Below are 1,128,409 nucleotides of genomic sequence, written 5' to 3'. Positions count from 1 at the left end.
AGACACAACTGACTATTCTGCTACTTGATGTGAACCTCTCCTTCTGTGGCAAATTTTTACATTGACCATTATGTCACATAATTAAAGCATCAGAGAGTCATTCACCAACTCAATAGCTCTTAATACTGTCTGCATTTAAAGTGCTTAAGTCTCAATGTAAATTTACCTGAAGGACAATTAAGCCTCCTTATAAATATTCTTCTTATATTTTTTTAATATAGTGGCACATAATAATTTTCTACATTTCTTCCCTGGACACATCAGTGAGCTGTAGGGAACTGGCCGTAATGGATGTAAAAAAAGCAAGAAAAAACAGTTTAAACAGAATGTGGAACTTAGAACTTAGAAGATGGTGGTGAGAGGAAACCATTCATGCAAAACAGGCCATCCCCATCAAAAATGGGAGCTATGAGGGACATACCAGGTGGACAGGCTACGGGAAGTTAGGCTTAGAAAAATAGAGAAACCACAACTGTTCCAATGTTTGGAACCATTATTCTGTTATCTCACTTTTTAACCAATTTTTGCCTCCTTTGTAAGAAGATACTGCTCAGGATCAATGCCAGCTTATTGCACCTGCAGAGCTGAGAGGCTTTTTCCCCTGCTGCTGTGCTACAGGCCAATTTAGCAGCATTGCCTGACATGGAGATACACAGAGGCACCAAAAGCAATTGGCTTTGTGCCACTTGATCTCAAAGGTCAAAACTTTCAGCGGACACAGATGGAAGAGACTCGTGCACTCCCTGTTTGCTGGCTTGACACACGCCTGGCCGGCACGGCTTTCCCTGATGGAGAATAAGGGGCAGCTCCCTGGCACCCATGCAGCCCAGAGATCTGCAGGGCTCCGTCGGCACCTGGCTTCATGAGTGCCCACGTCTGCTGGATGGAAGGCAACCACCAAATCCTCGCTGACTTCAGTGGCAGCAGCAGCAGTGCCTGCATCGGATCCCTAAGTCTGGGGCTGGGCTGGACAAAGGACGCACACGGCACACTGCCCCTGAAGGACGTGACTTTGGAAACAACCACCTGCCACTGTCTCCTGTTGTTTGCAGTAGCGTCACACCAGCCTGAGGCACCGGGCAGCCCTCAGTGCCACCTGGGACTGCAGATGACAGGACCTGGCCTCTGGGACAAAGCACGCATGGGAACTCACTCTCCAAACTGAGCTTCCAGACTGAAAAGGCTGCCATGAGCAGCCACCTCAAAGGGCAGACAAATGGGGCTCTCCCCCACTACAGCTGTGCCAGCTACACAGGCCTGGGTAGCAGCCGCCGAGCACAGGGACAACAGAAGGCACACAAACAGGGACAAACCCAGCCAAGCACAGAAATTTTTCATGATTGCTGAGCCCCAGACGGCCCCCAAGCATGGCGTCACCCACCAGTCCTCCTCTGTTGACAAAGAGCAGGTCCAGCGGGTTCCTTCCCTCGTCGGCTCCCTCACCAGCTGTGTCAGGAAGTTCTCTGCCACACACTCCAGGGACCTCCTGTAATAAATGAGGGCCAGTTCTCCACAGAGATGATTAACTGGTAATTTATTAAAAGAAAAGAGAACAAAACAAAAAGACCAGGTGGAAGAACCAGGAGGGGGAGTAGCCCTCTCCTCCTCACCCAGAGGTGGGAGGACCTCGCTGTGGCAGGCTCCAGTTACAGGAGAGCTTCCCTGTGAGAGCCTCGAAGGCACAGGAGGACGTGTTCTCAGGGGAACACTGCCTTTTATGCTCTTTGTTGGGGTTTTAGTTTAGTCCTAGGTTTTTTTTTTTTCTGTTAGAGGAATTTTCTCCCATATGCATGTTGCTAGGGCACAAATGACTGTACTTAAGAAAGACAAAAGGGGCCTGTCCAAGCTTTTTGTTCTCACCTGGCTGGCAGTTCAGTTCGTTCTCAGCGTCTGGAGGGAGAAGATGCAGAGAAAGGAGCTGCTGGTTCCCGTTTTCGGCGTCTTTCCTTTCTGCTGGACACAACACCGGGGATCCCAAGGCTGCTTTCCCTGCCCTGCTGGAGGCTGGGGCTGGGGCCGCCCTGCACCGCTGCTGCTTCGAGCCTTCGTTACGCTGTAGCCGTGCTCACCCTGCCTGCCTGGAGCCCCGGGGGGTTCCCCCCTTTTGGATACATCTCGTCTGCCACCCGGGATTTGTGTTTGTGCCTGCCGCTTCAGCCTACCAGTCCAGCCTGCTGTTTCCGGGAACCCGGGACCAGCTGCCCACCGGTTTGTGAAGCTCCTTTGTTCCATCCTTCCCCGGGATCCCAGGGCATCAGAGCAGCTGCGTGCTCCCCGAGCTCGCTCCGGAGCGCCCCCTGCAGCCGCGGGGGAACCATCGCACCTGCCCTGCTCACCGGGAGCCGCCAGCGATCCCTGCTGGCTGCGAGCGGAACTGCACCCGAGGGGAAAGGGCCTGACAGCCGGGAAGGCTGGGACTGGGTTTGTGTTTGCTGTTACTGCCACAGTTACTGTTGTTTTGTTTGACTAGTTATATATATATATATATATATATATATATATATAGTAAAGAACTGTTATTCCTATTTCCCACATCTTTGCCTAAAGACCCTTGATTTCAAAATTATAATAACTCAGAGGGAAAGGGGTTACATCTGCCACTTCAAGGGGGGCTTCTGCCTTCCTTAGCAGACACCTGTCTTTCAAACCGAGACACTCTTTCAGTCTAATTGGTTAGTCCATGGGGTTGCTGCTTAGCAACTTAGTTCACTGGCTTAGATTTCCCGCTTCTCAGGTGATGATTGGCTCGCCCCTAGGTCTCTCCCTCTCCCCTCACCGTGCATCGAGTGATCGGTGCAAGGTCCGGCTTGGAGGGAGGCTGGTGATTGGTGGGTGCAGCTGTCTCTCCCAAAGCTGATGTCATCCCCATGGGGCTTAGGCACCTTCCATACTCTGTATCACCACTTCCTGGCCTCTTTATATCAACTGCAGTCCTTTTAAATGAAAGGGCTTCCAACTCCATTCAACACTCCAAACCGCACAACTCCATACAATCCAAATCACAACATTCAACCACCCTACCTAACACCCGTTCAACCCCAATTAGAACGCATCAAACTGCCTAAAGTAGAATAACTCCTGTAACATTCCCAGGCTGCTTGCTCTCCGCTCTCCTGAACTGCCAGCAGACGTGTCCACCTTCTTTGGTTCCACTTGCAGAGCTCGTACCTATTACCCGTGGCCACCTGGGAAGTGGGAGCAGTCCCAAAGGAGACGTGCCGGCTGCACTGGGCAGGAACCAAAAGCCTCCACGTGCACAGCTGAAAGTCTATATCCCCACAGGATGGTTTGGGTGCCCCACTCTTCTGCTCTTGGGTTTTGGCTGGAAAGGCAGTTGCACTTTCTTCCTCACGCAGAAGCCCACGGCTGGGCAAAATTTGGTGGTATTCCAAAGGCAGTGTGGGTTGGAGTTGGTAAAGGAAGGAGACCGTTCCCAATTCCAAAGCACACCAGAATGGCCATAGGAGGGACTTTGCATCCTGCTCCCTCGCTACCTCTGCCAGAAGTTTTCCCGTTGCGCCAGCAGCCGCTGCACCTCCCAACGCTGCCCTTCCAACTCACTTGCCTGACGAGTGGAAGAAAACATAAAGTCCCAGCCAAACTTCCCAAATAAACAGTGGAAGCTTCATGCCTCGCACAAAGCCCCACCTGAAGAGTGCACAGCAGTGGCTTTGTGCCCTCCAGCAACCCCGGCCTAACCAGAAATGTAGAAGGAGGCTCAGCAGGTGGAAGGAAAGGAGATGCCACCTTCCTTCCCCGCTCTGATGGCTGCCTGTTTCCTGGCCCCTCTCTCCTCAGCATTTCTGCCTCTTCTCAGAGGCTCTCTTCTCAAAGTGCTGAAGGTGGTCCTTGTCATCTCCTCTGCTTCCTGCAGTACTTTGCTGCAGGGATGACAGCAGTCAGGCTGTCAGAAGAGGCTGAGCAGAGGCTCTGCTGATCTGAGAAATGGATGCTGCCCCAAGGAAAAAAGAAACCAATCAGACCAAATTAAAAGACACAAAAAAACAAGGAAGCATTCTTTTCCAAACTGAGTTCCTAATGGGCTCAAGCTGGATTCCTCGAGCTCCCAGAAATGCACAGACATAGGACTGGGGGCACCATCAGCACATCTGCCTTCATGACCAAGATACTGGTGGCACAGGCAAACACGGCCCATAACCACACTAGTCCATTCGTCAAGGTGTCAGCGCTTGCTGGGATTTTTGTCCCGGCAGCACTGCGGGATTGCTGCTTGCTGTCCAAAGGATTTGTTCCTCTCAGGAAACTCAAGAGACTTATTCAAGTTCCTCTTCTCTACAGACATGGGTTATTTGAATGTCCAAACGAGATGTGGGGCATAAGCCATTCCTCAAGAGACTCCCAAGAGCTCTGAAAAATATTGATCCCATGTGTTGTTCTCAGGACCACTGGACATACAGGTTTTTAGCAGCAAGCCGGGACCAGGGACAGAAGCGGCAGAGCGCAGATGGACTCAGCTCTGGCTCGCAGGGAGACCAGTGTCTACCCTGGCATCCCCTGCCCCTCCTGTGCTGGCTGGCATCTTCCTTTGCCGCAGGGACAGCCAAGGAAGCGTCCCGGTCGGCAGCTCCCTGTCTGCCACAAAACCTGGCAGCAAGCCTGCAGCGGTTCTCATCTACTTGACCGGGCCAGGCAGCAAATGGGGCTGGCACCAATCCTGCTCAGCTGGCCCCGTTTGGCAGGCAGAAACCTCTAAGCGTGGGGCAGGAGGGACAAGCTGGGTGCCCTGGGATGCTCACAGTCAGCCCCCACAGCCCCTGCCTTTCCAAAGACCAGGCTAGAACCACTTGGCAGGGACTGCTTTCATTGTGTTCTCAAGCCCCATTGCAGGCCTCTGTCCCCAGCATTGCAACATTGCTTCAGTTCCTTTGCTCCCAGGTAAACCTGAATACACCACCCAAGAGTAAAAGAGGGCCACAGCAATGAGCAGAAGCTGCAAGCTCGCCTCGGGGGAATGGCTGTGAGAATTGGGCTTGTTTAGCCTGGAGAAAGGCGAGCCCTGATGAGACCTTTCAGTATTTGAAGGGGCCTACGGAAAGATGGGGACACATTGTTTTGCAGGGCCAATTGCAGAGGACAAGGGGGAATGAATTGGTTCAGATTGGCTCTAAGGAAGAAACTGTTTACGAGGGGAGTGCTGAAACACTGGCACAGGTTGCCCAGAGAGCTGGGAGATGCCCCACCCCCGGCAACATTCAAGGTCAGGTTGGATGGGGCTCTGAGCAACCTGATCGACTTGAAGATGTCCCTGATCACTGCAGGGATGGTTGGAGCTGGTGACCTATCAAGTTGCCTTCCTGTGGGAAATGAAGTTGCAGGGAGCTCTCTCACAGAGAGCCCACAGGTGCTGACAGAATACATAAACGACATTGTGCTTGAGCAGATAGAAATGGATACATGTTTCGATTTGTGGCCTTGGCGAAGACTGCCTGACTTAGAGCAATAAGCTTTCGCAAAATCAAAGCAAATGCAGTTTTGTAGTTTGGAAATAAATATGCCTTATCAGAGTATAAATGTAGTAAAAATATACTTTCTACAAGAAATAATAGTGATAAATAAAAGAGTAAAGATTTTTGAGTTTAATAATGCCTTTTATACTAAAGTTTCTCAGAAAGTTAAGATGTATTAGTATATGCTTGTGCAATAGGCTATAATAGCAAAATGTTTATTGGATAAGTACGCATTGCGGCAAAATTATACAGTGTTGATTGGTACAAATGTGTAGCAAGCTTTGTGGCATTTGCTTATTGGCTCAAAAAGTTATAAAATGCCTTGTAGACAGATAGGCAGGCAGGCTGCTGCTTTTCCATCAAGCTGTTGTTACCTCACTGAGTTGCTGCTACCTGGCATCTGTACCTGCTGCAGCTGCCAGGCCTACTGCTTCTGCTATTGTTACTGCAACTACTGCCTTTGATATTAGAGATGCTGTTGGTAATGACTCTTCTGTCTCATCCTTCAATAAACATGAGATTGATTCAGCAATAAATCATCTCAGTGACATCTCGTGGTTATTTTAATCCCGGGACAATCCTGGAAATCCTGACACCTTCCAACCTAAACCGTTGTATGATTCTACTTAGTTTTCATTTGAGAAGTTCTGAGGTTGGAGATGAATATGAGTGGGGGCCATCTGATGCTTTGGAGTTTAGTGGGTGAGAAACCTGTTACACTCGTCCGTTGTTTTAGTTGCAGCCACTTTGCATTCTGCCTCCAGAAGATCCCTGGCAGACGCTCACCTATCCTTGTCCATGTGCAAACACCAGTTCAGAAAGTCATGGAACACAAGGAACTGCTTCTGCATCATTGCTATTTCTTCCGTAGCCTTGAGACTCAGTGCATAGAGAAAAAGGAAACCTGAGTTTCTGCCTGTTTCTTTCATATCTGTATCTGCTCACTTAGACCCCATTTTTTAAGCTCCAGTCTGCAGTGTCAGTATCTTCCCTCGCAGAGACCTAGAGGGGATTTTTCTACACCAAAAACTGACCCCAATGCAGCCACAGCTATTCAACATCCAAAGGATCGTGTCTGATTTTATTGGCTGACCTAGTTAGTAGGAACTACGTCATCAAAAGCACATTTTGCTTCTTTGAGGATTGGCACCAGCTTAACAGCTATTTTAAAGACTGAGCTTGGTTTAACTATGCTATTTCCAATGATTGATATTTAAAATGCATCTCTGCAGTGCTCACTGGCCCCTGAAGTACAGTTTTCATATTTTAGCACAAAGCTCATCAAAAATATCTTCCTCATATCTTTGTCTTTCTCATAAAAAATAGTAACCAGATGAAAAATAGGGAAATCCATCAGCTGGTCTCTTGGATGAAGAAACAAAGATACTTGGAACTTCATGTCTGACACAGACACACTCAGTTTTAAGCACAAATATAATGAGATGAAAATGCACAACTGGGCAGACTGGAGTCACCTGCAACTATGTGTTTCAGCGGTCTCCAAACTCTTGATCAGCCTGACTTACGTGGACTTTGTCCTCACCTATTATTTTTGTTTGACACTAAGCTACAATGCTTTCAAACAGATTTGTGATTACAAGGTTTTTTGTTCAAATATGTAATTGTTTCAAAACCCAATCTTTTTTGTTAAGATAATGCAGAGTATAGTCTCTTAGTAATTTTTGGCATGGTTAACTTTAAATGAAATACCTGGGAAATATATTCTGTTCCTAGTCTGCAGCAGTTTGCCAAACTATGTGACTGCCCCTGTGCCAGAGCACTTTAAAGAAATTTTAAGGCTAGAGAATCTTTCTAGCTTAGCTGAAGTGAAAAAAGAGCAAATAAGAGCTGAAGTGTCAAGGTCTCACATAAGTAAATTATATGGCTCCCTCTGCTGACTACAGAAAGACAAGTCAGATTTTTACAAGGTAAACAAAAAAAAAAAAAAAAAACGAAAGAAAAGAGAGTTGTGGAACAAAAATATGAATAAAATCCAGCAACTGAGAAACGTCATAAATATATTAGGACAATAGAAGAGTTTGTAAATATTTATTGAATCAGCACTTTCATCAGCTGAATTACTGTTGACTCGCTTTATACATGTAAGCAAGATTTTTAAAGTTGACAGAATAATGCAAGGGTGAGAAGGAAGAGCATTTCTGGCGTGGCACCTTTGGATCCAGTCTGCAGCCCTTGGCAATTCGGTAAAATGGCTTTTGACACAGTGAAGGGGACTATGATCCTACAGCCATCTCTGTTCCTAGAGGCATTCACTTTTGGTTGTAACAGTCACTACTTTTCCAAACGTACACTAGGGCACGAGCACTTGAACTCTTTTTGGTGGAAAATGTAACATCTTTTTTATCATCACAGATGAGTGCATCTATCTCTGGAGGAAAAAAAAGGTTTAACCTCTGACTGAGGTAGACTGAATTCAAGTGATAAATCCCTCACTCCAGAGGAGAGGAATGACACAGAGGTGACTGCAATGCGGTCATTCCCTACACAGTCATTCCAGGCAGCGCATAGACCTGTCCACAAGAAATTCAAGGTAAGATTAAGCATAGTGTGGGCAGCACTAAACATTTGGATTCATGTCCAAAGCAGTCCAGGGATGAGGGATTGACTAATTAATGAACACGGGTATAAAGCCATGTTAAGAGCTACCAGGGTGTTTCTACTACAAGACATGAGCAAATGTGATTTTGAGCTGAGAGGCTGAGTTAGCAGAACTAGACACGTGGTAAATGAGAGGCTGTGGGAACCCCCCCCGCCAATATGACAGTGAAATTATCCAGATTAGTTATGTATATATTTTGCTTCCATACGGAGAAAATGAAGAGATATGTGTGCATCTGTATTATACAGATAATCTAGAAAAGGTTTAATTTCAGGATACTAGTTCCTAGCTGCCTTGCAATCAATTACAAGAATCTAATTGTCTTATTATTTATTTTTCTCCTTTTACCACAGATCACAGGTTCTCTTCAGTTTTCATTTTTCAACAAATAATTATACTGCCTGACATCTTAATGAATAAGCATTGCTAGAGGAACAAAGCTAATGAGATCTATGCTCCTCATTTCCTGTCATGGTCTTTGAAAATGCTCTATGTTCCACACATAAACATATATTCTGCTTAGGATTATCTCCTCCTCTCTTTGCCCTCATTGAGTGCTCCAGAAGGGAACCAGTTGAGTGTACCAGAGCCAATACCTCCTGCCTGTGGATGATTTTCTTGGGCAAAATGACACCATTTTCTATGACTTCTTTTCTTGTTTTTTCCCAAAACAAGTACCAGAGGAGGCCGTTACTAACAAATCCCCACAAATGCACACACAAAATCCCCAACAACAGCCCCAAAAAGCAAAGAAGAAATTAAACCCCAGAATAGAATAAAATATGAGGCACTTCATACTACTCTAGGAACTAATTTCTCCTCATGAATTTCTTTCTGTCCATCAGTCACAGAATTAGTTTTCTCGTTAAAGCCAGCAAGTGGAGTATGTTGCATTTCACTTGGAAAGAGAACAGATTTTTCCATCGCATAACTAAAAAGACATAAAGAGTGATTACACAACAACCTTAAGGAATGGGAGTGCCAGTGCCATTTCTAACATGATTATTCCTTGCCACTGTTTTACTCTGAACAGAATTTTAGTAATTCACATTTAGGGACCTGGGTTTGAAATCCAAGAAAAAGGCTTAGTGACTTTAGCCTACAGAGAGAAAAAGACAAAAGGATTTGGACATTTCCTGAGTTTTTTTTGCTTCCCCCTAGAGTTAGGACAGAAAGCCAAAGGCAGAGCAGCAGAGATGCTTAAGAAAACAAAACAAAACCAAACCAAGCAACCCAACCAACCAACCAAAAAAAAAAAAAAAAATACAACCAAAAAACCACAACCTGAAGAGCTTAAAGTCTGTACAGTAAAACAACTATAGAAGAGACAGTCTTGTTTTCCTTTATTTTAATAAAAAAAGTACATGGGTAACGGCTGATATTTTTACTTTTACATAGGAACTAGAAGAGTAAAAGTAAAAATACTGTTTCAGAGTTTGGACTTGAAAATATTTAATCAGTAACAGTTTCAAGCTCTTTCACTAAGAAAAGTTAAATACCATATCTCTGTTTATCGTCTTTTATTCTTTTATTGGTTGAAACGAAGACCTTTCTCCTTCACTTACTCGTGCTGTGGGTTTCTCTGCTCTGTATATCTCTCTTTCCTTTTGAAAAAAGGACAATGTCCTCTTCTGCTATAAAAGGGGGAGTCGGGGAGGATTGTTTTTGGGGTAGATTTCTCAGAAGAAAATAAAGCGCAAACACAGCAATATTATAGCTGAGAACCGTTTATTGATTAAAAAAAAAAAAAAAAAAAAAAAGTAAGTGTTCCTACTAAACGGGGATAGAAAAAGGAGCAGAGAGGGGAAAAGAGAGATAGAGAAAGAAACAGAAGACAGGGACAGCGTTACCACAAAAAACTGGCTCTCTGCCAGCGTCAGCTTGGCAGACCGAGTGTGCGTGCTGGGAACCGCGGTGCGCCCGTGGCGGGCTGGGCGCGATTTCCAAGCAGTAGCAGGCTGCGTGTCCCTTCCGTCGGCGAAGAACCGGCTGCTGTAGCTACGGGGGCAGTCCTGGAGCCAGCTGCGGGTCTCAGGGTTGGGCTGCTGTGGCTGCGGGCGCGATTAAGTGCAGGCGGCGGCGGTGGCTGCGGCTGCAGCGCGGGGAGCTCGGCGACAGCGGCGGTCGCGGCTGGGTGCAGGCGGCAGCGACAGCTGGTGGCCATGGGCTAGTGCTACAGCAGGCTGGTGTGGCGGGCGGCGCAGGAAACGCAGCGGCGACGGCAGTCAGGGTTGGGTGCAAGCCGGCTGGTGCTGCGGACGCTGGCTGCGGCTGCGGGCTCGGCCGGGTGCGGGTGGCGGCGGGGCCGGCTGTGCCGGGAAGCACGGCGGGGCCGGCTGTGCCGGGAAGCACGGCGGGGCCCGCTCGTCCGGGAGGCAGCGGAGCACCAGGTCGTCCTGGTGGTGAGCTGGTTCACGGAAAAAGTGAAGCGGGGCAAAGCAGGTACGGGTAGGGAAGCAGGACCGCAGGGAGGAAAAGGCGAAGGGGGGTGCGGAGAAGGGCCAAGATGACCGAGCAAGGCCGTGATCCAGCCAAGAAACCCAAAGCAAAGACGGCTGGCGTTGTGTTGCAGCTAGCTGCTTTTGTGTGCTAAGGGTCTTCCCACAGCCCAGCTTCCCGGGCATTTTTGGTGGACATTTTTGGCGGGCATCCTTCGGGGGCATCCAGGCATTTGCCCCACAGCAGGGGCGGGGAGTTGCTCGCCGCCCGATTGTGGAAGCTTCCTCTGCCCTGATCGGCTGTCAGGCGAAGCCTCCCCAGGGACAGGGCTCCCAGCACGTGTACAGTCCCTATAGGAATCCTTCACCTCACGTGTTACATATATTGAGGCATAAGTAAAAATCAGATTGTTCCCTCTCAGAGAAGTGTTTTTCATCCTTTTGTATACGGCGCATAACTGTGCTAGCTGGATCAACTAATGAGCCTTTGGCTGTGCCACAGATGCGGGAAGTGACCAACCTGTTACAGCAACTGTTTTGAATGAACGCATTCGGTCCACCTTGAATCCTGCAAAACCACCTCGAAACTAAGAACAGGAAATGGCAGTGAAGTTCAGTCCCATTTGTCATTCCAATCAGTGAATGAGTGAACAGTTCTAAGAAGGTCTTTATACCACTTGCTTTATAGAGGTCAATTTTTCAGCCATGTGTTTGACCTCAGGTGTGAGTTTTGAGTTTTGTTATGTTCCCATTACAGTAGTTTGATCACTTTTCAGAGACCAGTTTGGATAATGGCAATTTTTGGAAATGCAAGAGCTCACAAATCAAAAGCAACAAAATAAAGACATTTTTTTTCCCCAGCACCTGAAGTGGCAGTGTGAGAAACAACCCTGACAGTACAGGCTGGCCTTCAACATTACACTCAAGGCCTGCAGAGTAAGTCCATCAGCTTGTTTAGTTGTTTTGCTCTTTTTTTCTCTGCCGTACTTTGTATTTTGGAATAGTTTTTTTCCAATGGGCTGGCATAAAGGATGATTTATGTAGGCCCATTTAATGAAATCAGCTTGTGAAATGCTGATTAATAGCAACAGAACGCTATGTCAAACTAAGGTAGTAATTTGTCACAGTTCCTGCTTCTCTGCAGGACCATTCAGGTTATTTGAGATGGAAACCCTGGCAGACACTCAGACTATCATATAGCAGTTAAATTCAATTTTCTGTGTGTTATTTGGAACAGATATTTTGAGGGTCAGACATACATGACAAAGCTCAGGATCAAGCACTGGTGATACTAAAAGTTGATTTTTTTGAGTCAACTCACACTGTTCTTTTAGTTCAACCTTCCTCCCATTTTTATAACTATATGGCATGTCCAAGTAACTCTGAGGCAGAAACACAGACTGGGCAAGTCTGATTTCATTGCCATGGATGATCATCTTAGAAGAAATTTATCAGCAGATTGGCTGATCAAAGGGCTCCAAACACCACTACTGAAACAAAACAGTACTCTTTGTGCAATTTCCTTTTTTTCCTACTGATTTTTTTTCTGCTAGGAAAATCTAGCGCAGGAATGCTTAATGAAGCATGTCCTGTCAGTGAGATCTGCGTGTTTAAGGAAATCAGCTCTCCTTCCCAGGCACATGCACTCCCTCAGAAATTTATTGACAAAATAATAGAACCATAGAATGGTTTGGGTTGGAAGGAACCATCAATGTCACCTAGTTCCAACCCCCCTGCCATGGGCAGGGATACCTCCCTCTAGAGCAGGTTGCTCAGAGCTCCATAGTCTCTCCTTGAACAACACACCTGGGCAACCAGTGCCTCAGCAAGCTCACAGAACCTGCCCTCTTTTAGCTGAAAGTTATTATTCCTTTTCCTATCACTACAAGTCTTTCTCAAAAGTTTTCTTGTAGGTCCTGTTTAGGTATTGCATACTACCCAGCTTGAGAAGGACAAATGCATTATATTAGATTATTAGGAGTTTGGGGGTTTAAAGAGTATTTCAACTAGTAAATATCATTTGTCTCTTCACATTTGATCATGTTGTAGCTCCGTAAAAATTCGGCAATCAAGTAGGTAGATTAATTTGCCATAGAATTGGTATGGGTGGGAGTGGCAACTGGGAGATCAGGTGGCTTAATGCTTGGACTTACCTCTGCAGGTCTTACCTTTGTGTGTCCCTGAAGCTACTGGTAATTATGAGAGGTTTTAGGCTGCACTGTTAGCTTATTTCTCTGATGATTTTCTAAGATAAAACCTCAGAAAGTTTAAACAGGTGGTAGAATAGTTTTCTTTATTTTGTTAATATAGTGCAAAGTGCACATACATTTAGTTTACTAAACACTTGTCTTCTGGGAGCACAATGGAACAGTTTGTAGAAACATCTGATTTTTACAGCTTGAGACTTGGGGAGGCTTAAAGACAGAGACCATGAGTAAAGTGCACTCCAGCACAGCATGGTGAGACAAGGCTTGGATAATCACAGCTGACTTTAGGTCTATCTGCAGACTCAGGAAGTCTTCCAAACCCGGGCCAGAATTCTGTTACTATCACTGCATCCACTGATTCTCTTTTTCCTAATGAGCACTGATGCCAGCATGTAGAAAGCAAAGTGACAATTTGTCTAAGGTGACAGCACCGCTGAGCCAGACACTACCAGCAATAGAGGATGCGGCTTTGTTCAGTGTGTTCCCAGCCATTTTGATGTTTTGCTGATCCATCCACATAAAGCTAGGTGTGTTCAGCAAGCTCCTTCCTTCATTTGGTGAAAGTGATGTCCACTTTTTAGAAGCCAGTCTCTTGCCTTGGGACTTTTCAAGTACATGAACTGGTGGCTGTTGCCCATTGTAAGTCAGAAAGTAACATGAAACGTGCTTAACACTGAACAAAAAAAACAAGAAGTGTCCTGATTTGCAGAGCTGACTAGCCTGACAAGATTTTGTGGTGCTCTAGGAGTACTCTGTGACACAGTTGATATATTATAAATGCCAAATTTCCTAATTGGTCTGGTTTTGCTTTTGTGTTGTTGTAGGGTTTTTTTTTACTTTTTGATGGATAGAATGTGATTACACCAAGGGAGCACTACTGTTTATGCACCTCCCCTCCTAACTACTGCTACCCTTTGTACCATATTTATTATTGAACGGTCAGTAATTACCTATAGTATGGCTTTTAGGGGTGTGAGTAATGTGTGGTTTTTACTCTGCCAGAATGGCTCCACTTCCCAAAATGCGTGCACCAGGTGGCTGACACCTTCAGATGACCTGTCAATTTACTTGAACTGCTCTAATTGCCATGACATATTAAACACAATCTAAGGTTTCAAACCATGAGTGCCATCTGTTCTGTGTCAGATCTATTTTTTTTTTAAATCAGGAAGATCTGCTTGTTTTTCACCCCATTGCCTGCTGGGTTTGCCTCACTGTTATTTTATGCTGTCTACAAGGGCTGTGAAGAGCATTTTAGAATAGTAAAGGGAGGCTGAATCCTGCTTTGCCATCATATTGAGCAGCAGCAGGAGAATATCATTCCAGTTAATGACACAGCAGGTGCAGCAAGGCATCTGGGCTGCAATAGCCAGTATCACTTCTGCTCAGCTCCTTTGCTTCTTGGCTGATGCAGGGAGGTGCCTTCCACTTGTACGGAATCAGGACAGGGAAAATGAGGGAGGCATGCAACAATGTTGTATAGGAAAGGGTTTCCTACAGTGCTTTCCCCAGACAGAATAGGTTTCTTCTGGCCTTGAGAAGGGAATTGTCAACAGCAGACTGAAGAGCCTCATCACTGCTGGACAGCCTAGACAGGCTGCTATGGTCGTAGGCCCACCGCACCACTGGATTGGAGGCACTGCTGGCGGTCCCTAGTCCAATGCCACACTCAGAGCAGGGTCACTTTGAATAGGTTTTTCATGTGTTTAACAGGAGTTTCCTGTACTTTGTGTCCAATTGCTGTGATTGGATACCACTAAGAAGAGTCTGATTGTCTTATTTGCTCACCTCATCAAAAGTTTATACATAGGGATAACATCCCCCATTGGCCTTCTACAGGATAAACAGTCCCATCTCTTTCAGCTTCTCCTTGTGTGGGAGATGCCCTGGTCCACTCCTCATCCTTGTGGCCCTTTTCTGCATTCCTCCAGTCTGTACTGTCTCTTGTATTGATGAGCCCAGGAGTGGACTTAGCACTCCAGGCATGTCTCACCAGGGCTGATCACACCTTGAACTGCTGGTAACATTCCTCTTAATGCAGTCCAGGAGGCTATTTGACATATTTGTCATGAGGGCAGATTACTGGGTTGCACTCAGTTTGGTGTCCACTGGGGCCCTGGGTCCTTCCCTGCTGTCATACAGTTTGAATATGTTCTGAAGGTGTGGTATGATTTTTTTTCCCCCTCTTTCTTCTTTTAGGTCTGTTAATAAACTTCTTTATATTCTTTCAAGTTTTGTGCCTGCTTTGCGTTTCTCCGAATTCTTATCTCACAGAAGGTAAACAGTAATGAGTATTTTGGACCAAACCACTACACCGGCCAAACTACTTTCCAGCGGGGTTGCCCTGGCATATACAGGCTGAGTCTGGTCCTCTCAACTGCAGGACTTTCCATTTCCCTTTATTCAACTTCATGAGCTTTTTCTTGGCATTTTTCTACAAACTTTGGAGGGCCCTCTGAATGGTGGCACAGTCCTCTGGTATACAGAGATGCACATGCTACCCTGCAAAACTTCCTGTTACCCTTGCCATTGAGTTTCTTTCAGCTTGTCAAGTTCCTCAGCTTCACTCGGCAGCTGTTTTCCAGTTACTCCGTTAGTCCCAGCATCTCTAATCTTCAGATCCTCCCTATGTCAGAGAGAGACACCCAAAGTCCAGCATCAGCTTTCCTACTGGGTGTTGTCTCTACAATGCCATTCTTAACCCCAATGCTCCTGCTCCCCTCGAGCTCCATACCTGACTCGTATTAGGTATAGTAGCTTTACAAGCAATTATGCACATATATGTGGTTATCTGTGCTTTAGGAATAAGGACAAAAGAGAACAATGCAGTGAGCTCCCAAGTGTGTATGCCGGAGATAGTTTCTCTTGCCCACTTAGACCTCTTTAACCTAAAGAGGCAGCCAAATTCTAACCAAGGCTCTTTAGTTTTGTTTTTAGGAGACAAAACTTTAACTGGCTTGGTGCTACTTACACGTCACTCCTGGACACTCCTTGGAGTGTCTCATCAGGAGTCAGCTGAAGGACATGATGAAGCCTGTGAGTTACCCAAGCTCAAAGATTTGACAGGCAAAAATGAGCAGGCCAGCTTGAATAAGGAATGGCTACTCACATGCCTTGTCTGATCCCATGGTGTTGGTGAGAGGTGGGCCAGTTTGTATTAGCATGACATTAGGTCAATTTTTCTTGGTGTCACACTGGTGACAGTAGGACTGTGAAGCTGGTGCATTGGCAGTGATGGATATCACTCACCTCTGAGTCCTGGGAGCCTGCCAGGGAATTCGACTCTGTGGTATGAAAACCATAGGCATTTTTGTTGCTGAAGAGTTATATGCCAAATTACTTCACAACACTTCTGCATTATTATGTTTATTTTATTTATATTTGTATTCCACTGCTTCATCCATTATGATTGGTTTGGAAAGTAAACTTTCCTTTTCTTTTAATGACTACAATGGCTGATGTTGGTCTCTCTTCCCATATAGTTGAACAATTAATAACAAACAGAACTAAAAAAGTCAGACAAACGTGACATCATTAAAAAAAAATAAGACACCAAACAGAGCTGTTGCATGGAGGAAGAGAAGGAATCAACCACTTATTTCTTAGAAAGAGGCATTCCCCTTAAAAATTACCAAAATTTTAAAAATGTATTTTATGGGAAAGAGCAGGGAGTGTACACATGCATATGCTGATGCTTCCACATCCATATCCCCAAACAGACACACACACATATATATGCATATATATGTGCACATGCAGATACACAGACATGCATGTATTAGATTGGACAAGTAATTTATTTTTTTCCCTGTGAGAAAATTATTATACCTTTTAATTATATTAATTACATCTGTCTTTAAAACAGGAAAGCTTACTAGAATACAGAACAGAAGCTACTTTAAGAGCTCTTACATATTTGGCTAAACCTTGGAAATCACTAACTATTTAGCATAAAATACATGAAAAAATCAACTTAGATACTTTTTTATTTAAATGTACACCACCACCAGGTTCTTAGTGCTGATTTGGCTTGCACTGCCTTTGGAATAATCTCTATAATTATTAAAAATGCCTTTAATTAAAAATTTCTTCCAAGATACAGGAAAAAATGTCTAAATACTGACCACTTGTCTATACTGGGTGCCCCAGTGTTATCCCCTTTCTAAAGCCCATAGAGCGTGCTTTACTGTAGCAATCATATTCCTGTTTTACATGCAGTGACTCCTGTTTTGCTGCTCTTGCAGGTACCTCCTGCTCTCTTGCTTCTGTTCTTCTGAAGAGATGATAAACAGCCAGCCCTCGATGGTCTCTCTTCAGATGGCATAGGTGAGAGGTAGCCCTTCTGGAGGCACATAAGGAGGCGAGAAACCTACCTTTTGTAACAGCACTGTCTTTGGGGAAGCAAAAGGAGCACTGAAAGGCTGGCTCGGAGACCTCACACACAGAAAATGAGAAACCTCAAGAACATGCAGAAAAGGTAAAAAGTGACATGAAGGAGTGAGGAGCCCTTTTTGTGAGAGGGCTCCAAAATGTGTAATTTATTTAACCCAAAGGTGCTAAAAGATCCTTTTAGTCTGTTGTTAACAGAGACTAGACAAGAGTGGCTTCCCAACTACAGAGAGTATCATTCTCTGTATTCTCTCCACAGACCAGGGATTTGTGATCACTGAGGACAGTGTTCACCCATTAAGTTTATGCACATCTTGAGTTGTTGTCTGTAGGTCCCTGTAGATTTACATGTTTTACTCCTCTTTCCCTGCCTTGTTCGTAATGAATCCATACATCAGGAGAATCAAGTAACTTGCCCAGTGTAAGTTTTGCTTCTTAGAGCCTGAGTTCTTGGAGAAAAATAGTAAGTTTCGTAAGTCCCCAACTTCTCTCAACTCTGATAGAAATCATCAATTTTGCTGCTGTGGATTAGTGAAAAAACCCCCACTCTTCAAAAGACCCTGGGACTCCATTGTTCATTAAACCTAAGGGAGGCTACTACAGAGACAGTCAATGAAAGCTCTTGTCATAGGTTAGCAAGCATAGTCCCGGAAGGGATGTCCTTGCTAAGGGGTGCTTACAGCTTCCTCTGGGACCTGACAGAACCTATCAGCTGGCCAGTTTGAATCTGGACAATTCTTTAAGCCACTTAAAGTTGTGACCGCCTCTGTGATCCACACTTAAGAATAGACAAACTCCCCCCCCAAGCTCTCTCTCGTTTCTGGCGCTGGCACAGGTGGCTGCAGGCCCCGTGCGGGGGCCAGACTGGGGCAGGCCACGGCTCCAGGATGACCCCCCCCAGCAGGGCTGTGGGCAGCCAGTGGCACCTCTGTCCGGCAGAGGTCAGGTGACCAACAGCGATAAGCCACATTCCAGCTGCAAGGCCGAGGTGAGATTAACCCTTTTATTGCTGTGAAGAGCTGGAAACCTGAGGGAAGAGAGAGAGGAGATGCTTAAAGCTGAAAGTCTGTTGTGAAGCTATGATATATCAGAGTGTCCCGTTGTAATTTCATGAAGATATGGGGGGTGGAGTGTTCACCTCGTGAGCAATAGGCAGGTGCTGACGCAGCTGTAATTTCATGAGAAGTTTGGACAGGGAGAGATGGACCAGATGAGGACTTTTGCTCCAAATGGGAAAGGAGAAAACCTCAATTCCTAGAGATGCTCCCAGAGATAGTCCTAACGATGAAGATGAGGAAGACCCTTTGCTCCCAGGGAAGGAGAAGGGCCTCTGTTTTTTTGTTTCTGAACGGCTCAACCTTAAAATTGTACCCCAAAAAACTTCAAGAGTGGACCCTCGAAAGCAGTTGCAGGAAAAGCTGCAAGTCGGGGGAAGGGACTCACATTGCGAGCAGAGAGACTCCTCTTCCTGAATGGACTGAACAATATTTGGAAGTGGGTGGCTGTCTCGTTGTGATACTGTTTTCATAGCACGAGCAAAAAGAGACTTCTCTTTCTAAATGGACCGAACAAAGTTATTATGGAAGTGGTAAACAGACTGAACATCTTAAGGGTTGTCTTTTTACATTGTCAGTGGGAGAAGGGAGGAAGGTGGGGGGAGGAGGAGAGTTCTGAAGGTGGTATAATTTTTTTTTTTCCTTCTTTTAGGTCTGTTAATAAACTTCTTTATATTCTTTCAAGTTTGGTGCCTGCTTTGCATTTCTCCTAATTCTTATCTCACAGAAGATAAACAGTAATGAGTATTTTAGACCAAACCACTACACTAAATTGGTGTTTCCGCCTGGGAACAAACCCAACCTGTGACAGCTCTTAAGTCTTAAACCACTGAAGACAAGTTTGGTATCATAGGAACTTTTCACACTCTGAAGTAATGCTGAATTTTCAGTCAGTTGAAATGATTCCTGTATAAAGGCACTATAAAGTGCCTTGAAGCTTAACACAACAGCATCTCTAAAGGTAAGTATCAGGGAAAAAAAATTAGGCAAGAAAAACACAACCTGATTGAAGAACTAGAAAGGTAATTAAAAAACCACAACAAAACAAAAATCCAAAAAATAACCTTTCCTCCCTCTCCTCTCCCCACCTTTCCCAATCCCAGAACAATATGGAATGCTGGCATTATTAGGAACATACATAATAATAAGATCAGGTAGAAAAAGCATTAACAGCCAAAACACGATTCTGTTTGTGGCCCTGAGCTAATTACTGATGAAACTGGAATCCTTGATCACAAGATTCAAGAGGAAGCTACACTTCTCTCTCTATGACAAGGGGTAAAATGATACTTTTATGTAGTGATGCCACATTCCAAACATTCATATTTGCTTGTCAGCTACCACAGAGTGGAACAGGAGAAACGGCCCATGGCATGAGATGGCCAGGTGATGGCTGAATAGCTGTGCGGCAGAAGCAAGAGTAACTGTTGGGAGATACTCAGCAGAAGGCCACACCTTGTCTTGGAGGAAGGAAACTCCATGTTCTTCCTAGAAGAATAAGCAACCAAAACAAGTACACTTTTCTCTCCTTCGCAGCTGGTTCATCTCCTGCATAATAATGGGCTTTTCCCATTACAGGGATTTTGGCCAGGTCAAACACAAATCCTCTAGGGTTCAACTCTGCATTTCAGTCTTTTCCCTCATATAGTGTCCCATACAAGAAAATGAAACATATGGGTTTGTGGGAAAAAACAGTTTAAAACAAAAGGAAAACACTCCAACAGATAAGTTTTGCATTCACAAAATGAATACATTCATGAAAAGGTAACTGAGAAAAAATTCTGCTTAATCTACAGACTGAGCTGCAGTGAATAGTCTCAAAACAGCATATGGTAAGTAGTGTAAAAAAATGAAGAATAAATTATGCATAAAATACCACATTTTTCAATTTGTGTAGTGACTTTGATCTTTATACACAAAACTCCCCACACTGGCATCTTCATGTTAATCTTTCATGTACAGTGCTGCCCAGACTGAGAACACCACATGGCAATTGTCCACGGTGGCAGTGGAATTCAAGAGCACTGCATCGGCTACAGATCCATCTCAAACAGTGCCACAGCCCACGCATTTTGGAGGAGTTCAAGAAACCCTTTATAAGCAATTGAAGTTGTAATTCCAGGCAGTTGCCAGCTACATGAACCACCCCAAAGATGTCACATTTTTCATCTTTAAAATGAGGCAAGCTCAGGAGTAGCTGTGGCAATGAACTCCAGAAGCTAGTTATATCCTGCAGAAGTGCCAGCAGGACAGAAATAATCTGTGTGCACATTCCAATCCCCGAAGAATTAACCTGATTGCAAAGACTACCAAAGGAGGTAGGAACACTTAGGTCCATCCCCTTGAAAGCAAAGGATAATGCTGCTTGTGTAGTTCCCAGCAAGAATGTGATCACTGACATTTTACAAGCCCTGATTTAAGCAAGCAGGCAAGTAAATCAGAATGTGCTACAACATTGAGCTAGAAAATATTTGCTGTTATTCTTTTGTGTCTGCTACCCCTCTATTTCAAATGTTCCAATCACTGGATACTCCTTGAGATTTTCTTCTATTGCTGTCTCAGAAGATGTAAACATACCTAACTTAATCGAGGAGAAGGCAGCAACAGAGTTCAGCACTTACTCAGGGAAAAGTAACTTTTTGCAATAACACAAATGTGCAAAATTCATTACAAGGCACAGAATATATAGATGCGTTCCACTTGATTCCCAATTATTCAGAAGTATTTCTCTTGTGATACCTCTGTTAAGTATCACTTCATTTTGTTACTTTCCCCCCCCCCCCCCAGAAGAAAGCCTCAGGGTGTATTTGGCATAGAAGACTATTTACTGCAATGGATCCTTCCAGGCTGTCCATACATGTGTTAATTAAGTTGGATTAAGTTCTGGAAATTAATATTTTGTTAGCCCAGTGTATAAAGCAAGTCACATTGCTGGGCACTGTTTGGCTGCAACAGAGACCTTCAATTAGTCCATCCTGCTCTAACCTTTTTTACTACTCATCTTTAGCGTATCTTCCTGCAAGTTACTCAAATTAAATTTCTTCTTCTCTGAAAGGATGAAACTTTGGGGTGATTGAGAGGATCCTTTTCCTAAGGGGATAGAAGGATATAAAATTACATGACAGATTGGTGTACTTCGTAGGGTACTTCAGGAAAATTATGACTGTAGCTGGTTTTTTTATGTAATATAGAGATGCTGAGAACATTTGCTGTCAGTCACAGTATGAATTCAAGGAAAGTACCTCAGCACTGCAGAGCTATATCTGGATCCCTGTCCATGTAGTTGAGATCAGAAACCCTCCCACTGTCATTAAATTACGAGTCACAATGAAGAATAAACTGCCTGTTCAGCTGAAGGACATGGCTGTCTTCCCGGAAATACAAGGCTTGCTGGCATTTGGGAATGGTGGCCAAGCCTTGGGTGGCCTGGAGCAGGGTAGGGGGCATTAAAGGCTAAGTCTTTGATTCCAGAACCTCTTAATAGTCTGTTTCAGTTAGGAATGAAAGCACATACCAAGAAACAAAAGAAAAAGAAAGCAAGATTGCAGATTTCATTTCAAAACAACTAGTCTGGAGGTCAGCCCAGAGACCTGAATTTCAGTAAAGCTTTAGCAGCAGGAGCACTGTCTGCCATTGTTTGTGGCTGAAGAGGTTCTTATCCCTAATAAAGGAGCTAGAACTAATATGATTCTTCTTTTTCTTAATAATCCATGTTGCTCAGATGAAGTTCGTAGCAGCATATTTAGGGTTAACAACATTGACACTTGGAGAGAAGCATTTGTGACAGTAACTGTGGTTCCCAACTTTCCTGCTTTCAGGGAGGTAGGCTCAGTCCATGAGGGCTGTCACGTTCTTGAACTCTGCAGTAGGAAGGAAATGGGACTTTGCTTTTCTTCAGTGGGTAGTTTTTAATGACACATCCTGGTTGTCATCTCTTTCTGTAAAACAAGAAGGGGAAATAAAAAAGCAAATGGCATTTGTGATAAAGGGTGCACAGGTCACTTCACTGTTAATATTTCTGCAACTCTGCAAATCCATGTGGTTTTATATGGCACCGTGTTTCTGCCCCTCTCTGTCACTTTCAAGGACAATGAACATAACTGGCAAGGAAAATACAGCATTTTGTCACTTTTGACAGCTTTAATAACCTAATAAATCCCTAGCCATGTCAGGTAAATGGTGCTACATCTTCCTGCCTAAAGAAATAAATCAACTGTAAATGCCAGAAACCTTTAATGTAAGAAAAAGGATTAAAATCATTTTCATTGAACCTGCAGCCAACAGGAGTCCTAGATATACCTTCTCTGCCTAGTTATTTCTGCCTACCCACAGGCACAAAGGGCACAGGAACACAAACCTTAAGGACTTGACCAGAGCTGTGGCATTCGTCTCTAGGACTGGATTTTGGACCATTCACAGACTCCATTAGGAGCTGGGGTTTGGGATCCACATAGGATTCTATTTGATCTGATTTACAAGCACTCTGAGAGAAACTCTCCGCTGGCTGCCCCATTCTATAAAACTTCATATTTGTCAGCAGATTTTCTGGAATGGCAGTATCTGATCAACAGCCACCCACATACACCAGACCACACAGCATTTACCTTGGAAAATCAATTGAGTTTTAACAAGTTATCAGAAGTCTCTGAAAAATCTCTTAGCTTGCTTGAATAATTTGTTTTAATTTATAAGGTCATTAAGATCTAATGCAAACAGCTTCATGACAATTTTGAAACTGTATCTTGCTCTGTGTTTCACAGATTACTTTTCCACCTAAAATCCTACATATAATCATGTGACTTTTTCCTCCCTTTCCAGACCTTTAACTAGTTTTTCTTTCTTGTATATTCATCTTGCATTACTTGTTATTTTGTTGCCATGCATGTAACAGAAGGGAATGTTGTCATTTGTTACAAAGACAATGGTAATTAGTACCGGAATTTATACAGTAATATGTGATGTCCACAGTGATCTATACAGTAAGCTGAACTAATAGTGGCTTCTCCTCTAATTTATTAAAGGTGACAAAGGTTCATTGAAAAATCTGTCTCCTTCTCTCCTTAAATTAGGGGGGTTTTTGGGTTGTTTTGTTTTTTTCTTAAATAGCTGTGATTAGCTTTATTTCATTAGAGCAACAAACACCCAATGCAGAACTAAATATAATTCAACACAGTGTTAGACAGCTTCCTACTGAAGATTAAGTATGTGTTAATGCATTTTAAGGCAGTTTTTATCTTTGCTGGCCCTTAACTTTACACATACTCGGTGTCTGCATGTTCCTAATGTACTCCCTGTAATCAAGGCTGATGTATCTGTGAGGTAAAACACTACAACTTCCTTCTGCAACTGCTGCTGAACAGTGATTTTCAGTCAGACTGTATCATCTTACGCTGTTATAAAAGCAGTCCGGGGAGTAATGTGGACCATATCAGAGCCATTTTAAACTGGGCCACCCTCCTTCAGGCACAGTGGGAGGCAAACTGCAATAGCATCAGGAGTCTAGATATGGATAAATGTGTCCATGAAAAGGACAGAGTAGGAACTTAGATGATTATGCATAAAATGTAAACTAGAGGGCTTTAAACCAGTTTGCCATGACAGCCATGAAGCATATACCTGTCAAGCCATTTCTAACTTCTCTGTAAAGGCAGAATTTATTTTTATAGTAATACAGGTTCTCCCCAAGCCTCTCTCTCCCTTAATTTCTAATGGTGTTTTTTTTTGTTATACAGTTACATCCACAGTCTTCTCCCTACATCCTATTTCCCCACCCTATCAGGAGAACATTGCTGCAAATGGCTCTGTAACTTTCTCCCTGCAAGGCCTTCTGTCCCAACAGCTGCTTGGGTATAGTTTTGGAAATCTCACCAAAGTTGTAAGTCAGAAAAACATTTACCTTAAAAAACATCGACATCTCTGATGCACAGAAACATTCTCTGTATTGATCTGTATTTTTACTGGTAAATGAAGGACACATAAGTACAGTCACATTGCATTCCTGTACATATGTGCTTGAGCTTTTACTGATTTCACCCAATGACAGTGAATTAGATGTGCTTCAAAAAAAGAAAAAGCCCATGATTCCTGTGATAGTGAATTGGTACCGGCTTTGTGGGACTGACCCACTTCTACTTGTTATTTTCTTAGAGGAATTTACAATAGAGAAGAAAAACAACCAGGAAATGGTTTCTCAAAGAGACTGATATAATTATGATGCTGGCAAAGGAAAAGTGAGCGTCACTCAAAATGCTGGTGAGAAGGAAGAAGGGTCATATCTGCAGTGTCCAGTCTTGGCTGGGTGGCAGCACAAGGCATACTGTGTGCTGCAGAGCAAGCTGCTCCTCCTTGCCAGAATGTCCCCTCTGACATACTTACCTTTAAAAATTAACCACCCACTCTTCACAGAGCCTGCTGGAATATCTCTCTCTGATTCTGATGGGCACCAGAGAACTCAGCACACAGTCCCCCCTCCATCGAAGTCTGCAGAAGAGTCCGCCTCAAACCTCACAAAAGATCTGATCCTTAGTTACTCTGCTGCTGGAGCACTGTCTTTAAAAAAAAGCTGAATCTTCTTCAGTGTTTCCTGAGTCTTCTTGGGTTTGTGCTTCTCTGAAACTTCACTGCTCATTTTAAATTGGAAAAGGTGTAGAGGTATGTTCTTGACTAACAATTATCAATTAAAATCACATAAGGGTATTTCCTGAACACAGCAAATGACAACTAGGTGTCAACTGACTCTTCCAAGAAGGCAGAAAGACTGGAAACACTGACTCTTTGGCTTAAGATACTGTGATACCCAGCTCCAGCTGGGTATTGAATGAAATATAAAGGCCAGACAGACAAGGGAAATCAGAAAATCAAACACAGAGACACAAATAGGCACACATGAGCACTTGAAAACGTATTTAAAACTTTCAAAGTCTTTCTGTGCTCGTTAACAGAAACTCTCCATACCACAGCTTTTGATAGCAGATGTACTTCCTCTTGAAAATTAGTCACAAGACACTCCAGAGCATTATTCTGTATTGCTACATTCAGACTTGTTCCTGCTCTCAATTCTGGATTACACAGTTAACTCAAAAAAAAATGAAGGCAGAAATAAACACTGTTTTTGAAATCCAAAATCCAAACCAGAAGCCTGGACCCAATCTATGTGTTGAATATGCCCAAAACCAGTAACTGAGGAAAATTTAACACAGGACTCACTTCTAAGGAACATAAAGGGAAATATTTGCTATTCTTTGTCAAGTCCTTGAAGTATTTACTTACCAGCTGGAGTTAATGCTGATAAGCCACTCTGTAAGCATCAGGAATCTATCTGTTTTGTTAGTATTTGTGATTTCAGGGAAGGACACATTCCTGAATACTTTTCAGGAAGTACCAACTTGATTTCACAGATGAAGAGAAAAAAGAAACATTTAAAAAGGTAATAAATATTTATATCTGAAGAATGTCTGGTCCTCACCCCTCCATAATGCTCCAACATGAATTTCAGATACATGCAGCACATAAATCTACACCTGACTATTTTAATTTTTATTCCTCAGTTCACCTTTAAATGCAGCAGGAGAAGAATGGAAAAAAATGCAACATAGCCAGGAGTAGTTGAGGAAATCTCTTTTTAACATAGCACATTTACCTATGGTAAGGTGTTGATTGCATCTGAATGGGTTACAAGAAGAATGGGTTCCTCATAAACAATTATATTCTTCTAAGAAAATTGTGTTTCTGTGCTTATGCGAGTAAAATATGGAGCTGGCAAAACACAAGGCAAAAACCCTTCAAACAAACATCACCTTTGTACCAGTATATAAAAGCCAGAGGCCTGTCCTGTGCAAAAGCTGATGAGAAAGTGAATAAACAGTATAAATAATAGTATTCCATAATAATACCAGAAAAAATAATAAATGCCATTATGAGCTTCACTAAAACCAGTGTTGTTTTAAAGACTCATATCCTCCTTCAGTGACTGGGTCCCATCCTCACTTCCAGTTCTCCAAATTGAAGCAAAGCATGGCTTGACATTCCCTCTCAGCTCCTTCTTCAAGTTTGCAAGCCTAAGGATGACGTGGAAACATCTTGTTTTAACCCTTTTACAACTGTTTTAAACATAGTGAGGTTTTTAAAATGTATATACAAGTGTGTCAGCAGAAAAGTGGATAGAGAAGAGTATATCCCTGCTGACAGGCAGGGATACCTTGCCTGGAGGCACCCATCAGTGTGGAAGATCTGGCCAAGTGGCCAAGAGCAAGGACATGCCAGCAGCAGGCACCATGCCAAATCCACTTACTGACTTACAGAAAACAACCTTCCACAGGGAGCCACTCATGTCTCCAAATACTGCAACCAAAAAAAACCCCATCGCCCAACATTAACCACATTCCTACAGGTAAAGAACTTAGAATCTATTTGTCTTGGGGTGACTTTGTGATGTGTATCCCATATCACTGTCCTATGCCCAGGAATTAATTTTGTGCCTTTCTGTGCCCTTAAACTGAGCCTGAGAGGGGGGAGGAAGACCTGAGCAAAACTTCTTCAAAGCAGTTTGCAGCTTGTTCAAGGTCACACAGAGATAGAGACTTTTTTTTCAGCTGTGGCAAGAGAGCGAGAGCAGAGGGAAGCACCTGGCTTGCTGCTTTCCAGCCAGCTTTCAGCCAGTTTTTCAGCTTCTTTTTCTCCAGAGAGAGACTGAGAGTTGAACTTCTGTTTTTTCTGGAATTTCAGATTTTTTCCCTTTTTCTGCTGGACTGCTTCAATATCAGAGCACATCGGGAGGACTTTCCACCGACAAAGGGCCTGGCCCTGGGCCAGGTCCCAGCTCCGAGAAGACCAAAGGGAGAACCCTGATACTTTCCCAGGTTTTTCCTCCACAGCAAGAGGTTTTCTTATTTAGCATCATTATCCTTTTCCTGTGTGTTTGTTAAATAAATAGCTTTTATCTCTTTCACTTTCCTTTGAGGAAAAAGTTTCTTTTTTCCCAAATGTGGTAGGGGAGGGGTGGTTGTGACCTGCCTTCTCTCAGAGGATGTATTTCTAAATTTGGCCAAACTGGCACACTATTCAACCATCCTGTGAAGTAATACACAGTGTTGGGCAGAAAGGTGATACACAAACAGCTCTTCTGATCTGAGGTTCACGACTAGAAGGTTCTGCTGAGCAGACACAGGCATCACAGACACAGGCATCACACCTTTCTCCTCCCTACTCTCATGGACAGAAAAGCAAGCCACAGCCACAGGGAATGCTATATATACACAGAGAGGCCCAGTGATGCACCAGTGCAGCCAGTTCACAGTCATTCCATAGTTCAAATCACAACTGCAGAATAACCAGATGAAGAAGAGAAAGATCTGTTCTTCAGAGCACAAATGACATCTATAAAAAATGACAAATGACATAGCTAAAAAGCTATGACATCTGCAGCTTTATCTTGCTGCTTTCTTCACAAACCTTTCAATAGTTTACAAATAATTAACATGTGGACAAAGCTCTCTGTATCCTGATGACAAAAGAGGCTGTTTACAATGGAATAGCACCAATCATGAAGTCTGTGATCCTGTGCGGCACAACTAATCTGTATTCAGACAGCTAATTGATCAGGATAGGAAGGCTGACAACAGAATTGTAGCAGTAAAGTCATCTACAAAACTCCTTTTTTTTTTTTAATGGAACTTTTAGTTAGAACCATGCCCTGAATATTCATTTAGAAACTGTACTCTCCAAAGTTAGTAAAAAAAATTCCTCTACTTCTTCAGTTGCCCCTCTCTCTGTATCCTGACTGAAAAAAACCCCAACAGACTAGTAATTGCTGTCCAGTGGGTATATTGATCATTCAGGTATTTCCTTTGTTAGGTTTCAGGATGTCTTCCACTTGAATGAGTCTCAATTATCACGATGCACAGCATTAAATTAATCTCTCAGACAATCTATTTGGCTTCAGGGTAGTTATTTTGAAGCTAAGGACAGCCTGACAGTAATTCTGTATGTTTCCTCCTGAATTTGTTTGGCGATGTTTGCAGGACACAGATAAAACTCCTGTCTGTAAATGTAACCCCTTATCACTAATGACCAAGGTATTTTATCAACTGACTGCAAGCAGGAACAGGATCAGAAAATTACCCAGCCAAATACACCTGTGAGTAGGGTTAGACTCAGCTAGTTACAAAGAACATGCATTTGGATGACTGACTTGCTTAAAATCGTTGTATTCCATGGAGGTATTTTCATCTTCTGCACGTTTTTATCTTCTGTAACTATAAAATAAAAGTTGGGTTTAGTGTATCTTACCCTATTAAATGGACTTGAAACATGGTGCTTTTCACACTGAAGTAATGCAGAACAAATAACCAAACACTAAAACTATCTTTAGCATAAAATTTTGCAGAACATTTATCAGGAGACATGTTAGTTCACTACTATGAGCTACAATTTTGTTGCGTATAGTAGGTATTTTGCATAAATGTTTTTATACACCAACAGATCTAATTAAATGGGACAATAAATGCATCCTTCCTCCTTTCTTTTTTGTTTTGCAGAACTTCTAAGTTCATGAGATATGAGAAGTTTTTTCCTTTGACAAAGTGGACTTGCTGTTTCTCAGTTTTCTGGTTCTTGTGGGTTTAGAGAGAATAGTAACAGTCCAACGCAGCACTCAATAAAACTAATAGAGTCACTTGACAAGTACTGTTCAAATTAAAAAAACACATACTCCTAGTTAAGTAAAGTAGCTTTTCTGAAATTTCTTCTTAATACTGTCTTCACAATTGCCTTGTGACAGCTAAACTAATGAAGTGAGCTGTTAAGTGCTAAAGATAGGAAATCATAGGCATATTTTGAACAGTTAACCAAAATCTCACTAGGAAAGTCCTTCTGTCTTGAGTTCAGTGCAAGCAAAGCAGCTGATGCCATAAAAATAGTCACTAAAAATATGTGTGCCAGAAATTATATACTCACAAAATCCAGCACAACAGTGCACCTTAAGGCTCTGCTTTCTTCAAGCATCAGAGTTGAGAGTTCTATTTTTCAGCAATATTAAGTCCTAGAGTTCTCAATTTCCTTCTAATTTCCTGCAGGACATGGAAAAGGTGGCATTTACCTAAACTGGTTTCTTCTTCAGTTAGTGATCAGATCCGTTTCTTGAGAAATTCTCACTGCTTGTACAATGTAAAGAAAATCCTGCTTGATATTATGACCAAAACTGGACTGGGGGCAGGAAGTGCTAGGTTGTTGGGGTTTGTTGGTTGGTTGGTTGGTTTTTTGTGCTTCTGAAAGAAAAAAATATTGTTTTCTAGTTGGCAGCAGTGACTGAACAAGTCTGAACAAGACTAAATGTTACAGGTTCCCTGCCCAAAGCTTAAGCCATCCAGGCAGCACACACAACACACTGGGAAGTCTGGAAGGATAAAGAGCTGGAAGTATCTTTAAAACAATGTGCTAATATTACTGTTGTCCTGCTTCTTCTAAGTGCTGTAACACAGTACAGTTGAGAGCATCTGAACAGCTGTACTTTGATGGCGATGAGCAGCAGTATAAAAGTAAAACTGGGTAGCTATAAAGGATAGTGATAACAAGAACACAGTAACTACAATGAAATTAGTTCTCCTTTACTCTTGAGCTCAAACTGTCCTCTGATGACGGGCAAATAATTTGTATTTCAGACTACTGATTTGTGGATACCTTCACTGATTTCATGAAGATTTTAAGTGGGCATATGAAGAATATGGACTGGAAAAGTGAAAATTCTAGTTTTCACCATAAACATAAAAAAACAACTAAGCAGACAAAGCAATATTTTGGGAAAAACTCCAGTGAATTAAAAAAGGTATAATTTTATTTTAAAATATATGCTTGAAAATTTTGTCTGCATAAAAAGTCTCATTTAATCATCCTGTTTCACTCAGCTGTGCTTCATCTGAGTGCGCCAGTGTCAAAATACCAGTATTTTGCCATGCTTTGCTAAACCTGCTACAGCTGAGTTTTCCACTGTGAGTACTGAATGGAGCTAGTGCCTGAAGTGTTATGTTTATAGTATTTCTATTACATCTATGGCATTTCTGGCAATGAATTTCCTGGTGAGCAAACATTTTTTTGTGGTATAGACAAAAACGTGGCAAAGCTGCTAATTATTTGGTGAAAAGACATAAATTAGATGTGTAGCAGTAGCTACTTTGGCCTCATGCACAGAGGCAGAGTTACAGAGTTACAGAGTTGGGGGACTGATATTTATCAGGGCTGTAACCCTGGAAAAACAAAAAGCATAAAAGAGAAATTCTAAAGTGTTCACCTGAGCACTCTATGACTACAGTACCATTAGTTAGCCCATCCTGAAACAGATGCGACTTGGAGGAAGTCATGTGAAACAGAGACTTCTCAATCTGGTATCTTGACTTCCACGTTAGAATTACTTTTAAGCAGCTCCAAATATTAGGTGAAAATGTTTTCAGAAACCAGTCATGCTATATAACCAATGGAAATCTTTACACTGAGAATAATGAGGCAAGAAAATCCTAATGTCCTTGTTCATTCTGCAGATGAAATGCATGCTCATGGAGGCAATTACCAGCTTCACCATTTTTATAAATTCAGCTCCAGTGATGGTTACCACTTCCAGCCCCAAATCTAGCCAGTTGCTACCGTGGCTGATAGTCTCTGCATCTAAATGAAATCAACATTTCAACAGTAAGCAGAACAGTGTACGTAAGCAATATCCTTCTCTGCTTTTTGTCATTCAAGTGTAATTATTACTTTCTGGTTTTATGTTTATAAAAATTACTTTGAGAAAAAGCTCAATGTTTACACAGGATGTGATTTATAAAAAAAACAAACCAACAACTTGAGAAGAATAAGCGAAGCAGGTGATTATATTGTGCTGTCTATTTTCCCTGACCTCAGAAGAAAATTTCGCTACCATCAACAGTTCCCAGTTATTTAGGAATCTGTTGGGAAACTAACTGATTTGCACTGATATCAAATTGGTAGGAGTGGAATGGACTGAGGTTCCCCTCCCACTGGCACCTTTAGTTTAAAGGCCTCCTCACCAGCTTGGCAAGCCAAAGATGCGCTTCCCCTCCTGTGACAGATCAGCCCCCAGCAGACCAGGTTCCTCAAAGCTTGCTCACTTCCCATTTCCACCAGTGTTAACTCCTAGAGCAACAGCAAACACCAAGTTAAGGAACACCAAAAGCTTTGGTCTTCCCATTTCTTTTGTATGTGGCAAGGATCCAGTTTGCTGCTGAAGGCAGGGGGTAGAACTAGGAGCAAGCTCTTCTATTGGTACAACTCTTATTTTGTGGCACCAGAGTACTTTGCAAACACTGTTAAATTCAGGCTCACAAGACTTCTGTCAAATGCTAAATATTTTTATATTTCACATAAGAAGAATGATGAAGAGACCTATTAGCCAGAGATAGGCAACAAAATTGGAAACAGATAAGTCTTTAACCAACAGATCACATAAAACTTACTTAGAAGAGGATGCTTTGTACTGGGCCTTACTGGAAGGGTTTTGGTGGCAGGGGGCTAGTGGGGTGGATTATTTTGGCAGGAGGTCATGTACTGTCCCGTGCCAGCCAGCTACTTCCATCTGCCCCTAGGACCACAGCAATAAGCCCACCGTGTGCCAAAATTTCTACTAGAGAAGCACATGATGCCTCTGCTCACAGGTATTTAGGAAAGCAGCAGCTGTTAAGAGGACAGAACAAACGGTGGCACTGTTGGGATGCGGTTGGAGACATACTCTTGGAAGGAAGGGCCTTGTGCCAGAGCAAGCACAGCCCTGAAGGGACTGTGGATCAAGGGGTGCACACCGAGCAGGGACACTGTGGAGAGACTGTGTCCCACAGTAAACCCATGCTGGGGTGGAGGAAGACACGTAAGAAGCAAGAAGCAACAGACACCTCCCCAGCCTCCTGCATTGCCCCTCACTTCACCGAAGGGATTAGGAGTATCTGAACATAATGTAGGAAACTCAAGGTGAGTGGAGACCTGCAAGCAGGGAGAAGTTTTTTACTGAATTAGAGCCTGGGGAAGAAAGGTGTTTCTTTGCCAACTGTTTTGTCTAATTGTCTTTTTTCTCCTCAATACACAGATCAGTTTTGTTAACTGGCAATAAATTAAGTAAATTCCATGAACCAAGATTGTTTTGCTCATGATGTGTTTATGAAGTTATATGGGATATTTCTTAAGTCCTACATACTGTAAAATATATTGTCAGAGAAAAGGGATCACAGGGAGGAAGTAGAGGGGCTATACTTGCTGTAGCTGTGCTAATATTTGGACAACAAATTCATGTGCTGAGGCAGCTGCATAAAGATTCTCACTAAAAATTATGTTTAGATTCTGTGTTCAAAGTTTGACAAGCTGTCACCTATAAAGGCTGAGGGTGGGATGGAGGTAATAGGCACCCCTATGCATATGGTGTTTTGGCCATGGGAAGAGGCTCAGAAGTGAATTAAGGTGAACTACTGACAGTGGGAAATAAAGCTGGTCACACAGGGAGACAGCACAAAACAAATAACACATCTTAAATATGTTTCCCCATAGCCTCCCCATGGAGGCACACTTTAAAGGTCTTCTGAGAACTCTCATGGTGCTGCCTTTTCTGTCTGTTGGCTGCAGAAACGAAATAATACGCTTTCAGACTTCTTTTCCCTAAATTAACCAGCTGCACATGTGTTTTTTCCCTAGGATTCCCTGTGGGGTCAGTGACCATGTCAGTTTCCTTTTCTGTCCCCATATAAAACATATATATGAAAGACTCAGGAATCTGTCAAATTAACCTACTGATGGGTATGGGAAAATGACATGTAGCATTTTAAACTATAACCACCTCTTTGATTGCAGAAAGAACAAGTTACGCTACTCCCAGGTGGGAGGGAAAACCCCGTTTGAATTATTTGCTTCACTTGATTTTATAACTGCTGCACTGGGTTGCAAAAGGCTGATAAAACCTATTTTAAACATAGAGCGTAAGTCCTGCAGACTAATATTATGATTCATCTACTGCCAACTTCCCCAATTATTCTCCCTTCCTAAAGCTGTGTTGATAAATCAGTTGTCTTCCCATTTATTAAAGCATGTGGCGGTCTGTTTATTTAATCATCTCTTGGCCCATTTTCTCATTAAGGGAGATAATGCAGGCTCATTTCCTGTCATGGTGAACCTGGCAGTCCACAGGTTGTCCTCAACTACACATTAAAATTCAAGACTATTTATAATGCCTGCTTTGTTTGGCAACTCCTTCCCTTCTCCTTGCTCAGCTGAAGAGAAAAATACAGGCATGTTTTTTTTCCACACTGCTGACACCCACCCAAATCAAGGAAGAGGGAAGCAGCTTAAACATTTATTTGGGAGATGGTGAATCCCAGCAAAGTTAATAATCATACAATGATCCCAAGAATAATTCTGTGAAGGGAGGAATACAAAAGGAAAGCACACACTAATTGGAGCACATTCCTATCTTGCTCTGCTGCTGGACTTGAGTAACCTCCTGCACCACTCTGGCCTCAAACCTTCATGGGTCAGCTTTGTGCAGGGGTACTGGCACCCACTAACTGCAGCATGAAATCATTTTTGTGCCTTCCGTATTCTAAAGCTCTTGTAACTGACTTAAGATCACCTCTATTCCTGTCTCTGAGATATTCTGATTTGTATCTTGCTTAAGATTCAACTTCAGCATTTAATAGCTACAAGCTAACCTAGCATGACTGGCCTGGCAGAAAAATTCTCTTTTGCAGGGCTGCCTTCTATCCCTTAGGACATATTTATATAGCATATTAAATTGTCCCATGCAGAAAAAACCATAAATACATTTCAACTGATCCATACATGCCAAATGAAGTGCCTTTCAATGGGCCTTGCAAACTGCTGAAAACAAGGTGATACATTTTGTCTTACTTTACAGACTCTCCTCCAATCAGTGTAAGTATGTACAAGAACCACACCTGCAACACTCCAATTCCTTCAGAAACGCAGGCAAACTCGCTTTGCCACACTTTCAGAATTGTTTCTATCAACTATACATGGCCTTGCAATGTGCCTTTATGTGAAACAACTAAAACATGATGTGGTCTTGGGTACCCTTTCTAGGTGACACAGGGATTTGGACTACATGATCCAGAGGTGCCAGCCAATACCTCAACTGTGCTGTGATTCTGTGTAAAGAAAAAAAAAAAAAACCAACAAAAAAACCCCCAGTAATTCCAACACTTCCTAATAGACTTCATGATACAATATATTCCAAACTCTGACTTACGGAGAAATGTCTCCCTGATCCCTTTTAAAGTTGGCTAAACACCCACAGTGAGGATTTGAACTGCTTTCTGAATTGTCCCTTACTTTTCCTTCTCTGCTTATACTGTTTTTTATTTGCATTTGCAAGGAATAGCAAAAACATTTCCATTTCTGGGCCCTTGCTTCTGGAAACAATGAATTTAATTTTAATCTATTTCAGTCCACAAAGAAGTGTCTGGTTTTGTTAAATTGCTAATTATCTGAACCTCTATCTCACCTCATCTATCTCACTTAGATTCAGAGTGTGGTCTGGATCTAACACACTCAATACCTTCACAAACACCTACTTAAAGACTTAAAAAACCTCACAATTCACCTTTATATAGATAACTGTTCCCTTTACGTGCATTTAAATGACTGCTATGAGTTACTGCCATGCTGGTTTTGACCAATGAAAACAGACAGAATAAAATTATATACTAAATATATAGTAGAGGAGGAAGCAGAAGACAAATGAACTTCTATTTTCAAATGCCACGATTTTTCCATACAAAATACATTGCACTTTTCTCTTTCTATAGAGCCTATTGAGAATTTCACAAATACTGCAGCAGAAGGAATGGGTCTATGCAGAGAGGCAGAATTCATCTCTTTAAATCGTCTGTGTTGAATGACAGACCTTGTTCCTAAAGGAAGCTCACTGCAACAAGGATGAGAAAGACTTGGTGAAGGGAGGAAGAAAATTTCCTAGAGCTTTTGCCCAGACTCCACACTTACCAAAGGCTCTAGCTCTTTGCGGTCTATGAGGTTGAGCTCTGTCACAAAATAATAAAAATGCTTGTAACAGGTGTTGACGTGCGCCTCAGCCCCCATAAGGATGATACGGTCGAAGTGATGGATGTAGACATGAACAAACACCCGAAAAAGCCGACAGAGTATCTTCTTGCAGATCTGGAGGAAGTTCTTTGGAAAGGGAACACCTGTGAATAGAGAAGGCAAGGTTGTCATAACTATCCTGTCACCCAAGACAAAAGCTTTACGGCAAAGTGTGAGATTGTAACTGCAAACTAGGTTACGACTTCCTAGGCTTCCTTTCCAAATCTGACAGCTAACACCAAAGATACCCAAATACTTAAACAACTTTAATGGATCAAGACTGACAGGAACAAGTTCCTTTTCCCCCCTGTATAATTTAATGAATACATCCAGTACTGTAACATTCAGAAAGGTGATTTTCACTGCAGTGCACACCAATCCATTAGCATAAATGGATTTACATCATGCAGTAACTGTTACCCAAAGTGATACATACAGAGCTCTTCTTAGAAGTAACAGAGACTCTTCCTGCTCATGTTACGCAACAGCGGCACTTCACAGCATCAAATTTAACAACAAATTTGAAATAACTGACAGAAGGGCCCCTTTGCTTTCAACTTCCTCCCAGTTATATGTACCAATCTGATTGCTTCTTTAATAGAAAATCTCTTGAAGAGATACAGGAACGGCTCTTTCAAAACATTTTTAAAGTTACACTGCTTTGTAGCTGGAGACTCCAAAGCAGCTGCAAAAGCACCATTTGCTAATAAACTGTCAGGCATCAATAATGGGGCACCAATAATTTCTTCAGAACTGCTCTCTATTAAAGACTGATCTTGCATGGAGTTAAGCTGTCCCCAAAAATCTTAAAGTCTCATCTCCTTCTATGATTCTCTCTCAGACATGCTTGAAACTTTACTGCTACTCTGCTTTGTTGCACAGTCTCCTAATTTTTTTGTTATCTAAGTCATGTTTTAATTGGATTTGAACCATGTAAATGCAGCTATTGCTTCTTAAAAAATAAAAAACAATCACAGCCAACCAGTTCCATACTTTCTAAAAGCCCAGTTCATGCTCTGAACAAGAAAAACATTTATTTTTGGCAGAAGGAAGGTGGAGATACTAAATTAAAACTGTTACAAGCTTTCTAGTTTTCAAGTTTTAGTCTCCTGTTAAATATTGCTCATCACTCATAAGAGTGGTGAATTAATGGACAAATTGCCCAGTTTCACTGAGGATGATATGAGGACATACAGAGAATTTCCATACCAAAACCACATTTTTGATTACAGATTATATAAATTATCAACCGTGGCTGTAACCAGTCTGCTTTTGATCAACATAAACATGCACCTTATTTTGGAGTCCCTGGACAAGGAGGTACCAGGATATATCCACTGTGGATATGAACATTGGTGTGTCCATCAGCACATGAGTATGGAAGCACATCAGCCTGCAGAAGTATTCCTGAACTGCTTCTACATTTGCCATTGCTGAGGTGCAGATATGTTGGGAAATGTACTGAGTTTTTTTGGCCTCTAGTGGGCTCAGCAGAGTCAAATCCTTCAGAAATAATTTAAAGTAGCTTGTAGAGATGCAGTGCTGCCCTTCTTATTCCTGATGTATAAACCAGGGATCAGAAAACCAGCTGCATCTATCAAAGCACGGCTTCTTTATCTTCTTAAGAAATGTTTGCTTTTTGTTGTCAAATGCATTCATTTAAATCCTAAAGCTATTATGGAAGGTCACAGAGGAGAAGGCTTGAATACTCAAGACATGAACTGAGACACGGTTAAATTACAGAAATGACAGTATGTACAGATGTCTTGGCAATGTTTAAATCGCAACTCCACACAATCAGCCAATCACCTGGATTATAACAATTTTTGTTATTTCCAAGGGCACAATAAACATAATCTATCAAAAACATAATAGAAACCACAAGTAGTTGCTTATTAACCAGGGGGATCACATTCACATTCCAGCCATCAGAGCACGGCTAAATTCAGGAATGATGACAGCAGCAACCTGCTTTACATTTCTGTAAAATCTACCAAAACCAGAAATTAAACAACATACCCAAGAAAATGTCAAGTCTTGAAAAAGGGGAAAGGGAATAGCTGACACTTTTCACTGCAAGCTGGTTTGCTGAACTGAGAGATGAATTCTTGAAAGCACTGTATTTTCTAAACCAGAACAGGTATGTTCCAAAATGGAGAATAATCAGTTTAATCTTCCAAGGGCTGGCATATAATTGTTACTGAAGAATGTTGCTGTAATAAAGACATTCCTACTTCTGCATTAACTGACTAAAAAAATCTGAATAAACCAAGCTGACAAATCCTTTAACTTCTCTTCAGGCCATGTTCCCACTTCACATTTACAGGCAGTAAGTGCAAAAGACACAGAGCGCTGTTTCTGCTGTGAGAGAAGACTTCATCTGACAGCTTTTTAGATGCATTACACAGTCAATTTGAGAACATGCAAACAACACATTAAAAAAAAAAGCTGGTATAGAACAGCCTAGGATTCATAATAAACTTTCAGTGTTTCTCCCTGCTCCTTACATGAATCAAGATTTCAGACAAATTGCATAGCTTCAGTTGTTGTTGCAGAATTTCTCCAATTTTGTGGAGTTGTATCTGATTCATTTACTCTTCAATAAACAGTGAAACATTGCTGCTATCACAGATATATCATTTGGCCACAGCAGAATTGGTAATGGCTCTCCAACTTCCCTCCCATTCTGGCAAAACTAATTTATAAACTGACACAATGTCCTAAAGGGTTAAAAAGCATCTCCTAGTATCACTGAAAGCAACTGCTAACTGTGTAGTGACCTACCTAGACTCCCGAGCCTTGGAGAGCCTGTCAGTCTGTCTGTCTGTCCCTGGCATACAGAAGAGGCTCAAAATCTGGTCAGCCTCCAGGTACAAACGAGCATATTGAGGTGGCTGCAGCCATGTTTTGAACATACACCCTGCTCCTCTGTGCTCAAAAATTAGATAAAAGAGAACAGATTCTGACCTCAATTACAATAGAATGAACTCAAAGTAATGCCATCAAAATTGAAAAATCAGAGCAAAATTACTCTAGATTTATATTCTGAGGTCAGAATTTGGCCTAATGTTTTGTTCCCATTGCAACTCTATAGTTATAAATAAATCAGCCACAGAACAGAGTAATTACAAGTGGCTCTGGGGACTGGATTAAGTTAGATTTAGATCATTTGATTTGTTAAGAAGCCTGGTTGTATGTCCTTCACCTCAGCCACAGCAGTCTTTGCCTTAGAATCACATAATCATCAAAGTTGGAAGAGACCTACAAGATCATCGAGTCCAACTGTCCACCCAGAACTATGACTGTAGTCCCTAAAACTCTAAACCACATCACCAGCACCAGACCCAGATGTCTCTTGAACACTTCCAGGGATGGCAACTCCACCACCTACCCCAGGCAACCTATTCCAGTGCCTGACCACCTGACAGTGAAAATTTTATCTAATTACTAATCTGAATCTTCCCTATCTCAGTTTAAAGTAATTTCCTTCTGTCCTCTCACTGCAGGCACAGCAGGAGAGACCAATTCTCACCTCCAGTCAGCTGGAACTTCTCCAGTTAACCAGGACTGCTGGTAGATGATTGAGAATGGTTTGGCAAGTTCTTCTGCCAGTTCCCTCATTACTACGGGGTGGATCCTATCAGGTCCCATAGACTTGCATCTTAACTGGCATAGCAGGTCACTGACCAACTCCTTCTGGATTATTTGGGCTTCACTCAGCTCCCTGTCCCTAACTTCAGGCTCTGGGGGCTGCATATCCTGAGGACAACTGATTTTGATATGAAAGACTGAGACAAAAAAGGCATTAATTACATCAGCCTTTTCCTCATCCTCATTACACTACCCTTTGCATTCAACAAGTGATGGAGAATCCTCTTGGCCCTCCTTTTGCTGCCAATGTATTTATAGAAAGTTTTTTCATTGTCCTTAACTGAAGGCCAAATCAAGTTCTGACTGGGCTTTGGCCCTTCTAATCTTCTCCCTCTATGGCCTCGCTGCATCCTGATAGTCCTCTGAAGTTACCCGGTCCTCCTTCCTGAGACAGTAAGTTTCTTTTTTTCCCTGAATTCCAGCCGAAGTTCTCTGTTTAGCCAGGTCAGTCTTATTCCTGACAACTTCTCTTTCTACATGTGGGGACAGCCTGCTTCTGAATATTTAACAATTCCTTTCTAAAGCACATCCAGCCTTCCCGGACTCCTTTGCTCTTCAGGGCCAAGTCCCAAGAGACTCTTTGTCACTCAATCTCTTAGACATGCCAAAGTTTGCCTGCTGGAAGAGTAAGGTGAAAGTTCTGCTGGTGCCACTCCTTATTTCACTCAGTATTGAAAACTAACACTTCATGGTCACTATGCCTAGGACAGCCACTGACCATCACATCACCCACCAGTCCTTCTCTGTTCACAGTCAACTGGTCTAGCAGGGCACCTCCTCTAGTAGGCTCATTTACCAGTTGTGTAAGGAAGTAGTCTTCCACACACTTCAGGAATCTCCTAGACTGCTTTCTCTCCATTGTGTTGTATTTCCAGCAGACACCTGGCAAGTTGAAGTTGCCCACAAGTATTAGGGTTGGAGACCGTGAGACTTCTGCCAGTGCTTGTAGAATGCCTCATCAGTCTGTTCATCCTGGTTGGGTGGTTTAACAGACTACCACCACTGGCCCTGCTGATCTTTTCCCTGATCTTCACCCATAGGCACTCAACCATGTCATCTTCATCATAATAATTTTCAATACAATCAAAACACTCCCTAATGTACAGTGCTACCTCACCCCCTCTGCTGCTTTGCCAGTCCCTTCTGAAGAGCTTATAGAGATATATTGGAGTACTCCAGTCATGAGAGTCATCCCACCATGTTTCTGTGATGGCAAACACATCATTGCTTTCCTGATGCACAATGCTTTCCAGCTCCTCCTGTTTGTTATCCACGTGCATTGGTGTAGGCGCACTTCAGCTGCGCTGTCCATTGCACCAACTCTGGCACGTCACCCCAGGCTCATCTCTGGGGAGCCTGGCCTTATCCCCTTCCCCCTTCTAACCCAGTTAAAAGACTGACTGTATTACTATCTGCAATGTGATATTGTAAAGAGACAGAATGTAAACCCACCAAACTAGACTGCTCAGTTATGGTTATTAAAAGACAAACAAAGATGTTACTGAAATTTTTGAGCTAGCTGATTCTTTCTGAAAGAAGTATTTCTAAATGACTGAAATAGCAGCCTTGATTCATACATAGGCTGAGCCCCAGTGGTGCCATAATTGAAGAAAGTATCAAAAAGATCCTTTTGGTTAAGCTGGTGTTTGAAACCCTAGTGTTCCCCAGTATGTCCCAAGAATGTGCAAGCAGCTTTCAAATGTTTCAGTCACACAACAGAAGCACTTTTTAACTCAGAATTACATATGCATTTGGGAAATAATACAGTTGGGCTTCAATAGGCATGGTATAATGTGTAACAAGAACAGTGAATATGACTGTACCCATAGCTCTCGGAGTGCGGGCCATACATGCCACTGCTGTATCAAGGGATGATGTATTCCTGCAGAAAAGCTGCACCCATATACTCTGGTGACAGATCACAGAATCACAGAATTGTTAGGGTTGGCTGCCCCCAGCTATTACGTTTTCAACTGGTACCTCCTTGTTTGTTAGTACAAGGTCCAGCAACACACCTTTCCTCACTGTCTCCTCCACCACTTGCATCAAAAAGTTATCTTCAGTAAACTGCAGGAACTTCCTGGACTGTGTGTGCTGGGCTGTGCTGTCCCTCCAGCAAATACCATGGTGGTTGAAGTCCTCTAGGAGAACCAGAGCCTGTGACCACAAGGTTATTTCTAACCTTGTTATTCACAGAAAGCCTCATCAACGTCTTCTCTCTGATCACATAGCCTATGGTGAACAACCACAACAGTGCTACCCAAACTCGCCTGTACCTTAATTCTTACCCATAAACTCTAAGCTGGGTTGAGCTTGATACATTCCAGCTGCTCTCTCACATAAAGAGCAACTCTACCACTTCACCTCTCTGACCTGTCCTTACTATAAAGCAGATTCCCATCATACCCACCATCCACGGCAATATTCCAGTCGCATGCAATCTCACCACATCTCAGCAACTGCAGTGAGATAATGGCCCTGTGAACACATACATTTCCAGTTCTTCTTATTTATTCCCCATGCTGCATCCATTTGTATGCAGTCACTAACATAGACGCTTATTACATATATAAAATAATCAAGCAACCACGTTCCCCAGGAGGGGTGTAAGAGGATTCACGTAACCATAAGCGCCCATGACGTGTTTTGTCCTTTGATCCTCAACTTCAGGGGTAGCCAAGGTACATCTTGAGGAGGAACCAATGGCACAATCATTGCCACCTTGGACCCCACTCCTCGAGTCCTTCAGTTTAAAGCCCATCGGACCACACTGGCCAGCATGCTGCCAAAGATTCTGGTGCCCTGTTTTGGCCAGGGGGATGCATTGCCCCATAACAGGCTACAATCACAAAAACACAGCCCACTGTTATAAAAGCCAAAACCTTCTCAACAGCACCCGCCATGAAGGCAGCCACTGGTATGCACAATGTGTCTGCCTCTGGCTGTCCCGATTTCTCTAACAGGGAGGACAGATGAGGAGATGGGCATGGGGATGTTTTTGGGATGGGACTTGGGATGTTTTTCACCTGCCTCACCAGGGCTTTATAATCTTCCTTGGTCCCACCTATTTTTTGGCTTGTACCTATATGAAAAAGTGATGGGGTAGTGGTCTATGACAGGTCAGGGTATCCTCTTGGCAACACCATGGATCCCAGCTCCTGGGTGGCAGGATACCCCTCGTGACTGTCTATCAGGCTGGCAGTTGTGTGACACAGTGCCCCTTAACAGAGAGTCACCCACTACAATTCTGTGTTTCTTTTCACAGTAAGGTGCTGCTGGTGAGGTTCTCCATATTGGCCTTGCTCATGGACATCTAAAGCCTTTAAAGCACCATATCTGTTTTTGCACCACATGAGCATAGTAGAACAACCATGTTGTCTCCCCTGTGCTCCAATCTCCCCGTGCTCCTTTGATGTTTTTGCTTCTGTTGACCTGCTGGAAAGGCTACTTCTCACATAAACAGGGCTCTCTACAACTTCCAAAACTCAACTTGCCTGATAGATTTATGAAGTTCTAAGGTCATCAGAAAAGAGAGGGATTTTCCCTTTCTATTTGAAATCAGCCATATACCCATGGCTCTCTGTGGCTATCAACTTCATTCCTTACATGTTCTTAATTTGCTGTCAGGTGATCTATTCCTGTTCTGGAGTGAGGATCCAGATCTAATCTATCCATCATCAAACAGACTTACAACACAGTGCTAGCAACGTGAATCATGACATTGATATCTTGTCTATTTCTCTGCATATTCCATATACATAACTGCAGAGAGTGTCATGGCCTTCCTGTCCCCAGAGGCACAATTACAACTGCTATCTGCTCAAAAAGCTGGTCACAATCACATGGAAATATATGCAGAGTGTCTTGTGCCATGATTACTAGTAAGCTAATGGTCTGCTGGTTTAAAACACAGATGTTTTAATGCCATTGTGAAGGTCCTAATTTAAATCCTGCTGATACAGAAACTGTTCTTTGTATAATGGAAAAAAAAATGGGATAAGAAAGAGAGATTAAAAGTTAAAGAAATTAAATTAGGTGGGGATAAAGGAGGGTAACTAAAGGTCTGAGATGAATGCCACAGGCAAAAAGCTTATCTCATTTGACATATGACAGTTTTGAATCTTCTTACTTCAATATGCATCACAACATCCCTGAAGTAGGTCAATTGCACAGGTTAGAGAGGAAACAGAAGAAAAGTCATTTTACAGCTGGTCTTTGTTGCCTGATTTTCTCTAGGCATGAATCAGAAAGTGTAAGGTCACAGAAACAACGCTGAGGAACCAGAGAGAACAACCTGGCCTTTTGTCTGCCATGTTATCTGCAGTTCTCAACTGGCTCCTGTCTGTAACATGCAAGGAAAATGACTCCCTAATTAAATCTTCAGTGACCCCGATGCATGACCAGTTTTACCTTCTGTATTTGTGTGGTTTGAAGTCTTGCTTTACTCAAGGGCAGCTGTTAAGTCCTTTGGCAATAGTGCACAGAAATTTTGATGCACATTTGAAAATCCTTTTACAGGCCACAATCATAATTCATTCTTTTTTAAAAATACATGTTGGGGGGACAAAAGGATTGCATTCTCCATTGTCAAAAGCATTGACACTATTCTATTTCAAACACAGCTTAAAAATGTAACAACCTGGTAAAGTAAGAATAGTTTCCAATTTTTTAATATGTAGCAAGAAAACAATGTTACCAGAATCTAACAATTTTGAGAAGTTAGCTGAGCCAAACCCTTCCGCTCCTCCCCCTGCATGTACCCAAAGCACAAAAATTTGCAAAAGATGCCCTTTGCTGCAAAAGCATCTATCCTGATCTAAGCCAATGTGTAATGTTATTGCAGTGTGTTAGTCAAGAAAGTGTATGTCTCAAAGGCCAATGAAAACAATGTTAGTTTTGCTGGACTTTGTTCCTCACATAAATAAGCAGATAGATGCAAAATATTAGGGATAATCTTCACTACCATGTACCTCCATCATCATGATACTGTCCTCCCTTTTCCTGTCAAATCAGAGGGAGAAGAAGAAAGGAAAACACTCTTGAGATTATATGGCTTTCTAAGCAAAGTGGTGTACTCTTTTCTTTTTAAATGGGAATACCCCTAACAGTGTTACTCTTGGTAACATAAATCAGCAGGCAGGTCCACTGTCAGTTCTTCAAAAAAAAAAAAAAAAAATCATGTGCTGTCCTGGAGAAACCTCTAAAGGCAACAGGTTACAAATCAGAAAACTGATGGAAGTATTGCAGTATTTGAACATCCGTAACAGCTCTCTGCTGCTCTATTTCAAGAAATGGCTGATAACACTAAAATTTGCCATTTAATTGTCAATTTCACCACAAGACAAGTCTTATAATGCAAATACTGTGAAACAGTATGCAAAGTGTCTGAATTAAACTCTCCCTGAAATCAGCGGACAGGGACCTAAATTCCTGCACTGCATAAGACAGATCCCTTAGACTTTAAGCAAACTTAAAATGGTTGTTACTTGTCTGCAATCTTACCTCCTCCCCTCTACTGATTACTTCTGCTGGTGCTGCTTCAGAGGAATAGAAGAGAAACTCTGCAATGCCACAGAGCAGAACACTCTTGCTGCCTGTTCCAAGCAAAGCTAGTTTTACTCCAGACAATAATCAGCCTGATAAACCCATTAGAATAGCTCTGTAACTCTTCAAGGCAAAGAGAACACTGCCATAAAAAGCTACAGAGTCATGATGATGTGTCAGTATAATTTATCTGCCCTGGAAGATCCATTTTCACCACAGTAACAAAATGTTAGATCGCTGTGTTTGAGCAAGTCTGTATGGCATTTACATATATATATATATATATTCTAAATTACCTTGGAAAACTATTAGAATACTTCAGAGAGCAGAAACTATAGTGCAGGTGAACAAAATGCAGCCTCTTCTGGGACAGAAAATAGAACAGCCATTTGGCAGTGTAACAGCTTAGGAAGGGAAAAGAGAGTTTATTAACCCATTGAATGAACATAAGGAAAAAGTATGTATGTTTGTACAACACTGGAGCCTGGCCAAGTTGTCAATGGAAAAACATTCCTCCCTACTTGTTAATAGACTTGTTCATACAATACTTACCATGAACTGACAATTTCTGGGCAACGATGTGGTTTTGGCTTTCCATACTGAGTATACCACAGCACAGCTTTTATTTTCCTTAACTCCTGATGTCTTCCAGGAAACAAACATCCTGGTTGCCCATAATTTCACAGGGACACTGGAAGACACATACTGTTCTAAGGGCCCTTCTTCAGTGGGGCTGCAAGAGGCAGCAAGATGAAACATTATCAGAAGTAGCAAGCAGCACAGTCTTGGTGATGCACTCAGAACCAGACCTCCTGTCCGCAGGACACTGATATTCCAGCAGTTAACTGAAAAACACCGGCCCCACATCTGACAAAATTCAGCATGACATAAGCAAGCAGCTGTAGTTGACAAGTTAATATCACAAAAGAAAATTTTGTTCTCAAGATGATTACTGTGATAAATTCATTTTCAGTGGGCCATTAGAAGAAATAGTCAGGCAGTTTAACTCCTCACATCGCAGCCCTTATGTCCTCTAATGCAAGGTGTTTTCTGACCCTTTGTGCTGACTTAGGAAGCTTGTACATGTATGAGAATATTCTCAGTGGATATCAAGAGATGATTCATGAATGGAAAGCCATTTCAAATCATTCTGGAAAAGGAAACAGAGTACACAGGACTTCACTCTCACAGGTGACAGCAATTTCCAAGAAATTTTATCAGCAGGCACATGCACACACATGCATATACACAAATCCACACACAGGTATACAGGGAAGGCTGCAGAAAAGCGATCGTTGACTGATAGGTTTTGGATCCAGCATAATTCCAAACCAGGAACAAAAACTATATAAAGAGAATTTGAATATTTTGATTGCATATGCCCCATAAGACTTACATTTAAAGTATATTAAAGTATAGGCCAAAGATGCTTGAATTACAAGGCACTCAAAACCTACTATTGTCTGTGCAATAGGAGCTACTATCATTTAAACAGATTGTTGTTGGGGTCTTCCCCCCTGCCACGGAGCCCTGGGAGATGGGCCCTGGGGGGGGAGACACGGGTTTCCCTGCCCCTGGTCAGCCTCATTCCCAATTGGTTGGTTTGTGTTCCCCTGTGTGGGAAGGACCCTCGGGTCCTGTGACTGGACGAGTTCCTGAGCAGAGCCCCGGCCATGTGGCTGGAGAAATAAACATCCCTGAAACATCTACCAAGAATCCGTCCATATATATATTTCCTTTCCATTGGACTCCTGGTTTGATATATGTGTTACAGTAATCCCCGCTGTAACAAACTGGTGGAGGAATGCGGGCACGACACCGATCCCTGAGGAAAATTCGTGAGTAAAAAACCACTCTAGGCCTCTCTCTTCTCATCTTGGTTTGGATATTCTCTCTGGACTATGGAAGAATCGTGGGAAATGGGGCTCTTTGAGCGACAGAAAAAAATGTATCTAGAAGTAAAAGGAATCCTTGAACAACAAAACAAAAAAGTAATGCAACCGGGAGATCTAGAACATTTTTTTATCTGGCTTTTCAAAAGGTTCCCCTATATTTCTCGAGACTTACTTTTTGATATCGAACCTCCTGGATCTTGTGAGGGGTGTTTCTGGGATGAGATCTGGGATAAGGTAAGGGATCAAAGAGAAGCTTTCCATGCATCCCTTATAATCAGGGAAGCTCTTGAAGAGCATTTGTATGGTGCCATCACCCCTAAAGCAGAAGATCATACTTATTCGGTGGCTGAGACCACGCAGCCGCCATCCCAGGAGCGCATGACTGCAGCTGTGCCGGTGGAGGTGCCTGTGCTGGATGCGCCCGGCCCCCTCGGGAGCGCGCGCCTTATCGCGGACCCCATCCCTGTCTCGGGGTCCCCGGCCACGCGGCTGCGAGTGAGGGAGTGATGCCGCAGGCGCCGTGGGTGTCGTGGGCCACGAGCAGCCAGGAACCGAGCATCGGCGTGGCAGCCCGCTCTGAGCGACCGGCTCGGAGAGCCCTGTGGAGGGAGTAGCAGTGGATTCCACAGCGACACAGGAAGCCGCGCAGCGCCAAGCCGAAACGAGGCCGCTCTAAAAGCAGCGTGGAGTTTGCGGAGCGGAACCACTCGCAGGGCACGGAGCCAGCGGCGATGGCAGCGCGGGGCCGCGCAGAGCCCAGACACGCACCGGAGCAGCGCTGCTCGGAGGGCATGGAGCAGCTGCAATGCGGGGGCCTGGCCAAGGCATCGGAGTCGGTGAGGCAGCAGCCACGTGGGACCGGCACCCACGACGAACACGCAAGCACGTGATAGGAGAAGTTATAGCCACGAAAATCACAGGAACTGTGAAATGGTACAATGTAAAAAACAACTATGGATTTATAACACGAGATGATACGGGGGAAGATTTATTCATCCATATAACTGCCATTAAAAGGAATAACCCTAAAAATTACCTGCAAAGTGTAGGAGATGGAGAAGCTGTACAGTTTGATATAGTGCAAGGAAAGAAGGGTTTACAAGCAGCGAATGTTACTGGGCCTGGAGGTATTCCAGTCAAAGGCAGCCGTTATGCACAAAATTATAAACAATATCCATCCCAGCAATTTTCCTACCCACAACCTACTTTCCCCTTTTACCCCATACCCAATATGAACCCTTTCCAAAGTTTACCCCATCCCCAGTTTATTCCTAATCCGTTTTTCACCCCATGGCTTCCCTATACAATTCCCTTTCCCTACAAATCCTCTCCGATGCCAAGGGGGGGATGAAAAGGGGGAGGGAAGAAATTCAACCCTCTCCTGCCTCAGTTTCCCCACAAAACATGCCCGGAGAGTTCTGTCTCCCTTCTGTCAGCCCTAAGATGTTCCACAGAATCTGTTTGGACATTTAAAGACTCAGGAGGGTGGCTTGTTTTGTCTTGAAACTGTCCTTGTTACGTTTATCCAGTTGTTTCCATTCTCCTTTTATTAAAATAAAATGGGTGAGATGTTGGGGTCTTCCCCCCTGCCATGGAGCCCTGGGAGAGGGGCCCTAGGGGAGAGACATGGGGTTTCCCTGCCCCTGGTCAGCCTCATTCCCGATTGGTTGGTTTGTGTTCCCCTGTGTGGGAAGGACGCTCAGGTCCTGTGACTGGACGAGTTCCTGAGCAGAGCCCGGCCATGCGGCTGGAGAAATAAACATCCCTGAAACATCTACCAAGAATCCGTCCATATATATATTTCCTTTCCATTGGACTCCTGGTTTGATATATGCATGTTACAGTAATCCCCGCTGTAACAGATTATTCCAGTATGACATTAATAGATAAGATCTGACTCTTTAGATGCCCACGGGGTCCATCTGGTACCTGGAAATCGAAGAAAGCTTTGCCACTAATTTCATTGAAAATGAGTCTGCAAAATCCATAAGCAAGAGTATCCTACCTCTTTTAAAGAAAAAACTTAGCATAATAATAATAATATATTAATGTCATTAGCAATGGACAGTTACAGAAACAACTTCAAAAGATGCAATAACTTGACCTACACCAATGGCTTTTGCAAGATTCAGCAAGATTCATGGGCTAAGTAAAATTCTGAACAAAAATAAGCCAATAAACATCAAATACACAACTGGATGAAAAGTTTTGGAAGAGAACAAATAAAAGGGTTATTTTAAGACATAACTAGCCAAAAATAAGTTGATTTGCTCTATCATCAAATTCAGCTGAAAAAGGGAGGCACCCTGATTTCACCAGAGTAAAATTTTCTCTTTTACAGATTAATTACAGGGTTAATACAAACTGAGTCCTTCTCTAAGTTGGTTTCCATCATCCAATGCTAAAGTAAGGCAACAGAAAGAAAGTTAATTGTTCCATTCCCTGCAGTAGTACCTCATAAACACAAATGCTTAGATTATTCTTGGATGACCAATTTCAATGGCTATTGAAGCTGAGCACAATCAATTTCAGCATTCTCTGGGTTCTTACTCTTTATTCTTTTAGCTCACCCACTCTTAACACCTTGGCCTGTTTGACTTTCTTTGGCAGTTACTCATTTGGCAGTTTAGCCATTTTCTGCTATTTCAAATTAGTGCTCAGGTGTATTGCATCACCAAGAATAATCTGGTGCTTTCAGTGTGTGAGACTTTTGTAAACATCTCCTCCCACCTTAAAGATCACAGAAAACTCTTAAAACTTCCCTCCTGTCCTTTATTTTATTCCTTCGGGCAGTAAATAATGCTGCATATGGCCTTAGATTGAGATTGTCCATTGCCCTGAATCATGTGCTGCCTCTTATACATTCCCAGCATCCAGTGCAAGGCTTATTGAAAGAACCTTGTGTTTCTGTCATGCACATAGTCACATGATTAAATCATTAATAATTTCTGAGAATTTAAAAGCTACTCCAAGCTTTTCCGTTTCCTTTGAGACCACCAACATTAAAAGTAAACACTAAGAGAGTTTCATGCTTCTGCTAAAAAAAAAAAAAAAAAAGGAAAACCCCAATTCAAAATTTGGATGATGTTATGTCATGGGTGAGGCATAGCTGCGGAAGTGATTTTCTTGCAAAGAGATGCTTACAGCTTCCTCTATGACCTGACAGAACCTATCAACTGGCTAGTTTGAATATTGAGTATTTTTTAAGCCACTTAAAATTTTGACTCCCTCTGTGGTCCACATTTAAGAATGGACAAACCCCAGGAAGCTCTCTTGCTTCTGGCCTTGGGACAGGTAACTGGGCTCAACCCATGCAGCCCAGTGGGGCCAGGCCGGGCCCTGCTCAGCCCGGGCCAGGCCAGGACACAGCCATCCTGGAGCCGTGCGGCCCTGTTCCACCCACGGCCCCCCACTGCCCTGTTACGTGCAGACGGCATGAGCTGGTTCCCCCCCCCCCCCAGTGTGGCCGAAGATTCAGCTGAAGCTGCCCCGCTGCCCAGCAAAGATCATGTGACCAACAGCGATAAGCGAAATTCCAGCTGCAAGGCCCGGTGAGACTAACCCTTTTAGTGCTGTATTTCCTTCAGAATGGATGAAGCCTGCAGACATTAAGTAAAGAAAGAAGATCTGAAAACCTGAGGGAGGAGAAAGAAGAGATGATTAGAAGCTGAAATTCTGTTGTAAAGCTATGGTGGTGATAGACTATGATATATCAGAGTACCTGTTGTAATTTCATGAAAGCATGGGGGGGTGGAGCGTTCAAACTGTACTTGTGAGAAAAAGCACCTGTGCTGGAATAAGCAAACGCTGAAGCAGCTGTAATTTGATGAGAAGTTTGAACAGGGAGAGATGGAAGCGATGAGGACTCTTGCTCCAATTGGAAGGAGAAGACCTCTGTTCCTAGAGATTCTCCCAGAGATAGTCCTAGAGATGAAGATGATGGGGACCCTTTTTGCTCCCAGGAAAGGGGGAGGGCCTCTCTTTCTAGAGATGAAGATGCTCCCAGAGATGGGTGAAGAGAACCTTTGTTTTTGAACAGCTCAACCTTAAAATGGTACCCCAGTAGCTCAAGATTGAACCCTTGAAAGCAGTTGTGGGGAAAGCTGTAACTCAGGGGAAGGGACTCACATTGCGAGCAGAGAACCAACCCAGGTGGCTGTCTCGCTGTGACATTGAAGCCATAAAGAGAACTTCTTGTGGAGATGTTTCCATAGCATGAGCAAGAGAGACTCCTCTCCCTAAGTGAACAAGGTTATTATGGAAGAGGTAAACTGACTGAAAATCTCAAAGGCTGTCTTTTTACATTGTCAGTGGGAGAAGGGAGAAAGGTAGGGGGAGGAGAAGTGTTCTGAAGGTGTGGTCTGATTTTTTTTTCCTTTCTTTTTGGTCTGTTAATTATTAACTTCTTTATATTCTTTTAAGTTTTGTGCCTGCTTTGCTTTCTCCTAGTTCTTGTCTCACAGAGGGTAAATGGGTGAGTGGTGAGTATTTTGGACCAAACCACTACACTTTAATTGGTGCTTCTGCCCAGTTACAAACTGAACCCGCTACATGTTAAAAAGCAAGTGAAATACAAACTGGGAGCTTTGTGGCTATCTCTCTTGTAATAATCACATTAGAAAAAAAGTACTGTGTGCAGTTCAAATGTGGTATGCAGATGATAAGTTTAGTAAGTATCTTTAAGTACTGTTAGGTAATTTTACAGCTTGTCCCTGGCCAACAAGGGGAAAGGGACCATTAAAGATGCAGTACTAACAAAGATCCATCTGCCAAAGTCTGCAGAGGCTGGTTGGTTGAGTTAGTGGCTGGGGTCTGCAGCTGAGAGGCCTCACACTCATTTCTTTGTCTATCTCAGTCAACAGGTATTAACAATAGGAAGTTTAAAAAAGAAAGCAGTGTACATTTTGCTCTTAAAAGAGTATTGAAGTTCCCCCAGGAAGACAAACTACTTGCCTTTTTGGGATCATATTCTGACAAACAGGTTGTTAATCAAAACTTTAGTCATCGGGTAACAGAATTGGTGGTGGAAGATAACAGCTTTAAATTCCTATCTGGCTGAATAAATGTTGACCAGGTGAATATATACATTATAAAGGAGAATGCTGGGAACATATAGCAGCCAAGAAGACAGAAAATATAAACAAGATACTATTTGTTTTATTCAAGAAGAAAATACTATAAAGAAAAAGAAAAGCAAAAATAATCTGAAACTAGTAAGTCTGATTGTCAATATTCTAGTTTTTGTAGTCAGCCACACTACGGTGAAGGTAATTTTCAGTTTTAAATAATTTAAAATTTATCTGTGATTTGATTCATAACCTGTATTTCCATCCTTTTTTTCTTTGCCTACAAGACATATCATCCAAATGTATTTTCTGAACAAGTAAGTGTGTATAAGTAGCTACACTCAGAGGTTTTACAGAAGGGGATTTTGCTTGCCACACCTTCTGTTATCCCTTCCCAGAGCCACCCGCCTTTGTCTCCCAGCAACTGTCAGTTATGCTGCCTCAAGGGGTTTTGGAAAAAGGGGGCTGACATCCACCAGATACAGCAGAGAACATTTTGGCAGGGTCAGATTCAGGGTTATACCACAAAATGCCATTTAAAATGCAGTTACACGTACATCAGAAATTTTAACACTTGTTCTAAGTGACCACATTATAAACATTGATGGAATGGTTATCAGACTGCAATGAAGGGATGCAGGCTTTTAAGGAAGGAGAGGCAGGCACGGTGATATGGGGAGTGACCTGCTGCATGAGTGCATTTGAAATGCACGCTGCTCTGCCTTGGGACAGGACAGGAGTCAGTGAAGAGCTTCTCATCGAGATTAGTGGGCAGACCAACATGGGCACTGTTACGGTGGGAAGGTACTACAGTTTGCCCGCTCAGGAAAAAGTAGATAACACCTTCAGCAAACAAGCAGAAGTTTAGAAGTCACAACTTCTGGTCCTCAAAGGGAGCCTTAACTCCCTTGAGATCTCCTGGAAGGACAGTCCAGCAGGACTCAAGTAATCTAGGATACTTCTTGAGTGCATTGCAACCTCCCGGAACGCATAGTGGAGGAGCCAAGAAGGAAAGGTGCTCAGCCAAGTCTGATACTTAAAGAAGGTGGAAGAACTGTTGGGAAACATGAAAGTTAGAGGCTGCCTTGGCTGCAGTGACTATAAAGTGGTGGAGGGCAGATTCTAAAAGGAGATAGGAAGGCAGAAATCAAGACCACAGCCTTGGATTACACAAAAAGCCATTTCCATCTCTTTGAGGCTCTGCTTGGAAGAATGCCCTGGGATAAAATCCTGTGGAGAAGAAGGCTTCAGTAGGGCTAGCTGATATGCAAGGATCACCTCCCAGAGCTCAAGAAAGGTCTGTCCAGCTAAGTATGAAATCAAGCAGGAAAATCTTCCAGGAGGCCTGCATGGATGTGCAATGAGCATATTGCTCCTAACAGAAGCTGAATCTTGGAAGGTAAGTGAACAGCAACAATAAAGGATTTTACAAGTATACAAACAGCAAAAGAAAAACAAAGGAAAATATGGGTCTGCTGCTGAATGGAGCATGGGAACTGGTGACAAATGACACAGAAAAGTCAGAGACCTCCTAGGCTCAGTATTTACTAATAAGATTAGCCTTTAGAAATTGAAGGCCTGTAAGACCAGAGGGAAAGCATGGAAAAAAGAATAATTACCCTCAGTGGAGAACTGACTGAGGGGAAGGTTAAGCATATCTGACATGCATAAATCCATGGGGCCTGAAGGGATGTGCCCAAAAGGGCTGAGGGAACTGTTACTTCAAGGCCACTCTTTATTACCTTTGAAAGGTCACGGTGATTGAGGGAGAAAGCAAAGATCACTTCTGTCTTCAAGATGGGTGAATCGGAAATGTGGAGAACTCCAGGACACACAGCCTCACCTCAGTCTCTGGGAAGCTGTTGGGAAAAAATCTTCCTGAAACACGTCTTCAAATACATGAAGGACAAGAAGTTTATTGAGAGTAGTCAGCATGTATTTATGAGGGGAAAACACACTTGCCCAACCTGGTGGCTTTTACAATGCGGTCACTAGCTAGGCAGATAAAATGGGGAGAGCAGCTGATGTTCTTAAATTTCATTCCAGTGAAGTCATTGTATCTCTGCCATCACAGACAAGCTGACAAAGTGCAGGTTAGAAAAGTGGACAGTGACATGGATTGAAAACAGGCTGAGCTGCTGGGACCAAAGAGTTACTACCAGTGGCTTGAAATCCAGTTGGAGGCAAGTCAGTACCTGTGTATGTCAAAGCTCAAGAGTGGGAACAGTACAGTTTAACCTTTCCACTGATGACCTGGGATACTGGGTCAGAGTACACTCTCAGGAAGTTTGCAGATGACACAAAGTTGGGAGGAGTGACTGATAAATCATATGGTTGCAGTGCTGTTCAGAGGGACCTAAATAGGTTGGAAAAATAGGCAGAGAAATCTTATCAAGTTCAGCGCAGGTAAGTGCACAGTATTGCTCCTGGGGAGGAACAACTAAGGCATGAGTACATTCTGGCAGCTGAGTGGCTGGAAAGCAGCTTTGCTGAGGAGGACATTTGGGTTCTGGCAGACAAGATGACCACCGGTGAACAGTATGCTCTCAGGGTGAAAAATGCCAACAGCATCCTTGGCTGCATTAAGAAGAACACTAGCAGCAGGTCAAAGGAGGTGATCTGTCCTTCTACTCAGCCCTGGTGAGGCTGTACCTGAGTGCTCGGTCCAGTTCTGGGCTCCTCAGTAGAAGAAAGGCATGGATTTAACTGAACTGTGCCAAGTGCAGGGCCCCAAAGATAATGGATGAAGGGATTAGAACACCTCTCATATGTAGAGAGGCTCAGAGGCAGGACTCTTCACTTTGGAAATAGACAACTCTGGGGATCTTATCTATGTGTATGAATACCTGATGAGACAGAATGAAGATGAGGGGGCAGATTCTTCTCCATAGACCAGCTCGCAGGACAAGAGACAACCGGCACAGATTAAGACATGAAATACTACCTGACCACAACAAAACAATTTTCTGCTCTCAAGATGGTTGAGGACTGCAACAGGTTGCCCAGAAAGGTTGTGGAGTCTCCATCCCTGGACTGGACAACCTGCTCTACATGGCCCTACTTTGAGCAGGGAAGTTGGACCAGATGATCTCAAGAGGTCTTTTCCAGCCTAAATTATTCTGTGACTCTCTAATTTTGTCCAGTACAGCTCCAAATGCGAGGATCAGTTCCAGAGAGCTCACTGTCTTACCATGCTGCATTCACAGCCTTTAAGGAGCATGTTTACACCAGAGCTGCTAGGGTGTGATTTAAACGCGATCACTTTAGGAGGTGAGGAGGCCTGTTCCCATCAACCAACCTGGAGCTGTACTGTGCAACTCCCATCTGGAGTTGTACAGCTGTAGGAGTACTTTGACAGAGTAACTTAGGTACCAGACCTAGACCAAACACTACAGATTACAGGTACCTTGACAGGTTCACAGAGCAATTCCTTCCCCAACAGAGAGAGAGGAATGCACATACACTTGCACTTCCGTCCAACAGCACAGCCTAGAGACTGGAAATAAATTCAGGGATGCAGATAACTTAGGTACATGCTCAGCCAGGTACCTTGGTGAAGGCAGAATATGACTTTGACACTGGACAGTTTGTTTCCTCATTGCTGGAAGACTGAAAGCTAGTTATCAGAGGAAACATTTGTAAATATCCATCTTGTAGTCTGGGGCCAGAAATTTAACAGGTGACAGTTTACATTATCACAATATGTAACATGCAGTAAGACTGAAAAGATCTTGTTCAGTTCAAAACTGTAATATTCCAAAAGTCAAACTATTAAAAGAAATGGGGACTCTGAATTCTCTAAAGGAACAGTACTTTAATAAGACATTTAAATCCTTTTGTGGCCTCCATAGCTATATATACCCATGATGCTGAAAGGAGGTATAGTTCAAATGTTGCTATTTCCAGTGAGCTTTTATGGGTTTAACTGCAGGATAAAGCAAGAGTCGAAACAGCTTTCAGAGGTGGCTGTAATTTTTTTTTCCATAATTTCTGCAGCTGCCTGACACAATACTTTTTGCCAAAGCAGAAATTCAGTTTTGTTGTCCCATGCTACACATCCCATAAACAGGGTTTGGTGCACTACAATAGTACTGGTGTATGTCTGAGGATCCCATTTGTTCAAGAAATTTTCTGTGACCTTTAGGACAGTTTTGTCTAAGCAGTGAATACAAACTGCAGCTGTGAAAAGAACTGTTTGGGTTTTTTCATCTATTTCTTTGTTTTGGCCTACACACTCCAAAATACTTCCAATGACAGAAATCATTAGTTTAATTCTCCCAGTTACAACACATAGAATCAGCCTGTCTCAGAAAGGTTTTAAAAAAGATTCAGACTTTAGATTCAAAAATCTCACTGAAAGTCAATGATGTTTAGAGCCTGACTCTGTTTTCCCGACATTTATGAAACCTAGCCTGATTGATGCCATGAAGATTTTTTGCCTTTTCTTTTATACCCCTGTTATACCCTTTTTACAATTTCTGTATTCTTAGTGCTTTTTGCCTACATTCTTGGACTTGTTTGTCAAGCTGAGAGACTAAACATTTTAGAAGCTTCACAGTTAGGGATCAGTGTGCCCCAGACCCCAAGGTCCTCTCCAGAACACATTCTGTAAACTAAGATAGAACCATCCAGGGGAAGGTTCCTTGGGGAGGGGGGCTCACTTGAGCCTCTCATTGGGGAATCTTTGATAGATATGCTAATTAGTAAAACCTATAATGTTATATCCGATCTTTTGGGATGGGCATTTTTTGGCGGGGTGCATTTTGATGCACATGACCTGGACGTGTGCACCTAAGGATCCTTAAAATAAATAGCAAGGTAAAATCCATTTTTCCCCATCTAACTGTGTATGACTCTTGATTTTAAGACCAGGAAAAAAGGCATCATGATAATAAAAAATGTCAGGGGATATCGCACTACCAACAAAACAGGATCCTGATTCAACAAATATAACTTTTGTTAATTAGCCCTATAAAACCACACATACAGAAAACCCTGCTCAAAAAAAATCAAGGAAGGTCCTGTTGTCACCAGCATTCACTTTGAGAATTAAAAGATTTTTAAAGTTTATTTAAAGAGGAACTGTTGTACATATTGTAAATGGAATGAAAAGAAGTTTTGTGTGCTTTAGCAGCTGAGGCCTTATAATGGGAGACATGCTAGGGTAAACTTGGGCAGATGACAGGAGAGATTAACAAAGAAAACCTTCATTTTAACTAAAGCTATATTCCACGTGATAATTTTTTCATCTTGAATATATACATCATTGCTTGCCTTACTGTAAAACTTCTCAGTTCACATGCAAGCAGCTGAATCTTTAGAAAGACATCCTCAGTGTCCTGCAACCCAATTATCTGAGGGAGGCACAAACTATGCAAAACTAAAACTTTGTCACAATGCTGGTGGCAAATGTCCACAAGTGAATAACCCTAGTTTCTTTGAGTCAACAAGCTTCAGTTGTGTTTGGGTTTTTTTCCTTTTTTTTTCTCTTTTTCTGCTGTTGGTTTCTCAGAACTCAATATGATTGTACCTCTTTTTTTTTTTTCAAGTTTCTTGACACCTTTTGCCATGCCTTGGGACATTACAAATGTCTTCAATCTCTGTGGCAAAAATGTTTCTTGTTAGTTAACTGATACTCAACCAGCTCCAGTTACAACACAACATGAAATGTTGCATTGTTTTTTACTCAAAAATTTTGGGTCTGGGTGTGACTGCTACTGTGACATATGCCTGTCCAAAGACAATTTATAAAGTATTTAAAGAAATTGCAAGTGTCAATTAAAAAAAAAAAATCTTAGATCTCTTGCTTTCACTTTAAAGAAGAAAAGAAAGATTCATCTTCAGTCCAAACTTTCAACTGCTCTTTTCTTTGTCAGGAAAATTCATGGGCAGAAATTCTCAATGCAGCCCAAACCAGTAGAAAATTGAAAAGCATAGAACAGGGAGTCACCATGGAGATAAAACAGTAAGATTGTCATTTGTGAGATTTTCATTCTTACCAGAATCTCCCAGGTCAGAGAATATTCTGACTCCTCTTAGACAATCTCTGTCATTTGGATTGCTGGAAACTGGGAAATAGCATCTTTCCCTTTTCTTACATTCTTCTCCAATGAACATCCCCTGTTTGGCTGAATGGACCCTTGCTTTGACCTTTACAGCCTTAATCCTGCAGATTGTGTGTTTAAAAGCCAGGGATCTGGAACCAAACATTCAAGGAAGTGTAATCTTGTAGGTACTGAGTAAACAAACAGCTAGGCAAAAACCCTCTGCTTGATCTACAACTTTAATTCCCCCAGAAACTTCATAAGCATTCTCTTGGATGGCTAGGAATGCAAGGGATTGGGAGTCTTTCTAAAACCTTTCCATTTTCATTCTCTTTATTCTAAATGCATATAGAGACCTAGGAGTTTAGGAACAGATCAAGAGTACACTTGGAATCACTGACATTACCATGTGTTTGTGACTTTTTTCTGGATCCATAAACGAACCACTGTACAATTCAAGAAAAACAATTTTTACTCAGAATTTCCTACCTGAACAGCTACTTGTAATGTATGTAGACTACTTTGAGTACCTGAGATTTGGTCTTCAATTTGACAAGTGAAATAGTAACATTTACCATGCCTTATAAGGCTCTTGAACAACTACATCTCATTAAAAAAACCCAAGCCCTAAAAATCCAAAAGAAAGGCAGTCATGGTATGCAACTAATTTTAAAGTATATAAATTCTAAACAGATGTATTGTTATAATATTGACTAAATATTCATTGGCACTTTTCTAAAAGATATTATGTCATCCAGCATGTGGTTTGGACATGTTTCTGCTGCTGAGTGCTATAGCCAGCTTTAGGGATTTGCCTATTAGGGGACTGAGTTTTTTCTGTTAAGGCTGGTTAGAGTCAATGCTGTACAAACAACAATCACCATTATTTCACCATGCTAATGTTGACAGTATATATTTATTGCTAAACTATAATATTTCTCAGTTCACCTGAACATCAGCTTTTTAAAAGAAAAGATACTTCCTTCCATATCCAGATGAGAGGATAGTCTTTCAAAGACATGCTGTTCATTTCCTCCCTTTTCCCTTCCAACTATTAGTTGACTTTGATTATTCCCTTTTTGATTATCTCTGATTCTTGCTGATTTCTCAGCAACCATGCTTTTGTTTCTAAATGAGTCGAAGTGCCACTGATTCACATTATGAGAAGGAAATACAAGTTTCCACTGTATATTTTCAAGCATATGAAATGGCACTGCCTGCCTGAAATCCCTAGACATGATTCAATATGAGATGGAAAGAAATAAAAAATCCCCTGTGTCAGCACTGTTGGTAAAGCCTGTTTCACTCCATACTGTTGCTGAGATGCTCTGAGCATTTGTGAGGTCTTTTCTAATCTTTGCATTTCCTGCAAGTGTTTTTTTCTGCTTAGTCATACAAAACAGTCACGGAACAGGTATCATATATACGCCCTATTCCAAGGATTCTAAGCATGACTCAGAGGATTTTCCAAGTGAAGCAAACTTCTGGAAAGGGAGACACATGAAACACTACAGACATCTGTGTTCCTAGGAAATTCCTATATCCATTTGCACATCGAGGAACAAATTGCTGTGGTAAATCATCTTCTGGACAGCATCTTGTTCTAGTCTTCAGGGAAAAGGGAACAATTTAGGCCTTTGATTTTGTGGTTTTTCTCTACTTGTAAACAATTCTTTTAGGTTTAATGTGTAACCCAAAATTGTGTAATGAGTCAGGGTTTCATATAAACAGTGTCAGGTACTGAAAATTATTTTATATTTCCACAGTCCATAAGATACACATGTAAGTTTTGTGGCAGTATAACTGAAGAATTTGTACTATAAGGGTTGTTCATCCCAGTGACACAGAACTGCAGCCTAAGAATGACTGTCAGGCTACAGAGCCTTTCTCTGGGGAGCCTGTCACTGTTGTGAGTTACAGCATAACAACAGTTGCCTGGCATCTCTCAGTCACTGCTTAGGCACACAGAGCCTACACTGAACATCAGTGTAGGAGAAGGCAAGTTTGCTGCTTCAAGACAGCTTATGCAGACCTATCTATGTGGCTTGCAGAAGGTAACAGAGAAGGTAACAATTCACATTATTTCTTTTACTCAGCAGATCTGTTTGCAGTTCAAGCACTTGCCCTGTCACAGATACATTTATAAGATTGGCCTTCATCTTCTGGCTTTGAATGCCAAAAGGCATATGCAGGATGCACATTTTGTTTCCTGTTTCACTGCAAGCAGTTTCTGGAATGTGTTTGCTGATGGGTTTCAGTCAAAACTGCTCAGCTTACAGTCGCAGTTACAGTGTCAAAAAGAGAATGAAAGAGAATGATTAAATTCCAGATTCTATTGTATATCTATGCAATTCCAACAGTCAAATAGAAAGTAGATTTCCATGGGGCTAACAGCTCTGCATAAAGGTAACTTATGGGCAGATTGGAGACTGTAGATGAAGTTCTACACGGCTTAAAAACCACGAATCTGTAAAATTGTACACCTCCCATGAGCAGCCACAGGATGGTTGTTTAAGGAGCAAGCAAACAAGTCACATAGAAAGGGCTGCAGCAGTGGACTGAGAAACACAACTCACAATTATCAAGGACTCACCACTAACTAACACTCACCACCTACAGACATGCCTTATATTGGTCGTATTTACAGAAGTGTTTGCATTGCAGCTCTGAAAATCCAAGGCTTCTGCTTTGATTTTTCCAGGGCATTAAAAAGGTGTAAGAGAACATTTTACACTTTCTTGCATAGACCCATAGAAACATAGGAGGAATAACCTACCAAAGCTTCTAAGTTTTGTTTAGGTTTTCTGAAGTCAGGCAGTCCCCCAGCACAAAACAGATTTCCATGCTAGAATCAGAGCACACATTTGCCCTATTGAAGTGTGGAGCATAAGCTGGCGAGTTTCCATTTTTGTTGAGTTGTTCTTGTGGTTTCAGTTACTTTATTTTCTACCATTCAGTGTGGACCTAAGCATACTTCAAAAACTTTTGTGCTATTTATTTTCTGAAGTTTCCATTAGCAAACATATTACAGAAAACATGCCGTGGGAGTATTACAGTACAACCAGCTAATATGAACAATTCTATGCTCAAACCCCGTTTTTGACAGGAAAACAATTATTCATTTAAACATGCCTTGTTCATTACTGGAACATTAAATGAAGAAACACGTTTTACAGAGGTGTCACTAGAATTTGCATACACAGCACCAGCTGTGAATCCTGTGTGGTGCTAATAGTTCGGCAGCTATGACAAAGGCATGAACAAGCTCTTCTCCTGTAGCATGCCAATGATGACGTGAACCTGCTTTCAAGAGTTATTCAACTTTTCCTGAATGTAGCACATAAGCTTAAATCTGTTCTATTTTACTGAATGCCTGAATTACTCTATCACTGTCTTTCAGAACATATATGGCAAGCCTTGGGTCCCTTTGCTGAGGACAAAGGGACAGTGAATAAGCAGGAAGATTGTGTGTACTGTAAAAAAGTTGTTCTAACAAAATGAATATTGTCCGTAACAGTCCAAAGACTGGCAATGGTGCAAGACTGACTTCTGCTTTTTTCTTCTCCTCTACCTCCCAAGGAACCTTATATGTATTCAGTGTTGCATCCACTTACATTTTTCCAAAAAAAGGACACCGTTGTCCTTCCTACTTAGTTATCTGTTAAGGTTCCAGGCCTCTCACAACCTTTAATAATCAATACACTAGAAGAAATACAGCTATCATTTTCAAGATCACATCATAGTCAAGATTTCAAGTTGTTTACCCCAAAGTACTGAGTATCTAAGGAACGGAGTATTGAAAATCTTCTGCATGAGGGACTACAGTGGCCCACATACGACAAAAATAGTGAATTCAACAACCACAGAGCTATAGGGAAGACACTCAGAGTCTTTGAAATAAACTCCCTTCAGAACGACCACCACCATCCCCACCTTTATCTTTTTTGGTATGGCCTTAACACATGCAAACACTCTCATGAAGAAAAGAAATATGTAAGATGCAGTCATGTGGACAAGGATTAGTCATGTCATGTGCAGCACTACCCCAGTGAGTGTTCAGCTGGAAACACTGGCCAAACTAATACAGTGGAGAAAAATCTATTCTAGCAGGAGCCATACTAAACAGCTTTTCACTGGAGATAGTTTTTCTTCCACTAATCTCTTGCTGACTTTTTTTTCTATGAGCACATAAAGCTCCTCAAAGCAGAGAACTTCTGCAGCACTAGGCACAAAAATTTACTAATACAGTTGTCTTTTACTGGTAAACACACAAGTGGCTTAATCACACTTATAAATAATCATGTTAAAAAAAATTGATAGCTTTCTCTGTGGAATTATCAGAATGAACACTGTGCTGACAAATGATTCAGGTTATGAGTATATAATTATTGATTTTGTGTTTAAAGATAACAGAATCATGGAATTCTTTAGGTTTGAAAAGACCCGTAAGATTGAGTTGTACCGTAACTGCCAAGTCCATCATTAAGACATGTGCCTAAAGTGCCTTCTACATGACATCTACATACCTTTTAAATATCTCCAGATGACTCAACCACTTCTCTAGGCAGCCTGTTCCAATGCTTAACAACGCTTTTCATGGAGAAATTTTTCCCAATATTCAATCAAAACTCCTCCTGGCAAAACAGGAGGCTATTTCCTCTTGTCCAGTCGCTGATCACCTGGGAGGAGAGGCTGACCCCCACCTGGCTACAATCTCCTGCCAAGTGGCTGCAGACAGCAATGCCCCTCTCAGCCTCTTTTTCTCCAGACTAAACATGACCAGCTCCCTTCAGCCACTCTATACAAGACCTATACTCCAGACCCTTCACCAGCCTTGTTGCCCTTCTCTGGAGTCACTCCAACCCTTCAATGTCCTTGTAGAGAGGAGCCCAGAACTGGGCACAGGATTCAAAGTGGGCCTCACCAGTGCCAAGCATGGAGGGAAGATCACTGCCCTGGTTCTACTGGCCACAGCATTTTTGACACAAAGGCTCACATATGGCTTTTATCCACACAACATTTTTTTTAACCATGTATTTTCTACATAAATATTTGACTTTCCTCAAAAAAATACCTATGAAAGACATGAGAACCTTATTTAAAAACAACTGCTAAGTTTCCCCCCTCCTAAAGTTTCTGATTTTGCACTATTTACATACTCTACATGAATTTAGAAGGCCCAAGTTCTATTTGAAAGAGGATGGACAAACTTAAAGATAGCATTGATGTTTCTGGCTGAAGCAAAGATCTCCTGGATTTAGGCCTTCCAGAAGCTCCCTTAGAACCACACTAAGTGGCACTCCAGCCACTCAACAGTGAAGTCAAATTGAGATTATACTTTAAACAAATTAGGACTAAATTATTTTATTTTCATGCCTCTAAGACCACGCTTCATTCTGATGATTGTTGCCATATATCTGGGGCAGCTGATAACCCCCTGACATACATCTCTTCCCTTGGCCAGATTCTGCATAAAACATGCCCCAAAGTACCAGTATTGTCCTCAGAAGACTGAGCTTAAGGATGAAAACACATTTCTCAAAGTAGGGACTACCATGAATTTTCTACATCTCTGAGCTGAAACAACTTCCACATAACAAAAAAAATATGAAAAAAGTTGTCACTAAGAAAACTGATTCCTGTGAATTTTATTTTGTGGTTCAAACAATGAACCAGCAAAGTCATTAAGGTATGTAAATTCTTCTCCTACACACATTCTGCCTTGCAGCCTGTGACACAAAGTCTCTTTTATAAGGTTTCACAGAAGGTGCTATTCTCCTTGTTCATCAGGGGAAGGAATTCACACACCACTGCAGAATGCAGAGTACTCAGTTCACAAAAATCCACTTTCCAAGGCAAAGCATGTTCAAGGTTATCACATTTCCCACACTTTTTCAGTTGGTCAGAAGCTCAACCCCGGCATGCCATAGACTTGAACACTGTAGACATCAGCTGTGCTGTGAAGGTGGGGCAAAGAGAAGAGGTCACAAGTTCAGTTAGGGTAGAAATTGTGTTTCTCTGAGAATCTCGTTGCTGATTCTCTGAGAGACTGATTTAAGTAGTGTCCCACAATGTATGTAATGATAATGTGCTGGAAAGCTGAATTCCTCAAGAACAAGGGAGATGGTAGCTACTGGACAGACCACCCCAGTTCCCACATGCCAATGCCACTTCTAACAGGTGTTCTGTATTTCTTTCTTCCTCCAAAACCAGCATCAGAGTGAGTCGAGATCCTGAAACCTTTGCACAGCCAGCTAACACACCCCTCTCCTCACAAGTTTTCCCTCTACCACCATTCATTCAGCCTCTTAAGTTGATTTCTTTTTTTTCCCCCTCGAGTTTGAGAAATGAAGAATGGAGGCAGAAAGCCACTGAGACCTGCTTTTTAGTCTGTTAGCAAAAGTGCTTTTTAGCCCTTAATGACTGTCATAATACTGAAAACACATTACACAAGGCATAAGACTCCTAGTCACATTCTCCAGGTGAGACAGCATTCCTTCATACCAGCAGTGCCAAACCCTTCTCATGGAAAAGCAGAGAATATATATATATTTGCACTTACTTTCTACTGCACATATTTTCTTTCATCATCAGAACTAGACTCAAGAATGGGTTAACTCATATGTCTGAGCTGGCAGTGGACCTTTACGTACCTCAAATGGTACATCTAGCAACAGACCAAGGGGGTACACTGAGGAAGGCATGTGGAAAAGGATAACAATGAAACAGCTTGAGGACTGTCTAGACTATTCTCAAGCTTCAGTCCCTATTCTTGTATAAGTAGAATACCTAAACTAATCAAGGCATTTTAGATATCAGACACAAATGGGGAATCAAATTTCACCAAGATATAATCAGTCAGCAAGAAAGTAATGCAATGCTAAGAAGACCAGATAGCTAGCTTCTAGTAAACTGCATCACTCACCATCCAGATGGACTTAATGCAATTTTCATCAATCTTCTGTGATTATACTCTTGAAGTATGCTAGGTTTTCTGCCAGTATAGCTTACTTAGAGTCACCTGTTAGATCCTGAGCCACAGGGGCAGGAAAAAGGTGTGAGAAGGAGGAAGCTCAGATGTGTAATCTACTAGTAAAATATCTACCTGATATTTTCCAAGGACTTATATTTTAAGACACTAAACTCTCTAAGAGGATAACTGTGCTGCTGCTGTAACATATATATATGCACAGAATTCATAAAGTTTAATGACTGGAAAAAAGCTATAGCTATAGTGTGTGTCTTGCAGAATTTTCTTTAATTCATTGACACAAAGATTAATTCAAAGCTATTGGCAAGCACATCCATAGCACCACACTAAGTGGCACTCCAGCCACTCACCAGCAAAGTCAAATTGAGATTAAACAAATTAGGACTAAATTATTTTATTTTCATGCCTTTAAGACCACACTTCATTCTGATGATTTTCACCATATATCTGGGGCAGCTGATGACCCCCTGACATACATCAAGAAAGGGCAGCAACAGGGGCAAGCAGATAAGCTTTACAAAACAAAACCCTTCTATAGACCAAATTCATCAATAGTGTGACAGGCGTAAGCATCAAGCAGAAAGGATTGTTTGGAGTTTACATTAGTCTTCAGGTGGCAGCCTACAGCTATATACATCCAGCACTGGGTGACTGAATTACCAGTTAACAGCCAGCAATCCGACCCCTCCCTTTGGTCCTTGGCAAAGCTTTGTCTTAAAAAGAAGGAAACATACCAGCTATAAAGATTGTATATTTTTTATTGTGGGATGGGTGTGCATGAAACAATGGCAGTTCCTAGGATAATGCAATTGCAACACCTGCAGAAAAATGAAGAAAAAGTATATGCAGGCAATGCCAGCAAACTCGACTGTGCCCACACCATGGATACCTCCTCATACTTTGGGACAGGAATAAGACAGAGATAACTGTAAGAAAAGGTCAGTGATGTCAAACACTCTCCCCACATTTCTACAGGCTGTATTGTGAAGAAAGCTTTGCTCAGTAAAAGTAGTTGAGCAGAGTCTATTCACATCCACCAGTCTCATCTGCTCTCCTGCTGCTGCAGAAACGTGCCCCAAGCAGTAACCAGTATTACTGGATAGAAATACAGAAAAACCATACCACAATAGTATAGGAAACCACAGAGAAACTTGAATCATATCCACAAGGGCCCTCCAGAATCTTGGTCTGCTTTTGTAGGTGCATTGTGGTGACATAGTGGGCTCCTCTTTTGGAAGCAGCATTACACACATGCTTTGTGCAAAAACTGAAGCTGCTAGCTACCCAAATTTACTAATCAAACATGGAATAGCCAGTGTATTTATAAAGATACATCAATTTTTCAGCTGAAGTCCTAGGCTTTAAATATTTTTAAGTATTTTTAAAATTTTGATCAGCCATAACCAGGCCATTTGACTACATGAATAACTTTTTTAATCCTTCTATATAAAAGCTCTCAAAGCTTAACAGTGATTTTGTACTTCCTTCAAATGCCAAACTGTGGTTTCTTAAACTGCTTAATCAGGTTTTAATCAATTTAGCTCTTCTAGTTCGTTAGGCAGCCTGGCAGTGCTGAAATTAGAATTAAGAATCACAGGATAATTAAGGGTAGCAGTGATTTTGGGAAGTCAACATCCTGTCAGATCATATTGCTCAGGGCTTTATTCTGCCTGGTCTCGGAAGCCCTGAAGGATGAAGATGGCACAGTGTCTCTGGATTCTCTCTCAACTGCTTTATTTTCTTCACTGGGAAAAAATTTTCATTATGTCAAGACAGAAAAGAAATTAATTTTCTGTTAATTTCAGCAAAATTTTCTGCTGTTTGGCCATCTCCTCATTTCAATCTGTGGACCTGATGAAGAAATCACACAGTGACGTTCTTTGGCCTGTGTTATGCTGGAGGTCAGATTAGAATAAGTGACATAATCCCCTGTGGCCTTAAATTTCTGTATATCTTTTCCAGTGATTCTTACAACAGAAAAAACTCAGCATTCCATTCACTGAAAATCCAAACGAGACATAATTACTCCCAATTTAAGGCTACAATGAGTACAGGAAACTGAATTTATCATGTTTGAGAATCAGGATTTAAAGGGAGCACAGAAGAATAGAGCTGCTTTCTTTCTTAGCTCCTTTTTTGACACTGCCAAAAATCATGGTGAAAGCTGACGACTACAGTTCAACAAAAACTGTGTCTGTTCCAAGGATCTACTGCTTTCCACTCCAAATTATTTCTTCAGACTACCAAAAGCTGGGAAATATGTTCCTTGAAAAGCATTAAACAGTGAGACTGCTAGGTGCCCTAAAGAGCAACCAGTATTTACCAGAGAAAAAGAATTTACCCTAAAGATAAATAAACCACAAGCACAAAAATTAATGTTGGGGATGGATAGCTTCACTGGAGTGGCTGAGCAGGCATACAGACTCTCCTCTGTTCTATTACTGCATTTTCACTCACTGAGGACTGAGAGAGATCTGTATATGGGTATCTACAGAGCTTGTTTCCAGAGCTGTCAGCCTCTTACACGCCTTAAATCCACTTAAATGGATAAAGAAGTTGATAATAATGGAAATGATAACAAGAACATAATGATGTCTGCAATCCTCTACAGACTGTGAGGCTACCTTAAAAAATAGTCCTTAAAGTTTTGCTGTATGAAGAAGTGGTCCTGATACTCAGCACCTGCTTTTATGTTGACAGTTCTTCTGTTTCCGTGCAACCAGCCCTCTGTAAGCAGGAGAGTGGTTGAGGGAAGTGGCTCTTTACCAGAAAATGAATAAACCAGGACTGGGGAAAGCAGAGAGGAAACATCAGAGCACAGGTTGACTGGTAAGAGGCCAGAGGCCATTGTGTCAGTATAAACACTGACAAGGTTAAATATAACATTTATAACAATTTATAACTCAACTGCATTTTTTTTTAAACCACAGAGGAACACCACCACCACAAAATGAAAGATCCCACCAAACCTGGCTATCCTGAAAATTCTAGTAAATATCTGAAATTATTTTCCTTGAAACTAGCTCCTCAGTGAAAGCTGCACCTAATTACAGTTCTTGAAACCCCTTTTTAGATAGTTTGCATGCGATATGCCAAATGTAAGAGGAAAAGTTTAATAAGATTATGCTGAGAAAAGTGTGTTCAGGGTTTCTGTGAACAGCTCTTATTAATCCAACTCTGGATCTCTTTACCAAAATTATTTGCTAATAGAAAAGTCAACCCAAATACCATCTACTGGACACACTTTTTTTTTTCCAGAACAATTATCTGCAGACTAGAAAGACTCAAAGCAATAAAGTAATCTCTTAAGTTACAGCCACTCAACACTTTAAAACTGTTGTTCTATTAGTGAGGGCATACAAAAGCTTGTTTTGTTTTCTGAGTATATCATCTTTCAAGATCTGTTGCAGCTGCTTTGAAGAATGAACAATTGTCATATTCATCACCATTAATTTATATTAATGAAAACAGACATTTTAATTAGTACTATGCCTATGGTGCATCCAACCAAAGGCTACTGCAGAACAGGTAGGAACAAACAGTGCCCAACACAGCAACAAAGGTTCCCTCTCTGATCACTTGTGAAGTGCAGAACAGAATGCACATGCTCAGTGACTGCATTTCTTTCAACAGCTTTACAAGCAGTACTCAGGTTGGCAGGTAGTATCACATCCAAATATGGGACAGATGCAAAAATCAATCAGAAAGACTCTTTTGAAAGGCCACTTACTCCAGGAACAGATCAAAACTTCCCTGTGACTGTTTTGAGTGCCTAAGTAGGGACTTGCTGACATAAGAGATAGTCAGAATACCAAATTCAACACAGCACGTATCTGTTGCTGAGTTGAAAGATCTAAGGCCTGCCAAACAATTTTATCAACAGTTTCATATGAAAAGTGGTAAACAAAAAAGATAATGAGAAGTATGCAGGGGCCAGTACGGTACCTGCAACAAAGGCTGAGGAGGAGGCAAGGAAGGAATAGGAGTACATGTGCTGCTCCAGTAATGCTCTAAAGGTATCTATAGAATCTCTTTATGGGACTGTCCAATCATCTCAGTCTGTAATATGAATACGGCACAGTCCAATACAAGCTGACTTGTCCCTTTCCTTTGGGTCAATTCAGAGTGAGACAAAGATTTTCATGAACATTAAGCTTTCCTGTTTTGACTTTTATCAGAGTCCAGCCCCATTTTAGAGACCAGATGCCTTTCCCCTTCTTCAGTTTCTTCATGTTTGATTTAATTGACAACAGCAGAAGCTGCTGGAAGGAGAAAACCTGTAGACTGAGAGTATTTACTGATTTCATTCTCAGCTTACAACAGGTAAGCCATCAGGATAAAAATTCCTTCAGAAGTATCTTACTACAAATATAATAGGGGAGCATCTAGGGCTGAATACTTGTGTGTTAGACATCATTAGTTGGTTCAGTAAAACCCATTAGCACACCAGTGTGCTACCTGCTCCCCATATCTGCTGACAGACAACAGTTTCTAAATGTGCAAACCACAAGAAAGCAGAACAATATTGGAATACTCCAAGGTAGAAACTCGGTATAACAAAAGCCTGCAGACATGCCAGTGGAAGCAAAATTACCTATTTCTCTGCACCTTTAACCAGCCTTCAACTCCAAAAATAATTTATCCTGAAGAAACAAAAACCAACAAATGCTTGAGAAATCAAACCCATTTTTCATTATGCAAAGTATATGATACTGCTTCCTCTGATATCCTCCTTCTTCTTGCCATGTTTTCAAAGTCCAGATTAAAAATTTAGTTAATGCATCCTTTCTACCTATTAGAGTAGAACAGAAAAGTGACAGAAACTAAGAAACAAACCACAGGTTTGTCCAGATAAATAGCCATCAAGTCCAAGAATGAGGTATTTCAAAGGTCTGGAAACACTGATAGACACAGCCTCTTGATGCATCCTACCTATCCTATAATTAGTTGCAGGCCCTAGCTGCCTATAAACTCCAAAATATTGGGTTGAACTAATATGAACATACGGCATTCTTCTTGTTTGTTACTCATCTGGGCCAACTAATACACAACAGCTTACATCTCTTACAGCAAGCTCCCTGCTTTTCCATTCAAAAGAAGTAAATCAGGACCCATTAACTAAAACTGCTAAAAATCATGCAAGTACACTGACATTTCTAAGGTATAACATTTTTTTTGTTGTTGCATGCAGCCACAGCTAAATATTTATGCTATCTATATTACACAATACACTCTTCCGCTAAGTTGACCTTATCCAGAGAGAACTATTTCAGCAAAAATACTTCAACTGACTTGTGCCACTCTTCAGAGAGAATATTATAAAAGGAAATTTGTGAAGCTCTTAACAGCTCTCTCATCTGGGCTGTCTGTTTAAATAACAGCAATGCTTATTAGTTATATATAGTACTGAAACAATACTTTGGAGAATAATTCACTTCCCAACTTGTGAGTTTTGGATGAGAAATCAAGAGAGGGTCAAGGGCAAAGTTCACTGCATTCCTGACTCTCCACTATCTTGTACACAGATGTACACACTAGGAGAGCACTCTTACTAGTTTTGCTTTCCATCCATTCTGTATCTGTCTAAGTAGCCAGACAAAATGCAAAGCCATACAAATTTGATTGGCTTTCAAGAAGGTATTAATGCAATGCTGATCACCCTCAGTGATTAACCTGAGAGGCTCATCAGGGAAAAACATTTAAGGCTAACAAACACTACCATACCTAGCAACCACAGCTCACATTTCACACACTGCACGCTATTTCTGATCCCTCCTCCTCCTCACCTGCTGTTCAACAGCTTTAATGTCCGTAAAAATGAAGGTGGGAAGAGAACATGCTTAGTACACGAATGAAACGCACTTTATGCTTTAGGACTTCTTCCTTACACTTACCTACACTTGTAGGAAATATATCCTCATTGTTGATTTGCACCTCGATCCAGTCCATGAGAAGATTCATATATTGGGGTGCTGGCAAAGCTGTGGGCTTCTTGTACTTCAAGTCATCCTGCCACCGGTACTCATACTTAGGGCCTCCAGACATCACTGGGCAGGTCCTCTCTGTGCAGAACTCACAGATAGTTCCATAAATGAGGTTAATCCTGTTGAAGAAGTCAACAACATGAACAGCCACCCAGTCATTCTGGTCTTCTCCACTGGGCAACTGCACAGCTGCTTTCAAGTCCACGCCTGAGTTGAGAGATGCTTGCGCTCGTTTGTGAAGTTCAAACCTCTGGGTTCCAGGTTCAAACTTGCGTTTTGGGCGGAAAGTCTTATCTTTATTAAAGACTTGCTTCAGTGCTATGGACATATCTGCTAATCTTCTGCACTGCACCAGCTGGCAGGAGAGCACGTCTGAGATTTAATGCAGGTATCTGAAAACAGCTGCTCTCTATCACAGGCTTTCCAGGCCCTGCTCTTTTTCCCAGAGAAGATTGTATCAACTTCAGAGCAATTTATTAGCTCTTCCTCTTGAAAGCCTCCCTGAACGGCTTCATATCCCTAAGGATATAGAAACAATACACATCAATGGCAAGCTCAGGTCTGGTCCTGCCAGTTTGCTACTCTTTTACCAGAATTTTCTAGCAGTTATAAGATGAAAACAATATATAACAAGCTATCCTTAAAAACTGCCCAATCCCTAACTCGATGAAGATTTAAAATTTAAAAAGAAGTGCCTCATTTTTTGAAGGATTAAAGAATTAACTTCTCTGTTCTTTTTAAGTATCTACCTAAATAGAGGGTCTTAAGTTATAAAGATGGGAATTCATAAATCTTGTATGATCTTCAACTTTTAAAACCAATTTTTTCACTTTGCTACATTTTACAGTCACTGCATAACATACAAAATGTGCATAAAAGTTCAGTAGAAAAAATACGATGTGACAATTTAGAATCTTTATCAAACTGGTCCTAGAGCTACCAATGGGGCCTCTAAGCATTTGTCATAGCTTCTGTGCTTTTCTCTGTGGGAAAAATATTTCAGAAAGCAAAACTTACCCATATTTGTTCTCTGTTTTAAATTATTGAGGTGTTTGCTTTTGCAAACCATATAGAACCTAGTAAGAGGGACAACTACACTATGGCACGGAAATAATTTCTGCTTCCCACAAAACTGCATGGAGATTGTTACTTTTACTGACCCACCTTCAGAAATTCAGTAGTGGACTTAGTTTTCTATTGGATTGTGTAGAACTATAAGCAATTGTGATGCTGCCACATTTTTACAGCTCTATTCATCTTCTTTATAGGGTAATACTTGGCATTGTTTTTACAAAACAAGGAGTACAGACTTTGTGTTGTTCCATCTAACCTGTTCTGGCAATGGAATGATTTCAACAGCGAGCTTGACTGAAAAAATGTATTACTTCATTACAGATTTGTTTGCTCTCACAGATATACATGAAAAAGAGTATATCATCACTAAATGTATGCAATTAGGAGTGACAGGATAGATAGGTGCTGTTTCAATTAGATGTCTGTTTTACTACTGAAGATTTTATGAATAAAGCTAGAGAATAAGCATTTCCTTCTATGCAATATTTAAATTAAATAACACAATATGTGTTAAACTTGCAGAGCAAGACAAAAACCCTCCCCTATCAGTGGCCAATTCTTATGGAATTATCTGTGTTCCACTGTTTCCCTTAACAGAAATCATGTGCATGAAAATTTTACTAGGTGGTGTGTCCCTAGCACTAAATTCTTCTGAAGACAGTTGCTGAAGGGCAAAAAGGAAGAGAAGAAGGTGTTACTTTTTTCTTAATAACAGCAAGAAAGCAACACCTACCTTAGCAAAGAGAAATTTGGTGTGCTAGATCCTGTGTCCACACAGCAGGATGTAAATGCCATAAAAAATCCTCTTCCAAATATGTGAAAGATAAGCATGCAAGCTAATTTTCTGGCAAGCAGCAGTTGGATAGAATCAGCATAGAAGAACTTGTTTTAACTTTTCCTGATGGCATGATGGAGGGATACTCCAATCATGACCTTATAAACAGTCATTTTTTCCATATCTGCAAAATCCAAGAAGTTTTGGAATGAACTCCAGAGAGATTATTGTCATATCTGACATGCCCCCTGGGTAATATTCAAAGACTGAGATCCTGAATATTCCAATCAAGTGATTCTGAAACCTGACAAAGGTCAGAGAAAGAAGACTTTAAACAAAAGTAGCCTTGGAACAGTTAAGTGTCACTGGCAGGAAATGAAGGTACTTTTAAAAAGTCAACTTTGCCCTGCAATTTGTTGTTTGTTACTAATACCCATAACTTCCAGTTCTCAAATACTCTGTGGCAGCCAGCTGTTTATTTAAAAGCCCTTCAAAAAATAGGCGAGAACTGCCGCATCGACTGACACAATTGGAGATGGCATAGAGCCAATGTTCCAGTTTGTAATAATAAGCAGGTTAAGTCCAGAACTTTACAGCTCAGGTAACTACTTTATTCCCCACTTTAATTCACCTGGTACTCTTATGTGGTTACTTTGACTCCCTTCATCACCTGCAAATATTCACCAGAACATGTAAGGAGTTTTATTTAAAATAACAAGCTGAGCACCAAATAAAACTCATCTTCAAAAGAGACATTTTGAAGCACAGTAGTCACTGCAATTAAAGCTCCTTCAAGGAAAAAAACACAACACACTGTCTTTTATAAGTTATTTTCTACTAAATATGCAAACATAATAATATTATTAAATACTGTTTCCCACTCCCTTCCATACATTCAGGAAGTCTGCATAAAATCAATTAATGCAGAGAAAATTCAACCGAAACAGCAAACAATTCAGCAAACAACTCCTTATCTCAAGTCTTATGTTGATGTTGAAGGTCTCTGTGGAAGCACACACACATCCTGGTCAAATTCACCTCAAAGACTCATCCAAAAGATTACTGTGCAGCCAGATGAAACTGTTCTTTAACTCACCAGGGCAGAATCAGAACAAGCAAGAATTTCCTACCATTTCCTGTCTGGAGAATCTCCTGTTTGGTATCTTGCAATAAAAGCCAAGGCTCTTCCTCTTTCATCTCTCCCTAACTTTACACAATACAAAAATACATAGCTGGCTTGTATCTCATTGCTTAACTTGTCTTAAGAGATACAGCTCTACTAAGAGCTTATTTTTTTCCTCTTTCTCTGTCTGAAAATGTGACTGAAGGCTGTGCAATGCCAGGGGATTAACAGACTTGCTTTCTTATGTATTTTCACATTCAAGAATGTAAAATAGAAAATTGTAAGGCCCAAACTTCACAAAAATACTGCAGTGAATCAACCTTATTAAATACTTTTTTGCATCCTGGTTCTTGATGATATTTGCTATCTAATTAACCATTGTCTTTACTCAAAATCTAACAGAAATGAACATAGAAATAAGAATTTAGGCTTTTCTGAACTTTTACAAGCAACATCACCATTACTTCTTTGGAATAAAGAAGCTTTCCCTTTACTCGCAGGAGACAAAAGAACAGGCTCACCTTATTTTCAGTAGAGATCAAACACAGACATTTTAGGTTCGGATCCTGCAGAGGCTGACACTAATGGGAAAGCTCTAACCAAAGTCGTTGAGCTCTAAGAGCATCTTTTCTGCTCAGGCAATAAAGTGGCAGAAGTTAATGGTAGGATGGCCACTCCTTTACTTGGGACTGAATCACTAAACTGTTGCAGGAACTCAATTGCCTTTAGACTTCCAAAACTTCCTGTACTGTGTTTAAATCAACAATCAGGACAAGAGGTTTGTCATTTCATCCTAAATCACATACTGTCTATTAAAACTTTGTATGGGGGAACTTACAAATCAAAGCTATTCCTTCAAAATTGCATAACATTAGCAAAATGAAAACTCATCAGATAGCTTCAAAAACTACTGATGAACAAAATCACACCATTTTTAAAACACTGAGAATGTAACTTGCCTTGCCAGTCACCACATTCACTTCTATGACAGTTTTCACCTCGTAAGAATGAAAAATGCTTCCAGTTTCATTATCTCAACTAGACTTGGGAGAACTGCTTCAGAGCTGAAACACTGTAAACAATGTTGTGGTATAGGTCAGACTGAATCACAGCTCCTTGAAACCTGTGGTAGGGTAGCATCCATCCTCATTCCACATAAAACTAAATCTGTCTCTTGAAAAGAGATATTTTGCAGTTCATTGTTATAGTAATCCAGCAGAACTGCTTCTGGCTTATAAGTGTGTCAAAAGTGATAGAAACTGGCTTCTAATCTTTTATGACAGGTTCTAACTATACAATGAGGCATAAAGAATAACATTATCACTCACAGTATTTGTCTTAATGGTATACTGGGACAATGTCCTGCATGTCCCTCTGAACTAAATGACTGTCCTGGCATGGTCAGCTCAGCGAGGAAACTCCTCCCAATGATTCAGTTTATCTTCTTTTTTTTTCAGAGCAATGTATTTCTGTGACAGTCACCAACATCTTTTCCTGATTCCACAGCATATAAAATGCAGCTGGGTGAATTCCCTTGCTGGCAGAGACATGCCTTAGAATGGTAACCACAGATTTGGAGATGATCTCAGGACAACCAGACCTCATAAGCTTCATCCATGGCATCAGCACCACAGTGACCAATGCTGTCCCTCAGCTCATGCACAGACAGACAGCAACTTGGCCCAAAATCAGGTATGCCATCATCTGGAAATAATAAACCAGTCCTACCCATGCAGATACCACTAAAAAACCACTCACAGCAAACTACACATTGTGACCAGCATCATAGCAGAGTCACTAATGAATTAAAAGCATACTATATCATTTCCCTGTGTATTTTCTATTAAATCACAGGTGACAAGAATGTTAAATGACACACTGTTTATAGACACATACCTTTCATCATGATATTCTTGGGAGAGTTACACAAGCTTTAGAGGTCTGCTGGGAACGTAGCTGATATAATCCTGCTTCATTAATGCAGACAGTGAGGAAACATCCAGCAAAAAACCACACAGTGAGATGTCTATCCAGTGATACATAATATGAAAACCAACTCTGCATCAGCTGACTTCTACATTTTTTACATTTTTCTTTCCAAAATCTGAGCCTCCGTTACTCATTCCTTCAGGGATGATACTGGCTGAGTGGAAATTTTCTTTCCTCTGAAGATGCTGGGATTACCTTATGCTAGTAACCACAATAACAACACTACAGACTCAAGATACTCAGGTGGAAAGTGTGGATTAGAAAGAAGCCTTCTCACAGTCAGAAACATTTCTGACATATAACAATATCCATTCATTTGACATGCAATAACTAGCCTTTGCTTTGTCTGGGCATGAGGAAAAAAAAAAGGAGCAAGTGATTTTGTAAGACTAACAAAAACCTCCAAGTGTAAACAATCACAGAAATCAGCATAGTGTTTTCATAATCAAAGTGTTAAGGATCAATGGAGTAAATATAAGTAACCTTTGATACTTTTCTAAGGTAAAAGACTGGAAAAGGAAAGCAAGATACAATGGATTGCTGTCTATAAAAACTGTGTACTTTAAAAATGAATGCATCTATGTAACAAGAGATAAACAGTTACTAAATTGGATCAGCCTGAAATAAATGATGATTTATGGATTTATGATTCTGCAAAAATACTGCGGTTTCCATAAGGATAAAACTGAAAAACAGTAATTGGCTAAAGAACATCGTCACTCTGTCATGACTGAGTAGGAATTGCTTGGCCTTACATCAGGGCATAATACATGATGTTTGTAGTCCTTTTTAGACTAATGCCCTTAAACATAGCATCATATTTTCCATGAGCATGTTAGGTGATGTTAGGAAGAACTATTGCATTTATGTATCCCAATACTTTATTGACAAATATTTAATTTCAGTTCTTTCAACAAAGCTCCCTTCTACATAGATGGAGAAGCCCCTCTTTCCTTTTAGGAAAACTGGTTGTACAAAACAATTAGAAGTTGACTTAAACAGCAGTCATTTGTATGATGAAGTGCATCAGCTGTTCAACAGCAGCAGAATCAGGTATGAGTGCTCGAATCTTAGATGATAAGTGGTATTTAATAATGCAAATGAAGCATGTTTTTTCTTGATGGGGATAAATGTTTATGTTGTAACAGAGGACTGGCCTCTCAACTAGTATCATTCTAGTGCCTTTTACAAGTCTTAAATCCAATTACACCTCGTGAAGTGCTGTAAAAGAACACTGATCACCATGAAGGTACTGAAAATACTCTGACACTTCTTCACTACAAGTTCATATGGGTTACAGCATCCATGGCATTCTAGTTAGGAATGTGGACTTCCGGTAGCATACAATTCAAGGTGAAATGAAATAAGTATCTCTCAGAACTACAATAAAGAAACTACAAAAAACCATGATTTAGATTACACTGAAATTCAGCTTATGTTCCCCTGTTATCCAGAAATATGAGGTCTTGACCCATTACAGACTGATAGTCATGCAGGGGTGTGTATGGCTACATCATTTCTCAGAAGACTCGGTCCTGCTTCTTCTTCTCTCCTTTCATGATCCTACCTTCTTCATATCTCCCCTATGATACCTGGCCCAGGCATTTACACATCCTCTTGCAGGGAGCTGTATGATACTCACACAAAAAACTGCAATAATTAAAAAAAACATGGATTTTTGATCCCAATCAACTTCTTTGCTCCCTTTTGGCCACACAGAGCAGGGTAAAGGACAACATAAGGAAAGGTGTGTGGAAGGCAGAGGATGAGACAGACTAAAACCCCATGGGAGTAGTTATTTAACCATGGCCACTTAAGTGAATCAGTGTTTGCCATGACAATTTCAGACCTCCCAAACTTTAAAGCAGATTGGGAACTCCCTTTAGCTCAGGCAGCTACTGAGGCTGAAGTCTGACAGTGACAGATCACAGTGAAGCATGCAGTTCTGACAGTCCCTTTGAATGTTTTTTTTATTACACACTCAGGTTTTTCCAGTTCTCTCTTGGGTTTACAGGCTCTTACTGGTCTGAGCTGTTGGTAACACATGTGCAAGCACAGTGAATCCTGTGCCACTAATCCTGAATCACAAAGCCATATTCTTTAGGTATACAAACAGCCTCTGCTTTCAGTTATCAAGCCCCTATTACCTGCTACGTCCTTCCACCACCAATAAAGTGAAATCTTCACAGCTGCATGTGGCTTGTTTCACTGGCTGCTGTTACAATCACTGCTCTTGTGTATAGCTGACCATACTGGTAGACTGGGTAGGTCAGCTTACTAATGGTGGTATGAAGACCAATAGAACCAGCTCACTAACCCCACTTCTGCCAAAATCTCTCGGTCTCTGTGGACAGAAACCTCACCACAACAGTGGATGGTGGTTAAGCTTTTGTAGTGCCCATATTGCAGCATTTGCAGCAACAGACAACAGTTACCCTTCATTCCTTTAAAAACAATATACAGAGATCAGGTGAAAGGAGTAGGAGTATTTTAATAGCCTTGAAGGAGAAAAGGACACAAATTAAATTACATTTTGATTCTCTTTGATAATATACATGTTTCCCCCAGCTTGTTTAATTTCTGATTCCAAGCCATTCCTGAAGATGAAATGTTGACTAAGCTACATTCAGTGGGAGCTGTGATAATGAATTCAGAAAACAGAGCTAAAATTTTACTGTTACACTCTGAAAACTCTCCTTTACAAAACTGTAAGATGTCCTTATCAAACTGTGGTTGAACTTCAAAAATCTCTTTGTTCTGTTCAGCTTAAATCCTAAATCTACATTTTGGCTTTTAAAAGCACTGGCACAATTGAGTAGACTCTGAGAGAGCTAAAATATTTCCTGCCCTCTCCAACACTATCAGATCACCCACGCAATTCCCATATGAAAGCCTAAAACCAGGTCCACTCAATTCTGTTGAAAAAATGCTAGTCAGTTCATATGAGTGACAGGGAACAGAAAAATGTGCACACACAAAAACGTAGTCTGAGACCTCATGTAGGGCCTTTCTGTACAAGGCAATAAAATGGTCTATCTGCTAGAAGCCAGTAGTTTATGCCCTAGAACCTCAGGTGCCCTGCTCTGCATGCACTGGCCAAATTTAGTTTTACATTTGGTCTAAATTGTAGCTTTAGGAAACCATGTATGTGTACTGCTTTAAAAAAAAAGTCTAAATCATATGTTCCATCTCAGTGACATTTCAAATAAAACCACTCATTTTCTTGTCCAAGGAAAGCATGCAAAAAACCAGGGATACAATGGCAGAGTCAGGTTACAAACACTATGCTGGCAGAGACAAATAGCTAACGCTCCATGGTGAAAACAGGACTTGCTGCAAACAAACACACTGAAAACAAGACGTAAAAAGTTCAGCTGACACCCATTCAGACCCATGAGCCTTAGTCTGGCTTCTCCTACCAAAGCTCAGGTTAATGTGGCAGGATGGACAGCAGAGACACACTGTTGGTGACACAGTGCCCTCAGCAACTGTCCTAAGAAGTTCATGGTATCAGAGGTATTTTCCAAAGCAAAGATCTGCAAGGAGGCTATGACATCCTTAGTTAGTGCACTGCACCCTTTCTAACAAAAGCTGATAAATCTGAACATGAACATGATGACCTTCAGTTACAAAAAAATTACCCTCAACTCCATGTTGCTAAGAAACAAAACTCACCTAAAATCATGTGGCAGTCAGTGCACCCCTCAAATTAACTGCAAATAACTCAAAAGTGATAATTTAATTGTTAATATCTTCCAATTATTTATACCATAAATCTGAAATCTTGTCTTGAAATGGACCTCCAGCAGCTGTAGGACCCAATCCATTAACTTTAAAATACAGCTCTGTATGATGTCTTAGGTTTTTACTTTCATATTTTTCAAATCCTGTACTGCCTAGTGTGTAACTCTGAAGTTTCTTGTAGCCTGTTAACGTCTGCTCTCTTGTGCTAGGTAGACACAACAAAGCCTCTCCAAGCCTGCTGTCCAAGGACACTCAGACCGTCCTAGGCCCAAAAAGTATAAACCAAAAGCCTCAAAAGGGGGGCAAGCTTGGGGAAATTTCATCATTAACTGAAGCTTTAATTGGAGAATTAACCCTGGTATGCAAATAAACCAAACCTATAAAAGTGTGAAGAACTCATGACCCGCTGTCCATCTTCAGGTCCATCTTGGCAGTAGCGTCTGGACTCCCCAGGGTGTACCTTTGAAGGCCCTCCAAATAAATACCTACCTTTATTCCCTTATTCTTGTCTAGTCTCTGTTTTTTAGGGGGCCACTTCAGGCATTATGCATGGTTATCAGAAAAGCTACATGTATGAAATAACAGCAGAAGTCTACTTCTCATGATTTGGATGAGAGCACTCAATACAGCAATATGAACAGTGGCAGCAACTACAGTTATCACAGAATCACCTGAGCTGGAAGGGACCCATCATGATCATCAAGCCCAGCTCCTGGCTCTGCACAGGACATCCCCAAGAGTCACAGCATGACCCTGAGAGTATTGTGCAAACACTTCTTGACCTCTGTCAGGCTTGGTGCTGTGATCACTTCCCTGGGGAGCCTGTCCCAGTACCCAGCCACTCTCTGGGTGAAGAACCTTTTCCTGACATCCAACCTAAATCTTCCCTGATACAACTTCAGGCCATTCCATTGGGTGCTGTCACTGGTCACTACAGAGAAAAGATCAGTGCCTGCTCCTCTATTTCCCCACGCAAGGAAGTTGTAACTGCAGTGAGGTCTTCCCTCAGTGTCCTCTTCTCCAGGCTGAACTGACCAAGTGACCTCAGCCACTTCTCACAAGGCTTCCCCTCAAGGCCCTTCACCATCCTTGTGCCCTCCTTTGGACACTCTCTAACAGCTCCATGGCTTTTCTGTGTTGTGGCACCCAGACCTGCCCCCAGCACTCGAGGTGAGGCCACCCCAGTGCAGAGAAGAGCAGGACAATCCCCTCTCTCACCCTGTTGGCAATGCTCTGCCTGATGCACCCCAGGAAGGACATTTCCAAACTTATACCAAGGATACAAAGGCAAGGTATTTGTACAGATGTCTTTTGAAGAATGCAGAAGATTTCACAGATTGATGATTTCACAATTTTATATATCAAGGGCATGGTGTAATCATAGCCTGCAACTTGCAAATGATAAAATGCTTCAGCAGCATGCAGTCACATGGCGTAGCCTCTGCAAGTGGTGGTGGGGTCACAAGTGCCTAGTTGCGGGATCTGTGATTTCAAAATTCAAAGAAATAAATCATCCGTAGAGTTGATTTCTACATCGGTCTTAACTTGCAGGACTAAACTGATGTGATGACTGAGGAGATTTGTCTCTGGAGAGTAATTTTGATCCCCACCATGTAACTTTAGCATGTTCAAACTTACCATTTGGCCAAAAAGACCTACTACCATGCACAGAGGAAAAAAAAGAGAATCTGCTAGATAGAAACAGAATACCTGGGGTGGGGCAACCACCCACACTCCAGAGCTCTAAATCAGCAGTCTTGAAGGACTCTTGTTTTCCTTGACATCTGTGATAACCGAAACATGAAAGCAAGTAAAGGAAGTCAGAGACATTATATATCAAACAATATTAGAAAGAACACTTAAGCATTATAACTACCTCCTCTGAGGAATGCCAGCCTCCTCTCCAGTTGACAATACAACTAACTGTTGCTGTAACAAGGATTTTTCACATGGGGAGAGTTTAGAATAGCAAAAATGTGCTGCCCTTTAATAAAATTTAGCAGATAGTAACTAGCCAGGACTGTATTGACTGCATAGCTCCGCACAGAACATTAAGTACCATCACTGGAGAAGCAGTCACCTAGCAGTATGCTCCAGGGAACAGCTGTGGAACTGCCTTGCTCCCCCTGTACACTGAAAAGTAACTTCCCAGTTTATGACTCTGCTTTACCTTTCTAGAGAACTAAACTACGTTGAAAGCCTTTTCTGCATACTGCTTAACCCATGGTGTGCTTCCGAGAGAATTTAACAAAGCAAACAAAACTACTCACAAACTGATCTGGAAGAAGGGTTGGGGTAGTTTTTAACATAAATTTATCCCTGTGGTAAAGCGCTTTATAGGCAGAAGTACAGTATTTGATTACTCTTTACAGTTTGTGGTCAGAGCAACTCTCACACAGCACTAGCTCTCCTTCTAACCATGCACACAAAAAATTTACTGTAACAGAGCTGTAGGACCAAGCTCTTAAAAGCTACAAATAGAGGGAAACTACCTTCACTGCAAGTTGAGGATCTTGCTTTTCAAACCAAGCTGCCCACAGCTGTGGCTAATAAATACCCAATACTACAAAAAAAGGAGCAAAACTCATTTTCCATACAGCATACGAACATAACCAGCAAGAAGGGTTGAGTTCTTTCCCCTACGACCATAGCAAGCAGTTTACTCTGAAGCAAAATAAATGAGTGCTCCTTGTCACCTGTGGCCACAGCTGCCAGCACACAGGAAAAGCACAGCTGACAGACTCTGGGGGGTGCCATGTGCACTGCACTAGAGTGGTTCCCCACAGCCTGGCACTGCTCAGTTTAGCTCTAAACAAAAACCAATTGCTGATTTTTATCAAAAATTGACTGCAAAGGTGGCACAGTTTGAATGCAGGAGTTGTCAGGTTGCTAAGCTTCCTCCTACAGAACTCATTTATGCAGCATGTATCCCATACTATGTCCCCAACAATTTCTGACCAAGAAAAAGGATAAGCCTGGTCATTTCTTGTTTCTACTTGTATATTTGTGTGTAGCACATCCTGTGACTCAACAGGAAGGTCTTTGACTCAGATCCCAATCAGAGCACACTGTTATAAATTTTTATTTGCTGCTCTAATTAAAAGGTCATTAGGGGGGTTCTGTGGTGATGTTTCTTCAGGAACACTTGAAACTTTACGGACACTTTCCACCATAGGTCATCCCATGGCTTCAGAGAAGAATTTTAGTGGGAACTGTCAAAAGCATCAAAATCTTGGCACTTTCTAAGACAGTGTAGATGCTGGGAAAATATACTGCACAACAGGCTGTCTTATCAAAGGCACATCCAAACCAAAAGGTGGTTACTGTGATTACAGCAGTGGAGGAATTCACAACATCTTCAGTGTATCACTAAACCACGCATATAACCAATGCACCAGTAAGATTCCTATTCCCTCAAAGTAAGATTTCATAAGACTGGCACACTCACATGACTGTTAAAGACATCAGGAGCAGAGGTTGGCTCAAAGTAATTATAGCAAAAAAACCCCAAAACCCCAAACCAACACCACTAAAACCAACAAAAAGCACCAAAACCAAACCGACAAACAAAGCCATCCACCCATGACATTGTCTCCCCACATCCTCTCCACCCAAAAAAAACCCAAACAAAAAAACCCAACCCAGAAAAAGCCCAAAAACCAGAAGATCACTGAAGAGAGAAAACATGTGAGATCATCAGGAAAAGCCACCAAAATTGTGGAGAAGTCATTGGGATAAACAGCCCTGTACTATCTGCACTACCTGCACTCCATCTGAGTCTTCTATCTAATTCTAACAGGTCAGCCCCAATTTGAGAATCTGAATATATGGCACTTTATTATGAGTTAATATTCCATTGGTGAAACATTGACTTAAAAGAAAAGCCAGGAAGGCTTCAAATACAACCTTTGCAGATAATTTGGAGAACCTTACACAAATAATAATTCATACATTCAATTCAATTGTATTTAACTGTAGAAAAACAACAACAAAGAATATCCTCCCAAAACATCACTTACTGCTTGATTAGTGCCTGAGGTTTCTATCCTACTGAAATCCTCTCCTCACTTCTGTGCATTATTCCAAATGGGTAGCACTTGGATTGGCAACAGGTTTTTCACCCATTCATCCAGACTATGACCTAGATACCATGCCCTCTCACATCGTAACAGAAACAACAGTATTTGTTGTATTTTTGAATGTCCCCATGCCCAGGTTCTTTTATCTCCTTTCCTCTCCCGCTTCCTGGCAGAAACACACATTCTTCAACACATAAAAATAATGGTGCTAGATCTTTTTTTCACTATATATTTAGCACGTCTGTTACATACCTGTATTATATTTATTCAAACATTTTATTTTATCCATTAGAATTTGGTGCAATCTTTAACAACATTGAGGATACTGATTAAATACACACAGATTTTAGCACTTTTAATTTATTCCTGAATTGGGACAAACCCAAAACAACCTTAGACCTACTTCCCTCTAGGATGCTTTCATCATTCTAATTGCTACTTAGCAAATGGTTAGGAAATTGCATTGCTACCTTGCTATTCTTTATCCCATTTCAATTACATCTTTTGCCACTCATGCATTCCATATGTTTATGGTTTTGATCCAGTCCCAAATTATTTGAGTATACCCAGCTGTATCACACACAATATCTGCTATTAGAGAGGCGGATGCCGTCAGAATTTTTGAGGCAGCAATCACCACAGATCCCAAGAGTACTCCCAAATAATAATACATCTGTGCTCTGAGAAGAATGCCACCCAGGTGACTGAGAAGACTGAATCCCCATTCTAGCATAGCAGGGAACAATGTCCAAATTTTCTTTAGAAAAATTAGTGAGAATCCAGAATAACAAGCCACAAAACCAAGTTTCTGAGCAACCAGTTTTTTGAATCACTGTCACTGTCTTGAAGACCATCACTCTGATGTCAGCAAGACTGGAAACTTAAACTATGTGTATTTCTTTAGGAGCCACCAATAACATCTGAGTACCAAGCTGCAAAACACGGGATTACATGATTACATGCCAATTGGATGGTAATGAATAAACACACTGCTCTACACACAGAAAACACACATCTCACTGATGCTGTAAAATCAGGACAAATTTTGAAATGTTTTCCTCTATTGTTCTTTGTGAAGAATTTCTATACCTTCTATTCTTGTCTTCATTTCAAAACATGCTCTTCAACGCCTTACACTTTTTTGGTTTTCTTCTCTTCTTCACTCATCCAGGAACTGCATCAGGCTTTGGTTTAAGTGTCAGCCAAATGGCAATTCAGAAGGATGACAGGCAGACACTAAAGCAAAGGCTGCTGGCCACACCCCATTTTGTCTCTACTGAGTTTCTAACCCTAGGTTCAACTATGGATAACAATCAGGCAATATACAGAGATAGTGTAAAACACCTACATTTGCTGCCCTTAACATAATTATGTTCAAACAGGTTCAATTATTAAATTATTGCATGTGTGTGGGAGTACATGCAATTAGAGGATTATTCTTCTTGTGGACTTCCTGTTTTAACAACAGGACAATGTACTACAAGTTAGATAGCGTGTAAGACCAGAACCTACCAGGCAATTTTTTACCTGCCTGCTCTAAAATAGAAGGACATTAGCTCCATTTAGGTCAGAGCCATACTGATGTGGCACACCTGGGAATTCAAGATAAAAACCACTACTCATTCTGTTACTCGTTCTTTAATACATCCGCTTAAACTGGCATGAAAAGTGTGGTGTAAGTGATATATTAACTTAGAGAACATGGTAACTATAAAGGAACATGATAAAATACAGGAGAAACTTCAAATACTGAATATACCTGTTATAATTGCAACGGAAAATCTACTACTGCCAGAAGAACAGGATCATTCTTCTGTTTCTTCAAGCTCCAACTTCTTTATTATAAAACAAATATGGACACTGGCACTGTATTTTCCACTACTTACTGAAACAAACAAAACTTGTTCTAAATATGGAAAAATAAAGACCTAATTTGCAATGCAACCATATATTCAGATTCAAATATATTTCAATCACTGTATTGAACAGAAGCAGACAAGGCTTGCAGCAGTAAAATGGTCATGTCTATATTTCAACATAAATAATTTTCAGAAGTGCATCCAGACCTGCCTAACAGGTTAACCGAGATTTGCTTTATTATAAACACAGTGATAAATCTTGTGAATACAATAAAAATGTAAAGTAAGGGTGGTTCTGAAAACATGTAGGCCCAATGCAAACCAAATCATTCCAATGTAATTTAGTGAAGCAGATTCTGTCTACAGTCACACAGATGTAGCATGTAGCTGCCCCACAGAGATATGGCAGGTGCCCTTCAATTCTGTCAATTTCATTCAAAGCTTGTACATTTGGTGTAATCTCCAGTTTTTCAGAAGAGGCACCTGTGTAGGTAGAATATAAACCTTAACACAGGTACCCATCCAACACCCCTAAAGCCAAGTGACACAATACCCTGCAAAACTCCACAGAACAGATGTCATCTATAGTAGGTTGGAGACATAAAACGTATCTGTTGACAGCAGTCTTTGGATAAACTGACTCATATTTCATCTCTGTGGCAGAGATACTGTACCTAGACTGTGAAACTGCATACTCCATGCCTGAATTGTGCCTTGCACAAAAGAGATTTCAACATACGGCTGCTAAAGGGTAGGAGGTAACCTTATATGCTCGCTTCGGATCTCTCATATCCCTTTGTCATTAGAACTGTTAGATTAATTGCATGGTTTATTCCAGCATCAGGCCGATGTCACAGAACAGCTCCACTGAAAAAATGTAGGAAACATTATGTCAAGCTTTATGCTTCTTGTCTGCTTAAGACTTTGTAATGTTTTGGTTTCTAAGACATTAGCAGATGAATTAGTCTTCGTGCAGATGGTGCACTGCTGTACTACTGTTCACAGGAGCATTAAAAGATGAGACTTTGATGGAACATATTCCAGAGTGCAGGCAGCAAGCCAAACAAGTGAATTGGTTCAATTGCACTTCTTTTTTTGTGTGAGGGTATAATGAAATGGACCGAGGAAAGGGGACATCTATGAGGAATACAAGGAATCATCGTACTAATCCAGGCCCCAGTGTCCCAGAAAATGAAAATGATCCCTACTATTATCCTTCTCTCTACTTTGAGTTGAAACACTGGCACACACACAGAAAGATCTTCAGAAATAAACTTTGAGTATAAGGACAATTTCTCTTTAAGTTGTAAGTGCTCTAAGAAGAGAATAAGAACTGAGACAAGCTTTTTTTCCTCAAGACAGAGGTAAAGAGAAGCACAGAATAGCACAAAACTGTCTGGTGAAGACTTAAATTTATGACCCAGTTAATACCTTCTTAAAAGTAAAGCAGATGTCTCTTTATTGGTAAACATGTTCCCACATTAGGTAAAATTTCAAATCCATTTTCTGTGTCTGTTTTTGCAGACTGTATCAGTCTTCTCTGCTATCATACCCATACACATTCTGTCATGTTTACAGATCTGCAAAAAATATTTGCTAGCAGTGGAACATTAGTTCCAGAGGAAAACCTGATGACCCTGTGGAATGTAAGCAGTAACAGTCCCTTACCTATTTCTATTTAAGGAAAAAAACAACTTTGGAAATGCTTTACCTGTCAACCTTGAGATGCAATAGGATGTTAAGGACCTCGTAACTATGACTAATGTTTATATAATTTAGGTCAAAGTAACAAAGTGTTTATATAGCTTGGGTTATAAGATATCTATGTCACCTAATATCAATATAACCTAAATCATTACTTTTTGTCAATATAACCTGAAGAATATCAATATAACCTGATGCATAGTCTTCTATATTATATAGCCTGAATTATAGCTTTTACTTATGTAGCCTGAATCATAACTTTTATACCTATATAACCTGATGCTTATATAACCTGAATCATAACTTTTGATACCCATATAATCCAATATGAATAACTTCTTATACAATGTAATGGCTAATATATAGTTAACTAGTTGCTTATATGCAGAATAGAGAAAAAGAGAAAAAAAAAAAAACAAACAAAAAACCCAAAACGTACCAGGTGTATAGTTTTAGAGTGTAGTACTAATGAGAAATTGTCAGGCCAAAGCCAATTAGCCACAAAACAAATAATTTAGGCCAGTTAAGACAAGATGGACCAAAGAGCACCATAACTATGCATGCCCCGAAGACAAAGCTGGAAAGTTCAAAAGCAAAGAAGACTTTAGAAGCCTTCATCAAAGACCCCCAAAGACCCCAGAATTGGGGAAGTGTATGCGCAGTGCAAAGAATTATCTAATAACCATGAGATCATGCTATATAAATTAGTTCCGGTGCATATGTGATGATGCTGTAATGACACAGAAACATTAAGCAAAATTTACTGTATAAATATACCACAGCACTTGACAAAGGCGGGTGAGTTAGGAGGAAAAATCCCCCTCACCACCAGTGCTGCACTAAACTAATACCTGCTCTATAGACATCGGTCTATGGGGATTTATTTCCAGCCTCTCTTTTGGGCATCATGACACCTTAAGAAACAGTTCTCAAAGAGGATTCAGCATTTCAGAATTGCTCACAATTGCTTCTTTTTATAATAACATTCTAAACCAGTCCACTAATGGTAATTCTATGTTGGGGTTTTAAGAGTTCTCCTTTTGCTTTTTCCTCTTAAGGAATTTTCCCCATATGTGTTGCTAGGAGACAGTAACAACTGGATAATTAAGAGAGACAAAAGACCTGGCCACAGCTCAGGAGAAGGGTCCAGGTGGCTACTCTCTCTTACCTGGGGTTTTCTGGTGTAGAGCCATGAGATTCGTGCTGGGAAAAAGGGGCTGTGTGGAGCCCCTAGCTCTCCTGTGCTCTCGGCATTCGGAGGGGAGAGAGGCTGTGTCGCTGTGGGGAGGATTCATCACCACTGAGGGGTTCTGCCTTCTGCTGCCTTCCTTCTACCGTGAGTGGAGCTCTGCTTGCTGGAGCAGTCGTTGCACTGGGACCCTATTTAACACCCTACCTCACTAAAAGAGGGACTTTTTACCATCTGCTCCGGTGCCTCAGGGGAAAAACCCCAGGATATGGAGCCGGCTTTTCCCTACCCTGCTGGGAGCCGGGCTGCTGCTGCCCCACCTCCACTGCTTCCTTGCCACTGCCCTGAGCCTTCGCTACACTGCAGCTCCTCACTCCCTGCCTGCCGAGACATCCCGGGGTTCCTGCTGCAGCTCCACAGTTTGATACATCTCATCTACCACCTGGGATTTGGTGCTCATTCCTGCTGTTCCAGCCTGTTGCTCCCACGGGCCCTGCTGGGGCACTGGGATCGGCTGCCCAGGGGGTTTGTGAACCTTTTCTTCCATCCCTTCCTGGCTTGGCCAGGCCGCCATTGCCGCGTGCTCCCCGAGCTCGCTCCAGAGCGCCCCCTGCAGCCGCGGGGGAACCATCGCACCTGCCCTGCTCACCGGGAGCCGCCAGCGCCCCTGCTGGCTGCGAGCGGAACTGCACCCGAGGGGAAAGGGCCCGCGGCCGAGAGAGGCTGGGACCGGGTTCCTGGTTCTGCTTGCTGTTACTGACACTGCTATTGTTTGTTTGCCTTGTTATATATACATATATATATATATAGGTAAAGAACAGTTATTCCTGTTTCTTGTATCTTTGCCTGAAAGCCCCTTCATTTCAAAATTATAATTTGGAGGGAAGGGGGTTGCATTTTCCATTCCAAGGGAGGCTCCTGCCTCCCTTAGCAGACACCTGTTTTTCAAGCCAAGATATTCTACCATCTTCTTTCTACTGAACATAAGGTAAGAGAGTAGTCTGCAGGGTAAACAAAGATTTGGCCTTCCAATATGAAAAATCATGGCAAAAACGTACTTTAGGGGATCTGATTTTTTTTGTGTGCTTCCCATGAAGTGCTTTTGAAATAGATCTTGGAATTCAAGAGTCTGAGACATGTTTAAAAAACATTCTTCTCATAGATGAAATATACCGAACCCCTGCACGTTCCTTCCTCTAGTTTAACTAATAAAACAAGTCTGACCTGTCTAAAGAGAAAATTAGCTTTGATCGTGAAAAAACAGTGAGTTTGGTGAATGTAGAATGAATGCCTGGTAGTATTACTGCAGCTATATAAAAACAATCATTAGGACATAATTAAATCCCACAATTTACAAATGACAGGGCAATATGAACAACACAACAATGTAGAATCCATCAGCTTAACTTACTGCATTGCTGAGCTCAAGTCCATATTATGAGCAGCTAATGGCCCTGCCTTAGAAATACAATGATTACAAAGAATAACTCAGCAACTGCACTTTTCTGGACTATATGTCAAGCTGCATGGCATAATAAACAATCTGCATACTACAACAAATAAATGCATGAACAAAGTTCCTAACAAGCAACCCCAGAAACTCTCAATTATCTGTCAGTCTCTTAATTCAGTAGGAATCCATTCATGAAGAACAGAAAGTAAGACAACCATGCCTCTGGACTGACATGGTCTAAAACAGACTAAATTCTGACAAGGCATAGGACTGAACAAATTTTGACTGTATGATTTAAAGGGGCATTACCAGCCAGGGAGACAATTCCACTGAGCACAGCCTGATCACCTAAGCCAAGTGACCTATCCAGCACTGATGCTTCATCACCACACCCTCAGGACATAAAAGTGTACTGGCTTTCTGGTTACCAGCCCAGCCCAGTCCTTCAAGTGTCACTACATTATGCTCCTCAAAGCCTGAAAACCAGGAAAGGCTTCTGGCCCTTTGGATCACACTGGTCCAGCAGCATGTTCAGGCTAATCAATGCTTCAATAATGTACAACACTGGTGGCTCTGGCACAAAGAAATACAGTAGTCCAGGAGGACAAAGTGCAGCTGCCATTGACATGCTAAAACATGGCAAAAGCTAAAGCTTTTGTGTAAGCTATGTGGGTTATTTTCATAGCAAAGTACATAAAGCTGGAGTATTTATTTCTTCTTGGATGAGGCATCAGATAGTGGTAAGATACAGGTGATTACAGTTAGAATCAAGGAACTTAGCAGCTTGAAACAATCTTGTGTGGCTTCCACTCATGCCATTATAGGCTACCTTATTTTATTTTCACTGTATTGAATATGTTGCCATGAGGCACTAGGCATGAAAAGGTTTTAACCAGTTGAATTCAGACTCTCAAGGCTAAATCCTCATCTAATAAATCATATTGAATCCCTATTATGGTGTGAAGCTTTCTACTACGGTGTAAATTAACTTCTTATACTTACCTTACTTTCTCTTAGAAGACATTGAGTTATGACCATCTGTATTGGATTTGCATGGCCTGGTTTTGGAAATGAGGGTGGGGGGAGGGGCAAAGGGGAGGGGGGGATTCTGGCGTGGCTTCTGTGAGAAGATGCTGGACACTTCTTCCATGTCTTGCAGAGCCAGTTCCTGGTGGCTCCAAAGACAGACATGTCTCTGGCCAAGGCTGGACCAATTAGAAATGGTGGTAATGCCTCTATGTTAACATATTTAAGAGAAAGGAAAAACAAAAAGGGGTTGTGCAATTGTAATTGTGCTCAGAGAAGAGCAGAGTGAGAACATGTGAGAGGAACAATGTTGCAGACACCAAGGTCAGTGAAGAAGGAGGGGAAGGAGGTACTCCAGGCACTGGAGCTGAGATTCCCCTGCAGCCCGTGGTGCAGCCCGTGGTGAAGCAGCTGTGCCCCTGCAGCCCATGGAGATCCATGGGGATACAAAGATACACCTGCACCCCGTGGAGGAGCCCCATGTATGGAGCAGGTGTGTTGCTGTGACCCAGCCCACTGCGGGGCTGGGGCAGCGTGATGCCAATCAATCCCAGCCCCTCCCCTGGATCGAGTTCCCCAAAGAGGCAGGCTCAGAGGGTGGGTTGAGGGGCGGCTCAGAAGCCTAAGCCGCACCCCCTGGGCAGTGCCAGGGTACAAGCCTAAGCCGCACCCGGTTCGGTAAAATTCTCGGTTCCTCCGTTGTTCACTGGTTCTCTGTTGTAACCCCCACCTCTCCGTTTCCCCCAGTGGTTCTTGTTACATTGTATCCTCACCCTGGCTTGTAACTCATTGGTTGTTTTCCCCTTTCACCAGGGTCTTCAAATTCCCTACAAAACTGAGGGCAAGGCTCCGAGGAGCCATCCCATCACAAGCCCACCAATCACATCACATCAGATTCCAGCTTTCCGAGCTCGTTCGGGTTGCGAAACTTCTGACATTAAACCTGTTAAGCCAGACCTGAACAGCCTCTCTCTTCCTTTGTCTCCGAGCAAACGTGAGCCGATCCCATCGGCTCCTGCCGTGTTCCCTCTGCCAAGAAGCCAGCCAGCGAGCTCAGCCAGCAGCTCTTTTCCTGATGCCAAAGTCGCTTCAGCGACACATGGAAGTAACGCAGCTGGACTCCCTCTCCCCTGGGGCATGCCAGAGTTGGTGCCTCAAGCACCAAACGCTGCGTTACAGGTGTATGCCTGAGAGGAGGCTCTGATCCCATGGGAGACCTGAGGAGAGAGGGGCCCTGCTCCCAAGCTGCAGCAGCCTGTCCTTGGCAGACTGCACCCCATGGAAGTGACCCACGCTGCTGCAGTTAGAGGGCGACTGGTGCCTGTGGGAGGGATTCACATGCAGCAGGTCACAGGAAACTGCTGCTCGTGAGATAGAGCCATGTTGAAGAAGTTCATAGAGAACTGTCTCCTGTGGGAGGCCCGCCATGGTGCAGCAAGGGAACAACTCCTCTCCCTGACCAGCAGGGGAAGGGTGATGAACAGACCATAACCCCCATTCCCTGTCTCCTTGTGCCACCGGGTAGGAGGTAGAGCTGGAAAGAGGGAGGGGTGGGGGGAAGGTGTTGCTAAGGGCTCATTTTACTTCTCATTATCCTGCTCCAATATCATTAGTAATAAATTCAATGCATATCTCTACACTGAGCCTGTTTTGCATATGACAGTATTTGGTGAGTGATGTCTCTCCTGGTCCTTATCTCAACTCATGAACCCTTTGTTAAATTTTCTCTGCTATGTCCATCTGCAGAAGGGAGTGGAGTGAGTAGCTTTGGTGAGTGCCTGGCATCTGGCCAGGGCCAACCCGTGACACTGTTTTATAATCCTAACTAGTTCCTAGATAAAAACAGGAGTAGGACAGACTTTGAAAAACAGAAGCCGTATTAGTGATGCACAGTTCTCTCTCAGGCCCTTATTTACTTGGTAAGTTCTATTTTGTTAACATGTTAGTTTACAGTATGATGCAGAATATAGTACCTGGAAAAGAGGTTATCAGTTACTGAGGTTATCACAGCAGATTCTGATGCCTCATACCATGTGGATTCTGCAGTGGGTCTCAATGGAAAAGCCTTGAGAATTTTGGAGACTCTGGAGACCTATCTGGTTGAGTGGGAGAGTTGGGTTACACAGGCATCTCCCAGCTTGTGGTCCACTTGTACTGCTAGGAGATTGATTATTAATAAGTTGCAATTTTGGCTAGAAAACTGACCGGGGGATTGCATTTGGGTGGCTGTACTTTGTAAAGCAGCACACACCAGAATTCAAGATTGTCTGAAGCAAAAAAAAGAAAAGAAAGTCCTGCACCCTCCAGACTCCTCATAAAAGAGAGAGAAGCTGCTTAGATACGTAGTTAGGAAGCAGTAGAAAATCCCTTTACTTGCAAAGGATTTTGCAAGTAAAAAACACTGAAGAAGAACATTGAAGGAGTTAAATCATATAGTCCCTGTGCTGTACCCTACAGATATCAGCCAGGAGTTGAACTTTGACAATCCTTGTGGGTCTCTTCCAACTCGGGATACTCTGTGATTATGTTTTAGCAGCTTATCCTATTCTTTTTCCTCCATTCCAGGGGACAAAATGCTTCAGCAGATGGCTTTTCAACCTAAGCACTTTCATTGCAAGACAAGATCTCTTACAGGTAGTGTGAAATCAAGATTTTGTTCAGGGATTACAGTAGAATGCCAGCAATAGATTACATAATGTATGTTTCACTTCTGGATTCTCTCAATCTCTGCATCCCAATGGAAGCACACTGCCCCTGCAATCTGCCACACTGTAGAAATCAATACATTACTAATGCAAAGCACTAGAAAAATGTAGCAGTTAAGAATATACACCTGAAAGCATAATGAGATATACAATCTAAGAGAAATTTTCCTTCTTTATAATTCTATAAAGGTCATTAATGTAACTAAGTTGTGTTTGGTGTTTTATCAGTACAATAAACAAAATAGATTATGAAACCAACTTTATTTTAGTAGTGAAAGATCTGGTTTTCAAATGACTGCTCTCTTTGCTGTAAGATATAACCACAAAATTCTTATCAAAACCACTGTCTTGAGTAAAAAATATGTCTCCTCAAGTGCTTTGAGAACAGCAGATGAAAGCAAGAAATATGAGAGCAAGTAATTTGTCCAAGGTCACACACCAGGCCAATAGCAGACCAAGGAAGAAAAACACAGTTGCCTCATTTGGAGCTGCCATCTGTTCATAAAGCTATACTCCAAACACATTCTTTAAACAAATCTGGCCCCTCTGTTTAACTCAGCTTGAACCTGCTCAACAAAACAACATATATCCCAATTTCCACTGGATAATGGAGTCCTTTGGATCTAATAAATTCACAGTGAAAATGAAGTATCTGAACTTTACGGTGCCAGAAAAATGCATAGCACAAACTTGACATCTTCTACACATACATTCTTTATTCATCAAGGATTTTAAAGCTGTCCTTCCAATAGACTTCGAAATAAGGATTACAGTGAACTGGCTTCAGCACATCAAAAGTTCCTGTGCTCAGAAGCTGCCCAAAACACTGATCTGTCATATGCAATCCTCTTCAGTTGCCTATCACGTGTGCTAAGCAATTTCAAAATAAGCATGGGTGCCAATGACCAGTTACCAATAGCACAGAATTAAAAGCCTTGTGCCAATTCACCAATTCCAGGAGTGATCTTCTCCCATATAGTCCAACTGTTTACTTATCAAAGACTAAGAAAGGGCTTAGGAACCCACCTAAGTTGTAGGTTCTGTGCTAGTTCTTTCACAGACAGACTTCTGCAAAATTCTAAGAAGCAAACAAGTAGTTTTCACTCTAGTCACAATCTATCCAGCAAATGAACTGAATATCACTGGATTCACTGGGGGTCTTCAAGCAGGAAATCCAAACTGTTTCTGATATAGTGTGAAGGGGAAGTTGGACCAGATGTGGGACCCACCGTGGTCCCTTCCAGCCTTACCCATTCTGTGATTCTGTGAGAATGGATGGTACTGCAGGTACTTCTCTGAACATGGGAGAACAGACACAGTCATATTTTCATGGGGCTACTCAAGCTATTCCCAACCTGGAATCCATCTTGTTACAGGAACCTGTCTGATCACAAATTCCTGGCAAGATTTATGACAGACTTGGGAACAACTTTTGTACTTGGTAATACATCAACCACAGAGAGAAGTGTTTCTGCAACCATTTAGCATTTAATCCTTTAGCCAAGATCATTAGCAAGGCAGACTTTTAGAATTGCTGGTAATGTCCATTTTCATATGTGAGCAGCTCCCCAGGGGAAACAAAGGTAATCTGAAACACTAACATTTGAGGGAGGGGCAGGACACAGACGCAAATAACACAACGAGAAGGGTACACAAGAAAGAAAAACAACCAAACACAAAAGTCCCAAATAAACAAAACAACTAAAAAACCCTAATAAAAAAGCATTATTTGGCACAGTTATTATGCCTGTTGTCAAACCAAGCCGATGTAAATATTCTTGGTTCTCACCTTATTTTGCAGTTGTTCACAAAAAGTCCATAGCCATGACACTTGACAGTAATTGCTTAGACTTTCTTAGTTCTCTATGTGCGTTATTAACTTTTAAGAACATTTAAGGGAAAGTATTTAATTCTCTCTCTATTACATTTCTCAACTGATTTCTTAGAAACAAGACTCTACACAGTCCACAGTGTCTGTCTTGCTAACAATAATTTTACAAACCATCATCTTCTTCAATGATGTTTGAAAGAGCCATTCAAACCTCAAAATAAAACCTCAAAATAAACTCAGTCCTCCAGACTACACAAAATTAGCAGCTGAATGAGGATGAAAACAAGCCTACTAACCACACAAAGGAAAAGCCTAACCACTCAGCACACAGAACAGTAGAATAGTTTGGGTTGGAAGGGACCTTACAGACCCTTCAGTTCCAATGCTCCTGCTGTGGGCAGGAAACCTTCCACTAGACCATCATAGCCCCATCCAGCCTGGTCTTGAACATCTCTAAGGATGGAAAGTCCACAGCCTCACTGGGCAACCTGTTCTACCTTCACAGTGAAGAATTTTTTCCCAATATCTAGCATAAACAGATCATTATTTAGCTTAAGGCCATTCCCCCTTGTCCTCACCACATACTTTTGTGTAAAGCCCCTTTCCAGCCTTCTTATAAGGCCCTCTAGGTACTGGAAAGCATTGTAAGGTCTCCCTGGAACCTTCTCCACTCCAGGCTGAACAGCCCCAACTCTCTCAGCCTGTCTTCCTAGGAGAGGTGCTCAAGCCCTCTGATCAACTTAGTGGCTCCTCTCCTCGCTTGCTCCAACAGGTCCACATCTTTCTTGCGTTGAGGACCCCAGAGCTGGATACAGTGTTCCAAGTGGGGTCTCACCAGAGCAGAACAGAACAGAGCAGAGGGGCAGAACCCCTTCCCTGACCCTACTGGCTATGCTGCTCTGGATGCGGCACAGGACACATTTAGCTTTAGGGATGTGAGCGCACAGTGCCAGGTCATGTTGAGCTTTTCACACACAAACACCCTTTAGTCCTTCTCTGTAGGGAGCCTCAATCTTGTATTTGTGCTTGGGACTGCCCTGATCCAGGTGCAGGACCTTGCATCTGGCCTTGTTGAACCTCACAAGGTTCAAACAGGCCCTCCCTCTGAAGCAGTCAAGGTCCCTCTGGATGACATTCCTTCCCTCCAGTGTGCCAACTGCACCACCCAGCTTGGTGTCATCAGAAAAGATGCTGAGGGTGGCCTTGATCCCACTGTCTTGAGTAACCAACAAAAATACTAAAAAGTGGTTGTCCCAATACCAGCCTCTGAGGAATGCTACTCATCACTGCTTTCCACTTGGACCATGAGTTGTTGACCACAACTCTTTGAGAGAAACCACACAGCCAATTTTTTATCCACTGAGTGGTCCATCCATGAAATCACAGAATCTCAGGATATTTTGAAATGGAAGGGACCCACAAGGATCATCAAATACAACTCTTAAGTGAATGACCCACAGGGATTGAACCGCGACCTTGGAGTTACTAGCGTCATGCTCTACTCAGCTGAGCTAATGTCAGGGTCAAATCCATGTCTCTCCAGTTTACAGACAAGCATGGCTGTATAAAATGCTCTGCACAGTCCAGGGAGGTGATGTCCATTGCTCTTCCTTCGTCCATCACTCCTGTAATACCACAGAAGGATGCTGAGTTGGAAATTAGTTACACTATATCCTCTGCCCTACCTTCTTTGACAAGATACAAGGAAAAGGTGTTGGGAGAATCAAGTAAAAGAGGTCCGGAACAAGACTTCATTGGTTCATAAAATAAAATTTTAAAATTTATAAACACAACTGGCACATATAATTAAGTCTCTACCTCACTATGGCAGGGCAATTCTGCATCACTAGTTAATGGTCTCCTTACAGCCATACTGTATTGTTAAGACATTTGTCACAAGCAAACTACCATGCTGACATAAAAAGGATTTGTCAGCAATACAAAGATGTTCTCATCTCAGAATAGTACTTGTCCTCCACCCAACCTGAGTGATGAGAAATACTCTGTTATTTGTTATTATGAGGATGATACAAGATAGCCTACAGAATCACTGCATACATATATTGTGGAATAAAGTTATTTTAATGATGTTAATATGGAATAAAATATCATTGAAAAATATTGATGCACACTTGTAGCCTCTAAGAGTCATACAGACGAACATACAACACAAACTGACTTGTATCTGCCATCAACCCTTTAAGAAAGACATCTGTAGTACACATACAGTAGCCAGCAATCTCAGGTGAAACTGTTACACTTTTTAGCTGTTCTTTAGTCTGATTTTAAAAGTTTTTGATCTGTTCTACATTCTGTAGCCAGTCTCACATCCAAGTACTAGAGATGAAGCGCTGAGACACTTTGCAATGTAGCTAACACTTCCCTCTGTGGACGTCACGATGAGACAAGATCACATGATTACTTCAGGTTGCCTTCTACAGAGCACAGGCTCCTAAACTCAGAATTCCAGGTTTCCAGCCTCTTACTGTTAGGTCTCCTTTTAAAAACAGATCCTGCTCCCATACTAACAGACATGTTCTTCTGGTCATCCCCACGTGCCACCATGAGCTTTACTCTGATTAGCCCTTTCAAGGTAGAAAAACGGGCAAAAAATTGTTGTCATCACCATCATTCCTGCTCAGAGAAAGGAAAGGTGATTGGCTTTCCAGGAACACTATTTTTCCAAGATGAATCAGTCTTAAGGCCAAGCAGGAGAGAAAAAGGATCAGCTCTTTGGGTGGGAGTTAACCACTAGATCAATTTGGCTGTGTGCAGTAAAACTTCACCTTAAGCTTGGTATTGTTCATGTCCTGTTAGAGGCCTGCTCCCAGGAGTAATTTGGCTGATGAAGATCTCTAAAAATACATTCAGTGTGAAACATTTCCCCTTCAGTTGGGGGTAAACAAGTCACTGGGGCTTTCCCTATCATGTTTATTGGATTCTGTGATTCAGGCATAAGGGTTTTCCAGAGGCAAAATAAAGTGATGCATGTACTCTTCCCAGAAACAAAAACACTATTCAGCAGGAAAACCAAGCAAATGAAGTATGGCATTTTGATTTCTTATTTAACCACACAAAACCTCAACTTTAACTAGACCAGCAGTAACTTGTACAAGCATTAGGAACTTTGCATCTCCTATTACTGGGGTAGTGTTTTATAACCACTCTTTCACTAGCTGCCAAGATGACCTTCTTACAGAAGGATGAACAATAACATTAGTCTGTTTATTACAATTGATTACAAGCAGATGAGAACACTAGTCACAGAAGTCTAACTCAAAGAGTCTGACAATGCAGCCAGATGGAAATTCCTTTGGAAAGTCATACAGTCCCTCATCCGAGAAAATACTTAGAAATTGAGTTTATTGGGAGGGCATAAAGCTCTTCAGGTCACAGTAGAGCAGTGTTTTGACCAGCTGCTGTTTAAACATGACCAGTCCTTTTCATCTCTCTATTTTCACATGCTTTTTCCTTCCCAAACAATTCAGTTCTATCCCTTTCCCTGCCTTTGGTTTCTCCCCTAAACATTCCATAATAAGTCCTGTGTAATCCTGAAACAGTCTTCCTCTGTATGCTGCAATGTGTCCTCTATCTTCAGGCAGCAAAACCAGGAAGTCTGTGAGGTGCTCCAGCATTGACTCATCTTGATGCATTTCTCTCCCACATCATGGGGGTGAGGCTGCCCCAGGACAACGGTGGAAGGGCCTTTCCTCAGAATCCTTACACTGGGTCTCTGCCTGTCACTGTCCCTTGTGCTCCTCTGGGCTTGAGGAGATAGGCTCTGGTGATGGGGCTGGGAGCAGCTGGGGAAAGGGTTACTAACGCTTCTCCACCTGCCAATGATTCTCTGTCCTACCTTGTGGAGCACAGGCAAGTTTTTATCACATAAACTAACAGTTTATCACTTTTACTTGTTAAGCAAGAAAAGAGGGCAATGCTGAGGGAAACAAAGACAGTATAGAAGCTAAAGTAGCATCCCTCAGAATTTAGGGCTGTCCAAAATCAAAACAGATTTTCAGGCCTCAGCCTTTTTTTTTTTTTTTCCGCTTTTTTCAGCATTTCTCACAATGCTTTCACTAGACAATCTTGACAAACAGCCTGGGTAAAACTGTGTAACACAAGACATGTACTAACTAGATATATCTACTTTGTAAAGATGTAGTTAGAACAGAGGAAAACTAAGAAACTTTGAACCTAGGTATCATTTAGGTGAATACAGATCTGGGATCTCAGTTCCATTCAGTTGACTCCTAGTCCTTTGTACTAGACCTTCAGATTTATCCTCTGGATTTTGTTTTCAGCTGCCGCCTGAGCCACAAAATTTTCCTATCCTCATCTGCTTTGGCACAAAGTGGGATCCTCAGACCAAAAGTTCTTTAGCCTTCACTGAAGCATGACAGCCAGTGTGAGAGCACAACAGCAGGACATTTTGATGCTCACATTTGTTACAGACATACAAAACCTGTGACAGAGAGATTTTAAAAATTACTATTATTGTTGTTGTTGACAAAAGCAAACCACAAAAGCAAGCAACCAAAAAACTGAAACCCAAAAACCATATTCTATCTCACTAGACAAAAAACCAGTTCTTTCAGCAACTCTTGGTCCGTCGACCAGACCTCAGAGAAGCTTTTAGGAGGCAAGAACACAATAAAATGCAAAATCCTGAAGCACTGAAACCAAAGCATAGATGCATAGCTTCTGATTTATTCATTCAAGCCACTCTTGTCATTCCCACAGGAAAAGCATTTGTTTATTTACAGAAAGAGGTAAGGAGAGAACCCGTGTAAGGTACTTGGTCACAGGGTGGATGGTTTGCACTACAAGGTAGAATGTGTGTATGTCCTTTCTCTGCTTTCAGGGAAGAAGAGTTCTGATTTACAAGGTGGTAATCTCCATGTGGGTTCTCAGATGTCCCCAAATTAGGGGGGTTATATATAATATTAGGTAGAGACAACACAGCTACTCTGAGAAGCAATTGTCCTGACCTGTCCTTAGATAAGCTGCACAAAGCCAACAGGTGTCTGATCCCCAACCCTGAACTGAAGGTTTTTACACAGTATACTCTCTCCTTCATCACTTACAACCACTTCATACTGCCTAATCTCCCCTTGAAATTTTAATTTTTTTCCACAACAATCAAATATTTCATGGGTCTCCTATGAAATGACAATGGAAAGAAAAGAGGGGTGACAGTGTATAAACAGAATACAAACACTGAACAGCGAATCAGATCCACCTTTGTCATGGAGCACTAAGCTGTTTCTCATGTTGCTTTAGTACCTCAAACTACTGGTCCTTGCTTGATTTAAATCAATGTTCCATTTAATGCAGAAGATCCATACACATGTATACCAAATTAAAACCAAAAAGACATCTGTGGCAAATCAATGTACTAAATCTACCATAGCCCTCCTGAGTCCAGTCTTTCAAACACATCCCTTCCACAAATTTCATTCATAAATTAACTTCTCTGAAGACCCCTGGGTAGACAATTTGTGCCAATACCACAGTATAAGCACAAAGTTAGCATCAGCAGAAGTAGAACAAGAATAACTGTGGGAGAGTTACTATATTACTAGGATACTACTGTGTAACTGCTGAAGTCACCCGCTGGTTTGCTAAAGAAACTGCTTATCCACAGCAATCTTGCACTCTGTCAGACTGTAACGGGTCCTCCCAACCATCAACAGGATTTATTTTTCTTTTAACAAAACACTTTCTAATCTCAAGATCATCATGGAATTCCTTCACTGCTTGCATCTGTCATGGTTTAACCCCAGCTGGCAATCAAGAACCACACAGCCACTCACTCATTCCTTCCCCAGGGGGAAGGAAAATCTGAAAGAAAAATGAAATGTGTAGGTTCAAATAATAACCGTTTAATAAGTGACACAAAATACAACATCATCATCATCATCATAATGATAAACAACAACAACCACAAAAATAGTGATAAAGAGGAATAAAACCCAAGAAAGGTAAGTGATCACAATACAATTGCTCATCACCCACTGGCCAGTGACAGATCTGCAGCTCCTGTACAACTCCCCCCAGTTTATATACTGGGCATGATGTTCTATGGTGTGGAATACCCCTTTGACCAGTTCAGATCAGCTGTCCTGGCTGATCTTCCAGCTGGGCTGGGGTCCCTTCCAGTCTCTTGTGAACCTGCTCACTGGCAGAGCACAGGAAACAACAGTACTGATGGCAACAGCCAAATCATTAGTGTTTTATCAACATTATTGTCCTGTTGAATCTAAAATATAGCACTGTACCTGCAATTAGGAAAAAAACTAACCCCATCCCACACAAAATCAGGACAACATCAAATATTTCTGAGCTTATACATTTTCCATATTCTTTTTCAAATATTCCTGTAATTATGCAGGCTGAATAACATAAAGATGAATCACTTTGGTTCACTTTTAGAATTAGCAATCCATAACAATTCCCGCAAGAAGAAAAGCAAATCTGCCTGCTAAATACTTTGTAATTTTTGCTTATCTTAATGTTCAACTCAGTCTTCCTTTTCAACCACCAGTGACTTCCTACATTGTGATTACAGGAACCAGTTCAAAAGGCTGGTACTGCACTAGAGGAGATGAGTGATATATAGAAACATGGCACTTTGCTAATGCACATTCAGGAACCAACCAAGCACTTCCATTTCAAGCCACAGTGCTTATGTGGCACTTTCTTAGAACTGTCATTATCAAAGGCTCAGATTGATTCAGATGCTTACAATTCATCCAGTGGTGGCTACCTGCAGTCCTACCATAACCTGACCCAAAGACTTGATAGTCAGAGAAGTACATTAGCCAGACAATGGAAGACAAATTCCAGCATTACCCCAGCTGGAGTGGTCTTGAAGATGGGACATTTTGCTGCCAACACAAGTGAATTCAGCCTCCTTGAGAGCTTGTTTTCATGGGAGTGATATCTAGGTATTAGAAAGATGAATTACTTGTCTGTAGAATAGCCTTGTTAAAGTTAATAATAAGTCGTGTTAATAGTCATGCTTCGGCGAACACAAACCTAGCAGGAGGTTAGCAGAGCTGAGGGAGAAGGATGCACCACTGAGAGTGGACACAAAGAATGCAGAATTTATAGGCCACAAGGTCATTTGGCAGAACTCCCAAGATAAAGAAGTAAAAAAGCCGACACTCCAACTGGGTAAAAGGTAATTCTGGCAAGGGAAAAAGACTCAATAAACCCACTGACTGAAAGAAGAGAAAGACTGAGCATGCAGACTAATTAGCAAAAGAAGCAAGGGAATCATTTAACCAAGAGAAGACAGAATACTAATTAATATTAGTTTTAATAAGAGAACTATGTAACTTGTAATGAATGAACATTAATGTCTTTGTTTGCTAAAATGTAGAAATAGTAAAAAGTTTGATAGTCTATGTGCTGGGTTTGTGGATTTGCCACCCAGCACCCCTTCCTGTGCAGAACTGTAAATAAATCAAATACCTCAGCTCTGTAAATGGATCAGCCTCTTGCATTAACAGGTGAAAGAATCCATTTTGGGACAACAGTCTTGGTGAGCCAAATGGGAGAGCTAAAAAGTCTTGCCTGGATCATCTTCTTGTCCCCAGCTAGGGAGAAACAGATCAGAAAGGATTTGGACCAGTTTGACTGGAGACTCCATCAAATCCTCTCCAGTATTGAGGCAGTGAGCAGCTCAAAGGTGCAACACTCCAGAGGTATTTGAGCAAGGGAAAGTGGTGTGAATTTCTGGACTGGTGAGTATCAAATTTTATTTTGTTGTAATTGACCAGCGGGGTTGGTACTTGAAAACTTCAAGCTCTGTGTAAATTGGATAAGGAAGGTTTGGAACAGTAACTGTCACTACACAACAAAAACAATGTGTGAAAGAGGGGAGGGGTCCTCCTATCTTTGCTGCCATGAGGTCAGAGCAGCGTGTAACTAACAACAGGGGATCAGAACTGAGAAATAAATAAATAAATGCCTAGGCTTTAAAATTGTTACACACAAAACTGCATGATAGGAGACAGTGCTTGTCCTTTCTCTGATGACAAGGAGTCAGAGCAGGGAGTAAAAAATTATTTGTGTTGGAGGTCTGGACCTAAGGATAAAGAAACTGGGCATCTGGGTATTGGCAAACCAGACAGCAATACCACCCTGTAGCCCTTGGGGTTTTATTTTGGAAAACTGGAGTAAGGTGGGAAAGATCCAATAACTAAAGATAAAGTGAATAAATACTGTAATCAGTGGTGGACGCCTTATAAGTCAGAGAATGAGGAAAATGGTTTGTTGCAGTTTTATCTTGGAGTTGATGTTGTACTGCTGACTTGGTAAATGGGACCAGTTTTGGTTTATGTTGAGGGTTTTATGACATTGTGTAGAGACCCAGGTATTCAGAAAAGGTGTATGTTGGAATGAGACATGCTGATACCAAGTACTAAGGAGAAATAGAAAAAGGCAAAGATTGTATGTTCCAGAGGGAATGAGGCAGAAGATGTGTGAATGTTAGTTCCCTCCTTTTCATACCATATAACATTAGAGTTGGGATGGATAAAGAGAATATGGATCAAAATAAAGAGCATATGGGAAGTAAGGATTTTAGTCCTGTTGCTGGCCAGACTCAGGGAAATAATCAACCAGTGATACAGGCATTTAAAACAAGCAACAGGGGTCGGCCAGGTTTTATACATATCCTTTTTTATATTTTGTACTTGTTGAATCGGAAGTGATCTGTTGGTTGTACTGAGAGAATCTTGAAGGAATGTATCAGCCTTTGGAAAGTGTTAACCGATAACCCCAACTGGGGGCATACTCAGGCTAGATTGATTACCATGTTGCTGTGGAAAGAAAAGAGACTGGCATTACAAAGGTGAAATAAACAGAACAAGCAGGGCGCTTGGGGCCTGAAAGGCCCCTACTTTCCCTGAACAAACACACACACACTTTTGGCCTGAATCAATGTGGTATTTGTAGGCAGTAAGGGTCATTGAAAAGATGCAAACATTATGATACTGGAGAATTTTTTACAATGAATGAGGGGACCAGGGAAAATATCAAGGAATCCCCAAGAGACCCTCTAGTTCCAGTAAAACCAGAGAAACAATGAACTTTTGATAAATAGCAGAGCCACATATTCAGTAAAAACTATCTGTAAGGGCTAAGTAAAGTTACAGCACTGATTTTTGGGGCAGTTCTATGGCCATTCCTACAACTCACAGAGTGGACAACTGGAGACACTAAACTGACTCATGAGTTTCTATATGCCAGAATGTCCCCATCCTTTGTAGGATGAGATTTATTATGCAAGTTAAATGCTTGAGTCAGAAAGCTCTATATATCTCATAAGAAAAGGCACAGAAGGCTCAAATCTGTTTACTAATGACCCAGACCTCAGAGGAACAAGAGAGTCAGAAGGAACAGGATTTAAAAGCAATAAACCAAATAACTGTGGACAAATACTTATTTGACTGGTTTGGATTTAAAAGATGCTTTCTTTTGCATTTCAGTGGATGAGTAGAGCCAGACTCTCTCTCACACACCAGGTGAAAGAATCCACTTCGGACAACAGGAGGAAGCTTCGGAACCACAGTTTTCTTACTCTGAAACGTAAGGAATTCCTCTTTTTTTACAGAAAAGCATGCTTTCCTTAATGCATCTAAAAATTGAGACTGATTCATCAAGTGATGAAGTAGAACAAAGCTACTCTGAACAGTGAACTATCAGAGATTTTGGAGAAAAAGGCATCTGTCTTACGAGTTGTATGTACTTATTTTTTTTGCCAACATAGTCATAGCAACATATGCCCCTAGTGAGCCAATGTTGTGTCAACAACAAGGTTATTCTGCTAATAAAATTTAAGCCATTCCCCAAACAAAACAATTTATCGTACTAAAAAGATATTTGTTCTTAAATCAACAAAATTACATCTTGCTTTGATTGCATATATGTTAGCTAGGGATGTGATTCTTTTCCACTGTCATTTCCAACTTAAGAATAAAAGGAAAATTTCTCAAGCAGGACTGCCTCTTCTAGTAAGAATGTGAGCAGATGTAATGCTCTTACCAGATTCTAGCCTGTTAATCTGCCAATATCCTCTGAATCCCTAGATTGACTGATTTACTCATTTTTCAATTAAATACAGTCAAAGCAGAAATGAGCAAAACCTTTGAAACTGTGTGAAACTGAAAACCTTGGCAGGACCATAGTTGATAGAAAGAGCAATTCCTACACAGTGAGTAATACCCAGCATGTCATACAGACAAAATAAATTCAGAGATGTGAAAGAGAAGCATGTGAGCAAGACAAGACAACCAAGAAACTGCAAGCTGACAGATCTGCAAAAAGGAAAGGACAATAGTGCTGACTGCTTCATCAGGATGACCACCATGGCTCAGAGAACTTTAGTGCAAATTTGCATTATACTGGCATTGTACATCAAAATCTCATGTTCAGTTTGTCTTTTCCAAGGAACCAAAGTGAACTACCATATAATGAACTTTCTGTGGAAAACGGGTGGTTATTTTCCTCAGCAATGCCTCAGCGAAACAACTGAATTCAGATTCCCCATGGAGATGACCAGGGTCACACAGAAGAACATCATAAGGATCATCTACGAGTTCCTTCAACAGATCTTCCAACTATTTAGCAAAAATCTTCCTGTTGATGCTTGGAATACAAGCAAGATTGAGAAATTCCAAAATGGAATTCATCATCAAATTGAAGAACTGGAAACATGTATGTCAGAAGAACAATCAAAGGCAAGAAACACTTTTCAAACATGGATCCTAAAAAGCTCGACATACAGCATAAAAAAGTACTTTCAAAGAATCACCAATTTCCTAAAAGATAAGCAATACAGCCATTGTTCCTGGGAAGCAGTTCAAATGGAATTGAGAACATGTATTATAATTTTTGACAGTCTTTTGAAAAAAAAACCTACATAAAGAGGTAAAATCTTCTGTTTTGTTTCTCTTTAATAATACAATAATTTCCCCCTTCTTGATAGGTTTTTCATTTCCACATTTTAATAATTTTCAAATTGATAGCTGGGGCTTGTTTTCAAAAAATATTCAGTGCTCTAAGTTAAACATGCAGAGTACTCAAATGAAAGGGTACTTGAAATCACTGGTTCTGTAGTAGATAAGCTCTTTAAGAATACAAGTGGATATTGCTCCTGTATTGTCTCTTTGCACTATAAGAAAAGGTTTTGTGGTCTTTACACATAATATAACAGTTATTTTACAACCTGAAATATCTACATGCGGACACTGCATAGATTTTATTTTTGCATTATTTCACTAATTCAGGAAAAAGGTACACGATGCAGACATGCATAAAGTAGACAGACCTTCCTGTAGTCTTGTACACCATGAAGATCCTAAATTGCAAAACAGGAATTTAAGATGATCAAGACATCTTTAAACTAAAAAAATAATCCTCCCAAACAAGAAAAGTCAATTACCAGCTTTGATTCTTATTTTGCAAGTATAATTGTCTTCATAGCCTATGGAGATACATTTCTATTTCTCCAAATAGATTTATATGGAGAAATTATTATATTTATATATAATAAGAAATATATATTTTTATATATATGATATATATAGATAGCTTTATATACAGCTTTCTATACAGCATATTGAATAACTACAGCATAGATTTTCAGGACATGATTCACAACACTATGTAAAATATGTACATATTCGATGTGCTTCAAGTTCATAAGCAGACAAAATTAATTTTAAAAGAACTACTGTACGAACACAGATATTAACAAATTTCTTCCATTCCTCTCCCATCTTTCTTTCCTTCATTCAGGCAGAACCAAGCAGTACAAGTTATCATCTTCATCAGTTTAACTGTTACTCAAGACACCTTGAATACCCTATGATCTCTGTACCACTCCCTATATATATCTTAGAAAACTGGATGACTTCTGACATGGATTTTTTCCACCTCAGGTTTCATATATCTTCAAGCATATCTCATTCCTTATATATTTTTATCATAAATGGAATGTGTCAAATTGGAATGTAAGAATAAAAGAGTTAATATATTTCTGTGTCTTCTGGAACTGGGGAAGAAAAAGGGACTATTTTGACAAAAAATTCCAATGTACTGTTACTGTTAGCTGAGGACAGAATGTCGACATTTTGCTAAGAAGTTTGAGGGCTGGACTGTAACTCGGGTTGCCTTCCTTTCCTTTATTAAAATGAAATATGCATCTTAAAATCCCTCCCAACTTTGGGTGGAAAAAAAGAAAGGGAAACTTATTCTGTGTGCAGTTATTGTAATGGAATGGTATCATTCCTTATTCCAGGAATGCAACAACAGGGTATTTACAACTGCACAATTTTAGGCACCCAAATTAGACACTGGGCTAGGGAGATCAGGCCCACCCGCTTTCCTCTCACATGCTCCCACTTTACAGAGATAGGGAGGAAAGAATGGGTTTCAGACTCCTGAATACAATTCTGTTTTCAATCACCAACAGAAGAGCTTAGTTCTTAACTGGTTGTATAGGGGACAAAAGATCAGTTTGGCATGTAGATAATGTTCCCAACTTCAATAATCAGCCTCTTTTATTAATTTAAACACTTGGCAACTATGTTGACACTTAAGTGAGGTTTGATGTCTGCAAAATATGTTCAAGTACACTTAATTCTGATTTTTTTTTTAAATTGCTGCTTTTAATGTGTGGTTACTGTGGGGAATTAACATAAACCAACTTTGGATACTAAACTCAAGGAAGTTGATGAACTGAAGCCCACGACCTTGAGGTTTCCCTATGCATAATGTATCAGGCAAGATGAGGTAAGGTTGTATCAATGTACCTATATTTATATTGTGCTTTCTGTGCTCTGTTCTGCACTTGGATTCCAGTCTCTAAAATGTCAGGAGTCAGCACGAGCTTCCGCAGATACCACTGGTAACAACCTTGCAGAGTCTACTGGATTCCAACTGGATTCTATCAGTTCTTCATGGGATCACAGCACGTTTTGGTTAGGTAATGACAGCACCATGACCTAAAAAAAGCCCATCCTTGGACAGTGCGGAAACATTCACTTCCTTCATCTGCTCTTCTGGGAAGGTACTTCCATCAATATAAAATAGATAATGCCTATTAACTCATGCATTCCCTATTGTCAGTTGTGACTCACACTCCCAAAATGCACGCTAGTTGGGTTTTTTTGAAAGGGGGAAATAGAGACCTCATTAGATGCAAATTTGGGGTATCCAGGTAAGCTTACCTAACTGATATCAGCTAAGCATTTATAGGGAACACAGTTGTTTAAGAACTGCCTGTGCTAGCTCTCTGTAAAAAAACCTGTGCTTTTACAAGTTAAAGTTAACTGTGTCTTATAGAAGAAAAAAGAATAACTGTAACCAATACTTTTTTCACATTTCTTACCTGGAATTCAGTCTTAAACCTCCATGACAAAACAATATGCAACTCTCTACTCATGTGGAAAGAGTTGCATTTTCTGAAAGTGAATATGGTCTTCTACCATTTGAAGTCAAATAACTAAGTCTTGACTTTTTTTCCTTACATGAGTACTTAAAAATTAAGTACTGAATGTTTCTATGAAAAATTCTAGACTACTGTTTTACATGTAACTCTTACGATCAAACTTTTTTGTAACTTTTTATGACTGCAATAACTGGAGACCGAAAGAAACAAAACCACATCAGTTTGTTCAGGTTTTTTTTAGTGTATTGGCTTTGATATCCCTGTGAATAGACATCACTTCAATGTCTACCTTAATCAAGCACTCTAATACCATGCCAGTGGGTATAAGAACAAAGGGGGGCAGGGAGGGAGAAAGACACTAAAATGGGAAAGTGAAAATAGTATTCTATCATTCTTAGAATTAGTAACAATTTCACAGCCACTTAAAATTTCTTTTAAGAAAAACAATTGACTACATTTCAAGATCCTCTTGATTTTTTTCCTGGCTAAAAGCAGAAAAAGTGAAAGTTCATATTCTGCAGGGAAGTACCAGCTGAAATGATCACTGCTAACATTTGTACCATATTGTACTGATCAATGAAAGGCTGTATTACTTTGAAATACAGACAGTTGTGAGCTGGAAAAGATAAATTGCAATTCTCCCAAGATGAAGAGCTGAAGTAAGGAATGAATTACCAAAGGGCAGGAAATCAGCCCCCAGTCACACTTTTCCAGTTTCAGCACACTGGAAGTACCACCCAGTCAAGGCCTCGTATCAGGGCCCATGAAGCTGCTTTAAACACCTGTTCATCACCCTCTCCAGTCACTGATTCAGAGACTGCACTCATCTAACTGCTAGAATTTGCTTTAAAACTTTAGACCTGCATAATTTTTTTTGGTTTTGTATACCCCAATGGTAGTAAGTACTAAATCACAAAAACAAAAATCCAAGACTATTGCTCATTACAGTTGAAAGAGAGTTATTTTTAAGATGGAAGTGGTCATCTACTACCAAGCACCTGGATATACTGCATGATACTATCCACAGAATTTACTAAAATCTTTCGGGATTAAAAACATGCATTTCTGTCAGCATAAGGATATGTGGAATCTTCAGAATAAAAAATAAAAGATCTTTTTTTATTTGATTGTATTGGTGTGGTAAGAAAATGCCCTCAACAGCAGAAGCAGCACATGTCTTAAATTAAAACTGTCGACAGATTTCCTAGATCGAACAGATCTTACAAACTCTTGGCCAAAGAGCCCCCTGCCTGCTCTTAAAAAGTGTGTTCCCATTAACCTACTTGATTAGCCTAAGTCCCCTTTTATCTTTCCAGGGTAAATCAAACAACAGTGATGGTACACAAGACAGGATGACCCAGTTTTGCATCCTTTCTTCCTCCCTTTCCCTCTTTCCAATCTCACATCCTTGTCCTGCTTTAATACTTTTTGAATCTTTTCCTGAGCCCATCAGACCAACAGAAAATTATCCAAAATACCTAAACAAGTTAAATCCATACTTTTGTTCAAAGGTAAAGATTTAAAGTCAGGGAAGAACACCCACTGCATTTGAGAACCAGCACAAAAGAGAAAGGGGAGTGTGGCAGCAAAACTGGGTAACAAGAACAGTGACCAAAACCTCCTCTGCTTTCCTTGTCTGGTCCAAATGCCTTTAAAAGAACCTCTCAGTTACTCTGTGCATAACTGATTAACTGATCTTCAGCCATACCTGCAGTTCATTGTAAGTATTTCTCCTTTAATATACTAATATACTAATTACCCATCACCAGAACACTTTAGTGGAATAGTATGGTGTAAATTTCTCTGGAAATAAATTTACTTCTAGAGTACACAGTTTAAAATTCCAGTTATATTTTACTCATTTTAGGTTTCTCTGTCTATCTTATCTGGACAGTCCTTGCCTAAGTCCCTGGCTCAGAAGAGGCTCACAAGACACTCAACTATCTGTCAAAGGTACTACTGAAGTATCTAATCCTGAGATAATACCCTAAAACAGAAGAATGAAAATAACATTGTGTTTTGACTAAAACATATTCCATCTGAAATCTGTTTACCTAATGAGTGATAAAGACTAAATATTAAACAAAGACCAGTACCATGTTTTCCTGTAACACTTTTAAACAACTGCTATTCCAAATGACTCTGTGATCCTCGTTCCCAGGGCACTTGGACCTCTCTGCTCCTCTCTGTTTCTATTACAAAGCACAAGTACCGTCCCCAGGGACCTAAAAATGCCAAGTATTTTGCTGGCAGTTAATAAAGAATATTTTTCAGGAGAGAAACACCAGCAAAGAACCTGAAGTGATCTGGTCCGTCCCAAGTCTCACATCACTCACTAAAGCGTTCTAAGCAGCACCAGCTACTACACCAACACACCAGCAAACTGCATAAAATCATCATTCCAAGAGGCTTGATGCCAAGCAACATCATGCTATTCTGCACCCACCTCCTTTTCTCTTTAGCACTTTCTGGAATACAGTATTGCTTGACTGTACTCTACCTTGTGCTCCTTTTCTTTCTTTCTTTCTACCCTACACCCCTCTTTCAGATGTGCATATTCTCTGTTAAAAAAAAAAAACAAAAAAACCCAAAACCATAACAAAACAGTTTCCTCCTTCTGACTTTTTTTTTGTTTGTTTGTTTTTTTGTTATGTGTTTGGTTTTTTTTTTGTTCCAGGAATGTTCTTTTCTGTGTCCCATGGAGCAGAGAAGCAAAATTGTCACAACTATCGGTCCACTCAGAGAAGTCTGCAAATCTTGAATAACATGCTTTGCTGTGGAAAAGAGGGAAAACAGGCTCTTCTCTATCTACTGCAGTGCAACCACCCCATAAACTTTCAAGTTAGGTATGTCCAGAAGATTGTCTCACAAGTATCGCCCATTAAATACATATTATATCTGTGTGTAAAATACAGATGGCTTGGAGAATAGAAGTAATCCTTCTGCCTATTCAAGAAATTACTGAAATCTAATCAGGGGTGGGAAGGGTCCTCAAACACCTTTGTCCTTTTGATAATCATACATGAATAAAATACTCAATCAGAATATTTTATTTATGAAAGCTGTCCACAACCAGCCCCAGAACAGGCTGATTTGACCATCAAATGGGAGCAAGAAGGCCTCTACATCTTCAAATGCCACCTGGCAGCAGTCTTGCCAGAAGACAGATGATCTGCAGGGTCAATCAGCTTCAAGCAGGACTCTGTCTGCTAACCAGGGCCGCTCTGTATTTGCACCACAGTTCTTCTCTTTTAACTCAACAGGGAGGTACCTCTAGGGCTTGCGAGTCCTTGCACCGGCAAGTACTCATTTCTCCATGACAAACCCTGGGTCAGTCTCTGAGAAGCCAGCTTTCAGGCTGTCACACTGCGATTGCAAAGACTTGCAGGGATTTCAAACACTGTGTTCGACTAGGGAACAAGGAGTTTAACACAAACCATTTTTCCTTGAGTAACCTTGCAAACTAAAAGTAAAATCCAGCACCCTGAACCACTGCTTCCACAACTAAAAGACCTGGCAGATCAGCTGCACGGCAGGTTTCTTGAAACACTAACTTCGCTCACAGCATTAAAGAAAGTGCAACAAAATTGCCATTTCCAAGAGGCTGTGTCTCAGCGTTTGCTGAGAAGACAAGCTCCCGGCTGAATCTCCCATCCCGTTGCTCAACACGGTTACAAAAGGAGCAGCACGCAGGGCTCCGGACCTCGCCTCCCTGCGCCGGAGCACGGTGCAGCGAGGCGGCGAGAGCGCTGCACCCAGCCGAGCCCAGCTCGTCCCTCCCTCTCGGGCACCCGCCGTGGGCAACAGGTCCAAGACAGCCCGCGGTTCCCGCGCAGCACCGAGCCGGCTCCTGAAGCTCTGGAGGAAGCACGCAGCGACCTACCTCTGAGACGGGACGGGGAGAGGGAAACGAACAAATAAACAAACAAAAACCCCACAAAAAATAAAAGGAAAGATGAGCACTTGGGAAAGCGCACCTTCGTGCGGGCTGTGGCCCAGCGGCTGCTGCTCGGAGCGAAGCGCGCTCACCAGCACCGTCCCGTCCTCTCAGGCAGCGCCCAGCACCTGTCGTTCCGGCCGGGACCAGGGGCAGGTTCCGCCCCCCGCTCGCGCCTGCCGAAGGACGAGGCTCGGGGGCGCCACGGCAGTGCGGCTGCGGGAGCAGAGCTCCTCCCGGCGGGGGGGCACCGGCCGAGCCCCCGAGCACGGCAGTCCCCGCGGGATAGGGAGGAACTGGGCAGGGCTGTCACCTCCGCTCGGACCGAGCGCGACGGAGAGCGTGCGGCCAGCTGCCGCGCCGCAAACGCGTCCCGCTCACGGCGGGAAGTTTGTAGGCGGTGGCACCGACCCTACCCTCGCGTGCACCGCCCTGACACATCGCAACCGCCCCCGCCTTACCTCGCACCCCTCTGGGCGCCGCCACCGCCCTTCCAGGTGCCTTCCTCGACTGAGGGCCGGGAAAAGAACGCCACAGCCTGGCTTGGCTTTCCCTCGTACCGTCGGCTCGGCTCGGCTCGGCTCGGCTCGGCTCGGCTCGGCTCGGCCCGCCTCCCCGGGCGCCACCCCCGTCAGCCCCGGGTCCCCGCGCTCCGCGCGGCCCTCCCGCGGCGGAGGACGCCCCCTCGCGGGCGCTGTGCCCCTGCCCGTACTCGGGGGATCCCGGGTCCAGCGCGCCCCGCGGCCCCAGCACACAGTGCCCGGCCCCAGCACACAGTGCCCGGCCCCAGCACACACTGTCGGGCCCCAGCACACAGTGCCCGGCCCCAGCACACACTGTCGGGCCCCAGCACACAGTGCCCGGCCCCAGCACACAGCGCCCGGCCCCAGCACACAGCGCCCGGCCCCAGCACACAGTGTCGGGCCCCAGCACACAGTGTCGGGCCCCAGCACACAGTGCCCGGCCCCAGCACACACTGTCGGGCCCTAGCACACAGTGCCCGGCCCCAGCACACACTGTCGGGCCCCAGCACACAGTGCCCGGCCCCAGCACACAGTGCCCGGGCCCAGCACACACGGTCCTGCCCGAGGATAAGCTCGTGCCCCATGGAATCACAGAGCATCCTCAGCTGGGAGGGACCCATCAGGATCATGAAGTCCAGCTCCCGGTCCTGCAAAGGATGTCCCCAAGAGTCACAGCATGTACCTGAGAGCTTTGTCCAAATGCTTCTGGCAGGCTCGGTGCTGTGACCACTTCCCTGGGGAGCCTGTTTCCAGGGCCCAACCACCTTCTCTGGGTGAAGAACCTTTTCCTGATATCCAACTTAAACTTTCCCTGACACAATTTCAAGCCATTCCTTCGGGTCCTGTCACTGTCACCACAGAGAAGAGATCAGTGCCTGCCCCTCCTCTTCCTCTCACAAGGAAGCTGTAACTGCAATGAGGTCGCCCCTCAGTCTCCTCCAGGCTGAACAGACCACATGACCTCAGCCACTCCTCACACAGCTTCCCCTCAAGGCTCTTCACCATCTTCATGACCCTGCTTTACACCCTCTCTAATGGATCTATATCTTCTATCATGGCACCCAGAACTGCAAACAAGGACTCAAGATGAGGCTGCCCCAGTGCAGAGGAGAGCAGGACAATTACTTCCCACAGCTTCTGGGAAGAGGCCTAATCCCATCCCATACTGCGCAGAGTTGGGAGAAAACTTAAACTCAGTTTAGGCAACAAATGTGAAACTTTGACCTATTGTGGAACCTGTAGCAATAACAGGAAAGCCTCAGCCCCATGACCTTCCTTCACAGGGCACACAGTGCTCTGGAGGAGTTTGCCTTCCACAGCACCATCCCAGCTGATGTTGTAGTCATCAGCATAGACCATGGACCACCGTCCCTTATCTCAGGGTTGCTGGATAGAATAAATAACAGTATCCATGTTACTGTTGTATCAGCTAATGAGATTTTTGGTTTTTCTAACCCATGGCATTTGTGGGAGTAGTTTGATACACAGCCATCTGTATAGCAATACCCACCTTCGCAGTTATGTTGAATTGATTGTCTCAGTAGGGAAAAACCCCAACGATAACACACATTCTCCCAGCTCACTATATATATACAGCCTGGACAAAAAGTTCTTTCTTTTTCATGCCTACAAAGATTTCTTACACCTTCCCATCTGACCCATCTTTTCCACAGACAAAAAGAGGCAGGAGGTGGGAGGAAAGAGACAGAATAACAGCAGAGACCCATTTCACTGACACCCAACTAAAAATAAGGTGGTTATATGCCAAACTCTTTGTTCTTAAGTGGAAAAATTTCAAACCCAACAGCAATGCTGAATGAGTTTGGGAAATCCTGTTTTCACTGAGTGAACAAAACCCAAATTCCCCTCTTTTCAAGCAGTAGAGAGCCACAAGGATACAGCCTGACAAAGATGCAAGACAGTCATGCAAAACTGAAGGTATTCTGCGAACAGAAGCAGTGTGGCAGACATTGACAAAGGACTGCCCACTTTACAGGTTTGCAGAAAATAACAGCAAATCAAGGTTTGTTGAAGAATATTGTGCCTCCTTTCCCACTGTCAAAGGCAAAGAAGGTGGCCTCTTGCCCTGCTGTACTGTCACAGAAGGGCCCAACTTCTGTCTCTCCAAATGGGAGACAGCGAGGCAGCAGCTTCCATGTGGCAAAGCAGAACCTAAGGTGGTCTGAGGGCAGGACTGAATCTGTGGCCTGTAATGTGAGAGCTTGGATTAGGTACTACTGGCTGCCAAACCAGAGAAGAAAAGCTGAATGGGTACCTAAGAAGCTGCCAGCATGTTGTGACTGGGGTGGGAGTTTGGGTTGCTTGGAAGGAAATACTCTGTTGTGACTGATTAACTTCTATTTCCACACACGTGCAAATAAAGGTAGTGGAAGTAACCCTTGCACCTTCACAAACACAGTAAGAAAAGCCTGAAAAGTGACCCTTTTGGAAGCAATTTTTTAGGTTTTTTGTGGCAGCCATTAGGTGTTTCTCACAAAGATATCTGAACAAATAGCAGTAGAAATAATCTTTCTGATAGCACTAATGTTTAAGCAGGTTTAAGCCACTGGTAGAACTGCTTTTTTATATCATTACCGATTCCCTGCTTTCAGGCAGTGAGTCAATTTTTTTTCCTGCCCTACAGCCAGGTTTGACACTGATGTTACTGTGTTCCATATCCCTCTGTACAAAATTAAAGACAATAAAACATACATACAGAGAGTTTGTGAGATCACAGCCCGAAGAAGGAGTAGGTTAAAAAAAGGAAAATGCCAAACCCAAAATTTCCTAAGTCATTTGGAAAGACCTAAACATAATACTAGGACAATCCCAGGTCAAAAAACAGTAACACAGTAAAATAATTTTCAGACAAGTTCCCTGGGAAAACAACTGGACAACCAAAACAAGTTACTGTCTTCCCATTATCCCCAAAAGTTAAAAGTTTGCATCCCTCTAAATGCTCCATGGAAAGATGTTTCAAAAATGCGGTAGGTATAGTTGACAAGATCCATTTGGTCATATACACTCAAACAGGGACAGACAGTGCCTTTGAGGACAGTGTTCTGTTTTCTGTGATTTATAATCATTAAAACATATCAAGAACCTGCCATCTTTGCTTAGAAAGAACCTATTTTTGGTGACAGAAGAAGAGCCCAGAAAGGACAAACTACAGACACAATTCTTTTCCTGAACTTCAGTTCACAACTGCCTTATTTTCTAGCCATCACAAATGACTGGAGTGCTTAAAAGCACATCAAGGACAGCTGACTTTCTGTACAGAAAGACGCCTGCCTCTCCCTTCTCTGTAATCGTGTTGGGCTCTGGATCATTGCCATCGCTACATTCACCAGTGTGCTTGATGGAAGTTGCTCCTTTGCTGCTGGGAGAGAAGCCAGAAACCAGGACTGCAAACCCAATCAGTCAATTTACTTCAGCTGAGTTAAACCAGGAATCAATTCAGTCATCTATGCCTTATTATTCTAAGCTCATGCAGCAAAGACATTAAAGTCAAGGCTCTTTCCTCTTCCTACCACACAAAATACACAGCTCAAAAAAAGAAGAAAAGAAAAAAGGTAGGTCTTCAGATTAATTGTTGTCAGTACAAGCAAACTGAAATGCAATTTAATACAGCATCAAATGGTTGAGGACTGCTTAGTCTTCCACTGTTGGGAATACAGAATGGAGAATTACACAGATTGGACAAATCACATTGGTATTAAAATTTGAACAACATCACGTTGTGATGTTGCTGTTTGGTGCTAGGTGTGTTTGGATGCTCTGAAAGAATCAAAATTTTGTAAGTGGAGCTTACAAGGGTTATTTTCACTTGGCTCTTCTCTGCTTGTTTTTTATATTGTTTTGGGGTCTTGTGCCTGGTAGGACTAAATTCACATTGTCTCCTTGGGAGATCACAAACTTTGTGTACAGCTCTTTGTCTACCCTGACATAAATATGCATAGGATTTGCTGGAACATAATTTTTTTAATATCTTTATCCCTTAACTGATTTTACAAAAATGGCTAGAAAAATCAAAGTTGAAATGGGGTCAATGGGAAGAATACAAACATATATGTTACCAAGATGCTATCATAAACTCTGTTTTCTTGGGAAAGCAGGATAAAGTTAGAGCCTACCTCATCCTCCTTCCTTTTTCAAATGGCCAGCTTATGGTTTTGATTTGAGTTTACAAAAAATTGCTGTGGCTTTGTTAAACCCAATATAAACTTGAAGATAATTTTTGCTACAAACTTTAAAGTACAGAAATTTTACCCCATTCTACATCAAACTTACTGGTTTAATTTTATGTCAAAGCCCTGAATCAGCTGTTCAGTCCAGGTGGTGGCACCAGACTGACCTCTGCCTGTTGCAATACCCACCTGGACTCAAGCAGGGCCAGATACACAAGCACAAAGTACACAACAATGGTTAGAAGGCATTTTCTACCTCAGCCCTTTAGGTACCCTTTGTATCTGTAGAGATCTTCTTCTATATTCATCTCTAAGATTAGTGTTTTCCTTTTTCAACACCAGCATGATGTAGCTTCCCTGTGTTATTTGTAGAAAAATGATAAACCTAAAAAATTGAAAGCAGAAAAAAACCCCAACACATACAGACAACCAATGAAATTCTAAATAGGTTCAAGCCACAATGTATGCAAAGCTAAATACACTTTCTATAGGATTTTACCTTCCTACGCTCCTTTCAGTTGGAGGGTACTTCATGTCAGTATCCATCACAGTTGACTCAAGATTTTAACAGCTCTTCACTGTTCACAGAATGACCACGCTGTACATGCTGCTGAGTTCTGACTTAACTCCACCTTACTACATGGTGAAAGCCTGTTGTCATAAAGACATATTCAACACCCTAGTGCTCCTTCACACTATATTATATCCTTCACACCATACTGTAATCTTGAAATTCCTGTGTATGGCACAGATCTAGCATTGTTGCTTCTCAGATAGTTCTAGAAACATGCAGAGTGTTGACCAGCCCAGGCAAGGTAGTCATTTGGGCTGCAAACAGCTGTGGCTGCACTGCTGACATGGGCTGAAGGCAAGATGATGCTGGTATTGCTGAGGGAGTGCCTGAAGTACAGTGATGAAAGAACTATTCTCTTGGGAGCCAGTACCAACACAATATGGCATGCACCTGCTCCAAAAAAAAAAAGTCTCTCTTCCACACATTCATCACTAGCTCTATTTCTAGCCCCTAGCCACCCTCTAGGGATGGCCAGATCAACTTAAACCCAAAAGCGTGGTGTCCAACTCCCATTCATGTGGGACAGATAGACAATTTACCTTCCCTACCACATATATGCTCTGTGATTACACACTTATGGGTCACTTATGGAGCATCCAGAGATGGCTCATTATTTATAATGGCTTCTCCTTGCAACCTGAATTCATCATTCTCAGAACTGCCAAGAGGCAGGTAATGAATAGGGAAGGTAAAGAATTCTGAATAAAGCTATTTGATGACCCCCACAACAGCTTTATTAGGTTTGGAATCCTTTTTTTGTTGGTATTGGCCAGAGCTTATGATAATCCTGTCAAAAGCCTATTTTTTGGTTCAGTTATTCAGAAAGACAGCTATTCCCTCTACTGATTGTTCTGATAATTCTAGTTGCCCATAGAAAAATTCATTTCTAGCAACTAAATGGCATTAGCAACAACTTTTGGTGGCCTCGTTGTGGTGGTGCCAGAGGCCTAAGCATGTTTTGCTGCACATGTGCTGTTGGTTGCCTGCCTTTATTCCAGCTCTGTCACAACTGCTTTGAGAACTGATTATGTGTCTGGGCTGAAAATTTGATGAGGAGAGAAGAAAAACATTTATCCGAGGTTGGACACTGGCACTAACCTGTGGGTTGGGTGGTCAGAGGCAGTTATTGCTGTCAAGACCCATGGCAGTGTCTCATGGAAGGAGTCATGTTTTTTTGGAAAAGCAGGTGAACACCAGTGGACTAAATTTGCTAGTGGTTTCTCGAGTGAAAGAGAAATCCTGCTGAGGTCAAAAGACTAGCAAGAATCATCTTGTTTCCCTTGCTAATTGCCTGTTTCTGCTAATCTGTGGGATATTTTCACGGTGTTCTGTGGCTGAAAACTGAAGGAGAGAGGCAGAGATCTGTATATCTCTACACTGATGGAATCTCTTTGATGTTTGCTAAGCAGTGTGAGTGATGCTAAAATTAAGGAGAAAACACCTAGGAGTACCTAGAGGGAAAAGTCAACATGTGCCCAAATCAGTAACCTTGCTTTTGCATTAAGATAACTTTCCTAGAACTCTCCAAAGCAAAATATAACCCGTCTGCTGGCAATAGGTATCACCCTCCTGATTTTATTGTGAAGTGCATGGAAACAAGTTTTACCCAATTTTAGCAGCGTGAACTAGGAAAATCTTCTGCTTCTAGAATGAAAATATTATATGTTTTATATGAAGGTGACCAAGAGTGGAACTCAGTGCCCTTTGTCCCTCTGAGATCAGAGAATTGTTTGCCGTTCCTACCTGAAAAAAGTAAACAGCAAAATTCAGTCACTGTTTCCTCTGACTCAAACACGGCTCAAGGTTTCTCTCAGGACAATGGTTATATTCAAGATGCTCTCTGAACTTACTTCTGCTTTCCTAATGACAACATCTCTTTAGGATTTTTTTTCCAAAAATGTGTGGATCAGAAAGTGCTATAATCTTAGTGTATTCTGATAAAATGCAAGTCTCCTCCTTACAGTTTTTGGGGGTTTGTTTGGTTGATTTGGTTCTGTGGGGGTTTTTTTGGTGTTTTTTTTAATCTTTGCTTCCTCTCGCCTATCAATAGCAGGAAGAATGCTTTTCTGGAACTAAAGCCAGAATTTTATCTCCTCCTGGGATTGCTATAACTATTATTGTAACACGAAGGCTTGGGACTCTGTCAGGTCCACAAAGCACACGCTGATTCAGTTTCTGCTCCACTAAGAGCTGTTTGATGAAAGATTTTGTTTTCAACCACTCAAGGCACATTACAGAAAAGGAACAGCCAAAACCAGCTTGCCCCAATGATTCCATATAGTTGAAGGATATCTCTCCAACAGGTGAAAATCATTATAGCCTTTAGAGCACCAGACAGAACAGCCTGGATGCTTGGTTAGCCTGAGGAGATCAGCTGAACTGAGCCCTGCACAGAGGAAACGTCTCCTTCAGCCATTGCTCCAATGTTTTGCAAGAGGACACCAACGCGCAACGACCTCCTCAGGAGAGGAAGCAGGTTTCATCAAATATCAAACAAGCTTATATACTCACCTAGGCCCAGCCTACTCACCAGCATTTGCTACAGTAGGAAATGAGTAAGAGAAATGCTCTGCTTAACGTAGGATGCACATAGGTAAAAGAAAGATACAGCTACAATGCTGTGGAGAGGCAGGAGGAGTATCACTCAGAATCTAGCCTAGTTCCTTCCAGCTGTACAAGAGCTACTTAAAATACATTGCTAAGCAGGGCACCTACTAGATCTGCCTTCAAGTTTTCTCCTGATCTATTTTCCCTCCACTCTTAGAAGCCCCCCATGGAACTTCTCATCTCCTGCTTAAAGCTACCATGATCCTTCCTCCATCTGTGCTTACAGCCGATCATCAAAGGATCATATGCAGAGTCCTGCAAACTGCCCTCTTTTCCCCAGTTCCCAGTGATCCCAGTATTTATTAGAGAAGCTATATCCCTTTTTGAACACACTCTGAATTATTTTTCATGAAAAATCCATTCAGTCCATGTTGTATTAGCCTGGCCTGCCATTATGGGGCAAATACCTTAGGAAAGGAAGAAAAATATGAGAACAGTACAGAATTTCACTACTCCTTAAATATTGCAACCACATTTTGAAGGGAGACCCACCATGAACCAATGTCTGCCATGCTTTGTCACTAAATACTTGACAACAAATAGGGGGTACAGGAAAGTTCATAGTGTTTCTTGCATGATGTGTTATGAATGACACATCAGAACAGTTTGGGTATGAACATACACTTTAAAATATACCCCTCCCCACAATGATAAATACTTTTGCTTAGCACTTAACCTTACCTGATGAGTGTTGACATAGCATTTTAAAACTTTACAGAAAGATGTACCTGCAACTGGAAAAGCTGTGGATTAATGCTGTTTCATATTCTGGCTGGCCTATTCCCTATGTAGCCTTAATCTCTCCTTCTATTTAATGACACCATTTGGACACCAAAACTAATTTGGACCCTGGTAGCTCACTTAAGTGGGACTGTGTGACAGGAGAGCATTACACTGCTGCTCAGACAGCTGCACTGGCTGCCTGGAAGTCCCCAAGGAAAATTCAAAGCTTTCAAGGCCCTAATTGTTTTGGATCTGGTTATTTTATGATCAGAAGAGGCACTCAGCATTGAGAAGCCTTGATACAGAAGTGGATGGCAAGAGCACTTGAATATTCAGGTCTGTTCATCCCCAGATTGAACTCCCACACATGTTATTAAAACTTATTTTCCAGTCTGACGACTGGGAGAGGGAAGGCTTGCAGGAGCTTTTTGCAGCATATAATTAGTTTAGGAGCTCAGTGCAATAGCATCAGCTAGAAGAATATATAGATGATGAAATCTTGTAATTTTGAACATTATTATTAATTAGGAAGACTATACAGTCCTTGAAAAGACATTTCTGGTGTTTGCATCTTGTAAAACATACCTGAATAAAATATACTCTCAGAAGTTATTCTTTGAAGACTCCACAAATCCAGAATGCTATGTTACAGTGCAGATACTGCAACACACGTGTATTAAACCAGGAGGCAGTGGAAAAGAAATATATACGGACAGATTCTTGGTAGATGTTTCAGAGATGTTTATTTCTCCAGCCGCATGGCCGGGCTCTGCCGAGGAACTCTCACAGTCTGGACCGAGGGTCCTTGCCCACGCAGGGAAACACAGAACAACCAATGGCGAATGAGGCTGACCAGGGACTAGGAAAACCCTGTCTCTGTCCCCTCAGGGCCCCTCTCCCAGGGCTACATGGCGGAGGGGAGGAGACCCCGACCATGCGAAATTAAATTTGAATTCAGAATATTACGACAAGAGAGACCATGGAGCACAATGTAATGTGTTTCTCTTAAAAAAAAAAAAAGGGAAAGAAAAAAGAGTTATTTAAGAGTTCACTCTCTTATCCAAAGATAACTGTACTGTCTTCCATACAAGGAAAGGTTGTGTTACAGGCCAAAGCACGGAAAAGTATTGACTCAGTGAAAGACATGCACTGGCTTGAACAGCCCACAAAGATGAGTGGGCTCATGTCCCCAAGAAGGGCTCAGACCCAGATGAGTGGGCTCATGTCCCCAAGAAGGGCTCAGACCCATACATACTGCAATCGGAGAAGAAAATATTAAAGATCTTTCTTTACCTGCCACCTAGTTCTTTCTTTGGCCCCAGAGGCTGCAGCCTCAGTGCACTTCAGTTTTCAGCAGGGATGTGCTGACTAACCTTACATGCACTGTCTACCAGGGCAGAGTAATTATTTTCTCTCCACACTCTGTTTCACTGAGTGGATTTATAGGAACATCCAGATGAACACAGTAACTCTTCCTTCACAAACACCAATATCACCTGGGTCCTAGAAGTTTTGCAATGTTATTCCAACCACAGCAATTGAAGGAAAGGCAAGGGCCCAGTACTGCCTTTAAAAGTATACAATATGTTCTTCATAAATTAAAGGATTCAGCTAAATACAACTTCAAAACACATTAAGCCACAAGGCTAACATATTTCAAGGTGACTGTCTCCTTCAAATAACACTAAAGACTCACTTGGTAATAGAGGCAGCTTTATAGTCTAAAATCTCATCTTAAAGCATGACTCCTTTTTTTAAATTAATATGCTAGCTCTAGTAAGAGTCCCATCTGTTAGAGTACCAATTTCTTGACCACTGGTAAAATATGATGTACTTACTCATTAAAGAGCTGGTAGCAACACATCTCATCCCCCCCTGAGCTGTGGAAATGTGAACTAATTAATCATAAGATAAAACTGTGCATTACAGCTGGTCAAAAAGACTAATGTAAGGGAGTGGGGAATGCATTTCAAAATACAGAACTAGTCTAAATATCCCTGTGGATTATCTGCAGTGGTACAGTTTGCCTAGGAAACAATTCTCTATTAAAAACCAGAGGGTTCAAATAAATGAAAAAAAAAGAGCATAAGTGGGTCCTGCCTACATGCAGAAATCTTGGTGTAACTGCAGTGAGATTCTACAGTCTGAGCATGAAGCCATGTCCAGACACTTTCATTTGTTTTCAGGGTGACTATGTTCTGAATACTTATGTAAATGCATTCCCAGACTACATAAACTAACCAATGTTTGATATCCAGACAGCTGAAAAACCTTTACAGCAGTCTAATGGGAAGGACTTCAAATCACATTGAACATAAAAGGAAAATGAAGAATAAAACTCAAATTTCAGCTTCCAGTGCCTTTTTGCACTTCACCTGAGAAATCTCTGTCCACACTATTCTGTCCTTGCTGATGGTGCAATACCTGTACAGTAAGATAGAGGTTGCAATAATGCCTTAATTCCTTCTATCCATAGGTAGATGACATGAAAAGACAGTTCTTTCAGGCACTGAAAGCTCTCAGGGTCTCTGAGTCAGATTTTAGAAAAAAGGATTTGAAACTGAAGAGAAAAAAAATCAGTGTCTGCCATGAACTGTCCTTGTGTTTAAATTCCCTATGCATCTTTAATCACACATACATGTTTTGGGTTTTTACTAAACTGATGTAAGATGTTTCTGTTCCTGTTATCATGGACTAGAATCTCACAGTTTTAGATTCCAGTATGGGACCACTGGTTTTGGTCTCCAAGTTCCATCATAATTTTCAGATTTAGGCATGGTCCCCTGAGCCTATCTGAACATGCTACCTTCAAAGAGATGTGTCCTTTTAATCCAATCAAACCATGCATTCAGTGAGGTTTTCATGGTCCAGTGAAGATCTTGTCATGGGCTAGCTCATGACAAAACATTCTTTACAGGTATCTCCAAATAAAAGAGACAGAAGAGATACCTGAACCACCCTGAAAGTGATGTCCATTCACAAACAGGACCAAGACTGTAAAACCCCATCTCCAACTCCTACAGGAGAAACCAAATGAAGAGCTGAATCCTTGAGTGAAAATATTGGAATTACTCTTGAATTACACCAGAGAGAAATTTTTCCTTGTATATTTTTCCAGGTGTATGGACTTCTGGGGTGTTTCTGATTATATAGTCACTAAATAACTTTTATGAATTACTTGAAGTGGGAAATGATTCCATCAGGACTGCTCCACTCCAACTAGTTCTGTGATCATTGTTTCTGAATGGGGTTCAAAAAGGTTATGTTAAACTGCACGCAAAAACATGCAAGCATCCAGAACGCCTGAGATTAAAGAAGAGAGAAATTTTAGTTTGTCGGTTTGTCTCTCTAGCGAGACTGCCATTTATATGGGATGTAACACACTTTGTACATAACAAATAACAAAGTATGTCAAAAATGTCCTTGCAAGCCTTGAAATGAAACAGTAAAAAGCATACAAGAAATTAATTCCATTACACCTTTCATGTTTCAGCACTTACTGTATAGACAATGACAAATGTCTCAAATCTCAAATGAGCCAGCATTTATGCAACTGAATCACTCAAAAGAAATCAGAAATCTGTTGCATTTGAGTTATTGTTTGGGGTTTTTCTTTCTGTTTTTCTCTCATGATGAGTTTGGTTTTTTGCTTGTAGTTGTTTTACAAAAACTGTTACAAAAGTTTTACAGTTCTCATCTCACTCTAAGTACCTTATTGAAAACTAGTCATATGGCAGATTTCTGGGAAGGTAATTAGTAAAACCTTCTTTACTTTCTCCTTTGCTTTTTGCTTCCACTTCTGCTTCCATTTCCCCTTCCCTTCCTCCTGAAAATCATTATGTCCAGAAAAGGGAGCAGAGAAGCTTGCCATCAGAAATACATGTCACCTCCCACCAGGAAGACTCAAGAGTGACTGAGTGAGAAATTTTGCTACACAGCCAGCAAGAAAAGCTCTGTGCCTAACAGAGAGACTAAATTGCACGAGAAAAAAACAGGGAAATACTTAGGCTAGGGGATGGTTTTTTTTGCCTTCCCTAACTGAGTAAAGATCAGCATTATGGAAGCACCACCGTGGTTCATTGTGTGTTTGGGGCATCCAGCTGAGCAATCCTGTCAGAAGCTGATCATGAATGTCTGCATCACCAAGGCTGTGGGATACTGCAGACAAACATTACAGAGCAAAGCCCAGCTTTCTGACAAGCCATAATTTGGTGCAAATTGACTTTGGGACATGTCTCTGCTTGGGGCAAAACCTAGCTCTTTCATTAAGTAAAATTTTTTACTTTCATGATTTTTCTGCCACCCTTTAACCCAGAACAGTTTTCATACAGTCCCCAAAAAATTTAACAGCAAATATAATGTCTCCTTCAGACAATTTGCTTAATAAAGCAAACCAGTACTAAAACCTAGCGACCCTGAATAATTCCTGTTCTGGACTATTTTTATCCGGCTTCAAGTTGCTCACCACAATCACTTAGCACTGATTAATGAGGTATAAACTTCATCACCTTTTATTTCTGCAGCTGCCTATCTGTAATGTCATTTGTATTCATCAGAGCAGTCGTAACAAGAGAAGTAAAGCTAACTACTCAGAACATCAAAAAGCTGCCTAAACCTCACACTATCCAGATAACTGTACAATCACTGGAGCTTTTTTTTACAGGTGCGTTCAGCAGACCAAGCTGAAACCCTGAGATGCTGCCACAATATAAGCCACTTGCGGTTATACAACCAGCTTGTGGTAGATGACGTTTAGCTTTCTCCTGTCTAAAACATCATAGAAAAACATAGATTCTGCCCTTGGTTGTCTTTTTCCCCTCACCTACAGCCTCCTCCTGCCCGGAGTCAAGCAGATTTCAAACATGAAACTCTAAAAATATCCTGGTTCCGAAGTCTGTCCTAAGTCAGCAAAATCTGCATTGCTTAACACAGTCTCAAACACTATAAGAACCAGATGGGTTTTGCTTTCGTTGGAAAAAGTAACAATGCTGTTTTAAACAATGGCTTTATTTTTCTCCAGCAGTTGGCAAGATCTGACATGCAGAATAGTCAGCATTCCACAATTTCTGCCCACAAGCGTGAGATGGCTCCAAGATGCCTTGTTTCTCTCTACTGTAGGAGTTTTTTAATGAGAAGCCAAACTCCTGATAATTGGAGATGCTGCAACACAAAAAGCCCTGGGAGAGGAACCTTGTGAAAACTAGAAGGGAATTAAATTGGGCTACATTGGAAACACAGAAACCTATGGCAATGAATGTAGTGATAATTTTCTTTCGGTATACTCAGATAGTGAAACAAATGGTGAAAAACTTAAAACATACTAAGTTTCTCCACAACCTCATCCCATGGCTGACATCAATAGATGTATTTCAGTCCACTTCAACTCCCTCTGAACAGGTCACATGTCTTCACAAGCATTTCAATGTATGATAATAGTTTTAAAAATTCACCTTATAATAAAGCATGTACTGAAATATTTGCTGAAGCATGTTCCTGCTTGCTTTTTTTGATGCATACTGCTTGAATTTTCTGCTAAAAATAAAAATGCTGCCTACGTTTAGTGATTAGTTGAAAGGGAGGAGAAAAGAGGAAGGAATTGGATAAATGCATTTCAAAGTCTTTCACAACAAGAAAGAAAAGTACAGTAATCCAGACCAAATGTGGTGAAAAAAATTAAAGCACTACATATGGTCATTCTAATATCTATTTGGTTTCCACCATTCAGATTTATTTTTAGTGCTGAACATTCAAATGCATTTGTGATAAAAACAGACCATTTTTCTGAGACACTGATCTTGAAGCAGATTAATTTCTGCCCCATGCCATGCTGCCTTTGAAGATAAATATCCATAGGTAGTTCTTTCCACCTCTCCTTTTGGAACTTTCTGGATAATTAACCCTTTCCTTTACCTCCTTTTCACACTTTCTCCTTTCTGTTATTCTTCTTCCCTCTAGTTTCATTTAAACACTCCTACCCAGTATTTGTGATCAGTGACTTGGTCAGAGAGTACATCTGTGGTAGTGTTTCTGTTCACACCAGGAATGCTCTCCTAAAATCATTCACCTGATCATCATCTTTCCTCACTGTGGTTTGCCTCACCTAATGGTCTGCATGAAATGGATTGTGTCCCATTAAACTGAATGGGAAGAGACAGTCCAGCCAGTGGGCAGTCAGAGTACAGGATGGAACTAAAGCTTGTTGGAAGCACTGTACTGCTGAAACATGCACATGGACCTCAGGTCCTTAGCACCAATTAATTTGCTCTATGAATCCACTCCCACAACATTGCAGCAAGTGCTAACATGATGTAGCAAAGCAAATTGCATGCATTTGAATAACCACACACACACACTGAGGCTGTGTCCTGTGAGTGCTTATGCTGGCTTTCATCTCAGTGCTGTGGTTGTCACACACAGCTTTGACAGTCTCCCTTTGCACCTCTTGACCACTGGGCTCCCCAACACACCACGGATGGTCTCTTGATGCTCTGCTCTTGCCAGCATCTTTCTGTTCCCCTTTCTTTCCTCTCAAGAAGGCTTAACTCAGTTTCCCTGATCTCTGTAGATGGATTTCTTTCCTCCCCACTCGGGAAGAATTTCCCAAGAGCTTAACCACTCCAAGACCTCCTCCTTCCACCCAAATCCTTAGTATGCATGGGCATAAATGCTACCCTTTCAGCACAGTCATAAGCATGCAGTGTTTTTTTGCTGTGTCATTGGGCTGTTCTCAGCTTCTTCCTCAAAATATTCTGCGAATTCTTTGCAAACAGAGAGCATTTGAAATCCCACTGGCTGCTCCTTGATTGGTTCAGTCACAGGCTCCACTCACCACAGCAAAGCTGTTTCCAGCAGCTGCCTGCGGATAGACAGGAGGTCTCTGTGCACTGACCAGTGCAGAGGATGGCTTTGTGCCCTCTGTTACCCAAGTTATCTAAAAGCCTTCTTTTCACAACCCAAAGAATTGATCTTTCATTGCACAGCAGAGTAACACTAGCTTGTTTTGAAGGAAAGTAGTAGCCCCGTTTGTGTTTAAAAGCAAAAATGTTTTCAATCTCTGCACAATCAGGCTCTTTGGTGTTTAGACAAATGGTCTCAAGTGAAAAATTCTTAATTCTTTCACATTTAAACTGTTTTAAGGCCATAGTGAGATTTCTCCCTTTGTAATAAAAAGCTCTCTTTACCTCACAGAGCTGTAAAAGGCAGAATTCAAATAACAGGGACTGGTGGGAGGTGACCGGAGTTCCCATCCTGCTCCTCTCCCTTGGGTAAGCCACATTCAGTCTGGGACTCAGAGCACCAAACTGTTGCCTCTTGGATTCTCTCTTCAGTCTCCTCCAAAATAACTTATATGTCTTCCTCTCTATCAGTCTCTAGCACTCTTTTTCATTTTTTTTTTTTTAAGAGCATTTCATAGTCTTTCATAGTGTGTGAAAATCAGAGCAGGCATGGGAAGCTCAGCAAACAGCTGAGACCACCAGGAGCACCTGACCTGCCTATCCCTACACAGGGCAACCCCAGATTTCCAAAATGGGGCTGAAACTCTGTTTCAAAACTGTTACTCTCAGGTTTCTATGTGGTTGCAGCCTGTGGTTTCAGCATCGCTCTGGTAGCTCTTAGCTGTCCAAGTCCTGCCTCAAAATGGCTGCAGTTTCTAAACATTAGCTTTTGTGAAAGGGTTGTGCTTGATCCAAAACATACCTTTTGGCATTTATCCCAATGAATTTTTTCTGTAGTATGTCAGATTACTAAGCATCAGAAATTAACAAAACCAAGGGACAGTTTGGTATTCAGTTTCTGAATTTGCACTCCCAGGCAAAATTGCCCGCAGAGAAAGCCACAAACAAGCCACATTAAAAAAACCTGGAACATTAAATGCAGCCTCCACCAACATAACTCTTCACTCAAACACTGTATAATTTATGTGTACACTCTCTCTATTAAGAAAACCCCATAATTAAAAAGTAGATATATTCTGACACTAGTGTGTCATGCCATAGATTTGGCTACCTTTTTTTGGTAATAAGCACATTTACAAGCTGACACTTCTCTGGAACTAATTAAAGACATCACACTGTCACCACATCCATGAGAACACACAGACATTTATTTTCACATGTGACAGAGTAGTAGGTTTGCTGATAAATGGACAAAGGAATCTACCGATATATGTGAAGATGTGAATGAAAATTCAGTGATTAGTTTGAAAAGAGACATGCTGAAAGTTAACGGAGTCTATTAGCTAAGAATGTTTTTTTAATGTGATTTTTTTTTCTTAAATGCATTATTAGAAAGAAGACTGGAATGCTTTTTTTTATTTTTGTCCCATCTTCACAGGTTACACTTTATTTGTGTATGTTTTATATCTATGTGAAAATATTTCCTGAAATACAGATAGCTCTAAATACAGTTCAGCCCAATGCTCAGTCATGCTACAACTATCCTAGAAAATGTTCAGAAATATAGTTTTTTTGTGGAGAACTTGAGAGAAGGTGAAAGGATCTGAAGTACAATTCACAATTTATATAGCTACCATGGCAACTATTAGCTGGCATCAAAGAGTAACTTTATTTGGTGGAGTCACAGGAAGTCAAACATCCATGAGTGCACTGCAGTCAAGACATGAACCATAACCAAAACCTTGTTTTGTGAAGTGCCGTGCCACTAACTCATACTCTTGTGCCCCATAAGGATCCTTGTTAGTGACTATGCTTCCCCATCCTGGAGGTCTTGGCACTGAAAGCTCGGCTTCCTGCACATTCTGGAGCTCACAACCCTTTCGGCCTTGGCCAAAACGGTCCAAAGGTCCTGTGGGATATGTGGCCCCACAGCAGCCAAGGCTCCATGGGAGACCTGGGACAGACCACAGCAGATGTGTGAAAAACAAGTTACTCTGCTTCTCTAGTATGTAAACTGTTGGTGTGTACACTGAGAACTTGCTCAAGCTCAGTATGAACTAGCCAGGGGCACGGAGGACAAAGTCAAGCAATTACGTCTAGGAATAAGTCCAACCACACTGAAGTGAACTATGGCAGGAGAGCTTTGAGTGCAAAGCCACTGTCTTGGGGTGACCTTATGATGTGTATCCCATATTGCTGCCTATGCCCAGAAATTAATTTCTGTGTCTTTCTATGCCTCTAAACTGAGCCTGAGAGGGGGAAGGAAAAACTGAGCAAAACTTTTTCAAAGCAGTTTGCCGCTTGTTCAAGGTCACACACAGATAGCAATTGGTTTTCCCCACTGCAGCAGGGGAGGGAGGAAGCACCCGGCTTGCTGCGCCCAGGACAGTTTTTTTTTTGGCCAGTGGTTCAGCTGCTTTGTTCTCCGGAGAGAGACTGAGAGTTGAATTTTTCCTTCCCTGGAATTTCGGATTTTCTCCCTTTTCTACTGGACTGCTTGATTGCTTTAACATCAGAGCACATCGGGAGGACTTTCCACCGGGCACAGAGGGCCTGGCCCTGGGCCAAGCCCCAGCTCCGAGGAGACCAAAGGGAGGACTCTGACACTTTCCCAGGTTTTTCAGCCACAGCAAAAGATTATATTATTTAGTATTATTTTCCTTTCCCGTGTGTTTGTTAAATAGATAGTTTTATCTCCTTCACTTTCCTTAGAGGAAAATCTATCTTTTCCCGAACCTGGTGGGGGAGGGGTGGTTGTGCCTTCTCTCAGGATATGTTTTTAAATTTGGCCAAACGGGAACAGCCACTCACACTCACTTTACTGTTGGTAAAAAACACATGCCCAATATTGCCAAAAAGCCGTGTATGCCCAATGTTGCCTAAGTGACTGTATCAGAAATACCACATTTGTGTGTGCACGTAGCAAAACTAGGAACAATGGCAAAAAATAATCAGGTGTGGGGTGCAGAAAGGAGCTTGGTGGAGTAAGATGCAAGGATGGAAAAATGTCAGCGTAATATAAAAAAAAAAGGAGGAGTAAAGTATGAAGTCAGGTAGAGAAAAAAGGAAGGTGGATCACCTAGCAACAGCAGCACAAATGTCTGCAGATAGCAGTGATGTTGACCTGCATGCCACAGCCTACCGGGATACCAAATGGACCCTCCTTGGACAACCCATCATCTGGATGATGCCCATTAGATTTGGTGTGGGAGGAAATCACTTTGCACCTCCACACTAACAAAAATGTAATTTGACAGCAGTTGCATGCTTGTATGTTTCACTGGACTTCAAACCTATAATTAACAGTGTCAAAGTCAAGCCTAACACCCTGCATTGTTATTTAATTACAAGCTGGTATATTTGATTGCCTAGATCACTGAGAACTTTGCTGTCCTACACATTTCCTTCTAGCACGATCATTATTCAAAAACATATTAATCAACTTTGCATCAGCTACCTCTCAAGTCTCCAACCTGAAGCGAAATTGTCTGACTTGGGCAGTTAGGATGCTGAAAGCAGACTGAACCCAACATGTTCTTCGGCCTGCCAGCACCCAGTTCTCTGCCAAAACCTGGTATGAAGTTAATTAGTCATTACTTATTATCCAGGTCCCTTGTGCTCTCTGTGCTTTGTCTGTGAAGCTGCCTTTGGCTACTAAAAAAAACCCAAATGCCAGAAGGTCTCCTTCCTCCAGATTCTAGGTTATCAGAAACTATTTTCAAATAGTGCTGTTACAGAGGCAGGGCAGAGAACGCAATCAAGGGATGCAGGATTAATCTCCAGTGAAGAGGCAGCCTGAGACAGACAGAAATCTCAGCAAGGACAAACTGCTTTGCATTTCTATGGATGAATGCTGAAGGCCAAAACTGCAGTTTCATCAGTCAGCTACACTACTAAACACTTCAGCAAAAAATATTGAATTTATGTGTAGGTTGCAGTACTAAATTTCAGTATTCCCTGACCTCTAATTTCTTATATTCCTGCTTCTACTGAAAACAAAAAGTCTGAACATTAGTCATATTTAATTGAAGCTGGAAGATACTCTCTTGTACTAAAATGAGGCCATTTTATAAATGGAAGAGAAACTGGCATTGAACTCAAAGTTTCATCCATTAGCTTTTGGCTGTTGTACATCTTCAAACATTTTGGCTTTTTGTTAGATACAGATTAGGGATGAAGCTTCAGATATTTGCCTTTGAGAATCACACTCTTACTTTGAAACTCAGCCAAAAATATCTTAATTGATTTTACTAACTCACCGTTGCTTATATGTGTACATTTCCCTATCTTAAGTCTTTGTTTCCTTGCTATAGAGAGATGTTTCTACAGAAAGTCCTGATTAGCCCCCATCTTTCAATTATAGGACATGCTGCCTGTTAATTTTAACATGTGCAGATAAAGTACAGATAAAGTATTCCTGATACCTATACTTTCCTTTTTTTGGATTCATATGCTAGCATACCCCCAGTTTTACTGGTGAACCCAGGGCCACCTTGAAGCTTTTGGAACGAAGTTCTGGTCAGAACAGACTGGACAATTCAATGAGCAACATTAACAGGAGTTGGCCTAGTCCAAGCAGGGGGTTGGACCCTCATCCTCCAGAGGTCACTGCTCACCTCAGTTTTCTCTGGCCTAAGGAACAATGGCTGCAGCCTGCCCACCACACCACAGCACCACAGGACACTTCATGCTGGTAAGGACATCAGAGGGTCTCCATTCCTATTCCTTCTCAGAGCAGGCTCAGCCCTGCAGTCAGACCGGGGCTCAGGATGTTATCCTGTGGAGCCTGGAAACCCTCCAGGTAGAGAAACTGCACCACATCTCCGAGTGCATCCCCACTGCCCAGCTGGGCAATAAGCTTTCCTTATCTCCAGCCCCTCTGGTTCTGCTCAGCTCATCAAGACCCTAGGGCCTTCTCCCCAGAGCTGCCCATGGTCTCAAAGGCATGGCTTCCAGAGCTCTGCCTGCCCAGGGCAGGGCTGCCCTTTTCTCCTGCCCCAAGGAATTGGGGAACCCATCTTTTCATCCCACTCATCCTGGTCCCTCTGGACAGCTGCCCTGCCCTCGTGCATACTGAAGTGATCCCGTACCTGGCACCACCTGCAAACCTGAAGGACTTGATCACCTCCTCAGGTCATGGATAGAGACACTGCACAAGACAAACCCCAGGGGAGACCCTTTGGGATCCCACAGGGCACCACCCTCCAGTCAGATATGACCCAGTGGACATCACATCTGAGCCCAACCACCCAACCAGGTATGTACCGCTCTTGTGGTGCACCCACCCCCACCCTAACACCAGCTTGGCTAGAGGGACATTGCTGGAGGGTGCTGGAAGCCTTGCTGAAGTCAGCCTGTTACATCCCATTCTTCACGTCCTCAAATTCAACCATTTTATCACAAAATATAATGAGGTGGATGAAGCATTATTCACTTTGTCAGTCTGTGCTGCTAACTCCCAAACAGCTTCTCCTCCCTCATGTGGTAAGACACAAGGTCTAAGAGGACACATGGCATGATTTTGTTTGACACCTGAGTAAAACTGGTCAAGCTGCATTTCCTCAGCCTGTCTTTTGGCTCTTTTCCAGTTGTCAAAGGCCTCCTCCATCTATGTGACAATAAAGACAGAAATATCTAAGAGAAACAATTACCATTTGCCATTCCGTATTAAGTAGAAATTTCTCCTTCCTCTGATCTTTTGCTTTTAAAAGCTGCCCAATGCTAATCAAGTATTAAAAATTCTTGCAGAGTAGCTCTATTATTTTATTTAGAACTGAAGTCAGACTTACTCGATGGCCATTGTCAGGAATGTATCCTTTATTTCATACTTCTGAACTTCAATTGAACGTCTTCTGTGTTCGACACTTTTGGACATGCCTACAACAGCATGGCTTTGAGAAGTGAGATAATTACTTCCTATAACTGAAATATTATTATTTACAACCTTGTAAATAACAACATGCTGCTCTGGAGTTCCCTTAGTGTTTCACTCACATAGGAAGTGTAACAGGAGCTCTATGTCAGGACACAGGTAAACAAGAAGACCATGCTCTACTCTTGTGCAAAAGCCTACTCCGCATACTAATGTGTATGGTTTGTGCCTCCTCGCTGCTGAAGAGGACAAAGTACTTGCTTTGTAGGCTCCAATTAGACAACAGAGGTGGGCAACGTGCCTGTTTGTCCCAAATACTCTGGACCACATTCCTGTGTGCTCACAGGTCTGAAAATAGGAAGAGAAAGCTTTCTAACATTTTTTGCCAGTACAGATCCGAGTGCAGAAGTCCCGGAACTCTGCACTGGTGTATCATACTTCCGGCTTGGAGATAAGAACATTACCAAAATGCCTATTTTGCTCTGGAATAAAACTGACATTACAACATACTGGTTTTCAGACAGGGAATATCCTCTGTGGTCCTAACAAGTAAGACATTCCAGTGGATATCTTTCTGTGCTATCTTTATAGGTGTGCAAAGACCAGGAATAATGTGCTACTAAAAATGCTTGAAAACACGACTTCCATTTAAAATCCAGCTGGAAGAAATAAATTTGCCATTTTCTTTTAAATGTAAGGAAATAAAATCCTGAAGAAAGGTATTCACTGACCGCTAGATAAAGCATTTCAAAATTCTCACCTCTAGGATTAAAGCTTTTTAAAATTCACATTTGAGTACATCAGAGGCATAGCAAGTCCCACTGGTCTCAGCTTGAAATGAGTAAGTCCTCAACAGAAATGAAGGAACTAAATAACGTGACTTTTATCAGTGACAGCAACAACCAAGCATAACTTTTAATTTCACAAGAAGGAAGAAAAGACTCTTCTTTAATTCAAAGCATAAAAGATAATGATGCTGTCAGATACAGAACAGAAATTCTGCAAAAAAACCCCAGCAACAATTAAAGTCCAAAAATTGGGCATGAATTTTATTAGAATACTTTGTTTCCTGAGCTAGATTTACAACACAACATGCAGATGCATTTAACAACGTACTTCACTATACATTTTGCACTTGTGACAGCTGTGCAACAGAAGTAGCAACTGAATTTCCAGTTTTTAGTAACCTCAAAAAGAGAATCTTCAGTAAACAAACAGCTTGACTGTTAGTAGTGTCAGTGTTCAGTTTCCAATACTTATCAAGCTGAAAGGATTAATTTCAGCAGCAGATTTAAAGCTCTTGTATTTTGACACACCTTCTACATTAGAAGTTTCACCAGTGTTTATTACATTTCTTTCACTACCTTAGACATGAGAGTAACAACTTAAGCACATTCAGGCTCTAATGCCTCGACTGAAAACACAGAAGGGAACAGCATTGGTAGAATGACAAACAGAATCTCAGCACAAGTAACTGATGTCAGCATAATTCTGACAAGCTTTTTTGGTGAATGACCAAGCTTACTGCAAGAGTTCTACATGCATGTACAGCAAAAAGATGGCTCCAGAAATGTCAATTCTTTTGCAACCAGGTAACACTGATGATGCTAAGTCACAAAAATGGTGTGCAGATGTGGCTCAATTTCACATCTATTAGAAGCCTTAAACATTTGATTGAGAATCTTTGTCTTTCAGGAAATGTAAGGGTATTTTGGGCATCTAAATAAAGGACAGCATTTCTTTTAAAATCTGAATATTAGACATTTCAGGAAAAGTTGTGAATCTAAGTTTTGTCTAACTTTTCTGCCTCATGGCATGCAAGTAACACTAAAAAGTTATCTTGAAAACAGAAATGTATTTACAAAGGAGAGTTATAAACAAGGGAAGCAATAAAGCAGCCATGGCTTCTCCAATCAGTGCAGCTCTTTCACTTTTCCAATGAATATCGAGTTATTTCCTATACTTGTCCAAAAAGAGAACAGATACAACAACATGAAGTACAGATGTACTGGGTAAAAAAAACCAGTCTGGATTCACCTGATACCACACTGCTCTACATGCTACAGAGAAAGAAAGGTTGAGGCATACCAATAGAAAACGTGTTTTGATTTTCAATCTAAATTGGAGATATGCTCAGCTGAACTAAGAAGACAGGTAAGCTTAATGACTAGACCTAACTTACTAAAATGCTAATTATATTAGTTCATAGCTATGCACATCTCTGAATTAAGGATTACTAAATATATTAATGGTGATGTAAATGAAAAAAAAATTAATCTTTTAGTTTGGCTATCACCTTGATGTTCTTTGGAAGAATCTAATACTTTAATTTGAGTATTTTGTTAAGCATTGGAACAACCTGCCCAGGAAGTGGTAGAATCACTGGTCCTGGTAGAGTTCAAAAGATGTGGCACTTAGGAACATGGTTTATTAGTGGAACTGGCAATTCTGGGTTAATGGTTGGACTCCATGATCTTGAAGGACTTTTCCATTCTAAATGATTCTATGAACCTCATTGAAACTGACAGTGGAACTACCAGTAGCAGTTTACACAACAGAAAGACTGGCAACTGCTCTGGAATGACACAAGTCTTCTGTTTTGTGTTTTGAAAGACCTCAGTTAGCTGATCACTGAACACCCCACTGCAGAACAGCCCAGAAATACGTGATAGAGTATCCTGGTTGGCACTTACATGCACAAAGTTGCTTGAGTAATGACCTAGTTGCCATGTGCAACGTACTGCTATTTAAGCTGCTAATAGTCAACAATCTGCACTCAGGAGTAGCATTTCATAATATATTAAAAATTCCAAATATGTTTAAATGCTCTAAAGGGAGGAGCAAGTAGTGTTAAGGGAGGCAGATGAGGAAAGTCGTATTTCAGATTTGCACCACATATATAAGAACAACAGTTTTAAAAACTGAAACTCTTGGAAGGTGCCTTTTTTGCAACCTCCATGGTTAGAGAGGATGTATGTACTGTTTTCTGTAGAAACATTGAAAATACTGACACAGCAGAACAGGGAAAATTTGACACACACCTGAAAGAAGTCTCTGGGGAATAAAAATTAAAATGCTTCTTTTATCATACACCAAAACATGTCCATGTTTATCTACTAAGCCAATATGGCCAAGGAACCTCTGACAACATTTATTTTTACAATTAAAAAAACACACAGAAGACACAAATTAATTAAAATCATGCTTATCTAGCTAAGCTGAAATTTCATCTAACAAGACCCCTACTGCTTGGGGCACACCTCAGTGTTACTGTGCTCCTGATGCTTCACCCTCAGTCGTCGATGCTTGTCCCCAGTGTGGAGGTCACACGGACAGATTTCGTGCTCTGCAGGACTGCAATATCAGATGCAGAGAAGACCTTAAAAAGTCATGAGCATGTCACGTTCTTGTACACTAGTGTAGAACGGCCTCCCAAAGATAAAGGAGTGTAGACCCGGTTTAATCTTCTCAGCCAAAGCCATTATTATGTTAAGATCGCCCTCTGCTGTCAAGTCAAGATCTATCTTTAAGCTACGAAGAGACTTGAAAGGTTTTTTTCCTTTTTGCCTGCAACAAAATAAAAACACATGTGTTTTAAAAAAGAACAAAATAAGTTTCTCTAAACCTGCTTTCTATTATCTATTCACTTACGTGTCATCCTCTATGTACTTTATTAAAGTTAAAGCTTTTCTGTGAAGGACTAGCAGAAATTGTGCAAGGAAAGTACTCCTTAGAGACAAGCCAGGCTTCAGGTGAAAGATCTGTTAAAAATTAAGAATATTAGGTAGACATGGAAATTCAAGAACCATTTCAAGAATGTGGAAAATAAAGAAACATGGCATACACATGTAACATACCCTTAATTATCGCAAAGCAGGCAAATAACAGCAGATTTGTATATATAATTAGCATGCTTTCTACATTTTCTATCCGCTCAGATACAACAAATGAAGCTGTATTACAATTCTGTCTGGATAATGATCTGAAATTATTCCCAGTCAGGCAGTTTTTTCAATACTTTAACTGTAGACACTATTGCACAGCAATAGAAAATATCCCTTGTTTTTCACATCTAAGCAGGAGTTTCAGTTTTATATTAATATTTTCTTTCTACTTATGTAGAGAAGAATCATAGCAGTAGTATGAAAAAAAACTACCAAAACATTAAATCATCTGTTTGTGTTAAATTATCTATTACTAGGGGTCAAAGTACTGAACTGTATTTCTTTTTTCTGAAAAAGCAACAATTACCTGATCCAGGAAGGCTTTTACTAATGTATCTCTATGCAGGATATCTTGAAAGACATTTCTATAGAAAAGAAAACAAACCAACATGAGTTTATGCCAGTATGGGATATTAACCGTCTAGGAGTTGCGCACGGCAGTAGCATTACTGTTGACAGTCTGGCTGAAATTAGAAGTGAATTTAAAACTGTACTGGATTTTAACTCTGATATTTTTGAAGGTAACACAGAATTTTAAACCACTCAGATGAAATGAGCTAAAAGTCCAGGAAAGCCACTGGGCCCTGTCAAATACACTTAGGTCTATTATACCCATAATTAAAACAGGCAATAAAATTAACATGGTCAGAATTATCACTGAAAAATAATTTCAATAATATTTGATGTAACCAAACTACGGAAAGACCTGGTAAACTCTGCCAAAACAAATGTAACTACCAGAGCTGAAGAAGTTTTTTTGCTTTTAAGAAGCTCCATGTACTTTATTAGCAAGTAGGCTCTGTACTCTACACTCCTGTCCCAAATCAAGTAGCTTTGTGAGACGTGAGAAGACTACGTACAGATCAGGTGTGAAACTCTCATCTGTGTGGATAATACGATCCTGAGACATTTCTTCATCTGAATTAGCTCTCCAAAATGCTGTCAGCTCAGATCTCATGTATCGTCGTTGGTTATAGATGTGCTCATGACAAGGGGGCATCTGCTTTACTGTATTGACATCCACATCTATATGTGTAGTAGGGTATGGGGCATACATTACTTGACGAAAGGGCAACACAAAGCTTCCCGTTGCATCCTGTTTCAGTGAAAAAAGAATACTATTTTAGTTAAAAATGCAAAGCTGTATTGGGACAAAACAGTATTAAAGCATCATACCTAAATTTTATAGCCCAGTTGTTTAGACGTATTTTATTTGGGACAACCGGTGGTTGTAGTCCAGTAGTAAGTCCTTAATACTGGATGATTTCCTTAACAAAACAGTGAAAACAGGTACTAAGGTGACCTGTGTATTACGGTATTGTATTACCTGGTTCATGAGCCCATGAGCACTACAGTATTATAGTTATCTTGTAAGTTCAGACTGCTTACTAGAGCAAGAAGCATTCTTTTTCTATTCATCTTCACCCATTGCTACAGACTGTTTAAAATACTTGGAAACTCCAGGCCTGATGTGACTGTTCTTCCTTGGTTTTGTTAAAACACGAAAACTTTAATGCCTTTTGGGATTCTAGCCCCAAGCAGACAAAAGAGTATTATTATTGTACCTCAAAGGACACAAGCAATCCTGAACAATCCTCAAGAAACAGATGTATCATAGAAAAGACTGGCTTGGAATTTTAACACGAAGATAATTACAAGGAAAGTTACAGCGACAGAGAAGATGACATCAAGGGAAGATGACACATTTTTGAATATGAATGTGTGCATGTGTGTGCATATCACATGCACAAACATACAATGAATAATGTTCTTAAAACTACAGAAGAACAGAACTTTCCTGAGCATACTTACTTTGAGTAAGCCTTGAACAAAAAGTCCTGACTCATATCTGAAAGAGGACTCACTTCTACAGAGTCTGGAACACTTCCGCTCAGAAGGTGTCAGAAACAAACACAATGTTCTCACAATCTGCATTAAAAAGAACAGTTTTGAAAAACATGAAAAGGTAAGGAAATAAGTCTGACTAGACTGTGTTAGGCATTTAAAATGATGAACAAAAGAGTTCACCACGCTTATTAGAAAAGCCAAAACTTTATAAAAAGCCACAAAACAGTGACATGCTTACTCTTACTTATTTTTTAATTACTGTGGCTGTAAGCTATACTATTTCAACTTCTTGTCAAACAATGAAAAAATCCAACACTTTTTTGCAACCAAGTTTGCTTTTTATCCAATTATGTAGAAAAAATCATTTTTGTCTTCTACATCTTTCTTTTCATAAACATGAGCTACTGTGATTACTTTCCTAGCCTTTTAAGCCTCTTAATTTATTCACGCCATACTGAAATAGCAGTTAATTGTCTCAAAACAGGGACAGTCAATTTTGTAAATAAGCATCCATGCTTATTTCCTCAGTAATTTCCTTAAACTCTCTCTTAAAATGAACACTGGTACTTCATCATCCATCTTCAAACTTCTGGGCTGAAATAGCTACCAGTAATCACTCCAAACACAACATGTATTCCATTCTGCTCGTTTTCCAGTCTTAACGTGTGGTGTCCTATCCATGTCTATAAGATATTTGAAAAGGCTCTGTCCTTGCACAACGTGTTTCTACAGTACCTGAAGCAATGACAACATAATTTCTGACTAGCGCTTTTTGTCACAATGTGCCACAAGTGTTTCTTTTACTTGGAGGCAAGCTGAAGTATGCTATTAAGAAAGCAGTTACTTCTGAACAGTTGTACTGGGACACAAGAATGCTGCTGATAAGAACACGAGTAGAATTAATTTATGAAATTTACCCTGGATGGATCTTGAGGGTCACATTCTTTTACACTGTTTTTTTCTATACTGTCTAGCTTATCGATATATTATTTTACAAATTCATAAGCATTTTGATATTAAAGCTTATTTATTAACTATTTAATAATCCATAAGCTTTTTATAGCTACTTAAGCTTCTAACATTTCCTCTCGTATTATATATAGCATAGTGTGTACATATAAAACACTTCTCTTAAACATGTAACATTTCCAATAACTCAAATGTGTTTAAATCTTACATCTCTGAAACAATATATATTAACTGCAGTTAGCTGATTTCAGCTAAGATCTGAGAATTTTCTTTTCTCTGGTTTGCCTGTTGCTTGTGGGCATCAGCATGTTGATTTAATCAGAAGTCCTTTACCACTGATGGCAATACACATGAAACAGTGCATTCCCTCTGCCCCAACTTTTATAAAGCATAACAAACTGTTTATTTCAAAACATAGGTTTACTAAAGGTGCCTTTAATTTTTTTTAAAAACTGTTGTATTTCATTAAGGCAAGAAGCCCTATATACTATAAAATACATAATATATAGTAAGCATAGTCTACAAGTAATATATAATATATTCAGCAGGCCCACTGTTCATCATTTTTATTTCACAGCAGCTCATGACACAGAAGTATGTTTACTCCCCAGTGCAGGAGAAATTACGGACACACTACTTGCTTAAGAGCATACAGGCAATACCCAGTGACATGGGTATTGTCTGTGTACTCACTACTACCAGGGCTCCCCAAAGCTCAGTTCTGGGCTTGGTCCTGTTCAACATCTTTATTGATGATCTGGATGTGGGGATTGAATGCACCCTCAGTCAGTTTGCAGAAGACACCAAGCTGGGCAGGAGTGTTTTATCTGCTCAAGAGTGGAAGGCTCTGCAGAGAGACCTGGACAGACTTGATCAATGGGCCAAGGACAAACTGCCAGAGGTACAAAAGGCCAAATGCTGGGTTCTGCCCTTGGGTCACAACAAACCCATGCAGTGCTACAGGCTGTGGGCAGAGTGGCTTGAGAGCTGTTCAGGAGAAAGGAATCTGGGGGTGGTGGCTGACAGACAGCTTAATATGAGCCAGCAGTGCGCCCAGGTAGCCAAGAAGGCCAATGGCATCCTGGCCTGTATCAGCAAGTGTGGCCAGCAGGACCAGGGAAGTGACTGTCCCCCTGTACTTGGCTCTGGTGAGGCCACAGCTCAAATGCTGTCTTCAATTCTGGGCCTCTCGCTTCATAAAAGACATTGAAGTGCTGGAGTGTGTCCAGAGAAGGGCAACAAAGCTCATGAAAGGACTAGAAAACATGTCTTACAAGGAATGGCTGTTTAGTCTCCAGAAGAGGAGGCTCAGAGGTGACCTCATCACCCTCTACAACTCCTGAAAGGAAGGTATAGTGAGGTGTGGGTCAGTCTCTCCTGCTGTGCCTGCAGTGAGAGGACAAGAGGAAATGGCCTTAAAATGAGACAGGGGAGATTCAGGTTACTTATTATAAAACAAATTTTTGCAGTTAGGGTGGTCAAACACTGGAATAGGTTGCCCAGGGAGGTGGTGGAGTCCCCATTCCTGGAAGTGGTTTAAGAGATGTCTGGATTTGGCACTGGGTGATGTGGTTGAGTGGATAAGGGGTTACAGTGGCAGTACCTGGTGGATGGTTGGACTGGGTGACCTTAAAAGTCTCCTCCAACTTTGATACTTCTGTGATTGACATAACTGAAATGGGCAAGGGCAGTCAGTCTCTTCAATCTGTGTATTTTAGCTAACAAACCTAATTTTCAAAGCTCAGACTCATTTACTACTCACTTCTATACTGTATCATTAAATACACTGGTTTTCTTATCGTTGTCAGAATACAACTGAAAGGCAATTTTCAGGCAGAATTATCTTCTGCTAGACCAGGCAGCTGAAGACAGCTAGACAACAGTACTCCTTTCCTCTTCAGCCTCAAGTATGTTTATAGATTAACTTTGTTCCAAGTAACACACTAACACTCCTGATAACCAGCATTTAAGTTTGGTTTATTAGAAAGTATGTTACCTTATTAACTTTTTCTGCACTGCTTCCTACGACTACAGAACAACCACAGGTCTGCAGATGTGAACTAATTGCACTGCAAGTAAAAACAGACATAGATTAATATATTTGAACCAGATCTTTCAATTCCCACCTTCACAAGCAGGAAAAAGTGCTTCACATATGAAAATAGCCTATATGCCCATAACCACAGGACTTTAAACAGCAGAGTAGGTTACTGCTGAAATACAAGTTCAACAGTTTCTTCAGTACTGAAAGCACACATGATGGTGTATAAATAGATGTCACCAAGCACTACACACACATATGAATGCAGTTATGCAGGAGATACTATGAAAGGTAACAGAACACCAGTTAAAACCTATGAAATACACCCTTTCCCACAGGAAGAGACCAAGTTGCTCTCAAGTTCAACTATTTCCACTTAAAAACAGGGGGTAAAAAAAATACACAACTCAACAATAAGCATGACACATGCCATACCATTAATGACTCTTATTTAGAGTTTATGCACAACCCAGGTTTTTAGCTATTTCAAAAAAAAAAAAAAAAACCCACCAAGATTTTTACTTAAAATTAATTGTAGGTATCAAAGAAAAATTTGTATTTGATAGGAATTCTATTATCAAACAAATGATCCTGTGACAACACAATCTAAAGATTGTGGCCCAGAACCATTTTTCTAAAATGACAGAAACCTTTATAACATTTTAATGACAAAAATCTCAAAAAGCCAAATACCTGTCATTGCTCCCCCTCCTATAAAAAAAATCTATTCCAATCCAAGTTCACATGCAGATAGATACATTTGGATGCGTACAAAAGTTTAAATCATTTTACTACAGCATAAATCAAAACTGAATTTCATACTTGAGGAGAAAGCCTTCATGGCAACTATCCCCAATGTCATCATCATTTAGCACTGTGTCACTTATCTGAAATGCAAGTAAATATAAACAAAAGTTAGACAAGGACCTGATCACCTTCAAATTAATAGATTTTTTGCTTTGATAGGTGGGAACTGTTTGGGAACTATTTAAGTTGTAATACTTCCCCAAAAAGGACAATCTTAAAAAGACCCGACTTGAGACAAAGCATTTTGCAAAAGAGAAAGTCACTTGATTATTAAGTCTTCACCAGTCACGTCAGGTTCCTCCTAGTGCGTTTTTTTTCTGTAAAAAATGTCCAGACTACTTTAAATTAGTGCATGTCAGATCACTTCTCCTTCCACAAGAACACTGTAACATGCTGAAACAGGTATCAACATCAAATCCATTAATCTGCCCATTCATTTCGGTTCGCCTCAAACTGCCTTTCCACTCGTAAAATGACATCATCCTATGCAGTCAATTTTGCTAACTGAGCACCATAAAAAATATCGCCATTCCTTAAAGCACTTAGGAGAACTTGATGTGAAGCAACTGAAGTATGTAAGAATTTAGGAAAATGGGCATTTTCTATGGCAAAGTGAGTGACCAAACTAAAGGGTCAGAACTACGTTTTACCCAGAGGGCAAAGCCACTTGTAAAAAATACAGAATACAAATAAAACAAGAACTTACATCTATTTCCTCTGGAACACTGTGTGATTTCATAGATGAAAGGAGTTCCATTACAGGAATGACTTCTCCTGTCAGCATTGGAATGATGCTCTGACCCTGCACAATAAATAAAATGCTTGAAGTAAAAGCACATTGGGTAGTATTAGAAGTTACTACTAACATGAACTTGCAATATTACACGCAAAACATCCTTAACTTCCTATTGTTTGGAAGGGTAGTATGAGCAGAAATTGATGCATTTTGATGAGCAATTTGTTCATCAGTAATTATGAACTGGAAACATATATTTGGCTTCTCAACATCATGCCTAAAATGTATTTCCGGGTCTTATGCTAATTTTCAACATCAGTTTTGATTGGCCTGGACAAGAAGTATTTGAAGTGAGATAATTTGATCATACTATGCTATACGCAATCACTGTTACGCATTTTACGTTCAAGTCTGATGTTTTAACAATGACTGGAAACCAAAACCAGGCATATTACTTATTAACATACAAAAAGTCTTTCCTGACTTATCTATCACAAGAAAATGAAGCCACAATTTTACATTTAGAGTTTCAGAAATCAAATTCTTTTCACAGTCTTATCCATTAAGTCTCCAAGCACATTCCAACGTGACAGACTCTGTATGTCTCTGTAATTCAAAAAGGTGACCTAACCTAATGAAAAAACAACCTTGACAGGAGGCTGGGATTACTCTATGGAAGCTGCCACCTTTACAGAGCTTCCAGTTCAAGTTAATGAATTTCCTTTCCTGAAAGGTAATATTCTTCACAGATTTCTACTTTACCCCTAAAGTGATGAAATATATTTTCCTTTGATTTGATCACAGCTTCCATCATCCTACCTCCAGAAACTTTGCCTACTGTGCAGGTCACATTATTAGCCAGTCCAATGCATCTTCCTGGATCCCAAAAATAAGAAGCAGCACCAACTTCTACAGTCACCTGATGCAGTCAAATGGTTTTGCAATGGTGGGCCATATGCATCCACCTGAAGGCCCTTACCTGATCCTCCATTCTTTCCGTGCCTTCCAAGACAATCTTCTGGAAATGTTCTTGCCTCTCCTGAGCAAGAGAAGCAGTTAAATATAAATGCTCTGGCATTTGTTCATGTATGTATGCACACAACAGTCACACAGTACAGTTCCTTCCCTGTGGAGTCATGCTTCTTAGATTCAAATTTTAATGTTCAAGTCTTTTTTCTTTTACAGAGTTGACTTTAGGAGGAAGTGATGCCATGCAACACAGATCAACGCTCCCTGCTCTGCCCTCCACCAAACATCTCACAGATTTGGGCAGGAGCAGCTGGAAAGGGAGGGTTTGATGAAAATGTCAAAACATTCTTCATTACAGATCAAGAAAATGTCATATGATCAGATTATGGTGAAGAATTCCATTCTATGTATGGATTTTTATTTTCAAATGGATACAGTATAGATTGAGGATTCCTGGTGCAACAAGAGAAAAATAAGATCTTCAGAGCAAGAAAAATTATTTGACTGGGGAGGATAGGAAACAAAAGACTTTTTTTTCCCCACTCTTGAGGCACTCACAAGTCTTCAAAGCATTGTCCTATAACCAAGTACAGGAGACATGAAACCTCAAAGTACACAAAACACAACGTACAAGAGACTGAACAAAGCTCTGAAAACAGACTCATCAGCAGCTGAGTAGCAAACTGCATTTAAAATGAACTTACAATGGAATAAAGTTATTATTCACAAAGAGAATTTGGCGTCAATCACTGGAGCATCAACACAAGTCACTAAAAATAGCAGATGCTGGGAGAACTAATGATACCTTTTGCTAGATGCTGACAGGTTGTTGCATTTTTATTGGTTACTCATTAGTTTCCTGTGACTGATCTAGCCAGAGTTAATCAACTTCAAGTGTGAAAAGAGTTTGCAAGAGGTTTTTTTGAGCAGATGAATAAGGAATAATAGAGTAGTTCGCCCTAAAACTAAGAAAGTAATAAAACTTTTCTAACCGTCTAAAAGATGCATCAGTGAAAAATAATACTGGAACAACACAGATTCATTCAGGACACCTCCACCCTTAAGTCAGAGGAGGAAGACATCCTTGACCATGATTTTAAAAAACTTCAGTCTTCTTGAAGATAAGGCTGAAAAAATGGTGTAAGCCACTTCTTTTCAGAAACCTAACTGTTCAAAATTATTAGACAAACATATAGAGCATAAACTGGAGTAGGTGAAAGGGGTTTCTAATCCCATATGGATGACTTGCTCAGAGTTGCTTCTTTCTTTGCCAGTCTGAACACTGCTCCATGCTTCTCCTAATTCTCGAGTTCAGAAGGCTTCTTCTCATCTCAAGTCTAGCTGGAAATGTTGTTTGGCTTTCCACAGAACTAATGAGAGCTAATAATCACAATTATTAGAACGCCCAGAACAGATACACAATACCTTTCAGACAGGACTTGAACACTTTTTGTTTTGCTGTACGTAACCACAGCTGCTAAACTGCCTCAAAATGCAAACTACAGAATGAACCACTTAAAATTCATTATTGTTGTTATGCTTATTCGACAACAATTAAATTTTAATCTTCACTTTTCAAGCAGTTTTCTCTTTTCTAAACAAGACTGAAGAACTGCAGGTATATGCAGGGATCTGTGATCTCCCACCAAAAAAAGAAAAAAAAAGGAAAAGATAATAAATGTCTACTTCAGAATGTATCACTGTCTCAGCTAATTCAACTGACCTACCTGCTTCAAGAACATCTGAAAAAGAACGAAGAACTTAATGACTAATTTCTGAGAAAGAAAAAATTGGTAAAAAACTTTTTTTTGTCATTCTCGATGCTGCTTGAAGATTACTGCTACAGCGGAAACATACTGGTATGGAGCAATATCTGAAAACTGAGAAAATGTATCATAGCTAAAAATAATGGATAATTCTTATTTGACCACTCACATTAGAAGTCAGTACAGATGACAGAAAATGAGAGAAGCAATGTCATCAGGAACATGAGATAGCATTCACTTACATCAAAACCACTAACTTCTAGCAGGGTTTTAGAAGACTAGATAAGAAATTAAATATTTGTGTTTCTACTATATTGAAAAAGAACTTTATGTAGTATCCTTCCTCTGAAAAGTAAACCCCAGAAAGTGTGAAAAGCCAGTGTTTCAGAAAGCACTAGCAGACATCATCAGGCAATACAGCAAAAAGGACACACCACCACAAAAATAACATCAGCTTGTTATTTCTGTAATGAGATCAGATAAAAGCACCCAAAGAGTGAGTTTGAAGTATGTTGACTACAGGTATCAGAAGAGAGGATTATCAAGCAAATGTGCATCACCATATATACTACAGCTGATGTGCACTCTACTGTTCTAAGACAGCTTGGACTCCATGAAGATGACAAAAATTTTAATTTTTACCATTCGACTGTTATTTATTTTCAAGAAAAATACATAAAAGTTTTCACTTAATAAGGAAATATCCGTGATTTCCCAAAGGTAAGAGTTCCAATGCTTAAGAAAACTTCAGCAAGTATTTCTTTTTGAGTTTCAGAAGTAGAAATATTTGGACTAAAGCAGATGTATTTTTGTAACTCCCTTTAGTTCTACACAGTTTAAGTCCTGACAAACTCTTTGTTAACACCCTCTTTTAAAAAAGTAAAACTGTACCAGCACCGAGAAAATTAATCGCATCAATTCCTTTTTCTGGACCTCAACAAGGAAAACCATGATTTGAAACACAGTAAATTTACAATTATACCTTTTAATAGTTTAAATAGTTTAAATACAGAGATTAACACAATTAAAAGTAACAATTTATATGAAATTCAGAGAGATGAAAAACGCTACAGGAACCCTCTTTCAACTACACAGTCTCATAGAAGTTATACCACCAGAATAAATCCTGTGGCTAAAAATCCCAGCCTTTAATTTGTTGACATAGTAATTTGATAACCTTTAACCTTCAAAACTGTGTAGAGACCAACCTTTTCTGACTTTGTGTGTCCAGATTGCTACAGAACAGACATCACAGCATCTCATTTGCTTCTGCAAAAGACAATCTAACACTTAAGTAATAAACAATAAACTTACCTTATGCATCCATATCCTTCCTTTCCTTATAATATGTGTTAACCTATCCACGCACACTCTGTGAAGTGGCAGGTAGAAGCCAAGTTCACTTTGCGGAAGTATAATTGATAGTCCATATGTGCTTCTGTCTCCATTCCAGTTTCCATCAAAGATTAATGACACAATGATTACTCTTTTTTCCGCCAAAACAAAGAACTTCACATCTATTGCACCACTTTCTGCATTCCGAAGTATTTCTCCATTCAGGGTGTGGTTAGCAAGAAAAGTTATTTCACCATCACTGAGAAGTACCTGTTCTGTCTTTGGAGCCCAGATATGCCGCACTCGGGGGCCAAGAATATTGTCCCAGTAAGCAAAAGTGGCAGCTAATAATGGTGACTCGCCACTCAAAGAGATCTCTGTCTTAGCAACTGCAGGAGATGGTGGTGGACAAAGAGCTGACATGACTGTTTCCTCTCTCTTGCGTAACCGAAATGCTTACATTGCCTAAAAAAAGAAGGTTTTGCAGGAAAAGAAAGTTAGAATGGCCCTCATAATTATCTCATCCTCTTTTTACATGGGCAGGTAGTGAGAGGACTTGTTTTAAACCAAGACAGGAAATATTTAGACTAGATGTTAGGAAGAAATTCTTTACCATGATGGTGGTGATGCACTGGAACAAGTTGCCCAGAGAAGAGAATGCCCAGTCCCTGAAAATGCTCAAGGCCAGGCTGGATGGAGCACTGAGCAACTTGATTTAGTGGAGGGCATGCCTGCCCAGAGCAGGAGGCACTGTAACTACATCTTCTTTATGGTCCCTTCCAACCAAAGCCTTTCCACAATTCTTTTGTTTCCAAACAAGAAGCAACCTGACTTCTTCACTTGACATTTCATCACACACTTCATTTATTCAGGAAGTGTGTATGTATACATATATATGTTCCACATAACAAAGTGGCATGCTTTACAATCATTAGTCAGACCTCAAATGCCCTTTACTCACTACAGAAGTATGATGAACCTGCACAACATACAGCTTGTGTAAGAAAACCGACATGATAAATACATCCTTTACATCACACACAAAGCGTTATGATACAAGACAAGTGCTCAGCACTTTATAGAATGTATTGAGGGTAACTTTTTATCTTGTCTGGACACAGTCCCTGAACATTCTCCCTAGCAGTTTTCATCAACTCTACAGCTTCCCCATTCTGATGAGGCTGAAGAAGATAACAGGAAGTTCCATCTTCCCAAAAAGTTATGCTAGTTACAAGAAGATATGAAATAAAAAAGGTTTGCAAACAAATTCAGCCAAGGACAGAAAACTGCAACAGCTAAAACCCACTCATCTTGAGGAAAACCTCACATGAGCAGAAGGCAACCTTCCTCTCCTCTCTGCCTGCAGCACTCCACATGACAGCAGCAAGGAATCCCACTCGGGACCAAAGGAACAGGAAAAGACACCTCACTACCGCAGCTCTAACTCACCACAGCTCTGTATCTGAACCTCTTTTTTCCTTTTTTATTTATTCCCTCACAGCAGAAGGGTAAAGCCTCTTTCGGTCCGGCTCCTTCTCAGGCGGCAGCCGGTGCCCCGCCCGAACGGGGAAGCCCAGGCCACCTGACTTGGCCATCTAACACCGTGACTTTAGGATTTTCAGGGAAGACAGGGCGCCAGCTACCCCCACTGACTCCTTGCACCCACGGGCTGAGGCTCGCTCTCACCACCACCTTTCCAAACGCGCGGCCGCTGCCACCTCGGCGGCTGCGGCACCTCCGCGCTCCCGGCCCGGATCAGGCCCGTGTCGCACTGTCCGCGTCTGGCCCGAACCTTCAGGGAAGGCGGCGGGGGGGCAGCTGCAGAAGGGCCCCGCTCGTTTCCCCGCAGAGCAGAAGGGCCGCCAATACCGCTCCCGTCACTAACCCAGTCCCACCGCCCCAGTCCCACCGCCCCAGCCCCGCGCCCGCCTCACCTCTGCTCCGGTCAACGCCCCGCGCCTGCGCCGCCCCACCCCTGCCGCACATGGCGGGCTCCGCAGGCGCGGCACCGCCCCGGGCGGGGAGCCGTGCCAGAGTGACCTCCCTGGGCGGGGAGCCGTGTGGGTTGTGGCCGCCCCGGGCGGGGAGCCGTGTTGGTGTGACCTCCCTGGGCGGGGAGCCGTGTGGGTTGTGGCCGCCCCGGGCGGGGAGCCGTGCCAGTGTCACCTCGCTGGGCGGGAGCTGCTGTGCCGGCGTGTCCCTGGTCGGGGGGAGCGGGTCGCGTCTGGCGGGTCACGGTGGAAAGAAACAGGGCCAACCCAGTGCAGTTTGTGGAGGAAGCCAAAAGACGAAACTTGTTTCGGGAGCATCCAGCACAATTTATGGAGGGGCTTTTAGGCCTAAAAGAGGAAGTTGGTAATAACTGGATTGGGTTGGTGAGGTGCTCGTGAGCGAGGTTGGTTTAGTGTTGCAGCTACGTCGTGAGTACCTTTAGTCCTCTTAGTTAAGCAGTCTGTCTGGGTCCTTCAGGGACTCCAGAGGGGAACTCATCATTAGGAATTGCAGTGATAGAACAAGGAGGAATGGGTGCAAATTGAAAGAGGGGAAATTTAGATTAGATATTGGGAAGAAATGCTTTACTGTGAGGGTGGTGAGACACAGGAACAAGTTGCCTAGAGAAGCTGTGGATGCCCCATCCCTGGCAGTGCTCAAAGTCAGGTTGGACAAGGCCTTGAGCAACCTGGTGTAATGGGAAGGTTGGAACTGGATGGTCTCTAAGGTCCCTTCCAACCCCTTAACGTTCTGTGATTAAAATCACCACAATCACTTACATGTTAGAAGCATTTATTTATTTATAGCCTAGAAAAGAAGCCAGAGGAGTCTCCTGAAGTACCCTGAGGACTTGTGTCTTTGGCAGCTTGAACAGGCCCACACAGGAAGTCACAAGAGACCTGAATGTGATTTTTTTTTTTTGAGTCATACCTTCCAAATTTAATCACAAAAATCAGTCTCCTCAAAATTCACAGAATCATTGTGGTTGGAAGGGTCCTCTGGAGATGACCCCATCCAACCTCCCTGGCAAGGCACAGTCACCTAGAGCAGGTTATACAGGAACATGTCCAGGTGGGCCTTGAATGTCACCAGAGACACTCCATGACCTTGCTGGACAGCCCGTAAAAATTCCTTTAATGATAGACGATTGAATAGCATCACATTGAAAAATGCAGTCTTCTGCCAGCTAAAATTTGCCTTTTAGATTACTTTAATTAACGTTTTCAAAAGCAAATACTGAACATGAAATGACTTATGTCTGTGTGTTGGATTGTAATTTTAATTTCTGAGAAGCAAAGCTCCAATAAAAGTAAAAAAGAGACAAAATTTGTGTAACCATTACAGAAAAGCTTGGAGAAATAATGGAATTAAACTCTAGTTTGAAAAGTTATTGCTATTTAATTTGTTTAATACAAGAATTAGGCATCAAACTATGGAATTTCACTACTTACCTCTTGTCTAAATGGTAATCTATGCAGTTCATTAAAAAAGGGTTTGTGTCTTTAGTAATACAGTATAAATTGATTATCATGCAGTTGTAGACACCAAGCTCTACAGTAAAAAAATGCAGTTGGTATTAGGTCAGTAATGATATTGAATAAGTGGACTTTAGAAATGAAGATGTAAGGTTTGTCTTCATTGTGTAACTGGATTGTCATGTAGCCTTGCATAAGACACTTGGTACTGCTGTATCAGTTTTCCCATTATAAACTGCCTTGCGAATTCTACATTTAAAGTGAAACCATCATGTTCTGTGCAAAGAAACATAATCATGAATTACAAATCCTTTACTTTTTCTTGAAGTTATAGATGAGTCTCTGTAAGTGTTGTGGTGGTAGTGTTGGCAGAGTGAAATTTCTGCCAGTTGTAGCAGTATGGTTGTTGTCTTTCCCTTCACTGTTGCATACTTTCTTCTTACAGAGAAGAGAGTAACATTTTCATTGCATATAATCTGAAGAGACTTAGTGATATTTCTGCAGGTGCCTTTTATGGACACATCAGACAAGTGATGAGCTGCAGTGAAAGCAGATAGTTTTCCCCTGACAAGGAATATATCTGGCTATGAAACCTAATGCTACACATCTGCACAGAAATTAGAGTATGCAACAGAGATGATGAAAATGAACTCAGACACTGAGCTCAAGTGAAAACATATCACAATTTTATTTATGTTTTTAGTATGGCATTCTGAATCATCATCATGACTGATGTCATGCTTTAGAGTAAGGGACTCCATAGGGAAAAAGGAAAAGAAGTAAAATATAGTGGAATTCAGTTGCTCAGCTTGGTGGAGTAAAGCCAGGGAAGCATATGGTATTACCCAGCTGCCCTGCTTCAGTGAAACCATGCATGAATTCGGGAAACACAAGCTTGCATCACTGCATAAAACTGACATTGAAGAAAGCTAATTTCACAGTAATGAAATTCTTTTTCAGACAGAGCAGATTGTCACAAAATTAATGTCCAAGGTAAAAGAGAGCAAATGGAAAGGGTTGGTTGAGGTTGCAAGAAGCAGGGGCACTCAGTGGTAGAACAGGTATCAGTGCTGAGATTACGCTTTATGTCCACATAAGCAGCATGAAGGAAGGTTTAGAGAAAACGAAGCTTGCACTCCCCTATCCCCAGCTTTTCATTCTTATAAGAGGTGAACGATGGGCCTTTCCTCAGTACTTCTGGTTGATGGTTCTTATTGGGGAAGACTCTGACTTGTAGTGATGAAAATCTTTGGGAGCATGCTGTTAAAGGTGGTAGATGGCCCCTGCAGTTTGCCATGGATATGCTGATTGCTTGCCAGCAGCAAGGAGTTTTAAGGAGGAAATCTTGTCCTTTCCTCCAAAGCTTATGAAAATAACCCAGTACTAGTCCATTAGGATAATCATATTTGGGAAATGTTTTAAAATCTTCTGCATGAGTGCATTGGCCTTTATGTACCATTGAGTAGGGGAGTGTGAAGTACTATCATGGACCTTTCAGCTGCCATAAAAGGCTCTTGAATTCTGGGTAGCAAAATAGACCAAGTACATGCCATCATCGAGCAGACTGGCTAAAGGATTGCATATCCTTCATAATCAGGTATGGCTATAGAGGATTCATCAGGAAGTGTGATGTTTGATGGACACTTTTCTATTCTACTGTTTGTTCATATACTAGTGCTTTTATTCAGTGAAGAAGGGAAGTCAGGAAAGCCAGAAAAGACGGGGTTTTTTTTAAGTCCAAATGTTTTCATACTAAAACTGAAAATAGAGACTTTAGTTCATTCATGTTTTGAATCTAATTTTAGATTCAAAACATGAAACTTTTGCAATAGCTTGCACAGCTATTTTCCTGGATACACAGCATTTTCATAAGCTCCAATATAAAGACTTTTGAGATGTAGCATTTCTGTAGTTAAAGGTCTTTTTCCACTTTCAACAGAATATTGAAATACACACTTTTAAAAACACTGATTTTATACTTCATTATTTCCAGTGTCATTCCCCATTGAAAGGAGGTCACTGCTTTTAAAGGCATGTCCCTTACTGCTGCCAGAGGAGTTACTGTACCATGCTGCATACAAGGAATACTTCTTGTTTCTGGAGGAAGAATGTAATGTATTACAAAATTACCATCATGTTCTTTCAAAATACATTACTGTACACTCTTAAATAGCATGTCAAGATCCTGGTTCTATTTTATCTGTGGAATGGGTCAGACAGTTGCTGGATAATCAGCAGAAGCTGTTTGGTAGCTGAGTAACAAGCCCAACAGATGTAAAAGGTCTTCCAATGTAGTATCTTTGGTCAGTACTCAGAGGTTTTTCCAGAGGAAATGGTAGGTGGTTTCTGAAGTCAATATGTGTGCTGATAGAAAGCAGTAGGGTTCTGGTCTCACTGCTGTTCTGGTCCAGCCTTACCAGGTCTTCTTGGTGTCACCAAAGGACATTGCTTCATAATCTGAAGCAATTTCTGTAAGACTACATGTAAGCTAGAGGTCAAGGAAGGACAGGCAGGTTTTCTCAGGGGTCATTGAAGGTCAGTACCAAACTTGGAAGCAGCTAGTAGGTTTCTCCTAGTGTAGTCCAATTTGAGACCTGGTGCTAAAATTTGCTTGGATGTCAGCCAAGGTCGCAACTGTCACCAAAAGCAGAAAATTCTGCTGAATTTTCCATAATTACAATTTTCTCTAGTCAGTCAACCTGGTTAAATCGCCAACTGTTACACATCCCCTTTTCAGTGTTTTTGCAATAAGAAGCCATTTGCTTTTCAGTTGTTACTGTGGCTACACCTATATATTTTTAGTATCACAACACATCAAAGCAATGTACAGAGCTGGCACAACAATCTTTGGCAGCATGATACGTGCTTCACACAGGATGACCACACTTACGGGATAATGAACCCTAGGATGCAGCTTGACTCAAAATGCTCAAAAGCAAATAATGCTGCAGGTAGGCAGTGGAATCAGCTATATCACAACTGCTCTTGAAGGATTTTTCACCAGTCTGATCAACCATGAAAATATGTTCCTTGTTTAACATTGCAAAGGAGAATTACAATGAGAAACTACAGAGGTGTTGAGAGGGCTTGGGACCATGGCAGAAGGCATATGTCTACATAAAAGTTGCAAAAGCCTCCTAACACGGATGGGGTCTCACCTCACTGCAAGAAACATTTTGGTCTATTTGAAAGTACTGTTTCAAACATAAGCTGCTGGATTTCTTTTTCTCATCATCCACTGCTCTGGCACTGTAGAAATGTTCAAATCTCTTTTGTCAAAACAGGATCAAAGTGTTCCATCATATTTAGTGACCTGAAATTAATTGGCAATTGATCCTATGCATTCAGGATCAGTGTCAGCAATATAATAGATAAACTGATACTAAGTGCTTTCAAAACACTGAAAGCCACTTAAAAAATTTTGTAGACCCATTTATAATCCCCAAACGTTATGATGACATCTATGTATGCTGCCCCACTCTTCTTTCCCACCTAAATGGATGATGTGGTATGAAGGTCATAAGCTCATGTCCCCTCTCCTGAGTATCACTGTGTGGGACAGAGTGCTCCAGCTGTGCCTTCACCTGTTTCACCCCTGCAGCCCAGACCCACAAGCCACAGAGGAACCCCCCTGCAAGGTCCCATAGGCACATGCCAATGGGGGTTCCCTCCCCTATGTCCTTCACAGAAATGGAGTGCAAATGCCCAGCAATGCCCTGCAGGGCGGCTGCTTTGTCTGCCCCAGCACCAGCAGCTGCCTTCCCCACTGCTGCAAATGTTTCTGCTGCTTTTATACTGCTTTTCAGGGGGATTTTTTTTCCACTAAAGTCTCCGTTAATTGCCTGATTACCGTTTAATCCATCTGATTGTTATCTTAATCTTTAGCATTATCAGTCTTGGACAAAACTCCCCTGAGACAGTATTGGTTGTCCCATTCACATTCACCATTACACTGATCTTCCTATCTGATCCTTTCTTGTTATCGAGCTGTTGGAACAAGAAGAGCGGCCTCACAGGCATCCCAGCAATCGCTCTCACACTTTAGGTCTTTGATATCTGATAACGGAATTGACATTAGAAAGATGGGTTTGTAACTGAAAGGATGAGGATCTGGAAGAGCCAAATTCTGTCCTGTCTAATTGCATATTTATGATTGCCATACATTTAAATGTATTTCAATTTATAATGAAGAAGACATTATAAGAGTAAAAACCAAAGCATGAAACCTTAGAACCGGGACAGGATTACACTTTGGATAAAATACATTGTTGCTTTGATTTCCAGATGAAAAACACTTCCACACGTACTTAGAGTTCTGGACACTCCTCCTTTTCAGGTGTGTGTGACAGAGCATTCTGTATTAAAACCCCAAAAACTGATTTGAGATAGCTTTACTGCTACCCATGCTTTATGGCCAAGTCAGGTTGTCTGTCTCTGACACTGATTTCAGTGGTCCTACTTCTAGAACAAAACAAACTGTAACCAGAATTTCCTGTTCAAAATGTTAGGGGACAATTCCACAAGCTAGATAATGTCTTTTTTGTTGCTCTGATAGTGTTTTGAGCATGTAGTTCTTTGGTTAAAATACTTTGAAAGAGTCTCAGTGATGCTGGTGTGTTCTGTGCCTGAAATGGCACCAGGGGAAGGGTGATCACAAGTTTATGAAGCGGTAAATGTTAAGCTAGGCTATCAAACTATTTATCTGGCTTTATTGTCTCACTGATAGCTCATTTTAATCTCCACAATTCTTTTGTCATTACTGAGACTTTTACAGGCGTTGAAGAATCTGATTTTTGATTCCGACAAAAGTATGGTAACCAAAATTCATGTGTTGTTAGAGCAGCATGCTTATCTCTCTGCTGCTTTTCCATCCATGTATGACAGAAGACTCTTCAGCTGGATTTCATGCTGAACATTTATATGGACTCTTAGATATGTAAACTTCTTTCTTCCTTCTCTTGAGCAAAACAAAGTTATTACACCTGTTCTCCTACAGCTCCAAGGCCAAAGAAATATATCCCACTACACTTATCCACACTAAAGGTGCATATCCAAGTCTTCCTAGATCCACAAGACACATAGCACCTACTCCTAAGCAGAGGCCCTGGCAGTTATTTGTAAGCAGAAAATGGCAGCAGTTCTTCACTGAGGGATAGTTGTATATTCAGCTGGACAGCAAGGCAGTGAAGAACTGCCACCTTTGGCATTCCCTGTGGCTCACTTGCTCTCATAGTTGATCATCCAGCAATCCTGTCCTATCACCTTGCTGCCATCATGTGCAATTCCAGCACAAATACTGTATTTGAATTTCCCAGATCTGCATGTGACCCAGGATCCAGTCCTACAAACACTTGAACTGAGCAATGAAGAGACATTATGGTTTCTTAGGATCATGATAGTTGCCAAGTCACATAGCCTTTTCATATGGGAAAGTAGTTAAAATCCAAATACAGCTCAGCAATTTATTGTAATCATCTGGAAGGACAGTCTCTCTTTCTGTATGGTAGTTTCGAGCCAAGTTCTAACCACACTCGATGAAGTGTCTGAGGCTGCATAGATTCAAAGACAATTGAAGGTGACTAAGTTTCTTCAAGCACCCACAGAACTGGCTAGCAATCACATCAAATGCATTTAGCAAGCCCTCTGAGCTACACATAAAGACTTCTGAGCAGTGTGTGGTGTCACTTTAGAAATACAAATAGGATTTCATGATACTTAAATGATTACAGATACTCATTCATCTAGTGCAGTTAAAACAAACAGTGACACAATATGCAGGCAAACCGTGAACAGCAATGAGGGCTGCAGAAATATATCGGTGGTGGAGATGTTTTAATTTTGTTGTGTCTTTTTTTGTTGTCTGCATTTGCTTTTACTTCCACTGGGATCAGTGGCAAAATTTCCTTTAGATTTGCAGGGGAGGAGAACCTTGCCTTGAGGCAGTGCAGGATGTTGACTGCAGCTGTCAATGGCAGCTTTATCTTAGAACAACAATGTGGGTACAATTCAACTCTATCTCATAATGTGTACAATTATTTTCACTGGAGAAAAGATTTGGTAACTTTCTGTACCTCATTTAATTTATCCTGCTCTGAAGTGTTGCTAGCCAAGCTTGGTAACAGACCACATCTGTGGCATTCCGTCTTGACTTCAATATTTGTTTTGTCTGTCCTTATCTTTCAGGCCTGATTATCTTGTTTGGTATGTTCAAATATTAGAGAGTCTTTCTAAGTGAGACTGAAAAAATGTGTTGTGATTCACCAAATATTTGTTTTAATTGTTGGTCAACTGGTTAAGCTTTGAGTGGTTTACAGTAGGTTTGTGTCTTACAGAAGCTTCTGCCTACATAACCTAGTTATGCATTTTTATTAGATGTTTTATTTCTACTTTACTTTCATGTATTACTGTCATGAGCATGATGAAAAAAACAGTGTGTGTTGGGATACTGAGGTTTTTAAAAACTGGTGGTGGTATCAGCATTATTGTCCTTAATAACTTTGCATACACACTCATTCCCAACATAACGTTCACCCAGTCTTGACTTTCTTCTCATTGGGAAGATTGCTGTTGATCCTGGAGAGCTGGGGGAAAAGTGTTGATTTTATGCTTTTCTGGTGCTTGCAGTTACTGATCTTGAGTGTCAGTGGCCAAATCCCCAAGCACCTCTGGGCGCTTTTTTGGGTTAATTTTCAAGGAATTTCCCCTTTTTCCTATTTTATAAACCTGCTTTTCTTCATCTAAATATATGTAGAAATACATATGATCTGCCTCCTAATTAAGGGGTTTTTCTTATGGTATGGCACGTGTCTTTCTTCATTGCAGGATTTGGTCCTTCCACTTCTGTTTAATCCAGGGTGTTTCTGTGTTTTACAACAAGCTCATACAGGTTCTAGCTAGCAAATAGCAGACCTGTGCTTGATAATTCAGAAGCTTAGTTTTGGACATTCACTCCTTATATCTATGGTTATCTCCTGCCTGTTGATGTTAACAATCTAAGCTATTGTCCATGACAGTTAAAAATACCAACATTTAAAAGGTCTAAAGAACACAAATTATTCTGTGGCCTGCTTTCGCTTTTTTTTTGTTTTAAACTGAAGAATCTTATCCTTACTTTCTTGTTCATTTTTCTGTTAACATGCCTTTAATTTTCCGCTTGGATTATTAAATTCTGATCAGGCATTTTAAAGCTACTCTGCTACGTGTCCTGTTGAAAGGGGACTGATGTGGCCTTTTGTCATTGCCTCATGACAAAAAGCAGTTGTACTTTCAGATGATGCTGAAAACAATCAACAGACTAAGCTCTTATTTTTTTTTTAAAGACTGGTTCTAGCAGGGAGGTACCACATCAAGTATAACAGATGTGTTTACATTTAGGAAATAAAGAAAATACTCAGATAGAAACAACAAAGAATATATAGTATTGCTTCCTCTTCAAAAACAAAGAGGAAAGCACCTCAAAACAGGGTCTCTATTCTCTCTATTTGGCAGAATTGTGAAACTTCCAGAGGGAGTTTTGCCTGAGAGAGTAGCTGGGATTAATAGCTAAAAATAGTAATGCATCCAGGGAGCAAAAAAATTGGTGGGCTAGAAATATGGCACTAAGAGCACTTAGTGACATGAATTTGTCGTTTCTGTAACACTTAACTCCACAGGAATTTGTCCCATAAATCTCTTAAATCTTCAAGCAAAGGGTAAGATCTGTACACTTTCACTGATGAGGTTAGTAATTGCTTTCTTTCGAAAATGCCGGACAAAGTAGCCGGCGTCCTGGGCAGAAATGGGTAAGAGAAATATGAAATATTAGAATTAAAACTCAGGTACTGAAGAATAAGCTCTTTCCAGAGAAGTAGTGAGGGAAAACTGAGTAATTTTTATTCTGATAATACTAAAACCTAAAAATACCAAAAGAAACATTGAATTTGTTGAAGGCAAAAGGCAACACATTTTCCCCACTATTGTTTTTTTTTTTTTTCAGAATTTATTAATGGCAGAGAAAGTAAACTCAAATATTGGAAGCAAGGATTAAATTTTCAAATTTTTATTCAAAATCAGCATGTAAGATTAGAAATTTTGCTTAAAAAATAATTTAGAAATCTTGAAAGTTGTTTCCCTGTTCACAGACAGATATAAGGAATTTATCAGTCATCATGGCTACTGCAGCAGGAGAATTGCCCTGTGTTTATTGTCCTGTTATAATAATGCACTTTACAAGAAACCTAACACACTGCAGCGCTGGATCTGCAATCTTCACACTATTCTAATACTTGTGAAAGATATCTTTTCGTATGTTTTACTGTGTTCTATCAGGAAACATAACAAAAGTGGCAAGGAACAAGCTCATCTCTTACTAAAATATATATCTGAGGTCAATCTTTGCAAATAACATGCCTGTCACTGAAGAATTCAAAGCAGTGGTGCTTCTAAGAGGAAGTGAGGGAGGTGAGTAAGCAACAGCTCTTTAGGACAGTTTGTGTTGGGTTTGCACTGCAAGTGTTTGGTGCCACGGGGGCTGCAGGGGTGGTGGCTGTGGGAAGAGTCCTCTGTAGCCCATCATGAAGACCATGGTGAGGCAGCTGCCTGCAGCCCGTGGAGGGCCATGGTGGAGCAGAGATCCATCTGTGGCCCAGGGAGACCTCCAGGCCTGGAGCAGGTGGATGTCCAAAGAAGACTGTGACGCAGTAGAGACCCCATGCTGGAGCAGGCTCCTGGCAGGACTTGTGACCCCGTGGGGGATCCAGGCTGGAGCAGTCTTCCTGAGGGACTGCACCCCATAGAAGGGATCCATGATAGAGCAGTTCATGAAGAACTGCAGCCTGTGGGAAGGTCTCATACTGGGGACATTCATACAGTTTTCACTCCCATGGGAGGGACCCCATGCTGGAGCAGGGGAACAGTGTGAGGAGACCTCTCCCTGAGGAAGAAGGAGTGGCAGAGACAACATGCGATGAACTGACTGCAGACCCCATTCCCCATCTCCCTGTGCTGCTGATGAGCAGGAAATAGAGAAAAAGGGGAGTGAAATGAAGAAGGGAGAGCTGGGGTAAATGGTTTTAGGATTTACTTTTACTTCTCGTTACCCTACTCTGTTACCCTACAGGTTCAATTAGTTGCCCCAAGTTGAGTCTGTTTTGCCTGTAACACTAACTGGTGAGTAATCTCTCCCTGTCCTTAGCTCCACCAAGCCTTTTGTTTATTTTCTATCCTCTGTCCAGCTGAAGAGGGCAGTGATAGAGCAGCTTTGATGGGCACTTGGTGTCCAGCCAGGGTCAACCCACCACACAGTTGCTAGCTGACATTCAAGGTCTTGTTTCAAAGTTTATTTTTTCAAGATTTTCAATTTGAATGCACTCTCTTTTGTGCCACAGTGCAGCTGAAGAAACAGGAAACAGTATGTTGTGACCTGTTGGTTGCAGTGTGCTTTTCACCTAGCGAAGGAAAAAACACCATGCTTTTGGATTCTTCTTTTTGCTAACAAGCCCCAGAGCACTTCCATCTCTTCTTGCTGCTAAAAAAGAGACATTTTTCAATTTTAGTGGCTTTTTCGAATTCACAGAAGTGAAAACACTCATTGGCTATAGATATATTCAGTAATATTGCCACTGTCAGTTGTTTAAATCTGTCCTTGTAATTACTGTTCAGATGCCATGGGAGCTTATACACAGCAGAAGAAATTACTTCAGAGGACTAGCACCTCTGCCACAGAAGTCCATATGTGAGCCAAAGACTTGGCATTCACTGATGTCATTATATGAAGTGAACTAGCATATTAGGAGCCCCCATGTGCTTGAAATGTCTAAGACAAGAAGGTCATTTAGAAGAAACACAGTGGTTTCATTTGATATCCCCTTTACAGAAGGATCACCATAATCTGAGGAGCAGAGATTTCCAATTTCTGGTGGAGTACTGCCGACCTTCAGGGCTTTCAGCAAAAAGGCCATCAGTCTTCCATTTGCTCTCATCTGCTCCTTTGGTCCTGTCTGGGGAGTCATTTTCATGTCCTAGCATGTGACAAAGCATGATTTTCCAATGCCTAGATGTCAAACATCAGCACCCATGGCCACTAGAGGAACCCTGCTGACAACTAAAAAATACATGACAAGTTTCATGCTTTCACTCTGAGATGATATTTCAAACAATGTTTAGACGTGCTTATTGCTAAACCTTTTCTGAAGATAAAAGTTCAGTTTCCAGGGCATTTTTTGGAATGTATATCCAAAATAAAGACCAAGAATCTCCCCACTATATTACCTAGCTTCCGCTTGTCTGAGAGGGAATAAAAGAACAGTTATTTTAGTGTGTCCAAAAGATCCAAGAATTTCTGTGACACAATACCATTTAGAACATCGTTGAATAAAGTGAGGTAGGTCCTTCTTGGCCTGTTTTCCCATGTGTTACAGCTAAAATCTGTCAAAATGTCTTTGGGGATGAAGACACCAGTTCATTGATTGCCACTTGCAACTTCAAACATAAATTTTTGTCCTGAATGTGGGTTCATTACCCAGTGCCAATTAACACACTGAGTTGAGGTTTCTCTATTTTTTTTATCCTAGTGTGCTCAAAGGAGGGAGATGGGTGGTAGCACACAAAAGGCTGGCACCTACATCATCTAAACTTTACACTACTTTTTTACACTACTTATACATTTTAAGAAACAAAGGCGTCAGCATTCATTGTTTACAGTTTCCATAGCTTTTTCGTCAATTAATACTCAACTCCCTATTTGCTCATTGTATCTCTCACTTCTCATGCTAAATTGGTCTGCAGGCACAATTCTTCCCTCCATTTGAGTCTGCAGTCCATTTTGAGTAGGTGGTCATTGAGCTGGTGGTCAGGATCTCCCACTGCTGGAATTACCTTTCCCCCAGTTATTGATCAGTCCTGACTTCACTCCTGGTGCCTTTCATTCATCTTGTAATTGTCTTCACTTTCTCTTGAAATAAAATGTTAGCCAAGAATACAAATTCACTGTTCAATTGCTTAACCATAACTATCCAGCTACAGCTACTGATAAATAACAAAAAAAAAAAAAAAAAAAATTCAAGGTTTGATTCAAATCTTGAGGGTCTCAAATCTCGAAGGGCTTGATATCAAATGAGTTTGGTGTGCTATAGTTCTGAAGATCACTCTGACAAACTTGCTCCGTAAGTTCTAACCAATGAGCAGTTTTCCAGATATTTTTATGTAAAGCATGAATCCAGTCTTGATAAGCATATCTGAGAAAACTAACTTGTACAAAGAGGACACTTTATTCAAAAAGCCAGTTAAGCTATTTGGCTGATAGAATATAAATAAATAAATATATATATATATATATACATATATATATATATATATATGTAGTAAAAATTGTATACAATGCTAAAGATGGAGAGCACAAATGAAGAAGCCACACCATGCTGTTTTCTACATTTGGCAATTGTTGAGCTTTCTCAAGGACTGTGGAGGAGATCAGTCACATGAAGCATAATGTCACCCTGCAGTGACTAATTATGGTCATGTCTGGTTTCACTCCAGAGCTGGTAATGAGCCACTTTCATTTTCCCATTCAAATATTTCTGTTGAGCATTTTGTCAGTGTGTGAAGTATTTTAAATATTTTGCTTAACAGGTGACGACACTTCAGTCTGCAAAAGCATCACCCTTAGTCACAGGTGGGAGGAAGAAGTTGTATGTGACATAAGTTGCATAGGCAGATGGAGTGGAGGTCTTGTGGTCCAATCACAGGACGTTTCCATGCCCAAAGAAACTAATAAAGCCGCTTATGGGCAGCAAACTCTTCCATCAGGAGATTTTCTGTAATGCCTGCAGCCCAAAACATAAGGAATCTAAGTGTGTTCTGCCCTAACAACCTCCTGCCCAAGCTCCACTTGCTTACTTTATTAAGAAAATTTGTAATTATGCTATTAGAAGTTATGATGCTACTTTGCCTTTCACTGAAAGCTGGCTTGTTTGAAGGATGTTTTTAAATGAGCTATCTACAAGGAGAAGCATTTCATATAATGGGGGAGTGGTGCGGTCAATATGTAAACTGAAAAAATGAGCCATCTTAGCAATGTATATAAGCCCCAGAAAATGTAGTGGGTAGTAGAACAGGTGTGGTATCCAAGACCTGGTATCCCTAGGATCAGAAAAAGAAGTACCTAGGATGGTCTCAGTTGCCTACCCTGGCATGCGATGAGATATGAAGGACATATGTGAATCCTTAGGGATTTAAATGATGTAGTGTTATTGCCTAGGGTTTCTCTTGCATGTTACATTACACAGGATTGTCCAAAAAAGGAGAGGAGGCTTTAGCAAGCCAGTAGGCAGGAATCCTAATCAGTCCTTATCTCCCACTGAGACCAAGGGCCAGAAAAAATGTCAAGTGTCTCTCAAAATCATAAGTTTTAGATCCACAAACACCTACCAAGTCTCTCAGAAATTATGATCAATGCATGATCAGAGATGCTAAGTGTATTCTTAATGGAACATATATTAATATGTTATTGTAGGAATTGAGAATTCACTGCACTATCAGTGGAGTTTGAAATGGGACAACCACAGCCCTTTAGTCTAAACAAGGAAGAAGTAACCAGTTTATAAACTCAAACAATCTCTCTTTTGCCTACTATTACTTAACTGGTTCTAATCCCCACAAAAACCTTATTTTGGGATCTTTTATAACATCATTCTATTTTAGCTTGCCAAGTCACAGGTGTACTTTTAATTGAAACTTGAGTGCATTATTAAGTATTTTAAGATATTGTCAACTTCCTAATACCTAGTAGAGTATAATTTTTATTTTTAGATTTTTAAAATGAAAATGAAAAAAGCCATCAACTGTATGCAGTGTTAGAGGCATGCTTGAGCAATTTTTCAGGTAAACACACAAAAATGGTAAGCCTAACATTCAGGCAGACAGGGCTTTCAGTTACAGCATCAGCCCACAAATGTAATAACAATGGCATCTGATGCGTACTAGCTGGATTATATCCTTCTGGTGTCATGTTGAAGATGTGGCATCTGATGAAAGAATATGCAAGTCAAATGCTTAGGGCTTACGGACAGCACTGCTGATTAAACACAAGGCTCCTGTAATCAATCACTACTATTTCTGTTTGAAGTTTATGAACAGAAGTCAAAAGAAAAATGTCTTCAGACAAATCACAGTGGAATGGGAAGAGGAGGTGAAATTCTAGTTACTGAAGGACAGTGAGATGCGCACATTTCCTAATATGCCAAAGAATTTGGTTTTGCAAAATGAGAGCTGATTAAAAATAGAGCGTATGTTGACAGCAGCTGGAGGTTCCATACTAGATATGTAAGAAGTGACACCTTAAAAATGGCAGACAGAAAGTTAGTTGCTAGGGTTTTCAGTGAGTACATTTTGCTAGCAAGTATTTGAGAGGTGACCAAACTGCAAAATGTTAACTTTCATGCGTGGGATCAGTGCCTCATCTGGGTCTGACGGACTGCCATGGAGCTTGGCCACTTACACCAGTGAAGGACATGTCCTGCAAACAGCTTTCCACTTTCTGGTCATTAAAATGCTTGCACTGCTATACGAATTACCTCTACTTAACAATTTTCACTGAGTAAGAGGCACATGTCCTGACAGGATTCAGGCACACTACCCTCACAGCAATGATGAGTTAAATTTAATTTGACTACCCTAGCATGCAGAAAAGATAACTGTTCATATTCTTACTTTGTGATCATTAAAGCTAAAAAGAGCGTAATCTTGCAACTAAATATGTGTTTACATGTAGGGAATTAGAGATCATTATGATTGGAGTTTTTAGCAGACTGATAAAGCAAGCCAATTTTAAACTCAAAAGCCTTTATTAAATACATTAATTAACAACTCATTTTGTGCTAATGGTTAATACTTAAACAATATTAATCATCTTTACTATGTATGCCAAACTATTTGTCTTTAGCACAGATACCTCAAATCACTGCTGTGCATTGTGGTGCCATGAAGTCTGATGGCTAAGTCCTTGGTAGTCTTGGTATGGAGTTGGAGGCAATAAGGCTAGGTAGCTCTTCCATAAGGGAAGTCTGGTCATAATGTGGGCCTGTCCTCTTCCTTTTCTGTTGTTTCTCTTGCTGCCTGATGTTAAGATGCTCTTTGCCTGCCTCCTGAAAAAGGGATCTCATCTATTTTGCTTACTGTTTATCTTGGTTCTGGTCAGTCATTCTTCATTTGTATGCATCAAGATGCCCTACCCCCTGCAACCTTTTGTATCTATCTCTTTTGTATCTGTCTTTGTATTTATCAATTTTTTCTTGATTGGATGCTTCCTGTGTGTTGCTGTATGTGTACTTGTTTCCCCTGCTGGTGGTCACATTACTCAGATGCATACATAAAATGTTTATGTTTTGTGTATGTCTGGGCTATCACAGTGGCACAAAATACTTAGGAGTTTCTATTGGTTACACTTTCAATTACATTTATATTGGATTCAAGGCAATTTAATGTTAGTTATACCCTAAATAGTGTGCACTCAGTTTCTAGGTGTCACAAACCTCTGCTTTGGCTACAACGAGCTTAATCATTCTCTGCAACAGGAGTAATACAACATGCCCACTGATTTTGTCATAAGGAAAGCCGCTTTGATTTCATGCTTGTCAGTCCATACAGGAGAAAAGAGGCTTTAAAAGCAATGCTCTTGAAAAGGTACTCTGGAATCGAGGGGTGGTCCTTGCCTGCCTTGAGGCCAAATCCTGGTTTTGTTAATATTGAGATTTCTTGAAGCAAAGTGGGGAAGCCAGCTAAAAATATAGCATAGTTCTCATATGTTCAACCCTTGGTATGACTGAAATACCTAAGGAAGACAGAGTGAAAGATGATGCAAAAGCTACACATTCATGCAAATCAGAGCCAGGTATGTCTCATCCAAGATCAGATCAATAATCCCCCAAACAGTTAAGAGAATGAAAAGACAAAAAAAACCAAAATGTGGATGAAATTTTGTATTTTTCAAAAGGTATTAGATTTAATGCAATTCAGTCATCCTTGGATATTGTTTTAAAATACTATTTTATGTGGACAAAATCCCATCTGAGGTCACACTGTCATTATATAGTTGCATTGGTTTTGTGCCTAATTCAGGCAAGATCTGGATGCATGTCATAGGTTAGCAAGCATAGTCCCGGAAGGGATATCCTTGCTAAGGGGTGCTTACAGTTTCCTCTGGCACCTGACAGAACCTATCAGCTGGCCAGTTTGAATATGGACAATTCTTTAAGCCACTTAAAGTTGTGACCGCCTCTGTGATCCACACTTAAGAATAGACAAACTCCCCCCCCAAGCTCTCTCTCGTTTCCAGTGCTGGGACAGGTGGCTGCAGGCCCCGTGCAGGGGCCAGTGGGCCCAGCCAGGCCCTGCTTGGGCCAGGCCGGGCCGGGCCACGGCCAGCCTGGAGCCATGGGCCTGTTCCAGCCGTGGAACCCCCCCCACTGCCTTGCCGTGGGCAGCCGGAGCGGCTCGGAACCCCCCCCTCTCCACTGCGGCCAAGATTCAGCAAAGCGGCACCTCTGTCCGGCAGAGGTCAGGGGACCAACAGCGATAAGCCACATTCCAGCTGCAAGGCCGAGGTGAGATTAACCCTTTTATTGCTGTGAAGAGCTGAAAACCTGAGGGAAGAGAAAGAGGAGATGCTTAAAGCTGAAAGTCTGTTGTGAAGCTATGATATATCAGAGTGTCCCGTTGTAATTTCATGAAGATATGGGGGGTGGAGTGTTCAACTCATAAGCAATAGGCAGGTGCTGCCGCAGCTGTAATGTCATGAGAAGTTTGGACAGAGAGAGATGAACCAGATGAGGACTTTTGCTCCAAAGAGGAAAGGAGAAAAACCTCAATTCCTAGAGATGCTTCCAGAGATAGTCTTAAAGATGAAGATGACCCTTTGCTCCCAGGGAAGGAGAAGGGCCTCGTTTTTTTTTGTTTCTGAACAGCTCAACCTTAAAATTGTACCCCAGAAAACTTTCAAGAGTGGACCCTCGAAAGCAGTTGCGGGAAAAGCTGCAAGTCGGGGGAAGGGACTCACATCACAAGCAGAGAGACTCCTCTTCCTGAATGGACTGAACAATATTTGGAAGTGGGCGGCTGTCTCGTTGTGATACTGTTTTCATAGCATGAGCAAAAAGAGACTTCTCTTTCTAAATGGACTGAACAAGGTTATTATGGAAGTGGTAAACAGACTGAACATCTTAAGGGTTGTCTTTACATTGTCAGTGGGAGAAGGGAGGAAGGTGGGGGGAGGAGGAGAGTTCTAAAGGTGGTATAATTTTTTTTTCTTTTCTTCTTTTAGGTCTGTTAATAAACTTCTTTATATTCATTCAAGTTGGTGCCTGCTTTGCATTTCTCCTAATTCTTATCTCACAGAAGATAAACAGTAATGAGTATTTTAGACCAAACCACTACAATGCATTACTTATTTATTTCTATGTATTTATACCAAAGGCATGGCACTGAGTACCAGTGCTATTCAGAACTATTCCTATACTGCACTCTCTTTTTAATGCAGACCCCTCCATAGCTGGAAAATGCACGTCCTTTCCCTTCAGAAAGCTCTGGAGGAGAACTCAGCACCTGTACGTCTGGAAACTTACAGTCATGGAGATTGTGATTCACAGTTCATGCAACTTGCAATGACTTAGGTTTTAATTTTAGCTAGTTCTAAAAAATGAACATTACTCTTCTAAAGATTGTTGGAAGAACTTTAAGTGATAGGACCTCCTGAGTATCTAATTGGGCATAAATGCTCTGGATTAGCAACATGTGAAACTAAACATCACGTTAAATGAAATATGTAACTTTAATCTTCTTGTACCATAATATAATAGAAGAAAAACATGTGGATGCTTTCCAGAGTGATGTGACTGAAGGCAGTATCACAGTATGGTGCAGAGAAATAACCAGTTTCTCAGGATGGCAGTAAAAAAAGAAATATTTTGCTTTCTCAAAGACTAAGCAAAAGTCTTCTTAATAGATCTGACTAGAGGTATAGAAAGAATACAGGAGCTGCTAGTGTTATCCATCTCACAGGTGTTGTAAGAGAAGGTTATGAGTGCTATATATATTCTCTGGAAACTCCCTAGAGAAAACAAAAATGAAGGGAAACAAAATCTTCTCTGCTATGTCAGCACAACTAAAATTAAAACAGATGCCAAAGCATGTCATTAAGGGAGACATTTTCCAAGACAGCAGTAGTTCAGTACCCAAGTTGCACCAAAAGTCATCCTTTTAGAGGCTTTTGCAGCTCTTGCAGTAACTCTTGTCCCCTCACTCAACGGGAAAAAAGGTCTTTAGAAAAAGTACCCTAGTAGCTGCGGGGACTAGTAGGTGGAAATAAAACAGCAATTCTAGGCCATAACTTTTAAAAAGCTGAGTTTTTGTGTCACAAACTAATACCTAATTTACTCAGAGGGAAAAAAAAATACCCATTTAAGGAAAGGCTACAGAGACACTACTATCAAAAAATCACAGTATGGTCTGATCTATAAAATATGCTCTATCAGTAGGGAAACATTGTCATGACACAGTCAGCTGGAGGCTTCAGGATGAAGCAGGCAGTAATATACTATGTGGAAAGCAGAGAATTTTAAGTAGTGAGGGTGGTGGCTGGAGAGTTACATGTCATTGCCTAGGGGATTACTTTACTCCATCTATAGGCACCCAAGTCAGCCAGTCTGTCTGTCTCTAAGTGATCAGCATCAGAGTGCTTCCTTTATCCCTACTGAGCAGCGGTTGTAGTGAAATCACAGCTTCATTCTTTAAAATCCTTATTCCTTAAGTGCTTGCACATACAGGCTATGAGTTAGTAGCTCGCTAACCAGCTTGCTCGCTGACCCAACTGACCTTTTTCTTGGATTGGATGTGTATATTGCCTCAATGGCATAAATGGCAGCAACCATTTCAAAATAAAGCTCATGGCCTTTCTTTTGAAATCAAAGAGATCAGACAACTGAGAAAAAAATCTCTGCAGCAGAAAATGGTTATTTCTACAGTGAAGTTTTCCCTTACTGCTCTCATAACGGAACCACAGTGAATGGTGTTAAAAAATTATATCATGTATGTGTGCTAAATTGAACAGAATAAAGAAAGGATAGCTGTGAAAGGGTTACATTTATATTTTTAAAAGATATTCAGTGGAAAGATTTTAATGAAACCAGTAATTTTTTAATGAAACTAGTAATGAAACCAGATACAACTTGAGGATTCAACACTGTGTTGAAGAGGCAAGGTACAATTTTTTTATTATACCTTCCATTTTACAATGAAGAAAGAGAAATACGGTATAGCCAACTGTGTTCTTTTGTGCATTCTGTCTTCTGCATTAGATACTTGCCTTTTTCTCAGCAATGTTTGTGGACCTTAACAACAAACAAACAACTGCATTTTTTTAAAAAACTAAAGCTGTTTAATATGCTTCCTGTCCTCTCTGCTGTGATGCCTTTTGTTTCGTAGCAGCAAGCAGGGGAGCATCTTTCAGAAGCCTAGGTAGGCTGTGATGGATCACAAAACAAGCCAAGAAAGAAGGTTATTGCTGACTGAGATGTGGAGGGGAGAACATCCGTGGGAGCTGCTTCCCCTACCTGTGTCTTCAGAGCCAGGAAGAAATGTGGCTACATTCCTTACTCCTGTTTCCCAGAAAAGTGATCCTCCTTCAGTCAGCTCCAAGTGAGCTCTAAGTGCTGCCATTCTGGGAGCACTGTTGAGGGTGAAGAACCCTCTACAAAGTCATTTTACGATGCTGATGTGCCTTTTAATGTCCTCTTTCTCCTTGTTTGATTTATCCAATGGTTTCAAATGATGCTGTTGGAGGTGAACTACTCCAAGTGAGTAGTTCAAGCTTACAGGCTCAGCCAATGCCTTGGGGTTTAAGGATGCTCTAAACCTATGATTTTGCATATGCTGGAGGACCAGTTTGTCCTGGGGTGATGTTACGAAGCCGCTTTATTCCTTACCCATCCGCTCAGTGCCCAAGGCGCTGTTTCTTTACGATGGACCCGGGGCCACAGGACCGAGTGCGGGGCCGATGAACGGCCGGGCCCAGCGGCTCGGGGGCTCTGCGGGCTCGGGAGGGAGTGTGCCGGGAGCGCTGTGCTGCTCTTTGGGTTTCCTTTGTGTTCCGGCTAGTGGGAAAAGGTTCTGCTGGGTTTTTTTTCTTGTTCTTTTTTTCCCTTCCCTTCCCTTTGCCTCACTGCCTCCCTTCCCTCCTCGCCAGCCCGGGGAGCCTGCAGGTGGCCCCGGCGGGCCCGCAGGGTGGCCCAGCTGGTCCGAGCCCGCGTGTCTGTTCCCTCTCCGGGAATTTGTTGTATTTTGAGGGTTTTTTTTTATGCTGTTCTGCCCTGTTTTGTTTGTGTGTTCATAAACAGTTTGGTTTCTTTTTCCCACTTTCAGTTCTTGTGACCCATTTGTCTCATTGATAGAGGGAAAGGGGAGGCCCTTTTCCCTTTGGAGGAGACACTCACTCCAGAGTGTTTCCTCCTGAAGGTCTGTCTCCAAAACCGAGACACAATTACACAACCCTTTTAAAAGACATTCCTGTCAAGGAACATGTACAAATCATTAAAGTTGTTTTTTCATGAAGTTTTAGGTTATATCTCCTCTTCAACACAATTAAAAAATACCACTTTAGTTGACAGAATGTATTTTCTCATCCAATTTTTTTAACACAGTGTGCTGTACCTGATCTAGCTGTGAAGGAGGTATCCCTTAATTTAAAAAAATCAGTATTGGATTGTTGAACGGTGGATGCTCAGCCATGGCTATAGTTCTGTGCAATCAGACATGCAAATGTCTTCAGCCTGAGTTCTTGTTCTTTGTGAAGGTACAAGTACCCTCCTTTCACTAGTTGTTGCAGTCTAGACCTAAACTTAGAGAGGAATAATAATGACTAGCTAGAGGTCCACTGGCATGCACTTCACCTGCGTATTAAAACTGAGCACAATCTCTTAATGTCACTAATATCAGCCAGCGAGTGATGAGGGTGCTGGTGCTTGGGGATGGCAGGGCTGGCCCTTGTCATGAGTAGGTTGCTGCCACGTGCCCCAGTCAGGGCCTCAAGCTCACCTTTCCATCAGAGCCATGTATGACAGCACACTGACAACCTGAAATGCATTTACAAGGGCAGTTCATGCTCTACTTGCAACATTCTTCAGAAAGGGAAAATATGCATCATCTTTTTCTAAGAAAAGACAGAAAAAAACATCAGTGAAGACACATTTCAGCTGATTACAAAGTTCCAATAATATGTGGAACATAAAGAAAATTAGTAGGCTTAGGAACACCATATATTCTGCTTTCATTCTCAGCAATTGTTCCCTTTATTATTCTTGTTAAGCTGAAAAAAACCAGTCAGAGTTGATAAAAGATATATAATTTTCTGTAAGAATGAAGTCTAATCTATGGCAGAAGATGTGAAGATGTCTGTAAATCAATACACAAAAGTTTAATAATTTCCTTAGGAAACTAATGGAAAAGGGAATTTTTTTTAAATTTAGTGTTGGAAGGCACAGCTGACGAAGAGAAAGAGGGAGGCAGGGTGGGCTGTTTTCATGCTGCCAGATCTGAACGCACATTGGGCTAACAGTGGCTTGAATCACCCCAAACCAGGCCAAGAGACACTTGAGACAGAGTCAGAGAAGCAGGTGTTTGCTTTATTTGGTGCCAGGTGTGTGGGGTATCACTCCTCCTAATACACACGCACAGCTGTCCATACAGCCCAGTATTATGGGTCAAATTTATGAATATTCATCACATTCCTTGGGATAGGAGTGGTTATAGAAATTACTTCTCAGAAGTCATTAATATCATTAGCATACGTGCCATGCATGGGCTGTGTGCCCTGGTGGTCGGACTGAAGAAGGCTCCTCTTCTTCCTCGGGGGTCTTTCTGATGAAGATTAGTAGTCTTTGTCACAGTGCACTTTTTACCTTTCTTTCTGGAGCATATGCAGTCCTTTATTGGATGATTCAGTGGTCCTGTGCTGGTTTTCAACAGAAAATCTTATCTTGACAAGATTAAGGCAAATCCTGCTTCTCAGGTTTCGTGATTAACATTTGCTGTCTTAATAGTTAACTCATGCTTGCATGAGTTAACTATTGATGAACCCCTTTCTCAGTCTGGAATTGGGAGAGGGAAAGTTTCATAATACATGCTGAAGCTAATGAGGCATTAATTAAGAACAAACTGAGTTATTTTTGATAAACACAACAAGGCTCAGTTTTTAAACTCTAAAGTACTAACAACTGTTGGCTGGTATCTGAAATAGTGTTTTGTACCTGAACAGATATGAAAACATCACTTTTCCAAAGTCCAGTTTGTGATACCGACCAAACAAAACTGAACCCCCAAACAGTCTTAATGGAACCTATGTATCCAGATGGTGTTCTGCTGGTTTTCCTCATCAAGGGGTAAATAAGCTTCAAGGTAGTATTTAATCTATATGTAAATTAGGTATTAGTATATCATCTGTAGCAAAAATCAGCAAACAAGTAAAGACAGGGGACTTTTGCACAGAAACAATACAAAAAGAAGACAAATTCTTGTACAACAATTAAACATTAATGGAGAAGGTAGATTTTATTTGTTTAAAGGACTATTCTGAGTTAGCAATGAACACTTACTGTTCTTGCTTAACAGGAGGGTGCCTTTTCTCTGCTCTGAGACTCATATTGTCGATGTGTAGGTAAATATCTATGGTTGTGTTCTTAATGTTGTCTGTTTCTGTGTAACATCCTGGGTGATAAGCCCAGGAGCCACCCTCATCATGACCACAGAAAGCAGTGAATATGCCATGGTGCACTGCAGAGATCTAGGAACTGCCCTTGGCTCTGTTCCAGCATGGTCCTGGTCAAGCCACCCTGTTGCCCACAGGAGGGCTTGGTGGCATCAGATGTCAGACAGAATGGGAGTTCCTGTGTATGGCACCATTTATGTGAGGGTGGCTGTTCAGTTCAGATGTAAATGAAGCACTTTCTCTCTTCAATCCTACTATGACTGAGTGATTTAAAAAGTACTCAGAAGGTTTTGATTGTTTGACAGTGATACTGGTTAATGGGCAGTTATATGAGTAACAGTATTTTCTAAATACTGTAAAGTTTGGGGGAGGAATGTGATGCCCATCCTGGAATATCATATGAAAAACGAGAACTGGGCTGGCAGAATGACAAATGAGCAAGCTTCACCAGGCAAAAGTGGACCGTCAGGGCCGCTGCAGACAGCACTCAGCTTGATTCAGTCTCTCTGCAAACCAAGCTCCATCCTATACTGCAGGGTGGCAATGAGAGCCATCATAAACAGCTGTTGTCTTCTATCTGTGAGTTATTCTGAAGTTTATTTCCCTCTGGGTTACCTGGCCTGTAGCTCTCTGTCATACTAAGACTTTGGTATGAAGCACAAGGGCAGCATGGCTTCCAAGGGGCACAACAACAATGGGATAATAAGCACTGGTGACATAAGTGTGTTACAAAATTTCATGGGCTGAAAAGATCTACACATCTGATTTGCAAAATGACTTAATCATTCTCTTAATTCTGCAGTTGTTCATTTGCTGCATTGCCCACCTGCTACAAAACTGTGTAGAGTACTGTAATCTTCCATTTGAGAAAAAGAAACAAAAGGAGGGGGGATGATTTGTTACACCGTGCTGACAAAGAAATCCTTCCAAAAGGGAAGGAATTACTGGGATCTATCAGGATGATTTTCCCTAAGTCTGCAAACAGACTGTCACAGTAATTTGCATTGTCATTCATTAGTTAAATAGTCCTTATCCTTCCCTACTGTTTACTATGTTATATTCAGAGAAAACCACATCCTTTTTTTGAAGCCATTTTTTGGCAGTTGAGACAAGCTGAGCTTATTAGTTCTGTGGCATAAAGTTAGTTCTCCATCACCAGGCTTAGAAGGTGTTAGTACAAGTTATAAAAGTGCAAGGGAGAGCTATGAAGATGAAAAACGCATGGAACAAATAGTGGAAGAAAACTATGGCTTCTGAAGTAATGGATTTGGTAACACTCTTTCAGACTTTTTTGGAAGGAACAGCCCTCCTCTGAAGGGCTCCATGTGACAGAGGGTCACAGTATTTCTCAAAGAGCAGCATGGTTTCTCTTTACAACTTCTGGCATAGTTCTATCCAAGACTTCTTGGTTTTATACAGGGAGGCAGGTGGGTTCAGTCTTACATACACATCCAATTAAATCTGAAATCATCTCCATGGAATGGCTTCTATGCTATCAGTTTGTACTGTGACCCCTGCCAGGCTGCACAAGGTGAGGAAAGTGGAGCTGGAGGCTTGGTGGAGCAGTGTCAGGGTGCAGATGCAATGCCTCAGGGACCCATGGTTGTATGCACTCTGGAGTGTTAATGCCAGGCAGGTGTGGGGAGAGAGGGCTTTTCAGAATGTTCAGAAGACTGCATACAGGTCATAAGAAAGAAACATGCTACGACATGCAACAACACCGACAACTACACTATTAAGGCTGGAAAAATACTAGTAATGTTGCCAGCTACCTTTTGTTGAGGGAAAAAAAATACCCCGAATGCTTTAAACATGGATAAAAAATATTTATGTGGGAATGTAGGGAGCATGGCAGCTTGGAGACCAGGTCTTAAGCACTGAATCAGCAAATGGCTCTTCATGATATCAGTTAAGAATGTAACAAACTTTGAAAAGTTTTCCATTCCGCCCAAACTTCAGTTGATGGACAATTTCCACTGTGTCTGAGTACACACTTAAAACCTGATTCAGCAAAGTACTTCAGTGACTTATTGTTCAATGATTTTCCTCCTTGACTCAAGTTACTCTGCTCTTATCAATTTAAGAATAATACAGCTGTGACAAGTCAGCCTCCCTCTCCTGCAAGCTCTGTAAGTACCTTCTTCACCTTAGGTACCTTGATTAAACAGATTCATTTGTGAAATTGCTGGCTGCCACTGACTGGTCAGCCAACTAGAAAGATTCTTGACAGGTTCACTGTGTTCTGATGCAGACTGATGCAGAAAAAGGAATCAAAGAGCAAGAACTATAATACATCTGATAACAGAGAAAAAATTCGAAAAAGGGGAGAAAAGATCTTAACTTGTAATATCTTAAACATGAGGCTCCTTTGGAAGGGTTCATGTAAGTGGAAACACCTCTGCACCTATTCACTGCATAAGTGCTTACTTTGTATTGGGAAGAGTGTCAGAGTGCTGGTGAAATACATTTTTATCATGTCACCTGTGTTTCAGCCCTCATTTAGTTGAGTGTTTCTGGAACTGGGCACTGGAAATTTTGTAGTCTGTACATTTAAGAAACATTTTTTTCACATTTGCAGATCACCTTGACCTTCCAGATGTTGTGGTCATCTGGGTACCTGTGTCCTCTGTGTTCTGTGTACTGCAGAATCAGGGGCACTGAAATGTAAGAGTGAAAAAAAAAATCTGTACGGTATTAATGCTGTTTGGTTTTTAATTTTTGTGTATCTTTGATTAAAAATTATTCGCTGTCAGAGAACCTGAAGAAAAAGATGTGGAAAGCTAACTCTAGATCCAAATTTTCATGTATGCGTTCACCCATTTTTATATTTTTTTTTTGTGAGTATACTTCAGTATGAAAATGCTCTGGCAGTGATTGTTCTTTAGGGATTTTCCATTAAAAATTTTTATGCTCCATAGTCTAATGCAGTGACTTTGATAAGGAGACAGAACAAGGAAATCTTCATATAGCTAGCAATAAAACCCAGGAAAAATATTACAAGTAATTTTTATTTTGTATTTTTGATTGTATTCAAACTGTTCTTCTGCCTTATTGATTTAATTTTTTTTTAATAAATTGTTCGACTGCCCTTTTGAAAGAAAGCAATGAAAAATAATGAGATCTGAACCCTAGAAGCCAGTGGACCTTAAAACCAGGAAAGGACACTTTGAAACAGTGCTCTTGGTGCTCTGGAGGTACTATAAACATCATCAATAATGCTACAAGGAGCATTGCTATCCTTTCCAAACCTCAGCATACTTCACAATTTGGGAGGATTGTGGCAGAGTTACATGGCCTACTGATAATAAAAAGAATACACATCAGGGGATTTACCAGTATTAAATATGGTAAAAACCATCCATCCCACATTCTTTTTGTCATGAAATAAACTTCAGTGGATGGCAAAGAGGCTGTGAGGTTCTATCATGCATGAGTAAGCCGTGTAATAGTCTTTGGAAGCAAGAGAATGTTTTTAACAGGATCCTCAGGAGATGCTGCTCTTCCTCTTTCCCAGCAGAAGAATTAGATACTGAAAGAAAGAGCCTGGGTAAAAGCTAATCCTGCAGTAGCTGAGAAACAGAGAACAAGTAATCCTCATCTTCATACTCTCTTTTCCATGGTGAATGTAATCAGTAAGCCATGAACAGCCAGTTTACAACAGTTTACAGCAAGCCAGTCTGATGGGGTTTCAGTGAGGAGTATCAACAGCTCTGCCTTTCCCTTCTGTCCCATCTAGTCCCATCACTTGTCTCATGGAGCATCATTTCAGGTTTTTCTGGCCCAGCCATAGCTCTCCCAGTTCTCTGGTCTCATCTTAGTCTCAGCCATGGCAACACCTTCTGTTAAAGGCCTTACACAGTGTTCCCCATTAGCATCTTTCTCCCCTGCCTCAGTTAAAAGGTCTATCCCATCCGGCTTGTCCTCACTGCTCATTGCTTCCTGGCCCATCCTGGCCTCCCAAAAAGCTGCAATAACTTTCAGCTTCCACTGAAATCACTTGTCTGGGCTTCTAGCCTTTGCTCATAGCTGTCAGCAAAGAGCAACCTTGTAGACCTCAGAGACAGGGTCTGATATCCACAACAGGAAAGTGGGAAAAGAAGCAAGTGGGAAAACATACAACTTAGGAGAGACAGAGACCAAAATATGAAAGAAGCAGAGTTCAAGGAGGGTGACAAACATTCATCCTTCATGTGAAATGGAAGATAACTCTTTCTAGGGAAACACTGTCACAGCTCTTTCTGTAACAGCCAACTCACCTCAGCTGACAGGAGGTAGCGGTTCCACCCATCCCTCTACTGGATTGCTCATGTGTCTCACATGTGCTTTGCTGGCTGTCTCTCTGTCTCCCAACCAGGGGTGTTTCCCTGGTTGTGATTCCCAGAGATCAAGCTTGAGATGCAGTGATGACTATGAGGAAACTACAGTCATATGAGACACATGAACCCAAGTCACTTAAAAGGTAAATGCCTCTTTTCTTCATCCATGAAGGGTAAACTGACAGCATAGCAGTGTTAAATAACAGTAAGGGAGAATCTGCTTGGAAATCAGGAGTAGTTAATGGTGTTATCCAAGCCCCAGAAGAAACCATCTTGGGGGTGGTGGGCTCCTCCCTATAGGTCTGTGGAAGCAAGTTGGATGTCTACCTGGCTATAGTGACTGTGGTGGTGCTGCTTCAGCTTCAGGGCAGGGGAATAATTAAATTGATTGCAGCTCCTGGTAGGTTTTATGATTTTACAAGTGTATTGCAGTGTGTAGAACTAAAAAGAAGCTCTACAATATCACAAGCTATAAAGTGTTCTCAGTGGAACCACATCTAATTAGATCAGCCCCTCCACCCCTTGCCAAAAAAACCCCACTCAAGCTAGAAAAAAATGGAACAAAATGCTAGAAGAACACCGAGGAAGCAAAGCTGTACTGATGAGGAAATATTGTCACTTCACAGAGGAATGTGACAGAATTTCTTGTGCCAATCCAGAAGAAACAACAATTTTTTCATATAGAAAGGCACAAATTTTAGAGGCTTATCAAGTGAAATGAAATGGTGCCATGCCTAGTGGACAAGCTAGCAGTCTTCAAAAATGAAGACTGCAGCAAGTATGAATCTGCTCAATATTTTTATTTCTGACTATGTTGTATATTATATGTATTTGAAACTTCATTGCAGTACTGGGATTATAACCCTTCTGAATAAAAAGTACAGGCCCCTGCCTGATAAATAGATGAAGACTGTTTCAGAGCCAGAGAAGAGACTAAAAGCTCTACAGCACCGATCATTACAGTCAAATGGTCTTGAAAGGCGAATCTGAAATGGCATTAGGGCTCTTCAGAAAGAAAGAAGCAAAAGAGAGGGAGGAATGGATTTGCAAGAATGAAAATTCCAGTATTTCACCCTCAGAAAGAAAATTAGTTGTTTGACAGGTGTTATTGCCTGAGACCCCTACTTATAGTCTTTTCTATGTTTAGCACCGGACTGAACATTGATTCCTGTTCTCTAAGTAATGCAGCTCTGCTAAGAGGCATTGATCTTTGTTAAATGACATTTCATGTTAAAAAAAAAAATCGAGAGTGCTCGGAGATGTCTTAATAACACAGGGTCAGAAAGGAAGTGAGGCCTTTATGGCAGATTCTTTTTTTTCTACTTATGCTCCTCAAAAAGACGACGGAAAAGTAATAATTTTTATAAGCAAAGTATTTTATACTAGAAATGACGGTATCGGGGCAGTCTGTGCCGCATGGAGACTCTCCCTGCTCGCACCAGAAGGGGTCACTGTTGAAAGCTAAATCGTCTTCCCCAAAACTGCATCAACGAAGTACAAATACCTGAGCCTGCACCTACAGAGCAATAAAAATCCACGTAACTGCTTTTCTCCATTTTCCTGATGTATAATGCCCTGTCATGAAATAGCTCTAAAATGTCCAGGCTTAACTAAAACTTACACTAGCAATATTAAGGGCACTAAATATGTGTTTAAAGAATCTAGATGAACCAAACACCCCATCTCTGCACTGATCTGGAATGATTGTTTAGGGCTTAGAAAATTTATACAAAGCTTATAAATTATGAAGCTGCACACATGCTGAGTGTTAAGACATCAAACACATGCAGCGATCTTGCAGCCTTGCATAAGTACATGCAAATGTACAAATGCGTACATGCACACGTATATGATCCTTGGCTGCAAAGTAGTCAGGCAATTTTGGGAGATTATTCATCAGCCCCAAATAAATGTGAAATGTTCACTCCAGGAAACACCTTTTGACAGCACACAACATATATTTCTGCAAGACTGTAGAACAGAGTGAAGAGAAAGAGCCTTAATAAGAACCTTATTAAATAGAGTTTCTTTGGAAACGCTGTGCTTTGCAGATTTTAGTTTCCTTTAAGTCACCATAGCTACTTGACATAGACTCATAGAATATTCTGAGTTGGAAGGAACCCACACAGATCACCGAGTCCAACTCCTGGCCCTGCACAGGATGTCCCCAGGAGTCACAGTATGTAGTTGAGAGCATTGTCCAAATGCTTCTCAAGCTCTGTCATGCTCAGTGCTGTGACCACCTCCCTGGGGAGCCTGTTTCCAGTGCCCAGCTACCCTCTGGGTGAAGAACCATTTCCTAATATCCAGCCTAAACTGCGCCTGACACAACTTCAGGCCATTCCCTTGGGTGCTGTCACTGCTCACCACAGAGAAGAGATCAGTGCCTGCCCCTCCTCTTCCCCTCAAAAGGAAGTTGTAACTGCAGTGAGGTTTCTCTTCAGTCTCCTCCAGGCTGAACAGACCAAGTGACCTCTTATTTGACTTTAGCAACAATCTGTTGAGGATAACCAGCTCTTTAAAAATCAATGGTTGAATAAAATGCTATAAAAGCCTTCAAGAATTTCCCCAGAGATTATATATTCAGAACCCTGAATTATCTCATCTCTGAACATAACATATTGGAAGGGGAAAAAATATCTCTAATACACAATTTAAATTTCAGCGATTGAATGTCCAACAGTCAAGTAGGTAGTTTCTCTAGGAAGAGATAAGAAAATGTGGACAGTTTTTTGACATTTTTGGTCTTATGGAGTTAGCAGCAAGCAGTCCAAGGCCATCAGAAGCCTGGGACAATGTGTTTCCTCTGCTGTGGGCCTGTCCCACTTGCATGGGTACATGGCAAGGAAGGTCTGTGTTGTGCTCTGGCTGGAGGAGGAACACACTCAGTAGCAGCTCTGTTGTCTAGAGGTTGGGAAATGGGATGCTGGGACAGAAGGAGTTCAAGTTTGAAATAACAGAGTTGCAAAAGCAGGAAAAGTGAGAATTTAGAAGGACAAGTGAATCTGGAGGAAAGAAGAACTTCAGCATGAGTGTCTTAAAGGAGAAAGGGTGCTTTTCCTCATTCATTTTCTGAGAAGATGGGCTCAAATTTTGTGCAAGTTGCCTATTCCTTTAATTCTACAGTTTGTACAGTGGCATTGGTTGCTTGTTTAGCAGCCTCACAAACCATTTGTGGAACACGAAAATCACTACTCACATCTTCAGACATGGAGATATCAGCTGGAGTTTATCTCAGATACAGAATAAGAGAGTTTAGCAAACCTGCCTGTTTTCATTGCATTATTATTGTTATTACTACCAATTTTTCTAATTCTGTCTCTGATCGGAACTGCCTTGTTCTGCATATAAGTCTAGTCCCTGTATGAAGAGCCTGCCCTTAGGAATTACTTCTACCATCAGCACTCACTGTAATTGTGATATATTTGTGTTCATAAAGTAACCCATGGCTACAATGAAGTAAACAGAAAACAGATTTTTTTTTTTTTTTTTAAATAAAAAGGATTCATATTTAAGTTTCCAGTTAGCATTGTTTGGTAATCATCTGCATGACTAGTTTTGTGCTTGTGTGTTGGTGCCAGTTCCTTCATCTTGGCACATTTTAAATTTCTATAGCACCATGTGCTGCTTGCCTCATTACACAGGAGTGATCTATGACAAGCAGACGTGTTTATACACGCAACCATTTCTAGGGCCCTGGAACTGACAGCAAAAAATAGCATCTTGTGCACAGTCTGTTTCTCCAATTCTTGTGCTCTAGCTTGATCAATCCAGTTGTTTCCCTTGGATTTTTCAGATACAGAAATAGATTGTTACAATCTGATCTGAAGATATGCTGAGCTCCCTGCGTAAAAGAGCAGGGTTCGTTTCACATTTTATATCATACTCATGATAGTGCTCAGCAAATAATTGCATATCATTTGACATTTTGAAATCGAGAGTGTCTCTCCCAGAGAGATGCTGCAGCACAAAGGTTATGAGTCTGGTACAGAAATTGTTAGGTAAAGAGCTGTGATGTGTGTTAGGTAGAAAAGCACATTATATAGACCCTTACTTGCCTTAAAATTTAAGTAAAAAATTGTGTTCAAGACGTCCTGAAAGTACAGAAAAGGAGAGACTGAATATTAGAGAAAAACTGGCAGCAGACCATACCTCCATCTGTAGAGCACTAGAAGATATGTGGTCTGGTAGCACTTCAAGCTATTGCAGTTTAGGGGTACAAACATCTTCAGACCATCATGACCTGGCTACAACCTGAGGCCAAGATGAGGCTTCTAAAATGAGCATACAGAAGCACAAGTAAATATTTTCAAATGTATTCAGGAAAAAAGCATTATATGTATTAAAATAGTAAGTTATTCTATGTGTCTTCCTAAGGGAAAACACCCTACTTACTCCAAAATGTGTACACAGGTGTTATACTATGGCTGTTGCATATTTACTGTATATCCTTTTTTAAATTTATTTGTGCTTGCAATACTGCCTTTTGCAAAGCTGGCCAGTTTTGAAACTGAACCTGTCATTTCATTTTTCTTGACTCTCATTACACATTAATGTTAAAAACAACCAAATGTCCAGATTTCTGGAAGCATGCTTTCATTAAGATGCCTTCTTAACTCTTTGTCAGTGTTCACCTGTAATTCAGTGTATATTTTTTGTATTTACCATACTTGTGTAGATATATGTGTGCATGTGCTGATATATTTATATTTATATTTATATTTATATTTATTTTTATTTTTATTTTTATTTTTATTTTTATTTTTATTTTTATTTTTATTTTTATTTTTTTATATATTTATATATTTATATATTTATATATTTATATATTTATATATTTATATATTTATATTTATATTGAACAAATGCCTGATTATCTGAATAGTGATGGGAGATTTCTTTGCAGATTTTTTCAGTTCTTATTCAGAATTTTTTGCCACCAGTTTTCCAAAAATTGAAATGATCCAATATATTTCTGGGTATTAGCTTCTGGTCTCTTCCTGGGAGTGGTTAGGAGCACGAGAAGCATTTTTGGATGTCAGTGCCCGTGTCAGCATGTTAAGCTGATCTGGCCTGAGGTCACCTTGGCAAGCAGCCTATTGCTCTTCTCTGTCATGGCATTGCAGGACATGCCATGAAACAAGCACCCACAGGAACATGCCGTCTCCGCTATCCTGACACACACAAATGGAGTATGTGCTGTGACAGCAGCATGATATGTGCTTGCCTGACATCATAGAGGGACAGATACCAAAAATGGCAAAACTTTTCACCTGGGACATGGCACGTGCCTTAGCACTTCTCTTTGCAGAACTGCTCTGAAGCAAATAAATCTGTTCGAGAAAGATTTTACTTTGCTGCAAAGCCTCAGGCATGACTATGGTGAGGGAAAATTTCTTTCTGTGCATTCATTCTGCATCAATATCAGATGTTTTAACAGAGCTAGAGGATGATGGTCCAACACATCTTCCTACTCCGAGCCAAATAAAGCTGCAGTTCTCTCCCAGTGCAGATGTAAGGCATTCAGTATTCCTGCCTCCTTGGGCGGGCATCCAGTGGGACAAGCTGTGTGCTGGAATGCACTCCTGCCATTTCTCCAGGTCCAACTAACTTCAATCAACGAAAGCAGATTTACCAGTTTAACTGTGGATTGCATCAGATTATGAATACATCTGCACTGCATTGCATGTTAGGGACACTGTGCATTAGTAGACTTTGTATCTTCTTGCTGAGACAGACTTCACATATATTTAACACGACGCTTTGATCTTTTCTCTTTTGTAGAAAAAAATTAATCCCATCAGAAAGTACTCAATATCCCTGAAAGAAACCTCCCCTGACTGGGTAACTATTCCTGCCTGTGGGCAGAAAAAGATTTCCTTTTCATTTTCACAGCAGATTTTATGTCAGTAAAGGCAAGCAATAACTTTTTTTCTCCACTACCAAAAAGAGTACCTTTAAAGAAACATACAGACCTGCTCTTTGAAATCTCTCTTCTGTCATGGTTATGCTTTCTATCCATTCTCAAAAGTGAGTCACTGTTTTAACATACATATGTGCATATTACTGAATAAGAGAATACCAGGAGTCTCCCATTTTCAATTGGCAATGTGTCATAGCTGCATCCTTCATTGCAAAGCGGGCACTCCCTGAACTTTCTGAAAATAGCTGCAGAGAGGAACTCCTTCAAAATGCATTAAAACTTGAGTACTAACAATGCTTTTTCTCCCAGTTAGTTAAGTGCTTCTAGCTGGATCTTCAGGCTTGTTAGCAAGATGGCAATGCAAGATGTTCCCAAGAGAAAAAAGATGTCTTTTTGCTCATAGTCATGCCATTTGTATAGTTTATGCTATGTTATATATCTGAAATTCAGTTAGGATCAAGCTCATTTAAGAGGTAATGAGACAGCTAAGTATCAGCCAGCCCTATATGTAAAACTGTCAAGATCTCCTTGTCAAAAATAGCCAAACATCTGCTCACCTAAGTTACACAAAGAACTCATTTTTGTTCTGGTTAGCCCCTAGTTGAGGAATTAAGTGGCAAAGAATTAGTACTTGTTCTGCCAGAACACCTTGTAATTATCAATGTAAGACATCAGATGTACATGAGTAGTTTTAGGCAATGCCTGATATCTGTGGTCTTTATGGTTAAAAGAAGGCTTTTATTAAACTGCTGCTTTTTTTTTTGTGAGTTTGGCTTTTTTTTTTTTTTTATTTCTCTTCCACAGAGCTCTGTTATTTCAAGAAACACTTTAATAAGGCATGGAGGACTTGTATATATGGGCCTCACTCATGCAAAACTCTTCTTAGTACATCCCATATAAAACTCAAGATGAAAAGTTCTAGGCAGGTTTATGAGGCACTTAAGTGACCATCCACACTCTTGACCTGGACCTATGCATACAAAGGGGATAGGGTTTGCAGCAGACAAGAGATTTTATTGTGCAAAGAGCTATCAAAACCTAGTTTATTCCTCCCAGCAAGCCCACCTGCTTGTGAAGTGAGTCTCTTGGCTCTCTATACAAGTAAGTATAAATAAACCTGGTTTTCTGTGCTCCTTACCAGTGTGAAATGGAGCACAGCCCATAAAACCTCTGATGTGTTATGTTCAGTGACAACTCAGTTGACATCCATATGGTGCACAGTGGTTTTGCACGAGTGGGCAGAAAGAACAGAGAAAAAACAGTGGGAGCACGTAAGAATGGAAATAAATTCTGGTGTGTTCTCCTTGCACCAAAGGTAAAACAAGAGATTAGGGCAGGTCACTGAAAGTACCAACCTCTCATCTGCAACAGTGGTTTTACATTTTTCACCCGCCATTTGATAGAAAGCAGGAAACTAGTGGTTTTAGGACATGCCATGTGAATTGAATGCAATTCTTTCCTTTGTAGATAACATCTGTTTCTGAACAGACCTTTCTAAAAAGGATAAAAGAACATGATCTATTTGGGACCACAAGCTAAGGACAAATCCTAAGTGTTCATATGCCTGACAAGACATGTCTGGAAAAACAAGACATAAGAAATTTTCCAAGGAAAGGCCAGAGGAAGACAGGCAATAAAATAGTTACCTGTCAGGATTTTAGTGCTTATGCTAATTCTAGAAGGTTTTTAGAGAGCTGTCATGCTGTGAGCGAGTATCCCGTAGTAACTCCTTAGTATCCTGGTATCACAGAAGAGTTTGCCTTGGAAGGGACCTTAAAGATCATCTATTTCCATGCCTGCTGCCCTAGGCAGGGACACCTTCCACTCGACCTGGTTGCTCGAAGTCCCATCCAACTTGCCCTTGGGTTCCCTACCAGAGATGAGGCATCCACAGCTTCTTTGGGCAACCTGTGCCAGTGTCTCACCATCTCAGCAAAGAAGCTCCTCCCAGCATCTAATTTAAATCTCTCCTCTCTTTGTTTTAAATGGCTCCCCCTTGTCCCATCACTATCTGCCTGTGTAAAAAGCCATTCTCCATCTCTTTTGCAAGCCATCTTTAAGTACTGGAAGCCTGTAACAAGGCCTCCCCAGAGCCTTCTCTTCTCCAGGCTGAACAACGCCTGCTCTCTCAACCTCTCTTCAAGCCTCAGATAGAACACCAGCAGCACAGGATGAGTTGGAAAGGGCTGGATGACAGAAAATGAGCAAAAATTCTGCTTTGAAATTAAAGGTTGAAAAATATCGCACATGGGATAGAGCCCAAACACTCATCATTATCAACATGAGGTATTATGGTTTTTGTTCAGTGCTGTGTGCTAACCCATTTTGCACCCACTGTCCTGTCTCTCATTCTGGTTGGGAAACTGCATCTTGTCCAAAGTTTGGGTCTCCACATTGTCATACCGTGCTGTTGCACTTGATCAAGAAAACACATTGCTGTATGTTCAACTCCAACAGACAAACATTAACCAGCAATCTTCTTCCTACATGAACCTTGTTGCTCAGCAGTTTGCACTATCTTTTACTGGACTCTTCCTAATAAAGAGGTGTTTCACAGTTTTTTGCTCTTCATGGCATTTTGTTATCAGTTATGACTTTTATTTTATTACCCAGTGTCACAATTTCTGCTATTGCTAATAAACATTATGTTCACATGTATATAGGCATTATTTTCTTTGCTACCTCCTTACTTTCAGCAGTCAGAGCAAACTGGGCACATCTGAGGATGTAGTGTTGCAATTGCATACCATAATTGTTTTCAGGAGTTCCCAACACTGTATTTCATCTGTCTCACAGTGACAGCACTGATTCAAAACAAAAAAAAGAAGCATGATGACTGTTTTCTTATTTAGCAAATGGTCTATAGTTGTTATACTGTAAATAGCTCCACATGACTTCATATCATAAATGCTCCCCCCTTTGCCCACCCAAAGGAACTCTGAAAGCAAAGTATAAATACATTTGACTTATTCAAAAGTCGGTTTATACTTTAGACACATGTTCTGTCCAGTTAGAGGCTGTTTTCTCTGACTGCCTGTAATATGACAAACAGGTTGGAAGGGATCTCTGGACATCTTTAGAGCTCAGCCTCTTACTCAAAGCAAGGATATCTTCAGAGTTGCTCAGAAATATTGTGATACTGTGTTTTAGGATAAAGTGAACACAAGATTACAGGGATAACAAGTTAGATATGAAGCAGATATTGTGCTCTGGTGTAGGGCTTAGATCACAATGTCCTAGAATTGGCCTAGAACTGACTAGGGGAAAGTTCTCAGATAAAACTGAGAAACCTGAGTATCTGACTTGTGAAAAAACCACAACATTTCTGGATATGATCTAAAAAAAATGTAAATATGGAAATACTTAAGTTACAATTAGGTTGGGAATTTTATATGAAATAAGACTATAAGAAATGAGTTTTCAAAAAAAATAGGCAAACTGTTATCAAGAAGGAATAGCTACAAAGGCCAGGTAAATTTTAGGTCCATTCTTTAGAAAGAGATTAGAGGTCTCATGACAACGACAATGTAAAAGGCACCTATGGAGAGACAATGACTTACAGTTCCTTGGTTACTCCTGTTCTTGCCCTGCGGATGTCAATAGCAGCACTGAGCACTGTGAAGGAAAAAAAATAGGGTGCTAAAGTAAGAAAGTTTTTTTCATGGTTACACTGAGAAAGCATCATTTGCTCTAAGAAATCTTGCTCTAAGATGGTAAGTTGTAAGTTAGGCAAGGTCAGTTCTCTTTGATACAGTCCATGTGTTCATCTTAGTCATGCAAAAAAGAAGAAGAACGATAAAAGCAAGAAAGGAGGTGTAAATCACAAACCCAAATTATTTCCAGCAGGGTGAGACCCTTAAATATCTGTCAGGAGCATAAGAATGCTTCTTTAGCTTAATGTAACAGAGCTGCTGCCTGCACCTCAAGAATGCTTTGATTTTCATCCACGAGTTAGAGCCAGTGCACCTGCACAGGTACATCAAATCTCACTATTACATACCTGCACGTGTGAAATTGCATTAGACTTTTCAGATGATCTGAGAACCATTGGCATATAGAAATAATGAAAATCTGGAAGGAGGGTGGAAGTATCCCGTAAAATGTTCTTCTTGGCTTGCAGTCTACTCAAGCTTCCATTCTACTCAGAAACAATCTTAAAAGCTTTCTAGCATGCACAGACACTTTTATTTAACAACTACAATGAACCAATTACATGAATTTACCTGATGGCTTGCACCCAGAGGTTCTGTTCCTAGTGCTTTTATACTATCTGAAGGGAAAACAGGCCTCAGGTGGCCACCTTTAGAAGTCAGAGATATAATAAGGCTAATAATGTCAGAAAGGAGACTAAAGTGATGAGACAGGCAGTAAGGCAGGTGATGGTTACTGAGGCAGGTGTGGAAGCTGATGTTCCTGAAGGTGTTGAAGCTGATGCTGGAAGACAGGGGAGACAGCTCATTTATAACTGATATAAGATTTGTGGAATCATAGTGCCTGACTATTAAAAAATTTAGCAACAAACACACATAAAATGTGGTGTTTCACTGCTTGACCCCTCAGGCTGGGGTCACTACACATCCCTTCTCCAAGTCTAAACTTCATGATCAAATACAGCAAAACCTGCAAAAAACCCCAAAACAGCTATGTTGTGGTTTTGGGGAATGCTAAGGTTTAGGAATCCACTCTCCCAGTTTTTATTCACATTAACATTCTTCTAAGTGTATGTCTGAACTTATCTGTGCCAAACATGAGAAACAGCATGAGACAGACTTGAAAGTAGCACTGCCACTTGAACATCTCCTTCCTGAACTATAAGTTGAGGGAGTGGTTGCAGAACTATTTCTCATAAACCTGACTGATACAGACTACTGGAAAAACAACTCTGTACCAATTCACTGAGATCACAAGATATTGTCCAAACAGTCCCAAGGTCAAACCTCCTTGGTTTCAGAAGGGTAAAAAGTTATTATACTTTCCTAGAAGTATAATTCTGCTTATTGCCCAAGAAACTGGAAATAAATGGCTTTGGGGAAGAATAAAGAACCTGCATGTGGTGCAGTAATTGTGAAAAAATGTGAGTAAAATCTATTGTGGAGATGGAAAAAGAAAATAACGCCAGTACTGTTGAACATAGGGATAGTATGAACCAGTTAGGAGGCTACAATTCCAAAAGAACACCTCTGATTTTTCTTGCACTGTTCATATCAGTTTGCATAAACATACAAAGCCAAAATGTCTTCTCCAAGCAGAGAGGACCCTCCCTGTTAACTCTCAGTCACAGAGCATCCAGCCAGAAATACCCAAATGTCTCTTCATGTTTACACTCATCACAACCAAACACACACTGATTAGCAAAGCTTACTGCCCTGCAGCATCTCAGCTTCAAAGTGAGGTTCCTGTGGTGGAAACACAGGGTATGGTTTTAGATTAACAAAATGAAAAGACAGAGACCATGGTGCAGTGGTTCTTCACTCCCCTTCACACACTGCTGCATGACATGAGGTCCTTGCCATGAGGATATCTTACTGACAACCTGCTTGGGGATGCCCCAGCCCCAAAACCCTGTCTGTGTTCCTTAGAGGAGCAAGTCCTAGGACAGCAGGTTCAGCAGAGCTGGGCATCATGACACTTTCTCAACAGAAGGGAGAGCCTGGAGACAGCTTGAGACTTCTCCTGCCCACTTAGTTTCTGGCCTAATAAACTGTAATCCCTTCTCTGTCCATTCCCAGAAAGAGAAGGAAAACAAGAGCAAAAAAGAAAAAGAGAAAAAGAAGAAAAAAAGTAGCAACAAGGTAGGAGAGGTGAGCCAGCCCACCCTGCATGCACCTGAAACTCATGGATCTGAAGTGATTCTAGTGAAATAGCAGTTTACAAAAGGGACACCACTGGATATTCACAGCAACAGATAAATGGCTGATCTGATCTCTTGGACCACTGTGCATTTTTGAAACTGATTTGCTTTGAATGCCTGATTTGTAAAACTCTGTGGGACCACAGAGTCCTAACTATAGGCTGAAGAAGAAAGCAAAGTATGAGGAAACTACCTGTGTGTTGAGAGTGCTCATATTCAAATACTCAGGGTAGCCAGCCATACATGGTATCTGTCTATACTGACTGTACTTGGAGGCCATCAAAGACTCCTAGAGGCTGCAGGACAGCTTTCCACTGTGCATGAAAAGCATCCCTGGCTGTCATCCTACATCTAGGAACACTCAACTTTGTTCCCTTGAAGTACTTTTATGCTTACCATTTCAGCGCTTGCCCAGAGCTTAAACATTACAGGACATTTCTTTTCTGATGGATATTTTGATAAAGACATTCTTAACAGAAGAGCTCTTTGATTTTAATAACTATATCAAAGACTCTTTTTTCTGATTAGGAGACAGAGTATTTTCTTGCACGGGCCTTTTCAGACGAGGCTTTCTGTTTTAGTTACTTTCACAAATTCACCTTCTTGTCATACAGCTTCTTCAGGTCTCATTCATTTTATTCTATACTTGCTGACAGCATCTGGGCTTCTCATTTCAGCATCGCTCTTCAGAAATGCAATTGACTTTAAGTACTAGTCTATTCTTCAGGTCATTTAATTGCAGTGCATTGAGCCCTTTTGAAGGTGACAGCTCTGCAAATTCAAAGAGTTCTGATCAGTTCAGAAAAATTGCTTTCAAATGTAACTTTTCCTGACATTACAGAGCCTTCTGTTAAAACTTTTTCCATTTTCCAGACTATCATTTTGTTTCTGAACAGAGATTTCTTTTCTTTGAGTTCCAGCAACAACTTCCAGCTTCCCTATTTTTCACCCATCTTTCCTCATCTTTCAAACTGCTTCACTAAATTTCATATCATTATAAGCACACTTTTCTGTCTTCCTCCCCATTTCAACCCTGTGCAGTGATATGGTCTTTTGTAATGCCTTTTCTGCAGTGCTTTGCACAGAGGAAGGCTCTACCTTTCACCCAAAGCTATAACAAAAATCTGCTATCAGAAATCAGGAGTCCATCCCTGTGTGGTGCAAAACCTGGTCAGAGCTCCGTGCAGAAGAAGGATCCAGCTTGGACGCTGCTGCTGCACAGCACTCAGCCCCCCTCCATGCTGGCCACTCACCATCCCTGAAGGGCAAGGGTCTCTGAGCAGAGCTATGACCCCTCCCCGCAGCAACCTGTGGGGGCTTTGCCCTACTCAGTGTCTGCCTGACTCCTGCTCTTCCTGCAGGAAGGGCAGCCAGCAGGTTGCTCCTGAAATGGGCCATCCGCCCCTGCTGTTCTCTCCTCTTTTGTCATCTGCCTGTGAAAAGATAGGACTGGGAGGCCAGGAATGGCTTCAAGAGTGAGAAGTGAAGTGGCTTAGCAGTGACTGCTTCTCATACGGATGAAAAGATCTGGAGAACAGGATTTGCTTTACTAATGAAAAATTGTGTAAGATTTTTCTTCTATTGTTGCTTCTCTATTATCAATATTCACAGCTACAGATTTCCTGCTCCTCTGAGCTCTTCTTGCTAACTCAAAAAAAAAAGAAAGGTGCAGAATACAAGTGAGGACTCACAGCTTTGGCAGTAGCTGGATGTTTGTGGTTCCCAGAAGTGCAGCATCTAGCATCTTGAAAGGCATATGCATATGATGTAATGTAATCACAGCAACAGCAGCATTTTGAAATAGACAATTTCTATTCTTCTGTCATGTTCTTCCCCATTCCCTTTCTGTACTCTTTCAGATCTAGATTTTTAAATTTGCTTTCAGATTTTTGTTCATTCTAGTATTTACTAACACAGTTATTGGTGTGTTTTTTCCCCAGTGGTGTTTGCAGTTGGATGGGTAATAAGAAATATCATGATTAGCAAACCAGTCTGCATTAAACCTGACTTATCTCTTTACATGCAAGATCTCACCTACACATCAGGAGAGCCTTGGGGAATTGAGACCCAGACAATATGTTTTTAAAATGCTCCTGCCATACAACTGCAATTGGACTAGGAAACTTCCTAGTACATCTAGGGAGTCAAACTGCAAAACCTTTCTTAAAGGAAGGTTGTCTTCAGTTCTGGTTTCTTAAGTCACACTCTGAACTGCTTTTGCCCTCCACAGTCAATCTCTGCCATTTTGTGTGGCTTTGCACCTTCGACTTTGCCTTTACAGAATGCAACCTCAGTTGGTATCTCACGACTCTTCAGAGCACAGTAAAAAAATATACTTCACTTTATGCCACAAACAAAGGCCACAAACTCCTTTTTCTTGCAACTGAAAAAATTACCAATAATAGAAACAGTGCATCTGAAAGGGTTACTGAAACTAATGTGTTTCAAAAGCTGTGAAAAAAATATAAATCAAAGCCCAGCACTACTGAGTAATTAGCAAAGGTGCTAAGTCAACTTGCTAAGCAATTTTCACTATCAGGCACAGCTGACATGGGAAGAAATGGAAAGAACACTAATTAGTAATTAAGTAGGGCTGCTTGAATCCAAAATCGGGGGAATCCTCTGTAGCAGAGCAGGGAAGAACTATTCTTTCTTTAGAGAATCTGGTGTTCACTCAGGTGACTGAATCCAAGTTACATAGGAAAAATAGAAAAGAATTGAAGAGCAATAAAGGCAGTTCTTTGCTGCATTTCTGTATTTTTAAATCTGACATGAACAATAGATGATACCATTCTACAAAAGCAGGTACCAAGCAACAGCAAATACCAGAACACAGGGCAGCTCAGTAACTGTAGCTCCAACTTCTTGGGATGATTACCAGTGATGCTCCTCACAGCCACATTCTGTTGATGCTTCACAAATTTCCATGTGCTTGGCATAAGTTAAAGAGGAAAAATCATATTGTCTTTTTAAATCATGGCCCCTAAAACAATGATCTCTACAAATATGGTTTTGTAAAATAAAGTAAAAGCCAAATATAAACCAGTAATTTTTGTTTCACTTTTGCTACAGTCTCTGGGCTAGAGTAGTCAAGCGAGTTAGCAGATGTATGAGTGAAAATGTAGAAAGGTATATTAGAGTTTCAGAGGGGTGTCAGGAATCAGGCCGACTGTCCCCTGCTGGCTCGTTTACACATACGAGTCCAGATCTGCAGACGTGGTAGATGTGTGTTCTGAATACGGTGAGCAGGGCATGCAACTCCTCTGGAGTGGAATCTGCATGGCAACAGTATAATCACAGCTTCCTTAAGTACCTTGAGCACAATGTTATGCATTTCAGTGGGGGTATGGGATATGCCAGATGTAGGTTATGGTAGCCAAACACAGGGAGCAACCTGACCATTTCAGTAATAATAAGAATTGAGGGGATTCTCTCTATTTTTTTTTTTTTTTTTTGGTTGTTGTTGTCTGTTTGGGTTTTTTTGTTGTTTGTTTGTTTGGGTTTTTTTGTCATGTTCTGCACTGCACATACAACCTGGTATGTGAACCATGTTAATGTCTAAAACAAAATCTGGGGGAAAACTGTGCACACACACTTGCTTAAATAAATAATATGTACTGCAGAAGTGCCTATTCCCTGAGTTGCATGCATTCATTAAATGAAAGGTGACTCACAGAAGAGGTCACTGTAAAGCAATATTATTTGAGCTTTTATTAGAACCTGGTGCTCTACTACTAGACAACAGCATCATTCACAAGGGAATAAAAGCTTGTGGGCATATGAATTGGGAGTGTTGTACAATTACAGAAACACCTGTGCTAAATAACCTTGCACTCATCCCCTAGGAAAATCTGCATGCTCAACAGTCCCAAAAAATCTCTTGTGTATATTAAGTTACAGCATAAAAGCATGGTATGATAACACATGTTCTTCAAGGGCATATATATAAAATTTGTGGGTTTACCTTTTTTTTTGTTTCTTTTTTTTTGTTTTTTTTTTCCTCCTAAACACTGTCTGCAGTGTTAAGCCACATTTTACTTCTGAGACAGCAGAGACCTTCCTCTATAAAGAAACATTGCTTTTCACCATGCCGTGGTGGAAAGGATATCCTTTCTGATTTTTAGCAGCTTAGGCTCTAGTCTTCTTGTTCTGAAAGCCTGTTCAAAGCTTGCCAGAACAATGGCAGTCCTGATACCTCTTTCTTCAGATAAAAAAGGTGTTTCTTCACCTCCTAATTTTCCATGGCCTCCTGCATTTGTGAGCTTCTGGACTACTACCTGCCAGAATGAGTAATACTGCAGAGAGCTTACTGGCAGCCCCCAAGGCAAAAGACTTTTGATTAGGGATCTGACAATCTTTCAGGCACTCATGTATCATCATACAGACACAGGTATTTCAGTCTTAAGTGATGCTTCGCATTAGCAATTAGCTTAGCTTGTGCTCACACACATTCAAGTGTGCACATAAAGACTGTGTTGCAGGTTTCTTTGTAACAGGGCAGATACAGCTTGGTTGGATGCCAAATTAAAGCAAGACAGAACATCCTTCACGGGTCACTATTTGGCCTAGAGGATGTTATAAATCTCACACTGGCTACAAGTTGTACTATTTAAGCACAGGAGATTGCTATAGGGGTGATAATTTATAAAGGAAGGGCTTCTGTTTCTAAAATCTTCTAATCTGTGTCAGTCCTGTTTCAAACATAGACTGACGCTCCCTCAAATGTACAGAAAGTGCAGAAGGAGATTTGCTGTCACTCTTCCACAAATCAGTTTAATTGACAACTTGCATTCCCCTCTTTTACCCCTTCTCCTTCAAACCAAAGAAAAATTAGTCCTTAGCACAGGGTTGGAGCAGTTAGAGAGCAGAAAGATCAGATCAGTAAGTCTACTCGGCTGGCAGGGCAGAAAATAAACTCTTGAAAAATAGAAACATAGCCTGAGTTGAGTTGGACAGGACTTTAAATGTCGTCTAGATGCAACTCCCTTGCAATGGGAAAGGACACCTTCCCCATGACCAGGTTGCTAAGAGCCCCATCCAGCCTGGACCTGAACACTTCCAGGAATGGAGTTTTCATAAATTCTTTGGGCAATATATTCTAGCATCTTACCACTCTCACCAAAGGTGAATAATTTCTTCTGAATATCTAACCTAAATCCACCTGATACAGGACTTTATACACAGTAAAAAGGTAGGAAATTGGGCTGATCCACAAACACAGCTACAATAGTACTAAACTTGCAGTCATATCTGTAGCAAGAACCAGTGTTAGAGGGGAACGGACAATCCTAGTGACATCTGCTATACCAAATGACAGGAGAGAGTCTCTTCTGTGTTCTGAAGTGTGGAAGAAAGAGAAAGGGTACCATGGTTGTGAAGCTGTCCCAGTTAAGCTGCTCTGAGGCCAAGAAGCTTGCCCTAATTATGACTTGGAGCAGCTCACTTGGTCTTCATTTGCCCACCTTAATTTCTCAACTCTAAATGTCACTATTGTCTGTGTCAGGAGGTTTTATGAATAGGTATGTCCTTTATCAAATGATGCACCGACTTTGCAGTTCTGTGGCCATGCTGAGGATCACAGGCTTTGGCAATGCTAACAAGCTAACTGAAAATTTGTTGTTAGACTCTTGGGATAACTACTGGAGCAACACTTCCACTAATTTTACCAAATGAGTTGTGACACAAGGAGCCTGAATTCTCACTATACACCTTTGAGTAGCCCATGCTAACCTTTACCCATTACTTTCCAGGACCCCAGGCTAAAATGCAGTGGTAGTTAAAGGATGAACAAAGTTTAAATAGCCACCTGAATCAATATTAGATGCTCTTAGAAATTATTCAAAAAATAATTAGCACCCCTGAAGCAAAAATCAAGCTGAAAAATGGAGCAAGTATTACCATCAAGTCAATTTAAACATCAAGTCAGCACTTTACTTAATATGAACTTTATGAACCATCTTGATGTTCAAACCCAAATCTTCCAGATGGATATCACCTTCCGGAGGAAGTCAGGAGAGAACTGCAATTTACAGTTTCACTTTGCAATGGACAAGCACCAAGTGAACACTTGGATAGCCCATCTACTATTACAGCAATTTGGCCTGCCCATACAAAAAGTAAACCTTGCAAAGACACCTTTTTTCCTTTTTCTCTTTCACACTCAAAATCAAATACCCAGCTTCTGCAAGGAATAGAAAGGCAACAGATTGCTGAGGTAACAGGAAAACTATAATGGATTTCTATTTACAGTAAACTAAAGGGAGGACAACACAGCTCATCTGGCAGCTTTTCTACCTTCACTTTTGTCTTAGGTTACAATGTAAGATGTAACCAAAAGTATATATTCTATGACCATCTATTAAAACCAGGCAGGGCAGTGTTCTTTATCTCTTCCATAACACATCCCTGATAACTCCCTCCAGGAGATATCTTCTGTTAATGGGCCATCCAGCCTCACTTTGTGACTCATAAATTACATCATCCCATCGTGAGATGCTCTGCCCAGGGGGAGGAACCAAGCATTCCTACCTGGATATAATCTGAGATTCTGAACACCACAGTCAGCCTTACCTACTGGATTCCCAGAGGACAAGAGCTACTTAACCACTACTGGACCTTCAGAGAAAGACCAGACGCCTCTACAGAATCACTGCTTCAACAGAACCACTTCAAAGAGGACTGCAGCCGCCACCCTGCCTGGCAGGGTGTCAGGTTGTATTCTGACTGTCAGGTTAAGCCAATGTTTCTGTATTATTGCCTTGTTATCTAAGCTAGTAAAGAACTGTTATTCCTATTTCTTACATCTTTGCCTGAAAGCCCCTTAATTTCAAAATTATAATAATTCAGAGGGAAAGGGGTTACATTCTCCATTCCAAGGGAGGCTCCTGCCTTCCTTAGCAGACACCTGTCTTTCAAACCAAGACAACTTTCATTAAACAAAAAGATTGTAGGAGGAAAAATTTGAAGTGTAGGCACAAATAATGGATCCAGATTCTAGTTGGAATGTAAGGGCAGGTAGGTTTTTTTGTGTGGAAGATTTAAGAGAGAAGAAGCTGCATGTCATATTATTCAAACAAACATGTTCTTTACTCTGGTACATTAGGAAACAGAGTCAGAAGCAGGCTTGCAGAAAAAGCAAAGACAAGGCAATCTGTGATCACACATGTCCTCAGTCGGACTTTTAATCAGGCTTAAACTTCCATCAACTTTCTTCTCCCATAAGCCAAAGGGAGTGCATGATATGTATGTCTATAAAGCCACCCCCTTCTCCCTACCCCCACCAAATGATTGACCAAAGTGAGTCTGCTTTGAGTCCCTGCTGCACTTACAGCTTGAGGCTTCAGCTCCAGAGCATCTCTCCAGCATTGCTGTCATGCAACAAGCAGGGCTATTATAAGGATGCATCCTGCTATTCCGTCTGTAATTGTCACTCTCCACTAAAGTGTTATCTCATGCAGAGCTTCAGAAGGTGTAAGAAAACAACCATTAACTGTATTAAATCAAGGACATAACCTAATAAAAACTTTTGGGTTTTTTTTTCAGGGAGAGGGAACTGAAAATATTCCCTACTGAATCTTGAGACTGTATGGCCAGGCTTACAAAATATTCTGATTAAGGAGAAAATGCTGATTCATTTCTATTATCTGTCAGGTTTATTATTTCCAGGGAGTGGTTTATAACACAGCTGGCACCAATACTCACGATCATATACAACACATCAACACAATGGCTGTATCATTTTGACTGGCCCTTGCTTGAGTTATAGTAATGCCTGCTGGCATTGTCTTGTTACAGGAGGCTTGTGTCAGCAGCTCTGCCTCTGTAGAAACCCATTTGTTTAGGGGATTATAATAACTTAGCCATAAACACTTTTCTGGGTTTGAATTATTATTATTAGCAGAAGTAATGCTAATAATATCTTAAATTTATATTTTGTCTTTCATCTCAAGAATACCCAGGCACTTCCAGGAATGCAGGGAGTACCATTACTTTAGTAAACCCTCAGCACTGGTACTTTTCAGGATAAAACAAAACATACTGGATTCATATCAGAATTTTTTCATGGGGGAGGAAATGTGTTTGACACTTTCTTATAAGCAAGAAGTCAGGTGCATTTATCTGTACACCCATCCCCTCTACACATGCAGTGAGACCAAGATTGCACATTACCATTTTATGGAGAGGTGAAATTAAACAAGAAATACTTATTTGCCTGCCTGAATGGATAGCCAGGTGAGAAACTGAGTGAGGGAGACTTGTGAAGTGGGCTTAAACAAGTCTGTCTAAATGAGCAGAAGAATTGAAAATCAAACAAGCATCCACACTTCTGCTGTGAACTCTCTAAGGAGCCAAGTCAGATAGCCCCGATACATAAACTACTTTCTCTATACATGATCTGACTTAAAGCCATTAAGATTAATTAAGCAATTCCTGCAAAACCCCAAAGGACTGAAAGTCTCACATTGAAGATTGTCTGCCTAGAATAGCTGTGATCCATTGAAGGCAAGGGGGAATGTTTAACATCTAAACACATACCACCAGTAAGCTGAGAAGTTAGGACAAGACTGGCAATGGAGAAGATTTTAGCAGGGAAGATTGTCGCAGTGAGTTGTTGCTGGACTTTTCCTTGAACAAGACAGGTACAGTATTCTCCAGGCATGACAGTCTGCCTGGATACACAGTGGAGATCGAGGAAGCAGAGCTCTAGCAATGAAGGGTCACACTATGTTTTAGTCTGCAGGGACCAACTACAATTCCAGTTTTTGCAAAAGTGAGCATACTAAACCGTGTAACAGTCAGGAAAAGTTCACTTCAACCTGTTACAGAATACAATGTGAGAAGTGTAGGTCACTTTTTTCTAGCACATGTTGAATAATGTCCTGTTTTTGCTGTGTCTAAATAAAGCAGAATGAGTTTGGACATGTGGTGCCACTGGAGCTGTAGGACATTGAATCACAACCTGTGATGAAGATATGACCTCATAAGGCCACAAAATCATAAAAATCAAAGTGGCGTGGGTTGGAAGTGACCTTAAAGGTCATCAAGTTCCAAACCCCCATGACCCATGAACATTTTCTCTGAGAATTCATGAGCTGAATGAACCTCTGCCTCATGGAGTAGCAGACTCTGTCCAAACTGCCATAGGGAGCACTTCATCCACACAGTACTCCTCTGGGATCCAAGAGAACATCCTATTAACAGGATCCTTGAGACAGATATCTTGTTCCTGAATACTGTCCCCCACAATGAGAAATATACAAATCCAGACTTAAAATGTCCAGAATAATCTGAAATCATATCCATTATGGAAAACTGGTTGATTTTCATGATTAAAATAATTAGAGAAGATTTAGGAGGTAGAATTGTTAGCCTAGCTTAAATCTATAGTCTAGCTTCCCTTTTTGATACTAAAAATCTCTGGGTCTAATTTCAGGGCTGATGATAGTCAAGAAATTAAACTAGATAACCATAATGAATCTTTCTGGTATTGAGCTGTGTTAGTCAATTTTAAAAGCATACAGAATTCCTCTGAGTACAGTGCTGAATTATTCAATGCACATGCACAAATTATTTGCTGCCATCTGGTTAGCACTTGAACCCAGTGTTAACATAAGGTTCAAAAAACTTCCTTGCTCCAAAAGTTTGTGTGGTTTCTAAAATTTGAATTATTATTAGCAGAATAATAAAATGAAAGAAGGAAAGTAAGGATACGATTCCCATATTGTCAGTTTCACATACCACTTTTAAATCCACAGATGGGACGCTTAGCAGCCATGGCATATAAAAGGTCAAACACAGACCATGGGTAACCTCAGTCTAACAGCAGCCAATATTCTCTTTTAAGGTGTAAAATATTTAAGACAGTCCACCACACAAATGTAGATCTTTATTTCATATCCTTCTGTCAGTTACTATAAAGTCCAGGATGTACCCAAAACAGGACAGAAGAAGGAAGTCTAATCCCTAGGAAGGCATGCTCAGTCAGAGCAAATGCTTTATGCAGCTCAGCATTGCGGGGTCAGAGTTCAAACACCAGACCATTAGGAGGTCACATTTCAGGGTCTTTAAACACATAAGATACACAGAAAAACACCCAATTTCTGCTGAGAGTCCATGGGCCTAATTTTATTATTCCTGAATATGCAGGAATACTTTAATTCCTTTGTATTTGACCCAAAAAGATTAGAAGAAGGTAGATCAAATGTTGGCAACTATTAGCTGTATTTTTTTTTTCTTTCTTTTGGACTACTAAGGAAGTCGTGTTAGTGTTTGGCCATCTTTTTCACACTCTTTTACACAGTAAACTTACCCAGCTTCTCAGCAGTTCTAATTAGGATGGCTGTTTTCTTCAGAATCCCAAATGTAGGAAGTTTCTTTAAAACAGAAGCTTGTTTGAAATATGTTTCAGACCAGAATTTTTACAAATGAAAACTGGATTTTGTATCTCTTTTCCGACGAGTTTCATGAGATAATCCAAAGTGATCAGACAACCAAGTGTTAACTTTGTAGTTCCTGTTTTATGCGATAAACTTGTTCTGGGCTTCACAACAGGCTCATCTTAAACATCTGTTTCCATGGAATTACCAGCCATTTGAAAGTAATGCGCAGGATCTCTTACCAACAGAGGGCAACAAAGCTTATTAAAAGTCGTTTGCCAGACTAAGACAGTGGTGTTTTCTCAAGGCACACATCACCATCCCCTTGTCACCACCAAACCTCAGTTTCAGTGCATTGGTCTACTCACTCAGACTAATGAACTTGTCTTGCCAAGTATTACAATGCATCAGCACCATATGGCTGGTGGCAAATAAACTAGCTATTATTTGCACATCTGCTGAGTAATATTACGTTAAAACATTACATGAGCAATTATGTTCAATTATATTAAACAAATCTATTTCACGTAATGCTGAATCTCCAGGGCTTGCACATCTTTAGTTACAGGAAGTTTAGTGCAGGGTAGCAGATGTTGCCGATTTATTAATTGGATATAATATGTTTAAAATGTCAAGTGCACAACAGTAATTTCATTATGGATATTCATTTTAGGCAAATAAATAAAAGTCAAAAGTTTTTTAAAGATATCAGAGGAGTTGCACAAAATTTATCATGCCAGCATCTAGTCTTCAACATATGAAGAAACACGGCATTTTTCATACTGCAGAAAAGAAAGCAATGTTTACACTTCCACTTTGGAACTATTCCCAAACTCATTTGCAATATGACTTGAATATGCTAAGTTCCTTTCTCACCTTTACCCTCTAACGTTGTTTTATCTGTTTTTGCTTTTTACTTTGTTTGGAGCTTCCTTCGTCACAGATTTTAATTACACATTTTCTTTTGCCCAGTCTGTTTATGGAGAGAAGTTTGTCCAGACTACAGATTAACACCAACAGTGGGACTGGGTCAGTAGAACACACACTTTGTGAAGTGCAAATTTCTTTCCTTTATCTTCTCCCAGTCCTCACCCCCACCTTGCTAATACTATCCTGGCTGGCCACATTGTTTCAATAGCCTGGTCAACACAATACACAGCATTAAACCCGAAAGTTTTCATCAGAAAGAATGTCATATGTAGATAATGGTATGCTAGGCCTCAATAAGGGATCTGTGGTTAGTGAATTATGGTATTTCTTTAGGATTTAATCCTACCAGGTATTTTAAAGTCCTATTTCATCAGCTGCTATAGACGCACAACAGTATATTTCACAATTCAACTCTCTCATACCAGCTACTAGAAAGCACTATCACTACCCAGTTCCATACACTTACAATCCTTGCCACACCTCTGCGGTATTTTCTCCTAGCTTTTCCTTCTAAGCGACAGATAGGAGTTTGTGACAATGCTGAAGGTTTTATTCTGGCCCAGTTACAAGAGAACCCAGATTGGACCTGGACATGTTTATATCCATATTTCCATCTGATATTGCCCAATATATTTGTGAATAATATGTATGTATGGAAGCAAAAGTTCTTTTTCAGGAAAACAGGAAAATACTGGCTTTTTTTGAATATACCCATTTCAGAGTACAATGGTCGTCTGTGGCCTTCAGTACCTCTGGGGTGGAGAAAGCCCAAGTGGGAGGAAAGACATCCTCTGCAAGACTGTAGGCTGTCTGGAAGTAAAGGCAAAGATGTCCAAGAAAGACCTCTTTCAGTCCACAAAGGATCAAAAGCCAGATGGAGAAATTCAAAATGAAGGCCCTTATCCTTTCCTACCTCAATAAAGCATTAATCCAGTAAATGATAAACACCTGAGTCACAGGAGATGAAAGATGGTGCACTCTTGTGCTACAAAAAATTTCTCGGCCAAAAAAATACTCAAAGAGCAGAGACCAAGGATTTACTTTTTTTGTTCTTCAGGTGGCAGAGAAAAGATGTTTTCTTTTGAGGTTGCCAGTGCAAGGTAGGGCTTTGCAAACTGTAATATGTCTTTTCTGGATGGTCTCTCTTACATAATGTTTTGCCATACTTCTTGAAAAAACATAAGACAATAAAGCATTCTAAGAAATTTTCTGCACTTGAATCTGGCCACTTGAGTAAGCATCTGGCAAACAGCTGACAGAAGGATTCCCAACCCTCCCATCCCCATCTTCCAATAGATTTACAGATTTAATCTTCTAATAGATTTATTTCAGTTTGCTCCAACTCTATGAGATTAACCACAGAAATTCTCTGTTTACTGTTCAGGCTGTTTTTGGCTTTCCTGAACTGGAAATGTGCCAGGGGGTATACTGGCTGAATACCAAAAGATAGCCTTAGCAAAAGGATAAATGAATGCATATGGAGGGTTAATTGTGGAAATGCCACTATGATGTGAAAAAATCCTCTGTTCCCATCCTGTTCATGGTCCAACATCCACCAGACACAAAAAGGTTCATGGCTAAATTCTGTTGAGTCTAAGCCTAAATAATGTTAAACACTCCTAGGGCTAGACCACACAAAGCTAACAAAACATTGACTTGATTTGCCCTCTGAAGTTGTACCTGTTGCCTCTGAGTTGGTTCGGAGGTGCCTGGTGATGAGTTATAAATAACAGGACAACACACACACACCTTTCCCATAAATCTCCTTATATGTGTCCTGCTCCACTGCTTTTGAGGCTCTGTTGTCCTCCCTGTGTCTCTGGCTGCCACCCTGCTCCAGAGGAGACCAGCCACTGCAACAGCCACTCCCCATCTCACCTCCTGCTGCAGATGTGTGATTCCACATCAGTAGTGAAGGGATTTCCAGGAGAAATACAGCTCAGTACAGCGACTCCCTGTAAAACTGTTTTTCTCCTTTTAATTACACTAGGTTTTCGTACTTACAAACCCAACCTATTCCCTGCAACTGGTAAACAACATACATTCCTTTACTTCTGCATTTAGTGAAAACTAGGTTGTGTCTTATAGGGTGTCTCCCCATCCCTGAATTGCAAAAGCAAAAGCCAACAGTTTGTAGCAGGGATCAAGCCTCTGAATTTCAGTACTGTGAATAAATCTCATTTATCTTTCTCACTTGGGGAGCCAGCAAGCAGAAATACACATTTGAGAAGGGAGACCAGCTTTCTCTGTACCTTAGGAACGGTAGCTAGGGAAAAGGAAGACAGACAGCTATTGGGGGAGATGATTGACCTAGATTATTTCTAGTGATAAACTGAAGTATCTTCCTTCCAAAACTTTGCAAGCACCAACTGCATTTTGATGAGGAGGAATTCTACTCATCACCAATAAAATTTTTTAACTGTACGTTGACACCTGAGTCTTAAAGAGCAAGGTTTTCATGCGATATTTTCATGAGCATAAACAATATTTGAAGTCTTGGACTGCTCTTCTTCAATGAGTAATTAACCCCAGGATTCATTAAGAGATTGAAAGAATAATTTGTTTTTATAGTGTGGGAGCACACTTTATTTCTGATCTAGTTCTTTCAGTTGAAAAGAGAGTTTGCAGTAATTTGACGACTGACTAATATCAAAGTATCCTTCATCTCAAAGCCCTGAAGCTACAGAACAAAATTTGGTAAGTGCTCAAGAGCAGCGGAAAGATCAAGATGGAACTCCTGAGTGAGTGTAGTATACCAGTGGAAGTGTCCTGGAAGGAGTCATGTAGTTGAGAATCTTTTCACATGGAGCTTTGGTGTCAGGCACTTCATGTTGTAGAGTTGTTATGAATGCAGCATGGAGGATGGGTACTCAGTTGACTGGGTTGGCACTTATGTAAATGCTGCAGAATTTCAAGGCAAATGCAAACCTTCCCCTTCCCCCACCTCCCCCTTAATCCATCTGGGGCTAGGGAGAGAGAGAGAGAATTACTAACAGACTGAGTGTGATTCTGCCACTTTGCATCAGATTATAGTAGTATACAGCTGGGAAGAACAAGTCTTTATCTGTATGTGAGCACAGCATAGATTTCCTTCTGCAAAGGAATGATTCTTTTTTAAAGTGCACCATTAGTGGGAAGAAAGCACAATGCACAACCACCACCATGACTAGTTCCCTCATGTGAAGGCACTGTGGAGATATTTACCTTAGGGAAGTAAATATGAAAGCCTTGAGATTCTTCCTTATTAAATAAGAAACAGTACCAAGCCCCACTGACCTCTTGCTCAAGAAAACCTGGAGCTTTGTCATAATGAACAAACAAGGAAGCTGAATAGATTTATGCTTTGTTGAACAATGCAGGAAAAACTATCATGATAACCCCAAACCCTGAACTTCTCTGCTGAAGCAGAATGCCAATATTGTTTAAACTAAATTCTACCTGCTCCACATAAGCATTCTGTAGGAACTCTCTATATGAGTTTTAAACTGTTTTCCTCAGTGATTCCTCATTAATAAAGACTAGTTCATAGGCCAGCTGAAGCCCAAGTATACCTTTCAGCTTTGTGACCTCTTTGTGGATGATCATGGGTCTCCAATGTGTTGCAGAAATGAATCACTTGTCTGCATGCAGGATAAGTCTCCACGTGTTGGATGAATTTTGCCAGCCATACAGTGTACACAAAAGCCAGCCATAGCCATATGCTTTTGTGCCCATGGATAATCCCCAGAATGCAAATAAAGTCACTTCCTGCCCACAAGTCACACATCAATCTATAAAGATAGACTAAACCTAAAAAAATACTTGGGCTTTACAAAGTGCAATCCTGTCTCCATACGTCCTTGTCTCTGAGGCAGGACTTCAGAAGTACTAAACACTGGATTTTCCTCCCCACTCTTCTGGCTTTGCACAGTGCAATGCATAGCTCACTGGCTCACTGTGAAGATCATGGAACCAAATACAGACACCTGGAGTGAAGGTGTAGATCTGACCCTACAGCCTGCCTTTGAAGCACTCAAGACGAGACCTCTAAGTAGTGGAAGAGGAAAAATGAAAACAGTGTTGCAGGAGACAGTCACCAGGGGAAGTATGAAATAAATGGGTCCATAGTATACAAAAGCTAATAACTATCCAAGACTGCAAAAGGGAAAACTGGGAAAACAAAAACATGGAAAGAGAGTAAATAGTAAGAGAAAGTGACCTGGCTGTTCTAAAGAGATGCCGTAGGTAGGGAAGCACATGAAAAAGGAGTGGAGGCAAGCCTTCATCCCTTCTCCAAAAATTCTGCTAATCATTTTATGCAGGAAACTAAGCCATGTCTACCCCTAAATGCTTAGCTCTTCCTTCAGCTGTCCAAATCTCAGCCAGCTGCACCATGGCCATGTTTCATAAGCCCAGGGGTGGGCAGGGCTTGCCTCAAAATCAGAAGGGTGTAGGAGGGTCCAAGCTTAGGCAAAAAATCCTTTTTTTTATGGGTTAAAGATGTGCTACTCCCAGGCTGAGGCATGGTAGCTGCAGGAGGCACTGCCCCAGGACATTTGGACAGCAATGGTGCTGCTCTGCTGGGAGGCACCAGCTCTTTGTGCAGCAGCACAGAGAGGAGAAACCTTCATTTCAAACACACAATAAAGAGAATTATGGATGCATGTCGAAAACTTGAGAGAAAGAACAAGGCACTATGTCAGTCAGAAACCCACACTACATGGCAAAAACTTAGCTTGGGTGACCTTGACATCCAAGACATATATGACAAGAACAAAAATTAGAAGGGGGAGGGTGAAAATGCTGGGTTTGCAGCTGTTTGCATAGTGAAATAACTGGACAAAATGCAGGGATTGAAGGCACAGAGTAAGGCATACTACAGCCACATATCTTAGCACCTGAAAAATTATTGGTTTAATATGCTCTAAAGAGCTTGTGAAATCACTCCAAACATTAATTCAGTTTACTGTGCTCTTTTTATACACAGGAGAGAAAACATCTTCCCTTCCTCTTCACTCCCCTTTCCCCACGAGATTTAGAATTTCCCAGGGCAGCACAGATTACTGTACCAGATTAAACAGCAGAGAAAATTATACCATCATGTTACTGCTGTTAGGGTTTAAGATGGCATCAGCATTTCTTTTATACATTTTTATTCATATAGGGTTTATGAGGTTGACACAGCCATAAAAGTTCACTGTAACATGACCTACAGACCAAGGACCATGCCCTAAGACCAAGAGGTCTCTTTACTTCATTGTCTCCCCTCAGTTATTATTGAAAGCTCTTGTTTCATTTTTATGAAAGTCATACATAGAGAGATAACTCATGTGTCCCTATTTTTCAGAAAAATGACCCCAATACTAATGTTTTAAAAGATTCATGTACTGAAATTATGTTCAGTAACTCTTTCAAAATTAAAAGGTCATAAAACTTTGGAGTGCCTTGTCTTAATGATACTACATGACTATTGGACTAATGGAGTACACAGATAGCTCTTACTGAGCCTACAGTGTGTGTTTCATCCGCTAAAAGAAAGCTTTACGATAGAAAGCTCTTTCATCAAAGAGTTATTAAGTCCTTTTTAACCAGTTCATTTGCTTGGCTATGGGTCAGAGAAGCAGTTTACCTCTTCTTCATATCTCTGTTCATCTGGTTGTGCAATGCTGGAGTGATCAATACTACTGGACTTGCCAGAGTTTCCCAAATGTGATCAGGCCATATGACACTTGCTCTGGCCCCTCCTTGATCCTTGAACCTGAACAGTCAGATTAGAGGTGAAAGAAAAACCTTATTGTAGGGTCATGGAGATGGAGAGAAGCCTGGGTCTATGCTGTCAGTGCATTTTTTGCTTGTGCAGTAGCAGCATAGTAACAGGGATTCCCAAGGATGAAGTATGACATCTGACAGGCCCAGTCCCAAGAAAATCCTCAGGCAAGGGCCATGGGTTGGATTTGTATCTGCTGCCAGCTGCTACAGTTTTTTTATTTGTGTGCCAGTAAAAGCTGAGTGAGGGAGCTTTTGCTGAAGTGCTGACCCATCTTGTGAAGCGATGATAGATAGGTTCTCTGCTCATATCCGATGTTTTAAAAACATACTTGGACTCACCTGCCTCTGCTTGCACAGAAGGTGGCTGGCACTTTTCTCCACTGATTTTAATCTACAGATCCAAGTTCCTTCTGGGACTCTTTCTTTGCTGTAGTAAAACCGAATCATATCTCCAGGCCAGACAGCACCTTCATCAGCTGTTGAGGGGGTACTTCTAAAGAATGGCAGGAGCTGGTCTCCCACCCCTTGCTTCAAGATCTGCTGCAAGAGTCTGTCTTCTCTGGAACTGTCTTCACGTCTTTCAAAAGGAGTGTGTGGGAATGTCCCACATGGGGATCTAGTTTCATTCTTGGTGTTGCCCAACACTGAATCAGTGGGTAATAAAGAAGAGGATGACTTTCTTTTCCTATCTATTTTCCATAGAAAAATCTCTAACAAATATTACATTTCTCTAATTCTTGTTCTAATTTCAGCAAACATATACCCATAGATACCCTCCTGGCTACTGCTTAAAATTAAGGAGATACATATATCTGAAGGTTATTTGGGTTATACACCATCCAGCACATGACACTAGTGCCACATCCTTCACTTAAATTACCATATAACTAGACTTCCATCTAAGAATACCCATTTTCAAATTTATTTGCATAATTTAAGTTATTTTAGTGTGATCAGGCACTGATAGTTTGCTCGGTACACACCAAATACAACCAACCTGTATCCTAGTCCCAAGGAAGCACTTATGTGGTTTGCTTCATGGTAACTCATAACTCAGCTTCATGCACTGGTACTTAATTGTCAATGTGTTTCTTTTGAACTGGGACAATTAAGAAAGACAGAAAAGAAGACTTTGTTTGCTGGCAGTGGTATCCTTTGAAAGAACTGTGTTGTTCATATTGTGACTGATGTGTGAAAACATTCCTGTTGAGATCCAAGGCAATTAGTGCACAAGAAATTCAATTCTGGAAGACAGGCATCTCTCTCTTTCACAATCTTCAGATAAATATCAAAAAATCTTGCTTAAGACAATGTCTCAAAAAAATTCTGTAACTCTGTAGTTTCAGTAAAACTGAAACCTTTGTGCAGATAAGAAGCCTGAAGAGGTGATGCAGGAGGAACAGGCAAATACTGATGAGTTTCAGTTCTCCTCATATGGTTATTGCACCAGATGATACAATGTCTCATGACAGAAAAGAGAGAGGAAAATGCCGTCCCCAGTGAAAAACTCCATGTGTTTGGAAAAAGTTGCAATATAATGTGTTACTTAGAAAAATAGAATCATATCCCAATTCTTCGCACAGATCTGTCAAAGGTATGGCTCTACAGATTAATGAGAACAAAAGAAAAGGCACTGTGGTTCACAGAGCCCTCTCCAGATTAACTTCTCAATTGCCAGCTTCTGTTTTACAGGTCAGGATCCTCCCTTTACATGCTACATGCCCTTACCTATGAATGGGGAACATTACTTGCTGAAGGAGTGTTACTGCACTAGTTTATGACGCTTACTCCCTCTCTGACACTTAAATTAATGGTTTAAAACATTACATTCAGATGGGACCCCAAAGAGGGTTTTTCGCTCTGGAAATTAGCCCCATTTATTTAATTTCTTAAATTGCTTAAATTGCCCTTGCAATGTATTTCCACAATTTTACAACAGTTGAGCATCACCAGAAAACTAGTCTTTTTTTTTCCCCACAACAAGCATGCTGTTGACCAGAACTTCACATCCTATAAACTCATTCAGTCTTAAAAAAATGCCAGCCCCAATGGAACACTTTTAGTTCATCAATTCTTCAGAATACAGTACTGCAATACAGTAGTATAGAAATGTGAAAAAACTTTCTGCATTCACAGGAAACTGTGTAATAAGTGTCAGAGATTCTATCTTTCTTGGTACATTTCTAGGCATCAATTGTGCGTGCATTCAGGCATTTACCACAGCTGTTTAACTGCCAAGAAATAAAGATCTTCTTTAATAAAAGAACTTGGGGTTCATCTTGCAGTTTTTACCTCAGGTTTTCCATGTACTGAAAGCAAGGAGATGATAAGGTTGCTCTGCTTTAGCATTGTATTTTGAGCAGAGTGATGAGTTGCTGGATGCTGTGCCAATAGGCTAAATGCTCATAAACAGGTTGGACCTTGGAAATAAGTTACCATGAGTACGTGGGCATATTGGAGCTAGAGTTAACCTGGCCATAAAGCTCACAGTAGTGGCAATAAGGCAGCAGGAAACACTGGTCTAAGACATGCTGGGTAGCAAACCCTGCAGTGACCCATCATCAGTAGGCTGCAGTCCTGGACCACTGTGCCTTCACTGCTCTCACATGCCCTTGCCCTCATCCCTAAATAAGGCCTCCAGAAATGCAAGTTATACAGACATACTGTACTTTCAACAACTTTAATTTCTCCAGTTGCATTCAATGGTATCATGTTTAATATGCTTTGTGTCTGTTTTGCCTTGCAGCGACTCCTGCCTCTAATAAAGCTCTGAATTGTGTTGGGTTCTTTCTTTTTTTTCATTTTTTTTCTTTTCTTTTCTTTTTTTTTTTTTTTTTCATTTTTCCTTAAGGTTTCAGGTAAGAGTTCTATTTGGATTTAATATCATGATTATTGTACATCAAAATGAACACTGTGTGTTACTTACACATAACATTGCCTTTCTCCATTATGTAAGATTCATAATTTCATTTCTTATTGCAAATGAATAGCTTTTGTTATTTAAAAGCTAATACATGCTGTGGCCTAATAATATTTGGAAATTAGGAAAATGTAATTACAAAGGCTATGCTCCCCATTAACTTGTTTGTACACTAGACTATGTCCAGTCTTAGCAGTAATATCATCATAATTTTCCAATGAACTGAAGATAGATGGAGAAATGAGCACAGTGCCAATTTTAGCCTTAGCTGCAGGAAGGGATTAGCCTTTAATCCACAAAGATATGAACCCATCCCTGCTGTTTGAAGTATTTGGTTTCTCGATGTTCAGACACTCTATCACTCAGCAGTATTTACAGGTGCCTCTCTCAGTAGAGCAAATCTCACCTCACACATTACAGAAATGCGGGAAAGGACCAGTGCTTAAACAGGGGTTAGCTAAACTTTTAGTTAATATAACTAGCATACATACTACTTCATATTTATTTATTGGTAGCATAGACTGATCACTCCAGAGAAACCATCACCTTTCTCAGGAGTTGTGGCAATTTTTCCACCTGAGCCTTCAACTCAGGATTGCTGGGGCATGCAGGACAGTGATGGATTTCTTTATCTTCTGCTAAAGATGTCTGAGACAAGAGAGCAGAGCTGCCCTCTCACTGATCTCCTCTTGCCTTTCAACTGTTAGAACAAGGAGGGTCATAACAGCAGAAGGGAGCAGGGCTTCCAGCAACCTCACGAACTCTTCTAAATATAGAAACCAGAAGAGAAGCAGCAGAGAGAAGCAGCAGAACGGCTTGCACTGCTAATAGCTCCCCTCTCTGAGAAGTGGACATTCACACATCCGCTGTGAATCCCTGGAGACCAGAGCTAGAAGAAGGGGTCATACAGATTTTTCTATACTTAATAAAGTCTTTCGGATTCTAAACACTTGGTCTGTGGCAGAAATGGGCAGCTTTGGATACACTCACAACTCTGAAGCCATCAAGATATCATCCAAATAAATAAGCACTTTCACTCCCAGGGACCTTAGGAAATTAATAACTTATCCCATAAACATGACTATTCTCGGAGCAATGCACAGGCCATACACCCTTGTATACTGCTGACGTGTAGTGCCTGTCTCCAAAGACCTTCAAAGTTGCTCTAAGTGAGTTCAATACAAAAGGGTCAGGATGCTAAATGAGGTTTTACCGGAAATCTACTTATACCAGAAAAGGTCTGTTCTTGAGATGTGGGTTTTATGTCTGAAAATTGACATGAGCAACCTATCTGTAGTCGCAGAACAGTCCGATGTGAAGAGTTTAGCAGGATGAAACAATATTAATGCTGTACAAACAAGCAATTCCCTTTGACATGTAACACTGGGTTAGATAGCTCTACATTTTGTACAGGATGGATTAAATTCAGATGTGAATTCCAGACTTTCAGGCTGATCCAGATCTGACTTTTACCTTTTTTTTTGGTGAAAAAGGATGAAAATTTTTATCAGTATTAATACAGCATGTATGGTAGAACTGTCAAATCAAGGTACACCCTTATCCTTCTTTTCTGTTGTGCTTGCCACTCACATAGTCATGAAGTGACTGGTTTTGTAGAACTAGAGATGCATGTACAATTCGCAAACTAGCTACTGTTCATTTGAACTAATGTATGTTTGCTGAAAGAGGAACTGCATCTGACCAAAAGACACATTACACTGAAAACAAGTACATAAAAAGCATAAAAGTGAAAATACCAGTTTTTCTTAAGGTTAGGATATATTTTGATGACCTGAATCTAACCTTAATTGTATATTTAACAATATTTTCTAAGCACTGAAATTTAGCTTAGCCTCACATTAATGAGGATATGCTAAGTAATATCAGCTGTGAATCCACATTGAAAAATTTGAGCTGAAGAAAGCAGAAAATGACCTTTGAAAGCTGGAAGGTAAATGTGAAAATGAAGCTGCTTTTGTGTAGGAGAATTGGCAGCTTAACCTAATGCAGCTGGGCCTGCGAATTTTTGCTGTAGGCTAGAAGAGCACAAGATGAGCAGCTTCTTCTTAGAAGGCTGAAAATACATGGTTACAAAATCCAGTCGGTCTGTATTGGCTTTGCTATTTTCTCTGTTTCTTCAGCATCTTGTCTCAAGACCTCTCCTTGTTGTGCAAACAGATACACAAATTGGTAAATGGCAGTCATTAGCTAGAATAACTTTTGCAGGAAATTAATCTTATACAAGAAAACAATTTAAATAATCAGGAAAAACACTAACCAGGTTTTTCTGCAGGCTTCCAAACTACCCTAGGCACCTTTTCTAAAGATGTACTTCCCTCTCACTGAAAAACTGAAATAAACACTATCTCCAATAGGTGATAAAAATATTTTTAAGGAAAGCCAACTATTATTATATTATTTGCTTAGTTCAGAGTTCTGAAGGTTTGTCTTGTAACACAATAGTTAACACGTTTAGCTGCAAGGAAAACTTGCTGCTACTCCGGGATTCTTTTGGTATACAACTTACAAAGGATTTCAGAATATGAATCTGCAAAGCCCCTTCTGAGGTACTAGATGTTGCATCAAATAATAATGTTTCATTATGCAAATAATAATGTTTCATTATACTAGATGGGTTCTGTCTCTTCTTATCTCATGGTTGCTCTGCATGGGTTTTTGCTCCTCCTTCACTTAAACCACTCTTTCTAGAAGCTGATTTCTTAAGAATTTAATTTTCTACCTGCACAGCAGAAGCTGAATTGTCTGTCCTAATAGTAAAGACAGTTAAGGGTTAAAGTAACTTCGAAGTTCTGTTCTGTAGTGTTAAAACTCTGAAGAATAAAAGCTTTAAACACATGGGAGTGCACTGGAGTCTTATGAGCAGTGCCGCTGGAATTTTTTTTTTTTTCCTGAGCATAGTCCTTTCCACTGTGTTAGAACTATTTTCTCTCTCCAAATATAGCAAGAAAATGAAGTTGTCTGTTTATGTGATACATTGAACTGTTATTGTCAAGAATGCTTATACTCAGAACTGGGTTAGGTACAGCTTATTTTTCATCTAAAACCCATGTACATCTGTCTTTTTATTACAAACCTCTTTGCATTACACAGAAAACACATGATCAGTTCTGGTGGCAGAGGACATGTACTTTTTTTTTTAAATTATTTTCATCTCATTATTTCTTTTCTGAAGAAGAGATATGAGGCTGCTGAAGAATTCTCAGATTTCTTACAGCTAATAAAAGATGTATTCTACTTCTGTTGGGCTTTTATATTAGTAATTAAGACAAATGCAATAGTAAGTCCCCTAGTAGGAACACTTGTCAAATAGTTTCATATTATCTATTCTGAAGCTTTCAGTTGAATCCAATTAATACTGGAGTGTGACAGTGGAGGACCTTCAGCTGATGCTTTTCAAATTCATCAAAAATTGTAATGAGTACTTGTATCCATATTCTGTCTAAGCCAAGTCCATCTTTCAGAAATGAAGGAGAATAGGAACTTTGCCAGTCATAAAAAGCCACCATTTACATTTAAGTTGTTAATCCTGTGCTATCATTCATTACATGTAATTGGTTTCTTAATTGCATCTCCTCAAAAATCCTATCTGTTCAAAGTTCAGCAACCTCCTGCTGTTGAGACCAGCAGAGTCCAATCTTCACTTAAATGTGTTCGCCTTTTCCAGGTGTTATCAGAATTTCAGTAATGAACTCACTGAGACATACCTAACACAGTGTCACTGAGTGAAGAATGTGACGGTTCATTTTGTGGAACATTAAGCATGTTTCAAGAAAGCATGTTTCAAGAAAACCAGTGACACTTAATTCACAATAACAAAATTTTATTGACTTAGATAAGTAGTTTTCAAAGTCTTTTTCAGCCTTCTGGAGATGATATACATCCCTTTATAGTGAACAGGCAGATTGGCAATACTCTGTACTTCCTTAGTTACTTTTTAAGAATCCCTGTGTCTGTTTCCTTCTTACATCAGAGATATGTTAGTTGAAATCCATTGACTTAGTAAATAAGTTAAGGCGGGACATTTGATTAGAAATGCTGTAAGGAAAAAGAATGTATATAATGGCTAATGAATTTATTTCAGGCTTGTTGTTCTGCTGCAGGACTGTACCCAAGTCAGCAAACCCCAAATGCATGAGCATATGTAGAGATAAAGCTGCAAATAGATGAAGACTTTTCAATGCCTTGAAAAACTGTCAATCTCTGCAATTGTAGTTTTTGGAAAGAAAAATAACTAATCCCTTAAAAAAAAAAAAAAAAAAAAAAAAGAAGGAAAGAGGTGAATATAGTGTGAATCAAGGTATGAAACTCATGGATAATAGAACGATAGGTTTCAGTTCATGCATGTGGTGCAAATTCACCTGGATACCTTGCTTGCCATGAAGTAAGATCTGCCATGGAAATTACTTTCTTGTATCCAGCCATTACTAGCTAACCTAGTCACTTGAAAGTCAGTGAGCTTTGCCACTTCCCTCAGAAGTTGGTTATTGTAGTTCATATGAAAATCAATGCTATTTAATTGATTTATGCTAAAATCAGGTTATTTAAAATTACTCTAAAACATGTTGTGTTTAGAACAGTAGCTTAGTCTTTGTATGATTTTGTTTTTCTGTATGCTTCTAAAACACAGTTTTTCCAATACAAGTAACTATGAATGCTGTTTGGGTGTTTTGCTCTTACATGACACATTGCATGCAATTTGCAAATACAGCTGTTCAGAAAGCAATGGTAGGTGATCAATTTTCCTACTGTTAAAGTGCAGTTGCATTTAAATACATAGATGTGTCTAAATGTGTAGTTGTGTTATAGATGCCTGTCATTTTAAAATTTTATCAAGATGGATCCTCAGTTCATCATCTGTCCACTCAGTTGCCTCAGCTGGTTATCAAAGGAGTTGATATATGACAGTAAAACTTATGTTACTTTGGAGGAAGGAGAGGGACAAAGAAAGAAGATTGTTTAGGGAAGAACAATGCAGAGTAAAATGATTTATGTAATATCCTGGGTGCTAAGTAAACACAAGAAAATTACCTCATTTAATAGGCATATTATAGTTTTCAATAGTTTTCTTGATCAAAACATGTCTTGTCTATGTGTAATATTTGTGTGTATTCCTTAGTATGATTTATAGCAGAGTTTTCATTCCTGCTGCACTCCTATATCAACAGACAATTGCTCACATGCTGATCTATCATTTTAATGCAATGGAAAATCATCATCTTGCAGAACTGGTGAGTGAAGATTTTGAGGAGAGTGCCTCAGCTGAGCTGAGAAGCAGGCACCTCAGTGAACGGTAACTTGCAGTTCTATTTGAGGTACCTCGGTAGCTTTGAAAACATCTTCTTAATGATGGCGACTGAATGAAAGCAAAAAGTTCGAAGAGCCACTCCCAGGACTTGTCTGTGAATGACATAGTAAAACCCTGTTAAAACTGGAACTGGAGGCCCAGCTCAGGTCCAAGCTGGGATGACATGCCCCTCCCAGAGCAGACACACAGTCATCTTCTTAGGAATCAGAAATGGGACTGGAAGTACACAGAGTGTTTGTTCAATCAAGATATGGAAAGAGATAAAAGGTCTGTAATTCCAGTTTTTGTGGACAGAAATATGTGCTGCAAGTTTGGAGAAAGTCTCCATTGGACAGCATTTTGAAGACCTTTCTAAAGGACATTTTCTTCTGTGGCATGCAATATGTTTTGTAAAAATATTAATTAATTTCTCTAATTCTGTCAAATTTGTATCTCAAATTATTTTATTCTTCTCACTTTTTATGTGACAGCAACAACTTCATTTTTGACATGACTTAAAAAACATTATAAGACCTTTCAAACAGGTCTATCATTTTCTTATTTCTGTAACGAAATGCAATTCCAACAATAGCATTTAGGTACATCTTTTACTGCTCTTTTTATACTTCTGTTGGCTAACAGTAGGATAAATTGGACATAATTGGACAAATTACATTTTCTAAAGCATCATACTATTCTTTCTGTCATCCCTTTCCCTAGTAAGCATAAAATATAATTTCTGGTTGTCTCAAAGATTTAAAGGAACATTGTGAGTTGTGATGGTTAAATGCAAAATTTCACAAATTAATTTCAGTGTTTGCTGTTCTCATGTATTTTAACAACTCTTGGTTACTTATAAGCACTGCTCTACAAAAATTATGTTATCAAATTATTGTAAAAGTAATGCAAATATAGAAATTTCCTACTTTTTCATTTTATTTGCAAGAAAAGAGAAAAAACAAGCAGATATGCAGTATTAATTTAAAAAAGCTCAACAAAACTTTTTTAACAGAAACATAATGTGGCAGGGAATAGAAGATATCCTTAGGAAAAAAATCAAACCTGTACTAGGACTGATCTGCTTTTAGAAGCTCTTGTGCACCAATATATGGGGTGACACTCTGTTTTGTAGTTTAGTGAACACCAACAGATTTCAATATTAAGCAAAATAGTAAATCAAGAAAAAGGTCTCAGGAACACCTTGAGTTAAAAAAATGGTTGTCGTGCTTGAACAGCCCATACTGTTGTTTGTCTTGGGATGATTTGATGTTGTATTCCCTATCGCTGCTCTATGCCTTTCTATGCCTTTAAAATGAGCCTGAGAGGGGGGAGAGAAAAAAACCCAACAAAACTTTCGAAACAGTTTTGTAGTTTGTTTTCATGTTTTTCGAGGACACAGAGATAGAGACGGCTCTCGGAATTCAGCTGCGGCAGGAGAGCAAGAGCGGAGGGAAGCACCCGGCTTGCTGCTTTCCAGCCAGCTTTCGGCCATTTTTTAGCTCCTTTTCTTCTGGAGAGTTGAACTTTGTTTTCCTGGGACTCTGATTTTTTTTTTTTTCCTTCTTCTCTGCTGGACTGCTTCAATATCAGAACACATGGGGAGGACTTTCCACCGGACACAAAGGGCCTGGCCCTGGGCCAGGTCCCAGCTCCAAGGAGACCAAAGGGAGGACTCTGACACTTTCCCAGGTTTTTCTTCACAGCGAGAGATTTTATTATTTAGCATCATTATCCTTTTCCCGTGTGCTAAATAAATAGTTTTTATCTCTTTCACTTTCCTTTGAGGAAAAGTTTTTTTCCCAAACCTGGTGGGGGAGGGATGGTTTGTGGCCTGCCTTCTCTTGGAGGATATATTCCTAAATTGGCCAAACCAGCATGAGGTGTTCTTAGGTTCCAAGGTGTTCTTAGTCAAAGTTCCTAGGGGTTACAATTATGAATTCTTACCCTATTTCCCTGCAGGTAAGTATTATTCCTCCCTAGGCTAAAGGCTTTTAATCTACAGTGCAATTTCAGTCAAAAATTTATGAGTACAGAGAATGAAACAATTTGGGGTAACATGGCAAGAATCATGCTTTACTATTTCTCTTTCTTACTTAATGGTTTGTGCTTTTCTGTCAAGGAAATTAGGAATTTGCTTTTCACTTCAGCCAGTCTGGATGGCATTTTCTGTCACTCAGTTCGTCTGATATCAGCCCTCTTACTGATGCAACATAGTAAGTCCTTCACTTGCTGAATTTAGCATATTATGTAGCCACATAACCCACCTACAATATCTTATCAGATAGTTTGCTTTGCTTTGCATCTTTGTTCTACAGGTGTAAATTGCTTTCCAGAACACACAGGACTACTAGACAAAATGAATATATATCAAAGATGTACAGCATCATAGTGTAAAGAACAGAACTCATGCAACAAACATCCATTTAAGTCAAGAATATGAAAATGTGTGCAAGACATTTCTGTTTCACTGAAGTCCTGAAGAAATTCTGGCTTTGAAGAATTAAGAGGCTGTTATTAAATATTCCCTGCATCATTTTAGTTCTGGTCCTCTGAAGCAATAGTTAAGATTTCTACCGAGTACAAGGATGTTAGCAGGGGATATTAGAATGCTGAAAACGCAAGCTAGAAAATCATGTCAGCATATGAAGGACTGCTGAGATGGCTAAAAATAAGGCCTAATTCTCCATAAACCAAGAAGTTTCAGTGGACAGTGAATGACGTCCCTCAGTTCCCTGCAGCAGAGCCTTTTATGGACTTCCAGAATTTTGCTGACACTTTCTAGATGGAAGTTTAACAATGAATTATATAAAAATAACATTATTTAACTCAGTGTTGGAAATGGTTAGTTAGCTCTATGATCTAGGTAAAAAGAGAATTGTAAAGAGTTCAAAATCAAGAATCAACATGTAAATTATTGAAAGAATCAACATGTAAATTTACTGAAATTCTTCTGAAACTTCAACTGGAACTCCTTGTCTTTGACTTGAGGGGGTTTGAGTTCACAGAGTAGAATTCTGAGCATTTTTTCAAATTTTACTTCTGAGTTGGGTGTGAGATACTGAAATTTTAATGGTTAATGCATCAAGCAATTAGCCTTTTGCAAAGGCAGAGACTGCTTTGCTGATGATGTGTAGGGGCACAGCCCAGGGGCAGAAGGCGTGAGCACTAGAGGATGACCATGACAAATCAACCTTTTTTAGCAACAAGCTAGGGTTTAAGCCAGATAAGGGAGAAGGCTGAGAGGAAGCAGATAGTGGGATAGTGCTTTTTATTATGTCAATATCCTCCCTTGCACAACCTGATCAGGTGTGAAACTCCCCCTTCCCGATTAGGGGTGATTGCGAAAGTTACGGTGGAATGAAGGTATCTGGCCCTTCTGATGGGCCATAACCGGCTCAACTGCACTGACATGAGGGGCAGCTGTCATGTCTTAGAAGGTGCTATAGACCACCAAAGAACCCCAAAGTGCCCCCAGATTCACTTCTGGGGCCTTCCATCAGAGGGCTGTGCATGATCCACAGCGTTCCATCAGATGGTGTAAAACTTCCATGCCCCCAGAGGAGGTGCCTGGGTGTTCCTGTAAACCTGAACATATATTGACCCACTGAACTCTCTGTTTCCTGGGCTTCCCTGGCCCTGATGGATCCAGACTGTGATCATCACTTCAACCAGCAGACATTGAAATTGCAATAATCAGATCTCATCACTGATCCAAGGTGGTGATATCTTTCTACTCTTTTTCTTTCTCCTCCTTTCTTTCTCTCTTTCTTCTCTTAACTTCTCAAAATATATTGTAAGCCAGACTAAAAAATTCCAGTCAGTACCTTAGTAAGTGCCTTGTGTCTGGATAAGTTAAAGTTGGCTGAGTTTAAGTCTGCTAAGATAAAGTTTGTGAAGTGCCTTACTTTGTCTAGATGTTTTAAATTTGCCAAGTACATCATTCAAACTTAATGTTCTGAAGTTTGCAAATAAAATTTGCCACTGAACGTCCTGAGAATTTTGTTGTTTCTCCAGTGTACTGTGAATCAAACAACCTTCCCCAAAACCCTCTGAGCAGACCAGAGCATAACACTGAAAAACTTGAAAATTATTGTCTCGGTTCGAGACAAGTTTAGAGGGAAATGCTCTAGAAAGAACATCTCCTCTACAGAAGGCAGATTTCTGCACTCCCTCCCATCCCTACTACTGATGCAAATGGAATTTTTTGGAGGAAAGTGAAACAGCTATTTATTTAACAAACAAAGTGCCTGCAGGGCACAGGAAAGAAAGAGTAACCATTAAATATGGAACCCCCTTGCTGCGGAGAAAGCTGGTGGATTCGGAGTTCTTTTCTGTAGCTGGCTTGGCCCCTCCCAAGGTCTGAGGCCAGGATGCAGCGTTCCTGCAGCCTCCCTCCTGGTCCACAGGGTCTGATGATCTGGTTCTTGGATCACAGCTGGGCTGAACAGGTCCAGAAGAAGAAGAGGAAATTACTGGAGGATTTTGGTATGCTGGTATGCAGTCCTGGGAAAACTTTTTGCCTCAGCTCACAAACTGGCTAGCAGCAGGAATCCACTCTCTCCCACTGCAAGCAGAGCCGAGCAATACAGGGTAGTGGTGAGTCCTTGAACACAAACCGCACTGAAGAATTCTCCTGGCTTCCCCCCTCCAGCCTTTCCTTGGACCCAGCTTAAAGCTGCGGAACCTATTTCTGGGCATTAAGCAGATGATAGGGGAATACAGTATTACCATAAAATCACCCCAAGACAATCATTAAAGAAGAACTCCTCTTGCTGTGTTGAGTCTAGCACAGAGGTATAAAAATAAACAAACAAAAGGAATTGTAAGTCTAAACATTGCAAGTATTGTAGAGCTGACAAGACCAAAGAAGTCTTTCTGTGACATTGCAGACCTTTACTTCTTATGATTTTTGTATGTCTTCATCTTCAATAGGCCATTGTTGGTAAACTTCTCAGATGTGGTGTGTCCTTGTGCACCTGCAGTATCACTTTGAGCCTGCCATCAAAGAGTCTAAGTGTGTGTTGTGGCTGCTTTTTCTCTGCAGAGGAGGGCTGCTCAGGAGACATGGTCTTTGAACCTTCAAAAATTTAGTGAAGGCAGCAATAGGAACCATTTGGAATTTGATTGGCACTATCCTTTTTTCCCCTCACTAAAATTACATAGATTGAATATCAAAGAATTTAGAAACTCCACAGGTAGGAATGTCAGAGTTTGTCCAAATACCAAGGCCTGGGGTTAGTATCTTGATTCCTATGCAACTGAATAAAACTGCCAGGATGAGATTCTTACATCATCAAGGGTGGGCTTGACCACTGTCTTGCTCAGAGGAGACAGGCTTGTCCTATTTTGTGGTAATTGCAGGGAGAGAAGGGAAAAAAAGAGGGAAATATGGAGGACTGTTAAGTACAAAAGAAGGACAAAGTAGTGCCATTTCGTCTGGATGATTAAACTCAAAATATGGATGAGACTAACAGAAGCTAGCACCTCTACCAGCCCCTTTTCTTTCCAGATTCAAGTTCAGCCCTTTGTCAATAAACCATATGAAGCAATTTCTAGTTACAACATGGCTGTACAAGCCTAAGGTTGTTGCTAGGAACACCTTTCCATTCTTTCAACTCCAAATATATCCTCATCCACTCAAAGAATTTGTGATGTTAGAGAGATTCTGGCTCCAGAAAGGGCATCAAATGGCAGGAGCAGATGAGTTTTTGTGACAAATATAAAACTGTTTTCATGAAAATGCATTCAGAAAGAAGGCAAGAGTAGTGCTCACACTATATCTCACTGTCCCATGCATATTCTTGAGAGACAAATGGCAAGGTGGCTTAGAGGAAACTTTTCAGCGGTAACAGACAAGTTAACCTGTATTTATACATGAAGTAATTTAAGAGTTTTTATCATCTTTAAAATGCCAAAGCACCTCTGTTCTTACTTTGTCTGCATCAAAGATCCCAAATGCTTGTTCATGTAGGTTTGAATACATTGGTATCCATGGACCCTTCTCATTGCCACTCTATTTTGATCTTTCAGCAGTCAAAGGGTATTTAAATATGAAAGCATTTTCTCACACATGCTATGGAATAGTCATTTATTTGTACTAATTTTTAGCAATCTGTCCCTTCAAAATCAGATTTTTAGTTAAAAAAATAGCTCAACCCAGCCTGATGCCAGTAAAACTGCACCTGTTTTTGCTTTGGATTCTTGTGCTTAGATAAAGAAGGAAAGAACAGAATTATAATGTATTCCATCCCTGGTTATGTAGGTGATGAGGGCCTGAAACAGTCAGTTAGAGAAGTGGCTACTGTACCAAAGCTGTGGGACCTGTCTATGGATGTGGATCAGATGGAGTAATGAACATAACATCAAAGCTGTTTCACAAACATTTCGTAATTCAGCACAGTTTAGGCCATGTCTGAAACTTAAGAGTCCTGCCAGGACTAAATTTCATCAAATATCTGGACATTTCATCCACTGCAAGCGATGTCTTAAGTTTTCTCTCTAATTCTGTGGTTAAAATGCTGTTAAATTAAACCATGGTATTCCAGGGGAAAGTGATTGTCTAAGACCATCTTCCAGGATTTTCCTCCATAGTACGTGTATCTGTATGCCTTTTATGGAGAAGGATGACACAATATTGATAAGTATGGAGGTTTTACAAAGCTGGGGTTTAAGAGAAATTAAAGCCAACCAACCTACAAATTTCTCCAAATCTTCATAACAACTAAACGTGGTAACATGAGTATGTTCCAAGAAAAAGCATATAAATCAATCATAATTCATTATTATGAATGAATGAAATGTCAGTAAATTCTTCTACATTATTTTGGTAGTATTCACCTGGGATAATCCTCACAGAGGTCCAGTGGATCTTTGTTTTTCTGAGTTAAACGCTGGCAATCAAAACACTGTGTACTCTCACCTCAGAAACAAACAACAATATGCTGAAAATAAAGTGATAGGCACAGTTCACCCTTCAACACAAATCAGTGCCTAGGCTTTTGTGGAGATCAAGAGACAAGATTGGACATCTCATGCCTAATAAATATCATGCCACAGAAATCTGCCTGAAATGCAGTTGTGGCAGATGCTGAAGGTGTCTTCCAGGTCAAAGTTTATGTTGAGTCCAGTCTATTTTCTTATTTGAGAAGATCAGGGGAATCTTCACAAAGCCTTTTTAATGCACTCATAGTTACAAGCTGTGCTTTTTGGCTCACGTAACTCATTAATGACATGAAAGGAACAGCGAGCCAGCTCTTCTTTGAGGAAATTATGTGGTAATGATAAGCTGCCTAATTCTTCAGGAGAACAGTCCATTTTGCAGAGCGGATAATTTACACATAGTTGAAAGAACACCATGAAAGCCCCTTGAAGACTGGCAGCTGACTGCCTTACAGAGGGATAGGTTTTTGTTTGTGTTTGCCAGCCAGTCCAGGCTATCAGCCTAATAACTATCTCAGAGCCGTATAACAGCTCTATGTAGACCCATTCAGAGCCTCACACCAAAAAGAGAATAAAGAGGCCTCCATACTCATGCAAGGAGGAAAGAAACCAAAGCATCTGCTTCTGTGAAAGCAAATCTGGGTAGCTGCTAACCACTCTTTACAGCAGCACCAGTGATCACATGAATAACAGAAGTTTGAATACCATTTCTGATCTCGATGCCTTTTTTCATTACACAGCAATGGAATAGCGTCATGTAAGCTGCAGCTGTTTTGGGTTGGGGAAAAGTGTAGATAGCTGTCGAACTGCTGAAGTCCACAGTGGGCTAAAAAGCTCAGAAAAATGCAACATTCATGTGAATCTGTTGAGAAATTAGGTTTGTTCCAATCCAGCCACACAATTAGGTTTATTAGATTTCTTTTGTAAAAGGTGCATGCATTAAAATAGTGATAATGAAGAGTAAGCCAGCTTCATCCCAAACTGGGATTTCCATTCCAGGAAAGGGAAGATTGAGCAGTGAAAATCATCTCTGAATAGCACAGAGAAAAAAGAAAGCTGTGACATAACCTTCCACAACTTCTTATGCACCCACATGGCTGTACTGGCAAAGCTTGTGCATGGAGACCACAAGTAAAGGGTCTGTGGCCATTCTACCCCAAGAAAATGCAGACAATAGTCTATGAGTTCAGACCTAAGTTTTCAAATAAATTCTATATAATTTTGTGTATCATTCACACCAACAAATCCGTCATACATGGTGAGGAAATCTGACTCCACTGAAAAATCTCTTTGCAGCAAAGGCACTAATACAGACAGGAATACTACTATACAGAGAGCTTAGGCTTGCTGATAAAACTGTAAAATTAAGTGTAAATGAATCAATAAGCACATGATGGTTGCATTTCAGGTGACAGACAGATGCATGTCCTTTACTGCTTAGTTTGGATGGGTGGAAGCAAGGGATTGGGCTGAACTCTGATGAGCAGAAACATGGCCTTGTGCCATGCTGTATATTGCAGAAGAGCACACAGTTTCACACTGCGTTGAGAGTGAGGAAAGCTTAGCATAAGTTAAACTTCCTTAAGCTTTCCAGCATCTAATCTAAGAATGAATGTCAAAAGCAATAGGAAAACAGTAGGCATTATTTTCCAGAGAGTGAACAGTTTCTTGGTGGATTGTGTTTTTGCCATGAAGATGATTCTATTTTTTTCCTTCTAGTCAATATATCACTTTATGAAAGAACCTCTGAAAATCAGAGGTGAATGACCCTTTAGCTGTTTCTCTTGCACCCTTACTAAGCATGTCTTATTTTGTGGATGGTGGATGAGATAAAATTTTCTGTGCCTTGTGCAAGATGTGTAAGAGTGTGCACAGCATTGCAGGGGTAAATGTGAAAATGTACACAATTTCTGCAGCACAGGGACAGAAAACCTGGTGAGAGCAGTGTTTTGGTAAAGGTTTTAAAAGGGCTGTTTTGTGAAGGGAAGTTCCTGTGCATACTGATCAGGAACGAGTGAATCAGAGAAGTACCCTGGTGTTGCTACTGTGTTGGGGATGTTGCTACTAATGATGCAGTTTCTGCAAAATCATGGCATTATGCTTGGAGAACTTGCATCTTACACCTCACATCTCTTTCCAGTGCATGACTGTGATGTCAGCTGGCCAGAAAAGGACTACTGAAAGATGGGAAATAACCTAGGAGATTAGCCTGATGGCTGTGATGCTTAGCCCAAGGGACTCGGACTAGACAAGACTCCTCTTGAGTTTAAGGCCCCAGTTTGTGATTGCCAAACCTGTACTGATTTATTTTTCTTTTTTTTTTTCTACTTAGGTTTTCCATCTTTGCTGTCTCTAGGCACCAAAAATTATGTGTACTGTGGTTCAGATTAGAAGGATTATATACAAGTCCCATAACCAGTCTTTTGAATTTGGAAAACATACATAATGGAATTAAACAGAAAAAGAATATTTAAGCAGTGACAGAAATGGAAAGAGAGAAGGTTCTTAGTGGATATTTTCCAAATGACTCTTTGGGAGATTCATTCTGATGTTGCAAATTCCCTGTGAATGTACCATTTGCTACAGAACTCAGTCTTTCCATGACACAGAAAAATAAGCGGCATTGCTGTAAAAATAAAAATAAGCCGTTCTGTTGTGGCCATGATGCCTATAGTATTAGGGTTTAAATGGAACATAGTACATTTGAATCTACTATTTATAGATCCCCATGGGATTTTGGCACATAGTTTACTTGCACTGCTTTGCTATAGACAGGAGACCAACTGTGGTTTTTTTATGTGTTGTGCCTGCTTTAACTCATAATTGAGAATAAAAGCAAACTAACATGACTAAATTGAAAGGACTCGGTGAGATCAGAGAAGTAATGGAAGCAATGCTTGCCTAGTAGCATTATCTCTAAGGTGCAATACCGTGCAAGACTTGTGGTTCACTAGAGCACTCTCCATCATTTACTTTCATTCCTGGAGAACTGGGGAGGTCTCACATGATTGGGTTGGTTGGCCAGTGTGACACCAATCCACAAGAAGGGCCAGATGGAGGATCCAGGGAACTACAGACCTCTCAGCCTGACCTTGGTGCCCATCAAGGTTATGGAGCAGATCATCTTGAGTGTGACCACATGGCATATGACAAGCAGGGGATCAGGCCCAGGCAGCAGGGGTTTAGGAAGAGCAGGTCCTGCCTGACTAACTTCCTGATCTCCCTTTACTTTTTTTTTATTATTATTTCACAGAACATTCTGAGTCAGAAGGGACCCACAAGTATCATCGAATCCAACTCTTTTTATGACCAGGTGACCCACCTAGTGAATGAGGGGAAGGCTGTGGATGTTGTCTACCTTGACTTCAGCAAAGCCTTTGACACTGTCTCCCATGGCATTCTCCTGGAAAAGTTGGCAGCCCATGGCCTGGACAGGTGCACTCTTTGCTGGGTTAAGAACTCACTGGATGGCCAGGCCCAGAGAGTGGAGGTGAATGGTGCTGCATCCAGTTGGTGGCCAGTCACTACTGGTGTTCCACAGGGATTTGTGTTGGGCCCAGTCATGTTTAACATATTTACTCACGGTCTGGATGAGGGGGTTGAATCTACCATTAGCAAATTTGTGGATGACACTAAGTTGGGGGAAAGTGCTTATCTGCTGGAGGGCAGGAAGGCTCTGCAGAGGGGTCTGGACAGGCTGGATCGATGGGACGAGGCCACCTGTATGAGGTTCAATAAGGCCAAGTGCCAGGTCCTGCCCTTGGGTCAAAACAACCCCATGCAGAGATACAGGCTGGGGGAAGAGTGGCTGGAAAGCTGCCCAGCAGAGAAGGACCTGAGGGTGCTGGTCAACTACAGCTGACCATGAGCTGGTGTGTGCCCAGGTAGCCAAGAAGGCCAATGGCATCCTAGCCTGTGTTACGATCCAGTTTAAGCCCAGAAAAGCGAAGAAATTTAAGTCTCTGTGCATAAACCAGAAAGAATTTAGAAGGTTCAAAATATTCCCAGAAATGAGATTAAAACCAAGCAAGATTAAATGTTGATGCCAAAAAATTGATGTATTTTATTTAATAGTAGAGAGGCAAAGAGAAAGAAAGAGAAAAGTAGAGAAAAGTTAGAAAATGCCAAGGTTACTTATAAAGAAAAGCACAGGATAAGTCACCACCACACTGTGCTACCTTTAGTGCTGCTGAGATGGAGTGGGGGGAGCAAAGTAGTTTTTGCCCTTTTTTCTTCTGTCATTTGAAGCGTCTTATCTGCCTTCTCTGATCTCGGGAGCAGTTGGGCTGGAATGTGGCCGCTGCTCGTCTTCCGAGTTGCAGGGGCCTGGTTGCTGCAGCCAAACCTCGATCCACTCACGGTGCTCTCACCATGGGATGCAGGAGCAGGGCAGGGGTTCTACCACTCGTGATTCCGGTCCAAGGGTGCAGGTTTGGGGGGTTCTCCTCGGGCAGGCAGCATCAGCTCCAGGAGGCCTCAGAGTGTCTCGCTGCAGGTGATGGTGGTGGTGGGGGGGAAAGGCCAAGGTCAGGGACTCTGCTCCTCGCTTTTCCCTCCGACTTGCACCAGTTTCGCCTTCCTTTTTATGGGCCTCAAGGCGGGCTACCCGCCGTCCAAACGGCCCATATAATGATAAGCAGACAAAATGACGAGGCATTTTTTGAGCTTTTCAAGCTTTGAGCAGTCATAATGACAAAGCACTTTTTGGAGCCTTTCTCTTATTATTAGGCTCTTACAGCCTGTATCTGAAATTATAAGGCCAGCAGGATCAGGGAAGTGGTTCTTCCCTTGTGCGCTGCACTGGTGAGGCCACAGCTCAAGTTCTATATCCAGTTCTGGGCCCCTGAATTAAGGAACGACTTTTATACTGAATGATGGTTCTAAATGAAACAAACCTCAAGCATACAGCAAACCATGAAAGCATCAGTTCCCACATCAGATACCTTGGTGCAAGAAGGAATGCAGATCAAAATGAAGAACTAATAGATATATGAAAGAATAGATGAGAATAGAATTTGAGCAGTGGTGATTTCAGTAGCCACTGACTGGTGAATTTCCCCAGGGTACTGAAACATTTAAGTACTAACCATTTGACTGTTCCAGAATCTGAAAATCAACTGATCTTGGGGCAAAAATTCTACAGGATAGTGTAGCACTGAACAGAAGTAAAATGACATCCAGGAGCTTAAACGACAGACCTCTGTAATACATTTTGTCTTCAAAGCACCCTACAAATCTAGCATGTCTGATTTGGAAATCAATAGTTCTTTGCCTTAATCGCTTCAGTAACACAGAGTAATTACAATCTATTACTTCTAAAGGAACATTAAAAATACCAAAGCAATTAAAGGAAGCGTGAAATAAGCAAACAGTACAGAAAAGCAGCCATTCTTATTTACTTACTAGTTATGTAGGTGTTCAGGGAACACCTGCTATTCTGAATTACATGCTGATTTTTAATTTTCAGTTACATTTTGCAATGTGTTTTGTTTTTAGGGGAAAACAAAGACTGAATTGAAAGGAAAGAAATATGCAACACTATGTTGCTGAACCAGAAATTAAGCCTTTTTAACAGGAATTTCTAGAAGAGGCACTTCTAGAAATTCCGAAGCCCTAGCTGAAGACATGGATACAGACACAAGTTAGTGACAGAATGGTCAGGCAGCAGAATTAAAGTTCCAGCCCTTCAATACTTTTGTTTCAGACCACTGAAAAGAAGATGCAGGCTTAAATGATTCAATACATGAGAAACTATGTTTATCCTTAACAAAGAATGTTTTACAAAATGTTCTATGTCTTGTATTTCATACACTTTTGACAAATTCTAGATTTTTCCATTTTGCAATGAAATCATCGATGATTGATCAGATCAGTCAGATGGAACACTGAGTGAACATGAGGTAATAATGCATGCACAGAAGAAAGAGCTCAGCAATTCTGGTCAGTGAATGGTTCAATGTGGGCCTGGAAAGTGTTTCATCCATAGACTGGTTTGCTTGTTCAATACTTTTGCTCTAGTAAAACACTGGAATGAGGGCAGTTCAGGAAAGAAGAGTATGGAAAATAATAATCAGAAGATGGTTTGAATAGGAAGATGGTTTAATTTCAAGTTACTGCTCCCCTGTCCTCATAACACAGAGAGAATCTTTCAAGCTATTTAACTGTAACAAAGTGCTAAATAATATCCAAAGAGCTCTTTTTCATTTACCACGTTGTCAGGCTGTGGAAATCATTGTCCAAGAAGTTATTAATGATGAGAGCATACCAAGATTAAAAAATTCCAAAACATCTATGTTTGGTATATTTTGGCAGACCTCATGTACAAGATACGCCTTACAATGCTTCCCTCTCCTCAGTCATTCACTTGAGTTGCTCTAAAAAGACCAGGCACCTGGCAGACTAAACTAAATGTATCTGCTCTGTTTCTATAGGCTGGAACAGAAGTAAGAATTAAAGGATCAGAAACTCTAATGATTGAATCAGAAGGTGTTTCGGGGGATCCCAATTCTCAGTAGCCTCATGCTATTTATTACACAATTGTTTCTTTATACAATTTTCCTCTCAGACCTCTGATTGGTCTAATCATCATTTTCTGCACCTTTTGGATTTTTTCAGGTCTTTTGTGAGTGTGAATAATTTGAATTGGATACCACTTTCTAGGTGTGATTTGGTATAATATCTTTGATATTCCACTCCATCTGCTGGAATCATCCTCTCTTCTTTCATTAGTGCTTAAAAGCACATTCACCACTGCCTGTGAATGAGATTGCAGGAGAAGATTTGATAGAATTTATGCTTTATAAAGTAGTGATCCTTTGACGTGGCAAGAGTGCCATTGCTGGTGTAGTCCTGGGTACATTAAGGTCAATGTTGTTCTATGTACATTGGGCAAACTGACCTCATCTGTTTTCAGAGCCACTAAATCAGACTCATAAAGAAGAAATGAACAGGGACTAGAGTTTAAAATTTACTTGTTTTCCCCTGCTTACTGTTACCCAGAGAAAGACTGAATTTCCTTGGGAATTGCTGATGACTTCTCTAGTAAATTTCAACTTCAGTGTTTACTTCAGTGCTCAAGACTGGAAATATAATAAGAAAGATCCATCAAGCCTGGAAATGCTGAACTCCAAGCAACATTAATTTGTAAGCATAGGCTTCACAGTTCAGAATGACTGCCCATGTAGCAGTCATTATTTTTATTGGGACAGAGAGATGGGTGAAACAAAGATTACAGAGTTGAATTTTAATCTCTGTACCCCAAAACCAACTTCTTGCAATACAGAAGTAGTCCATGTTAGTGTTGTTTCTGCATCTATTGACAATCAAAGAACCACTTCTTAAAGTTCTTCCAACATTCATTTTTTGCCCTCAGATTCATCATTTCCCCTCAGCCCTACATGGTATGCAGTTTTGGAACAGTCCAAAGAAATAATCACAGAGAAAGAGACCAGTTTTGCAAAAGGATTCCATTTTCCTCTGGTAGTGGTTTTTAGAACTTGAATAAATGGTCAGTCACCAAAGTGTGAACAAAAAGGTTTTTTTACACATCTGTGACTGAACTTGCAACCAAAAAGTTGTAGGGATAACCAAAGCCTTGTAAAGCATGCCAGTTTGACTTGATGAGAACATGGTTGAGTCCCCATGCCTGAAATTCCCACTTAGTCCAACAATGCCCCAACTCTCAGCTTCGCTGGCAGAGATGCATCCAAAGCTACAAGGACTAAAAGGAGGGTTTGCCCAGCTGCACCTGAGGGTGACCTGGGCAGCAGCTGTTAGCAGTAAAGATCAGATGGACATGATCACCAATCTCAAATGCTTCTGTGCTAAATGGACCCTCCCATGACAACTCAGGGATCGCAACACTTTGATGACTGCAGGATGGCAATGTATGATCCTGCAATCTCCTTCCAGACATGATAATTCCATTTCCTAACATGGTCATCTCTAATTTTTAGATAACCCTATTCTGGGTGGGATTTCCAAGATAATGGGTTTCCAGAACCTCTTTTTTTTTTTTCCAAGAAGAAGAAGCCTCCCACCCCTCCCCTGACAGGCCAGGACTAACAGCAACCCTTTAGTGTTTGCTGATACTATGCCTAATAGGGGTTCTGGGTTAAAAGCCTCTTTTTGTTAACACATGTAAATTTTAAAAGGTTCTGCAAGAATCAGTGTAAGCTTTTAATGCAAGTATGGGGTCTTGCATCCAGCAACAGCAGAGAGAAGTAGAGGAAAAGAAGAAAGGAAGGAAAGCAAGCAGGCCCAAACCCAACACCAGGGTCCTGCTAACTGTTAAACTTAAGGACAAGCCCAATCCTCCTCATTTCACTTGTGTGAGAAAGTGAAATGGTTTCTCACATGCACTTGCATGCTCTTTCAGACTCCCCTTTTCCTAATGCTATCAGAGACATCTATCCTTAGTCCTCCTTCTTTAAATTGTTTCAATTAAAATTTGATAATTTTTCAGATCTGGAAATTAGTGTGTATGTGCACTTTTTCAGATTAATTCCTGGTTAATACAGCCCCATTTGCTGAAAAGTTGCTGTATTAGCAAATGAATAAGACAAGGTTCTTCATTTATAATAAAAGTCCTTTTTTACCAACAACTGGCTTTAAGCAGCCATATAACAAATAATTTATGCTTGTATACTCACGTTCCCATGTTTTATTTTCTGTCAAGTTAAATTCTGAATTTATGAATATTATGATTCTTGTGTTTTTTTCATTGGGAATTTGGCCATTAGCCTGTGCACGTGCTTCCCTCAATCCTAGAGATCCCAAAGTATAGGCACCTTTTGATCTAATTTCCCCAAATGAGTTTCAGTTTTGTCCTTTCTCTGAGTGTACATGTGGCCTTTAGGCACATGGAAAAGTCATATGTGTAACTCACGGGTTTATTAAGATGCATTGGGGTGCTTGCCCTCAGAAGAGTAGGAGAGAAACCTACCACTATCATGAGTCGTAAAGATTATTTTCTCTTAGTTTAAAAAGGGTGTGGCAGAAGGGAAGGAAATGCCATCCCCATAAGTACCACTGCTGAAGCAGTCAACAAAATTCATTTGTTGGTGAGATGTGGGCTAGCAACAGTCCTAGCTGGCCAGAGGAGAATCAGGGCAAGTGTGCATAAAATAGACTGTAGTAACATGATGCTCTTTTCTAGATAATTTTAAAAGATGACTCTGGGCTGGGAAAAAAAACCTGTCTTTATATTTTTGATAAGGGACATGACATGATTCTTTTCTTCTTCAGAAATTTCCTGAGGACTTTTTACTCCGTTTAATTCTCAGAGTACTGTGTTTTATTAAATTAGTGAGTGTCTGGGGTTTTAATATAGTCTTTGTTCAGACATAGGCAGCCCAGTTAAGTATTCATTACTTTCACTACCTCTGGGAATATTTGCTGTTCCTCTTCTGTATGGTAGCAGAAAGAAGTGCTTAATACACATTCCAGAAACTACAAAAACCATTGTATTACCTACATTTGAGAATATAAAATTAAACTACTATTTGTAGTATCTTTCTCAAAAGACAGCAGATCTCTTGAAAAGTCCTCCCTCTTTCAATGTTCTTATGGCAATATAAGCATTCTTCTCTTTCAAGGTTTCAGGGCCATTTCAGAGTGTCTGGTCTGGGGACACAGTTTATGCTCCACAGATTTCACTTAAACTCGGCCAACGAGTTTGGTATAGTTCTCATTTTCCAGTATGAACATAAAAGTTTTCTTTTTGTAGCATGAACACTGATAAAGCCACCTCTATGTCAAAAATACTCTGCCTAGATGAAAAGGATTTGTTTTCACAGTTAACAGGTACTGAATTAGGGTAATGCAGCCTAGTGAAGCTCACCAACCCAGGACCCATGCAAAGATGCACAGGTCATACTCTCTAATCCTCTGCATAATGATTTGCACCATTGTATCACATGCCCTGAGCCCAGACAAACTTGCATAAACACAAATCCACAGAGTGTAAATAGTATTTGTTTCCTTGTTTGCTATCATCACCATTACAGATCCAAAGAGCAAAAATTCAATCTATAAGTCCATGTTTGAACTTCCTGGTAAAGACACTCTACAGATCCCAAAGGACAAATCCAGAATCTGAATTTATATTGGGGATTACAGGTTTTTCTACTTTATTATATCAGAGAAAAAAGTATTAGAGGAGAGATATGGATTCAGAACTACTGCTAGGTGTTCATTCTAAAGGATAATGTTAGATATAACTCACAGAAGAAGGGAAACAACTGATTAAATTGTAAATTATATAAACAGGAAAGAGAATGCTATCAGCATTTAATCTCTGATAATCTATGACCACGTACCTTCAGAATACTATTAATCACACCAACTGTGCAAAAGGAAGACCTTCAAATCTATCAGGCAGCTGTCCCTGGACAGCTTATAAGTGCCTTGCAGATAACAGGCAATCATTCATACTATAGCCCTGATCATTATCTCAAATACTTGAGAAATTATAGAATGATTAAAACAGTGAAAAATCCCATTACTCATTTCACAGACTCCCACTTATTTAATTCTTCCCTCTACCGCTGAACTTTAGTCCTGCATGTTAAATTTCCCTTGCTCTGGTTAGTATTCATCCTGTCTTCACTTGGGTTTCAAAATTTTCCATAGGCTAGTAGTACTCTTTCTAAACTAAGAAATACAGGTATGCTTTGGAGGCAGCCATCATGACTGCTGCTAACTGAAATTTTTTGGTAGCCAGAACTTCATTCTGTTTTTCAGGAATTAAGTGGGTGATGCTGTATTTCCAATTGTAAAAGCTTTTTAATCTAGAAAAGAAAGAACAAAATATATGACACCAAGCTGCTGTATTTAAACTGGAATTGAGAAACACTTCATATAAACTCCCACTCATGCAGATGCTGTGCTTCCAAAGACATATCATTATATCCCCTTTGTCTACCTTTGGACTGTTTGCTGAATTTTGTACTTTTTCAATGGCTTGTTCCAGTTGTGTAAAAAACAGAATTTTCCTAAGCACAGGTATAGTGGTTTTTGCACAATGCATTTGTGTAGAGAGTTCTCTTCCAGCTCAAAAGCACCAGAAATTCCTCCACAGGTTACTGTTATTTCGGTCCTTGTTGAGGGCCCCCATTACATCTTCTAATAAATCTAGAACTAGAAGCCTAATACTAGAGTGAAATGCTTATGCATAGGATGTGAAATGCTGAGTGTGAACAATTTAATAATTTGAGTTCAGATATGGTACAAAAATGTGCCTTTTTTTGGAGGGCGTGGTGGAGCGTGGGTTTGGGGAGAGAGAAGGTAACGGTCTCAGCAGGGAATATGACAGATTCTCAGTTTACGATAACGTGAAAAGTATCATTAACAGTGCATGCTAATTTAAAAATTATGAGATCTTTAGCTTGGCCTGATCAGTGGAAGAGTTACACCACCAGCTGTAGCACTAATACTTGTAGCCCCAACAACCTCTTCAGGATTATTTGATTTGTACTCATTCTTAATCCTTAACGGCTGGCATAAGAGTGTTCTGTGTATCCTTGAACCAAAAAAGCAAATCAACACTGGTAAGAAGAACACATCTGACAGCATATTAATTATATTTTGCAATACAGAGCCAAATCATCATGTGCAAGTTTTTATGGCCATTGTTTCTGCTGAGCACTGAACTACCACATGGAAGCAGTACTGGGCCAAATCCTTCAGTGAGGCCAGCAGAGTCCTCACTGACAACTTCTCCTTCAAAATTAGCTAGTTCCTTGTAATATGGAGGAAAAAATGAACAAGCTAGTAAAAATAGTAATGGGGGTGAAGGGGAGTTGAAGGAAAATAAGACATACCAGAAATTTAGTTTGCACTTCTAACACAGAACTTTCTGGTTACTCACAAACAGACGTGTATTACAGAAAGATGCTACACTTGGACTTCTCCTGGTGCTCTGACTAGATGAGCCATCTGCTTTGCAGCATCTGCTAGCAAGCAATTGAAATAAAGTCCCAAGTGCTTATACAAGCAATGAAATTACCGCTTTTAAAAATGTAATTTGTTAATAGATATGATGTATTTTATATTACTGAGGTTAAGTTTTATACAACCATCTTGTGACTGAATGGATTGTTGTTTACCTCTGGAACAGTCATTACTCTAATTGATGAAGTTATGGATGTATAGTGTTTCATGTAATAAATGTTCCAGCATGATGTGCAATGTGAACATGAATTCACCCTCGTCTTCACCAGGAGTGTTTCTGTAGGCTCAGCTGATGTCATTTAGATCTGACTAAACGGCATCAGCCATTAGAATAGGAATGTAGAATGTAGAATGGGAAAGTAAGGGATGATATGATGAAATATTTCCAAACTTCCCAATTTGAAATACAAGAATTGTTGGTGTTTGTGGGATGAGGTTTTAACCTTAAGTTCCTCTATATATATTAGTGTAGTAAAACCAATGAAGATACAATTTACCAGTTCTGTTTTGAAAGTATATTCATTTGGTTTTGGAATTCTATTTAGAGCTGACACTGATATGAACACTACCAAATTAAAATCTTAAAGGACTAGAACATCTGAAAGTTTGCTCCTTTTTTTCCCAGTGATATCAGTTGCTCAAATAAAAGGTTTTATTTTCCATGGGGAAGACCCTCACAGAAATTCACATATTATTCATGTAATTAAACAGCAATGCTCTCTAAAGAAATACTTTAGGTCACACCAAACTAATCTGCAGGTTTGGAAGGGCAGGTTCCAGAAAAGCTGCTGAGGTTTTTAGAGTAGACATGCATACATTTTTGGAGATTTCATTGGAAATCATTGACAGAAGGAATGGGACACCAACTGCTGTGTAACTTATATGATATTTTCAAACTTTTCTGCATGCATGTTTGCTAGAACCAAAGACTGCATTATAGAGATTATTTGGATTATGGCAAAGAGGCAAACAATATTCTATTACTGAAGCTGAGGACTGCATCTTCAGCACTGTAAACCAGAGAGGTCTGGAAAAGACAAGGGATCAGGCTGGGGATACTTTCCTGAATCTCTGTTATGTAGGACTGTATTTTTCGAGACCAACTCTCTTTTCATTCTTCTGGTAAAATATTGCATTTATATGACTCCTTTGTTTGCAAGCATAGTGTTTTATATAGATGCATGAAAGAGATGCTTTGGGTCACTGAAATTTGACTTTACTGTGTGCTCTGACTCATGCCTGCTATGTCCTTTGAAAACCATGGTCATTTTTCCACTCTGAGATTAAGTAAATTATGAGTTCTTTATCACCCTTTCTGTACCAGAGAAAAACATACAGTATCATTATCTGAATGTTAAAACATTGATAATGAAGCTCTGATGAGGAGCAGCAGGCAACATTAGTCAAAGAATTGCTGGTGTGTTTTATTCTTGGTCTTCTGTTAGTAAAGCATTTAGACTTGAAAGTTGTTAAACTTGGAAGACTGGATTAGTGTGGGCTAATATTCAAGGCCAGTAAACAAAAATTATACGTGTCTATCAGGTTTGAGCTGATGTTCTAGCAGTGATCTATTTCAGGTCATTGGAACTGTCTCATGCATTAGAAAATACAGCATTTTTTGTATAAACTTCTTCTCTTACTGTGCTATGGCCACTTACCATCATATCACACTAACCGGATTCTAAATTTCAGGAGAAGTACAGGATAGAAACTCTGCCGTGACGAGACCTCAGTAAACAGTCTATCTAATCTTCCTTTAGTTAAGATTGAATTAGTGCCTTTCTATCCTAAATTGTTTTAAAGAACTTGGCTGTGAAATTATAAAAAAGCCTGAGCATTAGAAAATCACTACACAAGTGCCAGCTATTTGCACGTATACTGATAGTATTACTACTGTGTGTTGATTTGATCACTCAGTTTCTCAAATAATCAAAGTGTGCATTCAAGATTGACAGATTTTGACTGCGCACTATCTAGGACTAAAAAATGTATGAAGTATGCTCCCTTTATATTCTTAAGTATTTCCATATCTTTGTTGACTAGACTAGTAAACTGCTTTTAAGTGATAGTGAGGGAAGGATTAGGTCTTCAGCAGGACTTATATATTTCTATAAATAACTAGAATTTTATGTTTTTTCTAAAGTGCCTCTTTCATATTATGACCACCAATTATATTAAGAAATTTTGGAAAAATATACAATTTTTTTGCTCACAAGGACTTGTGTGGGTATCTGTCAAAGAAAAAATTGATAATTTACAGGTGAATGATCCGTTTAATATTTTGAAAGTTGTAGCCTCCTCAAGCCCTTATCTTTAAGCCTTAAGCTAGTTCAGTAATATATAGTTTATATACTGATTTTGACGTTGACTAGATTGCAAGTTTTCTGTGCAGATCCTGCAGTTGTTTGGAGAGTCCTTCATTACTGTCTTCATTATTGATCCATTAGACTGGGAAGAAAAACCAGAAAACATTGCATGAGGCCTATGCAGAGATATTATCACAGCATCACCACTCACCACTTTGCAAAGTGGCATCTTGAATATCATTCTGTAGCAAATGCTGAATTTGGAAATTCACTCATTTATAACCTTGAATGTTTGACTCTTTCCACGATAACTTTACCTCATCTTTAAGTGGTCCTAATTCTTTCCTGAAACTTTTTTTTCCAGTCCTTTGAAACTCAGTATTTTCTGTTTCCTGCAACGTGACAATTCTGTGTGTCTGGGGTCAAGGGAAATACAGATGAAGTATCCAGTTACTAGGTAGGGAGAAAAAGGAAAAGTTGAGGATTTGGCCAGGATATATCTTCATATTACAGTTTTTCTCATCATACCCCTGAAAGAGATTATTTTAAGAAAAGTACAGTTTTGATTGTAAAAAGAAAATCAATAGATGTGCCTAAATTAAAACAAAACAAAACGAAGCAAAGTAAAAATGCCCCCCTTGCCCTGAAATGTGGAAATGACATCTGTATACCTGTCTTCCAGAAACAACTTTTCAAAATGCTTAAATCTCCTCTCTATTATTATCTGAGACAGCTGCTGACATTCTTTATCCAGGCTGAATTTTGCTTTCTGGTATAATTCAGACTGGTGCTCTGAACTAAAGCAGGAGCCTGAATAAATTTCTGTGGCTTCCTCCCACACACAGATTTTACTAACTTGCAGATACATGTTGAGTCTTATGTTCTCTTTGCAGTGATTCTCATCTTCAGTAGCAGCACACCACTTTGATTACTTGAGAATGAAATTTACTGAGATATTTAAACATGGTATTTATGTACAGCTTAAATTTCCAGTAAAAAAGAATAATTTAAGAGATATAATTTTGAAAGGTGTTTAACACTGCTTGTCAGGGTACATTTTGATGAGTTTGATTAATATTTTATATAATTTACTCTATGTTAGAAATGGACTGCTTTCCGGAGATCCTAAACCCTCATTTTGCATTTACCTGTTGCAGATTACATACGATGAGTGCTGTGCTTATATAGGTGTACACTAGGATTTGCCCTACATGTTTGATGGTTACAGTTATTCTACCTGACTTACTAATTTTTTTTCTCTCAGCATACAGGCAAATTTTTGTGCCTTGGGAGATGTGCAGCATATAACAAACTTCCAACATGCAGAAGCATGGGAAGAAGTGAAGGAGACATGAAGAAGAAAATTGGTTTGATTCCTTTGAACTGTGTTTATCAAGTTGTGTTTTGAGACAGAGGCTTTTGGATGTTGGCACTGTTTTACCATCTACATCATTTAAAGTCTAGTAAATAGCAGTCAGCTCAGTACACCTGAAAACCTTCTAACTTTCTCAGCTGCATCATTCGTTGGAGGAAAAGCATGTCACAAGGGAACTGTTCTCAAATTTTTTTTGACTCTTAAATAAACATATCCAAGGTGCACATATCTAAGGAGAATGTCCCTAGAAAAAAAAAATACTTAATTTATGTTCAATTTTGTTTTCTGGATGACACATTGCCTTATGTAACCAAAAGTAATTTGTTTCCAGTCAGAAGGTGGAAATGGAAAATCTGGAGACAAATGTGGCCAATGTTCTGTGGAAACACAGTGACACCATATCAAAATGGCAAAATGTCATGCTTCCTTTGGACCATGACTAAAATAGTTTTGGCATGCAAATGCTTCTGTGTTTATTAGGGGCAACTTCATCATGGATTTGGGCATATATGATAATTTAGATGACATTTATTCTTCTTAGAAGGGGATGCACTGTACAAACTCTTAATTACCATGTTAATATCACCACTACATCTAGCAAGATCTTACCCATTCTCTTTTTTAACTAAAGTGGCTAGAAACTAAGCCAGCTACTTGGCATACTTCTTTTGCTTGTAATACAAGAGCCTGTGAAAATCTTACAGCCTTTGCTACTCATAAGGTCAAAGAAATTGGCTAATGAAGTTTTATCTGGCCTTCAAGCATCAGTTCATCAGATACTGTGTAGAGAAACCGTGGTCCTAATTTAGACCAGATGATGTTCCCACCTTGTAAGTATGTAAGTTAGGAGGATGATACATGTATTTAATGTGTGAACAAGGCAGTAAGGAAAAAGATCTGAGAAGAAGGGATTAATTGACTGTCTTAAGGAGCTCACAGTTGGGTGATGGCATGACTAGGCCATACCATTCTTCAAAAGTAGAATGCACAGTGTTTTTCAGGAAAACACATTATTGTAACTCAGAGGATTAAAACTGCTGTAATTAACGAGCAGGTAACATCTGTGGTGCTTTTCGTATTCCAGAAGTGCCTGCAAGTCCAATGACCATTGCAAATGCAGGGAAGAATTTAGCCTAGAAAGCTTTCTTTCCAAAAGGCTTACAGAAATGGTTTGGATCTTTTAAACCTGAGTGTTATTTTTGAACTCAGATATTCTTCTAATTTTGAGAAACCCATGATGAACAAGTTTGGTCCTGCATGGGAGAGTGGAGTGGTGCTTATGACATGAAGAGAGTTGAGAGCTTTATTTGGTAATCAGGTTTTCAGACTCATTTCACAAAGAATTGCTAAGGGTGTAAGGAAAATATCTGATGCCTTCTGAGTTCTCCTCACAAGATTGTAACAGAAATGTTTTAACAGAAAGCTTTTAACTTTTCCACAGAGTGTTGCTCTCTTCATTTTCTAAGACACCACACAGCCACATTGTACAGCAGTGCCCATGTACATGACAGTGTGTTAGTCCAGCTCAGCAGGGGTGCACAGGGAGACCATGGCAAAGCAAGAGACTGAGTTATTTTTTGTAGATCTCCTTTAGCAAGATAAAGCTGCAGTTAGTGATTTTAGTTCTCATTACACAGAAAGGATGGAGATGGTGAAGGGCCTTGAGGGGAAGCCGTGTGAGGAGTAGCTGAGGTCACTTGGTCTGTTCAGCCTGGAGGAGACTGAGGGGAGACCTCACTGCAGTTACAACTTCCTTGTGAGGGGAAGAGGAGGGGCAGGCACTGATCTCTTCTCTGTGGTGAGCAGTGACAGCACCCACAGGAATGGCCTGAAGTTGTGTCAGGGAGGTTTAGGCTGGATATCAGGAAAAGATTTTTCACCCAGAGGGTGTTTGGGCACTGGAACAGGCTCCCCAGGGAAGTGGTCACAGGACCAAGCCTGACAGAGGTCAAGAAGTGTTTGGACAATACTCTCAGGCACATGGTGTGATTCTTTGGGGTGTCCTATGCGAGGGTAAGAGTTGGAGTCAGTCAGTGATCCTTTTCAGGTAATCACCATGGAATTGTACTGGACTCCATTCTAGTGACTGCAGACATGTACTGGAACTATTCCAGCCCTTTCTTCTGCAGCCATAGCCCATTTTCAATATAACATATGTCTGTACATAAATTGGACCCCTGAATTTACATTCAACCCTGTCTTCCCATGTATCTTTTTGTCACAGCTGTCCAAGTCTGCTGTGACTCCCAGTCATCTATGCCCAAACTCCCTCCTGTATGGAGCAACTTGATGGACCCCAAAAGGATTAAAATGAAACTACTATTGTGCAGAAGCAGTATTATTAGAATGTAAGCTAGGATTCTCAACTTAGCAAGTGTAAGAAAGTCTAGTTAATGTGCTGTGACAGGCTAGAAATATAAGGGGTACACATGCACTTTTTTGAATTCACTGTGTCCCTTTAGAAGAAACATCTTGCATTTAGGCATGGCTCCTGACAGCTCAGAGTCTTTCTGGCTTGCAGCAAAGTGCTTAGCTAGTTCCAGACCCTAGTAAGTGCCTTTCCTTTCTCCTCTGAGACCTGCCTTCTTCATCGTCCTCTCAGCAGTTCCTCTACATGCACCACAACCCCTCAACAGCAAGCAGCAGATCTTCTCCCTGTTTTATCCTGTTTCATGGTTCTTTCTCATGAGCAGATTTGTTTTCCCTTCAGAGTACTCCCACACTGTGTGGAAGCAATGAGGGAGAATTAAACACTTAAAAAACCACAACCAAATCCCTCATTCTTTGTGTTGTACCCTTTTTCATTGTTGAAAGTCAGATGTAACTTTATTTATTTAGCAGTTTTCCTTTTAAAAGCATACATTGTTCCACTGTTTCTCACGCCGTTCCTCTTCAGGTGGAGGAAGAGGAAATCCACTATCCTTGCTCCATTTAATCCCATGTCCAGAGAGTGCTGCTGTAGGTGGCATGTTGGTTTTAACAATGCACTTCCCTGGCTGACAGATGAAGAGAAATTTGATCTAACTTCATTTAAAGAGTTAGAAATACAGTTTTATGCAGGCATTCAAGAATACTGTTCTTTTCACAGTGTCCTTTGTCAAAGAGAATTCACAGATGGTAAATAAAAGTCTCTGCATTGTTATGCAGTGGACTTTTCAGGTGACCTTTACATCTGCCACATTATCATAGAATCATAAAATCATTGAGTGATTTGGTTTAGAAGGGACCTTAAATATCACCTAGTCCCAACTGCCCTTCTTTGAGGAGGGATATCTCCCACTAGACCAGACTGCCCCACCCAACCTGGCTTTGAACATTTCCAGGGATGGGCCATCTGCAGCTTCTCTGGGCAACCTGTTCCAGTCTCTCATCACTCACAGTAAAGAATTCTATCTGTATATCTAACCTAAACATGCCCTCTTTCAGTTTGTATCCATTACTCCTTGTCCTACCCCTACAGTTCCTGATGAAAAGTCCCTGTAGGACCCTTCAGATACTGGAAGGTTGCTATGAGATCTCCACACAGCTTTCTCTTCTCCAGGCCAAATAGTCCAACTCCCTCACCCTTTCTCCATACTGGAGGTGCCCTAGCCCCCTTGTCAACTTTGTGGCCTGCCTCTGGACTTGCTCCAACAGCTTCACATCCTTTTGTTGGTGCCACCAGAAGTGTACGCAGTACTCCAGGTGGGATTTCCTGAGAACAGAGTATATGGTAAGAATTTTGTTCTACAGTGTCTAACAGTAATGTTCACATTGTTGTTAAACTGAATGATCAGCTAGTGCAATGGTTGTTACTTGACATTTGGGGTTTTTTCCAGAGAAGCAGGAGGTAGTCTCAGCTCTGAGACTCTACACCATAACTGCTGTGTGAAACACCCACAAAGCACCAGTTGTTTTGATCTAGAATATGTTTTCCTTGATGTAAGATTATAGTTATTCATTCGACCAAAACACTTTCAAATTTAGAATAAGTTGTTTATAATTGCCTCCAACAAGAATTGATTAATAGGCCCCACTAATAACCATTCCAAGAAATAAATTCAGGCTGAAATTCAGGAGCCATGCATTTTGACAAAGAATGGTGCTGTTCTTGTTCAAAACAAATGAGATTATTGAGTTAAATTCAGTGAGAAGACAACTAAGAGCTAAGTACTAAGAAATGGAGACATCTGCCAAGTGCAACTGTGCAAAGTGAGGCAACAGCAGCTTTCAATGACTGCACCAGACAATGACTGACAAAAACTGCTTTGAGCAAGCACTGCAAGTCTTATGCCAAAAGCAGTGTGTCTGCTGATAGAAAAACAAAAATATTAAAATTAGTAGTTTTGGCACACAGGAACCCAATGTTTACAAAACTAATAAAGCCCTAGAACATCTGGCTTGCTTTCTAGCCCCTGTATTGCTATTAGTTTTGATGCAAACTCTGAGTATCCTTTTAAAAAAGGGAGGCAGTAACTAAGAGCTGAGAAAAAGCACTCAGCTGACAGACTTGGAAATGGAAGGCTTTCTTGATGCTGTAATGAAAAAAAAGAACTTTGGTAGCTGCTGGACTTGTAGTTGCCAACAAGTCTCAGTTATTATGAAGTACAGTCTAAAAATGAGAGGGTCCAGCCAGTCCAGGACTGTAATTTCTTCACTGTATCAGTTGACAGAGCATAGGTAATACACCTGTATAAGAGTTTCCCTTTTCCTGTAGTGAAAAAGTCAACAGAATGGGAGTGTTATTGTGTGACTGCTCTTGAGCTGGGAAGCCAGATTTGTTGCATGACACTCTAGGTATGAGGCTTTAGTAACTCAGTTAGGTGTTGAATCCCAGCTGGTCTGGGTGTAGTTTAAATCTAAATGCAAGAAAAAAGTAATTAACTTTCAGCACTGGAAATGGGTCAGGCACATACTAACTGAGGTTTCTGAAAAGCAGCATTTCCTTGCTCTGTACCAGGTCACTGGAGTTGCTGGTATCTAGGAGGAAGACAAAGTCAGGTTTCACAGCTCTTATCATGCTCTTCATTTAACAATCACAATTTTAGTATGGTTAAATATTTGAAATGGTACCGTCTTTGCTTAATTACGAAATAAAACCTACAGTTGTTTTGCTTGTTTTCTGTTTTTGCCCCTACACTACATACAAACACAGCCTTTGCAAGTTATAACTGGATTTGTCACCATATCTATTTACTTATGCCAGATTTGTCAAGGTTGAAGGTTAATCTGCATCAAATGCTGTACAAACATATATAGAGTGAACTCTAAGGTAATATGTCAGCTAAATTAAAAAGAGCACAGGAACTCCTTTTTACCTCTCAAGTGTGAAGTGCCTCCCAGCAGATATGCACCTTTGATTTTTTTATCCTTTTCAGACAGAACCATAAGTAATGTGCTCTTGAGACTATGGATTTAATTTGTGTTTGGAATTAGTCATGCTGTTGAAGTTCTATAGGACAGAATAGAGAACTGCATCTCTTACAGCTCTTCAACTATTTCTGTGCTATGTATCTTTACAGCTATGGACATCCCTGCTGGTGCTGGACACAACATGGACTTGACTACTAGCCTGCACACTGCAAGAGATGCTTGCACATCTCCAACCCCATTATGGCTGTCCAGACAATTACAGTCCTATCAGAATCTGCTTCCTGTGAATTAGTACTACTGTCTCTGTCCGGCTCCATGGGGTCACACGTGTACATGCACACACAAACGCACGGCTAGCTTCAGTATAAAGTCAGTGGAAAAGAGATGGGAACGGTCTTTGTGTGTATTCCAACAGGAGCATTTACAGCTTCAGCATTGTCGAAGATTACAGAGGTAAAAGCAAGAACAATGGTGAACTCAGAGGTTTTATCCGGGGGTGGGGAAAAGGCGGGACTGGGGAATGGGACCAATGGGGAAGCTCTGGGGGAGTGACAAAGGGTAGAGTCTGACAGGCAGCTGGGGAAGCCAAACTGGGGTAGATTACCATAACAGACCAATGCACCCTGGGAGAAGCCTTTCTGGTCACCTGAACCTAAAGTTGTTCTTTTGGTACTAGAGACTTGTCTTACTGAGAACTCTCTGTGCCTTGTAACGTAGGTTCACTGGCCACCACAAATTAGATGCTGCAGTTTATGTTAGATACTGCCTGATACCTTCCTTTGACAGAAGTGCTGTGTCATTTCTGCTTGAGAAAACCTCTGAAATTATTTCAACATCCTTCATTTTCAGCAAGAGATGCTCTTTCTCCCTGGAAGGCATTCATGTGAAGGCTTCCATTTCCCATGTTTCCTTCCTCACCTTGCATTGTCTCCTGCAATACCGAACTGAATGTTTAAGGAGCGCCCGTGATTAAATACCGAGAGCTTATATTATTTGGTTTGTTGTCTCTCATCTGTATTTACCTTAAGTGTAGTGGAATGTTAAAGTTATCTTATCCTGGCAGATTCTGAGATTTTATGCAAAAAGATGCCGATCCTTTTCAAGCTCTCCGCAGAAAGAATACTTTTCCCCAAAAAGTGTGGGAAAGTACAGTTTAGATTTTTCGATGTTTATTCAATGAAATCTCATGATTCAGCTGGGGACTTCCGGTCTAGCAGCCTTCTTCTCTTTTCATGAAAATTTTCCAAGATATTTTTCTGAAGGGTACTTTGTGTAGTTCTGTTTTCAAATTCTATTCCTCTTGTAGTGTGATGAGCACTAGCACTTCCACTCAGAACTGTTTCTTCATGTGTCACATTGCTGTTATCTGATATACAGTGCAGCTGGAAAGGTGTTCAGTGGGATTTTTAAAACAAACATTTTGGAATAAACAATTGAAATAATTGCTTCTATGTCTCAACTATATTCTGTGCCATTCTAAACTAATGGATTATACAGTAAAATGTTCAGCAGGGCTGAAATGGGTGCCTGGGAATGTTAGGCCCTGGTAGTCTTGCACATAGTGTGTTGCCATTGGCAGAGAATGCCTCGTGCCTGTGCTTTTCCAGGGCAGAGCTGTCTCCAGCTCTTGGAATTATGGGTCTAAGGACTCTGTGACCAGAGTTAGACTCTCACTCAGTTCTCCCACTGGGTTTACAATTGTTATGCATGTGTGAGATTGTAGACCGATGAAGCTCTGATAAAGCCTGTTACATATCCGTGCTTCATCAGATTCTGCCCAGCTGGCTGTTAGGCACTTCTTTTTCCAGCTTTCTCTCTTCAAAATCCCAGAAGTTTGAGGGTGCTACGTACACAGACCTGGGACAGAGTGTAACCATGTAGGAGGAAAAAATTAGTAAATAAATCAGACAGAAAATCTACAGGAGTCACGTATTTTCCCAGATTCTTTTTTTCTTCTTCTTTCTTTCTAGTTGATGCCATTATTCCCATCTCTAGGAAAAATCACTTTTAATGAAATGCTGCCAGTTACAGTTAACCACCAGTTAATATTTTAATCACTGCAACACTATTCATTCTACTCAGAGCATCTCACTCAATGTTAGCTCAAACTGTTTTCATGTCTTAGCACCCAGCATACACTTTTAATTTATGGAAAGCTTGTCTCTGCCCTCAACCAAATTGCAATTTTTCTTTCCTCTTATCTATGTTAGTTATTATAATGCATTTTGCATTGAAAGGTTTCTTTTTGTATGTTTTTTTCTTCATTCACTGAACATACAATCAACTATCACTAGTGAGTATCTTGAAAAAAACTTTTACCAAACTGCAGTGCAGCAATTATGCAAATAAGTGGACTTACAGATTTTAACATTACAAAATTAGCATACTGTATTTAAAAATAAATAAAAAGTTATAATGGATTTTAAATATTTATTATAAGTTGTTTATCACTGAAAATCATCACAGCACCAATTTTTTAATGTTATTTTCTCTACCAATTTTCTCTTGGCTTACAACATGCTGTTATGACTAAGATTTGAGACACAATCCTCAGCTGGTTTAAATTAGAGAACCCTACTGTTTTTGATGAAGTTCTGTGAATTTATATCAGTCACAATTCTGCACCTCTTCTGTGACACACTGAGAAAGCTGGTCAGCCGTCTGGAATTTATGAAATATGTTGTGCTTATTCTTTAACTGAAATAGTTTCATTGACTTACATTTTGTCAGTCTGCATTTGAGGACAAATTAGCATTCTACATTTTTGTCACTCTGGAGCTGTATAACATAGTGTCTGCTCAGATGCTCCACCAAGTCCTATCACTCCTTTGAGCAGGCATGCACTTGATTCTTTTTTAGGCTTACTCTGTTACACTGGAAGAAATCCCACCAACCAAACATTCTTGCAATCAGAATGAGGCCTTCAGTTGCTGCTTAAAGAAATAATGTCTGAAGCGTTAAAAAAATCATTACTTTGCAGTGATTAGCCTCCAATGTCTGCCTCTTGGACTGGGCTCTTTCAGGGAAGCAACACCACTCAAATACTGTTCAGCTGCACCAGGTAAAAAAATTCAGCATGTCTCTGGAAAGCATTTTCAGGGAACCTCATCCTTGAGGTCAGCAGATGCTCCTTTCTTGTCATTAGAGTCAGTTTAGAAGAGGAAAAACAGGCAAGGTTACCAGCTGCTGTGTGGCACATGCTTGCTGGGGCCTAGACAGGTGAACACAGTCTGCCCCATTCTGGATTAATGCAGCTGATGTGTACCCCAATCATCACCCCAATTCGAATTTAAAATACTAGCTAGTGTCACTGTGTAAATACTGCATATTTCTGGATATTTTTTGTTGGGGTCCCTCCCCCGCGCCCTGTAGCCCTGAGGGGAGGCACGGGGTTTCCCTGCCCCTGCTCAGCCTCGTTCCCCTTTGGTTGGTTTGTGTTCCCCTGCGCAGGCAAAGCAGCTCGGGTCCTGTGACTGTGGCAGAGTCTCTCGGCAGATCCCGGCCATGCAGCTGGGGAAATAAACATCTCTGAAACATCTAGCAAGAATCCGTCCGTATATATTTCTTTTCCACGGGACTCCTGGTTTGATATAGGCGTGTTGCAGTATCCCCACTGCAACATAATGGTGGAGATTTGAGGGCAGAACGATCCCCGATCCCTAAGCGACTTTGTGTGAGTAAACCCTGGAAACTTTGGATTCTTCTTCTTGGTTTTGTTTTGCTATTCCATATCTAAACAATGGAGGAACCGTGGGAAGACTCTTGGCTTTCAGAGCCGCATATGGACATTTATCTTAAACTTAAAATGATTCTTGAACAACGGTTTGTAAATTTTAGCTTGATTCAAGCTCAGAAAGAACTGAAACACTTCCTGGCATGGTTGTTTAAGAACTTTTTCTATGTTTCTTGGGATCTAATTCTTACCAAGAGCTTTTGGAAGACCGTTTGGACCCAGTTAATATTTGAGTCAAAATATATGCCGATGGAAGAATATTTTCATGAATATTATTTAATAACCGAGACTGTTGAGCAATGTCAGCTGTGTTCTGGCGAAGGGAAGCCTGCCTCAGGGACCGTGCGGCCTCGGCCACGTGCACCGAGCGCTCTGCGAGCCGCAGCGAGACGGTTCCCGTGCGCGGGCGGAGCCACGCGAGCCGCAGTGTCGGTGGCGGAGCGGGGAGCGGTGGGAGCGGCGGGACCCAGCCGTGCCCGCCCGGCCCCGCGCAGCGCGTGGTGGAGCGAGCCCTGTGAGCGCCCGAACGAGAGGGGCGGCGCGCGGGCGGCGGCTGGCGGCGACGGAGCGGAGCCGTGCCCAGCCGAAACGCGCGCTGGAACAGGGCACGGGGGGGTCACGCTCGGGGGCCTGGCTGAGATGCAGCGCCTGGCAGTGGCAACGCAGCTGCGACCAGAGGAGGCGACGCACGGAGAATGGAGCGGCGCGGCCCGGCCCGGCCCGGCCCGTGCGGCCCCGAACGCGACCCTGGGAAAAGAGCGCCGATAATTCCAACACGGGAGCGACTGAAAGAGAGAGCAAAGACACAGCGGGACAGAAAACAGCAGCCACTTGGAAAAAGGAAAAGACCATAGTAGCTAAGATCTTAGGGACAGTGAAATGGTATAATGTTAAACAAAACTATGGTTTTATAACAAGATGTGATAACCAGCAAGACATATTCGTGCATAGAACTGCTATTAAAAAGAATAACCCTGAAAAATGCATCCCAAGCTTGGGAGATGGAGAGGTGGTGGAATTCAAAATCATACAAGGTAGAAAAGGGTTACAAGCATCGCAGGTCACTGGGCCTGATGGCGTTCCTGTGAAAGGCAGTATATATGCAAAAAATCGTAGTCATGTTAGACAATATCTCCATTGTAAACCCCCCCTACAGTCTCCTAATCCCACCTTTCCCTTTTACCCTATGTCCTATTACCCCTAGTGTATTCCCAATCCGTTTTTTCATCCATGGTTCCCCTCACAAAACCCTGCCTTTGCCAATTGTTTCCCCAAAAATCCCTTTCCGATGCCGATGGGGGGATGAAAAGGGGGAGGAAAGAAATTAAACCCTCTCCTGCCTCAGTTTCCCCACAGGCATGTCCAGAGAGTTCTGTCTCCCTTCTGTCAGCCCTGAGATGTTCCACAGAATCTGTTTGGACATTTAAAGACTCAGGAGGGTGGCTTGTTTTGTTTTGAACCAGTTCTTGTTATGTTTATCCAGTTGTCTTCATTCTCCTTTTATTAAAATAAAACGGGTGAGATGTTGGGGTCCCTCCCCCGCGCCCTGTAGCCCTGAGGGAGGCACGGGGTTTCCCTGCCCCTGCTCAGCCTCGTTCCCCATTGGTTGGTTTGTGTTCCCCTGCGCGGGCAAAGCAGCTCGGGTGCGGACTGTAGGAGTCTCTCAGCAGATCCCGGCCATGCAGCTGGGGAAATAAACATCTCTGAAACATCTAGCAAGAATCCGTCCGTATATATTTCTTTTCCTCGGGACTCCTGGTTTGATATAGGCGTGTTGCAGTATCCCCACTGCAACAATTTTTGAACTCTCCATTTTAAAAGGATAAGATGGAAAACCAGTGGTATATTTAGAGCTAGAGCTTACACCAAAGACAAGTGTCATCCAGATTTTGTTATATTTATGAGAGTCTAAACCATTTCTTCCAGAGAAAAACAGCTATGACTTTTCCTTTCCCCACATTTGGAAATCTTTTCTGCACTTTAGCAGCATAGTAGCTCTTGGGGGCATTTTCCCCTGAAATCTTGTATTGGCTAATCTCACGCCCTGCAACTGAGTTTCCTGCTTTTCCTTGTTTGTGCCTAAACAGACTACGAAGCCCAAGCTTACTGGGAAAGCAATGGTTTTTAGTTAAACTTAAAAAGTAGCCTCAAAATAAAATATAGAAAGCAAAAGCCTGGGACTCAGGACCCTCACTTAATGGGAACATGGACACCCATTTTTATACCTCCCAGTCCTGTTATGTGATAGAGAACACAGTACTTGCCATTGAAAATGTGGTGGGGTAGCCCCAGCTGAAACTGTGGGAAACTTCAAACAGGACTTAGTGTCAGGCCTTTCTTAGGCAATTCTCTGGAAAACACTTGGTCATAAACACTGCCCTTGTCTCCCTCTTTGTCTCTTCGGACATTTTTATTCCTTTGCTCTGAATCTTGTATCTAGTCTGTTAGCTTATTTTATAGTTTTCAGTTCAGGCTATTTATGAACAACCATGCTTGCTATTTCTTTAGACTCCAGATGATTTAATTTTGAACAAGAATCAGATGAAATCTCAGCTTGGGTCCCTAGAGAGGGTCGCAGTGTTCATGATGGAGCCTTAAGAAAAAACTGGTCATAGAAGGAACCCTTGAATTATACAGATTTTGGAAAGGTTTTTTCCAATGTAATTCCCCACCCCAATGTATCCTGATAACAATGGGGGAAACTGATGGCAAACAGTTCTGCACTGAGCAGTGGTCTAAGAGAGTGATACCTCTATTGTAGCCAGTTTATTTGTTACATGTCTGGGATACAAAGAGTAATGAAGTTTTAGAGCAAAGATTTTATGAGGCAGCATCCATACAGCAATGCACTGGCAGCAAAAGCAGGAGCATAAGTGATACCATCACTGCTAGTGACACCAGGTGATCTGGAAGGAACAGGCCACCATTCAAATACTATGGTAGCCAAGAGCCTTGTCATCCCTTGGCTGCACTGATGGTAGTGTGATTTGCGAGAATCATAGCTTGCACGGAAGGTGGGCAGCATTCTGCCTGTACAGCCAGTATTGGTGGTCTTAGGGCAAAGTGTCAACACATTTATTTTAAGAGAGAATCTTCAGGTTGGGGTCGTAAGAATTAAGGTTTTGCCTTTATTTTTATCTCTAGATTATTGCAAAATGACAGATTTTAACATTTCAGGGAGGTGCAATTTGATTTTTTGCTCTTTCATGATGGTGGGATTCACTTGGGAGCAGGGCAGAAACATATTTTACACAGAAATCCACAAAGTTGGACTATTTGTTAAGTAAACAGAAAATTTTCCTATCACCTCCTGGGAGCTGAATATGAACTACTTAACTAAGAATGCCTTCTTTTTTTTTGCTTGTATTCCTGAAAAATACAATAAAAGAGCGATAAGGTATCATCAGACTGCAGGAGAAGAACAAGTGCTACACACTATTCAAACCCAAGAAAATATCTTGGTAATATTCAAATGATTTAATGCGCATAAATACTGACTGTAGCTATTCCCATATATTTAGAAGCCTGAGCTTGCTGATCACAGAATCACAGAATTACAGAATATTCTGTGTTGGAAGGAACCCTCAGGGATCATTGAGTTCAACTCCTGGCCCTGCACTGTCCTAAAATCCCTAAAATCACACCTTGGGAACGTTATCCAAACACTTCTTAAACTCTGTCAGGCTTGGTGCTGTAACCACTTCCCTGGTGTCAAGGTTTAGCATAGTTTGGGTTTTTAGTTAAAGAGGGCTCCATCAGCCACGGAAGTGATTCTTTGCAAAGAGGTGCTTACAGCTTCCTCCAGACCCAATAGAACCAATCAACTGGCTAGTCTGAATATTGGCAACTTTGTTAAGCCACTTAAGAAGCTTGACACACCTCTGTGATCCACATTTAAGAACGAACAAAGCCCAGGAAAGCTCTCTTGCATCTGGCTTTTGGACAGGTAACCAGGGGGGCCCGCATGGCCCAGTGGGGCTGGGCTAGGCCCTGCTCGGTGCAGCCCGGCCGGGTTGGCTGTGGCACGGCTCGGCTGAGATCTCAGCCGCTTCTGCTCGCTGGACACCCGGAGCAGCCCCTCAGTGCAGGCCAGGCTGGCCAGGAGACAGCCACCCCAGAGCCCCCGCAGCCCTGCTCCGTGCGGGTGGGCCAGCAGCGCGGCTCGGCCAGGCCGGCCCTCACCCAGTGCGGCCGAAATTCATCTGAGGCGCTGCCCGGCAAAGAGCGTGTGGCCAACAGCGATAAGGGAATTCCAGCTGCGGGGCCCGGTGAGATTAACCCTTGTAGTGTTGTAAACCCCCTCCAGAACAGATGAAACCTGCAGACAACAATCCTCTCCCAAGTCAGAGGAAAAGGAAAGGTGAAGGCACGTGAAGAAAACACCATAAAGACACCAAAGTCAGTGAAGAATGAAGAGCTGAAACCCCAAGAGAGGAGAAAGAGGAAGAAGCTTCAAACCTAGGAGCTGAAATTCTGTTGTAAAGCTATGGTGATGGACTATGATACATCAGAGTACCCACTGTAATTTCATGAAAGCATGGGGGGCTGGAGTGTTCAAATTGCAGCTGTGAGCAAAAGTACCTGTGCTGAAATAAGCAAATTCTGAAGTAGCTGTGATTTGATGAGAAGAATGAACAGAGAGAGATGAAAGTGATGAAGACCCTTGCTCCCAGGGAAGAAGAAGACCTCTGTTCCTAGAGATGAAGATGCTCCCAGAGATGGGTGAAGAGAACCTTTTATTCTGAACAGCTAAACCTTAAAATGGTACCCCAGTAGCTCAAGATTGAACCCTCAAAAACAGTTGTGGGGGAAGCTGTAAGACAAGTGATGCCATGAAGATTTTTTGCCTTTTATAGCCCTGTTATACCTTTTTTTACAACTTCTGTATTCTTAGTGCTTTTTGCCTACATTCTTGGACTTGTTTGTCAAGCTAAGAGACTAAACATTTTAGAAGCTTCGTAGCTAGGGATCAGTGTGCCCCAGACCCCAAGGTCCTCTCCAGAACACATCCTGTAAACCAAGATAGAACCATCCAGGGGAAAGCTCCTTGGGGAGGGGGGCTCACTCGAGCCTCTCATTGGGGAATTTTTGATAGATAAGCTAATGAGTAAAACCTGTAATGTTATACCTGATCTTTTGGGGGTGTGCATTGCTGTGGGCTTTGAGGTGCATTTGACCTGGACGTGTGCACCTAAGGATCCTTAAAATAAATACCAAGGTAAAATCCATTTTCCCCTTCTAACGGTGCCTGGGTCTTGATTTTAAGACCAGGAAAAGGCATCACGAAGGAAGGTATTACAGCTGGTGATGGGGTCAGTGGCTCTGACCCAGGAAGAGGTGACCGGTCCGGAGAGATGGTCCCAAAAGGAATCTCCTTCCCGAGGCCCGGTGTCTTCCCTCAGCTGCTGGCAGAGGGGCCCTTGCAGAGGCTGTCAGCTCTTTAGTGATTGTCAGCTCGTGATTCCAGCTCAGCTCTGCAGGGCAGCCTCCAGGCCAAACCAGACCAGAGAGAGATGAGAGGCTCGTGTAGCTGGTTCCACATGGAAGGTAGCTTTATTGTTGGTCCCCTCCGGTGAAGGGGAGAGCCAGGGACGAGAACCCTCTCTGAGCCACAGGAGCCAGAGGGCTTGCTTTTATAGGGGTACAGGGGATGGGTGAAGGCCAGTGGGTTACAAAGGATCTGCATAGGGTCTCCTAAAGGATTGTGGGTCTGTCTTTTCTCACCGTGACCAAAGAAGTGGTTGACTTTCCAGGGACTCCTGCTGGGCGATTGCAAAATCTCTTATCTGAGCGGAGATCCCTCCAGGGCAAGGGCTGGGCATATCCCACAGGAAGGGACTTTCACAGGTGAGCAGAGAACCAGCCCGGGCGGCTGTATTACTGTGACATTGAAACCATGAGAGAACTGTTTCTTGTGGAGATGTCTCCATAGCATGAGCAAGAGAGACTCCTCTCCCTAAGTGAACTGAAAAAGAGATTATTATAGAGGTGGTAAACTGACTGAAAATCTCAAGGATTGTCTTTTTATGTTGTCAGTGGGAGAAGGGAGAAAGGTGGGGGGAGGAGAAGTGTTCTGAAGGTTTAGTCTGACTTTTTTTCTTTCTTTTTGGTCTGTTATTAAACCTTTTTATATTCTTTTAAGTTTTGCCTGCTTTGCGTTCTCTGAATTCTTATCTCACAGAAGGAAAATAAGTAAGTAATGGATATTTTGAACCAAACCACTACAGTTAATTGCTGTTTCTGCCCGGTTTACGAACTGAACCTGCTACACCTGGGGAGCCTGTTCCAGTGCTTAACCACCCTCTGGGTGAAGAACCTTCTTCTGATAGCAAATCTAAACCTGAAGTGACACAACTTCATACCATTGCCTCAGGTCCTCAGATTCCCCTCTAGACCCCTCTAGGCTCCATTGGGGGAGCTTTCTATCTTTCTTATATTGTGACACCCAGACCTGCCCCCAGCACTCGAGGTGAGGCTGCCCCAGCACAGAGCAGAGCGGGACAATCCCCTCCCTTGCCCGGCTGGTGATGCTGTGCCTGATGCACCCCAGGACATGGGTGGCCCCCTGGCTGCCGGGGCACTGTTGACTTATGGTCAGCTTGGATCCCCATGTCCCTTTCCATGTGTTTGCTTTCCAGTGTCTCATTCCCCAGTCTGTCTGTACATCCAGGGCTGCCTTACCTGAGCACTTGCTCTTGTTAAGTTTCATATAGTTGGTGATTGCTCATCCCTGTAATTTGTCCAGGTGTCTCTGCAGGGCCTCTCTGCCTTTAAGACAGTCAATAGCTTCTCCCAATTTACTATCATCCTCAAAGTTGCTTACTATCCTTTCCAGTCCTGTGTCCAAGCCATTTATGAAGATGCTGAAGAGCACAGGGATAAGGACGGAGTCCTCTGGAACCCCCCTAGTGACAGGTCACCAGTCTGATGTCACCCCATATAATCCTGTGTCCCTGACCCTGAGGCTGTTGCTCATCTGTCACATGAAGTTTATCCAGCTGTATCCAGATGCTAAAATAGATCTAAAATTTCAGTTACAAGTACAACCCACTTTTGACATTTCGAATGATGATCTCAGACATAAAAACCTTTTGGCCTCATAACTCACCATAGCCGTAATAGCTTTAAGGGAATTTTTCTTTTTTTGGGGTTCCTTTTTGAGGGGTTCCTTTTTGAGGATTTAGGAAAAAGTGTTTTGGCTATTTTTGAGTTTTGTAGGTAAGAAAAAAAATACACTTTATACCAAGATATTTAAAAATGTTCATCTTGTATAATTGATAAATGAGAGGCAATAGAAACTTGGCTTGTAAGAAAGTAAGTCAGGGTTGAAACTTAAGAAGACTGATGCAATTTTCCAGAGTTGGATTATGCAGAATGCAAGTAATCATGCATGCACTGTAGGATGTGTTTTATTTTAGTGGAATAGTTGCTTGGCATACTGCAAAACATATTTCTGTCTGTTCTACAGTGGGTTTGGACCATGAAATAACTGTTGTGCTTTCAAAGAGCTTTTATTTTCAGAAAAAATATTAGTCTTATTTTTCATTGACCAAAGGAGATATATTCTAAGAGTTATATGTAACATTAAGATTTCTCCTTTCATAGTCATTTAATTTAGGAATGATTAGGAAAAATTCCAATACTTTTACTTGATATTAAAAATCTTTTTCAAATATTTTTTCCTCCATTTTTAGGTGTAGTCTTCAGTACATTCCTATGATACTAGTTTTAATGACTGCATTAAAAAATCTCTGTATAATTTTCTATCTGCACTGCAGTTGAAAATATTGAATGTGGGGTTAAGTGGGAAAATCAGTGGTTCAGCCAGTGAATTCTTCACCCACAAAACTTCCACAGTAGACTGGCAAAATCAGGTATTTTTCTTTAGAAGGTACATCTGATTAATCATCATGGCAAATGCATTGATGTGATTATGCATTAGAAAACGCAATTATACTGGACCATGTTTAGACAAATAACTAATATGGCATTACTGTTTTACTGACTGACAAAAATATGGAGTAAATTCCTTTGCTGAGAGAAAAGTAGAAAATGGGGTTCAGAGATGCACACCATGGAATTATTCAGTTCTAGTTTATGCCACTATAACTTAAAAAAAATTAGTACAAACAAGGGGGAATGTCTGGATTATCTCAATTCTGCAGTTGTACTGTTCTCTCTAACATGTTGTCCAGTACATAGGCTATGCATAAATGTAAAGTCAAGTGGGAGAAAACAGCATGCATGTATGTATTAAATGCTGTACTCATTCATGTGAGAGTACAGAAGTGAGCACTCACAAGCACCCACAAGAGTGAGCAGCAAAATGTTTCTTGACAGGAGTTGTACTCTTTTTCAGCCTGATCAGTCAGACAGGACTTGGATTTCCTTCTGATGCTCTTTCAAGGTGAAAATGACCATTAGCCAAAGAAACAAGAATAAATGCAAAGTGCTCTGTGTGGTTTACACTGTAAAATTTGTTTCAACCATCCTGATCCCATCCTGCAGTTTGAGCTTGCCAAAATCAAACTGTGGGTATCAGAGAGACTGTAAATAGAAGATAGTATGTCACAACATGCTAGAACAGAACTCTGTAGGCAGAGACATCTTACCACTCTTCACTTCTATCAATGCCTAGTATTCCAATAATATCTAACATGTTCAGCTGATGATCTGTGCTAGCAATGCCTTCCTTCAGCGAAGTTTCTACAGCAATTCCTTATATTTCTCTTTGGACCTACACAGCTATAATAAGATAAATGAGTAGCTATAAACAAATAGCAAGGAGAGGATTTTGATGATCTTGCAGTAATCCTCTAGCATCAGCCCAGCAGCCTGGGACCTTACTGCAATGGTAGTGGCCTTCAGCATCACCAGTAGTCATGGCACTCATCACTACTGCTCGTGCAGTATTACCTGCCTGCAAGCTCTTCTGTCCTGTCCTCTGATGAGTGCTGTACTGGGAAACCCAGATGGCAGGTTCACAATATTGTGTCCCAAGTAGATGGGCTGCTATCCAGAAACCTTAAATCACATCCAGCATAAAATAGATTAACATAAAAATAAAAATGCAAGCATTGATTCATGATATCCAAAAGAAACAGTTGCATTTATTTATAAAATTGACAGGCTGAGAAACAAAAGGGAGATTATTCAATCTATTTACAGTAAAGTTACATCACAGTAGAATTTCTTTGAATAAAATCATCTTCGTACCTGGGAAAGGACACATGCAACTATGCCAGATAGTCAAAATAATGTAGCTATTATGAAAATAAAACCATTAATGGAAGACATTTCTTGGATATGTTTAGATTTTTTGAATTCTTTTCTATGGGTATTGCAATTAAAAACTGCCCAAGCAGTTGAATTTTTTTAGACAATACACAGCTAAAGAGACATAGATTATTAGATTTAAGCCTCTGAGATAAATTCAGAATTCCTCTCAAGTCCTTTTTTTTGCTCTCTTGTACCTAACCTACTTGCTCTGCTAATCTGGGTACTATAATAAACAGATAACACACTGCCCTATAGTGTAATCTGCACAGGTACAGGAGTATGGGAGAGGGTTTTGTTGCTATTGGTTTATTTTCCTTCTGGAATTAATTTTAATTTTTAGACTGCTCTGGAAAAATATGATTATATATTTCATAACTTACTATGCTTATACAGGACATATGTGTAGTATTTTTCTGCCTCTCTATCTTCTGTTTGCTTGTTTACAGTAAAATAAGGGTCTCAAAAGAAAGAAAAACAGCAAAAGTTCTCAAAGTCCTTGCAGAGAGAAGACAAAAACAACAGCTCAATTAGTTACTTCCATACTTTGTGCCAAGACCACGTCCCACACTCACTACACATGACATGGAAAGAAAGATGGGATGACAGGCAAGCCAGGAATGTGCCCAGGTGGCCAAGAAGGCCAGTGGCAGCCTCGCCTGTATCAGCAATACTAAGGCCAGCAGGACCAGGGAAGTGATTGTCCTTCTGTGTTTGGCACTGGTGAAGCAACACCTTGAGTCCTGTGCCCAGTTCTGGACCCCTCAATTCAAGATGCACATAATGGTGCTGGAGTGTTTCCAGAGAAAGGCAAAAAAGCTGGTGAAGAGTTTGAAGCACAATTCTTACAAGAAGCAGCTGAAAGAACTGGGACTGTTTAGTCTGGAGAAAAGGAAACTCATGGAAGGAACCTCGTTGCCCTCCTCAGCTACCTGAAAGGACGTTGCAGTGAGGAGGAAGTTGGAATCTTTTGCCACTTCTCAAGTGGAAGGATGAGAGAAAATGGCAGAAAGTTGCACCAGGGAAGGTTCAGATTAGATATTTGAGATTTTTTTTTTTCACTGAAAGAGTATTTAGATATTGGAATTAGTTGCCTTGGAGGTGGTGTTGACACCATCTCTGGAGGTGTCAGAATGTGGCACATGATTTAGGCAGTATTTTGCTGGTGTTAGGTTGATGGTTGACTAGATAATCTTGAAGGTTTCTTCGAACCTTGATGATTCTGTGATTCCATGATTTACTTTTCCCTAACCTCTGCTACAAATTTCTTCTGAAGGAGAGGCTGTTAAAAGCAGCATGTTCTCAAAACAGCCCCCAGAAATCAAACCAACCAACCAACCAAACGAAAGAAAACCAAACCTTCCATCAATACTTTAAAAAATCAGAGGCATGATCCATTTGACATTTACATACCTGTATGATATGAGTGTTCACAAGGCCATAACAGACTTCTGTCAAAAGCAGTGATACCAGGAAGTGTTTGGAAGGATGCTGTGCATTACAGACTCACAGGAACAGAGCCTGGGAGGCTGGTGAATGGTGCAGATGTGCAGATTGATGAAGACCTGCTGTCGTTGTGGCCTATGGCCTTGCTTCACAGTCCAGGGAATCTAAAAGTGCCCTGCAACTTCTTAAGAAGTCAGACTCGTTGGACAAGCAAAGGGACGTGCCAGCCTGTCTGCAGCACAGTGACCATAATCTCATTATTTTTAGGGGAAATGATCAAACAGCAGAAGGTATTTCAGTAGCTGAAGCAGTGAAAACAGTGTTTGTTTAAAACTTTCCAAATTTAAACACATGTTTAATGGTACATATCCAACCAGGCAGTGCTTTTTTTGATGCATGAAATACAGGTAACTGCCTGGTGGGGAAAGCTGGGAAAGTGGTGTGCTTTCAACCAGAAAAGTGTGAGCACTGAACCTTAAGATATGCACATTCACAACATTAAAGACCAAGGAATTATTCTAAATTGATAGGGAAGTAAAATGCCACTTGTGGTTATAGTTCTGTGTAATGAAATAGGAGAGTGCTGAGCAATGAGAAGAGAAACCAGTAATGAGTGAATCTCCTAAGGGTTGTTCAGGTAAACAAAAGTGATCCTGCACTGATTCAATCATAATACATTACAAGATAATTTGATGGAGTCTTTCTCTGTGGTGCTTTGAACTTGGCTGGATGCCAAGTGCCCACCAAAAGTGTTCTTATCACTCACCTCCTCTTCTGGACAGGGGAAAGAAAATATAATGAAAGGCTTGTGTGCTGAGATAAGAACAGAGAGAGATCACTCACCAATTACCATCATGGTCAAAATAGGCTCAGCTTGGGGAAATTAACTGAATTTATTAACAATCAAACCAGAGTGGGATAATGAGAAGTAAACCTAGATCTGAAGAACACCATCCCCCCATCCCTCCCTTTTTCCCAGGCTTAACTTTACTCCTGATTTTCTCTACCTGCTCCCTGCCAGCAGTGCAGTGAGATAGGGAACGGGGACTGTGGTCAGTTCATCTCACATCTCTGATGATCCTTCCTCCTCACTGGGAGGACTCCCCACACCATTTCCCTGTGCCAGCATGGGAAACAGTTGTCCACAAAGTTCTCCTATGTGAGTCCTTTCCACAGTCCTTTATGAACTGCTGTAGCAGTCCATTGTGAAGTCAGAAATACTGCCAGCAAACATGCTTCAGTGTGGGCTCTTCTCTCCACAAGGCCACGGGTCCTGCCAAGAGCCTGCTCCAATGAGTGTTTGTCACAGGGTCACAGCTCCCTTCAGGCATCCACCTGCTCCAGTACGGGATTCTCCACAGGCTGCAGGTGGATCTCTGCTCCACTGTGGATCTCCATGGGTTGCACAGGCACAACTGTCTCCACATGGGTGGCACCATGGGCTGCAGGGGAATCTCAACTCTGGCACCTGGAGCACTTCCTCTCCCCCCTGCACTGACCTTGATGTCTGAAGGGCTCTTCCTCTCAGATATTCTCTCTCCCCTTCTGGCTGAAGTTGGTGGTTTTTTTTTACCCTTCTATTCTATATTACCCTGGAGGTGGTACCATTGTCACTGATGGGCTCAACCTTGGCCAGCGGTAAGTCTCGGAGCTGGCTGACGTTGGCTCCACTGGATACAGAGGAAGCTTCCAGCAGCTTGTCAAAGTAATCAACATCCCTGTAGCTCACAGTACTATCAAACCCTTGCCACGCAAACCCAATACACTATCCATATCCAATCCTTTCTAAAACCTACCTGGAATTTATTCCAGATGGCTGGAACCTAATAATTCTTCTGCTAATAAAGGGATAAACAATTCTAGACTGGGTTTTATACATGGTCAAAACTTTAGCAAGGTGTTGAGCTTAATAGTTTTTCTATCCCTTTTTATAAGTGGGACCTGTACACACAGATGTTGTTTCCAGACTGAGTTTATAGCAGACACAACTTTCGTAAGTAGTTGAATTAAATTTAAAAATTTATTATTGCCTGTTACAATTTAAATTGATGTATGCAAACATTTGTTAAAGGCAACAACTAAATATCACAGTTACAATTATACTCAAGCCTTGTATCCTGTAAGGGCTTACATTTGACATTCATTCAATTGAATTTCTTGCTGACTGGAGATAAGTGAGCTTTTTCGTATAGTCAAAGGTGCCATAAACTCCCAAAGAGGGGCTTGTGGAATTCTGGTCTGTGTTGCCTATGCTAGTTATGCATTCATGGCACAACGTACAGGCTTCAAAGGCATATGTGGTGAATATATAATAAAAATTTTATTTAATTTACTAATGCTTGCCACAACCAACTCTAACTAATGCAAGAGAGAGAGTGGGAGTTCTGCATGCTATGTGCTCATTATTTAATAAGCATATTGTACAGTGCACAAACTCTGAATATTAATGAATTTCTAATTATAAGAATCACATTCTTTTGGAACACAACATGCAGAAAAAATAATGCCAAGGATAAAAGTGCAAAAAACTGTGGAAAGGGATCAGCATGATGGGAAATGAGGCTGGTATTAGCAAAGGATCATTTGCACTCCATGATGGGAGAGTACCAAAGTACCAGCAGGCAACAGAAAGTTATTAGCTTGGACAAATGAGTATTATAGAAATGAGTATTTGGGATTGAGGAAGGATAGTGGTGGGAGACTTGACTATGAAGTAAGTAAACACTGGAGATGAAACTCACATAGTGCTGACAAGTGGTACATAACTGCTTCTCTCCTAAATCATATTGGGAAGGTGACTGGGGTGCAGGCATTGTTAATTGCCTTGACATGTGTTAGAGCATTCTGAAAAGAGCTAAAATTTCTCTGTATGCATTGGCTAAGGTGCATTCAGGGTGCAATGTGATGCTCCTCTCATCAAAACTGAGTAGTTTCTCATAAAAAATCCCCAAAAACACTGAGTGATCTTTCAAAAAAGAGGTTCATTTCCTGATTCTGGCGGCCGAAAGCCAAAGAAGTATAAAGATTAAATTAAGGCATTCCTGCATAAAATTAAATTAAGGTATTCCTGCATAAAAGCAAGGACTACCTTGAGTGGTATTCATACGCCCTTTCTAGAAGAGGAGTTCTACATGACATGAGGAAAGCCAGCCACACACCTACAGAAGACATATCTGTAAAGAGCTCAAGGGGACTATATAGATAAAGACTGGTACTGCCTTTATTTGATCTAGAGTATGCTTATATCTAAAAATGTACAAAAACAATGAGTATTTCCTCATAATTTTCCTGCAAAGTTCACTCAAAAGGAGGACACAGAAACAGCAAAGCTTATCAAACACAAAAAAATATATGAATTAAAGAACAGAGCATTAAAGAAGAACCACCATTGTGCTTCAGTCCTGGATAAGAAAGACCTGGCTGATGTCTGATGTCGTCACAAGGATGAAAGCTGTCACTAAAAGAGATAGTTAAGAAATCCAATATACTGACTTCTTAACCTGGATTTATGTTACGATTCGGTTTAGACCCAGAAAAGTGAAACAAGCTAACTCTCTGTGCATAAACCGAAAAGAATTTAGAAGGTTCAAAATATTCCCAGAAATGAGATTAAAACCAAACAAGGTTAGATGGTGATGCCAAAAAATGGATGTATTTTATTTAATAGTAAAAGAGGCAAAGAGAAGGGAAGAGAAAAGAAAGAGAGAAAGAAAAGAAGTGTGCGTGGGGGGTGGGGGAACAGGGAGAGGTGACAGGGGTTAGGTGGAAGCACATCACCCTCCCGAGGGTCCCAACGACGTCTCGTTGCCCCCCTCCATCTGCTCTGCTGGTGCTGAGGGTCCCCCGTCGCCGCCGTGGCCACGCCGCTACACGCGGCCACACCCCACGCTGCCACACGCCCAAGAGTGCAGGATCCCGTGGGTTAATGTACGCTTTGGGCCAGGTGGGAACAGTCATATCTCCCTTTGCAGGGGCTGGCTTGACACTGTCCCTTGCAACACTGAGGGTCTGTTGCATCATCTCTGGTGCTCTGGTGCAGGGTCTGGGCACCCCTTTGAGGGGGGCCCCTGTGATGGGCCATGTCACCCCTCCTGCTGTGGATAAGCTTCTCCTCCCAGGTGAGGACCCCTCAGCTGGGCTCTGCACAGTTGGAGGATGGGCAGTCACTGCACCTCTGACCAGAGGCTTTTCCAAGATACCCAGAGCCTCTCCTCCCTCCACCCTTTGGTGCAGGGGGTCTGTTCGAGCCTGGCAGCTGATAGCCCTGGGGCTGTGGTCCTCATCTTGGAGATGTTAAGCCTGTGCTTTGTGAATGTCCCCAGCCCTGAGTTGTTACTTTATCTTCATCAGTGAGCAGTGTCAGGCCTCAGTCAGGGCCCCATTCAGGGTGTGGTAGTCCTCTCTTCAGCTTTTGCAACACAGCTTTAAAAGTCTTTTAAGAAAATGTTTAAGTCATAAAATATAATATTTCAGTCTCTGACAATTTAAGGTGTAATGGGAAACTGTTTCAGTATTGCAATAAAACTCAGTACCATTTCTGATACTAAAAATGTATCCATAAGGTCTTGATCTTCTAAAGAACACATTACCTTTTCTGGAAGAAAATTGTGCATAATCTCAAGCAGAGGTGCAGGGTGAATATTTGTGGGTGATAAGCATTTTACTGTGTTAGTTGTGTGCTGGATGCAGGGGCTGTGATGTCTCTTTTGTTTTTGTGAAATCAAATAATTCTGTTCATCTAACTGGCATAAAATTCTACCAGCTTCGAAAATGTGATGCACATAGACCAAAGAAATATGCAGTTACTTGACAACCTCCAGCACTCTCATAGCAGCAACAGGATATATCTTTAACAATCCCTTGTTCTGGGGCACAGAACACTGGGCTTTGATTGTTCTCACTCCAGCTGACTTTTGCGTTCCAACTTGCCCTGGGCCTCTGTGCTGTAAAATTATTTCTTTCACAGGCCCTGTTTGAGTGCATATTTGTCCTTTACCTTAATGGTATGGTGAAGCCACAATTCCTTTTCCTTGGTCCAAAGGTATCACTTTTCAGCAGTGAATCTCTACAGGGAATATTGAGATAGTATTTATCTCTTCAATGGAGGCAGATATTTTACAGGAGCTTTTTAAAGAGCACCAGCTTTAACTGTCTGAAATATCCCAGATACAAAGGGCTTCACAGACCTCTTTGAGCTCCAGCTGAATAATCAGACTGAAAATACCAGGATGGCCATGGAAAAAGGCTGTCCAGGTGTCATGCTGGAGGTCATCCACTGCAGGTCTGGGCCCTGTCCCTGCAGTCCCGTGCTCAGCTGGGAATGGTGTGTGCATGTTTGGGAGCTCCTCCTTACTGGCTCTGTAGCAGGCATTGTGTTGTGCTCTGAAGTCAGCTTTTGCTTGCACTGAGAACTTGATGGGTCAGGCAGGTTCTCACAGAGGGCAGTCTGGCTTCCTACTGGCCACCATATCACCCCGCTGCAAGTGTCCTGCAGTACCTGCTTCCTGCACCAAGTAGGGCCAGGCAAACTCAGGGAACAGCTCTGGGGATGGGCACCAAGAGCTGCTACCAGCAGCCCTTGAAGCAGGAATCAGCACCAACCAAAGGCCGACTTGACTCTCCAGGCCTTATATACACACTGAGCAGAGTTCAGGCTGAACCAGGCTGGGCACGCTCTGCCAATGCTTGGGAATGAGTGCCAAGTATGGCTCAGTTCATCGTTTCAGTTTGTTGCAATGGGCCATGGCAGCAGTGTTCACTCTGCTGGGGCTTCCTGCAAGGCACTTCTCCCCTAAATTTTTAGTGTTTTGCATTTGTCACCAAGGACTTGGCTGTGTTGTCCCAGAGCTCTGTTAGGTGCCTCTGGCATCTACTTCCTCTTGATAAGGGATTTTGCTGTTAGATACCATGCTGTAGCTCACAAATATACTTGTCCCAAGGCTTGTGTATGCCTCAGGTTGTCCTGTCTGCTATCCATTCCACTCTAGCAGCCCGCCCCATAGGCTGCTTGCCATTGGAACTGTTCCAGCTGTCGTCTGGAAGCCAGACATCAGCATGAAACCAGAGCCCAGAAGTGTAAATACCTCAACAGAACAGGACTGACTGACGGCTGAGGGCACGTCCATCTCCACAGCAAAGAAAGGTTGTTTCCACCTGTGGGGGCAGATGTGTTTCTTCTTTGGCAATAATGACCAGAAAAAGTAAAAGTGGACAGCAGAAATAAGGTTTGAAATGTGGAAGGGACCATTTAAAAAGTTCTGCATCAGCAGCTCCTCAGCACCCAGACCCATCTGCCCCCACGTGCCTGGGACAAATCCATACTTTTAATGGTCTTGGGATTCAATGAGAACATCATGTGTGGAACTTATCAATCACACCCTGCTTGGAAAGTGTGAGGAAAGGGCAGGCTGAGAGATGATACTACATGGCAAATACTATCCTAGCTGGGGGAAACTAGATTAGACATGCAGAAAAGCAACTTTATTAGAATATTTAAGAAAACCCTTTTTTCTTTACAATCAATCAATATACTCACTAAAAATGGTATGCATATTTCCAAAACTATAGCAGAGGACTGGAATGACAGCCTCAAACTTTTGTCTTAAAAAACACAAGTGAAACAGTAATGGATTTTCATGTTTATTTTTTTCTCTCTTTTCTTTTCTTTTTTTTTTTTTTTCCCAAGGAAAGTATTCTTTGTGCTTTAACAGGTGAAATTCATAATTTTGTTTGTGATAAGATAGTTGAAACATAGAAATCAATTACAACAATGCGCTTTTAAGCCTTTATTTCTTCATTTAAGTAATTGACAATTCAGAAGGACACAGACAATAGGGCTGTAGCAGAACAGTGTTACAATTAAAATCGATTTTTGTGAAAAAAGATTACAACAACTGTTGAAAATCTGGGAAGGGTTGATGTTGTGAACACAACAGAATGCTTTTTAAGAAAGTATTTGTACTGAAATGAGGTGGTTTGTTGACCTCCTTTTTGAACAAGGAGAGAGGAGAATCCTTGTGTTTATATACTGGAGGGAGTATATTTTATGATCTGGAGGGAGCATTTTGTCACATTGAGAAAATAATTTTCTCATCAACATCTTACTCATGTTTCTGACTTTTCATTACTACAGCATAAAACCCACCAGAGCAAAAATTTTTTTTTTTAATGCATACCTCCTTTTGTTTGTAGTGGTTTAGGTTTCTGCTTCAGTAATTTAACCATTAAAGGAGAAATTGATTTCTCACATGCCTTTTTGTATGCAGTTCTCTAAGATGGCAGGCACATCCAACAAATACTTCCTTCAGTTCTAAATGACTTGGACACACACCTTCCAGTGTCTTGAAAGTTGGTGGAGGTCTTGAAAGATAAAATGGAGGTACTGGTTAATCTTGTTCCCAAGGAGTAGTTGTTACTTTTAATCATGCCAGATAGGCCCATACCTCAGCAATAGTTCCCAGTGACTGCTGGATGTGAGGCAGTAACCATTCATTAACTATCAAATGTACTTCACTGACATTCACAGCAAAATCTTCTGGCTTCAGTTCTAAAGCAGAAGCTGGGAATGGGGAAGTTCCAAGTGTTTGGCTCATGTATAAGCAAAACAATCTTGATTAAAAGATGAAGATGAGGTTGGCCACAACTCAATGTTGTGGCAAATAGAGTTGTGTCAGGACAAATTCCCTATGATAAACATTGGCAGCAGTAATTTGAAACGTGTATGCTTTTTACTTTCTCTATTAAAGAATGGGGAAACCAGTGGAAATACTATCTTTCTTTCAAGAAACATGGATTAGAGAGGGGAGAAATTATGGGACCTAGTTTTGGTAGTCTTGTATAAGGACCAAATAGAAATATTTCTGTAGTAGTAATAGTCTGAGTGCTTGGTGTAACACTTGACAATTGATATGTGTTTTGCATTCATTTCAGCATTTCTCATCTATAATCAAAGGCAAAGACACAAATCTTCATAGGTACTTTAGGAGATAATCATGTTTTTCAAGCATTGCAAAGCCACTAATGAAGTGAGGCATTAAGAGGTCCTTTCATGCAATATACCACTGAACTACATAAAAGACAGAGTCTAGTTGGTGTGCATCTCTCATGACAATTTTCTTTCATATACTGCCACTGCTCTGCAAGATACTTTAATTTAGAACTGTTGGAAATGCTGACCACTGCTGTAACCACGCTGCCAAGAGGAGTGCTCATCTTGAGCACTTTGAGCAGCAAAGCTTGCATTTCTTAAAAAAGATTTTCTTTGTTTGATACCAACCTCCATCAAAATTACCGTTCCTTACACAGGTATGGGCGAGCTATAACTCCTTGGCTTTATAAACCTTAGGGAAATGGCAGAGCCTTCCTTTTGAAAGGTAAATATTGTTGTACTCTCCAGAGAATTAGAGATCCAGGGGTTCTGATTACAGCTAAGAAATCCTGAGTTGCAGACTTCTGTTTGTGTTACTAAACGACAGCTATGCCTTCTCCAAGCCAGGCAAGGATGATCTGATATCCTTTAACAAAATGTGACAGCCTGCCAAACCCATAAAAGCCAAGAAAAAATTCAATAAGGCCCATTAAAATGCAAATATTTCTGTAACTCGGAAGGCTGCATTGCCTCTAACCCCTTTGCATGGCATGCCTGCTCAATGTGAAAGCAAAATGTTATTTGCAGTGCATTAGAACTGGTACACTGCACAGATGCATAAAGGGTCAATAGATTCTTAAGGTTAGATGTTTGATTTTAGTAATAGCAGTAATCTAGATAAGGATGTAATCTATTAATCTTTGTACAAACAGCAAAGAGCTCTCTTAGCAAAAGTAATAGATTAAATTTATTATCATTGTCTTCCTATAATAAAATAAGTGTGCTCTCCATCACTTGTGCTTTTGAGTTTCATAAACAGGAAAGTTATTGGAAAACAGCTCAGAAAAATACAACTTCCACTTAGGGACTGATGAGGTAAATGAGATATTCCAGCTGGTGATTCCAGCTTTAACTAGCTGAATGAATCCCCTAGCTATTAATTAATAAACCAGATCCTGCAAACCTAAATAATTTCAGAATTACTTAGACAATGTGCTAAGTACCAGTGTAACACAATTTTTTAGGTAAGTTTTAATTTCTATTTATCTTTACTATCCAGTCCTGCATTTTACTAACTTCTTACTGTATTTCATTTCCCATTGATTACTCAGGTTGAAATTTATCCTTCCAAGAAAAGAGGAAAAATAAGGCTTTCCACGAGGAATTTCCTGCATCTATTGAAGAAGGAATTTAGACTAAATCTCCCAGATGGCTACTGAGCCTGTAGACAGAAAGGCCAGTTCCTTCGCAGTAACTCAGTTTCTCAATGCAGCACTTTCACACCTTATTCGTGCCTTCCCAGCATGAATTACCAGCCTCTCCCCCAGTACCAGAGATGAACAAAGCCCTTTTTTTATAGCATGTCATCTACAGCTGTATGTGGGAAGGTTTCATGTGCAGAAAATTCACTGTGAGCATTCCCTCATGTGAGAATAACTCAGTCTCTGTGAATTGAGTTTACCTGGTAAATAGTGGCATTTTCAATTTCCCATCAACTTTTAAAAATACAAAAATATTAAACCCAGGCATTTCTTAAAATAAACTTTGGATGCCAAGGTTTGTTTATTTATAGATGTCTGTAGTATCCAATATAGGGGTACTAACTACGTGTCAAATCCTCTACAGTGGATCTGCAAAAGTATAAATATTAAAAATTTTTGAAAGTGACTGTGCTGTAGAAAATTTTGGATGTTCTTAAAAAATCTTAAGTGTGTTTGTCTGTTAAGAGTTATTCATAAATTTTACAATTTTAATTTTTTTAAAATTTTAATGAATATGTCAGTGATTGCCTGATGTGATGGTGTTTTTCTCTACCTGGTTATCATGGAGAAAACTAGTAGGTTCTTCTACTGTAAGAACTGGAAATTGCTCAGTAGATCTTGTGATACAGAACAGGTTCTACCTCTTGATATGGTGTAATCTTAGGAGGAATCTTCTGAGGAAAAACCTCTGTTCTCCGTGCAGTGGTAGGTGCAATGGCTCTTTTTTCATGTCTTACTGAAGGCAGTATTGCGGTACCTTAGACTGTCAATCAGATTAAAAATATTATTAATAAAGTAGATTATTATAATAAAATCAGTAGTAAAGTTTAGCTGACAGTTTGCATTTGCATTTGACATTCTGCTCCAGAGGAGGGTACAGTGTTGCAAGTCAGGCAAAATCTTTCGGAGGTGTCAAATGCAAATGCAGGAGAATAAGACGGATTTCAGGAGGCATAGGAGAGCTCAGATTCAACCCCTGTCTGTCTCTGCTCCTAGCAATCTATCAGGATTTCAAGCTGCTTCTTTTCCTGAGGTAGCAACTGTTTTCCCTTCTAGAGAACAGGACGCTAGTTTAGAGTATAATGGGGATAAATCTTAATTCAGATTATCCCAGAAAACATAAAATTTACTGTTGTTAAAAGTACCTAGCTGTGGAAAAATGTGAGTACCAATAGTTTAGATTACAACCTGTGTCCTTCAAAGCTGATCTCTGATGTAGATTTGGTAGATTGTGGCAAGTCTCAGAGAGTTGATAAAGGTTTCAAGCTCAGCAGAATCTCCTTTCCACCATTTCCACTAGTGTCTGAATACTGGTGATTTCCTCAGCAACCACGTTTCAGATGCAGATTTTCAGTATTGGTTGCCTTCTAGGTGACACAGCTGGTGAAATCTATCTTTCTGCTGTTCTCTCCATGGTGCTGTTAAGTGGCATGCTTTTCTCCTTCCAGCATTTGCTTCACTGGTATCCCCATCAGTTACCTGAACACACTGCACGAATGAAAGTGAGGGAACAGGCTGACTGATAGTTTGTATGGATCATAAATCCCAAAACATATCTGAATGAAACCTAGGTTTTCTCTGTGCTTGAGGGCTTCATGCAATGAAGGAGAGTGAGTAGGTGAAAAATACCTGCTAGAGTCTTCTCACTGTATTTGTTCAGATTCTCTCAGTTTAAGAGGGGTGGGCCTGAAAAGTTAACTTCTTGTGACCTGGCACTAAGGACCTCGGGTCTGGTGTTAAGGAAGCTGTATTGTTCTTATTTTAGCTTCCTACACTACACCTTGGGGAAAAAAGAGATCAGCTACAACAGGGGAAACAATGTAAATTTTCTTCACTTTTTCAAGTAAATTTTGCCAGTCCATGGAATTATTTATTTGGGTTTCATTGTGGATAAGTATGACACACATCATGACATAAGCCCTAAAGTAACTTTTAAAATGACATTCAGAACAACTGTCTTGACAACAAAGCTTTTTTTTTTTTTTTTTTTTTTTTCCATCCTATTAGCATATTTTGCTCAAACATGAAGCAAACTTATGGACAAACCTGAATTGTCACGTGCTTCATGGATCATGACAGCAAGGCTGTTTCATTTCCCATCCATACTCATGATCATATATATCAAAATAAATTACATCACAATTTTTTCATGTTAACCTTGTCACTTTTTAAAAACAATATACATTTAATACTTGAAGAAAGGAACAAAACAAATATAACTATTTTTTTCACACACAAACGTACATATGAACTACATGTGCTTGCAAACAGATTTCAGTAAGTGTGATGATATTTTAATATATCTGCACTATGGCATTCCCTCCACAAACAATGAGAGACTTGTTATCATTGCTCAAAAGCCAACTTCCTACTGTATGGCTGTAAGCTCAACAGATCAGTGTCATAATTTACTTCCTACTTATGCAGTGCCCAGTGTAATGAAGCCAAAGTGTTGTCTGCTTTTAGATCAAAACGTCATAAATGAATTCTTTAAGAAGCAATAATATTTTGTTTTCTGAAAGATCAAAATGACTAGTGTGTGTACAAGTTGACAACCATCTTCATAGATAGCTATGCAGCTGCTTATGCACAATGCTTTAAAGCCATTGTTTTTGGCTTAAGCGTGAGGAGGTGATGTTTTTGACTTGCAAATGCCATGAGTAGAAATAGGCGGACTTCTTTAAGATTTCCATGTGCCTTTTTTTCTTCTCTTCCCAGAATGTATATTTTCATGTTCTGCAGCTCAGTTAGCAGTGTAAATATCAAAGCAATCCAGAATAAAAGGTACAAGATGCCACAAGATGAGAAATAGTTAAAACATAAGTTCTGCTTATTTTCTGCTATAGCCTGTTTAGTAGAAAGCAAAAAACCTGGATTAATTTATCAAATTTCTAGTGTAAGCAGGAGCAACAGAATGGTGTCAAGAGGACTTCTCCTGATTTACTATGGTAGAAAATCTGTTTTCAGTCCCTTACTTCAACACTTCTGCTTCATGACAATTTTGGTACAGTTGAATAAATACAGATCATCAGTTTATGAGGCAAAAGTCTGTTCTTTTGTATGTTTCTATAACCTATTTTAATAGTAAAGATAAAAGATCCTTCAAGTTAAGATAACCCCGAACATTTTCTTGACTATGCCAGCTCTTTCCTCATTCTGCTGATGCTATAAATACAGATTTTTATTTCCAGCTGGTCTTATACCCAACCACCTGCTTCTAGTGAAAAAGAAAACCAAAACAAAGCAAAACAAAACAAAAACCCCCCAAACCCCCCAAAAATCCTGCAGATTCCTTTTCACATGTAACTATCTCAGTAGCAAGATTCTCACAGAAGTTGGTTTATTTCATTTGCAGGAGGAGTTTTACTCAAGCTTCTTCTTCCTTTTTTATTTTTATTTTTGGCTTGAAGAAGGTTTAAGATCCTGCCTTGAGATCTAGATTCCAAAAGCCATGTGAACATTCAGTGAAACTTAACCAAATCCAGAGATCTTCCTTTGGCATTACAGTCATTTGAAACTGAGAAGGGAATTGAGAAGAGCTAGGAGACAGACAAAAGGAGCATGTGTCACTGAACTAACTGTGATTCTTCTAAGCTACCAAGGAAAATTCAATTTTTAATTCTTATTACAGATAATAAGAACAGGGCAACCAAATTTCTTGGCTAACTTGAAAAATCTCATTCATTTCTTGAGATATTCTCCAGCGACCAGGCCCTTTGACTTTTCCAAAGATGTTCCTTTAACTCCTTCAGACACAATTAAGTTTTAAATTACTGCATCAGATGTTTTCAGTTCTTCTTTCTTCGTTCTTTGTAGCACAAAGTGCAATTAATCACATAGGATACTGAAAGAAGGCCAGAAAGCATGTATCCAATGTTTTCCCACATGTCGTCTTATGGCAAAACCATGGATAAACTGCAACAGACTGAGATTTCTAAGACACTACTGCTGTGCTGTTTATCAGAGTTACAGTTCAGTGAGGAGGGACAACTTGACCATGTTTTTTTTCCCTGCTACTCCATGTCAAGCCACATGGTGAGCTGAGAGGATGGGAATGGAAAAAGCAGCCATCATGCTAGCCCTGGGTACCAATGGCCTAGGACCATTCAATGGAAAAAGATTATTAGCAAACTGGCCAGAATAGGCTTCCTCTTCCTCACTTCTTGCTGGATGTTTCACTGCTGTGAGTGGAGGTGGAACAGACTATAGCTTACTTTGCAAATGTTGCCTCCTTTGAAGGAAAATAAGTAAGGATTGGGCATTTTATTACTGGATAATGTATTAGTGGATAATTTATTACTGTATTTTCACAGGATGCAGTAGCGGATGAGGCAAAATAACTGCATGACTACAGTTTCTTGTCTATCCTTGCTGGAAGCTGTGTTATCCTTGGGCAGCCAGAAACTGCTTGCTCTACTAGATTTCCAGCCAATGCTTTGTCTTTTTATGGGTTAAATGCAGATTTCTGGCATTCACACATCCCGAGAGTTTTTCTGGGAAAGTCTAATGTCAAAACCAGATAGCCAGGCATGGTGTAGCAAAGTCTGTTTCACATCTTTGATGTGATTCAGTTGTGACATGGCCTACATACCTCAGTTATCTCCTTGCCAGTTTTTTCTTCTGTTACAAGTTCTAGATAAGACTTTCTATTAAATATTAACACTGACTTGTTACTGTGTCTCATCTGCCTAAATTACAATTTGTCATGCTGAGGATGTAATGTGTAATACATCTTAATTTTCTTCATGATGTTATAATTGTTGTCACAGGTCACACAATATCAATATTAAAGAAATAAGGAAAAAAAAGATAGCCTTAAGGCTAATTCCTTTCCATAAAGGAAACCTTGCATGGCAGTGACAATGAAGTCAGATTAAAAAAAGTTTAATTAAAAAATGTCCGGTGACATCAGCAGTTCTCTAGGGGCCTTGGAGTCTCCTGTTTAACTGTATCTGGAGCTGTTGTCTCTGATGGCACTAGAAACATGAATGGATAATGAGGTGGGTACAGAGGGTAGAAGCAGCCTCCCAGTCTGAATCTAACTGAAGTAACATTTTTGTGGAGAAAGCCTTTCTGAAAAGAAAGTTTTAAAGTTAAGAAGAAAGAAGAAGGGACAAAAAAACCCCAGAACCATCTCAAAATTTAAAAATAAGGCCAAGGTGGGGTGCTGCTTAGTCCTTATCAATTGTAAATAATTTCAAAAACTCTTTTCTGTATACACTGCTTCAGTGTTCTCTTTAACTCATTTATGCAAAGTTTAACTGGGTTGGAAAAATGGCTGGGTTAAAAGCTCTCTGAATGGCCAGGCCCAGAGAGTGGTGAATGGTGCCACAACCAGTTGGTGTCTGATAACAAGCGGAGTTCCCAGGGTTCAGGAATGGGCCCAATCCTGTTTAATATCTTTATCAATGACCTGGAGTGCTCCCTCAGTAAGTTTGCAGGTGACATCAAGTTGGATGGGAGTGTTTATCTGCTGCTGGAGGGCAGGAAGGCTCTGCAAAGGGATCTGGACAGGCTGGATCAATGGGCCAAGGACAGCTGTATGAGGTTCAAAATGGCCAAGGGCAGGGGCCTGGTGTTAGGTCACAACAACCCCATGCATATCCACAGATTAGGGCAGAGTGGCTGGAAAGTGGCCCACCAGAAAAGGACCTGGGAGTGATGCTCAACAGCAGCTGTCCATGAGCCAGCATGTGCCCAGGTGGCCAAGAAGGTCTATGGCATCCTGGCCTACTGTACCAGCAATAATGTGGCCAGCAGGACCAGGGCAGTGATTGTCCCCCTGTACTTGGCAGTGGTGAGGCTGCACCTCAATTGCTGTGTCCAGTTCTGGGTCCCTCAAGTCAGGAATACACTGAGGTGCTGGAGCATGCCCAGAGAAGGCCAACAGAACTGATGGAGGGTGTACAGTATAAGTCCTATGAGGAGCAGCTGAGGAAACTGGGGGTGTTTAGTCTGGAGAAAAGGAGGCTCAGGGGAACCTTATCACTCTTTACATCTCCCTTGGAAGAGGTTGTAGCTAGGTGAGGGTCGGCCTCTTCTCCCAGGCAACCAGTGACAGGAGAGAGAACACACAGCCCCAAGCTGCACCACGAGAGGCTCAGGCTGGACATCAGGAAGAATTTCTTCACTGAAAGGGTGGTTAAGCATTGTAATGGACTGACCAGGGTGGTGATGGAGTCTCTATCCATGGGGGTGTTCAGTAAATGACTGGGTGTGGCACTTAGTGTTATGGTCTAGTTATCAAGGTGGTGATCAGCCAAAGGTTGGACTCGATGATACTGAAGGTCCTTTCCAACCTAAATGATTCTGTGATTCACTGTGATTCTGCAAACACTTGTACATTCATCTGTTCTGATCTTCATACTGATCTGTGCAAGTGGACTTCAAAACATATTTGTGGGAGGCTCAGTCATTGCTCTTACAGGAGTTATGGACAAGGATATTTTAGTACCTGTTTTCTCAAGTTGCTTTGCTGGTTCTGACGTTTTTCAGTTTTCTCCTTTTCTGCAAAACTACTGCTGCTCCTCAGAGTTTTGTTGCACTGACTGCCAGGTAAATTCAGGCTAGTGTCAGCATGGGGAACAGCTGGTATACAAGTCAGAGGTACGTTAAAACCTTTGATTCCTCTTTTAGTGCCAGGTTTCTGAATATATGATAGGGGAGCCATATGGGTCAGATGCCTCCTCACAGCCCAGTCCTTTTCTCCCCTGCAGTAAAATACACTGTGGTGTGTCTCCTTGATCTCCAGCAGAGAAGTAGAAGTGACTCCTTCAAGAGGCAGGGTAGACATTCATCCACTGTCCTCAAAAGAATTGCCTAAAAGGTACTTGTCTAGGTCTGACCGTGACACTGTATTCCTTATTAACCCAAAAGAGCCACAGTTAGTATGTGTCCCACAAATACATAAGAAGAAGACTATGTGGAGCAAGACAAAAAGTGTCTCTGAGTCTTGCTGTCCTCACTTCTGTTAAGAGGTGCCATATGCCTTGTTAAGTCCATGCTGAAATAAGTAGGCTGCGAAAAGTAGAACATTGCTAGGAGGCAGGGAACAAACACTGATTCTGAAAAACTGAATACTGACTGAACTCAAGGCGATACACAGAACACTGACAGCTCTGCAAGGCGGTGCTCAGCAACAGCAAGCGGTGATTTCCATCACCAGCACACATTTTACATAGATAACTAAGCACATTTCTGCTTACAAATCCTTGCAGTGCACTAACAATGCAATCACTTCTTAGAGTCATTCTAAGGGAATAGGGGAATACAGCAACTCATAATTAATCCTAAAAGTACATGTTTTCTAGGGTGGTGTTTTTTGAGATTTTTTTTTATTGTGTCATTTAATATGAAGAAATCAGCTGCAAATGTCTAGAACTTAGGTGAATTTTTGCTTCTAACATTGATTTTAACATTTAACATGAAATGACTGCGGGGCAATAGATTACTAGTTGAAAAAAATGACAATTACAAGGGAAAGGCACATGCAAATGTCTTCAAGGGACAGTTCAGAAACATTTTGTTTTATCCCCATTTGTTTCTTTAACTGCCCACATTAAGGTACAGTAGAGTTTTGGACTTCAGTGCAGTGGTTATTACATCAACAAAAATAATTTCCCTGGTGTTATAATTTAGTCAGGGGTTATTCCATTATATTAATGTTCTACAAATGTCATAGAACAAAGAGTATTCTTATCAAACATGTCCATAAATCTCCAGTTATCTAGTTCAGAGGATAAAAAATAAGGAAGCAAGAAAACCCAACTCTAAACTTAAAGCCAATTTAAGTAAAGAAAATTCTAAGAATGCTTGCAACCTCCTCAGTTTGGCAATCTAAAATGAAGCAATGATGCAAACAATGATCAATTACTAAAAAAAGAGATTCTCAAAACTGCCTAGCCTTGGGTCCTGCAGCTAAGTTATGTGTACATCTAGGGAGTGCAGCTGGATTTTACAACTTTTGGCACATTTCCCTTGATAGAAGTGGGAGATTTTTATCCTGCTTTGAAAATTTCTGCCAAGAATGTGGATACTAATTTTAGAAGCACCTGCATCCCATTATAGGTCATCCTGACTTCGGTTTCAAAATACCAAAATCTACTACTAAGATTGAACACAGGCTCTTAATCACATTAATCTGAATGTTCTGTCTTATAATATTTTCATATTAATCTGGTTAAACATATATATATATAGTCATTGTCATCCTTACTCCAGGTTATGTCAATCATTTAAAAATGGTATTTGCTATCAACCACATACAACAAACCTATGGCTCATAATTGGTGGAAAACTTGAGAGGTGGCTGAACAACTTTGTATCTTGCAATTGCTGAGAATTTAAAAATAAAAACTGTGGTATTAATGATAAAGAATAAAATTTCACTTCTCAGCCTTTTGAGGATTTCTTTGGAGGCATAAAACAAACAAACAAAAGGTTATTTGTGCTGAACTAATGTTCCACTTCTGTCTTCTCTCCATTAAAAAAGATTCCTAAAATCTGGAAAAACTTGCCCCTCTTGCTCTAAGATACTGCCCCTGAAAGAAACATAACCACATTGTTATTAAAATGGCATTAAGGATAGCTAAGTAATCTGTTCTTGGAAACTAGCTTTGCGTCTCTGTGTTATCTACAAATATACAAGATGAGAATGACAGTGACTAGAGGTTCATTATATCTGGCAGTATGTTAGCCTTTTTGAGGCTATCATGTTTTATATATTATTTTAGTATTATAAATCCCCATATTATGCATGAACAACTGTAGTTTACTTGGCATTGGAGAAGAGTTCATTCCTAGTAGCAGAGTGTTTGTATGTTTTAATTCAGTTGTATAAAGAGTAAGATGACCATATTTCCCAAGGAGTCTGCAGAACGTATTATGCTCTTTATTTGGCCCAGTACACATTAACATTTTAACAGTAGCTTTGAAATTAAAATCAGGGCTAACAACACCAATTCTCTCTCTTCAAGGTAGAACTCAACTCCTCCATGCCAGCATTGACTAGTGGGTTGCCTTCCCTGTGTGAGAACCAGGGCTGTATTACAGTAAACTGGTCCAGTGTGATATCACAGATATAAAAAATATTCCATTCTGTATCAAAACTAGGCACATGCCTTATATTTATATGAAGAGTAGATCGACAGAGTTGAGTGGTTTTGCTCTCAACTATTCAGCTCTGGCCTTCTACATGAGGAGAAAAATATCTTATGTTATTTCTAATTAGTAACTACAAGCATCTAATTTGGGTTTGATGGTAGTTAAAGATGGGTGACATCACACTTGGGTCAGTAGTGGTGGATATCTAAAAGCACAACCTCTCATTTGTATTGCTTCAAAATGTACACAGTATAGATGTAGATTAAAAAAAAAAAGCTACCAATTTTTTTGTTGTATTGAACCAACTAGAAGGGATGATGCAAAGTTTTACCAAATGAGATATATGGATACAAATTTCACTGTATAGTGTGGTTTAGACAAATGTGTCTTTTTCTTTAAATATGTAAATCCTACACTGTAGGTTTTTTTCTTTTTCCTTTTGTAGCAGTAGAAAATGTTGAACAATTGTCCATGAGCATGAGCCAGTGGTTCATTGCTGATATCCCCAGAATGCCAGTATTTGCAATGCAAACAGTTAGTACAATTTCCCAGTTCTATGAAAGGCCCTGACACATCTGCCTCAAGGTCTGGAGGCTCTGTTGTATAACCACAAATAGTCTTTCCATTTTCATATAACCTTTTGATACACTGACAGCTGCATTAAGCTGCTTCTGCCTAGCGATTCCACATGCCAGGCTGTTTTAATTGGTTTTAATGCCACAGAAAAAGCACTGCTAGCAGAATACCATCAAATCATTTTCATATTGAACCTTCGTGGTCCAGAAACCTCCCCTTCAACCACAGCACCATTGTTTTTGCGAGGGACATATTCAAGGTCAATGCTGGTTTTGTGTTTGCCTTTCCCTCGGCTCCACACAAAAAGAAGAAGGAAACAAAATAAAACCACTCCAAGGAATGTGAAACAGCCCATAGCTGTGGACACCAATATTGTCTTAAGGTCCAGAGAGTAACTGTTCGCATTAGTTCCGTTAGAACTTGTGTCGTTGGAGTCTGTCATATACATAGGGGTCCTGTTGGCATAAAGGAAACGGTCTGAAGTAAACCCCTTTACTGTCAGGGAGGCCGAGTAGGTGTCATTCCCAGCTGCATTACTTGCAATACAGACATAGATCCCAGTGTCCTGGTCTTGGGCAAATCGGATCTCCAGGGTACCATCTCCCAGCACAGTGGCTCTACCATTTGATTTAGTTGTGATCAGCCTCCGGCGTGGGGTAACCCAGGAGATGGTAGGCTGTGGGTCCCCGTCAGCCTTGCACATCAACTGCACGGTCTGTCCTTCCTCCACTACCAGGTACTGCACCTTCTTGTCTTGTATCTTGGGCTTCTTACAGGTGAAGTAAAAGGAGAGAGCTGTGCTGTGAAAATCTCTGAATGACCTCTCTCTGACACTGTCTGGGCCAGCACACATTGGTGGTTCGCTACCAAACTGCAAGGTGGGCTGCCGCTGCAAAATCCAAAGAAGACGGCAGTCACAGGCCAGGGGGTTGTTGTTAATGCAGAGGACCTCAAGGCTTTTGGAGGAATGGAATACATTCTCTTCTAGGGTTTCTAGCAGGTTTTGGGACACGTTGAGCACGCGCAGGAATCGGAGCCCTTGGAAAGCATGTGGTTCAATGGTGCGCAGCTGTGCCCCCACCATGTGAAGCTCCTGCAGGCGTACTAAATCTGACAGCATGCCTGCTTCGATGGTGCTGATGGGGTTGTAAGAGAGGTTGAGATGTGTCAGGTAAACCAGGTGTTTAAAAGCAGAGTAAGGTACCGCAGATAGGTTGGTGTTTGTGATGGAGAGAGAAGTTAGGTTGAGACCGTACAGACTGTTGGCAGGCAGCATGTCCAGGAGTGGCCAGGCCTCTATCTGTAGGTCTTTCAGGCGAAACAGTCTTTTAAAGGCATACGCCGGCAAAGCATTAATGTTGAGCTGTTTCAAATGCAGACTGATGAGGTTGTGGAGGTGAGAAAGAGCTTCTGTTGGTACGGCTGTGAGGTTGCATCTCTCCAGGGTGAGCTGCTCCAGGCTAAGCAGCCCGCTGAAGGCCCTGTGTGATATATACACCAAATCATTGTCCCCAACCTCCAGGGATTTTAGGTTATGCAGATCTTGAAACATGTAGTCTAGCAAAATGACAATCTTGTTTTCACTTATATCAAGCTTTGTTAAGTTTGACAACCCAGTGAACACCCCAAGGGGGACCAGCTTCAGACGGTTTCCTTTCAGCCGCAAGGAGCGCAAGTTGAAGAGATTGTTAAAGGCTCCAGGCTCAACATTGGAGACAATATTGTCACTGAGGTCAATCTCCTCCAGCAACGGGTACGATGTGAATTCCTCAGGGTTAACACTTTTCAGTCGGTTCTTGCTGAGGTCCAAGATTTTGGTCTCAATGGGAATGCCTTCTGGGATGGACATCAGACGTCTTCGGTGACAGCTGACAGACTTGTTCTGTGCTGAGCATTCACAGCGGGCCGGGCAGCCCACGGTGGGGCTTGTGAAGACAAGCAGCACAGCCAGACCCAGGAACGGCTGCCAGCATTTTAGAGCTGTGTGACGCATGACTCCACTGATCTGGGCTAACCCTCCGTCACAGGCCTGTGGGGTGAGGATGGGAAAGGGGAGAAGTTAAGTCTGCAGAAAAAGAACAGTACCATTGCAAAGCAAAAGCATGTGTTTTCATACCAAACAAAACAATAAAACCTATTGTGAATGGCAAGACCAACAAAAAAGCAGATTTTACTTCAAGATCATAGGGCCAGTCAAAGGATTTGTTTAGCCAGCATTTTCCTCCAGATGTCAGAGAAGGCAAAACAGCTTTTCCTACTGCAAACAATAAAGGAGGCTTCAGTCTTTTCTCAGTCTCAGTAGGTTTCCTCAAGAGAGTGCTATAATTAACCCAGAGATAAACTATGCAAAAAGAGCTAATAGCATTTGTGATAAGTTTACAGCATTGGATTTCTGTGAGGTTATGTGAAACCAAGCTTATGCCTCCCATTAGTATTTTAAGGCAAATCTTAACGATGCATTATAATCCAGAAAAGGAGCTCCTTGACAATGGAAAGATTCCTTTTAACATTTATTGCATATATTACAGCTATAAATAGATGAAGCTTGTTCACGCATACGCATACACAATGGCTCAGATGAGGAAGGAAGAACTGGTGCATCTCTGATTAGAATTTGCAATAGGACAAATCAATTCTTTGCTCTTACTGCACAAAGATATTTTGTGTGACTCTTTAGAACCCGAGACCTGAGAAGGATTTACAGAATACATATTTGTACTTCCAAGATGTGTAAACCAATTTTAGGAAGACAAAAACAAGATAAGATGAGCTGTTTGTGTTTAAGCAGTGCAATGTCCAAAGAAGCACCACAGATTTAACAGAAATTGCAGTTGGTAAGTGATTTATTCATTCCTGCCTTCAGGTTAAAAATGAGGATAGAAGAAGACAACTCCTATTAATTAGCTATCCTTCTTCAAAGGATGTCCTTTTCAGGTTTAGTCACCAAAGGCAAGAGACTTTTTCAACAGTAGCTACTAAATGAAGATGAACAATAACCCATTTCAAAAGAAGAAGAAAGGATATAGGTGTTCATCAAAGGAAGGTGTGTTTGAGAAGTTCAGAGTAAAGCAAACTGCAAGCGAGGACTGTAGAAGTGCCTTAACTCCTATGGTACAGCCAGCTTGATGAGGCTAAGTGATAATGCTGGGATTCAAGCTTCATAATATTAATAAGCCTTATAATGGGCCCCAGGCCTTGTGAGGCCTTTTCTGGATTGTTTAATTCGGGCTTCATTTTAGTTATACTTGTAAAAATATTTACATAACTCCTGCCTGTAACTACCTCCATGCCTGCACAGTTGACTATTGCCCATCTGGTCCTACCCGCAATGACAAAATTACCCAATGGCCAAGCATCCACCTTATCTGTGTCTTTGGGCTTTGAGGATCATCTGGCTACAGCATAAGAAGTTTGCAACTGATGTTTGAGTCAAGGTTTTTTTTTTTGTCTATGTGCTATCACATGGATTGTAATATAAAAGAAATCCTCCTGTACACACGGGTAAATACATATTAACAAGTATGGTACAACTAAATTGATGGGGCAGACAGCTATTTGAGCAAATAAGCTGTCTGAAGCACATCAGAATAATACTGAGTAAATAGCAGGCTGATGAAAAAGGAAGTCCCACCACTAACTCTGCTACAGGAACACCACACTCTGCTGGTACACAACTTGGAATGTAATAACTCACCAAATCATCCTGCCTGACAGAGAAGGGTTGCACTCTCAGACTGTGGATGGTCAGAACAGTGGAGATTCAAGATGTAAGAAAAAGAGCAGGTATTTGGATCTGTTGATCTTATTGTATAATAAAAAATTCTAAACAAGAACTAGGTGGTTTGGATTGTAAGCATTAGCACTATTGTAACTAGACTGAGAAATAAAGAGCTGTTGAGCTCTGACTGTTAAAAACTGAACTGAGTGAAAAAGCATTTATCTTGGAACTCCATATAAATTGTGTTCTTTGACTGACCATACATGAATGATGCACATATTACTCCTCTCACAACTCTGTGGAAGAATTTCAGTCTTGACTGATGTGGGTTTGTATTTCCATTTTTACACTTCTATGCAGACACTATTAATATGAGGCACATTGCATGCTGGTTTTGACATATAGACTGGAGACTTGGATGAAAATTATTCCGTAGGATATTACCTATAAAAGCACATTTCCACTTTTTCTAGAAGGACAACCTACTGAGATTTAGTTTCCCCCTTAAATTGTAGTCTTGCAAGTAACTATTGCTAGTTATGTCCAGCTGTGACAAAGGTTTTCAGAGGTAAACTTCACTTCATTAAGAACTAAGTTGAAACTGCAAACCTATAGGGGACTGTGAGTTAGGTGTTTGCAATGAATTCAGATCAGAGAGCCTTTGGGGTGCTCTGATCATTACTTTCAGAGCTCAGTCTGTGAGGTTAGTGCTTTCATACTGATACTTCTGCCACACAGGGATTTCATTTCCTACCTTACCCATCTAATAATGTATGAAGCACAAAGTAAACAGGTTCAGTGGAAGATGAGCATTCCTGGAGTGTTTGGTTTAGATAGAAAAAATATGAAACGCTTTTTGCAGCTATCCAATCCACCTGGTAACTAAAACTTCTGAGGACTACAAAGTAGAAGGTGGACAGTATAAAAGACTATAAAAGGATTTTTTGACTGTGGCTGGAATACAGAAAAGTAGTGTTAATAAAGCACTTCAAACAGCAAGAGTAGTCTTCTGCTAAGGCACGTACACAGATAATAAGGTGGATATATATTTATCTGTAAGGGTGTGTGCATCTCTGTGTACGCACTTGCAAGGAAGCAAGATTCAGGACTGAGATATGAGCTGGAGTGAATACATTTCAAAAAGGATAAATAATAAATTAAATATCAAGTCAGAAAAACCTGGATCAATAGTACAGGTTAGAAGAAAATAGAAATTAAATGTATTATTACAATTTATATTGAGCCAGATGATACTACCATTCTTTCTGCTAAGCAAATCGGTGACTATATCCTAAGCTTTAAACTACTTTAAGGAGAAATTATTTCATCTTCATTATGTAAAAAATGTAACCTTATCTCAGGCTAGGGTTAAAAGGTCTAGCAAGTGAAATGTGTGGGACAAGGTGAATTTTGGGAGAAGCCTACAGTGATTTTTGACTATCTATTGCATGTGGTCCCATTTGACTTTAATGAATGTAAAGTTGTATTTTCAGGACATGCCCAGTAACATCACTAGCTGGGCCTACCTTTTGCCTTCAGCCTAAGAATAATAAAGGATACAGTTTCCCCTGTAAAGTACATTTCATGTCAGTGTGATCACCATTATTTATTACTATACACCTGTTAATCAACAATGCTACTGTTTAAAAAATCAGAGTGAAATAATGCCATTAAAAGACATTCTTCTCTGCAAGATGATTTATTGGAGTGAAAAATTATTTTCCGTATTTTTTTAGATTTGTGGGATGTTAATTAATTGGTGACTTCACTGGCACAGTGCTGAACTATTAGTGTCAGTGTTTGACATGATGCCTTTCATTCTTGCTTAAACAACCAGCACTACATACTTTATCTTTGCCAGTATAGGAATTACCTCTAAACCCCTGCAACATTGTGGTTTTTTGCATCCGTCTCCTCATTGTGATACATACAAGAAAGTAAAGTGTATGCATGCAAGTATGTATACACACACACACATATAAATGTAAGCTAGTAGTCTTACTGTTCTGTGATTGTACTGTGCCTTGCACTACAGAGTACTTCCATAAAATTATAGCTTGCTAGATGAAAACTTAAAAAACATAAATGATTAAGAACTGACAGTTTTTATATGTTTGAATGTGAATGACAACCTGTAAAATTGTTTTCCTGGCCTTTCTGGAGTATTTGTTGTGCTTTGTTAGACTCTAAAAAATGAAATACATGAAGTTGTTGTTTATTAAAAAATAAACTAATTACCTTCTTTTTGTCTTTCTCTGGTTCTGTTCTTTAAGTCCAAAGTCAGGAGTCAAATTACTGTTGGCTGATACTCTTTTTCAAAAGAGGACCCTATTCAAAGTTCAGCTGTGCAATTATGAAAGCTCATTAGAATTATTAGTTAATAGTTCTGTTCGATCTCACCCAAACCAGCCATCTCTACTACTTTGAAATGCAAATCAGTATGTACAAAGTTCTGAAGCTTTGAATCTTCCCACTAGTGCTTTACAAGAATGTACAGTGCTCTGTAGCTTTTGAATTGAAAAACTGTAATTAAAAAAAAATTAAAAGCAACACAATGCGCTCTTAGAATGCAGGGCAATTCCAAATATCATATATAGGAATGTTCCAAATCATGCATATGTTACATATTTTTTCACTTTTCCCTTTCCTCAGACGAATTTTGAAGCCTCTGGAGCTGAAAGCTAGAGTGTACTTGACTATGGTCCTTTCCATGTCCCATCTGATGCTTCAGTATTGTATGGGACATAGCTTTAGCCAGAAAAGGTCAGAAGATCTGTTTCTGTCATTAGCTGCATTAGCATCACATGATGCTCTGATTTCATAGTTTTGATCTTAATTTTCCCTCCCCTTTACCCAGTCTTTCAGACAAAAAAACTCCAGTGGATCATATCAGAGTTGACAATTTTGCCTGATGCTAAGGTCACTTAATAATATAGGTTCTAAAATACAGTATATTTTTTTTACAAAAATATACTGTATTCAGTAAATGCTCTAGGATTAAATATTGCAGGACAAGACAGACTTGTACTAGTTGTTCACTTAAATGCTACCAGTGAATCCTGAGAACCAGGTGAAGTACCTGTTTTAAAAATGTGTGCTGGGTTGACCCAGGCTGGACACTGGGTGCCCACCAAATCTGTTCTATCACTGCACTCTTCAACTGGACGGGGAAAAAAAAATATAACAAAAGGTTCGCACGTCAGGATAAAGCAGGGAGAGATCACTCACCGGCTACCATCACAGGCAAAACAGACGTAGCCAAGAGAAATTACTTTAGTTTATTACCAATCAAATCAGAGTAAGATAGTGAGAAACAAACTCAAATTGTAAAAGATTTGCCCCAACCTCTCCCTTTTTCCCAGGCTTGACTTCACTCCACATCTTCTCTCCCTTCCCTGTAAGGCAGTGCAAGGTTTTGGGAAATGGGAGCTATGGTGTGTTCATCACATGGCCTCTGTCACTCATACTCTTGCCCAGCTCCAGCGTGGGGTCCCTCCCACAGGAGACAGTCCTTGATGAATTTCTCCAACATGGGTCCCTCCCATGGGCTGCAGCTCTCCATGAACTGTGCCAATGTGGATCCCTTTCATGGTGTGCAGTCCTTCAAGATGGATATTTTTATGAGCCTGTGTTTAAGGATAGTAAATTATTCTGCCTGTATAAGGTTGTTTCTCCTCTGAATGCTGAATTTTAGCATTGCTGTACTTTAAAGCAGGGAGCAGATACTGAGGAGTATAAATGTTTCTGTCTTTGCATGGCTGTCATCATCTGTCACACTTCAGCAAGCAGTAAGCCAAAGCCATTGTTCAAATCTTTGCAACAAAACACCATTGCTGTTGTGCTGAGCAGACAGATATGAATATGTGCAGCTAAAACTACTGAACTACTGTGGTGCAAAATTTTGACCAGCTCAGTGTGGTTTGGGAACTCTTTTCTCACAAATTTATCTCTCAAGTACCTACTGCAGTTTTCTTGGAAGAGCAATTGACCTGGCTTTCTTGAACACTCCTTTGTTGCTGGACCAGACCAGGTAAGGGCAGGAAGGGTGAGGAACCTTTGCTGCTGGACTGTGCCCAAGGTGGCAATGGTAGGAAGTGTTGCCCAGGAGATGAAGGGAAAATAAGAGACTGTGATGATGCGTGTTTTTATTCTGTTTTTATATGTTCTTTGTATATTCTTTGTACCCCAATGGTTCACCCCTACCTCCATTCCCAGTTGGTTTGTCCCAGATCCAAGCCGCTCCCCCGGTGTTCCCTATATGGTTGTTCTCCTCCCCTTGGTCTAGTAGGTTCCCCATCAATCACCCAAACCCCTCCCGTTATTCCCAAAAGTTCAGTGTCTATCACCTAAACCCTCCCTTTTTATCCTTATGTGGTCCTTGTCAGTCCCCTGAGATCCTGCCCCTTCTGATACCTCCCCTCTGGAAATCCCCCAAACCTCGACGCTCCATTGGGGCATGTGATCCCTTTCCCTCCACCCCTCGAGGCTATTGGCCTATGTGAATGTCTATCCCTGTCCATATCCCTCCCCTGAAGATCCCTATTGGTCCCCTGTTAAGCCATCCCTATTGTAATGACTCCCCTTATAAGGTGTTGCCCGAAGCTGCTCTGGGCTTGTCCTCTGTGGATGCCCTCTAATAAAGTTGGGTGACCTTGTGTGGCAAGCCTCCCTGCTACTTTTTATCTCTCCCTTCGTCGAGGGCTGCTGGCTGCTACAGTGCCTGGAGCCTGTGCTCCGCTCCGTGCCTCCGGCTGCTCCCCACTCCTGCCGCACACTGCTGGAGCTAGCCTGGGCAGTGGACAGTAGCGGTCACTACGACAAGAGACAAACTGAGATGGTTCTAGGGACAGCCAAATGACACATGAAAATATTAGACATGTAGAAATGTTCCTACAGCGAGACACAATGACACTAGCAGAATGTATGAAATTCTGACTGTGGAATTTTCTGACTCGACTAAGCAATTTGGACATTCCCATCATACGTTCTTTCAATGAAAGAGCCAGTTTGTAGCAAAGGCTTTGCCTCACCAGGTCTTGTGCCTGGAATTTACCTAAGCTTAGTGTATTGTTCCCAGATTCTATCACAGACTAAGTCAAGACTGCCTATACACTCTCAAAAGGATGATTTTTCTTTAAATCAGAGAATCTCTCAAATTATTCAAATGAACCTAGGTGTTCTACCTTTCTTGTCTCTTTGATCAAGCCTTTATGCTTACGCAGAGATTTTGTTCTCCCTCCCTTTATTGATCTCTTAAACATCTCAGCATTTAAACTGAAAACATTAAGTAGCTGTCTGCATTCTGATAATAAATAGATTTACGAATCCTTGAGTAACAAGTGGTTGTTGCTACAACAACCACTAGTCTGACAATTCATTGAATTGGAAGCAAAGTTTTGATTCAATTATTCTGCTGTCCTAGGATCATTCTTGTCCACTAAGTCATCAGTAAAAACTCCCTGGGCTAACATCAACTCAAAAAACTAGTCAAGTTACATTTGTTTTCAGAAGAAAAGATGAGACCCGGGTCATTAAAAAAGACATAATGCAGAAAAAAAAAAAGCAAAAAGAGCAACTAGAGCAACCTTCTTTATTTACTTATCCAATAGAATTAAGATTGGTTAAAATCTTTGTATCAGGTGTTTTAAAACTAAATAAGTGGGTATAGTTTTTACCCCAAACACTTATATTTTTGTCTGAATCAAAGTGAAAGAAGCATGTGTGCCAAAAGACAGAAGGTAAGAAAATCACAGTGACAAATTCATGTAATTATACAAATTATCTGTACAAGGCTTTGAAGTCCAGATTCTTCAAATTAAGCAAAGAAATGAAGCCATTGCTACACCTTCTGTTTTTAAAGCAATGTTTCTAAGATTAATTTACCATTTTCTTTCAGTTTTCACATAGAAAGTGAACCTCAGGAAGAAATCTGAAGGAAAAAATAATAAGTTGTAAGGATTGTCTTGCAGGAGACATTTCATGCAAAAATAACAGGAAAAGGAAGTGGAAATGTTTGCAAGAATTGTAGAAACTTCCACTGACATTTCCACTGACCTTGCTGATAAGTTGGAAGGGAAGAAGATTATGAAAAGCTTATATGAACAATTATGTGAAGGGCTGTAAATGATGCTTGGATGTAAAATAAAATTCAGACATTTTTGGTGAAGGTTAATGATATAAATCCACCATACAGGGATGATAGCACTACTATCATACCCACACAATCAACTACTTTATAAAAATTGCAGATATTTGCATATTAACAGTTTTTGGCAAAGAATTCTTAGTTGAATAAATTAATGAGCTACTGTGAGTGACAGATCTTTTCTATCATCAATTCCTTCCGAATGCAGAAGCAGATTTTTGAAAGGTAGAATTATATAAAATTTCTTTTGCACACTTCACTTAGCTCGATTCAATAGTATTCCTATTTTACTGGTAAAAAGTGATGTCACTAAGAGATACTATTCAGTGGCAAAGACCAGAACAATATAATTACTGTGGCAATAGATGTGTTGATGTACCTAAATACAATAATGCAATAACAGAGAAAGAGCTAGACTGGTATCTCTGAAAACAGTACAGCTTTTAAGTAGTTTGTACTGCATTTTGTTAGGCTGCCTTGTATTGGAAGACCAGCCACCTGTTGTAGATGAACTCCATCCCTAGACCTGGTGTTAAGCATCTATGCATGGTAGCCCCCTGAGTGATATGTGACTTCAAAAACAATGCATGAGTCCACATTTTAATGAAGTTAATTTATCCTAAGGGTTACAAAGCAAAATTCCATTACACTCTGTTTCACTGATGATTCTTGCAAGATTTTAATATTCCAAATACTGACAACAACTTATCACAAAGGAAGAAAGGTGAAGTTATTGTAGTACAGGAGGGAAAGTCATATGACAACAAAGAGCTAAATTTGTTACACTTGGGGAATGCAGCAGACCAAAAATTTAAAGATTTTGGAAAAGAATAAAAATCTCTTGCAAGTTAGGATTCATTGCTTCAAAGTGGACCTTGTGTTTCACAGTGTGTCTAGGCAGGTGAACCTTAAAACGCTTTGCTACCACGAACAGGACACTGGCGAGAGAATGTGAAAGTGTTAAATACTATACTTGCTTTTCATATCTGCTGTAACTAATGAATTCTGAATAAATGAACAGAAAACTAAATTGGTATGAAAGCTGACTGCATTGATTAAAGAGTAGGATGCTTTTTTCAACAACAACTCTACATTAAAAGTTTATCTTCCTCTTGAAATAAAGAGTCTTTCTTCTAAAACTGTCTGGGCATAACAGAACAGATGACATCTTTGTGGCCTGGACAGTATCTCTTATGTAGAAAAACAGGGATGGCTCTGAAGTTTTAATTCTAATATCCAGCTACTCCTCATCTTCAATGAGTGAAGATCTCGGTGATGGAAAGCTACTGAAAAAAAAGAGGAAGCTGCTTTAAATCTGGATTGGTAGCAGACTTTTCAGGGCTAATACATTCAAGCATACTTGAATTTCACTTCAGTAATCTATTTAGGAAGCCACAAGCAATCTGCACTGTATCAAGATCATGATAAGAAACATTCTTGATATAACCTGTTAAAGATGGATGTTGCCTTCAAACATGTGAACACTAAAGTCCAGAGAGCTCTGCTGCCCCAGTCATGTGCTGACTTCCTTTTGTAACCAGAGGCACTTGTTGGTAACTTTAACAATATGTTTTGCAAGCTTCTTCCTGTTGGCATAATTTCATTTTTGTTAGCTTTAAAACCAAAAATTCTTATTTGTTATCTTGCCCACACATGAAATCTAGGTGACAATTTTCCCTCTTATTTCCTACTAAGAGAGGCAGACAGATTAATGTGCCATGAGGAGTTGAGAACTTTTTCCCTAGCAGCTCTATGTTTGAACAGGGCAAAAGTGAAACCAAAAGTACTTCAGAGGGTATGGGTCTGGTAGAGCTAATTCTAGTGTCGACCACAGTCCTGTGATTGCTGTCACCAAAAAGGGTTTCAAGCTATTTAAATCTACTGACTTGGGTCCCTGACTTTTTTTTTATGGCAGTAACACAGAGCCTGGTGACAAATCATGGTATGCAGAGGATAAAGTGTATGGAGAATGTGCCCAGGAAAGAAAAGAGATCATTTAATTAGTACTACAAGGGCTGTTGTTACTTCATAACACAATTCAAAGGATCTTTAGCCAAAAGGCTCTGAATACTTAAACCTGTATTTTTAAGAAACATTTTTTGTTAAGTAAGTCTGAAAAAAGCAAATTAATTTCACAAGGGTAACATTAATCTGTCTTACCCAGAAGTAGATAGAGTTTAAAATTGTTTCAAAATAGCTGAAAATTGAATTTAAATGGGAAAGCTGAAGAAGTTGAAACCAATATATTTTCTTTTGTACTAAGACAAGAATCTCTAAAGTATGCGGGTATAGCATATATGGTAGTGGGGAGACAAGACACATTTAGAAAAGCTGCAACAGAGAATTTCAGTACAATTTATCTGACTAACACAAGAAAAATTTAAACCAATCGTGTGTGATTTTCTCACACCTCAATAAGCATGTTCGCAGAAGTTATATTTGTATCTTTCACTGAAACCCTATCAGACAAAGCAGGGAGTATATTCTCTGGGGACCATCTTCATACCATCACACACAAGGCCTTCACAGTACAACCTTGCTGCAAGCTGCTATCTATTTGCTGCTGCTCTTTTTGGCTGCAGGAGTAGTCAAAGTCTGGAAAGACAGTACAGGAGCTAAACATTAAAAATAAAAAAAAGGAAATAAGTACATTTCTTAGTCCTTGTCAGAAGGCCCTCAGTTGATACTATGGCTTCGAATTCAGAGCGGCTATCCTAGCACAAACTTGTAGCCGGCATTTGAGGGTGGCACAAAGGAAAGAAGGGATATATTTCAACTCATTGGTCAACAAATTGGTCATGTGTGAAAAAATGTCATGATAGACCTAACTGTAGTCACTTAATAGTTCAGATAAGGAAGATACCTTAGGGAGAGCTGCACAAAACTAATGCACTTTGAATTAAAATAGAGTTGATTATAATGTATACATTTGAGAGAAGAAGAGAATAGCAAAATGCCTTGGAGATTTCCTGTTTGCTAAAGGCATTGTTAAAATAGACTCAGTATCCGCCTGAAGATAGATCAAGGTAGTGCATTTGGAAATAAGATGTGACATGTTTGCAGGTGGACAAGACACAACCATTAAATGTCTGCTTTATTCATACCCCTACTCCATGAATGTTACTCCAGATACCTACTGGTGTCAGCATGAGCTTGAGCTAAGCCTCTATGTTGAGAGAAAAAGGAATAGAAAGAGATATAATGTGGGAGATGCCAAGCAGATGAAATTTGGTAGTCAGGTTTTTTTAGCTGGATCAGTCATAATTAAGCCCTTGATCTGAGCCTGGCCCATTGCAGAATTCTTACTGTCACAGCTGTAGGTAGCTTCCAAGTGATGCAAACAGAAATTTGCTAACTTTTCTATGCTTCACATACAAACTACTCATCACAAATGAAACCTATTCTTCTGAGAATTTACAGTCACCCATTTGCTTGAAATCTGTACCCACATTTACTATGGTATCACTACCAACTTTCCAAATCCTGGCAATGGAGACCTGTTACCTCGATGCCTTTATATATATTTATATATTTATTTAGAAAGAAGAGATACTTCCTAAGAAACTGCACCTCATTATGTTAGTATCAGATCTAATGGAAACAATTTTTGTACAAGGTATAGCCTCTGCTACTTGAATTAGTATGTATTTGGTAAACATTTTCTTTCATTACTAGCAGAAGACAACTATAACACTTAAACAATATGCCAAATACATTTATTTTCCTGGTTAATCAAGATAAAGGGATTAGAAAGCACAGCTTTCCATATTGGACTTTCTCAGCTGCCCTAATGTGCTAGCAGTAGTTACAAAAGTAATTGTGTATAGTTTCTAAGCTAGGAAACATTTTTTGTTCTTTCTTACTTTTTCATGGGAAGACGTCTATGTAACCCTGCTGCTTCCTCAAGAAACTGACATATCACATTAACAATGGATGGTGCTGTGTCCTACAATTGTCCTGATCTGTGTGTGATGTCCACAGGCTGATGCCAGACAGCAGACACTCGAGTTGCAATGAGCTGGTGCAAAGCTGCAAGCATTGTTACTGCTGCATTGTCCAGCACCTATTACAAGCTCTTCTATGGACTTACAGTCTCTCGGAAGACCTGCAACAGTTCTTCATAGCACTGCTGCACTTCCCTCCTCAAGGTGAGTAGTAAACCTCAACTACACCCATATCATATGCAGGAGTTTTCTTCTTGGTTTAGATCTACAGACTTCAGCTCAAAGATGGAGATCCAGGTTATATTTTCTACCTGACTCTACAGATGTACAGTGCAAGTCTACATAAAACAAAAGCCTTTTTATCTTGAAATTTTTTTAACATTTGTTGAAAACTTTTTTATAGTGAATTATTTTTTTCCCTCAAGACATTTTCTATATTGTTACATTTCATTAAAACCATAATATTCTATCTAGAAACAGTTTCAATGAATAATTTTTAACCAGTTCATGCATACTAGGACTCACAAAAATGCACATATGCTTAGATGTCTTTAAAGGAGAGCACTCTTTATACCATCTGTACTAATACTCTCCAGGACTAATGTACTTGTCCTTGTCCTAAATAAGATTAATGCTAGAATAGCTTTCTATTGCCAGAGCACTTTCAGATGGCCTAAATAAAAATAAATAAATAAATAAAAGAATGCTTGAGTCGGCATGAATACATCCATCCATAATGATGTCTCCATTTTATTCCTAATTAAAAGCTCATTAATATCAAAGACAATTGTAAGAAATCAGATGAGACCATATCATTTGGGAGTTTAAGATTGAAGGCACTCACACTATCAACTCAAATTCACTTATTCAAAAGCTACTGAAGGTGTTGTGTGAAATAGACTTTTATACTACAGCAAGCATTGATAGACCTCTTTATGAAGGCTGTATGTGATTTTTCATCCTTTCAGTTAGTTTCTGGCTCTGGAAAGGCGCTTAGGCCACAGAGTAACTGGAAAAATCGAAGAAGAGGAGAACAGAAAGAGGGTAATTGATCCCTTCTTAAAAGCACTGCATATTTTCAGTATTACTAGTCCTGGGAGCAAGAATGTATATACAGAAAAGGAGGATGCATGAACAGAAATGATAGTATCCAAGCTGTGTGCAGGAGAACTTCCAGCATCTCCTCCAGAAGAGATCTTGCACACCTGCGTAATTTTTGAGCAGACACTATATAAGTGCAAAATCTCTGTAGTGGCTTGGGAAAAACAAAAGAGACATTTATTTACCTTGTATGAATATTATGCCGTCTGAATCTGGAGGTGAAACGATATCCACAAAGCAAAGGATGCTGACGATGTCCCTTTGTTCTGAAATATATAATATGATTTTCTCTGAACTCCTTACCAGTAAGTTATAATTCACTTCACTTGAAACATTCACAATAGTCTTAAGCTTTATTACTTTTCACAATTACAAACATTACTGAAATGATGAAGAATTCAAGAATGATCATAAAAGCAGTGTTTATTTGCATGTATACGTACAAGGATGATATCAGTTAGATGGAAAATGAGATTTTCTTTTCAGGCTGTTCCTGAACAAGGGCTATGATCATTACTATGATAATTTTTTCAATCATAGAATCATAGAATCTCTCAAATTGAAAGAAACCTATAAGGATCATCAAGTCCAACTCCTTGCTCCTCACAGGACCGTCTAAAAGTAAATCACAAGAGTATGAGCATCATCCTGATACTTCTTGAACTCTGACAGGCCTGGTGCCTTGAGTACTTCGCTTGGGAGCCTGTTCCAGTGATTGACCACCTTCTCAGTAAGGAACTTTTTCCTAATCTCCAATCTGAACTTCCCCTAATGCAGCTTCATTCCATTTTCTCATGTCCTATCACTGGTAACCAAAGAGAAGAGATGAGTACCTTCCCCTCTGCTGCCTCCCATGAGGAAGGTGTAGACTAAGATGTGGTCACTCCTCAGTCTTCTCCATCCCCAGGCTGAACAAGCCAAGTGACCTCAGCCACTCCTCCTAAGTCTTAACCCATGAGACCTTTCACCATCTTGATTGCCTTCCTCTGGACACACTCTAATAATTTGTTGTCCTCCTTATACTGAAGCAGCCAAAAGTGCCTCCAGCACTCGAGGTGAGGCTGCCCCAGTGCAGAGCAGAGCAGGACAAAATCCCCTCCCTTGCCTGGCTGGTGATGCTGTGCCTGATGCACCCCAGGACCCGGGGGGCCCTCCTGGCTGCCAGGGCACTGCTGGCTCATGTTCAACTTGTCATCAACCCAGATCTCTTTTTGCAGTGCCGCTCTCCATCCTCTCCTCCTCCAGTTTAAATGTATAATCAGGATTACCCTGTCCCAGGTGGAGATTCTGGCACTTGCTCTTAAAATTTCACATAGTTGGCGATGGCCCAGATTTCTAGTCTATCCAGATTTCTCTGTAAAGCCTTTCTACCCTTGAGGGAGTCCACAGCTCTTCCTAGGTTAGTACTATTGGCAAACTCATTTAAGGTACACTTGATTCCTGCATCCAGAGCCTTTATGAAAACATTAAAGAGCACTGTCCCTAAAATCGAACATGGGGGAATCCCACAGGTACCCTAGCCACTGTAACTCTTTAAACCCAACCTGTCACCCAGATTCGTACCCAAAATGTTATGGACTTGTCTAGTGGTGTGATGGACATTTTGTCCAGAATGATACTGTGCGAGTGTCAAAAGGTTTGCTAAAATTCAAAAGTCCTATATATACTAGTGCTTCATCCATGGGCACTAAGACCCAGCTCAGTAAATCTAGCAAGGAGATTAAAAATTAAAACCTTCTTTTTCCTATGGGTTATTTATTTAAGTTACTTAGTCTTCAGAAATAATTAACTGGAAAATCAGCTACAGGCCAAAGTCACACGTAGTATCCAATGATTGTTTTTAACTGGGAGGTCTAGGTAGCACAAATACATAGTTATCTTAAAGTGTCTTTGGGTAGCTTTAGATGCTTTGTGAGCCTCGACTTAATGGATCAGAATTGAACTCAATGCAGTTGCAAAAGAAAATTTTAGCCTTGAAATGACACACTTAGATGGAGATTTCCACTGCTCAACACACTGATATCCACTGATCAGTAGTGTAGAGAAATTTTGCTGCACTCTGCCATAAATCTCACTGGAATTAACCCTGGCTAACTTTCCATATGGTATGAAATTGCCAGGTGTGCTACTCTTCACGGTTCAAGAACTGGTAAGTTCTTGACTAAGACAGAAAGACAATAAAACCTGCAAAACCAACACTCTTCACTCATGTAAGTCTACTGAGAAATGGTTATCTGTGCTATCATTTTTTTGAATACCCCACACTATTATTCATTATCTCTAACTGTACACATATTCTATGTAAGGAGAAGCCATAAACCTCAGAGGAATGTTTTGACCGAGTCCTCAAAAAACTCTTTAAGATCCATGGCTTTCTATTGTTGTTCAAGGCCTCACAGAAGGTCATTCAAGATATACTCAGGCCACTTCTCAGTATTGCATCCCAATTCGGCTTTTGTGTTTCAGAATACAGAAGAACGATACTCAGAAAGGAACAACTGGGCTTCACTGATTCCTCCTGTACATCTTGGTATTTTTGGGCACCCATATTTCAATTCAGCATCTTTTCTATAACTCACAGCTCATAAAATCCACTGTAAAGCAATAATCTCTGTTCCTGTGCATGACAGAAATGCAAAACCAGCTCCCTTTCTTCCTCAAGCTCATTTTTTCCCAAAGCTTTCACTGCTTTTCCATTTGATTTCCTGATTCCACATCCAACTGGATCCAAAAACATTGCAATAATATGGCTCAGCAATTCCACTAGTTTCCTAAATGAAACCAGGGGAAGAAAAGAATGCACCAATGACCAATCCTCTGTCTTTTACTGAAGCAGCTGCTATGGGTATAAGATTCATAAAGGTTAAAATTCATATATTTTTAGGGGTTTTTTTTGGAAAGGCAAAAGAACAATGAATATAGGTTTCCTTACTCCATATAATTATATATACACAGAGCTGAGTAATAAATTTAAAGGAAATCAATACCTCACCCAAGCAGATGATAAAAAGCTGTGAAAAGTGTTCAGTGTTTCCATAATATTGCCTTTTCTGTCTAAGCAAAAATAAAAATGATTTGCTGTTTTCCTTCTTTCCTGAGGTTATCATAACTTCTTCCTTATAAGTAGTTATATACCGTAATTGGATCAGTACTAGAATAAAACAGCAATCATCCAACATTCCATTTTCAGTCTCCTTCAAAACAGAAAGAACGCAAGCTGTGTCTGCAGTTATTAAAGGAGGACTTTATTAGTGAATATTTAAATGATAACCAATTCAGTAGCATCATGATAAATTCTAGGTATTCCTCTTCCTGTGTAAAACTCTCTGAGCTCAGCTCAAAAATTCTACACCCTTCTTTTTTGTTGCTTTGTGCCTTTATGCTGTGACAGAAGAACTGAATGCTTCAGCTTAAGACTGAGGACAGAGCAGATTTGCTGAGAGGACATCCCCCACCTTTTATTCACACCTCTGATCAGATTTGTTATTTCATTCACCTCTTTTATTTTTTTCTCTTAAGTATCTGACCTAACATTAATCATATCATCATGATTTTATTTTGGTTGCTTTGATTGCCGAACCCAGGCTTGTCAAATCAAGCTTTCATAGATTGTATCAGTAAATGTCTATTTTACTTTAGGGTGTAAGGATGTATCTCTAGTATCTAGTTTTATTTGAAAAAGAGCCTGGCCAAAGATCTGGTCAAAGTCTGATGTCTCAAAAGATGTTTCAACAGAACAGAGAGAATCCTTTTCCTTGGTGCAAATGGGCATTCTTTTGTGTCTCTTCTGTCTCAGAGAGAGTTCAGAGCGAGCAAGTTTGGGTTCAAATGCATTGAGGTGTCTATGACTTCAGCACTGCAAAATGTGAACCTGTGCCTTGTACTCACAACCATTGAGACTCCTGTGCCTCTTGCATGTGGACACCTGAAACCTGGACTAATCGTGGATATGGGAACCACTTCTGTTGTTCTCAGTTCTGAGTGGGCATGTTGTCAGATGTCATTACCACTGCTGAATGCAAGCACAGCTTCCTAAAATGACATTGTAGTTTTTGAAGACTTTTGAGGGGTCTCACAGACTTGTTTCATTTCCAACTAAATCTTCTGCTAGGTAAGAAGATGAAAAGGAGCTTTTTCCACTGAAGTCAAAGCAGCTTGCCAGTGGTACTGCTGGAAGCAGCAGTGCTGTGAATCAAACTTCAATTAATTTCTTCAAGCAAGGCATTTTGCCAATGTCTCTGCCCTTGTGTACAAAATGTATGATCAGACTCATACTAAATAAGCAAGATTTCACTCTCTGTCAGACTTTCCCTAAGCTTGTAAGTTTTCCGTTGGCTTTGATGCATCTGGTATAGTCTTTTGCAGCCGGACAGGACTTCCTCAGGTAGGAAGGTACAAAAACATTCTTTTTTTTTACGATTACCAACAGTGGGTATCTCAGGTTAGAACCCTGGATTTTCGTTCCTTCTTTGTTATAAAAACAGAGTTCAGATAAAAAGCCCTTTCACTTGCACTCAGGTTCCTGTACTGTCAAAGGCAGCAATGTCACATAATACATAAAGCACATAAAGCGACAGGTTGACTCATATACATGAAGTCAGTCAGGTTAAGGATAACTGTGAGCTCAACAGATTAGGTTACCTTTTGCATTTCTGTCACTCTAACATTCCTAGAAGTGCCTGGGGTTTTTATTTTTCCCTCCATCACAGAAAATCTTTATTTTTAATAGGGTCATTTAAACATAATATTTTCTGCTAGAAGAAAAAAATAAATTAGAAAATGTTGTGACATCCCATCTGTGATCAGTCAGTATCACACAAAGCATACACTTAGGAGGTAGAAACAGAAAAAAATATAATGCATAAATGCACTTAGTGCAGTGACAATGTCAATTCTGATAAACTTTGAGCCTCCAGGTTTTTACCTAGGCTTCTGGAATCTAGTCAGAGAAACCAAGCCCTCTTTTACAGACATAAGTGCAAAATGTTTAGGAACTGACAGTTTACTCACAGGAACTGTGAGCTCTAAGATATAGAAGCAAAGACACAACAAAAAAGTTTCAAATTATAAAAAGGAAAAAAAAAGGAATGGTATTTTTATAAAATTTTGAGAATAATTCATGCTAGATTTATGATTTGCACTCTGATTACTGAGGTCTGAATATCTGCCATTGCTTATGCAGTGGCAGTTTGGGACATGTTGGTAACTGGTAATGGGATATGTGGTGGAGAGTAAATAGCAGAGAATTGTTGTGCTGTCTAAACATGCATAAAATAAAAGCTTTTTCTGTAGAAAACTGATAGATGAGAATGACATAGGCTAAGTCTCTGTTCTGTGATTCAGAACTTTTCTGCCCAAATTCCATTTTCAGTGTTTGGGGGCTCTGACAATCACTTGGGTAAGGAAAACTGCACATTTTAATTATCTTCCAATGTTTGACAGAGAAGAACACAGTATTAATAATGGGCATTATATCTATTTTTTTGAGTCAATGATTCCGAGTGCCTCATTCTGCATTCTGTTTGCAGGGCTTCATTAACTGAGTGTTCCCAAAAAGACTTAAGAAATGTATTGTATAAAATCAAGAACTGGTAGGCAGTTAGCCACTCTATGGGATCTTTAACTGAAATAAAATTAAACAGAAATAAATATAATACTCTAACAGGGAGAGGATAAATTAACTCCAGGCTACACAGGATATATAGCATTACAAATAATAATAAAAGAATCTGTATGTGAGCTATGAAGTCTTTGACTAATGTAGTTGAGCAAACAACTCATATATCTGTGCTCCAGACATGGAGTGCTGGATTTCCAGGCAATTCCTATGTGAATTAGGACATGTTCTGTAATAACTTCTGTATAAAATAATGAATTGGGATTTTGAGCAATAATGCAGAACACCTTAACCAGTTAGTGTTGTTTGAATTTGCAGACTAAAGCGCCACATTTTTTTCATTAACAAAACAAATTTAAGCCATATATTTAAAGGAAAAATTGTTCTTGGCTACTACTGTGGGAACAGATTTTTGCAGAATCACAGAGTCATTTGGAAGGAAGCTGACCCATTTTCATGTGGATTACTTTAGTGCATATGTATTTATAACTTTTGAGTAACTCACCAAAACTTTGGAAACTAACTCATTTGTTAAACATTATTTCAGTTTATGTTTAAGGAAAGGCAGATCAAGTATTTACAGTTAGAGACCATCAAGCTTAAGTGACTTTGAAGTCCAGTCTTCCACCCAAATGCAACAAAGACTTGGAAGAGTCTACACATATAGGTGCATTATCAACTGAAGTTTGGTTTTGTGGATGAAAACGTAACATCTTGACAGGTGAGCTTTTACAACAGACTATTTGTTGATTCCCACTCTTCACCACCTCTGAAATGTAAAATAAACTTGTGAAACCTACAAGATTCTGGGACTCTTTTTATTTCAAAAATGTCCTATCCAAAATCAGCCAGAATTGAAAGGTTACTTTCATCATTAATGAAATGAAAATTTTAGATGACTACTATGATATCTGAGACAGAACCATGAGAACATAATGTAAAAAATTAGTACTGGCAACAATTGTTTCTTCTGTGGAGTTTTGACTCAAATTCTTGTGGATTAAAACATTGTTAATGAAGAAGATGCATTATATCTATCTAAACACCAGTGAGCAGTGTTGGTTCTTCCATACCAGCATTTCTATTTCCTTTTTAACATACACACATTTTAAATAAGCATCACTTGGCTGCCAGTTTTGTTCACAATCAGGAAAATTAATGCCTGACTCAATTAAGACAGTTGATCAATATTTGTCTTGCTGTTTCTGTGAAAAGGAATTATGCTGATAAATTTTCATTATTGTTGTTGATTGGTATATATTGCCTGTCAGCAAAAATGGGTGTTTTTTTCTTTTATAACAATGTTGCATCTAACTTTGCTTGAATTGACTGATACAGTTTTTCTTTAAGAAATAGTCATCCTAGCTAATTTATCTTATTTTCTGCATGGTCACTATGTCCAAATACTGATGTGTAACCACTGGCTGTAAAAATCTCACCAACAAGAATATATTAGATGAAGCTAGCATCAGGCAGATGTTTAGAACTTGGAACTTGGAGTTTGATCAACACTTCACTGATTTCTGAACTATTGGCTGCCCAGAATAGGATTTTAGATAGTTGCAGAGTGCTGCTATCTGTTTAGCACATAAAGTGTACCATCAGTACTCAGTGACCAGAACCTGTCACTGTAAGGGAAAAGAAACAGCCCAAACCTTCCAACTTACTCACAAATACAAAGAGAAGAAAATAAGGAGCAAATGGTCTTTGTTTCCCTCTGCCTCCTCTGGGAAAGCGTATGCTCTGTTTGAGCGTTTATCCTTCTTTTCTAATACATCCTGCCATATGGAGGAAACAAAGAGAATGAATCACTGACTTCACATGGGGTAGGATGAAGGGAAAAAAGGCACAGAGGAGAGAGGAATGGCATTCTGAATGCAGGCCAGAAATCCTTCCAAACAGTTCCAAACAACAATTTGGCTAATGGCTGTGACTTGGAATCGCTGTGCATCCTTAAAAAAGCATGGGGGGGGGAGGGGGGTTGGATGCAGAGTAGATTAAGCGTATCAGTCCCTGATCCAGTTCCCGTGCCTGGCTATCAAGCATGTCGTCTGCATCTCTTCACACAATCTGGTGGGGCTGGTGGGAGGGCCTTCTGGATGAGAACTTCTGCTGTATGGAGCAGCTTTCCCAAATCTGTCTTCTTCACTGAGTCATCATTTCAAGCAAGAGCTCTCTGTCCCTTTTAATGACTCTTCCTGTATTATAAACTTCTTTAGCAATGCAAATGTTTTATTTAGTTTTTAAATAAATCACAATACCACCTGACAAAACAAACCTAGACAGCAAAGTTGTTCTACATGACTTTCAGGCATGCTCAAACTCTGTCTGACTGAGTGGCTTTTAGCACTTAAAACACTGTAAAAAGACTGATGATGTTATTTAAGGACCAAGTCCAGCTTGGCACATCTGTACGTACACAGCAGCAACTGACTCGTAAAACCTACCTCTATCATCTCTCAAACGGATGACCCAACAGAAGCCCTGAAACTTTCCTAATATCTTGGGAAGGAAAAGTTAGCTTTATTCTTCCTTTTCATTCCTTGAAAAGCCCTCTAAACATTAAAAATATTGGAACTTATATAAACAGCAAATGGGTTTTTTTCTGAATAAATAACAAGCCTTTATAATAAAACCTGTAACACAAATAACTGAAGCTTATATAATTGCTCCAGAAACCCTCAACCTCTTTTGAGATATACATTTCAAATTCATAGAGTCTCAAAACTGGGTAAGTGGGTTAACACTGAGGTTGCTATTTCAATAATGCACAAACCTAAGTTGAAATGGGCAAAAATGAGCAAGACACAGTTCAAACAAAACTTCTATTCCTAAGGAGCACCTTATAACTAGATGTTTACGGGAATTTACTTGAGGAGTTTTAGGTATATCCTTCTTTTCAGAAAAGCAAATCTTTGAAGTTTTAGTTCACAAAATTTTTAGACAGTGTCCTGCCGGGCCATCTGGTGCGAGCTGGCTTTTCAGTCAGAGCACTTGCCATGCATTCAGAAACTGTTTTTAGATGGGTGTAGGTATGTACTGCACTTGCTAGTTTGAGGTATAATGAATGAAATTGACTAGTCATCAGCAACAGAGGCCCAAAAATCCAATCTACCACCTCAATTTAATTTTTGTTCTTATGTGTGATTCATAGCTTTTCCAGCTAGGAAGTGATAACTTTGCTCCCTTGTCTCAAATTTTAAATTACTCTTGTACAATATGAAGAGTGAAGTCACTTCATCACACAATATGAAGCACGGCAGTCAGTTTTTGGGAGTACAAGAACTTTAACAGAGACAATCTTAATTAAGATAGCATTGGAGGTCAGCACTTCACATTTCCATTCCATTGGCTTTTCCATCACTCTGCTCCTCTGTAGGGTAATATTGGTACATAACCTATAAACTTTTCCTTCTATTATATTCTACTTGAATCATGCTGTAAATATACCAACAGGAATATCTGTTCCCTACCATAAATTCCAGAAGAAATGCAAAAAACTCTTCTAAACATTTGAGTAACTGTTATATGAAAAATTATCTGGAAACATACACCTTTATTTGCATGAAATTATATGTGTCATTTAAGAAAACACTGAATACATCATTGTCAGCTGACCCTAATTCTCAAAACAGATGCTATACTACTTGGAATATCTTTATCATTCAGTTAGCAAGACACTGTTGAATAAGTACTTCCATACCTATATTCAGCCTCGTTGTCATGAGACTTCAAAATCTCTTTACACCTCAAAACCGGAAAGTTTTAAGACAAATGAAAAAAAAAAAGAGAGTGAAGAAAGCAAGTAAATTACTCCTTCAAACTATGAAAAATAAAGAAGTCTTAAAACAACCATGTTATTAGGCTTTGTTTTTTCTAGTTTGAATATAGGAAATTAAATGTCTAATGCAAAGAAGCCATTCGTTATTTGGCAATGATATTGAGAGCAGCTTTTGACTCTCAGACCATGCAGTAAAACCAGAATCAAGTCACATTAGCAAGGACAACTTCAGCAAAAGTAGGTATTGCTGCTGTATGAACTAGGATTACTGACAAGAACTGAATACGTTTCCTTTTCTAAAACTTTTTATTATCTTAATAAATATAAAGACCCCTAAAGTAATATTCACAACTATCCATACTTTTATGAACTATGTATTACTGTATAGCAGTGGTGCAGTAAGGAAGTGGAAGCTTTTTCATATTTAAAATAAAAAAGATTAATGTAGAAGGAAAGTAATGTTAACAGAATACGTAATGAAAGAAGTGTATTCACTTCAATTTGAAAAAAATGCCAAGTTCTACAGCGGTTCGGGATGTAGGCAGAGGAAGAAATGAGAGAATTTCAACAATCTCTTTCCCAAATATTTACTCAAAGGCCTCCTTTCAGAGCACCTTGTGGGAAAGACAACAAAGAGCCATCGTTCAGGAGACAGGGTAGTGTCTTTATACAATATTTCAATAGTAACACTTAGAAGTAGTGCTTCCTGAACTCTCATCATTAGTTAACTGATGATATGTGGAGCCCTTCATCATCCTGTACATGGTAAAACTGGTTTGAGATGATAACCATGAAAGGAAGCAAAGACTGACGTTTAAAAGTGCAAAGCTCAATGACACCAAGTTGTGTGGGAGTGTTGATCTGCTGCTGGAGGGCAGGGAGGCTCTGCAGAGAGATTTGGACAGGCTGTATCCATGGGCTGAGGCCAGTTGTATGAGGTTCAACAAAGACAAGTGCCAGGTCCTGCCTCTGGGTCACGACAACCCCATGCAGGTCTACAGGGTTGAGGCAGAGTGGCTGGAAAGCTGCCAGCAGAAAAGGACCTGGGGGTGCTGGTCAACACCCAGCTGACCATGAGCCAGCATGTGCCCAAGCAGCCAAGAAGGTCTATGGCATCCTGGCCTGTACCAGCAATAGTGTGGCCAGCAGGACCAGGGCAGTGACTGTCCCTCTGTACTTGGCACTGGTGAGGCCACACCTCGATTGCTGTGTCCAGTTCTGGACCCCTCACTACAAGAACAACATTGAGGGGCTGGAGCGAGTCCAGAGAAGGGTGAAGGAGGTACAGAGGTAAGTCCTATGAGGAGAAGCTGAGGGAACTGGGGGTGTACAGTCTGGAGAAAAGGAGGCTCAGGGTTGACCTCATCACTCTCTACAACTGCCTGAAAAGAGACTGTAGGAGGTGAGGTTGGTCTCTTCTGCCAGGCAACCAGCAACAAAACAAGAGGAAATTATCTCAAGCTAGGCCAGGGGCAGTTCAGGTTGGACATCAGGAAGAATTTTTTCACTGAAAGAGAGATTAAGCATTGGAATAGACTGCTCAGGAAAGTAGTGGAGCCACCATCCCTGGGAGTGCTCAAGAAGTGACTGATTGTCACACTTAGTGTCATGGTTTAGTTGGCATGGTGATGTTTGGTCAAAACTTGGACCCAATGACCTTGGAGGTCTTTTCCAACCTCGATGACTCTATGATCATTAATATCAATCGCAAATATTCAAGGGACGTGGCAATTTTAGATCAAAACTGGGAGAAAAGCCTCTCTCCCTTACATGGAACAGACAGACCTTTACACTCTGTATAACCAGATACCATGATACTGAAATACTGTAAAAGGAAATCATGGGCTTATGAGGACCAGCAAAAGTCAACAGTCTTGAAACCTGTGGAAGTCATGTCTGCTCAGTGTCATCTGTTTGAAAGTAGGGGATGATTAAAATTTACTCTATCTAGCATTAATATGCATATGCTGAAAGAAGATAATTTAGAGGGTCTGTTTTATGTAATCTGATGAAGCCAGAGAAGGAAAATCCCAGCTAACCACTTAATTGTCATCTCTGGAAATGGGTGCCTGGAACAAGGCTTGCTATCAGCTATGGATTATGTCATATCTAGTTTTTATAAGCAATGGAATTAGGGGAGAATAATTTATGTAGATTATTTCTATTACAATAATGGTAGTTTGTGGAGGAAAGGGATGGCCTCAAACTTCTCTAGTAACTTGTTAATGACTGTGTATCATTACTGAATGTGACATAAGAGCAAATCCCTAAAACATTGGTTTTCTCTACCTGCTGAGAAAGATTGTTTGAAGTTCATCTACATAGGGTCTCAATAGGCCTTAAATAAGTCCTATTCCAGCTATAAGGAGGCAGATCTTTTTTGATTTAAAAGCTTATCAGTTGTGTTTTTCTCTACTGTGTAAAGCCATCCACTTTAGAGCTCTTGACTGAAGGGACCAAGTCCCCTACAACCGGATCCTAAGCTTTTCACCCCCTAGCTACCTATTCTGTTTTTACTTTACTATCTTGATTCTCTCTTGGCACCTCTTGAGGAGTCTTTGCCAAACTGGCTATGACATGCTGCTCTATGCTGGCAGCTGCAATGGCTGCTGATGTCCATGAAGGTTATTAGGGCAGGATGTAGCTCCAGTGCAGAGCAGCAGCTCAACAGAGAGAGCCATGTTCCATGTTTTGTTCTTGGTGAATTCACCGAACCTTCAGATGCTTTTAGATTTTTTCTGGTTTCTTCAGAAGGTGTCCAATACCCTGGCAAACTACAGCTCACTCACATTAATCACAGGTACACTTCGGATGTTGCTGCCACTAGCAAATGAGAAATAATAATGGACTAGCTAGATCCTGCCTAACCTGACATGGCTGCTTTTGTCTGCTGCACTACAAGGTGACCTTGTACACTTGGTGTGTATTGGTTTAAATTTCACTGAGAGGTTGACCTGTGGCTTTAAAGGAAAAGCAGTTTACATGTACAGATTCCTCAAGTGTCATTTAAGAGTCTCACTTTCATAAGAATTATTGATTTAGTGGGATTTATTTAGTCCCGGAAGAAATAAAAATGAGGTAATGCATAATATCTATATGACAAAAGAAAACCTCTATATACATTGCATTTAAAATGGTTAACTTTAAAAAACCCACTGTAATGAAAAGGACTTTTCTGCTTTAATGGCAACAAAATAATAAAGTTGATATGTGGAATTTGTGATTTTAAGTGACCTCCTGCTTTGTTCTGAGAAAAAACCCTGACTGTAGCAGTCATGCAATAAGCATCAACCCTCTTTCTTCTCCTGAAAATCTGTCACAGTACTTAAAACACACATACAGGTTTTTTTTCCTCCTTCATTGAATGCAGAAAAAAGTACAGAGAAGAGCTGTGGTGCAAAATGTTTTGAGACAACACGGAAGCAGGGAGGCACTGAGAGCCTATTCTGAAAAACCTTGACAGTCTATGAGCAAAATGGAGAAGCGATCCCAGCTCCATTTGTCAAAGCCACTAGGTGTCCCTGCTAACCTACAGCAGCAGTCCTGCTGCAAGAAGCTAACACACTTCATAAACCTGTCCAAAAAAAAATACTGCACTACCAAATCAGGCAGCATCATCTCCCCAGCTGTGCATCACTTCATCGTATTGTCCATTACTTTTACCTTGCAGGCTTTCAGGGATACCTGCAGGCAAGGTCAGTCTGTATTACTCAACTGCACTGTTTCCTGTTCATGAAATAAAACAGGTATGTCCTTGGCAAATGTGTTTTGAGACTGGAAGCTTTCTGACACCACACAATTCTCAATTAAAAGCCAGGAAGTTTTCTGTGGTGTCCGTTGAATTGGGTGCATCAAAATGAATAATGCAGCATTATTGAAAAGGGCACAGATGTTGTTCTTTTAGTACTAAGACAAATATATTAAGGGGCCATTTTTTTTTTTTTTTGCTCCTCCATTTTTTCTATTTTCTTATTTAAAAGTGTGTGATTTAATTTTAAATCTCATTTCTGGGAAGGGACACTTTTAGGGACAAGTCACTCCAAGACAGGGACCCTTCAAGGAACTGTAAAAGATTGCAGCATGTTATTTTTAAAGAGCTTAATTCACACTAAAATAAATAAGATGTTTATTATTAACATAACTAGGAACAATGATCACACAATGTTGCACTTCCAACCTTAATTATTCTATTATTCTATGCTTCTTCTGGTACTGAAACAAAAAGAAGTGGTGTTTACTTTTTGAATATAGTGTAATTTCATGCACTAGCAGATAACTCCTTCTAACTTGATTTTTACAAGTTAGAACTTCACAAAACTAAATATTTTATTCACAAGTTGCACTTTGTCCTTTTTTGCCCTAGGAAAGAACTCTTTCATTCTCTAGCAAAGACAAAAAAAAACCTCAACAGAAACCAACCTTTTTCCCTGCCCACCTCAAACAGAAAGAATCCCAAACAGTCTCTTTCCCTAAAATCTTTTGCATGTTTTCCGATGCTCAAAATGCCTGGGCACAATGGTACCTCACTGAAATTACAATCTGACTATATCCTACTTATGTGAGCCGTGATTTCTGCAAGTTGGAGTGCTTCCCTCAGTGATGCATCACTATCTTTTCCTAAAAAGAGAGGATTTATTTTATAAAAAAATAAATAATGTTGCACTGTAATAGGAATAGTTCAGCCAGAAAGATGAAGCTGCAAAAATCCTTGCAGTATAACAATCAGAATGTTAGAGACCACCCCACAAAAAAAAAAAAAAAGGTAATATTCAGTAGTTTGCTGAAAAATCTTATTACAGACCATTTGAAAATATACATATGCTATTTAAAATGACAATTATGTTGAGATTTTTTTAAAATTTAAAATACTTCAGTGGTAGGTTTTTTCTTTTTTTTTTTTTTTTTGGTCCCATATTTGTATGGTCATTTGGTTTTAAAGTTTCAGGTCTTTGATACCAGACCTCAGAAGATAATCTGCTCAGTTTTCCTCACTAATGGTGATTCTTGCTTTTATCCTGCAATTCATCCACTACAAAAGCCTTCCCATTTTTACTAGCAAAATTTTTCCACAGCCAGTTTGATGTGGATATTCTGAAGAAATTCAGTGTGATTTTTACAAGATTTAAGGACTAACTTCTAAAATATTAGAGCCCTTTAAATCTCCAAGGCAGTACAGCTTAATCCCATGGTTATAAATGAAAAAAAAAACCAAACCCACATTAGATTTTTACTCACTACTGTTGGTTGCCTGCTTTGCCTTCTTTAATGTTATGTACAAGAGTTAAAAGCAATGGAGATAAGTGCTTAATGAATGCTATCAGGTTTTCAATACTGAATTTATGCAACAGATGGTTCTCAGGCAAAATAGGAGTACTGAAATATTTAAGAAATCACTATTATTTCTGAAAAATTTCAACCATTACCTACTTAGGTTGATGGTGATTAATTTAGAGCCAAGGCCAGTTGTACTGTTCTGCTCCTGATGGATATTTATAACACAGCTTGCTGTCATGACACTCCTTTGTTTAAAACACTGCATACAATGTATTTATATTAGAAGAAAACACCCTGGTGCAGCCTGCCCTGCCATTGGCCAGGGCTGTCCTCTCAGTTCATTGCTAACATTCTTGCATTGCTAATCCTGGACCTTTAGGAAGAATATTTTATCTGCCATACTATCAAATACAAGCAAAGTTCAGGTTAGAATGCTTAGTAAGAATAATACAAACCAATAAAAAATAGGATGAAATCTCAGCAGATGGGTGAGCACAAGAGCTAACAAGGCCTCACATGTCATCAGTGTAGCATGCATCAACACAATAAAAAGGAGTCCTTCTGGGAATCAATTTTAACATTGCAAAGAAAACTCTTAGCCTTGACACAGAGGAATTGTTTTACAAACATCAGGCTCAGAAGCCTTTTTTTTTCACTTTTCCTTCTCCTTCCTTTTGTTTTTCTGTTCCAGTCAACCACAGTAAGATATGATTGACAACTTCTCAGTAATGATGTGTTTCAAAGATCAGTCAGATTTCTAGGGTCTTCACTGGACCAACTCTTCTCTGTGGGAAGAGACCAGTCTCTTCTCTGTGGGAAGAGACTAAGATATAGGGAAGGGCAGGCCAGCATCTGCAGGAGGCAATCCTTCTGCAAGAATAAAGCTGTATAATAAGAAGCAACAGGATGCAACAGGAGAATAAAATAGCAAAGAGAAGAGATGGAGGGGGTAATAAAATAGAAGCAAAAACATCATAACACATAGGACAGGCTATGACCAAATAATAGAGGAGCTGGGGAAAAAAGAGAGCTACAGAGAAATGGATGTGTGTTCTCCTAAAATGCAAAAAGATCCGAAGAGAAGGAAAGGTATAAAAGATGAAAGAGACTGCATTTTTCCAGGTTCAAGACTTCATTTATTACTCTGTTAGACAAGCTATTGCTGTTCTATACAACTTAATAGTAATCCATGATAAGGACTTAATGATAAGTCCTACTTTATGTAGGACTTACCACCTTAGCTAACTCAAAAGAAAAAAGGAAAAAAAAGTCTCTTAACAGCAGATTGATTGTGGCAAAATCTGTAACTCAAATGGAAGAAAAATAATTTTAATCCTTTTCATTAGACAGCAAATCTTTGGAGGTTGAGGGAAAAAGGTGGAGCCTCTTAGCAAGGCCACTGGGATGTGCAGAAAAGTTTTAAGGCTCAGACTGGGATTCGGGAAGTACAGGCACATACCTGGCCTCTGTCGCTGATGCTCAGCTAGGGTCAGAGTCATTCTCAGTTCCTGGTCTTGCATTACTCTCAGTTCTTCAGCACCACCTTCCTCTCACCACTTTCCTCATTTGTGTAATTGATCTGTAAGCCCTTTAGGAACTGACAATCTCTTGACATAAGAGTGTGAACTGCTGACAGCCTTTTAGCTCTCAGTCAAGTGTTAACTGCTGCCTCTTCATAAACCCGTAACTCACATAAAAATTACTTTTCATTTTCTCTCTGCTCAGCGTGTTACACCCTGCCCCTGGCAGTGGACTTTAGGCTGGTATCATGGTCCTCTGTGTGTGTGTGCAATACCATCTACACTGCTGTCACCAGCTGCGTGTGTGCAAATGGCATAACATTGCCCTGCATGCTGACAGCTACCTCCAGCACCTCCTCCCTGATTGGTTCTGGGGATCCTGGATCTCCCCTCCTTCATGTCTGTATTGGATTGGCACACCCTGGGTTTAGGCAGCAGGGGGGACACACAGATGGCTCCTGTGAGGAAGCTGCTGGAAGCTTCCCACCATGGCTGGCAGAGCCAATGGCTCTGAAGGTGGACATGCTGCTGGCCAAAACTGGGCCAGTGAGAGACGTTGGTGACACCTCTGTGATGACATATTTAAGAAGAAAATCAAAGCAAAGTCACAAGATTTTGGATTCCAGCCAGAGAAGAGGAGGAGGTGAGAACACGTGAGGGAAACAACATGGCAACACCAGGGTCAGTGGAGAAGGAGGGGCAGGAGGTGCTCCAGGAGCCGGAGCCGAGGTTCCTCTGCAGGCCGTGGTGCAGACCATGGGGAAGCCGCTGTGCCCCTGCAGCCCATGGATCCACGGGGGATGCCGAGATCCACCCGCAGCCCCTGGGGGAGGTGCCCGTGCCGGAGCGGGTGGATGCCTGGAGGGGGCTGTGATCCCGCGGGAGACCCGGTGGAGAGAGAGGGCCCTGCTTCCAGGCGGGAGCAGCCTGTCCTTGGAGGGCTGCACCCCGTGGAAAGAGAGAGCCCCGGCGCAGCAGTTCGGGAGGGCCGTGTGCCCGTGGGAGGGGCTCACGCTGCAGCAGGGGCGGTGGGGCTGCTGCTCCTGAGAGCGGGCCCACGCCAGGGAAGTTCAGGAGAACTGTCTCCCGTGGGAGGGACCCACGGCCTCACAGGGGAAGACTCCTGTCCCGGAGCAGCGGAAGGAAATCTCGGTGATGGACTCACCAAGCCCCCATGCCCTGTCTCCCTGCGCTGTCGGTGGGAAGGAGGGAGGGGCTGAGGGGCGGAGGAAGGTGTTCTAAGGGCTTATTTTATTTCTCATTATCCTCCTCTGATTTTGTTAGTAATAAATGCACTGTACAGCTTAAGTTGAGCCTGTTTTGCCCTTGAAGTGTTTCTCCCGGTCCTTATCTTGCTCACAAAGTGTTTGTTAATTTTTTTCCTTTTCCCTCCTGTGCCACAGCCGGACAGAGGAGGGTGAGCGAGTGGCTGTCTTGGGTTCCTGGCGCTGGGCCAGTGTCAAACCATGACACTGTGTTAGGGGCAAACCAGACCTGCTGCAGCCAGCTGAGAGTTAGGGAAAGGATGCCTGACTGCACCGGGGTGTGGCACAAGGAGGAGACACAGTTCCCTCTTGTGAAACAAGCTTCCCCATGGCTGAGCTCCCATGGGGAAGGAGTGTGAGGAGTCATGGCTACTGGCTAACTAAGGAATGTGAAAGAAAGGTCTCTTTCCTGTCCCTAGATACTTAATTTCCAAGAAACATTCCACTTCCTATACTTACAGAAAAACTTCTTTGGTATAAGTACAGTGAAAAGCAAGTGGCGTTGGCATTTGCAAAATGCAACCTAAATAATAACATCGTAAAACATCCTGAGTTGGAAGCGACCCATCAGGATTATCTAGTCCAACTCCTGGCCCTGCACAGGACACTCCAGAGAGTCACACCATGTGCCTGAAAGTGTTGTCCAAATGCTTTTTGAGCTCTGTCAGGCTGGTGCTGTGACCACTTCCCTGGGGAACCTGTTTCATCACCACCACCCACTGGGGGAAGAAGCTTTTTCTAATATCCAACCTAAACCTCCCCTGACACAGCTTCAGGCCATTCCCTCAGGTCTGGTCACTGTCACCACAGAGAAGAGATCAGTGCCTGCCCCCTCCTCTTCCCCTCACAAAGAAGTTGTAACTGCAGTGAGGTCTCCCCTCAGTCCCCTCCAGGCTGAACAGACCAAGTGACCTCAGCCACTCCTCATATGGCTTCCCCTTAAGACCCTTCACCATCCTTGCAGCTCTCCTTTGGACACACTCTAAGAGCTTTATATCTTGTGGTACCCAAGACTGCTCACAGCACTTGAAGTGAGGTTGCACCAGTGCAGAGCAGAAAGGGACAATCAGATTTTTTCTGAAGTTTTTCTGAGTTTGTTGTTTAGTTCCACCACAGCTAGTCTTGCTCTTGGTTTTTGTCAGCATGCAGTTCTATGAGACCATTTTTATTAACACAAACCACAGGTACTCTGATGTTTCTTATCTTCGCACCTTTAATCGTGTGAGGGGGTGAAAGCTGTAGTGCAATTAGAAGCATTCTTAAAGGAAAAAGGAAAAACACAACATATATATTTTGTTTAGATTAAAAATATTTTGCATTGTTTCTACCCATGTTAGCTTCAGCATAGCAGAAATAAGCCCATGGAATAGGTTTATCAGCCTCAGGGACCATAATCTGCCATGTACAATATGTCATCATCATTCACTTTCTGTTAAAACCAATACAGCTTGTACACTGGACTCAGCTCCTACTATGCCTTTGCTGGGAATCACAAACTTGGTGGCCTGAGAGTCACACCAAGAAGCCTGCTTCTGTTGATAAGCAAGTATCACTGGGATGAAAGGAGACAAGATAAAACATTGGTCTATAAGACAGAAGGACAAGTGTCATTCACCTCATTGTTATCAGGTATGTAAGGGTAGTTACTTCTGAGGAGCAAGCACATGGGAAGTTAGATTGCATGAACATATTTGTCTGACACAATAAGGAGTCTGAATGCAAATTAAATACATAAACAAAGAAATTAAGTCATTAGCACATTTTAATGAGCTTTAATAGTAAAGTTCCTCTGGACTTTCTGAAAACAGTGTCAAGTGATAGATTTTAAAATGGGGCTGAAGTAGCAGCAGTCTGACCAAATGGAAGAAAAGGCTAATAAAAGGGATGGACAGACAAAAAAGGATGTGAGAAAGAATCCATGTGCATGAGGAAAGCAGCTCACACAAATTTAAATATTTTATACTATATATAGCTTATAACTAGAAAAGAACAACAAGCTAAACAGCTTATAGAATTGCATTTGGAGATTTGGATTTTTTCAAAGCCATGTCAAACAGTACAGCACAGCAAGATTTTCAAGATGAAATTTAAATGTGTAGTTAATGTAGGGGAAGTTGTTGTATGGGTACTAGTGTATGTACACTTTCTACCTGTTTAAAATATTTTACTTTCCTGTGTGCATCTCAGTGAGGCCTGAAGTGAGAAGTCACAGTATTTCTACATGGGATAACTGAGCACATTCTATCTCAAACCTCTGGTCTCTTCAGAATGAAAACACCTATGCTGGATTATAAACACCAACCAAAGAAATGAGGCAAAAAAAGAAAACAAACAGCAAAAAAGCCCCACAAACAGCTTTCCTATAGTTAACTTCAAAACTAAGGAAGTTCTATAAAATTGTTCTGCTACAATATCACACTCGTGCTGAGTAAAAACACTACGTGTCATCAGTTTAGGCATGAACTGTTACTTCTAGCTATCTGGAGTCATAGATGAATCCAATGTCCTGCTAATAAGAGTGGTCAAGATATGAAAAATCCACATCTGCCTATTTTCATTTACAGCAGATATGCAGAACTTCTCTCCAGCCACCTACTTCTTTGAGAGAGCCCTTTCAGTAAGAGTATTATGCTTAGTTCAGAAAAGTGATTATACCTTTGATTGCAGTTAATGATTTGGTGTTATTAGCTAAATGCTTCTTCTCAAAATGTACTGCCAGAAAATCTGCAGCTCAGGAAGCAGTTTCTTTTGAGCAAGGTCAGCAGAACTGAGCAACCACAGGCATGTATAAGGACATATGAGCAAGGTGAGCCATCATCCCGGTATCCCTGTGGCTGTCACATATGATGGTGTTAGCTTTAGCAGCATGCCTTTTAATTCAAATCTGTTTCTCTGTCATTGTTTTATTACCTTGGTTTATTTAGTTTTGTAAGCCAAGAGTAATAGAAGCAAGTTCAGAGAAGGCATTGTAGATATAGATATATAGATATAGATATAGATAAGGTATATACGTAAATGAATACCTAGTTTATCAGCTTGAGGCTCTCCTCTGTTCAGTAATTCTCTGAATGTCTGTCTTGAGGTTTGCAAACTTGGTAATTTTCAGTTTGGTTGAGTATTTTTAGTCTAATTTTGCGAGACCACAAGATCAACCTCTTGTGCTAGCACAATTTTTCCCATGTCATCTTCAGATTAGAGAAGATCATGGAGCTGTAATTACCTAGAAGGTAGCTGAGATAGTGTGAGGATGCCTTTCTCTGTGAATCTCTGCAATGGACTTTGGCCCCTGAAATGAAAAATGAGGAAAGTGCTTTCCTGCAATTTTTGAAATCCTGGGTTTAGAGACCCAGTCAACCTGGAAGCTGAGGTCACCTTGCTAGCCCTGATAGCATCAACATACAGAGACAAGACAGGAGTGCCAAACTGAACAGAACATCTTCCCAGAGGATAGGATAAGGAGGTACCAGTCACAGTTCCTACTCCACAGATGTCCCTTCGCAGATTAAATGCACAATGCTGCTTACTCAGACTCTTATAATCTCACTGACCTTCTACCAATTTTAATTAGGTCTGACAAGACCTTACTGTGTTAATACTTCAATGCTTTCTTCCCATTCCTTCTTTCACACTCTCACATGCCCTTTGTACTACGCTGAAAATAAAGAGATGCTGCTGATGTTGTGCTCAGAGCCCAGACTGCCAATGCCAGGCTGCAAAAATCTACATACACTGATTGTGGATGCAAAGGAACATATCCCCTGATCATGTGGAAAGAAGGAAACCCATTGCATCCTACAGATCTGTGCTGTTTTTCCTTGCTATGAAGTCTGCTTCTCTATCACTGACAATCACAACAAAACACATTAAATCAATACATTTTATTTTCTAAAGGAAATAATTTTACCTTGCAGGGATTCAAAAGTCTAAAGAAAATACCCTCTTATTATCATGTTTTGACTTCAAAAAATAAAGTCTCATTCAATTTACAGCTGGTTTCTTACTGTCTTGATAACCAGTATATTCATGTCAGCAATCAGATCCATGAATATTTTTGTGTTTAATAGGTATAATTTCCATGAATCACTAATGGAATGAGTAGGAGGACATAATATGCATGCAAAAAAAATGAGGTGGTGCCCTTCAGAATCCTGGAGGGATTTCATCAGCACAAACCAGTCTGCTTCTTTACTTTACAAAGCCAGGGGTTTTCTCTCAAGTAGGAATTTCACAGGAATCTGTAATGCAGCTCTGGGAGGACACACTGGCATTTTATTCATCTTTTGTGAACCATATTTAATTAAAAAAAAATCAACAGCTTTATCAAAGCTAAAACTTGGATAAAGGGAAATAAAGCTGTTTCTTAGCATGGAAAAACATCAAGCAGTTTGGCTAATACAGCCATTTTTTCCTCCAAATTTAATGCAAGGTAATTGAGTGTAAATGCTCAGGTCCTATGTTAGCTCTAGAGGACTGAATAATTGGAAAGAGAATTAGTTCATTAATGCTCTAAGAACTTACCAGTACTTCATCACAAAGAGAAAGGGGTAGGAATAATTCAGTCACAGTAGAGCTTCATTTCAGTCATAAACTGTAAGCAAGATTCAGTACTTTGATTTTCCTAGAGCTCTATATTGACTTTAATTGGCTTTGGATCAAGGACTACAGTAAGCCTCTTCATGTCCAGTGTTTATAGATTGCGTTCTGTCTGTGAGGCATAATCATACACATTTAAAAGGGCTTATCACTGCCTAGTGATAACTGCAGGTAATGGCCAACCTTTTCTCTTTCCTTAATACTCTCAAAGAGAGAATCACTAGTAAACTCTTGCTTTTAATTATCCCTATATTTCTGTCCTTTCCCCTGCCACACATAAAAACTCCTCCCTAATAACTGATACTGCAAGAGGACTGCTGTGTATGTCACTTACAAATCTTCAACAGTCCATTTGAGTAAGAAGAGTCTCTACAGATACTTATTTTCCCAGCTGGCAGCACCTCCATTATGGGAGGAATGTTTATCAGTCCGTAAGAATTCTCTGCCACACTTGGCACATACAGAAGACAAAAATTTTCTCCCTTTTGAGTGCACAATGGCTTCACAGTTACTCCTTTTCAGTTAGGTAGGTGGGTAGGTTGAGGACAGCTTCTGGGGCCCAGTGTACTCTTAATTTGAATATACCAATGGCCAGGGAAACATGGGCATTTCTATTATAATGCAGTAGACTAGGAAAGTATGAAATAATCTTGGTTCAACAGGAGAGAAAAAACATATCCCATGTGAAACTCATCATATAGACTGGTGAGCATGCAGTGTCTACACATCACACACAAATAAGAATCATTTGGAGGAGAGGAGAAATTGAAAAGTGGAATTAACCAAGGGAATTGAGTTATTTAAAAAACCTGAGTATTTAGTACCGGTAAAGTAAGCACTCAGAATGTCCCTAAGGTTCTTGGAAAGCAAAGATGGACTTTTCACACTTCCCCTGCCACAGCATAGGGTCCTTCTCACAGGACAGAGTTCTCCACTTCTTCAAAGCAAGTCCTACCATGGGCTGGACTTCTCTATGAACTGGTTGAGCATGTGACTGTCCCATGGTGCAGCCCTTCAGGAGCAGACTGTTCCAGTGTGGCTCCCCTGCAGGATCACAAATCCCACCAGAAAACGTGTTCCAACCCGGACTCCTCTCTCCATGGGGCCAATGGTCCTGCCAGAAGCCTGCCCCAGTGCAGGTTTTCCATAGGGTCACAGTTTTCCACAGGGTCACAGGCATCCACCTGGTCCAGCCTGGGAATCCTCCATGGGCTGCACATGGATCTCTGCTCCACCTGGGGTTTGCATGGGCTGCAGGGGAACAGCCTGACTCACCATGGTCTGGACCATGGGCTGCAGGGGAATCTTAGCTCTGGCGCCTGAGAAACTTCCTCCCCCTCCTCTTTACTGCCCTTGGTATCTGCAGAGCTGTTCCTCTCACATGTTCCCACTCTTCTTCGGGATGAAATTGCTAGGTATTTTTTTTCCCCTCTTCTACAACAGATTGTCCCAGTGGTGATACCATCATCGCTGATGGGCTCAGTTACAGCCAACAGCAGGTCTGTCTTGGAGCCATCTAGCAATGGAGCCACCTAGACAAGGAGAAGTTTCTAGCAGCTTCTCAAAGAAGTTGTCACCCCTATAGTGTACCTCCACTACCCAAACCTTGCCATGCAAACCCAGTAAAGCAGTGTAAGCAGAAAGCTGGTGAGTGCAGTCATTGTTTTTTTCCAAGGCAGAAGATCTGATGAATTAGCAGGTGGAATTCCACAGCAGGCTCAACTCAGTAGCTATTTAAAGGCATGTCTGCATCACAACAAAGGAACAGCAATTAGAAAGACCTTTTCTACCACTATCCATTACTCTTACACAGTTGTCCTTTTTGTGATAGCAGCACAGAAGAAAAGATGTCTGAAGTAATTGCAATTGAATTATCATGTTTAAGCTCATTTTACCAGACCTTTCTGAACATCATTTTCCATTTTACTAAGGATATAAAGCCGAATAGGATTATTACAAGCTCTCTAGGCCAATCCATCACTGATACCTGTGGAGTTATGCCAAAAATTAATCTTGTGCCTGAAACTAGTTACAAATTAAAGATTTATTCAAGTAATTAAATAATGTATTGTAAACACACTACTTTCAAACGCAAATCACTTACAAGAAATCTGCTACTAAGACATTCAGATTACAGGGTTACCTGACAACTTAGTACAAATATGTGTTCCTGATGTGCAGGTATTTTAAAGGAGTCTCATTAAATTAGGAATTCAGTTCAAGCACAGGTATTGCACTGCATTTAATGAATGAGGTGGGAATAAAAGGGGAGAAATTGGGGCACCCAATTTCAGACAACTGTTCCGCACAAACAGAATTTTAAAACATGACAGATAGGTAGAAGAGAAGAGAGGATGCACCATAAAATTCATATTACAGGGCTTGTTTGTGCTTGTTATTAAGGAAATAAAATACATATAGCATGAATGCAAATTATTACTGTCTGAAAATAAAAGAGGAGCATAAATATGAGTTTGTATTAGGTGCTGTACAGTTAAAAAGCTTATGAGTGTTGATCCCAGTGTGTTTAAGGCTGGTGGGGTGGGTTGACCCTGGCTGGATGCCAGTGGCCAGCAAAGCTGCTCTCTATCACTGCCCTCCTCAGCTGAACAGGGGAGAGACAATAAACCAAGGGCTTGTGGGTTGGGGTAAGGACAAGAAGAGATTGCTCACCAGTTACAGGAATGGGCACAACTCAGCTCAAGGAAATTAATTTAATTTATTCCCAATCAAATCAAAGTGGGGCAATGAGAAATAAAACCAAATCTTAAAAACACCATGGCCCTACCCCTCCCTTCTTCCTGGGCTCAGCTTTATTCCTGATTGTCTCTACATGCTCCCAACCTGTGGCACAGGATGACAAGGATTGGGGCCTGTGGTCAGTTCACCATATGTTGTCTCTGATGCTCCTATCCCCTCAGTGGAAGGACTCATCACACTCCTTCCCTGCTCCAATGTAGGGTCCCTCCCACAGTCGTCCTTCCCAACGGCTCCAGGGTGGGTCCTTTCCATGGGCTGAAGTTCTTCATGAACTGCTTTCAGCATGGGTCCCTCTCATGGTGCAGTCATCCAGGAACAGACTGTACAAGTCCCTTGCGGGGTCACAAGTCCTGACAGCAAACCTGCTCCAGCATGGGCTCTTCTCTCCATGGGATGACAGGTCTTGCCAGAAGTGTGCTCCAATGTTGGCTTTCCATGGGGTCACAGCATCCACCTGCTCCAGCATGGGAGTCCTCCACTGGATCTCACCATGGTCTTTACAGGGGATGCAGGGGAATCTCTGCTCCAGAGAACCTCCTGCCTCTCCTTCTTCACTGGCCTTGGTGTCTGCAGGGCTGTGTTGTGGTGGCCCAGACCACTCCTGGGCTGTGGCGATCAAGTGCCAGTCAAGCCAGGACCATCCCATGGGTAGATTTCCCCGCCCATGACAGTGAGTCTGAGGGCAGGTCAGTGGGCGGCACTGAGGTATAAGCTGTGTGCCCCCGCGTGGCACCCTGACTCAAACCGCCTCTCCCTGTTCCAGAAAGTTCTTTGCTGTTCGGTTGTTTATTGGCTCCTTGTTGTAACTCCCGCTTCCCTGTTTCCCCTATTGGTTACTGGTAAGTTGTAGCCTCCCCCTTACTTGTATCTCATTGGTTCCTTCCCTTTACTCCACCCTAATTTGTTCCCCTATAAAATCCTGTGCACAGCCCTTCCCGTGTGCTTCTGGTGCCTGGACGCTGCTCGGAATAAAACCTGTTGAAACCCATACCAGAGGCCCCTCTCGACTTCTTTGCCTCTGGGTGATGCGAACCCTTAACAACGGTGCTTGACATGCCTCCTCTGAAGAGGAGCCAGCATGCGTGCACATCCAGCGCACCATTCCCCGCCGAAGACGCTTCCAGAGGACGTCTGTGGGAATTGACGCTGCGTCCCCTCTGACTGAGGGCACGCCAAGGCTCGAACAAATGAGCAAGTGTCAGTTTGGTGCCTGAACAGGGACCTGCACGCGTGGGGTCCCTGCAAACATCCTTGCCTTCAGTGGAAGGCGAGTGTCAGCATTTTCGGAGTGCCATCCCTTTCATAGTAGCATGCTTGGTTTTACGAGTGGTGCTCTGAGAAGAGGCTGCTACTCCCAATCCTGGAGAGCAGACCAACCCAGAGGACCCCACCTGCACCTTTGGTTTCCAAAGACTGGACGTCTGGGGCTCTGTTAGAGGATCATCTGCCACATGAGTATCCCTGGTCCCTGGAGATTTTTGTTTAGTTTTTCCCTTTTTGCGGGTGGTGGGTGAAGTAAAGGGCTGAGAGAAGATGGGTTCAAAACTCTCTCAGCCCCAAAGGGAGGCTTATGTCCAAGTTGGGGAATCCCTAAAGGGCAGTGGTTTTAAATTTTAAAGGGGTTATTAAAACAGTTTGTTCATTGGCTTTTCTTTTACTTTCCTCAGGTGTCCCCCTCTAGTTTACGGTCAGATGCATTTTGGCAGTCTGTTGGAGAAAAAATTGCTGATTTGAAATGGTGTGGGGACACCTCAGGAAAAATTCTTCCTTTTAGTTTTGGTCCTTTGGGACTTAAGTAAGTTAAATGAGAAAGTGAAAGAAAAGCCCAAAGTTTGCCCCAGTTCTCCCCATATCCCTCATTCCTGCCCTCCTCACCCCGTTTCCCCATTGTTGGAAAGACCAGGAGGTGTAAAACACCATGAGGCACAGGGCTGCCACCGTCTCCCTGGCCCTCCTCAGTCTTATCAACTGCCCCGCTGGAGTAACACTGGCCATGCTACTTCAGCTTCTACCCAAACCCATTCTCCTATTCCCTCTTCCCTGATTGTTCACTCTTGTAAGTGTTTAAATGATGGTTCCAAACCAGATGGTGGAAGCTGTGTCCCTCGATCCATCATTTTGTCTCCCCCACCTTCCCACAAAATGGAGGGGACTGCATGGGTCAGTTGGCCATTTTGTCATCTTCTCCCCATAATCCTTTTCTCCCTCCTCCTCTTAAACCTGTCCTTTTCCCACCAGAGGTGACTTCTTCTGGCCACTCCCTCCCGCTGAGTACCACCCCTTGCGTTGGGAGTCCCCGCCCTTCCTTTGGCCACGCCCCTTTGTCCCCAGTTCCCACCTACTGGGGGGGACCTTCTGGTTCCCATGCCTCGTCTTCTGGTTCCCACGGTCTGGAAACCAGAAGCGACACCATTTTGAAACCAGACCCTGAAGCCCCCTCCAATCCCTTCACTGCACCGGTTACTTATAACTGGACTGGCAGCAACCCAGCATGGAAATCCTTCGGCTCCTCAGGGCTCAAAGAACTTTGTAAAGCCCAAAAAGAGTTTGGGAGGGACAGTCAGTATTTTTGGACTCTCTTGCAGGCAACCTTCACAACCACTGTGATGGTCCCGCATGATTTGAAAAACATCTTCTCTTGCTTGCTTTCCCCATCCGAATTCCAAATGTGGGAGATGGATTGGAGAAAACAACTAAGAGAAGTCCTCCCAATTCTGCTGCAAGATCCAAACAATGTGGGGGTTTCCATGGATCACCTTACCGGTGACGGGTTGTTGGCCAAACCCCAGGACCAGGCCTGAAACACACAGGTCCTGAATGCCATCAAACATACTGCGGAGCAGGCTTTCATTATGATGCCCCCTAAATTGGCGCCTCAATTAAATTATATGGAAATTCGGCAAGCGCAAAACAAACCTTTCATTGACTTAGTAGATAAATTAAGATTGGTGGTGGAGAAGCAAATTGAAGACTCAAATACGAGAGAAAATATAATTACCCAAATTGCTAAAACGAATGCTAATGAGTCTTGTAAAAGAGTAATTCTGAGTCTTCCCTTTGATCCTCCACCAACCCTAAATCAGATGATTCGGGCATGCACAACATTGGTTTCAACTGGCAGTTCAAATTTATAAACAAGGGGGAATGTGGTGGGAGGTGCTGGTGCCACTGAGACAATGGCACCCCCAGCCCGGGATAAAGGAAGTCTCAGTAGTATCATCTGCCACAGACATGGTAAACAAAGGCACTTGGCCTGGAATTGTAGAGCTCCGGCTCCCACTGAGCAAAATTTCTGAGCTGTCTCCCCAGGGCAAAAGACACCGCCTGCCCCAGCAGGGATTCAGCCAGAAAACTGATCAATCAGAGCGCATCTGTGGCCCCACGCGAGGACACTAATGTGGAAGCTGCAAACTGAAGGACTGTCACAACAACCACCGCAACTCCGATGGATTTTACGACACCACAAAGAGTCCTCATGAGTTGCAAAGACATCACAGACTGCATCCTATTTGTGTTGGGAGACGTGACACACACACCTCCAGACATCAAGGTTACATTACACCAGAAATTGTCCAGGTGGGGTCACAAGGATTCTTCACTGTGAACATCAAGTGTGTTAACCCATCATACTTTCTTGCTGCCGACCAGGTTGTCGCCCAAGCCATCCTCATGCCCAAAAGTCCACCACAAAACTACAGTCTGTCCATCTTTTGGGCTGAGGTGGTTGGGAGAGACAAACCTATGTTAAACTGCAAATTGTGCTGTCAAGGCTCCAACATCAGCCTGGCAGGAATGATGAACACAGGGGCAGGAATGATGGTCATCTCTTCCAGCAATTGGCCATCACAATGGAAGCTGCAGCTGGCGGAAGGAATTGTCACTGGTGTGGGGGGATCTATATCTGCCAAGAAAGCAGGACTATTGTCCAGATTGAGGGTCCAGAGGCACAGATCACATCTGTCCGCCCTTATGTAATAGACTCCGGTTTTACATTGTGGGGCAGGGATCTCATGTCCCAGTGGGGGACCCAAGTTGAAATTCCATCTCAGCCTCAGGGTTTTTATTTTTAGTAGGGGCCACTGCTGAGCGCCCCACACAGAAACTAAACTGGACCACTGACAAACCAGTCTGGGTGGACCAGTGGCCTTTGAACAAGAAAAAACTTCAGGTGCTCAATGCACTCACGAAGGAGCAATTAAAGAAGGGTAATACTGAGCCCTCAAATAGCCCCTGGAATTCTCCAGTTTTTGTAAGCTGTAAACTGGGGAAAGATAGGTGGCGGCTCCTCCACGACCTGTGTAAGATCAATAAAGTCATTGATGACATGGGACCCCTGGAGCCTGGAATGCCATCACCCTCTATGCTCCCTAGGCAGTGGAAGTTAGCAGTAATAGACATCAAGGACTGCTTCTTTCAGATCTGTCTGCACCCAGATGACGCACCCCGGTTTGCCTTCTCGGTACCTTCCATCAACTGAGAAGCTCCCATGCAGTGCTACCACTGGTGAGTTCTGATGCAAGGCATGAAAAACAGTCCCACCATATGCCAGTGGTATGTGGCTCGCATTCTGTCCCCTGTCCGGAAGTTGGCAGCAAGAGCGACCATCCTCCATTATATGGACAATGTTTTAGTGTGTGCTCCCACACAACAATACCTGGACTGGACACTGGGAAAGGTGATCAAAGACTTGGAAGCCGATGGATTTGAAATCCAGGCTGAAAAGGTTCAGAGAACCTCTCCGTATAAATATCTAGGACTTAAAATATCAGCACAAACTGTGGTTCCCCAACAACTACAGATAAACAATAACCCCAAGACCCTGCGAGAGCTCCATCAGTTGTGCAGGTCAATCAACTGGGTGAGGCTGCTCCTGGGGCTGACAACAGAAGACCTCACCCCTCTGTTCAACCTCTTGCGAGGAAATAAGGCTCTTCAGTCACTGCGACATCTAACAGAGGTGGCAAAGAAGTCCATTGAGAAGGTACAGAACATGTTGTCATCCCAACAAGCACATTGATGCGCCCCCGGTTTGCCATTTCAGTTTATCATATTGGGGAAAATCCCATGGACTGAATATCTCCATGGGCTGATATTCCAATGGGACTAGGTGCAGAGGGATCCCCTCTTGATCATCGAATGGGTTTTCCTCTTGCATCAACCGTCCAAAAGTATAATAACGCCACAGGAGCTCATGGCTCTGTTGGTCATGAAAGCTAGATCCCGCCTCTGCGTCCTTGCAGGGTGTGATTTTACATGCATACATCTACCTCTGACTACTAATTCATTGGAACATTTGATTCAAAACAATGTGCACCTCCAATTCCCCCTGGATAGCTACCCAGGCCAAATTTCCTTTCACAATCCAAAACACAAATTGTTCAATTCAGTTTTTAAGTTAATACTGAAAGAAATTCAAAGCTGGGAGCCACTAAATGCCCTGATAGTCTTTACAGATGGCTTTCGAGCATCCTACAAGTCTGTGATAACTCAGAGGGATCCTTGCACTCAGAAGTGGGAGTCTGACGTGCGGGTGGTTGAAGGATCACTGCAAGTTGCAGAGCTAGCAGCCATAGCCAGAGCATTTGAGAAGTTCAAAGAACCATTCAATTTAGTCACAGATTTGGCCTATATTGCTGGAGTAGTTTCCAGGGCAGAACAAGCGTTGTTAAAAGAGGTCGCAAACCCAAAAATTTACATCTTGCTTTTGAAGCTAATTCAGCTAATCTCCCAGCAAAAGCAACCATTCTACGTCATGCACGTAAGATCACACACTGACCTACCCAGATTCATTGCCAAGGGGAGCAAAAGAGCAGACGCCCTAGCTATGCCTGTAGAGTTGGCAAAACTGCCACAAAAGTTCCAACAAGCCCGACTGAGCCATGCCATGTTCCACCAAAACACTCCAGCTCTCGTCCAGATGTTTCATCTGACCCGAGGACAGGTGAGAGCTATTGCGGCCACATGCCCCAACTGCCACAAACATCAATTACCATCGTTAGGTCAAGGGGTCAACCACTGAGGCCTAGGCAGGTGCGAGATATGGCAGACCAATGTCACACATTTCCCAATTCGGCCACCAGAAGTACATCCATGTTTCTGTGGATACTTTCTCTGGCGCGACCTTCACCACAGCTCACTGTGTGGAGAAAGCAAAGGATGTGATAAACCATCTCATTCAAGCCTTTGCAATGTTAGGGACCCCAAAAAAGATAAAAACAGACAATGGCCCAGCGTATATTTCCTCTGAACTGAAAAAATTCTTCAGTGAGTGGGGGGTGGAACACACCACTGGCATTCCCCACTCTTCAACAGGCCAATCTATCATGGAAAGGAGACATCAAACATTAAAAAAACTACTTAAACAACAAAAAGGAGGCAATGAGATCAACACCCCCATACTAAGACTTGCTAAGGCTTTATTTATCCCAAACTTTTTGAATGTTCTATGAGGAACCTGATCCACCAATCATCAGGTACTTTACAAACTCCACTAAGGCTAAACTATCTGAAAGATCCAGACACACTGCAAGTGCATGGCCCCTTACCTCCTGATAACATGGGGAAGGGGCTACAGATGCGTATTCACCCTAGAGGTTCCTAAATGGATCCCAGGGAAGTGGATAAAACCATTCTTAAAATCATAATCTGCAAAAAGACCAGAAAATTAAACAGCTACAGCATGGAAAAGAAGAAGAACAAGATGCCTGATGTTTCTTCCAATCACTGAGAGCAAACCTTCCCTTCCCATTCTCCCTAATGTATTTCCCTTCCCAGAGCAACCCCTTATTTTATTTTAGAAGAGGGGGAGCTCAAGGGAGCCGATGTCGCTTATGCTAGTGTTTGTGTTTTGCTTTTCCTTCGTTTAAGGCCACCACCCTTGTCAACATGATATTGCTTCAGCTGATGCTGTTTCACCTGCTGCTGCTACTCCTCCTATGCACCAACCAACAAAGTGAGGCATGGATCGTCCCTCAACCCAGAAAAAACGTGTGGGTCAGTCTTGCCCATGCACTACGGCAGGACCACATGTGCTTGTCATCAGCCGCAGTCGATGACCCTTTGTCAACTTGCCTGGTGGGGATCCCGTTTAAGCCCTCTGAATACCCACAGAGCTTGGTCAATTTCCAAAGTAAATAGTAGAAGTATATTAGAAGAATAGTAGAAGTAGATAGTAAAACAGCCCCCTACCGTGTTTTCGCCCAATCCCGCATTACCTACAAATTTTGTCTCCCCGTAACCAACCCCCTAGCCTTGTGGAGGGAATGGATTGACAAATTACCCAAATTGGAAAATGAGCCTCAAGAATTTGAATTAATTGGTTCCACGCGTGCCCACTTCTGCATCCATTTTGATTTCAAGACCCACTGTTATTACCATGATGTTAATCAATTTTATTCAGTTGTTCAATATAAAAAAGAATTCACACATCCAATTGGTGTAATCGTCTTGAAAAAGTTAGTATGCCCTCCACAAGGGACGAATATTATCCTAATACCTTAAAATTAGAAAAAGGAATGTTTTTAATTTGTGGTGACTGAGTGTGGGCTGGCATCCCCTCTCAGCTTGTGGGAGGTCCATGCACCCTAGGGTGGTTGTCCCTTGCTTCACTCAACATGACCCAAATTCCTAATTCAAAGGAACCAAAAGTCTACATAAGGGGTGCAGAACAATTAGATGAACATCACGATTCAACAATTTATCATTGGTCAAAATCAAAAAGAATTGTTGTTGCTGTGGTTTTGCTCTGGGTGGCAGTGGCAAAGGCTCTAGGCGAATTGGGACACCTAGAGTGTTGGGTGTCAAAGCAAATCTCACTTCCAACACCCTTAGTGACCTCCTAGAAGAGGAGAAAATTACCAGGCAAGCTACCTTGCAAAACAGTGGCCATCGACTCCCTGCTCCCAGCGCATTGGCATGGGTGTGAGGACTTTGAGGGGATATGCTGCTTCAATTTGTCCAGCAAGACCCAAAGTGTCCACGCCTCACTTCCCAAATGAGAAAGATGATCAAAGATATCAAGATTGAGACAGAAAAATGGCTAGGAAAGACCCTCAACCGTTCCATCTCACACGTTCAAGACAACGTCAATCTCCTAGCGTGGAATACAGGAGGATGGCTGCAGCACCTCTTTAAAACTCAAGACTTTCAGGGTGGTGGGCCTCCATTGTTAGAGACATTGTGTTAACTGTGGGAAATGAAGTTGCAGGGAGCTCTCTCACAGAGAGCCCGCAGGTGCTGACAGAATACATAAACGGCATTGGGCTCACTCCTCCCTTCCAGGATTTTTGGCAGAAGGAAATGCGAGAGCAGATAACCTAACAATGGTTGTTACAAATACCCTGCCCAATATTTTTGAACAAGCAAAAATTAGCCATGCCTTTTTTCATCAAAATGCACAAGCCCTTGAGCAAATGTTTTGCATTTCCAAAGATCAAGCAAGAGCTATAGTAAATGCTTGCCCTGATTGTCAACTAGTGCAACCCCGTTTCCACAGGAGCAGTTAACCCACTAGGGTTGCAGAGTTTACAATTATGGCAGACAGATATCACAAAATATCCATCTTTTGGAAGATTTTAAAATAATCCATGTGTCAATAGACACCTTTTCAGGTGCTGTTTTTGCTTCAGTACACGCAGGAGAAACAGCTACTCATGTTTGTCAACATTTTTTGCAAGCATTCGCCTCATTAGGTGTTCACCAAGAAATAAAAACAGACAATGGTCCTGCATATACAGCTCAAAAATTGGCCTCATTTCTAATGGATTGGGGTGTTCGCCACACTTTTGGAATTCCCTACTCTCCTACAAGTCAAGCCATCATTGAAAGAACACATCACACTCTGAAATGCATTCTAGATCAACAAGAGGGGGAACAGGGCAAGCAACACCACAGATGCATTTAAGTAAAGCTTTATATGTATATAATTTTTTAAACAGTTCTTTTGCAGAGCCAAACCCGCCAATTTTTAGGCATTTTTCTAACAGTAGTAAAGCAAAATTAAAAGAAAATCCTCCGGTTTTAATTAGAAACCCTGAAACAGGACAAATTGAAGGCCCATATACTCTAATAATGTGGGGCAAAGGGTATGCTTGTGTCTCCACAGGTGCCAGACCTATGTGGGTTCCAGCAAAGAATGTGAAACCATATCACGTGAGACAACAAGAGCTGGATGAGCACACAAAGTGAAAGGCCCAATCAACCTTCTTCCACTTCAGATCAACCTTCGACTGCTACCTCTGAGTCTCCTGTTCGTGTGGGCACTCAAGAACAGCCCGCAACTTCAGAACCTCAAAAAAACCCGAGGAAGACCCAAAGGAAGTGAAAACAAGAACCCCTCTAAAGCAGCTCAGAAAAAAATAGAACCCACTAGTGACAAGCAACCTAGAGGCAGACCCAGAAAGTGGCTGCTACATAATTAGACCGCGAGTTTTGCAGGATTGTAGCTTATGCATCAAAGAGAGTTACAATGGGAAAGATAAAAATGAGTTGGGTGTTATGTTTATGCCTTTTTGCTTTACTTGCTTTTTGCGATGAAGGTACACTTGTTGACCAGTCCAAAACCAATGTTTGGGTGACTTTAGCTAATGCATCAGGTTTAGATACTATATGTTTATCAACCACGACCCCAGAGAAACCATTTTCAACTTGCTTAGTTGGAATGCCAGTAGATGCTTGGCCAATATCAAAAAAACTTAAGACAGTGAAAAGCAGTCTAGCAGGGTTGAACTAGAAAGATTCTTGGACACCAGTGGACAAGTGGGATTGGTGGACTCCTCACCTTCCCAAAACTTCCTTTGAACAAGAAGAATTAGACCTTCTTGGTTCAGTTAGAGTAGATTTCTGTATCAAGTTCAACTATACAAGAAAAGATCAGTAAGCAGCCAAAGATGTCTCCCCACATCTCTCTGTCTTTAAAAATCACACATTTTGGTGTAACTACACTTCTCTAACTCCATCTGTGTCTAGCACTGTTCTCCTTTTACTACCATGGGGAATGTTTTTTATTTGTGGAGACAGAGCTTGGTGTGCTATCCCATCGCACATCAAAAGTGGACCTCGTAGCTTGGGAAAACTTACTTTGTTCACATCTACTGTAAAAATGACAAACCAAATAAAACGCAGAGAGAAAAGATCATTTGTCCATCAGTATAAACCAGAATGCGCTGACAATTTTAATCCTTGGGGTTTTGGGAAAAGGTTTGCTGCATTGTTTTTGCCCCAAGTAGCCTCTGGACAAGCATTAAAATAATTAGATCGATTAGGGTGTTGGCTGAGCAAACAAACCAATGCTACTTCCCTTGCTTTGAGTGACTTGCTAGCAGATGCTAAAGATACAAGACACGCCACTTTACAAAACAGAGCTGCAATTGACTATCTTTTATTAGGTCATGGACATGGTTGTAAAGATTTTGATGGAATGTTCTGCATGAATCTATCCGATCACTCAAGAGTCCATTCATCAAAGCATACAACAGTTAAAAGAAGGCGTGTCCAAAATCAGGGCTGATGATGGAACTTGGTTAGATAATTTGTTTGATGGATGGGGTTTAACATCCTGGTTAAAACAACTTTTGAAAGTAAGCCTATATATATTACTTGTTATATCATAGTTGTCTTGATAATGGCACCTTGTCTAGTTCAATGCATGCGACGAATGACTGACAAAGCCATTAAGGGAATTTTTGTAGTTCAACAGAAAGGGGGAGATGTGGGAAATGAAGTTGCAGAGAGCTCTCTCACAGAGAGCCCACAGGTGCTGACAGAATACATAAACGACATTGTGCTTGAGCAGATAGAAATGGATACATGTTTCGATTTGTGGCCTTGGCGAAGACTGCCTGACTTAGAGCAATAAGCTTTTGCAAAATCAAAGCAAATGCAGTTTTGTAGCTTTGAAATAAATATGCCTTATCAGAGTATAAATGTAGTAAAAATATACTTTCTACAAGAAATAATAGTGATAAAAGAGTAAAGAGCTTTGAGTTTAATAGTACGTTTTATATTAAAGTTTCTTAGAAAGTTAAGATGTATTAGTATATGCTTGTGCAATAGGCTATAATAGCAAAATGTTTATTGGATAAGTACGCATTGCGGCAAAATTATACAGTGTTGATTGGTACAAATGTGTAGCAAGCTTTGTGGCATTTGCTTATTGGCTCAAAAAGTTATAAAATGCCTTGTAGACAGATAGGCAGGCAGGCTGCTGCTTTTCCGTCAAGCTGTTGTTACCTCACTGAGTTGCTGCTACCTGGCATCTGTACCTGCTGCAGCTGCCAGGCCTACTGCTTCTGCTATTGTTACTGCAACTACTGCCTTTGATATTAGAGATGCTGTTGGTAATGACTCTTCTGTCTCATCCTTCAATAAACATGAGATTGATTCATCAATAAATCATCTCAGTGACATCTCGTGGTTATTTTAATCCCAGGACAACCCTGGAAATCCTGACATGTTACTTGTGTTTGTTATCCTTCTGATCAGTCTAGCCTTTATTGTCGTTAAGAAAATTCTATTAATTTCAGTTCACAAATTAATAAACAAAAATGGGGGAGATGTTGCGGTGGCCCAGACCACTCCTGGGCTGTGGCGATCAAGTGCCAGTCAAGCCAGGACCATCCCATGGGTAGATTTCCCCGCCCATGACAGTGAGTCTGAGGGCAGGTCAGTGGGCGGCACTGAGGTATAAGCTGCGTGCCCCCGCGTGGCACCCTGACTCAAACCGCCTCTCCCTGTTCCAGAAAGTTCTTTGCTGTTCGGTTGTTTATTGGCTCCTTGTTGTAACTCCCGCTTCCCTGTTTCCCCTATTGGTTACTGGTAAGTTGTAGCCTCCCCCTTACTTGTATCTCATTGGTTCCTTCCCTTTACTCCACCCTAATTTGTTCCCCTATAAAATCCTGTGCACAGCCCTTCCCATGTGCTTCTGGTGCCTGGACCCTGCTCGGAATAAAACCTGTTAAAACCCATACCAGAGGCCCCTCTCGACTTCTTTGCCTCTGGGTGACAACGGTGCTTGACATGCCTCCTCTGAAGAGGAGCCAGCATGCGTGCACATCCAGCGCACCATTCCCCACCGAAGATGCTTCCAGAGGACGTCTGTGGGAATTGACGCTGCGTCCCCTCTGACCGAGGGCATGCTAAGGCTCGAACAAACGAGCAAACATCAGGGCTGTTCTTCTCACTCTCACTCCTTTCTTCTCTCACAGCAATTGTTGTTGCACAGTAACTTTTCCCCCCTTTTGCAATATCTTACCACATTTAGTGATGGGGACTTGGCCTTGGCTACCAACAGGCCTCCTGGGGCTTCCAGCAGCTTCTCACACAAGGCACCTCTGTAACCCTCCTGCTACCAAGACCTTGCCATGCCTACCAAATACAGACAGTTCTCTTAAGAAAAGCTGAAGTGTGATAATAAAACAGATAAAACTAATTCCTAGATTTTTAGTCAAAGTGGAAAATAGCTGACATGAAGGGAGATGGTCAGGTTTTTTGTATTTTAGCTTTCAGACTGGAAAAAACCATTGCTGATTTATAATATGGTCTTTTTTCAATACAGTCTTTTTTCCAATCATGGAACAAACTGGAACAGCACATTGGATGCAGATAAGATAGAATACAATAGGTAAGAAAAAATAATGAATGGCAAAGTGAAAAGTACTAAATTGATTAGCATAAATTTTAACAAAACCTGAATAATAAACATTTTCCCTTAAAAGACATAAAGAACTGAACCTTCCAAAGTGTAATAATCCTAGTAGTAATGTAGATTTACTTGATTTTTTAAATTGTGAGTATTTACAAAAATATCTTGAAACTTCTATTTGGCAGGTTTCTCTGCAGGAATGTGCTTCTTGTGAAATGGCTGGCTGCAGGTAACTGATTCTCAGAAAACTGAGCCAGTAAGTAAGGCTTGTGAACTAGGTCACAGAAAGAAAACCATTTTTTTGGATAGCTATAAATATATTGTGAAGTGTTACTGGGTCTGTTTGGGACATATCCTGAAACGCTGTACACCTTGTATGTAAAAAAGAGTAAGGCTAAAAGAGTTATTTTCCCATCTAACAAACAGAGCTTGAGGTGCAGTTAGGAAACTCTTTCAAATGCCTGCAGAGGGAAGCAGAAAATACTAGCAGAGAAAATTGACCTTGTGAAGGCCTTTTAGTATTTTTTCCTCTTTTCTATCCTTCTTTGATACATGCTTTAGTAAGTGAAGTGCTCATGGGTGCATATGCAAGTACAAAATCTACTTTTTTTCCACCCCAGAATGTATCCAGCAAATGTAGGTTTTCTGGAGAGGATGTATTGCTAGAGGGGTATCTAGGTGATCATCCTGAATCAAATTATTTAATCTTTCCTTTTCCTTTCTGCTATTGTGACCTTTTGTGGTACTTACAGCAGGAGAAGGTGAGCAGTAATAAAAATCAAGTGAGAGGATGATTTTTTGAATCCTCAGTGCTCCTTTTACGGTACTGTTCCATCAAGACTTATTGTCCCAGCTGTAGTTAAAATAATTACAGAGCAATTACAGTCTAATGAGGAAGAATGGTGCAATCTACTCAAAATGAGTAAGAGAGAGTAGTATTCCTTGGGACTGATAAAGCCACCTTATATGCACGTTACCAACCTGCAAAGACAACAAGAATATAATGCGTTTGGCAGCTAAAAGCATCAGCCAGTGCTAAACATCTTCCATACAAAGGGAGACAGATAATTCCTGCTTCAAAGAGCTGTCCTTAAAAACTAAAACACTGGTGCAGAGAATCTGTGATATGTCTAAAAAAAGTAATTTACTTCTACGTTTTCCCTTTTTATATTATTTAAATTCACAAAGTAATGAGACTTTCAAAGTTTTATAAAAAACTTTGTGATTTCATGACCTATATTTGCAAAGATGGATTCTGAACTCACATTGACCAGCTTCAAAGAGCTGTCCTTAAAAACTAAAACACTGGTGCAGAGAATCTGTGATATGTCTAAAAAAAGTAATTTACTTCTACGTTTTCCCTTTTTATATTATTTAAATTCACAAAGTAATGAGACTTTCAAAGTTTTATAAAAAAACTTTGTGATTTCATGACTTATATTTGCAAAGATGGATTCTGAACTCACATTGACCAGAAGGGAAAAAACAAAACATGGAGAGTTACCTGACTTCAGGAAGTCTTCAGTTCATAAGTGCTGAGCATCCTGTTGGAGATAGGATTATTGTTTTTAAGCCATTTGGTGTGTGTGCACGCTGCCGGCTACAATGCTGTATTAAGATGCTTGATCTGGCTCTCATCTGGGTAGAAGCACAGTAACTAAGGGCAAACTTCTCAAAGGTATATTGCAGCTCCTAAGTGCAAATTTACTTTAGTCAGAGAATGATTTTCGTTCAGTTTCAGGACCCATTATTCAATGCAGCTGACAGCCTGTATCACTATACCTACAAACTGATATCTTGCTATTCAACTTGTAAATCATGTTTGCCCACCCGCTTTGCGTAAGGGAGGATTCCCATGGAATACAGGGGAAGTCTCTTTGCTGCGTGGACTCGTCTATTTATGGCAGTTTTGCTCTCCAATCAGCATTTAGTTCAAATTCTTAATATAGTAGTAACACGGTTAAATTGATGAGTTTCTGAATGAAGCCTGGGTTTGTAGGCAGTACTGTAGTACACTGTAGGCATAAATCCCAGCCTTCCCTTCTACATCTTCCCTTCTGCTCTCCTGAAGTTTTTTTTATTCTGTTCATTATTTCTTATCTCCTGAATATTCCTTTGTGGTAGCATTTTAACACATCTCCTGGACATCCAGCAGAGCAGCAGCAAAGCCCAACAATGAGAAACACTAAGAACTGTAGATGCTTAAGTCACTTGCAGTCAAAAGTGACTGTGGTGCATTCTCAGCATTATCATTTGTTCCTTTTAGAAACAGATCACACAGACACCCCAATAATTAAATCATTTACTTACTGGGAGTTCCAGCAATTGGTAATGATCAAGACATTGTACAATCAGCAGGCTGTCCTCATTTGTTCTGCTGTTTAACATCACCACTGTGAGAACAACATTGTTTATTATGGCTCACAGGCAGTAATCATTTTCTGTAACATGAGGATTTTTTTCACTCAATTGCTTTCATGCTTTAGGCTGATGAGAATAATCATCATGCAACAATTACTTGTACCTCTACAGATGATGTTCAAGAGTTCAGGTCACTGAACATACAGTATATACATTTTTATTGGGGTACATGTTGCCCTTTGCAGCTTTTAAGGGAAAAGAATACAAATCTGGATCACTGCTTTCTTTTCCCCTGTGTTGAGAAGCTTTATTAAAATCAAAAGATTAACAGTGTCCAGTAGCAGAACATCTTCAGTTCTATGAAAGAATTCAGAAGGTAAAGATGAGGTGAAGGATTAGCTATGCAACTTTGCCTTAGAACATGTTCAGAAATGAAATATCTAAGTCCTCTGGGCACTGACTCAGTTTGAGGATTTATTTATGAATGATTCAAGATCTACTTATTTTAATTATAGGCAGCTGAAAGTACTCCAGCAATCTTTTCAGAAAATAGGTATGTTAAACACTGTATTATTCTATGCACTCACCTTTTGGTCTGCTAGTAGCAGCTGACCATAAATACACATTGCATCTCAAAAAGTTTGCACCTCATGTCCAGTTCAGCATTAAAAATAATGCTACATTAGCTTGTAATTGATACTGGAAGCAAATTTTTGCTCTAACAATGGAAGCAAAACATGCATGAGGTTGAGAAGTACTTAACTGAAATGATCATTTGAGAGTAAGAGGGTCAAATTTATCATAATTTGACTTCATAAAGAGGCAAATTTATACAGATGCATTTTCATCCTAGAAAAGAGAATTCCAGGCTAGGCTCGCTGCAGAAATCCATTGATTCAATTCACTCTAAGAATTCAAAGTTAAAAGATGGGTGAGATCAATAAGGCAGATGCCTGGGATAAGGCAGCAAAGGATTTCACAGGGCACTCAAAACACTTCATAGTTTATTTTGTTCACTTCACTCCTTTTCATAATTCCTGTTGCTGCTTGGTCCCGAGGTGCAGCACCGCCCTGGGACTGGCCAGACAGGTCCAGACTTGTTTTAACCATGTGCTTTGAATCCCCTTCGTTCTAAGCACGGGTAAAACTTCAAGTACCATGGACTCCCCCGAAACAGTCCGATTGGCTGGTTATCCCGGCTCCACCCCTAGCTCTCCACTTTCCCTTCCCCCGAATAAAAGGTGAGCCGAGCAGGCTCTGTCCTCTCTCGCCCTGGCCCCCCTTCTGTGAAGAGATGCTCCTGTCTCTCTCTCAGGACAGGAGGAATAAAACAAACAGGATTGAGACACAGAGTTTGAGCTATATTTCTAACTCTTTGCTTCTGCTATTGACATTGGCTTTAAAGCTATCACTTGCTGCATTTTGGAGCCATCGAGTCGCTGGATTGCCTGTGCCACCTCTCTAGGCACAGATTGGTGAGCTGAACGACTGAGCAAGCTGAGAACATCTCCACAATTTCCCTCACATGGGTGCAAAGAAAGGAGATATATTTTCATCTGTAGATTTTAATACAAAGTAGGTATGATTTCATGACAAAGATTGACAAAGATTCCATGACAGGGATTAATATTTCTAGGTGATGGGTCATCATGGAAGGAGATACAGAAAACAAAATTTAAGTCAAAAGTGACTTTGTTACATAACAGGAGCAGATGAAAGAAAATGAAACTGGAAGCACAGGTACAAATTATACAATATGTGGACTTCCAGGTATGATCAAGATCCCTGCAAAATGAAAAATATATGAGTGTAATGTAGGAATCTTTCTACAGTGGCAATATTTTGGACACTGTGAGAACAACATCTGAGAAGCTCGGGAGAAGACTGGTGTGCAGGGTGATGAGAGAAAAGCCACTTAGACAGTGGAGAAACATAAGAAAATGGTGATATTTAAGGGGAAAAGAAGGAAAGAAGGGCTCAGGCTGCCTTGACTGTATGGGAACCACTGAGGACAAAAATAAAATATATCAAATCAGGTCTTTTCTGTAGTGATGCCGTTAAAATACCTGTAACCAAGATAACTTGCTTATCACAAAGAGATACGTAACTACAGGAAACTATAACGAAGTGATAATAGTGCAATATAAATTAGTTTCTTAAACTGTGGTATACTGAAGGCTTGTTTTTTTAGGCTGCATATGGGAGCAATCTCTTTGTGCTACTGTGAACAAATGGGGATTGTGTATATAAACCCCTTTTGCATACACTCACTAGCCCACTGCTGGCCAAGCTGGTCTTTGTTTCTGATACCTCCTGACCTTGTGTTGGCCACAGCTGTCATGGCTAGGGCCTGTGTGAGTTCCTGTGCCAGTTAATTATAAATGAAAGATTCTATGAAGCATTAAAAATCTGACATTTTTTATGCAACTCCTTCTTCATGTCTGTGTCCGCTTTTTCTCAAAGGTGAACAAATCAAGTCAAATCTTCCTAGTTTTATTACCTGTTCAGAGAGAAGAAATGCTCTGCTGTTCACAGGACAACATTTTGAACTTCAAATACTGTGTTGAGTAGACAGTATTTATTAGGGGCAAAATGAGAGAAGAAGAGAGAAATCTATAATCACAGGAAGGGTAGAAATGAAAAACCTGGAACCCTAATCAGACCAAAGAGCAGTGGACTTATTATCTATACAAGCATAAAATTATCCATCTCCCAGCAAGTCTGACCCTAATACTGACTGCATTCATGACACCTGTTTGATGACATAATATTTTTTCAGATTTCAGGTAACTCAGTTATTCTGTAGAGCGAGTCAGTGTTTTTTATGCCCTTTTCTGCCACACCCAAGTAGTCCCATTGAATGAGAGAAACAAATCCAGCCTTCTGCATTGCATAGGAATGATAATCATCCATCACACAAAATACATATAAAGTTGATATTAGGTGTTCTAAAACAATTTGTCAATAATATTGGGCAAGGCAATATCTTATTGTAATCCACCTGCTCCCAGCAGTCTCCTGTTCCTGCAAAGACAGAGAATCGCAGTGAGGGAATAGAGAAGCTACTAAAGCTCTTAGTGACCAAGGGCCAGAGAGCAGCAGAGTACTGCTTCTGAGCAGAGTAAATGTGGAAAGTAACAGCTAACCTTAGAAAGAGGAAAGCATGGAGAGGCTACAAAGACACAAGAAAATTTAAACTGTTCTTTCACTAAAACATGTAAGTAGTATAAATGCCCAATCGACATCTTAGAAACCCCAAAGCTAAAGCAAGGCCTCCACAAAACATCACACTTTGGGATGAGTCTGGCTGAAGCTTTCTTTCTTTCTTTCACTTGTGAAGTTATCACATCCGATGCTGCATTAAATGAGGTACTTTGGTTTCTCCCTCTTTTCTACAGTTTCTCAGCTGAAAATAGCTGAAAACTCAAGTGCTAGCACTGAAGAAGTGCTTTGAAGTAATGAAATACTCTAGCAACACTGCTATATTAATTCTTTAATTAATGAAATAATTATGTTTTCATGGTTTAATAAAGGAAAATGATGTAGAATGTAAGAAGGCAATCACAGAAATAACAGTGGAGGTTTCTTTTGTAAACTAATAGCGTGCTCACAGTTTTAATTGAAAACAAAACAAAACAACCTCTCAACAGAAAAGACATTATTTCTTCTAATAATGAAACTTGAAATTATTTTATAAGGACGTTGTGTATTTTTATTAGTAACAAAAACCAAAAAGCAAACAAACAAAATATCCCCAAAACAAAACAACAAAAAAACTCCAATCAAAAACCGAAAAGAGCACCACCACCACCACCAAAAGCAATCTATAATGAGAAGCACTTTTTAATACAGGCAATTGATACTATTAACCTCTGAGATTTTCGAAACATAATTATGTCAGTATAAATTTCTGATAACATGTATTATGATGTAGACAACTTGTTAAAAAAAAATCAGCCTTGAAATAGGAGGCTTAATGTTACCATACAAAGTCATACATTGGAACACCAGTGAGGATCAACATCTGCCTTCATTTTTCAGTGTACAGGAAATCCCTTCTTATTTGGAACCTTTAAATTTGTATGAGGATCTTTTTTATCTAATTCGTTGAATGCAAAGGTCATGTTAACTTGCTTTTAATATGTAAAATGGAATTTAAATTCTAAAGAAGGCAGGGACCATTATGACCTCTTAATCAGACTTCTGTTCTATCCTCTGAATTCCATCAACACAAATTCCTTATCAGGTTTCATATCCCAGGAGATGCAGTTAGGCTTTGCCACTTCCTCTCCTGCACTAGCTTGATGTAAGTCTGGTATAGGTCAGAACACAGTTATCATCAGTGTACAGTTATCCTCAGAACTGGGCTGGGAATTAGCAGCAGAGCAATTTGTGAATTACCTGAACCTCTTTTCAGGTTCAGGTTCTCTCAAACAACTGGAAAATCTGGGATAATCCTTAACTTTAGTGCAGGTAATTTTAAAATCCTCTCAGGTTTTAGTTTCATTACATATTAAAAGATTTAAGTAGTTTTATTTGTAGTTTGATATTCAGTAGATAATGTATAGATTTTGGGAGACTGCACCAAAAGTTTTGAGTATGAACCCTTCCATTAAAATTCTTGTTGCTCCATTGGTATTCATGTTTTATACTCCTCAAGCTACACACTCTTCTTTCACAAAACAAAAACAAATGGCGAGTGAAACACATTTCTCTTATCTTCACTTTACAGGTGTTAGAATGGAAACAAAGGTAAAGCAAAAGGTTCTTTCAAGGGCCTGAAGGAAGCCTGCCTTTGAGCCAAGAAATCTATATTTTTGAAGTTTCAGTACAGTGTGATAAGAACCAAGAACTCATTTTTATCATTATTCAAGTGGTGTTCTGCTCTTACCATTATTACTACTTTCGCTTTCTAGAGAAAAGACATGTTAAACAGCCTTAGTGTTTTAAAAGTGTTGGGTTCTGTAAACCTAGAACTCATCTTTTGCTTTGCTCCATTCTGGAAAGCAAAAACAAAAACAATGAAAGCAAGAGAGTAGTGAATTTTGACCAGTGAATTTGTCCTGCGTGACCTCTTCTGATTTCTTCCTCAGAGAGATTTGTGTAACTGGACCAAAAGAACTTTATGTGAGCTGGCAGGACTTCTTCATAACATGGGCTTTGAACTGGTGAATTTTACTGTGAAAAATCTAGGAGTTCAAATTTGATCCAATAAATATTCTTAACGGGACATAAACTCAATTAGTTGTAAGTTCCCTAAGCTCCTAGATGAGCCAACTGGGAAAATGAAAAGTGCTTTCCCATTTATTTATTTATTTGTTTATTTACTTATTAACTTGTATAATCCTTGAAGAGCTTTTAAGCCACTTTAAACTCAGTGTTGAAACTTACAATGTTCATTCATGACAAGACTGCTGTGCAGTGAAATAGGACTTCTGACCACTCTCTGGCAGAGGGCATCTATCCATTTTTCATTGATTTCAGAGTATTGCCATTTCCTATTGGCTGGCTGATGACAGAAATGTTTTAGTCTGTTGTTCAGAGCTTACACAACAGTGTGCTCAAACATTACAATAGCATACAGCTAAAAAGATCTCAACACTTTATTGTTACATCAATTCACCTGTACTTCTAATAATTACAGAGTGCTATTCACATTATTTGCCAATCTGGTGAAAATGCATTCATATTTTTACTTTAACAGACCTTTTTGTGTTCTATATTAAAAAACTAGACCTTTGTTAAAACACCTTAGCATTATGTCTGTGGACTACAGTTGCAAAAGACATGGTTATTTAAAGCATACCATAACATATGTTGTTTGCAATACTCAAACATACTACAATTTGTAATACTGTAAATTCTCCTCAGTTCCTCAGTGGACAAGCAAGCAGGACCAAATATGTGTCTTGGCAAAACAAAGGAGTCCAAAGTTTCCATCCAACAATGCAGCAGGACTGTGGCTAGAGAGGATTCAGACTTGATCAGATTTCAACCTTTATTCTAATGTAACTCCTACCTCCTTGAAGGTTCATAATACTGCTTTCTCAATTATGTTGTGTTTTTCTTGTTGAAAAGGCAGACTGGTTCTTTAAAAGTTAGATAGATTTCTGCAAATCTTTAATTGGATAGTTTATACCTCCATCCAATGGTGACATTTAATTATTTTGTTTGGAAAATGAGAGGCAGTGTTCTATAGCTGTAGGCCAGAAATACTAGAGGTAGAAGACACTTCCTAGAGGAAAACATGCATTTTTTACAGAATCATAGAAAGGGTAAGATTGGAAGGGTCCACTGGAGCTCATCTAGTCCAACCTTTTTGCTCAAACACGATCCCCTAGAGCACATTACTTGGGGTTGTGTCCAGAAGCTTTCTGAATACCTCCAAAGAAGGAGACTCCACAAGCTCTCTAGACAATCTGATCTAGTGCATGGTCACCTGCACAGTAGAGAAATTCTTTCTCATGTTTGGGTAGAACTTCGTGTGCATCAGTTTCTGCTTGGTGCCTCTTGTCCTGTTGCTCAGCACCACAAGAAGTGCCTGGACCCATCCTCTTGACACTCTTCCTTCAGACACTTGTATACATGGATAAGGTCCCTTCTCAGCCTTGTCTTCTCCAGGCTGAACAGGCCCAGATCCCTCAGCTTTTCCTCATGAGACAGATGCTCCAGTCCCCTTACCATCTTTGTTGCCCTCCACTGCATGCACTCCAGGATCTCCTGATCTTTCTTGTACTGAGGAGCCCAGAACTGGACACAGCATTCCATTCTATTTATTCCTTCAAGCATATTTACTAATTCAGCTGTCTGACAAGAGTTATTAATGCAGTCATTAATAGTAAGGATTTCTCTTTTTCTTTCAGGCAGTACTTGATACATTAAGTAAAACTGTCTTATGACTCTTCCTTAAAAACAAATGAACAAACAAAAAACCAACCAACCAACCATCCAACCAAACAGACTAAAGAACCCCAAAACCACACCAAACCATCACGTTGCCATGTTTTCATAGTAAGATTTCAGGCAACTGTTTCAATAAGATTCACATCCTATTCAGAACAAAGTTGTTTGAGAAAAGTAAGGTTCTCACAGTCCTCTGGAAATATGCTTCCTTATGTTCTACTTTTCCTACCAATTCCTGAGGAAAAATAAAGCCCAGCAGTCTTCTGTAATCAAATAAACATCAACATATATATTCAAATTATGCTTACTGGCAGAGGATAGTGCTTTATTAAGTAGTACAACTTCATTTTCACAGGGGACCAACACTAAATAAAACTCTAATCCACTACAAAATAGGGGCTATTTAATAGCCCGTTTAGTGGTTATTTCTGCACTTAAAAAAAGAGTTATCCTGAAATGTATAGAAAATTTTTAAGGTAACTCTGACATATGTCCTGATTGTACATTTAGAAAAACAACTTTCCTTATTAAGTTTGAAAGTAGGCATACAGGCAACAATATATAGTTAGATCTGTGTAAATGTATACACTACCCGTGCTGCACAACTGCAACTGGTCTACAGCAAGCTAGGCATGCGCCTGCCATTCCATGCATCTCTTCACTAAAAGCTAGGTGCTTCCAGGTTTTGGTTTAGAGCTGGATGTCCCACAAGCAAGCTGCTAAAGTGCTCAGAAAGGCAGAAGATAGGAAAAGCTAGTAGATAACAACAGCTAATTAAAAAAAAAAAATTCTCAAAAAATCTCCTAAGTTATTTCTTAAGTAATTGCCCAATTTTGGCTTTTTGATACTATCTGAAAGACTGAAGTGTTTATCTGGAAATTACCTAGCAGCTACAAAAGGCAAAAGACGCATCCAAGGAAGATATTTGTGTGCTTTTATAAAAAGGCACAGGTAAGATTTCATAATGTCATACAGAATAGTAAGAACTGTTTGTAACTTTTAATAATGTAAATGGAATTTTGAAGTATCTTTCTGTATTGTAAAGGCACTTTACTTTTCTATTACAATGTGTTCCAACTAATCTCATTTAACAAATAATGCTTTCACAGGGTTTGCATGCATGTTGAACTTGCATGTGTATTAGCTGTTTTTTATTCACTCTTCCTCTAAAAGAAAAGCATGGTGGATGTGATAGCTTAGAATGAGGTGAAAGATTAATATTTCCTTAAAATATGCAAATATTGTTCTTGAGGTATTAAAAATTTCACCTATATTTATATATATATATTTTTTTTTTTTTGCAGTTGTATGTTTTAAAATTCAGCATTGAATTTCATAATAATGAAAATATTCCTACCAGGTAACTGCAGAACCAAGAAGAAAAATATTACTTAAGAATGTGTGAGGACATTTCACAATAAAGGTGAATGAATAATGGCTAAGACATACAGTGAAAAATTAGATGAGGAAAAAGTACTAGGTTTTACTATATTTTGAATCCTAGCTTATACTTTATTGCTAATTTTCTGGGGTTTTTTTACTTGTTTCTTAATTTCTCAATTTCACTGGCCATTTTACAGCACTACATTGAATTGTATTATAAGAAGATTACTTGTTAAAAAGATTTGTGGAAATTCAGAAGCCTAAGGCTGTATACCTATATCCTGCAACCAAGCAGAGGTATGACTTCTCACTGATGTGAAGTATGTCAATATTTGGACACAGTCAGAGATGAGTGTTTGACATTGCTGTAATGTTGGTTTGCATTATACTCAGAAGGTACCTGACAGAGCAAACGGTCAGCATTTTCTTGCAGATAGGGAAATAAGGTTTCCCCAAAAGCTTAAATTTGTGTTCTCTTACTCTGTATTCTTCTCTGATATAATACAGATGTAATTATATTTTCGTCTCTAGGAAAAATCATCACCCATGGCTCTTGGTAACCTGAACAGAGCAGCTAGTCACACAGAGGGTACAGTCTGAGATGTACACAAATACCTTTGCTAGCGAATGAATGGATGGCTCTTTCCACTGACCTCCATCTCTGCTAAACAAGGCAAACACAAAAGTTGAGGCCAGGAAAGGGAACACATGTATTGCAGCCTTCTACCATTTTAGGAATGCAAGTATTCCTCAAGAATCCTCAAACAATGTTTTTATATTTTGCTGTTGTCCTCCTGTGATCTGCTTACAACTTCTCTCACAGTTAGCACTGCTACAGCAACAGTGTCTTGTAGCACAATAACATACTCTCTGCATTCACCACAACTGCAGGAAAGAACACCTCTCATCCTTTCCATCGCTCCTTCTTCTAGGATATATTGGTAATTAGGTGATGATTAGTACTTTGAATACAGTTGTGAAGATGGTTCTAATTCAAGAAGTACAGTGTTCAAAAAAAAAAAAAAAAGAAAAAGGTAAAAAAATAGGATGTGCATATGTTTGTGTCTTTGGGGGCAAGTGTGTATCTGGCCAGAAAAATACTACAAAAGCATATGATTTTTGTCTCCTGATGAGATTTCAGGGCTTGCCTGGGCAGCTCTGAGAATACCATATGCAAGCTCTTTCTTCATGATCTCCCATGATATTTGTAGAGGGAGCAGGTTGTCCCACACTGTTCTGTCTTCTCCACTGGACAACTATTTGATGTGTCGCACAAGTACAGGGAATGGAAAACTTTTGGGATTTCAGTTCTGTCCTATGGGAGGATCAATTGCTGGCTTCCGACCATGCCTAGTAGTCATGAATAAAATCAGGTACCAGTTGGCAAAGCTGTACAGTGCAGTGGTACATCCATGCATAAATACTTTTGTGTTTAATGAAAACATATACTGAACTCATCAGAATAACATTGCAAGAAAAGTCAAGGTTTCCCATCTGGTAAGAAAATTAGTATTAAATGTATAATCTAAGGGCAGCTTGTGAAACACACCAGGGAAATATAAGAGGAAGGCAGGTATAATTTACAGCCAGAAAAAAGACCCAAAAACGTCCCAAAAAGATGTGATAGAAAAAGGGGAATCCATTCTGGTTATTTTTTCATTTTCTTTTGAAGTTGTCTTAGCTTCAAAGACCTTGGTGACCAGTAAAAACTGCCTTAAAAAAAATCGAATTTTTAAATAAGTAAATACGCAAGCTGTAATTTCTAATGACCTACAACTTTGGGGTTGCAGATTTTAGAGCTTATTATCCATGGATCTGTCTATTAAGAAACAGGGAGGATACACAATTTTTTAATGTTTTTATGCTTTTCCACCTCCTGTTTGTTTTGGTTTTTTTTTTTTTTTTTTTTTTTTTTTAAATTTAGCTGTAAAATGTGGAAAAAAAGCCCCACCAACAGATCAAAGAGATAAGCCTGGTTGAAATGATGCTCGAGAAGTCCAGGAGCAATTTGGTGCTCATTAGGAAAGATCTTCATAAAGATCAAATAATAACACTGGAAATCCAAAGGGCAGCATGGTGTATCAGTGTTGAACTTTGAGGTAAAGAGTTGATTTTACTGCACTAATAAAGCTCCACCTCATGACATCTAATCTCATCAAAAACAATCCACCCTCTCACTTTGTAGTCCTCAAAATCCCTTTGATGAGCCATATGCTGTTGCTGCTCTTCCAGTAGGTTATTTCCAGTGTGTGAAAGCAACCCTGGGTCAGTCTTGACCTCTGTGTACAAGTCTCCATTTCCATAGCTGCTATGTAATGGAGCTCATAATCTGGCCTCTCTTCATTACTAGGCAATTATTCAACCTTCTCCTAAAGGCAAAACTGCATGCCTATTGGAATTGTTATTATTATTATATATTTATTAACCCTATTAGCCCACTTCCTTTGTTATTTGCCGTTAATGTTCTCTTTTTTTTCTGTGAATTGATGCTGAGACAAGATTACAGCTATAACTAAGTCAAATTCAGTATGTATCAACTACAATGGATGGCTGTTAGTTCAGTTAGGTTTGGGGTGATTACAAGCAGGATTCACTTTTGACTAATGCAACTCCAGCATGAAGCAAAATGTGAAGACATATTCCCACTAATGAGGCTGGGTAGTGCAAACCATAGCAGTGCTAACAGATACTGCTGCTAACGTAGTATCCTGAGGACAATTCAGATCATATCCACCTCTTCTCAGCCATACTCTTCAGCTGTTCACAAAACACTGTCACATACATCAAAACTAGTGAGTGCTGGTGACAAATAAAAGGTAATTTTATGTGATTGAGCTGAACATGGATGAAAGGAGTAGAGGCCACTGAAAGTTACACTTCAAGAAGGGCCCTGGGGAACAGACTGCATAGCCTGCAATTATGCCATAACTGCAGCTATGCTGACTAGGTGCAGAAGCCTAGCAGACAGCCAAAATTTCTTTCCTAATTTGTGCCTGTATTTGTCTCTCCCCTTCACTGTTTTCCTTCTTTTTCAGTCCTTATATAGGTATTCTGCAAGGTTCCGCAGGGGAGACTTTATCATAGCTGCTGTGGAAATCTATCTTCACACAGGCCTCTCCTGAGTCACAGGATATGGTGGACATTGCCATTTTGCTTTAACAGCAAATTTTTAAATCTTTGAAAAGTGGGCAGAATCTCATAAACCTTGACTCTTCACCCCTCTTTTAACTGAGCTAAGATGGTGGGAGGTTGTCTCCTACTTAATGCTGAAAGCACACTGTCCTGGGGTGATGTTACGAAGCCGCTTTATTCCTTACCCATCTGCTCAGTGCCCAAGGCGCTGTTTCTTTACGATGGACCCGGGGCCACAGGACCGAGTGCGGGGCCGATGAACGGCCGGGCCCAGCGGCTCGGGGGCTCTGCGGGCTCGGGAGGGAGTGTGCCGGGAGCGCTGTGCTGCTCTTTGGGTTTCCTTTGTGTTCCGGCTAGTGGGAAAAGGTTCTGCTGGGCTTTTTTTCTTGTTCTTTTTTTCCCTTCCCTTGCCCTTGCCTCACTGCCTCCCTTCCCTCCTCGCCGGCCCGGGGAGCCTGCAGGTGGCCCCAGCTGGTCCGAGCCCACGTTTGTTCCCTCTCTGGGAATTTGTTGTATTTTGAGTTTTTTTTTTTTTTTTTTTTTTTTTTTTTTTTTTTTTTTTTATCCTCTTCTACCCTGTTTTGTTTGGTGTTAATAAACAGTTTGGTTTTCCCACTTTCACCTGCTGTGACCCATTTGTCTCATTGATAGAGGAAAAGGAGAGGCCCTTTTACCTTTGGAGGAGACACTCACTCCGGAGTGTTTCCTCCTGAAGTTTTGTATCCAAAACCGAGACATAAATTTGGTGCCCAACTTAAGGGGCACGTGAAAGTGGAAAAAAACCCCAACATTCTGGTTTGAAGCATTTTGTATTGAAGTACAGCAGTAAGACCATGCTGTTCGATTTAATAATTTTTCTGTGGAACCTAACCATAAGTTCATGTCCACAGCTATGAACAATCAGGTTCCTGGCTTATACTTTTTATAAGTCAGGAATAAGAATCAGGACTGCCATTTCAATATGTCTGGTGTTAGTGATTTCTCGAAGTTTGGCTGACGTAAGGGAGACCGTTGAGAATGCTGAAAGCGCACCTTCTGAATAACAGACGAACCAAACTGTCTCCAGAAGCCAGTGTTGCTGTGCAAACATGTAGGCATTTAGACTCACTGCTGCTCTTTAATGCCTCTTGAAAAATCAACCATGTTCTTAAGCTGCAGTTCCTCATGTCATCCTTCTCTCCAAGGTATTGTGGCTTACATGCTAGAAATAATGAAATACATTTTATCCACTTTAAAATTTCAAGAATATGGTCTTTAAAATCAAACATCTCCAAGCACTAATGTTTTGGCTAATTGAACCTCTCTGACATGTAGTCCCTTAGGTCTCATGTGCTAAAAGTTCAGAAAAATTCACCATGCTGTGCATATATTACTCCTTAAAAACACCAGGACAAAAACAAAGATACTCTTGTTCTGAGCTTGCTGTCACGTTTCAACTAATAATACTTTTCCCATTCATGTTTTTGTGATGCCTGGTTGCTTCTGAATTAATTTGTTTCAAACTCTAAGGTGCCATTACTATATGCAAGAGATATTTCTTGGTAGGGTAAATTATTGCTTTATAATTCTTTAAAGTTAATTTGATGCCTAATCTAATATATATGTACACACAACACACATATTGACACATACTTGTACAAGTGTACTTCACATTAAATGTTATCTAAAAGCCAAATCCAACCTGTAACATTTTGAAGGAGAAATATACACGCATTTTAACACCGAAATCCTCATTCATTTAAGGAGGAAACTAAGATTGCAAAGAAAAACAGTGAAAAGCTGTGAAAAAAACAGACTCAAGGTTACCTCTCAATAAACAAGAAGAAAATTCTTCCTTTAAGACCATCTATTCTACATTTTGCTTTGATTTTAAATTTAACTGCATCATATTCTTGGCTCTGCCTATAATCAAATATTGCTTCCATTATAATCCCTGCAAATGTTAGAACTGACTGCTGATACGAATTTTGCTTTGCATTTTCCCCACAGTTCTCTCATAACTTATTTAAAACATCAAGGCACTTTTATTTTGCCTTTAGGATACCCTTGAAGGTTTCTTTATGCTACAGAGGGGCTATGGAAGGACATAGCATAAATAATTATAAGTCTCTTGCCCTGGTCTAGTGCTGTGAATTAACTCAAAATTTGTGTTTGGAAACTGTATCAGTTGTTACAAATTACTGTTTCCAATAGACCTGGGAGGGCTTTGGAGAAGGGTGGGTGAGAATGGTAGTGAAGATGTGAAAGAATTCAGAGGCTTAAGCTCAGAGTAAATGAAAAAATATTTGTTATATAACCATAGAATTTAAAGCAGATCTGTTTTCCATTTCTGTGCCATATATGAGACTAATCTGGGAGCACTGAATGCCAAATCAAGGTTCAAACATTCTTGTAAAACTTATCTGAGGGTCTTAATTCATGTTTCTCAAGATTAATTACTATTATCAAATCTAGCCAGTTAACATGATTCATTTATAATTTCCAATAATTTTAAGATGTCAGAACTTTTCATCACAATAATTTTTTTAAACCAGCAAAAAGCTTCTGGGAAGTTCATCCTCTGCATCTTCTCACATCAAGACTGTACCATTTATTTTTTTCTCCCTTTCTGTGACTAATTTGAGTTGACCTGATGTTACCTCTCCTCAGGTAGTTCAGAAAAAAAAAGAAAGTGTGTGCTTCCTTTTCTCAGGTGCACTTGGTTATTGGATTCTGGCTCTTACTGTGAATTGTAATCTTTCTACAACACTTTGTTCTCTTGAATGGTAATAATTGATTCTGAAGAGACTGGAGAGTAATTCATGTTGGGTTGTTGTATAAACTTCTTAACCTCCAAAGTAGTATGTAGTAATAAGACTTTAGCAGTTTTCAGTCTTTCCAGAGGATTTAAACTAAAATCAGAGGATGAGATCAAAAGGCAAAAGTAAGCATGAAAATGGGATTTTTGTCTCTTCAGGCTTAGTTCTCCATCTGCCTGGAAGGTGGGTGAGGAGTGCAGTGACACCAGGATAAAGTGGGATCCCACCAGGACTGCTTCTCCAGTTTTCTATAGCACTGAGAATATATTTCTTAAACCACAGCAAAATCACAATATATGAAGAGACCTTATGACACACTCTGAAATTTTTACAGGTCCATGCACATTTCCACTGTGTTTATGGACATCTTAATTGTAAAAGTGAAACAAAAAGCTTTTTTTAAAAAAAGTGTGGGGGAAGAGAACAAATTAAATCATTAATTTTTAAAAGCTGTAAAGGAGCAGAACACTTTGAATGATAAAAAGTGCACTTTGTAAGTGCAGGGAAGAATTACATGAGCAGTACTTTGCCTTTTGAGACTATGAACAGGGCTAATAAAGAGCAAGCTCATTTGTCAGGAAACAGCAGCAAATCAGTGGTATGAGATCACTCAAACAGCTGCTCTCTTGATATGTGTAGGACCAGGCAGCTGGTAGTTCACTAACTAAGCCCTGCTTGCTGGCAAGATTTGTAAGGCTTATTTCCCCAAGCCTGGGAAAAGGCTTCCCCAAATATACACCCAGGATGCTGTTTCTGCTTTCCTGCTCAAGAGAGTCCTGTCACAAAATAGCCCCAATTTGAATCATGCTGTGGGAGAGAGCACAGCGCTCACAACTTCTTGGTTTTCATAAAGGGGTGACCTTGGCTGTCATTCCTCACATTCTCTCTCCCTAAGGATGCAAACTATCATAACAATGCATATCAAACTCCTTCAGGAAGGAAGTCAGTATAACCTGAGTATGAAATGGAGGAACTACATAAAATGACTGCAAAGAGGAGTAGCTGAACACTCATACGAATCTGCATCCTTGAGATAACAAAATGGGGCATTGCTGACAATGAGAAACTGCACTAATCTAACCTTAAGATAAGTGCACTGACCAGCAGGTCTAAGTCTGTCCTACTGAGCCTGACAATACTGCGTAGACAATAATGACATATTTAACTTACAGATGGAAGTAACATCCATTCACAAATTTGAAAAACAAAAACCAAAACCACACCAAAATCCTGTGACACCCAAGCTAGTCATGAAGGAGGACAGTTACAAGCAAATGACTGCTTGGGCTTGCCTGAATCCACTTCCCACTCACTCCCTTTGGTACAGCTGACCAGCTTTGTGGTGAGCAAGAGCACAAGGAAGAAACTGCTAGTTCTGTGGAGCAGAAATGGTATAAATGGAAATGGCTTCTATGGTACTGTAAATATTCAGGTCAGATAGAGTTGTGGCTCAAAATACAGAGATTATAGTAAGGGTACATATTTTCATTCAGCACTTTCTACTAGACTGTGCTTTCTTCTTCAGCACCCCAGCAGTTTTTACTCATAACCCTTAATGTATATACTGTACGTTTGGAGTGCAAGTTCTCTGAGGAGTTGCCTGTTATGTGCCCTGTGCAGTACTGGAGACAAGTAATTTGGATTGGGAGCTATACCTGGTGATGGATTACAAATAATAATATTTTAATGAATAAATTATTTTCAATAATTGAAAGATTAACACTGTATCCCATGTGGAAAGATGTACTGTGGAATATCCAGCCAGTCTGATTAGTTTATTATTATATTATAGAGGGAAAGATTTCATGGTTTTTGAGGTTTCAGAAATATTAGTTGTCTGAAAGCACATTTTTTTCTTGTAATTCCCCTTGGGGTACTATTAAAAAGTTATGGTCTTGTTTGAATCTGCCTTCCCCCCCCTCCCCCCGCCCCAAGTAAAAGAGAGCAACTTAGCACGCAAAAAATCAACACCTAAAAAGGTCAGCCTGACACAAGTTGATTATGCTACTTATAAATATTTTATACCTGTTATTTTAAAGGATTTCTCATCTTCTTTTTACTGAATTAAAGATTTCTAGAATGACCTGGCTTTCCTAGTAATTTCATACTCTTCTATGGGCAGAAAGAATATATCTACTGGTTTTAATTTCAGAACGTGGAAGCCTGAATAAGCCAAATCAAAGTGCAGGTTCTGCATTTAAATTGCATTTTTAAAAATTTCTTTTTCTAACTTTTTGTGGATCATTTAATCTTTATTAGGTAAAAAGTGCAACTGAAACTGCAAACCCCTTGAGCATCCTAAGGACTTTTAGGTTGTCACAGAGGATTAATTCTGCATAAGTAATTCCTCTCATTGTAAAGGAGACTTCATCACTGGGTATTACTCACAAGCATTCTTTTCCAAATAAATAATTATTTGTATGAGTGGTATAATTAAACTCTGAATATAACCAGTATTTTCAAAGAATAAAATAGAATTGTAAAATCTGATTTGTTTTTTATTTTGTGTAAGTGCTGGGTCCACCTTATCTGGATGCCAGGTGCCCACCAAGCCTCTCTATCACTGCTTCTTCTCAGCTGCACAGGGGAGAGAGAATAAGATGGAATACAATTTGTAGGTTGATAAAAGGCAGTTTACTAAAGCAAAAGTGAAAAGTTACACATGCACAAGCAAAGAGGACAACAAAAGATTTTATTCTCTACTTCCCATTGGCAAGCACATAACGCTGTTGCTCTGGAAGACAAACCTCATAAATAATGAATGTCCTCCCTTGCGCCTCCTTTTCTTAGCTTTTATCTCTGAGCTGACATGGAACATCCCTTCAGTCAGTTTAGGTCAGCTGGCCTAGCTGTGTCCTCTGCCAAGATCTTGCCCACCCTCAGCTTATGGATGGGGGTGGAATGCTGGAGAGTAAGCTCTGGTGCTGTGCTCAGCAATAGCCAAAACACTGGTGTATTATCAGCACCTTTGTAGCCACCAATGCAAAGCAAAGCAGCACTGTGGGGGCTGTTATGGAGAAATGAATTCCAGCTCAGCCAGACTCAATACAGTGTGCCATCATTTGCAGCTTTCTCATTTTTAAACTTTTCTCAATAGGCTGATTTTCTTTTAAATGCATTTAACAAGACACAGTATCTTCAGGCTGGATCTTCAAATAAACCACTGATATTCCTAACAAATTTTATCTCTGGTATCAGAGTTCTATGTAAAATGTAGCCACTTCTGTAAAAACCTCTTTAAATAAAAAAAACTTTCTGTCAAAATTTTCAGAACAATTAAAAATGTTTCCGCCATCTTTTGGATGATAGCAAGAGCTAATCATTCATGGAGTTTTTTTCTCACCTCTAGTTTCTGAGGCTCCATTGGGCAATGCAAACAAGACAGAAGACATTTCCTGGATGAGAGAATAGCTCCAACAGCCCTCAAAATAAATACATTTATAACGCAAGCTACTTCAAGAATGGAAAGAGGTCTCTTAGAAAGACAGTTCTATACACATTAAATATGTAAATACATGAATTCAGTTCAAATATTGAAACAATTTTAGCTAAAGACTGCAGTTATATTAGCTTCTCACTCAGACCCCACATAGTCCAAATATTCACCGTTTCATCTCAGAAATGTATTAAACCTCACAGATCAGCCTTTAAATCATTACTTTTCTCTATTTTTCTTGAGCTCTCTGTGACCCTTCATGCAACATTTTAAGAAGCTGTCTTTCTCCATCCCTCTTTTCCTCCCCTACATTTGCTGCCCTTATACAAGGCAAATTTTCTGGGGTGAGCCTTTCTCAGAAAAACACTCAGCATTATAAGAAAGAAAGAAAAGATCAGATGATAAAAGTCAGATCACTGAGAGGGCAGTGGTAGTAGCAGCAATGAAAAGAAATTGTAAAAGATGCAATCATCTTACTATTCTTTTTGCTTCCTGCTGCCCTCAGTGGTTTCTGAAGTGGACAGCAGTTAAGTGACAGCTTTCCTGTCTTGTAAGTGCCTTTGGCTACAGTCATAGGCATTTTCACAAGTGCTGCACATTTAACCTTATTCAGAAAACTATCTTTGTAGGAAATAAGCCTAAGTGAAAAGCAGTTGAGATTTCCAGGGACTTATGAGATCCCCTATGGGCATCTGCAGGGCAGAGCCATGATGGGGAACAAAGACACACACCAGCCTGGGTTAGTCTCAATATTGTAAACCTAGGAAGTGAAGGGTAGAAGACCCCACTGGCTTGGAACAATATACATGCATCAACTTTGGCAGAGATGGTGAAAAATTTAAGTGGTCTTGCTTTCTATGAAGATTTGGGCACTATCTCCAGTTTAATTAATCACTGGGGAAAATTCTACAACACTGTTCAAATTACAAAGTAATGGGTCTATCAGGCACAATTAGACCTCAGCTGAAACACTGTAGTTTGCTTGAAAACTATTCAAGTAAACAATTGTGGGTCCTGGATGGGGCTCCTTTCCTAATTAATCCACAGAGAACCGAAGTATTAGCTTTTCCTCAACAAGGCATTTCCTAATGTGTTAAAGTGTTTTGCTTGTGCTTCAAGGCCTGCTGGTAATTCACAGCAGGTTTTCATATAGGCATCCATTCCATTGCCACAGCACCCTCTTAGAAATACTTCTCCCCATGGCATACCAAAGTGCTGTGTCATTAGTTAATTCCCAAAGGTGTCACATGTGACATGATGTAATAACATCAGGGAGAAAGAAGTGCTCACAGTGACATAATGGTCCATAAAGCATGTCTTTGGTGACAAGAGAATTTACAGGAAAGATTGCCCAGCTACTCCACTGGGGAGGGCTGCTGACAGCATATTGCATTTAAGTTCTGTGACTCTTTGGTAATAGCAGGTGCCTAAAAGGAGAAGAATGTCTATTTGTTTGGAAATTCAGATTTACTAACAGATGAATAATTTTAATTTGATATAAATATTTAGGTATCTGACCTCAATTTTTGAACAAAAAAAAAGAGCTAACTAGTTCTGTTAATGACATTTTGCTCAGTGGTGTGATGGAAAGCACACTTGGATACAGAATATGTAGTGGAACAGCCATACACAACACACAATCAGATCGGCCTTACTGGAAGAGGAAAGTTTTGGTGCTTCTGCAAGAGTACAAAAATCAGAATAATAGAATTGTTAAGGTTGAGAAAGACCTCCAAGATCACCATGTCTAGTAACTGGTAGTTAGTGCCTTCTGGTCTTATTTTCGTACTTTCTTTTCAGTTTTCACTGAACATTTCAATCATGTTAATCTGAACATTAAATCAAAAGTGAGCAATTTTTAATTCCAATGTTCCACATGTGCAAGTGAATTCAGTAGAGACACGTCTATTCAAACATCCAGAGCAGGTCAGTTCCAGATAAATGGAAAAGCAAACCATGACTCATTTCAGCAAGAACTGGGCATAAATGGTCATTCTCTCCTCATTTACAAATCAACAAAAGGTATGTTTCTCTAAGTGTTTATTCTCATACTGAAGTAAAATTTCTGGTTGGGGGTGGGTGGTGGTGTGTGTGTGTGTGCAGAAGAGCTTGAGACTCATGACCAGCTGGTGAGAAGAAGTTCATCCATGTCACATTATTAACTGCTTCTTGTTCAGTGTCAAATGTGCCTACATTTCTGTTGCCTTCTAAACAGATATTATGCATCTGAGTAGACTGAGTATACATCTGAGTTACCGAGTGTTACAAGGCGTTTTTATGGATAGGCTGACACTGTGAGGGAAAAGAAAGAGAAGGTTTTATCTAGGTCATGGTCCACTTAACTTACACTCTTGACATGAAGAGCCACTTCACTCAGCTATCATAGCTAAGAGAACACCTCAAAAACTCAAAAAACCTCAAACATTAATGACTCTACTGCAAAAAAGGTGCTGAATACAGGAAGCATCCCATCTGAGATCCAAAGCATACCTAGAGTAGCGGTGTGACTTATCCTTGTTGTTAGCCTGACTTTGTAGTCTGATAGGTGAATATGACATAGGAATATGTTGTTCAATAGTGTTTGTTAAAAAGGAAAAAAACCCCTACACTAATGCATTAAAATCTTGACACACAATAATGTCAACATAGAAATGTAATGTGCTGAGCCAGATGGCCATCTTTTCTGTCTGGTGGCAGTGGGAGTATTCTCACTGAGATGTCTTCAACCAGATGAAGAGGTCCTCCCTAAAGTTCAATCCTGCACAGTTCTTACAACCTAGCTGACTTGGTCCTCTAAAACCGCCCCAGCAGACATTTTAATTTTTAATGATCTCTGCTGATCTACATTATCTCAGCTACATGTGAAGGACTATTCTACATGACCACTTCTGAAAGTTTCTATTGCCCATTTAAAAATGTCTGGTCTGATCACTTCTGTAGCAGGAATAGCCTAGGCAAATTTTTGGTTCACGCCACATAGGAAGTTAACCCAGAAAGTTTAAGCATACAACAGCAGACACAACACTTTCCCTGGGGAAAACCTGGAGAAAATTCCCACCTGCAGGACTCCTGGACCAACCAATCAAAGTTTAGTCACCCAGTTGTAAATGTCCATCATCTGCAGCCAGGCCATTGTCCCATGTCTCCTGACAGCTGGCTGTGACCTCCTCCTCTTCCCCCTCAAAATAATGAATCTACTGCAATGTGTATTTGCACAGGAACCACACTAGAACCCCACAATTATAGCTAATGGACAAATCTAATTTTCATACTTCTAACTTACTTGTAAATGAAGCCACATAATGCTTGCCACAATCTCAAAATGAACAAAAGCGACTCAAGACACTGTTTCATTTTCATGTTTCCAAACACTGAGGTTAGGGTTATACATGGGTGTTTATTTTGGTTTTGACTTGACTTGACATTTTACACCTTGTGCTAAAACTTTCCCAGCGTTACTGTTTGAAGTCATCTAGGGCTGTCCTGAAATATAGAGATGGTCTTATTTGCCAAAGAATAAAAACTTTCAGATGATTCTTGATTTCTTGCAAGGTCATAGATACTCCACCAGGCCAAGATTTCCTCAAGCCATTTTTCACACTTATAAAATCATAATTCTGGGGTGGTAAAGATGAAAATACTGAGACAAAGCTCTTTATACTTTAGTCAGCACAGTCTGGGCAATAAACTTATGTAACACTTAATGACTGTTACCTCATGGTAAAACCAGTAAAACTTGCACTTCTGGCTTGTCAAGGCTGGATCCTATTCACAGGGTGCCTGACATCTCACATTCTCCTCCTTGTACAGACACTGCTTCTAATGTAACAGAATCATAAAATCATAGAGTACCTTGAGTTGGAAGGGGCCCACAAGTTCAACTCCTGGTCCTTCATGGGAAACCCCAGGAGTCATATCATGTGCCTGAGAGCATTGTCCAAACACTCCTTGAACTCTGTCAGGCTTGGTGCTGTGACCACTTTCCTGGGGAGCCTGTTCCAGTGCTCAACAACCCTCTGGGGGGAGCAGTTTCTGAGTTCTGAAGAAGACTTTGAAGCTGTAAAATACTTTTTATAGCTTTCTTTTTGCCTCAGAAAAAATAATTTAAGGCAAAGAAGCAATTATTTTCTACCTAAAATATAGGATGATAGAATCCTGAAAAGGCTTGGGTTGTAAAGGACTTTAAAGATCATCTGTTTCCAATCCCTCTGCCAAGGGCAGGAATGCCACCCACTAGATCGAGTTGCTTAGGGCCACATCCAACCTGGCCTTAACACTGAGAGGGCTGAGATATCCACTGTTTATCTGAGCAACCTATGTCAGTGCCTCTCTATCCTCTGGGTAAAGAATTTTGTCCTAACTTCTAATATAAATCTCTCCTCTTTTAGTTAAAAAACCATTACCCTTTGTCCTATCTCTACAAGCCCTTGTAAAAAGCACTCTCTCTCTTTTTTATAAGCTCACTTCAAGTACTGAAAGGATGCCATGAAGTCTTCTTGAAGCCTTCTATTCTCCAGACTGAACAATTCCAGCCCTCTTAGGCTGTCTTCACAGAAGAGACATTCCAGTATTCTGATCATCTTTATGGCTCTCCTTTGAACCAGCTCCAACGGGTCCACACCCTTGTGCTGCAGATCCCCGACATGGATGCAGCATTCCAGGTGAGGTCTCACAAGGGTGGAGTTGAGGGAAGAAGCTGAAAATTATCAAAGCACTTTTTAATTTATAATGATACACTCACATTCAGTTTGATAGGCTTCTTTTAATCCCAGAAATTCTCAGACTGCATTCAGGCTAATAATGACATCAGAACTATGAATTTATTGGCTCCTGCTGGATTCCTTAAATCAATTGGCTGTGCCAGTGAAGTACAGTATAATTTCCTGCTGCTCTCCTTCAGTAGTACCTTAGATTGCCCTGTAAAGCTCAGCTTTCAAAAGTGATCAAGAGTAAAGCTGAATTTTCTCTGATTGATTATAATCAATGGCAAATTACAGCATACAGCATCTTAAATTCTCATTGACATACATATTCAGTTCTTTAATTTTGCAAATTCCTCCTTAATCAGAGCAAGCTACAGATGTGGGATGAAAGTGACAAAACTATCATCACTGCAGCAATTTTGTGAGGTACATGATTTAAGCTGGTGTGCTTAGTCCAGCTGAATCCCACTGGGCAATTTCAGAAGAAAGGACTAAAGCTTGACAGATAGAGCTAAGCCCTGACAGCTTAAGGGCCTGTCATTCAAGAAAAGGAGCAGGCTGCTTGTTCTCTGGTAAGAGGACTTTTGGTGTAAGTGGTGTTAATCCAGCTGCACCAAATGCAGACAAAAAGAATCTCTTGAAAGAAAAAAAGTCCTCTTTGTGCACTCTTAACACTTCTCAATAAAGAATGTATTTATTTTTTTGTGTATGTCTGGGACTCTTTGCAACAGCATTGACTATATTGTGCTGTGATATAACAAGGCCAGCCAGGGAACATTTCTTGGCAGTATTTCCCCCTCCCTACCTGAAGTTCTCTCATGCATTGAACTCTCCTGAGCTTTAAGCAGGAAATATGGTTTGGGAGAGCAGTAAGCTTGAGATATAACCATCTGAGTATCATAAATATCCCCATACCATGTTCTTTGTTTGCAAAAATAAAAATCACTCCTCCTGCTTAGCCTTCCCCCCCCCTTTTTCCATTGAGACTAACAATATCTGAGAGACAAAATCTGTTAGCTTTTTATTGACAGGATTTCTTATCCCCTGCAGATGCATCTGTCTTCCCTGGAGAAGTGGTCTTGAAAATCTCCCGTCTTCAGACCCACTTTTGATGACCTATTCTTGCAATTTCTTGTATCCTCAAGATGTTTGTCCCCAGTGTCAGACAGCATGCTATTGATACTTCCTAAGTGTTAATGTGTTATTCATATTTCTCTGAGTTCACCAGTGTCTCAGGTTGTTATTCTTGCTGTTCCCCAGAATAATAGAGCTTAGTGAGGCAATTTGTGCTCAGATTCTGCAGTGTGTGCAAGTAAAATATTCTATTCAAATTTATTATAGAAAAAATAGCAGCTGCATCTAATCACCTTTCCTCCAGAGATTTAAAGCACAATAACATTCTGTCTAACTGTACTCACTTAACTGTTTCTTAAATAATACGTTTTAATGTGGAATTGCTTATATGCTCCCTTCAAAGGAGCACTTTTCCCTCCACATTTTGGCTTCAACTCCTGATGGAGACTCACTTGTGATCATGTCTCACTAGGGTAAATATGGAATAATGCCTCAAATGTCAACAGTCACAATGGAATAAGAAAGAACATAGACAGACTAGCCCCTTTTGTGTGATATAAAAAGCTGCTTTTATCTACACTTAGATGATATCATAGTGATGCCTGCTTGTACACTGACATGGTTCTACACAGGACTGATTTTTTACAGACAAGATGGTTGATTTAAAGTATTAAAGGATTATAATGATATATTTTCCAGGGCAGGGTGCCTCAGCACAACCCAAACCAAATGCTCCAGTTGTGCTTGATTTCAATGCACAGAAGCAATGAATTTCCTCCTCTGTATTGTCTGTTCAGCACAGTGGCCAGACCTGCATTCATCCTCTTATGCGTATATGAGATCAAGTATCGCAAGGCATGAACAGAATACAAAATTCTATATTGCAAGTTCTTCAGCCTTCACCTTCTGCTAGATAGCATCTCAAGTGCCAAAAAGTGTATGCCAAAATACATTATTTAGAGATATTTTCATTTTTACAGTTCATGTAGCAGGGAAAAAAACAATACTTAAAACAACATCATTAACAGACTTATGTCTGAATTATGAGTGATACCTAAATGCTCTATGTTCTTTAACTATGCCCTGTGAATATATAAAACAAATTCTTCTTATTTTAATTTGAGAACTTAGAGATCAAGATGCATTGGATTCAGGGGAAAAAAGATGTGTTTAACTTAACATTTCCATTTAAAGATTTTAACAACATAACTGCCAAGCAAAATGACTAAAACCACACTATGCTTACTTTATTTCATAGTAAATGTGATCTTTTCTCTGTTTATATTGATTTGCTGTAAAGAGTGCACTGGATTTCTGTGTTAATTTTTCTCAAATTTTCATATGTTACACACAGGATAGCAGCAGAGAGGAACTGCTTGTTGTACACAGGTCTGTAAGGATTTAAAAGAGTGCAGTTGCCCGACTCAAAACACTGTCAAGGCTACAGAACTTGCCATAAGACAAGCCACCACAGTGGGAACTTGAGGTAAGCACAGAAGGGAGAAATTTGTGACAGGAAGGTGCTAATTTCAGGCCTGGTTAGATGAAATCTGGTTACCACATCTTAGTTAATACATTATAATGCATATTATAATGCAAAAATGTGACCAACTGTGGGAAAGAAAGCAACTGCTCAATCACATGCCACTCCAAGTTACACTCTGACATCTATGACCACCCCATGGATCCAGAACTTGGACTGTATAAAGGTGATGCCCCCAGAAGAATGACTTTGGGACCCCCACAACCTAGAAGCCCAGGGTGAAGAAGGACCAACAGCATGGTACTAGATCCATGTGTCTCTCCCCCCTCACTGCCCCCTCCTCCTTCTTCTCTCCTTTCCCCCTCTTTGTCTCCCTTCCTCTTCGTCTCTCCCCATCCCATTTTCTTTTCTTTCTATTTCTCTACTTCACATTTACTATTAAATAAGATCCATATTATCCACTTCTGCAGATAGTGTTGTTTGCACCTTAATTTGGGCAGAGGTCTCTCTCACTAGTTGGATTATAACGAGGTTCTGCATCAGCTTCTCAGCTACTCTTCCCTGACACAATTCAGTGTCCAATGAAGCATCAGAGTTTGGCATCTCTATGCCATCCTCCAAATCATTAAATTGATGAACATGGGCAGGTTTGCTTTCTGGGTTCTTGGTTAACAGCTTTCTAGGTTTGCCATGCTACAACTCCATTATTTATGTTGTCTAATGGGAAGCATGTTTGTTGCAAAATCAGGTGGCTGTTATTTTCCTTGCTTCTTTATGTCTCTTATTCTTAAAAGTTGTGGTTTCTCTGACATCGTCTTCATGGAGAAACCAGCTAGGATACTCCAGATGTGGAATAATCACTGAATAATCATCTGCTTTATATCAATAGTCTTTTTGTACTTTAAACATATTTTCAGATCAAATAAACTAAGTTTTCTGTAGATGACCTTGATCAAAATTTTAATAAAATGAGCCCAAATTTAATGTTATACTCACAATTTTTCATGATGTTGCTGTCCTTCATGAAGCCAGAGAAGCTTTCGCTGGTTTGCATTTGCTAGCCAGCCTCACTATGTCAAAAACAATAGTGCAAGTGCTAACCTTAACCTGCATTTCAAATATGTACATAAGAAAGAGATTTAAAACTGCAGATCTGAAGTGTTAAAATAAACCAGAGAAGTAAAATCAGGTTTCAGTTCTTCCGGTCTAGCCATAAGAAATGGTTATCTTGGAATTTTTGAGGATGTGATAGTCCTTGCCTTGCAGCTAATTTCATAGTGGTGTGGCAGAAAGAATATGTTTAATGTGAAAAGTGCACAAGTCCTTTCTAACATCTTATTTGAGGGTGAAATCCTGCAGAAAAGAGCCATACATAGCCAAGTTCTGTTATCTCTGTTCCTACCATTTTCTCTTGTTTACAAGGTCTGACAGTTTAGCTCCATGTATAATTCTGTTATGAACCTCTCTACACAAGATGTTTACACCACAAGCAGCAGAAAATTTCTAAAGGACGTTCTCCAGGTACACCCTAGCTCAGGAATGTTTTTATTCTGAAATCTGTTGCCTAGAAAAATATCTGTGTATAAATATATAAATAACGTGGTGCTGCAGTTGTTGTGATGACCCTGTGGGCTATTAAAATTACTTTGAAAAAGAAAACCATCAATATTTCAATATGAACTAAAAAAAGAAAGCAGACTGGTAAGATTTAATAAACAGGCAGAGCTGTAAATACAGATTTTCATGAAAAATATAGACTGTGGATGTAAAAAAAGCATCCACATATAAAATTCAGACATTCACTGCTTCTATTGTTTACTCAACACCTTGAAGAATTTGCATTGAAACCTCCCACTGGATTTTCCTGCGTCATTGTATTATTACATAAACATATGCTGTATTTCATACCATTGGAACAAATCTTGTGTGGACTGAGTAAAGTCATGGAGGAAGTCCTTGCAGAGAGGTATCTCTAGACTTTGATAAGTCATTAAAAAAAAGAAAGTCAAATCTGATATTAAAAGTGATTTTCACATTTTTTTGATGCAGTGCAGACAGAATCACATGATGAGCAAAGGAAGATACATGAGTTTCAACAGAAGAAGATCATGTTTGTTACACCATGAGGAAGGCAACAAAGCTGATGACAGGGCTGGAAGTTATGTCCTGTGAGATGCAACTGAGGACTCTGGTTTGTGTAGCTTAGAGAAAAGAAGGCTGACAGGAAACCTCATAACTCTCTACAGCTTCCTGAGGAGGGCTAGTAGGGAGGGAGGTGCTGAGCTCTTCTTTCTGCAATCCAGTAATAGGCTGGAAATAGCTCAAAGTTGTGTTAGGGGAGGTTTGGAGGTTTGGACTTGACATCAGGAAACACTTCTTTACTGCGAGTGTGGTCAGGTGAGGGAACAGGCTTCCTCAATAAATAGACAATGCCCCAAGGCTGTCAGTGTTTAAGAAGGATTTGAGCAATGCCCTTAAAAGCATGCTTTAACTTGCGGTCAGCCATGAAGTGGTCAGCCAGTTGGACTGGACGATCATTGTGGGTTCCTCCAACCGGACTAGTCTAGTCTAGTGTAAACTAATCCAATATAGTCTAGTCTATTGTATTTTATATTTTATAATTTGATTGTCAATTACAAATTTCTTTTGTTTCACATATTTTTGCTTCAGTTAATTGCCATTATCACTTTGATTCCTCACAAAGATTATGGGAAGCATAGTTACTTATAGAACTAGACCACAGTGATTTTTTTTTTTTTAATCTGGAAAGGGACACCATTATCTAACTATACTTTAAACCATGAAACAGAAGTCATAAGACCTTTGACTTTGGCTTGGCAGAGAGAGGAAAAAAACCAAGCCAAGGTACAGTGATATTTCCATTATGAAATCCACTTTCCCAAATTGCCTTCAGTTTTTAAACCACAATGCAAGATTTCAAGACAATGTACTATGCTTTGCTGTTTTCTGACTAATAAATATGTTTTCGCTTCAAAGACAGAGAGTTAAAAAAAACCCTAAAACATTTTTTTAGGTTTTTTTTTGTGCCAGCCATTGTATATGTCTTTATGAAATCTATGGCTTAAAAGAAAATAAAAGCTGCATTACAATAAGCATAGATGCCTGAAATATTCAATCAGAATATAATTACAATAATAAAAGCTCTTTCAGCTTCAATGAGATACAACTGGTAGGGTAATCATTTCTTCTTGAAAAATAAGGGTGTTTTTGTCCATTTCGCATAAGTAACACGGTTTGGTACTAGCTATCTTTATTCAAATCATGGGATAAAAATTAATTCTGTTTAACATAATTGACAGGTATCCTAAGGAAAGAAAGAAGAGCAGTGAGATTTGTTTTTGGTCAAACTGAATTGCTTCTGGGATTATAAATACATTTGAACTACGCTCCCTTATGTTGTAAGTTGGGTAGACTTTCCCTAACAACATTTTCCTCCTGAGTTAAATAACAGAATTTTATTTTGATTGAAGTGTGACAAAAAAATAAGAATTTTCATTTTGGCAAAATACGAGTGAGAAAGGGTTACTGTGAAATTTTAACAATATCCATAATTGGTCACAATCCTACTGCACAAGACCTTTTAAATGAGATGAAATGCTGTGCTTAAGGGACTTATGTATGCTAAAGATGTGAAAGTGAAGATATTTGGTACAAAAACTTATAGAACGGGGCCATGAACAGTAGCACACTACCTATATATTAGAGAGATGAACCAGGATCTTACTGTGTTATGGTATATTGAAATAAAGAACAAGCAATTCCTTGGCCTGCAGAATTAATGAAGACTTGTAATTTAACAAACAATGTATTCTTTCTATGTTTTAGCTCCTATATGCATTCTTTGATGACTAGAAAAAGGTGTACTATCTGAAGACTGTTTTACTGAAGGCCTTATTAGGATCCTCCTCTTCTTGTAGGCATGTTGTCACAAAATTAATTGGAAAGTTCTAGTTTTTGATTTGAAACTTGATTTGAAAATGAAAAATTCAAACTTTGTTGGTTGAATGTCAATCCATAACCAGAGAGCATAGCTGCTATAGCCTCCTTCATTTTATATACACTCTTGCAAGGGGTGTACTAGAAGTGACAGAAGACAGCAAAGGTCTTTGGCAGGTGAGGGTGCTCAAGAAGACAGCTCTAAAGAGCTCATCAGAGAATAAGAAGATAGTTACAAGTATTGTGAGTATTTTCTTTGCTAGAAATTGTCATGAGAATTATGGAGGCATTTGAAGGAGGATAGGAGGTTCACAGGTGTTAGTAGGACCATTCTAGCTTGAATAGAGGGGCAAACAAAATGAAGGAGATAATGGCTGTGAGATAAAATGACATCATCAAATATAAGAGAAACTTGTATACCTCCAGGTAGACCTTAAAGTTGGGCTATTTTAATTATTTTTCAATTCACATTGAATGTAATAGGAGAAACAAGTACTGCTGCTAAAAATTTATTTGCTTCTGTCTTTAATAATAACAACTATTGTTCTCAACTGGGTCAGTTTTTCTTTCAAAAAGTTCAATTAAAAAGGAGCCATTTGGATGATTCCAGTGTGAAATATAAAAACACACAGGCTTTTCTGAATAAGTTCTTTGCTTTCAGCCATCACATATCTGCAGCAAATACCCCAAGCTCCTTTTATGTTTGCATTACAAACTACTTCAGAAAAAGCACAGGGAACTTAAAGCATGGACAGCATTTCTTGAATTGTTCAACCCCTAACCTTAAAATACAAGATGTCTTGATGACCTGATGCTGAAAAAATTTCAGCATTTATGTCTCCTCACACTCCCCAAATACTTCAGTGGGTGATCACAGCCTCAGACATGGGGAGAAGCAGAGTTTAATAAGAGTGCAGATAAGACCAAGAACAAAAATAAGAATGTGCATAAGAAAAAAAAAATTAGAGTAAGAATAAGCATAAGAACAAGAAAGAAGGTAATATCCTTTTTCACCATTTTTCACCTTCCCTGAAAATCTGAGAATTAATCAGAAGCCAGTATTTCTGTTTAAAGTTCTGAAAAGTCTTTGATGAATTAAATTAAATTAAGGGACAGAAGAACTGCTGATAAATTGTAAACATTATTTTGTCTAGCTACTATATAAGTAGACTATTTTCAGGGAAAGGCTTAGCTGAGCTCTTTCATGTAATGGGTGTCCAAACCGTTTTTTCTGTCGGGAAGGCATATGGCAATAGATGGTTTTGTTCTAATCACAATACTTCCTCTTCATTCCCACTTGCAATTTTTCCTTGATGCCTTAATGTTTTCAAATCTTTCAGTATCCAGTAGTAGAACGGATGGACTCCAGACAAGTTATACAGCTGAAGATAGAGAATGTTATGCTGCCTTTTCATAGTCCACAGTAGTTTTACCATTCACTACACTAGGAAAAGAATCAATCCCTCTATATGAGAAGCACTTTATTTTAAAGTAGAGCTTTGAAAAAGAAATTTAAAAAACCCTTCACAACCTCAAAACATATGAATCTCTTACTGCTAGCTGGGTGGAGGAGGGAAAACTAATTTCAGAAGTTGTTTGCTAAGAGGAGTGAATTCAGAAACAGTCAGCCCTGGTAACTCACGTGTGTTTTTCACTCAATAAAATATTTTGACATTTTTGTGGCTTAAATGAGAGCTGCTGAGAGCTGTTCACAGGCAATTCAAACTCTAGTGAACAAGTCACTGTAGGTGGCTTGAATTCATACCAGCATCTTCCCCTGTCAATTACCCTGCCAGGCCATATTCCAGTTCCCTCCGTGAGTGCCGAGACATAAAGAAGAGCACAGCCAGGGTTTTCCTCCCCTGAAGGGCTCTCCAGAATCTCCTGATCCTGGCAAACAGTGGATAGAGTCAACCACATACCTCCTGCTCCTTGCAGCCAAAGACCAATGCTTGAGCACTGCAAGGTGGGACACAGCCATGCCTTCAACTCACCTTCCAATGCTGAACTAATGTTATTTTGCCAACTAAAAATAACATACAGAGAGGGTTACATACAAAGGGAAAATTGCAATTTGGATTGATACAGATATCTGCAATCCATATGCCATTCTCTACTGAGGTCTGCCAAGGTACCCAAATTCCTCCTCTTGTTTTGAGAATCCCAGCATTGACCTTCTCCACTGCTCCCACATTTATGTAAAACAAGAAAAGCAGAAGTGGGAAAAAGAGGTGACACAAAGAGATAATGTGTGAAAATAAGAGTGATCTAGAGTGGTTTTGCAAAAAAACCACCACCAAACAACCAACCAAAACAAATGAGCAACCAAAAAACCAACCAACAAGCCAAAAATACCCACAAACTGAACCAAAACAGGTGAGAAGAGAAATGGAATAGCTTGCAGGAAAGGGGGAATAAAGGCAAAACATGCACAAGGAAGACTGCACTCAGAAAACATGAAGAAAATGGGAAATACTATAGTATTGGGTGGGGTGGAGGAAAGGGAGCAGAAAAATGAAGGGAAATTACAGAGAAAGAAAAAAGGAGAAAAGGACTAGAAAAGGCACAGTGGGGCAAAAATGTCCAGATGCAGAGAATGAAATGGCAGATAAGAAAATATTGAAAGCAAAATGGGCAACAAAAGTAATTAACCTTGGAGTGGACTAAATTTAATTTTATTTTCTTGTTATAATTCCAGGTTTTAACTATTCTTTGGTACTGTTTATAAATAGATGCGGGGTAAAAGGAACCTTACAGGTTACATCTGCCTTATTAAGAGATAGAAGATACATAGAAAAGGAACAAAGCAAATGATGCAAACAAAAACAGTTTTGAGAGGACAGGTGTTTTTCAAGATGCATTATTATTATTATTATTATTACTATTACTATTATTATTATTATTATTACTATTATTATTATTATTATTTATTATTATTTAGTGAGAAGTAAATTAAAAGACTGTGGCATTAATTTACAGCCATAATAGGTTGTTGCTGATAAAAAATGTGGTTTACCCACAGGATTTTAGAGAATAGAAGGTTTTTTGACAGAATGGCTAAAGAGATGAAGAATAGTAAGAGGATAAAAGTTTCATGTGAAGATGGATAAGCACTGTTCCTCAGAGCTGTGTGTGAAAAAAAAAAAAAAATAAATGAGACGGTGGAAGGAGTTATATGCTGAGTGAACTTGAATCAGGAAAGTGGGATGGCTAATGCCCAGTACTTCTGTATACAAGCATAAATTGAGACAGAAGTGGCTGGAGATCAGCCCTGCAGAACAGGATCTGGGGTGCTGGCTGGCAGCAGGATCACTGTGAGCCAGCAGTGTGCCTGGGCCAGCCAAGAGGGCAAACTGCATCCTGGGGGGCATCAAACGCAGCGCAGCCAGGCAGTCAGAGGGAAGATTATCCTGCTGTATTCAGCACTGGTGTGGCCTGAGCTGACTGTTGTGTCTGGGCTGGGTCACTCCGTTTGAGAAGGACGTGCTGGTCCTTGATTGTACCCAGAGGAGGGCACCAAAGCTGAGGAAAGGGCTGGGTACTGTGTCCTGTAAGGAGTGGCTGAGGACCCTGGACTGGTCTCATTTGCAGAAATGGAGGCTGAGGCTGACCTCACTGCTCTCCTCTCCACAGATTCCTGAGGAAGGGGAGTAGAGAGGGAGGTGCTGAGATCTTCTCTCTAGGATTCAGTGTTAGTAGACATGTGGAAATGGTTCAAAGTTGCATCACGGGAGGTCCAGACTTGAGAATAGGAAACAATTTTTTGCTAAGAGGGTGATCAAACCCTGGAACAGGCTTCCTAGAGTGGGGTTTCATGCTCCATTGTGCTTGTCTTGGCTGGGACAGTGTTAATTTTCTCCATACCAGCTATTATGGGCCTCTGTTTTGGATTCATGCTGAAAATAGTGTTGATAACACGGGAATGTTTTTGTTACTGCTGAGCAGGGCTCACACAGAGCCAAGGCCTTTGCTGCTCCTCATGCGCCCCACCAGCGAGGAGGCTGGGGGTGCACAAGGAGCTGGGAGGGGACACAGCTGGGACAGCTGACCCTGACTGACCCACAGGATACCCTACATCCAATGATATCACACTCAGTGAACAAAGTGGGGAGAAGAAGGAGGATGAGTGAGCCATCCAGAGTGAGGGCCCGACTCTCCTGGAGATGGCTGAGGACTTGCCTGCGCATGGGATGTGGTGTATGAATTCCTTGCTTTGCTTTGCTTGCATGTGTGGGTTTTGCTTTATCTATTAAACTGTCTTTATCTCAACCCATGGGTTTTCTCATTTTTACTTTTCTGAATCTCTACCCCATCCTGTGGTGGGAGAGTGAGTGTGTTTGGGGTGCTTAGTTGCTGGATGGTGTTAAACCACAACAACCAAGCCTGTCAGTTTTAATATTTTCTCAGCCTGGAATTGTTCAGGCAGTTGGACTAAAGGATCATTGTAGATACCATCCAACTAAAATGATTCTGTTCTATTTTATTGCCCATGAGATGGAATTTGACACCCACTCTTTCCTCCGACAGATTTATCTCATTTGTTAACAAGTACCTTGTCCTTAAAATGAATTCAAGCTCATTCATTCCCATTTATACTATTTAAGTTTAATTTGATTTTGAAAATAACATTTTTATTCAGTCCAGGCAAAATTAGCAGGACTCAGAATTAAATGGCATTCAAATAATAGCAAAAAATTATTTAGGTTCCTAACTATAGTTGTCATTTTTTTCTGGAAAATATTGACTAGGATTCTATAGCCAGGAGGAAGAAAAATATTAGAGTATAGAAGAATTTTGTCGTCACATCAGGATCAGAGATAATGAAATTTTTAAATAATAGGCCATGTTAAGAAAATAACATTTTTCTTGCATTAAAACAGAATAAAACACGTCAGATAAAAGAAATTACTACTTTATTTAAAATATGTATACACAATGAGTGAAAGTAGAAATCAGAAATTAAATCCTGTAGCTGAAGAGTCAAATGTATAAGAGAATTTCTTTACATAGTGCTTTTCCCAAAAAAACTGCCTTTGATACAGTGTCTGAGTAGAAATCTCTCAACAGGACATCAAAACAGACACTGTATCAAAGTAACTAGACACTTTGGCCTGAAAAGGCTGGTGAGGTTTAACACATCAAAAGTTAGCAGAAATCCGTCTTCCTAATAACGATGGTGTGATTAAGAGACAATAAGACATATTTTTTGCCCTCCTACCATTCCTCAGGACATAGCTGAGTAAGGATTTTTATGGACGTTAAAGAACAAAGTAAAAAAACTTGGTTTTGCTCACTAGCTTTGTGCTGTTTCAAAATATGAGGGATAAAATGTTTCAAGAGAGGTATACCTTCTTAAATGTTCATTAAGTGTTCAAAAAGTGAACATTAGTGTCCTTAAGGCTAATCTGGTTTAGGAATCAAAGTCCCAATGTCCAGCATGAAGATTACATATTTACTTTGGACTGATAGATTTCCTACTTCAATTCCTAGAGGCTGGTTTGAAAGACTTCACTGCAGACTGCAAAGTAATTACATGCAATTCTTAATGTAGTTTAATGCAATAGTGCAATTCTTAAAGTAGCCTTGTTTAAGAAGCAGAGAAAATTGTTAAGGGCTGCAAGATTCTTTCATTTTGGAATCATCCTTTCTGTAGCCATGTTAGTCTTCTGTGTAGACAAGTGAATTTGAAAGGGGTAAGTTCAGTACTTTGAATAAAGCATGTTCTCTATTGCCATTATGTGCATTTAAAAAGTCATATAAGAGAAGAGAAGAATAAAAGTGCAGAAGTCAATTTAAAACTCTCTTGCCACCACGTTGAAACTTACTGAAGATGGATTGGTCATGCTTAAAGGTGAAACAGTCTTTATCCCTACCAATTAATAATGTATTTATTATAAATTAATCCTTATTTAATGAAGAATTAGAATCAAATTTGCATAGATACAGAGAGATAGATAGATACGTATAACTGGTGCTACAAACCCCAACTTTTATGCGTGAAATGAAGGTCAGACCTAAAGACAGACACAGTTTTATTACCAAAGAGATGCCAGACTCTTTATTGATATACTGCTGCCGAGGGTATTGCTGTGATTGTTTCATAGTTAAGGCTCTTAAAGAGATTGATAAAAATGTAAACAATTGCATTCCTTGCTTGGAGAGAATGACACACTGTATGCACTGTAAAGACAAACTTCAGGCAGAACAGAGAGTACTGCCTGCTGCGTTACTCAGTACTCTGCCTCCTGGAGACAATAACTTCTCATTGGGACAGGCACAGCAGTCTGTTCCATGGTCAATCACAGTCAAGAGGAAAAATTAAATAAATAGGAAGCTAGAGGGGAAGCGACCTCTTGCTTTGAGTGTTTAGAATAACTTCTCTGCAAAACATATTTTGCCTACAGCAAGACAGAAGAAGACATGCCCCAGATTCAGAAAACTACCCACGTTGTTGTGTAATTCTCTGTACACAGCCCTCAATGAACTTAGTCAAAACTATACATTTGTTTTCAGGTGCTGCCAAGAGCAGGAGTTTTAGAGCTTCTGAGACAGTTAGTCATACATTTCTCTGGCCAATGTACTGAATTTAGTCATGGAGGTGCTTTGTCTGTATTCACCCAGAGGTCTTTTCAAGCACTCAATATCTCTGTTGATGTGATGGAGAGAAAGAAGACGACTAGGCTCTTGGTTTTATGACACAAGTTGCATTTTAGGAAGACCTAAATATTGTGGGGATTGTGGGATGGTCTCTCATGGTTTGGCTGATCTTTAAGTGCCAAAGGAAAAAAAGAGAAAGAAATAGAGAGGACTAACTCCTATGATCAGAAACTACTCTGCAGATGAGATTCCCTGTCTGTTCCAGGTAGGTCATCTGAAGAAGCTAGGAAAGAACATTTATTTTGAGACCTGAACAGAAATAAGACTGAGGTTAATGGTTCAATTTATTTTTTTTTCCCCAGGGACATTACAAATCCCTCAAGACTTACAGACATCAGCTAGAAAAAGTTCCAAACTTGAACTGCTCAAGGATCTTGAAAACAGATAATGTGGTTTTAATTTACGTAAAGAATCTGCTCATGATAACCAAAAATAAAGCTGAAAAGTAGAAGCTGCCCACTTGAGTCGCAGGTGGAAACCTGGACTGGTGGAACTACTGATGGACTGATTTCCTTTGTTACTTTCATGGATGGGAAAAAAAGCCATCCTTCTCACTATTCTTACACTTCCAAAAGCAGTAAGAAAAAAGAAACAAATCACCTTTAATTCCGCTCCACAGAAGAATGCATTTCCTTCAGATAGTCTGCTTTTGACACAAATATAATTGGTGACTCTGGAGAAATCAGAACACTAGATATACATGTGATCAACCTATTCATGGTGGCTATCTGAGCAATTAACTAAATGCCATGTGAAAGAAAAGTTGTGAGGAATATGCAAGTGTTGGTTTCATGTTAGTTTTTTTCACATAATTGCTTTTTTTTTTTTTTTGTACCTGAACCTCCAAGCACACAACTTAAACCAGAAAGAAATAGGAATACACCATTTCACCACGAAATAAAAGCTACTTGTACAGAACTTCAATTATTGACACCAAGAAAATGTGTGAACTAGTGAGGAAAAACCCACTAATTAATTTCCTTCACTCCTACTGCAGCAGTTTTGGTATTTTCAAGTATTATAAGTTTAAAAGCAGAAGTTTTGGTATTTTATTTTTTTTTTTAATTTCTTTCTTCCTCCCACCATGATAAAGCGATAGGGAAAATAAGGGAGTATATAACTGTGTACACATTTCCTATCTAATTTAAATTCTATTTTCAAAATATCAAAAAGGTTTTGAAGAGAAGATTTGTAACCATCATTCAAACGTCTTAAAACTGCCACATTTAAATGGTGCCACTATTCTAAATGATACTTATAGTCCAAAAGTAATTTTTATGCAGCTGTTGCAGTTCAGCTATTGTCATTGTTAAGGAAAGAGGAAACCATCTTGGCTAAAGGAAGCCCAGTATTAAAAATACCAAAAAACCAGTTTGCTGTGAGTAATGGCAAAAATTGATCAGGGAATGGCATTCAAATGACTCGTGTGGTAAAATTGGCAAAAAAATAAAATTTGAATGAAAAAAAGATTGTATTAGTTTGAAATACAGACTTGAAAGAAGCTTGGCATAACCATTTTAAGCATCTACAAATCAACACTAGATGTTAAGAATATCTTTATCTAGCTAAGGTCCAATATTTTTAAATGATATTTTTCTAAAAAAAATAAGAAAACATAAACAAGAGCAATTTATGTCTTGTCTTTCTTCTGTCTGAAAGATCTTCACAAGTTGGTAAAACTTGTTGTCATGATGAACCTTTAGACCTTGTCTGGCCTAAACAGACACTTCTGTACTTGCAAGTAGGGTGGTGTGTCACTTTTGGAACAAGGTGTAAGAGTTTGTCTATAACTGCCTACTCTGACACAGCAGCAAAACCAGAAAAAGTAGCATAACCCTTCCAAGACAAAAGAGTACAACATGATTATTTATAGCAGAATAAATCAAGTCGCCACTCATCTGTCTTAACTATTTTACCTCATCTCACTCCCTAGTTTCAATTTCCTTCATAATAGTTTCGCTTTCTAAGGCTTTCCCTTTTGTTCATGAATTTCAGTTTGAGACAGAGGGTCCTTTAATGACTCAATTACAGAATCTAAGGTACTTCACACAATACACTTCAGGAGAAGAGTGCCAGAATTAAAATTTAGTCATCACCAAAACTGAGGGTGATATACGCATCTGACTCAGCAACTCAGAGGAATGATGCAATTCTAGAACAGCATCAGTCAGTTTTCATAACAAATTGCTTTTCAATAATGGTAATAGTGAAAGATCAAAGAAATCTGAGTGTACATTTCTATGGTAAGTTTATATGGGATATGTATATTTATACATACATATGCAGTATAAATTCCTCTCACATCTTCAGGTATCACTTATTTTATAGGAACAATTACTTTTTCCCCATCCCCAGGTCTTTACTTCCTTTCTCAAGAAGCTATATTTGGTTTGCTTTCTTCTTATATAACAGGAAACAATTATGGATACCCAATTACTATTTTAGGCACTGAAATCTTAACAAGGAATCTGGTTCTGTTGGACTCTCCCTTAAGTCTCGCTGCAGGGATTGCTGCTATGAGATTAATGCAGAGAAGATTTCACTGCCATTGATAACAGAGAGACAATTGAAGAGCCAGGGGCACATTCAGAAGCTATCTGAGATGGACCTAGACAATTCAGATCTGAATCATATTGTTATTTGCTCTAGATGCACTGAATCATAAAAATGATGTGTGTACTTACAAAGAAACTTAAAGCTGTCTGAGAGGGCAAAACCAAATTCAGCAGTGTTGCAAAAATGGTAGTAATGTGATATTCTGATAGATTTGGAGGTAGAAAATGTAAGGTGGTCAAAATGACCCTCAGGTTAGTTAAGAACATCTAACAAATTGAAGAAAGCTTAAAAAGCATGCAATATACAATTGCTGAAGCAGCATGTAGTTCACACAAAGGCTAATCTTCCTGTATACTATATCTCTTCTAGAAAGCATAGTGGAAAAGAAACTGTTTGCAAAGTGGCAGCAGATTTGGCAGATTCGGTTCCCATGTTACCCTGTCTTCTGTTGAAAGAAGTGAGGCTGGGTGTGCATGGCAGAGCTTCTCCATCCCTTCTGTCATGCATCATTGTTCAAAATCATTGTCAGTACTGCCTTTTGATAACCTAGACTTCTCCATGCTGTGAAAAATGTAAAGAATGTTCTGCATTCCTGATTCATTCTTCTCAATCCTTTACCTTAATGAGTGCAGGAGCAGAACGATCCTTACAGCACTATAGACTCCATTCACCATCCTTGGGGTAATGAGATATAATGCAGTTTCTCAGCTGCAGATTTCTTGCAAAGCGCCCCATGAAGCCTCTGAATGGTTGATTACCAGGGGAGTAGAGTTGTCTCCTCCCCACCATTTATTTTTGGTATCACAGACACTGTCCAACTGCATAAGATGAATTCCTATAACACTGTATACAGGAAAGTATTGTCTTTCTTTATTTGCTTAGGAGATTTCTTATAGCAGAAGTGCTGAAATATTTTATTTCTAAGATGTGTGAAGATAAGGACAGAACAAACAAGTATTAAAAAAAGGACTAAACTGAAGTTCCAGTCTTACTGCAGTGTCAGAACAAATATTTTATTGTCTATGGAAAAAAAAGACCAAACCAACCCAAAAACCAACAAAAACCAGGATATGCTTTCATTCCCACATTTCTCATTAACAAGAAGGGAGGTGGCAGTTTCCACTCTGTTAGCTGAGACCAAAGCACTGTCAGGCTGATGAAGGGCCTGGGAGTCCAGCTATGTGGAAGTGGCTCATATAGCCAAGTCACAATGTCTGTCATATATATACAGTCTGTGTGTCCTCAAGTTGTACTGATACCTACCATGGTGACTCCATCCCTAGCTTCCATTTAGATATTTAGCAGGGATAAAAGCCACCTCATCTACAGCCCCCACCTCCTGAAGTTATGTAATATCTCATATGGTTATTGTTTCCAGGGAAACTGATACTTGATTTCTACATCATGACCCAGTACCATAGAAAAGTGGGAACAGAGAAACAGAAAGAAATTCATAGTATCAGACCCAGATTGCTGTGAGAAAAACACACTACAAATTCACTTGCAACAGTGTTCTTCCTGCAGAAATAGTGTGCAGCATAGAGGAAGCAGAAGTCAGTAGAGCATCCCTCCATCACAGGGATGAAGAAACTGATTCTTAAATGTACTAAACATCCATAATTCCCATCCATATCAGTGTAAATAAAATGTCAGAAAGCAAGTACGATTTGAAGGTAGTTCAGCTCTTCTCAGGATTACACAGGTATAATGAGAAAGTTAAGCCTTGTATCAAAATTCAAGAAAAAATTCTTCAAGAATAAGGGATGGACATTCTTCCAAAGATGTCGAGAGAAACCCTGATGATTGCACTTCATCCCTGCCTGTTTTTGTGTTTCCATCTTTAGCCAGGTTTAGAGCAGTTTTTATCAGAGAAAATACTATTTCAAAAGAGCACTGGAGGTAACACAATGTGCCGTAAAGTAATATAATCGAAGGAAAGGGATAACTAGTTTTCGTATATACTGATTTTCTTCTGCACTCTATAAGACATGACACAAAAAAAATTATCAATAACCACTTAATTTATCATAGACCAAGCAACAGCCCTATTAAGTCCTCCAGTGAATGAAGTCCTGTCAATCAGAAAGGCTCTTATCTGCTGAAATTGGAAAGCACTGCAAAACATCATCTATCTTGGTCTGAGGGAGCTGAAATTCTACCCATAAAAGCAGTATTTGACTTCAGCATTGATCATGTTTTCTCTTGGAGCCAAGAGAGCTTTCAAATATCAATGTGCTGAGACTATGATGACTTCTTGCCTGAGCTTGCTAGTTTTGCCTAAGTATTTTGTCCTCTCTACACTAAGCACAAGAATCTAATAAATTCTAAGCTGTTGTTTGTAGGCAAATAACATGATATGGCAAGTGTTTAAAGGCAGACACTTCCACCTACTTTTTTTTTTTTTTAAATTGTGATAAATTTGGAAGCAGTACATCTCAGGGACTGAGGACATTTACAGAAAATCAAGCCGAACAGCATGCAGTTTCTCATACTTTGCTGGAATTTGGATAGTGCACACTTTAATCTCAGTTTAAATCTGTTGAATAAGTTTAAAACTATTTATGTTAGGAAACTTACATGCCACCGCCTCTCTCCTGGAAATTTCCTAAATTTAGAAAGTCTGCAAAGGTCCTTGGACTTCTCTCTCAGAGAGTTGTGTGGTAGCTGCTGAGCCATTAGTATTAGGAGGGAATAGTAAAGGGAGGTAAAGAATCAGTTGTCAGGGGGCCTTCAAATCCATAGATACTTCTTCCCTTCAGAAAAGTTCCACAGAAAATAAGAGGGATGAAACTTTCTGTCCTTTAGAAGTGACTTTCAAATGCAAAATCACAAGTTCTGATTGCCTTTAAAATATATTAAAGTGATATTGAATACACAGCAGTGATTAAGTGGCTGAATAATAAACTAGAGTAGTCAAAGTACATAGACTGAGGGGGAGATATTACCAGAATGACTGTAATTAAGTATAATTATAATTGTATAATATAAATTATATATTGTAGATAGCTACAATACAGAGTTGTATTATGTATTATATAGTACACAATCAATTATGCATCACATAATTCATTATAGTTATAAATATGTATTACTTATTATTCATTATTTTAGCCACATCCATCCTCTTTGACTAGCAGCACTAATTTTTTGCTCTGCAAGAAATCAAAGTAGGGAGTTTCTACCCAAAAGAGTAAACAATGGCCTTGTCCCTCATGGCATACATCCTCCAATGCACAGGTAGAAGGAATGCTGGCCAAATGGGAAACAAATGTACACTTAGGACGCTAAACACTATTGGAGAGCTTTAGCCAATATGCTGAAAGGTAGTGTGGCCAAGTTCAAGTCCGCAGATCACACACACTGCCTTTCATTATCAGACCTGCTGATTAATTATGCCCAAGTATTTTTTACTACTCTGGGCCTCTGTTTCCAATCTGGATGACAAGAATAATGATACTGATCACTCTTACAAGATAATTTTAGTTGTGTGATAAGAGAAATCCATGGTGACACTATTATTGTTGTTTTCCTTTTGAATAGGTTTTAAAGGAAGAGCCCCACACAAATCAAATGTTCATTGAGACAGGGGTGTCTTAGCTAAAGCAGAAGCCACATGTATGTTTCTGGAATTTCCTCTTCTTCTATATTCCAGATATTAGGTATTAATAGTTCCCAGATTTCACTGGTTAAACAAAATTGTTCAGCACAACTTGAAGAAACCATACCTCCCTTTGATGTATGGTATATTTTTAAATGCAGAAAGTGTTAATTATTGCTGAAATAATTATAAATCACTTCTTAAGAGACATGTAACTTGTTTGTTCTGAAGAAAAATAGATAACTTTGGAGGAATTTGGCCCGTGCTCTATTTTTCAAAACACCTCATGTGACCATTTCTCAAAGTCGGTGCTAAAAGAATAGAGATGTGTGGTGGCCGGTGAACATACAGTACAAGGAACAGAGAGTTTTCAGTAAGACAAGTCCCTAGTACCACAAGAACCACTTTGTGTTAGGGTGACCAAAAAGCCTTCTCCCAGGATGCAGTGTTCTGTCACGTTAATCGATCCCAGTTTGGATTCCCCGGTTGGCTGTCAGCCTCTACCCCTTATCACTCCCCCAGAGCTTCCCATTGGTCCCCATTCCCTGGTCCTGCCTTTTCCCCAACCCCTGGATAAAACTGTGAGTTTCGGGATCATGTTCGTATTTGCCTCTGCAACCTTTGACAGTGTAGCAGCAATGAATGCTCACGCCAGAACGCAGGCAAACGCCCTTCTTGACTCTTTGCTACCGACTGTAACACTGAACCCACCCGTGAGTCTGTGGGGGCACGCAGGACCCCACAGAGCCAGGCAGGGATGGTATTAGAGATGCATCTCTAATATGACACATGCCAGTGTCATACTATTCCAGTCTGCACAACTGTCGATACTGTGGTGATTTCAACATGGATGGATGCCAGGTATCCGCTAAAGCCGCTCTATCACTGCCTTCCACAACTGGATAGGAGATAGAAAATATAGTAAAATGCTCATGGGTTGAGATAAGGACCAGGAGAGTCATTTACTGATTACCATCAGAGGCAACATGGACTCAGCTTGGGAATATTAACTGAATTTATTACCAACAAAATCAGAGCAGGAAAATGAGAAGTAAAATAAAACCACTTTCCCCCCATCCTTACCTCTTTCATAGGCTTTTGCCCCAGCAATGCATGGAGACAGGGAATGGGGCTTATGATTTATGGTCAGTTCATCACATGAGAATTTCTGCCACTACTGAAGGGAAGGTAGTACTTCTCCTGCTCCAGTCTGTGGTTTGTCCCATGGGAGACCATTCTCCATGAACTGCTCCAACATGGGTCACTCTTCTGTAGATACAAAAATGCTGCTAGCAAGAATTTTAATTGCTACTTTCTAAGTCTGTGAGATACTTTTCTCTCTCACAGAAGATATTCGTAGAGTTTATAAACCATGAACACCTGCGACCTTGCCGAGCTTTCTTTATAGTACAGTAGGAAAATATTTTGACAATGGATGTTTTAGGATTTTAGCCAATCACCCCCAAGGGGTGGCTGATCTTTTGTCCAATTAGACTATGAAGAAAAAATGTCTATAAAAGAGTTTGTAAAATAATTAAATAAATCAATCTTGCTGCACAATTCCTGCCTGCTGGATTTCTCTCCTCCTCCTTACAGCTGCAGGATATTGTAATACTCTTCCATGGGGTGCAGTCCTTCAAGGACAGGCTGCTTCAGAGTGGGTCCCACATGGAGTCGCAAGTCCTAGCAGGAAACTTGCTCCATTGTGGGCTCCTTTCTCCATGGGCCCACACGTCCCTGCCAGGACTCTGCTCCAGCACATGCCTCCCATAGGTTCACAGCCTGCTCTAAGGCGTCCACCTGCTCCAGCGTGGGTGTCCTCCATGGGCTGCAGGCGAATCTCTGCTGCACCATGGGCCTCCATGGGCTGCAGAGTCACAGTCTACCTCACCATGGTCTGCACCACGGGCTGAAGGGGAATCTGCCTGGAGCACCTCCTTCCCCTCCGTCTCCACTGACCGTGGTGTCTGCAGAGTTGTTCCTCTTACATGTTCTCACCCTACTCTTCTTTGGCCCCCATTACATCTGCAAAATAATCTTTTTACCCCTTCTTAAATGTGCTATTGTGGAGGCATTGCTCCTGCCTCTGATTAGCTTGGCCTTGGCCTTGGAGGCACCATGGATTGGCTCTGCTGGACATGGAAAAAATTTCCAGAAGCTTCTCGCAGAAGCCACCCTTGTAGTCCCCTTGCTAGCAAAACCTGGGCCTGCAACCCAAATATGAAGCATTTGACAAAAGATTTCATGCACACTTAAGTAGCTCTTCTTCTATACTTACTATTCAAGTGGAGCATTCTGCAATACTTTGGTTATGAATTAAATTTGCTGGAATGCCATTTGAAATTAATGTGTAGTCAGCTACCCGAGGCAGAAGTGAAAACAAAAACAATCATCTCCTTCCACCTCTAGATGACCTTAAGACAGGGATTTTATACAAAACCTTGGAAAAAGGTGGTAGCAGAACAGCTGTTGCTAACATGATATTTATAATAGCCATGCATGTAAGTACTTATATCCTAAATATATTTATATATATTGTGTATGTATATATATAAAAATATATATGTGTATGTATACATACACACACACATTTCTGACCAATAGTTCAATTTGATCTTAGAAGTCTTTTAACATCCTTATTGATTCTGTGATTCTATACTGATAAATATTTTTTAAATGGAAGAAAGTGACACAAGCAGAATAACCATTCATCAAAATCAGTCCTACCTTGGGCTTTTCATTCACAGACATTTCCACAGCACATTCCATGGAATCATAAAAAGTAGACTATCCTGAGTTGGAAGGGACCCATCAGGGTCATCAAAGTCCAACTCCTATTCCTGAACAGGACAGCCTGAAGAATCACACCATACATCTGAGAATATTGCACAAATTCTTCTTGAGCTCTGTCAGGCTCGGTGCTGTGACCACTTCCCTGGGGAGCCTGTTCCAGTGCCCAACCACCCTCTGGGTGAAGAACCTTTTCCTGGTATCCAACCTAAACCTCCCATGACACAACTTCAGGCCATTCCCTCAGGTCCTGTCACTGTCACCACAGAGGAGAGATCAGTGCCTGCCCCTCCTCTTCCCCTCACAAGGAAGTTGTAACTGCAGTGAGGTCTCCCCTCAGCCTCCTCCAGGCTGAACAGACCAAGTGACCTCAGCTACTCCTCACACGGCTTCCCCTCAAGGCCCTTCACCATCTTCATTGCCCTCCTTTGGATACTCTTTAACAGCTTAATGTCTTATATTGTAGCACCCAGACCTGCCCCCAGCACTCAAGGTGAGGCTGCCCCAGTGCTGAGCAGAGCGGGACAATCCCCCCCCCTTGCCCTGATGCATCCCAGGACACAGGTAGCATTCCTGGCTGCCAGGGCACACTGCTGACTCAGTGTGAGAGTTCCTATGAACAGGGAAAGGCCAAGTGAGACTCTGATTTTAAGAAATCCAGCAGAGATCTGAAGTACTGCCTTTCCCATGTTGTACAGAGCTATCTAAGATAACAAAATTACCATTAGTAGTGGAAGTGATGTTGCATTGCGGAGTACAGTTGTACACTGGAAAGCAACTTGATGTGAATGAATGAATCTATGTTGAGCATCATTCCTGTACTGCTAGACTGCATCTAGCATCTGATCAACATAGCTTTTAGCCGACTCAGTAGTCTGGCATTCTTAAGGGTATTTGTAACCGCTAATACTGCCCTGATTGGCAGCAATTACACATCCCCACACAAAGAATACATTTCTCTTTTGTTTTGCACAAAAAAAAAAGAGAAAAAAGAAGAAAAACTTGAAATGACCACAGTGAACCTAATGCAAGTTATGATAATGACCGTCTGTCATCTGGGAAATCCAATTTCCAATGTATTTTTTTTCTGAGACAAATTTCATATGGCTAAATAAATAATGCAAGTCCTGACTGGAGAGCAATATAAAAGTTCCACTCTGCAAAATAAATTCTCTCTCTGAACATTCATTTTTTTGGTCATAACCTTTTCTCTATTTATACTTACATGAAAAATAAACTACTTTATTCCTGCATTTTTTCCAACAAATTGATGAAGACATTGCTTTGTTTCAGTATTTTTGTTTTCACACTCTCTAGAGAAATGGGAAATTATGCCATATTCAAACTGAGATATTAAGTAATTTTCAGTATCGGAAAAAAGAGACAAGCCCTGGAGTACAGAAAAAAAAAAAAAAAAAAAGCAGAAACAACTGCAGCAGTAGTGATATGAGATTTTCTACCAATCAATTAAAGGAGAGAACAGGTAAAATTCCTTCAGGATTTAAAACACTGTAATAAAGTGGGTTAATGATATGAACACAGGCTAATCATATTCTTTTTTGCATTTTTTGTACATAACATGCATGGAAGAAAGGAAACTAAAGGACTTTTTGTTGCCTTATTGCTGAAAATACAGTTAATTTCTGTTTGCGTACAGTGTAACATCCATGGTGTAATTGGCAGCACTGACATATGTCCACATGCTGTGTGTCCCTAATGACCCAAGCAGTGCTTTTGCCTGCACTGCTCCACCTCTGCCAGCTGCCTGATGGACTCCTGCTGGCAGGAGTCCCTTTCCAACTGCTTGCCACTGACCCTCATGGTTCAGTGGAAATCAAGCCAGGGATGGTATATCCTTTAAATTCACACTGGCTGGTAGATACCTTCAGGGAGAGCACTCAGCTTTCAAAGGCTATTTCTGCCTTCGGTCCCTGAAGGTGAATCATCCAAGCTGCTGTCCTTTAGTGCTGAACTTGGAATAGCCAATTTATTCTCCATTTCTCATCTTCTGTCATTTTTAATTTATCAGTTAGATATCAGATATTGTGAGTGCTCAAGCTGAAGTTTGGGAGTTAAGCCTGAGGATTTCCAAGGCCAAGAGAAAACATAATGCTGTTCTGCTAAATCACCCAGGGAAGCCAACTGAAACTGCAGAACTCATTACCTGACCCAATGTAAATTTTTGTGTTGCTTCCTTGAGCTAATTAACTAAGTGTCTTTAGAGATCATCTGAATAAAACATCAACCACAGCAGTGAGAGCAAAAAGAAACAACTCCTTGCAAATGCAGTTTACCGGTGTTCTCTCTTTTAATACACCTTTAGTCCAACCTTCTACAAATTACAGCTTTTATACAAGTGCATACTGAACCATCTAATAATTTTTTTGCTGAGTAAAAATAAAAATTAAAAGAAAATGTGTGTCAGGCTTGTGTGCCTGTGTGTGTACTAGTATAAATAAAATAAAATATTCAGCTGGTAACTGGAGATGTCTTTTTTTAAAGACTGTTGGCAGGCAGAGCCCAAGCTCACCATGAAGGTGAAAATGTATGCCTCTGTGTTAATAGCTGCTGGTTTCATCAACACAGTCCAACTGGTTAACCAAAGAATCAGGTAGCTAGCAGGACAGCTGCCAGCTTTCATTAATAGCTTGAGAAATAACAAAGCAAGAAGCAGTTGCTGGAGAGAGGTGGTCTAGAAAAAAACAGGAGAAAGAATAAGTGGATGTATCACTTCTTTATGTGCCCTTTCTGGTGCTCATAATACGTCATTTCCCTTTCTTCAGTTTCACTCCACCACTCATCACGTGATGCCTAAATAAGCTGTTCTTTTCTTAACAGTGACATTGTAGGACAAATTTCCTTAGATGATTCCATGTTGTGCCAGAAAAAGTCATAGAGTCATAGAATGGTTTGGGTTGGATGGGACCTTAAAGATAGCCATATATTATTTACATTTCAAGTGCCTTAGATGAGAGAAAAAATACCATACTAGGAGTAAGTAAAAAAAGTATGGGGTAGACTGCATAAAAAGTCAGAGTGACATTTTCCTCAAGTTTTAGTCAATTGACTTCCATAAACTTCAAGAAGGATATTTCCTGACTTATTAGTCAAGTCCTACTTTTGCCTTGTTGTTTTTGTTACTGTTATTTAGTTTTTTATTTTGTTTGATTGGGTTTTTTGTTAGTTTTGTTTCATTTTTAAGATGCTGTAATGATTAAAGTTTTCATAAAACCCAAGAGAAGTTCTAGGAATAAATTCTGAGAGGCCTTCAATGGTTCAGGAAGCATGATAATCCTTTCACTTATGGCGAAACAAATGACTCACAGTCTATCCCATAAATGAGGATCACCCTTGACCTAAGCTAGCTCTTTCACTCCATTTGAAGGGTATTTATGTGTGTTTGAATGACACAGGCACTATGGAAATCGTAACTTGTTATAGGATAAACATAAAATACAGATGCTCTGCACAGACTTGAGAAATAATTTCATACAAGATGCGAGGACTAATGCAGGTGATGTTTTTTTCTCCTATTTGTAAGATAAATAGCAATGGCAAATAGCAATACAAATGATCCATGCAACCTGGGCTTTTTCAGTGTCTGCTCAGTGAGGCAGAAAAAGTTTCAGTTTCAGCTGGTTGATGTACACTTTGATTGCTGACCCTTGAATCCCAGGGAAATAAGAAAAGGAGAATGAAAGCAGAATTCAAGTGGCCTTCCCTCTGCTGAAGTGGCAGAGGCCCTGAGTCTAGCCATCAACATTAATGAAAAGCTGAGCCATTGCACAAGCCTGATCAATCACAGAAAATAGAACAGTCACATCTAAATTCAATTTCAGGGGCTGATCTTTTATATTCCCCCAAAGTCTCTAATTGCCAACACACTTATTCCTTCATTTGCAGTAAATGTTCTCTTGTGAAAATCCTTGTACTCATCAGCTAGCTCCTAGATGTGATCTCAGTCTAGCAAAATAGTTCTGAATTGAGATTTTCATAAGTCTTAGCCATCCAAGCCAGTATCGCAGCTTTTGTTTAATTAAACAGCTCTTGTTTAATACCTTTTACCTATCCCAGTTACAAATGTTTTTAACTTTGTTTACAAATGCTACTTAAGTTGTGGACTTGACAGGGAACAGAAGGAATGCCTGCCTAATGTCCTGTGACAGACAAAGGTGGCTGGAGGCAGCCAAACCTGAGAAGTGGGTAAAGGTGGAGCCTTGTTTCTTAAAAGTAGCTGCCCTTCAGCATAAGAAGGAAATAAGCTATGCCATGGTAAGTTAAAGGAGGACAAGGGAGATAATTTACTCTGTTCCCTTGCACACCAGACTGAACTGGAGATGAAGGGAAGGAAAAAGCCCTCTGCTGCCAATTCACACAGCGCCTTTATCTGATCCCGGGCCAGAACAACTATTTGCTTTTGAAGAAACTACCGTATGTGTATCAATACAAAGGTGATTCTTAAGACACCTTGACACTAGCAGAAGGTGAGAGATGTAAGGCTGGCATAACAGAGGCAAGCTTAAAGTGGGACAAGCATCAGGAAAGCTGGGTTGGCTCTACTGGAACATAAAGTCCACATTTGTCATTGCAGAGGAAGGTGGGGAAACTACCACAGACTGCAGAGCAATGTGAATGGTATTAAAGAATTTTTCATTAGTGTCTGTTCAAATGCAAAACTAATTTTCACTTTGCCATGTTTGTAGTGTCTTTTCTTTGCTTTCTGCTGACTTCTGAGCTCTCAAACATTTTAGCATGAAAACACATTAGTGAACTGTAAGCTTAATTCCTCATATATTTGAAATATCTATTTGATTTTAAGAGTTATTGTTCATACTCTATTGGATATTGTCAAAATAATCTAATCATTGTGGGGGGAATGGGGGTGGGGAGAATCAGTGACTTGTGACTTTGATAGCTAAAAACTAAAAAAAAAAAATTATATTGATATAACTAAAACTGTTCCAAAATTACATTAAAGCTCTCTGTACATAAAGAAGAATATGCATGAGCAAAATATGGATTTGGGGGGTAGAGATTAGAATACTGTAACTGATTAGTGAGCAATTAAGAAGCTAATTGAAAAACAAAACTTAAATAAAGAATTAATTTAAATGCTTTCAAATTATTATAGGAGAAAACAAGTGTCATTTCAATTTACTAAAGGAGAAGAGAGAGAATATATTAGTAAGATCAGTTTTCTGACACACCCCTTTCTGGCCTCTTTTCTGACTTTTGGCTAGCAGCATCATATAAATGTTAAAGATATACATGGCCAAAATTTCAAATACTGGCATCTCAGCTGTCTCTGCATTATTTTTTCTTGTTGACTTGCTATGTCTGTCTTCAAAGATGCCATTCTCTGTGAGTAGAATGGCCAATCCCAAATGACTGGAATTGGAAATAATAATAACCTACTTGTAATTCTTATAAATCATTACAAATCCTGAACCTCATTTGACAAACTTGTTTATTCCCCCAAATTCAGAAGCATATGCAATGCTGCTCTGGAGCTTGTACACACTGTCACAAATCAGGATGCAAAAAACAGAGCTTGCAGCAAAGTGGTTCATTGTCAAAGTTCAGAAGCATGAGAAAAATAAGAAATAAGAAACTGATATAAGTAGTGTGATCTGAATATTAGTTTTGCCATCCTGAACTATGCATTCTGTATGCATTTTCAGTTTCACAAAGCACAACTGTTAGCTCAGCTCAACCCTTTAGATAGATGCTAGTGGAACAGTATAAACCAGCTGAACTTTATTATCAGGAGTATAAAGGGTCTCAGAACAAGATTAGCTGCTGCCGCAGCTGTTAAGTAAAAAAAAAAGCCCAACAGCCCTGTCCCTTCTGCAAACCCAAGCCCCAAAACACACAGACACACACAGATGTATCAGTCTGTGAGAAGAATATATTCTGAAAAGAATGATATATTGCCTGACAGCTGAAAGAATGATTAAAAACTGATATTTCTGGAATCAGAAGGCACTACCAGGGGAAACATTAGAAAGAAATGACTTGAGAAAGGATAATTTAAAGCTCTTAAAGGCTAACCAGTCCCAGGGTTCTATATCATGTTATCATTGCTGTGTAAAGTGTATTGTGCGATTGTCATATTTGATCTTTATTATAATCACGAATAAATTGTTCTTAGCTTTCACCTCTCTCATGCCACATCATCATGAATGTGTAACAGGAAAATGTGTAAGGAGATCTGATCTCAAAGACCCTTTTAACACTATCAAAAGAAAGATGGAAGGCATAAAGTAGACTGCACCTCAGCTTTTCTGTGGCTTTGAAGAAAATCAGAAGTCTTTCCTGCCCTTGCTAGTCTTTGTCAAAGAGCCAAGTGACAGCTCCAGAAAGTCAGTCTAATTCAAAAAGGCTAGACTCTGACATTCATGATTAACAAAGCATCCATTCGGAGGAGACTTGACAGTTAAATGACTGGAGTGATCCTTTCAGAGAAACAAACAGTTCATTTACAAATTACACTTCATTAGTTTGGAGAAGATTACTCTAATTGCAGATGGCAAATTGCAACTAAAGCTGCATAATTTTAGTGGAAGTACCAGTAAAACTTAATTTTCACTAAAACTACAAGCTTAGAGATGAACAGCTCCCTCCACACCTCAAACTGCAAGAAGGTAACAAATTATTATAGCCTAGACTCTTAAGGCAAGTTTAATGGGACTGGGAGGCAGAGCAAAGATGTTTCAGGAACACATGTACTTATCTGTATTATTTAAATTTTTAAATATACTCATCATTTTTGTAGGCCTATTAGGGATCCAGAGATGCTTGTGCATAGGGGTGGTCAGGGATTTTTTTTTCTAACCCAAAAGCTTATAGTCAAAACCAAATGCACACCTTAAATGAGAAGATATTGAAGGGAACATGGAATTTCAAATAAAAGTTTTAAGAAGTGATTGTTCAAGTACAGGACTCATTTAGCAGGCAAGAAGTCCAACAGATATCAAGAAAGTTGTTATCATGGTTCAAGAGTCTTGCCTCATAAATTCCTTTCTAGCAGTTAATTATTAATACAGAGGTTGACAACTTCAGTAAAGGACTAAAGGCTCTTACAAAACAATGGTACCTAACTGGTTTTTGAAAGTATCATAAGGAGGAATTTGAAATGGGGCCTTTTTGTCAAAGAATAAGTGGAATCATAAAGGTGGGGTCTCCTAGATTAGTGCCTTCATATTTTTTTAATAACAAGCTTGGAAGACTGGATTCACCCCAATTTCCAGAAGGAAATTCCTCCTGCATCTTGCTGTGATATTCTTCTATACAGAAATGTTAATCAAAAACTTTTTTCTATATCTCTGTAACTGTCTTTTAGCTTCAGAATTACAATGGCTTAATCTTCTCTTACAGATTTCCATAGCCGATGATCCTTTCTATATTTCCTCCACAAAACCAGTGACATCTAAGTCATCATATTGACCCTGATGAGTCAATTCACTTTAGGAAAAGAAAAGCATACAGAAACTGGAGTCTGAGATTTCTGATGACAGATAACACCCTAATAACTGATAACATGATAAATTATTTATAATCCATCTACATTCCTGAAGACATAATAATGTAAAATAGTAGTGACATATCAACAACACAAGAATTCTTTTCTTTTTCTATTTTCCTCAGGTATTTTGTCAAATTTTTGATATATTTTTTCAAATCTAATTATTTGAAACTTATCTTCTGATGAGTTAAAAAATCTTCCATGTCAAGCAGGCAAAAGCAAAGGAATAGGCAAAGCACAGTAAGTGCAGAGAGGCTAACTGTAATCATTGCATGACATCATTCATGTTAACATTTCTGTTGGTCAAGTGGCAACTTTGAAGTTCCTGAAGTGAACTAACAGCACTGTGCATGCTTCATGCACACATCCCATTTGTTTTTAACTACATTGCCACAAAAAAGAAAGAAAGTGAAAAACAGACAGATTCTTAACATTTTGGCAAAACTGAGTGAAACCCAAAAATAAACAAATAATCTCCCCAACAAACCAATCAACCAAAACAAAAAAACCAAGCTAACCCAAAACAAACCAAAAACCAAACCACTAAAAAACAAACCAAAAAACCAAAACCTAAAAGAAACCCACAGCAAGCCTCACCAGGGAGAACTGATTCATTATGTCAGGTCCTCAGGAGTTTCTAAAACAGATTTGGGCAGTGACTTTCTGACATGACTCAGGTTGTCAAGCCAGCGATCAAGTGATTTGTGTTGTGACAGTTTTCTACAGGTCAGATCTAGGAAATGGGATTATTTTTGTTCAGCAGGAAAAAGCAAGACAATGACAAGGTCAGAGAATGGAGCAGACATGAAGACATAAGGAAAACTAGTGGTAAAGTGATGGCTTTTGTAGCCATGTTTCCAGCCAAAGATTTCTAATTTATGGTCCAATACACTTCTCTTACACAGGATCCACAATACCTTTTCAAAGAGGTCCATTAATTCAAAAATGAAAGCAAAGATACTATATTTTAAGGGGATAAATTTTAACAACATCCTTATACATCTTCAGTGTATGCTAATGAGATTACAGAGATATGAACCCAAACAAAATTTTATAAAGAGAAATTTATACGAAGTTATGACAACAGGTGAGGAAGACATCAATGCAGATGTAGTACAATCTGCAATAATGGTAACACACAGAAAGTTTAGTTTGGAGACCCCAGTATTTTCCACTTAAGAGCTTTGAATACTGGTCAGCCTAAATTCAACACATATCATAAAAACTGTAGAACTTTATCCATTCCAGGTCAGTTTGAAGAGTGTATGTTAACTGGCTTGTCTAAAACTTCACCATGCAGCTGGAGAAGAACCTCTCTTTGAAATTCTAGAAGCATTGAAATAAACCAACTTCAAAGACAACTGAATTCTATCTACCTATTAAGTCATGTCAGGATCTGAAATACATCTATAGTACTATTCAGCTGCTTAAAAGTCTATTGGATATTACAGATAATATATTGAATTCCATATTCCTTCTTGTTAACTCTCACACACTACTCACCTTGTATAATAAGTGTGTGTTGAGTGTGTGGGCTTGACTGGGAATGGCATATATGCAAAGCAGCGCAATTCCGTCCTGTAGATTTCACCACATTTGATTTACTTATTTAAACAATATTTCTAATATTTTCAAATCCCCATGGATAGATGGTGCAAATCTCAAAAATAGAGTCAATTCTATGATTACTACACTTGGAAATTTCTGTTTAACCATGGAAAACTATATTCATGTAGAACCCTTGAAAGTGGAAAATTTCAAATGTAAAAGTGTGGACACATTTACTTTGGTGCACCCACTTCATCTACTATTGCAAAAGATTATCTGTCAGCAGCTGATGTGGACACATACCCTTCACTAAGTAATGTTTTTCTACTTTACATGGGAGGGAATGTTCATTTCTTAATAGTAGGAAGTGATCTCAGTCATGTTACTCCTAGACTTTTGCCATGCCCAAGGTGATATATCACTCAGATTTTATATTACAATAGATTCAAGGACTGTATTTGCTTTCAAGTATCATATTTCTTAGTTGAAATACAGTAGCATTGATGTTTTCCCTGCAGAATAGTTCTTAATACTTTGCAGAGGCTTGACTTTCAGAGGTTTTGTGGATGTTACTGAAAATATTTTGATGAAGGAAGCATCCCATGATACTGGAAGAATCATTCACAAGAGACAAAAATTGAATCTAAATGGAGGGTAAAGAATTTAGAGCACAAAGCTTGCAACCCCTACACTTACTAAGACTTTTCTATACTACAATAAAAAGTTATTTTGCATTTGCACAGGACTTCTCTGTCTAAGGTATTTAGATTTTAACTAAAGTGAAAGTCCATGGAAAGCAGGGGAAATCTGCTGCTAGGACTAATATCTTAGTATTATTTCCATTAGTAGTATTTCTATTGCTTTGTTTTGCTGAAGGCAGGTCTTCAAATGGTATGTGATTTACAGCGGCTGATCTTTGGGTAACAATGTGTAAGCCAGACTAAGTAGTGGTGAAATACCATGGAGGGGATCAAAGCAGTTACATGATACATCAAGCCAGTGGCGACCTCAGGAGGTTCTAGTGCTACCCCTGCTCAGAACAAGCTCAGCCATGGGGTCTGACTGAGTTGTTCAGGGCTTTATTGCAAGGAGTTTGGAAATCCTACAAGGAGAAGGGCAACACCACCTCCCTGTGCCCTCTGCTGATCCCTGGTTGCCCTTGTGGGGAAAAACTTGTCTTAAAACTTAAAACTTCTCCTGTTTTGGCCAATATCTCTCATTCTCCCACTGGAAATCACGATGAAGAGTCCATCCCCACCCCTGTGATCCGCTTCACTCTGTACTGGCGTGCAGTCAGGTGCTCTGAAGCCATATCTGCTCCCACTGAACCAATCCCACAATCTCCCTTTGCAGGGTGGGTGTTCCAATCCTGCTGTCTCAGTGAGAACCTGAATGTGATGTTTCTCCTGCTCTCTAGCCCAAGCTGGACAATGTTTCACTCTTAGCCAAGCCAACTTGAAAGTTCCCCATCACACCCTTCTATCTCACATGCCCACAGAAGTGCACCAAGAGGACTTGGTCTGTGAATATTCTTGCAGCTGTAGTGAGGCTGTGTTGTCCATTTAGTCTTTGGCAGTACTGCTATCTGTCAGAAAGGAAAAGATGTTTAAATAATACAGCTAAAATGTTTGGAAAAAATAGGTAAGTTTCTTCATTAGAACTGACAAAGCAGCAGCAAGTTTCAACTTAAGAACAGGTGAAAAGCAATGGGCCTAAGTTGAACCTAATTAAGTTCCTTAGTTGAACAAATAGAGGAAAAAAAGGTAATTAGCACCACTCCACTAGCAACGTGCTTGACACCGGATAATTAGCCTTTTGGAAAAGTACCAGAGAGCACTGCAGTGCTACAACTATGCAGGTTTTCAGACTAGCTTAGAAAGATCTGCATAATGGAGTCGTCAGTGTAATGATTTCCCAGAGAACATAAGAGGAATGTGGTAAGTGACTTTGTTGGAAGTGGAAAGATGTGTTTGTTCTTAACAGACGCTTTTAACACTGTGCAACAGTTTTGTTCCTACAAAAGCCCAAAAAATTGCTTCAATATGTATTTGTAATCTAAATGTATAATCTGTTTTATAACAGTGGTATGAAGAACTTTCCCATTTTTAGGGGAAGGTGGAACAGGACTGTGCTTCAGCCACATTTTTAGTATTTATGTGATTTTTATTATTAGCAATATTGTCAAATACTTCTCAGACCAACTTTCAGTAGAAAAAGATCCTTAAATAATATTTGAAGACAGGCGAAGCAACAGACAGGAGAAATGCCAATCTGTAAATACTGTGTTTCTACTTCTCAGTTATTTGGAGCATTGTATGGGATTAGGGCCTATTTATTAGGATAAGGCTTGAAGCAGAATATATATTGCTTTACTGTTATGAAGGAATGCTGCATTGCTTACAGTTTATTTTGCCCTTGAGTGCCATAATGACTTTTTACCTGTATTAAATCCTTGTTTTTTTGTAAAGAAATGCATGCTCTTGTGCCTTAATGAGTCCTCAAATGTAATATATAATCAAATATTATAAATCTGCAATTGCTACATTCCCTGTTCACACATACCAGTATACAACACAACTTTATTTCTGGTGGATCTGTCACTCCAGCCTACTGGAGATTTCCTAGAATTGAAGTACTTTTGTCAGTCTCATCTTCCTTAGAACCTGATGGAAGTGTGGGTGTTTGTTTCTGAAGTTCCTTACAATAAAACAAAAAGGACCAAAACCTCTAACTAGGTAAGGTTGAGTGTTTCCTAGTAGATAAAGGAGCAAAAGAAAGAAATAGTGATTGCATGATGATTCCAAATGTCCTTTCCAACAGTAGCTAGCACTGCTATGTTTTGGTTTAACCCATACAGGTTTCCTCTATTTGGCACTGACACCAAGGGAGAGCTTCTCATTGATTTTGATAGTAGCACTGCTAGTATCAACTCTGAGGGACATTTGTAACTACACTTCCTTGTTTTTACATGGCAAAAAACAGCCTAAAAAGTGGAACTTAAAGTGGCAAAGCTGATTAATTAGACAGCCATTGGCACGAAGTTTGAGCAGCTAAGAATAATGTAGTATCTCTTTACTGTACCATGTCATCCAGCCTTATACTGTGTATTTTGTCTATTTCAACAAAACTTGATTTAAGGTCACTTAATAAAAATGCTTCAGAACTTTAAAGCTTTTCTGATGTTGATGGATCTCCCTATAGGTTTTCTGTATAGCAGACATTCCCTTGAAAATGTTTTATCTCAAGTTATGTTACAGTATGCCATATTACAGAAATATTTCATCTACCTACACTAATAGAAATCAAAATCTCCCAAAACCTATGGTGATTGTATTTGTGAATTAGTGAATTACTGTAGCTAGAAATATTTTCTGTCCCTTCATTATAAATAAGGAAAATCCAGTTAGCTAAGCTACATCACTGTGAATAAATTAGGAGAGTAGAGATGATTGATCAGTCTCATTTTTTTATGTATGTGAAAAGGATACAGAACTGTGAAATAAGTCAACTTATTTTACACTTTAGTGAATAACTATCTTCTTGTCTCTTTTTTCTTTCTGTGTACATAGCAATATATAGTTAATATATATCAAATCACTATTTTCAAATAGAATCTGTGAATCTAAATGCTTCAAACAGCCACAGGGGCATATTTATTCCAAAGAGTGAATCCAAAATGACACAGCTAATGAGCGTGTCCTTGAAGGACTTAGGCTGCATTTATGCATATGTAATTTGGTTGAGATGGATTCATTAAGGAAAGGCAGAGATGTCCATATTACCTGAAGCATATTTGAAGAGAACATCTGTTTTGCTAAATGGAGAGCATTTTTGAAATGAGAATGAGCAAGAGACCTCATCTTTGCACATGGAAAGAAAAGAAGGAAGAAGGACTTAAGAAAGAGCAGTTAAGTACCAGCATCTGTTAACATGCTCTGGTGCAAGAAAATACCCATGCAGAAAACTGCATGTTTTCTGGGCTGCCTGGACCAACCCATATAGTTCAAAGTATGAATATTCATCATGCTGTTAGAATCCATAGAAATAAAAACAAAGAGATTTTTCCCTATGCTGTGTTCATCTCCAGTTCTTTCTAATATTTCTCAGGCAATCCATACCTGCACATCTGTTCACTTGTACAATTATTACAGCATTCTGAGAGAGGGATTCAAAGAGAGGCAAAGACAAAACTTTCAGGCAGATGTTCTGCATCTGTATGTAGTGCAGCTGCAATGGATCCAGAAAAGATTCAACTGGGACTTACTTTGGAGTGAGAAGCATTGGCATGCAATATAGCTATGACTGACTTCACTTATCTACCCTTTGAAGTCAAAGCGCCATACAGTTACTAGGCACCCATGCAAGTCAAGTATATTCTCCATATGTAATGTCCGGGTACACAACAATATATTTTGTAAAATCACATTCTGCGGAATAAATGATTAACAAGGTATAACCAAAGGAATATAAATAAATAGCCATATGTATAAATAAAGGATGAATGACCAACAAATTTGTGTCTGGATCAACACAAAGCCATGCTCACTTAAGCCAGCGGTTTGTCAAGATTATGCCAGGTTCTGCTTTGCAGCATGGCTTAACAAGGTCTGCAGATACCAGAGTGTGTGTGCAGCGAGTTCTGATCATCAGAAAAGTCCAAGTTGTGGAGACCTCCTCCTTTATTCTTCATATAAAGTTCTGTACTCTTGCACTTTAAGCTTGGGTTTCTTATATTAATCCTTCTAAGAACAGAAACTATAAAGAACTTACCTACTCTCCACTGCTAGAACAAAAGGTTCCAGTATGAAGCAGAGCACAGATTGTGGAGAAATTTGTTATACTCATATTGTATCTTGTGTTATTTTACCATATATTTATCACATTTCAAAAAGTAAAAATTCTGTATTTTTTACTTCTGAACTGCTCTTAATGAAGCACCATGTCTGGTTTACTTTATGCACTGTAAAATATTAATGTTTTCCTGTGGAAAAATAAGAAAGAGTTAAAGTTTCTCAGTTCTGTGTTAGAGTTTTCTTCACATTCAGACAGCAAATCACCAAGGGAGGGCTAACCTTGTGAAAACCTCATGTTATACTGTGTCCATTACAATTCATTCTGTGAAGCTAAGGAAGGTGTAAGATATCCCACTGCTTTCCTTCTCTGTTTTATTGAGATAGTGGATGAGTCTTTCATATTTTCATGGCTATTATAGTTAACATAATGATATTTCCATATATACCAGAGCTCAGATTTTTAATTAAAAATAGGTCCTGAGCAGCAGGACAAGCATTCTATGAATGCGAAAAATTATTTCTTGATTACAAGGTTTTAATCATGTGTCTACCTGAAGCATGACAGGAAATGCATAAATACTTTCTATCTCTTCCTCATTAAAATTAAAAACACTGCACAAATTAAGCATGAGTCATATGTATAAGAATGCAAGGGATGAAAATTTCAGAGGCACTGCATGTAGGTCATATCAGCAGCTGAATACCTGCTGTTACAGTCTCAAGCTTTCCCACAATAGCATCAACCATCCATTACGCACTTAGAGTAAGAGGTAAAAGTAGAGTATAGACAGGGACCAAAGGCAGTGATGTTTATTTTTCAGGCAGAATAAAATAAATAAATGAACTATTTGATCAATATACTAGAAATAAGATAAAAATCTCCAAACCTCCAAATGAAAGAACTTTAATTTAGCTTATGAATTCCACACAAAATGAAGACAAATCAATACATGGATTTTCCTGTACTACTTAATGATTCATCACTCTCTTAATATTAATATGCTGTCCTAAAAATACATTATATATAAGTAAGATGAAGTGGAAAGTGAAATTTGTATTTAATAGCTACAGACCATGGTAGTGTTTCTGGCAGATAAAATGAAAGAGTAATTGAGGAACCCAAGTAAATGTGCACTTCTTATTAACTTCTGCTAACTTCTCATCTGCTTCCAACAACATGAATGTATATCATAAACATCCAACAGTATTTTGATAATGGCAAATCCACCGCATTACTCACTGCTAAATACAATTAGAGAATAAAACCAGAAATAATTCTGAGCATTACCTAGCTGAATTTTAAATTAAAAATACATTACATACAGAAATAGAGTGGTGGTGAATGGAGATAGGCTGTGCCTGTGATTTACCCCAACTTCTTAGTGGTTTGCTTCCCATTTTGTTCCAACCCCTATATCTTTATTTCTTAAAATTCAGATATGGAAAACAATGAATTAAAGTTTTTCTTCCTCTTAACTTCAGGTTGGGAACAAAATTGAGGCTTCTAATTTCAACTTTCAGCCATCATACTGTTTTTCTCTTTTCTGGAACATGTTGTCCTACTTGAAAATATTTAATTCCTTTGCTTTCCCTTGGAAAAACTGAGAGGCAACTTCCCCATTTTGTTAAGGTAGAGGAAAAGTCCCCTTCAACTAGCTGACTGGACTGAACTGATTGCAATTGGATTCCTCTTCTAACTTGCTACTTTTTAAACTGCGCATCTTCCTTTTATATGATGAGAATATTGATCAGTGAATTGATGAATTATTGACTGAATAGTGAATTTCAAACCCACACTACTTTTATTTATTTCATCTTACAGTCAAGACATATACTTTCTCCTGTTAGATGCATTTCTGCAAGGATGGAAAGCTGAGGAAAATTATCAATAAATGAAAACTTCCGTTTCACGGATTGAAAGGGACAGCAGACTTCTGTTAAAAACACTGTGAAAGGCATAACTGTACATAGAGAAAACGCTTCCATTAGGCACCTGGGGCTGGCTGCCTCAGGCCTTTGCTGAGCAGTCAAACCTCATCTCTCATTTGGGAAGCTCTCCCTGTATTCTCAGCTGTGAGTCTGATCACTGCGCAGTTACCCTCTTGAAAGGCTGTTTTTGCCTGTTATCTGTTCTGTATTCTTCTGAAGTTCACTCTCTTTGTGATTGGCATCTCACGCCTCTAACATCACTTCTACATCAATAAGCTCTTAGCACCAGACTAGCCAATGCCATGGTCTCACCCCTCTGCAAAAGAGAAGTGCTGCTTTTACATTCCTTTTCTCTCTCCAGACTGCGCCACTGATTCTCAAAGGAGTCTTAAATCTAATGACTTCAAAATGCTAAGAGAGGAGAAAGGAAAGTCTCCATAAAACAAAGTTCTTCTGAAGTACTGGTGGGTAAAGTACTTGATCTTTGTTTCAAACCTGGCATGCATAACCATACAGAACTTATCCTACGAGGGCTGGAATAATAATAAAAAAAAAACAAATCAGAAGAAAGTTAAACCCCAGAACTGGTTAATGTTATGTTAGCAGCATTACTGAAAATGAGTGAACCCACAAGAAACCTAACAAACAAGTTGAATTCCAAAACTAAGCAAGAAGAGTTCTACTTAGAATTACAAGAAAATGATAAAAGCTTTTTAGAAGCACTTTAACATAGCATACATTACATGCAGGACCAGATTTTTACCATTTCAATTCTAAATAATACATGAGTCATAGGTTTATCAAACTGTTTACAGAGAATTCAGTTTTCAAAATGAACAATGGCAGATTAAGACCCAAGGTTAGAAATGAATTGTACATACTCAGCTGTGCAAGTATTTCAGGGATGTACAGGACTGATAGGAAAAAATGCAAGTTTCTGACCAGCAGGTAACAATTTTGTTTAGAAATAGTGATTTGAATAAAAATGCACATTAAATGGATTCAATTCTTAATATTAGGAGTGGCAAAGTTTTCACCAGTATCCCTTTCACTTGCAAAAGATGACACAGGCTTTACAGTCTGTATAATCAGGGGTTAAGGCTGCAATACTTGCCTTCTCAAACCTGCTGTGATGGTGTAGTATGTTCCTCAGCCATCAGAGACAGCTATGCAGGTGACAGATCATGCATCACAGCTGTGCCCTTCAGCTTTGGAGTATTCAGCCTTATTCAGCCCAGATTTTTAGTGCATTTGACCATGGCTTTTTTGGTCTGGTGTGGTTTGGTTTAGGTTGGGTTTTTTGTGGGTTTTGTTTTTCCTAAGGGTGAATGTAAGCAAGATGTGAATGTATCAAACCCCTTGCACTTATATACCTGTCGAGAAAGAAGAAATCTCAAATCTTTTCAAATCTTTTTTTAAAGTGAATATTAGGGCAAATATTACAGTATTACTTCTTCAATGTCTAAAGTGCTTTTCATTTTAAGAAAAAAGACAGTAAATACCAATTGCATGGGATAGATTTCTTTCCTCAGAGGTTTTACAACTGTATAAGAGCAGTAGAAGAACAAATGTGACAGCAGAGTAATTCTGCTGTTTTTAAAAAAATCTTCTGTAAAAGAGGTTATTTTGTAAGAAAATTCGCTCTGAATCTGTAAAATAAAACAGATAAAAGGAAGGTTTGTCTCCCATTCTTTTTCAAACAACAGGCAGAATATAATTTTTCATTAAACCTCGCTTAGTGATCAAGAAAGATGTAAGAACAATTTCTTTGCAGAATTTTATACACTATTTTTAAACTGGTCATAAGTCTTCCAAAAGTCTTAATGATGTGGACCACATACTCACATAATGAGTATGTGAACCGAAATTTACTTGCTTTGGAAATTGAGAAAGAATTTTAGATATGTGTGCAAAGTATTTTACCCCATCTTTTCTTGCAACTGAGCTACTTTCAGCACCATTTCTATTACATACACTTCTCACAAACATTGTCAGTCTGGGTTAAGCTTTTCATTGTAGACAAAGCTCAGCAGTGCTAACTAAACTAAGAATTTTCTTCTCTGATAAATGAACTCACTGCTGGCTATCCTATATATATATCCCATTATTCTCTGCTAGGAAGCAATAGATCAGCAGAAGTAGTTATTTTCTACAAGAGATTTCTTAGAGTGGTAAAAAAGAAATCTTCAGTGTATCTTAATTACTTCTGGATTTTTATTTTATATACTGATAAGAGAAATTAATTCTGACATTTGGAGAACTTCACAGGAAGTTGTCTCAGTAAAGCCATCATTAAAAGCGCTAACATGAATACTCCTTACTTAGCAGAAAATGATAATACAGATTTATGAGACTGGAATTTTGGCAAACAAGCAAAACCAGTTCACTGACAAATAGGTTTGACAGTGAATTTAATGAGTTTTTAATTAAGTAGACTGTAATGTTTACAGAACAAGGATGATATTGCTGAGGTTCATTTTTTTAATCAGTGGGCACTGAAACTAAAAAATGTTAATGCTATATATATTTTCAAAGGAAGTTTATCAAGGCATTTTGTAAAAGCATGATTTCAACATAGATTTCATCTCCTTTTTTCTTTGTCTTTGAATGATCCCTCAAAGACTGGAGAAACCATGCAGTTCCTGGAATGAACTGGCATTCTGTGTGGGGCTCTTTCTACAGTATACTGTCTGACTGGATCTCTACTGTACCTTAAAAAATTAACAAGACTTAAGCTTTAACTTTAGCATATAACTCTGGGTTATGTTCCAATAGATTCAAAGTATTTTCTTATTTTATAATGTCCTTGTGCTAAAACTTGGAATTTTCTGTATTCGTTATTAATGCATTTTATTAAAATACTAAATCTTTAAATAAATATTTTGATGATACACTCTTATTTCATATAAATTTGACACAGTGTGATTAGAAACACAAAAAAGCTACGTAGTTCTAAGTGTACTTCTTTTTTCCACCATCTAAATAACAGTGCAATGAAAGCCAAAAGATAAGCAGTGAGGAGCTGGGTGTTCAATCTCAGACAAAAATGCAAGCAGCACAGAGGTGGGGTTTGGAAGTTTACTTGTTTAAGTTAGTTATTGAGTTAAGTTAGTAAAACAATGTGTTTTATGTGACTGGTGGGAGGTCATTCATCTTGCCACTTACTCAGCTCGGGAAATGTTTTTAATCTTTCTAAATGATCAGTTAAGAAATACCTTGGTCATGCCTCTTTTGCAGCCACTGATGCAGGATTAAGAGAAAGCTGAGGAAGCAAATGAAGAGGATAAATCAACAAGAATCATCAAGAAGTCTGGAAAAGAGGATTTATGAAGAATGACTGAAAGAACAATAAAAAGGAGAAAAACAATTAAGGTTCCTTTCTGGAAAACAGCAACATCTTGCTTCTTACCCAGAGCTTACCTTTACATGTATTTCATCTCTCTAAATCTACCCTATCTGGCTCTACAGGAAGATAGCAAATTTGTCTCATTAAGGGATACATATTCTGGAGCAATGTTTTAACGTTTGAAGTATCTTATTTAATCTGCAGCAGTTAACAAATAAACCAATTAAATTTAAGTTATTTGGTATCAAAGAAAACTGCCAGGTTATGTAGATGTTTTGGGTTTGAATTATTGTGATCAGGTGGACTTTTAAGCCTGCCTTTGTAGTTTTTATAAGTATTCTGTAGAGAAAAAAAAATAAGTCTCTTACAAGTATGGAACAATGATTTTGTTTCGAGCAGCATGCTGCAAACAAACAATTTTGCTTCAAATCGTTCATCTGACTTCTCAAATAAGCAAAGTCTGCAAAGTGTGGGATAGAGGGGATTGGAAGATCATATTGATAATGGCAAATATTTCCACACCATAAATGATTTTAATGTCTGAATTATTTTAATGCATAACATAAGGTAATAATAAATGTGTCTTATTTTCTGAAATCTCTGTATACTCATCTAGCCAAAATCCTGGTGTAACTTCATAAAGCCTAACTAGGAGCCAATATACACAATTTGTACTTAACAGATACAAAGCAAACAAAGAAAGTGGTTGTTTCCAGAATAGGAAAACAAGACAAGCCATGAAAGCCTTCTCATCAGATGTTATGGCTGATCATAGGTTTACCCTGCTCCAAAGCCAGACTGAAAAGGCTACTGAAAAGAAATCCACAATGGGTTGCTAAAAAAATAAGGAATATCTCCAACTTATGGTCTTCCTAAATTGCAGCTTCTTGGAGGCTGGGCAAATATATCAGAGAAACATTGTTCAGAATAATTGTTCAGAATCTATATTCTTCTTGAAAAATTATCTTTACTTATCAGTAGGATTGAAGTGATGGGACAGTGGGGCCTTCAATTTGACTTTGTATATCTGTATTTAAAGTCTCACATTTGCTTAATTTTTTCTGACTTTTTCTGCATTGAAATTTTGCTCTTCCTTTATTAAACTCTTCACAAGATTAACCTGGTGATCAAAGCCTCATCACATGCCACGGCCATTGTCCTCTGATATGAAAACTATGGGGCCCATAAAAGTTTATCTGTATGATGTAGAGACATTCCTGCTTCTGTATGATGTGTTGTGAGGAGGAATCTGATTCCTACCCTATCACATGGAAGTGACCTCACTGTTGTCATGAAGTTGACAGGGTATTCATACCTTGTCACTGGAATGCAACAAGAGCTACTATAACAACCTATGTGCTTCACTAGAAATTAGGCACATCTCAAGCAATTTTTTTTTGCAAATTGTGGAAATGTATTGCACATGCTGTTTTATTTCTCAAGATAGTGAATTATGTACAGTGAACCTCCTTCCCATACAACAATTCATTACAAATCCTTAGACAAGTTTGACATAATGCAATCAATCTGCACATGCAGACCCACATGCAGGATTCTCAAAAAATTAGCAATTTTATCTGCCAGTCCAAACATCTACACATACAGTTATCTGTGTATTTTGATTTATACCTCATCAAATCTTTTCTGTTGAATGAAAATATTAACTTCACCTCATCCTGAATCATGAGTTAAGCCATAAAACTAGAAAATTACATGAAATTTTCTCATTACTATTGGGAATATTCTCCTACAGGAGAAAGGAGTTTTCACTTGCTCCTCTAACACCACTTCCCCAAAACACAGACACAGATACTAATAAAATATTGCATTCATACATCATAGTTGCATTTTCAGTTTTTAGATTTTTTTTGCCATCTATCTCTGCTAAAGAGTTAGATCTAAATTTTAGGTCAAATCAATGATTTTGTTCTCATGTTTTGTTTTGGTTTTCCTACAAATGCAATTAAAAAAGAAAAAAAATCAAACCAATCTTGAATTAATAGGGAAGTTGACAAGCATGTAAGCTAGTAATAAGAAAGATAGTATGAAATAACTGCCCCCCCCCTCAAATTTTCAAACAGTGAAACTCAACATGAATAGAGAAAAGAAATAATTGCTTGACAAACAGCTATACAGAAAGGATTCTTAACAACTTATAAATGTGCCAATAATTCTTAAATGCTGTCAGCATAAATTTTTCTCTTGGAAAATGGTTATATTTAAAATGAATTCTTGTTTTTCAGTTTCTAATGCAGTAGGCATCAAGTGAAAAGGAAATGAAATGCAGACATTGAAGATTGATGATGCTTGAGAAGAGTCCAAAAATTATTTCAATGTCTAGATGGCTAAAGTTATTGTAGGTTCCATTAAGACAAATCATTGTCTAATATTCTATTCCTTTCATATAGATATTTTGACTACCATCCAAAGAAGAACGGCATTACTCTGCATTGACCAGTGGAAAGAGGCACAAAATTTCCCCACCTCTAGAAGTATTTTCCACACAAAATGCTTCAAACCTTCATATGTCTAAAAAGTTAAAGTAGGTTGAGCTTATATTGTTTTGGCTTTCTACACATCTTCTTTGTATGGAACATTTAACCTTTACAGAAAAAAACAACTCTGGTTTGATATTACTAATTATGCCAATGAGGCACAACTGTGAATAGCAGACCTGAAAGCGGACAGGTGATCAGCAGAACTATTTCAGCAGGGTAGGGTCTGATTAGAATCCTGGCTTAGGAACAGTCTGTAAAACCCATTGCCAGCACTAGATTCACCATGATGGCATTCTGATGTTCTTAGGGGTTGGAAAGGTGTCCAGGTAGTCTAGGAGATTTGTTTTACATCACAGGGAACCAAATGTTAAGAGTTATCTTACAGAGGAGAAAACCTCTCTCACTGATGTATAGAGCAACCTTGTACCTGTCAATTTATGTGGCAAGAGGCACTAATCCTCCTCTTGTTAGCCTAAAAAAATTCAGTAATCAATTTCTATAGAAATATTTAAATACTTTAACTTCCTATCTAAGAGAATGTCACATGTGCATTTGTGTAAAACACACAAGTAGACTGCATGGTTTCAAGAGCTTGTGTCCCACTATTTCTGGATGTGCAAGTCAAACCCAGCTGATGAACAACTTCAGAAGAACAGTTGCATTAAATCTATCTTGTATTTCTGAGAAGGTCCAAAGGCACAGGATAAAATATCTAGCTGAAATAAAAATATCTACATGAAAAAACTCTTCTTTTTTTTTTTTTTTTCAGTGTGTAGGTCCAGAGAGAAATCACAGTCACATGGGTTATTCCCATCAGGTAATTCATAAAATAGGTAGTCCTAGCTTGCCATTACTGAGGTCAAGAAAACTAAATGTTTGTCTCTCCCCATAAGAGCCAGACTTTACCTCATGCCACCAGCAATACACTCAGTATGATGCCATGCCAATCCCAGAAGTGAATTATCTCTTTGCTCCAATGCATCTCTAACAGGTTTCAGGTTTTCATAGTTTTTAGCTAGTTCTCAAAAAACAGTCTCACAAGACTACAAATGAAGATGTAAGGCTAAAAGCAAAATATCAGAAAGCATTTTCTGTACTTTGGGGGCTGGATGGGACGTGAAGTGAAGGGAAACTGGAATGCATACAGATAAAACTAGACTATTATAAAAGCAGGTGAAACAATTCTGTCTTCCATGCAAATAATTATTCCAAATCCTTTTTTAAAACTTCAGGGTTGTAAATTTTTATTTTAATCACTTTCACACTCATAAAAATATAAAGTACAAAATAAAAGAGAAATTCAGTTTACAGAGAGAAAACACAGTAAAAGCTCTTTAGTCAGATTTCCATTTGATGCCTTGCTTGCTTCCCTTACTGTAGAAAATCCATCTCTCACCTAAAACTTGCTGTAACTACAGCCCTTCTTGTACTTGTCCTCTTTTCTCTTCCCTTTCCACATGTCCAACATTTTCTCCCATGAGTCTGAAGATTACAAGTCATGTATCTCACCTTACCTGAACAGGTGCTGTGACCAGCAAAGCAGGTGTCCACAAGGCTCAGACATCACCTTTGCCCCCATGGAACATCAGTCTGGGACTCTTCCCTCTACTAACCATTGATTTCAACAAAACCTATAGAACTTCCAATCTTTGAGGCCTCTACCCTGTTGTATTTGATTCAAACTTGTCAGCTCCAGGTTACTGGAGGAATAAGGATGAGAAAAACCAACTAATTCTGTATGATTGTTTCCTTAGACACACACAATGCCAGGGAGAGTGATGACAGCATGTACAGCACTGGGTCATAAGGCAGCATCTCATGAAACATTTAAATATGTTCTTAAATTAAAATTAAAGACATCTTAAATGTCTGTTACTGCATAACACAGAGACAGAGCAATGTAGAGACTGAACACACTGAACATTTTTCCCCAAAATTACCGATAAAATTACGTTCTATGACATTTTTGTGACAAACACTAAATCATTATACAGAAAAATCAGAGCATAATTCTACTGCATTCCTCTAGTTCTGGCCATCAGAGAACCACCTTCCACTTTTCATCTTGGTGGGGATCATTAAGAATCTATTAAAATTTGACTTTCTGTTACCCAGACTGAATGAAATTTATATCCATATTTGGTGATCTGAGGTTAAATGTAAGCACAGGAAGGTCCCTGGTCCATAGATCCAGCATGGACCTGTTGTTCTCTTCTGACAACAGCAGATTTTGTGATATGGGATCATTCAAATAATCTTAAAACATATTCTAGAGATATACTTACTGCTGACGGACCATCTATTTGGAAAGAAGTTCTCCATAATGAGAATAGATTTGTCTATTGCAGTCAAACCTGATTTTTCCTCTCTCTTTGCCGCATAAAAGAAGAGTAATTGTGATAAGATTTACCCTATTTCTTCAAAATTAAGCAGCAGCATATACTGATGCTTAGTTATTGATGCCACATTTTATAAAATTTTGCTGTTGTGGGGGTTATGTACAGACTTTAGAGTTTTTGAGAGTAGAAGAGTGAATTTTTTATTTTCACCTTGTAAGGTCAGTATAGTACTGTAATTAAAAACTTCTGAAGACCTCAGAAGAGAATGAAGAGTTTCAGCAGTACAAGGAGGACAGTAACAATCTTCCAAGAGCAGCTAAGCAAGCTTCATTTGACTTCAAGAGGATGTTTTAATGAAGAGCAATAAACTACATTTCTTTCCAAAATTAATTTGAAATGGTATGAGAACAACACAGAAAATTTCATCCCAACTGAATAAAATTCAAAACCTGTCCCAGTGTGGTCTCAGACTGCTCTACAGAGGCAACTGTATAACAGCAAGGCAACTTGAAGTAAGCACTTTGTAAAGCATCTTTTTGTCATACTTAAAATATCAGCATATTTTTTCATGCTCAGAGCTCACCCCAATCTAATCATACTCAGACAATCTGCTACATAATACTCTTGGGGCTACCTCTGTGTCTTCCTCATTGTTTAAATGCCTCGTAGAGTGGATTTCTTCAGGGAAAGTACAACATGGGGAAGAGACGGAAGAAAATAATTTAGTACCTATACATAATGTTTTAGCTGAAATTAATAAGATGTGAGAATGTTCAGCTTCCTATCCACAAGAGATGCTTTTACTATGAAATGAAATTGAATCAATAAGCCATAACAGTTAAACAATTTCTAGGAAATAAACAGACATGTTAATAATACATCTAAACATATTTCAGACTTCCTGATTTCTTAACATACCGAAAGGTGCTACTAAAGAGAATGGGCTCTTCAGTTGAAGGCTGAAAATCTTTACCAGGAGATAAATCTTATTCCTAATATTTTAAGTTTCATTTTGAAGGAATTGTTTTTTTTTCCATCTTTCAAAGTTAGAACTCAGTAAACGAACTTTTTTCCAAAATTATGTAGGAAAAGCTCCTGCATACAATTTCATATGATTCTTGGCACTACTTACACAGCCTGTCAGACTTTCAAGAGAAATGTGACTTTTTATTGACTTTGTTTAAAACAGTGATTTAGTTGTCCGCTTTGAAATAAGAGATGCACCATTATGGGTTACAGAGTGTTTTATTTGTGCGGCCTCTGTTATGTTTCTTTTAGAAGAGTAATCCAAAACAGATCTTTGGAAGGAGGGAAGATTTGCTGAAACTGCTTTGAGGGAATGGTGTTGAAACTTCAGAGAGCCGCAAACGGAGGAATTCCAGCTGGGAAAATACAGCTTTTCCAAAGACAGAAAAAAGTAAGGGGTAAAAAGAAGCCTCCAACAGACTGGAAAAATTGTTTCGAGACAACAAAATGCATGGCAATTTGGAAAGTCATGTGTTAACAAAAAACAAGGATCCACTTTGGCAAATACATAGCGAGTAGGGGAACAGCTAAAATATATATGCATTACATAAATCTATTCTGTCTGAACCAGTATTTTTAAGCATTCTTTATGACAAAAACTACCTAATACTTATCCTGTTGATATAATAATGAATCAGATTTTTTTTAATTTAAAGGCTTCATTAGAGTGCTTAGCATCAGGATGTCTCAACAGTTCCTTCCCAAATTCCACACAACTAGCCTTGCCCAACACAGTATTTTTTCTTTTTATTATATTTTCTGAGGAAATGTATTTCCAACCTAAAATACATTGAATTTTGGTTAGGAGAAATTCTAACCAAACCTGGCCACCCTCACACTCCTTCGTAAGCTAATGGTCTCTTCTGTGGGGTTGAAAAAAGTAGGGGGGCATAAAGATAAGCATGTAGATCTATGTAATTTTTATTACACTAGGAAAATTGAATTAATTTTAATTCTGAAAAGAATTACATAACATCAGTCTATCTTGTACTTCAGATTTGAATTTTTATTTAATACAATGTCATCTTCCCTCACAGTTCTGTGATTCCTTAAAACTGGCTTCAAATAAGTGAAAACATCCTTTTGTTTTCTACCACCTTCCTCCTGACCCATAGGTAAGGCTATTTAAAATGATGAGTTATTCTCATGCAGTTATAAGACATTATAAGACACATTATAAGACACAATATCTGATCTGTGAACAGAACAAGAAAATTAAAATGTGACTATCTTAGACTCTAAGGATTAAACCTTTGAATTTGTCTAGACTGGGCTATTGCATAGTATTTATAAAGAGATGGAATACAAAAAGTCCACAGCCCTGCAATAGGAATCATGTGGAAATACAATTGCAACTTATTTTCAGGTCTTTCTACAACTCTGAAGCACCAAAAGAGCTTGTCATGTTTTAAAAACCAGCAGTGTTGTATTTCTCTTAAGGGACTGTCCTCCCTTATTTTTAAAGGAGATTATCCCCTCCCAAGTCCCTAACAAGCTAGCTCCTTCGTGATTTATAGACGTTCAGTATATACATTCTATATATAATAAGAAAATTTATATTTGTTTAGTTTGCTGATGAAACTCTTCCTTTTCTTCACCATTAGAAGAAGAGAAATAAATATCACCTCACTGTCTCTAATAGACTGTCAGAAATTGGAATTGAAACAAATGGGCTCTCCAGGAGTCTAAAATGCTGAGCCAGGAGTTCAGACTCTGCTGGAATAGCAGTGGGAGACTATCAGTATCTTCTGCAGAAGAGCTGAAATTTTCTTTTATTCCTTTTAATGGAAATAAACACTAAACACACACTAGAAATATGTTCTATCTTTTAATCTTTAGAAAGCATGGGATTAACTCTTTTCTCTCTCCCAATGCAGATCCTTAGGGAAAGCCTGCTTTGACTGTTTCTCAAAGGGTGGAGTAAAACATCTAATGGAAACAAATCAGAAGGTTGTAGAAGGTTAAGTATCCAAAAAATGAACTTTCTCAGTTTACTTATTGATTAGAATAATGCAGTTATATTTCTATTGCCTGTGTTTTTAAGTTGAACTCTATTCTTGACAAATAACTTTGACTCAACTCCCTCTTGTAATTTTCCTATGCTAAAAGTACAATTCTGCAATCCTTGCTATTGTATGAAGCAAATCAATCCATTGTCCCCATAAATCTAGACTGGTTATGTATGGCCTCTATTTCTGGTGTGACTTACTTTCCCATTTTTCTCAGATGTTTGAAATGTAAGTGTGCCTCTGATCTCTCTCTTTTGCAGCGTTAAACTGTCACTAAAAGTCACATTTTCCATTGATAAAATTGGTAGAGATGGATAATCAAGCCCCTGCCATTACTTTCAGGTACGAAATTGAGTTTGCCTGCACAACAGCTAAAAAGCTTTTGTGTTTGGATGTGCAGTGAGCAGACTCACTATAGAAATCGCTAAAGGAGAATAAATCTGAAACACTGAGGCATCATTATTTTTACCATAATAATTTCTCAAGGAAAATTATTCTTAAGTTTTAAAATGAAAATCCAGTTTGAATGCTAGGCAGGAGCTGTACAGAAGGCAAAGTGCAAAGCAGATGTTCCCACATTTTTCTGCAGCAGATAAAGTGCAGAACTGATGCACAGATTCTTTATATATGCCTAGGTCACTAAGCAAAGGGAAGCAAATTGGAGAAGTAAGGAAAAGCTGATGGACTGTGACATTTCTTCTGTTTACATGTCTACTTCACTGACACTTGACAGTTATTAAAGTTGTTCTCATGTTTGAGGGAGTCATTTCCAATTGCCTGTACATGCAAAAGCTTTCAAGAGAAATACAATGTATCACTTCAAGAGTTCCACAATTTAAAGTTTTTCCTATTTAAACCTCTATACAAATTTGCCAGTCAGAGCGAGAGAACAAGGATTGAGTTGTTCTGACACTTTCTATTGCAGCATCTCTCCTGACTTTTATACCCCAGATGCTACATCTTTACATAATGACAGTGAAGAACCAGCACAACATGGCTTTCACATTTCAAACTAGGTGACGTAGTTAATTTCCTTTTGAAAGCACGTGCCTCATTTGAAGACATTTTTTTTGTCAATGCAAAGACAAAGATGCCTGTTCCAAAGGCATTTGGTAGACGACACAAAAATAAAGGATGAGGGCTGAGCTAAATGAGCAAATTACAGACATAATTTTGAGAAGTATGGAAACCCAAAATACACAAGGCAGATGACACTTCAAGAAATTGCTTCATATTGAAGAAAATTCATTCAAGGGAGATGCCTACCAACCCATCCTTTCACAAGGATATAGGTGTTAAGGTTTGGCTCCAAGTGAAAGATATCGCATTTAGATGCCATAATGTACTTTCTGTAAAAGGGAGAAAATTCAGCTGATGCTTCTCCCGGGCTGGATTTGTCCCACAGGCTTTAAAGACTTAATAAACGCAGCTGCAGTTTCCATAATTCTGAATCACATAGGCTTAGCCTAAAGCTAAAGAGCATGTGACTCCCTGTGCCTCCTACTAGCCTGGAAAATGAATGTTACAGACTCTACACATATTTTTTCCTAACAAATGAAAAAAAAAAAAATCCTGTGTGACTTTAGCAACAAGGACAACACACAGAAATGAAATGTCCTGAAAACCCAAATCCTCTAACATTTCTCTTTTCTAGCAGCAGCAACTTGGCCTGCTCCACTTAGGGTACCATATTGTGCTCATCTGTTTTGAAACAGCCCTATATGAGAGTCACGAATCAAGTAAATGTCTGGCCTTTTAAAGTGTTGAAATCTGCTGCCTGACCTCATTCCTGTCAGTCAAATCAAGAGTTCCTATGGGTCTGTTAATTTGTTGGCACCTTTAGCAAGCTTTCTGTGTAGAGAACAGAACATAGAAATGTGGTCTGAAATCCATATTGACAAATCTGTTAATTAAATGTCAATCATAAGACCCGTTCAGCTAGACTCTACTTCCAAGCCTATCAAGTTTCTAGAGTTGGTGGGATCTGAAATAAAAGCACATCAAGGAAAAATAAAACTCACACAATATCACTTTAATTACATTTTTCATATAGAACCTAATTTTCATAAGGAATTTAACTTTCCATTTTCCAGCAAGTGAAACCAGTGGAAGATTTTCCTGAACACGCCTAAGGAAGATGAACAACACTGTTCTTGGTGAACTGATTAATCTTTATCAGTATTTAGGTATGCAATATCTGGCAGCAAAAAGTCAAGAAGTCTATGTACAAGATATGGGGTTTCATATGAATCCAGGAGCTGTAGTTCAGGAATGAGTAATGGAAAAAATAAGGGCATTAAATGAAAAATGTGCCTATGCTTGCAAAACCACAGAAAAGATGCCTATCGCAGTGCATTTTTAAAGGTTGTCAAGAGCTGCAGGACAACAAAACTATAATCCAGTGCTTTCAAATGCATTTGGACTGCTAAGGATGTGTGAATGGGAAATATGTCAGAATGACCACTTACTCTGATGATGTCATCCTACGAGATTATTTGGGGTCTTGGGAGAAAGGAAAAAGATGAAATCTACACCAGGTTTTCTGTCTATGGAATTGAAGTTCATGTAAGAAAACGAGTGTAACTAACTTTTGCAGTAAAGAGAAAAAAGTCAAAATGGGTGCTTATAAATAAAGGCAAACTATGCAAAGCACAACCCCCCACATACCAGTGTGAGTTTGTACAGTGTCCTGAAAATAGTCTTTACATACCTTTGTCATGTACGACCTTCTTCCTTATCACATTTCTACTTTGATGTCAAACACTGTACTTAGTGGGAAACTAGTAAAAATGTGAAATGTAGCTAGAGGGGCACAGAACAAATAGAGACAAGATATGTTGTAGGCAAAGATTAAAATCTAGCTATGAAACAAAGGCAATAGAAGACTTTAGAAATCAGCATGCCAAGCATACTTCACAACAAATTACAAGATTTCAGTATAGCTATTGCTGCTATAGATTGGAGTACAATGTACCATAGTGGCATGTGATATTCAGGAAAATCCAGTTACTGAAAGGAAACTATCCTTAAATGTAAACACTTAAAGTGAAAGAGTGAAAAAAAAAGTCTTATGTTGTGCATGGGTCTCCACTCTTATGTCCCATTTTTTCCCAGGAAAATATAACAAATATAACTGTCATATCATCTTAGAATTTTGGGTTGTTTCACAGGTACCACGTTTGAAAACTATGCTTAAAATCTTGAAATTCTATATAGCTCTATAGTGTAGACCCAAAAGCAGCTCAAAAAACTAGAGTCAGAGATATATACACCAACACACCTGCAAATTTAACAAAGAAGAAACAAAATCTGGGTTTCATATTGTGATCATCACCATGAGCTTTTTACCTGACAGCAGGTGCCCAGAATTTCAGTTTCTGCTTTTAAAGTAGGCATAGAGCTTGTTTTGATTCACTTTCCCTACAGAATGGAAAGCTGAATCACTTTTTAAATGACTAAAGCTTCCATATACCTTTCAATTGTTTCCACTACTAATGTTCACTTTGCAAGTCCTTCACCCAAACATTGCAAATTTCTGCAAAACTTCTACCTAGTTATCCAAAATAATTTTGGGAGAACATAATTCTTTCTCTTGTGGACAAATAGGAGCAATAAATGAACATTATTCCATGACTTGCATCTTAATGAATCCTGCAGAGTTTTGTAACTGGAGAATAGGAAAATTCAAGCATACAAAATTATTTCATAGTAATAATTGTGATACCAAGTACTTAGAAATACAATGAGTATGGAGGATGTAGGTGTATATGTTTTTCAGCTTTGCTATGTGATTAGGATTTATAGGAATATTGAAAAATCTAGAAACCTTAAGTATGTCTAACATGAACCACACTTGGAAAAACTCCTAAAGATACCATTCAGAATATTCATTTGCATCTGAGAGAATTACATTTATATTATACTAATAAAAAAAATACACGTAAATAACAATCATTATCTTGATGGATGATCTATGGACAGAGGTAAAGAACCCTGAAAATTAGTGGGGAAACTAATTAATTATGCTAATAGCTTGGCATGTCCCCAAGATTTTTTATGTATGTCAGAAATGCACCTGAGATCTGTGGGTCTCCTTACAGCCACAAATGCTACTTTATTCTGTTTGGTTTATTTCATTAAAGGGAAAATGTTTTGATTTTCTGAGGCTGGTCTGGATACCTGCTCTTCAGAAATCCTTGTAATGCCTGAGTGAAAGAAAAAGGCAAAAATTACAGCATAGCAAAGTTTCTGGCTTCTCCCCAGCATACAGCCCAGCACTTACTGCCTTAAGAAGTTCTGTTCATACTACAGCAAATACCCAGTTCAGAAGGCATTATATGCAGCAGAATGTACAGGTTGAACTCAGGAATGTCAACATTATTTCAGAATGATTTATTATCTCCCTGGTAGTCAAAATAAAAATCCTCAGTTTGTGTCTGACAGTTTATTAATTACATATTTAATTCATAGGCTGTGTTTATGAACAGGCTTTAATTCTGAATACTACCATACATTTTTATGGCTTTTACTCAAGCTATTTAAAAAGTGATTATGGAGCTTAGAAATAAAGTCTCATTCTTCAATTTAGGTGAGTCTACATTTGAAAGGGAAAAACCCACACTATACTTGCTAAGTATCTTATCCTAAATGCCTATAATTTACTGGTTCGCACAAGCCTATCCCAGGATTAAGTGATTTTTTTTTTTTTCCATCTTATTTTCTCCCTTCCTCATCCTACTGAGAAGGGGAGTGATGGAGTGGCTTGGTGGGCATGTGGTATCCAGCCACAGTGTAGCTTATATTTCCTTCTCTGTGTATCTGCTTTTTATCATTCACTGTCTAAGCTCATACAGCTCAAATCTTAGAAGGGACAAAAAAAGGGGTAACCAGCAAAACAAGTGGGTCACTGGAGGGACTGGAAGGTATGTGTTCAATGATAGTATACACTTTGCTACACAGACTCATAGAATTTCCAAGTTTGGAAGAGACCTTCAAGGCCACCCTTACAGCCATCCACCTGGCACTGCCACTGTAACCCCTAAAGCACATCACAAGCACCAGATCCAGATGCCTCAAGCACCTCCAGGGATAGGGACTCCACCACTTCCCAGGGAAACCTATTCCAATGCCTGACCACCCTGACAGTGAAAAAGTTCTTTTCTACTACCTAATTTGAATGTCCCCTGTTATGGCCAATGGCTTATAGTCATTTCCTCTTGTCCTCTCACAGCAGGAGAGACTGACCCCCACCTCACTACACCCTCCTTTCAGGACTTGTAGAGAGTGATGGGGCCACCCCTGAGCCTCCTCTTCTGGAGACTAAACAACCCCAGCTCCCTCAGCCAGTTCTCATAGACAGGTTTTTTGGTCCTTTCATGAGCGTTGTTGCCTTTCACTGGTGTATTGGGTTTGCATAGCCTGGTTTTGGTAGCAGGGGAGCTACAGGGGTGGCTTCTCTGAGGAACTGCTGGAAGCTTCCATGAGGTCTGGCAGAGCCAATCCCTGACGGCTCTGAAGATGGCCATGCTGCTGGCCAAGGCTGGGCCAGTTAGAAATGATGGTAATGCCTCTATGAAAACATATTTAAGAAGAAATCAAAGGTTGTGGGCAGTTTTAATTTGGATGAAAGAAGAGTGGAGTGAGAACATGTGAGAGGAATACCTATGCAGACACCAAGATCAGTGGAGAAGGATGGGTGTAGGTGCTCCAGGCACTGGAGCTGAGATTCCCCTGCAGCCCGTGGTGCAGCTGTGCCCCTGCAGCCCACAGAGATCCACCGGGATGCAGACATAGATGCTGGAGCAGGTGGATAATTGAGAGGAGGCTGTGAGCCCATGGGAGACCCAGGCCCTGCTCCCAGGCTGGAGCAGCCTGTCCTTGGAGGACTCTACCCTGTGGAAGAGTGACCCACGCTGCAGCAGTTTTGGGAGGACTGTGTGCCCGTGGGAAGGATTCACATGCAGCAGGTCGCAGAGAACTGTTGCTTGTGAGACAGAGCTGTGTCAGAGAAGTTCATAGAGAACTGTCTCCTGTGGGAGGCCCGCCATGGTGCACCAGGGGAACGACTCCTCTCCCTGAGCAGCCGGGAAAGCCTTGGGTGATGAACTGACCATAACCCCATTCCCTGTCTCCTTGTGCCACCGGGTAGGAGGTAGAGCTGGAAAGAGGGAGGGGTGGGGGGAAGGTGTTGCTAAGGGCTCATTTTACTTCTCATTATCCTGCTCCAATTTCATTGGTAATAAATTCACTTCATTGAATTCCCTTAGTTGGGCCTGTTTTGCTCATGATGGTATTTGGTGAGTGATCTCTCTCCCGGTCCTTAATTTCAACCCAGGAACCCTGTGTTAAATTTTTTCTCCCCTGTCCAGCTGCAGAGAGGAGTGAGTGAGCAGCTTCGGTGGGTGCCCAGCATCTGGCCTGGGTCAACCCACTACAACTGGACATGCTTCAGCACCTCAGTGTCCTCTTTAAAGTGAAGTCAGGTTTTCTATAGAAGAAAAGTGGAAGTTGGAATAGACTGCTATCAACTTACAAGTCACTTACCAGGATAGATCCCTATCACACCAAAATAAGTGCAAACACAGAGAAAACCTACACACTTCAATGAATGTAGTCAAATAAATGTAAATCACTCTTGAAATAACTGGTGAATGATGTGAATGAAATCTAAAACAAACTCAGGAATTCACCTCAAAATTTTAGTTTAAAAGTTTTTTTTGAAATTTGCTGAAAGCACTTTCAAAATCTCTAGTTAGCTTTGAAATTATCTAGCAGGCTATATAAAACATAACATTTGCACAGGTTCAGAACTCATTATATAAATTGTTCCTATAACTGGGAAAATTAATTTTAAGTTATAAATGCAATCCTAAGCAAATGAAACCTGAGAAGTTATTAACTTTAAAACCCTAAATAGTCAGCTCCTATCAACTGTTATCTTATTTGAAAATAATTGATTAGGTCTTTCAAGAAATTCTTTTTAGTTTTTTATTCCATGGGTTTAAAATACCCTAATTTACAAGTAGAAACTTAATTTTCTGTTCCCATTTTTCAAATTACCTATTGCACTCAAAATCCTTTTACTTTTTCTCTTCCTTTCAGAGCTGATAGCTTGTGAAAAAATGATGGTTCAGTCACCCTGGAGACTAAATGCTGCTAGTCCCTTTTTCTTATGAGTGATAAGTGAGGGAAGGTTCAATATGCCTCAGCCTTGATTAGAATTTGAAAGAATTCTTATTTTGATGGAGACTGTCACAAGGTCTCTGATCCTTTGATGAGTCTTGAGTTGAGTGTCAAGTGAGGTAGATAAAGCGATTATAAAACAAGATTGGTAGAAGTGCTTTAGAAATCAAGCGAGCTTTTGTGGAAGGCTCTAGGTTGAGGGGAGATCAAAAGGCAAAGGTCTGTGGACTCTCAACTGTTCTGTTCATTATCTGGATAAATCAGGGATGAAAAGTGGGTATTCCACACACTCTTAAATACTATTAAGATGATCTGAGAAAGTCAAGACTTCTTCATCCCTCGTCAGGATGATGACCTGCAGGACTTCCCACTCAGTAAAGTCTAGACATCCAGAAAGGCCTCATTCAGGAACACAAAGTCATTCACAGATTGCATACCTTGACATTCATTGCTCATCTGAGGCACAAACTCATCCCTCTGTCTCCTATATCTCTTTCCTGATAAAGCTGGGTCATGTTGCAGGGATCCTTCTCCAGCCCCACGGTGAAGAAATGCTTTCAGCAGCTTTACACATCCTGTACTTGATATGACAAGGCCATCTTCTTGTGCCCTGCAAAAATCCTGTGTCTATCTTTAACTACTCTCCCAGTTTCTACACTTTGTGAGACAAGTTCAGCTTTCTATGAACACCTATTATAAAAGCTCAGTTCAGACAGTAGCCCAGCTGTCTGCCTAGGGACAACAGTAGCTGGCTAGAAAAGCCTCCCACCTCTGTGCGTGAAGAGACCAGGCTCAGCCTGCCACAGTGACAAGGTGCTATCTGCTCTAAAGACTTGGTCAGCCCTCTCTGAGGACATCCACAACATCACCTCAGTGTGCTCCGAGCTGACATCTCTCAGGACCAACTATCCCTTGGCTTCTTGGCTATGAAGCCAGATCAGTTATGTCTCCTCTACTTCTGTCATTATCTTCTAGGTTTGCCATCTGAGCTGTGTAGTTGATATCAATCCAATGTTCACTGTTAATCAGTACATTTCCCCTGGACTTGTTCTTTCCTTGTGGGGCAAGGAGATTTCTCAGAGTGTTGCACACCATCTGGTCCTACCTCAACAAATATGAGTAGCCAAATTGCCAGAATTTGCTTATGAGCTAATTCACTGGTTATCATTAGGTTTAAAGACTAAATTAATACTTAGGTAGAAAACTGAGGAAATGCAGATGGGGATGAGCATCAGACCAGCAAAATACCTGCAAGCATCTCTCAGAATTTTGAATTCCAAATTTTTTTCATTAATTTGTGGCCAGTAAGAGCCACATTAATTGAAGTATTATGTCTGAAAAAAACCTCCTTGCTTCTGAACCCAGACACAGTTCTGCTAGTAGAATACACTAAGGACACAATTATGCTTTAGGAAGAAATCTGCAAAATCAATTCTTCTTTCAATGTTAGTTAAATTGAGAGGATTGATTTCAGATAAAAAGCTTGGTAAGAGTTCATTTGTTTATTTTTCCTTCACAAAAAGTGCTATATATGGCTACCTAATTTAAGTTGCAGTCATTTGAATTACAGCATGGAGACACAAAAGTATATTTGTTATCCAGCACACAAAATCAAGCTAATTTGAAGAAATATCCTTCAGCAGGAAGGTTAGATTCTGCAGCAACTTTCAGATTTCAGTTTGCCTTCTATTAAAATGCAGGTGTAGAACTCTTAGAAATGCATTCCCATCACCTTTACTTACTGAAGTATTCTAAAATTTTTCTATCTCCAATTTACAGAGATTATTTACTTTCCACAATTATGAAGTGTCCTGTACATGCATATTTTTCTTTAGAAATAGTTTCTAGCTAGAAATTTTCCTAGTAAGGATTTTGTGTTTCAGTTTTAAATTATTCTTTATATTCGGCACAGTAGTAAAAGCTGAAAAGCCAGTTGGTTTATTTTCAAAAGACAATATGTCCTATTTGTTAAATTGGAAGGATAAGACATAACAGCTACAGGTATCTTGTTTTTCCTGGTAAATCACATACACTGGGAGATCAAATACTAAGGTTTTTTGAATTTTAAGTAAAATAAGTGGAGATCATGACACCTTAACTAGCATTCTGGATTTGGTCTTCTGTCTATTTATTTTCAGCCTCCTATGTATTAAATGAGTATAATAGCATTTCTCATCTTCTAAGTTATTGTGAAAGTGTTGAAATAGCGAAATATCCAGATATAGAAGGCATTTCAATACCATAATTTGCTTTTTCCTTCATTTTTCCATATCACCCTAAAAATTCTTTTAATTCAGGCCACACAGAACATGAGAAATAAAGCCAAAAAAGAAAACTAAAAGGCACTAAAAAGATCATATTTCCTGACCTTAAGACATTCTTCTGGTCATAAAGGAAAAAGACATACTCTAAGCAAGGCTCAGTCAAATCCAGATATAATAACCACAAAAAAGTTTTTGTAAGCAGATACTTAAAAAATATACGTGGAGCACATTGAGAACAGCTATTCTGCTATCTGAAAAGTCATACAACAAAAAAAAGGAGAGTAAGTTGGTGAAAATTTAAACACTTGAAGCCATAAATACTCTGAGCCTGAATCTGTGCAGTTAGCCTTAATGTTTTTTATTGCATATCAGCTGAATGTGGTGCATCAGAAGCCCAGAGGTTCAGTGAAACAGAAATAAATAAGCTTAGAGGCTATTTAAATAACGTTTTGTTCCTCTTTCTTATTTCAGATGTGTGACAGAACACTAAATGACATTGAACTCTTTTCAAGCATGTGGCATTCAACACTTCACTGAGCTTTACAGCAGCTACTTCTTTGACTCCTTTAAAGAACCATTCATGACTTATGTGGTGCTGAATGAAAAACACTCTATAAGGTCAAAATATAACTTCTAGTCTTACTTCACCCTGTATAGATGTGACTCTGCATGACAGCAGAAATGCTCAGTGAACATTCCACAGCAAAATGATGGCTAATTTTTCAAATTCAGTTGCCTAGTGGAATAACTTCTGAAAATGGGGAAGACGGTAAAAGGAGGATTTATTTTTCACTTCCCAGTGATACATATATAAGGAATCTCAAAGTACAGGTGTATCTGCACTTGTCTAGCTTATAAAAAAGAATTGACTGCTTGTGACTACCTTATAGAAAACATTATACAATCTAATGATTTTTGGAAGATTTGAGTATTCTGTCTACATCTATATAAAGACGCATGTAGACTCGTACACATATGCACACATGACAATGTGAGTAACCTTTATTACAGCTGTCTTTTAGTCCATTTGAATTATGACTGTGAGTACTGAGATATTTATGATGCTTTTCCTATACTACAACAAATCCTCATCTGGACCTCTGCATCTCTGATATTCTTAGAAGACAACTCTTGAAAATGAGAGGAAGGAGAGACCCAGACACCTCCTTTTCCTCAGGCTCTTTACTGGATGTAAAACTATAGAGAATTTCCATCCAATTGTGCAAATGAGTATGGTTCCATTTTACTGGAAATATAAAGATCAAAAGAGGTCAGGCTAAGCAAGCTACAGTTATTCATGCAAAGTAATAATATTACTATGTTGCAGGAATATATAAACATCCTTTGGTTACAGCTTTAGTTCGAGGTATGCCAAGTTTTGGAGCCTAGAAAGCTCAACAGGCTTTTAATTATGTCCCCTGAGAAGAAATTCTTTTATTAATCAATATTATGTCTCTTCTCCCTTGAGTTTCCCTAAACAAATGCACTTTTTGTAAGATGCTGCAGCATACAGCTTACAAGCATAAAAATAAAAATGTAATGCAATGGCAAAACCACAATACTTGTTTTGAGCTCTGACTCTTTGAATTCTCAAAGTTACCACTTTTCAATAGTTATATTGAGATGTGTTTACAATATTGTATCCAATTATACATCGTTATGTAACCTAGCAAAGAGCACGATAACAGCAATACCTAAAGAAGAAATCATTACTGTTCATTATTTTAAACACAATAAATTCCACTAAAGATAATTTAGAAAAGATAATCTAGAAAAGACCGTAGCCTTTTGCAATGCAGGGGTCCCTGCTTGTGCCCAGGCAGTGCAGTGACTCACAGCCATGCTGACTGAAGCGCATCCAAAGATACAAAGACTAAACGGGAAGGGTTGCCTAGCCATGCCTAAGGGATAGTTAGGTAGGAGCGGTTAGCAAAAAAGATTGCTAAGAGCAAGTGCTCACAGCCAGCTTGACTTCATGAGGAGAAAGTGCAGCTTGTAAAACTCAGTTTTCCTCTATGATAAGGTAGCCCAGCTAGGCAAAAAAGAGAAGCCAGTTGATGTAAACCTTTTGGATTGCAGTTAAGCTTTTTATGCCATCTCTTACAGTAGCCTTCTGGAAAAATTAGAGTGCTGCACAATCACCAACCATATGATGTTTAACAAAGAAAATTGACAGATTCTGCATCTGTGATGGCAACCCTGGTTGTGTGTTCAGACAATTGAACAAGACTGGAGAGCAGCACTGTGGAAAAGGACCCAGGGGTCCTGATCATGGCAAGTTGAACATGAGTCAGCAGTGCCCTGGCAGCCAGGAGGGCCACCCATGTCCTGGGGTGCATCAGGCACAGCATCACCAGCTGGGCAACAGAGGGAGTTATCCTGCTCTGCTCTCAACTGGGGCAGCCTCACCTCAAGTGCTGGGGGGCAGTTTTGGGTGCAAAAGTATAAGAAATACATGAAGCTCTTAGAGAGTGTCCAAAGGGGGGCAACAAAGATGGTGAAGGGCCTTGTGGAGAGGCCATGTGAGGAGTAGCTGAGGTCACTTGGTCTGTTCAGCCTGGAGGAGACTGACCTCATCATGGTCTTCAACAGTCTCGCAAGGGGAAGTGGTTGGGCAGGCACTGATCTCTTCTCTGTGGTGACCAGTGCCAGCACACAAGGGAATGGCCTGAAGCTGTGTCAGGGGAAGTTTAGGCTGGATATTAGAAAAAGGTTCTTCACCCAGAGGGTGGCTGAGCACTGGAACAGGCTCCCCAGGGAAGTGGTCACAGCACAAGCATGAGAGTTCAAGAAACATTTGGACAATGCTCTCAGGCACATGGTGTGACTCTTTTAGTTGTCCTATGCAGGGCTAAGAGTTGGACTTGATTATCCTTATGCGTCCCTTCCAACTCAGGATATCCTGTGCTTCTATGATTTTATCGTTCTGTGAAGATCAGATGGACATGATCACCAATCTCAAATGCTTCTATGCTAAATGGACCCTCCCATGATAACTCAGGGTTCGCAACACTTTGATGACTGCAGGATGACAATGTATGATCCTGCAATCTCCTTCCAGACATGATAATTCCATTTCCTAACATGGCCATCTCTAATTTTTAGATAATCCTATTCTGGGTGGGATTTCCAAGATAATGGCTTTCCAGAACCTCTGTTTTTATTCCAAGAAGAAGAAGCCTCCCACCCCTCCCCTGACAGGCCAGGACTAACAGCAACCCTTTAGTATTTGCTGATACTATGCCTAATAGGGGTTCTGGGTTAAAAGCCTCTTTTTGTTAACACATGTAAATTTTAAAAGATTCTGCAAGAATCAGTGTAAGCTTTTAATGTAAGTATGGGGTCTTGCATCCAGCAACAGCAGAGAGAAGTAGAGGAAAAGAAGAAAGGAAGGAAAGCAAGCAGGTCCAAACACAGCACACCTTGCTTCCTCTCACCATTAAACTTAAGGACAAGCCCAATCCTCATTTCACTTGTGTGAGAAAGTGAAATGGTTTCTCACATGCACTTGCATGCTCTTTCAGACTCCTCTTTTACTAATGCTATCAGAGATATCTATCCTTAGTCCTCCTTCTTTAAATTGTTTAAATTAAAATTTGATAATTTTCCAGATTTGGGGTTGGGGTGTATGTGCACTTTGTCAGATTAATTCCTGGTTATGCAGTCCCATTTGATGAAAAGGACAGTTGCTGAATTAGCAAATGACTGACCAAAGACAAAGTTTTTAGTTTATAATAAAAATCCCATTTTACCAACAGCTGGCTTTAAGCAGACCTATAAGAAATTATTTATGCTTGTACACTCATGTTCCCATGTTTCATTTTCTGTCAAATTAGACTCTGAATTTATGAATATTATGATGCCTGTGTGTGACCCATTGTGAATTTGGACCATAGCCTATGTGCTTGCTGCTTTCAATCCTAGAGATCAATGCCTAGATACCCTGTGTATAGGCACCTTTTGATATAACTTTGTCAAATTGGTTTCAATTTTCACTTTTTCTGAGTGTACATGGGGCTTTGAGTCACAGGCAAAAGCCTTAGGTACAACCCATTAAATCCTACAGATAAACAGCAACATTACAAAATCCAGCAAGACTGGATCTAAAATGAGATGCCATGCCTAGCCCTCCTATTTTAGATCATTTGAAAGTTAATGGACCAGTTTATGTCTGAGGTACTGCACCATTACACTGTATCAGTGATAATATTATGGGACTTTCAACAGATGAAGTAAACTACATTGTAAGTGGCAACAGAGAGCTTCATTTCCTTCTAGTGGATATGTAACAACTATTATTTGGATAGGCTTCAAAACATTGTCAGAGAGCAGGAAGAAAAGTTTTTAGGATTAGAGCAAAAAGGAGAAGGAGCTGACAGAGAACTACTAAAATATGATATATATGAAGGTTTTCTTGCATGATATGCTTCAGTTCAGAATTTTACAGCAACACTCTCTATAACATTTTATGGTTTTGCCATTTACATAAGTATAATATTTGAGTGCCTGATATTATTGACAACATTTCTCCTTAAAAATACATCTTCAATAGTAGCTATTATAATTTTGTTTTGCAGAAGGGGAGCATACTACATGAATTGCTTCAGGTAAGGAATCTGCAGTATTTGAATACCATAAGTTCTTATACAATCACTGTGAAGGCATTTCCTATTCAAATAAATGTTAGGATTTTTTTATTTAAGTTGCTGATATGTCATGATATCTCCTAAGTCAGATAATCCATTTCTATTCCATCTATGTTTTTTACATGGTCAGCCTAAGTGTTTCAACTTTTATAGAGGCATTTACCCTGGAAGAATTTGATGTTTTAATTTTTCTTTTTCAGTCCTGGATTTCAAAAAAATACACTGAGAAAATTAAATGTTTGTGGGATCTGGTAGTGTTTGTGTACCTTTTGTTACTTTTTCTTTCCATACTTTATAACAGAAATCAGAAAACTTAAACACTTTAAAACAGAAAGAGAGTGGCTGATCTACTAATGCTTTTTTAGTTTCTTTTTTGGCATGCTGCTTTAACAATAAGTGCAAGCAAAATATGAGTTCCAATTGATATTGGAGATACTGGACTCTCATTTTCATGGGTTTTAAGGTGTATGCATTGGGTGATATTTTCTTCAGATACTCTGATGCAAATGAAAAAAAGATATTCTATTGATTAGATTAGTAAGAAAGTAAATTTTGTGTAAACTTTGAGTTACATGGCCGTAGGTTGAGAGGAATAGAAAAATGTGGAAAAACTTCATAAAGTTATCACTAAGTATTTCTGCTTATTAATATCTAAGTATCTCTTTGAAAATGTAAATAGAAAAAAGTTATATTAAGTTATAATTTCTTTGTAAGAACTCCTCAGTGATCTCTCTGTGAGAAATTATCTGCCATATTGGCACAGAAAACTCGTGGCATGTTCAAAACAATCACCACATGGCTATGATGTAGATGTAAGATTGAAGGTCCATGTTGCATCTCAAATATTCACGGAATCAAGCATCTCAGTCAATTGATGAATTTTTAATGAGTGTTTATTTTTTATGCAAAACCAGCATTGGCCACATTTATCCATGGTTTGCCTTTTTTTTTTTTTTTTTCCCTTTTATCTAGTGCTAATTCAAAGATAAAATCTAGAAAATAGAAGACAGCTTGTGTTTTTCTTTTCAGTCATGAGTTCATTTCTTCAGGCCTCAGCTTTCCATGTCTACCCATCAAAACATAGTTGTTCAATTAATCTACTCGTAAATAAAAATGGGTAGAAAAAACCACAGAAATTTCTTACAGACTTACTTTTTATAGGGTTTGTTTTGTTTTGTTTTGTTTTTTTCTGGTCCGCATAATATCCACAAGCTTTTATTTAAAAATTGTCAGAAAAGACCCAAACCAAACCAGTTCAGTTTGGTTAAAATAATGCCTCACATATTACAGTGAATGATCACAGCTCAGCAAAACCTGAAAAACAGCTGTGGGAGTGACAGAACAAGTATCTTCACTCTGAGAGTGAGGCAATGTCCGTACTGAATGTAATTGTCATATAATATATTTTGCAAAGTGATCTCTCCAAAGCAGATTGAAAAGCAGATTGAAAAGCACATTATCTGGAGGAAGGAGACAGGCAGCTTTCACCAGAGAATAGACAGGGAAAATCTTCTTTTCAGGAAGAGAAACAAAAAGCCACTTGGGTGGAAGAGAAGACATAGAAAATAAATTAATACATTTATAAATAAAAATTAAAATCATTGTTGGAAACAGCAGAGCTGAATCAAACCATGGCTATTTTCAGGAATTCTTCATGAGATCGGTGTGGCTTTGGACTTCTCACTGCTCTTTGAGGTGGACTACACAAAAATGCACACTAGATGCTCATTCAGCATCAGAAGAAATTCAGTGTGGGGTACCCTCCTCAGGACAGAGCCATGCCAAGACCCTGTATGGGGTCTCATACACATGAAGAATTGCTTTTTACCTCAGTGTGCAGGCATCTCACCCATTAATCACTTCATATGCAACAAAGAAAAAGATTATTTTTAAATTTTAGTGCTACCTTCACTACTGTTCAAACAAAACTCAAGCTAAATAAATAAACAAATAAAGTCATAGTAATTTTATGTAGAGTGCATTGTTTGAATGTGACTTCAACAAATACCACTTCACATTTGATATGAATAGGCTTATTCAAAGACTTCTTGATTCTACTGAGCTCTGTAGGCCACTTGGAACAATGTTTTGGTGACCATTACATTTATCTGGCTCATCTGCTCCCTTATTGACTACTTTTTCTCTTGCATCAGAGGTTCTGGTGTTCTTTCTGCTGCTCTTGTAAGTCACCTTGTAAATATAAATGCATGAAGGAATATCCTTCTCCTAGGGAAAAAAACAAGAGCATTTGGCTTGCCCTAAGTAGGTCAAAAAATTACATGTTACTCTTTCAGGGTGCAAAATTTTCAGGAAAAATAAAGGCAGTGTTCTCAGTCCTATAAGAGCATGCCGGATCTTAGTACACGATCTAATAACAAGTGATGGGCCTATTAGAAAGTCAGGGGTCTTAACAAAGCTCATTGGGGAAAGTTGTATGGGACAGGAGATAAAAATTTTATGAGAAAATAATATACTCTCTTTAGAAGATGAGACATAGCTCCTTTTCCCATGATTTCTTAGACAAATATCATGTAGTCCTGAGAATGTACTGCTCTTATCTCTGTTTTTTTTTAATCAGATAATTCATTCCTCTGCCATGGCTAACATTACCATAGGCAATCTATTTAGTTTCTCTTACTCCTTCTTTAGCTGTTGCTCCTCAGAAGCTCAGCAAAATTCACTAATATCATACATGTAAGATAAGACAATAATTTCTTGTTTTTTTCCTCTTCCAGTGCTCAGTGGTACAGAACAACTATAGTGTAAATTAAGTGTAGGAGAAGTTTGACTCTTTAATTTTTTTTTTTTTTTTTTTTTTTTACTTCTGGCTATATTTCAATGTGTTCATGTATGGAAATGAATATGTAACGCTATTTTTTCTTATTATAGATATCTTTGAGAGAAATTCCCCCAAAGGACTACAGTATTTTTATAAGCTTAGCTATAATCAGAATAATAATAAATAAAATTTTAGAATGTAAAAAATAAAACTATTCTAAAATAGCAAGCACCCTCCACAGTTTTATGGTGTCTTCTATTCTTAGGCTTTAGAGTGCTATTTTACTCTTTTTCTAGAAGGAAAGGTGCTATAAATATTTGTAACAGATTAAAAAAAAAAATCTATGCTGGCATGACATTTACGTAGACTCTATACTACCTGAAGATGTGACATGATTATTAATATTTCTTTATGATAGGCACAGTTCCAGAAAGATGTGTCAATGTACTTCAAAATGAGCTGATGAACAATAGATCCCATTCTAATGTTAAGTCTGATTTAGATTTCTGAATTATGTTGATTTTTGTTTATGTTTTTCTTTTCTAAAAGTGGAATGTGTCAAATTTGCATGTGTTAAAAAGATTAAGTTCTTTCTCTATGTCAAATAAAATCCCTCATATCCTTTAAGTTGACATAATTCCTCCTTTTCATCCAAATGCAACCAAGAATATACAAAAGTTACCAAGCAATCTTCTGGTGTCTACTTTTATTTTAAAACCTAGTTTGATGGGCAAATTATGTAGCTGTTCACAAACATTTTTCTATGAAGTTTTTATAGTTTTTTTTACACAATTTTAAAATTGAAACTGTTTTTATCAGCTTAAGGCAATATTAAAATAATTTTGAACGATCAATGGAAGACTAAGATGTATTAATATTATCAAGGTAATTACTTCAATACCTGATATTAGTTATGACACCAGATGCAACAGGTATAGAGAATTTGGAAGATGGAGGAAGTAACTGAAATAGTTTAGAGCGTGATTTTTTTGATGAGAAATCTTTTGCAAAATTCTGTATTTTCAAAGTAGGAAGTCTTACACAAACCAAAAAAACCCTAAACAGATCATTTAGTAACTAGTTTAGTAGACAGTATATATTATTTGCTTGCTTACAGCCTTACAGACCAAAAAGCCTCTAGCAATTCACATACTAGACTGTTTGTTTTAAATACAGCCTGCTTTTTATATAAACACAGTCTTCAAAAAAAAATTTCATGTAAACTAGCACTGCATCATTTCTTATTAAGTAATTATGCTGTCACTGCTATTAATTATCATTAACTATCACTATCATTAAAAGTGGTTTCTATTCTAAATGTGCTGGATGCTGTTTTCCACCTTTTTGTCTGCTAAGAGTTATCTATCACAAATCAGCTTACCATTCATGTAGGCATATGTAACTTTATTTTTAATACTACATCTGGAAGAAAAAAAAAATAAAGTAAGCTCTTAATCCTGTCACTCATGTAGGCTTTTTCTGAATCTTTTTCATTGTTTCTTGCAACTCTTTTGAATTATGAATATCAATAATAACCTCATTTGCATTATATTCATAGAGAATAATGCTTTCTGCCTGTAGTTCATGGTTTTCAGATTATGCATTTGACTTATCAGTGTCACACTTTAATTGAAGCAATATTATCACTTTGATAATCATACATTTCTGTTAGGCAGATTACCACTATTACTGTATTTAAGGTGAAAATACAGGCCCAGTTTTCACAATCTTTATACACATTGGGATGTGTGCATCCTAGAAAAAATGAAAGTAAAATCTCACTAATCAGATTTGACAGTTGTGCTTTTCTGGGAAAACCAGTGACACAGTTCCTCAGTGAAGCCAGTGGCAAAATTACAGTGGAATTCAGTGAAGCAAGGATTCCTTATTCAATTCCAAAGAGCATCTAGGAGCACATTGAGGAAATATGCAATAAAGAAATAATAATTAACTGCTCACACAATCATAAATGAGTGTCTTTTCTTTTCCAAGGCTTGTAATTGAACAAGAAGCTTTAGTCTCTTCTTAGGAGTCTTGCTGAGTTAGGAGAGTTGCCAGTGAGGCTGAAATACAATTGACTCTTTAAAAAAAATTTTCATTAAAGTTTTAGTTTAGAACAAGTTACACTATTGTTTTCCTCAGTGTGTCCCTCATTTCAAGTAAGAATTAGTAGTTCAATGCATATTAAAAAAAAAATACAGCACAGTATAATATCCCAAATGTTCCCCAAAAAGGTCAGAATAAATATAATATCTTATAGTAATTGACTGTATTTTACATTAATCAATCCATATCATATAATGATAATGAGTTTTACCACAGGATAGAGAATATGAAATACTAAGGTAACAGACTTTTTAAAAATTAGTTTTCTATGATTATGCTGCACAGGATCTTACAAAGGTAGTTGTAAGAGCTACCAGCATAACTCCAGCATAACAGTAAAGTACTGCTTTTGAAGACCAAAATTTTCAAAACTGTTAAACATAACATTTAGCAATTCCTAATGAGAACAGTAACAGTAATCCCATGTAATACTTTTTAAAGCGCAGTTCCTCACAAAGAAATAAATATGCCAGAGGCAGATCAATTTACAGAACCATGACACAAATGGATGCTTCCCTGGAATGATGTGCTATTAGAAAGGTCAGCTTTACAAGTATAGAGATGTGCTACCAATTTATTTTCATGCATCCTTAATAGGTTCTATTTTGTCTCTCATCTGGTGGTGAGGAAAGGTATTGATCGCCAAAAGGCATTCTAGTTGTTTACTCATAACAGAGGAGCAATTTGGGACAACTTATCTAGCTTATCAGACATAAAAGAGCTACATAAATTCTAGGGACACTGATGGTGGGAATGGTTGTATAAAGCACTATTATTTCCCAAGTATGTCTGCCCCAGTTGTTGCCAACTGACAACAGTAATGAATGAAGGCAGCTACCAACTTCTCCTGCAATTCTCTCAATGCAAAGTCAATTCTCTGACTCTCTTTAACAGTGGACATCAAAAGGTTGTTAGTTTTTGAAGTTATTTATATTTATTGATCTTCTGTCTAAAAAGGAACAACAGGTAAAACATTGCTAGCCTGTAGATGAATTGCTTATGCTGTTCTGGGGAGTGAATGTTTTTTTAAAAAAGCACTGTTCTCATAAAGCATGCACTAAAATGGTTTAATTAAAAAACTTCAAGAAATGTACACTGTCCTTAAGTACTGCTTCACAGAGAGATCTGTCTCCAATCATTTTTGTTACAAGGGTATGTCATCAGTCATTCTCTGCAGCAGTTGCTATGTGCTCATAGGTCGTGTAGAAGCAAGAAAAACCTTGTTGTCCTGCAGTTTAAGACAACCAACAAACTGGTTCATACAAGAGAAATACAATTACTGCACAGGAGAAAAGCTGTTGGCCTGAATTGAAATTCCTCAGAGCATTGCCTGAATAGAACATCTAACCAGAAAGTGAAAATAAGATCACTTTTTGTCCACCTAACAGAGATGATTACGGCAGGAATGGTCACTTGCAGTCCTATCACTTTGATTTGTGTATTGGGTTTGCATGACAATGTTTCAGTTGCAGAAGGGCTACAAAGGAAAGAGCATCAGTGACAACATGAGACGAACTGATCACACCGCATCCACCTGTGCTGCTGTGGAGGGAGGAGGGAGAGAATTCAGGAGAGAAGTTGTGCCCAGGAGAAAGGGAGGAGTGGGGGAAAGGGGTTTTAAGATTTGATTTTATTTATTACCCTACTTTGATTTGATTAACAATAATTAAACTAATTTCAAGTCAAGTCTGTTTTGCCTGTGACAGTAACTGGCAAATGATCTCTCTGTGTCCTTATATCAGTCCATGAGATTTTTGTTATAATTTCTCTCCCCTGCCCAGATAAGGAGGGCAGTGATAGAATGGCTTTGGTAGTCATCTGGCATCATGTCAGAGTCAACCCACCAGTTTGTTAAACTCCCACTTTTGAGTAGTACAATCATGTTTCCCACAGTGCTTTTGAAATCACGTCTGCAGTCACTCACCTCTGTGGTTTCACAAATGCTCCTCTGTTTTTTGGACAGTTTTTCAAAGAAGCTGAAATGAAAGCACTTTTTTCTGGTTCTACTGTCTGATAACCTAATAGCAGCTCCAAACTGTGTTGGAGGAGTAACTTTAAAGAGCAACTTCCTAGCCTGGCCTAGCAAGATACTGATGAAGTAACAAGTAGTACTATAACATCAAGGTAGTTAGTGGTGAAAAGTGAACCAAGTGAGGCCCAGTATTTTTCTAATTAAAAAGGTTATGGGTGGAAGAACAAATGGATGCTGGATTATGCCTACTTAGGCAGGCAATTTTAGTCGGATGCCCTTTAAGAAGCCGTACAACAGCTTTTATTCTGATATGAAGCCCAAACATTGCAAAAAACCTGTACATCTAAGCACAGCATCAAGCCATGTGCAGCTGACTCCTGAAAATGAACAGAGGAAACAGGGCACCCAGGAGCTTTGTGAAGCCTGCAAAATGTGCACTAATTGGATCTGGATAGGAGCCTACCATTTGTGTAGCTCTGTCAAGAATTCTTCTACTGTGTGCTCATTCTAGCTCAGATATGTGCTACCCCACTGCCTGTGCACTGATCATAAGCTCAGTGTACAAAAAGTGATTAAGACTGGCATGAGTGTTGATGAAGTACAAGGCTTTTTATTATATATGTCAGACATTAAGAAAGTTTGACTTCTCTACACCAACAACATTCCTCAGTGAATGACACTGAGGTGGAAGAAGAAGACAAACTTCCACCAGCTGCTTTAGATTCAATCATGAGAAACTCTTTGTCACTCCTAGAAGTGACAGCTAAGACCACATCAGAGATGTATTGAATAAACAAAATTAAGACTGCTTCACTCTTGCTGTTTATGTCAATTGTGATCCATTGAAACAGAAAACTCTTCAGTTGTAACTGCAGGAAGACACCAACATAAGAAAGAACAAGCAAGATTTAAATTTATCATTATTGTTATTATTATTATTTTAACCTGATTAATTCTCAATAAAAGGCAGGCCTCATTGTCAAAAATTGCATAAAAATAAAAAATATTCATAGGGAGTCTGACAATTTTCTTTTTATCCACATAGTTTTCTCAGGGAAAACTATTTCACTAATGAAAACTAAAATTTTGACATATGTATTCACATGCATGGATGGGGAGCTATTTCTAAAGAACTAATATTTCACTACAGCTAAAATGCAGGCAATAAAATTTAGTACTCAAATTTAGTTTTATATGAATAAAAACAAAGTAAGCAGTGTAGGATTAAAAATCTAAGTAATCAAGTTTTTTTCTTCCACCAAGATAATTCTAAACTGTTTGTCTGTACAGCTTGAAATTTCTTTACAGAGTTCTAGGAAGGTTTTAAGAGTCATATTAATACAGGAACAGATCCAAAGGCTAGTGACAAAATTTGATACTCTTCCAATGACATGGTAGAAGTGGAAATTCAGCATAAGGTTGTAAGTGCTCAAAAAACAAGAAAACAAGCAACACACTGATCTTCACGTAGGGCAAAAGAAGGACTTTGGGAACTACAGACCAGTAACTCAACCGTATCAACCTTATCAACTCAATTTCTGGGACGGGATGAAGGGAATCCCTCTGTAGCTACAAAGAAACAACACAACTAGGAGCAGCCAGGGTGGATTTATCAAGGGCAAGTCTTGCCTCACTAACCTGGCTACCTTTGCAGTGAGGTACTGGTACAGAAACTGATACTTTGGGTGAGGGGATACTACTGGGTACTGTATATTCTGACTCCGGCAAGGTTTTATACCAAGCAAATCAGTAGAATGCCATTGGTGGTTGGTATATCTTTCACATCAAGTGAAATAGTTACTTGTACTAATCATGTGAACCATTGCTTTGGACTGACACAGCTCTCAGCCTCTCTGTGTTGGCCCTGTGCCTTGGCCATGGTGGAGACTCTGCTGGATTTATTCCTGAACATTGGAATCTGACTTGCACTTGTAGCCCAAACTGGGACAGCACTTGATCCCACTGGCTGCCCCACTCCCCGCTGGTACATTCCCTAGTGCAGGCACTGCTCTGATGCCTGGGTGCACTGCTGACTCCTGGCAACTTGCTGCCTCCCAGGGCCCTTTCTGCAAAGCTCTTCATCACCTCTGAGGCCAGACTTTCCTTGGCCTTAGGGGAACCCCAAAGCCGTTTTTCCAGGTCATTCTCATATACAGCCCTGCCCTCCAGCTCACTGACTTCTCCTCCCAGGCTGATGTCATCCACAAACTATCTAGGAGTGCTTTCTCTCCCAACATCTAGGCTCTAATAAAGCCAGTGAACTGCATGGACACAACACCAATTCAGCCACTAGACAACACTAGTTAATGTCTGCCAGCTGAAATTTGCACTACCATCAAAACCCTTTGAGCCTGTGCATCCAGCCACCATGTCATTCAGCTATCTAAACTGGATCTCACTAATTCAGTGATAAGGAAACTCTGGGATGCTGTGACAAAAGCCATGCTAAAGCCAGGGTACATCCAGACTCTTCCCAGGCACTAAGGGAACACTCACCTGCCTGTATAGCATGGATTCTTCTTATTACTCTTTTTGAGGATGTTGTGATATTTGCCTTTTTTCAAGCATCAGAAATAAAGCTGCAATCTTTGAAGATGACAGAAATAACCACTGCAAAGACACCAGACAGTTGCCTCTGGGGAGTTCTGTCTGGTCCCATGGACTGGAAGGCTCAGAGACTTGGATGTCTTAAGGGCAGACTTTACCAGTAAAAACAGAGACAAAAATGTACCTCCACCATCTCCATGTCTTTGGTCACCCCCCTTGTAGCAACAAGCACACATTTTCCTTAGCTTTCCTGTTATCAAGGAGTCCTCCTCCACCTACAATCTTTTATGTGTCTGAGGTCAGAGGCTCCATGTTCATTCACACTAGCTTTTTCTGACACACTTGCTTGACTTTTCCAACAGTGAAATGAACCACTCTTGTGCTCTGATGAAGCACTTTCACCTAGTCTCTCCAGGACCAAGCAGGTCCTTGAAAAATCCAAAAGTCATAAGCCTAAACTTGAACATGTTCCTAAAAACAGAATCAGGAACAAAACACTAATTTGGCTAAAGCTGTTTACTCTGAAGGATCAATTATTATCACTCACACTTTGTTCAGTAGTTAGTGATCCTTAGCAATCCAACATGGCAAAATATAATAGATGAACTCTTTTCAGTCTCAGCATCTTATATGGTGCTTATGTGACCCAAGTACTTTTCAGTATTTTGACTTTAGACCATCGTATTTATTCAGGTCTGTCATTCAGTGCAAGCAGATGAGTTCATGAGTTCATTTATCCTGCTTCTTCATTCCATTCCCATTCCAGACTTCAGAATCAACAAAAGTGACTGGCAGCTTTAAAAGACCTGCTTCCCACAGTAGAAGGGCTTAGCTCAAGACACAAAAGCAGGTTAGAGTTCCCTCTCAGATCTCCTGTTGTAAACACAGGGTAGACTACCAAAATTTCTGTCGCTCTCAGCACCATGCTATCAGTTTTCCTGGAATAAATCTACATTAAGGAACCATAAATGCTACCGGTAAATGGGCATTGCTAGTGTTGTTATTAATATACAACTGCCTACCGAGGTCAAGTCATATAATCCATGATCACGTATTTCAGAGCCTTGTTGGGACAATTCTACAAGGTAATTTGGGCACTTAGTTTTATTGGTTTTAGCAGTACTTAAGCTATTTCAAGGACGTTTGATAAAACAAACCTTAAGCATGCAGGTGAGCAACTGTCTCCTGTAACTCAGCAATGTAAAATAAAGCTTATATGTATTCGCTTATAATGATTTTAGGCCCATATTAGTCAATCACAAAGACTTTAGGAATTGGTAGGTAAGAAATCTCCTAATATGCCTATAGACCCATTGTATGCTCCTCTTTAGTCTATCAGCAGAGAAATAAGTCTGTTTCCAGAATAAGTCTTCAAGACTCCAGAAATGTTTAAAAAGGTGCCTTTAAACGTAAAAGAAAAAGTTGCTATTTTACCTTCGACAAGACTGAGAGTTACTAAAGGAAAACTATCAGTATGTCTTGGCTCTTCTGCTCTGCTTATATTCTTTAGTACTTTCCACCTCCTCTGCATGTGAAATTTGCTGCAAGAGTAACACAAGCCAGAGAAGAAAGTGAAGCTGAAAGAAACTAGCAATCTTATTTATTTGTTTATAACATTTTTTCTTTAAACAATCATGTCAGAAACCAAAGAGCATCACTAAACTGATGGACCATAAGTGACTTCCTGGATTGAAGTAAGTTGATTGAATAATCAAACTCTAAGACCTAATGGAAATAATAAACCTTATTCAGTCCAACCATTCAAAAATTTAAAAAAAAAAAAAGAAAATCCCACAGCCTACTTAGAGTTTTTATTGGATATTTTTTTACATAAATGCCTAATGGGATGGCAAGCATGCATAAGTAATCACTTTTACTTACTGTTCCTATTAAAGAAAAGAAGAGATACAATTCTTTTAGTCAGAAATAAAAATTCTTCTGATGCCTGGAAAATAGAATAGATCTTCACAACAATGGTAAAGTCAATATAAAAACAAACCTTTTCTTAAAAGCTTTCAGGTACACAACATGGTGAAAATAGCATGGGGTATAGTAATTCTACAAATTTTATAAGGCTAGTTGACTAGTACACTTATATACTGTCCAATTAAAAGGTTAGCTGGCTAGGTAATAATTCCTGGGGTCCTGCCCCACTGGAAGTAGTCCAGAGGTTTCTTTTGCCCTACTTTTGTTATGTCTGGTCCAGATTCTGATTGGAAAACAGAACGTCCTTGTAGTTGGTTCTCTTCTTGGAATAAGACTCAATAATATTTAGGAATGTGTTTATAAGGTTAGAAATGTAGGGAAGAAAGGTAAGTACTAGAAGCTACAGCCGTGCTTTAGCAATCTACAAAACTATCAATATATGAAAAATATAAAAAGCTAAAACCTTAGGTGTCACTTCCCTGATCAGTAACATTAAATTAGCTCTTTATTTTTATTCAAAGAAAGTAGCACATCCAAATTAAACTTCATATGGAAGAACAAATATCTGTCTTTAATAAAATGAATGTTTTCTCCTCTCTTGTCTATACAACACTTTTAATTCTTTTAAAATCTTTAATGGGTTTAGTAGAAAAATTTTCACCTTAGTAAATGCCAAAAAAAATCACAAAATACCCGCTACTTGTGGAAGTGTAGCTGAATTGTTATCAGGCATCAGCTGGAAAACGGCTTTCAGTTTTTTTATGATAAAATTGGTACGTCCAGCAACTCCAAAATTTAGTGTTGGAGGGCAGAAGTCTCAGTACACTTTTAAACAATTTTCAAGGTGAAAAAGTAGCACTGATATTGAATGAACTACATCTTAGTGAGCAGTAAAAATTAGTGGACAAATATTTGAATTTTGACATTAAATGAACAATGCATCCTGCTTTGTTGAGGTTGATGCCTTTCAATTTCTACTTCAGCTGCCTTAGGAATGGAAGCCTGTATCTATCCTGTAGGTTGCATACAGCGGTCCCAAAAAATCTGTGGTGACTCTTTTTTTGGTCTAAGAATCAAAGCTTTCCAAAGCCTGTCACTGAGATGCAGCTATAAACCAGATAAGTGCTAAGAAAATAAAATTGCCATGCACATTTTCCATATAATTGTAGTCTGTAGTATTTTGATTAGCAAAAAGGGACATAACCTTGTGGCCTTTCAATATTTAAAGGATGTTTATATGAAAGACAGAGAAAGACTTTTTACCATGGCCTGTAGTGACAAGACAAGTGGCACTGGTTTTACATTGGAAGAGTATTTCCTGAAAGAGTAGGTCAAGGCGGGATATAAGGAAGACAGTGTAGTCACGAGGGGGACAAGTCTGAAACAGGGCGCCTAATGAACCTGTGGGCATGCAGACTTCTTTCTGCTGTATTTTTGCTTTTATATAAATATTTAACTTTTTTCATCAAATCAATTACTGTCACTAAAACTATTATTCTGAAACTAGGGATCTGCCCCTTGGACTGAAAATGGAACAGCATTTCTCCCATTTTATATATAACAAAGTTGACTCATGGGCATACCACTTCAGTGAAATTCTAGGATAAAGAGCATAATGTCAGCCTGTCTTCAGACAGACTATCTTGCAGAGCCTTTCAGGTATTCTGCAGCTGACAGGGCTTTCTGGAAAAAGGGACAGCTGAAACGAACCTGAAATAAAATCTGATGCCCTATAAAATCTCTGAAATCTTAAACAATTATTTATGCCAAGGCCTTCTATGGTTAAGTGCTAGATGGAGAATATTTCAGTTCAGATTGCTGGTTGCATTGCCCCAGTATTACTAAAACTTTTTCAAATACAACATAATTGTCATCTCCCCATTTATGGATTTGACACTATATAATAGATGGATCTCTGTTTCTATGCTTTTTCTCACAACTTTAGAACTTCCTATAAACTGTCCCAGAGTCTCCTTAACACTATTTTGGTGCTGTTTGCATAAAAAAACCCCATCGATTAGGTACTGCTGAGATCACTGCCCAGTGTATCAATCAGTATTGCCTCAGTCTTGTTCTCCCCTGGCATGTCGTTTCCAGCTGCCGTCTCACATTGTAAACACCTCGGGAAAGAGGGTTCTTATTCTTTCATACACCACCAAGTATAAGTGAGATCTGGACCATGGCCAAGGTCTGATAACAGTGCAAATACCAGTATATTATAGGAAAAAAGCATAAAAAAGTATCAGAAAGCAAAGCATTTCTGAAGCAGGTAATTATTTGGGTCATATTTTTAAATCCCACAAACTGGTTAGACCGTGATTCTTTCAGATCACACAAGCAGTATATCTTCTCCCCAACATTACATTTTCTGTTAGAATTATTATCTCTTAATAGTTATTACTGAGTATTCACATCTGCACAGAATTAGTTTTCCCAAAGCAAGCTGCTCTGTAATTCCAATTACAATAGAAGAATAAAGCTAGAATTGCACCTGTCTGGCAGTGGAAATAACTACAGAAGAATGTGATGCTTCCTTTACTCCAGCTCAGCCATAGTTTGGGACTGTCTCACCACCATGAAAAACTCCCAAAACATTTTTTAGGTAGCCATGGTGACCATGACGAACCAGTAGAAAAACCAGTCACTCCCAGAAATCACGTTCCCACACCATGTAACTGATCCTAACTGTGACAGGGGTCAACTTATGTCATGTGTTATGATGAGTGGTACTAAGACAAGAACCATGTGATTATATATCACCAAATATATACTTTATTATATATTACTATATATATATATTACTATATATTATATATATTATTATAGATATACTTTGTTTATAAACTCATGAGGGAATACTGGAGATTGTGTGAGGAGACCCACAATTCACAACATGTGAGGAGATGCACATCATCTTTGAAATTTGAAAATACTCTTTAAATAGGAGAGAAGACCTAATTAGAGCCTCCAAAAAAGGTTTAACCTTAGGTGTAAAATAAATTTTTAGGGAGAGGAGTTTAAAGGATGATAGATGCTAAATGATGTGAAAAAAAGTTAGTTTAGTTATCCCAGGATTATGGACAGCATGAGGCACTGTTTGGAAGAGAAGATTGAGAGCAAGATTCAAAGTTTGGTTCACCTGGATTTTGTCAGTAAATTCAATAAAGAAATATGACTGAGCATAGTATAGCACATAGCAAAGAAAAGAATTACAAACTATTGGACCTTATCTGTGAAAGTGACTGATTCAAAAGATTTAAAAATGTCTTTATTTTCATGAGAAAGAAAATTTAACAGGGCAGCACAGAAAAAAAAAAACAAAAAACCAAGACTATGTTACTAAAGAAATTATGAAAGATCTGGAGCTACTGAAGACTATGAGGGGAGAACTGAACAAAAGGCAGGGACACTGTGGTAAGGTGCCAGTGTAACACTGTCCGCGTCATTAATTGTTGTCTTCCCTGATGGGGGAGATGTTCAGATTTTTGCCAGGAGAAAAAAGGAGGTGAGTGGGACTTCATGCTTCTCAGTCTCCAGAGAGGTGTTTATCAATTCTTATCTAAGGAGTACAAGCCACTGGTGTGGTCTAGACATAGCACAAAGCAGAGAATGCAGCAAGAAGACAACTTATCAAGATCTCACAGCCTTTTTTAAAGGTAAATTACCCAATGAAAACTTAAAACGCAAGATATTTTCACTTTTTTACCAATGTCCAACAAGTTCCTAAATCACTTAGACAGGAACTGCGTAATTCTTTATCCAATCATCCCAAACTACTTCTACTGCAGAATATGGAGTAGTAAGAGAAGAAGAAGAAGATCTGGAGAACAACAACAATTCTCCATTATGAAGTTTTTTACTTTTATTGATTTACTATGCAAATAGACCTAAAACCTCTAGATTTTTCATCCTGTGATAATCTCATATAGTATTCTATCACCTAATTCACACGATTGTAGATTCTAATGCTTCCCAGAGGCTAGGCAAATTTTCCCATGGACAAAGGCCAAAAACAGTACTGTCCAGGGGGTTAGAACCCTTCAAAACAGGCAGAGAAATATTCTCCGCATTCTGGGTTCCCACACCAGTGTCCCAGTCAGCACTGTTTCTGAGACTGGCAGGAGGAAGCAGAAGGGGAGTCAGAAGGAAAATTTTGGAATTAAAAGGTAGTAATATATTAGGATATTTCTGCAAGCACTTCTTGTTTTTGAATGCTTCTTTCTGTTTAAAATGCAGTAAAATAATCTTCAGAAGCTGGCTGCCTTCATTTTAATAGAAGGGATAGATGTGGATAGGCAGGTCCTATAGCTCATTAAAAAATGTCTTCTAGGAATATTTTTTTTCTAGGGGAAGAGCAGTCTGTGGAGATTAGCATCCATCTCACCAGAGAGTCTTGTTAGTGATGTATAAAAAGAAATCATATTTCTGCAGCACAATGAGAGCTGTGAGTTACAACACAGAACATCTTTCAAACCATTTTTCCACGCAATCTTTATTCTCACTGACTTACCAACCACACAAAAGCTTACACAATGAATATAAATCATATCCATGAGGAATTTTTCTCTTTCCTAAAGGCTGAGAACAGACACACACATGTTGTTTTATTCTTCAAACAATGTGATGAATATTTTATGAGGTATGAAGCTCAGTCACTTCCATGAAAGAGACACTAAAGGAAGGCTGAGTCTCTGCCCTCCCATCTCTTCTCCTCTGGTTCACCTCTGACTCTTCAAAATTAACTTTCACACATGTGAGAAACAGAACAGGCTGTGGTCATACATACCCCCAGGAAATCTGTGACTTGTATGGCAATAACTTATACTGTGTCACTCATATTTGTCTCATTCTACTTAAAAGAGAAAAAGTTTCAGCAGCAGATTTATGCACTCCTGATCTATTTTGCCCTTGGGGAGGCCAAAGAAGGCGGTGGTTAACATTTTCCCAGAGCAGAAAGGATTAATGCCAACAGACTGAGAACTTGGGCAGGTAAAGTTTCAGATCAGAAAGCTCATGAGATAACACAACAGATTGGAACAATTACCTGCTTCAAGTTCCTTGAAGTATTTTTTTTCTCCCAGCCAAGTTTTGACTCACAGGAAACTATTGAAGTTCATAAAACATAGATATTTCAAACTTGTTTCTTCCCTACTAAGCAGCTCATGCATGATTTATGTCTGTATACAGCAGATGTAAGAGAACAAGACTGAACTGATTGCATTTCATACCTGCTTTTATCTGGGTATAAAGGACTGCATAAATAGCAAAATGTGAAGCATCAGGCCCATTTTCTTAAATGAGTAGCCGAATAACCTTTTTTTGAAGCTCAGTCCATGCTGTCAGAGGGGAAGTCTAATCACAAGTGCACTGAGAGAAGATACCTTTTTTCACTGATCATTGATGGAATTTTTGTGTTTGTAGAAGGTAAAATAAAGACAAGGGAAACAAAAAATACATTTCCTTTCAGTTCTGACAAGGAAACTGATGACCTTCCTAATGTAAAGCATTGTTCCTTGTTCAGTCATCTTTTTTTTTTTTTTTTTTTTTAACAGGTACTGTTTCGCCACTGAGCTTAACCAAATGAATGCTGAAGTCATGGAAAGAGACTTCCAACTTTGGAGTGACAGCTTTTGCCTATATGGGTGAAAATTAGGGATGTTAATGATGATTCACAGGCTCAAAGACTTAGATTCTTGCAGCCTCAGAACATCTTTACTAAATAAGTGATGTAACAGTCAGAGCTAGTGCGGCAAAAAAGGGACAGGATGGAAAGTTTAGGTGACCACAACTTAGGCCAGCGTTGCAAAGCACACTGCCATTTTGGTCACATCACTGCCAAGACTATGCATGCATTCCTGAAATCCAGGTGACCTTGTGAAGACAGTCCCCTTAGATGGCCTTACCACTCCTTTTCGTCTTTCCCATTTTAAGATTATAAGTTTCAGTCGTGTCTAGTGGATCCTTAATCTAAATCAGAAGGGTTTTCAGAGCTAGAGTTCAGTCCCATTCCAGAGGTTTATTCTTAAAAGTACTGTTCATGTTGCAAGTAAGAAGAACTTTCAAAAGGGAAGGCTTGAGGGAGAAAAATGAGCATTTCTTTTTCCCATCTGTGGTTGTACCGTGCGACTATATCAGAGACTTCTGAACACCTTCCTGATGAAATCAATAGGAATCCTTTTTACTCTCTTAAAAATGTCTGAAAAGCTGAATTCACACTCTTTCCTTTTCTCAATTTAGCCACTCAAAATACAGTGACACATAAAGCTGCTTATACTTTTAAAGTTTTGATTCAAGAAAAGCCATCCAGCCTTCAATTTCTATGTATCTGACAGAGAAGTAGAGAGGAAGCACAAGAGAGAAAAGGATAAGATTTCAGACACTAAAAATATTGTTTAATCTGATTTCTGACTCCTCAACCATGCCCAGCAACCAGAAATGTTTCAGCACTTCACAAAGTTAAGAAGAAATTAGTTAGTGTTTCTACTTTTCCATCATAAATTATTAAGAATTTATTCTGGGATAAGACAGTAAATATTTTCAAAATAAATATATAACTTAGTAATCCAATTATAAGTACTTCTAGTATTCTGAATGCTTTATTGTGACATATCTGCTTTGCTGCAAAAGTTTAGTTTCACTGGGTAGAGCTATCAGATATAAAGATTATGCCTATTTATATTCTAAAAAGGTCTAAGGTCTGTTTCTTGTTTCCTTCCTGTTATTTTTCAAAAGCAGTAATTCATGTTTAAAAACAAAGAAAATCTGAAATTCTAGACAATGCATAAGAGAAGGAGGTGACATCCCTGTGGACTGGAGAAAAGACAAAGTAATAAATAGAAATAAAATGTTTTTACCTAATAAAATAAAAAAAATAAATCAAGTAAATGTGTAATTTAATTTTAGAAATTAATGCTGTGAAGTCTTCAAAATATTCTGCTACCTATACTCTGAAAGTTTCCTATCAGGTCATGACAGCAGTACATCCAGGTCCATTATTCCCCCTCTGGAAGTGGCTGTAGGAAGAATTAGCAAGTGAAGAGTACTGTATGCACCTGTATTCTCCTAGCATCCATAAGCAGTGGATTAGTACCTTCTTTCTGACTTCCAGCTATTTAAACATTTGCTGAGACCAATGTAGCTTAAAACTTTCAAATAATATTTCAGCAATTTTTAGTGTTACAAAACAGAGACTTTTATTTAAGGCAGTTTTCTGGGGGAGGGGTGTGTGTTTTGTTCTTAATTTTATTTTAGTAATATCTTACTGTCATCTGTTTAGTGCATTATAATACAGAAAAAGGTAGAGGAGGAACATGGTGCTATCCCTGATGTTAACTATATGCTTAGTTAACAAAGCAGAGAAAATTACTGTGTTATTCTGGGTATTTTTTTCAAGCTATTCTATTACTTTTATTACTCATAAGGGAGAAAAAATATTGGCCTAAAATGATAGGCTGGACTATATATACATTTATGTATCTATATCGATATCTATATTGATATCTATATCTATATCGATATCTATATCAATATCTATATCGATATCGATATCGATATCTATATCTATATCTATATTTATCTATATCTATATCATCTATATCTATATCTATGTATATATACACACACACTGGGAATTGTCTTCTAAGGGCTTATTAAAAAACTGAAGTAAAAGAGAGTAGGTTTAGATTTGATATTAGGGGGAAGTCCTACACTGTGAGGATGATGAGGCGTGGAACAGGTTGCCCAGAAAAGTTGTGGATGCTCCATCCCTGGAAGTGTTCAAGAGAACAGGCTGGATGCAGCTCTGAGCAACCTGGCCTAGTGGAAGGTGTCCCTGATCATTGCAACTAGAACCATATGATCTTTAAGGTCCCTTCCAACTGAAGCCATTCTATAGCTCTATGATTAAGTTGGATTTTTTTTTTCTCAATTTCATGAAAGATGAAAAAACAATGTCAACTGCAGACAAAATAATTTGAAGCTCAAATCCATCTATTTTTACTTCCACAGAAATGTGTCTTTCTTCTCAACATTTTGAATTTTCTTGGATCTCTTTTTGCAATAAAATACTGGTAAATATAGCTAGAGATACAAGCATTTCTCTTTTTAAAACCAGTTAAACTTAATTTAGGAAATCTCAATAGCTGTATCATAAAAATGCAGTAGAGGAACTGTAAAGAAGATGATACCATGAACTATCTTCAAGACTGTGTCTCAGAGTGAAATATTCTATGGGTCTTTCAAACAGCTTTCTAAGTAAAATGGGTAAATGCAAAAGCAACAATTCATTAAACATTTCACTTGTGAGGAAGAAACAAAACAAAACCACCCATACAAAAATAATGGCCTGAACCTCACTCCCAAAAGAGTAAATGCTTTCAAATGCAATATCAAGCCAATATCAAGTTACTATCAAGCTAATATCAAGTTAATGGAAAGAGGTCTGCTAATGCTTGTCAATGCTTTTGAAATACCAGTCCCCAGAACAGCAATAAAAACCGCTGCAGTTACTTGTTGAAATGTTTTTGAAAATACTGACTCCCTCTTTGGGTGAGATTCAGATGGTTTAAAGCCACTGTGGTCCCTTGGGCCACACAGCAAAAAACAACTGTGTACAGAGGCAGGTAGCTGGACTGGCTAAACCTAGACACCACCAATCACTTCTCTGTTCTGGTACCAACAGCTGCTGTAAGTGCTGAGAGGAAGTGTAGGCAGACCAAAAATCTTTTCAGAAATGAGGATTCAAAGGCTTAGATGGCTTTATTGTCAGGTAATGATATCAGGAGCTTTTAACCTCCAGATAACGGCATGAAATTGCCTGAGGTCAGCAATGACTGAAAATTGTGACTATTAGATGGCTTCTTTGTGGCCGATAGGAAATGAATTGGTGGCCTCATTCCAGTTCTCTATCATAAAACAATTACCACTAATGCTGATGGACATCTTTGATTGCAGCCATGGCTCAGAGGCCAAGACTGAATGAGCCTTGAAAATAAACTGCCCTTCAACCCAGAAAAGTCAATCCTCTGAGCCAGAGGTGAGGCACACACTAGACTGAGAAAAATGTACCTCTTTTTGCTCACTCCACTGACAGAAACTTTGTCTCTCATACTAAATGTCAGTGCCTTCACTGCCTCTGCTGACGATGGAATAGAAAATGCAAGTCCTCTGGGAGGGTTTAGAACGATTTATTACATACAGGTCTTTACGGATTTCATTCAAGCATGCAAGACTTCAGATGGTGTGGCGCTGCGGTGCTAAGTGCTCTGCGGATGCTGTGCCCAACAGCCCACTCTCGGAATTGCTTGCCATCAAAACAAATGGGACAGATGTGGGAGCCAAGAAGCACCATTACCAGTGTTTGACAGTGCATGAGGCTTAGTGGGACAAGGTAATAAATCTAAGATCAAACAGTTAATGTGTGGCAGAAAAATGAGTCAAAATAGAGGATTGGGTCTTGCCTATAAAAGTGAGTTAAAGGCAAATAGTTCTGGGTCACATAGATGTTTTATACCTTTTGCTTGTGGCATCACATAAGGAGAATGGTGCGAGAGTGTCCACATGTTTGATGCCAGTCTGGCATTACTGATGTGCAATTTTAAAAAGGAGGGGTTTTAGATTACGTTTAGATGTAAGAAAAAACTCAATTCCTGCCCAATGCTTAAAGTATTTGTAACTGGTTAAATCCTGTCCCAGACACAACTAGATCAGAAGATTTTATTTGAGGAGCTGTTCTTGAATGTTATAAAAGATTTCATGCACTGGAGACATCTCAAAACTCCTGTTCCCAACTGTTTATTTCACAGCATAAAGGTCAGTTTGCACTGGCTATGTAAAATATGGATAGTGGTAAACACATACATTGATTAGCATTTGAAAATGTCATGCTAATAAAAATATAAATTAAAAAAAATAAAAGAAACTAGGTGTTAGAACGATCCTACACAATGCATGATTAAAATGTGCTTCTTTTGAAGTAGTGGTGATTGAAAAAGAACGCAGTGGATATCTGTAGAAATGTATGACTCCATGTTGGCAGCTGTCCTTGGCTGGACAGGATTCAGCCTTATCACCTTCTTCTGTCTTCAGTTATAGAGCATGGGCTGTGTCTGCTTGTCTTAGACACTGCAGTACAGTTCCAGCTCTAAGAAAATCCATGCAGCAGCAAAAATTCACAACAGTGCTTTTCCAGTGGACTGAAGCATTTCAAGCGTAACTCTTGAAATGACCTGAGGCAAACAAAGACAGATCAAAGAAACCTAGAGGAAATTATGCTAATGCTCAGATGAAGCATAATAAGCAGCCTCAAACTGGAACTTATATAATCCATCTGCCTTTTTCTCTAAAGACAACAAATGTCTTTCACTGGTCTTACATTTTGGGAGGTTAGAAACAATGTATTTCTTTATCAGGTGCCCCACTGTACAAACAAAAAAGACATATAGAATCACAAAATCATTTAGAATCATAGAATGGTTTCTTTTGGAAGGGACTGCAAAGATCCTATAAGTTCAACCACTCCACCATGGGCAGGGGTGTCAGCCACTTGATCATATTTCTGAGGGCCCCACCCAAATAGGTTTTGAACACTTCCAGGGGTAGGACACCCACAGCTTCTCTGAGCAACCTGTTCCAGTGCCTCACCACCCTCAGAGCACTCTCTGCCTGTCTTTGCAGAAGAGATGCTGCAGCCCTTTGATCATCTTTGTGGCCCTCCCCTGGGATAATTCTAACAGGTCCATGTCCTCCCTGTGCTGGGATCCCAGAGCTGGATGCAGTGTTCCAGGTGGGGTCTCACCAGAGCAGAGCAGAGGGGAAGAATCCCCTCCCTATCCTGTTGCCCATGCTGCTTTGGATACAGTCCACGATACAGCTGGCTTCCTGGGCTAGGAGTGTACATGGCTGGGCCACGTCCAGCTTTTTATTCACCAGAACTCCCAACTTGTTCTCCACAGGACTGCTCTTAATAAGTTCATCTCCCAGTCCGTGCTTGTGCTTGGGATTACCACAACCCAGGTACAGCGCTCTGCACTTAGAGTTTTTTAACTTCATGAGGTTCTTGAAGACCCACTTCTCCAGCTTGTCCAGGCTGCCCTGGATGGCATCCCTTCCTTCTCTTGTGCCCACTGCACCACTCAGCTTCATGTCCTCTGCAAACTTGCTGAGCGTGTGTTTGATACCACTGTCCGGGTCATTGATGACAATACTGAAGAGCACTGGTCCCAGGACAGAGCCCTGAGGGACAGCACTTGTCACCAGCCTCTGCCTGGACATAGAGCCATTAACCACAACTCTCTGTCTGTGTCCATTGATCCAATTCCTTATCCACAGAATAGCGCACCCTTCAAATCCATGCCTCTTCAGTCTGGATAATGATGTTGTGTGGGACAACATCAAAGGCCTTGCAGAAATCTAGATGGCATTTTAAAGTTTAGAGTGGAAAAGACCTTTAAGATTGAGTCCAGCTGTTCACACAACACTGCCAAGTCCATGAATAAATCATGTCCTAAGTGCCACACCTATATGACTTATGTATACTTCCAGGTGTGGTGACTTAACCACTTTCCTGGACAGCCTGTTCTGATGCTTGACAACCCTTTTGGAGAAGACTTTTTTTTCTAATATGCAATCTAAACTTACCCTCGCAAAATTTGAAGCTGTTTCTTCTAGTCCTATCAATTGTTATTTGGGAGAAGAGACTGACACTGAACAGTTGCTCATAAATCATTCTTTTTTGAAAAAGTTATGAGCCGGAACTCTCTCTTCCTGCACTACATTAATGTAACTATAGACAGTGTGCTTAGTTCAACTTAAGATATGACCACTTCTAAGCTGAGATGTAAAAATGTGGCATGTGAATATTCTTAACCTATTTCAGTTGGAAAGTGTAATTGATTAGTTTAAATTGCCTTTATATTTTATTAACTATGATTTCAGACAAGGTATTACTATTTAACTAAATACAAAATGAATGGAGAGGGCCCTAGAAATCCAGCTAACAGAATGATATGTGATCTATTTTTTAGTATTGTTAAAATGAAAAAATTAAAATATTCCTATCCCTTTCTTACAATGGTTGTGCTGTCACTCCCTGTAATATTTTAACAGAGGATAAGATCCTACAATTTATATGCTAAATGGAGGAATCTTGAATAGTTGTAATTATTGTTCACTGATAATAAAAGAGAGAAGTAGGAAATCCTGTTGGTTATTACACAAATCCAAACAGATTAACAGCATATCATATGAACTAAAAACCCCAGGGGAACAAATACTTAAGTTTCTATTTCAAAGTGTCATTCTAATAAAATCGAGGGTAAAAGCCTCAAGACCTATGCATCATGATATCTGAGAGTCTCATTAAAAGATGGTATAGAAGTAGGAAATGTGTCAGGCTTGATATGAAAAAATATACTACTTAAAGATATTAATGCACATGTATCAATATGAAAAAAAAAAAGTTACAGATTTAACAAAAAACACCCAATCAATAAAAATCGGTATGAATTAAATGGTTTTTGAACCCAGGGTGTTCCTATTTTTTTTAAATTTATAGCTAAGGAATGCTAACTCCACTGTTTGTCTTTTCTCTGAGTGGATACTTCTACAATTTATTTTCATTTAAGGAGTTAACAACTTCAGTAACCTGTATTACTAAGATACCTGAAAGCTACTAAATGTATTATCTACAAACACTGGAATTGTGCATTGAATTATACAAGTTGTATAAATTTTATCTACATTTCTGTGAGGTACTGAAACATTAATGGTTAATGGTTAATGACTCAAACAATTGTCAATGTGCAAAAGCAGTGGGTGCTTTGCTGAGGCCAGGTTTGCATCCCTTGCCCCCAAAAGAAGGGAAGGAGGAGAGTTTTTTGTGTGGTAGTGAAACCTCTGAGCTGCATCAGACAGAGCAGAGGAACACCCACCACTGGAGGCCACAAGCTGGGTTTTGATCCAGGTAAGGGAGAAGGCAAATAAGAGGCAGACCATGCTGAGGCACCACAGTGCTTTTTATCATGCCAGTGTCCTCCCTCACACTACTGGCTCAGGTGTAAAACTCCCTGGGGAGGTACTGGGACATTCTAATCTGCTGCAAGAGAGCTACTAACAAGAACCTAAGTTACCCTTGTCTCCAGGGGCAGGTCTTATCAGTTTCAGAAATGGAATTTCTTATTCTCCAGTGTTCTTAATGAATTAAAAAGTTGTCACCTGTGCTGTTTTTCTTCCTAGAGCTTTATATATTCAAAGACGATTATGGTCTGTGTTACATTGCAAATCAGTAAAATTTTCATTCCATTTAAGTGGCAAGGTTTTGACATTTGTGAAGCTCCAGGAGTAGCCTCTCTGAGTAGAAACCAAGGCTGCCAATGCAGAACTCTGCCTGTTCCCACAGACTGCAGAGCAGACCAGTCCCTGGTCTTGCCTCTGTGATAACACCTATAAGACAGAGTAAAAAAAGAATCCTGCAGACAAATTGTGAAAAAGAGGAGTGAGAAAATGTGAAAGAGCCCTGTAGGCTGCAAGGTCAGGGAATGAGAGGGAGGAAGGGATGCTCCAGGTGCCAGAAAAAAAATTCCTGTCAGCTCCTAGAAAAGATGATGGTGATGCAAGTTGTTCTCCTGCAGACCATGAAGGCCCACAGTGGAGTAGATATTCACCTTCAGCCCGTGAAGGACTCCATGCAGGGTTACGCCTGAAGGAGGCTGTGCAGAAAGCTCATGCTGGATCATGTTTCTGGCAGGAGCTGCAGCCTGTGGAGAAGAGTCCATACAGGAGCAGGGCTTCTGACAGAAGTTGTGGCTGGTGGGGGGTCCTTTCTGGAGCAGTCCAGTTCTGAAGGACTCTATTCTGTGGAGAGGATTCACACTGGAACAGTTCTGAAAGAACGGCATTCTGTGGTGAGGATATCCCATGCTGAAACACATGAACAATGCAAAGAAGCAAAAATGACAAAGTATCATGGACTAATCTCCATTCCCCATCTGGCTGCACCACTCAGAGAGGAGGCAAAAGAATTGGGAATAGAGGAGTGAAGTTGAGCCTGGGAAGAAGCAGGGGTGGGTGAGGAATGGAGAGAGAGGGACAGGGGTTTTAGCTTTGTCTTTGTTTATCACTATTCTACTCTATTTAAAATTTTCAATATAGAAAATCAGTCTTCTACAGGTTGAATCTGTTTTGCCCAAGACGGTAACTGGTAAGTGATCTACCTGTGCTTGTATCAACCTATGAGTTTTTACATTTTCTTCTTCTGTTTTGTCCTCTTGAGGAGACGGAGTCTGGGAATGCCTGGGTGGACATCAGTCATCCAGACCACATCAACTCACAGAATGCTGCAGATTAACTTTGAGGCAACTTCCACCTTTGGAGAAGCTCCAGAGGTGCTTCTCCCCACTATGTGAAGCAGAAGTGGAAGGAAGAGAATCAGAGAGCAGATTACATTCCCAAATGCAAAAAGAAATCCAACATGCTCACCTGCTTTGCTACAGGAAAAACTACCACAAGAAAGTAAGGAAAAGATTAATGTGCTAATTTGAAGGAATTTGTTACAATGAATCATTACTTTATCTTTCAACTGCAAGCACGGGTATTACCGTGATAGTGTTGCAACACAAAAAAGGTGATGGAGGAAGTTCAAAGTTCATGTCATTGCTTAACAAAATCTATCTATACATATATATAGTCTGTAGACAGAATTTATATATATATAGTCTGTAGACAGAATTTCTAACACTGTCATGCACGCCTTTGAATGTGCTTTTTTCCATACAGTAACAATACATAAATATGTCCACACAAATATATGAAATACAGATAACACCATATAAAATGCACAATTTAGTTTCAGTTATGTTTTGAGCTAGCTCTACAGCAATAGAGGAGTATGTTATTCTCAAGATACTTTGTTTGGTCTTTCATTCCTTGAACATACCTCATTAAAGATAGGAACCTGTAATACTGAACTCTGTTAGTACAAAACATATGTTACTGTTCATAATGAATGGCTATTTGATGTGATGGCTAGCATTATCTTATTGTAGTCTATGCCTAATCAGCCCTTCCAATTTAATTGCAGCAACCCACAAAGTAAAGTAATTGTCAAGGATACAAACAGTGCCATATCCTACACTGAAGTTTCTGGAAACATCAGCTGAATATTATTTGAATGTCTGGAACATAAATAGTTGAAAAAATATTGTTGTTCAATGTACTTCATATATAATACCTTACGCATTAATGTCTTACAACGTCTTACAGCCTTGATCTTAACTTCCACAATTAAGAGACATGTTTAATAATGTTAATGACACACATATTTCCCTGACTTAATAAGTTTCAACCAAAAATTTTGCACTGCAATATTAATAATTGAGTTATTATTATTACTATAATAATAATAGTAATAATAATAATAATAATTATTATTATTTCAGCTTTTTTCAGGAAGTTATTTTCACTCACAAAACTTTGGAACACTGAATTTTCTATGAGATACATGGAATTTCACTTGTCAAGATACAGAGATTGCAAAGGACATTTTAAAGGTGATTTTATTTTATGACCGTATATTAGAAAATTTCCATTCTACATCCTGACTTTTTTTAGGAAGAAAGAATGGGGTATTATTCAATAGACTTGGACAGCTCATCTGAAGCTGCTAAATTGTATCATTTCCAATGTTCATTTAGAGAGTTCTTAAAATACATACTATTTATTTGACAGACCATGAGATATTGTGCTTATCTTCTTTAGGAGGTTTATATCTCAATGTATGCTGGCTGCTAAGTGTATTTGCTTTGACAATCTGTATTGAACTGTCCCCAACTAGAATAGCACCATCAAGCTGCATCACACTGAGGCCGTTGTTTGTTCATTCCCATCTCATCACAGGATGATGCTCTTGTAGTCTCAGACGTGTGCAAATAAATGTTTTCTTTACAGTGCCACAACAGATCAGCTGATAAGAGCAGAAAAGAAAAATCTCATAAAACTTGGAACTATAAAATAGTAGAATTGTAAAGAAAGAAAGTTCAAAGTGCCATTTGAATTTGACAAAATCCTCAGACAATCAAAATACAACCTGAACCATTGTTATGTACAGAAACACCTGTGAAAAAGAATGGACCTTTTTTAAATGTGCCTATGGTAGCATAAAAATCTAACCCAACAGGATAATCTAAGAAAAAGGAGGAATAAGAAGAGACCTTTATATAAATGTTTATGTACCCACACTTTGCATAGCAAAGGGTTGGGAACTAGAAGGAATGACTCAAATAACTTGGCATTTCCCTTGACACAGTGATCCATCTTTTTGTTTCTTTTATTTTTTCCCTTATTTCCAATTTATCTATTTCTGGGAAATGATGAACATTTAAAGGAGTTCACAGATTTTAAAAATACTTGAAAAATATTAAAAGAATGTTAAGATTCAGGGCCTTGATTGTTAATCCAATCTAGATTGGATATTTTCTGCTTTTCATCTGCCCCTTGACTTGTGACTGGGAAGACTTTATTCAAGAAGTCACAGTGTTATGTGTGTTTAGCTTCTCTTGTCAGCAACAGGATACTTGTGTTGATACACTCAGATGTCTCTAAGCCTTTCTCCATACTTGTCTCATCTTTGTCTCATCTTTTTGTGAGATACTCTGTAATGAAACAATTTTTGTAACTTTCCCTAGGAGCTCATTTTTCTTTATTAGGGAGCATGGTGGCATTTGGTACATTTGATTTCCTTTGTTGGCCTGCTGAAATTGCTAGACGATTGAAATTTATTGACTGATGAGGTGATAAAATGATGAATAGAAGGATAAAACCTGAGAGATAGAAGCTGAGTTAGAGAAATAAAGTTCAGAAGAAGTGACTTTGTTTTTAATTGAAACATAAATTTTAGAAACAGCATTATGAGATTCCATTTCTACAAATGCTTGTGGGGGTGAGTTTTAAGAGGCAAAAGCTTTCTATATTGACCCATTCTGGGCTGATAGGGCCCATTGTGTGAAGCTGTATTTAAGCAATCTAAGGGCAGTAAAGACCCAGTGGGGAGGACCACTCATAGTGCAAAGCAGAGAAACAGACTGTTCCAATATGCACCACTGCCAACACAATTTGCTTACATCATAAGATATCAGATGTAGAGAAATCTGGTAAAGGACTGAAATGGCAAAGAAGAGTAGAAAAGAAAAGAAAAAAGAGAAAGAAATCATCCTTGATTTTCCAGTGAGATAGTATACTTATTAAAGGATCAGTATATTGTAAGTCACATTCCCACAATGTTTACACAGGAAAAGCAACACTTTCTTTTTCTCAGAGGTCTACTGAATACTCTTTCCCCACTTTAACTATGCAAACAGATTTTCCCTATAGGAATTTAAAAAATTATTATAATTCTAGTGAAATTAATCACCTGACTTCAAATGGAAAGAGAAGAAGATTTATAGAAACTTGTTTTCATTCAGGAAGTGTTTTGCTTTATAGCACCAAAAATCTAAAGATGTGACTAACAATAAAAGACAATTAAAATAAAAAATGCAAAGGATTAAAGATTAATTTTTTTTGCGTTCTAATTCTTAAGACACAATCTTTTAAGTACCTTTCTCTACCACTACGCATCACAGAATACCTTAGATAGAAAGGAACATTTTCTTTTCAAGTATTTCCATGTCTTAGGAGCCTTTTTATTCCAGTAAGACAACATTCTCTAAATTAAATTAAGGAAATCACATGTAACTTAAGAGAATCATTAAAAATGCCTGGTTTCAAAAAAAGGAAAAAAATCAGATGAAGAAAAATCAAAGAGAAGCAAACTTGTAGTAACAGGTTTGAGTCTGTCTAGCTCAAAATATCCTCAGTAAATCACAGGAGCATTCAAAAACTTGATCAGCTCATCCCTGAACTCCCAGATATGCTCACTTCTTGCTTCGTTTTGTAAGTTGACTACTGTAAACCGCCTTAGATTAACTTGGGAGCTATCAGTCTATTGCACATCCATAATAGCCCTGAAGGAAAGACGTGGTATTATTATCCGTCACTGAAAGCCTCCAGATCTAAAACACACAATTGTCCCGAGGTCTTTTCAGAAAGCACAGTATAGTTAGCTAGTTTACATAGCATATTCAGCTTTTGTTGTGAACAGCAAATGAAAAGCTTTCATGATATGAACTCACCAAATTTTGGAACGTTTTCATTTTTTGTTAATACTCATGGAAATATTCTGAGCTTGTCATGTGTATTTGTATTATATTTAAATTTCTGATATGCAGAAACTTTAAAAGGTAAACACTATTTGTTGAAAACAGAACAAGATAGACTGGGATAAACTTGTTGAAATCATTTTATAACCATATCATAAGAGGCTAAAAACAGCACTGAAATATCCTGACAGACTTTACTTCTCATACACTTGCAATACCACCATTAAATCAAAGTAAAAACCAAAACAAAACAGAAAACAAGTTTTGCCTGCAAGAAGTCCCACAGTAAACCACTAAAAATAGTGCCTTATTTTTACTGTGCAAGGAACTGCTCTAAGCTTCCATGCACTGAAGAGAGTCTCTTACATAAATATTTGAGCTGTTCTTTAGATGACGAGGATTGCCCTTGTTCTCCCTCCAGTCTCTAAAAGAGCACTGGGCCTTGATAGGATATCAAGTGCCACCATGCAAAATTTGAGGGGAAAATAGCAAGATCTTGATTTGGCAATTAATTTTCCCACTGCTTCTTGAAGATTTTTTTGTAAGTTCATTGGCTAGTAATGCAATCTAAGACATTTGAGAAAGGATTTCTCCCACCAGTTGTCTGTAGAGCTCCTAATTTTTTGGCCCATTTTTTTCAGCCAGCAGAGTATCATGGATGACTGGAAACAGTTTATCCTTTGATGAAAATGGTGAAAGGTTTGAACCCTTATTGAGATAACAAATGTAACAAGAGTTTAAGTATACTTAGTTTTTACAGTACAGACCACAAAAAGACTACTACAAATAAGAGAGAGCAGAGAGAAAAAGTAGTATTTTCTGAAAGGCAAAATAAGAATGTCATGTGCCTTTTGTTTCTTGTGTTCCACATGCTACACAATTCCAAAGCTTTGAGCTATGATTGATAGTGTTATCAGTGTTGACTTCTATTTAATAGCTAACCTTTCAATTAAATACTACAAACAATTTCTTTTAAAAACGGATAAAAATCTGAGTCTTAAAGAGATAAATATTAGTGAAGCATAAAGAATCCTGATGCAACAGTGACTCCAACTTCCCATTAATATCATCACAATAAAACTACCATGAGAAATACAAACATACGAGAAGAATATTTTAAAAGGCTGCAGATTTCTATAAGAAAATAATGTGAAACTAGAAACACTATCCAATATATAATGTTATTTTAAACAGTTTTCTTTTTTCTCACTACATATCAGCATGAAAATTCCCCAGTTGTGATGGGGATGATGAGTTGCAACACTGTGTTTACGAAATTGTTAGTCATCTTATTTCAGTCATTTGTTCACATTTTTTTCCCCTTTATTTTTTTTAGTTTTTTAGTTCAACGTCAAAAAACGCAATCTGTTAAAAATCTACTAATTAAATTCCTAGTTTCGACTTCAGAGAATAATTCTGTTGCAGCAGTAAGTGGTCAATAACATTTACTTTTCCCAACTGTTACAAAAATAATTCTGCCGCAAATACCTTTTCCTGAAAACAGGCAGAGTGCAATGGTAGTGCAGCTATGAAATACATACAGATATCGCTGACCTGCATCTATATGAGTGTACACCAAACCTAGAACTCTAAAGAAATTAATTTGAAGACAGTTTTTCTGTACTTCTGTTTGGGCTGTCTTTTACCCATGAGGTCATGTCTGGAGGTTGTACAGTTCAGATCACAAGGTACGGTGCCACTGAACACACTGCCGTAATGTTTCCTGAGCCTAACTGTGTATTTGTATGGTACAACTCACATTAGCATAAGCTTGGAATTTGTTCACCAGTATCTACTGCTGCCCTAGACGCACTTCAGGACAGTTTTGAATAACTGTGGAAAATAAAATATTACTCCTTATTCTTTACAAGTTAAAAATGATCCGTAAGTTGGTAGAGTCTCAGCTTAGCACATCATGTTGATTCATAGGCTTAGTTTTTATCAGAGTGCCATGTTCCTGCATAGCTTTTAAGACTTTGACTTTAAAAGATAAAAGCTACAGCAACATACAGAAAAAAAGAAACAAAACCGTTCATGCTTTTCTCCCTCTCTTGTGAAACATCCATCAAAATCAGACAAGACCGACAGACTTTTGGTAATGTTTTAATGTGTCCCTACCACATTGCTTTATGTTAGGTCAATTGGTTTCTACAGATTGTTCTAAAGAATGAGATGGATTGTTTAAACAGGAGTCTTAGAGATGAAAGAGAATTCTCAGTATCTAATAATAAAATAAACATTGCAGTAAAACAAAGAGGCAATCAGCCCTATAAGTCATGCACCTAACAACCTTAAAATATAACTTCCATAGATTCCACTAATCTCTGTTAACTTAATTATTTACATTTTTTTTCATTCTTCTCAGAGTGGTTATATGCTGTTGGGTGTAGAGATTCTTCCTGCTATCACAATGCAAGGAAATAACTCAGCCTCCTTTTGTCAAAAACATGCTTTCTGTAAAGAAAACAATTTACTGCACAAAATAAAGGGCTGCTCAGAACCAACATTGTAATGGCCATTTTCATTTGTGATTGTGAAACAGAGATTTTTTTTTGGTGGAGAGAGTAGTGAGATAGGACTTGCAATTGAAAAAAGCCTGAAAACTGTCAATAAAGAAACCCCTATTTCAGTAGACTTACCTGTTTAATGCTTTTAAAAGTCCAACACTTCCTCTTTACCCCACAAATCTTTTAGCCACTGGGTAAAGTCAAAATACTGCATTTGATCATAATAATCCCAACCTCTCATGGACAACAGCATCTCTCATGACACCACACTCAGAATGCTTAAACTGGACCTGGAAAACACAGATATTCTTACATTCTTATCGAAATATACTCAGCCATGTCTTAGGGTAAGGAAACATGAGCACTTTATCAATGACTATGTTATAAAGGAGTATGAAGCCATAAATATCACTTGGTAAACAAGACGGGGACTGAGAAGCTCATGTTCCAGACAATGTGTTTTAGCTGAGTATATGCAGTTCAATTGCAATTATTGACCCATTAAAACTGTCAGGAATAATAAATAGTATTTATCTGCTTTAAAAAAATTGCAGATTTTCAGACATAGACTTGTAAGTCTTTTCTCATTTGAATTTCAAAATTAATAACTTCTTTTGAACCAAACAGAATCTTATCTGAGAAAGGTCATGGAAAGGTTTCAGTACAAGTATAGCTAGTTGTTCCATGAGAGCTTGCTGAGTACCATTTTGCTCAGTATCTTTAAAAGGAAAATGTAACATGCAACTGGATGATGCAATGCAAACTCATACCAATAAGCACGCTCCTATCTTTACTAAGTAAAACAAGCAAAGAATTCAGGTGGCATATTGATAGATGGTTATAATGTTTATCTAGCACTCTGCTTCTGTATAGTTGTAATATTTCTTGAAAAAATTTTTTACCATTTACCAGTACCTTTCAGTAATTCACAGAATCACAGAATCACTTCTGCTAAAGGAACCCATGAGCAGTGCCCCTTAGAAAATTACTTTTGAAGTCAGTGGGTCACTTTTTAAGCACCACCTCCTAAGGGCACAGTAAAAGACAATTCCAAAATGTCAGAAATCAAGTAAGCAGGACAAAAGGCCAGCCTGGGATCTTCTTTTGGAGATAAGGCAAAAAAAGGAAGGTGTATGTGGGAGCAAGGTCAAGTGATCTGGGAGGAATACAGAGGTGCTGCTCACCATTGTAGGGAGAAAATTCATTCAAAAATAGTTATAGAGCTGACTGATTTCATCACAAAGTCTCTCTTGATTTTTTGAATGGTCTTGGGTATCTAGAGAGGTCCTAGCTGACAGGAAGCTGAGGAATGTTGTTCTAATTTTGAAAAAGGCAGAGAAGAATGAGCTTGTAAAATACAGGCCTGTCAATCTCACTTCACTGCCTGGTAAGGCTATGAAGAAGATTATTCTGGGAGATATTGAAAAACACCTGAATGACACCTGAATGACAGCACAGTAGCCACCATTGCTTCTTGAGTAGAAAGCCCTGCTTATCAAACCCTTTTTCTTTTTATGACAAGGTAACCCAACTAGTTGATCACGGGAAGCCAGTTGATGTAATCTTTTTGGATTTCAGTAAAGCTTTTGATACTCTCACAGAAACCTTCTGGACAAAATGTCCAGTGTTCAGGTGGATAAACACATCATGTGAGCAACTTGCTCACAGGTCAGGCACGAAGGATTGCAGTGAATGGGGTAACATCAGACTGAGGAACTGTCACCGATGGGCTCCCTCCTCAACCCTGTGCTCTTCAACATGTTCATTAATTGCCTGGACACAGGACTAGAAGGGATAGTAAGTAAGTTTGCAGATGACACATAATTGGGTGCGGCTGCTGACTCTCTCCAAGGCAGGGAAAGCCCACAGAGGGACCTGGACAAATGAGAAGGCTGGGCAATTGCCAGCCATATGAAGTTCAACAAGGGCAAGTGCCACATTCTGCATGTGGGACAGGGCAATCATGGATGTATGTACACACTGGGGAATAAGATGCTGGAAAGCAGTGCCACAGAAAGGGACCTGGGGGTCCTGGTCAGTGGCAAGTTGAACGTGAGCCAGCAGTGCCCTGGCAGCCAGGAGAGCCACCCATGTCCTGGGGTGCATCAGGCACAGCATCACCAGCCAGGCAAGGGAGGGGATTGTCCCACTCTGCTCTGCACTGGGGCAGCCTCACCTCGAGTGCTGGGGGCAGGTCTGGGTGCCACAACACAGAAAAGCCATGGAGCTGTTAGAGAGTGTCCAAAGGAGGGCACGAGGATGGTGAAGGGCCTTGTGGGGAAGCCGTGTGAGGAGTGGCTGAGGTCACTTGGTCTGTTCAGCCTGGAGAAGAGGGGACTGAGGGGAGACCTCACTGCAGTTACAACTTCCTTGTGAGGGGAAGAGGAGGGGCAGGCACTGATCTCTCCTCTGTGGTGACAGTGACAGGACCCAAGGGAATGGCCTGAAGTTGTGTCAGGGAGGTTTAGGTTGGATATCAGGAAAAGATTTTTCACTCAGAGGGTGTTTGGGCACCCGAAAGAGCTCCCCAGGGAAGCGGTCACAGCACTGAGCCTGACAGAGGTCAAGAAGTGTTTGGACAGTGCTCTCAGGCACATGGTGTAATTCTTGAAGATGGTGCTGTGCAGGGCCAGGAGTTGGCCTTTGATGATCTTTGTGGGTCTCTTCCAACTTGTCATATTCTGTGATTCTTTGATTTATGTTGGAAAAGACGTCTAAAATCATTGAGTCCAACCTTTGACTGATCTAGACCATACCACTAAGTTCCATGTCCAGTCATTTCTCGAATATCTGCAGGGATAGTGGCTCCACCACTGCCCTGGGCAGTCAGTTCCAATGCTTACCAACCCTTTCCATGATGCCCAAAATGAACCTTACCTCATTCAGTACGGACAGGCTATGTCCTCTTGTCCTGTTACTGGTTTCCTGGGATAAGAGGCCAAGCCCTATCTTTCCATGAATTTCCTTTCATGTACTTGAAGAGAATTGTAAGGTCTCCCCTGAGCTTTCATTTCTCTAGGGTAAACAACTCCTACTCCCTCAGTCACTCCTAACATGACTTACAGTTCAAGTGGATACTTCTGTTACATTCTAGATGGTTTTTTTTTCAGAGTTTAAACTATAGTGCACCTACCTCTTTCACTAAAAGGATGAATAATGTAGATGAGATGAGTTTACTTAATAAAGCTATTTTACCATTTTTTCTCTGTCACTGAAAGGTTTAGACCAATGCACAGATATCACAGAGAATACCAAAAGGCACACAGATAATGGTCAGTTCATCCAGTAGCTACACTGATCTGTGCTTTCCTTAAGAGACCCAATTTGTTGTTTCAGTCCCTGTTGAAATGTAAAGAGCACTACTCCTAAACATCTCAAAAATTCTGTATGTTCCCATTCCACAAATGTTGAATATGGTTTTAACAGAGAGCAGGAAAATACATGCACAGAGGTGAGTGTTAGTTCCATACATATGTATGTAAGGTAAAAAAGAAAATATTCAATCCCCATTAAGAAATGTCTGAAAGAAAATGACAGTAAATTTAGTTTTGCAAGGTATTTCAGAAGTTGACATATAGTATGGCTTCCCAACAAATCAAAGTTTTTAGCCTGCAACAACTGAACTGAGTGGATCAAAAGAGAAACTGTTGTTCAGCTTTCATCAGTCATTAGCAGATGTTCTAAAAGTTGCACAACCAGAAAATATTTCTGAAAGACGGACAAGATTGCACTTAGCCCAGTTTGGAAGTGAGAGTTCAGTGCATCTGAAGCATGATGAAACACCATGAAAAACAAAGTTTCCAAGCGTAAAAAATTTATCATTCATGACTTCAAATGGAAGAGCAACCATATCTATTGTTTTAGGAATCTGCTGGACGAAACGACCCGGAATTACAGCATTATCTTTCATCATACACAGGTGAGATTACTGCAGGAAAAGTTAAAGATTGATGGAACATACTTTGACAATAAACTGAATACGTTGCATTGAGATGCTGATGGATTTTTTTAATCTAATACAGTCACTAATCAGTCACTGATTGATGTGTGGGTCTCCATGCTTAAACACAGAACTGAATTTTACTGAGATTGAGGAAGGAACACACTAATATGTATCAGAATAAATCTATTATGGAAATCAAAATATATAGGAAAGGATGCTTTTACTTTATTTGGGATTTCCATTGTGACACCTCTGATGGAGCACCAAGAGAGTTTTCTCCAGAAGCATAATATCATAGACACATAAAGGTGTATAAACAAAGAGTAAAGGTTTTAGGAGTATCTTCCAGAAATGCACTGGAAAATTTTATTAAATTGTTGTTATAAAATTCTCATAATATGTCAGATTGTGTATGGTCAAAGTTAAATACTCCAAATATTTATCTAAAATTATGTGATATTTTTGCATCTTACACTGAAAGAAATTAACTAAGATTTCAGATTTGGATGCATCAGGATTGTATGACCAACTTTGATCTTTAATGTAAGTGACAAAGACAGAAGACAATATAATCGAGGGATAAATCTGCTGGATAAAGGTTGAGATCTCCAGAAATTAGTATTTGATAATAGCATAGACAGAGAGCACTCCTGAGTCAGAAAAAGGGAAACTGGGCTAAAATGGTTAAGTCAAGTACTGATGCCTGACCTTGACCACTTCTCTAAAGTGACAGACAGCATAGAGAACAGAAATTCTCAGTTCCCTTGAAGTTGAAAATAAAGCTTAAAACTAACGATCAAATTAGATGAAAGAACATAAAAGTAGACATACAGGATGCTAAATTTAGCTGGAATCAGTGGATAAACAGATAATGAGGGACCTAAGAGGTTTTTGGGGCAAAATTATGTAACAAGAAGCAACAGCGCATCCCCTAAGAAAAGTTCAAGGCAGGGCCACTTACAGTTTTGGGGGCCTCAGTGAATACAACCACCAGAAACTCTTTTAGATGACCCGCTAAGACCACAGAAGGAATTTCAGTAAGGGGTTGAGGCATGTAAATCAGTGCTAGGAAAAGTGATGTTCATCTATTAGCTAAGAAGTATGTCATAATGAATGTGTATGATCCAAGTGGAATAAATACCCTCTTGTAAAATTTCATGACACACATTTGATAGAGGAAAATCCTCCAAATGTATCCAGCACTGTAATAAAGAATTCCTCCTTTCTAATACTTCATATTTTGTTAGAAAGTATATTCTCTGGCCAATTTTGGTGTCAGAAGAAAAAGAAAACTGCTTAAAATTAGAACAGTCAAGAGCAGAAAAAGTAGACAGAAATGGTACCTAACACAGTGAGGGTAGGTACCTGTCTCTAAATACCAACAAATGGAGCAAAAGAAAAAATTCCCACTAATATGATAACCCAAATTCACACATTTGTGCTAACAAATGGAGATCACCTGTTAGTTCAGGATACCACAGAGGAAGATCCCTCCTTCAAGAATGCTCCAAAGCCACCTTTCACTGCAGTGGAGGGTGAAACACGGGAAGACAAAGACAAAGACTACGGAGTAGACTGTGTACAAGCAAACACTGGGTGAGAGGCATCAAGAGATTTTAAGGATGAAGAGTTGAATATGTGGCAACAGGTGGCTTTGCACAATCTCCTATAAATAATATAGTACTGAAGACAGAGCACGAAAAAAAAGTGGGAGAAAAGATATGTTTGATCCCATTTTTTGCTGGTTTTGGCTGGGGTGGGGTTAGTTTTCTCCCTAGTAACTAGTATGGGGCTTTGCATTTGTTCTGGAAACAATATTTCTAACACAGGGATATTTTTGCTACTGCTGAGCAATGCTATGACAGACACAAGGCCTTTGTTGCTCCTCACCTATGCCACTGGTGAGGAGGTTGAGTAGTGCGCAGGAAGTTGGCAGGTGACACAGCTGAGAAAGCTGACCCCAACTGACCCAAGGGATATCCCATACCACATGGCATCAGGCTCAGCATATAAAGCTGGAGGGAAAAAAGGAAGGGGAGGAGATGTTTGGAGTGATGATGTTTGTCTGCTCAATTCTACGTTAGGCATGATGGAGCCCTGCTTTCCTGGAGATGGCTGAACAGCTGCCTGTGGATGGGAAGTAGTAAAGGATTTCCCTGTTTTGCTTTCCTTTACCTATTGAACTGTCTTTTTCTTAACCCACAAAAGTTTATTCACTTTTACCCTTCAGGAGGGAGTGCACAAGTAGCTGTCTGGGGCTTAGTTGCCAGTCAGGATTAAACCATGATATCTGACAATTCTGTTTCATAAGTCAGACCCACCATAAAAATCAATGGAGCAGAAGGATACCAACACAAAATCCAACAAGAATAAATGAGGAGGTGAGGTCTGTAGAGAAGTCCCAAGAAAGAAATATTGAGCAACAAAGAGAAACAATGTGATGAGAATTCAAATGGATTTATATCAATTAATTAAGAATCAACACAAAGTGGAGAAGAGGGGAAACAAAAGAACAAACTATCTGTGATTGCACTTGTGCATATACTTTCTGGTAATTCTAGAAAAACCAACTCACCTAGCATAGGATTCAAATTTTGTGCTCATCCCAGGTGCTGAAAATAGGTTATACCTTGATTACTCAATAAGTTATAATTTTTCAGAAAATGAAAGGCTCAACGCTGATAATAGCCTCTGCCTGTCAGTAATTTTTGACTCAGAATCCATGGTAGAGCTTTAGATCTGGAGAGCTCATAAATGAAATTTAGATCACTTTCAACAGTAAAAGCAAATAATTTATTATTTAGGAATTACTTTTCTTGTCCTCTTCTGAAGAGTTCTTTTACCAGACCCACTTGTATTCAATGCCATTTTTTTCCTTACATTTTTTTGGGAAAAGGTGATTGATTTTCAAGGATGACCTCCTCCAGACTTAGGGGTGGTCCACCACTGCATACAGAAGTTAAGAAGAGTCCACCTTCAGTAATCTGAGGATTATAAAAAGCAGGAAGGAGTGATTGATACATCAGATGGATCTACTGCCATTTAGAGGGCATCAACAGGCTGGAATAATGCGTCAACAGGAACTTCATGAAACTCAGTAAAGGGACATACAAACCCCTGTATCTGGGGAGGAATGACACAGCCAGCACAAGTGCATGATGCAGGTTGACTGGCTGGAAACCAGATCTGCAGAGAAGAACCTGGAGTTCCTGGGAGACAAGCTGACCATATTCCAGCATGTTGCAGCAAAGAGGGTCTGCATTAGGAGACATTGCAGATCGAGGCATCTGGTCCTTTCCCTCTGCTCAGACCTTGTGGGACAGACTGAGAGGGCTGTGCACAGCTCTGCCCTCTCCAAAACAAGTGACATGAACACACTAAAGCAGCTTCAGCACAGGGCCACAAAGATAATGGGCTGGAGCTTGTCTTACGTGAGGAGTGACTGGCAGTGGCTGGGACTCTCCAGCATGGAGAAAAAAGCCTTTGGAGAATTTTATCAATGTGTATAAATACATATCAGGAGCAATTGAAGAAGATGAAGTTAAATTCTTTGCAGTAGTGCCAAGTGGCAAGACAAGAGACAACCGCAAACTGAAATAAATGAAATCCTGTCTGAACCTAAGAAAATAATTTTTAGTGTGATGTTGTTTGAACACTGGAGTAGGTTCACCAGGAGATTTTGGAGTTTTCATCCTTGGAGATATTAAAAATGTGACTGTACACAGTCCTAAGTTACCTACTCTAGCTTATTCTGCTTTGAGCAAGGGCACTGAACTTGACTATCTCCAGAGATGCTTGCCGCACTCATCCATTCTGTTATTCCATGAAGTCCTATAGAATGGTTCAAAGAACACAAAAATCTTTAACAGCTTCTGTTTACTTCACAATACTTTGAGATGTATCAATGTAAACTCTGTTATAATAGCATATTGTTTTACAACAGTAAAAAGAGAGAATGTTTATTTTGTCTTTACTCTGCTAAGACAGTGGGTTTAGTGCAAGAATACTAGCTGCGACTTTTGAAGTAATACACATTCATCAAAACTGGCACTTAAATAAAGAATCTGCACAAGAAGGACATATCTAACCTCCCAGAACCCTATTTAAGTAGACAGTTTTAATATTTAACATCAATTTCATTCTCTACTTGTTCATTTTTACCATTATTGCAGTACAATTTTTGAAAGTGAACTGAGGTAACACTGGAGAGAAAGTAAGGCTAAATTCTGGAATACTTTTAAAAGCATAATGCCACAGAACAAACACCTAAGTGTGCTCCTTCTGTGCTAGCAGAATCACACAAGCAAGGCATGAAAAATAAGCCTATACATTCTGTTGCTTTTCCACGACTGAAAACAAAATAAACGAAGTGGCTACATTTTGCACTTTCTTCGTTCAGGGATTTTTTATTGAAGCAGAATCCAATTTCCATACATGAGAGGCTTCATGATATTACTAGTGACAGGACTCTGCCATTTCTTTACACCTTGGGAGCTTACACTCTGTGATGGCCTGAAATTCCACTCAGGTTTGAGAATTACACTGCTAATTGCAGTATTAGCATTTTGCTAGTCTTGCTTAGCAATTTCATGACTATGCCTAGGTCTCAAAGAAGAAAGAAATGAAAGATGTGGAGAACTGCTCTTTGGCTCGTTCTGTGTAAACTCTGGGGATATATTAATCTCTCACTCTATTTTTTGTCATAATTTTTTTAGTAGTCCTAATGGAAAAAGAGGGCACCATAACAGGAGTTTCATGCTGTATCAAACATCATATCCATAAATGGTATGGACCATTAACTGACCCAAGGGTTTAACATTTAAATCAAGAGTTCAGACAAAGGGTGGGGAAAAAGAGCTGGCTGAGATAAAAGAACACAGATCCAATATAATATCAGTTCTGATGACTTGTTTTAAATGTTGTTTCTGGATTTTCAGACCTTTCAGTGGGTTTGTGACAGAGTGATTGCAGAGGTAGCAGAGTGGCAAAACAAAGAAGAAAGTTGAAAGGTACTTGGGACAAAGAGTGGGAACTTTCAGAAGAGAAAATATTGTGATGGTGCCATCACAATCTCTTTTCACAGGTTTGGAGGTCTTTTTGGAGCTACAGTGTAGGGTGAAACAAAAGTTAATGTTGTAAACAAGACCTCAACCATAATTCAGCAACAGACTGGATCCCAGCAAATGGACCAGTTTGTTTTCAAGGATTCAAAGGATATTAAAAATCTTCACTATTCTCTAACTCTACTGTAATCTACCTGAAGAAGAAGAAAAATGTGAGAAGGAAGGAAGGAAGGCAGGAATGTGGGAAGGCAGGAAGGAAGGAAGGGTGGAAGGGCACCAAACCACTGTTGCGTTTTAACCCCAGTTGGCAACTAAACATCACATAGCCTCATTTTCAATTCTTAACTAATTTTTGAGAGTGTAATTTCTTTTTTTCCCTTTCCCTTTCCTTCTTTAATTTTTATTTTCCTATCCTCAGTGTTGCATCTAGCACCTTATTTTATAAATAATGATGTTCTCAAACGAGTTACAGGAACATGACCTTTGATACACAATCAATCAAAATGAAGGCTCAGTAAAGAAAAAATTAATATAATCATGCAGACATTACATTTTTCTTTCTTTTTCAGATTTCATTATTAAGAATGTAAGTCACAAAACAGAACAGAACTTATCAGTTCATAAATTTGTTAAAGCTATTTCATTTATTTAAGAGTGACAACATATATGACCTGTGATCCACTTGCCAGCCAAAAAGACAAAATACACATACATCCCACCTTTTCCATATAGAAAAAAAGAAAATTCTTAACATTTGCAAACATAAGATTAAAGAATTTAATTTTTAACTCTCTTGCAACATAAACACAAATAGTAATAGAAGACATACTCAGATCAAGTAGTTTTACTAAGGGAATTACAAATAACATACCTTAAGACTTAGTGGGTTCAAGTCCTGGAGACAATCACTGCACCTTTGAAAATAAAATTTATCTGTTAAAATTATTGCAACTAATTTAGTTTAGGATAAAAATTCCTGTCCCCTGAAATCTTGTATTTAGCACACTTTTCAAGCTTCCTTGGTACCTAGTATCATGCTCCTGTCTGATTTCCAGCTACCTTCAAGAGATGAGTGCAATTTGTTCAGTCCCTCAGTCCCTCAGTTCAGTGCGTTTTCCAAAAAGAAGGTTCACCGTACTATACAGTCCTCCCCAGCCCAGTTTCCCTTCCTGGATTTCTGTTCATTTTGTGTTATGAAGCCTACCAAGAAACCTTTCTAAAGCAACTATTTTATGAAGTGGGTATGAACTGTATTTTGTAGTCCCTCTGCAGCACTGTTAACTGCAGCAGCAGTTAACCAACAAACTGTTCAAGAATAAATACTAATCTCATAGATGACAGAAAGAAAATACCTGGCACCAACCTCTTACTCAGCTTTTTTAGAATGACGGAGAATGTAATGACTTTTAGTTTACCAATACTAGTGTCAGCACACTGGACAAAGCAGATAGGCAGAGAACTGGGAACCGTTTATTTTACCAAGGAATACCTTGGTAAGCTTTTTCTCATCCTAACTTTTGTTTTGCACATGTTATGTGAATGACGTCATACTCTCTCCTACTCTGCTGTGGAAGAACCATTGGAACATATCCTTTGCTTCTCTATTTGTGCAGTGATTTCAGAAAAGTAATAAAAATTTATAGTATTTAAGTATCTTACCCCTTGAGTTCAAGATATCAAAGCCCCATTGACAAACAGACAATGAAAGCATTATTATTTTCTGAGAGAAGAATACTCCTATGGTAGCATGTCCTTACCATCCCTTGTTCTACCCTAGATATATATTTACAAATGTATACTTATACTATTATAAATCTATATAGACATGTTTATGTATGTATATAGCATCGACATATATTCTTTTAAATACTGCCTGAAAATATTTTATTCCTCATCCCTTTGAAAATGTCTTAATTCATAAAACATTGGACTTGCCACATCCAATTTTCTGTAAGTGTGAATTTACCTGCCACATTTGAAATATGATAAAGCTATAGCCCAAGTACTCTACTGTTACTCTACTGCAGAGTTTGCCTTATTATAATATAGATAGTAGAACCATCCTATTCACCTTAATTTCATAGATTTATATGTTTTATAGAAAAATACACAGTTTATGGGGATGATCCAAGATATTTCCTTTATGTTCATGTCATTAAATGATCTCTGTAAAAACCATCACAGTGGTGTAAGAATCAGAGTAACCCTGTTGCTAAAGCTGTTTTTTTATTGGTTAGAACAAGGAAAAGTGTATTTCCCCACCTTTAACAACTTGATTTGTGTCTTATTAGAGATAAGTTCTGATCTTTTGGTGTACCAAAATTTTTCTCATTAAGCGTATCTTTGTGTGTACAGATCAACATGCCACCATTTATTTCATTTTAAAGACACTGAAACCATTGACAAACATTTTCAATTTCATTAATCTGCATATAAAAAAGTAAATTTAGATAAGTATTGTTGCAGAAAAATAAAATTTTAAAAAACCAAACCTAAACCGAAAAACCCCACCCAAAGCTAAAATTTGGTTATTTGAATTAATCATCTTCAAAATAAACCTGAAAAAAATGCATTAATTTCAAGGAAGCAGATCTTCCTTCTAAGTGGAATGCTTCAGGTAAACACACTGATGGTTTTTGGACCAGTATGAAAAAATGCCCTCCAGCTATGAAAAATAGAAAGCATTTGAAGAATATAAGTTTTTAGCTGTAATTCCTACTTAATAGAATACATAAGTCTCTAACACCTCATAAACAGAGAACTTACTGTGTTACCAAGCTTTCTTTCTGCTGTACATATTACAGGCTTTCTGATTTTAAGTCCATATTCCCAAACAGATCTTTGCTAATGTTCTCTTCAAAAATTCCACAACTCTTATTTCATGATACTATACACGAAATGCTTTTCAATCATTCAGACTGACATGGTGGTTTAGACTTCAGCTGATGTAACAGCTAATGTTAAAAATATCACCAACTTGATTTGTACTTAGCTGAAGTCAATAGAGATAAAGGTTACCAGTGACCTCACAAGTCCAATTACTGTATTTTTGACAATAATGTATTTCCTGGATTGTTGACACAGCCACATTGCAGTCAAGACTATCAGCTCCATTAATCACTGATGCAAAAGTAGATGACTTCCTTCAGTGATGACTACTCTACATTTCACTAAAGAACACCATTTGTTAAAATTTACATATATTCTGAAACATTTATTTGATTAAAAAACCCCCACAACTTTCATATGCTTAGAACAATCTCACAAGAGACCAACATACTTCACGCACCTAGTCAATTTATTTTATCTCAAGAACCAATTAATTCAGTTTCTGGCACAGTTTGTTCAAATGCAAAAATAGAAATCCTGATTTGTAAAACAAATAGGTACATATATCAACACATCAGGTGCTGGGATTAGTTTACTCCAACGAGCAATAGACTATGAATTGGATTTTCTTTTTTCTGTTAATTATGACCAAATACCTCTTTGAAACAAAATGATGCCAGTGATGTAGTTGAGACAGCTTAGTGTCAATGACAGAACAAGATGCACCATGACGAATCATAAAATATTCAAAGTATGACTATTCAGTTGCTGAAAAATTTCCAGCCTATGTTGTTAGGCAGAATTTTCTGTCAAGGATTGTCAGGTTATAGTTCTAGCATCCCCAGCTTTAAAGGAGCCCTCATTCTCTGCTGAAAGAGCAGCCTTTTGCCACAAAGTTGCCATTTTGCTGATCCTCTGAAAATCTGGCAAAAGTGGTCAAGTTACAAGGGTTGTATGCATACACAGTAGAGTGAAGGGGAAAATCAAACTGTAGCTGCTCAGAATTGGTAATTTGTGACCAAGGAATGACCTGGCAGGGAGGACAAGAAGGTCCAACAGTGAAAGAGCTTGAACTGGTTGGACATAGTTTCCCTTGGGAATGAAGCATGTTGCAGAGCTGTCTCGCAACAATCCATCACTCATGGACATGAGTGTTCAAATGCCAGAGGCCACCTTTGGGCAGCAGAACTGGGATGGGGAATGGATCCAGTGCTGGGCTGATGTTCGCGCGACTGGTACCGCCGCGTGTGTATGTAACGAATTGACTCCTGCTGCGCCTCTGCAGACTCTACAGAGAACAGCCTACGGTGATAAGACTGTCCAGTGCATTGTACATTAAATCTTTTATATTTAAGCACAAACCTGTGTTTAACTCAGCTCAAGGCATGCAGTAAATTTTCCACAACAAGAGTCTTGTGAGTTAATGGTTAAAAACATACAGATTCCACCTGCACAATTGACCAGATTGTAAACATGATATTTCCACAAAAAGGATGGGTTTATCTCACCCACATTTATAACATAAACCTGGTTTTAATTTGATTATGAAGCTCTTGGAAGTTTCAAGCACACTACAGATCACTATTGGGGTGTTCTGTGAATATTTATAAAACATTTTGGATTGAATTGTCCCATATAAAATGAAAATATAGTATGTAATCAGGTAAGTACACTGTATGCATATTATTGTATGTACCAGAAGGACAATTTCTCTTAACATAACCGATAGACCTTGCTTTCTACACTGTAAACAATGGAGAATCACCCAGCCTGAAACAGTCAGGGAATGATCTATAAAAATAAATTTCCTTAACTGAAAACGATTAGGAATGTAATACTGAGGGCACAGTTCTCACAATAACTAAGAGGTAATTACTTAGCTTGTTCTGTATCTGATAGACAAAGACTTTGAAAGAAAATTAAATCACTGATTTCTTGTCCTAGAGTTAGATGCCAAATGAGATCATATAATTACAGATGAATGAATTTTTTTATATAAGATCATGTCTAGCATGCTCTCTTGGTTTGAGATAAATTTGGAGGAAAACATCTGAAATGAACATCCCTCTGTTAGAAGGCAGATTTCAGCAGCCCCTCCCCCACCAGGTTTGGAAAGAAATTCCTCAGAGGAAAGTGAAAAAAACGATTTATTTAACAAGCAGGGGCATGCAGGCACAGAAAAAAAGAATGAATAATGTTAAATAATAAAACCTATCGCTGTGGAGAAGACCTTGGAAGATTCAGAGCTCTTTGTAGGTGTGGCTCTGCCCTCTCCAGAGCTGGGGTTCAGCGTGGGCCCCTCTGGGCTGCAGTGTGGGCTCTCCTGGTGATGTTCTGGTGTTGCTGAACAGTCCAGAAGAGAAGAAGAAGAAGCCAAAGTCCCAGGGAAAAAAAAAAAAAACCTTCTTGCCTCAGCTAGCAGGCTAGCTAAAAAGCAAAGAAGTTTAACTCTCTGTTTCCTGAGAAACAGAGCTGAAAGCTGGGAAAAAACAGCAGGAAGGTGCTTTCCTTGGCTCTGTAGCAGCAGGAATGCAGGGGAGTGTGTGTCCTTGAGCACAAACAACTCTGAAAAATTTGCCTGGCTTCTCTGCCCCCTCTCCTGAGAAACAGCCTAAAGACACAGGAAAGCACAGGATTCATGTCTGGCACAGGGCAGATGATAGGGAAGACAGTATCATACAGTGACCTCAGAACACATGCAGATTGCAAAAGCAAGGAAAAACAGAATCTTGTATGTTTACTTCAAGGAATAACAGTGGAGATTCACTTTGAGCACTCAAAGGCTGATAAAGTCTTGCAGCTATAGGAAGATGAAAATTATTCAGCCTCAATGACCTAATCTACATCCATAGGAAAATTTCACATGAAGTTAAGCATGCATCACCAGGACCCTTTTTCAGGAATTAACATCACAACCACAGAAGGAATGCACTGATGGCAGAATGTGCTTCAGGAAGGTACATAACAAGTAGATTCCCATGCTGGTCACATCACATCCCTTTTCATACTGTCCTGCCTTAAATAGCATTAGTTCCTTAAATGTCTTTACCCATACAAAAGGCTCCATCACTTCTTCATTCTTAGTGGCATAGTCACATTTTTCACTGACAGCTGCTTCTCGTATTTTAAAAGACCTTTAGAATGACAGTCTGGTTGTTATATGAACATGTACATTTCTTGACATGAGGTTGAGAACAATGTAACTAACCTGTCGCTACTAAATGGAAAAAAAAGGCTATGTTCATCTACCTCCACTACACCTAAAAATTTCCATCTTTCACCAGGAAAATTGAGTCTGCTTAGTCCTTGATATGCTACAGATGGATTTCTCCTAAGTTAATAATAGCATTAATACTGAAAAGCCAAGACTTACCTTAGCGCTGGCAACTTTGCATTTAAGTCAAAGTTATGGAAAATGAGAGCAATGAGCCTCATGGAACTCAAAAAGCATAACCATAATAGTAGCAGAAAATGAAGCAAAGTCAAATGCATGAGAAAAACGGTAAAACTTTTGAAATCCACAATTTTGTTAGAACGTGGTATGCCACTATGAACAATTATAGTTCTATGGAAATTTTTTGAGAGGACAGTGACTGAAATTTTGCTTAATTTCTCCTAAATTTTGTCTTGGTCATAGCCACAAAACAACACCTGAGGACCAAATGACGGGCAGGCCAATTTCTCTTTTGCTGTCTGTATTGTGCACAGTGTTACTATGACTGTTTAATAAAATCAGCTACCTCCCCTGCTCACCAGTGCACGCATAGCAGTGCATTTCAGCAGCTAGATATCAATACATTCAGGGAGGATAAAAGCCTTTTGTGCATACAGGTATCCCTTACAGACAATAAGCTTTAGATCTTCATAAAATGACAGCAGGATCTTGCAGCAAAGTGTGAGAGGTAAGGGCTGTATTTGTGTGAAGGAGCTGCACTAGGTAGAAGATGCTCACAGTGCCACACACAGGATCTCATTGCTACAGTCAGATTGCACAATGCTCTGTAGCGGAAACTGTTTCTTACGGCATCTGGTCTTTTCTTATATTTTCTCTTTTAAATAAAATAAAATCTAATTTCTTTTCCTCATGCAGTATTATGGACAATACAAGGCCATCATAAATGGCATCCATTATAAAGATTTTACATAATACTCTTCAGCTATTTTTGAGAATGTTTTTACCAGAATAATTTAACTGTAACTGAAAATACCTCATTGAACGAGGAATTTGGAGGAGGGCAATAAATAAATTTCCATAAACTGTAGTATCCTACACATCTTAAGCTGGTGCAAGTAAAGATAAGAAACTAGAAAATAAGTGTGCCAAAAATGCAGTTAAAAAAGGTTTATTTGAGGTGGCAAGTTGTAACGATTCCCTACTGACCTTTAATTTACACATTCTGCTAACACCTCATACCAGGTCAGTTTAAACTATTCAAAAGGAATCCACTGTACATTTCTTGCCCCTTTAATCATCCCAGGATTCAAGTAATCCATTTGGATTACTTGCTGGCCACTGTGATAGGAAGTAAAATATGCTATTTATGTTGCAAATTAAAAGACTGCCATAGCCATAGCAATGGTCTCAAATGGAGATATTCCTGTTACTTACCAATTTACATCATTTGAGAGATCAGTAAAGCCTCGAAACGCAGCTGTTTCTAGGATATCTTTGTAATTCTGTTTCTACAAGTTCTGTCAGAAACACATTCTGCTCAGTTGAATCAGAGCTTGACAGGCAGCAACACATGCTTTGAGACTGTAAGAAATACTAAAATTTAGAACTACCAAATACTTGCTTTCTTGTCGATATGAATCTTCTCACAGTATGTGAAAAACCACCACAAGCAACTTGATGGATTAGGGTGCAGCTGGCTTGAGAGTAAAGAAGGTTAAAGACAATGCCCTCCAGCAGCTGGTTATGAGAACAACTGTTTCAGCAGCATGTATCAGCAGGGCTAATATTTCAACTGTCCCCCCCAAAGTACAAATACAGCAATTATGCTAACAATAACTCTGCCACTCATAGGCATTCTGGTAACCTTAGTCTCTAAAGACAGTTTAGAAAGAGCTGTGTTTCAAATTCTTTTCAACCAGCAAAGAGTTCAACTAATGGGTAAAAGGATTATCAACATCCTACTTGTGTGTTCCTTTAGAATGATTTTGAGCAAATATTATTAGGAATGCCATTAGCAACGACTACCAGGGAATAATGATCCCATTCAACAATCATTTCCGGGTTTCCAAAGTTTGCTTTTTATTCTAATTTAGAATGAAAATTAAAGCTGCATAAATGTTTTCTTTTTTCAACACAGACCTCAGAGCTGAGGTCTATATTGAGTGCAAGCTGAAATTTTGCTTAGCTGTAATTGCTTATATGTGTCAATCAACAGACTGATGGCTGGCCGACAGCCTCGGTGTAAGTAGTTTAAAGCAGTCTGACTATAAATAGTTTTGCTAACTCAGATCAATCTCTCCACCTTTTATCTCTCCAAATCAACAGAAGAGGAATATGAATATGGGTTACTCACACCTCAGCAATTTTAATTCTGTTCCTTTTTGGACCAACTCAGTACAGTTGGATTCATCCTAATATAGCTGCTGAAGGAACATGAATAACAGCCCTAATAGAATTTTGCTTCAGAAGATATAAATAAGAATACCTCTACTGCAGGCTGTTTAGACTAGCTGAAAATGCAGCAAATGCGGAACTATACTAGAGTGCAGAAGAGTGTAGAAGAAAAAGAAATAAATATTTCTTGACATCTTGTCAATGTCATACACAATTATAAATGCATACCTATTTACTTTTTTAAAAATATTTCAAATATATGGAGTAGGAAGGGACCAACAAGGATTGAGTCCAGCTCCTGGCCCTGCACAGGACAGACCCAAGAGTCACTCCTTGTGCCTGAGAGCATTGTCCAAATGCTTCTTGAGCTCTGTCAGGCTTGGTGCTGTGACCACTTCCCTGGAGAGCCTGTTCCAGCACCCAGCCACCCTCTGGCTGAAGAAGCTTTCCGTGATATCCAACCTAAACCTTCCATGACACAGCTTCAGACCATTCCCTCAGGTCCTGTCACTGGTCACCACAGAGGAGAGATCAGTGCCTGCCCCATCTCTTCCCCTCACAAGGAAGTTGTAACTGCAGTGAGGTCTCCCCTCAGTCTCCTCCAGGCTGAACAGACCAAGTGACCTCAGCTGCTCCTCATATGGCTTCCCCTCAAGGCCCTTCACTATCTTCATTGCCTTCCTTTGGACATGCTCTAATGGTTTTATATCTTTTTTATATTGCAGGGACCAAAGCTCCACACAATATTCAATAAACATAAGATTTTCTTCCTGGGAGGAAAAAGACAATATGAAATTATGATGGTAGAAGAGGCTGAAACAGGCAAACTGAGCTGAAATCAGGCACCAAGTTAACAAGTAGTTTATTTTTACTTACTGTCCTTATTTGATGCCTACTGTTACAATATCCTTTCAGGAAACAAACTATTTTATAGTCAAGGTGTTTTATCGAGCACAGATTAAAGAATGGAGAATTGCTGCATATGAATCTTAGCTCTGTTTCTTCTCACATAGCTTTGACTAAACATAATTTTTCCTCCTCCAACATTGTACTAACAACACAGGTTGCCTTACCAAGCCTTGAGAGTCTCTTCTGTGATAGAGCATTAGGTGCTAGTGCCCATGGGGAGAGGAAATCCCACTTAATTCCCAGATGTTCCTCTCTTGAGGGTGGCTTGGGGCAGAGGCATTTAAAAATTATTGAGGTAGGCAGAGAAGATGTAAATAGACATACTTTGTCTAGTTTAGAAAAAGGGGCAGGTCATATAAACCCCTAACTCATTGATTCTTAGAAGAGATCATCATAAGATGCAACCATGTCATTTATTTGAGTCCACAGCAATTTTAATCTAGATATATGTACCCTCACTACCCAATGCCAAATGAAGTAAAATACATGCATATCTCAGAATGAGAATCACAATGCTTCAAATTCATATGATATTATCCAAATGAAAAGTGCTATTTGAAAGCAATTTGCTGTTTTGAATAATAAGCTGTCCCTCCTTTCAGAAGAACTTACTTATAAACTTAACATCCCCCTGTGTTTCTAGAAAAAGTCCCTAGAATGAAAAACAAAACAAAACAACAACAAAAAACCAAAACAAACAAACAAACAAACAAACAAACAAATAAAGGTCTCTAAAAAAAGCCAAATGCACCCTATGCCTGTAACACATTGACAATATGCTTCACTAATCAAACTGAAGTTGTCTGGCTTCTGACAGCATGGAGCTTGAGAAGAATGACAGTTTAGAACAACCAGGACAACTACAAAACACAGACTACCATGTTAAAACTTACCCACACAGATACATACCACCTTTATAAGATTTGAAATTAAAAGCTGAACATACAAAAACACTCAATCCTCCTGAACAGACTTTTATTTGCATTTGCAAAATTAATTGCTTGTTTATAAGAAATGAATTCTCAAAAAATCAACACAAGGATGAGATTGACTGCAAATGGCATCAAAACTACAGCTATATCTGGAAGCAGCCCAGAGAAGTATGTTTTCCTTTAACGAAGGAAATTTAACGAAGGAAATTTATTCCTTTAACAAAACCCCACGAACATGAAGAAGGAAGACAAGGAAAAATGGTGAATAAAGGAAAATCAGTCTCAAAAGAGAAACAACCACATTGTAAAAAACTCAAGATTTCAATTTTAAACAAATGAGCTCTCAGAGAAGAATGTCAATGGTAATGTGTTAAAAGCAATAATTAATCGAATTCATTGCTATCTGCACCTGAAGAACCATTGTGAATAACTTCAAAGCATTTACAAAAGGAGTTGAAGAAGACCATATCACTGAATTTATATTATTAACTGGCATTTTTTGAAAACAATAGTAACTAATTAACAGGTAGCTTCCTAATTAAAATTGGTGAACAGGATTATACTTGCTATTCTTGAGCATTGTCTTCCTGGAAAGCTCATCTCCCTTTTTAAGCGTGATGTTCCTGTATAAATATTTAAGTTGTTTAGAAAGTATCTGAATGTCATGGGGTTTCCAGGGAAGGTATATATAAGGTATATATTTTCAGGAGACAAAGATCAGAAGTATACAAGTGCAATTAAGTTCCTTGCCTTCTTACGGGAAGATAGATAGATATATATATATACACACGTTCTCCCACCACACTACATTGTTCCATCTTGCATGTGGTAACCCTCCAAATATAAAGCCAAAGAAAAGTTACTAACTCTGTATTTATGCCTCAAATCCAAGAACGTGTGGCTGTCCCAATACAGTGTAAGGCTGTGTAAGAAGAAAAACCCTGAGCAGTTCAGTCTTGCTGTGGTGCACACGCACGCCACTGTGAGCCATTTCAATCAAAGGACACAGAAGAGGGACCCCGCTCCCAGGTGGTGCGTGGGTCAGTGGGCTGCAGGGGAGCACAGGTGCAGGCGGGGCTGCAGAGCCTGTTCTGCAGCAGGAGGGTGGAGGGTTGAGTGTGTGCAGGGCCCCGACAGCCAGGGAGGAGGTTTGAGATGCTCAGAGCCCCTAAGGCGAAGCAGTGTGTGTGCAGCTATGGGCACATGCAACTGTACAGTCTTCCACGTGTATTTGTGTGGGTGGGAATTGTGTTGTCTTAGGATTTGCTACAGAAGGGTGCCTGGAAATTCGCAGATGTTTACTAAGCTTTTGTAAGTGTTTAGTATTGTGGGGTATATGGGTTTTTTTGTTGCTATTGTTACCAAATATGTAATTCACTGACTTCAACTTAATTCTGTGCTGTTAACACAAACAATTTTGATACTGATTTGATTTAAACCATTTCAGCAGATAATTTTTTTCTCAGACACTATAATGTGTTTCTTTTATATGATCAGAATGACTTAACTTGAAACAAAAAGCCCACACCACAAATAGACACACTGTCTTAATACAACACCTTCAATACAACAAGTGAACATATAGTTTGCTCCGCAACCAGACACAATTGCTATGTGATTTCAGAGACAGACACTTTGTCCTTTGGAAACTGAGTGAATTGGTAATGTTTCACATATTGAAGATCAAGTACATATTCCATCAGTGACTGAATGGTGTGCAGCTGTTACACTGATAAAAGCCTTTAAAAGAATAATGCAGCAAAGTAAGCTTTTTGTCATTCTGTTCAGATCCTGTGTACCTTTATAGATGGTGTCTATACATATTCACTAAAATATTGACTTTGTCATAATAATACCTAAAATGTAGTAAGCCTGTAGATGAATAATTAAAATTACTAATAGAAAATTAATTTCTTTAATGGCTTTAAAAAAATATTCTATGTAGTTACAGAGAGTGTTTTTGTTTCTTTTCTACTGTCCTTTTCCTAATGGTACCTGGCATACATTTAAAACCAAAATAGCAATTCTACTTAGCAAGAAAGAAATTTAGAGTTATTTTATACTGTGTTTAGTATTCTTTTAAATGGGTTGATACTGGCTACCATTTGCCTATGATATTACTAACTACTGAGAAGCAATAAAGTAGAAATGAGGAATGACTACATTCTGACAACCAGGAGCAACAACAGGAAGTGGAAAGAAAATTATTTTGGAGCCCTGGCTATGAGAAAAGACCTTAATGAGAAGGTGGCATCAGCAAAGGTGGAAGCAATCCAGTTACAGGTCAGTCTTTTAAAGGAAGCAGGAAAAGGGTTTATGTCATACATACAGCAGGATGCAGTTGCCTGGAAAACAGATGAAGGTAAGGTAATTTTAGGAACTCATTTCAGTGGAAAACAGAAAATTAGAAGATATGTTGGAGAATAATGTTAAGTAGAATAAAGCTGTAGGAATAATACAGATGAACAAAAAAAAGAAAATAGAAGTGCACAATATGTCAATTTCCATTCCTCAGATGTTACAAAAGAGGTTGACATTGTTTAATATAGCAAATGGACTATGCTTTGAGGTCTTTGGATCTTTTAAACATAAAAACTCTTTGGTTTATACTGGAGATAAATCTCACAGTTTTATAGCCAACTGTCTTCTCTTCTTAGTGAAAAGAAAATTGAACTTATTTTTTAAAACCAAAAAAAGGTTACAGAATGCTCTTATAACAGATAAAAGGGTAAATGATGTTGAATTATCTAATTTCTTATTAACTTATATTGTTAAATTTTTATTTTAAATGAAAATGCAAGGATGTGTCACTCTGAAGTTTACAAATATACAGTCTACCTCCTTTGTTAGACACCTTGAAAAGCCACTTATAGTTTGTCATGTAGTGTGATTACATAGGATTTCTCAACACAGACATATTACACTAAATATCAAAGCACAGTTAAATCACTGCCATCTGTGGTACAGAAGGCTTTTCTGATTATTTATTTTGATAGAATTAGCTCATATAAACTATAACAGCATAAGCACTAGTGTAGACTAATAAATAACTCCACACTAGACTAGTAAATGTGTCTACACGAGGTGGTTCAGGGCTTAACTAGACTGATGTGCACTCCAAGAGCTCTGAAGACACGATTTATTATACAGGGAGGAAACTGAGTGATCATATTGCAAAATAATATTTGGTTTATTTGCTATCATGGATCATGCTGAGGAAAATGAAATTAAGGCTATAGTATTTAATGCCTATTTAAAGGAAAAAAGAAATTCATAATAGACAGATATTGTTTAATATACATTTGCTTCAAATATTCAACACAAATACTGCAGTACGATAACTTTACAGGCAGCTATTTATTTTAGTAATAATTTATAAAGCACATAAAAAGAATTCAAGGTGATCATGTATCCTAAAATTACTTCACTGGAATATCTCAAGGACATTAATTCTGATGAATTAAGAAGTAGAAGGATACTAACAACTACTCTTCTAAATGTCAGCTTTTACATCTTGATAGTTCTATGTGATCGCAATGGAAATTGAGAAAAAATGTATAAATATTTATTAAAGAAAAGAGAGTGGGCAGGAAACAGACTTGTTTTTTTCCTATTTACCCTACTTAAACTAAGTTCCCTGCTAATCACTCTTGCTTTTTCACTCCTAGAGTCCTCAGCTTTTTTCTTCAAATCCTTCAATTTTTCACCCTTATATCTCTTTCTTGCATCACCATGCTTTTTTTAGAATTAGTGCAACACTGGCTTGTGTCTAACTCATGGAAGACTTACATGCACCACAAGATGAAATGAAACAGAAGCAAAGAAAGTTGCATGTCAATAAGGCTCCTAAGACACTAGGCAAGAAGAGAATTTTTATTTAAATGAAATGTAGTGGTTCAAAGAAAACATTTTCTTTCTTTTAATTTTCTAGTTGAATTCCACTCTCGAATTTGCAACCAAATTCTATCTTTGAAATACCTTGGCCGAATGTTCTCAAAGCTGACGCTGCTTAACTGGCTTTGTAGACACCGATAGTCACAGAGGCTGAAACTGAGGCACTGTAATCCTTCTCTTAAACTCAACGGGAAGAGTATATCAATTGTAAGGACAAATTAAAGTCTTATTTTTGAATAAGCAGTTAATTACTTGCTTGGTTCCAATTGACTTTAGTTGCTATTATGTACATTTATAAATGTCCTTAAGCAGGAGTGATTCAGTGAACTGAAGCCCAGAAGAAGTACAGTGTTGACACCACTAATGAATGTAAAAGCAAAAAAACCTTGTTATTAGGTAATTTATGACAAACTATTTATAGATCATCAAAGATGGCAAAGAAAGCCAAACTTTCTTGACTATCCAGTTCCTATTTTAGATGCAATTATTTTCATTCTCCAAAATAATTGGGGAGAATTTTTATGCTGCTGAATAACTAATATGAACATTTTATTTACACCGTTTTTCTTTTGCAGGAAGCATGTTATGAAATACCACCATATTCAGCTCCTCAAGGAGAGTGCAGGGGTGAAGAAGAAATGTCTTTTATTCAGACTAGATTGTTAGCAGAGTGGTTTATTTTCCAAGAAGGAACAGGCCAGTGACTTCCCTTGACACCCCCAGAGTGTGATAGTGAACTCTGGTTGCCTATCGATGTATAAAATATGAAGTTTATAATGCACAGTGAAAAATGTGTGAGCATAAGTTTCAGTTCGCACTCCAACATCAACCCTATCTGCAACCTTATAGAAGTAAGTTAGTGTCTCATCTTGTCTCAGTTAGTACAGGTAATAGCATGACATGACTGCAATGAGGAGAAATACAGTAAAGATAGGGAAAAGCTCAGATACTATGGTTAACAGAGGTCTGACAGCTATCTAAGATGAGAAAATGATACAGAAATACTGAATGCAAGAAATAAAACCAGCAATAAGACATAATCTAGTATGTTTAAAAAAATAAAAGAGTCCAAGGTGGTCTAGTATCAAACTCACTTCAAGGGCACTACCTAGGTAATTTCTTTAATATCAGCCTTTTCATCTATATCTATTTCAAAAACTCACTCTTGCCAACAACTCTTACTCTACCGGTCTTATTATTTGTTCCAGAGGGACACAAAACCCAAGACAATATTGTGTCAAGGAATAGAATTTAGAATAGGCACAGCAGACAACTGAAGGGACCAAGGAAAAGGAGATGAAGGGCATTCAGCTTGTGGCCAGCAGCACAGTTGGGGAATAAGTGTTGGGTCTGTGGTTTCTCCATCAGAAACACTACAGCTATATTTTGCCTGTTTCATTTGCTCATGAAAGAATTAAAAGCTGTAAGGAAGAGATTATTTCAAGAAGATTTGCTAGCAAACCTGGTACCAGTTCTGGCCAAATGCCAGGCACCCGTGGAAGCCGCTCACTCAGCCTCCCCTTCTACAGCTGGGCAGAGGAGAGAAATTTATGGAAGGGTTCATGAGTTGAGATAAGGACCAGGAAAAAACACTCCAAGGGCAAAACAGACTCATCTTAGAGATACAAAATTAGTTTAGTACTAACAAAATCAGAGGAGGATAATGAGAAGTAAAAATAAGCCCTTAAAAACACCTTTTTTTCCCAACCCCTCCCTCCTTCCCACCGACAGTGCAGGGAGACAAGGCATTGAAGTGTGGTCAGTTCATCATCCGAGATTTTCTTCTGGTTGGCTCAGGGGGAGGAAGTCCTTCTCCTGCTGCACCATAGGAGATGTCTCCCACGGGAGACAGTTCTCTGCAAACTTCTCCAGTATATCTCCAATCTCACAAGCAGCACTCCTCCCAAAACTGCTGCGCCGGGGCTCTCTCTTTCCACGGGGTGCAGCCCTCCAAGGACAGGCTGCTCCCGCCTGGAAGCGGGGCCCTCTCTCTCCACCGGGTCTCCCGCTGGATCACAGCCCCCTCCAGGCATCCACCCGCTCCGGCACGGGCACCTCCCCCAGGGGCTGCGGGTGGATCTCGGCATCCCCCGTGGATCCATGGGCTGCAGGGGCACAGCGGCTTCCCCATGGTCTGCACCACGGCCTGCAGAGGAACCTCGGCTCTGGCTCCTGGAGCACCTCCTGCCCCTCCTTCTCCACTGACCTTGGTGTTGCCCTCACGTGTTCTCACCTCCTCCTCTCATCTGGCTGGAATTAAAAGTGTGCATCCCACTTAGTTTTGATTTTCTTCTTAAATATGTTTTCATAAAGGCGTTACCATCATCTCTAATTGGCCCAGCCTTGGCCAGTGGCGTGTCCACCTTCAGAGCCATCAGGGATTGGCTCTGGCAGACATGGTGGAAGCTTCTAGCAGCTTCTCACAGAAGCCACCTCTGTGGCCCCCCATGCTATTAAAAACCAGGCTGTGCAAAACCAACACTATATATTGGTCTTATTCCAGAAGCACCACACTTGTGTTTCTTGAAAAGATTGAAATCTTTTCCCACTCTCCAGGTGGGGGAATAGTATTCAATATTATTCAATGTTTACCCCACCCAGTATTTTTCCAATGTGCTTCCATTCAAAATACAATAACTCTATTTTGCTCTAGAAAAAAAATCACCATGGCCTGACAAAATTACAGAAGGCCCACAGAAATTATGCAGATCAGCACAGAAAAAGAAACTGGTTGACTATTAGCATGTCACACACATGGTAATGAAATAGTGCTTGACTTTAAAAACCCTCTTATATAATTTTTTAACAAAGACAAGAAAAAGAAAGATCCAATAAATTACTTGGATCCTGAATCCCTTCTTGGACTATGTTGCTCATATTTGCTTTTGAAGACATATTAAACTGCAAAGTGGTATTTATAGCTAAATGCAGGGTTTCAGAAGAACATCAAAACAGCTCAGGTAAGTGCCTTCTGGGCTTAAACTGCAAGGAGGATTCAGTTGTGCATATTTTCTCGTTTGTTTTAAATCCTCTAATATTATGGGAAAGTAGTCTACTAGCCTCATTCTACAGATGAGAAGTTTTATTAACTTGGATTAAAGTTCTGATATCTGTACATGGGGAATGGAGTGGTGATTGCAATAATAATTCTCACTTGGATAGAAGTGGTGGATTATGGTTATAAATCTTGGCTTTGATTATATCTGCATAATAAAGTGCAAGGGAGCTTACAGACTTCTGAACATTTGAAAAGGGGATACTTTCATGAGGAAAGAAAAAGTAATAAAAAAGTCCAAGCTCATAAACTAGTGGCATTTACAAGCTAATGACATTTACATACCTGTGTGGCACTTAAAACCCAGGTATATTAGATGATTTTGAGGGTCCATTCCAACCCAAGCCATTCGGTGATTCGATGATACTATGGTACTAAAACTTTTGGAAACCTAGAGGTTCAGAGAGACACTTACATAGACTTAAAAAACCCAAACCAAATCAAAACAAAAAACCTTAAGTACCTGCCTTCACTTTTTTCAAAAGAGGCAAATAATTGGTTATGAAAATAAATACCTTCTCTTTTTACCCTGTATTTTGAGGCTTTCCCTTTTCTCTCTCTCTGTCACAAAGACAGCCTTTAGAAATATGGTCCACAGAGCTTCCATTGCCACTGGAGGAAGAGGCTGGAAAACTTGGCTTACAGAACTGTGTTGTGCCTTGTGATCAGTAGTGTAAACAGAAAAAATCAGTGAATTCCTTATATCTCCAATCCCTCACAGAAGAAGATTTAAGTTGCTACATTTGTTGAAAGGGAATGTAACACATCATTATATCTGTCTGGCAGGGAAGAAGGATCTTTGCATACATTTTGACCTAGCATGTGTCTTACATAAAAAAGAAGGTAAGAAGTGAGACTATTTTTAGTCAGGGATCCTAATTCCTCTTGCCAAGCAGTAGAGGATTATTTTCCAAACTACTTCCATAGTTGCGTGAGGAATGTAGAAGCAGTCCCTGGAGAACTGACTTATGATACCACTGCAATTACAGGTGATATGCCTGTCTTCATGCTCTGCACATCTGTGTTAATTGCCATCAGACCGAAGCTGGAGGGACAATCTAGAGTTACCTTCCCAGTATTGCGCACAAGGATTACAGAATGACAGGTATTTTAAGTTAATAGTTCTCAGTGATACAAAGACATCATGGCATTGCAGCTCTATCTCCATTAACTCTAGCATGGTTGAGAGCTGCTTCAATGGAAGATAAAAGGAATTGATGACTATTCACAAGAAGCAACTATACAAAAGAGATGCAACAATCTGTAAATTTGTCAAAGTGCCCCTCCACTTCAGGGATTTTCAGTTCAAGAGTAAAGGAGGTATTTCCTAAGTCAATCAAGGACCTATGAAGGGCTTCTCTAGAAGTTTTGTTTTGTTTTATTTTGTTTCTAATACTTTTGTATAAAATATAGCTGAATGGATAAGCAAACATTTTGGGCACTCTTCAGAACATGTTAGGTGAGGTAACTGCAAACAGATATTTCAGTTTACAATACAAAAAGTGTCTTCTCAGGAAGCATTCTTCTTATAGAATCATAAAATGGTTTGGGTTGGAGGGGACGCTTGAAGATCATCGAGCCCAACACTCTCATCATGGGAGGAATATGTATCACTAGATCATGTTGCCCAATGCTCCATCCAACCTGGCCATACTGCTTACCATGATGTGGCATTCACAATGTCTCTGATAAGTCACAATGTCTGATTTTTTTTTTTTTTTTTATGTCCAATCTAAATTTGCCCTCTTTCAGTTTAAAACTCTTGCCCCTTTTCCTGTCATTAGAGGCCTTGGGAAAAAGTTTTTCTTTTTTTGGTTGTTTGATTGGTTGAGGTTTTGTTGCTGGGGTTGTTTTTTTGTCTGTTTTGTTTGTTTTTCCCATGTCTCCTCTATATATTGTAAAACTGCAGTAAAGTCTCCCTGAAGCCTTCTCTTCTCCAGGCTGAATAAGCTCAATCCTCTCAGACTTTGTTCATAGGAGTGGTGTTCCAGAACTCTGTTGCATCCCTCTTCTGGACCCAGTCTAACACCTTTGTGTCTTTCTTGCACTGATGCCCCAGAACTGGATTCAGGTGGGGTCTCTCCAAAGCAGGGTAGAAGGGGACAATCAACTTCCTTGACTGGCTGGTCACACTTCTTTTTGTGCATCCCAGGATAGGGCTAACTTTCTGTACTCTAAGCACATATTGCTGGCTCAGCTGTAGCTTCAGGAAGCCCAACTATTTTCATTATGTCAATAACACATTTTAAATATTGGATTTTACCATTTATTTCACCAGCACTCTTTAGCAGTAATTCATGTCAACAGTAATTGCTATATGCCAGCTTCAGTTAAACATATTATCTGAAGCTACTTGCCTAAGGATATAGGAAAGAGTTCTTCATATTTATTTTCAGAAAGCTAATGAAGAACTGAGTAATAGAATGTTAATCAGAATCACGGGAAAATGTTACTAAGAATGGGGTAGTATCACCGCATAAGAGAAGGCTATAACTCTTTGTATATTATTACAGAGTCATAGAATGGTTTGAGTTGGAAGGGACCTTGAAGATCATCCAGTTCCATACCCCTGCCACACATCTTCCACTAGGTCAAGTTGCTCAGAGCCCTTAACTCCCTTTATCATCTAAAGAGATAAAAGGGGATCAGCAAAACTGCGGAGAAAGCTGCATGATTTATTAGTTTACTTTAAAGTAGGAAACTAGTCATAATGAAGACACTTCTCCTTCACCACATCAAATATTTTCAGCAATCTCCTTGTATCAGAGGTAACTTCAGTAAGAAATAGAGAGGGCTGCCAATGGTAGACAAATTTTCTTCCCATTAGTTACGCTTTCAAAACAAAGTAGGGAATGTTTGAAATTGTTGATGAAAGAAAGACTATCAAATATTGAAATCATCAGTAGTCAAACTATTAAAATGAATATGGATGAAACAAAATGGATGAAGTACTAAATTTGAACCAGTATCAAACATCTGGATGCTTATCTTTAGTTTATTTGTCTTCCTCTAAATTTTCTGCATCTGCAAGTTTCCTGACATTTCCAGGCATAAGACATCACAAGGCACATTACAAGGAGGATGCATCTAGAAGCTCCTGAATGTCTCTTCAACACCAGTTGTGAATTGCAGAAAAATGTGACCTTTATGGAAAAAAAATGCAGCAAGGTACATATGATGTTATCTACACTATAAGGCTGTAAGCTCAGTTGATTCAAACTGGATTCAAAGGAATGAAAACATACTGTTTATTCACACCAACACTTTGTTTAAAATTTATTTTCCTTATTTGTATTAAGTTTTCAATGTTTTCCTTCCTGATGGATGTTTCCCACTTAGGTTCAGGCTAGATGCTTAATTCAAACTTATGTATAAATCACAAAGTTCCTCCTGACAGAAATTTAAATTGAATTGAGTACACATATATAAAGTAAGGATTTGCAAGCCTGAGCTGATTTACTACACATTAAAAAAACACAAACAAACAAACAAAACTGAACCAAAAAACTTGAAACACCAAAGTTTTCAATCAAAACCAATTCAAAATGCTATATGAAATCTTTTACTCTATGCTACACTATAGGGAAGAAAAGAAAAAATTCACATTAAAGTAACTGGAAAAAGTGTTTCCTAGAACAGGAAATTCAAAGAGTTCCCTATACAGAACCAAAAAGGAAATAGCAGGTAACAGTGCATATGTTACAAGAATGAACCTAAACCAGGAAATGGAAATGAGAACAGACTTCACATAAATGGAATTTGTACTAATGCTTTCTTCAGGAGATGAGTTTCCAAACTGACATTACAGTACTTTGACTATACTGACTTCCTTGAAAAGTCCTTTTTGAACATAAATCAAAACATTTTGAACAACTGTATGGTAATACATATGTTCCTATTTAGCAGGGCTGCAAAGAGGATGCAGTGCTTTTGCATACAAAATACTGAAGATTTTCAATTTTTTCAGAACAAAAGTGAAGAAAGTGAGGAAATAGAAATCAAGTATGAAGCTTTCTAGGATGGCCTGGGAGGATCCCAGTGCTTTCAGTGACCTTTCTTGAGCTAGTTCCTCAGTCCTGTCCATCACCCCGATGAACACTAATCATGGGTGCACACTGATTTCCAACTGCGAACTTCCACAATGAACTTCTCAATGATCTGAGAAAAGCCTTTGCAGCAGACCAGTTTTTGAAAGAAGCTGCTTAATCATGGATTCCATTATTTGCTCCAAGTTCTATAGCAGTAAAACCTGAAAGAAGACTATTGCAAAGTTACAGTTTAGACTGGAGAAACACAATAGGTGATGTGCCCCCTGTTTCACTGCATGTAGCTACAGACAGAAGAATGTCCGGAACATTGGTTTTGGAAAGGGGTAAGTTGAAGATGGCACTATTTAAAGGATATGCACCCATGGAGATTTCGTTCCCATTAACTAAGTATGGCACTGAGTGAGAAAATCCATTATCCACTTTTTCATTAAGGAGCATACAAGGACTTGGAAGTTGTACATACTAGTGAAAAAAATAAATCTACGCAGCCTTGGAGATTAAGGTTGGCAGAAAGTGATAAAAAGCAAATGGATGATTACCATGTGAATAGTGATCAAGGTCCAAGGAAACTACCATGCCATTTATAACCTTTAGTTATGCACTTAGTCACATTCAGAATTTGGGAAAATATATCAATTTTGCAAGAGACTAGGGAATTACTCATAACATTAGCAGGATCTACAGAAACTCTAACAGTCCAACCACTCTAAAATTCATATTTGCACAAGTCCTCCTCTGTAAATCCACCCAGAACATGTGATCTACTAGAAAATTTTACTCACGATGGGATATTTTACACTCAGAATCAGAACAGACTGTGAAATTTGAGAAATAATCTCAGCAAAAGGACACTTTTACAGCTACAGATACACACTTCACTTAAAGTCATCTTGTAGGGACCAGAATAGTGTCTGATGTAGATCACCATTAATCCATTCATTTCTAGTACTTAACTTAGTAATGTACTGGAACTGCAGTTATTTACAGTTAAAGCTGTGGAGCTCTTGCTGTCTCTTGTTTAAAACTGAAATTAAATCTCCAGACAGTGATAATGAAATGTTGCAGGAAATTGGAATCAGTTTTGTGAAAGGTGCACAGAAAGATGGTGACTTTCTAGAAAAAAGTCTTTATAGAGGCCTAGGAAAATTTGAGCACATAAAAAAAAAACAGTGAAGGGAGCCATCTGAGCTATCTTCTCCAGCACAATGAATTAGTAATGAGTGAATTAGGAGCCAGAAACAAGTGATTGCAGAAAGCAAAACATAGTCCCTGCTGTCAGTCAATCAAATGAGGCACAAACTAGCAGCTTGTTGCAAAATGGACAAACAGGAATATATATGAGGAAGAGGGAGATACAAGTGAAAGAGAAACACAAATGAACCGAAGAAATAAGGGAGAGATGATGGATAAGCAATGTCTTTAGAGAAAGGGGCATCAAGCAAGGCTGAGGTATGTGCAAGATACAAGCATCTGGACATTGGTGATGGCTTAGATTAGAAGGGATGCTGAGAACAGACAAACATAACAAGTGGTAGCAAAAAAAACCCAGCATCCTGAGTATCGTTTCCTTCCCTAGAGAGTGAAAACCAATTGTAGAAGCTAACTGAAAATTTATAACCTGCTTATATCTAACATAATACATTTTTCCATGAACAACTATAATTATGCCAAGCAAAAGATGAACAGGGTCGTAATAAGGGAGCTTGGAGTATGGGTAATCTGTCTTAAAGTACACCCTGCAGAGTGAGACAAGTACTCTTAGAGAGGTATTTAAGTCTGCACATAGACTGGAGATAATTGTCCAGCTAGCTACACAGACCATATATGAACAGGAAAGCAAGTATTAAATAGTAGTCTGTGAATCCTTTTCAAAACATGACAACAAGACAAATATTAGTCCATAAAGATTCACCCTGCAGTGTTCTCTGCTAACATAGACTAAAGCCATCACCAAACTACTATTGCTCTGAAAATTGAAAAAAAAAAAAAAAGATAGTGTAAATCACCTTTGTGGGCCTTTTAACCTCTGGAGAGAATTTATAGTGTATTGCTTTCTCAAACTATATTAAAATAAGTACCAATGAACTACAAGGGTAGTCTCAAAAATGAATAATGTCACCTACCCCCTTCAAACACTTGAAACAGATTAAATAAAAATAAAGCATTGTATCCATATATATCAGTATGTTAGAGTGTGAGTAGATAATCAGTATGTTAGAGTGTGAGTAGTAATATTACCAGGCAAAACTTTCATATTACTGTCCTGAAGCTGCTGTCCCTGTCGCTACCTTCACACCTTATAATACCATGAGTGCAAAAATAAATACTGACATTGCCTGTACCATTTCTGTTCCATGCTCTCATGTCCTTCTTTATCAAGACTGAATACTTAGATAACTCTTTCTACGTATGCTAAAACTTTCTTCTGTAAGTTTCTTTCACTGTACCTGAACTGCCATTTGGTTACAGCAAAACCTGTGCCTTCCCCACTCAAATGACCACATCTCTTTTTGTGATACAGCGCTCACCCCTCATTTCTAATCTGAGTAACTTCCAAGCTGTATATCCATGACAAACAAAAGTGCAATACACGCAGTAGTCTTATGACATAAATATTCATATAAGCAAATACACACACCCACTGACACACACACAATACATATATAGAATAGACTTTAGACATACATATATATATATATATATATGTATGTATGTTTATTTCAGTCCAGTTTAAAATGGTATAAAAGAGCTCCACTATATGTCACAGGAGAGATATGTGCTAGGAATGACTTGAGACAACCAAGTATCTTTTCCACATTTTTTTTTCTTTCACAAATCCCATGTAAATTATTACACCCTCCTCCACTGGAAAATCTTTCTGACAGTGATTCAGTTTTTACCACTGGAAACTGGAATTTTGTTTTCAGTTGTGCCACTGCCACTCACACCTGACCTTTGGTACACTATCTCATATTTTTTTTGTGGCTCAGTTCACTGATCTGCAAAATGGTATAACAATACCTGTGTTGCAGCAAATTGATACTCTCACGTAATGAGACAGCCACAGATGAAAAGCAATATCTAGGAACATCCTGATTAGCCAGTTGCAAGAGCAGGTGCAATGACAGGATTAAGGCTGGCTAATTACATAAGTATTAACTCTGTTAAAGACAAAGTAAGAAAATTATATGATAATGGATTACAGAAATGCACTTTTGATAGAACATGCACCACATACCATACTTAATTTCTCCTAAAAGTAGAAAAAGAAACAAAACAGATTTTTCAGCTACTGTGTTATGGCTAATGAACATATAAAAAAAAACACCAAGACAGAAGGGTCTTTAATTAATATAATACAGTCCCTACATTTAAAAGCATTAATTAGATATTAATGAGATACTTTCACTCATAAATACCCACAAAAAAAATACACATTACTAAATGGAAAATAGTTTCAGAATTAAAATCTTGTTTTGGCATTTCAATATTTCTGGTTTTTTGCTCTATTTTTTTGGTTTTTTTTCTGAGAGATTTCACAAGATGCTTTTATCTCAAGATTAATTCCTTGTAATGGAAGCAAAAAAATGTCCACATTTTTTCTGAAAGTCTTTATTCATAAGCTTGTAAGTGCTAGAAATTAATTTTTAATTTTTAGAAATCCATTTGACATAAATATTTAATATATATAAAATCTGCATATAGTAATAGTACTTATTTTAGGGAATTTTTCTACTACACTCAAAATTCAGAGTTCAAAAAGTTAGTATAATTTGTTAATTAATACTCTGTTGCTGGACAGATGTAATTCTGTATAAACACGTGTTCCTAAAAGGATAGATTCATCACACTGCAATTTTATCATTTTTACTTTCATGTGTCTTTAAATAAATGCTACATTTTGGATTTATCAAAATTATCTATAAAAATTTAACTCCACAGCAAACATCACAGCAAGATACTGTTTCAATGCCTTGAAATAATCAGATTAATCATTAATTTATGGTTCTTTTTTGCTGGATTTTCCAATTAATTTTTTTAAAAATATTTTCATGATCAGATATCCAGTCTCTGAACTTTTATTACTCTTTTCACCAGATTTCTACATACACTTTTAAAACTAGTCCCAAGAGTAATGGTTGCTCAAGCAATTAAAACTGTCAGATGACCTTTATTTTTGTAACGGATATGAAATTTAAATTAACTAATTTGCATTTGGTTACTTGGAGTCTTATTGTCCACTTGAGTTTTCACTAGACAGGAAAACTGTTTCTCATACAGTCTGTCATTGCAAATATATTTTTATTCACAAAGATTGGTATTAGAGAATAGTAGTAGAATGTCCATTGCATATTGCCTCCACAACTTTTTTCGAATTACTACTCTCAGACATCAGCTCTCTCCCGTATACTTTGAAATGAGCCTGAACATAACACAGTAGTATACCCCTGGCCATGCTGCCTTGCCATGTAGTGATACTCCCATTCACAATTTCTTCAGATTTGACTGACTACTGTGATTCTCAAGTCATATTCACTACTGACTGACTTTACATCTTTATGAGGATACAATGCTCCTTCTGTAGATTTGTTGTATAACAAATTTCCTACCAGTATTTTTTGGCAGTGAAAGGAAATAAAGTGATGTAATTTCCCAAATGAGGTATATTATAAGCACATGAAATGCCACCTTTACACAGCCTTTATAGGTGGGTTCAGTATTCTGGTTTACCTGCAGAAACACTTCTAGTTCCTGGAGAAGAACATGTTCGCTCAAATGCATATTTCCAATTTATTTTAGAAGCCAGTATAGATTGAAACTAAATTTGATTATAAGATAAATAAAAATGGTACAGAAAAATCGTATTTATTTCAACCCTTTTATGGTGAAATATACTTTACTTTGCCACATGTATGCATAAGTTAAACAAGTACATGTGGTTATCCTTCAATATGCAAGAAAGGAAAATACTCACACTAACCAAGAAACCTGGACTAGGATATTCTTTGCTCAGGTAAACTTCCTAATTGCCAGATTTTGTGATTATCAGACTATGCTTTCCTGCAAGTTACATTTTTCTTTGACATTGCTTATATCTTTAGCCTTCCTTCCCCCATAAGAAAATATTTTAATGTTTTCTTACTCTATTATAAAAAAGTGAAATATTATACCATTACATCTTTTACAAAGAATACAGATGTCTGCAAGATGAAGTTATTCATACAGCCACAAATAAAATAGTCTTACTAGATTTTTGATTATTATTCAGGAAAATTAACAGAAGTAGCTCATGCTACAGGCAAATCACAATAATACTCACAGGAATTACCACAATCAGAAAATTTTAAAGAACAAGAAATAGTTTTTTTACTGCCTAGTAGTCCATGGAGATTCAGAACAGTTTCTCACCTCAATGGCTACAGCTGATGTTATCCAGTACAAATCCAAAAGGTCAGACCACATAAACCATGAGGTATGTCTTTGTACTCCAGACAGTACTGGAAGCACTAGGAGTTAACTTCAGAGTTCCCTGAATGTCTTTGATGAAGGGAAGAACAATGAATTTGTGATTAAAGGATGACCAATTGAATGAAATGAAATGAAATGAAATGAAATGAAATGAAATGAGATGAAATGAGATGAAATGAAATGAAACAAAATGAAACAAAAAAAAAATAATAATAATTTTCTTAGGTGACATATGGTAAGGGGTTTTGTCTTTTATATTAACACGGGATTTACCATCAGTGTGGTATCTAGGTGTCAATAATATACTGCAGATATATCTGTGTCCTCAAGGGCATACTCTACAAGTGACCATAAAGTCAACACTATGTTACCAAGGTTGTAATCATGATGATCAGTAACGAAATATAAACTCATTTTTCTACTGGGAAACCCTCATTATCAAAGTGTTTACCTTGACAGTCCTAAGTAGATTCTGTCACAAAATTATGGAGCTGTGCTTAAGCCAAAATCATCTCAGGAATAATTCAACATGACATGTTATAGATTACAACTGACAAGGACAAATTTATCACATGATGTTCTATATATCATATTATTGAAATATGATGGCATCCTGTCTTTTCCAGTCTTTAAAGAAACAAGAAAAGGTTTGAAAAAATTGATACAATTACAACAGCTGATAGAAAAGTAGTAGTTTCCCAGTAACACAGGAGATACCATCCTGTATAATATGGTAAACCATTCTGACCTGAACAGTTATCAGTTTCTATGACTCTACTCATAAATCTCTCATATTAGAAGAAAGAAAAAAAAAATATTTATATATGGAAAGGGAGAAAGAGAGAGAGAAAGCGAGAGAGAGAGGAAAGAAAGAACGAAAGACAGAAAGACAGAAAGACAGAAAGAAAGACAGAAGGACAGAAAGACAGAAAGAAAGAAAGAAAGAAAGAAAGAAAGAAAGAAAGAAAGAAAGAAAGAAAGAAAGAAAGAAAGAAAGAAAGAAAGGAAGGAGTGAAAGGAGTGAAACCCCAAACAAAAACTAGCAAGAAAATTCGACCTGGAATTTGCAAATGACCTAAGCAGTTTTCCAGGGAGCTTTCCTTCTCCAATTGTACTGCTGATGTAATGTCCCTACTGTAAACAGAACTTGCTGAGCATACAGTTGCCATTGCAAACATTTTCAATTTGAAAATTAGACCTTTCCCAGATGTGCTGCATCCTCAGTACATTTTTTTTTATTGTTCCTGTGTTTTCTTTCTGGAGACTTTAATAAAGTGCATTCCATTACCCCTCTGCACTAAGGTTCCTTATAAACTATACTGTAACATCTATTGTTTCTAAGACATTCAGAAGATTGCTGATTATAAAACACAGATGGATATGTAGTTTTTGGTTGTGTATAATAATGAAGAAAAAAAGAAGACCAAGGTTTTAAAAATTACAAAGAAATTTCAGCGATGTTTATCATTCACACTAATGCCACTGCACACACAGGATGATATTTGAAACTGTTCCAATAGAGAACACTGATGAAATAAGTTTTATAAAACTAGAGTTGCAGTCTGTGCTTTACAGTACATAACCATTCCAATTTGGCAACGATATATTGATTGAAAAGATCTACAAATATCTGACCATTTGTAATACAGTTGGGAAATATCAGCTAGATGACACCACAAGTTTACAGAGTACAGCATTCATCTTCACTGACTCCTGACTACACCCAGTATTTGCTGCAAAACACTTTGTAGTTTATGCTTGGAAGCCAGGCATCAAAAATGACAGACTTGATCCAATAGTGTTAAAACTATCTCATTCTGATACAACAAAGTTGTTAAGAAAAAAGAGGCCCACTTCATAAACTCAGATATATATTCATAAACTCAGAGGGACTACTAAACTGCTTTCTTGGAAGAAAAAGCAATTAAAATTTTATAAAAATTAAAAAAAAAAACAAAAACAGAAAACAAAACAAAAAAACCCACAAACCAAAACAAAAAGGAGTTTCCACTATTTTTTGCCAAAAAATGTCATTAAAAGCTGCTTAAATCATAGGTATATTGTTATCATCGGGAGAATTTTTCTATACAACATGAATGTGTGGAGATCTCTCCAGTTTTCAGGGGAAAATCATTAGAAGCCATATCTATTCGGACAGGAGAAAAAACAACAAATTGATGACAAAAACCTCTTTCATATTGCTAAATCAGAATTTATGCCCTATAAAGTCATGCTGCTACTGTGATCTTCCAGTGTAATTTTTAGAGTAGTCTATAAGAGACATACACTGGACTTCATCAGAACTCACTGTATTGGATCGGCACAGCCTGGTTTTAGGCAGCAGGGGGGACACACAGATGGCTCCTGTGAGGAAGCTGCTGGAAGCTTCCCACCATGGCTGGCAGAGCCAATGCTGATGGCTCTGAAAGTGGACATGCTGCTGGCCAAAACTGGGTCAATGGGAGAGGTTGGTGACACCTCTGTGATGACACATTTAAGAAGAAAATCAAAGCAAAGTCACAAGATTTTGGATTCCAGCCAGAGAAGAGGAGGAGGTGAGAACACGTGAGGGAAACAACATGGCAACACCAGGGTCAGTGGAGAAGGAGGGGCAGGAGGTGCTCCGGGAGCCGGAGCCGAGGTTCCTCTGCAGGCCGTGGTGCAGACCATGGGGAAGCCGCTGTGCCCCTGCAGCCCATGGATCCACGGGGGATGCCGAGATCCACCCGCAGCCCCTGGGGGAGGTGCCCGTGGCGGAGCGGGTGGATGCCTGGAGGGGGCTGTGATCCAGCGGGAGACCCGGTGGAGACAGAGGGCCCTGCTTCCAGGCGGGAGCAGCCTGTCCTTGGAGGGCTGCCCCCCGTGGAAAGAGAGAGCCCCGGCGCAGCAGTTCGGGAGGGCCGTGTGCCCGTGGGAGGGGCTCACGCTGCAGCAGGGGCGGTGGGGCTGCTGCTCCTGAGAGCGGGCCCACGCCAGGGAAGTTCAGGAGAACTGTCTCCCGTGGGAGGGACCCACGGCCGCACAGGGGAAGACTCCTGTCCCGGAGCAGCGGAAGGAAATCTCGGTGATGGACTCACCAAGCCCCCATGCCCTGTCTCCCTGCGCTGTCGGTGGGAAGGAGGGAGGGGCTGAGGGGCGGAGGAAGGTGTTCTAAGGGCTTATTTTATTTCTCATTATCCTCCTCTGATTCTGTTAGTAATAAATGCACTGTACAGCTTAAGTTGAGCCTGTTTCACCCTTGAAGTGTTTCTCCCGGTCCTTATGTCGCTCATGAAGCGTTTGTTAATTTTTTCTCCTTTTCCCTCCTCTGCCCGGCTGTGGCAGGGAAGGGTGAGCGAGCGGCTCTCCTGGGTGCCCGGCGTTGGGCCAGCGTCAAACCACGACACTCACCTACTGAGTTTTAGAGATGGATGAATAAAAGGGTGAGTCTGAGGCTGTCTACATCTGCCTGTGGTAATGCTCTTGTCTATATATCTCAAATGCTTGACTTCTGTTTCCTCCTACTTCCAGTCCACCTACTCGGCACTTGGAGCCAAGTGACGGAATCATAAAGACAAAGACCAGACCCAGTTGGAAGGGATTTTGGAGGATTATCTGGTCCAGTCCTGATGGGAAAAGCAGCCTGGATGACATTGTCAAATTGCATCTTGAAAAAGTCCGGTGCAACTAAGCAAATCGGTACATTCAGAGGTTTAAACATCACTGTTTAACCAAGTCTTGTCTTCTCTAGTTCAGAACAGTGGCACTTCAACAGTTTCACAGCACCTGGACTCAGCAGCACAGAAATTTAATGTTCAGTGACTAGATGATATAAAGCTTTCTGATGCAGAAATGCTTTACGTTCTTGTCACAAAAAAAGGTATTGATATCATGCCCAAGGTTTGCCCCAAAACTGGAGGGTGATTCCTTGACATGCATATATAAATATGGTGTATTTAACCTAATCTCAAGAAATATTATTAATTGTGTACTAAAGCAGAAAATAGGAACTTGGTGATTAGCCTTAGCCTTCAGATTTCTCAATGGAGTAAGAATCATTTCTTCTTCATTTTGTAGTTTCTACTGGATCCAAGTAATGGAGAGAAGTAAAATCTAACACTTGTTTCTGGAATAAAGAGGCTTGATATGGTGAGGTTTCCAGTAGTAAGGAAGAAGAGGTCCAGGAATGTGAATTCTCTTTAAGAGAGTAATATTAAGCAACTGAAAAGAAGACCAACTTAAAATGAAAATCACACTCTACACATACATTTACACAAAGTTTAGTGCCAGAGACCTCCTGATTGTGCTATATGTAAGATGAATGACTGAATTTTTTTACTAATCCAATATCTACAAGCAATTAAAAAAATGTTAGGTTGACATTTATAAATAAAAAAAAAAAAAAACCCAAACATATTCACATCAGTTACACAGGGAAGTAGCGACCCTCAGTATGAGCTTACTACAGAAATATGCACCCTTAGCAACCAAGAGGATTTTCTGTGTAATGAAACAGCACAATTCATTACATATTTTACTGCAGAGTATCATTAATAAAATACCACTGCACCAGCCCTTCTGGGAACTCAAATCTGACAGCAGTAGTTAATTGCCTTCAGGAGGAACACAAGTAGTTTAGAGAGCCTGCAGAATCTTTTTTTCCAAATACATTAGGTTGCAGCAGAGTAAGGGCAGAACAAAACACAGGCATTGTTTCCCTATTTTTCACTGACAACCTTGCCACTTACTCTTCACCAAAGATATTATCATGTATTTCTTATCCTTTCATTGTCTATATACTTATGGCAGAAACAGAATTCAGAGATAAAAATCATGACCACCAATGCTTATCATGCTGAACCTCTGTGCAATGATATTCATATGGATGAGGAAGGATAAAATCCTAATAACCAAATCCAAAGTGAGGGGAAGCTTAATGCTCTTTATTGGATAAACAAAGTAATAAAAAAGAAAGATGTGCTTTAACAGAGAACACAATACACAATGAACACATTTCTTTCACATCATTTATAACCTATTTACAGAAAGGAAAAAATCCCACATTTAAGGTGACTTAAAACTGACATTATTTCTAAAATCAGCACAGGCATGACACAGTTTAATGGGCTTTGGGACAAATCAATTGAGACCTGTCAGTGTCAACTGACCTAACAGCACCTTGTACTTTTCTAATGTAGACTCATTTCCAGAAACTTTAGGGACCAGAATTTGTTCCAGTTTAACATTCAATAATTAACTTTCATAATACTGTACCTAAGAAAAGTGTCTGTGGTTTATAAAAATAATTTTTCACTTACACAAAGCAAAATAAAATATAAAACAGGTGTCCCATTTAAGTACAAAACTGGTCATGAGAAAAATCTTGCTCTGATTGCTTCCATGCGCTACTGCCTAAGAAATAGCTAGTCACCTCTTTACCAAGATTAACCTGGTATTGCTTTGCTCTCACATGGTGCAATCAGACCTTCATTCTGGAAGCCACAGTGGCCTTGTGCTCATGGAAATCTACCAACAGCAACCTTGACCACATTCTGTGATGGGTGGCTGATGAAGTGTTTAGGGGACTGCAGTGGATGTTGCATACCTTGACTTTAGCAATGCCCTTGGCATGATCACATGAAGACTCCTTGTAGCCAAGGGGATGTCTGCCCTCATCGCCTGTTTGATGGATATCTAGGCAGTGTCAGCAAGAAACTGGGGGGGGCGGGGGGGAGGCAGAATATTGAGGGGAGTGGTCAGTGTTCTGGAGAGTAGAACTGTTATTTAGAGTAATTCAGTCAGGCTGAAGAAATGAGCTGCAGTTCATAGGGATGAACTACTTACAGAGTTTCCCAAAGTCCTGGAAAGGACTCACCCCTGCAGTAGGACAAGCTAGGGCTCACTGAGAAGAAGTACCTCTGCAGAAAAGGCACTGAGAGGCAGCAAGTTCCCGGGAGGCAGCAATTCCTTCCCAGGAGGAAGCAGTGCACCTGGGAAGCAAAGCAATCCCTGAATCTTGGGATGCACTTGCATAGTCACAGCAGCAGGGTCAGGCACTTATCCTACTCCAATGTTCAGCACTGGTGAGGTCACCCAAAAGTGCAGGGTCCTGGGGTTCTAGCACAAGATATACACTGACATACAGGGGTGATTTCAGTGGAGTTCACCATGATGGCAGGGCTTGAGCATGTGGATGAGAGATCTGGGTTTCTTCAACCTTCAAAAAGATGTTAAAGTGAGATTCTTCTTTTGCTGAGGAATGAGGAAGCATCAGGAAGATAAAGTCAGTTTTTTGTCATTATGTGAGGCAACAAGAACAGCTTGGATGGGAAGTTCAGATTCAATATAAAGAAAATTTCTTTGATGCTTATAAGGGTTGTCAAACAGTGAACAAGATGTGCGTGGAGGCTGTGTCATCCCCATGCTTGGAAATGCTCAGACCTAAATGAAACGAAGCCCTGAGCAACACAGTCAAACCAAAGTAGATGTAATACTCTTGCAATCCTACTCACCTTTCAGTTTTGTGTGATGTTCTTTAGTATATTTAGTTACTGTTGTAATTGCCCTTTGCAGGACTCATGCCAGTAAATGTGTTGTCTTTGTCAGAGCATTATGGCTTTAAACTGTGGTGCATCAAAGGTAGGACAGATATTAAAAAATGGGTTGAAAATTATCAGCTGTCTAAATTTTTCTTTATTTGATACTTCAAAAGCAATTAATATAACACTTGTTTTTATTCTAACTCCTAAGTTACTTTTCTGAAACAACAAATGACTCAGATATTGCATGCTTGTATAGCAGGAATAGTACACAATATACATCATCAAACCAGTTCTGTAGAATCACTGTATTCTATTGAGTCTCTTCTCAAAGGAAAAAAAGACAAAACAAAACCTAGACAAGGAGCTGTTACAATGTCCTTGCAAAGATGACTTTGACCTATAACTATTTCAGCAGTATATACTCTAGTTTCTGCTTCAGCAGGTGTCATTGGAAGATACCATTACCAGATCTCCTTCACCAATGTCACTTGCTGTGAGAGAGAAAAGAAGTCCAGGTGTATCTCCTATCAGCTCACAGGTAACAGTGCTCAATGCTGCAGAAATTGTCCTTCGTGCCTCAGCAGAATGTGCCATTTGATGGGAAGGAAGGGAGGAAAGGAGTCACTCATGAGAAAGGTTCTGGTCAAATGAAACTTCTCATTCTAGTAGTTCTGAAGCAGCAAACTCCGTGACATTAGTGAAATGAAAAGTCAAATAATGCAAATTGATATAGTCAACACTACAGCAATCTCTCAAATCCTTCATTTCCTGGTTTTCTTATAATGCCATATAGCATTTTTAATAGTTCTTGGTTACATTTTTTTCTAAAGGTTTCAGCAAGATAGGTGATACTTTCATTAAGGACCACACTGTTTCATTACTCAAATATGTATTTCTAAAAACAGAAAAAATAGAAATGGGAAAATGACTAGCAGAACGCTTTAGGAAGAGAAATTCTACCATTTACTTGTGTTGCAACTGTTCCATCTTGAAGCTCTGCAGACCAAGAAAGATTCTCCCTAACTGATTAGCACAAATCTATACGCAGAGTCCTTTGTTCTTCTGTTAGTATTCCACACAAGTCAAATGCCAGATTGTGCATTATATCTGTTGAGCAAAAGCATAGTGCTCACAACTTGGCATTTCACAAATAAGTTTAACCTTTCCCTCCTCTCTCTCACCACTGTATCACCCTCCCACTTTTCCTGACTTAGTCTCTTAGACATCTGAAAAGGTTTACATTAACATTTTTAATGCTCTCATGAGAGGGAATGAAATGCAACCATCTATTAACACTCTTCCTGCAATCTTCTTGAGAAAAAACAGCAGTGATACACAAAGAGATCTTTGTGAGTTAAGTTCTTTTTCAGAATTAACACTCTAAGATCCAAGAGAAAGCCCTGCTACTGGAATTACTTCACTGCAGTGAAGACACATTAAGGAATGAGATAAAGAATGCACACTCACAGAACCACACTGGCCTGATTTCTAACAGTAACCATTGCTACAGAATTCAGCACAGGACATCTGCTTTTTGGCCAGAGTTTTGCAATTTGATCTGCTCTCTGTGCACTATATTCACACCCCAAATGTTTTTAAGTCTTCGTGAATTTGTAATTGCAGTGGTAAATTTCAGTTTTTGTCCACATCCCAAGATTAGACTTCTTTACATGCTAGGCGGTGCCAACTTTCCCTTACTTAAAAGAACTATCTAGTGGAAAAAAGCCTACTTCTCCAGGGAAAAATTCAAATAGACAAAGTATTACTTTGTTTTGTAAAATTATTTAAGGAAGACACCAACAAAATTCTCAGCCTTTTTCTCTTTTCTTTCCTTTTATAACCAAGTGCCTTCATGCCTCCTGTGGTCTGATAATGCAAGGGAGTCTACAAAAATTGTCTCTGAGCTGGATGTTAAAATGAAGAATGTATGTTAAACTTTATTATAAAATAAAAAAAAGAGAAAAAAACCCAAAGTCACAAAGTTTACTCTGGAAAGTCATAAAAGCCAACTTCTCAAAAATATAAAATATTCTCTTAGAAAATCCTGTAAATATAACCTACATGTTTGTTGGTTTTTTTTTTTTTTTGTTCATCATAATTGGGAAAGAAAGAAAAAAAAACAAAGTAAAACAACAAAAAACTCCACTAAAACCATCAGCCAGAGCTTCTTTGGGTACAGGCATTGTGTTTCTATGACTTAATGCCAATTTGTAACACCGACAGATCGATTGAACTTTCTATCATTTCACCAATTTTGATGGTATTCCTAAGCACTAACTCACTTCTAAGCATTGTTTAGAGAATAAACAACCCTTTCATAAGGTACTGAAATTATGATGTGATGAACACAGACTAAATGACAGATTTTAAATTACAGGGTTTCCACTTTATAAATTCTCACAATTTTGTATATGCATTATTTCCCACATCTAAAAGATGGTTCTAAAAGTCTTCACAGCAGAGTATACCCAAACACTACATTTTTAGAAGTCATGCATTCACAAAATTAAACATATTCATTCTTCAAGTGAAGGAGATGACACCATATAGTCATACAAAGGGACAGGAAATTATTTATAGAGATGAAATTATAAGTTCAGACAAGGAAAACAAGTCCAATAGAAAGAAATGAAAAGTACTGCACCTAGGGAGAAATAACCTTATGCACCAGTACAGAAGACATCCTGCTGGTGGCCAAGTTGGCCTTGAGCCACACTTCCAGCAAAGAAGTGTGAAGGAGCTACATGGATGCATTGGAAAGAGGTTTACCACAAGGTTGAGGGAGGTGAGCCTTTCTCTCTGCTAAATCCTGAGTCCAGCTCTGGACTTCCCAGTGAAACAAAAATGTGGATTAACTGGAGTGAGCCCAGTGGAAGGCCACAAAGACAATGAGGGTGCTGGAGCATTTCTCAAATGAGAAGAGACTGAGACCCGCAACTGTTCATTCTGTAGAAGAGAAGTATCAGGGACATCTTATCTGGGTATAAATACCTGATGGGAGGCTTGAAGGGCAAACTAGGGTTGTGTTGTCTCCATCTCTGGAGATATGCAAAACTTGACAGGATACCCTATTAAGAAAATTCCTCCATCTGAATCTGCTTTGAGCAGAGGGTTTGGACCAGATAATATCAAGAGGTGTCACCAAACTCACTGTTTATGTGATTTTGTGAAAGCATACTCTCATCCCTGTGTGCCAGGTATCAACAGGGTAGATAATATTATTTTTCTTCCATTATATTTTTGAAGGAGATGTTAGTACATTCAGACACATGAAACATCTCTTTCCTTTTTTGCTTTATAAATATGGCCATCATCTTAAATCCATACCATTTCAATATTTCACTTCAAAAATACTGGTTTACATCCAACTGGAATTTCAAAAACAAGTAAATTTTAGCCTTCATGTAGATTTGGAGACTGATTCTGGATTATTTTTTATACCTTCTCTCAGCTATACTCTATTATTTTCTGAATCATGTTATCCAATAAACCATATTTTCTACATATTATAGTAGGAAAAAGCCGGATTTGCTTACTGGTTTAAGTGTGGCAGAATTTACCAGTGCTGTGTAGATGTCTGTCAGGGATGGGCAAGGGAAGAGGAGAAAAGACAATGATATTGTCACAGAGAAATTTATGCTGAGGGGATCTCTGGATGTAATTATTTCAATATCCTTCTTAAAAACTTCAAATTAGATCAGCTTGCTCAAAACCTTCTCCAAATATGTTCTGAAGACCTCCAGGTGTACAGGTTTCACAGCGTTGCCAGGCAAGGAAAGAAGAGACATCAAATTTATCTCTATCACCAAGTTCTATACTCAATAAGGAATTTTATTTGGACAAAAAATTAGGCAATAATTTGCCTTTTTAACCACAGACTATAATTTTGTCTTGCAGGATCTGAAAATTAGTCTTTTATTGGATTTGCAGAAACACTGAGGTATCACAAATATATTCGTCTAGGACAGGCTATGTTCCTTAAACACCAAAACGTCATACAGAAAATAAATGTAAAATATTCAATTAGATAATTTCACAGCATGGAGAAATATTACCGAATAGCTTTTTACATTACCTTATGATCAAAATGACACATACATATATTATTCTAGATATACCCATACTGTGTTGTCTATATCACAAAAACACTTCAGAAGTTTGTTGATGTAACATATATAGAAAGATGACATAATACTGCCTTGAAAAAGAACTAGAGATGCCATATATTTTTCATTTAGCTAATTCCAAATTTTAGATTTGTGGCTGTAGTATAGGTGAAAGATCAAAGCTGAGAACTTAGAACTACCTCAATTTTTTAAAAATAGTTAGAAATGTGGATGCATCTTTTACCAGTTAATTTGATCTATATTATTTCTAGAAAATGCATTTTTTGTGTTTTAATAATGAGTTATATTTGAGGACCAAACCACAAATCAGTTAATATTTTTTTAAGCCTGCTAGTTAAAGGCAGGCTTGAAAAGCTTGAAAACCTAAACAATAAATTTCTATTTTCTCAAATCAATAAAAGAAGTCAGTTCTTGTTATCAGAATGCAGCAAATAATTTGTAGACACTGTGTTTGCCAGAAAGTTTTAAGACAGATTGCTTCTTAAATAGTGTAAGAATTAATTCTAAGATTTTTAGCTTGGTTGGAAAGGGCTCAGAAATGATGCAATTTTCCCTTCTAATTTCCAGAAATTATATTTATTGAGGCACCTATGAATTATGCTAAAAAAGACTTATTTCATTTTTTATGCTATGTTGCTTTTTAAGATGCTTTTCTCCTTTCCTTTTTGTTTTCACTTTCCTGTTCCACCTTCACCATTTTTATCCTAAAGATGCTACTTTTGAATATTGCATATCGTTGCACAAGTACATACAGTTACGCAAGTCCAACCCCAAATTTATACCGTCTCTATTAGCAATTTATATGCAAAATAATAACGGTTATTATTAATATATATGCATTTTCAGTACAAGCACAGAAGTAGTCTAACTTCCAAGTCAGTTTGCCAATCTCGGGTTTCTTAAGCCTGTTTCAGAGCAGGCTAAATGGAAGCTAGGATAAAGGAAATTTATGTACATTTGCTCACAGAGCCTACATATGTAGAGGCTGCATTTGAAGAAGTATGTGTCATGACTCTTATTTTGGTAAAGATGATAGAAGCAAAATTTGACATTTCAAGTATTTTTTTGACTTGTTCTTTTCCCCTCTCTTTGTCTTACTTTGAAATGCTAAAATATTGGTAATCACTTTTTATTAAATCACTTTTTATATTGCAGTTTTCAACAGGCTATCAAATTCAGTGTACAGAGAGGAGGAAAGAATGTCATAGCTACAAATTTATGGAATATTTTAGAGATACATCAACTTTCAACTATATCTTTCCAGGCTATACCTGGGGGGCAACAAGAATACACTGAAATAATAGCTACTACTAATTGCAAAGTTTGAGACATAAATAATGTCTATTGGTCTCTGATGCATGAAAGTCCTCATATTTGTTTAAATGTAAACCTGCAATCAAGCCTGCAGATGATAATGAGAACATTTGCATGCATAAAGCTAATCTGCTGCTAAATTAGCTACTTGAGTCAGCATTTAGTGCTGAAATTCCACTAGAATTCATAGCTTGAAAAAAATTTAAGGCTTATTTCATATATTCAGGATAGCTAAAGTATGTATTTTTCATGCAGGTCTCTCAGAAAGTGATCAGAAATACTCCTGGATCGAGTATCTGCTGGTAGATATTGTAAGTGACACTTAAAGAAACACCAGCATTCAAGGTGACTGAAATATGTCAACACAGCTGGTGTGTGAAAAAACATCTGTTTTCTAAGCATCTATAAGCATCTTGGAATTATCTGCCTACCCCAAACCTACAAAGAAAACCTGTGTAATATATCATATCCAGCTTCAGAACATAATGTGTACGCTCTGGAAGGAGTACAGGAATTCCATTTGACAGTGATAACACCACATTTAAAATTTGTTTTCGTCATTTAGACAAAGGACGAGAAGGTCTTTGTTCATGACAAGCAGTGTCCCTTAAGATTTAAAGCACCAAACCAGCTTGCACTGGGTGCTGTGAGCTTTCTTCATGGAATCAGGCTTCTTTTCAGGCCTCAACCTGCTTGAATGATAAAGTCAGCAAGACAGAATGTTGTAGCAGAAAATTCTCTGAATCTATGTATTCTTCCAATTTATGTGCAGGTGACAATAGAAGAATGAGTATTAAAGTAGTCAAATCATTGAATTTAAGGGGAAATTAGGAAAAACTATAGGCACTCTGCACATAAAATTTTAAATTTAAATATAATCAGGGTGATCATGTGATGCCATATTTTGCAGGTGTTTTAATGCCAGGGAGCTTGCCAGGTTTCCACTGCTATTCTGCCATAGCTGTATAACATAACTAGGAGAAAGAAAACCTGCATCCCTATGACTTTCCAGCTTGTCTTCCACCATAGGCAGCAGAAAATACCAAGTGATGCTGACTACTGTTTCTTTAGCTTGTAAGCTCTATGGGTGAGGTAACAAATGTCCTACCAATGTTGCTGACTTTGATTTACTCCCCTCAGAGATAAAATCTGGATTACTGAAGTTTCTATGTCTTATTACTATTACCTCTAAGTCATCTGGATATTCTTTTATTAGATTACATTGCATTGCCAACCGAATCGTAGAACCACAGCATTGCCAAGGGTGGAAAAGACCTTTAAGGTTACCCAGTCCAACCACCCACCTGGCACTGCCATGGTAACCCCTAAATCACTCAACCAATATCACCCAGCAGCAGATCCAGATGCCTCAAACACCTCCAGAGGTGGTGACTCCACCACCTCCCTGGGCAACCTATTCCAGTTCCTACCACCCTGGTGCTGAGAAATCTTTTTTCTAATATATAATCTGAATATCCTTTGTAAATCAGTCATAGAAAGCCAAAAAGAACATAGCCCTCTTTCTACCAATGAGAAAAAAGAAAGCCAAAATTAGTAGCATTAATTTTAAATAAATTCTAAAATTCAAAGAAAAATATCATTTTTGCTTGGAAATAAAAATACTCTGTTTCTCTTGCCCCACTAGAAATGAATAGTACACTGGAGCTAAGATCTACTATTCATTAATGAGAAGAAACATATTATATTAGGAGTCTTTTTGCCTGTTGCACATGATCACAATTTTAGAATAAAAAAGTATTTTTGATTCTGATGGATTAAAAAAAGTTAGAGATACACCTGTATTTCACAGTGGTTTACAAAGGAACTGTTTTGACAAATGGAAACATTGATTAAATCCTGATAGTGACACTGAGTCAAATACAAACACAAAAATAGTAAATATTTTTATGATAGAACTACATTATCCTATCCTTGGCTAAATCTGACCACTAATGCCATTTCCTAGAATTTCTTAGAAAGTTTGAATGAATTATCAAAAAACCTTTTTGGCAAGGTTCAGCCTTAATATATAAATGTACTTTAATATTTTAAATCAATTTTTGTGAACAAAAAAATGTACCATTAAAGTGGAAAGCTGAAATGTTAGTTGTATTTTATTAAAGTGATGATTTTACAACACTTCAAAGGCAGGCCTAAACTTATATGTCTTCAGAATAATGTATTACATGGATCTAATCCTTCTACAATATTATATTGAACATGAGGAAACTTAAGCATGAGAAAGACTGTTTATAGGTGTGACTTTTGTCATGGGTGAAGGTTTCATGGTATCATTAATAATCTAATAAACATAGAACAAAATATATATTTTTTAAAATTTAATAGACTTCTGATACTACAAACCTTTCTAGTAGCGTCAAAAGCTCTTCAGGGATATCTCAGCCCACCGCAAATTGAAAATTACAGACCAAGTAAAATTAAATAGGAAAGCATGAATAATGACCAAAACATGCAGAGCAAATCTGCATATAGACAAGGTTTATGGTTAAAATTCTGGTCTCAAGTTACTTGACAGTTTAGCCTTTTCCTTCCACTGGGGATCTCCAGGGAAGTGGTCACAGCACCAAACCTGACAGATTTCAAGAAGCTCTTGGACAAAGCTTGCAGGCACATGGTGTGACTCTTGGGGCTGGTGTGTGCAGGGCTGAGTTGGACTCTGATGACCCTCCTGGGTCTCTTCCAACTCAGGATAGTCCATAATTCTGTGATTTGTGGTTAATATTAAAATCTAATGGGGCATGGTAAAATTTGGAATGAAAGACTATCCTGAAAGTTAGGAGGAATAGCCTTTGTGGCAAAATGGCCTCCCTTTCATTCTTATTTCAGCTAAAGTTTGGAAGTTTCTTCTATGCTAGTATCTTCCTATGTCAGGCCTATTTCTACCTTTTCATTTTTCCCCTGTAATTTTTACACGTTACTTCTGGAAATTTCTAAGTTAATTGTAATGTTTTCTTCATTCAGTTCATATTCAGGATTGCATAACCTTCTTCAATCTAACTGATAAATCATCTTTCCTTTTCCAAGGAATACTTCCCCAGATTGTTCTGACACTCTGAAATTAGTCTTGCCTATACAAAAACCTGTGAGGCAGCAAGTGCTTTGAAAAGAAGCAAAACGAGAAATGTCAAATACTAAAATACAGGTTTTGTGCCCTATAGACAGACTTTTCAAGATCATATTTTCATTACTCACTGTTCCTATTTTTTCACTGTGTTAAACATCACAGTATATGAAGTAGAAAACAAAAGAAATAAAAACACAAGTCAAGTTTCAGTTATATTCCATCTGTTTGCAAAAGAATCCTTCTACCTATCAAGGTGATCACTAGTTCAGAGAAAATTTTTAAAACCCACACCAATTGTTCAAGTTTCCAAGTTACTATTACATTCAAAGCTTTGAATTAGTAGCATGTTAAAAAATCCAGCGAGAAAATAACTCAATTAACTTAAATTTACCTAATATAACATAATATTGCCCTAAAATTTCCAGATATTTTCTTTATTCCTCTTGAAAAGTACATTAGTTTTTTATATCACAATTTAAACTGCATGAGGTCGTCTTAACTATTTTTTTACTGTTTTTTTTGTTTTATTTTGTTCTTTGTTTTATTTGGGTTTTGTTTTGTTTTTCAGCAAAAAAAGAAATTATATTTCTACTGAAAGGAATAATAGATACATGTACAGGAAAATATAATTCTACCGTGGAATCTAAAAGTTTGTCTCTCTTTGTAATTGTGATCTGTCTGTAACGCTTGAAAGCTGTTGTCACTCAATACCTGTGGTTAGCTGGGTTACTGATGTAGTGTTAAAGTGCCATGGAATATAGGTAATTCACACACAATGTATCTATCTATCTATCTATCTATCTATCTATCTATCTATTTATCTATGTATAAATAAAATCATATATAAAAACATATATACTTTACATATACATATATATGTATTATATGTATATGCTACATATATATAATATATATGTAGATGTATTATATTATTTATGTTATATGTTATTATGTATTATTATATTAAATGATATATGATATGATATGATATGATATGATATGATATGATATGATATGATATGATATGATATGATATGATATGATATTATTATATACCCTGGAAAGACACATTAATCAAGGACATAACAGAAAGACAAAAGAATATATCTTCATTGTAAATAAATGATGAAAAAATTATTACATGAACTTATTCTCAAGACCTTGGGAGTCTAATTAATCTTCTTTCAGAGCTTGGAAGTCTAACTTCCACAACCTCTTTTTCTCTCTTCCCACCCCCCAAAGAAACCCAAACCAACAAACCAACAAAAAACAAACAAACAAAGAAAACCAACCAAACAAAAAAACCCCACCCTGAACTTTTAGAGTGAGCAAGCTGATATTTTTCACAGACATGAAAAACAACACTGACCTGTCACAATGCACACTTTCCATAAGGTAGTATGCATCACTTGAAAATACTTGCCAGTGTTGACATACAGCACTTTTCTTCTTAATGTAACAACTGCAAAGTCATGAACAAAACTATGCCTTTTTTTTCAACTATTCTTTTTGTTTAAGTCATTCCATGATTCAGGAGAAAAGAATATAACAGAGCTGTCAAACATGTCACAGGCAGTTTTGCGTTTGTTTGTCTGATACAGTGGGAGAGCTCTGAAATGCAGGAGAACTATATTCAAATCCAAACAAGACCCTATAGAATTGCCATATAACCAGTGTGAAATTCACAGATTTAGAGAGAAGAAAATCAGGAAAACTTGCACTGTATTTTCTTCAGCAAGAATGCCTTAAAATTCTTGCAACATTCTAGCATCGATTTTACTCACTTTGGTAAGACCCTGATACAGTTTACCTCTGAAATTCTGGCCTGCTTTGAAGGACCACAAATTCCTGGATTACAGTAATTCTTGAAAATCTACTAATATTATAGTATTTGAAAGAAGAGCCAGAGATTAATACCAAGCTTAGTGAAACAAAATAAAATGTTTCATGTAGAAAAACGTAGAATCATAGTGTCATTTAGGTTGGAAAAGGCCTTAGGGTTGAAAAAGATGATCAAGTCCACCCATTAAACTACTGTTGCTAAATCCACTACTAATCTATCTCTCTAAGTGCCACATGTATGACTCTTTTAAATATGTCCAGATATGGTGACTCAGCCACTTCCTGGGTCACTGCTTGGCAACTTCCAGTGCTGGGCAACTTTAGTGAGGAAATATTTCCTAATCTAAACCTGCCCTGGTGCAACTTGAAACCATTGCCTTGTGTCCTACCTCTTGTTACTTGGGAGAAGAGACCAACCCCCACCTGGCTACAACCCCCTTTCAGGCCATTCTACAGAGTGATGAGGTATCCCCTGAACCTCCTCTTCCTCAGGCTAAACAACCCCAGCTCCCTCAGCTACTCCTCACAGGACTTGTGCTCAGTCAGTGTTCAGTGTTCTGGAATTCAAGAAAACTTGACAAAAACCACTTTTATCACAGGTTTTCACTCAATTTAAAATAATTAAAACAAATTGGAACAGTATAAATATTTTTTATTTTAATCTTATTTTCTTTGGGTCTTGAGTTCCTTAGGAATAATCACCAAAATGAAGACCTTGTGCAGGCATCAGTGCTGTGAATGTTTTGGTTAACTCTAACAAAAAACCTTTACTACAGCAGCATATTGAAAAAAGATAATTGAACCAACTATGTCCTGCTCACTACACATGTAAGGTCACACAAAGCAAAACCACCTACTAATAACTGTAAGAAAAAAGCCAGACAGTTCCATTAGATTGAAATGCAGAGTAAGTTATGTGCAAAAATCAAACCTAGGCTGCATGAAGGAATGGAACAAATAGTGATTAAAGGGAGACTACTCATCTTCCTAGTTTCAATGTCAGTAGTTTGCTGACACAAATAAGGAATCCTCAAATATTTATATGTTGAATGGGAGATATTTGACTGTCATAACCCTTCATATCACATGATTACATGAAATGTTTTTATAAATATATATATGTTTGTAAACCATGCATCTTATGTGTTGTATTATTTATGGAGTTCTCTATCAAAATTTAAATTATAAACTAAAGATATGAAGAGACAACAAGCAGAAAATAAATATGTGCACACACACGTTTGAATCTCAAGAGGTATATATTACTCTGTTTGCATTTATCTCCTTGAAGCTATGTTAATGTAATATAATTAAAACAGCTAATGACAGTGAAGAACACTACTAAACACTTCTAAAAATGTGTGTTGCTAGGCACCCCAGTTTATTACTTTCTATATGAAAATATATGTATAATCAATAAATTAACTGAATACGAACTTGTTTCACAATTGGAATTCAGTGACAAGGTCACATGAAAATAAAACACCTGAACAGAGGACCCTTCCAGTTAAAGATGCCTTTTCTAAAAAGACATTGCAGTCATGGCCCATAGCCATTCAAGGACTACACTGAGAAAGCCTGATGCTTCCCCTTCACCTGTGTCTCACTGTGTTTCATAATAGAAGATAAAGAAATGGATTGTCCCACTAGGTAGGTTTAATTAGTCCATCATTTAAATTACCAGCAAAAGAAATTAGTGTTACCATTGTCTCATCAAGAAGAGAACAAAAGTGAGACCAATTCTTTTATTCCACCTGATTTACCCTGATTTCACTGGGACCTTTTTCTCTGTGCCTTGGTGCAGTGATGCCCTTATCACTGTTTTGTTACTGTATTTTTAAATTATTGATAGGTGACATTTCCCAATTGGCTTCTGCTTCCTCTTTAAGTCCAATGAAACAGACACCTGCACTCATTAGTTAAAAACAAATCTGCCTTCATCTTCATGTTTTATCTTGACTCCCACAAACCAGTGGCCAGATTGGACATACTTATCATTGTACTGTCTTCTAATGGACCCCGCTTTGGTCCCTGGATTGTTTACAAGGCTGAGCACTGAATTTGGCTGACTACTCTTAATAAGGTTTGGGGTTGCTTGAAGGATAAGAAATGGAAGTGGCCATTTAAGAAGCAGTTATAACTTTTTCAGACTGACTGGTAATAGTTAGAAAGCAATAAGTAAGGGAAGACAGGGTGAAAAAGACACAATAGTGACAGAAAGACAATTAGCACCTGGTCATTTCATAACAATATGGGTTTGCATTGTCCTTTTTGTTACCATTTCTGCTGATACTTCGTCTTGATTAGTGTTTGCTCACTGTCTTAGTTCTCTGCCAGTCTTACCATGTCATCCAAATCCAGCTATCTGCTGGCAGAAAAACACTGATCTCTTCAATTATTTTTCCTCAAAATTAATTAGAATTAATTTTTGTAATTTTTGCTTAGTTTGCAAGTGTCTTTTTCTACCATGGTCTCATTTCTTTGTTCTCTATGTTATTTGAAATTTCATCTCTGACAGGTAAATTCAGTTGAATTAAATTAAAGTTTTGCTTGATGGTTCCTAAGACCATTCATCCATTTCCAACAATAATTAAGTGGAACCATGTACAAAAAATTATGCATGAAATAGAAAAGCTGAAAGGAAAAGCAGTACGACAGAATAATCTACTTATTATATTTGCTCATAAACCACAACCATGTCCAATATAAACGTGCGACAACAGCAAGCCCAAACCTTGACAAAAACAGCTTCCATAAAGGCACATCCTTTTACACGCAGTGAATAAGGTTACCTGGCACTGACATAGAATAATGGTGTAAACTGAAAGTCTTTGTTCATGTATCTTTGGAATTGAAAACTAATCTGTTTGCACTATGCCTTCAAGAAGAAAAACTGCCTAGATCTGAAAAATGCTGGATTTACACTTTTCAGAAAAACTTGAATTTCTTCTGTCCATAAAACTGTACTCATGTAGATCATGTACCATCTTTAGGCCCCAGACTCAAGAAATCAATAACAAAGCTCATCAGATTTAAAGGTACTAGCCACTCAGCATGCAAACCCCACAGGGAAAATAATGTTTTATTATTTAGGCTTTCACAGAGTAGAAGGGCAGAAGTTATCCTGAAACATACTATCTCAGAAATTCTTTTGACTGTGAGAATCTGATGATGACCTGATTTTCATGTCATTCATTTATATTTGTCTATAAAACCAAAATAATTATACTGTATTACAAATCTTTTTTGTGGCCCACCAAGCATGCTGCAGTAGCAGAAACAGCTGAACAGTTCTATATATTAACCACAAATTCAATTTTTATGAACCAACACAAAAATATGACAATGCTCAGACAAAAGCTTGCTTCAAAATACCAAATATCATGGCAGCTTAGAGAGATGGAGAAATTACATGCTGCTATGTAGTTACTATTAGAAATAACTCAAATTTATGAGATGTCCATGAAAGAAATTTTTTTATGAATCATAAGTGGAAATTTTATTCATATTTAAGAAAAAAAAAGGCAAATAATTCATCCCAAGATTTAAACCCATATTTTTTGCAGTAATATTTTCTTCAGTAAGAAAGAACATTAACATATGTAGTATTCTAAATAACAGTCAAAATTACTATGTTCTCTTTTGTTAAGAAAACAGAGATTTTCACCACTATACATGTTTTAATGCAGTCTTTGAAAATTAGTACATATAATAAAATAGTAATAAGTTACCTGTATGGGAAGGGTTGAAATTCGTATAGATGTTCACTGACAAAAATGATACCTCAGGGTGTTCATATCTAGAGACAAATACAGGGAGTTCTTCAAAATACTAAGGTTCAGATATATAGACCATCCATCTGAGTTCAGTGTTCACTTGGGCAAATGGACTTCAATGCCTCAGGATTAGGGTACTTGATATCTATGAGAATTTAATACTAAATAAACAATGATTTCAAACTTTTGGCAAAGACGCACAAGTAAAAGCCCTTCTTTCTTAAGAGCAGAACATAACCCAATCAAGGTAATTTTCAAGGATTTATTTTTTCCTTTAGATACTTTTGACACTTTAGAAGCAGAAAAATTCACTATAGGGAAAACTACCAGGGTACTATAAACAGAACCATCCGAAAGAGATGCTGTGCGGCAGTATGCAACCAGACTGTGAGGGGGTGTCTTGCAATCCACCTTACCTCTGCAGTGTACCCAGCTAAACATATCTAATTCAAGCTCGAAAAAAAAAAAAAAAAAGAAAGAGAGGAGACTTTAAAAACCAACTTCAGCAGCTTTTCAATTAAAAAAAGCCTTAACAGAATTAAACCCCTGATTTTTCTCAAAATAAAGCCTGTTCACCCACATTCTCAGTGATGATGTTGTCTAAACACTGAAGAACCAAGTTAAAGAGCTTTGCTTGGTGAAAAACACATAGTCCCTGAATATTCTCTTAAGACTAAGAGAAAAATATACTTAAAAATAACTCAAATTCACTTGGTGCCAATCCTAATGTTTAGGCTAGTTTCTATTTTTTTTTCTTTTTTAATTATGACAAAAAAACCCAGGTAAGTAAAAAATTTTTACTCTTAGAAAAATTCAGCATTTTTCAAGGCATTCCATACTTGTCATATGCCATAATTGTACCTTAATCCAAGGCTTTTCTTGTATTTAGAAAAGGGAACTTGTCAAGTTAGAAACCTGTCTATTGCATCTTATGCTATCATTGCTCAAGAGCGGCACCTATACACTATTCCAGCTTAGGTTATCTGTGATTGATTTCATGGTTGCTCAAGTCCATACACAATAAATGAACTCATATACACTACTGGATTATAGTTTTAGAAGTAATGAAGAAGAGTTCAAGCCCTTGCAGAACTTGAGTCTATTTTCACTACATTTACAGTCATATGCATCATAGACACAAAATAGAATAATTCTGTTATGAGATACATTTTAAGCATAATGTTTGCATTTTTAAGGAAAGGAGATTCCAGTGTTTCAATTTATTTCAGATTATTTTCACTTCCCCAACTGAATACTGTATAGAACAGTAATACTGGATGTAAGTAGTTAACTTTAACTTGACTATTTCTGCTATTTATAAGATGAATGCCCTTTAGAGTAATCACATTTTCATAGATAAAAAACACCTGCAGTACTAAGCTAAAATTTCTCTTCTGTTTAAAATACAGAAAACCTAATTAGCTCAGGGGTAGAAAGGCCATTCTTATGACCATAGTTTAACTATAAATCCTCCACATTTAAGAGAGGTGTTTTTTTTTAATTTTTACTTTAAAACAATAGTTCCTGAGGGGCAAATGACATCTCAGACTAAGAGCTGATGGACTGATTGAGATAGGCATACAAAAAAGACTCCTAATCTGAAAACAAACAAACCACCAAACAAAGGAATACTTGAAAATAGACTTTTACTTCTGACACAACTCAAATACTCATTTCCTACAGAAATGTTTCCTACAGAAATTAGGCAGCATATGATAACAGTATTAGTCAAATGGTAAAAAGCACCACAAGAAAAAAAACCCAACCCAAACCAAAGAAATGTTAAGATGCAACTTCACCAATGAATATATCCCTAATTCTAAAACAACTGCAGCCATAAAGTTGTAACAAGACGACAGGTAGAACATTGTCAGGTGGCTTTGCTTCCACACATAGCATAGCTGCCTAGCTCTATCTAACAATTATTGAAGTTCCACTGCAGTCTGTTATAATAAAGGAACGCAGTGGATATAGCCGTGATAACACAAGAGGATTCATCCAGAACAAACAATCCACAGAGGAGAAGAGAAAGTGTAAAGGAGAAGAGATCTGAAAGCCCTGAGATTTATTAATAACATTAGTAGCAGCAAAGGGAAGTCAGGTTTTTAGGCAAGATTTTTTAACTTAGAGGTCTAATTTTAGATGTTGGGATCCTCATGAGTGGCCCTATTTGAAAAGTTAATTGCTATCTTCCATAAAGTCTGAAAAATAATCTGTTGAGAATGCCAAAGGAGACCTAGACCTGTAATTAATAACAAATGCCATACTCTGTAGTCCCTCACTTCAAATCTTACATGGCAACGACAAAATATTTCTGTGACAAAATCCTGTGAAGCACACTGAGAATGTGAAATTAGCACTTACAGGCAGTAAAGAGCTTTGTCAAAATATTTTTGCTGTTTTGCAATAAATTTCCACAGATGTGGCAGACACTCTGCCTGGGCTTCACTATTGATTTTGTGTAATTTGGGATGTTAAAGGCCAACATACTTCCTGCATTTTCACAAGAACACATAGACTCAATAGTTTATGGATATTACCTATATAAAAATAAAAGACAAGAAGGTCTAAATACAGCTAATCAGAAAATGACTCCTGAAATGGCTTTGTGATTAAAAAGAATACTTTAAAATATTTTTGTAAAAAATATTCCATTTTTCCTTGGGAAGGAGGAAGAAAAAAGCTGTCATGTCTTCTACCTGACTTAAATTTTCCTGTGTCAATCTGTTACCTTCTGCCAATCTCTAATAATTTTTAATCAGTTCTAGAATACTGACTAAGCCAAACATCATGATGGTTCATCCTAGATGCACAACAGAACCTCTATACTTCCTGAAGAAATAACAGAAGCAGGTAGTTTCCAAATAAATGTTTCTTAAAGATACATTGTTCCAAAAACTGGTGGTTTGGATTTTTGTTTTCTTCCCCTTTTTTGCCTTTTCCTGGTGTGCTCTGATTAACGATAGGACAGTTTACATCTTCTACAGCTTATACCAAAAAACATATAGATCATGGATAGCCCAATATTGGCAGAATGATAAACCAAAATTTATGTCTGTCCCCTGGATGTCCCATTGCAGAAACTTGCACAATTTCATTTTTTAAGTCCATAAATGAAGCAACGCTCTCTGGAGGTCTTACACTCCACAATAAAACAGCCTGACTTTGACTTAAGGAAGGGGCATGCCGAAGTGTACAAGAATTGAGCGAAGTATTTGCCAAACTCAGATATCTTCCTAAACCAAACAAACAATCAAATGCCCTCTTTTTCCTCAGTAACGCTTTTGAATCTGTCAGATAACTTGGTATGTTTTCTTAAGAAATTTATGGAAGTTAAACAAAAATACAGAGGGATTAGTACAATGCCAGTCTTGTGAAATCAAGTCTCTTTCCTCTTAGCATCCTGAATTTCAACTAGGACACCATTCAAAAAATTCATGTACAGTAGGACATGAAAAATTCCCTTAAATTGGAAGCCAAAAAGGACTTTGTAAAAAGACTCACTGTCTACTTATTTCCAAACTTTTCTCTTTCTACAAGATGGAGTATTACAGAAGGTTTGAGATACTTACACATCACACAGTCTGAGTGTTAATCACTATTAGTATTGTGACTCGGTCAGCAGTCTAGGCTTCCAGGGTAATTAAAATTCAATACACAAGTGAAAAATAGAACACAGAAAAAATATTAATGGTGAGATAACACAGAGCTTCTTCCAATTTCAGCATTGTATGAACATAACAGCAGTGCAATAAGAAGAAAAAAACCACCCAAAAACTCTGAACTAGTTAAGCTACTGAACTCTTGCAGCTAAATGTTAATGCTTTAGCATGCCAAAATTTAGAGAAGGATTTAATTTTGATACTGTAGCAAAATTTAGTATGTGAAACTCCTTCAGTGTTTTTCAGACATATAAATACATAATTTTTAGCAGAAATAAAATACATTCAGTAGAATGTAGATAAGATAAAAGCTACACTTATACTCCTCAGAACTTGAGAATATATTGATTGTAATTTTAGACCCAACCATACTGCTTTACTGGCAGTACTTCGGAGATGGCAACGCAAACCAAAAACAACACAGAAGATCTTCAAAAAATCTTGCTAGCATGTAATTCAAAGGAGAAAAAAGAAAGCTGAAAGAAACAACCCTCCCTGGGATTGCTCTTTTTTTTTTCCTATTCTTTTTCTCTACAGTGACTTAATGAATTCTAATGAAATTACATGCTGGTGAAAAAGTCTCGAAGGATTTCACCCATTTACTTCAGATACAATTCTAACTTTGGATTTGAAATTCATAATAATGCATAACAAGAAGAAACCCCACTTGTTTTGTTTGATACTTTTCTCACAATCAATGGGGAGAGAAGAAATGGACTCTGATCAGCTTCCTAAAGACACATCACCACCCTAGAGAGCAGCTGGTCCTTTACAAAAGCAGAAGTGCATGCATCCATGAATGTAGGTATGCTTGCATATCCTTTAGACATCTGCATTTTCATGAGGATTGATGTATTATTTTCAATGAATATTCTGATTTTATTAATTTTATTTGTTTCCTCTCTGCAATGTTTACTGCTGGAAAATTCTGCTGTATCTTGTTAGGCTGCAGATAAATTTTTAATTTGACAACAGCTGCATAGTCTTAAAAGGATAAATTTACATACTGAAACAAACTAGAAGAGATAGAAGGAACATATTCTGTGGCTTTCACATTGCTGATAATGGCTGTTGTACATCTTCATATCCATATTTATTGCCTCTTGTGACACATTAGCCATAATTATTACACATTACCAGCCCAGTCCTGTATTAATCAAATTTATTCTTTTACTTTTAGGTAAGGCAGATTTGTAATTTTGATTATGATATGCTCCATTAGAAAGGAAAGAGCTTCTGGCAAGACAGTACACTAGATTCATTAAAAAGGAAAAAAAAAAAGTGAATACAAAAATGCAACTTGGAGTGTTCTGGGATGTCCCTTAAGCATGAAAAGAAGCAGCAGGAATAACGCTCACTTTTTTCAATACAGACCCACAGAGGTAGAGAGGGAAGATTAGGGGATAAGAAAAAGTGAAACAAGATGAAAAAGAAGAACTAACAATCTGAAGCCTGAATACAGTTAATTGGGAATGTTTAAAAATGGCAGAGAGATGGAACACCTCTCCTGTAAAGAAAGGCTGAGAGAGTTGAACTTGTTTAGACAGGAGAAGACTCCATGAAGATTTAGCTATGGCCTTTCAGTACTTGTAAGAAAGATGGAACATACCTTTTAGCATGACCTCTTGTGACAGGATAAAGGGTAATGGTTCTAAATGAATTATTGTATGATTCTTTAAGAGACACCAGAAAGCTGAAATTGGCTGAAAACAGTTCTCACATGTACCTGCATCTTCTCAGATTGCCCTTGTAGAGGACAGGGTTTGTTTAACAAAGCTGAAGTGTCCTGTCATCTAAGTCCTTTGGCCTAACAGGTGAGGAGATACCTGAGTGTGTATTCCCCTTTCCTTTCTGCAGGACTGTTCTGGGCACACAGATATAAAGTCTCCGCAGCTTCACGAATTCTCTCTCCTCATTGTTCACTCTTGTTTCCATTTATGCAGCAGGTCTCTAACTTCAAAGATTTTCATGGCTATTTCATATGGATTGCCAACATGTCTCTTGCACTTCCTTTGAGGTTATTTTTTCCTTAACCTTTGCAGTAAAATGCCATGGGGCCAATTCAATATAAACAAAGCACTCTAGATCTTTTTCAGAAGAGTGGACAAGGGTCAGGAGAAAAATATTAGTGCTAGTGAAAGCACTGATTTCCAGAAATGTTAGAAGATTTTTTTATCATAACAGAAAAGCTACCTGGTACTTCTTGCAGCTTATAAAACAAATAAATTAAAAGAAGCTCACAGAAATTCTTCATTAAGCCAATACTGAATTTAGCATTTAAGAGTGCTTCATCCAAGGCACCTCTCTTCTCTGTCTGTCTTCATGCCTTGCCATTTTTTTCCATTTTCTTCTTTGATTACATTTAGCTTGGGCAAAACACATCTTACCTGCTTTTTTTCATGCAATATCATTGGAAGACATTGGTTTGTGAAGTAATTTTGGCCATTAATAGTGAGATTAGTTTATCATAAAGATTGTAAAATATTCTTTTTCTCTCTACAAATATATTATAAGGTGAGAAGTGCTCATGTCTACTCCACAAAGAATAAATCAGCTCTAGCACAGAGTCATAAAGAAGCAAATTAAAAAGTTACTTTAATTAAAACGTTTTAATGTGTAGGAATACTGAATAAGCTTAACTTACTGATAAATTAAGCACAATTAATTATGAAGTGAAAATTCACTTTTGTCACCAACTGCCTTCAATATCACCATCTTGCCATCTCAAGAGCTAATTTATTCATCAGTGCTGAAAATAAAACCTTTTCTGACAGTTACAAAAAAAATGTTCAACATTGTGTACAGTTTTGATATTATAGATTCATTTTCTTTTTACCCTTTCTACATTATGTTTTATTTTGCTGTAGGATTGGTTGCTAGAGGCATAAATTTTGATCAATAATGTAACACAGCTAAGCATTTTCTTTAAAAAGAATTAACTATCTAGTAAGGTACAACAAAGCAAATTTCAACAAGAATATTTTATAAGGAAAATTACAAGGAGGACCATAATTACCAGTTTTGTGCAGAGTCTTTCAGGATTTCTTCTAGATAGGGAGAAGTTTGTTGGGAAAATTGTTGTAGCATGTATTTATGAACTGATAAGCCTGGTCTCTAGAAGAACATTAAGTCATCTTAAAACTCAGTTCATTGACCATGTGGCAAATATCTGAGGTCTCAAATGTAAAAATGCTTTGCATTATAAAGGTCTCTCAGGACTTTTTTCTGACAAATGATTTCTTTTAGCGTGAGTGAGGCACTGTCCCACAATTAAATAAAATCTATAAGGGCTGGCATATTTTTAAATTTTTATTTGCTATTACTCTTTGAAAGTCATTAAAGCATAAGGAAATTATGGAGGTGTGTTTCCAGTACCAGTAATTGTAAAGAAAAAATTAAACAATTATAAGCCAGGACTCACAGAAGAATTACACTTATGCATGTGTAAAGTCCAAATACAAGATTGTGGACCCTAACTAACTGCTGCATAGGTCAGGACATGCTTTCTTTACCAGTATTGGATAGTTAGCTTTCAAAGTGATTCTTATACCATTCCATTTTTATATTACTTTAAAGTCCACTTTGTAATATAAATATCAGAAAAGATAGCAAAAATGTTTTGCAGTTTCACATACTAGAATGTTTTCTGCTTTTTTTAAAAGTAAAGAGCACTTTTAAAAATGGGATACTATGTTCCCTTAATGAGCCTTTCTTTTCTTCTTTCATCACAGGAAAATGCTCATCAGAACTTAATTAAAGGGTTATAAATTCTTCTCCAAAGCAGCTGAAGACTGGATGTAGTTCAAGATGAAACAAATGGATGATCTAAGGTTTAAAACCAACCCTGAAAAATACATAAAAATTCTTAAAAGTAAAACAAGAGTTTCCTTGAATCCTACCTGATTTCACAGAGCTTTAATTAGGGCTTTATTAGGGGAGAGAGGTCAACAAGAAGGGTTCAGAGAATTTACTAACCTCTTGTGCTTACAGATGGAACTGAAATGAATGGTGAAATTGTGTAAGAATGTCTGAAATAAGGTAAGGGAGGTTTTAAAATAAATATCATGACCTCTCTATTTCTGAGCTGTTAGTGCTTGAGATTACCTCCTCCACTGTTCTGTGGTCTGATGAAAGTCCAGCAGAACTAGTTTATTGTCCTGTCTCTTGAAAACTACAAAGTCTCCCTCCAGAAATCACAGAATATTCTGAGTTGGAAGGGACCCAGAAGGATCATCAAATCCAACTCAAAAAAGGGGCATCAGCTGAACAAAGAGGTCAAGAAGTAACTTGGGTAATATTTACTAATAAAGTAGCTGCATGATATCCCAAAACAAAAGAAAATGTTATGAAGGTAAGAGAATCATACATTTGTTATGACATCAGGGAAGGGACTGCTGACATTCCTTGTTTTGATAAGTTACAGCTTCAGCACAAATTGGACAGTGGTCATGGTTCTGGATGTATTTTTAAGGAGAGAGGAATGGAAAAATGTTGTTAAATAAGCATAAATTTTCATGTGCTTGCTTCCAAGATGTTCCAATTTATAATGTTTATGATAAGACATAAAACACAGAAAAATGTCTGTGACTTTGCAGACGTAACCACATACTGAAAATACACTACACGGTGTTTAACTTCAGTTTTCTCTCTCCCTTTCTCATCTCTCTCCTTTTCATCTTTGTAATATTTTGATCAGTCTAGTCTTCATTCTCTTTCCAGCTGTATTGTTTTATTTCCTCTTGCTACAGCTTCTGCCCTACTTTCTGGGATGCTCTTCTCTCCGTGTCATTTATGACCCTTCCACCCACCCACACCTACTGTTTGCAAAGCATGTAAAAAACATCTTTTCATACCTCTACTAAATTAGCAGATCAAAGAGCAGCCTTTCCCCAATGATTTTATAACACTTTCACTGCCACAGATGTCTCACAGACAGCAAGAGAAAACCAATATGAAGAAACAAACCCGAAATAATAAAGATGAGAAATTCAGGGATTCCTCAGCTCTATTCTTAATGCAACTGAAAACACAAGAAATGCCCTAGAAATTTTCATTTAAAAGAAGAACAGAGAACTGCTAACTTAAAGTGGCTTAGCTTATTTGATCAAATTGATTCTGATAACCTACACTAACTGAGGAACTGGACATGCCCAGAAGTACCTTGTGGAAGTTAATATGAAGAAGCATAATAGCCTAACAGAAGAATCTTGTAGCTGCTATATTGAAATGACATGGTGACGTGAACATGACAGGCATCTTTATTCCAGAGTTAGATCAAACACCACTCAGTTTACCAATACGAGAATGAAAGAAGATCTTGAAAATGAAGGTAGGTGTTTGATTTTAACCCTGCGAAACTGATCTTGAAGAAATACATTTATATAGTTAGTACAGTTATAGTCAAGTAGACTCACCCACTGTTCTCAGCTAAGGGAAGCAGACACAATAGGTCTTATAACATTTACTCTTCTTGAGGCTTATTTATACTTCGTCTCAACTGATGGCAGGGTACAATTCTGGATTTCTCAATAGAATCACAGTAGCATTTGGTCCTGGGAAAATTCTCTGTGCTAAATGGAATCTTTTCCCAGCCAGAACAACACAAGGGAGCCAAGGTATAAATTACAAATTGTCTCAGGACAGCACTTAGGCTCCTTTCCTGTATAAAATCTATTTATGAAACTGTTCCCATACCTGTGGAAAGACATCTAACTTCACTACTTCTATTTTCTCACATTAGGAGTGTGGAATTAACAGACAAGACTTCATCTTGATGACACTGCTTGCTACAGTAATGACATATGACTTTTTTTATATGTCAAAGACCATAGTTATATTAAGATGAAATCTTCTACTTTCTCTTAGGAGTGTTCAATATTACAGTATGTTTAAAATATTGCTCACAAAAGTGATAGTAATTTTTTTACACCAAAAAAAGAGAAAAAAACAAAAAAAGAAAAAAGTATGTTATACTTAATTATAGTGTTTACTGATGCAGTTCCCCAAATCATCTTTTCTTTCTCATTCATGTTAATATGCTAAAAATTACATGGACAGCAAAAAAGCTTAGGACTATAAATCATTGTTAAAGCTGCAAATGAATTCCTTATTAAATGAAGGTGTTTTAGAAATGCCAGAAGAAGATCAAGGTAGGGAAAAGGCTAAAGAAAAGGCTTATTAATATAGTCAGGAACTGAAGAGTGACAGGAATTAGATGGCATTCTGAAGTAGCTAAAAATAAGGGCTTAAAGAGTCAACAGTAATACTTTTTACCTGTCCCATGACTTATTGGCAGCACTGCTTTTAAGATGAGTACTTTTTCAGTAATGAATCACTTTTGGGGTGTGACATAACTTTTTAGTCAAATTAGTCTCTGTTTCCTTTAAACATTAATTGTCCAGATTTATCTCTGATGCAATTCCTTTGACTTCTAGCAAACTGTGACAGGGATGAATTGTTGCCTTGATCATTGTACCTATGAAATTAAGACAGCACTCTACTATTCTGCTCTTAAAAAATGAAGAAATTACATCCATAAAGCCTTTCTTGGTTTTCTTTAGGTAAAATGACAAACAAGTACAGCTGTAAACTAAAACAACCACACTAGTAACTTTTAAAGTTATGCATCTGTTACTATAAGCTGATTTTGGAAAAGATGACAGCAAGAACTAGACTACAACAAAAATAAGGGGGAATCTCAGAAGTTTGTAGCCAAGTTTTTATATCAACTTCATATTTCCTAAAGGAAAGTGCATTAACATGTTTTCAATGTCTATATAGAAAATTTGGTTACAGTTTCCAGTAGCTGACCAATTGCTCCCATTTTAACAGCAAGAGTGTGCAAAATCTTTGTACCTAAGAGCATGTGGTTTTCTCAAAGCTGAACTACTTTTCCTCACAGTTTAAGTCCCTTGATAATTTCCCCAAGCTGAACATGCTGACATTTCATGCCAGTTAAATTTCATAACTAATTCCTTGAAGTGGTTAGTGAACTTAAGAAAAAAGATGCTGATAAGACTTTCCCCCTTCTTCTTGGGAATAACATTAACCACAGAATCACAAATCTACAACTCTACAGAATGATTTTGAAAGGAAGCACACTTTGGAGGTCATCTAGTCCCACCCAGTTCTTAAAACAGGACTACTTAGATCATGATGCTCAGGATCATGCCCAGTTTATACTTGTACACCTCCGAGGATGGATATCTCATAATTGCTTTAAGAAATCTGCATCAGTATCTAATCCTCCTCATGGATAAAAAAACAGCAAGTAGCCAACTAACAAACAAACCAACCAAATAACCAAATAACCAACGAACCAAAAATCTTCTTATACTTAATGGGAATCAAAGCAAGCTACAATTTTCAAAATAATTCTGAAAGGTACATTCCTGACATACTCTAAAGTGAGGCATGCAGGTAAGTTTACACAAAATTATCTGTTCTGCATAACAGAATTACAAGTTTTTTTCTCCTCCAAAGATATCTTCTAGATGTATTTTCACTTTCTGGAGGGCAAGAATTTTCAAGAAGGACTGAACACCTTCCAATTTAAACACATTTTAAACACACTGAAGAAACAAGGTATTTTTGTGCAACCTGAATCATGAGTAAGAGGTGGTGATGTTAAAGCAAGAAAGTGGCAAGTGTCCTGGGGCAAGTTTAACCTCTGGAAAGCACTCCTGTTCTTCAATACTACCTCCTACCACGTGCAAAGTGTAAGGAGGGGGCTGGATCCCTTTCCAGTTTGGCTGGGGTGTGCAGTTTGTGAGGTCAGGTGGTGCTGGGTTCCATGTGGTGAACAATATTGTGTGAATCATTCACCTATCTTACATACTCTTGATGTCGTGAAGATTTTTTGCCTTTTCTTTTATACCTGTTATACATTTTTTACAACTTCTGTATTCTTAGTGCTTTTTGCCTACATTCTTGGACTTGTTTGTCAAGCTAAGAGACTAAACATTTTAGAAGTTTTGTAGTTAGGGATCAGTGTGCCCCAGACCCCAAGGTGGTCTCCAGAACACATCCTGTAAACTAAGATAAAACCATCCAGGGGAAGGCTCCTTGGGGAAGGGGTCTCACTCGAGCCTCTCACTGGGGAATTTTTGACAGATATGCTAATTAGTAAGACCTATAATGTTATACCTGACCTTTTGGGAGGGGGCATTTTGGCGGGGTGCATTTCAATGCATATGACCTAAGGATGCTTAAAATAAATTCTAAGGTAAAATCCCTTTTCCCCTTCTAACCGTGTATGACTCTTGATTTTAAGACCAGGAAAAGGCATCACTCTCCTGTAAATTGTTGTTCTTACTGTTCATTTTCTTATTCATAAACCAATATGAGACTTGAAGGATTGAGATAACAACGGATCTTCCCAGAGTGGGTTGGAAACAAATTTGATATACACATTTTTTTTATTGCATACAGAGGCACTGGTCACAATGTTGCTTTGTCTGTTCATGTGGTTGGGGTGCTTGACACTGTATTATTCTCCCATATATGCACTATGTGTTCCCCCTGATTCTCTTTTTCAGAGCAGCAAGATGGTAACATCAAGGTCAATGAGGGTCATTTGGAATGTGTACTCAGTGCTATGGTCCTGCCCTTACCTCACGTATTACCTCTGAGAATTCAATAATAATTGTACACAGTCTGTGGAGAGAACAGCAGAGGATAATTTTCCTCACCTTTCACCCCCTTTTTCTTCTTCAGGCATGTTACAAGAACTTTTGAGAATTTTGAATTTCCTTTGGATGTTAAGGAAAGCATATTTTTATTACTATGTCTGCCATGTGTCCTCAAGGCAGTCTACACCACGTTTGGAGTTAAGAGAGAGATTTTTCAGAAGATAAAGGGACCTGCCCAGGAAATTAATTTTTTTAGGAGTAAAATGACAAGATGGATATTGTCAGGTTCTGATAGGTTTATTCAACAAAATAGCAGTTACATCCTCACCAACCAGCAAAAAGAAATACAAGCTTTCTTAGACACTGTTTTTGAAGGATCTATATTCCAGAGTAGAGTCAGATTGTAAAGCCTCTCTATCAAGTGACCCAAAAGAAGAATGATTTGAAGTGGGGTCCTGACTAACAACATTATTTTGAAGAAATTAAACAGGAGATTGTTCATGCAGTAGCCCTTGGGACAGTCAGGAAAGAACAAGATGTGAAAAATGCATTTTACACTGTAGCTGTAGAGAGAGGTCCTTTCCGAAGCCCCTGCAAAAATTACCCAGGTAGACTTGAAGACAGCCCCTGGGATTCTGAGGTTGGGGACACAAAGGATTCAAGGCCTGGTACATCCTGATGATACTGCTACATCCAGACATACCAGTAGCTTATGAAGGATTTGAGCTGCTTCAGGAGTGACTGGCACCAAATCGCCTCCTGGCACCCCAACTGCCAGTGCTGGGCTGGATGTTCAAAGGGATATTCCCTGCAACACAACATGCCACTGATGTTACGTGGAGTAGGTGGATCGCACATGTCCCACAATGATTTTGAATAGAAAATCCCAGTTGCCCTGGGATCTTGGAATTCATCACAAACTGTCCTGAAGACAAATATTTCAGACTATCATCATCAGAGGAAGGGAAGGTGATGTGTACTGAGAGAGGCCCTGCCATATAATCAGTTACCAGAAAATGAAAAGCGACACTCTCTTTTCTGATGGTTCCTGTCATACCGTAGTGATACATCTAAAGTGAAAAGCTGTTGTATGGACTCCTATACGTCAAGTCACAGAAGCTACTGAGGAGCAAGGCAGATAAAGTCAGGTAACAGAGCTTAAAGCCATCCAGCGGGCTTTGATATCACTGAATGAGAGAAATGGCCAGCGGTCTACCTCGGCATTGACTTGTGGATGGTAGCAAATACTCTGTGGGGGTGGCTGGAATGATGGAAAAAGACCAACTGGCAGCACAGAGAGAAGCCCACCTGGGCTGATGAATTGTGGTAAGACATTGCTGCGTGGGTAGAGAAACCGACTGTGAAAGCATGTCATGTAGATTCACATGTACTCAAAAGCTGGGCTAGTGAAGAACTTCCCAACAACAGACACATGGATTGGACTCCCAAGGTTAAAGTGTCTCAGGTGGATCTGGACTGGCAACATAATGGGGAATTGTTTGCGGCTCTGTGGGCCCATTACACCTCACGTCATCAGGGAAGGGATGCAATACACAGATGGGCTTGTGATCGAGGGGTGGGCTTAACCATGGTCACTATATCCCAGGCTATCCATGACTGTGAAAGGTGCTGCTGTCAAGCAGGCCAAACAGGTAAAGCCTCTGTGGTATGGGGGCTGATGATTGAAATATAAATGTAAAGAGTCCTAGCAGATGGATTACAGTACACTGCTGCAAACCCAACAAGGCAAGCGCTGACAGTGGTGGAAACAACCACCACTGGATGGCTGGAGACACATCCTGTCCCTCACACCACTGCCCAGAACATCATCCTGGCCATTGAAGAGCAAGTCCAGCAGTGACATGGCTCCCCTGAAAGAATTGAGTCAGACAGTGGGGCTCATTTCAAAAATATCCTCATAGACACCTGGCCCAGAGAGCACAGAATTAAGTGGGTATATCATATTCCCTATTGTGTGCCAGCCTCTGGGAAAACTGAAGAGTACAATGGACTGTTAAAAACAGCAGTGGGTGATTGAACCTTCAAATATTGGGATCTACATTTAGTGTAGGCCATCTGGTTAGTTACACTAGAGGCTCTACCAAGTGAGCGGGCCCTGTCCAATCAAAACCTCATACCATAGAAGAACATAAAGTCCCCAGGATACATATTAGGAATGGCTTAGGGAAGACAGCTTGGATTAGAGCTGCCTCAAATAAAAGCAAACCCACCTGTTGGATTGCTTTTGCTCAAGGACCTGGGTGCACTGGTTAGGTAATGCAGAAGGATAGTGAAACACCATGTGTACCTCAAGGCAATTTGACTTTTGGGAAAGAAGAGTCCGTGATATTGAATTTTATATATAATATTAGTTGCTGAATGACACTGGCACTGTATGGCATAACAACTATGGACAATGAGTATGGAGTGCTCCAGAGACACCAGTTATGTGCTCCTTATGAAGCTTGCAACAACCCCATACCACACCAGTCCTCCTGCTCTGAAAGAGAGTTAGGATGGATAGAACGCACAGCCATGGACTAAATTAACTTAAAAGACATTTTGGAGGGAGAGCCATTGACTATGGGAATCATAGCTGTGCTTATGTGTATGTACATATTTATATATATATATATATGTATATAGTTGGAAGATGTAGGATGTGGGCATGATGTCCATGGTGTAGAATAAGGGGTGGAAATGCTCTGGTTCTGGCCAGGACAGGGTTAATTTTTGCTGCATCCACGAGGGGCACGGTCAGGACTGTGGGGTTATTGGATACCATCTCACACCATGAGCAGCAGAGATGGAGGGATTTACCAGAGTGTGCCATTGAGTGTCACTGGATTCCGCGTGGTGAGCAATGGCATGGGAGTGGTTTGCCTGTCTTGTGCACTCTGGTATTAGTATTAGTATTGTCATTTTGCTCTTCATTTTCTTATTTCATTGCTCTTTCTAGCTAATTGTTCTTATTTCAATACTGCATCTTTACCTCTTAGTGCCTTCCCTTCTTGCCTCCATTACCTCTTAGTGCCTTCCCTTCTTGTCTCCATCCTGCCATGGCAAGGAGGGAAGGAAGAGTGAGCAAGCAGGGTGTGGTCTGGGTTGTTTCAGTGGGAACACTGAAATTGGGGAAAACCATTCCTAAACCGAGACAGAGGGGTTTCTCACTTTGTCGTTACTACGTGATATGCTTTCAGAGTCGGTGCAGTGGTGAAGCACTGATTAATTGTCGGTACTGACAAACTCAGAAATTATTGTAATTCCTTTAAATAAAGGATATAGATCATCCACTTATCATCATCAGATAGATAAATAGATAGAGAGATACATACATACATGAGTACGCATATACATGAAATTAGACATCATATAAGACCAGTCTTGACAGAAGTCTGCAATTCCTTATTAGGTAATTTTTGCTGATAAACGTAATGCATTTCTAAATCCATTCTTAGGCTATAAGGCCTTATATTGTTTCAGATATGTGATGTCACAGTTTTTTTAGTATTTTCAGGTTATAAACTTGAACTTGTCATTCTTTTAAGTGCCGCAATTTTTTCTGAATTTTTAAATCTTTCCACTTCCCAGCACTTCCCAGCACACCATTAGGCAAATGTGTATGTGTGTAAAGACAATAAAAAGGTTTGTTCCACTCACATTGGGGAGTTAGACACTATTATCCCTAAATGTTTCAAATTACTTGTCGCCAGAAAGAGAAAGCACTGCTTTAATTGCACTGACTTTCTTCTAGGGAAGAAAAAAATTCATGGAGAGGTTTTTCATAAAAGGAAAACTCACCTGAAGCAAAATTTTGTATGAATAAGGCTGGAATGAGTAATTGTTTTTAAATTACAATTTGAACCTCTAGAAAAGTTGCGTTTGTTGTGCTTTTTTTTTAATCAGTTGTCCTGTTTTTTGGCCAGAATGCAGTTAGTTTTTTTCCTAGTAGCCATGAGGGAGAAGAGCCTGTAGCTGTGTGGGCTTGTCTAGGCTGTTATTCTAAACCACCTCAGGTCACCCTTGGTGGCAGGAGTAAGGGATTCTTGCTTCTGAGAAGAGGGTGGGCATGGCTTGCAGTCAGGGAAAAAAGCATGGAAGCATGGACGGTCTGTCTGCCTTTGTTTCTCACTGCCCTGGGCTTTGTGACCATTTTTCCATGTAAATCACCCTCTTCTGTACACTTTTGTTTTTCATATTTTTGCAGTTGCTGTTCATTTTTCTTATCTCATTGCTGTTTCCAGTAAATTGGTTTTATCTTAACCCATAATCTTTGCCTTTTGTCTCCCATGGGAGGGAGGGGTAGGGGAGGAGTGACTAGTGATTTGGAGCACCATTCCTAAACCATGACGTTAATAAAATAAATTATCCAGAAAAATAACATTTCAAACCCAGACTCTTCAGTTCATTGAAACATAGATTTAGAAGAAACATAAAGATTTTAGTTATAGGCTAGCTGTGTTGAAATTGCTTAGAATAGGAAGGAATTTGGGCCAGCTAGAGTTAATCAAAGTAGTTAAGAGAGCGGGACCTGAAATGGGTTTTTAGATGTTAGTAACTGATTACCAAATAACTGATGATCTGTCATTTGTATGTTTGCTTAGCTGTGCTTAGAACGAGGAACAGAAACGTTGATAAGTTGGTCTAGGGAAACAGGACAATTACCAATTTCCTCCCTTGGTGGGAACCTGTTCAAAAGTCACAAAAGAGGAAACTTAGAGGTCACTAAAGTAATTAGGATTGTTAAAATTCAGAGAGGCGAAAAGGTCAAAATGAGGAAGATGAGCTACTTCATCTTTTTAAGACCACTGACCCAATTCAAGACCACCAACTCAATTCAGAACACACACTACGCATCCTTAATGACATTTAAGCTCATTTCCATATGAAGCAGAGAATGGGAGGTGTTAATGTTATGAATATGCATTTGTATTTTGGATATTCATAATTTTTGTAAATAAAAAGTTTTGTGTTTGCTTGGATGAGGGCCCTGAGTCTTAGGGAGCTATCCCACACAGTGCCTGGCACCAAATAAAACATGCACTTTCTAAGCTGTTAGAGAGTTTTTGTCATTATCAGTTGGATATCGATATTAGATCAATATTCATATTTTGGTAAATCATCATACTTTTCCCCAAATTGCAAAATACAGTTCTGACAAGGCTGAGAAAAATATGGAGTATTGTATACACCCTGAAAGGACGACAAAATAATTTTATGTTCTAACTACTATAACTGGAACCGAAAGTACTAGGACCCATGACAAAGTGGCATCTCAAAGAGTTAATGAGATCCTGAGCACTTGTCTTTTAACACATAAGGCAAAGTTTAAGACATTTACACAGAAATATTACATCAAGAATAAAACCAACAGTAACCAAGATCTTGGTACAAACATAAATGAGAACACCAATGGGAAAGCCATCACCAGTACAACAACAACAAAAAGATAAACTTACCAGGTTGACACTGCTCATTTTTCACAATTGTGGTGAAAGTCTTCTACTACTTCCCTCCTTCAGACTGTCTATCTTCATATCAACCTGATAAGAAAATCGATAATAAAAAACTCAATTCCCAACAAATAAAATATTTTAAAAAATAATATTTTTGAAAAAACCTGAAATCCTTGACTAGATCAGTGTGATCATTTTCTTCCTTTCACAGTTTTTATATTTCAGCACTGAATACACAGCACATCTTTGACATTAAACACTCATAAAAAAGAAAAACACCTCAGTGTAAACTGTTAAAATTGCATAATATGTTTCCACAGTTTCTGTCTATTTTTGAAATTTAGTAAATAATAATGGAATCTTTAGAAATGTAATTTATGAAGCTGTACATGGCAGGAGATAAAACTTGTAGCACACTGGCATGGATTCTAGGACTAGAAGTAGTCTTTTATATCAGTTTTTTCAAAGTCTACTTGGTGCTATTGCAGGTTTCTATTACCTAGGGAAGAGCTTATAAAGCATTATAGCACTCAGTCATGGATTCAGAAAAATTAAATCATAGCTTTTTTGGGAGATGGAGGAGGGCAAGGGTAGGGCAGAAGTAAAAGGAAACAAACAACACTGGGGAGCTGAAATCTACAGCATGGTGGTTCTCCACTAAAAATCCTCCTCCTTCTGGTTATATAACAGTTGTAGTACCATTCTTAAAGTTAAAAGTAATAAACTGATAGTCCAAATACTTCATTAGGAAATTAAAATAATCTTCCATATTTCTTCCCAGCACTGGGTTTGACCTGAAAGTAATGACTTATTTTCAAGATAGTTCTTTTAAAATGTAGGGTGGGATTTTGTATTCAGGACTTTAAACAACTTCTACCATTTTGGTTTTGAAAAGCACTAGGGCTGTACAAAACCGAAAGATGTCAACAAAAATACCAAACTGACAAGCCATTTAAGAAGATCTTAACTAGCAGTTACTTTTATAGTGAAATAATCAGCCATTGGCTTATTACATTGATTGGACAGGCTTAGATTAGTTAAGATTATTTTAATTTGAGATCCCAGAGAAGCCAGAGAAGTCAGGGAGGAAGCTTTCTTTGCTTTGCAGATGTCTTTTTGCATAAATGAAGGAAAACTGTACAAACTGAGATCTAGACATGAAATAAAGCAAACAAACATAGGATAGGTAATGCCAAATTTTCTCCAGGTGCATTCTTAGGTGTGCTCCTCTAAATCACAGATTTGTAGAAAAAAGACAGAGGTTTGACTTACATATCACAAAATTCACATGTATGCTTCTACAGTTTATTTCTACAACTAACACTAAATCGATCTCTCAACTTTCTGTTTTTAAGATCTGAGTCAAGACAACTGTTTGTATTAGAGTAGTGTCTGCTTCTTAAATTCTGTTGCCTTGCAGCTTTTTCAGGCACAGGATTGTGATTAATCTTGAGAACTGGACCCAAGGTATCAGGCTTTTTGAATTTTTCTATGAAGAATCATAAAGTCACAGAATAACTGTCAGGAAAGGACCTCTGGAGGTGTCTTGATCAACATCCTAATTCATATGCTGCATCAGGACTGAATTCAGAACAAAGATTGGTTAAGCAAAGCATTGAAAAACACATTTCCATGATACATTTAATCTAAAAAGTAAATAAAGAACTACAATTTTAGCAATTCCATGTAGTTTTTACAAATTTATAAGGGCTACTTAACATCATTTAGTTGTTTTTGTCTACTATTTAAAAATTATTTAATATAATTTTCTTTTACCTTGCTGTTATCCCTAATTTGACTACATGAAATGTTTTTCTAACTATTTTTAGATAGTCCTGCTTCTATATGTGGATCAATGATTCCATTAAAATTTGCCTCAGTCCAAATTTATGTGACAGAAATGCTTTTCCTTCAAACTACTTTTAAAGCTAGCAAAAATAGCTACTTCATCCTCATTTTAATGAACGACATGTTTTCTAAGAGTAGCTATTTTTTAATAACTTAGAAGGGATGAAGGCTACCAGAATGATTTCTGTGTTGTTTCATGACTAGTTCTGGAATATGTTTTTTTACTGATGTAAATCAGGAACTCTAGAAAATTTCCTCACTATTCAATTAACTACTTTACTTTCAGAATGCACTGTTTAAATAATTTTCTGCTAATGTATTATGAGGAATTATGTTGTGTGATGTGCACTGCTAAGTGGTACTCTAATATTGACCTGTATTATATACAGGAGTTGAGGAAGCCTATAAGGATACCCACTTGACTTGTGAGGCATTTTGTAGAATTCTTGACAAAAAACTAAGCAGCATAAGCTAAATTCAGATGTTAATGAAGATGAAGAGGCAGTCAAGGTAACCTTAAGAGGCAAATGTAGAGAATAGAAATGAGAACAAATTCTTACTTTTAAGGACTTGGAATTGAGGCAGAAAAGACCTTTGATATTTCTTCTTAAAATATTTGTGCTATTCAAAAGATTCAACAACTGAACTTCTGGACTATGCATGAAGGGTGACTTATGATAAAAGATTTAAACTTGATATGCTGAACATAAATGTCTACTTAGCTTCCTGCACTTTTTCATATTGAGAAAATGAAATGTGCAGTGAAGCCACACGAATGAAGCAGTAGAATTATAGGAGAAAAAACTAGGAAAAAAAAATAAAAAGCAGAAACACTGATTGCCAATATTCAGAGCAATCGTGTGAGAGTTCTATGCTTTGAGTAAAGTCTACTATCCTTTTGTAGAAGGATGTTTCTTCAAATACATTTTACTCAACAATTATACTTTATTTCACATATCTTATACAGTTTCATAGAATCATAGGACAATTTGGTTTGGAAGGGATGTTTAAAGGTCATCTAGTCCAAATTGCCAACTGGCATTTGAGATATTTTTTCCTAATTTGTTTCTTCTAAAGAAGAGCTTCAGCATAGAAAGCTCTCGCAGCTTTTTCACTACAATCACCTACACAAAGATACAACTTACATAGCATGATTCTTTCCTAGTGGACTAACCAGAAGGAATTTCCTCCAGTCCTCACATCAGGGCAACGATGTTACATGGTCTACATGAATATTAATGTCTTGAGACTAACAGAACTAATGGAAATATTGTTCCAGATCCATGTTTTTATCATATTAGACGTCTAATTTTCAGCATACCTGTTTCTGAGGCCAATTAATACACATTTGGTCTTGGATACACTTACTACAAGTCTTGCAAATAGAAAGAGATCCAAATGTTTTCCTAATATGTGACTGGAATTTACCAGACTGAAAGAAGAGCTACAGTATCATCAGGAAGTAATGAAATAAAAGCAAAAATACTCTCAAAATTTCAGAGCCCAGAAAAGCAGCAGCTTCAAGAGACGGCAGCAGTATAGACAGCAAGTACTTAGAAGAAACTGTAATCAAGCTATCCACAAATAATAGTACAGTTAAGATTTCATCCATGACATAAATGACAGTTTTTAGTATCTTAGGTGAATGAGAGTATATACTGGCGCTACAATAACTTCTTTCTTTTCTTTTTTTTAAATCTTTCTTTTTCTTTCTTTCTTTCTTTCTTTCTTTCTTTCTTTCTTTCTTTCTTTCTTTCTTTCTTTTTCTTTCTTTCTTTCTTTCTTTCTTTCTTTCTTTCTTTCTTTCTTTCTTTCTTTCTTTCTTTCTTTCTTTCTTTTTCTTTCTTATTTTCTTTTTCTTTCTTTTTCTTTCTTTTTTTTTCTCTCTCTCTCTATTTCGTCTCTCTTTCTCTCTGGTCTTTTTGGAGAAAAAAAAAGTAAAACAGCAGCAGATATCCTCAATAGCAAATCACATTCAGATTTTTCCATAAAGATGTAAAGACATGACTATTTAAGTAATAAGATAACTGCTTACGAATGAGGACCAAACATAGACATCTTACTATTTTGACTATGCCTATGGCTTTTAGAAGTTTATTAATCATACAGGTGACATTCAGCTCTGATCTTTAAAATGCCAGCACTAGAATCCAAGAGCATTTACCAAGAGGTTGCTCATTTTATACAAGAATCCTCACTTTCCCTTAGCAGTGCTGGAAAAAGACTATTGCTGAGCTTAACATCTGGTCTGAGTAAATAAAGAAATTCTCAGGGTGAAGAAATCACATTTTGCTAAGTTGTTTAAGTGTCTTCCCAGCTGAGAAATCAGAAATATCTTACCAAAGAGCAATGTGAAAAAATGACTGAGGACATGATAAGCATCTGAATTAGGAGCCATTATTTGAATTTTTGAGGGGTATATTTGTTGTGCTGTGATTTTTTTTTTTTACCTATCACAACTAGGAATATTGAAGGGCAATCTTTCTCTTACCCACTAAACAGGACCTATTCATTTCGGGACTACTTATACCCAAACATACTTTCTAAGTGTAATCAATGTAATCAAAGAATGTTGAGGCTTGATTTTAATTGTGTGCCACAGAGAAAATGAGATGGCACCTGCAGAAACAGCAGCTTTCACCAGTAAATCTACAATTAAGCTATTAACCAGTTAACAGACCAGCATGTATCTACAGTCTGACATCCCCAGATTTACCAACAGATTAAAATAAATCTCATAATTGATTTGTCAAATAACTGCATTAAATAGAGTGCTCTTCCACCTAACAGAAAAGATGCCACTCATTACATTAAAATTAATTGGCACACTTTCTAAAAGGATGCTATGCACATACATATATTTCAGCTGCAAGGCATCTGAAAGATCCTGTCTCTACCCACAACCGATATGCAGCCTTAATTTATAACCTGAACAAGATGCAATAAAGAGCCTAAGAGCAGTGGGCTTGAAAATGGAATATTTTATTAAATTGATCACAGGTAGGAACCCACTACTTTTTTAATAGAAAAATCAGATTAGTTGCATGATTTGTTTGAGCACAAGTAAAGTATTAAACCTATCGGTAGAAAATATTGAAAACAAGATTTCCTATAAGCACTAGGTTTTAATCATTGCCAAGAAAATGTTTCTCAGTTCAGAAATACAGTGACTCTCTAACTGGGATTTCTTATTCTAAAAAGTCAGTTGCTGTTTTACATGACCATGTTTTACATGACCATGATCTTATTAGAAATAAGAAAGTTTTAATAAATTTGTCTATAGAATTAATGCATCAGTTACTGGGATTTCTGGTTCTGGAGAGTGGAAAACAAGAGCAGTAAAGTAATTCTGAAAAAACAGATAATTTATTGATGGTGTTTGAAAGGGACACATGCTAGTGGATCCTTAAACAGTAGACATACTTAATAAAAATATTTTTCTTTGGATTGTTTTGCATTGAAATCTTTATTACTCTAACAGATTACATTCTTACACCATAAGGATTTATTTGCAAGTCAATAGATTACCCATTTGTAAAGTGTTTTTTTGTGCTATACAAGCATTTTGGAAACAGTTTTGGATAAAAATAAATGAGTTTCAATATAAATAAAGAAATTAAGAACCTGTAAAAATTCAGGGGGCACTCAACACGATATTGTTGTGGCAGATACAGATACAGGCAGATGCAGCATGAATCAGTGCAATGGAATTATTGTTTTAAGGAAAAGACCTAAGAAAACTTGTTTTATTATGGAGCTTACTCTGAAATAAAGTGATATAGACCTCAACTATAAACTTTTTCTGCTTCTGGCACTGGGCTGGAGAGACAGAGGGAAACAAAAATTACACCAAGGATTATTCTAACTGATGCAAAGCTATAAGCAACCATGTTAAACCTGCCCTTTCTAGCTTGTTCAGTGTTAGATGAAAAAATGTGCTTTTATTTTACTTGTGTGCTATCTTTGTATGATTTCACAAAATGTTAAATCAAGTTTTATCCTCAGTTCTTTTAAAATTTCAAACCCTCTTCTTCCTACTCATTATTTTCTCCCAGATACCCTCCTCATTTACTAAAATGCATTATTTTTATCCCAAGAGATATAATTTTTACTTAGGAATACACTAAGGGAAAGAGCAAATGCTGTAAAATTCTCTGACATGGTGAAGTGTGGAGTGCTCACTGGAGGCAGTCATGAGTAGTGACTGTTCTGTCCCTCGGGAAATGGTAGATGGGACAGACGCAGAGACTTCTACTCATTCGCAGCTCATACTGCCAAATAGTTCACTGCACAAAATACGCTTCCCTCACATCTACAGTTTGCATTTTTCATGTTTGCTTCTCTGATATTTCCCACAATGACAACTCTGAAAGATACCAGAGCATTTCTGAAAAAGCCCTCCCTCAGGGATTCTTAGACTTAACCAGTTTAAGCTGTGCCACAATGTTTTTCTGAGCAGACTTCTTAGTTTATATTAGTTCCTACAGTCAGGCTAGTGGTTGTGCCTACATTTCACATACAGAGAAATACAAAAAGTTGCATTAAACTAGAAGAGTTAATGTCATTTCAGATTGAGTTTTCATCTTATATTTTTAATTATTTTAAATATAGTAATACCATATACTACAGTATTAAGAATACTACATTAAGAATATTAGAGAATACTATATTGAGAATACTACCTTGATTTGTTACATCATACATTCTCCAGCAACTAAAAATTGTCTTTCAAGCACAGATTACTTTAGCCTCCTCCACTAGTACTCTGAATGGTGCTCAAATCCACCTCAATGTCTTGTATTTATATGTTCCTTTCTTGACTCTAACACATTTTACTCTCCTATGATGCTAGTCAAGTTCAAAATCCAGCCTTCATCTACTTGGAGTGCTCAGGATTTTATGTTCCTTTATCCTTCTGAATCTCCTTTATCTTCTTAACATGCCAGATTTTGTCTTTAGGACTCTGTCAATGATAGTAGCTGAACATAATGTTTTTTCTTCTTTCCACCCACCCTTTACACCCCTATCTTCTTTCCAACTCTTCATCTAATGTTGGCTTTCTCTCATGTTATCATGTCAACAACAACATATCTGGAAGGAAAACCAGAATTTTAACCTCGAGAAAAATATGACAGTATTTATGCTGCAATAATTTGCTGCTGGCAAATTATTAGTAGGGAACGTAAAATTTCAAGATTTTTGGCTCTCCACTATCAAAATATCAATAGAAGTGTAACTGCTTAGTAGAAAGTGATCTTAATAATTTTTGAGATTAGTATTTCCTATTAATGACATTAGATTAAATGTAAGCATTATAAAGGGAGAATTTCACCACCAAATACACAACAATACTTGTACTCCCCCAAATAAAAGTTCATTCTTCTGGCAATTTCAACCCCTCATGTCTTTGTAGGGTGTGTTTTGCTAGTTTCTAACCTATTGACAACTTGCTGATGGCACATCAACGCCGTTATCCAATAATCAATAAAACCTCCTGCCAATTCTTTGAATAAAGGAAATAACTTACGGGAGCTTCCAGGTTCATCTGGGCTAGTGCTTTGGATCAACTTGACCTCTGTGACTTAGGAGCACCCAGCCACCAGCGCTAAACACAGTTGCATCACTCTGTGACACTGCGTGAGGATATAAATTTTGCATACGTAGTGATAGTGTGGGGTAATGTGTAGAATAAATCATTGGTAATAAGCATACAGTACACTGCCAGTGCATGAATTTATGAACAACTTTGAAATTTAACTAATCAGATTGAGCAATATAGATTCATGGCATTACACAATGGTTAGCGTTGGAAGGGACCCTAAAGACCATCTAGTTCTAATCCCACTGCCATGGGCAGAGATACCTTCCACTAGAGCAGGAAACTCAAAGCCTCAGTCTCCCTGCCTTGAACACTTCTAGGGACTGGGCATCCACAGCTTCTCCGGACAATCTGTTCCCATGCCTCACCACCCTCAGATGGGGGAAATTTCTTCCTTAGAAGAGATGGAAGGATACGCAGCGTAGCTGACATTTTTTCGGTATCAGACACTCCCATCAAAGCAGTCTCGGATATAGATACCCGTATATAACCCATGCACACAAATACACTATCAGTTGCAACACAGACCCTATGCAACACCAAATTTCAGACAGCACAGACCTATCACATGTAGAAGCAAGTACAATATGCATAGTCTAGGAGATCCTATCATTCTCACCATCACATAGAGAATAAAACTTTGATTATTACATCCTGCTCCTAGGATGCCTGTGTAAACATACAGGTTTTCTTTCTTTTTCTCCATACATAGATATTTTTTATAAAGAGGAAACATAATCAGACTCCTCATTGTTCTTACATTTTAGTGTGCTGGGAATCTGTGTTTCCAAGTTATATATTCTTTATTTTTAAGTTAATCATCTTAAGAAAAAGTCAGTAATTCAACACTGTTTAAAACAGTCTTATCACTAGAATTTTAAAGGTAATTTAAGAATATCAACAAAAATTTACATCTTTGATATTTTTCTTACTAAAAGTAAATTTTTTGTCCAGGCACCTTAACCAGTAACCTAATATTCTTTCATCTTTTGAAAACAGGGAACCCTTGTTTTCAATTATGCAATAATCTTACTAGTAAATACCAACATACCATTTTAGAGCTCTAGTTATTAGTTTGGCAACTTCACAGGTGTTGCTTCAACTTGCTATGTATTACATACTCATTCAGTCAAGCTATATTTTATATCTTATACACTACAAGTTTCCATTTTTATTTCTGTGCTGGTCCAATTAGCTCCAGCCACTCTGTTTCCTGAGAAGAACTCAGACAACCAGCTGCGATGGTCAGAAACCCAAGTTTAGTACATGACTTCAGTCACGGTGAGAACCCATAAGTCCTTTGTTCTGTCATTTGCATGTTTTCCCCTGATTGGTTAATGTTCCCCTCCCGCCGGTTTTATGTATAGCATTATGGATATTCATTTTCCTTGATTAATATGTATCAGTTCTAAAAAGTTCTTTGTTCCTTCATGCCCCATTGGATCATTCCCTAAGTCCCGCCTATGTAATGTTCCCATTGGTTCTCTTGCTCTCAACCCCACCTACTTGTCCCTATCCCATTGGCTGCAAACCCTTTCCCCGCCTGTTCAATACTCAGTATAAAAATCCCTGTACCGTACTGAGAATTTGGCTCTTTGTCCCTGTCCTTTGCTGGAATGGACCTGCGTGGAACACATATGGAGAGTCCCCTTTCTTCTTTGCCTTTGGCCGCATGCCTGCTTAACAGGGACAGGAAGATACAGCCCCTTTTGGGTGAGGAGCTCTAACCCCTTTTCATTGTGTGTTGGGCACTGAGTGCCGCCTTCCAGAGGGGTTTCAGCGTTGACCTTCGGGCTTCTTTGTGTTGGCATGCGAGGGGTAAACCCCCTTCTGCCAGCTTCCTTTCAGCTGCTAAAACCCATCAAGGTTCCATTCTGTTCTTTATCTGCCTAAATTTCTTTAATAAAAAGAGTTAGATGGACTTCTACATATTACATTTTTATGTCTATTTATAGCATATTATAAATATAATTGGTTATATGTAATTAATTGTATTTTTATTTGCAATATTTTCCAAATGTTTTTAGATTCTGCTGATATTAATTAAGAAATAATAAATTCTCAAGAAAATTTACACAAGAATGGAACCAAGAATCATGAAGGATGTAGAAAATATCATTTACAGATGAGACGTGTGCTAAGTAAATCAGTTTGTTCAACATGAGATGACTGAGGTAGTACATCACTTGGCATGAAGAGGCTAATGATTAACTGTTTTCAAGTTCTACTGCAAGCCAGACAGGAAATGTTGATACAACTTGCAAAAACAAACTCTTAGGGCAGTTAAATAACGTGGAGGATTTCTGTCTTGAATAAATTTAGCAACTTGGACATGAATCTTGTCAGGAATGACCTAGCTATAATGAAGTCTACCTCGAGATCTTGGACACTTGCATCTACGATTATTGAGTGTTTCTTAGAAATAACATTCTGCCTGAGACACAATCCATGAGACTAAGTTTATTATTATGTCATACCTGAGCATGCATAAAGCTTGCTTTCTACAGACACAGAGTTTTGAAGTTCTGTTGTAGCAACAAAAACTTTGAATTTATTCTCAAAAAATGTAGCTGTAATGTATAAGGTAGATCTGGAAAAATTAAACAGTGACCTTGCAAGTAAAATATACAATTATTGTAAAGAAAAATCTGGCAAAAAAAAAAAGTATGTTGACCCCACATTTGTTTAACTCAGAAAACTTATATACTGCAACTTTTAATTGATTTTGCAACTCATTCCCTTTTTTAGTTTGTAACCTTAAAGGCACTTGAGACTTCCTGTGTCCAGGTCCTGGATAACTAACTCACTTGAATTTCTGAGACTCTGATGCACGCTCTGACTTCAACAGACTAAAATCCTCATGCTTTATCCAAGTTAAATCACTTTGCTCCTGGTAAGGTTGAGGAATATCAAAGATTTACTCATCATCCTCTTTGGAAGGTTCTCACACAGGGATGTTATAATACAGGGGGTGTGCCCACAGGAGGTAACTACCAGAAAATCCCCCAGCTCAGGGTCTGAATTCAAGCTTTGCTGGGCTGCCTAGAGTCTCTCCTTTGTAAATAAACAGTGCAGCTTTGGGTTTTTTCACTTAGATAGAAGACCTACTGATATATTACTTGTGCTCTGAGGAGAGGAAAAACAAAGCAAACAGAGGAAAGTTATTTCATTTATAGATTCAAATGCCTCTCACTTTTCTTTTTTTGGATCTGTTCATAGCATTTTCATCAAGATGAAGTTTGCTCCAAAATCTTAGACTCCTTTTCAGATTACATTCTGAAAAGCCTAGTGATAACCTAAAGGTGACCAGTAACACATTTTAGAATCCAGCACTGAAGGACATTTCAGATAAGTGCTTAGAGTATACAACAAACTACAGAAACTACAGCGAGAGTTTAGTTTGTAGATAACTTCAAAGTAGTCCACAAAGATTAATTCTATCACCTCCTGCAGTTACAATGTTACAACATGTAAGTTTTCACCAAATATTTCAGTGCATGCACATAGCTGCTAAGCAGCCTAAAACTAAATATCAGGGTTTTATAATGTTAACTTATTTTCTTTTTTTTTTCCTTGTCACAAGACTGCTGCCATGAAATCAATTTTCATCCACCAGAATACTTGAATTTCAACAAAGAAGCACAAAAATCTAGTTTCCTCAGTGTGAGATAAGCACTGTAATTTGTAGTCCAAAACCCCATGTTTTGAAACTTCAGCAACTAACTAGGGAAAAAAATGTGGCTGTTCCACAGTTCTAAATTATTGATAAGTAGTCTAACAGCATGACAATCTGAAATCCAGGGGTATCTGCTTTTTTGAAATCAGGATTCTAGGTTGTTTTTAAAGTGGTCAAAATATAATTTAAAAGTAAAAATTAATTAAACAATTCCCACACTACAAAATTTATTATTCTATACAATGCAACACATCAATAAAAACAGCAGTAAAAAGCCTTTAATGCATAACAATAGCTTTTTAGTATCATAGAAATGTACTTTCAAGCCAGTAGAATGTTATAAGTGAAGCTCTTCATTAGACAGTATAAGAAAACAAGGCATGAAAAGAAGATAAAAAAGCCTTCTTAATAGCTCCTGTGTGGATAACGTAGGGCAAAGACAATCAATATCCATGCTTCATTTATTTTATGGTTTTGAACATTTAAAGACAAAATGTTAGTATTTTCTGTCCTGTCGGGCTTCACAGACTTGCAGCAGTAGTGACAAAACAGATTTGCATATTGAGATGTGATTTATATGAATTTATATTCCAGTGACATGTGGTTATTGTTCCCCAATATGAAAGGTAACACCTATTCCATTAGTCTGGATTTGCTGAAAAACTCACTGGCCTACTAATTTGGTTAATCATCAAAATGACCCAAACAACCAATCTAAAGGATCATAAACACAGTATAAAATCACATAAAACATATGCCAATAATTTAAATATCACATTAAATACCTTAATAAATACAAATAACCTTTACAATCTGTGCATTTACTCCTGACTGAAAAATGAGACTAAAATATATATGTTTTCCAATGTCTTTTCTTGATATTTGAACAATTATTTTTGATGTGTTTAAATATAATTTTGTGTGACAGTCATACTACCATGTTTCAAATCCTTACTATCTCAATCAGATGCAATTCTTAGAAAGAAATATGCTGTATTAGAAACAGAACAGGGAAAGCCAATTAATGAAAGATAATTTAAGAAAAGGATGTGCTGGAAAAATAGAGCATTTAATCATGTTCTTTTAAAAACACAGAGTGGAGCAATTTTATCCTCTGCAAAATACACAGCACGGTCAAGATAGAAACTGGCAAGTCTTTCCATGCAACAGTTTCAGCTAATAATAATAGCCCAAATGAAACACTGAGCCTTTTTTTAATAATAAAGAGAAGTAAGAAACTGCTTGGACTTCCACAAAGTTCTTCCTGCAGTTTTCCTGTATATTTAAAAGTCTGGGAAACTGGAAACAAGTCACATCCTATAAACCTCTACATTAATATTTTTTAACTGACTGGCTTCACTCCTTCAACCTGCTTGGCAGTGCCCCTATTTTTATCACTCCCCAAGGAAAGCAGTTGCTGCATATACACACTCCAGTAATCATGCATACAGATAAGATTTGACCTCTTGTTTACAATAGGTTTCACTAATGTTTGAAAGTCAGACCACGCTACTGATACATTTGCTAACCTATACAATACTATATACTAGTGATTTTTTTAAGCTTCTGAAGGAAATTAGTATCCCATATAATTAAAACTAAATTGTGTTTCACTTGTGCTCTATCTTTTTTATGAGCAGAGATAAATCAACAAAGGAAAGCTGCAACTTCACAGCAAGGCAAATTATGTTTACAGAATACAGAGTTAGTACAGCAATATGAGTACAGCACAGACAGAAGTGACGAAGAGGCTCTAACTGATAAACACCTCCAAGCATGTGCACAAGCATGTGCACAGGGCAACACTGACCACCACAACTAGTGCATGCAGTTCTAGGACTTAAAATTCTGCTGAGCAGACTTTATAGCTGAATTTATTGTCATCTATCTCCCAGAGAAGAGGTGCAAATCTTGAAGAAAATAACTACTTTTTCAGACTTACTTTCTAAAGCTACTTTCTATCCAAAGTAAATGCATTAACTTCTAGAATTCTCCCTGATTTATTTTTATACAGAAGGTGAATTGGGCTCTTCCCCTTTGACACACTAGACACAAAAACCTCAAGTACTTTTTCGATATGCTCTCACTGAATCCAGTCTTACCAAAAGGTGGTGGTAATGAATGAAAAGGATAAGTCATTGGTGGAGCTGTTGCCACAGATATTTTAATTTAAAGCTTAGGGATGCACAAAATTTTGAGAGGTAAAAAAATAACACTTCAATGCTAATCTATTAAAAACTTTGTAACTATAATAAACTGAAATATTTTATCTGCCACCAATGGAATGCCTCATAATATTTGATATCAACGTGTCTCTCACAGGTTTAAAAAGAAAAGAGCTATTTCTTAAATACCGTATTTTAGTATTGCAGCTTTTTCTACAGCAATACAGAACTTTAGTTTATCTTTCTCTTGAGGTTTCTTTACTGTTGGGGCCTCAACATAGAGAAATGAGTGTTGTAAAATATATAAATTGCTGGGGAATTTTTATGCTTAGGTTGAAAGAAAGTACATAAGCCAAGACTGAGAGTGCAGGCTGAAACAGAATTTGGGACTCACATCCAATGACAACTGCAATCTAAAGCTGAAATGAAAGGATAGTATCTTACAAGCTGCCAGATGCATAAATTATCTGATACATTTTCCATTAAAAATCTGCTAGAGATATACAAAATCCACCTCCTTCCCAACCTTCTACATATTGCTGCTTGTATATTCCTAAATTATGAATCTGAAAAAAATGCCATGGGAAACAATATCCTTCTTATGACAGGACATGACTGTTATGAAAAGAGAGAAGAGGAAAAGAGTGAGAAAGAATCTATCAGCAGTACCACATACTTGTATAATGGTGCTGCGACCAAAAGATGTAATTCATTTCCCTGGAAATCCCCTTTGTAATGCCACATAATATTTAGTAGCATAACTGCCCTGCAGAGTACCATGGGATAAAAGTAGCATAAACAAAACTAAAAAAAATTACCATTACCTTTAAATCTAGTATGTTTTTATGTGTGAGCAAAGAATTCAGAGTTACCACACTGTTATGGTTTTTAAGAATGGTATTCCCCAATTTAGTGTTCCCACTAAACAGCACAACTCTGGCTCATTCTGCCTCCCCCCACCCCCTCTCTCTGCAGCAGGTTGGGGATGAGAATTAGAGGCACAAAAGGTAAAGATCAAGGGTTGAGATAAGAACAATTTACTGGAAACAGCAACGAGGTGAGAAAGGAACAGTGTCAGTAACGGTGTGCAAGAAAGACAATCAATCCACATGCAAATGCCCACCCGGTGAAACCCGGCGTGACCCCGATGGGGAAGGACCCCCTTCCACCCACTCCCTGTGTATGGTGCGAGGTGGTACAGGACAAACTGCAGGCCTGGGTTATGCCCCTCCGGGCTACTGCAAAAAATAACTGTCCTGGTCAGAACTAGGACGTATACTAAACTACTTTAGTCGTAAAACTTTTATTACTGGCAAGGGAAATATTTGGAAAGAGAAGAGAATCTTGAAAGCAAGGTAGAAATTCAAGTAAAATATTCCGTTTCCACTGAGATAATCCTATTTTATTAATTCTCACTAAAGAGAGTTTCACAAAATGAAAGGGGAGGGTTTTATGGGTTTGTGACCTTGACGAGATGAGGAGAGGAGATAAAAGATGCAAGAGAAAATGTTACCAGGAAATCTATAAAAATAATTAATATTGATCAGAATAAAAACTGTTTGGGTTTTTTTTGCATCTCTGACGATTGTACCAATAAAATCTGTTCTAACATTTTTGACAAAATCATGTTTCCTAGGCTTGATGTTTCAAACTTAAGTTTGAAAGTCATTAGAAAATATTTTAGTTATAATGCTAAGATCTGCATGGCATTTGGGTTCCTGTCTAGAGCTCTGGGCTATTCACTTGGCTCCAGCCCAGTCTTTTGTAATATCTTTGCACTAAGTGGTGAAACAGGATCTCTGATGTTATCCAAACATTTCACTATATCCATTATGCAGATAACTTCCTCCCCCAGACTGGCCTGTTAGTATTAAATATGCACAAATCCCAGAACAGACTCATATGGGGGAATGAGATGATGGAAAGCAGTTCCATAGAAAGGGACCTGGGGTCCTGGTCGATGACAAGCTGACCATGAGTGAGCAGTGCCCTGGCAGCCAGGAGGGCCACCCATGTCCTGGGGTGCATCAGGCACAGCATCACCAGCCAGGCAAGGGAGGGGATTGTCCTGCTCTGCTCTGCACTGGGGCAGCCTCACCTCGAGTGCTGGGGGCAGGTCTGGGTGCCACAATATAAGAAGGACATAAAGCCATTAGAGAGGGTCCAGAGGAGGGTAATGAAGATGGTGAAGGGCCTTGAGGTGAAGCTGTATGAGGAACAGCTGAGATCACTTGGTCTGTTCAGCCTGGAGAAGAGGAGACTGAGGGAAGACCTCATTGTAGTTACAACTTCCTTGTGAGGGCGAAGTAAAGGGAGGCACTGATCTCTTCAGTCTGGTGGCAGTGAGAGGACTCAAGGGAATGGCCTTAAGCTGAGCTGGGGCAGGTTTAGGTTGGATATCCTGAAAAGGTTCTTCACCCAGAGGCTGGCTGGACACTGGAACAGGCTCCCCAGAAAAGTGGTCACAGCACCAAACCTGACAGAGCTCCAGGGGCATTTGGGCAATGCTCTAAGGCACATGGTGTGACTCTTCGGGGTGTCCTGTTCAGGTCCAGGCGATGGACTCAATGACCCTAGTGGTTCCCTTACAACTCAGCATATTCTGTTAATCTGTGATTCTTAGTATAGGCCTTTGCAAACAAAACTGGAAAGAAATTTTTTACCAATTGTTAAATGTCCTGCGTTCCTTTTCAATTCTTTAAAAATTTTCAAATCCTAAGTTTTCATGTTGATTAATTCACAAAGGTATAATTCAGCCTGAAGTGTAGGTATGGTGGAATGACAAAATAATTATTCATCTGGCCATCACAAAAACTCCTAATATGCGTTTATATAATTGCTTTGATCTACTGGGAATTATTTTCAAGAGCTGCAGATAGACATATAATGTGCTATGAATATCGGCATAAAAATATTTAATAACTAGTAAATAGCTGTGACATGTGCTTAAATAGGTTATTTTTACACTTTTTCATCCAGGCCAGCGGAGAAACCAAGATACAGATCAATTCCATGTGGTTTTCAAGGCTTGAAAGAGTATTTCCTTAAGTTAATTAATGTTAATTACTGCCATTAATTTCTGCTATCATACCAAGGTATAAAGAACAAGAATAAGAACAAAATTAATTCAAAATATTCTTATCCTTGGATCAGAGTTTTGGTGTTGTACAGTGTGGTTTTACCAAGAGGGGTGACAGGGTCAGATATGAGAGACTGTCATTCCGTTATGGAATGATCAACAATCTCTGCAACTCCATTAACACAGAATAACTCTTTGCCATAAGCCATTATCTCTGGTGGAAACAATGCCTTGAGGTAAAATCACCCATCAAATTTACTACAAAAGAAATTATGGAAGGGTATGTGGTCTCTTTGTATGACTTAGTGTCCTTAACATCTTAGTTAACTATTATTTAAACCATTTCTCTCTAATCACATTATACAGTCCTTCAAAACACATGCTTAGCAGAGCCTGAAATTTCATGGAACTCATGGGATTTAATGAACTGCATGAATAAATAGCAAATAGGGAACTCAGGTGAGAATTTTAAAGTTTTCATGATTAGTTTAATTCTTTTCATAAAGAAAAGGATGTGAATTTGCAATGTATTGATGGGAATGGAACAAAGCAACTTTTCTTTGGAGTTTTGGGGGGATTTTTTGTCTCCATTTTCAAAATAAACATACTCTAGGTGATAATACAGATAAGGACTTTGATTGAAGCAAAAGGGATTGGTCCATGAGGTGAAAGACTTATTCCAGGTGGAAATCACCACTGTTTTATTTCAAGTGAGTTAGTTCACCAAGGTCTATGCATTACTAGACCTTCAGATCAACAACTGGAGAGCAAGACCCCCACCTACACAAAACATGAACAAGGGCATGTTGCTTCTTTTCATAAAAGACATTAAGACTGTGCTTTGTTTGGACAGGTTAACTGAAAGAAGTACTGTAATCTTCTTCCTAAAGAAATTACTGATTGAAATCTTCAGCAATCACCATAACCAATAACATAACAATAACACCATTCAGGAAAAAATATTGAAAAAAAAGTGTTGGCAGCACCACACAAAAGCTGGGTTTTGGCAAGCCTTCTCATACTTAGGACTAGCTTCACTGTTTGTTGGTATCTTTCAAAAAGGACCAAACACCATTAGTCTTCAGTTTTTTCTACTACCTTTGATCAGACAGGTTACAAAATTCAACTTACACAGACTAAGAATCAGCAAGAAATAAATTAGTTATTTTCATTTTCTGCTGACCCAGACTGTGGTACTGCTGAATTGCTCAACTGTGATCTGTGCTTTCTTAAACCATATACTACAATGTTCTGGCTTAGTCACACCTGTTTAGCATACATTTTCTTTGCCTAAACTTTTTTTGAGGTCTGTCTCTCTCTTCCTATTTCAAGCTCCCCTTGTTCCTTCTCAGGTGATACCTTATATATGTTGGCTGTGCTGCAGTCCCCCAGGAAACAGAAATTGAAGTTTCAAGCTGCCTTCCTCATCTGTATAGCTTGAGAATTGAGAATCTTTTTCCTAAACAAGGTATGCCCTACTCACTGAACTACTACTGATTGCCATTATTGAAAGCAACTTCTCCTAATCATTCACGGGGAAAAAAACCTGCAAAAAACAGAAAACAACCAAAGAACCCATCATTTCTGTATCATCTTGTTTAGCAGGATAAATGTGTCTCTGTGGTCAAGGAGGATGGTGGTATTACAATATTGTCAGCACTGCTACTGGAATTCCAGCACATCACGTCTTTGAACTACTTGAGATCATACTGGTAACTCACAAACCGGTAGCTGAGGTTGGTCCACCCAGCTGAAGCTGCCATCAAGTATTTAGCTTGGAGTGCCTGATTGTCATATACATTGTAGAAAAACGTGCTGTTTAAGCCTATGCTTAAACACGCTGTCTAAATACATTCTCTCACCATAATCTTGGGTCTTATCAACTCTGCTACTGATAAATCATCCAGCTATATTAGCTCTTTGAAAAAAAGAAGAGCTTGTTCCCTATGTCTGCCTTAAATGGCTTACTGCCCTACATTAGGCTGTACACTGTCATTTCAATTAAGCAATTAGCATTTTCTTATAGTACCATTGAGTACCATACTATAGCGAAGCAAACTTTAAGTAATATTTTATTATCTGTTTTTAAGTGCTCCTATTAAATATTTTACTGTTCTCAAGCGATACAATGCATGCATGTATCGTAATTTAAAAAAAAAGACTATATGGCCATTTTAATTCTTTGAGTTCTTCTCTAGATTCCTTTAAAAGCTAGCATTTAAGGAAACAGCTAAAATAAAAAGGTGCTAATGCAAAAACATCCTCCTTCCCCTCTCCTCCTCCAAAACTGCCACAAAAGCTTCAATATGATTAGAATAGTTCAATGTTCCTTTATGCCAAACTGATTATCTATAATCTATTATATGAGTTGTTCAAAAAAATAAACTTAAGACCTTTACCTACTCCTCAAAGTAGATTTAAACAAAACTTTCAATCACACTTTCAGTGAACAATGAGTAAAACTGAAGGGATGAGTCTAAACTATTCACTGATATTACCTGATTATAAAAGGAAGCAATACTGGCTTTAAATGTCTATGCATCTTTATTACTTTTGATTGTTACTTGAACCCTTTAATCTAAGACTAGAAAGAACATTGAAGAATACTATGTCTTTGATGCACTATATGTCATCTAAAAATATGCATATCTTCTGAAACAGATCTGGAGAATTGCTGCAGTGATTCTGAAGGGTGATGCATAAGTTCTCAACTTACTATTAACAGCTTGAAAAAAGAGAAGCATGTAAGTGCCTAGCATCACACTAAATGTTCTTGAAAAATTTTAGAAGGACAGATGCTTCAACTTTTTGAGTGTAGTTCTGCAGTGCTTAAGAAGACTGTAAAAAATACATTAATATTCAAGCACAAAGAAATTTGATTAAAAATAGTATCCATTTTTCAAAACAACAAAATTTTTTGCTCCAAAAACTAATGGAAGGTGGCTTCACAATTTGCTGAGGAACTTATTATAGCAGGTTTTGCAGAAAGAGGGAGATGGAACAACAACAACAAAAAAAAATAGATAAAATGCTTTTCAGTAACACAGTGAATTTTGGGAGGTATTTTCGTTTGATGATGATGATGATGATGACTATTATTATTATTATTTAACCAGTACATTAACCAAGGCTGAGATGCTTGGCAGTGTTACAGCATATTCCACATTCACCTGGTTGAAGCTGTACATCCTGAATGGAGTGAAAAAAATTTGTCACAGTAGACATAAAATTAATTGCACCAAAATGGTGGTAAATTACAGAAATTATTTCAGTCAAGTAATACAATGCATAATGAAATTTTACATATTTTTTCTTGATTTGTAATTTTTTTCAATATTTTCCTAAGTCTTCACTTCCTTTAAAATTTGGATCTAAGCTGTTAACATCTGTATTGCCTAAAATATAAAGCTTCTATTTAAGCACAAGAGTTAGCATCTCTAATAGGATCTATAAATAGGTTTTGGAGGTTTGCATTTAATTTTAAGTAAATCCTCCTTATTATGGATACTGAGTTCTCTCTTATTGTTGGAGGGAAAATTATATATGGAAACCAATAAAATATATTTAATTCACCAAATAGTAAATGCTGCATTAAATACAGTGATACACAATTCTCTTGAAATAAACTGTGTATACATGGTTTCCCAAAATATTTACTTCATCTAGCATCTAAAACACAGTTCATCAAATGTTGGGATAGCTTTTTAGAGAATAAGACAAAAGTAAGCAGAAAAAAGGATGCTGAGAGCTACCTACAGCATGGGCTTTGGACGGTATAGGAAATATTGGTAGGCTTTTATTCCTCTACTGCTCCTTCTTTTTTTCTTCTGGTGGACAAAAATATACACAGAAAACAAGGATAATAATTTGTTGGAATTTTCAAATAGGAAATATTACTTTAATACTTTAAACACTATATAAGCAACAGCATCAAGAATATGACCTTGGAACTTCATGTCCAGATTGAGTTTACTGAGCTACAGCTCACAAATTGCCATTACTGTGTATACTACCATATGTTGTCTAAATATCTTAGCATATAGAATTAGGTTGCTGCATGACTTTCTGCATATTTCCCCTAAATGCAATTTCTTCCTAAGCAAACAGAATACAGATGCTGTGATTTAGCATACACTAGGAGGTCTCAGTAGGAAACTTGAATTCGGAGAGAATTACACAGCCTTACTATTCAACACCAAATTGATTTTAAAATTGCTATATGACAACCTACAGTATAAAGCTCTGCACAATTTGGAATTTCTGTTTTTATCTGGCCTATTAAGAGTTTAGAGGGTGTTGAGATCATCTGAAGTTGGCCATTTCAAAGAAGTGCACATAACGTTCAGCTGTTATGCTTGTCAATTTCAAATCCATTTCCAGCTGAGGTCTAGAACACAGATTTAGGTTCATTTAAACATAAACTTTTATGTTTTCCATCTGATATGTTCAGCAACTGAGCACTTGTTCTTTGTATTTTATGTAGCTGAATGTACGAAAATAAACAAACGAAGAGAAAATTACTTAACAGAGAAACATTTTTGCATCAAAAGAGATTCTGTTTGTCCTTGTGCTGTAAATAAACGTTAGGCTGTTGAATTCATGAGATTGCTTTTAGTAAATACCAAGGTTTGATCATATATAGCAAAAAGTGCACACTCGTTCTTTCATCACATTATTCTGGGCATCAGATTTGCGATACTCATTTGTAATAAGAATGGAGATAATAATCAACTGCTTTTCTGCCAATGGATATGAGAGTGGCTGAACCAGATCAGAGCAAAAATCCATCTTACTGGGGCCAAAGACAGGTGCTTAGGGAAGAGTGTAAAGATGTTGCAAACATATTTTTTGTGATTATAGTAGACTTATCTTCTAGCCAAGTTTGTAGTAATGCACTGTTCATAGACATCCTAAACAAAGTTATTCTCTCCAGGCTTAAGTCTTGAAGGGATTTTTCTTCTAAGTGCTTCCTGACTATATCTAGGTCCAATAGTCTTGCTATCCTACAGAAACTTACACATACTTAAAATATAAGTTTTATGAAAGAGACATATTCTTTCACTGCTTCCAAAGTGACTTCTGGAAATATTTGTAAAAACAGATATACTCTGGTATTAGTTTGCTATAATAAACATGATTATGCTTCTGCCTGGAAAACCTGATTCTATGCCAACATGTTCAAAATGTAATACCAAAGACACTCCTTCATTAGTTATTTATGCAAGCCTCCCAGGGATATCTATACCTCCAAAAGTATATTTTTTCAGCCATTACCAATTAACTACCATCTTCATTCTTAGGATGAAGTGATTTAGCACAATGTTTTCAAAAAACAATCCAGCTATTTTGGTGAAATTCTAGAAAACTATTACTAACTTATCACAGTTAAAGTCTTATTATGAATTAAATTTATTTGACTTCATCCAAGGTTACTGATAGGAAAGATATTGCCTATTTTTCTGAAGATTTTTCCTGTACAGTATATTATTTATATCAAGACTCAACATATGTAGCCCATGCCACAATAAGCAGCATATAACATATTTTGCTAAATTTGTAGGTAATGGGTATCTAATTTCTGTGCACTTAATTTCATATTGTCATAATTAACACAAATGTGCCTTTAAAGAGATCATTAAAAACATATTTCAAATTATCCCAACAAAAAGGGATTTTTATACTAAAAATTCTTCTGTGCATATTTTTATCAATCTAAACTTTTAGTAAAATCTAGGTTTTCACAAATAGTACAAGGTTAGTAAAAATGGAAGTTCTAGGGTTGACATAAGCATACATATGATTATATTTTTTGGCCGAAGACTTAGCAACTAATATTTGTTGAAATAATCTTGAAAATAACATATTGTTCATAGCCATGTTAGTAGTTGATTGTCAATAAATGTAAAAGAATGCCAATACCAATACACCTTGCATGTTTTTCAAAAAACAGCAGTTATAAAAAATTTCTCTCAAAGCACTGTAATTTGAATAAAAACAAAACACTGTTTAACTACAAAATAAGCTCGTAGTTTTCAATGACCAGAGGTTGCAAAACCAAGCAGAATAAATCAAACAAAAAAAGAATCAGATCTGATAGGTTAACATCAAGGTTTTAACATTAAAGATAATATGGTCAGCTTATAAAACGGTTGACAGAATTTATATTAACATAAAACATTCTTGTTCAGACTGCATTTGGAAAGCTACAAAAATATACTGCAAATTGTGTCAGAAATGTGTATTCCACTTATATGAAAGAAGAAGATCAGAGATATTGCTTGGGTCTTGGGATAATCTATTTCTGTGGTACTCCTTGCTTTGGGGAAGAAGCAAAGGACTTTTAAATAGTCATAATGAAAAAGTAAGAGTGGTTGACAATAAGAGTGGTTCAGAAGTAGTAGGTACAGAAAGACTGCTATATTACCATCCTTTGGAATTTCCAAAACTACTGAAGAAAAGCCATTAGTAATCTGGCCTAACTTTGAAGTTAGCCCTGCTTTGAGAAAAAGGTTGGACTACATACCTGCAGCAATGTTTTACAACACAATTTTCTATGCTTTCTATAAAAGCTCTGTATGTCAGTGCTGTGCTTGGCAAAGGTGATTGGAAGGACATAAGAAAAAACTTAGTTGCAAATGCTTCTATAATGCAGTTTGTGAGGAACAAAACTGATCTGCCTACTGGCCAAAAGGATGGAGTGTTAACCAGCACTTAGAGTCATAATGTTGCCTCATTTAGCATCTGGGGAACACTCAGAGGCTACTGTCTGAACTAAAGTAGGTCAAATAAACCAGCATATTTGACTAGCTTCTTTAGTTCTCAACTCACTATTGTTTGTGTGTACCCTTAGCATCTTCTTGTGCTCTTGTGTTTGTACACTACGTAAATGAAACTCACAGGTTCTCCTACTCTTTCTTGCTCTTCCTTCCCCAGAGTCATAACTCAGGTACTTTACCCTGTTCTGAAAAACCTGAGCAGTCACAATCACTGCCTGAATTTCTGTTCTGGTTCACTTGATTTCAAGCAGGAACCTTCTCACACACCATGTCACTTCTACAGGAAATACCACACAGGCAGCCTTTCTTCCCCTTCCCCTCCTCCCAAAGGGGTACAATCATTTTGTGCTCTGGTTATGGATTATCTCTGAATTATCAATCTTCAGTGAAGTGCCTCAATAACTGACCTTATTTTCAGGTGCTGAGCCCTTGGCAGCTCCCTTTAATGTAAATGGAAGTTGCCAGAGGCTCAGCATTTCAGAATCAGGGCACTTAAATTTGTTGCCTATCTTTGGATTTAAAAACCTGGCTTGAGGTTCACTTTTCTTTTTAACTTTGCTCTATAATCCAACATCAAGGGAAAAGCGATGAAAGCTTACTTGACTACAAGAAAAAGGCATCCAGCTTTTCTGTCTGTTGAAGTTCATTATTAAAGAGACAGCGTGCCTTAAAACAACGCCTTTTAATTCAGGCATTTTTTTTCTAATATGTTACAGCTATAAATAACAATTAAGATTATGGAGCTCAGGAGAGTTTTTTTCCCTTCTTCTCCTCTTGTTAACTTTATGTTTTTGACGAAAGTGCTTGTAAATCTGAAATTTGCTCAGACTTGGCCAGGTTTACCTGAAATATTTCTAATGTGTATTTCTAATACACCTTTTAGTTTGAAGCAGCCTGCCAACCCTGTCAGAACTTAAGTGGGCACTGAACTACTTTTTTTAAAAGCAGAAATCAAAAGAGAAAGCTGTACCTACAGCTGTAATACTGTGCCTTGTTCCAGACCACAGATATTAATGAAGCAAGGTAATCTCAAGAAATAGGTGCTTACTCTAAAGCAGCTAATACTGCTGGAAAATAAACACATCAAGAATTACTCTCCTTGCGCACAGCTCACTCCGATGACATTAATGTTTTCTCACAGCTATTATTCTCCATATTTTGGACCATGGTTTTGCTACTGAGTAGTTCATGACAGGTTTTTAGCTTTGATCCACAGCAGAATAGTGCACTTGGACTGAATAGAGGTATACACACTTTTTGGGATAGATTTTTGGGAAACTGAGTCAGTTACTGCTGGTGTTTTCCTTTTTGAAAGGAGGCATATATGTAGTACTAAAGATGCCACCCATTTTATTTCTTCATGAAAATATTTTCAGTAGTGTCATATTTTACCTTGCATTACAAACTAGATAATTTCCATTCCCTTCATTAAAGAAAAGGATGTATGCAGTATGAACTGATGAAGAAGCTACCAAATGGGCAAGTCATCACAGCAGAAGAAAATATGATGGGCTTTCTTTATCAGAAATTTTATACACTAATGGATAGTAAATAACCAGGCAAATAGGAAGCAAAACCACCATACAACTAATTTTAAAGTTATCAGGACTTCAGTGATGTATGAAAAAAAAATGAGACTGAAAAAAAAAAAGAAAAAAGGAATGTCAGGAAAAGTTATAATCTACCTCTTCAGCATCTCTGGAGTACATCCACTAATGCACAAATATCTTGTGTATTTCTGATGGTGGTTAACAATTGTATAACACTTACAAACTGTGAGTACCTCAAACATTTCCCTCATCTCATGGGAAATTCCTGCCTGCAGAACTTTTACTTAACCTAAGTGCATCCCGAGTAGGGTGTTGAAAGTACCACTGGGTCACAAGTAACACTATCTCTTCCCTCTCCCAATCAGTACTTTTATTCGGAGATTATTTTATACACATCCTTTTGAGAATGGACCCTTGTAACTCTACAGAGATAACACCATATATCCCAAGCATCCAATGACATAAATCATGCTGCAGTGAAAGTCATGTAACTAAAATGTTTTAATACTGTCCTGTTAAGATTTTTTTTTTTTACTATTATTATTAATTCCTCTGTATTTCTGAATCATCTAGTTTTTTTAATGAAAGTTTTGATTTTGAAATATATGTTTAGCAGAAAGGTAGAAAATTTAAAAAAAAAAAGGAGAAAACCAGAAATATAAAATAAGAAAATTACATAAGAGCTAGAGAAAATATAAGGGGCTGAAGTAACACCCTTTAACAAATAAAAATGTATGTTACTGTTTATGTTAAAACAAGATAACCTGTGTTTCTTTCAGTTCAAGACTATATCCATATTTAGATACCTATATGTAGGTGTCTAAACTCCCATTATAGACAATTGAGATATGTCAAAACAGAAAGCAAAGCTTAGAAACTAGACTGTCAACTAATCTTTCTCTTTTCACAGAATCGGTGAATGGCTGAGGTTGGAAAGCAACTCTGGAAGAAAACTTGCCCAAGTCTTCTGCTCAAACAGGGCTACCCAGAGGCAGTTCCAATACCACATGCAGATGGCCTTTGAAATCTTCAAGGATGGATCCCAGCACCTCGCAGGAAACCTGCTCGCCCACACATACACACCCAGAACTACTTTATGTCTACAAGAAAAGTAATGTGTTTCACTTTTAGGCCATTGCCTCTTATTCTGTCACTGGGCAGCACTGAAAGCAACCTGGCTCCATTTAGTACATTTTATGTATTGGTAAAATCCTCCTGAGCCTGCTCTTCTCCAGGCTAAACAATCACAGCTCACTCAGATTTCCCTCTTATGAGAAATGCTCCAGTCCCTTTATCATTTTTGTAGCCCTTTGCTGGACTTTATAAGTCCATGTGCTCCTTGTACTGAGGAGGTCTGAACTGGACACACTACTCTGGTTGTGGCCTCACCAGGGCTGAGGAGGGGGCCAGGATCATCTCCCTTGAACTGGCTGGCAGCACTTCTCCTGATGCAGCCCAGGATACCATTGGCCCTTGATGTCCACTAGGGTACCTTGGCCCTTCTCCACAGAGTTGCTTTCCATCTGGGTGGCCCCCAGCATGTACTAGTGCTTGAGGTGTTCCTCCCTGCATTTGGGCTGTTGCACCTTCCCTTGCTGAACTTCATGAGGTTCCTGTCAGACCATTTCTCCAGCCTGATGAAGTCCCACTGGATGGCAGCATGGTTCTCTGATTAGCTATTTCACCTAGTTTTGTGTCATCAGGAAACTTGCTGAGAGTATGCTCTGGTCCATCATCCAGATCACTAATGAAGTTGTTCAACAAGATTAGACCCAGTACTTACCACTGGAGTACACCATCAGTTACTGGCTACCAATCAGATTTTGTGTAGCTGATAATCACCATCTGAGCCTGGTCATTCAGACAATGTTCAATCTGATCATCCAGCCTGCACATTGACATCTTCTCTTTGAGGATCTTATGGGAACAGTGTCAAAGGCCTTGCTGAAGTCCAAGTAGACAATATCCACTGCACTCCCCTTGTCAGCCACAGCAGTCATGTCATTGTGGAAGCTTAACAAGTTGGTCAGACACACCAAAAGATGGTCAAGTATGACAAAGTGAGAAAAGACTTTATCCAGACATCAATAACAGCGTCATCTAGAACTCACCAACGAGAGTAAATACTTGGTTCATTTGTAGAACTGCATACAGATCCTTACCATGCAGGCAGCCGAGACTTGCCTTTGACTCTGTGGAAATTAGATCCTGCTTTTCCAGGCCTTTATCCCTTTTTGTAGAGATGTTAAACTCAGGCCTATCCTTGCTCTTCCCATAGCCAAGGAACAGTGGCTTTCCTAAAAGACTGTTATATTTCCTCTGGTGACAGCATTGGATGATTCCATGCAAGTAGCCTTATATCCTTCCTACTGACTCCCCTATCTCAACCCTTTGCGGTGCACTTTTTTTGCAAAGGTGAATTCTGAAGAGTTGGGCAAGGAACCAGGTAGGATGAGGAGGGCTGACTGTCTCACCCTGAGCACTGGGTTCATGATGCAGCCAATGTAAAGGCCGAAAAGCATGGGGACCTTTCTTTTTCCCATCTACAAGCAGTGTTTCTATGCGTCTCCAACCACTTTATGGTGGAGGATAAATCCTTTAGCTTTTTCCAGTCTGAGTAATGGTATAACTATTTTCTTTCTTTCACCTGAAAAATTGGCAAGTCAAGTAGAAACATCCTGTGAAATTAATTTAGCTCATGGGCTGTTAACCACCACGCAATATACATAAAGGTGGCCTGAGTTCACAAAAAAAAAAAATTACTGCACAAATTAATGTAAACAACTTTTCACTTCAATTGGTTGTCCATTGTCACATTCTAGAAGAAAGCAGATACTGCTTCTTAAAAGTAAACACAAGTAGTGAATTATGTCTATTATATTTATATCCATTTGCACTGCAATATAAGCTCAGGAACAGCTAGACTCAAAAACTCTAATAATTCAATACATCTTAAAAATTGCAATGTAAGAAATATCATGACATGCAATGCAAAACTCAGATCTACCTTTTGTGGTCTGAAATCTGGATAAAGTGAGCTACTTGAATGGGAAGATACATAGGAAATAATCTAGAGATTGGCATGAATGTCAGTGTATGATGTCATCCTGGCTTCATAGCAGCAATGATAGCAGAGACTGGGTAGTTTGGCCTTAGAAATCCTGTGCAAAGTAGCAGTACAATTAATTCGTGTTACAAATATTACTGAACTACTTGGCTGCTGAGAAAGATGTAACATGGTGTTGTGCCAGCCTCAGCATTTAAATTAATATCCACACTAGCTCAGGAATTGGTTATCTCATATACATGAAGTCTCACATTTTTGATCTGCACAATGTAAATACATCAACTAAAGATACAGAATTGGAAATATTCATTTGGCTTTTATTTTGCCAACCAATTTATTACAGTTTGAAAGCAGATGACTGAAACTTCAAGTAATGCGTTAATTAGTCAAATTTCTTTCTTCATTGAATCTATCAAGTTTCATGAAGTGAAAGAGAACTTAGAGATCATCTATTCCTGCCAATGATTTGCCACTGATAGGGACACTTTCAACTAGACCAGGTTGCTTGAAGCTTCATCCAACCTGGCTTGAAAACTTCAGGAATGAGGCATCATTGGAAACACAAAGTAGGGCCATTAACTGAAGATAAAAGGGCTTGGCTTCTACTACAAAAACCTAAAGAAAATTTCACTATTTCCTTCTACAACAATTCTCAAAGAAATAATATCACTTCTAAAACTCAGGGTGTTTCATCCAGTAGAAATGCTATTTTACCCATATTGTCTTGCAGCTGAAATATCATTATTCATTGCACACAGCTATTTCCCCCTATTCTTTTTTCACTGCTCAGTCCTAGATCTCAGAAGTTTTGCTGTGAATATAAACACATTCTGATAACTAAAAAAAAAAAAATCATCCTAAGATTCTGAATTTGAAACGTGCTGCTGACATGTAGCAATCTATTTTCTATTCACCTTTCTATGTGAAAACTCAGTTGGTTTCACTGGGAATTGTAACTGACAGATTTATAAAATTATCAGAACACCGATCACTCTTTTATTTTCGTAGCAATATAATATCATATAGATACACATCCGATAAAAGAATTAAGATAGCTGAAGATATTCCCATCTCAGTTTTCAGAGATTGAATAATTTGAGCTAAACATCATTTGAAATGGCAGCACAAGGAGTCCATGTGCTTGCAGTTAAGTTGTTGGTTTTACAACCTTACCTCAGAAAGAATGGAGTCTGTCTAACTTGAGGGAGTTTCAAAGCTTACATTTCAGTTGGACAATTTATTCAGTCTTTATATTCTAGTGATCTATGCCACTGTATTTCAATGTTCAAGTCTCTCGACACTTTAGGTTAAAAACCCCCAAAAACTGAACCCCTAAGATTCCTAATAGGTAAATATCTCTTAAGAAGAAAACCCTAACAAAATGTTTACAGTGGATATGAATAGGTCTTGGTAGAGCTATAGGCTGTGTCTTAATTTAAATGCTTTTTTTACCTTATCCTGTGTTTTGCTGACCTAATTTTTCATGGAAGAAAAAGACAAAACACAAAATCAATTAGATGATAAGTCTTTGATGTCTCTTCCCAATGGAGAAGCAAAAGCTCTCAGGCAAATATTTTAGGAAGAGTCATGATCTAATGCCAGGGGAAATCATTCACTATAAAAATACACCGCAGGGGGGAAGTTTTGCAGGATAGAAAGAATCAGAAAACAATGATGGAAAATAAATCAAAATAACAGTTAAAATGATTACAGTAGTTGAAATCTCAGTAGTATCTGTAAACAAATTTTTCAGTAAAATTTATAGTAGATTTTTTCAGTTTTGTTATTTGACTAGATTCTGGGTGACTGGATTCTATCCTTGTCTTCTCTACTTATGACAACAGTTCCTGTGGCTGCTCTAGCAGCAAAAGAGAAGCATTAAACCCAACTAATATAAATTTCATGCTATATGTATCTGCTAAATCACAGTTCAGTTTTCACTGCCAGTCAGTCTTAGATATGTAACCACAGATCCTGCACGATAAACAAATGTTTTATTTGAGAAAAAAAAATGCTTGCTATAGCAGCTATCTACTTAATAGCTTTTCTATAGGGGTTCTACAAAAAAAAATCAAAACAAACCAAAATCCAAAACCACAACAACAGAACAATAAAACAAAAAGTCTTATCCCTTTATCCAAATGGGATCAACATCTTTGTTTTAAATTCCCTTTCTCCTGAAAAGAGTGTCCTAATGGTAAAACAGAATGACAGTCTGAGAATAAAAAATTTGGATAACTGGCCCTCTTAACCTGCCTTTGGTGGTCAGTTGACTTAAAAATACTACACAGTGTATCTCTGGCAGAAGGAAAATAAAAAAGCCCAAAACTGAACATGACTGTATTCAGATCTGTGCTTTATTTATAAGGGGTGGACCCTTTGTAAAATCCATTTTTGCCCTCTGCATCATTCCCTGTGTTACACTGACCAGGCATGAAAAAGACAGTATGGAATGCCAGGGACAGCAGCTTAAATTAAAACAGATTTGCTGGCTTGCAGAATGGCATACATAATTTTTCTACAAAAAATATATCTTCATCTTCTGTAGAACAGTCAACTGATGGACTCACAAAATGCCTGAAAATAAGATGTATCATTTGCAAATAACCAAGTCCAACATTGGGAAACTTTCACTATGAGCAACCAGATAGAGTCATGTGCCTGAATTACACAATTTGTTTGCTAAATTATGGTGACTGTGATTCATACTAACAAAACACTTCTATGGTATTATATCTATTGCTTCAGTTTGGTTAATTTGGCATTAGGTGAATGACTCTATGCTATTGTTTATCTTAGACTTTAAAATTGCAGGCACAAGGTCACCTTCAAAAATTGTTTTCAGCCTGACTGTGTTGCTGTTTTATTCACATGTCAACAGCATCTGGTAAGCATGCACTATAAATTGCTAATTCAACTCCAATATCTAAAATTAGTCAAAGTTGTAGAAGGAGCATGACAGCAGGTGGTAAAACAATGAATTTGACTAGTCTGATCAGCTGAATATACCTGGGAGCTATTCCTGGCTCAAACCCACCCTGTTCTGATTAGTACTATTAGGCATAGTCACAATGAATTGATCTATCCTCTTTTACGGACATCATCCATCCTCCCTCCTCTGGAGTCCACACATCCTCAAGAGAATGACTTCCATAACATAGCAATACACTATACCAAGAAAAAAACCAACCGATAACAGCAGTAAAACTTACTTTCAATTTTGTTTTCTAAACTTGTCTGAGACTACAGAGAATTCTTTGAGTTACACATAACGTGGATAAATTTAGTTCAACATCTAAGAAAGATTTTAAAAATCTAATTTTTGAATGTTATTCTTTCATTTTATTTGGCTTAGAAAATTAAAACACTCAGTCTGCTTTACTGAGCCAAAAGTGTTCTGCGCACTTTTATCTCATCACATTTTAAACACAGTTTCCTAATGTCAGGGTTATTAGGAAGAGCTTACCTTTATGTAAAATACTAGCAAAGATAGTACTTTCAAACAATTAAGGATCTCAGTTAAACACTGGTATTTACTTCAGGAGGCTACACCCAGTGACATCCGCTTCTATGGTTGTACACTGAGAAAAGCAAAGAAGAAAAGATTCAGCCTTCAGGAAATCCTGATCATCAGACACTTGCTGTGTGGCAAGACAAAATCAAAAAGGCTGTGAAGAATTCCTCCCATATCTGAAAGGCATTTGGCTATAATTTTCTACACGGCTCCCAAGGACAGCATATTTCAGGTCTCTTTTCTACCCCCATAAATAATAGGAAAATCCATCCATGACAATTTTTGGTGCTTAATGGTTAAATATTTAGCCTGAACTCCTTTAATCGTAATAGTTTTAATCAGTTTATCTACCTGCATCTTGCTATAAGAAGGATAAGCTACAAAAAACAAGAAAAATTGGCCTCTGAAAGATATCACATATGAAAGGTAATGAAATAGTTGCTCCTGAGGCACTTCAGGCTACAGTGAGACTGCATGGGAATTCAGTCCAAGCAAAAATATACCAACAGAGATATCATGATTAGCACAATTTATGATCTTAACAAAGATTGAAACTTCTTTCAAATTATCTAACAGCAATTTTCTATTTTGCAGAACCTGTCTGAGATTATCCAAAACTTTTCAGGAAGCAGTATGCTATTTCCAACTTGTGTCTGGTGGCACTTATGAAAATAGAACATCTAGGTTTGTGGTGAGTTGTGAATGAGTTATTTAAGTTCAGGTAGAATTGAACCATTAATGCAGGAGGTGCTTGCCACTATTCAACCCTTTCACCATTTTTAGTGACAGCCCTTTCACCATTGCTCAGAAACAATATTACAGTATTCAAAGGCGAAGTTACATGAAAAACATTATATTAAAAACTAATACATTACTAATTAAATACTACACAACAGTTTTGTATCTAGATTTATCAGAAGGGTGCTTTACTATCTTACTCTGGAAGCAGCTCAGGGAAGGGATTGGAATCTGAGGGGCAGAGTTCATGCTGTATCTCCTCTCATGCTATATCTCAAGGTCAAACATCTCAAACATACTCAAAACTTCTATTTCTTCCTATTGTCTCTTCTCTTCAGAGAACCTGGAGGGTTCAAAGCACCATCACTGATCCTCTCTTTTCATTTGTACAGTAGGGAAATCAAGGCTCACCACTGAGGTTATTCACATTCACCTGCAATTCATGCTCAGTGGGAATCCCCATCTTCCTCATATAGCAGAGTTATAAGGACTAGGAATTTTAAGTTTAAGGGGATTCATTTTAGGAAAAGAGTTCTTAAACATATTTAAAGAGAAAATATGTCTCTGGCAACTTTGTGATAGGAAAAGAAAATCTTTTTTTGAGGAGATCACACAAACATGTTCTGAAATAGAATTTCTTTAAAATCTGCAGTCAGGCTTTATCAAGAGAAGGAATCTTTCCTCAAGGCATTAAGAAAGCTATTTTGCTAAATTTGTTTCAATTCATTTACATATAGACAAAAAATAAACAAATACTGTTTTTTGTTGCTTCAGATTCACCTATTTCTCTGTTTCTTTTTAAGTTATTCTCGTAATTATTTTTGTCTCTTTCTGACCAAAGTGACTATGGCTGTGTAAAAGGCTGACCCTGTCTCCTGGAGCTGCTTCCTCTGAGGCTGTGGCACTGGAGTCCCACTCTATTAGCCAACCTGGGCACGATCTTGCCCACCACCCACAGTCAGATGTCCTGTCCAGGTCTTGCCTGCCCCCATTCCCAGGGATATGGGGCTAGGGCTACTAATCTTTTGGAAAGATGTCACTTGGGAGAGCGTTGAGGCTGTGTAAACCAACGATCCTCCTAAAACCACTTTAACAGTCAAGCAGCATGGTGCCCTGAAAGAGGGTTTTATAGAGGAGGGAAGGCATTTGTTTCCAGGCCACCTTACTAACCAAGGTCACCCAGCTGAGCTGAGATGGGGGAGACCATTCAGGCTGACCCCATGGAAAAGATTCTGTGTCCAGAACAGCTGACTGGCCATGTGGAGATCCCCAAGCAGTGGAAACAGGAGTTACACATGGGTTCCTAGAGCCAAGTGTCTTCAGTCCTAAGTGTGGGTCTCAGAGTGCTACGGATCCCCCAAAAGAACACATGTAGCTCAGAGGTTGAACTTGGAGGTCTCTTTTCTCCTTGCACATGACCAACCCGTGACCCATCTGTGTTGGGCAGATTCAGGCAGCTCCAGAGCCACCACTGTCCAAAGCTGAGCCCAGCAGCCATGCTAGTGTCACCTCCAGAAAAATATACTTAAGACAGAAAACACTGCACAGGGAGAGGAGGCGGGAACAAAAAGTGAGAGAAACAGCAGTGAAAACACTGAGGTCAGGGAGGAAGGAGGGGAGGAGGTTGCTCCAGGCACTGGAACAGACATTCCCTGTGGAGAGCCTGCAGAGGTGGATGTTGCTCCTGAAAGATTGCATGTTGTGGGAAGGAGCCCCACCGGAGCAGCGTAAAAAATGAGCAAGAAGAAACAGTAGATGCAAACTGCTATGGAGACTGACCACAAGCACAGCAGCTCAGGGAGAAGGGGAAGCTGAAAATGAAAATGGGCAGAGGGAAAAAGGCTGGAGGAAGATGAGTAAGGGAGCAGCTCATTGGAAATTTGGTGATAGCGAAGACTAAACAGCCACAACAAGCAATAAGTTACTTCTCCAGCAGTATAAGGTTTGGGAGAAGATAAAGGGGTTCACTGCATTATTGTGTGTTATTCTGCTATGAAATATTTTGATATACTATTACCTGAAGACATTTAAGGTTAAATAAATACACAATGAAACCAGCTGGGTTTTTTTCTACTATATTTAGTAAGAACAAATGGCCTTTGTTTTGAGTTTATTCCTTCCTTCTCTCTCCTTCTCTTTGTGAAACTAAGCTGAGTATCTTAGCAGCTCCTGCCAAAATTTATTACATTAACTAGATTTTTGAGGCTGTGATAAGCTTACTGCAATTCTTGGAGGCTCTACTAAGCCATTTCACTTTTTAAACCGAAAACTTAGAAAGGATTTTCCTTTCCACAAAGTAACTCTTAAATCTAAAGGCTAGAGACCTCTATTAGTGATTGTGACCCTTGTAACCTTAAAATACAGTTTTACTTTAGAGGATCTAAACTGCATGGTGTTCCTGACTAGAGAATAATTCATTTCATAGGTTCAGTGACTGGACAGCAGGTAGAAATTAACACTGTTATGGTTTGTTTGCATAGAGCTTAAAATGAGAACACAGAAACATCAGTATTTCAAAGATTCCAAAATTTGTTAAAAGATCAAAGCAACTAACATTTTAGAAAAAAAAACCCCACCCAAACACAAAACTAACCAACCCAGACCAAACCCCAATAATGTTTATAAGGGAATTAAAAGAAACATTTTCATACAGAAGATGTTTATAAAATATCCTTTTCAAAAAATGGCTATTGATCCATACCATAGTGTTTGTTTGCTAGAGTGGTAGCAATCGCTTGCTTAATGGCAGCTTATTTGTAAAGAGAAGATAAACTAGTTTCAAGTCCTGTTGCTGCACTTGAATGGCAACCCATCTCTATGTGAGGAGAGCTGAAGAGGATGGTTATACATGTGCATGGTCCGAAACCCTTGCAAAATGGTAAGCTACTTAAAGAGAGAAGATGAGATTTTCCTCAAAGTCAGGGGTTGTACCTTCCTACCATGGGGAGACATTGGCTGTGTATGCTCTTCTGAAAATCCCAAACACAGCACAAAAACCTGTGAAAACTGCTTGCTTGTGTTCTTCACCTTCATAATTAATGAGCTAGAGGTATGGGAAATAAACTTTGAAGACATACTTGTTCCTCTTCTGTTTTGCAACAGTTCATATCAGAGTGCAAATCAATCTCTGCTAATCCTAGTAGGTTCCCAGTGACTGCAGCTACTGTCCCACCAAAGATCAAGGATTAGATATCTGGTTAACACAGCCATTTGACAATTCTGGTACAAAACATACATTTACACAAAACTGGCTGATCTGACTTCCTTAGTAAAGAAGGAGGAAGGAAAGGATTTCTTTGGATAAAACACAGTTTACAGCCACAGAGCATCATCAGATGTTTCCATTTCCTTCTTCAGAGTGAAATTTTTTAAGTTAATTTTTTGTTGGAAAATATTTGAACTAGTCAGTTTGTCCAGTAAGGTGTTTGTGGTACAAAACTCTAGTTCGGGCTTTCTCCATGAGCTCTCTGTGATGAGCATGTAATAGATTTTTCCATAGACCACACCAGCATGTGCTAGCAGAAAGCCATGTGGAGTTCCTGACTCTGTGCTCCCTGTCCACCCCAGGACACCAGACAGATTGCAAGTGTATACAACAGCAGCAATTCTACTCATGAAATGGGTAAGAAGCATAAAGGGGCAGTTGAAAGCACCTTGAAGCATGTAGAAGTTCTGCCTCTGTCTGCTGCAAAACTAACTAGCAGATGTCCTCTGGTGACTGTAACTGGGTCCCTCCATCCCTGTCAAAGTTCCTAGCAAATATTGCTGAAAATAAGCTCTTCTTAGGGGGTAAGTTATTGCTGACACAGGAAGGTGTAATTTCCACCTTTCTGCATCATCTTTATTGACTTTCTTTTTTCCCTGTACTCAGATGGATTAACATTATAAAGTCTTGCATATATCTTAAAAAAACAACTCAGCAGGCTGCCAGAATGATTTGGAATTGCAATTTATATTCATAGCACAATGATATGTGAAAAGTGTTTATGTGTGTTTTTCATAACATTCTTTTCAGTTAATGAGCCAAATGCGTGGGAAAGAAAACTATGAGATGTCCTTGTGTCTATTTGGGCATCAGTCAACATCAGTCTTTTCTTAAAAAGACACAACCCTAGAATTTGTAATGGTGTCCCACCTCATCTGACATTTTCTAATATAATCTGATTTCAGGTTCTGAATATTGGAGTTAGGAATAGTGTAAGGCCTATTAATAAAGATTATCTATTTAACCTTTGGGTAGACTAAGCCATTTCCAATGGTTTTTTTTGGGGTATATTAATCTTTCAAGGTTTCTAATGAGTGTAATTTGCATTTATGTCATAACTCCCCTACAATAAGTACCAAACAAACTTTACAAATTAGTTTACAATCTCAGTAAATGAATTCTCCATACATCACTCTGCAAAGCTCCATAGACTTCTAAAGGTTTGTCATATTCAGGTCAGTCAGACCAGAAGATAGGATTAAGACTCAAAGATACATGCCCCGTACGAGGAGCATCTTTGACTTAAGGACTATACAGTTGCCCTCACTTACACATCCATACAGAGCTCAAGAAGCATTTGGACAGTGCTCTCAGGCACATGGTATGAGTCTCGGGGATGTTCCTGTGTAGGAACAGGAGTTGGACTGTATATGTTCAGTAGGTCTCAAAGGAACAATTTCTGATATTATCAGATTTTTCTATAAATGATTAGATTTTATTTAACTAAATTTTCATTCAGTGAAAAAAAATTCAGGAGAAAGAATTAGTGCTGTGGAAGATAATATGTGGTGACTGCAGGGAAGAAGTGCAGGAGGTTTTTTTTCACAATACTCAACAATATCATTCACTGGTTTATATTAAAAATGCAAAGTAAAAAATATTTTTCCATTTGAAAATAATGTTAATAAGAATGTAATTCAGAAGCTGTGATAGTATCTAAAACACTAGGTGACCCTTAGTCTTGTTAAGAAGTCAGACATCAGAGAACACGGCTAAGCAGGATTTTCATAGTTTGCCACTCTCAGAAGAAGCACAATAAGAAGCACAATAATTATTTTCAGGTATCATAAATGTACATTTCAGCTTATATTCCCCATGGAAATGGTAAAATAATAAAAAAGATTAGTTGAAAATAATATGCAGTTATCACAATTTTACACTAAAGAATTTTTCATGCTGTCCTGTCTTCAGACCTTTGTAGAAATATTGCCCTTTATAGCTTACAATAAAAAAGCTTTATTGTTGCTGATCAACTTGTTCTTATTGTTTCCTTATTGTTTAAAGATATGTATTTGACTATGTTTTTAATTGGAAAGATTTTTAACTTTTATGTTATGCTAGTGTCATAATTAAAACTGTTTATATCACTGTAATTGCGTGCTAACATGTATGAAACATTTATATATTCTTTAGGCAATGAATGCTTACAGCTATCATGAATTAGAAATTACATCCCACATACATGTTTAGATGCAAACACATTCAAGTTGTCATTAGTGTTAATATAAGCATTGCTGAGTATCAGGTAGTTGGTTTTAACAAATATTGTACTGAAATATCCCTAGGTCTGGAGAGACAGTGGTGTGAGAAGGAATCAGATACTCGGCTCCCAGTGAGATTTGCAGAGAAGTGCCAAAACATCTGAAAATGCTTCTGCGATTCTACAAATCTGATTGCACTCCTGAGCTAATTCTTCTCACTGTGCTGAAGTGGTAAGCAAAAAGATAACATGAAGGAGAAATCCTACATGGAACATCTAGAATACCCGTATTTCAGGAAAAAGTTTCTCTCTGTAGGGCATACTTCACATGCATATACTTGTATGAATGCACACACGTGTACATGTATAATCTCTTTATATATTTGTAGATATGTCAGGTTTTTAAGACATTACTGGACATGCTGTCGTCACCCCACAGAGCAGGATACAGAGTTCCTGAGGCTTGGCCAAGCAGAAACACTAAGCAGTTCCTGACAGGCACTGTCCAGTGTAACCTATGACACTTGCTCCAGAATGCTAAGTGAGCTTAGTTGTGCCTGGTTAAGAGAGCTTCATATCTATCTGCTCTACTTCATAGCATGAATGTACCAACTGATTAAATTAGCATAGAAATCTTAACACAGTTATGCTTAAATACAGATAAGACTTCTTCCTTAGTCTTCTAAGAAGACCATTCAAGGGCTTCCTAATTTTATACTGAATTTTTACCCTCTTTCTCCTTTCTACATTAGTAATGTCCCCAGAAATTATCCTAGGTGATTAGTCATATGGTGTGCAACTGCATAAAGAAGTTCAATAACTTTGATTTTCTTAAAAAAACTGCAATGATAAAAATCTTCTAGGAAAAGTCAATATTTTATTTCTGAATGTGTCTTACTTTTTCCTCTGCTCCAGAAACTTAAGGTGTCAACTATCATTTAAGATGTCTGCTTCTAAAAAAAATCCTTGTTTTAAAAGGTTCCATGTATCGATCCTCAAATTTCTCTTCAGTCGCTGTGGGTTTAAACATTCTTAAATAAAACTTTGGTGAAGCATTGGAAGGGCTTTTTCTCTAAAAAATGTTGTTAAAAAGACATAACACTGTAGGAGTTCAGATTCACCAATTCAAGGGAGCACAACTGATTTACACTGTTTTTTGGTGTTGCTTTTTATTTTGTATTATAAAGAAAGGATTAATATTGTGAGAGTTTTTGGCAATTTCACACAAAATTATTTTTTTAATTATTACTCAGTCTGTACATTTCTGTGATTTTTGACAAAATGCTTGCCTTGTGGCTGTGCCTCTTAAGAAAACCTAGCAGAAAGTAATTGTGAGAGGACATCTTAGCTAGAAGTTATGGGGATGAAAATTTCTTGTTAATGAAGTGGAATAAGCTACCTAGTCTCTGTGTCCTCCTCTTTTTTCATGCAATTTAGGTATTTCAAAAAAATTCAAACGAATTTGTTTGCAAGATCCTTCTCACTGATGCACAATTGACCATACAGACCCAAGAAATAAAATTAGGATAGGAGAAATCATCCAGAGCAAGGATGAGATAAAAGGCAGTAGACATAGCCAGAGAGTTACTTCACTCTCCCGAACTTAACAATTAGGATAAGTAACACAGGGTGAGAAAATAGGGAAAGTAACTTTACAGTGATTCAATCACTGAGTATACAGGATAGCTGGGTCCAGGGAATGTCAGTTTAAGAGGGACGATTCTGTTTTCAGGCAGGGATTCTTCCAGGTCTATGAACAGCACAGACATTTTCCTTTTTTACTCCTTGTTATTGCACAAATATTTGTTCTATTCAGACTGTAAGTTCTAGACCAGACTCTTCTCCAAAACCACATGCTGTTTTAATTATTTTTTTCCTATTTTTCTCTTCAATTGATGGATCAAAACCAGGAATCTTTGTTTCTTAGGATTTTTTTTTTCACATTGTATTATCTATTTATTTAAAAGAGTAAACTTCAGAAAGCATGTCACATTCTGCTTATAAAAGTAAATGGGCAGAGAACATTATATTAGTACCTGCAGAGCTCTAACATAAATAGGGAAAATGGTCAAGTTTTTTCCAAAGCAAGCTTCTTGTAATTCATTGTAGTATCCCACCTCTCCACCTTCCTCATTCAGGTGGCATTCATTACAGACATAGCATTATTAGCAATAAGAGTCTAACAAGACCTTATTTAATAAATATGTAAATTGAAAAATATCCAGGACATTTGATTAATGTCTTTAACAGTCATAATCATACTTACATTTGAAAAAGCTAGCTACCTGTTTTATGTATGTTTCAATTTTATTATCTGCTGTAATTAAGTTAAATAATACTCAGTTTGCTAAATCTTGCAGTTGCTTCCTATTCCTTCTGCTTCAAGAACACCTGGAGGTTAGCCTGCAGTAAGCATAATATACATAGTTGTTATAATCAATATTGACTACATTTCTGTGGTATTCAGTGGTCATTTACAAGCAATGTGTAGGGCTTTTTTCCAATGATTTCTCCTCTTTACACATACTAAGCATTTTTATGTTCTGCTATTTCACTTTAATACAGCCATTATCAAGTCTATCATACCCAAGACTCTTTTTTATGAATAATACTTTTATTTCCTTATATTAAATTGTTGAAAGGATGCAATGACCAGTATGTTATGAAGTAGCAGTAAATGTGAAAACTGTAACTGGAAAAAGAACTGGTGTTCAGAGTAACAAAGTATGAAAGTGTACTTTAAAACCTTCACTTATTGCTCTCTGCTGTCAGAACAAATTTATCCAAATATTTTTCTGATCTTCTATAATCATGGCAAAAGCTTTAGATCTGAAGGTGGAAATAAAAGTTGTTAAATTAAAGGTAACCACCATGAGATGGGTAAATACAGACTCTGTTTCCAACATGCAGCACCAGTCTTAGAAAGAGCCAAAAAAGATTCTCCTTCAAGTGCTCTCATCCTTGAATACTGGTGCCCCACTGAAACTGCCAGAGCAAGCAGGTCATTGCTTTCTCAGTCAGGCCTCAAATCAGCCCAGTCTCAAAAGGATAAGTGACTACTGTCTTTTCCTAGGAATGACAGCAACAAAGGAAAGCATAAAAGGCTATTCACAAGCATTTTTTTAGGCACAGAGGATTGAGAGGCCTATTGGCTAGACAGGGTACAAAAGACAGCCACTGGGCCATTGATTAAATTGTTTGAGAAATAATTACCCCTTACCCAAAACTACCCCTGCCCCTTCCCTAATGTCCAATTGAAATGCATCTGGGGGAATGGCAAAAAGGATTATGAACTTTCTCCTAAACTCAGATTTTTAGGGCATCACCCTAGTTTCCCTAACAATGAGTCACTTAGGTCTGTGACATGAACATTTTGTAACGTACTTGGTGGGATCAGGAAAAAAGCTTTTAATGCATCTGCAAATTCATCCTAAACCATTCATTAAACCTGGCCACATGCAAGGTTGGAAAAAACTTGGCAGTCATGACAGGAGATAACTTGATAATCTTTATCATGTATTTCAATCAGCTGTGTGGGAAAAAACAGTATGTCTCAAGCTATATGCAGGAGTTAGACCTTGGATACCCTTCTATAAAATAACTTAATATGAAAACTGAACTTTGACTTGCTGCCAGCAAACATAAAACAAGTTATCACTAGTCACAAAGGGCATCTTCTGGTATCACAGAAGTGATCACCATAAGAAAGTCAGCAACAACCAAATTACCAGACCAGTATCTGAGATGATAATTTTCCCTCCACGTTTCAAACAGGAAGTAAACATAGTGATTGTGCAGGTCAAAACAAAAAATTAAAACCTGGTGTTTTATGCAAACAAAAAATCTTCTCTGCATACTTAATTCAAGAGCAGTGTCTTGCTTAAAGAAATGTGAGTTTGCCAGAGCTCAGGGCTGACAGGACTCAGTCTGGGACACAATGTGGGATCAGCACATTTGGCATATTTGCTGACTGCCATGCCACTTCCTGGTGTTTGTGGCCCCCCGAGCAAAGGATGTTGATTGAGATACTAATTTCTGGTGTTTGCTGCTGCTTGCCTTGGGTCATGAAGGTAATGCAGCAGTTTCAAGACAGTTGCACAGGAATGGTCAGGCTGGAATATTTGTCTCCAGCAAGGCAGCCCATTTCTATTTGCTATCATGTCATACAGGAAATTAAAGGGAACAAGAGGGGAAAGGAGACAGTATGGAGTCTCTGCTTTTGGTTATTTATTTACATTTTGCCAAAGGGATATTGCTACAATGTGGCTCAAACATTACTCTAAAACTCCCTCTGAATCATTGCAGAGATACTCTTTTTTTAGGAAACCTGTGGTTACACCTCCACATCCTGTAATTTACCCCTATGTGTCTTATGCGTTGAAGTTTTCTCATGGAATAATGAAATGATCTGCTGTTCCACCAGAAAACCTGGGTAGTTATGATGGCTGTCCATTTTAGTTGTTCCTGTGTGTTCAGCCCCAGTGCTCCCTCATTAAGCATTCAAATCACAACCATATGTTATGGCTGGCTGCTCCTGGCAAGATGACAAGAGCGGGAACCAGCTCAGAAAGCAAACTCTTATCCGTTTCACTGGGTTTGCCCAGGCCAGCACTGGATTAAGGAGAGGAGAACCTTCATTATGCCAAGGTACCAGGATGCTGCCACTTATATCACATATTAACAACACTTTGACATTTCCTGTTGGGCATTTTTTTGCCATGTCTCTCCCAAACAGTACTTTGTAGACAATGCCGAAAATAATGTACATCCTCTAAAAACTGCCTTGCACAATTTATATACACAGGTGTCCATTTGCCTATGAAAAATCAGCTATTTCACACATGTGAACGGGAATACTGGATGTGGTGGGCAGCTAACATGAAGTTCTTAGAGCAGCTAGACTTTTAGGTTGGCTATACTATCACTAACAAGGGGTCTCTGAGTAGGAGCATGGATACCTATGAAATAGCTAAAGAAGTAATTTGTACATGAAACAATTGTAATATGGTAGCAGAGACTGGGGTACTGCTGCAATTGCACTTCATGCTTTAGAAATGCAATGAAGAACATAACACAGTCTGGAACTCCTACAACCATTTAATCTAAAACAGCATGCAGAGCATCTCTTGAAGGAGCTTATACAAAAGGCTTTGTGAAAGGATGTCTGTACAGCATTTTTCAGGTGTAATGCTACAGTCCTTTCAAACACTGGATCATGTTTTCCTACTGTAAAATAGATGCAGTATTGTCAGCTCTCACAACTTATAGGATGGTGTATTTTAAAAGTCTCAACTGGGATAATTTTGTCTTGCTTGAGAATTTTAGTGTCTATGTAAAAAAGGAACTGAGATTTTTGTTTGTATGGCAGCAGAGTATGCATGTGTGTATGCGACCCTAATACAGCCTAAGTACACCAGTAAATAAGATTGATGAAATTTTATCTACTAGAGGGTATCACAGGTTTTGAGTGTTCAGGTTTTAAAAACCCCATAGTCATCCTTGTTTACCCAATCAGTCCAAGTTTTTCAGCTCTCAAATGTAATAAATAGGGCTGAAAAACTCTTTTGTACAGCTTCCTCACATCAAGAAAGCAAGAAATGTTATGGTGATGCCTTTTAAAGCTTAGTTACTACAATGCTTAACAAGTCACACACAGGGAAACACCTCAGAGGTAACAACAAATGCAAAGTAAACCTGAATGGATGAATGAATGAATGAGCACAGCTTTCTGCAGCCCTTGGATAATTTTTACTACTTGTGAAAACCCATGTGGATTTAATAGCTGGACTTGCTGTTAAACTAGATTATATTACATTCAGCATGTAGCAAAAGAAGAGTATTGAACAGAAAAATTAATAATTTATGTTTGGCACAACTATCAAATGTGTATCAAAATAACTGCTCTTCAGCTGTGAAAATTCCCTCATTTTCATCAAACAATGCAAAATGAGTAATATTAACACATTAAAAAAAATGCCAGTATGTTTAGGTTTTTCTTAGAGGATTAAAACCAAGGATTATTATTATTATTATTACTATTACTATTACTATTACTATTACTATTACTATTACTATTACTATTATAACATTTCTTTTAAATAGTTGGTATTTTTCTATATGTGAATGCATTTGCTAACATCATATGAACTCCATTATAGGAAATGCCTTATTTTGCAGGTTATATCTTCATCTCTTGAATACACAGGTTCACACGCCCAAAGGACCAGGCTGTCTGTAGCCCAGCTGCTTCTCAGATTCCCTCAAATCATCCATGAAGTTTGCAGGCACAAGTGCAGGTTCAGCCTCAAGTCTTTTTGACAGAAGTCAAGGCATTACAATACCTGAGCCACAACCATGGCCACGAGGCAGCTTTCAAAAGAGAAAATCCCCTCACCTGTGCTCTTTGCAAAAAGAAACAAGGAGGTCAGTTTTTCTATCAGCAGAATACATAGCATGGAAATTTTAGATGAAAGGACTCTTTTATTGTGATAAACAATGTCATTAAACATGCACAGGCAAGGTTATCACGCCAGTACACATCAGTTGTACTGCGATGAAGACAGTCTGCTCTATACTACTTCCAAATTTCAGAGAATGGCATCTCTCTTTTTTTTTTTAGTAGTTAATCTTTCTTGGTTTCATATTCTGTGCAACTGTGTTAACCAACAGCACATCAGAATTTTATTCTCCTGCTATTTTTAATTCCACAGTATTTCAGAACAATACAAACTTTGTTTAACTTCAACCTAACTTTAAGTTGTCTAAGAGATGATGCACCACTTAGTCTTTCATGAGGAAATGCATACTAGAAAATTGTATGATGCATTTTGGCTCCAGACAGTATATTCTAAATGAGCTTGCCTGGAAGGAAGCCAGGAAGGAGGATGTATAAACTGACAGTTTGTGAGGCTGGTGCTATTTCATTGAAGGGTATTTTTTGGACACTACATGAAGCCTGAAATCCTTCTCCTTGCCAAAAGATGGGATAGCTGTAGACAATTGACTGCAAACAGTCACCCTTCTCCTTCCATTTTTATGTAAGTATTAACAGTGGTATAAAAATAAAGCACAAGAAGGTGTCATTCAAATGTGTGTTTGCCCATTTTTTTTCAGAGTTGATATTCTCTGTAAGAGAACTCATGGTTGAACCCTTAATTATAACCACATGATTTCTGAGACATAACAATTTTATTTGAAAAGAATCATTGCATTGCAAGCATAGAATGTAAGGTGATAAGCATTAGAGATCATGTACATAGATTCTTATTTGTATAGTCATATTCCTGTTGGTACCTCAGGTGTTCCACAACATTAAAAAGCAAAGTTAGCATCAAATATATTAATTACAATTTGAAATGAATAAAAGAGAAAAGCCCAGAGTTTTGTTGCAGCCCTTAGGAAAAGCTAATAAATTCCTAAAATAGGTTTAAAAATGCACTCAACTGGTGAATTTTTGAGTCCTGTAAGCTCAAAGAAATGGGTGCATTTCCAAAACTAAGAAACAATGCTATGTATTAATCACAACCCCTCTCTTTTGCTCTCTTTCCCTTTTCAATGTATTAATATCTGTAGGATTGCACAGAAAAGGATTCAAAGGCATCACAGTCTCTCAGATGTAAAACAGAGTCTGACCCTTATTTTGGGATCATGTCCAAGCACAGCTGTGAGCTTCATGAAGTTTAATACATCCACAGTCAGGCAAAAGGTTATACACATAATGTAACAAAAATTGAGATGTTTTAAATAACAATTTGTTACCCTTAGGTTTACTTCTCATCACCAAATGAAGAGATTAAATGGGCAGATGACCTGTGAGATCAAATTACCCTTGCCTTGATGAATTCTCAAAGCATGAATTATCTACATTGGCACTCTTTCACTGTCCATAATCCTTTATTTCAGATTATTGTTATACTGTCTGGAAAATTGTGATCAAACTTGTCTACAAGTGCGAAGTTCAAAGCAGCAAACAGAACCTTCTCTTTGGACTATTATTATACAAGAAAATATTTCACAGTCATTCTTGAGCAATGGAGTTTACTTTCTTTTTAACAATATAACTGATTACTACAGTCAGAAATTTTTATCAGCTAGTCTAAATTTTTAGTAAATAAGAAACTAGCAGAATCTACACATATCATGTTATCCTCCTTTAAGTACCAAAGTCAAGCTCATTATTGTTTTTTTGCAGAGGAAACAGAACTGGAACATGATATTATTGCCCTCAATGTCAAGAATCCCACTGATACAGTCTGCTACGAAGGAGGATCAAACCTGAACAACAACTGCCAGCACTGTCCAATAATTACACTGTCATTTAGTGTAACGGAGAAGATCCAGGCCTTAATTTGCAGTTGCCCATATTTCTCCTAACCTTTGTTATGCAGTCAGCTTTGTGTTGAGTCACAGATGTCAATCTCTTATGTTATGATGCTAAAAGAAATCCCCCTCACCAGTTTGTGTCAAATGGCACAAGAATGCAGCTAGCATATGGAGGGTTTTAAGACAAGAAAAAAAAAAATTCAATTTTTTTGTCATTTTAATTATACATAGAACAGGCTGTAGTTTAATTTTTACGTGGAGACACAGAAACACAGGATAAGTTGAATTGGAAAGGACCAACAAGGATCATCACCTGGCCCTGCACAGCACATCCTCAGAATCACACCATGTGTCTTAGAGTATTGTCCAAGTGCTTCTTGAACTCTCTCAGGCTGGTGCTATGACAGCTTCTCTGTTGTGGTGCCCAGTCACCCTCTGGATGAAAAAAAATTTACTAATATCCAACCTAAACCTCCTTCAAGCCATTCCCTTGGCTGCTGTCACTGTCACCACAGAGGAGATTGGTGCCTGCCCTTCCTCTTCCCCTCACAAGGAAGTTGTAACTGCAATGAGGTCGCCCCTCAGTCTCCTCCAGGCTGAACAGACCAAGTGACCTCAGCCACTCCTCATATGGCTCCCCCTCAAGGCCATTCCCAATCTTCAATGCCCTCATTTGGACACTCTGTAATGGCTCAATGTCTTTCTTTAATACGGCACCCAGACCTGCTCCCAGCACTCGAGGTGAGGCTGCCCCAGTGCAGAGCAGAGCAGGACAATCCCCTCCCTTGCCCGGCTGGTGATGCTGTGCCTGATGTACCCCAGGACATGGGTGGCCCTCCCAGGATATGGCTGCCAGGGCACTGCTGGATCCATGTTCAGCTTGGATCCCCAGTGGCACTTGGATCTTTCCATGGCACTGCTTTCCAGCAGCATCTCATTCCGTACTCTGTCTGTACATTCAGGATTACCCCATTCCAGATGCAGAATCCAGCACTTTCCCTTTGTTGAACTTCATGTGGTCGTTGATTGTCCAACTCTCTAATTTGTCAAGGTCTCTCTGCAGGGCCTCCCTTCCCTCAAGGGGCATGAAAACTCCTCCCAATGTAGTGTCCTTGGCAAACTTGCTTAGTATCCCTTCTAGTCCTGCATCCAAGTCATTTATGAACATGTTGAAGAGCACAGGGCCAAGGATGGCAGAACTAGTGACAGGTCTCCAGCTTGATGTCAGCCCATTCACTGTAACCCTTTGTGCCATTGTTCTCACCCATCACATGATGTGTTTATCCAGCTGTGGGCTGGACAATTTGCCCAGAAGGGTCCTGGAAGAGACAGTATCACAAGCTTTGCAGAAATCCAAAAACATTATACAACTAAGTGTGAACAAGAACTTGAGATTTGAAACACTCAACAAGAGTGCTTTTTTATGAAAGATGATTGTGTACCTACATGGACAGTTTGAAAGCCCATTCTTTTGTCAACTGTTCAAAAATGTGTTGGTGCTACATCACTTGTGCTTAACTTCCCTCTGCTTTTCTTGCTTCATTGGGATTTCAGTATGAAGCCAATCAAATTTCAAAAGAGCAAGTCAGGTGTACATAGCAAAATAAAAAAAAAGAGGTTAAACTTTTATCTGGGGCTAGCAGAATCATATCTGTGTTTTTTACAGCAGGAATGCTGGACCCAGATTCTAATTAAATTTCTTGTCTGTGCAAAAAACCAAGCTTATAGCTATGTGGATTTCCTAATCATTCTCACGTGCATTATTATTCATATTAAAGATTTCTTGATCTAATTTTATTATATGTTTTGCCCTTTTCATCCTCTTTTGTTCTAGTGACACAAAAAAAAGACAGGGTAGGAGGTTGTATGGTCCTACTTTTTTTGAAATTTGAATTAGATAGCCACTCTTCTGACATGTACCAGTAGCCTAGTACATTTAGGACTGTCCTGCTTTCACCTTTGTGGTACTGCCTAACTCCCATCTCCTGAAAATATTCAAAACAGAATTGCAAAAATTACATAGAACTGGGAGATACCACCTTTCATGTTATTTGGCACTTTCATGCAAGACAACCCAGATATCATTTTCTGTATTTTGAGAACCACAACACAAAGGATGGTCTCAGTCTGAGAGGGTGATAACTAGGTGTTCTGGTGTCTTTAATTTACACAAAATTTAGATGGAAGCATCAGAGAGAGACACATGAGTTACAACTCTCATGGTAACATCAATTTTTATGCCTAAAGAACTATAGACATTATAAAGAATCAATACAGCTCAGGAATAAGCCTCAAAACCAAAGATAACCTTAATAGTTATCTAATGGGAACTGATATATTCCCTGAAGTAATTTAGTGCATCTTTTCAGACAGATATTAATACTCTTTCATACATCATCCACTTTCCTTGACACTTTATTTGCCATCTCTGCGGTATTTATAAAAGTTTAAAGCTAATAGCACAACAAATACAACTAATGGTAGTGCAGATGCATGTAAATCTTGGGAAGAATAAATTATAGAGTGTCATAGTAAACTGAAATTAATGGAACTGAAGCTGAGTGGCTGTGAGTAAATAGGTTTAGTTGTATTAGAAAAATATCCTCTCAAATATTGAAGCAAATAACCCTCTTACTGAAGGCCAATAGTTTCTCTGGCATGATACTGTACCATGTTAGTATAAATACAAAAAATAATCTAAAAATCAATGGGTGAGCTGATGCTGAGCCAGCTTCAGGAAAGCAGGTAGGGACCTGAAGATAGGTGAAAGACTTACCTTTCAGGACTGCAGAAAGGATTAAGGCATTTATCTATATATGGTTTGTTAAGAAAAGATCTGCTAAATCCTGTATGTCCTCAGCGACACACAAAATATTCCTTTTCCCATTCTTCCCTTTCGTTCAATCAAATTCTATGTTAACTGCTATTTGAGTTTATTCTGAAAGGGAGTATCCAGACTTATCCTGTTTCTTACCAAGCAAGCCTTGCCTTTTGGCTTTACTGGAGCTGAAGGTCAGGGCTCTGCTGTTACAATGGTTGTCCTCTGTCAAGGAGGCAGCATGTTACTCATTCCAGGTGAAGTGGGCCAGCTTTCAGAAGAGGTGATTCTGGTCAGTGCCCAAATGCAAGCGAGAGAAAGACTGAATGGTCTGGTTTGAAAGGGAATTTAAAGGTCACCCAGTCCAACCCCTCATCACGGGCAGGCATATCTTCAACTAGATCAGGTTGCTTAGAACAACCTGAATTCTGCTGTCTATCTGAAGGAGAAGGGGTGGCTATATACAGCTGCTTGTTGTATTAGCAGCCTTGTCCTTACCTGGAGTGGTCTTAGTATGGAGTAAGGGAATAACTCCAAAGAAACCAGACATTCAGACAACAGCAACTTCTGTATTGAATGAGACTGTCAAGGAGACTGATACAGTAAAAAGTCTGTAGTATTATCTTTGCAGTCATCCTGAAATTCCTATAGAGTGTAGAATTCTCTTTTTCTTGTTCATTCTTGTTTGAAAAATGTCAGTGTGCTTATGAGACCACAGTTAAACATGGAGTATCAATGAGCAAGAGAAAAACAAAACAATAAAACAAAACAGCAAAGCCATTAACCTGAAACAATATCACTCTGATCTGAGGTCTAAACTTACCCTGTAGGAAAACAGAAAGCCAGAGCTTTTCCTCTAGCATAATGACCTCGCCCAGCCTCTTGAATCTTTGTAAAACAATAAGGAAAGAAAATATATAATACACCCTCCAGGTTTGTCCAACAAAGCTGGATGAAACTGTCAGACTCCAACCTGTTCTCTAGATTCACTTTTCTGTATTAATTTTTTTTCAGTTTCGGCCTCACTGCAGCTGTGGACCATATTGCCAGGACCTTTTTAAGCTGGTGGCCTCCCAAACCTTGAACATAAAAGACAAATGCAAGGCATAAGGAGTGCATCAATGCCTTGTCAGCTTTCACAAGCTCATCCATATCTGACAAGATATTGTGTGTAGAAAATTCTCCTGACACCATGGTAAAATACAGCAAATAACCCACACCTGTTTACAGTTGTGAGAGCAGATGATATTACCTATCCTCCAGAATAACTACCTTCAGATAATTTGTTCATCTTTTAGCTCTGTTACATCCTTCTGTCATGCACACAGGCTTAAAATACATGAGTGGAGGAAATACAGCCATTTGAATGTCAAACTATGTAACAAGTGTACCTTTAAAGCTTTTCTACAGATTACTTCAGCAGAGGTATATTTACATTTTCGTTATAAAAGGATTATGAGTAGAAGAATATTTTGCTTATTTAGAGTTGGAATTATGAAAACATGGCTAAGAAAGCATCTTCCCCCTTATTTCTGATTTTTCTCCCTGATTCTTTATTCTTAAAAATTCTTTCATGTATTTCAAATGTTGTATATATTAAACTCATTTCACATAATACTTGCCCTGTTCTTTTTTGCTGACATCTCAGTCACTTGTTCAGCAAATGCTGTTATTCCTCTTACCAGCTGCAGCATCTCCTGACACTTTGTAAGCAGCAGTACCTTTCTATCTAAATTTTTAAAGTAGCCTGTCTGTAGATGGCAAGGGAGCCTATCAGCAGGAAGAGATGAGACCTTTCTTGTGAAGTTGTGTTGCCTGAGCAGTTCTGGTGCTTAAGCTTAAAGGAACATAATCCATCCCTGGTGCTCTCCTTAGTAGCTGTCTGCCTTTTGTGGATGCACACAATTCCTCCCTCATTTGTTTCACCAGACCCTGCTTACTGATATTTTACGCAACAATTATTATTGTCATGGAAGTAATAATAACCCCTGCAGAGAAGACAGAAAAATATCATTGCCACAAGTGGGCTTGTAATTTGTAGTTAATAAAGAAAGGGCTAACCCAGTGGATGCGCTGGAATCCAGTAGAAATATTCACTCTTCATTTTGTACAATTTGTTCCTCAGTTTTTATACTAACAGAAGGAATAACTGGAGTATTTGGAAATTTTCAGTTCTACTCACAGAATTTTTGCATTAGAACAGTTCTCAAGGACTTAGTTTGTCCTTATTTCTGACCTTTATATTTGGAAATGCTGGAACTCTGAGGAGAACAGAAAGTCAATTTCTCAACTGATATAATGAATACGTTATTCAGATTTCCAGTCATTTTTGGCAAAAAAAAAGGAAAGATCTATCCTTGGTGGCTGTGACAAAGGTTGCTATATGCAATGCAGTTCTCCTCATAGTCTGACAGTTTCTTAATGAACAACAAAATCCCACTCTTTGTGTCTAAAAAATCACACTAACCACTGCTTATGAAATAGACTAGAAAACTGATTTATGTTTTAAAATTATCTGTTATAAAGGGACAGAACTCCTTTTACTACGTGGCCATCAAAAAAGAAATCAAAAAGCAGCAACTTCAGATGGGTTTGCCTGAATAATGGATTTCCAAATGTATTTCAAACTAATCAAAAGCAAATAAACAAACATATAAATTATAATTTAAATCAATACCATGCTGGGTGACTTTTTGCAATGAAAAATATAAAAAATAATTTCAGAACCAGCAAATATTCCAACCCTAGAAACTCATTTTGCCTCTCCACAGAGTTGCTTAATTTTTTCGTTGTGCTTTCATTTTCAAAAAAGGAAATTTATTATGAAATGAAAAATAAGAAAGTTAAGATTTACTGAATTTTGTCTGCCTTATCATGGGAAAAGCCATGTGACAACTTCCAGGAAGAGTTTAATGAAAGATGTTAATTCCAAATGACTTTAGTTTGATCTAGAAGCAATCAATAGGACCAGCTCTATGCAAACCATGGCAACAAGAGACCAAATACCTTATTACAACCCTATTAAAAATTCTGGGAACCGAAATATACCTAAAATGCTTATATTAGAATAGTTACATAAATTCACATTCCCCCTCTGATTTCAATTCCACAATTATGTCAGCAACAGGGAAAAATATTCAATCTTCACAATAAACTAAACAGGATTGAATCAGGTTCTGGCTTAATTAAAAATGTAATATATAATTGACTACCCCCCCCCCCCCCCCCGGTACAACAGTTAAATTTAAGAAGGGGCAATAATTTAAAATCTCTGCACATAGAAAAAACTTCCAACAAATCAAATGACTTCTTGAGCATTATTTTTTTCCCCTCTCTCTCAGTGGCAAAAATTTCAACAGGTTTAAGTGAGAAAAGGATCTGACTGTTCAGATGGAACATTGTGTGTCTGAAACTTTGTCTTTTAGGTTCATCTTGCAATGCACATTCAGTGATAACGGCTAACTCCACTAGTCATTTCTTGTTTTACTAAGCCCATGCTGATTTCTCAAAGAGAAGCCATATAGAAAATGAAAACCTTCCTTAGCGACATGACAAATAATGCATATTTGGGAAGGAGGACTGAAATGATCTGCAGAATTTAACAAAAACATGAAGTTACACAGTATTATACAGAAAAAGTATATGCTGTGTATGACTACACTGCAGCAAGTAAGGCTGAAATACTCTTCAGTGAAGTAAAAGAGGCTGGCAGAGGGTGATACAAAGAGAGTTCAAAGAGCAAATTCAGTAAAATCCATTTAAAACCCTCTCAAAACTGATGAAAAACTGCAAAGGATGTTTCTGTGAAAATGGTGACATTGAACTTCACTGGTTTCAATAAATGTAGTTATCTTATTAGTGACTTTGCTGGTGTAAAGCAAGATTTAGATACATTCACTTCTGTGTGAAAAATTGACATATACAGGACACAACAGCTTTGACCCAGGCAAATAGGCTGCTTTCAAAAGGGAAAATCAGGAATTTTTGCACACTTAAGAAACTGCCGGACATGTATGAAGACTGAGCTGAGGGTTCACACTGTTTTATTCTTCCTAAGCTAGAATTACTCTGGAAATGCTGTTTTGCAATTCACTATGAAGTCATCAGACATACATGTGTACAAACATCTGTATTTAATTTTTCATTCATGCTTATCCAATAACTAATGACAAGTAGAGTGCCATAAAATTAGAATTAGTCTTATTCATTCTCATTTATTCTTCCTAAACCATCTGTTCTGGTAGAACAACATAGTATCTTTATAATCTAAATAACAATCTGTCCTTTCAGGAAAATGAACTAACACCTCTCTTAGACTTTATGTATCTGGCCATAACGTACCTTCACCTTTCTTTGCCTTTCTCTGAATTTTCAACACTACTATTTCAAATAGTGTTTAAACTTACATAAGATTTTTTACAGTGGTGGGCTGAGTCACAGTGCTTATTATTGTAGCCAGTTCAGAAAGATGCTGACTTACATTGGTTCTGAAAAGTTTATCATTTTGTTGTTTCCTCATATGGCAATTGATCCCTAAGTAATTGAAAAATTATTAGGATTAGAATTTGAGGAATAATAAAAATTTAGAGTATTAAGAAATCCATTATTAAATCATGTGTCTACTTGTTTGCAGTGAAAGGAAAAAAAGGAATTGTTTTAAAAAATTAAAACATTTAGATTCCCAGTTAATGCAATAAAGAAAACTTTATAACTAAGTTTGTTCCCATTTTTCATCTGTTAAAGCTCTGAGGTTTTAATCTAACCATGTAGTTAAATTAACATTTTCATTTAACACTTACAAGGGTTTTTGGTTTTCATTGCAAGTTTTATATTTTATTGCTATTATTTGCATTTGAACACATCCTGAATACCTTTTTCATCTGTACCTGTTTATATTTTCTCCTTTATATCTTAGTTTATGATTAAACACAGCACAAAAACTTATGAATCTACTGCTCTTACAGTTTCACTGTGTTATTCCTTCTAGTTCTCTATCCAAATAGTCAGAACTACACTAAAATAATTTGCATGTTGTCTCTTATTACCTGTTTTTTGAAGCATACAATAGGTGTCAATAATTCTTGGTCTATTCCTAATACACATTTAGATGTATAATAACATTTTAGTATAAATAATTTTCTATATAGTCAGTAAAACCCCTTGAGCATGTGCATGTCTGAGTCTTCATAAACAGCTCTGATAAGCTCCATTAGAGAAGTTATTTTTAGTATTTCTAATGATTGCAAAAAATGCCAGTAAGAGCAATCCATTCCATAAAATAACACAGAATATTCATATCCATGCTGTTCCTGAGAGCCATTTGGTTAAAATGTTATAAGCTGATATAGAAACTAGAATTTTAAAACATTTACTGCTCACAGCATGACATCTCCAAGTTGCCTTTCAATAGAAAAGTTTTAGTGTAGCTGTGTCAGCTCACTCTCCAGAGCAAAATTTTCCAGCTGAATGTCACTGTGCACAAAGCTTCTGTTATCAAATGGCCTGAATGCTCCTGCAAGGTGAAGCACTGGGAAATTCTCTGTCCACAGTGGTTCAACTTGTCCCTCCTTTCCTGCAGAGCAACTTTCAGAGACTGATTACAGATTTTTCACTGCTAGGGAGTTCGACATGCTCATGAATTTTAGGGTGATTTCTGCATAGTCCCTTCCTAAAGAGACCTTTTAGAACCGTGAAAAAAAGGCAGAACCTTTTTCTAAATCTTGTTGTACTTATGCACCTTTACAAGGCTTTAGGTAAGACAGGTACAACCTGAGACAGTGTTCCCATTTCCAGCAGGGTCTATAGAAATAATACCAGAAAAAATGTCTTTGTACCAAACTCAAAAAGGGAGGTGAATTGTCTACAGTAATCATACTAGCCCTTTAAAGATGTTCCCATAAGTATGCAGTTTGCTACAGTCTTCCAGGGGATATAGCAGAGTCCTTATAAAGAAACAAAGCAGCTGCCACCACTCTCTGTGGAGACAGGTAACCACATTTTCAGGCTGTTAACACAAAGAGACACTGTGTGACTTTTCTGTGCCCTACACCAAGAGTTGCAGGGCCATGATTATTATTTCTCAGTCTTGCATGCACCCAGATGCCTGCACTACTCTACAGATGAAGTACAACAGTAAGAGTCCTGTCTTCCTCTCCCTGACCTTTTCCACTCTTGCCTCCAGCTTCTCCTGACAGCACTTCCTCTGCTACCAGCTAGTTCTTTGCAAAGCTGCCCCACGCCTGGTGTTCCCTGATAGGAATGGTGGAGCTCAGTTGCTTCCAGGACTAAAAAGGAAACAGTTTACTCTTCCTGTGGACATACAACCGGAGTCAATGCAAAGTGGTTTCTTTATTGTACAGCAAAATGACATGGAAGCAATGCTGAGTAGATAGAACAGACATTGTTAATTAAGACTGCCTTTAACTGCCTTGTGCCTGTGATGTTTCTGAACAAATTCTTTACTGTCTCCTTTTACATATCAGATCAGTTATTTATAAAAATGATTAGTTATGGGAAGTAGTCCCTGGAAAGTCCCCAGCATACAATACAAGGAAGAGAGTACTTGACTCTTTCAACACAAATTCTTTATTTCTTAAAGCCCCAAATCATTTACTGGGACTTGTTGATTAACTTTCATATTACCCTATTCACCTTGTGATTACAATTGGAGAATTTGGTCTCCAAATACATTTTGGAGACCAAAAATATAATATTGTCAATCAGACATTACATTATGGTGATTTACTGAAAATTAAAATAACTTAAAAGTTTCAGTAGAGATAAAAAGCAGAACAGGGGAATACTTCAGCAAACTCCTTCCTGCACCCCATGTTGTACATTGAAATTCAAGTATGAAATACAGTGGAATGATTTTTGGAGGATAAATGCACAGGATTAGAATCATCAGTTTATAACACAGCTTCTACATGGTTGACAATTGATGTGTTTTGCATACCACATACACAGAAATAAAGAGGTCTTTGTCCAGGTGCAGTGTTCGGATCTACTAAGGGAAGCTCTTTACCATATTCTATGGTTTGAATAATTGGCTGCTGGATGCCATCTTCAAATTTCTGATAGACTGATGGATGTTTTATTTGCATGTTTTGTATTGCTATTCTGGTCTTTCTTTTGAAATTTATTTTCACACTCAGGGACATAAATGTTACTGTCTTTTTGGAGTTTGCAAGGTCTGGTCATCCTCCAATATGTGATTTTTAAAAAAGTTATATTTATTTATGTAGCTGCAATTGCTAAGAAATTTGAATTAATTTTGTTTATGTTATTGTGTTTTCAGGGCTATATTTTCTATACTGCTTTGTTTTCTTCCAGCTCTTTTAATGGAGACCAACAGATGATGAAGGTTCTCAGAGTGGCTAAAGCTGTGTGGCTACACCACCATATGTTCACTTTTATAACTTTGTTTCAATATTCTTAATTCAGATGGTGGTAGAATGCATTCTATGTTTTAGTAACTTTAGATTTTTTGTGACATCCTTATATGTTTTTCAGATGGCAAGCCAAACTTATTTGTTATCATGGGTTCAGAGCTTTTTTCTCCTCTTTGGTACTGTGTTGCTACTTTGCTTTACTCTTCTTAAATTTATTATTTCCTTGTTTTAGTATAATTTTATCTCTTCTTACGTACACAAGACAGAACCTAACTTTTAACCTAACCATATAACAGATTATTATTAACAGATAATCTATTCTGTCATCTAAGATACTGTCAGAGCATTAAAACTACAGAAATGCTTTGTGATATATAGGATACCTCTTCCATCTACACTGTCTTTATAATCTCAGTGGTTTTTGGATTATGTACAGTCTCCCATGAAAGCCTATTTCATGTTCTTGGAAGGGAGTGGCAATTCTGTAGTCAGCTGGAATGTGATCTTTGTCACTATATTGCGACTCTTCTGGTGATTTGAGGCATAAGGCCTCATTTTCACCTGACTGCTCTGATAGTTGAATAACAGGCATTTTGGTCAGCTGGATGCTTTCAGCAGTGGCTTTTTCATGATGCTCTCTGAAACTCATGATCAAACCTACCTGATGTCATGATTTTATTCCAAAGAACAAAGAATATTCCTTTCAAGTATATTCACACTCTCTTACTGAGTCCTTAGTGGACCTTTTATCAAATGGAGCAGATTGCCACTTTTCTGTCACTACAGCTCCCTGGATAAATCAAGCAGTACGTCCTCAATTGTTAGTAATAGGTAGAAACTTCTGTTGCAGGTGCTATTCTGCAGCTTTGAATCAATGCAAAGCCTCAGAAAGAATAGCTAGTTCCCAAGAATGTGATTTTGTAAAGAGCTTTAGGCTGAAGCACTTTCTTCATCCTCCAAAACAAAACAAAGCTATTAGGATTTTCATTCATGAAAAAATTAAGGTAATATGCTAGCTTCAGAATAGCCAACATGACCAATATTAGGATACTAATTAGTTTGATACTAATGTTAGAAAAACCACATTATAGACATAGTTTTTCAATTTTTCCTGTTAGTGTTCTTCCATTTTAAGAATGTAATTAAATATCCACTTCAACAGGAACGTGTTCATTTTACAACAAAATAATTTCAAGTCTAAAGAGTGTGGAATCTGGAGAATAAAACTCTAATACACTCTTAGAGATCAGTCTTTTGCCTGAAGAAGTTATTTTCTCTTTTGTTTTATTTCCTAGTAAATATTATATAAATATTATATATTTATATAATAGGTGTTTTTCCATAAAGAAGGTGTGACTCTACTGTATGATTCCATTTCTGCCATTGCTTTCTCACCAAACACCACTATGGGAAATAGTGGTGGGTGAAAATACTGATCTGCCTTCACATTTTGGTTTAGACTTGTCTTTAGTAACAGCAGCAGGGCTGAGCTGAATCCATTTTGGCAGTCCCACATACTATGTAGTGAGGTCTGCTTAGAATTTGTAACTGCTATTTATGTGTCCACTTCACTAACATGTTTCCTTTTATTGCTGGTAAAGGTCCATAGCAACTATTCTTTCACTTAGTGATTATCTCCTCACATAGTACTGGGCTGTTTCAAAAGGGTCTGTTTTCTTTCAATGCTACATACACCTGTATTTCATGTCTCATAAAGTCTAAGTAATATCACCTTTTGTTGGTCAAGGTTTTTTTTCCCTATGAACAGACTTTGACGTGAGAAGCAGAGTTAGATTGTGCCAGCCCATTTCTGCACCTGTGCGCTGCCACTACTGCATTACAGATGCATTCCCGATCCCGCTGTGATTCAACTGCTGTTGATTTAACAACACAGTGGCAAATTTGGCTGCTGTCTTCATGTGTTATGTGCACACTGAGAGTCTTAAAATCTGTTAAAGCCATACTCCAGGCAGTCTTCTTTGCATCAGAAGGCTTTAGTCCTCAGTCACGTTCATATTACTGCGCTACTTAGGAGAGCCTACTACCCTAGAATACAAAATCTGTATGCACCTTAGCCTCCTCTACTGTTTACAAGCTTGTTATTGTCTTTCTGCTTTGCCTGTTTCTTTTCCATGCTGAGTAATTTTAACCATTCATGGTAGAAACCAATTATTTTTAATTCACCTTTCTCCAATTCCCCCATGTTTCTTGGTGTGGTGACTCCGTAATTCTGTCCTAGACTGCAATGGTGAACACCATTATTTTGTTTCCTGTCTCAGATGAATGACGTTGTTCTCCTAGAAGCCTTTCTGCAGGGATTGGCTGTTTTACTCAGCTATGTTTCCAGTAATCTTGAGTCATGTATGCCAAAACTGTATCTTAAGTGTCTGGTTTTGTGCATTGAGAGATTGATATTGAGGTAGCAGGAACTGTATTCTAAACCATTACAACCAACTTCATATTCTTAAGTAGTCCTGCAGAAAGTGATCTGGGGTCCTGGTCGATGGCAAGTTGAACGTGAGTCAGCAGTGCCCTGGCAGCCAGGAGAGCCACCCATGTCCTGGGGGGCATCAGGCACAGCATCACCAGCCGGGCAAGGGAGGGGATTGTCCTGCTCTGCTCTGCACTGGGGCAGCCTCACCTCGAGTGCTGGGGGCAGGTCTGGGTGCCACAATATAAGAAAGAAATAAAGCCATTACAGAGTGTCCAAATTAGGGCATTGAAGATTGGGAATGGCCTTGAGGTGAAGCCGTATGAGGAACAGCTGAGGTCACTTGGTCTGTTCAGCCTGAAGGAGACTGAGGGGAGACCTCATCACAGTTACAACTTCATTATGATGGGAAGAGGAAAGGCAGACACTGATGTCTTCACTCTGGTGACAGTGACAGGACTTGTGGAAATGGCCTGAAGCTGAGTCAGGGGAGGTTTACATTAGGTATCAGGGAAAGCATCTTCACCCAGAGGGTGTTTGGACACTGGAACAGGCTCCCCAGGGCAGTGGTCACAACACCAAGCCTGCCAGAGCTCCGGAAGTGTTTGGACAATGCTCTGAGGCACATGGTGTGATTCTTGGGAAAATCCTGTGCAGGACGAAGAGTTGTACTTCATGATCCTGATAGTTCTCTACCAACTCATATTCTGTGATTCTATGATAATATGCCTTTTGTAGCAGTGCAGGTGGCTGCAGCTACTCTTTCTCCTGAGGAGAACTCAGACAACCAGCTGTGGTGGTTAGCAACCCAAGTTTAGCATGTAACTCACAGTCATGGTGAGAACCCATGATTCCCTTATTTTGTCTTTTGTGTGTTTTTCCGCGATTGGTTAATATTTTGTGTCTTGTTTTATGTATGAAGTTATGTATATTCATTTTCCATCTTTCATATGTATTAGTTCTAGAAAGTTCTTTGTTCCTCAACGCCCCATTGGATCCTTCCCTGAGTCCCTCCTATGTGTTTTTCCCATTGGTTCCCTTCCTGTCAATCCCACCTGCTTGTTGCTATTCCATTGGCTGAGATCCCTTTCCCCACCTATTCTGTACCCACTATAAGATCCCTGGACCCTGCCAGCAAGTGGCCTCTTTGTGCCTGTCTTTTCACTGGAATAAATGTGTGTGGAACACATACAGAGAGTCCTCTCTCTTTACTTGTTTGCCTTTGCCTGCGTGCCTGCTTAACAGGGACAACAGGAAGATACAGCCCCTTTTGGGTGAGGAGCTCTACCCCTTTTTCATTGTGTGTTGGGCACTGAGTGCCACCTTCCACAGGGGCTTCAGCGTTGACCTCCGGGCTTCTTTGTGTCAGCACAGGAGGCGTAAAACCCCTTTCTGCCACCTCCTGGTGGTTGCAAACCCCTCCAGCCTTTGTCATCAGATAATTTTCTCTGTAAAACTGGAATTAGCTATTGAAAATTCCTGAAAAAGGGCTAACATTGAATAAAATCCAAGATAAGTAGAAGTGTGCAGATGAAAAGGTTATGTTACCAAAAAGAAGGCATGGGGTAGTAACCTTAGTTGTAGCAATTTTTTTCACCTATTATGTGATTAGGATTGGTGCTATTTCCCCCAGAGTACTGTGTGCAGCTCTGGACCCCACAATTTAATAAGAACACGGACGTACTCAAGTGCATCTAGGGGAGGTCAACAAAGCTGGAGAAAGGGCTGAATGGGATGTCCTGTGAGGAGCAGCTGTGGGCTGACTTCATTCCTCTTCTGTGCTGTGAGGGTGGTGAGGCACTGGCACAGGTTGCCCAGAGAAATTGTGGATGTCCCATCCCCAGAAGTTTTCAAGGCCAGGGTGAAGGAGGCTTTGAGAAATCTGGTCTAGTGGAAGGGTGTCCCTTCACAGGGCAGGGGAGGTTGGAACTAGATGGTGTTTAAGGTCCCTTCCAATACAAGCCATTCAATGATTCTATAATGCAGTATTCTCTTTCACAAAAAATAAGGAATCCCAATCTCTGTTTGGGAAGAGTAGTAATGAAAAAAGAGTAGTCTCAGGTAGCTGTGGCTTTTTTCACAGATTCTTACCCATTTTACTTCACTCCTCTGTGTCTGAGACCGTAGAGCTGCTGAGCCTGACTGTGCTCTTGGAGAACAGAATTGCATGGCTCCTCTGAGCAAGTGCAAAGAAGGATTAAATAATTCTTGCTTTTCTGAACGTCTCTTTTGAGGATACGATACTTATGACTTTTTAAGACAGGCAGAGACATTTCCAGTTCTCAGCTCTGGAATATGACTTTTTCTGAATGACTCGATAGAAAGGCATAGGTAAGGAAATGAAGCTATTGCCAATGAGATGGAAAAGGGACCAGCCATTAGTAAGGCACAATCAAAGTCAATAGTGCAAACCATCCAATACTGCCAGGCTTAGTAAAAACATCATTTGAGTGTCAGATAACAGCACTTTCCTTTGAATATTTTAAGCCATTTTTGCACATTTTAGAGCAGAACAATCCAATATAATCATCTTATTTCTACAGATTGTGCACTCAGATACAGTTTCTTCCCTGACAGATGGATGGCAATTTGGTGAGGATAAAGTTTATTTCATGGGCTGGATGCTAGCAAGACTTGTTGACTTTGATACCCTTCATCTAAAAGGACAAATCTCTACTGGCACATTTAAATTCAACTGCCACAGTGTTTATTATCTCTCCTGTTACCCATCCACATTCCTGGAGGCACAAGAAGAGATGGGAAAGATAATTCTTTGGTTTCCTTTCACACTAAGTTAAGTATGAGTGTAATGATCAGAAAACAGACAATGTGCAGCTCCTTCAAAAGTTATCAGGAAGATTCATTGGGAAAGAAAATGCAGTAACTGTGAGATATTTTTTCATTCTATTGAAAGCAGTTTTGGTAACCAGTTTGTATCCTGTTTGTTGTGTTATTAATTAGGGACAGACTTGGGTTCCTGGAGTCAGCCTTCAATGTAGGGATGTGTCATGCTGCCTAGAGCTGCATAGTAGTGGCAAAGTGATATATTTCCTGTTGAGCTAGTCTTTCATTTTTCCTCCTAATTCAGTTTCCTTTGATACTCTTCTACAAGTAGAGCCACAGAGAGAGAGAGAGGACTGCTCTGAAAGGCAGCTCTGGGGGTTTCTGGACCAACCACATGCACTGAGGAGTATTTTATCAGCAGTTCTTCCATGGCACTCCCATGTGAACAGGGAAACATGGCTCACACGAATCCCCTGGGGCTCATTCTTTCTGCATTTTCCCCAGAGATAAGGCTGTGCTGCAACACAGGTGACACTTTTAGCCCAGGGTGCTGGGAAAAACTGCACCAAAGTGACTGACTACTGTTCCTAGGAGACTGGAAGCTAAATGGTGTTTCACAACTTGAGGAAAGTTACACAGAAAGGAAAGAAGTCAGTGACTGATATCCAAAAGAAGACCAAAAAAAAAAAAAAAGGGGGAGGGAAAAGCAAAAACCAAGAAAAGTATATATATCCTTTTACCTACATGCAGCTTTAATTGATCTTCTTCTGAGAAGTGCACTCCATGTATGTTTTCCACATCTCCTGTGTTGACCAGCCTATGAAGCAGGACACCTAACTTTATATGTAAACGGGAAGCCACCAGTCTTGCCCTGATTTAACCTTATTGGCAAATTTCAGTTTTCCCAGAGCTGTATATGATGTTTTATGATATCACTGATATCAAGAATCCAGCAAGCAGATCTTCCCAGTCATGCTCTTAGTGTGAACTGAGAGGAAACACCTTGGGAATTTCTTGTAAACCAAAACTCACAAATACCTGTGTTGTCCTCTAGATCAGTGTAAGGTAACACAGGAAGGATGCAGGCCCTAAGATCATGAAGTGTATTTTTTTTCTTTTTCTTTTCAATGGTGTCCTATTTTGTGGTATTATTCACAATAAATTAAAATATTAAAACTTATGTGGACAAATGATGTCATTATCAAAGTTTATTCTCGTGTTAAACAATTTATGTAATGTCTATTTTTAGTGTAAATTTTAATTACAGCAATTTTCCATCAGTAACTAACTGAACTTGTTAGAGAAACAAGGATAAACACACTAGACACTTTTATTGTTAATATACTGTGTACTTGTTTTTGAGACAGAAGATAAATTGATATTATTTTTGGTTTACTTTTTCTTTTTTTATGTTTTCTCTTTGCCTTTTCCTTTCGGATATATTTCAGGTCTATATTTATATCCGCTTCATTTACAAGTGAACTCAAGAAGTAATAAAGCACTGTTTCTCTGCATGGTATGGTGACAACCTAAAAGCTAAACAAAGAAAAGCTTGTCGCCTAAAGAGTATGAGGCTTTTTAACAAAATTGCTGAATATATTGGTACTGTTAACAGTCTTTACATAACAAAGAGTTACGAAAAAATTCTTTGATATCTATTTCTTCCTTTTCAAGTTTCAAACCAAAGACAATTCAGCCATGAAAAGATTCATGGCTGCGTAGATGTAACTGCTTGTGTTGTAGTGGTGTTGAGTGGCTGTCAGGAGGGAGCAGGTAACAGTGAACAGCAGTTGTTCAAATCTTAAGAACAAGATGTCAGTTTTAATACACTGGCCACAGTTCTTTAAGGATATAGGTATATCTGTGTCAGGATGTTGGAAAAAATAACTTTCTTTTGTTGAGCAGCAACACTGATAACTCTCCTTGCCATTCTCACTTGTGTATAAACAGCACTAGGCAGTCCTTGACCCAAGTTCGCTGATCTTCAACTTGACTGAGTCAACTTGGAGCTGACCCTTAGCCAATCCTGAAGAAACTCATACAGGCCCTGATGGCCTCAGATCAAAGTTATGAACAAACAGAGCTCTTTCTGGTTTCACTGAAATCTAAAACATGAGATGATGAAATTTACATGAAATGAAATAGACTGCATATTTTAATTAAACCCTTTGGGAACTTCAACACAACTTCACAGAGTATTGCAAGTAAAGACACAGAATATGAATAAGGGATGTCTGAGCTACCATGCTCGGAAAAAAAAAGTGAATTGCCCATTCCCATCAAGGATATTCAGGTTAGATAGATAGTTCAAGTCTATTTATATTGTGCAAGAGAACCTGCACGTATCTGCATATACAAACCTGATTTTAATAGCGGTATTTACAGATCATGCAAGTAACCTTATGCCATGCATGTGATGTGATTGAGCCCAGTATGGCCTCTGTGTGGTACAATTTGATAAATAGAGCCAACTAACACTTACAAAACCATCTATTAACTGCAAAGATATCTAACACACTGCGAAAATATCTTTCAAACTCATAAATGAAAGTTTTACCATTTTATGGGTATCGTCAAGGACTGTCTGCATAATCCAAAAGCACAGAAAAATGATAATCATCTGCTAGCAGTAGATTAGGTGTTTCCTACATCTTCCATGTTGAGGTGAAAAAAGTACGCAAAGTTTTCATAGGACGTTTTGTATTCTGGTATAGAGAACAGGCAATACAGAGGTTTTGAAGGGTCCACATAGTTCTTCACTGATTTTCACTGTGTGAGACAGTGGTGGTAGATGGTGCTTCATTTATGTCTGGGAAGAAGTAGTGGGAGTTCGTTAAGTAGCCTACTTAATGGTGAAGCACACTGCTGCTTTTCAAACTTCCTGACTAATGTCCGCTCACAGGTTCCCAAAGAAGAGTGAATTGATGGGGAGGAATAGCACAGCAAACACATCCTTGCACTCCTAGATTTCAACTTAATGGTCATTTGCTTTAGCCATTACAACTTTTCCCACTGTAACAAAAGTGAATTAGCAATTTACTAAAATATTTTGATTCTTGCCTTGTCCTTTTTGTCTTTAACCTAGGGTGCTGCCAACTGAAACAAAATACTTGGAATTTTTGGTGTTTAATTTTCTTTCTTTCCCCCCAAAAGACACAAATTTAAGAAGGCATGTTTTTGATGTTACTGCATATTCTTGCATACTTCACACTGCAATTCCCGAAGGAATAGGTCTTCAGCCATTTCATTTGTATCTCTTGTCTTTCTGGGACTTTTGAATTGTTCTTTTAAGAGCTATATCAAGAAGGAAAATAAAAAGTTTTCACAATGCATTTCAAGCAGTGCCACTCAGAAAATTACTGACAGTAAGTTACAATGAAATAGCAGTGCATCTTTTTGTTAAAACTAAGGATCTGCTCACGATAAAAAAGGAAGGAAGGAAGGGGAAAAAAACACATGGTGGTAACTCGGCCTCAGAACAAATATACAGGCTGAGGTGTTTGCAAGGAAAAATATGCTGCAACTTTAACCTGACTCCATAACTTGAATAATTTTTTGTGTATTTATAATTTTAAAATACAAGGTGGTTTTACTGACTTTGTTTTGCATACCTCTGATTAAGATACATATTTTGCCTGGTAACAGAGAAAGAAATACAAGGAAACAAAGGTGCACCTCTTCTAACCCTTAAAATTTCAAATATTTGATATGGAGAAAATGGACACTGAAGAGATTTTATGAAGTAAAAATTAGCAATTTATCTATATTTCTCTTTAATGTTTTATTAAAACAGGAGAACTATAAGTGAAATAGGTTACAGAAGGTTACCTTAGATAGTGTCTGCTGCATGCTTGTTCTATGTCACACACAGCAGAAGTGAGGTGATGAGGTGTTACTACAGTCTAAACAGAGCACAACAGCCCAGGCATAAAAAAGAGAGTACCGTGTCACCAAAACCCACAATACTTTATTTATACATACTATTTTTAATACAGCTAGGCCTTTACAAGTTACTGTTTTACTTCACCTATAGTAAGGAGTCAAATTTTCCTACTCACAACTTGATGATACTGACATTTTCAAGTAAGTTTTCTTAAGAACTTACTATCTAGAGCTTTCTAATGAATCTCAGACTTCGCCTGGTCAGCAAAGAGGCAGGATTATCCATTTCCAGCTTTTTGTGCTTTATGAAGTAATACCTATTTCCAGCATTTTTGTGTTCTGCTATTAGTAATGGCACTGCCCCGTAAATACTTGCCTCCTGTGTGAGAATAGTAATCCAAAATCTCCATATCATGAAGTTCAGGGAAGAAAACTTCATATGTTTTTCCAGTTATAACCTTGCTGAGGCCTAAACTTGTGTTACAGGAAGGCTGGAAATTGGCCTCAACACAACTGAGGTGAGTCAAAGGAATTTCCCTTTGGACTAGTGGTATGGGTGAAACTTTAAGAAAGCTTATCCTAGTCCTAGATGCTCATTTGTGGAACTTCAGTGCTATTCAGACACTGAAATTAGGAGACAGCCACTGTCTTTCAATGTGTAAAAACTCACTCCTATTCATAATGAATACATTGATATTACTATTGCCTACAATGGAAACTGGAGCTGGGTTTCAAAGAAGAAAACTTTTACATTAGTTTGCCTTAAATACTCTGTGGAAAGATCTATTTTGCTGACCTAAATTGAATGTCCAAAAAAAAAAGGAGCAATACTAAAGAAAAACTTTGAATTATATATGAAAGAGAATAGACAAAAGAATGAAAGAGTACAAAAATAGAAACTAAAATTTAGTGAGAAAAGGAAAATTTAAGAATTAGAGATTGATGCAATCCAAATCAACCACACCTTCATTTTGTCTGGTTCAAAGTCTATTTGAGAGACAACAAAACACTGGATACCTGAATAACATTGAAGTAAAAGTTGTAATTAAACTGTGTGGCACAAATCCATCAAAATCTGACTATTGGAACATTTATAGAAAGTATGTGAGACCTATAATGGTATTAGATACCTGTTTTACCTTTGTTGAACTAGTCCTATAATGAAAATAATGTTCAATATATTTAGTAACAGGCATTTACTTATAAGATTTTTTTTTTATGATTGCATTATTTCAAATTAAGTGTCCAGAGGTTCCTTTACAATACTAGAGGTAAAAAGTACGATACTAGAGGTAAAATTTTATTTACATGGAAATGAAGATTTTTTTTTTTCTTCCTGAATTAAGCCAGTTGTGTGCTGGACTTAAAACCTGCAAAACAAAATAAGAAAAGGTAATCCCTGCCTCTCCAGTTCACTATTGCTGTCCTTAAGCATCGTTAAAACAATTTCATATGGGAATTAATCCCAGAAACCATGTGAGTTCCCTACCAACCAATAAATTGAAGTCCACTGAATTTGGTACCATGATGTCTGAACCATTTTGTAAAGCTGACATGCAAAATTTTGGTCTTGCTCAGCGGTGCACTTGGTTTTCTTTCTCTTTCATTTATTTTGAATTAAAAATTAACCAGACTATATCATGAGGAAAATAAAAAAATAGAATGAGACAATTCCTTTAATAAGGTCTTAACCATGTTCAATTAAAAACGAACAAAACCAAGAAGGAACATCACAGTGCTTTGGGAGTTAGCAATAGTGTTGTCTATAATGCTTAAAGTGTAGTAGCTGAGAACTACTTATACTTTTTGACATGGACCTTGAATATAACCCAGTCTGTCAGTTAATCCATCCAATCTTTTTCCTTTTAATATGAATTGACTTCTCCTGCTATATAACTTCCACATCTCAGCTCATCCCATCAAAAGGAAAGAGTGAGGTTTTAAGGAAGCAACAGCAAAATTATCTTTTGTTCTCAGATGATGAATAATTAGTATCAGGACACTAATTATATTAGATTGTGTTCTATTCTTTTGTACTAGCTTAACATCTCGTTCTAGTCCACTGTATAGAGCAAAAACCTGTTAATGTCAAGAGATTATTTTCTTTAACTGTAACAAGGCTAGGGAGTTATTTGGTTCATATTTAGTGACAGCTAATGAACACAACTATAGAGGAGATGTTAAACAGACATATCTTCTGCAGGTCTAATAGCCATTGTTGTTTTTCATTGTATTTAGTATTTTATGCATTTTTCATAACAGTAAACTCAGTAAGCAGTACAGCAGTCAGACCTGTGAGTCTATTTTAATGAAGGAACATCCTGTTCCATTCTGAACAATTACAGTAAATTTGTACTTTCCATTTATGTCTCTGTCATAGCATTTCACAGTCAGACTGTGAGATAGGGAGGAGCTGTTTTCTGTAGAGTGTGGAAGCAGACTGGAAAAGAAAATGGAAAACAAATAAATAAAACAAGTCAATGTTCCTTCCATCCTGTTTCAGTTAAGATAGAATTAGTTTTCCTGCACAGCAGGTACAGTGCTGTGTTTTGGGTTTAGGATGAGAATAATGTTGATAACACACTGTTGGTTAAGTTGCTGAGCAGTGCCTACACTAAGTCAAGAACTTTCAGCTTCTCATGCTCCCCTGCTGGAAATGGGGTTGGCGGTGTACAAGAAGCTGGGAGGGAGCATACCAGGAGAGCTGACTCCAACTGGCCATGTATCACCATGCTCAGCACATAAACTACACAGAAAGCTGACCAGGGGCTGCTGCTCGGGAAGGGGCTGGTCGTCAGCTGGTTGGTGGTGAACACTTGGTTTTTATTTGCATCACTTCTTTTTCTTGGGCTTTATTTTTCTCTCTTTTTGTTACTTCCCCTTCCACATTTTGGGTTATCATTTTTGTCATTATTATTTCGTTTATTAAGCTGTTTATTTTCAATCCAGGAGTTTCTCACTTTTACCCTTTCGATTCTCTCCCCCATCCAACTGGAGGGAAACTGACTCTGTGGTGGTTAATTGTTGGCTGGAGTGAAATTATGATATGCCTATCTAAGTTTCTTCTGAATGTCTGCTGCAACTGAAAATCTACTTCATTTATTTCTATGATCCTTTAGGAAAGTGATCTAAATCTTAATTTTCTGTTATGCATACAGAAATGTTGTACCTACATAAAAAGGAATGGTGAAATGAGAAAACACACCAAGCCTTTGAAAACCTTTTACATGAGAAATATCAGTTTTTCAGCAAGGAATTGCTACAATTTTTCCTGAATGTGTTTGGGGGAGATGATTTTGTTAAAAAGAAAAAAATTATATTTTTCCAAGTAGCTGTATCTGGCATGAAACAGTCTTAAGAAATGCTCTAACAAGAATTAAAATGGGATGTCAATAGTCAATACAGTATCTTGTTCCCTGTTGCATTGCTGTTTATTTGGAAGTGCAAGGTCTAACACTGAGTTATTCTTTGTGTTTTGTATCAATGATAGCCTTTATCTGCTATTTCCCACCTATGATCTTCATCACATTTTTTTATTTAAACTCAGTAGAGCATCAAATGGACTGATGGCTCCAGCTCACACTGTCAGTAAGTTCAGCTGAAAGCATTAGGTGGCCTTCCAAATGTTAGCCAGCTAAGTACCCTTTCTCAGGCTGTATATAGAGAGTGTGTTTTATTCACACCATTGCTACTAATAACGGATTGTCTTATTCATATATCTGCTTCCCCTTAGGATGCTATAGAGAGACAGGAAAATTGACTTTGTTAATATGAAAATTTATTTTTAGTGTGCAAAATCCTATTAAAGTTATTTATACAGCAGGAGTACTAACAAAAGAAGAGTCAGAAAACCAATTTTACATCGTTTATATCTAAATATCAATGAGTTTTACTGCCTTGTGGGAAGCTGGTCATTAATAAAATAAAAATATTCCATAAAAAAATTCCTTAGGCTGAAGTGTATAATTGATTCTACTTTGCCTGTCTTAACCTCAAGAGACTTACAAATAAGAGAACTAAAAGTCTTCAAATATGTTCTACGTTACTTTTACCTTTTGTTTTTTTATGATTTGTAAGCTGCTTAAGTGTCCGCTAGCAGCTGCTTACAACCATTTGAACTGAGGGGGTCATTTGTGTTCAGTTATCACATGCATAATTTGCAAACAATTGCCAATAATTTCTAACGGTATGATTTATGTACGGGGAATTAAAAGAAAAAAAACCCAAGCAAACTAAAATATTTGAGTTTACAATTGGTTTTTATATTTATGAATTTCTTATTAAGAAAGGCTTCTGTGTTGTACATGATCTATGTCTAATACTGTGTCACAAATCTGTACAACCAAAGCCAGCAAGACATTTCATAACCAAATGTTTTTGCAAAAAAATACCCATTCATTAAAAATGCAGGTAGTTTCTGTTTACTCAAATGTCTTGACATTTGTTTCAGGGAAAGGGGGCTTCCTAGGAAATGAATAATGTAATTAAAAAAAAAAATATTGGTATTTTAAAAAAACAAAATTGACCTGAATTAATTTATAATTGCTTCTGTTAGAATAAGTCTCATAAAACATTGGTAAGACCTCTGTTCCAAAATGCACATAAAACCAATTTGTTCTTTTTTCCTTTTTAAAGATAGTATTCATGCTGTCTTCATTTGAAAGAAATTATGAAAGAGAATACAGAGGATGAAAAAGAATATGTCCTGTCTTACATCTCCCACAATTTACATTAAGAGCAGCATAGAGTATAAAGGAAGAATGTAATTTTTTCTAGAAAGTTGCTTTTAAAAAACCAGAATCACAAAAGCCAGCAGTGCTTGTAAGGCAGAAATACTTCTGCCATTATTAATGATTCCAGCTGTAAACAAAAGCAGATATGAGTCTTTAATTAGAGGTCTTGCTCATTAAAAAAGCAGTAACTTGCAACCCTAAGATTCTATACACCCACTGTGTTTGCAAGATGACAGAGCAGCTATCAACAACTAAAATTCTGTCCCTACAGGAATACATTTTCCAAGGAAATACTCACTGTCCTAAAGCAAGCACTGTGGTATGTGACACTGGCAGCTTAGGTCAGCTGTGTCCGAACATGTGAAGGCTTACTACACTGTGCTTTATTCAGGGGAGCTTATGCCTACAGGTGTTTTCTTCTGTAATTGAGGAACACAACAAGATAATCAAGATCCATGGAGCAGCTTCATAGGAGAGAACGCCATCAATGAGATATTATTTTAATCATTGGTAACTCATATGTTATGCAGCTGTTACTGTGTGTGTTATAGGAGTTTGCTGAATATGTATTTGGTAACTGCAATATTCTTGTCTCAAAATTCTGACCTCAGTCAAGGGTTTTACTTAGCTTTTTTCATATTCAGTTGCACAAAATAATGGAAAACAAGCTAGTAGCTTAGACCTAAGTAATTTCAGAATAAGTTAAGACAAGCCATATAATTTTCTATTCCCTTATTATGCAAATTGCATTTAAATTTCTGAATAAAGAATGGGAAAAAAACCTCTCTCAAAAGAAGTAAACCTAAAATAAATTCTGACATAATAATAAGTAATTAATAAGAAGATAAAAACAAGAATCCTGGGAATGACTGACAAGTCATCCTCCTCTCCATCAGATTCTCCTGGAAGCTGTGTTGAAGCATCTGGGATACTGGGAGGTGACACAATCAATATGACTTCGCAGACAAATCATGCCTTCATAATCCATCCAGTGGCTTTCTGGGATGGAATGACTGAACAGTGGACAAGAAGAGAACTACAAGTGTCATTTACATATAAGGCCTTTGATATGGTCCTCCAAAACATTCTGGACACTAAATGGGACAGATATGGGATGGATGGACGGATGGATGGATGGATGGATGGATGGATGGATGGATGGATGGATGGATGGATGGATGGATGGTTGGTTGGTTGATTGCGTGAGGAATTGTGTGGATGGCCATACCCAAAAATTTTTATAGTTAGTGTCTCAATGTCCAAGTGGAAACAAGTGATGAGTAATGTTCCTCAAGGGTCTATACTGTCAACTACGCCATTGACACCTTTCTCAGTGATATAGTGGGATCAAGCACACCCTCAGCAAGTTTGCAGATTACATAAACTGGATTTGATGTTGCAAAGGGATGCCATCCACAGGGACCCTGGCAGGTTTTACAGGTGCCTGTGCAAATCTCACGAAGTTCAGCAAGGGCAAATGAAAAGTTCTACACCTGTGTCAAGGTAATCCCCAGTATCAGTATGGGCTGGAGGATGAAGGGACTGGGAGCAGCCCTGCCAAGAAGTAATTGGGGGTCCTGGTGGGTGAAAACCTGGACATGACCTGACCATGTGCACTCACAGCCCGGAAAGCCAAATGTGCCCTGGGCTGCATCCAAAGCAGCGTGGGCAGCAGGGGAGGGAGGGGATTCTGCCCCTCTGCTCTGCTCTGCTCTGGTGAGAGCCCACCTGGAACACTGCATCCAGCTCTGGGGTCCCAGCACAGGGAGGACATGGACCTGTTAGAGCAAGCCCCGAAGAAGACCATTTAAATGATCCTCCATGATCCATGAATCACCAGAAGGCTGGAACTTCTTCCCTATGAAGGAAAATTGAGAAAACTAAGTTTGTTTGGTCTAGAGAAAAGAGGACTCAAGGAGGCCTCATTGCAGCCTTCCAATATTTAAAAAGGAGTTTGTATGAAAGACAGAGACATTTTTTCTAAGTTCCTTGGGGACAGGAAAAGGGACAAGAGTTTTAAATTGAAAGAGATTTTAGTGTATTTGAGCAGATTTAGTATAAGGAAGGTATTTTTTACATGAGAGTGGTAAACATTGACACAGGTTGTAGGGCTTTGATCTAGTGAAAGATGTCCCTGATCATGGCAGATGGGTTGGACTATATGATCTTGCAAATTGGATCCCTTCCAAAACAAAACAGTCTTTGGTTCAGCTTTCTGTGTAGAAGATATCTTCCCAGAAGACAATTACCTTGTTCAGCTATATAAACAGAGAGCTGGATTAGAGTTTGTGAGTACTTTTTTCAGCAGTGTAAAAAATAATCTCAGAAAATTTGTTTCAATTCATTTCATTAAAAAAAAGTAAAAATTTAAAAAGTCTTCCTGTCTTAACCATTATGGTCTAGTACATTTCTTCTTATTAGAGAGGAAATAGAAAAAAAGTCCTGAATGTAAAAGTCAGTTGTACCAACCTGTTAGTTACAACCAGAACTATTTCATGGGCAAACATCACTGAATACAGATAATCACATTACAAACCTGAATATGCAAGTAAAATCAGATCCCCAAAGTTTTCAGACTAAAATTGTATCTGAAAGATAAGTCTCTGTGCCCTAAGCTACACTTCATTTATTAGCAAGACAGTCTAAAATGATGCTTTGCAAAGTGACAGGAAATGGCTGAAATCCTCCCTCCTCTGACCCCCTTAGGGAAGCAGCCACCTTGGCTGCCATACAGAGTTACTGGAATTGCACAACAGTGCTGCAAAGAAATCACTTGTGCTTGCATGCACAGACATGAGCTCCTCAGGCCAAAACACCCTTCTACACCTCTGCCCTGGCTCTCAGACGTGCTCCTGCTTATTGAGCTGCTCAGTTTTTGAACAGAGGTACTGTGCACCCTATAAGGCTGCTGAAACAGCTAGATATTTCAGTATTGCAAATCCACTTATTCAGACCTCCCTGCCTGAGAGATTGTACACTGGTTGTTAAAGCAAAGATCCTGCTCCATTTCACTTTCCTGATATGTTCTTCAGCCTAGTTACAAATTGTACTTAATAAATTCCAGAAATAATCAGTTCCATAAATTTTCCCTTCTGTGAAAATATTCCCTTTTGAGCTCCCAGGATATTTCTTCCAGGACATTTCTTTGGTTGTCCCTATTTTTCTGAGTGGAAGTGCTTATATATTCTTATTGACATTATTTTTACAAATCAAAGTCTCCCACATTCCCTCAAATGTCTTTTTGTCAAGTGAAAGAGATGCAATCTTCATATGGAAGCCCAGCATATCTGATCAGTTTATAGCAACTACTTTCTTTTTAAAATTAGTAGCCAGAATTTGATGTATACCTCAATTTTGAAGTGTCATAATTATTATTATTTTTTTACTATTTTTTCTTACTACTTTTTTTAACACATATTCATAACAATAAAGAAAACCTGAGAAAGAGAACATAATAGTTCTACCTTTGCAAGACTGATAGGAGCTAAGAGGTGTTTTTATCGAAGCTAACTAATACATGTTAATTACCACAAGAAAAAAACAAACAGGAGAAAGTTGATTTCGTCTGACTGTGAAAAAAATTTGCTCACACAAAGGAACAGTACTTGGAAATTGTGATCCTATTTCTAATTAAAAAAATTTTTCAATGATACAGATGTTTTATGAACTCATTTTTGGTTTGCCAGATGGTTCCATCAGGTACAAATTAAATAATGTGAAAAAAAATTGTAATATGAGTCTTCTTTTCAACTATGCATTTTGTTTTCTGTGTTTACAGGCTCTTGCTGTTTTTTTTTTTTTTAGAACTAAATATGGTCAAAACAAAGCATTTTTTTAGAGATTAATTTTTTAACAATGATCTATTTAGTTTGGCTTAAACCAAGTACTTGTTGAACAATTCTTACTGTCAGAACACTTTAAAAGCTTTCACTTTGAGACTTTTATTGTTAACTTTTACTTTTGTGCTGTCATAAAAAGAATTAATGTGACACTTCCAGGATGGTTTTATGGTGGGGCAGTTATTGTACAATTAATTTAGCTAATACTAGTCAGGAAAGAATGAATTCATGTTGTCTAAAAAGAGACTTTTTCTCCAAAATTGGTATTTCAAAGTTCTTCGTCAATCTCTGCCTTACTTATGCTCTGTCTGCACAGCACTTAAGACAACAAGAGAAAAAAAAAGGAAAAAGAAGAAAAGGAAAACCCCAAAAACAGTGTTTAAGGTCCATCTACATAATTGGTCCTGTCTGCAGATTTTGTGAGACTTCTCGAACATAAAAAAAGGTATCATATAATCTACAGTGGTAACTATTTAAACTACAGGTGTGGCAATGCTGTTATGGTATTCCTGAATATTTAAACAAAATAATACATTAATGAAGGACGAAGACCAAAGAAGAAACACTTTTTATTATTACCTGAGAGAAGAAGGGAAGTAAAATCCCTTCAAAGAGAACAATTCATCCTTTGTACCACTTCCAAAACTGCCTTACGGAGTTGATCAGAGGCTCCTTAGTTAGCCACAAATGTCTGTGAAGAAAACCTAACTAAAGACTTACCTCAAAATACTTTCCGATTTTCTTGTATTTTTGGAAAGTCTCTTTTAAATGCTTTTGTTTACCATTTAGATGAATAAATGCCAGAAAATTCTATTGCAGTAAATATGCTTTAAAAAGTGTGTGTCAGGGATAGAGGAATAGTTGGAAAATATACAAAATTAGGGGTGGGGTGCTTTCCCTCTGAGGATTGTCATTTCAAAACATAATAATATTTTTAATCACTTTTCATATATGCAGCAATTATAGTTTATACAGGAGTATATGGACTAAAACTCTGAAGGGCATTATATCCTCAGTGGTGTTTCCCATCACCAAATAAGGCACAGTTAGAAGACTCATGAAAGCCCTACACTTGCCTAGTCCTCTGTGTCCTTCAAAGGCTACAAAAATGTAAGGCCTTTACCTTTCAGAGTCTTGATTTCAACTGAAAATAAAGCTCATATTCATGGGATGCAATCATATAACCAGATGCATTTTACCAAACTAAACTACCCAGATAATTTTGTGTTATTTTTTTTTACATTATTTTTTATGCACTTGAGATCTGAGAACCATCTCAAAAGGAAGAATAAATTATTTAAAAACATAAAATATATTCAAAAGTACAATGTGCTTACTTTGAAAGACCTCAGTAAGAGAGTGTTTTCAAAAGCAAAATTATCCAAGTACTTTCCAGCAGTATTAATTCAAAATTCATTGTTCTGCTAAATACATATTTCAGAAATCACAAAATTTTCCTTCTTATTCCAGTAATTTTTTTTATTGGGTATACTGAAAATATCACAATGCTAATTTGAGAGTGGAGATAAAAATTCCAGCATTTTAACTGGAAATGTATCATTAGAAGATGTGGTAAGGTAAGCATGGTACTTTATTAAAGGAGGACACTGGGCAGGACACTAGGCGCTGTAGTCAAGAGAGAATTTATAATAATGCCAGCTTAACTATGTATGTGGGTTTTCCTCTGAAGTATTTAGCTTTTTCCTTTATGCAGCAGCCTCCAGAAAACAGCATTTTGGAAACAAAACCTTAATCTGGTATAAAAGGAAAAATTCTTCCTCTGATCAGTGAAATTGCACTTAAAATTTTCTTTGTCAGTCTTTAGGCAAGACTCACACCAGTCTCTACGGGCAGTCGTTTTTTGGAACTGGTGCTCACATTTGGCTGTCACTCATTTGCCTACAGGTACAAATCCATCCTTCCACGTGTATCTCCAAGGGGAATTGGACAGGAGCACAAGTGCAAGGCAATGCCATCCCTCCAGACCCCAGCAAGGAAGACACAGCTCTATGACAAAGTCCTTCAGGGGACTTCAACTTTGTTTACAGCTGCTTTGAAATTAAGCTGGCCCATTCATTGCTGAAGACAAAAAAACCCCAATGCCTTAGAGTTTGCAGTACCCAATGCTGGTCTCAGTCACTCTCAAAGAAATCTGAGTTATGTTCATGGTTTCACATAATCCTGGAGTGACAGTGTTGAAATTCTTGTTATTTGCGTAACTGAAGGGAAGGAAATGAAAGACAGAATGTGACAGCCTTCACAGCATCCTTCTATCTGACAGACATACGGACTGCTATCTGAAATTGTCTGTTCACTGAGGGAAAAATGAATTTAAGGCAAAAACTGAAATTCAAACAGCAGGAGAACATCCCAGAACCTGGTCAGTTCATAAAGGAAGAAAAACCTTTTCTGACTACCAAAAACTGTGTTTTATTTAGTGATCTAAATTTGTTTAGAATCTCACCGCCACCATAAATCTTCTACCCTTCAATTACTATCTTACTTTAACTGAGTAATCTGCCTATTTAGTGACCCAGAAAATGTGTCTTTCTCCATAGGACACAGTTCTGGTAACCATTATCCATCTACCTGCTGCTACACACAAAATATAATTTTTTCCAACAACAGCAACAGTAACGATTTTATTTTGTTTCTGCACATTGCATATCATCTTCATAAAATGAATTCCCATAAAAATGCTCAGCAGAGCTGAGCAGCTCTATAATATGGTTAAATGAAGCTAGAATATGATCACATTACATAATTTACATCTTAAAAAGTATAAGCTCTTCACACCCAGAGTATGGAGTAGCCTTCACAGCTGTACAGTTTAAATAATGTGAAGGAATTTTGCGTAGTTAGAATCAGAATCCTAATGCAAATGGATCAGGTGCATTAATCAGAATGGTTTCCACCCAAAGTTCAAAAGAATTTTTTTCCTCTGAGAGATTTACTTTTCAGGTTCATCAACCTGTCATCTTGGTCAATTTTGCCAAAATTGGCTCTCACTGGAACCCCACAGGCATTTCTTGTATACAACAACTTAATTCCACATTTCCTCTACATCCTTTCTGTCTATTACCCCCACTTTCAAAATTCTGATTGCTTTCACCTTCACTGACATAGTTTTAGGATGCTATGAAGCTTTTATAGTCCCTGCATATAGATGTGTTAAAAGTATTTTTTTCCCCCCAGGATTATCCAAGCATAAAAGATATGATTTCACTACCTTCTGGGGTTTTAATTATTTGATTTTATTTCTTTTTTTCCGTTCTGCATCATGTTACCCTTGCATTGCACAAATGCATGATTTTTCACACGGGCGCATAGTGATAGGACAAGGGGTCCTGAAAGAAGGAAGGTTTAGATTTGATTTTAAGACAAAATCCTTTACTGTGAGGGTGGTAAAACAGTGGAAAAAGTTGCCTTGAGAAGTTGTGGATGCCTCATTAATGGAATTGTCAAGGTCAGGTTGGATGTAGTTTTGAGCGACCTGATCTAGTAAGTGGCATCCCTGCTCATAGCTGAGGGTTTGGAACTAGAGGGTCTTTAAAGTCCTTTCCAACCAAAACCATTCTATGATTCTACAATGATTTTCTGATTATAGAGTATGTCACAGGTCCAGTTGTATTTCAAACACCACAGATTCTGTGAAAATTTTTGATTAAAGTTGTAAATGACACAGTTCTGCTTTTATTAAAAGCAGCCCTGCTTGACAAGGAGTCAGTTGTCCAATTATGAAGAGCTACTTTCCATTAAGGGGTGGCTCAAGAAAAAGTGGGACACTGTAAATAGCACAAACCTGGATGCGATCAGCTGTGACATTTTAAGATGCAATGAGGAAAGTCCATCATTAAAAATAAATCCTTCCTGAAAATAAGAGGGGTTTTCAAAATAAAGGGGTCAAAGGAAGCAAAAAAAAAATTAGGCAGTGCATAAGATAAGCACAGTTTTAGAAGTGCCTGACCATACCAGTAACTTCATTGACTCAGTATGTCAGTACTACCCAGGAAGTCTGATGGTGACAGGATTGAGTCATCTGACTTGCCTTAACTTATGATTCTGAAAGAAAACATTCAGTGCAAACACCATAATTAATAGAAACAGAGCACCAAATATTTGGGAAGTATGCTGTGAACTGTAAGGAAACACATAGGCATAAAATGTTTACATAGTTTTTAACTGTGTGTTCTCAATTTACTTCACTATATACTGTTTTAAGTCTACTAGGATTTTTGGATGAGAATGAATGGGTTTGGTGCATTTAATATGTTTGATATTGGTTTCGGTGGGGTTTTATTTGGTTTGGGGTGTTTTTGGTTGGTTGGTTGGTCTTTTGTGGGTTTTGTTTTTTGTTTTGGTATGGGTTGTTTTTTTTACTTTTTATAAGGTTTAAGTAGCTGTTAGCTTTCTATATTGTAAACACTGATATTTAAAGAAGGGATAATACAGCTGTCACTTTTTTTTCCTCCCTCTTCATAACATTTGTTAAATAATTACTGATTTGATAGCACAGTGTAGGCGATCCTAATATTTCGTGACTGAAATTAATAGATGTATTTTTGGTTCCTGGATACCATGTGAAGGATGCTACTGCATGCAATAAGCTTCTCCTGAATTTTGATATCTGGTATTGATTTAAGTAGAACAAAATTAGAGAATATGTCACAGGAACAAAAAAAATCATAAACATCTTCCCTTTGAAAACATTCAAATGAATAAATGGGTCAACTTCTATAAACTTTTTCATGAAAAATATATCAAAATATTTCTTCCCTAAGCTTCAATAGAGTGAGCAGAATTTCCAAAACAGGTTTAAGGATTATCACAATTTCTTGTAAATTAATATAACTTCAGCAATAACATGATTTGGATTGGCTTAGGATATGACCTTTAATTTTCATGACAAATTTGACCTTAATGAGAATGGCAAATTTTTACATACACATGAATACTGCAGAAATAGCCTGCTTTGTCCCATAAGGATGAGTCTTTGATTCTGAAAAGCATCACTGTTGTTGTAATGATAAAATCATAGAAAGACTTCAGTTGGAAGGATCCTTAAAGATCATCCCATTCTAAACCCCCAGTGTCCAAAGGAAAACTAAAATAACACAGTTCTTGGTTTACTCCCCTTTCTCTATTCACTCCATCTTCCAAATGAACCTTTATGTCCAACTGAGGCACTGATCTTCTGGTCTAACAAAACATCAAGAAAATGAAATGGTGACTGCTTTCTACTTAATGTATATGACTATTTTTAGAGTACATTTAAATAAATGGTATGAGATCTCTCCTTTTCTTGGAATCTTTAAGTTAAAACTGTTCTGATTTTGTGCAAGTGTTTCCAAATTGTTTTTCCCTATTAGAGTGCCAAATTTTGTAAAGAAATGATTACCCACAGATTTCAAATGTGTACTCACATTTGCACAGGCAGAAATAGCTTTACATGTGAAAAAAAAAGAATTTTGCACAGATTTCTTCTGCACAGTGAGTAGACTGAGTTCAAATAATGGCCTTCAAGTAGTGTCAGTATGCTCCAGATACAGAACACCAGATTCAGCACAGGAACTCCTCGTAAGTAAATTAACAAATGCAAGAGTAATCTTGACAAAATCTTGATGATCCTCTCAGAAATTTGAAGATACTCTTTTTCTTAGTCTTGTATTTATATATAAAGAAAGGACGATGATGCTTCTTAGCTCCATATTTTCATTAAAATTCTTATATTTCACTGAGCTGATACCTTTTTTACACACTCTTCATCCTTCATGCTTTAAAGCGTAAATTTAAGAATGTGATGACATTAGAATTTTCTGTTCTAGTAATATTGACAACACTTCCAAAGGACTACTGCAGAAAATACCATTTTCTACATTTTGAATACCTTTAACTTATTTTCCATGTTCCAGAGAGGCCAAGAACTGTGCTATGTGGCCTGTTTCCTCCAATGCTTTCTCAAGACATGTCACTTTGCATTACTTGAAAGGGTTCTATTGACCTGCAGTTGTTCTCATTCACACGACTGGGTCACCTGTTCTTCCTTGCACATTCACGGACTTTTTAAGAGATTTGAGGCAAGGCTTTCCTAGGGACCTAGCAGAGCTCCTCATGATCTCTCACTTGACTGTAGCTTTTCAGCATCCTGTAATTCTTGGACTTTAAGGCCTGAGGTCTCACCTTATTAAACATCTCCTGTCTGGCAAAACGTCCTCTGCACGTGAGTAAAATGAGGTAGAAGGCAGTGGCCTTCATGATTACACTTAAAGTTATAGTGAGTCTGAGAACAATTTTCTAGTCTAAGGATGATTTAATTCATAGTGATGCAGTAAAAATGGATGAAATAAAGCTCTGAAATTTGTTTTACAATATTGAGACAATATTAATGCCAAGAGCTTCTCTGCAATCCCTAGTGATACTGAAAAAAATATACCAGAAGTCTCAGCTACATTAAAAATAGAGATTATGTAAAATAATGTAAGGTGTCAAACTGGGATCAGCTGTATATCAGCAGGTTGCTGTTGCATAACAGATTTTTTTTTAATCACAGAATCATAGAATGGCCTAGGTTGGAAGGGACATTAAAGATTATTGAGGTTATGGTTTGGCTTTTGCCAGTCAGGGACTGAAGACCACTTTTGGGCATGCAAATGCTTCTTCCAACATTAAAAGAAACCAACACATTCAGTTCAGTTTTGGAGAGCTGCATATATTATCGTGCAAATCTCTCCTTTTACCTTTTGCTTTAGCTCTTGCATTGACAGTAATAGTATACAAAGTTATTGCTTTTTTTCCTGCTCATATACTTTCTGATTAATGAAATGCAACACAGTAGTTTACTATGATGAACTCTCATTTCAAAATTCCATACAAAAGATTGGGCTGCAAGTATAAAAATGCAAACCAGAAAGATTTAAGCATGCACAGTAGGATTGTGAGTGAGGCATGAAGGAAAGTCAGGAAGGACTGAATTAACTGTTTCAAGCAAGATACACAATCTAAAGTGGTGTGTGCATTGCTTAAGGCAGAAAATGGAAGCATATTGACAATGTTACTAAAAGGTGACAGCAGATCTAGCTATTCTTAAGGTGTCTTTATCTTCTGCAAAAGAAAGGAAGTATCTTCAGAGTAGTTGCACAACAAAGCTTTGCTACATTTCCAGGCATAAATAAAGCAGTTTTGTATTTGTGGATTGTAACTTTACTTTTTCCCCGCAGATTGCTTCTCTAAGATTTTTGTTCAATTCTGCTTGACATTCTTACTTTTCTAAAACAAAGGCTAGTGAGGTTAAGTTTCTATTTTCCAAACAACAATTCTAGTACCCATCAAATGTAGACACCACTTGATATTTGGAGAGACTGGGATAGAAAATGGAATGTGTTCACTGGATGAACCAGTGTCTCTCCAAATAAATGCCTTGCTTGCTGTATGTCAGTTTTAGACATCTGTTGATTATACAGGAATGTGGATGCCTAAAGTCCGTACTCCAATGCATACTTCTGAATTTCATCTGGAAAATTAAGTAAATTTAATGACTCCCAAATAAATCCTAACACTTATTTATAAGTCCAACTGTAACTTAGAGTATAACTCCATTTAAGACTCAGAGAAAATATTCAGATGACTCCATACATAACAGCACAAGATAACACCACAAAAAACTGAAATGGATTGTTCTAATTTATTCTGATGGTTTCAAGAATCAGCAGGTCTTGCAGCTCCAGGGTAAGCAAAGATGTCTCTAAGTGAATTTTTGGGTGTGTATTTTGAATTTAGAAGAAGCCTGAATTCCATAAAAGAAATGGTCGGAACTTACTGAATTTTAGACCCCTTCTGTGTGTATAATCTGACTGTCTGAAGTCACCTGTTACTTTTGAAAGTACTAGATTGAATTGTCAGAGATTATTCAAGCATGTGGATTAAAATGAGTGTTTTAAACCTGAAGGGATTTTCTCTTTTTATTCACATAATAACATGTATGTATTTCTAGTAATTTCAGCACAACTATTCAAATTTTTCTTTCCATTATGAAGAATAGCAGCTTCTGGTCTCAAAAGCAAAGCTTTATGATAGCCTTTGCTTATTTTCAGACATGTGGATCTGGTAACACTGAGAACTATGAGAACCGAAACCTTAACTAATTTTATTATCCAATCCTTCAATAAGTACTTTTAATAATCTAGGTTTATGGATTAAAGAGCAGGAGAAAAAATACAATCATCCAGATTTTTTTGTGTTCTCCTCTAGTAGTGTTCAAAAGACACATTTTTTCCTCAATATACAGTCCCTAATCCATCAAGTTCAGGGCATTTACTCAAGAAATAGAGAAGTTTAAGTATTAGAAATACAAATCAATATAGAAGACTTTGGAAATGATAGTAAATTATTTCTAGACAAGTACTGCACTCATGCAAAATTTGGCTACATCTGGTAATATAAAAATTATCTGTCACCCTAGTAGGCTGAAATCGAGGGTTGAGAGGAAAAATCAGTTGTTACAGTAGTGTTGGCCACCTAGGGAAGGAAACTAAGTTAATCTGCCTGCAAAAACACACCATCAGCAACAGCCATGGTTAGATAACACCACCTCTCACCTAATTTGACTTTATTCGAAATGTCCCAGACACAAAAATGTATAATATTTACTCACATGAAAAATTTCAGTTTATCCAATAGTGTGATCTTTCCTCTTTTGCAAAGAAAAACATGTGTATTGACATGCACAAATGAAATAATCTCTTATTTTTTTCCTTTTTTTTCTGAAATAGAAAGAGCCATTACACCTATTGGGATATAATGCTTTACAGCAGCACTTAGTATAATCTATATCAGTAAAGACAGAAACATTCTTGAGATGCCTAAACCTACTCAGGGAGGATTTTAACATCAAATGAAAAGTATAGAGAAAACTTTCACATCCTCATCTTATGGAAATTCACAGATGTTATTCACTGCGCATCCCAAATTCACCACAAGAATTTTAGGAAAACAAGTTGAATAGGCAGTAATGAATCTTTTCAGAAGCATGAAAACAAAAGACAGAATGAAAGACAATTTACTTCCAATAATTCCTCAAACCTTTTTTAAAAATAGAATTTCAAATTACAACTCTGAACCTACCCTTTTGTTTGAATAAAAACATCTCATTACCCCATACAAGCTCATCATCATAAAGATGCATTAGTCTATTCTCACTGGCAGTGACTTATCGCTAACTCCAAATTGAATATTGGTGCTTTGCTATTGAAATGCCAATACCAAAAATTGCACATAAGTCATTAGAAACAATGGCACCTTCAGATTTAATTACACATACAGTCAAAGGAGGCCCAGTAAGTCAGAAGTGGTTATTGTGGATAAAAAGTCACAATGTTTTAAAAAATAATTGACAAAGAGCATTGAATTTTCTTCTAAATTACTATTATATTATTTTTTGTGATTTCTATTGTACATACGACACAAAATTATCATAAGTGATGCAGAAAGAGCATCTTTAGCCTGCTGCTAGGTCACCTACAGCTTTGGAAATTTTGCTCATCGTTTTCAGTCTCAGTTCTTTAGCTGTCATTCAGCCAAATATATCCCAGTTCTGCAAGTTTTTAAGTACATTCTTAACTTTCCATTAAACACAGTGCAACATAATCATGAAAATTATGATAAACCCCTTGTAAATTACAGCTTTAGCCATCGGACTTCTGACTGTTAGTGTTTTTCTAAGTTCTGCTGGCTTTGCAAACTCAAGATAGAAGAAACCTATGTAACACAACATGACATCTAGGGAGTTGCACCAGCACCACTTTGAAATGTAGCATCACCCACTCTTTTCTGACAAATCTGATTTGTACAGTGCCTAACTATCTGCATGAAAAATCATTGGTTTTGGGCTCTTCCTCAAAACTGGAAGTTTTCTGCCATTTCTAGTAGTTTAAAAAAAGGTGATAAAACTGGCCAGATACTTTTTCTTCCTTTTTTTTTTTTTTTTTCTAATTTACAAATGTCTTCCATGCTCAGAAGGAGCCCTGAAAGAAATGATGCTACTTTTGTTTTTACAATCACCACCCACCATCTCATAGCAGGGTTTCACTCAAGCAAAGGCTGAGTCACTTCTTTTTTCTCTCCCTTCTTAAAAAATACAATATATTAAAATGCACAGCCTTGGGGATGAGCTTGACACTCCCCCGTTCCAGGTGCCAGGAAATATACTGATTTTATTTTTCAAAAGGCCCAGTTTTCCCCCTTGAACATACAGCTCTTAGTGGCACTTCTGTCAAGAGAGGGTAATTCTTTTTCCCAGCATAAATTTGGAGCAGCTTTTGCATAGCTTGATGTTCAATTCTTTACAACATATAAGAGTACATATTTTGAAAACTTTCTTTCACCATGTCTAAAAGAGCAAAAATGGTAGTGTCAATGGCAAAAGGACTGGAGAGGAATGTTCTTTCCTGCAGACAATTAAGACAACTTCAAAGATAAAATTCTGGGATGGGACAAGAAAATTGTCAAAGGAAATGTAATATTAAAGCTAGACCCTTTAAAAAGCTGAGGATGGTATTCAGGATAATATTTTCTTGGTAACATATTTTTTCTGGTAGAATCAGCAACCTTCTACAGTAATTAATGAAAATAAAATCATAGTGACACGATTAATTCTCAAAACAAGCCAGCTTCCCTGAGGTATTTCTGAACTCTAGAAAACTAGATTTTCCAAATATATAACATGACTACCTTTCAGATATCATTATTAAAAGCTATGTTTAAGAGCACGAACAAGAATCTCTTATTTTAAAAAGTTCACAGCAATAAAGATTGTAAAAATAAGATTCTTGAAGGTCTCAAGAATCAACTTCAGTCTTCCTTCTAATAAAGTCACCAATAAACACAGCATTTACCAATAAACACAGAATACAGAGAATATAGATAGACATAATAAATACATTCACAGTCATCTGAACTGTTCTTTCACTCAGATTGATGGAAGTAACCGAGAAATAACCCAGAAACTCACAAATAACCTAGATCTTACTGTATTTTCCTTTCTTCCTGAGAGTGAGGTTTATTTGTTAATAAATCCAAAGGAACTAATTGCATTTATTTTAAGTTGTAAGAGTATTCTAATACAATTCACTGCTAAAAGTGTAGATTAAAACCTAGAGGTACTATAAGGTCATTTTAGACATTTGAAATTTTAATAGTATACAATTATAGTCAATTAAAATGTAATATTTACCTTGCATACCAGGTTCCATAGATATTAGCAGGAAAGACAAAAGAGTTTTCTGCCAAGTTTTTCAGCTCCACTGCTCACTTACTAGAAAAAAAAAAAAGAAGAAAATATATTCAGCCATGAATTGTACAGAGCTTTTTGAAATGTTGATGTTTTCAGTGAAAATGCCTTGAGATGTCTTGGAATGATATTTAGCTCCTGTCCAAAATGGAATAGAAAAGATTGTCAGAGGCCTAAATGGGTCTGCTAAGGTAAATAGGGTTAGAGGCAATTGACACCTTCTAATAACACCAAAAAAAAGCGTGCACTCACTGGCACTCAAGGGGAGCAGGCAGCTGTGTTGCCTACGGTAGGACAGAGAGACATTTATTGGAGGATCTGAAGTTGAAACTGACAAAGTATTAAACCTGAATGGAGACAAAGAAAAAAATTGCTTCAACGGCAGGACCAACTGTTTGTCTCTGTTGGTGATGGAACTTGGCACCTCCAGAGATTTCTTCATCTATGTCTCCAACTCTGTAGTAAAAAAGGAGGTTTTTAGAATGTCTTGCCATATTGAATCAAATCTGAACTTTCCATTTATTTTAACATGACAGATGAAGAAACATCTGTCTTACACAGTGAAGGTTGAGGAGTTAAGTTCTAAATCACATATGTGTCAGGACCAGAATATGCCTGAAAGAACCCAGATTGTTTGATAAGCCAGAACTACACTGATACCAAAGACTAATAATGACTGTGCTATTTCAAAATTAATGCGAAAAATGCCATAAACTCTTTTGATCAACATGTCCCACATAAGCTTTTCAGAAAAAACCAACCAAAATAACAAAATTATTCTTCTTCCTGTCATGTAGAAATTACTTCTCCAAGACTTTTCCAAATGCGTGAAAAGGATGACCCTGCATATCTACATAAATCACATTGTGATCTGGCAGAGGTTATTCTGTAAACTGAAAAACATAATATAAAAAAGAAAGAAGAATATTATTTAAAATAATCTTAGGATATAATATAATATACAGCAGTTACAGGAAAGATCAGATATCGCAAGTAAAGGCAAACTTCGTGATAGAATAGAACTCTCATTCAACCACTTTATGTGGTATACAAATATGTGAGTTAGTTCAACCATTTTATATTATAATATATGGTTTATAATGGATAAAGTAAATGGACTAATAGCTGAACTGCAGAATGCATATGTAACATAAGGAATTTATGCAACTTGCAGAAGCAGTCTTGGAAGGCATCAATGATCTGTCAGCACTCCAGGGTCTGGTACTGTCTCCACTAAACACTGTTGCTTTCCTAGAGAAGTTGAGTTGCACGTTCACCAAAGCTGTAGTTTTGGCATGAGATTTGTATCAGTTCTCTATTATCTCCCTAGCAGATAGTTTCCAAACAAAATGGAAAACTTATTTAAACTCACAGCAGTATTTTTTTTTCAGGCTTTCTTTTCCTCGAGAATTGTAACGATTTATCGATCTTGCCTTTTTTTTCCCCTTGAATCCTTCTCAGAGTTAATACACAATCAAATGAGAAGGAAGAAAAAAAAACAAAACAAAATAATTAAAAAACCCACAAACCCCACAAAAACTTTATATTCTAACTAACTGTCAAAGGATATTTAAATATCAGATCTAAACAGGCAGCAGTGGATGCTCAGGAAGTTCCACCTGAATATGAGGAAGAACTTCTTTAGTGTGTGTGAGACTGAGCACTGGAAGAGATGGTCCAGAGAGGGTGTGGAGTCTCTCTCATGGAGATACTCAGAAACTGTCTAGATGAAATCCTGTGCCATGCGCTCTGGGATGACCCTGCTTGAGCAGGAAGGTTGGATCAGATGACCCACTGTGAGCCCTTCCACCTTGAGCCACTCCAGGATTCTGTGATTTCTCTCTTCACCAAAATGTAGCAGCAAAATGGAGTATCAACATCAAAATCTCCTCCATTAGAGGTCAAGGGTCAAACTGCCAAATGTTGATAACATCTCCATCTCATTACTTCATTAGTTCTGAGGGTAAAATCCGAGTGGTAGGAGAGGACTAGAGGGTTGTTTTTATTAAGACCCCAGTGGGAATTCAACAAGGTCAATACAAGAGGCTGTTAGAGAAGTCAAATTTCTATGCGGCAACAGTTCCTTCAGAGATGAGTGATTGCCGAATAGGTGAGGCACAGAGGAACTAATCAGTTTTCTCAGCTGCAGGATATCACTACTATCTCAGCTTAAAACAAGCTGCCCTTGGCCCCAAGCTGCTCTTTAGGTGGTACAAAGCTGATGCTGAGGAAAGAGACAAGCTTACTAACCAGATGTGGAAATGGGAGAGGCTAGTCAGTGCCAGTGATTGTACACATGCGGAAAAAAGGCAATCGCATTAGATAAAACAGTATTGTGTATCCCTCAGAGATAAGATTTGAAAGTCTTAGAGAGCTGATTTATGAGGATATCAGCTTAGTTGTCAGGAAAAATCTTAATGATAAGAATTGTTGTGAATGGAAGAGATAAAAATTAGAAAATACTAATAGACAAATAAAGGGAGGGGCTACCGCAGTTTTCTACAAAACCTTTAGTGGCACTAAAGAGCCAGATGGTGGTTTATAATATCTATCAGAATAAAAGTTCAAAATAGAGTAAAATATGCATTTCATTCATGGACTGTACATGGAAAATACAGAATTTTTGCCCCAGATGCTGATTATCCTAGATTTTTGAAGGAAAATTTCTTTGCAGGAGTTCCCCTCTGGTAACTCTGGAATATTTTACCTGAATTTGTCTATTGCAACAGTGCATGTCCAGTCTTTATTAAGATATTGCTTTAAGGAAGAGAAAAACTGTCCCTAAAATCATAGTGAGAATATAATAACACAACAAACAGTTATCAAAACTAGAAATCACTAAAGCATATTACTCAGGGACAGCCTAGAAATATTAAAGATTTCACTGGATTTTTTTGAGCCACATGCCAAACATGTGAAATGTACTAAGACAGTTTTGCCCTAAGATCAAACAATAAACATGAGCATCGTGAAAATAAGTCATGTGATCTACATTGACCTACATTGAGAAAATTAAAAGCCAGAGAGCGAAATGTTGAAACACAACCAAAAAAGTAACTGCTTAAACTGCTAAACAAGAGATACTTCAGATTTACAGAAGGATGATCTACATCTGAAGAATGAAGATCCTTCAGATCTGTATCTTGAAAATATAATTAATTAATTTTATATATAATTTAGTGTAGGGTTTCAAGCATAAAATCAATGAATTCTTTATACAATAGAATTTTGTAAGGGTAGTGGCCATATTTTTCTCTAGATTAAATCACAGCTGAGGATTTTTTGCAGAATTCCGAAGAGATGTTACCCAAGATACACTGAGGAGAGGAATAGCTGTATTTTAAATCTATTGTAGTTCAGAAAATAACCTTGTAATGTATGTTTCTTGTCAAGCATTAATGATTTGAAGATATAAAAATTTTCACATCAGCTTAAGGCAGGGAATGTGTTTTGTTTGTTTTGGTTTGGTTTAGTTTGGCTTGTTTTTTTTTAAATTCAACAGATGTGTTAGATTGCTTGCAAAACATACTAAGCTTAGAGACAGTTTTTTAAAAACCTAAATAAACTAGCTAATAAAAAAGTAAACCATGCTGGACACAGATACCACACTTTCTCTGAAAGCATATCTGAGAGACTGGTATTGAAAAAATTAATTACAAAATATCTGCTGCACACCGAGGTCTTCAAACAAGACCTTTGAGAGTAAGCTTTAGGAATAGGTAGCACAACTTTTCAAAACATAGCTGCTTTTAGTACAGTTGGTAAGTTGTGCCAGACCACTGTAACTCTCAGGCTCCTATTCATTCTCCTGACTTCATTCCACTCTTCCCAGCTGCGAGGAGTTTCAGAGTGACACAAAGGAAGTGTAGCTTTGTGAGGGTAGACATTACACTGAAATATCCACTGCTTGCTAATTTGGAGTTAAAGGGCATACTGTAGATATGTAGTTGCACTTTAGCATTTCAGATCCTATACAAGAAAATACTGGTAATAACAAAATCAGATATTAAAGTTGACACAGCTGGAAGTATTGAGTTTAAATTGCAGAAAAATGGATCAAATTCCTATGGAATATTCCTAAGTATACTTTAGCACTGAAATGCAATGTCTATGGGAGTTGTGCAACCTCCAATTTCTGTCATTGTGAAACATGGGTAAATATCTGTCAGAAGCCACACGTATACAGTGCTGCCAGAAGGCAGCACTGGGGGAAGGCAGTGGGTAATGTACTCTTGAGAACTCATCCAACTCATCTTGGATGATATTTTCAATAATTTCTAATATTTATACAATACAAACTGGATATGCTTTTGGGTTCATATTTTATCATCTGATCTAAAATATACATCTCTCATCACTTTATGTCAGCTACCGGAAGTGATCAAAAGTGAACAAAAGCAATATTTTCAGGTTTAAAATCATGAAGAAACTGGAAAAAAATGCTAACATTTCACTTTTCAAACATCCTAAAGATTTATATCATCATCAGTTCTAGTAGTTACTACAGTTCCTATTTTAATGATTATGCATGGGATTTTTGAAAACTAATCAAGTTCAGAGTTTTGAAGCCAAAATATTATCTCTTTTCCTTTCCACAAAGCCCATATAAATCTATTGATGCTTTTGTTCAGAGTCAAAATATGGAGGCAATCTGCAATAAAATAATGAAATTCTGTCATTCTCTTCATTTTCCATCATAAAACCTTCAATTAGAATGAATGCTCACTAAGTCTAATGTTTAGGAACGATTACAGACAAAATTGATGTGAAGAAGCTTATGGTCTTTGTAAAATCAGTATTTCCAAACATTTATTTTTTATGACTAGAAATTTACTAATTTGCCAATGAAAGTCACAATATTTGGTCATTATTAAAATGTTGCAAACAAAATGCAAAATCAAAACTATCAAGAAATGAAAGCAAAAAATCTTCACTACAGGATAAACGTCAAAGTGTCATCTGAAGAAATCATAATCATCTGACTCTCTCAGTGCTTGTTCTCTTTGCCATCAACAACATTCCTCCATAAAGACTACACAGGTGTTTGATTCCTATTCCTATCTCTCAGGGGCTCCTCAGGTTTACAGCCCCCTACCAAAATCAACTTACATGTATCTGGAAAACCAGAAGGCAGTTTTGTTAATGTCTCAACTATATATATGTATCATCTTTAGGTTTTTATTTTTATCTGTGTTATTCCAAACATTTAGGTAACTAATATAGATATAAGCTTCCTACACAAATCTCTCATCCAACCCATCCCACTTCCTTGCATGGTGGATGAAACGCTGTTTCGTGTGTGTTACACATTGACAAAATTACAGCTATTAAGTGTTCCCTAAGGACAGAAAAATATGCTGAATATATCTTGCAAAGGAATCTCATCATCGACTCACTTCCAATAACCTGTAACACCACCACTTGTCAGATACATTCTCTTATAGCCATGAATGCCTCATGATGGACCAATGCTCTGTAAACCACCCCTATAATTTTGTTTAATTTTGGAGACATTTAGGAGTAAATGGTTAAAATAGCTGGAATTATTACATCAGTCTTTAGAGAAATCACCTCTTTTTACCATGGACAGTGGGAAGACACACAGTCTTCTATGAACCAAAGACTTAACAAAACTGCATTAGATAACAATTCAAAGCGGCCAGTTAGACAAAGCTTAAATACATAACACTGAACAGGACAAAGACAACACAAATATTTAAAAGGCTCAGTACTTACTTGCACCATTTGACATTCAATCATCACTATTAACTGTAGATTTCAATCTTATAGAGTTTCACAGAGTGTTTTATTTTGTTGCTTGATAGCTAGTTCAAAGAAATTGCTCTTTGGTAGAAAAAATAGGTTAATGAAATTATATAATACATATTAAACTGTTGCAACAGTTTGTTTTACAAGTTTTCCGTGGTAGTTCAGCAAATAGGATTTGTCACATGATAAAAGGAAGTAATAAACCCTTTATTCAAGAGTGTTTCCCATTTCAACCAGATGGGTGTTGAGATAGGAAGAGAGGTGAAATTAAAAGAGCAGGTATTAGAAACATTTTAATTTGTATGAGAATAAGTCCCACAGTACTCGTTTCCTGACCATAACCTGTGTTTTTCAGGTGCCTCCCACCCGTGTAGCTTTCCTGCCTCTATTATTTACAATAACAACATCGCTTCCCATGACATAATGCTTATTTCTTGCATAACAATGAATTTTTTGGTTTTTGCCATTAAAAACCAAGCATAATTTATGCAAGAATTTAGAGAGAAGTTCATTAAGAAAAAAAATAGTAAAAAAAGTTTAATTTCAACACCACCTAAAGTATATAGTTACAATAATCAAGATGAGACAACAAATCCTAGAGTTAAGGCACTGCTTTTTAGCTTTGGTGATAAGCATGTTTCAGCTTTTGTTTGTTTGTTACTCAAAGTTGCCCTGCATAATTTCTAAAAGTGACAGACATAAGAAATATGCTATTTGCTTTAGCCATGGATACACAGAGCAATTTCAGTGCTAGTGACATGGCTTGACTAAGAGCTGCGAAAATCCATGGGGATTACCAAAGGGAGAGAACCAATGAAGGATTTACTTTGCTTACAGCTTCTCTGCTTTACTCTGAAACAAAATTGAGTTGCCTCTGAGATTGCCTTTTTCTTCCGCATACAGATTTATCCTTATTCATAGTCATATACAGAAACAAGTGCCTGAATTAAAAATGTTACATCTATAAATCTCCAGCATGCATACATAAGAGTTACTACATTTTACAGCTATAATCTACCTGTAATGTAATTGATATCTTTTTGCAATATAAAAGAGAATATGGAGCTGTCACTACAACTAAATCAACTATATATGAATGTTCTTACACTAAGCCGAGTGTTGTTTGACCTTGTAACTCAATGGATGATCCAAGTGTAGACCTGGTTCATTTCAGAGGACTGTGTTTATAATGCACATGACATTCATCTTCAGATTGGGACACTCAGCTCCTGCACTTAAGGTTTGCAGTAGTTTTAGTGGAATTGTAATCTGGAATAGCGTACCAACACTTTTATGATTTCCTTACCCTTTGGCAACATTATTTTCAGGGTAAGAACTCTAGCAATAAATATTTTGCAATATAGTCAGAACTTGGTGAAGCTAGTGAAGCAAATCAAAACACTCTAAACTCCAGATGCTTCATTTCATGAGTTCACCCCGAAGCAAACAGATTACCATCTGGGCATATGAAAGAGAAAAAATAAAGTATACCTTTAAAGCAGCCTGTGTTTAGGAGTACAGTGTGTGTAGTATGATCTAACATACTATGAATTAGAAATGTGTTCCACCTAAATTGTATTTGAAATACTACTGAAATACTGAGCTGATATTTCAGATGAACTGTAATATGCTTTAATTCAGCTGATAAATACTCCAGTAAAATAAAATAAAATAAAATAAAATAAAATAAAATAAAATAAAATAAAATAAAATAAAATAAAATAAAATAAAATAAAATAAAATAAAATAAAATAAAATAGACCCAACACCATTGATAACATCTGGACTAGTGATTTATTTTTCCAATTAATTTCAGACATTTAGAAAAGATATTGGGGCTACTTAAAGCATATTATTTCAAAGAAAGAACTGTAACTGCCCAAACAAATTGAAGTAATTTCCTCAAGTGGCTGTTAGAAATCCTCTTCTTATACAGGTTAAAAGCTCACACTATAAATACTTACAAAGCATATCATAAACTCTTCTCCATGACTTCTACATATATGCACATCACCCTTTTTGACAAACTAAAGGATTGTCCTAAGTTTTATGAAATTTTCGATACAATAAAGACCATGTAGAAGAACCTCCATGAAGTCCAGCTTTTAATTTTTTTTCTACACAAAGACATTTTATAGCAGCCAATAATCTGAAAAGTGGGGAATAATGTAAGCTGAACCCTTTCATGTACTTTTGACATGCTTATTTTCTGAAAAACAAGGCAAAGTCAGCAGCAAATATTGTCTGAAGTAGTGAACTCTGTTTGGGAAACAAGATAGACACTTTTATTCCTGTACTCAAAAACTTCCAGCAGTCAGTTTGGAAGCAGATGTTCTCCACTGTCTTGCCAGATAAAGAAGACATGGGAATCCTGACAAATGGATAGAAAGGCTTCAGGCAGAATCACTTAATATGTTGACTCATGTGTTACTGCAGGTACACTGGCTTTGAGTTAATTCCTCTGCAATCTCTGCCACTCACCAGTGTTCCTGTATTAGATGTACTTTCCATTTCAGAAATGCAAAGATCTCAATCATATCAGATCTCTGTGTCTACAATAATATAGTTCCTGGAAATTCCCTGATGTTTATGGTGTGAACACTCCTCACATTCTTACAGGACACTGACACAGGTTCAGGTCAATTTTGGCCATCTCTGCAGCACATACTTTTGCTTCCTTTTGTTTATGTCCATTAGCTTTAGCATAAGCCAGCATGAATATGGATCTAATTCTGCTGGACTCAGCTACTAAAGTGAAACGCTGGAGTTTCGATTCCATGCTAATCTGAGATTGCCTCCATTCTTTTTAAATACTAACAAAATTTCTGTTAGGGATTACCTGCTTGAGAGCTTCCTCCCCTTTACTTTCAATTTCTCAGTAATTATAGTCTTTGTTATAATTGCTCAAAGTCCCTTTGAACTTACAAATGGAATTGATTTAGAACAGGTCTGGAAAAGACTATAAGATTTCAAGCCTAGTGGAACCAGGATCACTGCATTAAATCCACAACTAGTTTCCCTGACCTTGGAAAGAAGGATATGAATTGGAGTTCACAATCTGACACAGATTTGTGGACTTTTAATGACACTGCCTGGTATAGAAAAAGGTTCGAGTGTTACAGACCTTGTGATACAGTGGGGATAACCACTATAATTTTTGATCTGATTGTTACTACATGAAGTTTGATGAGCTGAAACTCCTTATAGCTAAAATGTTTGTTTTTTTCCAAACTTTGGGGAGACAAGAAAAATGCTGAGGATGAGCATGACTCATTGAGGAAGTGATAGCAAGCAGATAACAAACTTATCCAAATTTATCAGAAATTAATTTGAACTGAATTGCCTCTATGGTAGTTTACAGTAGAACTGAAGAATTTATTTTTTAACCTCAAATGGCATAAACAAATAAATAAATAATACAGTACCAAAAATTGGGAAAGTTGATGACTCCTTTTTGTAGAAAAAGATGGAATTTTAATGAAAAAAAAGTATGTTTATTTTAGGTCATCAATATCATCTACCAGTGCTGAATTAAAATTAAATCCTTTTTCTTTAAAAACTGTACTATGTTCTTAGTGCTATATTGATCGTGTTTCCTGTTTGTTTCAGACGACAAAACATTTGACTGTCCTCACTTAGGTACTAAATGCTATTTTACTCCTACAATGAAATAAATTTATCTAAAGGCAAGTGTAATCCAAAGAGTAATCTGTTCACTTCTGGAATGCTATCAGATCAGAACTGGTTTTGCATCTCTAATGAGCCATTGCCCTCATGGTGAGAAATACAAATTACCCTTTAGGTAAGTCAAAAGAAAAGTTAATTTTATTTCAATGAATTACAGCCTTTTGATTCCAAATAAAACGAATGAATAAGTATTCAATTTAAATATTACCAAGGAGAACTTAGCATAATAATGAATTGATATTTTTTAATTTTTTCAAGAAAAAATTACTCTTATTTAACAAAAATTATTCCCTCCTCAAAAATTCACAACCATGTCATTTGAGAAAGGATTATCGTCACAACAGAAATGCACATTTTACAGTACATAACTTCAAGGGCTGGATTTTTATGGAATATTTTAGGTGTGATTATATTTATTAGAAAAACATTTGATAATCACTTTTAAAATTTTCAAATTAAAAAAAGGCCAATAATATGAAATTTAATTAAATTAAGAACTATGCCTCCTTAAGTGATATGATTTCCTTGATTTGTACATAAAAATTTCTTCACACCATTTAGCTTTGATAAACATTCTTCAAATCGTGTGAATATTTCCTTTCATTTACTTGCATCTTTAGTGCATTTTATTTTTTTCTGGAATGAAGTCAGCAGTCTAAAATAAGAGTTTCCAACACTAGGCACAAAATAAGGCATTTTAATATAAGTTGTAGTAGATGGTATTCCCAGTTAATGCTGCCTTTTAACTTAGGCATTTGATCTCCTTCCTATAAAAGTAAATGAACCAGCTCATCTTTAAGACGGTTCATGCCTCAGAAAAATAACAACTGGAAGCAGGAATGGGTGTATAAACCAGCTTTTAATTTTAAGTGTATATGGATATTGTGGGTGTCTAACTGAACAGGGGAGAAAGAAACATTGTGTAAGGAAGAGTTTGGTGGCTGCAGTCAGGACACAGAGAAGTAGTGATTTCCTTAAAAAATACTAAGCTTATTGGTTTCATTGTTGTAACAAAACATGCAGTTGTATCCCTGAAAGAAATAACCTATGACAGCTGTTTCAAGAAATGTTGCAAAGCTACTTTCTGCCCCTTTTGCTTGAGAGCCAATAGAGCTTTTGGATACTTGGAACATCTGGGGATTAGGCTAGTAGTCTGTGCATCTTTCATATCTGACTACTTAGGAACAACATTTAGTTTCCCTGATCAACTTGAATCACAACCAAAATTTTAAGCAAAGAATTTCTAACTGTCATTCTTTAATGCAAAAAAAATTAGTAGGCTTAGTACTTTTATATAAAACCATTAGGTTTTTTTTTGTTTCATCTCCTGCAAAAAAAATTAGCACAAGAGATTTTTAATAATGCCTTTTTTTTTGAAAATAAAGACCAAGAAATAACTACTTCAATAAGAATAATTTACTAATATTATTTATGTACACATTTCTTGTCATGCATGAAGTGAAAATGCAGGATAGTACATCTATGTGCAGTGTATGCTGCAGTCTTTATCCCTGAACAGTGTCAAGCCCAGAAAACGCATAATCATCATAGAGAAGAAGCTAAGCCATCTGCTCAACATTTGCATAAGTAAAAATAAATGGCTTTATGCTGCTGCTGTATTTTCTATCACTACATCTGAAAAGCTAATAATGCTTTCAGTATGTCTCAGACATCTGTGTTTAAAACAAAATAATAATTAACTTTACAAAATATCAGTGAGCATTATTTTTCCTGTGATTAATAAACATAGTTGCATCAACTTGTAATGATTTAGGCAAAACACAAGCATCTTCTCTGAGATATATTTTTTTTACTTGTTAGCAAGGCTGAAAACTGTGATTGGCTTCCCCATGTTGCCTAGAAGGACCAGAAATGAACTGAAACTCAGTGATTGACAATCGGCAGTCAAGAGTATCTTTCCATTCCTACTAAAACCTAACAAGTAGTCTGTTGCTGATTCATGTTAACTATGATATTAAGAAAAAAACTTAGGTATGGAATTACTAACTTTTCAGTCAAGGTTATATTTTTCAGAGTCACAATGTAACTAGACACTTCAGCAGCTTTTTAGCAGTATATGAATGACTCAGAAATTTAGGCACAGAAAAATGCAGCCCCCTTATTCAAGAATATTCATTTAATATAAAAAATGTTTAAAATACAATAGAAAATAATCTTAATGAATTTTGCCAAATCTTAATTATAGAGTCCCATTATATTCTGTAATTAATTTACAGTTGAATAGTGTCTCTAAGAGGACATGCAAATCAGAACTATGATTCTGCACAGAATTCTAATCACGCTTGAAAGCCCCTGATACGCCAGTAAAGAAACCTATCTGAAAACATTTCAGTGGGAGGCAAAAAAAAGTTTAAAACTTCAAACTCTGCATGCTTGCAAAAAGAACAGAGAGACTCCATTTCTCTCTATAATTTTAAAAATAAGCTTCTTTGGCATCAAAATAAACAACAGAATACTGTCTAATATTCTCTACAAAACATGTAGGTCTACATAAAATGATTGCTATGTACTTAACATATTTTTATCAGAACTGCAGTATCTATTGCAGGGAAAAAATAAATACATTCAAAACATGCTTGATTTAACTCATAAAGAAGATTTACTTGTCTTTTGTTATTTAAAAAATACATGCAATCTGTAAGATATTCCCTTCTGTATAAAGAACAGTCCTGTCCAAAGCAGGCTCAGACTACATTGCTCAAGGCTTTATCCAACCAGGGTTTGAAACCCTTCAAAGTTCTCTTCAGTCACTTCCCTTTCTGTATCTCAGATTAATCTAACTATTTTCAATACAGATACACTGGTGCAAAAACTATGCAAACCCACTTAATTTTTTGGTTTCTGTATATATGTACCCATACACATTCCACATTTGTAGTACTGCTTGAAATACTCCTAAATCCGTGTTTGTGTTCTCAGAAACTAACTATGCACATTCTGATTTCACACGGAGTTTTAGCAAGATTAAGATGGAAAATGGAATGGAATAAAAATCAGCAATCAGCTTTTGGGACTGGTTTACAAAAGTGCTAAGAACTTATGCCTAGCAGAAACAGGGTATCAAGGTAACTATAAAGGGCTGTCTGCAGACTTCAACTCACCTGAAGTTGTACAGACAACTTTCGATAAAGCCAGCCTAGTCTGCCAAAATGCTAACATCCATAATTTATTTTAGCTCTCATGCAATCCTGTTCCACAGTTTCTAAGAAAACCACAAGAAACAAAACTTACTTTACTTCTTCCCCTCTGAGGTTCATCCTACAAATTCTTCAGGAGCTAATTTTTGGCTCATTTAAATGACTCACATAGTTCACACTAAACTTACTGTTGTAGGATTACAGACTTAGACTGCAACAATGCCTTTGTTTCCTTTCTCTAGCTTCCTGGAGATCACAGAATAGTTCTCTTTGAAGTGCAGAGATTTTGCCTTATTTGCTTTTTGAAGTGCTTTATGCATTTACCACAGATTATAAATAATGAAAGGTAGTTATTTTGAGTAAGAAAAGGTGTTTACAAGAAAAAGAAAATATAATGCTTCCATATATTCCCTTTGGAACAAATAGCAGAGCCATGGTGTTTCCTCACTCTGTGAAACACAAACAAATAGGTCATAGAAAGAAAGAAGAAACAATGCACATGAGAATGACCCCTCAGAAAGAATTATCTAGGAAAGTAAAGGCAATGTGATGTCAGTCCTAAGTATTTATTGTAGCATTTGAAAAATATGCCTTTTGTGACTACTGTTTCCAGCTGATAAACCAAGACTGAGCTGACAGAGATATAAATCACAACATAACCGATTTTTTTTTTTTTTGCCTCAGCCCTCACTGCAGGATTATTTTGCAGCAGGATGTATAGCCTCAGTTCAGCCTAGGAAGGAATAAGCACACACAATTGGTAATTTTGCCTCACGTTTGATGTACAGAACACACACAGGTGTTAAGAGGGCATCATGTTATTCAAGTTTGGCTGATATAGTATTGGATCAAAACACATACTGTGTCCCTTCATGACATAAAATTTAAATCCTGATTTCCCTGTTGTCATGCAAAGCCACTTTGTAATGTCCTCTTCACTGAGGGAGGTATGGTCCCAGAGCAGCAGGCTGTGCTGCACACATACCAGCCAACCCACAGTGCCCATCAAGAAATGGTTATCAGCTACAGCTACTTGCCTGGGGAAGGATCAATTTGCACTGCCACCCTTTTCTTCCTTTCCTGCTCCTCAATGTTCCCAGCTGGGCACCCCTTCCACTGACCTTCTTCCAGCTGAACAGCCTGTTAACAACTTTGGTGAATAAAGTGTGCTGAGAAGTCCAGCTGGGTTAGTTTTCTAAAAGATTAGCGAACTATGTCAGCCTATGGAGGGGTCTGGTGAGAAGCAGAGACAGAAAATTGATGGAAATAGGAAGATGTGGAAGGTAATCTTCCAGAGCAGATAGCTTTGGAAAGGTAGAATTAGTACAGAAGAGCCTGCAAAGGGGACTGCCCCTTTCTGCCGCTCCAGGTTACTAAACTGCCTTGCTCCATTTCATGTAACTGCAGTGTTACGATCTGACACACCTTTGTGCTATGCACTTAGCATGGGTGTACATTTTCGTGTAAGTCCTGTAGACCATTTAATTATGCAGAGGCCAAAAGGGATGGAAGATGACTGTGCCAAAACTTACAATGTCTTGTGGAAAGGAAGAACTTGGTTAACTCATCTAACACAGTAAAGACAAATATTAGTGGTTATAGCACAAGTTATTACTGTTATTATTCAGTCCTTTTTTTTTTTAATCAAGTCACAGTGTTTTCATTCTATCTGTAATCACTTTCTGCAGATTTTTGCTGGCTCACAGGAATGATTATCAAAAGGAATGGCTGCCCTTTTCAGAAAATAGAGCATAAGGGAAGTTCTCAATTCATAATTCACATAGGGAGCATGATTCAAGGAGCTGCTCTATGCTTTCAGCCAAGTAACAGAAATATATCATAATTCCCGTTGGGGGCATAAAAACATGTTTGTGTACGTGACACCTGGAGGAATACTAGAGTGTGGGAGCAATTTATTGCCTAAAATAATCTACTCCATTCATGAAAACATTGATGACAAACAGCACACTATTAAAACTGGAACTAATTCTAGCCATTTTTTCATCTGTTAGCAATTTACATTTTATATATAAATATATAGATATACACATATATATAAGAACTATTCAGGAGGTCTTTTTCAGCTTATTAGAATGAAAGAATCAACAACCTTGCACAGATTTCAGACATCTTCATCTTAGTCTTCCAACAGTGAGTCTTTATCCTCTTCTTATGAGCAGGAACATACCCTCCTATTACATCTTATGGCTGTTAAACTTTTCGGGGTACAAACGGCTTTTCAACAGGTCTCGTCTGTAACTGTGAGAGTGTGTGAAGGTGAAAATTTCTGCAAGTCAGTGAGACAGTGTGGAGGCTGAGTTCAAATGCATGAACTCACAAAAGCATGTTCTTTGCCAATATCAGTTGGTGTGATTACTTCAGCTGGAAGTTGATTCCAGCATTATGAGTATAATCTTCACTGTCAGGGATTTAACACTAAAAGATCTTCCTGGCTTAGCTGAAGACATTACAGGTAAAATCTAAAATGGAAGCTGGAAATCTTTCCTTCCAGTACTTTACTGCAACTGTAATGTCAATGTCAGAAAGAAAAATAGAAAAAAAAAATTGAGATTGCCTTTAAAACAACTCAAATTTTCACTAAAAACACTTTGTTAATGCCAAAATCCACTGATTTCCATAGGTTATGATACAATCATACAATTGAAGTCTGAAATGTTCAAGATGTTCTGAAGCTGCTGATCTAAAACAAAAGCATGCAGAACCTGCTAATTTTGTAGGGACAGCTAGGCGACTAGAATGATTTCTACTGACAGTCTTGTAGTAAGGCAGGAGATTTAGCTAAAAAATTGTCTGACATACGAAGATATTGAAAATTTTTTAATCTTAATACTTGGCACTGGATTTCTGTAAATATAGTTGCAAAATTAAAACTTTAGTCCCCAGAGTGGCTGTAAATTGAGAATTAACTCATTAAGCCTATTCATGAGATCTGCTGTGTATGAAAGGAAGCTCTGTGCATGAATGTATATATGTGCAAAAAATGAGAATATCATGGCAATGACCACAATTTAAATTACAAAACCCTTAAAATTATTCATGTGAGCTTAAATTTTTACATATCACTTCTTAATATTACTTACACATATAAATTTTCTATTTCATGAGGAAATAATTAAAGAAATAAAAAAGGTTAAACTATGAAAACAAACTTCCAGACAGGAGATTATAAATACAAACACCTACAGAATGTATTAGAAATTCATACAGCAATGATAGTTTAAGAGTTTCAAGATTATAATCAGAAAAATGACAAAATCAGAATGTTTTCAGGAAATGATTGTCAGACTTTATCAGCTATAAACAACTACTTGCAGTCCTTCTTCCTCTACTGAGTGTATATCTGCTCTAAAATCTAAATAATGCTGCTATACACAGGGTGGCATCATGACTTCAAAAGCCATAAGCAGGACTTCAGGTGGGGAACAACATCTCCTGGTAGGAGGGAAGCAAACGATATAAAACCCAAATCTCTCCTTGCTATTAATAATGTGGAAAGTGTGATTTCTGTGGAAAGATTAAATCACACTGAGAAATCTTTTAAACAGAATTAATGAGAAAGAGAGATGACAACTCAGAGACTAGTAAAGAAATGATGGTTAGAGTCGAAAGAAAAGGGTGTTGAGAAATGGGAGTAAAAGAGACCACAGGAACAATATTCAGGATGTCAGGCTCCCACCCCAGGGCAGGCACACAACTGCACATGGGTAGAAACCAAAACTGCAGTGACTAAGATGTGGAGGGAAAGGTCACACAACTGAAGTAAGTAGTGGATGAGTTAAAATTTACAGTAAAGGTAGACAGGCAAGAGAATGAGATGAAGATGGTTCTCATTGTTATGACACAAACACATAGGGCTCTCATACAGAGGCAGATGAGCTTGGCTTAAACAGGGAATGCCTTTTGTCTCAGTATTCATTAACGAGGGCTTTCTCTGTTCTTAAGGATAGTGATCAAGAGCAAGGAAAATGACCAGAAGAGGTTGAATCCAGGATTACTGTGAAGTCTAAATAAGATCATGGATTGCACTCAGCTGTGCTAAGAAAGCTGGCTGATGTTCTTGCAAGGCTGCTCTTCAAGAAAAGTCTTGGAGATTGTGGGAGATCTCTGTCCATAGGGTGAAAGCAAATGTTGGATCGACCCCATAACTACAAGCTTTACTTTGGTTCCTGGGACAATCAGACAAGGAGTTGGTCCTTTAGAAGCACATTTCTGAATATGAGGGAGGAAAAGGTGATAGGGAATTGTTGTGGTGGTTTGACCAAAGTGACTCACAAGCAAATCAGCTGGATACCTTCTGTGATAAAATAACTGAATTTGCAGACATGGAGAAAGCAGGAGCTATCTATCAGCTAGGCTGACTTCAGCAAGGCTCCCAGCACCTTCCCACAATGGATTGAGTGGTTGGGCTCAGATGGGACAGCCACTGGGTCATACCTTACTGGAGGCTGGTGCCCTGTGGGATCCCACAGTGGCTGCCCTGGGGTTGGTCCTGTGTAATGTCTCTATCCGTGACCTGGAAAGGTGACCAAGTGCACCCTGTCAGGTTTGCAGGTGGCACCAAACTGGGGTAGCAGACAGGTCCATATGCATGAGGGCATCTGTACAGGTGGTGGGATGAAGAGGAGAGTGGGACCCTCAGGTGAATGAAGCAGGAACAAAGGGCAGCCCTGTCTGGGAAGAGAGAGGGTTTCCAGCTGCTGCAGAATAAAGCCCTGAGCAACGGCGTGATCCACAGCTGAGCCTGCTAAGGGCAGTGTTGGACTAGAAGCCTCCTGAAGTCCTCATCATCCCAAATTGTCCTTCACTGTTACAATCCATAAAGTATCCACTTCTCAGGAGATTAGTAACTTTTTGGCAGAAACAGCAGGGTGGCGTTGTTGTTCAGGGCTTTTTGTCATAAATTGAACTCTAGGCAAAACCTCAAATTCTTGCAGTACACTATGCACCTGACTCAAAGTCAAAACAATATGTTTAACACTACAGAAATAAAGCTACAAAAGTATTGGGAGTCCCAGAAAAAGAAATTAATGTACTGACACACAGGAAGTGGTTCTTTGATGCTGATGCTAGAGACTGAAAAGCTCAGAGTGATCTGGCTTTGAGCTCCAGGCTTCTATACCTATGTGCTGTTCTAACTACTGGCTATCAAAGTCCACAGTTACCACAATGCTAGAGGATGCTTCACTCACTCAGGTGAAAGTCCAACCAGAAGAAGAAAGAGAAAGAATGCTATCTGGACATAACTTCATTATATTACCAAGTTCTGCCCCACAGATTTTCAAGGCCCTCTTAGGAGAGGTAAAAATGGCTGTTGTTCAAAATTCACAGGTTGAGTTTAGAAAGACAAGATGACATTGATTCAGATTCAAAGTAGAGCACAATTCTGTGTCTTATAATTAACCATTTCAAACCTTCATATTAATCTAAATGAAAACAGAAGACAGTTCTAATTTACTAGTAGGAACAAGATCTGAAGGAAAAGAGCCATAATTAAAGAAAAAAGCTGCATTTACAAAGGTAACAGGATGCATCCACACACCTTTTACAAAATCCTGGTGCCAGTTTCATAAAAAAATATAATCCTGCACATCGATTATCTCACTTTTTTTTTTTTTTTTTTGTTTAAACTTTCATGTTTTATAGTAAACAAACGTACAGTTAGTTTGCTTTCCACAAAAAAGAATTTAAATTTCATTTCAGGACCATTAAATTTTAGACACACAGAAAACTTTGGAAAACCACAAAAAACAATGGTCCCAATCTTTGAAATGCAGCAAGCTTACGAAATATGTGCTAGTTTTAAGCATGTCCCTGTATCTACAAGCAAGTGAAAGGCATGTGTTTTATGGGACTACAAAAAGAACTTTACAGGAAATCAGAGATCCTGTTTCTCTAACAAATGACATGTGGGAAGAGGAGAAGATGATCATGAGCTTGCATGAGCCTGCCAATTAAGGCATCCGTAAACTGAGTCATGGTGACAACTAGAAGAAGAAAACTTGTAACTCTGTGTCATGGAAGTATAAGGAATGAGTGTACAAGGAAAATGATGAGATGTATCTCATACACAGAAGCAAAGAACAGCTAGACCAAAGAAAGTTAAAGGGCATACCTGAAGACTAAGAAAGATTGCAATGGCAATATAAGAGTTTTAAAACCTGCATTGTTGTATTAAAGCAGAAATAACCAGTAACACTTTTTGGCAAAAACTGCTCATTGCTAAAAAATACAGAAAGAAGTAAGACTAAATGCAGGCTCAGGAATACTGAGCACTTGAAGGTCTTTATGGAAATATGTTACCTGTAGAAGCAGAGGAAGCCCATGACCCTATTAAAGAAGACCCTAAGCTGAAACCCAAATTCGAATGCAAACCTGAAAAATAACCTTTCATAAATATTTTTCACACTGAATTAAGGGAGGTTGTCAGTTACAACTAGCAGTTGGGCATTTTGTTCTTTCCAGCATTCTCTAATTAAATGCTAATAAATTTCTTCTTATCCCAGCTAGCTCTAATGCATTGACATGTCCTGAATGCAATGAATAAGATCTATAGATTTTTTTACATGTTATGGAAATGCATGAACTTATTGAGTGACTAAACTTCTGTAAACAAATGTATTGAACATGCTTAACTAGATACTAAAAAGTAGTAAAGCAGCTTTGCCATTTGTTTGTCCACCAAGTAATAACCCCCCACTGCTTTCCAAAACTCTCTACACAGTTAATTCTGGTTTGGGCTGACAGACTGGGAAAAGGACTGGAGCTTGAAATATGCCTCACAGGAAATCCAAACAGAGGTGAAAGAATGATAGAAATGCAGCCAATTTTCATGCTTACAGATATTCAATCAGTTTAGGGTCAGGCAAGGCCAGACTGCTCAAAGACAAATTACTGCTACTTTGTAACAAAGAATAAGCATTTTTAATATAAATGTGTATGTTTGAATAACACTCCTGACGCTTCCTGGTTTTGCAGTTTAATTTATAAAAGCAAACAAACAACAAAATCTAAATGCTCCCCAATTCTCAAGAAAAAACATTGAAGTACTAAGAAACGGTATAATATCTCATACAAACTGAGTCAAAAAATTTCATGCTATTCTTGGCCCAGTATCTGGTTCAGTACAGAAAAAAAATCAAAAAAATCTTCAAAAATATCTTTTCATGATTTCCATTCTAAGCTACTAAAATGAGATACTAACGCTGTATTTTTTGAACATGTAGAGACAGGAAGACTGATCAATATCTGCAAATTACATGGAATCTCCAAACAAGACCATGAAACAGGATGAACTGAGTCTAATTCTTCATGATACTTGGGTTACACTTTCTCTTTTCACAATAGGAGGGTATTGGATATAAGTTTAATGTTCTGTTTTATAAAAATTAGCACCTATTACCACACTTTGTCCTTTATTAACAGCAGACCTAAATTAAGATGAAAGTTCCAAATCAAAATGGTTATGAGGTCAAGGATAACCTGATTTTAGAATATAAATTTAGAAAACGTACATGCACACGTTCACAAAACTTCTCTGGAATCTTTTTTAGTTATAGTAACATATAACAAAATTCAGTTCTTTTACATAACCATGGTGCATAAATTTCTGTATTTCCTTTTTGACATCACTCATCTGCAAGGCTGTTGCAAATAATGAGCTCTCATCAGTACTTGAGGAACTCTTAGGATTTCTGTGCTAAAACAAGTGACCTATATTAAGACACCAGTGTAAAAGAAGATCCATGAATATATACACAAAGTTAACCAACACCTAAGTAATACATTAATTGATCCACAGCAACTGTTGTACTGATAGAGTACATAGAGTGCCCATGTTCCAAATCCAGAACAGTCTACTAATGGTCAAAAATACTTCAAGAAAAATTCTGTACAGACCTCATAAAAAATAAAGATAAAAAATATGGTCTTTACCATAATTATCGTTGCATGAGTACATATGTGAATTAGAAGCCAAAAGAAAATGTAAGTGCCACTGATAACACTACACTCTTACTATTGGCAATTGCTATTATAGCTTATATCAGCTATATGTAAATCTTTATAAAGCTATGTAAACTGTGCTTGAACTAAATACACATACACATTAATACATACATGGCAAACATACGTGTAGTATCAGCATATATGTGTATATGTGTGTGTATATATATATATATACTCACATAAATCCATACATATATGGCAATACACAGATATGATCCAACAAAGAGAATTTGTAAACGTGCATTTCATAGATGTGAAAAACTAGGTTAAATTTTTTTACCAGGAGAGAAGTGTGCTGTGGCAAAAACAGACCAGATAAAAACAGCTAGTGTAGTGCTGCTCTTGGGGCTAAGGGCATTTTGAAAGAATTTATGTGTTTGTATCACAGGGAAATAATTTTTTTTTTTATAGCAACTGATGGTTTTACACAAGGTGCTTCATTGAAAAGAGAAAACTGGTAAGACACAGCAGAATGACATTTAAGGAATTGTTTAACCTAAAACCAGTAAATCCATTAAAGGCTCAGATGCCATTTGATGATGGATTCACGGCTGAGGAAGGTGTTAAATCCAGGTGAAAACACTACACCTCTGAAATGTCAGTCTGTTCTAATGAGATTCTGGCAGCATACAATCCAGAAAACTGACTCATATGGACTGCTATGACCATCTAAATAAATTTATCATATTCTAATCCAATTCTTACCTATCAGAAGGTAGGTATATACACCAATAAATTCCTACCACATATTCAAGAATTGCTGGCTGAAGTGGGATATGTTTTCTGGGAAGACTGTCAGCCACCTAGCACTTGTCATATTGAATCATGCAGCACTAAAGTAGTTCAGCAGCAGCTGTAAAATTATGAAAGAAACCTCACTGTAAGAGCTCTGTTTCTCAGCACTCTTGATATTTCAGAGTTACATTTGGCATTAACTGGAAACTTAAGAAAACCTCAACATATAACTTGGGGCAAGAAGGAAGGCAGACATAGGATATTCATTATTTCCGCCCCATGGACATAAAGACTAAAATATGTGAACTTTGGAAAAGTGGTAAGGGTAAAAGAATTGCTTTGAAACAGCAGCAGTTTTGTCTGTCTGCACTTGATGACAATGATTATTTTTCAGTATAAAGCCTGTATCGACATTGGAATAAGGTATATAATACACTACAGAAATAAGAACATTTTATCCATTTTGAAAGCCCTGTCCAACGATATTATCTGATGCTTTTATGTTTTTTGTGTTACAGGAAACAGAGAATAATAATACTCTGCTTGCTTTCACACCATTCAGTTTTACAGGACGTCTAAATCATATCCCATTCACTTACTTTTTCTCAGGTTCATGAATAACTATCTCTTCACACAAAAGATGTTCCACATTTTCGCCCTTGTCTGTACTCTTTTTACGTCTGTGGTGCACACCTTGAAAAGAACAGTACCGGAGATACTTAGTACTGAAAGGGTGAATTTATGTTGTGGTTTGTTCTGGTCTCTTTCCCAGCAGACCATATGATTCTTCAGTGTCAATATTTCTGGCACACTACAGCCAACCCTATTAAGTAGGATAATAAGGAGGCAACTGAAACCACAGACTAACCAGGGTCCTACAGAGCACACTGGGTTTTTTGGTGTACGGACATTCAGTGCCTCCACAAAAATCCAGACAAGGCTGAATCAGCTTATGTTCAACAAGTTAAACGTTGGTTACTAGGAAAAGCTAAGATCCAGCTGGACTTAGTTATTCCAGTTCATGCAAACCATGTAGAATTCAGACTGGTCTGCAGATCCACTTGGTGCATCTGCATGCTTCCCAAGGACTGTTTTGTAAGGTGAGGTATGGACATTATCTTGTGTTGTTTGCACCATAAGATCCTGAAACTTGTGATGCTCGGGAACAGGTAAATAGATGATGGATCCAAGAAGGATTTTATTATTCTCAATACTTTCTTAACTGAAAATTGCCCAAATGGCTGAGCTGTCACTGGAAATAGTACAGCTAATCTATCCCAGAAAGATAAGCCTCTCTGTGATGGAGTGAAAATCTCCAAAGTCTGGCATGTCTTCACTGAACACAGTAGATACTATACTGATGCTAGGAGACCGGGCAATTGGGTTCACTTTTGCAGAGAAAATTTATATAAGCAAATGGAATGCCAAGGAAATTGCTAATGACAGAAAACCAACCAAAACTCAGTGAATATCTATATCTCCAGATTCTTCTTCCACTTAAAATATGCAGAAAACACTCCTACTTTGCCTTATCAAAGCAGTACGAGGCTTACCTTTATATTTATGTGGTATTTTTTTGGCAGAAAACTATTACTGCAGTATGTGGCTCTAAAGCCACCGGGAAACCTAAAAACCTGACTCTTTTCACCACTCATGCTGGTCTGATAAAGTCAGTGTAAGTGTGAGAATGCCTGATAGAAGGGCAGATGTTACCCAGTCTCGATTTGGATTGGTATACATTGCACACAAAGGACAACTCAATCGAGGAAAATTCAATCTTCATGGAATTTTATGAAATGAAGACAATTAAGAGTTCTACTGAAACATCTCAGCATGCATAAATGCTATCTTTACATCATCCCTACCCAAAATACTCTCTAGTTCATTGCACAGAGTAAGATTAGTGTTAAATAAATTGAGTGTCTTGTCTCTTGATATTATTATCACTATTGTTTCAGAGAATGAATATTTTGTAATTACTTCTATTGTTCCTTTAATCCTCATGCCAACAAGTTTTGCCAATAGTACTAAAGGTGTTTTCTAAAGCAAATGCTTCATTTGCACAGGAATTTCAAGCAACAGACAAAACTGAGACAATCCAAATCCACTGACTAGGTTTGAAAGGTTTCTCCATTTACAATACTCATTATATCTATGTACATACAAGAAGAATCACAATTTTAGTACATAGCAATCATAAGGACTACTGCAATTCTCACCCTCATCTTCAAGAGATAATTATGTCAAATTCTGCCAAATTGGAGAAAAAATTCTCCAATTAAAATACTTTCTTATATTTCCTGGGCTATTCCACTGTTTCTCCAGTTGAGAATATCCTCTTGAAAAGGAGAATATGTTTTTTTTAAATTTGGGATGACTCAGAGAAAAGTACAATTCAAAAAGACCTGAGAGTCATCCATCAATCACATCACCTAAACATAAATTAGCTCTACTTACGCCTTAATTGATTGACTAAGCTACTTCAACCAAGACCATCTGTTCAACTTGTTCCTTATCTGTACAATTACACTTTATTCTTTAATATATTATAAAAATCACATAGCAGTTTGATTTCATTATGCTTTTGCTGACTGACTGTGGGAATGGGGTGTACCTTAGTGCAAAAGGTTTTTCTTATTCCCAAAGACTTCTATACAGATGTTCTGTAGACAGGTACATACTATGACTTACATTAACAAAGCCTGCTTTTGTACTATTTAACTGTTACTAGAAAACTAAAGTTTGGACTACTGTATCTCTACAATGAAGCACAGAGTCTCGGTTCTTCTTGCTAAAGAGTAATTCTGCAAGAATAATATCAAAATCATCAAAAGTAAAGCAAAGTAAGCAAAACTCCCCATGAATCAAAAGCTTGATACAAATGGGTGAGATGGACATCTATCTTTAGCAACAAAATGGTGTAATTCTTGATAGTCTCAACTTCCTGACAGAATCAGTAATATGGATCTCTGTTTTGCTGTCTTTCCTCTTGTCTTTCAGTTATAAGGCATAAACTAAAGTATCTTGCTGAACTTTTGAGGCATGAAAAAAACAGTATTTCTTCCTTATTTTGTCTGAAAATGTAGCTGCTGAATTAGAATTTTTGGTGCTCAGCAAGGCTAAATGGTTTGCCTCTCTGTGTGCCCTTTTTTTCCATCTCTGATTTATGATCACTGATGGTCTGTCAGAGAGGCAGAGCTTCACTTCAAGTATTATATTTCACTATATTAAACCTGATAGCCTTCAAAATAATTTCTAGTAGTGTGTCCAAACAGAACTCCTCTCATCACTTGGTTGCTAATCCTTGGTTTTGTCCAAAACATTAAAGAGTATTGAATTTGAAATAAGAAATCTTTCCTTTCTGAACAGAATAAGCTTATCATTGTCCTACAGCTGCAGAGGATATTCTTGTCACATTTTTAGACATTCATTTCCTTTTACTGTATATGATGCACCATTTCAGTTGCAGAAACTTGTCATGTGTCATGTGGCTGGATGTATTAGCTTGTGCCAAATGCTAAAAATTTATTGGTGGCTGGGCCAAGAAATTTGGTAAGGCTACCACAGTAACATGCTGAGCAAACTTTTGCTGTCTATTCCATAAATCTATGCTTATTTTAAAAAATGGTAACATTACTAACCCACCACAGGATTTTGTTTAGAGGATTCAGATCTTTGATTCTCTTTGTTTCACTCCTAACTTTGGATATAACCCCATTTTGATCAACCCTTTATGTGACCCATTCCTGGGAATGAACTCCAGCAAATGTCAAAAACTTCAAGTTGTGTGGCATGGCATTTTAAAAAATAGACTATGGCTATCAACCACAAAGCTTGTATAATCAATGCTCCATTAATGTTTTCCCATATAGTCCATGAACAAAAAGTGAGTCTAAGAATGATGCGCTGAATGAAACAACCAGTTAATAAAACTGTAAAGAGATGTTACTGCTGGTTACTTTTCAAAGACCACTGAAAGCACATGCTTCTGTGGACACCTGCAGCAAAAAGAGCAAGACATTTGATTGCCTAAACACAGAAATTAAATATACAGGACAGAATAGATAATGATGATTCCCGATACGTTTCCGTCTCTCACAAAAAAGATGTTGTTAACAAGAAGGATTCTGAACAAAGAAATGGGATTTTATGCCAGGCCCAAAGAAGGTGTAGTGGTGAAAAGGTGAAGAAGGCCTGAATTATTTTAACAAAAAAGATTTTCTAAGTGACCTGGGAAAAGCATAAGGAGACATATTATTCTTCATATAACAGGAGCAGAACAATAGAGTAGTGAATATATAAACATGAAAATCTTTCATCCATGTATGTTGCACGACTTAAACTAAATGTACTTAGTCCTCCAGAGTTTTATAAAAATATTTATATCTACAAGTAAAATTGACAAAGGAAAACAGGTAGACCTCAATTCTCCATTTCTAATGGGAATTATTATTAATAATGGATTTGGTCAAAATGCTGTATCTCTATTAATGAGTCACGTCATGTTTCTTCAGCTTGTGTCATGAACTTTTTCAAAACTAAAACCTCAGATGATGCAGTGTTCCTGTGTCAAATTGAGTATAATTAGGTCTTTTTATGTGAAAAAATCTCATCGGGTGCAAACTTCAAAAAATAATGACAATATGTCTATGCAAGCAATTTTTTTTATTTGAATCTATCCATCTAGTGCTATATATGCATCTGTCGAGTTAATTGAAAAAAGCCCAAATCAAGTTTTCCTCTCTTCAACTTAATAACAAATTTTGCATTCAACTATGTGTCCAATCAGTGTTAATAATGGCCACATAGTTGATCACAGAATTATGCAAGAAATTAATGAAAGTAAATAAACTAAGTGGAATTAGGTGAATATTTGGGAGGGCAAGCCAAGCATCCTCAGCAAATACAAACTGCCAAAATTAAACAGACTGCAGCTCATGCCTTATTGAGCCATGACAGCAAACATTTATCAAATAAAGGAGAAGAATAAGCCAGCAATAGAGACAACTCCTGCTTCTTAAATTCTGAGTGAATAGTCAGATAAGTTTATCTAAATTAACTAAAAAGAGAAAAAGAGGGTGGAACTACTGAAAGGAATACATAGGCTAAAACTAGGATTCTAAATTCACTAAAAAACAGATGACCTTAAAATGCCTGGACAAATACTATATGTACAGACAGCTAATAAATCTTCCTGCAAGATTGCAAACCAAACTATATCACTCCAGATCTGGCTTAATACTGATCCTTCAAAACCTTGACAAAAAAAGCAGTATATCTGAATGTGTTCTGAAGGCAGCAGAATTCATTCCTGATCTTCTTGTCAGGTGAAATAGTACCTTATTTGGAAAGATAAACCCTAACATTACAGTATGTATTCTTGAATATACTACTACCCATCTAGCTTAGGCCATAACAAAGTTAGCTACGCTCACAGGCAAAGGTTTGCTAGAAAGGGGTATTACAGACTCAGTAAAGCTGCTGCAGCATGTTCGTTAACTAGATTTACAGATGTTTTTATAGATAAACAATTGCTTTTAATGTGGGATGAAAATGACCCCAAATGGCAATTAGAAGGAAGTAGACCTTGGCTGCAGAATACAATTCATTACTATGGTATCCATATTGCATAGCAGTTATTCCAGTTGTTGCTCTGATTTTATGACACTGTATTTCCACAGATATCATATGCAATACTGACCATAATAAAAATGGAAGAAACACTCTGCCTGAACATGGGAGATTATATGGAATATAACATATTCCAGTGTTAATGAGGAAACATTACGCAAATATTGTTGGCATTTTACTTGCTTCTTACCCTCTATCCATACACCATTTAATTAGCAACAAAGACATCAACAGATTATGTGATAATCAGGTAAAGCAATTAATTTAGTGTAAGATGGAACATGAGAATATAATTTAGGGTTAAGTGTACTGAAATATCTTTTTTTTTTCCCAATTTGGCTATTATAAAAAAAGTTAAAAATGGGAGTCAAATAGGAAGCCAAGAACAGGGTGCAATGCCTCCTTTCACTCCTTTCTTTCAAACACCAGATATATCATCCTACAAATTTAATACCACTAATTTATGCCACTCCTTCATGACCCTAATTAAACAGAGAAAAATGAAATCAGGTAAGAAATATTAGTTACCCTGTTGCACAGGACTGAAGCAAAGGTCTTTCTCTACTAGACAAATACCTCTATTATGGTTATGCAAATAAAAAAACAAACCACCAAACCCAACCAGATACTCTTTTTGGTGCAGTCTGATGTACACCTAAGCAACTGGAGGCTTTTGCCTGAAGGAACCGTATCTCACCTCGCATCTTGGAACAGCCTCTTTTCTGTTGTTCCGTAGATACGTGTACTTTAACAACACTGAAACAGATCATAAATTTCTTACACTTTCATTTATCTACATAGTAACCCTCAGTGGAGACTTTACTGACTATCACAGTAATAGCTACTACATGCCAAAAAAAATGGAGTGCAAATAAGAATGCTTTCCAATGTGTAAAAATTAAACATTTAAACTAGATAATAAATAATCTGTATTATTCTTGGATTTGGATGTTGCTATTCTACCAAACTTCCAGTAGTTTAAAAGAGCTATTAAAAATTCACAGTGAGAGACAAGAAAAAAGATAGTTTTTAGAAAATTTTATTAAGTCCTGTTGTGTACAGACTGCCCAACTACCAATCCAAGATAGCTTCTTTGTCTTATGAATAGACATGATATAGCATGGTGAAAAGTGAAGTAAATGTAGGAGACTAAGAAGCACTTTTCCTCGTATTAGTGTTGATCTAACAATAATCCTCCTAAATGAACATATACCTATAAGTTTGCAAAGAAGTTAGCAAAGAGTTTGTATAAAGGCCGTGAAATGAGAAATTTCCTTTAATTGCTCCTCTTGCGTTTAGGAAACCTACAACAGAAATTTATGCATTTCAGTTCTTCCTGCAGGAGCTGGGGCTGAACTTATCACAAGCAGGGTGAGAGATGGGGATGAGATATCTCAGCCACTCTTAAAAAACACAGTATCAAGAGGTTCTCTGTCAGACCTTTATTACTGCAGCAAAGTCAGTAACCTTTCTGTTTTATGTCAGGTCTCATATGAGCCAAAAAGAAAGGGAGACGACAGGAAAGGAGAAGGGAGGGCAGGACTTATGTAATTGATGTACCAATGCATAAGGCAATTTTAAGGCTGAATTGTGCTTTTTCCAATGTGATGGTTGTTCTGGAGGCATCAATTTAAAAAAAAAAAACACTTCATGCTCTTCCTGTTCATAGTTTAACAATCTCTAATTGAGATCTATTCTAGCTGTATAGACCATTTCTGCTTCCTTTAATGAAATCCATTGCTTCCTATAATAGAAATAAAAGCCATCCTGTTATTATAACTATTAAAACTATCTGTCCATAAAAATTCCTGTAAATTTTGTCAAACTACCACTAAAAATACAATTCTCAAGGCAGAACCATTTTACTGGAAATGAACAACACTGAAAATATGTTGTTAATCTTTGATTTTCTTTACAGCAATCTGACAGCATGACAGATATTTTAATGTGATGATTCATTGTCACATTAAAGTATCCCCAGTGCTTTCCATGGGACACAGTTGAGGCAAATGGCAAAAGTCCATAAAGGTGTAGACAAGAGGAAGCCTGCAGAAAAAAAAAAAAGTGAAAAGACAATAAAAAATTCCCCTGGGAATACAAGTCAGAGAGGAGTTTGGGAACTGATTAGAAGAAGAAAGACAGCTGACAGTGCTTTGTGGCATTTCTTTCAAGGACAAGAACATTAGTTCTGTCAGCTGCAAAATGGGCAGATTGTTCACCCTTCATCTCCGAGCCTGCATGTCAGGGTGTGAATTAGGGGTGACATTTCTACCTGTTCCCATGTGCTTCCCTCATCTCTTTTCTTTTTCACTTTTATACTCTTACTACTATGTCCTTTATAGGTGGTCTGATATTGGAGAAACAGTGAGATGTACCAATTCATCCACACTGTCTGCTGATCACTGCAAGAAATTGTCATGGTTGTGTGTGTGACCCAGCACAACTCTATGGCAACAATTGGGCTGGAACAAATCCTAAAGCAATGTCTGCATCTTGGTAGGCAAAATTCACTCTGTTACCTAGAAAAATTGAAAAGAAAAAAAACCTACTGCATAAACCCGGTAACCCGACACTGAGAGGAGATCTCCTCTAGCAGCAGCTACTTTCGGTTACAAAAACATTTTGAGTTTTTTAAATTTTTTTTCTGCCTTTTACTGTTTTTTTTAAGTTTGCGCCTACATATATTATTAACAGAATACTGATGAATAGTTTTCATTTGATGCCATACTCATTTCCTTATACAATATGTGATTTATACCACTAAACCAATACTATGTCAATATGCAAGCAATTATTATATATCAGTGGTCTGAGCTAAAAGGTCATGTAGTATGCATTTAAATATTACAGAAATAATAAAAAGAAACCCCAATTGCCTCATAATTTTGTTCTAACAATTCATGTACTTGGTTTTTCCTAACAGGTATCATCTCTGTGTCTTACACAGTCACACAGATAATGAGATACGAAAGTTCTTTATTTATACTTTCAAAATCTTCATCATCAAAACTAGAAATATGAGTAACTGAATGATACCAGTTGAGAATGTCCTTTCTCTGAAAGTTGATAGTGAGGAAACATACCATGATTTTCTTGGTCTTGTGCTTGTATTCATATATTATTTAGGTGGCTGGCACAGTAGGGCAACTTCTTTACAGTCCTGTCACAAGGCTGAAATTAGCTGTTTACATTTAGTATACTGTTGCTAGAGGAAAGGAGTATTGAAGTGTCTCCAAAATGCACAGTGCAAATTTAGACCAAGCGACTATGAGTAAAAAGGCCTCTAATCAGCAGCTCTGTGATGGTCAGTATACATTTAGTCAGCACTTGATCTGATACCCAGGTTTGCAGCAAATATCTCAGGACTCGTTAAAAGCAGCAGGTAGATTTGAATATTCTCTCTCCACAGAACTAACAACATGTCAATCTTGGCGGGTAAAGGCAGAGTTGTTTGTGCATTTTTGATATTTAAATTTCTTCTCATTCCTTCTCAGCACACAGCATTATAAAACATTCAGATCTCAGGTAGCTCCAAACCTGCAATTTCCTTTCCAAATGAAAAATTAACCTCCAGCAGGTTATGGTAAATATCATGTCCAATTTCCATATGGGCAAGCCAGGTAGCAGAATGATTAGCACACTAGTTTTGGGAACCCTGCTGCTTTTTAGCTGTTGCCTTGATGTAGTGTTTCTCTCCCTCCATCCCTTCTGTACTCTCCCTCTCCTCTTCTTCTTTCTCCATCTTTCTCCCACTTTCTCCATCTCTCATACATGTACACAAAGAGTAATTTGCTATTTATACAGGCAGAACAATCTTAGCATAAACAGCACTGAATAATAGGAGAAACATGTCAAAAGTCCTTGCCCTGCAATCTGACGACACAGTAACACAGTGTAGTACATACTTATAGTAAGGAAGTGCTGAACAACAAGTGGTCCTTGCAGTCAAATTGATTATATTGAGAATAAAGCTATCCCATACAAAATACTAATAATCAATTAATACACAGCAAGATAAGACACCTACCTTTGCTGTATTATGTCAACAGTTAGAAAAAAAATTGTCATTTTTCTTCTATTTCTATGCAAACTTATATTTATTCTTTTCATTCTATCTTACTCTAACATAGATGATCTGCCTGGCTTAACAATCAAATTTGTGTCTCACAAAGAGTTAAATGTGTGCTGCTGTTTCCACAGTACATTGTCACCAGCTTTGCTCTAGAAATCAGCCAAAAGAGATAGGTAGAAATATCGTATGTAATGGACAGAAAGAAAAAACAAAAGAAAACCAAGCAAGTGAAGTTTTCCTGCTAAAAGTGCATTGGTCTGATTGTTCACTGACTCTCACAGGTACATCCTAGACCCTTGTGATGCCACATGGACCAGCTCTGGCACTTCCCCCAAATGGACTCACAAACCTCCAATAAAGCAATTTGACGTTCTTGTCAGGTTAACATCCTGACAGTCTAGCAATTGAGTAGTTAAATAAGCACTGAAATCACTGCACAGGAAAAAATCAGCATGGAGTTTGGTGTCAAAAAACAGTTGGTAGAGTACATGAAAGAGAAAGGGGAGGCCTTTGACAGTTGTGATTTGTTAGATCATATCTGCCAGCTTGTGAAGATTCACCATTAATTAGGACAACAAAAAATTGCATGAAATAGGGAGGCATATCCTTTCATCTTTCCAGAGGTCACCTTACAATTTCAGGTTATGTGTCATCCTCACAGAGAAAAGATTACATTCTTGAAAGATGAATGTGTCCAACTGTATTTAGTTCCTCAAAGAGAATTAAAAGTTGATTCTAGATGTAAAAGCAAAAGGTATTTCCCAAGTTAACGTGACAATAAAATCTGACACACTTAAATAGAAAAAACACCAGCAGAAATGATGGTTTAAAAAAATGTTAGCAGCCCTCTTTTTCTTCTCTTTGTTTTCCTGCCTGCCTCATTCCCAGGTTTATCTGCATGCTGCTGCCTAGTTGACTGCAGTGATGGAAAATGCTGTGGGTTGGAGGGCAGGAAGCAGTCTCCCCTGCAGATCTCAGTTCTGAACAATGCCAGCAAATGAAGATCTTGCAAGAATCCTGCTCCAAATGAAACTTGTACATTTTCTTCAACTGCTTCTTTGTGAATTAGTGAAACAAAAGCATTCATTTGCTTTCTTTTTCTATCAATGTCAATTCTATCAATTTCTATCAGAAATTTTCAATTTCTATCAATTTCTTTTTCTATCTCTATGTTTGCAGTGGTGATATGTTTTTTTTTTTAAATTATGAGCAGTCCCAACATACATGAGTACTAAATACTAACCAGTGGCACATCTTAAGGTCATATAAATCTTAGCCAGCACAACATTAAGCAGAAGAGGACAGATGATGAAACCATAAAACCATGTTCATGCATTACTTGGCAGATTGACAGCATGAGTATTTTACGTAGGAATTGCTGAAACTTCACAATCCAAATTTTCAAATGAGAGTAATTTTGATAGCTATTACCATTTTATAGAATCAGTGAGTATCCTGAGTTGCAAGGGACCTACAAGGTTTATTGATTTCCTGTCCCTGCACAGGATGACCCCAAGAGCCACACCATGTGCTCAAGAGTATTGTCCAAACCTTCTCGAATCCTATCAGGTTTGGGGCTGTGGCCACTTCCCTGGGGAGCCTGTTCCAGTGCCCAACCACTATCTGGGTGAAAAAGAAAGAAAGGATCATTGTCTGCCCCTTTATTTCTCCTCATGAAGTGTAGACTGCAATTGAGGTCTCCTCTCAGTTTCCTCTTCTCCAGGCTGAACTGACCAAGTAACCTCAGCTGTTTCTCATACGGCTTCACCTCAAGGCCCTTCAGCATCTTATTTGCCCCCCTCTGAACCTTCTAATTGCTCTATAGCTTTCTTATATTGTAGTGGCCAAAACCGCACACAATATCCAAGGTGAGACCTCACCTTAGCCAGAGCAGAGTGGGACAATGTCCCACTGTGAGGTCGGTCTCCTTCCCCAGTGTGTACATACATCCAGGGTTGCCCCATCCCATGTGCACAATCTGGAAGTTTCCCTGGTTAAATTTATTCAGATTTTATATTTTCTAGCTGTTCTCAAAGTCTGCATAAACCTTCAATAGGTGTCAGGGAACACAGTTATTTAAATTATTAATTTTTTTTGGTGTAAAATGTTAATATTTTGAAGAAAAAACAGGGATAAAATTCCTGATCTAAAATAAATTTGTATTCTGGAAACTCCCAGATTCTATTGCATGTTAGCAAAACTCTATGTCCTTGCATAATTGCAGCTTCCCTCATTCATTTTTTTTCTGTCATTTTATTATTGTGCTCTTTTTTCAAAAATGCTTCTGTTACTTTCCATTCTTTCTTCAAAGACCAGATCTTGAAGATAAAAAAAAAAAGTAAAAGAGCACTAGAGGAAATAAGGAGTTCCTCTTTCTGCCAAGGCTGCAGGAGATTTTAGGTCAGAAAGGAATTTAAACCCACAGCAACAGAATTTTACATAAGGCAGAAGATTTGGCTTTCATCATGAGGTGTCATCTAGCATTCTGCCAGATATAACATACATCTAGTTTCTTGACCTTCTGGAAATTTAAAGAGAGCTTTTTTTGTCCCATGTTACCCACTCAGTATACATATGAAGCCAACACATAAGATGCATCCCAAGTTCTGAATCCTCTCAAGTGCATCTTTCCTTGTACAAACTCCACCATTTTTCATCATCCCAGAAATTCCTCCCACATCAGAGTTTCTTAACATGGTATTAAGTTATCCCTTTTCACCTGGGCTAGAGTTATAGTCTTTTAGAGATGCTTTTCAGAACAGTTTGAATGTCCTGAGCCACATGCTCCAGAAAAATGCAAGTCTGATTGTGCTGTTCATCCATACTCACAAGACTCTCAAGGCTGTGCCTGTGGGGCTTTCTGTCACTGTCACCTCTGGAGAGCTTAGCCTGAAGTGTTCTACCTCTGGGCTTTGTACTCTGGCATGCACAAACACCATCCTGATGACTGTATGTCCCACACCCACATCATTCCCAGAAGCTAAACTATCATTGAGCATTGTTGCTACATTGTAGCAACAGTCATGATTTCCTACATCACTTTTGACCTGTTATCTGTCCGTAGCCATAAACACACAGTTGCAAATTTGTCTCTTTTACAAAAGCTGAAGTAGGAAAAAAGAAATGGCATGAATGGGAAAGCACTCCCTCTAGGTACAAAGAAGAACATAAAAAAGTAGGAAGCCAACACAAAAAAAAGAGAAGGTCTTGTATTGTCATTCCAGTATAGGTGTATGTAGGATGTTTTGTACACTTAGAAGTGTGCCATTGCAATTCAAAAAGACACATTTAAGATAACAATAACCCTAGAGACTTTTGTCAGTGTGCAAAGGCAGAAACAAGACATTGGAGGGAAGTATTCTTTCAGAGACCACTTGTGGAAAAAATGCTAGTGCACAGATACAGTAAAGGACAACTTTCAAGTGCAACCTTGACAGTGTTTCTCTATAGAAAATTAAATTCAGTACATCTTCATGCTTTTTGTTGCAAAAAAATGGTAAGCAGTAAAATGGTTGATACAATAATGTCTATTAAAAACAAAGATCAACCATCACACAGCTGTGAGTGAACAACTACAGCAACAGCAAATTGATCATATTACAGGGGGTGAGCTACCTTTTTGACCATCAAGAGCAATTGCATTATCCCAAAGTTTAAAAAGATATTAAAGCATACAGAAAAACACCTGAAGAATTCAAATGTATTATTAATTTGCAAAATAAAAATGGTGTTTATTATATTGAAATAGAAAGAAAAAAAAACACTGCTGGAAAAACTGAAGGTATTCATCACACCTTTGAGATGGGTATATTACAAATCAGTTAGAAGCAATGAAGCAAATGAATCTGCTTTAGAAATATACATGGAAACTGGTAAAAATTACTATTGTCAAGGTCAAAAGTAAATGACTCATGCAGCTGATACACACCCTTCTCTGCAGCTAGTAGGAAGCAAAGAGAGGTGCTCATGGCATTCAGAGATAGCTCTCTGATACAGATGACCCTTTTTCATTTGCTGTGGACCGTCTTAATTTGCCTGAACAGTGTCATGAGAAAGCTTCAGAAGTATCAACATGTCATTACCAACCAAAATGAGGAAAGTCCAGGTACCTTCTTTAACTTCCTCGCTTTGGAATATTTTTGTCAGAAAGGAAGCTGGTACTTCCCACCGTAACAGGACTAATCTATTTTATTCTTACATTGTGAGGGGTGGCAGATAGCAAGATGAAAGAAACCTTATACTGGGCTAGTGTTTCAAATCTGCTTGCTGTGCTATCAGATAAACATGAGAGTTGACATCAGGGTGGAAAAGGATATTAGCCCTTCCTTCTCCCCTCCCCCCCCATTGTAGTTGCTTGGAAATTGGCTAGATCCAGAAATGGATTGTTTGAAACAAAAATAGTCCTCATTAGCAGCTGGCTTTAGTGAGGCCTCCACTGACATAATGCTGCAGTCAATCTCGAGGCAATAGAGTAGTACGTTTTAACCCTTTTTTTACCTAACTCTTGCTAAACTATCTGCTAGAGACTTTCTTCTCAGAGAAAGCTGAAAAGAAATTGAGTTTCATAGAACTCCTGGAAAGGTTACTTCTTCCTCTTGTAGGCATTCTTTTCACAGTGCAAGGTCTTAGACACTTGTATTCTTCCCCTTCTAGTTTTCCGTTTGCTTTCCTGTTAATGGCAGATAACCCTAAAATTAAGTACCCCTTTATATTCTTTGCCACCTATACTTACCAGTGGGGACCCAAATTCCTGACCTTCTTCCTATATATTCTACACTCTGGGGCATCTTTTGTTCTTCAAATCCCTTATATTTAGGACTTCCACTTCCTACCACTCCTTTTCGTGCCTTGGTGCCTTCATTTGTCCCAAAAACTACAGTGTTGTAGCAGATATTTTTACAGCTAACCTATCTCGTTAACCCTCTGGTTCACCTCCAAAATTCAGCATCCTTCTCAAAGAATTGCATAAGCTAATTTCCCATGTTGTTACTAGACAGTACCACAGAGTTCCTAGAGGCCATGATGATCTCCTGTTTTCTTGAGAATTTATAACAGTGCTCTTTAGGCAGAAAATGAGAAAGGGTAATTTTTGGACTGGTTGAGTATGCAATTGTTTAATGGACTACTTACTAAGGGCCACATTTTAAAATATTTATGGCAACTCCTGTCATTCACATGAACTGGAACTGCACTAAATGCAGATCTCTGACTGCAGCCATGCACTGCTGTCTTCAAGGTGCAAAGCAAATTGGTACAGTCAGTTTTCTAGCCCGTGTAAACATATTCACACGGTTAAATAATAAATTCTATTTTAAGACTCATTTATTTGGATGTGCTATATTTGGCATATTTTTAATCTTGACCTGAGACAGCAATTGCTTCTTGGTATCAGAATATTTAAAAAATCTAATAATTACTTACCTTTGGTAAAATAATTTTATTGTCTTTCTATACCAAAATTCTCCAAGAATTTTACTAATATTTTTCTTTTCTAAATAGAGTCAGAAAGTTTTTGGGTTTTTTTGAAAAGTACAACTTTCTATCTTTTTACAACGTATTAGAGATGAATTAATTTAAAAATCCCTGTCTAATTAACAAGACACACAATGCTTCTAACCCTTTAAATACACAATGATTTAGCTTCATTTGCTGTAACTGTATTATCAGTGTTTTCCCCCAATGGTAGGTATGACAAGCATTGAGTTAATCACATTTCTATAACGAATCACCATATTTCTTTATTCCATTTAATTGATTGCTGTTTTCTAGATTCAATAACGCAATCTATCTTGTCTACCTACTGTCCACATCCTTCTACCTCATGCAATAGTTTTACATAAATTATGCCTAATTCACAAATACACTGTGCTGTAAACAAAACAATTAACATTTATTATTTCTCAGTGTAGTGCACCCTGTTAGTCAGCCCTAAGACCATGGAAAGAAGACAGACCTAACATATGCGCCTAACAGAACAGCTTCCTCCCACCTCTCATGCCCCTGCTCTCTATTTTGGTTCATATCTAGCAAAGCACATGATTCATTTAAAGCCTAGGAGCCGTTTGCATTTAAATTATATGCCTAAAAATATTGAGCATTTGCTCATGTGTCCTATGAACACAGAATCTAGGACTTGTGTAGAAGAAAGTTAACTTTTTCTGTGAAACAACTCAGAAAACAAACAAAAAAACCCCCAATATTAATTAAACAGTCTAAGGGTCAGAAAAGTATTCCAGCTGATTTGAAATCATGGATGAAAACAGATTATGATGGAGATTTAACAACTGCTTAATGATGGAATATATCTGTAGCCATCCATTTTTCAGTCATTCCAAATGAGTGTGCTCTGGGACTAGACTTAACACATCCATTTGACAAGAATATCCAATTCACAGGACCATCATAATGAATGGAAAGCTGGTATGAACAGTATTTGCTCACTGTTCCTCCAAAGCCAAAGGTATCCTCAGAATAGCGACTCCCTCTGCCTACCACAACTCCTTGTCTGCACCCTGTACCTAGTACTATGTTAACCATGAAGTACTCACTCAAATGCAAATAAAGATCTCTTTTCAAATTACTAACTGAAAGAAAAACTCTGCCTAGAAAAATGAAGATGCAAACATAGAGAATGGCCACTTCATAGTTCCTCCCAGTATTTCCCAGAGTAAAGAGAAATTTCTATGAACACCTTTGGAGATGGCAACTGTGAAACATATGCTAATCTTTTTTCCTTATGGAGAAAATTGATGTTTGTTTATTTTGCTGCTTTGGGACTAAAGTTAACTGATCAATTAACTTTAATTTTCTTGAACTGAGTGAACAATCAAGAGAAAATCACTAAATATTTCTCCAAATCTCCATCCTCTTAAGATATTGAATCAACATACAAAGTTGGTTTTTTAAAGAAATTTCCATAATTAGTGTTATATTTTTCTTTGTAACATCCAGAATAAATTTTTTTAATGAGCAATGAGTAGAAATCACAGTGTCTGTCTGACCAATGAGCTGTCTCAAGCTGTTTTAGCCTAGTCATATGCACAAATATTTCAGGATACATTTGAAGAGTTTTTGCTCTTCCTAGCACCCCCTTCTGTGAGTCTGTTCACACTAGATTTTCATGAACTGCCAACAGCAGAACACACCTCACACTACACCCAGATAAAAACAAAGTGCTGCTGAGGACTGGCACGGCAGCAGTCATTGCCCTCCACGTGGGCAAAGCTGTGCTGATCACCTACAGTTCTCCACTGTGGTGGATTATGGCTCAGCAGCAGGCAGATGATGGGCAGTAACAGGGGTAAGATCAACAAGCATATGCACAGATGCTTGTCAGAAAGTCTATTTGACTGCATTCGTTTCATTCATTAGATCTATCAAATCACTGCCATCCATCTTAATATTTCCTTTCCTTTTCTGAGCCTCATTTCCCTGAAAAGCATGTCTAAGTTTCTGTAAGACTCCCAGCAATTTTTCAAATAAGAAAGGATGATATAATATAAAAGGATGCAATCCCCATCTATGCATCAAGCATCTGTTTAGGAGAAGTTCTTTGCTGTTAGGGTGGTGAGGCACTGGAACAGGGTGCCCAGAGAAGTTGTGGATGCCCCATCCCTGAAGGTGTTCAAGGCCAGCCTGGGGGAGCTCCAAGCAACATGGTCTAGTGAAAGGTGTCCCTGTTCATGTCAGGTGGGCTGCAACTAGATGATCTTCAAGGTACCTTCCAACCCAAGCTATGATCCTGTTATTTAAATATTGATAATAAGTAAGCCCATGGAACCCCAAATTTTAATAAATGAAGAAGGCAAGTACTTTTCTCACTAGTTTAGCTGACAGAAGGAAAAAAACTGTATGGGAACTGCTGACTTAGCAAGGATAGCCAATGAGGTGTTGAAATAAATTGTGGTTTTCTCAGTGTGATTTGTAAAGCTATTAACTACTCACAGTTCTCATGAATTCATTATACTCATAGGCAACATTCTCCAATAATTCATCTTTTGATGTATTTAGGCAAAATAAGGAAATCACAAATTATCTAACGCAATATAATTAGGTAAGTGTACAAGCAATTAAAAGTTCAAATAACCTCAGTAAGAGCAATTTTGAAATACTTTAATCTGGATTTATCAAAATATTTTTGCTTTAGTCTCTGTGAATTCAAAATGGCTTAGAGTTGACCAGTCTTCTACAAAAAGTTTTGAAAGCAACATCCCTAGCACGTACCACGAAGATCAAAGCTAAAGAAAAAATGCTGTCCAAACTTTAAAGATCACACCTATACTTTTACTATTGACTCAGTAGAAGAGTACTGTGATTCATTCTCAATATAAGGACTTCTACCAATCTGAGGAGCAGGACCATCAGTAGCTGACCCATGGCTAAGAGGAGCTGTCCAAAAAGCAGGTGCAGACAGCAGTTCCAGAGCTCATAGTGAGATAAAACAGGATCAGAGAATTGGTACAGGGAATGATGGGCCCAGGTACAAAAGCAAATGCAGTCCTATTCCTAGAGCTGCACTGTGATACTTGTTGCTTCTATTGATGTCACCTGCAATACCAAAAATTGGAACTCAATTTAGCAAATTGGAGTTTGGTTGGGAAATAGAGGGATATAGGTGCAGCTGGAATCCCTCAGAGCTTCTTTCTGAGAAGGGAAGGGTTTTCTGCCCTTAAAGCTGTTCACTTCTTGTTAGTCAGAAGTAAAAACACTTGAATGGCTCTGCTAATGTACATTAGACTGAATTATCCTATGAGGAGAAATAAGATAGAATTGAGTTGTGAGCTGTAAAACCTGCCTGCAGAGGCACATGGTGGCACGGAGTGGCTTGTCTCCACCGGGCCCTGGGGGCAGGAGGTGCCACAGGGCAGACCCCTACAGAGAGGAGCCTGCCGGGAGCTGAGGGACGGGTGAACAGCGAGTGGTCACCCCACAGAAGGACATTTGGAAAGTGCGTTGCTGATGTGGCAACACGGGATAGGTCACGTAGTGAGGATTGCCATGTAAGGAAATACTGTGCCTTGGAAAAGTGTATAAAACCAGCTCGTTCCTTTGAATAAATTACTCAGATTCCCTGCCAGTCTGGGTCTCAATCACCGACATTATCCAAATGAATATACTGAAAACAAAACATGTTTTTCATTTGAGTCTATAATTTAAAGTAACACTTCCAAAAAATTAACTTCAAGATATAATAAAAATGCTTTTTTTTCTTTCTGTTAATAATAATTGAGGAGATCCACTCTACATCTAACTAAAATGTACATCTGCATAGAAAGTTTGATTTACTACATGAATGAAAAGTATTCTTAAGTAACCTGAAATATTGGTTTCTTCTAGTAGCTGAAGAAAACTTTTAAGTAACTAGGAATCACATTAGTGCAGTACCTTATTACCATTACCTAATTTAGCATTCAGTAATTTTATGATTGCTTAAAAGAAAAGAAGCGATTTTATCCAAATCATTAACAAATTGCATGGCTCTCTAGTAATGTACATTAAAACCAGTAACAGTTTTAATGGATACCTTAGACATCCAGAAGTCTTTTTCAACTTTCTAAACCATTTGCCGATGGTTTGGTTTTTTTTTTGCAAGTTGAAATTACCTCCATATTTGATAAATATTCCTCGATATAAATCAGGCAAAGAATGTAAACACAAACAGGAAAAGATGTAAAACTGTGATGCATTGTACACTACACTTTTAACCAGATTTAAATATAATAAGATGATTAGTCTGTGGGATAAAAAAGCCCCTAACAAACCATCTAAAACATAGCAAAACACATTTGTGGGCACCATAAAGAAATCTCTTATATTCAAAAATTCTGCAACAGAATCATATTAATTTTTATGAACTCCCAAAACAGACACATGAATGATATCATTTAAAAAGAGAAAGTAAAGATATGCAATTGTGACATGCAAAGCTACTAACTTGAACTCTGTAACAGGACTACCTCCTGCCATGCAGATATTTAGATTATTGACGATACCAACAAGAATCATTCTCTGTCACCTCCCATAAGACCTGAATAGCCATAAGCTATGTCCCTGCACAGTTTAAATTATAATTGCTGCTTGAAATGCATCCAAGTCTTTACAATTTGTTTTCTGGCTTTTTTTTTTTTTTCATCTTCTGTGGTACCATGCCACTACTATCATAAAATGAATTTTAAAAGACCCTAATTGTATATTAAATTATCATTAAACACACCTTGCCCTGTACTTTTAATACTCCATTTGCTAAATTCTCAAGATGTCTTTTTTTTGTATCAGCTGTTACTGTTCCAAAGCAGAATCTTTGGATCAAAAAAATCGAGGTTTTTTATATTACCACAGCCAAAATAATCAGCTACATCATATAATTTCTCAGCAGAAAATCTCCCCTTGCAGTCAAACCGACTTGAAAACTACTGATGATCAAGTACTTGACATGTCATTTCATTTTAACAAGATTTCACAGGCATCTCATTAGGAAAAGAAAATCCAGCATGTGAACTAACTTTTTCTAATAATGAATCTACAGTTGTATATATTCTAGGCATTATTTTTAAGTTCAATGATATTTCAAGAGATCTCTGGGATTTGACATGCACACAAGTTAAAAAAAAAAACTATTTCATGATCATGGCTAGTCATTGCTACTGCTGGCTCTTCAGCCCTTAAATCACAAGCCAAACAAGATTAAAGTGATAAAAAGCAGTTACTGTTTATTGAAAGTCCTTCAGGCGCACTGATGGCAGAATGCACATGTGATGTAGGGCTCCAACATTCCAAGTTCAGCAAATTAGCACAATTGACAAGAATCCCCAATTAGAAGTACAGCTAATGAAGTAATTCCCCTTCTGGTTTGGTCCCTTACTGAAGCCTCCCCTTTGCTTCTAGCCCCACATTTTTTATGTCTTAATACATGGGAAAGTGACATGGCTTGTGAAGAAGAAATATTAGAATAGGATCCCAGGAATGTGTTTGAATAACAAAGTACTGAAGTTAGCTATGAAACTATATAACTGTATAATAATAATCTGCAGAGCTATGAAGATATGAAAAATGTATAAAAACTAAAAATCTTTTGGCATCACCAGTAGTGAAATGACTCAACAAGTTCTCACAGGGAAGTAATTTCCTGTTAATAACTATTGGCTACGAAATAATTATTTTAATTTCACCATGATTCTTGGGATAATCCAACCATCATTACTGGTAATTACAAAACTTCCCATATTATTTGGCGGTAGAGTTGGGATTACATTATCCTTTAAACTAATCTTTTTATTCTAGAAAACAAATATATCTTCTCAGAAAGTAAGTAATTGGTTCAATACCATTTCTACCCTTACTATTAGGATACCAAGCAGCCATTTGCCAGACTCCAGTGCTGGACACTTTGGTACTTATTTTTTATTTTGAGTGAGGAAATTAAGGTGATTTAGTACCCTAGAGGCATATCGAGTAAACGTTTGGTGATAAAAAACCCACTATACAATCATACACTAAATCATGGCAGGTACCTGATGGTAACTGATGTGATGTAAGTTTTATAACAAAAGCACATAACTAAAGCCCTTTGCAACTGTATTTGTTGGGGTGGAAGCTCTGGTAAAAAAACACAGCCTTAGTAGCAAAAAAAAAATTAGTAAGCAAAAAGACCTGATTTTCTGTAAGTCTCTCTCTTGCAAATTACTGAAAGTATAGAATTTGTTCAACCCCCACAATTTATAGAGTACACTTTGTGTATCTTTGCCCTTACCCATTGTGTGTGAAAGGCTAGACTCTTAAGTTTAGATGCTAAATTTAAGGACAGAATAATCATTGTGAAAAATAATTTATTTAAGGACAGAATAATCATTGTGAAAAATAATTTATTTGAACATAAAAACTAAGATCTATACTAATAAAAGTTCAGACTAGCCTAACGTACTGAGGTAAGCTTTGTAACTTCCCTTTTTTAAGATAACATTTTAACAGATTATTTTGAGATTTGAAAATGGGAGGGTAATGAAGGGAAGGAAGATTTAAGCCCTTAATTACCTCTTAGAATGAGCATGCCATGAACTTCAATAGAATTCACCTCCTCTGGGGTTAAAATAGGTCTATTGTAAGCAACACTTTTATATTACATTCAGTCATATGGCTTTGGAAATTAGTTATGAGATGAACTGTCTTCATGTGTAGTAGTCAAGCATTTCCCTGTATTTTATACAGTGGCACCTCTGCAAGAAAAAAAAATTAATTACAGCCAATAGTAATTCAAGGGGAATAATTAAAAGCAGTATTGGAGAATGAAATGAAGATGATGCCATTTTCTAGTTAACTGGAGCATTTAAAGATTCACTATCCTATTCTTTGAGCTTAATTAAATCTATTAAAATTGGTTGTGAAGCTAATATATTCAAGTTATGAAAAATGATTAAGCTTTAGTAGTTTTTAAAAATAAACATATTCATATTTCTTGACTTAAACAAAATAACTTAAATTTGTGATCAGGACAAAAAGTAAAATTTAGAGTTTATTGCAAATGCCAGCATCAACATGTCTTAACTGTGCTCAGAATTTATTCATGGTAGAAAGTAAAACTTCAAAGCTACAGGAAACAACCTGTATCCCTTATGGAGAGGATTATCAATAGTAATAACGTGGATAACAACTACAGCACCTGCTAGAGCAGTATTTTGCACTACAATTATTATCCTGCTTTTCTGAGGTTGGATTTTACTTGAACTGAATCCAGCACTGTATGTTTCTGTGAAAACATACTGATTTATCAGTAACACCTTTGTGGTCTCAGAAGATCTGCTCTCTAAAACAATAAATAGTTTGCAAATTAAGTATAGCTCTGAATCCCATCTCTCTGATGCATATTAAAAGGGGCATTCGAGAAGGTGTCATCCAGAGGCAGATAATATATTGATATGTTTGAATAATTTAATGCAAAAACATCCATTGTGAATACTCATTTAAGTGAAATAGTAAATGTTCCATCCAGACTAGAATCCATTATGAAGTCATAAAACCATAGCCTCCAAAAGAACATATAGAAGTCCAAATAAAGCCTTTTGTCTCTCAATGACACTATATCAGAATGACAGATCAACTGAAAACATCTGATGCAATAACATTTAAAAAGAAATTCTGACTGAAAATTTGAACTAGAGTTGACACTCATTTCTGTATCAATTTCCTAGGTGATATCTGACAAATACTGTTTTCTTTTCATTAAGTAGTGTAATGTAATTTGCCAAAATATTAATGATTTTAGTCCAATATTAATTAAACATTTTGAATGGCTCTTTGGATATGAATGTTACAGTAGAATTTTTGACAGCCAGCACATAATCTATATCAAATGCTTAGTCACAGAGGATCAGATCTAGATACCTCTTGCAAATACAATATTACTCTATTTTAGAGGAAAAAGAGGTTTATCTGCAGAAAAAAAGGAGTTCACAAGTTGGTTTTGGGCTTTTGTAACCTGAGAAGTAGGTGCCTGGCAAAACATGTAGAGATATTTCCTATTATGATTTGGATGGAAATTCAGTACATTTCTGTATCTGCTCCGCATCTGGATGAGTGAACTCTTCACTGGGTAAAGTATGGCTGGTTGGGCCAGACCAGAGAGTGGTGGTGAATGGAGTCAAATTCAGTTGGCCAATATTCACAAATGCTGTTGTCCAGGGCTCAGTACTGGGGCCAGTTCTGTTCAATATCTTTACCAGTGACCTGCGTGAGTGTATCCTCAGTCAGTTTATAGATGGGACCACGTTGTATGGGAGCCTTGATCTGTTTGAGAGTTCAAAGACCCTAAGTCAGGTACTGTAAAGTATGAAATTTTTGGGAAGACATTACATTTAAATATAGGGAGAATTTTGTGGCTAAACCAATATCTAAATTCTGGTTTCCTTTGCATTACTGATTTTATGCCATTGATGACATTTTAAATCACATTTATTAGGTTTTATTCTTTGAAATTATTTTCATTATTTAAAATTGGAGTTTGAGACTTATGCCACAGGTAACTTTAATTATCTGCATAATATTAACACTGACAACTAAAAAATTGGTGATTGGTTACTGTATAATAATGTATAATATAGCTCAGCAGTACAACAAACACTTCCACCTAAGTAAAATGTCTACACTACCAGTATTCACCTAAAATCATAGTGGTTTTACATGGATTTTTAAAATTCTGATATTTTCTAGGTCATGTGACTTGAGAAAAAAGATTGAAATGTTGTGTTTTCTTCCCCTAGCTCCCCACAGTAATGTTTCATGAAAGAGCTCACTAAAACAGCTTCCTGAGACATGGACCTGGTTACTGAGTCCAAATATGAATCTGCATTACTTTTCAAGTTCAACAAAATGTCCCAAATTTTAATTTTACTTGTATTTGTATTCTAGTACAATTGTCTATGGTATTTCATAAAACATAAATTGTCTAGCATGAGATTTAAAGAAAACTAATGCAGCCATGGCAAACACTGTTTCTACTCCAAGAAACAAAAAAATCATTTGGGTAACCCAGAATTACTCCTAATGCTTTACTAAGGAAAGGAAAAAAAAAAAAAAGCACCAACCAATGTAATTTATAGGGAATTAACTTTATGTTAAAAATTTGCCCCTCTGTTTGAAATTTTTGAACAATCAGCCAAATTCTGTGCACTCATGATCTAGGAATAAAGTTTAGGAATTAGCTGTCACATGTTCTCCTCAGCTTCTAGACATAGTTCTTATGTCTGTAGCTTTTCCAAGAAATCTCTCTGTACTTACAGTCACATCTAAGAGTTCAGTTATGAAAAATTTGAAACATGTTAAGCAAACTGCAAATTTTAGATGAGATGACTAAAACAGCTTATATGCAGAGAAGAAGCTTAATACACAATGTTTTTTGTTTCTGAAGCTCTCTTTAAAACTAACCCTCAAAAGTTTCATATTCTACATAAATCGTATAACATGCCACCATACTCTTTGTTGTGGTTGATGGATAATAAGTCCACTCTTTACATTCCCGAACTCACACATGTGAAATCATGCTACCCTTCCACCATAACTGATTGCCAGAGCCTTACATTTGTACCACTGTGGAACAGTTACCTAAAAGGGTCAGCCAGCATTCCTAAAATGAGATAATGCCTCTGGCATTGACTATACAAAAATGGTTACTGGTGGAATGTAAAGATGCTTTCAAACTTTACAGTAAATATCTTGAAAAAAAAGCCCACAACAATTTAAGTATGTTTGTTGAAGAGTGTCTGGTTTTAATCCATTGAAGGCAGGTTGTGACTTCTCTGAAAGATCATATATCATGCGTGGTGCTTTTTACATAGGTCTCTGTCTTCCTCTTCACCTTTATTCCAGGTCTCTTCCAAGAGGTCTTTACTTGCAAATCAGTTCTGCTAGCAAAGTCTTAGAAATACACATAAATGCAAATTAAACCACTGAACTTCATGGAGTGAATATTTCCAGTATATTTGTGATCATGGATTTCATACCTTCAGTCACCTGAGATTCTAAGTAAATAATGGAATGATCTGGTGCACTTATGCAATTTGCAAAGCAGAGACATAGCTGACAAAGTATTTATACATTTGATTTGTGTCCTTAGAGCAGAATCATTCTGGCCGTGGGATGACAAAACAGAAGATCCAGAGATTATTCCAGTTCTTCACAACTTCACATTGTGGTCTTTTCTAAAGCCTACATTAGCACTGGCAGATAGTTCTATACTATAGAGCACTTAAGAAGGTACTGAAGACAATATGCTTTATGTTTAATTCTCAGTATTGTTATTCCTGCTAAAAACACAAGTGTGATTAACAGTGATATTTTTGAAGCTTCCCCTCAATTAGAGACAGATAGACTTTTAGATCTAGCACTAGACACCATGAAAAAAAAGCAGAATTTATTGGGCCCTTGGTCCTGGCACAAAATTGTGCTGAGCCAAACTCAGTTAAAGGGAAAGTCATAAATATTTATACTGGAATATACAGGAAAAAGAGAATGCAATAAATACCATTGCCATTGTCTGTTTCTGTTTCAGGCTCATATTTCTATTTCTGTCACTCTAATTTCACAGTGATTTTCTGACACAACTCCCTTCTTTGCTAGTAGGCAGTTTTCTTCAAAGAACATTGACTGGCAGCAGCTGAACAAGTCCAATCATGATCAAAAGAAGATACTTTGAAATAATAATGAATATCATCATAACCACTCCTATTAGCTCTTTTTTTTTCTGTTTTTCCTTCCTTTATAAATAAAAATAACTATAATCTAGTAGTGTGAAAAAAGAAAAAAATGGAATGTATTGTATTCTGTAAGAACATCAAATTCAGTCATTAACCCATCACTGCTCAAGTCCACCACTAAACCATATCCCTAAATGCCCCATCTAACAGGGATGGTGACTCAACCGCTTCCCTGGGCACCTTGTTCCAGTGCTTGACAACACTTTCTGTGAAGATATTTTTCCTACTATCCAATATAAAACTCCCCTGGAGCAGCTAAAGCCATTTCCTTTCATCCTGTCACTAGTTATCTGGGAGAAGAGACTGACATCCACCTGGCTACAACCTCCTATCCAGTAGTTGTAGAGAGCAATAAGGTCTTCCCTGAGCCTCCTTTTCACTAGCCTAAACACACCCAGCTCCCTCAGCCGCTCTTCAGAAAACTTGGGGTCCAGACCTTTCACCAGTTTTATCACCCTTATCTGGACACTACCCAGCACTTCCATGTTTTTATTTTAGTGAGGGATTCAAAACTGAACACAGGGTTCAAGGTGAGGCCTCACCAGTGCCAAGTACAGGGAGATGATCACTACCCAGGTCCTGCTGGCCACATTATTTCTCACAGACTTGCTTACAGGAGACTTCTGCTATCTTAAAGAACAGGCTAAACCAGTGGAAATATGGCTTGACTTCTGGACCCAAGAAAATGGCAGTGGTTTATATTTACTAGAAACCTAGGTAAATGGTAATCCAGAGAGCTCCCAGATGATTGGAAAATGGCAAATGTCCTGATTTTCAAAATGGGAGAGAAGGAGGACCACTGAAAGAGAAGACCTTTCAGTCTCACATATCATGTGATGGGTGAGCAGCTGGCCCTGTGCTCTTTAAGATCTTCATAAATAACTTGGATGAAGGACTGGAAGGAATACTAAGTAAATTTACAGATGATGCAAAATTGGGAGAGGCTGCTGACTCTCTCCAAGGCAGGGAGGCCCCACAAACAGACCTGAACAAATCAGAGGGCTGGGCAATTACCAACAATATGAAGTTTAATAAGAGCAAGTGGGATGCAGGCAACCCTGTACGTACAAACAGACTGGGAAATGAGAGGCTGGAAACCAGCTACACAGAAAGGGACCTGGGGGTCCTGCCTGATAGCAAGTTGAACATGAGCCAGGATAGCCCTGGCAGCCAGGAGGGCCACCCATGTCCTGGGGTGCATCAGGCACAGCATCACCAGCCAGGCAAGGGAGTAGATTGTCCCACTCTGCTCTGCACTGAGTTAGCCTCACCTCAAGTGAGTCTTATGTGCAGTTCTGGGTGCCACAGTATAAGAAAGATATAAAGGTATTATAGAGAGTCCAAAGGAGTGCAACAAAGATGGTGAAGGACCTTGAAGTGAAGCCATATGAGGAATGTCTGAGGTCACTTGGTCTGTTCAGCCTGGAGACGAGAAGAATCAGGGGAGTCCTCATTGTAGTTACAACTTCGTTGTGAGGGGAAGAGGAGGGGCAGGCACTGATCTCTCCTCTGTGGTGAGCAGTGACAGCACCCAAGGGAATAGCCTGAAGTTGTGTCAGGGCAGGTTTAGAGTGGATATCTGGAAAAGGTTTTTCACTCAGAGAGTGTTTGGGCACTGGAACAGGCTCCCCAGGGAAGTGATCACAGCACCAACCTGACAGAGTTCAAGAAGCATTTGGACAAAACTCTCAGGCCCATGGAATGCCTTGTAGCACATCATGCAAATCTTGGGGATGGTGCCATTCAGGAACAGGAGCTGGACCTGATAATCTTTGTGAGTCCCTTCCAACTCAGCATGTTTTGTGATTCTGTGAAACATTTTTGCTCCTTTTTTAGATACAATGCAAAAAGTGCCTACATGAAAAATGTCTGATCCTTCCTCTTAGATTTTCAGGCAAATAAAATCCATTCTGGATATTAAAAGTCTGGTTCTGTATGGGCAAGAAAAGTCACAAGACCAAGTTATCTAGGGATTCTGACCACCACCCTGATGTGTACATTTTCTTGATACTCCAAGTGAAATGAGAAAATTCATTATAACTCAGAGCTAAGAGGATAGTGTGGCATCAATGACATAAAAGAAAATTTCCTTCTGCCCTGATGAATACTCCGATTTTAAAGCAGATTTTATTTCACTGAAATAAAACTCAGGGTTTTTTTGTGTACAGTATTCTCCTGTAAGATTTTTGTGCAAATCCCAATGGCATTGTTTCAACAATGGTTTTTTCCCTGCATTTTTTTTTTTTTAACAGAGACAAATAAAGTTGAAATTTATTCATGGACCTGGAAGAGTCACGTTCCCTTTTCACAATGAAGACTCAGAATAAATTCTTAGCTAAAGGATTGTCCTTTTTTTCTATACAATCATTGCTGCCAAGAGTCATATAAGATCTGTTGATTTGAGAAAGTAGAAAACCAATTCATCAGAATACAAAGGCAAGAGAAAAATAGTATCTGCTGCTTCTGAAATTTAGGGCTGATGCATTCTGTCTTTGAATTGAACAACCCAGCAAAAGGCGTGTTTTAAAAATCAAAATGAAGCATATTTAGTATGGTTTCATATTATTGAGTGCTTGCATTTGCGGACTGCATCTCACTTTATGTAACCAAGTAAATTAACCAGAGCAATACAGTTAAACTAGTATAAAAGAAAAAAAGTTTAATCACCTTGACAGAGTCTAACAATCAGTATGACAATTATATGAAAGAGTCAGCTGAATGTTCAGCAAAATGCTGAACAATGCAGTTAATACTAGGTCTAAGATGCATAGCAAATAAGGGCTTCTGCCAGTATTAAGAATGCAAACCTAGTCAGTCAGTTAATTACTTAACATGCAGAAGATTCCGTAACATATCCTACTTTTCAGATAACGACAGAATTCTTTCAGTGAGCAGTCTGCCTTGTCAGTACTGCAGGAGTTTCAAATAGCTGGCTGATTGTCTAGCAAACAGTCCATTTGAACAACAGCAGATGACATGAAGAGAACAGAAAATTGCAAGTCTCATGGAAGAAAAAAAATGGATGCAAGTAGCTTCCTACCCTAGCTAAAATAATGTAGAATACACTCCAAATCCAATTCCAGGATACAATGAATTTTTATGATATAAAATTTAGGAAAAAAAGACCTTAAGAAAAATTTAATTTGAAACTGCCTGGTCATTGTTCAGTGCTGCCAAGTCAACAGATTGGAATGTTGTGTCTGAAAAGATTGAACATGATTATTTAGCTCCTATTAGTTTGCAACTCTAAACATCCTGCTGAAGTAATCATGCTTAAAACATGCTTTCTGCAAAAGAAGGTTCGTTTTTTGGTGTTATGTAACAAGAGGCATACAACAACTTTTATTACTTTTTTTGTGCAAAACCAAGAAATTAGCTACCATCTTTAACCTAAGAGATAAGCCTGAAAACCAAAATGCTCCAGGGTTTTGCTTTCAGTCCTAGCTAAGCTAGATCTCTAATCTCTGTCTGTTTCAGATATGTGTGTTTATTTCACCTTCATATATTGCCTTCAAAGTATTTGTGTAGTTTCCATAAAAATGTGTAAATTGAAATATTCAATATGTTGTATGGATGCAGCATCCCAGCATTTTCTGGAAAACTTAATCTCTGTTTTCTCATCTTTTAGCCACAAAATGATAAACAAAAAACCAAACAAAATTATCCCCTTTTCCTACTTAACTCTTACCACTATGCAATGAACATCCCATATACTTTCCTTGCACTACATGAAAACTTTCTTCCCTTACAAGCCTGAAGTACTGAATCCAAATGCCTTGTCACAACCTATACAACCTAATGTGTTTTTTACTTACATTCTTTCAAACAACCAGGTATTCAAGACAGAACTTCTCTGTATTGCAAAGTACTTTCCTCTCTGAGGAACTCCTAACACTGGTCTCCCTACTCAAAATCAGATTTCTAGTATTTCATATCAAGAATTATCTATCTGATAGACAAAGTTAGAAAAATTACTTGCTATTAGAAGCAGCAGTGACTATAAAGGTATCATAATTAACATAAAGGTATCAGAGGGAGTAAACACTCTTAGTTTCTGACAAAGAGTATAACCATGTAAAACTTATTTTCACTGAAACTAAGATAAAAATAATACACCAACCTTAGTAATTTTATCAATTATAATATAATGTAATATAATGTATTCCTGAAGCATCATCATTATAATTAATACTCAGGAAATATGGGAAGGTGTTTAGAAATTCCTAAGTAAAATGTTGGACTTCATAATCATATAATATTCAGTGAAGAAAGAATACAGTATATCTTACTATAATACTAGCGCAGAGAAGAACCTTTATTTTAAACAGGAAAAAAGCAAGCCATTTAAGAAGGAAATAAACAAGATAGGAACTAGAAGAAGAAGGATAAATGTCTCAGAATATTGTGAAATACAGAAATACTAAATTGAAACGTCATATAACCTTAAATACAGAAGGTTTGAGAGAACCTGCTGCCCAGAATGTCTCTAGAACATGAATTGCAAGCACCTATACATACTCATTTTCTTACACTCTTCCTTCCTTACCTGAATATTTAAGGGGAAAACTCAGGAACCTGAGATAGGACAACCTGTGTAATTGATCTCTGTGATGGATTCTGAAGTCTGAGTCAGTGCTATGTTATGTGGTTGATATTTTAGAGAGAATAGTTGCAATTCCAGAGGGAGCTTGACAGGGTTGACAGGTGGGTCTGCATAGCCCTATGAAGCTCAGCAAGTCCAAGTGTAAGGTCCTGCACATGCATGAGGACAATCCCAAACATGAATACTGTCGGGGTCATGAGTGGATTGAGAGCAGCCCTGATGAGGATGACTTGGAGGTGTTGGTGGATGAAAAACTGACTGCATGCTTGCATTTCAGAAAGCCAAATGTGTCCTAGCCTGCATCCAAAGCAGCATGGCCAGCAGGATGTGGGAGAGCATCCTGCCCCTCTGCAATGCATCCAGCTCTGAAGTCCCCAGGAGGATTTAGATTTGTTGAACTGAGTCCAGAGGAAGGCACAAAGATGATCAGATGTATGAGACACCACTCCTGTGAGGACAGGCTGAGAAAATTGTGTTAGGCTCTGACAATTCCCTTGATTTTATAGGAGACATACCTAGGTGCAGTGTTAATTATCAACACGTAAGGACTTCATGTAGTAGAATTTTTAGACACTCAACTGGCTGCAAGGACTAATGTTACCACAAATTGTTTCTTCAAATATAATAGATATTTTTGCAAAAAAACTGATAAAACAAATCTGGTATTCAACATTTCCTGATTTTGAAGATTATGATGGTATATTTTCAGAGGGCCTTTTTTTTTCCAGTAGCAGATCAAGGCAGACTGAAAAGGCAGGTAAAATTTCTGGTTGAATTTCATAGACTGAACTGAAGAAAATAATAGAAATACTTGATAAAATTTTTTATGGTCTTTGAAAAATCATTAGAAGTGACTGTAGCACTGCTCAGTTCCTAGAAGTATGCAAGTACTTCTGGGCATTTAAGACTGTAAATCTAAAATTCCAGAAATGCAGGACAGGAAATCTAACTTCTTAATCTACTCTTTCTGGATGGCAAATTGCTCTCCACGATTTTTAAAAAATAAGTTGATTATTTTTTAATAGTACAAAGGATTTTCATCTGACCATAAGTTTACATAATATATCTTTGGCTGAGCAGTCATTACGTTCTCATGATTTAGACTTATAACATGTCTAGTCTGGTCTTAAATTGGTACTTAAAGAGTACATAAAGTACTTCTATTTTAAACACCTGAATAAATACTACTAAACCAAAGCATCGAGAAATACAGGTCAAGGTATTTGTGAATGAATAGGTAAACTGATACTGCAGAAGCTCCATGGAGTTAATTTCTTCTCAGATCTCAGATGAGATCTGTCAACTTCTCTGAACGCTCAACAGAGCTCAAAAGTAAAAAGGCATCTGCTGTCTTCAGAAAATCCTCAGACCTAAATCCCTCAGAGATTTTCTGGTTTCTGAACTGCATGCACTGAATAATTTTTGAGATCTAACCTTGGCACTACTGAAATAAAGATAGGAATTTCAAATTACTCTAGGTGTTGCAGTAAGATTGAACTCTTAAATTTTAGACCTCTTCAATTTTATGTCTTATTATGTTATCTGATAAAATGAATTAATTTTTCATCTATTTATAGCTTTTTGAAATATATCATATATTTTTAAGGTTTCTTTAGGCCTAACATTTAAAGATAGAAAAGATATATTTGAATACTCTTTATATTTCCCAATTTTTCAGTGGGGAAAAAAGAAGTCAGTCTAGGAAACCAGAGGTTTAACTTTATTAAGCCATGACATATCCCTCTAAAAAGTGTTAAACATGCTATTGATTTATCATATTTGAACAGAGCAGCAAAACTCATACTAACATGTATTATGAAGCAACAAGGAAATGAAGTGAAAACTTAAGTACTTATTTCACCAAGTTAATTCCAGATAACGGATATTTAATATGAAGCACATTTGTATAGAGCTCTCATAAAATGCCTAAATGGGAATAAATCAGTTTATGCAGTCAGATTGCTTTTCATTTTTTTTATAAAAGCAAATATGAAAACGTAGCCTGATAGATGAATAGTAATTTGTTTTCTTACTCAAATATTACAGGAATTCCTATGCAAATATCTGTAATTTTCCAAAGCTATTTGGACATCAATCTAATTTTTGAAGTCACTACTGCAGAAGAACAGAAAGTGAGTAGGAAACAGGATCCATTTGCATTAGGTATTGATACCATACAAAGAAGATTCCCATTCTGGGGGGCATACTCCCTGAACTAAAAGATTAGCTTAGATTTTGCCAAGAAAAAATTAACCAGAAGGAAATGAAACAATCTTTCCAGGACCATATGTTGATATGTACAAAGAACCATGATCTAAAAGTCCATCTTAGTTCATCATTCTACTGTTAATTCCCATATTCTCCTCTCTATTCTGCTAATTAAAAATATCAGCTGGCTTATGCTTGAAGCTTTATTTAAAAAGTAACATATCACAGCCTTCCAGAGATCTAGATAAAGACATTCTACTTTTCAGCTGACGATGTCTAGATTCTTGGTGACACTTGTCACAGGGCTGCAGATTGCTCAATTTGTACCTCAGAGGGAAAATAGGCAGAACTGATACACACAAAGGGGTTTATTCTCCTTTTATTTTATAGGTCGTGTTTTCTTATCTGAAAATCATAGAGCTTACTCTTTCACCACACTTTAGAAATAAACCTGTCAAGACGTATGCATTTGACACAAGGAAAGAAGAGAAGGTAGATACCTGCACTAGCAGAAATCAGAAAAGTATGTGATTAATTTTAGAGTTTAAACCACATTATCAGTTGGATACCATTAACAATCTGTACCCAGAAGAAAGTATCTGTAACTCTCACTGGTTCCTGAAGAACATGTAAATCTCTCCATTCTACAGCCTTAGCTGGGCTTTTAAATGAACTTATCATAACTAAAGCAGGCTACTACTGTTCCTTGGTTCATAGATAGGAGATCCAGAGTATTAACAGAAATTATTGAAGTGGCTCCATTATTTTTCGTCTCAGAAGTGGATGAGCATGGAAGAAGAGAACACGTAAACAATGGTTGTGTGAGTTCTTCTGAGACCTCTATAGATGTAGTGTCACTAAATTACACAGGAAAGAGCACAGACCTCCAAGAACACCAAGAGTTAGCCCTAATCAGGAGTTTAACTCCATGGAAAGGTTTGCAACAGCCTTGGTGGATTCAACAGTGAAAAAGCATGTTTTGCAGTCTATCAAAATCTGGATTGTGGCCTTGTAGCCAGATAAATATTATTGCCTTTTCTAGTAGCAACCCAGGTTCTGAACCAGTTCTGCAAGGACAAGGTTTTGACAGATCTCTGTTCTCAGTGTTTGACTGGAGCTGGACTGGATGATCACTGTGGGTCCCTTCCAGCTGAACTATTCTGTTCTATTCTGTTCTGTTCTGTCCTGTCCTGTTCCGTTCCACTCTATCCTATCCTATCCTATCCTATCCTATCCTATCCTATCCTATCCTATCCTATCCTATCCTATCCTATCCTATCCAAATCAAAACAGTAATCTTCAACATGATTACCTACCTAAAGGATATATTTATTTTCCATATAACTGTGAATTAATGGAAGAGAGACACCAAGGCACTGTTCAGATCAATTTATTGATATAGGACCCCAAGGCTGACATCAAAAACACTTGACAATGACTTTTCATATAAGATTTTTGACTGTTCTGTTCAAGTAACAGAGGTTTAGACAGCTTTGAAGACATTCTACTTTTTCCAGATGTGAGCAACTAGTACTGTCAGATCTGTTTAGGGTGGCTTTTAGAGCAGCCCTAACTAGAGATCACAACATATTGTCAAAAGTTGAAGGATTAAAATAAAATTCTGTCTTGAAATAAAATGCAGGACCTATTAGGGAGGCACAAATGAGTAATTTGCAGTTTGATACCAAAAATATTGATCTGGAGAAGGGCTCATGTCAGAACCCTACTAGATGGTTTAGCACAGGAAAATTATGGCTTTCTACACTAGTTCTGAAATATCAAATGGTAAAAAACATATTTCTGACTGTTTAGCCATATACTGTATTCCAAAGAGAAACTTTCTCTTAAAAATTTGAAAGAAAGTTTTTTTTTTGTTTTCATGTACAGAGAAATGTTCCAAAGAGAGGTTGGGAACATTTCCATTAGTACATTAGAAGAAAGAAACTACAGATGCAGCTTGCATAATCTAATAGCATTTCACAAAGTATAAAAGTATAAATGGCAGATACACATTTTAATATTTTCAGGAATACAGTCATGGCACATCCATTAAGCAGTATTAACCATGTCATTCTGGATTTTTTAATTAAAAATATTCTTACCTTCCTCTGTATTTCCTACAAATTTTTCCTATACATACTACAAATTAGCAGAATTGCCTTTATGCTACTTTCAGAAGTGCATTATTTTTTGCATATATAGCTGCTATATTTAATATCTCTTCTTGAGGTGTGATTCAATACAGAGGATCATCATGTTAGGAACTGTCCATACTGGTGAAGACTAAACACAAATGTCATCAATTACTTAATCATCAGTATTTTGAATCCTGTGTGTTTTCTGTTACAGTGACTGTCACCCAATTTATTTAAATCATTGATGCAATTTGTACTGTACAGAAAATGGAGAATGTGAAATTCTACTTCATCTAAATCACTGTAAAGCTAGAACACATGATCTCAAATACCTTCATATAACTGACACAAATGCTTACTGAAATGATTACCATTTTCTTGCGTGAGAGAAAACAAAAAAGTAGCACTATAATAAACTTTCAGCATTTTATGCAAATATGAACACTTCAATACAGAAGCAATTATAAGGTAGAATAAATTGAATAGATGACTCCTACTTTTGATAATTCAGTAGTTCTGATTAAACTAAGTGCAACTGGTGTGACAGGAATAATAATTTTCCATACTTGAAAGCTGGTGTCCTGAGAAAACCTAGGTGGGAACAGCAATGCAAGATCTTCATACTACTAGTTTATTGTGGTTACCCTAGGAGAATAAATTAAAACCAACTTTGTTGGGGCAGGGCAAAAGATTCCCCAGATGTTTAGCAAACATCTAAATTCTGGAAAAACCCCACTTTGTCTAAGGTCTTTGTAGGATATAAAAGATAAATGAAAAAGGATGTTTCTCCTGTTTGTGGGCTGCAGATTCATTATTCTTTTTTTTACATATTTTATTCCACCAAACTACTTTATCTAAGGCAATGTAGATGCAACAGAAATAGAAAATCCAAGAAATATTATCTGCACCTTTTTCTGTATAATCATCATGCCATCACTTTTCTGCAAAAATACTTACAAGGTATTAAAAGTCAGGGTATGACTCTGGAGACGTGTTTACCATTGTACAAAAGGATAAAGCATTGTTCTTTTAGAAATATACCTTTAACATTAGCCTCTGGAAAACAAACAACTGATTATGGCAATTTCATGATAGAAGAGAAAAGTAAAAACATAAAGAAATCAAGATGAAGTCTCCAGGCTTCCTCTAAATTTACTAGACCTTAGAAGAATGGTTCAGCTGCAATATTTAACGTAATTTTGGAGACTTCAGGAAGATGAGAAGAAAAACTTCAAACACTCTGTACTGTATCTGAGTTTCAGTTGTGGACCATCTCACACATAAAAAGAAATCTAATGTCAGTGTTTAGTTTATGAATTCAGCACCCCATATAACCATAATTTCCAAGCAGCACAATTCAAAACTATTGAGTCTATCTCATATCGCAATATTTTGTATTAAGAAAAAAAGCCTCACAATCTACAACAACATTAGGCCACAACACTGCCTAAAATATCCATTTAATTATTAATCAAGGTTTTCCCTCATCACAGCCAGATTGGTCTTGTTAGTGAGCTTTCATTCTTTGATATTTGGCCCAGAAGGAATTTAAAGTTGAAAAACTTAACAGTGAAGAGAGACAGGGACTGCTGCTCTCATTCCTTAACTACTATAAAAAGCTGTACCATCTTCTCAGAGGACAAGATGAAAATGGAGTGTGTATTAAAAAAAATTAAAAATTTATAATATAGCTGTCAATATAAGCCAGATATGGAAGTTTTTGGCTTTGTAAAGACAAGAACTTGGCCTTGCTGGAAAAAGATTGACTCACTTATGAGTATTACTGTTGTAATATTATGGAAAAACTAGATTTTCATAATTCAGATGTCCTTTTCGCCTCTCAGGTTCAGCTTAACACATTGTTAACAGGCATTTCCTTGTAAGACAGAGTAACTTCTTGTAAGACGCTGTGATTCCACTCTTGCTGAATGTTAAGTATGTGATATGCCTGGTCTGCATTTTCAATGAGAGCAAATGGAGTGCATAAACCTAGACATTACTGCAGCTCTTGATAAGAAGGCTGCCAACCTAAGAGCTACAGTCAACGTCTTGCCCTTTACTATCTTTTCTGTAAAGGTTACTAACATCTCTTGGGACTTGTTTCAGTGCAAGTGAACTGTTCAACATTTTCTGCAAGCTTGGTCATTTCTCTTCTAGTTACTTCACCATCTGAAGCAATGACAGGAGAAAGAGACACAGCAAAAATCATAAAGACGTAATTTAGCTCATGCCAATTAAAGAGCTACTCCTGACCAATAAAATTATACAGAGAGAATATAAGAGAGAAGAATCAGACTCATTAGTAAACCAGATGTATTAGGAGGGTTTCAAATCCAGTAATTTTTTAAATATCTATATCCTGCAATGGAAGTACATAGCTATCTCCATAGTCAATCCACATGGCCAAAATGATACAGGCTGAAAAACTATTAAGGATTTTTTTTTAAGTTACATTAATTTAAAAAAAAAGTTTGATCTCTGTACAGGAGGTATGAAAAATACAGGTATTTCTCATAAAGTCTTAAAAAAAGTATGTCCCACTGACATTCCTGGTACACAATTTTTCTGCTAAATTCTGATAATTTATGTGAGGAAAATGGTGTGAATTACACAAAGCACAAAACGTAGCTTCTCAAACAGATATTTGAATAAAAAGAAATACTTACTTATTTAGGCTTCTGACTATGAGAGAGACTGTTTACCTCCAGGTTTAATGTCTGTTCTATTTCCCCAATCTTAATAAGAGTCAGAGATCCAAATTATGGTAAAAATTTTGCCCAGGTACTGTCATTTCTGTTTATGACAGCTTATGATGGGACTGAATTCAACTATCTGTCTTGTCATGCAACCTATGAATAAAATATTAAAAAAAAAAATTCCTCTCCCTTTTCCTCTTCCAATTATAATGCAAATTTTCATTGAAACTTATGTTGTATTCTTATTACATTTGATTATAAATAATTTATCCAAATAATCTTCTCTTCAGATATCACATTTTCAAAATAGCAAAATATATTTTGAAGTTAATGTCACCATTTTTCTTTTTCATCTGTATATTTCTAAATTATGTTAGTCACTCCATTTGGTGCCTGAATGCAAGTTACCAATAAAACAGCATTATTCGGGAGAGCTTATACAAAGCCAGATAAATGCATATTCCCAGTATTAAAACACAAAAATAAAGGATTGGAAACTTTATGTAGCTTGACAACAGCTATGGAGAAATAGATCCAATAAATTTTAGGCACATCCTACAAGACAATCCTATCAGCTTTGCTTACTAAGCACAAAATAGAGAAGAAAAAGAAGCACCCCAATGTTGTCCAAATTCAGAAACTATTGTGTGGCATTATATACTCCTGGGATTACCTCCCACTGTCTCCAGTAACTACAAGAAACTAAGCTTTTTAGTGAGAGGTCTCCAAAAATGACATTTTTTGACAAAGTATATTCAATTTGGTATGAAAGTCGACAAATGTCTAAAGAAGCTCTTTTCTTCTTGCGAATAGGGCTACAGTTCTATCTTTGTGAGGTCTACTGCCAATTGCAAGGCTTTAATCAGAGAATTGAAGGGAACAGCTACAGAACTAAATAATGCAGAAATAACACTACAAATGTTATTCTCACATTTTGATTTTTGAGTAGTTTCCACTGGGGATTTTATTACCGTGTTCATGACTAGATAGACTGCCTGCATACTGTTTCTGTATACAGAATCTGAGGAGCGATATTACTTAGCTAAAAAGAGACATGATGCAGAATGCGGTGTAACATGAGTGGCCAAGGAGTATTCTGTCTTCCTGGCTATTTTCTGTTTTAGCACCATTGGTCAAAATGAAAGAAAGATTCCCTCCTTGCATTAGATAAAAGAAAAAAAATAAAAAGGAAAAAAAACCTATGCATTTTAAAAGCTGAAACAAAAGCTCAATTCTCTCTCTGGAAAAACAGATATTAGCCCAAATACCATTTTCCCATTCCAGGGCACTGCTGGTCACCACAAATGCTGTTGTTAGCCAGGAAGAGGAGGAAGAAGAGTATGACGTAGAAGTGTATCCACACCCCTCTCCAGTGACAACAGCGTACAAAAAAAGTTTCTTTCATTATCTCTCTGTTACCACTTCGAATAATAGAATAAATATGCTTACACCTGAACAAGGAATATTTTTATCAAGGCAAAAATATGTCATGAATAACACATAGCTGTGTTTTGTTTAGGATAAAAGAAAGAAATTTCTCTAAGAAGAAATATTTCCTACAACTCCCAGTCACTCTTGTTCATTGCCTTGGAATCTTCTCCAACTGGACTACTCTGTAAAGCAGCACTATGGCTTCATGCACTTCCACTTTCCCACATTTGAAAAGAAAAATGAATGTCTTTATGTATTTTTAGCGTCTTAAGAAAACAATGATAAATTAAATGTATTCCACTCTATTTTTACTGGGAATCAGGTTTAATGCCATCTAGCACTCTCATTCAGGATGTTTTTCTACATCACTTTAAATAATTTGGTCATGTCCACGGGGTCATGATAATTTAAAAATGCATCACCACATATTTCTGTATCCAGATGAATGCCATTTTCAGAGATGTTCTTTTAAATGATGGATTTGACTTATCTAAAATACTTCAAGGAAGCACCTAAGAAATATTCCTGTAATCTTTGTCCATCTATGCTTTCTGGCATTTTAAACACTTATCCAGTCCACCAAGTTTGTGTTGAAACTCAGCAAAACTCATTAGTATCTTGTAAAATAATTTACTTAAGTCATACAGTGGTTTTGTAAATAATATTGTAGGCTGCTCCCACCTGACTGTTCTTTTCATTTATGTAGGCCTACTTGTACTAAGGTCACTACAAACACTTTTGAATTGTACAGGAAATGAAAAAAAAAATATAAATACATGTACTTGCAGAACCAGTAAAAAGTCACAGTGGTCATTAAGCATAATTCTTTACTTTTCAGCTTCACACAACAACAAATAGCAATTAACCCCCCTATTGACAGTGACTGCCTATAGATTAGTATTTAATTATCTGCTGTTTATGAAAACCAAGGAATGCAATGCTGGATTCTCTATTGACTGAAGATGTCAGTAAGAAGAAATTCCAGCACCATACAAAAAGCATTGCTACGTAGAGATCATGAATGTGCAGCCATAATGTTGACATGTTGTACAAGGGGTGCTTTCTAGGGACCTTTATAATACTGCTTTCACAGATGCTCCATTCAAGTGGCAGATCATAGTCCTGTGACCTGGCTAACTGAGAAGGCTGAAACTCCACTACGGTTAAATGACAAAAGTGTTGCTGCTGCAACAACTTACATTTATGAATCTTGGAAAGAAAATTCTTTCTCCTCAGTGTCAGGTATAGAGGGATATATATGCATATAATTCAGGGACTTCTGACTGAAATCAGAAATCCTCACAAGAGTTGCTGGAACTATTTGATTTTCTTTTCCTAGGGTAAGGCAGCTTTTATTTTAAAGAGATGTGTAAATAGTACAGTAATATCTACAGGATATGTAACTACACCAGAGAGTTTACCTTGTACAATAGACTAGGTATGTTTCTGTAATGTGTACAAAGGTTCACAAATCAGCTGTGAAAGATTCTGTGATGAATCCCAATATCCTGTACTACAAAAAGGTACAAATATTCTGTTCACTAAACACCAACCTCTGTCACTAAACCACAGAATGTTTGTGTGATGAGCATATGCCCTCATCTTGATTACCTGGCTTTAGCCAGAAGTTTGATCACATGATCCCTGGCCTGAGTGAAAGATCCAATTTGTCCTTCCATTACCAGTCCAGTATGTGTTGACACACTAATTGGACATAAAAAAAGTAAACAGTAAATACATAAAACATGCATGCATGCAGCCTTTAACCCTACACAGAAATTAGTTTCTCTTTCCCTTTAATTTTAACATGGTATGCTTTCAAATGGTTCACAGATAATAATTTTGTTTTTATGACTATACTAAAATAGTTGCTAGTTCATTCAGAAACATTTATCAAAATTAGAAGAAATTGTATCAATTTATAGGGTCCTGAAAAAGGTCCTGCTAGACATTTCATTATGTTATTTCTCCTTACCTCCTCACCTACTTTTTGCAATTCAGCACAGAAGGCGTAATTGCTAGCCACAGGAACTTTATTTCTCAAGCAAAACTGAATATGACATGCACAATGTTCATTAATATTTCTAGATATTTAACTTATCTAGTAAGAAGAAATATCACATCATAGATTGGAAAAAATTCTTTTATTTTCCTTCCCAAATGTCAGAAAAAAAGGCCTGCAAAAAGAATAAAATTCTGAATATTCCATTTTGATATTTTCATCCTGACTAGATGGTGATGGCTACTTATATTCTGATCTCATAGTACCGTACACTGTGCCACATAAAAGGATTGAAAGCAACTGACAATGTAAAAATATGTCCAATGTACTGGACAGCAATTTTTTATATTTTTTTTATTTTCTTAATTTGTAACCTAAAATCCTTCCTACTCCAGAAGTATTTGGGTGAAAACAAATCTAATTTTAATGCAGGCATTATTAATAAGTCATCTATGATATGGTGAAGGGTTTCATTTTTATAGGATGTTTTAATTTTTTATAAAATGAATGTGCACAATGTTGTAAGCTCTTTAGAGATTTTATTGCATTTGCTCTTGCTGCTGCATCATGTTGCTATTCTAATTTTCACCTCTATAGGCAGGCAAAAAATGTTGATACAGAGTCTCTGCAAAGACTTCAGAATACCATCGAAAAGTATATATTCTTTAAATCATATAATACAGAAATATTTGTTCTAGGAAAAAAAATCCTATGGAAAAAAAAGTGTACTGCCCAGTATAGACAGCAAGAGGAGGGACCAACAGATCAAGCTCCCATTCCTGTGTCTGTGAAAAAGGTGTGAAAAAACCAACTATTTCTTACTGACACTTTTCCTACATATATTTATTGCTGATTTATTTTTCTGGATTTTGATGGACTGCTCCCTGAGTACTGCATAAAAGAAAGGTTCTTGAGGTCTTAAGCCTCCTTGTGACACAGCAATTCAGTACAGCCACCAAATCTGTGCACATACTACAAGCAAATATCAACCTCAATTATCATATTACTGTCATTTTCCAAAAGACCAGCAATAGTTGTATCCTGTGATAAAAATGACACTGTCAATTACTTGCAACATTTATTCAGAAAATCATGTGGTGTTTCCTCATGATAACTACTATCCAAGTAACCATACTGAGACACCCATATCAGAGGATCACATAAAAGATGGGTTTTGTTTTGAAGAATACGCACAATTTTCATTGCTTATTTTGAAAGATTAATGCAAATATTTTTTATTATTATTTTATCTAAATTTTAATTTCTGCATGTTGGTCAAAAAGAGCACAAGACAGATTTTAACAGTGCCTTGAATGATCTCTGTTTTTCTCTTTTTTTAGTTCCTGAATAAACTTCTTGTATGTGCCTGCTTTCAAAATAAGCCCCTTCCTAAATAACCTTCTGTCTATGAAAGCAGGCTTGCCTTTTCACATTCTCTTGATTTCATCATCACTAACAATTTGATTAGAAGAAACTTGGAAACTACTTGGATTAGAAGAATTATATGTTCTTCCTATACTGGAGAAAAATTTGCCCTGTGACTGCTGAAGCCAATCTGAAACAAAGTGAAGGTTGCTTTATCAGTACTAAAAAAGAAATAGGTTGGATAGGGAAGAAAATAAACTGGGATTTTAATAGGATTTTTTTTCACTGAGACTAAAACTCCTATAAGGAACATGCAAGCGAGAAGTGACTAGGTAGTTAAACACACTTAAACACCAGTTGTAGGAGAGCCAAGGAAAAAAAGTGAGAATACAGTAGTAAGAGTATCAATTACCAGTCATCTGGAGTAATCCAGAAAAATCAGAAAACAATAACAAATGATATTTGTTTTAAAATTATTAATATACCACTAAAGTTTACTGTGAACTCTGAAAATTCTCACACAACTTAGAAAAGTATTTGTAGACTGATTCTCTTTTTCTCAAGGGTACACCAAATATACCAGATTTAGTATTTCAAATAAAACTTAATCAGATGAAGTTAATATTGCACAAAACAATGTAAGAAATAGATCATATTTTCAAATATGAAAGATAACTTCAGTAGAGTTCCTTATAAGATTTTCAGACTTATGGAACTCAGCAACCTAACAGTTCCAGTATCCTTCAGCTCCAATTGGCCAGCCATATCTGCCCAGGCTCCTGGACAAGCTTCAAGAGCTTCAGGTACCATCGAGAAGAAGCACCTTTGGGAGTGTTCCATCCCAGTTTTCCATTAGCTGCACTTTATCTTCACCCACCAAGAGGACAAGACAACCTCAACTTTCAGGGTGAATATTTTTAGAACAGTAAACATCTATAGATCAGCATGACTCAGCTTTCCTCGTTTGAAAATTTGGTTAAATTTATTCTCTAAAGATCCTCTCATCTTAAGTAAAACTGTGTCTGAATTACAATTTGGAGAGGACTATTCAGTTACTTCAATAACAACCAGGATTGCAGAAGAGATCCATACATTTTGGATGTATGCAAACTCTAACTTTCACACTGGAATACAGCTTTCAGCATAAAACTCCCACATGTTTGATCTATCAACGAACGTTGATTTGTTTTAAGTTCCTAATAGTTTTTTGCCATCTTAATGCTTAGCAGACTGATTCTGTCTTTCAGCTATCATGATACTTTACCAAGTGCCACTAGGACATGCCCAAAAACCTTATATAAAGGTAAAAAATACAAAATAAAATTGCCAGCAGTTTCCGATACTGCACAGCACTATTGACAAACGGCTACAAGCAAACTGTGCCTGCTTTCTGGCAGCAGTAATAAATCCAAGCATCCTGCTGCTTGCAGAGCTTTATCTGAATATACAATGCCAGTGCAGGCTGATCTCTTCAGGACTATGACAAGTACCTGGAGAGTTTTGCAATTAATATTATTATGTACTTTCTGCCAGGAATACCCTTGAAACTATGAAATGTTTCCTGATGTATCTGGGAAGGAGAAAAACACTGAGAGACAAGGAAGAGGAGCTCATTTGATAACCAGGGTTGTCTTAAAATGTTAATCTGTGAAGAAGCAAAATCCTTTTGAACGTAATTGGGCTAGTCATCAGCAGTACTTTAACTACAGCCATTTTAGAGATTTCTGGCTAGCACAGGAAAAAGCAAATAGCCTTGATATATTCCTTATCCTTCCAAGCCTGTGGGATTAGGGGCTGCCTTTGCATTAGGAATTTAATTCTTATCAGAATCTTGTAATCAAAAGTTTGGTATCACTCTATGAACTTGTGAATAGAGAAGCTACATTTTTATATGCTTTGATCTAAGACAGATCTAAATCCATCTTAAAGAGGACACCCAGTCACCTGACTCAACTGTATTCTTATTTCTGGTGACACTGTGAAAAAGCACTCCATGTCTATTCGATGTAAAGCACTGGAGACTCTACCAAGTGTGCTGCTAATGTAAAAGCTTTACATAGTGTTTCAGTTCAAAGTAAAACAAAACCAAAACTGAAAGCAACCAAACAAAAATATCCCAACCCACCTAAATGCCACAAGTTGCACTATGTTTCTGCTAGACCATCCAATCGTACTCAGAACCTGTCCTTAAAAAGTCTTAATTTTTTGTAGGAAACAAGGCTAAAAGTTAAGTTTAATCTCCTGTCTTAAATTAACTGAAACAAAGCAAATAAATTTAATTATTTGAAAATTACATAAAAATTTACATAAAACTCAGCTTTTATGAATATTCACTATTTCTTGCCAATGTTAAAAATACTGAGAACAGAGGTAAAACCAGGTGGTTCCATATGAAAGCAGTAATTATTGCATCAGAACAATGGTTCATATCCTTACTCTGAGAATGGCCAATACCAGCTGCTTTAATGAAAAGTACAATAAACCCAACAGTAGGCTGTTACTGCTTTTCTTGAATTGAAAACATCACAGAGCCAAGTAATTTTTTTTTCATCAGCAAATTCTCCGTAATAAACACATTCCCAAACTATAATAACTGTTTTAAATGGCTGTGCATTTGAGCAAGAAAAAGTAATTATTCTTCAATAATATTTCACATTAGGCTTAGAAATACTCTAGTCATTATTAAATCTCAGAAAAAATGCACTTGAATGAACAAGGCATAGTGCCCATATTTTCCACAGGATGCCACAAATTTCTTGGTTATTCAGTTTTTCTGAGATTATTTATTTTCACGCCTTTAACATACTTGGGGGTCACAAATGAAAGACTAGAAAGGTGGGATAATACCACCTTTTCTCTGTTAACTTCAGGCTGAAGTTCACATCACCAACATTTAAAATTAAACATTTTGAATTAAGCTTCTAAATCGGCAGCATGGTCTTCCAAGGTGCTGAGCTAGGAAACCCATCAATTATAGACAAAAGATCATATCAATTAATTCTGCAATTGAGGCTTTAAAAAAACCCAACAGGAGGCAGACAATGAAATCCATCATCCTCTCTAACAGAAAACAAAATATCCTTTGTGTCTACGCAGTGTGACCTGCATATGGTCCCACTTCAGAAGATCCAGTTCACAAGCTTTTTCCAGCTAATTTTACATTATTACTTTCTGGTTTGAGGTTGGTATCTCTACAGCAACAATGTTTTTCACTAAAATATACAGAACAAGAGGTTTGCAACCTACCTGCTGAAACTATTTGCTCAGTCTATGTGGATGTGCACATGTGTGTGTTCATGGCTTGATGCTGAAAGGCTATTCAGAACCTAATCTGTGCAGGAACTCAACTGCCTCACCTTCAAATATTCACTGGCCGTACAACACCCACAAAAAAACTATTTAACACCACAGAGCCCCCATTCTGTAACACTGCAAGCTGTGTGACTGCTTTCCCTACAATAAGTGAATAGTCAAGCCAAACTTTAACCAAAAGTTGTTTTTTATCAAAATATTATTCATATGGGGTAAGCAATAACTTAGTTTATATTTTAGCCCAGCTACATTTAAGCTTTTTGTTGAAGGAAAGAGAGCAAGTTATACATACATTACACATATATACACAAATATTTATACTATAAACCTTAGTAGGCAATGCAGTAACAATTTCTTCCTCCCTGTCCCTAGAGGAGAGGGACTTCTTATTTGAGCATTGCAGGCAAGTATTCTGAATGCAATATGAAGGTGCTCTATCTAACTGTTGCATGGCACAGGAAAACATCTTCCTAATTTCACTTTGCCATTTTTTTTTCTAAATGATACAAGATCATCACCATTTGAAGTGATATCAGTAAAACCTATATCCCAAGAGTGAAAAGATGCTTACAGACACAAAATGCTTATATGCTGCCCTAAAATGCCACTCTATTAGAAGGAAACATGATTTCTCAGAACTTCTGTAAAGAGTCTTGACCTTTACTAGAGCTGCAGAGTTTCACTGTAGGTAAAACTGCTTGAAGATCAAGCTTTGAATTTGAATTCAACTATTGCTTGACTAAACCAACTTGTACAACAGTAATGTTACATACAAATAAATGCAAATAATTTTGTGTATTTGACTGACACTTATCACTGATCTAGAAATTCAGGAAGATCTTCTTGGCCTCACCATAATGCAAAGTGAATTTTCAAGTTTCAAGTAGAGGTGTCCTTGAAGTTCTCTCAAGTGGTTTCACTCTCAAAACCATGTCCAGAACGTTTCCTGATAAAGGACACAATTTTTTTTTTCTTTGAGAACTGAAGCTAGGTACTAGTTCTCTAACTTCTTACACATCACTGTCACCTGGTACCTCCCTTGTCTCTCCACCATAGCAGGGGTACATATGCATTGATAGTTCCAGATGATTCACTAGCCTTTACAATTCTGAATATATGAGCTTTGGCAGACGTATAGTTGATGCATAATTCAATACAGAGTGTATAAAATATTAGGCATGACTACTCAATTGTAGCTGCATAAATATTTCCAGTGAAATATCTTGTAATCAGCCACTTATAATGTGCACTTCACAGGCTGTCACACAGACTCTTGGTCTAGGTCTCACGTTGACAATCGAAGTAAAATGAATTTGCTCATTTTGCGTACAAATGCATACATATACTCAGGCTCCCATCTCTGCATGTTTTTATGAGAATTGTCACAGCACAGATCTCCCTCCCTGGTAGGCATTTCCCTACTATTTTGGAGATATGAATAACAGCACACAGCATTCAGTATGCCAGAAAAAGCAGAGCCTGAGGAAGGGTTACAAGTTTACTGAGAGGAGCATCCTCAATGCAGCTGTGTAAAAACCATCGCATAACCTGTGCCATTCCCCGCCAGCATCTCACACACAGGCCATCATCTAGCTACACAAACTGCAGTCCTGCTGTTGAGGCTGCATGTTTGACACGGCATTTGTTGCTCTGGCCATGATTTAGTGTAATTTTGAACAGTAGCAGACATATTAAGGAGGTACATCTCAGAAAAACAGATTTTTTCCAAGGTCATTGTTTCCTTCCTATTATTTTAGAGTTTGTGATACGGAATATTGTAAAGAACTGTCTTCATTATTAAGAAAAACCTTGACATATGTGTGCTCAAGCACACAGGAAGATCTCTTATAAATCAGTGCTAGCAAGATGAAATGACAGATTTCTTTTTAATTATCCTTAACATAAACATAGTAGGTTTCCCCCCTCCAATGCACACTAGTGCGTCGGTTCTGTTTAATGTCTTTATCAACAAGCTCTATGAGGGGATTGAGTGCAGCCTCAGTCAGTTTGCAGATAACACCAAGTTGGGCAGGATTGTCAATCTTCTTGATGGTTCAAAGGCTATGCAGGGTGGTAAAAGTGAACTGCTCTGTAAACAACCAGTAATCCACAGATGTATATTTGTAGAAACCCAAATTATATAAATTGCTTTTTAAAGAATCCCCTTTCACATTGAAGAAGATTGTCTGTATACAGTCAAATAGTATAAACAGATGAAAATTGGTCATCTTGTTTTCAGTTTTCAGTTATCCTTTTGCTTCTTCCCTCTATCTTTTTCTTGTACTTAAAGGTTTGTTTCATAGAACTCAACATATTTCCTAATTTTAAAACCTTCTTCTTTCTCATCTTCAATTTACTTAATAAATACACAGACAATAGTTGCCTCTGTTCTAAGCTATGATTAAGTACTGCCGCAGACAAAGCTTTTCTTTTCTGACTGACAGTACCATTTCTCATCAAATTTAGCTTTAGGAACATATAAAACTTGCCCCATGCAATTATGTAATCAATCAATTACCCGAAACAATCCTAATGAACTGAATTCTAGCATGGGTCGACTGTTCCTCATTCTCCTTTGAAGCATGAATGCACACTCACACGAAGCTAATGCCTACTCCCTGTTTCTTCCCTGTGGCCAGTGCCATTCTACTCTGACAAGTGATTTTGCCCTTTACTGGGGCTAGATAACATGAAAAGTGAGTAATACAAACCCATGTCCTTAAAAAGACACCAGGAGTCTGACGGGAGGTATTTTTTGTTTTAGTAGCTTGGTTGGGGAAGCTGAAGGTCAAAGCTTTTCTAAGTGGAAGGCTGTTTTGCTACTTTCTAGAGAAAAAATTGTGTTTTATGCCATGTGTTCTTTAGTTAGCTAATTTTAGTTAATATTTTGAAACAGTTTAAAATCTCTTTACGGGTCGAAATTGAATCTAAGTATTTTGATTGAGCTTATTTAACTGTTGTTTGATTCTGAATATCAATTTGTAAAAGAACTTACCCTATGCTTTTTTGGTTTTTTTTTATATTTCAGCAATTCAGAATATGTTTAAAGTTTGGAGAAGACATAACAGTTTTTTGCTACCCTGATGGTATAAGTTAAGACACATTTTGTAAAATTCTGCCTCACTAGATATGACACACAGGAAAAATTATTTTCTCTTCTTGATACTGTATTTGCTTCCCTACTGATCTCATTACAAATCTTGCTCACTTCCAATGAGGTATAGTTCTTGTATTAAGAAAGATTTTCTCCCCCTGACAGAACCTGAAATTTTCTCTCAGACTGTGCACTATGTCATGAAAAAATGATAGAAAGGTACAAAACTTTGTTAAATAACTCTTTCCAGCTACCTGGTACCAGTTTATTTAGGAGGAAAACCACAAAAACATAAAAATACAGCACCAAAACTGGCTCATTCCCAGGGGTCCAAGATAGACCTTGAAGCCTGAACATGCTGTTGTTTCACTGGCTATATTCACAGAGAGCTTCTCCACAGCCAGTTACCTGTGCTTTACCCTACCCACTCCAGTCTCTTGGGAGGTGGAAGATGCCACCTGTGCAATGGCTGAGCAGTGCTCACATGCACACTTTGCTGGCTCATTCTAACAGCTATCATTCACCAAGGCAGCAAAAAGTCCAGCATGATGATGCTCTAATGAAGAGTGAGATTGATGACAGCAATTTCAGTACCAGCACAAGAATAGACATGCTGCTTTTAGCGGCCTTCACAAGGAGGGCAAAGTACTCATTTTAAGTTTTCATCTATGCTTATTCTCTTTTTTGCTCCAAAAATATAGCAATTACTGAAAAATTAGTCGGAGAAACCTCACACTCTGGTTCCTAAATGTCATACATGAAATCCCTATTTGTGCTTGGTCTTTGCATATTAAGTGCCTTAATTAATTTGAGCTTAATATTTTTAAATTGAATGTTAAAATCAATCCATCAGTCCAGGTACACTAATCAAGTTTTTATGATCTTCCTGTGTTTACTGTATACCTTTACAAGTGTTTTAAGATGTGTTGGATGTATTTTTATGTTTTACTTGTATCTTGGTTTCAAGGCAGATTTTAAAAAAACCCCAGTTGCAACAAACAGCCCAGCCCCCCATAAGCACATGACCCTTATCTCAACTAATATCACCCCTCTGACCAGGAGGAGCCATTGGTGGACAGAGGTGGTCTGTCAAGGGGAAAACACCAACCGCCTTGAACCAGGGGGGTGGACTGTGGGTGGGCTGTGGGCGGACTGTGGGCGGAGCAAAAGCTATAAAAGGAATCCAAAAGACACGCCCACTCTCTTTCCCTTCCTCTCCAGCTTGCTAAGGCAGTGCTGGAGAAGCCTACCCCTTTCTAGGGGCTTTTAGAAATAGATTTCTTTTTGACCAGCCTAAACTGCAAGTTTATTTTTTTCTCTACCTGAGGTTCAGAGCTGTCTTAAGCCTAAAGCTCCTGAATCCCTGCGCTCCTGGGGCATATCTCTCGAGCCATCTGGATCCCAAATTTTTATATTTTGTTAGTTTTTTTTTTGCAATTTTTCAATTTTTCTGTTTTAATAAATTGTTTTAATTTCTAAAAAGAGTTGTCTCATTCCTCACAACTCTTTTGGGGGCTCTCCGGGATCCTATTTTTGCCCTAAAATCCAGGTATTTTGGTTAATTTTACTATTTTTGAATTTTTGCGATTTTTTTGGGTTTTTTCTCCTTGGATTTTCTGGGCTCCCACAAGGATTACTGCAGCAGAGAAAGGACACCTCCGGTGGAGAAAGACTTGTGGTAAGGCTTGAACCCTTCTTAAAGGGAACTTAGTTAGGGACTTACCCTTTTTAAGGGCTATTAGTTTTTGGGGAACCTCCGAGTGGAATTCCTTTTGTGAGAGAGTGTGTGGGGGGGTTGGCCGCCCCCAGTGTGTGTGTGAGTGTGCTTGAAAGGGTTCATTTTTAAGGGCACCACGAGGGATCACCCCTTTAGAGACACAGAGGGGAAGATCGAGTGTGGTGATCAGCCTTTCTGGGGGGAGGTTTCCACGTTTTAGGGGTGTGCGCAGCCCCAAATTCATTTTTATTAGTGTCTCAGTCTCCTCGGGTCTAGAACTGAGGAGAAACCTCATTTTAAACCCCTCTCTTTTTCTTTTCGCCGCGTGGTCGGCGGCCATTTTGAAATTTCGGGCTGCCGCGTGGTCGGCCGCCATTTTGAAATTTCGCGCCGCCGCGTGGTCGGCCGCCATTTTGAAATTTCGGGCTGCCGCGTGGTCGGCCGCCATTTTGAAATTTCGCGCCGCCGCGTGGTCGGCCGCCATTTTGAAATTTCGGGCTGCCGCGTGGTCGGCCGCCATTTTGAAATTTCGCGCCGCCGCGTGGTCGGCCGCCATTTTGAAATTTCGGGCCGCCGCGTGGTCGGCCGCCATTTTGAAATTTCGGGTTTCCACGTGGTCGGCCGCCATTTTGAAATTTCGGGCCGCCACGTGGTCGGCCGCCATTTTGTGTCCTTTTAATTTGAACTGCACCCCTTTTGCTGTTCTAAGTGCATGTGTGAACTTGTTTTAGCTGCACTCTTCTGGTCAGTGCTATCTAGCACCTTTATACTTCCTGTTAGTTTGGAGTGTTTGGGTTATTGGATTGTAGTTGTAATTTGCTTTATCTGCTTTAATCATAAGACACTACTTTGATATTTTGAATTACTGTTTGTGTTATTCATTATAATCTTTTTCCTTTAATTCGATTATAAATATTTTAAATTTATCTCTCCTTTGCTAATAAAGACAACTCTTGTTTCTTAAATTCTAAGTATATATGTATAAAACTATCTAAATTTCAGTTATACTTTAACCAATTTAAATATTCACTAATTATTCTTTTTATAATTAAAATTAATATTTTCTTGCAACATATTTGTTTCTCACCAGCCTACCATATTTAATTTTCCCACAGATTCGCCATCATTCATTCCCTTATATATCTACTAACCCTGCTTGCTTTTCTCTATATTAGTTGTATTGTATTTTATGCTTATAACTTTATTATCATTTTTTTATTGTGATAGTGTATTGAATTTAGGTTATTTTGTAATATTATTTCCTTATGCAATATTTTAATTGTTTTATATAATACAATACTTTGGTTTATTTAATTAAAAAAAAAAAAAAAAAAAAAAAATTTTTTCTTCTGCACTAGCTACTTGTTTGCTTCCCAGTAACAAAATGGGACAAGCGAATAGCAAAAAGAAAGACCTAATGAAGAAATACAAAATCTTCCCAGACAGTCCGTTAGGGCAAATGCTCCTAAAGTGGGAAGAAAATCTTTTAACTAAAGAAAAAGACCAGTGTCAAATGATTAGGTACTGTGTTTTTAAGTGGCCAAAACATAAAATTAACAAAGATGGGCTCAGATGGCCCAAGTATGGGTCTTCTGAAAAATGGCTTTGTGAGGCTTTGCATTCTTATGTACATTACAAAGCTCCAAAACATTCTGATGAATTAGACTATGCTAAAATTTAGTTAAATTATTGGCAAAAACAAAATGAAGACCAAAGCAAAAAAATAGAATTGGAAGAGGAAACTAAATCTAATTCAATTGGACTTAATAAAAATTCAAACCAAATTTTTTCCATTGCAGAAGAACACAAACAGAAAGAAAAGCAAAAACCTAAATTAAATAAACCAAAGTGGGACCCCCTAGACTACCTTCCTCCAGTAACTCCTCCAGAAAGGAGGGTCCAAATTGAACAAGAAAGGGTCCTTCCTTCATCAAGCCACCCAATCGAAAGGGACTCAGAAAATGAGAATGAAAGTGAAAAAGAAAATTCTGTTCCTTCCTGCTCTCACAAAAAGACAACCGGACAAAGGATTTCTTCTAGCCAGGATGGCCCAGCATCTTGCACTAGAAAGAAATCATTTAAAACACCTGACTGTCCCACCTGCCTTAGCACTCCCCATGAGTCTAAAATTTTACCTCTTAGGGAGGTACCCATGGGAAATGCTCAAGGAGGAATTGGTTATGTAGTTGTACCTCTAGCTTCATCTGAGGTACGGGAATTTAAAAAAGAAATGAAAAGTCTGATGGCTGACCCCATTGGTCTAGCTGACCAATTTGATCAATTCCTCGGCCCTAATATTTATAATTGGGGAGAGATACAATCCATCCTTCACTCCTTATTCACCATTGAGGAAAGAAAATTGATTAGAGCTGCAGGAGTGACAGTCTGGGACAGAGAAAATAATTCTAATCAGGGCCCAATTGGAGAACAAAAATTACCACTGACAGACCCTGAATGGAACCCAAATTCAGAAGAGGGCAGGAGGAACATGAAAGACTACAGAAATTTAATTATAAAAGGGATTAGAGAAGCTGTTCCCCGAGTTAATAATATGAAAAAAGCATTTTGTGGGGAACAGGAAAAGGATGAGTCCCCAACAGCTTGGATGGCTCGGTTAAGGAATAACATTCAACTTTATTCTGTCATTGACTTAGACACTGAGGGAGGCAAAACTATGCTAAAGGTACATTTTGTGCTTCACTCCTGGCCTGACATCAGAAAAAAATTAGAAAAATTGGAAAAATGGCCAGAGAGGGAACTAGATGAATTACTGGAGGAAGCCCAAAAAGTCTTTGTTAGGAGGGATGAAGAGAGGATGAAGGCTAAAAGCCGAATAATGAATAACAGTACTAATGCTCCAATCCACAACCCTCCTACACAAAGAACTTCCCAAAGGGGCATCCCACAACAGCAAACCCAAATCTGCTCTCAGCAACAGCCACAGGTTTGTGTTTGCAATAAACAACCTAACCCAATTGTTCAAAGACCTGAGAGGTTAATTTGCACATACTGTAATAAACCAGGCCACGGGCAGTGGTACTGTTTTAAAAAGCAGAGAGATCAAGGAGTCCTTCAAATGGAGGGACAAATTTTGAACAACTGAAGGGGTCAGGGGCTTTATTCTCTGGGGCAAAAACATCTTAAAGAGCCCTTGATAAAATTAGAAGCTGGACCCCAGAGACAACAAGTGGAGTTTTTAGTGGACACAGGTGCTGAAAGAACCTGTGTCACTGAAACACCTCCAGGATGTTTTATTTCTCAAGATACATTAGATATATATGGTGCTAATGGTAAAAGCTTTGCTGTTCCTGTAATTAAAAATGTAATCCTTTCCATACAAGGACGTACCCATACAGGGGATGTGCTATACCTACCTCAAGCTGGGATCAATCTTTTAGGACGTGACTTCCAAATACCTCTGAGGGTTGGGGTGGTACCGCAGGGTGGAAAAATGACCACTAAATTGTTTGTTTTATCTTTAGTAGATGAGCAACACATTGACCCGGTAGTGTGGGCCAAACCTGGCAACCGGGGAAAAATGGACATCACACCTCTAACAATTGAGTTGCTCCCAAATAGCCAGCCAGTACGTGTACCACAATATCCCCTCTCCAAGGACAAAAGAAAGGGCCTGAAGCCTGTTATCATGGACTTATTACAAGATGGAATTCTTGAGACCTGCAAATCCAGTTACAACACTCCAATTTTGGCTGTCCAGAAACCAGATAAGTCATTCCGGCTTGTACAAGATCTGCGTGAGGTCAATAAGAGAGTCCAAACCAGGTACCCACTGGTGCAGGACCCCTATACACTCCTGAGTCGGGTACCCCCAGCACATGCCTGGTTCTCTGTTATTGACCTTAAAGATGCTTTCTGGTCATGTCCTCTAGATTCTCATTGCAGAGACATCTTTGCATTTACCTGGGAGGATCCGGACACTGGACGGAGGCAGCAGCTGCGCTGGACTCGCCTGCCTCAAGGGTACACCGAGTCACCCACACTCTTTGGCCAAGCGCTAGAAGATTTGCTAAGTTCCTTTTCTCCACCCGAAGGGATTCAGGTAACTCAGTACGTAGACGACCTGCTCCTCTCTGGGGAACAGGAGTCTACGGTAAGAACTGCTACAATTCAGTTACTGAATTTTCTAGGGAGGAACGGGCTGAGGGTGTCAAAACCTAAATTACAATTTGTGCTACAGGAGGTGAAGTATTTGGGACATCTAATTGGCCATGGCACAAAAAAACTCAGTGCTGAAAGAGTAGAAGGAATCCTAAATCTACCACCTCCAACTTCAAAACGAGAAATTCGGCAATTATTAGGCCTATTTGGATACTGCAAACTGTGGATTGATCAGTATTCACAATCTGCCAAATTTTTATATGAAAAACTAATAGAAGAAGAACCTTTTAATTGGACTAATTCAGACACACAAAAATTACAAAATCTGAAAGAGAAATTAACAAAAGCACCTGTTTTAAGCCTTCCTTCACTAGAAAAACCCTTCGATCTATTTGTTAATGTGGAGAAGGGAGTTGCCTATGGCGTCTTGACCCAGGAGTGGGGTGGAGTCAGGAAGCCAGTTGCTTTTCTTTCCAAATTACTGGATCCAGTGTCCAGAGGATGGCCCGTCTGCATCCAGTCCATCGCCGCAGCAGCTGTTCTGGTCTCGGAGGGTCAAAAACTCATTTTTGGTGGAGACTTGACAGTGCATACACCACACTCAATCAAAACCATTTTAGCTCACAGGGCTGCAGAGTGGTTAACTGACCCAAGAATAGTCAAATATGAAGCCATTCTCATGCACTCAGACCACCTGAGGCTAGTTGTGTGTACACACCAAAATCCAGCTCAATTTCTTTATGGGACCCCATCAGAAAAAGAAATTGAACACAATTGCATTGAAATAATTGACATCCAAACAAAAGTCAGAGAGGACCTGGTGGACTGTCCCCTCAATGAAGGGGAAATCCTCTTCATTGACGGGTCATCTCGAGTGGTGGATGGAAAGCGATGCTCTGGCTATTCAGTGGTCGATGGACACCAAATGTGTGTGCTAAAAAAGGGCAGATTGCCACCAACCTGGTCAGCTCAGGTCTGTGAGCTCTATGCCCTAGAAAAAGCACTCCACCGACTAGCAGGGAGCATCGGGACCATTTACACTGACTCCAGATACGCTTATGGCGTAGTCCACACCTTTGGAAAAATCTGGTCCGAAAGGGGGTTCCTAAACACCAAAGGGAAAGATATCCTACATAAGGAATTGATCCTAAAAATTCTAAAAGCACTGCAACTGCCTCAGGTGATCTCAGTGGTGCATATTCCAGGTCATCAACCGGGAACCACAAAAGAAGCTCGGGGGAACAACCTAGCAGACTTGGCAGCAAAAGAAGCAGCAGTGGAAGAAGAGGTAAAAGTGATGGAAGTAAACCAACTTCCAACTAACACCACCACATCTGACACTATTCCACAAACTAACATTTTACCCACGCCCATTTTTACTGATCAGGAAAAACAGAAATTAGTTTTAATTGGAGCTAATGAGGATTCTCAAGGTCGCTGGTATTTACCAGATAAACGCCAAATTTTAAACAAAAATTTAACCCGAGAAATTCTACAAAATATCCACCAAAGCAATCATTGGGGTTCAAAGGCTCTGGCGGATCACTATCTCAGAACCTTTGGATGCACTGGTGTTTATGAAATAGCCAACCAAATAACCCGGGACTGTGTAATCTGTCAAAAAGTTAACAAAAAGGTAATGAAAAAGAACACGGGCGGAGGAATTGAATTAGCAATCAGGCCTTTCCAAAACATTCAAATTGACTTTACAGAAATGCCTCCTGTCCAGAGGTGGAAATACCTATTGGTAATCGTTGATCACCTTACCCACTGGGTGGAAGCTATTCCAACTGTCAATGCAACAGCCCAGACAGTGAGTAAGGTGATCCTCGAGCAAATTATCCCCCGTTATGGGATAGTCCACCGCATAGATTCAGATCGAGGTACTCATTTTACCTCCCAAATTGTACAACAATTGGCTCAGCAATTAGGAACAAATTGGAGATTACACACCCCGTGGCATCCACAGAGCTCTGGGAGAGTGGAACGGATGAACCAGACAATCAAGAACACCCTCACAAAATTAATGCTGGAAACAAAATGGACCTGGGTAAAATGCCTTCCACTTGCTCTTCTTAGAATTAGGACACAGCCAAGATCTGATTTGGGTTGTTCACCATATGAGATGTTGTATGGATTACCCTACCTTGCTACACCACAAGAGTTGAATGTGAAAGAGTGTGGAAACACCAATGTACAAAAATATGTACAGATAATTGCCAAAAATCTAGAGTTGCTAAGGGAAAGAGGTTTTCTACCACAAACTCCCCCACTTGATTTTAATTTACATCACATCAATCCAGGTGACTGGGTGTTAATAAAATCCTGGAAAGAAAAGTCATTAACCCCATCCTGGGAAGGTCCATTTCAGGTCCAGCTAACCACTGAAACAGCTGTCCGGACATTTGAAAAGGGCTGGACGCATGTCAAGAGGGTGAAGGGTCCAGTAACACCACCAATTGAAGAGAAGAAACCTCCAGACAAACCATCAAACTAAACACCCTGTTTGAAATCTCCACTCAGCATCCCTCACTCCAAGTTAATAAAATCCTGTACTCCCAGTTCTTCCCCAGTTATACCTCAGTAATAAGTGCTAGCTACAAGTTGTTAAACTAAGTTGAAAATATTTTGCTGTTAATTCTGTTCTTTGTTATTCCCTTTTACAGATTCTGCCTTCACACAACCATATTGTCACATCAACTGTATAGTAAGGCTCCATTTGAAGCCAGCATTCTCTTCCAATAACAGTCCAATCAGACTCCAAAATTATGGGCACGATAACTCTAATCTTTGACAAGGCCAACCCTAAAATAACCATGAGTTTCCAGAAGCCTGAGGTCACTGAAGAACCATCTGAAGGTGAGATGCCTAAAGAAAGGACGAAAGAAGCAAAGATGACAAGCCCCACCAGCAGAGGCAACCCAAATGCTGACAGCTCCTCTCGGGTATGCCAAAAGGGGAAAGTGAGCAACATCCTGCCACTAAATGTCATCTGTCTCTGGGTCCTCTGGCCTCCCTTTACACAAGCAGCCGACAGCCGCTGTAACAGATGTTACAAGACTGTGTACCAGGCAGAAGGAGGCTCATTTCAAATTCGACACTTTTTCCGAGCACATACTTATGTTAATCCATCTTGTTATAACATAACAAGGTTGAGTATCTGCTCAGAAAAAGGTCACAAGTACTGGATTGGCAAAAACATTGGCACCCAAATACATAAGCAGAAGGGAGAGTGTCCCTCCCAAGACGATTGGCTCTGTTTCAATTTTAGATACATAACCAAGACAGAAGATTTGTTAAAAAGAAAGACCTATGACACTGATCTGATCCAAGAGGTGGTCATAGAAGAAAAGGAAAAACAAAAAGAAAACAATCCTTTGATGTCAAGGAAAAACTTGTTTATTGACCTGGCAGAAAGGATTGGACAGCAGCTAAATTTAACAAATTGCTGGGTGTGCGGAGGAACTTTAGAATCGGAGAGTTGGCCTTGGCGGGGAGTCAGTCTTGGACCCCCCGATTTACTCCGACTGAGTAATCTCTCCCCCACAACCAGACATGACAATGAAACCTGGCTGCTAAGCAATACTGTTATTAGAGAAGAATGCATCTGGAGGAAAGGAAGAAAATTTTTAAAAGAAGTTGGTGAGACAATATGCAAAAGGTACCTGGTAACTGATGGGCAAAAACATTGGTGGATACCTCAAGAACCAGATGTATTCTGGTCTGCAGAAAAGGTTAAAAACAAAAATTGCATTTTGAATCCTGTTAAAAAACTCTGGCAGTGCTGGGATCAAGGAAATCCATATTCTGTCCTGCCACAAATTTCCAAGTACTGGATTACAGCAGCAAGTATACAACCCCACTTCTGGGAAGCACCACAAGACCTCTACTGGATCTGTGGTAACCGAGCTTATTCCAACTTACCACCTCGCTGGAAAGGGAGCTGCACTCTTGGAGCCATTCAACCAAACTTCTTCCTACTTGCTGAAAACGCTGGAGCCCACCTTGGAATCTCCCTTTATGATGAACTTTTCCGTACTAAGAGACATGTAATAGGAGGGACCCAGAGATGGGGAGAAGAAGAGTGGCCACCTGAGAGGATCCTAGAGACTTATGGACCTGCAACATGGGCACAGGATGGGAGCTGGGGGTACCGAACTCCCATCTACATGCTAAACCGGATCATCAGACTGCAAGCACTAATTGAGGTAATCACTAATGAGACCTCTCTTGCTCTTGAACTACTTAACACACAGCAAGGGCAAACTCGAGCAGCCGTGTACCAAAATAGGCTGGCATTGGACTATTTACTAGCTGAAGAAGGTGGAGTATGTGGCAAGTTTAACACCTCAGACTGCTGCATCCATATTGATGATCACGGTGAAGCCATCACCAAGATTACCCAAAACATCAGGAAACTAGCCCATGTTCCAGTGCAGAAATGGCAGCCCTTGATCACTTCTGAATGGTGGGAAAATATTTTCCAAGGACAATGGTGGAAGAAAGCTTTAATTATTGTTGGACTTTCCCTTACAGGACTTATTTTTCTCCCTTGTTTAATCCCTTGTTTCATCCGTCTAATCACCACTGTCGTCCAAAGCATGCCACTGATCCAGGATCTTCAAGGACAACAGCAGCGTCCACCATTCGCTCAAAAGATTATGCATGTCAATAATAGTAACAATAAGAAAACTAGAAAGGAGAGAAAAATTGCCCAGCAAGTGTGGGACAGTTTTAAAGAGCTTGAATCTATCCCTGAAGAGTTATCCACCTCCACTTAAATGCAAAGACCAAAGATGTGAACATAAGAGAAAAAGGGGGGACTTGTCATACATGAAATCCCTATTTGTGCTTGGTCTTTGCATATTAAGTGCCTTAATTAATTTGAGCTTAATATTTTTAAATTGAATGTTAAAATCAATCCATCAGTCCAGGTACACTAATCAAGTTTTTATGATCTTCCTGTGTTTACTGTATACCTTTACAAGTGTTTTAAGATGTGTTGGATGTATTTTTATGTTTTACTTGTATCTTGGTTTCAAGGCAGATTTTAAAAAAACCCCAGTTGCAACAAACAGCCCAGCCCCCCATAAGCACATGACCCTTATCTCAACTAATATCACCCCTCTGACCAGGAGGAGCCATTGGTGGACAGAGGTGGTCTGTCAAGGGGAAAACACCAACCGCCTTGAACCAGGGGGGTGGACTGTGGGTGGGCTGTGGGCGGACTGTGGGCGGAGCAAAAGCTATAAAAGGAATCCAAAAGACACGCCCACTCTCTTTCCCTTCCTCTCCAGCTTGCTAAGGCAGTGCTGGAGAAGCCTACCCCTTTCTAGGGGCTTTTAGAAATAGATTTCTTTTTGACCAGCCTAAACTGCAAGTTTATTTTTTTCTCTACCTGAGGTTCAGAGCTGTCTTAAGCCTAAAGCTCCTGAATCCCTGCGCTCCTGGGGCATATCTCTCGAGCCATCTGGATCCCAAATTTTTATATTTTGTTAGTTTTTTTTTTGCAATTTTTCAATTTTTCTGTTTTAATAAATTGTTTTAATTTCTAAAAAGAGTTGTCTCATTCCTCACACTAAAGAGTTTACTGTTTGAGTCTAGAGCAACAAGGGAATGACACCTATAGCAGGGCAATACATAATAGCCATCACTGTCTCTAATCACTATTAATTATATGCAGTCATTTTCAGACTTCCAACAAAACATATGCTGATGAATACAGCAGGATTTTACTTCTCCTCAACTTGCCAGTAATAAACGCATTGCCTGAATTAATCATATTCTTGTTAGGCAATGAAAAAAACCAGTAGCTGTCACTGAGCAAAGACCCTGGTGTGCCAGAAACCATGTGCCACCTGAGCATGCTGAGGCACCCAGAGCTATCTTAGGCATCTGGTGTATGAGATAAAACACAGAAACCTGCCTGGAAATTTTCATGTTTCAAGTCAATGTCTGATCCAATAAAGTATTTTTGGGCTGGACTCTGTTAGACACAGAGGGCACCAGGCACTATGAAGATAACAGGAGAAGAACACCTTCTCTGGGTTTGCTGCACTGTAAGAAACTGCTAACTGGGCACACTGGGTCTGCATGGCATGTACCAGCCACATTGTAAGACAAGCTGAATATCTATAATTCTGTCCCACTTCCACAATGACAAGAAATCAATAGCTATCCATGGTGGTTTTGGCTGGGATAGAGTTAATTTTCTTCATTCTAGTATGGGTCTGTGTTTTGAATTTGTGCCGGAAACAGGACTGATAACACAGGGATGTTTTTGTTACTGCTGAGCAGGGCTCACACAGAGCCAAGGCCTTTGCTGCTCCTCACGCACCCCACCAGCGAGGAGGCTGGGGGAGCACAAGGAGCTGGGAGGGGACACAGCTGGGACAGCTGACCCCAACTGACCCAAGGGGTATTCCACAGCATATGGTGTTATACTTCACATATAAAGCTGGAAGGAGAAGGAAGGAGTGATAATGTGTGTCTTCAAAGTGATAACGTGTGTCTTCCCAAGTAACTGCTGTGTGTGATGGAACCCTGCTTTCCTGGACACCTAAACACCTGCCTGCAGATGAGAAGTGGCAAATGAATTCCTTGTTCTGGTCTGTGAAGCTTTTGCTTTATCTATTAAACTGCCTTTATCTCAAACTATGTGTTGTCTCACTTTTACCATTCTGAGTTTTTCCCCCATCCGACAGAGTGGTTTGAGCGGCTGTGGGGTACTTATCTGCTGGCTGGGGTTAAACTACGGCACTATCTATATGTAAATGTTAATGTAAATGTTAAATGTTTGGATGAAAATGTTGGTAAAAATAACATAGCTTAACCAAACATAGTGTAGCACGTAGCATAACAACATTGTGTGGTGGGTTGACATTGGCTGGTTGACAGGTGTCCACCAAGCCCCTCTATCACTCCTGAACTGGACAGGGAATAGAAAATTAGATGGAAAACAACTTGTAAGTGGAGATAAGACAGCTTATTAAGGCAAAAGCAGTCAGTTGTGCATGCACAAAAAAAAAAAAAAATTTTGTTCTGTACTTCCCATCAGCAAGCAACATCTGGCCACTTCCCAGGAGTCAGGGCTTCAACACACACAGTGGTTGCTGTGTAAGGCAAACACTGTAAATAATAAATGCCTCCCTTTCTCCTCCTATTCCTGGTTTTTGTATCTGAGCTGATGTCATATGGTATGGAACATCCATCCCTTTAGTCAAATTGGGTCAGCTGACATATTTTTGTCACCTCCCATGATCTTGCCCTCTCCTAGCCTACTGATATAATGCAGGATGATAGAAACAGTGCTGACACTGAGCCAGTGCTGCTCAGCATTACCCAAAATACTGGTGTGTTATCAACACCTTTCCAGCTACCAATGCAGAGCACAGCACTGTGAGGGCTGCTATGTGAAAATGAACTCCAGCTCAGCCAGACCCAATATACATTGCCACTTACATATTCTAATTTCTGCCTTTCCTTGTAGACAAGGGTTACCATAGGGTCAAAAAATTGGGTTGGAAGGGACCTTTAAAGACCATGTAGTTCCAATTATTCTTGCCATGGGCAGGGACACCTTTCATCAGACAACTTGCGCAGAATCTCATCCAGGCTGGCCTTGAATACTCCCAGGGATGAGGCATCCACAACCTTTCTGGGCAAGCTCTTCCAGTACCTCACCACCATCACAATAAGGAATTTCTTCCTAATACCTAATCTAAACCTGCCCTCTTTCAGTTTGAATTTGTTCCCCTTTGCACTGTCACTACATACCCTTATAAAAAGTTCATCTTTCTTGGAAGCTCTCTTCAAATACTGAAGGCCACAATTGGGTAAACTGGGAGCCTTGTCTTCTCCAGGCTGAAAAATCCCAGTTGTCTTAGTATTTCCTCATAGAAGAAGTGCTCCATCCCTTTGATTATCTTGATGGCCTCCTGTGGACTTGCTCTAACAGGTCCATGTCCTCCCTGTGCTGAGGATTGAGGGCCCCAGAGCTGGATGCAGTGTTCCAGGTGGGGTCTCACCAGAGCAGAGCAGAGGGACAGAATCCCCTCCCTCCCCTGCTGCCCACGCTGCTTTGGATGCAACCCAGGACATGTTTGGCTCTCTGGACTGTGAATGCACGTGGCTGGGTCATGTCCAGCTTCTTGTCAACCAGCACTGCTCCAGGGCTGCTCTCGATCTCTTCATCCCCAGCCTGTGCTGATATCAGGGGTTGCCCAATCCCAGGTACAACACCTTGCATCTGGCCTTGTGAACCTCATTAATGAAGATATTAAATAATGCTGGTTCCGACACAGACCCCTGAGGGTCACCACTTGTCACTGGTGTCCATCAGGACTCTGAACTGTTGGCCTCTGGATGTGATCTTCCAACCATTTTCTTATTCACCTAACATTCCAGGTAAATGACATCTGTAGGCCCTCTCATGTCCACTGATGCAATCACTACAATACAGAAAGTCACTAGTGGTCCTGTCTGACTCTAGGTTGGTCAGGCAGGACTTGCCCTTGGTAAAGCCATGCTGGCTGTCCCAAATCACATCCCTGTCCTCCATGTGCCTTAGTACAGCTTCCAGCAGGATCTATTCCATGATCTTCCCAGGTACAGAGGTGAGGCTGATAGGTCAGTTGTTCTCAGAGTCCTCCTTTCTACCCTTTTTAAAGATGGGTACAATATTATTCCTATTCCAGTCACCTGGGATTGTACCTGACTGCCATGACATTTCAAATATCATGAAGAGTGGCTTGGCAACAACATCAGCCAGTTTCTTTAGAACTCTGGGATTCATCTCATAAAGTCCCACAGACTACTGTATGTGCAATGTCCTCAGGCCATGAACCTCATCTTTCCATACACTGAGAAGAACTTTGCTCCCCTTCCCCATCCTGCTGTCCATCCACTCAAGAGGTGTGGAAAGAGAGGTTGCCACTGAAGACAGAGGCATAAAAGTTGTTGAGTACCACAGCCTTCTCGTTTGTTGTCACCAGTTTACTAGCCACAAGACAGTACAAAGAATAAAGCCAAAAATTTTTTTCTATTATCTCTTAACAACACTCTCAGAATAACATGTGCAAAATATTATTCAAGGCAGAAGACCTTTATATATTTCTATCTACAAGTGCTGTTTGAACATATAGTTTTATCAAACATGCTATAATGTAATCAATATTAAAATATTGATGAATGTCTCATGTTGGCTTCCATAATTTTGTTTTCTATTCTCCTAATTACCTGGTAATGTAATTAGAAGGTACCATGCCATTACTTGAAAAGAAATCAAATTATATTTAACATATATTATTATAATCACAATATACTTCACTTTCTAAAGTAGCCAAAATAATTGTTGGCAAGGTTGGAAATAGATTATACCCTCAGTCCAATAAAGTATGTGAAGCTTGAAATCAAATGTCAAAGCTGAATTTTTCTCCACAGTATGCATCTCCAAATGATAATTTCTCAAAGGTGATGCCATGAAGATTTTTTGCCTTTTCTTTTATAGCCCTGTTATACCTTTTTTACAACTTCTGTATTCCTAGTGCTTTTTGCCTACATTCTTGGACTTGTTTGTCAAGCTGAGAGACTAAACATTTTAGAAGCTTCGTAGCTAGGGATCAGTGTGCCCCAGACCCCAAGGTCCTCTCCAGAACACATCCTGTAAACTGAGATAGAACCATCCAGGGGAAGGTTCCTTGGGGAGGGGGGCTCACTCGAGCCCCTCATTGGGGAATTTTTGATAGATATGCTAATTAGTAAAACCTATAATGTTATACCTGATCTTTTGGGGGTGTGCATTGCAGTGTGCATTAAGGTGCATTCAGCCTGGACGTGTGCGCCTAAGGATCCTTAAAATAAATACCAAGGTAAAATCCCTTTTTCCCTTCTAATCGTGCTTGACTCTTGATTTTAAGACCAGGAAAAGGCATCAAAGGGATTATTAATGTTTAATCATCTCTAGAAATAGTGCTCCTCAATTTACTCCTTAATATGCAAACTAACTTATGATCCTGCTGATATTTCCTAAGAAAATACACTGAACTTTTCTGGCAGTACTTCAGAATGGTACCACTCAGTTGGGAAACTATAGCTGCTCAATGCCCCATATAGGAGCCAGCAGTTCAGCTTAGTTGCAAAATATTCCTGCAAAATTATTCAGTCTTACTGCTATTTAAATTAAATGGAAGCCCCGTAATTAAGAATTTCAAGAGCTGAAGTATATGCTTCATGAGGTTTATGCTGTTCATTTACAATTTTAGGCAGTCATCTTCCAAACCCATCCTACTAAGAATACTGTTGACTGCTGTGATGAAACTCAATTTCAATTTCCTTGTACTTCTCTAGGGAGAAGTACAAGAATCCTTGTACCAGGTTGTGACAGTAAAAAACAGAGAAGGCATGAGGAAAAGTTATCTTTTTAAACAAAAACAGAGGAGGCCATGAAAATTTGCTTTGAAGAAAATAAAGAGACTTTTTAAAAAGCTTGTTTTGGGAAACTAGTAATGAAGAATACAATCTGCAGTATTTACACTCTTATTTTAAACTGTTTTGAAGCAGTCAGCTTCCCCTCTATTCTTCCCCTAGATGTTTTTTTCTCTTCTTCTTTTCACTTTGTTAACAAATTATGTTTGGAAAATAAAGAGGAGGAGGACAAGACCATCTGAGATTTTTAAGAACAAAGGTTCTAAAGATGATACAACAACAGGATAAAGATGTTATCTTCCACCACCAAGCTACCTTGATAGTGGTTAGACAAATATTTGTGACAGCTGAAAAATGCTGAGTATCACATTTCCTTCTTTTTTTCTTTGGTGGCATCTGAAATGACAGAAGGTAACAGAGGACAGTCCAACACATGGATTTCAAGTCCTCTCCTGGAAGAGTATGAGGGTCAGGGAACATGGGTCTCTAGCATATGAAAGACAGCAAGAGTTTCTGTGCAGTTTAGTCTCAATATGCAATACCAAATTCCCATGAAAGTAGGCCAAAGATAAAGTCTTTGTGTATCAGCCTATTCTGAGCCATTCCAGAAAGGGAAGCAGCCCTAGTGAAGTTCAGGGAAGACTCTGAAGCTCTTCTAAGTCACGGTAGCTGCTGTGATCTGACCTGCAATTTTTAACATCCTCTTCTATATCCACACCCACTTTCTTCATAAGAACTTACAGAAAAATGTTTGCAAAGAAGATCTGTGGTGATTTTTCAGAAAGTTCTAGAATCATACATTTCCTGGAGACACTGAAGGTGCCAGAATGTTATTCAGACTGTTAAGCCAGTTACTCTTTTTCCCGATATGCTATATTTCCTGATATTCCCGTCCTTGGGAAACTAGCTTGTGAGATGTGATATGAAGACACAAACCCTACTCATCATATATATATATATATATATATTTCTCCTATTCTCCTTTATCATTCTCTTTCATCAAAGGGGAAGCTTGGGTGCATCTTGGGATGCAGTTATGCAATATGGTCTAACTGCCACTGTCTAAATGCGGCCTGTGGGAACAGAATTTCCAAATGCATGGCTCCTTAGAGATGTATGACAATTGGAAAGATGCCACATATAAATCTCAAAGACACTCACTGCTTTCTAAAATATGTGCTTATAAACCCTTTATTCACATAGATAACCATCAGGGTTCTGATGATGATTTAGGCTGTCGTCCAAGTTAAGAAAAAAAGTCAATGCAATCTGTACAGAAAACAATAGCAACACATCCTGTGTTCTTGCCTCACTCACAGGGAAAATATCTTACCTGTTAACAAACAGAAAGATTCAAACCTTCAGGGATATTAAAATATTCTTCTGCACAGCTGAGCTGCAGAGATGATCTCAGGACACAGCTGCTAGTCCTGACATAGTAGCTGTATTGCAGCTTTGGCTTACCTCAAAAGCATCTCCCACTGAGATAAACGATGCTAACTGATGCCAATAATACCACAGGGTATTGCCAAACAAAACTAAAACCCACAGGCCAAAGGCAGTATGTGTCACACACTGACAGTCATTCACTATTACTTTCTGTAACAACATTCCCCTCTTCCATCTTGTTTACCTCTGATGCTTTACCCTCTTCACTGCAGATAATATAACTGTGCTACAAGGAATTTATATTATCGCTTTTCCTTAGAATGCCAACACGCAATCTGGCACCATGAAAATGCTCATGTAAAAGAACACGTCCTTCCACTTCCCGTTCTCCATTTTTAGGGAGTCAGCTATAAAGAAATGGAAGAATTGCAACTAGATCATTGTACCAGAGAGTTAGAAATGTGAGACTGAACCCCCTCAACTGGCAGTTAAATTATTTTTCAGAAATTCTGAATTCAGATAGTTGACTTTTTGGAGATTTTTACTAAATTAAAAAAAAAAAAAAAATTAGCTTTGCTTTACATTTTTGTGCTCAGTTTTTGTGCTAGCAGTAAGTATAGCACATCTGGTGTACTTCAACCACAGCCCAAGGTAGGTATTCGCAGGCTTGTGCAGACTAAATTTATTTAAAATCTCAGGCAGGAGCCTTATGAACATAATATAGGCTACATGTGAAATGACATATAATTACTATGATCTTATGGTCAGTGTAAGCATGACAAGGATCATTCATTAGTGCTCCAATAAATGTGAACTGAGTGCTATGCTAATCAACTGGCAGCTGATTACACCTAATTAGACAATCCACTAAACTGTAATGCCACTGATGAATGAGCGCACGGAGAAACAGAAGTTTAGCTTCTGAGATGTCATTTGCCACTGCATGCCTACACCTTAGTTTTTGTTCCAGCTCCTATCCCAAATAATTGCCTGTGACATGGCACACAAACTGAGCACTTTTCTTTTCCAGAGCCTGAGGCTTCATTAAATTATTTTGCCAGACTACACAGATTCTGTAAACTCTGAAATATGTAAGATTGCAGGTATGCGAAGTGCTCACTTTTCATTGAGTAAGCTATTTCTCCTCACATTAGGTAAATGGACCCACTTCCAGATTTCTTTTGCTAATTTGATAAAATATGTGGTACAAGACAATAAGAAAATATCCCTCCTTTTAAAATACATGTTCAACAGTATATTCACTGAGAGAAAAATACTTCAGGCTCACATTCTATGCCACTGCCCAGCAGTGAAGGCATCTTTTCCTCCTTTGTGGGTTGTATGACTCATTTCATTCTTGCTTTCCTGTAAAAGTAAAAAATTGAATGATCTCCTGGAAATCATAATGGGGAGAAATGATACCATTCTACAGCATTTTCCAAAATCCAGTCTAGAGCTCCACAAATGGATCTGGTAATAACATCCCACATAGATGGCGAGAAATGGAAAAACTCCCAAAACAAAACTTACATGAGCCATAGCAGTAACTACTGAGAAAAAACATTGTGGAAACAAGATTTTGAGATGGAAGAAACCAAAGAGTTGCAGGCGTCCTGCAAACTACCTGCAAAGAGGTTATTTAATAAGACAGAAGTAAAAATAGAAGCTTCCAGTGACAGCACAAGGTAAAATCTGCATTTGAGGGCGGGAGTATAGAGAAATTGCAAGAAGCCTGAGCAAGATTTCTACCAGAGACAATGAGTGGAGAAGTAGGCAACATCTACATATGAGAAATGCAAAAGAACAAGTACAGACCAGAAAAAATGTTGGGAAAAACATGGAATTAAAGAGCTAGGAGGAGTAAAGACAAACCTTTGTGGCAGAGCAGGTAACATGGCCAAAAAAGAGAGGTTATGAAGGTGCTGTGGTTGCTGTTAAGATGAGTGTAGACATGTGACTCTGACTTGGAAGAAGTGATTAAGTTCTCATTTCTTGTGTGAGACACAGCATTGCAAAAATACATGGTGGAGACAGCTTGGTTGAAATAGCTCTGAGAAATACTGAATAGCAGTTGCTGCCCTAAATTTTTAGAAGACACAGGGAAATAGAAAAGAGAGCATGAATGAAGAACTGAAGCAAGTGAGAGGGGTAAACAGGGAGATGAAGGCAAGCACCAAGAACCATGGGAAGCATTAATGACCAAATCAGTGGAGAGAAGGGAAAGAAGCACCAAAAAGGTTGGGATTGGCATGTCACAGGCATGAATGGTAAGAGAAGTGAAAAAAAGTTAAAATGGTGAGAAAGAAAAAAGGCAAGGTAGAACAGAACCAAAAGGATTAACTTCGGAGTGCATATTAAGAAAAGTTAAAGTGGGGCTTCCCTAAAATATATAAAGGAAGCATTCTGCTGCCTCTTCTACATTTGCTATGAAGAAGATGTCAGATAACAGTGTAAAAAAAAAGCACACAGAAAATGGACAATGATGGAGAAATCAATAGAGAAATCTGCTGTCCAGTCCATTTGCAGACAATCAGACAACCTGAATGGCTGTAAATCATTAGAGCAGCAAAAATGTTAATGGAACTTCCCCTTTGTATCATTTAGTGATTAGAACAGGGATTGGGAATGCAGTCACAACTGGCTTGGAGGAAGGCATCCTAAGATAACTTGTACAAATAACAGAGAAAATCTAGGGAAAAGGTGAACAATGCAGAAAATCTACTCCAGAAAATGGATTTTTTGGAGGACTGAAAGTGATAATCCAGCTCTAAATTTAGTTTGGAAAGGATTTTATTAATCACTATCAACTTCCAGGAACTGGACTTTGAAGGTCCTTTTAAATCAGGATATTCTATGATTATATGGTAAGAACCATGTGCAGACTTATTTAAGTAAATGTTGCATGGAAAGTGTTACTATAAGTGTTACTTATTCTCTGTCTCCAATAAGATGACTTACTTGGCCATGAACTTTGCTCTGGTAACAGAGTGCTTTCACTTTAGAGTTATACATTACTGAAGGACTGGTGACTGAGAATAGATACACCATCCTGGTGACAAAAACATTCACCAAAGTTACAAAAGAGATAAATACTTTGAGAGTGGAGAAGGATGAATATGTCAAGAGCCAAGTGAAAGAACCTAAATCCAGCACCCACCTGCTTGAAAACTTATTCTGAGACGGTTTGCTGAAACTGGGCCTTGTTGTCCACTGTGTAAATAGAGATGAAAAAATATTTTAACTCTAATCAGAGTTTTGGACAGACAAATTATAAACAACTTGAAAGTTATGTCAAGAAGGTTTCTGGTATCATCTAATTCTCACTGAAATCATAGTGTCATTAACTGAAAGAAACCTGTTACTTTCTTTAGGCTAAGGAGATGGGGTGGTAAATTCTAATTGAATAAAGAAGTCCAGGGGCTTTGATATGCAGCTCAGAAAACTGTAGAGGTGGCTTGAATCACAAGAGGAGAGGGAGCAACAACTTGGAAGCCATGCTTAAGCTTCTCATCTTTAAAAGTAAAAAATGCAAGTGCAAGCATTGCAATGCAAAAAATTCAAGCATATGTACGAAAATATTGCAGTAGATTTCTATGGAAGAATGTTTGTTTTAATTGCGAGGTTAAATACTTGTAGAAAAGGAAGCCAAATAGAACATTCCTATTTGAACACAAAGGAAAGGAATTCTTACTAAAAACATTTGTTCGAAATTATATGACAAAGTACTCTCTTTGAAATTTCACACAGCTCTCTAAATGCTCTTCCTACAACAATAAAATATTTTTGTTTGAGGTTACAAAAGAGTAATTACCTATATTCTAAGTATTTCTTAAATGAAGAGAACTAATATGCCATAAAATGATTTCAAAGACAATTTCTGCTTGCATGCTGAGTCTATTTCAAAAGTATCAACTTTATTTCCACTCTTCCATAAAGTGTTTCTATACAACCTAAGTAAATAAACATGGTGATAGTTAACAACAAATCAATTTTATGCAATTTACTGCAAATTATAGTAATCTTTTGTTGAACTTTTTGTATGCAAAAGCAAGAAAAGGAAAATGGCTCAAAAAATGCACACTTTTTTCCTTTTTCCACGTTTTTAGGATATCTTTTTATTACTGGAATTTAGTGTCTTGTTATAAAAAACATTCTACACTTAAATAAAGGGCAAAGGAATGATGCCAAAAATTTGCTTATAACATATGGTGTGGAACAAATTTTTCAGCACTAACAATAAACCAATAATGCACATACTAAGTTATAGAAATGAAAAATAATGCAAGGTAAATGCTCACTGTGCTTCCTGGCACAACCACCTATTACAGAGGTGGCTGTAAGGTGCTTCCATTATAATTTCACTCTTTTCTTTACTCATATAACTTCCCAGGGGGAACTTCTCTGCTTGTTGAACCCATTTTTTTGGCAACTTTTCTTCAGAGAAACAATGTATCAAGTTCTTCCTGTAAATAAGTGTATTCTTAGCATTCAACATGTTTCAATAAATCCTAAATTATCACCAAATGTCAATGGGTGGTTCTACCATTTATCTACTACATTTATCCCTTTTTGTTCATGATTACATCTGCTGCGCTGTTCAGTTTAAGAAAGATTCTGACACCCTTCCCAGCTCATTGAAACACCATGCCAACCCTGGTCCTACAGGGATTTTGAGGATGGTGTTGTCAAATGACTGTGTTTGTACTCATCACTCTATAAGGAATAATTTTTAAATCAACATTTTTCCAGGTGAAACCAAATGCACCAAGGCTGCCTTTCACTTCCCAAACTTGGTGTGGCTTTCAGTCAGCCCTGCAGGACAAGTCAGACCCTGCTGCTCTTCATCATCTCTCTTCTACCAGATCTTCACACAAGCCTTGACAATCACTCCAAAATTTTGTTTTGAAGAATAAGCCTAAATCGTGTTCTTATGGGAAAACATTCTAATGGGTTTATGCTGGAAACTTCTGAAATTTTCCTATGCATAGAAACCTGAATATCAAAGCAACTATACCAGCTTAAAACTTTTATCTGTGAAACCATTGCATATGGTTACATTTTTGGAGAACAAAATGTGTACTTCTCTTAAAATATATTTGCCTAAGTTCCTCAGTCATTATCCATGTGACACAACTGAGAAAACTGAGCAAATAGAATAGAAAACATAACATGGGCTTGCCGAGAATTGAAGCTTTTATTTAAAAAAAGCAATTGACTAATAAATGTACATTCTGAGAAAAAAAAGTTGATTGCTGCTGTCCCCCAAAATGGAGAATATGATCAAACTGAAGGGTTAAAGTCTAGTTTAATACACAGCAGGAGCAAGATATTCAAAAGCTGACCTGGGCTATGAAGGACAGATACTTCCTCTAACTTCCCAGCTCAGTAGGAGCTGGAGATCAAAACTATCTGCTCTGGCTGAAAAGAAATCTTTCCTCTGTTGGACATAGGAGCTTGGGCTCCCATCTCATACTGAGGGAAGATCCAAAACTCCCCGTAAACTAGGCACAACATAAGAGCTGTGATTTAGGGCTCAAGAGCTCCCAATTTGTGAAGAACAAAACTTGTCACTAAGCCAATTGTCAAGATTTGTCAAACATCAGTTCCTGATCAAACCTTTTCCATTTGTAAAGCTTACAGGAACTTGGGGGATGGACAACACAGGATGGATTCTTTAAGGGAGAGGCTGGAATGTGTTTTATACAGAATATTTCAAGGGTCTCATAGTACTCTGTTTGCAATGCCCCACAAATCCTGCATTCTATTCTCATTTGCATGTAGGGAACCAGTAGAATAAGTAGGGTGAGTGTTTTCAACCCTGGGCTTCTCAAGTTATGTCTACTTTGCCATGATGCATGAACTTGCATGGAAAAGTACAACTGCACACCTTTGCCATCAGCAAATGAGAGGAGAATTGTGCAGTGAAGCTGTAAATTATTAGAAATTTATATAATTAAATAATTAAAAGCTGAGATGTTATTGCATAATTTAAGGCAAAATAAATAGTTATTCAATGATTCAATTATGTGTATCTTAAAATTTGAAAATAATGAAGACTCAAATAGTACAGCTATAGCTCATCAGGAACATTAGCCAAAAAAATCAATTTTGTAAATGTATTTTCTATAATGAAATGAAATTTTAGTCATTTCAAAAAATTCAGCAGAGAGGCTGATCATACTGGCTAACAAAATTTTAGGCTAGATAAGAAAAAAGACTTTACTACATTCGCTATGAAATGAACCTGATGGTCATAAGGGAGACATGTCTGTTAATGAAAAAGTGCAATTGGCAAATACATGAGTTAATTTGTGGGAATGTGCAAATCCTCATTCTGAAAGTTAATTTGCTTTGTAAGCAATCATATGACAGATGAGACAATATTTTTATGGCTGTTATAAAAAGAGATATTATATTCTAACCCAGAACATCTGCTAGTTACACAGTCTATCAATATAAATAGTTTCTCTCCAGCAAAATTCTTTTTAGTACTTTTTCTAATAAAGGGATCTGGGACAGAGGAAAACTCACAAGCACAAATTTGAACGTAGAAGAGACTGGCCCAAACTGACACAGTGTATTCTTAGTATAGATTACCTAAACAATTTTGTCTCTAATTTGTAATTTAGTGAGCGGTAGTAGCACAGGTTTTCCCATTACAATAACAGATTTTTGGTAAGCAGCTAAGTCACAATGTTTGTTTACATCATGTGGAACCAATGGGTACAGCAGCAAATAGCATTGATTAAGATGAGACAGTAAGAGCAAGGAATTAACTTTCTTTTCATTTCTGGAAAGAAAAAAAATAACCTTTTCCTTGTATTTGAAAAAAAAAGTGCATGACTTCTTTTTGGTTTGATAACCCTTATTTTCTTGTATAAATGTCTTACGTGATATATTTCTTAAGACACAACTGGGCATTTCTCCCAACACTTTCCATTTCTCATCATATTTCTTAAACTTCTCTATTTTTTCCTTTGAAAATTAGCCATACCTGAACAGACCTAGAAAAATCATGGTCCAGTAGTGTAAACCAGATTTTTAATGCCATTGGAAATTCATAGAGATTTCTGTAAATCTCATTACAGGTATACTGTTCTGTCTTGGTTATAACCAACTATCTCTACAGGTAGTTAGATGATGGTTAGTTGTTGAGTTAGAAGGCAGAGTAGCAGACTTATCTTCTGCATCCTGGAAACACAGCTGTGAAAAAAGTTACCAGCAGACAACAACTCCCTGTTTGCTTATATTTTTATAAAATTCTGTGCCTTCATGCAGAATAGGAACAATCTTTTTTCACGAAGTCTAATTATGAGATGAAAACATGAAGATTTTGAATCTCTGCATGTTTTCTAAATGTCTAAAAAGACAGAAAAAGCACATATTTTACATATGTTTCCATAGAAGGCTTCTGTGTATGGATTCCTTCTTGCATAAAATGCAATTTTAAAATGTTTAAAATTCATCTGCATTTGGGAGTCATACTATTGCAGAAAAATCTATTACTATGTTTAGATGCAAATATCCTTCTGCCTGTATAATTACAAAGATACACCCTGTATTTTCTTGGACCTGCCTTCCCAGTTTACATGAACAGGAAACACATATCCTAGTTCCGTAACCCTGTGGGAGTCCATTTCTGCTCTCTGCCTCTTAGCAGGAGAACAGATGTCATTTCCTGCTGAAGCTGTTTCATTCTGCAAAAAAGGGAAACTGAAGGCACTGCAGTCAGTCCAAGGAAATAAAACAGTACCATCCAAAACCAGTAATGAAGAAGGCAGGATGATTTCCCATTTGTGCTCCAGCAATGGTGTCAGTCCTCTCTGTAATATATACAATAATTTTCAGGGCTGTAGCATTTCTAAAATTCCTTTGGACCTCTTTGAAATAATTTTTCAGTCCCTTTCTTTGGTACCCAGAAAGGAGGATGGGTGAAGAACCAGACTGGGAAATAAAAACATGCAGAACAAGAACACATATCCTAGTGCATATTCTGAGGAAAGGAAAAGGATGTGAATGGTTTTAGCTGCATTCATTTCAGAAAATTGGTATGTGTTGCTTTATATTTTTTGTAGACTCCATGGTAAAATCAGACCCAATCTGAAACACCTGTGGGCACCCATAAAATCTGAGGCCATAAGAAAATTTCACCCTGAGAAACTGAAGTGACCACAGATAAGACATGCCCATAATTAGGTGGCCATTGAACATGAGTTTTGAGGATTGCAATTTGAGAATGAGGTGACTGAAATGCACATAGGTTTTCCCTTCACACAAATCTCTCTTTAGACTGGAGACAAATCTTTTGGCATTTAAGAAAATACCACAGTGAAAGAGACAAGCAAGAGACGGCAAAGACAAAACTAATACTTCCTTCAGCCTTGTTATACGACGAAAACCCCAAAATGTCCCTCTTTTTATTTTCTTCTAAAATAATAAAATAGTATAAGTAATATCCTTTGGAGTATGTTAATTCTCCGGTGGGACTTTGCTCTGCAGAAAGCATTCTTTAAAATGTATCGACAAAGAACTGCGAACTGCATTTAAGACCATTACTCTACTTAATTACTTTTTTTCCTCTGGCATTTTGGAGAGTCCATAAAACTACAGGCAAAAAAAAAAAGTTTCATTAAAAATGTTATAAAAAGTTAAATTGCATAGACCAAAGCACATTAAAGAAAGTCCTTTACAACCAGTTAAAGTTCAGCTAAGGCAATGCCTCTGGCAAAGCCTGGCCAAAGGATACCTTGTACCAATTACAACTTCAGCAAAGAAGGCAGCTCAATCCCATCTTCACTTTATACTAAGCAACTGGACTCTAGGGGATCTTCTGATCCAATGTCCATCCTTTGCTTAGGCATTACCTCTAACATATCTCTTTCCATGAGGATCAAGTTCCTCCTTAAAGGAAGTCAGGGGGTTTTGTCTGCATTATCCTTATGAAAGTGCTATTAGAGTCATGGCGACAGTACTGCACAATCCAGTTGCCACACACAAAATGCCAGAATCATAAAACTCAAAACAAGTTTAAGGCTCTGGAGTCTCCTGAGTATATCTTTCATGGACATCAGAACAAATATGTTACCTTTTCCTGGTCCTGGGATTCAAGGGGGCATTTCAGTTGTTGCTGCCTACCTGATATATTTGTACTTAAACCCTGCCACATGGCTGCCTCTGTATGTCACCTCCCTGCATGCTTGCTGTGCAGTCTTTTGTCATCCATTCACATCTCAGTTAGCCTGAGGCAGTTTGGGTTCACCAAGAGACAGAAAAACAAGAAATTGAGCACTAATTATTAACTGTTCCCTGTGCTGCACGTGAAAAGCCATCAACGGTTGTGTGATACTGCACATTGAACTTTGAAGCCTTGTGCATTACTGCTGTCAGATCCTCTGCTTAGGATAAAGACAACTACTTGACAAAGCTTTTCCTATTTTATAAGGAAAAACGAAAAGCTAAGCTAATTCTGGATAGGTAAAAAGTACATTTAATCACAGAATCTAGTAAAAGTATTCAATGGGAACAACTTCAAAGGATAGTCTGGGAGAAGATACAGAGCTGGAAAATACCACAAGTAATTGCAAATCCCACTACATGAAATTTCTACGGAACAAACTGCAAAATACAATCAAGGATGGCAACTCATCTAACTTAAAAAAAAAGTATTATTATAGTGCAACAGTTCTGTAGAAAGAGAAGACTGTATTTAGGATCCTGCTTAATCTATAGTGCCTTGAGATATTTCCTCTTAGAGAAGTAATTAACACATGACCATGGTCATAGTAAATTCCACAACTCACATCAGCCCATACTGCCCTTTTCACAGTAGAAAGGTTTCTTGTTTCTTTGAGACTCCTTATGCCTGTAAAGCTACTAGATATGTCTCCTTGTGACTTTCTTTATTTGAAAGATGCATGTATGTGTCCCAATCTTATGATGACACCACTCCAAAATAAGCAAACTTCCTTATTAGATGAACATGAAGTAGTACCTCATGAGATGTGAAACATCCTCCTGAGATGACTTAACATTGGAACAGAAACTCTTTGAGATGAAGAAAAGCATTAAAACTTGAGAGAACTCGAAGCATAAAATCATAACAATTAAAAGAGACCCAGTAATCAACGGCATGAAAGACACAAATTTTAATGCAAATGCTAGGTATTTTACACACTGTCCAGAAATTGATTTTCCTTCCACCTCTCTATTTCAATCTATTCCTTTGTCTCCTCCCACCAAACCCCTACTGATTGAAAATAACATCTGAAATTGCTGTTTACCCTAGACACTTCTTAATTCAGACTTAAGGAAAAGTTTCCTTTTGTTTCTTAATCTCCATCACACTGCTGAAAGCATTACCATGCTGTTTCTTATGCAGTCATTTATATGTATTTTTTAATCTAAAAAAAAATGGAACATTATTTATGCATAGACATAGCATGATTGGTTAAAATGGAAACCAAACGAGAAGCAATCAAATAAGCAAACAATCAAAGCTAGGTTTTTCCTTCCCTTCCTCCTCCTGCTGCTATTTATACTTTAGTATGCTTTAGTATCTTAAGCTCCTAATAATTAAAAATCATGGTTCAGTTACCTTTCCCCCTGCGAATAATTTATAAGCAAGTATAGTTTCTTTGCTTCCGAGCTACTAAGTTTTATAAAAAGACACAGAAGTTTTAAAAATTTATTTCTGTACAATGGCTTTTCAATTATCCTTTTTTGTTTCTTTATGAGAAGAATGAGTTTGGGGAGGCCCTTGAATACTGAAAGGTAGCCAATAATATTCCAATTTACATGAAGAGAGAAGGAAGATCTAGGAAATTACAGACCTGTGAGTTCAACCTCAGCACCTGGAAAATAATGGAAAAGATGATACTGAATCCTGTGGAAAGGCTTCTAAATGACAATGCAATCATCAGGCACAGTCAACATGGATTCACAAAGGGAAAATTTAAACAATTGATATCCTTCTACATACCTACCTCGTGGATGAAGGGAAGGCGGTGGATGTAGTTTTTCTGGACTTTAGTAAGGTTTTTGACACTGTCCCCCACATCATCTTTCTGGACAAGTTATCCAGCTGTTGGATGAGCAGGTTCATTATGCTGGGTGAAGAACTGGCTGAAGGACAGGCCCAAAGGGTTGTAGTGAAAGGGGCTGCTGACTGGTCACCAGTTGTGTTCCTCAGAGCTCAATTCTAGGGCAAGTTCTGTTCAAGATTTTTATCAATGATCAAGATTCAGGAGTTGAATGCCCCATTAGCAGTTATACTGATGATACCAATCTGGGATGCACTGTTGATTCTCTTGAGGGAAAAAAAGGCCTTTCAGAGTGATCTAGATACACTGGAGCACTGGGCAAGCATGAAATTTAACACTGGATTCTGCACCTATGATGAAGTAACTCTGGACACAAGTATGAACCAGGAGAAGACTGGCTGGAGATCAGTCCTGGAGATCTGGGAATGCTGTTGGCAGCAGGCTCACTGAGAGCCAGCAGTGTGCCTGGGCAACCAAGAGGGCAAACTGCATCCTGGAGGGCATCAAACACTGTTGAACCAGATGGTCAGGAGAGGGGATTATCCTGCTGTATTCAGCACTGGTGTGGCCTGAGTCCTGTGTGCAGTGCTGGGCTGTACAGTCTATTAAAGGATGTGAAGGTTCTCAAATGTGTTCAAAGAAGGACAACAAAACTATTGCTTTCTGTGAGGGGTGGCTGAGAACTCTGGGTTTATCTAGTTTGGAGAAAAGGAGGCTGAGGGATCACTTCATTTCTCTCCACAGCTTTCTGAGGAGAAGTGGAGAGGGAGGTGTTGACCTCTTTTCCTTGGGATCCAGTGACAGTAGACATAGGAATGGTTCAATGCTGCATCAGGGGAGGTCCAGACTTGGCATTAGGAGACATTTCTTTACAGAGAGCATGTTCAAACACTGGACCAGGCTTCCTACACGCTCAACGACCCATGTCTGTCAGTGTTTAAGAGGCATTTGGACAATGACCTTATTATGAGGCTTTCATGTTTGCTCAGCCTTGAAGAGGTCAGGCAATAGGATGGGATGATCATTGTAGGTCCCTTCCCATCAAACTGTTCTTCCCTTCTTTTCCTTTCCCAATACAAGGCTATGATTAATCACAATTCAGATCCTAGGATCAAGGCAAAATATCAAATCTCTCTATAAATCACAATTGGGAACAACAAACTGTGAAAAGGAGATTAAAAAATTGACAATATTTCTTTTTTCTTTTAAACAATTAGAAAATAATAGCTAATGTTTAGAACTACTCAGTAATAAGTCTACTACCTTGAAAGCCAACAACCCTCTACCATAGCTACAGGCCCCACAATGATGTTGCTGCTGCCTACTTTTCAAATACCAGGTGGTTGGGAATGGTCCTTCTTTCCTGCCTGAGACCCTCTTTACCACTCTGCACCTCTAAAGGAAAAGAACACCATTACAATAAAATATTGCAGTCTTTTATATGGATTGACACACAAACCCCATTTCTTACTAGAATGACAACTTAAGAAGAACAGGTATTTACAGTTTATTAAGTCTGGATTTGTATAATGGAAGAGAGAACCTACACATACCATTCTACTTTCTTATGATTTCAACAGAAGTATTATTTTCAATAATTTTATACTTGAACTTATTTCAAATGCATCCCAAATCCAGCAGTCATCTCTTTCCAGCCATTCACCTTCTTCCCACACACAAGTGATAGCATCTAACATGCCCCCATTTTTTCTGGAAACCTAAATTTGGTTTAGATAAACAGCACAGTCTTGGCAAGATGAATTAAAAAAGATATAAACCACACCTACATGGGAACACCATGTAGAATTACTCTTCTACAAAAGTTCAACCCAAAAACTGTCAACCAGCACAAACCAGACACATTTTGCAGTAATGTTCAGACCACAGCGCAACAATGCAGCCAGGGAGCGCTGGAAAGAAGAAAACACTCTGCTAATGACTTGCCTTGAGATGCAGTAATGGCTGAGAGGAAGCAGGAAGCAGTGTTGACAGAAGGTTTAATCTGGAGCTATACTATAATAAACCTTAATAGAAGAAAAAATCAAGCTGACTATCAGATTGAAGGGGAAAAAAATCATCTCTAGACACCCTTGTCTTTCTCAGTGACAAAAGCTCAGGAGAAAATTCAGGCTTGGTGATTATAGACTAATTCTGTCTCTATGTTATGTGCATTATCCTAGGAAAAAATATTTTTCATTAAGCATTGCATTAATATTTCTATGCTTTGCAACATATTTATGGTTTGGTCAATTTAAGCAGAACATTTTATAAAACATGGCATTTATGTTTGCTAAGCAATAGTTAATAATCAGTGATGTTAGTTAATTGTGTCTAAATGCATTCCCACTAAATTTTACTGTGTATGCACCACGCAGTTACTAATTAACTGACATTACAATTTTAATCTGAACAAACAAACATTCAATCTAAAAGAAGTCCCTGCGTGATCTACCTTTACTACAGAATTGACTGAGTACGGCTCTGATAAAAAAAAATTTAATCACATATTACAGCTAATATGAGCATGTCTGCTAAAACACAATTCAGGAAAATGCAGGAAAAAGATTAAAAAAACCCATCCACTATTTGTCCTTTCTATTTTGCTTTAAAAAGTCTTGCCACAAGGTATTGTTTCACGTTATATGTACTAGTGGATGCAAATAATAAATTCCACAAAAAATTTTTAAAAATTGTTGCTTCATTTACATATTCCAACATTAATACAGAAAATGTGAGATAATTGTCCCATAACACTGTTAAATTCCTAATTCCTCAGTGCACAGAAGCACCTTCTGAAATGCTTACATTTCTAGATTTAAATACAACACTGTATCTTCTGACCATTACTTAAGCTTGTAGGTACTCTGTTAAATACTGATAAAATAATTATCAACTTTTCATATTTCACATATTTTACTGCTTTGGAAAGATTATACTGCAGGATTTTTAAACAAGTATTTGACTCAAAACATAATTACTGTATATTTGTTTTATATTCCATCAGATAACTTAATATGTCAATGAAACTTTCAGAATAAAGAAACAACAAAAAAAACCTCCAGATCCAGTACACTACAACACAATACCATGAAGAAAATGATACTGACTATTTAAGGCATCAAAAATTCAGGAGGAAATTTGAATTTCTGATTATGACAATAGAATGGAACTTACAAAATTCAAATGGAATACACTGTTCCCTTTTAAACCCCCCTTACAACGTTATGCAATGCATTCTTTTATTTTATGTGATAGCCTCTTTCTTTCCTTTAAGGTTCCTAGACTTTTCTTTGCTAGAAAAATTGACAGTGTAGAAGAATTATTTGACTGTGTGACTTCCATATGGAAAAAAATTGAAATTAAAAAATGTATTCTCAGCTTGCAGATACGCATATGTGCTAAGCGGTAGCATCCAGCATCTTGTAGAAGAGGTTGGCATGGGAACCACCTGTTCATCCAAACCATATTGTATTTTCCATGAGAAACTCTCAGGCTTGCATCTTAACCCTGAACAAAAATCATGGCCTTTAAACTTCTTAAACCTAGTACACTAAAACAGATGCAGTTACATGGAGTACTTCATAAAGTTATGAAATCATAAGTTTTCTAAGCTAATGCAGTTATTTTTAACTTTAAATACGACAAATAAGGTTTTAGGAAAAAGTACTAACTTGACTGGGGATTGAATCACGTCATGCTTTCAAAGAAACAAACTAAAGACGTACACCCTCTTGGAATAGGCTATCCATTCAAGTAGTGGAATCACAATTCCTGAAAGTGTTCAAAGTGTTTAGATGTGGTGCTTAGGGACATGGTGTAGTGATGGACATGGGAGGTTTAGGTTAATGGTTGGACTCACTGGTAATGGAGGTCTTTTCCAACCTTAATGATTCTGTGAATCTCCCCTCAAACAGAACAGCTGGGATAATAGCTCTCTGCAATGTAATGAATACTTTTTAGAGGGAAACTAGGTTTTGCTTATTTCTGTTGGCCTGAAAAACTTTCTGATTACTTTACACTATGCTATTGATAGACACTCTTGGAGCTGGGTGGAGAGGAACCTAAAGAAGTTCAACAGAGGCAAATGCAGGATCCTGCACCTGGGGCAGAATAACCCCATGCTCATGCTGGGGGCTGACCTGCTGGGAAACAGATCTGTGGAGATCCAGCCTGGGGTGCTAGTGGACAACAAGCTGTCCATGAGCCAGCAGTGTGCTCTAGGGGCAAGCAGGCCAATGGTATCTGGGGTGGGGCATTAGGAAAAACATTGCCAGCAGGTTGCAGAAGGTATCCGCTCAACCCTATAGTAAGCACCTGGATTGCTGTGTCCAGTTCTGGGCTCCCCAGTTCATGAAAGATAAGAAATTACTGGAAAAGAGTGCGGTGATGATGATGATGAGAGGACAAAAGCATCTCTCTTATGAGGAAAGGCTGGGGGAACTGGGCCCGTTTAGCCTGGAGAAGAGACGGCTGAGACGAAACCTTAGCAATGTCAAGAAATGTATTAAGCGTGGGTGTCAAGAGGATGGTGCCAAGCTCTTTTCAGATGCCCACTGTGATTCCCAGTGATGGTATAAGGGGCACAAACTGAAACACAGAAAGTTCGACTTGAATATGAGGAAAATCTCCTTTACTTTGAGGGTAACAGAGCACTGCAACAGGTTGCATGGAGAGGTTGTGGAGTCTTCTCCTCTGGAAATGTTCAAAACCAACCTGGATACAATACTGTGGAATCTGCTATAGCTAAACCTGCTATACTAGTGAGGTTGGGCTATATGTTCTACAGAAGATCCTTTCAACCCAGCCACACTGTGTGATTCTGTATTACTTCTACTGCATTAACATCACCATAACTGCAACTATGCAACTTGCTTTTTAACAGATACTGTTCAACTGATAATACAAAGGTGGTCAGAGTGGACATCCTCCTCTGTGGAGGGGCTGGGGGCTCCTGTCTTTTGTGGGTGTGTCCAGTGGACACTTTTTGGATAGAAATCTCAGAAATTTCACAACAGTCATCACATTCTTTTTGATTACTAAATAAATGTAACTTTTTAAGTAACTGAATTTTACTTTTCCATAGTTCTGTAGCTACAACACACAGATTCTGATGTCACCTCCCTATATCATACATAGTAATAAAAGAAAGTCAAAGCTTCATTTAATCTGCAAAATATTAGTGTCTGCACTGTGTTCAAAACTACAGCTACACAGTCATTTATGAGAATAAGTAACTTCTTTTCCTGCTTATAAAGCAGACAAGAGAAAAGTTTCCTCAGGCTTAAGAATAAGGTGACATAGAATCAACAGATATATGATGTTCGCTTATTAAATTGTAGAAACATTTATAGAAATTTGGAAAAGTTTTTATGACATGTAGGGTGATATAGGAGCATTTAGAATTTGTTTTACTCAAACAACTGCTTCCAGCAGAAACTCGTATTCTGTTTGAGTGAATTTTTATATGGGATGGAACAGCACTGCTGTTGTGTTTTACATCTCAGCATAGGGAGCCTTAGTCTAGGACCTCTTGTCTGTCGCTATGGCAAAACTGAGAAAAATTACTTTCACAGAAACTTACTAAGCTAAAATCTCTCTTATGAAATGGGTTTTTCTCTTCAGGTTTTTTCTTTGCTTTCAGTTTCAAAACTTAAGAGCAAATTCAAAACTTTTACTACATGGTTGCACAATTAAAAATTAAATGCACACATAATAATTCCACAAAGTAAGGAATCACATGCATATGTGTCTACCACACCACTGAAGAGGACCAGCAGAGCTTAGTATGGTTTGAATGGAGTTGCTTTGAGTCAGCCGACCAAAAGTCATTTTCTTTTTTTCCTATGGCAATATATACATATAGACCCCATATATGGGACATATGTATGTATGTATATATATGTCCCTAGGAGAAAAAATACCCCTATATGTAAAAGTATATCTATTCTTAACAAACACTATAGTCAAAGATTTTAGCTGAGTGCTAATAGTATATTGGGATTTTTTTTTCAACTATTTATATTGGATATATTGGATAAACTTGCTGCCCCATTAATTTTGGAACTCATGCTCTTTTCCAGCAATAAAGCCTTGAGTTCCACAGCACACTTCTTGAAAAAGAGTTACAGTTTTTTTCATCATGGAACCTTACTGGCTACAACCAACTGAGGATTTAATGCACAATATTGAATCTTACTGTAGACTTCAGTGGGGCTAGGTTCACATCCTTCTTTTTCAATATCCCTGGGTATATAATTGAAATAAAGATGTCTTATGAAACAAAAAATCCTGACACTTTCTGAAATCTGACCAGAATCTGCCTGGAACATAATGCAAAAATTAGTACCTTTTTAGTACAACAAAGAGTGATTGCTACATTTTCAATCACAAACATTTACACTAAATTACCCCTTGTGGAACTATTCCTATCCGTCCAAGTTATTTACACATATTATCAAAGTAATGAACTTTATATGAATGTATTAAACCATTGCATTAATCAGTACAGCCACATTACCCGGCATAATTTGAAAACTCCAGGCATAATTGAAAGAATGCCACACCATCTGTCATTGCTGTAATTCTCACAGTTAAATAGTCTTACGTTGTACAAATTTTGGACACATTTTGATGACTCAAGGATTCTAGTTTTATTGAAAAGGCAAAGCAACAAACTGCTTTTTCCATCATTAACATATTTTACTGTCATTGAAATCTTATAGAAAGTCACATTTCTTTTCAATTCTTGCTTCCAATAAACTTTAGGCACTCTTAAAGAGTCTCTAGTAAATAATTGGCTTTGAGCCCTGCTAGTTAAGCAAGACAGCTTAAAAGTCTTTGCCTTACACATCACAGTGTCAAATAGTACAGGACAAATAAAATCCTCTCAAATGAACTTAACATTAATATTTTGAGAGTATTTTATTGCTTACTTTTTATATTTGTCAGCAGAGTTCTGTGGTTCACACCTTGAAAAACACTGGAGGTGGTGATACTCAGGTGGACTGAGTCTTCTCTGGCTTCATGACAAGCATGAGTAGCAGGTCACTGTGCCACAACGTGCAGGTGCAAAGCCTGGCACAATTTAGCTCTGGGAATTGTCAAATGTCAAATATAAAAAAAAAAAAAAAAAAAAAAAAAAAAAATTAAAAAAGTCCTGTATGTACTATTAAAGCATCATCTGCCATCCACACCAAAAAAAATTCATGTGCTTGCATCTCCCAGAAGACCATCTTAACACACCTTCGACTACAAAAATTCAACACAAGCTACACTGCTTAACTGATCCATGGTTAGTCTGGAATGACCTCTGAAATTATGTCCTTCCACACAATTTATCAAATAACAAAACTACTCCACTGACACTGGTGCCTCAGGTACTATAACTCAGTGCTCCCATTTGTTTATTCTGCCCTCTGTGCCTTTTTTTTGCTATAAGGTACTTTTTGTGCATGTGTCAATACTTTCAATCCCAAGAGTAGGTTTGCTGGTTTGGGTTCTTCTGTTTGCTTTTGGGTTCTGTTTGTGAGCATCTACCCTGTCTTTGGAAGCTAAAAGTACAAATGTGCAGGTTTCAGAAAGCTGGTGCAGTCACCCATAAGGAAATCATTTGATGTAAAGAACAGAATATGAAAGACAAACCAACTTGCTGATATCCTGTCCAGCACTACTATAGCATTGTGCCATAAAGCAACTGAATTTAAAAGGAGGTCAAAAAATTAAATTAGAGATTAAAAACTGCTACACTTTTTTGCTCTACCCCACTTTACATGAAAGAATAAACACCAAGCAATAATGAAACTGAAATAATGAAATCTGAAGAGAGGAACACATACTACATATCAAGCCTGCTGTGGTCAGGCTTTCATTTCATGACCACAATAAAACTAGCCACAGCAACAGCTTCTGAAATGTTTTTCAGTGTTAGAGCATAAGAACAGCTAAATAACTTCCTTTGTTATGTATGAAACAGCCTCCCTTCCTTCCCTCTCCACTCCCCCCAAAAAATTAAAACAGATTTTAAACCAACAGTAAAGTATAACTACAATTCTAATTACAAAAACAAAATTAAAAAAAAAAGAAGTCACAAATATTGTTAGTGAACTGATCTGTAAAACTGGTCTCTTTCATACTGCTTTTCGGCAAGTAGAAGTTTTAGTAATGAACAGGGAGTAGAGTATATAATTATGCTGAGAATGCTATTCTGTATAATGCGTGAGATTCTTGCCAAAGACACTGCATGCAGCGAACTCAAAGTGTCTGACTAGGATTAGATCACAGAGTCCACAGGGTTAAAGAGATAAACATACACAGTGGGTCAGGATGAATCTTAAATTCTAACTTTTTACCCAGATATTGACCAATCCTTGAAAATAAATAAATTAATAAATATATTTATTTCAGACCCCCAGCTTTCCTTGAAGTTGTAGCAGCACCCAGCTTTTTGACTTTCAGTGCACTGGTAATTTTAGCCTCACCCTTGGAGGATGGCAAGGGGCTGGCGCATAACACATGTTGCACGACAGGAAATAAATAATTTTAAAATTATTTTTTAAATATCACAATCATATTACTGGGCTGCCATCTTCCTTCAAAGTGCCATTTCTTGCCAGAGATTCGCATCCACAATGAATTCCCTGGTGTCCTAATTATACTCATGTTGAAATCTCCTCCTTCAGTTTCATTAGTTCTTACATCCACTAGTTCTTACAGTCATTTCACCTGGCTCTGGTAGGTGGGAAAAAGGCTTCCTAAATTCATGCGGCCAAATGGCAACAACAGAGCAGGAGGCCTATGTTGTTCCCTACCATATAAGACTGTACCAATGGCAGCCACAGTTTAACTTTGTTTATCATGTATAAAAGCAACAATGGAGGGAATTGGTTATTTATAACAATGAGATAGGGTCTATAGAGACTGACTTTTAATGACTTGAAAACAATAAGTGATTTCTATGATCAGTCAGAACTACTTGATGCAGCTCAGTTTTGAATATAAAATATCCAGTACTTTAGCAATTACCACAGTTAGAAATCTTTTTCTTAAAAAGCAAACCAAGGACAAAACAACAAAGGAACTTTGAGAAAAATCATAGTATGATCACAGAACCCCACCCCCACAATAATTGATTAAATTCTAATATACAGCAAAAACTATACCTCCATCTCCTCAACAGGGACATGAATGGGGATGACTGCTGGTTTACACTGAAATCATGATACAGCATATGTTGGGACTACACGTGCATTGATGGAACTCATGACAAAATAAAGAGAGCATCTTATAATTATTAATTTTTTTAGACCCTCTTTAAAACCAAATCAAATTTCATTCATTTTTTACATTGAAAAAAGGGTGACCGGGAGTTGAATTAAATACTAAGACTTCATGGCTACAGGAAAAATAAAATTAAATCAAGCCTCAGAAAAGAAGTCTTCAGTTTTAAATGTGGTAGTTACACAGGTCTGGATTATGGTTGATGTACTCTAGATTCAGAGACCAAAGGACAAAAGCAGAATGGAGCACCTTCATTATGGCTCCAGCCTCTTCTCAGTGCTTCTAAGTTACAGGGTAACAGGCAATGGCAGAATCTGATGCTCAGTAAGTTCCACCTGAACATGAGGAAGAACTTCTTTACTGTGTGGGTGGCACTGGAGTGTCCCTCACTAGAGATATTCAAGAACCATCTGGATGCAGTTCTGTGCAATGAAAAAGCTTTTTTTTTTTTTTTCTTTTTTTAACAAAATGTGTCTACCTAAGAACTCCAGGCTTATGACATACAAACAATGTATTTGCATTCGTGCAAAACAGTGCATTAGCCCTGGCAATGACCAGAGAACAGCTGTAAGTTCCTGGTAGTCTTGGGATATGCTCCAGCATCTGTCAGTCACTAGATACTAAGTAGACATGAGGATTGCATCACAGAAAGCACAAGAGAATTGTTCATGATTATATAAAGTTATTATATAAAATGTATTGTAATGATCCAGAAAACTGAAATTAAAATGGCTAGGAAAGAGTGACTCAATTAAATACTGGAAATGCTTTGGACTGTATGATATTGTTGGCCTGTTCAAAGCTACAGATGGGAGGAATCTTGGTCCTCTGCTTCTCTGCTTGTGTAGACACAATGCATTTCTCAAGAAAATGCATCCTAGTGTTCCCAAACAGTAATCACTTAATCACATTTGATACCCTACTGTTGTCTCTCCTCTTTCTACTCTTTCTTCCATAAAGTGCTTTGAAACTGACAGTTTTCAGAAATAAACAAAACAAAGCCAAATAACTACATATAATAGAATGACTAAATTGCTCAAAGACTTCAAAATGTTATACCAATACAGGTTTATAGTCCCATCACACTCCAGAGGGCTTAGATAACCAAGTAAAAGCTAGCATCTAGAGACCTCTGCTGCTTTGCATTTTAGCTTGTTTTTTTTCCAGACAAAGTCATTCATTTTGGGTGAAGAAATGGAGATAACTCTAAAAGAGCATGATGTATGTGAAAGAAGTCAGAAAATGAAGTTATTTTAAACCTGAAGTTTATTTGTGTTATCAACTGAGAGACAATGTGCTGCAAGCTAATGTAATAGCTTAAAGAGCAGCTACTGTGTAATCACTAGGGTAAACATTGCACTTCCGAGGAACTGTGCATCACAACCTAGAGTAAGTAAAAGGAAACCAAATAAACAAGCAAGAAAAACCCCAAAACCAATCCAAAAATGACTGCAAAGACCATGTCCTCCCCAAAAGGATGGTGAGAGGCTTGTCATACTTGGACCACAATGTACTCTCAGTTTTGCATTCAGGTTCCCAGCAAACAGTGGAGACCCTATCTTCTAAACCATTCCCACTGACAGTTTAACATAAAGAATTGTGAGTGAACTTTGGTAAAACATACATACTGTTTGTTGTGTTTTTTTATTTTGGGATGACAGCAATTGACTATTATGACATGGAAAATAACATATTTGTTTACAGATATTAAACCATATCGAAAGGTTGTTTTCCTGAATTTTTAGAGAAATGTCATCATCTTTTACAAACTGCTATGTAATCTTTCCTAAAGAAACATTTTGGGTACAGAAAATTGCTGAATTTCATGCTACAAGTCAAAAATTCAAAAACTTATAAGCAAAGAAGGGGTAAATAGTGAGAGATGATGACAGAGAGGAGGAATTCAGTTATGGAATGGATGACACCTTTAGCTTTCTAAAAGGCACAGCGATTCCTATACATTTTTATGAAGTGTAAAGTGCTCAGAAAAATTCCATTCAACTTCCAAAAAGGCAGACTTGAGTCTTCAACTAATTTCACACAGATCAGCCAAAATTCCAGTTAACTTGACATAGGAAGCTCTTAGGGTCTTAGTGCCACCACTGGAATATCACTGGTTTTTGACCAGAACTTGACTGGTCTGTTTAACACAAACTTCTGAAGCTTGTTTAATCCAAGCCCAAGATCTCAACTGAAGAAAAAACAGTAATCTCTCTGAAAAGAACATTAGTGTGCAAGCTGCTCGACTGTACCAGCTGTCCACTGAGAAAACTGAGGAAGAAGTGCTCTGAAGATAGAAAGAGCTAAATAACGCAACAACTCATGCTAGGTGTGATAGCAGCAATCTGGTGGCAATTTGTTGCTGTATAATGAATGCCCAGAATATACTGGAGGCAATGAATCAGACACTGAATTTATCAGTTGTTGTTCTAGAAAACTAAATTGAAAACTCATATTTTAATTTAAAAAATTGTAAAAGAAACATTAAAAAATGGCATTCATAAGTCTACAATTTCCTCTTGAAATAATTGGATTTGTTGGTTATCCTAAGTCTCAAAACTTGTTTTGCTTTGCCATATAAAAAAACCAAAACTTATGAAAACTAATGTTTAATTGTTTCAGTTACAAGCCAAGCACCCAAGTACTATACTTATGAAAAGTATTTTAACACAGTGGGGTCCACAGAGATCCATAACTTCTTAAAAGAAATGTGATAGCTTAGCAGTATTTTTGTTGATTTCTGTTTAAATCCTAAACTACCACTTGTATATTTTTATTGTCCTCATGCCAGAAATTGTCTTAGTATGCCAAGAATCATTTTTTTATCACAAGAAAGTAATGAAAAAAAACCCTTAAATTAAAAAAAATTTTAAAAAGTTAAAAAAAAAAAATCAGCAAATCAGCAGCCCACCTCATAAGTCTCTGGTGCCTTGAAATTATGTTCAACAAAGTATTTCCAGCACCATAAGACTATGAACATCATTCTCAAAAAAGTTATTTCTTTTTTCTTTGTCATTCTAACAACCTGTTTTAATGAAAGAACATGCAAACAACAGGTTTTTCTTGACAACTATTTTTCTCCTGATGATTACCTTTAATTATTCAAGGAAACACTAAAATTCCACTAAAACTGGGCTTGATAATATGCAAAAAGAGTTCTCTCCAAAGTGAGATCGATCTGACTTATCTTTCTAATCAATAGCATTACTTTCCTGATTGTGGAACTCACAGCAATGGGACTTACAGTAAACACTATGTATTCTCATGGCATCAAAACATTCAAGAAACCCCATGTAAGTAGAGAAGAATGGCATCTGGTCTCTGTCACTGTTAAGGCACAAATGTAGCAGCATTATTTTGACAGGAATGATTTTGTTATTTTATCACACTGAAGACCAGAATTTAGCCCAATTTTCCAGGGATAAACACTTGTCATTAAATCATTCTGCATGAATGTACTGCTATTCACTTTAATTTGTCCCTCAAAATATGAAATCTATTTGGCAAGGTTAAACACCTCACTCATAAACATAGCCCTGAGTGTAAGGCAAGACAGATTCTCCAGACAGTGTCAAATGCAGCATTCAGTGCGCCTCTTTCAAAAGAATCCATTTAAACATACAAAGAATTCAGTTCTGTCCTTTATAACCTGGCAGGGCTAAACCAACCTCAAATTCTTCTTTAAAAAGCAAGCAGTCATTTTTCAGTTATTGTTTAACATATCAGTTACCCATCTGCAAAGCAAGCCTTAGCAGATTAATAAATAAATGTACTAAAATAAGAGCATGTAATGTCAAAACTATAAAAAATACAACACTTAATGCTACTAAATTATTTACACAATGGAAATATGCATTATAAATCTGATTATAATTTTGAGAACAAATATAAGATGAAACTTGATGGAGAAATGGTGCATGAAATTTAAACTACAAAATAAAATTGTTGCTTGAACCACATTTAATTGGCTAGTAAAACTTGGATACTTTGAATACTACTTGTACCTGTAAAAGTGATCTGAAATACTATAGGTTTGGCATTTCCAAGCAAACTAACTATACTTCATCTGAATTCGACTGGCCTGGTTCTCAGGCCAATTCATCTCATTGACAAATTCAGGCACACAGAATAAAACCACAGAATCACAGAATATCCTAGTTGGAAGGAACCCATCAGCATTATCTAGTCCAGCTGTTAGCCCTGCCCAGGATGTCCCCAAGAGCCACACCATGGGCCTGAGAGCATTGTCCAAACGCTTCCTGAGTTCTGTCAGGCTTGGTGCTGTGACCACTTCCCTGGGGAGCCTCTTCCAGTGCCCAGCTACCCTCTGGGTGAAAAACCTTTTCCTGATATCCAGCCTAAACCTCCCCTGACACAGCTTCAGGCCATCCCCTCACATTCTGTCACTGCTCACCACAGAGATCAGTGCCTGCCCCTCCTCTTCCCCTCACAAGGAAGTTGTAACTGCAGTGAGGTCTCCCCTCAGTCTCTTCCAGGCTGAACAGACCAAGTGACCTCAGCCACTCCTCACACAGCTTCACCTCTGGGCCCTTCTCCCTTATTTTCTTCACCAGTCCTTTGGTGATGAGAATCACATAACACACGTCTCAGGCACAGGGACAAAACTACAGTTTTTCTTACACTGGATCATCATCCAGTGTTTCTGAATAAATTCATGCATTTGTGTATTTCAAGCACACTATACAGTTATGTATATTGAACTACATTTCTCACTGAACTTTATGCAAGGGATTCTCCAATTTCCTGAGCAGCATCTTGTCTGGTGAGCTAATACTCTTGGTGGCCCTCCTCTGGACTCACTCTGGCAGGTCCATGTCCTTCTTGTGCTGGGGACCCCAGACTGGGAAGAGCAGAGGGGCAGAATCCCCTCCATCACCCTGCTGGCCATGCTGCCTTGGATGCAGCCCAGGATACACAGTGGAAGGGACCCTGCCCTCATCTCCCAGTCCATCCACTTGAGGCATGTGGGAAGATAATGCAGTTTGCCATTGAAAATTCAGGCAAAATATTCATGTTCAATTTTTTCTCAAATATTAAATTGACACTGGACTATTCTAGTTTATTCACAGTTTGAGTCTGGATCCTCAGAAGTGAGTTCACACAAACTTTTTCTTGCTTGGCTACTGTCAGCTTTCACAGAGGAGGGTTTTTGTTGCTGATACTAGCTAAGAACATGAGATATTTTTCAGGTAGTTAAAAAGCTTTTCTGTTCCTTATGACAAGATATCTGCATGGACTAATATTGCTTTTTCCAGATATGACAGGCTCAAAAAGAAGGTTATGGAAAAATATAAAAGGTCACAAGAGGAAAGTAGAAATCATCAACACAAATTAAAAGTTTGAGACTGATGAGGGAATTTTAATTCACCACAAAACTGAGCATAAGAAGAGGGTGCTCCAAATGGATAAAATAGGATTAGAGGGATGGAACATCTCTCCTGTGAGGAAAAGCTAAGAGAATTGGGATTGTTCAGCCTGGAAAACAGAAGGCTTCAGGGTGACCTGATTGCAGCCTTCTACCTGAAGGGAGCCTACAAGAGAGGTGGAGAGAGACTTTCTACAAGAGCGTGTAGTGACAGAAAAAGGGGAAATGGCTTCAAACTGAAAGACTGGAGGTTTAGATTAGATATTATGAAGAAATTCTTTACTGTGTGGGCAGTGAAGCACTGGAACAAGTTGCCCAAAGTGGTGGGTGCCCCAACCCTGTGAGTGTTCCAGGCCAGCCCTAAACAACCTTCCCTAGTGAAGGATGCCCCTGTACATGGCAGGGGGATTGGAACTATATGATCTTTACGGTCCCTTCCAACCAAGTCCATTCTATGATTCTGTGATTAATGTGCTATTATACAATTAGTACTTCTAATTATCACCATTGTCATACTGTCAAAAGCTCAAAAAAATTAATACTGTTCTGAAATGAAAATGAAGTAAAATCTATTCCTGTCATCAATGCCTTCTGACTCCTGGTGTGTAGACAAGCGTGTCATCATATTAGATTTGTCAGCAAAAGTTAATGTAGTATGAGAGAACTTATCTGCATTACAAGGTTAAGAGTGATTCTGAACAGGAACTTTTCAAGACAGGGAGAAGAAAATTTTTTCAATATTCCTTCTAGAATAGTGCTCCTGCCATACCTAATATTTATTCTAAAGACCCACTTTCATTACTTACAGGAATGACAAAATATCACCTGAAACCAAAAGTTACCAGAACTAAATCTGATTTTCCTGCATTATCAGCAGCAGCTAGCAGGGTCTTGTTAGCACATAATTTATTGTATTAAGTTATGTGTTACTTTGGCGATTTTGCTGGCACTTAAGCTGTAAATGTGTAAATTATTTGTTCCAACACTTTGTTTCTAGTAACTGGAAAAAAGTTATTATAAGGTGTATTTGTAAATTCTATGAAATTCTCATACAGTGAGAGGCGGAGATATTTCACAAGATGCGTGGGAAGCTACCAGGTGAAGAAAATGAAAAACATTTTTGTGAGGATTTATTTATAGCCAAATTGCTCTTCAAATTAGAAAAGTACAAAAGTATAATACTTACAGGCTCACATAAAAATGAACTGTTTCTTGACAGAATATATGCTACTGACAGCTCATTTTACTACTAGAAAGCTGTAACAGAGCAGGTATATATGGCATTATAAGATAAATGGAAAGCTGGCAGCTGCTTTGAGAAACCTCATTAGCTAATATATTAATATATTAGATTATTCTTTTTATAAAGGCCTTGCAAAAAAATCTCCAAAACAATCCTAAACACGACCAAAACCCAAATCCTCCAAAAAAACCAAAACCAACCAAAAAACCACCTCAAAAGCTACCAAAAAAACCCCAACTAAACAACCAACTATGCAAAACAGATCAAATTCCAAATCTATTTTATTTGTTATCTATCTGGACATTACTTCTTCTTCACACTGAATAAAACCACAGTTTACTTTAAAGACATTCCAAGAGATTATTGACAAGTGTAGACTAATATCTCTAGATTCTACCTGTTCCAAGTGTCAGTTAAGGTTCACTGTCACTGTCTAGTAATTTTAATTTCTTTGACTTTGCTTGTTCTACTGTAGAATTTTTCTTCTCTTAACTATACTGGAAGCATCTTGACTCCATTACTGTGGTGCTGCCATGCTGCTAGCAGTGTCTGACATTGTTTTCTACTACAGGGACAAAGAAATAAATTGCATTGAGGATCTCATATTCTTCCTCTCTGCTTGGAATGCTGTTCATGGAATGCTCTCCTAGCATTACACTAGGCATTGCAGTTTGGCAGACTGCCTTTCTCCTGCAAGGGAGGCAAAAACAATGGCATGCAAGGATGCAAGGATGGCTAGGAAGAGGATGAGTATATGCCAGCCTCACGGGCAGCTTTACAGTGAGTGTGTTGGGCAGCAACGAAGTCAGACCAGCAGAAGAAACAGATGTGCCAGAAAGCCAGATGAGAATCCAGATGTCACTGCTGGGAAATAAAAACCCCACCAAAATACCACCACCAAAATATTTCCCACATTTCTGAGCTTTGTCTCTGGATGTCAGAGTTGCCAATTTATCACTTTAGCTGTCAAACTGGTTTGAAATGTCAGATCATTCACAACAGATTGATAAAGCTTAGTCCTCTGATAAACATTAATAAAACATGGCAGAGGACTGCAAGTTAAACTGAAAAAAGATACAACATTGATCTACATTATGCAAATCAGATTTTTGTCATTCTCTGTCTAAATACATTAGTTTCAGACTAGAATGTTTATAAAGCATATACACCTCTTCATTCACAGCAACTTTTAAAAGTCAGTGCTTTGACGAGAGTATTTCTCAAACAATATCTGAAATGGGTTGTTTTGGTTTTACTCTACACTGCAATGTATACTGCAAATACAATAGGACTGATGAAACATTCTTTGAAATCTCATTGACTTCCCAAACACTCTGATTATGTCTGAAAATGTATATTTCAAAACACACAAATAAATGCTCACCTTAAATTTTCAACAGTAGTGTTGCAGTGTCAAAAAACCTTTCAAACATACGAATTGCCCAAATTAACACTTCTGTCAGAAATGTTTTACTTTTTCCACACCAAAACTAGCACTCACTTTCAACATGGCGCCTGCTTTGAATAACTTAACTAAAAGTTTTTTTTTGTTGTAAGCCACTTCAAATATCAACAAAACTCAGTGAAGACTGCCTTCTTTTATGCCATATTATCAAGCCTTCTCTTGAGCCAATGGTAGTGATACTTGGATAACCATTTCAATAAATACATTTTCTCCCTAATACCATTCTATTTTTCCATATATATTTTTTCAAATAAGATTCCATACATGATGTAAAAAGGCTCAGTTTTTTTCTGCCCTCACTTCAATACATTAAATGCAACCTTTTACTTTATAAACTGACTTTCGTAATGTCAAACCAAGAAAACAATGTAAGCTTAGAACAAAACAAACCAGCAAATATGTACATGTTACATGCATACACATACCTGGACTACTGCAAGGGTCCTTCCATGTAAGATAAGAAGATATTTTTTATCAGAGATGATGGCAGTTCAATGTTTGAGTCATTAGTATAATTACAACATACCTCTTTCTGTTTTAGAAATGCACAGTGCCAAAAACTACCAGAGGTATTCAGGACTTTCAATGAAAATTTGGTAGCAAAGTCATAATTTTTTAAGCGAGTAAGTAAAATTACTAGAAATTTTACATCTGCTCCTAGCAGTCTCTGTGCTGGGATTGAACTTTGTTGACATGAATCCACTTCGATTGGAAAGTAGAGGATTAGCAGCTGATCTAAAACAAGTCCTTAGGTAATGATCCAAGACTTTCTGATCCAGGTAGGTCAACCTGCAGTTTCATGTACAAGTGCAGTAGGTCAGTTAATTTCCTCAGAAGACCAGGAGTTCATACCTACAGATTAAGGTCTAAAAGTCTGCGGTGATTCAAAAAGCATTATCTTCATTACAGCCAACAAAATATATCTTGAGCACACCTATTCACAACTACAGATGTCAAAACCTACAGATAAGGGATACATCATACAAGCGGTACCAAAACCTGGTCATTTTCCAGACATTAATCACATTAATAAAATTTTATGTGTAATATATTCACCAATAATTCTTCTACTAATAAGCACATATTTTCTGGAAAAAAAATCTTTATAGTATATTTTATTTTATTTTTTTTTAGGGTAAATATTCCAGTTTCTAATTGAATTCAGATCTGCAAAACTAATTATCTTAGCACTACATTATATCATTAAGGCCTTTCTTGGTAGTGCTGTGTCTGCATCACAAATTTTTATGATTTTTTTGTTCTCTTCATGCAGTGTTCTTCACTTTGAAAATTACCTTAATTTAGGTGTTACTTTAGGTTCAATTTGGTGTGTTCATTTTCATGTCTAACACTACACTGACCTGTTTCCTCAAAAAAAAAAACCTTTCCCATTTCTTTAAAAAGGGACGAAAAAAAATAATGTCTGACCCTAATGACATCTTTAAATGTACTTGCATTTAAATTGTCCCAATTAAGCTTCAAAATTTGCACCAGCGAAGCTAAGTGGATTGAGGAACAAAGGGTTTCCCAGTTCAGTAATTGCAAGATTAGGTTAAGGCATCACCTGCATGCTGATTAGCTTATAGCAATAACATACTCGAACTTCAGAAAAATTAAGCAGAAAGCTGAAACTACCACAAGTTGCTTTTACACAGCAAAAGGCGTTCCTGCCTTTTGCTCATACTGATACATTTGTCTTATGGTCATGCAATCAAACCTCAGGTTGAACATGGAACTTCTAACTACTGCAATGAAATCAATCAGTTTTCTCTCTCGCTTTAAATTCTCATTTGGATTCTAGATGGTTTGCTGTATAGGATTCTGAAGGATCTGAATTTTCTTCCAGAAGATCCTACCTGCATTTTGAGGGCTGTAGCTTTCAGTGCATCTGCTTTTTTTTCCCACAACAAAGTCTACACCATTCCTCCTGCTTGAAGAAGAGGAAGAAATGAATACTAGAGAAAGTTTATTAGCTCTAATGCCTTCCAAATGATGTATTCCCTGTTTCCATCATGACAGTTTCAAAAGTTCATTAGGGTGCACATCATTCTTTCTTCATCTTCCTCATTCATTCTCTGAAAAAATCTTAAGAGCAGAAAACTTTCAAACATACTTAAGTCAGGCCTGTACTATGTCCTTCTTAGTGGGATTTCATTTTGGATTTTAAAATGAAATTTTCTTTTTTCAGTCGTGTATTTTCTGTGGATTAATTAATGCTGATTAAGGATCAATAGAAAACTGTTTTCCTTGTTAACTGCAACAAAAAAATGTTTTCATCAACAAAAAGAAGGCATAGAAACATACAGGATCTCTGTTGCAAAAAACTTTTACACACAAAATCTATGCCAGGCAAATACCTGTTAAATTATTTTTTTATTACAAAGTTATCCAAAGAGAAAATGGAATGTTAAAATATTTACGGTATCAGCACAAAAGGCTGCATTTCTTCCATACTGTCCCCAACATGTTTCATGCATAGAACTAATCCAGATTGTTTTGTTTAATCTCCAGAATGGATAGACTGAGGGTTTTAGCTCTAAAGTGACAGTCATCAAATTCTGGTCTCCAGGAAATAAGCATAATAATATGTTAAAATTATTCACTGTAAGAAAGGTAGAAGACTCACTGAAACAAAACAGGTATTTCCACACATCTAGGAAGCACATTAATGGAAAAATATTAAAATCATAAAGGATCCTGCTAAATTCAGTGTATTCTGCTTTGTTAATCACACAGAACAAAATGATGCAAGGAAGGCCATGGGTCTGATTTTAATTTGCCTTCAATTTATTTGGTTAAAGACATTTATGTGAAGGCTCGAATCTAAAAAGGTAAATTTTGTATTAACACAGAGGGCCAGGTTTTCACTAAGCTTTCCTTACACTGAATAAAGAAGACTTCTGCTAAATTAACATAGCTGCTCATGCAGCTGCACATGCAAACAGACCTGTTACAGGCACACTGAACTGGATATAAATCTTAGTTCTGAGGCCAGACCAACCTTTCCCATAGGATTTTACATTTAGTTATTTCTTCTGCTGCTTAATATTAGAAGAATGGAAACAAGCTGGTGCAACAGATATGCTGACTACCACTCAACAAAAATCATCATATTTGTAATTGTACAAACAAAAGCTGATGATGACACTAATTAACAATTGCCATTAGACAACTAAGTAACTAGGAATATAAAACACTAATGCATTATGTTCTTGATGGTGTGTCTGACAATACATACATTTAACAGATGGCAAAAATGTAGAAACATTATCTTTCAAAAAAATATTATTTTTTCACAATCTATCAACACAAGGATTTCTTAGGACCAAACCAAGATAGAAGCATGAATTTCTTTCAACAGCAAGATACTAAGATATTCTGTATTCAAATGTCACAATATTTTGAAGGCTTCCTAAAAATATATCTCACATGCAACTCAAGCTTAACTGGGTAAAATGCATAATGACACTCCTATCAGTCATTATTCACAAGATTCTGTTGATGCTACCTATGCACTTGGAATTCTTGTGAAAAATACTGAAATAATAAATCAAAAAATTTCATTCTTTCTCTCAAATTTCAATGTGAAAGGAAAGGGAGTTCAGCCCAATGCCAAGTATTTCCTACAAACACCATAGTAATTTACAGAACAGGGATATACTCTGGAAATAAGTTCCTTATGATTGAAGGAAACAAACTTCCTTGTTATAACTAAATATTTAAATAAATGTGTAATTGAAAAGAAGCAAGATTAAATGACATTCTCAGGAAAAATATAAGGGGGTCTCAAACTCCTTTTGTTAACATAAGTAGCCGTTTTTTAGGACATTACTTTTTCCCTTTTCTTTTTTTTCCATTTTTTGAAACACAGATTCATAGAATTTTATAACTAAAAAATTATATCAAATCCTCAAATTTGAAAAGCATTCTAAATCTTTGAATTCATTATCATTTAATTTGTCTATTCCAGGAAAAAAAGGAAATTTAAACTAACAGAACATATTTGAAACCTAAAAAAATACCTAAATTAAATCTACAAGCATAAACTTTTCACCACTTGATCAGACAAATATGAGAATGATTCAATTCCAATAATTAGTATACTCCTGATTGACTTATGAAAACCTCTACATTCAATAAAAGCTTAAAATACCCTAAACATGCAATCAGGTAAGACCCTAAACACTGACTCAGATTTCAAAGGCTTCTAAAGGGGTAGAGGTATCTAGGGTAAATAAAAGACCTGGCAGCATTTGCCACCTGTATTATCAATATACAGGCTGACAAGGGACAAGGTGAATTTTTAAAGTGAGAGTAAGCTATTGAAAAATAATATTACACAACAGTGAAAATAACAAAGCCTAAACTAAGCACAATCAACATGTATTACCGCAGGCCTGGTTCCTAGGGTACATCACCGTGTCCCGCAGCCATAGGGAGGAGGAGGAGAAGATCCAGCAGGCAGGAGTTGTGCAGCAAGATTGATTTATTTAATTATTTTACAAACTCTTTTATAGACTTTTTTCTTCATAGCCTAATTGGACAAAGGGCCAGCCACCCCTTGGGGGTGATTGGCTAAAATCCTAAAACATCCATTGTCAAAATATTTTTCTACTTCACCATAAACAAGACATTTCAAGGTTGCAGGTGTCTGGGTTGTTTACATTCCCTGCCACCTCTTCTGTGAGAGAGAAAAGTCTCTCACGGACTTAGAAAATAACAAGAAAATCCTCGCTAGCAGCATTTTTGTATCTACAAACATGCAAAAGGCCAGCTTTAATATTCAAAAAGAGGACATTTATAACACAATAAGTGGAGGAACAAAGCACCCTACAACTCTGAAGCAGGATAGGAATTCACCCTAATGCACTACGGTGTTGCCTTCGCTTGTATATTTTTCTAATAACATGATCATCTATGTGCTGTATGTCCCTTGGACTTTAATGATATAAGATAATGTAATAAAGCTCATTTTCTCATTTCCTCATCCTTAGCATCTGAATTTGATGCTCCGCCAGTAAGCCAGTTAAAAAAAAAAATTAAAATAACTTAAGAATGGGTGGCAAAGAATACTTTATGAAAAAATGGCAATTGCTACATTGCCCCATACCATTAAAGTGCAATTTTATTTATTCTGAGTACTTCTGTATCCTTTTATAAATAATAAATAAAGCAGAAAAAAGCACCAGAATAGACTTTTAAAGAATACATCAATAATATAACTAAAGATAAAGATACTGTACAAATTAATCAGTAGAAACTGCAAGAGAACTAGAACCTTCTAGTATGTAATGGTCTTCCTGAAAATACAATTGTAATGATTGTCTCTTTGGAATAAAAGAATGGGATTATGAACCAATGTACAGCAAAGATTTTAACTAGAGTTTATGCGCTCTTCTGAGTTTATTTAAAATCCAACCAGCTAAGGGGAAAAAAAAATGAATCTGCCACTGTTGGTGGCCTAGGCTGTTTTGAAGAATATTTGAGTGGTTTTTGATCAGAAATATCCGTGTATTTCAATTCTGAGCTGAAGATGCCATACTGTCATTATTTTAACTAAAAAATAGACCTTGTAACATCACAGAAACAACTGTTACCCTCTAAAATATTAAAAAAATAAGTAGTCCAATTATATGAACAGAAAATTTCTATTAAGCTTTTGCTTTTTCAATGGGGGAAAGAAAGCAAATATACCTTTCAGCCTTAACACAAGCCACGTCAACTACCTCCAGTTCTTGTCCACTTCACTGAAAATGCATTTCTGAAAGAGTAGCAGGTGTACAGAACAACCCATAATCAGTCTACAGAGTCCTTATTTTGGTCAGAACTGAAAATGAATAAGAGTATGATTCATCATTCAATAAATATGAGAACCACCTGTGTCTGACTCAAAAACCAGTAATCTCTGTGTGTCCCAGCAGACTCAGTGGGTTTGGCTACACTTAACATGTTCATAATGCTCAAATGTATCAGGCAGAGATATTTTGGGGTTCATACTGCAAACAAGACAATTAAATTCTCTAAATTTCCTCATATTCATAAATATGTAATTCCGTTTTCCTAGTGTTTTACTGATGTTAGTTCAAATTATCCTAGGATTCAATGTGTTCAACCTCATGCATCACTGGAGGAAGAGTAGCTGGAAAGCAGAACAGCAGAAAAGGACCAGGGAGTGTTGGTTCACATACAGCTGAACATGAGCCAGCAGTGTGCCCAGGTGGCCAAGAAGGCCAGTGGCATCCTGGCCTGTATCAGCAATACTGTGGCCAGCAGGACCAGGGCAGCGATTGTCCCCCTGTACTCGGCACTGGTGAGACAGAACCTCCAGTTCTGCATCCAGTTCTGGCCCCTCAATTCACAAAGGACACTGAGGTGCTGGAGCAAGTCCAGAGAAGGGCAGTGGAGACAGCGAAGGGTCCAGAGAATAACTCCTACGAAGAGCAACTGAGGGAGCTGAGGTTGCTCAGGAGACTCAGGGGGGTTTACTGCTCTCTGCAATCACCTAAAAGGAGCTTGTAGTCAGGTGAGCCAGCCTCTTCTCCCAGGAAACCAGTGACAGGACAAGAGGAAATGGCCTCAAGCTGCCCAGGGGAGGTTCAGGTTGGACATCAAGAAGGATTTCTTCACTGAAGGGGTGGTCAAGCACTGGAACAGCATGCCCAGGAAACAGGATGCCCACTTTCCCTGGAAGTGATTCAAGGATATCCAATCATTCAAGAAATGATTGGATGTAGTACTTAGTGCTATGACTTAGTTGGCACAGTGGTGTTTGGTCAAAGGCTGGACTTGATGACCTTGGAGGTATTTTCTAATCTAATCTAAACATTCTATTATTCTGTTCTATGGATCTATCTCCAAAAAAATACTGTTCAAATCTTCACAAGCATCCTTTTAGCTAAAGCCATCTATCCCCATATCTGCTTCCAAAACTCATACTGAATGATAAATTTTTATCTTCCTAAAAAGGCAGCTTTGCTTTTTTGTAAGAGCTGAATTGCATACAAGCCCATGACCTAATCTTATGCTAATTTTCTCAGCAGTGGAATGTAGTCTTCAAAGCTCAAAAGTGTAAAGAAAAAGACCATAATCTGGGTGTTCACGTTAGCAATAACCTTCTTTCACCCTGTCAGTGTCTTTCTGGAGTTGATATCAGCAGATGTGACTAGGCACAGCAGCTGGCTGTCAGCTGTTACTTCTAGTTGTGCTCTGGCTCCAATGATTTAAGACGTAGGCAGAATCGACCAGTCCGAAAACATTCACTTGGTTCATTTCATAGCAGCCTCATTTTAAGAGCATTTTGGAGGTGGGAGAAGAAGTGATTGGAATTGAGTGAAAAATGGTAAATATAACTATTCTGACAGCAAGTTTGGCCAGTATTCAACATTTTACAGAATCAGGACCATTAGTTAGCACCATTCCCTGGAATGAACCAGAGATTCTGTAGTGTGCTGCTGTCACTGCAAATTCATAGCATCATCATACAGATGGGAAAACTACTCCAATGCTACCTCAGTAATGAATAAACCATATAGATACTCTAGAAAAGAAGAAATTGAGAAAAAACTAGCCAAAAAACCAGAGAACCATATGTAAGCACAAAAGACCTAGGGATATTTTAAGGCTTAGAGTGACAATTCTACAGAAAAAATGAAATAATGAATAAATTATATTGAAATTTAAAAGTGAAGAAAAAAGTTTTTAAGCATTCATTAAAATACATTTTTTCCTCATAATTTCTACTTGCCTTTCTGCTTTGTAAAAATAAACAGACGAAATCCAGCAGAGAAATCAGTTTGACATCATGAACACTGAAGAAAACAATCATTCTGTGTATGTTTTTACATCCAGGTTAGGCCATCAACTTTAGTGTTTATAAAAATCTAATATTTCTTTTCTAAATAACTTTATCTTAAAATTGATCTGAATGAAAAGCTTAGTAATATTAATGAGTTTGGCAATTATTTTTAAAAACTTATTGGGGGCTTTGACAATTGTGTATACAAGTATATTAAATTGATGAAAATATTTGGTTGATTAGAAGATTAAAACAAATATTACCACTTTATTTCCTTAGCCTCCCTATTTCTAGACAAGAAAACATTTGTCATCTAATGAAAATTAATATGTATGTCAAAATAGGTTATTATAAAAAAAAGGAGACAAACAACAAGAAGTCCCAAACCAAACAAAAAAACAACAAACCAACAACAACAACAACAAAAACAACAACAGAAAAAAAAACCAAACCAAACCAATCCAAAACAAAACATCAAAAACCAAACAAATCCAAAGAAGATCCTTCACTATTAAGCAACAAAGAAATACTTCAGGACAACTTTTGGCTCTATTGTTGCTTCTGGATAGTATACTGTAAGACATCACCTAGCTTTTTGTCTCCAAGCATAAAGGTTTTCTGCTCCAAGATCACAGAAAAATACAGTTCTGTTCATCTCTGTGAAATAATGTTAAAAATGAATTTTATACATAGCCTACATACATTGCAAAATCTAAGTTTATTCTAATGAATACAATTTATCGTAAACATCATTATGTTTGAATTATAGATGTAGAACAATGAAAGGAATTATATATATTCTGTAGAAAGAGATAGCCAAAATCAGATCTGCAGTGTAGACTTCCATAATCTGGGGTCACAAAGGGAGTTGCAGTCAAAAAACTTCAGTTTGTCATATCCAGCCAGTACACTGAGGACATTAGGAAAGGATCAAAGTACTTTTGGAAATACTCAAGACTTGTTTTCTACAAAAAAGAGAGAATTTTCCACACATGCTTCTTAAACCTGAATGCTGATTACATGACTTGATTGGTGTATGGAAATGTAATGACTGTAGTTTTTTTCACTTGTCTTATAGAACAATTTCAATTGCAAAACAGAATGAAGAGACATTTTAACACACTGCTCATGGTATTCATTTTCAGTGTTCTTGCATTTCAGAAAGCAAAGCCATCTTAAACAAAGCAGATTTATTCATCAAAGGTGCTCCTTTAAAAAGGAAGGCTTTCATTTTGGGAATAGTACATGGATAAAATTTTGGTACTTCCAGTAATTATAATCACTCTCAAACTGCTCAGTTCTGTGTCCAGTTGAATTGCAACAGACCAGTATGAAAAGCTCACCTTGAACACCTATTATAGCAAAATTTAATAGAATGTAAAAATGTTTTAACCTTCTTTGAACTATGTGTCAAAGTCAATTTTACTCAGCTCAGGGAATGAAATGAATCTTGCTATTTTAGAGTGAACTAGAGAAGCCCTTCTCAGTGTCAAAACATAACCCTTATTGCACCTTGCCTTTATATAGGTGTTTCTTTTCAATAGTGTTATTATGGAGAAACTATTTCCCTGCATTTTCCCTCCTCCCTGTAGGTTTGCCATTACCTACTTTTGTCATTAGCAATTTTCCATCATATCCACCCTTTCAGATATAAACTTTCCATGGGGTAACTCAACTGTAGCTCAAGTATGAGCAATTTTGTCAACTCCCAAGAATAGTGGTATCCCAAGCACAGCGTATTTCTTGGGTGAAATCAAGGTGTAAATGAAGAAATGTTTGTGTGTACTTAAAAACCACGTGCAATCAGCTGCAGAAAGTCTAGCTGTAGGTCAGTCTTTTCTGCTGAACTCTGGGAGTGCATATTGAGGAAAATACCATCCAATATTTTTATTAATGGCCTGGATGATGGGCAAACTTTTGCGGATAATAGATAACAGGCGGGAGTGACTGACAGGTCAGATGGTTGCACCACAGTTCAGGTGAGCGTCAATGGGAAGGTGAAATGGGTTATGACATTAAGAGTGGGAAGTGCAAAGACCTCTGCCTAGGGAAGAATGACACCGAGCAATAGCTGATATAGCTGTCTGGAAAGCAGGTCTGCCAAGAAGGATCTGGGAGGCCCTGCTGAACCACAAGTTGAACATTAACCAGCAGTGTGCCGTCTCTTGTGCTGCATTAGAAGTGCTGTCAGCAGGTAGAAGGACATGATCCTTCCCCTCTAACCAGCCCTGGTGAGGTACTCCTGGAGTGCTGGGTCCAATCTTGGACTCCTAACTGCAGAAGACGTACAGACATGCTGAAATGAGTGTGAGTGCACTGAAGAGTCACAAGACAATAAAGAGACCAAGGAGGAGAGACAAAGAGAGCTGGGACTGTTCAGCCTGAAGGAGTCTCAGACAGGAATCTCAGCCACATGGGAAAATCCTTGATGGGAGGGGATAAAGAAGACAGAGCTAAGAACCCCAGATATCTAGCATATCCAGTGACAGGACAGAAGGCAATAGGCACCAACTGAAATGCAGAAATTCCATACAAGTAAAAGAAAAATACTTTTTTGTTATGAGAGTGGTTGAACACTGATCAGGTTGCCCAGAGTCTGTGGACTCTCCATCCTTGGAGGCAGTCAATATTGTACTGGACACAGCCCTGGACAACTTGCTCTAGTTTAGCATGCTCTGATCCAGGAACTTGGAATAGCTGACCTTCAGAGGAGTCTCTAACATCAGCCTTTCTGGGATTCCATAATACCACTGTGTAAGCATTAACAAAGACTTTGTATTCAGCACTAACATAATTACAGAGGACAATGACATACATTCAGATGTACAAATGCAAATGTACACTTTCTGTCTTAAACCAAGTAGGTGTCTAAAGATCATGTCTATACCAAAACCACTCTATCCTCTCTTTAAAATGCATTGTGAACTTTGAGAGTTCCATGTAAAACAGTTTTGGAAAACATTAAAGACATTTATATAATTAGTTCATTAGCTGCTAGATATGTCGAAAGGTCTCCAGAAAAGCTCTGGTGATTGACAAAAGGTATTTTAACAAATATTAATCCACAATGTCTTACGTTAATCACGACGGAAAGAAAGGCATACAGCAAGCAGGTCCAGTGCTGTCACTTGCCAAGGATGTACTGAACACAAGGTGTGTGCTGGAATGCAGCCTCTTTCATATCTATAAAAGTGAGACCTTAACCATAAACAACAGTCCTTGACCTGCTGGGTAATAGGGGAATGTACTAAAGAAGTTGCTGCATTTGTTTAAACCTCATAATTTGGAAACAGTACACCTGAATACATATATCAAAATTGTAGATGTTTGTTCTGTTACTTATCTCAGGCTGCTTCCCAAGAGAAAGAGGGAACTCTAGAGATGGATGACTATTGTTTTTTTCTTAACAGACAGGCATCTTATACCTTGAAACTTTATTCACTAGAGACAGAATAGGCTGGCATTATTATAATATAATTTACAAAAAACACTTACCCTTACCTCCTTTACATATATGTCCTGGGTATTAAATCTATGCAGTATAAAGAAAATAATGCTAAAAGAACAGTAAAGTTCTGGAAATTCTTCTGTAGAAACCATCCAAAGAAGATAAGCAAGAAGATTCTGCTCATATCTTCATGAAATAAATATTTCTGAATTTTTATTTTAGCTAATATAGTTAATTATCATAAAAGATACTCAAAATTGACAAAATAATTTGAGAAATAGAAATTAAATGTCATCAAAAAAGAGAAGTTCTCCAATAAACAGTTCCTCTTGTGCAGAGCCAGAAACAAAGACCAAATTTAAGTTGCTCAGAGCTCTGAATTGCAATACCAATACAGTTATTAAGAAAATCACCATACATCTATGAATATCTAAATTCTACCAGCAAAGTTAAACTAAATACTTCAAAATTATAAGCAGTATCATCAGGGTTTAGTACAGAAGAAATTATTAGTCCTTCCCTTTCTTATGCCTCTGCTTCCAATTCTGTTCAGCATGTATGACTCTTCTCAGAGCTGTGAGAGTATCAATAAGGTGCGCTGCAAAATGATTTTATTTCTGTGCTTCTGTTCCAGAACTGGATCACTTAAAAAAAAAAGAAGCTTTCTCCTAAGTTCAAACTTCAGAGTATGCTTTATTAATTTAGGGCCAAGGAACTTGAAACAATCAATAGTCATGGTAGGAAGGAAAAGAATTACTGGAATTACTTCCAGTCTTCAACTTCCCTTTCATTCACAAATACATCTGCAGAAAACACATGCATGTGAGGGCTAATATGACTATCCCAGTCATCCTATATATGGCTGCATTTTTTCTTTCATCTTTGTTTTGCATTCCACCCTGTACAATTCTTTCAAGTAAAGACAGGACTTTAATGTACTTCTGTACCTGACACAAAATACACTGTGTCCTTCACTACTAAGAAAAAATTATGCATTAGGTAGAAAGCCATCCTTGATCTTTTAAAGTGAATGAATTTTCTTTGCATAATCACTAAGTTACTCACTGAATAATAGGAGATGTTCAAATCACAATAGCAAATCCTAACACCAGAAAGAAACTAAGGGTTTCTGGATTATATTCAGGATATAACTACGAAAAGCCAACATATAAAATTAAACTGGTAGTGCTGTGCATGCCTTCAAATACATTTGCTGTGATTTGCACCTGAATATTAGTAATTTGTCTCTCACAGAAAACAATAATGTTCTTATGTTGTATGATTTGCAAGGTCAGCTGCAAAGTGTGCAAAAAAAGGTGATGCCTGCTCCTGGTTGTGCTGTTCTGTGCACACAAATATTCAGTTGCTAGAAGGCAGCATCTTATGCTCTTCTGACACATCTGAGACAATCCTTTAAACAAATATTTCCACATTTTTCTTTAGTTAGAACTTTAGGTGAGCAACACCTCAATCAGAGTTTTTAACTTGGGAGTTAATTGTTCAAAATCACTGGAAATTCGTTTTTCTTTGTTTCTTAATTGCTATATTGAATTAGAAAACACAGCACATACATATTTTAATCACACAGCTGTAAGAAAAAAAAAAACAACAAAAGCAAGATAAGCACAGGTTCTATTTACTTTGCCTTGGAGAGGAAAGGCAAGTGTTGACACAACCAGTATAATTGGGAGATATGCCACATTCGCTGTTTCACAGTACAGTAATTCAGGTACTTCATTCTCCCTATTCTCCCATGCACACTGCCTTTTTTTGTTGTTGTTGCTGTAATTTGTAAGTAGCTCATTAACATAATATAACCACAGAAGATCAGAATGTACCTCAGCCGGATACCACACCTTCTCCTCTACCTCAGGGCGAAATCAGCTATGTACGTAATTCAGAGTCCATCACAAGATATTTGTTCAGCCTGTTTTTACAAACTGCAAATATGGACCAACCACAACCTCTGTAAGCAATATTCAGTCAGCCTCAGCAGATGAATGTATTTGCTAACATACAGCTTTCAGTAGGAGCTTAAGAAAAGCACTCCAATACAAATGGACACTACAGATGTAAAATCACTATTTTTTTCTTGAATAAAGTGATAAAGAAGTTAACATAAAATCTCTTTCTTTAGAATTCTGTATAGTGCTATACAATTCAATTTTTTTGATTATTTCAGTCAGCAGTGTATATATCCCAGAACTCTCTCTCTTCAATTTATTGATGTGCAGAACCTCACTCATTTATGGAAATTAATATAGGAAACACAATATACAGGTAAGTATCTAATGGTATTTCCACATTTTAATTTTCACTTTTTCCTTAAGCATTTGGTTACTATATTCCTAATGCTTAAATTCCCAGTTTCCAGATGTCCATTTTTGTCCCAAGCTGACTTTTTCAATGGATATGATGGTTTCAGTTGGGATGGCTTTGAGGATGATTTTAGAAGGAAATGAAAAGTTAATATTGCCACCATAAACAAAAAAAATTAATCAGACCTTTTCAAGCGTCTCCAGTTACTAATGGAGGTATTATGACTAATGTGGCATTCTCTTTGCACTATTATCAAAATTAATCTTAAATGTCTGAAGACACGTCTATGATTCTAAAAAGATAAAACATATGTCCTAAAAAAGGCTGCCCAATTATCCCCTCTGAAAAGCCTGGTCATTAGCAGCTACTGGAGATACCACTGATAACAAATTCAAAATCAAATTAAATCTTATATTCTCAGCAGTAAGTTGGAAGATGACATTTCCTCAGCAAAATCAAAAGCAAACGAAAACAAAACAAAATAGAAATGTACCTATCTCGAGGATATTTTAGCAGATAGCATCCTGTTAAAACTAAAGTTATGATCATTCTAAGTGATGATGATGAAGAATTTTGCATGTCCTAGGGGATTTTTGGTAACATAATGTCAGCGATATTTGCCAAGAATCAACTGATTCATCTCCCAAATTAGTGCAACTTATCTGCTTTTTGTACAGGAGGGGAAAAAAGAGAAGGAAGTACCAGGGAAAGAAGATTTAAATGTAAATTTCATTATATTTTCCATCTGTTTCTTCTAAAATAATTTCTCTCAACTGAGCATGTGTCAGGGCTAATCAAGTAAAAATTTCTAAAGTAGCATATACTTCATTGCTTTTTTTAAGTTGAACAAAGACTATGCATTTTATACAAGCATAAAGTTAAACATGATCACAATCCAACATGTTCCTTGAAACAAAGAAGCAAGAATGTTCAGGACTCTCAAAACATAGACCTGAAGAGTGCTGAATTGCCATACAGAAGAATTAGGGAGCTTATATCAGAGAAGATATTTAATTTATCAACCACAGTAGAAGGCAAGAAGGTTATTTACTCTGTAGAGTTTTAGAAAATACCTTTTACCTTTTCACTGGTACAACTTCAGTTAATTCCATAGTGTCACTCTGGATGTAAAAGCATCAGCTAAACTACAGAAATCAACTAAAATTTTTTTCTCAGCAGATGAATGTGAATTTACCACATCTGAGAATATAACCCCACATTTCAAGCTCAACATTTAGTCCTTGATTTTCTTCAACAGCAAATAATTCCCTCTCTTTTTTATCTAAGCAGTAATAAAATAATAAAAACATAATAAAAGCAAAATGTTTTGAAACATTTCATTCACCATCTGGATTGGCAAAAGAAATATTAGTTAACTTCCATTTCTCCAGTTATTAAAGACTAAGTGTTTATTAAAATGTATTTGTTTTCAGCGCCTTAATATCACTGGTATCTTAAATAGTTTACAGAAGTGCTGTGTTTCCCCTTCTTTGTGTGGTCCCTCTCACCATGGTCCTTCCTTCTCTATCCCTTTAGGGTACCAGAGTGGAAACCACCTGCATATAAGAGCCTGGTAAAGAACATGGTGGAGCTGGTGCCTGTTTCCTAAAGGACACTAGTCCATGGTAGGAGCCCCACACTGAAGCAGGGTAACAGAGTGATAAGGCAGGAGCAGTGGAGAGGATCTGTTACATACTGATCACAGCACTGACTACCTATCCCCCTCTGCTGCTCAGGACATTGCTGGGGAGCAGGCAGATGATTTGGGAATGAGGGAGTAAAGGGGATCTTGGGAAAAAGGAGTGGAGAAGTGGCAGGAAGGTGGGGTTTATATCTCGCCTTTGCTTCTCACTATCCAAACATAATTTAATTGACAGTAAATTACATTAATTTTCCCCAAGTTGAGTCTGTTTTCTCCATGACAGCAATAATTTAGGGATCCCCCTGTCCTTATTTCAACCTACAAGTTTTCAAATTTATTTTCGCATCCTGCCTCTGCTAGGAGGGGGCCCAGTGGCCAGCCCAGGTCAGGCCACCCCACCATTACACACAGGAAGCCATCCAGATAAATTTAACACTGTCATACTGTGATTTTCAATTGAGTACCAAACAAGCCAGCCATATGACCTATTTACCATGAGATCAAAACAACTTTCTCTTTTTAAGGAGCAGAATTGTAATTAAAAATTTTGCAGAAGTGAGCATCATAACCTTTTCATGACTAAAACAGTATGGGGTGAAGCCACCATGCTTTCACCTCCCACTGTTGTTATTACCTAAATAAACAATGAAAGAAATGGCAGTATCCTCAAGAAAAAAAATAAGGTTATCTTTTGAATGTTCTGACCAAAAATTTGACTCTGAGTCCATCCAAATGCAGACAGACAACACCTATATTTCAAGTAGTAGTTTGTTGTGTACATGCACATTCTCGTACATGCAAGAGGCAGAAGTGAGAAGAAGATAGCAGTTCAGGTGTCAGCTGTTTTGGAGACACCGCTCTAGAAATCATTCCAAAATTCTCTTGGCAGCATGTGTATGCTGCTTTCCTTCTACATGGCAACTCTCACCATGGTTTTTTTTCTGCAGTCAGCCCATGACCACCAGTATCTGAAGTGAGAGACTAGCCATCAAAGCCACACAAGCAGTGTATTGCAGGGGAAGTAAGAAAGAGAGATAAAGAGAGAAAGCAAATACATTCCAAATTTCACATATACATGTAGGGATTTCCTGCCTGTGATTCAGTTTCAAGGAGATAAAAATTGAAACATATTATTTATTTAGTAGCCCATACCTTTATGTTTTCATAACACTACCAGAAAGCAGAAATGAAAATTTAATTTAAAAATTATACTTTAATTTATTGTCTACAGGCTGTTAAAGAACAGCAGAAAAGATTTTGCTTAAGTAAAAAAAAAAAATCATTTTCTAATGTTTCTGAATTATCAGTCTCTTTATGAAGTTGTAAAATTGATTGCTATTTAATCAGTTTTTTAATTTGTCAGATGAATTAAACAAGTGATATTCACATGTTGAGAAATCCTTCTTCACCTTAACCTTGTCAGATAATGGTTTCAGTATGTCAAAGTAACTTATGAGACTTTTTATTCTCTAAGCTATATTCCTTTGTATATTCAAGTAACAGACCTCAACACGAGTCCCCAAGATTATAATGCACAGACATTAAAAGCTTTGTGTAGGCCTTTGTTTCAAACTGTTTCAAAAAAACATAGAGTTTACTTCCTGATAGACATATAAACATTGTCATTATAAATATTCTAATTTAAGAGGAAAAAAAATCTTTACGTCATTATATATAATATAATTTTATCTATCTATCTATCTACCTACCTATCTACCTACCTACCTACATATATATATATAGTGTGTGTGTGTAAATCAGACAGAAATTAATGCTGGATGGTACTTTAAAAAGTTACTATCTAGCATCTGATAATAACAGAAAAACCCTATTTAAATTACAGCTTTATATTTCAGTTATTGTCTGGATTCCCAAAGCAAAGAAAGGACTTGTGATCATGTCCAAAGTCTACATGTTAGCTGCAGGCTAACATCTTAGCTTGGCAAAAAATACAGAATTGACAGATTCTGAGAGAGTCTTGTCACCTGTATAGAGTCAGCTGAATATCACAACTTCTCAAATAATAAACTATGCCAGCTTAGGCACAACTGTGCATGTTAGCATGACTTATACACGTACACATATGAATTTTCTCTTGTACCTTGGGATCTTGCTAGTAACACCCCCTGACATCAAGTCTCCCATTTAGAAATGTGATTCAGCAATCACTGGCTTACTGACATGGCAGCATGTAAATCAGACTAGCAAAATACATAATAGGATTTCCCAACTTTCTTCTTATTCAAATGCTTCATCATCTGTCAAAACGTGAAAAAGAGAGCTCAGAGGTGGTGCTTCCTTTGCTATCATAGTCTAAAATGTTTTACTGAAATTCAAAATCTCTTATGTATTTTAGAGATATATCTTATTTTAGGTAGATATACATTTTATATATATATTTTTTTTTTTATTTCCTTTTAGGAGGCATAAGGAAACTAGTGTAAGGAGATTAGTGTAAGGAAACTAGTGTAAGGAAACTAGTGTCTGAGATTATTACTAGCTGGGAGGATTGGGCTACTTGTTGCCATCCCTGGAAAAATACCCACTCCCCAGGGCTGGAGCTGCCTAACCACTGTCCTGCTCGCTGGTGAGGTGGTTGGAGAGTTCTGGCTGTCTGGTCCTTCCTTGCTACTGTCATGGGACAAGATTTTTAAAACTTAAGTATAGCACATGTGGTCTTAACGTGCTATCAGCAAAAATCAAGTTGAGTCAGCTGACTCTGATAAAAACAATTTTAGGTGTTGTAGTGCAGTCATCAGAAATTAATTCTGTCCATTGTTCAGATGCAGGAAATCCCTTTGAGAGGAAAGAGGGGAGGATCTTCTCCTAAGAGTGAAGTACAACTCGGATAAACTGCAGCTACTTCTGGAAATGTCCCATCAGAAAGGAAGCCAAATTCCCTCATGCATTAAATGGTGGTTCTAAACACAGAGGATTCCAGGGCTCCCTGTCTTAAGGATTTGTTGAAGAATAATACCCACCTCCTTCAAATACTCCTTTGAAGTGTAGAAAAGGCACAGAGGTTGGGAAGACCAGCATTTTAACAAAAAACAAACAGTGCTCATCTAATGTTGAATCTCTCAGCAACACTCCTCATCTCTTTTTAATCTGAGAATCAGCAGTCTGTTATATTTATAATGTGGCTGTGTGATGTATTGATTAGCAAGGAAAATGATAAACCATTGTAAATAGAAATTTAAGTCCTGTAGATAACATTCCTCTTACTCAATACAATGAAGCAGTAAAGTTTTGAAACTAGGACATTAAACTTAATATGTCACAAGTTTAAATGACTGCTTACAAAGCCCAGGACAGGCAACATTTCAACACTGACATCCATGATGTAAAACACAGCTACATAAATTTCAGGGTTTTTACACTCATAATGGCACTGATTATAATTCTAGGGAGGATACAAGTTACTACTGTAACATTGTGCTTTACTGCAGAAGATTTCTAACACCTACACACATTTTACCATTCCCTTGGTAACAGTAAGTTAAGAGAATTATACACCCTGGGTAAAATGTGGCCTGTGCAATACAAAATTAACAATAAAGTTTGATGAACTAGGAAATTTTCTTTCAAATTTCCATCAATAGCTTTCAAATTTACAGATCATCAGGAGTGAATTAATTTCCCAATGTAAAATGTGCATGCAGGAGTGTAGCAGTATACTCTCTTTAAACAAAAAAACTTCCTTATTACCAACCCTAAAACCATCATGTGCTGTTTTACCTTCAGAACAGGTAATTGTCTGTACACGTTTGTTTCATTTAGATTTTAGTGTGACTATTAAAACAAAATTTGAGATTGGTCTTAAGAACACCCAGCAACAAGCATGCTAAGCATTTGCCTTAAGTGATAACAGAGACACGGATACCAGGTATACTTGCTACAACAGGTATCTTTCTGATTTTTCCCTTTCTGCCCTTTACGTCCTGGCAGTATTCTGCTTTACCACTTCACATTAGAACCCAAGGCAAAAAACTTTCCAAAGCTAACCTGCCGGAATGCTGCCCATCTTGAGTACAGACAGAGCAGGATCAATCTTTGTCTAACTCACTGCCCTGACTCAGCTCACTCTGACACCCAAAGGCAAGGCTTTCAGGGCAGCTACCCTGTAAATTGCTGAGGTATGTCAGCAAACCACATCCACAATCACTGAGATGCAGAAGGACGGTTGTACACATGGCTGGAAAAGCTATAAATGAGTGAACAGAAAAGCACAGGAAATGTGACTCGGTCAAATAAAGGGAATTTTGCACTTCCAAGAAAGCACAGTAATACTTATAATGGTGAATGGCCAGAGTGTCTCCAAGATCAGGAAGGTAAATTTGCTTCAGAGAAAAAGAAACTAGCCAGAACATCTAGAGGTCTCAGAGGAAGACTGGAGATAAGAGCTAAAAATGGTCCAGTGAGAATGGGTAATGTCTGACACCATTGTGTGGAGCACACAACTACAGAAAAGTTCCCGAACAGCAACCACAGCATGTCAGCTGAAGAGGCAGAAGAGACTTTTTCCCAGCTCAAACTTTACACTTAACTATTCCCGTGAAAGCTGCACTAATTGAAGGCCACACGGGATCTGCACTGTGACCTCTGATGCCTTTAAAAGAGACAACATTATGCCTATCAAACACTAACTCAGTTTTACAGCTTTGACTTGCAATTCATTACACCTTTCTAGCAGTAGATTTTGGTCTACATCTAATACACGTTTTCCTTGTTATGCTTACCAATTTCAATATTCTTTGAAAATATCTTAACAAGAAATTTCCTTTCAGAGCTCCAGTAAACTTTATATGTTGATCTTGACAAGTTTTCATCCACATTTCCAGAGGCAAATAATTGTTATCGAATATGAACATTTCAAAGTCCTTGCAAGTGATTTCTTAAGTAATTTCTGCCTGCTTTCTATGTTCCTTAGAAAAATTGGGACTTTTAGCATTAGATAGGCAGCTAAAGTCTTCAGATGTTCCTTTATATTATTTTATATCTTGGGGTGCAGTTTCAATTTTTAAGTGAAAGTTATTCAAGTATAGTAGAATATTTTCCTTTCTGTGACCTCACTTTCAAAAACTGAATCCTTCCTAATTTAAAAAAAAAAATCTGAACTGAGTCTAATTCATACAGCACTTATACACTTTAATATGGTCCTCAGCTGTGGTAGCCTGTTAACCCCCTGATTCTATATGTTCCCCACTGTTCCCTGCCCTAGCCTTGGCCACTCCCTCGGTTTCTCTCTATTTGCTTCTGTACTCCAACCCCACCCAGGGACCACCCCCGGGCCCCTGACAAAACCACCCCACACTTGGACCATGTTGTCTCTCTACCTCTGAACATCACGGGGACAAGATGTGATTAAAGCCATCTCAGACCCTCATGAGAGACCCTTCTCTACCTTCTTTACCACCACTGTGTTGTAATGCTGCTGGCTGCCAGAGCCAGATCGCGGGGCTGTCCGAAATGGACTCTGGGATGAGACCGATCACATGGCCCTAGGAAACCCTCACTGAGCTGTCAGGCAGCAGCAGCCTGCTAGGCAGAGTCCAGCGGTTACAACACTCAGTTTAAAATAAGACAAAAAAAAAAACAAAACAAAAATGAGCTAACAAACAAACAAAAAAAAAAAAATTCCCAAACCACAAACTTACCTCTACTGGTGAAAGATTCAGACCAAAGTGGAAAGGATTGTGAAACTGAGCCACTGTCTATTCCAGAGGAAAAAAAATTCAAAATTGCTAAATTATAATACTCCTCAAAAAAGGTAAACAATAGATACAGAAGTAGATAAAAAAACTGTTTTCAATTCCTGCTACAAGAAGGATATGAGATAGTAAAAGTATCACCTCCTTTACAGCAACAGCGATATTTTTTTAAAGTAATAAGAAACTTCTCACAGTTCAGAGAGGTACTGGAATAGATTGCTTAAGGTACTGGAATAGATTGCTTAAGTTTTGCTGTTCCCTTTACAGGGGACTAAATACTTCCCAAGAATGACTGAGACTCAGATGGTACACAACGTAACCTGCTTAGGTCTCCTTTGCCATATTTTTTAATTATTTCATAAAGATCTTAATCCATGGTTTTAATCATTATATTTTTGACTATTTAAACATTTTAAATGAATCAGTTTTTCTAGTATCTCTTCATCAGCTAGCAGGAGGCTCAAGTATCTATAGCTTTTTTATCTCTTCTTCATAACTTTTTATGTTGATATCGGCACTCCATTAGCTGCATGTTAGCTGGATCTGAGAGTACCTCAAAGGGCATCCAGTTGATTTCTATCGGCTTCAGGAGAAAGAGGGCAAATTTTTAACTTACTTGGAAATTAAGTTAATAATATAAAATGCTTCAATGCAAACTAAAGAGTTAGAAACAAAAAATCAACATACTGGAGAGCAGAACTTTCTAATGAGTCTTCTTAAGACAAAGCTCTATTTGTGCTGAATTGTAGCACACGTCACAAAGTATAACAAGTCTATAGACATTCAGAGTTTCATTTGTACTAATCAGTGAAAATGGGAACTGGATTTAGATCTTTCAAAAACAGCAGGGTAGAAAACTCTCTAACTATTAAGCTCTTTTACAAAGCATGAAGTAGATGCACAGCACAATGAATAGCAGACTTTCAAAGTGACAGACCAGAATTTGAGTCCAATGCTCACAGAGGATATCAAAACTAATTTTAGATATGGAGATATCCAGTCATAAAAAAAGTCTTCTAAAGAAGCTCTTTTGTTTTTCAGTAGAAACATTGCCTTCCTCTTTTTTTTACATAATAATAGCAAATATACTATTTGTTTTTAGGTAAGTATGGTAATTAAACTGGCAACAATAGCTCTTGCAGCTTCACTATAAATATGTGATGGAGAGGTGTTCATGATGTGTAAAGAAAAATTAAGTTGCATGAAAAACTCGTTTTGACAAGCCACAACTATATAGTGTAACACATATTTTAAGTATAACACTTTTCTGATGGCCAGGTAGATTCTAACAGCTACATCCCATTTTACTTTTTTAACTATTTTGAGCATTGATTGAAGAGGCTTCATCAACTGAAGTGGATCTGCAAGCTATTTAAAAATAAAGTACTCTTCAAATGAAAACAAAGAGCTCTCTAGTACAGCTACATTGTATAGAAAGCCTCTAGGCAATTATTTTCTTTATTATAGTAGACACGAGAAAGAGGCAGCAACAGAAGAGACAGCAGTTCATAATACAGTAGCATGGAGGGAGAAAAAAATAGAAACAAAAATATTAGGATAAACTAAATAATAATCCATGAGATAAAATGAAGTAAACCCCTGTGTGATTAAAGCAATATTATCATGAAAGCAATAATACGAGGTTGATGCTTGAACTATAAATTCAGATATGAAAGTGAATGGGAAGGATCAGTATTACCTATCAGAGTTGAAAATGAAAGAGGAGTCTAAAGACATCTTTAAAGATTTTGAGAAAAATACACTCTTTTTCTTACCTTCTGGATACAGGATTCTCTATGAAAAAGGTTAACTGTTACAATTGGCAATTGCAATGAAAAACAATGTCAGCCAAGAAAACTTCAGCTTTGGGTCCTGTCAGATTGCTTTTCCCCATAAGTATGTGTCAAAAAAAGACTTTTAGCCAAGGATTTGAAAAAATTTGAGTGCATGCCCACAAGTGTTTCCAAACACAAAAAGGTATCATGACAGAAAGTGTACAGAATTTGTCTCAACAGAGAACAGGCAGGCATAGAACCTGGCAGCAATGTAACTCTTCTTGCACATCTAAACTTATTTTGAAAGTTTCTTATCAGTTGTGTAAATTAAGTGCCTGAAGGAAGGTATGATTACAGTAACTAAAATTGGCTTCTGGTCTAGTACTTTTCCCATCTCAGTATTTAGATGACAAATTACCAGTACCATTCATATAAAAGCATCAATACTTCATCTAAATACATGCATACCTTAAAGGCCACACAGTTATGGACCAGCTGCCATTGTTATGCATATACAGAATTCCCCTGATCTTAATAAGACCATAAACCTCCTTTTCAAACTGTGAAGTCCCTTACCTTACTGTGGGCTTCCAGCTTTAGATCAAGGTCTCTGAACAACATTATTACCCTGAAAAACAATCTGAATTCCAGACAGTCTATTTTCTTTATCTTGAGAGCCAACAGTCTTTTTTACTAACCAATCTTCCTCTTTAAAAATTTCTAACATACAATTCTGCCTCTAAGAAAAAACTATTGGAAGAAGTCATTAGGAAAATAAAATTATCTGAAACTCTGCAAATTTATGCTTTGCTCATCTTAAACTCTATTTTCACATCAAAAAATGGGTTTTCTTTTTACTCCACAACATAAGAGAATTTAATTACATCTCCATCCACAAAGCAGATCCTCCACCATCTGCAAGGCTCCTAATCTTATTCTTCACAACTGTGACCCATTGTTCTATATGTCAGGATATCCCCTATAGAAGTAGGGTAGGGCCATTCATACTACATTTAAACAAAAGACGTCTCAATATTATGAAGTGCTACTTTCATCTTCTTTTATGAACTTTTATACCGTTATGTGTGGGACTTGCAAAATCATCTCAGTCATGCAACCAAATGCACTTAACACCTCCAGTGGGAATGCAGTCTTTAAAACATAACTTTAGCACAAACATAACATTAGGAAAAAAGAAGGAACTTTTTTTTAACATTACAAAAAAGATGAAGGGAGGGAGGGAGGGAGGGAGGGAGGGAGGAAGGGAGGGAGGCAGGAAGGAAGGAAGGAATTCGGAAGGAAGGAATTCGGAAGGAATTCGGAAGGAATTCGGAAGGAAGGAAGGAATTCGGAAGGAATTCGGAAGGAATTCGGAAGGAATTCGGAAGGAAGGAAGGAAGGAAGGAAGGAAGGAAGGAAGGAAGGAAGGAAGGAAGGAAGGAAGGAAGGAAGGAAGGAAGGAAGGAAGGAAGGAAGGAATTCGGAAGGAAGGAAGGAAGGAATTCGGAAGGAAGGAAGGAAGGAAGGAACTCGGAAGGAAGGAATTCGGAAGGAAGGAATTCGGAAGGAAGGAATTCGGAATTCGGAATTCGGAATTCGGAATTCGGAAGGAAGGAAGGAAGGAAGGAAGGAAGGAAGGAAGGAAGGAAGGAAGGAAGGACTCTGTGAAAGGATCCTGTGAGAACAGGTTCCAAGATTACAGAAAACGTGTTCCTAAGGATGATATGATTGGCAGTTGAAAATGTTAGACAGGAAAAAAACCTTTCCAGGAGGTATTTCCCTTTCTCCTCCCTATAAGAAAGACCAGTTATGATCAGACACAGTGTCAAGAATACTATGACCTCCCCTGGCAAACTATTACAGTGCTTCCTTAATCTCCATTCCTTAATGTGTATTTCCCAAAACCAGCACATTGCATCCCAAAAACATTATGTATATTGAGGAAAGCAAGATTACTTATATAACCAGAGGGTTATTTTTCTGCTCATTTATCAGAATAAGCATTTTATTCATTAATCTTGTTCAAGTTTATGATCCACTATGGCCCTTTTCTAAAGAACTGGCCATTATTTGTGTTTGTATAGTTGGCTATTCTTGACTACGTGCAGTACACTGCAGTCACTGTCAAAATTCCCCAGTACTACTTTCAAGCAATTTCTTGAGGAATAAGCAGAAATCTAGTCCCAGCACACCTGCAGTATTTCCCATCTTCTTGTCATGTACAGATTCAGAAAGTAACAATTTCAGATTGTGAAAATGTTAAAAAAATGCACTTGAGGAAGGCTGCAATACTGTTGCCTTAAATTTAAATGGGAATAGTTTTCATTTAAGATACAGTAGCATCAAGTCCATTCCTATATCTAGGTCAAAGACCCAAATTGCTATGTTGGTCCTTTGATGATTTTTCATAGATTTCTTATGTGCAGCATTATCTACAGAAAAAAAAGAAATCATCTTGCTTTTTTTATTACATTATTGAATTCCTCCTTTTTTCCATACATAATTCCTTACTGCTGAGCTAGTGAAAATGAAATACTAAGTCCAGTCAAAGTTGTATACTCCTTGGTGTAAGAAATGATAGATCATACTTTGTACAGAAAAGAGGACAACCAAAGTCCAGAGAATAAAGTAAAAATAATTTTAAGGAATAAGCAAGTGAAAAGTCTAAAGAAAAAATATGTTTCACTCTTGCCTTATAGGAATGAGAAGTAGCCAGATAAAACCTGAAACATTTGAAATACTCAAAACTTCTGTTTATCCTTTTTCTTTTTTTTTTTTATTTATTTATTTTTTAAAATTTGAATACTGGGGGCAAGAGTCAGAAGAAAGAGAAAATGGAACATTAATCAGATGTGCTTCTTTCTCCTGCCTCAAAAATCAACTGCATTTTCACAAACAAAACTGTGAGAGATTTTGATTATCTCTTCTCTGCTGACCAGGCCATATTAAGTACAATATTGTTAAAGAGCTCATATTGCTGTATTCAAAAACTGGAAATCATGACACAAGTTCCACTTTACCTGAATTCATACCTAAGATAATTTTACTTATTGCGGTATTCAATTTATATTGCATATTTAAAATGAGCAAAGTATGAAGAAAAAACACCTCATCTCTTCTACTGGTTAGTACTGCAGGAAAGTGGACAAAGAAAATACATTAGTAGTGAACTTAATGAGTTAAGATCAACTATATGATAATTTTAATCTTTGCAGTTATATATATAAGTCTTAAAACACAAGAAAAAAGCTCATGAGTCTTTTGTAAAAATTACAAACTCTCATGATGTTGAGTTCCAGATCTGAAAAAACCTTGGCTGCAATCTTCAATTTTATTCTGTTTTTTTAATTCTATTATGCAGATATCCAAAGAGACATTTCTTTAGATTCTGGCGGAGAACCTCACTCATGAATTCCTTTCAAATACAGGAAAATAGATCTCTAAGTACCCCAAAAGGAAGGCAATGCCAGCACTTCATTTTGAGCTCAGAAAATCCGCATTTCTTTTCGCTAGTTTCCTTAAATGATGTCTTTAAAATCATAAACTGTGTGAAGCGAGAAGAATTAAGAGTAAACAGTCCAATAAAATTAACACAGAACAGAATTTATAAGATTCTTGCAAAGCATAGTACACATTTTCTATGAAAATCTACACTTTCATATCTTGCAGCTCTACATATGTGACAACTTCATGAGTTGCCTGTGAATGTCAATATTGTGGATATCAGTACCAGGAGATACCAATAGAAGAAGCCATGTAAAAACTACATTGATAGCTATAATATTGAGTGCAATATTTATTCATAAAAGCAATGTTAAAGACAATTTAAAAGTTTTTTTCTCTGGGGCACAATGGGGTTTTGATATTTTCTGTGGTGGAGATGATTGCTACTACCAGAAGACATCATATTATATATTTTTCATGAAATTTATACCTATTGTTAATGTATCATTGATATTTTCAACAGCACAGTCTCATGGTATTTCCTCTCAATTCAATGGGGAATTTTAGCAGAAAAGTACAAGACAACTTTTCCTGAACTCTCAGTCTTCAATGGAGATGACAAATCAGTACTTATTAATCTTGGCATCTACTCGGTATTGCAAAGAAAAATGAAACTATGATGTTCTTCTTTTCTCAAAATTTGAATCAATATTTCAAAATGTTACATTTTCAGGGGAAAAAGAAGAAATATCATGAAAGGCTCAAAACCCTGCAAGATTTTAAACATGTCTTAGATATACTGCAATGCCATCAATGTTTCAAAGTTGTGCTTCCAGACACATAAAAATTCTCAATCTTCTTTCTACTTCTTTACACAGGATAAGTAAGAGACATAGCAAATAAAAATGAAAGATGATTTTAAAACTTTTTCTTCAGCATTCCATGGCATACCGTGTAATTGTCCAAAAATTTAAAGGTAGAATGAAAAATGTATTCTGAAAGAGTACAGCACAAATCCAGGGTAAAATGAAATATTGTTAGTTTTATGTTTTGGGTCCTAAGAAATCTTAAGCTCTTAAAAAATTGCTCTTAACTTTTAATAAGATGTATGAGAATTCAGAAATACTTAAGAGCTACTATAAAAAACATCATAAGGTATGTTGCAAAACAAAGTAGGTGGGTCTCATTCACTGTAAAAAGAATCTGGTTAGGATAAGGAAAATTGAGTTACATTTCAAAGAAGACTAGAACATCTGTATTGCATTAAAGGAAAGATAAGTGATGCTTGAAGCTGCTTTTTGGTGGGGGGGCTGGTTGGTTCTTTTTTTTCTTTTTTGTCTGCTCATTTCTTTTGATTTGGGTATTTTGTTTGTTTGTTGGTTGGCTTTTCTTTGCTTGTTTGTTTTGTTTTGGGGTTTGGTTTTATTTTGGGTTTGTTCAGTTTTGGGGTCTTTTTTGTGTTTTTTTCTGAAAAATTAGGGTATTAGCAAGGTCTGTAATTCTGGCTGGAAGCTCCAAACAACTGCAGCTCAAAAGTGCCCTCTTACAGACCTTAGCAGTCACTGTTAAATGAAGCTGGCTCACCAAACAAGGAAAATAATTTCCTTTCAAGTAGTTTTTTACAGAAGACCTGTCTGCCTTGATTAAGATTTTTTTTTTTCATATTTAGAGAATAAAAAAAAGAAAATATTTTGGAAAATTTCTGGATTATTGATCTAATGATTCTTTTATTCTGTAAATATCTGTATGATTGTTCTGTATGGGTTTTCTAATTCTGCTAACTAAATTTTTCCATTCTGCTTCAACCTTCCTTTAGGTGTCATCTCCATTGGAGAATGTTTAGGCTGATGAGACAACATATATATTATATGAGACAGTAGAAGAATAACGAATTTTCTCTAAATATGTTACAACTTAGAGGTGTCTAGCAGACTTGAAGGATGTAAGTTCTTTAGGACAGGGAAATTCTTACTTTGTCAGTGTATGGGGTAAGTATATAACACCCCTAACTATGGTTACAGCACTCAAAAAAAGGACAACTTCCCCACCCTCACCAAAACCAAAAAACAAACAAAAACCCCCCAAACCAACCACAAAAAAACCTAAAAACAAACAACATCAAAAAAACCCGAACTGACCAAACAAAAAGTTTAAGGAAAAAAAACCAGAACAGCATTCTTGTGCTAGAAAACAGAACCATGTTAATCCTGTGCATTACTCCTGAATTAAATTCTAAGAAGGAGGTTTGGAACTAGATGAGGTGTTAGGTCCCTTCCAACCCAAATTATTCTATGATGCAAGTTCTACTATTCACTTTAATATATTTGAAGTATCACTATTTCCATGCAAATTCTTTGGGAATAAAATGGTAAAGAATAATTCAAATTTAATCTTATGTCTCATGGCTTTCATATTGTGCAGTTTATTCATTCTGTGATTTTCTGAATAATTTTTTCAGCAAAGTAAATTATGACTTATAGTTTTCTAGTTACCAGATTTATTAATTAGATCAGATTATATTCCTAGAACAGACCAAAAGTACTAACGAATAATCAGTTATTTATATAATACAGTAACACAAAAATAAATTAAAAAAACCTTTAGAAGGTACTGTTGATAAAATGTACCTTAATCTTTGATTTATAAATAATGTTTTTAGGAAACAGACTGCAGACAAATTCTAAGTCTTGAAAGATATTTTTTTTACTATTCAGATTCCATTTTGACATTAAGCCACTACAGTTCCTTTCTTCACGATATCAGTGGAGGTGTAAAGAAAATCCAAGCCACTTCAATCTTCTTCAAGCAATTTGCACCACTCTTCCAGCACAATTTTTAAATTTAACCCAGACATTTCATCATGAAAGATTTTAATCAGGAAATACTGAACCTGGTGGTGATTTAAAATACATGCTTTCAGTCCTCCTTACCCTTCCCCATTCACTCTCACTACAGCTGTTAACTAAATTATGTATTTAGATTTGATTTGTGCCTCTTCAATTCCATGAATTCTCAGAGCCTGATAGAAAATGGAAATAAATAAGGGAGATAGATAATATCAGAAAATCCATGCAAATATCTGTGAGGAAACACATGAAGAATCTGGGAAAAAACTCATGCTGCTCAGTACATATCCAAAGAAAGATGCCATAGTTTACTGCAGTGTCAGATTTCTACCACGCAGATCAGTTGCAGCAATTGGTGAGAAAATAAGAGATTCAGAGGTAAATAAAATGATATGGGATTGCATTTCTTCATTTTTTCTCTTTGCAAAACTGGTTAATTTGTTATATGTTTATATGATAATATATGTATAGTATATAATGTTTATAATTTCAGTTGTGCTTTCATGTATTTTCTAAGTAGAAAACCTGAGGGTCAAGCAACTGTAATGCATGGCAGTAAATGATTCTAAGAAGTTCTTACATGTAGTTGTAGCTTCAGACTTTTCCAACATTATCCATCCCTCACTTTTGTATTCCAACTGTTCCATCTACTTAGTGACCGTGCTGGAAAACAGGAAGGTTCATCTGACCACTTTTACCACTTTTTCTCCTTGGCAGATATGCTTATTTCAACTCTTATCTAAATTTGCATCAGAAGTGTTTCAGAAAAACAAAGCTATATGACAGTTTTATAATTTTACAACAGACATTATTATAATACATTATTTTCGGGGGTTGTTTGCATTCTAAGCTGACTTTTTTGGCAGTTGTTTTCTTTAATGGGATTCTAAAAAAAAGGATATAGATGAGTCTTGCAGTTTTGCAGTAACGTGCTTCAGGACTAAAATAAAATACTGACCAAAACTGAGAAACGGTAGCGGAAAGGATAAATGATAACATAAAAAGGAGAATCCAATGGAAATTAGTGTTGTTAGGTTTAGCTGTAATCATAATTGTTCATTTTCATGGAAAGATAATACAAGGAAAAAGAAAGAGGGAAAATGTTTTACCTTTTTTATTGCTTTGTCCACATAGCTCTACCACTATTACAAGAAATAATTAAAACCTAATTGTTTCATGCAATGCCTAAATCTCAAAAGACCCAGTTTCTCAACACTGCCACAATTTCTTAATATAGTTGAAAATTACTCCAGTTGAGAAGGAATCACTCATTGTTTGCATTCCATCTCAAGGATGTAAAATAGAATAAATAACTTTCTGTTTATTTCAATTACTGTCTTACCAAATACACATTCAATGCCTAATTAAGAGCATAGTAAGTGGGCAGTGAGGAACAAATATAGTCTTAAGGGTTAATTTATCTGGCACTTGTTTCAGTGTTTCTTTTAAAAATCTAGATTGAATGTCACGGTTTAGAAATCACATATTTAAGTGCAGTTTCACCAGTTTAGTGTCTCTGTAAATTGTTTTTGTAAAAAAACAATATAATGACATATTATGCCATGAACCTATCTTGAAATACAGCACCACAATGCTAGACCTCACCATGACAGGTTAATTATCAAAACATTTTAAGAGATTAAGAATTAGCCAGTTGTCCTTGGTGAACTGGCAAGACAAAATAAGTTTTCTGTATATCAGAATGCAAAAATTAAAAAGCAGTGTCTCAGTATCATTTTAATGAGTGACAACAGACATTCCATTTTCTTTTTACACATCCTCTGTTTCATATAACTGTCAGTCTTAGAGAGATTTAGGCAAACGAGATAAAGAAAATGGCTTTAATTTAAGCTTGCAGGTTTATCCAAGCAAGAGGTAAAAAGTAGCTTGAATACTGAACTTATCCTTGATAATATTTTAGTATGGAGATCTTCCTACACTCATTTTATCTTTGCTTAAGTAGTACACCTACAGAAAATTGACAACTAATTAAGAACTACCCTAATTTTTCAGTCTGTTGACAACTTATCAATAATATTTTTTAAAAGAGGAAATACTAAACCTGTTAGATTATAAGACAATATAAATTAAATATCTGTTTTACTGGAACTAATTTCCATTTCACCAGTCACTAGCTATTTATCCAAGGCCCTGGGGTAAATAATTTCAGACATCCTTTATTTTATTTGCATGATCATCCAAGTCAGTTTAGCCACATGAAAAGAGTTTGAAGCATATGATTTGCATCATGGGCCAAGCATACAGAAGCATTCCTGGAAAGTTTTACTGAATTAATGGGTTTTTAAAATTGAATTTACAGATCTTGGTACGTCCTCTATAATGAGCACAGTATATAATTCACTTCCACAGGCTTATTATTGTCCATGACTATTTTTTGTCTAAAAGAGTGCTGAATCATGTAGTCTTTAACAGTTGTTTTATATATTTATGAGGTTCTGTGTAGGATGAGCTTTGCTGTTCATAGATGAATCATGACTTTCAGTTGAAGGTGGGCAGAGCCCATCTGTCTAACCAAGAGAAAGAAGTCTCTGTGAGAGGAAGTGTTATTTCAGCTACATACCTTTCTTATTTCCTTAAGACAAATACTTTTAACCCTTATCTATTAGTCACTAAGACTGTTTGCCACTACAGAATAAAGGAGATGACAAGAAAAATAATTCTGATGTATTTCCAGTCCTAAAATTTTTTTGGCATCACTGTTACTAAATTCAACACACTATAATTTAAAAAAAAAAGAGGAAAAAAACCCAAACCAAACCCAACTAAACATGACTTTCAAAGAGTTAATTAAAAAAAGTAAATTTGCAGGTAATCTTGAAAATTATTTAGTTGAAGACAAATTAGTCAATTCTTTGAAGACAGAAGAACTGAACTGCAACACAGAGGTTACATTTTGTGTGTATCTTTAACCAAAACACAATGCTACTTTGTAGAACCTTTATCTTTTGAATCAAATATGCTATACAAATTAATCTCCTGAGATCTTCAATGTCAGGGGCATTAATAAGCTTCCTGTGACTTCAAAGTCATTAGTTTTGTCTTGTACACACTGCCTGTTCTACTTTAACAAGTAGTTCAGTGAATATGTACAGCAAAATAATCAACACGTTCTATATTTCAGGAAACTACACTTCAGCCTGGGTCTTACCTAGCCCAAGAATTTGACTATCCAGAAGTCCTAATGAGGTCATCCATCTCTCCTGAGATTTCTGTGCACAACTGGGCTGAAGCAAAGAATGGCAACTGAAAACAGCCATGAGGTTTGCTTCAGAAAAAAAATCACACTTCAAATCCAAACAACTGGATCAGGGCAGGAACACCCCATGATGGCAGAAGACAAAACTAAGTAGTGATCCTAGTCCAAAGAAAAATTCTGACATAAATAAATTGCATTTAAAATATTCCAAGGTCAAATACTATGCAATAATCATTGAATGGTTTGTGTTGGAAGGGACCTTACAGATCACCAAGTTCTGACCTCCCCACCATGGTCAGGAACATGAAGACACATTATCCATGAAAATTGGTATCTAACATATATATGTTCATGAACTGTATCTAACATATATGTGTTCATGAACTGTCACATGGTTTTTGGAAGACTGGTAGTAAACACACTGCTGAAAAATACAGTACTTTGCTCTTGCAGGCAATCTATTACATAGACCAAATTTATCCAGAGCTTATGAAATACTGAGGCATGATATTAACTACCTATTACAGCTTGTCCTAAATGGGGAGCTCATTTAAAGATCATATTCCTCAAGAAGAGGAAAAAACTGCCAAAACCCTGATATTGCTCCTGTGCAGCATCTGCATTAGTTAGAGTGCTCCATTTGCTCAGAATCAGTGGCAGGTAAAAACACAACATTAATTAAATTTGGACTCTGTTCTAGTTATTTTTGAATGACTTGTAGAAGAAACGTTACTCAGTGTTTTAAGAAAAGCTAGGCACCGTGTTTCTATATAAACTACAAACAGGCAGTGTGTGTTTATATGCCTTCTGTCATGCTGCATAGAGACAGAATGTATTAGTTTCACATAAAAGCCTTCGTGTCAAAGTATAAATGAGACAAATACAGTACCATTTATAACAGACACATTGACATCCTAGATTTTAAGTAGAGCACTTGAGTAAGAATTCTATAGTAAATATTTCAAAAATTATTACTCTGAGGCAGGCTAGAAGCACTTAATTTTCAAACAGCATTATTTAAATTTTACCTAATTTTATTTCTCTATTTGTATTTTCTAAAAAAATGGATTTTTTACAGTGCTGGAAATGTAGAATAACAAAAAGTTATTAATCTTCTTGATGGTGAGTCTGTGTTGTGTAACTCATATGGACCTGACAACAAAAAGAGAGTATTCCTACTTTAAAATTCATTTTGATGAAGTATATACATGTATGCCTGAGCAGTACCTGACATATATTTTATCTCAATGCTGCATAGAAAGCAGATAGATAATACAAAGACATATAATACCAAAATTTTCCAAGGCATTTGCATTATCTTAAAAACTAACATTATAAAAATTGCTCTCATTATCTGTAATTGTAATCTAATGGAAACAAAGAAAATCACAGAAACCGGAAATAACCAAATACAACAAAACGTTATACGAAAGCAAACTAAGAAAGTATTGAATCATCAAGGTAAAATGAGAAAATCTACTTTAATGAAAGAAAACAAAGTGCAATAATATTCTTGCTCTCCACAGCCAAGCATTTGCAAGAGCAAGAGATGACTATTAACTCTAAAAATTGGCAGATAAAGACCTTCAATAAGGTCTTCAATAAGGTGTATTAAAACCAAATCTCATTTTCTGCATTTCAAGGTTTAATGTAAAATAACTAGATCAGTCCACCTTACATGTCAAGAAACAAAATTTTCTTCTGTACAATGTATGCAGTAGAATGACTATTTCTTCATTGCAGGAAGTGGAAGAAAAAGGATAAATTATCATAGCAAGACTGGCAGAGACCATATATTTTACTTTGTTCTGATTTAACTCTAATTTCATATTCAGCTCAAAATACAATGATGCTGACTAATGACCTGTAACACAGCAGGTAAGTGTATAATTTGAAATAGTTCTAAGTTAGTTTTAAGTCAAAACTACTGAAATAATCTTTTAATGCCTACTGATGCTTGTATCATCCAAGATAACATATTTCCCTAGGTTAGAGTTAAAAGATCAGAAAAAAATCATGCAACCTCTTCTGAAAGATCACTGCCGGTCACTAAAATGTACTCCTTCAGTTGGCTAAGTATGGTCTTCTTTTGACACTCAGGACAGTTATTTTATTTACCTGAACTTAGCCTAGATCAGCGCAATTACACTTAATGTTTTGTTACAGAAATCTTTCACCAGATGGTCATCCCAATAACAGAGTGAAAAGTTAGCACTTTTATGTGCTGTGTCTAAAATTATTGGTGAGACTACATCTAAGAGAAATGCTCAGCAGGGTTTGGCACTGCTTCCATAATACTCCTTTAAGTTGCTATTACATGCAAATAGTCCTTAAAACATTTTAAAATACAACTTATTTTTACAGAGAACAACAGTGGAACAGTCAAGAATTTGTATTTTGTATTCATTTATACCAAATCTCTACAGTCAGATTCTGACTATGCCTATGTACATTTTATGGGAACATATTTTAGCACAGCAGGCACAGAAATTAATTTACAAAAGAAAAGTACTGCAGTTTTAGCTGTATATATTCCCCAATGACGTTTATCTTTTTTCAAAAGTTTAAAAAAAAGCAATTTCTATGGTGCATACAGTGGTTTACCTCTGTTGAATGTCATAAATTATTTAAATTTTCAAATAAAATTTCTCTGTCTCTTTTAGAAGTTAAAAACAGCTTAAAAGTTCACAGTATTAGTGAATTATATATGTGTATAGTATTTGCATTCTTTGCATAACTAATATATTAATAATATACTACATATATTAGTAATGCACATAGAATCAGACTGAAAGGAAATCATGGTCTTCATGGTTTCCAGTTATACTTAATATTTTTTAGTGTTATTGTTAGTATTCAGACTCAGAGTTGGAACTCACTGTGTTAAACTCAAGTCACATATTACACCCTAACCCTATATATTTCTAAAGCGTTTTTAATAAAATCTCCTCTCCTCTCCTCTCCTCTCCTCTCCTCTCCTCTCCTCTCCTCTCCTCTCCTCTCCTCTCCTCTCCTCTCCTCTCCTCTCCTCTCCTCTCCTCTCCTCTCCTCTCCTCTCCTCTCCTCTCCTCTCCTCTCCTCTCCTCTCCTCTCCTCTCCTCTCCTCTCCTCTCCTCTCCTCTCCTCTCCTCTCCTCTCCTCTCCTCTCCTCTCCTCTCCTCTCCTCTCCTCTCCTCTCCTCTCCTCTCCTCTCCTCTCCTCTCCTCTCCTCTCCTCTCCTCTCCTCTCTTTTCTTCTTTCCTTCTCTTTTCCTTCTCTTTTCTCATTTTTTTTACATTCTCTCTCTCTCTTTCTTTCTTTCTTTCTCTTTTTAAAAGTCCTGTCCAAAGAACTTACAAGCTTCCCTGTAGAAATTATCTAATGATGCTAAGAAACCACAATTTATTTGACAAGCTCTCCAGGCAAAACATAGATTCTGATCAGGCAACAGTTGAATAAAATTCAGCTGTAGAGGTTAATTCATACTGTAAAGAAGAGACCAAACAGCTGTAATTTATATTAAAAATTGGAACATGCCTATTCTATTTTTTAAGAGAGGGGATATGACATTTGGTATATTCCAGTGAAACAAGAGATATTATCCACATTGTCTCTGAAATGAGAGCCACACCTTCATAAATTAGAAGAATCATCTGTGAGTTCTCATAGAATAAAATGTCTTTGCTAAAACAGCATGTCCTTATTAAACACATTAGCTGTCCAAACTTCCTTGTACTGCTAACAAAAAGAAGGTTTAACTAATTTTTTTGGCTAAAAGGGACTGAAAGAAAGGTCCTGAAATCTTTTGTGTATCCGGGCACTACTCTTGGAAATTAAGATCTCCAGCAGATCGCATAATAGAAACATAACACATTTTTTCTGTATCTTTATTCCCCTCTTTTTTACTATACATTTGTGTTTAATGCAAACCTTTTGTTAAAGTGAGTCCATAACTGGTTTCATATCCTGTCAGATTAGAATAAAAAGAAAATTTCAAAATATTTTCATTGAATTATCATAGTCCTTTAGTTAGGAACAGGAGTTTTTCCTTATTTTTCCTGGATCTACAGTATAAAAATAAATGGTTGGAACAGCACAACACAACTAAAACACCACTGCAATTTGATGCAAACTACTGACTTCCATTTATGCTGAAAGTATTTGAAAGCTATTCAGTTCTGCTTCCCTCAAGTAAACCATTTATTAATGCATATAGATTTAACTGTTTCCTCAAGTATCTGAGGTTATGTGATTTGGAAATCACAGGCTATCTGCGATCATGTGCCAATAAATGGGCCATAATATTTCACTGGGAGCCATAATTTAATTTTTAATTATCTTCTTTTGACCTCTTGTCTTTCTTCCAGAGCAACCTATTGCATATGCTCAAATGTACCAATTAGCAGTAGCAGTAGTATTTGCAGTAGAGAAAACACTGAAATTAAGAGAACTGCTGGACTGAGTACTTAATGAAGGACTTGCAGGTACTTAACCAGCAGTCTACTCCTTACTGGGCAGTTATGGAACAGAACAACACTAAGCCCATTGCCACAGGGATAACTACTCTGCTGTGCAGTGCAGCAAGTCTAAGACTACACCAGGTATCATTTTATTCATGCTAATAAAACTTGACAAATGAATTCTCAACTACTCTGTATATTGGTAGCATTACTTTCAGTGAACCAGGATACTTGATGTTTCAATCGGCAAAGACAATGAATTAATAGCCATGAGCTCTGCCAAGCAATGATCCAAATACAGGGACAATGGGTGCTGAAACCTCTGCTCCTTTTAAGCTGTGCCATTTTCTACCTCCTTCACTTCTTGCTGCGCCTTGCAGACCATGGCACTGAGAAACAGAAAGACTATGAAGGAAACAGTAACAGCAGGAAAAGCAATACAAGATGTTGACACTGGTAATTCATCTGATAAGATATGAAAAAGTGATTTAGGAAGAAAGTAACTGTAAACTAACAGGAAAGCACTGAATAGTTTTTATGTGATTATCTAAAATACTGTCTCACTAGAACCCAGAATAAATTTTCTCCCTTGTAGGTCTTTTTTTTTGCAGATATTTAGTATAAATTAGAGACTGAAGGAATGTAAAGGAGAATTGATACTGCATGTTATTACTTGTACAAAAATCTAGACTGGTCAGTAAAACATTTGATCAGAATATGTAGAAGCTATTATAAGAATTTAATCTGCTTAACCATTTTAAACCTTCAACATAGAGCATAAAAGTTTCCTAATACCTAGTATCTGTTCTAATGATATGGAAAGATAATCCAAAATCAACAAGTTTTATTTTTTGTTCAACAGAACTTAGGATGCAGCTCTCTCCTTCTCTGTTCATCTTCCTTTTGACCTTTTTCTGGCAGGTCAAAGACCTTCAACCTCTGCACTAAATTTTATGAGATACTTATATGCCATTTTTCTGTTGAGAGCTCTACCAGCTCTCAACACACAGGGCCATTCACAGATCTTGGACGAAAAAGCCCCCCACTGTTTCTCTTTCACTAAACTTCCTGTAACTTTTCAAACTGCTATAGAAATGGAGTCTGTTTCTCCAAGCAGGCTGCATATAGATAGCTGTTTTTTGCAGTGCATGATCCAGAAAATTCTTACACATATGTCCATTGGTTCTTTAAGATTAGATACAAGATGTTTAAAATCGGGTTGTTAATCATGCTGGAAGGTATATTTTTGTTTTATTAAATAATAAAGATTTTCCAGTGCTCAGAATAAGTAGCATAGAAACAAATTTTAGGAATTAATATATTATTTTGTTTTGTTGTAAGACCTTATGAATCTAGTGAAACAAAATCTTTGCACCAATGGGTAATTTTATTCATGTGATTTACTCTTTTTCTTTGAGGGTAGAGCAGATAGTTAACTGCTTATTCACCTCATTTATTTTGTCAATGCTCCCATGTTCTTTATAATGATTCAGCTACAGTGTCTGAAGTAGGTGAACTTAATGAGCCAGAGGCAATGCTGACCAAGCAACACAGAAGCCAACTAATCATTTTGTAGAAAATAGTTAAAATTCAGAAACAGCTAAGACCCAAAATCCAATGAAAAAGCTCTTTACGAAAGAAATAAAACTATAGACTGAAAAAGTAGAAGGAGAAATTTAAACAGAGAATAATCAGTTATCCTTTGTCAAGATAGGTGTACTGGCTTTGCCTGCAATACAGTCAATTTTCTCCAAAGCAGTTCACAGGGTGTTTTGGATTTGTGACAAAAACAGTGTTGGTAACCCACCCATGTTGCAGCTATTGCTGAAAAATATATAATGTCTGCACAACATCAAAGCCATTTCTGCTTCTTACACAGTCCCAAAAGTAAGTGGGGCTGAGGATGCAAAGCACAAGCTGGGAGGAGACACAGCTGAGCTCAACTGACCCCCAGGGTATCCCATACCCTCAGCACCATGCTCAGTATAAGATAGGAAGAAGGAACATTTGGACTTTTGGTATTTTTCTTCCCAAGTAAACACTACACATGGCGGAGCCCAGCTTTTCCTTAGAAGGCTCAACACCTGCCTGTCTGTGGAAACAGTGAATGAATTCTTTGTTTTGCTTTGCTTGTGGGGGTGGCTTTGCTTTACCTAGTAACTATCCTGACCTTAGAACAGAAGTTTTTCCATTCTTACCCTCCTGATTCTCCCCCCCATCCCACCAGGGGAAAGAGTGAGTCAGCAGCTGTGTGGGGCTTGCTTGCTAATTGGAGTTAAACCACAACAATATGAAAGAAGATACTTCTAACAAATCAAATTACGTAAACTCATTATAAAATGATGTAACTAGAAACAACTTATCCTAACTGAATCAGAGAACAAGCCTGTTATTTTCAAAAGTAAAAACATTTCATAGTCAACAAAAAAGGGGTTTTGTTATCTTATAAGTGATTACTACAGAAAAGAGGGGGATAATGGTTCTCCTGGTGGCCAAATGAAAAGGAACATACATTTGAAAAAAAAAAAAACCAAAAACAGGTAAGAAGTAATCCTGATGGAACACCACTTCATGTAAAATGGAGTGTTATTACTGACAGAGAAGATGTAAAATCAACCTGGTGTACCTTGCAGTCTATGACCATTAGAGAACAGTGTGAACATGATACAGAAACTAGAAGGATTGAAGCATGCAGAGGACTATACCAGCAGATTTCAAGTAACTATGACTCTTGTCTAAGGAAACCTTGGAATGAAGACAGGCCAAGCAGTGAATTAGACAGGTACAGGCATCTTCCAACTCAGGTTGTTCTTTGGAAGAGCCAAGCATTCATACATCCATCATCAAGAATATACACATTAAATGAATTGTAACAAGGACAAAATTATGGATGCACTAATCTTTAAAAAAGAAATGCTCCTGGATCATAGACTCATGGACGGAAGTATTTTGGACTGGCTGCATAGGGACATGGCTAGTAACCCATGTTCAGAACCTCAGTAAACTCTACCTAAGTAGATTTTTAAATGAGGAAATGAATCACTGGCTGCATACAAAACAAAGACATGAAATTGTTTTATCACAGTAATTGTTTAAGAACTGGCAAAGCAGCAGACCTCTGCCTGAAGGCACTGTGATTCAGAACTAGCAAAGAAGCTAAAGGTGCATAAAATCTGTGGAGCTAGAACTGGATGGGAGTATTTGTGGAGCTGTAGCCACTAAATCAGTAGCAATAAGCCACAATTTCACTTCCAACAATGAATACGTAACACTTCAAAATGTCGCTTTCCTTATAGATTTCACAGAAGCAATAGTCAGGTGAAGGAGTATGTTCTTCAGTATATTTCTGAAAAGTCTCTGCCTGGAAATGAGTGGATAATTTTACCAGTGGGTAAGGACAAGTAAGGAGGTGATGGTCTACTATCAGAGTACTGATTTTATATTATTGCCAGGAAAAGGAAGGATGACCAGCTTCCCAATTTTGTATTCTTGCTAGCTCTAAGGCAAGTACTTCTAAATGAATATACAGAGCATTTTATTTCCCTGCAAAAGAAGGAATGCTGTACAAATTAAAACAACTACTACAAAGTGAGGCCCCTAAAAACACCCTAAATTGCCAATTTAAAGATTCTACTAAAACTACTGCCAATAGCACAACAATAATGAGGAGAGAATTACCACATACTGAGCAGAAATTGGAGCTGTATAGTGCACAGGAGGTGAATCTTGTTTATAATTTAAGACAATAATGAAATAGTAGAGTAGCTAACACCAAACTTTAACAATGTCTTCATGTTTATCCCACTCAATGAAATTTTTGATCAGACTTTTTAAGGAATTAATGCAGAACAGAATGGAGAACAAAATGCTTTCAGATCTTGTATCGTAATTTGCCTTGCTTTTTCACCCTATAGGTTTAATTGTTGTAAGTCAAACCCTTATTTCTTGTCACATATATGCCTATACCAAATTCCTGACATTCTTAACTCATTTCAGGACTTATTATTAATAGCTGAAATAGTATACTCCACCCATAAATAGTAACATGTTCAGAGGCGTAAATTTAACGAAATAGAAAAATGAATGCTCTTTTTAAGATGTCCTTTATCTGCTGTCCCAGTTCTGTGTTTTCCCTGTGTCATAAGCCATGTTTATCTGCAGAAACTTCAAGTACAGTAACACATCTTCTGATGAAGAGGATCTGCACATTTACATATCGAGATTTATCCCTCAAAAACAGTCTGTGTGCAAAATTAGTCATGCAGTGTATACGGTTTAGCAACTTTTAAGTGGCCTAGACCACCCCCATAAGATTCAGTGACTGAAGAACAGATATACCCATAAGATGTTATGGTCATAACATGCAGCACTGATCTCATTGCCTCTCTTCAAACAGGTGAGCTACGTTAACTGTGCAAATTTTAAAGAATTTAAAGCAGCTGTTCTTACTTTTAGAACCTGAGGCCCAAATCTGCTCACACAGACAACTGAAAACTAACTATAGAAAATGTTTCAAATTAGTAATTTAATTTTCTCTCTACCAAAGGAACACCATGTTACAACAGTCTAAAAATCTTCAGCACGAAGACTGAATATCAGCATTCTTTAAGGAACAATGCATAAACAAAGATATTCCTCAACAAAAAACCCCCAAAGTCAACTAAAATAAATACTATATAAAGAAAAAGTGCTCACAAAGCAGACTTCCTGACTGGTATCATTACCATCATACCATACATACCATTGCTATGTATAGCAAAATCTCCCAGTGCAAAATCATGTACACTAACACTGAGCCTTTAGATTAACTGATCACTGAAGTCTCATTTATGCAGTGGGCAGTAGATTTTTGTTGCATGTTGAATCTCAGGGAACTTTTTCCTCATTTACAATTACATAATTTTTCCACAATTCTCCCCCTACCACCCCCCCCCCCCACCTCATTCTCTTGTACCGCTCTTGTGTTCAAATGCTCTGGACATTTTTACACATCCCTGACATGAAACAGGACAGACTTGAAGCAGAAAATAAAGCAAACTAGAAAAAAAATACTGACCTACAACTATATTCCATCACAAGATACGTTTGTTAGAATCCAGTTTTCAGTTGGGAGGTTCACTTTGGAGATAAAAAGAAAATATGTACTGACAATGTCAAAATTATTCTGCTTCCATATTACTTCTCCTTTCAAAATCTGTTTATATTAATACATATTTTAATGACACATGAAAACATGAAGATGAAATAGAAACAAAAGACAACACAAAACATTTCGGATCAACTGTTATTGATTCATTTTTAGTTGTCCTCTGGAAAATAACAAGTTGAGGGAAAACAGATTTATCTGGAAGTAAAGCAATTCTCTAAATTTAAAATCCTAAAACAGAAATGTAGTTTTGGAGCATTACTGGATGGTGCAGCTGAGTCCAAAAGGAAAGAGCGAGCATTACATGTCCTAGAGCACACTCTTTCACTCAATACAAAGAAACTCATGTCTAGGAAGAAGCAGTTACAGATCTCACTTTCCAAATCTCTATGCAAACTAGGATTTACATCTTTGAGTTTGTTTTGATGTCCTTTTCTTAAGGAAAGAAACCATGAAACATTTCTTCTAGAAGTCTTAAAAACAATCCTCAAAAACAATCCTCTTCCCCTGCATGCACCTTACTGCAAATCATATTTCAGAATCTGGTCTTCAGCTTCATATTCCCAACATGAATTACAAAATAACCTAAGTGACTTAATTGCAAAAATGAGTAACTGTCTATTTTCGATTATCGAAATACAAAAATGTGTCATCTTATTTCAGAAGCCAGCGCAGTGTATCTCCTCTATCTATTATTTCCTTAGTCTGTACATATGGACGATAAAACATTGGTAAAGAAGGCAATTTATTTTAACTCTCAAGTCAAAGTCTCACACACATCTGTTTTTTAAACACTTAAAAACTATTTTCTAATTTCCTTATTTTTTTAGTCAGGTTCCCTCTGCTTTTTGGATTTTTTTTAAAAAAGGTCATCTAGAGAAAACATTCATGTTATGTTCATTAACCATGGATTTTGGGTTTTCATTTAAATAACGCAGTTGAAATCTTCAGAAGAAATTAAAACTGAAACACTGAACACTTATGTGCATAGTAATAAGCAAAAGAAACAATTTCAGAATTAAGATACAAGCTTCAACACCTTTCAGAAAGATCACCTAATACCTGTGAAACTGTATGCTGTTCTTGGAAATAGTGTCTCTTGCAGCCAATTACAAGTGTACTTACATTTCATTTGCCTTCAAGAATCTGAGATTGTCTCCTCTCTCCACAGATAATGTACACTCACCATTAACTCTCTGTCAATGACTCCCACCTTGCATAGAGTGGAATAATAACACCATGCTCATTTGCTTCCCCTGTAAAAAAGCTTGAGGGCATAATGTTATAATGATTTGTTCATCTTTAATTGTGCGAATAAATCTTGATACTACCTTGGTAACACCCAGTTGTCTGATCTGCCACAAATCTAAGCAAAATCTATGGTCAGACCTTTCATCCTCGTCCCTCCAAAGGCCCTTCCTTCCCCCCTAGTATGTCTTCTTTTCCACCTTTTCAAATTTGACATTTTTCACTAAATATATACGGCTTTCCAAGGCTGACTGCTCCATCACAGATGATAAAAAAGAATTAAAAATATTCTAAACTATAAATGATTATCTAAATTCAGAAGTTTTGACTTGCAGCTATTGAAATTCTAAGTGCTGACAAATACTTAAAATATTTCAGGGCTGTTGGGGTTTTGGTGCTTTGGTTTTGATGAGTTTTTGTGTATTTATTTTCATATCTACCAGGTCCACTCAAGATTTGCTGTCTGTACTGGGTGATGCAGCACAGGAATATTGTCAATGTCTCTTACATGAATTATGGGAAGTAGAAACAGAAAATAGAAAAGAAGAAAAAAAATAAACCTACCCAACACCCAACAACAAAAAAAACATCACCAAAGCTTTACAAAGAAAACACATACAGCTCTAGACACAGAGGACACCACTAGCAAATATCAGTTGTGAATGCTAAGTCCTTGCCCACAGCTTTCATGGCTCCAAGACCATCTGCCCCAGTTTGGTTTAAGTCAATCCAGCATTGTAATGCTACATGAATGATACTGTACCTCATTTGCACATACAACAATGCTCACACAGCTTCATAATAAACGAGACCAAACACTTGGCCTACTTGCAAATGAAATCAATTTAAAAAAAACATTTATCTTTTTCATGCAGATCAGTCCAGCTTGGGTTGATCAGAAAAGTATGCCCTGAGGACTAATTACAAGAAAAGTGAATTAGAGTATTTGCTTTACTCTGTGCGAATTCACCCAAGGTGAATGTGACCAGAGTGCATTTATCTGTCAGTTTTAAACTTTCTCTTCTAATTTCTTGTGTTTTGAAAAAACAAAACTATTTAGTTGCTGGAAGTAGCAAGGTAACTCTAAGGAAATGGATGCTTACTACAAATCTGTGTATATTTGACAGCTAAGTAAAGTCTTGAGATGTGAAACTGGTACTAAATATCTCAGGAAAGTCCTCTTACAAGAGGAAATGTGTAAAGATCTTAGTTTCCTTTCTGGTCTCTGGAATAAGGAATCTTATTTCTGCCAATACACATTACACAAATGAAGGAACAAGGACAGGGAAGTAGGTACCATCCAGAGTGACAGGTCAGATATTTCAGCACTCAAAGTCAAAGAACAACACTTTTAAAAATTCAACTTAAAAGAAGGAAAATATTTTTGTCCCCCTTTTGCAGTAAAATTACCAGTCAAATATCTCTCTTGGAGGAAATGGCCTCAAGACGCCCCAGGTGAGCTTTATATGGATATTAGGAAAAATTTCTTCACTGAAAGGGTTTTGTGGACCATGGAAGTGGTTGAGTCACTATCCCTGTAGGTATTTAAAAGTAGTGTAGATGTGGCACTTAGGGACATGGTTTAGTGATGGACTTGGCAGTGCTTACTTAATGGTTGGACTCGATGACCTTAAGAGGGTTTTTCCCCAATAAAAAGTTCTATGTCTCTTCTACAGTGACATGTCAAAGGACCATGCTGTTCCTAGTTTAAACATCCAACACTGAAAAGTCCTGGTATCCATCTCAGATATGATGATTCTTCTTAGGATAGTTTATCGGCAGTCTTCAGGATCCAAATACCTATAAACCAGGTATTTCTCTGCCTTCTATACACCTCAGACTCATGATTTGTGACTTAGAAACCTCTGCACTCCAATCCTAACAGTCTTTGTGACTGCTTCTTAAGCTATCCATGCAAAAGAAGCAGGAAACAGGTTGAAACAGCAGATTATATTTAACCAGGAGGAAAGAAGGTAACTGTGAGAGAAAGATTGCTGGGAGTAAGCTCTTCTATTAAGAGTACTGTCCAGGCCATATGAAAGAAACCCAGAGGAATTTACCTTTAAATATCTGTCATTCTGATACAAGCCAGTTGGATCTGTCATGCAGAGTAAGAGCTTAAGAACAAAATGATCTACACAAAAGTGTCACTGATAATCTTTGATTGTCAACTTGAAGAGCCTGATCTGTCAAAATATGTCCATATTTACTGGCTTTTCATAAATTCGACTGCATCCATTATTGATTTCAACTGCACTTATCTGGCAGCCACACCTCTTCCTCAGTACCCAGAATCTAGTGATAACTCTATTATTCAGCATCCCTTAAGACATTTGAGTAATCCACCAGCATCACAAAGATGGTGCCTTAATGGAAAGGAGGAGATAAAAACTTATCCCTTCACCTCAATGTCATGTTGAAACTGCCTTTTGTATATTAGTTCCTTCATTTCCAAGAGAAAATACTGATCAATTCTGGAACAGCCTTGAATGACTTTTGTGACTAAGCTTACAACTGATGATCTCCATTTGTAAAAAACTTTGAGCAAATTTATATTTGTTTCCTGATGGTCTTATTAAAATCTACTTTAAGTGAAACAAGTATAATTTCAAAGTCTCTTTTTGAAGACAAAAGACAGTGTCTTATTTGAATTGCAATATTTAAGCAAAATGCTGGGGATGTTTTGGAGACAAATTCAAAACCACCAGCTGAACTCAGCACAATCTGTATTTGGGGCAAATAACCTTTTTTTTTTGAGAAATTTTATTCACATAGAAGATAAAAGGCAGTGGCACATAATGTGTCAAAGAAACACATTTATATACAATTCTTACATAGGTTCTTTGGATGCAACACCAGAGAGTGATTTCAAATCTACTATTAGCTGTAAAATACAGATTTTGTATATCTTATTTGGTTTTTTCAGTTGGTTCTTACATCACCCTGACAAAACAAATGAACATTGATCAAATGTTCACAATACCATATGAAGTTTTTCACTTTTAAGCCAATTTTTTTTTTATGCCTCATAGAAATCACAATCATCACATCCATCAAAGTTCTAAACAAAGCTAAATTTTTTCCTACTAGGAATGTGTATGTTCCAGCCCTACACCTTTTTATTTTTTTATTTGTTTTAACCTGAAACACATTTTGATCCCCTGGGCAGAAGTAACATTGACTCAGTCACTTTCACCAGATGGCATGCTTCTTACTGAATTAAAAACTGCGCTGAAGAAAGAATATAATTTTACTGGCATGACAGTTTTCAAACCAGTCCCACTTGCAGAGATCTAGAGAAAGGAAAGATGTCTTTCAAAATCAGCATTTTGTGGTAACAAAAAGTTGCACAGTCTCCTGCTCAGTAACTATATTGAAAAAGAAAAATGTAAAGTATTTCAAGCAACATATTGGAAAAAAAATGCTGTGAAACAAGAGGCTGAGCAGACATACTTTCATTATGTTTACTAGTAATAAGAACCAATTTTTAAATTTTGTTTTGTATTAGCCTTGTTTCTTGTATGAATACCAACATTCCTCCTGAAAAATAATAGCACAGTTACATGAAAACAGACCCAAGAAAAACTTGCAACCATTACATAATTGGAGTAACATCAGGATAAAAAGGAGCACCTCCAAGCAAAAGTCTGGGGCTTAAATGGGAACAAAAGACAACCAAAAGTTCATCAGTGACCTGAAGTTTGGAAAAGAGCTGAAAAGCATGTGTAATGCCTTTTTTTAATGATTGCACATTTTCTTAAGTTAAATGCTTTATGGCTTTTCCAGCAATGATATGAACAAGCTCTCATGTTAAATCAAAGCAGAAATGCTATTAAACAATTGAGTAAATCTTTAACTGGTTTATGTAATCGTTTTAATACAATAGTTTGTACCACTTGAATGGCTGCAAAAGTCCAACTGAATTACAGTGGCATCTTAATACATAGCACATTTAACTGTAGTAAAATAAAAACATGGCTGCATTATTATGGAGTCCTTCTTAAAACTTTTTGAGGACAGCGGAGGGGAGGAGAGGGGATGGGAGGGGAAGATAGGATAGGAGCGGGGTAGAGGAGAGGAGAATTAATTCAACCACTACTTGGAAACTTCAGTACTATTTATTTACTTCTATTTACATATTTTTCTACCAATCTAACATATTGGTCTACCTCCTTCTAAGGTCTTCCTTTAACAATCATTAGCCAATATGTATCTTTCAGTGGTTTGTGGAATTCTTTTTATTGTGCCTATATAGAAAACCTGCAAAAATGTTTTTCAGTCCAATATATCATTGTGACACTAGTTGCTAAAAGGCAAATAACTAAAAGATAACCACTGTTATAACTATTGCTCAATAAAACATTTTATTTCATGTAAGGAATATCCATTTTTCTTTCTTAGTGACAGAAGTTACAAAGAACTTGTTATGACAGCAGTAAAAAATTCTTCATGTTCCTAAAATAAAAATCAAACTTTTCCAAGACATCTTAAATTTCTTAAGAAAAATAAGAGAATGTTCTCTATGAATATGTATACATGTGCTTGTTAAAAGCTCTAAAGTTCTGTTGTACTATATTCAAGTAGTGCTTAACGAAGGGATAGATTACTCACTAGTAATTAAGATAATGTGGTCTTATTTTACTTTAAAATAGAAAGAAAATCCCACCATACTCAGAGCCGTCTTTTCTTGTTTCATTGTAATACAACCTGTATGTGTTGAGTTTACATACCTACTATTCCACAGTTGTTTTATACATGTTAACTTGGAGAAGACCCACAGATAGATAATCTAGTCAAATCTGGCTGTTCCCTTGGAAGAATGTCCTTTTCCTAAAATATCTGTAGAAAGGCATCTTTGGTCTGATATTTACGTGGTTTCTGAGGTGTTTGAGACCATATGTTTGGCCCTGGGAAAGAACTGTACTGTTACCTCCTACCGTTTAAAAAATACTCAGAAAAAGCAACAAACCCAGACATGCGCCCTGTAGCACAAGCCTTTTCATTAATGGGCACTGTAAATACTCCTCCTCTCAAATTTACTGTCAAGACTATTACTGATCCTACTGATTTTACTGTCAAAGATTCAGCATTCACAAAGCACCTGTAGAGATAAGTTCACTAAATTTTTGCTACAACAAAAAAGCCACCATGTTGTACAACACAAAACCAATGTGCTTATTTAACACAATTTAGACTACTCATTTGAGACAATTCAGTTAAGCCCCTGAGACTTATACAAAGCACATCTTCATTAGATCAAGTAACTTATGTGATATTGTAACCATGAATTAATCATGTTTGAAAGTCTAGGTTATTGTGAAATGTACTAAGTACAACTGACTGGAAAACTCATTAGATATCTCTTAAGACTTCTTCTAGTGTTCTTGTAGTGTACAAAGTGATATTCCATTTCATATAGTTCACCATTAGAAGCATTTATATTTAGCATTTATAACAAAGCTGCAGTGTTTTCTATAGCTTCTTAATATGTTACATTCTATGAAGCAGTAACTGCCCATGGTAACTTAAAAGATTTGGTAAGTGCATTTGTAAAGTTATCTAGCTGTAATCACTGTACAAAAAAACCTGTAAAATATTTTTAGATTGACATCAGTCATGGGGTGCAGTGTAGCACAATGCTCTTCCTCAGTAGGGGTAAAACAGTTCACACTTTACCCTATTTTGAGAAAATTATCAGTGGTGGACAGAGGAGCGAGAGTCACACTGCTTTTGGTAATGAAGAATGCTGACACCTCTCTGACTCTTCAATCTCAAAGCCAAATATTATGAGGATAGGAAGAAAAATATCTTTCCTGAAGGAAACTGGCACCAGTAAAGGTGTGGCAAAATTTCTAAGAAGAGAACAAATTAATGATAACAGTTGATAAGCAGACGACTTACGTGAAGCTGCTGAGCTGACACAGCTGGCCTGGAGATATGACTGACAGTCAACCACTTTATACTATAGAAGCCCCATCCAACTTTTTAATGGCAGAATCTTCTAATATACATCCCCCTTTGGACTTTGTGTGGAAATTACTTTCTTGAGTCTGGACATTCCTGAAGGTTATTCCTCAAGGCTGAGAGAAAAAGATTTACCCATGTCATTGGTATGGTATTGGGGAGTAACGTCAATCTGTACTTAATTATTTTGATAGCTTTAATATAATTTCTTCAATATTGTTTCAAAAAAATCCCACTATAATAGCAGTTATGACTACCTATATTCTGTAGTTAAAAATTATGAATTCTTTTAGTCTCATCATTAACATGATTGTCATCTATTTAAATAAATTATTTATCTTATCCTTATATTTGTGTTGCCACCTTAATCCTACAAAGGACAAAGTCATATAAAGGCTCAGTTGCACTTATATAATCCTTTAGACCTAAACTATTGACCAAGTCTGTACTAGCATAGGACCCAGATGCACTTAGATGCCTCTCTGAGAAGGTGTTGAGAAAGGAAAGTGGTCCTTTCTGAACCTCATGACTCAGCAGCAGGGTCTCGCTCATAAATCTTTTTTGAAGCTCCCTTTCTGCTCACACCTATAAGGAGCTTTCATATATAAATACATTCTACTCTCATAAATAGAATAGCCCCAAATTATTGTTTGCTACTTGCTCTTCAAAGTAAGGTTTCATAACTAGGTATATGTTCAGAAGTGAAACAAGCCCCTTTTTTTTATTATTTTTCAATTCTAATACCAATAATGAAACAAAGTGGCCAATTTTCAGTAACTTTGAAATGAAAAGTGAGAAATATCTGAAACTTCCAAAATCTTCTAAGACCTTGTCAATAAAACCCTATTGAGTGTTTTCTAAGTACCTGGATAACTACTTAATCAAAGAAAAACCAAGAGGTCATTTAAAAAAAAAAACAACTTTTCTGTGTTTTTATGGTTGAGTTTTCGTTTCCCCCAATTTTTACTAAAAGAGGATCCTTAAGTTTTCTACAAGGAAATGAAGACAGAAATGCGGCAGCCTCATTCTCCTGCCAAGCAGAGTATAAAATGTGTGTCTGGTTTTTTATAGCTATAACAGATAGCAAGGCAGTGAGGAGAGTAGGGGAAGAAGATTTTAGTTTGACTTGAGTCAAGTAAGACAGAACAGCCTTAGGCATAGCAGTGCTATCCTGTGTTACTAAAATCACTTTCCTAGCAGTATAAGAAAGTGACTCATTTTAAGACATTTCTGTTGTTACAGTGCAGTCTATATGACATTTCTTGTATAATTCAGTCATACTTCAGTTTCTCTTAAGATATTCACCAATTCAATGAACTGTTCTCATAAATTAATATAGAATGAGGTTCAGATTCCAATCACTGGTGAGACATACTCCTAAACAGGATTGCTTACTCAGGTGCTGGTGAAGAGATGGTTTCCCCACTACAACACTGGCAAAGTCCACAGATGTCATTCTTTAAAACAAAACCAAAAACTTGGAAATCAGACACAAACATATTGATATAAAAACCAGCAGGAGATAGAAATCAGTAAGTGTTCCTGTAGTGATATGCCTATATCAAACACTTAGTTGCAGCATGGAGATGTCAACAACAGTTTCATTATCTAGGGCAAATAATTCTTCAGCCTAGATTCTTCCAGTTCAAAGCCAGCATCACTACTGCCTCATCTTGCATTCTACTTTAATCCAAGAATGCTACTTAAAATCATATGTAATCTGACACCCTCTTGAACAGAGTATTACCATGCCAGCACTGAACTCAGGCCTCCAGAATCTTCACAACAAAAAAGATAGATTATGAAATAAACTAGATTGTATGGATTTCTTTGGCATCCCTTCTTGAGGTTCCAAAATTAGTAATGGATAATTTCTGCAAAATTTATTTTCATTTAGCTCTCTGTAAGGCAAATGACCATCACCTGCACCTCAAATATGCAGATTATTTAAAATTATAATTTCACAAGAGTAACAAGGTTAAGTAAATGCATAACGAAATTCATGTCTTCATTTATGGAAGTAATTTAAGAAAAATAATTTAATTTCATTTTTGTTATTAAAAAGAAGCCAATTGTTGAAAAGCAATTCATGTAATAACTTAAACATTTTCTGTCAAAGTATCTATAGTTTTGTCTTTGAAAAATATTTTCTGAAAGTATCAAGATAACTACTGTTGCCTTTTTGTAAATGCATTTTTGAAAGGATAGCCACTACATTTTAAGCCCTTAAAATTGCTGAGCTGAAAAAAGCCTTTCATTTAAAGCTTCACAATCATTATCCTACACAGTATGAACACATGGGAGTGTTAATTTAATTTTCATCAAAAGCTAGACTGGTAAATCCTGTCTCTAGAAATAGACCCCAAAATCACATGCACAGGTCCAACTACCATCATAATTCCAAAGGGTAGAATTCTTTGCAAGTGACAAGCTCAAAAATTAGTGTCTGATTCTTTAATCATTCAAAATTAGACAACAGAGAATGCCTACTGGCTGTCATTACTGACAGTATTGGCACCTACTCTTGAAAGAATCCCACAGTGAGTTTGATATTAAGAGAATCTCAGTCAACTTCTGGTTAAAAAATGCCTTGCAGTTCTTCCAGCCAGAACTGAAAACACTCCTGAGACAGCTTTACTGGAGATCAAAAGAAGTTCCATTTATATGCAGCCATTAGGCATGTGTACTCTTTTATATGTTCTTCAAATAATTAAGGAACCACACAGGCCGGGAGCCCCAGTGTGCCAGAGTGCCATAAGAACAAAACAACAAATTCCAGAAGTAAAACAGACCAAGGCATAAAGACTTTCAAAGCACTACCCTCTACAGAAGTCCTACAAAACTTGTTACCACATCATATTTAACTTTAGTAACAGATTCAGTGATGGTGTCCTAAACTTTGAAAAGATGCCGAACACAAACAACAGCTCCTGCTTCCTTTTTTCTGACAAGGTGCTGCTGCTGATGGTTTTAGGTCTGCGAGGACCTTTAATTTTGTAGTTGCTATCTAGTAACATTGTTGTTGCAGCGATGATGTCCTAAGTACATTTTTGACCTGGGGGTAGAGTTGTTAGAGCAGTCTATTCACAGAAGTGTGTTGAATTAATAGCATTCAGCCATACACTGTGCTAGCACTCCAGTGACAGAAAGGATTAAATTGTCTCCCACCTTCTTGTTCCTTATGCACTTGGCTAAAGACTGCATTGACTGCATTGACAGCTAAGCAATTGAAGATTAGAAAAGCTAGAATTGCCAGCTAGCAAGTTCAGGATTACGCAATCACTTTCCTGCCAAGAAGTAAAAGATACACTTAACGTGCTGATTTACAACCAAGAAGATACCACCAACACAGAAATTTAAGATCGTTCTCATTGTGGCTTTTCCCTGACATTTGCTATTTTTACTAGTCCTGGAACAGAGATTATCAAGCATGTTTCTCCTCATGCCAAACACTTAACCAAAACATCATGTTCAGGGATTTAACCTTCCTGAAAAATTATTCAATTTTTTTTGCCATTTGCCACAAATCCCAGATAAATAATACCGCAAAAACAGTAACAATTCATTATGCCATATAACAAAGAACAGAATTATTATTTTAAGAAAAGGAAAATGAAACTTCTTAAAAAAACCATAGAGCAGTGCCATCTAGTGATAGCCACCATATATAAAAAAAGTTTGCATTAATATGTGATGCAAATAGAGTATTATCAATCACTGAGCTTGATTCTTTTCTCAGGCAAAATATTTGTGGAACAAGCTGCAAGGGTAATAATGAGTTATATCAGAGGTCATGCACTTACCACTTCAAGAGAGCTCAGCATTTGCATTTCAAATTAAAAATGCTACTAGCAGCATATTCACAGGAAGAATCTATCACCCCTCACTATACAGTGTTAGGAAAGGAGTTAATATTTTCAGTGCTCTACAAATAAAACAGAATAAGTATTAGTGAGCAGTATCTCTGTTGGTACCTTTGAAGGATGTACTGGTAATTATTAACTGGAATAAAACTACATGAGAAACAGAAAACTGCATTGTTCATACACAGATCTAAATTATTTTCCTGACAGCTGCAGAAAATTGTTCACTTATTGTACTCTAAGTGAACCCTGACCATAAATATTCTTAAATATTGGATAGCTTGTGTAAAAATGTAAGAACCCAAGCACAGGAAATAATGCAAAGAAGCAGAAATATTGATTATTTTCCAGTTTGTGAAATATTTCATTATTAGCACCTGCTCCTAAAAAATTCTTGGTGTGCTTTCTCGTAAAACTATAAATCATTGAACTATTATTTTAGAACTCAGACTTAAATTTTGCATTAAAATGTATGCAAAAATATGCACTAAACTTCTTTTAAATGGACATCAGTTTGTATTATAAGAGTAACAGATCATTTCTGCCTTTGTGAACACAGGATGGTAGAGCAGAAGTTTCAAAAGTACTTGAAGCTATGCTCTATCTGCTTACCGTAAATTTCAGAGAGCCTTAGTAGTAAATCCTTCTGGTTAGCTTAAAATGTAATTTCTTTAATTCAGATCAACAGAAAGGACCACACTGTTATGTATATATTATGGCATTGCTTTCTGCAGTTTTCTGCTTGCTTCAGAAAGACTGAACAAACAGTAAATTATAAAGTTTTGTTAGATGTGTAGCTTATATGAAACATAATGTACTGGTAACTTGTCATGGGCCCAAAGCCATTACCTAATTGTCAGAGTTATTCACAATTTCAAACCAGAGATATGATCATATTGCCTTCAAATAAAACGTTACAGCAGAACATGTTCTATTTTGACAGCTGCTGAAGAAAGCATATCCATATTACACTCCAAATTGACTTTGCATGTCTGACACCACATTTGAAGCGGTTTAAGAATTTCTAGCTATGTCGACTTTCTGTATCTGTTCTCTTTTCTGCCTCTGCTGTTTCAAGGACATGTCCAGAGTGAAAGTACTTGAAGATAACAATAATGATATCTCTTTCAATCAAAAGCAGAAAATTTAAAAAATACACGTTATCTGCATTTCCTCCTCTCTACCATTCTGGCACAGTGTTTTTTCATGTATCCAGAAGTCATACAAAATACAAAATACAGAAGTCATACAAAATACAAAACACAAGATATTACTAGTACCAAGAAAAACACCATACAGGTAGGATGGATATAATTAAAGCAGAAATATAAGTTCTTGATATATTACAGGCGCTCATTTAGTGTCCTTCCATATATCAATAATACTGTGCTGATGCCTTTTCCTGGTCTTAAAATCAAGAGCCATACATGGTTAGAAGGGGAAAAGGGATTTTACCTTGGTATTTATTTTAAGGATCCTTAGGTGCACACGTCCAGGTCATGTGCATCAAAATGCACCCTGCCGAAATGCCCACCCCAAAAGATCAGGTATAACATTATAGGTTTTACTAATTAGTATATCTATCAAAGATTCCCCAATGAGAGGCTCAAGTGAGCCCCCCTCCCCAAGGAGCCTTCCCCTGGATGGTTCTATCTTGGTTTACAGGATGTGTTCTGGAGAGGACCTTGGGGTCTGGGGCACACTGATCCCTAACTATGACGCTTCTAAAATGTTTAGTCTCTCAGCTTGACAAACAAATCCAAGAATGTAGGCAAAAAGCACTAAGAAACAACAGAAGTTGTAAAAAGGTATAACAGGGTTATAAAAGAAAAGGCAAAAAATCTTCATGGCATCAGTTCTACTGTGTGAATAAAATAAAACTGTGACCTTGATTACATATTTAAGTGTAAATTCTAGCAGCCATGGACATGATACAGATTCCTCATACAGAACTTGTAAAATTATGAAGATTGATTCTTCTATATGAAATATCTCCTTACTTCCAGTAAAACTCCATTTTCTAGCTAAACGGTGTCTCTGAACTGCAAACTAAGCAATAGCTTCATAGCTTTATAAAAGGATTCAGTGAAAAAAAGCCATTATCTTTAGATGCACCAAATATTCAGTACTGTTACCCTAACTGAATGAGCAATGAACTGTTTGAGCCTGCTAGCTCCTAAATCTAACCATAATCTCTTTTCTGCAATTCTCACCTGACATCTATTCAAATGAAACAGAAAACCCCAAATACTTATAACAAGCTGATTTAAAGTAAGGCCAAGCAATATTAAGCAGAAGTAAAAACTCAAATTTGGTTGTTGTACAATTTAATATCAAGATGGTGTATTGCTATAACACACTACATGATTATAACCAGATGTTGATGTAAGTGTTTAAAGGCTACTGTCTACCCACATTTCAAAGTAACATGTGAACTGTTTTAAAGCAAGACTATGAAGAATAGAATGTACTGGTCAAATAGCCATGTAAATCAGGTTGGGTAGTGGTGCAGTAACCAATGGAGCAACAATTAAATTGATGGTTCCTACTGTCTGGTACCCTTCCTTTTGGGCAATGTAAATTGCTTCAGCTGAACAGTTAAAGCCTCAGAGGAAAAGACAAACCTCCTGAGCACAGGGAAGCAATTGCATAACATGATGTAATGCAAAATATTTTTTATGATATTCAGAGCATGCACTCTTTTTTATTTTTTTAAGTCTTGTTTTGTTCATCTATCACTGTTAAAAAAAACTTTGCCTGGATAAAATACCTCTATAGTTTTGGGGGAAAAAATCCTGAAATTCCTATTTCGATACTGTTTGGTTAATGGATTATTAATTTTAAAATAGTTAGTAATTCAAATTTCTTTACCCATCACAGGGCTTTTTTTTTCCTAATGGGAAAAAACCCCAGAAACTAGAATATTTGTTATTAAATACCCTCATCACATCTCTACCTTTTCCATTTCAAAGCTTTACTATGTTAATCTTAATGTATGTGTAGGATTTTAATTACTTACACATGACACGGCTTTTTTCTTTTTTACCTTTGTGTGTTTTCAAAACTACAAAAACTATTGACAAGGGGAAAGTCCAAAATAATTACTGAATAGATATAAGCAAGATTTTTGTAACCTTCTTAATAATTTTTTATTTTAATGTACAAAACTTTTTAACTTGTCTTTCCACAGTAGTTGTTTGACAGGAGGAATTTGATGACTTATTTTGCAGTCCCCAATGCATAACACTGCCCATTACTTAATTACTTGTATGTCAAAGTAGAAATTATATCTATTTCTTAATAGAACTAGTTTTTTCAAAGTCCCAAATGACTCCTGTGCTGAAAACTCTCTCCCTAAAAGAACAGAAAAGACCTAATGGCTCAACACAACTTCCATTTTTAGAATATGGTCTGAGAAAAACAGAGAACTGCTTGTTGTAAAGAATAAAAAAGCCAAATTATTTACAATCCTTTTCCTTTCTTAAGAACATGTGTGCAGTTTTGTTCCTTTAATCGAGCATTTTATAAAAATATATGAAGAGCTTGATAAAATACGTTATCAGTAAGAAAAGTGATTGATAGTAAGAATGCAACTGTACATTCACCTTAAGCCATGCTGGCAGCAAGAATGAGGCTGGGCAGGACTGTTTTCACAGTAGATTTGTATGCTTGTCTCCTTAAAGTGGGCAGCAGTCATATCCTCCTGATATGTTCATCTAGATGTTTTAGGATGTTGACTTCATTTCTTTTTTTTCAATTACTTCCTTGGGGTTTGACTAGTACTTAGTAATTCCTGACATAATTTTTCTTCCTAATAGTTGGCTATCCTCCAGGTCAGACATAGCATTTAAAAATAAATTATAGATTCAGAATTCACTCAGATGCTCAGCTATGCATTTCCTTCAGAAATCTAGGAAGCAAGCTACTGCAAGCTTATTATTTACTGCAGTTTAATTTCTACAATTGTTCTACTGCCTTTTATTTCATACGTCTTTTCACTACCTTTGTAATAACTCTAAGATAATTACTTCCTCCTCATTGTCTATGGAGACAACACAAACAAGAATTTCTTGGGGTTTAAGCTTATGTGAATCTACTTATCTACTTTATAACCTATTCTAGCAAACTCAATCCATTCCCAATTGGAATGAATTCTTGTTTGCACTAGGGTCTGTTTATGTTGTGAGCAAAGAGAAATTTTATCTCAAATTAAACTGATCCTCTCACTCTTTGAAAGCTTTCACTATCCAGACTGCAAGAAATGAATATATTCTGTTTTCACATGTTACCTATACCCAAAGTGCTTCTTTTCCATTTCAAAGTGTGCCAGTTTACACTGGGAAAGGGAGAGTCAAAAGCTGGCATGAGACAGGTATTTTCTCAATAGATTTGGTTGGTCCCACTCAGTAGCCCAAAAAAAAAAAAAAAGAAAGACAATCAAAAGGAGTATAAAGATACATGCTAATATAGAATTCTGCATATTCTTCCAGACTACATCATGTACTGGCATAAACACAACCTGTTTTACCACGGTTCGTCCCCACATACATTATAACATTAAATTTTTCCTGGCTTTCAAACCAAAAATCTATTCCTTCTACTAATGGTCAAAGTAATACTTTCTATTTAATAGAATGGTAAGCCTCATCTTTCCTTCTGTATAATTGTCCTGGTTTTGATAGTTGCATACAGCATGGGAGACATTCAGAGGAACATCTAAAGCAAGTCTTGTACTCAAATGTGACCATTGAAGATGAGTGATTTTCTGAATCTTAACACTTTCTAACACCCATGACAGGAACAGCAACACAGTCTCATTTTCTAGGACAATTATTGCTATGCCTGGAAAATTGAATCACAGTGTTTAAGCATACGTGTAGTTGGTTACTTTTGAGAACAGCCAGGAACATTAATGCTGAGAGGCCACAGGCTTGTCTGGCTCTCTCATTCCCAGTCACACACCGCCATTCCAGCTTCAGTCTTCCCTATTTCTTTCCACTTCAGAAACATGAGACTTTGTCACAAGCAATCACAAACTCTTCCTCCTCTTTAGTGGACCTGGCATCTGTTATCTATCCCAACTAAGGATCTGCAGAGTTGTAAAATCTCACAATCTTGACATCTCTCCCTCCTTTTTTTTCTCCAGGGCCTACGGGGAAGCAGAATTTCTTCTTCCCAAGGAGCTTGTTTCTCTTCTTGTGTCTCTTTTGAGGTTATCTGCAGTCTCTATAATCATAGTAAAACATAGTTTGGTCTTTGTATGTGTCCTTCCCACACACGTTACCTGCCTGCATGACTGGTGCCTTCCAGAGATGGTGGAGTTGTGATGATTTCAATAGATTTTGATACATGTTGACTTAAAAAAGATGTAAGTCAGCCATGGGAAAATATCAGTGCTGAGGCTCATGTGTGCTGTGAATGGGAATCTACTTGATGACTTGTAACAGAATATAAATCTTTCTGCTTTAAAGGAAAAAAAATCCTGAAAATGCCAAACTGAGCTTTTCCTCAAAAAATCCTCTCTTATGAAATTCTTAACAGCTACTGCTATTCCACAAATACTTCACCAAAACACAAGTTGAAATGCAGTTCATGAATTGCAGCAATCAAGAGATAAATACCATTTGAAGAAAACTTTGTGTTTTCTCAGAAACAAGATAACCTGAAGGAAATAATAGGAGGAAAGCATAATTTGCAAGTTGGAAAGTGAACAGAGGATGACAGTCTAAGTAGCAGTCCTGTACTAAGGCCAGACAATTTGGTCTCTCTAGTGATGTGATTCCCCATATTACTCTCCTAGTTACACAAAAAACTCTAGGGAGTGGAGTCCAGGAAATCCCACTCTTCCCTTAGAGATGAAGCTCTGCATTTGTACAGCTCAAAGATGGCCTTTGGCCTGCCTCAGTAACTGCCACCCCATGGCTCTTGTAAGTATTCCACACTGAAGATAAGTCTACTTAAAATTATTGGGGCTGGGGAATGGGAAGAAGTGAGGGCTGCAGAGCACTATTAAGTTCCTATAATCTTAACAAATGACTGCTGGTTGTTCCTAGGCGTTAAACATGAGTATCAGAACAAATGCAATTTTCTAAAGTATAACTTCAAATATAAAAAAGTAAGACTTAAGACATCTTACAGATAGTTTACAGGATAGATCTGATTTTTTTTACCTTTTAAAAGAATATCTCTTCACCTGAAGAAAAATGGCTTTAAGAAGCCATGAAAATTTTATTTAAAAAAAAAAGTGAAAATAGAATATGTGATTATTAAAAGTTATAAAACATTAATCATAGTTACTGTTGTATGAATACTAGCTAAACAAAAAGAAATAGGACTGTAGGATAATTATTCTTCTTTATTCTGTCCAAAGGATAGCCATTTTGCAGTTAATCCGAAAAACTCCACAATGATGAGATATTTTTATATAGACAAATATTTCTGTTGAAGACAATTCTGTTTACTCCATTCAAATACATCACAGTTTATTTCCAATGATGAAAAAAGTTTGCAAATACTCTACTTTTTTTTTCTTTCATTGCAACTTTAATTTTGAGATTGACATCTAATAAATTTTGTCACTTTGTTTGTCCAACTAAAACCCAATTTTCTCCATTTTCTTTCTTTTTAGGAAATGTAGTAGGATCATTAGACAGAAATCCAGATATCCATTTCCTTCAGACACATTTAGTCTTCTGATTTCTTTTTTTTTTTTAATCACCTACTTTGGCTATGCCATTTAAAAACCACCAGCTCAGGCATAATTTTGGTGTTTCCTTACAACCCTTGCCTACTACGAAAGGAATAAGAAAAATGTTAGCAGAAGTGCTAACCAATAGTAAGAAGCAGTTTAAAATATGTCCCCCTTCAATAAAATATTAATTTCAATGCACCCTTACTTCTATTTTCTTGTAATTAGGAGTATTTCTGGAAGATAGGTTAAATGGTCCACTAATTCCACCTCACAGACAAGATGTTCACTAAATATCCACACTGACCTAATAGGACTTTTATAATCAAGCTGAAAATACTAACAATATATTGATAAATAACAAGACTCACCTACAATCTGTTGATAGAAATATCTACTTCCAGTTTCAAAGTGAATGGGAAATTAGACTTTAATCAAATAACAGCTCTGATTGGTATGTTTATAAATAATCTTGTGAACTACTGCTTCATAGTATAGTCACTGAGAGAAAAAAAAAAGTCACAAGATTTGCATTTTATCAACAGAAAATGGGCCAGCAAAATGTCATTATACAACACTGATGACAGTTTATCTTCTGTGTTTCCTCTCTCCACAGATTTTCATCATTAAGAAATGAAATTGTAGCTAGGTATCTAAAGGCTTATGAGATGGCAAGCAGATCAAATATGAATTCTACTCAACATATCTCAGGGGAATAATATTGATATCTCAGCACAGAAAACATTGATTGGTATATTGCATATCTTGAAGACCAATGTCTATAAATTTCAAATATTTCAGTTCCATTCTTTACAGAGTTATCTCATTTATTTGAATGTTTTTCTGAGGTAACAGAGAGGCCACAGTCTCCAAAAAAGAAGCAAAATCTTGATTTTATGCTTTCAAATTAAGTGAAAAAAAACTGTCTGGCTGAAAATTCATAAGCTGAATACATTTTGGAAACTAAACAGTTTAACTAGTCACTGTACTAATTAGAAATGAGCAATAATTTATAAAGATTCATAATTAGACAGAGCTTAGCCAAATCAGCCTTATGACAGAGGCATGTCAATCAATGACTAATTAGAAATAGAATTTTCTTAAATTTCCTGGATATCTGTACAAAAAATGAAGAGAAAGCACGAGAATTAGAATGTACTCAGCATACTGTATCATAGTACTAGTAGCCAAATAAGCTAATTTGCAATAGGAGAATGCAGCAATACACATACCTAGTATCATACAAATTTACTGAAATTGATCCATTTATCCCTCCACTTGTTCATCATCTGGATTTTTAACCACCAGCAACAGCTATAAGGAAATCCACCTTCTCACAAAGGACAAGCCAAAGAACCAACAGACAGCTACATACAGACCATTCAGAACTCCTTAACCTTTGTTTCCCCACTTTATTCACTAGGGTTTAGACAGTTAAAAGGTACACAAACAAAAAGCCAAAACCTTTAAAAACAGGCAGCATGACTTAGAAAAATCACCACAGGAATCCTCCTAGGATCCTTATCAATACCCTCTCCAATAACCACACCCACTCGGTGTTTATGTTATTTGAAGAGACAAGGTATGAAAAGGCACTAACATAGACTTACATTGCTAAACTCGGCATAGAGGCACTAATATCCCAATCTTCAGACCTCCTTAACTGTCTGTATTGGAGAAAAATGATACAGATTCAGAACTACAAAGGGCAAGTTACTTTGGTCTTTTTTCTTAACTGCAGGATACCCAAATCCTGGTATTAGTTCACAGTGGCATGCCAGCGTAGTATTAATCGCAGTACTTGCAGACAGCTCCTTAACCTAACAAGCTTCTCTAATACTTCGTATTTTTTCACCTCTTGCTGCTACTACGCAGGATAACATTTCCTCCTAGAGCCCTTTCGCAGAATGTCTGGATTCTAGAACAGTAACAAAAGATCTGATACCTGTTATACTACCAAACCACACTGTTTCTATGTAGCCGATCACACCTTGTGTTGTTCAGTCTATGTAGGTGTTATTCTTACTCTCTGAAGAGGGAATTCAGAGCAGTAAAACAGTTTTCAGGGATATTCTGTTTACCTAAAAAGAATAGTATCGCTGTTCTGATGCACATATATTAGCTACTGTCAAAATCACTACTTTTCAAGAAAAATAAGGAGGTGGCACAGTAGCTGAGGAGTCAATCATTTAAAGTGATGATCTGAAGAAAAAATCCCAAATCCCATTTTGACTGGAATATTTACACATATATATATACATAGTAGGAGTAGGAACATACTGACATTAGTGCACTCTTCTGTGTGGCCCATTATGTAGCAAAGTAGACCACACAGCTGCTCCAACTCTGCAATGAAACACTTCCTGGAAAGGGTGTAGCCGCTAATGGAAGTGCTAGTGCCTTGATTGCATACAGAAGGAACAGAGACCATCTCTTTTAATTTTGGGCTTTTCATTGGAAGGTAGAAGCTCAGGAAAGCATATCCTTTTATTCTACCTCCTAGAAGATTTTTTTTTTTTCATGTGGAGGCAGCTGTTTTAGGTCTGAATGATAAGTTAAATGTTATATAATTATTTTAGGGCATATGCATTGGTGTGAGGTAAAATCTTACATATATTGTACATTGTAGATCTGTCAATTCCAGATATGTCACTGTAAAAAGTGGGGTAAGGCTTCAGAACTATTGTGTTCATGCTTTACAGGTTATGGCTTACCTCCATGAATGCTACACAAACTAATTTTCACTTCCATTCCCTTAGTGCTATAGTTTTGACTGAAATAAAGACTGCATGGCTCATTTTCATGACAAAGGCACAGAAAAGCTGTGTGCTTCTTTCTGCCCCCACCACCACCACCCAGCACTTGGCAAGCAATGCAAGTTCACATATAATTTATTTCTGAAGCATTCAGTGTTCAGACGTTTTCGTTTATATATGAGAGGTTTTTCTTTTTAAATGAGAAAGTTTTTTGAAAGAACAGTATTTTAGCATAGCAGCATGTAATAAAAACACACTGCAGTTCTTTGCTGGGCAAGGAAAGCTAGAGGGGAAAATGCTTAAGAACATTCGATGCTTACTCCAGCATCTATAGAACAGGACTTGCAAAACCTTATCTTTTAAACTCAAGACTGGACAAATGATGAAATGGTAGATGATTTTCTTGCCGTTATTTTTCTTCCAGGTATGTTCAGAAGCACCTGCATGTACTTCGAGCTGCTCCCTTAAAGGGGGGGCTATTGTGGATTTGCTGTGCAGAAGGTAAAACAGTGCCTTCACCGTACACCACCACCATCACCCCCCAAGACCCACTTTACTTATGCACGTACTCCAGCGAGCACATCCACCACGGCAGCGGACACAGGTGTGGAAGCATCTCTTCGCTGGCGACAAAGGACTATTGTGTTTGTGTCACGTCTCTCGGAGCCCCCGCAGGACTCTTGCTCCCATCGCACGGTTCCCCGCCCGGCGGGGAAAGCTCTTCCCCAGGGAAGGTGTGATGCTGGGCACGGCGTCCCGTGCCCCCAACCCCCGACTGGGGCAGCCCGACACACACCCCTCCACCACCCCCCGCTGCCAGGCGGGCAGCGCCGTCCGCCGTTCGTCCAAGAGCCCTCGGGGGGCCGGGGACGAGGCCGGCCCGGGCGGACGGCAGCGAGGGCTCTGCTGCGCCGCGTCCCGCCGGCTATCGCCCACCGCAGCCCTCACAACGGGAGGCGCAGACCCCACGCCGCGATCTCCTCTTCCCCTCCAGAGGCCCCCCCCCCCCCCCTCGAAACTTATTCTGCCCTCACGGGCGGGCTCCCCTCGGCCTCCACCCCCGACGGCAGCGGGAGGGTGCCCGTCGCTTACCTGGCGGCTGCCGGGGCTCTCCCTCACGGCGAGCGGCGGCGGGGCGCGCCGCAGCCGGGGCTGCCTCTGCCGCCACCTTCACAGCCCCCTCCCGAGGTGAGCGATGCGCGGGGTGGCGGCGGGGAGCGGACGGGGAGCCGTGACATTTAACCGGGGTCCCTCTCCTCCCTGGCGGGCTAGGCGGACGATCACCGCCCTCCTCTCCGCGGGCAGCCTGAGGCGCAGGACGAAGCCCAGTCCATCCCCGGAGACCCAGACGCAGCGCGCTGCCCGAGCCGCCGGCGGCTCCACTCCTCTCCTGTCCTCTGCTCCCGCTCGGTAATCGCCGCTGCGACTTCCCTGCGGCGGGGGCCGAGAGATGCAGCAGCCGCAGCCGGGCAGCGGGGGCGAGGCTGGCCACCTGCCCCTCGGCGGGGCCAGGCGCCAGGGGGACAGCAGCGGGGCGCAGTGGCGAACGGGCGAGGCGGCGGCGGCAGCGCGGGGAGGCAGCGCCAGCTCGAGGTGAGGGCGGGCGGGCGGTGGGGAGGGGAGGAGGGGGCGCGTCTCTGTCAGAGGCGGAGCGGCTCCTTCCGCGCGGCGGCTCACTCGCCGGCGAGTCCCGCCGAAGCAGCGGCGGCACCTCGGGAAGGCAGCGCGGTTCCCCTACCCCGGTCGCGGCTGGGCCGCGGAAAGGCACCCCCGGCCGTGGGCAGGCGGCCGCCGGCCTTTATTAACCCTCCCCGCCGTGAGGAGGGAGCGCGTGCGGCGCCCCCGCAACCCCGCAAGACGCGGTGCCCCCGCCTCCCCGGCGCGGGTGGCGGCGCGGTTGATCCCCCCTCTTCCAGCCTTGCTCCCGCCCCGCCGCGTTGCGGGGACAGCAGGGCGGCTCCGCGGCGCGGAGGTCGGAGCGCCCCGGCTCCGCGGGGTGCCGCGGTTCGGGGGTGTGTCCCCCCAGGAGCGGGGGGGCGCGGAGGAGGGGGAGACCCGCGCGGCTGAGCGGCCATTTCAAGAGCGGCGCGGTGCGGAGAGCGCGGTTGGTCCCGCTGCGCGCCCGACGGCGCCGCTCGGGGCACGCTCCGGGAGAGGCAGCGGGAGAGAGGAGGGCACTGTCCGGCGAGCGAGGGGGCGCCGGCGCCTCGGGGAGGCCCCGCGGGCGAGGGCTGGCTGGGGTCTGGCGCGGCTGGACAGGACGGGGGTGCGGCTGCGGAGCGGTGACCGTCGCCGTCGGCCTTGTGTTCTGCAGGCAGCCGCGTCCGAGGCTTCCTTGGGAGCGTGCTGCGAAAAGGACGCTGACCGCGTCGGTGGTGTGAGGGCGTCTCCAGCCTTCTCGTCGCTTGCTTGGCTTGCTCTTGCTGCTGGAAGAGCTGTTGCTGGCCCCGTTCTTCCCTGCACTTGGGAAAGTCAGTGCTGCATGGGGTTTGGAGCTCCGTACCCCACTCTGCGTTCTTTTTACTCTTTGAAATAGTTGGATTTAACACATTTTTTTAATGGAGGACGTGGAGTGTCAGGATTACATTGAGCAATTCAGGAAAAGCAATACCAAGTCCCTATGATTCTAAGAATGATCCATTACTTCTTTTTAATTTCTTTTACTGGCAGCAAATCGTATCCCTGTCATATCCCTGTCCATAGAAGGCTGTCTGGAGGCTGCAATCCTCAGAAACCTGCATGTTCTAAAACTGATGAAAAATTGATACATTGAATGATTTTCTCTTACCGGTAGGAGCAGTGACATGAAAGTTACACAGAATCAAATAGTAACTGTGAGTTGTGCAGTATTTTGCATTCTCCCTTCACTTTCACAAATGTACAAATGTCTGCATATACACAGTTTGCACAGCTTTTTGCTAACATAGCAGGGTGGGAGGTAAATGAAAACATACATAACCCAGACATGCTATGTTGGAAGAGGAAGACTTAGAATAAAGGAAGCTAACACAAATCAAACATAGTCCTTTTTTTTTTTTTTTTGCCACAAACGTCCAAGATTATGTGTTTGTTTGGTTGGGTTTTTTTGGTTTTTTTTTTTGTTTTTTTTTCAAGCAGCATTCCAAGCAGTAGATCTGGTAGATAGCCATACTTCAGAGATAAGAAAATTGTTGTCTTTGCAGCAGAAGGTTTTCCATTTAGCTTCTTCAGTCAGCTTCAGTGTTTATTTCAGTCTTACCAAGACCTCCTGTTTCCTCTTGGCTCCTTCTGTGGCATAAGCCACCCAAAGATCGAGACAAACGAAAGTTCAGCTAGCTACCTTTAGCCACTGATAAATAACTTTGGTTAAAGAGAAGTATCTTGATGTTGGTCCAACATCTGTTCATGCTATTATACACATAATGCACTCATCAATAAAATGAAGCACTGTTAATCCAGAATGATGCTAAATATCCACTCAGGAGGACTATGGCTTATACTAAATTATAGGGAGAAACAATAGGAAGGAATAATCCATAATTAAATAATTGAGAGTTCCTGCAAAGTTGGGAGAACACAGTAAAATGGTACCTGGTTTTATTTTTTATAAAATAAACACCCTGTCATCTGGATTCAAAAGCAGTTAACTCACTGAATTTTTCAAATTAACCCATTTTTTTAAAGCACTGACAGCATAATGCAGTGTTCCTTGAACAGGTCTCAAACTGAGTACCCAAAGACATTAATTAATACTGAATCCCAGCTATTGAACTGTAGTCAGTTAAAAACAACAACAAAGAATCCACAAAACATTGCTGTCTGTGATTTCTGTGGAGTGCTAGTAGCACAAAGAGATTGCTATTCTGAAGAAATTGCACTCTGTTTTCATATTCAGTAAAATTGTGTATTGCATATAGCAGTTTCTAAAATTTGCCAGTTCAGTGTAATTTTTCTGAAGGTATATAAACAGCAACATAAAGTAGTGCACCTACTCTAAGAAGTGTACTGACAAGAAATGAGAGTCTCTTCTGAACACTGCCACCTTTTGAGTGTTACTCTAAGGGGAGGACAAAGCAACATAGCTGTACCTAAAGACTGAATTACTACAGACTAAAAATAGAAACAGGAAAATACTAAGGTTATCACTGGAGCCCTTGGAGATTTTCCTGAAGAAAGAAGATGCTGCAGGTGAAATCTGGAAAAAATTAGAGACTGAAACTTAAGCAGAATGGATCACCAAAGGGAACTTCATTAAATGATAGAGCAATGGAAAGCTTTAATAACTCTTCTGTGTCTCTTCAGTCAAATCACAGTTGTGGCCTGTTCAATGTACTGTGCGTATTTTGTGAATCACAAAATGTACCTTTGCAGTAAGATGCCCAACCTTAATGCTGCCTGAGAAGCTTGCCATTTTCTTTCACGTGTAGGTATTTGGCTTTCAGAAGAGATGAAACAACATTGCACAACAAAAAATCAACTGTTTCTGTACTGCTGGCTCTTCAATCAGGTCTCCATATAAAAATCGAAGCTGATCAGAGTTTTTTTCTCCTCTCGGGAAGTATATGCATAACACAACCTAAAAGCATTTTCAAAAGCACCCATTAGCTCTTTAATTGGAAGGGACTTTGAGAGGGTGTTGTACTTCTATTTTGCTATAAGGTCTTGAAAAGGAAAGAAAAAGAAGTTCACAACCATACTTCCTTTGTAATTAGCTCTGAAAAAGTAGTTCCTATAGAAACAAGAATTTTTATGCATTTACCTTCAACTGTATTGTAAGTAAAGACTACAGTCCCTCCTCAAATGAAATTAAATAATCTTTGAATCTGATTATTTTACATGAATTATTAAATGTATCAAAATTCTTTAGCTATTTTTAGCTGTTTTGTAAAGATTTCCTTCAGCCAGGGTACTGCCACTCAGACGTTTCTGTAGCAAGAATGCAAACAGTGCTGTTCCTATTGGTTTTGGTATCTACAATAGGTTTTTTTCAGATTTATAGAAATGTTAAGCCTTATAAATCTCTGAAGATCGGGGCTCACTATGGTGTTCTCATGGGTGTTTTTGCCCCGGTATTTAGCATATCATTTGGCATCTAGGTAGTATGAAATCATAGGCTGAATCATGGTTTGGGTCATATCGTTATGTATATCTCTATCTACAAAGAGCAATAAATACATTAAAGAAAATTTAAATAAGAAAAAAAATGGTTTAGAATTCACATATGCATATGAGTATATGGTTTAAAGTTTCCAAAAAGCGCTTTCAATGATAAATGAACTCAAAACTTCAAATTTTAAACGTTTTCAAAATACATGTATTTTAAAAATGCTTCTCACATACTAATTTACAATTTCTTGTGAAAAAAAAATATATTTTGAAAAATCAGTATTCCTTTTACAATATAAAATTATTCCTAACCCCAAAAGAGAACTCAAAAAATAAATTGGAAATCAAAGATTGTTTTTCCATTACATACTTCTTACACTGCCACTAATTTCATTCAAGATCTAATATCTTCTCAGCTCAGCTGCTTTTACTAGCACATCTCCTCCATTTTTCTGTTTGAGAAGTGGTTTGAGTGGAATTAACAAATGTTCTGTTGAATTAAAGGTACTCTTGGAGTATAATGAGACCCTACTTTATTCATTTAAAGCAGTACTTGCAGTGTCTTTGCATGTAGAGCAAAATCTGCAAACAGTGGCTAAATCTCCAGAACTGAAGGGTGGGCATCGTGTGTTGTGTGGCTCTTCTAACTGTGGACAGGGTGTGCTGCCCAGCAGGTGGGGAAGGTGGGACTTGCCATCCATGCCAAAGGCGATGTTCTTTGCTGATGAGAAAAGGACTTGTGCTGGAAGCACAATTGCTGCATGAACAGGACCCACATTTTTGTGGCAAAATAGATGCAATTTTGAGTTTAGTGGCATGAGATGTGCTGTGGGAGAATCATCACAATCACATATGTGTGAGTTCAAATCATGATGTTTACCAAAATAATACTGTCCTGTAGTTCTGCATAGTTTTTGTACATGCTGCAGTAGCTCCCTAGTGGGAATCCCTGAGTTCTTCCTAGCCATGCAAGTTTTCACTTTGTAGACCACCCCCTTGCCCCAAGCATCACTCAGCGGTGAAGGAGGTTTCATAAAATGTATGTCTATATATCACTACTTACTCTTAATAAGTTCTGACCTGATAAATATTGTATTCTTTTTTTCATCACAGAGGTGAATATTTCACTATCTTTTACTTCTAATCATCTGTAAAGTGTCTCCATTAATTATCTTAAAAAATATTCAGCAGGTATGAATCATGTCTTTAGAAACTACAAATCAGAAATTTAATTTTTAGAGGACACCAAATAATTCTGGATGGGAAACAATCCCTCTTAAATACCAGTAGGAAGACAGCAGTATAACTCCAATGCACGATTGCTACACATTCAGTTCCCAAAAGATGGAAGATAAGCACCATTTTCATCTCTTAAATGCTGGAAAGGCCAGAATTAGATGCATCTCTGACTGCACAGAAATGATACACTGTCTTTTGTGCTTAATTACCCACCTATTTCTTTGTTCAGAAGCAGGGCTGTAGTAAACATAGACTCTCAGAAAAGTAAAGATATAATGCATTCCTCTTCTCTTGTTCTAGCTAATAGAAGATGGACGTAGAGGGGCATTATGTACTTCCTTTTTATTTGAGCATTGCATGAATGTTGGAGGTAGAAAGACTTCAGAAAAGTACTGAACTGTTCTTAAATCACAATCATATGAAATCTAGCTGAAAGAAATCTAGCTGAAAGAAAACTAGCTTATCATTTTCTCAAATTGTTTTTTGGATCTTATTCACTGTTACTTTGCTCCAATTTCTATGAAAAGTATGATGTCAATGGCATTAAGAGGATGTAATTTACCAGTGTAAAATAGGAGTATCTCACAGGTGAAGCCAACCTGAATTTTCAAAATTAGCATTTTCACTCAGCAATTTTTCTCAGCTACAGAACATTCATACTCTTCTAAAGAACAGGATGTAGCTATTGTTGCTGTTCAAAAGCTTCTCTAAATCATAACATGTTATTTAGGGCTAATTTGACCAAAGTTCTAGTGCTTGTCGTACACATAAAGCAGGAAGAGCAATAGCTTTGGTGACAGATAAGGAAGAAAAAATTGTGACATCGTTTGTCATTTCTTGAAGAGAGGGCAATTTAAGTGGCCAGCCTAAGGCCAGTTGCATATACTATTACTTCCAGCATTTGTTTACCATCTTATGTTACCCTCCTTTTAAATATTGACATAGTTTTTAGTTATCCTGTCAATACTTTTATTTAAAATACACGTATATAATTTGAAGAACATGAGGTACATGCAAGAAAGCATGTTGTGAACAAAAGCTAACAGAGTATGCCTTGTACCTGCATGAAATTCCTAAGTACGATGGTAGTTGATAAATAATGGGGTATGTTTCTAGTGTCTTAGAAAAAAGGGCTTGTGGGAAGAATTTTAAAATGCTGTAATGAATAAATGCAATTTATTTTTAGTGTGCTGTGATTTAACCCAAGCCAGCAACTAAGCACCACACAGCCACTTACTCACTCCCCCACAGTCTGTTTGGGGAGAGAATTGTAAGAGTAGAATTGAGAAAAATTGTGGGTTGAGATAAGGACTGTTTGATAGGTAAAGCAAAAGTCGTGCACACAAGCAAGGCAAAACAAGGCATTCATTCACTGCTTCCCATCCTCAGGCAGATGTTCACCCACCTCCAGGAAAGCTGGGCTCCATCACGTGTACTGGTGACTTGGGAAGACAAACGTCTTCACTATGAATATCCACCACTTCCTCCTTCTTCCCACATCTTCATACGCTCAACATAATGGCATATACTGTGGGATACCCCTTGGGTCAGTTGGGGTCAGCTGTCCCAGCTGTGTCCCCTCCCAGCTCCTTGTGCACCCCCAGCCTCCTCGCTGGTGGGGTGCGTGAGGAGCAGCAAAGGCCTTGGCTCTGTGTAAGCCCTGCTCAGCAGTAACAAAAACATCCCTGTGCTATCAACACTGTTCACAAATGTAAACATAAGCTAATAGCAGCTTCTGTGAAGAAAATTAACTCTATCTCAGCCAAACCATCACATAGTTTTCATACCTGAAATAATTTATATTTAACTAAGCATCCACTTTTTTTGGCAGTATTCACTAAGCAGTGTTGAAGATATTAATTTTAACAAAATTGTCATGCATTCAAAACAGTTTCTCTAACACAGACCCATTTCTGCCATCATCAAGATTCTTCACACGGAGATAGAAATATTCCAAAACCATCCATGCATTACATAATAATCCCATGCTAGCAACTGCAAGACTTCGGTCACTTGGTAAACAAAAGCAAAATCTGGTGTCTGTCCTCCTCACATTTTGGATGGGTATGAACAACAGCATCATTTTTTCCAAGCAGTAGGACTCTTGTTCTAATGTATTAAATAAGCCTGGGGGCTGTTCTGTGGATTACATGGCAAATAAATGGCCTGTCCTCACTCCGGCTATCAAAATCTCACTGTCTTCAAGCAAGGGTTACTGCATCCAAACTCTGTGTTGTCCCAGAAATCATCTAGGATGCTGTTGAGCCAGGCCAAAACCAGGCTATTTTGGAGTCTCTTCTCCCTGGAGGTTAAACTGACCAAGTTCCAGTGCCTGTATCCTTAGACTGTTTATTTTAGTACTTCGTATGCAGCACTTCAGCTTCTGTTTACCTTACAAGTTGAATGGTTGAAATTCCTAAAACCTTTGGTTAAATTTGTTCTGTGACTCTGTCACTTGACTGTGGTACCAGATGGTGATAAAGAAAAAATAGACTCTGTTGCAGTTCCATAATTGAAAGCCAGATGGTGATACGAAGGCTGATAGAGGGAAAACAATAATACATCACTGCCCTTCTCTGCCTCAGATTTCCCGCTATTGCTATGTTACTGAAAATGCATCTGTTCAGACATTACTCATATTTTATCATGCAGCTTTTTGGAACAAAAATTTGTGAAACCGCAACAGGTGCAAACACTAGCAAACCTTCTATTTTCAACGTATGTTACAATAATAATTAAGGTTCAATTTTAAATCCAGTTTTTGTCAGAAAATGAAAATATCTCAATTTCTGCAACTAAAACTAACTTTTTATTTTACATGGGGAGACAAATTCTCAATATTACCTGAATAAAATGGATTTAATCTAATAGATAACTAGTCACCTAGGAGAAATGTGTTTTCACTTTTAATGTAATGAAAACTGAAATTTTATCTCTAAAAAAATTTGTAAACAGGTCAGTATATGTGAATGATAATTATTCACTAAGGAATTTTGAGAGTAATTTTAGAACACGTTGTGCATAGCTGCCAGGTTCAGCTGAAATTGCTTTGACAATTATAGTAAGAAACTCTCCTATTAAAATTTATTTGAATTTACTGATTTGGTTTCTTTTGCATGAGGAGGTTTTCGTCAGTCATCAGTTATTGCCTCACCAAAGTAATAAAATAATTGTAGATGTTAAACAAAAGTTGAAATTGTCAGGCAGACAGTGAGACAAAAGAAACAAAACCAGAAAAAGTTTTGCTTATTATTTAGAATTATGTTAATTTCCATCAATAAAATTGCAACTCAAGGACATTAAGATAATTAAACAACTGCTTCTGTGAAATGCTTCTATTCATGGAAAGGGTATCAATGTTGCATATATTTATACATATATAGATATAAACCTAGCTATTAAAAAATATTACTGATGCCCTAAAAACTGCACCCTGGGATTTTAATTTTACTTTCATTTGGTACTGTAAAACAAAGGAACAACTGGTTGCAATCTTGTTCATTCCAGGCCCAGGAATGAAATTCACTCTCACTGAAGTGAGTAGAACCTTTTGGGCAAGAGCTAGCTGCTGAACCTCATTGTTTCTGCTTTGCACGGGGACTGTGCTAGGTAATGTCTTGCAGTGTTTTAAGTGAAGACACAAGGAAAATTCTTTCCTCAAAAGAGCTGCTGCAGTAATTTGAGTAACCTTAACTCAAATTGCTAAGTCATATGAAGTGCTCACCATGCAAAGAATTTAGAACAAAAAAATCAGAACATTTCAAAAATAAACTGCTTGATGAGTATAAGGAATATTTTTGCTGTACATCTACTTTCAATTGAACTAAAGTTTGTACAATACTTAATTATTATATAGTCTGGGTTCATGGTCCGAACTTGAAAGAGAAAGTTTTGCAATTCATGAATTAGGTGAGTAGATCTGCCCTTAGCAAAAGAAGGGTATCTGGCTCAAAATTTAGGGATGTATCAAAGCATCTTTGATTTGGGTACACAGATGACGGTTGGAAGAGACAGCTGAAGAGGACACACAAAGACTGAATTCAGCAAAAGGGTACAGTGTTCCTCTACAAGCCTTTCCCAAGCAGAGGTCTTCTGATTCAGCTGGGAGTTGCAGAAAAGAGAGACATCTGACCTGTGTGAATTCCTGTTCACTCTTTCTAAATTACTTACAAGTAACTTTTGAAGAGAATAAGCCAGGCTCAGAATGTGACGTTGCATAAACTGTCAGCCAATCTGCGCATACAAAGACTGACCTTCATCAGGTGTGTACTGTGGTGTCTTCCACATGCAGCTTATCTAGTTGTACTACACATGTAGTGGCAAAATCTTGAAGTTGTGCTCAAATATCTGTCTTTTCCTACTAAAAGTTTGAGTAAGGCAAAAACTCTTTTCTTTTTTTCTTTTTTTCTTTTTTTTCTTTTTTTTAATTTTTCCCTGAAAGGCTTAATTCAAGATAGATCATATTCTTCCTGAAACTCCTTAAAGACAGTGGAGAATAAATATTCCTTATTTTGAGTTTTGCTGCCTGGAAGGAGCTGGAATGGTGGTGACCCATCTAGGACTGCAGTCCCACACCTAAGTACTGGTTTTGCCTTCCACAGAATTTCTTATAGGTAAGAGCTATGTACATTGTCACATTGTATCAGAGAAGCCACTTATGAAAATGTGAAGATAAACTATATTTGGTCTACTGAACTGGCCTTTATTATCTCCATACCCAAGCAAATGCATGAAGAACTTGAAAGAACACTTAGAAGGACATATTTTAACGGCATATAAAGGGTATAGTGAGATGTATCTGTGTGTTCTGGTCCAGTCAGCACCACAACCCAAGATATATTCACAGTAGGTACACACATAGCGAGCACACGTATAGAAAACAGACACACACACACATATATATACATATATATACACATGACTAGGCACAGATCACAGATAAGATTCTGAACATATGAATCTTGCCTTTCAGAATAGCAAAGGTCCCATCATTAGGTTTAGTTTCTGACTCCTCAGCTGATTTAAAGGGTGAATGGATACAAGTAAGCCATCAGTTCAAGTAGCACTTGATAGGGCAGGGTGACCTTTTCTGTTGCCTGAGTTCAATGTTCAGAATAACTGGGCATGATACACCATGCAGGGGAAGAACGATCTTTAAGGGACCAAAAACTATTTGGCCTTCATACAGAGGCTTGGTAAATACCTGTCGTTCCTCAGAAACTTCATGAGGAGAAGAGAGAAAAGCAGATAATTTACGCATTTGCTCATATGAAGTAAAGACTTCCATCCCTCTAAGCATAACTAAGAGATCCTTTAAAAAAAAAAAAGAAAAATACATGAAATATAATTGTGCAAAGAGAAATTTTCTATCTGTAATCTCTGACCCAAGTCAAACAATTCTTTATGCTGATTACAACATATTTTTCAGGTACAGCAGGTCAATGTCAAAAGCAAATATACAGCCCTTTCATGTTCAAGGACAGCCCTTTAGCCAAAGAAAGCTTTGTTTTGTCCTTAAAAATCTTCAGAACACAGTGTCTAGAAATACTGGTTGCGTATACGCGTATTTAAAGGACTTTACATTTTTAGCAGTGCAGCTTCATTATTTTACTTTGCTGTCCAGAGGAATATCCTCTGAATTTCTCATCCACAGAAACAGAAATCCTATGGAGTTTATTTTACATACAAATAAATTTTTAAAAATCATGTCTAAAATTTTGCATTAAAAAAAGAGAGTCCATATGCTGGTCTTCTCAACAGCTATGAATTTATGACTGTATAGCAAGAATAGGAACTAGAAAAATCTATGTTTGAAAGTCAAGTTGCTTGGTTGTGTATACCAACTGGCAGTGCACACAGGAAGATGAAGGTGGCAAAACAAATCTTAGAAATCTACATCTTGCTTATAGCACTTTGAAATCTTGATAGTCAAGGGTAGAGGCTGGATTCAGATGCTACTACAGAAGATCAGAAAAAATACATTGATAACTGTGATTACAAAGAAAAAAATTAAGATGCACCAAGAATATTTTATCTGCACTTGTGACTATTTCATTTGTGTGTGAATCAGACCAGATCACTATCTCATGCATTAGCTGATGGAGGTTTACTCTGTTTTCAGTGACTTTTAAAATGTACTTTTAGTGGCAATTCTAATTCAACAATATATGTCCTCTAAGTGCACTCTGTAGCATTTCCCTCCCACACCATATGTGAGCTACCTTTTTATAATGAGAACAAAGAGGAAAATAATGGATCTTTGCTACTGTTTAGTGAATGGAAATTTTTAGAGTTGCTGGATAGTACTGCATTAGTGGTGGGAAATCAGGTTTTCCCACAGGGGCTGAAATATTCTGACTGACAACTTTGGCTTAAGGATTCACTCAGGAAGGGAGCATGCTGCATGTTAGAAGACAATCTCAGTTATTACTGTGCCACAAATGCTTTTCTGGATGTATGTAATTCCATTGGGCTTTATGAGTGTTTCACTAACACTGGGATAGATTTAGCATCCTTCCCTCTCTTACTAAAAATAGAAAAGTAAGAGGAAAGGAAAGCAGTAGAACTGCAATCTTCAACTATCCTTAACTATCCAAAACTTAACTGTCAGTAAACAGGGAAGATTAATTAAGAGACTGTGACAGTGGAAAATGTCTTCTTTTTCTTTGAAATAAATTACTACTAGAAAACTGAGCACAAAAATTAAAATAATACAGAATTGATATGTCACAGTTTTTCACCACACAATGCCTGTAAGAGACAAGTAAAACAGTATCCATATTTCCCACCAAAACTTGAATTTTCTTAAGCTGGAATTGTTTTGAATCATGGCATAACTCTTTAGGAATTGAAGACAGATAAATTGATATTTTACATCTTTCATTCAGATCCTTATACAGCCTTTAGCTTATTCTTACAAAACTAGCATCATTATAAGAAACTTATTGGAGGCTTAAGGTTCATAGTCTTCAGGCTAAATTTTCATTAAACTTTTTTCAGTTTTGCCTAAGGAAAACAGTAAAACCTGACATTTATAAAATATGGATTGATTTTAAGTTTCAAAGAGAGAATTTTGTATCATCCTTCAGACATCCTACAGAAATAATGGGAATTCAATTTAGTAGAGGTCAGAGCAAGAGCAGTTTATTACAATAGCTATTATAGAGTTTCAGGGTTTATATACCTACAGTCTGTTCTTCTGACCATAGCCTGTCAGATACGCAGGACTACAGTACTTTGCAATAAAACGGAGTGGCATGTGGATTAGTTCTGGAGGCTTCAGGCAGTCGAATAAGGAAGAGGCAGTAGGAAGTAGCCCCCAGGCAATAGCATGTTTTTACAAATAATTCACTGCTTTGTTGATTAATTTGTGCTGACTCAGGTCATGCTGACTTGTGTTTCTTAACTAGTGGGGTCTGCAAAGGATTTAAAGCCACTGTAAAGTTCACACTAAATTTGAGAGTGAATATTTCTGTTCATTAAGGTTGACTTTAACAAAATTTTGTTGTGAAGATTCATTCTGTTGGGGTCCTGCACAGAAGAAGGTCCCTGAGACTGTTTACACATGAAAGATTTTTTCAGCTCTGGTGAGAGAAAAAAAAATGAGGCTCACACTTGAATTGAAAAGCACACTGTTTGTACCAGTTTAAGGCAGATGTGGAATGATTTTTTCTGTACATCTCTGCAGTAATGTTAAGCACTTGGGAAGAGCTACTTAGGTGTTAAAAAAGAACCAGATCATTAATCCTATGGAAAATGTCTGCAGGCATGGGATAAGCCTATGCCTAGGTACAGTCACCTGCCAACCCACAAATACCATGTAATTTGGCAAACAGGACTGTAAGAATAGAAACTATTTTGTCAATTCCTTGCTTGAGTGACAGATCCTAAATGAGAGAAGGACTGAAAAACTATTGTGTAAATTCAACTCTCAGCATAAACAATCTCACCACCCCAGACTTTATCCTTCATAGAATATGAAAAGTGTTGAAATATTGAACCTTATATTTGTATGGTGAATAGGTCATATGGCAAATAGATTGAGGGACATTTCAGGAAGAGGCATAATTAATCTTCAATTTTTTCAATCAAAGAAACTATAAAAAGCCCCAGCCTGTTTTGCTTAGTAAGTTAGGCGCAGAGAAAATTAATATTCAGTAAATATCCACACTTTCTTTGTCATGAAGGATTCCTTCCACACAGCAGATTCTGACACAGGTCATCAGCCACTCTCCCAGTCTATTCCTCAAAATGCTATTTTAATGGTCGGCTTTTCTCTCCCACTTAAATAGCTTTTAGCCAGCCATTATGACTTAAACAGCAACTGAGTCATGAAAAACAAAGTAACTGTAGTGTGAAGGTTATATCAAATGACAAATCATTGGCATCTCACTGCTGAATTTCTTCTTTTATCACAAACTGCAGTTTTCTTGTTACTGAATTTTCCATATATATTATTTTTAGTGTAAAAGGATGCTACTCTTATATAACTGGTAGTATGTGGTCTTTCCAGCAGTCCTGGAATCAGCATGAGCACCATGGGCACAGAAAATATCCAGAAAACTATCATTTGTGCATTTACTGTAAGCTTATTGAATACATTTGGGAAAAATAAAATCTTTTTTTTTTTCCTTTTTTTTTTTTTCCCAGTGATTCCTTAAAGGATTAACACTCTGTGAGGAAAATAGAGAAGTGAATGAGGATTATCACAGGCAAAATACTTGATCATCTTTGTCAACAGGAAAATGTCCCTTTTCCATTACCTCTCCAAGTCTACACTCCACATCTAGGTTTAAATTTCTTAGAAGAGGAACTTGAGGATCTTAATTTTTTTGCTCAATTCTTTGCTATATTCTAAATATTTACTTAAAATTGCCTGGATTGATTATTGCTTTTACTGTCTCAATATCTCACTTGCTAGGTAATGAGCTGCTTGGATAAGAAAAAGCTAGCATGGGAGGTCTGTTCTGTCCAGCCTCTCATTCCCAGTCACAGCAGCATCCAAATCTTAGAGGTTACTGATAGGGCTCTCGGAGAGTAGACTGATAAGACTTACAAATCAAAAGTAGAAAGGCTGATTAGATTTACAAAGTTCAACATAGGCAGTTAGGAATCCAGCATCATCAAAACAGTTAGGCAGGTTGGCAGATTTTCTATCTTTATGACTCTCAGCCTGTAGCCCCAAAAATCAGGACAGAGTTCAATTAATTTAATCTCTTCTCAAAAATCCAGACAAGACAAAAGTAATAGTGGTAATTACATGTGATTTCAGTCTGAAGCACAGAGGAACATGAAGGTTTCTGCGTATTCTTCTTGCAGCAGCTGTAGTTGCATCCCTAAATATCCCTAAGTGGAAAGTGTCCCTATAATAAATGCTTTTCAGAAATGTCCTTTCAGTCTCCTCAGAAATAAAAAAAAGGAGATTGCACATATATATAAAAAGATAATATGGACAACAGGTATAATTTTGTTTGTTGGTGTTTAAGAGCAAAATGCCTGCCTTTTAAGAGCTGGAGCTCATTTAAGGTGCCATAGGAAGCCAGCCGGTCTATATACACCCTTTGCCCATGAAATCCAATACACCTGACAGAGTATAAATTAGATGTCAAGGTCACAGGCTACAGCACCTGTTTAAGCTGACAAATTTCTGTCTTTAGAGTGCAGTAGTTTTGCTGCCAACAGTAGTCTGTATTTCAGTTGGCGGATTTCCACACAGACAGAATGATGTGCTTATGCTGCAACTGACTTATAAACACATCATGTTAACAGAGTAATTATAGACTTACACAAGCAACACAGTTTGCAAAACAATTTTTATACTTTTCAATGCTAGGTGGTTTCATTTTGTTCCAAAAAATAATTCCAAGTTTAACATATCTGTTATTACTTTCTATTTTGCATCTTTGAAATGGAAACTTTACAGATAAACACATAACGTTCATTCACCATGAAAGGATGATATAAAACTCTTACTGACTCTGTTTGCAGAGGTGAATTGCATGCTAAAGGCACATATAAGAGTACTGTGAGCAAATATCAGACCTATAAGACTCAGGGTTTTATTACATATGGACTGAAAAACTAAAGTTTAAATAAAAATATAAACCCCAAAGCATTCAGGAATGTATTCCTTATATAGAACTGAAAGACTTTTAGGTAAAACAGTCTTTATAAAACTGTGAAAATTTGCTTTAAAAGAACAAAAACCAAACATAAATCCAGCAATGTAGCGCACAGAGTCTTGAGATCCAATATCTGAATCACAAAATGATCACTACCCACATAACTTGTTTGGTTTGTGATCAATAATTAGTATGTGGGAATGAATGAGCCCCTCACCCCCATTACTCTAATGATCACAGCTCACACTCAAACAAACTCCATCTGGCCAAATATATCCAAACTTCTTACTGTATCTACGTGGACAATCTCTTCTATTTTGGGCATCATATTATATAAGGTTTATTTAGACTAGACTTGGCTTAAAATCCTCAAATGTCTTGTGTAAATACCACTTGTGGAATATCACAGTAGTGTAAAGTTAACAGATGGAGAGTGTCAAATAATATAACATCTTAGTTAATATTTTTCTCAGGAGTTCATTTTTTTTCCAGGAATACAGTTTGGGCACATGCCTGTTTAAAAGGCTAATAATCCGAAGTATCTTTGTCCAGTTACCTATCATAGTATGGTTTTCACAAAAGTTTCATGATTCTGCAAACAGCCATAGTATTATTGAGTGCATGAAAAGTCCTCAGTACGGTATTTGTACCTTTTTTCTGGATATACACTAGAGGATTTCTAACAGAAAATACTGCAGAACACGTACACAATATTACTGATTTATTGCAACATTCAGGGAAGTGTAGTACATGCCTGGAATGACTGGAAAGCACTGCAATGGCAACTGAACATTCTTTGTGTGGAGGTGGTAATCTCCACCACTGTAGGCATGAGCATAGCATTTCTCAATTTCCCTGCGCCTTCTGCCCTGTTCTCTCTGTTACTGGTCACAGGTAGTGCTTTTTCTCAAGACAGTGAACAGGATTGTTTGACCCTTTTTCTTGGGCTGTCACTTAGCATGACTTGCATCCTCAGCTTTCTGCAGGCTCAAATTATCTGCCTTTCTGAAATATGACACCAGAATTAACTCTGGTGGTCGCTGGAGAGTGGTGACAGCATTGTGCTAGTGCAAGTGGTGAGCCCTGTCTCAAGCTCTGCATTTCTGTTGCTGCTGGAGCCTGTCTTCTTTTAGAAGAATCCTAGTCCCTTTTCTTTCTCACTGTCTAAGTTTTCAATTGTTTGTGAGACCTCATAGCTTCAGGAGGTGGCAGCACTACAAGAAATTTTCATCTGTGTGATCAGCTTCTCACCACCAAACCTACAGGTCCCATCTCTGATCCTGTGGCTGTGGGGCATTCCTCTGTTTCTCTTCCTTCACACCAACATTAGGTTGCAAGTCCTATTCAGTCAACAGTAAGGTTTTCATCTAAGCCACATGTCTCCAGGAAAATGCCTAAATTTCAGGAATCAGTACAGTTGTAAAGCCAGTGTTATCCCTGGGATGACTGTCAGACCCACGGATTTGTGTGCATACTTCTTGTATCAGGACTCACTGAAACACTCTTTTGATTCATGGTTTGAAGTAGGAGGAAAGAGAGGGTGAAGAGCCATCTCATTCATTGCACTGTGAGTGAAGCCTGAGCCATACCAAACTTCCAAAGAAATGGATTTTTTAATTTAGCAGGTAAGGATCTCTCTTATTAAGAAATTCTGCAACCTACAGAAATTCTTGTAAGCATAACATAAAGCTGTATTCAAGTAGAAAGTACAGCCTTCGATGCTGATATTAATAGCAGAGTGCATGATACATTCCCTCAAAATAATACAGCTGAAAATATACCACCAAACATTTAATAGGTCTTTTTTGTAACAGAGTATATGTTTCATATACTTATGTTGAACTTAAACCTCATTTTTCTTTGAGTTAAATTTAGCTTATGTATTGTTTTTTCTTTAATAATTAAAATGTTTTTACTCTTTAAATATTTATGTCTATACATATAGCATACAAATAAAAGCTTTGATTATTTAAATGTATAGCACAAATGCTGTATAAATCTCATGCTTCCGTCTTGATGCAACTATACCAGTAGAGCAAAGTTGATTTGCAAAGATGATTTAAATTAAGTTAAACAATATAAGTTTCAATGTTCAGTTTCAAATCTAAAAATCTTAAGGCCATTGTATTCACCTCCTCAGACAGCCATTGAACTGGTATTAGGTTTATGTTGGCTCTAATCAAAATTCAAACAGGTGGATTCAGATGTGGGGATGTGGCTGAACTGCAAATGTCTTTCCTCAGTCTGGGACATGCTAATGATGCAAAGGGTCACCTTTGCAACCAAGTAACACAGGCTCAGAACTGTTCCATGTCAGTCCCTAAAGCAATAGCTCAGATATCTAGACACAATTGAACACTCAGACCATTGCAGTAGAATGTGGGATCACCTTTTGCCTGTTCATCAGCTACACCACCAGTTTTCCACCATGCAATGCATAATTCCCCAGACTCCCATGAAACAGCCTTTGTTACTGCTTTCTGCTGCTTTCAGAGCAGGCTCCTTTTCTTTATTTATACAGCACCCCGTTTCCTCTTCTTTTTTGTTTTTTTTTTGAGAACTATGGCACTAGATAAGAATGCAAAAATACCGAGTACTACCCCACACTTGAAATTCTGAAATTCCCAGTATTAAAGTGCTTTTGTGTCTGCAAGACATAAAATCATAGAAATAAATATCATGTGCTGATAAGGCAATTGTATAGTCCCTGAATACACTGTTGAAAAGTCGCCCTCAAAATAGTTCTGTCACGGTGTTCTTGCATGCATTAACTGTGTAGCGAGTTGCTCAGAACTTATCTTTGTTGGGGGACATCTCATGTTCAGAAGACAAGTCAGAGTGGCAAGTACGGGTGTCAGCATCTTTCAAATACAATGAGTCTTGCAAATCACTGAAAGCTCATAATATAATTTTTTTATCTTTACTTTGTAATGGGAGGGAAAAAGCCACTGTTGCTTTGGTCTCAGGTACTTATAGCCTGTGACATTAAATACGCCTTTCCATGTATGTGTTCTCCCTCGAGCCAAGCAGCAACATGTCCAATTAACTCCTCCAAAGGAAACTCTGGAGGCTCTCCCAGTTTCTCAAAAACCTGTTCTCCCTAACTCACTGTACAGTCCTGGGCATTGCCTTCACAGATAGAGTTTAAGAACGTCAATTTTCTCTTGGCACTTCAGATTTTTCATTGAATTACCCATGGCCTGACTTATGGAGATGCTGAGCATTCCCAATATGAGGATGTTAAGAAAAGAAAAAAAGCTTTAGGAAAAACAACCTTTAGAAAACAGGCCTTTGGTATCTGTAGATCATTTAGCTAGCATTTGAAGCACCAGAGATCTGTAACCACATTTTAGAGGTCTTACCTGTGAGATGGTAACAAGGGTTTTGTCTCTCACACCAGCAAGGGAAGCAAACAAAAAGCAAAAAAACACCCAAATAATCTGGAGTATTCTATACAAGCACATGTTTATCAAAACCACTGTTCTGTCTTACTGTTTAAATAAATTTTTGATTAAATAAGTGTGCCTTCTGCCAGCTTACATGGCAAAGCTGACTTGGAGGAAAAGGACTGAGTCATCTTAGAAGAAATGAATCTTTGCCTGTCCAGGATTGGTGAGTCCATATTTCTGGTGTATGGGCTCTTGTGCAAAGGAAGGCGTAAACTAAAGGATGAGTCATTTTGGTGAAGTGAAGCAGAACAAAACCTGGAGTAGTTTCCTCAGATTTGCTCATTTCTGCAGCATCTCTGCTCTGGTTGGCAGAAACTTTTGTTCTTAGAGTCTGCTATGTAGCCAAGCTTGACTGTATACTCTGTCTCTTATGACTATTTTCCTGCTTGTAGCCATATGAAAAATTAAAGAACTTATTCATCTGTGTACATCCTACCAACTATTTTCACATGGCTAGTCCAGTTAATTGATCCAGCAAGAGTGTACTGCCATGCCTGAAGCAGTCCAGGCTTTAACAGATGCCTTGAACCTCAACTTTTCCTCTATTGGCTTTGGATTATTTGTGTATTTGTCATAGGAAATATTAAGAGATCTTTTTTTTTTTTTTTCCACAAGGACTATGCTAGTATAAAAAAGTGGTTGGAAACATTTAGCTTTCTGGAATTTGAAGAGCTCCCAGATCTCTGGGAACATATATCAAACGGGCAAAAAATGTATAAGAGCAATTCGGTAAATGCTCTCCGTAGGTATCCTTAATTTTTTTTTTTTTTTTGGAGCTGGGAATACTCAGGTTATTCCCACAGAATAAGAATTGCTGAAGAGCTCAGCAGCCACAGTGGTAGTCAGGCTTCCAAAACAGTTCATTTCTCATTTTAGACATCAAAATAATGGCACCCTCATTCATAAAATTGTATAGCATGCTATGGTCAAGATATTTTGAAAATGAAGCTGTATGTGTTTTATCTAAATGACAAATGGAAGTTGAATTTTTTTTGTTGTTGTCTTTAAAAGGAAAGACTAAAGAAGTAAAAGTAAATAAACACCTAAAAAAAAAACCAACCAACTCTTCTGTCTCTGCAAAATCTTGTCTTCAGTGGCAACCATGGACATTTCTAATAGTAGAGCATGAGCAAATTCTCATTCTTAGCTTATTGTAGTTTCCTACAAATTCAAGTGCACCTTTAATCTTAAATCATTTCCGTGTGGTATCCATTACTAGTGCTTGCTTCTGTGGTCTGGTGAATTCACCCTTTGGAGATGCGTCACTCTCAGAAATGTCAAAAAAGCTAAACAAAATGTAGACAACTGAACCCAGAGTTTGAGGCAAATAATTTTACAGATAAAAATAGCTGAGTTGTATCCTCCAATGAAGACAGAAGAGGAAAAATGTACTATCACAGCTAGCCATGATTTTTTTTTTTTAATCTTATACAGTCAGTTTTTCAAGACTGTGTGTTGTGGCTAAACAACAGATACACAGCTCCGCCTAAATACTTAAAAAGTTCTATTCCTGTGCCACAGTAGCCCTGGCGCATCTTCACTTTTGTCAGTGGAAACTAGGTAATATTGTTTTGGAATCACAGCATCACAGGAAATTCAAAATCTAGAGCTTCAAACTCAGGCATGAAACTTTATATGTAGAAGAACCAGTATTAACATTATTATACGAACCATGTATCCTTGCGCAATATTCTCAAGATTTCAGTGATCTGCCAGTACTGGTCATCCAGCTGTGGACCTGGGCACTTTAAAGTCCTCTGTCCTCTTTTGTTATAACACTGCTGCTAAACATCTGGCTGAAAATGTGTAGTCTGCTCATAGCTTGGTGAAAGATTTTCTTTTGGTAACAGTGTGATATAATAGCTACAAAAACTAAATCCACCACTCTAAATCCAGGCCCTCTCCATCTGAACAGAAATTCGGTTGTGAGATTTCTGTGTCTGTGTGTGTAATAAAAAAAACAAACCTGAAATTGTCTATATTCCTAGTTTTCCCTTCACTGCGAGTACATGTCCCAAGTATTTCACCATCAAGAAATGAACTGTTCATTCTACTGACAAGAAGAATTAACATGGCAAAATATTGCTGTTGTTAGCTTAACCCAAAATTTTCCTTTGAGCAGATACAGCACCATTACCTAACTGCTAGGATGGTCCCACTATCTCAGAGGTATTTCAGGGGAAAGTCATCCTCTCAGGGTCCTGTGAGCACTCACAAGCCTTAGTGAATCAGACCAGCTTTCCATGGAACCTGCCACCAACCTTGGCCCAGAAGCCCCGTTTCTGCACCCTCAGAACTGCATGTTGGGGAAAATACAGCTGTCACTGGGATTACCATAGGGCCTTGTGGATAATAAAAGGCTAGCAGAGAGATTTTCTAGATTTCTGCAGCCACCTGTGAAAGTCTCCTTTTTCATGCAAACCTGCTGGGAAACAATTTGAGACTTTGTAAACTATTTCACAGGTGCAGGCTGTTTGTGTCTTTGTTTTCCACACTGGGAAAAATATTTTGGAAATGGGTGTTATACGGTTAAGCCAATCACTCTGGGAGGCAGATGCTCAAGCACCCAATGGTGTTATGCCACTCTTGCGAACAAAGTTATATAAGCTGATTTATATAATTAAATATAGCCACTTTTGGCCATTGAACCCAAACCTGGACTTGCATTGGTTTTCGCTGTTCTTGGTACAACAGAGACAGGTCCTAGCTCTCCATCCCAGAGGAAGCACAGCTCCTACTGCTGCCGAACAATAACTTGCCTGATTCATGCCATTTGAGTTTCTTCAGAATTAATGTGGGATTTCACTCACTGCTTTGTTTAGAAGAAATGTGAAATTATGACCTAGAAACTGAGTAGAATAGCATCAAGCTATTTTGATGAAGCATCAACATGTCAAGTTGTCAGATAATAATTAGATGCACCACAGCTTTGGAACTTCTGAGTACATTATGTGTGTATGCATAAACCCTCACCTGGACATATGTGGGATTGCTTTTGCATGTAAATGGAGGTAACAGCTTGTTACATTCTGGAGAATGACTGTAAACTCCTGTTATATGGAGAAGCAGAGAAGAAGAAAAGCAATGTAAATTTACATTCTTCATTTATTCAGAGAATCACTGTTAAACATTTAATTTTGCTGGATTTTACAAAGAAAGGGAAAAGTCATTTAAAAAATCCTCCAAGAATACTTAAGAACAGCATCTTCTTTCTCTTAAGATTAAGAACAAGGCATTCCACTGAGGAATATTGCTGCAGTTGTACCAGATCCAAACAAAACTACATTAATTTATAACAGCTAGTTACTCATGATGCTTTGCAAACAAATGAAAATGCAGACATTCCACTCATATGAGGCTCTTGCTGTATTGCTCCTTACAGACATATATTCACATTCAACAGAGCCATGGAGAACATGTTTAAACAAGTGGTCAGACATTTATAGAAAGGTATGAAAATTTTGTTATTACTTATGCAGTGCCACAAATATTCTCAGAGAATTTCTGTCAGTGAAGAATAAATTATGAAAACAGAAAACAGCGTCCTTTGGCTCAAAGACTTTCATGCTTCTACGTGTAGAGTACTACACACTGGACATGCAGCTGATGCAGATTTGGGAGTGTTTTGTGAATAGGTTACAAAAATACTATGAAAAAAAAAGTTAAAATAATCAAAAACCCAGAGGTGAACTCACGTTTTCTGTAGTGAATTTCCCAGAGCAAATTGAAAAGATTCTGAAGTTCAAAGGCCATTTTTGACATAACCCTCACAGAGAAAACAGACATGTCTACTCAGTCATATGGAAAATATTTGCTCACAATTCTTCTCATACCCCCTTAGTCCTCTCTTGCAGATTTATTCTTGCAGGCTTCACTTGAAATGACCCACTGTCCTAAGTGGCAGTAACCTTTGTCAAGTCATTTCTGGTCATCAGGAAGGTTTGTTCATGATTTTCAAAAGCCTGGCTGGCTTATCCCAGGGTTTCTAAGACTTTATTAAAAAAAAAAAAAAAAAAGGCTCTTTTCCTTGCTGGATCCAGCTCTGTGGGCCACAAATTTCTCTGCTCAGCAGACTTATGGCAAAGAGCAGGCTCTGACCAGAGAGCGTACTTGACCTCCTCCTCCAAGAGTTTAACCCAAACAAATAACCTAGTAGGCCAAGCGTTCATTGTCTGGCTGATACATGTCCAGGAAATCCCCTTTCCTTACTTTCCTGGTAATTGCTACTATGTTGTCAGGGCGAATTCTGATACTTCTGTGTCAGAACCAGAGTAAAGGCAAGGTGAGCTGTATAAAGAAAAGATATCCTGATTTGGGTAGGGATTGTTTTAGTCTTATCCTAGTTCAGGGCCAAATAATATTAAACTTTGTTTTCCATAATGAGGGTATGTATGTGCCACATGTAAAATAGACACGCTTGTTCTTTTTTTTTTTTTAATTTTCTTGAGGTATATGGCAAGACTACTCATACACTGGTCCATAACTGATCCAGAAACTGAAATAAGTTGTAATGAGCAAGAAGACTCTGTAACTTCAAAGTTACAGAACTTACAACTTGATCTTGAACTAAGATTAGCATCTAAACCCAAGACTCTTGTCAGCATCTTCTAGACTGTTGTGTTCTTGTTGTAGTGGGTTCAGTTTGTAAACCAGGCAGAAACACCAATTAAGTGTAGTGGTTTGGTTCAAAATATCCATTACTTACTCATTTCCCCTCTGTGAGATAAGAATTAGGAGAAAGCAAAGCAGGCACAAAACTTAAACATTTGCAGTACAAAGAAGAGTTTTATTACTAACAGAATTAAAAGTAAAGAGAAAGAACAAGACATTAAAGCAAACTCCCTCCCCTTTCCAGCACTTTCCTCCTTTTACCCAACTCACACAAAGGGTTACAGAACACGGGATTTTAGTCGCTGTTGCAGTTCTTGGTAAGTCTCTTTCTTATGCTTAAGGGAAAAAGGGTTTTCTTCAGCTGCACACGGTTCCCAAAGCGCCACCAACAGCAGACCCGCCTGGAAAGAAACAATCTGCTGTGGTGTAAAACATCTCTTCCATGAAAATGTCACAGTTCCTTCACACTGCCAAACATAGGCTATCACATGGGGTTATTAATCTTTTTAAGGATGAGTTATTTTGGCTTGAACACAAAGGCTTTCTTCGCCACAAGTCTCTAAAAGTCTCTCAATGCTTCTATATAGCCTGGCATAGGCACTCTTCACAATATTCACGGGCCACACGTGAATTTTCCATCTCCCCACGTACTTCAAATGGATTAAAGAGACAAAGAGTTTGTGGTATTACAGTTTCTTACCACGGCATACAAGAAGGTTTTTAAGCTACGCGCGAGAACCGCGGCACCGCCCTCTTTTCTCCCGTCGCCATGTTCAGCTCCGTCTCACGCGACTCGCTTTCTCCTTCTCTCTGACTCTGAAGCCGCCACGTTGAAGAGCGTTCTTGTTCAGGCTTTACAGTGGAGAAAGCCTCGCTCCCTTTGTGCTGCTGGCTGCGTGGTGTCCTCTTCAGCTCAGCACAAATTGTGCTGGATGCAGACAGGAGGCTCCGCCGGCTCCTGTTGGCTCCGCCGGCTCTGCGTGTGGAGGGGAGAGGGACCCACCAGTCCCAGGAAGCTGCCCCGGATGGATTTATAGCTGTGTGGCAGTCCATGGCTGGTTTGAGCTGCCTGTGGCTCTGGGACAGTTTCCCCCCCAGCGACCCAGGGTCCGTGCTGCAGCACTGGGGAAAGGGGAGGGGGCACAGGCCCCAGCCCGGCCTGGTGGGGCCCAGAGGCTCCGAGGCCGCCTCCATCTTCCATAAGGCGAGCTGGCATAGAAGACAATTCCTGCCTTTCTGTGCGGTTTAAATATGTAAATTGTGAGAAGCATCATTAGTCTAAAAGACTGTCCATCAAGTCAGGTTCAACCCACTACACTTGTCAAAAGCAATACCTGAATTTCTGGGAAAAATTCAGAGTTGTTTCTTTTCTTATGGGAATATCAAGTGGAAAAATATGAGTGGTGGAATATTTCCTCCCATTTTGTTGTCCAAGATTTCATTTCTAGAAGTATTTGAGACTACAAATACAGAAAGAAAAGAAAGGTAGACATTATGTTGAAACTGGAGCCAAGGCTAAAATCTAGAGGAAAAACAATATTGATATTTGCATACACAATATTAAACACAGAATACTTTATGTAATGCTGTCACTTAGGCTGAAGTTAAGGACTCTGTGGCTGTCTTTCTGGGTTGGGGTGTGAGCTTCTCTGTCTTAGCAGGCTTTAGCCTAGTAATTTTTTTTTTTTCAGGTTTTATACTAAAAGGTATGAATAACAGAAAAGCATGTGATATCATAGGCTCTGAAGAGCTAAAAAACCAGTGTCTGATGTATTGTCTGCTACCTTTTCTGGGGAGTGGGAGGGAATAATTATTTGCTTCAAGTAAGGACATTCTAGAAACCACTATTATCTAATATTTTCTATCAGACAATGATGTTAATTCTTATTTGGTGCTATTTGTGTGACTTCTCTTCAACATTGCTTGAATGATACTTCCTAATTTCCTGTAGTAGCAGATTTGCAAAATGCAAGGCAGCACCACATATGTTGTGGAGCCAGTCAGCAACAACTTTGGAACAAGTAGTATGAGGATATTTTACCTCTTGCCACAGTCTGTAGCAATGAGCTACTTGCAAATATTTCACAGGTTTTCAGGCAGGCACAGGTTAGGAGACATTAGAAGATCAACATTGCCTTCCATTCATTGAGAAACAGGTTATTGTATGAGAGCTCTTGCAAAAGGTGGCACTAGAGAGAGTCTGGTAGAAAAGCACGTTCTATCTACGTTTACTGAATTTAATATCAAAATCAAGATGACAGCTCCTTGTAGCAAGACTTCATTTTCTAAAGAACTTGAAAACAAAGAAAGACTACAGTTAAAATTCTTTACATCACTTCAACATTGTCAAGCCAAAAGAAAAGCTAATGGGGAAAAAACTGTGAGCTTTTTCAGTATTTCCTTACAGCATTTTAGAGATTCTCTTCCGTGGCAGACACTGAAAAGATGTCTGTGCTATGTTACACCATTCATGCTGAGGCTTCAGAGCAGGCTTGTAATGAGCAAATAAACATCTGTGGCAGAGAATAGTGCCATAGGTCTCACAAGAAGGACACCCATGTTAGACCAGGCAGAGTTAAAGCAATCAGCTTTTTAACAGAGCTGGTTAAATTGCAGAGAATACTGCTTCAGTGCTGCTCTGTTCTTAGTCCATGTAGAAACAACCAGAGCATCTTTGCAAAACAGCAAACACAGATTTGAATTTTAGAGGTGATTGAAAAAGGGGTCAAGAAAAAAGTAAAAAAAAATTGGATAATTTTAACAGACACCAGCATTTGGAAAGAGAAGAAAGAAGGAACATAAACATTATGGGATCCTAGCTTCAGCAGCCCCCATGTGACACTGCAGCTGTCTCCTAAATGGTGTTACTTGCTGGTGTGATTGATGATACGTGAATTTTCAGTGTTCTACATTGAGCTCCATGAGGACGTTCTTGCTGCACCCCAACTCCGGGTTCACACTGCACCATGCTTTCTTCTTAGTCACATTCTTCCTCCAAATTAAGACTGCTTTTAGTGCTTTAGTGTGGTGCAAGGCTATAAATTCAGAGTACAAACTACCACACACTGACTTCTTCAAGTTGGCAAGCTCTGAGATTTCTAGAAAAATGATTGACTACAACACCAGGTATTTTGAAACTGCTTTAAGTAGGGTTTGAAAGCTTAAAAACCAAATTCAAAAATAATACCCAGTAGATAAGAAAGCATAAGGTTAGTTTTAACTTTTCTGAGGTATGACTACAACTTTAAGTATTTTAGAATGTCATTTTAACATTAGTATTTTGACTGTAATTGTCAGAGGTTGCAGGCATAAAAATATATTGATGTCATGCACATATATTTGACCACTACAAAAAATTTTCTACTTGAGTGGCACTTCTTATTTAGTTCCTGTTTTTTTCCACCAGTGAGCTCAGTAACTATTGTGCATGCCCTCCCTTTTTGGACTAAAGTTCTGTACACCAGGACTTGTACTAATCTCTCTCAATAAGCACAAAGAGGACAATAATCTAGAACAAGGCCATTCTGCTTAATATGGATCTTTTGGTAGGATATTTATGTTTTAAATGCCATTTTATTTCATATTATACCAGTACATACTGGGCATAGAGGATGGCCAGTCCATGGAAAACTAACTTGGGAACATGTCAAGTGTCATATTTCCATACTGTACCAGGGACTTCTGCTGTGCTGAGTAGTTGAGAGAATATGAGGTTTGTTTCTTCCTAGCTGCATCTAGATTAATGAAGAGTAAGTATTAGTTCAGAATATCATCTGTTCTTCAAATACATCTACAGGGAATTCTGGAAATAGTAGAGCTGAACAGGTTTGCATTGACAAATGTATCCATCAGATGCTAATGGACTTCAACCTGCACAGAGGTACACTGAGTAACACCAGAGCCTTTTGTTATGGAAGAGCAGTTTGGCTGTATGCTTGTGTATTTCTTAAATATAGCATGAAATGTTTTTTGGAATAGCAAAAATACATAAGAGAGGAAATGTGGGGACTACACAATCTGCTCTCTGGCCACAAGAGAATTTTGATATTGAAGAAACTGCTTTTTCATTAACATTGAGAGAAAACATAGAGAATTTAGGACATTTGTGCGGAGATAGACACTGAGTTTTTGAGAAAATTCTTCATCTACATTACAGCAGTATTATTAGCTTAGAGATTTAAAATTATTGTAATTTATTTTAATGTGGAACTTGCTGCAAAGATCATGAAAATGTAAAACTAAACTTAGGTGCCAGAATAATATTTTCAAGTAATTTCAAACTTTCCAAATCTGGGTGCTATAAGATGTTATTATCTTTTCTTTAGAAGAATGCAGCTCTTCTAGGACATGTTAATAACTGAGTCTTTTCCTCTGGAAAAAACTTATCTTTTCTCAAAATGTTCCAATTCTGAAATTATTTTATTAACTTGCATTATTTTGTAATCAAGGGACACCTTTAACAAGAGAAAATTAATAATATAAAATTTCAATATTTCAACTCCTTTTTTCCTCAAATATGAATTTTTTTTGTTACGTTTAGAAAAGGACATTCATATTCACTGATACTACTTTTGAATGTCAGTAGATATAAATCAACAATTTTCTTTGCTTTTTCCATATTTTGTCAAAACATAACATCTTTTGCTTGAATTTTTTCTACTGTAACTGAGATGATTCAGCTCAGTCAAGGGATAACCAAGCAATTTAAATAGCTGTGCACTCATTATTATGCATACTTTTCTTAACAAAGGTGCAATGCGTTCCTGCTCCTTTGCCAAGAGACCAGTGATTTATAACCGTGAGTTTAAATCAGGGTACTATCTTACTGCTCGCATTCACTGCAAAACAGTCAAGCAGCAAGAGGCTTTTAACACACGTGTTCACAGCATGAATGGGAACACTGGGCACTGGGTATATGGATGAGCACTTGACCAAGAAGTTGTCAAATCATAGGTCTCCTGACAACATCAAAGGAGCTCATCTGAGTAAAGAATTACTTTTAAAAAATGAAAACAAGGAAATTCCATTAAGTAAATTGTATGGTAAACACCACTGAAATCATAATCAAGGCAGCAAGTAATCCTACTTGGCAAGCTAGCCTCTAACAGCTTTAGACAGGAACTTACATTCTTTATGCCTGACAGGCAGACTGAATAAACTGCTATCAGACTGTGCTGGATGAAAGGAGACTGCACAAGATTGAGAGGGAATGGTTGTGGGGCCAAATCCGGCATCTGGAAAATTTCTGAATAAAAGAGACGGTTTTTGTGATGCCACTTACTCAAGAAACACACCCAAACCATCAAACCAAAAGACCAAAATCACAAGCTACATACTATCAAAAATGTCTTGTGAGGAACACTGGAGAACCTAATAACTGCCATGACAGACTTAGCACTGAAAAGTCATCTATCACAGCAAAAGCATATAAATCACTCAAACACTTTTTTTACTTCAATTCTGTGACTTAAAGAAGAGATTCATAGGAGATCCTCTAGAAAAATGATTTTTATATTGACTGTAAGAGCTCTAGTGCTGTGCAACTTACATCTTAAAACAGCATAGCATAGGAAAAAACTGTACATTTTGCAGTTTTACTCTCCTAGTTTTTTTCAGTGAGGCATCAGGTTAATTAAATGCATAAAAAAGCTGTATTATTAGAAAAATAACTGTAAGAGAAAGGCTAATTTAAAGTAGGTTTTGAGGCTAGAATGAACAGTTACCTGTATTTTTAAACAACTTACACATTTCTATATACTTCTTAGGTGGCTTTTCTTTGTATGAGGGAGAGTAAAAAATATGAGAAATGAGTTAATAATAATGAAAGAAATAGAAGCATATTAAGCTTTATATCAGAACTGCAGTATAGAGAAGCATATTATAAAGTTATCTACAGAAGGGACAAATCTCAAGTGTGTTGAAGTGTTCCATGTGGCCTTCATTCTGAATCTGTTACATGCAACATTACACACAGGAGGCTCTAGATGGTTAAGAAGCAAGGCAGCCCAGCAATACTTTGCATTTAGTCATGCTTATTTCCCTGACACAAGACAATTTAAACTATTTCTGTGCAAGATTTTAAGAGAGAAGGCTTGAGAGATATACTGGACTCCACTGTGGATACATATCAACAATTATTTTACCTTAGTTACAGGCACAAAAATCCATGTGGATGGTGATATTTGAGCTAGAATTAATTGTCCTGACTTTTCAATGTTGGTGGGCAAAGAAATAGTAATTTTATTGCTTCTCTGAGAATTTTCTGTGCCTGTCACTTGTATTTCAAAGCACAGTGGATGGGAGCCAGTATGTCATTGCATAGTAAATCATATTTAGGAGGCTGCACTTCAACAACCTGGAAAAATCACTTACCTATCCATTGAACAAACAAAAATACAAAAAGAAGCCATTTAAAATGTAGAAATCACAGAATTTCAGTGTTTCTTGGGATTCTACATGATTGTTTCAGTATGTAAATGAACACTGGCATTTTCACTCCTGCACAAATTTGAGGTCCAGCGTGAGTCTAAGTACACCAAGGGAAAGGGCGAGGTGTGCCTCCATCCCCATCTACAAATCTGACCACAATAGAATTGGAGAGCATCATTCATCCCTTCCAGTGGAAGGTTCATAAAACATGTTCATATACATGTAGAGAGGATGATGTCTAGCTGGATCAGCCTGGATTTCATTTCAGGTACAATAGTTGAATTTTATATGAGACTACAGGATGGAGTTTTGAATGGAATCAGGAATTTTTGGACAATTTTATGTTCGGCTTTTTCATGGGTTAGCATAGTCCTGGAAGTGATGTTCTTGCAAAGGGGTGCTTACAGCTTCCTCTGGGACCTGACAGAACCTATCAGCTGGCCAGTTTGAATATGGACAATTCTTTAAGCCACTTAAAGTTGTGACCGCCTCTGTGATCCGCACTTAAGAATAGACAAACTCCCCCCCAAGCTCTCTCTCGTTTCCAGTGCTGGGACAGGTGGCTGCGGGCCCCGTGTGGGGGCCAGTGGGGCCAGCCCGGGCCCTGCTCGGGCCAGGCCGGGCCGGGCCATGGCCATCCTGGAGCCATGGGCCTGTTCCAGCCATGGAACCCCCCCACAGTCCTGCTGTGGGCAGCCGGAGCGGCCTGGCTCCCCCTCTCCAGTGCGGCCAAGATTCAGCTGAAGCTGCACCGCTGTCCGGCAGAGGTCAGGTGACCAACAGTGATAAGCAAAATTCCAGCTGCAAGGCCGAGGTGAGATTAACCCTTTTAGTGCTGTGAAGAGCTGAAAACCTGAGGGAGAAGAAAGAGGAGATGCTTAAAGCTGAAATTCTGTTGTAAAGCTATGATGTATCAGAGTATCTGTTGTAATTTCATGAAGATATGGGGGGTGGAGTGTTCAACTCGTGAGCAAAAGCACCTGCGCTGAGATAGGCAGATGCTGAGGCAGCTGTAATTTCATGAGAAGTTTGAACAGGGAGAGATGGAAGCGATGAGGACTTTTGCTGTAAATGGAAAAGGAGAAAACCTCAGTTCCTAGAGATGCTCCCAGAGATAGTCCTAAAGACGAAGATGGGGAGGATCCTTTGCTCCCAGGGAAGGAGAAGGGCCTCTGTTCTTAGAGATGAAATGCTCCCAGAGATAGGTGAAGAGAACTTTTGTTTCTGAATGGCTCAACCTTAAAACTGCACCCCAGTAGCTCAAGACTGGACCCCTGAAAGCAGTTGTGGGAAAAGCTGCAAGTTGGGGGAAGGGACTCTCACATGATGCGAGCAGAGAACCAACCCGAGCAGCTGTCTCGTTGTGATAGTTTCTCCATAGCATGAGCAAGAGAGACTCCTCTTCCTAAATGAACTGAACAAGGTTATTATGGAAGTGGTAAACAGACTGGACATCTCAAGGGTTGTCTCTTTACATTGTCAGTGGGAGAAGGGAGGAAGGTGGGGGGGAGAAGTGTTCTGAAGCTGTGGTATGATTTTATTTTTTTTCTTTTCCCCTCTTTTAGGTCTGTTAATGAATTTCTTTACATTCTTTCAAGTTTGGTGCCTGCTTTGTGTTTCTCCTAATTCTTATCTCACAGAAGGTAAACAGTAATGAGTATTTTGGACCAAACCACTACACTAAGTTGGTGTTTCTGCCCAGTTACAAACCAAACCCGCTACAGGTTTATAAGTAGCCTAAGGTGCAGGGGGAATTTCCTGCAGAGCTCTAAGCAGATTTTTTCAGTTTTCATTTCATTAAAGGATACACTTACAGGTGTTCTAGCTAAATGACCCACTTAATGAATTTGGTGCAGCCTCCCCCTGAAGAGGGAGAGAAGTATCTTATAGATGGATACTGTGACATCAAGGAAATTATCTTGATAGTTAAGGCAACACATGAAATATAGATTAGTTTTTAGAAAAGCTTTCTCCAGCCTTCTGTATCATGCACTGAATTTACTAGTTCATAATTTCCATCTGTGCTTTGGCTATACAAACAAACTTGTGAATGAAAAATCGATTTGTAAAACACACAGAAAAATATATCATAAGTTATGTGCAATAGCTTCATATTTAGGAAACCACTTGTCTCTGGGCTTCATATCTGCCCACTGAGTTTCAATGCTGCTACATAAATTTACTCAAATTCTGGCTTGGGAACCCTAAAACTGTTCAGTTTCCTTGAGTGTTCAATTTGCATATTCTGCAGACAAATAGTTACAAATTGATCACAAGAGTAAGTTTTCACAAGACATCAATATCCAAACAAAACCAGACAGACATCTTTAAGTGAATGTAAGATGATTTTCTGAAGTATAAGTAGCATATAAACATGTGCACAAGGCCACACTCTTGACTTCAGTAATGTTTGAGTCCCTGGATTTCCAGCAATTTTTACCTAGGATTCCTTGCCTTCTTCCTTACCTAAAATAATTGAAGACCAAATTGTTATAAACCATTGTTAATTTAGAAGCATCTATAGATGCAGATATATCGGCATTCAGTAGATGCTGAGGTTTTACTTCCAGGAGTAGGATAAGAGGTTGCCCAGCTGAATAACATTGTGGTAGAAATTAATTCAGACTGAGTATTTCCTAACAGCTTCAGGAGAGTAGTGTGGTCCAGGCATTTTGGCACTGTCACATGCTTATATCCCATTAAAAATGTCTTCAAGGATTTGATCACTGTAAAAGTTTTCAACTTTACAGAAATAATAGACTTAATCAAAGCAAGGATAGAAAGTCTACATAAAATTACAGAAAAGTACTAGGGAAAAAATGCAGTAATCATTAACTCCACAACTCTGATAACATCCATGTCATGGCAATCCATCCCTCTTGATGCAGTATGCATTCCCTTTAATGCATAAAAACACAGTAATCTTCTTTTTTGAACCATAGCTTTGCAAAACTAGTTTCTATGTGTTTAGGATGCTAAAATTCCCCTTTTTCCTGTGGTAATTTTGTTATATCAAGTTTCTGCCAAGCACAGATATTAATTCTTACTTCTGTCTCTTCACAAGCTTTCTTAATACAGTCAGTGTTCTAACTAAGGTTTTTTTAAGATTCAATGCTTCAATATACCTTTAAATATAAAACATGCATTAAGAAGTACAGGCATAGAACATCTCTGGAAGATGGTTCCTGAATTAGGCTTTTAAATGCAGTAAACAGCACTTTTGCCTAGTCATTAATGATTAATTAATTAATGAATAACGATTAAGTGTAATACAAGAGATTCTCTAGAGAAAAAAATAACCTCTAATGGAAAAATATTTGTGCACCACTTTCTAAGATGATCACATGATACCAAACATACTTTTTTATGATAAAAGTATTTTCCCCTCTCTTTCACTTTAAAGCATGGAGGAGACACATGACTCTCAAGGCTATGACAAACAGACTTGAATCTTACAGTAGTATTTTTTGTGCAAGCCTGCAGCTTCAGTTGACTGTTCATATGAAAATTCACATAATTTAGTATTATTAGTTACAAGGTTTTTGTACAAAGAGGCAGATTGATATTTTATAGAAAGCTTTGAAAAAACTATACCGCACAATGTACACTGCTGCAAATTAATTAGACTATCATATTCCATCAGCAATATCCCTAGAGAAACAGACATATAAAAGTGCTATCTTTCTTTTGCAGATGAGAAAGTGGAGATGTTAATTTCTCCTTTTCTTCACAAGCTGAAAATTACGGAAGTGCACATATCAGAGTCCCTGGGCTAATTGTACTTTTGATCCATTCAGATTGCCAGAGGCTGTATTTTGACATCAATACCAGTTAGAGTGTGTGGCCTCACTGTACTACTTTTCTTTCAGGAACAACCACTGCAATAGGCAAATGCAAAATCCTCTTAAAGCACAACACGATTTAACTAGAACTAAAGAATCAGAGAGAGAAGAGGTATCCAAAGAAAAAAGATATAGGCTATGTAAATATATAAGCTTTTTGAAAATGTGATCTACATGACAGCTCCTGTAAAGCTTTCCTTCCAATGCTTACGTCATCCTGAAACAGTTTGTCCTTTGCTTTTCCATTAATAATTTTCCTTCAAATCAAACACTCAGTGAAATGATAACTAAATTTATGCATGATCTTATCAACTTATCCTTTAGGTTTTCATCATTACTCTAGATTTCAGCTAGAATTTAAACTTTTAATCCACTACACAAATACACATACACTTTCTGTGTAATTTCATGACATATAATGAAGAAATAGAGATTAAAAGAGCACAATTTACTTAAAAAAATTTTTAAAAAGCTACAAGACATGACCTTATCAGATACAGAGGAATATAACCCAAAGAGATAGACTTGCAAATAAACAATTTTGTATAAAGTAGTTAGTTAAAAAAAAAAAAAAATAGTGCTATTGATGTTGAGGAAGTGATTATCATACAAGAACTTGAAACAGAACTTCTTTATGCAAAATGTAAGTTAGAACTTGCAAAGATATTGAGTTTGTAGAGTTTTCTCAAGACAAAAGCCCTAAACAAGTACAACATTGCACACATGCTACTGTGATCATCACCACGTATTTCATACTACAGCAGGATTTTTAGCAGATGTTTTCAAGTCCCCAGTTACTGTAGAAGAACACAGTAAATGATGACTTTTTATGCCATTTAGTGATGCAGAAGGTGGCCATCCTGATAGAACTGCTCAGGGAATATGACTCAATATGAGATTAGGGCAGAGGAATTAGTTGTGCCCTGTTCTTTCTGTAGAGACTCACTCTAATTACTAGAATCAGTAGAGATTTGTCACTGATTATCAGGTGAAAGAAACATAATAACCCTACACCTACACCTGCCAGGCACAGTGCTGGGGTCTTAAAAGGCAATTGTCATGGTTGTCAGCTCTCTAGCAAACATTCTATGGAAAATATTTTCAGTTTGTACAAGAGTAGCAAAGGAAGACATCACTACGCAGTACTGTAATTCAAATATAAACACTTATTGATAGTATCGCATCTGAGACAACTCTTTAACAGGTGAAACATCTGTCATGATATTGGTGTACACACAGAGACTTGAAAGCTGGTGTATTTTATATGGTGATTTAGAATGTTAAAACTTTACTTAAAGGGTGATTGAAACATTTTTAGGACATTTTTTCAAGAAAATATTTTTAGCTTTTATAGTACTCAATCTAAACCTAGATATGCACACTTTTTGTATTTTGTAGTTTTTCATCTTGCAGTTTGAAGTTCTCTCTTGGGGTGACTTTATGACGTGTATCCCCTATCGCTGTTCTATGCCCAGAAATTAACTTTGTGCCTTTCTGTGCCTTTAAACTGAGCCTGAGAGGGGGAAGAGGAAAAAAACTGGGCGAACTTCTCAAAGCAGTTGTTCAAGGACACAGATACACACTCCTCTGCTTCTAACAGCAGCAAGAGCAGAGGAAGCACCCTGCTTGCTTTTCAGCCAGCTTTCGGCTCCTTTTCTCCTGAGGGAGACGGAGAGTTGAACTTTGTTCTCCTGGGACTTCAGTTTTTTCCCTTCTTCTCTTCTGGACTGTTTCAACATCAGAACACATCGGGAGAATTCTCCACCGAGGCCCTGGAGGTGGGCCCACAACCCAGCTCCAAGGAGGAGGAGAGAGACCACATCTACAGAAGGACTCGGAAATCTTCCCAGGTTTCTCTCCACAGAGAGAGGTTTTCTTATTTAGCATCATTATCCTTTTCCTGTGTGTTTGTTAAAGAAATAGTTTTTATCTCTTTCACTTTCCTCCAAGGAAAATTTCTTTTTTCCCGAATCTGGTAGGGGAGGGATGGTTGTAACCTGCCTTCTATCAGAGGATATTTTTTCCTCCAAATTTGTCCAAACCGGCACAAGTTCATAAAAACATGTTTGAAGAGAAACACTGTTCACCCATATGTGGTTTAACATCACAGTGTTAAACAGTTCTAGTTTCATTCTTCCATTTTAAGTTCATGAAAATTACTCAGGCTCAAGACTTATTATTAAAATGCATATGCCTCAGACATTTAAACCTATATATGTACTTTTGAATTCTGGAAAGAAAGTTACTTTCTACAGAATGAAGAGCAAAAGCTTTTGGTTAAAGGAAAAAATTCACAGAACTAATAGATAATGTAATTCTGCTTCACTCCCTGTTTCAGAAAATAGTTTCCTTTCATGAGGATCAAATATGTACCTTTGGCTAATTCAGAAAGGAGTAATCTGTAAACTTAAATGGTTTTATTTTGATATCACAAATGTTTACCTGCTTTACTGTAAAAAACTTCTTACTTGAAGCACTTGAATGATGCTGTGATTTTTTCTTCTGCAAAATTGTTAAGTATTTCTTCAAAACTTCAGTGAGGCACTCTCTTGACTCTGCTGCAAACCTTAACAGTTCTATTCTTTTTGAATTATTGGTGTTATTACTATGCATAAAAATAGTTCTTCTATAGACAACAAAAGTTTCTTCTGTAGTTCATAGTCGTGAAACTTGTATGAGAAGAGGTAGGAGAAAACCTTTGGCAACAGCATTTCTTCAGCCCTTTTGTCTAAAATAGATTATATTAAAACCTGAGAGAAATGCACATAAAATAGACAATGAAGAAGAAAGTATAAAAATTTGAAATTAAGAGGGGCAGACAGAACTACAGATTTGTACCCATTGCTGCCTTTAGAGATGGTCCTTCTCAGGACAGCTGACAAAATATTTTCTATACCTGCGGTGGTTTTATTAAAGTTTTATGAACTTCTGAAGGTCACACTGGCCTCTTTAGGAGCCTGGTTAACAGAGTTCTCTGGTGATTTGTCCTGAGGGGCAGTTGAGTCCAGAAAGGCTGGACATTCCTGAAGAAGGAATTCTGATAAGCACAGGAGCAGGCTGTTCCAGTGTGCTGAAAGATGAGCTGGTGAGGAAGAGTAGGCTGGCTGAACAGAGAACTTTGGCAGGAATGCTGGGACAAAAGGAGACTTTACGACCTTTGGAAGAAGGGGCAGACAACCCAGGTGGATTACAATGATGTTGTGAAGTTATTCACAGAAAGTTAGAAGGGACAAAGCCCAACTAGAACTCAGTGTGACTATGGTCATAAAAGAAAATAAGAAATGTTTATACAAATATATTAAGAAGAAAAGGAGAGTTTGGAGAATCTCCATCCATTATTGGATGCAGATGGAAATATAGTGACAAAGAATAAAGAAGATTATGAGGTACTTAAGGCCTTCTTTGCCTCAGTCTTTAATAGTAAGACCTGTTGTTCTGGGGGAACTCTGCCCTCTGAGCTGGAAGACAGAGACAGGGAGCAGAATGAAGAGCCCATGCTTTGTCTGACAGCTACAAAATATTCAGAAGTGACAGACAAAGAGAGGTGGGGGAGCTGTCATTTGTGTCAAAAATGGGGCTGATTGCACAAAGATGACTTTGAAGAACAGCAGTGCACAGGTGAGAGCTGATGGGTGAAAATTAGAGACCAAGAAAACAAGAGCAACTTTCCTATTGGTGCTCCCTAGATGTCCCCTGATCAAGAAGAGGAGAATGACGAAAAATTCTTTCTTCAGCTGCAGACAGCATCATGGTCATGAGCTCTAATCCAGATTGGGGTCTTCAGCCACCTAGACATCTGCTAGAAAAGTGCAACAAGAAAGTAGTGGAGTGCATTAAGGAAAATGTCCTAGTATAAGTGATGGAAAACCCAACTAGAGGAGAGGCCAGCTGAACCTATTATTCAGTAGAAAAACTGTTGCAGAACTTATCAGAGAGGTGGCATTAGAGATAGAAGGAGAAGTCAGGCAGGGACGGCAGGAGGAGGACAGTATGGCTAAGTCAAGATCTCTTAGCCAAACCAAAATGCAAAAAAAAAGTGGAAAGCAGTGAAGACAGGGATATACATCTTGGAGAGACGATAGGGATGTGGTCTGAGAGCACAGGAACAGGGACAGGATCAGAAAGTTCAAGGCACAGCTGGAACTGAACTTGGCTAGGGATGTGAAATATAACAAGAAGAATTTTTTCAGGTACACAGATTAACAAAAGAGGATGAAAGATGCTGTACCGCCCAACTTGATGAGTGAAATGGAGGATTCAGCTACAACTGCCATGGAGAAGGCTGAGGCACTCAAAAAGTATTTTGCCTCAGTCTTCGCTAGCAAGAAATCTAGCCACACAACCCAATTCACAAAATCTGAAGTAAGGGATGGGGGTAAGATCAAGTTCAAACCACCTCAGGAACATCAATACACCCAAGTCCATGGGACCTGATGAGATGCTTCTGAGGGTTCTGAGGGAACTGGTGGAAGAAGTTGTTAAGCCCTTATCCATAATACCAGTGTGGCATTCTGGTGAAATTTCCAGTGATTGCAAAACCTATTCCCCATTTTTAAAAAGGCAAAAAGGAAAACTTCGGGAACTACAGGCCAGTGAATGTCAAATCTGTGCCTGGCAAGATCATGGAGCAAATCTTTCTGGAAACTATGCTAAGGCACATGGAAAACAGAAAGGTGATTGGTGACGGCCAATGTGGCTTGCTTTCCTTGATGTATTACAGCATTTGTGGAAAAGGAAAGAGTGACTGATGTCATCTGCCTAGATTTGTTGAATGCATTTGATACTGTCCTACACAATGTTCTTGCCTCTAAAAGGAAGAGGAATGGATTTGATGGACTGATGACTTGGTTGAAAAGGAATGATCTCATGGTTTCATTTACAGAGTGTGCATGCAGCATATACAGGTCAATCATGGTATCAGACCCAGTCAGCAGAGGTTTAGGAAAGGCCAGTACAGCTTGACCAACCTGATCTCCTTCCACAGCAAGATGACCTGTTCAGTGGATGAGGAAAAAGCTGAGAGAATGTTCTTTACCTGGACTTTGGTAAAGCCTTTTACACTATTCCCTTCAACATTTTACCAGATAATTAGCCTAATACCTGACCAAACAGACTCAAAAATTCAGTTCTCTTGGTACAACACAAACCATGGAAAGACCTAACAGAAGTGCCTGTCATTTTTGAGCTGGCCAGTTGCATCCTATCCACTAACAAATGACAGTAGAACAGTTGGGGTGGCAGAATGAAGCTTAAATCATTCATAGAAACTTGGATTTAAAGTCCCAGTCCAAAAAAACTCTTCAGCTCTTAAGTGACTGTACCCTCTATTTACTTAATAGGAGGAGAAGGAGAAGGAGAAGGAGAAGGAGAAGGAGAAGGAGAAGGAGAAGGAGAAGGAGAAGGAGAAGGAGAAGGAGAAGGAGAAGGAGAAGGAGAAGGAGAAGGAGAAGGAGAAGGAGAAGGAGAAGGAGAAGGAGAAGGAGAAGGAGAAGGAGAAGACAATGAAGATGATGAAGAGGACAATGATGAACAAGAAGGAGAAGGAGAAGAAGGAGGAGGAGAAAAGGAGAAGAAGAAAAGAAGAAGAAGAAGAAAGAAGATCTGCAGTCATTGCTGATTCAACCCTTTTACCCATAAGTGTGAAAATAACCTTGTTCGGAGTAGAACTTGTAAATATTGTGCAGAAAGGTGCACTGAGAAATCATGAGTTTATTTAGGCATTGCAAGAGACATAGCACAAACAACATGTCCTAATTCTGCATAGGTCAACTTCCATTTAGTTATTTTAAATTTAAAATACAGCATAGCTATTACTAGTATATGATTTCTTCTGGGCATTGCAAAATGACAGTATGGGTTTGTTCCCTTTTGTTTACTGGCAGATGTCCAATTATTTGCTTTACAGTTATACAAAGATAGGGTTACATGTTGCTTTTATTCAGAGAGACAAACAAAATATGAAGCTCTTTTTACGTTTTCCAATTTTCATGCATCAAAATATTAGTTTCAAAGTAACTCAAACTGCATTATGTAATCCAAGCAGCAACCTCAAGAGCTCAATGCTGTAAATTTAAGTCTCTCCAAACATATTTTTAAAATTCTCAAAAAAAAAAAAAAAAATCCTCAGAGTACAATGGCAGTAGCTTAACATAATTTGTTCAAATTTCAGAAAAGAGTTGTGTAATGGAATACTTCAGTGAACTTGTACCATTTGTAAATTTATGTTTTTCTACTACTTATATAGTCAAGTCATCTGTCTGTGCTTTTCTAGATTTTTCTTCCATGTTCCCTGCCACCATTAGCACATTCTTGTGTAATGGAAAGAGAGATAATAGCCAGGTGGGCCAAACCCAAGGTACTTGTTGTTTGGAAAGCAAGAAAGGTCAAGAGAAGAGTCTCTGGCAGATACCACTTAATTGCCCATAACAACTCCATTTGGCCATTAACAACCAATCTCACACCGAACGAGGCACACTACTATAATGATCTGACATTTAAAGATCCAAAGCAAAACTTTGTGATCTGTATTTGATTGTGAGAGATAGGCTGAGAAAGCTAGGACCAGAAGACATCTGTTGACCTTCCCTTCAGTTGTAGGACACTTTTTTTTTAATGACTCCTACAAACAAGCAGCAGGTAATTTCTTGTATGCAGACACTCTCATACAGCAATGCATCATTGACATCCTCTGTTCCCTCCAATTGTCAGGGCTGGGCTGAGGAGGCTGTGAACCAGGACAGGTAACTCTCGCAATAGAAGGAAACATCTTTTGCAGCAAAACCACTCTATGAAGAGCCCACAGCAAGTGCACTACTGGTCCAAGTGTATTGATCTTGTTGGGGGACAGTGACAAAGTCACTCAGACTGTTCAGCAGGGGCAAAATCTATCCCCTTTTCTAATTTCTCCTTGGTCACCTTTGCAAATTACTCTTACAAGCTTAGTGTGTAAACACACTGGACACTCAACAGATCCTGAACAGATCTCCTGCCTCAAGAACCTGTTTTTGAACTGAAAATACAAAAGCCAAACTAAACAATAAGGATGTAAGATATAGGCAACACAACACTTACACCAATAAAAGAGCAATTAAATAGATGAATAATACAAGGGTCATCTGCATTCATGGGGCAGATCTTGACCAGTGTCTTTTGCTGCTTTTTGTTTCCAGCAATAAGCCAAGTCACCCTTAACTACCCAGACACTGCTGAGTCCCTATGACAAAGCATTGCTTGAAAAGAACTTTAAGGACTGCATGAGGTAACACACCACTGTGCATTGCAGAATATGCAATTCACTAAAATGAAAACCCTTCTGTTTAACTTTCTTTCCTTCTACATGGGCCTGTGTATCTGCACATTACAGCTGTAGGTTCTGTTGCTCGTTAGAAAAAAACAGTGACTGCTCAGGTGACAGGCTGCTGGCTGCAGAAAAGCAAAGTACAGACCACTAGATGCCACCTGCAGATGAGGGTGAAGATTAATCATTTTTTTGTATGACATACAACACCCAGGCACTCTGAAAAGCCATGTCTGGCCAGGAACCTACATCACCAGCTTACAGATTTATTCCTAGTAGTCAGTAGGAATAGTAGTGTCGAAGGAGAAAAGGGTTGTTAGGATCTAGTAGGTGAGAAAACCATGAAAGAGATGCACATCTAAGATCAAGCCTAAATGGATATGAGACAGTACCAGATTCTGTTATGGACTTCTGCATAATCAATCTCTTTCGAAGACCCTTTGTAGTCCTAGAGATCACCCATTTGGAAGTGGGCAATGTGCCATAGCAGTAGCTTAATTAACTTACCAACTCCTCAGGCCTGGGCAAGGTGCTTAGGCTGAAGACAATAAGGCAGTAGTGTTATAGATGGATGTATGTGACAGCAGCTGTGTGTTGGAAAAGTCCCAGGGACCCATATGGGGAGCCCAGAGCTACTCATGCCCAGGTATTGAAGGTCCTGAACACCAACTGAAGCTATATCCCCATTCCCCAGCCTCTTGCTGAGACTTTTCACAGTGTCTCCAGGAGTAAAGGTGAAGGCAGTGCGGCTGGTCATGAAACCATGCTTCACAAATTACCCAATAACATGACAGCACATCACAAACACAGTGAAAATGAGCTACACAGAACAAGAGCATTTCTTAGCTCTGTAATACAAAGAAATTTAGGAAAGAGAGAAAGAAATGGGGCATGTTCCCACACTGCTACTTTACTCAAACTACACTATTCACAAGATTCATACAAATACTTTGAAATCCAGCTGCAGACATCAGCCACCACTACTTTATTTCTTAAGACTATAGCCAAACAATCCTACAGGGACTCAATGTGTAACTAAACACACAGCTGACAAGCTGCAAGCTGGCCAGGAAAGCTGAATGCTAATGCAATTCCAGACTATGCAAGCAAGCCGTCCCATGGGAAATTTACAGATATCCAGTGTTCTCCACTAAAAGTTAGTAAAAGCCTCTTATAGGAGGACTAGAACCAAAATATATCTCTGGACTCCTTCCTATCAGGCAGCTGTTGAAATATAAACAATATGTTTAACAGTGAGAAAGAAAATAACTTGTTACTTAAAGAGGAAAAGCAAAATACTGCTCGTATCAATATGTCAAATATAGTAAAAATCTGTTGGAAGAAGGTATAAAATAATAAAAAAAAATACTCACCAAATCATAGGCATTTTCCCTAAGTACAGCTGTATTCTCTAGCTTTGAAATTATATTGTACAGAAAACACAGATGTGCTGAGATTATATGTCTTTTTGTGAACTTCTAGTTGCTGAAAAGGTTGAAACTTAGCAGAGAAAAAAGGGAGCAGAAGTTTTAAAAACAGTTATATTAAGTTATCATGAGGGACTTGTTTTTGTGGTATTATTCATAAATTTTTCTGGGATATTTGCTTTTTGGCTATCAGAGGAAGTGCAGGATGTGTAACTTCCAATATTCAGCATTCCAATATTCTTTACCTTGCTGGTGAAATCAATATTTCTAGAAGTCCTTAAATTGCATATGTGTTTAATGTTATATATTTTATGCATTTATTAAATTTTCCCACCCCTCCTCTTCTGTGGATCTTGCCTCATGTTAATCACATCCGGATTCTGCAACTGATCCTCAGTAACAATGAGCATCAACAGAATTCCTCATGTAAAACCTTACATGGTGAGGGATGGTAGCAGGTTCTGACAATGCCTTTGTAATTACCTGTAGAACAAAGACCAGCTGTTCCAAAACAATGGGAAACAGATATCTATACTCCTAGGGACACGTCTCTTCTATTATTCCCTTCTTGGGAGGCATTGGTTTTGTAGCAGAATCTTCAAATAAACACTGGTTTGTTTTACAAGTGTTTCTCCGAAACTCAGGAAAATTGTGAAATCAACATAACCAGACTTCCAAAGCCTGTACTTGGCCTGAAGGCTTACAAAATTCAGCTGTTTTATCTATTCAAATGATTTGTTAAGTCTGATACCTAATGATAGTTAGTTCTTATATTTATGCTAATTTCAACAACCATCCTCTGCCCCCCACAATCAATCTAGTATCAATTTAATATCGATCTAACAGGTTTCTGCTTAAAATAGTAGACAGCTCCATTAGTCACATGGAAATCAAATCTTACCCTTTATGTATATTACCCACTCTTCTAACTTTGTGAAACAATTATACATATTGAAAACCAAAATCTAGAGTCATTCCAAATGAGAAAAACTTGAAGATAATTTTTATACTAATTTGATACTGACTGTCCCTTAAACCACATCATATCAAATTCGTGCATTGATACTGACTGTCCCTTAAACCACATCATATCAAATTCATGCATTTTACCAGTGTGATTTCTGGTGACATTTCATAGAATCGTAGAGTCATGGAATGGTTTGGATTGGAAGGTATCTTATCATATAGTTCCAAGCTCCATGCCATGATCAGGTACTCCTACCACTAGAGCAGGTTTCTCAGAGCCTCATTCAGCCTGGCTGTACACATTCACAGGGATGGGGCAGCCACAACTTCTCTGGGCAATGTGTTCCAGTGCCTTTCCACCCTCACAATAAGGAATTTCTTCATAATATCTAATCTAAACCTTCTGTCTTTCAGTTTGGAGCAATTTCCCCTTCTGTCATTACATACTCTTGTAAATAGTCTCTCTTCATCTTTTTTTGTAGGTTCCCTTCAGGTACTGGAAGGCAGTAAGGCTTTCAGCCTTTCCTCATAGGAGAGGTGCTCCATCCCTCTAAAGAAACATGTGCTACAAAAATTGAAATCTTGGCTACAGAACTAAAGTACAGTCCGTGGCAGATTCTGCAGAAGCTTTCACTTCTTCAGTTTTCAATAACAAGTGTCTAACCCTTCACTCGAAGGATCTATATGTGAGAGGTTTTTCACACATTTCATGTTCTTCAGGACAGAGGCTTCAGTAATAGAAATGAATAATTTGCCCTTTTTTTTTTCCATTAATAAGTTACCTTTTGTAATTTGATATTTGGGAGCCTGGAAATGCTGAGTGGAACTACTGACTTGACTAGATTTAATCCTGATTAATAGTGATGTAAAAGTAGAATTAGGCTACATGTTAATGACCATATCAAATCCAAATCAATTAATAGTATTTATCTCATGGAAAATGCTAAATGCCAATCCAACAATACTTATCATCCTTTCCGTTTCTGTTATGAATTGTTGTCATATCATATATTACACTGTACTTAAATTTCTGCCCCAAGCAGTTTTTCTTGTAAGCGTGTTAATAGATAATTCATCTCCTTGTAGCTTGGTTGCTCCTCCAACAGACCCGGTTTAGCCTCAATTTGTCGGTCAAACTGTGTCTAAAGTAGTTTATTTACTGTCCTCAATATTCAAGGCTCTTTGCATTTATTCCATGCAATGCTAAGCTACATAATTCTGTGTTCAAGTGGACAGACAATCAACTCTGATGATTAAAACATTTTTCATACTAGGCTTCATAGAGGTTATTAAATACACATTTGTGTGATATGGCTCTTGCTGGTGAGATTTTCAATACTTGAGGGCAACTTAATACAGAGGACACAAGCTTCATTCATTTTAGGGTCTGATCCTCTTTGAACATAAAAAGATGATATTTCTTAGATTTTTTTACTAGACTGACTTTTACATTGCTGATGGCCAAACTTCTAGTACAGATTCCTTCATTTCTGAAGAACATGATTTCCTGGTAGAGATCACCTAAATTATGCTTTATTCTTCAGGTTGTTTTAATAATGAGCACATAGCAGTACAATCACACATACAGCTTGATTCTATTAATTCTGGCATTTGATTGAAAAGTAGAAAAACCTTTTATTTTGTTTTGGTTTTATTATTTTCAAGGTTTTACAAAGGAGGAAGGAGATTCCTCACTGAGATACACATAAAAAATATAAATTCCTTAGTTTAAGTTCCACACAAATACGCAAATATTTTAAAAAATAGCAAAAGTTTCAGAATTATTTTAGAATTATTTATTTATCATATTTTACAGGCAGAAAATCCAACTGTAACTAAAAGAACTATTAGTTACAATAGGATCAGTAGCATATATGTCCAAATTTCAAGGGAATCAACACATCATCCAAATTTAAATGAAGCAAATTTGGAGAACTTTTTCAAAGTTAATAGCAACATATCTTTCTTAAAGTTTTGTCTGACAACTTTTATGGAAACACATTCTGTTATGCATTCCAATAATAACTTCTAATAATATTACAGTGTTATTAGGTGTACAGCATTAGATTTTAATTAGGTTTTAAAAAAGTTGTTATGTCTTATTTTGTTGTGTGGCCATGACTTACCTGCTTGGCTTTCTTGTTGGATAAATAAAGTCAAGAGAGACTGTCAATGTACTTTTAAAATTACAAGCTTTTTCTTTTCATGAAGGCTTGACCTGAATGTTCACTCTTTCATATGTCAGTCCAATCACCATTCAGATTTATGAAATTTAAGCATGATGCAGGCTTAAGTCCTCAGAACCATCACTAAAGTCCTGGATAATTCTGAAATGTAAATACTCTTATAATTAAAGGAAACATTTAAATAGGTATACTGGTAGGATTGGTAACACAGACTTGACAACTGGCCATACAATCTGAGCTGTTGAGTTATATTTGAATTTCCTATTTGTTGATTTCTGTACAACAAAGCAAATTGCCTGAAAACTAGTCCACATATGCATTTGAATCAAACCATATTCAACTCTTCCTCTTAACTACAGAGACTTGAATTTTCACATATTTTTTAGCATATAATTCAGTACTTCTTACCTGTTCCTATTAAATGTGCAGGAAAATGTCAGAGAAAAGCATTTTCAGAGGTTAGGCAGAGCTTGCTGTGTGAAAGAGTAAATGTTGCTAAAGCTCATTACTTCAAAAGTTACAAACTAGGAGGACAAAAATCAGCACAGAGGTGCCAGGAAGTACATGACACCTTGTCCCAAAAACAATGCAGAGGTCATTTCATGGTGTTGCCAATGTCCTAAATTGCTGAGCTTTGCTTCAGGCTTAGAGGCAGACTTTGGGCTATTAGCTTGTCTGGTGTCATTCATGACTGCATGAACTATAACACTCCGAAAAGTGCTGTCAGGTGGCACCTGAAAGATGGGATTTGGCACAGAAATCACCAAGCTAACTATATGCAAAATGATTTCACATATAGCTGGTAGATGCCACATGGAAATCTCTTCCCAGTTCTGTGGAGGCAGAGCAGCTGTGCTGGTGGAACATCTGAGGACTGTTTATCCTGTGAATAATACTTTGGGGTGCTAACCTCTTGCTTCTGCCACCAGACTGGACCCAGCTGGGCAGAGAATCTCCACATGGAGTGGTGCTGGGCAGTGCAAAAATAACTGGCTGCACTCAAGTTCAATACGGTCAACTGATGCCACAAATTTGTTTGTACCAAAACGAGCTGCAGGCTTCTTGTTACATCAGTAGGGAGATATGCAATGCATGGTGAGTAATTTCATAGACACAGGTGTGTGAAATGGATGTACTGGCATCTCTGTCACAGACCACCAGGTCTTATGGTCTGCCACTGGCTCATTATTTTCCCTGGCTTTCTGAGCACGCTAGGTTAGCCAGGTTGTATGCAAATCATTGCAGATTCCTGCTTGGACTCTCTTAGTAATTTCTGGAAGTGGCATTGCAAAGGGCTTTTGAAAAATTAACTGTATTTTTGCTGGAATACTCACAAAATCCATATCTGGGGTTGCAGCTGCTCTGAATGAGACAGTGAGTTCACAACTTTACGAGAAAGTTCACCTTCAAATTTAATAGTCTCAAATTGGGAAAAAACCCCCAAACCCACAAACATACTAAAAAACCTACAAAACTGAAGAAAATATATATCTTATATATTTAGGAGATGATCTGCCCAAAACATATCTCTGATTTACCTAAACAAAATTGGAGCACTGTACTGCCCATATAAAGACTCAGCAGCATCAGCAACTGTAATAAAACAAACTGTTCTTAAAATGATTCTTCATGGCACCTGATCACTTCTTGAAACATGGTGCTGCTAGCACTTCATAGCTCAATCAGTCCCAAGGCACACATATTGCCAAAATTTTCTACAATGGAAAAAACTCCCTGGAATATCTCATTACTATGCATTACAAAGCAAGTGAGGCAAAAGTAATTCTGTTTTGTTAGTTTGGATTCAGAATCTTTTGGCTTGATTTTATGTGTTAATAGAAAGATCATATATAAAATATGTTACTTTGCACAGGTTTTTGGTTGGAGTTTTTTTTAATATGTTTTTATTTTTGCTATAGCACCCATCTGGATGACAGAAGAAATCTTCTGTTTCTTTGAAGAGTTTTAACTTCAGATACTTTATTTATATATATGCATAGACACCTTTTTTATTTTCACTCATAAAGACACAAAAATCACCTTCTCTAAACAAACTCCAAAGGACTACACATTGACAGTGGGTCTGAGCAGTGACTGCACTGCATTTTGTTAGAAAGTGTACTTATTTTTTATTCAGCCTGGACTGTAGCTATTTCACTATCAAAAGCAACTCATGCCAATAATTTTACACCTATTAACCCTTCCTAGGAGACTTTACTTTGGAATGTGCAGATTTTTAATTAATTGGAAGCTGTAACATAAGTACATACACATAAATACATATTCATAAATACACATAAATTTCGTTAACTTCCTACCTCAGTCATTGAGTCAGTTTGTGATGTTTATTACGTTTTCTACTTGCGTTGCTTCTACTTTATATTTTAAATTGTGATGCAAATACTTACAATATTACACTTATGGCCTAGTGCTTTTATAAGTCCCACAGTTTGTACTTTTTTTTCTCTATTCCTATGGTTTTGAGATTTTTATCTTTTTTTCTTGCATGTTCAGTATTCCACATGGATACACAAAAAGTGCCAAGAACATTTTCAAATTGTTTCAGCTTAATTTAACTTAATAATTTTAAGCAATACAAAGCCCTCCTTTCTGAGTTATATTTTGTATCAAAACTTAAACTTTAGAAAAATTAGAAATGGAGGGCTGGGATACATTGTCATTTTGCTGACTGACCATATTTATGTCAGCAGTCATTTGAAAGCCTAATTCTACTTTTGTGTTTGGCTTCATCTACAATTATAAAACAGATTTTCTATGTGGAGATCCTCGAGAAAAGAGTGAAGTTAATGCTTTATTTCACCAGACGTTAATCCCACTGCGAGGCATTTATTGAGTACCTGTGTAGATGCTTTAATTTCGAAGTCACATGGCTTCAGTCCAGTAGACCTGAATGAAATCCCTTAGGAATTAGGCTAGTAATGGTCACTTTCCCTCTGAATGAGGGAGTTCACATGAAGCCTTAACAGGCTGTAACTTGGCCTTATGGTTAAATTACAAATTACCCTTTTGCTAATTTGTCCTACCTCCCCAAACAATGCAATCATCTATGTATTATGAATTATTCTTCAGTAGCAACATTATTAATCTGGTAAGTGACTACTTTTCATTTGAAATAAGCATGCTAGTAGTAAGTATATATACATAAGAAATAACACAGGCCTGCTAAAGAAGCAATTGCACATATGTCATGAAAGTGGGATATTAATCTCCTCATAAGTACCATGGAGTTTGAATTTTCTCGTGGCTTGTGATAACCTGTAAAAATTATAGAAAAGCAGGGCAGGAAACAATCACCACTTGTATCTTTTAATAGTTTTAAGCAATAGCTTCCCTCTGTGTGTGGAAAGCAGTTAAAATCGTGTACAAGATATTCCAAATGACTGAAAAATAATACAATACAGCAAGAAAATTGGACATTACAGGAGGTGATCCCCGTCATCACTACCAGCTTCTGTTCTCAAAAGACAAATTCTGGGAACTTTTTTCTTAGTAAAATCCTGAGAGAATTTCTGTATTTGTTCAAGGAAGACAGGCTTGCAGAATGCGTCCTGCTTGTGAACATTAGGAGTTAGTCCTAGCAACTAAGCAGGGTCTGAAAAAATTGACCCCATGTTTTCCCCTTTACATCCTGCTGGGTCCAAGAATTAGCCCTGCCTCACCAGTGCAAGCGGACACACACCCTGCATGGATCATGTTGTTTCACATTAAAACCAGACTAACTGGAAGTGCAAGCACCATCCCTAAGGCCTTATTGATACCATTTGTGTTTATTCATCTGAAACACAGCATCTTTAGGGTACAGAAATGCTCCTAACACCTCAGGAAGAGATTCCAGGTTTTGAATTTCAAATATTATTCTCTTTTATTTTGCTGCTAGGCTGCTCTGAAGTCTACATATTCACTCTCTAAACCTTAAAAACATTCCAGACTGTGTGTGGATGACTTACCTTGTATGACCTGTTCCAAGGGAGTAATCTCAGTGAATGCCTACCCCTTTCCTCCAGGTTTGTGGTAACCCAGCAGCTGAAAGTACCACACCAGAAACTCTTGAGTCAGCTACTGTTCCCAAGCTCAGTCCCATCTGGAGTTCCAGAGGCAAAGCGTGTGTGCTGCTGCTTCAAGGTCTCCATGAAAACTATATATTGCTTCACTCAGAATGTGTTCTCCTTATGGGGAATGCTTTCTTTTTACACTTGGAGAGAAAGGCAATTGCTATGCAAAGACCACATATTTTTAAGGCTCATTGGCCAAATTATCATTTTCTATTTCCTATTTTCCATCTTCAGGCAGAGAAAACCAAAAATCCTGTAACCTGACACAACAATATGTAAATCTATTTACTTGCAGGCTCCAGAGTGCTATGAGCTACAAACATAAAAGTCACTAGGCAACAGTTAACACAGATAAACTGTTTTCCTCCATTGCAGAGAAGGGTAGGTATATATCTCCTGCTAACAGCCATGGACATCTAGCTGTTAGTTTCTTTGACACAATCACACGGTCTTAAAATAAATAAATAAATAAACAAACAAATAAATAAACAAATAAATGGATGAACAAACAGGAAAACAATAGGCAAAAGAGGACATAATTATTAGGTGTAATTATTTGTGGCTTTGAATATGCTGCTTATGGGACTGAAACTCAAGCGGATTAAGAATGAGCCATAATAGGAAAGAGAAATACTAGAACGGCATAAATTCCCTTAAGGAAACACACAGCATTAAGATAATAATTAAAAGGCAGAAATACTTGAAATGTTGGGAATGTCTTCAGGCAAATCTAGACCAGCATCCAATTGTTCTAAGCAGCATACAGACGTGGTAAATGTGAGCCTTTGTTCCAAAGAATTCGAAATAAGAATAATACAGGTGAAAAGCTACAGAATATTTTTTTTCCCTTGGGCCTGAGGAAATCCTTGGTGTATTCAGATTGCTATAGGTTCTCTGTCAGAGTAGGGGCTAAAACAAGATTCTCAATCCTCCATGGCTTTGACTGGAAGAAATTTTCCACCTGTTGCATTTTTCATGCAAATTCTTGAATTCCTCAGTCACTGCTTTTAAGGACTGTTCTTAACTCAGATATTTATTTTGTTTATTCATCAGCAAAAGAATACATCTGATATCAGTGCAGCAGGACACCAATAATCACACAAAAAAAGACCTCTGGTTAGCAATCTGAACATCCTCGGGACAGCAGTGCACACATATGATAAATCAAATGTTTCACTAAAGGTGTGAGGAGTTAGTGAGAGACTTCAATACGACTGCCTTTCAGTCTGTTCACTGAATTCCCACCTCCTGCCATCATCACTGGTCTAAAGCTCCATGTAAAATCCAACATTTCAGCAACAAACACCAATGGACTTTGTCACAGAAAAGCCAGAGTGAAATGTCTGCATTTTCCAAACTTAAGCCTTCTCAGAAGAGTCCTGTCAAGATACCCCACTTATTAATTAAGGACCACAAAGAGAGGGCAGCTCAAGAACCACATACAGTAGTTATCCAGAGCCATGATGGCTGCAGAGTAGGAAGACTACTCCTCTTTTCAGGTCATTGCAAGACAGGGTGGCAGCCCTACCTGCTTTCCATGGTCAGTGGAGGGGGGTTAGGCTGTACCCTGGCAAATAGGTCACTCTCTATCAGGAAAGGGTAGGTAGGCATTTTTTCTCTTCCAAGGGGGATTTTCTCTTGCAATATGAAAGAGCCTGAAGGTCCTCACTCCTAAACAAGGACCAATCTGGGATCAGACACAGTTGTGAGAGTCTGACATAAGTACCAGATTGTAATGGGATTCTTCAACAAAACAGAATTAACAGTGGGAGGCAGCAGCAAAGAGGGAGTAGCCAGAAGAGTGCATGAAACTTTCCAAGAAGGAGTGATTATTAAGATCATGTATCAGTAGACAGCTCCGGTGATCTGATTCCCAAGACCACCTTTCAAAATCAGAGGAAGAAGAAAAAAGATGCTCTGGAAATCTAGACTATTAGACAAAATGGTGAGTTATTCAGAGAGTTTCCTTTTCAGTTTCCTCTCCACAAGAAGTCAAGTCATGCTGGAAATAAAAAAATGTGCCTAGGAAAGAGTGCCTTTTGTACTTTCAAACCTCCCCAGGTACTCATGCAGAGTGAGGGAGAAGCAACATTTTAGTTGATCTAACCTTTAATTACATATGATAAGCTCCTGAAAGCTCAGCTTCATTATTGATTCTTGTGGGTAAATTCATTGTATCTACAATCTGCTGTGTTAACAACTACTAAAATGAGACTAGGGATGGTGCTGTGATCTAGACATTTTCAGAATATTTCAACAGCAAGCAGAGTTAAAAGAATGAATAGAAAAACAATCAGATTAGAAACAGTAGAGTGACACTGGAAAAATTTATTGTGGAAAAAGAAGATTGGTGCAAGTTCTTCTGAGCTTTTTAGGTGGGGTTGGTTGTTTGGGTGCTTTTCCTTCATTTTGTTTTGTCATTCTCATTCCAGTTTATTACTCTTTCAGCTCAGTTTGCTTCTGGTTCACTTAGTTTTGACATATGACTAAACAAAATTGCCAAGGGCACATAGATGATGTATGACACAATGATGGCAGACTTATTTTCATTCCAATTCTAAATTCTTCTAAATAGGATGTTTTTCTTTCTATGTTCAACATACTGCATGTATGAAAGTGGAGAAGTTCACCTGATCTGACTGTGGGGAAACAAAAAGTAAGAGAAAGACAGACTGCATTTTTACAGCAATATAAACTTTATTTGGAGTCTTCACCTCTAGGAGTTATCATCCCTTACAAAAGTACAAAGAGACACGGGTAAGTGCTTTTGCTTTCTGATGTGTTGCATGGCAATCTTAATGATCTTCTTTCTTTGTCCTGTTCAGGAAGCAAAGAAAACCACAGCAGAAATATCACAGGCTTGAAATTGCTGTTGCAGTGGTGAGCAGAGTGCTGGAAATAAGTGGCAGCAGGAGAGCAGACTATGCAGCTCATCAGGGCCAGCATTATTAGTGAATATGGAGGAAAGTCTGAAGAAACAGGAGCCTGCTATTCACACCACATGGCTGATAAAGAAACTTTGGTGGTTCCCTTGTGCATGTGTGTGCGTGCTACCTCTACCTGTGGCTAGTGGCACAGCTGCTCCCAAATGAAAAGAAGGAAAATCTTGCCAAATACACCAGAGGAAATTAATTAGGCTAATGACATCTTTTCGTTGATGTCAAACCTACCCTTACCAGTCACAGAGAAGATACGGTTTCAATTTTTGTCCCTTACTTTTTGCTAATAAATACTTCCTGCCTTACTGTTAGTAACAATAAAGATACTTATTTTGGAGGTTTTCTGAAGAAACTTCTTAGCTCTTTTCTTTCCTTGAATGCACAAATACCCCCCAAAAAACACATCCAGAGACCTTAAAAAAGGGATAACTTGCTGCAATTTCTTGCCAATGAAAACATGCAGGGTAAATGTCAGACTTTTGTGGTAATCCATATCATTTAGGACCATGATGTTAGAACTCTGCATGAACTTTTTTTCTTAAAGAAAGGCCTGACAAAACTAAATATGTTCAGTGTAACACATAATTTTCACTCCAGTATTTAAGACACATATCTGAAATTCCACAGAATTCTCTGAGGTGAAACAAATATGAAACATGACTCTTTTGTCACTCCTGAAAGGGAAAAATCATGATACCTGTAGATCTTGAAGCTTTACTACTCACTGTATATTTTGTAGGAGATTTTAAAACCTGATAATCTACTTCCTGGCCTACAGTTAGACATAACTATGAAAAGCACACTAACCTAAGCACACTAAATAGACCTACAAGTCATGAAGTCACAAGATGAAGATAAAACCTCTTCAAACACATTTGGAAGTTCTCTTAAACCAATGGACCCAAAACATCCTACAGACTTGGTAGACTTCTGCAACTACTTCTTTATTGTGCTCTTCTTTGTACTTTTTCTTTTATACCTTCATTCCCAGGAAGGCTTACTCCCTAGCCCTCTATTGCTATTTATTTTTTTCTTTTCTTACCTGTGCTGTGACCTTTTTGTTCTCCTCATCCTTCATGGTATCATCAGTGTAAACCAGGCTGGTAATCACTATTGGTTTGAGACTTTCACCATACCCCATCCATAAATTTGGCATAAATCACTGGCAATGTTGCTCATTCACTAAAGACCAGTGCAAGAGAAGACACTGTCTACATTATACTGAGACTTTGACTCCCTAGTTTGTTCTTGAGCTGAGCTTGGAGAGATGTTAAGGAAAGGCAAAATAATTAATTTGGACTGTACATCAATCTCAGGAATAGTGTCAGATCAAGACGATATTTTTTAATTGCTGGTCAGATCTCTTTTATTCTGGGAGGATAAAAAAATTGCTTTCATTGGAAATTTCTAGAGTGAAGAAATCTTCCCTATTTTTTAGCATATAATTATTAATATTTGACAAAAATGCAGAAGGGCACTTAGAAATTGGTGCTTCTATGGGGAAAAAATCTAGGCAGTGTGCATCCAAGGTCTGCAATATTTAGAGAAGATAAGACCATAAACTGCAGTGGGCATGAAGCTAAATAAATAAATTGCAGGAATGTTTGACTTTTGGCTCATTAATCACACAGAGCACTTAGGACTTTTACTCTTCAAGGCAACTTTTCAAAAGACCCATTTCTGTTTTATTTTGGCTTGGAGTTTTTCCATGAGCTTTTTGTTGTTTGTTTGTTGGCTTGTTTTCCTCAAACTACATCTAAAACTACGTAACAGAAAAGGATTTAAATAGTACTAGTGAGATTCAGACCTCCAACTTAAAAAAACCCAAGCCAACAGAACTTTTATAATGGTCCTAATTTCTCTATTTCCCTCATAATTGGTAAATCAGACAGTAGGATAATGCTGCAATTTCCAGACACATGCAGCTGAAAAGTTTAATTGCTGAGTGGGAATAAGAAGCTGTTTCAAGAGGGACTGGCACTTCTAGAGTGTCTTTTCATTCAGTCCTCATCGCTTCACAGCAGTGGTTCTATTCTTCCAGGCTTCAAACTGAAAAACCACAGCCTTTGGGGAAATCTTTCATACATTGTTTCTAAAGCAGCCCAAGCAATCAGTTCCTGTAGTGCTGCACAATGCTGTCTCGCTTAACCCCTTGCAGATATTTCGAGATAACAGAAAACTAAAAGGCAGAGATGGAAGGTAGCCAGGCAAACTAGTCTGATCTCAGTAGATCAATTATAAATGAGACTAAAGTTAAAATATGCAATGCAGTATAGAGTTAAAGATATAGAAACTAGCTCAGAAGCTATGCTAAACACCATAAAGACAGTAGTTCGTACCCACGAAAAGTTCAAATTTCTTACTATGCAGTGTAAAGGTGCATTGAATTCCACAGAAGAATATTGATCTTTGAAAACATTTTCTTGCATAACCTTGACAACGTGACTTCTTCCACATTTCTCTTGGAAGTATTTGCTTTCTTACTGTAGCTGTTCAAGGAAGATCCTTTCTGTGGATTTTCCATGAGGCCTAGATTAGATCCTTCCCACAGTTTCCTAAAGGCCATTTCTTTCCCAAGCAGAAATGAAAGGTATCCTTCAAAGCTGAGTTTTACTTCAGCCCTCTATCTGTTAGGTCACTTTAATGTCTATGTCTGATATTTTGCAAAGGCCAAGTTATGACTGATGAATTGATCTGCCTGAGTTCTATGCAGACTCCTTATGACCACAAATGATAATTCTCAAAATAAAAACTGGGCCATGATGACTCACTGACATAATCTGAAGTCAAAACTCTTATATATTATTTAGCATAGGGAAATAAGGGTACAGTTTGCATGGTTTAAAATACATATTTGGCGTCTTGTGTCAGTCAATTTTATTGCTTAAAAATATCCTGAACAACTTGGTCTAGTTGGACCTACTTCATGCTCAGGATTGAACCATGAACTCCAGAAATCCCTCCCAATGTACACTATTCTATTTTATGGTCAGCTGATTATACAATCAGTGAATCAGCCAACACTAACCCAGAATGTTATGTTCTGTCATACAATGTTTCTACTACGAGTGATCTACTCTCTCCCCTCCTCACCCCACAAATTTATTTAATCAGAGAACTAGAGTCAGAGTTCTCTGACAGAATCAGTCTGTCTTTGGGAAAGTATCTTGCTTAAATAAAGGTCAGCACTGAAATTTCAGACCAAGGTACTCAGGGTACCAAGGTGCATCCATTTCTGGAAATCTCTGAGAACATACAGTCTGCCATTCATTTTGGAAACCTCCTTTGAACTTACATTTAAAGTGAATTTTTCCATACGTGCACTTGGGATTTTCCCCATTTTTATTTATATCTACTGTTTTCTTCCCTGCAGGCACCTCTATGAAGATTCCATCTGCTTGATTCCTTCCCCATAGGCACTGGGTTTCTGTCAGATGCTCTGAAGATGTCTCCGCTCCAAGATGCCCCATAGCATTTCCTCACAGGGTGAGTGCTCCAGCCCCACTTTCCAGTGACCATCCCTGAGCTCCTGTAAATTGGAAGCACCATTCCCATTCTGGGAAACTGTAAACTGAATTTGGTTACTGCATAGGGACTAAAAAGTCCTGAGTAATGAGGTATAATCACTTTCCGAGTGTGGTGTGCATACAGCCCAAGACAACAATATCTTAGCTGTTGCCCAGAAACACTGCTGGCTGATGTTTTCTTACTGCACAGTTGCAGTGCTACTCCCAGGCTGATGAACCCCTGGTTGTATCATACCAGAAGGCATGATTATTCCATCTCAAATTCATGATTTTGCATTTGTCCTTGGTGAATTTAATTCCTGTTGGTCTGTTCATCATTTTCTGTTAGGTTCCTCTGAATGACCGTCCTGCCCTCCAGTGCATGTTAACTGGTGCTCCCAGGTTGAAGTTGTAAATGATCTTGGTGAGTGAGTTCCGTTTTGGTTTATTCACAGTGTTTTAAAGAGCATATATTTCAGGACAGACCCTTGAGGAACCACACCTGTAACTACCCCCTACATGAAACATGAACCAGTAACTACTACAATGATTCTGCTAATTTTGTCTCTTCTTTTTGTCCACACACCTGCAGCAGCACATCCCAGGCTAATAGACATAGATTTTATCCACCTGTTTCATTCCCAGATTCTGCCGTTTTACCACAAGGTCATGCATGATACACCCTCAGCAGCCCACACTGACTGTTTCTTACCAAATTCTGGTTCTTCATGTGCCCAGAAATGTGCTCCAAGAGGACTTGCTCCATTTTGCACTCAAATGAAGCTGACTGGTCTGCACTTCCCAGCATGATCCTTTTGGACTTTTTTGAATATGGATGCCACATTTCCCTTTCTGCAGTTGTTGCAGATTGCCTACAATCTCCATGACCTTTCAAAGATATACAGTGCAGCCTTTCAAGGACACTGTCTGCACATCCTTAGACATAGCCCACCAGGTCCCATGAAACTTTATGGGTTGAGTTTCTTCAAGTGACTCATAAACAGGATCTTGTCCATTATTGATTGTTATTTTTGAAACTTGCCTTTAGAAAAAAGGCTTGGGAGACCTTGCTGGTGAAGGGGAAATGGGAAAGGGTTCTGTGCTGTCAGAGGGCAAGGCAACATAAAATACAAAAGTGTCTATCTGTAAGCAGTAAATAAGAGAGCAGCCAACATAGCTCTCTTATTTACAGCATTGAGGGATGCAAGCTAATGTATCATTGTGAGACATCATTCTCTTACTGGTTGTATAAGCTTGCAATCATGTGCAAAATTTCTGCACTGAGAAAAAGTCTACTATTTTATCACCAATAATAAAAGCATCATTTTCAGGGTTCCTGTGGGTATTTGAAGCATAGATCTTCCTAAATGCAGTAATAGCAGAATGCTGGTTATTATTTCCAATTTGCAAATTCACTATGAAGTAGTTTCACCTTGAAGTCATAATTAAGGTGTATTTTGCTGCTTGTGTATCCAGACAACAAAAGTAACACAACATTTCAGACCAGTTTGGAAATTGAAGGCCTCCTTAAAAATAAAGGAATAAAAACCCTATATTGGATCACAGCAGGAGCCACACAATCCCACTTGTGTCAGCAGCAGCCTAAGAAAATAAATCATTCACATACAAGAAGCACCCTTTGTGAAAGAAGGGAGATAATCGTGTGGGTTTTTTATGTTTTACAAAGTGGGACCACGTATAAGACAGGCTAAGAACTCCTGAGATTAAAAAAAGAAACCATATTGTTCTGTCATACTGATTAGCAATGCTTATGAAAATCAGCACAGAGACCAGGGAAAGTGATGACATTAGCATAGGCATCTATCAAGTATATTAGGCATAGATCTTTAAAGCTGCTTAAAGGACTTGGATATCCCTACTCAGTAACATATAGGTCTAACAATTAGGATTGAGCAAATCTGGGAGGAAAAGAGCTGCTTGAACAGCTTCTAAGATTTCGAAAACGTAGAAATAGAATACATGGTCTAATTCTGAAAACAGCAAAATAGGAGCAACTTTTCTCTTGCTAATAATCTCATTAACTCAATGGGACTGCTGACATGAATATAATTACCTCATACATAAATAAGCATTTTCAGGTTTCCACATATCATAGACAATACCTCTCAGCACAAAAAAAATCAGAGCTTTAATAATGAAATCTCATTACTTGCAAGTATCTCTTTACAAATGTTTGACAGTAAGCTCACTGGCAGAACAAATATGGTGTCAACAGAATATTGCTTAGTTGTATTTAGGAAATGGTAAAGTACACATGTTGTAAATTAAGAAAAACAAATGAAACATTTTTTTTAAGCTATGTGTTTACTACTTCAGTTATGCAAGTGCACTTTACACTTGGGATGCAATTCAATTTGATGAAAGATCCTTTAAAATAAAAAGGTCTTCTGAATAAGAATACTCAGTGGGAAATAATGATCTAGCAATAGTTTAGTTTGGAGTCTTCCAAACATAAATAAATATCTAATTCTTTAAAGCATTTTCTGACAAAAAAATATTATCTGGACACTCCCACAGCAAAGAATTTTTGGTCATCTGAGAAAGCAAAATTTCTCCAGGTAAAATGACAAAATATATTATCCAAATTCAGGCAGTAAAAAGACATTTTGCATGATCAAAAGAGGAGAAAAAATTTATCTTGTCAGATATCCTGCTGTAGCTGACTCTAAGCAGTCAAAAAACAAGATGACTCCATTTGAAACTGTGTTTTCTTGCAATTTATATTACAGTTTAATCTCTGGAGTTTTTAAACTGCGTATGTTTCTACCTACTTATCAATGGGACTTAATCCACATACAGAGGGCCCAGAGCTTGAACACTGTGAGCAGTATATTTACATTTTTAGAAAGTATTAAGACTCATGAACCTCAGGAGTAAACAGAACATGATGCCTTATGGATGAGTGATTGTGGTTCTGTGAGTCATGCTTTTATGAAGAAGCAAAGCAAATTACTGCATACTAAAATTCTGGTGATTGTTATATACTTTTGCTCCCTCAGTTATGTACTCGAGCCTGGGGTAACTTCCAGCAATAATTATAAAAATTACTTCCCTGTCTGTATTTGTCCAAACTTCTGGTAAAATTGGGCACAAATTCACAGCATGAGTACCTGTGCTTTTCATAGAGGTTAAAATAAAACTTCAAGTATATATATGTTTGAATATCATTCCTACAATTGTGGTATGCATTATCTCCTCTGCCTTTTGTTTATTAGAAACCACATGAGTGAGAAGACAAACTCGTTTTCAAAACCAAACCAACTGTTTTGGGGTATATATACAAAATAGTATGTGGAAGGAAGTGCAAGCTGAGAAGTAATAATAAAATTTAATTAAAAGACTGGAAAACATATTTATGAAACATAGCATTTCTCAGACATTCATTGTCTTTTGTTGGAAAGAAGGTTTTTTCTTTTTTTCTTTCTAGGTATTGGCACTTACAACAAATCTTCATCCAGTCGCCAGACTCTGAATTTGAAATGTCTGCTGGTTTATGGCAAGGAGGCAAGATACCTATAGATTGCAAAGTTTTTACATCTTTACCTTTTCTATCACCACCCTCACCACACTTCCTATATGATAATTTCTTAACAGAAGCAATTGTGGAGAAACATTTTCACCAATAGCTCAAGAGTTTTGTAGGGGAGAGTACCAGTACCAAAGATCTATTTCCATGTTATTTTGGTGATATTTTTTAAAACAACTGCAAGGACACTTGCACCAGAAATTCTACTCATACCACAGAATTAACGCAATGAACATAATTGATGCCTATATCAATATAAATAGGTTTGCAGTACCAAACTTTTTCAGGATTGAATCCATGCTCGGTACCACAGCATGACAAGTGTGTATAAAAAAATCAAGTGGCTAAAGATGGAAGACTGGTTAGTAACCAGAATAACTCTGCAGAACATGGAACAAGGGTGACCTGTTCTGTTTTACTAAATGTGATTTTCCTCTCTCATGTCTATTCTACATGGAGCTTTGAAACCAAACACAACAGTGAAGCAGACAGAGCCTACCTTCTCTTCAGTGCCTCCTGCTTTGCTTCAGAGAGAGTCTCAATGAACATCTTTGTTCATTTGGACAATGCCCTTGGGCGCATGGTGTAGTCCTGTGCAGGGACAGGGGTTGAATTTCTGTAATCCCTATGGGTCTCTTCCACTTGAGGCTACTATAAGATTCTAGGATTCTTTGTCAACTTCAGCAGTAATGACTGCTAATTTTCTCCTTTGACTTGTGTTGAGGCAGAAAATATCTATTACCTGTAGCAATTACACTTGCATAAGTAGAGGAAATTCCACTAGTTGCCAATAATGTTCTTCAGTTGATCTCTAACAGGCTTCTCAGAAACTCCTCAGTCTACCTGGAAACAAGTGCAATCCCACTGAGGAGCCATGAAACAAAATATTCTAAGAAAATCACAAAAGCAGTGATATGGATGAAGGAAAAATTGTTATTCACCAAATTCCATAAAGTTAGAATGATGTAGCACTTACTGACATATGGAATCATGTTAAAAAGAAAATAATTATTTTGTTTTTGTGGTGAATAATGAACTTGCAGATTTTTAGACTAGACTCTGTGAAGGGGGAAAACACAATATCAAAAACTTGGGAAAAGATTAGACAAATTGGTGGGATTGAAATGCAAATACTAAAACGAACAGACAAGAATGTACCTCTAATAACCTCTACCCAAAATTATACATGATAGAGACCACATAGCATAGAGAGGGTTGAAGATCAAGTTGAACAATAATTCATACATTTTACCTTGCAAAGAAGATGATAAGCTGCTGTCACGCAAGGTGTACAAATGAGGTACCTTAAGCTCAACTTTTGTTTCAAATACAAAGATGATGAAGCTCACAAACTCACCTACTTAAAAATTCTTATCTTAAAATACAATGTTCACACTCGGGGAATTTTATTAGCACTTGCCTTATTAATATTGCTTTTCTTATATTGTAAATATCATTACAGGTCTTTGATACAAAGGCCATAAATATTGCTTTATTAGTGAGCCACCATCTTAAAGGGTTTTTACAAGGAATTAGAATTGTCTTGTCTTGTGTTGTCTTTTTAGCTACAGTCAAAATACTTTTAATTATTATGTGACATTTTGTTTATTTGCCTGCCTTATCTGTTTTGTTCAGACACATAATTTCACATTGAAATAGTTTTCTATCTATGTCATTATAGTGTTGTGATTAAATCTGTGAAGAGTAGGAATAAATGGGTAATGTATGAGTGAATAGTCTGTAGAACAATGAAAATAAATGTGTTCCAATTAACTTAGCTGGCCAGTGAGAAATAAGACTTAATGGTATGACTGAATTTTTTTGGAAACCATGCCACTAATTATCAACTATTGCAGGACTAACAAGAGTCAAAAGTTCTTCTCCAATTGCCTTCCCCTTTCCTGCACGTGAACACACTTACCTAGTATCAATCAAAATCTCTGCCTTGATGTGTTTCCACACATGTGAAAGAGAAAACTGTATTTATCAATGAAAGGGTTACCCTAATAATTCAACCGTATGCATATATATTTAGTATTCTCCCCCAATTATTTTCATTCAAATTAGATTTCACTTTACAAAAATAAAAAAACAAGTTATCAATCAAATGAAAACATTCTCTCTGTTAAGTGTCTGGTACTCATTTGTATACTTCTATCCACTGCTGAAAAGATCTTCATTCATACATTAAGAAATAATTAGATCTTTCAAGCAAAATTTTAATAAAATAGGTAGCAAAAAGGTAGCAGTGTCTAGTCTCTGGAGAATGCTTTCTTCTTCTTGGTCACAAACCAGGTAATTTCAATTAGAATAATGAACAGGAGGGTCAGAAGCCTGTGTATATCACTGTCTTACAAGCTGCACTGTTGCATATGATGTTTGATGTTTCTGAAGTGCCATAATTGCTCACTTTTTGGAGCTTCTGGCTGCAATCAATCACTAAGCTAAAAACATCTATTAGAGGTCTTGAAGGTGGCTATAGACTACAAAATTGATCATGCTCTGTTAGCAGGTCTTTGCATGTGTTCTCACCCTAACACACACCCTCCACCCCTCGACTTCCACTGATGGGCTACATGATTTGTCCTAAGAACACAAGGTGGGTATTGCAGGAAGAACTGTCTGAATGCTCTCATTCCACAGACGTGTGAGCCGTGATCATTGGGATTGACTTTGTTACATCGGCCTGCAAAAGGGTATAAAATGCTGCTGGAGACTGGGCCAACTGGGCAAAATGTGAGCAGCTGCTGAATGGTGGCCTCAGCTAAGATCTGGTCACATAGAGAGACAAAATCCTAAAGTAGCTCCACAGGTCCTTTGTTGCTTTGTAATTATGCATTCTGCTAGGCCAAAGACTGTGAACCAGTACATATCTAGTGGAACCTGCCTAATATCATAACCCTTTAGAACTGCTTCTATTACATACTGCATTGGCAATATTTACATTTTGTATTTGCAACAAATCTAATCTTAATGGGGGGCCAGTTATCTTATCTTTGGACAACTCCCTCCTGGTGTTCTTAGGACAAATCATATTGCCCATCAGAGACAATTGCAAGGGAGAGAGGGGCTATATGTGGCTGAAGACCTGACTATTTTCATTGCTGTCACAAGCCAGAAAGGAAAAGGCACTGGAGGCCCTCTGGCATCCACTGAGACATTAACTGCTGACAACTGAAAAGCAAGTGAGCCAAAGTAGGTGCTTCTGAGGCACTAGCACCTTGAAAGCTAGCTTTGGTACTGCGATTGCTTCTTACTTCAAGGTTTGTGGTGCGCTTAAGCACACAGCATGAGAGTAATTTTCCCTCAGAAAAGAGTTTGCTGACATAAAAAAAACCCCAAACATTTTGTTAGCTGTTGAATTTCCACCACAAACTTGTTTGAGACAGTTTTATCTTGCCTTAGAAATGGAGATATTTAAATGTTAAGTAGACGATAGTAAAATAAATTTTCATAAAACAGTTCTATCAAACATTTTTGAAAAGAAACAGGATTTATATTTTTGAAGTTTACATTTGTTGTTAAACCAAGAATCATCTGGAACAAATCTCCTTGAGCTGATAAAGTGCACTAGAAAGTTTTAAAACATTCATTTACCAAAATTAAACGTAACATTTCTAGACCAGATTTATCAGCACAGTGTAACAAAATTTCAAAACCAACATCATTCGTAGGTCAGTCTTTCTTGGTAGCTCGTCTTTTCTAGACTTTTTATTTTCTTGATTTTCCCAGTTATTTACTTAAATATTAGGTCAGTGCCTGGTTGTAATATTTTTGTGTTTTGCCACCTGGTGCTTGTAGCTTATGCTCTTTGTTTTGTGCCTTGATTTAATATAATCTTCTAGTTATACCATAATATTATAAATATGTCTAATAGTTTTGCATTGTTTTTAATGAAATGAGAACAAACTTGTCATATTTCCACCTAGGTTATCATAACAAGTAATAAAGTACCTCAGTCTGAAGCTTTTACTTGAAACTTTTACTTGAAGTCTAGTTTTCCTTTAGCACTCTCTTTTGTAATCACTAGACCTGTTCAGTGTCCAGTAGGAATTCATGAAGTGCTAAAGATCATTCTAGGGATGGGAAGTATTCATATGGCAATAATGTTTACAATTTCTGTCCTTCTGCCACAGTGTTCTGAGAAAAATTCACGTATTCAGTTCTTGAAGTTTGCAACTAGGCAATTTCAAATTTATCAGGATTGCATGTGTTACAAGTTCATTGTATAATCTTTTACTTTTGGCCTCACAACACCTGATTGCTGTTTATTTCACAAAACAGAAATCTAAAGAATTAAGAAAATTAAGAAATCTATTTAATTTCTTAAGTCCTAAAAGAACTTATCTTGAGCTAGGACTTCAGCTGACAGATTAAAAATAAAACCAGCAAGAGAACAATATCTTCTCAGAGTATCACAGAATAATACAATAAAAACTCCTGAGAGATTAGGAAAAATAGGATAAGTAGAATGTCCCAGCAAATGAGCTTAAAAAGTACCAACATTATGGTGAGTACAACAGTTTGTGAATGAGTACATATTTTAAAAAATGTGATAACAAACAAAAATATCTGTTCATCTACAGAAAATGGAGGGAATGAGGTGCTACTGCAGCCCATGGACATTCCTAGGAGTACAGACACAGTCATTTTATGTGTGTTTTATGTGCATTTTATGTAGTAAATATGTTAGCTTCAATAGTCAATAAAAACCGTGTTTGGAATAGCAGATGCCACATTTACACATAGCAGCTTCTTAAAGAAGCATGTTGTGTGATCCATTTCTATGACAGTATAAGAACTGATTGCTATTGTCAGATATTAAGAGCTGAATAAATGAATGAGTTTTTATTCTATTGACCTAGAAATCTCCTTGGCTGTTTCCCACTATATGCTGTTTCTCCAAATAATCCTGCGAAATAGCACTTAATTGCAAAAAACGATGAAATTCAAGCAAGTACAGTAGACAATAAATAGAAAGCCTTTTCTTCAGCATTCATATGGAATCTTAATAGTGAGATTTTTTACCTTTAGTGTTGGTTGTTGAAATAAAAATGTAATAAAATCCCTTTAAATATTTTTATTAAACAACTATTATTTTTACAGAAACACCAGGCCCCTGCCTGCCAACCAACCAATCAACCAAAACCAAAACCAAAACTCCAGACCTGGTGGAAATAAAAACTTGCTTTAACTGGAAAAACTTCAAGTTTCATGTGTTTAGTTCAACAAGGATGAAGCGTATAAGCATGGGTCATTATTTAAGCCAAAATCTAGCTAATATTAGGTAAAAATTTCGCTGATAACAAAGTGGACATACTACACAATGCATTATCAGTATTTTGCCATTTTTAGTGTGCTATAAGTATGGGGTGTTGACAAATGCCATGTCATGAAAACAGTACTCTCATATACAGGAAGCCAAAAAAGCATTACAACTCTGAGGGCTGCACTGAACCAACTAAATCCAAAACAAAGAAGAGTAGTAAAGCTTGTGTGTTGTTTTGCACAGCCTGGTTTTTGATAGCGAGGGGGGCATGGAGGTGGCTTCTGCGAGAAGCTGCAAGAAGCTTCCACTCTGTCTGGCAGAGCCAATTCCTGATGACTCTAAAGATGGACATGCCACTGGCCAAGGCTGGGCCAATTAGAGATGATGGTAACGCCTTTGTGAAAACATATTTAAGAAAAAAATCAAAACAAGGGTGGGCGTACAGTGAAGAGAAGAGGAGGAGGTGAGAACACGTGAGGGAAACAACATGGCAACACCAGGGTCAGAGGAGAAGGAGGGGCAGGAGGTGCTCCAGGAGCCGGAGCCGAGGTTCCTCTGCAGGCCGTGGTGCAGACCATGGGGAAGCCGCTGTGCCCCTGCAGCCCATGGATCCACGGGGGATGCCGAGATCCACCCGCAGCCCCTGGGGGAGGTGCCCGTGCCGGAGCGGGTGGATGCCTGGAGGGGGCTGTGATCCAGCGGGAGACCCGGTGGAGACAGAGGGCCCTGCTTCCAGGCGGGAGCAGCCTGTCCTTGGAGGACTGTGCCCTGTGGAAGAATGACCTGCACCACAGCAGTTTTGGGAGGACTGATGCTCATGAGACTGGATCACGCCGGTCTCCCACCAGAAGGGACCCCAAAGTGCAGCAGGGGAAGACTCCTCCTCCTGAGTAGCAGAGGAAGAACTTGGGTGACAAACTGACCAAACCCCCATGCCCTGTCTCCCTGAGCTGTGCATGGGAAGGAGTAAGGGGCTGGGAGGAATAAAGGTGGTTTTAAGGGCTTATTTTTACTTCTCATTATCCTTCTCTGAGTTTGTTAGTAATAAACTAATTTTGTACCTCTAAGATGAGCCTGTTTTGCCCTTGGAGTGTGTAGATAAAAAAATGCTGCTAGCAAGGATTTTCTTGCTATTTTCTAAGTCCGTGAGAGACTTTTCTCTCTCACAGAAGAGGTAGCAGAGTTATGTAAACAACCAAGCCACCTGCAACCTTGAAAAGTCTTGTTTATGGTATAGTAGAAAAATATTTTGACAACGGATGTTTTAGGATTTTAGCCAATCACCCCCAAGGGGTGGCTGGTCCTTTGTCCAATTAGACTATGAAGAAAAAGTCTATAAAAGAGTTTGTAAAATAATTAAATAAATCAATCTTGCTGCACAATTCCTGCCTGCTGGATTTTCTCTCCTCCTCCTCCTCCCTATGTCTGCGGGACACGGTGATATACCCTAGGGCCCAGGGCTGCGGTAATAGGAGTGTTTTCTCCCTGCCCTTATCTCAACTCATAAACTCTTCATTTAAATTTTTTCTCTTCTCTGCCCAGCTATAGCAGGGGAGGGAGAGTGAGCGGCTTTCGTGGGTGCCTGGCATTTGGCCAGTGTCAAACTATGACAACTTGTAAAACTGAAAGAATGAAAAAGAGAGGCAAATGTATTTCCTCTTCAAAAAATTGAGATTTTTAATCTCATCCTGGAATCTGCTATGCTTCTGCTCTTTACTTCCCAGTCTATAACTGAATAAAACATTTCAGGATACTGTTTTGGATACTGTGTCATACTGCTTCCAGACCACTGGAGCCTATTGCAAATAACTCATCATATTATGTGTTCTCTAAAAAACAGCCTATCAATATGTATTTCCTATGCACAAAACCTTTCCATCGCCACAAAATGAGCAGTAGAAAAAGGAAGCTTTTATGCCCATCTTGCATAAAAGGACTTGGGTGGGGGGAAAAGAAATTAAAAATATTGCTAGAAGAAAAGCAATGGAACAGAGAAGTGAAGTGTTTTCTCCAAAGCTACAGATGAGCAGCCTAGCAAAATCAGTCTTGTAAGCTTTCTCGCAGGCAGATGATATGAGCAGCATTCATGGAAATCTTTCAGACTGTTTTCGTCTCCTAGAGCATACCCTGTTTCAAAGTCTGGATCAATCAAATTCCTTTGGAAGTGTGACCGTGCATTTCATCATAATTCAAAGGAACCCTGTTGTTGTCCTGAACACGGGCCTGTTACCTGGTACAGCAGCAACTCACACACCCTGGCAAGATATTTCTGTGTTTTATCCTAGTGTACTCAAAGGGGGGAGATGGGTGGTAGCGCACAAAAGGCTGGCTCCCTGATCACCTGAACTTTACACTATTCATACATTTTAACAAACAAAGGTGTCAGCATTCATTGTTTACTGTTTCCACAGCTTTTTCATCAATTAATACTCAACTCCCTATTTGCTCATTATATCTCTCACTCCTCATGCTAATTAGTCTGCAGGCACAACTCTTCGTTCCATCTGACTCTGGGGCCTGTTTGGAGGAGGTGATCATTGAGTTGGTGATTGTGATCTCCCACTGCTGGAACTACCTTTCCCCCAGTTACTGCTCAGTCCTGACTTCACTCCTGGTGGCTCTCATCCAGACAGCCCATTCATCTTGGGAGTCTTCCCTTGTCCTTGAAACAAAATGTTAGCCAAGAATACAACATTCACACTGCAATTGCTTAATCATAATTGTTCAGCTACAGCTACTGATTAACAACAATAAAAAAATTCCTAAGTTTGACTCAAATCTTAAGGCGTTCATATCTTGAGGTGATCAGTTCCACTGTGGTGGAAATTCTTGAAAATATTTAACATCTTAAAAAGACATAAAACTGTATTTCTTCCCAAGAAAGACCATGTACAACATGAGAGAAGGTGCATCTCTTAGCAAAACTGCTTCCACATTGGGATTTAAATTTTCATATTGTAAGATAGTCTGTGCAACACTTGTTTTATCATGGCACAACTCCGCTGTCTCCTGGATTTTTGTTACTGATTTAAAATCACAGTGAAAAGTTTTCTTCATTTATCTGGAGGTGTATTTTCTTTTAGATGATGGAAGACAGTTTTCTAATAAAAAAGTAAGAAAAAACTTTGAATGCCAAACGAAGTTAGGAATATATTTATATATGTTTTCATGATAAAGCTGTGATGATTGCATATTGATTCCGGAAAAAAAACTATTTTTTAAGCTTTTACATAATATTTCATTTCTGCTTGCCATACACAAATATTTTATAGGTACAGAATTTTAAAAAATATGATTAATACTGTAATACTCTAATAATAAATCTCTCAGCATCTTACCTGATTATTTCTAGTTGTACATTTCTCCTCTGTGTTTAATGGAATACAGGTGATAGTGTAGCTTACTCACATATTTCTATGCATGTATATGCATACAGACAAATTAGTGAAGAACTGTCTTCTGTAACAGGAATATTCTAATTACACCTGTCACAGTTTGAAAATAACCACAACATTGTTCAATAAACAAGGTAGTTTAAACCCCATTCAGAAATCCCTGTGCTATTCTGTTAATGCAACAGCTATTGTTTCCCCTGCAGAAAAGCCTGGCCCTTTTCTCCTTTTTCTCTATTCAGAAAATAAATTCAAGATCTTTCATTCTTATCTTGCTAAGAAAAGTAGGTTAATTACAAAATTTTTAATGATTTTCAGCATCACTCACATAATTTTGAGCCCAACTTTATTTTGTGGTGTACAAAGTACATTTGTTTTACCAGTAAAAGAAATTGATACAGCTTGAATATGCAGAGACCCTAACAGTGACGTAAATCCATATAACCCAATATGACTCAACTACATAAATTTTCCCCAAAGGAAGATTTAACCTGAAGAGTCAATTTGTTCCACACAGAAGGGTCATTGTTTCTTTTCTGACCACAGCAACCATGTCATTCTGACCTTTAAAAAATTCTGAATGCTATGAAAACTATCCTTTATGGTAGTAAACAGCTCATGAAAATATTCCCTTTTATATGTCTGACAGATGGCCTGACATTATAAGTGGAAAAGAAAAAAATCCCCCAGAACTATGAGTTTGATTTTCATCTTTTTTTGGTTGTGAATACAGGCTTTACGATAATAATTTTATTTTTTCTGTGTCTGTTTAAAAGCAAATTATGTTCTGCATGTCTTTTTACTATTAAAAAGAAAATCTAAAAAGAAAATTCGTATTAGTTACCCATTATATGCTAGAACAGAATTTTTTTCCAAAACGTTTGAAAAGCAATGATTAAAAATCTAGGTTAGGTTGTCTTCTTTTTTTTTTTTTTTTTTTTTTTAATTGGCAGTGTTTTGATGAAAAACTGTTTTTGTTTGGTTTTTTTAAAATAATGTATTGTTGTCTCTTGCTACAATATATGTGTATTGTATGAATATTTTCTAGTATACCACTGAATAACTGAAATCCCTAGAAATCTATGTGTTGTACTTCAAAACAGTTCTGCAGGTGTCCAAAAATTTGCTCATTTTTGGCTGTCTGTGGAAATATATATTTTAATTGAGCAAACATTCCTCACTACACCGAGAAGGAAGAAAGCCTTGTGCTCTGGTGGACAGAATTTGGAGAGAGGTCCCAGTAAGGGTGGGGCCTCAGGAAGATGAACCACAGTCACTGAAAAACACAGCAGTTTGAATGCAAATAGAAAATTTTGATATTTTCTCTTACTGAATGGATTGATCTTTGCCAACTGATAACTGAATAAATATGAACATTCAAGAGACTCCTCGACTTGCTGTAAGGAATACAAAGCCTTTGTCAATTTTCCATCTCCTTCCATATCTGTAATGTCGTGTAGAGATATCCATTTCCATGAGATATTTAATTAAGCCAGATACAGAAATCTAAACACTGGCACAGATTTATTCTTTCTGGCTCTCAATCTCAATATCTATTATTTTTGAAAAACTGATAGTAATGCTCAGTACTAGGGGATGAACAAGGCTGCTTCCACTTGAGAAATAAACCCACTAAACCCTCTCTTTTCTCTCTCTGTATCCTGTTGTACCCATTTAGACAAAAGTGACTTTGCGTCAAGAAAATGCAAAAGGAACACTTTCACCTGATCACTCGCATTCCTAACTGCAGTGAAACAAAAGGCTTTTAAGAAAGGTCTCTAAAATTGAACTGGGCATTCCTTGTCTGCCAGAAATGAAAAGGCTTTTTAGTAACTTGAAGAAACAAATGTAATCTTCTTATCTTTTATAATTTAGGGAAGCGAGGTTTTATTTACATAATAGTTGTCATACCACTTGTCATACACATAAATCAGGACTATGTTCCTTTCCCTTTTTTCAGCACTATTCAATCCTTTAAGTCATTGCTGCCTTACATGATCATTTACAGTTGGGCAAAGCACACGTGAGTCCTGCAGCTCCAGTTTGCTATTCCAAGCCCTCTCTTCAAGAGCAAATTACATATGAATATGAAACCATAGAAAAAGCACTAGATTGCCACTTTGGAAAAAATGTAGTACATAGAGTGAGGTAACACAAGATTATCTGCAGTCTTCAAGGGCCACTTACAGCTTATGCCTTTAAGATCCACTTGTAAGTGTGTAAGAGATACTTCAATTTTAGGACAAGTAAGGGACATTGAATTTTTCACCAGGACATACAGACAGCAACTGTCTAATCTAAAACTGAAGAATTCTTTTTTCTGCAAGTACTTCAACAGGCTTTGGCTCCAACAGTTATAGTTTCTGTATACCACCTATTTATCTTCATCAATTTCCAAAATAACTAGCATCTACTCCAGCATTTTGCTTCCTCTTTGCCATCATTTTACAGGATTAAAATTTCAAAACTTGAACTAAATCTCAAGCTACTCTTTTCATGTGTCGTTTTCACATGACAATAACACAACTCGCTGTTAAACACAATATTCGACCTACATGGAAAACATGTTTGCTTACACATCTAAGACCTCTTTAGAAAACTCTTAATCACTGTAATATCTTTACTTGGAAGATAAGGCCTGGTGTTATAAGCTGTTTAATCCTTACACACAAAAGCTTTTTCTATATGCCTGCTAATCACAGAGAGGTTCTGTATGGTTAATGGCTATCTTATGTCTCAGTTACTATCTTACCTGTATACTTCTTCTGCCTTCCCGGTCTCATTATTCATGCAATGAAAAAGATACATGTATTAGTTTCCTCTTAGAGCAGCCAGCAAAGTATTCAGAAGAGTAATGAAGATAATATAATACAGCAGCTCCCACTAACACTTCCCAAGCACAAGAATGCTGGCAGATATAAAGAAGGGAATATCAGAAGAGCATGCTGACACAATTTTTTTGGTAGCTCTTAGAGAAAGACTAGAAAAGGAGTGATGCATTAATATGATACAGTTAAGACTGTGTCACTTTTTATTGGCAGTGACATGACCTTCTAGAATCAATTATATGTATTATTACATCTAATAATGGGATGGGCATTCCTAGAATAAAAGGATAAGAGAATGGTTGAGGATGGAAGGGAGCACTGGAGGCCATCTGATCCAGTGCCCCTGCTCAAGCAAGGCCACCTAGAGCCATGCTCAGACAGCTTTGAGTATCTTCAGAGATGGAGATTCCATTGCCTCTGTGAAAAAACTGTGCCAGTGCTCAGTCACCCTTACAGTGTGAAATTCTGCTATATATTCTGAAGGAAACTCCCATGTTTCAGGAACATTGTGCCTCTTCTTGTGTTTGATCATTGCAAAAGCTAAGGAATTTTGTAAAGAAAATGTTCAGGTATAGAATTATCCTTGCTTATTCCCTTGTTACCTTTTAATTTCTATCATACGTAGAATGAATATAGATAAAGTCTGCTGTGCAGAAAAAAGCTGCAGATGAACCACTTTCTCTTTAGTGATAAGTTCATTTACATTTTTGGATTATTTGGGTTTGACATGTAGCAGTTTCATCAATGCAAGTTTCATATTAGATCAGAACACAGAGAAATAAGAAAAATTAAAATAGGCCTAGAACATTCTATTGGTGATATTATGTAGTGATCCACTTGGGGGAGATGATGAGTTGCTCATATGACAGTGGTGTGTAATATTGTATAAGTATTAATTAAGAGGAAGCAATTTGCTTGTAGCATGGGTTGCAAAAGAAAATTTCTTCCAAACCCGTATTTCTGTGACCTTTCTGTGGTGCACCTGCATGAGCTTATACTACAAATGGAAATGAAGAAATACAATTCTTGGGACTTTTTTTGAAATCCATTTGGGATACAAATAGGGAAAAGCTCAGCTCATGAAAAATGTCCTTGATTATACGGTACCACTAGTATTTCCCATGATGCAAGTACTTAAGTGGCTGTCCATCAACAGCTTCCAGAACAGTAAATTTCCCAATTTCCCACTGGTCAGACGCCCAATATATGGTGTTTTTTGGTCCACTTCAGCAGTACTGTGCCAGTGTATTGCAAGTAATGCTTCAAGCAGCCTTGCCTTTTCATAACTTATTTCAGCAGAAACACTAATCTGCAAATGCTTAGCCAGAAATATATCTGGAACTTTAATTTTTCTGTTTTCAGAACAACAGGTGTCAAGACTCAGTCTCTAGAAGTCCATGATTTTCAGGGCTCTAGAAAATTGTTATAGTGACAGTGGTGAAACAGACTTTTACTTCAGTCTGAACATTATGAGTGCTTTTGGAGGCACTAAGGAAACGTAAACAATGGTGCTTTAGAACCAGATATTTGAGACTACCCTCCAGTCATATGAGACAAGTTACTTGTTTGTTTTTGCAAGAAATGTCATTAGAGGCACGTGGCAAAACGCTAAGGCATCTTGAATCAGGAAGAAAAAGCCCTGAGCTTCAGATTCAAGCTGCACCATATATTGTATTAATATTATGGAAAAACCTGCTGCTATAATTAAATTGACATCAAAAGGACTGAGTCCAGAGTTCCAAATTTACACCCAAATATTATAAAAAGTCACAGTAGGGGAGTGTCACTGATATTAGATTCAGGCTTACTCTCTTGAGAAAGCTGAAATTTTAAAACTACTATGATCAGAATTGTTTTCCCTGATTTACTCTAGTAATATACTTGCTGCAAATATTTACTCATTTAAAGGAAGTGTAAATGGCAGACAGGCATGTTTGTCATCAAACCATCTGAGTAAGTTTTTATTAAGGTAATGTACTTCCTAGTAGCATAATGGTTAAAGATATTAAATCCAAGAAAAGAAAAGAAAAGAAAACTTTTCAGCCTCTGCTTATACAGTATTCCAAGAAGACCTGATAATATCCAAGCAAGTATAAAAATGTACATGCATCAAAGTCCACAAAAAAAGTGTGATCTAAATTTCAGCACAATTTGTCATCTACACCACACTTGTACACTCATCTTTCCTCCATGTTTTGTTACAAATTCTGCTGCACTATTCTCTATTCCTTTTTTTCTCTGTTCAGTAGTAAAGCCTATGATATATATTTCATAAATAAAACACAAAAATTATCCTTCTTAACTCATGAAGTTAACAGACACTGGATCAATAGCTTTTGTTTCAAATTTTACTGCATTTCAAATATATTTGTATCTACATTGGTATAGAAAAATACCCCCTACCATGTACAGTATCTTTATACTATAATATACAAATACATACCTTATATGTAAATGCAGTTAGTTACAATTAAAATAAAGATTGGTAAAATTTGGGCTTGTAAGGATATACCATGATGATCTGATGAAAGGTGTTCTCTCAAATCAGTCTTTACCTCAATTCTGTGAGCTTAAAGAAACAGCAGTATTTCCCTGACACGTCATTTTTCAGCATTCAGTCATTAGATTGCTGAATGTTTTCCTGGTACAGAATAGCCCAAAAAACTAAGGGAATGATGAAAGGAAGGGCTTTTGTGTTTTTTTGTTAGGCTGTATGAGAACAAAACTAGAAATATTTAGTACACAGAATAAAGAATCCTATTAACTAGTATGAAAAACTCATTCCTCCCTCTTGTTAACAACAGACTTCTTGTAATATTGCTGGAGAACTAGAGACATCAATTTTCTGATCTTTAATGCTAGGACCAATTTAACTTGTTCTCAGAAAACCATGGGGGTCAAAAGTCAAGAGAATACTGCTGCCACACAGAAATTGGAGATGTACCTCTTGGCCTGCAGGTCTACAGATACGTGAAGAGACTTGACGTAAGGTTGGCTCATCAGAAGGACAATGAAAAAGTGCAGGCAAATCCACTTCCAATATGACAGTGTCTTGGAAAAGGGGCAGTACTCTGCAGTGATTCCTTCTTTTTGGCCTCTTTTTCCTTTCTGGCAGAGTGGATCTTCAGCTCATAGAGCCAGGAAAAGAGTTAGCCTATAAATTCTTTGGGCTTCTTGTGGGCTTAATGAGGACTTTCTAGTTTCTCTGATTAAAAAGCAAATTAAAACTTTAAGAAACAATGGGACACAGAAAATATTTGTTCACTGTAAGAGGAACTATATACACAAATATTTGCACTAATATTTACTACCTTATGTTATATATATGTTATATATATATATATATGTTATATATATTAAATACATAGGTACATCATAATATGAACTATATGTACAACATAAAATGAACCAAATCAAATACACCTAAGTACATTTAGACACATAAACACAAACACTTACACATACTGCTTTGAAAATGCAGGGTTTAAGGGAGTGAAAAATATTTTTTACTGAATATTTTCTCTGCAGTTTATATATACAGAAATATGAAGCCAAATCATACAGACATATAATTGCCCCCAAATCTTGTATCTTAGTCACCACACATTGATTTAGTCATTTGATCTTTCTGGTCTGTACTATCTTTTATTTTTCTAATACAGAAAACCTAATTTATGTTATCATAGTTGATGATAAGGAATAGAGAACTTGTGAAGTTTCCATCAAAACCAGAGAAACAAGTCATGAAAAACTCTTCAGAGGTGAATCAATATTCATGGTGAGTGTGTTTAAGCATGCTGCCATTCACTCCCAACCAGCACCTTCACATCTTTGTAATTAGTGTGAGAAGCAGGCTACACAGACACATTCTGTGAAAGGTTTCTCTTGGAAACCCTTATATGCTTTCTCTTTAATCCCCTCTCCCCTGTTGCAGATAATTATGACTAGCAGACCACTATTTCTGATTTCTTTTTATACCTCAGAGGAACTAGCAGACCACTATTTCTGATTTCTTTTTATACCTCAGAGGGACTAGCAGACCACTATTTCTGATTTCTTTTTATACCTCAGAGTAGGGAAGGATGGAAATTCTGGGTGTTCTCCAGAGCTCTGTACCCATACGCTCTTGGCTTTCAATGTCACGGGGTGATGACTCAAGGTACAAAGTGATGGAGAATCAAGATCAGGTGTCTAGAAGATGTGTAGATGATGGTGCAATCAGCCCACATTTGTGAGATCACACAATTTCCTTTCAAGTGAATATTTGACAAGCTATGGAATTCATAACAATCTGACTAGCAAACTTCAGAGTGAAATTTCTTGTCTTTCCTAAACAATGTGACTTAACACTCTTAGATGAAAAAATGAAAAAGAATATGCAGAAAATTAGTACTATTGTTCACATTTGATTAAAGATAAAAGAAGAGAGGATAAGTGAAAAGGAAATTTGATTTTTTAAAATCTGCTAGTGTCTGATTAAGTGATCAAATGGTAGAATTTAAAATTAAAGCAACATGAGTTTCACAAGAAACACTTAATCTATATCAATAGTTCTCATATTGTTCTTATGAAAAAGACAGCCTTAGTTCATGAAAAGGAAATCTCTTCAAGGTATCACTTAATTACAAGGCATGTGAAAGAGTGGTAAATGAATAGACATGGACTAGAAAAAGCATGTATTTCTCACAGGTGGTTTAAGAGCTTGCTATTTCTGCAACAGGATGTAAGTCAAGTTATTGTTCCAGAAATACTCTCTGGAGAATATCTTGAGACAAAATAGGTTCTGAATTGTTCAGTATAATGTCAGGGAGTACTGGAATGAGTCTTTTTATGTTGAAGCTGTTGGAGCAAATACAGTCAATATTGGTAATATTTTTCCTGTAACTTTTGCTAGTTGTCATAATAGCCATGAGAAATGACTGTGTCCCCTACCTTTAGTAGTTTATGTCAAGCTGGTTCTCTCTGGGGTTTGTCTTTTAAATAATTACTCTACAGAATAGACATTTTGATAATAACTAAGCTAGTTTTGTCTAACAGAAGAGCTACAATTACCAGTATTGGATTTATACAACTATTGCTACCACCTATGCTTCCCTCCTCATCCAGCACTGAGCAAGATGTAGAGCTGAATTAGGCTCTTGGAGACTGAATGCTCAAGGAGGAAATGTGTGGAGATGTACACTCCCATCACACTGCTGTTCCTCCTCAGCTTTATAATATAATAGCCCAAATCTTCTTTAAGGGGCTTCTATTGACTCTAGTAGGAGTATCCAATACTGTGGCAGTTAAAAAATCCTACCTCCTGCAGAAGCAGCTCTACATCAGTTAATTCTGCAAGGTTTGCTGTGTGCTTTGAGACAAGGTAGGGAAGAGCAAAGCTTTGCTTGTCTTCTGTATATTGCCTCTACCATTATGTAGCTGTGTTAAAAGTGTGCACATATGTGTGCAAAGATTAAGACAGGCTGCTGTAGTTAATTTTTATGGCTAATAACTTGATTCTGACACTTCTGAACAGAGTATTGTAAGGCTTGTCTTTTAGCCTGAAGGAGGTAATGAGTGACATCCTGATTACTGCCTTAATTACAAAGAAAATGGAGCTGTAATACTATACTGTTTCACTGGGAAAGTTGAATGGGTGCCAGTGTGGGACGACAGAACAGAAGAGTGTATTATCAGTGATCATAGCAGTGCCTGTGCTTTCAGGGAATTTACAAAGAAAGGATGGTTTAACATAAGTTATTCTATTTAACTGCATGCAGAGCAGCACGTTTCCCATATATTGTACTTTCCTGCGTATTTCAGTGCTTACTATGTAGTCCAAAAGACACACGTTACTTCAGTTTTGGTTTGTAACATTTGGTTTGAGTCACATAAGGTGTAGCTCAGTCTTATTAGCAAAGAAGAAAAGATCAGTCATTACTCATTCAGAAACACATAGCATTTCAGTTTTCACATTGCTTAAAATGCTGAAAATGTTTTAACTCCTGTGGGACAGAAATTCATTCTAACTTGCAGAACATATCCATCAGTGGAATATAAGTAATTAGGCTTTGTGTGTCTCAGTGTCTGTTGCAGCAGTTAGGATTTTTTTGTTTCATTTTCAGAGTAACTAAGTCTACCTTCCACAAGGATCAGAGTGAAAGTAATTGAAACAAGGAGGTTGTGGACAGTTTAATATTTACCTTTGTGATACATTAGTGCATGGATGTGCCTCTGGGATATCAGGTATGGCAGTCACTTGGGACAGGGTTGTGTGTGTGGAGCTCCTGGGCACCAATGCCAGCTCAGGTTTGTTCACTGTTGCACTCCTTTGTTCAAGTCTCCCCCCACCTTGGATCAGGTGGTTCCTGTTAAAGCAATTCCTATAACCAGCAGCTCAACTCATGGGTTACAACAACTTAGAATCATAGAATCACAGAATGTTGAGGTATTGGAAGGGACCTAAAAGACCATCTAGTCCCAGCCCTCCTTGCCATGTGCAGGGACACTTCCCACGAGAGCAGATTGCTCAAGGTCTTATCCATCTAGGCCTTAAACACTGACTTAAAGACATATAACCCTATAATCTCCACCTCTGCTCCCTTTGGGCCAGACCATCATATTTGACATTGCAGTGAACTCCTCCCCTTGCCCCTTGCATTGTTACCAAAAAGGGTTCTTGCTACAGTTCACCACAAACTTCCATGGGCTTCAGGGGACAGCCTGTCTCACCATGGTATTCTTCTTGAGCTGCAGGAGAATCTCTGCTTTTCCTGTTCCAGTGTGGGGTCCTCCCCACAGAAGACAGTCCTTCTTGAACTTTTTCATATGCTGCAGTTCTTCATCCACTCCTCTAGTGTGAGTCCCTTCCTCCGGCTAAAGTCCCTCAGGAGCAGACTGACCCAGCATGGGATTGCTGTGGGGTCAAAAGTTCTGACAGCAAACCTGCTCCAGTAGGGCTTCTTTCTTCACAGGTCTACAGGTCCTGCCACAAGCTTGCTCTACTGCAGGCTTCCCAATTCACAGCCCTCTTCAGCTGCATCCACCTGCTTCAGCGTGGGGTCCCCCACGGGCCATAGGCGAATATGTGCTCCACTATGGACTCATCCAAGAGACACTGACTTAAATTCACACTGGAATTGTAGCCTGTTCAGTACAGCAGCACAGGTACAGCAGTGATGCCCTGGCCACCTGCCAGCCCAGGCAAGTTGCCTGGGCTGTAGTTAGAACGTTCCCAGGCACAGCAGAGGGAGGTGATCAGCAGCACAGCACTGCAGTGAGTGGAGAAAGTAAAAAGCATCTGCTAACAAGCACGAGAGTCCAATGTACAACCCATGGCAAGCATAGGAGCTTGCTGATGTACTGCTAAACAGCAACAACAGACGTAAATTCAACCCAGCACACCCCAAGCAAACTTGTCACTATCTTGAAGCCGTGAGCCCCACACTGGATGCCAAAAAGGATTGTTGTAGTTTAACCCCAGCCAACAACTAAATATCATTCAATATCTAGTTTCTTCTTGCCCACTGCAGAATCAAAGAGAGGACTGGAAGAGTAAAAATAAAAAAAAATTGTGGATTGAGATAAAGACATTTTAATAGTTAAAGCAAAAGCCATGCATTCAAGCAAAGCAATACAAGGAAGTCATTCATTATTTCTCATTATCAGGAGGTGTTCAGCAGGGTTCCACCATGTGTGACTTGGGCAGACAAATGTCATCCCTCCAAAGGTCCAAACCTTCCTGCTTCCCCCCCCCCATTTCATATGCTGACCATGACATCATATGATATGGGATATCCCTTCAGTCATCTGGGATCAGCTTTCCTGGCTGCATTCCTGCCCAAATCCCTGTGCACTCCCAGTCTCCTGACTGGTGGGATGGGGAGCAGAAATGCCTTGACACTGCAAATGCTGTTCAGCAGTAGCAAAAACATCTCTGTGTTATCATCATCATTTTAGCACAAATCCAAAACACATTCCCATACCAGCTATCATGAAGAAAATGAGCTCTACCCCTGGCCAAAACCAGAACACCACTGTTGAAAAAAAGGTGGCTGAAATCAGTGGAATGCTCAGCTAATTCAATTCATGCTATATTGATGAAGCCTGGAAATCTCATCTTCTTTTACTGTCGCTGGGAGGTGACATCCCACTGGTCAGCTGCAATCATTCAGTTCTCAGTGAGTTCTGCACACTGATGGAGGAGAGGCTCAACTCCTCTTTTATTATTTCTTTAATGCACTTTAAAAAGGTCCATGTGTTGAGGTCATTATTTATGTGAGCTCATAGTCATTAGTCAGTCTCCAAGCCTGTGCTAGTTTTGTGGGTTTGTGGTTCTGCAGGTAATTAGGCTTAAAATAAATCTAAACTGTTAATTAAATAGTAAAATCCCTTTCTTCCTTCACAGACCTTTGAGAATACTCAGTCTGCCTGTATTACTGTAAAAATCTTGTGATATTTGCCTTCAGAGAAAAATACAATTGCTGCCATTTTTCTTTTACAAGAAAACTAAAAAGAAAATAACAGTCCTAATACAGCAACAGGACCTGATATTGCTCCTGCTGCAAAGCGATACTAAACAAGTTCAGATTGGCATGGACACTTTCTACCCCTTTGATCCAGCTCAGAGCACCAGGTTCTCACACCACACATACAACTACAGAAGCAACAATGAAATATCCAGTCAGGCCTTTTGGTACTACCATTTGAAGCCAACTTCCTCAAAAAATTCACCTTATGGATGAAAACCAGTGTTTGTATCCTATGTGGGCACTATATTGACTACAACCCATGAACAAAAGACAATTATTTTCTCATTGATACTGGTCTCATAAAAAAAATGGTTACTGCTGAGCTGTTCAAAGCATTTCAGAGAATGTTTATGCATGCTCTTCCTTTGTGTCAATAGATACTATCTGCCTATTATCTATCTTTGAAACTCAGATTCATGTTCAGAATTAACTTCATAAACAAATTCATGTTTTTGTCTTCTTTGATAAGTCTTTAGGAAAGTAATTCAAAGCAAGCAATGTACTAATCCATAAACAAAAGGGAAAAATAAAACTGTGTCAGCTGAAACGGGATCATTATATATATGTGATACCCAAATTACATGGTTACTGGGAATGATTTTGTAATCATTTAATGAAAAAAATTGTGGAAAATACTTTCAAAACCGGAGAAGTTTCATACTTAACTAAACTTTTCTACTCACTAAGGAATCACAGATTAGTTGTGCTAGTAAAGTCCATCAAATGTGGCCAGGCACTGAAAACCCCTCTAAAAATTTCCATAAATAAAACCTGCAATCTATTAAGAGCCATATAAAGCTCTGGACAATTTCTCTTGCCAGACATTCAAAGAGAGAAGCAACTGAGACACACATATTTTTAATGGGTATTTTCTGAGAAACCATTATCACCAAAAACCAGCTGAGCAGGTCTTTTGACTTCTCTCTGAAATTACCAGCTGAATAAGATGAGGGATTGTTGGCTTCTTTTGAAAAATATAGGAATATGGGAAGTCCAGAAGTAAATAAGCTTGCTCAGGTCCCAGCCAGTAATGAGAATTACTCAATAGATACATTAGTTTCAGTGGAAAATTTTCTCAGGTCAGATATGTCATTATGGAGGTGATAACACTGGTCCTGCAAAGTTATTTGAGCTGATGGAGGCAGTGATGTTGAGGTAGAACCTATTCAGAATCTCCTTCAGATGTTGAAAATGCGCACACAGGCTGTGTATTCTGTGAACTGCATTTAATGAAAGATAACAATTAAAACAGCAGTATTTTTGTTTGCAGTTCATGCTGTAGAAGTGCAACGGCAAAAGGAGTTTCATCTTAGGTCACTTATTTACTTGCTAAAAGTAATCATCCTAAATTATTACAGATGACTTCATAATAGGTGGCTGATAGGTATACTTCTCCCATTGTACTTTTACTTGAAATAATTTTATATTCATTTTCAAGTTGATATATAGTTGGAGTCTAATGATTTTTTTTTCCTTCATTTTATCAAAGAGAAAATGGGTTTTTTGTTGCCACCACTGGACCAGTTTGTGAAGTAAAAGTATAATCAATAGAAGCTACAAAGTAAATTTTATATAAGTTATTGACCAATTAAGACCTCACAAAATTGAAAGGGTAAATAATTGCATTTTTTTGCTATTTATCTGGTGAATTCACACTCACAGTACCTTAAACTGTGACTGCATTTCACTTGGTTTGAAATAATGCATATTTGAATAGAATTAGACTCATCAGGTATCAAATCATACTCATCAACAATTAGTAAGTGTTCATTGCTTATGCAAACTTTCTTTTGAAAAGAAGAAAAGGGATATAAAATACTTACCTATTACAATATCATGCCAAAGAAAGGCTTTGGAAATATCTTCTAATGTCAGCAGAGAGAGGTAGAGCCTACATACTCCTTCAAAACCAAAACTGAACAATAGCATTTTAACACTGAGTTTTATGCTGCATTTTTGTATAGACATAATAAACCTTCCATCATCACAGTTGGGTATTGTTTTCTACTATATGAATAAAATTGATAATAATTACAACATCTAGGCTTTCGTAACAATTATTTGTTGAAAACACCCTTTTCTCTACACATGCAAAGGGACAGATTTTAAGTAAAAATTTAAGTTGTAAGGAAAGTCTTGGGAAGGCAGAGATAATAATCTACCCATGGACAAAAAACCCCAATAGGTGACAGAGCAATTATTCTGGATCACAAAAGAGACCTATTTTTTCAATAACAATCACGAACACTGTAGGGAAGCAGCTTTTCCTCTTATCAGACTGCTGTGATATATAAAAATGGTTTTGGGAACAGGCAATTACTTCACATATATATAAGGTTATATTTTAACTGTGGAATTAAATACTACTCATTCTAATAACTGTGATAGCAAGTAAGTACCAAACTACTCTAGCTCATATTTTATTAAGTTTAACTCAAAGTGTTTTCAGGATTAGAGGTTATGCTTTCCCTTTATAATACAAATACTATTTCTGTGTTTTATTTTCCTTATTTTCATAGAGTAATAGAATGGTTTAGGTTGGAAGGGATATTAAAAACTATCTAGTTCCAAGTCCCTTGCTATGGGCAGGGACATCTTCCACTAGATCAGGTTAATCAGACCTCCATCCAACCTGGCCTTGGACATTTCCAGGGATGAAGCATCCACAGCTTCTCTGGGCAACCTGTTCCAGTGCCTTACCACCCTCACTGTAAAGAATTACATAAAAGTTAATTATATCTAACCTTATTCTACCCTCCTTCAGCTTAAAGCCATTCCATGATGTTCTTTCACTACATGACCTTGTTAAAAGCCCCTCTCCAGCTCTCTTGTAGCCCCTTTAGGTATTGGAAGCTGCTCTAAGGTAACAGTGGAGCCTTTTCCTCTCCAGGTTGGACAGCCCCATCTTTCTCAGACCGACTGCATAGGAGAGGGTCTCCAACCCTCTGTTTATCATATATAAGTCTATATTATTTTTAAATCTAGAAAACAAGAGTATGAGCCATAGCAATGGACTTAATTTGCAAAAAAGGATGATTTTTTCACATAAAATAATGAATTCTATTTGTTGGATTTAACTTATCTTTTCCCCCTCTACTTAAGAAAAAACATTATAATAAAATTCTGAAACAAAGTTTGAGAGAGATTTGACAGGAGTTTTATGAATTTCAAATTTATTTTAATAATGTCCTTTTCATTTGATTTTAGCTCATCTGTTGGCAAGCACTAACAAATGTCAAGAACTTTACAGAAGGGTGCATACTGGTATTGTGACTTTTAACCCTAGAAAATGTATGGCAGAAAAAAATAGTAGAAGTAATGATACTTTTAGAAATCTTGAAAATGTTGCCTAGTTTGTGGGGGAAACATGCTTTAAGAGTTAGTGAGTCAAATAAAAGTTAAAATATCTAATTACATTTTATTTTAACTTTTGGGTTTTAAGCCCATAGGCATTAAACTGCACATAGGCCTAGTATTTAACAAAGAATAACATAAATGTTTTTTCAATATTTCCACTTCAAGATTATTTCAGAAACTTTGGATTTTTCATACTCTTTGTTACAAATCCCACTACAAGGCAAATAAGATGATCTTTAAAAATGATCTGTAAAATAAGATCTGTAAAAAGGCCTCCAGTATTGAGTGATAATCAGAACCATTAATATCATATTTATGTTGAGAAGTTTCTCATCTGAAGTTTTTATGCCGCATTATATTGTGGAGTTAGTGTTTATTGTTACGCTTTTGTTTGTACTATATTACATCTTCTTATCATAACTACAGTCAAAACACACTCAGTACCGGTGGGGGTACTCAGCTGCTGGAGCACAAATCCAGATGTTCGGGGGGGAAATCAGGGGAGCATCCTGGTGGACAATTAGCACTCTAATTAGACCTTGGGCCTCTGCATGATGTGAAGGCACTTAATTGTTACAGCTTTTTCACTTCTATAGTTGTAAAAGGGTCTGGTGAGCAAATGCCACTATAGGTTTCTGTCTTAATAAATCAGGTGGTGGCAAACACTGGGTCAGTCAAATCAAGACATTTTTCTCATGCATGTCCTTTGCCTAGAAAGAGGACTACTAACATTAGTGTTTCCATCCTAAAGCAGGTTTAGGTCTTGTCCTAGAGGTCTCCTGTGTTTCAGAGTTAAGGCGTCCATCATATTGAGTAATTTCTGTTTGTAAAAGATGTAATTAAAACATGCTGTGCTCTAGGGTGTTGACTGCTTCACTTTCTGCTTTCCCACACAAAAACAAGTGCAAGAAACCACGGAATGAATCTGACAAAAATTATCATCACATGATCTCAACACGTACCTGTCTGATTGTTCACCAGTACTTTTCCCAGGGTATTAGGTGATAATTGCATGTATTGGCAGGGGATCAAACACTCACATGCAGAGAGCTCTTCAGCTGATACTGCTTCTGGTGCAAGACAATATGAAAATATTTTTCTGTTTGCTGTGGCATCTTCATGAGCATTTAAAATATAGGACTCTCTAAAGGTTTGTTGTGTTTCCTTTTTGAGCAAGTTAAGAAATGAAATAATGAGTTATAGGAGAGCTTTGGTTGATGCACTATTTATAGTGAAAACAGTTATACTTACTGCCTGTTTAAAACCTTCTGACTGAACTTAAAACCAGCAATGCATATCTTGAAGACCTTCACATTTTTCAGCAAGCATGCATTGTGAAGATTAGACTAGAAAGCCACGCTTTTGGAAAATGATACTCCCTCCTTCTAATGAATTGGTTAACACTGGAGTCAGGAACTTGTGATAATGATCTTCTAAAATAGAAAAAAGCAAAAAAAAAAAAGTATTCTGATGTTATAAAGTGTCTAAAAGGAAAAATTAATGTTCATGATCTGACCAAGAGATCTTGTCACTCATAAATATTTAATCACAAATTATTTAATTGTTAGTCATTGCTCTTGGTCTCAGTGAAATTATTTCTATAAACACAGTACTTGAAAAATTGATTGATATTATAAAACACAGAACTATAATTTAAGATATTTTTCTTTAAGAGATGTGTAGGAGATTAGGTTGAAACATGTCAAGTCTTGAAAGTCATTGATTAGGATCAGCTTTTGTAGTAGCTGGCTAACACCCTAAAAATGACACACAGATCCTTCTCTCTTCCTCATAATAATTTTCTTTTAATACTTCTTTCTAATCCATCTCATTGTAGTTATAAACTCAGATTCAGAGTTCTTAGTAGTCCACATCAGAATCTTGTGTTTAGTAGCAATGCAGGCAGCCTGGCATCACCTGTTGCAATTATGTTCTAAGATAAATCTTTGTTGTTCGGCTCCTCCCCATTAATTGAATAAACATAAACATACAGAACTAAATAATTGCAAGGCTTGCTTTGCTGTTTGTTGATATCTAATATACATATATTTACAAGCAATTAATAACTTTGGTGCTAGGCAGAGTGTCAGTTCCCACAGCTATAAGCAAAGCAAAGGTCAGCACCTCTGTTTTTGACATGCAGGATATATATGTATAAGTTTCCATAAAAGTGGAATAACTACCAAACCCTTTTTTTTTAATATCTCAAAAAAGTTTGCTGTAGCATACAGCAAGGAAACATGAACAACCAGCTAATGAACAGCTCCTCTAAAACCTTAAGATTCTCTCATGATACTAGGAAACTATTGGAAGTGTCCTCAGAACCATCTGTGTAGGAATGATGTGGATTTTCATGATAATCTTTCAGTCTTTGCAATTTTACAAAGCATTTCTTGTATTAAAGTTACTTATCACAAAATATTTTTACGCTGACAAGCCATTAAAATGTGACAATTACATAATGTCACACTTTTAAATATTACTTTTACTTCTGATTCACTCCAGTAAATGAACAGCATGACAAATTGAACGGCCGTGACCTGACACAAAGTATGTAGGAGTCTCTGGGGTGCATTTCTATTATGCATCAAAGGTTTTACACCTGTTTCTTAGAGTCACTGTAAATGACAGTAAAGGTATGTTGATCATACTTAAAATGTTTGATCTTGATTAAAAAAAAAACCATTTTGAAAGAGAAAATCAGAACTGTATTCATTTTTGTTAACATAATAGTATTGTCTCTAGGTTTAATCACCATTTTATCGTGAAAAGTGGAATAAAAAGCAAGGAAAACATTTGGAATAGTAAGGCTTAAGAAATTGTCAGCTTCTTTAGTAAAAGTACTGACCTGATTTTGGCATTGGCAGAAAAATAGTTCAATAAATATTCAAAATCTGCAGAAGTTAAAATAAATACCAGTTGTCAACTCTGAAACTCAAAGGTTATACAGCCTCCAAAGAAATTCCTAGTTTTATTAAAAGGCACACAAGTCCCATATTTCTTGAAGCACATTGTTGTTAAGAGCACTTTAGTCTCAAATATTCAAAATACTACTCTAGTATAAAGTTTGTGCAAAATCTGCTTTTGATGACCATAGGTAGTGTAAATGCCAAACGAGACACATAACTCAAAATGAAGGCACTAATGGTTATAATTAACTCATGTTTTACATAGCCCAATAAAGTGTGAATTTCAGGCCATATGTTCACTTGTGTATCTGAATTTCTTCACCAGCTTTTGTCACTCTATAGTAATTTTGTCTATGATTGCTACTAATTTTTGCAAGGAGATTTCATCTCCAAATCCAGTGATGTAATTAAAAGCAAGAACTACTTAATGTATCTCTTTATAGTTAATTAAGTCTTATATTCTTCATCATATTTTATAAGTCAAAAAATGGACTGAAGGGAATTCATAACATGTCCTGATCTTCTACACACGTTCCATTTAAGCTTTTAATATAAAAATTAATTTCTATGCAAATGTCAGAGTTTGAAGCTCACCAGACACAAAGTACTTGAAGATACAGAAGTACCTGCATTATCCAAGTCAACTAAAGTGGCATGTAAAGACCTCTGTTCAGAAAATCTGCATGGAACAGTTGTAGTCTTGGCATAATCAAATCAGATGCCTCCCTTTCTTTTAGCGAGGGATTTAGCAAATCAGAAATACAAGAAAATTAACAAAACATATGGAATATTTTTTTTGTTAAAGAAAAATTAAGAAACTAGACAGAAAAAAGGGGAAGAAATCTCAGACAAAAAAAATTACCATAAGAAATATAAATCCAAAAAAAAAGAAAAGTTGTCATCTGTTTGTAAAAGATAAGATTTGTCCAAAAAGCCATTATGGAAAGTTACCTGTGTGAAATATTTGTAATATTTTGAAACCTTACCCATTGCATCCAAAAAATATTTCAATAAAATTCTATTATTTAACTATGGTAAATTCTTGTTTTAAACAGCTTTGTGTTGTTAGGCTTTTAGACCTGACCTAGCCTCTTTCTAAAGGAAGGATTTATGAAGCAGCCATTCCCATTGTTCTTCCATCTCATCGTGCCTCTTTCAGGACAACCAGTTTGTTCAATTCCCTTTAAATTTTCCTATTCCAAATAAAAAAATATTTTTATTTTTAGTTAATACTGCCCAAGAAGCTGAGGTAAAATTTTTGACTAAACCTCCCTGTAAATTTTGATTTTTTTTTTTTTTTTTGGCTTGTAATCAAACACTGAGAGGAAGTCTGGGAAGAAACACAACTGTCAAAAGGGCTAATTTTTCACTAGCAGAGGTTGCCAGCATATGCTAATGGTCTTTGCCAGCAATAGCAGAACCAGAAATAAAGATTTCTTCACACTGTCTTCCTGATTCAAATCCTTTTTCCTCATTGTCCAGCTCCCCAGGCACATTGTCCTTTCCCTTGCAGCAACAATTCTGGTGTCTCTAAATGTTCTGCTGAAAAATGAAGAATTTGTCAAAAGATATTACAAGTAAATTTTGGTACCCATCCAAAATATTTCTCTTCCTGCAGTCTAGAAGAATCTCTATGACTTTTGGAAACCTACTTCACCTAACTTTGAATTAACCTGCTCTGCCTCTGATAATAGCCCTGGAGTCTGTGATGAAATAGTTTGCAAAATAAATCTGAGATTTTATGGCTGTGTAGTCTGTCGTAAGGTTCATTCTGTGGTGTCTGTGCTGCTATCATGACCATAAGTAGCTACTCTTCATTAATGAATACGTGTTCCAGAACTGCAGGCATTTCTTTAGACTACTGAAGAGATGAACCCTCCGTCAGTATTTGTGCAGTAAAAGCACATAGGCCAGATGGGCAGAACTGTTCAGAAAAAACAAGTGTCCATAAAGCAGTCCCCCAACTCCTCGTGCTTTTAGCTAATATTCTTCACACTATTCACATGACATGTTGTGTCATCACAAGGTTAACATTAGCTAGAAGTTCACTGATAAGCTATGCTGATTCTTTGTATAACAGCTCATCCTCCCACAACTAAACTGGTTTTAATTAAACTAATTGATATATGTGGATGTATTGACTCAGGTTGAAACAATATGTGAATCAGTAATGAAAGGAAATTCCACAGGCTGAAATACAATGTTGAGTAGTCAGGGGATTCAGATTTCTGATCTGAGTACCTGCATAGGCAAATATTGCTCCTCAAGTAGTTTGGGGCTGCAGTCCTGAGTTCCTAAAACACATGAGGAAGGAATTCAGACTGAAAACTTACATGGTCGTGACTCATTCAGTCAGGTGGAGAAAGTGGGTAAGGAAACACCTCAGAAATAGTCACTTCATCACTTGCAAACTTTACCCAAGGAAATATGAAATTCATCTGAAAATCAGTGATGCACAGAGAGAATGGGTGAATAATTTTTGGCCTTCCTATCGGGAATATTCTGCAGGAGGGTGTAATGTGGAGTGGTGTTTCCCCAGTCTCAATTTCTGCTATCCTTCTTGTAATGTTGCCACAAATAACCTGTACAGAACTTCACCTAGCATAAGTCATAGTTTAGGACGACATACAGTAACTTCAGAAGCAAAAGATATGGTGAAGAAAATGAGTCTGTATTTTAGATTTCACACTCTGACCTGAGGTTTCCTTTTAATACGAACTGATTTGTTAATCTTCAGAGCCCATCCCCCTGTTCCCTTTGCATGGATGAGTTTTTTGAAAACATGCTAACTGCACAGTAGTCAGTCTGCTTTATGAACTCTACGTGATACAGTCTCCATCAATGGCCTCTTGTAGCTTAAGACCTTTTCTCCCCCTCCCTTTTGTATTTTTAATTTCTTCTCCTCAAGAGCTGAAGGCCTCTCTTCTCCCAGTATTAACTCATTAGCCTCAATCGTGGATTGTCCCCAAATGTTTATAATTAATTTTCCTTTCTCCCCAGTACTTCTTAAAGCCTTTTTGTGCAGTTAGAGCTTTGCCATCTGCCACCTTCATGACATTGCAGTAGGGAACAACTGCGCTGAGTGATGTTTTCTGATCTGTGATGAAAGGTGTGTCTGTGTTCCCATTTCTCACTGTGCTACTCTAACGCACTCTTTTTTTTTTTCTTCTGATCTATTACTGTCTTCAGTCACTAAATGTGGTGTCTTTCAGGCAAGACACACTTTAAGTGTACTCATCTCATTGTCCCTTCTCCACTATTCCACCCGTTTCCCTTTTCCCCTACCACTGACTAATAACTCACTTCCTTTTTACACGCTGTTTCTACTCTCCATGGTTTATTTATAATGTTTCTCACAATGTCTAGGATCACATATCTTATTCCAGACCATTGTTTATTAGCATCTTGTCACAAGGCAGTTGCATTTATACCTTCTTCTGAATGTAACACTGCTTCACAGTTGTGGAAGAAGGAGGTCTATGAGCCAGTGGCTGTGAAGGGTTATTAAATGTCTCTAACATCAGTATAGAAGAGCTTCTGCTATGAACCAACTTTTGGTAGAAAATTCATAGAAATATGGTTGGAATGGGAGACAATTTTAAATAGCGTTAATGCAGGAAATTTCAAAATAATTTTGTCTTCCTTGGTAACCAAAGCCTGTGACTTGTCGTATCTTAGGAAGGAACAGACAAGATTACATTTTGACTCACTTTCCTGCTGGAGCGTGAGCTTTACTTCAAAATGACTTGAATTTTTTGTGAATCACAGTTAAGGAGAGGTCAGGCTGGACAAAAGCCTCAGATAAGAGCTTCAAATAATCTGCTCAGAGTAACATTAATTTCTACACCAATTTGTTGCAATAAAGAAGTCTCTGGGAGCCCAACCTGGCTGATCTGACCCTATTCTTTGCATTCTAACATGTGCTTGTGTTAATGTTTGCCTGTCAGTCCATTGAAGCCTGAGACGGTCTCTGCACTCCAGGCTTTCACTGTGCCTGGGAAATCCTAAGTCTGATTTATGAAACCATCACTCACTTGCATGTGAACGTGAGAAAGATGATCTATGTGTAGACTTATTCTCCCACCTGTGAGAAAAAAAGGAAGAACTCTCCTGAGCATGGTTTAATGCATACTGTGAAGTTTCCAAAAACTCATCTGCAAGACTTTGAGAGAGATAACATTACATTGGGGTAATCACATTGACTTCACGGACCATGTGGTAGGATGGAGGGCAATGAAGGCTTTAACCTTTCACTGATGCAATCCTATAAGCAAGTGTTGATAGTAACAATGAAATAAACTCACACATTTGACAGAGTCACCGCTGGGGGCCAGGAATGTGTGCTAATATCTGCAGTTCAAGCACTTCATTGTTTATCACATCCACTGACATTTTTACTGTTGACAGTATTTCTGCATCGGTCAGAGGCCAGGTGAAAAGTACTTTTAAACTTTGAATGACAGTTTTGGCTCTGCGGTTTGTTTGGTTTCTTTATGATTGATGTGAGAAAGGTTAAAACCAAAGCACTATTTTTTGCCCTCTCTCTTATTTAGGAAATTATTTGTTCTGTCAGATTCCAGTAAGTCCTGTTTACGGTGTATTATTTTAATTTGGCTTTAAATGTAATTTGCATAATGCAATTGCATCATGAGACTAACATTAATGACTGGATATCACCTGAAATCTGAGTGTATACTGTAGTAAACAGACAGTTACCTTGTTGGTTTTCCTGGGTTGTAAGAAGAATGACAAAGCAGAAAATTCTTCTTCCTTCCCTTAAAGCAATGGGTAGAGTAAGACATATGTTCAAGTCACATCACTTATATATGAAGATTTTCACAAAAAAAAAAAAAAGAAGAAGAAATCTGCCTTGTGATCAACACTGTTTACTTGTGCTACAAAATCTGAAAGGTTGTCCCTAACATGTTTTTTTTTAGATATTTCAGAAATTTTATCACTGTCATCCTATTGAGGACCATAAATTTGTGAAAGCTGTGTTTCTTGACCATTGCAAGTATTACCTCCTCAACATTGTTTGCAAGCAGTGACAGATTCTGTCCTAAAACTCTCCTAAACCAATCATTGACTACTGTAAAAGCTACAAGTGAGTCAGAAGCAAGCCTAAGAGATTTTACATGTACACAGAAGACCCTTGCACTGTTTATAGAGGATTCTGGTAAACTGAAACTAAAATTGAGAGGGTGTTCTTTTCCAAACTAAAATGAAGGTATCTTCAGATTACTCTGTTGTGGTTAAAAAATTGTTTTACAGAATATGACCACTTAGGATCGACACACTATCTAGCTGAAAAACCATAAAAATTGATTTTGGGCCTACAAGCCAAATCTGACAGCACAAACTTGAAATTCTAAAATCACCCAAAGTAGACTTGGTTCTACAGTTTCCTTGAAAATAGTTTCAGCAGACCCAAGCCTCAAACAATGAGCTCTGCATTCTTGCACTTTCTCTCTAAGCAGAGGACAATTTTGGCTGGCCATTGCTACTGCTTTTGGTCTACAAACGTCTCGAAGTGGACATTTTGGGAAGCTGCTTAGTTTTACCAAAATTGTAAGTTTGGATCTCCAGTACAGAAATGTAAGGAATAGGTGATCTGTTTCACCTTATGGCTGCATGGTCTGTAACCTTAGCTCTTGTACATTACACTCTTCCAGTTCTGCCTGCATCTGTCCTCAAGGCATTGTACTAGGAATACATTACCACCTACCATCAACAAGTTAAGTAATCTAAGGAATGATTATAGAAATATTTTTGTGAGTTTTTTTTTCTGAGAATGGGGAATGGGGAGTATGGTTTTGCTCATTGTATTTTACATCTAATTATGAGACCACAAGTTTATTTATGTTTTTAATAACCTGATAATCCTAGATGTGGAATGATTAGACAAAATGCTATTGTTATCATGAGCCTTTAAGCCTTTGCTTAGATATTGTCCAAAAAATCTTTTTATGCTTAAAATAAAGGTGCCCAAATTAAAACTGCAGATGAGTTTTCTGTAATAGGGTGGGGTTTTTCTTCTTGCTGTTAATTTTTTCTTACAGTCCTGCCTTTGCATTTGAAATTTCAATTTTTCCTGAGGCAACCATGTTTTTGCCACTATATTAGCAAAGAACTTATAGTACTAGTAATAGTATTAATAATATCACCATAGAAAAAATATTAAAATCAAGAATAGGTAATAAATTTATTTGCACATAAAATAAGATTTGAGTTACACAAATTTTGCATAATGGCCTTGTTTATTACAAAACTTGGATTTAAAAAGAGATATTTGATAATGATTATGCCTTGACAACTAAGACCAAATACCTAAAATGAGACCACACGAAAATAAAATATTTTTCTTATTGTTGCCTCAGACGTATGAAAGGCTTAATAGAACTGTGAAATGCAAGGGTATTTGGTTTACTGTTGATAGAGAAAATCTGGTTTAGATAGAGACTGCTGAGGCATAAATAACCAGCCACCTTAACTAGAAAATGAAGATAGAGTGTTGAAATTTCAGCTGAAACAGTGCTGTTATTGGCAGGTAAAGTCTTGGATTCTCTTTCTTTCTTCCTCAGGAGGAGTCTGTTGTCTCATAACATCATTGAGCTCATGTGTCACTCTTTTTTTCACTGGGCAATACTTTGTTTCCCTTTTTCACTCTAAATCACTCATTGGAAAGGAATCACTTTTGAGATCTCTAGCCCTCATTCAAACTTTGACTAAATTATACTCATCTGAAATAGTGCCTGCCTAAAGGCAAAATAAATGAGTACAAGAGCATACTTGTTCTTAAAGCTGAGGCAATGCACTACAGTGCTGGAAAGGAAGAAATATCCATTTTCCATATTTTACTGTAAATAGTCAAAATTTCCTAATCAAATCTTCTGGGAGAACAAAGCTCTTGTAGTGATGATGATGATGATGATGATGATGATGATGATTAAAAATGCTACTGTTACTACCAATAACAATGATGATGATGAAGAAGAATTTTAGTAGTAGTGATAGTAGTAATAATAACACCTCCTCAAAACTGTAATTGTGTTATCCACGTGTTCTAAACTGATATAATTTTATTTTTTGTATGATGATTATTAAATTTTGACAATCATTATAATTTTGACATCAGTATCAGGGAACTGACCCCCCTCCATTCTTCTGATTCAACCAAAATACCTTAAAATTAGAACAGACTTTGACACAGAAGATTAATCAGAAGTTTTGACACCCTCTTCTATTCATCATTAAAATGCTAGAAAAGTTTGTATACCAGAAAGAATCTATATCAAATAATGGAGCACATGGAAGTCACCTCAAACCCAGGAAGTTCCTGTCACACAATTGTCAGGGGCCAGGAGAGAGGTCAAGAGAAAGTTGCTCTAGTGCTGCCTTTCTTCTTGCTACTCTCTGTAGGCAGAGAGTACTTGACACTGTTAGAGACAAATATGCTGAGCTACTCAGCCCAACAGCCTAACCAATGCACCTGTTCTAGTGTTCTGTGAAACTTTCACCACTGTTTTTCAAAACAACACACATCTTGGCATTATTATGAATTATTATTTCTCATGTCCTTTCTAGTGAGGCAAGTCAGAAATAAGTAATACCTTTTTGCTCTGATTTCTACTTTACTCCACTCTGCTGATGAACAGAAGCAGTAACCTAGTGAATTAGGAGCAGTATATAAAGGTATTTGTTTGCTCCATAACATTATTGTTAAAAAAGCAAAACAAAGATAAAACCCCAAAACTAATGAGATGTTCTTCTGAACATGAAGTCTGGATTGTTCATTTTCAGGAATAACAGGGAGTGATTTCTAGGACAGGCACTATTGACTTTTACAAGTTAAATGATACTAAAATTTAAAACCAAACCAATATATCCAATCAAGAGTCTGTGACTTGTGTTTTGGCATCTCTCTCCTCACCTCCACTTTTATGCACTGTGAGAGAGTAAGGTAGTTATATGCCAAATAAATTATATATATATGAGGAAAGCTTGGTTTGTTTTTTTTTTTCCCTTTCCAGAGGCATGGCCTCTTGCATTCACCTTTTAGTTTCTGCAGATTATTTTTCTGTACTTTACCACTTGACGAGAAAATGTGTATCTCAACAGTACCAAAAGAAAGTTAAAGACCCTTGATTTCAGCACATTCAGGTAAAGGGTTCATGTTGCCTGTGCCACCTTGATCAGAGAGAAAAGCACCTCACTTTCAGTGCCAGAGAAGAGGCAGCATCAGAGTGGCATTTTAATTCAGTCTTCTGTTTATGTAATGATCAAGAACTTGCCTCTCCACTTTTCAGATCATCTCCTAAGTGAAGAATCTTTCCTACGCAATTGTTTTTCTCTTTTAATGCTGAAATGGACAGAAGGAAAATTTAGTTTATGTAGCCAAGTGTGGAAGAGAAAATTATTTTTTCGGTAACAAAAACATTCATTTCACAGAAGTTTTGTAGTGTGTGATCCAGCTAGTAAAATATTAAGTGTGTGAACACCTACAATTCTCTCTTAGTCATTGAGAGAGAAAGAGACAAAATGAAAAACACAGAATGGGAAAATAGCATTTTTTAACTGTCAAACTTACCCTTCTTGCAATGAGGTGAATATGGAAGAATATAAGAATAAAGCACTTCCACAGCAAAATGGTATGATGCCATACTGTGACTGAAGGGTCTCTTTGTGACTGGTTGAAAATTAAAAATGCTTCGTATCTCAGAAGTTATGAAATGGCTTATGCCATACAAAAATCCAGTCTCATTACTTGTCAGGGAAGAAGACATACAACTTCCAGTATTTCCCAGTAATAACTAAAAGTTCTAAAATGTAAATGGGATACTACAATCCAAAAATGTAGCTAGATATGAATTCTGAGAGATTACAGTATTTTAAAGTTGCACAAACTTGTTCTGCAAAAAAATATCATCACTCCTCTTTGCTCTCTCACTATTTTCAATATTTTTTTCCATAAAACTGAATATAATGGTTCTGGACATGAACTCTGTCTTCATTCCTTTCCTAATTAATAACATTTGCAGAAAATGGCTCTTAAAAATGTCCTTTATTTTAATATATGTTTACAAATAAAGGTTCTCATGAGGATTTACAAATTAAAGAATACAAGGGAGGAGTACTACACTTAAATAAATTTATAATAATTAAATTATTCATGTAAATACACCTCAGCTAAACCACTATATGAAGCCTATCCACATCAAATGTTAAGCTTGCTTTTTGGAGGGAAAGTTCTGAAAGTATAAAAATATACATATTAGTATTTGGATTATGTATTTAAACAAAGAAATATTCATTTGGATTTTTTCATTTATCTATTTAACAGTAAAATATTTTGATATCAACAGTTCTAGGAAAAAAAAGTCAGGCCAAGTTATCACAGACAACAAAAATCCAATTGAAATTTTTTTACAAATGCTTGACTTATCTATTACTTACAAATGCAAACACTTGACTATATCTATTTTAATATAGCAAAGAACTTTGGAAAATTCAACATGCTTGTAATAGGGAGGCTTTTTGGTGCAATAAATGATATTAAAATAACTCATTTTAAGGTTAAACATATCAACTTGTCTCTAGCAATCTAGTTCCAAAGCAAAGCCTTTCTTGTGTAAAGAGGCTGCAGAGAAAAGAAGTCGTACTTCTTCAATGGTTTACTAGCTTCCTAAAATGCATCTCCTTAAGGCTAGTCTGATGGAATGAGGAGTCTTTTCTCTGAAATGAAAGAAGTAAAGAAGTTTGAAATATTTATGCCTGCTCTTATAGTTAGGGTAATTTAAAGCATGCCTTTCTCCAAAAAATGTCCCCTCCTTACAGAAAGACTGACAAGGGAAACATTACACAGAAATGCAACAAAAGGCAACAGTAACCATTTTTAGAAAAATAATTATTTCAATGGTGAATTTTAATTTTCTTAAAACAGGTTTTATAGGTATGCCAATTTAAACATGGAAACATACTCATTTCAATACAGCAAGCTGCTCAGAACTTAAGAGATCAAATATTTTTCCTTCCTTGTAAGACTTACTGCATTACTGTTGGCTTTAAAACACGGCTGTTCCCTGTCTGTACCACTGCATTACATCCAGAGGCTGCAGGGCTCTGCCTCATTCCTGGTGTTTAGGTGGGGCTGCCTTGCGGACTGTGGTGCAGCCACACATTGCTGTCTTGCTGACACTGCACCTGTCAAGAGACTGTGGAGTGACGTGGTGAGATGCAGTTGGTGGTATGGATACTGCATCCTTCCTGAAAGCATCCCAGCATAGGATCTGCTCAGGGGTGCCACACACGCACACAAGAACACACCCAGACTCACAGTGCAGGTGGTAACACACAGCCACACACACACTCACACAAAAGCAGGATAGTTCTTCTAGTGCAGCCAGAGATAAAGAGGTGGGAGGGACCCTTTGTGTAGTGTTCCAAGGGGTTTATTCAAGGAGGGATCCAGAGACAAAGGACCCAGAACACAGGGGGGGTCCAGGGTTTTATATGAGGGGCAGTACAAGGGGTGGGCAGAGCATCAGGACCAATCAACTGAGGTCCAAGGGGTGGAGAGAACATGGGGTGACATAACAATAACCAATGGGAAAGGCAAGGGAAAGGACCAGGGAACCAAGAACCAATGGGGTATCGAACAAGGGAGAACTTTCTAAAGAACTTATAGGGAGTAAAAGGGGTGGTAGACCAACGGGCCAACCAAAAGTGGATAATGTACATAATAGAACAAAGACCCGTGGGAACTTGCCACGGCTACTAAGGTGTCTTTAGACATTGGTGCTGGAGCACTAGTGAACTTCAGCTATTTTAGGGTTTTATGGCTCCTTGGTTACTCCTGCCGTGGCCTCAGTCACCACAGCAGTGGAGAAGGACACAGTGCATTCCAGCATACTCTGTGCTCCCATCTGTATTTGTGCTCCAGTTAGAAATGTTTCAGCTGGGTTTATTTACTGGTTGCCAGCAGCTTAGGAGAAATCCAGCTAGCATGGAGCATGTCCTCTGGAAGACAGCGCTGCTTTAGCTAGGCTGTCCCCAGATCCTGAGCTACCTTTTATGTAGCTTGCCCAGGTATCTCCATGCTTCACAGGAGGTAGAGAAACCTTACACAGGATGAAAGTAAACATGATGAAGAAAGTAGGCTTTTCTATTAGTGGTTTGCCTTGAACTGGCTTTGCTTAACAGATTTCTGTAGTGAAACAATATCAGGGGGTCAAACATACTGACCCATATGCTACAGAAATCACAGGCCAGGTGTGTAAGTTGATCTAAAATCAAATTTTCCCTGTTGAGTGTTCTCATTGTCAGAAGAGCATTGATGCAGATATAATACTTGTCTAAGTATATTTCTGTATCATGTTCATCCATTACTGTATAGGCTGTTTTCCTACTGCAGATAATTTTACAGTTGCCACATAGGAGTGACAAATGGGTTTATGGAGAGGTTTTTTTTACATCTGCCAACCAAAAGATACTTACTATTCCTGTTTCTCTGAAATAAATCATGTAGCTCACGGTTAAAATGAGTTTAAAAAAGGCTGGGAACATTTGTGAATTTCCTATCTGTTGCAGCAGTTGTCTGACTCTATCTCCTTTGTCATTTGTTATAAAACCTGGGGAAAGACCTTGAAAGGTGAGGTAGGTTTGGGGCTTGGGTTGTTTTCTTGGTTTTTTTTTTAAGTTTGATAGTATATTTGACATATATGTAACCTTTAGTAATAGAGGGAATGCTAAACACCAATTTTATCCAGAAAAAGTTATGTAATGTTTCCTGCAGTCATCATTATGACAAGCTTCATCACAAGTCAAAAGCTAGATTTTTGTTGCCTGAGTACCTTTATCTAGACTAAATTTCACATTTTGTTTACTTGGCTTATTTCCAGGTATGATTACTATTGACTAGTGTGGAAGTCACCGCTTTGTGTGGTTGATGAAATGAGGCATTTGACTGGGACGCAGAAGACCTATGGTCTATTAATGGTTCATTTTAGGCTGCTTCTTCAATGTATTTAACTGTTCACGGTTTTTTTGAAAGGAAATTAACATATCTGCAGCAGGTACTTTGGCTTGGTATATTGTGGCAGGACACTGTCCTCTGTAAAAATGCAATAACAGTTCAAATAGTTTGAATTACTGTAATTTCATGCCATTACTGTTCATTAAAAACTGATATTAATTTCCTAACTGCAGATATCTGTGCATGTTTACTTTTGTATAATGAAATGAACACCAGTCAAGAGGAGACTAGATTTTATGACCACGCATAATACATTTTCAGGCTGTCTGAAGGTTTTTGTCAGTTAAGTCGTGTGATGAAATATTTGGCATTAAAATTAAATGGGTAATAATGTGCATTTCAAAGCCGTAAATCAAGTTAAATCCAGAAAAATAAATAAACACAAAGTTAAATCACTTGAGAACATTTATTTTGACTGAAGTCACTAATGTGAAAAACTACATTCTGCTCTCTTTAAATTTCTTTTTCTTGAATTATCATTTTAGCAAATGTTTCAAAAAGGTATAAAATACACTTCTGTAAACCACTCCCTTTCTTTCTGTTTCAATTCCCCAGACTGTAAAAGATAATAACTGACATCATTAAGAAGTTGTGTTCAGAAGAAATAGTAAAATTCTGAAGTATTAGAGATTTTTAAATATTATAAACAAAATCATAAATATTTGGGAATTTTAGTTCTATAGAAGCATGCAATGAGTCATGCCACAAAGACTTCCAAGAGTTGAGACAAATCCAATGAAAATGAAGAAATTTGGTGTGAAACCGTGAGCATCTAAATTATTGTACTAAACACGTCACTGAGAAAAAGATGCATGTATGTCTTTCCAAAATGCTTTAAAATGGTAATTTCATCTTCAGAGCTATGTCTTGATCTGTGAACCAAAGCTGAACTTAATATTATAAAATAAATTTTGACATGAATTCAGATTGTCTCCAGGAAAAGATATTCTTTGGTGAATGCATTTTGCCTAATACACTGAAAGATATATGTGTTAAATATAGTAGCAGCTGCAGGCAAACTGGCATAATCTTGAAAACTTTGTCACTGTTAACAAAGTGAATACTGATCATGGTAGTCATCAAAATGCTACATAATTTTTCAAACACATCTATTTTTTTCTAGAAGAGTGTTTTGCAAATAAATAATCTGCCATTGTTTTTACATTTTGCTCAGTAGTACATGATACAAACAAATCAGCTTCTTTAAACATCAACAGACAGTACATTATGAAGATCATCTCAGATGTACTGTTAAATTTAGGATAGAATTACCAATAAAGATACTATTGTATTTACTTCCTTGTCTTGTCAAGAGATATTGGCTTACAGTGTTAATATTAAACTGTAACAATGGCTTAAGATTTAGCTTGACACTTCCTGCTTTTCCAAAAGTTAGGAATAAAATTAATTTCAAATTGCTATTGACAAATATGGAAAGATTTTATTAAGATGAATTTTTACTACTATGTTTAACTACAACAGTATTCCCAATGAACTTCTTACTTAGACATCCAATTAAGGATATTCCATGACAGCTGACCATACCCTGGGGGCAGGCAAATTTGGGATGGACGTGTGTCAGTATTACATCTGAAGAGAGTGACTTCACCACAGTTGCTGGTTCAACAGAAAGACATCTTTTACCTCCCTTGTTTGAGAGCTCCTATGCAACTATCAGCTACAGGGTACCAAGTTCCCTCTTCTGCAGGGATTTAAAGAGAGCCTGGCCACTGTGCCTCCACTCTGCTCTGTTTCCATCCCGCTTTACCATCTGCTTGTGTGGGAATTGGGCATGCTGACTTCATTTCATCCCAGGAGTAGCAAACACATTTCCCTCTGTAATTTCCATATTGTTATAACTGTGTCTACAAATTTCCACTTAGCTCTGTGCTCTGTTTCATCCCCCCTTAGTATGTATTCTGTGGGGGGAGTCGAGCATGCTGACCACAATTTCTTTCTATTAAAATGTAATGTTCCAATTTTCTTTAATTTTGCTCTCAATATTTTTTCCCACATAATAATACTTATTTGTGCAGGTTAGGTGGAGAAAAGTGCAAAGAAAAAAGATGGAGGTAAACAAGTTGATATGCTGAGTTAATGCTAAAGATGAATGAATTTCAGAAAGGACAAATAGTCCATTAATTGTTGCCGTTGTGTCCTCTGGGAACAGTTCCCACTCAGCCCGGTCAGCTCGGGACACAGCAGGCTGTGGGGGCCAGCCTCTGATATCGGAGTGATCAAAGGTCTGGCTCGTGGGTCCTTCCAAGGGACCGCGGCAATAAAGGCAGACGGCGGAGGAAAGGGGGCAGGCTCAGAGTTGGGTTAAATCCAGAAAGTTTATTGGTCCTCTGAACGAGGGGACCTCAACCACCAGGGGTGCCCAACCCAGAGCACCTGCAGATCGCGCACCGGGGCATTTTATGGCGGGGGGGGCATGGAGGGGGGGTGTACAGAACAACCAAGCAGGGAAGGGAAGGGTGCGGCAAGCAGAATGAGGGACACATAAGGGAACCAACTATAACAGGGGAAGGGAGGGACTCCTTTCCCAGGACTAATCACCTGGCCCCCTGGCTAGAACTTTCCAGAAGCCTGGGAGGGGTGGCAGAGTGACAGACAGGGTCCTGGGAGGAGATAAAAATGACAGACAGGGTGATTTAAATAAAACAGGGGGGGGTGCCAACTGGGGTACACCAAACTTACAGAACATAGCGGGGAGACCTGGACTGAACTAAACAAACACACTCCCACAAATTGTTTAAATATAAAATTCAATTCTTATCATTACATTGTAATTAATAGATCCTATTGAAGAAACAACAATTTTTCTTTTTCAAAGAACATACTTTCTGCACCAGTGGCTTGCTCTCCACATGTAAAATGATTCCTCACTCCCTATCCTAAATCTAGCAAGTTACGCAAACTCAAAATAAAATCCAGCTCTCTCCCCTTTGTTTTTCATTGTACCAATATGATGATGTGCATAGAATACCCAAATCCACATACCGCTTTCATAGTGCAAAGATTTAGCAACAGATTTCTGAAAGGGTTGTGAAACAATGACTGCTAAGCAATATGAAAGCTACACGATCATATTTTCTCAGAATACTATCACTGCATAGGACAGACCTCTTTAGCAAGCAGAGATGTACAGAAATTAATCTTATTGTCAGTATCTAGGTGCAAAACTACAGTGTGAAGACAGTGGAGTTTCTGGCAAAAGTTATCAAATGCATTTTGCATGGTAGCAATGTATGCACACAGAGATGGAAAATAGAAATTATTTGTTTAACTGATCTAAAAATATTAACAGAGTTCCAGTAAACTAAAATCTAATTGTTTGGATGCTTCAGGAAAAATCAGTCCAAGACTTCAGAAAATAAACAAGTACATTTTTGAGGAGTTTTGGTAATTCCAGTTGAATGCAGATCACTATTACTGAAGGAGAGGTCATTTCTGCTGCCAGATTCCATGGTCAAAATAGCAGAAGAAGAAACAAAAAATGCAATTTTCACAAAACAAAAGCATGCAAGAGGCATCTTCAAACACAGTGTTAAATGGCCATTTAATAATTACCTGCACCAAGCTCAGAAGGCAGCTGCTCTAAGAAATGTTGAGAAAGAGATTAAATCCTTCATTCTTGAGCAATATCACAGATTAAATATCATTAATATCATTAAGAAAGATGCACTTATTAGAAGGGGTTGCGGTAAAGTGAAAATGAACTAAATTGATAGCAGCCCCAAGGGACCTTTCATTACAGTTCAGTTTCCCTTTTCTCACATCAAGCATAAAGGTCTATTCTTCCATTTGATACCTCTCACTAGGAGGTTGGACTGTGCCCCAGGTTTCAGGGAAAACAAATGCACAAACATTGCTGACATCCCATATTACATTTCTAAGCAATGTTTAATTCTGTCTGCATTCATCGAGAAATAAGAATTCTTAAAAAGCAGTTTATTAATATCAAATTCATTTTCTTATTCTCCCTTCTCCATAGCTGTGCAGGCAAGTCTTAAGTACATAGCAAAAGCAGATTCTTTAGTAGTTTTCTTTCTACATGAAAAGAGCTGTTTCCTTCTTGAAGAGAAGCAGAGAACACGAGACTTAAGCGAGGCTTTAAGTATCTAATAAGCTTTTTTAAAACCATTGGTATAAATAGAAGAGTCTAAGCCATTCTCTAGTTTACTAGGGTATTATTAGATTCTTTAGATAGATTCAGATAGATTCTTCAGATTCATTTTAATAGATCTCATTCATAAGCACATCTTATTAGTAAATGCATTTTACTATGATCCAAAGCTGTCCTTAGCATAAGGGAAGATGGATTAGGCTGTATGCCCCAATAAACTTTCACGATCTGTTTAATATAGCACTGTGTGCTTGTAGTTTGGGACTTTTTATGCCTTAAAAAAAAAAAAAAATTAAAAAGCATATTTTATTCTTTGCAGAAGTAAAGCACTTTTTTTACAGCCTAATCAATTTTCTTTGTCTTTGTGTCCCTTTAATTTCCTTTTTCTCCATTTTAGTTCCCATTATTTTTCTTATTGCTCTGCCAATGTCCCTTCACCTATTATGTCTAAAGTCTTTTTCCCCATTTACAAGCTTTTTTTCTACCCTTCTGTACCTGTTCTGAACAACTGCTTTAGTTCCTTCAGAGGATGTGCAAAACCTTGTTTTTGACTGAAGAAATTGAAACTTTAAAAAGCTGTGTTTAATCACTCTGGACAAGTATCATGATGTCAGAAACAGATTACGATTAGCTTGTATGATAATATTTAAAAAAACCCAACCAACCAATCAAAAAAAATAGCTAACCAAAAAGCCAAAAATATACAAAGAAAAAAAGCAGCCTCTTAGAGTTCTTCAGATTTTCTGAGGAGAAAATCTGATTTTATTTTATTTTAAAAGTTTGGCTTTGGCAATGACACATTCGGCATCACTTTGCATCAGAGACCATCTCAGAATTAATATGAACCTACATATGAATGGCTAAACTGAGAGGAAAACTCCCAAAGGAACCCAAATGTGCTCACTTTTAAATGGATCAATACATATAGGTATAAAGAAAAGTATATAAATTTGGTATAAGTGTATTCTTAATTCCTGCTTTATTTTAAAATCTCCATTGCCATGCACTGTTGACTCAGGCTGTGTATTTGATATTAAACTGACAAATCCCATAACTATACATTTCAAAGCTTGAATGATGATGTTCTCATAAGACTGACACTGTAATCCTGTCTCTGATGGTCCACAAATGGCATTGCAGTAGTCATTATTATAGAGAAACCAACATTTATTCATGTCTCAGTTTTAGCAATCAGGCAAGTACACAGAATAATTTTATTATCATGTTTATCTCAGTAGATTAACAAGAAAACAGACAAAATGTTCAACAAAAATGAGCATGGCTAAATTACGAAGTAGTACTGTGAGCATTATTTAAAAGCGAGGATTTAAGAATATAGCTCCTATACACATCTAACCTCCATACTGCATTTTTTACTGTGCTGGGAATTAGAAATAAATGTGAGAGCAACGAGGTGTCTGTTGTTAACTCCTATACTCCTAATCTGTCTGCATCACTATAACATAATGAAGGATTTAACTTTTGGTTAACTTGTTGCTGAGATATCACCGCTTGCATTATCATCTTGGATTTTTCATACTCACTTAACAATGCATGCAAATCAATTTCACTGGCTGCCAAGCCTCTTGTGTGGAATTCCTTGTCATTTTGCAGGCCCATTAAGAATCCTCTGTAGCACACCTCTATCAAAAGACAGAAGGAGGATGAAAGGCAAATTAAGACAAAATAACTAATTACATATTTTTAACATAAAGTCCTCACAACCTCTCCAAGATCTGTAAAAAATTAAGAATAAAAAGTGGATATATTAATAATTTTTGTCTTTACTGGCTCTTAGAAAGCAAGGGTATCAGTTGTTGTCCTTAAAATGTCCTCTGGCCCCAACCACCAGTGGAAGGCAAGTTAGAGAAAGTCTAAACCACCTGAAGCAATATAAACATTCCAAATTTCTTCAAATACAAAGGTGTAATATCTAATTCATTCAAATTTCAGCTGAATTGAAAATTTTTTCCAGAATGATAAATTGAACACTGGATTTATATGCTCAGTAAAGATTATTTTTAATTATTTGAATTGATATGCCTATGACTTAAAGAAGGAAAGGGCAAAACTGCAAGACCTGTGTCATTAAAAAAATACAGTTTATCATTATCTTTACTGTCTTCCTTTAAAAACTGCATTCTTAACAGCAAATGTTTGCTTACTATTAAAACACTTCAAAGTGAGTATATTTAATGAAGTCTGTTTTTAATTTAGTCCTGATTCACAGAGAAACAATGTACATTCAATAAATATGTATGTTATCCAGTCTAAAAATACTTGTCAAAGAAAATAACCTGTGATTCCTTTCTGAAAAATCAGCCTCCCACTACTTTGATCCTAAATAAGTTGCACAACATGTACAATCTTGCACAGTCATTAACTATGAGGTGGAGATTTGCAATTTGCATTTCTATTTTTATTTAAGCAAAAGGTTTTTGTCTTTCCATTTTGATTACTTTGTTTTCAAAATCAGTTATCTGATACTAGAAGAATATTTGATTTTTACCGAGATAAAAAGGCATTTCCAGCCTCGTGGAGCTATTGACCACATCATTAGAGAAAGAAAAAATAAGAATATGATTTTCAGTTTATTGTTATTTCTTTCGTCTACATTAGTACTTTGGTCTGGCAAGTATATCAAGAGCACAGATTTACTTCTTTAGCTTTAGATTCAGCAATCACGACCTAGGCATTATGAATTACATGCTGTCATGTGTTACCATGTTGACTCTCAGGCCATACATGTGGAAAGGAAAATTTCAGCTTTTCTGTGCTAGCCATCATTATCTGTATCGTCATGCCACCACATCTCCTTTGGTATTGGTATGTACCTGTCCTGTATCTCCAAATACTATGGTGTGATTCCACTAATTTGCAGCTGAGAAACATTTTGAATAGGTTGCCAGTTTCATAAATATGACTTTTCTTCTCTGCAAGGTCATTACCTGTTTTTATTTATAAACATGAAACAATGTTTTCAATGTACTGCTGGAAGTGTTGGTCACCAAGGGTGACTCAGTGTATCATCTCCTATGATGCTGGGAATTTTGCTTCAGATATTATTAATATTTTCTTCACACCCATTGATCTTACCAAATGAAAACCCTCTCAGAGATCTATTCCATATTCCACAGTGAGCCAAAAGTTCCCTACAAAAAATTGCCTACATCAGGCAATTTCAATCTGCTTCTCTCATGCTTCATTTGCAGTCTACCAGATTACAATTCCTAAAAGAAGGGCTATCTTATTAAATTTAATCATCTATATTAACTGATAAATGCCCCTCCACCTGAACTTAATTGGAAAATTAATTTTGTTCTGCATCTCTTTTCAGTGAACAGACAACTTCAAATTCTTTGTTCAAAAGATCTGACTTGGAGAATCGGTATCTGTTAATAAAAATACAATATTTGAAAACTTTTGGATGAAAAATACTGGTATTTGTACTGTATAGATGAGTTCTTTTTTTATGAAAAAAAGGCATGCATACACATCTGAAACAAGTTTTTCTTCATACATACATACATACATACATATATATATATATATATGTAGGTCTCAGAAAGAGAAACAGAGTCTTGAAAGCTCTTGAATTTGATAGCTTAAAATCTATCTGGTGTGTCATCTGGATGTCAATAAACTTGAAGAGTTTCACCATTCTGTCAAGGAAGTTTGGCTCTGTTTTAATCAGTTCACTTTGTAAGTAGACACAGGAACAAAAGACTAATGTATACAGTCATAGCAAAGTCTTCTCTCTTCAACAGCTCTTCAGATAATTCAGATATTACCCACATGGAAGGTGTCTCCTGTTGAGCACAGGAAACAATTCCTCTTAGTTTGTTTATAGATATTTCTTTAGCTGACAGAAAAGGTGACTTGATTTCTACTCTTCCTGAAGAGCTAAAATCAGAATGCATTTCTAAGTTGAATGAATATAAAAGTTTAAGATATCTTAAAAGCTAGTTGAACTTCATTTTTTTAACATGTTCAAAGTGTGTTTTACTCAAAATTTTATGGTGTTTCCAGTTTAGAATTCATTTTGGTGTTAGCAATTCCCCATTGACATACTTCAGAAATGTGCCTTGGTCATTGTGTACTACATACAAACAGGAGTACTGAATATTTATTTCAGTGGCATCTCTGTGCCTTCCAATACCAGGACACCCATCTAATTCAGCAGTGGCTCCATCTTTTCTGTGGTATTCCTTTTGCGGATGATGTACTTTTAAAAGCCCTTCTTGTTGTCCTTGATGTCCCTTGTCAGACTCAATTCCAAGTGGGCCTTGGCCTTTGTCACATCTCTGCATACTGTAATGATATTCCTAAAGTCCTTCCGTGTGTCCTGTCCACTTTTCACATCCCATAAATACTTTTCTTCCAAGTGGGATTTTCTAGAAGGTCCCTGATGGTCAATGCAGATTTTCTGCCCCCTTTGCCCGATTTTTTCATCATGGGGACACTCTGGTCTTGAGCTTGGAGGAAGAGAGATGCTTGAATATTGCCCAGAGCTCTTGGACTCCCTTCTCTTCCAGAGTCCTACCCCTTGGGATACTTCCAAGTAGGTCTTTGAAGAGGCCGAAGATAGCTCTCCAGAAGTTCAGGGTTCTAGTCCTGCTTACTGCTTTGCTTCACCCACACAGGATCCTGAATTCCACTGTCTCGTGAGCACAACTTAACATGACTTCATGTATCCAACTTCAGGTTTAAGTTTTCTGGGTCTGCAACACTTCTTCCATTGCCACTTGGCTCAATTACGAAGTTAAACATAAGGAAGGAAGAGAAAGACTCAGTAGCCCAGTTGCTCCTTCACTTGAGCAAGCCTAGACTCTATCTGCATTACCGATAATCTTCTGGTTTTTTAGTCTTTGCAGAGAATTAATAAGCTATGCAAGGCTTGATTTGAGAGATAATAATGACCTCCATTTTAAATTTTACACTTTGAGGTAGAATTTTCCACTCTAGTTCCGTTTCAACAATTTTATTTTGTCTCGGATATGTTCAAACTTTATTGTTGCTCTTTGAGTGCAAGATCAAAATAAGGAAAGTGAAGACTTAAATTAGAAAATAATATTGTTCTGAAGATTAATTGACATATTGAACTGCACACAACTGCAGTAACAGAACAGCCTAATGATGCTAAAGATGTGAGATTAATTGCTCCCTCATAGTCATTTTTAATGAAGAGTAACAGTTGAGCTGACAAGCTAATTACTATAGTTTTCCAGGTCTCTGCTATAATAACAGTCATAATGTAACTCGTCAATCAAAATATAACCCTTATAAGGCTTTTGCTCTTTAAAACTCCAACCCTATTATGTCATTTAAAGCACAGTGACTCCTGACAGTCAGAGACCAAGGGCACTTTGACAACTGATCCTCCCTTTTACTTTTACAGTAACAGCTTCAAAGATCAGATTTGATTAATAGAAGAAACTTTCTAGATTAATTTTATAACTGTGATCTGGCAATAAAATTTGGAGCAGATGCCTGTTCTTAGCTTTTCCACTATTTAGAAATATTTACAGATATGTATTCAGGGAGTCCAGGACAGATATCTAGAGCAGAGCTGGAGCTAGAGTTGGAGCTCCTGCATTTAATTGGACATGTTCCATGAGTTATGGGACAGAATCAATAAAAGTGTTCAACTTTAGATTTTTTTTTACCATTTTTTATTTATTTATTTTTTGGTTGATTGATTGGTTTGTAGAAGAAAAAGGCTATTTCCAGTAATAAGACAAGATAGGAATTTTGACACAGTTTAATCAATGGTGTACACTTAGAAGAAAAAAAAAAGAAAAAAATAGGAAAAGCACCTCAAAAGCCCTCATCGTCACAAGTCTAATCTTACTTCCATTACAATGAACAAGAAGCTTCCCAATGTCACTAACCAATTTAGGTTAAGATGTGTAACATGTCCTTTCCAATTCAACTCTTTGTACTTTTTTAAAAAATACTTCAATTATAAACTGTATTTCATTAGTTATTAAATCTAAATAAAATAGAACTTCTCTCTTTTTTTGTTTCAAGGAAAATGTATCTGTATAATGAAGGACAGAATATTTTTCTAAATCAGTTTTTACATGGATCTTGCATTGGAACATATGTGCCTAATGCAAGTGAAAAGAAAATTGAAACATGACTTTGTCATGTCAAGTAGTCCAAGTGGGAATCCATAGCCCAGTTGCGGTTAAACAGAAAGATAGAGAGAGAAGAAAAATCAAATATTTTCTCAACAAGCCAGGTGAAGAATTTCACCAACACTAGCATTTATCCATTGAACTGTTTGCATTTGCTTTTCCTTGTTTTTATAAGTTTGATTGAAAGGAAAAGATGGGCTTCTCCAATTTCCAGGCTTAAGGCTGAAGCAAAGCCTGGTCACAATTATAAAAATATAATTTCATAGAACTGCATCTGTATGTATGGTGAGAAGCAGCTCACCTTTTTAGCTCTCTTGTGTCTGAAGTGTATGAACCTGTGAGGCCTATGGCCTCTCCCACTCTGAACTCAGCCAGAGCTGATTTTCAGCACAGCTACTGGGTTTGGCTTTCTTATAGATATATTCTTCTCCCTCAGGCTTGTTCACTTCTCCCTAGACCTGAGTAATTGGACAATAGTGTCACCTTTACCTTATCTCAAGTTCCCTTAGGCGGCTTAATTCACAGTCCAAAGTTCCCCTCAGGCAGCATATTCAGGGAGAGGTGGGCTTCGGTGGCTGCAGTTTATTTATACAGTTTGTCCATAATGGGCACAGTCCTTCATAGCAATATTTAAGCCATTAACCATTATATTTCAGTCTCTCATATGGGGCTTGCTTAAGTCCTTGCTTAAGTTAATTCAATGTCACCTAAGACAGAAATACTATGACTTAATGTGCTTGCTCAAGGAATACACCAAGAATGTCTAGGTTATATGGCTGAGCCTGTTGAAGCATATGGCAGTGAGAAATGGTTCAGACCCTTTTTCTACACAAAGTCACATGTTGCAATCCTTGGAACACGCCTCAAAAGTTTGTCATCCTCTAGTACTCCTTTGGCTGAAACACACAGCGCTGAAGTGCTACAGGCTTTTAGAGCATTGCTACTTTCGTCTTTCTCAATCAATATCTTTCATATCATCTTACCTATCCCTTCTCTTGATGTCTAAACTTATCTCTCACCATCAACTCAGAAAAATGGTTTAAAAGAGCTTTCTCTGTTAGCCATTTTTATGTGGGTTTACTCTTTCATAAGCTTTTTTCTTATCTGTTGTATTGCTCTACTAATATTTTTCAGTAACAATAGCATACATGTTGTATATACACATTTGTTAAATATATTCTATATTTTTCAGCATGGCATCAGTCTTAATTTACTAAATGCTGTTGTTTAATTACCGGTTTTATTGGAGAAATATTTGGACAACAATTAAAATACAATCCTTTATTAATTCATTGGGAAAATACAAGAGAGGGGGGAGTTTGGGTTTTTTGTTAGTATTGTTCCTTGTACTGTTCTCCTTTTAAAAACTTGGGTTGCTATCACACAAAATCTAAAAGCTGACAGAATCAAACAATTCATTAAATGGTGACTAGAAGGCAGGATAAGAGCTTTAGTTTCAGCAGCAGATCTGTGCAGTTTGCTTTTAAAGTTTTAATTCATATAAGGCATGTGAAGAAATCAGCATACTTACAAGGCCTGGCTTTAACCCTGTTCTTGAGAATAACATGGAAAATACTCACAGAATAACTTTTACTTCCCCTTTGTTCTTGTATCTTTCTTGATCTGAAGACAGCATTTTGGTAATCAACATGTGTTGATTGACTTCATTTCTTCAGGTTCTTGTTTCCAATTAACTTCTCATTACATTAACATTTGTTTCCATAATTGTGCACACTTAGGGGTGAACACTTGCAAGCTGCAAGCTCCCACCACCTGTGGGAGGAGATTTACCAAAAGCTGATAATCACTCAGATTCTGTCCTAAAGTTAGCAGCAAAACAGGTTGTCATAAAACTGAGGAATGCCTAAGGAGACAAAGGTTATGTCTCCCAAATGCTGCATGAGTGCACAAGCAAGGGCTGCAGTAAATGGCAGTGGTATGTAGGCATCTCCCACAGCACTGAAAAACATTACTTGCCAAAATGAAGTGGGGGTTTTTTTGTGTGTTTGTTGGTGTCTTTATTTTGAATGATTGCAGTGTGCATTTTTTCCTTACTGTTATGTAGAATGCAATAAAGTTTTTTCTGAGAATATTTCTCACTGAAGTGCATCATAAATAATTAACAGATTTGTAAGAATCAAGAACCCAATAAAGAAAGTGTTTTCTTTTCCTTACTTATCTAAATCAGATCTTTGCATCTAGTCATAATTTTGAGAAGGTTAATTTTTCTCTTTTTTTTTTTTTTTTTTTTTTTAGCAATGTGTTTCTTAACTTATGAAATCAGTCCTTAAAAAACAGTAAAACCAGAATAACCTTTGGAAAAATTGGTAAATCCAGAAAAACCGATGGGGGAAAAAAAAATCAAACCTTCAAATTATTATGGATTGTATTTAAAACATAATTCTAATGATATTTTTTAGCCTTTTTAGAAAAGTCAGCATGATTTCCTTTATTTGACAAGTTTTAAGAAGCTGTAGCCAACAAATACATGGAAAAAATGTAGTGAGGTGGAAAGATTGCATTTTCTGCAAAATACCTAAATATTAGTTATATGTTTTAAAACTATTGTAAAATTAATGAAAAACAGAACTAGCCTCTCATGGGTTAAAATCTACACAAATGGATATTCTAAAATTGCACTGATATCTGACCTTTAAGTAATCCAAAGTAGGAGAGAAATGAAAGAGCTATAAACAGGATAGCACAAGCACACAAAAAACGTGGAGATGAGACATAACATGAAGGGTATCACAAAACAGCAGCCAGGACGTGCAATGTAAGTCTAATGGGGAAGACTGGCAGTCTGGATCCATATCAGCCACAGATATATATGCACCCTGAGACCCAGTAACACATCACCTTTAGTAGGCAGACTAAAGAAATTATGTCAGAGTTGAGTTAATCATATGGCACCATTTGTGGAGACGCTGGGTAAAATGACAGTGCTTAGCAAATTTATCCTAAGTATTTACTGCTGCTTAATGGCTTTCTTAGCAACAAAAGAACCCTTATGCAAAGGTCCTCCTGCACTGCAGAAACATAATAGTCTGTGAAATTAACTTCTTCACTTTACAAAATGACATTGTCAAAGAATTTAAATTTCAGACTCTAAAATATAAGGATGCATATACTCAGAGACACACAGATCAATATAATACAAATTATCTGTATTCTTAAAGTTTTCCTGGTAATTTTTCCTGGAACAAAATGCATGGCATAGATGAAAAATATGATTAGATGTTATAAAATCATTTCTCTAGAACAACTGTCTCTTAGGAAACCTTGCCAACTAAATTAAAGATCAAAAAAGTTATTTCTTCTCCAAAACTCCAAGTCAACATCAACTCAGACATCCAGGAAAATACAGCTACTGGGGTGGATTTTGAAACAAATCCAAGAAAATCGCCTTAAAAAGCTGAAGTACTTCTAACTAATTTCCCTGAAAATGTTTTAGTTATTCTTCTAAAGAGTCTTTTATACCTTGCATGGCTAGAAAATATGCTATGTGCATTCTTATTTCGTTTATCAGAACAAAAATATTTTCAGATTTCAGATTGTTCTTTTAATTAAAAACCCCACAATAAATTGAAGCTTATACAAAGTTCTGAAGTACTCTCCTGAACTAAAAAAGATACTGCATTTAGTATAGGGGAAGATGTATCATATAATACATATTATAAAGTATCTATGTTCAGAAGTAAGGTGACTAAGTATTCATTCTTACGCACAAGACGTCAAAGGTAAAATTGTGTATTTAAAGATATCTTCAATGTACAATTCAATTCCTCTGATTCAATTTTAAATAATTTTCAAATAAATCAAGAGGGTATGAAGTTGAGGTTATAGTGACAAAAGTTAAACTTGAAGTTTTCTTACTTCTGAGTACTTTTGTCTGCCACCTCAATGATGTTTTAACTTGTTTTTTAAATGAAATATTTTTATAGAGTAAGAGATGTCTCTGTAATTAAGCATGCGTGGTAGCTTCCATTTCCCCATGGTTTTATGTTGCTTTTAACTTTCAAAAGGATATGCCACATAAATTTGTATTTGCTTTCTTTGGTTGTTGTTCGGGGGTCGTTGGTTGATTGGTTAGTTGACTGGTTTTTCTTAGTTTTTTTTTTGGTTTGGGCTTTGTTTGGGGTTTTTTTTATGTTTGGGGTTTTTTTTCTGCTTGTTTTCGAATTTTCTTAAATCTGAGCAGTAAAAGTAAAAATATTACTTTTAAAAATTAAAACTTATTAATGTTTTGTTACCTTTTGACCTAGAATACTATTACCACAATTTTTCTGAAATTGCTTCAGATCACTTCCAGCCAGACTTAGAAGTACACAGTAGTTCACTGACTGTAAGTACCAGTTATAATAATTTATCTGAGAAATAGTACAAGGAGAGATTGGTATAAAGATACATTTTATCTTAGAATAAAATGAATAAATCTCTCTTTACCTCTGAATGAACTGGGAATTTATTTTTGTCCAAAACTGGAGTAAAGCTTGAATTCTTGCCTTTCTTCTCTAGTATTCCTGAAAAATTCTATATGCAAACTCCTTAATATAATGTATGTTGTGGCTTAAAAATAATGGAGAAGAAAATGTTTTCAGTTTAAATGTATAACTATACTTTATTAGATAAATTTTACATTGTCAAAGTAGTCCACATTGCATATTCCTTAATACTAAACCTGTGTTGTGTTATATTAAGCAAGGACATTTGTTCTACTTCTTAAAAATATGCAATTCAGAATATCAAATTTACATGAAGAATATGATGCAGATGCTATGGACATATTGCTTAAGTTATGCAAGTTTTCTCCCAAAATAATTAAAAATTATTTAAAAAGAATAGGGAGAACTAGTCTTTTGAAAATACAGCTTTGAAAAATATTATTAGTAGAAAATATTTAAAACAGAAACTGTCTGAAAATAGGCAGTGCTGTAGGATGACATCAGTGCTTGTGACACTGGATTCACTCTAGGGAGCAGATGGATTAAATTAAAGGGTTTTATTTTTCCTCTGAAATCCAGTGGACAGACACAGCTAAAACTCCATGCAAATTCATTTTTGCCTATAGCATTTGCAAAATTTCAGCTTTTCTGCTTTTTTAATAAAGATTTGCTTTTCCATGGTAGTGTTTTATCTTCTGCGAATAACTTTTTATTTTTCTTCATTGGTTGCATGAGGAAAGCTTCTAACAACAAAATATCTGTTCAACTGAGATATGGCAATTAATACTTAATTAACAAGTGAAAATTTCCAACCTCTGCCACTGACTAAGAAAAATTCAGAGGAATTTATAAAAAATAATATCTGGAATTAGGGAAATTTTTAAAAACTTAAATCAATGAAAATAAAATATGTATATATATTTCCTCCTCTTGAAATAACACATGGGACAGGACTTCAATTTTGCTGTTTATCAGAGAAGTTAGACTTTCACTATTTGTAAGAGAGGATACAGCGATTCATGAGATCAGTCTTCTGTTTCCCTCTGGGGAACAGACAGCTCTTCAGATGTCAAAGATATTTTTCCATGTCTGAAATTTTTAAATTGTGATACTAATATTTAAAGTCTAAATAGTCAAAACAAAGAGTGATTAGTTACATTTATTCAGAATCTCATTCACACACTGGTGAGAAAATACCTAGAGAACTAAATTACTTGAAATTAATTGAAAATTTCATTTAAGTTGTTGACTAGTTTCATGTAAATAAATTTAAAAAAAAAAAAGCTAATAATTCAGGAAAGCTTAAATGAAACAATTTTGGCTTGAACTTTGTGGAGACTGCATGCATGAAAACTGCCAGAATGCCACTGAAATATTTACTTCATTTCATCTATATCCTAAGCAATTTTGATAAATGTATTCATGACACAAGTTTAAGAATCAACATTTTTGTGCTCCTGATTCAGAAATGGATCAGAGGAAGTCTGTCTTTTCACAAGAATGACTTGAATGGAGAGTTTCATTTAACTAGATTTCAATTTCAGTGAGAAATTTTGGGTCTGCTATGGAAATTACTGTTTGTCCTGGGTTGCAGTGTATTCTATTACCATCCTCATGAGCTGTGGAAATCAGGTGGGGCAGTGTTTCCTTGCCTCCTCCCCCCAGACTATCTTGCTGTTAATGGCCCATCATTGTCCTGCTGCATGACTCAGAGATAACTCCCTCCGGAATATCTTCTGTTAATGAGCCTAATCAACACTTGGCCTCATGACTCATTACCCCATTGTGAGATGCTCCACCCAGAGGGAGGAACCAAGCATCCCATCGTGGATATAATCTGAGAGTCTGAACACCAGAGACAACCTTTTCCACTGGATTTCCAGAGGACAGGAGCTACACAGCCACCACTGGACTTTCTGAGGAAGAGCAGACCCTTTTTCTACAGGATCACCGCTTCAGAGGACTGCAGCCACCATTCTACCAGACTGCTACCACCACCCTGACTAACAGGGTGTCTGGTTATATCCTGACTCTGTCAATTTGAACCAGTGTTTTCTTTTAGTTTCTCCATTTCTTTAATTTCCCCATTAAATTGTTATTCTGACTTGGTGCCTCCCACTGGGTTGTTTTCAAACTAGTACACTGTTTTATGTCATGAAGGAAATCAAATTTGGTGCTTACAATGGAGTCCCTTCCATTCCTAAAATGTATTTATGAAACTCAAATCTTTTTCCTGAACAGCATTTTACCCTCAGCACACTTGTGACAATCAAATTAATTTAAAATATTTTAATAAATGAGGCAGCAAAAATAGCCTTGTATCAAGAATTTTTTTGACAGTGAGTTACTTTGGCTCCAGTCATACACCCTGCACAAGGTAACAGGAGGAAAACTCATCAAGAGGAAGAGTATTGAGGACAGAGAAATTAGTGACTGTGGCCTTCTGACCCCACTGAAAAATCCATACCTGAGTGTGACTCAGGAAGTCAACTGCAAATTAAGTCATCCAGTTTTTAAAGTGCAACATAAAAAAGTGAAACTTCACATCTTTCTGAGAATTGTTAATATTTTAGTTATTTGTAGAAAACATGATCATGAGAGAAAGGCTGCTAATATAGATCATATTTATCCAATTTTTCATGTCTCCACAGAATGCTTCCAGGGAAAATAAAATGTGTCATCTCCCATTTATTTCTTAATTTCAGACGTTATTTTAAAAATCATTTATTAGATGTATGTACTTAGACCAAAAGAGTATTTTTTCAAGGACTTTTGTTATAAAAAAAAATATATAAGGCTTCAGAGTTTGTAAAAACTAATTGTAACTAACTAATACTAACTTGTACTAATATACAAAGTGTGCTGCTTCAATTGTGTCATATTTGGCAGCTTAAAAACAGTGACAGGTAAAAATCTTTTCTGCTACTAACATATGTCTTTATTTATAAGATTATGAGAAATTTGGCACATTGGAAAAGTTCTTCCATGTTTTGAATTTTAAAGCACAGGACTACAAGAAGTGAAGAAATAGGAAAGACTCAAGACAGTATATTAGGAAATGGAAAATGCGTAAAATGATGTCCTTCTGGAGATGAGAAGATGGTAAGTGAACTCTCCCGCTGAACTGTAAGGAAGACATGCCCTCATATACCCCTAATTTAGATTTTTCAGTGTGAAAGTATTTCAAACAAATAGGGCAAGAGAAGTTTAGAAAGGTAATTTTTATAATGTATTACTTACATATGGTGTACTTTCGTCGGGCAATATTGCAGGACTCTGACAGATCTGGAGACAGGAAAACACTTCAAAGTCTCTGGGGCCAAGGGAACCTACTAACTGGAAGGAGAGAATGGCAACTACAGCTTCAGAAAATATCTGGATGATATCCTAACTTCTCCCCCACTCCACACAGGGTCTTCCACTGCCTTTTTTACTGCTGCTCTCTCTTGAACTCCTTCTGCCTGGATTTGAGCTACCAGATCTCTAATGGCCTGATCAACTCTTGATTTTGTCATATTTTCTTTCCTATAACATTTCATATACTTTAGAGGTTCTGCTATTCTGAAATTACACTTCAACCTCGCATTTTCTACCATAACTCCATAATTGGACTAGCTCCTCTCTGCATTTTGAAACAGATCACAAAACTTTTGGCTGAAGCAGTTTAAAGAATGCCCTTTCTCTGCTTTCATGTGTTTTCCAAGCAATTAATTTGATCAGTGGTCCAATTACAAAGGCAGAAGTACAGGATGGCCAGCTTTGAAGAATGTGGCTCAGTTTGGGATGATGCTTCCAATATAGGTAAAAATAATAGGGGGTTTTGTTTGGTTTTGTTTGTTTGTTTTTCTTTGGGTTTTTAGTTTTGTTTTGACCTCAGATAATGGATAGTGTAAGCGATAGAAACTGATTAGAAATGGAAGAAAGAAGATAAGTTCTATTACATTTACATGGAAACCAAATCAGCGGCACCTATGATTCTACAGATGTACTGCAACATCTTAAAATCATTTACAGGAGACCTAATTGTTTGGTCCTGAACTGAACACATTAGGCACACGATAAAAATGGTGGAAGGAAAGTTATTGTGCTATTCCAATACTGAGCTAAAAAATACAAGAGTCTTCAAAATAAACTGTGCTGGTTTTGAGAAATTTTCTGTGTCCATGGGATCTCTAGATCAAGTCCAGAGAAACTGACTGCCTTAATGAATAAAAAAAAATTCCTGGAGAGTAAAGGACCTGGGAGAAAAGATGCATACTTATCTTTCATACTGATCTGTTGATTAGGATAGTAATATTAACTCATATATAGTTTAAAAGCCACCACAGTTCTTCTAAAAAAAAAAAAAGGGGAAAAAAAAGGAAAACTAACAAAAACACAGGAAGCTTGTTAAAAAGAACTTAATATGTCAAAATCTTTAAGAAAACTTGGTGAATATTCAAAACCACCTCATAGTAGCCCCTATAACAGGTCTTGGTCTAATAAATATTGTCTTATAACAAAGGTTTAAGAAAAGACGAAATGAAGATAGCATGGCTTCCCAGCAAGGTAAAGGGTGCTAATTTGAAGTAAGAAGACATCCTTCAAAAAACTGAAGCTACTTACTAAAAAAGAAGAAATAAAAAGGGTCATAAACTCTCTCAGATTTAATAGAAAATAATTTAAGATATTAAGAACTAGCAAAATCCTCAAACACAGCGAAGCCTGCCAGAGAGTCTGTAGAGCCAATCAATTGTCAGGATATAAAAGAAACATTTAGAGAAGATAAGAACATTGCAGGGAAACCTAATGTATTTTTTGCATTAAAGTCCTCAGTGGGAATAAAATCTCCCATTCAAGAAACATTTTTCATTGGGGCTTGTCAAAAATATATCTGTGAATGAAACGACAGCATTTCTAAAGGAATAAATGATGACATTAATAGCCAAAAATTTTAGAAGATCCAGATGGTAGTCAGACCAGAGGTCTGTAGGAGTTCAAAAATCAAATATCTACTAACAGGGTATGATGAAAAAGTACAGAACTGCTTGCATATGAGTAATGAACAAATAAGATAGAACTCTACAGACAGGAAAAAAAGGTAATTTTTTGATAGGTGGGGAGATGTCTCTGATTTCTACAGAAATGCAGGGTGCCTGGGGAGAGATCAGCTGCTCAGTTGTAGAGGGATTCCTTGTGGAACAGGGACATATGATACCTCTGGAAAGATTGGACAGCCCAGGGTTGCTGAGGAAAAGCCCCTGAACTGGCCCCTGGCTGCAGGCAAGCCTGGAAAGCACCTGGCTGCAGGCAGCCCTGAAAGTCCTTGGCAAAGTTATACACTGGTTGGTTCCCCCGTGGATTAGAGGCTGTCTAGGGGGACTGGGTGTGAATCTTGCAAAAGTAGATATAAGCTTGTGTAGGTAAACAATAAAGGGAGAACGATGCTCAAATCGTATCGGTGTATGTGTCGTTACTATGGCCAGCTCTCCAGCACTCGGCCCCAAAACTCAGTGTCATTTTTGGTGCAGTAAGTCATGAATTAAAACTATAAGGAACCAAGTACAAGACAGAAGATTTTTCATTCTGGACTAGTAACTATGGAAAACTCATTGCCAAAGCTTGAAGTTTACAGGAGTTCAGCTTTTTGGACAAGAAATACATTTAGCATCCCGAATCAGACCAAAAAATACCAGGGAATTCTAGGCTTGAAAATAGGCAGGTTAAGGATGCCAGCATCAAACAGAGTGTGTGTATGTGTGTATATATATATATATATATATATCTTCAAAATATATATATATATTAAAATATGTATATATATGTACAGCCAAATATAGCCCATACATTTCCATATATCCCTACCAAAAAATTAAATGAGGAAATGTGAATATGGAAATCATGGGCTAGAAGAAAATTGCAGTCACCCTATATCTGCAGCAGACAGCAACGATATACATAATTTAAGAAAATTAGCGAGAGAAGATTCTGTGTACATGTTAGGAACTCAGACAGAATCATTTATTTTCCAGCAACAGCAAAACAGTCTTGACATTTTTAAATAATATATTGTAGCTGAGATGAAGAGCCTTTCAAATATGCTTCAATGCACACCAACCTGAGCAGACTGCAACAAACTAAGTCAATAGGACACTCGGTGAAGGAGTCAACATGATTTGCAGTGTTCCTGGTAGAAATGTCATTCAAAATTGATGACAAGATTTCTGACCAAATGCTATCTTAGAATAGTCTTTATCATTCTCTCTTTGACACTGTATCTGGTGGCTTTTGACCCTTCTCAGACAAGTTCCATTTCCAGCTGAAGAATGAACTAATCTCACGACAATGTGTGGAATTAACTTAATGAAACTGTAGGAAGATAAAAGGTACTTTGGAAAGTCCTCTGTAAAATAAATGACTGTGAGCTAACAATTAGAATCTTAGTACTTCAGCTGCTACTGAAGTACAGGAGAAATAGCTCCTATTTTTTTCAATCTTTTCTTACTCACAGATGGAAGAATCTTTAATCTTTATGTTCTAAATTACTTTGGAACCTTTATAAAAATAATCACAGATGCTGCAAATGCCATTTAGAATATAGCATTATTAAGCCTTTTGGTTTTTGGCTGGCAAATTGCTCAGTTTGCTGTAAAAGCCCACATTACTTTCCATTAAAATGTTACTTTATTGCTACCACTGCGAGCATTTTGCACAAGGAAATTATTTCTACTACCTATAGCTAGAAGTGTAGCTGGTACAAAACTGCTTTGCTGCACCCTGGAAATCTATTTTTTGGTGAACTTTTACTTGGCATTTGGAAAACCTTGGTTTGAACTCTTTCTGTGGTGAATTTGGTTTGGTCTTGTATTGCAGCTCCCAAAGCCGCTGGTCAGACTCTCCTGGCACTGTAGGAGACCCTCAGGAAGGAAGGTGAAGAAAGTAATGTACATGACTGATAGAGGCCTGACTGAATATTTTTTGCCCCTCATTTAGAAAAGAAAACCCTTTTGGTCTCCCACTTCTTATATGCTCTCATCTGCTACCAGTATGTTACCAGTGTATTACTGGTCATTTGTACATAACAGGAAAAACTCCATTTGAGTGGCAAGCATATCAATACAGATTAATGGTTGTTCATGAGAAAATTCAGGTCAGTAATTTACACTGACTGTTTTAGAAGGCACCTGCTGTTCCTCTGTGCACAAATTCCCTCTGCTCTGTATCAAACCCTCACTACCCTCTTCCTTTACATCCATTCCATTCATGATTTTAGAAAATAACCCCATATATTAACCATGGAGATTTTGGTGAGAAAGGGGCTTAAATTCTTCATTCTCCTGCCAAAATTGTGTAAAAGTTGGAAAAGTGCATATATCCAAAATTACTGCTTTGTCGCTCTGATAATCTAAGAAATGCTTACTGATAAAAATAATGCAATGCTAAGAACGAATAAATACGTAAAGTCGATTACTACAGAGCCCCCTTAATTCAATGAACATATTTCCTGTATCTTTTAAATGGCCTAGCCTCAGGCCTACTTGGCAGGTCAGGTCAAGATGACAACGCTACATAAGAAGCTTTGTATATAGTATATAGTACACTATACAGAGACTAAATATATAGACCATTACATATAAGTAGAAAAGCAAGGTTAGCTGAGGTTTACTGAAAGAAGCAGAAATTTCTAGTTGGTGGAATGCTAACCTGTGCAAATGACAATTTAAAAATTACTCCAGGAAAAACAACAAGCAATTGGATTCCTACGTGACAAAATAATTACGCAATACAAAATTTACAATGTTACAATACTGCGAGCATTTCAAACTAAAAAAAAAAAACAATCAACCAACCAACCAAATGAAACAGTTAAATAAGACCTAATATGACACCATCATGTTAAAAATACACAGTGGCAGAGCATGAGATTAGTGGGGAAGTACTCTTAAAAGACAGATGGCACAATGTGGGCCATTATTCCTGTCAAGTGTTAAAGAAACCCAAGTGTCTCATCATAGCATAAACAGCTTAGCTGTGATCCAAAAGTCAATCTATGTGTACTGTTTTCATATCTTTAAGGCAGCTTAATATTTTTATAAAAGCTTATTATTGTAAATAGTTAAAAAACATTGATCAGACAGCACTTGCTAATTAATTTTTTGGGAAAAAATGTAAGGCGTGTTTTAAAGTTGAAACAAAGATGGCTGAGAGAAGAGTGGAATAGCTGTGAAGGGCTGTAGTGAATTGTTGTAGCTGATTAGACTCTCTTAGGGTCCAGTGCAAGGATTCTCATATCATAAGCATTAAGCAGTTTCAAATATGTCTGGGCAGTTTGTGGCTTTTTAAATTAGCTTTTTTTTTTTCCAGGAAGGTTATTGATCATGTTTGAAAATGTTTATTCATGGACTATAAGGCAAGGCTTGCAGAAATAATTAAGTATTTATTAGATCTACAGGATGCAAATGTTAGTTGTGACTTCAGCTTGTACTGAATGAGTTCTTCCACGACTTGTATCACAATAAACTTATTAAGCAATGCTAATTCACCTTCTGGTAGACAGCATAGTCACAAGCACCATCTACTATTCAGTCATAAGGGAACTAAGTGTAACATTCTTCAGTATACAGAAAAATATGTTCTTTCAACCTCTTCTTCAATCAAGTATTATTTAGTGAGTAGAGCTCTATTTATATCTGACAGTGACCTAATCTCCCTTTGAAGTTCCCTTCAAGGAGAAGTAATGAACTCTTCCTCTATATAGTGAACGTAGTTGAAATCAGACTGCTGCCTCCTATGGTTTTCCTAGATCAGCCTATCTGCATTTTTCATTAGTGTAACTAAAATAATTTACTCTACTGATTTTTACAATAGATTTAGATGTTTGTGAATTATATTTTAGGTCAGGGACCTTTGCTGAGTTCACGCTCATGAAGAAAAATACAAAGATACCTCACTCACATGGAAAAAATGCCCTCCTTGAGGGAGTGTTTGTCCTGCAGTGCTTGAGAATGGGAGAAATGGAATGGAAGAAATGATGTCACATTGCTATGAATAGGGAAATAATTCACTACAGCAAGTTTTACTCGTAATAACTGGATGACTTTCCAGTCATCCAGAAACAGGATGTTCTTTAGGGTGTAACCATTGCAGAGCACCATTTGTTTTATCTTTTTTTGACTGTTTGCTTAGCCTTTCTTTAAGTTAATGTATATGTATATCTGATATGTAAACCTACTTTGATGAGTGCTTTCAAGCAGCGATTTCCCATGCTTTAACAGCCTGTTAGAGACCTGTCTTTCACCATTGTTTCTAATCTCTCAGTTGATGTTTTAATAAGGTGGAAGGAAATATGCTTGAATGAATAGGGAAACTCTCTGAAAATCCACAAGACACCATAATTGGACATGGCATAAACAAAACTTTTGAGGTGGAGTTGTCTAGATTTTCTTCTCATGTGGTGATAGTGTTGTCCTCAAAGAAGATAAAAGTCTTTTACAGCAAAAATTTAAAAAAACCCACAACTTTTAAATCTTCATCCATTATATTCTTTTACTTCTGCCAGGTTTGATTATATTTCTGCATCTGGCTTATTGTAAACCCTGGCTGATGTCCTCTATGAAGTCTGTAGCTGCTGAGATTTAGTGATTTGCTCATCCATAAATTTTTCTGCTTACCTTGAAGAGCAGTTCCTTTGGTCAGTAGTAAGTCTGTCAATCTCTTTGTTTTACAGATCCTTTAAAACTTTCTTTCCATGCATAGGCTCAGTTTTAATCCTGAAGAGAGAAGTGTCTTTCGTCTCCTCCACAAGGTCTCAGGTAACCCAGACACTAGTGTTTCAGGTTTATAACACAGAAGGAAAGAGTGTTTAAAAATAAAAACTTATTTAAAACATGTTTAAAAATATTACCTGTCACAGATATAAGCATGAAAATCTCTGCATCCTGACAAAAAGGGCATTTTGTAAATAGTCTTTAGTCCATTGTTTCAGAGTCTTATTTTAGTTCAAAAAGAAAATTCTTATCAGCTAACTTCCTTTAGCAAAAAGCAAATGAAAACGTATCTGTATGTGTGTTCACTGAAAGTGAAGTGCAAAGATTGGTGTCAACAACTAAAAAAAACCTCAGTAATTACAGCTATTATTTGCGCAGAATAGCTTGAGCATGCAGATTTTCTTCTTTAGAACTCTATGATATCAGCACAATATAGAATATCTGCACAAACATAGCAAAAGTCAGGTATAGTCCCATCTGCTCCTCATGGCTTGTTTCAGCTTGCCTTCAAAAAGGCTTGACAAAAATGCCCTACTGAGCTTAATTTATATGAAGTCCAAGAACTTCTTGGCTGTGACAGCATATGACATTTTTTTCATTACCTCAAAGTGACTAGTTTGTTCTGAAAAGCAGAAGCAGCTCGTTCTAGGAGAAATATCTTCCATACAGTACATATTACTCCACTAGGTTTTAAGATAATGTACGTGATACGAGGTAATGAAATTAACACCGGGTCTGCTATAGACTGTGTTTATTTTTTAAAGGAAACTAATTTAAAATATCTTCTTAATGATTTTCTCATGAGAAGATAGAGTTTTGGAGTTTGTACTAGATGTTTAAACCCAAACTATTCTTATATGGTGTGTATATATATATAAATAAAAATATATGATCTTATATATGATCTTTTTCTTGTGTTTTCTTATTTATATGTATGATTATATATGTATATGATCTTATATTTTATTTTATTTTATTATTTATATATATGATTTTCCATATATATGTAATATATATATGATCTTGTAGATATTCTTATATTTTTAATTAAGCTATTACACAGATACAAGATGAAGTTTTACTGAAAAAGGACAATTCTAAATAGTAATTAGACTCATTGCTTAGGGTTAGACATATATAAAGACAGTTTGCATTCAGTGACCTCATTTTTGGAGTCTCTTTGACCCTAGCCATCTGTTACACAAAAGTCTTCAAAATAGGCTTTTTATAGCCACATTGCCTATTACAGACATTTTAGAGGATGAAAAATGTTATCTTGGATAAATACCATTAGATCTTTGAGAGAAACCTCAGAAATATTTGAGTCAGTTAAATACAAATAATCACAGACATCAGCTGATTTACAACCCACCAATTCCTTAACATTTATCAGACTTATATGTATGTACCATATGCATCAGCACAGGAAAGTATTGCAGGCACACACACATCAGTTCAACTCCCAGAAGAGCTGTGCACTCTTGGGGCCAGCCTGAGTGGATCTCCACGTTTACATTGATATGGATAAGAGAACTTTATCTTTTTCTTGGACTGACATTTGATGTAGCTTTAGATTGATAAGAGAGAAAGAAACATAATGGTTAAGCTAAAGCCATATTTCTTTAAGCCAGAAATCACAGGTTTTGGGAGTCTTGGCTCCTTGTTTTCAGCAGGAAGAATAAAAGGTCTGAAAGGCAATGTTTTGAACTTTACCATAAAAAATTCTGTTTCTGGATTTGTGATTTGACACACACCTAGTTTCAAAGGAACGATATACAGCCATTTTGGAGAATCCTTTTCCCTGTTGACTTCATCAGAGATAAAACTGTACCTAGGGACACAAGTAAGGAAGTCCTTTAAAAATCAAACATGTCTTTCTAAGATGTTAAGCTTGAAAAACACCATAGGAAAAACTCAGAGACTCAAAATATGAAGACGAAGGTATTTACTGAAGCCCAGGCAAAAAAATTAGCTCAAAATGAGAGGCTGTTTTAAAGAAAAGCAGGAATCTTTCAGATAGGTAGATTCAAAGTATTTTTAGTATTAAATCAAGTTTTTTTTTTTTATTCTAAGAAGTTTATTTTCAGTCTGTTCATACCATTGCAGTAGAGAAAAATTCTGAAAACAAATGTGATGTATTATTTGGTAAACTCTTAATTTTAATCTTAAACCTTTAATAGGGAAAGAATGGACAACACTGACTTCTAAAAAAGCAGTTTCCTGCTTTTTCCTCCTTTAAAAAGGAAAACTGAAGAAGGTGCTAAATATATATGTTTAAAATATATAGTCTATTAAGATGGTAAGTTTATCCTCTGATATATGGCTATTTGACATAATACAGAAAAGTACTGAATTACTGAGACATAGTCTTAATCTTCCAAATAAGTTCTTAGCACCTTTGTGCAGTGTTACACTACAGACTATGTTATTCTGGAGAAAGACTCAGTGCTCACTCATAATCAGATGAATACTTTAAAAACAGATGGCATTTCTGGTGTAAAGAGTCAAGCTGGCAGCTGCAGAGGTAGGTAGAGAAGAATACTTTTTGTAGTTGGTATAATATTTTGATCTGTGTAGAGGCAAAAACATTCAGCTATGCTTGTTTCTCGGGTGCATAGAGGAAAAAAAGGTCTTGAAACAAAACAGCAGAAGTGGTCCCATCAGTGCCAAGCAGTGGGGCAGGGTCATTTTGTGCTTGCTGCTGGCCACTCCTTCTCATACAGCGAAATGACACCGTTATTGCTGCCTTATACATACTTGAGATGTCCAAGGAATATGAAACTAATTGGTTTTAAAAACCCAAAAAACCTGGGAAAGATAGAGTACTTTTTCCTGTAGTTTTTGTAGCAGTAAACTTCTCGTTTTTAAGAAATACATTAAGCTTTTTTTCCTGAAAAATTTACTTAAGTGTAGTCCTAATTAGAACTTTGGAAGTCTCTGATGTTGCTTTATGAATATTACAGACCACTAGAGCTTTGTTCTCATTTTTGTTGTGCAATAAAATGGATATTTTGAAAACCCAGAACTAAAAAGCCAAAATAAAACCCAATTTGATTAACATAACTTTAAAAAGAAATCAAAAGTTTATTAGCTTTGAAACAATTGATGTATTTGTTCAGGGGATTAATGGTTAAAGTCAATGGGAATTCCTTCATCACTATGGTTACCTGCTCCACTGAGCATCAAAGTAAAATTTCTGATGTTTGGGGTTTTTTTACTTTCAATTGGTTGTAATAAAACACATGGAATTTCAGACTGCCTTAATCAAAAGTCAGGGTTGAAAGTCATAATTTTGCTAAAATGAGAAGGAAGTATCTGTTCACTATTTATTAAAAGTCAACATGGAAGAAGCAGGATAATATAATTAACACAGACATGACTCTGAAGAAAAATAAATTAAAATTACTTCCTTTATCTTATATACTGTGTTATGTTGACCTATTGGAGAAATACATTAGTGTAAGATTCTAACTGGCTAAAGAAATTCCTTTCATGACATCTTGCTTCCTTAAATGGAATTTGCAATTCCTTATTAGCAGAATGTATATTGGCAATATAGTGTTGAATATATAGTACTGTTTATAGGAAACCCTTCAACTTAACAGAAGCCATGTTTGATTTTCTCAAATTTGCACAGGTCCATTAAACTTTGTGGCCCAAATGAGTACAAAATTATCAGTGTGTTGTATACAAATATTGCCATACACCTGGACAATTCTGGCCTCAAGATGTTCTTGTAATTCCCTCAGTATTTCTGTGAGGTAAATTAATCTCACTGCATGCAGAACAGAGATTCATCCTAAAAGGTGTAGCTCAGCTGAAAATCCTGAAAGTAGAGAGAACTAAACCACAAGATTATGAACTCCTGGGAACCTTTGAAACTCCAAAAAGCTTTCATAAATAAATGTATTTTATCCTGATAGCATTTGCCCTTAGTGAAATGAATTCTTGAAGGAAGATTTTCAGCAAAGGCTTGGGGACGATGTTTTCTATTTGAATCTCTATTTGACTAAATCTGTGGCAACCTTGCCCTAAAAATTTTAGGTTTATTGAATATATTTTAACTCAAATGACATGCATGAAATTATATAAAAAATTACTACCTTGAAAATGAGACATCTAACTTAGAATAGAAGTTATACTACTTCTAGTGTTTACTGGGGCCTTCCAAATACTTGCTTAATATTTCATTTTATCAGTACCAAAAGATTTTCACTATTACAGGTTCAACCCCTAGTATTCTACCAAATTAGTTCAGCTTCTGTTCCAATTATGTCCTTGGTATCAGAGATAAATGATAAATAAGGGTCTGTATGGGAAGCATAATAGAATCCATCAGTAATAAATGACACTGATATATAGATGTCAAAGAAGTTTTTCTTGGATTAACAGATGTGGTAGCATCAGGACTATCAGCAGGAACAGAATATTTTGGGCTGCAGATGAGAAAATAATTCACAGATAATTATTTAATTGATGTCCTCTGTCTCTGTAGTTACATTCCAAAGTCCTTCTTGCCACTGCTCTTTTTCAGAGGTGGAAGGGTTAGAATGACAGGCAGTCAGGCTTTTGAGCACTCAAGGAGCAGCAATAGATGGAAAGTGACAAGGGCACACTCTGACCATTTAAAACCTGTGTTTTGCTGGGTCACACAGGCTTTGCTTGATTCATTCTTGGGAGTGTATTTATTTTCCTGCTGCAGAGCTGCAGTTTTGTCACCTTAAGGGACAGATTGCCTTTTGAAAGAGTCCAAAGTCTCAAGTGGGGTACTCTTTCATGTGACAGAGACTATTTCCATGTGTGATCCAAGTGCTTGCTTCTTGTCACAATATGCAATACTAACAGAACAAAACCAAAAAATATTCCTGAAAAATGGCCATGAAGATACAGGCAGGAATTCAGCAGGGCAAGCTGATCTTGTACTTCCAATTTACTTGAAACTTCTGACTGCCTCCATTTCCCCTCTTAAGGGATTGAATTTTCCTCCAGCAGCACAGGCTTCTGTTAAGTGATGAGGGAGTTGTGGTTGATCACAAATGCTACAATAGAAAGGGGAAGGGAGGTACATAAAATGAAAGTGATTGCTCCTTCTCTGAGGACAGAATAGCAAATTAGATACTGTAATTTAAATAGGAAGGAAAGGAATGATAAAACTAATTTGCTCATTATTCCTATGTATTCAGAGAATATCAATATTAAGAAGCACTACACTGTGTGCTTTTATAAAGGATGTTAATAAGATATTCTCATATCTTTATTTGAATTACAGTATGATATAATCTAGGTATCTTTTGGTGATTTAGAATCGTTCACAAACACAAAATTTGCAAGACTGGTACAGCCAGAGCTAGAAAAATCATTACCAAACTATTGACTCTTAAGCATTAACAATTAACTGAGAGTTACATCTTTCAAATACTTCTGTCAGGCAGCTTTATCAAAAGAGAGAATACACAGATAAATATGACACCATTTTTCTGGTCATGTTTAAAGCTCAAGATCTCCACAGGTATTTAGGAACAAATGCAGTAAACTATTATAGATATACACAAAGTTTAAAGGCATAGTGTTATCAGTGATTAAAACTTGTACTTCAGTTGAATCAAATTAGTAAGAATGCTTAAACTCTGATATCCTAGCAACATAAGAATTAGATTGGAATAAAACAATATGTTTTAGTTCTGCTGAGGTTTTTTGTTAAATGGTAAATGAAATCTTTCAGAATTTATATTTCAAATTTAAAAAAATCATCCAGTAAATATTATTAGCTGAAAACTTCTAAGCATTTCCTGTAGAAAGATATATTTTTAAATTTCTATAAAGATTAATAGCATAATAGTATAATTTCATAAATTATGCTGCTTTATATAATATCAATACACTTTAAAATGGGATGATCAATATGGGCCATTTGAATAACTTTTTGTAAAAGACACTGTAATGAAAAAATTGTGTTATAGTTTGGGGTGATTTGCTTGAGATATATTTTTATTACATGTGAGTATAAATTTTATACATAAAATGGTATTTAGAATTATCTAAAACACTTCTATGAGAATTATATATTTGGAGGAGCTTCATGCCCATAAAATTTCTCTTCTCCTTCTCTTCTAACTTCAAAGGAGAAAGATGTACATTGTTAGATATTAAAGTTTATATAAGAAGCCTCCTTGGAAAGATTAGGTTCTGTAAATTTGAATTCCAGAACAAGTAATGGTGAATTTAAGTTACAACAAACCAAAGGACATAGTTATCAGATAAATACTATTACAACTACTACTACTACTACTACTACTGATAATAATAATAATAATAATAAAACTGGGCTCTTCTATCACAAAACATATGTCACTGTTTGTTAAGAGTGGAACACCATAATGCAAAAAATGTCAACAAGACCCAGTGATGACCACTCCTACTCAAGTCTCCTTTTCAGGTTTACTATTGAAATAATAAAAAATTAAGTATTTGGGCAATGATATCTACAGACAGCAATTTAAACTAATGATCTCAGACAGTCAGAGAAGGAGTGCAATACAATTATATATGAAACCTATGCCTCATTCCAGATTCTTGCTTGTTCAGAGACAAGCAAGGCAAACACAAGGACCACATCTGCCTTTCAGACAGCTTTTCACAGAGATCATATTTTGATGCTGTTGCAAACTGACCAATAAACAAACGGGATTTTTATCTGCTTTAATAAGGAAGCATGGTCTTCACGGAATCATACATGACAGTAGCACCACAGTGCAGTTTAGGCAGGTACAGGCTCATGAGGTCTCTAGACTGACTCAGTGCCCAGTGGAGGTTCAGTTACGTGGTCAGACCAAGTTGCTCAGGGCTTCATCCCACAGAGGTTGGAAATCTTGGTACCACATCCTTCGACCTGGTCCTGCTGCCTGGCTACTCTTGTAAGAAAAGCTCTTCCTGAGCTTATGGTGAACACACTTACTGAGAACTCTTTGCTGTTGCTTAACCAGCAGCTCCTTGTTCTATATTTAATTCTGCAGGTGATAGAGTCATGCATGATTTGCTCATGACATAATCAGGGGCAGAGTTAGGCTGTATTCTGTGTTTTCAAGGAGCCCAGAAAATTTCTAGGCTCTATTCTAACTTAGAGGTCCTATTTTAATACAAATTAAATTAAGAGAAACAGATATAATTACTTCTGCTTTTCCAGGTGCCAGGTTGGAAAAATAAAATAGGTCTAGCAGATATGACCATATTCCAATTGGAATACAGAGTTTAGCCTTGGCAAGAAATGCCAGGTGAGTCTTTTCAAGCAGAACTGTGTCATCTCTGCTTACACTGAGAAGCAAGCACATATTCCTGACTTAGTATGAGGTTACGTGGTTTAAGCTGTGTCTGAGCTCAAGGCAATATGTCTTACTTAGAAGAAAGGTATGCTATGGCAAGCTGTGTGAGTGTAGTCATGTCTATCATTAAAACCTGGTATGGACTTAGCACAGAAGTGTAACATACATGGAGCACCAGGCTTCTTAGGAGAATATAACTCAGCTCAGTTCTCTTTTCCTTCTGAAATTTACAAAGTCTCTCTGTGCTTGTGACAACAAAGGTTTCATTTCACCATAAGAAAAAATGGACAGAAGGCAGACTATACCATGCATCTGTCTCCTCCAAACTCTATTTTTTCAGGTCTTCAGAGGAAATGAAGCAATTCTAAGCACCACTACCCTAACCACTAGCCTTCTTTCTTGGCTTAGTGTTCCTACACTTTACATCAGAAAGATCAAGAATTATCACTGTGAGCCTACTGGGCACATTCTAGGTCTCTGTGTCCCAAATGCCTGAAAAATGTGGAGCTCAGATGTGTATCTGGTTCGTAGTCACTTATTCGCTGATTTGAATACTGCTTGTCTGGTCAGAGCACAGAGATCAACAATGGCAGGTAAATCCAAAAACCCAGTGCTCTGGTGTTGGCATTTTTGGAGAGCAAACAGGACGGGGAGCCCGGACAGATGTTCCCAGAGCCTTTTTATTATTTTATTCCAGCATCAGTCTCATATACAGAGTTGAGAGACAAGAGATGCTAATAAGACTCATGTCATCACAGGCAGCCAAAGATTTCCTTGTTACAGAGCACTCTTAAAAGCTTTTTAACCAATAACATGCTTCTAAAGTTTACGGACAACTGTTTTAACCAATCTTCAATAGCGCACGTACATCGTTGCACACAATACTTGCTTTTTATGCCTTATATAATAATGCACAATATTCCATTATTAAGCTTGAACTTATCTATCTTGCTAAGCATATTTTCTGTAACTTCAAGACCTATCTCAGCCAAACATAAAAACTCTAACCATTGTTTTAACGTCCTTGCTTGCTATATAATTGTATCTTCTTCTATCTTCAAGTTTTCGCAGCCAGAACTGATTCCTAAATTCATTTGCTTTATTTCTGAAACCTGCTTTTTTCTCACACCTAGGAGCCTTTCCACCTTTTGTTTTTCCTATACCTTGGGTTTAATATGCCAGGGTTTGGTTGTGCTGACTGAAGAGGAGTTTAGCAATCATTTTATATTCTCTATGCCTAGCAGACAAGAAAATTGCCCCTTTACCAGACAAGACACTAATTATATTTTTGAAATTAGGGACTTTAGGCAGAAACAGCTAACTGCAGCAAGATTTCCCCTTTGAACTAGTTATACTTTCCTTTACAGAAAAAAACCCCAACAAAACAACAAAAACCAACAAACCAAAACCTAAACAAAACCAAAATCAAAACAAGAAACAACAAAAAAAACCCCAAACAAACAAACAAACAAAAAAACACCCCAAAACCCCAACCAACCAACCAAAAAAAACCCCAAAACCAAAACAGAATACGAGGGGTGAAAAAAGAGGAAGAAATACTTAAGAATTTGCTGTGTTATTTTGGGAGTTGTGGTTTAAAGTTAGCAGTCAGCCAAGTCTCAGAAAGTCATTTTCTGACTCCCTGCAGGGAATCAGAAATCTAAAGCATAGCAAAATATGAACTACCATGAAGAAAATAAACTCCATCCCAGACAAAACCAATACAGGAGTATAAAAGGAAAATTATTATTTATTTCTCTATGAAAGTAAACTGATTTTTAAGACGTTGTTTAATTCTTATCTTGGGAGCTGAAACTCTTGTTCCACTTCTTCTTTCTGCTGAACAGATATATATATATATACCCTGCTCTGCCCTCTCACTTATCTGCTCAGTTTTGCTCCTGGGGATAAAGAAAGGTATAAGTGCTACATATAAAGTAAGTTTATGATGAAAAAAAAAGACTTGCAAGTAATAAAAAAATGTTAATTCAGACATTTGCACACCAGTTTGGTCTCTTTGTTTCAGAGACTTTTTTGAAATTTTTAATGGTACTACTTATATTTCATAAGAATATAATATAATATAATATAATATAATATAATATAATATTATTATATTATAATAACCATAATATATTTACTGAAAAAAATGTATTAGAAACAGGATGAAGAAAATATGAAACCCATCAAATAATTAAGAGCATCTTGATCCTAATTATACCATTTTGATACAGCATATGTGTAAGTATATCTATATATGTATACACTGAAATAACGATCTAAAGCACCATGCTTAACAAGAAGCTAAGCATATTTACTGCAGATTTGAGCCAATTTGATTGTAAGTGAAACATTAAGACAATCATAAAGCATGTGGGAGACTAGAATTTGGACAGCAATAATAGTTTGTTCTCTCTCTTCATTTCCACAAAATAGCCCACGCAGTATTCTTTAGATGTTTCTTCTCAGAAAAGTAATAAGCTCTCAGAAGCTTTTATAAAATTAATGAATACTTCAGCGATCATTATTACAAAATATTTTGGAAAATCAGAAATATTAACTTCACATTAATTTCTCTAAACATTCTTTGTTGTTAAATGCCTACAATCTTGCTGCTTTGATTTAAACAGGTAAGATATGAAAACTCTTTTTCCTACTGTATACAGCTAACATTATGGCTTAAAAGGAAAAGGTTATTTTCTTCAAAATCTATATATATTATTATTTTCTATTTCATCAAAATAGATAATATTTCTGAGCTCATTAGTGTCTGAAAAATATTTTGTTGACTTAAACAGATACTGGACTTGGCGATTGCTTTGCTGGCTTTCTTTTTTTTCTTTTTGTAAGTTCTGTAGTTTATTCTACATAATGTAAGCATCGCTGATGAAATCTGTGATTTTTATTTAGGGACCATCTTTAATTCTGCTTTGCTCTTAGTAGAACTGGAAAGCAGAATAGAGGGGCCACTACACACTACCCAAAGTGTGATAGAGCCTCTTCACTTGATTTATTTACCTCCAGTAGAGTAGGCCCCTGACTTAGGAACTGGAAAACAGAACTTTAGAATCCACGCTTGTAGAGAAGGAAACAGAAAACCCAAAACTTCTTGTATCTGGCCAGAGATGTTCAACATTTCTTTCAATATGCTTTGAACACCAACAAAATATTTAGCACTTTGAGCACCATCTTAATATTTAGCACTTATTTTTGCTTATGTTGGAACTGAAAAAATAAGAAAAAATGAAAATAAATATAACTATATATATAAAAAGCAAGTGCTGAAGAAACTGCATTTTTACTGTTCCATCTGACCTGTGTTATGATCCACCTTGTCGTTCTTGGATGAAGAGGACAGCCCAAAATTAAGAGAGTTTGGATGTGGAAATGTAAGTAGTTTTCCAATGGAATAAACCCTTCAACTCAGATTCAGATAATCTTTCTGACAAAATAAGCACTGAAGAATTAGGCGGAGGCAACTAAACAACTGAAGGAATTAACTGTGGGAAGAAGACACCTTTAATAAACAGCTATGCAAGTCCTGACAGTGGAAAATATCAAACACATGGACAAGCCTTCTTGTTTTGTGCGTGTGGCCAGGGCATACAAGATAATATGCTCTCTCTCACGCCTAGCTTGGGCTCCATCTTTCTGCAGTGATGTGTGGCACATTTAGAACATTTCCCTGCTTCCTGTGAAAGCTGCAAGTCAGGTGCCCACACATGCCACCAGTGGCTGAAAATTTCAGCCTGCATTCTGTTTTCAAGAGTCTGAAGTTGCATTACACTTTTAGGTCTATGTTTGGCACGTGTAAACTCAAAGGATATCAGACTTTATTTTTCATGACAGCAAGAGTAATTGCTATGATATGCAATAAGACTGATAGAGAAGTTCAGATTTGTTTGCTTACTGCACTTTATAGAACAATCTTTCCTGAAGATTGATCTTTTGATGGATGAATAGAAAAAAAAGGACAATTCTTTCTGGGATAAACATAAATAGAGAGATCTTATCTCAGTTAGACTGGTGTAAATCTGCCCAAAATGCAATAAAGTCAGACCATTTACCTTGAGATTAGAATGTAACCTTTTATGTAAGAAGATAAATAGTTCAGGGCTGCTTAGAATGTTATCTTTGTTCCCACCTTTGAATTAGCTTTCATGAAATTTACATTTCCCATATGTTGAAAATATCTATGTTAAAGAAGTATGCATCCTTTCTTAAAGTACTCAATAACACACTCCTTTTAATTTTTAAGCAAATCTTCCATAGAGAAAAATGAAAGGCAGCAAAGTTCTCAGCATTGATGAGGTTTGTTTTTTACCTCTGTATCATAGGTACCACTGGTTCATTTTTTGTGGGGGATTAATAAGTAGGAGATATATATTTATATAGAGAGACTGAAAAGCAAATCACAAAATACAGTCAAAACACATGTGAATTTGTGTCCATTCCCCACACAGCACTGGCGGTGTTTCAATTATCAGTAAAACATAGGGCAATACTGAGGAAGGCAGTGCCCTCAGCTGGAGGACCATGACTGCAAGAATTATAAACTCCCAGTTGACCCTGAAATGGTGCAGCATCAGCTGCTCCTTCTGAATCCATAAATATCTATGGGGCCTGATGGGATTCATCAGAGAATCCTCAGAAAGCTGGCTGATGTCATCACAAGATGATTTTTGAGTGGACTTGGGAATCCAGAGAAGTCCCAGCTGACTGAAAGTTGGTGAATGTTGTCCCCATTTCTGAACATGGAAAAAAGGAGGACCATGGAAACTGCGGGTCTGTCAGTGCCTGGTAAAATCATGGAAAAGATTACCCTGGGAGGTATTGAAAAACATTTGAAGAACAACACAGTCATCAGTCACAGCCGCATGGCTTCATGAGGGGAAAGGCCTGCTTATCAAACATGATTTCCTTCTATGACAGGATAACCAACCCAGCTGTCCTGGGGTGATGTTACGAAGCCGCTTTATTCCTTACCCATCCGCTCAGTGCCCAAGGCGCTGTTTCTTTACGATGGACCCGGGGCCACAGGACCGAGTGCGGGGCCGATGAACGGCCGGGCCCAGCGGCTCGGGGGCTCTGCGGGCTCGGGAGGGAGTGTGCCGGGAGCGCTGTGCTGCTCTTTGGGTTTCCTTTGTGTTCCGGCTAGTGGGAAAAGGTTCTGCTGGGCTTTTTTTCTTGTTCTTTTTTTCCCTTCCCTTGCCTTTGCCTCACTGCCTCCCTTCCCTCCTCGCCGGTCCGGGGAGCCTGCAGGTGGCCCCGGCGGGCCCGCAGGGTGGCCCCAGCTGGTCCGAGCCCGCGTGTCTGTTCCCTCTCCAGGAATTTGTTGTATTTTGAGGGTTTTTTTTTATGCTGTTCTACCCTGTTTTGTTTGTGTGTTAATAAACAGTTTGGTTTCTTTTTCCCACTTTCAGTTCTTGTGACCCATTTGTCTCATTGACGGAGGAAAAGGAAGGCCCTTTTCGCATCGGAGGAGACACTCACTCCAGAGTGTTTCCTCCTAAAGTTTTGTCTCCAAAGCCGAGACACCAACAGACCAAGGAAACCCAGCTGATGTCAGCTTTTTGAACTTCACCAAAGCTTTTGCTACTGTGTCTCACAGTAGCCTTCTGGACAAAACGTCCAGCACACAGCTGGCCTCGTGATGTGTGAGCGGCTGGCTCAGGATCAGGCACAAAGGGTTACAGTGAATGGGGTGTTATCAGACTGGTGACCTGTCACTGGTGGGGTTCCACAGGGCTCCATCCTCCGCCCTGTGCTCTTCAACATCTTCATTAACTACTTGGATGCCAGACTCGAATACTAAGTAAGTTTTCTGACAACATTCAGCTGCGAGGAGATACTGACTTGCTCAGTGTCAGGGAGGCCTTGTAGAGAGACCTCGACAAACTAGAGGGTTGGGCAACCACCAATCATATGAAGTTCAATAAGGGAACGTACTGGATTCTGCACTTGGGATGGGGCAACCATGGTTGTGTGTACAGAATGGGGAATGAGAGCCTAGATCAGCACCACAGAAAGTTCCTGAGGAAAAGCCATATGAGGAGCAGCAGAGGTCACGTGGTCTGTTCAGCCTGGAGAAGAGGAGATTGAGGAGAGACCACAATGCAGGAGTCTGCAATTTCCTTGTGAGGGGAGGAGGAGGGGTGGACACTGACATCTACACCAGTGACAGGACTTGAGGAAATGGCATGAAGCTGAGTCAGGGGAGGTTTAGTCTGGGTATCGGAGGTTTTTCACCCAGAAAGTAGTTGAGCACTGGGAACAGGCTTCCCAGGGAAGGGGTCACAGCACCAAGACTGACAAAGTTCAAGAAAATCTGGACGTCTCAGGCACATGACATGATTCTTGGGGATGTGCTGCAAAGGGACAGGAGTCAGACTCAACGATCTTTGTGGGTCCTTTCCAACTCAGCATATTCTATGATTCTGTGATTTTTCTTACCACTCCCTTTGTTCTGTCCACAAGAAACAAGCAACTGTTCAGAAGATTGATTTTACAGACAAGAAATAATAAGATCTGTGATTCCTGGTTTAGGGTTTTTTGTGTATATGGTTGTTGTTTGAACCTCAGGGTGTACAATTAGTTCGGATGACATGAAAATTATTGTGAGATGTTGACATTAGTTCTTAGAAGATGATTCAAAAACTAATACAGTGTTTTATTTAATCCTTTCCCTGGAAATCTGAAAAGTTTATAAAATATTCAGTAATTTATAAAATGTAAAATAGCAAAAAAAACCTATGCCCCACTCACATTAATTTTAACCACTCTTACTGCCAAAATAGCCAATCTTCAAATGGTCATGTGTATAAAAATTATATTTTACGACATTAGTGTGACATTTCCATATGTGAAATTGAGCATTACACATTTAAGATAGAGGAAAAGGTAATATATTTAGAAAATCTCATTTTTTTTCTTCTAGTTTTTTTGTAGGACTTATACTAAAATAAAGGATTTACACTAGTCATACTGATGACAAAATTAAATTTAAAAATTAGACACATGAAAGCTCACAAGTCTGCGTATCTTCTAAATTCTACCCTAAGAAATAGTAAAAAGATTGAACTTATGTCATCAGGCTGTGCTGCTATTAATTATTATGCTCATCAGAGTGTTGAGAAGGTTTCAAAATGAAAAATTAAATGTGAATTAACCTCTAAAGAAGGTTTAATTTGCATAAGCAAACAAAGTTATCGTAACTAACCAAAGTTTTCAGGTAATCAGAGTTGAAAGGAAGAAAACTACTCCCTTCCCATTATTTACACTAAATGATCTTATGTGTGTCAAAGCTTTCTCTTTTCTTCTTCATGTAAAAGACCCACAAGGATGATTTATGGATATTTCTTTTTTAGGTATCACTTATGGCCCAGCTCCATTCTCTGCCAGGGACTACCATCTTTGTTGAGCACAGATGAAATAGCAGGTGCCTACAAAGAGAGAATAAATCTATTCTTGTTATGTTTACAACTACACTGCTTTCAAGGGGTGGGGACATTCAATCTCTGATTGTTTTGGCCCCTTAGAAAGGCTGTTAAGGGAAGGAAAACCAAGAAGGTTATGAAGAATTGTGTGCCTTGTCCTTAGCAAATCTAGAAAATCCAATAGGAATGTTACCTGAAGTTTCGAGGAGTGACATTCACGTCAAGTTGGTAATGAAATAAATCTCTGGAAAGGTCTGTTAATGCCTGAAACTTTACTTCCTTTCCCTGATTAGAGAACACACAGCTTCCAAAATGGCACACAGCTGCCTAAGAGGCCGTTCTGTTTTAGGTCCACTGCCAACTCCTTCAAATCATGAGCTACAACTCATCTCATTTACTTATTTGTCATGGAATTGATGTTTCAACAAGAAACATAAATGGAATTTTGAACTTTTCAATGAAAAACATTTTTCTGTATTTCTACCTCCTAATTTTGTTAACAACTTTTCATCTGAGTGAAAATGACAGAAATCATGGTTGGTAATAGTAGTACAGTACCTGAGTCTAAGATACTAACATTCAATGTCTAGAGGATAACTTTTTTACTTTGAATAAATCACAGATATCTCTGTGGGAGAGGGGCATAGAGGTACGGGAAGGATGATAGCTTAGTCAAAAACTAATTTCTTTCTCAACTAATATAACATTTTTTCAAAAAATCTAAATTATTTCTCTCATCAGCACATTACCTTCAATTAAAAATACTTACAATTTTATAAGTTAAAATGGATCTATTTTTCTTATCATTAATTAAATGTGCAATATTATTACATCTTATGTTCATATGGAGATTAAGTCCTTCATTTATTTAACAAGTGATCAATAATCCCATCCATTTGAAATCACAATAAATCTTTCTGAATCACTGCTTTACAATCATTACAGCAGATGTAATTTTCCTGCTCTGGCTACACTACCTGGCGACAGTACCAACCTTAAAAGGGTTTGTTTTTTTCACTGCATGGCAAATACCTAAACCTCAGGGCTTATGTGTGCTTCCCATTTTGACTCAATGAAAACTAGGTAGTTTAGAATTGCACGTGTCTTGGCATGATGTTATGATGTGTATCCCATATCACTGCCTACGCCCAGAAATTAATTTTTGTGCCTTTGTATGCCTCTAAACTGAGCCTGAGAGGGAGAAGAAAAAACTGAGCAAAACTTTCTCAAAGCAGTTTGCAGCTTGTTCAAGGTCACATAAAGATAGGAGGTTTTTTTTTTTCCCAGCCACGGCAGGGGAGCAAAGAAGCACCCGGCTTGCTGTGTTTCCAGTCAGCTTTTGGCCAGTTGTTTTTCAGTTTCTGGTTCTCCAGAGAGAGACTGAGTTGGACCTTGCTTTTTCTTCTCTAGAATTCCGGATTTTCTCCCTTTGCTACTGGACTGCTTTTAACCTCAGAGCACATCGGGAGGACTTTCCACCGGGCACAGAGGGCCTGGCCCTGGGCCAAGCCCCAGCTCCGAGGAGACCAAAGGGAGGACTCTAACACTTTCCCAGGTTTTTCCTCCACAGCGAAAGATTTTACCATTTAACCTCATTTTTCTTTCCCATGTGTTTGTTAAATAAATAGTTTTATCTTCTTCACTTTCCTTTGAGGAAAATTTTTTTTTTTCCCACAGCTGGTGGGGGAGGGGTGGTTGTGCCTTCTCTCAGAGGATATATTTCTAAATTTGGCCAAACCGGTACAGCATGACAACCTCAGAAGTTTACAAGTGGTAGAAGTTAGCATGAAGAGCCTCTGCAGATACACAGTAATAAGTTTAATTGAACATGGTAATTTCTTTAACTGGTGCAATTACTGCCATAGCAAGGTATGTCAGCGGCCTCAGAGAAATCTGAAATCTCCTAATAAATTGCAGTGGTTGGAGGTGACCTCCAAAGATGTCCTAACAAACAGATCAAGCCAGGGTCCACTCTTATTTCTCTGTAAAGAGAAGGTTTTAAAATGACACTACATGATATTGTACAGATGACAGGCCAAATGTAACATGGCACCCAGCAATAAAGAGGAAAAAATTTACCTATTTGCCAGGGTTCTCCACATGGTCTGTGACAACACTCTTAGAAATCTTGTTTCTTTTCAACTACCAGACTTGATCTACAGTACATAGGAAAGTGTCAGGGTCCCTTCCCCCCTGCCATGTAGCCCTGGGAGAGGGGCCCTGGGCGGGAGGCACGGGGTTTCCTGAGCCCCTGGTCAGCCTCGCTCCCCATTGGTTGTTTTGTGTTCCCCTGCGCAGGCAAGGACCCTCAGGTCCCGTGACTGTGAGAGTTCCTCAGCAGAGCCCCGGCCATGCGGCTGAAGAAATAAACATCTCTGAAACATCTACCAAGAATCGGTCTATATATATTTCTTTTCCACGGGCCTCCTTGTTTGATACAGCATGTTACAGAATCCCCACTGTAACAAATGGTTGAGAATTGTGAGCAGAACGATCCCCGATTCCTAAGCGACTGATCTGTGAGTAGAAACTTTGGATTCCTCTTCCTGTTTTTTTTTGCTATTCCATATCTGAACTATGGAGGAACCGTGGGAAGACTCTTGGCTCTCAGAGCCGCATATGGACATTTATCTTAAAAAGATTCTTGAACAATGGTTTGTAAATTTTAGCTTAATTCAAGTTCAAAAGGAACTGAAACAATTCCTGGCATGGTTGTTTAAGAACTTTTTCTATGTTTCTTGGGATTTAATTCTTACCAAAGACTTTTGGAAGACCATTTGGACACAGTCAATTTTTGAGTCAAAATATATGCCGATGGAAGAATATTTTCATGAATATTATCTAATTTCCGAGACTGTTGAGCAATGTCAGCTGTGTCTTGGCAAAAGGAAGCCTGCCTCAGAGTCCATGCGAACTGGGCCATGTGGACCGAACCCTCTCCGAGCAGCAGCAAGGCAGTTCCCGTGTGCGGGCGGAGCAGCACGAGCTGCAGTGTCACTGGCGGAGCAAGGCGCAGAGGGAGCGGCGCGACCCAGAGGTGCCTGCCCAGCCCCATGCAGCGCATGGTGGAGCAAGCCCAGTGAACGCCCAAGCAGGAGGGATGGCGCGCACAGGCACAGGGCGCAGGGTGGGGGTCATCGCTCGGGGGCCCGGACGAGACGTGGGTGTAGTGCCTGGCAGCGGCAGCGAAGCTGAGAGCAGAAGTGGCGACGCATGGAGAACTGAGTGGCGCGGTCTGGCCCGGCCCACGTGGCCCCAAATGCGACCCTGGGAAGAACACGCAGGCACGAGCAGCTCCAGCAGCCCTGGCAGCACTAGCAGCCCTGGCAATTCCAACACGGGAGCAAGTGAAAGAGAAAGCAAAAACGCAACGAGACAGAAAACAGCAGCCACTCAGAAAAAGGGAAAGATCACCGTAGCTAAGGTTTTAGGAATAGTACAATGGTATAATGTTGAACAAAATTATGGTTTTATAATGAGATGTGACAACCAGCAAGACATATTTGTTCATAGAACTGCTATTAAAAAGAATAACCCTGAAAAATGCATCCCAAGCTTGGGAGATGGAGAGGTGGTGAAATTCAAAATTGTGCAAGGTAGAAAGGGGTTACAAGCATTGGAGGTCACTGGGCCTAAGGGTGTTTCTGTAAAAGGCAGTATATATGCTAAAAATCATAGTCATGTTAGACAGTATCTCCATTTTAAGCCCCCCTACAGTCTCCCTTTCCTAATCTCATCTTTCCCTTTTACCCTATATCCTATTACCCCCAGTGTATTCCCAATCCGTTTTTCCACCCATGGTTTCCCTCACAAAACCCTGCCTTTGCCAATTGTTTCCCCGATAATCCTTTTCCAATGCCTAGGGGGGATGAAAAAGTGTGTGTGGGGGGGAAGAAATTAAACCCTCTCCTGCCTCAATTTCCCCACAAAGCATGCTGAGAGAGTTCTGTCTCCCTTCTGTCAGCCTTCAGATGTTCCACAGAATCTGTTTGGACATTTAAAGACTCAGGAGGGTGGCTTATCTGGTTTTAAAACTGTTCTTGTTATGTTTATCCAGTTGTTTTCAATGTTAAGTTTTAAATCTCTTTTCTTAAAAATAAACGGGTGAAATGTTGAGGTCCCTTCCCTGGTACCATGTAGCCCTGGGAGAGGGGCCCTGGGGGGGAGGCACGGGGTTTCCCTGCCCCTGGTCAGCCTCGTTCCCCATGGGTTGGTTTGTGTTCCCCTGCGCGGGCAAGGACCCTCGGGTCCCGTGATTGCCTCAGTTCCTCGGCAGAGCCCCGGCCATGGGGCTGGAGAAATAAACATCTCTGAAACATCTACCAAGAATCCGTCCATGATATTTCTTTCCCACGGGCCTCCTTGTTTGATACAGTGTGTTACAGAATCCCCACTGTAACAGGAAAGAAAAGCTGATTATGAAAATTAGAACTCCCTCAACCCTCACTTTCTGTATTTAGTTATAATAATCTAATATGAAAGGCTGAATTTTTTAATCTGAGTCCTTATAGGAAATTCTACAGTCTAATAAGGTGAATTCCTTTTTAAACTGAAGTTCTCTTATCACACTTGCAGGTCTGGATGTGAGATGACAGCGCCATTATTGTTATCACTGTTCTTTATCTGCTGAAGGACATTTAAGATAAAGCAGCTCACCTAACTTCAGATCTGGTTAAAAAAAAAAAGAGGGTTCTGCTATTCCTGTTGGTGAGTTTTCTCAAAGCTTAATATTTTTAAGACTTTTAGGAATTAAATTTTCCTAACTTTTTCCTAACTATTCCTTACAGTAATATTTTACTGTAAATAGTCCTTTAAGTCTTTTTACTGACTCTTGTATTTTGAAATACAGAGAAAGCAAAAAAACTTTTGCCCTATTGCATGATGAATTTTTTCCATTCTCTGAACTAACTTGCTCAAGTTCAATACTGTTTTTTGTTAGTCTAAGCTTGCAACTTGAGCCCAGTTTACTTTGAATAACTCTTGTTCCTCCTGCCTTGCTTCTCAAACTGTCCTTGCTCCCTTGACAGGGTTCCTTCTATGAATTATCCTGCTCTTACAACTCTTCAGCCACTGTCATTCTTTCACTTTTGTTCACATCCATTCATGTAAATGTATTGAATTCATGGCTAGATATTACAGTTTACTTAAAGTTATGGCATATTATTTTTTTTCTTTCATCAAATTCGTAACTTTCTTCATAAAAATCCAAAAGTGTTCAAACAAAACAAAAGTATGTGACAAAGGTGTCAGTGCAGTTTTCAGCTTTGTAGAGAAAATAGATTCTAAAGTGTGGACATGAAAATTGATCTATGTAAGCAACAGTTTTGTTCTGGTATTTAAAAAGAACTTAGGAAAACACAGGCACAAGCAATCTTTTTTCTCTATATCATAGAGTTCTAGCTACAATCTTGAATTCCCTTTAAAATAATCTAATCTAATCTGAAAAAGAAGGTTTTTCCCAATGTTCACTAAAATAAAAACTGTGGGTTTTCTTTCATCTTCACAGTTTTTGTTTCCCATGAACATTTGTACAAAAATGATTTGGTCTCCAAAATCATTCCAAGAAAAGGCCACATAATGCAATGGTTTTTCAGATATGTTGGTGCTGTTTCTTAATACTAGTAGCTCCAAAGATATAATAAAATCTCTTTGCTATCTCTGTTACAGTAGTACTGCAAGAGGAAAAACAATGCTCTCTGATTTATCGAAGAAGCAAGTGGTCTGTGACATTAACATGTGCAACAGGGAGAGTTCCTGTGTTTTATGAATAGTGTAAAAAATGTATACTGGTGTATTATTCAGTACCTTACATTACACAAGGGAGACAGTATCATAAATGAGTGGTGTTTTCTACCCTTCTTCATGATTCTTAGTTCCCCTTGAGCCTTCTCTCTTTCTGAAGGGACCCTCTACATCTGACTTGAAATGTTGTCCACATCCAATCTTGTATGAACTTGTTTAGACATTCTTTTTAGATACTAGTATTTTTAAGACTAAGAGTTACAGTTGTCAAAATGTAAAATGAGTATTTCTGATTAAATTGCAGCATCTGTGGAAAGGATGCTATTATAAGCCCCCCTACAGTCTCCCTTTGCTAATCTCATCTTTCCCTTTTACCCTATATGAATTTTGATTTAGATCAATCAAAATTCATTCTCAAAGTAAAGATCTTTGTGAGGACTACATGGATCAAGCTCTGTTTTATTCTATTCTGGAACTTCCAGAAAACTGAACTCCAATTTTGCAGTTGTAATGATTAAACAGCTAGTTGTTTTGTGCGAAGAACCCAGATCCTGAACCTCTCACACTGAAGACATTCAAAGCAAATGCTGGGTTTCAATCTTGTATGCGAGGCCTAAGTTCAAAGGAAAAGTACCCATCAAAAAATAGGGAACTCATTTATAATATAAAATAAATGTTATAAATGTAAAATATGTTATAAATGTAAAATAAATAAAATAATATAAATAAAACCATGGCATTAGAACCTGAATTCTCTCTCCACATATAGTAAATTATATTTCATGTGACATCTGTTTTTTCCATAAGTATTTTGGAGATGACCGCAGTTGGCTGCACTCTTCCTTGGAGAAGCTTGGTTAGGACATTATGATTTCCTTAACTATCTGAAGATAGGAGAAAGTCTCCTTCCAGCTCTTAAAAACAACAATTACTTCTTAGTAATGAGATGGCTTGTCATATTGTCATACTGAAGTATACGCAATATGCTTTTTATGAATGAAACCAAACTGTGATTTTGGAATAATAAAACACATTCATATTTCATTTACAGTAAATTTTACTTTGCTGTGATATGCACAGTAGCTCATAACTGTGTTGCCCTTAGCCAGATGACCATCTCATTAAAAAAAAATCAGTCTATGGCACTTGCAATTAGCATCTTTCTGTCACTGAAAATGATTTATACATTTTGGTTTTCAGTTCCAAAATCTTAGCATCTGTAGATTAATTAATTTTTCGTTTGTTTTTAGGGCTGCCAAACTAGAGAAATTTCTGTTTTGTGAGACCTTCCTGATATGTGAATGTGAATAAGCTGCTTACTTTTCACTGCAAAGAGAAGTTCTTCTATCTTTGTACCTATTTCATTATTTTAACTGTTAAATAAATATACACATGCAAAAAAAAATTAATCTATTTGAAATAACCTACAAAGTCATACCCCAACTGGGTAAAAAGAAATTGCACTTGTCATTGCTTGAAAATCATAACTTTGTAGCTTGGTGATTTTTTCTTCTTTGGCTTGTTTTGGCACTTTTTTTTTTCTTTTCTGGTCTACAGCACTGGAGGAAGTAAGTCTCAGAAATGAAGCATGCAATACTGATCTTGTTTTGAGAAGAACCTGTATCTTTCAAATATTAAATTGTTCAGATCCTCATTATTTGTTTTAATCTTAGAATGACTCTCACCTATTATTTACATTAATCTTATTTAAAAAGATAGATATGAAATGTAGCAATTGGGACTATCTGATAAAATATTTTTATTCTGTTTTCTATAGTTGATAGAATCACAAAATCAACAAGACTGGCAGCCATCCCTCAAGGTCTCTAGTCCAATCCCAGTACTCAAGAGGGGTCCCCTTTGGCAGATTGCTGAGAAAAGTATCCGGTTGGGTATTGAGTTTCACCAAGAGTGGAGAATACATAGCCTCCTCAGCTAATACATTTTGTTTCCTTAAATATCTTCTTAGAGCCGCTCTTAAAAGATAATCACTTTTATGTGCAAATTATATTCTGCATATAGGTATAGAATTAAAATTTGGTCATGTTAAGGAAAATTAAATTATAAAAATAACAGAGATTACAATCCACATTTTAATATCTTTTTCCTCTGGACTAATAATGTATTGAATGAAATATCTCTTTTTATTTTATTCAGATCATTAATCTTTTCTTCCTTTCCCTTTACTCTTAAATCTCTATATTACTTAATTTATTTTTTGTTTGCTTTAACCCCAGTTTCTCTGTTATTTTTAAAGCTCTCCATAGCAACGTGCTACCTTGATTTTGATGCTCATCCTTTAGTCTCTGTTTACATAAGCTATCTTTTAATTTCAGGTTTTTTTCGTAGTTCAACCTGTCTAAAACAGCTTCCCACCTAGTCTTTGTTGTTCTTCCATTCATTCCTTTAACAATTACAGAAACCTACTTATTCTGGAAAAAAGCTTTGATTATGTTGGTGTATTAAAGCACAGTCAATGGTTCAGAATAGTATTTGTCAATGTTGTAAATGTTCACCTGAACACTTGAATGAATTTGCATAAATTAGTCAACATTGTGCTTCTAATTATCATGCACAAGTATTCTTGTTAAATAAATTATCAAGGGAACATTTTCTGAATTAGTGATTTTACAGAGGACATACACTAAGTTTCAGAGTCATAAATTCTTAGATAAAGGACACTCGAATACTATTGAAGCATTTGATGACCTGAAATTGACATATCTTCACATAAAGACTCTGAGGTTAGAAAGTTTTATCCCCATATTACACACAGGAAAGTGGAACACATTAGTTAAATCTACATCTCTAAGTAGGACAGTATCTAGTACTTTTTTTCTGTGAAGCTGAACGGTGGGAAGGCCATGTCTGCGCTACAGTGAATCTAGTCTTTTGTGTCTTCTAGGCCTTGGTTACTTTATGAGCATCACATTTAATGCCTGGTTTTGTGTGTTTTTTCAAAGTGTCTGAAACACTGTGAGGTTGCACAGCAGTGCTTGAGAGTAGTATAAAACGAGTAGGTATTGCATTCATGAAGGCATGAAGAGGCATACAAAGTCTTTTTCCAGGACCATACACGGTGGTAAAGATTTAAATGAATTTCGACTGATCCATTCAGCTTATTATTAATAGTCCCTAGCATGTGCCTGTGAGTATGCAGTTGGCCAAACCTTGCCAAGGATCTTGTTTAAAATTATAGGAGGAATTAGAAGACTACTGAAAAAAGTTGTTCTTTGAACTTATTCTTTCTATGTTAAAGAAACAGAACAAGAATGTTGGTAGGCTCATAGGAAATCTGTGGCAGAGAAAAGAACTCTATCTAGGTTTGCCAAACCTTGGACAAAAGACTTAAAAGTGTCTTCCAAATCTTACTTCTATTTAAAATGCAGGCTTCTGGTTGTGTTACAGCCTGGAAAAATCTCAAGTACAAATGACACTTCATAAATACTCAGCTTGGAAATGCAAGCAGAAGTGCTTCAAGTTTTGTGTCTAGAAGTGCTAACAGCACAGGTACTTTGATTCATGGCACAAAGAAAAATCACTCCACATTCACATTGTTTCTTTTGGGTACTTGATGTGAATGATGTGGGCAAAGTAATGGCACTTATCTGGCACTTAAATTCTGTTGGCAAGTCTTGCAGGAACAGCTGTATTTGCAAATCCTAGCGAAACATGTCAGTCATTCCTGGCAGTGAAAGGAGGTCTTAGTATCTTATTGAAAATAAAAATTGCTTTACAAAGCAAGGAGTTTATCCTTGTCCAAACAGCCCAATGTGTTTATTCTGGTTGCACACAGCCATCTCTCTAGTGTTTTTACCAGTTTTTCACCACTCTTCCTTGTGCCTGTAGAACTGCTGGGTTTGTGGTACAATAAATTTCATGACACTGGATATTCAATCAATATATGTGGTGATAGCTCAGAATATGATGTTCTGGAGGTGAAATACAGAAATTAACTTACCAGTAAAATTTTTATAAAACTTGAATATGCCAGAGGTGTTTGGTTTATATTAGCTAGTCTGGGACTTCTTTTGTTTTTACTTTTGTTTTGACAGTATATTGAGCAGTTGGCAAGCAAGAGACAGACTTTCTGAGAGATCAGAAAGTAAAGAGAAAAGGTTATGGTTCAAAGTAAATTGTTGGTCTTGTGTGTGATTCAGAAGGTGATTCATAGAATAGAACAAGTTTTTTCTATAGATTGGCTTCTGAATGTTAGCTGATAGGTAGTAATGACAAATACATTTGAAATTTACTTAGCAGTGAGAGGATTGTTATTATTAATGTGACCATTAAAGTACAGAACAAGAGTGGTTATGTATGCAGGGAATGACACAAATTATAATGCCTTTGACAGATATCAGCAAATAAGTACTATGTTAATACGATGCTACAATTTCACTTTCTACCGTGTTGCAATATAGTAGCTGACTAGTTCCTGCAGATATTCTATGAGATTTCCTAAACAAATCACTCTCAAGAATGACATTAATTTTGTCTCAAGTTTTACCTGTTAAAACAAACTTTCAGACAAAAAATTTGTGTCTCTTTGGTCTAAAAAAAAAAAAAGAAAATCCAAAAAAACACCAGACTGGAAGAGTGAATATTACCAGTTCATTTCAAATTACCTGAGATGTTTTATAGTTTATTTCTAATTCCCACTATGAGGATTTATCCCAGATTTTCCTTCACAGCTGTGCTCAGTATCTGTTCTCAGTTGAAGAACTGCTATTACAGAGCATGATTTCATATTGTGGAGATGATTTAAAATCTAGTTCAGAAATCACTGTACCTCACCATAGCTATGGAGTTGTTCCAGGCTATTTACAAATAACAGTGACTCGCTTCCAGAAATTCCTTTCCACTCTTTTTCTGTTGTTTCTCACAGTTTAAGTGGATCAAGGATTGAGGTAGTGTGTGAACGATGTTAATATAACCTCAATTATTACAAGGTACTGATAACTTATTTTCAGTGTTTGATTCTAGTTAGTATAACATAATTAGAAAGTGAGACCATTTTTCTTTGAACTCTTTACTAACTCTTGTTCTGGGCAAGCAGATGCCCTGCTGAAGCTTGTGAATAGATATGCAGAAGTTCAACTTTTCATAGGTATATGTACCTCACAGGCTACTAAGGAAGCAGGAGAAGGCCCAAGTTCCACACCCAGATCCCAGAATCCTGCTTGTCTTTGTACAAATCACTTGTCTTTGTACAAATCACTTGTCTCAGCAGAGTTGTAGCACAAAACTTCTTGACTTGCCTTGCCCAAAGACTACTTGCTGCATTTAGGTGTTCTTGTTTTGGTTTGGTTTTTTTTTTGAAGTCTGTGATTTAGCATTCACTACAGACACAGGCCATCCATTTTCCACTTGCCATGAATCCTTCTGTATACTGAAACCAACATCTGCATTTTCATTTATTTCTTTGTGAAGGTCCTTACCATTCAGGCAGTAGACAGTTACTTGCGTGCTAGGCAGCCTTAAGATGCATAAAGCAAGTAAAGATGCTGGGCTCATTCACTCACTGACTGATACACGCCACTGCAATGCAACAGGCAACTTTAGTCAGAAAGCTTCACTGCTGAAGAAATTTCCTTGTCATGCACTCAGGTTATGGATCTCTCCTGAACTCTGACTGACTCATACTTACATGCTGCTGCCTTAGTCGTCTTTTATTTGTGGCTATGTCTGTTTCTTAGGAAAAATATACAAAGGAGGAGATGAGTAAGGAGAGTAGAAAGCTTAAGCTTTGGGGGTCTCTCTTGAGAAAGAGAGGAGCAATTTATTCTGCATTAAGAAAATGTTAGAAAGTAGAAAACAAATACAATAAGAGTCTGTCCTCCAGAGGTCCTTGAAAAGTGTCTTTAAGAGAAAAATACCTATGACAAACATAAGCTGCAAGACTTTAATGCATTATCTGTCTTTTTTTTTTAAGTCCAGGTGAAGGACTCCCTTTCTGTGTAGTTACAGTCTCAGAGACATTGTCCAACACAGCTAACTGTTCTAAGAACCTGACAATTTTTGAGACTACCCTGTCTGTGTATTAAGCACTTTCTCTTATCCCATGTACAATAACATATTAAAATTAAGAGTATAATAACAAAACCTTCACAAGTGGTATTTTGTAAGCTGCAATACATTCATCGTAAGAGCACTTTAAAGGCATAAAGCAATGTTAAATCTTGAAAGCAATTTTTAAAAAGCACAACATTACAATGCCATGTCTCATGCTCATGATATTTTAGATTTTCAGATATTTAATGAAATTAATGGCTGGTCTTTAAGAGATTTTAGGGAGCTATAGCTCCTTCCCCTTCTCTTTGCAAGTAATATTTCCTTAAGAATAAACCATAAAATATTTTCAATGTCACCAAGTAGTCCTTATGAAACATTTCTTTTGAAATACTTGACAGCCAGATCCTAGCATCATCTACTTGGTTTCATCCCCTGGATTTTCTATACTACAGTTTAAGCTTCTTCTATTTCAATCTGCTCTGACTGTCACAGCATTTTTGAACTTTAAGTCTGAGACAGTGATTTGTCATTCTGAAGACTGGTCTGCCTACAGGCATTTCATGTACCTAATCTTGATTCAGAATTACTTATTTAGGCCTGCTGCATTAGCTGTATTTGACAAGGGGCAGTGATAGAAGCTGGGCTTTTGACATGTTCTACTTTCTATTGGTATGATATAGGAATGGCAAAAATCATTGAAATACATAATGAAATACAAAAAGACAATGACATACAAATGGGCAAAACATCTGATTTCAAACTGGGATTAACAAAATGGATTTACTTTGCTACAGACAATAATTCTTTACAGGCTTGGACCAGCTTTCTGATTTTTAAAACAAATCTTTACATTGTGCTTTATGTAAATCTCATTGAAATTTCTGTGATTTTATGTAAGTAAGGACCAATACCTTTGGCAAATGATAATTTAGAGATACAGGAATTCCCCCCCCCCCCCAAAAAAAAATGTAGGGTATTTTCAGAAGATAATGCAGACCATTGGAAAGAATTTTAGTGCAAGCAATGCAGTAATGCATTGATAGGGTCTTGATGTCTGGATAAGTACACTACAACATGAAAAATCAGAGGTTGCTGAAATATCAAGGATTTTGCAGAAAGGAAATAAAAGTGTCCAGAAAGACATACTACTGCAGTTGAACACTCTCTAGGAGACTTTTAAAAAGCAACAGCAGCAAAGATCAAAGCAACATGCATGGACACTAACATTCCAGCATTTGTGTATATAGTGTTGATGGCTGAACTTCAGTCTGATGCCTCTGAAGTCAGACTAAATGCTGAAGTGTGTGTGGAGGTAATTTCAGAGACATTGTGTTAGGCACCAGGGCATTACCCACTGCATGCAATTCCTTGGACCCCAATATATACCTTCAAAGTAGTGTTTCAAAAGAGCATTATAGAAATATAGAAGATGAAATTTTAGATGCTTTTCAAACAGAAAAAGACTTTGAGAAACCATATTAGTCCATTTTTCTGATTATTCATTTCTCTGTACATTACCGCTTGCATTCCCTGTACCTTGGGCCATCCCAGTTTTTGTGAATGCATCCCTCAACTGCCCAAGACTGGACATAGAGTCCCTTTTGTCAAAGAGTTGTCAGTGGCATCACTTTGCTTCACAAGGTTTTACCAATGCAAGTGATGTATTTCTAGGGGACATTCCCCAGTTTGTCCCCAGGAAATGACACTCACAGGTGAATAGAATAGAATAGAATAGAATAGAATAGAATAGAATAGAATAGAATAGAATAGAATAGAATAGAATAGAATAGAATAGAAAATAATTCAGTTTGAAGAGACATAAACTGATCACCTAATCCAACTGTCCTAGTGCAGTTTTTTGGCAAACTGGGAAGTTTCCACAAGTCCCTGATTGGTTCAGGAACCATCTGAAGCTGGATTATCAGGAACAATTCTCCCTGGACGATAAAAAACAAATAAGCCTGCTGTGTGATGCCGTTCCTCGTTCTTCTCCAGAAATACCTAAAGGTTACTTGTATATCCTAATCAATCAAGTTGGATGTGCCTATATAATCACTGTTATTCAGCACATTACAGAAAGACACTTGCCTCACCTTAAGGTAGGTGTTGCAGGTCAGGAGGCCTCATCATGCTTTGTAAAATTCTCTATGGCTTCCAGGCAAGGTGATAAGCATTCTCTTCCTTGCATGTAAGCAAAGTAAAACAGGCAATTGCTTTGCTATACTAATGATGGAGTTTAAAAATACTAGTATGACTTAAAAAAAATTTTCTATTGTATTTTATTTGCTTTATTTATTCTGAAAATATCAGTTAACTGCACACTTAGGACACAGCTCTTTTGGAATAACATGAGGTAATGAGGAATAAAATCCTATACACCCACTTTCAGCTTTCTCCAAAACAGTGAAAGTTTTACTTCTATATTTGTGATAGGGCAAACAGTATCACCAAAGTCTTTGATAGTCTCAGGCTCTTTTCTGAGGTAAGATAAGTTGGCATCTATGGGATGAAAAAGACTTAGAGGCAAAAAATTAGCTATGGAGTCATATTTTTTTCATAACAAACCAAATGGGAATTCTGTCCACAGGAGAGAAAAATGAGTTCTGAAAGATATCAAATCCAATTGCACAGAAATGGATGAGAAGATAGGATGTTCTCATGCTGATTTTTCCTCTCCTCTTTGATGGGTTGTACAGATGTTTCCTAGAGTTTGCTACTGCAGAGATGTGCCATGTTGGAGAACTCTGCCCTGTCAGTGGGAATGGTCACCACTGCGAACTCTGCTGCTAATGCAGACAATGCTTTCATTACCTTTCTAAAAATGCACTCACATGTCAAATCCTGCAACATGAGCAATTTATGCAATGAAACAATGTTGGCAGAGATGAAATTGTATGTTTGTCCCCTGGCATCACAGTAAGAAAATTGAAACTTCATTTACAGTCTGTCCTGACCCCTTTCAAGGATGGCCCAAGGCATTAATGAAGGATGCTTTCCTGACGGACACTTGCCCAGAAGAGGACCTTCCTCCGTATTTTAAAGACCCGTGTGCTGTCAGCTTTGTCAGCTATCAGAAAATGATACAATTTATGTGGATTGCAAAACGGGAATTGTGATATTCTATAATGGATGGAGCAATGTGCTTCATTTGTAAGAGAGAAGCAACTTTAACTAATACAGTGAGTTAAAAAAGCTCAATGGTATATGCCACAGTGTTTTAACATGATTCAATATCAAGGTACAGTTCATTTAGTTACTGCAGAGAAGCCAGGGACAGGCAAACTGTTAGGGAGACCCTCCCATTGATTCATGAGCTTCAGAAAGGACTGCTTTTTGAAAGGACTACTTTCTAAACTCTTTCTCACATAGTGGTCTAGTGGTGGTTGGCTCCATGCTTAATCCCAGACTTGGTCAATGGTTTATGTCAAAAGAATTATATATATGCAATCAATCCTTTATATCAGTCACCTAACATTTCAAAGCTTAGCATGCTAGTCATCACCGACCAAGAACCTTTGGTGGAAAGGAGTCTTTCAACCTTGTCATGTAATGTTGGGAGATAACCTTGTCCCTGCTAGAGGGAGCCCACAGCTGTAAGGAGAGCACAATGGGGCCTGGGATGTCCACTATGTAGGAAGTTAGATGATTGACTTAGAGCCATATTTTCTCATTAGCAAGACATGTGGGGCACCCTTAGAGACAGTGCTTGACTACCATATTGCCATTCATCCCCCAGAGTCTAGAGTAAGCTGGACAAGGCCATCACAACTCCCTCTGATGGTTATGACTTAACCATGGGGAAGACAAACACCAACACATGTATATACAAAATTAAAGTAAGGGTAAATATTTCATAAATGAAGAAAATGTCTGTCAATTCCCTTTATTCTCAAAAGAGAGATAAGTACAGTATTAGCAGATTGAACAGGTAGAATTTTCTCATGGTAATTTTGTTTTATTGAAGAAGAGACTTTGAATTATGGCTAAATTCCTTTGAACTTGGAAAACTGAGCCACCGCTTGGTAGCTTTGTCTTTTCCAGCTCTATAGTAAGAAAACCTCTTCATTATCCTATATTTGTAAGATTGCTAAGACTTTTGAAATGGCAATCTTAATGCACCTTGTTCTGCATATGAAAAAAACTGCTTTTCATCATTTTGTATGTTAGAAAGCACTAAATAATCACTTTTGTTATTGTCTTACAAATTAGAGAGGAAATCATAAGAAGTTTCATGCAAGAAGTAGTTTAGGTCCAACTTATCTTCACTTAAAAAGAAACTCCAGGACAAAGATGTCACACAGGAAAACTGAAGGTTCTTTTTTAAAGATTTGATGCATTATTAAAAAAAAATACAGTTTTTGGAAACCTAAGTTACCTCATTATCTTAGAAAATTAATTACAGCTGTCGTACATTACAGACTGCATCCATGAAAAACCTAGTGAATACTGTTACAGTCTGTCATTCTTCGCCACACGCAAAGTCTTCATGAAAATTCACGGTATTTGTTGTGGTTTTTTCTCACTATTTTGGGAATAACCTTAAAATATATGAAATCAAAAAGTGGAACAAATCGCTGAGTCAACAACATAAATAGCAAATATATTTTTATTAAAATTTTCGTTAAATGAGTTTACGTTCTGAAGTTAAACTGCTTAATTTCAGCCCACCATTTGGATTCACTGAGACAATTTCCACTTGTGTGAATGCACACCTGTTTACTGCTGCAAGATAAAATATGTTTGTTTCATCACACCAAACTGTAAAACAGCTGAGCTTGTGCAACCATCAGTATGGCTATGGTAGGAGTCTTGACACCATTGAACCTGCTTGAAGGTAGAAACAGGACAGCTTTTAGATTTTCAAAGCCTTAGGCTAGACCATACCTACTTGAGATACAATTTATTCTCCCTATATTTGTCAAGAGATGACCTATTAAAGGTGATTTACCCTTTTGAGAAAGCCATGGACTATTATTTCATATAATTGACCCCTTGGTTCCTTGATCTTAGCATGAATGGACTGCAAAAGTCATTCCTTGACACTGCAGAGTCAGGAAAATTTGAGGGTACAATGTAATTTCCCTGGTTTTTAAATTTTTTTAATCAGTGTATATTTGTCTGATGTTTTGGTTACTGAACTGATGTGTTATCAACCGAGAATATAATTCTATTAATATGAATTTCTATGACAATAGTGTACCAAGTACTTTTGTGTTTGTTTTAATGATGAACAATAAAGATAATTTTTTGTTGTTGTTTCCAAAGTTCTTTTAGCAAATGAAGAAAGAATGTTAAGGAATATATTTTCATTTTAGAAGGAGTAAAATAATTGCAGTCACTGATTTAATTCCTGGGGACATGCTCAGAAAATAATGATTTTACGTTGTTTTGATTATTGTTGCTATTAAGGCAGAAGTCACATTCTGAACATTTAAAATGAAAGAAGGGTCCACACCCCAAGTTTCATTTCAAAGATTATCAGTTTTACTTGACAGAAGACAATTAAATATTATATTCATTTCCCCCATTTCACACAGTGGAAATAGGCTAAATGCAGTGACCAAGAGGTAATGGAAAGAATGGTCTTTCCCAGCTTGGTGATGTCTACAAAATAACCGAGGGTGCACTCAATTCCTTTGTGCAGATCATCGATAAAATTATTAAACAGAACTGGTCCCAGTGCTGAGCCATGGGGAACCTCCCTTATGACTGAGCTGGAGGTGACACCATTCACCACCATTTTCTGGGCCAGGACATCCAGTCAGTTTTTTATACAGCAAAGAGTGCACCTGTCCAAGCCATAAGCAGCCATAAGTTGCTCCAGGGGAATGCTGTGAGAAATGATCAAAGGCTTTACTAAAGTCTAGGTAGGTAACACCCACAGTCTTTCTCTGGGTCACCCAGAAAACCAGGTCACCTGGTTATAGGACATGAGATTGATCGAGTGGGACCTACCTTCTGCCTAGGTCTAATTCCCTGGTTGTCCTGCACATATCTCATAATGACCCTCAAGATGATCTGCTCCATGACCTTCTACGGCACTGAGGTCAGGCTGTAATTCTCTGGATCTTCCTTCTGATCCTTCTTACAGATGAGGCTTCACATTTGCTGATCTCACCTTGGATAAATGACTGAAAATAGCTGGACAAGCTCTTCTGTCATCTTCCGCAGTACCCTCAGGTGGATCCCATCCAGTTCCATAAACTTGTGTTTATATAAGGGGCATAACATTACACTGTACACTGACCATTCCCTCCCACATTATGAGAGCTTTGTTCTCCTCATCTCTGTCTCCCAGTTTAGGGGCTGGATGCCCTGAGGACAACTGGTCTTGCTCCTAAAGACTGAGGCAAAGTAGGCATTAACTACCTCAGCCTTTTCCTCATCTTCTGTCACTGCATTACTCTCTGAATCCAAAAACAAATGGGGACTCTTAAGGGATAAATTAATAATAGCAATTTTTTATAAAGTGTTGGAAAGAGAACATGTGAAGATGGTAAGATTCATTATTCCTGTTACACAAATCAGCAAACTGAGGGAAAGGATGCGCTTTCTATTGTCCAAGTTTACTCAGCGGGTCACAGATGACACCTAGACTTTTAGCACCCAAAGCCTAAATTTCAAAAATACAGAGGTTTAGTTTTAGCTAATAGCTGGAGGCAATATAATCAGATTATGAACTCTGGAAATTAAACCAAAGCAAAACACTTGTTTTAGTAATGTCATCTATACCTGTGCAGGTCTCCTGTACTGCACAACTGCTATAAAAATGAAATAATACCTACCTCCTGGGACTGTGTGGTACATGAGCATATGACATATTTAATGAGCAAACATTCAGTTTAGACATGGAGGTGACATATTGGACTGATCATGGCACAAGCTAGACTCGGTGACCCTGAAGGATCCCTTCCAACTCAGCATATTCTATGATTCTATGACTATATTTTTTCATTAAAGTTGCTGTCTCATGTTTTCTTCCTTGTTAAAAAACAACCTTCTTAGAGAACCAGACACAAACGACACCATTTTACCACATTTTACCATTACCACAGCTGCCAAACAGCTTTTCTTCAGCACTGCACCTCTATGTATGTCAAGGAATGCAGAAAGGTATCTACTCTCAGCAAAACACTTGGCTTTCTTCTCTTGCTCCTCACCTAGAATTTACATGTATGTATTGCACGTGGATTCCTCTTTAGATTAAATCTATCTTTTTTTTTTTTCTGTAATTAAAGATGCGGTGTGCACTCTCTCCAGGAGAGTTCCTTTGTGTTCACTCTTCTCTAAGTTTTTGTTCGTGAAAATGCAATAAAAATATTGAGCTTAATTCTATATTTTCCTTGATGCATGAGAAACTTTTTAAACTTTTTTTCCTAGTGACATCATTTTTATAAAAGTAGCACATAGTTTGTCCTGTTCTCTGTGTTTTAGATTAATGAATCCATGTGGTGATGTCATTTCCAATTTGTGTGGGAAAATGCATCCCCTGATTACTCTGATTATGAGAGTGGTTATAAATCAAATCATTCACTTTTGCTTTCTTCTGTAATAGCTGTAATTTTTAAGATGTGAACATCGTGACCTGTTTTCCAGGTCTTCATTCTTATTATCAAAACAGTGAATCTTTTCTGAATCACTTGAAAATCTTCCTCAGAAGAAAAGCTAAAGTTTTTCACAAAGCAGACTCCTTTCTAGTTTTTTTTTTTTTTTACCGTTTTCCAGTTACTTTTCTTCTGTTATAAAGAGTAAAATATTAATAATCTATAATGACCTGTGCCAGATATGTGCACTTTAGGGAAAAATTTCATGATCGTTAGATTCTAAAGGAAGACTAAACAGTTATCTTGATCTAGGCTAAACTTATGTAAAATATAAACCACAGAAGAGTAAGTCTTGCAGTAAGACAATATTTTTTTCTCTCTGTGCTCCAGGAAGACCCATCCTTTATTTAAAGATTCAAATGTGAGAAAAGAGGAATGTGTTTTTGTGTTTAGTTTCAAATTTCAAGATTAAACATAAGTGATCTACAGTGAGTGATGCAACTCTAGGTAAACTTTCATGACTCAGATTTAATGGTAGAGGTACCAACAATCTTCATCTATGCTGACCTCCAATAAAATACACAGAAAAGAGCAGCAATTGTTACATTAAGAATAAGAAGTTTCTTTTCTGTTTTCTGTGAGTTTGTGCACCTGTTATTTTATTTTAATTCAGTTAAGACATGTTGTTAAAAAGCTCTAGATGTCTTTTACAAGGTTATGTCAATACATCTGAAGGTATCCAAACTTTCCAGAATGTTTAGGACTAAAAGGATATGAGATGTGTTAAACTAAATCGTATAACAGGATATAGGTTTCCTTCTACACTAGATCATCAGCACTGCGTGATTGTACATTTCATTAGACTGGCTGTATGCTGGAAATATTAAGGTCATTTTCCTTTTCCAGTTCAGGTTCAACATTCACACCTTACTGAATTCTGGAATTTCTCTAGGTGAGAGCCTACAAGTTTGAAGTAGCATTTACCCCTCCAGTGAATATTGGTGGATATGATCTGTTCCATGAGAAATGCAGGAACTTTCTAAGCATTGACATTTTTTATCTTAAACTTTACATCTTTTCTGCCCTGCTTAAGTTTACAAATTTTCATTATTGAGGTGCCTTGAAGTAGAGCTAATGGCTTCTCTTCAGAAGTTAACCAGAAAAAAAAGGCTGAAACTAGAACATACTAATGAGTGTAGACTATATAAGCATTTCCACATTGCACTTTTGTTAAAGAGGATTTTTCTTGTTTTAAAATTCTTTCTTTCTTTCCCAATGAACAGAAAAATAAGATGGCTGCCACACCTGGTTCTCTTTGTTCATATTGCAATTTACTGCCTTCATAGGACTAAGAGTTGTGCAGGAACATTGTTTTGCTATGTACCAGGCAAAAAAAGAGCATTAACACTATTCACAGACAATAAAGTATAATTTACTAAAGCACAGGTAATTATAATAAATGTTGCTAAATTTTGATAGCACGCTTTGTCTGAGAAGACCCACATATACTCTACTTAAATATTTTTATACAACAAGTTATATATTTAATTAGTACTTAAAGCAGTGTTCAGGGAGTTTTCCTTTCATTTATTCCAACTGGGTTGAAATAAACCTCTTAGTTAAATGAATTTTTGAGATAAATCAAAATTTCATCTCTCCAGATAAGAAGCAATGAACTGCTGCATTCAAGAGATATTGAGGTGCTGATGCATGTCCAAAGAAGAGCAATGAAGCTGATGAAGGGCACATCTCTTATGAAAGGGGCAGAGAGAATTGTAGTGAGGGCCTTCTCCTCCTGAAGAAGAGAAGGCTCAGAAGTGTCAATCTGTAGTGAAATCAAATACACACATGACAGCATGCATGTCTGGAAAATACTTTTGAAGGATGCACTTAAAAGCTAGTCTACATTCCAGCAGCATACCAACCTAATTTTTGAGGTGATCAGATTCTTTGTCATCTTCAGAGAACTGTCAGAGCTTCCCTCTGAAAAGGAGACTTATTTTGGAAATGCATTTCAGGACTTCCTGCTTCTAGAGGTGCTGAAGGTAACTGTCAGCTTTTCTGAAACATAAGATAAAATAGTAAACATTTCTGGCGAGCATAGGTAGCTCTTCATCCACCTATTCTTAAGCAGGATATCAGTCTGAAAGTTTCTGTAAATTGCAGTTGAAACCAACAAGACAAACAATTGGTGTAAGAAATATATGGTTTCTATTGTAGGTCTGTCCTCATACTGGTACCGTTGTATAAGATAATAAACCAGTAAGAATAACCTAGTTCTTATGATTTAACTGAAGGATGTGCCCAAGTGATAGGGGAAAGAAATTCTGATTATTCTAATTGTCTAAAGAACTTACGGTGTAGATTTTATAATATTACAGGGTTTCTAATAGTAGAGGAGTTTTTTTTCATAGATTTTAAATTATGCCAAAACATCAAAGATGTCTATAAAACAATGTTTTTACAGTTAAAATATTAATGCATTTCTTATTGAACATAATTGGGAAAAAAGAAAAAAAGAAAAAAAAAACCAAAATCACTCTGTTAATCGATCCGAAGAGAATAGTAAAAAAACTATTAAATTTATTTTTCTACTGTAATATACTACTTGAACACTAAACCATTCTTCTTCAAGCTTTCCTTAAAACAATAACATATTTTTCTTTTGACATCTTTATGCTTTCACAAAAGTACTTTTATATACACATAAATTGGTAGTGACTACACAAAAAACCATATTTAATACAAAAACCAGTCTTACAAGTTCAAGTTCAAATAAAAATTAGTAAAAAACTTGTCATATTGAGTGTTTCACTCTGTCCTTTGTTTTTTTTCTCAGGTCATGACATTTGTATTTGCTTTACCAAAAAACTTGTAAATCTCCTGACAGCTCACAAAGAATGAATACACTGCTGTATTCATAGCTCTGTTTCATTGTAAAAGGAAAATCTGGAAAATTTAAGAATAAAACTGATGTTAGGAGTGACTGTCAGAAGCCCGTGGTTGTTTTACGTCTCACTCCTCTTTCCTGTGTGTGCAGATATTGTTGTGCAGTAAGTTTTCTCCTTCTATAATCTGCTATTGGTTGATTGTGATGGAAAATAAACACAAATGGTTTGAGCTGTCCAGAATGAAAACAGCAAGGTTAACCTGAAAAGGCTTCTTGCAGGATTTCAAACTGGAGTACAAGACAAGGTACAATATTCAGACCTTATTAAACCAAGGCTTTTTTACTTTCACTCACCTTCAAGAAAATGGAGTTGAAGGCCAAACAACTCAATTGCCAATGTTATCATGCTCTCCAGATCACCCTGGATGTTTTGGCTTCCCCATCAAATCATAACTAGGAAATTCTCCCAGCAAAATATGAGTTCTACAATGCCATATAGCAATAGTAGAGAACTTATTTCCCCTATCACTTACATTATATAAGTCAGTAAATAGAGACACCAGCAGCCTCTGCATCACTTGTCAAATTATTTTGGGACTGGGGACAGATACCAGATTATCAAGACCCTGCTGTACTGCTACATGAAATCTTATCCTTCTTTTCCATCAATATGTGTTTCCAGAGAAAGTTATGCTGATGGAAATATTGCTAGATGCAAGTTTTTAGATAATATATATTTTGTTTATTTTTTGAAAGAATTTCACCTACCAAAGCCTGTGATAAAGTATGTATCTGAAGGCTACAGAGTTTTGTAAACTATTTGTAGATGGCTCTGTGAAGATGTACTCTGTCAATAAGAAATATCAGTGTGGTGAAACTGGAGCAGCTCTGATATTACTTCAGCTGTGTATTTCTCCAGCTGAGGAGAGATGGGGTTGATCTCAGCTATACTGGCAGTCTCCTGGCCCTGTAAAAGAAAAAAAAAAATGCTTGTGGGAAGTGTTGGGAGTGTGAAATACAGTGGAAATGGCTCATGATTAGACTGGATAGCCAATCTAAGAAGAGGCAAAATTTTCCGCGAGAAACCAGTCTTTGAGCTACTCCGTCTCTCTTGTTTGTACAGTTCTTTTGAGCAGCAGAATCTGTAAACAGAATAGAAACATGCTGCAGTAAGATTCAGGGTATACAGAAATTTGCACAAGGTTGTTCCTTGGTTGACTGCTTGTGCAGGAAAGGTGTGGCCCAGTAACCTTGCAGATCCTTACAGTGGTCTTCAACAGATCAAAGAGCACCTCCATATTTTAAAGGATTTCTCTCTCTTTGGTGATTACCAAAACTTTTGTTAAACAGATTTAATAATGTCACTTAAAATAGAAGGATTTATTAAGCTTCCAGTCTCTCATTACTTATAAAAGTTAGAGCCTCTTTCATAAAAGATACACCTAGCTTTTTCCTTCAAAATGCAAGCAAGGTTATTGAAGACAACAGTGAAATATTTAAACAGACAACTATTAAAATCTTTTCACTGCCATAAAGAATCCAGAGATTCTTTCCTGACACACCTGAATAGTTATAAATCTCATCTAACTGCTGTTTCTTCTTTCATCCATTTCAAACCTGGAAATTATAATTATCAGAGATCATCAATGCAATGTAGGAAGGAAAACAGGGACAACAAAAATGATACGAAACAGAGCAGATACTAAACATCACAGATATGAAGAGGTAGGTTCCTCAATATTCCTCCTCCTCCCCCAAACTAAAAGTCAGTGGTTAGAAACAAAATACAAAAAGCACCTGTCTGTGGAGATGAGGGAGAGGAAGGAACTGCTGCTGCTGGCTAACAAACAAATGAGCAGCCATTTTGTTGCTTGATCCCATGGACATGGGAAGTGTCAGAGATAAACCCTGCCTGGAAGGGGTCTGCTCTGTTTGATCACTGAAAACCCAATTGCTGATCTGCCATGAACATAATAATCAAGCTATCAAAGTCAAAATAAGCCATACTAGTCTTGAAGTGATTGATAAATACATGTTATTTTCCTGATAGTGTGAGGAAGAGTTTTTACCAGTTTAAGAACAATGTAAGACATCACACAAAAAAAAGGTTGCATTTATGTTAACTTCTCTTAGAGCAATAAAGCTGATTTTTACCTGAGCTCTTTGGAGGTCTTTTTTGGCATCATTAAAATTTCAGTCAATTAATTCCCTTTCATTTAGACTAAAAAATAAATAAATAAAAATGGGGATTTAATTACTTCTAAATCCTGAGTTCCTAAGAAATACCTTGAGTCCTGTTCTTCTGTCAGTGCTTTTCACTTGTAATTGTTCAATAAGCAAAAGTGTCTGGTCACTTAGGAACAATATCGTAAAAACAATCACAGCTGCCTGCTAAAATCTCTTATTAAATTTCATAAAATTTTAGTCTCCTACATGTTTTCTTGGAGAAGTTACACAGAACAGTGAGATACCATTGTATCTCACAGATACCTCCTCCATGGTTTTATAAATTAAGTGTTATCTCATGCTGCTTTAAAACCCCAGATTAAATAAATAAATAAAAATTGGAACAATGACTCTTCTATGCTATCCAGCAACACTTGGAACTTTGCCCTTTATCTTGCGAAAGAAAAAGTCATAAGAGGTGCACAAATAATTTACAAGATTTTCAAGGTTGTTCTCTGATGCAGTTCATGGCACCTGAGAATACAGGTTTGAGACTTAAAAATTCTGAGTAGCTTATTTGGAAAGGAAGCAATCTACAAAATTATAGGAATTAATCCAAAGGATATGCTGCTCATTAGAGTTTTAAGAGGTTGCAGTTTCAAAGTTTTTCATGCTCAGTTGCTTCAAATCACCCATGTTTACAGACATCTAAAATATTCATGGTCTGTGGATCTCCGATGGGATAGTACACACTTAGAATCTGACATAAACATCAGTGTGTGAATTTTATGTATTTAGGTAGTTGAAAAAATATGGCTCAATATTCTCCAAAGTGTGGCTCTGTGAATTAATACTGCCAGAAATGGTAACATCCATATTGGAATGAGTAAGAAATACTCCTCGTAACATTACACACCAGCAAGGAAACCAATCTAGTTAAGTCATACCATGTGGTATGACTAGAAATATTTTTCAATGATTCAGAGATTCATATTTTTGATCTATAGTTTGTAGAAGTAAAAATAATACCTACCTGTTAAGAAAAGACTGTCCTTTCACAGCTAGTCTACACACAATTAATATAAAAAAGAGTGAGTCATTCAGCTGTTATTTACAAACTCACTCCATAGAGGTTACAGTGATTTATATGGGTAGAAAATCTTATCTGCAATACTATTCTGGAAAAAAAGAGTTTTAGAGTGGTATTAATATGATAATATGATGCAGAAACTTCATCACAAGTGATATTAACTAATTCTAGCACTAGTCACTCATCATTACTTCATGCACTGCAATAATAGTTCCAGAATCAACAAATCCTATTTTCTATTTTCTCTGTTTTTAAAGGAGACCCATTTCTAACACTCTTTTAATAAAATGAAAATGAATCCCTGTTATTTCATAGATTAGAAAATTTAAATCAATTTTCATTTTATTCAAAAAACTTGGAAAAAAAATTATGTTCCTATTATGTTGCTGCCAGAGTCTGGCACAAGTTTATTATATCTCATCCTGCCTTTTATCTGTAGTTGTTTCCTCAACTGGATGAGAGTGCATTAATGTCCTTTTTAGGGTTTTAGCATTTCAGTCAACTTTTTTACTTAATAGTAGAATTTAGGTCATCATTCCAAATTATTTATTATATAATTTTTAAGTTTCATCTTGCCTGGCCATAAATGACATCATAAGTGATAGAGTATCTTATAACCATGTCTTACAGTTTTATGTTAGTTAAAGTATCACTGTAAAGTTTTGCCTTGAAAATATTTGCACATCTGTTTAAAAACTTCTAAATTACTCATATTATTAGCTCAAAATTCTTGATGGGCTGAGATCACAATATCCTATAAAATAATGCATATTGGTGTAGAAAATATCAGATAGAGAAGCAGGTATACACAGTTTGTCTTTGGTAGACACTAAGGATCTTCCCTTTTTAAAAATCTGGTTAAAGATAGAGAAAGTTATGCTAGCTTCAGAAGAACTGAGAGTTTAAGGAAGCTGCAGGAATCAAGGAGCAACCAAGAAGAGGATGTTCAAGAGGAGATAAAAGGAATAATGACATTTTGCAGAAATTCTAGCTATGGATACAATTTCAGAATTCCCAAACACTTCAATATTTAAGACCAAACCCTTCCAGGAGTAAATCAGTGCAGTTTCACTGAATTAATTTGAGCTACACTGAAATAGTTTTTAAAGTCAATTTAAAGCAAATACTCCTGTAGCCCTCCAATATTATCAGCCCCTCTATTCCCTTGTCATGTCTATCTATTAACACTGTATAGATACTGCTTTAGCTAATCTTTATGCATATTTAAATAAACTGGGAAAATCTAAATTGCATTGGAAAGCAACCAAGTCCAGAGTTATCTTTTGGCCTTTTATCTTGCCACGATGTGATTCTTGCTTGAAGAATTCAAATACTTTTCTGTATTTCAAGTATACACAAACAGATTAAAAATAAACAAATATGTACATGTACACCTCAAGGGACAAAAAGACCAATCTAAAGAAAAGAATGAAGTTTCAAGGCATGCAACTGCCTCAACACTTTTAGAAAGTCTGATTCTCACAGAATTGAGATGTATCAGCTGCACAGAGCTGCCATCACTGAGGATGGCAAAGCATCTGGAGATCCTCTAGTCAAGCCCTGGGTCAAAGAAAGGCCACCTACACTAAGTTCTCTTGAACAATGTTTGGGTTTTAAATATGCCTGAGGATGGAGGCTCCACAATCTCTCTGGGCAAACTGCACCAGTGCTCAAACATCCCTACAGGAAAAACATTTTCATATTTAAGTGCAATCACTTATATTTCAATAATTATCTAATGCCTCTAATCCCTAACTCCTCAGGAAAGCCTGGCACTACTTTATATATGCCCATCCTTCAAGTACTTACACAAATGGGTAAGTTCTCCCTCTGAGCCATCTTTTCACCAAGTTCCAGACCTTTCAGCCTGTCATCATAACAGAGATGTTCTTGTCCCTTTACCATCTTTGTGACTGCTGGATTGATTTCAATATGTTCATGTTTCTTGTACTGGGAAGCCTGGAACTGGACACAGCACTCCAGGAGTGGCCTCACCAATGCTGGACAGAGGGGAAGGATGACCTCCACCTGCTGGCAATGGTGCTCCTAATGCAGCCCATGAGGTTGTTGGCTGTCTTTGATGCAAGGGCACCTTACTTGCTCTTGTTCGTCTTCCTGGCCTCAAAAAAAACCTCAGGTCCTTACCATCCAATTGGCCTTCACCACTTTTTTGTGCATTGGTCTTTCTTTTGCTGCTGATGTAGCTGCTGTCTTGTAGTCTTTTATATTCTTCACCCAACCTAAATTGGATGAAGTTTGTCTTTCTCATCTCCCTCTCTGCATCTTCAAGCAACATCTATATTTCTTCTGGATCATCTCATCCTGTCTCTCATTCTCATATGACTCATTATTTGTCTGAATTTTGTCAGCAGATTCTTGATCATCCACATAGGCCTCCTGTTACCTTTTTTGATTTCCTGAATTTCCCCATTCAAACTCAAGAATAGAGTAGATCAATATTGAACTTGGAGTACACAATCATTGTAAATCAAACAAAATTCCCTGAACCACTCCACTTCATTCATGTTTCCCACTGGATTCTGTTAAGTGGTTCCCTGCCTAAGTCTTGTCCTCTGCAGTCTGGGATTGTGATCTTGCTTTTCACCCTGCTCCTTCCTCTCAGAAACTTGTACTCTACCAACTCATGGTCACTGGACCTGAAGGATTCCCTTGCTTCTGATGTAATTAGTCCACATGCTTAGTCTTTCTCTTCTTTTGATTTGGCATGTTTCTTGGGTAGGTGGGCTTTGCGTCACAATCTCCCCCTGTTGGAATTATCTTTCACCCAGTTAGAGCTGATTTCAACACAATTAATGAGTTGGCTTTCCTTGTGGCCTGTAAATTCTGTATTCTTTGTGTCCATTATCAGTTATATGCTGGTCTAAATTTATAAAAGTTCTCTAAAATGGAAGTTTAATTGAAGAAATAAGGATACATTTGATCTATACAGTAGGGCAAATAAGGTCATCCTCCTTAATAAAACAGCTCATCACCTGTTGTCACCTCTTATGTTCATGTGTAGAGACCTGCAATCTACTTTTCTGACTGCAAGCAGAAAAAAACAAACGTCCTTATCCACTTCTAATCACAGCTGCTCAAATTGATTCACAAATTAAATAATTCAGTTGGAAAATACTGGTCTTTCTCAGGTAATTTGAGAATATATGGTATTGATGAAATCTTTTTTGATGATATTTTTGATTATTCTCTTGCTGGAATATTCTCAGGAAGAGCTAATTTCTTCAAACATAGGTTAGTCACTGAATGACTAATTTGATTAATGTTTAATAGTTATTCTTTTATTGAAAATTTAGTTTTTCCATATATTGTATTTCTCAAATATGAAATTTTAATATCTAGTCATCATTTAGAGATAAATTTTTCACAGCAGGTTCACACGTAGAATATGCCCAAAAGTAGTTGAAAAAGCTTCCTAATGTAAAATATGCATGGATTTAAAGCTATTGATTAGATGAAGACACCAATTAAATACTCAGCAGTTACATTAAGGCTGCAGATACTTGTCGGTGCTATGTAGACTGGTAAGTCCTAGAGATAAAGGGAAAAATGCAAAAAAAAAGGAAAAAGAAGACTACATTTTTTTATTGCTATTTTCTTTTTTATAAGTCAAAAATTACTATTTCTTAATATAAAGATGAGAGGGTCATTGGAGAAGGCAAGAGTGTATGATACATTTTCAAACCAATATTCTGTCTTGAGACAAAATAGGTAAGCAATAACTCTTTCTATGTTGCAATGCAGACAGCAACCTATTACATTGGGGAAGAGTTGTGGTACCTTTGTTCTAAGAGCAGGAACCATTAAATAGTTGCTCTAGTGAAAAATAAAGAGAAGATTATGCTTATTTCTGATTTGAATTAGGTAGCAATTGAAAAATCAATTCTGTTTTCTACTCTCTTAATCAGGAAGCAATACATCAGAACCAAACAGTGTAGACAACTTATGAAAACTTTAGCTCTTAAATCCAGGTTTGCACTGGGGGGTTGTGCTGTGACTTGTTTAGAGATTAAATAATATGGGAAAATTTCCCTATATTTTATATTCTTCAGTCACAGTAATGTTAAAATGTGCCAAAGTTTTCACCTTAATTTAACTGTATGACAAGGAAAAGCAATGTTTTTTCTTTATTCTGATACACCTGTGTTATCTTTCATCAGTCTTTGATAAACATAATGTCTACTGAAGAATATAAACAACTCATGGATGGTTCATATACTCGTGATGGTCTCTTTTTTTTTTTTTTTAATAAAAGTATCTCCTTATTTTGCAACAGCATACGACAAGTTGGGGGTTTTTTTATCTTTCTCTTTTGTGCTAACACTTTTGTATTACCTCAGATACAAAAATGCACATATCCCTGTCCAAATCACTATTATTTTACTACTAAATTGGGACCTTATTTCCAATTACTGGGTGTGCTACCAGTGTTGTTGCTATTGATTTAAGAAAAGTAACATTTACTAAAACTTCCTTTCTTTTGAAGCAGAAACTGTTTAATCTGATAAGACTGGAGTGCAAAGTGATTTTATGTGAAAAATTAATTCTTTCAATATGACTGACCTTCCTCAATTCAGTCAATATACCTTTAGTAGTAAGTTAAGAACTAAAGATACAATAGTAAAAAATTATCTGTTCTCTTAGAGAACAGGCAGATTGGTGCCAAAATGATCCAATTGTAAAGGATTGATGCAATTTTGAACAAAAGCAAGCTGGTAAGTTACTCAGAGAGATGCGGAGGATTGCCCATGATCTGCCTGAAAATTGTTCGTAATTTTCTCATTCAAACATGCTTTACTCATCTATAATAATCAACAAATTCAAAAAATCAAGATTTCACAGATAAAACGGTCTGAGACCCTTAACTACAATGCATCATGACCAAAGTAATAATTCACTGAGGGGCATACTTTGAAGACATACTTTTAGTTGTTATAGAAAACACAACCCAGATACTATTTCAGGTCCAGAAGAAACCCACTAAAAACCTTCTTTCTGAAACAATTATCTGAAGCAAAGTCTTCTGCTTTCGGAAGCAAGGTCTGAAAACAGACAGAAATTTAAGAAGACTTAGTCTTCTAGTTCACAGGAAAGAAATAGAAGCAGAGAAAGATTACTTACCCCTCACTACTTTAAAAAACAAAGGAAGCCACTGATAAGGGTGGAGGTGGCAAGTCTGTGTCCTGAAACAACTCCACAAGATTAATTCTGCAAATGCAGCCGATCTAGAGAGTTATATCTAGTCTGCCCAGTAGTCTTGGAGTTACTAGGGAAAGATAGGAGTTCTGTGTGCATACCCTTAAATCACAGGCTAGTAAAGAGATGGTCAAACATTAAGAAAAAAAGGAATGGAGACAAACACACAGAACCTTAAACTATACATTTCCTTTTTTTTTCCCCCTGGAAGGCAATAGAAATGGCATGGATTAGGTTTTGCCACCTTTCTTTTTTTCACTGTATCTTGCAGGGAATAAAAAAAAAGAATGAAAATACAGAATATAGTACTATATTCTATCAATTTCCTTTTTATTAAAAATATGATAGAACTATCCTTTCTACAGAGCGACACTTACTGTAAGAAACAAGCTGACACTTGTTCATGTGTACTGCACTAATGGCTTCCAGAGGGTAAATGACATCGGAATTTAATAGTTCAAAATCTTCTTTTAAAAGAACTTTTTAGCTGGGAAACTTCCAAAGGTAACTTAATTAGTTGTATTCTGAATTAAATCTTCCAGAAGACAAACTAGACCATAATTCAAAATTTTATTGCAAATAGTATTTTTATCTAAATTTTATTTATAAGATCTCAAATCACCATGCTTCTGTGATTTTTTGATACAGAGACAGTATCTGAGACACATCAAGGTAAAAGACTTACCAGTCTAGTCTGGTGTAAGTAGCTTTCAAATTCAGTGCTGTCAGTATATTTTGCAGAAAAACTGTGGGTTGTTTGGGGGGTTTTGCTGCAGTTATTTTCTTTCCACAAACCATATATTTCTTATAGAAATTATTGCAGTCTCAAATAATTTGAAGCTTTACTTCAAATTCTGTAGGTATAGCTATTCCTCTGCAGCACAATTAAATGATAACAATAAAATATTGATATTTCTACTAGTTTACGTACTTCCTAACCGTGCTACCATTCCCACAGAAGAGCAGGGGAGACAAACCCTATATGCTCCTGTTCCATGAATGTTAAGAACATTCATGCAACAGGAAGAAGATGGAGGCTGATGTAGGTAGTTCTAGTAAGGTACAATAATGATTATAGAATGCATGTCATATTAAATCGTCAGGATGCTCTATCACTGCCATCAAAATATTTCCTAGCACTTCATAAACTCCAGGAATCCCCTGACTGCAGCTGTGATTCAAACTGAGGTATAGCCACAAGAACAGGATTATTCTCCTTTTCTGAAGCACTGATCAGAAATAAGACAACTTCAGGGGAAACCTAAACTTTGCTATTTCTACAGTCCCTTTTTTTCACCTTTCAAGTTTTTCTCAATCTGTACAATTATTTCTTTGAAACAGGTCTGATATACTTTTTCTTTCCCTATAGATCCTAATTTTGCTAATTTAGACCCTTAATTACTATCTGTAATAGAGCTGTTCTTGTAATTTCTGTCTCGACCAGAAATTCATGTTAATTTCTCCTACTGTTACACTGTTTCTTGTTTCTGTCATTTACCATGTTGCTGTGTTGTTGGTCCAACCACTAATCAACATTGTTTTAAGTTGTATATCTTGTACCCCTCTCAGCTATCTGTTACACCTTGTAATTTTTCATGCTATTATCTTGCTAGCACAGCCACAATTCAGAGTCAGCATTCCACACACATGGCAAAACATAGTTAAAAAACCTAAATGGAAAAAAATCTCTTACAATCCCTTGTCAATTAATAACTTTATGAATTTTAGCACCAATCTTTTCTATAAGCAAATTATTCTCTCCTTTACCAGTATTCATTCTCCCGTGAGAAACTTCTCATCAAAAATATATTTCAATAGAAATCAATGACCCACTTTGTAGATTATAAAATAATAATTTCACTTTCACTATATCATCCTAAGGATCTTCTTCTCAGTGCCCATTATTGCTTTCAGTAAAGTGAAGTTCCAATAAGTCAGACCAGAATTTCTCTATCATATAATTCATAAAAGAAAACATCTCACTCAATTTCTTTCAAAGATGCCACCAAGTAACATCAAGATATCACAATATCTTTTAATTCACTCCTAACACATTGGCACTAAATAAACAGCAATAGAAGAATAGTAGGAACAGTGTTGTGATTAAAAGGTCTTTGTCTTCAATAAGGCTATTTCCAGGAAATCTAATAATTTATAGACAGTTACAAGAATTAACAAGATTATGAGATTGTCATTTCTGACACCATTTATGTTTACTGCTAAATGATTGCTATATTGTCCTTTTAAAATAATGGTTCGCCACCATTCATCACCAGTATCTACATCTAAACAACAGATAGTATTTATTTTCTTGAATCAGATTCTACATGAATTTCTTGAAAGGGGAATTTCTTGAAAGATAATCCCCACTTTTGTCTGCCTGTTTCTACTGCTCCCTAGGATGCAGTTTGTTGGCTCGGCTGCTGGCACACAATGCTGAACCACAGTGATCCTGCTGCCAACCAGCACCCCCAGATCCTGTTCTGCAGGGCTGATCTCCAGCCACTCCTCTCCCAGATCATATTAATGTCCAGAATTACCCCTTCCTAGGTGCAGAATCTGGCATTTTATCTTGTTAAATTTCTAGCCACTGATGATTGCCCAATGCTCCAACCTACACAGATCCCTCTGCAAGACCTCTCATACCTCAAGAGTTTTGTGCCATCAGCAAAAAACTTTATGGTGTGTTCAATTCCTGCATGCAAATAATTTACAAAAGTATTGAACAGAACAGGTCCTTTGAGTTGAGCTCTGAGGAACATTGCTGGTTTCTGTTAACAGACTAGACAAAATTCTTGTCCTGGTTCCTTCCAGGACAGAGTTAATTTTTGCAGTAGCCCTGAGGAGCTGGAGCCTAGTGCCATGTGGGCATGTCTAGATTGTTATTCTATACTATCTCATGTCAATTGCTAGGGGCAAGGGTAAGGGACTCTGGCTTCAGAGAAAAAAGGACATGATTTTCCAGCCAAACAATGAGTGGCAGGGTAGGGAACCTGTCTGCCATTGTTCGTTGTCACCCAGGGTCCATGGTAAGCATCCTTGCATGTGAATCACTCTCTCTGCCTTGCAAAGGACCAACCTTATGCATCAAATCAGGTGATTCTTGAGCTCTGTTAGGCTTGGTGCTGTGACCATTTCTCTGGAGAACCTGTTCCAGTGCCCAACCACCCTCTGAGTGAAGAATCTTTTTCTAATATCTGAGCTAAACCTCCCCTGAAAACAACTTCAGACCATTCCCTCAGGACCTGTCACTGTCACCACAGAGAAGAGATCAATGCCTACCTCTCCTCTTCCCCTCACCAGGAAGTCGACACTGCAATGAGGTCTCCCCTCAGTCTCCTTTTCTCCAGGCTGAACAGACAAAATGACCCCAGCCACTCCCCATACGGCTTCACCTTAACACTCTTCATCATCTTCATTGTCCTCCTTTGGATGTTCTCTAACACCTCAATGTCTTTTTTATACTGTGGCACCCAGACCTGCCCCCAGCACTCGAGGTGAGGCCGCCCCAGTGCAGAGCAGAATGGGACAGTCCCCTCCCTTGCTCAGCTGGCAGTGCTGTGCCTGATGCCCTCCTGCACTGCAGAGTCCCAGTGCTGAGCAGTCTTCCCAGAGGCTGGTGCACAATGGAGAATATGATACACCCACTCAATCCTGTGCTCTCTGGCCCAGGTGTCTATGAGGATATGTTTGAAATGAGTCCCACTGTCTGACTCAGTCCTTTCAGGGGTGCCATGTCACCACAGTACAATGGACTGTTAAAAACCATGTTGAGAGCAGTGGGTGGCGGGACCTTCGAACATTGGGATGTACATTTAGCATAGGCCACCTGTAAGGTTAACACCAGAAGCTCTACCCATCAAACTGCCCCTGTCCAGTAAAACCTTCATGTACTGTAGAAAGGGGTGAAGTCCCTTTGGTGCATATGAGATAGATGTTAGGAAAGACAGTTTGGACTGAGTCACAAATTCTTCTGTATTCACAATAACAACTCTAGAAGTGAATCTTTTCTAATTGGCTCACTGAGTACTATTGACCAGAAATCATCTTCAGAAAGTTCAGGATTTTCACAGACTGTTTCACAGATTTTCTTGTCACAACTGTATCATATTCCAAGTTGATGTCTGGGAAGTTGAAATCTCAATACAAGGGCTACTGATTTAGAGATTTCTTCTAATTACCTGTAGAACAGTTTATCTGTGCTATTAGCTGGGCTGGGCAGTTGGTAGGAGACACCCACTACAATATCTCCACTTCCATCCCCCTAACCCAGAGTCTCTCAACCGCATCATCACTAATGGTGAGGCTGTACAGTCAAACCTCTCCTTTTCATTCAATGCAATTCCTTCACCTTCATCTTGCCTTCCCTGTCTATCACTCCTGAAAAGCCTATAGGCCTCCATGACAGCACTCCACTCATGGGACTTATTCCACAAAGTCTTCCTAACAGCAAAGACATCATAGCTCTGAGAACTGTCCAGTGCTTCCAGTTCATCCAGTTTCATTCTCATACTACATAAAGCGGTGTACAGATGTGTGTTAGGAACAAAATTCAGATGTGTTCCTAAATCCTCAATGTTCCCTTGAGCAGTGTAAATGCTCCCATTTACATTGCCGCCTAAATTTTCATGTGTATTTATTCATATATTTTGTGTTAGAAAAAACCCTAAGTTTAGAAAACTAAAAATTGTATTTCCACAGTTTGCACAAGACCTCCCCAAATATGTTTCTTAAATTGACACAATCTGAGAAAGCACTACTTTTTTTTTTCTGAATGCCTTCTTACTAAATAGTACAGGTGAACTGTGATTACTTTTTTCCTGACTCTATAACCTTCTTTTCAAATCTTTAATAAAGTGAGCCTTTTCTCTCTTGGTTACAGTTCATATCAAGGAGGAGAATGTCTGTATAGGACCCAGAGGTATCTGGCAGACATCTATGTTATCATATTTAGAATAAAATATTATGCTAGTAACATTTGACCAAAATGAAATTTGACCAAAATGCATGACCACGGATTTAACTGTGGGTTGTTTATCTTTCCATTCTTTAAAGAACACCGTTTTTTTTTTTTTTTTTTTTTTTTTTTTCACAAAACACCTCCTGAAAACATTTTGTCTTTGAAACAGCTGCTTTTTTTTTTTTTTTAAGCTACATCCAAATTTCACTAATATTGTGGAACACCCACATGCATTCAGAGAACAAACCTCATTTAGAGGTATCAATATTTTCCCCCAGAGGCATGTGGAATATTAAGAGCAGATGTGATTACATATAGCAGAATCTTTTCTGCAAAGAACTCTCCAGTTGTGAAAATCACTTACAGAAAAAGAGCATTTAGAGAAAAATGAAATAATACTCTAACACATAGAACACCCCAGTGCTGCTTAAAATTTTGTAAATCACAAAAGCAAATAAATAAAATAATCAGCTCTGGAACTGTAAAATTGCTCTGAAATCTGAATGTTCAAACCCATAAAAATTGTTTTAAATGAAACCTTTGTTTTCACTCTGTTACAAAAAATGCTGGATGACCCTGGTTGTCTTCCTCTCACATTTCAGACTGTTAGATGTTATCCTGTTGTCTGCTCATAGGCATGAAATTTATTGTGACTGAAAGGAAAAAAACACCTCACCTTACTTAACATTCTATGTCTAATTTGTGATATCCAAAAGCTAATCAAGGTTTTCTATTCTGATGAGACTCTGTGGAGTGCAAAAGAGGAATGGTACCTCAAGAATGGGACAGTTATTAGGGTTGAATATCCCACCACATTTACAAAATGTGAGGGATGGATGCTCTTTCTTATTCAGCTGATGAGGCCTTGGAACATAATGCGTTTGGCAAATCATCCTGTTAATAAATAGTATACACTTAAGATCATACCCTAACTCTGACTTTCTAAAATATCCTATACTAAGTATGATTTAATTGCACTCTGTGTTTTTCTAAACGAACAGAAGTAAGGAAACTTTGTGTCTGTCAACAAATTTTAATTGTGTTTGCTGACACTAACAGAAACTGGCCAGGAGCTTGACTGGCAAAAGTGAAAATAAACACCTGAATATATACCTATGAACATAACTGAGTATTTTTTAACATCTTATAACAGTGCTGTCATATATATTTTTTCTAGTAATGGTGATTAGGAAAAGGCACTACTATTTTAATTCTGCCTACTACAAATGAAGATATGTATGAGAAGTTAAAAAGTTTTTGGAAAACACTGAAAGTTCCAGGTATACTCTGCCAAAAAAGCAACTGCAGTGCATTTTGCTTTTCACTGTATGAGAGGCACAGATTGAGGTCTTCCCTCTTTCCTTTGGTCATTACCACTTCCCAAACATTAATGAAAAGATTCCTAAAGGGCGTGAAGAGGGAAGATATATAGAATGTATGAAAGGACACACTGATTCCTTCATTGGGCTTCATGGACAAAGGACATTCAGTGGTATACAGTACAGAATTGCATCTGTAGGGAAGATAAGTGAAATTACTGATGAAGTAATGAGTTGTGGCTAACAAATAATTTTCAAAGGAAAAATTTATTGAGCAAGTGTGGGAGACAGAAAACGAAATTGCATCTTCTGTCAGTAAGAAAACAAGCCCAAATTCTCTGACAGAAGACACCTGGCCAAAAGGGCGAACTCCACCACTGTAGCTGCTTTCATGGAAACTTGCCAACAAGACAATCACTAAAAAGAAATCAGAGAAGAAGAAAGAACACAGATTTAAATCAAACAGTATCAAATAGCTTAATTAATCTTTCTATGAGAATAAGTTGACAAGTTCCTCTTTCCCTGTGGTCCCCTGGAAGGACCTTAATAGTGGCCATATGCACCCATAAAATGCTGTAACCGTTGCATCATCTGAGAATTCCATTTCTCATTTTCCAAGCCATATTTTTTTCTTTCCTCCTCTCCCCAGCCTTTCTCGCCATGCCCAAAAAAATGAATTCTGCTAAGGATAACTTGAAAAATAAATCTTGCATGATGTTATGTTTCCCCTGCTTTTATCTGGTTTTGAAAGTAAGGTCAGGACCTCTGGAGTGGGAGAAGTACCCTGGTGATTGAATAAATGCTTATACTAGAGGGTACCTTTCTCTAGCTGCATGAATAATATGTTGCAATAAACCACAGAAACAGAGTGTCACATTTCTTATTATTTATTCATTACATTATTATAGTAAAAATGTTCCACAGGTTGTCCAACCTTCCATATCATCCACCTCCCATTGGGTCTGTTTAATCTACTTCAGGAGCAGGTTTTAAAGTCAAAACAAACCACTTATATTTCTTATTGTATTATAGGCAAACCACTAGTCTTCTTATGTAAAGCTTCTGATAGAGGAAGCAAAAATATCCTTCTCTTATCTTAGCTTTTTTATTGCAAAGGACATATAAAGTAGGTCTGGTAGAAAAAAAGACCAAAAGCCAAGACTTTGCAAGGTTTAATTATTGTAACTTCCAATAATAGTTTTCTGTCCCAGGAGAAGAAATCTTTCTCAGTGAAAGCTCTTTTTCTTGAGTGTTAAATTTTTAAGTAGACTGAGTATGTCCCCACATATGTCAGTGATGAGCGGTGTTCCTCAGAGGTCCATACTGGGACAAGTGCTTTTTAATGACTTCATCAATGATGTGGACAGTGGGATTGAGTGCACCTATGAGGAAAGTCTGAGAAAGTGGGGTTTGTTCAGCCTGGAGAAGAGATGGCTCCAGGGAAACCTTACTGTGGTTTTGATACTTGAAGAATTTCATTTTATGCATTACAAATTAAAGTTCTCTGTAGTATGTCTGTGCCAGTTGGAAAAGCTTCTAACAACCAATTCAGCTATTTTTGTTATAATTCTGCTGCAGGGCTCCTAGTCCAAAAGCACAGTTTAAAACAGGATATTGCACAGGTATCTGGTAACTGTCTACAGTGTCCTGCATTCAACAGAGGGGGCAGATACATTAGTAGGAACAAAATGACTACACAGCTAACAATGTTGGTATAGAACAGATTATGATAATGTCTTTGCATTCTGGAGAGTTGCTACCAAATTTCTGGTTTCTAAGTTGGCTGAGAGTGAACCTGAAAGTTATTGTACTTACACAGATCCCAAGCATTTAAACTGATTATCTGTTTTTGAAGCTTAAATATTTACCTTTCAAAGACTTGTCTTTACAGATAAGTATTGGTTGTGGTGTTTGGGGTTTTTCTGGTTTTGCTTTTTTTTTTAATTGGTTTAAGATTTGAGAACAGGACTTGCTCTTATTTAGTCTGAATTCAGCCAAAGAATTTATACATTTTGCTATACCTTAGACTACAAAAAATCCTGGATGCAAAAGCATTTTTCTTCATTCAGAATGCTAATGCTTAAATACATATACATAAATGCTAAGGTCTCTAAAAATGCTTTGGGGTTTCTGTCTATTTACGTTCATCCATGACCACGTGGTTCTGACAGAGGATGTTAAAAAAATGTTAGCTTCTTGTCAGCATTCCTAAGTTCTTGTCTGATTAGTTGAAGCACTGGACATTATAAAGAAAATCTTGAGGATATCACTCACTGTAGTTTCCACGTGAAGAGCTTGAAGAGATTACAGTTTTTTTGGTCTCTAATACCATATATGCATTAAGCAGTACCATACTGAAACAACAGATACTGGCCTGAATTTGAATTGAAGCCCTAAATTCTAAAATAGCCATTTAACTTGCAAGATCTATGAGGATTTATCAGTGTACTTGCACACAGTGGTCACTTCTGCATGCAAGTGGGCATCACGTAGGCCCGATCTGAAGGTGATATCCGTCTCATCTCTAAAGATTTGACTGTGTTCTGGAAACTCCAGGACTTCCAGATCTTTCATATTTCCGATCTTTCTGATTTCATGCTGACTGTGTATGCCACCAGAATAGGTATGCCTGGCAGCTTAAAAGACTGTGGTGATAGCAGTTATTTAACATTAAACAATGCTGCTTCATGCAGCTGTGCTGGAAGGCAAAATCCATTCTTGAGCTTCAGGATGGACCCATAAGCCAAAAAGACAACAGGAGTGGCAGTCCCATCACACCTTTTGTGGGACAAAGTCTTCCAGTTCTAATATGATTTCACATGTTGCCCTAGACAGCACTTCTGTCTCACTTTATCCCTGAGGTGAGGTTATAGACAGCCAAATCGGCCAGAAGTTGCTGCAAGCGTTTGAAGATCCAAGAATCTTGCCACCAGAATCTGATCTTCCTTGAATAAGGATGCTTTCTGACTTGATCGGCCATACCTGAGCCATGCACTGGCTTACAATGATTTAAACACCAAACAGGAGCATAAAATTTAACTCCTGGCAGAGAAGTTCTTAATCTGAGCCTGGCTGTTGATCTAAACAAATCCTTCCTATAAAATTACAGAAAACACCTAATACTTTTGAATTCTGAAATATATGCATAATCTTGGTGTCTGTCCTTCAGCATATTGGCATAGCTCTCATATTACCTTATTGAGATTAAATTGCTTTAGATTAAATTTTTACTTTAGTAAAGTTTAAAAAGTAAATAAAGTAAAAAATTTTTACTTTAGTAAAGTTTTAAAAAGTAAAGAAAAGCTTTAAAAAGTAAAAAAGCACAGTCAGTTGGTGAAGTACTGATGACCTGACTCATATATAGACATGCGATATATTTATTTGTAAACATTGTTTCATCTTTTCTTGTATACACACACAAATGTACAAATGCTTTTAGGGGGGTGTGTATATACAGAATAGACAATCTTATACATCTAACATATATTGAGCTTGAAATTGCAAGGAATTTTTACTGAATGTATAAGTAAAAGACTAATTTTCAAATTACACTGCCTGAATTTGACATTAGCAGCTAAATTTGAAGAATGTAGAAAGCCTAAAAAAAGCATTTGGAAGAGGTCCTTTTCCACCTAAAATTATATGAAATTAATATTGATGCTGTAACAAGCAGACCAATCAAATTAATTTTACTACAAAGTCTGTAAGGCTTAGATAGCCTTAAATATTTGTTCTACAGGTTACTAGAACATGGAGTTTATGCCAAGGAACAAACCTATGGGTTTTAAGACCTGGGAACTTCTCTCAGCATGTATTTATGGCAGAAAGGTGTGAAAATAAATTTTCAGTATAATTCTGAAAAGAACAGAACAGAGCAGATTAGAACAGAATACATTAAAACAGAATATTTCAGTTGGAAGGGATGTGTCAACCATCATCCAGTCCAACTGCCTGACCCTTTCAGGGCTGACCAAAAGGTAATGGATGTTATCAAGAACATTGTCCAAATGCCTATTAAACACTGACCAATTTGGGGCATCCAACACCTCTCTAGGAAACCTGTTGCAGCATTTGATCACACTGCCATTAAAACAAACAGACTTCCTTATGTCAAGAACCTTTCTGGATGCAGCCTCGACCCATTCCCATGCATCCTATCACTGGATCTCAGGGAAAACACCTTGGCAGCTCTCTCTCTATGTCCTCTCCTCAGGAACCTGTAGAGAGTAATGAGGTCACCCCTCAGCCTCCTCCAAACTAGACAAAAGAAAAATCTGGACTAGAAATAAGAAGTAAGCTCTTCCTGGGCTTGAATCACCCTAGAAGAAAACTTCAGGATTTCTGGAGAAGAGATTTGCACCATCTTTGTTCACTTTTGCAGCATTTGGGGAATGTGACCCCCTAGGAAGTTTTGGGAAGAGGAGGAGGATAAATGCAGCAAGAATGTACTTGTGTCACTTCAATGTCTTCTCATCTGAATTTAGCTGTTTGAGTCAAAATGTCAAGGCTATTAAGTTCCTGCTTGCCCTTCTGGGAAAGAAAAAAACTTGTAGTAGCCTATCAGTCACTAGCATAACCTTTGATCTTAAAATCAAACTGAACTGTGGCCTGCAGCAGTAGCACACAAAAAAATCTGTGAATTGAATAATATGGTTTTTAAATGATATAGGACTGTCTTTGACTGCTTTTTACTCTTAAACTGTGTGGGAAAACTGATGAATGAGCTTTTAGCAGAGAAACCACGTGCACACTACAGCTCATTACACACTACGATTATCACAAATAAAGCCAGTAACATAGCTTGCATTCAATGCTGATCATGTTTGTATCATTTACCACACAGGCCTTTAGATCCACTGTGATAGAGGAAGCTGCATTTTTCTGTAAAATGCTCTTAAACTTTAATAACCTCTGTATACTACAGATATTTAACCATCCATTATATGACTGGAGCCACTAAGAAATCATTGACAGACTTTGAAAATTTTTCTGCCTCCATGAGAAATCTAAATATTATATTTCAGTGTCAAAGAAACAGTTTTTACAATACTATTCTGACTAATGCTTATCATCAGCATATCAAAATAGATCCTTAAAGGTAATTTGAAAAAACTTAATGACAGCACTCCAGGACTCAGTCAGCTCTTTTGGTCAGGTCTCATGTCTTTAGGTGAATTCTTGTGCATTTCTTGTACCTTGGGCTTAACAGAACTAGCATGGGAAGTAGCATAAGGTTCCTGAATTCTATTTCTGGTACATAGTGTTTTTTCTGCTCACTGTGAAGGAAATGATTTAATGTTATATAGTAGTTCACTATACAGTGTCTTCCCTGGATTCTCAGTGTTTGGAACAAAAATAAAGTCCCAAGGCTTCAATGAAACAGCAGCAGAATCAGAGAAATAAGAAGCTGTTAATTAAGTAAGTAACTTAGATGTGTTTTGGGTTCTTGGTTTCTGTACTTTGTCCCATATGTATAGTCAGTGAAACTGAGAGAAAAAGCAGTCTGAAAAAATTGCAATATCTGTCACCAAGTTCATTAGACAGAGTCCACAAGGAACTATCTATGCCCTCTGCATCTGTTAGCTAAATAATATCCAAAAATTAAATTGTTACATACGTCTACTGCAATTCCATAGCATAGGGAAATATGCCGTCTTCTTCCGACCTTAAACCGGAGCTAATCCAGAAGAAGGTACACAGTTGAGCTGGGGTTGGAAATCTTAATGAAAAAGTAGAGGGATTTTGCATGAAGTTATAGACAGAGGCACTCTGAGGGCTAAATTAAACTCTGCTTCCTTCAGTGCTCCTCTGTGCTGTTAGAAGAATACAGCTGCAGAGATCTATAGAAAAATTTTAGCCCTAAGCAAACGTACTGAAGTATTGCTACAATAAAACAGATACTGAAGAGAGCTAAAATATCTTGCAAATGCCCTTGTCAACCTGCTGCAAGTTAAAAGTGAAATCTCTGGAATGTCATATTGTAGAAAGACACAACCCCAATGAATTTAGGTCATTCAGGAAGCTGATTCAAAGTACTAAAAGTACTAATTTGTTGATATAATTCCCAGTTTTCTATTCTGTGTTTGTTTGGGGTTTTTTTGTCCAGAATTCACAGAAAAATATTCACATCCTTTAAAAACAGTAATCATTGGTATTTCTGAGAATGACATCAGTGATCATAGATGCATGGTGACTGAACATACTTTCAAAGACTTGAAAAAGGATAGAATGAAGTAAACACGAGGGAACAATTTCTGTACTGATTGGGTTTCCAAAGGCTGTTTGTGACAGTAGCAGGTATACCTACATTTAGCTGCATGGGTACAATCACTGTGGGAATGATAGTTAAATGTTGAAACTCAGATGGAGAGGTGATAAAGGCTGTTTTCAAAAGAGCGTTGCATTTCTTTCTTTCTATTAGCATATCAGTCAGTCCTCACTTTTCTTACTGTTGCTTGTTCACCATCATCTTCCATGTGATTTTATAATCCTTGAATTATATACAATGATTTTTCAGACAGCGCCTTTTTTGTTATTTAACCTTTCTGTGGTTCAGTTCTGTACCCAAGTTGGTGAAGACTGACAGCAGCCTACAACAGCAGGAAGCCCATGTAGGTTCAGTGCCTTCTGGAGCCCCGAGGTGTGGAGGACAGTGCTGCTGCAACACAGTTTTAAAAGTTTCCCTGTTAAGCAAGCCCTACAGTGACCCTTTACTTTTCTCAGACTCTTAAGGCAGTTATTGATTGCATTACAGGTGCTGTATGTCTCCTGAGTGCTGTGGTCAATAAAGAAACTCCAAAGAGAAGACAACTTACGTACTCTCTTAGTTTCATTTCTTGTCAGTGTCTAATAATAAGGTGTCATGGTAGCTTCACATGCGATGAAACAGGATAAATTGAGAAAAAATGAGGACATTAAGCATACTTGCTTAATTAAGCATACCTGAAAGTAGGCCCTGCCTCGAGTGCTTTTGTTCATGGCAACTTTTGCCGGGGAAAAATAATCATTCAAGTCCAGTAGAGTGGTGCAGTAGAGTTTGGAAGTTCCCCAAAATCTTGTATTACTCATTCATTATTTTAATAGTTACTGGCATGTCTTCACTTCAAGATTATAAGAATTTTTTCATATTTTACAACCGCCTTGTACTACTGAAATTGTCTTCTTTGTTTAACACCCTGTTTTGCATGCTTCATGTTGTGTCTAATAGTTTTGTTTTGTGGTTTAATATTTTCCTTCTTAACAGTAGCAAGTGCCTACGCTAGCTCACTAAAATGCTTGTATTATGTAAATGAATAAACTGCCTGGAGTCTAAGACTTTGCACCTTTGAATTTGAAAGTCTTATTCTTCCTGAAAAATAATCAAGGAATGCATTAGTGCCATTCAGTGAGTGGCACTCAGTGAATAGATAACATTTGTCCCATCAGAAATAGACTTAGGTCCGCCAACATATTCATATATACTGTCCAGTATTTATAGCTCTCTCTTCTAATACCTGTAATCTTTAGGTGTATCTCAAATATGGTTTTGACAGGGCAAGCTGTTGAGGGCAGTAAATACCTACTTTTACTCACTGCAAAGAAGGATGCAAATTTATAGTGCCATATATACATTTTTCATTAATCCTCTATTTAAAAATATGTCAACATGACATATATACAGTTTGAGTTTTGTTTTCAAACAAGTGAAACAATTTTATCTTATATTTTTCCTCTCTTGAGTTGAACCTCATCTTATTAAACTGACACAATTTAGCACTGTAATCTACTTCTGAGAATATTTCACATTTAGAATATATGAAATTTGACAGCATTACAAAGCTTCAGGATGGCAGCATGTAGAAGAGGAAAAAAAGAGGAAAAAAGATTGGTACATATGCATATTATATTTGAGTATACATACTTTATATGTAGACTTTTTTTTTAGTAACTTTGAAATAGCTAAATTTGATCTAGTTCCAAAATAATAAGGTAGATCTGACGTTAACAGAAGCCTGTTCAAGACTTGACACAGTATTTTGCATTGCAAAAAGACACATCAGCACTCTTGAGACTGTAAATCACAACTGGAAAGGGCCAGGAGAAAAACTCAGAAGAACTCAACTGCATGCTTTAAATAAATATATACAATAGTCAGAGTTTAAGATACAATTTTTGCATGAATATAGCTATAGGTCTCTGCAACTTTATAATAAATCTTATCCCAAGGCACAAAGTGAAACAGAACAAAAGAAATAGGCATATAAATGCACAACAGTGATGCCATTAAATAACACTTTCCTTATCACTTATAAATACTATTTATGATAATCCTATACACATTTACTATTGCTCTACTTGTGGGTTTGGTTGATTTGGTTTTTTTTGTGTGTGTGTGGTTTGTTTGTTTGTTTGTTTCGGGGTTTTTTTGTTGGGTTTTTGTGGTTTTGTTCTTTTTTGTTTGTTTCCTGCTTGGTCGGTTTTGGTGGGGAGGTGTTTGGGAGTTTTCTCTGTTTTGATAATTTTATTTTTTCTGTAGGGAAACCGGTCAGTTACATCAAAATCTTCAAAGCTAGAATACAATCTTGATGTGGCAATGGGAATTGGAGGATTCATGTATTTCACCTACATGTAGAAAACAAGTTCATCCCACGTTTAAGGGACAGGATTATTCTTTGTGTACTAAGAGGCTTACATACACACAATTATCCATGACATATAATTTTTAAATTTCCTGGAAAAAATCTGCTTTCTCTGCAACTATGTCCCAGAATTATACAGAATGGTTAATGTTGGAGGGGACCTTTGGGAAGTGTGTTCATTTTGTCTAATAGGGACACAGAGACTCTGTTGCCCAGGACCATGTGTAGGAAGCTTTTTAGTACGGCTGAAGATGGAGACTCTGCAACCTCTGTTGGCAGCTTCCAGTTCAGACACCCTCACAGCAAAAAAGTTTCCTGATGGTCAGACAAAATCTGTGTTTCCGTGTGTTTCCATTGCCTCTTGTCCTGTCCCTGACCACCACTGTAAAGAGCCTGGCCTTGTTCTCTTTACACACCCCTTCTCAGGTATTTACTTACATTAACAAGATACCCCTGAGGTTTCTGTTCCCTAGGCTAAATAGTAGAGCTTTTTCAGCCTTTCCTCATAGGAAAGATGTTATAGCCCCTTTATCATCCCTGTGGTTCTTTACTGAACTTTCTGAAGTGTGTCCAATAGGAAGAGACTAGACCTGCTGGACACAGCACTCTAGGCGCTGAATAAGGGGAAAGTATCAGATCTCCCTCAGACCTGTTGAAAACACTTCTTCTACTGTAGCTGAGGATACTATTTGTCTTTTTTGTGACAAAAGCACATTGCTGGTTCATATTCAACCCAATATTCTCTGGAATCCCAGATACTTTTCTTTGCAGCTGCTTTCCACCTGGCCAGCCTGCAGCATATAGTGGTACATAGGGCTGGTCTTCCCCAAGTTATGGACTTTGCACTTCCATTTGCTGAACTTTATGAGGTCCCTTCACGTCACTCCATTTCTCCAGTGAAAGTTTCTCTGAATGGCAGGAATAAAACTCTTGGGCCTATCAGCCAGTTAGTCCTCCCAAGTTGGTGCTGCCTGCAGACTTGCTGGGAATACTCTCTACGCTATCATCCAGGTTGCTAGTAAATATATTTAACAGGACTGGATTCTATTTTTCCACTAAGGTACACAGCTAGTCACTGCTCTCCAATGAGACTCTTTTCCAGTGATCACCACCCTTTGGGCCTGGTCATTCATCCAGTTTCCACCATTTGCTTATCCATCCTATACATCAACAATTTCTCTATGACAATCTTATGGGAGACAGTTTCACAAAACTCAGCAAAGTCCAAGCAGACAGTAACAGTTAGATGGTTACTGCAATAGACACTTAATGCCATGCACAGAGGAATTTATCAAGTAGATTAAGCATGGCTTCTCCTTGGTGACTACTTCTGAACTGATATGTTGTTAAAAGTGGTTTTAAGAATAAGCTGCTCTGTCAGCTTCACAGAGTCCAAGGTGAGGTTGACTGGTCTTTAGTTCCTCGGGTTGCCTATCTTAGCCTTCTTGAAGGGAGCTCACATTTTGTTTCCTCCAGGCTTTGAGCATTTTCCCAGTCACAATGATCAATCAAAGATTCTCAAGAGCGGCCTTGAAATGGCACCTTCCAGCTCTCACAGCACCTGTGGGAGCATCCTATCAGTGCCTATAGGCTTACGTATGTCCACTTTGGTTGTCTTCCCTGACCTAACCCTCTTCCTGCATCAATATTTTCACCTGATTATTGTAGCTTACCTACCTATCACCTGGTATCACTGATAGCTATGTCTGGTTTGGTGGGCTTTTTTTTTTTTTTTCATTTTGTTTAGGCTTTTTTGAAGGGAGGGAGATTGACATAGAAAAATTTCAAGACATGTCTCTATAGAAACAAAGAAACATTAATTTTTACACAGAAACATTAGTGTTTGTGTGAAGGGAATTTGGGAAACACAGAACAAATCATACCCTCCATACTACTCAGCCCACAACTGAGTAATATTCATTGGTCTCATACAAATGCACACAGCACGTAGTTCTGCTCAGTAATTTGGATGATAGAAAAGAATATGTGTCTATTACATACTATATATTATAATATATATAATATTATATATTTCTATATGTCTACATATATTTCTATCTGTACCTGTATCTCTATCTAAATCTATATTTATACCTATATCATCTATATCTACATCTATCTATATCTATGTCTATATCAACTTTATCTATCTCTATCTCTATCTATCTGTCTAACTATCGAGGTAATTTGTATTGGAAGTAGTTGCAAGGATTTAGAAAGAAATATTTCAATTGAAACTGATCCTGATAAATTTCCAAAACTCTTTGAAATCACTGTGATAAAACAGCAAGGATAAGTGAAAAATGCTACTCACATAGAAGAAAATAAAACACAAAATGCTAAACTTTAACATTTCTGGAAAATACACTATAGATTTTGAAGGATGCAGAGTGAATACTGGACTACCAATGTGATCATGCTGTCAAATTTTAGACTGTAATATGGAGAGGTCTCTGTATGTTGAAGGATTTTTCTTTGCTGCAACCTCTGACAGGAAGTCAAATGTCAAAGACTATGATTTATGTTAACACAAGTCTTTTTGCTACCTTTTTATGTTTTCTCGGGGAGTGAAAGGATAAAGTCTAAAAAGGAAGCTGAATTATTACTGCTATTGAATATTGAGCAGCTGGAGAAATAGTTATAGAAGAAGAGGAGAAAAAAATGAAAGAAAAGGTAGAGGTAATGCTTAGGAAAGCTGCCAGTTCATCCAGAATGGTACAGATTCCGATACATGTGGCTGATTTGCAAAAGCATTATGGCCATAAATCAGGCGACGTTGAAATGCAGCAAGTGGAATCCTACCAATGCAGACATAATAATGGCCCATACATTTGGATTTCAGTTGCTTCTTGTCAACAATTAACATTTCTAACAGAAAGGGGAGCACAGAAATCAGTATTACACAGCAGGGAGCCGAGAAGCTGGGTGTATGACTCAGATGGCAGAGTTAAAATCACTGGAGTAAACAGAGCAAGTGTTATCAACTCTGAAGCTGATAAGGTTAATTTATGGCTCCTGGGTGAGAAGCAGAGTCAGCCATTCGCTTTGCCATTAAAGACCACAATGAAAACAGTTTGGATTTTGATGATCTGAGCTATCAAACCTGGCGTCTGTTGAATAGCAGTGTGTGATTCTTTCATACAAATGTTAGCCCAAACCCTAAAAAGAATTCAGAGACTGCAGTATTCTCCCTCTCTTGCTGTGCTTGCCATCACTCTTTCAAGTATTGTTAGAGTAGCATAGAGCTGGATTTTTGCTGTGGCGTGAGTTGGAATTTCTGAAGTTCTAGTCAATTTGGCTCCACTGACAGCTGAGGTACCCAATAATTCAAAACTAACAGCCACAGTGCAAGCATAGGTGTTCTTGAGTATTGATTGGGTAGTGACAGATTTTGAGAGAAGAGTTGTTATCACTCACTCTCACATCCTTCTTCTAATTCTTCTGTCTGCCTGGTGGAAGAGCTGAACATCACTGAATATGAACTTAAATAATATTTTTTAAGACCTTTGTATGGAAAGTCTTCCCCTGCATTATTTAATTTACATTGTTGAACATAAGTTTCCCTTTTCAACAAGCATCCTTAGATTTATTAACAATCTTTAGTACTATTTCCTTGTAAAACAAAAAGCAAGTTCCAACTTCAAATACACTTAAAGAAGAAAGCATATACTTCATTTTTGTATGCTGACAGTAAAAAGAGAAAAAAGAAACCCAAAAACCAAAAACCAAACAAATCAAAACTGTCACTGTGAACGAATAATCATATCAAGATTCATGGAAGAAGATGACAGTTTTTTCTCTTCTTAGTAAAAATTCTTTCACACATGAAATTGTAAAAGAGAATATCGTTCAGTGAAAGAATGAAAAGTAGAGGCTTTTTAGCTTTTTGAGGTAGTGGTAGTCAAGTAAGCTAAAATGACTTTTAATGAGTATAAACAATCTTAGAACAGATATTTCAAATAGTTTATCATTATTGAATTTTTTTAGCCCAAACCAAAATGAATATCTTGTCACAAAAAAGGGTTGCTTAAAATCCCTGGTGCTCTTATTTCTACCAGAAGTCTACAATAATACTTAGTACTTTGAGACACATACAGAAAAAAAATATGGAAAAAATATTCCTGTCATACTTCATAAGCAAAATTTACCTCTGTCTATGTACAAAGATGTTCATTATTGAAGGACTGAAAAAGAGAAGACAACAGCTTGAAGAAAACCTTGTTTGTCTTTGCTGCTTTGTTTCTATTCATAAGAAATGACAGATTACATCATTAAAAGGTGAAAAAAATCAAAGACTTTTTGCGACATGACTTGAAGTAAGTAGACTTTTTGTTACATGACACCTGAATAATGCTTCTAAAAAATATAAGCATTTCTGGGTGAGTAATGGTAGGTTTGCCAATATCAATTGGTTAGTTTAGACCTATTCATGTAAGGCATGAACGCTGTTCTGTCATCCTGTGTGATTTGGCAGTACAGTAGCACATGTGAATTTCATAATTAATTATTTTTTTCATTGCTAGACAGATGTATTTCAGGACAGGTCTTTTCTACATTCACATGTCCATTTTTTCCCTTTTTTATTCCTTTTGGTGTGCATGATTGAGAATGACCTTTCAAAGTGAATTTGAACCCAAATCCAAAAGTATATGAATAATTTCTAGATTATAACAGTTTTGTCAAATAATCATAACTGAAGTTTAAAGAAAGGTTGTGTCAGCTGCTTTTTCTGGACCATTTTTTTATTTTAATGTATTATTTTTTTTAACTATAAAACAGTTTCTCCCATCTTAATACATTTCGTATTTCACAGGTCTTATTCTAATTTGCTAGAGGATTAAGAAAAATAAAAATTGAAAGCATCATATTTTGAAACACACCACAAATATTGTAGAAACCTGTCATTGCAACTCAGTGATTTGATTACCTCCAGTTTATTCAATTACTCTAGCATACTGTTATACTCCCACTCCAGCACAGCGATTACAGCAGGCAAGCCATGCCACTCACAGTTAATGGCCCTCCAGCATCACAATTACATTTATGACGTTTTGCATAGCTGGGGCTTCTATTACACGCTTATCTGAACACAAAATTTCCCTTTAGGTCATAACTTGCCATGCCCTATAGTCTCAGAATATGAGGCATTTTCTTCTTTACATTTTTAAATCGTTGCTTAGAGACCCATTCAAGTCAGAAGAAAAGTTCTCAAGAGCTTCACTGGGTTGTGCATCTGCTTGTCATACGTGGGAGACCACTACAAGAGGTAGGGGACATTTTGAGATGCATGGGAGAAGGGATTTTTTGATTATACAGGACTTATTATGGGATGTTTTGTGGATGGGACAGAGGTGGAGAGGAGAGGGACCTAGACCATTAGGGATAAACAGGTACAGAAAAATAGAGAGATAAAGCGATAAAAGGGGGTAGTTTAAAAGTAAAATACTGAGGTTCAGGGACAGCTACTGGGCAGACTGAATGTCTTTATCCATGCCATGGTTTGTTCATTATTGTGGCTATTCTTTCTCTCCCAGAAACTTGTTTTGTCACATCCAATGCCACATAATTAAGCATGTCTTAAAATTTAACATTTTTGTATTATTTAGTTTCATTTTCTGATTTCCTCTTGCATGTTAATCCTCAAATTTCCTCATATTTCATAAGTCAGAATATTTAGGATATGATGTGTTGTCATAAAATGACATAAAAAGGGTAAAATACTGGTCACATAAATAGCTTTCATTGCTGAGTGAGAATACCTTCTGGATCTTTAAAAATTCAGTGATGCATTGTGTGATCATTAAATCTGCAGCTGTTACAGGAAATGTATTTATTTAACTATTAAATTATAAAGCAGATATAATGATCGCGACAGTTTATAAAGAATGGGAAAGTCAAGAAAACTTAGATGTGAGCCTCTTTTAGGAGATCTAAAAATTATTGTGCTCCAGGCCAAAAAAGTTTCAAATAATTTGTCTCCATGTTAATACTATGGGAATATTAGCCTGTGTATATGAACCCTAAAATCATGCTACTTCACCCAGGTCATTCAGAAAACATTTGCATTTCTTTCCATTTTAGGACGCTGTTCAGGGCTACATCATCTTATGGTTGCTCAATAGTCACAGCTGCATGTCATTTCCTCATTTTCTTTGAAAAGAACAGTGAAAGAGAAATGTTAAATTGATATTAAATAAATCCTTGAGATAGAACGTGAGAGGTATGGACAATAGTCCTTGAAGTGTACTGAAGTCATGATGTTACATTAAAAATTATTAATGTTATCATACTATTTACTCAAGCCACAAAGCATGTTTATTGTATTATCTACCTTATGTCACAGATGAAATTGAGCAAAGTGTACAGTCTTGGTAAAAGTCCTAGAAAATTGACACAAAACTGATTGTTATCAGAGAGTAAGTCTCAATAATTCAACAGCAGACAGTGAAGGAGTGTCAAGTGAGTCCTTCAGACCTTTGTCTTTCATCTGGAAAATGTCCTGTAGAACTTCATAGTTTCATTATAACTTTGATGGCTGAACATAGTGTGTGCTAATAAATTTGCAAGTGCCACGAAGAACAGATGAACTGGAAGAACACAGATGCAGAAGCAGGTCGAGGTGGAAGTCAAAAGTGGCTCAATAAGAGAAGATAGAGGAAGTGCTCTGAAAACCCCCTGAAAACTGAAAAGTAGATTTAAGGTGTTTTTCTTAGGAAGAAACACTAACATGCACAAAGATGGAAAGGTTTCTAACTAGAGAAGTGTCTATACTGTAGAACTGAATCTGGGTCTTACTGTGAAGCAGAAATTCAACAGCGAGGCCATAAAGCTACAAAATAACTGGATCTGGGATGAAACCACGGTGCAACTGATCAGCAGCAGTGTCGTGTACACCTCATGGCAGTCTTAGTCTTTCTTTAAGTAAATACTGTCTCGGCTGTTCTGAATGGAAATTGCAATATAGTCAATACTGCACTACAACTGATACATTTCTATACATAATGAAATAGCAAATTAAAGATTTAACTTCAGTGAAGATCAAAGTGAACACCAGAGCCAGCTCCTATAAACTTTATCACTTTCGAACCTAACTCTGTCCATTTATATATTGGATAGAGTGAGATTAACACACCCACATTCTGCAATGTATTTCTCAAGATTTTATTTTCAACATTAGCTGAAAGAAATGTTCCATCTTATCATGGGAACAACAGAAAAAGTGTTACATTTAAATCCGAAGTCAGTCTCTAAGTTATCAAACCCATTTCTTCATGAAAAACTACATTACTTTTGTTGTTAACATGTTGAAAGTATTGCAGTTTTAAATATTGATAAAATTTCCACACTTTTATTATTTTGCAGTCTGACAGACAGAGAACACAAATGCAATAGACCTGAATCTAGAATCCATTCAACTATATACAAAACCTTTCCTCATAGAAATATGCCTTGAGAAATTAATGGACTGAACTGACATGAATGAATGTGATGACTGATGTCATCCACCTGTAGTTGTGCAAAGCATTTCATGATATCCTTGTTTTCAGACTGGAGAGACATGGATCAGATAGGTGGACCATGCAATGGATAAGGAACTGGCTGACTGGTCACACTCAAAGGGTTGAAGTCAGTGGCTCGTAGTCCACGTGGAGACCAGAGATGAGTGGTGTTCCTTGGGAGGCAGACTGACATTGTCAAACATCTTTGTGGGCAACATGGACAGAGGGAATGACCACCCTCTCATCAAGTCTGCCAACAACATCAAGCTCTGTGGTTCAGTCCACCTGCTGGAAGGAAGGGATGCCATCCAGAAGGATCCCAACAGGCTTGAGACTTGGGCATACCTCATTAAGTTCAACAAAGTGAAGCGCAAGTCCTGCACCTGGGTCTGGGCAACCCAAGAATGTATGCAGTTGAGTTGAGAGCAGCCCTGGGGAGAAGCACTTGGGAGTGTTGGTGGATGACATCATCTGTCAATGAGAGCTCACAACCCAGAAAGCCAATGGAATCCCAGGCTACATCCAAAGCAATATGACCAGCAGGGTCATATGGGAGGGGTTTCTGCCTCTCTACTCTGCTCTTGTGAGATCCCATCTGAAGTGCTGCATCGATCTGTGGGGTCCTCAGCACAGAAGGGATATCAAACTCTTGGAATGAGTTCAGACAAGGATCATAAAGGTGATCAGAGCATTGAAGCACCTCTCCTATGAACACAGGCTGAGAGAGTTGGGGCTGTTAAGCTTGGAGAGGAGAAGACTCTGTGGAGACCTTATTGTGGTCTTTCCCTACTTAAACAGGGCCTACTGGATGAAGAGAGACTATTTACAAGGGCATGTAATGATAGGACATGGAGCACTGGCTTTAAATGGAAAGAGAGTAGGATTAGGTTAGATATTAGGAAGAAATTCTTCACTGTGAGGGTAGGGAGGCACTGGAACAGGTTGCTCAAAGAAGTGGATGCCCCATCCCTAGAAGTGTTCAGTGCCTGGTAAGGGGAGACTTTGAGCAACCTCGTCTAGTGAAAGGTGCCCCTGCCCATGGCAAGGGGCAGGTAGAGAACTGGATGATCTTTAAGGTCTCTCCCAACCCCAGATATTCTATGATTCTATTAATTAATTCTGGTTTTAATTGCACTGAATCACTCAGAAAAAGTGTATAGTGTAAGACTTTCTTGATAAAGGAAACCTGCACTTGACTTAGAAATAATGATAACAATTATTGGACCTTATCAACATAAGCTTATACTTTGCTCAGGTTAGCATGATAATATTTTTCAATTGATTTCAAGGAGTTCGAACTACTTGATTTTTGTGGTTGAATGAATATTTATCTGGTACCATTTCAAAGTTTCTGTTGAAAAAAAGATGACAGTTCAAAGAAATAAAAGGAATTAATTAAAGAAGAATAAATTAATAAACTTTCTTACTTTATCTTACAATACTCATTCTGGAAAGATTTGAGAAATCTGATCTGCTATTGCCATCTGAAACCAATGTTTTTTTATTATATTTAAAAAAAAATTATATTGGCTCTTATGCCTAGAACTTTCAAAGTAGCTTAAGGGACTTCAAGGGGGTTTTGTTGTTAAATCAACTTGAGAGGATACCACTGGATTTCAGTCATTTCTCACAGATTTCTATGAACTCTATCACAAATATGATTGGTATATTTACTTATTTACTCTGGGAAAATAACTACATAAACTGTGCATAGACTATGTAAAAAAAAATTCAAAACAAGTCAAACCAAGCCAAACTAAATCAATAAATACCTCACTCCCTTCTCCCCCCGCAAAAAATACCCCCAACGACCCCAAAAAACAAAGAAACAAAAACCAAAACAATGAGGGAGAGGAGAGAGGAAGTAATTGCCTGTGATAAAGGAAAAATAACAAAAGCTCAAGTGATATGTGCATTTAGTAAGACTGAATTAAATATTTATGATTGAATCAACACACTTTGAAAAAGAAGTGATTACCTGAGTTGGATGGCATAGCATTCCTGGCAAAAAACACATTTGATCAGCCCTCAGACAATTTTAATAGTAATTTAAAAGTACTCAGGACTCATCATTTTATGTCAGACACTCATTTGAAGACATTACCTAAAATGATATGAAGCTCTTATATCCTCATCTCAAAATACATTAGTGATTCCTGCTTAAGCATTTATAGTGGCAGACTTCTCCAATTTGTAAAATACTAAGCTGAGATGAAAACAACTTATCCAAAGCCCTTTTCTGTTCAGGGTTATTTTTCTATTTACCCTCTGGATATGGAAATATATTTTTCCATTTAATAAATAGGTTAATCATAATTTTACTTCATTTCAACAGTGAACTAAATTGCTATAATAAAGAGTGATACGTGAAAATTGTGCAACAAAGGCAGTACAATAAAAATAGTGGACAAAATGTTTCTGAAATATCTCTTTGGATGTTTTTAAATTAAATAAATTAACATTTCCCATTTTAGTAATAGAGCTTACCATCTGCTCTAAGTCAACAGAGTCTCAGGAATAACAAGCAAACACATATAGTCCAGTGCTGAGAGTTGAGTCATAATAATATGATATTGAAAAGAATTTAGAAAAGCAAATCAGACTCCTCTCTTCCAGCATTTGGTTTGTCCAGTCATACTGTAGGACTCACAGGAACCTGAACAGCTATTTAATTTTTATTTTTCCATAATGACATATCCTGATTGTGACTATGCTTGTTCTGATTTCCTGGCCTGAAGTAAGGCTTACTGAGAAAGCAAAACAATTCATGTTTACACACAGGAGCAGTTAGCTCATTGCAGTGTAGTTATTTTATTCTCAGTTTTTATAGGTGCTTTCATGGGTAATACAGTTGCAATGTTTTGATCACAGCAGATTATCAAAGCCAGCTTTGAATCCAAATCTCATTCATACTGCCATATATTCTCACATATGCTTTTCTCTTTTTGTTCCTTATTCCATTCCTTTTCTGTTTCTGACTATCCTTACAAGCCACTGGATTAGAGCTATCAAAATTACATTCTATATAATAATCTCAAAAGGGGCAGTTACAGGAATGGAAATGAAAATGACCAAGAAATTATATTAGTTACCAAAGAGAAGCTGTAAAGACAGAAATTGTTGGTATCTAGTTAAGATGATCAAACTAGGGGATTTTTTTTCCTTACTGAAAACATTCCACATACTGCCCCTTTCATTCTTTACTCCTGCAAATGCTTTTAAGACTTTTTTTAAAAGCCATAATTTTAAAAGAACCCATAAGAGCATGTAATCCCTATATAATTTTTTTTTTAATTGCTCTTTTCTAAAAGAATGGCAATTTTCCAGATTACTAGCTTACACAATAAGGAAATGCCTCAGACATACTTCCAAGAGGGTAATGCAGTAAAGATGGGTGGTTTATTACTTACTTTGAATGGAGTATATTGAGAGCAAAAAGAGAAGTACTCAGATTAATATGCTTTGGTGAGTAATCAATACTCTTATCATAAAAAAAAAAGATAAAATTACCTAGTATCAGACTTCTGAGTATTGTTGGGAAGAACCATCATATTTCAAGGCTTTCTAAGACTTCCTGAGATATTCAGTGTGATGGAGATCTAACATTTCTGTACTGAAGAATGAGAATAAAAAATTCTGAGGGGGGTAAAAAGACAAACGAGTCCTGAGACAGTGATCAAAAGAACTCCATTGATTCCAGTGACATCTTTTGGAGATTCTCATGGTAATGATCATAGGATTAAAATGTATCAAATTTAACATTGACTTGACATTACTTTTTCAAAATTCATTTGCAATTTGGTGAACTAGTATTTTGATATAAAATCATGCAATTGCCAACTTTAGAAAATTCTTGTTTTGTAGATAGGCATAAGTACATGTACTGTACTTATGAAAAGAAAATGGAAAAATTATAAAGAATATTTGCAGTCTTAATGCTTTAGTTCTGCTACTTTACAAAATTTGGAGAAATCATCATTTCCAGACTATGTCACACAGACTATGGTCGTTACAGGTCAACCATGAATTATTATTTCTTTTGGCTAGACAACACTGAAATGCTCATATTTATGAAATTTAAGCAATAACATTAAAATTAGTCCCAGAAAATTTAGTCACATTATAGTAAATGCCGCTAAACAAGTTGGGGCTAAAGGAATACAGACTAGAATTAAAACCTGACATTTAGTTATGGGTTGGCATCTGCTTATTTTAAGGATTTCTTAAGCCATACACTGAGCTCAGCAGAGTATACATAAAATGAACCACGTCCCGTAAGAGGCATCATGGTTTTCTGGTAGGTGTATTTTACCTTTCTATTGATTGGTGTTGTGACATTTGCAGATATATGTGTAGTCTCTGCTATTTAGCCATTATTTCTGATGCAGGAGTTGAAACACGATTAACTTTTATGCTGATGATACCACTCTGGGGGATGCTGCAGACTCTCTTGAGAGACAACAGGTTTTGCAGAGGGCTCTAGACAGATTGGAGCATTGGGCAATCATCAGTGGCACAGAATTTAACAAGTCCAGGCACAGGATTCTGCACTTAGGACAGAGTTAAGTTGGACACAAGTATGAACTGGAAGAGGAGTAGCTGGAGATCAGCCCTGCAGAACAGGATCTGGGGTGCTGGTTGGCAGCAGGATCACTGTGAGCCAGCAGTGTGCCTGGGGCAGCCAAGAGGGCAAACTGCATCCTGGGGGGCATCAAACACGGTGCAGCCAGACTGTCAAAAGAGGTGATGATCCTGCTGTATTCGGCATTGGTGCCACTTCACCTTGTGAGCTATGTGCAGTGCTGGGCTGCACAATCTATAAAGGACATAAAGGTGCTCCAGTGTGTCCAACGAAGGGCAACAAAACTGGTGACAGGACTTAACAGCATCTTGAGAGGAGCAGATGAGGTCTTTGGTTTTGTCTAGTTTGGAGAAAAGGACACTGAGAGATGACCTCATTGCTCTCTACAGCTTTCTGAGGAGGGTATACGGAGAGGGAGGTACTGAGCTCTTCTCCCTCGAATACAGTGACAGGATGCAAGGGAATGGATCAAAGCTGCATCAGGGGAGGTTTGGACTTGACATTAAGAAATATTTCTCTATTGGGAGGGTGGTCAAACAATGGAACAGGCTTACTAGAGTGGTGATTCATGCTCTCAGCCTGTAAGTGTTTAAGAGGCGTTCATATATATATGTGTGTATATAAAATATAGCACATATTAAATTTTGGTCAGGCCTAAACTGGCCAGGCATTTGGACTGAATGATTGTGGATAGGTCCCTTCCAGCTGAAATAATCTGTTATCTATTATATCTATCTATCTATATCTATTATCTGTATCTATACTTATCTGTACAATCTATATCATCTATCTATTTCATCTATACTTACCCATCTCTGTCCTATCTCTACTTAGAATTTATCATTGCTAAATTAACTTGGTTTTGCTATAGAAAAGGAAGAAAGCTGTGGTGTTAATAAGAACCTCTCATCTTAAAGCTACAAGTAGCTTAAGAATTAAATAGAATATTTTAATTTTAAGGGAAAAGGTTATTAGGTTTCTCAGTATTCATTTGTGAAGGAAACTTACAATGAAGTTGCTCATTAGAAACATGGACTATATCATGACAGAAATATAATTTCAAACCCAATTGGTTTTGATCCACTCAAACTATTTTATCTTCTTTTCTGTTTATAACATGATATATATATGTATCCAATAATAATGATAACTGTACTATGTAAATAGAAGAATGTTTTGTGAAAAGTATTTTTAAAAGCTGAAGTGTAATGTGTAGCCAGATCTCAAACTATTTTTTTATTTAATGATATTTTTCAAGAGAAACTTTGAGAGGGTAATACAAAATCAGAATTCAAAATATGAAAAATATTGTCCTCACTATGGCAGAATTTTTAGCTTCAGAGAGGTTAGGCTTCATTAAAACAGATTGTTGGTATTTTGCAATACCTTTAAAATATATGTCTGTTTAATATTGGACATTCATTCTAGTTGGTATCACAGAAAGCTAGAGAATCAAGTAGTAGAAAGAGCTTTTATCAGTTTTTAAGAATATGTGAACACAAAATTCCTTTAATGAATATTTCGCAATGCGGTTTAAAATTGCAAAAACAGATAAGAAAACAAACATATTTCTCTAGCAGTCCAAAAACCACTTGAAACTTTTCTATTTTCAGAGGGCTTTTAACTGCTACTTTTGTTGTTATTATTGTTATTAGCAAGTAGTTTGCAGAAAATCTTTTAGCAAAAGCATTTGTGCAATTATTGCCTTTCCCAAACAGAGGCATGTGAAACAGAATCAATATTTATATGTCACACTGAAAAATCCACAAAATATCCTTACATGGGAAACAGAACTAGTAATGCAAATATTGAGAAAGAAAACAAATCCCATATTTCTAGGAAAAAGGAGGATCTACATCTTTCTCACCTATACATTTTCTTAAAAACAAAAGAAGCCGAGAAAACATCCTTCTTTTCACCATTTATAATATCAAGGGGGTTTTTGTACATAAATTAATAAAAGAGTCAGGTAATTTGGTTGTCTTCAGGGTAATTTTGGTTTCAACTTTAGCTTTAGAATCATAGAATCACAGAATATCTGAAGTTGCAAGGGGTCCATTGATATAATTGATTCCAACTTCCTGCTGCTCACAGGACTACCTGCAAATAATCCATATGACTAAAAGGACCATCCAGAAGCTCCTTGAACTTTAACAGGTTTCGTGCCATGAGCACTTCCCTTTGCATTCTGTTCCAGCAACCACTCACCCTTTCACTGAAGAGCCTTTTCCAAATGTCTGATCTGAACTTCCCCCGACACGTCTTCATGCCTGTTTCTTGGGTCCTATCACTGGTCACCAGAGAGAGAGAGATCACCATTTCCCCCTCTGCTGTCTCCCTTGAGGAAGGTGAAGACTGCAGTGAGGTCACCCCTCAGCCTTCTCTTCTCCAAGCTGAACAAGCTAAGTGACCTCAGCTGCTCCTCCTGAGTTTTACCTTTCACCATCTTGATCTCCCTCCTCTGGACACACTCAAAAAGTTTGTTGTCCTCCTTACAAAACAGCAATCGAGGTGAGGCCGCCCCAGTGCAGAGCAGAGCGGGACAATCCCTTGCCTGGCTGGTGATGCTGTGTCTGACGCTCCCTAGGACACAAGTGGGTCTCCTAGCTGCCAGGGCACTGCTGACTGATACTGAAACTGATGCCTAAATCTCTTTCTGCAGAGCTGCTTTCTAGCCTCACCCCCTCAGTTTGCATGCATTACCCAGATTATTTCATCTCAGATGGAGAATCCAGCACTTGGTCTCATTAAATTTCATATGTCATCCATACATGACTTTCAACTGGTGATTATCCAGCTCTCCAGTCTATCCAGATCTTTCTGTAAGGCCTCTTGACCCCCAAAAGAGTCCACAGCTCCTCCTAGTTTCGTACCGTCAGCAAACTCACTCACTGTGTATTTGACTTCTGTGTCCAGATAATTTATGAACACACTGAAGAGTACTGGCCCTAAATTCAAGCCCTGAAGGACCCAGGCCACCAGCCTGATGTAACTCCATTCCCTATAACACTTTAAGCCCAGCTTTAACCTGGGGCCCATGAAGACAACAGATGTACATATGAAGTGGGTCAGGCCTTGCCATTTGGAAAATTTGGCAACTTGCAAATTCAAATTGCAGTTGATGAAACTTTAATACAGGCAACTATAACTGTTTATTTCTGAACATATATCTTCCTATATGTTCTTCCCTCACCAGCACAACCAGTAAGGTGTGAAATCTGGTATCCTGAGGGTTACTACTGTTAGTATAGAAGTCACCTATACGCAAAAGTGACTTATGGACACAAGCTAACTTCATTACTGGAAGATAACATGATGCTATCAACAAATTTGATTGCTTCAATGGACATAAATGGATTCTAGCAAAACAATCCTGGTCAAAAACTCAATAAAAATCACAAGGTCTTGAGAGAGATATGAAACTGGTACAGGTAAATACAATTTAATTTGCAAAGTCACAAACACATTTACCCCTTTCTCAGTAATTAGACATAACGATAAGGTCTCTAAAATTCTTAATAACTATTCAAAAAAGCATGCCACTACAATATTAAGTCTTACTGCTTTAATTCCTTCAGGTCTGAAGATCATGTTTTTTCTCGTTTTTTTTTTCTAGCTGTTTATTTTGGTCAAGAAACTTCCTCATCTTGCTTTGCCTTGCCTTGCCTTTCCTTGCCTTAGTTCCCTCTCTGTTCCCTCACCTCACATACAATGAAACAGCCCTAATCTGTTACACATTTGCTTAAAAAATTGAAGGGGACTGGGAAAAATCCAGTGGAGGCATGAAAGATGTAACACCCCCCCTGCACACGTTATTAAACACACATATTGCAAGCTTTATTTTTTATTGCCATTGTTCCCCACTTAGGAATAATATAAAATGGACATTTTCTGTTATTTTTATGATAACCTCAGCAAACTGTTCACATTCTAAAATTTATTGCTAAACACGTTAAATAAAGTTCAATAACTGGAAGGTTACAATCAACAGGGAGAAATGATGCATCGATAATAATGTTAAATGATTCTAATGTGACCGTTTTCTTCTATGCTGTCTCATTCATCCCATTCTGGCAATACAGTAAACAAGCTGCTCTAATAGACAGGGAAAAATAAAATGTCATCAATTCAAGAGTGAGCAGCTGCCGGTAGATTTTATGTGACAAAAAAAAGAAAAGAAAGTTTTGGGATCCCAGGGTCTGTTTATATCTGATCGGTTCAGCTCAGAGTACTGAGAGAGTTTGGTTTCCTGGTGGGAGTTGGGAGCTGATTCCTATCTGGCCTTATGATGCTGTGTAGGTGCACGTCAAGGTGTACCCCAGCATGGGGATTTGGCTTCCATCTGCCAGGATGGGCTGGGTGAGTCTTGCAGTGAGAGTCAGCACTTGAACTGAATCAATGCTGCCGAGCTTGAAGTTCCATATTGACAGACATCAAGTTATGAGTTTTATTGTTACTGTGATATACTTGTTGTAATAGACCAAAAACTGGCCTGTACTTCAGATTTTTTTCTGCTTGTAACTGTGACAAGGTCATGAGCATGACAAAGTCAATGAGCAAAGGTAATACTTTATTTTATGAATAATAATATAACTAAAAAAAATAGAAGGGAGGGAAAACACAAAGAAAAAATAACCCCAAACACTTTGATGATAAATACTACCTGCGAACAATTCCATATTCAGCTTTGATTTTACCTTGACTATTGCCATTTGGGTTTCTTTTCTATGTCAAAAAATGTTCCATACTCCTAAGAATAGGCTATTGTTTTTTTTTTTTTAATCCACAGTTCATGTTCTAATGGGAAATGTTACAAGCATTAAGATTAAACTCAGACAAAAATCACTGCTGCACACCATTTCCTACCAAATATTATCTAAGAGAGAAATTCTGAGGTACACTGGCTTGAATATTGGATGTAGAAATTTGTCTTCGAAACACTTAATACAGACAAGATGAAATGCAGCTGGATGTTGCATACACATCTGTTAAGAAACGGAGGAGCCAGACATGTCTTTCCAAAACTGCTGTAAAACAAGGACAAACCAAAAAGCCTCAAAAAACCTCTAGGTCAGAAAGTGATTTCCACAGATATGAGGCAAGAAAAAGTGGAACTTTCTGGACACAGCAGCATGAGCACAAGTACATAATGCTGAGTACAGAGACCAGCAAATATTGTCTTTTAAAATCTTCAAGCTTGGATTATCACATATCAAATAACAGTGATGACACAATTACTGTAGAGAAGAAATAGCTGTAAAATATGACTGCCTTTGGATTAAATATAGAAGCAAAATAGAAGCAGGCAATCCCTCCTCTTCAATGGCATAAATACAAAGCCATGTTTTGATCCTATCTGGCTATCTGCAAATATCAAAAAAGAATATATCATGCTTATTTGCCCTCATCAATTTGATGTTCGATGCAGATCCAAACTAGTTCAAAGTTATTAAGTCATCATTCAAGATTCATCTAATTAAATTATAAAATCTATCTGTCATCTCCTCTACCAGCAGACCATTGTTTGTGTTATCTTCATAAAATCTGGGATCACAGATGAAGACCAAACTACTCCAAAAGGACTTTGATAGTTCTGTGTTGATGAAATACCTGAGTGTAAAATAATGTGGTTTTGTGTAATTTCACTGCTATTTTTATGTCATATATGTAAATAATATCACTTCTTTTTGTAATATTTTTAATCTAAACAATAATTTGAGAATTTTTGTTTTAGAAATGTTTTTGCTAGGCCAGGGAAGATCTGAACCAAAAGGATTTGTAGCCATCGCATTATGTAACAGCTGTGGTTTGAGATCAGTGATGGTTCTTAGTTGTTTGGGTTTTTTTCTTCTGAGCAGAATGAAAAATAATCACTAAATGATTTTTCTTTTTGGACAGTGCATAGAGGAATTTATCATAGTTCTTCACTTTAAAGCAGCTGAGTTAGCATCATGCATGCTAAATAAGTTTACAGTTGTGTGATATCATAATTGGAATTTAGTAAGCTTTGAACTATTCGTACTTGAATTGAGGTTTCTGAGCCTTGAGCAAAGCTTTGACAGCTCAAATGCCATAATGGAAAACTGCAAGAGAACTGTGATATTTAGAGTCCTCAAGATCCTCTTTCCCTCTGAAACCATGTATTATTTAAAAGAGGTACCAAGGCTGTGGTGTGGGTCACAGTAATGTGTCCTGTAAACTGTTCTTTGCCTGTCCTTAGCAATCACTGAAAGTCTACCATGCCAGCTAGAAATACTCAGAAGCCTAAAATCAGCACATTGCAGTCAACCAGTATACAGTGGATGCATGGTCAATTAAAAGCATGGTTTCCTATGTGGTGTTGATGTTGATGAAGAGTAATCATAAACACAAGACTAACAAGGGCCAGGATGTTTTTCCTTTACCCCAGGCTGTCCCTTTGCAGCAAATACTGCACAGAGGAACAGACAAGCTGGAATCACCATTTTGAAGATGTGGAGACAGTAATGTTTACCTCATCAAAACCCTTCTACTCCTCTTTCAAATCTCCTATAGCTTGTAATTAAAGAAACCTAGAAATTAACACCTCACTGGAAATTAACACCTCCATGTAGTGGAATGAACCACTGCTGCACTTGAAGTTTTTTATTTCTTTCCATTTGCAACTTTAAGGCAGAATAAAAGATAAAAGCAACTGAACATTTTTCTTTCAGAAAACTTTTTCAAATACAATTTCATAGATTGAGAGATTTCGTAGATAACATAAAATAACAGGTAATTTTGTGAAGCAGATGATGTCTTCATCTGTACAATTATTTACTGGAACTAAGTGACCTTGGGAACTTTCAGGCTGTACTAGCTGAACAAGGAAGCAAAATAGATGAATTTCCAAGCTATTTGAATATCAAAAATTTCCCAAACATGTGACTTCAAAACACTTCATAAATTCAGAGTGAAATATAGTCACATTCTAAAATCAAATGTTCCTTTTCTCTTTACTGAAAGTACAGTTCTTTAGTTTTGAAAAGTACCTTAATTTTGTATTGATCACAATTTTCTTTTTCTTATTTTCTCTGACTTTGCTGTTCTCATACTTTTCTTTAACCATTCTTTACCGGCCATTTATAGATATGCTGAGATACATCTTCCATTCCACCAAAAATTGTCCTACCTGCATTTTCATGTACAGAAGCATATAGAAATTGCTTTTTTATAATACTGCTAATGTTCCCAGACAGTAGTATCTTGCTCACCCAAACATGTTGTTCCCACATTGATTTAGAGACATCAGATAGAAAGAAATCTACATTGCAGATAATGACAGCCTTTCTTACTACAAACTTAAAAACTCAAACTTTTGCTACAGTAATTCAAATGAGATATTAGTATCAGTATTAAATGAATATCATATCACTAAGGTCTCGTTAACTGAAGATCAGTGTAGACTTAAACATTATCACTTGTCTTTTGGCAAGATTAATTAAGTTTCATGAATAAATGTTGTCCAATTGTTTTCTTAATGTAATATTTGACTTTAAATAAATCTAGCGTTATTTCAAAGCATCCATTGCATGGAAGATGGATTTTCATCTTCCAAGGGCTCAGCTGTAACCTTAACATGTTGTTGAGGTTTTAGGAGTTCCCCTTTTGCTTTTTCCTCTCAAGGAATTTTCCCCATATGTGTTGCTAGGAGACAGTAACAACTGGATACTTAAGAGAGACAAAAGACCTGGCCACAGCTCAGGAGAGGCGTCCAGCTACCTACTCTCTCTTACCTGGGGTTTTCTGGTGTAGAGCCATGAGATTCGTGCTGGGAAAAACGGGCTGTGTGGAGCCCCTAGCTCTCCTGTGCTCTCGGCATTCGGAGGGGAGAGAGGCTGCGTCGCTGTGGGGAGGATTCATCACCACTGAGGGGTTCTGCCTTCTGCTGCCTTCCTTCTACCGTGAGTGGAGCTCTGCTTGCTGGAGCAGTCGTTGCACTGGGACCCTATTTAACACCCTACCTCACTAAAAGAGGGACTTTTTACCGTCTGCTCCGGTGCCTCAGGGGAAAAACCCCAGGATATGGAGCCGGCTTTTCCCTACCCTGCTGGAGCCGGGCTGCTGCTGCCCCACCCCCACTGCTTCCTTGCCACTGCCCTGAGCCTTCGCTACACTGCAGCTCCTCACTCCCTGCCTGCCGAGACATCCCGGGGTTCCCGCTGCAGCTCCACAGTTTGATACATCTCATCTACCACCTGGGATTTGGTGCTCATTCCTGCTGTTCCAGCCTGTTGCTCCCACGGGCCCTGCTGGGGCACTGGGATCGGCTGCCCAGGGGGTTTGTGAACCTTTTCTTCCATCCCTTCCAGGCTTGGCCAGGCTGCCAGTGCCGCGTGCTCCCCGAGCTCGCTCCGGAGCGCCCCCTGCAGCCGCGGGGGAACCATCGCACCTGCCCCGCTCACCGGGAGCCGCCAGCGCCCCTGCTGGCTGCGAGCGGAACTGCACCCGAGGGGAAAGGGCCCGCGGCCGAGAGAGGCTGGGACCGGGTTCCTGGTTCTGCTTGCTGTTACTGGCACTGCCATTGTTTGTTTGCCTTGTTATATATACATATATATACATATAGGTAAAGAACAGTTATTCCTGTTTCTTGTATCTTTGCCTGAAAGCCCCTTCATTTCAAAATTATAATTTGGAGGGAAGGGGGTTGCATTTTCCATTCCAAGGGAGGCTCCTGCCTTCCTTAGCAGACACCTGTCTTGCAGACTGAGACACATGCATAACCTGATTAGCAGTATTTTGACAATATTTAGCCAACTCTGTTCTCCTTTTAAATATGAACTACTAGGAGCTTTGTAGGGAAATTTAAGAAAACCGTTATTTATTTTTTTACTTTTTTAAGAAGTTCACAAGCTATCAGAAAACTATGTTACTTCTGTACTTTACAAGATGAAAGTGCTCAATTTAAGTTCAGCTAAAAGTCAGCTGAATTCCCCTAATATGATCCACTCCTTCCTGGAAGCAGGTACTCAGATACTCATTTTCTTCAAATGTCGGTTAATCTCCAATTGTACATAATTTCACATGATGAAACATAACTTTCACTTAATGCATTTGCAAAGAAAATTGGGTGTTAACAATTGTATCATGGAAAAAGTAGTTGTAGGAACTTCCACCACAGACTATCATGTAATTATAATTCTTTCAGTATACAACTCTTTACATGAGAGGTAGTTTAACAGTGTTTGGACTACAAGATGAAATTGTTTATCAATTTAATAAATCAAAAGGACATTTTTTAGTTTGATTAACATATATTTGATTTCAATAAGAAGTTTGAAAGCTTTATTCTTGCAAATGAAAAAAATTCTAAAAATTTTGTGTTTGTTTTCAGAACTTAACCTTTTATTTAATTACACAAAATAAACCTAATTGCAGCATTAATTAGTTAATGGTAATTTTGAATTTTCCTGCCACTAAGTAAATCCCGCAAGACTCTAAACACCAGCATTTTTAACTGCTATCACAGACATGGAAAAAGTAACTCTGTTAAAGTTGAAGGAACCTGGTAACTGACGGCTATTGCAGTGTAGTGATATTTAGAAAATGACAACTGTAGAAATAGATTTGTCTATTAATCACATGTGCAATTACTTAATTACTGACTGAACAAAAACAGCTAAGGCAGCACTGGAATGTGATTAACTGTTATGCCTATAACTGTCTATTTTAAATAAAGTGATGAATGTGCTGTTGTTTTTCTCTTTTCAAAGGCAAAGCAAAGCGAAAATGCATTACATCTAGAGAAAACTGGGATGCAATGTCTGCAAAATTATGCATAGTTACATGTTTTTATAGACCACAGTTTAACTCATCAGTTTCTTTGCACAGGGAGGTTTGGTCATCGCAAAATCTATAGGAGCATTATACTCTGTTAAATTGTAGCTCAAACATGATATGGAAAAAAGTAGTGTTTTAAGGACCAGACTTCCTGGTTTTGCTTCGGACAGAGGATTGGTGGGGGTTGTTTTGTTTTGTCTGGTTTTGGTTTTGGGGGTGTTTTTTAGATCACTATACCACTAGTTTACAGGGGAAAAAACCCCCTAAAATACAACATTTATAACCCCTCTGGTTTCATAAAGACAAGTCCCCTTCCCTTCAACTCTCACACAGCATTAGTTGTGCCATCTAGCTCCCTGCAAGTACAAATTCAAGCACTATGAGACAGCTCATTTTAAAACTTTATCAGAACAGCTTGATTCTTACTACCTGTAACAGTCCTTCAAAGATTATTTCAGCATGTGACAGTGCCATGCAAGAATATGCAACATTTATTTCTATTGCCAAGCTGCAGCAGTCTGACAGCATGAGACATTTCGTTCTAACTATTTCAGGAACTTTGAGATCAGTTGCTCTAAAGAAATATGTCTTAGAAATATAAAGGCATACTTTGACTCAAAGAAGATCCAGGGCCCTTTAGACATGTGAATGTGACTTTTTTCTTATGTAACACCTTGAAAACAGCCTTTATCTTCATAGGTTTTGGAAGGTATCAAGTAGTTTAACTTGCTACTAAGAAACAAAATGAGGAGAGATCATTTTTAGCATTTCATATACACTCCTTGGAAATAGTATTTGCCTTCAATATCACCTTGTAACATTTTGGACACCCAGCTGCATAAAAATCTTTAAGAACAATGAAATCAGAAGAAAAATAAAATTACAAAAAATAATGATTACAGCAAATCGTTATTAGCAGTTTTTGTGACCCCACATTAAATTCTTGATTTCATTAATTTCATAAATTGTCCTTCACACAAATATGCGGTTTGGCTTCACAGTACGTCGAAGTCTGTATCACATATAAATCTTTAAACCAGGAATTTGATAGAATCAAAATGATTCATATAGATCCAGATGTGCCTTTCCTTACTTTGTATCATACAAGGTGACATATGAAAATGCGTACACTAACAACAGTGTAGAAGGTTTTTCCCCTCATTGGGTTTTTTTCTCCTTTAGGGAATCCAAATTATCACCCATCAGATGAGAAACAAAACCAATTGCCAAATATTTTAAAAATACTTCGTAATCCTTTTGAGGACAAAAACCTTCTGGAAATTTCTATGTGGGAATAGAGCAGTCTAATTTAGAAAGAGTTTTTTTAAACAGTACTAGCTTCTTTTGTCACATTATACAAATATCAAATACTGTCAAAGGAAATCTCTTTTATTTCATTAATGTGTTGTCATGTATTCTTTGTTGAGTCATTCAACACCTAGCTATACTGTATTGACACATAATTTTCACTCTTTTTTAATCTTATATTTGATATTACTGCATAATATTTTCATCCACACAGCTGCAGAAACTTTGAAAATATTTATGAAAAATGATACTTTCTATTTGCAATGGAGAAGGCTAAGGAATAAGATGAAACAAGATTCTCAAGTTTCCTCTAGAAAACTTGAGCACTCTGATATAGCAGATCCTGAAATGGAAGAAAGGGTCAAGATCACTTTGTGTTTGTTTGTTTCCACTTCTGACACACTGGTTTTCTCCTAGTCATTACTGTAGGAAAAGATATCAGTGTGTTAACATTTAGCAGGTAGGAAAATGGTATTGAAGTCAAGCACAGTGAAATTAGGTTTCAGGTCTCCAAAGAGACCTGATCAGGTTTCTCTTCACCAAAGAGAAAATACTTCATATCAAGTCCCTCCAATGATTGATAACCAGAATGTTATATTAGTTCTACAGTATTCAGCAATTTAGAGAATTAATAGACTACTACTTTTCCTTCCTTAGCCAGATACTATGCCATTGTTTTTTTCTGTTTTGTTGTTATGACTGAATCCTTTCATAACTTTCCATTATGGAATCTCAGCTTGAATTTATAAAACTTTGTAGCTGCTTCTCAAACAAAATACTGTGTAATCTCATGGCTTATTTAAAATTATGACCTTTCAATCTAGTAAACTAATTTTTTTACAACCTTACTTCCTTTTTATTTATATATATATTTTTTTTTTTAATTTTATTTTATCTCTACAGTCAAAACTGCATGCCAGGAAACGGTGTTGTCTAAACTGTCACACCTGAAGTTTTCTGTTTATAACTGGCAACATCTCTCCTTTTTATTGTTCCATGAAGCATCTGTTATGAGACAAAAATTATCTTTATTTACACTCCCAGTGGTTTGTATATCCTTGGCACATTCCTGCCAAAGACAGATAAAGGTTCATAAAAGCTGGTGCAACTGCTGGCAGCCGCTGTGCATAAAGCAGTGGAGCCTACATGGGAGCATTGTCAGCATGTGGCTCAAAAAAGGCAGCCACTATGTCCTGAGGATGAAGGCATCCCTGCCTATTTCAGTAGTACCAAATTACACAGGGTGGCTTACACCTGTGAAGAAGTGGTCTACTTATATCTAACTTATATCATAAGTTCTCACGTCAAGGCCTTCTCTTTTGTTGGACAGTCTGTCCCTCACTTGGCCTGTAAATAAAAGCAGGGGGAAAGAGATCAGACACTAAACTACTACAAAAAAACTTGAACAACTTAAACAGTCTCTTCTCCATATTACACAGGCAGACAATAACATGCTCAAAGCCAGTGCTAGCAAAGATATCATTTACTTTTCCTGCTTGATGAGGGTTTAAAAATGCAATTATAACCTCACATTGTGTAAGAAGGTTTATTCCTTTATGACTCTGAATCTGGAAGTCCTCCTTGAGAAAATACACAAATCTCAAATCCCTGTCCTTCCATCTGCAGGATATTCAATGACAAGTGGGAAAAGTAAAGATGTCATTCTTGAGGACTGTCTTTCCTGTGATATTCATACTATTATAATAGAAATCCAAATCTTAGAAAAGCTTTTCGTGAAAACAAGTGTTACCTACAGGATAGGTGGAAAATACTTACCCTTCTTTTCTTTTCTTTTTTTTTTTTTGGTTTATAAAATGTTTTGTTGACATTACAGCAGCTTGTATTAGATCTAGCACACCTAACAACCTAGTGCATTTATGACTCTTGTTAATACGTTTCCAATAGGAATTTCATTACCAGATGAGTTTTTATTTTCTTATTTTTGAAAAATAACAGTTGGATCCTATATTACTGAGACAGTTCATTCAGGATTTGGGTCCTGTAAGTTCAGAATTTCCTATAGTAAATGATAACCATTATCACATCTTCTCAGAGTTAAACATGATGGCTTTCACCTTATATAATAAAACTGCAACATCTTCAACAGAGAAACTGTCTCTGATTATGTTTGGTCAGCTCTGAGGAAAACAAAGCCTTGACCTTCCTGGGCCATCAGAGTCTTCCTGTAATACAAATGCTCAATTATGAAAGTTAGTGTGGGCAATACCATTCACGAAAAATACTCATAATTGCCTGACACTTAATTTCTGATGTGAATATCTGAAGCAGACTTCAGTCCCTTGCCAAAAGGTTGTTTAAAATTCCAGACCCAAAAAAAAAAAAAAAAAAAAAAAAGAATCAGGCAAGCAGGCTTTATCTGCCCTAGTAAATTAAGCCATGATAGGAAATGTTCCAAGTGTCATAATGTCATAATTGCATGTATTTTTCAGTTGGTAGAATCCTGAGAGGTACTCAGTCTGGGTCAACCATCAGTCTCTCAAGCAATTCCTTGACACCATTATGGCATTTGAGACCCATCCTGGTCAATTCAGACTCTCTTTTGCGGTTCTAGGAGGGTTTGATGACTCAGAGATGATTCAGATTCCAGCCTTTTTGCACCAGTCGGGCTCAATGCCAGCAAGCGCTCCCTAGCACTGTTTCACTTGGTGTTAGAGATATCACCACAGGGGCCACATATCATCGTATTCTTGCTTACAGTATCACCAACAATAGAGTCATCTGTCATAGCTCTGGAATGTGTTCATCATTTTGTTTAACTGATTTATATTTCAGTGTAAGCTGTTTGGTGTCTTCAGCTGTGTCTGTTCCTGTACATGGCCAGATTGCAAACAGCAGGGAAAAAAACCTATCATCCATAAGCAAGCATTTAATTTCTTGGCTGAAAATTTCACACAGGAGAGACATCTCTAGTTTGTATGCTAGTAAATGCATTTACAGCTGAGACACCATCACGAAATGGACTGCCAGTTATGAGAATAACTTTGCACATGACTGAGTAAGTCCAACCCACTTGCATTCAAATTATCTAAAATGAATGGTCCCAGTTCTGCTATTATTCATTCTACACTTGTTATTCTGTGCATAGAGGTTCAGACCACAATAAATTCATATCAGTTGTTTTACTATCTAGACAGGTTTTTTCAAGATTTTCTCTCTTATCACAGATATTTTTCAGAATAAAAAACCCAACCTATTTCCTGATTGCTGTTAAGCAAAAATTAACAAGAAATAGTGGTGAATGAACCTCCAAAACTGTATGATTTGGCTCAGAAGACTCTCTCCTCTATCCAAACAATAATTTGGAGGTGGCTGGCTAGAAGTCAGGAATACCTATTTGGAGATTCTCTGTAGTATTTTATTGAGTGCAAGAGGCTAGAGGATTTTTCCTCAGCATACCAAGACAGTGAGGGTAGAGAGCCCTGACTGTCTCTGAAAGAAGTCCAAGAGAAAGTAAACTCCAAGGTCTATTTTGTGATTATCATATTGGATGAGTTTTATGGGGAATACTCTCTTTATGCCAGACTGCTTCCAGCACAACAAAGACAATTCTTACTCTTTGTGTGTTTCACACACGCAAACTAGAATTTCTTTCCCACTGTATCTGTACAAGTCTTTTGAATACTAAAATGGGAAACCCCTCCAGGCAAAAGCTGAGACTCAACACAGCATGTACATCTCCCAGTACAGCTGACTCTGACTTACACTAACAGTACATATAGAGCAAAGGAACTCAGATATTATGTGATCTCACACTGAGGTTAAAGCTCAGGTATTGCTTATTTAAACTGAATAACTTATGCATGACAAAAGAAAATCTTTTATTAACAAAAAAATTCAATAATAATTAAAAGTGTTAGGTCATTTTTTGTGTTTGATCTTAACTTTTCTGACCAAATTTTTAAGACTTCTTTTTCTAAGGATGTTTAGCATAACATCAGAAGTACAATTAGCATAATAACACTAACTGTGGCCTTTAGCCATTTATGCAATGTAGACAGAAAGAGTAAGCAAAAGTAACTCCTTTCTCTTGGATGGATTAGTAAATGAATGGCAAATGAAATCTCTTGCCAGTCACCAGATGGTGCAATTATCAAAAGTCCCACAAATTTTGTTTAATTGTATGTATGGTATAATCTTAGGGAAAATGTTCTTTGTTGGTCATGGAGATTTTCATCACAAAAGACACTGCATTTTGGAAGGAATTACTCTAATCGGAACAGTTTCCTAAGTGTATATGTTGTTGTGATAACAATAAGAAAATACTTAGCTTGATATCAGAGTTTCTGAGATGCAACCTAAAAAACAGATTGTTTTTTTGAAGAGGGTTTTTGTATCCATAGCTTCATAATTCATGCATTTCCTTTTCATCTGGTAATGCCATTCATACATAGTAATATTGCACAGTTTAATACTTCAGCAGGAAGACTTTATTCAATATCTGTAAGTACAAAGAAAGAAAGCTCAGCAAGAATATAGCATTACTTTACATCTGTCTTTTGTTACTGAAAATAAAGTTATTACAGTACTTGTATATACACTAATAAATTTAGGAATAAACATTTAATGTTATCAAATGTGGTAAAATATTTGGGAAAGAGCTTAACACAACCACAGACACTGCTGTATTTTTTTAATGTGCAAAAATTACTGCACTTGGGACAGAATTTACCTTGAAACAATTAGAAAAATACAATCAGAATTTAAAATTCTAATTCAGAATATTTAGCCCTTACAATAATAGGTCCATATATAATAAAACCAGTGCCATTTCAGTGCAAAAGTATGTGCTAAAACCTAATTTTCCTATAAGCCAAGTTCAAACAATTCTTTTGCATCCATTGAGTTTGATTACAAGTAATACCTCCATAGTATACCCATGTAGAGCAAAAAATAATTTGTCTTATTGTATCAGTCTTGTACATTGATAGGACAAAAAGTACATCCCAAGGTACACTTATATTTGAGAGAGTGTTTCCTCATTAGTAAGGGAATACGTACGTAGGTGCGCATGCACACAGATATATTTGCAATGTAGATTCTTAGCCACAGAAGTTACAACTCTTACTGACATAAACCAGAAAGAATCTATAAATATACCAGGTCAGAACCTCAACTGCAGTAAATAAAATGACTTATGTCCTAGTTTGAAAGGTATCCATAGTATGCTACGTCTCATTTAACTAATCAAGGATCCACAACTTAGAGCAGTTCCAATATTCTCATCAAAGTAAAAAGGTAAGCTCACAAGCGTGGCTGAAGTACCTTTGTACTGCCATGGAAAAACAAAACAAAACAAAACAAAACAAACCAGGAAAAATCTTTGATTTTTCTGGCCTTGAAATCCTTCTACGTTCGTTCCTCTTCCTTCTGTGTGAAGGCCAACAGTCAGAGACTGCTCAAACAAATGCATTTCTATAGGTCAGGAAATTTCCAAATTTGTGATTGCAAAAGTCAGTGGAGGAAGAGAAACAAAGGAGCTGTGATGCATTTAGGTCACTCGAGGAACTTGCCATTCTGTATTTGGCCTGCTCTATTTTAAAATTGGTTCACAGTGTTGAAGAGTGCACAGCAGTCAGTTGTGGGCAGGAACTAATTTCAAGTCAGGAAATACATTACCCTATTGTAACAGTGGAAGGATAATAAGTGGAAAAGAAATAAACTGACAGATTTATTGCTTGTCTCAAAGTTGATCAATTAAAAAATTTGCTGTACTGGTTTTCCTCTTCAGAAATATTTTTCAATTATGCAGTCAGAATTTTAAATGAAATGCACTTATTATACAGTTCAGGATATAAATTTCTAACTGCGCGCTCTTTCCCCAATAAAGCAAAGAGAGAATATTTTACTGATACTTACTGATATAGGCATCCAAAATCGTTTTGTGACATGACCTGAAATTGTAGCATTATGAGTTATTTTGGACTGAAAAGTTCAAGCTTAAAGTAAAAATAGCTATAGCCAGAGGGGAAAAAAGCAACTAAAGAGAAAAAATAAATGTACCAGAATTAGGGGGGGGAAAGTCATATCAATTTGATATTTTTTTTCTTTCTCCTTGCAATTTTTACAGTATCCTATGTAGACAGCTGCCTTAAATAAGCATGTGCTTAAATTTCTGAATATGTCACAATTACATGAGAAGAAAACCCATCCAAAAAACTTTCAGCCTCATCTGAGATCATGAATACTGATGGAATATAAATGTTGAATTGTGCAGTTAAAAGTAGTGTAGTTTTCCAGTATTAATACTACTTTTTTTAGTAATCCCGAAATTCCCTGAGCATATCCATTTCAAGTAAACTGAAGAAACCCAACTGACTGGCCTAAAGTGTCCTATTTTACCACTGTTTTTCTTTAGAATTTTTTGTATACAAATATCACCATTTATTGCCCAACATTATTTTGGTAATACTTTTTGGCACTCAGGCCACTGATTAGCTGTCTTTAGGGTTGTAGAGAGAGCCTTTACAGCTGAGACACCATCACATTTTGACCCTGCAAAGGCTTATGCACCTGATGTCTCCATACACTGCAAGGAAGCCCTGCTGACATCAGCTGAGCTGTTCTCAACATGCTAAGTTACACGTGGTTTCAAATACTTGCAGTCTCAGGAGCAATGAGGACAGGAAATTGTTGGTACCTTATGTCTTTAAAACCCTAAATGCAACCTAAAATAATCACTTTGTTTTAGAAGTTATCTCCAGGGCACTGGATCCAATTTTGCTTTCAAGACTTGCTTTAAGTTGTCCATTTCATGTAAGGAATATTTTCAGTTAAATCCCTCTTGAATAACAAGCACAGTTAAGTGTTTTCCTCAGCCCACGCTGGGCTGCCCTGACCTTCACAGCACAGCAGGATGACACAGTTAAAACCTCCAGAACCTGCACCTGCCTATCCATTTATGCTCAGGTGTGATCCCTTGCAATGTGATTTGGATTGCTGTAATTTCACCTGGCATGTCCTGCTAAAGCAAGAGTGAGAGAGTACCTACTTTTTAGATTATGATTTCTGGAGTGATGAGTGAAAATCTCCAGAAAAACTGTGAAACACATGGTCTCTTTTGTGAACTGCTGCCATCCTTTATCCTATGAGAAGGAACTCAGGTCTCCACTTCTGTAAAAAAATTACTTCAGCACAGCAGCTGCTGAGTCTGTGGTCTGTCTATGGTGGATCTGCTGTCAATTTTTCAAAATGCCGTGTGGACTGTTGTACTTCAAACCCCTAAAATGTCAGAGTCTATAGTTTAAAGCTGTCCTTTGAAATATACAAGGTTTGAGGCTGCAAATTATCTGTAAAAGTTAAAAAATAATCTAGTATCTTCTAGGTCACCAGATTCTGGAGACATGAGTAAAGAGAAAATGTTTAGCAATAGATAAAGGCAGAGCTACTGGTTAAACAGTGGTCATGCTTAGAGGTATATGAAACTTGTAGTTAATGTTTTAATATTATGAGATTGCTTTTCTTCTTCACTGTTTACTTTGCACACAGATGAACTGGTACCAAATTCTGTGATGACTTGATCAAGTGAGCCTGCACACTGAAGATTGGTTTTAAACCTACATTCCCTCTGTTACACATTAGAAGTAATGAGATTTTTTTCAATTAACAGTCTAGTAAGTTTAAGGTTTCAAGCTTCACAAGGACCTCCATTTCTATTCTTCTGGTTTTATTGTTTTTACTGAAAGTTTTTTAAGACTTGTTGCTACAGTAGCAGTAGGGCAATAACAATTTCATGTAAAAGCTTAGTGTGCTATATTACTGTGTCATGCAATTGCACAGTCTAACAAACAATAACTCTGGTTTTCTAATCCTAAAGTTTCTGAGTACTCTACCTTCTGTTAAATTGTGAGTATCTCAAGGTGTTTTGGTAAACAAGAACCTATAGATGTTACTAACTTTGCACAGAGTCAAACTGAACTATCTGGAATAAAGAATTATTTCATTCTTTCAGATTAACCAAAATACTTAGATTGAAGAACCTCACAAAGTTTGAAGTGAATGTACAAGGTCAGAGACCAAGCAAGTCCATATTGCAGTGCAATGAGGAAGAAATGCAGGAAGCTTCTAAAAATCTGCCTGCAGAAGAGAGCAAACTCAATGAAGTCCCAGAGATGCATGTCAAAAGGAAACTTTTATGCTGTCCACAGGGTGATGATTCAAGAGCTACAGAGAGCTGTGAAGGCAGAATGGAGAAAGGTCAATCTCTTTTCTTTTTCTTTATACTCTATGCAGTGAGAGTGAAGACAAAAGATGGTTTTGCTCTCAGGCATGGATTTGCTTTGACTCACCCTGAAGACTTAAATTCTGTGTCACGATTTTCCTCATCCAATGCAATATTACTTTGTTACTCTAATGAAATATAGTCTGGAGACTGAAAACTTTGTTATGTGTTTATGTTCTTGTTTCAAAGAAAAACTGAAGTAGCTCCATCTCAAGGTTTTGGGCTCTTGTCACAAAAATCTTTTATACAATGTCTTCGCAAAAGATGCTTGTTTTTCCCAATAGGTACCATTGGTATGAGCAAATATATTAAACTGATAAACACATACCAAAGAGATGACGTTGTTAATTGCGGTTCAACATTTATAAAAATAATTTCTGTAATTGTAGAATTACAGAAGGCCCAAAAAAACCTAGGCAGAAGGATTTCTTTATGTTTATGAATTACAAATAGGAGATTTGCAATCAAGAATCAGATATTAGGAAACAACAGAAATTGCTGCATTACTGATACAATTACCTTCTATCGGGACGAAAAATGTAAGAGAACATTAACAATAATAAAAAACCAAAAAACTATGTCCTTTGAAAATCTATTCTCAAGGCTGGCACCAGTTTGACCAGCTGTAGCTGGTGTTCATGTTTATAGAGTGTTCATGTAAGCCAATATATTCTTGCATGGAGAAGTGAAGATACTTCTGAATCCTGTCCTTCATGTTTCATCTGGAAGAAAAGGTATCTGGATATGGTGCTCAGGTATGTAAGCTAGTGAAATAGATTCTTGCTTTTCAGAACTTTCTAGTCTGCAATGAAAGTGTTACCATGATGTTTAATTTTAATTGGATAAATACATTCTCAGATTTACCCAGTTTGTGCTTTGGATAGTAACACTAATGGGAGATACATGTTTTGGTATAGGAGATGTCAACAGAAAAAGAATAGACTAATAATAAGCTGTAGATAGTTTAAGCCATTAGGGACTTTTGAAAGATGCTAGGATTATTAAACTGGAATGTGTACCACAAAAACCTGATCTGAATCCAAAGGGAACTAATTTTATTAACTTTTATAAATGGTAGAGCAGACTGGTTTTGAACAAATTATTTTTCCACAGCACTTGTTTCTGTTAGTGAAAATGGGAGAAAAATTAAATAACTTATTTTCACTATTACTTTCAAAATAAAAAAGATTGGATTATTACCTCTGAATCAAAAAAAGAAAAAAAAAAATCCAAAAGCTAGTTGAGATTCATAAAAATAATGACAAAAAGTTCTGCAAATAATAATTAAAAAAGAACTCAATGGAAAGTTTCTTTCCTACAGAGAAATAAAACCAAAAGAAAATAAACCCTAAGAAAGTCTCTGAGGTTGACTTGAAAGATTTCATCACTTTCTTGTATTTTTTTTCAATAAGATCAAACAACGGCTTCCAAACACATGTCTAAGCTGTCACCATATCAGGTTCCAGAATTATGGAAGACTATAAGCTATACAATGTGGAGCTGGGACAATGTAATTGCTTATCGGTATATGTGTAATTTAGATATTATCTTCAAGCTGTTCAGTATTTTTCACTGGCAAAGCTGTTGCACACAAGTGTAAGAAGACTCCAGTAGCTCCAGGCATCAGTGTTTGTAATATTATGACTATCCAAAAACATCCTCCAAAATGCAGCCATCCTATGTCCTTTTCTTGTCATAAAAGATGCTGAAAAGCACAAAATCTCAACAAATCAGATTTGTTAATCATATCAGGTAATTTAGAGAATTTTTGCAGCTTCTGGAAATGCCAACAAATACTTGTCATCCTTGATTATTAATTTAAACATTTCTACACTATTGATCTATTATGTAAACTCAGAGAAGATACACTAAGCTATCACGTTTGTAGAATTTGTTTACAGGCATCCTCTTTACCAGTCTCTGCTTACCTTTTCAGACCACCAAAATCACACAAATCTAGAAAAGACATTGGGTTTATTTGAGGATTAATTCAAATTTAGTTACTTGTCCCTTACACATTCTCAGAAACACTGAATCAAATTATTACAGCAATACTCCATCATACCATAGGAAATAATACTTATTAGCAGTCCTTATCTGTTCTGCCAAAAAATCTCTTCATTCATAAATGTTTCTGGAGCTGAAGGATCTCTTTTTCTCCCTATCACACTATTACCCTTAGTCTGGGTCATGACTTGCATTTATAAGTTTAGTCTTAGTAATGACATAAGAAGTCAATGTAGATAAGTAGTCCTTATACTTGATCAATAGAAGACCTTTTTATGTCTGACTTATCCAAACTGCTACATTTCCATTAATAAGACAGTATAAAAGGTATCTAGATTGGAGGCTCAGAAATGGCGATGTCCAACATTAGTCTCCAGGTGTCCACAAATAATGTTTTTTATAATTCTAAGAAGTCAAAGGGATACATATTTTTTTTGTGGTTCAAGACTGATTAGAATCACATAGAAAAAAATACCTGTACTTACTTCAAGCTACCTGAACAAAGAAGAAAATGTAATCTCCCATGCCTAAATGAGAAATCCTAATTTATATTCTACAATAAATTTTCCCACACTTTGTGACCCCACTACAATAATAAGGTCCAAAGAATTTCCATACATGTCTTTTTCTGTTACCACCAAAGCTAAAAGTTATATTATTTCCTAATTCTTGCTTTTTCCATTTCATTCCTGACCCATGGCAAAACATGAAAACATCTTAAACAAGATGAAGTATAACCAAATGCTGTATATTCTTCTGCAACTAAATGACTCAGAAAACCATCCAGTAGGCAAATTGCTGCCCAGGCATGCTCCAGATATGCAAAGGCAAAGGCACAAGGTAAAGAGGCAAAGATGAGTACAAGGCTCTTGTAAAAAATCTTGTAAATTTTGGGGGGGGGTTATGCTTTCCTAAGTCGGTCAAAACATTTTGTATGCTCCTCCATGTCCCTAAAAGTGAAAAAAAAAAAAAAAAGGGATATCCAACTTTACCACACAACAGCTTTATTGCAATTTTGTTTGAAGATGAGAGATGTCATAGCATTTGCACTTTAAGCTAGAAAAATCTTTGAACTCATTCTCTCCACTTGGCAGGTGTTCAAACTTGCAATCACCTAAAACATAGAAATAATCCATCAACAAAAGGCATCTGAAAGGTTGGAGAGTGCTCTGAGCTATAATCCCAGAAAGGTAAGAGGCCAGATGTTGTCCCCACTGATATTATCTGAAGCAATGTGTCAGACACCTGAGGCCAGAGGGCACCAAGGCAGATGTCACCCCATACAGCTGGGAGAAACGTGTGGAGGACACTCTGAAAAGCAGGTGGGAAAGGATGCTATCTAAAGGTGAAGCCCCGCACCTCTTGCAGCTGCTCCAAGCAAAGGGATATGTGTTGTGCATGGTTGACTTCTTCTGACCTCCACCCATTATGGGGCTGATTATAAAGATCTTTCACATTTAAGCAGAAAAACAAGAGGGGTTTTATTAAGATTGTACACCAAAGACTTTTAACAAATAACTATGTATGCAGATGTATACACATACATACATATATAAATAAAGAGAGCTATCCAATAATAAATTATTGAAGGAGTGTGTCAAAGGATGTGCAAATAAAGCTAGTTTGGTAAATGAACTATGTCTGTGAACTTCACCAAATGGACATATTTTCCAGCCTGTACTCTGGTACTTTTTCTGCAAGAGACAAAATATGGACTTCAATTAAATGTTGTCAAATTACTATTATTCTTCCTATTATATTTTTACCATTGACAAAGGTGAAGTGCTTTAATTAGCAACTTTAATTGGTTCATTCAGCTCTGCTTTATAGGTTCAGTCCTGTTTTATAGATTTTCTTCTTAGAGAAAATAAACTTATAAAAAGAAATGTATTGGAATTGTCCCTTCCCTGTTTCACATACTTTATTAAAATAATCACAGAAACTGGCTATTTATGCTGAAGTTACAGTATGATACAATTAAAGAAGTAGGTGGCATTGTTTCATAGACTATCTTCTCTAAAGAATGTAAAGAAGAATCTGAAGAATGTAAGTAATTTTCATGTCTGCCAGTTCCTGAAGAAATACATAACTATTCTAAGCAACAACATAACCTCTGGAAAGCAGAGTCTGAGCATTAGAGTACAGTTATTACGCTAAAGAGTAAAAAAATTACAGTGAAAGAACATGTCAGAATGATAGTACTGTTCTAAGCAAATTGTTTGTTTTAATGAGGAATTGAAGTGCTTCTTCTTTGGAAAACTTTTGAGATCTGAAGTGTACTGTGTAGGTATAAATTTAGTAAAAGCACAATTTAGCCATTGCATAGCATTAAGCCATAAAAATATTTTTGTGAAAATAATTTGCATTTTCCCATGTGATAATCCTAAACATTTTTGTTTGGGTTTGTGATGACTTTTTTTTTTTCAAAAACTTAACCCCAAAAAATCATGAATAAACAAATACACCAAAAGGCTGTTCTTGTGTTCCTAGTGGCATAGCTGCTGCAAGCAAGAAATATTGTGTAGAGAGATCTCCATATAATACAGGTGTCCAATTCTGGGCTCCTCAGTACAAGAGAGACATGGAGCAAGTCCAGACAGGGCTATGATGATGATGATTAGGGGACCGGAGCACTTATGTGGAAAGCCTGAGGGCACTGACCCTGTTTAGCCTGGAGAAGAGACAGCTGAAAGGCGATCTTATTACTCTACACAAGTAACAGAAGAGAGGATGTCAAGAGGATGGATCAGGCTTTTCTCAGTGGTGCCAAGCAATAAGACAAGAGGCAAGGGGCAGAAACTGATGCACAGAAAGTTCCACCTGAGTGTGAGGAAGAACTTCTTTACAGTGTTGGTGACTGAGCACTAGAACAGGTTGCCCGGAGAGGCTATGGAGGGTCCCTCACTGGAGATCTCAAGAACTATCTGGACACAATCTTAAGTCATGTTCTCCAGAGGAGTCTGCTTGAGCAGAGAGGTTGAACTAAATGGCCTCCACTAGTCTCTTCTGACCTTTACCATTCTTTAATTCTGTGATTTTAAACACTTGATAATGTGAGCTAGTGGGCTGGTTCTTTGTGCTGGATTATCTCAGTTTTACAGGCACATATAAGTTTTTAGTGTGTGTTACTGCTTGTATATAAGTTGATTTCGTATCAGTGGAACTCAGAGTTCTGGAAAGCTGCCTCTTTAATTCTGCACACTTAATTCAGTAGCAAAATATAAGAACACTTATGTTTTCAGATTTCCTGATCTGTAAAGAGAAACTCCTCAGACAACTTGTTTCAGGAAATAACTCAAATGTAAATGAAGCTGGGAAGTTCAATTTCACTCACAAGTGGACTCATAAATCTTTTATGAATGACATATAGCTGTATATTGTACCAAAATTTGATCTCTCTTACTTTCAGGTTCTTATTAAACAAAGCCTTTAGGAACACCTTAAGAAAATTGTATTTTATAATTTTACTTTATATTTGTGAAGTTATATATAAAATACGTATTTTATACTGTAATGGGTTGACCCTGGCTATATGCCAAGCACCCGCCAATGCCTCTCTCTCACTGCCCTCCCCAGCTGGACAGGGGAGAGAAAATATAACAAAGGTTTCATGAGTTGAGATAAGAACGGGGAAAGATCACTCACCAAATATCACCACAGGGAAAACAGGCTAGAATTAGAGATATTAACTGAATTTATTACTAACAAAATCAGAGCAGGATAATGAGAAGTAAAAACAGACGTTATAAACAGTTTCCCCCCCCCCCCCCGTCCTTCCCAGCTGTACCTCCTCCCCCAGCAGTGCAGGGAGAGAGGGAATGGGGGTTATGGTCAGTTCTTCACATGTTATTTCTGCTGCTGCTTAAGGAGATGACTCCTTTCCCTGCTTCAGCATGGGACCACTCCCATGAGACACAGTTCTCCATCAGTTTCTCCAGGGTGAGTCCATTTCATTACAGGGTGAGTCCATTTCATTACAGTTCTCCACAAACCACTGCAATGTGGCTCATTTTTCCATGGGGTGCAGCCACAGAATTACCAGAATTAAGTAGATGGGAAAGATATTTGAGATAATACAGTCCAACCTATGGCCTAATAGTCCTTCAAGGACAGGATGCTCCAATGTGGGCCTCCCCCACAGGGTCACAAGTCCTACCAGGAAACCTGCTCCAGCATAAGCTCCTCTCTCCATGGATCTACAGGTCCCTACCAGGAGCTTGTTCCAGCATGAGTCTCCCATGGGGTCACAGCCTCCTCTCAGGCATCCACCTGCTCTGCTGTGGAGCTCCTGCATGGGCTGCAGGTGGATCTCAGCATCCCCATGGATCTCCATGGGCTGCACGGACACAGCTGCTTCACCATGGTCTGCACCATGGTCTGCAGGGGAATCTCTTCTCTGGTGCCTGGAGCACCTCATGCTCCTCCTTCTCCACTAACCCTGTGTAGTGGTTTGGTCTAAAACACTCATTACTGTTTACCTTCTGTGAGATAAGAATTAGGAGAAATGCAAAGCAGGCACCGAACTTGAAAGACTATAAAGGACTTTATTAACAGACCTAAAAGAAGAAAAAAAAATCATACCACACCTTCAGAACACTTCTCCTCCCCCCACCTTCCCCCTTCTCCTACTGACAATGTAAAGAGACAACCCTTGAGATGTCCAGTCTGTTTACCACTTCCATAATAACCTTGTTCAGTTCATTTAGGAAGAGGAGTCTCTCTTGCTCATGCTATGGAGAAACTATCACAACGAGACAGCCGCCCGGGTTGGTTCTCTGCTCGCATCATGTGAGAGTCCCTTCCCCCAACTTGCAGCTTTTCCCACAACTGCTTTCAGGGGTCCAGTCTTGAGCTACTGGGGTGCAGTTTTAAGGTTGAGCCATTCAGAAACAAAAGTTCTCTTCACCCATCTCTGGGAGCATTTCATCTCTAAGAACAGAGGCCCTTCTCCTTCCCTGGGAGCAAAGGATCCTACTCATCTTCATCTCTAGGACTATCTTTGGGAGCATCTCTAGGAACTGAGGTCTTCTCCTTTTCCATTTGGAGCAAAGGTCCTCATCGCTTCCATCTCTCCCTGTTCAAACTTCTCATCAAATTACAGCTGCATCAGCATCTGCCTATCTCAGCACAGGTGCTTTTGCTCACAAGTACGAGTTGAACGCTCCACCCCCCAGATCTTCATGAAATTACAAGGGGTACTCTGGTGCATCATAGCTTTACAACAGAATTTCAGCTTTAAGCATCTCTTTCTTCTCCCTCAGGTTTTCAGATTTTCACAGCACTAAAAGGGTTAATCTCACCTCGGCCTTGCAGCTGGAATTTCGCTTATCGCTGTTGGTCACATGATCTCTGCCGGACAGCGGTGCAGCTTCAGCTGAATCTTGGCCGCACTGGAGGGGGGAGGCAGGCCGCTCCGGCTGCACATAGCAGGGCTGTGGGGGGGGTTCCGTGGGTGGAACAGGCCCATGGCTCCAGGATGGCCGTGGCCCAGCCCGGCCTGGCCCAAGCAGGGCCTGGGTTGCACCCGCTGGCCCCCACACGAGGCCCGCAGCCACCTGTCCCAGCACCGGAAACGCGAGAGAGCTCTGCCCAGGGTGTGTCTATTCTTAAATGTGTATCACAGAGGCGGTCACAACTTTAAGTGGCTCAAAGAATTGTCCATATTCAAACTGGCCAGCTGATAGGTTCTGTCAGATCACAGAGGAAGCTGTAAGCACCCCTTTGCAAGGACATCACTTCTGGGACTATGCTTGCAACCCATGACACCCTGGTGTCTGCAATATTGTTCCTCTCACATGTTCTCATTCTGCTCTTTGGTTGTAATTACAACTGCGCAATAATTTTCTTTTTCCTTCTTCTTCTTTAATCTGTTATCACAGTGGCGCTACTGCCATTTCTAATTGGCCCAGCCTCAGCCAGGGACACGTCTGTCTTGGAGTTGCCAGGGACTGGCACTTCCAGACATGGAAGAAGCTTCCAGCAGCTTCTCACGGAGGCCACTTCTGTTTGCTTTTGACCTCAGCAGTAGCGTTAGGATAGGGGTTATATGTGAAGTTCTGAGAATAAATAAAACTCATGTTATATCCCTTCATTTCTTCTTTGATTTATGCATCAAATACAGTTTATAGTCAATTTTAACTCATCCTAAGTACCAAGCTCATCAGTGGAGAGTTCAATACCAAACTAGTATAATTCAAAATGTTTAGTGTTTATTTTCCATCCTGATGTAGAAACTCAATGCTCACAAAGCTTTGGCAACCAGGATGTCAGTGAATGTGACACAGAGAGGCTCATCATATCACAGGCAGCTACTACAAACATACTAAGCAGTTGATAAACTAGTCTTTTCGAATATTTTCTATAATTCTATGAAGAGCAACTGAGTACCTGAGTGTAGCAGTTGTCCACTACTTACACTTGGACATCATCTTGCTCAGACTTCTAGGAGCTATAAAAGTTTTAGAGCTTAATCTGTCTTGAAGGCACTGAGGACTTATTACTCGTAGAATTTCTAAGTACAAAAAATGCTCAGTACTAAGTGTAACTCAGGTTCAGAAATATTACAACCAAAGCAGAGACTCGTGACACCTAGAAACTATAAAAGCATATCTTATATATATGCCTATAACTAATATTACTTTGCCTTGAAAATGAACACAAGCCTATTAACACAGGGTAGCTAAAAACAATCAGTATTTTTTAACACTATGACAGCATAGTCAGACACCATGTATAAGCATTTCACATAAACTTGTGTGCAATGGGATCACCAAAGCAGCAAATGAAGATGGTAATTGCACTTAAAATGCAACCAAGCGAAAAAGTTGCCAGGTGAGGGTTAAGATATGCAGAGGGGACTGCAAACATATGGAACATCCTGATGAATGCACCAGAACGGTGACTGGCAAGACCAAAGATAATAAAATAAGTATTAGCCAACGACAGAATCTTTCTGGGGGAGGCAATGGTATAAGCCCATCAGATCTCAGTGGAGGAAGATAGAGAAAGTGAGGACAGATGTGCTCTGGCTCTGACTCGATTCAACAGCTCTTACTGTATGAGACAGTATAAACTGCTTTGTGAATGAATCAGTTTTAAAGTTTAGAACTGAACAGATTTCTAAGTCTCCTAAACACTCCCATCACATTATGCTCTGATCCTCTGATATGTTATGAACAAACATATCAGTATTAATATTTATCTATACATATACACATATATTATATTTATACACTCATTCAGTAGCAACATTAGCACAATGGTGATTATTTCTGTGTTTCTATGAATGAGTAACATAATCCATGTATTGAACTCTCTATTGATATGTCAGTCTTTATAATTCAGAGCTAAAGTATCTTGAGTGGCATAATTGAGATTGCAGAAATTATTTATTAAACATACCCATAATAACTTTTTTTAAAAGTTTATCGAAAGATGAATTGTTATGACAGTCATCAGTCACAGGGTGTCAAAATATTAGACTATCAACCTTAAAAATAGTTTCAAATAGGAAATACTGCAATTTCTCGAGAATTTCACAAGAGAAGTCAATTTTCTATTCGAGCTCTTTTCCCAAGATTCATTTATTAAAAAAAAAAAAAAAAAAAAATCCCATAGAAGGCAAAATCTAGCCTCTTTGAAATAAGGGATCAAATTTTCATCAGCTTTTATATTCTGTCTTCTAGTCAAAAAAAGATATGTGGAACCAAAAGATAATACATCTAGTGGAGAATAAAAATAGTTTTATTCTTGGAAATATGAACAATGTTAGAGAATGTTTTAATGGGAAACAGGTTGGAGAAATATCAAGCTTTGAAATATTATTAATATCCCCCAAGACAAGAAAATTTAAAGTGTCATAGAATGCTAATTATTTCTTTTCATTTGACTTCACATGTGTCAAATTATTGTTGGGGTCTCGCCCCTGCCATGGAGCCCTGGAAGAGGGGCCCTGTGGGGGGAGACACAGGGTTTCCCTGCCCCTGGTCAGCCTCATTCCCAATTGGTTGGTTTGTGTTCTCCTGTGTGGGCAAGGACCCTCGGGTCCCATGACTGGGAGTTCCTGAGCAGAGCCCGGCCATGCGGCTGCAGAAATAAACATCCCTGAAACATCTACCACAAATCTGTCCATATATATATTTCCTTTCCACGAGACTCCTGGTTTGATATATGCGTGTTACAGTAATCCCCGCTGTAACAAACTATGAAAAATTCAAAGAAGTGAAATATTTCTCCCCCCTTCACTTTTACATTTTGACTTCTTCCAGTTTCAATACAAAATACTATTCTATTATTTTTGCCAGCTGGTAGGAAGATTAAAATATTTAAAGATAGTCATACAGAGAAAAAGATATTATTAAAAAAAAATTTAAAATAGAAGGCAAAACTTCAAGGATCAATGCTTGAAGTTTTAGATTCAGCTGAATTGAACAAAAAGAAGTGTTTTAGTATTGAGAATGGCTAATTGTTGTAGTGCTAGGTTTGGTTCAGCAAGCTGCATCTTTCCCTGAGAGCTCAGTGGAGCTACTTAGGGCAGTGCGACCACTTTCACACTCCCGTAGTCCTTTTCGGACAGCTCCGCTCTCTTGCTCCGGCAGCTATCAGCTCTACAACCCAGTGACGGCAAAGGAGGCGAGAAGGGTCCCTCCATGAGGGTTTCAGAGGACTTCTAATAGTTTCATCTCGTCCCGGAGACCCCCAGAGGCAGAAAGATGTCCTGATCCTGGCGCAGGGGGTTTTCTCAGAGGCTCAGGGGCGGTACATGGGCGGAGTTGGGGTACAGGAACCAACAGGGAGAGCCAGAGGGAGTGGCCAGGGCTAGGGGCAAGGGGAAGCGGAGAGGAACAATATGGGATAGGAAAAGCAATAGGTAAACAGATCACCACATCTCCCCCTTTCATATTAAATTGGAAAGGGAAAGGCATAATTTTGTACAACAAAAAAAATGGTAAAACAATGCAAAATAGTTAAATTTAAAATGATGAGGCAGCTGGTTGTTGTTGGCTTTGGAGATCGCTGCTGGTTGAGTTCTCACACAGCAGCTGCTTTTGAAGCTTATCGCATTCTTTCTTCTGCTGGGGCTGCTGGGATGACATCTTTTTGGTTGCTACTCGCTCGCTTTCAATCTAGGTGGTGTGGCGAACGGGGAAGGGGGGTGTTGCACCACTGCTTCTACGCCGTGCGGCGCAGAGCCACAGCTCCGCACAGATACCCTCAGGGCAGGTGGGGTCACATGGTCCCCAGGCTGGGCTCACCCTACAGGTCGGGGCCAGGGCCGGGGCCTTTCCTCAGCATAGCCGCCACTCTTGCGCCAATACTACTTAGGGCCGGGCCCACCCCGCGCAGTCACAGGGTTTTTGTTTGTTTTTTGTTTTGTTTTGGGTTTTTTTCTCACTTTCGGCACGGGCACTCCTTGTGCACTGCGGTCCCGAGCTGGTGGGCAGATGGCGAGGTGGCCCAGGGCAGGACCGCAGTGGGCTGCACGGTCCCAGCTAGGCAGCACCAGAGGGGGCCAGGGGGTCTTGCGCTGGGCCAGCGCCATGCACACTTCTGGGTTCGGGAAGTGAGGAAACTGGCAGAGAGGGGAGGGATGGGCTGAGACAGGGACGCAGGGACGGAACTGGATGGGACGGAATTGCTGGTGAAGGGGGGCATGAACATGGGCGGGCCCTGCTGCTGGGAAGGAAGAGGCCACCGCAGCAGCCCGCGCAGCCCAGGGCAGGGAAGGCCTGTGGCCAGAATGGGAAACTTGGTGACGGGGGGGGGCTGCTGGGGGCACTCGCGCCGCTGTGGAGCAGGGACTCGGCACAAAGGCACTCTGTGTCTCGGAGTGGGGAAGGGGACTGACACAACAACACTGAGCGACACAGCTGAGGTGAGGTTAAGGAGGAGCCAAGAATTTTTGTGCGCATGGTAAGATACGGAGTACAAGAACGCAACATGGCGGAGCCGAACATGCGGTAGCCGCCATCTTGGCTGCTACTTAGAGCCAACACGGCAGGAGTTCGGGGAGGTCGGGATAAGGGTTTAGGGGGAGCTTCCAGGCCGGGGTGATCAGCCCTAGCTCAGTGAGGGGACAGCGGAGATACGGAAGGCTCAGAACATTTTCTGATCTCTCCTGATAGTCAGAGGGAGAGGACTGGGGTTTTCTGTTTCCAGATGACTGAGTGAAACAAAACAAAGGTTAGTTCTTTTTATCTCTCACGCGCAAGGACCTCCCATGCACCGCTAATCTTAAAAAACTCCCCAACTGAGGGCACTGAACTTGTATCTTCTCTTGTTAGAGATGGGCTTTTTCTTGCCAAGGAATTCACATGAGGCGCAACCTCCTTCATCTCGACAAGAACCCACCCCCAAACCTCCACCCAAACCAAGGCAAAAGGATTAAACTGAAAAAAAACAACCCCCCAAATCAGGCCATACTGTCTCCCTTTTGAGGCTTACCAGCACAAAGAGTCTCCCACTTCCGGGCTTTCCAGAACGGAGAATCAACTTAAGGCACTCAGTGGGGTCCATCACTGTCCAGCCAACCTCTTTTTAAAACTGCTACTTTTCTCAAGAGGCTACCAGCTGTCCCTTCGGTTGTCTTGCTGAAACGCGACCTTTGCATCAGGGAAATGGCATCCCAAAGGCAACTATGCTCTCCAGGGCACCTCTTCTCAGATGTCGCACATTGGAGCACCATTTGTTGTAGTGCTAGGTTTGGTTCAGCAAGCTGCAGCTTTCCCTGAGAGCTCAGTGGAGCTACTTAGGACACTGCCACTATTTTGCCCTCCTGTAGTCCTTTTTGGATGGCTCCACTCTCTTGCTCTGGTAGCTATCAGCTCTATAACCCAGTGATGACAAAGGAGGCGAGAAGGGTCCCTCCATGAGGGTTTCAGAGGACCTTTAATAGTCACATCTCATCCCGGAGACCCCCAGAGGAAGAGAGACGTCCTGATCCTGGCGCAGGGGGTTTTCTCAGAGGCTCAGGGGCAGTACCTGGGCAGAGCTGGGGTACAGGAAGCAATAGGGAGAGCCAGAGGGAGTGGCCAGGGCTAGGGGCAAGGGAAAGCGGGGGGGGACCAATATGGGATCAGAAAAGCAATGGGTAAACAGATCACCACAGCTAATCATTGAGACAATACACCATGAAAAATAGTGGGCTTTTTTATTATAGAACTCTTCAAATCAAATTCATTTCTGCACGACTTGCAAATATCCCCACACAACTTTATGCAAGTAGTGCAGAGGATCCAACTGCATGATCTGACATTGCATGTGATTCAACACTTTAGGTATCTCCAGAGATTTGAAGTCCATGCAGGCCTGAGGCTTTATTTCCTGAAGAGGAGTGAGTTTGTGCATAGCTTTGCTTTACGTAATCGTGTTCTTTCCACTCTGTGGTTTTGTTGTTATCAGTGGATGTCAAGAAGCAGCATTTTGGCTCTACCAGCCATCTGCAATTCTGTGAAGTGACCAACGTAAGATGTGAATTGAAACTTAAAGTCAGGCACTTACCTTTGGTTGCTAGAGCTTGACCAAAGCATTTCCCTTTGGAAATCACTTCTTGTAAATAAAGGATCTCAGTGGAGCAGTGTGCTGATGGGAAAATGCCACCCAGGGCTCTAGAGGCTCCCTCCCAGTTTATCTGAGACTTGCGAGAGAGGCGTGCTGCCCCAAGAGCCAGGTGCATGTTCTGCTCACTTAACAACTTGCAGCTCTGACATTTCCTTGCCTGTCAGCAGCTTCTTCCGAAGAAAGCACGAAATGGGAGGTTTCCCTACACTGCAGCTTTCTGGAAGAACTTCCTTCCCAGCATTGCGCAAATGTCTGAGTAGGCAGCACAGTTAGCAAATGCATTTTGAGGGTTATTCAAATGTGACCTGGTCATCTAAAGGAACTTTTCTTGTTACAGGGGCATCCAATATTTATATCTTTTATTATCTCAAATATTTTAATCTTTCATTTCTCCTAAAAAGGAAAAAAAAAGATTAAAAAATTAAAGAATCTGTAGAAATCTTTCCAGGAAATTTGCATCTTACCTTCTACCCTTAAGTAACTTCTAATTCTGAGGAAAAGCACACTGGAGAAAAATCATATATAACTACAGAAAAGTTATAGATAACGTGCTGCTCATGAAAAAAAGCAGTTCATATGAATGATAAGCCTTAGTAAAAAGATAAAAGAAATAACAAGAAGCAATGAGTGGAATTATCTGAAAGATTTTTTTTTTCCAGTTAGTCATTTAAACACTGAATGTTGCTTGAAAACTGCCTGTAAAAGCAAAATAGGATTGCAAATGTGACTTATTGTACCAAGTATTTGTATACAGAGATTTCATAGACTAGGATCCACTCTGACATCTATCTCTTAGTACTTAAACTTCTAAAAGGATAATACTAGGTTATGGTACATTTTGGGGACTGTGAGAATTCAGACAGTTCTATTAAGAGCTGACAGATGGCATGAGGTTTTGATTTTGCTTGCAAATGGATATCCACCATTATAAAGTTTCCAGACAAGAGACATAAATACACTTGTAATATATTATTTTGTTCAAATTAATTAACATACAAATAGTTGTTGTCAAATAGGAAGTCAAAAGAGAAATAGGAACATAAAATTTCCTCTTTTAATATTTTTTAATAGTTGTAAAAAATAAACACTTTTAGAAGTAAGAATGGGCTTGAATACTCAGACAATATTTCATTAAATAGTGTGTGAATTATTTTATGAACATATTGAATATAAACTTCTCTCCCCACAGAAAAAAAATCCCTAAAGCAGTAAAAACTACTGGAGAAACATAAAAAGAAGCTTTTGAGAGACAATGTGGCTTCCAGATAATCTTTTTGATGCTATCATTTTCATTTCAATGCTGATGTTGATACAGTTTTAAAGAGTTGCAAATACCTATGCATTTCTCCAGCTGTCACCTGGAGAGAACCCAGAATAATTTAAGATATGCTTAAGTAAAGTTTAATTCAATATTTAAAATATTTCCACATTATCTTCCCATAACCTTAGTGAAAACATAAAGGGAATTTTCAAACCTTCTGATATTTTCATTAAGGTTGATTTACTTATTTCCATAATGACACTTAGTTTATTTTAATCATCTCAAAACTGGTTATGAAGGAAGGTAGGTGTGTGTATAAATCAAAACTCCCAGTAAGACAGTATAGGGCAGAAAATTCTTATCATACTTAGCAGAATTAGCAGTAACACCAGCTAAGTAAGTAGTGTGTGTCCTTCCATAAAATGACTCTGCTTCTGTCCTTGAAGAGGAAATCATGTACACAACTTCTAAGAATTGCATCAAGTCAGGAAAGGGGAAGATAGGTTTGGTTTTATTTCCTGGAATGACATGCTGCCATGTTGATAAGGGTGCTGTTGATGCCATATTGCAGTGACTATTAAGCAACGTCTAAATAAAAGGACAAAAAAACCAACAATTCCCCACTTTTTTTTTTTTTATGATGTATATTTTTTATTTTGCATGGCCTTTATAGGATATATGCATATTCGGTTTTTTTATCCTTTTGGGAGGAAAATTGGCAGAAGCTCTTCTGCTAAAATCTTAATATTTTGAAAAAACATATTCTCTTATTTTGTTTTCAGAAAAACATAAAAAACTAAAACTTTTTATCAGAACCTAGGGGCTGCACTGAAAAATATTCAGGTTCTGATTTTAATACAAATCCGTGAGACTTGATTGGATGTAACAGATTTCTTTCAGACTTGACAGTTTTGATGAAGAGTAATTGCTTCTGCTACTGATTTTTCCAGTGGAAACATCTCTGCAGTTCCCAGATGCAACTTTATACCAAAGTTTCCTTGATCAACAGGACGAACGTTGGGACAATACTGACAAGAAGACTGAGACTGTCATTTTCCAAACTGAAAGTATGAAATTATTAACTCCAGTTGATATGGGAAATCATACCATCCAGTTATTTGTCTGATTTTTAGTGCTAGTCAGAATGCAAGCATTTTCTGTCCGATCTGCTTATCTTTTCATATAATAACATTCTGATGTAAAAAAACAACAAAACAATCAAAACCAACTTATCTCTCCCCCTCAACCAAGACCAAAAATTAAAATTAAGGAAGTGTTTTACAAAATCTGGATTAAAGGCAGTAATATCTCATAACGAGAGACTGCTTTTATTTGTCTCTTAATAGGTAGTTTGTAATTTCTCAGCTAGAACTGTGGTGAAGCATATGTGCTGCAAACCTGGCAATGCTGCAATCCATGCTTGTAATATACTCTAAAAGAAGGCACTCTGGCATTGCCACATAATGATGAAATCTGATTGTTTGACCACATTTAAATACTGTAACAGCTCTACTAAAAGTGGATTCCTTGTTATAACACTATCAAGGTGTTAATGCAAACTGTCAGGGAACTGTATAATCAGTTATGATGTTAACAACATAGGGAGTAACCAGTCTGTCTTCTGTTTATTCCCTCCAGAGTATCTACACAGACAGCTCAGAAAGAGCAAAGCTTGCTCTGGCAATTTGTGGCATTGTAGCAGCCCAACTTGACATTCAGAGTATGAGGAGGGGAGAATGTGGGATCAGAGCACATGCACACACAGAACTGGAGCAAGAGATTCATTAAGATGAGCACTGTGACAAAATATTTGCCAGCTGGGAAATCAAGGCAACTTTTATTTCATATAAAAGAAGAGACAGGAGAGGAGAAGGGGCAGACAATCCTCTTAACATTTTGTTCAAATGATGCTTCCTTCCCCATTATGGGGCCTTATCCTTTACAATAGACTGATAATGGAGCATCAGACTGTTAATGACTGCAAAAATGTATTATCAAAGCAAGGGCATAAGGTCTTCTGGGCCAGCAGAGTTTTGTGGTGATGTATGCAGAAGGACATCAGTCTTGCAAGCTTCTTTTACTGAACACCCATGAACATGGCAGTTTTAGATGCCTCATAAAGGAGACCAAACAGCTACCACTAACTTCATGTTGTTCAGGATTTCATTGTTTTTGTGATTTTAACAATGTGACTGTAGCTCTGAAATGCCTCTAGTGATTAATAGTACCTATAGTTTCTTACTGAAGACAGACACATATTGTTAACATATACAGTAGATACATTTATGTTGAAAAGATTGAACAATGCAGAAAAAAATATTTTTATATACTCAATATATCTTCTTAGTGTGATGTGTTGTTTCATTTTTCTAAAGTAGAATTTAGCCATTTTTTTCAAGGACTTTTTCACTTGGGCATAATGTACAGAACTATTATTAATCAAAGCATAACATGAAGTACACATAATTGGCAGCTATGAAACACAACTCTCCTTCAGTAACTTTTGCATGAATTGTTCAACTTGTTAACTGGTCTTTCAACATCACCAGAGAACCATAGGGTTGTGTAATTTAGTGTGTAAGGGACTGCTAAACATTTCTACTCAAAGCAAATATAATTAGACCAGATTCCTCAGTGCTGTGTCCACCTCAAACTACAGAGACACCACAGTTTCTCTTCTGATCCACTTCTGTACTTGACCACTCTTCTGCTGAAAAAAAAGTGACACGAATCCAAACTCTATCTCCTCACCATTTCTTAAGTTCCAATTTATGCATATTGACACTTGTTCTATTGCTCTTTATCACCAAAAAGAGTTTGGTTTCATTTCCTCTGTACCCTATCCCTGTATCCACATGTGTACCACTGTACACAACACAAGTCGTGAAGTCTCCCCTGCCCCTCATCTTCCCCAAGTTGAACCAGTCCAGTGCCCTCCATGTCCCCCTGCATGTCCTTTACACTGCCATGGGAACCCTCCACTGGACTCACTCTTGTATGTCAGGGTCTATCCTGTGTCAGGAGCTCAAGCCTGGACTATGAGGACAGTCTTACCAATGCCTATCAGTGGGTCAGGATCCTTCCCCTTGGTGGTGCAGCCCCAAGTGCAGAGGCTGTTTAACTACCTGGGTTGACTGCTGTGTCCTGATAACATGCTGGTCCCAGGTTCCTCAGGTCTTTTCTGGAGAGCTACTCTGAATCATCAGCCTCATCTTATCCTGTTCCAGGGTTGAGCTGAGTTCTCGTCAGTGCCTTTGTCTCTAAGGCAAATTTTTTCCTCTAAGGGTAGTTTCCAAGCAAGTATTTGTGCAGGTCAAAAGACTGCCCTTCTCAAAATCAGGGTGGCTGCCTTTGTGAAATTCTACTGTTTGTCTTGGTCACTTCTCTCAGGTTATAATGCTCCAGACTTACAGTCACCACAGTCAAGGCTGCCTTCAACCTTCGTGAATTCAGCTGCCTTTCTTGTGAGTACCAGCTTCAATAAAACATCTTCCCTGGCTGATCTGTCACTCATCTGGGTCAAGAATTTGCCCTCGAGTTGCTTGCATTTGTCTGCCCCTGCATCACCAGTGCAGTTCTGTCCCCTAACCCTTACCCACAGGCTTACCTTTCCCAGGTGGGACTTCCATGCTTCTGAGCTACCCCTCTGCATAGATCACCCCTTCTCTATCCTTGACAACCCTGCTATTCCTGCAGCACCAGTACCTCTGCACTGTTTTCTTTGCAGGTGTGAGTGCTACCATCATGTCACTCTCATCCCTCTGAAGTCACAGCTCACTTGCTCTGCAGGCACTGCTAATGCCTTCCTCTCATCCCCAGAGTCCCCTCTATTCATGTGTAAACATTTGAGATGGGTCCCAGGTTGTGCAGCCTTTGCGGGTGATGCATGACAGCCCCCCGGATCACGCTGTCTCCTGGACACATTAACACCCCTGTGTCCTTGCTTCTTGTCTGTGCAAACTCCCCTCTCACATTTCCATCCCTCTTGACAAGACCAGTAACTCTGATTGCAAATACATCCTTGCACAACTTTGTCAGACATACCCCATCCTTTTTCAGTAGCCATTTCAATGAGAAAAACTTTGCATATAAATAAGATGGGAGATATAAATCACAATGCCGGCCTTTTAAGCCATCATCTCTGGCCTAACAGAATGTTTGTGCTTCCACATACATATTTTTACCAAAAACGAATCCTTCCTGCAAACAACCAAATGCCTTAAGTGTTGAGGATAAAACCTGCTTATGCCTGGATTATTTTCAGAGCCTAAAATCCATTTATAAATCTAATCCATGACATCCAGAGTTCCCTTTTCTGTAATCTTTCAGTTGGAAAACCGGCAGTAAGAGGACCTCCATTTCTCATGAAGCATTGCATTATTTTGTTCTCTGATAAAATCACAATGGGAGAAGGATAATGAAAGCAAACCTAAGTTTTAATTTTGGAACCCATTTCAAATCCACTAATTCTAATAACTACCATACTAAATTTAATCACTAATAAATAAATTGTTTTAAAATAAAACTATATTGCTGCCTTTTTAGAATCCTGAATGCTCCTCACAAGTGATTACCTAAGATGCAGAGAACAACAGTTTATTTTTTAGATCCCAGGTTAAACTTGATGGGCTGCTGACTGGAAAGGTTAGTCATTGATCAGTACTATGAGTACATCTCCTAGATGTCATTGAGGAAAAAAACCACAGGGACCTGTGTGTACTAAGCTAATTGTTAGGGAAAATTTTCTGACAGTAGCTGCACTTTAAAATATATTTCCATCACTAATAAGAAAAACACACTTATTCTGTTTTTCCTAACGATACAAAATTTGCATCTAAAGAGCTTCAGTAGTTTTCTTATATGCTCAGAATTTCTGAGTGAGACAAAATATCTGCCTCTCTTACATGAAGGTTTAAAAAAACAACCATTGCTAGCTTGTACGGAGTGGAAAGCCTCTGGCATATTTAACATGAGGTTGTTGTTGACATGTCATGTCTGTAGGAATACAAAAGCTCAGCTCAATGAACCACTGTAAAATGTTACCTTTGAGATTGTTATATTGAGTTACATAAAATTAAAAAAAAATTTTTTTTTTTTTTAATAACACAGTCACGTTATAGTTCAATAACTCTTAAGATATAACTGAAATAAGAACAAGTGAGTTTAGTTGTGGTTTAACCCTAGCCAACAATTAAGCACCCCACTGTCTCAGTCTCTCCCAGTGACATGGGGGAGAGAAATGGAAGAGTAAAAGTGACAAAACTCATGGGTTGAGATAAGGACAGTTTAACAGGTAAAACAAAACCTACTTACTCAAGCAAAGCAAAACATGGGCAGGCATCAGGTATTCAGCCATCCCCAGGAAAGCAGGACACAGATTTGGGCAGACAAGCACCATCTGTCTGTCCATCCCTTCCTTCTTCCCTACCAGCTTTCTATGCTGAGTATGATTCCATACAGTGTGTGAAATCTCTTGGATTAGTTGGGGTCAGCTGTCCCAGCTGTGTCCCCTCCCAGCTCCTTGTGCACCCCCAGCCTCCTCGCTGGTGGGGTGGGTGAGGAACAGCAAAGGCCTTGGCTCTGTGTGAGCCCTGCTCAGCAGTAACAAAAACATCCCTGTGCTATCAACCCTGTTTCCAGCACAAATTCAAAACACAGACCCATAAACTACTGTTAACTCAAGAGAAATTAACTCAGGAGAAATTAACTCAAAACTAGTACAGCTGTGCAAGATAACAAAAGGGAAAGATGCTTCTTGTGGTAAGACTGGATTTTAAGATCACACACATTTTGGCTTCAGTAAATCTAGGGCACAAAGCTATGATGTATCAGAGATTTGTTTGCATTCTTGTGGCCCCTTTGGGACAATATAAAACCAGTATGAAAATTATGATAGAAATGCAATTGAAAACTTCAGAATGTGGTTAAAGTATACCTTGGAATCAATTTTTTATCTCAAGCTAGACGCATTTTTTTTCTCATCTTGTTGCACATACCTGATTTTTACTGGAAAGAAATGTCTAAATTACATGCCAGATCCTTCAGCAGCAGCAAATATTTCAAGCTATTATTTGTTCTCCTGTTCTGGATTAACAATCTAGATTAAGTACAAGTCAGAGAAAAGTTTGGTAATTTCTGAGTTTAAAAAAATTAAATGAGCATTTCATAACAATTGAAGATCTGGAGAAAAGAGCCTCACAGAACTTTTAGTTGGGTGAAATTTTCTGTTTGTACACTGATTCAGAGTAAGCAACACTGGCAGAGAAACAACTGTTTTCAGCCAATAAATGTGTTTGTTTACTTACTTCATGAGTATCCCAAAATGGAAACAAAGATTGTTTTTGCCTCATCTAGCTCAAAGATCAGCAATGTAACTTCCTTTGGTAAATTCGTACCTGGAAAACAATGAAGGAGAACAGTGGCCAGCAATCCAGGACTATTTAATTAAGGAAGACAAACCAAAGCCCTTTTAAGAAAGCCAACTGAATGGATTACTGAGGATATTTAGAACTCTTAATAAATAATGATTAACATTTTTTTCCAAACCAAAATCCTATTGAGAAATCTTTTGAAAAGAAAGAACACATAGCTAAATTCTGTATAAATAGATGTATTTAATTTTCTTATAAAAATAATTTGTGGGTAGGAAAATCTATTGACTGAACAAGATTGCTTAAACTTGAGCTTTATTTCATCTCAAGTGAGAATTTTTCAATGAAAACAAACCTTCTCCCTAGTCTTCTGACAATTTGTATGTGACAAACCCATTAACAGAGTTTATGGCTTCCCAAATATTGCTTCCATAGCCTCTGGGGTTTTTTTTTATCAAGACCATATGTAGGTCTTGCAAACTCTCCCTAGAAGGAAGAAACTGCTCTCTGCATCTGCCTAAAGATCGCATGTCTTTGAAAATTCTTAGAATTGCAAAACCCCCTCCATCTTGTCAGAGGGGCCAGAGAAATATGGTGCCCTTGACAAATGCAGTTCTTTAATGAACCAAACAAATTATGTTGCTGACAAGAGCATATTGATCAATTACTACCTAATAATGATAACTAACATCATGGAGAACATAAATACACCTATAAAATTATTCTAATAATACTAAAGAAGAAGAAAATAATTTTTCATAGTAACTGCTTGTGAGTAACATTTTAAACACTTATCTCTGGGGATTTTTAATAAACCTGTGAAAGGTAAGAGATTTGTGTTTGTCTTCTCATAGTCAAAAATATAAAATAAATATTTTTTTTTTTAAATTATTAATTCGTTTTTAAACTATGTAGCTTAATGTATTAAAATCTATTTTATCTCAATTTATTACTCGTGTCCATTAATCCTGTAATCACCAACATACTCTTAGAGAAGTCTAATTGAAATACTATTTGATTTAAATCCTCTTTTTTTTTACAAGAACGTTACAGTAATACAACGTGTGAATTTGTATTTACAAGATAAGCTCATCTTACAAGTAACAGTAATGCTAAGTTTTGAGCTTTTTTGTTTGGAATTACTTACATTGGCCTACAGCTATATTGCATATATATATATTACTTTAATAACTGTACAAGCCCTAGAAGGAAGAACTGTGGTTCTTAATCACATAACAGAGTAGAGAAAACCCTTTATTCATAACAGAACTGAATTTGTGTCACAAAAATAAAGATTTCCCTACTCCTCAAATTTACTACACTATTAGGCCCATGATGTGATTTTTGGGTTTTCCCTACTCAGGACCAGGAATTAGACTTAACAATTCTTGCAGGTCCTTTCCAACCCAGGATATTCTACAATTCTATCCCTCTTTCTGCTTTATCTCTCTGTCCTCAAATGATTATGGAAAAGTTTGGTAAGAGTGGTTAATACTGTGGCAACTAGTACACTGTTTTGTGTACACTCCTTTAGCCAGTTTTGTGCTTCTGTTGATTTTTTTGTTTTGTTTTGAATTGTTTTCATTCTACATTACTGCATGTACGTGAACTGGCAAATACACTGTAAATTACCACTTTTTCAAGAATTTCAGCAATATACACAACCAAATTGAAATTTGTAAAGCTTGAAAACTCTGCAAATCTGCAAATACTAAAAGTGGTCTTTTCCCAGTTGTTTTAAAGACAATGCCTGTTGGGCCAATCACAGTTGAGGCACGTGACATTTGTGTCAGCGTGTCTGTGTCTAGAGAATGCACACATGAAATAGGTTTCTAATAAAGCTAAAACTTTCTGAAGAAACATTTTCTATTAACTGGAATAGTGTTTGTAGCTTTCTGAATGCCCTGCTTTGGCTTTAATCATGCTTCTGAAACACATGTTGTACTTTTTCTATTTAGAGTTTCTCTCTGAAACATGTTTACCCAATGTGACCTCAAAAAATAGAGACAGAGACCAGTTTCAAGAAGCATCAATGCTGCTATGACAGAAAAATCTACTTGCAAAGTGTGGAAATGCAGTGAAATCATGGTCAATATATACAAAAAAATCAATATATATATTCCATAATGAAAATAAATTTCTATTTTATAAATCTCAAACAAGAAAGGCTAGCTTCCTACGTCATTATGAGAATATATATACATACATACATACCTATATATATATATATATATGATCCAGTCTATTAAACCTGAAAGGAGTAACAGTATCAATGTAGATGACATAGAAATTGATAACATTTTATTAAACTATATAAGAACTTTTACACATTAATGACTAAGGTTTCCATGGAGGAGACCGATTTATTTTCAGTGAGGCAAAGTTCATCATACCTGACCAAAGGCAAAGGTACAGAATCTACAAAAAAGTAAAATATGCAGCCATTAAGTACTTAAAGCACAGGCACTGTTCCAGGATATGACAGGCTGCTGAGAAAGATTTATAAAACCTTGTATCACTTTGCCTAATTATGTATTTGATTCATTTCAGAATCTTACAGATGTTAATTAAATAAACTAGGAGATTTCCATGTGCCACAAACTGTGTCCAGGATGACTCAAAAGCTGACACAGTTTTCTCAGAGGTCACATGCATTATGAACAATTTTACAGCATTTATGCACCACTGAAGTCTTAACATCAGGTACTGTCTTCTGGTTTTGCCCTTTTTTAAAATACTAAATATACAAGTTGCATGCTGAAACAAGCCCCAATTTCGTATACATAATTCTTTATCCAAATTTCTCTCCTAAGTTTCAACAGATGTATCATCCTCCTTGCATCTTCCTGGCTCCTTATTCCACTCTTGAAGCTTTTGCCTACACAAACACATGCCATTTTTCCAGTAGAGCAGACGACTGTGCAAAAATAAATATTTTCAAACTAGTCAAGATGCCTAAAAGTCAAAGACATCTGAAATTGTCCCAAAACATTATTTGGCTTAGTTTGTAACACATTCTGAAGTTAAAATTTATGTGAATGTGTAAGCTGTGTGCTGTAGCAAAAGTCCATGTCAGAACAGCTTGTGTGCCTGCTCAAAGACTCTTATCCTGCCTAGATATAAAGTGTTTATGACTATACAACACATGAAAAAAACCCAGCCTGCAAAAACCAGAAGATATTTAATAGTTCCAGGCTGCTTTACAGACCTAACTGACTGCACAGATGTGAGCTGTATGTCCAGATCCAGACAAATAAATGAACACATACTAATTATGTTTGCATTAGGAATAGCAGTGAGAAATATGAAGTGATATGAGGTGCACTTTTATTTTTCATATGCGTCAGATAGTTTTGTTTAAGTGACCGGGGCACAGACCCAAACTGGTAGGAAATCTGAATCGTTTATTCAAAAGAAACGAGCTGGTTTTATACACTCTTCCAAGGCACAGTATTTCCTTACATGGCAATCCTCACTACGTGACCTATCCCGTGTTGCCACATCAGCAACGCACTTTCCAAATGTCCTTCTATGGGGTGACCACTCGCTGTTCACCCGTCCCTCAGCTCCCGGCAGGCTCCTCTCTGTAGGGGTCTGCCCTGTGACACCTCCTGCCCCCAGGGCCCGGTGGAGACAAGCCTCTCCGTGCCACCATGTGCTCCTTTGTGCTGCCATGTGCCTCTGCAGCCATGTCCCACAGCCTGCAGCTCAAGTCTATCTTATCTCTCCCCACAGTTTCATCTATGCTCCTGCAACTAACACAATTGCTTTCAGACTGAGACTGCAAATTCATTGCTTTTTGGTACTTTCTTTTGTACTACTTTATATCAGGTCATTTTATTCGATACCCAGTCCCACACTAGGATTTGAATATATCTTTCAGTGGGAACTAGCTTCATATGGATTTCATCCCCTCCCTCCCTGAGCTACTATGTCTTTCATTACTTTTATTTTTGTAATATACTAGCACATGATAGGGTACTTACTTTCTTCTTGTTTTTATTTCTTTCCACCGCTTCACAGACTGAGGTGTTTTAGAGAATTCTGTGTAAAGGGTAGAAAAATTTATTTACCTGGTGTTACTGTTGCTCCTGAGGATATATTGGGATGAACTCATCACCACAAGATGATAGGAAAGATGTCTGGGGATACAACAAAACTTCTTCAATTAAAATTTCCCACTGGCGAATGGGAGAATGGAAGTGAAATGCCAAAAAATCTATTCTGTGCAAAGACATCTGTCTCAATAATGGACAAAGACAGAAAAAAAGTCATGATTTAGGCAGGTAATGATGCATTTCTATTAAATGCTTTCCCATAGAGAAAGAACAGCCAAAGGAGTTTAAAATTTACCTTTCCTATCAGAGACTCTCTAAGTTTCTGTAGTCTCTATTGTGGGCCTCTTTTTGCAGCAAAAGAAGAGAACACTGCCTGAGAAGGTTCACTTCTGTAACTGGGGGTAGGACTGAAATCTTTCATGCAAAAAGTCCCAGCTGCTTGCTATTTGAAGAATCATGTGTTATAATACTAGAAAAAAAAAACTGTCATAATAGTAAGATGTATTGAGGATTATGTTTTTACTTCTTCTCATGTATCTGAAGTATGTGGACAAATGTGAAAGATGGGTTCTCTTCATAATCCCCTGTTTTTGTCTTCCCTTTAACTAGTCCAAGCTTATAGAATGAATTCAGAATGTAAAACTCAGAATTCAGAATGTCTCTTGCAGGTCACTGACTCCAAATTCAGAACTGGGGAAGCTTCTGAAAAACAGTTAATAAAAAAATCACTCTAATCTGTCAGTTAAAGAATTGCTATGAGGAGGTCTAGGAAACATCTAGTTACTCAGAGCAGCTGAAGATTTGTGCCATATGGGCAACTTGTTTCAGAATTTCTCTCCGTGGTTTTATAATCCATGCATCTTTAGGGACCTTCTCTGAATCTTAGAAAAGTAAGCATGGATGGATTTGAAGATAATCTTTTTACTAATAAACCTTTTTAATGAACATAGCCATTAAGGAAAAAAGTGAGTTCAGGAAGATATGATAGATTATGAATCAAATTAATTAGCATGATGAAACCATAATCCTTTAATCACTAACACTCTTCTGAGTTTTATTACTTATTAGAACATACAGACTGATTTAAAACCTGATAGGAAATAAAAAAAAAAAACCCTTCCTGCCCTCTAGCATGTCAACATTTCCACCTGTAAGAGACGGTCCGAAGATCCCTCATCTGCCTCACGATCATCGCCAAGGACAGAGACTGAACACAGGAGTCCTGGCCTGGCTGAGGTGGGATGTCTGCCAAGTGTTGCCTACGGGTGTGCCCGCTGGGAACTGGTACGCATTCCTGAGGAAACTTAGTGCAGGTAATAATGGACTGCGCTGTTTTTGCTGCCCAGGTGGGAAGGACTGCGCTGAAGCGGAAAGGAACGACCCGTCCTGCACACCCGTCCTGCACACCTGTCCTGCACACCGGTCTTGTGCGTCTGTCCTATACCTGTTTCCCAGAGCAACGGGCCCCATAACAATGGCTGTAGATTTCCCCACCTCTTGGCCAGTTGCCCCTCGCTTCTGAAAAGGACTATAAAGGGACTTTCTGAAATAACCAAGTCCGAGATCTCCCCACAGAAGGAAGACTAATCTATTGGTGGAAGACCACGAGGACTTCGTCTCATCCATTGGTAGCTATTGCCCCTCTCTTTTTCTTCCTCTCTACTTTGTGTTTCTTTCTCTCTCTCTTTCTCTCTTCTATTGCATTACTGTGTTGTGGGCACTTAATAAAGGTGCACTGTTTTGATTAAAACTGAAATCCCTTGTGTCCTTTTACACTCTGAGATCTATAAACGAACCATTACGACCCCCGCTTGCATTAGCAGATCGTGACACCACCCAATTTAGTGTCATCTGTGAACCTACTGAGGATGCACTTGATCCAGTTGTACACATCACCAATAAATAAATATATGGAACAGGACCAGTCCCAATACTGATCCCTGGGGGACACCACTAGTGGCCAGACCCCAGCTGGATGCAGCACCATTCACCTTCACTCTCTAGGCCTGGCTGTGCGGCCAGTTCTTAACCCAGCAAAAAGTGCACCCATACAGGCCATGACCTACCAGCTTTTCCAGGAAGGTTCTATGAGAGGCAGTCTTTGATGAAGTCCAGGTAGACTACACCCAGAACTCTTCCTCCATCCACTAGACAGGTCACCTGGTCATAAAAGGAGACCATGTTGGGAAGGAAGGACCTGTTTTCCTTAAATGCATGCTGGCTGGACTTGATTCCCTTGTTGTCTTGTACATGATGTGTGATGGCGCTCAAGATGATCTGTTCCATAACCCTTCCAAGGACCAAGGTCAGTCTGATAGGCCTGTAGTTCCCAGGATCCCCCTTCTGACCCTTCTTGTGGATAGATGTTAGGTTGGCCAACCTCCAGTCATCCCAGACCTCCCTGGTTGTCCAGGACTGATGATAAATGATGGAGAGTGGCTTTCTGAGCTCTTCCACCAGCTCTCTCAGTGCCCTTGAGTGAATCCCATCTAGTCCCAGAACAAGTGTGCATCAAGTGTGCTGTAAGTCGCACAGGAGGCCACTAACTATTTCTTCCAGGATTACAGGAAGTCTATGCTGCTGCCTCTCCTCGTGTACCAGCTCAGAGTCTGGTTGCCCTAAGGATAACTGTTTAAAGACTGAGAAAAGAAGGCATTAAGTACCTCAGCCTTCTCCTCATCCTGGTTGACAATATTTCCCTCCATGTCCAATAAAGGATGAAGGTTTTTCTCTGGACTCCCTTTTGTTGTTAATGTTTATAAAAACACTATTTTAAAAAAATTATTTCATAGCAGTGGCCAGATTGATTTTTAGCTGAGCTTTTGCCTTTCTAATTTTCTCTCTTCATGACCTAATGACATCCTTGTATTCTCCCCAAGCTGCTTTTCCTTCTTCCAAGGATTGTAAACTCCAAGTGAAAACTGCCTGTTCAGCCAGACTGGTCTTCTGTGATTTGCCTTTTGGTACATAGGGACAGCCTGCTCCTGCACCTTTAAGATTTCCTTCTTAGCTGTCCTGAACATCTTTGTTATTAAGGACTGTTTCCCAGGAGATTGTTTGAACCAGTCTCTTGAATATGCCAAAGCCCATCATCTGGAAATCCTGGGATAAAGTCTGGCTGATCCCCTTCCTTATTTCACCAAGGATTGAAAACTCTTGTAATTTCATTGTCACTATGCCCAAGATGTCCTCTGACGACCACATCTGCCACCAGCCCTTCTCTGTTTGTAAACAGCAGATCTACCAGGACACCAGTGCAAGATAGCTCACCTACCTGCTGTGTCAGGAGGTTCTCTTCCACACACTCCAGAAACCTCCTAGACTGTCTCTTCTCTGCATTTTTGAGCTTCCAGCAAACATCCTGCAAGGTAACACTGTGGCGGTGTTGGTGAGGAGTTTGCCGCTTTATTCCGAAAGCACCTCTGGCAAGGGATCACTCTGGTGGTGCCATGTAGCATGCTAGCAGGCTAACTTCCTCACCCATGCAGCTGGAGGCACGGAAACACACACACACTTAAGCTGGACAGCTCAGCGTTACCGGAGATAAACAGTCAGGAGGGGTCTCCATTTGGCATTCCATGGCCAAAGGTTTTTTGCAGCTGTGCCATGAATGGAGTTCAGTGACCAAAGAGCAGAAACAATGGAGGGTCCAGGGTTTTGTATGGGAGCAGGGAAAGCATCAGGGACCAATGATCTGAGGGCAACGGGGCGGTACAAAGGTGGGACTAGGGAATGGGAGCCAATGGGGACAAGGGAAGGGCGGGGTGGGCAACGAGCCAACCAGACAGACCTATTCTGCATACCACCACAAAGCCTGATGGCAGAGGCTTTTCCTTTCTCACCCTAACTCTGGGTGTGTTCCTAGACTTTGGAGTTGGCCCATCAAGGGGCTTTTTCTAAGTGGGAGCCCTTTGGCTTTTTGGCCATCAGAGCCATTGACTCAACCGCAGGTTCAGCCACTTCAACAGCAGGGTAAAGCCTCTCATAATAACACAGCAACAGTAAAATATCAGCCAATGTCTTACAGAGAGGTTGTGTTTTTATAGTGGCTGGGTGGCCTGTAGCAGACTCCCCATGGGCTATCTGCCTTGTGGGCCTTTCCCTGATCTTTACCCACAGGCACCCAACCTTATCATTACTGCTCTTGGGCTCTGTACAATTGAAACCCTTCCTAACTGTCGTGTCCCACTGTGGGGAACTGCGAGGAGTTCTTTTAAAAATGGATGGTTGGGAACGGAATGAAGCCAAACGAGGTAAACATTGTATCTGAGAACCATATACTGATAACAAAAGGAGGAGGAAAAGGAGTTGCCCAAGCGAAAGATGGCTAGAGGAGGCAGAAAAGAAAGGAAAATGGAAAAGGACTGGGGGAGAGGAGAGAGGAGGGACAGAGAGAAAAAGAGGGCGTTACCACCAGCGAGTCGGGGCAGTGCTGTCGGTGTCCGGGCGGTGCGGGGTGTGCTCGCTGCCTGCCTGCGGACGGGCCGGCTCTGACCGAGCAGCTCCCGGAGGGCCGCAGCTCCACGGGCGCGGCTCCCGCGGCGACGGCACCGGACACGCGGTGAGTGGGCGCTCGGACGGGAGGACCGGGACCTGGACAGGGTCACGGCGAGCGGCTGGATCGGGACAGCAGGTTGAATGCAGGCAGTCCAGGCAAGGACGTGGGGCAAGGAGGCAGCAAGGCGGCGGTCAGGGGCACCGGAAGGCAGGACAGGTGCGAGAGCGAGCCGGAGAGGGCAGGAGAGCCAGAAAGCGGGCCAGGGCCAGGGCCAGGGCCAGGGCCAGGGCCAGGGCAAAGGAGAGAGCAGCAGGCCAGCAACTGAACAGCAACGAGCCCCCACCCAGTGAGCAGCAACACAGTCGGTTTTTATACCCCCGGCCCCTCCCAAAGTCTGCTCGAGGACGGGGAACCACTGGCCCAGTCCAACCTTTCTTTGCCGTCCATTGGTGGAGACCTCTTTGCAACCTGATCGGAGAAGCCCCTCCACAGTGTCTCCTAGTGCCTGCCTCAGGGGAGGTGTTGCCAGGCAAAGTCACCCCAGAGACGAGGCTTCTTCTAGCTGCCTCCTGCACCTGGCACATGTGCACCACTCCTCCACGTGCCTCTGACATCCATTGTTGAGGCATAACAAAACTGAATTGGCTCCTCACACTAATGTACAGAGCCACCCCACCGCCTCTGCTTCCCCGCCTGTTCCTTCTGAAGAGCTTATAGCCATCATTGGAACACTTCAATCATGGGAGTTATCCCATCACATTTCCGTAATGGCAAATACATCATTGCTTTCCTGCTGCACAGCAGTTTCCAGCTCCTCCTGTTCGTTATCCATACCTCATGCATTGGTGTAGGTGCGCTTCTGCTGGGTTGTCCATTGCACCCACAGCTCCGGCTTGCCACCCCCAGCCTCATCTCTAGTGAGCCTGGCCTTATCCTCTTCCCCCTTCTAACCCAGTTTAAAGCCCTCTCACAGGTCTGCCTACTCACGGGCTGGAATCCTTTTCCCCCTTTTAGACAGGCAAACCTCACCTGTCTCCAGCAGACCTGGTACCATATAAATCACCTCATAATTGAAAAAGCCAAGATTTTAGTTATGGCACCAGTCTTTAAATCATGAAGATCAGGTGGGTTCTCCTATTTCTTTTAGCATTCTTCCCTGCTACCAAAGGAATTGAGAAAAAACCACCATCTGTGTTCCTGTCCCTTCAACCAGTCCTCCTAGTGTCCTGAGTCCTTTTTGCTTGCCCTGGAATTTTTCTCATGCTCACCTCTGCTGATCTGCGTGGACAATAACCAGATGGTTGAATCAGCCAGGAAATCTTGTACTATCTCCCGCAGTTGCTCTGGCAAGGCCCTCATCATATGAGCCTTGTTCATTAGAGCTGCTGGATCCTGCCAGGTCTCTCTTGGGCTTCCCTGATTGTAGAAACTCCCTGCCTAACTCCTTCAGGTGTTTTGCCGCAGAATTTACTATGGTTGTCACTGATATTACTGCTGTCACTATGTACCTCACTAACTGACTCATCCTAAAAACCAGGATTCTTCAGAAAAGTGATATCTCATTCTCTGCAAATTACTTATATAATTCTTCAGCAAACGTTGGCTCTCACATTTAGATTAAACATTTTCTATGAAGTTTTCATCAGCTACCTATTTGTAGACTGGGTTGGCCTATCAACCTTTACGGCAAGGTTTCAGAAAGCAAGCAGAATGCTGGATGCACACCTTGAGACATGTTCAGAACATCTGATTTCTAAGCTGCTCTTTTGCTATTTATAGTACTGTAAATAAAATATAGGGAAATAAAATTTAACACCCACAAATACATGGATGCATTAATATGACACTGAGTACAAGGCAATATTTTTTTTTTACTCAGCAGTGCTTATTAGTTTAGCTAATCATCCTGTTGTTCAACCTGTTAATCAACCTGTTGTTCCTGCATTTTGAATACTAACTAAACAAATCTCTGTCTCTCTACAGCAGGGACAGAGACACATGGCAGTCAAACATCAAGCATCTTACTTTATGTTATAGTTTTTCTAGCCTTCAAGTGATTTTGTAACTTTTTAATTAGAGTCACCTCAATTTTCCATGTGCTTTTCAAGCAGTGGATGCCAGAGGTGAGTACTCTTTAAACTGCTAGACAGCTACAGTTTCCTCCATGCTTCCAGCATCTCTAATCAGACTTGCAAAGGACCTCTTGTTCCTCTTTTGTGTCTCAACACCAGCTGGCAACTAAGTACGACATAGTCACTACTCTTCCCCCACCTCTGGTGGGTAGGGAAGGAGAGTAAAGGAAAAAAAGTGGTAAAACTCATGGGTTTAGCTAGGAACAGTTTATTAATTGAAAGAAGTTAAAGACAATAATAGTAATAGTAAAAAGAATAGCAATAGTAATACTATCACTACTACTATAGCTACTACTATAGCTACTACTAGTAATAGTAATAATGGAGAGTGAGAAAGAGATCAAGCTGAAAAAAAACAAGTGATGCACAATACAGTTGTTCATGCCCCTGTTGATTGGTGCCCAGCCCATCCCCTAGAAGTGATCCACCTGTCCTGGCCAACTCCCCCCAGTTTATATACTGTGTATGATGTTCTACACCGCAGTGTGGAACATCCCTTTGACCAGCTCATATCAGCTGTCTCAGCTGTGCTCCTTAGCAGATTTTTTTGCACCTATTCACCAGCAGAGCATGAGACATTGAACAGCACTGCTCAGCAGCTGCAAAAATGTCAGTGTCTTACCATTATTTTCATGTTAAACCCAAAACACAGAACTGTGCCTGCTAATGAGAGGAAAATTAACTCTGTCCTAGATGAAACCAGGATATCGTCTCTATTGCTGTTTTACTATATAGATTGCAGTATGTGAGAAAAATATTTATTATTCTGTCAAGTTTTGCATCACTGTAAATATTTTTAGACTCACATTTACTCCTAGACCACTGATAAGGAAACTACAATAAACCAAGATTAAGCACTGATTCCCTACAGTGATTACATTATACTGAAGTATGCATTTTACATCTGCTGTAATACATTTACACTATAAAATATTGGTATTTATAAACATAATATTCTACTCTAATAAATAGTTTTATAAAAACCTAAGCATATTACTTTGTCCATTCTAAAATCCATCAGTAAAATTGACTATATACTTTTGTCACATTCTAGCGCAATAGTATATCTATGACTACCTTCAATCTCCTTTTAAATAACAGGGTTTTTTTACTTGTCCTTCCTGGTTGTTAACCTTTGTGCAGTTTAGAAAAGATAGCAAAGAAGAGCTAAATCTCATAGAAATCTGTGCATGGATCTAAGTATTAGAATCATTCATAAATTATATAGAAAAGAGGGCAAGAATATAAAGGTACAGATTTTACTGACTTCATCATACTATTCAGATAAATGAAGATTGAGATCTGTGAAGAATAAAGGAAGAATTTTGGAAAATCATCACAGTTCAGTAAAAAACAGATGAAATGCAATGTGAATTAATTTAAACTGATTCACATAGTTATGTCTTAAGTATTGCATTTGCAAATTACAAAATGCATTTGGGAAAAGAATAGAAGTATGTCGGGGTCGCCTTCTCCCGCCATGTAGCCCTGAAGGGAGGCACGGGGTTTCCCTGCCCCTGGTCAGCCTCGTTCCCCATGGGTTGTTTTGTGTTCCCCTGTACGGGCAAGGACCCTCGGGTCCCGTGACTGTGAGAGTTCCTCAGCAGAGCCCGGCCATGCAGCTGGAGAAATAAACATCTCTGAAACATCTATCAATAATCCGTCCATATATATTTCTTTCCACGGGACTCCTGGTTTGATATAGGCGTGTTACAGTATCCCCACTCTAACAGAAGTAAACTAGAAAGAAGTATGGTAGACCATCCAGGCAAGGAACTATTTAAATAGATTAAATCTCTTCTGCCTTGAAAAAAATGATCACAGAATAATATATTGCTCTACAAAACAGAGCAAAGCATTCAGAAAATAATCAGAAAAGGATTTCCACGTGAGAACTAGACATGTATCTTGTAAAGTCTGAAGGTGAAATGTCTGAAAAAAAAATTAGGAATACATCCTTGCAATATTTTAATCTGTGGAATTCATTCTCATAAAGTTTGGGGCACTGGAGCAAAAGTCTCTACAGGAAGTGACTTTGCTTAGAAAACCCTTGTCATTACAGCTTGGAGGGCACTCTGAGGAAGTATTAGATATATTTTCTTGATCTTACACTTTTCATCATGTACATTTATAGACAGAGGATATTAGGTTTCCTGACCTTGAATACCTATTCTTACATACTTAGTATGGAAATAACCTGCTCCATACCCTCACTATAATCTGTCTTTATGTAGCAATGAAGTAAGAGAAATCCTATTACTAGGGAAGTTTGTGGGTTTTTTTCTGTTTGTTGTAGCTATTCCCTGTGGCTGTCACTCAAGTTATGAATGTAACCATTGCCACTGTCCCTGGTCAAGGGAATCAGTGAACACTGACTAGAGAGAGAATGATTGTGCTAAAATTATTTATAATATTTAACAGTTCAAATATTACTTTTTTGTATTTCTGACTTGTAAGTGATTATCTGTGGGAGTGTTTAGTAAGATACATAAGAACTTTGGACTCGTATTCATCTTACACATCTGCATTTTCTTATACTCAGGAGGTTATTTTAACTTTGCATAGTTGAAAATGAAGTTATAAATCTTCTTGAAATAAAGTTTTGTACATATCAGTTTCCTCTACAAAAAAACCCTAGGATTCACTGAGGCCAGTACAGTTTAAATTGTTCCAGAATTTGATTTGGTGGCTAAATTTTTAATTAGAACATCACTGGGAAAAATATCAAACCTGTTTTTACACCTTTTCCTTTTTGTATGTTCTTTTCTATTACTAGAAACAGCACTTACAGAAAGTTTATGTCACACTCATTTTAAGTTCATCAGTAATTTCAAGACATTTATCTGAAAAAAATACCCACCAACCTCTTAAGAATTAATGTGAAAAAAGCTACTATATTGATCAGAGGTATAACTTTACCAAAAAAAATCATAATTTTTCCCAATTTTTTGTCAAGAGACTGATTTGCTATTTACACCTATTAATGATGTAGCATTTCTCTTAAATATACTTTAAACTGCATTGTGTGTTCTGAGTCAATATAGAAATCACATGCTTCTGGAGAAAAAGGGATGCAGATCTCTATAAGGGCAGAATGATGAAGGGAGGATTCACCTGTTTCTTCATTCTGTGTAAAGCAAAAGCATGTTTTTCCACCTCCTCTTTGAAGTGCTCACTGCGCAATCTGCAAAACCTGAGGAAATCAATCTGGCCTCCTACAGCACTCAAGTTCCCCTTTTTTCATGGTGCTGTTTGAATCATCCAGTGTATGCATCCACCAAAGAAGTGGATTTATCACTTGTCCTCAGGAAGATTCAATGAATGGAGAGAAAACAGAGGATGGTTCTATACAGCAGATTTTTGTTCTCCTGATATTTCATTTAGGCTTTCAAGCATATGGTGTTCCTAACAGTCACACAACAAAGTGAAAACCAAGGACAGTGTTCTTCACAGACACAGAAACAGATCTGTCTATTCTCCAGATATGACTGAGATGGCTGTCATTGCTTTTGATTCTCAAGTAATGCTGAAAACAATGATATTATTAAGATTTACTTAATTACTTAATTAAAGTAACATATTTCAGAAATAGCATCATTCAAATTGAATAATTTCCTGATTAACTCTAGCAATTAATTCTAAGAAGAGGAAAAAATGTGCAGTTCAACAACTTATTTCACGTATCACAGACAGAAGGGAAAAAAAGTCATCATTAATAACTCAATACATGAGTACCCAGGATCTAGACTTCAAAACAAACTGCCTTGAGATGCAAATGGTTAGGTTATGAAATGTAGTCTGAGCCTTTTTCACTTAGACCCATGATGTTTTTAATAACTCATGTATTTCCCAATGTTAAACTATTTGATTTTCTTGAAATAAATAACTATTAATGTAATATGCAGGTGAAGTAATGGAAGCTAACAGACTTTTTTTTTTCCACAACAGAGTCTATTTTTGATTTCCAGACTTTTAGTTTCCCACTATCTTCTTCACTAAATTTCTGAGGAAAGCAGATTTTCTTTAATCCTATTGGCAAGTGTCTGAGCTTTCTGAGGATATTTTGTCAGCTGTCCAAATTTAATTTGTATCTAAGATAACCCAGCTAGTTGGAAACTATTTTTTTTTTCAGTTTCCTATAAATAACAAAGGAAGGGTATTGCATTTAAATTTTTATAAGAACATTAAATACATGCTCACTAAGATTGCTTTGGGAAAGAGAAAAAACCCCTTTGGTATGGGTTCAAAGGAGTCTTTTGCAAGTTTAATGGACAAAATAAATCATTTTAAAGGTACATCTGTTTAACTGATTTTTCAAAAACATTCCATTATGCCAGCATTTTCTTTCACAATGTTATGTGGTTTAGGTCATACACCATAATGAAACACCCTGGTGGAAAACGGGAGATCATAAATGCAGATGCCTGTAAAAAAATGTGTGCCCATACAAAAAGTGCACATCTTATGAAGTTACTTTATAAAATAACTAATTGATCACACCAATACACAGCATTGGCAAGGCTCTTTAGGGTGGCAGAGGAGGTGTTCAAAATGAGAAAGAAGCCCAATATGCAAGATATGCCTGTATAGAAACACATCACACTGAAATGCCCAACAGTTCAACTGCCTGAAAGAGTCCTTTGGTTGTGCTTTTTATGTACTGGCTATGCATAAGTATCCCAACCCATTAAAAAAATTATTTTCTACTATTTATTCGTAAACATCAAATCTCCATTTACTCCAGGCTATGGAATAAGACTGTGGTCATTCTTTTCTGTAAATGCACAAGCAATTTCAGCTTTGAAAGTCTTTAATTTACTAATACTTAACCTCCTAGTTATCAGTATAATATATTAAAATAATATAATAAAAGACAATATAATAAAACAGTAACTTAAATTGCTCCTCAGTAACCACTCTTTTCCAGGAAACGTTCTTGTCACTTTCTACCATAGTTCTAGCACTCCTCACCTGATTTTATTGTCTCCTTTTATGTACAAGTTTAAAAATGTATGGCAGGGGTGGGTTGTCATTTAAATTTTCAGTAATACTCATCTTCACAAGTCAACACCAATTAACAACAGTGGATGGTATCTCAACATTTACAATTACATATATCAAACTTGTTTCAAACACAGTTTTATCCGTCATATCTTTTTTATCCCACCTCCATGTGCCATTCTTGCCTTCTTCCTTTAAGAAACCACAGAAGTTGTAGCTAAAATAATTTCTTTCACTCCTGTTCCCACGCACGTACTTGTCAGTACTGACATTAAAACACCTGTTTGTCCTTATCTTCATCCTCACCTTCATCACTTCTCACAATCTGGTCCTTCTTAGTTCTTAATCCCTTTATTTGAATGCTTGTCAATTATTATTCCTTCATCTTCACAGGGGACTCCAGGTCAGTAAGTTCAGTGTTAAAAAAAAACCAAAAAAAACCAAAAAAACAAAACCAACAAACCAACAAAAAAAAAAAAAAAAAAAAAAAAAAAAAAAAAAAAAAACACAAACTAACCAACCAAACAAAAAAACACCAAAAAAACCAACACAGAGAATATTTAACAGTATTGTTTTTAAACATCCAGAAGCAGGCCAAGATCACCAGCTGAAAACAATTTCTTATGTACAATTCTTTTCAAAATATCATAATTAATACAGGATTTGTTTCAAAGAATCAGGAAGTAACCTGGAAATCTGAAAGGTTTGGAAGTACCTACGGCTTCTTATGTAAGAAGATCATCTTCATGACAACATAAAACCATAAACAAGCACTACACCTAGAGATATCTATTGAAGTGGATTCAGAGAACATAGATGAAAACATAAAGTGAGCAATCAGTGAGTATAAGACTGGGCAAACTGTTGCAACTACATAGCTGATCCTGCTTTGGGCAGGAGGAGGGACTGGGTGGTGTCCAAAAGTCTTGAATTGTTCTTGGGTCTTGCCATTCTACAAACCTGTCCATGCTCAAAGTGTCTCATCCAAAAAATAACTAAAATACTAAACCAGTTATGGTCACAGATTCCAAGGTTCTGCCAAAATACTGAACTCTTTCACTTTTTAAAAAATACTACAAGGAAGTTTAAATATAAGAGCTAGTTTATAAAATTTAATAATCTTACCTCTTTCCATTTTAAAAATTATGCCTTTTGAGTCTGAAGGAGAAGGTATACTTATATATAAGCCTTATATATACCTATATAACCTTATATAAGGTATACTTATATATATATATGTCAGAAATCATGACCTTAAGGAAAAACTGAAACATCTTTCTTTCTTTCAAACTTTTCAAGAATTTAGTATCATGAAGGATGAAGTGACAAATTTTCATATTTGTACTTACAAACTAAGCCCTTGTTGAAGACTTCTCATTTTTTTCAAAGAGATGCACAGCTATGATGTGGGCTTGGATTTCCTACTAAAAGGCAGGAAGCTTGGATCAGCATTCTGCTAAATTCAGGTATTCTCCAAGATCCTGCAGAAGGAGATAATCTTCAGAAATGATGTGGTTACTAACTACATTCTTTAACCCATTCTATTTCTCCAGCTCTGAAATCATGCTTAACAGGCTCTCTTGCCAACATATGTATAATAGGAGTCCTGGGAAAAAATTCAGACAAATGCTAACAGACTGGTAGGTCTCAAAGGAAGTGTTTTTGCCACACCATCATTACAAGGAAACATATTGCATAGGCAGATTTTCTTGGCCTCAAGATGGAAAATCTAGTGTCCTCATTCCCTAGACACTGAGGAATGCTTTTATGTCTTGATAGAAATACAGATGATGTAATATCTAAATAATATTAGCTGAATATAAGTTCTGTATAAAGATGCATAAATGTACATAATATACAGTAACTATAATGTGCAAACATAAACGCATCAAATTCTGTTAGAATGAGGAAGATTTCCCTTTACAGTAAAGACTGCCATTTGTGTCACTGATGTTGATGACTATATGTTAAATGATTGTATGGATTATATGATTTTATGTTATATGATACAGACACATAAGGCAGAGTAAAAAATAAAGATCTGAGAAAGGAAAAGATTCAACTAGAATTTCAGATAATTCATAAAAACAAGGATACACATCTTAAATATATTACAATATTTCAGAAACACTGCTCAGAGGAGAAAATATGAACTCCAAGATTCAGTATGGCTTGTTAGGGGACCTGTGCATGGAACAAAAATGGTGCTGCAGGCAGTGAGAACACTTTAAGCTCTGAAGCATAATTTTGCTTAAATATTATGACTTGTAGAGTATTTCTTTTCCATTTTTACTCAAAACATATAACAGGCTTTGAATTTCTGTTCCATTTGCAATTAAAATACTTTTTAAAAATCCAAAGGGCTCTAAGAAGAAATAAATATTTCAGTCAGATATTAAAAAAATGTCACCATCGAAGGTTCTTGTTGGCAGACCAAGTATTTATGCTCAGCAAGATCTCTTGATTTTACCACTGATGCTATGTAATGTGATTTTGTTTGGCAGTCGTCATGGACCCCCAAATTTTAATAGTAATTTTTCCTCTTTTTTGTAATGCTTTAACTATAGAATCTTTGTCTAATTTTATGGAACGTTTTACAGTGATTTTTATTCCACCTTTCTGTTTGCAAAAAGCTTTTTGATGTATTTTTGGGTACTAGAAAAATGTTGCTGTCTGAAACAAAATTACATTTCCATCTATTTAAAAGATTCTCTTGCTTCTAAGAACTATTGCAAAGGTAAAATACTAGATTAGGTCATCCATCTATAAAAGGAAGTTGATGGGTTTTGTGGGTTATTAAAGACCAAAATAAAATTCAAAGATGTCTAAAATGGCAGCAGCTGTTTATGTAGCAAACATTAAAGTTGTAAATAATCTCTTTTCACAAATAAGCTTAAAACTACCTGAGAGGACATGTCAAGGGGAAACGTTAACACTGTATGTTTGAAATCATCCTCATCAAAGGAAGATACACTTGGTTTACCATAAGGTGGTAAATTAAATCTTTTTAGACACTTAAAATATAATTCACTCTCTACAGCCTTAGGTTACAGACACCTCAAATACAAAGGATGAATAAATCACTTGCATAGATTATAAAAAAAAATTGTTTTGAAATGGAAAACAAAATTACTGTAAACAAAGCAACTCTATATACAGACCATGTTCCAAGGCAAAGATAATGCACACCAGTCAAACTAAAACCAGAAAATAAAAAGCAAACAGATGAGGAAAGAGAGATAAAAAGTATGTGAAAAATGAGAATGAAGGGAAGAGGGATAAAAGAAGATCTTTGATATGTCTCATAGAAAACATGTAGAGCTGTGAGATCAAAATCAGCAGTTTGATGCTGTAAATCAAGAAAAAACTGTTTGAATCATCGTATGAGTTAAGTGAACCGAGAAGGAGGAAAAGAGCATCTTAAGGCCAACATTATGAACAAATATTTTAAGGCAGAGGAAAGAACTGTGGAAGAAACAAGTTTAGAGTAATTCAGTCAAATCAGGACATGAGAAATCATTACAGGGCTGGGTAGCAAGATGGAAAAAATGTTAATATGTTTAAATGCACAGTTTTAAATTGTGGAGTTTAATAAAGTAGAAGTATTAAAAATTGTATGTACTTTAAAAATTAGGAGGAAATATCTTGCTTAGTTTTGTTCAGAGAGCAGAGGGAGGAAACTAATCAGAAACAGCACTGCAAAGGTAGCTGCTATCAGACACACAGGAGGAATGGCACATTCACCAAATGCAGAACGTCCTATTCTGAGCTGACTACACCTTCCTCTAGAAAACAATTCAAGTGCACAGGACAATTATTTTCTTTCAGCACTCTAGTAACAGTGGAATATATCTCATCAGACCAAATTGATTATTAATGAGCATTTGAAGTAATGTTAACTTTTCTTTGGCATAAAATCATGCTTTTCTGAGGAAAAATATATGTGTTTCTTTGAACATCTAATTATGTAAAATCTGTGTATATTTTGAGTGAGTGGACTCATATTTAATAAACTCCTTGCCTATTTCAGTTCTTATGGCCCAGCAGATTTGGGACTTCTGCAATAATGCAAAAACTCAGAAGTAGCAAATAATAGCAAGAAAATTTAAAAGGTAACAAAATTCATTGTTATGTGAACTTGGCTGTGTGAGAGGCCAAGTAAATGAGGAGCTTGTAGACAGAAAGACAACTGAAAGGGGCGGGTTCTTTTTTTTATTATTCATTGATAAACAAAATCACTTAAGTCAGCAAAACAACTCTGCATGCAATTGCAAGTTGTCTATTAATTATGCAACAAATGGATACACTAGTCTTTCAAATCTTATTTTCTAAAGTTCGTTGGATCTCTAATTCTGTTGAACTTCTAAAGTCTTGGGATTTCACTTCGCCTTCCCTTTCCCCTTCCCTGATAAACCACTATAGGAGTGGAAACCAGAAACCGTTTAGAGAACTCTTCAAAATTCATGTGAATTAAGTAAACCTGATCTATCTTTATTCCAGGGATCCTGTCTCCTTGCCCTTCTTGAAGACTGTAGGGGGATCAAGTTCCTCCAGTCTTCAAGAACTTTCCCCAGCAACTACAACTACTTAAAAATAATTGAGTGACCTTGAAAGGACATTAGCTGGCACTCATGGGTGCAGTCTACCAGTTCCCATGGATCTGGTTTTGTCCCTTCAAGCAAATGTTAGCAGTTTGATCCTCCTTCACCAAAAGACAAGTCTTTTTCACTCCAGATTTCCCCTCTGGTCTCAGGCATCAGGCATTCCTGAAAAATGGCCTTACCAGGACAAACCAATCAAGGACTCTTCTGTGTCCTTTTCCAGTGGTGCCCCTGAACTATGCAGCAGCTGATCCATGTTTTCCGTCACTTTGCCAAAGTTATTGGTATACTTAAATAAGCGTTTCTTGTTGCCCTTCATATCCAGACTCTGCACCTAGTTTGTGCACCCATATTTAAGCTTTCCTTTTTCACAACACTATTTACCTTTCAGATTATTTGTGGGTTGTGAACCCTTTTTAGAGGTAGAGTAACAACTAAGTCTCTTTTCATCATAACAGTGAATGTTAGGTCTTACATTTCAAAGATATGCTCTAGGCAGTCCTGGAACATCAGACTCAAAAAAGTAAGGAAACATGCATTTTTAAAATTATAACAGTAACTTTGCTTTATTTTTTTGTACTTAAAAAAAAAAAAAAATACATGGGTATCCCTCTTCCCTGCTTGCTCTTTATACCAGTTTACATACCTCCGAGCTAATTCACAGTGCAGGTCATTACCTTGATGTAGTTGAGACAATGAAGTTGCATTTTTCTCTCAATGGTTATTTCAACAGATTATTTGTTACATCTTTATAATCCATTTTCTAAATCAGGTGAGAAATAAGTTTCATAGTCATCTGAAACTCAAAAAAATTTAAAAACAGATTGTAAAGTTATAATTTAAAGGGGTTTTCATCTATTTTTTCACCAGATTTTTCAAAGAACCAAAGTTCCATCAGTAGAGATGAAGGAGATAGTCTTCAATATTCAGAAAGGATTTTCTGTCTTCTGTCAAAATTGTGAGTTCTGAGTAAGAAGAACCCTTTGCTGTTAAATCCAAGGAAAAATGGTGTAAAAGTCATGGACTGAATATTTCAGTAATGCTTTGAGTTTCTGAGTTTCCCACTGGAAACATACTTGAGCATCAATCCTTAATGGAACACACTGTGGTACACTTTTTTCTCTACAACGTTCTCTAGAGCCATTTTTTAATCTTTTGTCATTTGACCTGTTAGGAAGGTTGTATGTTGTGCAATCTGCTAAATAGAACTCTGTCATATAAATGCTATTTTTAAAGATATAATGTCATTTTATCAGAACCTAGACTTTAGCTGTTTGTTTTTTAAAACTGGAATTAAGAACTCCTTAAATCCATGTGCAGAGTTTGAAGTAAAAGTAAATGCGTTTTGAAAACTGCAGGATTTATCTTCATGTTCCCAGAGAAAACAAAGAAAAAGAAGTCAAAGAAATAAATGCCATATGGACTGGGAAACTTTAGCTGTGGAAAAAAAGAGGAGCACAAATCTGCTAAAAAAATGTAACTTGTATCCAAACAAATTTGAAGCATACATTTTAAGTAAAGTGATATTTCAGAGTCTGAAATTTCAAGGTATTCTTCAAGCTATTCTATGGAATGAAGAATGAGAGTTCACCCTCCAGAATAAAATCTCCAGTTAAAAGCCTTGCATTAAATCTAAACAAACCTCTTCTATTTGTATTCTTAAAAGAATATTAACATTTAATTCTGATATATATTACATACTTGTTTACACTAAATAAAATCAAATTTTGTTAACAAAATTCTTAATTTCACTATCTCTTCAGGACTGTATTTTTTACAAGGTCACAGTAGGATGGTTGTAGGTAGCATACTTAAGGAGAAATTATATACAGAATACAAGCTCTTGCGTAAGTAAGCAGTAAATAAAGAATCTAGTCTGAAGAAGAACTAGTAGTTTATGCAATTCAAATTGAGTCATCCTAACCTACAGGTCTTCTAAGGTCTTAGAACTGACTCATATGTGTGCAGGATCCTATTAAATGGGCATAAAGAGAATAGCAAATTATTAATGCATTAAGGAATTTTTCTCATTTCTGACAATAACCCCTCCCCTCCCAAATATTTGTTATAAGAACAGTAAAACCAGTCTTTGATCTGCCTGTCCTTACTGTTCCCATCTTCTCCTGATCTTTGCCCTCTATTGTATTTTGCTGCATTTGACAGTCATGCATATAAGCAGCAGAAATTGATTGTTCTTTCAAAACAGGTGCAGGGATGACAATCTTACATTTCAAAATTTTCATTTATAATTTTCTGCTTTCAATATTAAATGTTCCTGATGTTGCATTTGTTGTTTTTTGTTTGGTTTTTTTTTTTCTTTTCTCAGAAAATAAATCAAAGTAGCATAATGAGATTATGTTAAAGAGATTGATTGGAAAAAAGTCTTCTTTCCTTATGCTTCTTAGTATATCATCAAAACTGATTCACTACTGTATGAAGATTTATTCAAGAATGACATTCCTAAATGAGATGTTCAGTAGAGCTAGATTTTCATGATTGAAATTTTGTGAGGTAAATTAGTGCCAAGGCAGGTCAATGATCTCATAATTGGCTCAAATTAACACTACCACTAGCTGTGAAATTCTTTTTTGGCAACTGAGTGACACTCATGAGAGTGCAAAATTCTCCTTTATACTTGAAAACATCAAAGCAAAAGGAAGTATTATTATTTAGACTTTAACAAGATGCAAGCTGAGACATATACCATAAATAAGGGATAATATAATAGCAGTCACCACAGGGGCGTATGGATTATGTAAACCAAGAGTACTTTTACAGAAACATGATAAATTCATTAAAATGTTATTCCTGTAACAAGAAATGGACTGTAAATATTAACTTGGAAGTTCACTCTAATTTTGGAGTTTTCTAGATAGCAAAAGCACATGTACTCAGGATGACATTCTCTAAAACCATTTGTGTACTGTTGTCTAGTTCTATATAAGCAGTTTATTTCTAGCTCAGAAATGTTTGAAATTTTTCACAGATATTAACTGTATCTCACAATAAGCACAGAGATACTGAAGTACATATCACATAAACCCTCAACACTAAAGCAAAGGAGAAAACTCAGGAATATCAGTTTCCAAAAATTCTGACTTCTTGTTGGGGTTTTCAGTTTAGTCCTAGTTTTTTTTCCTGTTAAAGGAATTTTTTCCCATATGCATGTTGCTAGGGGACAAATGGCCATACTTAAGAGAAGACAAAAGGGCCTGGCCAGGCTTTTGTTTTCACTTGAGTGTGAGTTCAGTTGGCTCTCAGCGCCCGCCCGGAGAGAGAAGCTGCAGAGAAAGGAGCTGCTGGTTCCCGTTTTTGGCGTCTTTCTTTCTGCTGGAAACAATGCTGGGATCCCAGGGCTGCTTTCCCTGCCCTGCTGGAGGCTGGGCTGTGGCCGTCCTGCCCCGCTGCTGCTTCGAGCCTTCGCTGCGTTGTAGCCATGCTCACCCTGCCTGCCTGGACCTCCGGGGGGTTCCCCGCTTGGATACATCTCGTCTGCCACCCGGGATTTGTGTTCATCCCTGCCGTTCCAGCCTGCTGTTCCCCAGTCTGGGATCGGCTGCCCAGGGGTTTGTGAAGCCTTTGTCCCATCCTTCCCCGGGATCCCAGGGCACCGGTGCCGCGTGCTCCCCGAGCTCGCTCCGGAGCGCCCCCTGCAGCCGCGGGGGAACCATCGCACCTGCCCTGCTCACCGGGAGCCGCCAGCGCCCCTGCCGGCTGCGAGCGGAACTGCACCCGAGGGGAAAGGGCCTGACAGCCGAGAAGGCTGGCACTGGGTTTGTGTTTGCTGTTATTGTCACAGTTGTTGTTGTTTTGTTTGACTGGTTACACACATATAGATATATCATAGTAAAGAACTGTTATTCCTATTTCCCACATCTTTGCCTAAAGGCCCTTGATTTCAAAATTATAATAACTCAGAGGGAAAGGGGTTACATCTGCCACTTCAAGGGAGGCTTCTGCCTTCCTTAGCAGACACCTGTCTTTCAAAACCGAGACACTTCTTAGAAAAATGTCCCATTGCTATTGGAAGTCAACAGCTAAGGAGTGAGAAAAGAGAAACAATTCCTATTAGTAGTTCAGTAACATTTTCAGTGTTATTATTCATCTTGTTTCATATTCCAGATCTCTGAACTGTTAAGATTTAGCAGCATCTTTGAAACATTTCCACACTGCTTTTTTCTGCTTGAAATACCATGTTTCCATTTTTGATGTTTGCTTTTATAGAACATTCCTTACTCCTTGGATGAAGCCCAGAAAGATTCCGTTCTTTCAATCTTAATTGTTTATTTATATGTAAGCTTTTATTGAGTGAGCATAATGTTAATGGCCTTACTTGTACACTAGTGCGTAACACATTCTTTCATAACTTTCATATTCTAGCCAAATGGAGAAAATCTTCCACTATATAAATTAACTTTATGCATCAAAATATATCAAGTGTTCATTTCCAGGATGTGCTGGCCAGTTTTTGTTTACACATTTTACAAAGTTCTTTAAAAATATTTATATTTTAAGTAAGAAATTAGATTTTTTCACTGACAGAGTACCTAAATATGAAGAAGAATGGGGAGGGCAGAGGGGGAAGGAAGCAAAAGAAGGGAAGAAAGAGATTTTGTTGTTTTCCAAGTATGAAATTCTCTTACTGAGATGAAGTTATGTTTAGTATGGTTCTGAGGTAAAACTCAGGTTGTACAAACAAGGACATCAGATGAAAAAGAGAAAGTTTAATGAGGAATAACTGCATAATTCCTAATTATTGCTCAGGATGGAGACATTAATCACTGTGCCTTTAACATATGATTGTTTTTAAATTCTCAACAAAGCATTCCAATAGAGCCATAGATTCACTCTTCTTTAACATATATTGTACTTTATTTGAAAACAAAAAAAACAAACCAAGTCTAATTTTACATTTGTAAGCAATAAGGCAGGCTTCAGGCTTCAGAAGTGGTCTTCTGTACTGAATGTCCAACAGCAGTTGGAGTGAATAAGATGAACTCTTTCAGTGTAATTAAACTCCTCCAGTGTCTGCACACCAGCATCACTCCATGACATGGCCCACACAAGAGTAGGTGGGATGACCAAGAGGCTTATTTTAAAAAATGCTCCTGATCCTGCATGATTTTTAGGCTGATGTTTAGATTACACAAAGGATGTTGCCAATTTTCAGATGGGTGCTTCGGGAGAATAGTGATTGCACCTGCATTTTTATAAACTTAAGATACAAATTATTCTGTCTTTGCCTGGAGTACTCGGTGTCAGATCTTAAACGCCACATTAAAGAGTCACATATATATCTAAAGTAGGTCTGGAATGCTGGTAAATTACATTATCAGATGCTACATCCACAGGTAAAGGGAATATGATCTTCCAGTATGTATATCCAGGACATAACTGTAGACTTTGCTGTCAGCTGTCATTAAATATTTCATCCAGTCCCAGTGGTTTTTGGCACAATGCAAAAAAGATTACTCGCATCAGATGCTGAAAACCAAGTGACTTTGACTGGATTAATGTTAAATAGTCACAAGCCACATTATTTGTTCTTGGAAGGCATTTTATGCAGAGAAATAAAGGCAAAAATAGCTAATTATGTAACTATAGGAAAACCACTGTTTGTTTATCCAAATGTTACTTCTTCATGAAAAAGTCTCTTATTTAATATAGTTATTAACTTTAATTCAACTCCAAGTTTGAAGTTGTCGAGCCTTTATTTCTGCTCCAGGCCCCCTTTATCTGCTTTTTCGCCAGAAAGCTTAAATCTTCCAATTTGAGGATATTATGGAAGATGAAAATCCTCAATGACCAAGGTATGTGCAGAACTATTACATTCCATCTTCTATTCTACTACCTGCAATCTTCTATGAGAGATGGTTAATTTTTTTGGAATAGGGATCACCAACAATAGTTTGGGGCAGAGAAAACATTGACTTTATTTGTAACAAGGTTTAAAAATCTATATTAAATATTCACTCAGAGAAAAGCATTTTGAAGTATTTTGTAATGAATTATAAGGCCCATGACAAAAGAAAGCTGTGATATTTCACTTTTGGCTGGTCTGTGAGAAATTTATTGTATTCTTTAAGGTAGAGTGAAAGGTACAGTGAAATGCATGGTAAAAGTCTTCATTATTTAACTATAATGGGGGTTTTTTTAATAGAAAAAAACATGATCATGGGTATTTTTCTTCTTATTTTTCTCACTAAATGCAGTTTCTTTCCTCACCATCTCATCACCACTCTTTGATATTTAAAATTATCTATTAGCTTTCTGTTTAAACAAATAGATGGTAAATCTAATATTCTGAATGGTACTTGCTGCTTTTGTTGAGCACAATGTATGCAAATCTGCACAGTTTGTCTTCTCAGACACTATTCTGTAACTGTAGTGACATTGCAATCACACCTCAATCTTAATTCATTAAAATTATCACATATTTTTATTAAAATTTGAAATGAGTACTGCCAAGAAATCCAATTTAGAATGTAAAGGGCTTTTTATATTCAAATAAAAATGAGATTATGTTGCTGAGAAAGTAGTGATTCCATTTATCCATTGTAAAAGTCTGTTCCTAAACTTCATAAGGACCTCATAATGATGTGTATGCCAGGCTTATGTGGACACAAAGTTTTGTGATGGCAGATGTATGTAGAGCTTGTTGATTGAAGTGCTTGAGCACTGATGTTTTAAGAGTTCATGACAATGATTCACACAGCTTCACCATCTAAAATAAAGGAGCCACAGCTCAGTGAAAGAGCATCAATAATTATAATAAATATTTCTCTAAGTAATTCCAATTTTAAATCTAAAATGTCACTAGCAACCCAAGTACTATGTGACATCCAGAAAATTTCTGTATATTAGCACAAATTAAACAGTAGTACATAAATAGCTGACCAATTGAAATACTGTGTAATTAAGTACAAGGGTAAATGAAGAAAGAGGAGGATTTTACTATTAATTTACAACCACAGCCTCTTCTGGAAACTGTGAGTAGTCATACAACAAGGTAAATCTGAGAAACATGATAAAGCATGTCAATACCCAGTCTGAAACCTATGTATTTGTTCCACTTTTGAATCACATATATTTGTTTAAAGCAAGCCTCACTGTACATGGTCCCTTAACACCTAACTTTTTCAAGTAACAATGATTTAGTGTTTCTAATTACATGGGTTCATTAAAATACACATTTGAAATCAGCAGCTATTTACAGCCTGTATTGTTTCAATTCCCATGGAGGAAAATAAGTTTAATTTCCTTTCACTCTCCTTCCCAACTGATGCCCATTCACATTGCATTTACCAAGGCATCACTTTCAATTACCACAAGTGGATACAGAAAGAAATTGCTACTCACTATACATTTCCCAATAACTTTGTACTGTCCAATTCACACCTATAAAGGCTTCTTTCATATCTGCCAAGAAATACAGGTCATGTTCAGATAGATGAAAATAAACATTTTGTTTACTTCCCACAGTCAGAGATGGAATTGATTTCTATGTTCCTTTACAAAGTCTTGAGGATTAAAGGAAAGATAAGGCTGGCCCTGCTAAATGGATGACTAAGCATACCTCAAATGTGTGGTTTGCACAGTTTTCAGTTATTGATAAATATTTATTGTTTAAAGACGTTTTCTTAGCATTTTTTATAACAAATATCACCATACTACTGTGATGGCCTGTTGACCCCTTGATTCTGCATGCTCCTCCCCCTGTTCCCTCCCTAGCCCTGGCCACTCCCTCGGTTTCTCCCTATTTGCTCCTGTACCCCAACCCCGCCCAGTGACTGCCCTTGGGCCGCTGACAAAACCACCCAACACCCAGACCACGCTCTCTACCTCTGAACCTCGTGGGGAGAAGATGTGACTAAAGCCATCTCAGACCCTCATGAGAGACCCTTCTCTACCTTCTTTACCACCACTGTGTTGTAATGCTGCTGGCTGCCAGAGCCAGATCGCAGGGCTGTCCGAAATGGACTCTGGGATGAGACCGATCACATGGCCCTAGGAAACCCTCACTGAGCTGTCAGGCAGCAGCAGCCTGCTAGGCAGAGTGCAGCGGTTACAACACGCTACTACATTGCTTTGTGTATGAAGGATGTTGCTGATACAGCTTCTGATGGTTTTGTCTAAGTAATAGAGCAAAACAAATAGATTGCATTTTAATTGAAATAACATTTTCAGTAATTTTCATCTTTTAGTGATTTCATGATGATTTATTCCAGATGGAATTGTTCAACGGTTTTCTTTTGGCAGTCTAATTTGAACAGGTTTTCCTTTCAAATATTTGTAGATAGGAAACCTCCTTGAACAAGCTGTTTCATGCAACTCAATAACGTGTGAGTAGCTGGAAACTAAAAATTTGAAATGAAAACAAATATTCACTAATTTTTCATAGAACAGAAAAACAAGTAAAAAAGAAAAGTGGAAAACTCCACTGATTAATTTCACTAACTGATTTCATAGGTCTGGCAATTCCTTTGTCATGGCCTGTGAAGTTAAATATCTGTATAGATGGAAAGAGAGAAGAAAACAAGACATTTGTGCCAGTGCTTCTTCTACCTAGTAGCAAGCTGGGCAGTGCAACAGTTTGCTATGATGCTTGACAGTGCCAATTAATGAGAAAAATACGACAGGCAGACCTCACTGAACCCTGAATTTCAGTTGAAGTGGCTACAGATTAACTCAACAATTGTTCTATCGTGAATCATAAGTATTGCATGTCAAGTTGTGCTAAATATTCTTCCATATTTATCCCCTGATATTTACATTTCTTCTCAAGTACTAAATGCTTAGTCTGGAAAATGAATGAGTTGTGTTAATGAAAAACATAGGCTCTCTTTGCCTGAAGATAAGTGTGCTGTTTTTCGCATCTGCTAAAAAGTAGTCAGAGTAGACCAAACATCATTTTTAGCTGACAACATATTAGACATCAGATCATTTTTTGTAGTGAAATCACTGGTCTTCTTGGAGTAGTTGAAGATGCACTGTAGGTTCTGCTGTCAGAATGCCCACAGATATCTGAAATGGGTAGGTTTATCTGGAGACACTGCATATGGGTGGGACAGGATTCCTCCCTGATCACACAACCACTACTTTTACAGCAAAAGTAAACACGTGGCTGTGCACCAAGTATTTTGGATAGTGGTTTTATATATCCAGTGAGTTAAAAGAGGTGTTGACAGATATATTCATGCTTTCAACCTTATTAACTGGATGTTGCATGGCACCGCTTCCACAGGGTTTACTCAGAGTGAAGAATGCTGTAGAATTTAAAAAACCCATGCCATGACAAACTCCTACCTCACTTTTGTTAGTCCGCTTTTACAATGCCAGTGGTTTGAGTGCTCTGTTTTTGGACATTGTGGAAGTAGGGTATAAAAAACACCCTTACTAGTTTATCTTATTTGTTGTTGACTACTCTTGATCAAAATTTCTTGTACTCCTGCTGATCAGAAGTCAAAAGAAGAAATAGGAGACAGTCTGTGAAACTATCAATTAGAGAAAACACCGAGGAGTATGTTTTGCCATACTGTATAAATACACTCCAAAACTGTTTGTCATACAGTGTCATGGAAACCAAATGTATATAAGGGTTTCAGAAAACAGATTAGGCAAGTTCATGGAGGATAGAATAATTAGGCAAAACAGTCTGGAGAGAGTTAGAAAGAGTGAGTCAGTAAACCTTATGTCTCCAAAAATTGGTAGGGAATGGCAAAGGCAAAATCACTCTATATATCCGCCAACTTTTACAATTTTTCTCTAGATATTCACTGCGATCTAGTAGAGGAAATAGAGCATTTGATCTCATTCAGTATGACTTATATTTACCCTCCTAAACTTTTTCACAGGAGCAATCTTAGTGCATCACAACTGACTGATGATCCCCTTCTGCAAACACTCCTGACAAAAAAAACCCCTTTCTTCTTAACCTTTCCAGGCATCTTTCTGCAGAAGTGCTTTTTGCTTTCTGTTTCTGCCTGAACTGTAAAACCAAACAGAAAACGTGTTATCTCTATAGGGATGATGACACTGATTTTTGTCACTGAGATAAACAACAGATTATAGCAACAAAATTACACTAAAAAACTGGATCATTACACCTTACATTTATATAGTGTTGATGAGTATAATTTTCTTTTTACAGTGCTATCAGACAGAAAGGTTAATGTTCAGAGCATCAGTTGAGATCAAAAGGATAATCTTACTGATGCTGACCATGAAAACCAGTAGAACTGTTCAAAAGTTCAAGTCATACACATATGCATGATGACAATTTATCAGGTAATAGAACATATTGGAAAGCAGAGATATCAGTTGTGCAATTAAAGTGAAGTCAGAAGTCAGAGATTATTTCCTTTATGAATATTTAATGAGTAAATACAATTTGTCAAAGTTTCTTTAGAGTTTATCTGCAAATTATTGCCTAAATGCAACATATAATTTTACCCTGTTGTATTTTATCTGAGGCAGAAATTGCTCTTTCTGTTCTAGGATGTTCAAGCAAACTCTTACTGTGTAAGAGTTTCCGTATTCTAAATAGTTTGCCTTATCTTAAGAACAAGCCTGTTCACATAAAATTTCATGACTTGCAGAAGGAAAAAAGAGTGTAAGTCAGGCAAATACTTAACAGTTTTTTTTCTGTTGTAACCCCGGATTTAAAGAGATGTATCCACTAATATTTGATGCATGAGGTATAGACCCTTGTACTAGTTTTCTCATTTGGCTTTGCAAAGCCAGGTATTTCAGGGATTTGCAAGCACATTGCTCAAAAAAGCCCAAAGCCCAAAGAGTTGTGGACATTCTTCTGTTATCATACTCTTTTCATGCAAAGAAGAGATGTTTATCTGCTTTGGAAAATAGCAGCTTTTGCTGAAAATTCTTCCTCTCGAAAGATGTAGTTGACTGGTTCCTATATGAACAAAGTGTTGATGTTCTCCTAGATAAGCAGCAGTAAAAAGGAAAAAAAAGGTGGTGGGGGTGATCAAAGCTCTAACTCTTCTGCATGGAGCCTCTTTTGAGAATCAGAGATAAATGAACAGTAGGTGATTTAGGAAGTAAATATCTGTGTCACGCTTCAGTTAATTTCTTTTCAATTTATTTCATTTTCATATAAAGACCTACTAGAAACACGGACATGGAGGGTGTAGAACAGCATCAACAGTCAAACCACATATGTTAGGAAGGGAAGCAAGAGACCTTTAAAACGTGAAATATTTTAAAGATGTTTTAATAAACTCATCAAAACCATAAATAAAATCAAAAATTGCTTAACTGAATTTTCAGTTTTCTTGAAATATGAACACATACATGTACAAAATATGTAAGAATTACTTTTTTTTGCAAGTTACATTTATAATACTCTCAGATTAATTCCTTTACATGGGAGTAGGAATGAATCAAAAGGCTCCAGAGAGGTCACACCTGCTGGGTTTTTTTGAATGTTCTTATGAATATACCTTTAACTTCCGCGTAGTGGGAGAAGACAAATTCAGATAATATATTATGTGGTGTTCTTGAACTTTGCCCCTTCTAGGCACGTTTTTAACAAATAAAAGAGACTGAAATGAACTCATGATTTTGTAAATCCATTAATCCATCACGAGGTACTGCCATCCTTTCCCTCACAGTTGCTCCTTCACACTCCAAGATACAATATTTTTCAGCTTCATTAAGTATTTAAGCGGCTGAGTAATAGAACAACAAAATCATTGACTTCTACTGTTGACCCAGCACAGCCAAGTCCGCCACGAAACCATGTTCCTAAGTGCCACATCTATATGTTCTAAATACCCCCAGGCGTGACGACTCATGAGTGAGACAAAATGAGTCAGGGAAATTAAGTCAAGTCAAAGTAAGCTGAGTGTTAAATCATGTTTGCTCTGCATGGCTTTTATTAATGCACTGAGACTAACACTTTTTTTAACAGAATGCAGAATATCCTAGAAATACTCAATTGAAGGAAATGAGTGGGAAACTAGGGAAGAGTAATATTAGGTGAAAGTTTTCACAGCTTTTAGCCTGGGATCCCAAGGAGATGAATCAATTTGGTCTGCCTTGACAACAGAGTAATCACTCAGTGCTAAAAATGCTAGGTTGGTGGAAAAAAGTGCAATACACACAACATTCTCAAGATTTGTTTACTTGAGTGGTTCTTCTTTCTTAGTGATTTGACATAGAATCTGAATTAAGTCTGTCATGTGCAATTAAGATTTCTGCAGTAACATTGGTTTTGCAAGTGTTTTAAGGATACCAGTGAAAAACATAGTCTTAAGCTGAGAGTACATTTCTTGCTGCCTAAGAAAAGAATGAAATAAAGTATATGCTACCTGAACACAGTATTTCACCTTTTGTAAGCGTCAGTAGCTTGAGAATCCAACTTTTGAGCTCTCCTTTAGGGAATTGTCTTCAGACTTAGTCCCAAGTTAGAGACTGTCTGCAATACAACTAGGTACACAGGTTCATTTCCATAGTACTTGACTCCACAACTGTGTCTATAAACCAGCTATGAAGACAATGGAGGTAAAATGTTCTTGCTAGTTCCAGACAACATAACAGGAAGCAATACCAAAACACTGTATCTCAGGAAGCTCAGGTTGAATGTTAGAAAAGATCATTCCATGTGTGTGCTGCCATTCGGCGAGACCTGGAGAGGCTGAAGAGCTGTACAGGGAGGATCGTAATTAAGTTCAACACAGGCAAATGCAGGATGCTGCACCTGGGGAAGAGTAACCCCATGCACTTCATGCCTTTGGGAAGCGGGGTGTGTCTGTCCAGGGGGTGTGTGTGTGTCAGGAGGATTTTTACATGACAGTTGTTCAAGGGAGTAAATTGCCATGATAAAGAGCCTTATCCCACCTTGAGGGTTCTGCTTCTTCTGAACCTTTTGCTTTACCTGGCTCAAACTCCAAGTTGTTGCTTAACAAAGGTTGGTTTATCATGGTCATCTTCCAGTGGTGGGTGCATGCACCCTCTGCACATGAACTGTTCTTATGCAGATCAGACGCTTCACCATCACACACCCAAAACCTCTCCTCCTCCCCCCCTTTGGCTGAGGGCTGGAAAACCTGGCCTCAGCTGTCGCATATCGCTGATTGTCATTAACCATTACCATTTCAGGCTCTCTCATCAACCTGCTGGAAAGCAGCTCTACAGAGAAGGACCTCGGGATCCTGGTTGACAATGAGCAGTCCATGAGCCAGCAGTGTGTCCTTGAGGCCAAGAAGACAAATTGTGTCCTGGGATGCATTAAGAAGGAGAACAGGAGGTCAAGGGAGGTGATCCTGCCCTTCTACTCAGGCCTGGTGACACTGTCTGTGTCCAGGTCTGGGCTCCTCAGTACATGAAAGACAAGGAAGTTCTGAAGAGGGTTCCGTGGAGGACTATGAAGAGGAAAAGAAGACTGGAGCACTTCTCCTATGAAATAAGGCTGAATGAGCTGGGCCTGCTTAGCCTGAAAAAGAGAGGAATGAGAGGAACTCTTATAAATATAAGATTTTATATAAAAATACAAAAATAACTAAAGGACAATTTGTAATTAAATAAATAAAAATAACTTAAGGATAGGTGTCAAGGGGATAGAGTCAGATTCTTTTTATTGTTGCTCAGCAACAAGGGGCAATGAGCACAACTGAAAGATGGGAAGTTCCACCTCACCATGAGGAAAAAATTCTTCACAGAAGCAAGCCCTGGAAAAGGCTGATGATTGAGGTTATGGAGTTTCCTTCTCTGGAGATATTCAAAACCCACCTAGATGTGATCCTGTGCAACCTGCTCTATGTGAGCCCACTTTATCAAGGGAGTTGGACTAGGTAATCTCCAGAAGTTTCCCCCAACCCCAGCCATTCTGTGATTATGAATGTATTGCATTACAGTGCAATGAGGTTGCCAAAGAGGTTCTGATCCCCTTGAAAAGTTTTTAGGTATTTGTTGTATGAATTCATGACTGACTTAGAACAATAGCAGCTTGGATTGGTGAGCTGGGATAAATGACCTTCAGGGTCGTTTTCAACCAATATTTCTATGATTTATTTGCTCTGCACGTATGTTAATTTTTTTCCCAAGAATTCTGCATGGTATGTATTAACATTTTGCAGACAGCTGGTGTGAAAATTCAATGATTAAAAACCCCACATTTTCAGAAAGTGATACTAAATGATCAATTTCCTGAAAATAAGTCATTAAATTAGGGGTTTTTTTAATTATACATACATTAATATAACATCAGTATTAAGGATTTTAATATGAATGGTACTACATCAAAGACCAGAAACCTTAGCTCTGTTAGCTTAGCACAAAGACAAAAATCACTCTCAAATCTTCAGAACATAAACTACAACAGAATCACTACAAAAAAAGTTAAAATAAACTCATTATTACATTCTAAAGGACAGGCCACATCATCTAGTTGTCTAGGTTGTTTTGGTTTTGTTTTTTATTTTAACATATAATCATTATGTAGACTAGAATTTATACATAATTCCTGAATTGTCTAGTATTTCCCTTCTGATCTCCATGCTAAAAATATTGTTTACATTTCTTCCATTCTTTAAAACTTTGCACAGTCTCCATATAAAAGAGTTTGACTGTTATGGAGATAACTTATACATGAGCAAAGAAATGCACTGCACAAATATTTCAGTCTGAAGCTCAATTACATAGCTACACTTTACTGTGTTTGGGGTTTTTGTTGCTCTCCCCTGCTGCTCCCTGGACCTTTCTGACAGAAACTTCAGTTTGCTCTATGGGTCCCTTTAGCTAGCTCTCAGCATAATGATTTGAACATAAGTCATTTCAAAATAAAACTTCAGTTCTTTCATCATTCAAAAGTAATCTCAGTGGAAATATACAGTGAACTATCTTAAATAAAAAAGAACAGTATTATTTGAACTTTTCAGAAAGATGTTTGTGTTTTCTGTGCACATATAAGCCCTCTCTAGCAGCCCCTGAAAGAATGAAACAGAAAATATGAATTCTCTAAATTTCCTGAAAGAAAATTAGTAACAAGGTTTGAAAAAGGAAACTACAGATGGTATTTAAAAAGGGAAGAGAGAAATACAGTTATCACCAGGTGAAAAGCCTCAGTTCTCAGGGGAAAGGGAGGGTGGGGAGGAATGTTTACCTAAATTTGTTAAAGAATAAAGTAGCTACTCAATGAACGGAAAAGTTCAGACTGAAAGATGCCATTTTTTGTGGTTGAAAACTTTGAGTCACCTGAATATGAACCTACAGTGGCCTTTATCACATAAATAAATGTCCCAATAATGTTCTAAAGTTTCAATAGAATTAAAGATAGCAACTAGGGGAGTAGCTGACAAGATTTCTTTAAAGTCACTCTGAAGAAAAGACTTCTATTTTCAATATAATTTTACAGTGATAGCAAAATAAAATCTTAGTGAGTAATATATTTGAAAAAGTTTCTTGATTTAGCAGACTTTAGAATTTGGATGATTATAAATTTTCTTAAATAATTTTTTAAAATTTTAATTTATTTTATAAAGAGATGTGAACAGGAAGTATTTGAAAACAAATCCCCGGCCTCCTTATTCACTCAGAAGGGTTTATGTGAGTCCTGTATTTTTAATCATTGTAAAGTTTTTGTTTGATCTTCTAATCATTATCACCAGAGTATGGAAAGCGTTTTTTGTTACTCTTCAGAATGTGCTAAATATGCACGTAAAAATAGCATGATATAAACACAGAAGGAAAATTATAAAGCCATATGAATGTGAAGGAACACAATGTACATCTCTAACAAAGGCTTTGAAGGATCATAATTATCCTTTAATATGTGGTCAGTTACCCCCATAGGTATTATTAAGTTGATTGGAATATGTTAGAATAGGGTCCTTACTTACTATAGCTGTCACTACCAATTATAAGTTTTATAGTTAGAATTATTCCCAGTTAACAGTATTTGCACATAATTATTTGACCAGTACCTGATCAAAAGCCCAGTGCAGCTGACTCAGATGTTTTACATACTCAGACCCACTGTTAATTTCAACATTTTTGTCATGTTAGTGTTTTGTCTTTGAAATCTAATTTTACACCATCAAATGGATTTACAAGGGGAAAAGGCAAAATACCACTTTAATTTCCAGTAGAAGCAAGTGGGTTGAATGAAAATTACCTAAGGAAATAATTTCTGCAAAGAAGTTCTGAAAGGCATCTGGGAATAACAATGCACATAGACACTTGACACTTTTGTCTGATCTTCGTAGTTGGAAAATACATAAAGTTTGCTTCTTATTTATACTTTCTAATTTCTACTTCTAATGTAGAAACCAGATACTAAACAGGCACTCCTTCACAAAACACACCGCAGTTCAAGTTCATCTTTTATATGGGACTGTATGTGAACATGTGGACTGCAGGCTTGCTTTCCAAATGCTGTAAATAATTATGAGCTCACATCTGAGTATCCACTGAGCAATTTTGTCAATAAGTGTAATACAAAGAAAAGAGTGAGTTCACTGAACAGAGAACCTCTACTTGTGTTCCAAGGATAATTTAATCTCTCTGTACTTGGCTCCGGAATTGCCAGATTAAAGCATAGCACCATCAGTAGAGCAAGAAGGGGAAAGCAAAAGGAAAACCGTGAAAATACGTAATTTTTTTAGTATATATTATTTAGGTTTTAGTATATATTATTTATTATTATTTATATTTTTTAGTATAATTATATTTTAATACAATCAACTGAAAAATTTAGCTTATACTGTCAAAAAATATCAAAGAAAGTATCATATGTTAGACACAAAGAGAATTGTTTTAGGCTATAATACAGACTGATGTAACACATTATTTTTAAAAATTTCACATGACTGCATCTCACAGAATAATTTTATCAAGCTAAGTTTTCTAAAAATGATTAACTAGAGGAAAATGTACTTTTTCCCTGCCAATCTGTTTTTTCCATTCTAAAGAGTATCTCTTCACACCGAGTCTGCACTGTGCATTCTCTCCTGCTACATCTTGCTAAAACACTGACCATTATTCATACTAAAATACATTTTCATCAGAAATTGTTAATAATTTTAGTACAATGCAAGTACCCATAAAGCTGAAAATGCCATTCAGTAATGTCCTCAGCATTACACATTGTATTATGCAGTCATGAACTACTGTATTAATGTGTTTTAAACTATGACAATATTAATCTAGAGAGAAATGTTAACATTTCACATGAAGGATGGTACACTGACTTTTAAAAATATGAACTGTGATATCTGTTATCAGTTCAGCTGTAAATTGGTTCACTTGCAGACCAACATCTCCTGTATCTGTAAGCCTTTTCAAAATGTATTGTAGAAATTTGATAGTGATTTTATATTACAAAAACCTCCTTAAGAGGAATTTCCTTTCAAGGGCCATCATTTCTTCTTCGCGGTTCTCTGACTTCCTGTTCTGACTTTATATTAGCTAGCACTAGGGAAAGGTTTCAAATAATTTCAATTGAAAATATTCATAAAAGTTTTGGAAAATAGGAAAAGAAATTATTAAGTCACTTACAAGCAGCTGTCTGGAAAATAAGTAAAAAGAAGTTTAAGTGAGTGGAACATACCACTGTAATAAAAAAATGCACCCCTCACCCTCTCATTTTTTAACATACACAAGGCACAGACGTATGCACAAAAACATAGTGTGCTGTAAAATGTGAAAGAGACATTTTGAGGCTCTTTATTTGCCATATCTCTGTTTGACGTTCCCTTTGAAATCACCTCAAAACTCTTTTGGGATGATTTAAAATGTGTAGTATTTACTAAAATGTGTTAAAACTATATTCACTTCACAGTGTCCTGATTCTGAAATAACGAAATGGTTTTTGTTTGAATAAGAAACTTTGAAAAAAGCCCTAATCTTCCATATCATAAGTTAACTATACCCCTCAGCAATGTGCTATCCAGTGAGTTTCCTAATATATTTACACACAGTTGTCTCAAGGTAATTGAAACTAATTTTTTTAGCATATTTAGAGTCCCTTTATTCTTCTCTTAGAACTATGCATTCCAAATACTGATTGTAACAGGACATGACTCATGATATCAAGAAATACTAAAGGAAAGTTTATCTTTGTTTTCCTTACTTTTTCCATCAAGATACAAAGTCCTATATTCAAGTCCAATTTATATGTTCCTGAAAAAAAAATTCAGCACAATATCTGGTGGCCAGAAAAGTCTTTTCTGCAACAGGTCAAATGTAATTCCATCTGAACAGGTGAGATTTAAAATGCAGATGCTCCAAAGAGATTGCACTGTAAAGACCTATAGAAATAATGGAGGAAGAATATTTTCTCATGTTAATGGTTGATTTTTTTCCTACAGTGCCTGTCACTCTCCTGCTAAAGATTCCAATACTGATGTGACAAAAAGAATTCAAGTTAACTCCATTAAGTACAGAATACAGATATGTTACAAGTTTTCAGAAAACACATATATGTTTTCATGCAGAAGTTTTTAGATACAAAAGAGCACCAAGCTTTCTGTGCAATCCTAGTGAACAAGTGTGTAGATGTTAGGAGAGATATTTTAACTACAGACTACTAGTCTGTCTGACTACAGAACTTTAGTCATCCATTCCTACATCAAGTTCATTGACATGTATGCTACCAAATTCTGATCTAATGCATTAATTTGTGTTTTAAAACTTCAGATGAAAAAAAATTAGTTTTCCACATGGATAGGTACTTCAGATTAGTTCATCTGAACTATGATAAGCATTCATTCTTTGATCCGTATACAAAAGCAGGGCAAGAACACTTTTACCAACCTGCTGAAACATTCAAACTGGTTTCTCAGGAGACAGAAGCCAAATACAGAGGAAAAATGGAGGCCCTAAGGACATTGAGGAAGCCTCCAGACTGAAAAGATCTTGTACTTTTTTGTGAAAGTGGTGTCATGGTGTGGTGACGGAGTTCACCTCAAGTGCTTGTGCATGAGCTCACATAACGTAGAAAGCACCTTGGAAGAATGAGTTTGTTGACACATTTGCACAGGTACAGTCTCATTGGAACTCCAGATATTCAGTGGTATTGTCCATATGACTGAAATTCTGCCAGTGATGCATGAAGGCTTTTTAGAAGAGAAAGATCAGGAAAGAAAGGAGAGACTTAAGTTCATGGAGCTTTGTCTTAAAAGGTGTGACAAGCCAGTCAAGAGCTTATGGAGAAAGGTCAAAAGACAGGTATCTGTTACCGATTAGTTGATGCCAAAGGGAAAGAAATTAAGCATTCTCTATTTAGATGAAAGAAAGCCCATAGTCTCATGTCCTCTCTGGTAGTTACGGGAATTTTGACCTCTTGAAATGTCCTTGAAGGGCATAGGGATAGCTGCAAGCTCTCCAGAAGTGTGTGGATGTGTTGAAGAAAATTTCTTGACATAAGTGATCAAAGAACCAGCTGGCTTACTCCTTCACAGAAAAGGAAGAAGTGGTTGAAGATGTGAATATCTAGGGTGGTCTTGGCAGTAGTGACCATGAGACAACAGTTAAAGATCCCACAGGAAATTAGCAAAGCAGAGTAAAATCCCTGTTGAGAATGCCAGAATAGATTTCTTCTTGCTGAGCAATATAGTTTGCAGTTTCTCATGGAAGAAGGGCCTGGATGACAAAAAGGCACAGGATAGCGGGTCATCTTCACAGAGATGCTCCTCCAAACCGCATATATGGAAAGATGAGCATTCATGGCAGGTAATTGTCATGGATGAACTGTATTTCGAGAAGATTTACAAAGAGGTGAAAACAAAGAGCTGACTCAGGGGAACACACATTATTTGTGTTTTCAAGGCTGGAATTAGGAAATCCAAAGCACAGCTGGAGCTGAAACTAGTGAGGGATGTGAGGGGCAAAGACAAGGACGTATATAAGAACCCTAGCTACAAAAGAAGGTCTGAACTAAGTGGAAAATACTGTTTAGTGGGATAGGAAGCTGTGACCAACCTGGAAAATTCTAAAATAATTTGTGGTTTTACTCCAGTTTCTTTTGTAGAAGACTGCCCTCAGGATGCCCAGGTTCCTGCAGCCAATGGTAATGTCACAGAGGAGATTGAGCACAGCCCAGTCTGTAGTAGATTTGGGACTATTTAAATACCAGCAAGAATTAAGCTTGCACCTCACCTGCCAGTTTTCCCCACTTGCTCCCTGTCTCCAGCAGCCTTATGTAATCATAGTGTTGCCTTTTGAGCCCTAAAATCAAGAGCAAACAAGGCTAGGTGAGAAAATGCGGTAACCGTTTAATTAAGGGTCTCTCCAGGAGCAGAACATGCCGACATGCATGCCAAAAATGTGCCAAAGGTGCACATGTGACACAGGGTATGTACAGTTTTAAAAGTTTAGCAAATTAGCATCATTGACAAGAATCCCCAGTTAGAAACACAATGAAGTAATTCCCTGTGCTGATTTGGACAAATTTGGAGGAAAAATATCCTCTGATAGAAGGCAGGTTACAACCATCCCTCCCCCACCAGGTTTGGGAAAAAAGAAATTTTCCTCGAAGGAAAGTGAAAGCGATAAAACTATTTATTTAACAAACATACAGGAAAAGGATAATGATGCTAAATAATAAAACCTCTCACTGTGGAGAGAAACCCTGGAAAATTTCGGACTCCTTCCTTACTCTCTCCCCCTCCTTGGAGCTGGGTTGTGGTGGGCCCACCTCCAGGGCCACAATGAAAAATTCTCCCAATGTGTTCTGATGTTGAAACAGTCCAAAAAAGAAAAAGGGAAAAAACCAAAGTCCCAGGAAAAACAAAGTTCAGCTGTCTCTCTCTGGAGAAAAAGGGCCAAAAGCTGGCTGAAAAGCAAGCAGGGTGCTTCCTCCTCTTTTGCTGCTGTTAGAAGCAGAGGAGTGTGTATCTGTGTCCTTGAACAACCGCTTTGAGATGTTTGCTTGTGTCCTGGGTTGAGGTGTATTCTATTACCATCCTCATGAGCTGTTGAAATCAGGTGGGGCAGTGTTTTCCTTGCCTCCTCCCCCCAGACTATCTTGCTGTTAATGGCCCATCATTGTCCTGCTGCATGACTCAGAGATAACTCCCTCCAGACCATCTTCTGTTAATGAGCCTAATCAACACTTGGCCTCATGACTCATTACCCCATTGTGAGATGCTCCACCCAGAGGGAGGAACCAAGCATCCCATCGTGGATATAACCTGGGACTCTGAGTACCAGAGACAATCTCTCCACTGGATTTCCAGAGGACAGAAGCTACACAGCCACCACTGGACTTTCTGAGGAAGAGCAGACCCCTTCTACTACAGGATCACCACTTCAGAGGACTGCTACCACCACCCTGCCTAACAGGGACTCAGGTTGTATCTTGACTCTGTCAGTGTTTTCCTTTACTTTCTTTGCCTTTCCTTTAATTTCCATTAAATTGTTATTCTGACTTGGTGCCTCCCACTGGTTTGTTTTCAAACTAGCACAGCTTGGTTTTTTTTCCTCTCCCCCCTCTCAGGCTCAGTTTAAAGGCACAGAAAGGCACAAAGTTAATTTCTGGGCATAGAGCAACGATAGGGGGTACACATCATAAAGTCAACCCAAGACATTCCCCCTCTTGGTTCAACCTCTTCCAAAGCCTCCCTCCTTGCTAGTTGTTTATGTCTTATACATCGGGAAAGTGTCTTGGGAAGGTGTCTTGTCCTTGATTTCCATAAGAAGCAAGATTATACCAGGCCTTCAGGAATTTTGTTTGTCTAATAGGAAAAGCAATTGTGGCAGGACGTTCGCCTCTCCCACAAAAGATCTTATCTGTTCTATCAGGTGGTGCGATAACTCTGGGCATCTACACCCTCACATGAATCTGCTAATTGGTGAGATAACCCAAGCTGGACATCAGCTGGGTAGTGAGTTATCTCTGGCACTGAGGAGGTGGAATTCCCAGCTGACAATAAACATTCTGCCTTCAGAGCAAATTGAAGAAAGATAAGCCTTGAATTTCTGACTGACAGACACTTCACTTTACAAACTATAAAAGCTGCAGAAAATTTTCACAAGCAGAAGTCTTCTGCACGTTCCCTGGAAAACTTGTAGGACTTTTCCCTGAAGTTGGGATGCCTACTTTGTGGTTACTCTTCCAGAGTTTGAGTGAAAGGACTCTTTGTGTACCCCATCACCAATTCGGTGGTAAGTTACATTGGCTCCTAATCTATACAATTTCTTTGCTAGCTATAATACACATACTTTTACGCTGTGCACTGTTTTATGCAGATCTACTAATAGTTCTTTCTTTAAACTTGTGTAGTAAGTAAGGTCTTTTGTCTGTTAATGTTCTGTCTATTCAATAAATAACTCATTTTATAATAGACCTGATTTGCCATTTTTAAGAACTTGCAAGCCAGAGAAGTTTAGGTGTAAGTCACCTGAATTTAAGCTGCTGCCAAAAATCTGAACCTAAGGCAGGGCTTTGTTGTAACCACTAGATTTTGCTTAGCAGGCTGTAGCTCCCTGAGAGCTCAGAGGGGGTTACCTAGGGCAATGCGACCCAGTCACATCCCGCAGTCCATATCGGACAGCCCTGCGATCTTGCTCTGGTCAGCTATCAGCGTTACAACCAGTGATGACAGAGGAGGCGAGAAGGGTCTCTCATGAGGGTTGAGATGGCTTTAATCACATCTTGTCCCAGCGATCTCCAGAGGCAGAGAGACACTTCGTGGTCTGGGTGCGGGGGATTTTTGACAGGGGTCCAGGGGCAGTCCCTGGGTGGGGTTGGGGTACAGGAACCAATAGGGAGAGCCTGAGGGAGTGGCCAAAGCTAACGGCAGGGAGGAGCAGGAAGAGGAACGTGGCATCACGAAAGCAGTGGGTTAACAGGCGACCACTTGGTAGGGCTTGTCGAATGCTTGCTCAATCCATAACAGGACTGCAGTTAGGAAACTATATAACTATACAATACTAGTCTACAGAGCTACAAATATATATATTAATAATATATAAAAGCAAAAATCATTTTTGCATCAACAAGACCCTTAGTGCCCATCACCTCAGAAATCACTGCTGGCACAAGGAGGCTTGGCAGAAAGACATGGGGGGCTCGTGCTGTACAGCTGCCCACAGGCATCAATTCAAGGGTAACTGTTCACTGACCCTAGACATCCCTGGAGCTTGTCCTCATGCAGCTCTCTCTTTTCTGGGATCTTCCCTACTGCAGACTTCTTTTCTCCAGACAGAATGTTTACCTCTCTCTCTCTGAGACTCCTTCTTTCTAAGATCACTTTCTCTTTCCAGACTTAACTTCTTTTGTGGGAACTCTTATTTTCAGAGCCTGGATCTCCCAATCTAAATACTCATTTTGCTGAAGTTGCATGAAGCTCATGATCAATCTCCCAACCATGGTTCTGTCCCATGCCTCTTAATCTGGATGTGCCAGTTTTGCTTAGTCCAGTTATTGCCAAAATTTACCAGCATTTTATACTGGTTGTAGCTAGCAAGGCTTCTGCTTGGAGAGTTCAAAATCTGTATTTCAGATATTCATTGCCTATTATTCTCCTCACCTCTGACTTTCTGCCACCTCTCAAAGTTCACTGTTTCAGACTATATCACAACTTTGACAGCTAGCAAGGCATTATCCAGGTTGCAGAAAGGTTGACATAGGGACCACATAATTAAATTGGACATACACAAGCAATGAAAAAGTGCCAAAGGAAATGACTGATAACAGTGCCAAAGGAAATGACTGATAACAGTGCAAGGCCAAATTATCATTTTTTTAATAGAATGGCAACCGGAAGATGATCCCAATGACCAGAAAACAGCAAATGTAACACTCATTTTCAAGAAGGAGTAACTGGGGAACTACTGGCCAGTCAACTTTGTCTCAGCACCTGGGTGGACCACTGAGGAAATCCTCCTGGAATCCACATCTAGGCTTTTTATGGACTAGGCAGTGTTACAGAATACCCACTATGAATTTATAAAGAGAAAATTGTACCTGAGGAAGCTGAGGAAGCTGAAGTGAGATCACTTGCTCAGTGGATGTAGTGAAAGAAGTGGATTTTGTTTCCCTTGACTTTAACAAGACATACAGGGTGGTATCTATAGCACTCCAGTGGCCTGGGAAACAGGGACAGGTGTCCAGGCAAGACACTGCCCAGCTGGGTAGAGATGGGATCTGGATGGAACTGAACTGGCAAGAGACAAAATAAGAAGAGATTCTTTAGGAATGTCAGCCAGAAAGAGGTTAGAGAAATAATTTTCCCTCCCTGATGAATTGGACTGACAAATTGGTAACAACAAATGAGGAAAAGGTTGAGGTACTCAGCAGCATTTTTGTCTCAGACTGTCAATCTCTTTTTCTCTTTTCCCACACCTCCTGAGTGGATGGACTGGAGGACCAAAGTCCCTTCCACTGTAGAAGATCAAGACTGAGACCACCTGAGGAACATGAATTTACACAAGCCTGTGGGACCCAATGAGACGCATCCCAGAGTCTGGAGGATTTGGCTGATGTAGTTGCCAAGCCACTCTCCCTGAGATTTGAAGAGTCAGGTCAAGTCCCAGATGACTGGAAAAAGGGAAAAATTGTCTCCAGTTTTGAAAAGGGTAGAAAAGAGGACCCTGGGAACTACCAACCTGTCAGTCTTCCCTCTGCCTGGGAAGACCATTGAAGAGATCCTAGAAGCTCTACTTAGGCATGTGGTGCAAGGGGAGGTGTTTTGAGACAGCAAGCAGGGCTTCACCAAGGGCATATCCTGCCTGACCAACCTAATGGCCTTCTGTAAAGAGTGACGCTAACAATGGGCAAGGGAAGGAATGTCATCTATCTCGACATCTGTAAGATGGCTTTTGACACAATCCGCTACAACATCCTTCTCCCTAAATTGGAGAGAGATGGATTTGGTGGACAGAGTATTTGATGGATGTGGAATTGTTGGGATGGTCTCATCTGGACAAGTTGACCAAGTGGTTTAATGTGTGGATGGAGTTCTGTGATAAGTGGTGTCCCTCAGGGGTCTTTATTGAGACTGGTACTGTCTTCTTCAGTGATACAGACACTGGGATTCGTTATAGTAATGAGGATGCCTCTATTGACTTATTTCATCAGTGTAGAAAACATAAACCATGTGCAAACTGAACATAAACTGAAATCAGAACCAAAAATATCTGCTTGATTTCACAGACTGTCTGCATATCTATTTATTTAAAATAACCTCATATTCTTATCACAAACCAAATTATTTTCTTTATGGCTGTTAGGAAAAATATAAATGAAAGTTCAACAACAGAAGATATTTCTATTGCAGAAAAAACTTTTTCTTTTTTTATACTCAGCAAATTTACAGCAGGTTACAGTCTGAGTTCACCTGCAATTTCCACACAAAAAGGAGGTAAAATATGAAAGCCCTCTCCCTGCTACTTATTTATCCAATCAGTGGTGAAGTATGTCTCAAACTGGATCACACAAACTATGAAGGAACTTGGACCAGGTTATTGGAAAGGACAGCATTGTTTTGTCTCTTAAGAAAATAGTGGCAATGACAAACAAATGGTGGCAAGTTTAGGCAGATTATTTTATCCTTACATGTAACCACAACCTTCAAATGCCCTTTAGATTTTCAGTCTGTCTGATGTCCCCCAAAGGGTCACACATACTTGTTCCATGTCACACTGTGGATGATCATTTCTGTCACACATCTTTATTTCATGTGCATAGGTTAGGATGCTTGTCATTCAGAATGGGTGGAATATACCTTTTTCCTGCTAGAAAATGGCTATGAATCCAAACTGCACACAGTTAACAGCACTCTAGACATCTATAAAAATATACTGTATTTCTGTGAAGCCAAACATAGTCTGTGCTCTCTTAAATGCTCCCAGAGAAAAAGTAAGTCAGAGGAAAGCTTCCATTGACCAAACTGAGAGAAAATAAATCATTCCTAGTTCTATTTTCATGTGTAAAAATATAAAAATACCAATATAATTTCATGTTATTTAATTTAACAATATCTATTTCTCTTGCAAAGCTACATAGCTCTAAAATAACTCATGTTTAAGCAACATGGTTCTTCCTGTTCAGTGACTAAGTCAGATAAAGATTTGAATCTTGCCTAGTTCTTTAATTCTTGCATCATCCAGGTAAGCTGGTAGAAAGGTATTTTCACTTTTACAACTGAAATCCCAGATTACCGTGGTCTGCTTTTTTTTTGCAGCCATCCATAATATTTTTTGACAATTCTGTAATCACCAGGCTTCATTAAGTAAGATCAGTGTTTAACTAACTTTCAGTATTTCCTTCAGATTCCCTACCTTTATTTATCATGCTTCTTAAATTGCAAAATCTAAAACTTCACACAGTACTTCAGCTTGCACCACATCAAAGTAAAAGGTGAAAAAATAGCTTGCTCTGTTTTAGAAATTCTACATACGAATCTCTAAGTGTAGCCAGGTACTCTGCAAGAGTGTATCACCTCTGGTTCATGTTGGTATTATATTTTCTTTAAATCCCTTAGATAGCCTCTGTAAAATGGCTATTATAGACTTTTTCCCCCTCCCATGTTTGTGTTCCCTTAAGTAAGCAACACTTTGTAATTGGTTATGGAGCTTGAAATTTTGCCTGGGCTGGTAACCTTCCACAGTGTAGCTTCATCTGTGAATGTAATGAACAGCCTGCATTTCAAATTTCAGAGTACTAATGAAAAATATTGAATATCAGTACTCACCACACACTTCTGTTTTGATTATGAACCACTGATAATTAGTCTCTGCAAACAGGTTCTAGCCAAGTGTAATCCATAATGTATTTTGCACTGTGTTCTCCAAGGTCAGCTGTCAAAATGTAAAATCTGAAACTGGTAAAACCCTGACATAAATCAAGATACCACATCTCCTGCTTCTCCTCTATCCACAAAATATATTATTTTGTCACAGAAAAAAAAATCAGACTCATCTTCTGCAATGTATTCTTTGCAACACTGTGTTACCTGTCACTTTCCATTTTCTCACACTTTTTACATGCATTTCAGCATGGGTTTTTTTTGTTGATATTGGCAAATAAATTCCAGCGTGATTCTGGGAACTGATGAGGAACTCAGGTTTAGTTTCCCATTTGCTCATTTGCAGACGTACCTTTATAATTCACTTTTATTGGTGTGTGCTTCTCTTAACGTGATTCAACAGTGATCACTGAAGTTTTGAATCTTACTTTTAGCTGGTTATGTGTGAGTTATGAAATCCAAATATAGACTTGTCTGTGATAAGGGAAAAGGCAGAAATTTTTTGCAGCTGTATAACTCTCTCTTCCTCTCACCAAATTCAGGCCAGCACTGTAGATGGGCTGCCTTCCTTTTTTTGAAAAAAAACCAAAACTGTTTTTGTACATTTTCACTACAAATCCACTGAGAATTTCTATAACAATATTTTTTGAAGATCTGGCTCTGAACGGTAAAAAAAAAAAAATTGGTAAAATTGTTGAAAGTGTCAAAAAAAAGACAGTGAAACAGTGAGTAAAATTAACAGTATCAAAATTTTATCTTCTTTATTCTTACAGTGTAAAAGGCAAAAGTCCAGTGATTTTCTAAATGTTGCTTCACATCATCAACAGATGTTTTAAAATTATTCTGTCTCTTAGAGAGATAAATATTATTTTAAATCTATGAAAAGGGGAGCTAAAAAGCAAATGTCTTGAGCAGCTCCAATGTTTTATCTCTGAATAAACCCAAGAACCTTTCCCACTGTTGCTGAGTAGTTAGCAAAAAAAAAAAAAATCTTGACAGGAAACTATGCTTAAACAAAAACCCAAAGAACTCTTTTTCAATAAAGAATACTTACAGAAAACATTTGTTCTGATTCATATTTAATATACAGTCTAGTTTCAGAAGATACTGCAATTAAAAGTGTGTTAATGGTAATGATTTCTAATTCATAGTGCAAGCCTAAGAGAGCATAGCAATTGTTAGAATTGATAGACGATTTTTAACTCTCAGAAGATGTTTGTCTTCAATTAGATAAGCTTTGCAATATTAAAACTAAAGTTAGATAAATGTAAAAGAACTCATAAATACTACTGAAATAACTAAACTTTTATGACATTAATTCTGGGGAATATGATTGCAAAATTACATAGAGACAAATCCAGGAGATAGACATGACCTGGGAATTTTTGTCCCTTTATGGGTTACTTGTTGAGATGGCAATTTTATAAATGAAATATTGAAATATTTTAAGTAATATGTATAGATGTTCCTTATTTAAATAAATCAGCCATTGTGGGGTAAAAAGTTTACAAAAAATTATCTATCTAAATAGTTGGAAGTTAAAGTGAGAAAAGCAGGCAAAGCTGAAGTCTGGGAGCACACCTATGAAGGTTCCTACAGAGGGAGATACTCATGACACAATGGATTTTTATAGGAGTATAACAAAAAAGTGAGTAAGAGGAGCAAAGATATTTTGGCTGAAAGACTATGATACTATAAAAAATGGTAGCTATGGGTTTTTGGAGTTTTTTGTACTATGCTTAAACTTTTGTAGAGAAATGTTGGAAAAAGACCATGACCAACCTGCAGCCTCAGACAAAGATATTGAGCTCTTCAAACTCACTGCAAACATTATTATTATTATTATTATTATTATTATTATTATTATTATTTATTACTTCATGTTAATGAAGAGCACCTGGTCTTGAAGTGTATGAAAGAAAGTGAATAGAGAAAGCAAAAGTGGTGAGGTTGACTTGAAGTGCATATGTGTGGCCTGTGAGAGGGGTAGATGGCAATAAGAAAGCAAACATTTCGTACTCTCAGCAGGATATTTAACAGAGAATTTAAAAGGAATATGTACAGTAAGCATTCCATTATAGGTCTCAGAAGTAAAGTCCCTAATTACACTTAAACATCTGTGAAGTAAAAGGGGTTCCAAGATAATACAGGTGTTGCTATGCTTTATAGATTTCAACTGTGAGACCTGCTACAAAGCATGGTGTTCAAAAGAGGCTGTTAAGAAAACTTCTCAGCTGGACCACTCACAGGACTTCCTAGCAGCCATACTCCTACCACCAGAGACTGTCACTGCTGGGACCGAAACCCCTTCACTGTGCGCAGCTCCAGGGAGCCAGAGGGTACCTCCCTCAACTCCCTACACGCCCCACTCTCACATGGTCGGACCAGGTTTCCTTACCAGCTCGATGCCAGGTTTCCCTTTGAAGAGCTGCAGATGTCTTATTCCATAAAGCAATTTATTCACAGTGAGTAACAGAGAAACAGCTGGAGCTGGTGCCTCTGAGGAGGGGCCCCCAACACAGGAACCCCTGGGCTTTTGTTCCCTCACAGTCCAAGGGCAAAACTACCGCTGTTTCTCCTGAGCCATCAGCTCCTGCTGTGTCAGTGTCCGGTCCCCAGGCTGGCACCACAGGTCCCTGTGCCCTTTGTGGGGGCAAGGGTTGGCAGTTCCTGGCATCTTGCCTTGGGCTCCCACTCAGAACTGAACCTGCAGCTCCCACTGCAACTGCACCCTGAGCTGCTTGCACTGAATGTGTTCCTCTACAAGATACCCTAGGGAAAGTGTTCCCCTCCACCAGTCCTGCATAGTAGAGATAAATCTAATGAATTTTTAAGAGAGGTGGTAGTGATGGTTAAGCATGTTCTCTCTTCAAGGTACTCTCCAAATACATCCCTGTCTACACTGGAGAGCAATTAACAGTCATAAAATGACACTCAGTTCCACATTCAAAGCTACTCCAGTTATTTGATGATGGAAGAGTTTTTTGATTACACAACTGTTTAACTAGTCGATCTGAACTTACAGTTGAGTTGCACTGCTGCCTTCATTGACTTTATAAATAATTATAAATGTTAATTACATAAGAATGTAAAAATAGGTATATTAATAATATTTAATTAATTTTTATGTGCCCATTTACAAAAAAATAAAAAGCTTTTACATTTAGCTAACAACTAAAAGGTTTTTTCTGCACTTCTGAATCTTAAAGATATAATATCCATTTAAATAGTTGTAGAGGAAAAGTCACTAGGAAATCTATTAAAATATTCACTGCGAGGGACATTTTGAGATGCAATTTCTTCCTCACTTTTATATCTTTGTTTTTAGCTTTTCTCTTTTCCCTCCATTTGCAAATACATATATTTCCTTCCCCTGCTTAATTAAGCAAGGCAGAAAGTACAGCTGATGCTGCAACTAATAATTAGTGAAGAAAGCAATAATTGGCAGGTTTTTGGGGTGTAACAAGAAAGAATCTTAAAAAATATAGACTAACATTATCATAGTTTGCAAAAGGGAATAGTCAAAAGGAAAAGTTAAACTAAACAAACCAGCCTGCACAAAGAAATCATAAACGCCCTTATTTACAGCTGTTTCAGCAAAGCTGCTGGCTACCAATGTTCTAAGTGAAACCAGAATGAGATCCTGACTGTGGTGAGAAGGGCAGCTTCAGCAAAGCACCATGCAACACATTTTTTCCCAGCCAGCCCTTCTAGGCAAAAAAGAATAATGACTGTGAATGGATTAAGAGTTCACAGAAGTGTATCATTTAAACTCAGGAATGTTTCTGATCTCACTCCTTGTATGCCAGCTTTCCTCTAGGGCTTTGGTTCAAGAGGAGGATCCATAGTGAGAATAAAACACATTGTCCCACAGGGGGCAAATTGCTGCAAAAGTACAACGGAAATCCCCTCTTAGCTGCAAACACCATTTCTGTCTACTTCTCATAGACAAATGAAATACAAACAAAGAAAAGCATAAAAGAAAGTGTATTTTAGATCCCAGTATGATAATTTAAGAAGCCATACTTATGCTATCTCCATAAAATAGCAGGATTTATACAAGCTTTTACTTTTACGCAATGGTCTTGTTAAATGTACTATCTACTTAAAGCTGCTGTGACAGTAAGATTGAGTATTATATTTGCCTGCTGTGTTGATATACAGATTAAAGTTAGGCATGATTTCCATGCAGTTTAGTAGGGAGTTATCTTGCAAAGGATATTCTTATTTTAGAAAATTATCAAAATACCACAAAAAGCACATCTCTCTGTCTAAATGAAGAAGATGATTCTGAAAAGTAGTTCATACAAATAAACAAGACTCCTGTGGTCAGAGACTTGGATTTTGTGATTTAAAAATCAGATAGAGTGATGATACTGAAAAATAATCACATTCCCAACATTTCATAATCAGTCCTGTGTTGCTACTAGTGACTTGGTGTATTGGCAACTAAACTTACTCTATAGTAACAATATTAACAATGCAGAGATTTAAAAAGGTAATGGCTTTCAGGTGTAGCCTAAAATAAGTAAATAATAAGCAACATCCAGTAAGCAAGGGATGAAATTTTTATACTACTGTAGCACTAACCCTTAAAAATTCTGAAACTTAATACAGTAAAGACAAAAAGTTTATTCTCATCCAGTGAGCAGTAGAGGCATGCATCTCTTTGTTGGAGTATGTTTGGGGTGCAAATTATTTGTACATTCAAAAGGAAATAGAACAAAAGTTACTTAGAAGTTATTGTAATTACTCCTAACATGTTAAGCTACTCAACTGAGCTAGGAATAGTAGAACTTGGAAGAATACGCTTTTTTTGGTTTTGTACAGGTGTAGGTATCTGATCCTGTGTACTATTTTACATTCTCCATCAGAAATTCAAATATTCCCTCCTTCCATGAATCCTGCAATTGACATTGAGCCTGGTAAAAATGTCTTCCTGGATGTGAAGTATCTATCTCATCAGATAAAAAATTTCCTTCTGAAAGGTCCATAATTTCAAAGAAGGATTTGGACACAAGTTGGAAGAGTAAGGACGACCTCTTATTTTTGAGACGGGACTTCTGACAACCATGCCAAAGAAGTCCTGTGCAATGATACAACCAAGATTTCTGCATTTAAGAAAATTTCAGAGGCCAGTATATTTAAAAGTGAGGATTGAACTTTACCAGGGAAAATTGCAATCCTGATCTTGGAGTACCCCTTCACAGCTGAAAGCACAACACGGGACAAGAGAGATGCTTGGTCTGAATTCACTCAGATGTCCTATTCTGTATCACTATTACTCTCAGCACAGGAGTATAAAAAATGCAATATTGTAGGTACATATACAAGTACATAAGAAAGCACATTAGACAAAACAGTGAACTTGGACTTTCTGAGCGTAAGGACTTTGTTTCAAAACAATAAAACATCTTAAATGGGCTCAGGAACAGCTTCTTCCACTAATCTGTGTTCTCTGTAACTATTGCAGTTATTAACTCTAAGCCATTTGTAAATTTGTCCATTATTTGGTATTCTTTCATCATCACCAATTGCTGTTCTTCTTTCTGTAGGAAAGAGGCAGAAAGCTTTATTCCTCTTTTTCGCAGATACTTTTGAAAATATACAGTCCCTTCTATACGAAGAGCTTCAGGTATTCCTTTAAAGAAAAGGAATTAACACTAGAAAGCCATTTAACAGCAGCAGTGGTCTCTGGACTGCAATGTATCTTTTATCAGGGACCTTACTTCAAACCTTACTGCAAGCCTCCAGAAGGCTCTGAAACAGTATTGAAGATCCAGCCTCAGAGACACATCAGGAAAAAACGAAAAATCCTCCCTGTACATGCACATGCAATATACAAAAATAAACTATTATTGTGAAATAGAAATGGAAGGAATACTATTTGCCTGCTTTCTCATCTTGCGTAATCAATACAACGGCGTATTAGAAGTAAATGCCTTAGTAACTAAAGTCTTTAGAACAAAGCCAGTCTACTTCAGGGGAACTCTTCCTGTAATACAACACAGAGTAACTGCTCTTAGTTCTACCTAAACTTACACTGTAACTCACAGTCCAGTCTCTAGTTGTTATGTATTATCTCAAATCACAGTGCAAGCGTGTGCAAAAAAGCCCACATCAAATGTGAAACTATCTGCCAGGAAGCCCTTTCTGTTAAAAAAAATCTTTATAAAATGAGCTTTGCCTTTAAATATCATTCTTCTTCTATATTTGTCTCACTGTAAATGTTAAGTTTTATGATATTATTTCTGTCATCTTGTTGAAAAAGACTGCTGAAAAGCAGGATGAGTTCAGGTCTCACAAAAAATTCCATAGAAAGAAATTTTTGTCGAAAAACAAACATAAGAATATTACCTAAAGGAAGTAACTGATCTTCTGAGCTGGCCATGGACTAGTTTTAAAAAGGTAAACAAATCCTCATATTTTGACAGAAAAAAATAAGTTTTGAAAAAAATATAAAGTTTTCATTTATGTTTTTCATATGAACAAGGCCTTTTACTTTCACTTTGGAAAGCTTGGGCTAGACCTGTATTGTACAGAGAGCAAGAAAGAGGTTTTGCTACAAAGGGGTAAGCAGACAGTCAAACTAAAAATACTACACCAACAATAGCTCTGATGCAGGAAAAATACCTCAATATATTTACAGATAATTATTCTTTAAACAATATATGTGTATACATGAAAGAGAGCAACATAAATTTGTTTACAAAGACAGGCTACTGAAGCATAAGGAAAACTTTTTGGAATTGGCATTAGTAGATTTTTTTTACAGACTTCCAGCAAAGTGTAAAAGGTACAGGATGGGGACATCATTCCAGACCCATTTTCCTTTAGCTTATGTTCACAATTAACCAAAAATTACCAAAGTATCAGGACTGGTTCATTCAAAAAGAGACAACTGACAAGGGACCTCATCAAAGTCTACAGGTATCTGATGGAGAAGTGCCAAGAGGGTGAAGCCAGGCTCTGGGTGCTAAGCAATAGAACAAGAGGCAATGGGCAGACAGATGCACAGGAAGCTCCACCTGAACATGTGGAAGAACTTCTGTAATGTGCAAGTGACCATGTAATGGAACAGGTTGCCCAGAGAAGTTGTCAAAGCTTCCTCACTGGAGGTATTCAAAAATTCTCTGGATGAAATCTTGTGCCATGTGCTCTGGGATGACTCTGCTTGAGCAGGGAGGTCACTGTGGTCCCTTCCATCATGACCCATTCTGTTCTTCTGTAAAAGCCTCTAGCACTCTTCCTTGACTGTTTATGATGTAGAAGTTTTCTTCCATGGTGAGATAATAAATCAGGTCCCTAATAGCAAACATACTTTTTAAGTTCCTGTATAATCATAAGCTATGCATCTTTCCACTGAATCCTAAACCTCTTAATCCTTTCACTCATCAGTTTCTTGCTGATACAAATTAAAATATAACAAAAAACAATCTCCTTTTAAGTTCCCTGCTATGAGTGTCTCTAGCAACACACTGATATTTAGGGAGATCAGCAGAGAATTCCCTGAGCATGGAAAGTTTTCACTCCTGTCTCCAGCAGGCAGAGGCAAGAAGAAATGAGCCCATGCTTCCATTACATCATGTCTAGTACATGCACTTCGGAGGAAAGCTCCAATTAGAAGAGAACCCCAGGTGACAATAGCCTGTGCCAGAGAGTGGTGGAAGCTTGAAGACATCCCTCACATGTCGCTTTTCTCCTTTTTTCCTGAGCACTGGTTGAGCCTTGGCAAAACCTAGTTTGGGCAATGAGGCTTCACAAACACCTGTGTACTTCCAGATGTTCCTCAGTTTTAGCAATCAGTGTCAGGAAATGAAGAAATGTTAAATTAGTAAACTAGGACACAATTAGCTCCTGATAATACATTGTACACAAAGTAGCTGTTTGCTTCTGACTCAAAGCACTCCTCCTTTTCAGCTCTTTCATACCCCTCATACATGCAAACTTAGGGTGGTCTCTGCATGTCAGCTTTCTATACTAGAGTAGGTAACTACCTCTGCTCATGGAAGTATTTATTATCAGGTTTGCTGCTGTTACAGGGGCCATGCAGTACAGTACAAAGGTTAAAATGAAATTAAAAGTAGACTAGAATTTCACAAGTAACAGAAACTTTGCAGTGAAATACTGCTAAACTAAGTAAACACTGGCATAAAGACAATAAAAGGACTTGTTTCAGTAAACTCAATCAAGTTGTAATTACTTAGCACACCACTAAATGTTAAGTTTTTGTACTTAACTAGGAGAATCTTTGGCAGCTTTAGGTTAAATTCAGTGAATTTTCATAAACTTATTTGTAGCACAGAAGATATTTTGTACTTTTAATATGTTACTTAACTTAGTTACTGTAACTCTTTTAGTCTAGCAAACCATTGACATTTTCTAATTTACTCATCACGGTACTCTCTATCTCTAGAGCAGAAAAGAGACGCATGTTGTGGAAGCAACAAGAAGCGAATGAAATAGTATTAAGAGAAGGTGGCAGTATAGTTTATGCAAGAAAAACATGTTTTAACAGAATTTTTTGGTTTAGTTTATAATAAATTATTCGAATTAGCTGTCTTTTTGGCAATAATAAATGTAGGACATGGCCAATAACATGTTTACCAGAAAAGTAGGAGAAACTTGGCAAACTGTGCTGCTGTAAAAATAGTTATATTAGTGGAACATTGAGGTAGCTTTTTGAATCTTGGTTAGCTGGTTCCCTAAAATACAGTAAATGAAACAGACTACTTATTAACTCTAAGGCACACACAACTGCTTACTTCTCAGGCAAATGCTGCTATTGGAGTTGTGAATAATATTAACAGAAAAAAAAGTTCTACTTTCCTTGCAGTTGATTAGATTTTTTGACGTTTTGCAAAAATGGGGTAATAAGACAGCTGAAAAATAATATTATTTCCTATTTGCTTGCATAATTATATCTTTTTATAGATCTTGGAGGTCTAAAGCAATTTCTTTGATAAATATCTTTCCCTGCTCCATTCCCATCCTTTCCCCTTTTGCCTTCTTTTTTTTTTTCCTTTCCTTTCCCATCTCAATTCTGTGGTAGTCAGAATTGCAAAATCTTGAAAATTTAGGGATTTGGGGTTTTTTATCTAGTTTGTGTATCTACAAAAATGCTTGACTCGCTTTGAGCCATGTATCTATATTAAGCAATATTTCAATATACTTAGAGTGCACAAAAGTCCTGAAAAATCTTTTGAAACCTGTGGTAATTGTTTGTTCCTTGAAATAATTCTAAATGGAAATAAGAAATTAGAAAGGATTATTCTATAATTCTGAAATATATCTGTTTTTTCACATTAACTTTCGTAGCATTGCATACTATTAAATCATAAATCATTAGGAGATACATGAATTTTTCAGTGAATCAGATGGAAATGTCTGAGTTTTTTTAGAATTCAAGAAATGTTCTGGAGTTGAGAATAATTGGAAAAAGAAATATATTTGGTAAACAGGTAAAGGTAGATGATTGCATATGTTTGATGCTTGCATAGGATCAAACACTCTCTGTGGAGTTCACAGCTCTGGTCATTTATGGTGGCTCAGAGATGCTGTCTCAAAATGAGATGAAACACAGAAGAAGCATCAGTGTAGCGGGTTCAGTTCAATAACCGGGCAGAAACACCAATTTAGTGCAGAAGTTGAATGTAATTTTGATAATAATTCTTACATGTGTCTTCACAGAGGCGAGGGGTGGAGAATGTCATGGGTTAGCAAGCATAGTCCCGGAAGTGATTTTCTTGTAAAGAGATGCTTACAGCTTCCTCTATGATCTGACAGAACCCATCACCTGGCTAGTTTGAATATGGACAATTTTTTAGGCCACTTAGAATTTTGACCACCTCTGTGGTCCACATTTAAGAATGGACAAACCCTGGGAAGCTGTCTCTCTTGCTTCTGGCCGGAGGATTGGTAACTGGCCTGGGCCCGTGCGGGATCCAGCGGCCCTGCCGGGACCTGCTCGGGCCAGGCCGGGCTGGGCCACGGCCATCCTGGAGCCATGGGCCTGTTCCACCCACGGAACCCCCCCACAGCCCTGCTCTGTGCAGCCGGAGCGGCCCGGCTCCCCCTCCAGTGCGGCCAAGATTCAGCTGAAGCTGCACCGCTGTCCAGCAGAGGTCAGGGGACCAACAGCGATAAGCGAAATTCCAGCTGCAAGGCCGAGGTGAGATTAACCCTTTTAGTGCTGTGAAGAGCTGAAAACCTGAGGGAAGAGAAAGAGGAGATGCTTAAAGCTGAAATTCTGTTGTAAAGCTATGATGTATGAGAGTATCTGTTGTAATTTCATGAAGATATGGGGGGTGGAGCATTCAAACTGTATTTGTGAGCAAAAGCACCTGCACTGAGATAGGCAGATGCTGATGCAGCTGTAATTTGATGAGAAGTTTGAACAGGGAGAGATGGAAACGATGAGGACTCTTGCTCCAATTGGAAAGAGAAGACCTCAGTTCCTAGAGATGCTCCCAGAGATAGTCCTAGAGATTAAGATGATGAGGACCCTTTTCCTCCCAGGGAAGGGGAGGGCCTCTATTCTTAGAGATGAAATGCTCCCAGAGATGGGTGAAGAGAACTTTTGTTTCTGAATGGCTCAACCTTAAAATGGTACCCCAGCGGCTCAAGATTGGACCCTCGAAAGCAGTTGTGGGAAAAGCTGCAAGTCATGGGAATGGGCTCCCACATGATGTGAGCAGAGAACCAACCCGGGCGGCTGTCTCGTTGTGATAATACCTCTATGGTATGAGCAAGAGAGACTCCTCTTCCTAAATGAACTGAACAAGGTTATTATGGAAGTGGTAAACAGACTGAACATCTCAAGGGTTGTCTTTTTACCTTGTCAGTGGGAGAAGGGAGAAAGGTGGGGAGAGGAGAAGTATTCTGAAGTTGTGGTATGATTTTATTTTGTTTTTTTCCTTCCTTCCTTCTTTTAGGTCTATTAATAAACTTCTTCATATTCTTTCAAGTTTTGTGCCTGCTTTGCTTTTCACCTAATTCTTACCTCATAGAAGGTAAACAGTAAATGAGTATTTTAGGCCAAACTACTACAATCAGTGACCTTTAACTTCTCTATCCCATAGCAATACATTTTAAGGATTTAATCTTCCTGGTTAATTCTGATGGTTTTGACAGCTGAGAATTCCAGACAAGATTGTATCAGAAACAACATAAAAAACCAGCAGTTACAGTCTACAAAAGTTATCTCATTGTCATGCAGAGCCTAATTAGAAGATCAGATTTAGCAAAAGGCATACAAAGTACAAGCAGAAAAAGGGCAGCTCTGTGTGAAATTGCTTTTCTTTATCTCTGAACATGGATGGAGATGGTGACACTCTGAAAACCAGCAGGTAGCTTTATAGGGACTTTTCTCAGTGGCAGAACAAAAGACATGTTCTTTACCTGCAGTGCCTTTGCTTGGTGATACTGTAATTGAATTTTCCTCATAGAGCGATGACTAGATTTAAACTTCCCAGCTGTAATTAGGGAAAATTTGAGTAATGAAGAAGTTAGACCCTGTAAGTTTTCCAGAGTGAGATCTTCATGAAAGATGGTACAAAGAAAAAAGTCCCATGACAGAGTGCCAATTTGTACTTTACTTTTAAATAACCAGAATAAAGGCATATTAGACTCATCTATTAGGTTTTTAGAAGCTGTAAATGTGAGTCTTCCTCTGGCTCTGTAAAAAACCCTAAGGGATGATCTGGTGATCATGGATAAATCATAATGTTTTCGATGCACTGCAATGGGAGATGATTTTCACTAGAGAAGGAAGCATGATTTTAAATCAAAGAATTAAAGAATCATAAAAATTTAATAATTTGGAGGATTTGCATTGAAAAAAATTTCTATTAATGAGTGGTGCAGTTCCATTCTTTCCTTCTGATGAGATTGTACATCTTGTTTCACCATCTCAGAGAGCGTTCAATTGCTGTTTGGAAGGAGAAAGAACATAGCATTTTTCAATAGAAAACAGTGAAACCATAAGTGTTTGGCATTTGGAGTGACTATTTTAAAAAAGGATCAGCATATGTTCAAATATGATGATTTTTCAGTGAGGTATTGACAATGAGAATCTCTGACACATCAGAACATGTATTACTCTTTCATCCAGCATTGGAGGCATGCCCAGAGAAGGCAAGTTAGGGATTTCCTTAACAGCGACAGGAGCATGTCAAATCCAAGTGAGGGCTGTAATATGGACCCAAACTGGTATGAGTGAGACTGTTTTCCCCAGGAAATATGAGCGTGTTGTCAATGTAATGAAGTAGCTGAAATAGGCACTATTTACCATAAACAGAGATTTGTCACTGCAGCTCCAAGCAGGCAACAACTCCAGAAAGAATGAGATGCGTGGAATAAATAGTATCATGAACTGGATGAGGAGAAAAGAAGAAAAATAAGGTTTGGTGGAAAAGTAGATAGATGATTACTGCTAAGGAACCTGCAAGCCGTGCTGTACTTGGCTGTTTAGAAACTGGAATAGCAAAACCAGAACTATTCAGTATATCAAAGTTAACCATTATAAATTGTTACATTTTTGCTGCTAAATGCTTGATAGTACTTGAGACTGATCAAATTGGAACAGTTGGCATTAAAAAAACTATTAACAAAAGTAGTTTCACAAAGCTACATGTAAAAGGCTTCCATATTAAGAAGGAACTTGGTACTCAAGGATTAAAGGTGGAAGGATTTATGAGAAACATTTGACAGCTATACAAATCCCCATAATTCAGGTGTAAACATACCTTATAATGTTTTAGCACTGAGTAAGAAAATATCTGGTCTGATCCCTGTTTTGAAGGTAAAATTAAATTTATACTTACATTTAAAAACAAGTTAGTCGCTCTAAACATGACCAATGTCATGGATTTTTAATTATTTTTTCTATCAAGTAGAAACAAAAAAATAGATAACATATTATTATGTTTTCTGTGATCTTTGTCACCATTTGTCTCCCCTAGAATTAGAAATTACTTTAAAAACATATTTTCTCAATCAGCAAACACAACATATGGAACCAAAACTTTGAAATATATATTTTAATATTTTTTTTTTTATTATACAAGATATTTACTTTAAATTGTATATATTATTAACACCTGTATCCACATTATTACCATATTAATATAATTAACACATAATTTTCCTAGAATATTCCAATTTACTACTACCATTACTTGACTTGGTCTCATACTCATTGCTATGATAAAATTAAAGACTTTGTGCTTTGTAGTGCAGTACTAATTATTACAGCTGGGTGGTGGGGTCAGTAGCTCTGACCCAGGAAGAGGTGACCGGTCCGGGGAGATGATCCCGAAAGGAATCGCCTTCCCGAGGCCCGGTGTCTTCCCTCAGCTGCTGGCAGAGGGGCCCTTGCAGAGGCTGTCAGCTCTTTAGTGATTATCAGCTCGTGATTCCAGCTCAGCTCTGCAGGGCAGCCTCCAGGCCAAACCAGCCCAGAGAGAGACGAGAGGCTCGTGTGGCTGGTTCCGCACAGAGGCAGCTTTATTGTTGGTTCCCTCCGGCGAAGGGGAAAGCCAGGGACGAGCTCTCTCTCCCACAGAGCCAGGGGGGTTCCTTTTATAGGGATACAGGGGATCAGTGGGGGACCAATGGGTTCCAGAGGGTCTGGGACAGACCAATGGGTTACAGAAGGATCTGCATAAGGTCTCCCAAAGGATTGTGGGTCCACCTTTTCTCACCATGACCCAAGAAGTGGCTGCCTTTCCAGGGAGTCCTGCTGGGCGATTGCAAAATCTCTTTTCTCAGCAGAGATCCCTCCAGGGCAAGGGCTGGGCATATCCCACACTAATGAATGGAAATTTTAGCACACATGGGCTAATAAAACCATGTATATTAATACCTTAAAGGTTAGAAACTTAGCACAAAAGTGACTAGCATAGATAGTTTTCAAGGTTATACAAATGAAATTCTGAAAAAACTTAACATGGATCCAAGATTCTTTTATTGGAGTGTTTAAATGAGCCACAAGGTCATAAAGCTAGCCTGTAAAGTCCTTGTAAAAACTCACGGACTTGGTGTTCAGCTGTACATTGTAACCATAAAAAATTAACCATTCCAAACACTGCATTTCAAATATAGGTGTCTCAATCAAGGAATTTCAGAATGCTTTTCACAATAAGTGAATATCTCTTCTGTGACAAATCAGTTTAAAAAGGACAGGTAGGTTACTATTTCAAGTAAGTTGTACTATGTCACAAGAGGAGAATAAAAGGGGGGGAAATGTCAGAGCTGGTCCATCAGCTTAATCCTATTGAACTAAAAAACCTAATTACATTGTGCTAATTGTGCTAAACAGAGCAGTCAAGACTGAGAGGTTTTCAAAAGGCAATTTTTGCAGAGACAAACTATGGACACAACTCCCAATTTTCATTCTCTTTACTCTGAAGGTCTATGTGAATCTCACATTTTCAGTTATAGCTGAGAATAGGAAGTGAATTCTACAAGAAATATTCCACTTTCCTATAAAGAACAAGGGGTATGTTATATTTCTGGAACATGGAGCTGAATTAGTAATTTGAAATCCTGCAAGTTTTACATAATGAGCAATCAATTAGCATAATTACAAAGGCAGAACTTGTGAAAATAGAAATTGCTGCTTCATATCAGATTGAAGACAGATATAAACCAGTATCTTACCTCTGACAGAAGACAGTGTTTTGGATGGGATTGAAGGAAGTGCAGGACAGTGCTTGTGGGATTACTGGTTACAGCTACATGGATACCTCAGCATTGCTGGAATTCAACCTCCGGTAAAGCAGTTCTAAATTTCTCTGATCTCCCTCACCCATTCAAGTTAATGCAACTGTTGATGTTTTCATCTCTAAAAAGACTTGCAGTCTTTGATTTTGATCCCAATAAGCCCTCAGCCACAGTGATCACTAGTGCAAATGAATTAGTTTTACAAGCTGATTTCATACATACGTAGGAAGATATTTCTTTTCCCTGCTTTAAAGACATAGGTTTTCACTTCTACAGTGTATGGCTTTCTTGACTTAAAATGGCATTTAGAAAAAGCAGCCAATTATGTGTTTTTCTGACTAAGCATCAAACTTAAATGGTATAAGACAGAAAGCCTCTGAAGATACTATCCACTGTCCCTTTCCTTATTTCCACAAGCAGTTCAAGGGAACACTCCACCAAAAAATCGGTGTTAGGGATTGGCCACAAGTTGTCCTCAGTCACACAAGCATTTGCCGTCTCTTGAAGAGGTCAATTGAACAGTTAAAATTACTACAACTAACAGCGAAGAAAAAATTATCTTCTGCTCATACATGGCGATTACATGGCACTTCAGTGATGTAGACAGGAAGTTCATTTTGCTAGTTATTTTCAGATATCTTAATTCTTCCTGTAAAAGTTAAGATTTTCAAAAGATTTTTTTCTTTAAAACTACCAAAGAACTGAGATTATTTTTTTAGCATTGTTATGGTAAATATTCCCAATCAAAGACGCAGTAGAAACATTGGGAAAACAAGACATTTTTCTTTTTTCTCTAGCAGGTACTGAATTCAAACTAAAGTAACTTAAATCACTTGACTGGGTTAAAATTGGAGTTTAGATATTAAATATGAGAACAATATGCTAAAATTTGGTCATCTGTATTTTGAAAATTGTAAAGTTCAGGGTGTTTTCTGTTGGTTTTTTTTGGGGGGGGTTTTTTTAGGTAATATGCATTAGCATTAGCTCTTTGTAGTACTTTCATCTAAAAAGACAGGAAACAGTTCAAAAGGATTTAATTAAATTCCCCTTCACTGTTGAACAGATACATTATCTTGAAAAAGAAGGTCATATCAGAACAAGTGATTCTGATTAGGTCTACTCAAGTGTTATTTCTAAAGATTTGAAAAGACAAATGGGTATCAGAGTATAAAAAGTGTATAAATATTATGGACTACTTAAAGAAATCTAACTTTTTTTAAAAAATAAATTCAGTTGTTCTCTGAAAACCTGCAGTCTGATCTAACATAAAAGTAAAAGCATTTATTTTGAAAATAGGAGTTTACTTTTGACTAGCATCTTAATAATTCTTGCAGACATAAAACCTAGAAACAGGTAAGAAAACAAGCACTGTAGAAAAATGTTGTATTTGTTTTTAGAATTTTTGTAAAAAAAAGCATTGTAAATTCAAGTAATTGTAAATGTCTTCACTTTGGCTAAAAGCGAAGTAAAAAACAAAAAGTGCTGAAACATCTTGTATGCATTTATGAGGCATTTGTAAACACAACTATACAAATGTGGCACCATAATGACTTAGTGAATGAAAAAACAATAGAAAATTTGGCTATGGCTGTTTATTTTCCTAAAGACTAAACAATCATCATTCACAGTGGGTTTCCTTTTCTGTTTGTTTTTGTGTTTTCTTGTAAGAATGAAGTACATATTGAAGACTGCCTGGAATCTTATTAACACACCATATTACTCGTACTTAATTCAGTTTTGCATCACTCCTGGCACGTCTTGATTAGATCTTACAAGCCTCACCGAATTTTATATGTCCAAGCACATTTACTCATTCTTGAAGTCTTTATCATCTGAGTAGCTCTTCAGATCCTGAGTCATATACCTGAATATTTTTCAGAGCTTCCACATTTAGACTGAGACACTGTTTTAAATTCAAATGATTAAATAAAAAAGATTTCTAAAGACAATGATTTTCTTAAAAGTCACTGGGGATACAGCTTCAGAGTTGGGCATGGAATCTAACAGCTAGCATCCAGGCTAATATATAAAATGTAAGCATAAAACCGCTGAGAAATGTTAGCTGTATCATAATACTCTTAACTGAAATGAAAACTATATTATTATGTATTCTTTTACTTTCATTATTCTAAACTAATATTATATAAATTTAATGATGATTAGAGAGAAATGTTTGGTGGTTTTTTTGGTTTTTTTGTTTGGTTTGGTTAGGGTTTTTTTAAGTAATGCAAGTATTATTATTACTCGGGAGTAATAGAATATACTGAGTTTTAAAATTCTGGAGCTCAAACCTGGGAACCAATCCAAAGAACACTAAAACAAAAACAAAAAACCAAACCAAAACAAAGCAAAAAACAAACAAACAAACAAAAAGCCCACCAATCAACTAACTAAAAAGTCAGGAAAGAAAAGAATGCTTTAATACATGGTAGCCATATAAACAATCCCTGAGACAGTTGAGCAGAAAACTAATATGAAACACTCATAAGAAATAGATTTGTATGTGTGGCACAAATCCAGAAATGGATGGATGGTTTTCAGGTTAGTTTCTTGATGTGTATAAAAAAGAAAGCATGTGTCATACTTAAGAAGGAACAGAGAACTAGTTATGCTGTCAGGTACCAGTCCATCAGAGTTCCTATTCTGCATTTGAAATTGTACAGCACAAGGTTGCTCTGGAAGATAGAGCTGTTAACAGAAGATAGAGTCTGCTATTGAGTTCAGTTCTTAGATCATTGTGCAAGAAATATTAAAAAAAAAAAGAACACAAAGTAAAAAAATCAAAGCAAAAATTGCTGATGGAAAAAAGCTTGTTTAAAAAGATCTCGATTTTTTATATATATAGAAAATTGTTAAAAAATAAGGAAATAAATTTCCAGGAATGAAGGATGTGATTGTGTTTATAACTTCAGTTCCTCCTGGCAGAAAGCTGAAGACAAGACAGGAATGAACAGAAAAAGTGACATGGTCAGGACGTCCACAAAATATCTTGAACCTGTCAGAATTCTGAAGTCACACAGATAATTAACTGTGGATCTAAGATAGTGATATTGGTAGAAGAAAAGCATGAGGAGACATGTAGGCAGGTGTAAAAAAAAAATCTCTGTAGCACTCTGTTGAAAAGAGCAGTTGAATCAGAAGTTGTGCATAGAACTCACACAATGAACACCAAAGAATAAAAGTGTTATTATAACCAGATCTGTGTCAATAGCATTTTTTGTCATTCAGCAGTCCGTTAGGAAGCTGACTGTAAAGAAATTTATCCATGGTCCTGGGATGTTAAAGGTGATCACTGGATTGAGCTATGAGTGTAATCCAAATGATGCAGTGATTAGGATAGGATTCATGAGAGGCTGAATTGTTTACCCCCTGGCTGGGTTTGTCCCAGAGGTGGAATCAACTACAGGTCTGGTACAGTTTTCATAATTTTTAATTACAGTCAGTAATTCCTATAATCAGTATTTGTAAATATTTTCTTTCAAAGAGAGTTAGTTAAAGGTTTGTATTGGAATAAAAATATTTGCAGAATTGATATGAGTGAAAGGAAAAATATGGAAGAACTTGTGGCCTAGGTAATTTCTAGAAAAGGGATGAAATGGTCTAGTTGAAATTATATTGAATGTGAACATGAAGTATTGATGGTTGAAAAACTGAAGTATTTTCATAACAACGGAGAAACCCAAAAATTATCAGGCCCATTATTCTCAATCTCTTCAATATTCCTGCTTCAATCTAAAATGTTGTAATCCTGTTACCTTTATAGGTCAATCACTGCATTCTTGAGGTAGATGTTGGTCAATGCATGACACAAATACAGCACTTAACTGGCACATTTTTAAAGTTCTACTGCCTCTATATACATACGAGCCATATTTCAATACTGAAAGAAATGTTATGTGAATCTTTTGGTTTGTGAGATAATTTTCAGTGGGTAGAGATGTGTATCTATTGCAATATAACATGTTTCAGTCTCTATTTTTCAGTATTAAAAAACCATAGGATAGAAGAAATTCATATGAGCAGGCATGAACAGGTGGGCTAAGATTTGGGAATAGAGAACTTTCTACATGGTGCTTGTGGTTGCTTTAGTAGCAAGGTTTATATAGAAACAGAAAAACAGCAATTTGCATGTATCCAAGGCTTATCTAGACTCTGTGTCAACCCCCTTGTCATAGATTATCAAGGATAGTCCCGGAAGGGATGTCCTTGCTGAGGGGTGCTTACAGCTTCCTCTGGGACCTGACAGAACCTATCAGCTGGCCAGTTTGAATATGGACAATTCTTTAAGCCACTTAAAGTTGTGACCACCTCTGTGATCCACACTTAAGAATAGACAAACTCCCCCCCAAGCTCTCTCTCGTTTCCGGCGCTGGCACAGGTGGCTGCGGGCCCCGTGCGGGGGCCAGCGGGCCCAGCTAGGCCCTGCTTGGGCCAGGCCGGGCCGGGCCACAGCCATCCTGGAGTCGATGGACCTGTTCCAGTCACGGAAGCCCCCCCACTGCCTTGCCGTGGGCAGCCGGAGCGGCTCAGCTCTCCCCCCTCTCCACTGCGATAAGAAAAATTCAACATTCCAGCTGCAAAGCTGCAAGGCTGAGGTGAGATTAACCCTTTTATTGCTGTGAAAAGCTGAAAACCTGAGGGAAGAGAGAGAGGAGATGCTTAAAGCTGAAATTCTGTTGTGAAGCTATGATATATCAGAGTATCCCATTGTAATTTCATGAAGATATGGGGGGTGGAGTGTTCAACTCGTGAGCAAAAGCACCTGCGCTGAGATAGGCAGATGCTGACGCAGCTGTAATTTCATGAGAAGTTTGGACAGGGGGAGATGGACCAGATGAGGACTTTTGCTCCAAATGCGAAAGGAGAAAACCTCAGTTCCTAGAGATGCTCCCAGAAATAGTCCTAACGATGAAGATGAGGAAGACCCTTTGCTCCCAGGGAAGGAGAAGGGCCTCTGTTTTTTGTTTCTGAACGGTTCAACCTTAAAATTGTACCCCAAAAAAAAAATTTCAAGAGTGGACCCTCGAAAGCAGTTGTGGGAAAAGCTGCAAGTCGGGGGAAGGGACTCACATTGCGAGCAGAGAGACTCCTCTTCCTAAATGGACTGAACAATATTTGGAAGTGGGTGGCTGTCTCGGTGTGATACTGTTTTCATAGCACGAGCAAGAAGAGACTTCTCTTTCTAAATGGACTGAACAAGGTTATTATGGAAGTGGTAAACAGACTGAACATCTTAAGGGTTGTCTTTTTGCATTGTCAGTGGGAGAAGGGAGGAAGGTGGGGGGAGGAGGAGAGTTCTGAAGGTGTGGTATAATTTTTTTTTCCCTCTTTTAGGTCTGTTAATAAACTTCTTTATATTCTTTCAAGTTTGGTGCCTGCTTTGCCTTTCTCCTAATTCTTATCTCACAGAAGATAAACAGTAATGAGTATTTTGGGCCAAACCACTACACTAAATTGGTGTTTCCGCCCAGTCACAAACCCAACCCGTGACACCCCTACTGGAGGATTAATTTTAAAATCAGTGTACAGTCAAGGATAACCTACAGCGTATGTGGACCACATTCTCATATTCAAGGCAAAGGCTTGTTATGCAAATGAAGTTATGCTAAGTCAAAATGAAGTGTCCTATGGGACTCTTTTATGCAACAAAATTAGAGACTTGGAAAGATTCAAGAACACCTAATAAAGGTATTATGTATTCTAGTCATCTGAAAACAATGCAGAATGTACATCTCCGAAGGCATTCTGTCAATACAGAGTAGAAAGCAGGGAGATCTGAGCTGAGTCATCCGTTCTAATCAACACCATTCAGGATCACATGTGCCATTTCTCCAAGTGTTTTTTACCTGATCAGTTCAGTACATAATGCATGTATGATTCTTCATGAGATAAAAATAGCGGTGTCTTACATACAATGCATTAACACAGAAATTAAAGACAGAAACTGTTAGTTTAAATGTAAATATAGCTGAAGTAATTTAAACAAAACTTTTTCACTTATATTTACTTTTTCACCAGAGTTTCCTCAAAGGAAAAGATGTCTTACAGTATACTCAGCCTCAGGATTCTGACTTTTGAGGTATTTTCCTGTACTATAGGTCAGAATTCCTTATGAAAATGAGGTAAGAGGTATATGTTGCATGAATATGATATCACCAGCTTGCTGTATGGTTTAAGAAGATATTGTTTTGATACATCTTAAATTAAGATACATCTTAAGATGTTTTAAGATACATCTTAAATTAATCTACCGTGCACTTCTAACTGAAGGAGAGCAGGTGAGGCAACCAGATTATGTGCAGAAGAGTAGTAGAGAGAAGAATTTTGGCCAGGTGAGAGAAATATGACATTGATTATATGGATAACTATGATTAGAGTTATTGCCAATATAGTATCAAATATTAATTAAGTATATATCAATCAATCAATAAGGTGTAAAATATAAACAGATCTAAAGGGTTATGGTATAAGCAAGTTTGGCTAGAAACATACCAGTTTACAGTCTTTGGCCTTGCAGAATGCACAGTTACAAAGCAGCAAACCATCTATGGCACTCCTTTAGGATTTTATCTCCATGTGTGACCAGATCTTAGTGCTTTTAACTCACCTATTGAAAAGTGAGAGTTCCTGTCATTGGGAACCCTGATCTACCCCTGCAGGTGTCCCTGTTGGAGTTGGGGTGGAGATTCACCTGGAAGCTTCCTGCAACCTTGGGAGACCAGTTTGTCCAGCTGTCCCAGTCTCCAGCAGCACTTAATACCATTTTGCAGGCTGACATGTACCAAAGTCAGTTGCAGTCATCACAACTCCCCCCCTTCTGGAATGCATCAATTATGCAAGCATTCAGACAGTTCCTTCTGCAATTCCTAACTGGTGTTCTTACCTCAGGACAATTTCCACCTGGTGTACTTGTCTTAGGACAAATAGTATTGCCTCTGTGTGAGGTATATGTGAGGGTTGGGGGAAGGATGCACAGACTATATTTTGTCACCATCTCATTAAGAATACCTCTTTAGAGCTAAAACTCAGCAGCTTCAGGCAGTTGCTTTATTTGAAAATAATCCTAATGATAAAAATAAATGTCCATAAATTATTCATAAAATCACAGAATTGATGAGGGTGGAAGGGACCTTTGTAGGACCTCTGTAAGTTCATCAAGTCTTTCCCCCTGCTCAGCCAAGAGCACCTAGACTAGATTGACCAGGTTTGTGTCTGGTCAGTTTTTTAATATCTTTAAGAATGAAGACTTCACACACTCTCTGGGAAACCTCTTCCAGTGGTCACACATCACTCACAGTAATGCCTGAGTAGTATTTCTTCTATTTCATTACCTCTTGTCCTGTCACTGAGCACCACTGACAAGAGCTTGTCTCCCTCTTCTTTTCACCCTCCTACAAAGTATTTATGTCAATGGTAAAATCTCCTGGAGCCTTCTCTTCTGCAAGATGAACAATCCCAGCTCTCAGACTTTCCTCATAAGAGAGGTTGCTTCACCAACTGTATGGCCATTCGCTGAACTCCCTTCTGTAAGTTCATGTCTTTCTTTCCAGGAGTGCAAAACTAGGCCCAGAATTCCAGATGTGTCTCACCAGAACTGAGTAAGGGAGGACTGACTCCCTTAATTTGGTGGGAAGGCTCCTTCTTCTATAGACCAAAGGGCCATTGTTCTTTACTGTAAGAATACTGTGTTCAGTAGGAAAAGACTAGACCTTTCCCTGCAGAGCTGCTTTCCCACTGATTAGCACCCAGTACATCCCTAGAACCTTTCAACTCTTACAGCAGGAGTTCGTATTTTCCTGTGTTATGAGCATCCTGGCAGATTTTTCTTCAGTCTATGCGGTTCCTCTGAATGGCAGGAAAAACATCTGCTATGTCAACCAAACATTCCAGTTTTGTGTCATATGTAAACTTGCTGAGGGCGCACCCTGTCTCATCATTCAGATCATTAACAAAGATTCAAATTGTAGTGGAGACAATATCCATCCCTGGGGTACAGTACTGGCAAATGGCCTGCATGAATTTCCTGCCACTCATCACAACTATTTCAGCCCATTGGTATATGAAAACATGTCTGATAGTTCTGTCAGTTTCCAGACCACATCATTGTCCACTTATATGTCTCTCAGTCAAGTGATAAGTCCTTGGAGATGTTCAGGATACAGTCTCAAAACCTTTGAAAAGACAATGTAAATAACATCCACTGTTCCCTGCTCATCCATGAAACCAGTATCTAATCACAGACAGCTATCACACAGGTTGTCATCATGTTGACTGCTTCCAATCACCGTCATGTCCTTAATGTGCTTGCAAATAGCTTCCAGAATTATTTGCTCCATTGCCTACACCACAGCTGAAGTGATGTTGTGTCCTGGTTTTGGCAGGGATAGAGTTAATTTTCTTTCCTGCAGCAGGTACAGAGCTGTGTTTTGGATTCAGTATGAGAGCAATATTCATAACACAGTGATGTTTTGGCTCTTGCTCAGGAGTAATTATTCTGAGTTTCCCATGCTCTCCTGGTGAGCAGGTGCACATGAAGCCAGGAGGGAGCATGGCCAGGATGACCCACTCAGACTGGCCAAAGGGATATTCCACAACACAGAAAGTCACGTCCAGTATGTAAACTGGAGGGGGCTGGCCACGACATTGGTCAATGGATGGTGACCAATTATATTTTGCATCATTTGTTTCTCTCAAGTTTTATTCCTTTCCCTCTTTTTCCTTTCCAAAGTAGTAGTAGTAGTACTACCAATAACAACAGCTGCTACTACTTTATTTGAATTATTAAGGTGTTTTTATTAACTTGTTCTTATCTCAAGCCAAAATTTTACCTTTTTCCTATTTTCTTCCCCATCCCACTGATGAGGGCTTGTGAAATGTGAGTGGCTGTGTGGTACTCTAGCAGCCAGGTGGATTAAACCAATGCAGGCTGATGGATTTATAATTTCCAAGGTACTTCGTGACCTTGTGTCTTGGTTTTGAAAGACAGGTGTCTGCTAAGGAAGGCAGAAGCCCCCCTTGAAGTGGCAGATGTAACCCCCTTCCCTCTGAGTTATTATAATTTTGAAATCAAGGGCTTTTAGGCAAAGATGTGGGAAATAGGAATAACAGATCTTTACTATTATATATCTATATGTGTATAACAAGTCAAACAAACAGCAATAACTGTGGCAGTAACAGCAAACAATCACAAACCCAGTCCCAGCCTTCTCGGCTGTCAGGCCCTTTCCCCTCGGGTGCAGTTCCGCTCGCAGCCGGCAGGGGCGCTGGCGGCTCCCGGTGAGCAGGGCAGGTGCGATGGTTCCCCCGCGGCTGCAGGGGGAGCTCCGGAGCGAGCTCGGGGAGCACGCGGTGCTGGTGCCCTGGGATCCTGGGGAAGGATGGGACAAAGGCTTCACAAACCCCTGGGCAGCTGGCCCCGGTGTCCGGCTGGACCTTCGGGAACAGCAGGCTGGAACGGCAGGGATGAGCACAAATCCTGGGTGGCAGACACGATGTATCCAAACGGGGAACCCCCCGGAGGTCCAGGCAGGCAGGGCGAGCACAGCTACAACGCAGCAAAGGCTTGAATCAGCGGCGGGGCAGGGTGGCCACAGCCTGGCCTCCAGCGGGGCAGGGAAGGTGGGCCGGGGGTCTTGGGATCATTCTCTGCAGAAAGAAAAGTGGCCAAAAAGAACCAGCAGCTTCTCTCTCCGCCGAGAGCGAACTGACCCCACAACCAGGTGAAACAAAGGAGTAGCCAGGCCCACCCCACCCTCAATGGGTAGCTCTTTTGTCTTCCTTAAGTACCCCAATGATTTGTCGTCTTATTAACAGTATGGGGGAAAATTCCTTTAACAGAAAAAAACTAGAACTCTTAAAACCCCAACACCTTGTTGAACATACAGGTGATCTTTGTCATCTTTCAGTCTTGAGAAACCTCCCCCAATCTCCATGACCTTTTACCTGTAATTCAGAGTGGCCTTCTGGTGACATAAACCAGCTTCTCCAGCACTTGAGAGAGCAACTTGTCCACTCCCATGGGCTTGTGTATCTCCATTTTGCTCATGTGTTCCCTAACTTGATCCTCTTCCTCAGCTGAAATGGTGGATGGACTTTAACTTTCTTAATACTGTCTGTACAGGCACTGAACTTTACAAGAAGAAGCAAAAGCCTGAATTAGAATAGATTATGTTAGTATACTTTAAATCTTTCCAAAAATCACTTGGTTGTGGGGAGCTTGTAAAATACGTCAAAGCTGTCAAATCTAGGTATCCAAATCCTTAGTATAGAGAAAATCATACAAAATAACATTTTTCCACTCTTCCATTAACATGCAGGTTGCATTACTCACATATAACCTTACCACTGATGAATGAAAAGTGTCTTTCAGAAATAAGAAATCTTACAAATAGGATTACAAAATCTTTTAATGTTATTTTAATCTCTTTCCCTGAAGTCTATGACACAGCTAACATCAATGACAACAGAATTAGAATAACAAGGAAAAGTTTTGAAATATTTTTTACTTCTTACCCTCACATTTTCTGCTTGTCTTGTATACCCTAGAACAAATAAATGACAAGAAATTACATGATTAGATGTTATCTTCTTTCCATTCTATATCCTCATTCTTTTTAAAAAGGTATACATGTTTATAAAGTAAGAAATATGATTCTCCTTAGGGTTCCAATGCCAATGTACAATTAATCAAGTGAACTAACAGATTGAGAAAAAAAAATTCTTTCAAAAATGTGATCTGAAACAAAACCAAGAGAATGTATTGAGTGGACTTTATTCTTCTTATGAGCTGCATATTATTTTATTTTCTAATATTTCAGTTCATTAACTTTAATATAATTTTCCTGAACTCATGAATCTCTCATATTATAGCCTAAATAAATGAAAGACTAATGAATTATTTTATTGTGATTCTGCTGTTGCTTCAACTTCTGCTGAACTGCAGAACAGCAGCCTCTTTAGTCTTTCATGAATCAAATGTTACTTCCAATATCTTCAATCAAGTCCGTAAAAGCCACAGACGGCCTTTAAATTTGCTTGCACAGACCCTTTGCGATTTTTTTAAAGTGTACAATGTCACAGTACATATAAATGTTGTGAAAGTAAATTAAAATATAAGGGCAAAGCCGAAGTGCAAGCGTACGGTGAAAGTCTTTCTCCTGAAGGAGAGTGAGATAAAATGGATTCAATGAATTTGTTTCCTGGTCCCAGGCCTTTCTCATTAGCAGAGAGGGCAGCACTAGTGTTTGTTAAGGAAAAGGTATGCACAGGCTGGTGATAACTGATCAGCTTCAAATGTCTTGTATGCTAAAGTTTGTCAGCCTCTCCAATGGAGCATGTCTTTTACCAGTTGGGGAAAATAATCTTCACTGGTACTGTACAAAACCATATTGAGTAACAGTCACTCTCCAGTACTTACTTAAAGTAATGGAACAAGACCAAAATTACTTAGGTAACCTGAAACATTGGACAATATTCTCTTACAATTTTTCATACATAAATTTGCCTATTAACTGTTCCGGAACACCGACTCCTGACAAATACTTTGTTTTTATTTCATGCTCCCTTCTGGGCCCTGCCTTGTTGTAGTGGTTTGGTTCAAAATATCCATTACTTATTTATTTTCATTCTGTGAGATAAGAATTAGGAGAAAGCAAAGCAGGCACAAAACTTAAAAGAATTTAAAGAAGTTTATTAACAGACCTAAAAGAAAGAAAAAAGTCAGACTAAACCTTCAGAACACTTCTCTTCCCCCTACCTTTCTCCCTTCTCCCACTGACAATGTAAAAGACAACCCTTGAGATTTTTTAAGTCAGTTTACCACCTCTAGAAGAATCTTTTTCAGTTCACTTAGGGAGAGGAGTCTCTCTTGCTCATGCTATGGAGACATCTCCACAAGAAACAGTTCTCTCATGGCTTCAATGTCACAGCCAGACAGCCGCCCAGGTTGGTTCTCTGCTCACATGTGAGAGTCCCTTCCCTCGTCTTACAGCTTTCCCCACAACTGCTTTCGAGGGGTCCAATCTTGAGCTAAGGATTTTAATCCATTTTAAGGATGAGCTGCTCAGAAGCAAAGGTTCTCTTCACCTATCTCTGGGAGCATCTTCATCTCTAGGAACAGAGGTCTTCTTCTTCCAGCAAGGGTCTTCATCACTTTCATCTCTCTCTGTTCAAGCTTCTCATCAAATCACAGCTACTTCAACATTTGCTTATTTCAGCACAGGTACTTTTGCTCACAGCTGCAATTTGAACTCTCCAACCCCCCATGCTTTCATGAAATTACAATGGGTACTCTGATGTATCACAGTCCACCACCATAGCTTTACAACAGAAATTCAGCTTCTAAGCTTGAAGCATCTCCTCTTTCTCCTGTCTCGGGGTTTCAGCTCTTCCTTCTTCACTGACTTTGGTGTCTTTATGGTGTTTTCTTCACATGCCTTCACCTTTCCTCTTCCTCTGAGTCGGGAGAGGATTGCTGTCTGCAGGTTTCATCTGTTCTGGAGAATCTTACAGCACTAAGAGAATAAATCTCACCCGGTTCTTGCACCTGGAATTTGCCTTTTGCTGTTGGTTTTTTTTTTTTTTTTTCTGCCAGGTGGCGGTGGTAGCTCATTTCAGTGTAGCATTTTATTTCAGCGGCTGCACTGGGAGGGGCTGGCTGAGCCGTGGTGATGCCTGCACGGAGCAGGGCTGCGGGGGCTCTGGGGTGGCTGTCTCCTGGCCAGCCTGGCCTGCACTGAGGGGGCTGCTCCGGGTGTCCAGCGAGCAGAAGCGGCTGAGATCTCAGCCGAGCCACGCGTCTGCACCGAGCAGGGCCCAGCCCGGCCCTGCTGGGCCGCCTACAGGCCCCCAAGTTACCTGTCCAAAAGACATAAGCAAGAGAGATTTCCTGGGCTTTGTTTGTTCTTAAATGTGGATCACAGAGGTGTGTCAAGCTTCTTAAGTAGCTTAAAAAAGTTGCCAATATTCAGACTAGCCAGTTGATTGGTTCTGTTGGGTTGAGAGGAAGCTCTAAGCACGTCTTTGCAAAAGAATCACTTCCATGGCTGATGGAGCCCTCTTTAACTAAAAACCCAAACTATGCTAAACCATGACACTTGTCCCATCACAAAATGTTATTCAGCATCATGTTTCATATGAAGACATTCAGTATTTAAAGTTTATAATTCCTACAGCATGCTGTTCTTACAGCTCTGCATTTTATTTAAAAAGAATCAACATGCTCACAGGTATCTGTACTGCCTCTCTTCTGCTCACACAAATAGGGCCTTGAGGGGAAGCCGTATGAGGAGCAACTGAAGTCACTCAGTCTGTTCAGCCTGGAGAAGAGAGGAGACTGAGGGGCGACCTCGTTGCAGTTGCAACTTCCTTTTGAGGGGAAGAGGAGGGGCAGGCACTGATCTCTGCTCTGTGGTGAGCAGTGACAGGACCTGAGGGAATGGCCTGAAGCTGTCAGGGGAAGTTTAGGTTGGATATCAGGAGAAGGTTCTTCCCCCAGAGGGTTGTTGGGGACTGGAACAGGCTCCCCAAGGAAGTGGTCATACCACTAAGCCTGACAGAACTTAAGAAGCGTTTGGACAATGCTCTCAGGCACATGGTGTGACTCTTGGGGATGGTGCTGTTCCACGCCAAGAGTTGAACTCTATGATCCTGATGGGTCCCTTCCAACTCAGCATATTCTATGATTTTGTAAAATAGAGATGTCAACAGATACAGACATATTAATTTGAAAAGTATCTCTCAGATGGTTTCTAAATAATCAATTATATCTACCTAAAAAATTCTCCAGCTTTACCTCTAGCAGTTTAACTCCACAGATTGATTCACATGATAAAAATCCTTTATTTCAAACCACAACTTCAGGACTTCAGCCATTTAATTTACGGTTTTTATATTAAGCTTCTACATTTCCTCTCTTAGGCATCCTGATCATCAATGTGCATAACATTAACACTATATAGATGCATGAACTTCACCCTTACAAATTTTATTTTATACAAGTCAAATGCTCTTGGTACCAGAACTTTCAGAGATGAATGTACAAGTGATAGTAAATTATTGTAATTCCATCACAGAAAATGTAGATACAGTGATTTACTGCAGTTGCTTAATGTCTAGAGTTACATAATTACAAATTCGATACCTTTTTTCAAATAAGAACTTATACTAGCTTCAAACATGCACACGTTAAATAATCAAGTCCCTTAATTTACCATTTCTGATCACTGTGCTCTTGCATCTTTCCCTAGGAAATGGGAAGGAGAGGACTGAAATCTCTCTCTCAGATTCATTCTACCTTTTAGAAAATAAGTGTTCAGTGGCTTGGGTTGCAGTCAGTTAATTGTGGTGAAAGAGGTTGTCTCTGTGCATTACTCTTCTATTGACAGAGAGTCCTAGTAGTAAAGAGAGATTATTATTGGTAGAAGAACCAACAAGTTGTTGATGAACATACTGAGTTCAAACAAGAATGAAGGAACAAATACTAACCTACATGTTATGCGTGTTTTCCTGTGGGTTGGAGCACATCTACGAAGACACACTGATTCAGCCTGGAGAAGTGAAGGCTCCAGTAAGACCTTATAGCACCTTCCAATACCTAAACAGGGCCTACAGGAAAGTTGGAGAGGGACTTTTTAAAAGGATATGCAGGTGGGAATGGCTTTATAAACTGATGAAGGGTAGGTTTATATTACATATCAGGAAGAAGTTTTTTACTGTGAGACACTGGAAGAGATTTCCCAGAAAAGTTGTGGATGCCCCATCTGTGGAAGTGTTCAAGGCCAGCTTGGGTGGGGCTCTGACAACTTGGATTAGTGGCCCGTGACCCTACCCACAGTAGGGGCATGATCTATATGATTCCCTTCCAATTCAGACCAGTCTGTTATTCTACAATACTATGTTTTTCAAGGTATATTTTTAAAACAGAAAAATTTAAGAATATGTTATATAAGAACCTATACAGAAAATAAATCTGGAATCAATTAATTGTGGAATCATGACTCATTTTATGGTCCATCATGGCATTTGTGCCCTTGTGAACTGTTCATGTATTTTCAAGTCAGAAAGAGCAATCAGATATGATAGAGGTATTTGGGGCTGCAGAAATGAAGCAAAAAGGAATTGGAAGAACAGTCTCCCCTGAAAGAGACAGTGGAAAGAAATGTTTCTGTAAAGTGTTCTCTCTACTGTCTGACAAAATTGCTTCTGCTTATGCAATCAGACCCCAGACACCTCAAAAACTAGAGTGGCACACAAAGCAATATTTTTATATCACAAAGCTGTTATGTTGAATTCTTCTGATTGCATGCCAGGAGTCATAATTTTTATGACCAGTGCTGAAAAGCTTTCTGAAGAGAGTAACCAGTACCTGACATCTGCTGGATTTAACAGAATGTCAAACTGGCAATCATCAGGAAACAGCAAAACACTTGTTTTGGTATTGCTTCTGAAAATGTGGTGAGAAAAATTTATTAATTTTATAATTCCCTGCCACTTTCTTAAGCAGAAACTGAGGCCCAATTGTCCATCAATAGGGTATTCATAAATTCTCAAATAAAGAAACAGGCTTACTTCATTATGTTTTTAATCTGTGTTTCCTAGACTTAAGTACAAAGTCTTTAAGACGAATTCTGAATCTTAGTCCTGCACGAGTACATTCCTCTGTTACTCCTTAATTTTTCACACAGAGGTCTTTGGAACAAATTTCCAGGAGGCCAGAATGCAGAGTTATGAGCCTGGGTGATGCGTATTACTCATCTCAGAGATAAAGAGAGGTTTCCAGGAAAAAAATCATACTAACCTTGGCTGCATCTTACACATTAGTAGTGAACTGAGTAGTTCCTGACATTAGAACTGAGTTATTTCTAAACCAAATCTCTAATATACTTCACTTTCTTGGTAAACATACTGAAATGTGGTATTTTCTACTACACCTACTTTTATTCTATCTTCTCATTAAAATGAGTCTTTAAGGACATATTTCAGAAGAATATATATTTTAGTCTCCAAATCCTTAATAACATTTTTCTAGGAACTATATTATCACTCTGATCTTACAGGATTAAGACTTAATTACTGTTGGCTGGGTATTGGCAAAGTAGAGGACACTGATCTTTGTGCACCTCTGGATTTTAGTTCTCCATATATCTAGTGCATGATCAACCAGAAACAAGAAGATATTTTTCATCACAACTGAGCAAAAATTGAAAGAAATCTTAAAAAATTATATTAGGTAAACCAAATATTTTTCTCATGCTGCTATATTTAATTGAGCAATATTTCTTCTTTCCAGTAGTTATGTAGCCAAGACTTTTAAAAAGATTTCTAGAATGAAAAACACATGTATACAATTATTATACTGTTTCCTAGAAAGTTCAAACAATTCCTGCTTTGATGTATGTTTCCAATTAAACTTGGAAAATATATATATCCTTATTTCAAGCAGTTCTACATTACACAAAAAAAAAAACCAACAAAAAACCTACAGAAATTAAAAAATAAAGTTGAAGAAAAGAAAAAGAAAAGAAAAACCAGGGCTAACTCATGTTTCCCTTTTCTTAGGTGACAGGTGATCATAATGTGTCATTTTGATACAAAGCACAATACCACACAAGCACAGTAGCTGGAAGGCATTTTTCCAATTGTACAATTACGAACTCATATTATGGAGAATATACTCTCATTAGCACTGGAAAAGAGTCAAAGTATGCTTGCTATCCCCAAAATTAAATTGCACCAGTTGGAAGCTGAACTTCATAGTACCTAGTGAAGATAAAGACTAAAACAGATGAGTGTTTTTTGAATTACAGCTATCTTACAACTGATTTTTGATGAATGTTTACAATTTCACCAAGTAAAAAAAAAGTTTGAACAGGTATTTATAGGAACCAATTAATCAATATTTTCTTACTTTGGCTTACTTTATGCTTTTCCAGGCACTACTTCTTTTGGAAAAACAAATAGTTAGCACTTTAGTAATTTGAACTCCCCCTTAAAATTGAATCCATCAAATATCACTGAATTTAGAAATGATAACCATTGAATGAAACTTAGAGCATTTAATAAAATGCAAGCTAACATGTCAAGATAATTAATTAGAAGATACCTTTTCCTTCCTTCCTTCCTTCCTTCCTTCCTTCCTTCCTTCCTTCCTTCCGAATTCCGAATTCCTTCCGAATTCCTTCCGAATTCCTTCCTTCCAAATTCCTTCCTTCGAATTCCTTCCTTCCGAATTCCTTCCGAATTCCTTCCTTCCTTCCCCATCCCTTCCCCATCCCCATGGTGAGAGTAACCCAGGTTCTCGTTAATATATACCTCAGTGCAGATTAGAATGGAACAACACTGAATGATTGGTGTTTGTAAATGTACACATGTATATGTGTCTATATATATATATATGTATATACAGTTTATTTTACAAAAATTTCATTGCAATGGAAAGCAGGTATGTAGCCATTTTAGTTATTATTGACTATAGAAAAAGAGCAATATTAAAGCTTAAAAATATTACATAAATAAATTATATAGAGAAAAGAAAGAGACGAGATAAAACTTATCACCGCCCATAGAGCTCGTAACAAGACTTGATAGTTGCAATTTAGTCATCTGTTGGTCAAACTGATGTTCTTGATTCATTGGGGGTGGGGAAAGAAACCCACAAAACACAAAATCCAATGGGTTAAAATGCACTGAGGATCAGCAGGAAGACAAAGGTATCTTCCCTGTGCAAGGGGAAGTTTTACTTTGTCTCTTGTAACAGACTCTGGACCCGTTGCAGTCCTTTTGAATCACGTGGAGTCCTCTGGTGCAAGGCCTCAGGAATGGGTCCAGAGGGCACTTCATGACAGCTGCTTCTCACATCAGTGCAGTTGAGCTGGTAATGCCCAATCAGAACTTCTCCATTAATCATAACAGTTCAGTCTCTCACACTTTCTTAAGCCATTCCTCAAACTGCTTTATATATATATATATTTTTTTTACCTTAAATTTACAAATAATATTAAAACTTACTCCATCATTTCTTGGCTAATATTTCAAATTCAGAAAGCTCTATAGAGTCTACTATTACTAAGGACACTAAGGACCTACTACTGATGGTACACTAAAAAATAGATTATTTCAATAATCCCACCTTCATAAAATCCAGTCTATGAATAAATTTTTAAAACAACATTGTTTCCTTCCAAATTCTTTTTTTCTCAGTGACTTTTTCCAGACTGACATGGTTTCATGACTGCACTGAACTAAAAAGAATTAAGCTAAAACAGTGTTTCAGTAGGTGCTAAGTATCAGTTGTCCCTTAGAATTTTTCAAGCAAAATGAAACTGAAGTATTTTAAGGTCCAAATTCTGTCATTACATGTTGGAGCTAGAATTGTGAAAAGTACTTGGAAATTCTGTGAAATGCCATGCAATCATGGACCTGCAAAATAATACTCTTTCTTGTGAACTTTTGAATTCGAATAGAAATTAAAATATTTAGAGGTAATTTAAATTATATGAAAAGTGGACTTTCAGATATCACTTTAAAAAAGTGTATGTTTTTAAACTGATAAAAAATAGTCTCAATTAGGATTTTATTTTTTGTAGCATAGGTCAGATTAATTGAAATTTAAATATAATAGTGTAAACCACTAAAGCAGAAATCAAACATCTGAAATTTTAATACACAAGGGAATTTTAGATGCAGCATATTTTCTCTTGATTAATTTTCTATTTGACAGGAGACATTGGCAGAGATTTGCTTCATTTGCTTCAATATCCTTGAACTACAGATGTGGTGGTGAAAACTAAATAAATTTTTTCAAATAAAAGAGAAACTGCTTCGAATGATTTCTCAGTTCAAAACCTCTTTATATTTACTTTGTCTTTCCAAACAAAAAGCATATTTTCCAGATGTCCTGATACCTGAAGTTTATGTGCATTACTTTTAGAAAGATATTAATGTGTTTAATGTGGCATGGAACAGAGCAAGCATAGTGAGAAAACAAATAAAGAACAGCTAAAACTTCTAAATCTTTCAGCTAGTGATGCAATGTCAGTGTCCCAAAACTTTTAACTTTCTTCATAAAGCTTCCTTTTACAGTGATATATATTTCAGCATGCTTATTGTTTATAAAAGGTAGTGATCTGTCCCTGATTTACAATCTTTTCAGCTGCAGAGTTCAGTCTTAACTGTGTCCTGCATTGTCAGCACTGTGTCTGTAGGATAATAACGCATGACTTTGTAAACCTTGCATTCAGGCAATGGGCACACATTTCACAATCTTACAGAGGCTTTCTCACTTATTTTTCCTTGGTCTTGAACATGTGGAGATAATGTAGGCCTGAAAGACAAACATATAGCTCTTGCAAGTGAATGAGCATTGGCTTTTAGAATTTAATTTTAATAGGCTTGAATATTTTAATTTTCAGAGGCACCTGTTAAATTTAAGTAATTTTTTGAGAATTCTACATTCCTCAGCCATCTGATCTGTTTTCCTTTCAAAGTGTTATGGTGGATTCATCCTGGCTGGATATCTGGCACCCACCAAAGCTGTTCATTCATTCCTCTTCACAGTGGGACAGGAGAAAGAAAATACAATGAAAGGCTTGTGTCATGGGTGGAGATAAGAACAGGGAGAGATCACTCACCAGCTACTGACTGCCATGGGCAAAACAGATTCAGTTTTGTGAAACCAGTTCAATTTACTGTCAAGCAAATCAGAGTAAGGCAATGAAAAATAAAGCCAAACCTTAAAAATGCCTTCCCTCCACCTGTCCCTTCCTCCTGGCTTAAACTTCCTTGTTTTTCTACCTAACCCTGCAGCAGTGCAGGGGATGGAGAATGGGCACTGTGGTCAGTTCATCATATGCTGCTCCTCCCTTCCCAGGGGAAGGACTCTTCAGACTCTCCTTCTGTTCCAATGTGGATTCCTCCCACAGGATACCATCCTCTGTGAACTTCTCCAGTGTGAGTCCTTCCCACCAGCTGCAGTGCTTCACAACTGCCTCAGCATGGGTCCATTTCATGGGGCGTAGTCCTTCAGGAACAGACTTCTTCAATGCAGGCTTTCCATGGAGTCTCAGCCTCCTTTGGACATCCACCTGTTCTAATGTGTGGTCCTTCATCAGCTGCAGGTGGATCTCCGCTCCCCCATGGTTCAGCATGGGCTGCAGGGGCACAGCTGCTTCACCATGGTCTGCATCACCATGGCCTGCAGGGGAATCTCTGCCTCAACTCCTGGAGCACCTCCTTCCCCTCTTTTTCCACTGACCTTGGTGTCTGCAGAGCTGTTCCTCTCACATGTTCTCACTCCTCTGTCCAGCTGCTTTTGTAGAGCAGCTTTTTCTTCCTCTTCCTAAATCTGTTATCCTACAGGTGCTACCATCAGTGCAGAGTGGTTCAGCCTTGCCCTGCAGCAATGCTGTCTTGGAGTCAGATGGCATTGGCTCCCTCAGACATGGGGGGAATTTCTGGCTTACAGAAGTCACCACTGCATCCACCTTGCCACCAAAACCTTGTCATGAAAACCCAATGCAGCCATTTTAGATTAGTTTGGGTGTCATAAAAGTTTATAACCAGACCCTACTTTTTGCAGGTGTCTTCTGCTTGAAAGGCCAAATTTCAGGTTTTGACCTTTGACCTTTTCACAATTCAAGCTGATTTTGTACTCAGATATGCCAGTGGGCTTTTTTTTTTTTTAAATAAGAGTATCACAGGTAGTATTTTCTCTCTACAGACACCTACACATAGCTCATTTCTGTGCTCAAAAGGTGTTAGGATAATAGAATTTTTCATCCATTTTCTTTTTGCTTGACTAAGCACTGAGTTTTCAGTATTGCAGGAGCAGAACTCCATGACTTTCTTAGACTGTGTTTCATTATGAACAGTGGTTGCCAGAAGATTACAGCCTCTGTTGCTAAACATAATGAGCAGCACCATCTGCATTTACTGTCTGGACTATGAAAACTTCTGATAAGTTCAAGAATTGTTTGAGAGACCTTCTTCCATTTCTGATCTCAACAAAATGATGAATATAACATGATGGATAAATAAATACCATGGATTATGGATAATAACACCCATGAAAACATAATGGCAGTGATGTTTACAGCCTCAGAGGATTAAAGCATTGCAATCAGGAGGATTTAGCTTTGTCTTTAAGGAATGAAGAAGAAAGCAAAAGAAACAAGTGGTGAAATACAAAGAATTACTTTTTATCTCATGCATTTCCTCATGGAATTTCTTAATCTTCAATTGACTCAGGATTGATTGTTAAAGAGATTAGGAGAGAAAGAGTAAAATAATTATTTTGTTAGTAAAACACAAATCTGATAAGGAGATTGGTTAAAAACTAACTGCACCATCCTAAAATGACATTGTTACAGTTACTTCTCGGCACAAACTAGTTCCTCCTTAAAATATATAAACCCCAAAATTTGTTTTACTAAAATGACAGATCCCTATTTCTTACTATTATGATGTTAAGATTAAATAGTTATAGTGAAAAAAGCCAGCAGTAAGTAAACTAAGCAGCATGTCAAATTACAGTAGCTTTTAAAATCACCCAAACTGCAAAGGCAGCTGAATGATATTCAGAATCCATTACTGTTATGTCATGTCTGAGGAATATTACTCCCCAGTTAAGTTTTCCCATTGAGACTCTCCAAACCACGCTGCTGGTCCTTCTGTCCCCCACTCGCCCTCTCTCTGTGGCAGGAAGGAGACAAGAATTGGAGGCACAAAAGGTAAAGATCGCTAGTCAAGATAAGAACAATTTACTGGAAACAACAATGAGATAAGAAAATTAACAACAGCAACAACAATATAATGACAGAGGGTACAAGAAAGATGCAAACAATTCACACAGAAACAATGATACTTGATCTCTTCCTCTGTCATGCTATGTCCCCTGAAAGAGAGTCCTCCCCCCATCGCTGGATAAAGATGTGAAGTACTGTAGAATAACCTCCATTTCCTAGTCATACCCCCTCCTGGACACTGCAAAAATTAACACTAGCTTGAACCAGGAAAGGTTAGAAATGAATTGTACATATAATTAAAGCTCATTAAAAATGTTCCCTATTTTTTGTTTTGTCCTTTTTAGCCTGTTTCCTGTATCGCCTCTCAGTTATGGATGATATAGCAAAAATGGTACATCACCCAAGAGCAACTTCCCAAAGTCACAAACAATTCCCTCCAAGACCAGCTAGAGGGAAGAAACCCCCAAAGATGATCATCAATAAAAAAATATGTGAAATAATACCAAAAACTGGGGAAAACCCTACAAATTTCCATGAAACAGAGGGGAAAAGAGAAAAAGGAACTCAAAGAAAACACTGGAAATTGAATAGAAAAAGATATCCCCAAAAGAAATATTGAAAAAATGGGGAGCTATCCAGTCATTTACAAAAAAATCTATCATGATATAAAACCCAGCCAGAAAAGAAAAAAAATAAAGGTATGAAGGAAGAACACCATGAAAGCAAACAGGTGTCCTTGGTAACTGCCAAAATCCCTGTAAGTTGCCTTTATTAGCTTCATTACTGCCTACCAGATGGGTAATAGGTGTTCCCAGAGCATCTGAATGGGAGCCATCTGCGAAACATCTGCAGTTACAAACATTTACAAGCTGAAAAAAAAATAGCTTGTGTTTTCATGTTTCCATCACAAATATGGAACTAAAAAATGAAATCTAATTTAAATTAAGTACGTTAATGCTTCAAAGTGTACCATTTCCAAAAGAATGAGGAAATAAGTGACTTTTTATTTTTTGTTATTTTACTGGTACCCTCAAGTCCAAAGAGGGTACTGATATTTTGAGCAGTACATTTTTCTTCAGTAGGGAATATTTTGAAAATCACAATTCTCCTGTGTCATATAGCTCTGATACAGAATCAGATAATGAGTTTCATTTCCCTGGGTGTCAGATTGCCTATTATCTGTACAGGAGTTTGACTCATATGTCAGCTAATTCACTGACACCAAATGTCTGAAGACAGAGCAAACTGGATGGAAGACCTGAAGATACAACGGAATTAAACTGTCTTAGAAAATATATATTTTGCCATTGTACTCCACCTCAGAATCAATGAGGCTTTTTTTCTGTGTTGGCTACCATCACTTCTGATGAATTACTTTTGAGCTTTACTTTTAAATATGGGGCAATCTTGACATTGCTCCCAAAGGACAAATTTCTGTGACATCCTCTGCTTGATGTCCATAGGAAAGCTCATTTAACAACAGCTCTCCTCTGTTTCACGTGGTACTTGTCAGAGACTGTAGATTGCTATTGGTCAAATTGCAGGGACCCAACTCACAGTTTGTTCCCTCCCCTTTTGGAGAAAGATTTTTGCCCCTATTTTTTCCATACAGACACTTTTTCTAATATAGGAAGGAAAGGGACAACTTTGAGCTAGCCTAACACAAAAGAGTTGGAGAACTGGCCCTGTTCCTCCTTTTTGTTTGTTTTCCTAACCTGTAAATCACAGCTGTGCTAATAAACAGCACCTTCACTAAATTTAAGAATATTTTGTCAGGGAAGAATTTGGGCTACAGTATTTTGTAAATCAAAAATTTACCTAATGTTGAAGCATTCTAAATATGATGTTAACAGTATTCCCTCAGTTCAATTTGGAGCAGGGTATGAAATAATGAGTATTAAATCAGTTATTTCATACTGGGAAAACCTTTTTGAAGCCATGGTGTTCCTACTAAAAGATATGCTATATGTTTTCACACTATACTGACATTTTCATACCTTTTTTTGTTTTCAGAAGAGATAATAACCCCAGTTCTAACAGGTTTTGGAGATCACATAGCAGAATTTTCATCAAGATCACTATCACTTCTTAATAGCCTACCTTCAGTGTATTACATGCCTGTTTCTGTCTTAAAATGGAATAGACTGGTGCTTCAATGCTGTACAAATCTTTCCATGGTTCATCTGTTATCAGCTACAGGCACAGCACAGACATTACCTGCAAATAGAATGGACAGAAAAGAATAACTCAAAAGATTCTGCTATTGCTGTTCTGTAGTATCGGTGAAGACAAATAAAATTATGTTTCCGATTGGCTTGGGCAGTCCTAGAGGAAATGCGAAGACGTGAATAAATAGAAAAAATAGTCTCCCAGAAAGTAATTTTTCACTCGTTTTATTCTTAATTTTTGTAAACTGCAGGGAAAAAGAAATATATATAGGAGTTTTTTCTATTTGAATAAAAGTGCTAACTCAAGTAGTCTGCCCTTATTCAGGCAGACTTTAATTTTTAAACATCATCTTTATCACAAGAGCTTGTGATAAACAGCTTGTAATGTCCACAGTAATTCTAAATAATTGTATGTAATGAGTGATTGGAATTTTCATGGAAAAAAAACTTTGTCAGTTTAGTTAAATTTCCAGATTAAGTATTTGGCCACTTGCTCTACTGTCCATCATTTTCTGCATGGGTATTAGGAATATATGAGCTTAACTTGTGGTGAGGAAAGAGCAGGATGCAGGCTATATCTCAAATTGTCAGGTTTTACTAAAAAAATATTGTAATATTAACTATGAATTGTAAATTATTTTTCAACTACTGCAGTGTCATGAGTAAGTAAAAATACTTTAGTGGTATTCAGTCCTTTTTCCTGCACTTATTAAGGAACTGAACAGAAAAAATACTTGATATGCAGATAATATCAGTAACAGAAGATGAAAGCTAAGTATTTATTGTTAAGTGCAGTCCTTTCCATTTAGTATCTTGGTATTATGATGCAATTCCACTGCTAAAACCCAGTAAAATTTATATGACAAGATGACGTTGAAGTGCTTCAAGTTGATATTTATTGTATTTGTTTAAATTATGCTTCCTTATATGTACATGTGAAAACATTATGAGAAAGCTACCATCAAAGTATAGGAGATGGGAGCTTAACTAATTTTATGCAAAGAGAATTTAATACACCTATAATGCAATGTAATTTTTATATTAATAACATAACATAACATATGCTACATATTGCAAAAAAATTAATGTATCGACAACAGCATATATATATATTTCCTCAGCTCATGTATGTTCTTTTCTTGTCATCTTTATTCTCAGTGTATTTCCCTAGTGTAATTTTCCCACTAAAAGGAAGAAAAGGGGTTGTCTGCTCTGTTAGCAGATTTGCATTTTCTACCTGTGTTTGATTCCATGTTATCCTAATCCAGAAGTTCAATTTACAGGCTCTCAGTGGTAAAGTAGATAGTAAATTTTCAGTGAAAGAAAATCAACATTTTTGACAGATCTAGACAATTCTAAAAAATGTGGTTCAGTAATACCGTAGTTATGGATATCCACTTCAAGCACAGAGTTTAATCAAAATTATTTTAAATGTACAATTAGTGAGTAAAACTAAGGCTTAGTAACCTTTAGCAAAAGAATTATTCCAACAGTTAAGCATTTGAATATTATTATAACAGTATCTAATAATGAAGTTTTAATAAGGTTCATATTTAAGATGTATCTTCTCAGAAAGCCTGTTTACTCCACAGAAGGAGAAATTCTGTTATGCAGTTGGGAGAAAACATGATGAAAGTGCAAAGTGATAAAATAACAGGATGAAGGCTTCATTAGAATAGTGAACAAAATTCAATAACAACAAACACCCTGTGAAAGCTGTAGCAGATTCAGGAAAAAGAACCATCTGCAAATACTGACAAGTTAGATGAAAGAATAGAAAATCCTTGCTGACACGGAAAAATCTAAACTAATTTTTTCAGTTACTAGCCCAGCAGCTCTCAGGCAATTGTTGCACACCTCCAAGACATCCTTACAAATATTCAGACAACCTATAGAAAAAAAAAAAAAGATAAAAAATATTTTCCATTACATTTTTTTTAATGGCCTTTACCAGAAGAGGATGAGTGTGCAAGAAGTTAATAGGATTTAGAGCAGAACATGCATATTCATGGTTAAATAAAGTTCCTATAATCACTGTTGACACCAGCAAGGATCATCTCTGGATCTTATTATTACTGTCAATTAATGAGCTGCCAAAGGCACAAAATGGTAACTAATTACTAGCAAATAAGGTGGCCAAATTTTCTTGGTTTAGCCATTGCTACCGATTTTCTTCTTTTTTTTCCTTAATTCATGAAGTATCTACAAATCCCTTGTGATTTTCAAACCATTTAAGTCATTCTGTTTTTACTGTTGTGCAATGATAACAGCACAATAAGAACGCCAAGATGGCCCTGTCAAAATCAACATAATTACCAGTGACATATTTGCTTTGGTGGGCTTGGATTTTTCCCAGTTTAATAATACAAAAACCCACCTCACTATGAGCAGAGAAGAAAATTGGGCAATATAAACAACTGTCAGTTACTTGAGGGCTTAAATCTACTACCTCAAATGCTAAGCTTTCATTAAATTTTTCTAGAATTTGAAGGTGAGTCTCTGCCCAGACCTGCAGGTTACAAATATGAGGAGGAGAGCAGCAGAGATCTCCCATTGTCCCTGAGGAACAGATGTGTAAAGCCAGGCATATAATTTTGCCTTATGCAGGCCAGCTTTCTGGAGGCTGCAACATGTCTCAGCTCCCTCCCTCACTGACAGTTTGCTCTGCAGGCTGCCCAACATGCCTGACAAGCCTCAGAAACCAGGGCTCCATGGCTCATCTGCTTGCTAAACCAGTATTTCCTATGGAAAATGCACAGACTTAGTGCAAGAGTCCTCCAGAGGCACACTGAGAATGAGTGAGGTCACATACCCAGGTACAAGTTTTTCCAGAAAATAGATTATAGGACAGGCTGGGGGCAGGCTGTTTAAGAGGCTCATTGTGATTACAGTGCAGTGCAGGCCCTTCCTGAAGGACCAGAAAATTTCCGCTCTACCTAATTTTTAAAACTTAAGGCAGGACTTTAGACTCATAGAACCAGAATATCCTGAATTGAAAGGGACTCAAAAGAGTCGAGTAGAACCCTTGGTCCTGCACAAGGTATCTCCAAGAGTCATACCACGTACCTGAAAGCATTGTCCAAATGCTTTTCCAGGCTTGGTGCTGTAACCACCTCCCTGGGGAGCCTGTTCCAGTGCCCAATCACCCTTTGGGTGAAAAATCTTTCACTACTATCCAACCTAAACCTCCTCTGACACAACTTCAGGCCATTCTTTCAAGTCCTGCCATTGGTCAGCAGAGAGATCAGTGTCTGCCCCTACTCTTTCCCTCATAAGGAAGCTGTAATTGCAATGAGATCTCCCCTCAGTCTCCTTCAGGCTGAACAGACCAAATGATCTCAGCTGTTCCTCATATGGCTTCCCCTCAAGACCCTTCACCATCTTGGTGAAGGACACTAATAGTTTTAAATCCTTATATTGTGGCACCCAGACCTGCCCCCAGCACTCGAGGTGAGGCCACCCCAGTGCAGAGCAGAGCAGGACAATCCCCTCCCTTGCCTGGCTGGTGATGCTGTGCCTGATGCCCCCCAGGACACAGGTGGCCCTCCTGGCTGCCAGGGCACTGCTGACTCATGTTCAACTTGCCATCAACCAGGACCCCAGGTTCCTTCCTGTGGTGCTGCTCTCCAGCTGCTTTTTCCCCAGTCTGTATGTCCATCCAGGGTTGACCAGTCCCAAGCTCCATAATCCAGCACTTTCTCTATTTAAACTTCATTTGGCCACTGACTAATCTTCCATTTTCCTTCTGTATTCATGGGATGAAGCAGCAGTTCATTCTTCACTAGCAGCTTAGTCTGTATGACAAAATGGAATCTGCATGATATGCACCAGAAAATTCCCTCCTGATAGAAAGTCACAGCTAATAATTAGAACATCCTTTTCCTTAAAAATGAATCATATTTCCTACACAGCTCTTTCTATTCTTAAATAAAAACAACTTTCATCATATGTCATTCAAATAAAAATGAAAGGCTAATCCCCTTTTCCTCCCTGCTTGACTGTCTTCAGGGGTAACTCTGTGTGCTATTAGAGGGCTCTGTGTTTTCTACGACACACAAACATTTACATTGCATCTATCATTTCCACTTGCCACATTTCAATAGCTTTCATCTATTCATAGCCTCCTTTATCCTTCAGGTCATTGCATATTTTGACGATATAATTTGTATTCTGGAGATATATGGTAATTTTTGAATACAAATCCACTATTCAGAATATGCTTTTCCAGGTTTCCATTAAAAATCTGAGGGTGGCAGGGAAAGTTTTCCATACGACATATTTATTTCCAGAATTCATTTTCATCTTTATTGTCCCTGCTCAGTTACACCACTTAAATCCCTAGCATGATAAGAAAAGATAAGCTCAACAGATCTTTTTATGCGTGTCACAATTTTTTCTAGAAGAGGAAGCAACTTGAAGGAACATTCCTCTAGGAAACACTATTAATTTTTTTAGGAAAATAAATATTCTGTGGTCCAGAGATGAAAGGAAACAGGCTTCTGGTGGTTTTTGTTTTGTTTTAAGACTGCACTGCAGATAAACCTAGGAAATAAAGCTGTTTGAGACAAACTTTGAATGGTAAGACAAAAACCTGTGTGTTGAGTTGTGTTGAAAGCTTTGCTTCCTGTACAGTTATGCACAAGACTTATGTGGCACAGAAATTAGGTACAGGATTATAATACCTGACATGCTTTATCTAATTTTTATTAAAGAGCCAATTGCATGTTTATAACAATTCAATGTAATAGTTTTAGAAACAAGAACTGGCTCTTCATACCTTTCAAAGGTCAACTCTTGGAAGATTAGTTTCTCTATTTCAGAATTGCACCTGGTTTTGATTATAAATCACAATAAGCAGTCTGTTAAGATGCCAAAACTTCAAGAACGTAAAGAAAGGCAAATAGCATCCTTTACGTACTTGCCAGTCAATGACCAGTACAGGTGCCTTTGAGGCAGCTTGAGCTGCACATCTTTTCAGTAGCAGAAAAATCTTGACTAAAGAGAACAGCCCAGTGAATTCTGGGCGCTCTCTGAGAATCCTTCCAAGGTGCACTCTAGCACTGCAGAATTCAGCATCTTCATTAAAGGAGTTGCTCAGAAATTCCACCACTCTCACATTTTCTTTTATCATTTGCTCTACCCTCTATATGAGCTTTCATCTTCACTCCCAGAATTGCAGAAATGGTAGATGAAAAGGAAAGGTAAAAGGAGGCAAGGCCAACAAATAGTAACAGACAACTAGAGATTCATTTCTTCTCCTGGAAGTTAGGCTGAATTTTGAATTATTAGGAAAAAGCATAGTTAGAACATGGGTAGAATTAAAAGAATTGGTAATCTCCTCATAAATTATACAGTGCATGGTTTTCCTATATGAACAGTCTTACGAAAAATTTATGATCAATAACTGAGTGTCAGAATTCTTGCTGTACTGACTAGCTATACAAATTGTACCCTTACTATCTTTTTCTCACTGGCATATGCATTTGTTACAATTAACAACTGCCACCAGAACTGAAACTGGGCTCCACTAATGTGGTCATTATACACACAAAATCTTCAAAGATTTCACAACTTGTTTGTGCAAAAAGAGAAAGAGAGCACACTAAAATGAAAGCTTTTCCTTAAAGCCAAACACACTCAGGATTTAAATAATGTTAGATCCCCCCATTCTAACATTTACTGGAGTATGTTGCATCTTTATTCTACCATTACAGACGTACTGTTATATTTTCTTTGCTTCCAGCTCTTTTCACCTTTTTTTTAAATTGAATATTAATACGTGTTTCAAAAGAAAAAAAGTTTCTTGCTTTTAAGAAAGTAGACATGGAACAAGCATGAATGTGGTTAAATTTAAGTTTTAATTTGGCTTTGGGAAGAGTAATCAGCATTTAAGAGTAAAAAGTACTTATCATTGATTTTACAGGGAGACATTACATAGGAGGAGCCAGATCTGTAACTTACATACTGGATATCATTATGTTGATATTTATCTATTGAAAATTTGGCTCAATGTCTTTAAATTCAATTGAGATATAAAACTAAGTTAAAGTATTTTGTCAGTATGTCTCTGTGAAAACACAGTAGCTATGCTTCCTAGTGCTCCCCATGATTCTGTTTCCCAAGATATCAAATCTGAAGACTTTTTAGACAACACATGTTCTACTCCATCACCCTTCACAAGGATATCCGGGCATAGGATGTCAGTATGTGTATCCAGGTGTCAAGCCTGTTCTCCTCAGTGTGTAATCAGTCTTCGTCTCCAAATTTGTTTTATGCAGGTATTAATAGAAGAAAAAACATTGTGATTGGATCCTAAATCCTGAAATAATACATAAATTGTCTATATATTTTTCATCTTTCTTCCTTCATGTTCATCATGCATACACCTTCTATCTTTTCTCTTACTTACAAACACACACAGAAAAACCAACAGAGAAAGCATTGTTTCGTATTAGAATTTTTTTCCTCCCAAATTTAGAGTTTCTTTCCTTTGTATTGAACCAAACTGTTCTAATTTTTTTTTTTTTTCCGTAAATTATCACTTAGGTAGCAATGACAGATGGTATATCCACCTGCTTCTTGTTCCCTTACTAACATCAATAATATTATACAACTCTATAAACCAGCTTACACTAAGGGACTGCTGTCATCAGCAATGAATGTTTACAGGGCCCGAATACTAATGAGGTCTTAGTGTGGACACTAACAAACTCACTGGATGAGTGTTTTTTAGTATGATGTGTGTTTTTTAGCAACAGAAAAATCCCACTCAGGAAGAAAAGACTGTAAACTAAAGGGAGTACTTTCCCCAGTTCTAATTTTTGCTGTCCAATAGTGAAACTACAATATGTGTGATGCCTTCTAGCAGCCAGGTCTGTTTCCCTTTTGCAAACCAGAGACCTTGGAAAATAATGTAGTCTTTTTTCTGTTTGTCTTTCTTGCTAGATTTTCATCTTAAATGCTTTCATGTTTAGGTATTCTGATTACCAATACAAATTTATATACAGGGGCGTCACCTGTGGATTATGTGACTGGCTAGCTAAACATGCAGAAATCAGTTTAACCTTTTAGAAATATTATCTTCCCTGAGTCATTCTCGTTTAGCTCTTAATGAAGTGTCTAGTGTGCAGCACAGGTCAGCACATTGTACAGAAATATCCTTCTGGTTTTCTCTGCATCTGGTTTTCAAAACTGCAGTAGATTTTGGGTGTGAGATTTATAATAGGTTCCTCCTGCTTAAATAGGACAGTGTCTATCATTGCATAACCCCTGTGTTGTTGTCCTGCATCCTGCTCGCTGTTTTCCTGCAAGATAAGCCTGTTTCCACACAGCTCTGCTGCAGGGGCCAGCCTATGTGGCCCCGCCTCTCTATCATCACGTACCCCCTGCCACCCACTCCTTGGTTTCATCTTCCCAGCTTGTAGATTTATAAACCACTGGTGAGTCCCTGCAGTATGCTTCTGCTTTACAGAGAACCATGTAGATTTACAAAATGTCACAGCAGTGAGCTGCAAAACAGACTTTAGCCTCAGTAACACAGGGCTGTGTGTTTTAGTTAATTGGTGTGACTGCACTTTGGTGGGGAAAAACACATGACCTGCAGGAACCCCACTAGACCATGGTGGCCAGGATTATTTTTGCCCACTGCACCACACCTGCTGCAAAGGAGACTTTCCTCTTTTCTTTCAGAGTATTTTTTATGGCCCTTCTGGGCTCAGCCTGCAGTGTATGGCTCACAGACCTTCTGGACTGATGTTAACAGTTGTTCTTTTGCAATCTGACAGTAGGGAGAACATACCCTGCCCCTCCAAAAAGCAGAGCCAGAATAACCAAACCCTGAATACTGAAAAGTGTACAAGAAAATCATCCTGTAGCATGCCTGAAACAATAATCAGAAAATTGATTGTGCTCACTGTATGTATTTAATTAGAAAATCTCCATAATCAGCTGGACCCCTTTGCATTTCAGTATGAACACCACTACCTATGGTTGTCTCTACTTCTAGCATTTTGTGGACAGAATATTAAAGAGCTGTAACAAACCCAAGATATTTACCTTTATTTCTGTATCTCCTTCAAAACTGACGTGGTTAAAACAGTAGTTGGGAAATTAATTACACTACAGCACATCAATACATCAGTAGTACTGTGGTCTTAGAAAACAATCCCACACACCCAAACTCTTCTTACGAAATTTAATTCAATTCGGTTACAATTTAGTCCACAATATTTGTCTTACCAGTAGGGTTCCAGTAGGGTTCCAGAAGGGCAAAAAATGAAAGAAATGCAAGAACATAGAGGAAACTATCTATTAAAGGTATTTTTAAAAAATAAAAATAGGTTCAAATTACTTTTTTTTTTTTGAGGTGTGTTTGTCAGACTCATTTTCAAATGGGAAAAATTGAGTTTATCAGTCACTCTCCATCACTACAACAAGGACTCTTATGAAGTATCAGAGATAAAGGATTTCTTTTATTATATCAATCAACTCTAAGGAAACGTTTAAATAGCATTTTATCTCATAAGCAGATTTATTTTTATTACTCCAAAGGTTATTTGAAGAATAAACTTTTAAAAAAAGGTTTTAGTCACCCAAAATAACAAAAAAGCTTTTATTACTTAGACATTAGATATTTTATTACTTAGACAAGATATTTTCTTAAGGTTAAATACATAAGGTTTTATTTAATTAATACGTCTAGATTACTGATTGAAGCTTATTTAACATCAATAATGAGATGACAAGCAGCAGAGATCATAAGAGTAAATGAAAAGATATCTTTTTATCCTCTTGCATCTATCATTTTTTTTGACAGAAGTCGTGGCAGAATTATAAAAACAAGGAAATCATACTAAAATCAGACCTTAGCATCCATTTTTGTTCATAAAAAGATTATTCTCTTTTTTTGCTGTGTATATATATTTGCTTAAATGAAGCTCAACTGTCAGCTCCTGATTGCAACATCAGTATCACTATGTCTTCATGACAATCTGTCACAGTGCATTACAGGCTTACAGTACTTTTATTTTAAATGTCATACTGATCACAGCTAGTCAGAACTTTACAATGCTGGAGAAAGGGTTAATTTTTGTCCTTCTCTTCTTTTAAAGAAGTTCCATTTCTAACATTTAAAAATACTCCAAATTCCAGTTTTATTTAAACTGTTCTTCCTTTCAAAATACCTCACAGCTGAGGGAAAGTGAAGCAATCTTTGGACCTTTATTACATAAGCAACCTGGATATCATTAGAAAATAAGACTGATGAATAAAAAATTTTATCTGTTCTATTAAAGTGAATGTTAAATATATTCTTCAGTATATCCTGGCCATGTATAAGCTTGTTTCTTGTGCTCTGAGCAACTCACAGTCCCTGTGAACATGTTATGATGCTTAACTAACTACTAATGCTTTCAGAGGTACATAGTCTTGAGCTGAGCTCCTGACTATCTTTACTACAAGGCTTTTAGTTGTCTCAGAGAAGAAATAGGACAATCCACACATGCTAGCATTCCTGTGAAGAGATCCTTACTTCTGCAAGACATCAAGGACAGTAAAATCCATTAAAAAGAGAATTTTTATCCTTATCAGATAATATGCTTTAGGATAGAGGAAGCCATGATGGGAAAGAAAAAGCAAAATATGTAATCTCATATGTCTGAAATATTGACAATGGAAATTGGCAGCATATAGTATTGTCATCTACCTGTAGACTTTATGAAAATTTTGGTTGGTTATATAATAAGGCTCACTCTAGATGACCAAAAGAAAACCATTTCTTCCCACCAAGATTTCATCCTCATAAAAGGATAGCTTTTTGAGCTATCTTCCCAAAACATCGAGTTGCATGTTTTGGGAAAAGAGAGCAATGATAAAAAGTTTAAGCTTCCTCTTAATTTCCTTATCACTACCCCTTAAACATGATAGAAAAGGTCAAAGGAAAACCAAACTGTGCAAACTAGTCTCTCTTCTTTTTTTTTCTTAGATCACTGTTTACTTACAACAGCTTTTTCCATTAGCCTGAAGAAGAAATAAATCTGTAATCTCAAAAAAACCCCAAACAAATAGGTACTCTGTCATTATTTTTTCATAAGAAAGCATGCTATATTTCACAGATCCAATGAATAGCTATATTTTGAATAGTCACAAATAAAATTATTCAACTCATCATTTTTCCCCTTTCAGTTTATTTAATATAACCAGTAGGATAACTTGATTATGGATGAATATAGGATGGAGGAAATAATTATTTTATCTGCCCATACATCTTGAAATTGAATGAAGTTATTTTTTCTTCTCACAAGGTGGTATCCTAAAAGTTTGAAAGACATTGTTGAAACTGTGAAGAATTCCTCAAAAGTCATCTTTCAGTTTTCATATAAGTAAACAGGTAATGTGAACAAAATCAAGTTGTCTTTAGAGGAGATGGGCGAGAGGGTAAGGGATGTGGGTAGAACAGGCAAGGGAAGAATTTTTACTTTCCCTTTGTTTTCTGGAAGAACAAAGTATTTCCACTCTTGTCTCAGCAGAGTTTCAGATCTTTCCCTTAATCCACAATATTTTGGTAGCTCTCCAGAATGCAAAGTAGAAGTTACAGGTCAAAGAATAAATTATGCTTGTAATAAAGAGACACAGGTTAAATGTCCTCTATATGATGTCATAAATTTTAAGTCATAAAAAAATGCGGCAAGTAATTTCACAAAGTCCTTCCAATTATATCATTAACAGTATTGTTGTGTTGACAATTGGATCTATAAGCCAATAAACACTGGACAGTATTTTAAGTTGGTGAGGATTATTAAAATGGCAATGAAAGTGTACTATTTTAGGGAAAAAGAACACCCTAAGTAATAATTAAATTCATTTGCAAGAAACAATGTATTTAACAGAGTTCAGAGCTCAGACGAAAGATGTGAAAAAGGGCCTTGCCTGATCCTGTGTGATTTGCTATGAAACTGAAGACAAGAAAAAGAAATATATAGGGAAATAAATCTGGCTAAAGTAAACAATTTCTGTAACACTACAGGGACAAAAAAAATGCACTTAATGAAGTCTATTAAATATTTCTTGCATTTTTGCAGCAGTTTTGCTTTTGACTCCAGTATTCCAACCTTTTCTGTTTAATATAGATTTTCATTCTTCATGCCTCATGTATCCTAGTCTTAATTCCCTTTTAGCTAACTCCAAGAGTTGCTTGCTAGAAAAGAACCAACATTAATGTTCTGTTTATTGTACTCCAGAAAATACCATTATTTCTACAGCATCTCCTTTTTTCCATCTTTCTTGCCAAGGAAGACTTCTCTGCTCCGCCAGTTCCTGCGAACAACCAGAGTATTGTCTGCAGCAATTTCAATTATATTTCTCACTCCACAGCTTCAGAAGAAGGTTGGTATAAATCATTCTGTGTTTCTGAGCAGATAATAAACAAAAATTTGAAAATCGTTTTTCAGGACCTCACATTCTCATAAGCCAGACTCCCACACTGGCAATGCTCTAATAAGTATAACATGTCTTTTGAATAGTCTCTGTAAGTAAAATCAAAATTAACACAAACAGAGCGGGAAAAAAGTGAGCGTCAGCCCTCCGGGTTTCATGTACTTGAAGATTTTTTTCTTATGTTAAGTTCATATGATGCTTCCCACAAAAATAAGCGTATGTATCTGCTAGTCACTACAATATTTGAGATTGCTTTCATTAGGTATTTTTAAAATGTGGATTGTCTTCCAAGTTCAAAGACACATTCCATTAATGGTATTTCTTCAAATAACTTTTTTTAAGTGTCTCTTCTCCAGAATTTAAAGAGTCCAATTTCATCCCACGAAACTCAAGAACCAAGGCCTGTAATCCCTCTTAATCAACACAACGTCCTTCTTGACTGTACTGTTACCCTCCATCTCAATTTTTGCAGCCACATGAATTACAGCAAAGAAAGGGAGAAAGGTTTAGCAGTTTGTCATAGTGTAAGAGATGGTCCGAAGATCCCTCATCTGCCTCACGATCATCGCCAAGGACAGAGACTGAACACAGGAGTCCTGGCCTGGCTGAGGTGGGATGTCTGCCAAGTGTTGCCTGAAAGTGTGCCCGCTGGGAACTGGTACGCATTCCTGAGGAAACTTAGTGCAGGTAACAATGGACTGCGCCGTTCTTGCTGCCCAGGTGGGAAGGACTGCGCTGAAGCGGAAAGGAACGACCCGTCCTGCACACCCGTCCTGCACACCTGTCCTGCACACCGGTCTTGTGCGTCTGTCCTGTACCTGTTTCCCAGAGCAACGGGCCCCATAACAATGGCTGTAGATTTCCCCACCTCTTGGCCAGCTGCCCCTCGCTTCTGAAAAGGACTATAAAGGGACTTTCTGAAATAACTGAGACCAGATCTCCCCACGGAAAGAAGACTGATCTATTGGCAGAAGGCCACGAGGACTTCGTCTCATCTGTTGGTAGCTATTACCCCCCCTTTTCTTCCTCTCTACCCCTTTTACTTTGTTTTCTTTATCTCTCTCTCTCTCTCTTTTTCTCCTCTATTGCATTACTGTGTTGTGGGCACTTAATAAAGGTGCACTGTTTTGATTAAAACTGAAATCCCTTGTGTCCTTTTGCACTCTGAGATCAATAAATGAACCATCACAACCCTCGCTTGTATTAGCGGATTGTGACACATAGTTATCTCTTAGACCATTATTCCAAGCATGATCTACTCCACACACTTGGCTGGCTAAACAGCAAGACTTGTTTGCTGAGCCAGATCACAGCACTGATTGTTTCTGCAATTCACTTGAATGATGACACTTCCTGTGACTTAGCATAAGTTACAGTTCATACTGTTTAGTTCCCTGTCCATCCCATGACAACAACACTTCATTATGTCAAGGTCCTTCTGAAGGGCTGCACGCTCCTCTGGGATATTGGCCACTCCTCCCAGCTTTGTATTGTCAGTGACATTGCTGAGGAGGGCTCTGCCCCTTCATCCAAGTCCTTGATGGATAAGGCAAACAATGCTGGGCCCAGTATGGAACCCTGGGGGACAATATCAGTGACAGATCTCCAACTTGACCCTGTGCCACTGATTGTGACCCTTTGGATTCTACTGTTCAGCCAGTTCTCAGTCAACCTTAGTAAAAAAGTTCTCTGGCTTATCCAAACTGTGTTCTATAGATGTTTGTTGATGTTTAGGTCTATTTCCTCAGTTGAGGTTAGACAAACTGAATTAAGAGAACTATGGCAATATGAATCTTACATTAGTTTTCAAAGGAAAATCAATACAAGCCCAAATAATTCTAACAGTACTTTTACTGCTTAAACTTATCTAACAGCTACTTTTTGTATTTTTTCAAAACAAATGATAGCAGTATGAATGCAGAGTATTCAATAATACTCTTGTCTTCAGTACAAAACTCCAGAAAGCTTTCGGCAAAATAAATATTCCATTTTCTACTGTGAAAGATCAGGGTAAAATTGAACAAGATCAGGTATTTGTCCAGCTATATGTCTTTTCTTACATAAAATATGACTGCAATAAATGACATAATAGGAAGACTGATGGAAATCCATGTGCACTTAAGATAGATTATTTACAGAGGAAAGCAAAAGCCTTCAGCAACCATAAAAGTACACAATTGATTGCTATGTTGCATCACATTTTTGTTTCATAAAGTTTTTTTCAGCATTCATTGCTTGGTCATTGCAATAGAAGCAGATGGATGGTTATTTTGAGGGTCTCTGGCAGTGTAAGAAATGTGTCATGAACTGCATTTTTCAGAAGCAATTTAGAACTCATAGTCAAAACCAGAAAAAGGCGTGAGTTTATATGTGAGTGCTGGAACAAGTTTCAGGAAAAATATTCTTGGGGTTTAGAAAGATAATGGAACAAGATTTCAATATGTTTTCTATGTAGCAGTAAAAACTGAGTAAATTTCAGCTCAAGTAAAAGGGAGCACTTTGTGCCAAACATGAATTACTTTTTCCTTTCTTCTCTCCCTGTCCTTCTTTTGAAAATCACACTTATTGTGTGTGTGAGTTTTATTCTCAAAAGTACTGAAAGCTTCTGCTCCCACTTAACATCAGCAGAAAAAAGGTTTATGACAGCCTTGAAAGAGCTACTTTCCCATACTCTGCTCATATGCAGCATCTTGTAGTACAAAGCCTCATGCTTCTCTTCTTTCTCAGCATCTCTCAAAAGTAAAATGCTACTCAAAGTGAGGGTGATACTTGTTAAGGTTGGGGTTAGGGTAGAGAGGGCAAAATGCAGGTCTGACTCCTGTTTTCCTGGCACAGCATGTCAGAAACAATATATAATGCAAATAAACCGTTTAAAGATGGAATAAAGAGAAAGGGAGGGAAAAGAAGAGCAGCATATTCAGAATCAGATAAGATATGCTTGATGGCCTCAAGAGTAAAAACACATTTCAACGGTGAGTTTAGTGCACAAGTGATTCAACTAAGGTAGTGAGCAGTTCATGGTGGAGACTTCATCCTTTAGGAATAATTAAATGTCTCCAATTACCAGGATTTAACAATCAAGAGCAGTCAAGCTCTTCAAGTATGTAGTGCAACTCCTGTAGTGACTGGTTCTTCCCTGGTTTGACCCCACTGAACCATTCTGCAGGATAGACGGAAAATGAGCCAGAGGTTGACCATATTATATAGCAGACAAGCAGAGGTAGGTGAAATTCAGGACCATAATTACTTCTGCTATGTTATTTTTAATGCAGTGAAGCTGTCAAATAATAGTTTACTTGTTTGTTGTTTTGCTATTAATCAAAAGTAGTGGAAACAAAAGCTGTAACAGAATAAATTGATTTTCTCACATTACATTCAGTAGCAGAGGTGTTATATAGTCCTAATATCAAACACACTTCTGACAGCCAACAAAACAGAGTTTTCAGGAATGATTTAGCAAATCAGTTAAACTCTCAGACAGTACTATCCCTGAAAAGATATTACATGTTATGTCTTATTTATACCTCTGTGGGACAATAAAAGTACACTTATTTAAGGATGTAATCACAGGAGTGAACAAAACAGGGGAAAGAAAAAGAAAGGGAGAACATGAAGCAAACTATTTGGCCTGTGTGCCTCTTGCTTTGCCCTTCAAAGAGGGTTAGGAGCTGAGGAGCCAGGTTTTGATTTAGAAACGCAATTTGAATTCTGTCAGAAATCAACAAAGCTTCAGAAGGTACTTCAGTTTTACTGTCTTCCTTCTGCAAGATAGCAATTGTGGATTTTTTTATTCATGTCTGGAAGTAAGAATTAAATACTGTGCTTATAATCCAAACTCTGGGCAGCAGATGAACTATTTGTCTAAGAAGCAAAAAAAAATACCATCTTAACTATTAAATAGTATTTTTTATTCTTTACATTTTTCACTTGGTTTTAGTTATTGAAAATAAAATTATGAAATATCAAACAGTTTTTTCCACTGTCTTGCCTTAAAGTTACGGCAGTATTGTATACTAAAATGAAAAATATCTTTTAAAACAACAGTTACAGGATCCCAAATTACTATTTCTGTATCCTGGTTCTGACCAGGAAAGTGTTAAGTTTTTGCAGTAGCTGGAAGAGGGATGTTGCTGAGGGGGCACGGCTAGGACATTATTCTACACTATTCTATACCACCTCTTGCCATTGCTGGGGGCAGGAGTAAGGGACGCTCACGTTGGAGAAGAAAGGTGGCTTCCAGTTGTAAAAATATGGTGGGTGGGGGGGTGAAGCCATTGTTCATTGTCTCAGGGTCCATATTTTTGTATGTGAATCACCTTCTCTATTGTATAATTTTGTTATTAATATTGCTGCTGTTACTGTTCATTTTCTTCTCACATTGCTGTTTCCAGTAAATTGTTCTTCTCCCAGCCTGTGACCGTTGCCTTTTGTGCCTCCAATTCTCAACTTCATCCTGCTGCAGCAGGATAGTATGGGAAGAGTGGGGGAGAGTCTCACTGGGGGCACTGAACTAAACATTCCTAAACCACAACACTCCTCCCTTAGTATGTTCGAGAGCTTGAAAGTAGAGGAAATAATCACCTTTGTTTTGATACTTATGTAAGAGCATGGGGCAAGACACCAGGCAGGTTCTATTGAGGCAGTAGATTTTCCCTCAGCTACACTTGGTAGCCATAGTTGTTTGATGAAAGTGGTTAGAGGAGACACAAGATAGCTGAGGATAGCTGAGGAGGACATGGTAGCTCCATTCTATTCCCTTGCTACACCCCATTATTTATAATACGTGTAGGAATATTGTGTGTAGTTCAGGTAATTGCTCCAGGGCCCATATTTTACTTATTTTATTCTTTCCTCAACTTTTCCACATATTTGAAGCCTATTAATTCATTTCAGCCATTTAACTATAATAGAACAGTGTAATCCACATGCTACATTTTATTGAGAAAAGAGCTCCTGGGAAAGAAGTTACATTATTATTATTATCTTTAGCAGCACTGCATTTCTGGCTGTCTTTGAATAAATTGAAGCTACTGTAGTCTAATTTTGTTCCAGATCCACAGCTGTATTATTGTTGCTCTCAAATGAAATGCAGAGTAGTGGTACAGCTAATTATTACCTTATTCACATTTAAAATGTAGTGAAATCTGGTTACAATAGCCTGCTGTTTGCAATACACCGGTCTGCCTGAAGTCCTCAGCTTGTTTCCACCAGATGACTCATGCTCCGGTCTCACTGATTTCCTTAGGTAAAAATTGATACTGCTCCACAGATAACTTCAGATGGTGTCCATAACTAATTTTATGACATTTTCTTTTGGAAAACTGAGGAAGAAAGATCTCATTATGAACAAACTTCAGACTTCTAGGCAGAGAATGGTTTTGAAAACAGAAAGTAGGGATATCCTTGCACCATCCAAAAAACCAAAACAAATCAAGCTAGTTTCTTGTTAGAGTTATTTAAATGTTACAGGGGGAATTTGAAGCTTTACTTGTCACAGCATTAGACTCCATATGCGGTTTGCAATTATAAGCAATCAATACCTGTAGCCACTGCTGAGCAGTTTCCTATCTCTGAGGATTAACATTTGTTCTGAGCACTGTAATGTCATGTAGAGAGGTTGCATTGTTATATCAGAGCTGCTGAGCTCTTTTCTAAATTGTATAAATGAAACTTAATCAGTATTAGCTTCTGTAATTGTGGGTCCTGAAATGAAACATAGTTACAATGAATAACTTAACATAATTTAATCGGATCTTGGGAATACTTTTATATTAAGCAAGTATATATGACTATCTAAAAAATTACATTTTGTCACTCGTTATTTAGAGAGATGTATGACATTGCTATGTCATAATTAGTCAAAGTAGCCGAAATGCAAATAGAGAAAAAAAATCCAACATTCTGATATTTTACATAAAAAGATAAGACCCAAATCTCTGTTTGAATCTGAAAGATCTAGAGAAAAATTAATGAAGCACAAAAATTGTAATTTTCATTTTCCTTGATTATAATGGAAGAAACATTTGCTTAGATCTTCTGCTGAAACTCACTGTTTATCATGTTCAAGTTAAGTGTTTTCTTAAAGAAAATACTCTTTGGTGGTATCATTTCATTTAGATCCCTTCTTGTCTATTTTTCCTCTCTCCTTCTCCACACTCCAGCCCCATGGAAACAGGAGAAAAAAGTCATGAGATTGCTTAAACCAGATTTAAAAACATGCTATCTTTGGTGACATTATGTTTAACTTGGGCACAAATGTTCTAGTCTAAATTCAAGACATTAGTGAAGTATTATGAACAATTTTGTAAATGATACAAACCAGAACAGGAAATGTTGGGTAAACCTGGATGTTAGCAAAGCAGGATGCTACTCAGGAGATGGCTAAGAATAATATAAGATGGCTAAAGGAACCAAAGAATAGACAACAATAAAAACAGGAGCACCAAAATAGAGGGAGGTTACTGGTCAAGTACCTTAAAAATTAGCTGAGATGCATCTGTTCAGAATTTACATTTCTACTCATAGTGCCAATTAGTGAAATGTTCTCATCTTACAAGGCTGAGATGCATCACCAACAAAAAAATATGGGAGATTGAAGCAATAAATGTGAAATAAAATGAAGTGCCTTAAAATGAAAGTTCACTTTTTTAGTAAGTGTCTTACTTACCAGCAGTGTTTCCTTTTATAAAAAAAATATTCCCCACTCTGTTGTGTTTCCTTACAAGCATAAGAGAGGCCAAATGGCATGAAGAGAGTAGACTTAAGTTAGGTATAGTGAGCAACTTGGCTCTGGGAACGAGGATCACAAAACCCACTGCATCCTGTGGGCAAGAGAGTGCAGTTCCAGAGCCTACAACTCATGCTGGAATAGACAGCGCTGCCTCAAAGGAAGAAAAAAAATGCTATAGAAGGACCATAATAGAGTATAGAGGTTTTTGAGCCTCAGAAAAGAATAATTGATTTTACTAAAATGAAGACTGGATGTAAGAACTACGTGCAAGGACACCATGCAAAAATGCAGAGAGGCAAATAAACATCTATTTCTGATTTGTTATTTTTTTTGTTCTTCACTTTGTGTTTATTCAAAAGCTTTAAATAGTTTCATTTAACTCAAATAAAGGAGTGGTTTATTTAGTTTAGTTCAAAACCACTTAAACCTAGGGGCAGACCCAAGTGTGGGAAATGATAAAGGGTGATCTTCATTAATCATCCAAAGCAGTGGTTGACTCAGACCTCTGTCAGCATGTGAAGAGTAAACTAAAGAGAGAGAGGAAAAAAGATCCAAACCCCTAAAAAGTATTCAGTTAGAAAACCAATGATATTACACAAATAAATGGGGTTTGTACCAACTGGAGTATTCTTTCTGAAGAAAACTACCCTCCACACTCTGGAACCTAGCAAAATGTAATTTGAGGCACTGAAGGTCAAATAAACCTTCAGATGTTCTCACACACAAACTGTACTCATACTGTGTATACACAGTACCTGTACTTTAATCTGTTATTGCACCTACCTAATCTAAAATTTACCTTTATATACTTCATTCAGGTTTTCCTACCTTATTTTTCTATTCTCTTTCATGAAAACTTTCAAGAGGGAGATAAGTATATGCTAAAAAGTGTATTTATATGCCCTTTAAATAAAAATTTGAAATATTTTCAGTTAAGCCTGTGCCCAAAGATTTCAGAATTTTTGTAATTGTGAATAAAATAAAATATAAAAATCAACTTTTTCTTTTGCTCTTTTCCCTCCCGTGGCAAACAGCCACGGAGTTATTCAACGAGCTGTGTTGCATATCACCTAATCTGATAAAACCAAATGCAGATATATACAATTCTTTCTTCTTCCTGGATTTTTCACATCAAGTTCTACTTCACTGGAGACCACTGAACTTATTTCTTGGCAGAAAAAGACAACATTTTTGTTTGCTTTCCTGCCTTTTAGATAATAAATTTCAATTTTAAAGCTTTTACTGTCAAACATGCACAAAATGAAAGCAGCTTTCCAAGGTTTCTGCTTGTATTCCTGGACTAGCGAAGGCTTACTGTTAGAAATAGATGAGAAGATGTATCAATTTCTTTGTTTGATTTGGCTTTCCTAGTAATTTTGAAGTACAGATACTTTACAATAATTGTGGAAAACAATTTTATTAGCACCTTTAGCTACATAAAAAGCTGGTCATTTTTTTAATGTCTGTTAACTTTACTGGTTTAAAAGATATTTATTTACGAGACCATAAACAGGTTTGTGCAAACATGATGCTTCAAACATATATTTGGCTGAGTAGGCTGTTGTGGCAGATTCAGATGAAGAAAGAGCAAAACTGACAGCAAGCTGAATGTGAAATAGCTTCCTCCCCATTTTTCCTCCCAGAGAAAATATTAAAGATATTCAGTCATTTCTTCTGAATGATTATCTGAGTAGAGTTTTCAAAAAATAAATTAAAAATAAATTACTTGAGATTTGAGCTAACAAATAGACATTTCTGCAAGTTTAATACAATGTTAACTTGCCTGACAGTAACTTATACTAAAATCAAAGTGCATATAGATCTTGGTTTATTATAGGTCACTGCTTGTTGCTGCCTGTTCTGAGCTTCCCTTCCCCCTCCCAAAGACACCTGCTCCTGCCCATGTGCTCCGAGCTCCTTTGTTCCAAGCGCGGGCAGAACCAAATGTAACTCAGACTCTTCAGCAGTGTCCGATTGGCCGCTCACCCCGGATCCGCCCCAGTCCTCCCCTTCCCCCTTCTCCCAATAAAGGATAGTCGAGGGAGGCCCCGCCCTCTCTCACCTCAGCTATCTTCCTGTGAGCATCTCTGGTTG

General features: G+C 38.2%; 3 protein-coding genes and 1 long non-coding RNA gene across 15 annotated transcripts; all 4 read right to left on the bottom strand.

The window, feature by feature from the left end:
* Positions 1-20,952: 20,952 nt before the first annotated feature.
* MOB3B (MOB kinase activator 3B) lies at positions 20,953-112,956 on the bottom strand. 2 transcript variants are annotated; one of them, XM_069002125.1, is made up of 4 exons: positions 112,870-112,956; positions 70,369-70,977; positions 35,185-35,387; positions 20,953-22,115 (listed from the first exon to the last, which is right to left on the bottom strand). In XM_069002125.1, exons 2-4 carry the CDS (start codon positions 70,784-70,786, stop codon positions 22,086-22,088), a joined length of 651 nt encoding a protein of 216 aa, XP_068858226.1. In that variant the 5' UTR covers positions 70,787-70,977; positions 112,870-112,956; the 3' UTR covers positions 20,953-22,085. The 2 variants fall into 2 exon arrangements, with proteins under 2 accessions (XP_068858226.1, XP_068858227.1); XM_069002126.1 differs by lacking the exon at positions 20,953-22,115 and adding an exon at positions 28,329-28,430.
* Positions 112,957-134,813: 21,857 nt separating this feature from the next.
* On the bottom strand, positions 134,814-150,218 carry C9orf72 (C9orf72-SMCR8 complex subunit). 4 transcript variants are annotated; one of them, XM_069001778.1, is made up of 11 exons: positions 150,141-150,218; positions 148,186-148,671; positions 145,116-145,175; positions 144,107-144,202; positions 143,416-143,480; positions 142,549-142,621; positions 139,548-139,664; positions 138,596-138,831; positions 138,043-138,100; positions 137,443-137,552; positions 134,814-137,358 (listed from the first exon to the last, which is right to left on the bottom strand). In XM_069001778.1, exons 2-11 carry the CDS (start codon positions 148,627-148,629, stop codon positions 137,172-137,174), a joined length of 1,446 nt encoding a protein of 481 aa, XP_068857879.1. In that variant the 5' UTR covers positions 148,630-148,671; positions 150,141-150,218; the 3' UTR covers positions 134,814-137,171. The 4 variants fall into 4 exon arrangements, with proteins under 4 accessions (XP_068857879.1, XP_068857881.1, XP_068857878.1 ...); XM_069001780.1 differs by lacking the exon at positions 150,141-150,218 and adding an exon at positions 149,999-150,030; XM_069001777.1 differs by lacking the exon at positions 150,141-150,218 and adding an exon at positions 148,820-149,985.
* A 125,167-nt stretch (positions 150,219-275,385) lies between these two features.
* On the bottom strand, positions 275,386-787,646 carry LINGO2 (leucine rich repeat and Ig domain containing 2). Of its 8 annotated transcripts, none has more exons than XM_069001991.1 (5): positions 787,205-787,646; positions 607,529-607,609; positions 522,628-522,711; positions 458,377-458,419; positions 275,386-278,206 (listed from the first exon to the last, which is right to left on the bottom strand). In XM_069001991.1, exon 5 carries the CDS (start codon positions 278,168-278,170, stop codon positions 276,350-276,352), a length of 1,821 nt encoding a protein of 606 aa, XP_068858092.1. In that variant the 5' UTR covers positions 278,171-278,206; positions 458,377-458,419; positions 522,628-522,711; positions 607,529-607,609; positions 787,205-787,646; the 3' UTR covers positions 275,386-276,349. The 8 variants fall into 8 exon arrangements, 5 of the variants coding, with proteins under 5 accessions (XP_068858092.1, XP_068858091.1, XP_068858093.1 ...); XM_069001990.1 differs by lacking the exon at positions 787,205-787,646 and adding an exon at positions 728,202-728,282; XM_069001992.1 differs by lacking the exon at positions 787,205-787,646 and adding an exon at positions 696,691-696,728.
* Positions 787,647-882,211: 94,565 nt separating this feature from the next.
* Positions 882,212-883,562, bottom strand: LOC138103754 (uncharacterized). Its single transcript, XR_011147841.1, has 3 exons — positions 883,465-883,562; positions 883,140-883,305; positions 882,212-882,826 (listed from the first exon to the last, which is right to left on the bottom strand). It is a non-coding gene; the product is annotated as an uncharacterized lncRNA (long non-coding RNA).
* Positions 883,563-1,128,409: the final 244,847 nt, after the last annotated feature.

The sequence above is a fragment of the Aphelocoma coerulescens genome, assembly GCF_041296385.1.
Source record: "Aphelocoma coerulescens isolate FSJ_1873_10779 chromosome Z unlocalized genomic scaffold, UR_Acoe_1.0 ChrZ, whole genome shotgun sequence".
NCBI classification, from domain to species: domain Eukaryota; kingdom Metazoa; phylum Chordata; class Aves; order Passeriformes; family Corvidae; genus Aphelocoma; species Aphelocoma coerulescens.
This window is presented reverse-complemented; position numbering and strand designations above follow the sequence as displayed.

Bases quoted from the DNA above. Each gene is read 5' to 3' on its own strand.
- MOB3B (XM_069002125.1), bottom strand. From the start codon at position 70,786: ATGTCCATAGCACTGAAGCAAGTCTTTAATAAAGATAAGACTTTCCGC. The intron at 35,388-70,368 runs GTAAGTGTAAGG...CTCTATTCACAG, and splicing joins TATATTTCCTACAAGTGTAG to GTGTTCCCTTTCCAAAGAAC. The intron at 22,116-35,184 runs GTAAGTGTGGAG...CTTGTTTTACAG, and splicing joins GCAAAGAGCTAGAGCCTTTG to AAAGAGATGACAACCAGGAT.
- C9orf72 (XM_069001778.1), bottom strand. From the start codon at position 148,629: ATGTCAGCTCTTTGTCCACCACCATCTCCTGCAGTTGCTAAGACAGAG. The intron at 144,203-145,115 runs GTAAGGGCCTTC...TTTATTGTGCAG, and splicing joins CGGAAAGAATGGAGGATCAG to GGTCAGAGCATCATTCCAAT. The intron at 138,832-139,547 runs GTAAGTATGCTC...TCACTGAAACAG, and splicing joins TTGTTCAAGGCTTACTCAAA to GATGCAACGGGAAGCTTTGT.
- LINGO2 (XM_069001991.1), bottom strand. From the start codon at position 278,170: ATGCGTCACACAGCTCTAAAATGCTGGCAGCCGTTCCTGGGTCTGGCT.